This window comes from Manis javanica, chromosome 6 (assembly GCF_040802235.1).
Source record: "Manis javanica isolate MJ-LG chromosome 6, MJ_LKY, whole genome shotgun sequence".
In the NCBI taxonomy this organism is placed as follows: domain Eukaryota; kingdom Metazoa; phylum Chordata; class Mammalia; order Pholidota; family Manidae; genus Manis; species Manis javanica.
In genome coordinates, this window is record NC_133161.1 from 26,758,063 (window position 1) to 27,911,495 (window position 1,153,433).

The following is a 1,153,433-nucleotide window of genomic DNA, read 5'->3' on the forward strand; positions in this document are numbered from 1 at the left end:
CTTGGCATTTTCTAATTATTACATAAAATAACACAAGCAGACATACAGGAGCAGTGTTTCAGCTTCTCTCTTGTTTTGCCAGGAAGCCAAAATGATGATGTTTGCCTTGAGGACTCTCTTTATAATTTTTCCCTAGTTCTCTGTGATAACATAATGTCCTGATTTCAAATGTAAAACAATTACACTATTAAAAAAAATAGAAATCCACAGCAAAAAAGAAAACATAAAAAAATAGGAAATAAGGAAATAAAAATAAAAATAGAAGGAAATAAAAATTAACTATAATATTTAACTCAGAGATAATCATGGTTAACATTTTAGGAGTATATTCTTTTTTTAATAAAATTTGTTTTATAATTTTCTTTTTTCACTTAAGTGCATCTATGAAACATTGTTTCAAGTTCTTAGATATTCCACAAGATTGTCTTCACTATTTTCTTGTGATATTTTGATAGAGCATGATTGATTTTGACAATCTTCTGGTTTTGGATGTAAAAGACTTTTTCTCATTCTCATCCTTATAATTACCAGTATATTACCTTCAACCATACTTTATGATAAATTATTTTTCAATGAGTGGGTAGCTTGAAGTATAGCCGGTATATAGACCACTGTGACATTTAAATTCCTAAAGTTCTATTGCTTGTTTGTTTTTTCACTTCCAGGACCATTCAGTCATTCCCACTAGGGAGCCTACAATCTGATTCAGCAGTTTTTAGGCACTGAAATTATGGTTCTTCTACAGAACACCTGAATTAGAGCCAAGTACAGTTCCGTGCTGAAGCACCACCGTGGCAAAAACAAATCCCCCAATCTATAGTTAACCATGGAGAATGAAATGTATTTGCTCTCACTATTTCTATAGTAGTGATAGTGTAAATGCTGGTACTGAGTTAAAAATTGAGATGTAACTAAGTTATGAAGATGGGGAAAGGACGAATAGGTATTGTGCAAGAATACTGTATCAGTTGGGTCTGTTAGGATAATGTTTGGCTATGTGTAAAAAAACAGACAGGCTTAAATAAACAATAGGCTTACTTCCCCTCAGGTAAATGAATTTGGGAAACAGATTGCCCACATTGATTTGGAATTTCCACTAAGTAGCCGGTGACCCACATACCTTGTAAATCATTGCTTTGCCATGCTAGTGTGTGGCCTTCATCATCAAGGTCCGGAGTGGCTCCTGGAGATGTAGCCATGATACCTGCATTCCAGGAAGCAGGAAAGAGGAAGGAGAGATAAAAACTCTCATACAGAAAAGTATCACATCATTAGTACAGATCAATAAATTATCACAAAGGGAACTATCATAAAGGTAGCCACAGCTCAGGTCAAAGAATAAAACATCACCAGCTTTTTTTTAGCAACTCTTCCTATGCCACCTCCTAGTTCCCAAAGTTTCCTCCTTCTCTCCAAAGATAACCATGATTCCCACCTCTACCCTTATAGATTGGCTTTGCCTAGTTTTGCAATTTTTACAAATGGATACATACAGTATACCTTCTTGTATGTTTGGATTCTTCACGCAATGTTACTTTTTTGTGAACTAATCCGAGTTGTAAATAGCTACACTCCAAGTACTTGGAAAATGTCATTTTATGTTCTTCTAGCATCCGTCGTTCCCTCTAAGGAGTCACCTACAAATGTTGCTGTGGCAGTTTTGAAGGAATCTGTTTTTGGTGTTGAGCAGTTTTTCTGTGATATGCCTAGGTCTGATGTTTGAATTTATCTTGCTTGGGGCTTATTATAGTGATTCTTTAATCTGTTCGCTAATGTCTTTCATCACTTTTGGAAACTATGAGCCATTATCTCTACAAATGCTGCTTTTGCCCCGTTCCTTCTCTTCTTCATCCTCCTCATCCCTTGCCCTTCCCCCACCTCCTCCTCTCTCCTTACTTCTTCTTCATGCCAATTATACATAAATTAGTGTCTATGCCCTGAGTTTTTTTAACACTTTTTCTGTTTCCATCATTTTTCCCTATTCTTGATACTGTCTTCTGACCTACCTTCTGCTTCTTCACTCATTTGTTCTAAAGCTTTTTAATCCATCAATTGAGATTTCAGTGTCAGTTTTGTAGCATTAGAATTTTTATTTTGATCTTTTCAATAGTCTTTAGTTCTTGCTGAGATTTTCAATCTTGTCTTTTATTTATTTTAACATATTAGACATAATAAATGTTTCAATAGAATTTGAGTGCTAGGATATTGCTATCTTAAGAGAGGATGTATTTTTGCTTCTGACAAGCAGCTAGGGTCACTAGCAATCCTGGATCATTTTAATCTAATGAAGAATTGGAATGATTTGAAGCTCAGTTTCCTATAATTTTCTGTAAGGGCTGGTCTACTTCTGGTTCATCTCTTTGCCTGAAGTATAGCTCTCCACAGGCCTAATCCAGATTTGCTAGGACCTCCCTCTTTGGATGGCCTTGAACTCCATTATTCCACTAGCCCAATAAGTATGTCAAAAATTTTGCTCAGCTTCTCACCTTTGTGGAACCTGCTGGGTCCTAAACTGTATATCTCATTTATTCTACTAGATTCACTTGTTTCCCATTATTAAATCTTTCTGTAGCTAGAGGTATTTTACCAGGTGCCATTAATTGCTCCCCATCCTGTTCTTTCAGTCCTAGCAGCTTCCTAGTTTTTTCTAACTCTAGGGACCTCATCCTCCATTTCTTATAGTTTTTCCTTAACCATTGCCCCAGTTCTGTAAACAGTCCATCAGGAAGTGCACTCTGATTATGTTTTTGGGTGCGCCATCTGTTCCTTGCCGTACCTGAGGGAAACAGGCTCATGGGGAAAATTAACGTGCTATACTCACTTCTCTGGTTTCTTTCTTCTCCCGAATCTGGGGCCTATATTTTTTCCTGCCTTATTACATTTCTAATACCTCCACTTGCTTTATTCTTAAATCTTTTCTAATTATTTTTAGTGGCTGGTTGTTGTGAATCATCTAGTCCATTATTCCTGAAGGTGGAATTCCCCCATGTCTGCATATTACAGAAAGTATTCAAAAAGCTCACAAAATACTCTAGTTCCTCGTATGATGGGTCACATGACTATCCCTAACTGCAAGAAAGCCTGGGAAATCTCCGACCTGGATGGCAATACACACATGTAAAATGGGAGTTCTGCCACTATGGAAGAAGGTGAGACTGGAAGTTGTGAGGTGACTAGTAGACCATGATGCAGAAACAAATAGATAATGTCAATAATTTGCAAATGTATTATATAAATTAATATATTATTTAGAAATGCATAGAGGAATAGTATAAAAACTGAAAATCCTATAAAAAGGATTTTTTTCTGGCAAGTGGGATGAAGAGGTAGAGAAAAGCTTAGCAAGGAGCTGCCGTTCAATTGTTGTTATAAGCCCTGTAATTCTAATGGGCATATAAGGCCATCTCTGTGTAGCACTCTGATACATATAAAATTAATTTAAAAATAAGGAAAATTCTAGATTCTTTCCTTCATAAATGTATGTGATCTTTGTTCTTATGATTCACTGGGTCTCAGTTTCCTCCTCTAAAAATTCTTTGTTTATATTGTGTTTACCATGAAATGTAATTACACTATGCTTTCCAATGTTCCTTCCATTCTTGATATTTCATGAATCTGACTCAATCTTTGAAAAACATGTGGTTCTGGTTTAAAACATATCTGTTACCATGTTTAGATACAATACACATGTGTTTGTGTCTGCAGTTGTCCCTGTAGTACCAGATGAGGTTCCTATTAGTCAGAGAAAGCAAAAAGTCTCAACATTTAAGTTTACGTACTAATGAAAATATTAAAAGCAGGGATTTCCCCCAAGAGTAAAGATGAAGTTCAGCTTAAAAAATATAAAAATAGCAATTGGGGTGTCTCAAAATATGTACAATGTGCTTATTTGATAGCTTCAGATATTGAGTGATACTAAAATTTGCATGTGTTGGTTTGTGCCATGAGTAGGATTTTTGAGAACCATGTTGAAGGTTACTGAGATAGTATCTATTAAGATGTTTGGCTCCTTTATAGAAAACACTTGTATTACAAGAAACAGAATTACCCGCATAAACTGTTCTTGGTTTTCTTACTGTTTAATGAGATTGAGTGTGTAAATGATTACATTGCTGGGGCTTCTAAAAGTTTCCTTTCCAGTTGCTATTATGTCTGTATGGAAATTGCAATAGAGATGAAGGAAATAGAGAATTGCACCAAAAGTCTGTGGAAGAGAATAGAAGTAAGAGTAAGTGTTATATTAGGATGACATTTACATCTTCCCATGGTTCCAATGCAATAAACTATATCTTCAGGTCCCAAGATCTGAAATAAACTATTAACTAGGCACAAACCAACACATGCAAATTTTAGTATCACTCAGTATCTGAAGCTATCAAATAAGCACATTGTACATATTTTGAGACACCCCAATTGCTATTTTCATATTTTTTAAACTGAACTTCATCTTTACTCTTGGGGGAAATCCCTGATTTTAATATTTTCATTAGTACGTAAACTTAAATGTTGAGAGTTTTTGCTTTCTCTGACTAATAGAGATGTAGTTCTAGAGAGATATAGTATCTAGAGAGATATTTCTCTGACTAATAAACTATTTCACAATAGTCAGTAAATCGTCATCTTCCTTGAAGAGTTATGCTCTATTTGATTGGTTGGTTGGCTGGTTTCTGTTTTGAATTGATGTTATCAGAATTAACTATGCTTTCTCCAGATACATAAAAGCTTTCAGCAATTTAATGTAAAGGCTTCTGGGTGTCTCTAGTTTTAAATGCAATTTTACATTTTGCAAAAAGGACTGTAGAAAAATTCTAGGTGTCAACAAAATGTACTAAACATCATCTACAATATTTATATGACTTGTATCGCTAGGTATGTTTACTAAGCTTTTGCTTCCCTTTCTTTTTTCCTAGTAGTAGATATGGATTTGCGCATACTTGACCAGTCCTACAAACTCTTTTTCAGCCTCTGCCTTATGTCCAACAGAATGTCATAAATAGCTGAAAATGTTCAGTAGCTGAGAAACTAGGAAAAAGAAGACAAGAAAAACAAACAGAAGTTACATTTTAATCTCTTTTAATATTGTTTTCACCAATTCTAACTGTTGGATCTTCATCAGATTTAAAGATAAAATGTGGCAATGTCATTCTCTAGTAATGAGGTCTTTGGTCCCAAGATCTGAAAGAACTAATCCCCCCAAAGATCATGAACAGCTGCTTATGTCTGGGGTCTCTTCCTCCAGAGGTGAGCACCATAAGATAGCAACATAAACCATTTAAGGTCAAATAAAAGTATTTACGTTTTCTTTCTGAGGGACAGAAGAACTCAAGACCCAAGCAGAATCTGTTCAAAGAAACAAAAGATCTTTTTGAACTTGGAACCTGTGTCTCATGGTTTCTTTTATACACTTACCATGAATTTCCCTAGGTAGGTGGCCTTGAGCCTTATAGACAATTTTCCAAGGCCTCTAAAACACAGCTTGGCCCTCTTGCATTTCAGTCTACTTCTGAAACATATACATAACCTCCTTGGTAGGAGCCATATGCTAACACCACTGTATTCCTCTGTATATGAAGTACAATGGTCTGTATGGTTCAAGTTAAATAGAGGTATTTATTGAGTAAATCAAAAATAATTAGCCTAACTTTTTGGCAACACATTAATTCCTTTGTCCTTAGGCCTTATCATAGTCTAAAGAGTCTGCTAATTTTCTAAGCCTTTACTCGCATCTTGTTCTTAACAGCTCTGGCTACTGCTTTGCTCATCTCCATTTCCCCAGGAGAATGTAAGAAATGATGCTTTATTTTTACCTGACTCTGGTACTTAATAGCAGTTTTGAGCCATTATGTCACCTTTGAGGTCCTCAGTTTATTCATCTGTTAAAGGAAGATACAGTTCCTGCTGTATTGGCCTCACAGATTTTCAGAATAATCTAATAAGAACTGATTATGAAAAGCATAAAATCTGAAAGCCAGTGTACAGAATGAATGTGGTAATGTTAACTAAGCATTAGTCATGTGCCTGTAAGCTCCGCAAGCCTTTTAAGAGAGGGTGCTCAGGAGAGGGTCCCGTGTCAGCTCCGCTCCTAAGCTGCTCCTTCTCTCTGAAACTAACTGACGGTCATCCTGGAAGAGCTGACCAACACACATCTCCCTGATTAGACGGAAACATATGGAGCACATGGGCAAAAATAAGGGAAAAGAAAAAGTCAAATACTGAATTTGATAACAAATTGATTTTAGTTTGGACTTTCAAAGATACATGCTGTCAACATTCAGCAGAGCCATTCAAAATATGTAGCACAAGTTATCTACTAGCTTTGCCTAAATGTAAAAACTATATTCTCTCCCCTTGATCTCTCACATTTTATCTTAAATGTTCCTTCTCTGACATTTTTTGTTGTAGGCTTGAATCTCTGCCCACCTCTCTGATCCCCTAAATGGGTCCAGGACAACTTTGATGTCTTTTAGATTTCCTCCTTAGAACTAAGTTAATATCTGATCTCGTTTTTTACTCTGCTATAAGCAGTTTTTTCAGGAAGCTTTTCAACATACTAAAGGTTTATGAAGGAGAAATTACTGGAGCAGAGATGAGAAGTACAGAAAGGAAGGAGGAGGCACAAAAGGAGAAGTGAAAGTGTGCAACAACCAAATATTCCCCTCCTCAAAAGTCTCTCAAGAAGTATTGTTTTCTACCGAATTTCCAAACAAGCAGGCTAGCTAAAACCTGCCAAAGAGGCCACCTCAGACACCAACATTGCTTAGAATGTCACTTCCAAACATGTAAAACCATTTCTTTCTTTAGGGTCTAGAGCCGTAGAAATGCACATATAACACAGAGTGGGAAAACTGTATAAATACGTTTTTGGTGTGTGTCAGTAGCATTTATTAACTGCGACAAAACTAGTGCTCACCAATATTTATTCGGTGTTTTTTTCAAGCCCAGCACTATGGAGGTAAAGCAATGAATAAGATAAATGTAGGTGAGAGTATAGTAATTGTTATATTTTTATTACATATCTTCTTCATTTTTTAACTAAGCTTTTCTGGTTTCCTTAAAGTACTCAGTGGGAACAGATAATGAAACTATACTGCAGGTACATTTGAATTAAATGCATTGCCTTCCACAGCCGTTATTATTTCCTCATTTACATCCACGTGATGTGATCATTATGATACCTAAGCAGCTCTTGAAACACTGCACATGTGATCATCAACCAAAGTTAGTTATGGGAGGGAAGGAAGAAGATGGTGGAGTCAGAAAACTGTAATTAATTACTAGATATGAAAAAAAACCCACCCTGTACCCTGAGGTATGGAGAGGGCAATAAGTTGAAGAGAGGAACTATCAAGAGGACCTGGTGCAAGTTCCAATATTTGCCATTTTCCCTCGGCAAATTAGTTTCTTTGGCCCTTCATGTGCTCATTTATAAGATGGGAAAATAAGACTGCATCTTCCTATGTCACTGGAGACTGTGTGGATCAAAAAATACAGCATATAGGATAATTTTGTGAGTTGTAAAAATAATATTAAATATAGTGGTAAGATTTGTACTGAATATAAATCAAAGTACTTATCAATAAATCCAGCTTCTCCAAATATAACTAATATTTTATTAAGAAATTCACCACACTGAATGGGCCACCTTTGTTATTAAATGGAAAATGTGAGATCTAGTTTTATTTCTCAGAATGCAAACTCAAGGATGTCTGAATCAGGCATGTATTTCTTTTATGGGAGGAAAATATGCTTAGTTGCTTGGAAAATAGTCCATGCTGGTGAATCTGTGCCACCTCTGTTATCTCCATAGCAACAAGTTCTGATGTAACAAGCAGTACCTTGATGGAAAAATAGAAAATAGCAGAGATATGGTATGGTAGTGGGAATTCATAAAGTTACTAGTAAAGTAAGAAAATTATTTCCATATAAATATTCTCTTTTCCATCTCTTCTTAAAGTAAAATTCCTCTTTGAAAGTTATTTGTTACCATGGCTCTTAAATTTTAAATGTCATCTATCCTTTGCTTTCTCTATATTAAAAAGTTGGTTGGTGCAGAGTGAAGCATTTTTAAGAAAACAAAATACATCAGGCTTAAAATTCCTGACTCATTTAAGGAGACATGCACTGTCTCATGCAAGACAACATCCCTAGGGCCCAGCTATGGTCCTAAGGGCACAGTAGTCAGGAGCGGCTCTCTCTGCCCTTGACTCTCTGGCTCCCGAGGTTAGAGTTTGGAGGAATAAATCAACTGCAAATCAGACTGTGCTGAGTGTCTTGTCTTTAGTGTTTTCAGTATTTATTGTTTAAATTGAGAAATAATAATGAACATTTGTGTAGAGCTCACAACATGCAGGCAGTATTCTAGGAGATGTGTGTGTTTTCATTCATTTTATCATAGCAACACTTTATGAAATAGGTGCTATTATTCTCTCCAATTTTAAGTGACAGAAAGGTTAAGTACCTTGCCTCAAATCATGCAGCTGGTAATATAAGCTGTGCTGTCTTCTCCAGCCAATGGTGATTGATTTGGTTTGGTATCTAGAGGATCACTGCCTACAAATTCTGATAGCCACACTGTAGTACTATGATATCCCATTTCTACCAGGCATGATGAAACCTTTAATACTTAAATAGCTACAGAGAAAGGGGAATAAGAAATGTTTTCCCTGAAAGGCACAAGGAGCAACAGAGATGCGGTAGCCTTTGGTTCAGGACAAATCCCTCTACTACACTTTGCAGTAGTGCTAAGAGCTACCATTAATAAAGCATCTTCTATGTGCAAGGCAATATAATACACATTTTATACATATTTCTCTCTTATTTCTCATAATAGCCTGTTCTGTAGGTGTTATTTTTCATTTTACAGGTGAGGAAATGGAGACAAAACAATTTGAGTGATTAATGTGATGGGACTGTCCAGTGATTTTTTATTCTTTCATTTGGGGCTCGGAAATTTTAAGTAAGTTTATAATGGTGGGTGGTCCAGGGTTTAAGTCACAGATTATTTGGTCAAAGCCTATAAAGTGATCAAAAGGAATTGATGATATTTAGTCACACAAATGCATGGGTGCTTCTGCAAAAATATATTTTATCAAAGTAAATTGGGTGGGCAGGTGTAGTTGAAAATTTATCATGTATGATGTTTATATTGCCTCTCACAGATGCCCTGAAATGGTAACTTATTTTGTTCCTTGTGTATTTTTCCGTATCAGAGTCACAGAATTCACCAAGAAAAGATGCAAATATGCTCATGCTTTATTTTACTTTTTTTGGTTCATTCAAAAAACCTTTGTTTAGCGCCAACTGTGACCACAAGCCAACCCAAATGATGGAGATTCAGAGTTGAGTGAACATCTTCCTTGGCCTCAAGCTGCTCATAGTTGAGTGGGTGAGATGATAAACAAATAATGACAAGGGAACGTATAGGATAAAACTCAGTTGCGGGCTTTGGGAATGGTCAGGGAAGAAATGTTTTACCAGAAATGTTATCTTTCATCTCCCAATCAGTGAAAGTATGTGAAAGACAGTTGTTTCTTTCAGATTAAAGAACATCATCTTCTAAGTGAGGAACGTAACAAACGCAACTCTTTTTGTGTTTTCTTGACTCTTCAAACAGCTGTGTGCAATTCCGATTTGCCTCATTTCCTGCCTATCCAATCTCTCCCTTGTCCCCAAACTCTTCCACTTGTCCCTTCTTTCTTATTATCTAGGTTTCACTTTAAATCACCTGTTTCACTGTCAATCCTTTGTGTATTCATAAATATGGAGATTGTTTTTTCTCTTTTACCTAGTGCTTATGAATAGTGGGTTTATGGGTGCATTCTTCTCTTTTCGGGGAGCTTTCTCAAATTGTTCTTTTTACTGCGGGTACATTTCCTAATCCAATCACCTCATGCCATCCAGTGGTCCTGGAGGTGTGTATTTGTTTGGAATCACAGACAACTGCAATCAATGACACCATATCAAAGTGAGACTCCTCATGTGCATGTGCACTTACGTGTGTGCGTGAGTGGGCTGGAAGCAAATAAGTCTTAAGCATCATAAAATCTTCAAAATTTTGAACCAAATAAAGAATTTAAAGATCATTTAGTTGAGTCCCTTCATTCTACTAAGGAGCAAAGTGAAGCCCCGAATCCTACAGCAAATAAGGGAGACCAGATACGAAGGTGGGACCCCAGACTCCCAGCTGCACCACCATGCCCAGGGCCCCAGAGCAAAGATGTTGAAGTCAAGTAGGCTTGGCCTTTTGTAAAATGTAAGTTTTTTGAGTGTTTTATAGAATGGGCCTGGAAAACACTGTCCACTCTGGTGTGTGACAGCATCTCTCAGTGATTCTTTTCACTGGAGTGTAAGGAAGTAGCAGGAGATTACATTTCAAATTCTTTACTGTCTTAGCTCTGAAGCACTTGGCAGGTCAGAAAAAGAGACATACATAGAAAGTAGATTCTTAAAAGTGACTTTTGAGCTATTTAAATTGCATGATTGGATGCTCTGTAGGGAAAGGGTGGGAGGTCTCAGGAGGGACTGACCTCTGCCCCTTTCCAAGAACCCTTATTGGCTTCTTAGTCTCACAGCTGGTATCAGGGCTTAGAGAATGAAATTCTGTGCCATAGAATTTACCTAGCCATGTCTCCCTGCCAGTGGCTTGAATCTTTATTTCTTTTTCCCTCTCAAGTCCTATCATTCGTACCAGAGAAGTGGTGCTGTTTACATTTTGTTCTTTCTATATTAATTGAAGGTGTTTTCTTTTTTTTTTCTTTTTTCCTATCCTAGCAAGAGCAAATTAACCACTCTGAATGGTAATGAGAATATGAACTAGGATTCGCTCATATTCTGTCTTTGGGACTCAGTGAAATGATGACCTCGTAGTGGGCCGCTTTGGCTCTCCATTCATGTCCAGAGCTCTTGCCTTCCCCATGCTGCTTCTGAGATGTGAAAGTTACATTTTTTCCATCCTCTTTCCCCTCTCTTGAAACTTCATGCCTCCTGAGTGGCCATAGAACATGGAAATAACACTCGCTCTCCCTTAGGTACAGAATTTCATTCCTGGCATGTGAGCAGCGCCGAGAGATTTGGGTCACTCCTGAAGAATCCACAGCACAGTAGTTCACAGGAGGATGCAGAAGAAAAATGAGTCTCATGCCTAATTCTACATGAACAGTTGCAGTGGGGACAGGAATGCAGAAGTTGGAGTCTAGGGGAGAAACTCAATTTTAAGTTTGCTAGGTTGCCTGCTGCTAGGGTAAACAGGGCATGAGTCAGAATGTAAGCTTACCTTTTTGGATGTGCCCTAGAAATGTGTCTGAGGATATTAGCACACACCTGGAACTCATGAACTAAGCTGCAATGCATTCATTTGGCCTCCTCAGAGAAGGTGGGGTTAAGGAAGTCGTGTCTGTTAAATGTGTTTTCTTATTTTTCCAGTGTTCAGTAAGGTGTATAATACATATGTATGAACGTAAATGCACACATACATCTGCCCTCAAGTCATCATTATGGGGTTTGTAATTTGCTGCCTTTATGCAGAGAAAAGCTTTTAGAGTGGAAGTGTTAGCTGCTTTACATTTTAAGACAATTCACTAGATGAGGGCTGATCCTGCATTCCTTAATAGCAAACTACTCAGCAGGAGTGTGGAGGCAGAAACACATATAGAAATTATATATCCTCAATACACACTTGATCTCATTTGACAACGATTATGGGACCTGGAACTTAAAGGCAAGATTTTCAAAATAACACAGCCTTAAAATTAATAATAAAAACTGGCCTCAGTGACTGTTGGACAAGTAATTTGTCAGTTGTATTCTTTATGTTCTGTTCTTTATGTCTGTAAAAAAGTATAAAACTGTGGATAAAAATGGGCCTGAAGTGTAGTGCAGACTTGGGTGCACAAGAAGACTGTCCCGGATGTGACCAGCCTTCTTCAATGAGTCATCTCTGGTTTGCTCTGTGGCCGACAGGCCAGCATCCCTGACTGCTCCATGGGTGGCACAGCAGTTGCCAGGCTCCTATAGGGGGTGATAAAAATCCACTGATGTGAAAGTGAGTGCCGTGATATGAGATATCTTCTTTGTTTCCTAGCAGAGCATCTGACATAAAAGAATTCCATACATAAGACAGAATTGAAAAGAAGAGAGGAGGAACAGGGTAGGAGCAAAGTTTCCATCAGAAACTCCTGGAGGGCTGCAGAGGGCCCGAGACAGGCGGGCTGCTGAGATGGTGGTGAGGGAGGGCACCACCATGACTTACCGTAACTTGCAATATTTTCCAGCATTTTTGTCCTCTTCGCCACAGCCCACATAGAATCATACATGGAGATCCGATATGGGGAGTGCATTGGGGTTAAAGAGAGAAGTACTGTGGCACCTTCATAGCACATGTCTACCACTGTGGAGTGGGGCCCTGACTTTCAGCACAAACTACTAGCAGTCTCACTCTGGAAGCTGAGGTGTGGCCTTTGTATGTTATGCTGGGCGGGCAGGCCTCTGGGAATGCACTGGGTGTGGACCCATCAATCGGGAGACCTTCATTCAGCAGAATCTCTCTGGGGGTCCACCCTGCCCCCAGCATTTGTTTCCTCCTCCCAATGGAGGGGTAGTAGCAGGGGCACTGTCTGAACAGGCACTAGACACAATAGTTACATAGCTGTAAACCTCTCATCGTAACCCTACCACAAGAGCAGAGAAGGCATTTTGACAAGTCTAAAATGCTGGCCAGTGTGGACTCCAGAGCTTGCTTCACATCTGTGTAGACTCATTACATGTACTTAACTGTAAGGGGAATTTAGAGTTTCCAAAAAGTTTTTCACTCATGTTTCCTCATATAATTTTTATAATAACCCTGTGAGGTGGATATTATTTTTCTCTCTTTTTATTTTGCTGATCATGTCTCAAATAATTTTTTTTCTTATGGATTGTTTTAACATCCAAACATTACTTAACACCTATGTCTGCAGGACAATATCCTACCTCCCTGCCCCAAAGACACCACCATCCTACCCCCTGCGGGTTGTGAATTTGTTAAAGATACATGGCAAAAGCGAATTAAGACTGCAGATGGAATTAAGGTTGCTAAATTTGCTGCTAGTCCCTTAAAATAGGGAGTTTATCCTGAATTATCCAGGGGGGCCACTGTAAACACAAGGGGACTTAAAAGTGAAAGAGCAGGCAGAAAAGATCAGAGTAGTGCTAATGAAGAGGACTACCCGGCTATTGCTGTCTTTAAAGTTGAAGAAATGGGAACAATAACCTAAGAATGCAGGTGGCCTCTAGAAGCTGGAAAAGGCTGGGAAATGGATTCTCTTCTAGAACTTTCTATTGCCACCTTGATTTTAGCTCAGTTGAACACATGTCAGACTGCTAACCTACAAAATTTTAAGACAATAATTTTGCACGACTAAATTTGAGGCAATTTGTTACAGCAGCTGTAAAAAGAACTATTAGATGTTGCATACAAGTGAATGGTCTAGGTAATTAAAGTGTAATAATTTGATTGACAGTTTTAAGTCTTTAGGTGGAGAGATATTTTGCATTTCTCTACTCCATTGAGTAGAATACACTGATCACAATTTAATTTTCTTAATAATTGTGGAACATAGGAACACAAAGGTTTGGGGCTGCAATAATACAGATGAGCTCTTGGGGCCATTAATGTAGGAAGGGCTGTTGGCCACTGTTCTAGATGAGCCTGGCCCATGTTTATTTGTTTGTTTGTTTTAAGTTCTTGGGTCTCTTTTCTCCTTATCATGTCTTCCTGCTAGTTGTTTATAAGTTTCTACCAGCCACCCCCAATGGTGCTTATAATCTGTTTAAAACTAAACTTGTTAAAATGTAGACTTAAAATTATATTTAATTGAATTCAGAAAATATATTCTGAGTGTTTTCTCTCTCTCTTTCTCTCTCTCTCTCTCTCTATATATATATATATTTAAATGTGCTTGGTTTTTCAGAGGATCCAACATGTTATGAATACAACATCTGTCAGTATTGCAGTATATATTTAATATTCACTAGGATCCTGTGAGATAAGTGGGAGACTAATAAATAATGATTTCTGTGGGTTTATTTCTGCATCTGACTTACAGGGAGAGCACTGTATTGTATTTTTAAATCAGTAGGCTTGAAGTGAGGTCTGGAGGGTCTGAGACACTGAAAAGCCTGCATGGTCTAGAGGTGAAAGGGGAGAGTAAAGGTCAAGCTGGAGAGGTAGGCAGGTCTGCAATAAAGAGGTTGGGTTTTACTCTAAGAGGAGAATTAAGGGGGGAAATGTGATTAGAGCAAAGATCACCTGACTAGTATGTGAAAAATAATTTGGGTGGGGTTGGAGGGCAGCAGGAGTGGGTGAGAGACCATTAAGGAGGAAGGAAACAGTCCAGGCAGGAGTAGTGGCTTCAACTATGCTGGTAGCTCTGGAACTGGAGAGAAGGACGTGGAGTCAGGATATACTTTGGAGGCATGTTCGAACATTTTATTCAGATCTTAGAGGAAAGGGTTATGATATTATGTTGGGCAAATATTCAAGTTATTCAGTGTAATAGGAGTGCTCTAACTTGACATAAATCACATTAATAAAAGGAAAAGGCCCTAAATGTCATAGAGAGTTTATATAAAGTGTGGAGAATCTTGGCAACATTTAAATGAAGACTGATTGCCTTACCCAGGGTCAGAAGCTTAAAACTGAGTCTCCCAACAAAGCTGGGGAAGGCCATCCCCTTGTTCACCTCTACTGGAGCTCTGACTCGAGTGGCTACTCAGACAATTCCTACCTGCCCTACACCCCTCTGTGTACACCTATGACCCATGGGCCTTTCTAGAAAAACCTGGAAGCCTGGCAGGTATGTTTACATATGAATCTTGACTTGTAGACTATCCAGTTTTTGATTGAACTTATCTTGGGCTCAGAGACTTAAATGATGCCATCTCAAATCTAACAAAATCTGGAAAACAAATATATCATTTGGTTAAGCAAAATATACTACAATGTTGATTGTCAGTCTCTGAAAGTTTCTAATTACACGAATCAGGAAAGGATCCAGATACTGAGATCATGATACAAGATTCTTTGACCTGATCATGTGGGCAAGCCAGATGCTAAGGTTTCCAAATAAAAGTAACATTTTCTAGCAAATACTAACATTTACCATTCAAATATATTTTTCTTTTTTTTATAGGACTACCTCAGAGCAAGCCTGGTTTTTTAAATAGCCATAAAGTCTTTATTTTTTATGATGAAATTTGTTGAATTCTATCTGATGTCTAATTCTCTGTTTAATCTTTACACTTCGTTCCCCATCAGGGCTTAAGGCCCAGCCTCCAGAAGGGTTTAAGGCCCAGCCTCCAGAAGGATCAGGAGGCCAGTAACTCACTCCTTGCTCATATCAGTAATAAGAAGAAAGCTAACTAAACCAAATAGTAGATTTCTCATTTTTCCACATTAAAAATATTGTATGCATTAGTCAGAAAGTAAAGAATTGCTGATTTTTTTAAACCTCTATCTAGATGATAGTAATAGAGAGTAGTCACAAGAAAGACAACTTGAATGTTTTTTTCTAAATCTTTTTCAAATAAGCTCAGATTGATTTTTTAACGTGAACAAAAGTCAAATCTTTCCCCCTACACTAGTACTCTTCAACAAATTGACATTCACAGAGTGCTCCGCTATTCAGAGAATTTTAAAGAAGAAATTAAGTCAGTGAAGTAAGCCTGTATACATGTGGAAAAATAACAACCAATGGCTGGAAGGTGATTCAGACAAAAGCCTGTTGACTGAGTGGCCTCTAAGCCTCTTGACTGGAAGAGCTTAAACGTGGCTACACAGTAGAATCACAAGGGCCACTCTGAAAACTGTTGGGTCTTGGGCTATACCCCAGACCAATTAAGCAGAAGAACCTCTGGAGAAGGGACCAGGGTATGATTGTTTCTGAAGTTCCCCATGTGATCCTGAAATGCAGCCAGGATGGAAACACTGCTGCATGACCAGTGATATTTCATCTGCCATGCAGCAAGGTTACTTCAGCACTTTTCTCCAAACTCACATGAATCTTAAAGAACTGGAATTTAAAACTCTCAGGATGAGGAGTTCATTCTGTAAAGGGCACAAGGAACTTGCCACTAAATGAGGCTTACTGTTATAAGTAGGTGTGCAACCATGTCATTGCTTTGAGGAACTGGATAAAAATAATTCACCATCAGCTGAACAAAGCTCTTTTCTCAATAGGTCAAGCCTGCCAGGTCATTCACTGTGTTTCTTAACTAAAAAGAAGGCAATACCTTAGAAGGACAATGAAAGAGGAAGCTTAGTAATTGCTTACCTGTTCTACCAGGTGCTGAAACACCTATTAATCAAGTAAGTGAGTGAACAAACACTGGCCACCCAGGAACTTGGCTTCCATACAATAACCAGGGCTTCTGTAAACCAGTAATCATGGGACAATAGGAGGAAGCTAGGACTGTTTCTAACTGGTGAGAAAAATCCACTCCCACTCCCAACAGAAAGACATGCCCAGCCAACATACACCCGTGCACTCGCACACCACCAAGACTGTTTACATCAAAAGAAACTGATATTCACAGGAGATGAAAGTATCCTTCATAAGAAATAGTTTTAAACTATTTGGAAATGTAGATCACAACTGAATTCCATTTTCTCAGTCTTTCTGAAGTATGTAACCTAAATTATCATATGCTTATTAGGTAAATACAGATTGATTTTAACATCTGGACAAAAGACTTACTTCCACCACCACCAGCAATTATGCTGTGTTTTGGTCTCTGATCTATAACTACCCAACCCCTTTCAAAGTTATTTTTAGAGAGCACAGGTTAGCAGAGGGTTTTGTGTGGCTGAAATTGGTAAACATCTGGAAATCCAGGTGCTCGACATTTAAATTCTCTGTGGCAGAAGTGTTCCTTCATCATATCAAACTGTCACATTATTATTTTGCCTAATGATACCACCATTATCATATTCACTTGAGAAACAAAATGCCAGATTCAGGCTCATCAATTTTCTGCTGTGTCTTTCCAAATCAAAGAGCTTTTTCTTTTTAAATAAATTGAATTAGTATGGTGGACTCAGGCAATAGAGAGTAGAGTTTCAGTAGTGATATTCAAGAATGATATGCCATCTTCGTCCGTCACTGTAATTCATGCATTAAATTTAGTGCTGCCAAGATTTAGCCATTTAAATTTGAATTGTTCTGAATTTAATTATGTGTATCAAGATAAATATTTAAGTGTGAAAATTTCAATCACAAGAAATAAGAAAAAAGTAAACATAATTATAAAGGAGTGGTTAAAAAAAATATTCTTATTATGCCAATCTGCTAACCTATATAATTCTAATTCCTTTGACTGAATTAAAGGAATAAATTTGCTTTTCATGTATTTAAAAATGATGTTTTGTCTACACACATAATAAAGCAAGTATAGTTAGTAGAAATTACATGCAAAATCGTTATGTGTCAAAAAGTCTCTAATAATTTAACAAATGATGTTCTGAGTAAAAAATAGTAAAGAAAGCAAAAAGAAAAACAAGATAACTTATTGTTAGGGACTTGGGCTCTGGAATCAAATAACATAAGTTTAATCTTAGCTCAGCCACTTACATGTGAACTGGCCAAGGTATTTAACAATTTAAAGCCTTATTTCAGTGTTACCCAGCTCATATGTTTGTTATAAGGCAGAAGTTATACAACATGTCTGGCACATAGTAGGTGTTCATAGTGGCTAATTAGGCTACTGATTATCAACAACAGCAAGGATTATTTTATATTGTATATATTACATCACACTACATTATATTTAATGACATTATATTATATTTTTCTAAAGTAACTTTATCTTCAATTATAGATGATACATACCTAAGAGGGATGAGTAGGCAAAGGGTATCTAGACTGCAGCTAACATTTGAAAGATACTTTAATAATATTCATGTGAGTAAAACCAAAACTTGTAGGATAGTAGTTGAGCATGATGCACTTACAACCAGATGATTAATCTTTAGGTAACTGGTTGGCATCAATAAACTTGGACTCACTAAACAGGATCTGCTTCAGTTCAACTAATGGCATCATCCAAACACCCATGGGACCATGTAAGTAGGAACTTCCTGGGCCTCTGAGCTGCTTGGTGATCCTTCACTGCTCCTCATCCCCTGCCGTTAACACAGATTTCCTCCATTACCCGAGAGCCTTCAAACTCCCTCCCCATCCTTCCCTCCTGCCAGAGTGCCACATCTGCTTCTCCTGCCTTGGGCCTCTGCCCTTCTCATTCTCCTCAAATTTCTGGTTTAAGAGCTTTCTTTCTTTCCTAACAGAGTTGCTTCTCTGTCTTCTCTTCAGTTCATGGAAAGCCCGTATCTTTCCTCCCATTACAGGATGGCTGACAAACAAAATTCTTGTATGAGAATTTATTAGTTAAAACCGTATTTTGGGTACAGTTTTACTGCATCCTCAAATTATTAATTTTCTGTCTCCTGGCTAAATGTAGTGTGCACAGTTAAACCTTCCAGCTTCACTCAAATCTAGATAAGCCACATACCTGCAGAGGCAGGCCCTGGTTGCTATTGAGTCTTTACATAAGTAACAGGATGACATCTATTATACCAGCATAAAAATAAATGTGTCCAAGAAGAGATCTCAAGCATGAGGGAGACTAAGGTAGGTGGTATCCCAGTTAAAAGCAGATGTGGGGTCAGACTGATCCTCTGTGGAGCCATGGGGAAGTTACGTACTCTTTTTACTGGAGATGCTGTGAGAGCTTCCATATAAAATGCTTACCACAGTTTCTGTGGTACTTCCAGCGACCTGTGACAGGAAGGTCAAAGTGATAATCATGTTCTGTGTCTGTGATTTTGGCATGTGTGAAGCTGTGTGTGTGTCTGCTTTAATTATCCTTTGAAGGTTAATCTTCAGCACAACTCCAAAGAGAGGATGAAACAGAAGAGGGGACAGGTACTTTTAAAGGGGTAGGGATATATACATACACAGATTTGAAAATCCACTTGGTGTTGTGTTGGCTTCCCAAGATTTTCCATTCATAAATAATATTTGTTAAAAATATTTTAAGAAATGTTTATTAGGTGTCTACTATGTGTACTGTTCCAGGCACTTGGGTTTATAGCAATGAACAAAACATGAAGTTCCTTTCCTGGATTACAATCTGAGCGGAGGAAGATGAGCAGTTAAACCAGTAAATATATATCAGGTGGTGATAAGTGTAAAAGAGCATGAGGTGTGTGGGCTGTATTATTATTGCTATTACTATTATTATTATGTGAAGAGTGCTTCTCTCCTGCCTGATTGACCTTCATTAGCTCCATAAGAAGAGCAGAGTAGCGTACAGATAACTGGACATCTCAATACATTTATCTGGGATGAGTCGAGGATAGGCTGGGGCTGCCAGGTGAGGCACGCAGCAGAAACAACAGTCCTTTGCATGAGGAAATTCTGAGAATATAGCATTGCACTATGTATGGAAGATACGCTAAAGGTAGTATCAAAAGAATAGAGCTAGAAAGGAACTTAGAGATGTAAGTTGGTGCACATGAGCACTTCCTAACAGCCACTTTTCCAGATATGAGATCTGAAAGTTTGGGATGAAAGACAACTTTAAGCTAGCATTATAATGGACACTTAAGAATTAATTGCACTGCTTAATTGTGTAAAAGAAGTCCTGGACTTCATATAAAGTGACCTGATGAAGCCTCACTATTATGGTGTCTGGTGAGGAGGGAGAGAGGGAAAGAGTAAAGAAAGCATCTGTGGAAAGAGAATTTCAGGCAGAGGGAAGAGCAAGCACACGGTCCCAGAGGCAGGCATATACTCAGACTGTTTATGAACAACAAGAAGACCCATGAAGGGATGAGGCTAGCAAAGTAGGGAGTGAGAGGTGGGCAGAACACAGAGTATTTAAACCAATTTAAAGACTTTGGTTTTGATTCTGAGTGAAAATGGGAAGCCATTGGCGAGGTTCCAGTGGAGGAGTGACAAGATCTGACTGCTGCACAGCAAGGGCCTCTCCAGCCACTCTCCAGAGATCAGACTAAAGGGGGCTGTCAGTGGGCATGAGGAGGAAAGAAGGGAGCCCTAGTAGGAAGGCACTGCAGTAACCCAGTCGGAAGTGAAGGTGGCCAGATCAGCATGAGGGCTGTGGGAGCGGTGAAAAGGGTCAGACTCTAAAAATAGTTTAAAAGTAGAGCCGATAGATTTTATTGCTGGAGCAGCTTGTCACTGACCTAGCTGATCAGTGACAAAACGTTGTTCTGTACACCCGTCCATTGTCTCATTTAACATTCCCAACAAGGGTGAAAAGTGGTCATTGCACGTATTTCCTAAGTGGGAGAACAGATGATCTGAGGCATTAACATTAGTGTGAGGTCTTGCAGCCTCAGCCCTGCAGGGATGTGGTCCTGAACTTGAGAGTGATTGTCCCCAGCTGCCTCCTTCTGTCTAGGAGCCTCTCTCCCCAAGAGTTCCTTTAAGGCCCTTCTATCCCATGAACCATCTGTTTAAGGTCAGAACAAACATCTGAGTTAAATTCATAGTGCCTTCCTATGATGTGAATATTCAGTTATGTCATGGAATTTCCCAGATTCCTTACACAATGGCTTCACGGCGTCCTCAGGAGAAAATTCCAACTCCTTGGGATGGCTTGTCAGCTGCTTCATTTGGTGATGGGTGATTTCTGCAGCTTCATGCCTTCACTTTCGGCTGGACTGCCTGCCTCCCCCTCCCTCATTGCCCCTCCCCTCCCCCCACCACATACCTGTACTAAACACACACACACACACACACACACACACACGCACACACATACATCCATTAATTTATTATACTCATAAAATTACCTTGGCCTTATTATATGTAGTTTCCAGGTTAACATAACAACTCAAGTGTATATTTTCTGATCTGGAAGTATTAAGAGAGCAAAATATGGCAATGGACCAAAACAGGAAGTATCAATTAGTTTTCTTGGAAAATAGTTACTAAACGTCGGATTTCACAAAGATGACCTTTTTGGTTTGTTTTTGTCTTCTGAGCATAAAAGAAGTTTTGTTTTGTATTTTAAAAACATTTCTGGAATAGAGCTTGTAGAGGAAGAGGGTGTGAGGAGGAGATGGAGTCAGGAAGATTTTTAAGTAGGCAGGTTCTTTCCTTGAATATAATTAGAAATTAAACAGCATGTGCTGATTTTTCTCCTCACTCTCATGGTTGAAGAATAAGTGAAAATTAATAGCATCTTTACTGAGATCAAACATAAAGTGATTCCAGCTTAGTACCTTATAAAAATTAAGCTAATTTCCATCCCTGGGACAAACAGTTCCTCAAACGCCTGTGAATGAAAACTCAGAGATGATCTTTGGCAACTTTGTTCACTTTAGGTACTATTTGTTTTGTTTTTATAAAAGTAAGCACAGTGTGGGCAGGGTAATTGGTCTCCAGACACCCTTTCAGCTCTGATTCTGAGGCTCTGGCCGTCTATGCAGAGAGCCACGGAAAGTGCGCTCATACTGGATTTTTAGCATGCAGGATGCTTCTCCCTGAGCCATCGTGGCACCAATATAAGGCAGCAGTTTGGCTGGATTTGACTTCATCAGGAATTGAGCTACAATGTATTTTAGTACCTCACCCCCCATGGAGAGTGGGAGAGTGTTCCAGCTCCAAAGCATTATTACTTATGTGTACAGTTCTCCGTTCTTTCATTTCCTCTTCTGTAAAATGAGTTGGAGTGGTTGGCTTGACGTTACAGAGAGAAAAGATTGTGCACAGGCTTCTTGACCATTTCAGCTCTCTACTTGGTTCCTAAAGACAATTAAACTGATGCTGCTACTTCAGTACTTTGTTTCCGTTGGCCTATGAACAATAAATCACCTCTGAAAAATGGTGAGTTAGGATCGATCATTAGGATCAATCAGTAACATGATTTTCAACCTCAGTGGTTCTATAATAATGATTTTAAGAGGAAAATATAAGAGTGAATTTCTGGCACAATTGCAATAAAGTACTAATTTCCAAATGTATAAAACAAATAGATTGGGGGTGTGGTCAGTTATTGAATAAGAAACCATTCCTTACTCAGTAACAATTATTTGCTTTACATTCCATTCATTTGTTTCTGTGTTAATAATGCTCTCATGAGAATGTAAGCATTCCTGAGTAAGGTAACATGTTAGGTTATTATTGGCCACAGTAATTGTGGTAGATTAAACTATTCAAATATTTATATGCAGGACTCAGCATGTGACTTGCTTGGGGCTCAGGGTGAGTAGATTACTTATGTGTAACCTGGCCTTTGACTTTGGGCTCATTGTGTACCTTGCTTTGGCCAGAGGGATATTAGCAGATTTGAGATGTGATTGCATTATTGGCTTTGATCTCTTACCTTTCTGCAATTACCATACCATACTTCCTCCAGAAAACTGCTGTCCCTTCAGCCAGAGCCCCAAAATGACATATAGAGAAGCTCAGCAAGCAATGAAGTCTAGTCTAGGCCAGCCAACCTTCAGCTGACCTGTATATATGTGTCCTTTGTATTAAATTAATATGTTTCTGGGTGGTTATGCAACAATAGTTAACTAATACAATAATAACAACCATTCATTGGACACTTACTGGTAAAAGGTGCTAAACATACATTATCTCATTTAATTCTTACTTCAAGCCACTGGGCTAGATATTATTATCCAAATTTTGAAAGAAGATATCAGAGTTAGTATCAGAGCCAGTATTTGAACCCAGCCTTTTTGACTCCAAATTCAAAGCTCTTAAATCCTTGTAGAATGAGATTACTCATTAAAATTAATAGATAGTTCAGAATGGGATCCTAAATCTGAATTTACGAAGACGTATAGGTCACGCACAATCTGCCCTCCTCCCTTATCTCATTCCCTTTTCACAGTGTGGCTCTGCCCCTTCGGACTTTCAGCTCTCCAGCCCCTAACTTTGCTAAGCTTTTACTTGTATGAAACTTTTGTGTGTGTTTTTATATCCAGGGGACATATTTTCTCTGTTCTTTCATGGCTTTTTCCCCACCATCTGGATTTTGGAAAGGTGTACTCTCCACCATCCTGTAGCCTTCTCCTCATTATTTTTTCCTCTCATCACCCTGTTTGTTTCCTTCATAGCATCACCACAGTTTGTATTTTATCCTCTTGCCTTCTGTATGTCTCCCTTACCAAATGCAGTTCCATTAGGAAGGGAGTGTTTGTCTTCCCTACTGTTGTATTCAGAGCATCTAAGGCAGTGTCCTGCACTTTCTAGGTGCCCAGTAAATATTTAAGAATAAATGAATGAATAGATGAGTAATAGCATAAGGATGTAAAGAGCAGGCTGGGGAGTGGGGAACTGCAAACCTATGCTGGACATTATGGAAAGGAACCCCGAGTACCTAGAGTTAGGGCTTGTGAGGCCTCAGGACATGAGGGAGAGCTGTAGAATTAAGTGAGGGAGTGTCAGAAGCAAACTTTGCCCATTGGGCAACTCTACCTAGAGCATGTACTGGGTACTCAAGGGTCTTTTCCTTGAGATACTGCAAACCATGGTATGTATATGATGGAAAGCACATATAGGCAGGAGTATAATGCCTTTTTTAGTTAAACTGTTTCTTTTATTTTCTGAGGGTTAGAAAAAGAGGTTAGCATAAAGAACAAAAAGGAAAAATCTCACAGTAACCAATGCCAGGGGAGTCAGGGTGCTACACCTTGCAGGACCTGTGGGGAGTGGTCTCTTCTCACAGCCGTACTCACACAGGATCCTGAGGGGACTCAAGAGGGGAGTTGAGACTGAAGGCTGGAACATTGCTAAGTCTCACTGGTGATTTTCCATGGGGTGGAAATGATAAACACATCACACGGGCAAGAAATCCGAGCAAGGTCTTGACAAGACGAAGTGTGACTAGGTTCTGAAAGGGTTGGCTTCAAGCTGGAGTAGTACTATAGGCTCAAGGAAGATTTTTAAATCTGTGCAGTGATGAAGAAATGGATACTCATGTATTATGTTTTAAAGAAAACCTTGTTTTGATTACCTAGCCATACAAGTAATGAATTGTTTATTCCAGTAAATTGCAGGTATGATTTGTAAGGGTGCTAGCTAAGAGCAATAGTTTGTTACTGTTGTTCTCCTCAGAATACAAGTTGGTATTTATTGAACCTGTTTGCTTGTTCATTCATCCAACAAGTATTATTGAGCTCCAATTGTCATAGACATTAAAATCTATTATAGTGATCAAGGAGTAAAGAAGACTCCCGAACTTAAGAAGAAGCATTCCAGTATTCATGGGGAAGCATCTCCCTCTTGCCTTCCTAAAAAAAAGGGGAAATGTGGGCTATTCCACTTCCTCTTGCCTTGAGAGTGACTTAACAACTGTGGTAATACAGCGCAGAATAATAATGGAGTATGACAGTTTAAACAGAAATAAAACTGAAAAAATGTTTTGGGATCTGCTGGTGACTTTTTAAGCATGGGAAATGCAAGTCAATATGATATATTTGTGTGCCAGTTCTTTACTCTGATTTACTCATTTCATCCTCATAGCAATTAACTTAGGAGACACTATTATTATTCCCATTTTACAGTTGAAGAAACTGAGACAGAGGAGTTTACATGTCTTTACGACCCAACCAAGAAATGAAAGCACCAGGACTCCAACCATGGCAGACTGGCTGGGAGGCCGTGCTGTACCAGGCGATGAGCCATGCCCTAAGGGGCGGTACTATTGATTCTTGTGAGAAACTTGAGCATTCTCTAAGTGGACAAGGAGCTCTCATCCCTGATTCCCTCTACATGTGAATCCTACTGAATGTGAAGCCTTGGCCTCTTTGCCTGGCACCCTCCTTACAATTCCACCCAGATGCGTCACCTCCAGAAAGCCTCCATGATCTCCCCCACAGTCTGGACTAAGTGTCTTTTTTCTATGTTCTAGTCACTCCTTGTGCTTATGTCATTCATCTTCAACACAACGTTGTTACCGTTTATTTGCTTATGCCTCTTCTTTAGAATATCAACATCTTGAGGGCAGGAGTTATGTGTTTCTGCCAGTTACATACAGGGTTCTTAATCGAAGCTGATTGTGAGGGTTATATGAGGTAGTACCCGTGAGGATACAAGGGGTGATTGGCATGTGGAAAGATTCCCTATTATTATCTCTCCAACTTGATTTTATAACTCTCTTCATCAACTAATAAGCTTCTTTCAACTAAAGCTGGTCCTTCAGTCCAGAAGCCTCAGAGATCCGGTTCACCTCCAGGCTGTTCACACGGGACCCTCCCTGCCAGGAGCGCTTCTCAGCCCTGCTCCTGCTGTGGCTAGCTTCTTCACCTCCCGCTTAGCCTCCAGGTAGGCCCTGTCTGACTTTTTATATCAGAGGCTCCACCTTGTTACCATCTTTCTGTGCAGCCCTGTTTGTTTTTGTGTATCAGGAGGAGCTATCAAGTTATTTATTCCCATTTTACAGTTCAAGAAACTGTGACGCAGGAGTTCCAGGAAAGGGTCACCATCACCCAACTAAGAAATGGAAGCGCCAAGTTTCTTTTTGCTGGTATAGAGGAATCAAAATAGTGAGAGCTATTGTGTTTTGTTGCCTTTATTTTTCTCTGTGAGGTTTTTGGAAAGCTCAGTTTTAAAGAGGAAAATTGTACTGGGTATTCCAGAGGGGACAGAAGAAAGGCTCATGACTGAGAGGCTGGGGGTTAGATGGTAGAAAAACATTCCCAAACCCTGGGAAAGGGGCAGAGGAATGTGAATCTACAGGTAGTGGTCCTGTTCCAGTTTCCTGGCAGTATTTCAGGGAAGGTTCAGAGTTCCAATGAGCAGGGCTCAGTATTGTGTCTCTAGAAATGTGGGTCCCTTGGAACTAGGCTCATTGCCTCAGCTGAGAGTTCTGAGGTTCAAGTGAAGCCTGGGGCCTCAGGCTGCCTTCCCACCCAGGATCCTGTGGGCTCAATGACCTCAGCAATCCAGTCCCAGCCAGGCCGGCCTGAAGACTACAGGTTCCTCCCCAAATTCCAGGCACTTAAATGTTTCCTTGGGAATTTAGTTGCAACCTTAGGAAGGAGGAGGTATCTCCTAAAGTAACTGAGATTGAATTTCTTGCCAGCCTGATAGATTGGGGATTCAGGGGTAGGTTTATTTTGTTTGAAGAAAACAAATTAATATGACATTTCAGACTCATTTGACCCAATTGATACCTGCTATAATAGTACCATGATTTACAAATATATAGTAAGTGTTTTTTTCACTTGTTTCTCATCTTGGTCTACAGACTTGTAAGTTCTATGAGAGCAAGAAGGTGCTCAAGTGATTTAATCAAATATTGAGTTAATGAATGTTGCACATAATGTGGTAAAGACTAAATTGTTCAGTTAACTCATCTTTGAAGTGTACTTACCAGAGTGCAAAGAGGAAAGGGGTATCAGGAAAAAAATAGTCAAAAAAAGGTCAATAACCTTTCTCCACTTTTTATTCTGGTTTATTAACAGCAGAAATTTAACTGAAAAAGTGCCACCAAATAACCTCTTCCAAAATATTCCTTAATTATGTAACAGTCATTGTGCTGCCTCATCTTTTGTAAATGAATGAAAGAGTGGGGGAGGGTTTGGAAGGATAAAGAGGACAAGACCATGGGACAAGAATAAAAGAGTAAAGGGGAAAAGGGTGAAAGGGCAAACTGAGGGGAGGATACTCAATAAAGGCCTAGGATGATTCCTGAGAAGTTATCTGAGAACATTCTAGAATTGAGTGAGTGGACTTAGGGAAAAAAACCACCATGGGAAGCATACTCAAGAGTTCAGAGCCTTTTGTGTGTGTGTGTTCAGGGGGATGGGGCGGGAAGGGGGTGGGGGTGCTGGTGCTCAGTCCCTGTTTGCTTTACTCAGGAGAAAATGGCCCACCATATACAACCAGACCTGTGCCAGTAGGTTACCCTCCTGATGCTATTGCACCAGCGCCTCACCAGGGCCTGGCCAGTGGGAGCCGTGCCCACCCTTGCCGGAGACTCGGCTGGCTGGGCCTCCGTCCAACTCTCCCGTGTGCACACCCACCTGAAGGCCAGACTGAGATCTTGAAAGACCCCAAACAATTACAAGATTTTGATGCATCTCTTTCATATAATTCTAATCAAAGTATTTTTTCACGATTCAAACTTATATATATGCTGGTATGAAAATATCATATGTTTTGATCACAAAGTTCTAGATCATTGAATTGAAGCTGAACTCCTCTCTCTTCTGCCTGTTCCATGTGACCTTCCTTTGTTTGTGCCTTTAGTATATGCTTAGTCTTCTTATTAGATAACCTGATCCCCCTAACACTCCTTATATGCCAGGATATCTGTAAATCCAAAGGAGAGAACAAGAAAACCAAGTGGGCACTGAGAGGAAAGAGAGCCACACCTGTACTTTGGGGTGCCTGACCCGAGCACATCTGAGATGCCTGAGCTGTAAGAGCCCTGCTTTTACAAGTACAAGCAAGGGAAGGAGGCAGTTTTTGAAGCAACTAAGAGTCCTTTATCTTTTTTGAAGTGTTAGGGAAGGCTTTCTAGAGGAGACAAAATTTTAGCATAAACCAGCAATACGAACTGGAAGTGATAAGGCTAGGATGGGCACATGCATGGAGTTCTGCTTACGGGCTGTCTTGGGGGTGTGAGGAATCATCCCATGTGGCTGTGCACTTACCTAAACCTTACTGTCTGTCGTATCTATGTGAAGAGTTAGTTGAAGCAAGGTAAAGAGGAGGGGTTCCACTCTCCTCAAGAAATCACATGTAAGAGAGAGAATTTATAAAGCTCAAACAGAAAGAAATGTGGCTGACTGTCCGGTTCATTTATTTGTGTTTACTTCTCCTGGATTTGTTGTTTGGTCTCAGTACACCTTGCCTGGATATTTTATTCTTTATAAATCATTACAGCATTGAGGCATTCAAGTTCGGAGTTCTACCATGAATACAATGAGTTATGAACTTCATCTCCAAGAGTGAAGATGGCTTTGTTTAGAGTGGCCTGAACCCCAGCCGTAATCCTCGGAGGCTCTGCACTTGGCTGTAGTGGAACGCTGAAGAGAGGTTGTTGATGGGACCGTAATTTCAACTCTTCTATAAGCGAAAACAACGCTAGGAATAGGGCTTTTCATCAGTTGGATAAGTAGTTTTATCTACACAGGGAAACAAAATTTTGTATTAATCTAAAAATTTTGAAAACCTGCATTTTGTTTTTGATGGCAATACTATATACTGGAGCAGAAGTTGGATCTATTTTTGCAAGAAGGTAATAAGAAAGCACAAGTCATCCATCTCTAATTTCTCTCTCTTGCCCCAAAGAAGCTTTAACTAGTCCCAAGAGCAACACTAGTTATGGGGAGGAAAATGACCCACTTCCCCCTACTTTAGCAGTAAAAGTAAGGATAAGAATCAGGGGTTGAAACAAAGGCTGCTACTCACTGACTCTCTTTTTGTGTTTTGATGGCAGTGAGGTGGAGTTAGGACAGGATGAAGATGTGGGGAGAGGAAGGGCATTTTTCAAAATTGACTAGTTAAAACAAAATGGCCTTTGGCACTTTCTGAAGTGCCCCATTGTAAGAGAAAAAAATCATTTGTTTTCCTTTCACTTTTGGCATTGTAAATGAATAACCCTTTAGGAAAATTGTATATGGAGACTCACAGAATTCATTGCTCTATTCATTTGATGTGACAGGAATGCAAATGATTCTGTAGAAAACAGGGCAGTATGATTTAGATTATATTTTTTATTGCTCATAACCTAAATTTTTTTCAATGCCAACATAGTGGTGTCTGTTAACAAACGTCTATGAAGCCCCCCTCCATGATTTGTACTTAAAGTAATTAGACAGGAATGAGAGGGAAGGAGGTCAGAATAAAGACATAGAATGGTAAGACTCTATTTGGTGTCAACCCATCTCATGTTTTTACTCTAACTGGAGAGCGCATGTCAATCCCTTTGTTCAGGATCTGCCCTCTACCATAAAGAGAACACTTAATCTAAAAAGAAAGGCCAGAAAGACCAAAAACAAACAACAACAACAAAAAAGGAGAAATACAAAGATAACATATAGATACAGATAAGTATATATATATATAGTTTCCAGACAAGACATAGATACCAGCACTGTGTATGAATAATGACGGAAGTCTGGGCCTTCCTGATACTAGTTAGGGAATTCACCTTTTGATTTTCTAGAGACGTTAGGCAAGGTTTTCACTTATAAACAAACATGCATGAAGTGCCCATGACATGAACACCAATGAATAAATGACAGTAATAGTACTGATTTTAGACTTAATAATTTGACATTGTAATTTATATTGGGTAATATAGGCAATGTTAAGGTCTAACCAACTGGTAAGTGCTTATGTCTTTAAAACTAATTGGAAAAGGAACACACAGGGCCAAAAGTAGAGCTATAGTAAACCGTTCCCTGAGGATATTATTTCCCATGACCATACATTCTGGTTTCAGAGAACACATTCAGTTTATGGTTGCTATCCCAGCATTCATATTCATGAATCCTCTTTAAATCTCAAAAGTGTACCAATTTGGTTAAAAAAATTCTATCTACTCATGGAGTGCCTCAATCTGAGAAAGATGAATCATTTACATTCGAAGTTGAGTTGTATTTGTTAGGCAAACATTACAGACGTGGCAATGATAATGATAACAGCAGCAATTTTAGTAGGAGTATTTATTTTGTGATTACTATATTCTTTAAATAATACACCAAGCACTTTACGTGCATTAGGTCATTTAATTTTTATAATAACCTTACAGGGTAAATATTCTTATCACATTAGATAGATTTTTTTAGTAAGAAGTGGAAGCACAGTGTAGTAAGTGGTTTGTCCAAGGCCATTACAGATAGTTGTGTGGAATTTAGTGTTCAACAGAATCATTTTGAGTCCAAGGCCATTTTCTTTTTTTTTTTTTTTTTGAGAGGGCATCTCTCATATTTATTGATCAAATGGTTGTTAACAGTTAACAACAATAAAATTCTGTACAGGGGACTCAATGCACAATCATTAATCTACCCCAAGTCTAATTCTCATCAGTCTCGGATCTTCTGAAGCACAACGAACAAGTTCTTACATGGTGTACAAATTCTTACATAGTGAATAAGTTCTTACATGGTGAACAGTACAAGGGCAGTCGTCACAGAAACTTTCGGTTTTGATCACGCATTATGAACTATAAACAATCAGGTCAAATATGAATATTCGTTTGATTTTTATACTTGATTTATATGTGAATCCCACATTTCTCCATTATTATTATTATTATTATTATTATTATTATTATTTTTAATAAAATGCTGAAGTGGTAGGTAGATGCAAGATAAAGGTAGAAAACATAGTTTAGTGCTGTAAGAAAGCAAATGTAGATGATCAGGTCTGTGCCTATAAGCTAAGTATTAATCCAAGCTAGACAAGGGCAACAAAACATCCATGGATGCAGAAGATTTCTCTCAAAACAGGGGGGGTGAGGTTCTAAGCCTCACTTCTGTTGATCCCCAATTTCTCACCTGATGGCCCCCCTGCAAATGTGCCTGTCTTAGGTTGTTCCTCCCTTGAGGAATCTTACCCGTCTCTGGCTAACCAGTCATCTTCCGGGGCCAGACAGGGAAATGTAAAGTTGGTAAGTGAGAGAGAAGCAATATTGTTTGAAGAGGGCCATTTTCTTAACTACTTTTGTTATCAAGAAGTTATACTAATATAAAAATTGGGTTACTAAGCTTGGCATAAGCACATGAAATAGGTAGCATGTGCTAATTAATGAGACAAAATAATTGAATTGCTTATTTTCCAGTGTTTTTTCCATCTGTGGAACCAGAGTTATTGCTAGTTAAGGAAAGTTATATAAAATATAAAACATTGTCTATAAACAGAGGAGATGATATGCTTCCTATCTCTGCAATGAAGCTATGCTATTCACTTTTGTGATTAATAAATTATACCTTAAATTAGAGGTAGTACTAAATTCAAGTAGTTTCTTTTATCAGTCCAAACATATTTTTCTTAAAACCTCACTACTTGCAAGTTTGTGTGTAGCCAGGGGCAAGGAGGGTACCAACAAATTAATAAAAGCTGGATAAATGAATTGCAAACAGCAGCGAGTGCCCAGCTGAGGTTGATGAGAGCTGAGCAAATATATATTATTCTGTATTGGGGTCTAGGCTTGTCCAGCTGACACATGATTTTACAATAGCTCCAGGCTTGGAATGTGGGAGCAGGCAAGGCTAGGGATGTACTATTAGGGATTTGAATGCCAGCATATCCAGAGTAGTGTGAACAGTGGTGAGCACAGCATCGAAGGAGACAGTCATGGAGTCATGCATCATCCAAACTGAGCTGGTGGAATCAGCAAAGAGGACAAGATCGAAGGATAAGAGGGATGAAAAGCATACTCACTGAATACCAATAGATGTTCAGATATTAAAAAACTAGGTTAAGGAGTTCAGATATTAAGAAAAAGTAGGCAGCCCAAATTGAGGAAGCATCAAATTGAGTATGCTGGGTGCATGCACTGAATGTTCATGGTCCCCCCAAGTTCATATGTTGAAGCCCTGAACCATAATGTGGTTGTATTTGGAGATGGGCCACTTGGGAGGTAATTAGGTCATGAGGGTGGACCTTCATGAATGGAATTAGTGTCCTCATAATAATAGACAAAAATGATCCTTTTCTCCACCATGTGAGGACACAGCAAGAAGGTGGCCATCTGTCAGCTAAAAAGAGCACTCCCACCAGGACCCCAACATGCTGGCACACTGATCTTGAACTTCCCAGCCTCCAGAACTGTGAGAAATAAGTGATTGTTGCTTAACTCACACGTTTATGGTATTATGTTATCACAGCCCAAGCTGACATAAGACACTTGGGGATCAAATAGAGCCTACCGTGTTAGGATTCAATGTTTATTTATCTAGGCTGGCAAATGGCTGATGTGGCTTGATGATGAACAAATTCATTCTGTATAAGAAAGCAAAACAATTACTTCATAGATGTATTGGAGGATTAGATGAGGTGATGTATGTAAGTATTTAGAACAGTATCAGGAACATAGTAAATGCTTATTAAATGTTCAACAAATGCTACTGAGGGACATAATACATGTTGAAATTTAGGGTGTGAGATTAGCATGCAATTCAGAGATGCCAAGGTAAGTTTGGAAAGATACAGTGGAAAACTCTGAATGGGTTGTTGAAGACATCTGGAAGACAAACATGGGTCTAGCAGGACAGGGCAGCAGGACAAGCAGGAGACAGTAGATGCTGGTGGGTGTAGTAGTGATTGGAAAAGGAGAATTTAAATAAGTGGTTGTTTGGAAAGGAGAGTAAAACTCTCCAGAGCAGTCACAAAATCCTTTGGGAAATGTGCTTCCTTCGTTTCTGCTGTTGCCATAATTCACTTTCCCAGAACTTTTTTGGATGACCCATTCATCCCTTTAATGCCAAATTCTATGTGTTCAATTGTATGTACTAAAAGGTACACAGTGGGAGCATTTATAAAATAAGGTCAAAGAACAAATGTATGAAGCGATTTTTGTATATTTATACTCCTCGATATTTTCTGGGTCCTTTATGATCCTCTGCTTGGTGTGGGATGCGGTGAATGTTCTTAATTATCATCCTCAGAATGATGAAGGAGTTTCATCACAGGTGTTGACAGCCAACAAATCTGTGCTTTCAGAAAAGGAAGTTCCAGTTTGAAGACAAATGAATGTCTGCAAAAGCAGAATAGATATTGCAAGATTACTACTCTCAAATTTATAGGGAGAACATCACATGCCATGCTCTGCAACCCAGTTTAGGACATTTGCTATAAGAAATGGCTTCCATTGTGATTCCAACAAGAACATTCATTGTTCTCCTCTTGCATTGTGTCTAGAGCTACAGCACAGACCATTTTCCATTAATTAGATTTCAGAGATTTCAAAAAAGCCCACTCCTAATCTGAATTGTTTCCCTGGGTGACATTATTAGGTTTTATTTCAGCAGCCTGAAGGCGAAACCGTCAACCAATCAGCAAGTTTATACAGCATCCCTACTATGAGGTTGGCTTTGTGTTAGGTGCCTTTTAGGAGCCTACAATTGAATTGAGGAGGCAAAACCTACACGTATGACATAATAAGGGAACAGTGAAGGCCTAGCTGGGTGGAGCTGTCTTTCAGTGCAATAGAAAGTCAGAGAAAGGAGAGATCAGTGTGGGCTAAATAGCCAAAGGTTTTTTTAATTATTGTTATCAATTACTACCATTATAACAACAATGGCTAGCATTTACTGAACATTAAGTGCTCACCATATGCAAAGCACTTTATGTGCTTTCTCTGATTTAATCCTCACAACAATCCTTTTTATATTCCTACTTACCAAGGGAAAACAATATACTCTTTTTATTCCCATTTTATAAATGAGGATAGCGTGTCTTAAACCTGTATTTCAATCATAGTCCCAGAGTCAGTAATGCCAGAATCCATACTTAATGCAAGTTTGCCTGGCCCAGACCAGAACACACATTGCCGCAGTATACTACCACAGCAGGATGAAGTACTTAGTCTCTAAAACTATATGTAGATTCTAAATGGTAGGAGAGAAGAGGGAGGGCATTCCAACAGTGGTATAGCATATACCCACACCGTGAGACAGGAAGGGGCATGGCACCTGCGAGGAGGAATGGGGAGGAGCATGTCCAGAGCAGAAAATCAGCGCAGTGGAGGACTGTAAGGACTAGGGGATCTGTTTTGCATAGCATTGTGCTGGGAATTTGCACAAACTAAGGTGTGGAGCTTGAAGCTGAGTCAAATAGACTACTGATGGTACTATTCAAGAACTTAAAATAATATTAGATAGCAAAAGCTTTACATCAATTAGATGGCCAAGAAATTCAGGAACTCAAGAGTCAGAGTAACAGAAAATGACAAGACAAGGAAGGTCATGCATTCATTTACACCCTCCCTCCATTCATTCAAAGTATCCTACATAAACATTGTAGAAATTAAAAAGATGAAAAAGGCAGGATTCTTTTCAAGGGGTTTGCAGTCTAGACCGGGGTGACTTGACTTGAGCTGCGGTTGTTACAGTGTATAAGAATCGGGAGTAAGTAGAGCAGAGAAGCTCTCTGAAGGAAGACTTGCACATTCTAAGTGGACTGACGGCTCGGTGAGAGGAAAACTTACTCATTTGTTGATTTAACACCTATTTATTGAGCACATACTTTATGCTAGGTATTGGGAGAAAAGAGAAGGTCCTTATAAAACTTAAATGTGAGTACATGATAGACACTAATAGGATGAACTCACAGACATACGTGAATTGCAAGGTCAGGGAAGGCTTTCCCGAGGAAATGAATTGAGATTGAGGGATAAATAGGAAATAACCTGACACAGAAGAGAAGGAACATCATTCCAAGCAAAAGAACGAGTGTATGTGGATGCTGGGTTTAGGGTGGACTTCTGCTGACTGTAAAGAACTAAAGGCCAGAGCTACTGATGCACAGTGAGTGGTGGGTCCACAGTGTGTGAGGGAGCTGGGGGGAAGAGAGAACAAAGATCTGCAGGCTGTTAGGCAGCTGTGTCTTTAAGAGCAATTCAAAGCCAATGAAGAGGGAGAGAGGGCAGTGATGCATCAGATTTTCAACGACATGGGAGAAAGGATTGGAAGGCAGTAAGACTGAATTAGGAGGCAAAAGGTGATGGTAGCTTAAACTTGGGTGGTATTGATAAGGTGGAGAGGAAAAGGAAAAACAAAACAAGACAAAAGATGTTTAGGAGCTAGAACCAGAAAGACCTCATAGTGGGTTGGATGTAGGGTGAAGAAGAGGAAGATGCCAAGGAAAACTAGATTTTGCCTGTACAAGTGGGTGAAGGATGGTGTGTAGAAAAATTATGAGTTTGGATGAGGGAAAGCTAAGAAAAATCTCAAGCAGGTGGCTGTATGTATGTGTCAGGAGAGTTCTGAGCTTGTTGCATCAGATCCACGGAATGGTGGCTGAATTCCACAAGGAGAAATTTAAGTTATTTTTGTGAAAGCCCTTGCTTCAGTGGCCTAGGCACAATCTGTCTGAATCTGAGGTTCTGCTAGTTTGCCAGTAGACATCCTCAGAGAGCAAGAACTATCCATGCTCATAGTATTTAGGGGCAATACATAGCAAAGGCATATTGGAAGGATTCCTACCAAAATTTGATTCAGTGAAACCCTTACTTTGATTTAATGAATACCTGTTACGGATGAAGTCTTTTACTAGACAATCCAGGAGCTGAAATTTGAGTGATAGGTGATCGTTGGTGATGTTCAGAATCTCCTATTACTAAATCATGTCAAAACAACTTAGTTGGCTCTCAATAAGTAATAAACTATAATAACAGTATGTGGGTATGTTTATTATGTTCTTTATAATCCATCTCCTTCCTAAGTGGAGTAGAGGTATATTACAGCAATGAAAACTCAGGTTGAAAGAATGACCAATATGCCAAGACTCTCGACAGAAAATCACTCTAAGAAAAGGCAAGAGCCAGTGTAAGAAAAGAGATGGATGCTTTTACAGGCTCTGTCCAGCCACTAGGTAAAAGATTCTAGAAATTCAGGTTTACATGTACAGCGATTAGATGACCTCTCTGCCTTGTTTACTTAAATTTTTCATCAGAGCATCATTGATTTTAATTGGAGAGACTCCACCCATGTCTCTCCTTACTTTTCCATGTAAGGCAGAATTCCCATAAGGAATTTGAAATAACAGAAATTGTAACCTTAATATAAGTAAGACCAGCATATGCAGTGTGATTTGAAAGACAACACATATCCAATAAAACACTTGTATTGAGAATATACAAAGAACACTTACAACACAGTAATAATAATAATAGGAATAGTAGGAGGACCAAACATCCTGAATTTTTAAAAATAGTCCAAAGACTTAAACTCAAACTTTTCCAAGGAATATATATTTGAATAGCTAATAAGCACATGAAAAAATATCAACATCATTATGCAATAAAGAAATGCAAATTTAAGCCATATTGAGATACCATCAGATACTAACTAGAGTGATTAAATTTTAAAACCTGATAATACCAAGTGTTGACAAGGATGTGGAAAAAGTAGAATTTACACTGTGCTGATAGGCATGCAAGATGATTGAGCTACATTGGAAAACAGGCTGGCAGTTTTTTTATCATATGCTTTACAAATGACTCAGCAATCCCACGCCTAAGAATTTACTCAAAAGAAATGAAAACATATATCCACAAAAGGCATGTATGCAAGTGTTCATAACTTTTATCTAGAATAGCCAAAGACTGGCAACAATCAAAATGTCTATCAACTGATGGCTGGATTAAAAAACTGGGGCATATCCATAAATTGAATACTACTCAGAGGTTGAAAAAGAAAAGAACTACCAATAAATGCAAAATTATGGATGAAGCCTCTACTGATTAAATCAGTATGTTCTTGGCAATCAAATTTTAGAAAAACATAACTTTATTCATTTTCTTTCTCCAAATATTATCCTGTTTAGCTGTTCTATATTTAGGGCTAAAAAGAAAATGCAATGATTATTCTACTGGCCTTTGTGTGTGAAACTTGTACATGTGTTGGTTTCAATTCACAATAGTTCTCAATCCAGCTTCTCTCTCTTAGCCAACCAAATGCTTTTAAAAAGCTCTCTGTGATATGACTGAAATATTGTATTATCCACAAGGGTAATCAAGAAAAGCATCTTGAATTTTGTCAAATATCATATATTATAGATTTTTCTCTTTCATTAGAGAATGCCTTGGTGTGATACTTAGAAGTCATTGTCTTTATTAAAGCATTCCCTTACCACCCTATCTGATATAAAAGTGGTCTGGTGTTGACATGTACTAACTTCTATTCCTATGATATACATTCATCTAACCATTCGTTCAAAGCATTTTTTAGATACTCACTGAAATACTTGGTTCTCTGCTACATCCAGAGAATAGAACAATGAATAAGAAGACAAAGTCTTATATCAAAAGGCCTCAGCCTCCTGGCAGAGGTAGGCATATCAACAGATAATAAGAATATAGTATAATAATCGGTGGTTGTCAACTCTGGCTTCGTAATGATGCCAGGGAGATCTTCCCAGAAATGATGATGCTGGCCTCTGAGAGAGAGATACTGGTTTAGTCTGTCTGAGGTAATGTCTGGACATCGGTATTATTTTTTTAACAACACACAGGTAAATCTAGTAGCATCTGTAATGGAGGTAAATACAAGGTACTAAGGGAGCATTTAGGAGTTACTTAGGCCTTAAAATGAATGTCTAATGGTGGGGAGCCCTGAACTGATTCACTCAGTGAAGAAGGAAATCTGCTTGAAGAGGAGAGAAAGTTCTCCCAACCAGATGCATCAGTATATGCAAAAGCATGAAAGTGTGAAAACCCATGGTGGGTTTAGTCATTCCTTCATGCAATACTTATTGAGTCCTATCTATATCTTAGGCACTGTCCCAAACCCTAAGAGCTAGGTCCCCATAATGAGATAGAAATCCCTCTTGCTCTTATAGAAATTTTACTGGCATTATACCATTAACTGTAGAAATTATTGTTAAATTACAGTTATGAGAGATGATAAAAAGCAGAAGCACAGTCCCTATGAGGGTCTAGTTGGGATAAACCTAGCTAATTCTGGAGCCCCGGAAGGTTTATCTGAAGAACTGATATTCAGGTTGAAACTTAAAGAATCAGCCTGTGGTGGTCAGGAGAAATGGAAATAGAATACAGAGAGAATACCTGTGAAAAGCCCCATGTGGAATGCATGGCCAGGAGGTGCCAAAGCACAGTGAGTTAGGGGCTGGTGATGGAGGGTGAGGGAGGAGTCTCATCACTATGTCCAGATTACTCAGGCCCTGTAGGCCATGCTGGGTCCTGAGTGCACTACATCCTTTCTGTTCCTTTGCTACATCAGTGAGACATCGTTGGTACAGCTCTTAGCAGTTAACAAAATATTTCTACAAATATCTCATGGCCTCAAGACAATCCTGTCACTTAGATAATGTTTAAAGACGCTAACTGACTTGCCCAAGTTCACATAGCTTAAAGTCAATCTGCAGAACTGAGATCACAACCCAAGACTGCTGACTCCAAACCTGAGCCTCATTCTATCACACCACTGCTAATATTTTATGTATTATATTGTATATATCATATGCAGCTAAGTAAAGATTATTCTGATAAATCTAGAATCACTTGTCTAGGTTTTATGAAGGTACAAATATGTCAGGAGCACTTTGTGGTTTGTTATTTGTTTTTATAAGTACAATGGAATCAAAAGAGGGTGGGAAGTTTTTTCAGGCCATGTAACAGTAGCTGGGCAGAACTGCGTAGATGAAAGGAGTCTATGAAGACAGATCTTTGTTCAGAGCTGGAGAGACCTAATTTACTCAGTAACTGCTTCCAAGAGGAAATGAGTGCCTACATTACCTAGGAATAAATAAAGGTAAAGAAAAGAGGCTTCTCGCTGCCCAAATTCCACTGGTGAAAAGGAAAGAATTTTGGCTTGTTCAACAAAAGTTCCAAGGGACCTGCGGGAGCTCTGAAGAAGCAGCCAAGGTACAGGAAGGTCTTTTCACAGCTCTAGGGCCTCACTCTCCCTACGTATCTCACCAGGAGGGAAGCTGTGCCTGCCAGAGTTGCCTCCACAAGGAGCCAAGAGCATGTTCACTGGTTGCCATTTTGCTGGCAGGGTCAGATCAGAGCCACACATCCCACAGTGACACCCCCAAGGAATTTCCATACTGCCTGCCTGAGAGGAAAAGAATCATGGTAGATGTGGGACAAAGCAATTCGTCCTTCCTATCCTCTTCCTTGTAGTCCAGACTGGTTATTTCAATAAGTAAACCACTAATTAGACAAAACTAAATACCAGGAAAAGAACATCTGATGACTTGCTGAAAATGTCAACCCTTTAATATTTCTTTCTATCTGTATCCTAAATTTGAAAAACTCTAATACATATTTATCTCAGAGAATAGAAGTCAAGTAGTTTTGAGTTTCAGTGAGCATCTCAATTCCTTGAACACAACCAAGGGTTTTATAAATACATGATTATCTTATTAGGTCAATATTATTAGAAAATGAAATATGTGAATTTCTAGAGCACTCAAAGTAAACATATACATATTGAAATATATAATAATCTCTTTTCACTTTACACCCTTTGTTATAGTTGCCCTTCTATTTTCCCAGTGCTAGTTAAGATTAGCATTCTCCCTGTCCCTTCAAGCAGGCTACCAATGACCCTTTATTTCTCAGACCCTTTATCCAATTTGTCTTCTAGTCTAATGGATTCACCTCCTAAAAGTTCACATGTTTAATTTTGATTCCTCTTTTCCATTCCCACTGTTGTCATATTGAATCAGTTGCCAACATTTAAGTATCAGGCCATTTCACATAAAAGATATGTTTCTGAGTTTTTTTGAAAAAACAGAACTATAACCTGGGACTTGTAGTGTCTCATGCCTACGAGCTGGTCCTAAGCATGGTTGCCTCCTGGAGTGACCCACTGTCATGAGAATTTCCCAGGGAGATGTAAATGAAACTCCTTCTAGCAAATTGTGAGGGAACCGACAGGCCAAAGGAATGAGTTGACCAGGTCCAACTCGTTGAGTAAATGAGTCTTATTAAGGGGCTACATACAGGGCGGAGGGGGCCATTGAGGCAGCTGCTCTACCAAAGCTTTCACTCTGCCCATTAGGCTGGTTTTCATCAGGGATCAGGAAAGGGGGCTGTATGTGGGGGAGCAGGTAAATCCACAGCTGCTGCTGCTTCTGCTGAGTCTCCGTGGGCCCAGGGAGCCTCCTTGGAGGTCCTTGTGTCCGCAGCCAGCCAGCTGAGGCAGGGGGAGTAGCCCCTCCTCCCCTTCCCTTGGAAGGCAGCCCAGCAGTTTTCTTTTAAAATGGTTACTCTCATCAGATTGGCTCTACCTTTGTCAGGTTTCGGAGGATCATCTCTACAACACCAACTATTGGCTCTTTTGCTAAGTCCTCAGCTTGCTCTCCTCTTCCATTTCTGACAGTCTTATATCTGAAGGCATTTGGGTTTGCAGTCCCCACTTGAGGGCTGTTTTATTTGTTAACCAGGGAAGGACAATCTTCTTAATTAAAGTGCTTTCATCCAGTGGTCCTCTTAAGTGAAGGAGGTATGAATTTCCCAGTTACTTTTACCACAAATGCATTCTGTTCTCTTTACAGGATTAAGCTCTTGTAACCTGTGAACTGGCAAATCTACCGAGATGATATAGATAAGATCCTTCTCTAATAGAGATAATTTTGTCACTTATATTAATTTTTGACACTCAAAAGATGGATTACCTCAAATGTCTAAAATTCTTAGCAAAAGTCCTAGTTAATCTGAAGATTCTGTGGGCTCTCAGGATTTCTAAAAGCTCTCTATACTATGAAATGATCTACTCAGGGCCACTTTCATTCCTGTCACCATGTCATTCCCTCCAACCAGAACACTGTTCCTAGACCTCCCAGGTGTCCCAAATTTTTATTTTTAGACTCAGTTTAACTCTCAGTTTCTGCCCTGGCTAAGGGAACCACATGATGCAGTTTGCCTGGGATCCCAGAGTAATTCTTCACAGTATCTCTTTTATTCTCAAAAGTATCCAGGTTTGGACAATAAAATATGCATTTACCCTATTCTTGGCTACCTCAGTCCGTATTGATATTTGTGTTTGTGATCATCACAACACAGAACAGTCCATGTGCAAGAATTTAACAACTACACTTTTCTTACAGTATGAAGATTTCTTTTCATCAACACCAGGTTTAATAGATACCTCTAACTACCTATTATCCTTAGGAGATAAACTACTTTCTATTAACAGTAGTTCATCTCATATTTGTTTAGTTCAGTGCTTCTCAAAATGTGGTTCGGGGACCCCTGTAGGTTCCCTAATACCCTTTCAGAGGGTCTGCAAGGTCAAAACTACTTGTATAATGAAACAAAGAGATTATTTGCTTTTTCCTCTCTCATTATCTCACAAGTATGCAGTGGGGTTTTCCAGAGGCAGCATGACAGGTGATACAACAGATGGAATGTAGAATCCAATATAGTCTCTAAAGAAATTTTCAAAAAATACAAAACCATATACTATTAGTCTCATAATTTTTTGAAAGTAAATTTATGTTCCTTAAGATATTTATGTTAGCATATAATAGGGTCATTCATTTTAGTTTAAAGCAAATTGCTAAAATTTAAATTTTTCCTACTTTATTTTCTAATAGGGTATGAGAAAACAATTTTTAGGTAAGAGTATAGAGTTCTGAGACTAAATTGAGAACTGCTGATAAAGTGCTTTGTACTTTTCAAATAATTCCATATTTTTTATGTAATTTTGAGTAGTATTACCTTTTGTTAAATTGAGATATGCTTCACATACTATAATGTTCACTCTTGAAGTACACAATTCAGCGGTTTTCAGTATAGTCACAATGTTGTGTAACTGTCACCACTAATTCCAGAATATTTTCATAATCAAAAAGGAAAGTCCATCTCTATTAGCAGTTACTACCCTTTCTCCATTTTTCCCAACCCCTGACAATCTACTTTCTGTTGCTATGGATTTGTCTGTCCTGGGTACTTCATTATGTTACCATGAAATATGAGGCCTTTTGCATCTGGCTTCTTTTGCTTAACATAAGATTTTCAAAGTTTATCTATGTTGTAGCATGTATCAGAATTTCATTCCTTTTTATGCTATAATAATAATATCCCATTATGTGGATATACCACCTTTTATTTACCCACTTATCATTTAATGTACCTGTGGGCTGTTTCCACTTTCCAAAGATCTTAAGAAAAATGCTGTTGTGAAAATTCATGTACAAGTTTTTATGTATAGACAGGTGTTTTCATTTCTCTTAGATATATACCTAAATGTGGAATTGCTAGGTCATATGGTAACTCTGTGTTTAACTTTTTGAGGAACTTCCAAACTGTTTTTCAAAGCAGCTGTACAATTTTGTATTCCCACCATCCATGTATAGGGTTCAATTTCTCTATATCTTTGCCAACATTTGTTATTGTCTGTCCTGTTTTTATTATAGCCACACAAGTGGGTATACATTAATATTCTATTATGGTTTTGATTTGCATTTCTTTGGTGGCCAATGATTTTGAGCATCTTCTCATGTGTATATTGACCATTTATATATCTTCTTTACATAAAGCTCTATTTAAATCCCTTGCTCATTTTCTAAAAATTTGGGATCTTTTTTATTGTTGAGTTGTAATACTTTTTAAAAATACATATTCTAGATACTAGACCCTTGTTAGATATATGATTTGCAAATATTTTCTCCCATTCTGTGGGTTATCTCTTCACTTCACTCAAATAAACTTTTCATTTGTTTTTTTTATTCCCTATGCTGTGCTTTTCATCTTCATGAATTATTTATTTTCTAACTGTAAGTTTATACTTCTTTGTCTTTTCACTTTTCACTTTCTTGATGGTGTCTTTGAAAACAAAAGTTTTTAATTCTGATAAAGCCCACTTTGTCTAGCTTTTCTTTAGTTACCGGTGTTTTTGGTATCCTATCTAAAAAAAACCCAATGCCAAGGGGGTGAGCAGGGTGGGCAAAATAGGTGAAGGCGATCAAAACGTACAAACTTTCAGTTATAAAATAAATAGGTCATGGTGATGTAATGTACACTATGGTGGCTATAGTTAATAATATTGTATGGTACACTTGAAAGTTGCTAAGAGAGTAGATCTTAAAAGTTTTTATCACAAGAAAAAATAATTTGTAACTACGTATGGTGATGGATGTTAACTAAAATTACTGTGGTGATCATTTCTCAATATATACAAATTTTAAGTGTTGTACACCAAGACTAATATAATAAGTCCATGATATCTCAATAAAAAATCAACTAGATTAAAGCCAATAAAAACAAACAAATAAATAATCCAAGGTCACAAAGATTTAAACCTATGTGTCTTCTAAGAGTTTTATAGTTTCAGCCCTTATATTTAGTTATTTGACTCATTTTGAGTTAATTTTTATATATAGTGTGAGGCAGGGATACAACTTCATTTTTTCATATAAGGATATCCAGTTGTCCTGACACTATTTATTGACAAGATTCTTCTTTTCCCATTGAGTTGTCTTGGCACCTTCATGACAGTAGTTTTTCTTTTGCCCCAATTTTCCTTGATTCCAAGTTAGTCTCTGCTAATTGTGCCTTTCACCCAATTTCAAATTGCACATTCCCAGGCCAAGCACTGGCTGGCAGATAATTAGTGAAAACGTGTCAGTGAAGTCAATCCAAAGAAACAGTTTAATGTCTACAGAACGTCTTCCAGGATGAGTGGTGACAGAGAGCTTCTGAATCTATGAGAAGATCAATGATTCTGTGTAAAATCATCTTAAAGTTTGCCTTACACTATGTAAACTGGATTTCTTGAGGTTCGCTATGGCAGTACGTTTTGTTAAAAAACTGTTTTAGGTAGCAAACCTCTTGACTGCTTGTTTGGATTGATTTTAGATGGCTTCTCTTATGTTTTTTAGAATTTTTTCATTTTTAGGGTAAGCATAGCCTCACTGGTTAGAAATATCTAGATTTTTCTAGAAATTTTCAAAAGTCTACATTTTTTAAAGGAAAATTTTAATATATGTACTGAAAAGAAATTATTTGATTATATGTCAGTCCTAGAAATATAGAATGTAAGAACTAGAAAAGATGTGAGAATCATGTAATATAAATCCTTGATTTTTAAACAGACAATAGTAAAGCCTATAAAGGTAAATGTATTTACCTGGGGGATGCTCACAGCGAAGTAAAGGTGGTAGGAGGCTATAGCCAAGGTCTTGAGAAAGTTTAAAAATAGAAGGAACTTTCAAACTTGTGGTAACTATGCAAGTGCAATAAATATTTAGAGAAACTATCTACTGAATGAACTGGAGTGCCTCTCCCAATGTGAAAGAGTCGATCTATCAGTTATCATATAATACATTAGCTAAGCCAACTGCGCCTGGGCATAGTGTTAAGATGAAAAGAGTTACCATGAGGCTGTCAGACCATGAGGGTGCCACAGTCACAGGTGAAAATCAAGCAATACTCTTTTTTATGAAATCATGGGATAGGGGAATAGCAGACCACTGCCTTGAATGTTTTAGATATGGAGGGAATCCTGAAGTTGAGAGAGATTAAATTGGCCATTGAAAGACAAATTATGTACCTTCCTAAAGCTCAAAATAATGCTCCAAAGAGAATGAAAATCCAATGCGGAGACTTGGAGATGTAAGAGAATATGAGAATTTTGCATTCTCATTGGGAGAAGATTGCAGATAATTTGCTGGAGAACTTTGCTTTATAGAAAAGTATCAGATGTGAAGCAGGCAGTGAAGAAAGATGAAGCTGAGAACATGAACTTGCATTTATAATATAGCCTGTAGGGTTTTTATAATTGCGTATGGATATTAAACTTTTTTTTTTCCCAGAGTGGAGAGCCATTGAAATGTCTGAACAGGACAACAATGTGGTCAGATTAATTTGGGAAGGTCTTTTTGGTAGCATAGTGGAGGATGCATCTTTGTGGAAGATGTCAGGAACAGAGACAGGGGCCAGTTAGGAGGCCAGTAATAGTCAGAGATGGTAAGAGCTGAGCAAACAGTGGTCATGGAGATGGGAGAGGTGAGAGATTTGAAAGCATTGCAAAAGGCTTCACCGATAAATGGAATGAGGCGAGGGGATGAAAGGACAGAGTTAATAAAATGATCACATCTCTGGTTGATGGAGCTTTCTTGATGCTGCATGTCATCAAGTCCCATGTCCCAGGAAACTCTCAGTCCTGGGAAAATTGGTCCAATTTGTCAACTTAGCAATGCACCTGATATGCTGGCTCTTCAAGTCACCACCAACAGGCAACTTATGGCCACCCAGCTACCACCCCACCGATCTCTGCCAATTTTCCTAAATTAATGCATCTCTACCTCACTCTCAGCTCTTAATCCAACAACAAATTACTTACTTGGGAAAGATTGCTATTTTACCTGAATGCAATTGGCCAGGATGCAACGCAGACACCTCCTCCCAGTGGCTGCACCCTGTTTCCCACAATCTGTCCAGAAACAGCAAGCTTGGAAGTGACCGAGGCCCTCTGTCTTTAGACATTCTGACCTTGTACGCCTTGTGGTCTGTGCCTTCTTCACTGATTGGCATCCAGTTATGGTCTCCACATAAAGCCAGAACCGATAGTGAGCTGGGAAGAAAGAGCACCGACTTGAGAATCACAGATCTGGGTCTCGACTTCATTAGAGGGACCTCAAGCAAGCTACTCTAACCTCTCAGAGCCTCACTGATAAAAATTAGATTGTTGTTGGAAATCAGTGATATGACAAATACAAAATACTAGCCATCAGGAATATGATTTCTCCTTTCCTGGGCCTTTGTAATTTCAGGTGATGCCTCCCTCCCTGAAGGGGGAGTCTGGAGTCCATCCGCTCAGCTTTGGTCCTTCCTGGTCCAGGCGTTCTCTTTCCTCAGCAGCTGAGGTCTCTGAGTGGCTGATCCTGAGTCTGCCCAGGAGATAATATCCTTATAAGAGAAAAGAGGGAAGAGTGGCCAGGAGAAAATATGCTCATGGTTTCCAGTACTATTAGGTTCACACCAACTCCACATGTGACTTTCTGGTTGTCTGTTTATGAGTCACAAATGTGCATTTGCATATATTTAATACTGATAACATTCCTTTCTAAATAGAAAATATGAAAATTTCTAACTTTTGAGTAATTATTAGTGGATGATCTCTCTCTGGGGAAATCAATGCTACAATAAGTATAATTACTAACACTTCTTATCCAGACAAATGTATATTTCAAAGTATAGAGGAAGAATTGGTTAGTGAAGTTGAAAGTAACTTAACCCTAGAAAATACTATTTATGTCCTTTTAGGTATTTATGCTAGCCAAGGAATGGAAGGATAGACAATCAGATGTGTAATCCAACTTTCTAGGAAGGTAGATACAAAATTTTTATAGGAAATGTGGATTTGGGTGCAAACGCAGACACAGAAACATGCCCTCTTGATTGTCAACAAGGCAAAAAGCATTGCTGTTAATTGCACGTCAGTGAGTGAGATGTCAATCTTGGGCCAGACTCTAGAATGAACTATTAAAAAAAGAGATAGTTCACTAGACCTGAATTAATGATAATATCTAAAAGCTGCTTTCTTATGCAAAAGTGTCAACTTGAAGGAAGGTATTTGGACAAGGAAACCTGTTGAATATATTATCAGTGATTTTAGATAAAAATATGGAAGGCATGATTGTTAAATATGTGTATAACATGGATATAATGAATGACAGAAATCATCGCAGTTTAAATGTAAAAATCTAACAAGATGGAAATTAAAAAGGAAATTTTTCCATATTTATTAGGATGACAGGATAGATATTTCTTAGCTATAGCACATAGAATATAGTTTAAATGTTTATTGGGTAGTATGCTCAAAACGCTTCAGCAATGTAGTAGGGCAATGCAAAAAAGCTTCAGTGCAGCCTGTATTACTCTACAATCTACATTCAGAAGCAGGCAGACGATAGTCCAGTCCTGCTGCTCTCTGCCAAACAGTGTCTACAATAGCACATTAATCAGGTATCAGGCCAATGACACAGAAAAAAAGCTAGCTGATGTTCTTAATCTAATATGAGTGCCCAGGATAATGAAGAGACTTAAAATTTGAGATGTGAGGAACAGTTGAAGCAAATGGGTAAGGGAAGACTTCATATATATAAAAGTTGCCATGTGGAAGAACAGCTTGACATTCCCCCACCCTTTAATCTCAAAAAAACCAGAATTAAAACAGTAGATGGAAACTATAAGAAGACAAATTTTGGCTCTGTGTCAGGGGACAAAAATCCATCAGAGAGGTGAGGGCATATTTAAATATGGAATGATGGATGTATTCAAAAATGGCTGAGAAAGAGTGGGCTTTTTGGCGCCAATATTTCATTGGTGTCTAGAACAATTTTCCGAACCAGATATACTGTGATTCTCCAAAGGTAGAGAAAGCCACATTAGGTGGGGTCACTTGCCATGAGAATTTATAATTAGTTATTTTAGGGACTATGAAAATAGAAATTGTTATGAAAAATAACAGAGGATCAGAATTAATTGCCTTCCCATAGCATTTGTCTTGGGCTCTACTAAGTCACTGGGAGTTCTTTGGTATGTGCCCTTGACAGCAAGCTCACTTGTGATGGCACAGTATCTAATTCACATTAATTCATTCACTAGAAGAGTCCATTTTATTAGCCTCATTTCTTTTAAAACATCTCAGTGTTCAAACTACTCCTTATCACCATCATTTTATATCATGTTAATCTGGGCTAAAAATAGAAATTAAGCTGTGTCCTCACCATTTATCAATTGATGTGGTTTAACTGTACAATCATATAAATTGAAAAAAGTGCTATTCTGAAAATGTACCTCTTTGAATCTACAGTAAAGAAAATGGACAAAAATGTAAGCATAATAACTGATGAGAATAAATGTTAGTATGTTTCTTTAAAAGGTCATAAATAGTCACAAAGCTCACATTTCCTTCTCCTAAACAATGAATTTCCTCTGTAAGCAACCATTTTGGACTGAGAGCCACCAAACCCAAATAATAAAAGAAAATAATTAGTGAAGAGCAGTGGATGCTGTAGGATAATTACTGCAAGAGGGCAGGCAGCCTGGCTAACTTCCGTATTCATGTTAATGGTATATTGTGAAATATTCTACACTTAGGTAAAAAATAACTTCTGAGAAAGATGGGTCAGCTTAACAGTAATCTGGAGTGTGTCAATGCCACTTACTACACTTAAAATGAAGTTACCACTAGAAACTATGTTAATACTTCAGCTTTTCATTGTCATCAGGGTCAGGAGATGTTCCACACTCAAATGGACAATATTTTTGGTGGTAAAGATGATGAGAGAAGTGCCTTTTTTTTTTCTGAGAGAGAAAAATGAACACATTTGGCTTTAAGCAGCCAATTCATAGCAATGAATTCATAGCAAAACTGAGATCACCAGGGGAAATTTTTACCGCACTAGTTTCTTTAAAGTCATCTCTTTAGCTCTACCCAAAGTCAGTTTCTTGCTGCCTAATTTGAGCTGTATAAAATCTTCCTGACTTTACAAGAAAGTGAACACTTGGGGCCCCTGGGATCGATATGTAGTTCTGTTTGATCCACTTCTGCTCCTCAGCGTCCATTTCTAGGAGCCCTAGAATCACAGCAATCTTCTCAAGGCACCTTACACTCTGGTGTGCCCTCCCATCCAGGTGCAAACAATAAATGCTACATCCAGGAGTCCTGGGTTTATGTCTGAATACCCTAAAAGTTCTCACAAGGATAACAACACCACTGAAATATAACTAATAGACAAGGTGGCTGGGCAGGGGACAGGCAGGAAGCAGGAATAAATAGAGTTCAAGACATTTGGGGTAGCTTTAACCCACTTCCTATGCTGTGCTGAGTCTTCCAGAATGTCTGATCTCCTCTTCCCTCTTTCTCAACATCGCCCTCATCCTCTCTCCACCCCTGACACTCTCTGCCTTTCATCGCCCAAAGGGCCCAAGATAAAGGCACGGTCAGGCTTGATCAAGAGAACACATTCCTCCCCGCCTGGTCCAGGGTGTGACCAGTCATGTCTGGGCGGGAGTGCTAAGGTATTCTGGAAGCTGCTGTTTTTGCTAGAAGTAGATTCTTCACTTTTGGAATTTGCTTCGCTTCTCAGTTCACGGGAGGTCAGGTCCTCACCTCACAGGACACAGTTCAAGCTTCATCTGTTCAATCAGTCATGTACTTTATGGTATTGGAGGAATGATTATTGAAGTCATGGTTAATAATAAATGGTACCAATTTACATATTTAGGACTTGTGCATGAATCTGGAATCTCTAAAGTAGCTTATCCTTCCCTAGATAATGACTTTTTTATTTTAGGAAATGAAAAGAAAAACTGATACTGTTAATTGATGTGGGCCTGAAAATTCTACTCAATACATTATCTATACATTTTGCTTTCATCAAGTGAATTCATATTCTTAAGAAATAGAAATGTGAGCATAATGTAATTGAAAATATTAAAAAGTGCCAATATATTGGGGACACAGCTCAGAGATCCTTCACAATGCAGTGAGGCTGTAGAATTTATGAAGGTAACCAGAATTTATAAAAGGGGATGCACCATAAGTGAGTTTCATAATGAAATTAGTCAAGGCTTAGAAACAATGACTTTGAGGAGAAAACCTGACTTACATTCCTTATCCCCATAGTCTCAACAATAACAATTTACTAAAACTGGTGTGCACATTGAACTCTAAAAATTCTAAGATTGAAAATAATAACCCATATTTGAAGCAAACACAGTATTTTATATACAAATGCACCTGGCTTCTTGCACCAACAATAAAAGCATTCTGACTTATTTTTGCTAGTCAAAATGTATACCAAATATGTACACTTTCTGTAAGTATTTATGGGCACATTTGCAATGGAGGAAATATTCCTGCACTGGACACATTGGACAAGCCATATCTCTTTGCAAACCTAAACACTCTACTGAAGACCTGCTCTTATAAACCACCCTATGTAAGCACTAAGTTCCCATTTATCTCTATTTATAGGTAAGTTTAGAGGACAAGTTTCACTTGTCCTTGGCACTTTGCTAGGGACATAAGGGAAGTAAATGGATATGCTCAAAGTTAGTAATCTTATTGAATATTTAAGATTTACATGCACTATTAAAATAGTAATTAATGTAAGTCTGCTCACAGCCAAAATGCATCTTGCAGATACTAAGTTGATGATTCTCAAATTTCAGTGTGCATGAAAACTATGCAGGGAGCCAACTGAACATGATGCTCCGTTTCAGCTTGAGGGCAGGGAATGTGCATCAGGGGAAACACTCCAGACCCTCTGGAGGCAGGAGGCCCGGGGAGCCTCTGTGGCGGGCACAGGGAAACTCAGGAATTAGAAGGACAGATTTTTAGAAAACAGCAAATCTGAGATAAATTTACAAGGTCAGACTTCAAGGATGGCTGGGATTTAAAGAAAGAAAAGGCAAACACATTCTTGGAAGAGGGAGAGGCCTGAAGTAAAACATAAATTTGGGAGTAAATGTGGCATGATAAAGAGACACCCGGAAGAGAAGCCTGCGGAGGCATGTGGGATGGCCACATAAAGCTGGTTTCCTTCTCCCCTCACAGTGACTGTCTACCCTTAAGCATCCCAAACAATCCAACTTCTTCATGGAGGTAATCAGAATGTATAAAGAAGGAATCTTTCTCTTTATATCTGACCCCGAGTTTCACATAAATTATGTCCATTCATAAGGCTCATTAAAAAAAGCAAGCGGTAGAGCTACAGTCCCTAAACCAACCAAATGATGTTCCTATAAACAAATTGTAAATTGTATGGTTTTGTGCCAAGTCATTATGGTGACATAATGTCACATGACTAGTACAAAAAACAAAAAAAAAATTGCCTTAGGAGCCAGAATGAACTGGATTTAAATATTCTTATACCAGTTAGTAGCTGGGACATTTTACTTGGCCTTGTTGAATTTTAGTTGCAAAATCTGTAAAAGAGAAATAATTAAAACAACATGTTCAATACCTCGTATTGTGTTTTGAAGATTAAATGAGGCAGTGAATGTAAACTCCCTGGCACATAGTAGACAACTGTGAATGAATGAACAGTATTTGTAATGTTTTTATATTTGTAAAGAACATATTTTAAGTGGACTAATCCATGATTACCCAATGGTGTGATTCATTTTAGGTTGGGTAGATTAAACACAGCGCAGTTACTACTTTAGAAGACAGATTTTTGTTTTTCTGTACAAAGAAGTGCTGAAATTTGATGACTGTGGAACTGAGTTACAATGTCATGTGATTTGAAGGACACCCTAAGATATGTTTCCAAAGGGCTCAAAGTCTCCCATTAGGGCCTCATTCCCTGGTCACTCTTGCAGAGGTATGCAGCCTCTATCAGTCATCCACATTTAGTGTAAATTACTTTGTCAGACCTTTACTATGATTGTGAAGAGAAAACCACCAAAGAACAGAAGATTGGCTGGATGTAAAGAAAAGGAGGAAACATTGTTTAATAAGGGGTACCCACAGAAGGTCGAGTTAAGTAGAGCCATAGGCCACAGTAGCAGGGTCCTGCAAGCCTTCATCTGTGAGAAATCAGCACCAGAATATAAAAAATAGAGCACAGAAAGAAGGAATTGACAACCGTCCTGTTTTTTCTCCAGCCTCTGTCTGGTTTGAGTGCCACTGTTACCAGCGAATATAGTCCCTCATTTCTGTTAAATATCACACACATATCTTTTCATTTTTGGTGTCATCTCCCAAAGTAAAATCCTCAAAGATGAGAAGTGAGGCTCAAATGGTCTCACCAGGTGGCCTAAGAAAATCTGAGAACAGAAATGGTTTCTTCAAAAAATAGCAAAAAAAAAGAAAAGAAAGTATGCAATGAACTTTACAGGATGTTACATTGGAAAAAACTAAGTATTGAAACTGCTTTGAGTAACTCTGTTTTTAATGTTATTTATTATTTTTGTGTTTTTTATTACTGCTCACTACCAATTACAGCTATTTAGAATTACCCTCTTTCTTTTACCTAGAGATTCAAGATGTAATATGCCTTCCTGGTTTGGAGACTTTTCGTTTCTGTTTACTATGTTCGTTTTCCTGACTCACATCTGTGATATATCCTTAGAAATGTAGACTTTTATAAAGGAAAAAAGTAATGCTCCTCATCTCCATTAACAATACAGGGAGTGTTGATGAAAGAATTATCTTCCTCAACAGGAAAAGAAAGCAGAGTTCCATTAGCGTGGAATTAGAAATAAGGTATAAACACTACCCATAGTTTACATAAAACTGAAGTTATTTGGGCTGGGAGAAATTGATTATAAATTATAGAAAGGAATGTTTTGTTTATATCTAGGCGTGGGTGCATAACGGTTGTTTATTTGAGGTTTTGGATGATTAATTTACAACATAATGAGAAACAAACCAGAGTCCCTAGCCCTGAGGAGTTCCAAATCCACCCTCCGTGTCACTATGGAACAGTCTCCATCTTCACAGGTACATGTACACACACACACACACACACAAACACACACACTCTCTCTCTCTCTCTCTCTCTCTCTCTCTCCCTAATGACTCATCTCTGTGCAGATTCCCTGATAATTATCAAGTCAGAATTGCACAGTAGTATAAACTCAGTCCTGAAAAAGTCATAGAGTGGAGGGTTATATAGACTTTATGGTAACTTTTCATTTCCTATCACAAAAGAGGCAATAATAGAGTCTAAGAAATACACAGAGCTTGGCTTTCAAACAGGGAAGGAATCATTGTGCTACTAAATGTGGTAGTGGGGAGAAAAATGCTACCAAATATTGGAAGCAGTGATATCTTTTGAATGAGTGCAGCGAATGAGTGAGAAAGGTCAGGAGCTCTTCTCTGAACCAGACTTCACGTAGTCAGTGTAGAAGACTGCCTCAATATATTATCTGAGAAGTCCCAGAAAAATCCACCTGTACCCAGAACTTTCCCCTTCACAGTGCCATCCACTGAAATTCCTACTTACTGGAGTTGCTATTTTAATTCGCACACTGAAAATGTGCTTCCTTAGAAAGGGCCCTGGAGGCATCCAGTAGAAACCTGTTCAAGATACTGCCGAAATGTGAAGCCAGGAGGTCAGGGAACATCGAAAGGACAGAGGGGCCTCATTGTGGGAAAACTCAACCAGCCTCATGATTTGCTTCTCCTAGACTTGGTCAGTCCATATTCCAATCAATATGCACAAAGAATATAGGGAAAGAACAGTTTTACCTTTCAAAAGCCATGCCAGCAAATGGTCTGATTTCTCACACACACAAAAAAAAACCTCTTGAGCTTATCTCTCCATGTTAATTGTGACAGTAAAACAATAAAAACAAGATTTAATTTTAACTCAGGTTGGTCAGTCTGGGGCAGTAAATGAAGATGATGGGCTAGAGAAATATTAATCCAGGTTGGTTATTTAACATCTGCCTATTTTGAGAACACTATTGAAGGCACCTATTCAGGACAATGAAACTTTTCAGTTATATTTTAGTTTATCGTCGGTTTCTCCTTGTAGTTTTCACTTTTTTAATTTTACTGCCATTGCCAATCATCCTCCGCACCAAGGTAAGCGAAGCTGCAAAATAGGCTGGTGGATTTCTGACTTATTAAATTACCCTTTATTGTTGCTGTGTAATTGCCTGGCTCAGAGCTGAATAGGTGGTGACACTTTGGGTTTGAAGTCAGGATAGTCACACATTGTGTTTTTCTGTCCAGTTTTCTCCTTTGTAATGGTTAATGTTGGTTGACTTTCAGTATGATTAATTAGGATAATTAAGTGGTATATTCAGTCAGAATTATTCTCTGCTGGCAACTAGATGAGAAGAAGAACAAAAGAAACACAGCACCTGAGATCTTGTTGTTCTAGTTATTAATCTCCGGGGAGCATCTTGGATTAGCACAATCCCATCCCCTGAGATCAGGCAGCAATGTAATACTGGGGGAAAGAGCTAGAAAACCAATCAGGAGCCCCAGGGTCTAGCACAGATAATTTACTTGTCAGCTCTGTGGTTTGGTGTGGGCCATGGAACCTCCTGGAAATTTAGTTTTCCCATGGGGTAAGAAGACACTGAAAGCCTGCAGTAATTTTCCTTGGTTAATCAGAAAATCAAATGAATTATAGTACTATGTTCTGATCATTTGAGATTTTATTTCATTTTGGTATACTTGTGAGCATTTTTCTGTTTGCTTTTAAGTGTGGTTAGTCCACTAAATCCAGAATAATAAATCCAGTGCATTTTCAATCATCTGCTAAAATCAACAAACATTTAGTAAACACCTTTTTCTATGCCAGGCATAATGAGTGTCACTTGGTGGTAAGAGGACAGTCCCTAGAGCCAGTACCTCTGCTTTAGGTCCCAGGGTTGGCACATAATGAGCTCTGTGGCCTGGGCAAATTCCTTAACCTCTCTGTGATGCTATTTTCTCGTATGTAAGATTGGGGTCATGACAGGGTTGCAGGGATTAAGTGAATGAACACTCACTAAGCGCTTCCTTGGAGCGATGTCTGGCGTACACCGTAAACGGGGTGGTGAGAGGCTCTCCACATGCGTTGCCCCACAACTGATGCGGTTCTCACCACCGCGTGCTGCCTTTCCTCTGAGGAGAAGAGAACCTTTCTGAGGTTTTTCTCTGACAAGTATTAATAAAGGTTATACCAGTCTGCATTAAAATGGAATCATAGTCATTGTAATATAGTGGGTTCCCCACTGTCACTCAGAAGTCTGCCTCTGGTCTGGGAATCTCTGAAGGAAATACATGTAAGCTAAGATGAAAAGGCCTTGTGGACTCTCCCAAGGCCTTCTGTACCTGCAAAGCTGGCAAAGGGACTGACCTCTGCCACCTGTAGCCGCACAGCACCTCCCACCGGGGGCAGCCACCCGGCTGTAGCCACCCAGGCTGGGCCTCCCCTTCTGCTGAGATCTCACAGTGCCCTGTGGAGGCAGCGAAGAGGTTCCCCACCCCTTTTGCTCAAACATTGTTCTCAACCGCCAAAGATTAACAGAATTTCTTGAAAAACAGAAGGCACGGATCATTTTTTACTTCACTGTTTCTTCTTTTTTTCCAAATTCTGTGACTCTCCACTCTTCTCCCTGCCCCTCCTCTCCAGGCACTTGTGCGGACCCCTATATGAGTCCCTGACAACAACTAGAGGACAAATTTGAGCCATAGACACAGGACTCTAATCTGAATGCACCCCCTGCTTGAAAAAAATGTTACTCTACCTAGATGGCCTTCTCTTTACAAGTCCCCCAGAGCTGGCTGTGACATACCTGAACCCCTGTTATATTTCCATATTTCTAGGTTATATAGTCTCAGTGTAAGTCCTTATTATAGCAGAAAAAATAAGAAATTAAACTGGTTAAGACAAACTTAGGCCATGACTGCATATCATCTGTCCTTCTTCAATATATACACACATAACACTTTATCTTTCATAATTTTCACAGAAAGTGAATATAAACTCTTTGAAAGTGAAAACAAGTAAATAAAAAAAAACAATGGTTTCAGTGCATGATTCATTTATTGGAAAGTAAGAAATGCAGTATTTCTTTCTTTCCAAGGTGCTATGAAAAGAGTACATTACATCTGTGGGAAACCAGAGGCCTTGCATCAAGTTATGTTTGATAAACTGTGTTCCTTTTTCCTTTCTCTATAACTATCTCATTTGTTAAAACTCAATCAGTGTTAACAGGAGAATTTTTTTTCCTAGTACAATAACATGATTTCATTTTGGGCTTTTAAATGCACATTTAACTATTCAATCAACTGCTAATTAAACTCAAAGAATGTTATTTTCACTGTTGCTTACAATGAATGTAGAACTTTTTTTACTTCAGAGAATATGAACCCTTGGAAGTTATAAAATTTAAGTAGAGGCTTACTCTAATATGGATGCAAATCAATTTATTGTAACTTTCAGGTTACCAAACTGGAGAACCCTATGCTTCTAAACACATGGTAATAGAATAATTAAAGAATTCAAGCAAAACAAAAAGGTCTAGTTTACTTTATAAAAGCACAATGAATCTACATGATATGGAACCAACAAAGAGTGAATATCTGACTGAATTTTTTTCATTTTCCTACTGGTTATTGAGTTGTTTCTATAGACTGGCCTTACCCTGACCTGAATTCCATCTCAATTCAAAAAATGTGGCATGAATGAGAGACCTTCAGTGGTTTTGCAATGTAATATTCAAAGGCAAGGAGAGGGGATTCACTTTGCAAAGCAGGCTTCTGTCCCAGGCATTCTGCTAACTGCTTTATCCAAATTATCTTACTTAGCCTTCATTACAAACCAATAGGATAATCACATATGTTTTATCATTCTCATATTACTTTGAGGAAATTGATGCTCAAAGATATGGGACCCAACAAAGGCTGTGTAGACGTGTATAAATTGTATTTGAACTTGGGTTCTGTCAGAACTCAGAATTCACACTTTAATGGTGGCTTTTAGACTTTCCTATATCTTGTACTTTTGAAGATTTACCATCTATTTTGAAGGGTGACATTAAGAGTGACTTGGTAATCATTTGTCAAAAATACAGTCATTTGTGATATTACTTTAGACAGATCAAACCACAGAAGGAAATTGTGTCCTAGCAATGTCCTCAGTTGGCCTCATGCTACTCAGTGTCTTTAATGTAGAAAATCGCAGTGGCTGTAACCGGGAACAGATCTATGAGAACTGAAGCAGCCGTCATCTTAGGTGTGGGCCCCTTCGGTTCATACCTGTGCCCAAACATTCACCAGGAGGCATGGCATTAGGTTGGCATTTGAGTATCTGTCAGTTGGAAGACATTACGACTGTGTTTCTCAGTGTTCTCATGGAAATATTTTATAGCAAAGGAGAATATGTCTCACTCCAGAACCCATGGGCATAAGTCAAACAGAAACTCAAATTTAATCTTTATGAGTAGGTATTATGATTAGTCCAGTTTTGCAGATTAGAAACACAGACAGAAACACATGCAGTGAAGGTTTACCAAAATGTGGCCAGTTTGTGATTACATGTTTCCTATCAACATCTGTCTGACTCTAGAGTGAGTGAGTGATCTCAACTACAACTGAGTATCTGTGTCTTTATAGTTTCTACATTGGTAGTAAGTGTACTCCTAGCACATTGGTGTGTCACTTTACTAAAGAAATCCTATTTTCTTACTGTTTTACACTAAGGCATCAGACATGCTGTCTTTTAATTGTCTCATGAACACAAAGGTCGTCTTAGTCTTTCTCCAGTTAGTAGTGAGTGATCAATAAAACAAACCTGAAATATAATTGTTATTTATGTAAGTATATGAATGAAATTAATAATTACACTGAGGTTTTCTCATTTTGGAGGAAATTTCTTAAATGTCCCCAGGTAAAAATTTTTTGAAAGTGGCTTAAGCTACATGCCATAGTTCTGGTGGTATTCTCTGTGCAACTTTGTTCTTTTATGACTGTTTCTAGCATCTTGCTAATTTTTACACTTCTTGGTATTCTGTACTATTTCCTTACTTTTTTTTTCCAGTTCTTGGACTTTTCTTTGTACTTTTATTAATAAAACAAAAAGATAAAAAGAAGGCCAGGTTTGTCTGAAGAGTAGTAAGTGGAGAAAATCGAACAATAATACTGTCAGCATATAGAGCGCATTTCCTCCAGGTATATCCCACTCCGTGTAGGTTGACGCTAGGTCATCCCTAACTAGGACTCCTTTTGGAGGTAAGGAGACAAGGAGACAGCACATGGATACTGAGCAGAATTTCTTACTTAGACTGGTTGTAAAACCAAGACCAGACTTCAGTTTTCTCTCAGATATACGAGTATTTCTCTAGAAAAAATTTTACACCAAGAGAGACTTGAAGAGAGAAGAGAAGGGGAGAGTCACCCGTACAGGGCATTAGTGAGCTGGAAGGGCACCAGTTAGGGAGGGAGAAAACACAGCACCGAGGGCCGGCTCTATCTCGGCAGCTGTCACGTGCTGCTCTGTTTCCTTCACAATATATACATGTGATGCATCATGATTTTGAAGTTATGATAGAAATCATAATAAATAAGTGTTACATGAGAGACTCACGATGTTAAATCTAAAAAAGAAATAAACCAATGGAAGATATATAGTGCTTGTGAAGACATATACACTTTTAAGGGCTAAAGGAGGGAAGTCGGACAAAGAAAATGAAAATGAGTGGAAAAAAATGTAAGACTCCATGTCACAGAAAAGAAAGGGTAGGAATTCCAAGAAAACTTAAAGAACTGTTAAATGGCCAAGTCAAACAATCAAATATATTAATAGTAACAATTGATACTGTTTTAAATATTGGTTTAAAATCTCTAAGGATTTAAGAGAACGGGGAAATGCTATACAGTCTGGGAAAGTGAATGTTCTAGACACAGAAGAGGATCAAAATGATGGAAATCAAAAAAAAGAATAGAAATCATGCTAAGAGTAATGTGGCAGATAAACAAAACCAGAAATCCATATTTGATATATTTTTACCATAGGAATATCCTATGAGAACTTGCTAAGCTCAAAGTATGCTGAGTAAACTGTGGAATATGGGCGGAAGTTGAAAGAAATGTTTCTGCTTTCAAGTAGCTTGCACAATTCCTGGAAAGCCAATATATACTATGGCAAACATTAATCGCAAAATAAGGTTGTGTATAAATATGGGCCAAAGTATTTTAAAAAATCATTTGTGTTATAGATGTATAATTAAAAGGTGAATAAACCTCTAGGAATTCATCATCCTCAAGCCCCTTCAGCCCGAAACCATATACAGTTCCACTGGCCCACAACCTGCTGCTGCTTCTCTTTTCTTTATCTCAAAGAATCTGTTACCCTTCACTCCATTTCCAGGCCTGAAACCTGTGTGTCATCTCAGATGCTTCAGATACTCCTAAGCCCCCATTACGTACCCCATGTTGCTTTACCCCCATCCCACCTGTTTCTCCATCTCCATTCCTGCTGATGCTGCTTTCCTTGAGGCTGTCATCATCTCTCTTTTTCATAGGCCATTTTCACACTCTTTCCCCCAGTTTCCTGCCAGAGTACTGTTTTGTAAATGACAACCGGGTCCTATTGAACCCCTGGTCAACTTCTTCAAGGATTTCCCTTCACTTACAGAGGCAAACTATCTAAACGAAACGTGTATACACTGATGGATCTTTAAGATTTTTGCCATTTATTTATCCTAACAACCCTCCCCAAAGTCCCCAATATCTATTGCCCACATTCCCATTTTCCACATTAGCAATATTTCACTGTTTGCACTCCCTGGAACACTATGACTATTCTTTTTCTTTTATTTTTTATTTTTGAGAGGGCATCTCTCATATTTTTTGATCAAATGGTTGTTAACAACAATAAAATTCTGTATAGGGGACTCAATGCACAATCATTAATCCACCCCAAGCCTAATTCTCATCAGTCTCCAATCTTCTGAAGCATAATGAACAAGTTCTTACATGGTGAACAAGTTCTTACATAGTGAATAAGTTCTTACATGGTGAACAGTGCAAGGGCAGTCATCACAGAAACTTTTGCTTTTGATCACACATTATGAACTATAAACAATCAGGTCAAATATGAATATTCGTTTGATTTTTATACTTGATTTATATGTGGATCCCACATTTCTCCCTTATTATTATTATTTTAAATAAAATGCTGAAGTGGTAGGTAGATGCAAGATAAAGGTAGAAAACATAATTTAGTGCTGTAAGAGGGCAAATGTAGATGATCAGATGATCACGTGTGTGCCTATAGACTAAGTATTAATCCAAGCTAGACAAGGGCAACAAAACATCCACGTATGCAGAAGATTTCTCTCAAAACAGGGGGGGTGAGCTTCTAAGCCTCACCTCTGTTGATCCCCAATTTCTCACCTGATGGCCCCCCTGCGACTGTGCCTGTCTTAGGTTGTTCCTCCCTTGAGGAATCTTACCCGCACTATGACTGTTCTTGTCTCTCTTACTTGTGCCTGTTGTCCTCTCCCTGGGATACCCTCTTCTCCTGCCTTGTTCTTGGGAAAGGCAGCTCAAGCTGTGACGATCTGAGAACCACCCTTGAGGCTCTCATTGCTTCATGGACTCGTCGACCTCTGTTATACTGTGTATTCCATTGTACTTTGATCTTTGCCTCCCCCTGTAGACTATAAATACCTCAGGCACATGGAACATTTTATTTAATTTCTCTCCTCCATACCAAATAGAGCACCTGTCACATAGTAGATCATTGCTAACTCTGCTGAATGTATAAATCGATAATCCCTCATGGCAGAAGGATGTGGAGACTTAATCTGGGCCTTATAGGAAGGATGGGATGGGATGCAGGACAGAGAAGATGATGAGAGGAAGGGACTTCAAAGAGAGTAAAAAGAATGACAAAAAGACAGAAAAGAATACGGGTATAACAGGAGGGTGTCTCTTCCACCAAGTTCTTCTTTTGCAAGCTCTTCTTTTCTTATCATCATCCATGATACATTTTTATACCTAATAACATATGTGAATGTCCATTGTAAGCCTCATAACAACCATTAGAAAAGTCAGTATTATCCCTATTTTACAGATGAGCAAACTCAAAGAGGTTAAGCAATTTTCCCAAAGTCACATAGTCTATAAAGGAAGTGGGAGGATTTCAACACAAGCCTGTCTGATTCCCAAGCCCACTAATGATATTGCTTCTTTAATGGTATTTATATCAGATCTTTCAAAGCTAGTGTATGGTTTGCCTTACTCCATTTTTTCTGGGTTTGTGATTACAAGAGCATGTGTTGAGATGAGGCCTCCCTCTGCCTGGATTGCAGAGTAACCATGACCCGTGATGGACAAATAATGTGAACAAGAAATAAACTTTGGTTGTTTTTAGCTGCTGAGGTTTAGGGAGTTTTGCTGCAGCATAGTTTAGGCTGCCCTGCCTTATCCAGCATATTCTGAAAAACTCCCTAAGGGATTCCATAAAGCTACCCCTGGCCCACTTCCTCATCTGTAAAATGAACAAGACTTAAACAAGAGTTTTAAATGCTCTCTGTGGATTAACTGCCCCAGATCCACCTGAGGTACTTGTTAAAACTACAACCTCTGAATGTGACGTCCAGGAAGCTGTACACTCACCAAACTCCTCCTGATTCCATAGCAATTAATCCACAGACTACATTTTGATCACACTGTGATGCATAGTCAGGTTGGAGAAGTACATGAACTCTGGCTATTTCCAGTTGCACTGTGTGCAAGGGGTGTGAAGATAGTACATCTCCATTGCTAATTAGCTGCAGAGGTTAAATGAAAAGGAGTTAAAAATCCCCCATTAATTGGCATAGTGGAGCCACCAATTGCCTTTCCCTGCTATACATTTGGGCTAAAAACTAACAAGAAATGCTAGTTTTTTCCTTTATTTCATAGTTCAGCTCCCTCTTATTCTCCATCTTCCAAGATGAGAATTTTTCAAATCATTTAAGCTTTGTAAATAATGTGGATTGAATTTTGAAAAATCTCTGCACCAGTTGAGGTAGGTGTATCCCAAACCATGTAAAGCCTTTTACAGGCCCTGTCAAATAATAATAATGTTTTTCTTTTAGCACACGGATTTAAAATGCATGATTTTTCTCCTTTCTTAATTGCTTTGCATTCCTTTAGAAAATCAATTGCAGTGAGTGAGGCCTGTGATTGGTCCAATTTTTTTCAAGCTGTGCTGAGAGGAGATCATACCCACATTTATACTAATTCATCAGCCAAATTACTCCTTAATATCAGTCAGTGTCATTAAAAAGAGGATGAAAGAATATAGTTAAAGCCTAGTTTATATTTCAATTCCATCTGGAGCTATAATTTAAAAGGGAACCAAGGTGATTTTTAAATATAATCAGCCACACTTCCCAGGACAACTTGACAATCAGGACTTTGGGGGCAGCCATCATCCAAATGCCTAGTCACAGCTTCATTTGCCCTTTCTGCCTCTGCAGCAAGGGCTCGGGCTGCCTTTAGCTGAGGTGGTTAAAACAAGACATGACTCTGATATTGTTAAATAGGTTCCAGGGAAGTTGGAACGTGTCAGCTATGAGGAAGCAGCCTATGCAGTTCAAAGTTTTAATTCCAATTCTAGTCTATTGGCAAGAGAGATGATGCCTCTGGGATAAATCTAATGACGGTCATCCACTGGGGTGAGGCTTAGGATCATTCAGTGCCAGGCAGGTAGGAACAAAACAGAAAAGAGAACAAGTCAAAGAAAAAGGGTTTCTGTACTAAAGAATTTTATGCCTAGGATAGTTACTGAGTATTTTATAGAGACAACTGTAGAAAGAACACAGAGAATAAAATCTTCATTCACTCAACAAATATTAATGAGTGCTTACATCATGCCAGGTAGTGTTTTAGATGCTGGGAATAGGGTAGTAAATGAAAAATATTTTCTGCCATGGAGTTTTTACTTGGATTGAATCCCAACTCTACTACATACTAGCAATATGACCATTGGTACTCAGTTGAACATGGAATTACAATACCTTCCTTATGGAATTTTGGTGGTAACTAAATAAAATGAGTCATGTGGAGCACCAAGTATTACATCTGGCACATAGTAAGCATTCATAATGTTATTTTCCTATCCTAATCCTTATTCATAAGTCAGGAAAATAGATCTGTTTATTTGGCAGATGTCTTCACTATTAAATACATTTATATGTATATAGGTCCTATTATTAGTTGATGGAGTTTATACAGTTAAGAACCCCCTATTCCAACGCCTTTACCCATTCTAAACACAAAACAAATAGATATTTCTGTAGATAAGAATGGGTCAGAAAAGAAAATAAGGGGAGTGAACCTGTGGTCACTTCTGAACCTGCGGTCAAAAGTATTCCCATATCATCCTGGAGTCAATGACACAAAATCAGGGCAGAGAGTAGTTTTCTTGCAGCTATGAAAGAAACAGAAAAAATCTAGGCCGACCACGGTCTGTGGCAGTATTCATAAGAAGCAGACCCTGCCCAGCTGCCCAGCCAAGACCTGATACAAGCTACCAGATGAAGCTAGATGACTGGACTTGCCTTGTCCTGGCAGGACAGGACCCCAGAGTGCCAAGTTAAGCACATTCTGGACTGGGAGCTAGGGACTGGCTAGAGGGAACCGTAAAGCTTCTAGATAAGGAATAATGAGTACAGAAGAAAAAAACACAAAAATTAATCAACTACCACTCAGGATAAATCTGAAAATAAAATTTCAGCATGCAATTAAGAATGACTAACAATGAGATTGGTGCAAAGATGAAAGCACTCCAAATAAAATAAAAATAAGGGAAATCAGCAGGTGAGGAAAGGGAAACAATCCACAAAATGAAAAATAAATTATTTTTAAAATAAAATCATATACCATATTCAACAATAAATTTGTATGACCTAGAAGTGGATATATTCATAGAAACATACAACTTATCAAAACTGAATCATAAAGTAGAAAACCTAAAGAGACTAATAATGAGCAACGAGCTTGATCAATCAGAAATCTCCCAACAAAAAATCCTAGGGTCAGATGTCCTCACTGGTGAATTCTACAACATATTTAAAGAAGAATTAATGCCATTCCTTTTCAAACTCTTCCAAAAATTGAAGAGAAATAAATATTTCCAAACTGATTTTATAAGGTCATTGTTATCCTGATACCAAAGCCAGACAAAGATACTACAATCACAGAAAATTACATGTCTACATCCCTAATGAACATAAATGTAAAAACCTCAATAAAATATTAGCAAACAAAATTCGTTAGCACACTAAAAGGATTATATAACATGACCAAGTGGGATTTATCTGTGGGAGGCAAAGATGATTCAAAATACATGAACCAATTAATTTAATACATCACATTAACAAAATGAAAGATAGAAAAAATCACATAATCACCTCAATAGATGCAGATACACAATTTGACAAAACTTGATATCCTTTATGATAACAACTTTCAACAAATTTGGTAAAAAAGTAACATACCTCAATATAATAAAGGATGTTTATGATGAGCCCACAGATAACATCATATTCAATGATGAAAAACTGAAAGCTTTTCTTCTGACATCAGGAAGACAGTGATGCCCCCTCTCTTCACTTCTATTCAACACAGTATTGAACATCCTATCCAAAGCAATTAGGCAAGAAAAAGAAATAAAAGTCATCTGAATTAGAAAGGAAGCAAAATTATCCCTGTCTGCTGATAACATGATCGTATATGTAGAAAACACTAAAGGTTCCCCAAAAACCTGTTTGCACTATAAATTCAGTACAGTAGCAGGATACAAAATCAACATAAAAAAATTAGATGTGTTTCTATACGCTAACAACAAACTACCAGACAAGAAAATTAAGAAAACAACCCCATTTACAGTAGCATCAAAAAGAATAAAATACTTAGGAATAAACTTAACCAAAGAGTTTTGCCATCTACACTGAAAACTATAACTGTAAAATGCTGGTAAAAGGAAATCTAAAGGAGAAAAAATAAGAGGGAAGACATCCCATGTCTATGGATTGGAAGACTTAATATTATTAAAATGTACACCCTACCCAAAGTGATCTATAGGTTCAATGCTATCTCCATCACAATGCCAATGGTAATTTTCACAGAAATAGGTAAAACAATATGAAAATTCATATGGAACCACAAAATCTTGAGTAACCAAAGCACTTTGAGTAAAAAGATCAAATTTGAGGCATCATACTTACTGATTTCAAAATATTTTACAAATCTCCAACAATTAAAACAGTGTCATACTGGTATAAAGACAGACATACAGACCTACGGAACAGAATAGAGAGCCTGGAAATAAATACCATACAAATACAGTCAACTGATTTGTGAAATGTCAAGAATTATACAATAGACAAATGACTTGAATGGACATTTCTCCAAAGAAGACATATAAATAGTCAAGAGGTATAGAAAAAGGTGCTCGACGTCCCTAGTCATCAGGGAAATGCAAATCCCTGATGAAAGAAAAAAATAGATAAGTGCTGGAGAAGACAGAGAAATTGGACCCTTTGATACTTTGGTGGGAATGTAAAATAGTGCAGTCACTATGGAAAATGGTATGGGGGGGCTCCCTCAAGAAATTAAAAATAGGACTATCAGATGATCCAACTATCCCACTTTGGGGTATATATGCAAAAAATTGAAACCGAAATCTCAAAGAAATTGAAGCTTTATTCATAACAACCAAGATATGGAAACAACCTAAATGTCCATTGTTGAATGAATGGATAAAAAACATGTGATATATACATACTATGAAATATTCAGCCTTAAAAAAAGAAAGAAATCCTGCCATATGTGATAACATGGATGAAGATAGGAGACATTATGCTAAGAGAAATAAGCCAGTCTTAAAAGGTAAAATTCTGCCTGATTCTATTTTAATGAGTTATCTAAAGTAGTCAAACTCATAGAAGTGAACAGAATGGTGGTTGCCAGGGGTTGGGTGGAAGGGCAAATGGAGGCTTGTTCGGTTGGAATGAAGTTACAATTATACAAAATGAGTAAGTTCCAGAAAACTGCTGTACAACATAGTGCCTGTATTTAACAATACCGTATTGTACACTGAAAATTTGTGAAGAAGGTAGATGTCATGTTAAGTGTACTTACCACACACAAATAAAAAATAAAAATCAACAAGAGGGTACTAGAAAACTTTTGGATGTGATGTATATGTTTATTACCTTAATTGTTGTGAGTTTCACTGTGTAGGAAAAATATGTCTGAAACTGCAAACTGTATACATTAAATATACATGGGTTTTTGTGTATCAATTATATTGACGTACAAAAAAAGCTATTAAAAAATAAATAGGGACAAAAACAGGTGAATATAAAAAATAACTAGTTAGAAATCCTGGAAATGGAAAACATGGTTTCTGAAATTTAAAAAAAAACTCAACAGATGAAATAAACTTTACTGAGTATACTGGAAGACATAATCAGTCAACTGAGAAAGAATACTGGGAATTCATCTAAAATATCAGGCAGAATGATAAAGAAGTATGTTTTAAGTGAAGGAATAATTTGAAGGATGAATTTAGAATTCCCCACACAGACATAAAAGGCATTCTTTTTTTTCAAGATATTCTTGAAAAAGAGAGAATAGAGGAGAGATTATATTCAAAGTAATAAAGGTTGAATTCTCCAGAATTAAAAAATGAGATGAGTCGTCAGAGACTGAATATGCATTTCTACGTATGAAACAATTTAATTAAAAACTAATCCATATTTAGAAACATCATGAATTAAGCTTTAGATCATCAAAGATGAAAATAATTTTTTAAAACTACCAAACAGAAATGAAAAAATCCTCTACAATGAGATTAATTCCTCGTTCTCAACAATAACTAAGATATCCAACAAAGATATATAATACCCTGTGGAGAAAACAACAAAAAATTATAGAAGGAATTTAAGCACACCTAAATGAATGGAAACGTTCATAGACTGACATATTTTAAAGCCATTTCTTACACTATAAATTCTGTGTTTGAATTAAATATAAAATTCAAAAAGAAGAGTAAAAGCCTAAAATATTAAGTTAGAGAAAAATGTTAGGGGAGGGACTTGAGATACAGATTGTAAAACTTATTGAAAAGCAATGATAATTTTAAAAGCTTAATTTTGCAGGAACTGAGTTTTAAAAAGTGGTAGTTGGAGGAGGAGATTGAAGGACAAAAATTAAGAGCCCAGAAATACCTGTGTCTTCATTTGTAGAAATTTGGCACAGGAAATATATAGAACAAATTAGTGGAATGAAGATGGACTATCCAATAGAAAAGGCCAGGGCATTTTGGCTGTTCATTTAGGAAAAATAAGGTATCAATTTCCTACACAAATAAACTGGCCTTTCACTTAAAAAGAAATATTTTAACCTTTAGAAAAAAATATGGGAATATGTAATACAGGAAAAATTTATCAAACAAGGTAGTAAAAACACACAACATAAAAAAAAGATTTTAAAATAACTGCATTAAAATTAAAATCTTGTCAACCAAAAAATGACAAAGCGAATTTCACAGATGAGCCAGAGACTAAGAAACAGATTTGCAAACACATAACTTATAAAGAAATTATAGGAATCTAAAAGTAACTCCACAAATTCATGACGAAAAAATCCAAACAACACAAGAAAAAAATAGAAAGAGATTATAAATAAGGTAATTTGCAGGAGACAAACAATTATGTTCACTAACCATGAAAAATTACTTCAGTGGTATTCAAGCAAATGCAAATTAAATTAAGAAGAACTTTTCATACCATCAGTAGTCAAATAAATATATTAGTCCAATATACCAATGGTTGGTGAATGGAAACTTCCCCCACATTATTGCTACTAATATAAACAGGTAACAACCATCTTGTATAGCAATTGGGCAATACCCAGTAAAGTTCAAAAGTACCCCTTCTGCCCTAAAATTTCCTTACTACTTTTATGCGTTAGCTTGTAAATCTTTCCTATGTCCACATGGAGCTAGGTATAAAGATGTTCATAGCTTTATATTAATGAAAACTTTGGGGAAGGAACCCCAAATAGCCATCAGTAGAAAAACAAGCAAATGAATAGTAACAATTCATAAAAAGAAATGCTATATCCATTTTAAATGAATTAACAGTAGGTTTACATGTATAAACATGAATGCATTTGAAACCCACGAGTAAAATGATAGAGTAAAAAGGCATTCTTCACGAGTGAAAAAGCAGGCTGAAAAGTGATATGTAGCAAACATTTAACTTCACATTGTTTATTCGTGTATAAGGTCTACACATAGTAAAATCATGAAAACATGGATAGGAAATATACAAACTACATTCTAGACAGTGGTTGACTTTGGAGATTGACAAAGAAATGGAAGAGTGGTACATATAAGTCTTGAACTGCATGTGGAATGTTACTATTTATTTTAAAACTTCAAGTAAATGCAGCAAAATGTCAACATTTTAAAAATATGATGAAGTGTGCAAGTGTGCTTATTATATTATTTTTCTTTATGTTCTTATACAGTGCTAAGAAGGCTTCTAATACTTCAATTTTTTTAAATGTCCAAGAACAGAAATTTCCTCTCCATACTGGTAATCAGTCCACATGCAAAAACTTCACGTCTCTGGGAGTACGGTAGAAGCTACGTACAACAGAAACAGTGGAGACAGCCCTAAATGAGCCAGGCGTCTCAGGGTACACACACGCAGCAGGAACTCATGGATAAGTGATATCACACTTCATACTATCGAATGGGATTCACATCTGTACTCTGCACAGCTGCCTCTCTGGTTGGATATGTTCTGTTGGCTGAACTCATGTAACTTTTAGAAATGGTAGGGAGTATATAGATTTTTGAACAAGAAATCTTTTATCTTTTGAAGTTTTGAAGTTCTTTTTATTTGGTATTTCACGTGGTATTTTGAGAAAGAATCATGATTTTAAAAACTTTTTGTAAGATTAGTCTTCATTATAATTTTGAGTCTTTTTTCTTTCTCTATTTTTCCCTCGCAATAAAAGTAGACATTATTTGTGTGGCTCTCATTCAATTCAAGAATTTGTAATACTAAAATGCCTTGCTATCTCTAGAACAGAATTGATTCAAATGTTCACTTGTTATGGCTGCAGAGCCAATCTTAATAAAGATATCAGATGTACTCACACCTTTCGCCAGGCCTAAGAGGGATTGAAAGAGGGGAAAACCATTCACCCACAACCGAATGAACTTGATGGTGGGCCTTTTATTGTTGTTTTATCATTGTTTGCTTGTGGTAATAGTAGTGGTGATTACGGTGTATGGTGGGATGGATATGTTTCAGGGTTTGCTAAGAAGATGCAGAAAGAGAGAAAAGAGAAAAAAATCAGAGAGATCAGCAGGAGACAGAGATGGTATAGCTAGAGCTAATGGATCATTCTAAGAATTTTCAGGAACAAAATGAAGCAATTTTTTTCCTCTGTCTCAGAGGTGGTTCTATAAATTAAATACCCAGAGTGCCTTTTGAGCTGCAGCACAATTAGACAACTTTTGAGTTTTCTTCATCAGAAGAAACTGCACCAAAATTAATCACCCTAGTTTTTTTGAATATATATAAATAACAGAAACAATGAAATGTTTTCTTTCATTTTTGTTCCTTTCTCCTTAACAAGAATATGCACAGATCTTTGATTAAAAAAACAGCCTACATATTAATAGAAATTCTTAAAATAAAATACTTGATATCATATCTGGATCAACCTTCTGTTGTTGACTATCTAAGGATTGTGATGGGAAAGAACATTTTCCTGCCCATGACTCTAAGCCTAATCAAGAAAGATCATCTAATAGCAAAGAGGAATTGGAAGAGGGAGGTATTCCTTAAATGGACCCGTCAATAGGATGACTGTATAATTAACAGCCTAATAGAGACATTTTTGAGCATGAAAACGGTTGCTGATGAGAAGGGACACCTGTATACAGGTGTAAACCAGCACTACTTAGAGAAAACTGGAACAGATGGCTATCCTACCTACTCAGAGGGAGATCATTCTGTTTTCCTCCATTCCTAGATTTTGAACTTTAAAATATGGAATAATGGGTCATTTCCCACAAATTCTGGGGAGGCAGTTATTAAGGACAATGCATATATGGTTTCTTAGTCAGCTGCAATTATAATCTTCTGAGACTCATGCAAAAATATGAACTGTATGTAAGTGTTTGGGGGAAGTGCCACAGACAAGACATAAATTTGAACCTCACAATGAAGGAGGACAACTTCTGAGAATAGGTATTGAGTCTAGGGTATAAACTTGGGCAGGATACTGCCTGGAAGCATTTCTGCTTTCCAAGTCAGACCCAGAGTTACAGATAAAAGGGAAGGTCTGGAAAAGGGAGTGACCCAGTGCTTCTCAAACTTTAATCTATGTAAGAATCACCTGGAGACTTAAAAATGATCCTGATTCATTATGTCTGGAGGAGGTTTCGAGCGTCTCCCTTTCTCACAAGCTCCTAGATCACACAGATGCTGCTGGTCCATGGACCCCACAGGGTAGATAGAGAAATTCAAATGAGCAACTCCAAATGTTGCTTCCGGAATGGTGCAGCAAGATGTGCAAGGCAGGGCAGGTAGGTATCATTCTTATTACCTACAGATTTTACTCAAATGCTGACCACAGCCAAGCATGAGTGTGAGTCATGTGGTGAGGCAGTCTGTGTGGGGTTGAAAAGCGCTGGTTAGTCACTAAGGAGCACACTCTCCTCGAGTCTGGAGAACTACTGATATGGAAGAATATGACCTAAATCTTACCACATTCCTGAGTTTTCAAGAGAAGCCACAAATTCAGGTTTTATTTTTAATATAGAATCTGCTGCTTTGTAAACCATGACGTGGATACCATTGTCTGTCAAATAATTGTATTTTCTTGATAGACTTGGCCATCAGCTTGCAGCTGCTCCCCCTAGTCAAACTAGGGCAAAGGATGCAGGAGTCCGGAATATGGTCACAGTCAGGTAGATGCTGTCACTTAGAGGATCTGGGGGCTTATTGGTTTGACTCCCTGGCTGAACGTGTGGATTAGAGCTCAGAAAGAGGGTGCATGATGAAGAGAAGGATCAGAACCCGAATATCAAGAAGGTATGCAGATAAACTCCTTAGAAGTAGAGAGTTGATGTCGGGAAGTACTGGAGTAAGTCTTATTTAGAGTGAAGGTGGCCTTGAGTGGAAAAATGAGGATTTGGGATTATTTTCAACAAGCAACTAAAAAATCACTGACTCGGTAAATATTTTAAGTCAGGGCTAAGCCAGTTAAAAATGTGAAAGTTGTCCAGGCAAGCTAAAAATTTAATACTTGAAATTTTGCTTTTTATCCTGTGTTGAAAGTTACCCCATCTGAGCAGACTATGACTTCCTAGCTGTAGTAGATTCATGTTGAAATGATGGCAGAGGTTATGTATGGTGGACAGAATTAGCACCATATTTCTATTTATTTTTTTGATTTTTTGGCAATTCCTTATAGATTGGTGTTCCAGATAATTGTCAGGGTGGCTAGTCTCTTAATTTGGCTTTTATACAAGTGTATTTTGTATTTTCATACAAAATCAAAGTGGATTCTTGGAAGATGAGCTGGTTTGGAAGTAGCCTTGCCTGTAGTGAAGAAACTGGGGTGTAGGCTGAGGGATAGAGTTGAGAGGTAAAATGACAGGGGACAGATAGGATCAAGAGACTGGTTGGTCGTGGTTAGAGAGCAAAATAGTAAGAGGATCCATTTCATTTTTGAAATCTAGATTCTTCCAAATGTGATAGAAAAAAAGCATGAGGAGTTTTGGGTTATCCATGTGTTCTCACTATGAGAAAATGCAGACCTAGTCTTTCTCCTGCACTGGCATTTTCAATTAAGGTAATATTCAAAAATTCTCTCTGTAGCAAATTAGGGAAATTCAGTCAAGGCTGAACTTTGTTTCATCATATTATTGTTTGTCTAGATGATAGAATCAGAGTTTGTGAAAAACTGTCAACATCAAAACACCTTTATTCTTTCTCCTTTAAAAAGATAATGCAATGAAGATATGACATAATTCTGGCTTATTAAGATTTCTTACAAACCCACTGAAAGTACAAGAATGCTGAATGAGTAAATAAATACTAAGCCCAGAGAGCTCACCCTGCAGTAGGTGAATCACAGGGCAGCAGAGCTAGAGATTTTTTGCTCAGCAAAACCTTAAATAAAAGACCTTATTGGACCTAGACAGCAGTTTTTGTGAATTTTTCAACTGCAACTAAGTATTTGCAGAGATTAAGCAATGTGAGAGCAAAACAAAGTTATACAATAGATGTTAGCGTTTATCGATCATTTAATACATTCCAGGTGATTTCATTTCAAAATTATGTCATATATAATTATAAATTTCTACCTTTTTTAATTGAAATATAATTAATATACAAATTATATTAGTTTCAGATATACAACATAACGATTTGAAATTGTCTACATAGTTGAATGATCAATCATACAAAGTTACAATTTTTTTCAGGTGACCTTTGAAATTTGCAATACAATATTATTGACTATAGTCACCATTCTGTACATTACATCATGATGACTTATTTTATAACTGGAAGTTTGTGTCTCTTGATCCCTTTCACCCATTTTGCCCATCTTTCAACCTTCCTCCCCGCTGGCAACCAGCAATCTGCTTTCTGTATCTATGAGTTTTGTTTTGTTTGTTCATTTGTTTTTTGGATTCCACATGTTAGTGAAATCATGCAGTATTTATCTTTCTCTGTCTGACGTATTTCCCTCAGCATAATACCCTCAAGTTACTTCCATGTTATTGCAAATGGCAAGGTTTCATTTTATTTTTTTTAATGGGTGACTAGTATTGCATTGAATATGTATACCACATCTTTATCCATTCATCTATTGATGGGCACTTAGGTTCCTTCCATATTTTGGCTATTGTAAATAATGCTGCAGTGAACATAGGGGTGCATATATCTTTTCAATTAGTTTTTGTTTTCTTCAGATAAATATCCAAAAGTAGAATTGCTGAATCATACGGTAGTTCTATTTTTAACTTTTTGAGGAACCATCATACTATTTTCCATAGTGGGTACACCAGTTTATATTCCCATCAACAGAGCAAGAGGGTTCTCTTTTCTCCAGAACTTCACCAACGCTTTTTATTTCTTTTCCTTTTGATAAAAGCCATTATGACAGGTGTAAGGTCAAATCTCATCACAGAGCTGACTTGCATTTCTCTGATGATTAGTGATGTTGAAAGATGCTCAATCCATGTGTTTGTTAGACATCTGTATGTCTCCTTGGAAAATTGTTTATTCAGATCCTCTGCCCATTTTTAATTGGATTGATTGTTTTTATGTTATTGAGTTGTATGTATGAGTTCTTTATATATTTTGGATAGTGATCCTTTATTGGATGAATGATTTGCAAATATCTTCTTCCATTCAGCAGGTTGCCTTTTTATCTTGTGGATGGTTTCCTTCACTGGGCAGAAGCTTTTTAGTTTGATGTGGTTCCATTTCTTTATGTTTGCTTTTGTTACCATTGACTCTGGAGTTAGATCCCAAAACAAACCAAATCACCAAGACCCATGTCAAGTAGCTTACTGCCCATGTGTTCTTCTGTGATATTTTGATTTCTGGTCTTACATTCAAGTTTTTAACCCATTTGACTTAATTTGTGTGTATGGTATAAGATAGTGGCCCAGTTTTACTCTTTTGTATGCTGGCTATTGAGGATACTGTCCTTTCCTCATATGTGGGTTTATATCTGGGCTCTCTATTCTGTTATATTGATCTATGTGCCTGTGTTATGCATATACCATACTCTTAATTACCATGGGTTTGTAATAAGTTTGAAATCAGGGACTTGATGTCTCCACCTTTGTTCTTCTCTTTCAAGATTGCTTTGACTATTTGTGATCTTTTGTGCCAAGGCCTGTCTCTCTATTTTTTTCAGACATATGGGACCCAGAAACAATCCTTCCTGACCACCAGAGCCAAGCATGCAAGGGGCAGCCCCTATGGGCTGTACACATTCCTAGCTCTGGCAGGGCTGTGGGGGTGGAGTGGGCATGGGGCAAATCCACTGCTAGCAAGTTAGAGTGAAAGTATAAAAATGGCATCTGCCAGCTACAGCACTACCAAGGTAGAGGGAGAATGCAAAAATAGTGCTTGCCAGTACCTCTGTCCCTGGAGAGAGTCCTAACAGGTTCCTGCCCCTCTGGAAGATGCTTTAAGATTAGCAAATGAATCTCCTTCATGTTGGTGTAGGAAGTTTTCAAACTGCTGCTTTTACTTTGGGTCCCAGGGTAAATGAGTCTAAATGCAATTCCTTTAAGAGCAGAATCTCCACTCCTTACAGCCCTCTGGTTCTTCTTGACACAAGCCCCATTGGTTTCTCAGAGCCAGACATTTGCAGGGCTCTCTCTGGTATAGGTTCCAAGGGTATTTATGTGGGGCACAAACCCCTCAGTCCTCAGGAGAAGCTCTCTATTTGTGTGATCCTTCCCAACTGTGTGTCACCATGCCAGGGGTGGAGTTTATGGCAAGATCACATCTCTGCCTTTCCTACCCATCTCAGTATGGCCCTTTGATCCTTTGTTATGGCAGAACTGTTCAGCAAATTTTCAGGTTTTTTACAGAGAGAATTATTTCATATGTAGTGATAGATTTATTGTGTCTGTGGGAGGAGGTGAGTTAAAGATGTTCCTATGCCACCATCTTGAACCTGGAATCTTAACCATTTCTTGACAGTGCTCTAAAACAGAAACCAACCCTTTTATACCTAGCAAAGCAACGGATTCTACTAAGAGTCTCACTCCTATTGAGCCTCCTTGTGTCTCCCCAGGAGCTGACCTGTCTTTCTTAAAAAGCAAGGCAGAATACTCTTCACCTCCAGGTCCATGTTACTTAGGAGTTGATTTAGTCTCATCCATGCAGCAAGACATTTCTTTGAGGTTGATTTCTCCCTTTTATTAGAAGGAAAGGAAGGTCAGCGTGCATGGGTCCTACCCACCCAGGCACCAAGGAATGCAATTAAAAGGCAGGTATGTCTTGCCCCAGGGAGAAGGCAATGACTTGGATCTTTCTGTACTCCAGCAGAGCTGGAAGTTCATCTTACAGGCCAAATAAAGGTGAACACAAACATCCATATGCCTGATATGAGCACAGAAAATTGACTATGTGCTGTTATTAGTTTTGAAGGAAAGTTGAAGGAAACTTGATGATGAGGATGTTTTTGTCTTTGGTTTTCATGTGTATTCGGTTTTGGCTCTTGGAATCCCTAAGAAATTACTGTTTACTGCCCAACTCCAAAGTGCAGAGGGCTTCAGAGTTTCTTCTTCCTTTCTCTGTGACGCAGCACCATTAGCAAATCTCATTGTGTGAACAACAAATTCCCAGCCTCGTCATTTAATCTTGCATTTTTCCTTTGTTCTTTCCAGGAAGCAGAATGTGCCTACACACTCTTTGTCGTGGCCACATTTTGGCTTACAGAAGCTTTACCTCTGTCAGTAACAGCTTTGCTACCTGGCTTAATGTTCCCATTGCTTGGGATCATGCCTTCTAAGGAGGTAAGTCCTCTTATAAATGTTTGTCAAAATTAGGTTCCTTATTTTACACTGGTATTTCCATTGAGAAAAGTTGTATTTAAAGGGAGCAATAATCCTGTTGTTATGGCTTCCACATAAGTCCTCCAAACTTCTAATTGTTTCTCTCCTTTAGAATCCTACGTGTGTGTCCATCGTCAGGTGGATAAAAAAAAAAAACAACAGGCTGCTGCTTCTTGAGTCATGCATGTCAATGGGAGAAATGTGTGTCTATCTTCCCAGGCTGACTTCTATGCCTGGTGCCTCCCTCCCAGCAAAAGGGCCAACTATTTCACATCCTGCATAAGCTTTTTCTATTCAGCAGAATTCAGTCTCACACAATGTTGGAAAAGCAATTTTTTGTTTGTAATGAAGAAAACCTTCCCTATTTTCTTTTCCAGAAACTTGACATTTCAAAAGATAAAGCCAAATTAACTTTCATGTGTATTTCTGTTTTGTTCTTGCTGAGAGGAGTTTATTCATGCTGAGATGTGTTTCTTACCTTTATACAATCTAAGGGTAACCGTCTGTAGAAAATGGATTCAGTTTCCCATTAAAAGCATGAAATGCATTGAAACCAGAATATCTATTTCCATTCAGTCTTTAGCCACTCAGCATACAGCTGCCTAAACCGTAGCTGAAACATTCTCTCTCAGGTAAGATGTCAAAGTCAAGATGCTAGTCCATGTAATTTATCACCTTTGGACATCTCTTTTCTGCCTGCGGCCAATATTGCTATCTTGAGTTTCAGCTGTACTATAATGTGGGTGGAGATTTTTCGTTTTAGCTAACTGGTGACATAGCTCTTTTTTGTGGGAGAAGCTGTTCCCTTCCTTATTTTCATGTTGTTCTTCCCCATTTTGAAGTCCAAGTCCATCATTTTCCTGGTCAGATCCTTTCTGTTGCTTTTCTTTCTGTATTTCCCCCTCCCTGATTATCTTGACTCTTTTCTTTATCAGCACTATTGATTAGGAAGGGCATATAGCCAGGGCTGTACTTTAACTCCTCTCACCCCCAGGCTGAAGCTCTGCCACCCCACAGAATCTGGGATCTATAATTTAAAAAGTTTCTCAAATGCCCCAACATACTGTTTGGCCCTCAATAAAAGAAATATTAAAAGAAGGGGTTGGCAAAAAAATAGTGTCGAATTATTAATCCCTGTCCTGCTGGCTTGGGTGGTCCTCCCTCCAGAGATAATTAACAGTCACATATTTGTCTCTTATGATTTAATAACAATAAAATTGACTAAATTGCCTTTTTGAAAGAGGCTGAGATACAAACAGGATTAATTGGAGTAGGGGCATCTCGATAGCAAGCAGGCTAGAGGGAGATAGGAGGAAAAGGGTGCCTAGGAAGGCATGACTTTGTGGAAGCTGCCAAAGAAATATCTCTTCCTCTTTTGAGGATGTGGAAGCCTGACTAGAAGCAGCAAAATTCCAGGTGCCAACAGCCATTGCATTACTCAGGCTACTGGTACCTGTACAGGAGTTATTTATCCCCAGAAGTGTCAGCCTGAGACTAAATTTAACAGCCAAAGCATCTTAGGCTTGGAAGGGAGTTCTGGGTCATCCCATTCCAGGCAAGGATTCCCCGCCACAATATCTCTTAAAGCTGAGATCACTCAGGGAGTGCAGAAAGGCTTCCTGTGTGTGGTTCTAGAATAGCCCACAAGGAAATCCAACCATTTTTGAGTAATTTGAACACTTCAGCAACTCAGATTTATTGAGCTCCAGTGTGAAACTCACTTTGTCTCTTTAAACTTTCTTCTAAACAGCTAAGATTCTACAAATAAACCTCATGATAGTACTCCTTGGATTTGAAAATAAATATCATTTCCTCCTTAAGTTTTAGTCCTTAAGTCTTCTCACTTCAGTGTTTAATGATTCCAGTTCAACTCTCTTCAACCTCAGCACCCCTACCTCCATCATCACCACCATCTTCCCTTCTCTTCCTGTAACTCCCTCTAGTTTGTCAGTGTGACATAAAGGATTAAACAGCAAATAAAATGTTAATAAATGTAATGTCTGTCACATAGTAAGCACACAATATATGTTAGTTAATATTATTATTATTTGCACACTGACAAAAGTGAATAGATCCCTATAGAAACAATGTGACTGTTGTAAAGCTAAGTGAGTCTATCATCCCATCTCTGGTATTTCAGACTAAATGTGTTTTAAATTTTGTGACTCTCTTCATCTGTTAAGCTTAATGGGGACTTGCAATTAATCAAAGTCCTTAGGACTTTTAGTGGAGAAAATTGTTCTTTAGTCTTGTGGTCCTCTTTCCAGAAATGGCAGCTGAAGTTTTACTTGGAAACGTCCCAAAGGGATAGGGAAAGGGCTAGAGATTTACTCAGAATACCTAAGCTTAATATCTGACATTCACCACTAATTACTTGTAAGATCCTGATCATGTCCCTTAGTAACATTTCCCCTCATCTAAATAGGGAATGATAATGCCGTACAATCCAAGGGTTGTTGTAATGATCAAATCAAATAATATATGTGAAACAGTGATACTTAATAGGTATCAAGTATTCTTACAAGTTTTAATATTCACAGTTAAATGTGTTAAACTATCATTCCAACCTACAATAGCATTTTGGAATCTTAACTTTGTCATTGAGAATAATGTGTTTTAATATCCTATCTAGGTTCAGAGCCCTAAACAGCTCTCTCTTTTGTCACTATAGTTTTAACCTTACTTTACCTATTTCTTAAGCCAATGCTAAATATCTATACCTTACTAAGCATATTGTTGTATTGAAAAATATCAATAATATTGAATTTATCTCATATCTATTGGATAAAAATCTGAAATGCTGAATATTTAGAGTGCCCAATTAGAAATTCCAAAATAGGTAGTATTAATATCATTATTATTATCATTGAAAATATTACTTATAATAGCTAAGATATGGAAGCAACCAAAATGTCCATCAATTGATGAATGGATAAAGAAGATGTGGTATATATATAATATATATACACATACATGCAATGGAATATTAGCCATAAAAAGAAAAAAAGAAAGAAATCTTGCCATTTGCAACAACAACATAAGCTGCTGGGCAGGGAAAAACAAATACCATATGATGTCACTTATTTGTAGAATCTAAAAACAAAATAAAACAAAATGAACAAAATAGCAGTAGACTCACAGACACTGAGAAGTGGCTGGTGATTACCATGGGGGAGGGGTTAGGGTGGATGAGAGGGCACAAAAATTCTCAATCATAATATAAGTTGGTCAAGGGGATGATAGTATAGCATGGAGAATATAGGCAATGATTTTATAACATCTTCCTATGTTGACAGAAAGTAACTACACTAATTGGGGTAAAGATTTAATAATTTGAGTAACCAGAAAACTATCAGGTTGTATACTTGAAACTAATAAAAGATTGTATATCAACTGTATTTCAATAAAGAAATAATTAGAAGTTAAAAAAGAAAACATGCTTATATATACCTTTTACATATATAAATGTGAAGACATATACATGTATATATAGATGTTATATTACATATTCACTCAGTCATTCAATAAACATTTATGTGCTAGCAGTCTGCCAAGCACTTGGGAATATATCAGTGAATAAACACAAGCAAAAAGTCTGTGTCCTCCTAGGAGAAAAGAGGCAATAAACAATACATGTTTAAATACAGATAGATAAGGTACATAGTGAATTAGAGGGTAATTGGTTCTATAAAAAAAGATGCAACAGGATAATGAAGATTGGGAGAGGCTTGAAGTTTTAAATAGGATCATCAGAGTACATTTCAATAAAATGTCAATAGCCGAACAAAGATTTGCAGGAGATGAGGGAGTTAGCCGTTCAGATATCAGGAACAACCATTGCTAAAGGGAAAAAGCAAAGACCTTAAGGCAGATATATGTCTGAGAGTGAAAGGGAGAGCGAGAGAAGATGGTATCAGGGAGATAATGTATGGAGGGACCAGACTATCAGGGACAGTGTAGGCCACTCTAAGTTTAAGTCTCAGTGAAGCAAGACTCTAGAGAGTTTTGAGTAAAGTGTGACATGATCAATTTGATTTTTATTTTAAAAGGATAATTTGGTACAAAAAAAAATCCATGAAACTACAAGCTGATTCTTTGAAAACATATAGCTGAAAAACCGCTAGCTAGACTCATCAAGAAAAAAAGAGGACTCAAATAAAATGAGAAATGAAAGAGGAGAAGTTACAAACAACATCACGGAAATACAGACAATTATAAGAGAGTATTAAAAAATTGTATACCAACAAACTGGACAACTTAGAAAAAAATGGATAAATTCGTAGACATAATCTTTCAAGACTGAATCAGAAAGTAATAGAAAATTTGAACAGACCAATTACTAGTAATGAAATCAAATCAGTAATAAAAATCTCCAAACAAGCAAAATTCATAGATAGTTTCACATGTGTATTCCACTAAACATTTGAAGAAGAATTAACACCTCCTCTATTCAAAATCTTCCAAAAAAACTGAAAAGGTGAGAAAGCCTCCAAATTCATTCTATGAGGCTAGTATTGCTCTGCTACCAACATCAGACAAGGACACTACAAAGAAAAATTTATAGCTCAATATATCTAATGAACGTATATACAAAAATCCTCAACAAAACATTAGCAAACCAAATTCAAAAATACATTAAAAAGATTATTTACCACAGTCAAGTAGGATTTATCCCAGGGATGCAAGGATGGTTCATTATCCATAAATCAATCAATGTGATCACCACATTAACAAAAGGAAGGATAAAAACCATATGATCATCTCAAAAGATGCTGTAAAAACATTTGACAAAGTTCAGCATACATTCATGATAAAAACTCTCAATGAAGTGGGTATAAAGGGCACATATCTCAATACAATAAAGGCAGTACATAATAAATCCACAGCTAGCATCATAATGGTAAAAAGCTGAAAAATTTTTCTGTAATATCAGGAATACAACAAGGATGCATACTTTACCACTTTTATCCAACATAGTCCTAGAAGTCCTAACCAGAGCAATCAGACAAGAAAAAGAAATAAAAGGCATCCAAACTGGTAAGGAAGAAGTAAAACTGTCACTATTTGCAATGACATGATACTATATATAGAAAATCCTAAAGACTTCATCAAAACATGACTAGAATTAATAAATCAATTCAGTGAAGTCACAGGATACAAAACTATTGTATATAAATATTTTATTTATATATATAAACAATGAACTAACATAAAGAGAAATTAAGAAATCAATCCCATTTATAATTGTATCAAAAAGAATAAAATACCCAGTAATAAATCTAACCAAGTAGGTGAAAGAACTGTACTCTGAAGACTCTAAAACATAGATGAAAGAAACTGAAGAAGACACAAATAAATGGGAAGATATTCCATGCTCATGGATAAGAAGAATTAATGTTGTTAAAATGGCCATCCTTCCTAAAGCAATATACAAATTCAGTGTGATCTCTATCAAGATACCAATGGCATTTTTCACTGAGCTAGAGAAAAGAACCCCAAAATTTGTAAGGAACCACGAAAGACCCCAAATAGTCAAAGCAATTTTAAGAAAGAAGAATAAAGCTGGAGGTATCTTGCTACCTGATTTCAAACTATATTACAAAGCTACAGTAGTCAAAACAGTATGGTAATGGCACAAGAACAGATATATGAACCAGTGGAACAGCATAGGGAGCACACAGTAAACCTACACTTATATGGTCAATTAATATATGACAAAGTAGGCAAGAATAGAATGAAGAAAAGACAGTCTCTTCAGAAAATGGTGTGTGGAAAACTGGACAGCTACAGGTAAAAGAAAGTTGGATAACTGCCTTACATCATACACAAAAATAATCTAAAAATGAATTAAAGTCCTAAATGTAAGACCTAAAGCCATAAAACTCCTAGAAGAACATAGGCAGCAAACTCTTAGATATCAGTATTAGTAAGTTTTTTCTAAATATGTCTCTCCAGGCAAGGGAAACAAAAACAGAAATAAACAAATGGGACTACATCAAACTAAAAAGCTTCTGCACAGCAAAGGAAACCATCAGCAAAATAAAAGGGCAACCTACTTACTGTATGGAAGAATATATTTGCAAATGATTTATCTTATAAGGGGCTAATATCCAAAATATATAAAGAACTCATATAACTCAACACCAAACAAACAAATAATCCATTTAAAAAATGGACAGAGAAGCTACTAAACAGAATTTTTTCCAGAGAAGACATGCAGTTGGCCAACAGGCACATGAAAAGATGCTCAACATCAGTTATCATCAGGGAAATGCAAATCAAAATCATGATGATATATCACATCACACCAGTCAGAATGGCTAATATCAACAAGATAAGAAATAACGAGTGTTGGCAAGGATATGGAGAAAAGGGAGCCCTTTAACACTGCTGGTGAGATTGCGAATTGGTGCAGCCATTAAAGACAGCATTATGGAGGTTTCTCAAAAAAACTAAAACTAAACATTACATACAACTCAGCAGTTCCTCTTCTGGGAATCTACCTGATGAAAATGAAATCATTAATTTGAGAAGACGTATGTACCCCTGGTTACTGCAGCATTATTTACAATAGCCAAGATATGGAAGCAACTGGAGATTCTATCAATAGATGAATAGATAAAGAAGATGTGGTATTCTTCAGCCAGAGAAAAGAATGAAATCTTGCCATTTGTGACAACATGGATGGACCTAGAGGGAATTATGCTAAGTGAAATAAGCCAGAGAAAAATGAATACCATATGATTTCACTTGTATGGGCAATCAGAAAAACAAAACAAATGAACAAAGAAATATAACCCAAATAGTTTTATTAGCAAAGAGAATGTATAGTCATTTACCATGGTGTGGAGGCACAAGTGAAATAGGTGAAGAGGATAAAGAAGAAGAAGCTTCCAATTGCAAAATAATTTGGTCACAGCAATGGCAGTATAGCATTGGGAATATAGTTCATAATATTGTAATATCTTTGGTGACAGATGATAATTACACATCATGGTGAGCATTTAATAATATATATAATGAATCACTAAGTTGTGCATCTGAAACAATACTGTTTCAATACATTGAAACAATATTGTATATAAACTATTTCAATATATTGAAGTAATATTGTATGTAAATTATATTTCAATGAAAATAAAAAGATAATTTGGGCTGCTGGGTTGAGAAACAAGGTAGAAAAAAGGAGACAGATAGTAGGTCATTGCAGTAATCCAATGAGAAGCCAAGGTAATTCAGATCAGGGATAGTAATATAGATATGAAATATATTATTGATATATTTTTAAGATAAACCAACAAAATTTCCTTAATGATTTCATATGGCATATGATGAAAGAAAGGAGTCAAGGATGCCTCACAGTTTTTTGACCTGGCAGCTGGACCAGTAGAGTTACCCTCAATTGAAATGGGGAAAACTATAGGCACAGTAGGTTTGTTGCAGGAGAAAGGCTAACACCTGGAGCTCAGTGTTAGACATCAAGTTTGGAATAATTATTTGAAATCTAAATGAAGATGTTGAGTAGGATATTAGATATGAATTAATCCAGAGTTCATAAACAGAGCTGAGCTGAAAAAACAGATTTGAGACTACAACATTAAGAGATTGGTACAAAGAGAAAGTACTAGTAAATAACAATGAGAAGAATAGACTAATGAGGTAGGAGGGAGGCCAGCAGGATAGGGGATCCTGGAATACAGGTGAAGAAAGTGTTTTATGCATGAGGCGATGATCAAATGTATCAAGTCTCCTAACAGGTCAATTAATGTGACAACTGGAAATTAACCATTGGATTGAGCAACATGATGTAAATAAATATTTTTTAAAAAACAGCAACAAAATATAGGCTCTATAGTTAAACACATAATGGGTAAAATACTTAAAAAATCTCATTTAATTTACAACTTGATGTGAAATATTATTTAACTTATGTAAGAAAGTATATTGACTTATAGAAGGGTTGCTAAACTGGTAAATTACATTGCTAAGAGAGAACCCAGGTTCTCTGATTGCAAAAGACCATGTTTTTTTATGAAATCCAATTTTGAGACAGAAATATAACTACCTGAATCTTGCAAATAGATTTCAAATTTCATTAGGAATTTTATTTGACAGACCAATTTTACCTTGAAAATATTTATATCAATGTCATTTACAAACTAGTAGCATCTTCTTTTATTACTGCATATACAAGTAGGCAATAAACAAACACATCTGCTTGTGCCTAATATTCTACAAACTTTGATGGAAATCAAAGAATAGGTTATACAGTGGAAAACAAAGAATGTGAAAATTTCTCCTTAGGTTTCACAACTAATTTATTTAGACAATTGGGCTACAGGCTGTTTACATAGCCTATTAAGGGATCAGCAAACTATGAGTCTAAGTGCCAAATTCAGCCTGATAACCAGTTTTTAAATAGTTTTATTGGAAACACACACAGCCATACTTCATTAATTTGCATATTGTTCTACATAGACAAGTTGAGTAGTTGCAATAGGGAACAAAGGTCACAGAGTCTAAAGTATTTACTACCTGACCCTTTGAAGACAGTCTGCCAACTGCTGATATAATCTAAAGAGATTAGAATAAGAATATTTCACAGTTCTGGACTTCATGCTGTGTTTAATCACTTACTAATAGTGTCTTACTTCTATGTGTTCCTTTGTATTTTTTTAGTAATTCTGCATTTATTCTTCCATTGAATTCTAGAGTGTCAGGAAACAGTCAGTGGGGCCTATTTCCATGAACAAAATTTTGAAAGAGATAAGGGCAGAGGAAACTCAAATGTCTATTCATTTTTCAATAATCAACTCAAGTACCAGGTCCCATATGAAGACTTTTTCAATTTCCCTAGGAAAATGTAGTCACTTACTTATTTTGTATCAACTATACCTTAAAGAGAGAGCTCTCGTGCACCAATGCTAACTTATTGCAGTCTTGGCTAACGTGGTTTTCCTCATCTAATAACCCATAAGTTCCTTTCAGGCTAGGGATTTACTACTTCAATATTTTCTAAGTGCCAATAATGCCAGACATGTGTTAAGTCCATAAATATGATGATTAGTAAGACACATCTCTTCCTTGAAAATACACCTAGTCTAATGAAGGGGGTAATTAAGTAAACAAATGGTCACCATATAGATTAAGATTTCCTATATGGAGGTATGGCCCAACCAAGTTCAGGGTAGTCATGAAAGGCATCTTGGAAGAGTTAACATCTGAGTTAGTCTATGAAGGAAGATGAGGGCAATAGGGTGAGAGAAGATGGTCACTGCAAGTTAAATAACAAACAGATGTTAAAGCATTTCTTTTTCAGGGAATTGCACACATACAGAAAAGTTGATGCAGCACTGGAAGACTAGCTAGAGAGGGGAGATGGGACCATATGATGGTCTAGATGAAATCTAAATGAAGACATCAAATCCTAACTCCAACCCCAACCCTAACCACTAACTCTTAACCCTAACCCATAACACCTAATGCCAAACCCTAACCCTAGCCCTACCCCTACCCCACCCCCAAACCTAACCCAACTCCTAACCACAACCCTAACCATAACCCCTAATCCCAACCCCAACCCTAACCCTGTCCGTAAGTCTAGTCTCTTTACTCGCACCCTCACCTTCACTCACACTGAGCTGTAACCATTAACTTAACTATCATGCTAACCCCCAGCCTAAACCCACACTCTAACTCTAAGGCACACCACCACTTCATCCTAAACATAATCCTACACCTAATCCTAACCCTGCCCGAACCCTTCCCAATTCACCCTCACCCTCATCGTCACCCACACATAACCCTAAACCTCGATATAGCAGTTATCCTAACATTAAACCTGGATCCTAACTCTAATCATAACCCTGTCTTCCCATACATCTCACCCGAGACCTAACCCTAACCCTAACTGTGGCCCCTCACCCTAAACCCTCAACCTCATACTCACATTCACCCACACCTAATTATAACCCAAATCCTAAACATAATGCAAAAACTCACACTGAAAACAAACCCTAAATCTAACATTAATCGTATCCTCACCCTACCTTGAACCCTACACCTAACCCTAACCCTGACCCTTTGAACCCCTCACCATCATCGTCACCTTCACCCACACCTAACCATAACCCAAAACCTAACATGGAACTCTAAACTTAACTCTCGCCATGATCACATCCTCCTCCTATCCCTAATGATAACCCTAACACTAATCATAATCATAAGTCTAGCCCCTAACCCTCACCTTCACTCACACGGAACCAAAACTGTTAACTATCACGCTAACCCTCAGCCTAAACCTATATCCTAACTCAAAACCCACACCATCACTTCATCCTAAACCTAACTCTAACCCTAACCCTACCTGTACCCCCAACAACCCCCTCTCATTGTCATCCACAGCACACCATAACCCTAAACCACAATCTCGCACTTACTCCAAGATTAAATCTGGACTGTAACTTGAACTGTAACCCTATCCTCCCCACATGCCTCATCCAAGACCTAACCCTGGCCCCTCACCCTAACCACTCACCATTATGCTGCCCTTTACCCACACCTAACTGTGACCCAATCCCTAAACGTAACCCATATGTAACCAGTATGTCTTATGAGGCCTATTGAGAAGATGGATTTGGTCTGAAAAGACATGGGGTCTCTTAAAGGATTATAGGAAGGGCGATGTGATCAGATTTACACTTTAGAAAAGTGACTGACAATAATAAGGGTGGATTAGAAAAAATTATACAGCAACCATGTGAGAAATTCTGCGGTACTTAATTAAGGTGATAATGTTCAAAAAGAGAAAAGTGGACAATTTAAAAGATATGAAAAAACTAGAAATAATAGAACTTCATGATAAATACACACATATTGAAAGTGAAAAAGGAATCATAGCTGACCCTCAGGTTTCTGGCTTGGTGCCTAAGTATATGAAAGGTTCATTCACCACAAAAGAGGATATGTTGAGTTTTTAGATGTTTGTGAGAAATTCAAATTCCAAATGGAAATGTCCAATTGGACATACCAGTCTGGCACTCAGGATACTTACCTGTCTGGATATAAAGATTTTGGTGTCTTCAACATTCATTCAAAAACTATATATTAAATGCCAATTTTGTGCAAGATGTTATTTTAGTCTCATAGAGTTAGAAATTGAATCCATAGATTCAACCACTGGGTGTATAAAATAAGAAGACTGAAAGCAGAACCCTGTAGAATACCAGCACTTGAGAAAAGGGCAGGGGAAAAGAGAATTTTGAAGTAGGCCATAAAGAAAAATTCAGAAAGGCTGGGATAGAACAAGAAAGAAAAAAAAATGTTTCACATATCTGAAAGTACTAGTAAATTAATAAATTGAAAGAATACTTATAATGAGAGCATGGTTGAGAGACTTAGGAGGACAGGAGTTTCAGAGTATAGACACTTGGGATTTAGGAGCTCAAGGAGAAGAACTTATTCATCGGCTGCTGTCCTCCTTCCCTCACTCATCCAGTACTATTCACTGAGCTCCGACTCTGTACCAGCCCTGTGCTGAGTGCCAAATATGTAACCGCCAGCAAAGCAGATACTGGTTATCACCGAATGTATATTATAATAGAGAAGACATGCAACAAGCAAGTAAACAAACAGTATTTACACAATGTGATGCACTACGAAGAAAAAAAAACAGGGTTCTGTGATACAGAAAAATAGTAGGATATATTTAAAAACTTGATATTTGAGAATTAAAGAAGTATGAAGAGAGAAAAACATGTCAGACATTTACACATGCATCGCTTGGTGCATGGTAGGTATCCAGTGTTAGAGTAATTAATCAATGAAATAATAAGGAAATTGAAATAATTATTATCTATTATAGAATTGCTACAAAATGTAGAAGGTAAAAACTTCTAAAAACAGAAGTTAACTTTTCATAAGGCAAAAAGTAGATGTTCACTTGTCCACTTTTAATTTCGAGGGTAATTTTCAGTTTTTCTACTTTTTTTTTTTGAAACAAGCCAAGCTTAGTTAGCAATTTTTTAAATGCAGATACAATTTTTTTTTTGAGAGGGCATCTCTCATATTTATTGATCAAATGGTTGTTAACAACAATAAAATTCTGTATAGGGGAGTCAATGCTCAATGCACAATCATTAATCCATCTCAAGCCTAATTCTCGTCAGTCTCCAATCTTCTGAAGCATAACGAACAGATTCTTACATGGTGAACAAATTCTTACATAGTGAATAAGTTCTTACATGGTGAACAGTACAAGGGCAGTCATCACAGAAACTTTTGGTTTTGATCACGCATTATGAACTATAAGCAATCAGGTCAAATATGAATATTTGTTTGATTTTTATACTTGATTTATATGTGGATCCCACATTTCTCCCTTTATTATTATTATTTTTATTTTTAATAAAATGCTGAAGTGGTAGATAGATGCAAGATAAAGGTAGAAAACATAGTTTAGTGTTGTAAGAGAGCAATTGTAGATGATCAGGTGTGTGCCTGTAGACTATGTGTTAATCCAAGCTAGACAAGGGCATTAAAACATCCACAGATGCAGAAGATTTCTCTCAAAACAGGGGGGGGTGAGGTTCTAAGCCTCACCACTGTTGATCCCCAATTTCTCACCTGATGGCCCCCCTGCAACTGTGCCTGTCTTAGGTTGTTCCTCCCTTGAGGAATCTTACCCATCTCTGGCTAACCAGTCATCTTCTGGGGCCATACAGGGAGATACAGAGTTGTTAAGTGAGAGAGAAGCGATATTGTCTGAAAAGGTTAGCTTTTTACTTCTTTGCAGATTTATGCCCTGTGGCTTCTATGCCCAGCATTTGTCTTGAGGTATCTTTACCACTTGGAGGAATTATGATACTCGGTAAATTCGATATGAGGCACGAATTCTATTTAAGGGTTGTAATTAGGAAGGAAGAAGAAAAGCTATACGAGTAGCAGATGGAAGAAAACATGGGAGGATTGATTATTTCTTTGACATATCTTCTTGTAGAGTAACTTAAGCATGTATAGGTTTTAACTACGAATTAAATTGCGCACACACATTAACATAATAGGAATACAGTTACATAACCAAATCAGATCTATAATTACCAGCCATCTCCAGTGAAGCCAAGAAAACCATTTAGGCACCCTAGGCATTTGTGAAAATTTGTCTATGATATGATGGATATTGTCCAACTTTACTTGAACAGTTTGAGAGAAATCAGGCAAACTAAAACGACAACAGTAGATAGTCTGTAGTCGTAAGATTTTGGAGCACAACAACTTGCACTTCTCCTAATTCTTGGTTGAGTTCCAACAGTATAGATCCAGTCAAATTTGTTGCTTTAATGAAAGCACAGGCCATCTTACATATCTCCTTCTTCATTTCAATGGCAAGTCCAGGAACCGGTGGGATGGATGCAGCTACAGCTGCAGCATCACCTGGATCTTTGTTGAGGCTTTTTGATGATCATCTTCTGGTATGACTCTTCCAGAGTGTGCTGGTGTTGGAAGTTCTTCTTCATATTGTATCTTAGTTCATTTTCTGGGTAGCCAAATTAGGCTTTGATCCTCTGTATAAACACAAACAGACCCTTTGCCCTCACTTTGATATTCCCTTTATACCATTGTGTAGAACTCATTGGAGGTTACCACACAGGAACTGCTTTTTTATTTTTTAAGAGAAAGGAATATTTTCACAAAAGTGTACCTCCAAAGCCGATCATCTGACACCCTTTAAGTGATCAAAATTAAGGATATTTAAAGCATGCATTAATTGTTGATTTACAGTTAGTTTTATCCTATCAAGGAGTAATCCCCCTTTTCTTTCGTTCTTTTTTTTTATCTTTAATCTACACTTACATGCAGAATATTATGTTTACTAGGCTCTCCCCTATACGAGGTCCCCCCTATAAACCACTTTACGGTCACTGTCCATCAGCATAGCAAAATGTTGTAGAATCACTACTTGTCTTCTCTGTCTTGTACAGCCCTCCCCTTTCTCCCAGCCCCCCATGCATGCTAATCTTAATACCCCTCTTCTTCTCCCCTCCCTTATCCTTCCCTACCCACCCATCCTCCCCAGTCCCTTTCCCTTTGGTACCTGTTAGTCCACTCTTGGGTTCTGTGCTTCTGCTGCTGTTTTGTTCCTTCAGTTTTTCCTTTGTTCTTATACTCCACAGAAGAGTGAAATCATTTGGTATTTCTCTTTCTCCGCTTGGCTTATTTCACTGAGCATAATACCCTCCAGGTCCATCCATGTTGCTGCAAATGGTAGGATTTGCCCTCTTCTTATGGCCGAGTAGTATTCCATTGTGTATATGTACGACATCTTCTTTATCCATCTACCGATGGACATTTAGGTTGCTTCCAATTCTTGGCTATTGTAAATAGTACTGAGATAAACATAGGGGTGCATCTGTCTTTCTCAAACTTGATTGCTGTGTTCTTAGGGTAAATTCCTAGGAGTGGAATTTCTGGGTGAAATGGTAGGTCTGTTTTGAGCATTTTGATGAACCTACATACTGCTTTCCACAATGGTTGAACTAATTTACATTCCCACTAGCAGTATAGGAGGGTTCCCCTTTCTCCACAGCCTCACCAACATTTCTCATTGTTTGTCTTTTGGATGGCAGCCATCCTTACTGGTGTGAGGTGATATCTTGTTGTAGTTTTAATTTGCATTTCTCTGATAATTAGCGATGTGGAGCATCTTTTCATGTGTCGGCCGTCTGTATTTCTTTTTTGGAGAACTGCCTGTTCAGTTCCTCTGCCCATTTTTTAATTAGATTATTTGTTTTTTGTTTGTTGAGGCGTGTGAGCTCTTTATATATTTTGGACGTCAAGCCCTTATCGGATCTGTCATTTACAAATATATTCTCGCATGCTGTAGGGTTCCTTTTTGTTCTATTGATGGTGTCTTTTTTTTGTACAGAAGCTTTTCACCTTAATATAGTCCCACTTGTTCATTTTTGCTGTTGTTTTCCTTGCCCGTGGAGATATGCTCAAGAAGAGGTCACTCATGTTTATGTCTAAAAGGTTTTTGCCTATGTTTTTTTCTAAGACTTTTATGGTTTCATGACTTACATTCAGTTCTTTGATCCATTTTGAATTTACTTTTGTGTATGGGGTTAGACAATGGTCCAGTTTCATTCTCCTACATGTAGCTGTCCAGTTTTGCCAGCACCATCTGTTGAAGAGACTGTCATTTCATCATTGTATGTCCATGGCTCCTTTATCAAATATTAATTGACCATATATGTTTGGGTTCATGTCTGGAGTCTCTAATCTGTTCCATTGGTCTGTGGCTCTGTTTTTATGCCAGTACCAAATTGTCTTGATTACTATGGCTTTGTAGTAGACCTTGAAGTTGGGGAGTGAGATCCCCCATACTTTATTCTTCTTTCTCAGGATTGCTTTGGCTATTCTGGGTCTTTGTTGTTTCCATATGAAGTTTTGAATTATTTGTTCCAGTTCATTGAAGAATGTTGCTGGTAATTTGATAGGGATTGCATAAAATCTGTATATTGCTTTGGGCAGGAGGGACATTTTGATGATATTAATTCTTCCTATCCATGAGCATGGGATGAGTTTCCATTTGTTAGGGTCCCCTTCAATTTCTCTTAAGAGTGACTTGTAGTTTTCAGGGTATAGGTCTTTCACTTCTTTGGTTAGGTTTATTCCAAGGTATTTTATTCTTTTTGATGCAATTGTGAATGGAATTGTTTTCCTGATTTCTCTTTCTATTGGATCATTGTTAGTGTATAGGAAAGGTACAGAATTCTCTGTGTTAATTTTGTATCCTGCAACTTTGCTGTATTCCGATATCAGTTCTAGTAGTTTTGGAGTGGAGTCTTTAGGGTTTTTTATGTACAATATCATATCATCTGCAAATAGTGACAGTTTAACTTCTTCTTTACCAATCTGGATTCCTTGTATTTCTTTGTTTTGTCTGATTGCCGTGGCTAGGACCTCTAGTTCTATGTTAAATAACAGTGGGGAGAGTGGACATCCCTGTCTAGTTCCCAATCTCAGAGGAAATGCTTTCAGCTTCTCGCTGTTCAGTAAAATGTGGGCTGTGGGTTTATGATATATGGCCTTTATTATGTTGAGGTACTTGCCCTCTATTCCCATTTTGCTGAGAGTTTTTATCATGAATGGATGTTGAATTTTGTCGAATGCTCTTTCAGCATCTATGGAGATGATCATGTGGTTTTTGTCTTTCCTTTTGTTGATGTGGTGGAAGATGTTGGTGGATTTTCGAATGTTCTACCATCCTTGCATCCCTGGGATGAATCCCACTTGGTCATGGTGTATGATCCTTTTGATATGCTGTTGAATTCTGTTTGCTAATATTTTATTGAATATTTTTGCATCTACATTCATCAGGGATATTGGTCTGTAATTTTCTTTTTTGGTGGGGTCTTTGCCTGGTTTTGGTATTAGGGTGATGTTGTCTTCATAGAATGAGTTTGGGAGTATTCCCTCCTCTTCTTTTTTTTGGAAAACTTTAAGTAAGGAGAATGAGTATTATGTCTTCTCTGTGCGTCTGATAAAATTCCGAGGTAAATCTGTCCGGCCCTGGGGTTTTGTTCTTGTGTAGTTTTTTGATCACCGTTTCAATTTCTTTGCTTGTAATTGGTTTGTTTAACTTTTGTGTTACTTCCTTGGTCAGTCTTGGGAGGTTGTATTTTTCTAGGAAGTTGTCCATTTCTTCTAGGTTTTCCAGCTTGATGGCATATAAGTTTTCATAGTAGTTTTTAATAATTCTTTGTATTTCTGTGGAGTCTGTTGTGATTTTTCCATTCTCATTTCTGATTCTGTTGATTTGTGTTGGTTCTATTTTTCTCTTAATAAGTTTGGATAGAGGCTTATCTATTTTGTTTATTTTCTCAAAGAACCAGCTCTTGGTGTCATTCATTTTTGCTATTGTTTTATTCTTCTCAATTTTGTTTATTTCTTCTCTGATCTTTATTATGTCCCTCCTTCTGCTGACTTTAGGCCTCATTTGTTCTTCTTTTTCCAGTTTCGATAATTGTGATGTTAGACTATTCATTTGGGATTGTTCTTCCTTCTTCAAGTGTACCTGGATTGCTATATACTTTCCTCTTAAGACTGCTTTCGCTGTGTCCCCCAGAAGTTGGGGCTTTGTGTTGTTGTTGTCATTTGTTTCTATATATTCCTTGATCTCTATTTTGATTTTTTCATTGATCCATTGATTATTTAGAAGCATGTTGTTAAGACTCTATGTGTTTGTGAGCTTTTTTTTTTCTTTGTAGAATTTATTTCTAGTTTTATACCTTTGTGGTATGCAAAGTTGGTTGGTAGAATTTCAATATTTTGGAATTTACTGAGGCTCTTTTTGTGAGCTAGTATGTGGTCTATTCTGGAGAATGTTCCATGTGCACTTGAGAAGAATGTATATCCTGTTGCTTTTGGATGTAGAGTTCTATAGATGTCTATTAGGTCCATCTGTTGTAGTGTGTTGTTCAGTGCCTCTGTGTCCTTACTTATTTTCTGCCAGTGGATCTATCCTTTGGGGTGAGTGGTGTGTTGAAGTCTCCTAAAATGAATGCATTGCAGTCTATTTCCCTCTTTAGTTCTGTTAGTATTTGTTTCACATATGCTGGTGCTCCTGTGTTGGGTGCATATATATTTAGAATGGTGATATCCTCTTGTTGGACTGAGCCCTTTATCATTATGTAGTGTCCTTCTTTATCTCTTGTTACTTTCTTTGTTTTGAAGTCTATTTTGTATGATATTAGTACTGCAATTCCTGCTTTCTTCTCACTGTTGTTTGCCTAAACTATGTTTTTCCATCCCTTGACTTTTAGTCTGTGCATGTCTTTGGGTTTGAGGTGAGTTTCTTGTAAGGAGGATATAGGTGGATGTTGTTTTTTTATCCATTCTATTAGTCTGTGTCTTTTGATTGGTGCATTCAGTCCATTTACATTTAGGATGACTATTGAAAGATATGTACTTATTGCCATTGCAGGCTTTAAATTCGTGGTTACCAAAGGTTCAGGGTTAGCCTCTTTAGTATCTTACTGCCTAACTTAGCTCACTTATTGAGCTGTTATATACACTGTCTGGAGATTCTTTTCTTCCCTCCCTTCTTATTCCTCCTCCTCCATTCTTCATATGTTGTGTGTTTTGTTCTGTGCTCTTTTTAGGAGTGCTCCCATCTAGAGCAGTCCCTGTAAGATGCCCTGTAGAGGTGGTTTGTGGGAAGCAAATTCCCTCAGCTTTTGCTTGTCTGGGAATTGTTTAATCCTGCCATCATATTTAAATGATAGTTGTGCTGGATACAGTATCCTTGGTTCAAGGCCCTTCTGTTTCATTGCATTAAATATATCATGCCATTGTCTTCTGGCCTGTAGGGTTTCTGTTGAGAAGTCTCATGTTAGCCTGATGGGTTTTCCTTTATAGGTGACCTTTTTCTCTCTAGCTGCCTTTAAAACTCTTTCCTTGTCCTTAATCCTTGCCATTTTAATTATTATGTGTCTTGGTGTTGTCCTCCTTGGTTCCTTTCTGTTGGGGGTTCTGGTATTTCCGTGGTCTGTTTGATTATTTCCTCCCCCAGTTTGGGGAAGTTTTCAGCAATTATTTCTTCAAAGATACTTTCTATCCCTTTTCCTCTCTCTTCTTCTTCTGGTACCCCTATAATACGGATATTGTTCCTTTTGGATTGGTCACATAGTTCTCTTAGTATTGTTTCATTCCTGGAGATCCTTTTATCTCTCTCTATGTCAGCCTCTATACGTTCCTGTTCTCTGGTTTCTATTCCTTCAATGGCCTCCTGCATCTTATCCTTTCTGCTTATAAATCCTTCCAGGGTTTGTTTCCCTTCTGTCATCTCCTTCCTGGCATCTGTGATCTCCCTCCAGACTTCATCCCTTAGTGCTTGCATATTTCTCTGCATCTCTGTCAGCATGTTTATGATTTTTATTTTTAATTCTTTTTCAGGAAGACTGGTTAGGTCTCTCTCCTTCTCAGGTGTTGTCTCTGTGATCTTTGTCTGCCTGTAGTTTTGCCTTTTCATGGTGATAGAGATAGTTTGTAGAGCTGGTACGAGTGACAGCTGGAAGAGCTTTCCTTCTTGTTGGTTTGTGGCCTTCCTCTCCTGGGAGAAGAGCGACCTCTAGTGGTTTATGCTGGGCAGCTGTGCGCAGACATGGCTTCTCTTTCCTGCCCGGGTGCTACGTAGTTTATCTCCTCTTTTGCTGTGGACGTGCCCTGGCTCGGGCTGCTCCTCCAAAATGGTGGAGCCCCATTGGAGTGGGAGCGGCCAGGAGGCTAGTTATCTCTGTAAGGGGCCTCTGTGCTCCCTACTGCACAGGGACTTACAGTGCCCAGAGAACCCCAGACTCCCTGCCTCTGGACCAAGTGTCCTGCCCTGCCCCTTTAAGACTTAGAAAAAGCACTCTCCAAACCAAAACAACAGCAACAAATAAATAAATAAATAAATAATTTAAGAAAAAAAGCACGATTTTCTTTGTCCTCAGGTGCTAGTCTCAGGTATCCACTCACCTGTCTTGCTTCCCTGTTTCCCAAGTATTGGGGTCCCTGTCCCTTTAAGACTTTCAAAAAGCACTCGCCAAAAAAAAAAAAAAAAAATGGCCACTCCCATTTCTTTGTTCTCCGGCGTCGGCCTCAGGCACCCGCTCCCCGGTCCTGCTGCCCTGTTTCCCTAGTATCCAGGACCCCACGCATGCACTGTGTCTACGCTCTGGTCTGCAATCCTAGGGCTGGGTGTTCAGCAGTTCTGGGCTCCTTCTCCCTCCCTGCTGACTCCTCTCCTCCCGCTGGGAGCTAGGGGGAGGGGTGCTTGGATCCCACTGGGCCGGGGCTTGTATCTTACCCCCTTCGTGAGGCGCTGGGTTCTCGCAGGTGTGGATGTGGTCTGGATGTTGTCCTCTCTCCTCTGGTCTCTATTTTAGGAAGAGTTGTCTTTGTTATATTTTCATAGATATATGTGGTTTTGGGAGGAGATTTCTGCTGCTCTACTCACGCTGCCATCTTGGCTCCACCCCCAGATACAATTTAAAATAGCAAAATCATCAGAAAAATTTCTTATTCCTTGGTGATTTCATAATATTAGAACAGCTTTCTTCCAACTCTTGCATTTCTCCTACTAGACCTTATTTAAATTTTTAAAAGGGATATTTTCTCTTATAATTCTCTTTTCAGCACAGGCTTGTGATTAAGTTAGCTAAGCATTTCCTAAAGTCAGATTTCTTGACTAGCAGTCTCATGAGGTACTCCACCTAAAAATTGAAAAAGAAGGATTCTATGATTAAATGTTTGAAAAAATATGTAGTATACAGAATCACACTCTGAAACTGACAATATAAGTTAGTTTTCAAAGGTTTTGAGGAGGCCAGTAGAAAATGCTACCATTTCAAAACTCTGTTTTCTGAACTAATTTGACCACAATTTCTTTTTTTAGTAGAGGATTATTTACCTAACATACTTCAGAGCATTCTTTGGTAAATACTGCTGCCCAAATTTTCTGTACTCTCTACTAATCTCTGAGTGGTGTTAGCCAAAAGTGACTTAAAATATTGCCCTATTCAAGGATATTTATTTTACAAGGAACTATTTTGAAGGTAAAACCATTCAAACCATGATGCCATGGCATAGTGGTTATGGCATAATGGGTCATAACGAAGATATTGGCAAGTTGGAGACTCAACTTAAGACTTTCCCAAACCACAGTCAGTGCCATTCTAGGATAGGAGCATAAACAAATTAACCCCGGTTTATAGACAGAGAAATCAAGGCATAGAAGGTGCTTGGTGTTACTCAGCTGTTTAAAAACCTGGCGCCCTAGGTACTCTTTTCTTCTATATATTTTCCCTTAGCACTACTATTTCTGGGTAACAATATAAAATATATTTAAATTTGTATTCAGACACATCAAAAGTTCTCTCAAGAAAACAGAAAAATAATGTAGTTGAAGTCAAAGTTAAGAGCAGAGAAATAATGCCTTGTGAAATATTATTTTCCCCCCACCAATGTAAATGGTCATGGGTTTAATTGTAATTTTAGGTGGCATCTGTTTATTTCAAAGATTTTCACCTACTGCTAATTGGAGTCATCTGTTTAGCAACATCAATAGAAAAATGGAATTTGCACAAAAGGATTGCTCTGAGAATGGTGATGATGGTGGGGGTGAACCCAGCATGGTAGGTACCACTTTACTGTTCCGAGTTTACAATCTGAATAGATCATTTGTGTGCAGAGCAAACAACCAAATAACTAATGCATATCCAGGCAGTCATTCGTATCACAGGATAATTCATGACTTTTTTTTTTTTATAAATACAAAGGTAATATAAACTGTAGTTGAGTTGGAGGAGGGGAAAAAACCTTTCCTTTCACTGCAGGTCTAATTACAGGGAGATGGGGATAAGTGCACACAACTCTATCACCTTTTATGCATCCGAGGAGTCAAAGCTGAGAAGCCTTGAAGCTCCGTAGCCAAGATTGATAGACTTCAAGGTAGATTTCAGTCCCGTCCTGTTTATTTGGCTGATTACACATTCAAGACCTGCTCAAGAGCATCCTTGATCATGAGGGAGGACATTAAGAACTAATGACAAAGACATTACTGACAAAATACAAATCTGTACAGAAAAATTCCAAGGTGAGCGTTTTTTATTTTTAAATGAACTGCGAAGTGGAAGAATTAGTTAAGAAGTTTCTTCTATAGAATGCGAAATTACTCATTTGACTGATTTTTTCCCTCTGAAATGAGTGCTTTCTTCCATTAGACTAATTGATGATTTTATTTTAATTCCAGCTCTTGTTCAGAACATAAATGTACGCTAAAAAAAATATTTTCAGTGTCATAATGATTCACATAATGGCATTATGCTTTAAAGCCTTAGGTTGTTTTTCCTTCTTATCTACTTTGAAAATAAAACAGTTGTATTGAATAGTGTTGTACAATTCATTCTAGGGTATAACCACATCTGTGTTTATCATTTATGTAGCAAATTGTTTTGTTAAATATAAAAAAAAACTAAACTCAGATGAGACAAATTTTTAAAATATAATTCTTAAAATTTTTATATGTATGTATGAAAAGCATTTTACTCTTAAAATGAAATGGGGCTGCGTGCCTCTTGGGTGCTATCAAAAAGTATCTCTCTTCCTTGACCATCTTCTCACTGACCCCAGTGGATGGGATAGTATGCTGCCCGTGGAGCAAGAGTCCTGTCCAGCCTTTTATAATTTCATGATTTCATTTCTTGCCAATGCCTTAAAATGATTTCTATTTTTTTTATTAAGAATCATTGCTTAAATGTACTTCTAAAAAGTCTTATTTTGTTTTGCACATGGAAAATATTCGCCTTATCTGAAGTTGCAACTTATAATGTGGAATATTTCTTGTACATCTGTCATTAAAGGGCATCAGAATTTCATGAATAGCTCTATATGGCAAGTTGTATTTCTGACTGATTTTCTGGGACCTTCTACTCAAAAGAGATCATATTTTTTCCCAAGTGTGACTTTGAAAGCATATATACATAATTTAAAACCCTATAGTCTCAGGTATGTTATTTTTAAGGGAAAACTACTCTATGTATAAAGAAAACAATGCAATATATTCAGTTCTTGACCACAGATGGGAATATCATAAAGAATAGAAGCTACAGAAATTCTGAAACCTCACTTTAGCTAGTGGTTTTAACCATATATGTTCAATCAGAGTATCAAAGAAGTAAAAACCAGATTTATAAATATTAGTTTCTTTCCTTATCCTTGTACCTCCTTGGCACACATACTAATAAACAGAGATATGAGCAAAAGATCAATAATAGGGCTTCCTTAAATTCAAAGGTTGATTTCACATCATCTTACTAGTATTTGAAGGTGGTATCATCTGTAAAGGACATTCAAATACTGACACAATATTATAAGCAGTTATACCATCTACCTACTTGTAGTTTGGTTATATGTTTAATCATTTTTCTGTTTTGGGAGAAAAGATTCTTACAGGTTACAGGGAAATAAATCTCCTAAGAACTCTGTTCTTCATGTGTGACCCTTTGCTTTCTACCAGGCTATGACCCAGGCAGGTTATAGCCAGGCGACTTAACCTTGTATATTTTGAAAAACTGAATTCTCAATTCACAAACAGCATCCTTTACAGTTAAATAATATGGAGCTGGTTAAGCTGGTGACCAAAGCTCATACTAAAGGCCCTCTCATTTCAGGCTGACACTGGGTTTCATGATCAGTACCGCCTTCTTATCTATGTGGCTTAGCAACACCTCAACTGCTGCCATGGTGATGCCCATCGCGGAGGCTGTGGCACAGCAGATCATCAGTGCGGAAACAGAGGTCGAGGCCACTCAGATGACTTATTTCAGAGGATCAACCAACCATGGACTGGAAATTGATGGCATCACAGGTTGATATGGCAGCAGTGGGGTCAAGTTATTTGGGCAAAAGGCACTCACTCAAGAATTCTCCCTTATGTTTTGAATTAACTATCCGCACATATATCATGTGACTTTAACCTTCCTTCTATATTTTCCAATATTCACACAAGGGATTAGCAAAACCCAAATATTTACCTTAAATTAATGGTTGAATTTAAATTCTCTGGCAAAAGAGGAAGAATGCCCTTTCTCTCCTCCAGCCAGTTTGATGGAACTTACCCTCTCCTCTCCTCTCCTCTCCTGTTCTCTCTCTCTCTCTCTCATGTCTTTATCAGTAGACTCCCAGGTTACCTTTTCATATTGAAATGACTTTCCTGCTTAACATTGGGAATCCCTAATTCTTACATTCTCTTAGGAAACAGTATTACATTTTACTGTGGTTATTTCTGGCTCTGATAAACTGCTCTGACACAGTGAAAAAAAAATGTTGGGAGGATATTTGTGTTTACAAAATACTTTATCAAGGTGAATATTTTGTCAGTATATGTGAATTTATTTTCAGTTTCTAGTCATGCTTCCATCTTCACATACATACACACCATATTACACATAAATACACTAGTAACCCTTTATTTAAATTATCTTTCTCTTATTTACTGTTTTGCAGAAAGTGTTAATGGACAGGAAACAAATGAGAGGAAAGAGAAACCAGTTCCGGGGTAAAGCATATTGACATTTTGATTCAGATTTTCCAAGTTACATTTTAATAAAATTATAACCTGGGCTACTTTATTTTTCAGATACAGTAATGGTGCAGGGAAAATTTCAAGCAAGATGGAGCTGGAAAAGGTATATTAAATTTGATTCTTTCTAAATAATTATACTTGAAATTATATTAGATCTGTAGTTAGATATGTATGTATTTTAAAATCTGTTACTTGCATCCTTGTCTATAAATTGCTTTGCTTGCCTGAGTCAAAGCACAATAAATGGTTTAATAAGCCTTCATGAATAGACTAAAATCAACATCCTGATAGGAAACATTATAGGCTCTGAAAATTGGCATCATTATTTTCTCCTTTTACTAGGTTTATGGTGATGGCACTTAGCATATGTAGTTTAAATAAATATAATTCCAGTCTCAGAATATTGTTTCATTTTCTTATTAAAATCTTGTTAGCCTGATAGCCTGATTTTAGTTAGGAGCATCTTTACTTCTTTCAGGTTATGAACTTAGGGCAGCACCTATTCATGTAATTGCAATCTAGTTATCTTCAGTATCTCCACTGCCACTAAAAATTCAATGCAGAATTCCTAAGTTGCTACTGTCACATACAGACGGAGGAGTTGTTATAGCCATTCTAGCAATTAAAAGAAGGAAAGAGACTTTGTAAACTATCCCATAGAATTCATTTCCCCAGAATAAATCAATATAAAAATAGCATACTAGGTTGTATTGGGAGCAACATATCTCAAGACCACTGAAAAACAATCCTGCCTAGAAATAATCTTACAGTAACCATGGCATTAGGAATGGGAGAGTGGGACATATGTTCCTTCCTCAGACTATAATGCATTAGCATGCAATTCAACAGGAAAAAGAAAAACCTCTTGTTATTTACAGAAATCCTCAAGGAAAAAGCAATTTCTATGTAAAGAGAAAATGAATAGCAAGATAAGTTTAAAGCCATTAGGTACAGTATACATTTAAGGTTTTAAAAATGAGAGTTGAATGTATATTTATGAAAACATTGTCATCTTTAGGAATAGAAGTAATTTTTTTTAAACATAGAAAATCAGTGCCAGGTATATTATAGAAGACTACATTAGAAATGGGCTTTAAAAACTGTCAAGAAAATTGGTAAGCCTAAACAGCAAGAATATACTTGCATTCAGTACATTTCTTGTGCTCATCTTTGAAAATCCAGTGTTCTGGCATGATGCCTAAATTTGGGGTCAAGCCCTTCAAATTAATTTGACATCCAACACTGTCGTAGGCATTATAGAAAGGACTATTGATGAAAAGACCTGCTCTTGACAGAGTCTAGTGGGGAAGATGGACTTAAACAAGTGGGACATAAATACCACAGCAAAGGCAACAGAGGCCTGGTCTTCCAGAAGCAAAGCAACTAACTCAATCAGCAAGTTGCAGGGAGGGAGTATGAGGTGAAGAGATTTATGAGTCTGGAAGGAAGGCAGCTTGTGCAATCAGAAGAGTACACACTCCATGCACGCAGGCAGTATGTCTACTTTGTTCACCATTTAATCCCCCAGCACATTACATTGCCAGGCACAGGGTAGGCATTCCACAGGTATTTATCTTAATTAATTGAATAAAAAAGGAAGAGGCATTCTAATAAGAGAGTGTAATGATTTCCAAGACCCCAATAGGTAAAAAGCAGGGCTTTTTCAGGTAACTTCTCCAGTGTAGGTGCTAAGGATGAGTTGTGGTAAGTTAAAATCTCTGGTTAGGTTGGGCCAGGTTAAAAATAGCTGTTTTTGCCAGGCAAAGAAATTTAGAGTTTCTTTTAGGGGAAATAGAAAGCTTGGAAGCTGGGGGCAGGCAGTATGGTTAAGTTCTGGCATTAAGAACCTCGTTGTATCAACAGTGTGAAACGCAGAGGGCATAGTCCTAACTGGACTTTCTGGTTAATAAGAATATGGGGATGAGAGAAACCAAAATGTAGAAGATGCCTTATTATAGGAAACTAGGTAAAGGTAGATGTGACACCACTACTTGAGACTGGGAACACAGAGGGAGGAAAAAGTTTTTAGTGGGGAAGGTAAGATAATTTGAGTACGTTTTCAGCAATAAAGATTAAGATCTGAGTTTGGGAGAGGCGAACAAGGCCTTTTTATGTTCCACATCTACTTAATTTAGATATAAAATGGAAGGAATATTTATATTCATAATGTTTTGGTCTTCTATTTTATTTTTAGAGCCAGTGGGGAATTCTGTTGAATTAAAACAAATCCTGTGTGTTTGGCTTTGTATTTGAACTACAAGTCAAAAAATATTCAAATATTACTCCCTTTGAGGGGGAATGTTTAAAATAAATTTCAAAAAACAGAAAAAAAATGGTAATTTGTACCATTCTGCTATGTTCCTACTAAAAATAATTAAAATAAATATAACTTTAATTTTATATTCCAACTTTATACATTTGAATCATCATTTAGTAAAAAATTAAGGATTTTTCTAAATTTAATTAAAATCTCTGTGGTTTTAGAATCCTAGATCAACGAATAACATATTACTTTGATTATAGTTTTGTATTATAGTTTGAAATCAGAAGTTATGATACTGCCGGATTTGTTCTTCTTTCTCAGGATTGCTCTGGCTTATCAGGGGGATTAATTACCCTTTTAGTGAAAAGAAAATCAGGGTTTGGAACTAAAAATTTAGCAACCCCAAAATTCTCATTAATAAAACTGTAATGTTCTGATATATATGTTAATGATGATCACTTTGCCATTATTTCTGCTGCTGCTGCTAGTGATGATTATATGTTGGTTGTGAAGTTGATGGACATCCAGTGGTCCCTCATATTCCATGAACTGATAAAGAAGTAGACATTCCTAAGCGTCATGATCCTATACTTCATACCTAAAAAGCAGAGGTCTTCCTAGTTCACCAAGTTCTCCTCCCACTGTGGGCGATGGCCCAAACCTTAGCAGATACAAAGTCCAAGGTCAGGAAATCAGCAGGGTTAGTTTCTAGTGAGGCCCTTCTTCTTGGCTTGTGGATGGCTTGACTTCTCATTGTGTCTTCACTTGGCTTTTCTTCTGTGTACAAGCAGAAAAAAAAGACCACTCTTCCTCTTTTTCGGAGGACACCAGTCCTATCAGATGAAGGCCTAACCTTTGTGACCTCATTTAACCCTACTTCCTTAAAATCCCTATCTCCAGATATACTCAATTGCATGTAAGGATTTCAACATATGACTTTGGGGGGAATTAATTCAGACCACACACCATTTATGCTTGATTTATAAAAATCTAAATATAATCAATTTATTTCCTTCCTCCTGAACAAGTTAAAGACCTTAGGACGTTTCAGCTAGACGATCCCTTCATGTTTACATGCTACTATTTTCCAGTTTTTTAGTTCTAGCCTATTATTCTCCTATAAATTATATAATATTATTTTTAAATCAATATTTTGCAGGATTATGTACATATTTATTTATGTCTTCACTTAATATTATTTATTCTCAAAACTTGCATCTGGGATCATGCTCCTTCTGCTGAATATATCTTTTGAATGTACTTCAGAGGGTGTTTTTGGAGGCAGATTCTCACTTGTGTTTGATATAAAAGTCTTTCTAATTCCTGAAATATATTTTTGTGGTTGTAGAACTCTAGGTTGACCATTATTTTTTCTTTGCACATTGAGATGTACTTCTACTGCCTTTGACTTCTTTACTGTTGAGAATTAGATAGCTGCCACTCAAATTACCATTCCTATTGGCAGTCTTTTCCCTTTGGTTACTTTAAAGATGCATGCATGTGCGTATGTGTATGTGTGTGTGTGTGTGTGTGTGTGTGTGTGTGTGTGTGTGTGTGTGTGTGTGTGTGTGTGTGTGTGTATTTTGAATCTGTATATTGGCCTTTTCCAACAATTGTGAGAATTCTCAGCTGTTATTTTCTCTTGGTCTCCAGTAAAACATATGTTAAACTTTCTCAGTCTGTCCCACACTTCTAAACATCTCTTTTTATTTTCCATGTCTGTATCTTGCTGGACTACAATTCAAATAACTTCAGATCTATCTTCCAGTTCATTAATTCTCCCTTCAGCTGTGTCTGTTTTGTTGTTCAACTCATCCACTGAGTTTTTTAATTCAGTTATTTTAATTTTAATAGCTATAAATTCCATTTGCCTCTCTTTAAGATTTACTTGGTAAGTTTTATCCTCTCTCCTTACTCATATTTTCCAACCCTTCTCTAGTTCTGTTAATTTCATTAAATAAACTTACTTATATTCTGTGTCTGATAACTCTAGTGTCTAAAGTCCTATGGATCTCTCTCTTTGGCCTCTTTTTGTTTTCTGCTGGTTCTCATTTTTGTTGCTTTATTTTCTTATATGCTTTGTGATTTTAAATATTGAAATGCTAATTTTCCTTGAAATTATCTGAGAATTCCGTAAGTTCTGGGTTGCAGCTCCATGGAAGAGTTTTGAATTATATTACTATTTTTCTTTTTACATAAGTAACACCAATGTAGGCTTAAAAAATGCTTATGGCTGGGAGTTTTCAGTGTACGTTATGATTTCCCTTAATTCAGCATGAGATTTCTTTGCTGCTTCTGCAAAGGTTACCAGCTTTGTGAGCATTTTCCTATGCAATTCCTCACACAGAGTGAGCCTTAGGCATTATCTGCCATCCCAGCAATCCCTGCAGAAGAATAAACTGCAGTCCTCAGGTCAAAAAGCTGCCTAGTCACTCAAGATTCCAACTTCTACTTTCTTTGACATCTAGGCAGATTTTCTACTTTTGTATCAGTTTAGTGACACATTTTTAAAGGTGCTTTAAAATGTTGTGAATAGCATTATATTTAATAGGTAATCAGATTTGTCATGCAGCTAGATAGAAAAATCTGCTATACTCTTTGTATTTCAGTCATTTTTATACTATAAAAGTATAAGATTTTTCCCAATAGCATATATACTCTTATTTTATGCTCTTCATGAAGAAATTACAAAGGAAGTTTCTAAATACTTACCATTTAGGATAGTAGCATTTTGTAAGATATATCCTGGATTTAATTATGACATTCAGCATTCCTGAAAAAACAGAATTTTTATGAAGAGTCTTCATGTCTGGAGTGCTAAATTTCAAATTTTTTTCTATTCATCATACTATGATTATATAAACTAATATCCCAATTTGCAACAATGTAATTCCTTATTGACTACAGTGCATACAACTATTTCAAGGAGTCTTACTGATAACTTTGATTTTGTTGCCAACTTCTCTGAGTTGCTCAGGTTGTTACTGATTAGACTTTTACCAGTTCCTCATGAAGAGTTTGTTCCTGTAGCAGAAGAACCTCCTCTTCCATTTTCTTGCTGTTCACTTAGGTATTATCCTTTCTGAGGTTTCTTTACAGAAACCATTTCCAAAAATCATTTAAAGCCATATGCACATTATGGGAGGGCTGATTTAATTAAAACTAGAAAGGATAATCTGTTAACCACTTAACCAAGCACATGTAAACCGAATATGCTGAGAGCAAACAATGGAGACCAGCCCCTCTGTCAATCCTGCACACTTTGGAATTTTTACTCTACCCTCACATTTTACCTACGTCATCCACCAATGCATGGGCCATGCAGGCACCAACGCCAATGTGTACAATGATTATTAGGGAAGATACATTTATTTATTTTTTTAGGGTAAAAATATTGTATCTTTAATAAGATGGCAGATTGAGTGGGCCCATTTACCTTCACTCTGACCTGAATCTCCATGAAAACAAGAACAGACCTTTAAAGTCATAAGACAATTACATAAATGTCAAGAGAGGAGATGACAACAAAAAATCTTGGAAGCGAGAAAGTAAAAGGACAGGTGGGAAATGACTTTGTTGTCCCACAAAAGTGGAACCCTTATCAGTGGGTTAGGAAGGGCAACAAACAATTCAATTTACATGGCAACAGCTCAAAAAATTTTAAATGTTCAAAGTGGAAGTAAATTAAAAAGTTGCTCATAATACTGGTAAATCCTCAGATTTCTTCCCCAACTCCACATGGATGCAGCTGCTTCTCCTTCAATAAACAAGTGTAATCTTTAGACATTCTATAGCAGAGGATAAGGAGAACCAGACATTGTTCAGGGTCAGAGGAGGGTTTTACAATGAAAATAGGGGCACTGAATGCCAATTTATTTGCTGAATGGTGAAAACTGCCTTCTATCCCACTGTTCTCAGTAGCCAAGCTTATGCTCTCCTGGTGTCAGCAGGCAGGAGACAAGGAAGTTCTTCCTTTAGGAATGCAATCAGCATCAGAGAAAAGATGAAAACACATAGCCTAGGGTTTCTCCAGCACAAGTCCCAGTCAGATGACACTATCATGAGGCCCACAGTCAACAACAAATCCCAAAGTACATGTATAGAGCTGCCAACCAGGTTTTTATTTTCTTAAATATAAGAAAACAACAAAAAATTCCAGGATATCTTTAAAAAGCCTCAGCCATGAAAGAGAGAGTCCCAAACAAACAGTAAAGAAAACAAAGTTGCAGGACACAGTAACCGTACAAGTTCAGATTACCTCTATTCAGAGAGAGAAACAAACTGCATTCATGAAATACTAATGGCATTGTCTTTTTTTCACAATGTTTATGTTTCTTGTTTTATCTTTGCCCCTTTCTTACACAAATATAGCATACAATATATGCTCTTTCATACCTTTCTTTTTTTTAATTTTAATTTTTTAACAAATCTATACTCCCTTCACCCATTACTCCTATCCTCCAACCCTGCCTATGATAACCACTCATCTGTTGTCTGTATATATGACTTTGGTTTTTGTCTCCTTTTTTTTTAGATTCCATATGTAAGAAAGGTCATATAATATCTTTCTTTGACTTATTTCACTTACCATAATTCCCTTGAGATCCATTCATGTTGTCACAGATGGCAATATTTCACTCTTTTGTATGGCTGAGTAATATTCCATTAGAAATACATATATGTGTATATAGAATGGAAAACATACATTCTTTTCATCCACTGATGGATACTTAGGTTGTTACAATATCCTGGCTATGGTAGATAATGCTGTGATGAACATGGGAATGCGTATATCTTTACAAGTTAGTGTCTTCATTTTCTTCAGATAAATACCCAAAAGTAGAGTTGCTGGGTGACATGGTAGTTCTATTTTTTGTTTTTGGAGGAAACTCCATATTGTTTTTTACAGCAGCAGCAGCAGTTTACATTCCCACCAACAGTTCACAAAGATTCCCTTTTCTCCACACCCTCACCAACACTTGTTATTTCTTGTCTTTTTGATAATAGCCATTCTAATAGGTGTGAGGTAATATCTCACGTAGTTTTGATTTACATTTCCCTGATAATCAGTGATGTTGAGCATCTTTTCATGTGCCACTTGTATGTCCCTTTTGGAAAAGTGTCTAGTCAGATCTTCTGCCCATTTGTAAATTTTTGTTTATGTTATTGAGTTGCATGAGTTATTTATATACTTGGGGTATTAATTCCTGTCAGATATATGATTTAAAGATATTTTCCACCATTTAATAGTTGCCTTTTCATTTTGTTGATGCTTTCCTGTGCTGTGCAGAAACTTTTTAATATGATGTAGTCTCATTTATTTTTGCTGTCAGATTTAAAAAATCATCACCCAGTCCTATGTGAAGAAACTTGCACCTATGTTTTCTTCTAGAAACTTTATGGTTTCACTTAAATATTCAAGGCTTCAATCTATTTTTAGTTAATTTGTATGCATGGCATAAGGTAGTAGTCTAGTTTTATTCTTTTGCATGTGGTTCTCTGGTTTTTCTAGCACCATTTATTGAAGATACTGCCCTTTCCCCATTGTTTGTCCTTGGATCCTTTGTCATAAATTATTTGACCATATATGCATGGATTGATTTTGGGGTTTTCTATTCTGTTGTGTTGATCTATGTATCTGTTTCTATGCCAATGTCATACTGTTTAATTACTATAGATTTGTAATACTGTTTGAAATCAGGGAACATGATTCTTCTAGGCTTGTTTTTCTTTCTTAAAATTGCTTTGGCTATTGTGTGTGTGTGTGTGTGTGTGTGTGTGTGTGTGTGTGTGTGGTTTCATACAATTGTTAGATTGTTGGTCTTCTTCTGTGAAAAATGCCACTAAACTTTTGATAGGGATTACATTGAATCTATAGGATGCTTTGGGAAATAGGGACATTTTAACCTGGGTTCTTCCAATCCATGAACATGGAGTATCTTTCCATTTATTTGTGTCTTCTTTAATTTTGTTCATTAATGTCTTATGGTTTTCAATATACAGGTCTTTCACATCCTTGGCTCAGTTTTTTCCTAGGTATTTTATTCTTTTTGATGCAATTGTAAATGGGGTTGTTTTCTTCATTTCTCTTTCTGATAGTTGGTTATTAGTGTGTAGAAACACATGGTTTTTGCATATTGATTTTTGTAACCTGTAACTTTATTGAATTTATTTATTAGTCTAACATTTTGAGGGAGTTTTTAGGTTTTTTCATTTGTAACATGTCATCTATAAATAGTGACAGTTTTACTTTTTCCATTCCAATTTGGGTGCCTTTCATTTCTTTTTCTTGCTTTATTTCTGTGGCTGGGATTTCCTATACTCTGTTGAGTAGAAGTGGTGAAAGTGGGCATCCTTATCTTGACCTTCATCTTAGAAAAAGATCTTTCAGCTTTTTGCCATTGAGTATGATGTTAGTTGGGACTTGTCATATATGGATTATATTATGTTGAGGTATGTTTCCTCTATGCCCACTTTATTGAGTTTTTATCATAAACGATGTTGAATTTTGTCAAATGCTTTTTCTTCATCTAATGGGAGAATCACATCATTTTTATCATTTTGTTAATATGTTATTTCACATTGATTGTTTTGCAGATATTGAACCATGCTTACATCCCTGGAATAAATCCTACTTGATCATGGTGTGTGATCCTTTTAATGTATTATTGAATTCAGTTTGCTAATATTTATTGAGTTTTACATCTATGTTCATTAGGGATATTGGCTTGTAATCTTTTTCTTGTAACATCCTTGTCTGGTTTTGCTATCAGGGTAATGCTGGCCTCATAAAATGAGTCTGATAGAGTTCCCTCTTCTTCAACTTTTTGGAAGAGTTTGAGAATGATTGACATTAATTCTTCTTTGAATGTTTGGTAAAATTTACCAGTGAAGCTGTCTGGTTCTGGACTTTCATTTTTTGGGAGGTTGTTGATTATTGATTAAATCCCCTTAGTAGTAATTGCTCTGCTCAGATTTTCTATTTCATCATGATTCAGTCTTGGTAGGTTGTATTTAGGAATTTATCCATGAATGGCATTTTTAAAAGAGGAAAAAAAAGGAAAATAATAAAATAGAAAATAAGTATGTAAGATAGATATATAATATAAAGATAGAATATATAGATCTACTATAAAGATAGAAAGATATAAAATATAAATGGAAAATTTAGTAGAAAAAAATAGAAACAAGATAAAATAATAGGAGTTTAATAGAAAGAATATAGAAAATAGACAGAATAGAGTTTAATAGGAAGAATAGAAAACTACATAAAAAATTCAAGAAAATTTCCATATTGGAAGAATATAACTTTTATGACTGAAAGTCCCACTGATGCTAGACCAAGAAATGAAACAGGCCCATGCAGGGAAGGCATTGAAATTTTAGAATACTGTGGATAAAGAAAAGACCCTAAAAGTTTTCAGAAAAGGGGAAAAAAATGAATGGGTGAGGACTTCTCTACAGCAACACTGGAAACTCAGAGACAATAGGAAAAAATGCCTTCAAAATTTGGGGTAACATCTATTTTCAATCTATGCATAGATGTCTACTCAAACTATCAATAAATGAGAGGGTACACTAAAGTCTACATAGCTTTTTGCAGATCTAGAGAAAAAAGAACTACTATATTTAAAACACATAGGAAGGCCCTGGATAAGACCTCTTTAAAACATGAAATTGGTAGAATATTTGACATAGATTAAGTATTGTTTGATTGTTCCGAGGGAAGATTTAAACATGGAATTTTTGGGGATGCTTATTCGTAAGTATTTAGAAACCTAAGCAAGTAAGAACGGCTAAGGAAGAAGACAAAACAGGAAAAGTAACATATATCATATCACTCAGCTGGTTAATAGCTCTCTAGACAACATTCTGAACAATGAACTGTACTCTAAGCAAAATTATGATATAGCCATAATGGGAGGATGATGGAGAAAAGTGTGAGTGTGTTCAGTTGAAGAGGTTGTGAAAGAAAGATAACTTCTCATCATCCAACATAGTGGAAGTTTAATTGTAATACCTACAACTGAGAAATCAATAGATAGTATCATGTGAATATTATTGAGGTAAATTCAAATAAATACCTGAGAAGAGCTAGTTTTTAAAGTGGCTGTCTTTGGCAAGCAGAAAATAGCTAGCAGGAACTAATATTTTATGCAATTATACTTGCATAATTTTTTTAAATATAAAAAGAAACATTAATGTTTCCATACCACACTCACCCCAGTGAATTATTTTGTACAGCCCCTTAGAGAAAACTAGTTTAGCCTGTGCTGATTCATGTACGTACTTTCAGTACGCAAGGTTAGAATTGAGAATTTGCAATCAGTACCACCGGGTGGCAATACTGAGTTATATCTGGACCTGTAAGATTTCTGTTTTAAAATGTCCCTTGAGCAACTCCAGTGTGATGTCATACCTTCTGCATTTTGTCATGTACTAGACAAAATTTTTCAGCCACTTTTTTTAATGTCCCTTGAGCAACTCCAGTGTGATGTCATACCATTCTGCATTTTGTCATGTCCTAGACAAAATTTTTCAGCCACTTAGAGGAATTTGTGGAAGGCATACTCACAAGGTCTTAGATTTCATATGTTTTTGTGAAATATTGTGGACAAAACTGGAATTGAATAAAAACAATGGGCTATAATTTGCTGTGGTAAAAGCAATATGGAATATAATTAAATGTAAAGTGTTAGGTGTAGGTTTAAAAACCCACATAAGCCAAAAGTGTTCTGGAAAGTAGGATGGTACAAGGAAATCATTGAGAGGAAACTCAGATACATGGATTCAAATTTGAAATCTTCAGTGACCAGCTATGTCACTTTTGAGACTCATGTGGCTCTTCTGAAAAATGAGGTCTTTATACTAGATAATATCTAAATACTTGCCTGTTCTAAATGGTCTATTATTCTTTTATTTATTGTATATGGTAAAAAACCTTTTTTTGTGATCTTGGAAGATACAAAAAGAACCAAGAAGATCACAGATATCCCCCAATCCCATTGTTAATGTTTTGACATACTTCATTTCCATCTATTTCTAAACCCATACAAATGTGGATACATTTTTTACTTTTAAAGACTACGTTTTTCTGTATATTTAACTTTACATAGGTCTTCTGTCATGAAATATTATAAAACATGCACTTTCCCATTCACAGTGTACCCATGACAATGTCCTCAGTCCCCTCGGCACAGGAGGTTTTCTCTGACCACTTCATCCCCGACTGTCCCCAGCCTCACCCCCTGGAAGCTTTGCCTCTCCTCCCTTCTTTGCTTCGGAATTCCTGTGTTCTCTTCCAGACTCTAAGGAAAAAGTACACCACACCACCACCACCAATGCTTCCCACCACACACAAATTTCTCATCCACTTATGAAGAAATGTGCTTCTTTTGTTGTCCTGACATCTGCAAACATGTGGTCTCAGATTGTGTCTTACTTTCTACCACAAGCAGTTTATTCCACGTCCCACCTGGACTAGGGTCAAACTCTTGGTTGTCTTGGGCAGAAGGCTAATCTGCAGAGGACCGCCCTTCCCTTGTTCTTGTAGTTCTGTGCCAGTAGTTGGCTCAGTTAATGGTTCATGTCAGGCTTTCTTAAAAGCTCTATTCTGCCCATTGCATTTGAAAACTGTCTCTCTGGTCCTTAATCTTTACCCCTTACTACAGTCTCTCCTCTTTGACTAGTTCAGCCCAGCAATCATGTGCCTTGAGCAAAATTAAAAAGCAAGCTGACTGCATGGGGCTCCTGTTTACTGGCTAGATAGCACAGGTAGGATTTCCCATCCCACCTCTCAGTACCTCCATTTAACTCCTAACATGTATAATGATGTATTAATGTTACAGTTTACTACAGAATACTGATTTACCTTGAATTTTTAATTTGCTTCTAAATTGACAGTGGTATTTGCATAACACCAGCTAAGTGCAGTAGCATTAATGTTTGTTTCAAGGGTCTTTACTTAAGAAAAAAGTGAGGGAAATCTATAAGGGAAAAAGCATGGCAAATATATTACTATTTTCCTATTTTGATTTTTAAATTTTATATCTGCCAATGCATTTTAGCCATTGTGTTATATGTATGTACATATATATGTATGCATATGTATATATGTACATATATATGCAGATATTTGAAGTTAAGCTTTTATATGAAAACAAATTTTTTCTTGGTAGTTTTGAAATATTAATGTGGCAATGAAATTATATACACATTACATCTTTAAGTTTCCATTCTTATTATCATTTTAGTAATAGCCAAATGATGTATCACTTTCTGGTTTGCATTTGAAGTCTTGCCTACAGTAAAATGGTTAATATGTAAGCCCTAAATTACAGCTGTCATTTTGTATTAGTATGAGAATATTTAAACTTATTTTGCTATTTTATTTTTGCATACCACTTGTTTTTCAAGTTTTATGGAAACATTGTCATATGGAAAATACCAGTAATTTCCATGTAGGAAATAAATTTGTAAATTAATTTATTTTGGGTTAAGAGTAGGTGACCCTGGGGTCTTACCTTTAAGTCTATTTGAAAGTAAAAGCAAATTACAATCCAGTGCACCAGGCCCTGCCGTGTCACATGCCATTCCCACATCCATGATGGCTTTTCATGAGTAGAAATGTTTTCCATTTCATGATTTCTCTAAAAGGTCTTTTGGTGCTTGTGTCACAGACAGCATGCTTATCTCTATGGAATAGGGCAGTTCTTCTGTTTGTATATTTCTTAAACACATCTAATTTTTTTTAAGTCTGCAGTGTAGGCCAGGTCTGAAACAGACAAGACTTGGTGCACAGAGACCCATAGGAGGTTCTTACAGTAACCTAAATCAGAGATAATGTTGCTTATATCAAGGTAATAACAGTGGAGATGGGGAAAGCCTAACGGAATTCAGATGTGTTCAAGTAAATAACACTGACAAGATTTGGTGGGTTGAGGAAGAGTTTTCAAGGCAGTCAAGCAATAGAGTAGGGTGTCTGAGGGTATGAACTCTAAAGCAAGCCTACATGGCTTCAAAATCCAAGTCTGCCATTTCCCAGTTCTGTGACGCTGGGCAAGTCACGTAGCTTCTCTCTGTCTCATGTGTCCATGTGTAAAGTGGAATAATAACAGTACTAACCTCATTGTGTTGTTGGAATAACATGCATTAAAGCATTTATTTGATTTTAATTTATAACAGTCCTTATTACATACAAAGCATGCTACAAATATTTGTGATGGCAATGCTATTATCTTATATAGGTGATCCTGAAGAAGCACTAGGTTTCGGGAAGGAAATAATGAATTTGGTTTTGAAGATTTGGTGATCAAAGGTTTATTTAAGACATTAAAATTTTGTTGAACAGGCAATTGGATATATAGGTCTAAAAGAAGTCTGTGCTAAAGACAGCAGTTTGTAGTAGTCTGGTGTATCTATGTTCATCAAATAGATGAAAATACATGAGATTTCCTAAGGAGAACTAGTACACTGAGAAGACATAAGTACCCATGGCAGAGTTTCAAGAAATTCCAGTATTAAGGAAGAATAAGGGAAAATGACCTGGCAGGGGAGACAGAGGAACAGGCAGAGATATAGAAGAAGAACCCAAACGGTGAGATATCACAGAAACTCAAAGAAGAGTTTTCCAAGAGGAAAAAGTGATGAATTCTTTTAGGTGCTGCTGAGAGGTCTACAAAACTGAGACTGAAAAGTATCCACTGGGTTTATTAATATAGAGATTACTGATAACTAGAGCAAGTACATTTGTGAGAGCTAAGGAGATGAAATAAGATTGGGGTGGTTAAAGAAATGGAGTCAATAGACTACTTTTGAGTAGTTTGGCTGTGAAAATGGAGATTCGGTAGGGCAGTAGTTTAACTGAGAGCAATGTTAAAGCCTTTTTTTTCTGTAAAGGTGACTTGAAAATGATTATATGTTGGTAGGAAAATTTCATTAAAGCCTATTGTTTAGGATTTCTAAGAATGCCTGAGGGATTGTGGTCTAGAAACAAGAAGTTGGAACAAAGACCTTTACTCAATTGTGTACTATGTCAAGAATGAGGAGAAGGTGGGGCAGACGCAAGTAGGTTTCTACATTTGATAGTATGACTTCTGTCTGCTAGCTTCCAGCTTCCCTGTGGAAGAGAAGCTGAAGCTACTGATGAAGAGTGAAGGGAGCATTGAAAGGGAGGTGTAAAAAGAGTGCGGTAGGGTTTAATTTTCTTGTGAATACAGGTTGAGTAGTTTAGTTAGAGAAATAGAGTAGGGTAGAGGGGTGGCAAGGATGCAGGAGTTGAAAGGTGTGATCATGAATGTGGGGAACCCAATCACCTCTGCTGTGGGTAATTTTTACCAACAATACTTGGCTGTTCAGGGGCAGACATGACACAGAGAGCGAATGACTGGGCTCTTCCAACATTGAACTTTTGCTAAATAAGCACCATTCAAAGAGACCAGAAGGAGAATTTAGGGTTTGTTATATAAAGGTAGAGAGAGTCTACCTTGGGCAGTTCAACTTTGGAGAAAGTTGAAATATTTTCCCAAACTCTCTAACCTGTACCATCAAGGGGGACAGAAGGAAGGAGCCTCCTGTTGACCTCAAAATGATGAAATAGATACTGAGAAACCACCACTTGGAGAACTTGGGAATCTGTGACCAAGACTTAAGAGATCAGTGGACTAGTGTGTGACACACTTGTGAAGAACTTGAAAAGCTACAGCTGAACCTCCTTACCTAGTGGAGTTTCACCTGTACTTCCACTGTCAACTGGCAGAGGCGTGGCAAACAGGTGGAACAAGTGGTATCTGTTTCATTTGGAAACCAGCTTTCCCCAAGAAGGCTGCTTGACAGGGCAAGTTGATGTCAGCAAAGAAACTGGACGGACCACCACATGTAGCAACCGCAAGTCTGTCATAAACAACCAAGAAGAGATGCATTACCTGTACAGAAGGAATAGCCATCTGATGTTCTTATTTGGGTGATAGGAGTCTTTTAAGAATCCATAAATTGCCCACTAGATGGAGTCATTTTGAACACCCATCCAGCCTAGAATACTAATGTCCTATCTTAATTATACCAGTCAATAAGACCTCTCCTAACTCACCACCCCTCTCCTGATCCTGACCATCCATCCCCTTCTACTCCAAATATGGAGGGTTTAGGAACTGAGACTAGCAAGCGGTGGGAAGAATTGGAGCAAGAAGCAAGAGAAAAACCAAACCCACAAACTTCCTTCCAACCAAGGGCTTTTAAGCGGGCCTGACCTAGGGAAGAAGAGGTGTGACTTTCAATAACGCTGGTTGTTATTAAATGGAGGGCTCTCGTTTAAACTACTGAAATGAGGTCTTTTTTTTAACTAAACATGATCAAAAGATTCTTAAATGAAGTGACCAGAAAAGTTATAGATTCTGCCCCCGATTTCAGTCCAGGGACACCACAAATCAGACCAACAGTGTGTTTATACGGGCCATGGGTGAGAGAAGGAATGAAGTTATCGTTGTCTTGTACCCTAGAAAGCCCTTTTGTTAAATAAAACACATATGAAATGATGATTTTTCAGATGGTGTCAGTCCAGAATGTGCTGCTGCCAGGGTGGGACTGTAGGAGAGGATGACTAAGGTAGAGCAGAGTTGAAATTCTCTATATGAGGTAAAAAAAATCTGTTAGGCAAGGATATTTGAAGGATTATTAATGAAGATGTTATAGTTATCCAGATGTCCAGATGCTGACGGGACTGGAGGATAGGAACGCTGTGTGCCAGATGCAAATGTTATCCTAAATGATAGCCGTGGGTGACCAGGAGATCAGAATATCATATTCAAAAGAATGGGAAGAAAAAGAGATACCCAACTTACATGAGTCTTAAAGAAAAACTGGATTTACTTGCATGGGGATAGAGGCTTAATATTTTGGGAGACTTAGTGGGAAGCAAGGAGAAACTCTAACTCCATCTCTTAATGCTGAAGTATATAGGGTTGAAAACATTCAATATCTAAAGAAATCAGTTAAAGCACCAGTGCAGGGAAACACCCACAAAAAGTTTGCAGGACTCCGGGACTATGCACCACCAGTTCAGTAGAAAAACAGTGGAAAGATTTGGAGGAATGGTAAGGAGGAGAGAAAAGAGGAAAGAGGTAGTCCAGGAGTAAGAAAGAAGGATGAGCAAGTGAGCAAAATTATATTTGTAAAATAATACAGTGGTTTCAGATTCAATATTTTTATTGTAACAATTCTGCTGATGGCAAGACCTCCTTGGCTTGCAGATGGCTGCCTTATCGCTCTGTTCTCACTGGTGGAAACCAAAATCTGTGGTCAACTCCTTTAAGATCACTAAATCATGATCATGATCTCATCTAACCTCATGATCATGGTCTCACCTAGCCCTAAATGCCTTCTAAAGGCCCCCCATCACACTAGTGGTTAGGACTTCATCATGTGAATTTAGTGGTAGGAGCAATACATTCAGTCCATAAAAAATGCTACTACTGCCTCTTAGGAACTCAAATAAAGCTGTTCTCATAGCATATTTTCTTGTTGAACAGAACTCAGGCACAGGAGCCAAGTATCGAACAAAGAAGGATCACATGATGTGTAAACTTGTGTGCTTGAGCGTTGCTTACTCTTCTACCATTGGTGGACTGACAACGATCACTGGGACTTCCACCAATCTTATCTTTGCTGAGCATTTCAATATGTAAGTAAAATTATTGGAGTGGTGATTTAATAATTTTAAACACAAACATATGAGAATTATTCTTACCTGATTCAGGGAATCTGAGGACAGAGATGCTACAATGCATTAATCCCCATCATGATCTCTAGGTCTAGAGACCTTCCCTTCTAAGAGTTAAAAGACATACTGAATTAACAGGTGCTTACAGAGTCCCCAGGTCAGCTCAGAAGAGACAACTCCTAGCTGACCACTCTGATCAAACAGAGAAGACATTTTTAGTTACCAATATTACTGCAAATGATGGTTAACTAACATGGAAAGGGATTACAGTATTTGCATAGGACAATTTATGTAGGGTTTGGGGACTGGCATTTGAACTTAAATGATGAGTAGTGAAAAATGTGCTAATTACAGATGGCTTGGCTTTGGAATTCAAAAAGATTTGAAGGACTGGGCAATTAAAAGAAATAGCAGTAATGAAGTAGCAGATATATGACTTTAAGTATAAGTTTGGAATTATAATGTCTATCCATTGCAGAAAATGGGAACTTTTGGGTACAGTCAGATCACTTGGGTTAAAATTACACAATTTCCAGAATTCAAAATTTCACAACTTACTTTGTGAAATTGAATAATAAAAAGTACATTACTCTCCCAAGACTTAATTTTTTCATATCTAAAATAGTCACAGTTTATATGATTATTGTGAGAATTAAATGAGGTAAATTGTGTAAAAATAATTGCTACTATCTAAGAACTATTGAAACAGCAGTTTGAAAGTCCATGCTTTTTTGTGAGAACTCAAATCAATAATATACCCGAAGTATTTTTTAGTACTAATTAGACAGATAATTGTCAGAATTCTGGGAAGGTGGGCAGCACTGTGAATACCTGGAATAGGATTTAGGTCCTTTTCACTGGAAAATTAGGGTTCAAATTCAGGAAAGCTATACTCTAAAAACCAGACTTAGAGACTCTACAAACTTTTGGAAATTACTTGCAAAAGTTGTGCATGCAGAACTTTTCCAAGAAATCCAACACTCAAAAACTGTCACTCTCCAATTCCAGAAAGAACTACTTTTGTACAAAGTTAAATACTCTTATAGCAGTTTAAGGAGAATATAATACAGACATCCATGCATATTTATTGTTTCTATGATTACATATCCATCATGTATACTCTAACACCTGATTTAGAAAGGAATCTTGGGAAGAGATGTGGCTTATAAGTGGGAGACTTTTGAAATTCACAGTGTCAGAGAGGATGTATCCAATATATCCCCTAATTCAAGACAGGAAATGGTACTTGATCCCTTTCTAAAAACTACACTAAGATCCTTTCTCATAAATTCCCCAAGGAAAGAGATTCCACATTCCAGTCCTCTTAGTAAATTTTTGTTTCTAAAATTTAGACCATTTTTTAATTGTTTTATCCTTATTGGTATTAGAGAATGGCTGGTTTCCACTATTCCCACAAAGTTGGATATAACTGAATGTTGAAGTAGTCCATACTGAGTTTGCCCTGGGTTTGTGAGTTCTTGCATAATGTATAAACCAAATTTTCTTTCTTCTATTCAACTATTCCTTTGACTCTTTGAATGCATTAATCAATTTGCAATGACACATTGAGAGCATTGTAGCACTTTGAGCAAAATGTTCCAATAACTATTTTTCCTAAGTGTCTCTAATTCTATTCATGGGAATTTGGCCAAAATAGTTTTTAAATTTAGAAAATGCTTAAAATGTACTTTGAAATTTGGTGGGATTTTTTTATCCAAAAGGTTGTTTTAACACTAGGAATTACATACAAACTGGAAAGAAAACCTCAAAGTATTCCTTCTTGATGGAAAATACTGGAATAGAAGGGGTAAAACAACCTTCCATGAACAAATATAATGGATAGTGTTAAACACACTAGATATTTAATAATTTTTTCTTAAATATAATTCCTGAATAATATAACAGTATCCTAAAGCAGCAATGGAACAAAATGCATTCAATTTCATCAGAACAATTCCAGAAACTTGAAACTACAGAAGAAAAGATTTATATATTGTTTGTCCAGATGGAGCTGGAGAGAAGTTGACCTTTATTTCCAAGTCTACTACAATAATAATACCATTTTGTCCTCTTGACAGTGCTTACCAGCTTTTTGAGCAATACCAATGATCATTTTGTACAATTGCATTTGGGGTCTTGCCCAGCACCAAAGAATGCATGAAACCTGAGAGTCAATGATTTCCTACCATTGACATTTAGAGAAAGGTTCCATCTTACAAATAAACAATGGGAAGTAGAGTTGGGTAACAATTTCAAAGCCTTTATCTATTTATCTATAACCTATATATGCAAAATATATTTATGTATGTTAATATATATATAAAATGTCTCTTGTTCTCTTTTTATACAAACAAAATAACAATGAATTCTGAGAAAGCTAAATTTCCTTCAGTGTAAATAAAAACAGACCTTCATTCAGTCAATCTACAAATATTTATTGAGGATTGATGATGTGCAAAACACCGTTTGTAATTATTTTTTCTTTTTAATAGAAGTATATTTGATACATAATCTTATATTGGTTTCAGGTATACAACACAGTGGTTCAGCTGTTGCCCATATTATTAAATCCTCACTCCAACTAGTGCAGCACCTGTCAACATAGGAAGATACTACAGAATCATTGGCTATATTCTCCATGTTGTGCTACCATCCCCATGACCAACTTATATTATGATTGATATTTTTTGTGCCCCTTTATCCCCTTCCTTCTTCCCAACCACCCACTCCAACCTTTCCCCATGGTAATCACCAGCCATTTCTCAGTGTCTGTGAGTCTAGTGCTATTTTATTCACTTTGCTTTGTTTTGTTTTCAGATTCCACAAATAAGTGAAATCATATAGTTGTCTTTCTCTGCCTGGCTTATTTCACTTAGTATACCCTCTAGGTCCATCCATGTTGTCACAAATGGCAGGATTTCTTTATTTTTATGGTTGAATAATATTCCATTGTGTATATATACCACATCTTCTTTATCCATTCATGTACTGATGGACACTTATGTTGCTTCCATATTTTGGCTATCATAGATAATGCAGTGATAAACATAGGAGTGCATATATCTTTTGAATCAGGGATCTTGTTTTCTTTGGGTAAATTTCTAGGAGTGCAATTACTGGGTCATATGGTATTTCTATTTTTAGCTTTTTGAGGAACCTCCATACTGCTTTCCACAGTGGCTGCACCAGTTTACGTTCCCACCAACAGTGTACACATCTTCACCCTTTCTCCACATCTTTACCAACACTTGTTATTTCTTATCTTTTGAATAGTGGCCATTCTAAATGGTGTGAGGTTATATCTTATTGTGGTTTTGATATACATTTCCCTGATGATAAGTGATGTGGAGCATCTTTACATGAAGCACTGTTTTGAGTTCTTTTGGAGAATGCAAAAATAAAATCTGCCAGGAAGATTATTCCATCTGGTTGTCTAGACAAAATGTACATATATGAAAACCATTAAAAATTTTAAAACATAGTAACGTTTGTTTTTTTTGGCAGATAGGGAGAAAATAAAATGACATGTATTAAGTCCTTTCTAGATAATTTGCATGCATTATAGTGCACACTTACCCTGTATGTTCTTGCTGTGGAGGTGTTATATAATGGGGTGTAAAAGCATAGGCTCTGGGGTTAAAATGTCTGTGCTCAAATCTTAGCTCTTCCGTTTACAAACTAGGTGACCCTTGGACTTACTACTTAATCTCTTTAGTTTTCTACCTTGTCAGAAAAATTAGGATAATAATAAGATCTCTTTCTTAGAGAGTTGTTTAGAATTTTACTTATAATAAATGGCACTGTAAAAAATGCCTAGCACAGAGCTTAAGCTCAATAAATGTTGGTTCTTCTTATTTTTTTTTATTATTAGAGTTGGTTATTATTACTATCATTAGAGTTGATAAAGTTGAGGTTCAGCTTAGTAGATTGAAAACCAAGCCAAGTTCAGTCACATCCCAAAGGCTGTTTCCCTAAAAAATTACCTCCCTAGAAACAAAAAAGAGGGCTGTAGCTACGTGCAGCACCCCTCGGTCATTAGAGACAGTGCGGCCCTACAACATGGCCTGATCTTAAAAGAGCTAAACCCCATGAGAATGGAGAAAATAAACGTAAATAATTCACAAAACCAAAGTACAAAAAGCCAGTAATGGGTTATTCAGGGAAGCAGTGGAATAGTCTGTGCATGTTTTTGCTCAGTTTAAAATAACTGCACAGATCAGTATTCTAAGCGTCTGAGGACAGGAGACCAAGTGGGAGTATATTACAAATAATGAAAGGCAGAGCCAGGCTACTTGTGAAGTGATAGGAGGACTGAGACTCAGGACACTGTAGAGTCAGAAGGTGGTGGGTAAGTGTGAGGATTTAAGGGTAAGAAAAGGTAGGGCGAATGTGGGATTTTTTGCCTATATAGCTATATAGGTAGTACATAAACTTCTAGAAAAAAAAATGGCAGTTTCATTGGAGAAGTTAATAAATTTGATTTTGGATATATTGAAATGGCCTGCTAAGTGCCTATCCACAAAGACTCTCAGCAGGTATTTACGAAGTGGTTCAAGTTGGTTATACACTTGGAGGCCATATAAACATAGAAATTAAAATCTTGAGTTTGGAAATGGTCACATAGGAAGAAAAAAGTTAAAAATATCAAGACACAAAGAGACTCTTAGAAAATATTGACAAGAAAAATAAGAAAAGTCAATCAAGGTAGGTAAAGAACCTGGAGCATGTGGTTTTTTGAAAGGCAAAGGAGACCATTTTCAAAACGGAGACTGAGTCGGGAGCACGCAGTGTGGCAGGAGGGTCAGGTAGGATAACGGTTGAGAACAGGTTTTTTGTTCTTATCAGTGTCCTCTAAGAGGTCAGATTCATCAGAAGAGAAGGGGGTGAGGCAGAATTCAGACTGAAGACAGTTAAGACATGAGTGCATAGAAGGGAGAGGAAGAGAGCTAGTTTAAATGATTCTTTCAAGTTTGACAAAGAGGAGAACTAGAATGTCATGGCCAGAGGCCGGCGTTCCCCTAGGAGAAGAGCCATGTCAGTTTTGTTTTACACTCAGGAAAAGGACACTGTAAAAGAGGCATGTGAAGTCTGGGCACAAAAAGAGACAGAGAATATTGATTGGCCGAGAGTTGGATAGAAGCAGAATGGAATTAGAAAAAGGAGTAGAAATGCTAGTCTTGAAAAGAATGCTGTCTCCTCCTGAATGACAATGAGAGGAATGAAGTAAACAAATGGAGACGAACTAGGACCATGTGCGCAGCCATGTTTCCTTTCACTGATGAGGAACCCGAGGCTCTGAGTTGAAGTGACACGAGCACTAGGCAGTGGAGGCACTGCAGCGAGGTGGAGGCAGATGGCCCGAGTCCCAGGGCCCTTTCTGCTCTGCAGCCTCACTGCTTCACGGACCACATGTGATGGTGACAAGTGGACAAAATTCTGAAAAAGCAAATTTTCTGCCAGTAACAAGTCATGACTGCATAAGTATTCACATTCATGTGTTGCATTTTCTTTTTATAAAATGTAAACATGCATACATACTAAATATTACTTGAAATAATTGCAAAGCTAACTGTGTGGCTAGTTAGACTAAACCATTCCTTTGTTGTCATGAGCTGATATATAGCTTGGAAGGTGATTTTCAGAATAACACTAACAAGACTGAGCTAGTTGTCAAACTCAACTATCAAGTATGACATTTCTTGCATTCTTAGTCTTTGAATCTAGAACATGTGGTATCTAAATTCTAACTCCCCTGTGATTAATTCACCCTTAGTGTGGACTGATCCTTGGAATAGGGCATTTTGGAAATATTCTTTGTTCCACCTCGCTCCAATTAACAATCTTACAGATTCACTATTTTCTTATTGGCTTCTCTGTTAAGTAAATCCTGCTTGATCAATGCTCTCTACCTAACTCTTATTCCATTCTGCTCCACTGAAATACTCTTCTAGTCATCACCCAATCTCTTCCTCTCCTAACACTATTGTTAATAAATACCACCCTTTAATTAATCCATTTCTTCCTACTCTGATTCCTAAAAGACTCTCCAACTCTATCAATTTATTTTTCTACTTGTGAGGACATATCATGTGAAACTATTCAGTTACTCCTAAACTGCCATCTCCCTCTTTTATCATAAACTATATTCGCATTTCTATAAACTTGTCTTACCCACACACATGTACAACCACACTCCCTGATGATTGCAAGCTTGTAAAGGCTGAATGAATCATTGACTTATTCTTCTTTTAGCTCACAAGAAGCACAGATAAGTGACCAATAAACATTGGTTAGAACTGTTCCAAGACATAAATGAAATGCTTATTGTTCTTGGGAATCACATAAATAAATAATCTTAAAATAAAGTATAAGGGGAAATATTAGGGACAATTACTATATTCATAACACAGTAGTTTTTATAGATCCAGATCATTTAACAATTGCAACAGCTATTAGTTAATACAAAAAACAATCTACCAAATTAGGAATGGAAGATTATCACAAGTAATTTCATAGCTGCTGGTTATCAAAGTATATAACTTCCACTTGTGGCTGTCTGCTGTGAAATATGTGGGCAGATGTAAAAAGAGCTTGGAAGGAAGTTGTATTGTCAATGATTAGCATAGTCACTGTTACTAATTATGTGTTAAATATAACTACTGTAAGTTCACAAACCAAGAAATGGTAAAAGAATGACTGGCTTAAATTCAAAGCTCACCTCTCTAACCTCTCTTCTTGGCTAATTTCAGGGGGAGAAGGTAAACTAGTTACTTGGCAATAGCTACCTTCAAAAGTTACCATGATTTTCCCCTGGAGACACGAATAATTATATTTCCTGAAAATAATTTCTCTGGCAGATAGCAAGGATTTGGATATTACAGAGTTTGGCCTCAGACCTTGGTACAAATTCTAATCTTGCCGTTTATTAGCTTAAACTCTATGAATATCAGTTTCTTCCTGTTAAATGGGGGCAATAGTAGAATTATAACATTACTATGAGGATTAAGTGGCCTAATGTGTATGTCACTTTTAACAGAGGTCCTGGCACATAGGAGATTCTTAGCAATGCTGGCCATTATTACTGCCACTTCTACTTTTGTTAGAAACCTGAGCTTCGCTCAGAATAACAAGTAGTTAATATTTGAAAAAGAAACCTTTGGAAGTACATAAATACAAAACTGAAAAGTGGCTTTGATTCAGAAATAAAGCAATCATTAATCAAAAGGACTATAATGAGTGTGAACACCAGCCTATAGTGCTCTTAATGGCCAAAATCTGTTTCAAGGCTGTACATTTCCACAACTACATCCATTCTTTTAATACAGTTTCTATGTATTTCATTAGTATTAAAGTTATTCATCATTTTGTAGTTGAGCAGAAGAACAACATTATCTTTCTAAGTTTCAACATCAGCACACATACATGTTTTAGGGTAAAGCATGTCTCTGTTATGGGGCAATCATTTCTATAATGTGCCAAGATGTTCTTATAGCATCAAGTTTGTACTTGTTCTTATGGATATTTTGCAATGTATGTGGAATTTTCCATTTTTGCTTGGGAGCTGGAGTTGAGGACACTATGCACTAATGAAAAGAAGTTGCATTTTAAATACTCCTCCTGGGTTAAAGGTCCAGTTTGACTGCACAGTGGGACCTTGAGAAGTCTGCTACCTGTCTGAGATTCAGTGTCTTCATGTGTAGAATGGAAATGTAATGCTTTTCTTACAGGATTTTTGTTAGAATTTAATGTCCTTAGCTCATCTGCTCATTTCTAAACCTCTGCCTGACCTCTAAAACTTAGAATGCTCCACGGTGATTCTCTGTTCCTCTTATCTCCACTTACCTCCAAAATTATCACACCCACATCCATGGTTTATAATATCGCCTATGTTGTTGGTACCTACCAATTTATATCTCTAACCCATCCTGTCCTTTCAATCCCATACACAATTATTTAACTGCCTATCAACACAACTACTTGGAAAGCTAAGGGACATCTCAAATTAACATGCCCACAGCAGCTTTCTTGATCTAACAATCCCTTTCCTTTCTGCCAAACCTGTTCTTCCCTCAAACTTCATTTCAGTAAGTGGCCCCTTTTCCCTATTTCCCGCATTTTGTCCCAAATATATTTAAAACATTCATCTTCACTGATATCAATCTAAATTAAGCTAAAATGTGTCCTATACTCCCTATGCTACTCTACCTTACCCCTCTGAAAATCTTCCTTTTCTTCTAACAGATTTCCCTATGTACTTGTCTTCTATTGCTGTGTCAAAAATCACCATCAATTTAGTGGCTTAACACAGCATGAATTTATAATCTCATAATTTCTGTGGGTCAGAAGTCTAGGCACAGGTTAGCTGAGTACCTTGCTCATTTTCTTACCAAGCTGAAATCAAGGTGTAAATTGGGGCTATAATCTCTACAGAAGTTGAGGGTCCTGTTCCAAGCTCACTTGGGTGGTTGACAGAATTCAGCTGCCTGAGGTTCAATCACTGAGGTGCCCATCTCATTGCTGACTGTTGGCATAGGGTCACTCTCAATGTTGAGAGGTAACTAATGCTGGATCCTTGCTGCATGGCCCTTTCCCTTGGCAAGATGGAACCTTCCTTCTTTAGGCCAGCAACAAAGTCTTTTTGTTATGGGCCCACCTGACTTAGTTAATCCCATTCAAGAGACTCTCCCTTTTGATTGAATCAAAGTCAATTGATGGGGACCCTGATTACCTCTGCAAACACCTTTTACTTTTGCCAGAAAAGAACTTAATCACAGGAATGAAATCTCATCATGTTCACAAGTATAATCCACAGAAGGGGAGGGGATTATGCAAGGCACAATCCTTGTAGAACACAAGCAGGAATCCTGGGGCATCATCTTCGAACTTTACCTACCACAACCTGGCTTCCACTCTTGCTGCCTTCAGTCTTGAGAATCCACCCAGCCAACACATTTTATGTAAATCACAAATTTACTTGGACTTTAAATTAGATCATGCCACTTAGTATGTTGCAATGACTCCTAATTGCATTTGTATTAAAATCCAAATTTCTCCTGATGGCCTACAGGGTTATATGTGATCTGACCCCTATTGACTATTTCTTGGACTTAATATCATCCTAAATTTAGCTCACTGCCCTCAGCCACACTGGCCTTCATCTGATCCTCAAACACTCCAAATGCATTCCTACCTCAGGGCCTTTGTACTTGCTCTTTCCTCTGTCTGGAATGCTCTTTCCCAGTTGTTTGTTTACATGAATGGTTCCTTCTTGCCATTTAGGTCTCACTTTCAAATATCTTTCTTGACCATACTATGTAAAATTTCTCCTTCCTCCTAATTACTTTTTATTATATTATTCTGTTTTATTTTCTGGTTCATTATATGCTTACTTGTTTATTGCTTGTGTTCCTCATTTAAATGTAAAATTTATGAAAGCTTGGAATTCACCACTTAATTCAACACTGTATGTCCAATAGCTAGAAGAATACCTGGTATAAGTAGATACCCAGAAACATAGTGTTGATTCAAAGAAAAGGGCTCTATCAGAATTAAACATACTTAGCATAGTTCATACGGAAAAAATCTATGTTTGTTTTAGGCAGATATTTGCAGTCACTTCACTATAGGGTATGAGGAAATTTGGAGAAAAACACCACAGTGAATCTAATCCCTTAGAGTAGGCCATTCACTCTATTATTCCAAATGTTCGCAATAGGTACAAATATAAGGTTATAATCAGGGAGGTCACATTCCTGTAGTGTTTACTTCCTTACTACGGAAGAAACAAAGAAAAACACAGAGTTTAGCTTCTTCAGGCTTCATTTTTCTAAATGAACTAATCCTCCAAGCAAAAATTCTGAAAAACTCCCCTTCAATCAAACAAATCTTACAGGATTCTCTGCAGTGGGGAGAACAAAGTAGCCTGATTTCAAGGTATGAGACACAGATAGTGAAAAATGAACTTGGGTTTGGGTCACTATTTTGAACCTAATCCAAGTTGTTTTTCTAAATATCAGTAGGCTGAACAGAATAGCATAGATCATTAACCTGTAATCCAAGTCTAATACATTCATGGGTATAAGTGTAAGCCTTTTCTGCCATAATTTATTTTCCACCTGAGGACAACATTATTTTTAAGTAAGCAGTCCTCAATGGAACCTTATGGACATGATAAGGCATTTTTCATTAATCAGTTCTATGTATTGTCTAGCATTTCTTATTTATCAGTGGTCACTTTCTAATTACATAAATATGTAAGCTAAGCCTTGGATCTCTTCAAGGTAGGTAAAAATCATTCCAAGTTGCTAATGATGACTGTAGGCAGACAGATCAGCAACTTTTTATAAGCTCAAAGAAATCATAAGGAACATTAGAAGTCTAGAGTTTTGAAAACTGATTATTTTTTTAAAGTCTTTGCATTACTTAGGAACCATCCAAAAATAGAATAAGGAACACTATGAAATAAAATTAAAAGTCAGCTTACGTTGATGCACATAGCATGAAATACTTCATTTATTTACATGTTTTTTTTAAATGTCAAACTACAAGATATGATCTAAACAGAACAAGAACTAAACGTCTATTATTTATGTAAAGTCCTCTATATTTTGTGATTTCAAAAATAGTACAAATATGTTAATGGTGTTTTTATTGCTTCTTTATATTTTCTGTACTTTCCAGATTACCAACTCTGCGTTACTACATCAAGGAAAAATTAACAACTCTTTCTCAAATTTCCTGGGTCTTTTTTTCCCCACAGTTATAAAATAGATAACTCTATGGGAGGCTATGTGGAATTTCAACTACTTTTCGAAACAATGATTGTGAGGTTACTAGAGGAACTGTGCTTGTATCTGACTTACTTTTGTTGCTATTGTTTTGTGATTAGGTGAGCTAAAAAGCCAAAAATAACTAGGAGAAATGAAAGTTACTGTTTTCCAAAGAACTTTGACTTCTTTTTATCTAGTCCATTCTATATGTATTCCATTTGACTGAGCCACACAGTACTGTGGAGTCCTAGGAAGAAAGGGCCAGCATATGCTTGCTAAGATGGTTGCAGTTGGTGGGGGGTGGGGGGGGGCAGGAGAAACAGCGGGAAAAAGAGCTTGGAGAGACGATATGGACTGGCCTAGAGTCCCTTAATAGGTGCCTGGGATGCCACCTGCCAATGTGAAATGGTAATATTTAGTTTCATTTAGTCTGTTCCCAAGTCTGCTTGTCTTTCCTTATTCATACACTAGTGATTTGAGTACTAACATCAAAGCATGCACACCCATGCACACCCGTTTCTTGTGCATCTCATGAGCATCAGGTACTGTATTAGGCTCTTCATGAGGACTTCCTTACAAATTGGATAAAGGGAACAAAAACCGTAACATACCCACCTTGGCTTTTGCAGGAAGCAACAGTACTTGTGCAGTTACAGAATCAAGTCAGGAGATACGGAGTGAAACCAACCCAAAGTTGCTGCTTTGTCTGTCTAGAGTTATCATTAGCAAATGCATTAACTTTTTTCTTGATGCAGTAACATCACTTGAAGATGACTTTTATCGACCTTGAGGAGATCCAAGGCTTAGCTTGCATATTTATGCAATTGTGTGAATATGTCCCACATCTGCCTTCTGGGCTGGGAGTTGCAAAGGAAAGACGTGAACTGCTGCTTTCTGATGACCGTCAGGAAAGATTCCAGTTGTTCCCCTTCCCTGAACGCTTTTCCTTATCTCTGCACAGACGCTACCCTAATTGCCATTGTATCAACTTTGGATCATGGTTTTTGATGTCCTTCCCGGCCGCTGTCATTATCCTACTCTTGTCCTGGATCTGGTTGCAGTGGCTTTTCCTCGGATTCAAGTAAGTCATCCTCCAGGTTCATCAGATAAAAAAAGGTGTCTAGGTTCTGAGTTCTCAGCTTCTCACCCTGTGCTCTTGCATGTAGTTCATGCACGTTGTCTTCCTCACAAAACCGACACAAATGAACACATACGGATAAACTAGAACATGATCTAAACAATGTTGGCTGTGGAAGAGATTTTGTAGAAAGAAAATCTACCTTAGCTGCATTTGAATACTAAGTCAGTAAGGTATTCACAGGCCAGAAGAGCACAGGAGCTCACTGTAGAGAGAGCCCAGCCAGATTTGTTACAGTAGAAATTTAAGATGATTTGCCTCTCCTCTTGGTTTAATGTGGGGATGTCCTCAGGTCATCATGTTACTTTAAACTGTAACATGCAAGGCTTCTTGCTTCATTCTAGCACCAAAATTGGTACTTCCTTGGAAAAATAAAATAAATATCTGAGAGTGTGCTCTGTGGAAAAAAATATTGGATTAGCAATCAGGAGACCAGGGACAAAGCTGTGGCTTTGCACAAGCCAGATGAGTCATCTTTACAAGTCCTGATCCATTCTCAGTCTCAGTGTCTTCAACTGTAAAGCACTAGAGTTTAAATGGAAGATTGGGAAGATCACTTCCAAAGCTGAAATTCTAATGCATATGGGCCCAAGTTGAACACACAGAAGGCAAGGTAAGAAATACTTATCAATAAAGAGCTGCTAAAATTTCAAATACAAGCTGACAATTACCTTGGCTGGGGCTGAAGTTGGTTCATAAGTACCAAAGAGTTACATGACTTAAATAACAGCCAGCATATAAAATGATGGAGGGCTCCACAGCAAAATCTAAAACACAGTATTAAATATTCAACACTGATAAGTATACTCCAAAAGGAAAGAGCAGAAAGTTGAAAATCAAACCTTGAGGATTTATCCCCGAAAAACAAAACAATTCAAAATTCATTGTTACAGGGTTTTATTTAAATAACTTCAAAGACCCATGAATAAAATAGCATGTTATCCACCAAGCAGGTGAGACCAAAACCAGCTATTTGTACTTCCTTGGAAAAGCAAAGCCCTGTGCCCAGGTGTTTTTCCATGCCCGTGCCCAAATTTTCCAAGTCTTGAAATATAAAGACTGATACTCTGCCATTTCCATTCCTCTTCCTGTTTTTTTTTTTTTTGGCAGAACTGCCACATTTTGTTAGTAGTGGGGAGATGGTACTGATAATTTTTTTAAAATCTATTTGTCCAGATTGTGAGAGCAGCGTGTGGCAGTCGTCCTGCTGAAGCAAATGTGTGGGATGTCAGTGCCTCCGGCAGGTGGGCCTCAGTGGGGAGAGGCCGGCTGCATACTAAATGCCCCTTCCTGGAGCCCCAAGCCTCTGGGGGTCTGCTCAGTTGTACAGGTAGCAATGCAGGATGCAGGGGCAGGAACCCCAGCCAACGGAGAAAGCATCCCATCACAGAAACCCACGGCTGTTTCATTCTTTGTTGCTACATATAATGACCTTATAAAATATGTACATGACCATTGTCATTATTTTGAAATGCCCACCACGTAAAAAGGAGAACTTAGGAAGATAAAGGGCAGATGTATTGAAATGAGTTCTCTATAAGGACAAAAATCCTGTGAAGTGCATACAGTAGGCAAAGTTCATAAATCATGATCAGCGGCATTTTTAAACAGTCACTTTGCTGTCCGCTGGTGGTTAGACACCACGCAGCTTCATGATCCAGCTGATCTGTCAGTGTCCCTTTCAGACTGCCTGTTCAGTCTGGGGGGCCTTCACCTCTGGAGGTTTTTAGAATGACAAACAGAAATTATCAGCCATTCCCCTGGCAGGCCACCATCCATTCTGATTAGTGTGTTGGCTGTTAACACAGTTAACTCACCCATTATAAATGACCCCAACTTACTTGGGAAGAGAAGGTCCTCTATCTGCACCAGCGAACCTATTAAATGGGGAGATTGGTGTGCTGTCATATGCTCCAGCAGTTCCTGTGTGGCGGCATTAACCTCCATTTGTAGCAAAGCCAATTTGTCTTTTGACTTGACTATTTATTTTCCCAAACCAAAGTGTCAAAATACACATGCAGTCTACTCGGTGAAAAGCAGTTTCTAAGGAGACTCATCTCTTTCACTCTACTTTTCTATTCTACAGATGATTCCCAAAGTCGTCCATGGGTTAGTTTCTTATAATAGTTGTATTTATACTGTGACAAGGGGTAAGATTTTGAGACTGGGACTACTCAGTAATTAAGTGAAATTATAAAAAAATATTCCCTCACTGTTGTTAAACACAATAACATCCATCTCATTTTGTTCATGGGTCAGGAGTATACGGAGAAGAGTCATTCTGAGTGTGTAGAATGGATGACCTAAGGAACTCCGCTCCTTCAAAGGGACTAGGAGCCCAAACAAGTTTGAACAGCACAGTTACAGAAAAAATAAATGTATAAAATGTGTCCACCTTCACACCACCTCAGTCTTCCTATTGAGAAAAAAAATGCCTCTGCTTTCTTTCATTTTCTTTTTAAGCTGCTTTATTTATAGGTATGATTGCGATACAAACAGCTGTAGATACAGTTTCTGTGACTTGGCTACTGTGAATAATGCTGCAATAAACATGTGAAGGCAGGTATCTCTTCAAGATCAAGATTCCAGTTTCTTTGGACATAAAATTAGAAGTGCTTTTATACCTACATATAATGTAATCTGACTGAGCTACTCATAGACATTTCAAGAGAGAATCCATGAAAATCTAGCCATTTTCCCACTGTTTATTCCTCTGGAGCATTTTTTTATTTTTAAATCTAGGTCTAGAGCAGTGACTTCACAAAAAACTCTTCAAAGTTTTGAAGACCCTGGACTTCAGATCAGAAATATTAGTCACAGGGAAAAGGCTTCACTAAAATCAGCAGCTAAAAGAAATAGAGACTGGTAGTTACTATTGGAAATAAGTGGGGTAAATTACCTCTAGTGGATGTATCAGGACATAAAGGGTGAAGGAACTTAAAGAAAAAAAGAAGACATAATAGAGCTGGCAGTTGTGAGAATAGACCTAGTTTGGACTCTGTTCATGTCCATGTCCATGTCCATGTGACTTCTTTGACCTAGTGTGTGACTCAAGTTCAATTTATTTTGTGAAAACTGATGGATCTGACAACCAACTGTCTCATAAATTTGACAAAAGTCCCATTGAGTTGATGAGTCAATTTTTATATGTATGCCAGTGTTTAGAGATGCTGGGCCAAGGCAGACAATTTGACACTGCCTCTGCCCTCAAATAACTCATTTTCTAAGTAATTAGATGAAACTTACACGTGTGCAACAGTTAACAAGATATACAATAAATATGCTAAAATATGTAACAATCACATATATAATAAAGTGTTAAATTAGAGATGAGTGACATATGGTAAAATTCCAATGATGCAAGAGGACTTGGAAAAGAAAGATATCAGTGGACGATGCTGTGGAAAATAAGGAATGAAAATTAATCATTGGAAATTGAGCAAACCAGGCAAAAACAGAGGAGAGGGGAGAGGACATCCAAAACAGGAGATAGAGGTGTGAACGAAAAGCAGGGATTTCTGTTACTAGGAGGGAGATTCGTATTTTATAAAACTTTCACACAAATATCTTCTACAAAGGGAGAATCCTTTGCTTAACAGGCTTAATTATTCTTTTCAGTTTTAAGGAAATGTTCAAATGTGGCAAGACCAAAACAGTCAAACAGAGAGTGTGTGCTGAGGTGATTAAACAAGAATACCAAAAACTTGGGCCAATAAGGTAAGGTACACACACACATGTGCACACAAGCACACATGGGAACATACACATGCAAACAGATATCTGCTGCTTATGCTCAAATATTTGTTTAAAGGCAAATGTGCACATAATTGTCTGTTACATACTCATAATGCTTAATAAGGCCCCTGAGTATTCTAACCTTTTTGAATATAACTCAATGTGACAAAATCCATACTTTGTCAAACTAAAATTTACCAGGTAGTGTGACAAGAAACTAAAAGATTCCAAGAGGAACAGAGCCCTTTTCTAACTGAGTGGATTCTCTCAAATTATTGACACATCTGGTTTTTACAATGTTAAGTGTTCTGCTAAGATTACTTCTGACAGTAGCTCAGGGAGGTTCTACAAATGTCCGGACTGAGAAAATCAATGGAAGGCTTGGAATTTTCACACAGGTACCAGGAAGTTGTGACCCTGGTCCTCTTCATCGTAATGGCCCTGCTGTGGTTCAGCCGAGATCCTGGGTTTGTTTCTGGTTGGTCTGTGCTTTTCTCAGAGTAAGTGTTGCATGTTATGTTTGTCAACCCCTCTTGTTTTAAACCTTGCTTTTCTCTTAAGTGGTTTCTATAGCTCTGAAAGATTGTATCAGGTTTTTTTTTCTTCCATTCCATAACAAATCAAATTTTTATTTCTAATTTTTTTAGAAAAAAACAGTAGGGCATAAAGTCCAGGAAGGCCACGGGCAACATAACGATACCTCCTGCAATTGAACATGAGGCTCCTTCAGACAAGGCCATCCTTACAAAATTAGAAATCCAGTGTGCAGGAAAGCCATGTTCCGTGGTGGGCAGGAGTACAGATTTTGAAGCCAGTACTGCCTGGGTTCCATCCCCGGCTCTTCCCCTTACTTTGGGCAAGACACTTCTCTCAGCTTCTTCATCTGTAAAATGGGGCTAGTAACAGCCCTTAGAGTAGTACTACCCTTCTCCCTATAGGAAGTGTAATATAAACGTTTATTATGTGAAATAAATGTCACTCAGTGCTTCTTAATAACCTGGTATGAATTTATATTTGGTGATTTTTTTTGTCTATTTTTTTAAATTCTGTGAAGGTTTATTTATTTGGTTCAATATCTTGTCTTTTCCTCTAAGTCCCTTTCTGCAATAGCTCACTAGGAATCCATTCCTACCCCCACTTTTTAGATTAAGAATTCCTGAATGAGTAATAAGACTGATTTTACAAACTATTGTTAGAATCTGGGTCAGTGTTCGCTTCATCTCACAGCGTCTAATATACCATCTGTCATTGCTGAGTCATGTGAAGCAAGGGGAAAGATTATGGCATAATTTTCTAAATTAAGGACCGTCCTACATGTCAGTATAAATACTTTGCTTTTGAGATTTGTGTTCCCAGTTTATCTTTCTCTGAAGTACTCTCGTTCCTAAATTAAGCAGATCTCTGATTTAGATTTCCTGTATCACATACCCCAGCAAGAATCCACATCTTTGGGGGACAGGAACCAGAATTGTTTGGGTCAAATGTTTTCTGCCCTGATGGAATAAAGAAGTTCCTCTCTTCTTGGATCAGAACTTTCTGGTTATATTTCTGGGTGTCACTATCGTTTTTTAAAGGTGTAGAGTGTGTGTGCACAGTCCTAGTGAGTACACAAGAAGAGCAATGCAATATGGTAGCATGTTTCAAAGATCAGCTTCAGCTCTGTGAATGTTTTGTTTCCTTTAGGACTAAAATTTTACATGTTGAGAAGTCTAAACAAAAGGCAGCATCCACTTATTCAAAGCAAACTATTGTTTAATAGTTTGATTAGAACTTTGTAGTTTTGTAATAGGACCTAGATCAACATAAAAAATAATTCTTCCTCCTTTTTGAACTCCCAGCCCTATTATCCTAAATAGGGAGTCTTCTTTAAATACCACTGTGTAAAACCAAATGAAATCAGACAATAGCTAATAGAAACCAGGTGGAAATCCCAATAGGAAATCCAATATAATCAGTTTCTAATTTCTATTCCTTAACAGGAGGAAAATGTAATTGAAGAGATGTTTTGTTTGTAGCAGGAAAACAGAGTTTATTTACTATGGGCAAGGGCTTATGTTACCTAAATTCTGAGAGAAAACAGTGGAAAAGAGCAAAGTTTTGAGAGAGGAAGGGATTTGAAGATATAAATCTAATTAGAAATTTGATTTATAAATTGCCAAGGCAAGTAACATTTGTATAAGCTTAATATTTTGCAATACTGATCAACTTAGTTCAAAATAAACTAATAACAGTTGTTAAAGTCCTCTGAAATTATTTTGGTATTTATGGCTTTATTTTATTTAACATACATTCTGTAGAATGTATTTGTAATGTAGAGGTTTCAGTCATTTAGAATTTCCAAATCTAGAATGACATATAAAGATTTATAGCTACCACCTAATGTTTTCATTCCATCTGTTTGAACCTGGACTGAATTCAGTGTGTCTTCTCTTACAAAACAAAATCAGAATACATGATGCCTGACCTAACTCGGCAAAAATCCAACCAAAAATGATAACTGAAATGAGAGAAATAAAAAAATAAATTTTGGATCAGTTTGTTGAATAAATTACACCAAGGTAACATTTTACTCAACAATGAAATAAAGAAACTCTATATTTAGGGAAAACAGATTGCTTTATAGAGTCATCAGATTGAATAAAATAACGCATTTCCTTGATGATTAGATTTGTTCAAGTAAATCATAGGAGTGGAGAGGTTCTATAATATGTGCACATTGCTGAGTTACAAGGGGACAAAACAATGTCTAGGGTGTACGATTGCTCCTCAGATTACAAAAATCCACTAGTTAATATTGCTGACTCTTAAAGCTGAATTCTAATTATCTGTGCCTGTTTCATCATGGTTTCCAGGTGCTTTTTAATTCTTGAGGCTTCCAGGAAGCTGTCTTACTTGCTGGAATGGCCTGGTGATTCTAAGACCCTGTCTGTTCCTGAATCACTCTTAATTTGTGCAGTGATCATTTATGAGCATCTCATAAACCATTCTAATAATTAATATTCTTGATTGAGTTTCAAAGGGTACAAAGCATTAAATGGGTTGATTTCATTTGTATGGCATAGCTTGGGCCTATAATCACAGTAGCAGATGTTAAATATTAGAAAAACAAATCCATTCCTTTTCACAATTTGTAAAGGAGTTTTGAGGACTCTAGAAACACCCATGCCTTGCCACAGCTTAACGGTAGAATGTTATAAATAAATCATACAGGGCTTCACCTGGTCTGACAATTGTTTCAACTTCAGTTCTCTGCCACTATAGCTAAAAGAAATAATTCAAAGAAAAAAATCATTATGTAGATCTGTAAGCTTTACATAAAAGGGAATTTGCTGCATTGACTTACTATGTCAGCATCTATATTCAGTTTTGAAAATAAGGAGACATATATGGAAGCAATGGAATGTGGTCTGAGATTTTCAACTCCATTAAATTATATAATTTCATTGGAAATTCATGGATTTTAAAGCAGATTATCCAGAATAAATAATCTATACCACCACTACCACTTGTATGCTGTTAGCATACCGAGTTGTTTATTTAGTTCAAGCAAATTCTTGATGCCATCTTCAAATGTACACATTTGTCTTTTTTCAGGTATCCTGGTTTTGCTACAGATTCAACGGTTGCCTTACTTATAGGACTCCTATTCTTTCTTATCCCAGCTAAGAGATTGACTAAAACAACACCTACAGGAGAAATTGGTTGAGTATTATTTATAATTCTAAGTGAATTTGATGGAAGACCAAAAAATAGAAAGTTCCACTGGTTTCAGTTAGCACTTAGAGCAGAAGGACTAGTCATGCTGACACAACTTCTGGCTTAGCATGTCCTGTTTGTACCCTGCAACCCTATCCAGCCAGCACACATCCTCTCCCTACAAGAAAGATCATCTTTACAGAGGTGAGAAGTAGATTTCCTTATGTGCTGTAGTCAGTATTCTGCTATGAGTGGTACTCCTTGGTCTAAAATAATCCCACTTCCCTTGTCATAATCAGAATTAATCTTACTACTGGCAAACATAGGAACAAGAACTTGGAAGTCATACTTCATGAGCCCTTGGTAATAAATGCTGAGAATCTACAAAAGTGACGAGTTTCAAGGGTAACAGCATTTACAGCTGCATAGTGGTCCTGGAGAAAATGCAAATCAACCCCACGCGTAACTATAACCTAATGTCAGAATTGAAAGAAAAGGTATTCAGGGGTAATATTTCCACGTCTTTATAACACATGGACAGAGAAGCACCCATGTTTATGTAGGCACACTCCTCCTCCTCCTGACATCCACATGCTTCTTAAACATAGGATACATAGGATGTATCCGTGTCTATGCTTTATACTAACACAGCATGTTTGGGTAGTTGTCAAAATACCTGTGTTGTCAATGACAAATGGTTTAAAATTTTGGAAACAGCCTAATAGAGTTGTGGGTTTTTGTTGATGGTTTTTTTCTTTCCTTTCCTTTCCTTTTCTTCATCCCTCCCTCCTTCCCTTCCTACCTTCTACTTGCTTTTCTTCTTCTATTCTGGGATGGAGCTGGGATTCATACAGTTGGGTTGACCTACCTGACACTAAGTCAGAAATGGATAAATATGACTAATAGTCAGATTTCTAGGACATGATATTGCAACCAGCATAGCATAAAAATATATGCCTTTCATTCCTCACTTGAGACTAGAACATCTCCAAGTGAGTTACCAGGAAAGGTTGTATAACAGAGCAGTGAAACCTGAGACTCTGAGGACTCTGACCATTGTAATCAAAACCCTAAGGCTTGGCAGTGACAAATGTTGAAGAAGCAATGCTGGGCTGAACTTCCCTGGCTCCAAACCTGAATCCCCCTCTCAGACAGAGCCTCCCCTGTCCACCATTCTCTCTCTTCTCACTTTTCAACTCCCAATTCTCCCTGATAAACTCATTTACATTAGGTTTTAAAATGGCATAAGTTAAAAAGTAATGTGTTAAATTTTACATGATGGTTGTATTTTAACAGGATACATGTTACTCCATTCCAGTAAGAAATAGCAAAATTTCTATCAACAGTGAGGGTAGATTTGGTTTAGATTTAGGAGAAGAAGATAGGAAGGATGCTGATTAATAGCTTTGCAACTTCACCATGTAGAATGCTGCCTGTTACACACAACTGTTAAGTAGAGATAATGTGTTCATGAATGACCTTATGTTTCAATGAGTCAATGGAGTCATCAGGACCCAAATATCAAGAGAAATCTTTATGATAATGCTTTATGAGCATTTTAAGGGTCTCATGAATGATAATTAATTTAATCTGAACTTTGAATTATTTTAAACTGAAATCCTAATAGGTGTATCATGACCCTCCATATGATTTGAAAAAATTAAAGACTCAAATAAATATCAGCAAATAATAATTATAATGCTATGCTAATGCTATTAGAACCAAAGCATATTACATATATTTCTCATAGCAAAGAATAGTATAGCTCAAAGCTCTGTGTTCCTTAAAGTAGGCAAAGATGTGAGTGAGATGAATGAATGAATAGCATTATAAATGACAATGTTATTCTTTACCTAAATTGATTCTATAAGGAAAGTTCCACCTAAGCTAGGTAGAAATTACGCAAGGTCCAGATCAAGTTCCTTATGCAAAAATAATATAAGGGTATTAAAAACGTCTTGTGAGATGGCTATTTAAGATAGTGAAAGAAAACCTACTATACTGTCCTATTTCCAGCAGTGTGTAACTGTAGGACTTTTGTTTTGCAGTTGCCTTTGATTACTCTCCACTGATCACTTGGAAAGAGTTCCAGTCATTCATGCCCTGGGATATAGCCATTCTTGTCGGTGGAGGGTTTGCCCTGGCAGATGGCTGTGAGGTAACGCTCTGGGTCTAAGATAGTTAGCAATTAGGTGAACTGCTTGGGAGAACACAGAGACATTCAAGCTTTTGGCATATTCAATTTCATCCTACCATTTTAATGGTGGAGATTTCAGTAAGAATGCCACACAGATGAGGTGTATTCAGGGTTCAAGAATGTGTGTAGGCTGCAAGCATAAAGCTTCATTTTATATGATGTCCCAGCATGTCAAAATAAACAAAGCAAAAAAGATTAGAATTCTTATTCCATGAAATAGTACTAGAAGACTAGCTTAGTAAGAAAACACTTACATAAAAATCAGATGTACAGTGACTCCTAGTAAAACATTTGTCTTCCCTATACCTTTACTTTATTTCATGATGAATTTGAGTAGCTTTCATACTTCTCTTCAATATATCATGGTCCTAATGTTGCTAAAGAAGGAGAATGAAAAACAATAGTACTTTACAACATTATTTATTACATATCAAGTACAATAAAGATACTAAATACATGTCTACTGAGTTAAATTCAGAGAGAATTTCATATAACCATGAGTAATACTCTATTATACCTAATTTTAGGGAGAAATAAAACTACCATGAGGAATAAAGTTGGCACTTTTCATGGCCTATCATCTATCCAGTTGATATAATGGAGAAGTCTGAGGAAATCTTTGTCCCTTGAAATTGCCCTGGTCACCGTAGGGTTGCTGGAGGAAAAGCAGCTTCTCCAAAAAGCTCATGAAATCCATTAACCTGACTGATTAAAAACTTCTAGTTTGAGGGCTTCATAGCCTTCTGTGAAACACTCAAAGATCATGGCTGTTCCACTTACCAGTCACCAAAGTCAAAAGGATGGTCAGAGAAGGTTGTGTCCAGCCTTTCAGTTCCTGAGAATTTGAATTTTTATACTCTTCAAGACAAGTAATTATCAGTTTTATTCTCTCCTTGATAAACTACAAGAGACTGTTCTTTGCTTCTCACTTTACTGTCAGTTTTTCTGTATAGTATTTGGATACTGAGTTTTCAAAATAGGATTTAATAATAGATGAAAGTCATAGAAATCGTCTCAGTTCTGAGTGCCACTCATAACATCACTTTAGGTCTAGATTTGGCTCACCTCATCAACTGCTCAAATTTAAACTGAAGAAATATAAAACAAATATAGTTTTCTACTATTTCAGCAGTAATGAGAGCTGGTTTCTCAGAATAAATAACTTCCATTCCTATATCTACTAATTTGAATTGTAAGGAAATCAGAATGAGCAACTCTGACATTGATATGGAATTTGTTCATCTCTCTGCCCCAGAATATCTATCTGGATTGGACCCTAGATTATCAAAGTGATTTGAAAAGCACTGGCCAGACCCTAGAAGTGAAAACTCCAGGGAAATGAAAGGTGTGGACTTTGTCTGATGCGGTAGGCTCTCTCACTGGAAGATTTAGGGAAACCAAGGAGGGAGGTCTAGTTTGCTATGGAAATCCTAGTACATAGAATCAGATTTCTATGGGATACCCGGAGTAACCCTACCCCTGAATAGTCAGATTGAAGCCATGAGCTTCAAAGATCTGGCTGTGGACAACTATGCCCCTAGAAACTGATTTTACTAAGATTTAGAGATAGTTAGTTTTTTAGAAAGTTTGTTCAAAGTTGTGCCTAGTTTGACAGATGTCCAGGACTAGATAACCCTTCTATCTGGGAGCTACGAGAGCGCAGCAACTAAAGCATTCACCTCCTTGCAGTTCCCTTAAAGGCCCCTTGATTTGTTTGAACATGATTGAACTCCCATGAGCTAGCAGTCACTTTCAAATTATCATCAGTGAATAACTCTTCCTTTACATTTTTTATACATTCCTCAAATTTGTTCTCCTATGTTAAACATGGAGGATGTAACACTTCTTTCCCCAGATCATCACTAAAATGATAATAGCAGAACAAAAAAAGTGTGAATCTATAAACATAAAGAATTTCCAGCAGGAACAACAACATGAAAGAACTATTGATAAAGTTTAGAAGGTAGAGGCTATTTGAGAGGTAACTGACTTTGTACAGTAGAAAAAATGAAATCTATGGACCTACCAAAGGAAGAGCCAGCAAGAAACTGATTCATCTGTAGGATCCTGGAAGAGTTTAGAAATTGGAAGCAGCAGATTAACTGAAAGCTGGGGGGAAAATGATGGCTGAAACTGGAAGATGTTTTAAAAAGTATATAAGGAGCAGTGCACCTCTCACCTATTCTCTCCAGTTCTGAATAAATAGGCAACTTCTCTCTTTCATCACTGGTAAATTTTGATTTACTTTGTAACAAAATTGAATCAATGAAACACTGACTCATAGCTCCATCACCTACAGTGGAGTCCTCTTTCAGTGACCCTTGTCCAGGCACAAAGAGTTTCTAATCATCATTTTATTGCCTCCCTTTCAAACATGCATAGGATTCCAGGGTCACCAAACAGTTGGGAAAGTCTCTGATACAATAAGCAGTAACAAAAAGTAAAAAACAAACAGGGAAAAGGAACACAGAAAAAGCAAGGGAAATGCATGAAGCAAAGGTTAAAAAACTTGTCATTAATGTCTCAAAGAGATGTTAGAACATTAAAGACATGAAATAAAACTTATTTTTTTTAAAGCAATAGAAATAAGAAAGAACCACTAAAGATAAGAAATACTATAACAAAAATTTTTAATGCAGTAGCAGGGTTAGAAGCTGAAGTTTGAACATATCCCAGGAAATAGAACAAAAAGATGAGAAGATCAATATAAAAAAAAGATAAGAAAATTCAAGGATCAATCCGAAATGTTCAACAGCCAAATAATGGGAGCTTCAGAAAGAGAAAAAGAAGAAAAGAAATAGAAATAGAAGAATATATCTAAAAAAACAAAAACAAAAACAACAAAAAGAAACACCCAAATTTCCCAGAACTTTTGAGATTCTGGACACAGAGAGCTACTGAGTACCCAATACCAAAGCACTTCAGTGTCAAAGTTTGGAGCCCTGGGTGTGATGATAAAATCCCAGTGGCTTCCAGAGACAGGGCACAATGTGTGGTATAATCTTTTTCAGCTGCATCTAACCAAACACAGATAAAATCCATTTGTAAAATATACATAGTTTTATTTTAGGATGAATTTGTGCCAGTGTGGTTTAAAAAATAGTCTTTTCCCATCTAAAAGTCAAATACAAAAAATAAACAAAAATATAAGTCAAAACATCAACCAACATATAGACCATCTGGGCTATCAGGTATCCACACGTGGGGATGTTTTTGCCAACTTTTGATGTGAGAGTGCACTGCTGGTAATTAGAGCTTTTCTGATGCCAATCTTAGTTTGTTACTGGGCATAAAGATTCACACATGCAATAATAGCTCATTGAAATCTTCTCACAAATGAAGGAACTTTTCTTCCACTTGGGGGAGAAAAATAGAATGGCATACCTACTTATCTGAGTGCAGTCAGTGTTTCAGTACTATAAATGAGGAATCCAAGATCGGAATGTCAACTGCCTTCTAACGAATCTAGAAGCATAGGAAATGGAGAAATGGCTTAAAACTGCTGAACGCTAATTATTTCAAGTCTAGAATTTTACAAAGCTAAGCTATCAAAACAGTGTTAGAAAATAAACAGATTTTCAGGCATGCAAAGACTAAAAGAAATTACTTTGTATCCACCTATTCTCAGGAAGCTATACAGAACGTGCTCTACCAACACAAACGAGCAAACAAGAAAGGGTTCCCACACACAAGGGAGTCAACGGGAAATCACAGTAAGCTAGCAAAGGCAGGACCCAGCAGCAGCAGAGCAGATCTGAAGATCAGCTAGTCCGGATAGAGCAGAAGGAGGGAACACGCCAGGAGGGAAAATGAACAAGAACAACTCCCTCATATGTTTGTCTACTTACTCAAGGGGAGTTTTCCAATTTTACTGGAGAGTGTGCTGAAGACAGGTACTTGAAAACCAAGCAAAACAAAAGAATGAGGCGCTTATTTCCTGGAAAAACACACAAACAAAAGAACAGTAAGACAAAAAAATAAATATAATCAGTACATTAAGTGGCTCAAGTTCGAACAATAGGCATATAATCATAGTGGCAAACCTGAAATATCGCTTTAACCAAAAATGTTGACCTGTGAGCGTAAGGAAATGCAGGGATGGGAAAGATATGCACAGCAGCAAAAGAAAGCTGAAACCTCATGTAGCGTATTAGAAAATTAGTCAATAATGTCTACATTTGAAAATTAGGTAACAGTAAAACTTTGAAAATAGCTGTTAAGTACCTAAACATAGCTATAAATAACTAACATGGTTGAAGGCTGTTGCCTCTGGGGAACACAATTTAGCAGTGGAAAGAGGTGGATCAGAAAGGCTGCTCTTTTCTTAAAGCCCTATATTTCTAAGTAACTTATTTAAAAAGCCACATATATTAATTAGATAAAATTAAAATTTAATTGGAAAACTATGAAAAGATGATTCAAACTTCCTAAAGCCGGCTTGTAGTTAAAAACAAGAATAATTGAGAGCTTTTCCACTTCGAAGCCACCTAGATCCACCAAACCACAGAAAAATATAACAGATAAAAATTATATTTTTGAAACTGAGTTCTTAGAGCAAATAATGCTCTTTATACATTCAAATTGTGTCTGATCAAAGTGAATTGTTGATGAATAACAAATATTGCAAATTTTTTTTTTTTAGGAGTCAGGACTATCTAAGTGGATAGCAAATAAATTATCTCCTCTAGGTTCATTACCAGTATGGGTAATAATTTTGATATCTTCTCTGCTCGTTACTTCTTTAACAGAGGTAGCCAGCAATCCTGCTACCATTACTCTTCTTCTCCCAATATTAGCTCCATTGGTGAGTATCTTATTTATCCCATTTACACTCTTCATCAAAAGCATAATGTTCTACTTTGCATATAGTGTTCAATTTTGTGGAGTCATTTTTGGCCTGAATGGTGCTCCTGAAAGTAACTTACAGGGTGGTCTTATTTGCATTCAACCTTTTTTAGGAGACCTCATCTCAGAGGAACTCCTCAAACTGTTCAAGCAGTATTGTCTTAAGTGAACCACTTACCTTGTCTCTGCCCAGATTTTTCATTTGCACATGACTGGGAGGGTCCGCTTAGATACTTTCCGGCTGTAAGACTTTGGGATTCAGTGCTTTCTATCAACTTTCGTATTTAGACCTCTAGCACTGACACTTCCTCCAGATGATTATTCCTGAATTTCTGAGAAGTGCTTCATATAAACTTTGCAAGTGAATGAAAAGCCAGGCTTACACTTCAGGCTTTAAGCTTAAGTATCTGAGACACAAATTGGAAGAATTTTAAAAGATAAATAAGAAGATAATTTGCAAGGTGAGAAAGGGAAAGATGTCTTCCCTTCTTTTCCCCACCTAGCTAGCAAGTCTAAGAAATAGCTTTGAGTAAACTGTTTTTCTTATTGGGACAGATGAGTTTGGTAAAAGGAAAGCACTTTAAATTAAGAAGGATTGTTCTTCTGGAATTGTTCTGCTACCAGCTCAAATGACATCCGTTGGCATTCTTGAGCTGCTGCTTCAAATAAGAAAAGAAATATAGACAGTTTGTATTGGTAAAATATCATCTTGGTTCTTTCTGCTTTTTATTTCTTAACATGGAGCAGTTAGAAAATTATGTGATGAATTAGGAATAGCAGTAGCTCTTCTTCTGTGATGATTCTTAAGCAAATCTTAAATTATAGATGTCATGAAGGCAGTAAAGTGAATGGAATGATGAGAGGCTTTGGAGCCAGAGGGGCCTATGACCCTCCGTAAGCTTTCAGACAAGTTACTTTAGCCTTTCTCGATCTGTTTCTTCATCTCTTATTTGGGTCTGTAGCAGTCATCTCATAAGGTCATTGTGAAAGTTAGGTTTTATGTACATATATATATATATATATATATATGAAATTTATTTATTTTTTATATAGTGTATTTTTATATATAGTATATATGAACACATATTAACATAGACATAAAACGCTTAGCACAGCACTTAGCACAAAATAAATAATAAATGGAAGTTGTTTTTATTTAGTTTCTAGACTAAATTATACTTTATTTTCTAAATGAATTGAGCTAAAATGCTTAAATGGGCACCAATAACCATATAAACAGCAAGAGGGACATTTTCTGAAAAATATTATTCAAATTTTAATTGCATTGGTATGTATAATTTTATGTCTTTAGGTTTCAACCTGCTTCTGGAAAGTTTATTGTAATAATTTTGCTCATTCTGATGCTTGGTACCTCCCTAAAATTTTTACTTAGACTCCTTTTTATCTTTTCCAACAGGCTGAAGCCATTCATGTGAACCCTCTTTATATTTTGATACCTTCTACATTGTGTACTTCATTTGCATTCCTCCTACCAGTAGCAAATCCACCCAATGCTATTGTTTTTTCATATGGCCATCTAAAAGTTTTTGACATGGTAAGTGAGCTAAAAGAATATTATGAGGCCCAACAGACATTTTTTTGTGATGTCTTGGGTTATCTCTTCTTTTACACACTAATCAACTGCCAGAAAAAACATGTGCTTCTGAAGGTGAGTACATGACTGGTCATAGAGTTGTTTTTAAAAGTGATAACCAGAAGCAGGCATGCCATTAGAATTTATAGTGAGAAAATACAGAGATAGTGAATGTGTTATCAATGTCCTGGAAGAAAGAAAAGGGCTTAGAATGTGCTCAACACAATGCCTTAAACTTGTATGTCAAGATCAGGATCTACCTTGGCCTAGGAAAAAGGAAGAAATAAGCTTAATGAAATTCATGAATCAGGCACTGTTGTTTGCTGTCCCGAATATTTACGTAACTGACATTTGCTCTGAATAAGACATCAGGCTCAGTGCCTGATTGAAGAAAAATCATCTTTCTTGTTTTGATTCTAATAGTGGCACCTCATATGAAAGCACAGCAAGTAATAATGAAACATTTAAATAACAACATGTGCACATTTTTGTCAAAATCAGAAGTAGTGTTAGTCGGAAACTAGCTTAGAATATTCCAGTCTTCCTCTGATTTTGATTGCCAACTTCTAAACCAAACCAAACAAGAATATAACCAAAGTAAATTCAGTGAGCTTGCTAGGCAGATGCAGTTCCAGGGTAAGTCTTAGCTCCCTTCCTTCCACTCAGACTGCTGTCCCCAAGCCCCTGCTACACAAAAATTCCAGAAATGCTTCTATGCAGAAGCGATATAATATCCTTTTGTTAAAGAGTAAGTGCATAATATAACATAACTAATGTCCTATGTGTGTAAACTTAAAAAATAAAAACAGGATTCTGAAATAAATAGGTGGCTTGCATGGACAGAAAGGGGGCGTCTATAATATTTATTGGTAGGTCTCCCCCTTTTGCTTTGAGGCTCCATGTTTTAGTACTTGGGGAATGCAGAGATAAGCAACCTTTTTTGTAAAGAGCTGGATAGTAAATATTTGAGGTTCTGTGGGGTGTATGCTCTCTGGTCCCATAAAACATTACCTATGAAAACAGGTCATGGGCAGAAGTTTGCTGTCCTCTTTTAACGGATAGAAAGCAGCTCTGGGATTTTTAATGGATGCCAGAATGACGATGTAAGAGCCAGAAAAATGGAAACTCTAAGAAAGATGAATAGAAGTGGCATTATTAAAACTCAATAAGAGAATAATGAAGGGTAAACTAATAATCATATTAAGTGACTGTGGTGAATCTGTTACCATATAATGACCTGAACCTTATCAACTGAAACATAAAACCACAAAACACAAATTCTGATTTAACATGAAATAACATGTTTTTCAGATGAATTTTTCTCAAATCAGAATGATTTCCATATATTCCTAAGGGGAACTTCTCAGACAATGTCCAACTAAATGGCATTTAGCTGGGGACAGAGTCTTTTTTGACATGGATGAAAGAACTCGTTTTATGAAATACCATTTTATACTAATCATTTATGATGCATATAAATCTGACATACGCCTGTGGCAACAGTATTCCAATTCTCCTATAGCTTCTTTCTTTGAGAGACTGACATTTATGCTCTTTCCTGTCCAAGGTTAAAGCTGGACTTGGCGTTAATATTGTGGGTGTTGCCGTGGTGATGCTTGGCATGTCCACCTGGATTGTGACCATGTTTGACCTCCATACTTACCCTTCATGGGCTCCTCCGATTAGTAATGAGACCATGCCATCACAAGCACCAATGTTCTGACTACTCTCTGGTAAGCTTTGAGAACCATTAAGAATTCAGTTTAAAATGTGGCTCTGAAAAGCTGTCAGTCCTAGTGTAGCCACTGTAGTTCCAGCTGTCATTACTGTGAATCCACATGTCCTCTGAGATGCAACCAATGAGTGTCTGTGTGCCTTCCTCGAGAAGCCCATGGTTGAGATTTTGATCATTGTCCATATGCATCCTGCTTCATCATACGAGTCATTTATAATATGACCTTCAAAGAGATTAGGTGGTTTGCTCAATTTTACAGTTTGGGTTCAGTGTAACATTTCAAGCATCAATTTATTATTTCAGAAACTTCCCATCAAGCTAGAAATAGAAAATAAAATATACCAGTTAATTACATGTGTGGATAAATCATTTCTTGAGTGTTGTTCAAGGGAATTTGGTGAAAAATCAAGCTGTGGTCATCTGGTGGTGCAGAAGAAAGTTTAAATGAAATGTACATTCCCCTCATTTAAAAAAATTCGCACTCATGTTATTGTTGACATATACATATAAGTACAAAAATTTAAAGTGAATTAGTAGTTACAAAATTATAGCTGAATATACTAAGAAAACTCATAGATAAGGATTGATTTCTACTTGACCCTATGGTTAGATTAATGTAATTCACACCTTTCTGATCCAGTGCACTGAGAAATGTGTTTGGTAGAGCTGTGGGTGTAACACTTGCTATGATTTGTACTATTAGCACAGTACAGTTATAAAAGAAAGCTAATCACTATAAACTGTGTATGTGTATACTTAAATATTTATCTTATTTCAGAGATACATAATGTCACATGTAAAAAAAGGAGATGCAGAAATTTAAATGAGTTATCACTGGATATAGAGACACAGAAAGAAGTCACGTAACTCCATTAAATCAATACTGAAATGAAGTATCAGGAGGAAAATAAAAATTATATCTGCTGACTGATTTATAAAAGAGAGAAATAAATTATCTATTGATAAATTAAAAAAGAAAGAAGAAAAAAGATCTGAACCTTCAAACAAAAATCCGAAGAGAATAGTCTCCTAGCACTCAGGATATGAAAAAGAATAAGGTATTAGCATTCCAAAATTAGGCTAAAGGAGAAAAAAGATAAAATAAAAAAGTAGTGTACACAGTTAGGAAAAGATGGGGAAATTAAAACACAGCAATTCCTTGGCTAAAAATAAAATGGAAGACAAGATTAAGGAAACACCTTTGTTAATCTTCATAGAAGGTAGTAGAAGTCATCAGACCTGGTTTGGTTTATTTGCAAGTGACATTATTTATAAAGTCATTCTTGAAAAGCAAATATAGTAAGAAAGATTTTTAAGAAGGAAAACATTTTTCTAAAAAGTTATGTATGATAGATTGTCCCTGTTCATTACCTGTCTGTTTATTAGTCAATGCAAAATTTATCATTTTTTTTTAAATCTACTCATTTAATCTTAGAATATAACATTGCTGCTTGGTATATATCTTCTTTATTCCCTCTCTTCAGTTGTTTCTTTCCCTATCGTATGTTACACATTTATTTATGATCCATAGTACATATTACATTTCTGCTTTTTTCTCGTCTTTGAATTTATAAGTATAAAAATTGAAAGTAAATTAGTAGTTACAAAATTATAGCTGAATATTCTAAGAAAACTCATAGATAAGGATTGATTTCTACTTGACCTGGATTGTATTTAGTTGGGGACAGAGTCTTTTTTGACATGGATGGAAGAACTCATTGTTTTATGAAATGCCATTTTATACTTATCATTTATGATGCATGTAAATCTGACATACACCAGTGGCAAACAACAGTATTCCAATTCTCCTATAGCTTCTTTCTTTGAGAGAAATTATATGATGACTACATTTTCATTATAAAAAAATGAAATAACTTTTCAAGTTATAATGAATAATTTTTCTCTCAAGAGAGTAATATAAGCATTTCAGCTTGAGTCATTTTAATGAATTACTTCCAACAGCTACCAGCTGAGTACAGGAAAAATAATATTTAGTCAAAATTCGTTTTAGTGAACCATATAGTTCTCTTTCTACATTTTTATGTTTAGTTGACATATCAAAAATGATTTAACTCATCCATTTCACATGTCTCACTTATGTCAAAGTTTTCAAGATCTTTCAGTTTGAGGGTTGCATACTGTCTTTGAAAGTTTCCAAAAGGCAGCCTAAATAGATGATCAAACAATTTGTCCTCCCACACTATGGTAGATAGTGTTTTTGTTATTATCTTGATCCTTACTTCAAGGTTAACTAGAAATCTTTGTCACTTTAAATCCAAGTATCTTACTTAGAACTGGATCTTGTCTAGATAATAGTAGCAATTTCACTAAGTGCCTATTTACTGTCTGTTCAGGAAAGTGCTTGGAAGGTTCCCCTGACGGGTGTGTGTCCTTCACCCACACTGCTGCCGCTGGACATGTCAGCATCTCTAGCATTCAGACTTCCTTCCTTAAGCGTATGCTCTGTTTTCACCTTACTTGGTATCCAAGGCTTTGTTTTCCTTTTCAGCCTGGGTGGTAGGGAAGTATGCTTCAACCAGTGTTACTAGTTAACCTCGTTAGCAAAAAAAATTGATAACACAAGATCATGGCACATTGTGAATTAACATGTGTACTACATATTATTACATGCAAAAGATTATTATTACATTATTGTTATATCTCTGCCATGGTTAAATATTTGATAAGGATCTTTGTGGTGACATTTGTGTTCCACCGTTTTATTGTTTTAGTTAATGAATAACTATTAACTTTGCTTGACTATGTGGGCTTTACCAAATTAAATATTTTTATTTTTAGGAGGGGGAGGGTTGCACTAAGAATGAAAGAATAAACCCAAACAAATTGGGTCAGTTTATTATTCTAATATAATCTAAAAAGGAAGATAGTTAAAATTGTTACTCCGGGACAGCATCAGCCACATTATTCCACAATGATGCACTTTAGTCAAAGTAAAAATTTACTAGGTAAGTTTTTGGAATGCTAATAATATCAAAAACACAGGTCCTCACTGTAGAGATGAGACTAGGCCAGTCCAGGAGTAAACAGTAAAAATAGCATATAACTAAAACAGAAATTAAAATGTTTTTCCAAATATGGGGATCTTCATTTGTCTAGGAAGAAAAAGACACAGGGTTTAAAAATAAGTAAAAGGGCTTTTCTTCCTTATGGTATAGTGGTATAGATACTGAAAAATGGGTAAGAGGAAGATCTTGGGGTCAAATAATAAAAAATATTGTATAACATACATTACTGGGTCAGCAAGAAAATAATGGAAGTCATCCAAAGTGAACGATGATGAGGCACTAGCAAAATCCAGAGACTTAACAAGAACTGAGACTGGCAGCTGCTAATCCCTAGAGATCTTGCTGTTTTCTTTTAATAGATACACCCGGAACAGGGGATGGGAGACAAAGCTAAAACCCAAGCAAGTTAGGGGTTGAATGGAAAACTACACAGTTAGTATCTCAAAGGATTAGATTCTTAGTGAGAATGTAAACCAGCAAAAAACCCATTCTATAGAGGGACCCATCAGGGGAATATTCATATTTCAAATTTTGAAACCATGTAGGTTAGGGGCCTGAAGTCTCAATATCAGTGTGTGAGCAGAATAGCTTAATCTGAAACTTTACTTTAAAACAATCCTGGGGTGGTAGTATTCTCAAGTATCTGGCAAAAGAAGGAATACCTTCTTCCAACAGGGCTCAGAATTTAACCTTAGAATTCCTAAGGTTAAAGCTCCATGTGAGATTATAATCAAAACTTGCACATTCTCTCGAGATGCAAAGCATGTTGTGCAAGAGCCAGCATAAACAAAAGAGACAGAATCCAAAGGAGAAAAACAACAGATTCTAATTATCAAATACAGAATATAATGAGGAAGAATATTGTTTGAAATATAAAAGAGGGTATTGGAAATACAGTAAATGTGATAGGCAGAGTTATAAAAATGTACTCCTAAGATTTCTGTCTCCTAGTTATTCAAGAAAACCCTGATGCATATACTGCTGTGAAGGTTTTTTGCAGATGTAATTAAGGTTATGAGCTAGCTGACCCTAAATTAGGGAGATTCTCCTGGATTATCCAGGTATCTAATGTGATCATAGGAGCCCTTAAAAGCAAAAGAGAACGGGGAAGAGTCAGGTAGGCAAGGAAAGACAGAACGGGAAGTCAGAGAGATTTGAAGCATGAAAAGGACTGGGTCACTGTTATCGGCTTTGAAGATGAAAGGGATCGCAGGTCAGGAAATGCAGGCAGCCTCGCAGAGCTGTGAATGACCCCTGGCTGAAAACAAGGAAACAGAGGACTCAGACCTACAGGCATGTGGAACTGACTTCTGCCAACAACATGATAAGCCTAAAAGTAGACTCTCATTAAGAGCCGCCAATAAGGAATGCTGTCCTGCAGATGCCTTGATTGTCGTCCTGTGAGATGGTTTTGGACAAGTCTGTTCATCTATAGAACTTTAATATAATAATGAGTATTGTTTTAAGCCATTAAATTGGAACCACTAATATGGTAGCTTGGTATGGCAACAATGGAAGTCAAATATAACAAGGAATGAAGAACTGTAAAAAGTGAACAGATAGATCTGAAAAAGTATCAAAAAGACATTTTAGATGTGAAGAATATGATTTAAATTAAAAGCTTAATGAATAGGCTAAAGAGCACACTATACAAATCAGAAAATGAAGTATGAAGCTTGAAGGCACATGCCAAAAAAATGAATCAGAGATAGACAAAGAAATGGAATTCTGAAGGGGAAGTTCAGAAATACACAACCTAGAATGATAAATGTAAGCATGTGTTTAGTCAGAATCTTATAATGAGCCACCAGTGGCAGAAGAATATTGTCATAGAGTTATGAGGATTAAATGAATTAATACACTTAAAACACTTAGAACAGTGACTGGTCATAATAAAACTAAATATTATATAGGCTTCTTATTACTGTTATATTAGTTTTATTTCTTAGCACATCATACAGAAGTCATTGCCCACACACAATTACTAGTCAAATCCTTCATAAGTCTCTTAGCCATATTCTTACTGAAATCTGATTTTAAGTTAGAAAGGTTACTCTTGGTTCATAATACCTAAGCAGAGATTTCCAGAGAATCATTTAGCTTTTTCTCAATTATTCCTTGGTTAAGATAGAACACTGAAAGTAAAACAATAAACAAAGTGTATGTGTGTAAAAATGGATCTCCATTTACAGAATTTAGTACACAAAGAAAATAGAGGAAAATTTAGATATGGTTTACAATACTAAAAAGCAGTTCAATAACTTATTGGAATAATGTGGCATGTTGGTATCGAATGAGCCTCTCACTCTGGTAAGTCATTCTCATTATTCGTTTTCACTTCAGGGATTTTTAGATAGTTCAGAACCCCCCATGTTGTCAACAGTCCCTGGGGCATTGTCTGCGGGATTGTTGATGAATCCAGACAGCTGTAGTTCCATACATCCGCTGAGCTGAGGCTACCCTCTGACCTCCCCGCAGCAGCAAGTCTACAGCTGGGCCACTGAGTCAGACACTATGCCTTTGTGGTTATTGTTCTGTAAAAAGTATGTACTGAAGATTACCAAAATATCAGAAATGTCACGTAGCCTCTCCTTCATTCAAAGAAAATTGATGTGCTCTTGTGTCCATGTGTAACAGGCAGCATTTCCATTATTCTTTTTCCTTATTTATTCTAAGTGCTTCATTTTGTCCTTTTTGATTTAATGCACCTTTCTTTCTTGACACATTGTCTTTTTTAAGAGCTGTAAATATGCTTGGACTCCTTAGAAGAGTCAGATACTGCGTTTTTTTAGAGTCTTTAAGAATAGTGGCCTCTTACAGTGCAACCACATAAAGAAATTACAAATACTTTCTACATCTATTCCATATTCTGTGGCCTCGGAATACGTTTTTCAAGTAAAGCTTGAAGATGACATACCAACTGCAAGTCATCCTGAAAGATAGTAGGGGAAAATTTTGGTGGCAAAGTTAGGACAGAAGAGAAGAGATGTTCTGGAGATAGGACATTTGGTTCATCCTAACATGACTGCCGTGACATCTGCTTCTAGTTTGAAGAAATACTCCACTTCCTCAAACAATTTTCTTTGTTAGATGTTGTGTTTCCAGGCTAGCTTCCAGACTCCTTCCTTCCCTCATACTTCCAGACATAGTTTTTTTGAGACAAGAACAGGAACCCAATGAACTCTACCCATAATGGATAAATTAAGTTGGGAAGAATTTACATCTTAAAATTTTTTGGTCTCCTGACCCAGGAATATACTGTATCTCTCTATTTATTTAGGCAGTCTTCAATTTGTCTGAGCAAAGTTATATAATTTCCAGTGCTCAGTCTTTCTCATCTTTAAACCTATTTATTCCTAAATATTTCATATTTTTGATGCTACTGCATTATATTTTTTGATGCTATTGTAAGTGTTCTTGTTTTTTAGTTTCAATTTCTGATCGCTAGTTGCTAGGATTTGGAAATACATTTTTATGAATTCATTTTGTATCCTATACCCTTGCTAAGCTTACTTATTAATTTTAGTTGCTTTTTTGAAAATGTCATAGGATTATCTACATAATAATATCTTCTGTGAATAAGTCAGTAATATAGCTTCCTTTCCAACCTGGATACATTTATTTGTTATTCTGTCTTAAGATGTCCTTGTTTTTTTCTTCTCTTAGTGGCAAATAATTTTTTTTACTATTAACTATGAATATTAGCTGTAAAATTTTCAGAGCCTCTTTATCAGATCATAGAAATTCTTCTATTGCTAGTTTGTTGAGAATTTATATCAGTAATGGATGTTTAAGTTTATCAAATGCCTTTGCTGTATCTTTTGAGATGATCTTATTTGTTTTTTTAGTCTTTTTTACTAGGCTAACTTACATTGAATTAAACTAACTTTGAGCATGATATGCTATATTTATATATATATATATTATTAGGTGTTATTTACTAAAATTTTATGAATAATTTTTGCCTCATTTTAAGAAGGGAAATTTGTCTGTAGCTTCTCTTCTTTTCTTTGTCAGGTTTTACTATCAGGATAATACGAACCTCAGAGAATGAGTTAGGCATTCTCTTCTCTTCAGTTGTCTTGAATATTCTGTAGAACTTGAATCCTTTTAAATTTATTGAGATTTGTTTATGAAAGAATATGGTTTATCTTGATAAATATTCCATGTGCCCTTGAAAAGAAGATTTATCCCACTGTCATTGAGGGGAGTGCTCTAAAGTATCAAATGGGTCAAGTTGATTAATACCTTTTCAATTATTCTATATCCTTACTGATTTTCTTTCTACTTTTGCTATCATTTACTAAGAGAGGAATTTTTAAATCTTTTCCTGTAATTGGGGATTTGTCAGTTTTCCTTGCATTTTTATCAGGTGTTGCTCTATGTTTTTCAAAGCTCTGTTATTTGGTTGGTGTTTAAACATTTAGGGTTGCTGCATACTCTTTATACCTTTATCACCATATAGGTCTCTTTTTATCATTGTTGATATTCTTCACTCTGAAGTATATTGATATTAATGTAAGTAGTACAACTTTTACAAAATGAGTTACATATGAGATGTCTTTTCCCATCCTTTTACTTTCAACCTACATATGTCTTTATATTTAAAGTAGGTTTCCAATAGGCAAAATATATTTGGATTTTTCTTATATTTTAGTCAATTATGACAGATTATGACTTTTAATTTAGGTGTTTAGACCATTTATACTTAATGTGATTATTGGTGTTAGTGCATTTAAACCTACCATCTTGCTATTTGTTTTCTATTTGTCTTGTTCTATGTTCTGTTTTCCTTTTGTACTGCCTTCTTTTGGATTGACTATTTTGTGTTTTCATGTTACTTTCATGTTTGGCCTTTGGATTTGTTGACTTATTTAGTATAGTTTTTGTGGTTGCTTGAGGGTTTATAATATACATGTTAAATTATCAAGTTTAAATAATATATCACTTCATACATATTATAAGATTTACAAGAACTCATATATGTAAACTGCCTTACACCCTTGTGTTATTGCCATCATATTTTATTTCTACATATATCATAAATTCCCAAATGCCTTGCTACTATTTTTATTTAAGTAGTAATCTTTTTAAGGATGAAATGACAAAACATCTACAAATATTTCATATTTCCCACATTCTTCATTACTTTTGCATAGGCTTGTTACTTTGATTCCTACCTGGTATAATTTTCATTATTTCAACTTTTGTAAGTCTGAAAAAAAATCTCTGTTTGCCTTCATTTTGACAGATATTTTCACTGGGAATAGAATTCTGGATTGACAGTGTTTTTCTCTAGAAATTCAAAGATGTTCTATATTCTTCTAGTTTCCATTCTTTTTGATAAGATGTACTTTCATTCCTAACTTTCTTCTTCTGTTTGTAATGTGTATTTTTTTCTTCTGGCTGCTTCTAAGATTTTCTTCTATTACTGATTTTATGCAGTTTAATTATAAGGTACCTTGATGCAGTTTTATATTCCTATGTGGTTGGGGTTCATTAAGTTTCAGTGTATTTATGGGAATTTTTGAAAATGAAATTTAGAAACCCTCTATCCATTATCCCTTAAAATATTCTCTCTCTACCTCCTTTTTCTTCAAAGACTAAAATTATACACATCTTTTGTCACTTGAAATTGTTCCTAAGTAGAAGGAATTTCTGGGGAAGGTAGAGCATGGGGTTTCTCTCCATATTTCATCCTGTACAGTTTCTATTGCTACATTCTTTGGTTCACTAATTCTTCTGTAGTGTCTAAATCATCTGTTAATTTCATTAAGCAGGATTTTTCATCTCACTTGATTTTCAACCTAGAAATTTGTTTTGAGTCTTTTATATTTTTCCTGTTGCTACTTAACATACTTATTTTTTCTCTACATTCTTGAACATATGTAATATATAGTTTTAACAATTTTTATGTTCTTATCTACAAATTCCATTATCTATGCCATTTCTGCCTCTGAATAGAGGCATACAGCTTGATTTTCCTCTTTTAAGAATTATATTTTCCTGTTCCTTTCCTGCCTCATAATGTTTTTCAATGGCCAAACATTAATGATTTTACTTTGTTTGCTAAATATAATTTTATTCGTATAAATATTCTTGAGTGTCATACTGTGGTACAGTTAAGTTATTTGGAAATAGCTTGATCATTTTGATGCTTATTCTTAAATCTGTTGGATGAGATCAAAACAACCTTTAGTCTAGGGATACTTTTGCCCCACTAGTGAGGTAATACCCTTCTGTATTTGATGCTCCATCAATTTTGAGTTTTTCCATTCAGGCTGTTGGGTTGAATTATTCCCAGCCCTGTGAGAGCTCTTGAAATTGTCCCATCTAATAATTTTGAGTGGATTTTTCTCTACCCTCAGCTACTTTCCTGACAAACTCGTGTTGATCAGCGCTCAGTAGACTAGTGGACAGGATTTCTGGAGATCTCTCTGTGCATGTTTTTCTTTTATGGTGCTCTGCCCTACAAGCTACAGCCATCTCTCCTCCTCAGACTCCCAGCTCTGTCTCTTCAACTCAGCTGATCACCAAGATCAGCCTAGATTCCCCTTTTTGAGCTACTACCTGGAATCTTTCCCCACATTGTAAGTTGGAGCAATTTTAGGATTCAGCTATTTCCTCTTTTTCAGTGATCTCTGTCCTGTGTTGCCTGCAGCCCAATGACTGAAAAGTGTTATTTCATGTAATTTTTCCTGTTTTAGGTGTTTCAGGCAGAAGTATAAATCCCATTCTAATGCTCCATCTTGTTACAAAAAAAAAAGCCAGAAGTCTCTAGAAGAGTCTAATTTAATTATAATCCTTTATTTTCTCTCCCAGTAAGTTTGGAATCAGTACAACTTGAGTTATTAACCCAAGAAGGTTCTGCAGTCTCCAATATTAATCATGGTATATAATACAGCTCTTAAACAAGACAGTAGATACTTGTTGAAGAGGGTTTACGGTGGCATGGGGAACTAGAGAGGGTTACTTCATGAACAGAATTTTGAATTTTTTGAACTTGAGATTTATTCTGCATTTTTCAGAGAATCAAGAAGAAATAAATAGCTAATGGACACTTGAAAAATCCAAATGTGAAGCTGAGGAGAATTTCTGACATGCATTTCTAGTTTAAAGTTTAATGCTTCTAGGAGATGAAGTGAGTCCAAAACATACAAAATATGTGTAAGAACATCCTTTCTATTTTTTCTCCAACTTCAATACTATGATGGCTGCCTAATACACATGTCCAAAATTGTTTGATATATTTTTTAAATTGTTAATTCAAAATTCAAAGTTTTATGGCTATATTTGAAAGTATATTGGGACAAATGTGACTCATACTTTTTTGTTTATATGTAAAAATAATTACAAAATTTGGAGGTTTAATATCTTAGAAAAATTGTTTAGAGAACAATTCAACCCAAAAGGAAGTTCAACCTGAGGAGGCAGGTTTCTGATGGAAGCTGTGGTCTGACAGGAATATTTTATCTTCACAGACATAGGGCTTTTTGGGTGATTTATCTAACAAATATTAAATGAGTAATAACAATGACAGACTATTCCTCATGGTTTGGGAAATCATATTTGACTACAGTCTGTAACATTCCTCTCCATAAACTTTTTATTTCCATCTCAGCTGGGAAAGTAATTGTTTCTGGACAGAATTGGGGGTCCAGTGGGAGTGAGCAGTCCTGTCCTCAGGGAATTCAATGGGTTGCTGGGGTACCCTTATCCTCCTCCATACAGAACCTACCCATGGGTCCTCCTTTGAATTTAAACATGGACAAAATCCTTCATCAAAACTGGAATTTGACATTATCTTATTATTGTCTGTAGTCAGGAGTATATGTGAGTTTTAATGTGCTAGCTAATTTATACTTGGATTAAAGCCAGCTTTCTCATTAAGATATTTCTGAAGGCTAGTTTTACTTGTATTTACTTCCTCATTTTTCTTAAAGGCAGAGGTATAAAGGTGTTAAAGAACTTCAATATTCCCATGGAGACCAAAGTCTCATTGGCCTCTATTTACATTCCATCTTCTAATCTATTTTATCTTCATATAGTCACCTGAGTAAAGAATATAAAAAAAGAAGCAAAACTATACACAATTACCTAAAGTACATTTTAGCATTTCTAGTAGCTCACCTTTTAAAATCTGATGACAGCCAAGTACTTTCAAAATATAAAGCAAATTTGCATGAGAGAGGATTTTTAACTAATAGTCCTTGGTGTGTCTCCTGGAAGAACTTATATGGAAAGCATAGATAATAAGTAACCACTCAAGTACTATTTGCCACAATATGCTATTGCATGTTACACAGACTCCTATGACTCTGTTCTCCAAATGTTGTGGATATTGAATCAATACTTAGGTGGTTCTATATATCTATTAAGCATTCAAGGGAGTTTAAAATGGACGTTAAATTTAGATTTTTGGTGTGTCCAGACAAAGCTAGCCTAATTTACCCAGTGTCAAGACTTATTATGTACAGTAATCAAGATGGTGTAGTGTTGGTGAGGGCATAGACATATATAGTTGACACAGAATAGGGAATCCAGAAATAGTCCCACATTAATATGCTAACTGATTTTTGACAAAGGTACTAAAGCAACTCAATGGAGGAAAAACAGCCTTTTAAACAAATAGGGCTGGAGAGGCAGACATCCACAGATGTTTTTTAAAAAGGCCTACGTTTCATACCTTATACAAAAATTAACTTAAAATGGATCATGTACTTAAATGCTTAAATGTAAGACATAAAATTATAAAATTTTTAGACAAAAATAAAGAAGAAAATCTTCAGAAACTAGGATTTAGCAAACAGTTCTTATATTTGACACCAAAAGTATAGTCCATAAAAAATTAATAAATTAGACTTCAAAACTTTAAACTCTGCTCAGCAAATGACCTCTTTAAGAGGATAGAAAAAAGACTACAGAATGAGAGGAAATATTTGTAAACCACAGACACTTATATTGATAATACACAAAGAACTTTTTAAGTTCAGTAAGCAAACAATCCAATTAGAAAATGGGTAGCAGATATGAAGATACATTTCACAGAGGAGAATATACAAATGTTAAATAAACACTTTGATGTTCAACATAATTATTCATTAAGTAAATACAAATTAAACTCTCAATTCTATACACATGCCAGAATGGCTAAAATGAAGAATAATGACAATACCAAATGCTGGTGAGGATGTGGAGAAACTCAGTCACTCCAGCAGTGCTGTTGGAAATGTAAGTTGTACAGGCAGTCTGGAAAATAGTTTGGCAGTCTGGCAAAAACTGAACATGTAACTACCATATGACACAGCAATTATAATCCTGGGCATTTATCACAGAGAAATGAAAATGTATGCTCATGGTTTATAGCAGCTTATTAGCAAATGTTAAAAATTGGGAAAAAACTGAGATGTCCTTCAGAGTATGAATGGTTAAGCAAATTGTAATACACTCATAGCATTAAATATTGCTCAGCATTAAAAAATAACAAACTTTCCTTTACACTGAGTTGGGTCCTTAATTTTAAGTTTTTGGGTCCAATGGAATTCTAAAGGTGTCTAGCCACGCAAGTGCTTTGAGCACCTCTTCAGTGTCAAGGATGTTTTGCATTCCTGAGGTGGTAAGAGTTTTATAGGAGTAATTTATTTCTTACATCATCCTAGGCCTTCCACAACAAACAGTAAATTATGGTAAAAAAGGTAGTGTGGGGAGGTTGGGATGGAAGATACTGTTGACAGATCGGCTCCTAGAGGTACGGATACCACTTTCCAGATACATCTGAACTTTGGTGAACCTAAGAGATGGATACAATACTTTGTACATGCAGGAACAATACTGAGCCTCATTTTTCTCTTCCTATTTTTATTCTTCACAATCTACCTTTTTCATTCTTACTTTCTGAGTGGCTGATGGAGTACCTTTCAAAGCACTCAGAATGTCTGTGTGAACTGAAAGATGCATCACACCATGATTGCATGTTATCAAGGAATTTTCACATTGCTCATTTTTATTAGTCTGATTAAGTGCCTCCAAAGAGGCAAAGCAATAATATCTGAACTATCAAAGCAATCATCGCCTGCATATCTTCTAACTCTTCTCCATGAAGAAATGTCAGCTTGAGAATTAGGAGATTCTTCAAAAATTTCTTGGTGACATTTTCTAATCCCTTTTTTTATTCCCTTTGAAAAATATATAACAAATGACGATTTAACAGTGCCCTCTCTCTCTCTCTCAAGTATTGTTCTGAATTCCTGTAAGAGTATGCACAAGAATTTTTGGAAGAGTTGGAAAATCAGCTGTTTCCCCCCCTTTGAGAGGTTAGAATTAGTTGTAGGCTGATTGAGCCCACTATACAAGGCATTATTTTAAGCCTTGTAATGAGTTCACAAAAATGTATCATTGTAAATTGTGTAAATATTCCTGTCACTTCTTAAGGAAAAACGTCAAAGTGAACAATGGTCTTCTGGAAAAGACCACTTTGTCCACATTTTCACTTTTTGTATAAATATAAGTGAATAAATTTCTTCGGTTTGAAAAGCTCATTGGTCAATTGATTTGAAAGAAGGTATGACCAAGTTGTTTTGAATGTTTGTGTCAAGTTGTGAAAGCGGAAGCCTGGGGAATGGAAAATAAGGGGAAGAGAGAGTTATTAAGAGTACAGCAGGAAGATGTTTGTACAAAGTTATCTAAATGTTATAAAGATGCCTTTGCATTTAGGTTATTTGTCAGAGTACTGCTGTCTAACTTAAGATCAGGAAAGTAAAAAATAAGAGTTAAGAGCCTGATTTTGGGGTGAGAAATACCCAATCTTGAATATTGTCATTTTTTAGATGCATTATGTTGTCCCGGTATTAACTCTCTAATGCCCAGTTCCCCTCTCTAAAACGCCGTAATAGTAGTACTTAGCTATTAGGATTACAAGATACAATAAATGTATTTAGTTTTTAGGAAACATTTTAAAATAGCCCTTACTATTTTATTATTGTTTATAACATATATTTTTGTCTATATGGATCACTGCTTTTATGGAAGAGGATTAGGGATTCAGCTTCTTCTTTGTATCCTCTTGATAATTTCTCTTAATATGTTTATTTTTAAACTTTTACCCTATACTTCCTTCCAAGAAGGATTTCAGTTGAAATATAGATATTACAATCAAAGAGATTTAAAAAAAATAGATGAAGAAAGAGTGTAGGGAAAGTAAATGTGGGGAAATCAGTTGAAGTTAAAAGTATTATAGTACCTTTAAGATACTTTCCACATATTCATATGCCTTTTTACTTTGGTAATATAGGAGATCCCATCCTTAATGACGTTGGTGTAATAGCTAAGCTCCTGAGCTGTTTCTTAGAACACTAATAAAAGCCCTTCGAACAATGTGACAAAACATCATTCAGGGAGTCTTGTATGACTCGGGATAGAGGCGAGGGCCAGGGAGGCAAGTTGGAGTGGGGTGAGGGCAGAGAGGAGGGTACATGCCCAGCTGCAGTTCGGGTTTCTGGTATCTGCCTGGCGAGACTTAGTTATCTAAAGCATGGACATCATAGTTTTGGAATATATTCCATGTTTATCAATTCTTTTTATCTATTTTAATTTTTAATTGTGAAATAATTCAAACATATAGCAAAGTATGGAAAATAGTAACAACACCAATGTCTCCACTATCCCATGGATCCACCATACAAATTTAAAAAATTAAAAACAAATTTGTAAAATTTCTCAGAAGAAACTGTACCAGATAACCCCTGAAGCCCCCTAACTCATTGCTGCCACCAAAGTTAATCACTAGCCTCAGTTAAGTGTGTATCATTCTCATATGTCTGATTTCATACTTTTTCTACATTTCTATGTATGTATAAGCGATTTACAGTTTTTTAAAGATCTTATGTAACTCATTATTCTGTGGTTCTGGACACTATTTGTTTTCTAGTAAACTCCTTGTACATGGCTCATTGCACCCATGAGTTTCCCTAGAGGGGCTAATGTAATTGAAATTGCTCAGTTCTGAATTACGGACACCCCCAGTTTTCCTGTGTGTCACCCAGTTGCTTCCAGTGGTGTTTGCATTCATTTATATTCCCAACAGCAAAGTTTAAATTTCCCATTGGTCCACATATAAATATATTTTCCCTAAATTTCTACTGTTTCTTTCGATTGACTTATAGTAATTCTTTACTTTAGATAATAATCCTACTGGTTGACAGGTTTTTTTTTATGGTGGATTATCTTTGAACCAAATTGCTAATTTTAATATAGTAAAATATATGCATTTTCCCCTTAGCATTTGTATTTTTTGTTTTGCCCTTTATGGATATATGCTATGCAACTTATTTAAGAAACACATCCCTGCCCCCACTGTCATAAAACTAGTCTCTTATGTTTTGCAGCAATGTTCATGTATAAAATTTAGTATATAATTTTTCTTTCTTTTTTGTCTTTGTCCAAGTTTATTATCAAGGTTATACTATTATTATATGAGTTGAATATCTTTCCCACCTTTTCTATTCTCTGGAATCATTTATATTAGATATGGATTGTCTTTCTTCCAAGGCTTGAGAGAAATTGACTAGATAAATATCTAGAATTTTCCCCCCAGCATTTCATTATGAAAATTTTCAAATAAACAGCAAAGTTGGAAGAATTTTAGTAATTACTTAATTACCCCTCTCCTGCCACCTACATTATACCACTAACACTTATTCTACTTGCTTTATAACATATCTGTCCTTCTGTCCATCTTGCTATGCAACTCAATTTTTGGTTAGCAAATAGATTTTAAATATTGATACTGCTTTGATGTTATAAATCAACTCAATTTTTAAAAATTTTGTTACGAGTGACTTTCACCTTAGTCTTCAGAATCACTGGCATAAAGTTTTCAACATGATCCTTTTGGGTATATTATGTTGTATATGTTACATATGTTCTCTGTATTGCTTGCCAGTAACATCTTTATGCTCTCAAAATTTAATGCTATCAAATGATTTGGTTCTATTCATTATGCATTTTCTTCTGTACTATATTTATTCAGATCTCATTTTATCTGCTTTAATAAAATTCTGCAGTTTTATTCTTATAGGTCCCATGTTGGTTTTATGTTATTGATATTTTCATCAGCAAAACAAATGCTTTTCAACTGAGCTACTTCCTTCTGTGGAATCCATACAGTGTGCAACTGATCCCCTAAAAACAGTACATGCCTCTTTTCACTTCTTTCAGCATGACTAAAAACTGTCATCCCTTCTGTTCTTACTGGAAAATGTCACTGATTTTTCTTACTCACATCTCTGTTTCTATTAAGATTGCTTGTCATTTTTCTGACTCTGAAAAGAGGTTGCTTGAAGAACATTTACTGGGTGCATAGACGGACAATTGCTGTTATCAGTGTCTCAGAAGAATATATTCTTCTTTTAAGTAGAGGGATTTTCCCCCTGATATTTTGTCCTAATATTCAGAATCAGCAACATGAGGACTTCTGGACTAAGATCAGGGCACTTATGCTTCCTTCATTTGGTTAATCACAAAATACTTATTAGATTCAAAGCTGTATTGGGACCTAGCATTAATAAATAATAGCTCATGCTTATTGAGTGTTTATTAAGCAGGAGACATGTTCTAGGGAATATATATTTTCTTACATATTTTGGATGTGTATATTCTATTTCACAGGAGTCATAACAATATTTTTAGCTTTCTTACTATGGTGAGATATATTTTATGCTTGTCTCACAATTTCTTAAAGGTAGAAAAATTTAGTTTGGATTCAGTGTCAGCAGGGTTAGTGATAAACTCTTCAGCATTGTCCTCTAGCCCTTATGGGTAAGATTAAGTTAACCATGCCATATTAGATTAGCATAATTTCAGTTATTATTTGCATAGGCTGTGGAAAAACATGCAGTCAGCCAAACATAATTTATAATTTGGTTTTTAATGCACTTAAAGTCTTACCATAGACTGTAGATTATAAATGATCCTCACAGATTTTTAAAAAAAATTTTTCCTCCTCCATTCATTTGGTGTTCTATTCACTGAAGTTATACTCACTGCCTTTGCATGCTTATTTAATAATTTTTGTTTATGTTCAAATAGATGAGAGCAAGGTATACATACAATCCTCAGACAGCCTATGGAGGCAGACTTTTTGTTTTCCCACAAACTGAGATCTCCAATAGAGGATTATTTCTTAATGTTGCTATGTACTTGTACTTACTTTAAAAAATTTTTTAATTGACATGCATATAATGAAATGCACAAATCTTAGTATACTGCTTGATAAATTCTGATCTGTATATACACTCTGTACTTTCTTTTTTAACTGCATGATGTCTCTGTAGGTTGCAGGGCCAAGGGTTGCAAGGTTTTAACTCTGTTAAATTCTTAAGGTTTGCTCAAAAAAACTTTGAGCAAAAAACTCCTTTCTAATCACTACAGAGTTATATGTTTGCCCAGTTCCAGTCCTTTACAACTTAGTGAAGAGGACAGGGGTCATTCCACCAATTGTTACTAAGGGAAAAAGTAAAACAAGTAAACAAGTGTGCAGACCTTTAGCATGCACTGGAATCTCTTATTCTAGAAGATTCAGGTTTCTGGTACATGTTTGCTCACTTTGAAGAATTAGCTTGCTCGTTCATCTTTGAATGTCTTTCCTTCTCCCTTCCATCAGGGTTCCCCAGCAACAGCACTATTGACATTTTAATCTGGATAACTTTTCTTTGTGTGGTGCTAACCTGCATTGTTGTTTAGCAGCATCCCTGGCCTCTACCCTCTACATGCCAGTCCTCTGTGACAACCAAAGATATCCCTGAACTTTGTCAAATGTCCACCGGGGGGAAAAGTTACCCCACTTGAGAACCACTCATATATATTATCTGTAATTATAATTATAGATAATATTAATCTGATTTATAGAAGATAAATAATTACAGAAAAGAATGGCTATTATAACAAAATATGTTTTGAAATTTTATATTTCAAAGCAAGTAGAATATTTTTTTAATTAAGCAGATTGACAAACATATCAAAGAGTTCAGTACATGGATCTAATACTGTTGCTCTGCCCAAGAACATTGTGTACTAGCCACCGGGAGTGACAGTGAGCTAGCTGGCAGGCGTCTGTCCTGTGGTAACCGAGGTGTCCTGCTCGTTCTTCCCTTGAGCGATGGTGGAATGATTCCTCTGCTCTAGGAACTATGCGGAGGACAGAGATGACAAAAATGAAAATGAAACAAAACTTTCCTTGTCTTCAAGTCAATGTTGTTTGACAAATACAGTTTTTCTGATAATACGATCTTTATAAACGTAAGGAATATTCCTATCAAGTAGACTTTGAATAAAAGTTGAATTCTAAATTTTGTCATTTTCTCAATTTTACCAAACTGGTATGAATTTTTGCCAAGGTCAGTAAAAGTAAAATTTTACTAATTTTAGCCACTGGGACAAAAGTTGTTGTAAATTATCAATAATTACTTAATAAACCTTTTTGCCTTTTCTGTTCCTTAAGTCAAATTAACAAAAGCTTTGACAACTTAAAAATGTTAGGGATCTGTCATCACAACTAGATAACATGATTCAAAATTGGCTTGTCATTTGTTCATGTTTTTTTTCAATTTATATATTTCTTTTAACAGTACACATTCAAAATATAATGTAATAATACATATGTAATTCATTTATAATGAATTTAGAAATTTCTTTGTAAGAATATGCCATAAAGTATTTGCATTTCCTCCACTGATATACATTGAGATCATTTGTAATGATACTGTAATAAAAAGCCACATTCATCACTCCTTGTGAGAATTTTTGTGCAGTTGATAACTAGTGCTATGTCCACATCTTCATCTTCAGTACGTATTGCCAAGTGATCTTCAAAAGTGGCTGCACCGATTTCCACTTCTACCAAAATTATTGATAATTTCCTTTTACCCTGTTCTTTGCAACAGTTTGATATTTGTAATTTTCTTATGATCTTAGCCAATCTGACAGATGGATAATTAGTATTTGATCATTTAAGTTGGCATTCCTATGATTAATAATGAGAATAGATATTTTAAATCTCTTCTTCCATGAATTGTCTATTCATATCTTTTCCCCATTTGTTTTTCTATTGAGATTTTTGGCTCCTATTTATTAATCTGTAGAATTTTTTTTGTCCTTGCTTGTAATCCTTTGACATGTGTTTAAGTTCATATGTGCTCTTTTCCCTTTGTTTATTTTGGGTTTTTATCACACTGAAATTTTTAGATTTAAACCCTCATTAAATTATCTTTAAGTCCTCATTAATTTTCATCAAATTAATCTGTTTCCTTTATGTGTTATTCTATACATACCTTATTTAAGAAAAACCTTCCCTATTCCATTATTATAAAGTTATTCCCTGTAATTTCTTTTAAAATATGTGTTTTGTTTTTCGTGTTTGTTTTTCATCTATTAGAAATGTATTTTTACAAATACTGAGAGTAGAAATCTATTTATAATTTTTAATTGTGAATAAATCTATTGCCCCAATAATATAACTTGAGATGTCTAACATTTCCACATTGATTTGTAAAGCCACCTTTTCTACATGCCAAATTCCCTTATAAGAATAATCCCTGTGTGGGTACCATATTCTCTTTCATAAACCATTGGTCCCGGTTTTTAAAAATAAAGGTTTACTTAGGTTTTTAAGTAAACATTATTTTTGGAATAAGTTCAGATTTACAGAAAATTGCAAATATAATAAAAAATTTAGAATTCCCATGTGTTGTACCCAATTTCCCCCTTAATTAGTATGGTATATTTGTTAGAATTAATGAACCAGTTCTGGTACATTATTATCAACTAAAGTACACTTTCCTTAGTCTTTACCAAATGTCCTTTCCTGTTCCAGGATAAGACCACGTTATATTAAGTGGTTGTTATCTCTTGCGGCTCCTCTATGCTGACAGTTTGTCAGGGCCTGTTTTGATGATCCTGACAGTTTTGAGGAGTACTGGTCAGGTATTTTGTAAAAATGTCACTCTGTTGGGATTTGTATGATGTTTTGCTCATGATTAGACTGCATCTCTAGTTTTTTTTTTATCTGCCTGGGTACCTGCCTTGCACTCCCCAGAAATCTTCATTATGCAGGTAATACAACTTGCCATACACTCCTGGTGCTGCGTGACTTAACAGTCTGACATTTGAACTAATTTGGAAGGGAGGGAGACAGTCAATCCTGCCTCAGTAGGGTGGCAAAAACAATTACATTTTTCATTAAAACAAATTAAGACTTCTTTGAATTGAGACTCTAAACAGTATTCTAGGGAATGTTTAGAGAGTAACTAAATATTCTTTTAAATTTCTCACCAGGGTATCAATTCTGAACCTGTGGTGATAATTTTGTGTTGTATCTGTCTGACTTTCCCCTGTGACCTAACATGATACTCTCCCTGAGATCCTAGTTATTCTCATATATATATATATTAAAAAACACTTTAAAGGCTTGCTTTTTATATTTTTGTATTCAATACATAGCTTGAATTTATTTTGTGCTTGTAAAAAAAAGATACAATTTTATTTTTTCTGCATGAATAAGTAATTATCCCAGGACCATTTGTTGAATGCTCCTGTTCCCCCACTAGTTTGAAAGACTCCATCATATATGAATACTTCCATACATGTTTGTGCAATGGTACCCATAGACTCCAAGAAGGGATCCTCTAACTTAGGATCCATGCTTCAAAGGGTCTGCTTGGGTTCCCCCTCCAGCCATATCCCTTCCTATGGTGAGAGGAGGCGGCAAGGCAAAGGATATATGCACCCAGCCCACAAGTCCCAGTTTTAAACCAAGATTCTCATCTGGTGATAAATACGCTGGATCCCAGGATCTTCTGCCCAAACAACTCTGAGCCTGTTTTTAGGGTCTGCACATTATACTTCCCCAAGAGCAGATCATACCACCAATAAGCATGAGGGCTGGCTGAGTGTCTTGGGACATTTGTGGAAAGAGCTTGGCTACACGACCAGGATTCTGGTGTCCACACGTATGTGTGCATGAGACCTTTGGGAATGGGAAGAGAACAAGCTGGGCTAAGTAAGGCTCAAGAGCTGCAGTCAGAGGCCTGCTTTTCCTGAGCCACCATATTCTGGCATAGAATTCCAGGAATCTGAGAATTATACATTCAACCCTTGCCTTCTAGATCATTATAAATGTGTATATGTCAAGGTACAAAGGTAAAAACTTTCATTTAGTTGTTTGCTTGCTTGATTAAATATGTAAACATATGGATTATGGGTTTCCATTTGTACCCTTGCCCCAAATCCCATAAATATTAGGATGTCTTGTGTTTGTGTATGTTTCTAGGTAGTTTATTCCTGTTCTGGTAGAACCCTGCCTTAACTAATATAATAACAAATCACAAGGGCAATTTCCCTACCAATTTTGTTTGTCCTCATTTTCCTCCGGTGTAAATATTTTTGGGTCAGGTTATCAAGTTTCCAATTTTAAAAAAGTGTCTTTGTGAACTATCCCTTAAAAAAACTTTCATTCTCTTTTTAATTTGAAAGCTCCCTTTTAGCCTAATTTGTAAATTTTCTTATAGTCTAACTAGCTCACATTGTTCTGTCTTAGCTGTTAAATCAGTGGTTCTAGACCAGAGTTGGTTTTGCCCTCCAGAGGACATTTGGCAATGTCTGGCGACAATTTTTGGTCGTTACAACTGAAGTGAGAAGTGCCACTGGCATTTAGTAGGTAGAGAACAGGGATGCTGCTAAACATCCTAGAATTCACAGGACAGCCCTACAACATGTTTTCTGACCCAAAATGTCAATAGTGCCAAGATTTAGAAACCCTGCTCCAGAAAACACAGGAACATGTTAAAGTGACCATGGCACATAAATACACGTATGTGTGTATGTTTGCACATTGTGGGCACATTGTAATCAGTACTTAGCTAACTATTTGCTTATTCAGTGCCCTTCATCTGAGATTCTCAAAGCAATCTGCCAACATTATCGTGTTAATTCTGATCCACTGCTCTACAAATAGGTGACAATATGATTACGCTAGTTTGATTAATTCACAGATACAGATTAAGTGCTTCCCCAGTATTTTTACAAAAGGGAAACTATTGAAAAACCTATTTTATAAAGTCCTCTATTTCAACTGTTATGTGATAATTGATAGTTTCTTCCTTTCTTCTGCTTATAAAACCTGGATGACTTCTTTTTTTTTCAGGCAACAATGCACTTCCAGCTTTTCAACATGCTATTAAATATTAAGTACCTACTTCTTAGCATATAAATGAATCTAATTTTAATACACATTTTAAGATTTTGTTTAGGTAGATAGAAATATTTCATAGTTGAAGGAACATCTAAGGAAAACTTTTTATAAAAGATTGCAATGGTTTAGGGATTAAAATGCCTCCAAAAACTAATATTGTAAAGGAATTTACTGTACTAATCAGGGTAAGAAATGCCATTAGGTTTTAGACTTCATTCATAAGTTTAATATTTGAAAGCAAACTATTTGTCATAATTCCAAAGGGATTATTACTAACTACATTGAATCATTTTTGGCTTTTAATTTTTTTAATTACCTTTTTATTGAAAAATTGTGGACATACACTATTATATTTGTTTCAGATGTACAACAGAGTGATTTGACAATTGTACACATCATAAAATTCTCACCACAATAAATGCAGTTACCATCTGTCACTATACAAATTTATTGCAATATTGTTGACTGTATATATTCACTATGCTATACTTTTCATCCCAGTGAATGATTTATGTTATAATAGGAATTTTGTACCTTTTTACCCCTTAACCTATTTCTCCCATCTCCCCCACTCCTCTGCCCTAAGGCAACCACCAGTTTATATTCTGTATTTATGTATCTGTTTTACTAATTTTTTGTTTGTTTATTCATATCCTGTTTTTATAGATTCCACATATAAGTAAAATCACACAATATTTGTCTCTCTTTGCCTGGCTCATTTCACTTAGCTTAATGCCCTCTAGGTCCATCCATGTTGTTGCCAATGGCAAGATCTCATTCTTTTTTGTGGCTGAGTAATATTCCTGTGTGTGTGTGTGTATGTATTTTTTATCCATTCATCTATTGATGGACACAAGTTGATTTCACATCTTGGATATTGTAAATAATGCTGCAGTAAACATAGGGGTGCATCTATCTTTTCAAATTAGTGTTTTTGTTTTCTTCAGGTAAATACACAGAAGTGGAGTTACTGGGTTGAATGGTATTTCTATTTTTAATATTTTGAAGAACATTCATACTGTTTCACAGCAGTTGCACTAATTTACATTCCCCCCAACAGTGTAGAGTGTTCCAAATTCTCCATGTCCTCACCAACATATTATTTCTTGTCTTTTAGACAGTGGCCATTCTGACTGGTGGAAGATAATATCTTACTGTGGTTTTGATTTACATTTCCCTGATGATTAGTGATATTGAGCACCTTTCCATGTGTCTGTTGGCCATCTGTATATCTTTGGAAAAATGTCTATTCAGGTCCTCTGCCTGTTTTTTGATTGGATTGTGTTTTTGGTGTTAAGTTGTATGAGTTCTTTATATATTCTGGATATTAGCCCCTTGTTGGACCTCTCCTTTGCAAATCTGTCTCCAACGTAATACGTTGCCTTTTTGTTTTGTTGATGGTTTCTTTTGCTGTGCAGAAGCTTTTAGTGTCATGTAGCCTCACCTGTTTATTTTTACTTTGTTCCCTTGCTTGGAGAGACATATCTAGAAAAAATTTGCTAAGGCTGCTATCTAATAGTTTATGGCCTATGTTTTCCTTTAGGAGTTTTACAGTTTCAAATCTTAATTTTGGTCTTTAATCCATTTAGAATTTATTTTTGTAAACACATTGATTCTTAAAGAATTCATAAATCTGTATGTGGCTATAAAAGAATAATTCATGCTTAGGGCACAGGTCATAAGGGCAAGTCCATGTTCCTTGCTCTCATAACTGATGAGATTATACTGGAGTGAGTATGTATAATGGTTAATTTTATGCATCAGCCTGGGCTATGATATCCAGATATGTGGCCAAACATTACTCTGAATAATTCTGTGATAATCATTGTTATGGGGTGAGATTAACATTTAAATCAGTAACTTTTAAATCAGTATTTAAGTGAATAAAGCAGATTACCATCCATAATGTGGATGGGCCTCATGCAATCAGGTGAAGTCCTTAATAGTAAGAGGGAATTCTGCAGCAGATGGCCTGTGTAGCAATGGCTCTTTGTGGATCTTCAGCTTGTCCATCCACATGCAGATTTTGATTTGCTAGTGTCAATGATCACATAAGCCAATTCCCTAAAATAAATATCTATCTATCTATCTATCTATCTATCTATCTATCTATCTATAAAATATATATCTATATCTATGTATATAATGTATCTATCTATAAAATATCTGTCTATATATTTACATATATCCATATATAAAATATAATATAAGATATAGATACACACACATCCTATTGTTTCTGTTTCTTTGGAGAAATGTCATGTAAAGAAATTGTATATGTATCAACAATATGTAGAAAGATGGACCAATAAACAACATACTTTGAACTAAGCAGAATTATACACAGTGTTGAGTCGCTGATTTTGTTTTCTTTTATTCAGAGTATTGGTTTACACACCTTTTTAATCTTCTCTTCTGTCATGTCCTATCTATGTGCTCTAAGTATTACAAACATACTGAGACAAATACTATATATCTAATTCTCCTTTCCTTCTTTGGGCGTATGAGAAACTAAACTTCCTGGGACTTCTTGCAGTTAAGCAGGCCAATGTGACTAGTCTTGACCAGAGACACATGAATGGAAATGACCTTTGTCACTTTTAGGTAGAGGCAGTAGAAACAACCCTGTGCAGTTCTCCAGTGTCTCCTTCCTCCTACTGCAGCAAACCCTGAACCTTATGTTGCAAAGACAATGCCTCTCTTAACCAGAACCCTCCAGGGACTCTGTGGAGGACAGCCTGCCTCTGCCTGGCTTTCAACATGTAACATAATAGAGAAATAAACCTTTATTGTATTAAGGTTTATTAATACATGGTCATGGACTGGCATCCATGACTAATGCTTTAACATAGCGTAACCTAGTTTATCCTCACTAATATATGTGACAGTACTTCCTTGCTGCCATTACATAAATACTGGAAGAAAAGTTGATAGCAACTATAGCCTAATGGAACATGGCTGTATTCTCTAAAAGAATAATAAATTTAATCAAAATTAATATAACATAATAAAGAATTAATATAATAAAGTTGTAGCAACACTACCACTGCTACCAATACTTTGAATTCAAATGTTTTTAAATCAGTTTATGTATATAGACACAACTCTTCTGTGTCATATCCGTCTGATATTGCCTAAATCATTTAAATTCCGTATGTCATTTACTTATAAAATTAGGCTAATGACTAGGTTTTGAGCACTATGAGTCTCTCAGGGGAATGCCCTTAACAAATAACAAGTTTTATTTGAAGCTAATATTCCAGAGCACATACAAATCAAGGAAGGGTGGCTATACAATTTTAGATCCATAAATGTACCATAAGGTGATACAATTGACACTATGTACCTTAGTTCTTTTTTCTACTTTCTGTCCTTCTGGAAATGATGAAACAGATATTACCACATTTCCCTGAATCTGGAGCTAATCTTTCCACCTACATGGAAGGATGAGTTACTTCTCAAGGCAAAAAAAAAAAAAAAAACACTTTAAAGCTCAAACTTAGTAGCAATAGGCACTGGGTTTTAGGCATTTGCACTGCCAGAGTAAACCCTCTTTCCAAATCTAAAAGTGATGAGAAGGGTACCAGATTTGTCTTACTTTCTGAATGCATGCCCTGGATCTAAAAATTCTTCTCTGTGTGATGCTAACCTAGTCATTTAATCTTCCTTACCCTCAATTTCCTCAGTCCAAGAATGAATTTATAAATATGTAACTCAAGTGGTTATACTTGACATGTAATAATTACCAAAAATTATTTGTTAATTGAATAAAGATAAATGGATGGGTGCGTGATAGCTATGAAATCAGATCAAAATAATGTTTGCGAAAGTATTTTCTAAATGATTAAGGGCTGTAGAGATATAAGGTACTATCCTATCCATAAATAAAATGTTTTAAAAACAATATTTTTAATGTTTGTTAGATATGAATGTAAACATTGATGGGTTAACAACATAGAAGAATTCTATGACTCCGATAAGCCCTTACTGAATTCCTCAGAAGCTGGAGAATTCCCTTTGCAGCAATCTGAGCCCAGGGGCTCCCATGTGCTCCTGGACATGCACGTTCATGACATGCTTGGACTTCACAATGGAATTGGAGATTCTGCATTAGGAAGAAAAAGGTCAGCCTATTTTAAAAGAATGAAGCAGAAGTAGCTTGAGAAGGACCAGAGGAAGGATGCCTCTACACCTCAACCTTCCATATTCACCTGCTGGCAAAGATAAGCTGCAGGGGAAATACTCATTCCTCATTCCAGTGGGACTCCAAAGCATGGATATATGTGAAAGACTTTGGGCATTGATGTGGTGCAAGGGATCAGGTTTAATCTACCAAGTAGTGTAGGGTCTTGGAACCATAGGAACATCCAAAAGGTGAAGCAAATGCTTCAAACCAGATCAACAAAGAAAGCTTCTTATTGAACTTAAGCTGAAGTACTTCAAAATGGTTGTAGACTTTGACATCTACGAGTTCTTCACAAGATCAACGTGTGTCTGGTTCTGCTTTGTTATTGATTTAGAGAAAACTTTATTTTTCTCTGGGCATCAAAGTTTGTTTTTGTCATGCACAAAAGTCTCTCTTATCTCATTCCCTCCAGACACACCTCCTAGCCTTTCTCTATCCTTCCGAGATGCTCAAAGTATTTCATCACCAAGAAAGACTCACTTTAACAGACTTTAACTCAAGAACTTAACTTAGAGCTTTAGAAATATTAGGCAATTTAGTAGTTATCTCTGAAATTAATCTCCAACATTCAAATAAAGCTATTAAATTGTGTCTTCATTCCTTAGAGTGTAGGACAGCTCAATTAGGTCATGTTTGGTGATTACAGTTGTACCACCTTTATTTTTCTTTGTGTTATTCTGATCTCTACTTCTCTACCCACACCACTGCCACTATCACCACCACAATCAAACTCCTTTTTCTTTAGTTTAATCATGTTAAATTGACTTATAAGACAAACAATACCAAAAAATCTCAAGGAAAAAAAGTGTAACTAAGGATATATTTAACACTTCCACAAATCTTTAATATAGTTTTCAAAATCTTTCAAGGAGCTCAGCTCATGATAGACAGCCACTGGATACCTACAAATAGGAACAAAGATTTCTCTATGTCCAAAGATGTTTTCAAAAATAACACTCCTTAGGCTCACTGCCTTAAGTCAGAAGCAATTAACATCAGGGCAGGGGGCTCCCCCTGGTTTGTGGCTGTCTTAGCTGTGGTCCCTGATTTTTGCTTTCAGAAATCCCAATGGGTCTGGACTGAATTCTTCGAAGTATGCAAGAATGAGGGTGTCACAAATTAGCTTTCTCTCTCTTTTGCCTTCTCTCCAGCAATCAGTAGGGTATGTGGGATATAAATACTCTTCCCTACTCCAGCCAGCAGTTTCTGAAAGAAAACAACAAAACAAAACTGAACAAATTATCAACACCATTGAGTTATACCTGAGTTTGCAAATGTTTTTCTCTGAAATCCTGCCATCTGTGTTTTCTAAAAGGTGCCCAGAGAACTTAGAACAGGGGGAGAGAGTCCTTATCTCAATGATAATTATGTTTCAAAGGGATAACTCCCAAGTCCTGGAGAAAGACTTCCCTGGGTTGTAAACTGATAGGAGGGTTCTAAAATTTTTATATCTCAAAGGGGCAGAGAAAGCATTTACATGTTTTTTAAAGCAAGTGCTCTGAGGAAAGGGGAGTCAGGAGGAAGCCTTTCTGAGGTCAGAAAGCCTGAGGGAAATGTTAAAGTCGTCTTGGGCATGGATTCATTTGTTCTACAAAACAAAATCGGATTGAAAATGGACCTATTTTAACACCATCCAATGTTAGCCATAGAATGACCTCCCTGGGAGAAGTTTCTCCTCTAAGTAACATCTCCACCCAAGAATGTGTTGAAAACTCCATGATATCAGTATGGTTTTCCACAGTCTGATTATTGTGATTAAAGTACAAAATTCATCTTGAAATGGAATCAAGTCACCATGTGGTTCAAATGACCCGAGAAAAGCATAGTTAGTTTCTGGCCACTTGCCTTATGCCCATAGAAGAGAACTTCTTAGAGATTTTTATTCTTTTTAATGGTATGCAGTGATGGAGTTGTTACTTTGCTCACCCTTGCAATGCATCACAGAATGGATTTATTATGAAAACTCAAGACCTTCGTTTTTTATTTCCAACTCACACTCACCACCACCAGTACACACCTGGCACATCTTCTTTTTTGAAAGTTAAGAAGCTTCTTTAATATCTGGTTCTTAAAACATGAGTTTGAGTTGTGTTTTTTTAGTCAACCAGAAGCCAGAAGGCATCACATAAATAAAATTAACTGCATTATAAACCAGGCTCTAAGCTAGTTAATGGAAACTGAGGTGAATTGCTTCTGAATGGAAATCAACTCTCATCCCTACAATTGAAACACCTGTCCCAACTAATAAAAGAAATTGCTACTTAAAGAACAATTTTATATGCATAAATCTGTGTATTTATTTTTTCTTCTTTTCTAGTTCCTTTTTTGTCTGTTTTCAAATTTTTTATAGAGATACATGCAATAAAATCTTAATGTACAGCTTGATGAATTTTGACATGTGTATCAAAATACCAAACATTCTCACAATATTTCCCCCTTCACCTATTTCAACCATCCTCCCAGTCCCTCCTCTATGGCAACCACCAGTCTGTTCTTTATGTTTCTGAGTTTATTTCAGGGTTGTTTTTTTTGATTTTTTAGATTCTACATATATGTGAAATCATACAGTATTTTTTCTCTGTCTGACTTATTTCAGGTAGCATAATACCCTCCATCCATGTTGTTGCAAATAGCAAGATTTCATCCTTTTTCCTGACTGAGTAATATTCCATTGTATACATGTACCACTTCTGTTTTTATCTATTCAGTTATTGATGGGCATATAGGTCATTTACATATATTTTGACTATTGTAAATAATTCTGTGATAAACAGGAGCACATGTATCTTTTCAGATTAGTGGTTTTTTTTTTTTCAGGTAGATTGTCAGAAGTGTGGAATTGCTAGATCATATGATATTTCTATGTTTAGTTCTCTGAGAAACCTCCATACTGCTTTCTGTAGGCTACACCAATTTTCAATCACACCAACAGCGTACAAAATTCCCTTTACTCCATGTCCTTATCAACAATTGTTATTTCTTATTTTATTGATATTAGCCATTCTGACTGGTGTGAGATGATGTATCACTGTGGTTTTACTTTGCATTTTTCTGATATTTAATGATATTGAGCATCTTTCCATGTGTGTCTGTTGGCCATCTGTATGTCTTCTTTGGAAAAATATCTTTTCAGGTCCTTTTCCCATTTTTTAATCAGATTATTATTATTACTATTTCAGTGTTAAGTTGTATGAGTTCTTATATATTTTGGATATTAGCTCCTGAGATATATCATTTGCAAGTATATTCTCCCATTTAGTAGGTTACCTTCTCATTTTTTTGATGGTTTCCTTTGCTCTGAGAAGCTTTTCAGTTTGATATAGTCCCACTGTTTATTTTTACTTTTGTTCCTTTGCCTGGGGAGACATACCCAGAAAAAAATTACTATGCTAATGATAAGAGTATATTTCCTATGTTTTCTTTTAGAAGTTTTATGGTTTCAGGTCTTATATTTAGGTCTTTAATCCATTGTTAATTTATTTTTGTGTATGGCATAAGACAGGGATTCAGTTTCATTCCTTCCAATGTAGCTGTCCAGTTTTCCCAGCACCACATATTGAAGAGTCTGTCTTTTCCTCATTGCATATTCTTGCCTCCTTTGTCATGTATTAATTGGCCATATAGGTGTGGGCTTATTTCTGGGTTCTCTGTCCTTTCTATTGGTCTGTGTATCTGTTCTTATGCCAGTACCATACTGTTTTGATTTCTGTAGCTTTGTTGTATAGTTTGAAATCAGGGAGCTTGATACCCCCAGATTTGTTCTTCCTTCTCAAGATTGCTTGGATTAGTCAGGTATATGTGGTTCCATACAAATTTTAGGATTATTTACTGTAGTAGTGAAAAATGCCTTTGGTATTTTGATAGGGACTACATTGAATCTGTAGATTGCTTTGAGCAGGATGACCATTTTAACAATATTAATTCTTCTTATCCATGAACATAGAATAACTTTCCATTTATTTGTGTCTTCAATTTTCTTCATCAATATCTATAGTTTCAGAGTACAGGTCTTTTACTTCCTTGGTGAAGTTTATTTCTAGGTCTTTTATTCTTTTTGATAAAATTATAAATGGGAAGGATTTATTAATTTCTCTTTCAGTTAGTTTATTGTTTGTATATAGAAACTCAACAGATTTCTGTATATTTTTGTATCCTGTGACTCTACTGAATTTTTTAATTCTAGTAGTTATTTGATGGAGTCTTTTAAGATTTTATATATGTAGTATTATATTCTCTTTAAATAGCAACAGTTTTACTTCTAACTTATCAATTTGGATGCTTTTTATTTATTTTTCTTGTCTTATTGCTATAGCTAGGAGTTCTAGTACTACTTTGAATAAAATGGTGAGAGTGAGCCTTTTTGTCTTGTTCCTTATCTTAGAGGGAAAGCTTTCAGCTTTTCACCATTGAGTGTATTAGCTGTGGGTTTGTCATAATGGCCTTTCTTATGTTAAGGCGTGTTCCTTCTGTACCCATTTTGTTTAGACTTTTTATCATGAATGGATGCTGAATTTTATCAAAGGTCTTTTCAGCATCCATTGAAATGACCATATGGTTTTATCCTTTTGTGTGTGTGTCTGAATGTGATGCATCACACTAATTGACTTATGGATACTGAGCCATCCTTGCATCCCTGAAATAAATCCCACTTGGTCATGATGATTCTTTAAGTGTATTTTTTATTTAGGTTAGCTAATATTTTGTTGAGGATTTTTGCATCTATATTCATCAGAGATATTGGTCTGTAAAATTATTTTCTTGTAGTGTCATTGGTTTTGGTATCAACATGATGCTGGCTTTTTAGAATGAATTTGGTAACTTACTTCCTCTTTATTTGTTTGGAATAGTTTGAGAAGCATAGGTGTTAACTCTTTAAATGTTTGGTAGAATTCTCCTGTGAAGCCAATCTGCTCCTGGAAATTTGTTTGTAGGGAGTTTATAAATTACCACTTTAATTTTGTTTCTAGTAATTAAGTCTATTAATATCTTATATTTCTTTCTGGTTCAATGTTGGAAAAGTATATGCTTCTAGGAATTTGTCCATTTCTTGTAGGTTGTCCAATTTGTTGGCATATAATTTTTTGTAGTAATCTCATATAATTGTGTATTTCTGTGATATCAGTTGTAACTTCTCCTCTTTCATTTCTGACTCTATTTATTTGAGTCCTTGCTCTTTTTTCCTTAATGAGTCTAGCTAAAGGTTTATCAATTTTGTTTACCTTTCAAAAACACAGCTCTTAGTTTTATTGATCATTTGTAGTGTTTTTTTAAATCTCTCACTTCATTTATTTCTGGTGTAATATCTATTATTTCCTTCCTTCTACTGACTTTGGGCTTTATTCTACATTTTCTAGCTCCTTTAAGTGCAGGGTTATATTGCTTTTTTGAGATTTTTCTTATTTCTTGATATAGGACTTCAATGCTATAAACTTCTCTATTGGAACTTCTTTTGCTGCATCCCAAAGCTTTCATATTGTTGTGTTTCTATTTTTTGTCATTCTAAAAGTCTTTTCTTTTTTGTTTTTTGTTTTTTGGCTTACTCTTTAATTTCTTTCTTGACCTATTGGTTGTTTCATAGCATGTTGTTTAGCCTCCACATGTTTGTGTTTTGTCCAGTTTTCTTCCCCATAACTGATTTCCATTTTCATACTTCTTTGTTTGGAAAAAAGGCTCAGTATGATCAGTCTTCCTAAATTTATTGACTTGTTTTGTATCCTAACGTGATCTATCCTGAGAATGTTATGTGTGCACTTGGAAAGACTAAGCATTCTGGTGTTTTGGATGTAATATTCTGCATTTATCTATTAGGTCCATTTGGTCCAACATGGCATTCAAAGCCACTGTTTCCTTATTGATTTTAGGTCTGTATGATCTATCCACTGAAATTAATGTGTTTAAAGTTCCCTACTATTATTAGATTACTGTCCATTTCTCCCTTCATGTCTTCTAATATTTGCTCTATGTATTTAGGTGCTCCTCTGTTGGGTGTGTAGATATCTGCAATTCTAAAATCTTCTTGTTGGATTAAGGTCTTAATCATTACATAATGTCCTTCTTTGTTTCTTGTTGCAATCTTTGATTTAAAGTCTATTTATCTGATAAAAGTACTGCTACTCCAGCTTTTTTTTTCAAATCCATTTGTATGGATATCTTTTTCCATCCATTCTGTTTCAATCTGTGTATGTCTTTAGGTCTGAAGTAAGTCTTTTGTTGGCAGCATATAGATGGGTCTTGTTTTATTATCCATTTGTCACCCTATGTCTTTTGATTGGAGCATTTAGTCCATTTACATTTAAAGTAATTATTGATAGGTATGTATTTATTGCTACTTTGTTAAACATTTTCTAGTTTTCTTAGTTCTCTGATTCTTCTTATCTTGCTCTATTCCTTTGTGTATAATGACTTTCTTTAGTGTATAGTTGGATTCCTTTTTCTTTATTTTTTATCTATTATAGGTTTTTGGTGTGTGGTTACCATGTTTATATATGATGTCTTACACACATAGCCATCTTTATTAAGTTGTCAGTTGCTTTTTTTTAATGCACTCTAACAGCACTATATTTTTAACTCCCCTTCCTCCATGTTTTGTATATATAATGTCTTCTTTAACACTTTTATTTAATGTTTCCCTTAACCAATTGTTGGAAGTAGTTGATTTTGCCACTTTTGTCTTTTAACTCTCATCATAGCTTTTAAGTTATTAGTCTATTGTTTTTGCTATCTGTTTGCTTTTACCAGTGAAACTTTTTATTGCTTCTAGTTACAGCCTTTTCTTTTCCTCTTAAAGCAGTCTCTTAAATATTTCTTGTAAGGAGGGTTTAATAGTGGTAAATTCCTTTAACTTGTGTTTGTCTGAGAATCTCTATCACTCCTTCAATTCTGAATGATAATCTTGCTAGATATTAGCTGTAGGTCTTTCTCATTTCACACTTTGAATATATAATGCCATTCCCTTCTGACCTGTAGAGTTTCTGCTAAAAAATCAGCTAATAACCTAATGAGGTTTCCCTTATAGGTAGCTCATTGTTTTTCTCTTGCTGCTTTTAAGTTTCTTTGTTTTTCTTTGATCTTTTGACATTTTATTATTATGTGTTTTAGTATGGACCTCCTTGGGTTCATCCTGATTGTATCTCTCTGTGCTTCCTGGACCTTCTTGTCTCTTTCCTGCCCTAGGTTAGGGAAGTTTTCAGCTATTACTTTTTCGAAGAAGTTTCCACCCCTTTCTCTCTGCTCACTTTGGGACTCCTATAATGTGATATTAGGACATTTGATGTTGTCCTAAAACTCTCTTAATCTATCCTCATTTATTTTCATTCTTTTTCTTTCTGCTCTTCATCTTGAGTACTTTCCATTATTTTGTCTCCCAAATTGCTGATTCATTTTTCTGCATCCTCTAATCTGCTATTGATTTCCTTTAGTGTATTTTTCATTTATTTATTATATTATTCATCTCTGTTTGGTTCTTTTTTATATTTTCTCTTTTTTGAGGTTCTCACTGAGTTCATCCACTCTTCTCTCAACTTTTGTAACATTCTTTATAACCATTACTTTAAACTCTTCATCAGGTAGATTGCTTAACTCTTTCATTTAGTTCTTTTTCTGAAGTTTTTTATGTTCTTTTTAGCTCTGCCTTCTTATTTTGTTTGACTTTCTGTGGTTGTTTCTGCAGGTTAGGTGAAAAGGCTGCCTCCCCCAGTTTTGAAGGTGTGGCCTCTTAAGGAAAATCCCCTTGGTAGACTGCTGTCTGCTGGTCTTGGTTGGCTAGCTGGAGGCTGGGCGGACATGAGCTGGGGTATTCTGGTGCAGGGCATGGGCTGGGGGGTCTCCTTTGTGGTTGCCAATCAGGACCACACTGGCAGGACAGTCAGTGCCAAAGGGGTGCAGTCCACAGAGATCCCCAGTAGGCAACAAGCCAGGGCCTTGCTGTCTAGGTGACTGGGGGTGGAGGGGCATGGTCCAAGGGTCTTCCAGGTGGGTGTCAGCCAAGGCCAGGCTAATGGGGTATCTAGAAGTGAGTAGGTGCAGTCCAGAGTTCTCCTCGGTTGGCACTGGGCCAGGGTCTTACAAATGGGGCAGGTGACAGAGGGGGAGCAGGCAGAGTGTATCCATGTGAGCATTGCACTAGTGCCGTCTTGGTGGGACTGCTGGACCTATGACTGGTAAGTTTGGATGTGTGTAGGGACTGGGAAGCAACCTCTGTTACATCTGGAATTGGAGTATTCACCCTGATCTTGCTCCTATCTCTGCTAGCAATATACAGGGGTAAAGTAAACAATGTAACTTATACTATTCCCATCCACACTAACAATATGTGGAGGAAACTTAAAACAATGGCATTCATCCTGCACCCATCTGTGCTATCAGTGTATATGGGGAATGAAAAAATGGAGCTCACCAGCAGCTCTGGTTCTGAAGAGAGTTCCAGTAGGTAGCTCCTGCTTTTTGGTTGGTGCTTGAGTTCTGAAAATCAGCATCCTTCTATTATAGCTGTGGTATAAGTTTTAAACCCTCTACCTCCTAACTTTTTTTCTGGCACCAAGGCTGGGCTGCCCTGAGAGTGGGGCTCTCTCTGTTATGTCTCCATCTCTCCTGCTGTCTTTCATGTGGTCTTGTTATCCCTTATGCAGAAGATATCTACTCAGATCTCAGGTTTTCTTCAGGATGAATTGCTCTTTGTGTAGATGTAGATACAGTCTGTATTGGAGAGGAGGTGGATACTTAATTATCTTATTGTGAGCAAGTATAAGTTAGAAAGAATCTCACTTCCCAAAAATTGGATCTACATTTCCTAACACTCACCCACAAGGCCTCTGCTAGGGTTCATCACTTAAATTGGCACAAATTATTCCCAATAGCATTTTTGCCTCTACCAGCAGCCATCAAAAATTGCCCGACTTCTGGACTAGAATATTGCCCTAATTGCTACTTTTCTATGAGTTGCTGAGAGCCAACCACTCATAGAACTGCTATTGTTTAAAAGGAATGTGGTTTCTTAGCATTCCTGTTTGTTTTCTTTTTTCTTTTTCCACTTATACTTTAAACTATACAATGTGATGATTTGATGTATGCATATATTGTGAAATGATTACTGCAATAATATTAATAATACTTCCATCACCTTTCATAGCTACCTTATTTGTGTATGAACATTTATGATCTCTCTTAGCAACTCTTGAATATACGAAACGGTATTGCTAACCATAGTAATCATGTTGCACCTTCGATAACCAGAACTTATTTATCACATAACTGAAAGTTTGTACCCTTTGACTGATATCTTCCCATTTCTCCCACACTCCATGTATTTTCTTGAAAGAAATTCTCTTCCTCTAATGCATGTTTGGCTACTCAATTGAATTAGACAGACACAGACTGCCCTATTTTAAAAACTGATTGTCCTCATATATACTTAATTCAAATCTTAATATTGCCATAATAATTAAGATAATGGCCATCTTAAATGGTCTTCAACTTCACCTCTGCAGGGCATGCATTTGGGGATCTTTTGGTTAGCATTTAATCATTTGCAGTCTTATTCAGTCTGTGTGACCAAAATCTTAAATGGGAGAAACCACTGAAAATTTTAGATACCAGATAAAATCGTGAAATAGAGATGAGATATTGTTATCAGTTCTTTGAAGTAACATAACCCCTACTTCATGGGAAAAAAATGACTTATTAACAACAAAATTAGGCAGAAGGAAGGAAGGAATGAAGGGAGGGAGGGAGGGAGAAAGCGAGGATTTGTCAAAAGGGATATGGGTTATAGAATTAGTAAAATACAGCTTTTCCCCAAGACCATGGTTCTTAATTATTTTGTCGTATTTTATCTTACGTAACTCATTTAATATTTAATTGTTGGACAATAATTTTTCATTATTATAAAGCCTTCTACAAAAAGATTGATAAATATATCTTAATATGCATCTAAATAGCAAAGGAGTACTATGAACCTGCAGTTCGTACAAGACCCAGCATAGCATTTATTGGAGGAAACTAGCCAAGACGGGTAATCAGTGGTAGGTGCACAGTTCCCTGTTGCCCATCATACCTAGTGCTCAAGGGTAAAGCAGGTCCAGACAGAAGTCCTGTGAAGTTTAACTGACCATAACTGGGAAGCCCTCATCCACACCCTTCCCTTAAGCCCAAGCAGTGTGGTCCCAGCAGTATGACATGGCAAAACTCTGGCTTCCTGCCCTAGTCTACCCTCTCGGCATTCATGGTTGATGGAAGATGAAGGGGAAAACCCAAATAAAAGAAAGAATTTGGGAAAAATGATGGATGGTGGAAATTTTTAAGTCTTTGGACTAGAAGAATGTTTGGGGTGACTTTGTGCTTTTAAGAAATACTTATTTTCCTTATTTTATAAATCCGTGCACAGACTTGATAAAAAAGGAAGGCTTCTAAACTCATTTAATGAATCACACATTATCTTGATATACAAATTTTATAACAAAATAACCAGACCGATCATATATTATATGGCTAGATATGTAAATGTACAGAAAAAAAGACTTAGAAAGATATACACCAAAGTGGGGAATAGCAAAGGTGACTGGAATTGGGGCAGTGGGTACAGCCTCATGTGTAAGGTATATTAAATTAGATACACAAACAGACTGTCAAACATTACTTATATACTTAAAACACTGCTTAAATGTTAACAGCTGTTACCTATTTTTTTAAAGCTAATCATAAGAACAGAACTTAGCTCTATCCTTCAGTATAAAATATGTATGTTTGCTAGCATCTCTTATCCTGTTATCCATGAACTCTGTTAATTTAGACCCAATTGATATTTATTTGAATTTTAAAACTATGCTTATTAGGAATTGTTTTTGATATTAGCATTCTGATTCAGTTAACAACTTTATCGAGCTATATAGACCATAAACTTCACCTGTTTTAACTGTGAAATTAAATGAGTTTGGGTTCATTTATAGAATTATCCAGTTTTAAAGTATTTCTACCACCCCAGAAAGATCACTTTGACAAGTCTGTCAATCTTCATTTCAAATGCCATTCCCCAGCAACCCTAATTTGCGTTTTTTCTCTCTGAATTTGCCTTTTCTAATATTTCATATAAATGGAATCATGCAATATGTAGTCATTTGCATCTGGCTTCTTTTACTTCACATAATGTTTTTGCTTTTTCATCCATGTAGCAGCATGCATCAATAGTATATCCCTTTTTATTGTTGAATAATATTCCATTGTGCAGCTATACAACAGGATTTTTCTTCATTTATAGATCTATTCCTGAGACAATGTTAACTTTCTGTTTGATATTACCAATATTCAAGCTTCTTGCTTGGTGTAATTAAACTTTGGCCATTGATACTTTTGTTTTCAAATATTATTGTTGAATACTTGCTGATTAGAGTCCAAATAGGATTTATTCCTCAGTAAGTGTGGGTAGATTTTTACAAAGTCTCCTTTATTTTCTTTCCATTGATGCCGCTATTTCTCAGACTAACCAAAAAATTTAGTATTTATAAACAGACTTTCTTTGGTGTTTCTTCCATATTGTGACACCTTATCCTAGTTTCTAACATCTAGTAGTAGGTTTTAACACTATTTTATATTCCCTTGGTCATTTTGGTGGAAATATAGGAACATAAGAGAAAGATGCCTTTGCTCACTTCTCCCCACAACTTTACATATAAGTCTTGTATATAACACTTTGATTCCTAGAGCAACTCAGATTGTAATCATATTTAGGCACTTTCATGATAGACTTTTCCCACCTTTGTGTACCTGCTAGGATACCCTTTATAGTTCTAGGTATTACAGCACAGATTTACAATGTCCTTTATAAATATGTATATTGCAGAAATAGACAGTGTTCGGGCCAAGGCATGCTGTGCAAATAGAAGCAGAAAATCTGTTTGAACAAAATATTCCCAGCAAAATTATTCATATCAAGTTTGTCAGTGAAAGTATGACCTTGTTGATCTTGCTGGGGAAGGCAAGACCTGCACTGGTGATTTCCTGGGTTTCTTACAGTTTGGCAAACTACTAGCTCCAGGAAATCTTAGTCATTATGCAAATGGTCAGCATGAAACTTGTAGCCCCCATCATTTCTAATAGATTTTAGGAACCCTATTCCAGTGCATGATCTCACCACCTGCTAGCTTCGGGCCTTCTGACTTGCAAACCCACAGCTGCATCTGAGGAAGGAGAGTTATAGTGACTAAACAGGAAGTTCCTGAAAAAAGAACTTAATGCTATTCACTTTTTAAAATGGAAAGCTATAAAATCAAAGACCAAATTTTAGAAGCAGCAGAGCATTTGGAGGGAAAAACCCAACTCAAAGAAAATAACCATGCACAAGACAATTAATTCCTTGAGGGCAAGAATCACACAGATTGTGTAATCTGTTGTGCTCCAGTGTCTAATGTGCTGTTTGGCATATAACATATGCTCAAATGAATGAACAAATCACTTCTGTATTTTCTCTTTAATAGTTTCTCTTTCATTTAATAGTTTAATAAGTAATACCTATGAGCCCTAATTCCATTTTAAAAGTGTCTTATTGGACAGAGTTTTTAATGATTACAGGTAAAAATGTTTTCCTTTAATGTCTATCAAATAAAAATTTCAAAAGGTGTTCAAAGAGTAAAGCACAAAAATTTTTAAAGTCTACTCTATTTCAAATGGTATGTTAAGTAGGTTCCATTGTACATAACACTTAAGTTTTCAAAGCATTTTTAATGTTCCTCATTATATATTCAAAAGAACCATATGAAATAAGCAGACCAAGTCATACCTCCTTTCACGTTGTGGATCATGAGATCAGAGCATCAAAGTAGTCCAAATGGATCATTTTAAAATCCCTCATGTCTTATGCTGAGTTCAGAATTATCTGTTGTTAAATATTAATGACAGATATTTTCTGATATCCAGTATGTTTCTGGTTCCTCTCTGGAAACACAAATTAAAACAAGTTCAAAAGAACCAAGCAAAACTATACCAAGTGAAGGTGATACTAATAAAAAGTGTCTAGTCCCAGCGTATCTGATCTGAGACCTAGCTCCTTCATTACTCCTATCACGGGCCCTATTTTGCCAACTAGACTGTGCTCTGTATCAGGGTTGTCTAATACAAATACAGGACGAGCTACATGTATAATTTTTAATTTTCTATTAACACTTTAAAGAAAAAGACACAGGTGAAGTTCATTTCAAACATGTATTTTTATTTCATCCAAAATATCATCATTTCATCACATTATACTATCCATAGTCCAACTGTCAGTAGCACGTGGCTAGTGGTTAACATAGTGGATTGTTAAATATGGCGGAGACTGTGCCATATTCAGATGTATACTCCCTGCTGCCCAACACAGCAAGTATTCAATAAATATTGAATGAATAAGCACTCAGAATATTAACTCCTGAATCAGTAGCCAGACTAATATCCTACTTGAGGTCACTGGGTTTCTTGGAACTTTAGGTTTTCATCAAGTTTGAAGACTTTCAGTCATTGTCTTCACATAATTTCATCTACCCATTCTCATTATTTTCCTATCCTGGGATTTCAGTAACATGTATGATTGACTCTTTGATATTGTCCCACATGTTTCTGCAAGTTCATTCTTCTCTACTCTTTTTCTCATATTCCCCTCACTGGAAAATATCTGCTGATATATCTAAGATCAACAGCTCATTCTTCCACTCTCAGATATCTGTTAAGTCCTCAGTAGATTTTTCATTTCAATGGCTGTACTTATCAGTTCTAGAATTTGCTAAGTTTCTTAAGATTCCATTTTCCCATTGAGATTTCTTATTCCCTTATGAAGAAAATATTTTTATTTAGTTATTTGAACATGTTTTCCATAAGTCTTTTGTAATCTTACTTTAAAATCTCTCTGTTAAATCCAGCATACGGGCTGTCTTGGAGTGGGCTGGTTGTGTCGAACTTTTTTTTCTCGAATATGAGTCATGTTTTCCTGTTTGTTTATGCATTCCTAATAATTTTTTATTGTATACTGGGCTTCAGAGATGTTACATTGTGGATTCTGTTATCTTCTTGTGAATCGACAGTCGGTTATAGGCTGATCACCTTGAATTGGAATAGACTTGCTCCACCTTTTGTTTGGCATGTGTGTAGAATACCCCAAGTGTTTCCCAAGACCCTCTGATCTGGTGGGTCTGAGACTTCAAAGGCTGTCAGCCTAATTCCACTGCTTCTACCCTGAGGAACATTTCTGTGCAACAACTAGAAGAACTTACTTGTTAAAACATAAATGAGATCCCTCTCCTGCTTAAAACTCTCCAGTAGTTCTAATGGTTGTGAGAATAGAATCCTTCCTCCTTATAATGGTTTACAAAATTTGAGTGGTTTGACTTTTCAGCTACTCAATTTTCTCATTCATTTCCTTCTCTGCAGGGCCTTCCCTCAGTTCACTAAATGGGCCAAGTTCATTGCTGCCTCAGACATTTTGTGCATCTGTCTTCTCCAGAGAGTTGTATGGTTGGACACTTCATAGATTTCAACTAAAATTGTGCTAACCTTCCAGCTTACTTTTCATTATATTGCAATACTCACATGTATATACACATTCAAATACAGACTGTATATACATATATTCACACTTACGTGTGTTGTAAATCTACACTGTAATAAATGTTTATATACTTTGTTATATATATTGGGTTGCATAATATATATCTAAATATTTCCAGCTCACAATTCATAATATTGCAATATTTTAATTTTGTCATAGCAGTTATTACCTGGAATTATTTGCTTTATTATTTCTTTGCTTATTTTGTGTCTCCCCAAACTTGAATATCGAGTCCATGCAGGAAGAACTTTGTCTGACTTATATTCCTGGCACCCAGAACCATATCTGAATCACTATAAGTGCTCAGTGGATATTTATTGAAAAAAATAAATAAGTAAATTATCTTCTTTTACCTTGAGAACTACCTGTTCTTTAGATATACAGTTTATTACAGTGCAGATTTACAACACACAATGGTGTGAATATATGTATATTTAGTCTATATTTGAATGTATATATACATGTAAGTATTTAGAACTGGCATGAAAATGAGCAAACATTGAAACTAGAAAACGGGTAACTATCCAAAAGCCCAACACAACACCATCAGAATTGAATTCTCTTTTTCCACTGCTCCATAAGTCTTACTTCCTTCCAAGAGTGATTTATAGCATATTTACCTTTTTAACCTCATGACTGCATGCTACTATCATTTGGGTGCATGGTATGACTCAGATGCCTGGATAGTTAGGGGTTGCTGACTCAGAATAAGGATCTACCTCTCTGCTCACCCAGAACTTGCTGACTGAGGTCTGGCTTCGGCAGCCTGGCTCAAGCCTACTTCACTTCTGGGCCCCCAAGTTTACGCTGAAGCTCTGGTCATAATGTCTGTTTTGTCTGAGGCATCACTGTTTCATTTTTATACTTCATTAATAGCTTCACTAGTAGCAAGAATTTAGGGTTCTGAGGAATACTTAAGTTTAATAAGAGGGTTCTGAGGAATACCTAAGTTTGGTAAGAACTCCTGGTTGTCTTTTAGATCTTGCAATACTCACATGCATACACATTCAAATACAGACTGTATATACTTGGCTTAACGCAGATGTTTCAGTTTCACTAAACTGCCCTTCACAACACCTGGCTGATTGGACACCTGTCAATTTCTCCTAAGCCTAAACACAGAGGTAGGGCATATTCAGGCCTTTCTATCCACATGCAGGTATGATTTCAACATGCAAACCTGGTAAATATACTCATTGCTCTATCCTCTATGACTGATGAACATTCTCCCAAAAATTGAAGTGGACATAAAGTTTCCTGTTGCTGGATACTGCTGATTATCCCATTAACCTAAGCCTCTTCTTAGTTCCCAGGTCTGCAAGCCTTGTTAGAATTCAATGCATTTTCTAACTATGAAACAATGTCCTCCTGCCTATTACCCAACACAGTGATACCTGTGACATTCGGGTGACTAACAGTTTATAGCAGTGTTGTCCAAATCTCCTTGATCTTGGCAGCTGTGGAACCTGTTCTCAGCTACTATGAGGTTCCAGTCTGATTATGAGTGTCAGAGACCTCTGCTCCCTTTTCAGGATGCGGTTTCAGGTAGGCAAGCCAAGTGATAGATCTTAAATCTTAATATGGTCATAATACAACTGGGTCAGTTGGGGACTCAACAATGTGATACATGAGAAAACCACACATACACAGCCATGTCTCTTTCTCTTTAAATTTCTGCTCTTGGACACAGCTGGTCAAAAATGGATCCTTTTCCCTCCATCCACAGAACCCCATGTAAGGCCTGATCCGCCTCTCCCATTTACTTACTTCCTTTGCTGGAGGGCTCTTCAGACAAATCTGTAAGTTATCCTTTTGCAACAAGTTCTTGCACTGGGAGGAGAAACAACCTCCTACTTGGACTGGTTTTCTTTAAAAAAAGATGAAAAAGAAAAAGGCAGCATGCTTAGAATTCCTCAACTTGAAAGTGTGAAGCAAAGTTTAAATTCTGGCCATCTTGAGTCAAGTTAAAAGCTCTTCAGACTTAGCTTTGGGGCAAAATGGAAAAGCCAATTGCTCCTTCTTCCTCAAGACCACCCCAGATGGGCCTAATTTGGAATATTTCTCCTCATTCAACTGTGTGTTGTAACAGCATGTTTACAAAGTAACTGTTTTCTCTTCTTTTTTAATTTTTGCAGTTAATAATTTCAGGAAATTGAATACAGCAAATAAAAAAGTTAAGTCCAAAGATACAAAATTAAATTCCAAAGTTTTGTAGTTGTCCCCAGCTCCTAAATAGATTGCAAAATTCAAATCTTGACTTGGGCTTTCCAGGCTTCCTGTAGGCCCTGGTATTGCCTTATTCTGGTCCTCTGAGTCTTGCAAACAGGCAGTGTAGTGCAGTGGCTGTGAGGGCAGGCTCTGAGACTCCCAGCTCCACGCCCACAGGCAAGTGAAGGGCTTCACTGTGCCCCATTTCTGTCTGACAGATGATGATCCGTTGAAGCACTGGAATCCGGGGAGCCACTCAGCTGGCTGTGATGGTATCCTGAGATCCTAGTCCTCCCCATGTGTCTGTAGATAAGGCCTCCTTGCTGAGCTAACCTGGCACATCTCTTCCTTGAAATCTGAGCGATTCTAAGACATTCACATGAAAAATCTGGGATGAGCTCAGTAGTTTGTTGCCATTGTTAATGTATGAAGCTACTTTAATTTTATCCAGAACAGTTTCAAAAGCTTGATTAGAAAGTAAATGAATTACCCTGAGAATAATTCTGACGCTTCATACATGATTTTGCTTTTAATTTAAAGATCCACTATAGATTTCTCTAAAGCAGCTAGAAAGTGATGTTTTTTCTCTCAGTTCCAATAGTATTGAAATTTTATTTTTTAAGGGGCTCCAGGCATCCTGGAGGTGAAAGTTCTCACACTTCACTTGAAGTTTTCATGTTAGTCAAAATAAACTAATGTAACTTTCTTATTTCCTGAGTTTTTTTTTTTTTACAAATTACCCTTTTTATTACATGAAGACTTTGTAAAGAAAAATCAAAAAAGGTGGAAACTAGCTCACCTACTTTTCTTTCCAGAGCACACATCTTGTACAGTATCTTTTCTGTTTCAAATTATTTTTAGCAAAAGCTTTTTCAGTTTGATGTATAACTCGTTAGATTATGAACTATTTCTACTCTTAGATTAGATGTGGATGGACTTCCAAAATATTATCATTAACAAATGGCATTTAAGTGGTAATATTTCAATAGTAAAATATAAGGCTGTGATTGATAGCCATTATTGAAATGTCAAAACATGACACATTTTATATCTTATAGTCTGTGATTAGCCAACTTGGAGGAAAGCATATTGCCCTTGATTTACAAATTTTCCAAAGGTTGTTTTAATCATATTTGTCCCAACTTTCTGTGTAAGCGAAATTGTCTCAGAAATGAGATTTAGCTGTAATATCAGATGCCTGTTTGGAATGGGACTTTGTAAAAGCAGTGTCTACTCACTGTCTTTCAAATCAACCAAAACATGTGCCACACATTAGAGTCATTTGGGAAGGTTTAATTATTTTTTTAAATTAATAGTCGAGGAGGCTAGAGATTTGAATTTAATTAGACTAGAGTGGGACTTCTAAAAATAGCCAAGATTTGAACCACTGATTTTCTCTAAAAGGGAAAATTTAAGCATCAAGGAAACTATAGGACCAGAAGTCTGTTTGCACCTTAGTTTATATCTTTTTATTCCATGCAGGATTTAAGGTTAGCCAGTGGTGAAAGGCTCCCTTATCTCCTTTCATATGTTCACTATTCCTATGTACTTTCTTAAATTTGGTTTACCTAAATTCATGTGGGCCTTTACTTTTGAGCAAACATACGGGGGAAACAAATTTAACAGAAAAACCAAGAATGAGCTGTCTCACTTTGGATGTGACACCCAGGTAAACTTCCTTCTGTGGAGATCTGGACCAGAGCTCTGTGTATTGTCGACGCAGGACTTTACCCAGGAGAGTCTGAGGGCTCTAAAGGGTGACATGCCACAGAGCTGTGCTTCTGATTACACAGTCAAAAGTCTGGAGAGGTTATGTCTGATCCTCTACATGCAGAAGATAGAATATCTTAAAAAGCAGGAGTTACTAACTGCTTGGAGATGCAAAAAGGCCAGGGCAGAAATACTGAAACCCCTCCCTGTTTCCCAAAGAAACTGAGTTCAGTAGCATTTTGCTCATCCAAAGGACACACTTCTGGCACCCTTGCCCATGCCTGGCACAATAATAGATACTTTGTAAATATGTTGGGAGTTGATTAGAAAAATGGCAATAATAAAATGCTTGAGTCTACAGGAAAAGAAGTCTTCTTCTGAGCCCCAGATAAAAGCCCACTTATTTACAATGATGGGGAATTATTTTAATTTAATAAACTTGTTCATCTTTGTCCCTAGATTACAGAAAACAACTTTTAGAAAGATCAACCGAACTGTTGTGCTAGAAGCTAATGCTGAGAAAGAACAGCTGATAAAAGACCCAGAGCTAGAAAAATAGGATCTCACTGTGTTCACAGTAAAACTGAAACAATTGAAATTTATCACTTAGTTACATAAGAAGTGTATATTTTGTTCAGAAAACTGTACTTAATAGGACAGGAAAATAATATACATTAAAAGATGTGGCTTAAATATAGCAGTGAATAAATCCTAAGCCTTGATCATCATAAAATTTTATTTATGGGAAAAATTGATTTTCTGATAAAGCTACATAGATGAAACAGTAGTCTTTTTTTTTTCTATATGAAATCAAGACTTCTGGTTTTAGAGCAGACATATACTCTCCATGCTCCCTTGGAAACCCAGTAATAGCCATACTTCTTCCCGTTATCTATCTAGCAATGGATTGCACGCCAGTCAATGTTAGCTACTGACTCCTGGGGGCTGCTGAAGCTTGCATGCTGATTCTGTAATTAAAAGCCTGAGCGAGGAAGAAACTGTCAGCTCAAGCCTTTCCCCATACTGTTGGATGTCTGTCAACTCAAAGATTTATTTTTTTAATATCAGAAAATGTCAGTTACCATCTGAAATAAATTTTTTGATGATTCAAGCAAACATTGAATGCCTGATCCTTAAGTAAGAAAAATATAAAAAATACAGCATCCCTTTGAAAGCAACTTCTTTCACATTGTGAAAAGGATTTTACTTAACTCAGCATAGATCAGAAATGTTACCTGTTTCCATTTTGTAAGTGAAGGAATACACACACATATATGCATATGTGTGCGTGTGTGTGTGTGTGTGTTCTAGGGTTAGCATTTTTTAATAGAGGAGTTCAGAAAAACTGAGGATCTCATCCTATATCTGTTCCTGTGGACACAAAAACACTCTAAACAGGAAAACACCATGAAGTTTAGTTACAAAGATGATATTTATTCATCATGAGCTACAACACTTGTTTGAACAACAGTATGCCTATCCAATTTCATGCCAAAATAACAGTCTCATATATTTTAATTCAGGAAAGTTAATTGGCATGATATGAATATATGCCCATAGTGGTGTTTCTTTTCCAAATTCATGCATATGTTTGCATATGCCTTGTCTATATTTATGTATAAATGCCCAGCCTATTATTGATAGAGTAATGATAATAGCTCATTTCAGTTTTGTCCTCCCATCAACTAAAACTCCCCATGGATCACATATGTTCTCAAACAATTCTAAGTCTGTACGTCGCTGCTGCCCCAGCACATTTCTTCCCCTTGAAGTCTTCCCAGCAGTACCACCGGATGACAACATGCCCGCAGTGCTGTGATCGGCTCTTCCGTTCTTTTGCAGGCATCCTTTCTGCCAGAGGCCTTTTGGCTGGAGACTCACTGCCCACTGTCCCCTCCACTTCCTCCTCTTCTTTTCCTTCCTACCAGAGCCCATGTGGCCCTGGAGCCTTCTCCTTCTATTGTCATAAACAAAAGGTCTCATGCAAAACAACTCATGCAGTTCAGTCCTTTTAGGGTCCGCCCCAAAGGGCTTGTTTGAACTTGAAGTCACAAAGAAGGGTAGCCCCTACACTTTCATTCCTTCAGAAAGCATTTTATTGAGACCTTTCAAAATTTCCAGTGAATCATGAAAAAAAAGCTATTCAGGATGAAGAGCAATGACAGGATGTTAGGAAAGATAACCACACTGACGTAAGAGGACCATTAAGCCCATTCCTCTTCCTAAACTAGATGAGCAGCAGTAGGGTTGTGATGATATCTGCCCCCTGCTTTTATGAATTACCTCTAGATGATTTTCATTATAAACGTTAACAGCCACAATTTCATCTTTATTTCATAGTTTAATGAATATATCTAGAGGCCTGTTTGAGGAGTACACTCAATAAATCCAGTTAATAGCTAATAACTCTCTAAGATCACTCGATGGCTGAAGAAGGTGGCACATGCTATATTTTACTTGCAGGCACTTCAATAAATTGCTACATTTTGATCCCCCACAGCTAGAGGAAGAGATTATAAAGATGCTAAGCCCCATTACTAATCTCTTTCTTGCACAATCAATAAATACATTTTTGACCTCTTACCATACATTAAGGAACCATGTTTTGATGTATTAAAAAAATAAAAATAAACTCACTGATCTGAAGATACTTACCATCTAGTGTAGGCCTATATATACATACAAATAAATATGTAAGGCCATATACTATATTCCAAGTTTATAGAATTAATAAAACTATACAAATTTTGGGTTTTTAAAAAATATGTATATCCTGCTTATACAAGAGCACAGACCCCTGATTACTATTCAAAGTAAATTTTGTGGTCTTAACCTTTTACCATAAAATCTCTATATAGTTTAGCAGAACTAACTAGTTGATACCTTATCATTGAAAAATGAATTTCATTCTTTTTGAAATAAGAATATGGTTTTTTTGAAATACATTCCTGTTTGTTTGCTTGTTTGTTTGATACATAATGAATGCACTCAGTATGATATTCAAATGGTAAAATATATAACCAGTGAAAGGTAAATCTCTATCTCTTTTGTCTTCCCTAGTTACTAGGCTAATTACTTTTAGCCATTTCTTGTATATCTTTCTAGAGAAATATTACACAAACTGTACATACATATCCTGCTTTTTATATAAATGGCAGCATACTATGCAAATTCTTTTGTACCTGTCTTATTTTTTATATTTCCACATCAGTCCATGTAAAAATGGATATGCCATAATGAATTTAATCAGTTCTCTACTGAAGGACATGTAGTTATTTTCTGACTCTTGCTTGTACAAGCCATGCTTTAGTACTATCCTTGTTCATACAGTATTTCACACACCAAGTGGAAAAGCAGGATTAAAGAAGGTGCACCTTAGATTTTTATGGTTACAGTCAATTTTCCTTCAGCAATAAATTGCATTAGTGGCAAGTTAGTTATAAGAATAGCAAATCCATCGAAGATATTTGTACCTTGATATGGTGACCCTGCATGTCCTTTAGGGAGGTAAACATCCTTGTGTTAATGTGAAGTAGCGCTTAGAATATAGGAAGTTCATTGGAAATTTTTTTAAAATATGGAAGTAGGGAGTGGGAAAAGAAAGTTACTTACTCCCACCTAGTCTATGAGAATTAATTAACTTGTGCAGGTGTTTCTGTGGCTTAAGAAATTTTTCTTGCTTTTACACTTATTTCAGAGTTGTTGGTCTTGGGATGGGCTAAACACTTTAAAGCATTGATAAATTACTTTTATAAAGTTTCAATAGTAAAGTTCATGATGTTCAACAAGTAGCAAATACCAGGGACATATATATCTTCAAGTAAGCTGAACATCTGTTTTCTTATGCAAGAGCCAAGTGGTTTAAATCCTTATATTTTAAGGCTATATCTATAACCAGAGTGGTAAAACCAAAATTATTCAAAAACTATTTCAAATGTAGCATTTGCTTTAAAATTAGCCACAGTCCATAGAGTACAATTGTCAGAGGAAGAATTTGGGGAACAAGTTTTTGGGCTTGTATCACTAACTAGCACTAAGTTCTTTAGCAGGATAAATTTGGAAATTTTCTGTCAGAATATCTATAAATATGGTCTAATAATTTTTCTGCAGAGTTCTCCGAAGTATTTTATTTTTTAAGTCAACAAACAACAAATATGACAAACACTTATTGGGTACCTATCATGAGTCAGGCACTGTTACAAATAGATACTGGGCACAACAATGAATATTACATGACCATGATTTCCATTTACTCTATAGCCTCATTCAAGGAGAACAATATGTTAATAAAAAAGGCAGTGAAGTGTTACAGAAATATTAAAAGAACCAATGGATATACAAAGGAGAAGATCAATTATATCTGAGGGAGAAAGAAAGACATCATAAGGTAGACAACACTTACATTGAGTTTGAAAAGAGGAGTTGATATCCAACATGTATTGGAGGTGGGGTGGATAAGAGGAAGCAGAGGCCAGAAGGACAAAATGTATGACACATTACATGAAAAAAATTCAGAATAGGCAGAGAGATAGAGATAAACATACACATAGACATAAATATGGATACACATATACATATGGATGTATGTATATATAGACATATACATAATACATCACGTATACATGATATACATCAAACATCATAGATATTTATATATACAAAACCATGGATTGGGGAGGGTAGGTAAAGGCACAGAAAAGGAATGCAGTTTGAGGTCAGGTTGGAATGGAAGGCAAAGACTATCCTAGGAGAGCTTTGTATGACATGTGAAGGTATTTTGACTTTGTATCTTCTAAGCCAAAGTTTCCCAAACAGTGCAACATGTCCAACTGATAGGTTAAATCTGTTCCAGGTACATATTCTATGAACAGTTTAGCTCTGGGGTGTCTGAGAGCATAATAAAAGCTCCCAGATGGATCCATCTGGACAAGGAATCTTATCCATTTACCCCAAGATATATATCATTTTCTATGTGTACCTTGATAAGGCAAGACGTAGAGACACACTCCAGTAGGTAGTAAAGAGCTATTTAAGACTTTTAAGCTAGTGAATTATATGCAGTTTAGAAGGATCACTAGGAACTTTATAAAAGATGAAGAAAATTTAAAGGCTAAGAGAATTGATAAAAAGAAAGGACAATTAATATCTCCAAGGGGGTAAAAGGATGGTACCTACATTGGGCTTCATTGACTAAGAGAATAATGATGCCTTTCACTGAGTTTAAGAATAAATGATAAAGAACTTTCATGAGAAGGATGAGTTAAACATTAGAGTCCTTGCATGTCAAATGCCAGCAGGACATAAAAGATACACATGAGATGCCAGTAGGAATATCAAATATTAATGTTGGAGATATGTGTACTTGAAATTAAGTTGTAGAAACTGTAGATAGAAACTATCCTGTTCCCATTAGGAACTTCCCTGATTGGGAATCACAAATATGTGAAAAAGTTGACTAAACAAGATAGAGGTTTTTCACCATGTGGCATAACCAGTCTGGAGTTGGATAGTCCAGGAGTTGATGTGTCAGTTACAGAATATGACCAATGACCCAGGTACCTTAGGCTTTTCGACTGTACTATGCTTTCTGGTGTTCTCCAGCCTTAAAGTCGTCACAAGGTCATAGAATGGCTGCTGTAGTTCTTGCCAAAACAGCCACACTCCATGAAGGAAGAAGGAGCGAGAGAAGACAAAGCACACATGCCAGTTGAGTTTAGTTGTTCTGTTGAATTTCTCAGAGATCCTATCCAAAAATTTCTATCTATATCTGAGTGATCAAAACTGACACGTGGCTGCCTTAATCTGCAAAGGAGCCTGGAATGGGATTTTTCAGCTGGGCACGTGACTGTGACACCAGGGTTCTTGTTCATAGAGTGAACTTCACCAACGCTCACCGTAGGCCAGCAAGAAAAAAGGCTTTTTATTTAGAGAAAGCGATAGTACAGAACTCCCAGCACATGCTTGGAGGGGGCAGGAGTGCCTGTGTCTGGGCTGTTTTTCAGGTATGTATCTCAGACTTAACTGAGTTGTCTAATTTCTATTGTTACCCGCTGGAATGCTGTTTCTTGTTTTGACCAATCTTATTGAAATTGTCTGTATTTCCAAATTTGGCATGCTCGTGCGACCCTTACTGCTAGCAAAAAAAAAAACAAAACAAAAAAAAAACAAAGGCACCCCCCTGTAGGCATCCTGTTCCTGTATATTCCTGAGGCCCTCAGTGAGCTTCCTGCTTTTGCTCTTTCCGGAGGCCCCTTATCCTGTTCTGACTAGACAGGGGCTGCCTCTGTCTTTTCCCAGTCTCAACTATTTCAACAAAATCAAAGTTCTGATAGAATGGAAAAAGGGGAGATTAAATATTGGCTTCATTACTAATCATTCCTGGCATTCAAACTGCATAGATTAAAAAGGGGGTTAATCACTTGAACATTTATTTTGTGAACATGCTGCTCCAAAATTATACAATTTTTTTGCGCTTTTCGAGGACTTTCACATACATTATCTCATTTGCTCCTCAGAACAACCCAATGAAATAGTAGGGAAGTAATGCTTTCTCAGTCACTTTTAAAAAGCAGCAGAAAAACAGAAAGCAGGGAAAATAAAACTAGAAGCCAACTTTCATAAGATTAGAGGTTTTGCCATGGTAATAAAGAACAAGACTGTCTGGTTTTTAACTGAATTGACAGGATGTTCTTTATATTATGTAGGCCCAGTTTTCTTCATCCTTTAGAAGGTACAGGAAATTACAGCAGTTTATTTCCAAGTTGATATCAACTTGAAAAAAAATCTACAATTTGCCTCAACAATTCAAGACGCAATATTAGGGTGCATCACAGAGGTACTTCAAACAGATGCTAATCAAATATGCTTTGGGGCAAGGGGTGTCAGGGGGTGGGTCCTCGGTCTGCTGCTTCTAACCCCTTTATTCCCATAAGCCACTTACTGTGATGAGAGGGACTTTTGGTAAAGTAGAGACTTTGTTTAATAACATGTTACCAGGAGACACAATTGAATGTGTATATTATGGATGAGCCATTCTGAAAGGACTGGGAGAAAGAAACCTCTTGCTTTGAGGGATAGTTGAGAACCTCTCACTATCTGGCCACAAGGACTGTCAGCCAGAGACATCTTCAGAGATATTGAAACTTGCCTCCAGAGTGAATCTGGACCCCATAGGGGTGACAGAAGTCTTGGAGGAGAGCCTGGAGGAAGAGGGAGCAGGGCACTAGAGAAAGGGACCCACAGAGGAGCTATGCTTTGTGTGTGCAGGAAGGCACCTTGATGTAAAAAGTGGGCCTTCGTTTACATCTGAATCAGCTAGTCATGCATTTGTTCTTTTCCTGGACTGTACCCAAATTCATTTCTAGATTTTGTGAGCATGAATACGTCCATTGATCAAAATAATAAGCCATTGAAAATAGTTTCCAAATATTATTTGAATCACAAAACTTGCACTAGTTGTGGTCTCCTTATTATATAGCTCAGCATGACAAAAGAAAGTAGAATCATTGATTAAGCAATGTATATACATATATCGAGTTTTTACAAGTACAAATTTCAGTTGAAGGAGGGAAAAGGAAAGAGAGTTGGAATGTGTTACCGTCCTCACAGCCCGGGAGTGGGTTCTTTTCAGTTTGTCACGTCAGCCGTGTTAACCTCCATGTCCATGGTTACAGCCAAATTGCTGTGCTACCCCAAAATTAGAATGCCTTTCCAGCTGATAATTTACTTAAACATCTTGGTATACTGGGTGAGATCTTTGAACAATCCAGACTTGAACACATGACCACATAAGGAGTGTCACAGGATGAGAAACAAAACTAGAACATTCTCTACTGCATTGGTCAGTAATCTTTGTAATTTTTCAGTTTGCTAGCATCAGTGCAAGAAGGCCAGACAAAGTTAAAAGATCTAGAATAAAGAAGTGTTGCTCAAGAAGTGCCTTTTAATTCTAGGGGGGGTAAGATGACTTCATACAGACACAGTCTTTTTCCCAGTGATCCATTCTTTCCTTTTGTCTGCTGGTGGTGTTTGATTGCTGGTAAACATGCCTTGTAAGTTAGTTTTCTTGGTTTTTACCCTGGCATACTACTGCCAAGTGTTTGTACCATGACTAAATTTGCTGAATAATGCATTTCTTCCCCAAAAGCCAATTGATATTCCTTTTGTCTAAGCAACTGCCCATTAAATATTAAATCATTTACGATTGTGATTATTACATATATAGCTTAACTTTTGACATCCCTTTTTTAAAAACATACACACCAATCATCCTACTTCTTCCAACATTCCTCCTTTCATGATTCATGCATTTCCTTTTCAAATACTATCCCATTTGCCTTTTAAATTAATGCTTAGTGAAAAATGTGCTATGACAATGTTATGAAAATAATCCTTTAAGAATTTTATTTTCATTAGCTTCCATTGTGAGAGTTGTTCTCATTTCTTGTGTTGTTCTCATTACTTACAAAGGCAAATTCATGAGCCAAGAGTCACAATTGTTTAGGAAATGGAGCCTTTCCCTGTATTTGTGCTTTTTCTGCCCGCTTAGAGCGAACACACCACAGACTTCTCTGAGCTGACCACATCTCAGGGGTCAGCTGGGTGCTTCACACCCTATGGCTTTCTTGCATTTTCCAAGTGGTAAATACTCTAGGCAGCTCAGGTAACTTTACAGATTGTTTTTTCTGCTTCTGGCAGGGCTTGTATCATCTTTTCTGGTTTATCTGTTCCTCCTGCCTTCTATTTTCTGCTACTTCCAACAGCCTAGAAATGCAGGATGTATCTTTTACTTTGATTCTTGAACTTCAAGTCCTTCACAAAAAGAGAAAAATGTCTGAAGTTAATGAAAGGCAATTTTTCCTTCGCCCACTGAGGAAATTGAAAATATGACCTTTCCAAGAGATGTATAGAAAGACAGCTGAAAGTCTGATAAAATCTGTCAAATTAAATGATCTCCAATCCCATAATTGCTCATCAAGTGGTTGAACTCATGAGGATTACTCAGGAGCCAGCCTATCTTGTGCAATTTGCAAACACTCTCTCCCTTTTTCCCTGTGAATTACCCCTTAGTTTCAGCCCCATTACTTCTCTCTGTTATCCTTCGACTTCACCCATTTGCTGATCAAATTACACATCAGTCACCAGGAACCTTGAACACCAATTTCAAGCACGGTGAGTTGCAATGCAGAAGCTTAGAGCGATGTCTCCTTTACCTGAAAAGAGCATCTTAATTTCTATGCTGAGAAGAAAATTTGTGTCCTATTCTAGGTTTAGCAATGACTAATAATTTAATGTGCAGTTAGCCTCATGTTTAAACTGTAAAATAGGAATGAATAATCCTTTTGTTGTGATGATGACAATGGAGAAAAGTCTTCTTATATGATCAGTAGAATAAGTTATAATAAGAAGGATAATAACATGAAGCAAAAGATTATCTAGCACTTTCAGCAATGCAAAGGGGTTTCACATGTAGGTTTCTTATTGTATATTTTCTTTTTTGTTGTTGTTATAAATTTTACTGATATGATATGTAACACACAATTTACAAATAATAATGCAATATATAATACTCTTTATTGGAAATTCCATATAGCCAATTGATTCTCATAGAATGCTTTCACTGATTTTTGCTGAACTTTTGTGTCTATTGCCAACCTGTGGGTACATTTCAACCATGATTTGACAAAATCAGACAAGGAATAAATGCTTGATTGCTATCTGGTTCAGAAAATAAGTTCCTCACTTTGCTGACAAATGAGTGCAGTTCTGAAATGAATATTCGTTGAATATTTTCATTTATACTAATAAAACAAAACAACAAAGACATTTATCAGAATTTAATCCTTTGCCAATGATGTGAGAGACTTCTTTGCTGAACCAGATGATATGTTTTAAATACTGGGGGAATATTTTCTCAAAAATTTTTAATCTTTTCTTATTTTGGTATCATTAATATACAATTACATGAGCAACATTGTGATTACTAGATTCCCCCCATTATCAAGTCCCCACCACATACCCCATTACAGTCACTGACCATCAGCGTAGTAAGATGCTATAGAGTCATTACTTGTTTTCTCTGTGCTATACTGCCTTCCCCGTGCCCCCCGTATTGCATATTTTCTAATTTGACTTCACAACAAACTTAAGAATTACATAGTTTGTAGATATTACAGAGGAGGAAATTTAGAGACTTCAGGTGACTTGATCAAAGTCACACATTTAGGAAGATTTGAAACTAGCTAAAACAAGGTCATCTGATTCTACTCCCCAAATTGTCTTTCTATGCACTCAAGATAAAAATAAAACAAAATAAATTTTAACTAAGTCTGTTTATCTTCATTCATAAAATTATGTTGTTCTGATCATTGAAAAATAGGCTCTAAGATTAGAAGAGTATTATAGCCCAGTCTGTCACTCCATCCATAAATCTTTCTACAACATATCAGATCATGTGGGTTCCTCTTAAATACCAGTGCCAGGGGCCTTCTACCTTGTACAGGGCAGCCCATTCCACTGTTAGTTTGGGTTGTCCCATCCTCTGTGGAGCCAATACTTTCTTCCCTTTCAGCATCAGAGCACCTATACTGTTTGCCCTGTCTGTGTAGGGAACTCTATCTGGCATTTAGTTATGTTCTCCAGATCCTTTTACCCTAGCTGACTGGGTAATAGCTCCATGATGGCTCTGTCTATATTTTAAAATAGGTTGCTTACCTTTCATTCTTCTCTCAAATAAATTTCCCCAAGTTCCCATGTGAGAGATTTACCTCCTTCCTCTCTAATCTTGGCATCTATTTTTTGGAAATTTCCTATATCAAAAAATAGCTGGTTGAAATCCCAGCTGTCTTCTCTCTGAGACATTGGAGGAGTCACTTAGACATTTGAAGCCTACCAACCGCCCTCTCCTGCCCTCCATCAGGGGCTGAGAAAACTGAAGCCCAGAGGTCTAAATGACTTATGTAAGGACACAAAAGTCATGGCACAGGACTTTGGGATGACCCCCAGTAAATATTATTCTATTATATCGTGATACTAGTGATTCTCCTTTCTTAGACCTGCAAATATGAAAATATGAAATGCTAAAAAGTGACTAGAGTGTTAAAACAATCAATGAAAGAGTGTTCTCAGTTGATTCAGCTTTAAAGTAGTCTTTAATGTACTATTTCTTGGGGTTGAACCCTGAAAAGTGTGAGGGTTACCACAGAAGCAATCCTTTCACTCCATGGCAAATGACTTCCAAGATCGTTACAGCTGTAACACCTGTGGGTCTAGATTATAGGTCAAATGATATCATGCATTCGACTTCCAGGAAAATAAACTTGCAAATTTATTGCTGAATCTCTGGTGCTGACCTATTAAATGACTTAAGGAAATATCTTGAATGTCTCCCACTTAACTAAAATCAGGTTCTCTGAGGTACTGTAAAAAAGAGTATTGTATGTTTACAGTATATTTCTAAGATCTTGGTACAAAGGAGGATTAAATACACAAATATTTATTAACAGGTATAATTGAGGAATAGGTTGTTTTGATTACTTCTCAAGCTTTCTGGCTAATTGAGCACTCATCTCCTTATGTAATCAAATTGCTGGGGTATTGCAAAGATATGCCACAGAATTCTTTTATGTGTGTGTAAATTGTATGGCTTTATTTTTAAACAATGTGCTTTTAGAAATACAGCGGTTCTACAAACTGAGATTTGGCAGCAAGATAACCAATAACAATATTAATATATTTTAAAAGTTTAATAAAGTAGGCACCCAGGAAAAATAGATCATCTAAATTTTACATAAGTAGAAATCTTAAGGAATTAATAATAAAAATATCAAAATAAGGCAATCAGAAAAATAAGAAGCCTGAGGTGTTTCGGAGAAATAACAGAAGCTTGAAAAGTATTTGTTAAGGTCACACCAAATACCTGAGTGGGGAAACACCAACCAGTACTTCCCAGGCTCTCCCCAGGAAACAGAAGGACGTGGGGACTGTACCTGCTTCCGTGTCCAGCCTCCATTTCACAGGCAATGAGTGTATCACCCAGGCACCTGCACCAACCTCTCTGCAGAGCAGATTCTGTTTTGGAAGAAGTCGGTACCCTGCAGTGCCCCACACCAACTTCTTTTAGGACCTTATCAAAAAGAGAAGTGACACTCTATTCTGAATAGGTTCAATTTAATTGATTTTTAAAATAAACAATGAGATGGAAGCTTCTGGAGTTCTATTAAAGGGCTTGTCTATTATGCCTTTCAATACCTACTCAGGCCATTCCAAATGACATTCCACCCATTACCAGTGAGTTATCCTTTCTCAAATTTTTGAGCAGATAGCAGATCAATATGTTAGTCCAGGTTTTCTGAAAAGCAGACTTCAAGATGGAATTAAATGCGCAAGGCTTACATGAAATGTCTGAGAAAGTATTAAGAGGGAACTAGAGAAGTCTGGGAGAGACCAAGATGACTGTCTGATGACAGGAAGCAGAGCGCCCAACTTTCTCCAGCCAGCCAGAGACACCATGCTCTGGAAATCAGGATACCTGGTTCTGAATCCCAATTCTACTCTGCTATTTAAAAGTTGAGTGACTGTGGACAAAGGAAACTTAACTGAAACTTCGTTTCTTTGGTAGTTGAATGGGAATTCTAATAGTGTTCCCTACTCTAGCTGAGCTAGTAAATGAAATAATGCATATAATTCCAGTTCAGTTCTTGCTAAACTTTCAATAAATCTAGCTATTGCAAATATAACTTGATTAGCTCATTTCCCTTCTAGATAAAAAGAAATGTAGTTTAAAATGTTATTTCTCTTTTCAGATGCAGCATGGAAGACTGAAATGATTAAATATCTTTATAACAATATTTAAAAGTCTTGGGCTCTGCAGTCCCAGAGGCCAGAGTTTGAATCACAATTCAGTCCCCCAAAGCCTGCTGATAAATTGAAAATTAAGAAAAATACTGAGACTTTCCTCATCTATAAAATACAGGCAATAATAATATTTATAGCACATGGTTGTTTCAAAGATTAAATGAGATAATAGATGTATTCAAAATGCCTACCCAGTAACTAGCACATAGTAAAAATTCAATAAATGGTATTTCTGTTCAATTATAGTTCACTCCTATATAGTATGAAACTTTCATGGTTGATGAGTTGAACAGGGCAATTTCTAAAGCTAGTAACTACAAATTCTTATTTTCATCATCCTTCTTAAAAATGGTTTTAAATTTCTTTTCTTGTTGCTATTCATCATTCATGTACTCAGTAGTACACGATTATTGAGAACATCTTCTTGCCAGAGTCAAAAGTGTCCATTGTAGTGACTTTGTGCCTTTCTTAGATTTTGCTTTAATATACTTAGGTGCTTGGTAGCCAGAGATTCAAATGTAACTGTGGTGTGTAAAATAAAAATAAATATATTGTGAATGAGGATCTGAGAGATTTTCCTCATGCAGAGTGTTAAGTTTGGGAACCAAGACTTCTATGAGATGCGTTTTACTCTCCAAAAGCTATCTTCATGTGCTACCTCACTCTGCAAAATATTTCCCATCAGAACCGAGTCCCAGGCAAGTTGCAATTGCTACCTGCAGTCCTGTGCACATAAAAGACACCAGTAAATGGTTGTTGACAGAATGAAATGGAAAGAAGTTGAAATTTAGTAACATGAAGACCCTTCTCTTTGTAGTGGAATAGTGTTAGAGACTAAATGGTCTATAAATGTCCACATTATTTTATTTCTATCAATTACTTCACATACCTGATCATGTGTCTTTAGAAATTTTGATTTTCTTTCTTTCATCCCAACAGAAGAAAGAAAACTTTGCTAATCCTGTGACTTCCTCTGTAAGGACACATTCCTGGGTCTGATGAGACAAGTATTGGCATATGAGCCTACTTTTTAGTCATGCAAGCATCAATATCTCTCTACTTATTTGGCTTTAAAAAGGTTTGTGAAGTGTACATCTGGGTATTCTCAGCACTTCATTTTCCTTCTCTTCCAAGTGGCATTTAATACTAAAAAAAAAAAAAAAAACTGATCGGAGGTTTAGAATTATTCTTGGCCCATTGTGTTTCCATGGTTACAGGTCTGTGTTGTTCGTCTTCTGAATTCAGCCTCAATGACATGCGTTGCCTTTGTGACCCATAGTTATTAAATCTTGATTACTATGTTCCATCTGTCTTGGCCTCTTACTTACACACTACAATTGCTGCTAACCGAGGCAGACTTCCTACATGGTGATTGAAGCATCTGAACACAAACACTACTTTTTCAATATTTCTCACCTCTCATGACAAAGTCCACGCCAAAATAACTGGCACTTTTCAAGTTACTGTTGGAGGAAAGCAACATTTCTTAACGTCTTTTGATGGCATTATTCCTTCATAGTTCTCTTCAATCTATGATTAATTATCCTGGACTATTATTTGTTGGCTTATTTGCCTGATTGTTTGTTTTATTACCTGTGTAATGAACAGATTAATGTAAAAATAGAAAACAATGATGCCATGCCACCAAATTAATAGAATATTACAACACAAAGAGAACATATTTTAAAAATAAAAGTATATTTCAAAATAGACTACTAGTGGCTACCAAACTAGTGTTTGAAGGGGGTTTGGGGTGAGTGGAATGGGTAAAGGGGGTCAAATATATGGTGATGAAGGTGAACTAGATTAGGGCTAGTGATCACTTTGTACTATAGACAGATGTTGAATTATATGTACATGTGTCCATCTGAAACTTTAAAAGAAGCATAATTAAAGTAATTTGGAGCGCCTGCTGCTCTTTGTGAGTAAATTTTGGAAAAATTTAAATAAAAGAAGTAAAGTAGAGAAAAATGAAGCAAATTATCAAAAGAAGGTAATTAATTGAAAAGCAGTCTGTCGGGATTCTGCACAGCTGCATGTAACAGTAGCAAGAAAAATAACAATGTTTTAAATAAAATAGAAGTTTATTTCTCTCATAAAAGGACTCTAAGAACAGGCAGTTCCTGGAGGGATGGCAGCACCATGATCATTAGGGACCCAGGCTTCTTATTTCTTGCTGCCTCAGAATCTTTAGCAGGTTGATTTATGATGGTTGCTAGAGTTCCAGCTCCCGTATCCACATTCTAGGCAACAGAATAGAGAAAGGGGAGACTCCTTGAAACTACACTCATCATATGCACTGCACTTACATCCCTTTGGTCAAATTTAGTTATACGGTCACCTGTAATCGCAAAGGAGTCTGGGAAAGTAGTCTCTTAAATGGCTGCAAGGTGACCAGCTAAAAATCAAGATTCTGTTACTACAGAAGAAGAGGGGAATGGATATTAAGAGCAACTAGCAGTCTCTATCAAACTTGTAAAAAATTATAGCACAAGGAATATAAGGAATGCAGTGAACAATGGATACTACAGACTAAATCATATTAAAATAAGTGCTGCAGCACCAAAAAAAAACCTATTTCAAATATTCCTTCATCTTTAAGGAATGTTTGCCAAATTAAATTTAATCTCTTCCCCTTCTCATCTCTCATAACATCATCTGTATTGTCAGTAGCTAATTTGATAAGATAATTGACATTATTGAACATACTAAGTGCTAGACAATGAGCTAAAGTCTTTAATGGATTTTTTTACACCCTCCAGCCAACCTTTTCAGGTGGTTATAATTCTATTCCCATTTTCTAGAAAAAAAAATTTAAGGACATAAGTAATTTGACCAAGGGCACAGAAATATTAAGTGATGAAGCCAAGACAAACGTAGTCGATCTGACCAGGGAATTCTGTCCTCACTGAGCTCCAGCACTCTTCACTTACTGTAATTAGCACTTGTCTCTTGTGCTACTTTAATATACAATTCTTGTTTCCTTCACCCTCTGCTTCTTACACCCAGTCACCCTTGTCTACTCATTTTCTAGACAGCATTCAGTAAATAACCTGACCTTTCTACTTCGAAACAACCTTGGGTGAGTGTGATCACCGTCTTACCCTCCCTCTCCAGTAACTAATATAGCCCCTCACATGAAGTAGTTGCTTGCTCAATAATTAGGAGCAGAATAAAAAAAGGCTAGAAGAAAGTCACGGGTGATATACTGGAGATTGGTTTCAGGCAAATGATGGAGGAAGAAATAAAGTGTGAGCAGAAATTTAAAAAAGAAATGTTGGGTCACTCAAACACCCTTGAGTTTTACATTAAAAGACCGGAGGTCGAATAAAGGATTAGCAGGATTTTAGTGCAATTTTGGTTTTGATTGTTTAGTTTTTGTTTGCTTTGACTTTATCACCTGAGAATATTGAGAGTGTTTGAGGGTATAAAAAAACCTGCAGTGATGGGAAAAAGATAACATTTGTAAGAGAGAGGACAAAATGTGAAAGTCACCCCAAGGGAAGGGGGTCAAGGTCAGATGAGGAGACAGATGAAGAGCAGAACCTTAGCTAAGAGAGAAAAATCCATTTTCCTGAGCTACATGGAAAGATAGAGGAACAATAACTGATCTCTGCAAAGACCTGGTTAGGCACCATTGTTATTTGAGGAATTGAGGAGTGAAGTTATATAAATGAAAAGGAAGGACAGGAAAAATGCTGGAGGCCAGCCAAGAAGTGGCTCAGGAACTAGACATTAGTCTAGTTAGGTTAGGAGGTTAGGCACAGAGAAGTCATCAAAGAACATCGCTACAGAAGGGCAAGTGAGGGTGGCAGCAAGAGTCTTAGAAAAGAGCTACTGATGAAGTCACAAGGGGAGGGGAAGCAGCTAACATAAAAGGAACAAGACAGGTGAAGACACAGGGTCCTGGAAACAGGGTCAGGGTGTGTGGGGGAGAAGACCAGGTGTATGTGGGAGACGAGAGGTGAGGAGCCCTTTCCTCCAATTAACGTTCTGTAGTCAGGTCATTGCATGAGAAGGTCATTTGAAAACATGTGCTATTTTAGCATCTGAAGAGGAAAAGGAGGACATCCTGTACAAATAAGTCTTTGAGAATATTCAAAGCAGCAGCATATTGTTTATTATCATATTTCATAATCACAGAGTCATTATACCCAACTGACATTTTTATCAAGTACTCCTTTTATTTTTCTCACCACAGCTATATTTTACTTCCATGATACTGTTTATAAATGCATCCCTTTGGTTAAATGGAATCTTGAACTATTGCTCCATGAAATCATGAATGAATCAGCATCAACCGCAGACACAAGGCCAAAGTGCCACAAATGGTGACTTTTCGCTGTGGTAATGCAGACGCTGGATTTCTCCATCGAGAGAGCCCAGTGGTTTCAGTACCATTATAGCACTCATGTTGAATTATTTGCCCAACATGGAATGGATTTCCAATCATTTAACAGTGGCCATTCATCTGGTCTCCTTTGTGGTAATGAGCAAATATTTTCAAGAAGTTGGGAATAGCTTTAGAAGACCTTAAAGTAGCATCAACAAAATTCAATACATCATTCAAGAAAATATTTACTGAGATCTTATTATGATCCTGACAGTGTTGTGGGTGCTGGGAATATAGTGGTGCACAAAACAAAGTTTCTGCCATCATGATGCTTATATGCCAGTACAGAGAGCAGGCACCAAATAAATAACTCAGTATGATGTAATATATGGTATATTAGTTGAGAGTAAGTGCCGTAAGAAAATGGAAGGAGGAAAGAATAGGACAGGTGAGGTAGGAGTACTGAGGGAGAACATTTATTCTTAAAGAAGGGACAATAGAAGGCTTCCTTGTGAAGGTGACAGTTGAGCAAAGATCAAGAGTTGAGACAATAAACTAAGTTATCTGTGAGATGCAGTTAAGTGGGACCGGAAATAACAAAAGATCCTAAGAGATCTTGAAGTCGGAGCCTGTGTGGTCCGAGAAATCATGGGGTTGGAGGAGGAAGCTCTTGTAGGGCCCTGTACACCATTAGAATAGGGAAGGCCCCTGGAAGGTTCTGTGCAGAGGAATGGCATGATTGGGCTCCCATTTTAAAAGAATCACTCTGGACACTGTGTTGAGAACAGTGAATGGCAACAGTGAAGTCAGTTGGATGGTGGAAGGGCTGTGTGCAGTGTTCTTGAGTTAGAGACTGTGGAAGCTTTCTCCAGAACAGCAACAGCAGAAGAGACAGATTTCTGGGTCAATTTTGGATATCCTTATTTGTTAGTGGATGGGATGTGGGATATGAAAGAAAGAAGTCAGCAGTGACTTATTATTGTCCTCATGAGCTACTGCAAAGTCAGAGCTGCTGTTTGGTGCAATCGAGATGACTGCAGGAAGAGCAGGTTTGTTGTGTTGTTGATGTAGAAGGTTCAAAGATAATAAATTGGAATGTAACGTACACCATAAAGTTCTTCCAGGAGGCTCAAATTAGCTAAAGGAATAGGGCATTGAGGCATTTATCCCAGTCCAGTTAAACTGAATGCTCATCACACCCAGACTCCTGCAACCAAGGCCAATTCCTTTTGCTAAAAACAACATAGGAGGGACAGGCCCTAGGCCCCATATCCTCTTATCTGTCACTTGTGGTCTTATAGGAGATTCCTTTCTCAGCCAGGGGTTCTTCCTGCAGGCTTGGGGACAGGAGGACATAAGTCTAATTGCTCCTCTTGCAGTGGGGTTTCATTAATGGTGAGAGCCAGTAACATTTTCATAGCAACAAAGGGTGGGTAGTGATAACCAAAAATTGGAGTTGCTCTCAGATTTTTGTTGAAACAGGGATAATATACAGGTCTTTGAGTAAAACTCAAGGTTTTTATAATCTTGTTCTTTCTCCTGCTTCAGCATCAGAGTAAGGACCTGTACCCTGTTGGTCCCACCCACCATCATCCCCCATCCAACGTTGTTCCATCAGTAACAGGGGCTCACTTCTAATTTTCTAATTTGCTTATTTGTTCCCGAGAAAAATATAAAAATATAATGCAATAATGGATAACTTCCTATTGGATTAACTGAATAACTTAATGAAGCAAAGTTAAGTGATTCTAGAATAAAGTATTTGCTGCTGTGTAAAAGGTATATCTACTTTTCTTTATTCCATATACTGTCTGACTAACCAAAATATCGTTAACTTCTCCTATTTCCTATTCCCCCTTTCCAAAGGAAACAACCTATATTCTATTTTTTTTAAAAATCTCCCAAGCTGGAAATGTTCCCAAAACGGGGTACATACTAACACTTACGGGGAATGGCAGGATACCTCTGAAAGGTCTGAGTGTTCCGTAGTGTCCATACAGCCAAAGTCCCCAGGAGCCTTCAGGTATCCTCACCTCACATTTAAGTAGCTCGTTTTCCCAACTAGTAGATCTGCCTTGGCTGAACATTTAAATGGCTAAGGGTCTCTGCAACATTATCAAATCTTCAATTTACTGCTCTGTTATCTACTCTTTGCTCATCCACTGTAAGAGATAAAGGCCTCATGCTAATCTACCAAAGATGCCTCTGGCTTTCATGCTTAGCCTGTAACTGCTTGTCAGTGAACGTAGGATTCTTCTTATCCCTACGCAGGGTGTCAGGGCAGCTTAGTCATAGCCAGCAATAACCAGCCAACTCCACTGTCTTTGAGGTATTGTTCCCTTCCTATATTTCAAATAACTAAATCATCACAACAGCAAGGGTAGTTCACTCCACTGAGATGTTGTCCCAAGTCACCACTGGTGAAATCTTTAGAAACTGGGTACCATATTGTACAAGGGACATTTGTGTCCCCCAAGTAACACTCATCTAGTCCTTTTTGCCTGCTAGGTTAAGAATGAGCTGGTCCCCAAACCGACCTATATCACCTGTTCCTCAGACTACTCCTGGCACCACCTATGTTAGTTCAGACTTCCAAGAAGCAGACACCAAAATAGCAGTCGCTGTGCCAGAGATTTATTGCAGAAATGCCTGTGAAGCAGCCAGAGGGTGAAGCTGGAGAAGACAGAGATAGAATTCAGATGAGTTAAGACTAGACCACTAGAAAGAGGATGAGGTAGGAAGATTCTTAGACTGCAGTGCAGTTTTAAGAAGGTTCTGGCCAGGATGAAGAGTGTCCTCGAGCCAGTCATACAGCTGAGGAGTCCGGCAGGCTCCCAGGAATGGGTCTGCCTTCCTCCTCCTCCTAACCCCGCCGTTCGCAGTCACTAAGTGAGAGCAGCCCATGGGAAACATGGCTGTTAATGCAAATGAGGTGGTGGATCTAGAAGGCTAGATGCTGGGGCCGTCAATCAATTCTGCTCCCAGCCGCCGGGGCGGGAAGCTGTGCTGCGAGAGCAACCTGCTGACTAATCTATGTACATGCTGCCCTCTAGAGTTCTGCGAGGCACAACCCCTAGGTGTCTCTGACTCATAAATACCCAGGGCACAAACTCACCTGTCTTCAAAAGTAAACAACTCCATCCCTTCCTCATTCTCACTCATGAGACCTTGCTTCCTATTTCACTGAAAAAAAAAATAGGCACAATACAAAGGAACTTACACATTTTGTCACAATGCATGCGCTTCTTCCCTCCTGCCACTGTGGAGAAAACATCCCGTGTCCAGCAAAGGCCCCCTCCTGCACCTGACTAAGGTGCCACCACCTCTTACCTCCCAAAGATGAAGCTCCTGCACATCTTATTCTCTCTCACTTTCTGCATCATTGATTTCCCCTCCTTTGCCAGGTCATTCCCATATATATAAACATGCTCTTATTTATCTGTAAAGATACTGTGACCCTCATCCCCTTCTAGGTACTAGTCAATGTATCTGTTTCCCTGTGCATTAATACTTGTTTCTAGATCCTCTCCTTACATTCTCTCTAGCACCAATCAGACTATTTTTCCCCACAATTCTATCAAAACAGCCCCTAACCTGGTGTGTTAGTCTGGTAGAGCTGCCATATTAGAGCACTACAGACGAGGTGACCTAAACAACAGGAATTTATTTTCTCACGGTTCTAGAGGCTACAGGTTTGAGATCAAGGTGTGTGCACGGATGGATTCTTCTAGGGCCTCTCTCTCGGGCTTGCAGACGGCCATCCTCTGGTGAGTTCCCTCTGTGCATGACACATCTGTATCACAAATTCCTCTGCTTATAAAAACACCAGTCATGTGGGATTAGGACCCACTACAATGGCCTCATTTTTATCTCATTATCTCTTTAAAGACTTTATCTCCAAATACAGTTACATTCTGAGGTGCTGGGCTTCGAACTTCATGAATTTTAGGAAGCCACAGTTTAGCCTATAACACATGGTTACCAACAACTTTCATGTTGCTAAAATCCAATGGTCAATTGTCAGTGGTCACCTTACTTCAGCAGTGCACTAGATTTCACACAATTTGTAACAACCCTCTCTGAAACACTCTCATCTCCTACCTCACTGATTCTGCCTTCTTGTTCTTCTTGGGCAATTCCTCATCAGCATGATCCTTAAAGACCAGAATGCTCCAGAGCCCAGTCCTTGGAGCTCTTCCTTACCTACACTTATTCACCAGGTGGTATCATGTGGTCCTATTTTTTTATATTTAGGTACATACCGTAAAATGCACAAATCTGAGTGCACAGCCTGATGGCTTTTGGCATGTGCGGGCACTCATGTAACCATCATCCAAATCAAGATGTCAACATTCTCACTAATTTATTCCCTTCACCTATTTCACCATCCCTTTCTCGCTTCCCCTGTGGCAACCACCAGTCTCTTCTCTGTCTTTGTGAGCATATTTCAGTTTCGTTTTGTTTTTTAGATTTCACATATAGTGAAATCATATGGCAATAGTGTTTCTCTGTTTGACTTGTTCACTTAGCAGAGTACCTTCTAGGTCCATCCATTTTGGCTCAAATGGAAAGATTTCCTTTTTTTTTCTGGCTGAAAATATTAATATTCCATTGTATATATGTACCACATCTTTTTTATCTGTTTATCAGTGGACATTTATGTTGTTTCCATATTTTGGCTATTGTAAATAATGCTACAATAAACATAGGAATACATATGTCTTTTCAGATTAGTGATTTTGTTTTCTTCAGATAAATTCCCAGAAGTGGGATTGCTGGGTTGTATGGTATCTTTATTTTTAGTTTTCTGAGAAACCTCCATACTGCTTTGTATAATGGCTGCACCAATTTACCATCCCACCAGCAGTGTATGAGGGCTCCCTTTTCCTTATGTCCTTACCAACAATTGTTATTTCTTGTCTTGTTGATATTAGCCATTCTGACCAGCATGAGGAGATATTGTGGCTTTGATTTGCATTTCCCTGATGAGTAATGATGCTGAGCATCTTTTCAACTGTCTGTTTGGCCATCTGTATGTCCTCTTCGGAAAGATGGCTATCCAAGTCCTGTGCTCATTTTTAAATAAGATTATTTGGGATTTTTTAGTGTTGAGTTGTATGAGTTCTTACATATTTTACATATTGGGCCCTCATCAGATATATCATTTGCAAGTATATTCTCCCACTCAATAGGTTGCCTTTCATTTTGCTGATGGTTTCCTTTGCTGTGCAGAAGCTTTTTAGTTTAATGTATCCCACATTTATTTTTGCTTTTGTTTCTCTTGCCTACAGAGACATATCTAGAAAAAAGTTACTAATGCTAATCTTCAAGAGTTTACTGCCTATGTCTTCTTCTAGGAGTTTTACGTTTTCAGGTATTATATTTAGGTTATTTAATCCATTTTTGGTTTACTTTTATGTATGGCACCAGACAGCAATCCAGTTTCATTCTTTTACATGTAGCTGTCCAGTTTTCCCAACATCATCTATTGAAGAGACTTTTTCTCATTGTATATTCTTGCCTCCTTTGTCATATATTAACTGACCATATAGGTGTGGGGTTATTTCTGGGCTCTCTGTTCTGTTCCATTGATCTATGTGTCTATTCTTGTGTCAGGTACCATGCTTTTTTGATTACTTTAGTTTTGTAGTATACTTAAATCAGGAATTGTGATCTCCTGATTTGTTTTCTCTCAAGATTTCTTGGGCCATTTGTTTTTGTGTATGTGTATGGTTCCATACAAATTTTAGGATTATTTACTTTAGTTCATTGAAAAATGCCATTGGTATTTTAATAGGAATTGCATTGAACCTGTAATTGCTTTGGGCATGATGGTCATTTTAACATGATTAATTCTTCCTATCCACAAACATGGAAAAGTTTTCCATTTATTTGTGTCCTCTTCAATTCCTTTTTTTATAAGTGAATTCTTCATGTTTAATTTTTATATCAGCAACATTTTCAGCTCCAAGTAATAGAACAGGCGATTTGAGTAAACAGGATTTTTTTTTTGCAGGACATTATGTTTACTAGGCTCCCCCCTTCACCGAGTCCCCCCCATATACCCGCTCACAGTCACTGTCCATCAACATAGTAAGATGTTGTAAAATCACTACTTGTCTTCTCTGTGTTGCACAGACCTCCCCGTGCCCCCAACTCACTATACATGTTAATCATAATGCCCCCTTTCTTTTTTCCCATCCTTATCTCTCCCTTCCCACCCATCCTCCCCAGTCCCTGTCCCTTTGGTAACTGTTAGTCCTTTCTTGAGTCTGTGATTCTGTGCTGTTTTGTTCCTTCAGTTTTCTTTTGTTCTTATACTCCACATATGAGTGAAATCATTTGGTATTTGTCTTTCTCCGCTTGGCTTATTTCACTGAGCATAATACCCTCTAGCTCCATCCACGCTGTTGCAAATGGTAGGATTTGTTTTCTTCTTATGGCTGAGTAATATTCCATTGTGTATATGTACAACATCTTCTTTATCCATTCATCTACTGATGGACACTTAGGTTGCTTCCATTTCTTGGCTATTGTAAATAGTGCAGTGATAAACATAGGGGTGCATCTGTCTTTTTCAAACTGGAGTGCTGCATTCTTGGGGTAAATTCCTAGAAGTGGAATTCCTGGGTCAAATGGTAAGTCTATTTTGAGCATTTTGAGGAACCTCCATATTGCTTTCCACAATGGTTGAACTAATTTACATTCCCACCAGCAGTGTAGGAGGGTTCCCCTTTCTCCGCAACCTCGCCAACATTTGTTGTTGTTTGTCTTTTGGATGGTGGCCATCCTTACTGGTGTGAGGTGATATCTCATTGTGGTTTTAATTTGCATTTCTCTGATGACAAGCGATGTGGAACATCTATTCATGTGTCGGCCATCTGAATTTCTTCTTTAGAGAACTGTCTTTTCAGCTCCTCTGCCCATTTTTTTATTGTATTATTTGCTTTTTGGTTGTTGAGGTGCGTGAGCTCTTTATATATTTTGGATGTCAAGCCTATATCGGATCTGTCATTTATGAATATATTCTCCCATACTGTAGGGTATCTTTTTGTTCGATTGATGGTGTCCTTTGCTGTACAGAAGCTTTTCAGCTTGCTATAGTCCCACTTGTTCATTTTTGCTTTTGTTTCCCTTACCTGGGAAGATAAGTTCAAGAAGAGGTCACTCATGTTTATGTCTAAGAGATTTTTGCCTATGTTTTTTTTTTTTTTTTTCCCAGCCCCGGCTCTATGTTTTTTTCTAAGAGTTTTATGGTTTCATGACTTATATTCAAGTCTTTGACCCATTTCGAATTTACTTTTGTGTATGGGGTTAGACAGTGATCCAGTTTCATTCTCTTACATGTAGCTGTACAGTTTTGCCAGCACCATCTGTTGATGAGACTGTCATTTCCCCATTGTATGTCCATGGCCCCTTTATCGAATATTAGTTGACCATATATGTTTGGGTTAATGTTTGGATTCACTATTCTATTCCATTGGTCTGTGGCTCTGTTCTTGTGCCAGGACTAAATTGTCTTGATTACTGTGGCTTTGTAGTAGAGCTTTAAATTGGGGAGTGAGATCCCCCCCACTTTATTCTTCCTTCTCAGGATTGCTTTAGCTATTTGGGGTCTTTGGTGTTTCCATATGAATTTTTGAACTATTTGTTCCAGTTCATTGAAGAATACTGTTGGTAATTTGATAGGGATTGCATCAAATCTGTATATTGCTTTGGGCAGGATGGCCATTTTGACGATATTAATTCTTCCTAGACAGGAGCATGGGATGAGTTTCCATTTGTTAGTGACCTCTTTAACTTCTCTTAAGAGTGTCTTACAGTTTTCAGGCTATAGGTCTTTTACTTTCTTGGTTAGGTTTATTCCTAGGTACTTTATTCTTTTTGATGCTATTGTGAATGGAATTGTCTTCCTGATTTCTCTTTCTATTAGTTTATTGTTAGTGTATAGGAAAGCCACAGATTTCTGTGTGTTAATTTTGTATCCTGCAGCTTTGCTGAATTCAGATATAAGCTCTAGTAATTTGAGAGTGGAGTCTTTAGGGTTTTTTATGTACAATATCATGTCATCTGCAAATAGTGACAGTTTAAATTCTTGTTTACCAATCTGGATTCCTTATATTTCTTAGTTTTGTCTAATTGCCATGGCTAGGACCTCCAGTACTATGTTAAATAACAGTGGGGAGAGTGGGCATCCCTGTCTTGTTTCTGATCGCAGAGGAAAAGCTTTCAGCTTCTCACTGTTCAGTATGATGTTGGCTGTTGGTTTATCATATATGTCCTTTATTATATTGAGGTACTTGCCCTCTATACCCATTTTCTTGAGAGTTTTTATCATGAATGGATGTTGAATTTTGTCGAATGCTTTTTCAGCATCTATGGAGATGATCATGTGGTTTTTGTCCATCTTTTTGTTGATGTGGTGGATGATGTTGATGGATTTTTGAATGTTGTACCATCCTTGCATCCCTGGGATGAATCCCACTTGGTCATGGTGTATGATCCTTTTAATGTATTTTTTAATTCAGTTTGCCAATATTTTGTTGAGTATTTTTGCCTCTACGTTCATCAGGGATATTGGTCTGTAGTTTTCTTTTTTGGTGGCGTCTATGCCTGGTTTGGGTATTAGGGTGATGTTGGCTTCATAGAATGAGTTTGGGAGTATTCCCTCCTCTTCTATTTTTTGGAAAACTTTAAGGAGAATGGGTGTTATGTCTTCTCTGTATGTCTGATAAAATTCCGAGGTAAATCCATCTGGCCCAGGGGTTTTGTTCTTTGGTAGTTTTTTGATTACCGCTTCAATTTCGTTGCTAGTAATTGGTCTATTTAGATTTTCTGTTTCTTTCCGGGTCAGTCTTGGAAGGTTGTATTTTTCTAGGAAGTTGTCCATTTCTCCTAGGTTTCCCAGCTTGTTAGCATATAGGTTTTCATAGTACTGTCTAATAATTATTTGTATTTCTGTGGGGTCCGTCATGATTTTTCCTTTCTCGTTTCTGATTCTGTTGATGTATGTTGACTCTCTTTTCCTCTTAATAAGACTGGCTAGAGGCTTATCTATTTTGTTTATTTTCTCAAAGAACCAGCTCTTGGTTTCATTGATTTTTGCTATTGTTTATTCTTCTCAATTTTATTTATTTCTTCTCTGATCTTTATTATGTCCCTCCTTCTGCTGCCCTTAGGCCTCATTTGTTCTTCTTTTTCCAATTTTGATAATTGTGACATTAGACCATTCATTTGGGATTGTTCTTTCTTCTTTAAATATGCCTGGATTGCTATATATTTTTCCTCTTAAGACTGCTTTTGCTGTATCCCACAGTAGTTGGGGCTTTGTGTTGTTGTTGTCATTTGTTTCCATATATTGCTGGATCTCCATTTTGATTTGGTCATAGAACCAGTGATTATTTAGGAGCATGTTGTTAAGCATGCATGTGTTTGTGAGCCTTTTTGCTTTCTTTGTACAATTTATTTCTAGTTTTATGCCTTTGTGGTCTGAAAATTTGGTTGGTAGGATTTCAATCTTTTCAAATTTACTGAGGCTCTTTTTGTGGCCTAGTATGTGGTCTCTTCTGGAGAATGTTCCATGTGCACTTGAGAAGAATGTGTATCCTGTTGCTTTTGGATGTAGAGTTTTGTAGATGTCTATTAGGTCCATCTGTTATAGTGTGTTGTTCAGTGCCTCTGTGTCCTTACTTATTTTCTGTCTGGTGGATCTGTCCTTTGGAGTGAGTGGTGTGTTTTAGTCTCCCAAAATGAATGCATTGCATTCCATTTCCTCCTTTAATTCTGTTAGTATTTGTTTCACATATTTTGGTGCTCCTGTATTGCGTGCATATATATTTATAATGGTTATATCCTCTTGTTGGACTGAGCCCTTTATCATTATGTAATGTCCTTCTTTCTTTTGTTACTTTCTTTATTTTGAAGTCTATTTTGTCTCATACTAGTACTGCAACACCTGCTTTTTTCCCCTATTGTTTGCATGAAATATCTTTTTCCATCCCTTGACTTTAAGTCTGTGCATGTCTTTGGATTTGAGGTGAGTCTCTTGTAAGCAGCATATGGATGGGTCTTGCTTTTTTATCCATTCTATTACTCTGTGTCTTTTGATTGGTGCACTCAGTCCATTTACATTTAGGATGATTATCGAAAGATATGTACTTATTGCCATTGCAGGCTTTAAGTTTGTGGTTACCAAAGATTCAGGGTTAACTTCTTTACTATCTTTCTGTCTAACTTAACTTGCTTATTGAGCTATTATAAACATGGTCTGATGATCCTTTATTTCTCTCCCTTTGTATTCCTCCTTCTCCATTCTTCATATGTTGGGTGTTTTGTTCTGTGCTCTTTTTAGGAGTGCTCCCATCTAGAGCAGTCCCTGTAGGAAGCCCTTTGAGGTGGTTTCTGGGAGGCAAATTCCCTTAACTTTTGCTTGTCTGGAAATTGATTAATCCCTCCTTCATATTTAAATGATAATCGTGCTGAATACAGGATTCTTGGTTTGAGGCCCTTTTGTTTCATTGCATTAAGTATATCATGCTATTCTCTTTTGGCCTGTAGGGTTTCTGTTGAGAAGTCTCATGATAGCCTGATGGGTTTTCCTTTGTAGGTGACCTTTTTTTCTCTCTGGGTGCCTTTAATACTTTTTCCTTGTCTTTGATCTTTGCCATTTTAATTATTATGTGTCTTGGTGTTGCCCTCCTTGGATCCCTTGTCATGGGAGTTCTGTGTACCTCTGTGGTCTGAGAGGACATTTCCTCCTCTAGTTTGGGGAAGTTTTCAGCAATTATTTCTCCAAAGACACTTTCTATCCCTTTTTCTCTCTCTTCTTCTTCTGGTACCCCTATAATGAAGATATTGTTCCATTTTGATTGGTCACACAGTTCTCTTAAAATTCTTTCATTCCTGGAGATCCTTTTATCTCTCTCTGCATCAGCTTCTCTGCATTCCTGTTCTCTGTTTTCTAGTCCATTAATGGTCTCTTGCATCTCATCCATTCTGCTCTGAAGTCCTTCCAGAGCTTGTTTTATTTCTGTATTCTCCCTCCTTAATTCTTGCATATTTCTCTGCAAGTCCATCAGCATGGTTATGACTTTTGTTTTGAAGTCTTTTTCAGGAAGACTGGTTAAATCTATCTCCCCAGGTTCCTTCTCAGGGCAAGATGTAGAAGATGTTGAAGCTGTCTGGGTTAGTCTTGTCTGGATCAAATTTTTTTGCCTTTTCATGTTGTTAGTAGCAGTGGAGTGCTATTGACTTGTCTGTCAGCTGAGAGAGTCAAGACTCTTTCCACTTGGCTCCTGGCCTTCCTTTACTGGGACAACTGTGTCCCCTAGTGGCTTGTGTTGGGCAATTGCGTGTAGATTGGGTCTCTGTATCTTGCCCAGCCAGTATGGAGGAAGCTCCCTTGCTGTCGGCGTGGCCAGCCTCAGGCTGCTGCTCTGCTATGGTGGGGCCCCGGAGGGGTAATGGATCGGGGGCTGTTTGGGTGTTTACCTCTGTGATGGGTCTCAGAGCTGTTGCCTGGGGGGTTAGTGTGCCCAGAGTTCCTTGGAATTTCCAGGTGCTGGACTGTGACCCGGGATGCTTCTGTCCAGCCGTGGTGTCCCTGTCCCTTTAAGACTTTCAAAAAGCACTCGCTTTTCTTTGTCACAGGGGTGCCGGCTTTGGGACCCGCTCACAGGTCTTACTGTCCTGCTTCCCTAGTTTCCAGCCCTCCACGCATGCACTGTGTCTGCGCTCTGGTGTGGATGGGTAGGGCTGGGTGTTCAGCAGTCCTGGGTTCCCTCTCCCTCCCTGCTCCGATTCCTCTCCTCCTGCCGGGAGCTGGGGTGAGGGGCCTCGGGTCTGCCGGGCTGAGGCTGGTATCTTACCCCTTTCACCAGGTGCTGGGTTCTCGCAGGTGTGGATGTGGTCTGGCTGTTGTCCTGTGTCTTCTGGTCTCTCTTTTAGGGATAGTTGTATTTGTTGTATTTTCAAAAATATATATGTTTTTGGGAGGAGATTCCCACTGTCCTACTCATGCTGCCATCTTGGCTCCACCCTCCTCTTCAATTTCTTTAATCAATGTTTTATAGCTTTCAGAGTACAGGTCTTTTACCTCCTTGGTTAAATTTATTCCTAGGCATTTTATTCTTTTTGATGTAATTGTAAATGGGATTGAGTTTTTAATTTCTCTATCAGTTCATTGATTTTACATAGAAATGGAAAGGATTTCTGTATATTATTTTGTATCCTGTGACTTTACTGAATTCATTTATTAATTCTAGTAATTTTTCTGTAGAGTCTTTAGGGTTTTCTATATATACTATTATGTCATTTGCAAATAGTGATGCAGCCCCATATTTTTAAATAACATCTTTATTTGCCAAGCACTCCCACATTTATATTTTTAGCCCAAACTTTTTCTTTGAACTATAGATTTTTATACTCAACTGTCCACTCATTATCTTAAAACAGTATCTAAAATTAGCATTTCAAACTTCATATATCCAAACTCCTTCTCTTTCCCCTCCCTAGAGTCCAGAAGAGAGCTTGGCTTATAATAGATGCTTAACAAATATTTGCTGAATGAATGAACACAGTTATTTTTTGGACGAAAGTTTTATCTTTCTATAGGAAATTTTCTCACTTATGAATTAGGCTACAACCTGCTAAATTGTGTTTGTTTCCTTTGCTAGTTTATGAAATTTAATTAATAAGAACAGGATCCTCTTTGCTTCTAACAACATTGCTTTATATGGAACCTATGGTTAATTTTAGAATTTAAACCTTATAGAAAAATAATTTTTTTTGAAAATTGTGTCTCCTGTATTTGTGTTTTATAGTTTTCTCTTTATTGTTTGCCTGGATATGTTCACATAGGGAGTTCTAAACCTATCAATAAACTTCTGCTTCATGTACATTTCCCTGTCAAATTGTTGGAGTAAAGCTTTTTATTGACTTTAAGTCCTGTAATGGATGGAGCAACTTGATTTAAAGACACTGGGTCAAATTGGACATTCACCTATATTTCCAGCATTAGAAATTTTGGGAAAATATGTGACAAACATTATCAGATATGACTTGATTAAAAGCAGTTTACACTGTCAATGCCCTTTTTGTCTTTGAACCTAGGGAATTCAATAGCTTTTAGCCTTCTGTACTTTGTGTGTTTGGGTATGAAGTTTTGGCGGGTGGGAGGTAGTTCTAGCAGGATAATGGCATGTGTTTTACATCTTTACCCTTGAGAAATGATTGCTTCTAAAGTCCAGGGACATAGTCCTGGCAGACACTTCTTTACAGAGGCAAAGAAGTTTCAGGCAGCCTCTGAAAAACTCTGAATTCAGAAATGGGAAAAAGACCAGGAGGTGTGAAAGATTCAGAAGGAAACCAAGTGAAACTTTCTCCAGATCTTCAGTAGCCCATCTGTCTCTCATTCTCCTCTACCATGTATCATTAAGTAAATGGTTATTCCAAAACCTCTCTCTAAGGTACTGGACTTCTGAGAAATATTATAGTGCCCCAAAATTAGAATAAGGAAAATTTCACAGTGGAACATCATAGAACACAAAAACAAAAACCTCACGTCTTCTATATATATTGACAGAGTCTCAGATTGGGCCAAAGTTGTGTCTTCCATTGGAATCAGACAAATTATTTATAACAGGAGCATCCTGAGGAGTGGCCCCCAGGTAGTCTGTGTGTCCAAGGACCTGAGTCATAGCAGGTCTAGAAGGAGCAACATGTAATGTGTTTAAACCAATGACCTCAAACTTCATCAAACACCACGATCACCTAGAAGGCTTGTTAAAATTGAGATTGTCAGGTCCCACTCCCAGAATTTCTGATTCAATAGGTCTCATTCAGTAGGTCTGGATTCCAATAATTTGTATATTTAACTATTTTCCAGGCAATAATGATGCCATTAATCCAAAGGAACTATGGCTTTATGCACTGCAAGAGAGGAGTGTCTGAAGGTGGTGTTTATCATCCTGCCCTCAGCCCTGCCGGCCTCATGGACTTCCACGTGGCCCAGGGAGAGACTCAAAGTGAATGAGGCATCTCTGAGGCTCTGGAGCATGCGTTTGGCTTTGGAACCCCTCTAATTGAATGTAACAGGAGGAGGGGGAAGTTACTGTCCTCCACATTACCACTGACAATCAGAAGCTCTGCACCTTGAGTGTTCAAAGCTCTACAGCACTAGGGAGAGCACCTGGTGAAAATGATGAAACAGGCAGTGCCTAGTGGAGATACATACGTCACCTGAATCACAGTGATTTTGTTGATGATGGTGTGGTGGTGTTTAACTCCTTTTGATCAGAATTTTACCTGAGGCTTTCTGCTGGTGGCATTTTAGTATTAAATTATAATTTAACTACAATACACAAAATTAGTGCTATGATTTTTATTTAAAGAATGAGATAGGGTGGCGGAGCCAAGATGGCGGCGTAAATAGGACAGTGGGAATCTCCTCCCAAAAACAAAATAGATAAGCCTCTAGCCAGACTTATTAAGAGAAAAAGAGAATCAACACACATCAAAAGAATCAGAAATGAGAAAGGAAACATCATGACGGACCCAACAGAAATACAAAGAATTATTAGACTACTATGAAAACCTATATGCTAAGAAGCTGGGAAACCTAGAAGAAATGGACCACTTCCTAGAAAAATACAACCTTCCAAGACTCAGCAAAAAAGAAACACAAAATCTAAACAAATTGCCAGCAATGAAATTGAAGTGGTAATAAAAAAACTACCCAAGAAGAAAACCCCTGGGCCAGATGGATTTACCTCAGAATTTTATCAGACATACAAAGATGTAATAGCCATTCTCCTTAAAGTTTTTCAAAAAATAGAAGAGGAAGGAATACTCCCAAACTCATTCTATGAAGCCAACTTCACCCTAATACCAAAACCAGGCAAAGACCCCACCAATAAAGAAAACTACAGACCAATATCCCTAATGAACGTACATGCAAAAATACTCAATAAAATATTAGCAAACCGAATTCAAAAATATACCAAAAGGATCATACAACACGACCAAGTGGAATTCATCCCAGGGATGCAAGGATGGTACAACATTCGAAAATCCATCAACATCATCCACCACATCAACAAAAAGAAAGACAAAAACCACATGGTCATCTCCATAGATGCTGAAAAAGCATTTGACAAAATTCAACATCCATTCATGATAAAAACTCTCAGCAAAATGGGTATAGAAAGCAAGTTCCTCAACATAATAAAGGCCATAAATGATAAACCCACAGTCAACATCATACTGAACAGTGAGAAGCTGAAAGCTTTTACTCTGAGATTGGGAACAAGACAGGGATGCCCACTCTCCCCACTGTTATTTAACATAGTACTGGAGGTCCTAGCCACGGTAATCAGACAAAACAAAAAAATACAAGGAATCCAGATTGGTAAACAAGAAGTTAAACTGTCACTATTTGCTGATGACATGATATTGTACATAAAAAACCCTAAAGACTCCACTCCAAAACTACTAGAACTGATATCAGAATACAGCAAAGTTGTAGGATACAAAATTAACACACAGAAATCTGTGGCTTTCCTATACACTAACAATAAACTAATAGAAAGAGAAATCAGGAAGACAATTCCATTCACAATAGCATCAAAAAGAATAAAATACCTAGGAATAAACCTAACCAAAGAAGTGAAAAACCTATACCCTGAAAACTAAGACACTCTTAGGAAAATTTAAAGAGGACACTAACAAATGGAAACTCATCCCATGCTCTTGGCTAGGAAGAATTAATATCATCAAAATGGCCATCTTGCCCAAAGCAATATACGGATTTGATGCAATCCCTATCAAATTACCAACAACATTCTTCAATGAACTGGAACAAATAGTTCAAAAATTCATATGGAAACACCAAAGACCCTGAATAGCCAAAGCAGTCCTGAGGAAGAAGAATAAAGTGGCAGGGATCTCACTCCCCAACTTCAAGCTCTATTACAAAGCCATAGTAATCAAGACAATTTGGTACTGGCACAAGAACAGAGCCACAGACCAGTGGAACAGATTAGAGATGCCAGACATTAACCCAAACATATATGGTCAATTAATATTCGATAAAGAAGCCATAACCATACAATGGGGAAATGACAATCTCTTTAACAGATGGTGCTGGCAGAACTGGACAGCTACATGTAAGAAAATGCAACTGGATCACTGTCTAAACCCATACACAAAAGTAAATTCAAAATGGAACAAAGACCTGAATTTAAGTCATGAAACCATAAAACTCTTAGAAAAAAACATAGGCAAAAATCTCTTGGATGTGAACATTAGTGAATTCTTCATGAACATATCTCCCTGGACAAGGAAAACAAAAGCAAAAATGAACAAGTGGGACTATATCAAGCTGAAAAGCTTCTGTACAGCAAAGGGCACCATCAACAGAACAAAAAGGTACCCTACAGTATGGGAGAATATATTCATAAATGACAGATCCGATATAGGCTTGACATCCAAAATATATAAAGAGCTCACGCACCTCAACAACCAAAAAGCAAATAATACAATTAAAAAAATGGGCAGAGGAGCTGAACAGATGGTTCTCCAAAGAAGAAATTCAGATGGCCAACAGACACATGTAAAGATGCTCCACATTGCTTGTCATCAGAGAAATGCACATTAAAACCACAATGAGATATCACCTCATACCAGTAAGGATGGCCACCATCCAAAAGACAAACAACAACAAATGTTGGCGAGGTTGCAGAGAAAGGGGAACCCTCCTACACTGCTGGTGGGAATGTAAATTAGTTCAACCATTGTGGAAAGCAATATGGAGGTTCCTCAAAATGCTCAAAATAGACTTACCATTTGACCCAGGAATTCCACTTCTAGGAATTTACCCCAAGAATGCAGCACTGCAGTTTGAAAAAGACAGATGCACCCCTATGTTTATCACTGCACTATTTACAATAGCCAAGAAATGGAAGCAACCTAAGTGTCCATCAGTAGATGAATGGATAAAGAAGATGTTGTACATATACACAATGGAATATTACTCAGCCATAAGAAAAAAACAGATCCTACCATTTGCAACAGCGTGGATGGAGCTAGAGGGTATTATGCTCAGTGAAATAAGCCAGGCAGAGTAAGACAAGTACCAAATGATTTCATTCATATGTGGAGTATAAGAACAAAAGAAAACTGAAGGAACAAAACAGCAGCAGAAGCACAGAACCCAAGAATGGACTAATAGTTACCAAAGGGAAAGGGACTGGGGAGGACGGGTGGGAAGGGAGGGACAAGGGCAGGAAGAAAGAAAGGGGGCATTACGATTAGCATGTATAGTGTGGGGGGGGTGCCACGGGGAGGGCTGTGCAACAGAGAGAAGACAAGTAGTGATTTGACAGCATCTTACTATGTTGATGGACAGTGAGTGTGAACGGGTATGTGGGGGTAGACTGGGTGAAGGGGGGAGCCTAGTAAACATAATGTCCTTCATGTAATTGTAGATTAATGATACCAAAATAAAACTAATATAAAAAAAGAAGAATGAGATAGACAGCAAACAAAAAGAAATAATTTGCTTCAAACCACACAGGTTGGTGGGAGGATTAAGAATAAGAGAGAGAATGCTCCCTAACCCTTTGCGTGGACCACATTAGTTACTATTAGACAGTCTTTTTAAATGCTGTCCATTTGGAAGTTGTTCCACATGAAGATCAATTCTGATTGTTACTGAATTCTAGTAACACAGGAATACAATGTGTTTGGCTAATTGTGAAACATCTTAATCCACTGTGTTTTGACAAACCTGGAGTTACTTTAAAAGCAGTTAAAGGCACAAAACTCCACAACAAGCCTGTGGGGGAAGGAATTCCATTTTTTAGGTAAGGGAGTTATGAAGGAGAAGCAGATAAACAAAAGCTGCTCTAAATTTTGCAATGAGGATGAAATCATTTTTCCCACTGTCTTTAAAGATGGATACAGTTTTCCTCCACAGCACAGATACATACCCGGAAAAGTGAGACTGAGTCACAGGCTGAAAACAAGTTTCCCCTACTAAGTGCAGGAGCAAGAGGTTTAAGGTCCCTCCAAAGCTGAATTATCTCTGGATTTATATGGCACAAAGCAGCTAAAAGAGGTATATAGGATATGAATCTTCATAGGATCTTCAGAAAGTGCTTTGTTTAGAAGCCATAGTCCTACATTTTTTATAATGTATAGGCTCTAATGCTATTAGATTACAAAAATACTAAAATTGGTGAATGCTTTGAAAATATTGATGTATGTAGCATTAAACATTTCATTTATAGTCACAGAGAAGCTGTGGCTTTTCTGACATAACCAATACAACAGAATTTTGGGTGATAGAAGAACTTTATGCATATTTACAAATTTGGAAACTAAGAAAGCTCCAGCAAAACTCATATTGTGTGAATGCACTGAGGGAAAAATATATTTAAAGAGGGCTCAGTTCATAGGATGAACTGACAAGAAATATTTCCTGGAGAATGGGACACTTCTGTCATTTTTTCAACTCCTAAAGTCTTGTGCAATTAACAGTTCACCTTGCCCTACAGATGGTTTTCAAAGTAAAAATCCATATGGCATTTTTGTTATTCTTACCACACATGCACGTATCTCCTCCACAGAGGTTGCTCTGAAGCGACGGGTCTAAAATTGAGTTGTCCTTTAGAAATAGGTGGGGTGATTTTTTAAAAATCCTGATACCCAGGCTACATCCCAGACAATTCAGAGTATTAAGGATGAAACTTTGGGCTCAGTTACTGATTTTATTTTTATCTTTAAAATGTTTACAGCTTTATCGAGGTATAATTGATATACAAAGAACTATACATATTTCATATGTACAATTTGATGACTTTAGACACATGCAAATTCTGGAATACCATCACCACAATCAAAGTAATAACCATATGCACCACCTTCCGGAATTTCCTTGTGTCCCTTTGGTTGTTTGTTTTGTTTTGTTTTTGTGATAAGAACACTTAACATGGGATGTGTCCTCTTACCAAATTTTGAATGAACAATATCATAAGAACTTACTCTTCCAGCATAACTGAAACTTTATGCCCATAGAATAACATCACCCTATTTCCCCCACTATCCAGCCTCTGCAACCACTGTTATAGTCTTTGCTTCAGTGAGTTTGACTGTTTTGAATATCTCTTAATTGGAATCAGGCAGTATTCATCCTACTGTGACTAAATAGTAAAATAAACTTAGGATAAAGTGCTTCAGGTTAATTCAGGTTGTCACAAGTAACAGGATTTACTTCTTTTTTAAGGCTGAATAATTATATGTATATAATATACCATATTTTCTTTAGCCATTCATCTGATGGACATTTGGGTTGTTTTCAGTTCTTGGCAATGAACATGAGAGTCCAGATTTCTCTTTGAGATCCTGATTTCAATTTTGGGGGGAATATACCCAAAAGTATATATTGCGATTGCTGGATCATATAGCAGTTCTATTTTTATTCTTTGGAGGAATCTTCATTCTATTTTTAATAGTTGCTATGTCATTTTACATTCCCACCAACAGTATTCTAATTTCTCTACAGCCTTTCCAAAACTTATCTTTAGTTTTTTTTTAATAGTCATCCTACCATCTAAAAGGAAATTAAGAAAACAGTTCCATTTGCAGTAGCATCAAGGATAAAATACTTAGAAATAATTTTTTTTATAAAAATAGAAAAACAATCCTAAAATTCATTTGGAACCATGAAATAACCAGAAGAGCTAAAACAATCTTGAGAAAAAAGTAAAAGTGGAAGGAATCACATACTCTGGTTCCAAAATATATTATAAATCTGCAGTAATTAAAATGGTATGGTATTGACATAAAGATAAACACAGGCCAGTAGAACAGAATAGAGAGCCAGGGAATAAACCCAAGTATGCACAGTTAGCTGATTTTTGACAAAGAAGAGAGAGACATAGTCTCTTCAACAAATGGTATTAGGAAAACTGTATATACACATGCAAAAGAATGAATAAATTCTTATGTCTGGATACATCTCAACTAATTCACCTTTTAATTGCAAGCTACTGTTTTATTGTATCACTTTTTAATTTCTTGGGTTTTACATTTCACTGAGAAGGCAAAGAAGATGTATTCTAATATTGTTTCATAGTATAATATTTTAAAACTATGGTTTACATTTGCATCCTGAATTCAGTGGTTTCCTGCTTACAGAATTCTAACCTTCATGTCTGATTACTTCTGTTTTCTCTTCCTTGAATGATTAAAGTCCATACAGATTTGGCGCTTATCACAGATAGCTTCAATAACTTTCACTTTGTCTCTTTCATCAATTAGTAATTGTTAGAACTCTCCTCTCATTTTTTAAGCCATTAATTAAATATTCGGTGTCTATCTGATAATTGTTTTCCTGAACCCATTTACTGAATTCATTCTCTAGTCTGCCTATATAGCTATGAATTAATTCCTACATACTTAGAAGTAATGTGTAGTTTGTCCCGTGTCCAAAACAGTGCCCACCATCTACAGATTTACAAGTTTCATGCATACAGTGGTCTTTTTGCTCTGAGCCTTTCAATTACCATCCTTATGTTCCAAGGTACCACACACCACCACGTTCACTGCCATGCCAGCGACATTAGATATGCAGAATTGTTGTCCCAGAATTGAGACAGAAAAAGACTCTGCTTCATAAGGGTACTATTGTAGTTGTTTGGGCAACAGCAAATCAAATATGCCTGTGGTGAAATTACAAAGGATAGAAGAGCAAGGAGTCAATGTTCCATTCCCCTTGAACAGCTCAGTATGAACACAGCTCTGCTTCACCACAGACTGCTGGCTGCTCAGCTCAAGCTCACAACATGCAGGGATGGGGCTTAGAGCAGCAGGCACGTAGCATGGGGAATGGTGTGGCAGAGGCCACGGTGTGCTGCTGGAAAGGGAAGCAGCTAGAAAGTGCAGGATCCTCAGCAGGTGCCTGACAGGTCAGACCATCCAGCATCCACTAGGATCAGACTTGCTTATGAACTCACAGGAGATACTTCCAGAAATAACTAATGGGTTGTAATTTTACAAAACCAGATTACATCAGGGTTGGAGGCATTTAAAGTTACCACCATCAGTGACTCCATTGGTCTCCACCGGCTGGTCAAAGAAGGTGAAGCTCAATGACAGTAAATAAATAAATGAAGAGAACAAGCTTCTAGGTGTCCCTATTTGGTAGGCCTAATTTTTTAAAATTGTTTTAAGAGGGCCCTCTTCTAATTCATCTTGAGTAATATGAGCAGTGACCAAAAAAAATGTCTAGTCATGTAAGGAGACTAAAAAACAACACTGATGTTAGTGAAAGGTGAACCATTTCCAAGGATACATAAAGCCTATGCTCAAGGCATTGGAACTGGTATAACAGCAGCTAAAAATGCCACACCTTGGTTGTGGGGCACAATGGAGAGCGTGCAGTGATTTCCCTGAGTCCAGGAATTCAACGGGCAGTTATGAAAGTGGCCTGCATTGGATGAGGATAGTTGAAGGTCTAGAGTTTCAGCAATTTTGTAGGTGGTATCTCAGAGTAAAGACTTTTCTGTATTATTTTAAGTAATTGTACCCACACTTCGGTTGTAGCATCTTCCCCCCCAGCTACTATGAAAGGTGAGGAAACAGGATTTCTGATGTTCACATTGTTACGGCATTTAATTAGCGATATAGAAATATTACCCTAGACATGAATGGACAGGAAAGAATTAATCCTTCCTGCAGTTCAGATGTTTGGTTAAAAGAGTGAATGTATCATTTAAAATAGATGGAGAAATAAACTAGATACCTAGGTCAGATAAAGAGGAAATAAATATGGTTATGAAATAGGTATGCGTTTTATGGAAATAATCAAATCATCTCAGGAGCAGGAAGTCACATTCAAACATCTCCCTGCATCCAGGCCTGATAACAAACCAGCAAGCAAAGGATAAAGAAATCCTGCAGATAGGAAAACGGCAGTCAACAATGAACCAGGGGAAACGTGCCTCCAGGGTATTTTCTTGTGTGAGACAGTGGTAGGACCTGCAGACTGTTCCCTGCCTGGGAATTGTTGCAGAGATGCTGAGCCCAAGATACTTTGGAGAAGAAGGGTGATGCCTATCCAGCTCACGTGGCCTCTTCATAATCACCCATGAGCTCGAGTCCTTGGGAACAATTGTGCAGAACAGGTTAATTGCCACAGTGCTGGGCGGAGAGTGGGTGTAGGTCAAATGGCTGTCAGCTGTGGGTGTGATTCTCACCAGCCTGGACTTCTGCCATTGATGCTGTACAATTTTTGCTCCTGTTTCAACCCTATGTATTTGGTGCTTATCAATGATGTGGGAACTTACTAAAACTCTTACTTGATGGTTAACCAGTTAGTTTACTGCCTCTTACTGTGTCAGTCTCTTCTTTCACCCATCTTCTCTTTTCTGGCTCAGGTAAAGAATTTTGAGGTTGATTCCCTGGCCATTGCTGGCTTTTCTGTTGATTTCTTGTGTGTGAATCATCCCTTTAGCTATTAGGAATCACATCGTAGTTCAGTTCATCATTACAGGGTATTTCTCTACGAACAGGACTGTGATTGAACGACTGAAGATATTCCAGCCGGTTTTGCTATGTATCAACAAATGACTGCAATGGCCACTCTTTCCTTCCATTCCTGGCCTTCACTGTCTCGCACTTGGCCTCACTCTCCCAATGCTTGTAGTAAATGCCACCCCACAATGCTGGCCACTGCACCTCCGGCATGAGAGCTCAGTCCCCTGCCCTGATGTCTCACACCATCTTCCTCAGCTTCTTCCCCTCTTGCTTCCTGACCCTCCTCATCTCTGTTATAAGCATCCCATTTGATGAGAAGTCCTGGTTCTGTGCCTGGGAAGCTGTCATCTGTGCTAGAGTCTATATTGTTCCACTTCACTAATGTTGAGTGGCCCTACATTGATTAGGGCTTTAAAGGTAAGGTGCTGGGCCTAGAGGCTGACTGAGCACAGGGGCACGACCCCTGGGCACGTGGGACTTTGCAGTGACACAACTAATACCAGTAAGCAGCAGTACTCTGCACAGTACCCTGTGTGATAGTTCATCAAGTTTATCTTTCCAAAAAGACATTGATTTCAAATATCAAATCAAAAAATATTAATTTCACCTATCTTTTCTATTGTTTTTCTGGTCTCTGTTTCATTTCTTTCCACTCTGACCTTCCTTATTTCCTTTCTTCTGCTTCCTTTGGGCTTAGCATATTCTTCTTTTCCTAGTTCCTTGAGATATAAAATTAGGCTGTTTTTTTGAGATCTTTCGTATGTCTTAACATATTAATGTATTACTACAAACTTTCCTCTGTGGACTGTTATTACAGTGTCCCATAGGTTTTGGTATATTTTCCATTTTCATTTGTTTTGAGATTTTTAAATATCTCTTTTGATTTTTTCTTTGACCCATTGGTTGGTCAGGCTTGTGCTGTTTAGTGTTCACAAGCTTGTAAATTTTCCAAGTGTCCTCTTGTAGCAGGTTTCTAATTTCATACCATTGTGATAAGAAAAGATACCTGGTATGATTTCAACCTTATTCAATTTGCTAACACTTGGTTTGTGGTATATCATATGATCTATCCTGGAGGATGTTCGCTGTGCACTTGAGAAGACTGTATATTCTGCTGCTATTGAATGGAATGTTCTACATGTTAGGTTCATTGGATCAAAATTATCGTTCAAGTCCAACATTTCCTTATAAATTTTCTCTCTGAAAATTTTCTGTCCATTGTTAAAAGTAAAGTGTTGAAGCACCTTTTATTATTGTTTTGTGTATTTCTCCCTTCAGATCTACTGTATTTGCTTACTATATTTAAGGGCTCCAAAGTTGGGTATGCATATGTTATATCTTCTTGTTGAGTCAATGCCTTTATCATCATATAATAAACTTTATTGTCTTTTCTTACTATTTGTCTCTTATTACTCTACTTCCCTTTTATGTTTTTAATATCATAATTTGCCCCTTTTTATATAGTGTATTCATTAACAAATGATAGGAGCTATCATTGTTTTTAATACTCTTGTCTTTTAACCTTTTATGTGGTTAACACACCATCAATTACAGAATTAGACTTTTCTGCAACTGACTATATATTTACCTTTACCAGTGTGTTACATGTTTTCATATGTTTTCATGGTGCTAATTAACATCCTTTCTTTTTTTGCTTAAAGAACTCCTTTTATCATTTCCCGTAAGGCAGGTCTAGTGGCAATGAACTCAGCTTTTGTTTGGGGAAGTCTTTATGACCTTCATTTCTGAAGAATAACTTTCTGGATAGAGTATACTTGGCTAGCAACCTTTTCTTTTCCAGCACTTGAATGTATCTTCTCACTCTCTTGAGGCCTGCAACGTCACTGCTGAGATATCTGCTGATAGCCTGGTGGGGGATCCTTTGCAGGTTACAATCGTTACTCTATTTCTGCTTTCAAGATTTGCTCATTAATTTTTGAGAGTTTCATTGTAATGTATATGGAAAAGATAATTTTGAATTGAAATAATGGAGTGACCCATGAGTTTTAGGAACTGAATATCAAAATCTCTCTCCAGATTTGGGAAGTTCTTGGCCATTATTTCTTTAAATAAGTTCTCTGCCCAATTCTCCCTTTTTTCTCCTTCAGTTCAAATGATATTTGTTCTTTTGATGATGTCTCAAACATCACTTGGAATTTCTTCACTCTTTCATTTTTTTTTCCTTTTATCCCCCTCCGCAACCACTTCCTGGGTTACTTCAATGTTCCTGTCCTCAAACTCACGAGTTCTGTCTTCTAATCTTTTGTTGATGCTCTCTATTGCACTTTCTCATTTCATTCATTGAATTCTTTAGCCCCAGAATTTCTGTTTGGTTCTCTATCTCTTTGTTAATTTTCTCATCTTGTTTTGTATCAGTTCCTGATTTCACTGATTTATCTTTTGTGGGTTATTTATATCTCACTAAGTTTCCTCAAAATAGCTATTTTGAATTCCTTATTGGATGAATCACAATCTTGTAACTGGATTTTGTTATTGGAGGATTATTGTCATCTTTTGGTGATGTTATGTTTCCCTGACTTTTCATGTTCTTTGGAAGTTTGCATTGCTGTTTTCACATTTGAAGCAGCTGTCACCTCCTTCAGTCTTTACTAGTTGCCTATAAGTAATTGATACTTTCCTTAGTCCTGATGTATATTCTGATGCTTTCTCAGGCTTTATAAGGATAAGGCTTTATGCTTTTTGCTCTTTCTCATGGCAGAATTCTGAAGCTTGTGTGTCTTCTCTTGCTTTAATAATGCATCAGGCCAGCTGCTGGAAACTTCCGTTTTGTTTTCTAGAAGGCAGTGCTACAGCTCAGGAGTGTGGTATCTCCCTGCGTGTGCTCCCTGTTACGTGCACCAACACTCTTGGAACCAAGCACAAAGAGCCAGCCATGGAGTTAAGGGTTGTGTGGGTTTAGAACACAGGGTATCGGGTGTACCTGTGGGCCAGTTGTGGGGATCATCAGGTGAAGTTTTCCCAGCAGGCTTCCTGAGAGTAACCACATCCTGATACTGTCCTTTTGTTTTCTTTGTAGAACATTATGTTTACTAGGCTCCCCACTTCACCAAGTCCCCCCCACATACCCCTTCACAGTCACTGTTCATCAGTGTAGTAAGATGCTGAAACATCACTACTTGTCTTCTCTGTGTTGTACAGCCCTCCCCGTGCCCCACACAAACTATACATGCTAATCGTAATGCCCACTTTCTTTTTCCCCGCTCTTGTCCCTCCCTTCCCACCCATCCTCCCCAGTCCCTTTCCCTTTGGTAACTGTTAGTCCATTCTTGGGTTCTGTGATTCTGCTGCTGTTTTGTTCCTTCAGTTTTCCTTTGTTCTTATACTCCACATATGAGTGAAATCATTTGGTACTTGTCTTTCTCTGCCTGGCTTATTTCACTGAGAATAATACCCTCTAGCTCCACCCATGTTGTTGCAAATGGTAGGATCTGTTTTCTTCTTATGGCTGAGTAATATTCCATTGTGTATATGTACCACATCTTCTTTATCCATTCATCTACTGATGGACACTTAGGTTGCTTCCAATTCTTGGCTATTGTAAATAGTGCTGCGATAAACATAGGGGTGCATCTGTCTTTTTCAAACTGGAGTGCTGCATTCTTAGGGTAAATTCCTAGAAGTGGAATTCCTGGTCAAATGGTATTTCTATTTTGAGCATTTTGAGGAACCTCCATACTGCTTTCCACAATGGTTGAACTAATTTACATTCCCACCAGCAGTGTAGGAGGGTTCCCCTTTCTTCACAACCTTGCCAACATTTATTGTTGATTGTCTTTTCAATGATGGCGATCCTTACTGGTGTGAGGTGTTATCTCATTGTGGTTTTAATTTGCATTTCTCTGATGACAAGCGATGTGGAGCATCCTTTCATGCATCTGTTAGCCATCTGAATTTCTTCTTCAGAGAACTGTCTTTTCAGCTCCTCTGCTCATTTTTTAATTGGACTATTTGCTTTTTGTTTGTTGAGGTATGTGAGCTCTTTATATATTTTGGATGTCAACCCTTTATTGGATCTGCCATTTATGAATATATTCTCCCATACTGTAGGATACCTTTTTGTTCTATTGATGGTGTCCTTTGCTGTACAGAAGGTTTTTAGCTTGATATAGTCCCACTTGTTCATTTTTGCTTTTGTTTCCCTTGCCCAGGGAGATGTGTTCATGAAAAGTCACTCATGTTTATGTCCATGAGATTTTTGCCTATGTTTTTTTCTAAGAGTTTTATGGTTTCATGACTTACATTCAAGTCTTTGACCCATTTCGAATTTACTTTTGTGTATGGGGTTAGACAGTGATCCAGTTTCATTCTCTTACATGTAGCTGTCCAGTTTTGCCAGCACCATCTGTTGAAGAGACTGTCATTTCCCCACTGTATGTCCGTGGCTCCTTTATCAAATATTAACTGGCCATATATGTTTGGGTTAATGTCTGGAGTCTCTATTCTGTTCCACTGGTCTGTGGCTCTGTTCTTGTGCCAGTACCAAATTGTCTTGATTACTGTGGCTTTGTAGTAGAGCTTGAAGTTGGGGAGTGAGACGCCCCCCCCACTTTATTCTTCCTTCTCAGGATTGCATTGGCTATTCAGGGTCTACACCCAAGAAATACAGTTACTGTTAAGTGGTGATGATGACTGTGGGATAGATGATAAGTAACAACACTGAATTCTGGAATTTGGAATTGCCACAGAATCTCATTTACTCCATAACTATTTACTGTTAACCTACTATACACTATTTGAAATAACATAGATGGAATGGCAGCCTTAGCCACCTGTGTTCCTCCTGGGAATGAAGGCTCTTCTCCAAGAGATTTTTGCATATGAGTCCTGTTACCCATGGTGAGACTTCTAACATCAGCCTTGACCATTTCCTGTTTTAAGAGAACTAGGCAGAGACAGGCTAGGCATGTTCCTCAATGAGGCAAGGCCTGAGAGGAGTTGAGCAGTTAAGTGTCTCTCCCTTTCCAAGGAGTGATGAAGTACAGGAATCCTCTCAGGGTCTTGAAGAACAGGAAGCAGCCTGCATTTGGTCTCCTTCCCCAGTGGAGGCCAGATCACCATAGTGCCAGGCAAGTAGACTTTAATTTATTTCTCCCAGGCCCACAACTCCATGGTCTTATAAGAGCAAGAGGAAGGGAAAGGAGGTAGTAGAGGGAGCAAATCACTGAATCCCCACTTTCTTCCCTGCTGGCCTCCAACCTCTACATCAGCCCTGAGATGGGGAGGAGATGAAGATTATAATTAGATGTGAGACTGGTGTTTTCATTTACATTTCTCAAAACCTGAAAATTAGATGAGCCTTAGAAGCCTGTAGGCTGTCTAATGCCACCAAGAGGTGAGAAAGGATGATTTCTGAAATATGTCTGAAGGCAGAGGTTGGAGAAAAACTTGTTTCTTCTGAGCTTGGCCTATTCAAATAAATTTGTTACATGGGACATACAAGTCAGTAAGCTGGGGAAACTCTCTACATTTTCTCTGAGGTTGCTTGTCAGGTATGATGTATTACATTCCCCTTATTAAAAAAACAAAAACAAAACAAAACAAAACAAAAAACCCTAAGATAAATTCCTTTCTCAGAAGGAGCTAAAGCAAAGGTCAGGCTCTGCTCTACCACTGATGATCCTTGGTTTTCTTGTCACCACAATCGTCACAAGTCCTTCTACCCAAATCCAGATAGAGTAGCCTTAGATTTGTGGCTTAGTCACAGTAACTTTCTATACCTAGGAACTCATGACAATGAGTTCTGCTTTCGTTCCCATTCTGGTATTGTGTTTATATTTTGTTAATGGTGTTATTATTCTTGTATTAATGGTCCTTATTGTTCTTATATTTCTGTTGTAAATTATGGCAAGTTCTTTCCAAAATTGGTATTGCTAAAGATAAAGAGCAAGAACATATAAAGAAGGATTCCAAGGATAATGGCATGGGTAGTGTAGCAATAAAGCAATCATGATATAACTGCAATTACAAACCAATTTTTTAAAATTATCCAGATTTACTTTTATTCCAGAAACACATATTAAAGAAAAAAGTTTCAGAAACTATTTTGTATAAAGCCTACAGGAATATGTACTTATAACCAGTACAAAATAACTTATTCCCATAACTACTTATAATTTCAAAATGCTTCCTAATAGGAAGAGGAAAAAATGCATCTTCTTTGGACTGTCTAAAAGAGCTTTAAACAGAATCCTTGAGACTCATTCACTACCTATTAGCCATGTCCCAAAACAACATTTCTTTAGTATTATTTGTTCTATTTTTAGCAAAACTTACAAAATTGATCTTAGGTGTCAACAGATTTTTTTGCCAGTTTAGTGGCAAGGATATAGTTATGTAACCTATAAAGCAGCACCAAGTTTCTTCAACTATATATATATATAACTAATATACAACTAATATGTAATTATATAACTAAATTTTTTAGATAAGATATATGAAACATGGCACGTTACATTGGTTCAATAAGAGATCAATTCCTTACCGTAATTTTTTTCTCTAAATTTGAACCTAAATGATATATTTTAAAGATATTTTTCTTAAAATATTTCCTAAGTAAGTAAATGAAATACAGCCAAGATACAGTGAAAATAACTAAAAATAATCACTTGTGTTTGCAGAGGGAAAGAGATCTCAAAATTTAAGTTTTAAATTAGAAGAAAGGTAAGTTTCACAAGTCTTCATTCTTAAAGTCTAAAGATAGAGTGTGTAGGTAGATATTTCTAGAGAATATTGACAGATTAGTGTTGTCAGTGCCTGATGGTTTGAATGGGGCCCACTTCAAGAACTTATAAGATTGTCTTCTGAAGGGTAATACAAGAAATCAACTCTCCTCCTTACTTCTGCTCGAAATGTAATAACCTAAGAATTAACTACAAAATGGTTGGGTAAAACATCCTCTAACGGAACCTCAGGATTTAGGTCTAGACAGAATCCAGATTGTAACATATTACTTGGGAAGAGAAGTAAAACAGGTCTCAAAATAAATGTCTACAAATTTGAACTTCATTATGTTCATCCAGGTCTGCCCCTGGTAGGGTTGTATCTGGTCAGTCAATCCTGTTGAAAAGTCCTTCAGGCTGAGATTTGTCTCAGGGTCTTAGAAATGCCTCCAGTTTTTGCTCTGCTTTGCTCTGCTTTGCTCACTCACTCATCATTAGGATTTGGCATTACGTGTCCCCGTTGCCACCATCCTCAGAGCATCCCCTGGGAAGCAGATGGGAGACTTCAAAGACCTGTTCACTTGGAGACTCTGATGTTATTGCCATGTTTTTGTCACTTGGTATATATTGGTGTCTGCAGGGTTCATTTCTGTCATATTCATACTCAGTCCCAGTTTTTTTCACCCAGGCTTAAGATCGATCAGACAGCTTGTATATAGGAAGAAATTAAATGACATCTTGATCAATTAATTAGCATTTATACCCAGCTCAATCCCGCTTGTCTCTGTCCGTCTCAGCAGCGTGAGTCAGTTTCTCAACCTGACCACCCCAGACAACTGACAGGAATGGGTCTCTGGGTGCACAAAGCTAAGGAACAGAACCAGAACCTATGATGTGGAAACCTCATGGAGATGTTATATGAGAATAATCTTGCCAGTAGTTAGGATTATTACTCTCATTGTCTATGTCACTGTTCTTAGCTGCAGACAATGAAAATAATTCTAGATGCTTTGAGGACAGAGACTTACTATGAGTTTTTGGGCAGCATACAGTTTTGGGGAGGGCTAGGAAACTCTGTAAATTGGAGTTTAATACTAGCTCCAATATTAATGGAAAATGGAAATAATACTAACAGTGCTATTTGAGATAATGCAATAAACCTAGACATTAATAATAAAAAATGTTTAAAAGAGCCCTTTCACATAAAAATTTAAAAAAGCATGTTAATAAAATAATTCTTGGATCTAGAAAAAACACAAGTCAAGATTTCAAATTTTATTGACAATAGCAAGTATGAAAATATGACATACAACATCTGTAAAATATAACTAAACATCTGTAAAATATAACTAAAGGTCCAGCGCTGCTCCCTCCCGCTCCCCAGCATGGGCTTAATCATCTCCAGTTTCAGTGTTAAACACCTGCAGAAATACAAATACAAAATTAAAATTAACTAATTAAGCAACCTATTCAAAAAGCTATACAAAGAAGAAAAGAGGGAATTACTAAAGATAAAGGCAAAGATTAATCGATTTGAAAACAGAAAGAGTTAAACTAATAAAATCCAAAAGTGATAGTGAAAATTTAACACAATAGGCAAGTCACTAGCTAATTAATCCAGAAGCAGGGGAAAAGCAAAGTTATGCAAAATTCTAAATGACAAAAGAGATATAACAATTAAAACAAAACTTTTTTAAAAAAATTATGAGACTACTTTACAAAACCCTAAGCAAATCAATTTTAAATAGAGAGGAAATCAATTTTTTTTTAGAATAACACAAGAGGGGCTTCCAGTTTTCTGTTCTATATTTAAGGAGCATGAAAGTCACCACTGCATCCTAACAACAAGTGAAAAGCTGAACAGATTGAACCCTAGCAAATATTCCCTAAGCCAGATGATAGAGGTTAACCTCATCAGTGTTATATCATGTTAATAACATGCGCCCTTGGTATGATGTAATGAGAATGACACTGTGCCTCAGTGGTCTTCTTCCTAAAAACCAGTCTAACCAGAAGAAAAACACCAGGTAAACCTAAATTGGGGAACATTCAACAATATATCTGGCCAATACTCCTCAAAAGTGTCCAGTTTATCAAACCACTGGAGGCTAAAACAGCATGGTAACTAAATGCAGTGTGATATCTTTGGTAAGATCCTGGAACAGAAAAGGGACCAAAGGGAAAACTAATAAGATCTGAATAAACATCAGAGGTTAGTTATTAGCAATGTATTGTTAGATCCTTAGTTGTGACCAATGTACTATATATACAAATCCTATGGATCCTAATTAACAAACAAGAAAAATGGGTATTAGCTCCCCTCATTCTATCTTTGTAACTCTTGTGTAAATCTAAAACTATTTTAAAATCAGTTTATTTTTAAAGAACAATTACCTTCCCTGTCTAATACTTCCCACATTTGGGTCATTTGTCTCTTGAGAGTGATTTTATTTTTCTTATTTGTTTCATAATTTTTGTTTGAATGACAGATATCTCATGTAGAATAGTAAAGGTTGAGGTAAATGACATTTGTATCTAGAATCAGGATGCCATCCTCTGTCAGGCTGTAGGTGTGGGGGCTGACATCTGTTCCTACCTTGTTCTACCTTAGGTGATTCATTCCACACACCCCTTCTCTCCTTGGAGGAGGTTGTCCCTCCGTGAGTGTCAGATTGTTCAGTTGTCTTGTGTCCTGAGGTCTCTAATGGGCTCAAGAAAAGTCATGATTTGTCATTTATCCAGCTCTTATTAATAGAAGGAAGCTTGTTCTTTCCAACTTCCTACATCCTAGGAGTGAGCATAACTCCAGGGGGTTTTTTCTCCTTAACTCTGTATATACTATATATAATCAGACATGTATGTGGGAGGAATGAAATGGAGAAAAGTGATTAGAATAATAATATTTCAAAACAAGACATTCTGAATGTTTGAAAAATCGCAGAATCTGAACATTGGAGGGAGTATATTAGAAGCCATATATCGTAGATAAAATCTTTACCCCATGTCCTGTGTTGTTAAAATTAAAATTTCACTCTTTATATTCCTTCCAGAGGAGACTGTCTAGTTAAAAACTGTTATGTCTTCTGCATATCCCCACCAATGAAAAAATAACAATTGCACTTTTATTTCAGCTGAAATGAAAAGCATAGAAATAATTGTTTTTCTTTCATTATTGTTGCTCCAGGAGAAGGGGGCTCCGCACTCCAGGCAACTTCTCTATGAATTTGATGAAACAAAATAAAGACAAGGACAAGTTGGGGGCTTAAAAGGACTTCGTAACACATTTATTCTCACTGCAATACCCAGCCGTGTACAAGCAGCTGGGTCCAGCGCTGCTCCATTCCATTCCCCATGGGCTTAATCGTCTCCTAGCACCAGGGCTCCAGAGCTTTCCTCTGCTAGCCACCGTTATCTCCTAGTTCTCCCTCCAGGCTTCCCTGTCCACTCTCCAAGCTGTCTGCACCCATGCTTTCACTGCTCTCTGCCTGCTCTCCCAGCTCTCTACTTCCCACCCCTAGCATTGAGAAGAATTCCGTGGGCAGGCCTCTGTGGTAACTGAGGGATACCCCAACCAATTATGTCCCAGGCACTGAGGAGAGGACAGACGGTGTTTCCTCTCCACCCCTCCCCTAGGCCGGTGCCCCCATGACTGACCAGCCACTCTGTCCCCAGTAAACATCCCATATATGTGCCAACAGGCTCTTATATATATACAATGGGAGATACTGAGACCAGGCAGAAATCCTGGTCAGAAATTTCCATTTTCTCCACAAGTATACAAATAAAAAATTATAATATTAAGAATGTTTTCAAACTGTATACCCCATTCCTGATTCTCATTAAAAACACCATAGGTAGTCTTCCCTGTCCTCAGTTAGAAAATCATTCACTGTTCCAACCAACCACCAAACAAGTAATTTGTTCTTTATATGTGCCTATAGAGAGAAGTATATTATACAAGAGATTCTTTACTCCAACACTACACAAATTTAGTAGTCACAGGATGAGGATATATAAAATGGGCATAGTAGGGGAGGCCGGGCCTATCCTTTTTTTTGCAAGGAGGTTAAAAGATGGATAGTTATAAAACAGAAATGCCCCACCTAACAACTCAATACATCTAAGCCAAAGGTGATAAGCACCAAAGAGCTAAAGAGCTAAAGTGATGTGACAGATTCTGATCAGGCATCTCTAGTTTCTTACCAGAAACAGACATCCATGTGAAGAAGAAATCGGGAGCATCTAAGTGTGATGCCTGAAGAACACAGCCTATCTTCTTTTTCTGTAATTCTTAAGTGCTGAAGCCTATAATAATTACCACTGGCTAGTAATTTGTAACCTTGTAACAGTGTTCGGTAAACTTTTCTTATCGTAAGAATCATCTGTCTTCTTATTAAAAATACACTTTCCTGGGAACCATTTCAGATTAACAAATCTCCAGGAGAGTGTCTTCAGAACGTTCACTTTTATATCAAGCCTATGGGATGCGTTAGATCAGAATTATTGGGGAAACACAGCCTTAGAACATTGTTCGTTTCACAATTTCTTGCCCTGAAGAGCATTTCTGTATTCCTAGCTAATCATTTCTGAAGATCAAGGTCTGATAAGCCTGATCCTTAACAATAAAGTATTAAATACAAGGAGCTGCTGTGTGCTTGTTAAACTATAATTTCCTTTCTGAAGGTATAAATGGAAGAAACTCAATATTGAATTCACTTTATATTAAATTTTAGAAGCTGGTAGCAAACTAAGCAAAATATTTTACTTATTTTTACATGAATAATTTCCTTTAGAAATATTCAAGGACAAGAGGTAACCTTTTTAAATGAATTATTCTAATGCATATAAAATTATATGAGCAGGAACAAATAAAAATTTTTTCATGAACACATGACCAACATAAACTAAAATCATTACTTCAAACTTCTTAAGAATATATCTCAAACTGAACCTATTTGAGGGAGCCTCTTTGTGAACTGTCCAGGGTGCTATACTTTGACTCAAATGTATTACATTTACAGAAAAGGGAGAGTTCCTAATGAGGAGAACTTTGTGTTTTGTAGGAAATACAAAAGGCATTGAGTTGGTTTTAATTTGGGGGGAAAGGGACATAATACTGCAGAGAGATCTTTGAATCTGCCTACAAACTACCTCTTGAGATTTTATTGTTGACCCTTACGCAGTATTTCTTAATGTCTGGCTCAAGGTTATCTGAGTCAGAATTATTTGAACTAAAAGTTTAAAATGATCATTCGTAGGCCTCCACGGACTTACTGAATTCATGTTTCAAGGGGTGGAACCCAGGAAGCTACATTTTTAGAGTATTCCAAATCATTTAGACGAACACTGAAGTTGAAAAGTGAATGCCCTAAAGCAGGTGTCAGCAAATCTTTTCTGGAAAAAGCCAAATACTAAATATTTTATTTTATTTTTAAGCCACTTTTTTGAGGTATGATTGGCAAGTAAAAACCTATACATATTTAATGTATACAATAGGATGAGTTTTAAGGTAAGTATACACCCATGAAACCACCATCAGCAAGGCCATAAGCCTGTCTATGACCTGTCAAAGTTTCCTCCAACTGCCTTTGTCATTACAGTCATTGTTTCTGTGTGATAAGGACACATAAGATCTATCCTCTGAGCAAATTTTAAGTATACAGTACATTATTTATAGCTTTAGGTACTGCTGTGTAGTAGATTACCAGAAATTCTTTATCTTGCATAACTGAAACTTTGTACCCTTTGACCATCACCTTCTCCATGTCCCTCTCCCCCTGAGTCCTGGCAAACATTTTTATGGTCTCTGCTTCTGTGAATTTAGTTATTTTATGTTCCAAATATGAATAAGATCATATGATATTTGTCTCTCTGTGTCTGGCTTATTTCACTTAGCATAATGCCCTCCAGGTCCATCTGTGTTGTCACAAATGGCAGAATTCCTTCCTTTTTAAGGCTGAGTAATATTCCATTGTATGTATATGCCACATTTTCCTTATCCATTCATCTGTTGATGAGCACTTAGGTTGTTTCTATATCTTGGCTATTTTGAATAATGCTATAATGAACAGAGGAGTGTGGATATTTCTTTGAGATTCTGTGTTCATTTCCTTTGGTTATATACCCAGAAATGGAATTGCTGGATCATATGGTAGTTCTATTTTTTAATTGTTTTTTGAGGAGATAATGTAGTTTTAAAATGCATGTAGCTAGAGGGATAAACAAAACTCTGCTTTTATTCAGAATGTTTTGTGTTATTATCTTTAAAAAACTTAATAACTCTAATTGCATTTTTCAGAAACTCTACTCATAATTAAGTGTTTCTTTTACTTTTAGCTTATTTAGAGAGTGACTATGACTTTTGAAGTTCTGGGAACAAATTAAAATATTCCTCATTGAAATCTCTACCAGTAGCCTTTTGGCTTAATGTCTTTTGACCTTATTCTTTCAACATTATTAAGTAAGAGACAGATAAATGTACTTTTATGTTTATAAAATTTACTTTATACCAAATTTCTATAACTTTCTAGACCCAAATATCAGAACCTTAGCATCAGCTTCATTTTTATTTCATACCGAAGAATTACTGAATCCCAGAGGAATAAAGTTCTTTTTGAAGGTAAACGCCAAAGACATTCCTAAATACCACCCGAACATCATACCTTCACTTCCTGTCTTCACTATTCCTATCCCCTAATCTCTGTATCCAACATATGTGCACCCACACACCCCACGCATTCACACTGACACATGCTACACCTCACACTACACATCCTCTCTTTTTCCACAGACACAGTGTTGCCTGGACTTTGCCTACTCACTATTCAAATGTTTGCGCAGGAAGAAGTGTGAATGATGGTAACAGAGAAATAGGGAAAATATTTAAAGGAATGGAGAAAGTGTGGTTTTGGGGGTAGCAATGGAATGAAGTAATTGCAAGAGAAAGGAAGCTGTATATAAGTCTCTGCCGTCATGATCTTGAAAGAATCTGGTGACATGGGTGTGTTGATACAGAATTTGAGAGCCAGGAGAGATCTTTGAGTTCTTTGGTACGAATTCCTTAATTAGCAGATAAAGAAAAAAAATAGGAATAGAAAGTAGGTGACTTGTTTCAGGAATTTAAGTCATTGGTGAGGAAACTAGAATTAGAAACAATATCTTCCAGTTTTCAATCAAGATGCTATTTTTTCTATTTTATATCCTTAACAGGGGGCCCTCATCCTAACCCATGTAGGACAAGACTGATCTTTCCAGACCCTCTTCCAGGATCATTATCATTATCATCGCACTGATCATGGCAGTGTCTTTGACATTGCCAGGGTTATAGGGACCCAGCTCTATTCACATTGTACAAGGGAAAGAACTATGATCAGCTTATGCTAATCAACCTGGATTTATTGGATGAATGTATAAGGAAGTAAATTAAATAGTAAGCAGCATTAACTATCCCATAACCAGGCCTCACAGAGCACTGGGATGTTAGCACAAGGCAATTCTAGTGACCCAATTTTTTTTTCTACTCAGCAGCAGACATTTCTGTTCCCTGCTCCAGTGTTCTGATGTGATCTTTATTCAGCTAATCTCTAAATTTAATGCTCTTGTTTTTACTAATAGGTTTCTTTCCCTTTCTGTGTATGTAACTAATGCCAACTCTCTTAGAAAAATGGCAGTCACCCTTTGAGTCACATGCTTACCCCCACTTCAAACAGGCATGGCCAGGGTGGTGGCACAAATGTGGTATCAGATTACCTAACACTTCCTCAGTGGAAGTCACAGGCATAGCAGCACTACAGTTTCTAACATGGTCCTTATAACGGCCAGCACTTCATGTGGCCTGGTCCGTGAAGGAACACATTGAAAAAAGTCAACATACATAATGAATGAATATATAATATATGTGAATGGTATGCATGAGGCAGAGAGATTTCTGGCTGCAATTGAATGGACACAGAGTCACTAAATGATGACAAAGGAGGTGTGAAGGTGTGGGGTATCATCTTGTGCAGACGAAGAGGAAGGGAGAGGAAACAGCAAAAACAAGATTTTCTAAGCTGGAAAGCAGATGTTTGGTAACAGGTTCAGTGTCACTGGGAAAGTGAGCTCCCAAACTAGGATGCCAAGAGGCAAACCCATGTACACCATGCAACCCATAAAAGAAACAAAGGCACCAGGCACCTCCAGAACTTGGGGTGGAAGTAAAGTAAGAACAAGAGATTTTGCTGAAGTTTGCTGAAAAGAGCAAAGGAATCCACAGTTCTTCTGTCTGCCCTGACAAAACTGGATGATTAATTCTCTAGAGAGGGCTGAACGGACAGTACCTGGACCCAGGGCCCCTGCCCACTGGGAAGGGGCACCACACTGAAAAGAGCCTTCTGTCAGGACCCGGGAGGCAGAACCCCAGCAGCCAGGTTCATGCCTTCCAGGCAGGAGATTAGGAATGCTTCCCTGGGGAATCTGACTATTAGGGTTCCCCAGTCAAACATCAACCCAGATCCCCCAACAGTGAGCCCCACATTCCACACACACACCCCACCCTGTCCTCAGAGCCTCCCATGAGCCTTTTAGTAACATATCCAGATATTTGAAGAATCTTCAGATATTTGAGGAAAGTTTTAATAGGAAAGACAGAGAAACAAGAACACAGGAAATATAACTTGGTGGGAACAAAATTAAATAGGGCCTTGTGGTGAAAACTCCCCCAGTCATGATATTACTATACTTTTGCAATAGCCAGGTCTTCATCTCTTTCAAGTCAAGAAGTAATGCCAAAAACTGGAAGAAAAGCAGAAGGCAAAATAAGCATGTTACTCAGAGTAATGGGAGTAATATGAAAAGAATCCATTAAAATGTGAAAGTGTCATTTTTCCTAACACTAAAGAACTCTTGTTCCTTAAAGCTTTATCCATGTATAACTGAGAGAAAAACTAAAATTTCCTCTCAAAATATACAAGCCAAAGAAAAAAGAGTAATAAGAAAATGCACCAATATGGTCACGTTATTGGATATCTGAATGGTAATTGCAGGTGATTTTTATTTTTCTTACTCTACATATCTCCATTTCCCAAATTTTCAACAATGAGTATATATTGCTTACATAGCCAGAAAGGAAAAAAAGAGAACTTGGAGAGATAGAGAAAAAACAATCTGAGCATGGTGAATCCCCAGCCTCTCCCAGGCCCCTCGCTCTTTCTCATTCTCTTTCAGTTCTGTGAATATTTTCATCTCTTTCCTGCTTCCACACATAATGTGAAAACACAGTTTCTCTACAATTGTCAATTCACTTTAGGTTCTTGGTTCTTCCTGAACACAAAGTTTCTCTGAAATATAAACTGACCTGTACGTTTCAGTTTTCTTTGATTGCTAAAAAGTCTGTGTGTTTCTCCCTAACTTTTTGTTCCTGTCTTATGCTCACACCAAGGCTACTGGTTCTGCCTACTAATCTGTCTTCTGCCTTTCCCATCAGGAGATACAAACTCAGATCTCCAATGTTCATGACTTGATTAGCAGGTTAAATAGTCATTCACATATTTGCGTTGACTCACAATCTACTTTTCCAGGCTATTGTCCTCACAGTCTGGGCTGATGTTGGTCACAGAAATGTTGATTGGTCTCTGGTCCCATTCCCTGTAAGCTCTTTTTATGGGAAGCTGTGACACTGAATAGTGCCTTTCACAGTATAATAGCACACACAGCCAGGGCTGTCTACACCGTTGCCCAGGTTACACGTCAATTTGCGTGAAACACATAAAAGCTCCAGGAAACTAAGGGTCCTACAGAACTGATCATTTAAGGAGACAAACCATATGAGAAAGATTTTGTCGAGTGTTAGCTCTTTTGAAGGAAGGCTAATTTACAAATGAAACATTGTAGAGACAGGGAAGGAAGGGAGGGAAGGGCAGATAAGATTTGCGTTTCATTAAAACAAATATTTTATTTTCAAAAACTGGGCTTAGCTTCTGCTCTGAAATTATTCCAGCTAGAATTTGCTTTTTTTTCAAATTGTAGCAGTAATATTATAACACAGTAGCATTTCCTAACATTGCCAGTGTGCCACACTCCACTGTTGGGGTTCATCCCCCCAAAATTTTGCCTCAGACTTACACATGTAAGTAATTATTAATATGTCACATATACGCTTTATTCATTATTTCCAATATTTGCATTCTTAGTGGAAAAGAGTCTCCCTAGTCCTCTTTTCCCAAATACAAGGGGGGAGCGGTGGGAGTAGAAGGGGAAAATGGTTATTAGCTAAGGGCAGGCCATGAATCCAGTACTCACTCCCATCTGAAAATCTATTTCAGTCAATTGTTTGAATAAGCAACACAAGAGCCTAGAAAGGTCCTTGTATTTGCATGGAGCACAGCTTGTATTATACAGTGTAAGGTGTTGTACAAACACGAGAAGTTGCTGCAGCCTCTCCCTCAGGAAATAAAAGCTACTTCCTTTGTGCTAAGGGACTAGGAAGCTCTCTACTGTGCCAGGGAAAAATGGTCCAAGGGAAAAAAGGAAGAAAGGAAAGGAAAGATTTAAACTGGATTAACCAACTCTGATCCACAAAGAAATTTTGAGAAATACTGACATATTAAGAAAAACATGTTTAATTTACTATTAAGAGGGAGGAAAATAGATGTCTGCTTACATCAAAGAGAGAACATTAAATTCCGTTTTATAAAGCTGTGAGCAATAATTATCTGTAGTTGAGTCTTTGAAGGTAGCAAAGAAAATAAAAAGACTGAAAAGAAAATCAAGTTTATATTCTATCTCCCTGAGTCTGTGGACACAGTGCATGTGCATGGTGTAGTATATGGTGTGGGCACAGGGCCCGCAAGGGAGACTTGGGACACGTTCTTGCATTTAGAGAACTTTTGGAGGATGACAATCTGGGTTGTTTTTCTTTTGCTTTTTTGTTTGTCAAAAGGTATTAAAATGTTTCAGTTTTATAAAATAAATTAAAGGAAGTCAGAGAAATGGAAAACTAAATGTGATAGAGATTAAGATACTAAAAGAAAATCTGCAGAGAATGGGGATGGGATGGGGAAGTTCATTACCAGCTGCCATTCTGATTCTCCCACCTGATCCCATCCAAGAGCTCTTGGATCTCGCTTTAAACACAACTTTTGTCTTTTCCTTATAACCCCATTCCAAATCTTCCTTCTCTTCCCTCCAAATGTCCATTCTGATTCCTCCACTCTTCTTAATTCCGTCTGCTTCTTTTCTTTTCTTCCTTGTCTTCCCTCCTCTATTCCCTATTTTTCTTTACCTAATAGCAAGAGATCTGCAAGTCAAGAACAAGATGGAATATTGTTTTTAAATAAGATGAAAGAGATTTCACAGAAACATAGCAGAACATTCGGGGATCACTTCGATTCTGTGTCTCTTTTCTGCAAAAGCAGATGAAAAAGAAAGAAGAGGTGGAAGGGATTTCCACAAATAATATCCAGTTATCTTAGGGAGCAGTTGGGCCCAAGCTTTAGCACTAAAGGGTGACCAAGCCCAAACACCGGGGATCAACAGAGAAGAATAAGAGAGGTGCTGATGAGGAGGGCAGGGAATAGGATTAGTGACGAATATAAAACAAAACAGGAAAATGTATGTTGGATTGTTAAAATACATATTCCCTGCTTTCAGTGGTTAAAGCAAAAGTACAACAATCCATTATAAAGACTTTTGGTCTAATAGTATCGAATGGCATACCTAAATTAGAATCATGGCTAAGTACATTGTTTAAACAAATATATTAGTAACACTTGTATTGAATATATAAATTCTTAAGTACTGCCTGCTCAAAACTATTAATAATTTAATTTAATATGTAGCTGCTAGTTCAGACCAATGGTTTCAGCACATTTATATAAATAATAAAAGACTTCATTAATTATGAAGGTTGGTAGTGGGACAGAAAACCGTTTAAATTGCTTTCATTCTATGATATTCTCTTACAGCAAATGTTCAAATCCTCTAAGTTTAAGGAAAGATTGTATTTGCAATCTATTGGAAGACCAAAAACGAAGGGCTACTATACTGCCAAACAGTTATTTGCACTCAGTGTTATACAAGCTGTAAGGCTTTACGATTTTTTTAATTTGATGATCATATCCTACAGAATGCATGATTTTTGTGTGTCCAATTATCTTGTGAAATTTCTAAAGAATAAATTTTTAATAAGTGGGAATAAAATCGTGTAAAAATACATAAAATAAAATATACCAGGATACAAAGAAAAGCTTATCAGTAAATTTAATTTCTATTAGTAGGACCACTGTATTAGAGCAACTCATTCAGTGATTCATAGAGAGTACATTTATTTCAAAAATATAGTCACTAATTCAGTCAAACTTGCTGATAATCTACTCTGTTCAAAACCCTAAATTAAGCACTGAAGTGTATCTAATATTTTAAGTGAGAAACAAAAACAAATAATCACAAACTCACAGTAGAGTAGGAAAACAGATGTGGGAAAGATGAAAATAGTAATAGGAAGATCTGGGAAATCCCCATGGATGGGTAAGAATAATGCAGTGCCTTCCAAAGACATCACAGGGAAAAGAAGTTTGAAGAAGGTGAAAAATAAGAGCTAAGACCCAGAGGTAGGCATGCTTTTATCTCTGAAGTTTCTTTTCTGTTATCAAACTGAAATCAGTTCCTCTGTGATTCCAGCCCACTGATATTTCTCCTGTCTCTGAGATCACACACACTAAAACCATTCATTCCTTTACAAGAAGGCTTTTAATAATTGCTGATTGTGTCTGAGCCTTCTGTAAGTAAATATCTTCTCTTCCTTTTTAAATGACAGTTTCTAAGTGTTTCTTAACTGCCAAAGTTTCAAATTACTTTATTATCTCCATTGTTTCCTTCTAAATCAGTTCCAGATTGATCATACTATTTCAAATGTGTTGTCGAGTCTTTTTAATAGTGCAAAGCAAAACTGGATTGCAAAATCTCCTATCCTCAAATGCAAATTACGTAAACAATCAAAAATGACAAATCTATTGCAATCAAAGAGAGAAAGAAAATTCTGGGGCTTTTGTCTATGGCTCCTAACTCCCAAGAACTATTTATTACTCAGAGAAAAAGTAAATCAAAATCCTAAAATTTCTCACTAATACTGTCAGTGTGGAGAGAAAGGCTGCAGGAGAAAAGCCTTGAGAGTAGAAACCAGTATGATTTACCTCGGGTTCTTAGAAGCTCAGTAGAGGCAGAAGATGTTAAGGATTGCCATTGTGCAGGGGTTAATTCCAGAAGGGAATAATGCAGAGTCTGACATCATTGTCTCTTAAAAAGACAACATGCCTTGGACTCAATAACGTAGACCCTAGGAAGATTGGAGTGGGCCATTAACAAAGTATTAAACAACATCTCAGCATACAAGTCGTATGAAGAGGGCTGCCCAAGTTCCTGTTCTTATACATACGTTGCATTTCAGAAAGGTGGATAAAATGTGGTCCCCAGTCTTCTCACAGAAGGTAAACCAGCCGTAAAGTGTTAGGGCTGCCAGAAAGAATCCGGTCGCTTTGCATCAAAACAGTGAGAATGTCTCGATAAAACTGCCACACTAAACATGAATAAGCTGAGGAAAAAAGGCAAAAAACAACAACAACAAAGAAAAAACAAGCAGACATATTAGAGAAGAAGAGGAGGTGAGGGATGAAAACACAGTATGCAAAGACAGATAAAGAACGCTAGAGAGAATAAAACATTATTCAACATACAGAAAATCCCCCAAAAGTGCTTTGAGCCATAGAAAAATAAAATATGAATAGCAACTTAATAAAACATAAATTTAAGGAGAACATGATAAAGCAACTATACAAATGGCTAAAGTAGTAAACTGAGAAAAAACACATCATTTTAGAACTAATCAAAACTTAGAATCAACAAGGAGCAGAACTCACATGGCTGAAAATCTATTAATTACAGAGAAGAAAGATTGAATTACGGTGAGAGAGTATAGTAAACTGAATAATGACCATCCAAGCATATTGGGGCTTAATCCCTGGAACCTGCAAATATTATCTGATAAGGAAACAGGGTCTTTTCAGATGTGATCACACTAAGGATCTGACATGGGGAGATCATCTTGAATAATCCACATGGGCTCTAAATCTAGTCACAAATGTCGGTATCAGAGAGAGGCTAAGGGAGATCTGACACACAGAGATGAGACAATGTAACCACGTGGGCAGAGGCTGGAGTGACAGTGCCACAGGTGAATGAATGCCAGCAGCCAGCCACCAGGAGCTGGGAGAAGCAAGGAACAGCTTTTCCCTAGAGCCTCCAGAGATGAGTACAGCCCTGCTGACACCTTGATTTCATTTCCATAAAACTGATTTCAGACTTCTGGCCTCTAGAACTGTGCAAGAATAAATTCCTGCTGTTTTAAGCCACTAAATTTGGTTATTTGTTAGAGCAGCCTCAGGACACTAATACAGAAAGAAATGACTACTGCTTCATTTTTGCCTTGCAAACCCGACAAAAGTTCCCTTTTTATCCAACTCTAACCTAAAACCTTAAAGGAGAGGAAATTCTGAGAAATGTAATTCCCACATAACCCAGTTAATAGGGATGGTAAACCAACATATTAGCAGCCTGAGGTTTGGAAAGAACTTCAAAGGTTTGGAATAATTGTTCTGTAATCAAAAACCATTCAGATTAAACAAATCTTTATTTGCTTATAGAATGACTCACTCTCTTTTCATCTTGTTCTTGAATGATGCTTATTATCATCATGTCCGAGGTTAAATGTACATTCAAGCTTAAGCAGTTTCCTCCTGGTGTTCATTCAGGCTTATACCACAACAAAATCATGATTTCACTTTTGGGATCACATATTGGTAAAATGAAGTTATTTCTTAAAAAAGAAATTTAATTAATGTCTATTTGAAAAGCAAAATCGTAAGAAGCTGTAACAAGTAGGCAGGGCTGCTAGTGTTTAGGTAGTTAGTTGACTTTCTTCCCATCCATTTTCAGACTATGGAATTATATAGGGACAGAGTGAAACTATACCATGTATTGAGATACACATGACACTCCAACACCCAGCATTTTTTCTGATCATTACTGTTGTTGCCAGGCAGCTGTGTCTGGGGAGGTTTCTCCCTGTGCACTAGGTGAAACCTTAACCTGGATGGAGGAGGGTTCTTGATGCTGAAAGAGAAAGAATTCCTGAGCAGGTCCTACGAATGTGGGTAAGGAAGGAGTTCATTAAAGCGAGAGCAGCAGGGAATCGCAGCTGCTGTGCAGGCAGCAGAGAGCAATAAAGGACAGCGGGAGGAAAGGGAGGCTCAGTGGACTCCTGCTTGGCATAGGGCAGATCCCTTGCCAACTCCTGAAGACTGAGTCACCTGACATCCAGTGTCTGTTTGTATCTGCATAGTGTGGGGATGAAGCACCTACCACCTCAGGATCTGGGGGAGCTGCAGAGCGCTGGATGGAAGGAGATTATGTTCTGAGAGCTTCCTAAAGGCAAAGAAAGGAGATTTTCAGGCAGGCTACTAAAGAGCATGACCATAAGTTGCAGTTCTGTCCAGGTCACCCACGTGACAGGAACTTGCAAGCCCAAATCAGAGATCACAGCAGCCCCTCCCTAATTGTCTGAAGTAGGACAGAGAGAGGGGGGAAGACTTGAGCTTTAGTCTAGAAAACAGAATGAAGTTGGAAAGTAACAAACACGCTCACCACTGGAAGAAAGCAGAGACAAAATGCAATAATTTTAGCAGAGAGAAGTCTTTATTTAAGACAAAAAGTATGCACTCAAATAAAGGGGAGTGTGGGCAGCCTCAGAGAGGAGACCCACTCAAGAGCTTAGGATTCTGTCTTTTAAGGCTTTCAAGAATGGGCGAGGGGGGGTGGGGGGCAGTGCATAGGCTGGACCTGGGGTCTCATGCTGTCTCTCTCCAATGAGAAACCTTATGTCACCATCCACAGTCAGTCCTCTAGATATTCTGTAAGACAAACTTAACAGAAGGAATTTATTGATCCTGTTCTTCTCCAACACAGTGGTTACTCTCAAACACTGGGAATATATCAGTTAGGACTCCTTGCCCTGCCTTACAATAGGTTGTTGTCTGATTACCAAAGAATATGTTAGGAATATTATCTCCTAAATCCCTGCTTTTTAAAAAGGAATCTTAACCTTAAAATGGAATCTCTCCTGTTCTGATGATACTGTTCTGATGATCTTGGCATTTTTTAAATCATAGTCAGAAAAAGTTAATTATGATGCTTGTCCCATGGCCCTGCCCTATCTCACTATCTCTTATTTATTTATTTATGAAAAACAGAATCAAAAAGCAGGATTTTCTGAAGTGCAAGATGGGTGCTCCTGAATGATTTTAAGTTTCATGTAAGATTATATAAAATTGAATCACACAGGGATAAAGATTTTCTTTTTCCAATTATCTTTCATTAATTACACCAAAGAAAAGTCTCAATGACTGGCTAGTGTGTCTTAAACATACCTCTAAATCTAACTGATCTCTTTAAATCAATAGAGATCAGGTCTCAGACCCAGCACTTTTGGCAGGCAATAGTATTTTTGCTATACTTTAATTTTTTAGTGTTTTCAGTGTATTTACTTTTTTTTTAAGGTATCATTCACAGACACTCTCATGAAGGTTTCACAAGGAAAACAATGTGGTTATTACATTCACCCTTATTATCGAGTCCCCCCCATACCCCAGTGCAGTCACTGACCATCAGTGTAGTAAGATGCCACAGAGTCCGTATTTGTCTTCTCTGAGCTACACTGTCTTCCCCATGACCCCACAGATACCATGTGCATTAATCATGATACCCCTCAATCCCCATCTCCCTCCCTCCCCACCCACCCTTCCTCACCCCTCCCCTTGGATAACCACTAGTCCCTTCTTGGAGTCTGTGAGTCTGCTGCTATTTTGTTCCTTTCAATGTGTTTACTTTCATAAATGCTTTCTGTTTACTCTAAATCATGTTAGTTTCTATTAACATTAGTTATAGAAAGTCAACTTAAAGAAAATGTTAAACAATATTAAAAGTGGACATGGATATAGCAAATATTATGAAGGAAGTACAAAAATGAATGAATTTTGAGAAACAGCATATGGGGAAATTATCCAACATAAATTCAGCATTACTGTGGTTATCACTGCCACAAATAACATGCAGAAAGAGGCGATATCATCAGAGGTTATCTTCTTTATACTAAAGGTATTGTATTCTACTTTATATTGTTCTTCACAGGGGACATTCTATGTTAAAGAATAGTTATTTACACATGTAAAACAATACTGAATTAGTCACGATATAGATTCAGCTGCTATTGCTAGTAATCAAATTAAAAATAGCTCAGAAGTTTCTTTCTTTCTCCTGTAATCGTTATATTGCTAGCAGCCCAGGAAATAAATATTTTTCTTGTTGCTCTTTTTTGCATCGCTGGAGCAGCTACAAGTTCAAAGACACCTCACCACCCTGTCTACATCTGTGTAGCAGAACAAAGCAAGAGGCTGAAAGGAAAGCTCCTTGCCTTGACATGCTGCATCTTGGTAAAGATTAATTCATATGGCTGCATTTAAATATAAAGGAGGCTGGCTGGTGGATCATATGATCCACTGAAAATTCCATTACTACATAAGAAGAAGATGCTTACTAATGGACACATAGCAGTCTACTTAAAGACCCAAGGGGTTTCTCAATACAGAAAAGATGAAATGACATAAAGTGTTGTTTTATCATTACAGCATTTTATTGTATCTTACTGTTCCATTCCATACTAAATTAAATACGAACCCTTTGACCTAGAGTTCAAGTACCTTCAAAGTTGTCTGCAATATAAAAATACAGCATCAAACTGCAAAGGCAGTTTGAAATGGCAATATATTAGAACTGCTGTTTTTCAAAACTGTACAATGTAACTGACTTTTTCTGGGTGAATCAGGATGGGATTTTACGCATTTAAGAGCATATGTATAGGGTTTATTTCTTGAAGATATCAATTGACACCAAAGCCTAGGAGATATTTTTATATTTTTAGCTCTGCTAAACAACCAGCAGGTCACAGAAGGTAAACTTAAAGACTCCCACAGAAGAGGCTGACACTGACAAATGAAAATGAGGTTAAATAGAATCATTATAAAAATCTCTCTGGTAAAACTTCAGAAAAACAGAAGTTAAAGCCAGATGCTTCAGCTACCCAGCGCATCCAATTTAAGTCTATACAAGAATCAAGAAAAAACTCTATTCTAAGACTTCATAGCAAATGCTCAAGGTTTGGGGAGTGGTAGGAAGCTTGCTTAGGACATTTTGTATAAGGCCCCCCAAATCATTTAAGCTGACTTATGGGAAATCCATGAAATCTGCCCTAGATATAAGGATCTTAAATCATATCATCATGATACCACCATTGGGAAAATATATTTTAAACTTCCAAAATCTTGAAAATAATTATGATGTGTGATAAGCAGAAAGTCGAGTGAGATTCTCTTCCCCAAGAAAGTAACACAAATGCCATTCCAATATGACAATGAAAATAGGTTTAATGGTTAATATAACAGAGTAATGTTATTACTTATTACTCAAATGGTATCTGAACATAGACATTCACTTATACATCAGGACAGAACATGTTCTCGTTCAAACATCTGTGACTTAACACCACGTTTCTTTCAAATCTTAGAATATTTTTAAAATGTAAAGAACTGTATCTATCCATACTTAAAAATGAGTGCTACCCTGGACATGAGGAAATTAGCTTACCTGTTATTAGGTGTAGCTCTACACAAAACTGCAGAGCAGGCTGAGCTCTGTCTTCATTGGCAGCCTAGTTCTGCTGCAGTTTCCTCTCCTTGGTAGTCTCTTCCATGTTTCATGCACATGTTCTCCTAATATTCTCTTCTACTCTTTCTCGGGTCCTAGCCTCTGACCTGCTGCATTCTACTCTTGATCTCAGAGAAGGATCTCATAAGTAATGGCAATATTACATTACATTTTATATTCAACTTTAAAGAGACACGATCAACTATTCTCTTCAACAGTGGCTGGAGATCATGTTCTCATTCCTACCCTCTCCTACCAACAGCGTCCTGGTTGCCATGAGAAAATTCATTCCCCACTCATTCTTGGCCATGTAGTTTGTGCTGGATTCCCAACTGTGTGGGTGAGCCATCAAATCACCTTTTGTTATCTGGAGTCAAGCGCCTATAGAAAACCAGGTTTTTAGTGAAAATAAAAAGTATAAGGACTGTGGGGTTCATTGGTTACTTCTAAAAAAAATTGGGGAAAGAAATTGATGAGTTTAGAGCTTTAAATTCACAGCTCAAGGTCTAGGGAATGAACCAGAAAGCTTTCTTAGGTCTTATAGCTAAACGGTTGAGATTTGTAAAAACAAACTCCAAGTCCCTTCCTGCAGGTGGCTAACCTACAGGGTACATGGAATTCACAGCCACAGATTGTCTTATGTTAAGGTTATAGCATTGAGTAGAAAAGAGTGAAAACCATGAAAAATTTAATGAGAGCATCTGGGTAAGTTCCAGAGAAACTGAGGCCCTTGCCCCTCCAAATTCTGCTGTGCCTCCTTTGTCAGTAAAAGCAGCTTATTCTTGCCGTCTAAGGAAGTTAGATTCCTCTTGCCTAAAGAACCTGAAATGACCTTTCCAAGAGAACTGTCTTACAGGAAATCTTAATCTTCCCTTTTCTCATTATTCCTGACCTATAATTACATTAAAACCCAAGGTGCTGAGCACAAAATATGACCTGGAAGGAAGTAGCATGTCCAATATTGCCAGATTCAGCCAATATACATTAACTAAAACCTGAGGGATATTTATCATAATGGATTCTAAGTTTTTGGAATCAGGTAGAAGGAACGCAATATTGGCTAAGGCCAATTTATTGACTGATCCAAATGTTACGGATTCATGAGAAATTTTGAATTTACTTGTTAACTGAAGTGGCTTGGATTGGCTCTATGGGTTTGACTGCTTAACTGAAATATGGAATCAAGTCATTTATGCTGACTGGTGTTGAAAAGCCAGAATTACCCTGGTATTTTATAGAGAAATGTATCAAATATTGAAGGATATTGAAATGCTGCTGTGTCTTTATAATGTGCAACCTTTCTGCCATCTTCTAATTGTGTCCCTAAGGAAGGCCAGAAGGACACAACCTTCAGAAAGGCTTTGAGAAGTAGGGAGAGGAGCGCCAGCATCCTTGAAGGCCTCTGTCATAGTTGTTCTCTAAAGGCCGAGAGTAACAGGGGAGCTGCTGCTATCAAAACAGATTCTCTGAATTCAATGTGGATGACGCAATCCCAGTGTACTAAGAGCCAAGTTCCATGTCTTAACTGTCCGAGTTAGAAAAGGTATAGTCACAGTGATTGGAAATAGACTGATTTGACCAGCAGTGATCTTTGGCGCTAGCTAATTGATTACGGTGACCTAGGTCTGAAGTATTAGGGCAGCCTACAAAAGTACTATATTTGAATAATTGGAAGCGCTCTGAAAATGGAATAATGGTGAATGAAATCTAACTCAGATCACCTCAGCAGAGAGTCTTGGTCCCTCAGTCAATTCCTAGACTTGAGCCATTTTTCAGATACACAGCATTTTAATGAAGATAGGCTGGATTTCCTTGAGGAGAGACTCTCCTATGTTGCCAAAAATTTACCTTGTAAAACATCTTCCTAGCCTTTGCCAAAGGGGCTGTGGACATTTACCAAAGTTACTGTGCATTGCAGAAAGAGAAATAGCCAGATTGGAGAGAATCTTGGACCCTGGCTCTAAAGTAAAACTAATTTTGGAGACAAACCCCACCTCTTGTCTGCCAGCCAGGGTAGACACTTATAGAAGTCAGGTGATTAATGAAGTTTTGGCACATATCTGTTTCAAAGTGACTCCTGTAAGTCTCCTATCCACGCTAGTAATTTTTCTAATCCTACAAAGCAGAGTTAGAATAGACATAGTTAACATTTGCCAGAAAGTAGTTCTCTAACCCATGGAATGAGGCAGGGAGTATAGCTAGGGAGCACGAAGTGGAAGCTTCTGGAACTGCACTGAATTATCATAAAATTAATCAGATGGTAACTCTGGTTGCAGTGGCTTTTCTAAAAATGGTTTCTTGACTAGAATAAATCAACATAGTCTCTGGTACCCACTGTGCAGCTATTGAACTGCTGAATATCTCTTTCTCTATACTTGCTAGAAACCACCAAGAGTAGTTTGCTTTCAACTCTCCATTCTTCTGTCATAGTTAGTTTTTCCTCATACTGGACTAATACAGTAGTTATCACAGTGCATGGACCTTCCTGGTAAACAGGAAGTAGAAACCTCGGTATCCACTCATGGGTCAGAGGGTAGAAATAAACCCCATGAAAGTTCGGGGATCTGACCCCTCAGTGAAATTTCTAGGAGTCCCATGGGTCTGGAGCATGTTGAAATAGACCTTCCATGATTAAAGGCCTCTCCAGCTACTAAGAAAGAAGCTTAGTGGCCTCTTTGCATTTAGAGACATCACATACTCTATTTGAGTGTACTGCCCCAAACTACTTACTGAAAAACCTAACAGGCTGCTAGTTTTGAGTGGGCCTGGCGTGGAAGAGCTCTGCAGTGGTTCCAGGCTGCTGTGCACTTTGGTCTGCACTGAAGTCACTTGACCGATTCAGCAATGTTCGAAATGCCTGGGTGGACAGGGATGCTGTATGGAGTCTCTGGCTAGACTCTATAGGGAAAATACATTCAGATTTTAGGGCAAAGCTGTGCTGCCATCTGCAGATAACTATTTCCGTTTTGAAAAAGAGCTTGTGCCTTTCCAGTGAGGGTAAATAGAGACAGAGCTCGAACTCTGGCCCTCAAGTGCTGTATTTTCTGAGCTGGGAGTTGTCTGACCCCCAAGCCATAGAGTTGAATGGTTACAGCAATTTTCCCTCATCAGGAAAAGGAAGCATTAATGAGCTCAGGAAGGGGCAGGTTCAAGGCACAAATAACAGCCTAAGGGCTTCGATTCCCTTTGCTCCCACTAGAGCTACATCTTCTCCTTTCTCTCAGCCCACACCATTTATTTCATGGGAAACTTGGGATGACCAGTTAAATGATGAAGAAAATATTCAGATGATTTTGTACAATATTCTGGCACCACCCAAAAGTGAAGAGTTGCAACACTACAGCTCCACTTCATGGGTAACTCTGAAGGACAAGGGCGAAAGGAATTTCTCTCAGTTGGCAGAATCTAAGACAGCGCTCCTAATTTTTCATTTTGCCTGGAAAGAGAGATGTCCCAAAGTGTGGATCTGCATTGTTTTATGGGCAATGAAAATGGTCAGCTGGATGTCACAATTTTGGAAGGAACATTTAGAAAATTGAAAACAATCAACTCATCTTGCATGGTTTACACATCCTGGCCCACCAGTGTGGTGAAGCATATGCGTCCAACACCCAGAGTAGTGTTATTATTATTCTGCAGGGAGGCTTGGGCTCCCAAACTACAACTAAAGACTGCGCTTACTGACTCAATCATTGTTTTCAAAGTATACCACTGCACCGAGGTAACTTGGTCCAGGAGTACTTCTGGCTTCAGCCACTGCTGGGCTAGAATCAGCCTTCCTCAGTAGCAGTTTAGGCCAGTAGTAAGAAACTGTTGGTCACACCAGATGCAGAATGGTTTTGATTTGCCATCACTCTTTAATATTATTTCCCCTCCTCCCCCACCAATTCATATGGTGAAATCTTTACTCCCCATACCTCCGAATGTGATCTTACTTGGAGATAGTGTATTTATAGAAGCAACCAAGTTAAGTCAAGGTCAATAGGTTGGGCCCCCATGCAATATGAGTGGCGTTCTCGTAAGAGGGGAAATTTGGACACAGAGTTATGCATACAAGGAAGACAACGTGAAGAAGCATAGGGAGAAGGTAGCCATCTGCCAACAAGGGAGACAGGTTTGGAACAGGTCATTCCTTCAGCCCGCAGAAGCGGCCAGCACTGCTGACACCTTGATTTTGGACTTCTAGCTTCCAAAACTGTGATACAATAAATGGATGCTGTGTAAGCCACCCAGCCTGTGGTACTTTGTTGAGGCAGCCCTAAGAAACTAACACAGCAAATATGTACTCTCTACAGATCACACAATTTCCTTGCATCTCATAACCAGCAGCTGTACATATTTGTGTTATCTGCCTCGGACCCCTGAAAAGAGTTGAGTCTGTAGGTTCTCAGCAAGAACTTGAATCTGTAGTCCAGGACTTGCCCTTCCCTCAGGTGAGCACCCTGTGAGAGAGGCACCAGGTCATTCCAGTTTGCCCTAGACTTTTTCAGTTTTAGCACTGAACATGCTGCATCCTGAGAAACTATTCAGTCCCAGGCAAACCAAGATGGCAGGGCTCTCTATGACCTTTCTTGCCAGAAAACCTCAATTAGAATCATATAATCAATCAGAGAAGTTCTAATAATGTTGAACAGCCAAAATACAGGATTGGTATCTTGATATTCTTATTCCCAGAGGACGTATTGGTTCCTAATCACATTTTCCTGCCTCCTCTCTAATGGCCTATTCTCTGAAATCAGGAGAGTAGGAAGGGTAACTTCTTTAAACTGCCATTGTCACTTATCCCTGGAGCAAAGAGCGACGACTTTTATCAGTACAGTCAAGACAGACTCCTGGAATTATTCTTTCCAGAAAAAGTAAAAGCTGCCCCAAGTAGACTTACAATCTCCACCTAGAGATGTTGCTGACTATTAGAATGGTTCTCACAAAAAAAAGTTTAAAATTCTACTATCTTTCCCCACTATGTTGACAACTCCTTGATAGTAGAGACTACAGCATGTTCATCTCTTTATTTTTAATGCTCAGAACAGTTCCTAACAAATATCCATAGGTTTTTCTGAATGAATCCAAGCAATAAATAACTAGGGCCTAGGCAAGGAATGTGGGAATCGAGCACAAAGGAATTGATGGATAAGTTAAATTAGCAGAAAAGAGTTGTGAAGAAGGCAAAGGACTGAATAAAATCCAGGAGCTTTACAATCGGAGAACAAGCAGGCAGCATGGGAAGCATAGACAATGAGAGTGAGAAAATGGCTTTTCCAACCTAATTTTACTGGAGGGTATAAATGGCAATTTCAGAAATGAATAGAGATAGCAGATATGTAATGAGGTTTGGTGTCTGTAAATATAAGATGTAAGGAGCTCTTATAGGCAATTAGTATCCCAAAGAAATTGTAGGTTCTCCAGAGAGTGTCATAATCAAACTAAAGGGGGTCATGGAAAAGTAGCCATCAAAGAAGAAGCCTTAGGAACAAATAAATAGAGAAATGGAGAAGCAAGAATAATGTGTCACAGTGGGCAGGTCTATAGTACTGTCAAATATGGAGAAATGAGGGGTGACAACAGGCTCTTTGATTTGGATATCTCTGGTTGATTTTTAATTTGAACTAATTCAGTAAAATGGAGATAATGGAAGCCACAATAGAGAACCACAAAATTTGGAAACAGCAGAGAAAGGCTGCAGGGATATTCTAGTTCATCTAGAGGAAACAAACAGAAAATGAAAGCATTCAGAGTGGGTACGCACTGAGCACAGGACATACCTCCATACGTCTGAATATAATGGGACTGGAGGTAATGGGAAAGGTGGCACAATGAGAGGGAAAGAGAAACATGGGCGTGGGGCCAGGGCATGGGCATGGGGGAAGCATGGTATGCCCTTGGAGAACAACAGCTGGTTTAGGATTATAATATTGGGAGATGGGCAAGTGAAAAAGATCAGGTTCCACAATCAGTGACATTTCCCCACAAGACCACCTCACAGGGCCTGGGAAGAAATGATCGATGGGGGAATAATAGTTTCAAAACCACAAGTGCTCATTAGTGATAAAGAAAGAAGGAATAGAAAGAGAACTGAAGACTGAGAAAAACAGTGCGTTGCTTTACTGTGATTTGCATTGTCAGTCTCACAAGCTTTCATTCTAACTGTATTCCAAGTGTGCAGTACTGCACTTGATCATGTATTTTGGATTAGTGATTATTTAACAATAAATTTTATCATGGCTTTGGTGCTAAATTATGCTATGTACTCAGTAACCTCAATTATGAAACATAATTTTCCAGATTCTAATTCAATAGCAAGGTGCATTCACATTAACAGAGTCTTAAAAAGTCTATACATATAAATCCCCAAATTGAATGTGAAAATCACATATACCATGCAATCTTAGCTTTGGGAGAGAGAAAGATTGAAGAAGTGTTTTGTCTCTTGCCCTTTGAGGACTGTGTGATTAAACAAAGTCTTAGAGACTTCTAATTGAAGTGAAGCTTGTATTTATTGGACTTTTTCCTTCCACGTTGTTATTCCTATTTTCAATCTGAAAACATAGTTTGAGTTTATTTGTTTAGTCATTTCACTTACTTCCCTCATCCCTTCAAACTTATGCTTTCACTGAATCACAATCAATTAATTGGCACCTAAGCCCCAGACCTATGTGCAGCCTCCAGGAAAAAAAAATTAAAATTTTAAAGAAATGTTCAGTAAGCATGTTCAGTGAAAGATGTCCAAGTGTTGATTTTCAAGACTATTTCTTCATACAAATCAGGCTACCAGTTTTTCAGTTTTCCTCTTTTACTATAAGGAAAATGAAGCCATAAACACAACTAGTCATTAGAAGTTTGGGTGTTTTCAATAAAATGAAAATTGCTTTGTTTCTATTACTGATAATCTCTCTCCTTTTACTGGTACTGAATAGCAATTTTAAAATGTTTTTTGTACTAATTCTTTGCTAAGCTTTCTGAGGTTGCAAGGAAAAGACAAGCCAAATTAGATGATACTGGGTTAGGGTAAGGATGCCCTAGAAAGTAAAGAACTATGGAGACCCATCTTAGCAGCTTTACTCCTGCTCTGTTCAGAGGTGCATCACCTCCAGGGCTGGGTTGCATCAAGCTACATGAAGATCCAGAACAAGGACCCATCTTCACCCAAGATTTTTTAGACTAAGGCCTAGGACCCCACTTCCTACTGGGGTAGCTCACACTAATGAGACCAACCAATATGGAACATCCCAATTTGGCTGAATTTTGCACCAAGCCATCTCAGTAGCAGATGGCATACCTTACATTGATACCACATAAGCTTACTTTATGCAGGGAGCTGATCTGTGACTGCATCCCTGGAGCTGTATCTATTTCATTTTCTGTGCCTGGCATAAACCACAGTAACTTAAGACAGAAGCTCATTTACTTAGAAAGGGTCTGAAGATTATCCTTGCCCACAATTCCCCTCTGGTATCATTGCTTCTGTAGGTAGCTACTGTCCAAATAATAAACATTGGTTCTCAAACACAAGTATATAACATTAACCTGTAATGCTTATTTAAAATGTAGGTTTCTGTCCATAGTGCCTAGGATTACTTTGATTAAATAGATCTAGAAGGGGACCAATACCTCCATTTTTTTGAAGCACTTTTAGTGTTTCTCATGAAGGTGGTGGATGATCACATTGTAACAAATATATAAAATGTATAGAGAACACCTGGGAATTGATGTTTTTCTCAGCATGCTGTGCTTTGTCCAGAGTCACTTGAAGCTATTCAGAGTTTTACCTGGCCACATAATCTTGCACGAAGTTTCTTTAGAGCCTAAATGTTTCAGAATCAGACCAAGATACCCATAGAATAAGAAGAGAACTCATTAGACAGAAAAGCAGTTTTAGATGTTACCTATCATATCAAGATAACAAAAAATGCCTTAGCAAAAATGATTCTGTGCAAAGTAGCTATAATGCACCACCATCATCACTTCTGCACTGTTAGATGCTGTTAGGATGGAGGCCATTAGATGACTCCACCCAGCTGAGTTTGGATACTTGATGAGATCATAGCCCGATGGCAGATGGTAGTTAGCAGGGAAAATAAGGCAGAGCACAACTAAATGATAGCAGAAATGAGGGTGCATATTGGGAGAAAGCACACCACGGTCTTTTCCTAATGAGAAATTAAGTTCAGCTAACTAAGTTCATCTAAGCCTTAGTTTTATGTGGTGTGAGAGTTTTAAAAAAATTTTTGCAAAATGAGAATGGACCATTTCTTTTACAGAGAATTTAAACATGATCATTTATCTTGTACTAACAGATGATTTTATTACCAAGATTTCTTTGAAACACTTTGTAATTGATTACTTATGTTTAACAGGTACATAAATGTTCATGAGTAAGCTTAGAAAGTAATGGAAAACATCACGAGGAAAGTTTGCTGCTGGGTAGCAATGTAAAAGTTTTCTACTTTGTTAGGAAACAGTACAGACAAACACTTGGTACATGTATCTCTCCTGAAAAGATGAAATGGGTAATACTTCTAAAATATGATGAGAGATATAATTAAAGCTATATGATTCAGTATATAGGATTTGGAGAGGTAGTGTCAATCAGCAAGAATGGGAAGATGGGCTCTAGAGGAAAGACCAGAACATGACAGAAAAAGGGGTAGGTTAACAGCATAAGGGGCAACTAAGGGAGTGGTTGAGAGCACGGACTTTTCTCTCTCTCTCTCTCAATCTCAATTTTTTTTTTTTTTTGCCAGAGTTTGTATCCTAACTTTTTCCTATCTGTAAAGCAGGAATAATAGCAATTCGGTTTCGCAAGACTGGTGCAAAGAGCCGATGAGATGACATAGGACAACTGAAGGCCTTCGAACACTGCCCTGGCTCATCTTGACTCGAGGGAGCCCGTCCTGCTCTGAGGCAGAAAGGTTTAAATGATGACACCTTCCCCATAGGCACACCGAATTCCTTCTTCTCTTTCAATTTAAGCTCATGTTCTCTCATTCTGCTATTCATGGCGATAGGGAATAGTCAGACACTCTTCTCCACACGATGGCCCTTCAGACACTGAATGATTTCATGGAATCGGAAACATTTGTGAATGTAGAGCCCTTCAGGGAAAAACGTGTCCCAATCTAATTTCTCAACATAATGTCAGGAAGGAAACAATCAATGAGTTACTCCAAATCAAAGCACTTTAGAGGAAATCTTTTAATCCATCTTTAGGCCAGTAAAGCATGGAGAGAGTATCTCTGATGTCCAAAAAGTATAAGAAAGGAGTTCCTTGCATGTGTACTTCTTAGTATATTTTGAGGCTAAAATGAAAGGTTAAAGAAAGGTCTAATCTGTTAAATAAGAATAATTGAGGGTGTGTTTCCACATAGGCTATCAGAGGATTTATTTTGAACCTTGGGTTTAATAACAGATGGCTTTGGTTTATCTTCAACTTAGTTTTAGTTTCCTAATTTAAGTAACAATTTCAAAGCAGAGGACTTAGATTCCCATAAAACCTGGCAAATGGTTTACCTATTACAAGTGTTCATTAAGCATTAGTGCTCAATGAGTCCATAGTGGTCAAATTAGAAATTTAGGAACTAACTTAGTTTCTGAGCTCTGTTTACTGAGAATAACGGCAACCAGCAAATATCACAGTGATATGTGTCCTATAAATATGTTTCTACAAACAGTGCAGACAAATAGTAAATTTCTTTAATGAGCACCGAGGGTGCTTATGGGCCAGTTGGGGGATCCATGGGTGAGGTGCCTTCTCTGTCATCTGTGTGGGGTTCTTGATGGAGCCTGTGATGCAGTTAGTAGGATTTGCATCCCTTTAATGAGCTCAGAGAGTCACGTCTGTCCTTTCAACCTCTTTTCTCTAGTCATAGAGCTCGCAACTCAGTACTCTGTACAGGGGGAGAGAGAAATGGGCTTCCTTGGCAACTTCCTGTACAGTGGGGAGCTTGGTCCTCACTCACGTGCTCACTTCCCACGTGGGGTAAATCACAAGCCAATAGGTTTTCACTTGACACTGAGCTGTGCTACTTTTGAGGAACAGGTGACACAGGTAAAGTCCAACTGTTCGTTTACTATCTCTATTGCATCCAAACTCATATTTTTTTTTCTTTTTTCTTCTCTTGCTGCAGTGCTGTGCTGGAACTTCTTCACTGGAAACCTGGACTTCCACAAAGGCTCTCCTATCCCTGGATGATTGTCTAAGACCGTGTTCTCTAGAGGTTCCCAGAGTACAGGCAAGACGGGCTGGAGCTGGGTACTTTGCATGCCCAGATAGGACCGAGGTCAGCATGCCTATTGCCCAACACGCAGTGGGCGAGTCTCGTCGCATGTTCTTTGGCATATTGAGCTGGATCCTGTAGCTTCCACAAAGGTACTTTGTCTGTAGATTGATGCCAAATTGCTGTTGTTGAGGGGGATATATGATGAAGGACCTATTCAGGTAAGCTGCTGACTTCCCTCTTGAACATGTATTTAGCTCCTACAGATTCTTCTCTAATTGAGAAATGGATTTCATTCCCTGTGTTGCATGGACACCTTTTTCCAGTGAACCCATGTCACTCTCAGACCATCCCCGGCTTCCTGCCACTTTCATTAAGTTCTAAGGTTGCTTCATTAGACAACTCTAATCCCTCTAAGAAATAAATCAGAGCTCTTGACACTACAGAATTCTCTCTTTCAACTTGTATCAGGATATGTGTTACATATTAAACATTAGTATGTGTAATTCTTCTCCTGTCTCCAACAAGAAAAAACTGAAAGATAAATAGCAAAAGAAAATCAGAATGTTTCAGGGTGATTTTTGTCTTAAGAAGTCTAGAATATTTTCCAATGTTGTTTATTGCTTGTATCATCTCTCCTATATGTACTTGGCAAATGGGCAAAGAGCTTTAAATTACTCAAGATCATGTATTGTGAAGCTAAATCTTATAATCCAATTCCTACGAACTATTTGAATCATAGCTTTGCAGTAAGTTTTCAGGAATTGCAAGAGCTAAAGGTGACTCCCTTGCATTTTGAATTCTTTGAAATATCAGCTTATTTTTATATTTCATGATCTATAGGACTTTACATCGCTTTCACTCATGTTTGTTTTCATCCTCTCTATTTGAAGGGCAGGCAATTCCTTACTGAATTGTCATCTCCAGGTAAGCTCGGTGAATGACTACTGATGACATTGGACCTGTGGAGAACATACAGGTTCTCAAAATGTTCTTTATTTGCATGACCTTTCCACTCTTTTAAAATATTTAGACTCCATAAATCTCCTATTAGAATTCAAATGCGATGCTTGGATTAAATATTATTTTAAGTCATTATCGCTAACTAACATGTCTTGTAATCAAATTAGTTAATATACATGGTTCATTAAGTCTTAAGTAGATAAGCTTTATAACTAATTCAATTCCTCTGTTCATGGATTTATTATTTTTTGAGTGCCATTTATTAAGAGAACTATCTTTTAGCTTTTGACCAAGTCAAAACAGGTTAATACACAATTCCTCATAAGTTAATGAACACTTACTTCAGTTATACAAAGGTTTTAAAAATAGGATATTGAGATTTGGGAGCAGAGAAATTGGCTTAAACCTCAGTGATACTTACAAAGTAAGTGTAATATGACCTAAAAAGTTGATGGGTTCAAGGATTAAACATTAAAACCTAAGGTGAAAATTTAATAAACTTTTCAACTGTTATAAATTACTCAGGTAAAGAAAAACTCCACAGAAAGGAAACAATTCAAGGGGTTTTTAACTTTCCAAATTGTCATATTTTAAACATGGATAACAACAATTGCGCTGAGAGTACAAAAAGAAAAACACAGGTGATCCTTTCTAGTTATATCCTTCCTGGTAATTAGACAACTTGTACACAAACTTTCTGGTAATTGAAAAATATACACCAAGTATCTTTAAAGATATGTTTATGAACTTAGAAATACCTCTTTTAAAGTGTTGCTCTGAGGAAATAATTAATGGTATCTTCCAAAATCATTAAAGGCCAGAAATGTCCAGTAATTTGGGTAGAGTTAGTAACTATGTTTCATTTTTTGGATATTCTTTAAAAACAATGTTCTTAAAACATATTTGTTGATCTGTAAAGTTATTCAAAATTATTAGTAATGAGGAAACCCATTTTTGTAAAGAATAAAAAATATGCGTATATAAATATAAACAGATATGATTTTTGGTTATATATACCAGTGTGGTAGGAATTCGTGTAATAACCATTTCCTTCTTTTTTTTTACTTTGGCTCACCTATATTTATAATGTTTGTGTAGTGATCATGTACTTAACAAAGTTTTCTGAAGTTACTTAATGATTATCTTACACAAATGGCATATGCCTCAAAATAAAGAAGCTCCATAAGCTGTAATTAGAAAATATATTAGAAACTTGTTGAGCCATGTGCTCAGCACAAAGTCCCCACATCTCTGACAAGTGTCCTTCTTCACCCCAGTGGTAGAGTCCCACAGCTCTATCTGTAATGGTGAACACTGGTGGGACCAGATGCAGACCTTTGTGCAAACAGGGCCACTCAAGAGCTCTCTCCCTTCATCTGGAACTGCAATTCACATTGACTAGTGAGCACTACTTGATAAACCCAGAGTTTTGGGGTGTTATAATAGAGAGACAATTCATCTACTGAGAGAGACAGAAAGAAATTGAGGAAAGAATAAAGATGGGAGACTGTGGAAACCTGGAAGACAAAAAGGAAGCAATCATTCTAGGCTCTTTTCCACAGCTTACCAGACCTGATGTACCTTCTGTTCCAGGATCCCGGGAGAAACCTACATCCTATGATAAAGTCTGTTTTCTTCTTAACCTAGAATAAGTAAGTTTCTGTTATTTGCAAAGAAAATGGTTAGATCGAGAAATGATCAAGTAGGAAAGCAGAAACCACACCAACTATTACAAGCAAACTTACAGAAGAATTGATTTAACAGTTACTGGAGGATCTAAAAAAGGGAAAAAGAACACTGACATGTCATAGGGGTAGAAACTGTGAGTGGAAGCTACCACCCTAGGACTGGGATGATAAAGAGCAGAAGATGGAAATACTATAAAAGTTATCAGCTTGAGGATGGACTGCCTGGATAGTGCTTGTAACTCACAGTTTTAGAGAAGAGGCCCCAGGGAGCTGGGACTCAGGTATGCAAACAGGATGGCAGCCAACTGGTGCTGGTCTCTCTGAAAAGGCCTGATGAGATGGTTGTAGAATTTGGAGCAAAAGCAGTAGAAATGAGAACCAACTGCTTCTATTACTAATCCCACGTCTAGGATGAAAACCCATTCCTCAGGTAATGTTGAACAGTCACAGGAAGCAAAGCAGGGAAGAATAAGGAAATTTTCCTGTAGAATTCTTCAGTGTTGAAAACTAACAGGCAGGCAACTTCAAAACAGAAATGTGGTTTGCAGAATCCCAGCCCTGGTAAGACAAACTGGAATGCAAAAAAGTAAGTTTGAAACAGAAAGGAAATGGCTTAATAATAAGCAAGTACGGTAAAGCAAATTTTTTTATTAAGGTATCATCGATATACACTCTTACAAAGCTTTCACAAGGAAAACTGTGGTTTTTACATTCACCCTTATTATAGAGTACCCCCCAATACCCCATTGCAGACACTGTCCATCAGTGTAGTAAGATGCCACAGAGTCCCTATTTGTCTTCCCCGTGAGCTACACTGTCTTCCCTGTGACCCCACACACACCATGTGCAGCAATCATGATACCCCACAATCCCCTTCTCCCTCCCTCCCCAACCACCCTCCATCACCACTCCCCTTTGGTAACCACTAGTCCCTTCTTGGAATCTGTGAGTCTGCTGCTATTTGTTCCTTCAGTTTTGCTTCATTGTTACATTCCACAAATGAGGGAAATCATTTGGTATTTGTCTTTTTCTTCCTGACTTACTTCACTGAGTATAATACCCTCTAAGTCCTAGGATTTGTTTCTTTCTTATGGCTGAATAGTATTCCATTGTGAATATGTACCACCTCTTCTTTATCCATTCATCTAATGATGGACACTTAGGTTGCTTCCATATCTTGGCTATTGTAAAAAAAGTGCTGCAATAAACATAGGGGTGCATATGTCTTTTTGAATATGAGAAGTTGTTTTCTTTGGATAAATTCCTAGGAGTGGAGTTCCCAGGTCAAATGGTGTTTCTATTTTTAGTTTTTTGAGGAACCTCCATATTGTTTTCCACAATGGTTGAACTAGTTTACATTCCACCAGCAGTGTAGGATTCCCTTTTCTCCACATCCTCGCAAGCATTTGTTCCTATTCTTTTCTAGGTTAGCCATCCTAACTGGTGTGAGGTAGATCTCATTGTGGTTTTAATTTGCATTTCCCTGATAACCAGCGATGTAGAGCATCTTTTCATGTGCCTGAATTTCTTCTTTGGAGAAGTGTCTCTTCATATCCTCTGCCCATTTTTTAATAGGTTTATTTACTTTTTGGGTGTTGAGGCATGTGAGTTCTTTATATATTTTGGATGTTAACCCCTTGTCAGATATGTCATTTACAAATATATTCTCCCACACTGTAGGATACCTTTTTGTTCTGCTGATGGTGTCATTTGCCGTACGGAAGCTTTTTAGCATGATGTAGTCCCATTTGTTCATTTTTGCTTTTGTTTCCCTTGCCTAAGGAGATGTGTTCAGGAAAAAGTTGCTTATGTTTATATTCAAGAGGTTTTTTCCTCTAAGAGTTTTATGGTTTCATGACTTACATTCAGGTCTTTGATCCATTTCGAGTTTACTTTTGTGTATGGGGTTGGAAAATAATCTGGTTTCATTCCCTTGCATGTAGCTGTAGTTTCGCCAATACCAGTTGTTGAAGAGGCTGTCATTTCCCCATTGTATATCCATGGCTCCTTTATCATATATTGATTATATATGCTTGGGTTTTTATCTATACTCTCTAGTCTGTTCCACTGGTCTATGGGTCTGTTCTTGTGCCAGTACCAAATTGTCTTGATTACTGTGGCTTTGTAGTAGAGCTTGAAGTCAGGGAGCATAATCTGCCCAGCTTTACTCTTCCTTCTCAGGATTGCTTTGGCTATTCCGGGTCTTTTGTGGTTCCATGTGAATTTTAGAACTATTTGCTCTACTTCGTTGAAGAATGCTGTTGGTATTTTGAAAGGGATTGCATTGAATCTATAGATTGCTTTAGGCAGGATAGCCATTTTGACAATATTAATTCTTCTTATCCATGAGCATGGGATGTGTTTCCATTTATTGGTGTCCTCTTTAATTTCTCTCATGAGTGTCTTGTAGTTCTCAGAGTAAAGCTCTTTCACTTCCTTGGTTAGGTTTACTCCTAGGTATTTTATTCTTTTTGATGCAATTGTGAATGGAATTGTTTTCCTAATTTCTCTTTCTGCTAGTTCATCATTAGTGTATAGGAATGCAACAGATTTCTGTGTATTAATTTTGTATCCTACAACTTTGCTGAATTCAGATATTAGATCTAGTAGTTCTGGAGTGGATTTTTAGGGTTTTTATGTACAATATCATGTCATCTGCAAACAGGGACAGTTTAACTTCTTCCTTGTCAATCTGGATGGCTTTTATTTCTTTGTGTTGTCTGATTGCCATGGCTAGGACCTCCAGTACTATGTTGAATAACAGCAGGGAGAGTGGGCATCCTTGTCTTGTTCCCGATCTTAAAGGAAAAGCTTTCAGCTTCTTGCTGTTGAGTATAATGTTGGCTGTGGGTTTGTCATATATGGCCTTTATTGTGTTGAGGTACTTGCCCTCTATGCCCATTTTGTTGAGAGTTTTTATCATGAATGGATGTTGAATTTTGTTGAATGCTTTTTCAGCATCTATGGAGATGATCATGTGGTTTTTGTCCTTTTTGTTGATGTGGCGGATGATGTTGATGGGTTTTCGAATGTTGTGCCATCCTTGCATCCCTGGAATAAATCTTACTTGATCATGATGGATGATCTTTTTATATATTTTTGAATTCTGTTTGTTAATATTTTGTTGAGTATTTTTGCATCTATATTGGTAAAAGCAAATTTTACATTACTTCTTAATTCTATGTTTTATGCCAAAGTCTTAAAATACTTTCAAAATGAGTGAATAACACTGTAGAGAAACCATAGGAACCACACCATAGATTAATTAACAAATGCAGGGAAAATTCGCTATTTTGGCAGCCCGTGTCCTCCCAAAACTCTTTTAATTTGTTTTGTTTAGTCCTATGTATTAAGTTTGTGATTATAGAAGCAATTTTCTTTCAGTTGAACAAAAGTGAAACATTGTTAGTACCTCTATTGTTCAAACATACTGAATTTTCACAGCATCAAAACTCATATAAGAAAGAACAAAAAAACGAAAATATAAATGGTAAGTATGTAAGGTGATGGATATGTTACTTTGTTTTTGATAATCACAAGATACCACATTCTCCACCTTAAATATATAGTTATTTGTCAAAAAAACAATAGAAAAAATGCCTTCTGTTAGTTCTTGTTATGTTGAGAATAACTACGATTTGTATGGCACTAGATCTGAGAATCTTTGGGAAACTTGAAGCCAAAAATACATATATACACCCCTAATAGTATTTTTAATGTATCGTGCTTCATGGCTACTACTTTGATATATGCCATGGGAATAATCTTATTGTCTGGTATAGGGTTTTGAGTAAAAACAAAGCTGTACTATCTGATAACAAATGCATAAGGAATATTTTTTATGGAGGAATGGATACATATTTTAATGGGATCGTTTTTCTCATCTGACTAACACATGATTTGGATGCTTTTGCCAGAAAAAGATAATGTGTCAGGAATAGATTAGAGCTCATTATGAAAATATGTTGCACTATTATCAGGCACAGAAATTATGCATTAGAGTCCAGGAGAATAGTGTCAAGCAAATTATAAATGCCATTTTTCAGTGATCTCTAACCAGGGTGCTATAGAACCTTGGGCAGGAAAATAATAATAGCTATCCTTTACTGAACATCTGCTATGTTAGCTGTTTTGTGTGTTCTCTATAACACTCTATTATAAAGCTATAAAGCATATTACAGTGTTATATATAGTGACCATGAGATAAAATATATGTATGAGTAATTGATGAGGGGATTAGGGCTCTAGGAGATGACTAACTTGCCTAACCTCACAGATCTGGTGATTGGCAGGGATGGATCCATTCTCCAATCTTTGGGGTCTTCTGAGACTATTGTCTTTCCACATGGAGCCCATGACTTTTTGTAATTTCCAAAAAAGGAGTGCCTTCATATTAGAAGCATTGTTCCCTATGAAACATCTCTGCCACATTTGAATCTCAGGCAAATATATACAAATGAGGGAAAGTCTGTGAAAATGCAGAAGCACTATTGAGGAATTGTGGCTTTTTATATATTGTTATTTATTATCTGGTGGCCAATAAAAATTTTGACATAAAAAAGAGCAAATTAGCTCTTATTTCTGAGTCCATAAATGCAGTTGGTAGTGGTCTTGTAAAAACTGTCTTATTAGAATGTTTTACCGAAGCATGACATTAGGTTATGAATTTAGGATCTGTTTAAAGATAGCAGCATTAATTTCTCTTTGTTTTCCATGTTATCCGAAATAAGATCTCTTATTTGGAGTAAGATGCTTTAGAAGCAAGAAGCACAACTAACTTAGCAACTGAAAGTTTCTCAGTCTTAAGAATTGTGATTGTTCATTATTAAATCAGTGGGCATAGATCAGCAAAGCTGCTTCCAAAGGTAATTTCAGATGAATCAAGCCCTAAGGGAATCCAGGCAAAGGTTTCTGATGCACATGTTAATCGGAGTCTGTCTCACTGCCAGAGGCAGTAACAGAATCCACAGCAATGAGCATGCTAATAGAATAACTGAACGCACGCACGTATGGGGAAAGTGAAGCCAAATAGGTCACTAGTCTTTGTTCAGCAGCAAGATTTCTTTCTATTCTAAATTTTCACAACAAAGTAGTTACACAAGCTCAGGTAAATCTCAAGATGTTGAATAACAATTCACAAGGCAATTAGAATATTTCCATTTGAGATGTAGTCATTGTTTTGGTATGTCATTGATTGTTCAGTTCTGCTGGTTTCTTCAATAGTAAGGGATCAAAATGTGCCACCCCAAAATGTGCTATTTGGGCATATTATTTTGAACTAAAGTTACTTAAACAGTCAGTGCAAGAAAGACACTCTGACCCTCCTTGGTCCCACTGAATGCAGGAAATAAATCTCCAGTGTGAAAGGTACCCTACCTGTACCTTATCACCAGAGAAGGAATTCAGGGCTGAGAATGCTGTATAAACAAAATTTGTTATTTCTTCACTAATTTACTACCACAAGCCCAAACTTCTTTGACTTGTTGATTCTACACAGATTTATTATTTCTTTGTCTAAAAGGTATAAAAGCTGCCTGCTTTGGTCACTTCTTTGAATCCTGTATTTCTAGGAGTTTCCATATGTAGGAAATTAAATTTATTTTTCTTTTGTAATCTGTTTTATGTCAGTTTATTAGTCCAGCTGATGAACCTAGAAGGAAAGAAAAGAAAAGTTTTCCTCTCCGACAACAGCAAAAGGAAATGGAAACCATTTCTGTAATTGCCAATGTGCAGCTTTACGCAGAAACCAGTTGGACTAGAATGAAAGCAATGCCAGCCTTTCAGTTAATGCGATTTCTCAATCAATCACCAATAATGGCTAAGTGCCTGCTTTAGGGGTGTGCTATTCTAGGTAAACTGTGCTGTTAGATATTCTGTGTAGAGCTACAAGTGCCTCTCCAGAACCTGGAAGAAGGGGAAATTAGTTTGCTTTAAGAGACAAACATTGAAATCAACATATAAAACACCAATAAGCAAATTCACCTCAAAGAGATTGAATGGCTCCCCTTGGCTACTTGTAACCTGATTGAATGAAATTCAACATATTTAAAGGAAGAATGTGTTCATGAATGAAGAAATAAGTCTGAGAGAGACAGAAGCAAAGGTAGAAAGTAAAAATCCAAGCACCTAGAGAAGAAGGAGTCTGGCCAGTGCAAGTCTGATGCAAATTAAATATTGAAATATTTTATCTCTATGAACAAATACAAATTAAAAATAAGAGGCTAAGTTCTCTCTGTTGAAGGGAGGATTTCTCTCCCCTTTCCTTTTTTAGTGTATTTACTTTGGAAAGCTTATAAATTATTTTTCTCCTCTTTGAAATGTCTTTTTACTTTTATTTAGATATAATTGAGATACAACATTTCATTAGTTTCAGGTATACAACATAACGATTTTCGTGTAATTGTGAAATGATCATCACCCTAAGTCTAGTTATCATCCATCACCATATCTAGTTACTATTTTTTTTTCTGGCAATGAAAACTTTTAAAATCTACTCCTTCAGCAACTTTCAAATATACAATACAGTATTAACTGCTGCATATTACATCCCCATTATTTATTTTATATCTGGAAACTTGTACTTTTTAACCCATTTCTCCTTCCTCTGACTGCCTCTCTCTGACAACCACCATCGTGTTCTCTGTATTCATAAACTTTTTGTTTGTTTGGTTGGTTTTGTTGTTTTAGATTCCACATGTAAGTGAAATCGTATGGTATGCAAGACTTCTTAAAACTTGAGCCTCTTGCCAGCTTACAGATCCAGGAATATCTTTCTCCAGGACCGAGGAATGGTGTCTGAAACGTACTAGTCAAGGAAGAGCACCCTTACCACTCCTGTTCTCCCAGTTTCTGTGGTAGGACAGTGACCTAACTTCGGTGGCAGCCTCAATCCAAGTCGCCAAATTACCTCCTTCATAAAGATACAAGTTTATTTTTCTTCTGGGTAAAAGCCAGTGAGCCTATACAGATGGTCACTTCAATTATCAAGTGATTTGAGCATGAACTATGTGTGACAAATGGTGCTGTTAAGTTCTCTTCCTTAAGACACACACACACACACACACACACACACACACACACACACACACGATTTCTCCTTTTTTTCTGAATTCCCCTTAATATTTTGTACCACTCTTATGATTGGGATCCATGTCCTGAAGTTTTCTTCCTATGGTTTTTTCCTAAACTCTTGCAAGCATTGTTTTTCACTTGTTAAGTAATGTCCTATGTCATCATGTATTACGCATGGTTACTAAGATAGCTTTTTACTTCACCACAGAAGTTCATGAATCTCATTTAAAATAGAGCACTTGTATATCATCATTGCTATTTCCAAACAAACCCAACCGATTTTAACTCTTCAAGTATAAGAACTTTTCATAATTACCTTAATCACCTATTTTGTCCTACCCTTTTCAGTGCTCATCAAGCAAATTATACATGGAGAACATCACTCTTCTAATTAAAATATGACATTTACATGATTACATTTTAAGAAAGGTGACTTTTCAAAAAAAGGATAATAAAATCTTATGATTTAATTTGTATTTAGCAGTTAAAACGTCTTTTCATTTCATATTGTTCTGGAGAGTGTTGAAATGCTGCCTTCAAACACCAAGACAGGAGGAGGAATTCGGGCTTAAATTGATAAATGGCAAGATTCTGGTAAGTAGCCAGATTCACTGGCACTCAGTAGAAAGTGAGGTCCCATGAAAACTATAAGATCAAGTTATTTTCTTATTCTTAGTGTGTCTGGTTATCAGTTGCCAAGAATTCTATAATCATATCTGATTGCTTCAGTTCTTTTCTGTGCTGGCTAAGTAATGCCAGAAAAAGTTGAAATAAACAGGAGCATTGATGCAGTCTTTTTCAGGGCCAGGGTATATGTTTGTTTGGTCAAACACAGCTCTAGGATGTACCATGCACATTCAGTGGCCCTTACCTTGTGTGTTCACTGCTGTGGCTGTCTGTCCGATGGCTGTACACGTCTTGAGGAGGAGAAGATTTTCTCCTAATATGAACAAAAGCACCATTCAGGCTGCAGCCAGGCAACACTCTGACTCCAGATACACGCTGAAGAGTGGTAACAAAATAAGCCAAAATCTCTATCTGATTAGATTACAGCTTCAGCTAGACCTGTGTATCCTTTGTGAAGATATGTGGAAATTCAAATGTAATATTTCCTAAAGGGAGCTAGTGATTTTAATGAGGATAGCATATTCTAAATCAAATAGTAAAAAGAATTAGATTTTGCAGTGTAAATATAAATGGAAATCTAATTAATTTATTATTGGTTCTTTGTTGTAGTCAATAACTCTAGTTTATTTTGGTCAAAAAGTGGCTCAGAACTTTGAACATCATGATATGAAATGGAATGCTTTTAGACAAAATACTGGACAACTTTTCAATGAACGATATATTGCAAAAGGAATATAAAGATAAAATGAATATAAAAGTTCAACCAGAAAAATAATTGCACATTAAAATATTTAAGAATATTACAAAGAAAGAAGTAGCTGCCTACTCAATGTTATTAAGAAGAATTATATAACATAGCATGAACTTGGAAATATGCTGATGTAAAGCTAAGAGGGAACATAAGTCCATGCATTAACACTTATGCTTTGATTTAGAGGATACAGGGAAAGAACACTTGTAATAAACTCCCCAAAATAGAAGAGCAAAAAGAATAGCATGGAAGAACAGTTAGAGGTGCTTGTAATAGGCAGCGTCTGTCTTCTGAGTCAGGGCTTTGCATCTTCACTCTGCTATTCAACCGGCTGTGTGACCTTGGGGAGTAGCACCTAACCTCGAAAGGATGAACACGTATGTGTATGTGTAACATGTTTTCACTGCAATGATACATAATATGTCCATTCATCTAATCATAAATATGTATATTATCTTTTACAGATAATATATTATTATGGCAAAAAAATGGGCAGAGAACATAAGTGTGACAACAGTAACAGTGTCCAAAAGAGTTTTATTTTAAGCCTACAGGTTTTGAATTTCAGAGGAAATAGAAAAGATCCTTCCTACCATACCGTAATTAAGAAAGTTGTTAATTATGATTCCTTTTCATTCCTATACAGTTTAGAGGGGGAGACATTCAGAGTTTTTATTGACTATATCTACATCTGCCTTCTTGGCAGTCAGTTTTTCCACTAATTTCCTCAAAATACTGCCAAGTATTTAGTTCATTATCCTGACAGTGTTGTGGTTGATGATGTTCGTGCCTACTATGTGGCCCCATTCTCCCTTCGTAATGGAACCCCACGTGCGATCATATGGCTACCCCTTCTTCTCTCAGCTCCTGTACTGCAGGAGAGGCTGATTTCTCCCCCAGCTCCAGGGCTTGGCCTGATTGGTCTAAGAAAAGAGGTGAATTCCAGTGATTATTTGCCAAGAGAAGGATTCACTGCTGAGAGCTGAGTTCAGATGTTACCTCCTCTGAGAAGGCTGTATAGATTCTCCTGAAGCCATTCAGTCCCGCTAATGCCCTCATCCTACAGCTGCAGCATAGCATTAACCTCACTTTATTCTGTTTGACCTTTTAGGTAACTATCTCCTCACTAGCCTATATCCTCAAGAGTAGACCCCCAGTTTTACAAAATTTTGGACCTCAGTTCCTAGCACAAGATCTAACATAGGGACAATCAGTAAAAATTTCTTGCACCCTAAGTTAAATTAAGGTCTTCTAGGGAATGTGCCTAGTTTCTGCCATTTACCTAAAAGTCTGGAGACAGTTACCTTTCACCTCCTCTATGTAATGCAAATGTTTGCAGTTCACAGTGGTTAATAAATTGCATTTTGAAGTTTGACCATCTGCATTCAAATTCCAGCTCCACTGCCAAGCAACCTTGACGAAATTACTTAATATCTCCAAGTTTCAATTTCTTCAGCTATAAAGTTGGTGCAATAATAGAACCTACTTCATGGGGGCTTGATGAGGATCCAGTAAAAAAGTGAAAAAATTTTATAAAACTCTTAGTAAAATGTCTGGTTTGTAACACACATTTCCATCTTTATATACATGGTTTTAACATTAGCTGTTATTATTACTGTTGTATTATTAGCTACTTAAATATTTTACCTTCATTGTGATTAGATTTACATTTCAAGTAATAATGAGTTTGCTATACAAATGAAAGATATTGATTTACAGTAGCTTTGGAAAAATTCCAGGTAGAATATTCCAGGTAAACAAGAAGCATTCATGCCAGGATTGTACTTTTACTGTTCATATGCCATCTTTTTTGCAGGAAAGTAAGGTTAAATCTCTAGCAGTCTTCGACCCATCATTTGAATTCATTGGTGGCTTATCTTCAGGATAGCAGCATGTGAATGTCTTACTACATAAACTCTAGAATTCAAATAAACAGTTGATTGTGATGGAGAAAAAATGTGAATAGTATTTTACTGTGTATTCAAAATGCTGCAAACATCCCCATATTTCCATGCATAATGTATTATTGTAGATAAGTTTGGATTATGAAAGATTTAGAAAATGGACCATTCACTAAAAATGCTGATTACTTTGTATTGTTCAGCTAACTCCTTATTTTTTCTTCCCAATTCCACCTAAAAAATTTTAAGTATGGTGGGAATATGTGTAGGTATGTGATTACCAGAGGAAAATTTATTTATATGTTTAACAATGCTTCTAGGGGAAAAAGTCCCCAAATATGCCAAGTTTATTAGAATTCCAAAGAATCTCATGTGACTATGTTTATGGTGGTTCTTTAATATTAGTTCTTTGAAATAATCAGGTTGAAAATATTTTGTTGGAACTAATAGAGACTGTTAAAAACTAAACTGTTATTTTTGGTTGGACTACAGAAAAATTGAACTTATTTTGGAAATGGACCATTAAACTCTATTCTTTGTAAACTTCATGTGTAGGAAAGAAAAAACAAATATAAGATAAACTTGCAGATTCAAGCATGCCATTTGCAAGAGAGAAAGCAACTAGAAGCCAGCAACAGTCTCCTCAGAGATGCTCTAAATTTGGTCTGAATTTCATGAGCTTTTGTATGCACTTACATATTGCCATGAACTTGGGAGTCTTTCTCTGAATGCTGGAGACTGTGTGTGAAATGTTTAATTCATTTTTAATCAGTACTCCCACCTGCCTTAATGGGGTTGCGTGTACTATCTCTACTATTTTAATTTTACACCTTAAAATTCTTTCCCAAATTAAAAAAAGAAAAAAAATCAAGCCTTTTGTGTGTCAGCAGTACCTAAAATAATTGGTCTTTTTTCAACATGTTAAGGAAAGGAGGATAAGGAGAGAAAGAAGGGAAAGCAGTGCATTTGTTCACATAAGGAAGTGAGGCAGGAGTAGCAATTCATAGACTCAGTAAAGATAAAAATCTTTTTAATATTTAATTACGTTACCCTCCACCCACTCTACATGTTGATTTTTGAAGCACAAAATGAAGTCTATTATACTAGTCCCCCTTTGTGTACGGGGGATGTGTTCCAAGACCCCCTAGGAATGCCTGAAACCACAGGTAGTACTGAACCCTATATATACTATATTTTCCTACAAGTGCCTACCTATGGTAAAGTTTAACTGTAAATTAGACACAATAAGAGATTAACAACAATAACTGATAATAAAATAGAACAATTATAACAACATCCTGTAAGAAAAAATTATTTGAATGTGGTCTCTCTCAAAATATTGTATTATACTGTACTCACCTTCCTTCCTGTGATAATGCTAGGTGATAGAATGCCTACGTTGAAGAGAGGAAGTAAGGTGAATGACTTGGGCTGCTGTTGACCTTCTGGCAGTATGTCAGAAGGAGGATTATCTGCTTCCCAGCTGCAGCTGACCACAGGTAACTGAAACCATGGGACAGGAAACCACAGAAAAGGAGGGGCTACTGTATGTACATGAGTTTAGTAGTAGTACTTTTTTTTTTCTAGTTTGCAATGAATATCATCTGCCACTAAAATGTTCATTCTCTATAGGTCATTTCATCCCATCCTTTTCAGAAACCTTTTTATTTTTTATATCAACTTTATTAAGATACACATTTACAAATAATGAACTGCGTCCATATAAACTAGACAATTTTTTCAGCTTTGGCAGAGGCATGAATCTATGAAACTACTGCTACGAATCAAGACATAGACAATTTTATAACCCCCCAAATATTCCCATGATTCCTTGCAATCCATCTCTCCCTCTGCTCCTGGCCCCAGACAACCACTGATCAGCCTTATACGACGATAGGTGTACTTTCCTGTCCCTTTACTTAGAAAGACATTGGGCATGGCCATGTGATTTGCTTTGGCCAATGGGATGCTAACAGACACACAAGCAGAGGCTAGAAATAGTGCCTACAGGGATGGCTTCTCCTCTTATGTCTCTGCCATCAGTATGAGTTGACCATGCGCTCAGTAGCAGACTGGCCCAAAGAGGATGAAAGACAGGTGGAGCAGACCTGAAACTGACCTATAATTTGGAGCACAGCACAGCCTGGATCAAGTAACCCACAGATAAATGAGAGAGAATAGTTGATTGTTGTTTATGCCACCGAGTTTTTGGGTAGGTTGTTACTCAGCCACCTACCTAAAGAGGCAGAAAGAATTTGAACCCCAACAATGTAGGTAGAGTCTGTACCACACCATACTGGTAAAGGAAATAAAAAATTTATTTTCAGACCTTCAAGTAAAGATAATCAGTTGAAGGATAAAAGATAATTAGGAGAAATTTATGGGTCAGGAATGAAGAGAATCTCTTATTAATTACAGAACCAAAGCTTGGCACGTCATTTAATTTCTCTGTGCTTTCCTTGTAAGACCATTGTGAAAAATAGAATAAAGTAATAGCTATTAATCCTCTTTGAAAATGTATGGAAATGCTAGGGTTTCTTTTAAGTTTTTTGTATCTTAGTGTCTACAACAGAACCTGGTGTGTAATCCATACTCAGTAAATATTTGTTAAAATGGAAGTAAGTAATTTTTAAATAGTATCCAAAGTTCATAAATAACAAAAACACAAAAGTTTATTTATCATAGGGAAGTGCTCTCTATTCTTGACAGGAGTGGGGAAAAAAGTCAAGGAAATCACTTCTCACAGCAGTAGACTTGTAGAAATATTTGGGCGGTGTTCATTTCCTACCTCTACCACCCAAATAATGTTCTGTAAATCCTAACATTGAGTGAGAATATTGTTACAGTCTCTTATATTAGGATGCTTTCTTCCCCAAAGAGTTTTATTAATGGAAAATATTTTATTTTAGTATTTGTTCTGCAGTTTTAAAAATTGAGCTTTATTTATAAAATACAGGTAATTCAGAAAACAGCCAAATGAGCATCAGGATGTTAAAGTTAGGTCACTGTGATAGGAAGAAAATGTCTGTTTACCCTTCTTTTTCCTTCTCTATTTGCCCTAAAGCAGGATCTAGCCAAATGACATTTGCATCTGTCCACTTAGGCCTAAGGTCCAGGCTATGGCCCATCTGGTGAGGTGGGCAGGTTGTTTCCCATATCAAATCACAGAGAAATTCAAGGACTAGCGATGTTATTTAACTTGTTCTACTTTCTGTTATAATTCAGGCTGCCTTTTTATCGCAAAGTTTCTCCAATGATTTCCTGAGAACATTTTCATGGTGTGGGTAAAGGGTTATATCAGCTCCCCACTTTACTGTTAAAATATTAAATGGGAACCTTTGAACAGCACTGTATCACTGACGTGAAACTGACTAACAGTCTGGAAGCAATAAATTTTCTTTAAGTATTCATCATTGTAGTGAGTGCTTCATCCTGTGACAGACATTCTCTAGTGAGGGTTTCAGGTGGAGCTCCTTCTGTCTCAGCTAAAATCTTTTAATAGTTATTCCTAATCCTAAACCCCTTCTGGCCTCCAGAGAGTATGTGTTAGGAATGTGATTAAGCCTGTCCATGTTATTAATATATTAAGAGTTATACACTAACTCTAGTATTGAAAGAAAGGAAAAGATCAATCTTCTCATTATTATTAACATCTTCCTCTCATTTTTGTTTAATATCCATTTCTTCATCAAGTGATTTCAGTTGTACCTCCCATATTTCTTTCCAATCACTTCCTTTCTTCCATTTCCATTGCCTTCACCCATTTTTGCCCCTTTTCTAATATCTAAGTACAACCTGAGAGACTTTTTATTATAGAAAATAAAACATATGACTATAATACTGATGCCTAACACTCCTCACTGCTCCTAGGATAAAGGCCCAAACTTCAGTAGGGTCTGTAGGGCCTTACACTGTACGTCTGGCTTCAGTTCTCTGCATTCTAGCCATGGTGGCATTTTTTCCAGGAACTTAGAACAAACCAAATGCCTTCTTGCCTTATGGTGTTCAGCTCTATCACACCACCTGCCTGAAATACCATATACGTCATGTACATGTACTTGTTTTACATACATATGTATTATTGAAATTATCAAGCATATTCATATTAGCAATACATGTCTAATCTTATTTCATCTAAGGCACCACCCACCACCTCCACCCCAGATAATTTTGAAGCAAATTGCAAGCAATATGAAAGACTCTTTGTAACCCGTTCTTATCCTTCAGATCTCTGCCCGAGCACCACTAGCTTCCCTCACCCCTCTGCCAGACTGGGTCTTACCTCTCTGTCACATGCTTTCACTGTAGCCTGTGCTTCTACTTTAAAAGTTATTTCAGCATGTAATTATACATTTATGTGTAGGGTCTTTTTAAAATTAATGTCTATCTTCATCCTACATTTTATATTCCAAGAGGGAGAAGTTGTGGGGTTTTTGCTCATCATTCTGTTCTCTCCACTTATCCCAGTGCCTGGCTCAGAGTGAAATCTTAATAAATATCCATCGAATTAATTAAACCGTGGGGATATCTGTAATAGAATCCTGTCTGTTGCTTCTTTCTCAGCATTCTTCATGGTTTTTCGACTGATACCTAAACACTTCCTGCACAGCCCCTGCTCTGTGGTACCTTAAGTCTCTCCAAATAGAGATGTCTACTTTCTGTTTGATTTCTTCCAAAGCACCTGATAAGGTATTATTTTCCAACACACGCAGTCGGTCCTAGTTTCAAAATTAATGTACAGACAAAAGTTAAAAATAGTATTTATCTTCATGATCTTTTTAATGCTCATTAGCTGTTTCTTATACATGCAAATACTATTTTCCCCATTGACTACAGAATAACACTGTCATTGAAAGCAGGGAAGGTGCCATTGACATAAATGTTTATTATGTATCATTGTACAGCACTATGAGCAAATGAATAGGAAAATAATCTGTTGAAAGGTTGATGGATTATATTAATGAAAATGGTTGTCAATCATTACTTGATTTTAGTTTCTTAGTTTTAACTTTTTATTCAAAAATCACACAAATGTAAGTCTTGCTGTATTGTTTTATTTACATAAACCTATTACTTAGACTTTGTATCTCAGTATGAGAAGGAAAATGTGTATTAATTAAGAAAGGTAAATTCTAGGAAATTTTTGAGAAGGTAAAAATGCCTTCACAAATCTGGTATCACAAGTTCTTAGAATTACTTTATAACTTTTTAAGATACCAGTATATATTGATATTTTGCCAACAGAAAATGTAACCTAAGTGTTTAAGTTCTTAATAATAGCTGTTCACTGTGTTTTGCTGTTTTGTAATGTAATGTTGTATAAGATTCTCTGTTCAGTACTAGTACTTCTTAATGATCTACACAGTTTTCTGCAAAATTATAGCATCATATTGGATAAGAAGTGTAATGATGGTGTCCTTCAGAAGATGGCACTGTTCAAAGGGAGAAAAATTCTAAGCAATTGATGGAAAAGCAAACCTGTAAAATTAAATATGCCTCTAAATCATAGCAGTATTTTGAGACTTTCATATGGTTATGTGATGGGAATTTGGTTCCTGCCTTGGACACACCCAAATAGATATTATTGCCCTTCATGACTCCAAATAGTTGCTGTCGTGAAAACAGTTTTCCCTTGTCACCTCCACTACCGTAGTTTCTATTTCTTTGGCATGAGATTTTTTCTCTTAGAAATTAAGGCTCCTATAACCAATTTTTAATTGCTCTGTTTATTGAATCTGTTTCTGAGTGATACTTAAATGGACTAGGAAATATTACTTCTCCTGACTGCACCACCCTAAATGAGAAATACATTATACAAGTAGCATATCTTAAATTACTTTTCCCTCACTAGTTAAATAATCTTACTAGGTAGAGATAATTATGGAGTTAATTCCTCTACAGTTCTTCAACGTCTAAAAGGAAGTGCTTGCAATGTCATTTTTAATTTCCATCGAAATGGAGGTTTCAAAGGACTTTTAAGGACTATTATTGAACTTTGTAAAAATTTATACTGTATATAATTCAACTGCTTCATTTATCGAATGTGGTATGTGCAAACTGAAAACATCAATTGAAATGAGAACTGCAATTATTTTTTTCACCTATAATTGACTAAGTTTGGGAGAAAGACAGCAATTGTGTGATAAAAGAAAAATATGTAAAGATTCTGATTCCACTTATACTGACATCTCTACAGCTAAAGACTTACTATAGATTAAACTCTAACCTGGTCTCTTAACCACGTTTGTAATAGATATATTTTAGCATTCAAGTATCTGACCAAATTAAAGATAGAGCACCATCTTATGGATATTCCTATATTTGTAAAATTTGGAAATAAAAAAATCTTTTTGGCTTGGGAATGGAAAAGTTTTACCAGTTAAAAAAATTGTAGGAAGATAATATTTTAATGTAATAAGGAAAAATAATGCATTATTGAATAATTGAGTGTCTATATGCATGTATGAATGTGTATCTTTATGATGGTATGGTAAATAAAGGCACAAAGAGATTTGTAATTCTTTTCCCTTTCAAAAGTAAGAATTTTAATGTGGAGAAAAATAACTGTTATTACAGTACAGACTTATAACTTTGTTGAACAAAACATGTATTCCAGAATACTGTCAGTCTCTAAATGACACTGGAACATCACTGATTATCACCCTTTAAAGATGCCTTAAAACTACAGAACTACTGAGAGGTAAAAGTGTTCTTACTAGCCATGAGCCACACTTTCTACAGAGTCTGAGAAATTGAGGTATGATTAAACCTATTCAACTTCGGATACCATGTAACTGGTATAAAAGTCTCTTCATATTTATCTAGCATTTAGGTGTTTTCATATTTATGCCCATTTTGTTCAGATTTTGGTACAGATATTTTTAAATAAACACTTCCCAATTCCTAATAGTCTCATTATTTTAATGTAGAACATACAGCCAGTTTAAGGAGTTTATAGAAAAATTGATAAACAAAACTCCCCAATTAATCATTAAGGTCTGTTTATGTTTATATATGTATGGTTTATATTGCTTAATCTTTAGTTTACCTTAGTTATCATATATGGACCTGTGGCATAACATGATTTATCCAGCTCATATAGCATAGAATTTTTCCACTCTAGTCAAAACACAGATTCAGTAGTTCTCATTTTTTTGTGTCTTGAACTCCATGATAAAAGGTTTGGAAAACTCCCTGGGAAAAAATCCAGGGATACAATACATTTGCATATAATTTTAGGGATTTTTGGACTCCCTGGAACTCATCCACACTCTATGATTCTACATAGTAGTCTCCTTATTTTAACACTTATTTCTTTGGGCCCTGATTTGAAAGCCAGGACCTAAATTACAAAAATAAGTTTTCTTGAGCTACAGAAGATCTGTAATTTTTCATGCACACATTCCTACTTTTTTAAACTCATTCCCCTCCTACAACTAAACTAAATAGAAAGATCAGTGCAAATAAAGGGGTTCTTATTTTCATATAGACTTATTTTTTATATAGACTTTATTTTCATGTTATTTACTTAGAGTTAGATTTAAAAATATGTTGAGTACAAACAACATAGAATTTTGGCTTTATCTTCATAGACTACTACAGTTTCTAATAATGTCCTATTAAGAGTCATCTCCCAGATAATGCAGATTCCGACTTTAAATTTCTAAATTTTGTTTCAAGTGTTTGTTACTCCTACAAATCCACATTAATAAAAAAGAGTAAGATTGAAAAATTCTAACTATGCCATATACATACTTTTCTATTCACTTCTTTGATGTGGATAGGTATTTTATGGCTTAATAAGAAATTCAGGGAAATTTAATAGATTTATAATAATAGCATGATGTTTAAGTTCAGATCCAGGACACTGTGTTAGATGTTAAATTAAAATCTTCATATTATCAAATGCAGAATTATCTTTATATGAAAATTATTTTGTTTGTTAATACAACACTGGTTTTAAGGACAGATTGCTTAAAAATTCATGAAAATTTAGATACCTAATAATTTTAAAAAATTTTTAATTTAGATACCTAAAATAATTTAAAATAGAAAACATTTTCACAATCTACACCTTTAACTGTAATAATAACCACAGGATATATCTGTTCAACATAATGTAATATATACTTTATCCTTAAATCAAACAGAGAGAAGAATATTTGCAAAGAACAACAGTGCAATGGGAAAATTAGAGGCTTACCCATGAAGACTAAGGATTCTCAAAATAGGCTCCTCAAAACTGTGGGGAACCCCGAGGCCCTGTCAGAGAGATATGCAAGGTCAAAAATATTTTCACATGAACACTACATTGTTATTTGTTTCTTTTCATTGTGTTGACATTGCATACGTGGTGCAGAAGCAACAGCTGATTCATGCTGGAGCTTTAGAATGAATCAAGGCAGTAACACAAAATACACTAGCAGCCACTGTGTTCTTCAACAGCATACACTCATAGAAAAAAAAAAGGCAGTTTCACTTAAGAATACTCTTGATTAAGCAGTAAAAAGTATTGATTTTGTTAAATCTCACCCCCTGGGTACACATTTAGAATAATACTCTGTGAGGTGAAATGGGAAATACACACCCAACACTTCTGCTGCATAATGAAGTATGACAGTTGTCTGGAGGAAAATCTACTGTTTTGCGTTGCAAGCTGAGCTGGCTGCTTTTTCATTAAACACCCTTTATACTTGAGAGAAAAACTTGACAAACTATAATTATCCATACTTAGATATTTGTCAGGCATTTTCTCAAAAGTGAGTGAAGTGAGCTTGTTACTTTCAGGATACAACTGACAGTATTGTTGCCAGCGATAAAAATCAAGCTTTTGAGTAAAAATTAGAATGTTGTAAACCTTTTATTTGCCACTATGAGCTTGAGAGCTCTCCAGTATTTAACTAATTTTTTGATGAGTCTGGTGGTTATTGACAAATGTAATTTTTAAATACTATGTAATAAAATAAAATGTGTCAACTTTCAGACAATCTACATTACCCAGTGAACCATTGTTTTCCAAATGCCCAATGATGTCACAAAATCATGCATCAGTAAAATGTCCATTCAAAGTGCAAGCTAGACTTCTTTAATATCACAGGGTAAGAAAAGTTTATTGATGTGGTTTTAGATCCACACTGCAAAAATTCTTAAAGAAACTACCGCTTGTTGAGTTTTGGTATAATACCAAAGAAGAATATTCACAAGCTATTAAAATACTCCTTCCTTTTTCAACGATGTAACTATGTGAGATTAGATTTTCCTCATCTGTTTCAAACAAAATGATTTATGGCAACAGATTGAATGGGGAAGCAGATAAGAGAATCCATATGAATTCTCTTAAACCAGATGTTAAAGAGATTAGTATGGTATAAAATAATGCCACTCTTCCCACTCAACTTATTATTTTGTAAATATAGTGGTTTTTTTCATAAAAATATGTAATTATGTTATATAATAGGTTTATTATTTTTAAATGAATAGCTATTTCTAAGTTTTCTTAGTTTTATTTTTCTAATTATTAGATATACTAATAAACATAACCCACATAACTGAAAGATCTTTGGGGTCCTTAATAACTTTTAAGAGTGTGAATGGGTTGAGAACAAGTTTGCTATTCATTGCTACAAACCAGAGTAATAGTACTTAATACTCTGACATTTCTTTTTTTTCCTACTTGATGTCATTTGACTATCCCTTATCATTTTCTCCAATGAAAACTGTAGTTTGATTATCTTAATTATCTTGTTAAAATGGTATAAGTTTTTTCACAGCAGTAGAATTCTTATCTTTTAAGTGAGACATTGGTTGAATTTCTAATCAGTCAATGGCCATGTTCTCTTTACAGTGTTCTAGTGTAGTGCTTAATATATATAGTACAGAAACTCAATACCTGTTATTGACTGGCACATAACGTGGTTAACAACGAAGTCAATATAAGTGCCAAAAACATACGAAAGCTAGAGGGGGATAAAAAGCTCTGTTTATTGCTTTATCCATTTGTAAGCATAATTTCTGGATTTAATCCATTCCCACAGAAAGCTCACATAGTTTTTGTCTCTATTAACATTTAAACACAAACATCCTCTTCTAGCTAAAGATCTGTTTCTCTGGGAGACCATAATAATCATCACATACATTATATATCTTGAATTAATGCAAGGCTTTTCTCATGACATTTGGGCACATAGATCACAATAAGCTTCTACCTTTCTTTCTTCCCAATACCTCACAACCAACTCATTTCCATTACATCCTCTAAATTTCTCACAAAATGGAAAGTTAAAAAACAGAACTGCAACCAGTCATTAATGGCTCACAGACTGAATAGGTACAGAAGGAAAGTAGTTTCTTATTGTGGGGTCAAACCTTCTTTTAAAAGTTATGAAATCCTTGAGATCTTAATAAAATACCTTACCACATATCTGAGAGTATTTTTAGTCTCAATGTTTCAAGGCAAATAACTTAAAAATGCAAATTCTAAGCAATGTAAAATGCAGTAAATAAATGCACAGAACCATTTTTATTTATAATTTGTTTCTATAGTTCTATGGTTAAAATTGAGCTAAATAATAAAGCAATTATAATAATATTAAAATACTTGGTATTTACTGAAATTTACTTTATACTAGACAGTCTTAGTACTTTACACGCATTATCTTAATCAGTCTTCACAACAGTCCTTTGACTGTACCCTATGTGCAAATATGTGTCTGTGTACCAGTGCAGACTACTCGTTAACTTTTCAATTTGTGCTGATTAGCAACATATATTTTCCCCCAATATCTGTGAAAAATGGGTTCCCAGAACAGTTCTCTACTAGGTCACAAATTCTAAGTAGAAAGGAGAAAAAGAAAAAGCTGAGTAAAGAGAGGAAAGGGATTAAATGAGATTGCCAAGAATCTTATTGCCTCATAAAAGTCATCTTAAAGTTTCAAAAAATGTTTTTTGTTTTTATCTTTTGTAATTGCATTCTCCTTTTATTAGCTGGGTTTGTGAGTTGACAGTTTTCACATGCATATTTGCAAAACTGGTCCTTCCATTTGACCTGAAAAAGATTCCTCTCTCTGTTAGCTATAACTAGGCTACAAAAGATAATAGACTTCCCACTTCCAAAACACTTAATGGATATTTGTGAATTTTTTTCTCTATTACTACAAAAGCATATATTACCATAATTTCTTATTTTCTCATGTCTGTTTAACATACATACCTTCTAGGACAAAATTTTACTGCTTTTATCAACTCAAATAATGCAAAGCCTAGAGTGGGTACCCCGAAAGTGTCTGTTCAGTGAAAGAATGATTTCATCTGTGACTTAAAGAGTTAATACCTTCCTTTCAGGTCAAATGCACAAATCAATTCTCAACTAGAAAACAGACCACCTACAGCTATTCAGGTCACACACCTGTTTCCCTAAATATCATTGCCCAAACACATTTGATATTCTATTTTGTTACTGTGTATCCATCTTTCCTTAGCATTAGAGGTGTTTCATTAAAAACCAGTATAACTTCAATTTTATGTTCACCTTGACAAAAGTAAAAATGAATCATTGAATAAATTCGAGTGTATTTTGTGTACTTATGAAATGGTACAAACTAATTTCCCAGAGCATTACCCAATGTTATAATTACACGAGATGGTAATATTTAAGGTAGAAATTTGGAAAGAGTATTAGTTTAGGCACAAAATTGAAAATGCTAATTAAAAATCATTAGAGCACAATTGATGTTTAATGAACAGGTCTTCTTTTCAGGTTTCTTTTCTTCCACCCATCCCTTAATTGGAGGACAGGCAGGGAGGGTTCCCCAGAGACCCATGGTTGCCCCTCTTCTCACTCTAATCACATGATTTTTGGACCTTATCATCTGTATCTGTGACCAGCTAGCACCAATATGCTGTTGAGCCATCCAGATTTGCATTTGAGACTGCGTCTAGGATCTCTCTGATAAACTCCTCCAAACCTGGTATTTCTCCAAACCTATGTGTCTTTTAGAAGTCTACATTTCATCTAATTATCGGTCAAGTTACCCTAGCCAGGGAATCATATTCTATTCTTGTTCCTCTTCCTCAACTCCTCATACATATTCTATTGCTTACTTTGTCCATTTCTTAAGCTTTTGTCCTCTTATCCTCTGTCTTAAATTCAAGCCCTCATTTCTTTTCTAGATTTCCTTAGTGATCTCATGGGCATCTTGATTCTGGTTTCACTGCCCTTTACATTACTCCAGATTGACTCTTAAAGAGTTACAGACTGCCTTATGTCATACCTTACTTAAACCTTTATGGATACCCCTATTTCCTTGAAGATGTGGTTAAAATTCCAAAGCACACCTTAAAAGGAAGGCCATGGGTGCCTGCCCACTGTCCCGCTCAATGCTTGCCACTGCCTGATCTCTAGTCTCATCTCCCCATCTCCAAATGCATCCTTCACTTCAGGCATGCCTGTTGATTAGCAGTTCTCCAAATGTGAAACATGTTCATACCTTTGCAAGTGTGGTTCCTCCAATCACAGTGCCCTCATCCCAACAGCTCTGAATCATTGATCAAGAAATATGCCAAGTGTTATGGAAGCCTTCTCTTACTCTATCCTGAATGACTTCTTTCTTTTCTGTATTACCATTATCTCCTGGGTTATTAGAACAATCATCAGACTATAATACCAATATGTATTTTGTTTTTTTAAATTTTTTGAAGAGTTTTCTTCTTTGTCGTTCTTTAATCTGAAAGGTCAGAGACTGTATCTTCTTGTAAATATATGCAACATAGTTTTAACATATGCTAGTTTCTTAACCAATGTATGTTTAATGAAATCCTTAAAAATTCTCTTTCTTGTCTTTTGGATATTTCTTTAATTTATGCCCCTTAAATCATTTTCATCTTCATAGAGAAAACATGGTATATATTATTCTAAAATTACTAGATATTTTCCAGTGGGACCCTCAAACTTGGAGACTCTTTAATTTGATATTTTTTTATTGGGAAGAATAATAAGCTATCATATCAAGTAGTATTAACTAATTAATAAAGCAAACTGAAAAATATACCTTTCCTTGACAAAAACAGGAAAGCTGCCAAATTTAAATTGTACTTTTATGTCCCTAGGGATCAATTTTATTTCTTAGTTGCCAATTTAACAAACATTGTATCTTTAATATACAGGTTTATAATCAAACAAATGGCAATAGAAAAAGTCACTGGAACTACAAACGACTCACTATGTTGAACCCTCATTCTGTTAGTTCTGTAGGAAAGAGGATTCTCTCAAGTCTCAGGTTCCTTATCTCTTCAATGGAATCAAAAATAAATAATGTATGTAAAGGGCTTAGTGCAATAGGTGGCAGAAAGCATGAAAGGCTAATCATCATCATCACCTATCTCAAAAGATAGCTCTGATGTTTTTTTTTAGATAAGCACACTAACTTTGCAAACTGTAAGGTGCTTCTATACAAGCATTAGGTACTATGAGTTAAATGAATAAGCTGGTCATTTATTGTTTACTTTGCTAAATATGAAGGTCTTTAATTTAAATACATCAGTTTTTCAGATTTCTTATTCCTTGGCAGTTGGAGATCTGCCAGCAGTTATGCCCTCAATGAACACCTTTTATCACTGTGGGTATCCATTAAGGATTGATAAACAGACAAGGCTTTCCAGGAGTAAATGCCTCCTTGTCTTTTTACCCTATCTAGGGAGAACTTCAGTAAACGCAGAAGGAAAGCCTCTCTCTTGTGTTCCTATCTGTGAAAGTGGTTTCAAAAAGCTAAAATTTGCTATTTGGCCACAAGGTAGATCAGCTCACAGCCGATAGTTTTATGTGCCCGATGATACTTCCCTCAGCTTCATTACCTCCCTGCCAGTTTGGCCACTGCACACTGCACCTTGGGTTGAATGCAGTTTTCCCTCGTTCCCCCTCCGCCCGGATTAAGAACACCAGAAAGACAATCACAAAAGAAACTCCTAGGTGGTTTCGACATTACCTTGGGACTGAGAAATGTGCGCCGATAAGACAGGCTTTGGGTGCAGCTACGAGACACCCACTTGAGGCCAGAATCAACAGTGACCAAGTGCTGTGTGCCCCAGAGCGCCGCCGACTCGGTCAAAAGCTAAACTGCTTAACACTGGGCGTGCGCTCAAATATTTGCTGAATATATGTCTACAACCTGTCTTGAGTAAACCGCATCCTAACTCAGAAAATAATCGAGCTCTGTGTGAGCTAAATCAGAATGCTATTTGGCAAATACAAAATCTATCTTGCTTGTGCGTCTATGGGAATAAAAACAGTTTAAAAAGAAAGCCTCGTGGTTTTTTTCCCTTCTTCTCAACAACGTTCCTCAGACTTGTAATTTGGATTCAAGCATGGGTGTTAAGCAGCAGCAGAACAGAATGAAAGACTTTTCAGTTTTTCCAACGTTATTTGGAGGTGAATAGGCTCCGGCCCTACTTTTTCGCCTACGGGTTCAAACGTGGGGACTAGTCTGGCTGCTCCCCTCAACTGTGCGGAGGGCAGGCGAATAGCTCTCCCACCTCCTTTTTGCCCACCCCTCAATCTTGAGGAGAAAAGAGGGTGGGTGGTGGGTCACAGCATTTCATGAAACCCTGGGTTGCGCGCACACAGAGCCATTATTCTCAGCTGCTCCCTACGTTTGCAAACCGAGCACCGCGGCACCCGGGCACCCAGGCCCGGCAGAGGCGGCGCCGCGCGCACGCGCACACCGCAGCCCCGCGCCCGCTCAACATTCCATTCCACGTGTTGCTTGTTGTAGGCGCCACAGGTTCCCCACCTGCGCCCAAGCGGCTGGGCCTCCGCCGGCCGGCGTGGGAGGACCGCGGGGTTGGCGGTCCCAGGACCCGCCGAGCTGTTCACGAGGCGTTTACGTTCACCCCCAACGCTAACTCCGCCTATTTAATCCCGGCGGCTCTCCCTCGCCCAGTCCTCCTCCCGGCTCCCGCCCGCCCCTTTCACCCTGGTGGTAGGAAACACTCCGGAATCTAACTCGACGTGTCCGGAAAGCTCTGGCCAGTTTCCCTTTCGTTCTGCGGCCGCTGCCGCCAGCCGCGCGGCTCCCTTCTACCCACGGGCGCAGTCGCCGGGGGGTGAGGCGCCCGGAGGCTGCGGGCTGAGCGGAGGGGCGCCCCGGGCACCATGCTGGACCCGTCTTCCAGCGAGGAGGAGTCGGACGAGGGACTGGAAGAGGAGAGCCGCGATGTGCTGGTGGCGGCCGGCGGCTCGCAGCGGGCACCCCTGGCCCCAGCTCGGGAAGGGCGGCGGGACGCCCCGGGGCGCGCGGGAGGCGGCGGCGCGGTCAGACCTGTGAGCCCGAGTCCCTCCGTGCTCAGCGAGGGGCGAGACGAGCCCGAACGCCAGCTGGACGAGGAGCAGGAGCGGAGGATCCGCCTGCAGCTCTATGTCTTCGTGGTGAGGTGTATCGCGTACCCCTTCAACGCCAAGCAGCCCACCGACATGGCCCGGAGGCAGCAGAAGGTGAGTTGCGTGCAGGACGGGGCGCCTGCTACCTCCACTTCTTCCTCCCCGGGTTTTCTCAGGGATTGCTCTGGGACGCCTGCCTGCTGTCCTTCTCAAAGCAGGCCACTATTTTTGTTAGTCTTTTAGGTAAAGGGAATCTTTGGGGTGAAGTGGGTGCTTTACCCCTTGGGTATCAGGTTGCAGCGGACGCGTCTCTCCAACGCAGGCTGAAGCTGTCAGCTTGGCGTCCGGGAGACAGAGACCCGCCGACTGCACCGGCCGTACGGTGGTAGCGCCCAGCGGGGTTAGTTTCTGGCCAGGTTAGACTATGGCTTTTATCAACTTTAATGTCTAACAGCGGTTGTGCGTTGCTGTCCACCTAGCCCCGTTCGACCAGGGCTTTGTCGTGAACCTGAATGTGTGGCTGGGTGAAACGGGGGGAATCTGAATACATTGTTAGCCGGAGAGAAATCTTTGCCACGATGAAGGGGTAGAAATAATTCCGTGATGCCCAAAAGTTCAACAAGTTCCCTGTACTGCTGTATAATTAAGGCATCAAATCCAAACGCTAGAGAAGGGATGCAGCTCTGCAGGGTGGCTGTGGGTTACTAGAAAGACCTAATGCACTACTGATGAAAAATGACTTGTGCACAACCACTTCATAACGAATGCTTTTTTTTTTCTCTCACCAAAGAGGTAAGGAGTTGATTTCAGGTGAGATGTCTTCTAACTTTAGTTTTAAACCAAGAGTCCCAGGGAACTCACATTCTGTAGCAGGCAAAAGTAATTAAATTGCCCACTTGGGTAAATGTTTTCTATGGAAACTCTAAGAACTCCTTAATAGAATGCTGAACCTAGAAGGTTCAGTAGAAATCTCACAGCTCCCTTAGTTTGGGACATGATCTAGAAACTCTGAGAGGTTGTAATTTGCTGAGGGTATACCTGCATGCACAGATGCTTACTGGTTTTCTGAAGTAGTAATTTCAACACATGATGCATTCTGTAGAAATTGGGAGATATTTTGAATTGGCTTTTGAAAAAAACAATATACCACAGAGTAAATGTGGTCTTCCAACTCTCATTTACCCAGCCTCTTAAAACAGGCCCAAATTAAGCAACTGTTTTGAATAATTCTCTGGGAGTGCTTATAGGATGATTTTCTATATAGCTGGTGGGTAATTGCACAGATTCTTCAAGTTACCTAATCCTCTAGGGAACTGAGTCAGAAACTGCCAGAGCTGGGAAGGACCTTGGGACCCTCTAGGCAGACCCCTCATTTTGAAGAGAGATGTCAGAGTAGCATTTCCTAATCCCAGACCAGTTGGCCCAATTGAAGCCACCATTCCCCAGGTCAGTTTTGAGAGCTTTCTGTACCACACCTAGGTGAGTACCATGCCCAATAGATACATTGAACTGTGTGTACGCACCTGTGACCTTCTTACTCTATAGGTTGAACAACTTTCAACTTTCATAGTCATTCTTAAGTCATGTGTAAGTAAAAACATGTTTTGTGACTTATAAAGCTGTGAATATCATCCAGTCTCCAGTTTGAGCGTTCCCATTGCACTTAAGCTTATTTTTAGTGTATTAAAGCATAAAAATGAGGGAAAAATTAAGGCTATTCCTGTCTGGATTATCCTTGAAGGAGCTTTTGCAAAAAGTCTCTGGTAGCTAACTTCAACTGTATGTGCATGTTGTATTTTGATAATGAAACAAACTTCCTTGATTGTTCAAGTAGTGCAGATTTCCTGGGATCCTCCTGCTTAAATAGAATGTTTGTTTCTCTAGAAATTATTTGAATTGGCAAACAGGTGCATCCACAATACTATTGAAACCATTGTTATCTTATCTGGGCGTTACCGAAAATAAATCCAAACGACAATAAAAGCAAAACACTGCATATGTTCTGGGAAAAAATATTTGAATGCTTGGAAATTTCAATTTTCTTAGTGTTGAGAGCATTGAGTTGTCAGATTAACTTTGTTGAATTAAGTTATGGGACTCCCCTCCCTTTAATAAAATTATGTCCCTTATTCAAACTTCTCCAAATGCCCCCCACTTTTGAAAAATATGCAGCTTGCTAAAGGGAGCTGGAGCAATGCTTGGCAGTCAGGTTTCCTTGGACAAAACAAAGTGGGAATTTAACTATATTCTTGTGAATTTGCATAAGCTAATACTCCAAAAACTTGAAGTCTTGAATTTTACAGTTGGGTAATATAAGAGAAGTAACAGGATAATTGCATATCCCTAATCTGTTGTATGTTTTTATCCTGTATCTTCCAGTAGTCTGACATCTAGTAAAAGGACTAAATAGCTTAAATTGTAATGTATATCACTGATTACTCACTTCTCCCAACTTTGAATTTTGAAACAGACTGAGATCTGAAAGGGTTTTCATTTTATAAGTAAAACAGACTGAAGCTCTCCATTTATAACTATTTCAGGTGAGCACGACTTAAAATGTTAATAATAATAGTTTTGGTCAGCCGGAACTCTATAATATGTTTACAGTCAGTGGTTACTTAATTTTTTAATTAAATTTAGTCAGATGAAGGAGCCAGCTATTTTTTAAAACTAGAGATAATGGAATTAAAGATTAAAGTGGTACCTAATAACTTTCCATATGACTCATATACCCATGTTCTTTGCATTTCTGTGTGCCTTGACACGGTAATCACACTAACCTGTGCCTTATTAAATCTTATAATCACTCCTGCAACTTTGCATAATTTTCCTTACTAATTCTAAGTGTGAGAAATGTACACAAATACTGTGAAATGATAGGTGGTGAGGAAGTAAGCTCCTTAAGTAACACTGATCAGGAAGAGAGCCTTGTGGGCAAATAGCATAGGGTGAAATAATGTACAGTGGGCTCTCGCCTACAGCTCACACCTGACTGTTATACTGCAATGAAATGGTCACTTTTTCTCTTTGGATGTGGTAGTTAATTTTTTTTCCTTCCCCGTGACTGCTTAGGTGATCACCAGCTCAGAGAAAGAGCCAATCTTTTAAAACCACGTACTTGTAAAGGCTGAGCATCACTTACCTTTGGCAAGGAGTCGCCGTGCCTTAGTGCTATGTTGCCGCATCCTGGGGCCTCAGGTACAACCGTGCCCTGCTGTATTCTCAGCACATTACTGTGTAAGAACTTGTCTCTCGGATGCAGGGAATGTCAGGTTTAGTCTGTGCTTCAAAGAATCAATGAGATACAGGATGGAGGAAAGGTAACATAAAGGCAAAGTAAGTCTTCTCTGAAAACTGTTCCTTAGTGTGTTGAGACCTCCAGGACTTAACCTACCCTTCTAAAAGTAAAAAAACAAAAACATGGTAATATCTGTTGGTGTAGAGCTAGTAACTTCAAAGTGACACTTGCCCCGGGCCCTTACCAAACCCGACAGGCAAGCAGAATAGAAACCCGTAGTGTGCCTTATGTTCTTGCTAGCAGGTTTCCAGCAGGTCTGGTGGTAACTGAAAAAAAGCACCCTCTTCGGGAGCGAGGATAATTGATCCTCTGTGCAGGTCAGGCTTTGGTACATTATGGTGCAAATACAGAAGGAATGGGTTATATCCTCTGCTGCTTTTAATAATAGGGAATACATTGCCCTGTAGGGAATGAGTTGGAAACCACATATTAAAGTAAAGCCTCAGACTGGACTTAAACATTATCTCCGGAAAATGCTTGTTGCTTGGATTCATCTAGCCCTCTACGGGGCATCTAGAGAGCACAGCACTTAATCTGGAATGTATTGTGCTAATGAGAACTCAAACTGATTAAGTGACATTGGCATTTGCTTTCTCTCAAAAATCAGCTGTAATTTTGATACGCGACTGCTTGTAAAGTGAAAACACTGTATTTGTTTCGCTATTCAGTGTTTTTAATGGAAACAGTTCTCATTTGTATACTCAGAAGATATTTAGCACAGTTTGTAAAGCCATTAAAGACCTTCAAAACCTAAGAAGGCCAATTGCCAGGTTATGAAGTAGGGATCTGAATGGAAAAGCCAACTGATGAGGCAGGCCTCTCGAATTACTGTGCCACTATGCATTTCAAATCAGACCCTCCTTTGGGAAGAAGAGGTGATTTGCAGCCATGCGTTATTGCTGTTCCAGTTTTCAGGCTAGAAAATAACTAATAGGGGCCATGTCATTGGAACACATGACACCTTCCCAAAGTTTTAAGAATATAATCAAGAAACCAAATTATGGAATTACCCCAAATCTATAACATTTCATTTTCTGACCACTGTGTTACCTACAGATTTAGATAGGATTGGCTTTAGAAGACCTGTGATTCTTAGCCTTAGCTGCACATTAGAATCACCCCGTGAGCTTTTAAAAATCCCAGTATCTGTGTTGTACCTAATTACCAATCTCTGGGTTGTCTTAAAACTTCTAGGTGATTCCAGTCCCAGTATCTGTGTTGTACCTAATTACCAATCTCTGGGTTGTCTTAAAACTTCTAGGTGATTCCAGTGTACAACCAAGGTTGAGATCTACTGTTTTAAAGGGAAGCTACAGAGCACTTACTGTCATATGGGCCAGGCGAAGGTATTTGCAGTAATGAGATTACTGAATGAACTGGTATTCCATAGTAAGGAAAAGGGAATAGGAATGCTTTAAGCAAAGAACAAAAAACACATCTATATAATATTCTAGACTTCGTTAATTCAATATAGTGGGAGGCTAGTGCATATTTAAAAGATATTTAGGTGGTATGCAGGAGGCGATTAAATTACATTAACAATTGTGTAATTTGTAAAACCACAGATCAGAACATGAGCAACAGAAAATATAGGATGCTGAGGGTAAGTCTGTGTGATGCTTTCCATTCCAAAATGAACTGGGAAGAAAGTAGTGAAATGTCAGAGATGGAGTTGACATGGAATAATGCCTAACTGAAAAATTGCATGAAGGTTGTTAGTACAAGGAATGTTTCTTCAGTATGTCCAGCAGTAATGCATACGGATCTTTCACAGAGTGAACTTTAGAAAGCATTTTAAGTGAAGTTGTTCAAATAATCTTATCTATATGTGTTTTGGTGTTTTTCTGTTTCCAAAATTCAAACAATAGGTGGGCAGTCAGCAAAGGCTCTCTTTCTCAAATTGGGAACATAGGTTAAATCGTTGGTTTGCATTTGGCAGCCTTTTAATAGAGCATTATTGCTAATCAGATTCTTGCATCTTTATCACACATAATCACTTTGCAAACTTCGAATGTTTTCATTTTATAATTTTCAAGGTAGTGATGAAGTTTTACAATAAAAATGTTATAGTTGGAAGAAAGGGTATGAACAATTTAAAAGCTATCTCTTTGCCACTCTGAGAGCTGAGATGTTTTAATTTGATCCTTTCTGATGATAAATGTGTGTGTATGGTCTAATATCCTCTTACCATTTTTCTGTTGAGAGTTTGGGTTTAGTTGCTGTGAATCTTTTACCAGTATGTTGAGGGTAGCCTTCTTTTGTGGGGGGTGTTTGTATTATTTGCCTTTCATTGATATTTTTTAGATATACTCATGATCTCTTAAGAACTTAATTTATGCTCTTGAACAACCGATTTTCCAGCTGGAATTAAAGTTCAAAGTAAGAAGTTGAACTTACTTATCCTCCCCCCACGCCCACCCCCCCTGCTGAATAGCAGTTTTTGCAACCTAAGTTTTGATCAAGGTCTACTTCTGTTAATAGGTTGTAAGGCCAAATTGCTCATATTCTTCCCTTCGTAAATTGTATCACTATTACGAGTTTAGCTGATGTTCGGAGAATGGGGTAGAGAATGAGACACGCAGAAATCCTCTTATTCATAAGCTGTTAAATAATTCATACACAGATTGTGTATGTTTCTAGGTTACTTATCTAATGAACGAATTCAGGGTTTTTCCTATTGCTAGTACCTCTAATTGTATGGTAAGCCTGTCATATATTTTAATATTTGATGGGTTAGTCCCATTTCTGTGTCAAAATTCCTTTCATCATTCTTTGCTCTCCCTTCCTTCACCCCCACCCCCACCTTTAAAAATATTGAACCAGGACAGCGTATTGGCTAGGAGGTCCCTCTGAGCTCCAGAGGGCCTGGGCTATTCATCGAATGAGCAAAAGGCATTTCATCTGTAACTCCATCTGGGTCCTGGCTTTTTCATTTGTAATTAGCCTTGTGGGGAAACAGTATTTTTTTACTATTCAGTCTCCTTCATAGTGTATTTTTTTCCATTAGTCAAGTCTTAAGTGTTTGTGATGTTTTGTAGTTTTCTTCATATAGACCCCTCGCATTTATAATCATGGTTGTTTTTAAATGTCTTATTTTTCTTGTGACTTTTCCTATGATCTTATGGGTAACTGCAAAACTCGTTATAGCAGGTCAAATACTGCATACTAATTAGCAATTACTGCCAGATCTTTCCAGATTTTTCTAGGTAAGCAGTTGAATCATTTGTTCATAGTGATAACTTGTCTTTGCCCATTCAGTAGCTCTGTCGCTTCTGCTATACACATCACTGTACTGGTAAGAATGTCCAAAAGTGTCTGTTGCCAGTATCTTGTCCCAGGCTGTGCTGAGGGTTTTTGTATGCCACAATTCTGCAACAGTGTAGTGTCAGTATTTTAGGATATGTATTCTCTTCATTAGGATACAAAATTATCAGGAATGGCCTCAACTGTTAACAAATTATGTTCATGTCACTTGAGATAATTGCCTGGTGTTGTATTGATGTGACAGATTACTGGGCTTCCTATTAACCTATATTTGCATTTCTAGGGTAATTTATCCTACATGATAGTGGCGGTTTTGGGTACACTTGATTTTGAGTTCCCTACACTTTGATTTTTATTCTTCTATTCATGATAGATCTATCTATTTGGGCTTAGTTTTCACAGGTTTGGTTTTAAAGAACAGTAGTGTTATGTGAGAAACATTTTAACTTTTTGCTCTAGAATATTTTTTTGCTATGTAAATATTTAATACTTGGTTTAACTTATGAAAGGATTTAACTTATGAAATTAATTACATCCAGAACCTATTTATTTTTTCCGTTTAGCCTATTAGATTTTCTTATTCCAGATTCAGATGTGATAATTGCATGATTTCAGGCAACTGACCATTTCTACATTTTTAGTTATATTAACATGGAGTTGGACATATTGTGCACTTGTTCTCTCAATCTTTTATGTTCATTTTAAGTTTTTCAGATTTTATTTTCCCTTTTAAAAAAATCCATCAAATATCCCAGATATCCTGGTTTTTATAAATGCACATGTTAACTTTATAAATTCTATTTATAAATCAATAGTCTGTTTTTCCTTAGGTTTTTTTTTTTTATTTTAAGAGGTTAGGGAAGCAGTTCCCTCATCTGTCTTATTAGGATGATTATTTTATAATAAAAAGATATAAAGCTATGAGTTTACCTCTAGATACAGTTTGATATCAGTCTGTTACATTATGAAACATTATTTTTTGCTAAATCTGTTCAGATTTTATTTTTCCCTCGAATCAATTATTTACATAGTTATTCAAAGGAGTTTTCAGAATTTTCAAGTGAAGTGTTTTCAGTAATTTTATCATGTTGTGACAGTGGTTCACAAAACTTCTTTCATTGTGTAGTTAGTATTAAGTTTTACATCACAAATTATTCTGACTTCAGGATTAAAAGGTATCTAATTACCATTATAATATCTTATTTTTGTCCTCTTAATGACTAAATTATCTGACTATAGTTATATGTACTTAATTTTGCATTTCTAAAAGTATTCATAAGTATTGATGCCAGGTTCATAATATTCTGGAGATTCATCAGTACATATTTAAAATCAGTGAAAAGTAACTCCCTTTGATTCTGTGTGTTTGTGTGTGTGGGCACATGGTGCATAAGTTTTCTACTTTATCCAATTTTAACGTTGAAACTACTAGGGAAGTTTATCAGATAGGTCCATAACATACCCATATATTCACTTATACGTACCAGCATATGTACACATTTGCACATGTATATGTGTGTATACACATATTTGGGGCTTATTCTATGTTGAGGAAAGTCATCTAATTTTTACCTAGTCTTTGCTTTTACAAGAGTGGGAAACTTTATTAGTCATTGCCAACATGTTTGATCTTATTTTCCATTTTGTTTAGTGTCTTCTGCTTTGTTTGCTTTTTGTTTATCTTCTCTGTATGGCATTTCAGCTCTCCCATCACGGAGCCAGGGCCAAGCAGAGTGACATGATGTAAATCTTCCTTTACCTTCCTCATGGTTCTGATGACCGTATTGATTTAGTGGGTGAGCCAATGTGATTTAAGAAGCTGTGTCTCTAGTTTTCTTCAAGAATTAGGAAGTTAGCAGACATGCCTCTGGAAGGGGGTTTAGTTTTCTTTTAGTCTGCAATATTACCTTTTAAAATATTCTTAGGAATCTGCAGGAAAATTGTGCCATGAAACCTGTATTCTTACTACTTTAGCAAATTTAGGGAAATACATTCCAAATTTTAAAAAGATGAGACTCTTATTTTAATTTGGTTCTTTAGAAAAATATGTGAAACTCAAAATGCTGCTTTAGTCAAAAACACTTATAAAGCGGTATCATCAGGAACAATCCTGAAATACAAAATGAACATTGCCTACATTTATGTACCTTTGGTTTTCTTAACCAGCAAGATCGAATATATCCTTGAATATTGGTAAGTAGGGAGATGGAGATAAAGCATTTCTTGTTCTCCCCCCCCACCACCCAGCTTCAACTAAGGCCACTCTTATTTTACATGTTGAAAGGACACACCTAAAATGACAGGGAGGCCACAATGTCCAAGCAATTGTGAAAAATTAAAGGGTGATGCATTGTTCAATTTCATAAGAATTTCCATAGAGTTTGAGCACTACATCCTGGACTCCTAGGCTTTGGACGTTATTTTTCCCTTTATATTCCTTAATATTTCAGAAGTGATGAAGTGTGTGTGTGCACATGCATATGCCTGGGCACAGGAAGGGGGAAATGTACAATTTAATCCAGCATAGGTCTTGCCAGAAGCTGGAATCTAATAGGTGAGATGTAAAAGTTGTGGTTCTTCAAAGAAGTGGAGAGCAAAAGGACAAATTTTTGGTAGTTGGGAGAAATTTGGGTATAAGAGGTAAACTTGAGAATTGTGATGTGGACTACAACTGGGGCAGTAGCTGAGCATGATGTGGTGGAAGGAAAGGATCCAACAAGGAGAAGGTCTTAACTGCTTACAAGTTTGAAAATGTCATCAGTAACAGTGATGTTTGTGATATTTGTGTTACCAGTGCAGGATGTTTATCAGCCATGTCCTATTCTGTCATATTCTGATTTTTATGGATATATACAAAAACTATTTAGCTTTATTTTAAAATAAAAAAGTATTGACACCAATCAGTTAAACATTGCCTAACTTAAACTCAGGCCTCTGCATTTTATAAAAGTCGGTATAGTTTATTCTTCTAGACCAGCTATGCTAAAGCACTTCCATACTGAGTTACTTTTTTGTTTAACTTTCTCAATTACTATATTCCAGGTAGGATATAAATATTTCTGACAATATCTGGGCAGACAGCATAACCTAGCAGTAAATTTCATTTGTGCATAGCAAAATGGTTGTTTTCATTTAAAATTAAAGGGGTGGGGGCTTATGAGTGCAGCACATGGGATGTTGTGTCTGATTAGGTTGGAGAATCACTGTACCAAAGGATTAGGCTTTCTTAATTTCATCAACTTTGAATGGAGAGAGACTGGGTGGTAAAAGTGTTGTTGCTTTTCTTTATGGTGAAATAGCTCCTTGCAGTCATCTTGTCTTTATTAGCATACTTACAAATCTTAGAATGTTCTATTTGGATGAATTTTCTAATCATACTCTTCAGATTGTTAAGAAAGTGTTTTCTCCTGCATTGGCTTTACTTTAGGTACACAGACTTACAAGAATCAAAATGCACTGTAATGGTATATTTATGTGTACAATTAAAATAGTCCCTATTTTATGTTTTAATTTCCTATATGCCTTAGTAGTTCTGTCTTTCACTCCTGTATATTCATGGAGCTATTACCTGGAATGAGGTCCATAGACTCTAAAATGATCTTGATATGAAATTTAAACATCCAAAGAGAAGAATTTCAGGAGACTTGTTCAGTCAGCATTGTTTTTGCCTACAGGCATTAACCAGTTACTGTAAACATTAATTAAGGTGAAAAATTAAAAGGTTCTTATCCAATTACGCAACTCTTCACCATCTGTATATGACTCCCTTGTTCAGTCGATCATTTATAAACTTGAGTCCTTAGGCATATTTTTCTTTAGTGTAAAATAATACAAACTTTCAATTAACCCAAACCCAGTTAAATTGAATATTTTAAGCAGTTCTTTTGAGCAAACCAAAGGGAGGGAGTAGTGAGGAGAATCAGGAGTATATTCTGAAAAACAACTTGTGAAGTATGTGCTAAAGTCAGGGAGAGACCTCAGCTCCATTAGTGACTTTGGCAGGAGTCACTCTATTCCTTTCATAGCACATGGCCCTCAGGTCCTGCTCCCTCACCGCATCAACAGGTAATGCTTCAGTTGGTGGTCCCACAGTGTGTGGTTTTCCCCAAGAGCCAAGTGCGTGGCGATGAGAACATTTTTTATGAAGCAACTTTTTATTCTCATTAAAGACTGTTCTCTTGAGCATATTTGCTTAACTGCTGTGATTTTTACTTGGGCTTTGTCTCACCAGGGACATCACTAGGCTCCCAATGTTTTCATTCATTTCAGAATTATATATTGCTGCTCAGAAGCATCACATCAGAATAGTCTCAATATCTTTACAAAAATATATATAGCTCAAAATGTCAACTATACATAATCCTGAAATATTAATGTTTACTAGGTCCTGGGATGTCCTTCAGAGCATAAAGGTTGAAAAGGAATGAAACACATAAAGTCTTTTTAAAAGAAATGAGTAGGAATTAAGTGACATTAAGTCCTAGAAGTTTCTATTTCTGTATTTGCTCAGAGTGTAAGCAATCTGTCTAAGGTCATTCAATTTGTAAATGGTGAGTTAGAATTCAAACTCCCTTCTCTTCCAAACCCTTGGCATCTTTACTTCAGGTGTTTCCCAAGGTTGTCTCTGTCTTTCAAAATAGAACTACTTTGTTTCTGGTATAAGAGCTCTTATTTAACATGGTTAGATGCACAAGTCAGAAGTACATGGTATAGAAACATGTGCCATGAAAGCATTACTACGTACGGTTAACTCCTGACATTAGGTGACTCGAGTATTTTTGTGGTCTTACAACAGCTTTATCAAGGGAGTTAGTTAGGGATAGTATGGGTAACTGAATAGGAATCTTAAAATGTCAGGACCTCATAATTGGAATTCTGAATCCTCATAAACTGTAAGTCTGTTAAGGTTCTTGATTTCAAGTGCCTGCCCCTGGGGCCCCTGTCCTCAAGTGCTTCCTTTGCCCTTCCCCAAAGCAACAGTGAATCTGGTTAGGAGATGTGGCATCATATAATAAACGGGTCAACTGTAGTTTCTCTTTTACTTCAGTTTTTAACTGTTTGGTTTTTTATAAATCTCCATATGTTTTTCTAAGTATAGAAGTATTGTGTATAGTAAAGTCCAGAAACATCCAGAAAAATCAAGGGGAAAATACTTAGAACCTGACCAGAGGTAATGGCAGTGAGTGCTGAGCAATTTATCTTTATTGTTTCCACGCCTATTTTCCTGTTGATCCTGCAACAAACAATTTTCTAGACTTCTTTTCCAGGTAGCATTATACCCTGAGTATTTTTCTATTCAAAAAAGCTCTTCCTAATACTTTAATGGCTGTGTACTCTTTCCTCATATATACCCTAATTAACCTTTAAGCCATGAAGACCATCTGAGTGTATCTTATTAGGGGTGAGGGATGGATTTCACAGTATTTCTAGACTGGGAGTAAGTTAAAGAATATGCATGTTTAGACTTGTAATAGATATTGAACAATTCTTTAATGATATATACACATACTGAGGTAGGAAGCCCAGAAAAAGGACGAAGTTTTTTTTTTAACCCAGAAAGGGAGGGGGGCTTTCCAGCGTTGTGGCATTGTTAGGGTATGGTACAGAAGCGCCTGCCATATCTCATCCTCCCTCTAAACAATTAACCACCAGATAAGGAAAAGCTGTTTTCCTTTAACCTCATAGTAAAGGTATAAAAGACATGACCCCTCTGTGTTCAGGGCTCAGCCTTTGGTTTGTGAATCTGCTGAGCCAGTGCCGGCACTAATAAACTCTGCCTCTCGCCAAACGTCTTGGTGTCCCAACTCCTTGTTTGTAATTCCCTTGGTTCCTGCAACAGTACTGTGGTATATGCACAAATGATATATTCATGAACTATGAGTAGTTTGTAAGAATCTGCCCTTACTGCATCCTTGTGAACTTTGACTGTTAGATGTCTTTGTAAGATTGGTTTATTTTAACAGACACATATTTCTTACTATGATCCATGAAGAGTTTTAGAGACCTTTGTATAGTTGATTAGCACAAATGGTATCTTATTTTACTACTTAAAAAATGTTAGTTAAAATGCTCACTTCGCACATTTTTTTTCCCCACCCTTGTGAAGGCGCTTGTGAGGTAAGCTGGTAGCTAAGAATTCATGTCGGTGTGTCTGGAAAGCCTAAGGAGAGGTTTGTGCCTGGAAGACTGGTGCAGGAATTTGATGTCATTGCAGTAGTTCAGGAAAGAGCATAAGTGAAGGTGGTAAAGCCGGATCAGGTGGAGAATCAAGAGAAGGACTGTAAGATGTTTAAGAAACAGAAGGAGAAGCAAATGGGCCGATAGGAATGAGGAGGACTTGAAGGTTATTCTTGGGCCCTTGCTGGGGCAGCTTGTGGAATGAGGAGCCACCACCCAGGCGGGCAGCGCAAGGGGAAATGAACAGTGTTGGCTCTGGTGGAAAGCCTGTCCGGCTGCTGAGCCTCAGTTACCTCCCTTTACAAGAGCACCGCGGTGGGAGCGGAGGCTCAGCGATGCCCTCACAAGGCTGCCTGACACCCCGCTCTTGCTCCTTACGCCTGAGGGTGAGGCTCCAGCCTCTGTGGGTGCCACTCCCTGTGGGTGAGCTGTTCTGGGCAGAAGCAAAGGAGGAGCCACGGGCTCTGCCGTGGAGAGAATTCTGGAGAGTGGGTTTCCTCCACACCTGGACTTCTCTCTGTGCCTTACTTACTGGTAAACCGTGGCTTTAAGGAAGGCTGAGAAATTAGTTTTTTCTTACCAGCCTATGTACGAGAAGAAAGCAGAGGAGCTGGAATTTAGACTGGGAGTTAAGTCAGAGAGGGCAGAAGACAAACTAAATTTTGGCCTTGTTTGTGGAGACTCTGTGCAGTGGAGAATAGTTCATAGATCTCTGAAGATGGCATGTTTTGAACGATGTAGAGGCAAGTCTGCGTTTGCTTCACCTTAAGTCTTATTAAAGGTAATGGACTTCACTTTTTTTTTTTTTTTTTTTTTTTAGGTTTTCCCGTTTTCGTGGTTGGTTTCCTAAATTCCATTTTTTAGGATTCATGTCTGTTGGTTGTATCAGGACCACATTGTATACCTTCCAGCCCCAAGGCCAGTCCTCTGTGACACTGCATCATTTTGGTCTAGTTTGCTGTTAATTACCCTCAGTTCGTGTGGTTATGCTTATAATGTCAATGGGAGGGTCCTTCATCCATGTTTGGAATTTGAATTCCACTCTGCGGTTTCAGAGATGACAGTACGTCATTTTTCAACCCTTCTGTTTACCTTCCGGCATCTCAGGGGATTGGATTGCTGTTAGGACTGAATAAACCAATGACTCCCAGTGACTGATCCCTTCCTGTCTCTCTCACAGACTTTAATGGAGGACCTAGCTTCCAGGCAGAGTAGTGCTAAGGAAGTGATCCCTTCAGGAAATTGGCAGCCCCTTTCTCTAGGGTAGCGCCTGTTTTCTCATTACTGTTCCTTTTCTGTCCTGACGACAGCAGATGGGAACCAAAGTCCCACTTTAAAAGCTTTCAGACTCCTCTGAAAACTACTTCCTCTCCAGGAAGAAAGGCTTTTAAGTAATTCAAGGCTCTTTGTAAGTTATATTTGTGTGAGTTATATTTTCATATCTAACAAGTCAGTAAACATCTCATTTTTTTTTTTAGGTCTTACGCAGATATAGTGAAGCCTCTTTCTACTGTGCTCTTCAAGGACATCATCCTTTCTGAAGTAAACTTAGGGGTGACTAACAGTTGTAGTTCTGAAGTGGTATTTTCTCACCAGTGAAGGTCCTGTCTTCCCTGGCTTTCTCTTTATACCACTTATACAACACAATATAACCTTGTGTTTTTCTACAGAGCCTGTTGCTCTCAGTACATACTTGAAGCTAAATTTTAATAATTTTGATGCATACTATGTATCTGCAGTAAGCGTTAGTGTCGAGGTTGCCCAGGGAAGGCTCACAGTTGTGCATGTCCTTGTTCCAGCACAGCTGAGCGGCGTGATGTGGGGTGATGTTTGGTGATGTGTTCTTTTGGTGATCTGTAGCAAATGTGGGTGGCATCTTTGTCTTGATACCTTTAATGGCTCTAGTGTTCTCTTCATTGACATCTCCAAGCATGTACTTCCTCCTCTCTTTTAAGCTACATACTGTGCGTACAGGGCAGGTAACAGCAAGACCCTCCTCTCTGGCAGCTCTTAGGACGCTGCCGCAGGAATGCCTGGAGCCTTATCGTGTAGACTGATAATGGCAGGCTGCCCGGAAGGACTGGGATGGGGTTCTCTACTCTAGTCATATGTTGTCAGGAGCCTCTGGCTTTCTGCCTTGGGCTCCAGAGAGTGTTTGGGAAGCACCGTAGTGCCCCTCCACCTCTTCCCTTTCTCTTCTCCCATCTCCTGTACAACCCCTCCAGCCTGATATCTCTGGGAAGGACTTGATAAGCCTAGTGTGGATCATATAAAATGATATATGCATACCTTACAGATTTTAATTGAACACAACATATAAAGTATGCTTATTTGTATCTTTTGATGTAGGAGCGTATTGCTCAGGATCTAGTCAGAAAATTATGAAGTGGCTTAATGGAATTTAATATAGGGAGATAATTTCAAAGTTATTAGAAAAGCTAAAAGAGCAAATATGAGCCTGTAATGCAAGGCAGAGGTTACCAACTGCAGGAAACTGCTGCCATCCTTTTGGGCTTGAAGGAGAAAGGGAGGAGCTGTTACCAGAGCCAGGGCTTGATGCTGCCTGGTGGTAGCCGAAATGGAGCCGAGGAACCCCCTGCTGAGAGCAGGACTCAGGATCCAGGCCGCCCAGTGGTTACCGGAACAGCGGAGGGGGGTGCCCACGGGGAGCTGGAGCAGTGGGGGTGAGGGTGCCCCTGGGGAGCCGGAACGGTGGAGATGTGCATCTCCTGCTGCTCCCGCCTTGCTTTTTATGCTTCAGCTAAATGTACCATCTTGCCGTTTGTGGAACATGCTGGTATATTTTTACTTCTGTTCCCTGTACCTGATGCCATTTCCTTCAGGTTTTCCTCCCTTTCTCTTTGATCTTTGTTCAACTCAGGGAAGCTTTTCCTGACTTCCCTTTTGAAAACACAAATTCAACTGAGAAAACTTAAAGATCTAATTGGCCTTATTAAAAGGATTTATGAATTGCGTAGTCCATCTAGCAAAATAGCAAGGAGCTCTGTTGAGCTGCAGAAATGGAAAGGTTTTTAAAGATGGAAAAGAAATCATTAGCAAACAAAGTGTTTTATGAAAGAATCCCATACTAAGAGGAAATGGAAGGGATCCTGTAGTAAATTTCTCAGTGCTAAGCAGGAAATTTCAGGCTAACTTGCTAAAGGTTACATTCCTTTAACAGGGGTGGGACTGCAGTTTAGACATTAAATTTTGTTTTGCTGATTTGGGGCCCTTAACATAAGTGACTCCATTTTAGGCCTGTGGCTTTCCTGTTAACACTGTTTAAAATGCCCCTTCCTTTTACTCATTCACAAACTTCATACTTTCCCTTCCTGTCATAATTTTTCCTGTTGCAGTGATCACCTCCTAATATACTATGTAACATCTTCATTATCCATTCTACCTTTTCTCTTTCGGTAAATAAGTTCCCTGAGGGCAGGGAATCTTTTGTCAGTTTATAGAATATTTGGCACATGCTCTTGTTGAATGAATGGCTGGAGACTCTTCTAGATATTCAAGATTTTTCTCCTTATCTTTCCAGTTATATTTACCAACCTTAAATGTGTCTTTCCAAAGTGTTTAACCTAGTTTTTCATTGGAAAAAACTGCTTTTTCCCTCAGATTTAAGTAGTAAGGACTTACGGATTTGAACTACAGTTCTGACATTTGTTTGATAGCAGACAACTACTTGTGTTTCAGCTTCCTTGTCTGAAACATGGAGGTGGTACTAGTCCCTTGTTACATTTCAGTCTATACAGTGAGGGCTTCCTACATGCTGAGGTTTACCTGCACCCCCCAGGTCTCTGCTGTGGAGCATAACTGATAGCCCAGCTGCTGCTCCTTTGCTTCCATCTGCACTAGGAGGTTGGTTTGTACAGGCTTTTTCTAGCCAGTGATTGGGCACAGAAGGGATAGTTAAGCAGGCCCATTCCTCTGAGTTATGGGACTGCACTAGCAGGTGACTTTAGCCCCTGGACTCCCCACCAGCCTAGTTGAATTTTTCTTAGACCTTTGCTGTAAGTGCAACCCTCCTTCCCTCTTTCCTTGCATGAGGATGTTCTCTGTCTTCTCCTGCTTTCTACTTATGGACTGAATGTCTGAATGTGTCTCCCCCCAACACCCCAATCCTTATGTTGGAATCAAAGCCCCAGGGTAATAATGATAAGGCCTTTGAGAGGTAATTAGGTCATGAGGGTGGCACCCTCATGAATGGGATTAGTGCCCTTATAAAAAGGACCCCAGAGAGCTCTTACCTCTCTCTCTGCTATGTGACAGAATAGCAAGACACTGACATGGGCTCTCACCAGACACCGAATGTGCACCTTGATCTTGGACCTCTCAGCTTCCAGGACCATCAGAAATGTTTGTCATCCAGTCTATGGTACATTTTTTTATAGCAGCCTGAATGGTCTTAGATACTGCCTCAGTATGTCCTTTGCATGTCTAAGCTTATTTTAGTGTCTTTCTTGGTGGACCCAAACTAAGGTGCATGATACTTAAACAGTTACTCATGTCAGTTTGCTTGTGTGTTACAAGTTGAGATATACAGCTGTCTCATTGTAGACATACCACTTGTCCTAGTGAGAGCAGAAGTGCCTGGTGGCCAGTGAGAAGTCACTAGCTACAATATGCCCTTAAAGTAAGAATGTTGCCAGGGTGAAAGAGCATCTGATAAACCTGAACATCTTAACTGGCTATTGTTTGAGCTTCTGATATTAATAGCTTTTTGAATTGAAAGGTCCTTAATGAAAGAATCACATGCTGCTTTTACATCTGCCATAGCAGCTACCTACATTAGTAAACCTATAAATGCTTAATAAAAATTTGTTAAATGAGGTAGACATTCCATAATTGGTAGCCAATTTGGGAAGTGTGAGTAGGTGCTAATGATGAGGCTGGTGGCTGGGGAGGGTGGAGATTGAGGATCTCTATAGAGTTCATGAATCTGAGATTTTACCAAGGACTTCACTGGAAATCTATAGCAATGGCATTTCCAATGTCCTGAATATAAATAGTCAAGCTGTCAATTCATCTGTGTTGTTAAATACATTTTAAAAGTGCAAATTAAACTTGTTTTAGATGACGTCCATTGAAGTATAATAGACATACTCCTGTTTCAGGGAACATCCATAATCATTTGACATTTTTATATGTTAAAGATGATCCCCCTAAGTCTAGTTACCATCTGTCATTGTACAAAGTTATTACAGTATTGACTGTATTTCCTGTGCTGTAATTACATTCCCATGATTTATTTCATAATTGAATGTTTGTTCTTCTTAATCCCCTTGATCTATTTCACACTCTCACCCCTAGTCTGGTAACCAACAGTTTGTTTCCAAGTCTGTTTTGTTTGATCATTTGTTTTTAGATTACACATGTAAGTGAAAACATATGGTATTTGTCTTTAACATTTTTTACTTAGCATAATATTCTTTAGGTCCATCTGTGTTGCAAATAGATTTCCTTTATGTAACAGTCCATTTTATACATACATCCCGCCATTTTCATCTATTGATGGACACTTAGGTCGCTTCCATATCTTGGTTATTGTAAATAATTTTGCAGTGAACATAGGGGTGTATGTATCTCTTCAAATTGGTGTTTTCATTTTCATGGGATAAATAGCCAGAAGTGGAATTGGACCATATGGTAGTTCTATATTTAGTTGAGAAACCCCCATACGGTTTTCCATAGTGGCTGCACCAATTAGATTCCTGACAACAGTGTACGAGGGTTCCCCTTTCCTCCACATCATTGCCAACAAGTTATCTTTTGTCTTTTTGGTAGTCAATCTGAAAAGTGTGAAGTGATATTTCATTTGGTTTTGATTTGCGTTTCCCTGATGATTAGAGATGTTCAGCATCTTTTTGTGTGCCTGTTGGCCATCTGTATGTTTTCTTTGGAAAAATGTCTGTTCAGGTCCTCTACCCAGCTTTAATTGGGTTTTGTTTTTTTCATATTAAGTTGTGGAAGTTCTTTATATATCTTTTCCCATTCAGTAGGTTGCCTCTAGTTGTTGTCAGTTTCCTTCTCTGTGTAATAGCCTTTTAGTATGATTTATTCCGATTTGCTTTTAGCTTTTGTTGCCCTGAGTAAGGAGATAGGTCCCCAGAAAACTATTACTAAGACTGATGTTGAATTTTAGGAGTTTTATATGGTTTCTTTTAGGAGTTTTATATGGTTTTTGTTATAGATGATTTTGACTAGGCAGATTGAATGTAGTGAATAAATAAGTTTTCCCCAGATACTTGACAGATTGAGGAGAACTTCAGAATGCACTAACATTCCTTGTAAATACAGCTTTCAACATCTTGGTAAACACGAATAGTGTTTATGAAAGATAATGGTCAACTAACATGCTCACTAATGACTGACAGAAATGTGAATTTGAGTTGTCTCTAGATAGCTCAGACTAAGTTTAGACTGAATTTATGTCTTAGCTTTCAAATAAAAACTGTTAGATGCAGAAAGCTGAAAGATTTTGTAATTACTTGCTAACCTGCTTGGGACTTAGGAAAGCAGGTTCTATGCTCTTGCATTGAAACTCTTAATAGAACATGAAAAGCTGTTCCAAGATGCTTTAGAAGCTTTTTTTTTTCCCCCTTGTGAAGCCTTCAGAAAAATAATTTTGCCCTTTTAGGTTTTTGGCTGAGCCAAGATTAACAGGAGAAAAACAGGTTTAATGCCTCCTGTATACTTGGGAGATAATCTAGGTATGGCCCAAGCCATCACCTTAAATACCACCTCCAACTAATGACAAAAGACCTTGCAGGGGAGGGAAGCCAGTTCCGGGAAATTACTGGGTAAAGCGCATTAAACTTGGATATGGTTGTTCTGCAGAATTGGGTCAGTTGCCTTCTCTATTGATGAGTTTCTAGAGATTGAGGCATCCTTCTCTTCCTGGTATAGAAATGGAGACATGCAAATGAATATCCCTTACAAATGTAAATGTATCTCTCCAGAATGGTAACTTCCATTTTTTTAGAGATTCTGTCTGTTTCTTAAGAATAATCAGCTCAAGATAATTGGCATGCCATATTTTGGGGTGACAAATTCTCCTTCAGTAGCTATTGTGTGTAAATCTCCAGTTTCCTAGATGTAGTTTCTCTCGCCTTCCCACTATGACTGCTCCTGTTCATCTAGTTTGAGTTGCTTGAAACTGCTGGTTGCCTCAGCATCTGAAACACTTGAGAAGTGCATTTTACACACAGATGCGAAGTATCAGCAGAGTCCACTAACTTGGAAATACTGATTTTTAACTTGTAGGGAACTCCAAAGAGAGAAACAAAATGCAGTTGCAGGAAGAAGGGCGTTAGAGGCAGTGGAGCTGTTGGAATTGCGTTTGCCGCCCTGTGGCGTGTGATCGTGCAGAGGTTAGAGCCTCTGAGGTACATCGGAGGCAGGCACACCTCAGAGGCCTGGCCCCCAGCAGCCCCCAGGTAAATGGTGTCCTCTCTGAGGTTGCACAGGTGTTTGCCAGTTTGAGGGGAGACTTGTTCTCGTTTTGACTCTTCCTGTGTAAACTGAGGAGAGGTTCGCCCGTGTTGTCGTTGCAGCAGTGGCTGGGCATCGGGGGCTCTGCCTTGGAGCACTGCATCAGGGGGGATTTCTCTTGGCCATGCTGGGCAGTGGGCTTGAGAGGAAAGGCATTGCTTTTATCAGGGATACTTATTAAATTGCAAGAGCTTAACTGTAGGCAAATACTGAGTATTCTAATGAGATCATTTCACTAGGTAGAAGGTTCAAACTATCCTGGCAAATTTCCTTGTAGTTGCTCTATGGCAAATTATCTTCTGGTCCCAGCTAATCTGTCATCTAGGCATAATGTTGTCTCTACTGGTTTTGCTAGATTGCTTTTGATCAGGGCATTTAGACAGGACTTAGTTCCTTTCACACTCACCACTACTCGTATTCTATGCCAGGAATACTTTCTCTTTCTTTCTGTATCATGAAACAAAAATTTGCTTCAAAGAGATTAAATTTAGGCACAATAACTGATAAGGCTGTCTGGGTTTGAATACTAGCTTTACTAATTTCTAGCATATGAGCTGAAGCAAAATTACCCTTGAAGATCTAAGTTTTCCTATGTATTAAATGGGTATAATAATATCTTTCCTATAGGACTGTTAATAAATGAAAAACGGTGTGTAGTTGGCTGTTTGTATTCAGTAAATGTGGAATGATAGAAGAATGATGGATACTGTAAAATGTGACCTGCACACAGTTATTGAAGAAAAGACCCATCAGAGTTGAAAGGAGCTTATCTCAGACTTCTGGTCAGAGAGGCGTTTTGAACTAGATTAGAAGAGATGAATATGATAAATAATGGACAAGATTGACTTAAACAGGTTTTTAAAGCAGTGGTTCTCAAATGTAGCATTAAAATCACCTGAGGAGTCCTTCAAAATGCACATTCCGGGGCCTCCTGTTCAATATTCTGGGTCAGAAGTTAGGGATTGGACATGGGAATTTACATTTTAATAAGCACCCTATGTAGGGGTACTGGCTACACTAAACTTCAGGTAGAAGGTAGCTGCAAGGTCATGTATAGCATAGTATACTACCAGGATGGGGTGTCCACCTGGGGGCTGTTTTCAGTGAGAGTGCTTACTTAGTTGACCATTACGTATTTCTCTGGAGACTCCTAAGATAGCTGATGGTGTGTGTGTGTTTAGAGAATGACATGAAGAGATTTATTGCAGGAATTGGCTCACATAACTATGGGGTAGGAAGTCCCCCGGTCTGCCATCTGCAACCTGGGGAACCAGGAAAGGAAGTGGTAGAATTCTTAGTCCAAAGGCCTGAGAGTTGAGGGGCCAGTGGTTTAAGTCAGAGTTTGAAAGTTCAAGAACCAAGAGCACTGTTGTCCAAAGACGGGCCAAAATGCAGAAAAAGCAAGTTTTCCCTTCCACCTTTTTTGTTCTGTTTGGATTATCTGTGGATCAGGTGATGCCCACCAGCATTCATGAGGAACATCTGTACTCAGCCATCTGTTTGGGCACAGACACATCCACAAGTGTTCTGTCAGCTCTCTGGGCATCTCTTAGCACAGTCAAATTGACTCATAAAGTCAAACAGCACATCATCAGCTTTAGTATTTTTTATGTGTTTCCTGGATCCTCATTTTTGTCAAATAGGTTCAACCTATTCACTCTTGTTCCTTACCAAGGTGTAAAATAACTGGTCTGCCTCTTTGTTCAACTTTTGACTATGTATTTGTAGGGTTACTGACAGTCTCGTATTTCATAATTTATATCTGAATTCATTTATTTCTATAATCTCATGCTGAATTACTGATTATATGTAGTTCATTTAAAAATTGAGGTGGCATTTGAAACATCTCATCCTTAGCTTTAGATTTTCTGTGTTACGCTACTTTTATATCTAACCAAACTCAACCTAGAGTTGCAGGAAGCCTACTCATCAAGATTCTCAATGTGTTTTTTTTAAAATAATGATAAGTAATGAGAGGTTTATACCTTTTGCTTTAGGCTACAATTTAGTATACAGTCTTTCTAGCATATGAAGCATTTTTCTTGCACAGGGTTGTTAAATCAGTTTTATCTTTTTATTCCTTAGAGATGAATATACTCTGCCTACTAGGTTTTATTGTACCTTTAACCCCTTAATATTTGAACATCCTCAGCACTTTAATTTTAATACGACTAAGTGGAATATGTAAGACCCAGTGCTTGCCATTTAGTACCTGGAATTACAGTCAAGGTCTCAGACTTAGTCACGAAATCCCTGCAGATAAACAGAACTCTCCATATTTTCTTATGCCTGAATTTAGGGTAAGTATATGCTCCAGTTTTCTTTGATATTTTAACAGGTGTGTTGATAGGCAATCATCGCAACTTTGTTTTCTGTCCTTCACTTTATTTTTTCCAAATTTCTCCTTGGATGGAATCTCAGGTATCATAACTTTTCCTGGGTAATAACTTGGATGATATATCAAATTCCGTTGTTCCTAGTTATAGAAAATATCATTTCAGTAATGTTTAGTCCTATGTCATAGTTGGAATCCCAAGTTTCACTTAAGGTGGCAGTTTCATCCATCTGGAGACTATAGTGGGCTTTTTCTCTTCCCAGCTTGCACTCTGGTGTCTAACTCCTAAAGGGGAGACAAACTTGTAAGTAAATGAGAACTTTTATGTATAAACTGAAGCATAAGAAGGCATAGGACACTTATGCAAGAGGGTTAATCTTAACTGGAGTGATTAGAAAAGGCATGAAAGAGAAGGTGGCATTTGAACAAGGTCTTGAATAAGATTTTAACAAAGATAGGCTCAAAGGAGTTAGGAGATTAGCAGGTCTGTTGGGAGGACTTCGTGTAAGCTAAGATTTGCTTAGGTATATGGGCACTGTGAGGGCATAAAATTGGGGATACCTCCCAGTGTCACGCAAAGAAATAGGGACTTTATGAAGGTAATGCTGCTTGTAATAGACTATGTATCAAACCTGTCCAGAGGTGAAGTGTAACATGGTGATCTTTGATGTATGTGTGATATGGGATCCACAGTGATGTCATGCAGCTGCTAGTCCATGGATTTGTAGCTGTTACCCTGCTTCTGACTGGTGGTAACTCCTCTCCCTCATTCCTGGGATTTGTGGTATAGAATTGAGGGTATTTGTTTAACTTTGATCATATCAGTGGGGAAGAAATGACTGAAAAGCCTTATTTGAAGTTTTAAATCTCTCAAGCACCTTGATGTAGGAAAAACATCTACATGTAATACATAACATACACACACACACACACACACACACACACACACACGAACTTAATACAGTCTCTTGAAACTGCCTTACGTGAATCTTATCCCTTTGTCTCTCAAACTTGAAGAGCTGACCTAACACATCAGACTTCCCAGATTTTCAGTCCTTTATATAATGTGACTTTGGGTAAACCTTTGATTATGTATGTTGTACCTGAGTCCCTGGGATACATAACTATAGATGTTTACAAAGAGGTATTTCCTACTTAATTATTACTTGTTTGCCATCTTAATATTTGAGTGCCAGTCTTCCAAAATGTTTCCTGTGCATTAATATGATATAGGATATCTGATGATATTTCTAAATTCCTCTTATAGTATTGAACTATAGCTTTTATTAAAGCTGCACTATTATGGAACTTCTTTGACACACGAACTCTTCTCTTAAATAATGACTGCGGATATATGTCCTTTCCGTGACTAATCCTTCAGAAACCCTGGATTTGTGAGATTGAGTCAGGATTCTTCATTAACTTATCACTGAGTATCCCTTTTAGGGTAAAGAGCAAGCATGGTATTTATTTTAGTTTTGTAACTGAAGTTTTATCACTAAGGAGGTGAATTTTAATATGTGAAATTCAACTTATATCTGGATTGTTTCTGCTCATCTAGTTCTCTTGCATTTGTGACATTTAACCCCAATTTTTAGGGTCAGCCTCATCTGTAGGCAGGGCGAGTTCTGTCCCTAGTGTACAAGAAGCGGGAAGCAGAAGGCCGTGAACTCAGCTTTGGGTGGGGCTTGTGTTCAGACCTGTTCTCATCTTTGTGCTCCAGTTGCCTGGAAACTGGATTTCTGCTACTCGTCGATAAGCCCTTCTCTGCTGGGTATCCCAGTTTCCTTTCAGATACAATATACTCATTCTGAATTCCTTGTTCACCTCTTTTTGTCAGCCTGCTCTGCTCATAATGCCTTCCAGCTTGCCCTTCACCTGGGTCCTGCCTCCACTGTTCCACTTTTGGCTTCCAATGACCTTTGATCTGGTAGATGCATCTTCCTACTTCACATCTGCCATTAGACCCAGGACCCCTCTACCATCACTTTGTTAACTGACTTTTTTCTTGTTCTTGTATTCCAATCAATGTGAAATTTCAAGTCAAGCCTTGTCTTGTCAGGCTGCTTAATATGATGGTGAAATTATCTTTGTCAGATGTGATCTGACATGATCGCATAATTCCCCAGGGAACTGGACTCTGTTAGAGGTATCACATATATGTTGTTACCGTGCATTTTCAAAAATGTCCTTTGAATCAGAGCAGCAATTTTGTCTTCTTCAGTCTATTTCCCTCTCCAAAGGTATCATAAATCAATGATACTCAATTGTTTAATTCCATCAGGGCCAGTGCTTCTTTTTTTTTTATTAAGGTGTCATTGATGTACAATCTTATGCTCAGGTTTCACATTAGCAACATTGTGATTACTACATTCCCCTCTATTATCAAGTCCCCACCACTTACCCCACCACTTACCCCACCACAATCACTGTCCATCAGCATCGTAAGATACTATCGAGTCACTACTTGTCTTCTCTGTGCTATTCTGCCTTCCCTGTGCACCCCCCCTACATTATGTGTGCTAATCGTAATGCCCCTTAATCCCCTTATCCCTCCCTTCCCACCCGTCCTCCCCAGTCCCTTTCCCTTTGGTAACTGTTAGACCATTATTGGGTTCTGTGTGCCTGCTGCTGTTTTGTTCCTTCAGTTTTTGCTTTGTCATACTTCACAGATGAGTGAAGTCATTTGGTACTTGTCTCCTTCTCTGCCTGGCTTATTTCTGAGTGTAATACCCTGTAGCTCCATCCATGTTGTTGCAAATGATAGGATTTATTTTCTTCTTATGGCTGAATAATATTCTATTGTGTATATGTACCACATCTTCTTTCTCCATTCATCTACTGATGGACACTTAGGTTGACTCCATATCTTTGCTATGGTAAATAGTGCTGCGATAAATATAGGGGTTACATATGTCTTTTTGAATCTGGAGCTTTTGTGATCCTGTTTATTTAGGGTAAATTCCTAGGAGTGGAATTCCTGGGTCAAATGGTATTTGTATTTTTAGTTTTTTGAGAAACCTCCATACTGCTTTCCAGCCATTTCCACAATGGTTGAACCAATTTACATTCCCACCAGCAGTGTAGGAGGGTTCCCCTTTCTTCACATCCTTGCCAACATTTGTTGTTGTCTTTTGGATGTTGGCCATCCTAACTGGTGTGGGGTGATATCTCACTGTGGTTTTAATTTGCATTTCCCTGATAATTAGCAATGTGGAGCATCTTTTCATGTGCCTGTTGGCCATCTGAATTTCTTCTTTGGGCAAGTGTCTGTTCAGATCCTCTGCACATATTTTAATTGAGTTACTTGCTTTTTGGTTATTGAGGTGCGTGAGTTCTTTATGTATTTTGGATGTCAAGCTGTTTGTTATTGGGTATGTCATGTATGAACATATTCTCCCATAGTGTAGGATGCCTTTTTGTTCTATTGATGGTGTCCTTTGCTGTACAGAAGCTTTTTAGTTTGATATAGTCCCACCTGTTCATTTGTACTTTTGTTTCTCTTGCCTGAGGAGATATGCTCATGAAAAAGTTGCTCATGTTTACATTCAAGAGATATTTGCCTATGTTTTCTTCTAAGAGTTTTATCATGACTTACATTCAGGTCTTTGATCCATTTTGAGTTTACTTTTGTGTATGGAGTTAGGCAGTAATCCTTTTTCATTCTCTTATATGTAACTGTCCAGTTTTGCCAACACCAGCTGTTGAAGAGGCTGTTATTTCCGCATTGTATGTCCATGGCTCCTTTATCTTTTATTAATTGACCATATATGCTTGGGTTTATATCTGGGCTCTCTATTGTGTTCCACTGGTCTGTGGCTCTCTTCTTGTGCCAGCACCAAATTGTTTTGATTACTGTGTCTTTGTAGTAGAGCTTGAAGTTGGGGAAGCTTGAAGTTGGGGAGAGCTGCTTTATTTTTCTTTTTCAGGATTGTGTTGGCTATTGGGGGTCTTTCATATGAATTTGAGAGCTAGTCTAGTTCATTGAAGAATGCTTATATCACCTTTTTGATTCTGCAGTAGAATTCATAAATGTACACTCTACAATATTTACTTAAATATAATTTTTTTCATAACTTAGGGCGTGATACCTATAACATAAAGAAGTAAACATAACTTTAGTAACCTGTAAACCAGTGTGTAAACTCCTGGACCCAACTACCCTAGAAGATATAATTTAAGATCCATGCCCCATATTTACATAAAACTATGGAGTGTGCCAGTCACCAGGGCAGACTCATAAGTATATTCTGTATTGACTCAAATACCATGGCCAGCAACATGATTTTCCAAACTAGCAAATGACCTTTGGCAAGTCTTCTGATAAAATACTCTCACTTGGATTTGCATAGTAGTTTTATTTTTGAAATTATATATTAAAACCATGTAAAATAACTCGTTAGTTTAATGAGACTTTGAGTTCAGCTCAGATAAGTGGGCTTTTGGTTTACATGGATGTCCTGGAGGATATTTAAAGCCCTGAGACTTTTATCTAGAAGATCATCTAGTGTAGACTTTTATCTAGAAGATCATCTAGTGTCACCAGCATCTGCTCATCCAATGCCAACTGTGCCTTCCAGTCACTGGGACAACCACAGAAAAAAAACCTAGATTTCAAAATGTCCCTCAGTAAGGGTAGGATATGGCCTTCTTGGAGACCCTCTGTTCCAGCCATTTGGGGATGCTCATCTGTAGATAAGCCACCCTGGGGAAAAAAGTGGGTGAGAATGACCCTCCTGTCCCCACTTTGAGATCTCCCCTGAAACTGGGTGACTACAAGAGTTCCTAACATCCCTGCTTCCCTAAGCACTGTGTGCTTTGAAATGGCACAAACCCCTTTTTCTCTCAAGTAGAGTTCTTTTGTAGAAATTTAATTTGGCCTTCTGTTTTTGACATTTGGGCTAAAATCTAGATAAACTAGTTTGTTAGAAGTGTTCATTTCTAGGTCTAAAGTTTTGTGTGGTGAGGCAGTGACTTCTAGAAAGGAGGAAGAGTTAGTGTTTCTGGGACAAGTTTTACGTGTGTGTCTCTTTTAGTTCTTCTACAGGGATTGACTGATTTAAGTGTCCACCAAAGATTGTTGTTTTTTATTAAAAAGCCTCAATCAGCTTCCTGTGCACAGGGACTTGGGAAGTTCCTTCCCCAACTTATGTTGGGCTTGGACACCTGGCGGACTTCAGCCAGTGGGATGTTACAAACAATCCCATCACAGCTGAGTTGCTCTTAATCAGGAAAACTGCACTGTTGACCCCCATAGGATTATGAAAAATAGTATTTCTTCTTTGAGGTGATAACACAATGAGAGCTAGTTAATGCATCAATCAGTCAGGGCAAGACCACTTCTGAAGAACACCCCCAGCTGCCCAAATTCAGTCCACAGAATTGCGAGCAAATTGTTAGCTACCGTTGAGGTGATTTGTACAGTAAAAGCTAATGCATACAATAGATTGTATTGTTGCCTTTACATACCGACTCTCCTAGGTTGCCAGAAATACAGCCATCTCTCTAATCTGTCCACTGAGGTACAAAATCCATAGATGATTCTTTTCCTTTTTTCCTCTTTTTCCATGTAATACTTTTAGTAATATATTTATAGTCTGTTACTGCTTTCAGTTCCCATAAATAAAAGGACCTTGTTAGAACTGTCTGGCCAAGCACGACAATGGCACTATACAGTCTATCCCCTCAATGACCTCTGTAACCACACATGTAACTTCCTGGTGGGTTTGCCGTGAGATGAATGTTGTGTAGTAGAGTGCCTGTTAACCTTGAAGTCAGAATACTAGAGTGTAGCTCTGTTGGCTTTGTGACCTTGGTAAGTTTTTAACCTATTTAAAATCTGTTTGTTCCAGTTTGTTATTTTTGCATTGAACTCATTTTGTATTTCCACCTCTGGCTTTGAACAACCTAGGTCATTTTAGCTTCTGTCATATTCAACTTGACAGCCTTCCAGCCTGAGTCAGGTACAACTTGTAATTTTGCATTCTAGCCCTCCCTGGTTGGTGCTAGGCTTTTGGCCATTCGTAACTCCTCTCTCCTTGATTCTGCACAATATTGCACTCAGTATATAAAGTCACACTGAACATGTCAAGATTCTTTCATCTGAAGAAACCTACCTGAGCTAAGGAACAAATTGGAGAAGGGAGGTGGCATTATAAGGCAAGGGCCTCCAGGTACTGAAGAGCAGGGCAATCAGCCAGGCCTCCCAAAAGCCTTGACTTGGGAACTGGAAAATCTTAGGAACAAACACAAGCAGACTTTATTTTTCTGTCTGGGGTGCATGGCCTCTCCACTCTGTTTCTCTCTAGTTGTCTCATCCCCAGCACTGCCACCTGGTATACTCATTTTCTTCATGAATATGACTATTGAACAGCCTTGACATGTTATTAGCTACCAACAGACTGCCTAGAATGAGCTGTTCCAGATTCCTTAGGAAAGACGGAAGGTCCGGTGGGCTGAGAAGTGGCAGTAGGGTCACGTGCCCAAATGGGGCTGCCTCTGGTTGGCACAAAGAGTTCTCACAAGGACCTGTTGTGAATTGGGGAGACAGTTCATGTGCATAGTTATTGTTTTCTGAATAGGGCAGGAGAGGCATGAATTTATGTCTGTTAATTTAAGAATTATGTCTGTAGGGTTTCTGGGTGAAGAGAGTGTTTTCAGTGTATCTTCTGTCAACCTTTGTTTGTAGCTGATGGTAAACAGTGGAATCCTGGCTGGTTGTCTGCACTATTTCTACCTGTCTTCCTGTTCCTGGAGCGTACCTATGACTGAGGGTGGCTGGAAGATGTCCATTCTGGTAGATGAACTAGGAAGAATGGTATCTGAAATATTTCTGGTAGGAAGGGGTATGGAATACCCTTTTTAATTTATCTGAACCCGTGTGGTTCCAATGCTTGGATGCAGTCAGTATGAGAAATGGGTGGGGGCTTCCTGTCACCCGTCAAGGGCAGGACTGGAGAAGAAGGCAGTTTTTTCTCTATCCTCATGGGTCACAGCAATGGCTGCACATTAGAATCACTTGGCCTTTAAGCCAGGCCCCACCCAGACCAAGTGCATCAGAACTCTGGGGCTTCACCTCATAATGTCAGTCATGTTTAGGGATGACTTGTCTGTCCTTTCTTGTTCCAGTTACTCATTAGCCCTTTGTACAGTCTAGGACTTTTATGTTCTGATAAGATTTTAGGGTAATCTCTGTATCTAAAATGTGCTGGTTATTGATCAAAAAGGTTTTATTCTTTTTTGAAAGCAAGTGCTTTATATCTCAGACCTGAGGATTCAAACTGCTTGAAATAGTGACCTGTGTTGAAGGTGCTAATGTGCTACAGCTGGCACATAAACATGTGAAGATGAGAGGTGGATGGTCTAATGTAGAATCACAAGGCACAAAGGAACCATCAGCTCTAAGGGATGGTGTCATCAGGGTAGACTTGATGGAGGAGTAGCTCCATATGTGGATAATTGGGGTGGGGTGGGGGGTGGGGAGGTGATGCATAAGAGGTGAGGTGAATTCAAAGCAGATTTGTGTAAAGGCACCAGGGCATGAACTGGCAGGTTTGGGGGCAGGCTCTGGGGAGGGGTACACACAGTATTAGACGAAACTCGGCAAATAGGTTAGAACTAGATGTGCAGAGCCTTTTGCAAAACTTTGGACTTGATTCTGTATTCCATAAAGAACAACTTAGTGGACAGTTTTATGGGAAGAAGTAACAAGAGGGCTTTTTAGTCTGTTCTGGTAAATCTAAGGAGGATAGACTAAGAGGAAGGCAGGGTGAGGCTGGGAATAGCCTGGCAAAAAACATGAAAACCTGAGCCTAAGGGTCATAGCTGAGTAGGTAGCTAGAGATACTGTGGAGGACCAATGGCATGCGAGCATGACACGAGCATCGTGCTGACTGCCTCTGTAAACATACCCCACCCTAAAAAGCGTGCTGGTGAATCCAGAAACAGACAACTCCATATGTGCTTAGACATACTCTACCTCGAAGGGTGTGCTAGTGGATGCCCAAACCAGATGTGTACTGTCCCCTTACTCTGACCCCCAATGGATGGACCAGACTATATAAGGGGCTGGACACAGAGTCTCAATGGCAAGCTCACCCCAGAGGTCCCTGACACCGGACAATTGACGTGTGCTCTGAGGCTTGCTCCTGCTCATCTGCTGGCGCTCCTGCCCCGTCATGGATGCGTCCCTCCTCTGGAACTGTCCCTGCTACATCGCCTTCCCCTTGGGACAGACGAGAGGCTAATTGGAACAACCCGACCAAACCATCCGTCATCACCAGTATGAGATGTATTGATCCGAGATATGTATGATCCCCCTTCGAGTGCTGTGGGGAAGGAAAGTGCAAAATAAAACCATGTGATTCAGGCAGTGTTAAGGGTGTTAGGTTCATTATTTCATCACCCTGCAGATCCATACGTCCTGGCCTGCTCACATCAGAGCATGAGGAAAAGGGAATGATCTGCAGTGACCCCCAACTTTTGGATCTGAGTGACTAGGTAGGTGGTGGTGGATTTCCTCGAGATTGAAAATGTGGGAGCAGCAGCCTTGAATTGGAGGTGACTGTACTCCAGGCACTTTGATGGGACTTGCTGGCTCTTGAGTTCTGGGCTGGTTCAGACTGAGCCCTCAGGGAGGGTCAGAGGCAAATAGTGTTGCAAGCACAGGGTTTGGTAAAGATCCCAAAGTGGGTTGATAGGACCTTCTTTTAAAAGAAATAGTTCATGCGGGTAGAGGAGGCAATTCTCTAGCACTGAGTCCACTTGCCTGGCAGCCAAGTGTCTGGAGGCCTTCCTCTGGGGCTGAGGCACTCGCCAACTGCTAATACATCTCAAATATGTTCTTTTTCTGCCATCAAACATCCCTTCATTCAAAGTCTGTCAATTTTTAGTGATACCTCATAGCTCAAGGCAGTGGTACAGACTAGTTCTTCCTTCTAAACATGCCATGGTGCTATTTTGATGACATTTTCCATTATGGCAGATACATGTATAATTAAGCTCTGTGGCTTCATCTTTACACATCGCTGGGGGAAATTTCTGTGTGCTTCTGTTAAGAAAGAAATATTCTACTTAGTAAATGGATCCAGGCTTTTGCCAAGCATTCAGAAATGAGAGTTATCCACTATTCACAGAAAACATTGTTCCTTTAATGAAGCCTTTTGTTTTTTGAACTCAGGTATGCTTTGCTAATTCTGAAAATCAACATAATCACTTAAATACCTTAATCATAGGAGATTAAAGAGTTGTTGTCCTTTGCTGTTTCTTCCACATTCAAATGTGATAGTTGTGTTTTTGATTTCTGCCCCTGATTACAGTTCCATTTTTAAAAATACTTCCCTGATTTTGTGGTTACAGAAAGGCTTAGCAGGCTCTTCAGTTCGTTTTGCTCTAAAGACAATTAAAGGAAATAATGATTGTTTTTGAACTCAGCACTGCCCAGGCCCTTATTGGATAATAGAGAAATTCCTTTTCCCTTGTTCTCTTCCCCTTCACACCTCTATCTGTATTTTGTAATAGAATAGTCTTTGAATTTCTAGAATATATTAACACATATCATTTTTAACATTAACTTTCTCATTTAAAAATTTTTATACATATATTCACATGCTGATAACTTTAACATATAAAAGATGTATACTTTCTCATATACCCCATTGTAAGCACTTTTCACATTCAGAATGAGCTTAATCTTCCCTGTATTGTCACAGCTCTTAGTCATTTTTATTATTTTGAATATTAATATGAAGCGTCAGAGACTGAGGTGGTTAAAGAACAGGGGAAGGCTTCAGACTGTCAGAGGCCTTTTTCCGGGTTCCAGGACAGGGCGGGAATTTAAAGCAGAAGTGAGGTGGTGTGAGGATAGCTGAGCCTGTTGTACCAGATTTCTTTCTTCCCCCACTAGACCCACCTTCCACCCTCCTCCACCCGGCTTTCGGCTCCAGAGGCTGACCTGTGTGGACTCTTGCCCTCTGGGTTTTGAATGGGTTCGGTGCATGGAAACCAGCGCAAGCTGAAGAGAAAGAGAAATCCAAGTATTCACATCCCGCCCCCCTCCCCCCATTACAAGGTCAACCAGAGTGGAGCAGTGCCCTGTAGCCAAAGCACACTACTGCCCCACAAAGTAACCATCGGTCTATTTGAGGAACTGCTCCCTCACCTCTTCCTTTCCAGCCAGGAGGAGGGGTAACAGCTAAGCTGCTGCTGGGTCAGGCCAGGGCCCCCTTTCCTGTGGTTCCCTTACACCCATACCTTGTAAAGCACCTTTTGTAAATCACCCTTCATTATACCATTCTGCACGTTCTGTCTCTTTCCTGGTGGAACCTAGACTGATACACTGGTTGGAGAGTGGAAAATTCTCAATACTACATTTAGTAGGATTTAGACTTTTGAAATAAGGGGTTTAGTTGACTGAGGCTGGAGGTCTTCAGGTTCTTAGAATAGTTTCAGAAGGAATAGTTGAGAATTCAAATAGGCTTTTCTTTTTCTTTGGCTATTTTTTTTTTTGAGAGGGCATCTCTCATATTTATTGATCAAATGGTTAACAACAATAAAATTCTGTATAGGGGAGTCAATGCTCAATGCACAATCATTAATCCACCCCCCGCCTAATTCTTGTCAGTCTCCAATCTTCTGAAGCATAATGAACAAGTTCTTACATGGTGAACAGTACAAGGGCAGTCATCACAGAAACTTTCGGTTTTGATCACTCATTATGACCTATAAACAATCAGGTCAAATATGAATAGTCATTTGATTTTTATGCTTGATTTATATGTGAATTCCACATTTCTCCCTTTATTATTATTATTATTTTTTTTAAATAAAATGCTGAAGTAGTAGGTAGATGCAAGATAAAGGTAGAAAACATAGTTTAGTGTTGTAAGAGAGCAAATGCAGATGATCAGGTGTGTGCCTGTAGACTATGTGTTAATCCAAGCTAGACAAGGGCAGTAATACAACCACGGATGCAGAAGATTCCTCTCAAAACAGGGGGTGTGAGGTTCTAAGCCTCACCTCTGTTGATCCCCAATTTCTCACCTGATGGCCCCCCTGCGACTGTGCCTGTCTTAGGTTATTCTTCCCTTGAGGAATCTTACCCGTCTCTGGCTAACCAGTCATCTTCCCGGGCCATACAGGGAAATGTAAAGTTGGTAAGTAAGAGAGAAGCCATATTGGTTGAAAAGGTTAGCTTTTTACTTCTTTGCAGATTTATGCCCTGTGGCTTCTATGCCCAGCATTTGTCTTGAGGTATCTTTACCACTTGGAGGAGTTATGATACTCGGTGAATTCGATATGAGGCACGAATTCTATTTAAGGGTTGTAATTAGGAAGGAAGAAGAAAAGCTATAGAGGTAGCAGATGGAAGAAAACGGGAAGATTATTTCTTTGACATCTTCTTGTAGAGTACCTTAGGCATGTATAGGTTTTAAACTACTAATTAAATTGCGCACACACATTAACATAATAGGGATACAGTTACATAACCAAATCAGATCTATAATTACCAAGAAAACCAGTTAGGCACCCTAGGCATTTGTGAAAATTTGTCTATGATATGATGGATATTGTCCAACTGTACTTGAAGAGTCTGAGAGAAATCAGACAAATTAAAACAACCCATTCCTGGGAACTGTTCACATCCCATATGTTCTTTTAACAGTAAGATTTTGGAGTGCTACAACTTGCACTTCTCCTAATTCTTGGTTGAGTTCCAACAGTATAGAACCAGTCAAATTTGTTGTTTTACTGTATGCACAGCCCAGCTTAGATATCTCCTTCTTCATTCCCATGGCAAGTCCAGGAACCGGTGGGATGAAAGCAGCTACAACTGCAGCATCGCCTGGATCTTTGTTGAGGTTTTTTGATGATCATCTTCTGGTATGTCTCTTCCAGAGAGTGCTGATGTTGGAAATTCTTCTTCATATCGTATCTTAGTTCATTTTCTGGGTAGCCAAATTAGGCTTTGATCCTCTGTATAAACACAAACAGACCCTTTGCCCACACTTTGATATGCCCTTTATACCATTGTGTAGAACTCATTGGAGGTCACCACACAGGAACTGCTTTTATATTTTTTTTAAGAGAAAGGAATATTATCAGAAAAGTGTACATCTATAGCCAATCATCTGACACCCTTTAAGTGATCAAAATTAAGGATATTTAAAGCATGCATTAATCGTTGATTTACAGTTTTATCCTATCAGGGAGTAATCCCCCTTCTCTTTTTTTTTTTTTGTTATATTTAATCTACACTTACATGAAGAATATTATGTTTACTAGGCTCTCCCCTATACCAGGTCCCCCCTATAAACCCCTTTCAGTCACTGTCCATCAGCATAGCAAAATGTTGTAGAATCACTACTTGTCTTCTCTGTCTTGTACAGCCCTCTCCTTTCTCCCACCGCCCCCCATGCATGCTAATCTTAATACCCCTCTCTTCTCCCCCCCTTATCCCTTCCTACCCACCCATCCTCCCCAGTCCCTTTCTCTTTGGTACCTGTTAGTCCATTCTTGGGTTCTGTGATTCCCCTGCTGTTTTGTTCCTTCAGTTTTTCCTTTGTTCTTATACTCCACAGATGAGTGAAATCATTTGGTATTTCTCTTTCTCCACATGGCTTATTTCACTGAGCATAATACCCTCCAGCTCCATCCATGTTGCTGCAAATGGTAGGATTTGCCCTCTTCTTATGGCTAAGTAGTATTCCATTGTGTATATGTACCACATCTTCTTTATCCATTCATCTAACAATGGACATTTAGGTTGCTTCCAATTCTTGGCTATTGTAAATAGTGCTGCGATAAACATAGGGGTGCATCTGTCTTTCTCAGACTTGATTGCTGCATTCTTAGGGTAAATTCCTAGGAGTGGAATTCCTGGGTCAAATGGTAAGTCTGTTTTGAGCATTTTGAGGAACCTCCATACTGTTTTCCACAATGGGTGAACTAATTTACATTCCCACCAGCAGTGTAGGAGGGTTCCCTGTTCTCCACAGCCTCGCCAACATTTGTTGTTGTTTGTCTTTTGGATGGCAGCCATCCTTACTGGTGTGAGGTGATACCTCATTGTAGTTCTACTTTGCATTTCTCTGATAATTAGCGATGTGGAGCATCTTTTCATGTGTCTGTTGGCGATCTGTTTTTCTTTTTTGGAGAACTGTCTGTTCAGTTCCTCTGCCCATTTTTTAATTGGATTATTTGATTTTTGTTTGTTGAGGCGTGAGAGCTCTTTATATATTTTGCATGTCAAGCCTGTGTCGGATCTGTCATTTTCAAATATATTCTCCCATACTGTAGGGTTCCTTTTTGTTCGATTGATGGTGTCTTGCTGTACAGAAGCTTTTCAGCTTAATATAGTCCCACTTGTTCATTTTTGCTGTTGTTTTCCTTGCCCGGGGAGATATGTTCAAGAAGAGGTCACTCATGTTTATGTCTAAGAGGTTTTTGCCTATGTTTTTTTCCACGAGTTTAATGGTTTCATGACTTACATTCAGGTCTTTGATCCATTTTGAATTTACTTTTGTATATGGGGTTAGACAATGGTCCAGTTTCATTCTCCTACATGTAGCTGTCTAGTTTTGCCAGCACCATCTGTTGAAGAGACTGTCATTTCGCCATTGAATGTCCATGGCTCCTTTATCAAACATCATTTGACCATATATATTTGGGTTAATGTCTGGAGTCTCTAGTCTGTTCCACTGGTCTGTGGCTCTGTTCTTGTGCCAATACCAAATTGTCTTGATTACTATGGCTTTATAGTAGAGCTTGAAGTTGGGGAGTAAGATCCCCCCTACTTTATTCTTCTTTCTCAGGATTGCTTTGGCTATTCGGGGTCTTTGGTGTTTCCATATGAATTTTTGAATTATTTGTTCCAGTTCATTGAAGAATGTTGCTGGTAGTTTCACAGGGATTGCATCAAATCTGTATATTGCTTTGGGCAGGATGGCCATTTTGATGATACTAATTCTTCCTAGCCACAAGCATGGGATGCGTTTCCATCTGTTAGTGTCCCCTTTAATTTCTCTTAAGAGTGACTTGTAGTTTTCAGAGTATAAGTCTTTCACTTCTTTGGTTAGATTTATTCCTAGGTATTTTATTCTTTTTGATGCTATTGTGAATGGAATTGTTTTCCTGATTTCTCTTTCTGTTGGTTCATTGTTATTGTATAGGAAAGCTACAGATTTCTGTGTGTGAATTTTGTATCCTGTAACTTTGCTGTATTCTGATATCAGTTCTAGTAGATTTGGGGTGGAGTCTTTAGGGTTTTTTATGTACAGTATCATGTCATCTGCAAATAGTGACAGTTTAACTTCTTCTTTACCAATCTGGATTCCTTGTGTTTCTTTGTTTTGTCTGATTGCCATGGCTAGGACCTCCAGTACTATGTTAAATAGCAGTGGGGAGAGTGGGCACCCCTGTCTAGTTCCCGATCTCAGAGGAAAAGCTTTCAGCTTCTCGCTGTTCAGTGTAATGTTGGCTGTGGGTTTATGATATATGGCCTTTATTATGTTGAGGTACTTGCCCTCTATTCCCATTTTGCTGAGAGTTTTTATCATGAATGGATGTTGAATTTTGTCAAATGCTTTTTCAGCATCTATGGAGATGATCATATGGTTTTTGTCTTTCTTTTTGTTGATGTGGTGGATGATGTTGACGGATTTTTGAATGTTGTACCATCCTTGCATCCCTGGGATGAATCCCACTTGGTCATGGTGTATGAACCTTTTGATATGCTTTTGAATTCAGTTTGCTAATATTTTCTTAAGTATTTTTGCATCTACATTCATCAGGGATATTGGTCTGTAATTTTCTTTTTTGGTGGGGTCTTTGCCTGGTTTTGGTATTAGGGTGAAGTTGGCTTCATAGAATGAGTTTGGGAGTATTCCTACCTCTTCTATTTTTTGGAAAATTTTAAGGAGAATGGGTATTATGTCTTCTCTGTGTGTCTGATATAATTCCGAGGTAAATCCCTCCAGCCCAGGTTGCTTTGTTCTTGGGTAGTTTTTTGGTTACCGTTTCAATTTCTTTGCTCGTAATTGGTTTAACTTTTGTGTTTCTTCCTTGGTCAGTCTTGGGAGGCTGTATTTTTCTAGGAAGTTGTCCATTTCTTCTAGGTTTTCCAACTTGTTGGCATATAGGTTTTCATAGTAGTCTTTAATAATTCTTTGTATTTCTGTGGAGTCTGTCTTGATTTTTCCATTCTTATTTCTGATTCTGTTGTTTTGTGTTGATGCTATTTTTCTCTTAATAAGTTTGGCTAGAGGCTTCTCTATTTTGTTTATTTTCTCAAAGAACCAGCTCTTGGTTTCATTGATTTTTGCTATTGTTTTATTCTTCTCAATTTTGTTTATTTCTTCTCTGATCTTTATTATGTCCCTCCTTCTGCTGACTTTAGGCCTCATTTGTTCTTCTTTTTCCAGTTTAGATAATTGTGATGTTAGACTATTCATTTGGGATTATTCTTCCTTCTTCAAGTTTGCCTGGATCGCTATATACTTTCCTCTTAGGACTGCTTTCGCTGCGTGCCACAGAAGTTGGGGCTTTGTCTTGTTGTTGTCATTTGTTTCTATATATTCCTTGATCTCTATATTAATTTGTTCATTGATCCATTGATTATTTAGGAGCATGTTGTTAAGCCTCCATGTGTTTGTGAGCCTTTTTGTTTTCTTTGTAGAATTTATTTCTACTTTTATACCTTTGTGGTCTGAAAAATTGGTTGGTAGAATTTCAATATTTTGGATTTTGCTGAGGCTCTTTTTGTGGCCTAGTATGTGGTCTATTCTGGAGAATGTTCCATTTGCACTTGAGAAGAATGTATATCCTGTTGCTTTTGGATGTAGAGTTCTATAGATGTCTATTAGGCCCATCTGCTTTACTGTGTTGTTCAGTGCTTCCGTGTCCTTACTTATTTTCTGCCCGGTGGATCTATCCTTTGCGGTGAGTGCTGTGTTGAAGTCTCCTAAAATGAATGCATTGCAGTCTATTTCCCCCTTTAGTTCTGTTAGTATTTGTTTCACATATGCTGGTGCTCCTGTGTTGGGTGCATATATATTTAGAATGGTTATGTCCTCGTTAGACTGAGCCCTTTATCATTATGTAGTGTCCTTTTTTATCTCTTGTTACTTTCTTTGTTTTGAAGTCTATTTTGTCTGATATTAGTACTGCAACCCCTGCTTTCTTCTCGCTGTTGTTTGCCTGAAATATGTTTTTCCATCCTTTGACTTTTAGTCTGTATATGTCTTTGGGTTTGAGGGTAGTTTCTTGTAATTAGCATATAGATGGGTCTTGCTTTTTTATCCATTCCATTACTCTGTGTCTTTTGATTGGTACATTCAGTCCATTTACATTTAGGGTGACTATTGAAAGATATGTACTTATTGCCATTGCAGGGTTTAAATTCATGGTTACCAAAGGTTCAAGGTTAGCCTCTTTAGTATCTTACTGCCTAACTTAGCTTGCTTATTGAGCTGTTATATACACTGTCTGGAGATTCTTTTCTTCTCTCCCTTCTTATTCCTCCTCCTCCATTCTTCATATGTTGGTTGTTTTGTTCTGTGCTCTTTCTAGGAGTGCTCCCATCTAGAGCAGTCCCTGTAAGATGCCCTTTAGAGGTGGTTTGTGGGAAGCAAATTCCCTCAGCTTTTGCTTGCCTGGGAATTGTTTAATCCCACCATCATATTTAAATGATAGTCATGCTGGATACAGTATCCTTGGTTCAAGGCCCGTCTGTTTCATTGCATTAAATATATCATGCCATTCTCTTCTGGCATGTAGGGTTTCTGTCGAGAAGTCTGATGTTAGCCTGATGGGTTTTCCTTTATAGGTGACCTTTTTCTCTCTAGCTGCCTTTAAAACTCTTTTCTTGTCCTTGATCTTTGCCATTTTAATTATTATGTGTCTTGTTGTTGTCCTCCTTGGATCCTTTCTGTTGGTGGTTCTGTGTATTTCCATGGTCTGTTCGATTATTTCCTCCCCCAGTTTGGGGAAGTTTTCAGCAATTATTTCTTCCAAGATACTTTCCGTCCCTTTTCCTCTCTCTTCTTCTGGTACCCCTATAATACGGATATTGTTCCTTTTGGATTCGTCACACAGTTCTCTTAATATTGTTTCATTCCTGGAGATCCTTTTATCTCTCTCTATGTCAGCTTCTATGCGTTCCTGTTCTCTGGTTTCAATTCCGTCAATGGCCTCTTGCATCTTATCCATTCTGGTTACAAATCCTTCCAGAGTTTGTTTCATTTCTGTGATCTCCTTTCTGGCATCTGTGATCTCTCTCCGAACTTCATCCCATTTCTCTTGCATATTTCTCTGCATCTCTGTCAGCATGTTTATGATTTTTATTTTGAATTCTTTGTCAGAAAGACTGGTTAGGTCTCTCTCCTTCTGTGGTGTGTCCGTGATCTTGGTTTGCCTGTAATTTTGTCTTTTCATGGTGATAGGAATAGTTTGCAGAACTGGGACTCGGGACGGCTCAAGAACTTCCCTTCTTGTTGGTTTGTGGCCTTCCTCTCCTGGGAGAATAGCGACCTCTAGTGGCTTGTGCTGGGTAGCTGCGCACAGACAGGGCTTCTGCTTCCTGCCCGGCTGCTATAAAGTTTATCTCCGCTGTTGCAGTGGGCGTGGCCTGTCTCAGGCTGCTGCTCCAAATTGGTGGAATTGCGTTGGAGGGGAAGGGGGGGGGGCTATTTATCTCTCTGTAAGGGGCCTCCGTGCTCCCTGCAGCCCAGGGGATTAGAGTGCCCAGAGATCTCCGGATTCCTTTCCTCTGGACTCAGTGTCCCGCCCTGCCCCTTTAAAACTTCCAAAAAGCACGTGCCAAAACAAAACAACAACCACAAAAAAAAAAAAAAAAAAAAAAATTGGCCGCTCGTTTTTCTTTATTCTCCGGCACCAGCCTCAGGCACCTGCTCACCAGACTTGCTGCCCTGTTTCCGTAGTATTGGGGTCCCTATTCCTTTAAGACTTCCAAAAAGTGCTCACCAAAACAAAACCCCCCCCAAAAAAAAAAAAGTAAAAAAGGTGGCTGCTTGCATTTCTCTTGTCCTCTGACGCCAGTTTCTGGTACCCGCCCACCAGACTTGCTGCCCTGTTTCCCTCGTATTTGGGTTGCTGTCCCTTTAAGACTTCCAGAAAGCACTCACCACAACAAAACAACAACAACAAAAAAAGAAGATGGCCTCTTGCTTTTCTCTTGTCCTCCGGCGCTGGCCTCCCGTACCTGCTCACTGTTCTTGCTGCCCTGTTTCCCTAGTATCCAGGACCCCGCGCATGCTCTGTGTCTGCGCTCTGGTCCGGATGGCTGGGGCTGGGTGTTCAGCAGTCCTGGGCTCCCTCCCCCTCCTGCTCTGACTCCTCTCCGCCCACCAGGAGCTGGGGGGAGGGGTGCTCGGGACCCGCCCGGCCAGGGTTTGTATCTTATCCCCTTTGGGAGGCCCTTGGTTCTCGCGGGTGTTGATGTTGTCTGGATGTTGTCCTGTGTCCTCTGGTCGTTATTCTAGGAAGAGTTGTCTTTGTTATATTTTCATAGATATATGTGGTTTTGGGAGAAGTTTTCCACTGCTCTACTCATGCCGCCATCCTGGCTCCGCCCCTACACTCTTCTTTGGCTATTTTTATGGTGTACAAAGAAGTTCTAATTTTTGTTTTGTATAATCAAATCTTTGGAGCTTCTCTTTGACTTTTTTTTTGTAGCAAAGCTTGAGGGAAATTAACATCTCTATGGAAACCTAATACTCAATTTTGATTTCTACCTCTATTTTGATAAATTGGTTTAAAATTTATTGTTGCTTTAGAATGTTTAGTGCTATAAGGTATAAGATTTAAATGGAAAGTTTTCTGTGCTGAAAGGTTATCCGGTTTTTCTTTCCAATCCTTCAGTTTGATACCTAATTTATCATATTAAATCCCATGTAATTAGATCTTTTCTTGGATTTCTAATTTTTTACATCAATCTGCTTTTTTAATTTTACAGCAGTAGGGTAGGGTTTTAATATTTGTTCTAAATGTATAAGTAGGGCTAAACTTTCCCTTCTGTTTCTTTTAGAGTATTTGACAATTTTCTTTCAAATTGAGTTTTATCAGTTTCATTTGATAGTTCCAGTATTTTCTGAAATATCAAACTAAAAGTGACATTTTACAATAGTTTGCTTTTTCTTACAGTGATGTTCATTATTTGAGTTGTTACTTATATTGAATTACATTTTAGTAATGTTACATAACTATTTGCATAAACTCTTTCTCAGTTTTAGTATTGTAACTTTTTTGGCCTTATGGGCTCCTTGTGTGAATTTTTATCTAGTTGCTGGTATGTGAGAATACAATTTTTGTTACATAAATGGCTTCTTTACTAAACATTGTTAATAGACTTGACCATTTTCTTTTCTGTACATATTATGTCTGCAAATAATAGTCATTTACACTATCTATTTCTGTGATGTTTCATAGCATTAAGTATTTCCATGGATTATTAATAATGATGGTGGGTAGGCTTCTTTTTAGTGTTGATATATTTGAAGATAAATTCTCCAGTTTTCCTCGAAGCATCTTTCCATTCTTTGTTAGTGTAATTCACTTTATCATGTTTATCAACTTATTTTTAAGATGTTTTACTTACGAAAAATAATGGAAAAATTGTTTACTGTATCAACTATCTGAAAATCATTAACAAAAAAAAACCCTTTTAAGTTGGAGGTTGCAACTTCTGGCTTTCATTATTTGTGGTATGTGGCTACTTTTGGGTAACTCAGTTTTAGCTACCCTGATACTGTCCTCTCAGATGGACTATGTTAGCACATCTGCTTGTTGACCAGTATTCCTTGTGAGGTTTGACATGACTTTGGCATCCATGGCCACACTCTCTGCCTTGGTCGACAGTTCTGCAGAAGACGTGGAGCAAGAAAACCCAAGGAATCGGCAGCTGGTGATGGATTTATTTTCTTTCCAGTGCTATTTTGTTGAATGCCATGCTAGATGTTATATGCAATGATATAAAATCATTTAGCAGTTTTTCAAGGATAAAATTAATTCCTCTTAATGCTTGAACTGGTGTTACTTTAAACTGTTTAGTGATGTGTGGGGGTTGTGTGGGTGGTGGTGTGGTGGTGGGTATTACAATTGGAAAGTGGATCTAGTTATTATAAAGTAAAAAATCACACAATTAAACTTGCATGATACACATGTGATATACTCTGCCAAGAAATTAAGTATAATTATAGTAATCAAACTGAATGTTAATTAAAAATTTTGATATTTTCATGAACTCTTAGAAGCTTTTAATCTTTACCTATAACCAAATTATTTCAATAAACTTATAAAATAGCACCTGTAGTCCATATATAAAGTAAATTCTAGGTCATTTTCTATAGTATCTTGTATCTAATATTACATGTATAAATTTGGTTTTACATGTAATGCTTGCTACTAAAATACAGTTTATACTGGACGCTATAGCTGAACAGGAAAGGAACTGAAAGGACCAAGAAATTCTCACTAATCCACAAATAGATCTGAGTAAGGGGCTAAGTCTTCAACTGCTTTTCATCTTTATTTCCTATTTTGCCTAAATGTAAAACCAAAGGTAGTTTGCACTATTATAGGGGATTGTTTTCCTACAAACAATTGGAGATTTATAAAAATAGATTAACAACAAAAAGGGCAAAAACCACATGATCAACTCAACAGATGCTGAAAAGGCATTTGACAAAATTCAACATCTATTCATAAAACTCAACAAATGGGTATAGAGGGCAAGTACCTCATCATAATGAAGGCCATGTATGACAAACCCTCAGCTAACAACATATACTTAATGGTGAAAAGCCGAAAGCTTTTCCTCTAAGATCAGAAGCAAGACAGGGGTCCTCTCCCACCACTTTTATTCAACATAGTACTGGAGGTCTTACCCATGGCAATTAGACAAGATAGAGATAAAAGGCATTCAAACTGGTAAGGAAATAAACTGACTATTTGCAGATGACATACTCTATATAGAAAAACCCTAAAGATGCCACCAAAACCTACCAGAACTGAGTGGATTCAGAAAAGTTGCAGAATACAAAACACACAGAAATCTATTGCATTCTTACATACTAACAATGAACTGGCAGAGAAATCAGGAAAACAATTCCATTTACAATTGTATCAAAAAGAACATAATACCTAGGATTAAACCTAATAAAGTTGGTGAAAGAGCTATACTTTGAAAACTGTTAAGACACTGAGAAAGAAGACACCAATAAATGGAAATCCATTCTGTGCTCATGATTAGGAAGAATTAATACTGTCAAAATGGCATCCTGCCCAAAGTAATTTACAGATTTAATGCAATCCCTATCCAAATACCAACAGCATTTTTCAATGAACTAGAGCGAATAATCCTAAAATTCATATGGAACCACAAAAGGCCCCAAATAGCCAAAGCAATCCTGAGAAAGAAGAACAAAGCTGGGGGTATTATGCTTTCTGATTTCAGGCTCTACTACAAAGCTACAGTAATCAAAACAGTATGTAGAGGCACAACAACAGACCCATAGATCAATGGAACAGAATAGAGAGTCCAGATATAAACCCATGCATATATGGCCAATTAATATACAATAAAGGAGCCATGAATATACAATGGTGGAGAAGACAGTCTCTTCAATAACTGGTGATAGGAAAACTGGACAGTTACATACAAGAGAATGAAACTGGATTACTGTCTAACTTCATATGTTTAGGTCTTTAATCCATAAGACATGGAACTGTAAAACTTTTAGAAAACATAGGCAAAAGTCCCTTGAGCATAAGCACGAACAATTTTTTTTTACTGGACTTGTCTTCCTGGGCAAGGGATGCAAAAAACCTGTAGGACTACATCAAACTAAAAAGCTTTTGTACAGCACAGACCACCATCAGAACAAAAAGGCACCCTACAGTATGGGAGACTATATTCATAAATGATGTATTTAATAAGGGGTTAACATCCAAAATACATACACAAAAAAACCTCATATTTTTCAACAAAAAAACCCAACCTAATTAAAAAATGGGCAGAGGACCTGAACATTTTTCCACAGAAATACAGATGGCCAACAGACACACGAAAAGATACTCCACATCAGTAATCATCCAGGAAATGTAAATCAAAACCACAATGAGATATCACCTCACACCAGTTAGGATGGCCAACATCCAAAAGACAAAAAATAAGTGTTGGTGAAGATGTGGAGAAAAGGGAGCTGTCCTGCACTGTTGATGTGACTGTAAATTGGTGCAGCCACTGTGGAAAGCAGCTGGAGGTCTGTCAAGAAACTAGAAATACCACATGACCCAGTAATTCTACTTCTAGGAATTTACTTGAAGAAAACAACATCCCTGATTCAGAAAGATATATGCACCCCTATGTTAATTGCTGCATTATTTACAATCGCCAAAGATGTGGAAGCAACCTAAGTGTCCATCAATACGTGACTGGATAAAGAAGATGTGTTACATATACACACAATGGAATATTCAGGTGTAAAAAATCCTGCCATTTGTAACAACCTGGATGGGCCTAGAGGGTATTATGCTAAGTGAAAAGGCCAGGCAGAGAAAGATAAATACCATATGATTTCATTTATTTGTGGACTCTAAAAACAAAATGAACAAAATAGCAGTAGACTCATAGACACTGAGAAGTGACTGGTGGTTACCATGGGGGAGGTGTGGAGAGGAGAGTAAAGGGGCACAAAAATTCTCTCTCTATCTTAAGTTGGTCATGGGGATGGTAGCACAGCACGAGAATATGGCCAATGATTCTGTAACATCTTTCTGTGTTGACAGATACTGTACTAGTTGGGGTGAGGATTTAATACTGTAGGTAATTGTTGACCCACTGTGTTGTATACTTGAAAATAATATAAAATTCTGTATCAACTATACTTCAATAGAAAAAAAATACAAAAACTATTTCTTCCCATAAAATTGCAATGTATGTAACTTTTACCTAGTTATAGAAAAGTTGTTTCTGATCATTTTTATGGTATGGTGACTTAGAGAAATAAGTGATATTTGTGCAGTACCTCCAGGCAACTGGAAAGGCTACTCTGATTTGGAGTTGATAGTGTCAGGTGATTCCTGCTGCCTCAGACTCGTCTGTGTTCTGGCTCATGGCACATGTGCCATGGAGGTTCAGTGTAGAGCTCACCACCAATGTAGGCAGCACAGTGAATGTAAGTTCTTCAGTACTGTTGCTAAACACAGAAAGCACTGTAGGACAGCTCCAGTTACTGAATTGTGGTGTTCTTCCATGGCTAATGAGTCTGACTCAGGTAGTTTTTACTCTTCTGCTCAAAACTTCAGTGGCTCCCTAATTCAGAGAAGCCTAAGTCCTTACAAACCTGTGAGATATGCGCTGTCAGCTCTTCATCCTCATGAGCTACCTGTCCCTGCCTCCATGTTCTTCCCAGTCACCACGAGCCCCTGCACTGCTGTACACAAGCTCATGTTCCTCTCAGTGCTCTGGATGTTCCCTCGGCCTGAAATGCTCTTCCCCAGATGTACACGTGGCTCACTCCTTTATCCCCTTCAAGGCTGGCTTACGGGTGGCCTTTTCTAACACCAACCTGACCACTCTTGGAAAACTGATTTTGATGATTCTCCGTTTCCCTATACATGATCAAGTTAGCTAATAGGAGAACTTGGATTTGTGATGGTCTTTTTGGAAAAGGTAAACTGCCAAATCTGCAACGTAGCTCAGCTTGTCCTTCCTGTTGAAACTGAATTTCTTGAGTGTCTTTACCACTAAACCATTGGCATCTTCTCAGTAGTTTTCCTGTGCCCTCTGTAGCATGGAATATGCCCCTGCTCCTTAAAACTGTCCCTCACTACTTCTACCCTACCCTAAGTTCTTAATGCTGTGATGGCTCTTCTGTTTCGTTAGCACCTTGGATTCCTCAGGTTTTTAGGATGATTTCCCAAGGATTAGATCTTGATTTTTAGTTTCCTATTTAGTCTTTCTCATCTATTCCCATCATGTTACTGGTCATTTCTGCTATTCCAGGCCTATCGTGTTCCTTATCTTCAAGGGCACACCTTCTGAAACAGTTTTTTAAGTTTATTTTAGCCAACCTACGTAAGTTATTCACTGGTTCCCCCATGTCTTTTTATCCACAGCAGTTCAAACCTTACTTGTTCTTCAAGAACCAGCTCAAATCTCTTTCCCACTTAAAACCTTCCCAGAGCACTCCAGTCTGCTGCTACTTGAACTCCATAAATTAATCAAGGACTTATTCACTTGAACTATTCTTTTAAAAACCCTTATTGCCATTGAAATAAAATTAAGGTGAATGTCTTTGTGCACAAGTTAAACATTGCGAAGTAGGAATACACTTTTAAGAATATTTTGTTACTCAAAACATTTTTTTTCCAACTTCGAGCATAAAGCATGACCTGCCCAATTCTTATTTCTTGAATTGATGCTCAATAGAATTTTAATTTTAGTATGGTGGGAAGATGGCCAATTTCAGCCAGAATTTAAATATGTAAACCAATAGATACCATTTTCATCTATTAGCAAAGATTTTGAACCTATCATGTTGTAATGACCTTATGTTGCTATTAAAATAGTGTATCTTATCACTATTAGGTAAAATGAAATAAAAATGTTACAGACTGGAAAGAAATAGGAATATGTGGTTAGTAAATGTGCATGAATCCTGAGGCCATCTTTTTCTCTTCCTAGATGGTTTCCCAAATTTTTCAATAGGAAATAGATACTTTCTTAGGAGGAATGTGTTCACATAAGCTGAGAAGGGAAACAAAAGTGCAGTGAAATGCTATATTTCATTTTCATTAAACTGTATTTTTTAAGATTTTTCTTTTTCAGAGCTGTTAAGTTCACAACAAAAGTGAAGATAGACATTTCCCATATACCCTCTGCCCATACACCTGCAGAGCCGCCCTATTATCCCCCACCAGGGAGTACATTTGTTAACAATTGATTAACCTACATTGATAAATCATAGCCACCCAAAGTCCATAGTTACCTTAGGGTTCACTCTTGGTGGTGTGCATTCTTTGGGTTTGGACAAAAGTATAATGACATGTATCTGTCATTATGGTATCATAGTGAGTATTTTCACTTGTCTAAATTGTGTTTTTAAAATCCAGGAGTGTCTCTCAGTATCAGAATTGCTTAGTTTCATGACAGAAGGGAGTTTGGGTGGTGGTGTTGGATTTCACCTAATATGTTCTAGTGGTTTTCACATTGTACTGTTCCTTGGCTTCTACAGTTTAGCTGACTGTGGATTTGAATTACTGTGTATGTATGGCAGCATGTTGACATTATCTGTGTGATGTTTCAGTTGCTTTTTAAATGGTAGGTAGAACCGGACAGTACTGCCACCCCCTCCTGTGGATTTGCTGGTGGGTTTCTGTTAACAGAAAGAGGAGGATGGATTTATGTTCCATCTCCTCTTAATGCAGATTGAAGACCAGACCCAGGCAAATAAGATGCCATATCTCCAAATGACTTCTGGACAGGTGTGGTAGGACAAGATTAACTTAGGCTTTGGCAGTCTGTATGTCATTACATTTTTCTTGACCAAGTGATGCAAGCAGTGAGTCACCTGCAAGATCAGATTTCTATCTGCTGATGACTGAGGATTCTTCTGTAATTTTCCATTCTTGTTTAGTATTGCATGTATGTACATATATAATTTTTTAACACACAATTTATATTTGTCTATCTTTGTTCTTAAGACCATTGTCTTGCAAGCCGTCTTTGCCAATCAAGGTACTTCCAAGAAAGTAACCTGATGTTTTTGAGGGAATAATTATATTGTTTACATGTTCTTCTCCATTACACTAGACTAGAATCCCATTGAGGACAGAACTGATACTTTGTGTATATATCTTAACAATGCTTGGCACTTAATACTCCTTAGGTATTTTTGAGTGATTTTAGAGTGAATGAAATACACATGTATATAAACATACCTTTACTTTCCCATTTGGGCATATAACTCCCAGATCTCAAGCCCTTTGTATATTAAAAATGAGTTTTATCTACATATGTGCCCTTGAAATACAAGTGTGATTGTAAGTTCTGGTAAAAATCCGTAACTGAAGATTGTTTCTGAAGAAGAAAATACTTCTTTTTTGTGTATGAATGATAAATGGTTGTTATTTGTTTTATTTGGGGAGCGGAACCCAAATAACCCAAAAGGCACAGTCATTTTGTTTGTGCTGGTGCTGTAATACAGATGTGAGTTATTAACTTTTATTTGATGGTGCGATGTTGGACTTGGTTACCTTTTGCAATAAGAGGAGCTGAGTAATAGCCTTGACCGAAAGGTCTATTTAAGGGAAAGAAGGGGAGGAGTACTTTGTAGTAGGTCATTGAGTTTTGCCTGCAAGTACTTCCTGCAGCCCAGCTTCTAAAGTTTTCTGGTAATAGACAAATAATGGGGCCCTCAAGTGTTAATTTCTCTATTTTAAAAAGAAAAAAGCTGTGCTCTTGAGTTTTTATTCCTACTTCCACTTAAATCCTCTTGTTCTCTGTTGTTATTATAAGTTCTCAGTGAAAGTCCTGATTACTTTCTTTTAAGGATGACATTTTATAAGTGCCTTCTTGTGAGTTTCATGATTTTATAGCCAGAATTTGTAAATGGAAAACATCAAATGGTTTTTTAAAATTAAATAGAAGTTATTTTATAGTTGACGGGGATATTTAGTTATTGGACTGGACTGGCAGCTATCTTTAACCTTTTACTTTTGCAGCCTGCAAATTGTTTGCTTTATGATCTTTTCTGCCTTTTGCTTTTTCTGAATAAACTGCTAGATAAAAATGTTTTCATTATTACAAATTAAAAAATACAGGTTATTGAAAATACATCTGTTGATATTCTTTTCTGTTTCCATATGCAGTTCATTAGCAAAGGATAAGTTTCTTTCTAGTTTATTTTGGTATTTATTTTTAAGTTGTTGCATATTCAGGTTGTCATCTTTGCAGACCTTTGGAAGTCAGTGGTATTTGCATCCTTTGATTTTAGCCAGCATCAGAATAAGGTTTGATTTCATGCTATTTCTATAGCAGGGTCCCTGAATGGAATGCCATTTATTTGTACTTATTTCACTTAAAATAGAATCCTTATCTAAGCCTCACCTCTGTTGATCCCCAATTTCTCACCTGATGGCCCCTCTGTGACTGTGCCTGTCTTAGGTTGTTCCTTCCTTGAGGAATGTTACCCGTCTCTGGCTAACCAGTCATCTTCCGGGGCCATACAGGGAAATGTGAAGTTGGTAAGTGAGAGAGAAGCCATATTGTTTGAAAAGGTTAGCTTTTTACTTCTTTGCAGATTTATGCCCTGTGGCTTCTATGCCCAGCACTTGTCTTGAGGTATCTTTACCACCTGGAGGAATCATGATGCTCGGTAAATTCGATATGAGGCACAAATTCTATTTAAGGGTTGTAATTAGGAAGGAAGAAGAAAAGCTATAGAGGGAGCAGACGGAAGAAAACATGGGAGGATTGATTATTTCTTTGACGTATCTTCTTGTAGAGTACCTTAAGCATGATAGGTTTTAAACTACTAACTTGCGTCTCATTCTACAAATTTAAAAGCCGTTTTTTCTTTATTTCACAGTGTTTGAAAAGGTAGCTGCTCTTATGTTATTTTGAATGAGGTTGGCTTAAATGAACTGTAATTGGCTTTTGAGATATAAAGCAATCTTTGAGGTCCAAAGATTTTTAAAAGCAAATTAAAAAATAAATTTCATCTGTTCTTCTAGGCCTATTGTTTTCTTAAGACTTCTTTCAAGTTACATTTTTAAATGGTTCTAAAATACATTTACTACATGATCTAATAGATGGTGGTGAGTTAAGGTTAAAGTTCATTGAGAGTGAAGTAGATTATACGTGACGGTTGAACTATATGACAAGCTTTTCCTACAAAACTTATATAATGTCTTCCCATGATATGATGTAAAAGATAGCTGAATCTACCTTTTTAACTTTGATCTTCATACCACAGAATAATTAAAAAATTGAGTGTGGTGTTTGCATGCAAGGGTAGGCATATGGAAGGTTGATGTTGTAATGTTATTCACAACACATTTCTTTCTCCTTGCAAAACATGTTTAAGGAAATTGATATAGTATCTCTTCAAAGTGTGAAGGGAAGGACATTTCTAAGGTTTGTTTTTGGATTCTCTGCTTCATCCTTGCATTGAAGGAAAATAGAGCATGTTGTTGACTACTGCAAGTCATAAATTTTATACATCACCTTAAACTATGATAGGTAGACTTGATCAGGTGGGGTAGAGTGGAGGGCAGTGCTCTTCGACGGAAATACCTAGATGTTATTAAAACTGACTTCAGGCTGCATGTTCCAGGTCATAGTGGACCTGCTCCTTCCTGAGGAAGGACACAATAGCACCATCATACTTGTGCTCCTTGACTTTACTTTTTAAAATGGTGATTTGGAGATGAAGAGAGTTCTTAAAAAACTCAACTATTTACACCCTTTAGCTCTGGAAGAGATAGCATGGGAGACAATCAAGGAACATGTAATAAAAAGGTGAGCTAGGTCAGAAACAACACAGTGGCAGGTATCTTGCATCCCCCCATCCAACAGAAGACCACCCATATGATTATTGCTTGACTTGAAGCCTGGAATGTTAAGTGCTAAAAGAACAACTCTCAACTGCAAGTTTTATATCCAGTGAAACTATCCTTCAGCAGAAAGGAGGGAATAAAATACATTCTCAGCTGAAGGAAAACAAAGACCTTGTTGCTAAAAGATTGACTAAAGTCCTTCAAATATAAAGGAAACAAACAAACAAAAATCTTGGTGCATCAGGAAGAAGGAATAGCATGAACATGAATGAGTACATGCAAGAGACTGAACTTCCCATGACTTTCATAAATCATACTTTATTGAAACAAATTATAACACCATGTAATACCCAAAATTATATTTAAAGTGGGGAAGGCAAAAGGACCTAAGTGAAAGTGAGATTTCCACACTTCACTTGAGATGATAACATTTTTCATTAAACTATTATAATTAATACATATATATTATCCAGAGCAACCATTAAAAAACTATAGAGATGCATTCAAATATTAAAGAAATCAAGTTGGAGTTCTAAAATACGTTTAACCTGAAGGAAGGCAAAAAAAAAGGTGGGGGGAGATGAGAGCGAGAGGAAACAAATAGACAACATGACAGACTTAAGCACTAACATATTAATAATTACCTTAAATTACCTTAAAAGTTCTAAATGCACCAATTAATGGACAGATTGGTATAGTGAATGAAAAAAAAAATTCTACCTTCAATAAGAAACTTGTTTTAAATTCAATGCCATGGGTAAGTTGAAAGTAAAAGGACAAAACTAGCAAGTTAAATTTTAGCAAGTAAGAATCAAATACTGGGAATGCAACTGTATCAACATCTGGTAAGTTAGATTTCAGAGCAAAGAAAACTAGAGACAAAGAGGGACATTACCTAATGATAAAAGGTTGAATGTACTATAAAGGCATAATGACCCTATGTGTGACCCACCAAACAATGATGCCTTGAAATACAGCAGAAATTTGTAGAACTGAAAGAAGAAACATGTTCACAGTTCTAGGGGGGGCACATAAATACTCTCAATTAAACTACTGGAAGGAGCTCAGTTATAGAAGAGCTGTGCAGTACAAGCCACAATTGAATATTGATTGACCTGCCTTGTGTCTTTAAAAACAACAACAATTAATTATAGCATATAATTCTTTTTCTATCTTCCTGAAGTCTGATAGGTTAAGGATTTTTACATCTATAGTAATTTTTTTTTCTGTACACAGATTCTGTATTTTAATTATAAAACAAATTATCACATCAATTTAATCATCATTAAGTAACTTAAATACAATAACGTATGATGATGACTTTGAACATTATAACTCAAAATAATAGAAAACAAAATTAACTAAATGAAGTTTCCAATGAATTCCAGGCATTTCTGTGACAGGACAAAAATTTTAATTTAATAAAATACTACATTTTCTTAGCAAAGTGTTTCTTAAATCAGATTTTCCTTTCAAATTGTTCTTCATCTTTTAATTGGAGTTCCTTCTAAAGAATCGTTTTATTTACATTTATTTAGTCACAAATTTATTTTCAACACATACAATGTGCACTATATGTTGGAACCAAATACCTGAAGGAGTTGGAATTTTATGAATACAACCAGGACAACAGTGGAGAGTGTCATGAACAAAAACATCACAATCCGCACAGGAAACACACACAGCACAAACATAGCCATGTTGGTCTTTCAACTCCCCCTGACATCCACAACAAAATCTTTCTCCATTATGTTCTTCTAGGAGAATTTCTTGAAAAGCATCCAATGGAAATAAATGATGGTAAGACCTTGCCAAATGGGGAGCAGACACCAAAGTCAGACGCCATGCTGACAGAGGGTTTTGCATCTTGATCAGACAGAGATGCTATGGTGTGCTGAGGAAACCCCATACGAATAAGTGAGCGTTCAGAACTCGAGCTAGCGGGAGGAGGACTAACATGATGTGTCAGCAATTCTTTGTAATGGCTTTCATCTAAAATAACATGGTACATGCCACCAGTTTCACGAGCGAGTACAGTGCAAACACGAACCTCTGCAGACAGTCCAACAACAGACACTCTAACTTTAGCTGCCTTTAGGGTCTTGATTAGATCATAGATATTAGATGGATCACAGGTCGTGAGGCTGCTAAAGATGATTAGGACTTCCCTGCTTGTATGTCCCGGCATGTGTTTTAGAGTTTGCATAGCCATGCTTAAGGAGTTATAAAGAGATGGTTCTCCATGGCAGGTCATATCTACTGCTTTCTTCAAAGACATTATGTGTTTCCTTGGGTTTCCTGATAGTTCAGTCAGTTTTTCTGCTCTTTTACTCTTTGTTACAATTATTCCAATCTGACTCATAGGATTTTGATCAAAATATTCCTCTACGAAGTATTCCAACAACTTTAAAGTACATGTCAGTCTATTTGGCTTTAAATATTGGTCTTCCATTGTTCTTGATCCATCTACTACCACATAAAGATGACGCATCATTCCAAGTCAAACTTGTCCATGGTGCTCAAATACTCTTTTTCTCTTTGCTTTGAAGAGAATGTCTTCTATTGTAGCTTTAAGTGATCCTGATTCATCTTCTTTAAGAATCTCCCATGTTCCTCCATAGCCTCCTTCCCATTGCTTAGTTCTTTCTGGATCTTCATCCATTTTTTTCTTTAATGTCTTATATTATTCAATAACCTGTAAGTGGACTTCCAGAATTAAAATCTGTTGACCAGTTGGAGACTGCTTTTACATCACTGCTTTCTGTGGCACCTGCGGGCCGGCCTGACACTGTTCTTCATCTATAGTAATTTTTTTATAGTGCCTTTGATACTGGTAATAGGATAATGCCAGGTTTACAAAGTGGGAAATTTTCCTCTCCTGTTTTCTGGGAAAATTAGTATATAGAATTGTGGTTTCTCTTCTTTACTCATTTTCTAGAATTCTCCAGTGAAAACACTGAGGCCTGGAGATTTCTTTTTTAGGTGTTTTTAAATGACGAATTCAGTTTCCTTAATAGTTGAAGGGTTGAGATTATCTGTTTCACATGAGGTGACTTGTGGTAGTTGTATTTTTTGAGGAATTGGCACATTTTTTTGTATGCTGTCAAACTAAATGAATGTAAAGTTGATAATAGTTCCTCATTTCTTATGGCTATACAATCTAGTGATATCTTCTATTTCACTCTTCATATTGATGGTTTGTATCTTTTATTTTTGTTGCTAGAAGTTTATCAGTTTTATTATCCCCCCACCCACATTCCTCAGAACCAGAGTTTTGTTTCTTTGATTTTTTCCCCCTATTTATTTCACTTTCATTGGTTTGTCTTTTTTGTTGTTTTTGCAAGTTCCTTTTTTCTGTTTACACTGGGTTTGATTTTGTTTTTTTAGGTTCTTGAGGTGAGAACTTAGATTACTGCTTACTTTTCAGACATTTGGAGAATTTCCTCCTACTATCTTTTGGTTACTGATATGTAGTGTGAGTCCATTGTCAGAGAGTATCTGCTGTCTGGTACTGACTCTTTCAAACTTTTTGAAGTTTGTTTTGTGGCCCAGGATATAATCTATCCTGATGTGTGTGTGCTCTGACCCTTGGGATGATTGTGTATTCTGGTGTTGGATGAGTGTTCACATTAAGTCTTATTAGCTGATGGTGGTGTTGATTCTTTCATAACTTTGCTGATTTTTCTTTTTGTTACAGTAATTGTTGAGAAAGGAGTGTTGAAGTTTCCAACTATAATTGTAGATTTGTATATTTTCAGGTTTGAGTTTTGCTTTACATATTTGCAGTCTTTTTTTTTGGTGCATACATTTAGGGTGTCTCCTCATGGATTGGCTTTTTTAATCATTATATAATGCTCCTCTCTCTTAATTTTTTTTTGGCTTGAAGTCTACTTTATCAAATATTCATATAGTCAATCCTGCTTTTTCTTTGATTGATGTTTGCATGATATCTTCTTCTTACATCTACTTTTAATTGCCTATATCATATTTGAAGTTAGTTTATTATAGCCAGTTAGGTCTGCCAGTGTCTTTAATTGGTGTTTAGACCATTTACATTTAATACAACTATTTATATATTCAGGTTAAGTCTGCTGTTTCATTTTTTGTTTCCTCATTTTCATTTGTCTTTATCCTGCTATCCTGTGGGTTACTTTAATACATTAAAGAGCTTAGATTTGCCTTATATACATATAAGGCAAATATATATATATATATGAGGTTGCTCTAGGTAATATCTAAATACACATAAATTATCAAAGTCTGCTATCATTTTACAAAAGTACAGAAACCTTATCTCCCTTTAGATCCTCTACCTGTCCCCTTTTTGTAATGTTTTAAATATTTCTCTTGTATGCATTTCGAACCACATGAGACAGTATTCTAATTTTTGCTTCAACCATCACACATAATTTAGAAAACTCAAGGAATGCTTACTGTATTGTACCAAAATGCACATTTTGTTTTATTCAATTCTTCCAGATATTCTGTGATTCTTTTTTCCCCCACTTTTTTGTTTAGAAAACACTTCAACTGTTCTTGTAAGGTAGGTTACTTATGAAAAAAAAATTGTTTTTTAAAACTGTGTTCGTTTTCCCTTTATTTCCTGAGGATGTTTTGCTGGATATTGGACTATAGGTTGACATTTTCTTTGATTCAGCATTTAATTAACATTGTGCAACTTCTGGCTTCCATGGTTTCTAATGAGATAATCCATTCTTGTTTTTTTTTTTTCTTCTTCCCTAGAAAAGGTTGTTTCTCAGTTGCTTTAAAGATAATTTTCTTAAATTTCAAAAGTTTAATTATGTGTCTTTGGTTATTCTGTTTGGGATTTCTCAGCTTCTTGAATCTATAGGTTTATATCTTATGGAAAATTTGAAGTTTTCGGCTATTACATCTCTTAGAACTTTCTTCCACTTAGTGTTGTTTCTCTTCTGTGACTGATGGCACAAAAGTTAGATTGTTATAGTCGGTCCCACAGGTTACTGAGACTGTGTTATTTTCTTTTCAGTCTGTTTTGTCTTTGTTCAGATTGATTATTTTCTGTTGTTTTCTAGTTCATATTCTTTTCTCTATCCCCTCCATTCTGCTATTGAGCACATCCATTTAAGTTTTACATTTTGGTTATTATGTATTTCAATTCCTAAAATTTCATTCCAGCCATCTATTTCCTTGCTGTCATTTCCCATTCCTTTTAGGCTTCAGATTTTTCCATGGGTTTTAAATGTATTCACAATTGTTCTTGAAATATTTTGATGTGATGGTTGCTTTGTCACATAAATCTAACATCTGTCATATTTCAGTGTTGGCATCTACTGACTCTGTTCATTCAGTTTGAGATCTTCCTGGTTCTTGGCTATGATTGATGTTTCTATTGAAACTTGGATATTGTCATATTATGAACTCTGGGTGTTATTTAAACTGTATTTTTAACTGGCTATTTTTGATACTCTTCCAGCAGGAGAAAGTGGCATTGCCTCATTACTAGCAGGTGAAGGTAGAAGTCCAGGTTCCTCACTTAGCCTCAGTTACCATGGGGATGGGAGCTCTTACTGCTGAGTGGGATTTCTGCCTCTCCTTCTCCCTTTCTGTGGATGCCATAATGTTTCCACTGGATGATAGTGAAAGTCCTAAGTCTTCTCTAGGCCTCCTCTGCCCCATCTCAATGGAAGGGATGCCCCCTTCCTGTATGTGGGCTGAATGAAGGTTTGGCCCCCCATATTGTCTCCATTGACACAGAAGGAGGGGGTGTTTTCATTACTACTCAGTGGGAATACCAGCTTCTTACCTGTTCTACTCTGGTACCACTCAGGCTAGGAGTGTTGGGGAACCTTATTAAAGTTAGAGGGTAGAATTCTAGGCTTCACTTGATTTCTGCCAGCATAAGGTGGGGAATAGAGCATAGTTTTTTCTGTGGTGTTTGGACTAGAGAGGTATTGCCTAAATGTTTTATGTGCTGTTGGGTTGCCTTTGGCTAGCTAGAGAAGCTTTCTACTGGGGCTTTTATTTTTTTTTTTTTTTGATTTGGGCCCCTTTAGAATTTCTAGGTTTCCTACATCTTCAACTTCAACTCTGGAATACATGAATTAAAATTACCAATGGTTACCACTGTTTTTAACCTATCTGCCTTTTTTTCTTTACCATTTTTATGCGTAATAAATGATGTCCAGGGTTTTTAGTTGTACCTAATGGGAGGAATAGGGAAAAGTAAGTCTACTCAATCTTCCCAGAAGAAAAAGTTCTATGTACCATTTCTGAAATGATAAAATTTTAGAAATCATGGACAGATTGTTTGCCAGGGTTTAGGAACCAGGTGGAAGGTGCCAATAAGGCTATGGGTGATGTTATAAAAGGGCAACATGAAGAATCCTTGTGGTGTGGTTATCTGAGGTACTGGATATAGGAGCCTTTACGGGTGGTGCATTTCCCTTAGTTTTATTTGTATTCCTGTGTCTGTGCATGTTGAATACAATTTTTAGATAGATGGGTTGTATGAGTGTCAGTATACCAGTTGTGGTATTATACTATTTTGTAAAATGTTAACATTGGAGCACCTGGCAAAGTGGACATTAGAGCTCTGTATTATCTCTCACAACTGCAGGTGATTCTGAAATCATCTCAGTAAAGAGTTTAAATAAAAGTAAGTTTAAAAATTCAAAAATTGTTTTCAAAACAAACTGTATAGTAAGGTACATTCACAAATCTTGTTTTCCAACCCTGTCTCTTTCCCCTTTCTGTACAGCCATGTTAATAATTGTTTTATCCTGTTTCTTTTGGAAATATGTTTTCTGTCATTTAAATCTCCCCTTCATGCCCACCCATGAAGAAAGAGTTACCTTGGGACAATTACAGTTTTCCTAGAGATCATGCTACAAAGACTGGTCTTTGTAGAGGTCTTAGAGATCTTAATCATTACACTGAATGGATGAGCCAGTTTTTTTTGCTCTTAGAAATAATGACACAATTTTCTTGTGCTTTGGCTTATTATGACTTCTTGCCAGTATGTTTTGGAACATACTAGAGATACGGTTTCTGGATCAAATGTAAACATATTTGTAATACTGTCAGAATTTTTAATCCTAAAGACTTCATAATTAATGTGTTACAGCTGCACAAGCCTCCCCTTCACCCAATTACTGTGTTTTCTCTAGCTATTCTTGCTGTTTTTCTACCTTGAGCTTTTAATTCAGCTGTTGAAGGGCATCTGGATTATTTAGATTTTTGATATTGGATTATGTCTGTATTTTTCATTGGTCAAAAATGTATATGAAAAAGGTGACACGTCAAATCAGTAAGGAAAAAATGGACTTTTTAAGGAATAGCATTGCAACAACTGGATAGCCATATAGAAAAAGATAAAATTAAATTTGTTTCTGAACATAATACACAAGAATACAAAATTCAGAATAAAATCTAAATACAGAAAATGAAATAATACAAGCATTTAGTAGAGAAAGCGTTCCTTTATAAGATTCAAAACCCAGAAGCAGTTAAAAGAAGACATTAATATATTTGCATGGCCAAAGACATAATCAAAATAAAAATATTCAAACTGGGAATTTTTGCCACATGTCACAGACACAGAATAAGGACTAATCTTGATTTGTAAAGAGATCCTAAAAACAAGGAATAGTAACCCAATAGAAAAAAGTTCAGAAGATAGAGAAAGTAAGTGCAAATAGTCCTTAAACATGAAAGTATATGTAATTCTTAATTGAAATGAGGTCTATCACAGTGGAAAAATTCAGTGTCATTGTTTTATTTTGTTTTGCTGTCAAAGGTTTGAGGACAACTGTGATATTGCCTGTGAGTTCAGATTCACTAGTGCCCATGCAAGAGATGTTTCAGGGTGTATTTGTTAAGAGCATGGACTTTATAACTTAATGGACCTTACTTAATTCCTATTAGCTATGTGGCCTTGCACAAATTTCTTACTCTCCCTAAATTTTGGTCATTTTGCCAATGAAATAGGAACGGTAAAAATACTTGGGTGATTCCTGTAGGAAGTGAATGATAAATGGAACCACTCAGTTTTTTTCATTATCACCTTTATTATCACTGTTTCCTAACTTTTATGTTCAATGATGGATGTTAAAGAGACCAGGAAAGTTGATAATTCCTTTAACTCAAGATCAAGGGGCAAGAGGATACATTGAGGCTGAGACTGGGTAATTACAAGCTTGTGCCTTTTGCCTATGCAAGCTACAGGCTAAGGGAGAAACTGGAGCTCCCCACTGAGGGAGGTACAGCAAAACTGCCAGCCCCCACTCCCCTTAGTCTGAGGTTTACCTACTGCAGTAGATGGCGAGAGACCTGGGTAGAGGAGAAAGAGGAGGACAGACTGCACCAAGTGGGAAAAAGAGGCTTTCTCAAACCCCGCTGCTGAGTTAGGTCTGTTTCAGGTTATATTTTGTTAAATTTCTGGAGTGAACTCTCAGTGGAGTTTCCGTTCTTGGCAACCAAATAGCCCTTCTGATTTGGGGCTGATCTCCACCCATAGGGTCTTGCTACTCAGACTGGATAGGCAGGACCAACCTCCTCAGTGCTTGTTAGAAATTCAGACATCCTGGATCCTACTCCAAGCCTACTGAATTTGAATCTGTATTTTTGCCAAGATCTCCAGGGAATTTGTATGCATCTCAAAGTCAGAACACTGCCTAGTGAGTGCTCTTAAAATCTAAGAAAGAAAGATACTATTTACGTAACTTAAAATATTACCTCTTTTGGCTACCTTTTCATTCTCTGTATTGAGACTTTATGGCTGTATCAAAAATGATCTATTATTTAGGTGCTAAGATTGTGTTAACATTGTCATTTAATACCGCAGACTTAGAGGAGTCAGGTTCTAGATTATGCATTTTACAGAACGGAGAAACTGAGGGCAAAGGAAGTTTTGTTTTTCTCTCCTAAAATGGCATTGTGCAATTAAACATCTCATCTCACAGCAATTTCTTCTCTACTTGATTGGGATTGAGTTTTTTGAAGCACGAACTGTGATATGAAGTGATTTCTGTAAAGTTTTAATAAAATGTAACCTTTGAGAAAGTTGAATCTCATTACCTTTTCTTTCTGGAAACAATAACTCAGTTGGTTAATTCCTAAGCAGAATGATTTCAATTGGAGCTGAGAGTTAAGAGGAAAATTATTTTTCTATCAAAGACTGTTAGTTTAGAGATAGTAATTGATGTTTTACAATCATGTGGAAACTCAGATGGGTTTATTTTGTATTAGCCTTTTCAAAATCTAATGATTCTCTAGAATATACTATGAATTTGGGGGTATTTTTCACTAGCCTGGCTATTTTTGTTCAGGTATATTTCTGATATTTTTCCATGTTTATATGCTCCTAGAGTACTTCTTCCTTCTGCCCAAGACCAGGAATAATTACCTATTTTCATTGACTTCAAAATGAGGGTTAATGTTTTGATTTTCTGTTACAAATTGTGCATGAACTTTTCTGCGGGTACAGTTTTGAAATTAGCTCTTAGCAATCTCTCCAGATGTGAGGTCAAAGCATAATCATTTGAACAACTTTATTCTTGAGCATACTTGCTAGAAACAAATTAGCACTTGAGGTTAGTTTAGGAAGTACATCTCTGGTATGTGAGCTTTGTAGTTTGACTCTATTAACAATTTTGATTAGGGAAAGCAAACCCATGCATTTTGTGTAGAATGATAATGAGTTGCAGGAGTAATGTATTTAAACCACTTTATTGTAGATATGCTGCAAAGTCTATACAAAACGGTCTTTTTTTTAGCCTCCTTTCCATTTTAACTGTATCTTGGATTTTTGCCTACTTTAGTCCCCCCTCTCCCTTCATGTTGCTAATTTGTGTTTTAAGCTTTGTGTAAAAACTGTGGAACTGACCCAGACTATTAAAAACCAAATCGTGAATCAAAAGTGTCTAAAGGAAGTTTCTATTTAACCAAAAAAACAAATTTAATGAACTCCTGTTTGATGGTTGACTTCATAGTTTCTTGATTCACAGCAATTTCTTTTATAATAAAAACAATAGTGCAATGGTTGCTGTTTTTAAAACCATATAATCATAAGAGCCAATTGGTTATATGTATGAGCATGCATACATACATCATAAGTGTTTTAGGCTTTGTAGGCCAGAGTCTCATTATTGACTTTCTTTTTTGTGGTGCAAAAGCAGTCATAGTATGCAAATGAATGGTGTGACTATGTTCTGAGAAAACTTTATGGACACTAAAATTTTAACTTCATGTAATCTTGATGTGTCATAATACTTAATTTTTTAAAACTATTTAAACACGAAAATACCATTCCTAACTTATAGGACACACTACAACAGTTTGACCTGCCCATTATAGATTTTATAGAGTATTTCGTTTGATATTTCACAAGTATACATTTGTTTGGGTCTTTATTAAGTTGAGAAGATTTCATGTCATTTGCTCATGTGGTTAAGTCTCCTTATTTCTCTTTAGGATTTTGCTAATCATGTTATTACCACCCAAAATAGTCCCTGCTTTTTTTTTCTTTCAAAATACTTAGCAAGATATTGGGAAGCAGAATAGCTTGGTACTGTTAGACTTGGTCAGCTTCCACATCTAGCTATATGATTTGTTATTTGCTTTTCAGAATTGTGATTTGCAGTTTGCTTTTCTTCAGTCTCATTTTTCCTCAGCTTTAGAATGGGAATAACATGATTTATTTGCCTCCACATCCCTATACATTCATTAGCGAAGTAATTTTAAAAACAAAAATGTTGGGGAAAATGCATATTAAAACAGCAACAAGATCCTATTGCATACCCATTAGAATGGCTAAAACTTGGAACACTGGTAACACCAAATGTTGGTGAGGATGTGGAACAGTAGAAGCTCTCATTCATTGCTGATGGGAACACAAAATGGTACAGCTACGTTGGAAGACCATTTGGAGGTTTCTTCTGAAACTGAATGTACTCTTACAGTCCAGCAGTTGTTCTCCTTCATATTTACCTAAAGTATTTGGTAGAACATGTCACATAGAAACCTGCACGTGGATTTTTATGGCAAGTTTACTCATACTTTTCCAAACTTAGAAGCAACCAAAGTGTCCTGGAGTGGGTGAATAGATAAACAAACCATGGCACATCCAGGCAGTGATATATTATTCAACATTAAAAAGAAATGAATGATCAAGCCATAAAAACATGGAGGAATCTTAAATGCATATTAAGTAAAAGAAGCCGATTTGAAAAGACTTCTGTATGATTCCAACTCTGACATTCTGTGAAAGGCAAAACTAGAGATTGTTAAATCAGTGGTTGATGGAGGGGTGGGGTGAGGAATGAATGGGCAAAGCAGAGGACTGTTAGAGCAGTGAAAATACTCTGATGCCGTAATGATGGGGTGTGTATCATTACACATTAGTCCAAATGCACAGAACGAGCAATACTGAAAGAGAGCCGTAAGGTAAGCTGGCCTTTGGTTGATTATGATGTCAGTGTAGATTGATCAGTTGTAACCACTCTTGGTTTAGGATGTTCACGATAAGGACAGCTGTGCATTTGGGGGAAAGGGGATATAAGGGAAGCCTCCATATTCTCCCCTCAAATTTATGTACCTAAAACTCTTAAAAAACATAACAATGAAAACAAGCATGGATCATAAATGTTTACAAAGTCCTCTCATTTCTAACTGGCTAACATTTTTATGGATGCATTAATTTTCAGCATTATGGGAAGGTATTTGCAAAAATGGGAATCTAGTGCATCTGTAACTTAAAAAGAAGCACCACCTATTCCTTAAGTATTTCCCAATACCAACTGTCTTTTTTGTGTGTGTGTGGCTATACTATAAATGGTGTTACCAGATGAAGCCCTAAAAAGTAACTGAGACAAGGCTGTTCTGCAGAATTCTGCAGTTTTATACATTCTGCAAAGACAGTGTCAGATGCCCATTTGTAGCTTCCAAGCATTTATTTACTCAAGTCCAACTTTTTTATCAAGTTCAGTTTTCAAGACAACTTCTGAACCTGAAAGTCTCTTAGGTAATTTACCGGTGATAGTAGTTTTTGAGTATTTTTTTATTAGAACTATACACAGTCCATTTATAGGTAATAAACAGTTTGAAATGAGTTTATATAACTTTGTAGTAGCTTAGCAAAAAGACTGAAAGGTAATGATTACTAATAAAATGGATAGAGTATAGGCTGTTCATATAATTCCAGAAATTGGGCTTGTAAGGGTTCTTCTTGATTTTGCTTTGTGTTAACTGGGATTGGGTAGAGAACAAAAGTACACAAATGTGGGTATTGGCTACGTCTTGCAGGGTGGGTCAGAAGGGACTTGATGTGTTGATAGTGACATAATTAGCTTTTGCTTTTCTCTAAGATAATGTTGACATTTAAACTTTTGCACCCTGCCTATGCTGCTTTAAAATGTCCGTGGAGGAGGAAGAATGGAAAGAGGGAGGTCCTTGGTCCTCTCATAACTTTTCCTGTTGCATTCCCTATGGGATGTAACACTAGGAGAACTTGACTCCCAGCTGTAGGAGGCCCAAGGAACGGTGGACAAACAGTACATTGAGAGCCAACTGAACATGTCCAGTAGGTTTTTGGCTGCATAACAAACATTTAATGTTCCCTGGAGAGTAAGTTTATAGGATACTATATTTTAAAAATGACAGTTTTACTAGCAATAGAACTATTCTTTATTTTTAGTGTCTAATCTGTAATACCTGGAAAACAGTAAGCACTGGAATATTGAATGAATGAATTACTGTGTGCTGGGTTCTGTGGAAAGATTCTGAGGATAAATTGGCCATGTCAAGGGTACAACTCCCACACCACCCCACCTCGATAAAAGTGTTTTTTAATACTTGTAATTCCCTTGTTAGAAAGTTCTTACACTCATTTTCTTTTGCTTTCTACATTTATTATCTAACAGACTTTTTAGCTTTTAGCATTTATTCAAAGTATTACATTGATAGCTAACTAGAAGTAATTGCTACTTCTGGGTTTTTTTTGAAGTTTTTATCAATGTCATATTAACATCCTTTAAAACAATTCTTTATCAGCATATATACAACCTTCATGGATATATCGCTTCTATCTTGTAGATGGAGAATTGATTTGATTCAGAAATCACTGAGCAAATTATTGATACAGATATTGAGTCCTTTGGGACTTAAGTCTACTAAATTTCATGAAAGGAAATATACAAGAGGGAAAGGAAATAAGTGAAATCCCCAATTAACTGAGGACCAAGAATATGGAAATCTTGAGAGGAAAAAGGAACAGTAAATCATCTAAATGATTGAGTAGGTTATACAATAAAAGATGAGTGTCTTTGGTTTAACAATCCCCCTAATCAGTAGTCCTACTTAGGACAATGTAATGTAATAAAATGTCCTTAAGCTTCTTTATTTCTATATATAAAAAGCCACTTAGTCATACAGACTTAAGTTTCTTCCATGTCTTTTCATGACTTGATAGTTCATATTTGTAGGTATTTTTAAAATATCACATTACAAAGCTGCTTCATACTAGGCTATAAGGCATATTTTTTTCAGAGACTTGTGCCATCTTTTAATCTTGCAATTTTAGTTATTTAAACTTTTTTGTGATACAAAACAATATGCAGTACATACACAGAAAACCACCTGAAACAAATATAGAACTTAGTGAGTTATTAACGGCAAACACCTTTGTTTGGGTGACAAGATGACAGAGCCTTGCCGAGCGCTCAGGAGCCCCTGGTGTCCTCTCCCACTGCGATGAGCAGCCTGCAGTCCTAAACATTACAGGAATTATCAGAACTTCCCTCTACACATGCACGTATCTGCATATCATAACTGCATATGTAAAATTAAGGGTAAAGAAGCCTGTATCTCCTAGCTCTCCCCTCTTCCTCCTGGAAATACATTAACAGCAACCAGTCTGGTAATACTGAGCACGACTAGTGCTGAGACTGAGATCTTAAAATCATCCTTTCCATCAAAGTACTCAGTATCTTAGTTTTATTGAAATGGGGCTCCAGAAAGTGTCAGGTAGATAGTGTGCCTTTCTTCAGAGTTGCCTGAATTCTGTTCGCTTTACATTTATGATAACTTCAGTTTGTATCTAAGGAGGAGATAGTTGGACATCTTACTCTTCCTACGTGAAAGCAACACCTTCCAGTATCTGCCTGGGTCTTCCCTGGTATCATGGAAATGGATCTGTATGTCTTGTCGGTTTAGCAGTATGTAAAGCTGCTGTTACGGTTTCTTAATGTTATTCCACAGGGTCTCATGGTCCTTATTGATAAAGTTGTGGTGGTGAAGATGAACAAGAGGCAGAGAATTCAACGGAACTAAACTATAATTCTGCAAAACTACATTTTATTTCTAAATCAGAAAGATACAAAACTACAGGAATGCTGAAATTATAAAAATATGAACAAAGAATGTGGGGGTCCCCAGTTCAAACATGACTGTACCATCAATGTATATCAGAAAGGGTTCAGTCAGGAAGCAGAAATCACAAAGTAACTTGAAGAAAAATATCAGGATTAATCACAAAAGAGTAGACCTTCAGTGTCTTAATGGGATGAGCGAGTACCCAAGTGGTACAGGTAAAAAAAAAAAAATTCACATATTGAAATCCTAAACCTCCATACCTCAGAATGGGACTGTATTTGGAGATAAGGTCTCTACAGGTGATAAAATTAAAATGAGGCTGCTAGGATGGGCCCTAATCCAGTCTGATGGGTGTCCTTACAAGAAGAGGAGATAAGAACATTCTCAATGACAGATCAGGATGTGTGCACGTGGAGGAAAGACCATGTGAGGACATAGAAAAAGGCCATCTGTAGGCAAGGAGAGAGGCCTCGAAAGAAACTAAACTCGCTTACACCTTGACCTTGGGCTTCTGGCCTCTAGATATATGAGAAAATGAATTTCTGTTGTTTAAGCCACCTAGTATATGGCATTATAGCACCCTAATGAACCATGAAAAGAATAAACTTGGAAAGCAGGCCCCCTCACAAAGGCTGGGACTCAGGCCGCAGTGTAGAAAGTATGGTTGCGCCTCACTGGATGTCAGTTTACCGAGTAGTCCAGCCCAGGGCTGGTCCTCAGTTGTCCGGCAAGCAGAACCCCCAACCTCAGATCATGGGTGGCAGAATCTGGCAGGCAGGGAACCCCACTCAGGAATTCAGGCAGGCCGAGACTGGTGGGTGGGTACACACAGGAATTTGGGTAATGGGAACATGCTCAGCGGAGTGGGGAACATGGAGTGGATGCAAGGCCTGGGGTGCCCACATCAGGAGGCCATGTATTTACTGTGCTGAGGTGGGTCTGTGAGTTCATTGTGTGTCTGGCTTGGGACATGTGGCTGGAGTGGAGTATTGTATGTCCCTTGTTTGTGCTGCATGTAGCTGGGTGATAGGAACAAGAAGAAACAAATGCAGGCACATTAGAACCAGGAAAGACAGCCCCTTCCTCTTGCAGTGTTCCCTCCAGTATCCTCTACTGACAAAGCTTAACATGTTTCCTGCAAAAGAGCAATACTTCCCAGTGTTCAGCTCTCCTCTTCAAAAGCAGGCAAAGAAGGGTGGATTTGTCACCAAGAGGCAATAGACTGAGGGCTGTCACATCATAACATATTCTCCTTTCCTTAAGCTAACACGGTCTTTGAAATTCTTTGGGAGTTATTTTTTAAAAACTTGCAATTGACCTATTTTCATTTTAATATTATGCATCTTTAGATAATAGGATAAACTAACAGATTTTTAGGCCTTATTGTGGTTAGATAATCTTTTCATCTATGGTTATTGTAAGTGATAGTTCTGGCAAAAATTCATAGTGCTAACCTAAGTAACTCAAGGTTTAATTGGTATTGATTGCTGAAATGTTATAATATTTCAGGCTACTTAATAGTAGGTAAACCTCCAGTGAAAGATAAGATGATTAGGGCTGCTGTTAACAGATGGCAAGACTCTGAATAACCAATTTGTTTATCTGGACACATTAAGTTACTTAAGTCAGTGTTAAAGCAGCATTTATGTTATAAATCCATTAACTGTCCCTGCCAGTATAGTGAAGTTACTAGAGAGGGAATTAATTGGACAGCAAATTCTAGATTCTGGCCATTATTTCCCAATCAGACCATTTTGTTAGGTGTTTTCTTTTAGTTTGGTGGGTGCAGTAGCAGGGGGAAAAAAAAATGACAAGTCAAATTAATTTTTATTGCCAGTCTTCAGCAATTTTATTTTGGTGAGTGCTGAGATCATCACAGAACTGATTTATTTTGTCAGAAGTGAATACTAATTTCCTCCATCCTCAGAAATAAGAAAACATTTTTTGTAGCTTTAATTTATAGTTTTGTAAATTACCTATGTAATTGCTTCTGACAAAAGTCTCATATCAGGGGGACTCCGCCACCAAAGAATATCCAAGCTCCTGAGGTAACCAGGGTTGGTGACTCTTATTTCTATTTTCAGAAATGATCGTACAACAAAATTTGCATATCCAGTGCTTTAATATGAATATTAATACAGATAAACATGATTCCTCCTCAAATGAGACAGTACTACTTGTTGGAGAGTCCACTTAAGCAAGAAAAACATGTAAAATACCCATGTTAAGGTCTGTGTGCCTTCTGTCACCCTATTCAAGTTTAATAGTTGATAATACTTAATACTACATACTCTAGTTATACCAAAATTCTTGGAATTTCCTTAAAATGCCATTGAAGAAATATCCTATGCAAATGGTAAATTATATGATGTCTTACTTTTAAACGATACTAACAGTGATTCTGAAATTGTCGGCCATTTACTTGCAAAGGACTTCAAAGACATGTATTTTATTATAGTAAGGATATTTTCCTGAAAGAAAAAAGATGACTAACAATTTATATCTGTGGTTGGAAAAATGCAACATGGTAGTCTTCCAGGGTTGGAACTATTAATATTCCAAATCACGATTTATAGGTATGCCTTGTTTGGGCTTATTAGAAGTCATTTTAAAGGAAGTTCACCAGTTTTCTTTTGTAGTGAAATAGTGTTTATGCCAATGCACTGGCTCTGATGTGGGAAAGGAAACTGTAGGGGTCAGGATAAAGCTTCACCCTAGATTGTTCCAAATCAGAGTTCAGGCCCTAGTCCATCCTCAACCAGGGACCACAGAGGCAGGCGTGTGGTGGCTGAGAACGAGGGACCAGTGTATTGCCCTTCCTCAGCCTTTGGCTGAAGGGTAGTGGTCAGTTACCTGAACCAAAAGCCTCAGGGCAATTCCTGGTAGTGATTCTTTCCATTCTGGACTGGTTAAAAAGACCATACAGAAGGGAGTTCAAAATTAGCATTAGTGCTGGAATTCTCATTGTATTAATCCATCCCTCACCTCAGTTAAATTTGAGTATACAGGTATAATACAAAACCCAGAATTTACTTTGTTTTGGCCTTTAAAAAAAAAAAGTTTAATAGCTCTGTGTTTGAACTGCATGATGCTCAGTTGTAAAGTACTTGTTTTATTAATTAAATCATTAAGATGAATTGAGCATCATATTAAACTTTATGGTTGAAGGAGACCAGTGATAGAGGGCTGAGCTGCCAGGCCACAAGATCACCGTCTAGTGGTTACAGGTTAATGCTGTTTAGGGTTTACATTTGCATACATGAATGATAGAAAAAACCATGGAAACTGATGAGCTCTATCCCTTGTAGAAATCTAACATTCTTAGAGATCCTGAAATGAGATAACAATAAAACATTTTCTTCCCCGCTCTTCCTCTGTTACCAGAACAAAAGTTTAGGGAGGTTTTATTGTTGTTTCTAACTTGAAAGGGAAGAAGTTAGTCTTCCTGAATTGTGCTTGATTTTTACAGGACAAATACTGACACTGAATAGTTCATTTCACTTCACATTTGCATTTTCTTAAAGAGCAGTCATGTAAGGGATTAAGTGGATTTCTGCAGACAGCACTGAGCTGCAGGACTTGTTGGTTCACTGGTATAATTCTTAGTTATTTTCTGAGTTTATATACACTGGGACAACATAATAACAAAGCTGGGAAGTGAAGAGGCCTGTATCCTTAAAATGTACACACATGCAATAACACACCCCTTTTGGGTTTTCCTTATTAAAAATAATTCATGATTTTAGAAAATGTAAAAACAAAAACATTAAAATCACTTAACATGTTATGAGAGGTAATCATTCTAAGAAGTGTGTGTATCCCTATGTCTTTTGTATATATAAATTTGATTACAAATGGGATTGAGCTCTACATTTTAACATATTTTAACAGCTGTCCCTAATTTTTCAGCAGTACCATTTTAATGGTTGCATACTGCATTGTGTGTGTGTGTAACTAACCAACTACTTAGACTTTTAGATGATAGATAATAGTGAAATTAGACACTGTGTCTTCAGGAACATGCTCAAAAATCTCAACAACAAGCCTGCGTGCCAAGCCGTATGCCAGACCCTGGCAATGACAGGAGAGACACGATTCCTGCAGTGATGGTGCTTATGTTCGGATGGGCATGCCAAACAGCAGGTAGCAGAGATGGAAGGCTTGAGGTGTATGATGGGATAGTCCGGTGCATGGGGTATGCATGTGTGTGTGTGTGCATATGTATGTTGAATAAAAAAGGGAAGGGATTTTTTTTTTTTTTTTTTTTTAACTGACATCCAAGGAGTGAGACTAGGCCAGCAGTCACAGAAACTGATGCGTGGAGCATTTGAGATAGAATAGAAGTAATGGAAAGTGGAAAGGCCCTGAGGCAGGAATGGGCTCAGCTCTTTCTAGGAAGGGAAAGATCTTTGAGATGTTTGTTTTTCTCTCTGAAAATGAATGACTCAGTATCAGTTCTAAATAATTGGATTTTTTTCATTTACAGAATAATTTGGGGAATATTTGACATTCAATTTAGATATATCCATAATAGAAACATGAAACTCACTCCATTTATTACAGTTATTCTTATGTCCTTCAATAATTTTTTTTAAGATTTCTTAGACATTTTAAGGTTTTTTCTATTAGAGATTTTAAACATATTTTGTTTTTTGTTGCTTTTATACTTGAAATCTTGCCAAAGTCTTATTAATTCTAATAGTTAAAAAAAAATTGGCTCTCTTGGCTTTTCCATGTAGAGTTATATAATCTCCAGTAAAAACCATTAATTTTCTTTTCCTTTCCTGTGTATATTCTTGATTAGCATTTTTTTCTTCTCATTGCATTGACTAAAAACTCCAGTACGTAAATAGTAGCAGTATAATAGGTATCCTGTGCTTTCCTAATTTAGATGGGAGCATCTCTCATATTTTACTTTCTTGTGCGGACATTTGTGTTGGGTATACTTTGATCCTCTTCACTAAATGTAGAATTTTGGATACTGTTCCTCACTTACTAATACATTTTGCTAACAGGGTGGCAAATTACCTAGATCAAATCCTTTCCAACATTGATTAAAATCCTACGACTCTTGTCCTTTATTCTGTTAGTGTAACAGACTTCATTAGTACATCTTTTCCATGTTGGACCACCTATGCATGCCGGGCATAAAACCTTAATGGGTTTAGGCAGCACTGTTACCACCTAGGAGCTTATTAGAAATGCAGACACTGAAGCCCAATCCTATATCTACTGAAATAAAATCTGAATTTTAAAGACTCCCAGGTGACTCTTGAATGTTAATATTTAAGAATCACTGCTTCGGAACTGGATCAGTTTGTGTAAAGGTTACATGGGTATTTTTTTAAAAATTATCTGTAAGGTAAAAATTTACAATTTATTTTGACAAGTTTTGTTGAACACTAGTCACTTGGAGAATTTCTGAGATGTGCTCAAATGAGAATTTCCAAATAAATGACTTTATCAAAACCAGTTCTCAAATGTTCATATTGTGAAATAGAATATTCAAGAGGAGCAAAACTAGTGTAATTGCTTTGGTTGTGTCTGTTCATCTATTGAATGCATAGTGTATTCCAGGTACTCAACTAGACAGCGAAATAATCTCTTACGTGTAAATGCCATTTATGGAGCACTGTTTGCATACGACACTGCTTACTTCCCAGGACAACTGTTTGGGGTTACATATTTTCTGATGAGAAGCCAGAGGCAGCCTTTCCAAAATCTATTAGCTTGTGTCAAAGCCAGGAGATGTAAATTCATATCCCCTGATTTGAGGTTGAGTGAATTTTTCTCTATACCAATAAATGCATTAACTGAAAACAGTCAGAATAAGAGACATTGAGCCAAACCCTCTATAAGAGAATATGAAAATTGAGTATGTTTTTTAAAAGTTTTGTTAGGTATATGTTGATAAATTTGAGTGCCAGCATTGGCCCGTTAATGTCGTGTTCAGATTCTTTTTGACACTTATGTAGATTGTATTCTTGTATTTGGTTCCATTGTTACAATTGAGAATAATTATGTATTATATATTCAATGAGCTATATTCATAAAAAATATTATCTTGCCTCTTAATCTAAGAAGAAGATGCTATGTTTTGTGTTCTGTCTTGCATTATTTGGTCACCTTATTCTACAGATAGTCTTTTCAAGTAAACTGGCAATATTTCAGAGCTGGTATTTAATGGAAAGTGCCATATTCTGGGATGGTAGGAAGGTTACCTGACTGTAAGGTTTTGTTTATAAAACCATTAGATTTATCCTATGACTCTGAAAGTACAACTCACATTTTCTCAATGGAAAGCCATTTTCCAAACGTGAATTACACCTCAAGAGATGATTGCACTAGTCCCCCTTACCATTGGGTAGAAAGCTGGCTTTTCACTGGGTCACCACCTAGCTTCCAAAGCAACTGTGCTGACAAATGCTTTCTGCAAAGGGAAGTTTTCGCCCTCCCTCATCCTTGTCTTGGAAAATTAAAGCGCAGGATCAGGTAAGTTCGCATAAATATCTTTCATGAGTTCAGGAAACATCAGACAAATATTCCTTCCACAGTGTAACTCCTCTGTTTTCCTCCTGGAACAAGTATTTCATGAAGTTGAGTTTATAGTAAAACAGAAGTCTCTAGAGTTTCAATACAAGTCTACAAAACTTGTGATGTAAGCAAAGGTTGAATTTCCTGTAGTGATTTTAATAGGAGATTTTCATGAAATCTTTGTCAAAAAGAATCTTCCTTAATATGCACATGTGAAATTAGGCATTAAGACTAAAATTAAGTTTTGTGAAGACTAAACTTTGGCTTTGCAGTATTTGGGATAATTGAACCTGTATATAGGTTGATGTACACACAGAGGCTATAAACATATATTCTCTAGGTAGCTGTAGTCCCAGTTTAAATAAAGAGTTGATTGTTTCCGCTAGTACTTCACACTATAGATGACCTAACCTAGTTGCTGTATGAGGAAGTTTATATGCTAGCGTTAGTTCTTCATGGTGGAAGCATTTTCTTCAAGGTAAAAGCATTTTACCTTGAGCCTGAGGCTGAACTGCATCCTTGGGCAAGGAACGATGGTTGGATAGAGGAGGATGGTATGTTGAGAAAGATTCATAGGTACCCTTTTCTCTCCCATTTTTTACTCTTGATAGTTACAATAAGGAGTTAAGGAAAGAGCAAACTTGCTAAGTTAGAGCTTTATCCTGGTGTTAGAGTGCTTTTATACCCATTCTTGAAGGAATTGTTTAGATGAGAATTCTGTGTCTGAACTTCAAGTCAAGAATAATGTTCAAAGGCCAAGGGTTAGAGGGATGGATCAAAGAATTTTAAACAATGGAAGGAGAAAGAAAAAGGCGGACTTGTGAAATCATAAAGACAGGCTTGAGTGGGGTTATCTTACATGCTTGACACTGTAATTCAGTGTTGTTCTTTTAGGGAAGCTTACAGTGCATGCATGCAATTGGATATAGCTGAAAGAGAAGCTTTTATATTTCTTCATTTGCCCTCAGTCCTCTTTGAACAACAATCCAATATGAATACTTTAGTTCATACAGACATGCAGTTTGTCATGAATCATACTAGAATTGTATACATCCTATCCATGGTATATTGAACTTGAACTTGGCATAGCATGGTGCTGTTAGGCGAGCGGTTGATCTTGAGAGACCAGATGCTTGGCTGTTTGTTTCTTGGCTTGGGGTGAGTGATATGCCTTTATTTGTTCACTCTCTTACTGTTTAAAATGGAACATCTTGTAATTGGTTCAATTTCTTCATTTTGCTTTTTAGAGAAAACAGGTTGTTTGAAAGAAGGCAAATCTAATTTACCTGAAATCTGTAATTCCATGCTACTTAATATCATTCAGAAGTTTATGGATGCTTCTTTAAAGATAATTGCATTTTTAATAGTTAACCGTGGGTTAAAATGATATGCTTTCTGGACTAATTTTTTCAAGCAGTTTACCAAAGTCATGATCATATCTGTTCCCCAAAGGATGTGCTTAGAGACACATTTCACTTGGTACAAGATTGTGGTTAGATTGGCAGACAGACACTGAGTCTGCCTTTTTTTTTTTCTGGTTCATTTATTTTCAGTATTCAACACAAGAAAGCAAATGTGATATGTGGGAATTGGTCTGTTGTTTACAGACTGACAGCCATTTGATTTAGTAATATAAGATGTATTTTCTTTACAGTGATGATTTTGAGAAATGATTGGATGCATATAAATCAATGTAATGACAACATTGAGATAAAGATGCATTTATTTGTGATTTAATCAACCCATTTTGTAATTTCTAATACTTTAAACACCTTCAATTCTGAATATTTTAGGTTGTGGTTTATAATTAGATTGAGTTATTTTGATTGTTTTAAAATTTACCCTGAATTTGAGAAACTTCCAAGATGGGCTGTTTTTATTAAAATTCTTTCATCCTGCCTTGCTATGCTTAGAATAATTAAATAGCAATGAAGTATGTTGGTAAAGCTGGTAAATCACAATGTACTGGTTAAGGAATCCTGTGTAGTTTTTCTCCAGATTGTGCTTGAAAAACTGTTGTTAACCTAGCAGCTACTACTAATTGCTGTGCTGGTACATCCCACTATGTGCTGGACTCTTATACTTTGCCCAGTTCAGGACAAAGTCCAGATTTAGTTAATATTGAGTGTCAAAACAAAAACATCTACCAAAAATTCAGGGAAGAAGTCTGAAAGAATAATTAGGAGTACCAGGTTTAAGAATTTTGTGTGCCTCTCTGAAAAGAACCCCATCTCTTCCCATTTCTGGTCTCCCCAGTGTTTGTTTCTATAATATAAAACCTACCAGACTACTTTACACCAATTAGGATGGTCAACATCGAAAAGACAAACAATAAAAAATGCTGGAAAGGATGTAGAGAAACGGGAACCCTCCTACACTGCTGGTGGGAATGTAAACTAGTTTAACCTTTGTGGAAAGCAGTATGGAGGTTCCTCATAAAACTAGAAATAGAAATACCATTTGACCCAGGAATTCCACTCCTAGGAATTTACCCTAAGAATGCAGGATCCCAGTTTCAAAAAGACATATGCACCCCTATGTTTATTGCAGCACTTTTTACAATAGCCAAGATATGGAAGCAACCTAAGCATCCATGAGTAGATGAATGGATAAATAAGATGTGGTACATATACACAATGGAATGTTATTCAGCCATAAGAAGAAAACAAATCCTACCATTTGCAACAACATGGATGGTGCTAGACGGTATTATGCTCAGTGAAATAAGCCAGGTGGAGAAAGACAAGTACCAAATGATTTCACTCATATGTGGAGTATAAGAACAAAGCAAAAACTGAAGGAACAAAACAGCAGCAGAATCACAGAACCCAGGAATGGACTAACAGTTACCAAATGGAAAGGAAATGGGGAGGATGGGTGGGAAGGGAGGGAGAAGGGGAATAAGAGGGCATTACAATTAACACACATAATATAGGAGGACAGGGCATGGGGAAGGCAGTATAGCACAGAGAAGACAAGTAGTGATTCTATAGCATCTTACTATGCTGATGGACAGTGACTCTAATGGGTCATGTGGTGGGGACTTGATAAGGGGCTGACTCTAGTAACCACAGTGTTGCTCATGTGATTGTATATTAATGATACCAAAATAAAAAACAACCTACCATACTCAAATTATTTCATAACTGAGAAGGAGAAATAATTTCATACACTATAAACTGTGGTAAACTGCAACTTTCAGCATCTGCACCTGATACATTACAAACTGGTCACTTGTACTTTCTAACCAGCACAGTCTCAGCGTACTTGACTTTGCTTTGATTGACATGGTCTGCACAGTGTTTCTGAAAAGTATTCCCAACAACTGGGAGAACTGATGCACCTACATGTCCACTGTGGGCACACTGTTATTTAATTCAGAATTAAAAGTGTTGATGGCCAAGAAAACTTACAAAGATGCGCTCTTAAGAGAGCTTGGTTCTACAGAAGGCTTGTATTTTTGCCTATGTATTTTCAGGTAGTGGATCAATTAGGCAGAACTTGTCATCTGTAAGCTGTTTGGAAGCATTTCAGGACATGGGTGGTGGTCATGAGCTATAATTTGAAGAATGGGGAGTATGAGTACTAGACCTAGATATTTTTAAAAAATTTCATATGGATTAAATTAGATGTTTTATTCGTAAGATTTTTTTTGCCTTGATATTTTAAAGTCCTGTAGTTCCTGTGTTTTGAATTCATTTTTACACAGTATTTTCAAAAATCAAATCGGAGAGGGAGAGAGAAGAGTATTTTCCTGGATTATAAGAACTTTAATAAAATTCCATTAGAGGAGAAACTCACTCATTCTGACCCTTCCTCCCCCCAACTCCCATTTCTCAACCATATCATTGTAAACTTTGATACAGGGACATGTGTTTCTCTCCTCAAAAAAAAAAAAGGAAGAAATCTGCTTGATGTGATGCCTTATTCTTATTATTACCATAGAAAACTTGTTTCTTTTAGCACTCCACCTTTAACTATAGTTTATTTTTCTAAGGAAATGGTCAAGTGCATTTTTATTTCCTGTTCTATTGTATTGTTTACTCAAGTCTATGCTCTATGTTAAGGAAACTAGCTCTTTTTCTCTCAGAATTTCAGATATTTCCCAATATAAATTTTTGCCTTTCTTAATGGTGTTTTTGTGTTTCCCTATATAAGTTTTAAAGTTTTATGTAGTTTTCCTTTTAGCCTGTTTTTTATCAGCAAATAATGGAAAGCATTTGTTGAATGTACACATATCTATGGACATTTTTAGCTGAGTTGATTTTTTTGTAAGTTTTCTTGGCCATCAACACTTTTAATTCTGAATTAAATATGCAGTGTGCCCACAGTGGACATGTAGGTGCATCAGTTCTCCCAGTTGTCGGAAATACTTTTCAGAAACACTGTGCAGACCATGTCGATCAAAGCAAAGTCAAGTACGCCGAGACTGTGCCGGTTAGAAAGTACAAATGACCGGTTTGTAATTTATCAGTTGCTGGGATTACTTTTTGCTAGGTTGGATGGGAGAACATGTATTGATGTCTTCTGGGTTTGGGGACTAAAAATGTTTGGGGTTAAGACATAATGCTTCTAGTTAATGGCTGAGCTTTTTGTATTCCTTAGCAGACATCTCCTGCAAGACCTTTTTCCTTCTGAGTGCTTTCCAAAGGAAGATAAAGTGGTTGAGGCAATTAAATAGGAACTCTCACTGCTAATTACTGGGCTTTTGGAGTAAATGAACCAATTAGAGGCTAACCCTTCCTTGAAATGTATGAACCTTGGGGAAGACAGGCCAGTAAAGCAGTAAGCCTATCTTTCTGACATAAGAAAGGGGTTAATAAAAACAGTAAGGCCTAAATATACTCTGAATGCTGTAGCTATCATTTTGCATCTTTCCAGTCTGAATGATGCCCTAAAACTGAAATTACCCCTCTGAGAACATTCCTTTCACTCACATCATCTTTCTACATCATATGCATGTCCAGTGCAGCCAAGCCAAGGACCAAGAAAAGCCATTACCATGGCCTCTGCCATCTGACACTTTGCATCTCCGAGGATATACGGAATTGTTCATATCTTAAACTCTGGGACCGAGGGTTAAAGGTGGCAAGTACTGCTTCCTCCTTTGTGGTCAACAGCTAACAAGAGCCAGGGTGTTTGAGTATTGAAAGTCAAGGCTAATGAAAAGGAAATAATGGACTGTTTGTACTGCTGAATCAGGTGTTTCCTTCAATCCTAGTGACTGATTGAGGACTTATATCCTGGGGAAGATAAATCCACTTAAGCCTGACTTGAACACAAGTGACAAAGTGAAGCCTTGTTACCTTGGGGAGAACAGACTAACTGCATAAGGCTTTGCTTGGATCTAAACTCCGTCTGGGAGAGGGTGGTTACCAAAAGACTTCTCAAGGGGCTTGCTGTAACCAAATCAGCCTCATGTCACCAGGGACAAAGCTGTGGTCTAACAGTCACCTTTATTGATGCTTTGCAATGAGGGAGACCACACACCAGAGAATCCGCTCATGGGACTACTCATCAATAAAATGTAAATACAGAGTTGTTATAGGATTTTAGAGAAGGGTAGAGTTTAGGTGAAATTTAAGTAAGCTTTTTGATAGTTTCATAGCAAAATGGTGTGTATGGGTCAACATCACTGCCAAGTAGACCATTGTCCTGTTTCTTGAGAACCGCAAAATTAAGAGTGATGTGGAATGTTTTGTCCAGAAACCTCTTTCTGAAGCTCGGCACTTGGGTTGTAAGTCAAGGTTACTTTCCTTTGCCAAAATGATTCAAATCCTCCTGATAAGAGTGAAATGCCTCATTCTGATTATTATAATTTCAAACAGCAGTTTGTGATAGTGATTTAGAGAACTAAATTTCTCTAGACAGCACTCAAAGGATAGGGTTACTGCACTTTTTACAGCAGTATGTCCTTGACAAAGATATTATTCCTATGAACTTTGAAACCAGCTCTATCCACATCTGTATTCCAACCTGATGAATAAATAGGCAGATCTTTACTTTGAGTTAATTTTTGCTTTCAGTAGCATGCTCTGTCTCACAGAAGGACATCTATGTCCTCTAGTCTTTGAGTGCTGTTTGTCAGGCACTCTTCTCTGGGTGAACTGTGTATTATACAAGTACCTTTTCAATTTATTATGGTGGTTGGACCTTAGGACATGTCTAGTGAGGGTGAAGCATCACATTTTGGTACTGCTTTGCATCATTCACTGACTATTGAATTTTTGTGAGTGATTAAAGATATTCCTGAAGGTTGCCCTACCTGCCAATGCCAAATTTCCTAGAATGCAGTTGCTTTGTTAGGTGTGAATTCACTGTCTTTTTCCTGCCCCGGACACATACTTGGGAGCCTACTGTGTGCCACATAATGTACTAGGCACTTAGATTCATTACTAATATGAATAAAGCATGGATTTCATCTTTGAGCTGCTTTTGGATATGTAAGCAAATTGATGCAATGTACTGTAGTAACTGTTAAAGGTAAGCTGTGTTGGGGACACAATGCTGAATGACAAATAAATAGTCTAAAATAGCAAAGAAACTTGAAAAAGAACAAATGAAACCCACAGCCAGTAGAAGGAGGGACCTAATAAAGATCAGAGCAGAAAAAAATGAAACAGAAGAATGAAACAATAGAAAAAAATCAATGAAACCAGGAGTGTGTTCTTCAAGAAAAGAAAATAGATAAACCCCTAGCCAGACTTATCAAGAAAAAGACTCTACACACATAAGCAGAATCATAAATGAAGAAATAATCACAATGGATACCACAGAAAAACAAAGAATTATTAGAGAACATGAAAAATTATATGCCAATAAACTGGAAAACTTAGAAGAAATGGAAAACTTCCTAGAAAAACACAACCTGCTAAGACTGACCCAGGAAGAAACAGAAAATCTGAATAGACCAATTACCAGCAGTGAAATCAAATTGGTAATTTAAAAAAACTCCCCAAAACAAAACTCCAGTTCAAGATGGCTTCACAGCCAAATTCTACCAAACATTTAAAGAAGACTTAATACCCATCCTCCTAAAAGTTTTCCAAAAAGTAGAGGAGGAATACTTCCAAAGTCATTCTATGAGGCCAGCATCACTCTAATGCCAAAACCAAAGACACTACAAAAAAAAGAAAATTACAAACCAATATCCCTGATGAACATATATGCAAAAATCCTCAACAAACTATTCACAAACCAAATCATCAAAAAAGATCATCATGAGCAAGTGGGATTTATTCCCAGGATGCAAGGATGGTATAATATTAAAAGATCAAGATCAATATCACACAGCACATTAACAAAAAGGATAAACCCACATGATCATCTCAATAGATGCTGAAGAAGCATTTGTCAAAATCCAAAATCCATTCATGAAGAAAATTCAACAAAGTCGGAATAGAAAGTACATAACTCAACATAATAAAGGCCATATGTGACAAACCCACAGTCAATATCATACTTAATAGCGAAAAGCTGAAAGCTTTTCCTCTAAGATTGGTAACAAGATGAGGATGCCCCTCTCCCCACTTTTATTCAACATAGTACTGGAGGTCCTAGCCATGGCAATCAGACAACACAAAGAAATGAAAGGCATCCAGACAGGTAAGGAAGAAGCTAAACTGCCAATGTTTGCAGATGACATGATATTGTACGTAAAAAACCCTAAAGAATCCACCCCCAAAACTACTAGAACTAATAACTGAATTCAGCAAAGTTGCAGGATACAAACTTAATACACAGAAATCTGTTGCATTCCTATACACTAATGATGAACCAGCAGAAAGAGAAATCAGGAAAATCATTCCATTTACAATTGTATCAAAAAGAATAAACTACCTAGGAATAAACCTAACCAAGGAAGTGAAAGACCTATACTCTGAAAACTACAAGACACTCATGAGAGAAATTAAAGAAGATACCAATAAATGGAAACACATCCCATGCTCATAGATAGGAAGAATTAATATTGTCAAAGTGGCCATCTTGCCTAAAGCAATCTACAGATTCAGTGCAATCCCTATCAAAATACCTACAGTATTCTTCAATGAACTAGAGCAAATAGTTCTAAAATTCATATGGAGCCACAAAAGACCCCGAATAGCCAAAGCAATCCTGAGGAGAATAAAGCTGGGGGGATTACACTTCCCGATTTCAAGCTCTACTACAAAGCCACAGTAATCAAGACAATTTGGTACTGGCACAAGAACATACCCATAGATCAATGGAATAGAATAGAGGGCCCAGATATAAACCCAAGCATATATGGTCAATATATGATAAAGGAGCCATGGATATACAATAGGGAAACAACAGCCTCTTCAGCAACTGGTGTTGGCAAAACTGAACAGCTACATGTAAAAGAATGACACTGGGTTATTGTCTTAACTCCATGCAAAAAAGTAAACTTGACATGGATCAAGACCTGAATGTAAGTCATGAAGCCTTAAACTCATAGAAGAAACCATAGGCAAAAATCTCTTGAATATAAACACAAGCAACTTTTTCCTGAACACATCTCCTTGGGCCAGGGAAACAAAATAAAAATGAACAAGTAGGACTACATCAAACTAAAAAACTTCTGTGCAGTAAAGGACAACATCAGCAGACCTTAAAGGCATCCAGTAGTCTGGGCAATATTTAAAGAATTCATATACCTCAACTACTCCCCAGAAATAAATAACCTGATCAAAATATGGGTGGAGGACCTGAACAGACACTTCTTCAAAAAGAAATACAAATGGCCAGCAGGCACATGAAGATGCTCCACATCACCAATCATCAAGGAAATGCAAATTAAAACCACAATGAAATATCACCTCATACCAGTTAGGATGGCTGCTATCCAAAAGACAAAAAACAACAAATGCTGGCAAGAATGCAGAGAAATGGGAACCCTCCTACGCTGTTGGTGGTTCTGCAGATTGGTGTAACTGCTGTGGAAAGAAGTATGGAGGTTCCTCGAAAAACTAAAAATAGAAATATTTTTTGACCCAGTAATCCCAGTCCTAGGAATTTACTTGAAGAAAACAAAATTCATGCATCAAAAAGATATATGCACCCCTATGTTTATTGCCACCTGTTTGGAATAGCCAAGATTTTTAAGCAACCTAAGTGTCCATCAGTATATGACTGGATAAAGAAGATGTGCTACATATTCACAATGGAATATTATTCAGCCATAAAAAAAAGAAATTCTGCTATCTGCAACAACATGGGTGGATTTAGAGGGATTCATACTCAGTGAAATAAGACAGATGGAGAAAGACAGCTATTATATGATTTCACTTATTTGTAGAATATAAAAACAAAGCAAAACGGAAGGAACAAAACAGTGTTAGACTCCTAGACACTGAGAAATGACTAGTGGTTACCAAGGTGTAGGGGACTGGGCTTGGGTGGGAGCAGAGGGAGGAGGACTGCCAAACCATTGTGATGTACATTTGATAATTGAAAAAAAAATTAAGATTGTTAAAAAGAAAATCTTCCAGGAGGCAGATCCTGGAAAAAAGCCTGGTCTTCAAAGATCTCAAGATTCCTGGGCATAAGAATCTGAAAGTGCTGGATGTCTCTGATGCTGTAAAATTCCAAGAGGTTGCTGATCGGGAAGGCTAGGTCATCCATGTTCCAGAGCCTGAGAGGACAGGTAGCCTGAGAGCGAAGAGGCTTCTCTGTGCAAGGGACTGACAACCTCCTTTCTTTAGAGCTCACGTGGATGCAATTCAGAGCTGTTAGGTTCTGGTTCTCAAGCTTGATTTACCTGAGGAATTGCAGAAGAACTCATGCTTGAATACCAACCCCGGGGATTTTCACTAATAGGCGCTAGGCGTTAGGGATTTTAACTACCCCCACCGTCCAGGTGAATCTAATGTGCAACCAGATTAGAAAACCAGCATCAGACTCGAGCCAGCAGAGAGCAATCTACACTAGATCTGCAGCCCGAGAAGAAAATGAGAACAAATGTGAAATAGGGTGTTGGAGGAGACGTATGAACACTCAAGGAAAAACTCCTTGAGCAATTCAATTGCTGCACCCCAAAACCTTAAGTATGATTCCAATTAACTTATTTCATCAATAAAGGGGAAGGAAATTGGTTAATTCTGAGAACTGATTTAATACTCTAAATAAAGTATAAAAACGTCAAATTATAGAACAAACAATGTGAGAAGATAATAATTAGGGGAAAATGAGTTGGAGAATAGATTCTAGAGACGTGAAGTGAAGTGAGTTGAAAAAAGGAACAAATCAGAAAAGATAATAATTAAATAAGCAAGCTTTTAAAATAATTTAAAAGAATTAAATAATTAAATGTCTACTATATATATGGTAGGAAAGATAATACGTAAATTTTTACAAAGTGATATGTCAAAATCTTAAAATTAAGTACATCTACTCTTTAATTTAGTACTGCCGCATATGGGACTACTCCATACAATAAAAGCCCCTCTTAAGTAAGGATATATTATTTTTGATATATATTTTTGGTGCATTAGTTGTGGAGGGTATGTGTCGGAAGGGGAATGGCTATATGAATTTCAGTGTAGCCATGTATCATGTGCTATTAAGCAGTTCCTAAAGGAAAGGTTCAGAGCTAAACCAGATTACCTGGAGGAGGAGAGGTTTCCTCGGAGGTACAGTTTAGTGTGAAAAGCAGGCTGCCAAAAACTGTAATTTCCCATTTTTGTAAAACAAAAACATTAACTATGATTTAAAATACCTCTGCATGGTTTAACATAGCTGGGTGTATATTTGTATTTGTAGAATTTTGAGTATGAAGAAAATAGTCGAAGTTGTATTTTCAATTGTTAGCACTCGTGGTTGGGTGGAGGTGTTACTCTGTGGTTAAAGAGAAGGCTGGTGAAGAGTACTGTGGAATCAGCAAGAAAAGAAAAATTACTTTAAAAAACAATCATGACCGATACTCGCATCTTTATGTAGACCTATGTATATGTATAGAGAAATATATCTTTGAAATTATTATCGTCTGTCTTTTGGACCTCTGATTTCAAGATAAGGTGAACCTTACAAAACTGTTTTATCCCCGAAATATTGAAAGGACCGACAAATGCATACAAATTAGACAGTTTGGCAATAGTGCTAGAAAACGTGGAAGGATGCCACTGAGTAACCTAAGGCTTTAATGAATTTTTAGCAGTTCTTCAGCAGACAGGATCAGATGGAGAAAAGTCCATTAACGCTGATCGTCCCTGGATTCAACACAGGCAGTGATGGGCCTGCTTAGGAAATAGAACCAGTCCGTGGATGGGCCTCACCCAAGATGCTTCAGGAAGTCCATAGCTTCAGAGAAGCAGGGTATTAAAGCATGATGGGTAGATGATGGGGTGGTACGGTGACAAAATGAAGGCCACCAAATGTGCAGCAGTGAATTCTGTGACTCCTGTCTTTCTCACTGAAGACTGTTCATGAAACAGAGGGTCATTAGCTGTTGAGGGCTTTGCTTGCTTTTGATATTCAAGTCTTGTAGGACCTAGAAGGAATATTTAATTGGGGGAGGGGGCAGGGAGGACTGTGTACTAAGAAGTCTACACTTGTCATGTATTGTGGATGAGTGTCATAGCTGAGACTGTTGTGCAGCAAATGCTCACTCTGGCCGGAGTGAGCCCCTCACTTTGAGCTTGGGCCTTTGGACTTGCTGGAGCCAATGGAATGTTAGTGGATGATATGTGGGCAGAATCTTAAAACATGCTACCTGGTTGGGGTTGGCCCCCTGAGAACCACTGACTGCCTTGAGAAGAATGTGTCTTGGTAGCTTCTGTTCCTTGAGTCTAGCCCAGAATTAGGAGACCAGGGGAACAGCCACCCTCATTCAGTCATAGCCTGAAATGGAGCCGTCCCCCTGAAGACCGGTGGGTGTGAGAAAAAAATGCTTATTGTTTCATTCACTGAAATACTCTGGTTGGTGTTACGTAGGGATAGTTGAATGAGACAGGTCATATAGAAAAAAAATGAAAATACTCTTTTACAGGTCGAAGAACTATATGCTTATCTAGTTTCATCAGACAAATTTGTTTGAACTTGTAAAAGTACCCAAATGAACAATCATAAGGAAAATAGAAGTAGAATGGAAGAGTCTGTTTCAGTGAACACAGAAACTAGCGAAACTCATGAGTGAATTTAACTGTTCATAGAAGGTTGTGAATCTTAATGAAGTTAGGAAAGGATTTTTCAAAATTCAGGAGCTGTACTATTAAAAATATACATTTGGGAATCTAACCTCAGTAAAATTCAGGAGGTTGGCAGGAAAGGGAAATTTAAACCTTGTTTACGTTCATCTTATTAGGGGGAAAGAATGTATATAGTGCACATTCCTGGTAGTGATAAGCAAATTAGGTGCATATATGCTAAATTCAAGGTAACCACCAATAAGAAATAAATGCAGAATAAAAAATGACTCTGTCTGTGCCAGAGGAGGATGCTTTACTTCCTAACCAGAGTAATAAATATATTGCCTCCCTCTGGGACAAAGTTTGGGGTAGATGTGCTGGTAGCCCCCAAACTCCAGGATTCATTAGCTGTGACAGACCCACTGAGTGTACAGCATCTCTTTAAGCCACCTTGCATTACTCCAGTGGAACTTGGCATTAGCTGCCTTCTGTGTTATGAACATCCTTTGACCAGCAGTCTTTTTGACCCAGAAGTCTCATGTCTTGTGCCAAGATCTATTAAACAATGACAGGCTAATTTGTTACCTTGCAAGCTGAGTAAAATCTCAGACTTTTCCTAGATATTTTTCTGTACTGTTTGTTAAATACTTTTCATTTCACTCCTGAGTGAAAAGTTCAGCATACTGGAAACAAAATTGTCATCAAACTTTGATGATGCAAAACAACATAGCAACCAAATCTGTAAAACTAAAGCTGCTGTAAGTAGGTTATTTTGTATTTTAAAAGTGAGACTTTAAAGTAGTTCCTTCAAAATTTAATAGATCAAATAGACAATTGCAAATAATTTAGGAGATTTAACTATTACCCTCAAAATGCTTGAGTATATATAGAATGTTTATAGATACACATACACCCCATTAAAAATAATATAAGTTCCCATGAAACAGTTAAAAATACAGTAGCCTTCAAATGAGAGTTCAAAAATATTAAAGAATAAAAATTCAGCCTTCATTTGCCTGAATCCATTTAAACTAGCAATATGGACCAACTAAAGTTTTAACTCAACATTCTTCTAAATTATTTTGGGATCTAAAAAGACATCAAATGTGAAATTACACTGCAGATTTGATGAGAGACATGCTCTATAGCAAAGATTATGTAGACAAACCATCGTTGGTTGAAAATTCATAACCTTATGCTTTTATTAAACCAAATGATCTGAAAATGAAGAATTCAGGCCTAAAAACCAGGGAGTCTTAACTAACTTTTCCTTGGAAATGGCTCTGGTTCTTATTACTAAATATAAGCCTGTGCTAACACATTGTTCCATTTTTAGAAAAGAAAAATAGAGCTCTTTAACTCTGAAGGAAATAAATTGGCTTGAGATGGCTTTTTTGTCAGTTAGTATGTTTCCAGAGTATGTGTTTTTCTTATTTTTATAAAAAGACTTGAATAAATTTTAGCAAATTTTATCTTCAACTTTCAATAACTTAGCCCTACTTTTAGAGGTTAATACTTATGACAATATGCAGTGCTTGAAATTTAAAATGAAATTATTTTTTTCTTTTTTCTTTTAAAATCTAAAATGCCTACAGAACTACACTGATTTTTATGACTATTTGATTTTTATAGACTCTTGTTAAAAAACATGACCTGTAATATACAACGTCTGCTCAAGACAGAGCTAAGCGAATATAAGTGTGTAATCTGTACAGCATGCAGAACAAACAAGGTGAAGGAAAATGTGAATGCCAAACATCAGAAGGCAAAACTGGTGAGACATAGCTGTCCTCATTCCTTTAATATGTACAAGGTGATTTAAGGGAAGCATCACAAGAAAAGTGGGCTGAGAATTTGAAGGGCAGTCATGGGAAAGTAGTTTGCTACAAGTAGAAAAGGTTAAAAATATACTTTGTATGCCAACCTTTTCCTGATATTAAAGCATTGCCAGTAAAAGCCTTGTTCATTGGGTACCATTTAAGATGTGCGTAAACATAAACATAGTCCGTATGAATCCTACATTTCTTTTAGGAAGTTTTGTCTGAATCTCTGGCCTGGATTTTATTTCTTCCCCTTTGTCCAAGGTACTCTTCATTCTTCTTTCTAATTGGTGACAAATGCACAGTAGTGAAATTATCTGTTTATCTTAGTGTAGATAGCATTAAAGTTTAAACAATGTCTTCATTTTTATATTAGTAATTTAGTGCTGATAATTTAGGTTGACACTAATAACACTTAGTAAATGACCATTTATTTTTTAAAAATCATTTATCCTATGATTGATTTTTTTATAGAGGAAAAATTGTTTGTTTATGCAGAAATAATCTTTAGGTCTTAGGCCAGTAGCATTCCAAAATGCTCTACCAATTTTGGTGCACACCAATAATGTTGTGAAGTATCCGTATCACCTTGTCTTTTGCACCACTGAGCACTACATGTTTAAAAATTTTGTTAATAAATATCTTTAGTGCACTTTCTTTTCATTACTAGAGCAATTGTATATTTAAATGTACTTAACACATTTGAATTGTTCATGTTTTTTCTCTTTTGGAGTCCTTAACAAAATTAACTTCTCACTCATGTTCTTTGGTGCAATTTTCTTCCAGTTCGTTTGCTTTTTAATTTCCCTTGAGGTCTGTTTCGACATAGCAAAGTTTTGTGTATTTAATATCGTTGATTCTTTGTCATCTCCATTGCCTGGAAAATCCTTCCCTATCAAGAGCCTAGATTTTTACCTGTTTTCTCTTGTAGCTTTATATAGCTTAAGTGTCTTGTTTATATAGTGGTAATATCTAAAAGGAAAGTGACTTTCTTGTTTTGTTCTGGTTTTTAAAGGGATTGTCATCAAATTTTCACCCTTAAGAATGTTGTTTGTTGTTTTCAGATATAGATTGCAATACATTCCTGAGATTTAATTTTTAAAACCAGGGATTGCATATTATATTTGGCAAATAAACTTTTTATCATATTAAGATCATTATACGATATCTCAAAGGTTGACCTATTGAAGTAACACACTACATTTGTACCTTAAACCATTCCTGAAGAAATATGAGCTAATCTTGATGAATAATCATTTTAACATACTATTGAAATTCATTTTTATTTTCCCAAATATTTAATCACATTTTTAAGGAGTTTTAGTGGGCTACTCACACTCTGTATCTGCCTGAGTTCTGTTCTCATCGTTCCTAGTAGCTTTACATTATCATCCAAACTTAATTCTAAACTGTTTTCTTTTACTCCTCCATACTGAATATTGTCAGTTCAGTACCAGTTCTACCCCTAAGTTAGTGAAATCTTCACCTGCCCCATTGCCCTGCTTGTCCTTATTATTCCACAGAATAATGGAATATTCCACCCCCCTCCCAAATTTGATCATACCCGTTCAGTTTTCAAAGACAATCAGCAGTGTTCCATTGCCTTCACTGTGACACTGAAATTCTTTATCTGAGTCATTTTTAGCTTTGACTACCTTCAGGTCCCCACATTTGCCGTTGTTTCAGCCTTACTTTGTCACTTTTCCAGAAGCATGGTAGCAGGTTCTTGCAGCCTAGAATGACCCACTGCCTTGTTCACCTGGTGACTCCTGCATCTCCCCTCTTAGGCTCAGAATCAGCTTCGTCTTGGCAATGTTTTATGATATCTTGGCAGTGCACACTGAATTTACGTGTCTTTCTTCCCATTATAGCCTTTGTGTTTATATTCTACTTATTAATTCTTTTGCCTCTTTCTCCACTGGGAATTTGAGAGCAAGAACAGTACACTTTGTTCACTTTATTCACTGTGCCTCCTAAATAATAGAGGCTCTGTGAATATTGGGTGAGTGGATCACAGGATGAACAGAGTACCTATAGCCTGTGTTATAGTAGACCCCGGTTTTCATCTTCCTCACTGCTGCCAGAGTGTTCATTCTAAATGGTAAGGCTGATCTTTTTATAATAGCCTTGTAAATCCTTGAAGACTCAACACCCATGTGATGCAGTTTTTGGGGCAGTGCTTCTCCATACTGGGGTTCTCTACTACTGCAACTGAGGCTCTCCTGGGGAGCTTTGAAAAATCAATGTGGATGTCCAGACCTGCCCTGGATCAACTACATTAATCCCTGGAGTTGGGCCTCAGCATGCGTATTTTCCAAAACTCCCTGAATTCTGATGTGCAGCAAGATGAAATTTGCCCTGTCCATAATTTTGCAGTTTCCAACAGTCTCCACCCAGTCAGGCCCCTCAGTTTATCTGAAAGTGCTTGTGAAAGGCTGATGGAGGCGCTGAGAATTCTTCTGGCTCCACTTGCCTTGTGCTGAGACCTTCATGGCTCTGGCACTGGCTCCTTGAGGCCCCAGTGCCCTGGTGATCTGTGAACCTGCGTGGGTGCCTGCCCCACAGCAGTGCGGGCTGCCTCCTCTCACAGGGTGACATGGGGGCTGTGTGGGAGTGCCCGTGGGTGCCACCATGCATGCTGCAGGCAACTGCACATCTCAGCATGCAGGAGCTGGCCCATGCTCTCTGCTGCTCATTAGATTTTTCATTTCTGCATTTGCTGTGCCCAAGCTATCCTGGGTTCTGGGTTTGAAGAAAGAAAAGTGCCTTTCTTTATGTGTTATCCTGTTCAATGGGCACCAAATGAAACAAAGCCACCTTATGCCCAGTATGGACTGCGTTTGGGGAAGTTGATGTTTTAGCTCAAGCTACTGTAACAAAATACCATGTAGTGAAACAACAAATATATTCTCATAGTTCTATGAAGGCCTGGAAAGTCTGAGATCAAAGGGTAGGCAGTTTCAGTGTCTTGAGTCATTTCTAGATGACTGTGTTCTCATAGATAGCTGTGTTCTCAGTGTTTTCAAGTGGCGAATCTCTTTATCTCTTTTTATAAGGACACTAATCCCATTACAAGGAACCTGCCCCCCTCATCACGCAGCTAACTCTAATTACCTCTCCAAAGGGTCCACCTCCAAATACCCATGACACTGGGGATCAGGGCTTCAACATGTGAATATTTTTTAGGAGGGTATTCCTGAGGGGGTGGGTGGTTCCCAAATATTCGGTCCATAGCAGGGAAGTTACAGATTCAGGAGGTTATTTGAGGAGGTTATTTCCCAAAATGTTGTGCCAGACTCAAAGTGGTGTGTTTAGAAACATTTTTCTATAACTGTATTTTCCTTTCCCACTTAAGTTACTAAGTCTGCATTGCGTGTCTTAGGGTCGGATGGACATATGGGGTTAGGGAAAAGAATGTTTGTGGACACTGTAGCAGAATGGTTACACGCAACACCCATTCAGTGAGTCGCCGTGTCCTGAGGTTGGGAGCTCTGCAGACACACCTGGGTTCCAGTTCTTGTCCCATCAGTTATAATTGGCGTCCTTGGGCAGTTGCTGAATATATGTATGCCTCATTTTCCATATTTATAAAACAGATACTATTACTTCCTATCTCTGGGGTGGTTGTCTGGATTAAGTGAGTTAATTCCGTTAAGCACTTAGAATAGTACCTGACACACAGAAGTGTTCAATATTAGCCATCATTGTAATCATGAAAATTAAAATTTAACCCTCAGAGCAGCCGCTGAGAGTTGTTTCTATTCCCATATTAGAAGGGATAAAAACAGCCTCACAGGTGTTGAATCACCTGTCCCAGGTTGCCCTGTTAAGTGGTAGATTCAGAATCACATCTGTCCCACATTGAAGCCCACACCCTTTTATACTGCCCCCCAGAAGAGATAAAGGTATTTAAGCCATTAATAAACATTTCAAAGTCTACAATTAGGATGTTTTTAGTGCTGCTTTGATCTGAGAACCACTGAGAAAAGATTGACTTTTGGTAAGTTTGTTTCCAGAAAATCACAGTTCATGTGTAAAATGATTCATAAGAGGGGAGGGGCTGTTGCATGGTAAGGAATTGGCCATGCGAGATGATGGTTTTTAATGAACAGATGGAGGTGGAGTCAAGGAATAGTACGGATACTGTGGCCAGGGGGGTCTCGAGAAGTCTGCAGAATTATGCCACTGCAAGCTGTGGCCCCAAGCACTGCTTTCTCAGGGTATAAACAGCTCTGCCATGTAATGAATTTGGAGTGAACAGAAATGCTGCGAAAGCCCCATCCAAAGGGAGAGAATGAGATTTGGACTCTAATTTTTAGCTATGAATTTTAAAACCATGTTTTGGCAGAAGAGTAAGAGCTAAGTGTCTTACCCAGTAATCATAAAGCTAAGCTGACTTGTCTTGAGGGCAGTGCTAATAAAACAGCCGAAAGTTACATTAGCTATGGTTGTCTCACTTGGTTACTTGATTCTCAAAACCTCTTGTGGTGTGTGTTGCACATTAAATGTAGACCCAATGTGACAGTGCAATTTGAATGGCAGTGTTGCTGTGATCTAGAAATACTTACGGCAGCTGTGACATTTTTTTGAGCATGGCACATAGCAGCATATGCTGGGTTTCAGGTTATCTGCATTTTCTGTCATAAGCTCTGTGCTTCGCAACTTGGTTATCAGTCCTCATTTGGGTTTTCTTTTCAGAAACAATGTATCTTCTGTGCCCCCTTGTGACTATATGCATGGGGTCTGTGGCCTTCTCAGTGCTTAAATACAAAACATAAAAGAAAAAATACTTATAAGCCTAAACATATGGCTTCCAAAGGAGCTGTTATTACTTATATAATCACCCACGATATGATTTTCTTCACATCTAAGCAGAAACTTTAAAAATAGCATACATTTTATTTCCCTCTGCAAAATTGAAAACATTTGTGTCTTTAGGCATTGCCCCCACCCCCGTCTTCAGAAACAAATCACAGTCTTCTATGACTGGTACTGTTTTAAAGATCAGTATTGAATGACCAGTGGGTAAGGTAAAGTGACATTTCTAAAACCTTTCAGGTTCCTCTTCTATGTGATCCCAAGATTACAGAGTCATCTTCTTGTCTCCTATACTTGGTTTAAAAAATATCTTACTATTTTGGAAATAAGTAGGGCAATTTAAAAACTTCCTGTTTTCTTAACAGGGTGGTGTGAGGTTTATATCACTTTGTTGTACATTTCTGATACGGGTAGCTAAATCCTCGTGTTACCTTCACCCCTGCTACTCAAGCATTCTAAATCAGTAACCAGGGAACTTAGGTCATAGCCCTGGGTTCAGGCTTGCCGTGGTTTTCCTGTGGCTAACAGATCAGGTGCTTGTCTCGCATGGCCAAGTCATGATTAGATGCCTGAAGGTGCCTGCTGGAAGCCCTCCTTTATTAAGAGACAAGTTGGGCTTCAACTACCACATTTCCCTTTGTTAATTTGTGGTTTATAACTAACTAGAGACTATAATAAAGGCTCCATATAAGACCAGAAACACATTTTAGCCATCCCTGTCACCTGATCTTTACTTATTTTTCTAGAATTGTGAACAGAGGAATGCTTATTGTCTCCGCAGTGAAATAAGAAGACACACATCACAGTTAGGATGCCAGACTTCTAGAAGCTTAATTTTTCAGTATCGATCATCTAAATTCTATTAAGTCCATTAATCACCCTTTTTAACTACACATTTCCATCATCAGATTGAAAATCTAGGAGTTCTTCTAATCAGTGACAGTCCCTTTATTTCATTTTATGGAAGGTACTAGGAATTAGATTATTTGGAACATCAGTGACTCATACACAGAGACTAAAATTAATAAGAAAAAGGCACCACGGGGGTGCCAACCATGGCGATTTGAAGTCTTTGTTGGTGTAACTGCATGCTCTTTGAATGTCTCTCAAATATTGACTTTTCTTTTTAGAACAAGTCATACAGTAATTCCTCTCCACTGAGAAGCTTAACTCTACTGAAAAGCACTGCGGTTGGGACAACTATGGTCTCTGAGGAAATAAGGGGTTTAGGTAGCATAATGTGCCAAATCCTGGGCTTTGGAATCAACAGAGCTGGGTCCGGCAGTTTCCTTAACTTCTGAGTCCATATTTTCCCACCTGTAAATGGAGGTGTAGTAACTATTTCTTCACCAAGTTGTGAGAATTAAATAAGAAAATGTCCTTTAGCTTAGTGTCTAAAACCTAGGAAGCAGTCAATAAGTGGAGATCTCTTAAATATCTAGGGAGAAAATTACAGACATGAAATACATACTAATAACTCATTAAAGAAAATTTCTAAAAGTATCCACTTGAGAACAGTCTGATAGTATTGAAGACGTTCTTGTGCAGGCAGCTTTCTCCTGAATCTTTTCTTATGCTGGCTAGGGAGTAATGACTTTTTATTAAGTAGTTAATAAGTGCTAGACATTTGTCTTTTATATTTGGCTTTTGTGTTTTATATGTATTAGTACCTTTCACTTTTATGTCAGTCTTGTGAAGTAGGTACTATTACTATCTCAGCTTTATAAATAAGAAAAACAGCTGTAGAAAGTAAGAGGAGTTATTTTCCCAGTAACTAACCAATGGTAGGGCTGACATTTAACTTCAGTTCCATTAATAGGGCCTGAGTTGTTACCTCTTGCTCCTTGTTCAGTGAGCTAGGATGTCATCTGCTGAAGCATGTTCTCCCACATTGCTATATATTTTGCAAAGTCTTTTTATTTATTTATTTATTTCGTCTTTTTTTCATTAATATACACTTACATGAACAATATTGTGGTTACTAGACTTCCCTATTATCAAGTCCCTACCACATACCCCATTACAGTCACTGTCCGTTAGCGTAGTAAGATACTATAGAATCACTACTTGTCTTCTCTGTGCTATACTGCCTTCCCCATGCCACCCCTGCCCCACATTGTGTGTGCTAATTATAATTGCAAAGTCTTTTTTAAATTTATTTTAATATCATTAATGTACAATTACTTGAACATTATGGTTACTTGACTCCCCCTATTACCAAGTCTCCCACACACACACCCCATTGCAGTCACTGTCCATCAGCATAGTAAGATGCTATAGAATCATTACTTGTCTTCTCTGTATATACTGCCTTTCCCGTGTCCCTGCAGCTACATTATGTGTGCTAATCATAATGCCCCGTTTATCCCCTTATCCCTCCCTCCCACCCATCCTCCCCAGTCCCTTTCCCTTTCGTAACTGTTAGTCCATTCTTGGGTTCTGTGAGTCTGCTGCTGTTTTGTTCCTTCAGTTTTTGCTTTGTTCTTATACTCCACAGATGAGGGAAATCATTTGATACTTGTCTTTCTCTGCCTGGCTTATTTCACTGAGCAGACCTAGAGGTAGCTCTATCCATGATTACCCTCTAGCTCCATCCATGTTGTTGCAAATGGTAGGATTTGTTTTCTTCTTATGGCTGAATAATATTCCATTGTGTGTATATGTACCACATCTTTATCCATTCATCTACTGATGGAGGCTTAGGCTGTTTCCACTTCTTGGCTATTGTAAATAGTACTGCGATAAACATAGGAGTGCATATGTCTTTTTCAAACTGGGCTACTGCATTCTTAGGGTAAATTCCTAGGAGAGGAATTCCTGGGTCAAATGGTATTTCTATTTTGAGTTTTTTGAGGAACCTCCATATTGCTTTCCACAATGGTTGAACTAGTTTATATTCCCACCAGTAGTGTAGGAGGGTTCCCCTATCTCCAAATCCTTACTAACATTTGTTGTTGTTTGTCTTTTGGATGTTGGCCATTCTAACTGGTATGAGGTGATATCTCATTGTGGTTTTAATTTGCATTTCTCTGATGATTAGCAATGTGGAGCATCTTTTCATGTGCCTGTTGGCCATCTGAATTTCTTCTTTGGAGAAGTGTCTGTTCAGATCCTCTGCCCATTTTTTAATTGGCTTATTTGCTTTTTGTTTGTTGAGGTGTGAGAGCTCTTTATATAATTTGGATGTCAACCCCTTATCAAATATGTCATTTATGAATATATTCTCCCATACTGTAGGATGCCTTTTTGTTCTGCTGATGGTATCCTTTGCTGTACAGAAGCTTTTTAGTTTGATATAGTCCCACTTGTTCATTTTTGCTTTTGTTTCCCTTGCCCAGGGAGATACGTTCATGAAGAAGTTGCTAATATTTATGTCCAAGAGATTTTTGCCTGTGTTTTTTTCTAAGAGTTTTATGGTTTCATGACTTACATTCAGGTCTTTGATCCATTTCGAGTTTACTTTTGTGTATGGGGTTACACAATAATCCAGTTTCATTCTCTTGCATGTAGATGTCCAGTTTTGCCAACACCAGCTGTTGAAGAGGCTGTCATTTCCCCATTGTATATCCATGGCTCCTTTATCATATATTAATTGACCATATGTGTTTGGGTTTATATCTGGGCTCTAAATTCAGTTCCACTGGTCTGTGGGTCTGTCCTTGTGTCAGTAACAAATTGTCTTGATTACTGTGGCTTTGCAGTAGAGCTTGAAATTGGAGAGTGTAATTCCCCCTGCTTTATTCTTCCTTCTCAGGATGGTTTGGCTATTTGGGATCTTTTGTCATTCCACATGAATTTTAGAACTCTAGTTCATTGAAGATCTACTCTAGTTCATTGAAGAATGCTGTAGGTATTTTGATAGGGATTGCATTGAATCTGTAGATTGCTTTAGGTAGGATGGCCATTTTGACAATATTCTTTCTAGCCAAGAGCATGGGATGAATTTCCATTTATTAGTGTCCTCTTTAATTTCTCTTAAGAGTGTCCCACAGTTTTCAGGGTATAGGTCTTTCACTTCCTTGGTTAGGTTTATTCCTAGGTATTTTATTCTTTTTGATGCAATTGTGAATGGAATTGTTTTCCTGATTTCTCTTTCTGCTAGTTCATCATTAGCATATAGGAATGCAACAGATTTCTGTGTATTAATTTTGTATACCACAACTTTGCTGAATTCAAATATTAGATCTAGTAGTTTTGGAGTGGATTCTTTAGGGTTTTTTATGTACAATATCATGTCATGTGCAAACAGGGACAGTTTGATTTCTTCCTTGCCAATCTGGATGCCTTTTATTTCTTTGTGCTGTCTGATTGCCATGGTTCGGACCTCCAGAACTATGTTGATTAAAAGTGGGGAGACCTGCCATCCTTGTTGTGTTCCCAGTCTTAAAGGAAAAGCTTTCAGCTTCTTGCTGTTAAATATAATCTGGGCTGAGGGTTTGTCATATATGGCCTTTATTATGTTAAAGTTCTTGCCCTCTATACCCATTTTGTTGAGAGTTTTTATCATGAATGGATGTTGAATTTTGTTGAATGCTTTTTCACCATCTATGGAGATGATGATGTAGTTTTTGTCCTTCTCTTTGTTGATGTAGTGCATGATCTTGATGGATTTTCGAATGTTGTACCATCCTTTCATCCCTGAGATGAATCCCACTTGATCGTGATGGATGAATTTTTGATGCAGTTTTGAATTCAGTTTGCTAATATTTTGTTGAGTATTTTTGCATCTATGTTCATCAGGGATATTGGTCTGTAATTTTCTTTTCTTGTGGTGTCTTTGCCTGATTTTGGTATTAGAGTGATGTTGGCCTCATAGAATGAGTTTGGGAATATTCCCTCCTCTTCTACTTTTTGGAAAACATTAAGGAGAATGGGTATTAGGTCTTCACTAAATGTTTGATAAAATTCTGAGGTAAATCCATCTGGCCCGGGGGGTTTTTTCTTGGGTAGTTTTTTGATTACCAGTTCAATTTCTTTGCTGATAATTGGTGTGTTCAGATTTTCTGTTTGTTCCTGGGTCATCCTTGGAAGGTTGTATTTTTCTAGAAAGTTGTCCATTTCTTCTAGGTTATTCAGTTTGTTAGTATACAATTTTTCATAGTATTCTCTCATAATTCATTTTATTTCTGTGGCTCCTGTTGTGATATTTCCTCTCTCATTTCTGATTCTGTTTATGTGTATAGACTCTCTTTTTTTCTTGATAAGTCTGGCTAGGGGTTTATCTATTTTGTTTATTTTCTTGAAGAACCAGCTCCTGCTTTCATTGATTTTTCTATTGTTTTATTCTTCTCAATTTTACTTCTTTCTGCTTTAATCTTTATTATGACCTTCCTTCTATGACTTTGGGCCTCATTTATTCTTCCTTTTCTAGTTTCATTAATTGTGAGTTTAGACTCTTCATTTGGGATTGTTCTTTCCTGAGGTAGGCCTGTATTGCAATGTATTTCCCTCTTAGCATGGCATTCGCTGCATCCCACAGATTCTATGTTGAATTATTGTTGTCATTTGTCTCTATATATTGCTTGATCTCTGTTTTTATTTGGGTATTGATCCATTGATTATTTAGGAGCATGTTATTAAGCCTCCATGTTTTGTGGGCTTTTTCATTTTCTTTGTGTAATTTATTTCTTGTTTCATACCTTTGTGATCTGAGAAGCTAGTTGGTACAATTTCAATCTTCTAGAATTTACTGAGGTTCTTTTTGTGGCCTAGTATATGATCTATTTTTGAAAATGTTCCATGTGCACTTGAGAAGAATGTGTATCCTGTTGCTTTCAGATGCAGTGTTCTGTAGATGTCCGTTAGGTCCATCTATTCTAATATATTGTTCAGTGCCTCTGTCTCTACTTATTTTCTGTATTGTTGATCTGTCCTTTGGAGTGAGTGGTATGTTGAAGTCTCCTAAAATGAATGCATTGCATTCTATTTCCCCCTTTAATTCTGTTAGTATTTGTTTCACATATATAGGTGATCCTGTGTTGGGTGCACAGATATTTATAATAGTTGTATCCTCTTGTTGGACTGACCCCTTTATCATTATGTAATGTCCCTCTTTGTCTCTTGTTACTTTCTTTATTTTGAAGTCTATTTTGTCTGATACATGTACTGCAACTCCTGATTTTTTCTCCCTGTTAGTTGCATGAAATATCTTTTCCCATCCCTTTAATTTCAGTCTGTGTGTATCTTTGGTTTTCAAGTGAGTTTCTTGTAGGCAGTGTATAGACAGTTCTCGTTTTATAATGCATTCAGTGACTGTGTTTTTTTATTGGTGCATTCAGTCCATTTACATTTACGGTGATTATTGATAAGTATATACTTATTGCCATTGCCGGCTTTAGATTCGTGGTTACCAAAGGTTCAAGGGTAATTCCCTTACTATCTAACAGTCTAATTTAACTTACTTCATGTGCTATTACAAACACAATGTAGAGGTTCTTTTTTTCCTCCTTATTCTTCCTCCTCCATTCTTTGTATGTTATGAATCATATTCTGTACTCTTTGTCTATCCCTTGGGTGACATTTATTTAGCCTTAGCAATACTTCCATCTATAGGAGTCCCTCCAGAATGCACTGTAGAGGTGGTTTGTGGGAGGTAAATTACCTCAACTTTTCTTATCTGAAAATTGTTTAATAGCTCCTTCAAATTTAAATGATAACCCTGCCAGGTATAGTATTCTTGGTTCAAGGCCATTCTGCTTCATTGCAATAAATGTATCATTCCACTCTTCTGGCCTGTAAGGTTTCTGTTGAGAAGTCCGATGATAACCTGATGGGTTTTCCTTTGTATGTGATCATTTTTTCCCTCTCTAGCTGCTTTTAAAAGTCTGTCTTTATCCTTGATCTTTGCCATTTTAATTATTATATGTCTTGATGTTATTTTCCTTGGATCACTTGTGTTGGGAGATCTGTGCACCTCCATGGCTTGAGAGACTATCTCCTTCCCCAGATTGAGGAAGTTTTCAGCACTTACCTCCTCAATGACACTTTCTATCCCTTTTTCTCTCTCTTCTTCTTCTGGTACCACTATAATATGAATATTGTTCCATTTGGATTGGTCTCACAGTTCTCTCAATATTCTTTCATTCTTAGAGATTCTTTTTTCTCTTTGTGCCTCAGCTTCTTTGTATTCCTCTTCTCTAATTTCTATTCCATTTACTGTCTCTTCTACTACATCTAATCTGCTTTTAAATCCCTCCATTGTATGTTTCATTTCAGATATGGAATTTCTTAATGATTGACTCTCTGACTTAAATTTATTCCTGAGTTCTTGCGTATTTTTCTGTACCTCCATAAGCATGTTTATGATTTGTATTTTGAACTCTCTTTCAGGCAGATTGGTGAGTTCAGTTTCATTTGACCCTTTTTCTGGGTTTCTGAGATTTTGGTCTGAACCATGTTCTTTTGATGTTTCATATTTCTATGTATGCCCACTAGTGCCCAGAGACTCCAGTCTCTGGAGCTGCTCAGCCCCTAGAGTGAGGCTGGGGGTCATAGGAGAGTGGAGCTGGTGCCTGGGAGGAGGAAAGATCTGTTTCCTGATTGCCATCTGTGGTGCCTGTCTCTGGTGTCAGAGCCAGTGGGCCAAGCACAGTGACTGCAGGTTTGGGAACCGGTGCTGGCAGGTAGGAGGGAGGCACAGCAGGCTGCATGTCACAGTGGGTGGCCTCGGAGTGATTAGGCAGCCAGGGGAAGGAGTGTCTGGAGCTCCTCAGAGTTCCCAACCAGCTGGGCAGAGTGCACCCAGACAGCCTTGTCTAGCTGTCCCCTCCCCCGTGCAGCAAGCTCCATGCTAACCCCGCCCCTTCAGCAGCCCTCTTGCTGCTAGGAAGCCTCTCAGACCACCTGCCTTTCCCTTGTCCCAGAGCGGCCAGGTGTGGATCCCCTCCTCCACAAACGGCCGGAATCTCAGTCTCTCAAGCACTCGGCCTATCTGAGCTCCCCAACATCCAGAGCACCACACAGTGTGGGTGTGTGCTCCCAAAGCCAGACCTCCAGGGCTGGGTGTTCAGCAGTTCTAGTCTTCCACCCCCTGCCCCGCTCCATTTCTCTTCCTCCCTCCGGTGAGCTGGGGTGGGGGAAGGGCTTGGGTCCTGCTGGATTAAGGCTTCCGTATGTTACCCTGTTTCGTGAGGTCACTCTGTTTGTGAGGTCTGTATGCCGTCTGGTTCAGCCTTCATTCTTGTTCTTTTATGGTTACTTGTATCAATTATCTACATTTTCATACTATTTGTGGTTTTGGGAGGAATTCTGCATGTCACCTCTCATGCTGCCATCTTGAATCTCCCAATTGCAAAGTCTTTTTAAAAGCTTTTGAAATCACCCTGGATTGGGGTTGATTGTCTCTTGCCCTGGCACACCCCATGGCTAGCACCTTGTCTCAAGTATTAACAAGATGGCTTTTCAAAGTTATGTTGGTATTAAAGGGCGTGTTTTTCTGAGCCAGATCTGTATATTGAAAGGAAAAGGAATGAACAGATTCCTACTCCTTGTCCAGTGAACATGGTCTGTAGGACTTTAGGACATGTAATGGTAATGGTTTGTTGATGGAGAGGGAACTGAGTAGCATACTGGTAAGATGACCCCAGATGTAAAATATTCTTAAATCAGTATAAAATACATGTTACAGTGAGCTAACACTCTCTGTATATGCACATATATGATGGTTCAAATAATTGAAAAACTTGGTAAAATGACCACAGATGTAAACATATTAAATCAGTATAAAATATGTAAGTTACAGGGGGCTAACATTCCCTGTATATTACACATACATGATGGTTCAAATAATTGAAAAACTTCATTTACCTTCACAAGAGAGAAACTGAGCCCAGAAATCAAACACACCTGTGATCTGCTTACTAGCTCCACAACCAGCTGATGTGTGACCTTGGAAATATCACCTAATGGGAGCATGTCTTCTCAGCTGTAAAGTAGAGATGATAAAAACTACCGAACTTTTAGGTTTGTATTGAAGATTAATGGACTTACATTTGAGCTAGCATAGTACGTGTTAGGCTCTCAATTATTGATGGTTGCTACTTCAACTATGGTAATTTTTTTGTAACTCAGTACTATTGTCTACATATTATGTCCCTAGCAAAGAATACACTTTAGTTTTAGAAATATTATAGACAGCTTTATTTTGAATAGATATTATTAACATTCTTAGTGCAGTGGTTCCTATAAGAAGTTCTGGAGCTGAGGAAAAGTTGAGAGGATGGTCCTCCAGGTGTAGAGTCTGGGGACTAGTGATTCTTGAGTCCCTAACTGCTGCTGTCTCCAAGGGACTGGTCTGTCATTCATCTGTGCCCTTACCAAATGTTAGATTCTGAGCACTGCTCTGGGTTCAGGTTATACACTGTTAGCTCCCAGGGTTTGTTTCTTTTTAACACAGGGCCACAGTGAGCAGTCTAAAGTGACCAAAATCCTAATGGCCATTTTAACCAGTTGTCTTCAACAAGGAGGAAGAATTATAAATATCTTAGACTTGTGATATAATGAGTCACAAGAAATGCATATTTGATCATTCATGACCACATATATATTTCCCAGGTATGTTTGGTCTTCATCCACAGTTCCTGAAAATACTGCTGAGTCTCAAAGGTGAAATGGCTGTTTTGTCATGTTAATGAGAGACTTTTGGACCCCCAGCCAATGGCTAATAATTTAGTCAATCATGACTATGCAGTGAAGCCCTCACAAAAACCCCAGAGAGCTTATCACTCTGTGCTCTCTTGGGTCCTGTTTCTCTATCAGAGAGAGTGTCTAATCTTGGGGAACCAGACCGCCTCCACGTGCCACCAAGCCAGGTCCCCAGCTCCATGAGGACAGAAGCTCCTTTATTTGGGACCTTACCCTATGTCTCTCTTCATCTGGCTGTTAAGTTATATCCTTTACTGAACTGGTAAACATAAGTGTTTTCCTGAGTTCTCTGAGCCACTCTAGCAAATGAATCAAACCTAAAGGGGAGGTTGTGGGCACCGCCAATCTACAGCCTACTATAGGTCAAGAGCACAGGTAACTAACTGCCTGGAGCCCGTGGCCATCATCTGGAGTGGAGGTGGAGGTGGAGGCAGTCTTGTAGGATGGGGCCTTGAACCTGGGGAATCTGGTGCTGTCTCCGGGAAGATAGCCTCAGAATTGAGTTCTCCAATGGCTTGCTGGTGTTTGACAATTACTTGGTGTTATATGTGGGAAGACCCCACTCCCACATACTTACACACATTGGAATCGGGTCTATGAGTCCAAATGGAGTTATATACTATTATTACTGCTGTTTATAATATTATATTATATATATGTAGGGAAAAAACACAATGCAGATTTGAATTTAAAAATTCTTGACTTTGAGATCTTGAGGCCCTCTTTGATGTAATTGTTACTTGATCTCTGACTGTTTTTGGAGGAAAATCTATGAGCCTCCTAGGTCCTGATCTGGCCAGCCCATTACCTGGAGTGCCTGAACTCTGTGATGTGCCAGAACAGGTACAGTTCAATTGGTGTACTCCACTGTAGGGGCAGATGAGCCCCTCCGTTTGGGAGAACGAATCAGGGAGTGACTTGTGTGTGTCCCAGAGCCAGCGTACTTGGCCAGCCCTCTACTCTGAGCTGAGCTGCAGTAGGAGGTGCAGAAGCAGTGAAGCCGGGTCACAGGATGCCTGAGCTGCAGTGTTGCTTTTAGTTTAATAGACTTCAGATTTCATAAATGGGGGAATATAAGTCTTAGATCTAAGTTGAATGACTTCATGCCAACTATGCATGATCTGCATGCATCCAGTGTATTCCCTTCTCTAGGCCTTGGTGTTTGGCTGCTTGACCTGTGAGAGTCTCCCCATTGATATCTGCATGACTTACTCTCTTAGGTCTCCAGTCTTACATCCTTATGGCTTCCCTCCCTCTTTCCAAATTAGTGCTCTTTCCCATCCTTCTCAATAGCTTTACTCTTATAACACACACAGCATCATTTTACATTGTGTTATATGCATTTGTGTCTTTATGGACCTTACATTCTAGATGGAAAGACAAAGGCAGACTGTATTTACTATATAATTTTATTATCAATGCCTAGAAAATGCCTGGTGCATAGTAGGTACTCAATAAATGTTATTTAAATTAATGAAAACTTGTTAATTAGTATTTATGTCTACCATTTTCAGGTATTATGCTGGTTGCTGAGGATGTAATTATAGATAGGATGTGGTCACTCTAATCACTGTCTTTCTAGTGGGAGAAAAGACAAAACAGGAAATTTGTGTGATACTCTGTGATAGGGATATTAACAGGGTGGTATGAAAACACAAGGATCAGAGGACTTCCAGCCTTAGGGATCAGAGAAGGTATCCTGGAGAATGTGATAATCTAAGTTTGGGAGGGCCAGCTAGGGGAGGCATACCAGGCAGAGGGAACTTTTAATGGAAATGCTTAGAGGAGCAGGAGAGCTCAGCATTTTAAGATTTATGTGCCTGAATGAGAAGATCTTAGATTTTTTTAAATTGAATATATACTTTTAGTTATACTGATGGAATAATCAAATATGTAGTCATGATGTTTATTTGGGTTCACTAAATCCCATATCATATAAAGTAATAAATGGAAAATACTGTTCTTTCTGCTTTAATAATTTTGAAACATCTTTAAAGTTTCATGTGTATCTTCCATGTTAGTATTGTCATAAATAGGACCTCTTTGGGATTATCTAACAAAGTTCTCCAGAGCTTATCATATATACTTTGCTAAGGTCATTCATTCATTCATTCAGCAGTTAAGTGTTAAGAGAGCAACTCCTTTATGCCAGGCACAGTCAATAAAAATGGGTATAATCCCTTACTCTCAGGGATGGAGTTTGCATTTTGAAAGTTAGTCGTAGAGTTGTTTTAAAGGAAATCACTTTTGCTCTTTTGTTTCTTAGTTAAACAAGCCCGTATTTCTAAATAATGTTCACATACTAATGTAATTGGCTTGATCCATTTTAGCCACTATCTGCTGATTTCCTTTTATTGTGGTTTAGGGTTTGGCACTGTTATCTACTGTCCCCTTTGCTTCCTTCCCTCCCCTTGTTATTCCCATACAGTTGTATTAAATTTTTTTGTTAGATTACTATTCATTATTTATATTATGCATATGCAGGTATTATTCACAACTGGGAATTGTTGTACAGTATGATTATATTTCCTTTTTGTTTTTCCTGAAGGTAATGATTTTGTTGACTTAGTTATAAAAGTTCCAATTGCATAATTTCCCACACTATCCAAAAGCCACTCAACACAGCCCTCTACAAGGTTGGTGGTGTTTAGGAACACATTTTTTTGGTGTTTTTCTTCCCCCCTGCCCCCCAGGACCTCCATTTCATTTAGTGTATGGCTTGGTTGCTCTGTAGGCTGTCTTCTAGGTCTTCCTGGCCCTTTGCCATTATCTTGGTATTCCCTTTGCCCTTTGAATATTTTTTCCTGTTACCTCGATCTTTCTCTTTCCCTGTCTTTCCCTTGAATGGACAGAACACATGATTTAATAGCTCCATCAGGTTAAAAGGAGGGTATACCAGCAAGTACACTGAGGACAGCCCTTACCAAATCTGCCTTTTGAGTCACAGTGCTCACTGCAGTCTGGAGCAGGCTGCTCTGGTCTTAGGAGTTCCCTTCCCCTCCTCCTCAGTTGAAGCATCTGTTTGCTATATGGCCTTGCCCTTCTTTCTTGGGAGAGTACCTCATTCTGATGAAGCGCACCTTCAATAACTTGAGAGATGGTGATGCAGGAGAGGAATACTCTTTAAATTCTTGAATTTTGAAAAATGTCTTTTTACTCGCCCACTCAATTGATAATTTGGGTAAAGAGAGTTTTAAATCGAAATGAGTCTCCCTTAAATTTTTAAAGCCTTTGCTCCATTCCTATTGATTCCAGTGAAGAGATTGGAACCATTCTAATTTCTCATTTTTTTAGTATAATGATCTGCTTTGATTCATGTCAATTTTACCCTTTGTGGTGGAAACAGCCTTTTGTGGGGGATTTTCTTGAATTAATGATTTGCTTTTTAGTTTGCTCTCTTTCTGGAATTCCAATTAGCCTGTTATTGGACTGCCTAAGTGGTTCTCTTGGTTTATCTTTTTTATTTTCCAGGTCTGTCTGTCTGTTTTTCTCCTTTCTGGGGGATTTCTTGAATTTTATCTTCTTACCCCTCTCTGGAGTACTTATATCTGCTATTGCTTTTTAAGAGTATTTGTGTTCTCTGTTTGTGATAGCTACTTTTTGTTTCACATTGGAGCTTTTATTTTTCAGAGAGTATTGAGGATAGGTTTGCTGTCTTCCCATATAGTCTGTTTCTTCCAGGTTGCCTTTTTCAATTCTTTTTTTTTAATATTAGAGGCTTTCTCACCTTTCTGACAGTCCTTGGTTGAATATATCTGTATATAATTAAAATTGTCTAGATATATGCATATAGAAATATTCATGACTGAGGATGGTTGTGCAATGTATTTCCTTCCTTTGTTTTTCCTGAAGCTAATGACTTATTTGCTTAACTCTATAGTGCTTAATACATTTTACATAGTTGCTTATAGTTAATTATACAATTTGGTTAGTAATTACACAGTGTATGTATATATATATACCTATGTTTGTCTACATATACAATGTACATTTAATTGTATTATAGTCTATAAAATTATTCATTGTGCATATGGACCTATATATTATATATGCACACAAACTTGTAATTGAACTTCTGAATTAGTTTAATAATGATAGCTCATATGAGTCTTTCTTGTTTTATATGCTTGTTTAATGAGTTAATCTTATTTAGATTTTGGTTCTTCCTTTTCTAGCTAGCTTTAAACATTTGCCTTTATAATATGAGTAGACTTAGACTAATATTAAAATCAAATTACAAAGATGAGTAACTTTCTTCAGAAATGGTGACAATTGGATTAGTAGCAAAGGCCTAGGCAAGAAGAAATCCTGCATTCCTACAATTTCATTTCTGAGTCATACTCAGTAAACCCATTAAAGGCAGTAAGGTCCTCTCAAAATCAGCTTGATGACTGTGTAGCTTAATGAAATTAAGCTCTTCTACACAATTTTCAGAAGTTTTAAAAGCTTTTTTCAATGAAAACCCAAATTTCTGAGAATTTAGAAACACTACCCTTACCCATATTTTATTTACAAGGTGAGTTGCATAATGAAACGTACCAAGGTGGTAATTTTTTCTTTGTAATTTTAAAAAATCAGAAATGTAACTTCATTAAAATGGCACTCAATTTCTTCTCTAACCTTGCATTTCAATCCACCCTTTGTCTTACGTTTTCACTTCTGCTTTTTGTTGACTCTCTCATTACTCTTAAGAGTATATACCTTTTCAATTAAATAACTTAGAGCCATAATAATTTTACTGTTCAATGCCTCCTAAGGTAGTAAGACTGTGATAATCTATTTAGTAGGAATATAGTGAATTTTTTGTTGTAGTCAACTTCGTAGAAATGTGGTTCCCTCCTCTGAAACTACCTGGATTCCTTAGCCTCTTATTTTTCCTTTAAAGACTTCTGGGTTTTTTTTTTTTTACACTCCATTCTCTCCCCCTCCCCCCACCATGAGACTGTCCTTGCACACTGTTTTTAGTTTATGCTAAGTAAAACTTTCCTTCTAAACAAATGCACTCTTTAAATGTGTTAAACTTTATGCTTTGCTTTTTTTATTTCTGCTGATTTTCCTCCAGAACTTTGTTGATAAACACTGGTTTAAGAAACACCAGTGGTATGCAGCTTTTACTTTGTTTTTTAATCCCAAAAGCTTTTGTGGTAGGAAAAGAATAATACGTGAAGTAAATTCTTTCTAATTCTGAAAGGTGGCTTAGCATCCGCTTTGAGGACTGCTTGGGGAAAGGTCAGTAAACACATGCAAATCCCATTTTTTTTGGATTTAAGTAGCTTTTGCCTCATATCCCCGAGTCTAATTTCATTTGCTATTTAAAGACCGAGAGAGATGATTAGGTATGTGCGTGTTTATGAAACTTACCGTCTTTTGAGTAGGAAATCCTCTTAAGACTCATAGGTACTTGTCTCCTCTGAGGGTTTCAGCCCTGGGCAAGTTCACTCTGGATTCTATGAGACCAAATAACAATGGAACATTTATTAGGGTAAAAGGTCGCACATCAAGCTTTATTCTGTTAATGGCAGGTCAAGCGCTAGAATCACATCTGCCTCAGGGCAGGTCTGCATGCACAAGTTCGTCGCTGGCTCGGAACCCCAGAGCACTGGATGAAACTTTTTATGTAGAGTCAGTAATAATAGCTTACTGCCAACACATGAGCAAGCATGTGCCTGCCAACATTGCATGTGGGCAGTGAGCAAGCAGACCAGGGTCAGGTGAGGATCCTGGCTATGGAACTTCCATTTTCCCTACAGTACTAAAATTCATATTGTTTATTCCTACACCAGCTCTTCATTTCAGCATTTGGAATACATCTTAAATACAGCTATTTTACACAATCATCCATTAGAAGGCTTTCACAATAAGATGTGAGATTGCTTTTGCTTTGCTCTAAATTTAACTCTGTGGTCATTAGAATACATATGAAAGTGTTTGAGAGCCTTAATGTGAATGGGCGAAGATTTTATTGTATTTCAACCTCTAAAAAGTTTGCTTTATGCAGCCTGACCCTTTTCTTTTTCTGCTAAGGTTGGACACATAACACCAAAAGGAGTGAGAAAATAGAGATCATACAGGGAATATAAAAATGAATAAAGCCAGGAAATTTTTTTATTGAATTATAATTGACAGACAATAATATATTATTTTCAAGGTGGTGATTTTTAAAAAATGTAGTGAAATGATTACCACAACAGGTTACCATCTGTTACTGTACAAAGTTATTGAAGGGCCCCCACCAGTAAGATGGCAAACTTCCGGCTTCTTTTCGGGGTCCTCGGTTCCCACCGGCGCCACCTGAAGCCCAATCACCTCTCGCTCCCCTCCCAATCCCAGCACCTAGCAAACAGCCACCAGCCCCGTAGAAGTGACACCTCAATCAATTCATGCCCCTTCCTATATAACCCAGCACCTTTCTCTAATAAAGCGGAACTCTCTGGTGAATTGCTGCTGTGTGTCGCTCCTTTCCTTTCATTGGTGCCGAAACCCGGGAGACGGGACACCCCAACTGGGCCCCGTCTTCCCCCCGACACCAGCAGCAGCTTGCCCTCGTCCTCTTTTTCCGGCGCTGGCTCATCACACTCACCACTCCTCTCTGGCCTTTTGGTAAGTTTTCCCCCCGGACTGGGCCACTCTTCCCGAGCTATCGCAGTGCCATTGACCGTGATCGTCCGGCAAGGCCCTGACGCTCGGGGATGAGGAGGGAACTCTCCCTGCCTCAGGCCTTCACGGCTGCGGCGGACCCTCAGGCCCCTCCCCAAACAGCCATAAATCCCCGCCTCAAGCCTTTACGGCTGTGGTGGACCCTCAGGCCCCTCCTCTGACAGCCATAAATCCCCACCTCAGACCTTCACGGCTGCAGCGGACCCTCAGGCCCCCCCCTCCAACAGCCATAAACCAGGTGACTCCTTTGCGGATGAGAACGCTCCCTTTCCCCGCCCCCTCCTCCTTCTGTTCTGTCCGCCAAAATCTGTTCTGTCTGCCAAAAACGCCTAGCGCTAGGTACCTCGTGACTCCGGCACTCTGCCTTCTTAGGGAAGTCTAGGTGACGACCCACACTTCCTAAGAAATTCCGACTTGTATACGAGTTTCCACAGACCACCAAGGATCATCGGGGACGCCCTTTGTCTCCTTGCGGTCTGCTTCCAGTCCGAGGATCTCCGTTCGTCTTCCCCTGTTTGTCTCCTTCTCTGTCCTTTAGCCATGGGAGCTTCCTCATCCCTCCCTGAAAGTTCACCTCTTGAATGCCTGCTTAAGCATCTGGCTACCCTCTCCCTGACGCCTGATATAAAACCAAAACTTCTCCGTAAGTATTGCTCCCAAGATTGGCCGACATACCCCCTAGACAATAACAACCAATGCCCGCAGGGGGAACTCTTGATCCTAACATCACTCGCAATCTCTAACTACTGCCAGCGCCTGAAAAAATGGCAGGAGATTCCCTATATGGAAGCTTTCCTCCTCCTCCTCCCCCCACCCCCTCCCTAGTTCTCCTAGCCTGCAAGCCGCCGCCCCCGCAGAAGCCTCCCGTTCACTCCCTTCCCCTTCTTCTCCTACAACAGCCCTTCTCCCTTCCTCCCCCACCATCTCCTCCCCCATCTCACCTCCTCCACCTTCATCCCCTGCAGATTAAGCCTGAGCCTTTCAGCCTCCCCTTTAACTAGGTCCCGGGGGCCTCCTCCGTCTTTGCCCTCATCACCTGTTTCTCCCCTGCTAGGGACCGCCTTTGTCTTCTCACATGTTTGTAGGGAGAATGAGAAAGCACCTTCCCCCATGTCTGAACGCAGCATGGGAAAGCACAAGCTAGAGAACAACTGGTGCAGTCCTTAGAAGTTATCTGTCCACAAAAATATATCTTGTCCTCGAAGACGAGCCAAGACTCCTCACTCTGTAAACAGGGAGACCTTGAAGATGTGTAGAAACACCCCCCCTGCTTCTAGCTATGCCCTTCCCCCACTTGCCAATGTGGCAGGAATGGAGAACAAAGAACATTCTGTTTACGCATTCCATAAGCAATTAACTGGAGCTCTGCTGTAGCTCAGTAGAGCATGGGACTCTTAACCTCAGAGTCATGAGTTCAAGCCCAACTAAAGCGACAGAGGCAAGCAGCTGGGCTGCTAGCTGGCAACATGTGGGTCCGATTCTATCTTTCTTTATTTTCTTTGCCCCCCTTCCGCACTTCAGGACCTGCTTGAATAGGCGCAGCTAGACCACGTCACTCCCCCACAGACTGAGCCAGAACCCTTCAGTCCCCCTCAGACTTGGTCCCGAGAGCCTCCCAAAATTATTGCCCCCCTCCTGGAGGTAGCAGAATCCAAAGGCATTTAGGAGATTTAGCCCAACTAGAGAAACGCCTAGGTTCCTTTTCCACTGATCCCACGACATACATCAGGGAGTTTCAATGGACCCTCCAGTCTTACAGCCTCACGCATCATGACATTTTCATGCTCCTGGCCAATACTCTCCTCCCTGAAGAGCGTAGACGAGTTTGGGACTTCGCCCAAACGCACGCTACCGAAACCCACAGGACTGACCCCACCTATCCCCCTGGCCCCACTGCTGTCCCCGAACAAGACCCACACTGGGATTATAACACCGCCGTACGTCTCCGCTCTCGAGATATTTTTGCCTCCTGCTTAATAGCAGGTCTGAAAAAGGCAGCTCGTAAAGTAGTCAATTTTCAAAAGCTCCAAGACATAATTCAAAAGAGAGATGAAACGCCCTCCGAGGTCTTAGACAGACTCACTCAAGCCCTATTACAGTATACCAGCCTGGACCCAGAAACACCTGAAGGAAAACATGTCCTTATGACATACTTCCTAGTTCAAAGCTACCCCGACATTAAAGCTAAACTCAAAAAGTTAGAACAGAGCCCCGCTACCCCACAGACTGAGATCCTAACAGTGGCCTTTAAAGTCTTCCATAAGCGGGAGGAGAAGAAAGAACGCCATAAACAAAAGGCTGATCAGGCCAATTTCCAAATGATAGCTCAGCTGATAAAACCACAACCTGGGCGCCCCTCTACAAACAAGCCCCCTCCCCAGGAGCTTGTTTCAAGTGTGGAAAAGAGGGACATTGGTCAAGGGCATGCCCCTCCCCCAGATCTACCACCCCATGCCCCAGATGCCACAAAAAGGGCCACTGGGGGTCTGATTGCCCAACCACCCGAAGGGCAGGCTGGACGAACAACCCCCATCCTAAGCCCACCGTAGTGGGGCTGGCAGAAGAAGATTGACGGGGCCCGGGGGCTTCTCACCCGACCATTTCCATCACCAAACAGGAGCCCAGGGTTACTTTAACAGTAGACAGTCGCCCCATCTCCTTCCTCCTAGATACAGGAGCCACCTTCTCAGTCTTGCGAGAATACCAGGGCCCTACCACGCCAGCCATTACTCCTATAGTTGGGGTAGGAGGTAAACAGATTTTCCCATTAAACGCCCCCCCCCCCTTTATGCACAATACAAGACAATCCCATACCTTTCTCCCACTCCTTCCTGGTTATGCCCCAGTGTCCCATCCCTTTACTAGGACGGGACATCCTTTCTCTCCTCCACGTTTCCATAACTATATCCACTCCCACAGCCCCCAGTACTCCCTTTCTGATGGCCCTCATAGCCGACAAACCCCTTCTACCCAATGAAAGCTCCGGTTCTGCCCTCATACACCCTGTAAATCCCAAAGTTTGGGACATTACAAGTCCCTCCGTGGCCTATGTCCCCCTGCCTCTATCAAATTACATGACCCCTCTCAGTATATCTGTCAGGCCCAATACCCCCTAACCACTTCAGCCCTCACAGGCTTCCAACCCATCATTCAAGATCTCTTAAACAAAAATTACCTCAGACCCACTCACTCCCCATTTAATACCCCCATATTAGCTGTTAAAAAAACCAACGGATCTTTCCGCCTTGTTCAAGACCTTCGCCTCATCAACATAGCCATTGTCCCTATCCATCCCTTAGTTCCAAATCCATACAGCCTTTTATCGCAGATCCCTGCCTCAGCATCCCACTTCTCAGTCCTAGATCTCAAGGACCCATTTTTCTATCCTTCTAGACCCCTGCACCTGGACGGACCCATACACAAGACATTCTGAACAACTCACTTGGACAGTTTTGCCACAAAGCTTCTGAGATAGTCCCCATATTTTTAGACAGGTCCTAGCTCAGGACCTCAAACAGTTTCATCATGATCACTCCAAGTCCACCTTATTACAATACATGGACAATCTTCTACTCTGCAGTCCCTCGTGGGAACAGTCTCAACTTGACACTGCCTCCCTTCTTAACCTTCTAGCTTCCAGAAGTTACCGAGTATCCCCCGTCAAAGCTCAAATCTCTTCCCCTCCTGTCACTTACCTCAGATTCCTTCTATCTCAACAAAGAAAGTTCATTACCTTAGACAGAAAATGGCTCCTCTCTGACCTGCCCGTTCCCAAAACCAAGACAGAAATCCTTTCCTTTCTAGGCCTGGCTAGATATTTTAGAGCGTAGATCCCTAACTTCTCCCCGTTGGCAAGACCCCTATATGACCTCAGCATATAAGAGCCCCCCCCTAAAAAACCATTATCCTCCTCACCCCGACACTCCTTCATTAAGCTCCGTCAAGCCCTTGTAGAAGCCCAGCTCTCCATCTTCCTGATTTGTCGAAGCCCTTCTCATTATACATTCATGAGAGGTCCAGTCAAGTTCTAGGAGTCCTAGGCCAATATTATGGCCCATCCTTTGCCCCAGTAGCTTATCTCTCCAAGCAATTAGACCCCACAGTTCGGAGATGGGCCCCCTGCCTATGAGCATTAGCTGCTAGACAGCTCTTGCAGAAGGCAGCTCATAAACTGACATTCAGGGCGCCCCTTACCATTCTGTCCCCACATCACCTAAAAGATCTCTTAACCTACAAAAGTTTATAGACTCTCCCTCCCTCCAGACTCCTGACCTTACTGTCCTCTTTCTTCCAAAATCCCGTTCACCCCCTTTGCCATCCATACCCAAATCATGACTTTTTCCTCCTTTACTGCTCTTGCTTTTTTCCTCATTCTTATTGTCTTCCCCGCCACCCCAGCCTCCTTTGTATGGCGATTCAAAGTCAGACAGACTTACACACAGCATCAAACAAAAGTTACTGCCCTCATTGCCACACCAGACTGCCCTCTGAAAGGCTGCTCTGAGCCTTTACACCTCCACTTTCCTCCCTCCACTGAAGTGTTCACTAGCAGCTACCCTTATTCTCCCTACCTCTGCTTCCTCTATGACCAAAAACAAGCCTATTGCAGGTGATAGCCAGACACCTACAGGAGATGTCCCTACTGGTCTTGCGCCATTCACTACATGAGTAACTTCCAGTACCCACAGTATTACTCCTCCAACCGTTTCATGAAATATCCCAACGGCTCATTCTCCTTATCAATCCCAGATCCCTGGGACTCTTGATGGGCCGCCGGAGTCACAGCCTCAGTTTACTATGGGGGGGGTCCTCGACCCCCCACGGTACCCTTCATATCTCTCAAAAGTATGTTCCCTCTCATTCCCAGATCTCTCAAGTTGCATCAGATAGCAGACATTCCGAAGAAGTCATTATCCAAACTCTTGACGGTGCCTCTTCATCTTCTTATTCCCGCCCCTCTTCCCATTTCTCCTACACTTCGTTACAGCTCATTCAGGACACCACCATCTTTCTCAACCACCCCCTTAACACAGCCAATTGTTTCTTGTGTGCATCACTACAGCGCCCACTGCTGGCTGCCTTGCCCCCTAATATTTCCAACTACTCCTTCCATGCAGAAAGACAACCCCTCTGCCCCCTGGCAGACATACCCCTATGAGAACCAGAATACGCAGATAATCTCACCATCCACCACTGTGTAGGCCCAACTCCACCCCCCTCTAGTGCACTTCACTGCCTCTCTATCTACACCCCTACCTCCGGCTCTAAGACTTTTATGCAACTGGGACACTTCTTTTGGTGTAATGGCAGTCTTTTCAACTCACTGCCTCTCAACTCCGATACACCCTGCATTCTCGTCACCCTAATCCCACAGTTAACACTTTACAGCATGGCAGAATTTCTTGAGCTCCAACCTCCCTTGCCCTCGCGCACAAAAAGAGCTGCTTTCCTTCCCATCATGGTCAGTAGCTCTTTGATCACCTCAGCCATTGGGGCAGGGTTTTTGGGAGAAGCCTTGGGTCACTCTCTATGGGCAGTTAGAGATCTCAACGCCAAACTTGAGGGAGCCCTGACACCCACTGCCGATTCCCTAGCCTCTCTCCGAAGACAGGTCACTTTGCTAGCTAAAGTCACCCTTCAAAAACGGCGGGCCCTAGATCTGCTTACAGCCGAGAAGGGCGGCACCTGTGTCTTCCTCTGGGAAGAGTGCTGCTATTCCGGCATTGTAGAAACTGACATTACCAAACTCACCGACCTTGCCTCCAGCCTCCACTCTGCTTCCAATTCCAACCCATTCTCTTCAATACTAACAAACCCCCTCCTCACCTAGCTCTGGCCCATTGCAGGCCCCATAATAATCATTCTTCTCACCTGTCTCTTCTTACCCTGTATAATAAAGTTCATCAAATCCCAAGTCAGAAAAATCTCTAATCAAGCTTTCAACCAGCTTTTACCCAGGAACTACCAGCTTCTTGCCACAGAAGATCCCTCACCCTCACGTGACCTCCTCACCACACGCTGAGATAGACCCCTCTCTCCACTGGAAACTGTTCCTGGAAACAATGGCCACAGACGCCTGGCTCCTGACACCCATATCCTCTTGGCACCATTGGAATCAACAGGTCCTCAACCTATGGTTACAGGGAACCTTCATTGATTTCCAAACCTGAAGAAGTCCACATCTACTCATCCTTACTGTGGGGAGTCCTATCAGCCCTTTCCTCCCAATCCTCAAGCCCTCACTCCCTTCTCTGCCCCTGTTCAGCAGGAAGCAGCCAGAGAGAAAGCAACGTCCACAACCCCATAGAGGAGAAAGGGGGGAATGAAGGGCCCCCACCAGTAAGATGGCAAACTTCCGACTTCTCTTTGGGGTCCTCGGTTCCCGCCGGCGCCACCTGAAGCCCAATCACCTCTCGCTCCCCTCCCAATCCCAGCACCTAGCCAACAGCCACCAGCCCCGTAGAAGTGACACCTCAATCAATTCATGCCCCTTCCTATATAACCCAGCACCTTTCCCTAATAAAGCGGAACTCTCCGGTGAATTGCTGCTGTGTGTCGCTCCTTTCCTTTCAGTTATTACATTATTATTGACTATTTCCTATATTGTACTTTTTATTCATGTGACTTATAACTGGATTCTGGTGCCACTTCATCTCCTTTACCTATAACCCCACCCTTTGGCAATCATCAGTTTGTTCTCTGTACTTATGAGTCTGTTTGTTTTGTTTTTTTTATTTCACATAAGTGTAATCATATGGTATTTGTCTTTCTCTGACTTATTTTACCTATTTTACTTAACATAATACCCTCTAAATCCATCTATGTTGTTGCAAATGGCAAGATTTCATTCTTTTTTTTTATGTCTGAGGTATCTATTGTCTATATATAACATGCCTTTTTATTCACCTATTGACGGACACTTAGGTTGCTTCCATATCTTGGTCATTATACATAAAGCTGTATTGAACATAGGAGTGCTTGTATCTCTTTGAATTGATATTTTTGTTTTCTTAGGATAAATACTTATAAGTGGAATTAATTGCTGGATTGTAGGTTGTTCTGTTTGTAATTTTCAGGTAATCTCTATACTGTTTTTCACACTGATTACCCGATTTGCATTTCCATCGACAGCCTATGAGGCTTCTTTCTCCACATCCTCACCTATACTTACTAGTATTTTTTATTACAGTCAGTCAGGTGTGAGGTGATATCCTATTGTGGTTTTGATTTTCATTTCCCTCATTGTCAGTCACATTGAGCATCTCATGTGCCTGTTGGCTTTCTGTATGTTGTCTCTGAAAAATGTTTATTCAGGTTCTCTGCCCATTTTTTAACTGGATGTTTTTTGTTATTGAATTATGTGGGTTCTTTCTATGTTCTGGATATCATACACTTTGTGGAGAGTTTTTATAAAAATAGATGGTGAATTTTGTGAAATGCTTTTTCTGTATTGAAAGGACCATGCATTTATCCTTTGTTGATATGGTATGTTGATTGATTTGTAAATAAACCATCCTTGCATCCTTGGAATGAATTATACTTGATTATGGTGTATAACCCTTTTAATGAATTTTTGAATTTGGTTTGCTAATATTTTGTTGAGGATTTTGGATCTATGTTCATCAGGGATATTAGATTGGAATTTTTTTTTTAGTGTCTTTGTCTAGTTTTAATATCAAGGTAATGCCAGCCTCATAAAATGAGTTCAGAAGTGTTTCTTTTCAATTTTTGGAATAATTTGAGGAGGCTAGACGTTAACTCTTCTTCTCTAAATGTTTGATATAATTTACCTGTGAAGCCATCTGGTACTGAACTTTTGTTTGTTGGCGATTTTTGATTACTGATTCGATTTCATTACTGGCAATTGGTCTATTCAGATTTTATTTTTTCATGATTCAGTCTTGGAAGATTGTACGTTTCTGGGAACATACGAATTTCTTCTAGGTTGTCTAATTTGTTGTTGGCAATTTTCAGCCAAAAGGAACTTAGAGCTTCATAGACATGTATGGTAATACATCTATATATATAACTAAAATTCTAATCCAAGATCTAAAAACTACTGTGCAGTTTTTAACAAAGTATAAAGTGGAAGCAAGCTTAACTGTTTTGGGTCCCATTTACTTCTAATAGATTTGATGCCTGTTAAGAAAATACTAGGTTTTGTCATTTTGTCAAATGATATCATTTTGTGAATGTCATTTTGTCAAATGATGTTTTTTTAAACTTCAGCATTGGAGGTAGGACAAATAGAATTATTTTGAGTCATCATAGCCTTACTTGTATGGTTTCTTATGCTTCTGCTGATCTTAACTTTTTCTCTTTGAGCTCTGAGGGACAGCGAGGGGTTTGGCTTAGATAAGTCTTTTATGATTTTCTCTTTACTTTAAAATCGATTCTGTTCTGTGTAAGCACTGTGATGTGGCCAGGAACCTGCTTTTTTTGGTTTCCAATAAATAAAATGATTTTTCCTTCCTAATATGCAATATGTGGTAGTTGTTCTAAAAAATCAACTTGAGATCAGATGTCCAAGCAAGAGGTTATATAAGAGGATCGTTCACTAGTTTTTCATATTTTGGCCAATTTTTAAGGACATGTAAGTCAGGAATGCCTAGAATTGTACCATAAATTCCCATGAAGCATCTAGACCAGTTCTTGGGTCTATTCTGAGTTTGGCCAAGTGAGCATCAACCAGGGGCATTACCGTCCTCCATTGCCACAGAAGTCAGGGTTGCCAAACTGATTGTAGTACAGAGAATGTTGAAAAATATGCCCAACTTATTTAATATGAGCTAATCAATGGTGTTTCACAACATTGCCTTTGGGCTGTGTTTCAGAGCTTTCCTGCCTATGTGCTAGAAGACCCTAAAAATAGTCATGTACTTAGAGGGCTGCCTTGTTAACACAATTCTAGGAAGTACTGTTCATGCTTACTCAATATAAAAGATGCGTCTTGGAGTTGTGCAGTATGTCACTACTGTCTATATTGCCCTGTGGGGTGCAAGCTAGAGGGGATTGGGACATCTGCATGGAGTTTGAGGAGAGACTTCATGACATTTTCTTTATATTATTGTGACATGGAAAAACATCAAAGAATTTGGAAATGCAAATATATATTAAGGGTATAAACATTCTTTAAATGGAACCTCCCTTTTATTAACAAATGTGCTACATGCATTTCCTTTGTAATGTAAGTGAATTTCAAATTAAATGCAACTTTCTCATATTAAGAATTTCAAAATACTGAAACGAAGCATACTTGGACATTGTTCTGTAACATGAGGATGCAAGTAACGCCAGCTTAACAGTGTTAGTGGCTTGTTTAACCTCACTTTTCTGAAGTAGAATTTTTGTTTTGAATCCATTAGTCTTGTCAGTGCATGTTAACATATTCATGCAGTCGTTGCACTTTTCAGTTCATTCCGGTGCTCCAGTGTCAATTAAGTTAGCAACTCTTTGAAGCCAGTAACTATCCAGTAAATCTGCAAGATGAGCATGAAGTATTGACAATTTGTTTTAAAAAATAAAAATCACCTTTTAGCCAAACTCTTGAGTAAACAGACTTTTCTGTATCACCAATATGCTGTGGTAGAAACTATAACAAATGATGCTCTGATTGCATTTCTTCACATAAAAGCTGAAAACAGATGGGACAGTAGGAGCTTGGATTATATTATATTCACAATTTTGTTAATGTAATTTAATGTGGAATCCAGGCAAACTTCTATAGGAAGGCTTCTTTGGAAGCAAGTGATGTGTTAATTGCAGTGTTTTCAGAATAAACTCTTGATGTTGAAGCCTTTACGTATTCCTGTCAGTGCAGAACATAAACATAGGCCCTGTTTGTACAATGTCTTATTAAATGGTTTTCTTGTACAACACAGAATATTTCTTCCCCAGTGGTTTGGATATTTCTCTATGAAACAAATTCCGTTCTTCAAATCATTATTTTTCTAGAATTCTAGTTAAAACAAAAAACCTCAAAACTTTTTAACAGTTAAGATACATTACTATGTAATAATAATTTTGAATTAGTTTGTTTCTGCCTTCTGACATCTTTATCTCCAAAGAATTTTAATGACTGACACATTTTCTGTATCCTTTGATTCACTGGACCCATAGGCCGTCTAATACTAATATGTAACTGGTAAGTAAATGATTTTGCAGTGAATGTCAGGTATTTTGGGCTTCAGCTCTTAGTTTTCATGATCTTGAGTTCTTCAGTTCAGTAGGATACTCTTTTAAAAACTAGCTCATAAAAAAATTTTGAAGATCCTAATTCATATTTTTTATCTTTAAGATGAATGTATTGTGGGAATGTATCAGCATATTTGTTTATTACCTTTGCTTAACTTGATATTTATAATGAAATAAAGCAGACTGCAGAAAAGAAGAATTGTTTGATTTCACAAATCCAGATTTGGTGCAATCATCAAACCATTTAATTTTTGACTATTTTTGGAAGGCATTCTAGATTAAAAATAAAAATGTGGCATTTTAGTGGAACGAGATCTGTAAAAATTCAATGTGTTTAGATATAAAGTTCTAAATTCTAAAGGAGACATGAATTTGGAGTGTTGATCTAGAAAAATTAACATTGTTTTCTTTAAAATGTTGGAACAGACTTAAATTTAAAAGCATTAGGAGATACTAGCATTTGAGTTTCATCAAATTCAGCTATTAAAATGCGGGAATTTACGTAATATAGATGTTGTATACATAAGAAAATAGAAAAAATATGTGTTTCAAAGCTCTACAGGCCCTTTGCTTAATCTTTTCATTGAATTGCATTATTTCAGAAGGAAACATTTTTTTTCCCACACATCAGATTCTTTCAGGAGTTAGACTTTGGTTAACTGATAAAAACAAAAGCAATAAAAGGTAAATTCATAAACAGTTGATAAAATTAACATTGATTCAATTTAGAAATATCAATATAGGAAGGTATAGAGGTAACAAAGGACATAATAATAGTGGTAGTAGTAGTGATGAACAGTCCACTTTTTGTTAGTAGGAAAACCTGTGAAAAGCAAAGGCACATTAAAGTGAAAACTATAATTTACATGCATATGTTAAAACTTTTTGATTATAAACAAATTATGACTAAACCAATCCTAGTGACTGATTTATCTGGAGATGAGGTGGAGATGGAATTTGTTTGGATTGCACAGTCCCTTCTTTGTGGGGAGTATTTGGTGTCTTGTTTGTCAAAATGACAATTACCTAATTAAGAGTTTATGGAGGGAGCTGTTTAAATAATGTTCAAATATAACCTAACTGTTTCACATTTTTGAGTAGTAGAAAGTGTCTTTTTGCTAAACTGTAGCACATGAGTTGGGAGGCTCTGCTCTGAGTATGTGTATATGTTCCACAAGTGTGTGCAGGCATTTGTGTGTTGGTATTTGTACAAAACTGATTGTGCTTTAAATTAGCCATATGTAACTCCAGAGGGGAAATATGTTCCTAGCCTGGTGCAAATTACCTTTGAAGTCAAAATCAGTTAAAGAGAGAAATGAAATGGGAAAAACCCATTTATTGCTTACAAGCAGTCATTTACTTTTGCTCGCCCATGTCTGTGGTGACCTGGCTGCCAAGGGACCCCATCAAACCTCTACAGTCCAAATATGCCCTTGAACCCCCACCTCTTGTAATCACCTCTTGATATGGAGATGTACTACTTCTCTCCACCCCTTGGAAACACCTATTGAGATGGAGATGCATTAAGGCCAGGGAGAAGATTCTGGAAATACTGCAATTTTACCCACAAGCCACCGCTCCAGAAATCTCACCTCACAATGTACTCTCTCCCCATCTTCCATAATGGCCCCTGTGTGAGAGAACTGGAGCACTGTAACTAGACTAATAGCATACAATAACAACAGCAATAGAATCATGATAATTCTCGAGCTGGAAGATTCAGCTAGATTCAAAGTCCTATGCAGATTAAGTCCATACCTCACCCACCCTACAGGTAGCCAGTAGGTGAACAGGTAGGGAGTTCAGAGCAATCATCAGTGGCAACTGCAGCCAGGGGGCAGGTCCAGGCCTCAGGGACTATAGAAGAATATAACCTTAGGTGATAAGATACATGTTTTAATGACACCAGCATAGGCAAATCTTGTCCATCAGGTAGGATGCATGCAAGAGAGTGGTCCTGTGATAGGAATGGTATCTTGTCCTGGGGAGTTACAGATGGGTCAATATATAGGGCTATGGGAGGTACATGCACTGGCCATAAAGATAAAACACTGTAAGATGCTCTTACCTCCCAGATGTTTTGCATACACTACCATGATCTTTGGGGGCCACTCTGCTGTTACTCCAGGAACACACAGGAGACCAGCTTCCAGGCCTTTTCCCCAAGGTGCCAGAAGGGCCAACCATCACTAGTCCATGTGTTGAAATGTCCAGAGCCATGTCCACTCAGAGCCTCCAGGGTTTAATGAAGTTGGGGCTGGCAGCAGGATGTTCTGCTGGCCATATCCTGGCTTCAATAACTTCTCTTTGGTTTGCACATACAGTTGTATAGGAGAGGCAGCAATGTGTGTTAGCATGTCCCCAGGGCTCAAGGCTTCTTTTTGGGGCTTCTCATTCAAACACCATAGCACTGTCCATAAGCAAACTGACCAGCCCTGTAGTATTGGCAGGATTTCAACAAACCATTGTACCTCTCTATCATGTCTGCCCTGCTAGGGTTATATGGAACATTAAACTTCCACTTTACCCCTAATTGCTGTACACATTCTTGTTATGCATGTCCAGTAAAGTGGGTGTCTTGATCACTCTCAATCACCTGCAGCTGGCCGTAGGCTGCAAAGGGGCTCTAGGCCCCTTTTGGTCATTTGCTGATCTGCACAACATGCAGGAAAAGCAACCAACAGTACAGTAGTTGTGTCCACACAAGTTGTGGCATACCGATATCCTTCTGATACATGCAGCGGCCCAATGTATTCTGCCACCTGACAATTTACTGTTGTCCCATGTTGCTGTAGGATGTGGCATAAGTCCCTCTTAGAGCACACAAGGCACTCCTTTGGGGCTCTGCTGACTTCTTCAAAGGTCAACAGCAAGCCCCACCGATGGGCTACAGCCCACATAGTTCTTTGCCCTGTGTGCAACAAATGCTGATGTAACCATTGCGCTGCATTACAGGCAGGCTTTCCTTTTAGCCAATGCACCTGGGCCAGTGTGTCTGCTTCATCATTTCCTGGGGATGCCAAAGGTGAATAGCCAGTCACATGATATACAGTAACTGTCTTAATCTGATCAGAGGCCCATAGGTCTTGCAACAACTCTTACCCCCAAAGGGGCTGATGACCAGCCATCTAGTTGGCATGGTACCATGTTGGTAGCCACAGGGTCAAGCCCCTATAGACCGCCCAGCCTCAGTACAGACAACTATAGGAAAAGGCTCCTGGGTGATCACAAGCCATACTGCCTGCATCTCAGCCAATTGGCTGCTCCTCCCCTCTACATCTTCCATCCATATTGTCTCAGTCTTGGGATGGAAAGCCCCAGCCCTCCACTTCAGGGGCTTTCCAAGACTGAAACCATCTGTATACCAAGGATGTTCAGCTATAGTGGCTTTTCCTTCCTGATATGGACTCTTGGCTACCAATGCTCAAAAACAAGTTCTTCCTGCTTTCCACTGGTATATGTCACTAGCCCTAATAAGCATTGGAGTTCTCCACTTAAGGGGCTAGTAGAGAGGGTGCTATACTGCTGTAAATAGTGCCCCATTTGGCCAGTGTGGGTGTCTGTGCCATGTCACTCCATGGCCTTTGGATCCAGTTTCACACCTACCCCCGCAATGGGCTAGGTAGTTATTACCTTGTTTAGAGCTCTTCTGGTGATGGGCTCCGTGGTATACAGCAGCCTGTTGCTTCTGTCAAGGTGTACTAGACCTCTATTCCTTTCCATAGTTGTGACCAGAATTCAATAGGTTGGCACATCCATTTAAGCCACTGCCAAAGACCCCACCCATAAGCAACATTGATTACATAAGACATCTAGCTCACAGAGCCTTAATGAGTCCATTACACTCAAGGCCTGTATGGCCTTGACTGCTTACTTAGCAGCAGTAAAAGCAGTTGCACTTGTTTCATCCAAGTTCCACCTGATGCCCTTTTGTACCAACCAGTATAAGGGCTTCAGAATTTGTGCCAACTGTGGGATAAACGCTCTCCAGTAGCCCAAAAGACCCCAAACTCTTGTAATATTACCACACTGGTAGTGGTAGGGAAGGTCTGGACCTTGACTATGACTGCTTCTGGAATACCTTTAGTTTTATCTTACCAGACAACCCGTGGGAACTTTACTGACAAACTAGGTCCCTGAACCTTGGTGCTGTACACAGCCCATCCTTTCTCCTGTAGATATTGCAACAATCTAGGAGCTGACCCTCCTAAATCTTCAAAAAAACCAGATGTGAGTATAATATCATCAGTGCCGTACTGTTTGTGGTTTCTTCCATGTGGCCAAGTCCTGGGCTACAATTTCATGACAAATGGTGGGTCTGTGGAGGTATCAGTGAATATCCACTTCTGACCTTCCATATGAAGGCAAACTGTTTTTTGACTTTCCTGTGCTATGTCAATAGAGAAGAAAGCATTAGTAAGGTTCACAGCATGATGATATGTCTCTAGTTCATGACTGAGGGTGTCTGCAAGGGCTGCTGTAGAAGGGACAGCAGCATGAAAGGGGGTGTGACTTTCTTCAGTTCCCTATAGGTCCACGGTCATATGCCAGGAGCCAACTGGCTTTTTCACTGGCCACACCAGGGAATTAAAAGGACTATGAGTAGGTTTTATGATGCCAACCTTCTCCAACTCCTGTAGAGTTTCTCCAATTTCCTTGTGCTTCCCCTACCCACCAGCAATTTATACTGCTTAGTATTTGTTACCTGCTGAGGTACAGGAAGAGCTACAGGCGGGTGCTTAGCATGTCCCCTCAGAACTGCTTTTACCACACATACCCTCAATCTGAACTCACCTGCAGTGGTCTGTGACCACAGGCCCTGCAAGATATCTACCCCCAAAATATATTCCAGGATGGGACAAATGTACACAGTATATGGGGGTAAATCCTCTGTCCCCAATGTGATTTGGGCTTTCTTCACTCTAGTTGCCTTACCCCCATAACCATCTATCACAGCAGGGATTCCAGGAAAATGCCCAGGGTTGCCATAAATCAGAACATTTAGCTCCTGTGTCCACCAGTGCCAGGGAATATTTTGTACATTCATGGGGGACCAATGAATTGCTAATTCTAGATGTGACCTCTGGTCCCCACCACATCCCCAAAGGTGGGGGCCTTGACCCCATCCCCCCCAAACTGTGACACCCAGTTGTAATCTGCTGGGGATAAGATTCCAGGCCATCCTGAGTACTGTCCCCCAGGAAGTCTTGCCAGGGACACAGGCCAGACATGCAGTTTTGCCTGTGGCTTCCATTCCTGGACCTCAGCAACTGGAACTGCTGCTCTGGCTTTAATTGGTGCCGCAGTTTTAACAAGATCCTATTGGGCTGCCCATCAAGTACCCTGGCCTTTATCAAATCAACCCACATGTGGGTCCTAAAGACCTTTATGGGGCCCTTTTCATCTCTTCTTTAAGTTGTAGACTGTACTTCCTTCTGTGCTCTTACTGTTTGAACCTCTTCCAGATCTGCTGAAGTACAAATAGCCTTACTTATGGGTTTCCCTATGTCGGGGGCAAGAATAGTCACTGGGGACCCAGAGAATGATGAGGAAGTTGTATGGAGCATCAGATTTCTCTTTCCTTCAGTGACCAACTCCTCACTGGGGCCCTGGGCTTCCATATTATAGATGATATTTTTCATGCTCAGCTCCCATAATACCTGCTGGAGCTCTGCATACATTTTCCAGATAGTGGGTAAGTATGATAAATCACCCTGATTAGGCCAAACTGCCCTTATGACTGCTGTCAGCCAATCCAGAAGTACCTGAGTCCCTGAGGTGTGACAAGCACTTTGCAACCACTACTGGAGGGAAGGGTGAGTCATCAGTGAAGCCAGTCTACCCATTTCAGAACCCGACATAATAATGTTTTCCACCTGCATATCCCAAAGATGCCAAATCCATGTAGGCAGAGGTTCCAATGGCTTCTTCCAAAACTGGATGCTCATATTCACCAGCTCATCCTGGGTGTAGCGACAGAGCACAAAGTGCTCCACAACCTTGGGAGGTGGTGTCTTCTCCCCCTGAGGAGTGAACGGTTGTTGCATTTTTATTTTCTTTATTACAAACAGGCAGCCTTTAATAGAGGAGGGGCTGGTGCCTCGGGCAGTGACCTCGGCAACAGTTCGGTCCTTGGCCCCACCCCCTGTCATCCCCCAAAATCTTCAGTACCATCTCTGGAGCTGAAGGCACTGCTCCTTCCTCCCCCTCCCCTGTGGCTTCCTGCAACGCATTCTCCTGCTGCCTCCTCCCTTGCTCCTGACACATCTTTCAGGGGCGTGACCTCTCCTCAATAACTGTCTCTCTTTCTTAAGGGCATCCCATAGGTTGTCATCCAGCTCCTCCAAACGATGTTGAAGTATGTCTCTGTCCTCAGTAACTCTTTCCACTATCTCAAGAAACAAACATCCCACAATCCTGGCTGCTGCACAGCCACTCAGGGCCTCTACGCAGTCTTCTATCTCATGGAGGGCTAATTCCATAGCTTCTGGTATCTCCATTCTTCCCCAGTCCTGGAGCAGGGAACACCCATCTAGGAGGTGCTTTACTCTGGTTCATTTCCTCAGTAGGGGCTCCCCAAATGGAAGTCCCATGAATGGGGGGTTATCAGGTGAAGCCACATCCTCCACCACTGCCAGAGGGCAGGGTGAGTCATCATTCCCCACCACAGCAGTCACCTGGGCCTCCCCACCATCCACAGGGTGGTTTACAGGTATCTCCCGACCATTTCTAGTGACAGCCTGCCCAGCCTTGCACTCATAGCAACAGATTTTGTGTTCAGATGTCCTGTCTATTATGCTAGGTGTCACTCTGGGGGTAGGGGAGGCGGGGAATATGTTCCTGGTCTAGTGCAAATAACCTTTGAAGCCAAAATCAGTCAAAGAGAGAAATAAAATGAAAAAAAAAAAACAACAAACATTTATTTCTTACAAGTAGTCATCTAGTTCTGCTTGCCTGTGTCTCTCTTGACCTGGCTGCAAAAGGGGCCCAAAAATACCTCTCCAGTCCAGGTGCCCGCTCGCTTTCCACCCACTTTGTAGCACCTACTGAAATGAGGATGAGCTACTGTCTTCCACCCCTTAGAAACACCTGTTGATATGGAGATGCACGAAGGCTAGGTGAGAAATTCCGGAAATACTGCAATTTTATCCACAAACTGTATTTCAACCTTCTTTTCCAAGTATCATAGTTTGCAAAGTTTTAGAAAAGAAGGATATTTTTTCCCCCAAACTATCACTACATTTTTTTTTGAGGATAGGTTTATTTCTTATTTGTGTTCCCCATCCCTATCACAATACTTCCTGTGTAACAGGTTCTCAATAAATACTTGATAATAAATTGAGCTACTGGGTATTTAAGGAACCATTACACAGTAACATAGCCTTTCTAAATAGAAGTTGAGGCAGATACTGCTTTAAAGTTTCCAATTCATGTGCACATAGAAAACTGTAGGGCATTGTAGTAATAGAGAAGTGATGCATGTGTTAGGCTTCAGGCTTAAACAACGGGTATGTAAGCATGAATTTCTGTGCTTCACACATATGTACGTAGCATAAAGTGAATCTCTTTTTCCTAGAAAAGTTTTCTATTACTTAAGTATACCCTATCAGATTTCATTTCAAAAACATGCTAATAAAATGTGTTATTAAGAATCTCATTTCTAGGTACCTATTGATTTTCAGTGACAAGTAGTCTCTTACCTGAGGACTGTTGAAAAACTTGACAAGCTGCCAGAGCATCTGCTAGCCACTTTCTCGGAATGCCTCCCTTTGGGAAGCAGAAGTTCCAATCTTATACACACTCCTATTTGTCTCCCTCCTCCTCCTAACTGCTTCTGCTTGATCTCTCTCCCTTCTTTTCCTCTTCCTCTGCCGGCCTCAATTCCTAATCAGTATGCACAATTATAACTTGTGCCCTATCCTTTTGGGAGCATGCTATCAGCTTAGTGAACTGAAGTGAAGCTGCTATGCATTTTAAAGGACTGGTGGGTTTACATACTAACCTATTGCAATCCTGGAACCGGTGCTATAACCCAAATAATTTGTCATTGTAGAACGCAGACATTTTGCTAGGCAAAGGTAGGGCATGTGACTAATGTTTAGGAAGATGTGACAAATGGCAAAAGAAAACCTTTGAATTGTATAAAATTTGCCCAATATTTTTTTCACTTTAGCTACTTGATGTAATTTCTTGCAATATACTAGTGAGTTTGGTGCTAAATTATATTTGTGACTATTAATGTCTTAATCTCTACTTGACGCTATAATTATTTCTTCGCCTTATATTGCAGCTAGATTTCACTGTGATACCCCGTAACACTTGAGGAATTTATAATTCAGGATATTTTATAGGATAAGTATGTTTTGTAATAGAATTTTTGAGGGACATTAAACAGAAACTTTACAGTAGAATAATGTCTTCCAGTGTGAAACAATTTCAGATCTGCTTTAGCACAAAATACTTGTTTTCTATTCTGTATATTCACATCCTAGATTATCTTTGTTTTTAGCTTTTTAATCCTTTTGAATTTTTTTTGATGTGTTTTATGAATTTGTTTTCTCTTATGAAATGGAGCTGATAATATTTGTAAATATTAATGAAGAGTAAATTAGGACTCTCCAGGCTAGCTTGGTTCCAGGTCTCCTGTTAGGTGGACAGCAAATGGAGTTGAGCCAAAGGCACCTATTTTACCAATAGATAGGGTTTTAGGACCAAAACATGTGTTCCATGGCCTGAATTCTATGAAATTTCAGTATTTAGCAGCCTTTATTTATACATATTTAATATAGTATAGGTTTTCTCTTTGGACCAGTGTATTGTGTGGTTATATATATGACACCTGGTCACCAATGAGTGGCAGAATTCAGTGACTCTTCTCCATCCTGTGGTTTTTCCTGTATTTAGAGGTTGGTTGTCTCTGTGTGGCACAAGCCTTTCCATGCTTATTTGAATTGCTTTTAATTTCTTATGATATGGCCAGTATTGTGTGTGGGCTTTCTTTTTTTTTTTTTTAAGTTTTTCTTGCAGGTTTGGTGTTAAAGTCACCACCTTCTGTAAGATTGAGGCAGGTTTAGGTGAGGTTGTGAGGGCTAATTCTCCTGGACATGGGGTTGAAGAACAATGCTTTTAACTTCTACCATGTCTATGCTTAGCCTTCCCTTGGTGAAATAGAAGGATAAGCCTCAGGGGTTCCTTATTTTAATTCTCCATGCTCTGAAAATGAAGTCCTTTGTAATTCTAATGAGAAATCTGTTTTATAAGCGTTTTCATGTTTTGTGTTTTTTAAGCAGAGAAAACGTAAGACTTAAGTACCCATATCTTAAAATGATTCATAATTATATTAACCAGACTAAATATGAGAGAAATCTTCTTTTTCTTTGTCATGAATAAAAGCCTTATTTGGAAAATGGGTTTTAGCCCTGTCCTGCATATCATGCATGTCTGTTTTTCCATTTCAGATTAATCAAAAATACAAGTTCTGGAGTTACAGCTAATTATGCTGTTTAAATACATCTAAATCAAGTCACTAATGCCTCTCTACCTTCCATGTAGTTGAGTAGATTTTGTAACTCATGAATACAAGGTCTAGCAAATTCCTAACCTAGCTGAACATTAAACCCTCAGGAATTTTTAAAGTGAATAGCTTTCCAGATAACTCTATTCATTATTCTGAAATAATAGGTGGAGAATAGGTTTTCAGTATTTGCATTTTTAAAACTTTCAAAGACTGTTATTAGCCAGGTTTGGGAGACTCAGTGTTTTTTCATCCTTTAAAAAGGATCACACTTGCCTCTTAGTGTATCTCACCCATTCATTTGGTTTTAGTTTTGCACAGGGTTAGTCAGATTGTGGAAATTTCCTTTGAGCTGCTTTGCAGACTGAAAAGATAAAGGAGTTGAAGTTGACTAGAGCCATGACACATCACCCAGTCCTAAGAGGCAAAGATAACTAGGCAGAGAGACACAAGACAATCACAGAACAAAAGGAAGATGTTATCAAAGACTTAGAATGAACCAGAAGGTCTAATACAAACACAGGGCGCCTAGTTACATTTCAGTTTTAGGTAAACAAGGAAAACTTATAGTATAACTATGTCCTACATATTTCATGGAACATACTTACACTAAAGATTTGAGGTAGTTTTTAGTAAAACTATTTGATCATTTTCTGTTATTTATCTGAAATTCAAATGTAATAAGACATCATATATTTAATTTGGTAGGCCTAGCTGGAAACCCACTGGAAGCCCACTGGCTTGGAAGGGGAGGACATGGCATATTGCTTAGACTCAGCATTGGACCATAAAGTAGCCATTCAACTAAACTAGCTCTAAAAATGGGCTTTATTTTAAAATATCTCTTTTTGTTATGGTTTTCTTGTTAATTACTTAAAAGCTAGCTTCGGCACTGTTAGGCTCTTCCTTTTCGCTCTTAGTGGGAAAATCATTATATATTCTTTTTTGACTTCACTTGGTGAACAAATGTGCTAAACATTTGCCTTTACTTATCAGCAGTATTCTGTACATGAATTTAGAGTTGCTTTTAGAATCCAAAAACCTAAAGCAAATATTTGTCATCCGAGTCTGTTTTGTCCTTAAATTTAAAGTTAATCTTGAAGAGGGTTTTTATCTGTTTACTCTTCACAAATCCTTGGGTTTGCTAATATAAATGTTTGCCATGATGTTTGGGAGGCAGCATAGCATTTTTGCTGGCCAAACTTTTGTGAAGTTGAAGAATGAAATAAATATGAAATAACTTTTATTGTTAAAGGAGTCAAGTGATCCTTTCATCTTGTCCCTAAGTATACAGACATAAGTGCAATAATCAATTATTTAATTCATTCGAAATAAATTATTTTTAAAGTTGCAACCAAGTTTTCTGTTTTAGGTCCAGGCTAGAGTTTTATTATTTGTTAGGGAAATAGTGTTAGGACGACATTAAGTCTCGATCTTTTCTGTGCAGTTTCCAGTTCAGGCTGCCTCACTGGAGAGGTCAGGACAGAACAGCAGCTCTAGTCGTCTACACAGTAGCCATCCTCGAGTTACTCCTCTTCCTTAACACACACTTGGTTTTATTTAGATTTCAGGCCTCTTTCATTATGCAGGAGCAGCCAGATTCCCTGAGTCCGCTGGGTGACTCTTGACTGGTCAGTCATGATGGTCCATTTTCCTTACTTCAGCGACTGCTTGAGGAATGGATGCAAGAATCCTTTCTGGCCAGTACCAAGTGGGGTGAAATTGGAGGGTGTGCTGACCCTGGGAGTGTTTTCTCCTCACCTTAACCCTGTTTCAGAGAGGAAAATCTTCTTCAGTCTTTCACTGTTGTTGCACGAGGATGCTTTGCCTAAAGTTGATATGGATTTCTCTGGAGTCACTAAACCTGAGGACAAACCACGTGGTGGATATAGACAAATGGAAAAGGCCTGGGTTCTTGACGACTTCATTAAGCAACTGAACTAAGTGACTGGAACCCTCTTACCTTTGGACTTCTTTGGTATGTGTGATAATAAACCCCTTTATTGTTTAACAGTCTGTTTTGAGTTAAAGCTTCTGTAACTTTATCAAATGCACCCTAGCTAAATTACAGTGGTAAAATAGACTTTAATGCTTATCTTATTAGATTCTTCCACTGTGTGTAGGAGGGTCAATAAAGATGGTGAGCTGAAATTCCCTACCTTCCTCTTCTCTTCCTTACAGATAGCCATTTCTCATTCATGTCATTATCTACTTTAGAGAGAAAGCAAAAACTTAAGTCATTTCTGGGCAAAGCGAATTTATATCATTTTCTTCTTTCAAAAGCAACTATCCCAAACCACTTGTTATCTACTATAAAAGGCTATTGTGTGGCTTGGAGCTGGTCAGCATGTTTAAGCTTTTAGACCAGCATGCAGTTTGCTGCTGAGTCTGTCCAGATTCTTTGTGATGAACATAAAGTCACTTTCTTGCAAATGTGGCTTCAGCATACGGAACTTTGTCATGAAATACCAGATGGTACCGAGGCACAAAGTTCTTTCTGCCTGAGAACAATATCATCTGCAAACAGAACTACTCATACAGCAGCTCAGCTAAGAAACCCTTCACAGTTTCTTCAGGCCTCGCGGAGTCTGGCCATGAACTTATTATTTGGACAGTGCACAAGCTGTCTTGGAACTCTTATCTAAGACTGAGTCTGCTCCCGGCTCCGCAGTTATATCGCTGCTAGCATCTTTCTTCAATGGTAATGACAGGATACATGACCAGAAAAGCAATAGTGGGTAATGATGTGCTCTTTCATTCTGGATTTTCTTCCATTGTTGATGAATTCAAACCTGCAGACATTGTACTTTGTGGGAAAGGAGGATATACGGATGACTGGTATCCCTATTTAAGGAATCTGTACCCCAGGAGGGAGAAAGCTACATAAAGCAAATGATGGGTGTATGTGTGAGGTACAGACATGGAACAGAGAGGATGGGGTGACCTCACTTGAGGGGGTTATTGGAAGTTCCACCTGAGTTATGTTCTAAAGGATGAAAGGATGTTCCAGACGGAGGGAACTAACCATGTGTGAAAAGGCTCAGTGACATAAACAAGCTTGGTGGGAGAAGGGAAAGAGGGGAGTTTCACTTTGATCAGCCTAAAGAGGCTGATTGAATCATGTGATTGGCTTTGCTCTGGTGGTCCTGTGTCTTGACCTGGGTATGGAGAATGTGGTTTGAAGAGTTGTAGAAGAAACCGCCAGTGTAGCCGGTGGCTGAGAGCATTCTAGTCAGATGTTCCTGGCTCTGGCCTCAAACTGTGTGAACGGGACCACTTTCTTAACTTCACTGTATCTTAGCTTCCTTATATTTGAAACAAGGACCCCCACCTCATAAGGGAGCTTAAAGTCATCTTTGTAAAGAGGTTAGAAATATGCTTACTATGCAGTAAGTTGTCCATTAGTATTAGCTATTTTTACTAGGTATTATACATTTTATTAAGGCTGGTCAAGAGGAAATCACATTTTTTCAAAAGGGCCAGCCCCTCATGGTCTACTTTGATGATTTAGTCCACTAGAATTATTTGTAGGAAAGCATTGCCTGGAAGCTTTGGCTCATGACAAACTGTGCCTCTGACTTAGCATGTTATGAGGCGGCAGAGCATGTGCTGGCCTCCTTCCTGTTTCCTGCCTTGTTTTCATAGTTAAACCTCCAAGACTACTTGTTTGAGAAGTTGTGCTGATTTTGTCAGACCTTACTGGGGGAGGGAATAACTTGATGGCAGTGAAAACTTCTCAGAATGACTCCTTTTTCTGTTTCCCGTTGAACCCTGTAACCCCATAGTCATTTCTGACTGACTTGATTACAACAGATATTGCTAAGGCTGTTATTTTTGGTAATTGGTGTACTAGGTAAGGTTTATAGAGAAAGAACCAATAGAAGTGTGTGTATATATATGAGATGATTTATTATAGAAATTGGCTCACACAGTATTGGAGGCTAAAAAGCCCTGCCATCTGCCCTCTGCAAGCTAAGAACCAGGAAAGCTGTTGATATAATTCCATCTGAGTCCTGAGGTCTGAAAGCAGAAAAAGATGGATGTCATGGCTCACGAGGAGATAATTCACTCTTCTTTAGCCTCCTTTTGTTCTCTTCCAGCCTTCAATGAATTAGATGATGCCCGCCCACATTGGTGAGGGAGAATCTTCTTAGTCTGCTGAATGAACTGCTAATCTTTTCCGGAAGTGCCTTCACAGACACACTCAGAAATAATATTTTGCCAGCTATCTGGATTCCCTTTGTCCAGTCAAGTTGACCATCGCAGTTATTTGGCATTTGTTCTTGATGAGTCTATGTTATTAGTGGGGCCCAGTAAATGTTATCTTAGGTTTGTCCCAGTTGGTATGGCGGGTCTGGTGCCTCCCCCACTGTCTGTTTCCTCATCTATAACATGGGATTAATAACACCTACTTTCTGATAATGAAGAATACTAGGCAAGTACTTAGGTACTGTATTAGGGTCTTGTTCAGTTTCTCTTCTGTCACACCAGAGACTTTGCCCCATCTCTATATAGTGGGGCCTGCTGCTATGAGTGAGGTGACACTTGTTTTTCAGGGTGGAGGATGTTGTCACCTACATCTCTAAGGAACACTTAACCCTCACACACATGCTCTATACCAGTGCTGTCCAGCTGAAATATGTGAGCCATATGCATACATTAAAATAATAACTAGCAGTTATAAAGCATTTAATATGTGGTAAGCACTTTTTCCCTATTATTTATTATAGCCCTAATAAATGTATGTTATTACTGTCCTCATTGTTTTTTATTAACTTATGTTTTAAACAAGTTTATTATCTTATAGCTTTGGAGTCCAAGTCCCAGATCAAAGTTGGGCAGGGTCTGTTCTTAGTGAGGCCCGTTTCTATCTTGGAGACAGCCATCTTTACTCTGTTCCCACATGGTGGGGAGAGAATGAGCAAGCTCTCTGTCTCTTCTCCTAAGGGCAGGGGTCCTACCCTCGTGACCTTCCAAAGGTCCCATCTCCAGATACCATCTCTTTGGGAGTTAGGGAGTCAACATGTGAACTTGGAAGTCATGAAAACATTGAGTTGGTAACAATTTCTTAAGCAGTAAAGTACTCCAAACTAGTGAGTAAAAGTGGGAGTGTTTCTGTCTCTTGAGGGGACATGTGATTAGGTTGATGCACATGAATATCTGGGAGCCAGCAGGACAGTGGCTTATCTCATTATTATATTTATTACTGAACATACTGGAGCTAAACTGAAGTCTGGTAACTGGAGAAAATTTTAATTTCTGTAACATTTCTACTGGTGATACATCTATTGGTATAAAACTCCTGCCAGAATTTTCATTCTCTAAAATCCTGAGAATAGTGGTTTGCATTTTTGTAGTGTTTTATGGTTTATAGACCTACATACATCATTCACAGTAAGCCATTAGGTTGGTAATACCTGCTTTCTATCTCCCAAAAATGCTCATTTAATATAATACCCTCATTTGCTGAAGAGCTTGAAGTCAAAAAAGCTGAGCTACTTGTCCAAAGTCACACAGTGACTAGAAAGTTTTCAGATTTCCCTACATAGTGTCCTGTCACCACACCTAGTGCCTCCTGAAAGGAATATTTCCAGTAACCCTGATTTTACTTCTCATGTATTTGGTCAGAGGTCTGTGGTTCAGAGTGGATGAGATCGGTTTCAGTGGAGCTCTTTCATCCAAGGAAGGTGAGAAGGATCTGCTGAGCTGAGGTTCACCAAAACCAAAGCAGCTACAGTAAGGGGAGCGGAGCTTAGTCATTGGATTCTGACATCAGAAGTTCACTTTCTAGCTGTGTTGCACTCTCAGCCTGTTTCTGAATCATCAGTGAAAATGAGGGTATTAACCTAATGTCACCCCCACAGTTATTAAAAAGACTAATATACCGGAGAATGTGAAGAACCCATGGTAGAGGCTCAGTAAATGTCAATTTCAATTCCCTTCCTCTTGATCTCTGGACAGTAGTTATTCTGGCAGGAGGAATTAGTTGTACCAAAACTATATCCTCTAGGGAAAATTTCAAATTCATGTTTGGATTTCTTAAAAATATTTAAGATCTGCCAGAACATCGTAGGTAGAACACACTCTCCAGAGGACGGTGGAAGCCTCTTCCCTGAACAGTGAAACCGTGGGACATCTGAAGATGCTGATGTCAAGGGCTCCCAGCAGACAGCCCACGTAGACCACCTGACACTGGGGCTCAGAATTACAATCCCTTCAGAATTCCTTGACAGCTTTAAGTAGCTTTATTGAGACGATTAACAAAGCATTCAATTTACTCATTCAAAGCCCACAATATAATAGCCTTTAGTATATTCAGATTTCTTACCATCACTATCACAGAAGTTTTTATAAATTTCTATCACCCAGAAAGAAACTCTACACTCATCAGCAGTCACTCCCCAGTCTCTGCTATCTTCCCTCCAAACCCCACCTCTAGGGAATTACTGGGTTATCTGGCAATGCTATTTAATATTCTGAGGAGCTTGAAAACTGCTTTCCAAAACAACTGTATCATTTTACATTCCCACCGACCATGTATGAGGGTTCTAGTCTCTCCATATCCTTGCCAATACTTGTTACTATTTGTCTCATTTGATTATAGCTATTATTGTGTGAAGTGGTATCTCTTTGTAGCTTTTAAAAAAATTTAATTGGAGTTTGGTTGACATATATTAGTCTCAGGTGTACAATAGTGATTGGACATTTATCCATTAAATGCTCACCATGATAACTATAGTTACCATCTTTCACCATACAAATTATTACATTATTGACTATATTCCTTATTCTGTACTTTATGTCTATATGACTTATTTATAACTGAAAGTTCGTACCTCCTAATCGCCTTCACTTACTTTGCCCACCCCCAAGCTCTCTCCTCTTGGAATCCCGAGTTCTCTGTATTTGGGTCTGTTTTGTACTGTTCATTTGTTTTGTAGATTCCACATGAGTGAAATCATATAGTATTTATCTTGTATTTCATTTAGCTTAATACCCTCCAGGTCCTTCAATGTTATGAATAATGAGATTTTCTTCTTTTTTTTGGTTGGTCATTTTCTGTTAAGTATTTATGCCACATATTCTTTATCCATTCATCTATTAATGAACCTTAGGTTGCTTCCATATCTTGGCTAATGTAAATAATGCTTCAGTGAACATAGGGGTGTGCATATTTTTTCAAATTCATGTCTTTGGGTAAATACCCAAAAGTGGAATTGCTATAGTTTTTTAAGGAAGTTCTATTCCTTTTTTCATAGTGGCTGCACCAGTTTACATTCCCTTCAGCAGTGCCCAACTGTACTTTTCTCCACATCCTCACCAATACTTGTTATTTCTTGTCTTTTTAATACTAACCATTCTGACTGGTGTGAGGTGATATCTCATTGTGGTTTTGATTTGTATGTCACTGATTAGTTGAGCATCTTTTCATGTTCCTGTTAGCCATCTGTATGTTGTCTTTGGAAAAATATTGATGTCCTCTGCCCATTTTTTAATTGGATTTTTTTTTTTTGGCATTGAGTTGTATTTTACAAACTTTAGATATTAACCCTTTATTGACTATCCTCACTGTTTGAATGAAGAACTTGGGGCACTTGAGGTTAAGTGACCTTCTGAAGACCCTACAAATTTTGGGGGGGTGTCTAGGATATAAACAAAAGAAATCTGATACCAGAGCCTGTGCCCTACTTACATTACTGCCCCATTAGTCATTTAGCCTTACTAATTAATAAAATAGGTGAAGATATCCATGATGGGCTGTTTTCTCAAACATTTTGGTAGTTTGTGGTTATCTTGAATATTTATAATTTCATAATAAACCAACTTTTTTGTGGAGGAAGATGAGCATAAGAGTAGATGTGGCCTTCCTAGTAATGAATAGTTTCAAAGCAACCACTGACATTTGTTTATTCTTTTTGTTCACTCATTCATTCTTTAAAAAAAATTGAGCTGATTCTGTGAGGTGAAATGAAGTATTCTAGATTTTATTCTAGTGGGGAGACTTAAATAATCAAAAACATACAGGATACCTATGACACATCAAACAGGATGAAGCACCTCTTATTGGAAAAGAAGTGTGGTTGAGAGGGTAACAGAATAATATGATGATTGGGAAGAGTATATGCTTTTAAATCAGGATACTGGTTCCGATTCTGCCTCCGCCTCTTACTAGATGTGAAGTTAGGCAGTATGCTTAATTTCTTCATTTGTAAAATGAGGAAAAACACTTTATAGGAGATTTAAGAAGACTTAATGAGACATTTTTGGAATATGCACAGTACAGTGCAACAAGGAAATTACTGAAATTCATGGATTTAACATTTCTAGTTTCAATATTCAGCACCCTCCACCATCCCATAATGGCATGTAATTTTGCGGAGGCTTTAATTCAACTAAGAGGTCAGATTGTGGATAGAAGTAATTCACTTAGTGGTTGAATAAACCTAGCCTGAGGCCCATTTGTCCACAGTGCAATGGGATTTTCCTGTTGTGCACTTACCACTTAATCATCTATGATAAAATATGTTAAAGCAGTGTTAGCAAATTGGGGGCTTTTCATCCCCCTTTCAATCGTGTGAGACAGTGGATTTCATTCTGTCAAAAGTTAGTTTTAGTCAATTTGGGTCTGGTGCTCGTAGTTTACTGGGGCAAATTCACTGAGGAATTTTCTGTATAACATGGAAAGTACATTTTATTTTAGAATAAATTAAACCTTAACAGCAAGGGATGATAGGACTGTAGCATTTTCTGTCTGGTTGGTATCTTGTTGGGATTTATCAGTGAGGATTTGATTTGGTTATTTATTACTAATAAACCCCAAAGAAGAGTGATGTGTACATACAGAGGTTTGTCTCCTACCTTGGGAGGTAGGCAGCCCAGGTTTGTGATGTCTGCTCCACACTGAAAGGGTCAGCGTCTGCATGAGACAAGCTGACAGGTCCAGTTAGCACAAGTTCCAGCCAGTATGAAAAGAGGGAGGAGAGAAAGCGGAGGGAAGGGCTTGCTTCAGCTACCTCTTACTGTTTTCTGGAAGTCACACACACTTTTGCCTCTATCGCATTGGCCTTCAGTCATTGACTGTGGCTGGTTTTGTATCCTTAGATGGGCATATTCACTGTCTCAGATACCTGTGCTTGTTATAGAAGAGTGAAAACTCCATAGGATTTTTAATGTATAAGAAGTGCCCAGAGGCCCTTTGTTAGTCTATTCTGATGTTCAGTTTGGAGAGGTTGGCTGTTTTGGAAACATGGAAGTCCTTGGTTATTTTACCCTAGTGGTTTTGATGTAGCTCTTTTTGACAGTGTTGATAGGCAGGAATAAAAAGACCACCTATTCTTCAGTCTTTTCCTGTTTAATATTTTTTACTATTTCTCATTGACAGGCATTAAAGCCATGCGTTGTCCATTTCAGAGACCATCTATGCCTGGAGTTATGTCCTTTTACCTCCTTGAAAAATGTTTTTCATTTTACCACTCTTTGAGGTATATGCATATACCACACCCTTGAATCCTGGGGGTACAGTACCTGCTAGTCACCTGACACGTTGCCGTGGAGCCTGTGATCACTTTTACTCACCAGGATGTCACACAGCCACCACCATGAGTGTCTAGGCTAACCGATGGGGACCACAGGGCAGGGCAGACTTGGGGACGATAGGTCAGGGCAGGCTTTTCACACCAGTAGTCACTGAGTTTCTGAGAAGCATAAATGGTTGGTCTCCAGTTGTGGTCAAGATGCTAGCATAAGTCTTCATTCATTTGATCATGACTTAGAAAAGGCTTGAATCTAATTTGAACATGGGAAAAACGAACACTGAAGAGCTATAAACCAATTCTGAACTCTGAAAATTAAGTGTTTTTCCTATGGTAATTATTATAGATAAATTATGACTGCCAGCCAGGATTTATGAAACTTAGCTTTTACTGTCAGTATATGAAATGTTGTGTTTATAGGGCTAATCTCTTTGTTTATTTAGATATTTGCAAGGATATTTGTGTTCTAGTTAAATTTCTGCAATTTAGTTTCATATAAAGAGCTTTAAAAATTCCTATTAGATAATTTCTACTGGTTAAATTTCTCTTTACATTTGAAAAATATTTTATTCATTCATTGGTAAATACACTAATGTGAAGACAGTGTGTGGGCAAAACTAAAATACAGGATGAATAATAATAAAAATCAGCTGTCACAAACAAACGATGTTAATTGTGTCAAACTGGATGAATACATTTAATGACAGGTTTCCTAACTCCGTAATCCTGAACCAAAGGTTTGTGTTTTTTTTTGTAATGACCTGGATAAAGACTATAGCTATCACCTTATTATGTTAATAAATATAGAGCTGGAAGAGTTCTGTGGTCACTGGATAAATTAGAGGTCCAACAAAATCTTAATCAACTGGGACAATGGACCAAATAAATTTAGCAAGATAAACATGGCTTAATGAAGCAAATGTAAGAAGGTTTTAGAAAAGTTTTGTTGATAATCATGTGAGTCAGTTGATATGACTGCCAAGAAGAGTTAATTTGTTTTTAGTTTGATTTAATAGACAGAGTGCTTAGAATGTGGGAGGTGGTGCTCCCACTTGTCTCTGTGTTGGCCACATTTTCCTAGAATCATGATCAGTCTTTCCTGTACATCTTAGGAGGGTCATTGCTATTGTAATGAGTTTCGCTTGCATAACATTATAGCTTTCTAAGTGCTTTTTTATACTTAGTTTTACAGAATTGAGTTTTATTTAACTATTAATGCTTAATTTATGGACAAACTGGACTGTACTTTTAGGAATTTGGGGGAACTGGCAAAGTTACCCTAGAAGTGAGAAGATGCTTAAATAATCCAGTACTTGTCTTCAAGCTGTTGAACTGCTATACTGAAGAAGGAAAATAACATTTAGTCCATTTTGTCTTAGAAGCTGTAGAACTAGGATTGTGTGGATGTCATATAGGGAAGCAGGTTTTAGTTCTTCATAGGTGTCCAAAATGAGAATAAGCTTCATTGTGAGGTAATAAAAGTAGGGGTGAAGGTGTGTTTTAATTTTAGTAGGCTCAAATGGAGGCAGAGAGATGACTTGGTGTGGATATTGTAAAGATAAAATCGATTAGAATGTTGCAGATATTTTCATCAGATAACTTCTTTTTTATAGAACTTACTAGTTTTACTGCTCTGTGGATGTAGCATTATTAGCCTTCTGTTTACGAAAATTTAGGTGGTTGCTATTTTTTTGTCTGCCATAAGTCTTGGGGGTGGGAGGTGAGTAACTGCCCTTGTGCTAAGAGCTGAAATTGACCAAAAAGTAACTGCAATTTACATTCAAACCTTCCCCTGTAAGTTTCAAGCCTTTAGTAGACTGCGGAGTTCCAAACATTTACATCAAACATATCCTGCCAGTGCACTTGCTGTCTAGGTGGGAGACAGATTTCTGGTGCTTCCTACTCCATCTGCCTAGAATCCTTGCTCTATCTTGTAGATTTAATTTTCATTTGCCTTACAGGTGAAGTTATGCATGCTTTAAGAGCTTAAGAGTCTTTTCTCTGAATATGTCCATTTTGTTCATTTTTCTGTTGGCTTATTGGTCACATTCTTATGGATTTTTAGAATCTGTGTTTGGAAATCAGCTCTTTAGGGTATGAGATGCAAGGTTTTTTTGTTAGTCTTTTTCTCGTGATTTTGCTTATGGTACTTGTCATGCAAAATTTATTTTTTTATGTTTATGCAATTTATGACTTGTGGATTTTGATTTACCGTTAGAAAGGTCTTTCTCATACCTTGTTTAAAGGAATTTTCCCTTTTTTCTTCTAGTACCTTTCTGGTTTCATCTTTTTACATTAAAAGTTGTAATGTATTTGGACTGTAACAATGTGCATTATGGTCCAATTTAACTTTTCTGCAGGGCTCCCCAGTTATTCTGACACCATTAATTGAATAGACCATTTCTTATGACTGATTTGCTATAAAGGCATTTCAAAGTGCTTTTCTGATTGTATTTGAATCTACTTCTTGGGTCTGTTCCATTGGTCTTTCTGTTGATACATGATATAATTTATTTTGATAATGCAAATAGATTTTAGGAAACTGTTCTTTCTAAACAGCTATCCTGAATGCTAGATTTTAAATTTGATTTCCTTTTTTTTCCCCCTTTACCTGGAAACGTAGACCTCTTTACTAATAAAGTATCCATCTTTTAACTTTTTGTATACACAAAATCACTATAATCCTGGCTATATCATTTTATGTGTTAAATGTAACTGCAGTGATTTTTATTCATAAAAAAAAGTTGAAGCATAATATTTAGCCAGGTGCCTCTGGCATCTTTGGTGAACTATACCAACATTGTTGTAGTTTTCAAGGAGAGGGTGTGCTCAAATCTCCTTTCTTTGATTCATACTCATGCATTTTCTGTGCCATAATCATCAAACAGTAACTCACTGATACGATGGCCAAACCATAACTAGAAATTGGGAGAATTTAGAGGAAAATTTTGAAAGAACAAAATGCATCTGATAAAAGAAAATTGGAGAAAATCATAGGTTCTGTTTTTCGAATAATACTCAATTCTTTTAATCAAGTGAAGGAGACAGGACAAAGGCTCATTAAGGTCTCCTCCACTTCACTGTCATTCCCACACACAGTTCCATTATTTTACCTGGACACCTGGTTTGTGAGTTGAAGGCCTTCTTGGCACTTCCCGGGCCTTGGCAACTGAAGTGCTCTCAGCTCTCTCACTCTCAGCAGTTGCTATCCTGTTTCCATCTGGTCCCTTTTGTGAACAGTGCTTAGAGAGCTAAAGTCATGGACTCCATTCGTTTGGCTAGGACAGGGTCCCTGCTTCCACAGTCCTTATATTTTAGCAACAGAGACTGTAATGTAATGGTTGTTTTCTGCCTTTGAGTTTGGTTTATTTTTCTCTGAAATGAAGATGACCTTAGTAGAGAAATGAAATGGCCTTCCCTCTTCACTGCTCAGGGCAGGAGGTTTTTTACACTGGAGTACAGTAAGGCACCGCATCAGCCGGTTACTCCCAGCAACAGTTTCTTTATGAACTCTCTTGTGAGATTCCTAAATAAAATCCATTTTTTGAAAGAGTTTGTCTCTCGTATTTGAATGGCATTTTAATAAGCCGTTTGAACAGATTTAAACTCATTTCATTCTTCTTTCCAATTCCAAGTCATACCAGTTTGTTTAGTCTTTCTAATCCTTTAATCATTTTATCCTCAGCCTCTTTCCAAATGCTTCACTTCTCTCTGTAGAGTCCAGAACCGGATGGAGTTCTTTAATAGTCTGACGAGGATTCCTGTTCCTTATGTATTTTGGGATTTGTTGTTTCATTTGCAAAACTATGTTGTTCTCTCTCTCTAAACACTAACTAGAAAAGGCTGCTGCGCGGCCTTCTAGGCGCTCCATCTGGGGAAGTTGATGCCCCTGCAGTCAGGGCTGGCTGATTCATGCAGCTGCACAGGGCTCCGTGCTAGGAAGGACCCGTGCTCTGCTCTCTCAAAATTCTTAATTTAACAAGTGCCTTCTCATTGTCATTTTGCACTGAGCCCTACAAATTGGGTCGCTGCCTCTGTCTGCAGTGGATGACTAGAGGGCATGGTTGATTCCTCTTCATTCACATCCAGCTCATCCCCAGTGATTATGGCAGCAGGGCCCAGGGTGAGGAAATCTGGGTGTAAACATGTGCTCCTCTTCCTGGCTCACTGTTCTTGCCCCAACATGCTGTTCCCCTGTTGCCTCTTTTCTCTTTAGGATTTGTCTCCTTCTCCTTTTTCCTTTGTTTATCTCAACTCAGGCATTGTGGTATATTTGTTCATGGAATCCAAACTTTGGGCGTCTCCGAAATGTCCATTCCAGAGGATTCTTACTCAGGGCCACGCTGTCCTTTGGAGGCTTCCTTCCTGTTGCCTTTCTCTAAAGCTGTTGCTTACTCATCTCCAGGAGTGCTTGTCCTCTCGGCAGTTTTGCACAACATTTAATTTTTCATCAGTTCTAGATTTTTCCTATCTGTGCACACAGAGACTGAGTCCCTGAATGCAGGAATTCCATCTGGGACAGAAGTTTGTATGCCATCGCAGTATTAGGATTTTAGAGAATGTGGGGAAGTGACTTGGAAACATTTTAAAATTGAGCCATAGTATAAGTAGTAGGATGTTTTAGCAGCTTTTATTTTTCTTTACAATGAAGTTAATTCTAAGTGTCACATCTAGCAACAGCTTATAGCAGATAGATACACATCTAGCAAATATAACTTTTCAGAATCATTACATTTCATGGATTGGTTAATTTCTCAACTAACTCCCCCTTTTTTCTTACAGCTTAACAAGCAACAGTTGCAGCTACTGAAAGAACGGTTCCTGGCCTTCCTCAATGGAGAAACCCAAATCGTGGCTGATGAGGCGTTTTGCAATGCAGTTAGGAGTTACTATGAGGTAAGTGAAAAGAGCTTTGTTTTTGTCACTTTGATCCTTTTCTTAAAGTTTTCTTTTAATGGCTTTTCCATTTTAAGAAACTCAGTGGTATGCTAGGAAGGCTGTGAGTTTGCAACTTTCCAGAAAGCATTGTCAATTTTACTTTGCAATTTAACAGTTCTAATTCCACAGCCTGCTTTTGAGAGATAAACAGAATTGGAAATTATTCACATCTTTTGAGGAGAAGTAAACTGTTTAGAAAAATCTCCTGGCAGTGATTGATATGCCTGAGTATAGCTATCTTTGGGTCCACATGTCTAAATTAACCTTTTTAATCGGTATTTCTAGTAGGAAATTGCTATCCTGTGCCATTTTCTGTTCCCTGAGCTTTATAATAATTAAGGCCTGCAACTAATTTCAAGAGGATAAATTGAATTCTTTTCTTCCTCAAGGAATAATACCACCAATACCACCTGGCTGTTTGTTCTGATTTTCGTTTGTGACTCATCAGGAATTCTCTATGGATTTCCTATGAACACCACTTTCACACACAGTCATTAACTGCTTCAGTGAGTTGTCAGTGGATATTAAGCTTAAAGAATTCCCTTTTTTCCTAAGCATTTCAGAGTCATTTGACAAATGGATTCCTTTTATTGTGCAGATACTCTAAGCCTTTCAGTTGAAAAAGCAGAACATGTAAACATATAATTAGACTAATAAAAAAGAAAAATGTGGAAACGTATCTGAAGCAGGAAGTATCTTTGCATGAAAAATATCACTGATGTACAGATAATTGTTTGGATGTGTAATTCATTGACAGTATGCATCAGTGGTTACTTAATGCAGCCCAAGAGACGTTTACATAACCCCAAGCCTAGGCCTCTTGAATTGGATACAAGGCTTACCAAATGTGTGTTGGCATAAATTTTGTGGCAATAGTGGAGGTGTCTAAGTGGACCTTGACACATAGTATAAGACCTGAAAAATCTGAACAAGGATAGACTAGAGCATTACATTTCATTCTGCAAGAACTCAAAGCCTGAGTCTTTTAGTCAGAATCTTACAAGATGAGATCTTGCCCTGAATCTTAAAAGATGAAATGTAAGGGCCTATACTTGTGTCACGTCATAAAACAAAAGGAAAGCCAAAAATCTGTTCATAAAGAAAGCAGTGTGGCTCAGGAAAGTAAGTTGTATGAAAACATATAATTTTAAAAATCAAGCAGTAAGCTGATTTGGGGTTTGAGTAAATTGACTATGGCACTGTCCATGTTAACATCGGGAAAATAAACTCTGTGAGGGGGATGTGGGGACTCTCCATACTGTATTTGCAACTTCTGTGTGAATTAAATTATTTCAAAGTAAGTGTAGTCCAGAGTAATTATTCCAAATAAGTTATTTTAATAAGTTTTAAAAAGTAAGCATAACGTGATGCGGGCACATTTTAGTAAAAGGCACACTTAAGCTGTGTTGATGAACAGAATGTAATGTAATGAAGGAATATCCCCATTGTATTATAAGTGAGGATTGTGTTCTTTTCTGGACATGATATGTAAATCAAAAGATGTGGACACATTTAGGATAAATCAGGCTTGAAACATGTCATATGTAGGTTACTTGAAAGAATTGAGGTGTTGAGCCTGGAGACAGATTAGGCTCTGTTGGTGGTGGTCCCAAGAATAAAACCAGGGCTGATAAACTACCAGGGGAAGATTTCAGCCTAATGTCATTGGAGTTCGTTGCTCTGCCCAAGTACAGAATAGGCTGGTGAGTACAGTATCACTGGAGGCCACATTCTGGCTGCGCTTCACAGTCACTAAGAAGGCGTACTGTGCAAACAGGTCGTGGGGCTCTGAGCCCTTTATTTCCCGGTTCTCATTGTATCCCCAGGGTGTAGCCCCAAATGCATTCAACAAATCCTTGCTGACTAAGGGACTGAGTACTGCAGTGCTTAATGCTCTATGTAGGAATAATATATTCTGTTCTTTATTCTTATGTTCCCCATAATTCTATTTTTCTAAAAGTATCATTTCAATATTGCCATGAAATTTCTTCACATTGTGACTGTTCTCAGTTCCATGGTTTGTTTCCTCAAAGATGCCAGATACCTAAGAAGCATGGTTGGACTTTCAAGTTCTTTCTAACCTACTATTCTGTGATTCTATAATCTTTTTTGGCCTCTTCTGTCTTTTGAAGTCTGTTTTTCAGGGATCTTTTTGTTTGCTTACATACAATTGCTTTCAACTATTAATATCTATCAGTAATCATTTTCTCATTTATTAGATTTCATGGCCATTTCTACCCATGGAGATATATGTGAAGAATCCCCATATTAATATTATCAATTAAATTGAAAATATGTTTTCATACTCTGGGGACACAAATTCTCCCAAAGTCTGTTGGCTGTTAATTTTTTTAGCTTCATAAATTATATTTATTTTATAATTTTATGAATAGCCTTTTCCATCTTGGTTGTATATCTCTGTTTTCAATAGAAAATTAAAAATTATCTGTCTGCTTGTATACTGGTTGCACTTTCAGATATTTTGCCTACTTTAATTTCTGCTATCTTAATATGCAACTAAAAATTCATTTATTTTTTTCCACATTATTTGAGCTAAAATATTTCTACAAGGTGTATTCATTATTTTAAAGGATAAATAATTCCTTTCAACTAGATCATAGCAGGATTGGATCTTTCTGGCTGTTTATACATGGTACCTTCTTGGGTGTGTCTATGTGTGTCTTTGGCTGTTTAATAAGTATTCACTGCAATCAAACATTTAGTGAAGACAACACTCATACCCCTTAAAGTTTTCTTAAAAGTGGAAGAGGAGGAAATACTCCCAAACTCATTCTATGAAGCCAGCATCACTCTAATACCAAAACCAGGCAAAGGCACCAGAAAAAAAGATAATTACAGACCAATATCCCTGATGAACATAGATGCAAAAATACTCAACAAAAAAATATTAGCAAACCGAATTCAAAAAATAGATTGAAAAGAACATCCACCATGATCAAGTAGGATTTATTCTAGGGATGCAAGGATGGTACAACATACAAAAATCCATCAACATTATCCGCCACATCAACAAAAAGAAAGACAAAACCACATGATCATCTCCATAGATGCTGAAAAAGCATTCAACAAAATTCAACATCCATTCATGATAAAAACTCTCAACAAAATGGGTATAGAGGGCAAGTACTTCAACATAATAAAGGTCATATATGACAGACCCAAAGCCAACATTATACTTAACAGCGAGAAGCTGAAAGCTTTTACTTTAAGATTGGGAACAAGACAAAGATGCCTGCTCTCCCCACTTCTATTCAACATAGTACTGGAGGTCCGAACCATGGCAATCAGAAAGCACAAAGAAATAAAAGGCATCCAGATTGGCAAGGAAGAAGTGAAACTGTCCCTGTTTGCACATGACATGATATTGTACATAAAAAACCCTAAAGAATCCACTCCAAAACTACTAGATCTAATATTTGAATTCAGCAAAGTTGTGGTATACAAAATTAATACACAGAAATATGTTGCATTCCTATATGCTAATGATGAACTAGCAGAAAGAGAAATCAGGAAAACAATTCCATTCACAATTGCATCAAAAAGAATAAAATACCTAGGAATAAACCTAACCAAGGAAGTGAAAGACCTATACCCTGAAAACTGCGGGACACTCTTAAGAGAAATTAAAGAGGACACTAATAAATGGAAATTCATCCCATGCTTTTGGCTAGAAAGAATTAATATTGTCAAAATGGCCATCCTACCTAAAGCAATCCACAGATTCAATGCAATTCCTATCAAAATACCAATAGCATTCTTCAATGAACTAGAGCAAATAGTTCAAAAATTCATATGGAACAACAAAAGACCCCAAATAGCCAAAGCAATCCTGAGAAGGAAGAATAAAGCAGGGGGAACTACACTCCCTGACTTCAAGCTCTACCACAAAGCCACAGTAATCAAGACAATTTAGTACTTGCACAAGAACAGATCCATAGACCGGTGGAACAGAATAGAGAGACCAGACATAAACCCAAGCATATATGTTCAATTAATATATGATAAAGGAGCCATGGATATACAATGGGGAAATGACAGCCTCTTCAACAGCTGGTGTTGGCAAAACTGGACAGCTACATGCAAGAGAATGAAACTGGATTATTGTCTAACCCCATACATAAAAGTAAACTCAAAATGGATCAAAGACCTGAATGTAAGTCATGAAACCATGAAACTCTTAGAAGAAAACATAGGCAAATATCTCTTGAATATAAACATGAGCAACTTTTTCCTGAACACATCTCTTCGGGCAAGGAAAAAAAATAAAAAATGAACAAATGGGACTACATCATGCTAAAAAGCTTCTGTACAGTGAAGGACACCATCAGCAGAACAAAAAGGCATCCTACAGTATGGGAGAATATATTTGTAAATGACATATCCGACAAGGGGTTAACATAAAAAATATATAAAGAATTCACACACTTCAACACCCAAAAAGCAAATAATCCAATTAAAAAATGGGCGAAGGATATGAAGAGACAATTCTCCAAAGAAGAAATTCAAATGGCCAACAGCACATGAAAAGATGCTCCACATCACTAATTATCAGGGAAATGCAAATTAAAACCACAGTGAGATATCACCTTCCACCATTTAGGATGGCCAACATAGAAAAGAATAGGAACAACAAATGCTGGCAAGAAAGTGGAAAAAGGGGAACCCTCCTACACTGCTGGTGGGAATGTAAACTAGTTCGACCATTGTGGAAAGCAGTGTGGAGGTTCCTCACAAAACTGAAAATAGAAATTCCACTTCTAGTTACTCACAAAACTAAAAATAGAAATTCCACTCCTAGGAATTTACCCTAAGAATACAGGATCACAGTTTCGAAAAGACATACACATCCCTATGTTTATCACAGCACTGTTTACAATAGCCAAGAAATGGAAGCAACCTAAGTGTCCATCAGTAGATGAATGGATAAAGAAGATGTGGTACATATACACAATGGAACATTATTGAGCCATAAGAAGAAAACAAATCCTGTTTGCAACAATGTGGATGGAGCTAGAGGGTATTATGCTCGGTGAAATAAGCGAAGTGGAGAAAGACAAGTACCAAATGACTTCACTCATCTGTGGATCATAAGAACAAAGCAAAAACTGAAGGAACAAAACAACAACAGACTCACAGAACCCAAGAATAGACTAACAAGTTACAAAAGGGAAAGGGACTGCAGGTGGCAGTGGGTGGGTGGTAAGGGAGGGATAAGGGGAATAAGGGGCATTACGATAACCACACATAATGCAGGGGGTGGGTGCATGGGGAAGGCAGTACAGCACAGAGAAGACAAGTAGTGATTCTGTAGCATCTTACTATGCTGATAGACAGTGACTGTAATAGAGTATGTGGTGGGGACTTGATAATGGGGCAAATCTAGTAACCACAATGTTCCTCATGTAATTGTGTATTAATGATAACCAAAAGAAAAAAGAAAACAAAAAAAAATAAGTATTCAGTGCATACGTTGCTCCTCAAAACTTTATATAGAACATATTCTGTAAAGATAATGATGATTTCTATATGACAACATAATTTCTGTTGTGTCGTTCCTAGTAAGATGTCTTTGGCTTAAGTTCTGGCCTATAAAGTAATAATAAGGAAGAAATCTACTTTTGAAATGTCATTAGTCTTTTACCTCCGAGTTAGCATAACTAGAAAAATAAGTAAGTGGACCCAAGCACCTAACCCATGTAACTTAGCACAGATAATGACAGAGAGGGGAACAGGAATAAATGAAATGCCAGATAGTATACACAGCTACTTAATAAAAGCCAGCAAGTCTAATCTTGATAATTTCATGATTGCTAATTGTTAGATAGAGCTGTATTTTCATATGTATTTTAGATTTTTTCCCCTTTAAGTCCCCCACTCCTACACCTCCTTTCCCCCTAGCTGGTAATTTACTGTCTGGAGAAAGACATAAAATGGACATTAATTCTATAATTTTTTCTTTTTGGCCATATGTCTTTTGGCTGCTTTTTGTTTTCAGTTTAGGACACTTCAGCTGATTCTAGGGATGGACACACATAGGTTTATTGTAACTGATTTTCCAAGTTGTTCTTCGCCTCAGATATCTGCCTCTGTTTTACAAACTTCAAGTGGATCTCATCCAATTGTAACCATTAACAGTGTGATTGATAACAGATGTGTGGAAAAGTAAATGGCCTTTCTTTTGGAAACCAAAAGACAGTAAATAATTGCTTACTAGCTGCTTTCAGCATAATAGCAGTTTTCAAGTTCTGTTATTGTGCAAAAAATGGATGTTTAAGCTTTTGTTTCTCTTTTTTGTGTGTGAGCTTTGTTCACAACTTTTCAGAAAAGATGTGTTTTCTTATTATTTCTATTTATTTATGTTCTCTTCTGGCTCCAAAGTATGTGTAAGTTTGCAGAAGTATTTAATCTTTAGAAAATCACCAAAGGAGTGTTAGGTCTTGCGTCTACCATCTCCATTGCTACCATTTGCTTTTCAGATTTTTTCCTATTAGACAAATGAGAATACCTTCACTAAATTAAAAACAAGTTGTTTTCAGTGTCTATATTCAATTTCCATATACAATGAAACATTACTCATTTTCACCTCAAGATACTTAGTTCTAGTTTTGCCCCTTTTATTTAAGTTCTGGGAGCCAGAAGTTTTCTACTTTATTACTTTGAGAACACTTTAATAGAATATATGTATATGTCAGAGAATTTTAAAAACACTAAAAGAGGAAAAGGTTATTGTTCTAAAACTGTTCTAAAAAATAAAGTTAATTAAGAGGAAAAGAAAACATTACCCGATACCTATAAATGACTCCTTTAACAATTTGATGTTTCTCTTTTGTACAGGTGAAATTGGAATCAGGTAAAAAAAAAATTTTTTTTATCTAATACCATATTATGACATTTTTTTTATTTTCATTTTTTTACTTTCTTTATTGAAGTATGGTTGATAACAATCTTATGCTGGTCTCAAGTACACAACACAGTGGTTCAACAATTACCCATATTATTAAATCCTCACCCCACCCCCCACTAATACAGTTACTATCTGTATCATTAGCGTTCTTTAATAGCAAATATTTTCTGTAAACATGGTTTTAGGTAGCTGCAGATTAGAACATTGTGTGACTGTATCTAAATTTTAATTTCCTTCTTTATTGTTATGTACTTAAACTTAAGGAAAGCTTTTCATTTTTAACTATTAAAATGTTGAAGTGATCATTCATATTCTTAAATTGATTCATCTTTGGTAAATTTCTCCGAGTGTATTACTGGGTGGTAGGGGATAAGCATTGATTAAACTCTCTGTACAGGTTACCAAATTTCTGTCAAGAAAAGTAGTAGCAATTTATACTGCTAAAACAATACGTGAGAGTGCCATGGTTTTTTTTTTCTTCACATTTGGTGTTAAGATAAAATAAATGGCAACCATTAGGTTCACTTGTCTCTACTTTATTGGTGGAGTTTAACAGTACATATTGGTCATTCATATTTCTATGTGAATTACCCATTCATATCCTTTCCATTTTCTTATTTGGATGTTCATTTTTTAACTGCTAATTTATTAGTACTCTTTATAAACTAGGAAGATTATTAAGCCTTTGTTAGACCACAATTATTTTCAAAAAATTTTTTTTGCCTTTTGCATTTCTCTAACTTTCTTTACCTCCAATACTCATTTTCTGTTCTGATGGGATGAAAGATGTGGTATTTCAAGTACAGACTGTACCCCCATTCTATTTCTTGTGCATTTTATTAAGTCATTTGTGACAGTGGTTTGAATCATGCTTCTCCTACCCCATTCCAGCTACCCAACTTCTTAGATTAGTAGCTCTATGAGTAACTCTATGAGAACATGTTGGCATAACTCATGGCGTTGCTGTGGACTTATTTCCCCGTCCATTGACGGGAAGATGATCCCTGAAGGCCCCTCCAATTGCACTGATATCTGAGAGTTTGTTTCTTTAAAAAATTTTTAATTAGATTGTAGTTGACATAATATTAGAATAGTTTCAGGTATACAGCATAGTGATTTCAACCTTTAAGTACATGAGAAAATGCTCACCAAGGTAAGTGTAGTTAACATGTGCTTCTTTATACTTCTCCTTTTCCTTGACCTGCATGTTTGCACATCTTCAAAATATAAAGAACAACATAAAAGGAGCATGGCTGGACACTATGGGCCCAGGGCAAATCTCCAGGCCATGTTTTTGAATTTCTATACATATTCATCTTTGAAAAAAAAATCTATCTTATTCCTAGCCCAAAATGCAAAGGAACTTGACTTTAGGAGTCAGCTTCTTTCCAAGGTAATTGGGAATACCTGCTTCACCTTCCCACCACCAGCAGTCAGTATGGCATCATCCTTTTTCTTTTATCTACCTTCTTTCCTGACATTTTACCCTGACTCTTAAGACTTACTTAAATATTAAGTATAGCTGCATAATACCTTTTAAGACTTTTTGTATTTTTGTAAGGATTTTGCTTTTTTAGAATTAACATACACAACCTGAGTGTTACTTAGTCTTGCGTGTGTGCAAGCTAGAGGAAAGGGCTGGCCAGATATGCATGCAAATATTTTGATAAAAATTTCCTTATCATTTTACTTTGAGATAGATTTACTTTTCATATTCCAAGGGATGTTTGACCTGTCAGAAATCTCTTTTAAACTTTGAATAATGCCATGGAAAAGGCATATATTTTCAGAGTGAATTGATGATTGCTATGTAAACCAAGATTGGCAGCCTGTGGCAGGAGGGTGTAAAAAAAGGTCAGCACATGCATAGATCAAATCCAGTACCCAGTAATGAGAAATGAGGTTTTAAATTTGCATTGAGCTCCGCAGATCACATTGTATTTGTTACTTTTGAGATTAGCTTTTTTTATTTCACATCACATTTTCCTAAATTCTAAGGATGGCATTTTAAATTAAGCATCCTGCAAGAATCTGTAAATATGTTTTCTGAGATTCATTTCTATTTAGGGTAGCATGGTTTGTGCTGCCTGTCAGGGTGTTTTGTAGACTTGCCTGCATTCTTGATGGTATTCATTTTGTGATGAACACTGGATAATCCATCTAAGAAATCATCTTCTTTGAGCATTTTCCTCCTCTTTCTTCACATATTCTAAGAAGAAACTGAGATTGTGAATTTTTCAAACCCACAGCAAATTTGTGCCAGAGTTTATGGTTAGATCTTTACCTGTTCAATCTTTTCTTCTGCATCCACTTTCTCCTAAAAGGATATTGTATCTTTAAAGTGGGCTGGAGGTGAGAAGACCTAAGCAAATTTCCAGTTTAGCCAGTGATCTAGACATTAAGCCCAAGCCAGGTAGGAACGAAGAGCAGAAGCAGGCGTGACCTAACCATGTGTAGCATTCTCTAATCTCCAAACCCAGCTGGAATGTCCAATTTAGGCTTACCACTTTGCCAAAAGAGGCTTTGCCATTTCTGGGGTGCTCATCTTTGTGCTATGCCACAGCCTTTCTATACTTCTCCCTGGCACCACAATTCAGAAAGAATTTAGACATCTCTGGGAGTATGTATAACTCTCAGGGTCTTTATCGGACACTCTTGGTTCTGCAAATCAACAAAGCCATATCCTCCTCCAGGGAAATGCCGGGTCAGTTTTTGGAAGATCTCTGAGCAGTACACAGCTGCAGCTTTCTGCTGACTCAGCCCGTTTGGTCTCACATAGCATTTCACAAGATTACTTCATTAAAAATGGAAATCCTCTTTAACTTTAAATGTCTTCCTTTAGGAAGTTGCTTAGTTCCATTGGCTTTAAATTACCTTGTCGCTGAACATTAAGCAACATTCTTTGAAAAACTCTAGGTAGTTATTTACCTCATTAGGCAAGTGATATTTTAGGTGGATTGATTTTCTTTGTTTTTTGGTTTTATTTTTGTATCAGAGTTCTACCTAATTTTAGAGTTTGAAGTTGCCTTTATTACCTGGAGTACTGTTCATTTTCTAAAAGTTTTTAGGGATAAATAATCCCACTTGCCTGACTCTGTGACCATGAAAGTCATGAAGTCAAATGCATTTCTTCTTCTATCAGATTTACTCAATAGATCTTTTAAAAAAAAAAATCATTGAATTTCTATTTTTAAAGCTTTTTATCTTTTGGTGTCAGGGGTGAGATCTTGTGATGAGTCACATGTATCCTGTTAGCATAATCCCATTGGGTGCTGGTCTCACCTTGGTATACTTAAAGCTTTTCTCTTGTATAGTCATAAAAAATGGATAGGATAAGCTCTTGAAAGTATAAAGCATTAAACAGGCAAAATATGCAAGACTATGACTAGCTAAGATGGTCATGGGTCATCTGTGTCTTTACATTTTTGGTTGAACTTACATCATTTAATTACCTTATAGTAGTAATTGTTTTCAAAAGACTTATTGAAAGGCCTGTTTTCATTTGGTAGCCTTATAAAAGACATGAAACACATAGTCCCTATTATGTAACACTTCACAGTTTTAAAAAAAGTTATTTTTAAATGTCACTGAAGATACCACTAGGATGAGAGTGTTGTTTTCATAAGGTCATTGGGAGGAGCATTCTTTGCATACAAATCCAAGGTTATGATGTGAGTTTTATTTAAAAGTGGTTGAGGTGATGAGGTAAGATTTGGTTTCTTGAAGAAGGACAGCTATTTGAAAAATAATTTTCAAGCTGTTTAGGAGTTACTTCCTATTTTTAGCCAAGAGGAGAGGATATCAGCTATGTGTGCATTCAACCATCCACTGTGTGTGAGGTGCTATGCAGGTACAGGGGTCGCCTTGCTCTAAGCACTCAGCATTCCATTACCGTTCAGACACTTTCCCAGTGTTGCTAGCTATAATGTTAGGGCAGAACATAATGAGTGATCAGAAAGAAAAAGGTGGTTTCAGAGAGAGACTGATAGATTGCAATTTACAGCTGAGATTCTTAACCTGATAGAATTCAGGGAATCTGACTTAGATGGGAAAACATTACACCTTTATATTTACTAATCTCTAACCAAAATCCAGCATTTACTTACATGGTGAATGTAGCTAATAAACCACAGTGATGCTAGCAGCTTCTGTGGCTCTACCACCAATTGAATTCATGTATTCTTGTCGTAAGTATATCACCTGTTTTATTGCAGCTATCTTGAAATATAGTTTATATTAATGAACTACACTGAAACTATAGTACTTTCAAATTGCTCATTACATCTTGGTAATGAGTTATTAAAGATGCACATGAAGTGCTGTTGCACAAACTTGTTTTTAAAATAGTTTTATAAACTGTATTTCAGTAAAACTGCTTTCCTTTGTAATCCTATGGATTTTACTTCATGCATTTAAAAGCATTATTCTGAGAAGGGATTCATAGACTTTACCAGACTGCCAAAAGGCTTATGCTACAAAAATGGTTAGAAATCTCTACTAGGATTTGTGAAGACTTTACCACAGAGGAAGTAGAGTTTAAACAAGGGGGGCTCAGGGAGGGAGTTAAAACAGCAGAAATAACCTGTTTTGTTTCTATGTGGGTTGGAATTCCAGATCTAATAGCTTTTGTCTATGTGACTCCTGGAAATTAACCTTTCTGGGCTTCATTTTCTTTAACTGTAAAACAGAGAAAATAATATACCTACCTCCCAGGATTGTTGATGAAACCAATTAATGAATTTAAATTGCTAAGCACAGTGCTAATGTGGGCTATTATTATTATTACCTGGAGTATTGCTTTCCCAAAAGTATCTGCCTTTTTTTTTTTTTTGCACAACTCAATTCATGTCACCGTGTGTATAGTTTAGAGTTAAGAACAGGAAACCATGGTTTATACAGTTCTAAACATATAGACACTAAAAAAATCATTTTATTTTTGTGTTAAACTCTTCAGCTCATTAAATAAACATGTAATTTCTCATTAGGTACTGCCTCATGCCCTAGAAATATAAAGATGAATGTGCCTGTCCTCCAGGTCCGTAGTCTACTGGGAGAGACAGATATATAAGCAGTTGATTATTAAAATTGCCTTGGCCCACTGCACAAGCTTGGAGTAGGGGATGACTGAGACTATATCATTCTTCTAAAGTTTGCCCTTTTTTTGTGAGCAAACCTAGAAGACTTGAATGTGTTGGCACCTACCTAGAAATGGAAATACTATGTACATAGAAATTTGTATGTGGATTCTTTATAAAGCTGTGAAAATTAAATAAGATTATGCATATTAATCATATGTGGTTAATTTACCACAATGACTGGCACATATTATGTTTCAAATGATAACTTTTCAGTTGAACTATATGAAACTGTCAATATCATCTTGATGTATTAAAGGTAGCTTCCTGTGGATAAACCTAACAGTATTCAAAGCAGACATAATTAACTCTATTTTCCATCTCCCATGGGTGGCGGTGTATGATAGGAGTCTTTTGAATATCTAGCCATCAGTTGGAATCTGGGTGATTTACTTTTAGGAACGTGACAAGAGGTACATCCTTTTTAGGGATATGCTAGAAGATCCCAAAGTTTCCCTGTGTATATCCCACAAATATATACAGTTTTATCAGACCTTAAACTTACTGTCAAGATGTATTTAGAATCTACAATTTTAACAGCCTTTAATAGTGTTTCTTTGTGTTTTTAATTTTGTTTTCAAATGTGTCATGTCCTCCCAAATCAAAACTAATAGTGTTATTTAATTTAATGAGACTATTATGTTTTCACTATGGCATATATTTATTATCTCTAAAAGTTGTCTGTAGACCAATTCATCAGGTCTGACTGATACCTTCAGTGTGGCACTCATATCTGTTTCATTTTTACTCAGCCTCTGTTTTAGTGTCCACTAATTATGTGGATTTGGAGTAGTCCAGAGCACCAAAAACTAGGGGGAAATTGTGAAGTGTGTAATTCAAGCATAATGTGTAGGGAACATTATTTTAGTAATTGTAGTTTTCTATGGCAAGAACTTTCCCTTATGAGCGAGTTCTTTCTGTTCTGAGATGGTTTGTATATGCTTTTTAAAAAAAAATTACAACAAATAGTTGCAGAGAGGAAATTTTTCTTTCCCCAGTGGTTTTTAATCTCTACATGATTTTGATGAGACAGTAAGTGATGATTTTCTACATTTGGTTTTCTTTTTTTTCCAGTCACCTTGGAATATATTTAATCCTTTATATACTGCTGAGATTTTAACTTGACTACTGAGTTCTCTGTTCTAGAAATTTCTATGTCTCATAAAGGAATTTAATTCTCATAATCCCTATGTCACACTAGCTTGTCTCTTGCTTTTCTTATAAAATTATATGCACATTTGGTGTAGTGTGGACAGAAGGTGTTAAACCGGTGATTACAGATGGATATGAAGGGTCCTTCAAGAGGTAGATATTAAATATGTTTAACCTCTGTTCCATGCATGTTGTAAAGGAAAATGGAGACCAGCCTTCCTGCCCTCTGCCTGTAGCCTTAGTTTTTGTAATTGACTTCACTGCATGCTCTAGCGCACGCACAGATGATAGGCGTGGTGTGAATCTCTTCCCCCTTCTTTGCTTAGGAGAGTCAGAAAGAAGACAATTTGAGCAAGCGAGGGAGCAGAGAGGAGGGGCTGTGTTTGGAGACTTGACGCTGGTTCATCTTGTGCAGAGCTCAGTGCATCAGTCAGTCTGGCCCCTTTCCCTCACAGTTCCTGCTCCTGCTCCTTCCTTCTTCCCTTCCATTTTTCCTTTCCTCCTCCTCCTTCCCTCTCTTTTCCCTCCCCCTTGGCAGAGCTCTCCACCTAGTTGGGCTGCACCCCCCCATCCTCCACCTAGGGCAGTCTGAACTGCCAGCGGCTGAGGTTACCACCTCCCACTCTTGAAGAGCCCTGGCCTGCCCACCCACATCTCAAGCGTACAAAGAGGGCTGAGTCCATATGGCACTGGAGGGATTCACAGCCTGGCTTTTCCTTTACTTAGCTCTTCAAAACTGTGTACACTTATAAGGACATGAGGTAGCAGTCCCTGAAAGTCTTATTACTGACACAAGTGGCAGTTGATTATCATAAATGCTGCAGGGTTGGAGGAGAAAGCAGGATGGAATTCACCATGACCTTGGACTGCTGGCCACATTCTCTGAGAAAGAGGTTCACTTCTGTGTTTCTAGTCACTGTTACCCCAAACCAGCTGATGGGTTCTTGGCTCCCCGCTTCCTCTCTGAGGGTAGTTGGTGCTTCTCTGCTCCACGGTGTTTTCTGTGTTTGTGGTGTGTAGTAGTGGTGCATTGGAAATGGACTTGTTTGGGCAGTTCCTTGCCAGCTCTGGTTAGTCCATTCAGACTGGTAACAACGCGCCAGAGACTGGATGACTTATAAGTGACAGATGTTTATTTCTTGCCGTCCTGGAGGCTGGGAAGCCCTACATCGTGGTCCTGGCTGGTGTCTAGTGGCTGGCAGGGACCTGCTTCCGGGCTCACAGATGGTGCCTTTTCAGTGTCCTTACATGGTGGAAGGAGCTGGGGATCTCTGGGGGGCCTCTTTTATAAGAGCACTAATCCCATTCATGAGGGCTCTACCCTCATGACTTAAGTATTCTTCAAAGGCCCTGCTTTCTCTTGTCACATAGGGGGTTACGATTTCAACATTTTAATTTTGTGGGGACACAAACATTCAAATCCTAGCACCTTATTTCACTAAGCTTCCTCATACATGCTCGACTATTAGCTATGGCGAGTAAACTGTGGTTACCTGAATGTAATAGACGTATCTTACTCTTCATTATCCTGCCCTTATCTATCCATAGAACCCTGTGTCCCCTGAGACCCAGCTCACCGGCCACCTCCTCCAGGCAGTCTTCCCCAGCCCCCTCCCTCCTTCCCGGTCTCTTCCCTCCTGGGTCTTGCTCCCTCCCTTCCCCTCCTCTCTCCTCTGTCCCTCCTTTTTTCCCTTACCCTTTCCCATGATTTTCATTTCAAAAAATTTCTGATATATAAGAAATAATGGAGAATGTTGATGGGAAGTTCTTTGAGTAAGCAGGTTAAGATGCATTGGTCGAATTGCCTAGTAACAATTACATACACTGCACATACAAAGTTTCTACATTAGTAAACCCTAAATATATTTTTTAAGTAAAGAATGTAGGCTGTTGTGCTGAGATAATTAAATAGTATTTCAGTATTACTGCCCAGTAACTTTACTATGTGGGGAAAATGATTATGTTCTCTCTCTAGGGAAGATTCTTAAATTTAAAAACCATTAGCTAAAAGATGGAGGGTTGGAAAAATTACAGTTGCTAATTATTATATAAGATTTTCTACAATAGAGTACTGTTTACTCTTCCCAGGCTTGAAACTGCTTTGTTATTTATATTAAATTGTGGGCATAAAAGTTATTCATTTCCAAGATAACTTCAAGGTAGAAAATCTAAGCTATATTATCAATAAGGCACTTGTAGTCAATATTCATTGGGTGGGAGAAATAAGTTCTGCCACATGTTTATTGTCAATATGCTTTATTTTTGTAAAAATTTTTACATGGTCTGAACTATTTAATATTTCTGTTTACTCAAAGTTAAAAAAAAAACTTCCCTGTAAGGACTATTTATGGTGTTTTTAATGTCTTCGTATCTTCAATTTACACATTTTTTGGAGGTGCCAGACTATTCAGGCGTTGCTACTAAATATCTGTCATCTTTGTTTATTTGGTGGGACCAAACTGAGGAGAAAACTTCTTAATTGGGTTCTGACAAGCCTATTTGGGAAATTAACACAAAATGGTAAAAAGTGATAGATAATGCCAAATATGAAAATAAGCTGGGATTAGTCATATCCTGAATTCAGAAAGTATGATTGTGCGGTTTACATAAGGAAACGTCATCTGCACTACAAAGAGCCTTTGATTGGCCGCTTAGTTCATTATAAAGTTCCCTTGAGTGGCAAGTTCCATGGGTATGTTGAAAATCAGATATGATATACATGTGTTACAGAGATTGTCAACATCTGAAATTTTATTTTCTGTTCTGCTAGAATGAAAGGCGTGTTCACAGAGTTTTATTTCTTTGGACACAGTGACTATTAACAGACTTAAACTACTTTAGATCAGTTTCTGGCCCCAAATGAGTTTGCTGCAAACTTATGAAACAATTCTTGGTTTTTCACACCAAACTGTGTATAAACGATTGTAGCCCTTAGTAAAATCTGGGGGAACACAGTCATATGTTGTCAGTGTGTGTTAGGGATAGGGGAGGCTGCTTGAAGCTCCGATGGTACTTACAAAGAGCAACCCACATGGGATTTTTTTTCACTTTGGAAAATGGATTTTATAGTTGCGTAACTTCTTTATTTCTGTCAAAGATAGGGAGTTTCTAAGCATCATACTATGGAGGATGTTGATCATGACAGGTGAGTATAGCTGGCTTTGTCCATGGGAAGGCAGCTCACTCATTAGAGGCAGGACTGTGTATTCCAAACCTTTCCTAGAGGAGCAGGAACTCAGTTTGAACTTCAAGAGGGCCATGCAGAATCCTTGGTACATGGGCCTGGAATGACAGTGCTATTTTCCTAGATATAGGTGTGTGGAAGAGAATCTTTTCATGTCTTTTAACTATAGGTAGAACATTATCTTCTGCTTTTAAATGGCAAAGTACCGAAGTCCTGTGTGGCTTATAGAGGAGCCATACTTGGATTCATGTCATTTGTCTATAGGCTCAAGTTACCCCCACCCATGCTCCCCAGTTTGATGCTGGAGGGAGAAACCTTCCCCAGGAAGCAGAATTTTGAGGCCTAAGCAATCCTAACTAGAGATAGTGGATAGTCTAATAATATCCAGGCACTGAAGAGTTATGTCACTGGAGAGGACTCCCATGTCATTCAGTCCTGGGAGATGAAAAGGGATATAGAAGCTAAAGGTTTTATATATGATGGAAGAGATCGAGGACCTCAAATAAAACATGATAACACAGGTAGTCATCCTTGCAAAGAAAGAAGTACTGTCGCAAATGCCATTCAAAATAAGGAGACTGTGCACAGAGATGGCTTCCTCTACCACCCAGGCTTGGGAGATTCGCAGCGCCAAAATGAGCCTCTTGATGGGAATGGTAGAGTCATAGGTCATAGATTTGGAACAACGGTTACAGATCGACTGAGTAGCATCCTGGCAAAGCTAAAATCAAGGCTTTTTTAACTTACACTTCTCAGTCTTTGCTATAGTGTTTGCTGAATATACTTTTTTTTTGGTATCATTAATCTACAATTACATGAAGAACATTATGTTTACTAGGCTCCCCCCTTCACCAAGTCCCCCCCACATACCCCTTCACAGTCACTGTCCATCAGCGTAGTAAGATGCTGTAAAATCACTACTTGTCTTCTCTGTGTTGCACAGCCCTCCCATGCCCCCCCCCCTGACACTATACATGCTAATCGTAATGCCCCCTTTCTTTTTCCCCGCCCTTATCCCTCCCTTCCCACAATCCTCCCCAGTCCCTTTCCCTTTGGTAACTGTTAGTCCATTCTTGGGTTCTGTGATTCTGCTGCTGTTTTGTTCCTTCAGTTTTTCTTTGCTCTTATACTCCACATATGAGTGAAATCATTTGGTACTTGTCTTTCTCCTCCTGGCTTATTTCACTGAGCGTAATACCCTCTAGCTCCATCCATGTTGTTGCAAATGGTAGGATTTGTTTTCTTCTTATGGCTGAATAATATTCCATTGTGTATATGTGCCACATCTTCTTTATCCATTCATCTACTGATGGACTTTTAGGTTGCTTCCATTTCTTGGCTATTGTAAATAGTGCTGCGATAAACATAGGGGTACATCTTTTTTCAAACTGGGCTGCTGTGCTGAATATACTTTTGCCTGAGATAACTGATCTATTGCTGTCTGAGTCTGGGTATTTCTGTAGATACTAGAGGCACAGAATAAACTTGAGAAGTAGAAAGAAGTAAATACAAAAACAAAAATAAAAACTTAAAATAATAAATGAAAGTATAATCCTATTACAAGAACCCCTATATGAGACTAATGTTACCAAAAAGAATGCATAGATAAACACAATTAGAAATATAAAATGAGCTTTAACTATAGTTAGAATAATTTTTTTAAATATCATAAAATTACTTTCAACAGTGTTATGTCAATAAATTTGAAACCTTAAATGACATGATACTTCTGTTGGAAAACAAAATTGACCCAAGAAGAAATAAAAAAACCTGAATGAATTCTTGTCCATTAAGTTAGTGAAGTAATAATCAAGTCTCATTATCACATCAAAAGAGACTGGGCTGGGCTTAAATAGTTTTACCAGACCTTCAAAAAAAGATGACTTCTACTTAAGAAATACTTTATAAATTAGAAAAAGAAGGTAAGGGTATTTGATGAGGTAGTAGATCTTTGCACAAATCAAATTTGGAAAACAAGACTAGAAAACTAAAGTTCAGTTTCATCTTTTATGGATGCAAAAATCCTTAATAAAATATTAGTAAATAAATTTCAGTGATATACATCATGATGAGGTATGTTTTATCCCAAAGGTGTGCCAGTGTTCCAGTATTAGAAAAACTAATATGTATCACATTATGAGACAAGATAAATATCATGATTATATTACTATAACAGAAATGCCAGTTAATAAAATTCAGCATCTGTTCAGGATCACAATCTCTAAGATGCAAATGAGCACTAGCAAGAAACTTGTTGAATGTCAGAAATTTAAGAAAATATAGTTAATGGTGCTTTCAGAGTTTTTTGAATGAAAATCAGGAAAAAGACAACACTATCATCATTTGCTAATTAATATTATAATGGTAGTCCTAGGCAATGCAGTAAGAAAAATGAGTCATTAAATTTGTAAAGATAAGCTCTCTGTATTTGCAGGTGGTATATTTTCTACCTAGACAATTTCAAGAGGACATGTGGAGAAATTAGTAAAACAAATATGACTTCAAGATAACTGGTTAAAAGCTACACAGACATACAGAAACCTATAGCACTTTTTATTAAGTAACAATAACTTATTAGATAATGGCAGAAAGAAAAAATTCCTTCTCCAAAGAATGAACTCCTGTGATACCTTTTAGATCCAAATCCAACCAAATACTGCAAGGCCCCAGGGGAGAAATATTATAAAACATCACTGAAGGAACATAGGAAAGAGAGAGACCATTTTTCTGAACAGGAAGAACTCAATGCCATTTTTATCCTCAAGTTAGTCAGCAAGTCATTGCAATTACTATGCCCTAACAGGGTTCTGCTTTTTTTTTTTTTTTTTGGTTTGTTACTTTGTAAGCTGGTACTGAAATTTATATGGAAAAGTAAAGGGTCAAGAATAGCAAAAACTATAAAAGAGGAGAAATGACAGGGAGAGATTTGCCCTCCCAGAGATCAAAGTTACTGTAATTGACATAGATTAGTATTAATAAGCTAATAGGTCAGAAACTCATGCATAGATGTAAATATGTTTCACTAGTGGCATTATAAACTTATAAGGAGAAGGTGAAGTCATGAATAAACATTGCTAAGATAATTGGCTACCCATATGGAGTTGAAGATAATACTGGATTCTGTCCTCACACTTGCACAAATACATTCTAAATATATTAAGTAGGGAAATGTGAAAAGTGAAAACTTAGAGGAAAACTTAAGAGAAAATACAAAGGATAAGACAGGATGTTTTTTAAGCCAGAGAAAGCACAAACCATAAACAAATGATTGAAAAATTCTGTATAAAAGCTGAAATATTTCTTATGATGAGCAAAATAAGCACAGGGGAAAATAAGACTGAGATGATGCTGCAGTGCCTATAATCAACTTGGGTTTAATATCTAAAATATATACAGAACTCATACATCTGCATGAAAAGATAATTCCTGAACATAATGAGTAAAAAAATATATAACATTTCAGAGAATAGGAAATCTATGTGGCCAATAAAGTATTAGTGTAATGTAGCTGCTGTAACAAATTGTTACAAACTGGGTGGCTTACCACAACACAAATTTGTTCTCTGAGGTTGAGAGGTTAGACATCCAAGGTCAAGGTGTAAGCAGGACTGCACTCCCTGTGAAAGCTCTAGAACAAGAATCCTTGTAAGCCTCTTCCAGCTTCTGGTGGCTGTTGGCCTTCTTTGACTTCCTTGGCTCATGACCACATCACTCCAGTGTCTGCTTGCATCTTTATAACACCTCCTCTCTAACGGCCAAATCTTCCCTGTGTATCTCTTACAAGGACAGTTGTCACATGTAAGGATGATCTTTTCACATGCTTAATTTAATCTGCAAAAACTTTTTCCAAATAAGGTAATGTTCACTGGCTTTAGAGATTTGACATGGACACATATTTAGGGGCATCATTCAACTCAATACAGTTATCAAGAGATGATTAATAGTAATCAAGGACATTCAGTTAAAATCATGTGATACCATTTGTTATCTTTCAGTTTGACATTTTGGAGACATGAAATTTTAGTAAAGATATAGAGGAATAAGTATATGCTTCTGCCTGAATTTTAAATCTTTGCAAACATTTTGGAGAACAATTTGGTGATATCTACTCAACGTGAAGATGCTTAGGGCCTGTACTTTGTCACCTGGAAATTGAACTTCCAAGAGTATACTCTAGAGAAATGTTAGCACAAGGAAATACCAAAAAACTAAGAACAGTCCAAATGCCCATCAATAGATGAATGAACAAAGTGTGATATTTATGCAATAGACAAATAAACTGCTATGAAGTTACATAGGGGTGAATCTCAAAAACAATGATTAGCAGAAGAACCTTGCAGAAGGATTTGCATCGTATAGTTCTATTTAAAGTTACAAAACATGATGCAGTGTAATTTTCTGTATTTCTAAATACACATAAACCTTAATGGGATTCATACCACATTCAGGAATGTGTTTATCTCTGGGGACTCTGGAAAGATGATTGGTTTGGGGGATTGGTAAATAAGGGGTTTCAAGTGTATCTATAACTTATTTTCCTTATATAAAAGTAACAAGCAAGGATTGGATAGTGTTCCCCTCAAATTCAAATCCTTCCCAGAACCTCAGAATGTGATTTCGTTTGAAAATAGGATTGTTGCTGATGCAATTGAAGTAAGGTGAGGGCGTACTGGAGTAGAGAGGGTCCTCAGGCTGACTAGTGTCATTTGGAGGAGAGACACAGAGATGAGACAAAGGAAATACTCTGTCCAGAAGAAGGTAGAAGCTGTCATTGGAGTCCTGAGCCTGCGAGCCGTGGGGGAACACCTGGGGTGGCTGGGAACCTCCTCACTGTAGCAGGGAAGCATGGAACATGTTCTGCCTCAGAGCCTGCTGAAGGAACCAACCCCACCAACACTATTTCTAGCCTCCAGAACTGTGAGAAGAAATTCCTGTTTCAAGTCATTCAGTTTGTAGTACTTTGTCACAACAGCCCTTGGATCTGAGTACATGTGTATAATGTCAAGATCTATTAAAGCTAGGTGATGAGTACGTGAGTGTTGTTATACTCCATGTTTTTCTTTTTTTAAGAAACAACTCCCATAATTTGATTGAATTTTCTATAATTAACCTTTTAGGTGGAGTTAAAGAATAGATATGTGCATAATTGGCAAACTGAGCAATGCACCAAGTAATACAAATGGGATCGTGTCTGGTACTTGTTGGAAAACCCAAACAAGTGCATTTCCTGTGGTCAGTAAAGGGTTTTAAATATAAATTTTTTTAATGTTGAAGACTGACTCAGCATGGAAAAAGTTGCTTTTGGCCAGTATGTAATATGGGAAAGAATTAGGCATCTGGACCTTTTCATAAAAAATAAGAGGTAGTTGGGCTATAGAACATTCAGGTAGACAAGTCAAATCCTGGTTTATCTACCTAACTCTCTGTACAGTGTTTAACAGGTTCCTTGTTTGGCTCCAGTTTTTCATTTATTAAAATGGAGGTTCCAATAGTATCTACTTTATTGCATTATAGTAAATATTAAATGAGATAATAAAGTGCTGTAAACACTGAGCTTTCAAAGACTTGAAGCTTGCATTGTTAATAGCAATTATATATACAGTTAACAAATTACTGTAATTCATCAAATTACAAAGGCACTATACTTGAAATATCAACTAGGACAGTTTGTAAGAGTGGTGCACTGACCCCCTTGAGAGTAGTTATATTCTTGTGTACGGCAGTGGATTTTGGTCTAGTTTGCTCACAGTCCATGCCCCAAACCTAGAAGCCCATTTTGCATAAATGTGTTTTTGTTTAGATATAGATTTTTTTTGTGTGTGTAGCTCTATCTCTCCTATTTACATGTATTCTTTCTGTAATTGTTTCACCTGTGACCCTGTTAGCTTGATTTTACATGACTGGGGAAAGAAAAGTATTAAAAAGAATTCAAAGAATTTAAAATAAAAAGTAAAGGGAGATACAGAACATCAAACTAAAAATGTAAAACAACTAGAAACAATTCAAAAGTTGTAGAGAAGATAGAAACTGAATAAATTCCGTGTCTATATACTTGTAGATAAGGAGGCTGTCATGTTGTATTTTCAGATTAATTGTATCACTTTCCCTTTTGATTTACATGGAATGCCAGTCATTTCTAAACATTTGGTACTGTATTATGCCTATTTTACAGGTAAGAAGCGGGCATATCAGTTTAAGTAACCTGTTCACTGTTGTGGAGTTAGTGTATATACCCAGTATTCTGTGCTTCAGAATTAATTAAACCTGTAAAATTTAACAGGTTCTATTCCTGGGAAAACTAAGGAGACCAATGATGAAAAATTCTATGAAACAAAGGCTTGTTTTCACATATAAAAATTTAACAGTTCCATGAACTTCATAAACGAATCAAGGAAGCTTTGTGAACAAATGTGCTCTGTAGCAGGAAATTACAGTAATTATACTAGGGTAAGTGGTACCTTATATCAGAACTTTGTGTGAATCAACTGCTCCATCTTGGGGCAGGATTTATCCTTTTGGACCTCTCTGCCACTTCATGCATTGCTTAGGGTATTTATCCCATCAGATTGTAAGCTGCTTGAGTGTAAGATAAAACCTCATCTTTGAATTCCTGGTTACACAGGATGAAAGATAAATGAGGATAGGAAATTTTTTGATCAGTGTTGTAGCCTGAGCACCTAAAACTGTGTACAGATTAGATTCTTGATAATACTTATCAAAAGAAAGGACTAAAAGAATCAGTGTTACTGTTGCATAGGTGGTTCTTGGATTGTGGCCCCTGGAGAGGATACGAAGTCAGTAGGAATTTGTCAGGTTCTTTGTTATGTCATAGAACCACCTTTATTATGTAAAATCAAGTGACTTTTCACAAATCAGTAAGACAAAGGAATATAACAAAGTCCTACCCTCAAAGAGCTTATAATTGAGAAACAACCTTTATAGGAGGGAAAAAGTAAATTGTTTTCAACATGTGCAGAAAAATACCACCAGGCAGTGTATAATTTCTTAAAGCATGTGGGAAAATGAAGAAAACTGCTTATTTCTTAATGTCCATAATACTTGATTTATTTTTATTTTAAAATACCTATGTAGTATATATTTTTACTGTAAAATATCAGAACAAAGTTTTTTAATGTTGTGATAGTTCATAGTAGGAAGAACATAGTTTGAATGGGATTAATCAAGATTTCTGGGAATTGCAGGATTTGACTGCATTTTTGGGCTGGCAGTAGAAAGGTTTAGAAATGGTTGCCTTTAGTACTTTCTGCTTTCAGAATTACTGTTGGTATGATCTTAGGGTTTTCATTGAGGTACTGAAAGGTACAAAATCAATCCAATACAGTTTTTTTCTGACAATATTCCACTTGATATATATATATATAACTAATATATATATACACACACACACACATAGAAACATTTATATATATATATACACAGATAGCTTGATATATAAAAGATAAAGGGTGTTTTTTAATCCATTGGAGTCTACTTGTGTATTAGATATAGTTGTTACTTTATGGCTGTATATTATTCCATTTTCCACTTTTCATTTACAGAGATGTAAATGGAATTTATTGTCTTCTGGGGAGAAAATCTCAGACAGATGGCCTCTGATCCTGTGATATTAAATAAGCCTTTTTTCTGGACAACTGTTGTCAAAGTAATTCTTAACTGTCATACCATTGCCCATTCTGTTTTTTTTCTTTTAATGGGTAGCTGTATAAAGCAGAGGTTGCCAAAGCTACTGCTCTGTCTTAATATTTTGAAGAATAAGTGCTTGAAAAGTCACACATTCATCAGAGACCTGAGCACTAGCCCCAGGGTCGGTACAGAGCAAGGGCAGGGAGGAAACGGGATTTGCAAAAAGAAGTAAGGTGGGGCACTCAGCCTTCACAAGGCACTCTCAATCAGGGGAAAGTGACAGACATCCAAGCATCTAACTCCATGTAAAAACTAGCAAAATTAAAGGTCAAAAAGGTGCAAAAAGAATGTGTCACGGGAGTGGGCTGTTTTGGCTGGGGATTGGCATCAGCCTTGAAGGACAATGAACAATTTTATTAGAAGAAAAATGGAGGACAGGGAAGAAAGGCCAGTTTACTGAGGCCCTGCCATGCTGGCAAGTGTGTTTGGTGACTTATGGAGAGATATGCAATAGATCATCTGATGTGATGGCCCCTAGGGGTGGCCATTACTTCCCCACGGTACAAGTGAGGAAATTGAGGCTCAGTGTGGCTCACCTCCTCCAGCCTGTGGCAGAGATCGGGCTTCACGGCAGGTCTGCCACAGAGCTTATGTCTTCAGTGTAGTTTCTGCTAGTGTGATGACTCTGTGTCTGTGTTTTTCTTCTCTGCCACCTCCCAGGAGGGATTAAATTGCCTAATAAATGAGGAAGGGCTTTGTGATGTGTGAATTAGAAAAATGTAAGGCATCTAAGTGGGAAAATCTTCCCAATTGCCTGTGTCCTGTTATTTCTGACCTGAGAGCTGCCTCGGGGTTAACCATGCTCAGTGGGACTGGTCTTAGGAAGGCAAAGCTTATACAAATCTTCAGTGACTGAGTGTAGCTTAGGAAGGTCTGGAATCGACTTTAGGGTTTTAAGACAACCTTGAAATGGTAAAGTCTCCCAGGCAGCCTCTTCAACCATTCGGCCCTTTTCCTCTGCATTTAATAACTACAGGAGCAGAACAGTCTTAAGAGAACAGGACAAGTTCTGATGGTTATTCAAAAGATTCTGCTTGGGTATATTTCCCTTTTCTGAGTATATTACCCATTCTCCACCCATTCAAACAAAAATCCAGTCTAAATGGTTAAGTTAATAGTAAGATGTATTTTGTCATAGGTTCAAAGAAAGATAGTATCACCAAATGCTGTCTTTAATCTTGTATTTACTTGTGGAGATTCAGCACCTGTCATTATGCCTCTTAATGCAAGGGCTATGGTGAGAGGTTTCTTCCCCCATTACTTCCCAGACTAGTGGTAATGTGTTTCTACTCTACTGATTACCATTCTGTCTTCTAACTTGGTAGATTGAGAAGAAAAAGTGTTCAGTTTAGTGTTAAAGTTATGTAGACCTTGACTTAAAATTAGGATACAGAAGAGAGTGTAATTTATTTAGTTGATACATACCCATTAAAATTTAAAGGGATTTGGTCATATTCCAAATGCTCATATCTCTTTGCATTCAGGTATGGCTATAGGAAATCCAGTTTTATGATTATTAAATCTACAGAAGAATTAAAGGTTGAACTCATTATATAGTCTAACTATTCTATACTCTAACTGAAATGATCACTTTCATCAAGATAAAACTAAATAGACCATTAATGCATGGAGAAGAGTACAGGTCAGAATACAGAGGATAACACTACCTATGTAATTCAGCCTTCATTGAGAACCTATGATGTGCTAGATACTGAGCTAGAAGTTGAGTATTGAAATCATGAGAATAAGATTTAACCCAAGCCCTCAAGGAGATTAACAGAGTAGATAATTATGTAGAGGGAACTGTCTCAGCTGCTGCACAATAAACCACCCCAAAGCTCAGTATATATCAGCACAGCATTTTTTATGAACAATAAAAACCCAGCATCTTTTATTACTCAGGAGTCTGTGGATTGCTAGGTGACAGGTCGTGGCTAGAATCAGTCCTGTGTCTGGTCACCTCAGGATGACATGGGCATCTCTGCCCTTGGGCTCTTGCATATGTTTGCGCATCTCTAGGTTCTAGGGTGGCCACAGGGCACCTGGGACCCCTCCATATAGTTTCCCCTCCTCTGTCAGGCCAGCTAACTTTACCTAGGGGTGTCAGGGCCCCAAGAAAGTGAGGGAAGTGTGCAAGAACTCCTGATGCTTAGCTTTGAAGTGTCACATTACTTCTGCTTCAGTCTGTTCTCTAGCTTAAGTCACCAGGCCATCCAGATGTGAAGTGGACAGAAATAAATTCTGTCTCCTGATGGAAGGACTTGGTAGGTCTCATTTCAAGGGGCTTTCGTGTACGTAGGGGAGTAAATAAAACTATTTTGCAATCACTGTACCTACCATAGGGACAGACCATTTTATAGAAGGGACAAAGCGGGTACAAGGTCTTACATAGTGACTGCTGCAATAGGAGCACAGGAACTGTAAGCCTTTTCAATCGAGGAAGCGTTAAGTTTCAGGACTGATAATAGAGAATGAGGCAGCATTAAAGGAAAGAGGACCAGGCTAGGGAGGCTTATGTTCCATTCCTGGAAGCTTGGTTGTTATCCTTTGGATAGAGGGAGCTGTCTGAGGTTTTAAGGAAGCAGAAATGCCAGTCTACACTTCCTTACTTTTTTTCTATAGGTTGCTCTGGCAACAGAATGAATTCAAAGTGAACCAAACAGTGATGGGAGATAAGATGCTATTGTAAAATTCTAGACTGTGGGGATGCTTACGGAGGCCAAACTAAAGCAGTGGGAAAGTATTCATTCAAGTGTGGTGAACCTGACTGTGGTAATCATTCATTCCAACAAACTCATTTGAGCCAGGCCTACTGTGTTTGGTGTTTGAGGAACATCAGTGACTATTCCTCCTTAATTAAAGTCCACAAGGGCTTCTTGGAGCTTTGGAGCTCTAATACAGTTAAACTGGCTTACATAGATATTGAAGAAATCGTGTGTAGTGATAATGGTGATTTAAAATGTCTTTTTTGCTGTTTTCTTTAATATACTTAATTATCAGAGCTTTTAATGCTATTGAAAATTATTAACACAGAGAATCATGAATGAAGAGTCCAAATAAATTTTGTGATTTTCATGCTGTGTGCCTGCCCTAGTATATAATATGTGACTGTCAAGGTAATTCAGAAGCTTAAATATTATTTTTTAAATTTGCTGTATTTCATTTTAGCATATTCAGAACTCTTCCCTAGATTCAGAAATATTAAGAGGAAAGAGCATTTGTATGTAAAATTTGTTTATTATATAAGAATTTGTGGGAGTAGTGATTAATTTATGGTAGAAATTTAGAAAATAATGGTGTGAGGACTTAGCAGCTTACAATCAAATATACTAGAATGTTTAGCTAAGATATAGTTTTATCTTTTAAAAGTCTTTAAAAATATACTGCCCTCAGAACACCATTAGCATTATTTACCTTTTTGTTCTCAGTTAAACTTGAGCATAGAGTCAGTATTCTATTCCTGACACATCCCGTTATGATGTATATAATTAGTTGTAAAAACTTAGGCATTTGTTATCTTCAAGTTTAAATGCAAATCCAGTGTGTTGTGTGAATTCCTAGAGATCTCGTAAGAATATCAGAGGCCTGAATACTGTTAACTTATAGTAACTACTAGGGTAACTTACTGAACCTACTATGATAGTCCCTGAATCTTAGAGATATTATATGGGCAATACTTTGTGAATGTATTTGGCTCTTCTTTTTTTAAATCAGAGTAGAGATTTCTGGAAGTCTGAGCCCTTTTAGCAGATTGATGAATTTCAGAAGGATAGAGATCAACTGATTTCTCCCCCCAACTTATTAGAAGTTATCACTTTGAAATTTTAAGTGGAACCTAAAAGTTAGGATGTATACATACACACACCTAATCTGCGTATGACCTCTCTCCTACCTAGATGATTACCTCCTTAACACAGTCACGATGTGTCCCTTGTAATATAGGCTCTAGCTTGTATCAGTATTTTTGTGTATAGTGAGTATTACATTTTATGACTAATCATTGTTTAAGTGTCGTTCCTTTGGGTAAACCTCTGGAATTCAGAACCTGTCACTGCCATTTTGTTCATCTGCTCACCTTCCAGTTCATACCTTTTACCCTTGATAGGAGACCACTGATTGTCTTCACACTCCCTCTTGCCACATGCTCAGCAAGGGAAAGGGCCCTCCACAACAGGATACATATTCAGGATTAACCAGCGCTAAAAATGATGATTCTACTCTCATTTCCAGGGGTTCTGTTAGGAATGGATTTGTGAAGCACTGCTAGCTAGGGATAGATTTAAGGAAGTCTAGTAGGTTTCTGGAAGAAGAAGAAAATTTTCCTCTCTCTTATATAGACATGTGGGAGAAAGAAAGTTTCTGTGCTTCTGAGTGTGGCCTGCTATTCTGTCCATTGATGCCTGGAACAACAGTAGCCTCCTTGAGGATCATAAAGGGAGCCTACGCAAGAGGGAAACCAACATACTTGATGAGTCAGAATGACAAGATGAAGAAGCAGGGAGTATTTTTTTTTATTTTGTTATCATTAATCTACAATTACATGAAGAACATTATGTTTACTAGGCTCTCCACGACCCCAAGTCCACCCCCCAAAAACCTCATTACAGTCACTGTCCATCAGCATAGTAAGATGTTGTAGAATCACTACTTGTCTCCTCTATGTTGCACAGCCCTCCCCTTTCCCCCACCCCAACATTATACAGGCTAATAATAATACCCCTTTTCTTCTTCCCCACCCTTATCCCTCCCTACCCTCCCATTCTCCCCAGTCTCTTTCCCTTTGGTAACTGTTAGTCCATTCTTGGGTTCTGTGATTCTGCTGCTGTTTTGTTCCTTCAGTTTTTCCTTTGTTCTTATACTCCACAGATGAGTAAAATCATTTGGTATTTGTCTTTCTCCGCTTGGCTTATTTCACTGAGCATAATACCCTCTAGCGCCATCCATGTTGTTGCAAATGGTAGGCTTTGTTTTCTTCTTATGGCTGAATAATATTCCATTGTGTATATGTACCACATCTTCTTTATCCATTCATCTACTGATGGACATTTAGGTTGCTTCCATTTCTTGACTATTGTAAATAGTGCTGCGATAAACATAGGGGTGCATCTGTCTTTTTCAAACTGGAGTGCTGCATCCTTAGGGTAAATTCCTAGAAGTGGAATTCCTGGGTCAAATGGTAAGTCTATTTTGAGTATTTTGAGGAACCTCCATACTGCTTTCCACAATGGGTGAACTAATTCACATTCCCACCAGCAGTGTAGGAGGGTTCCCCTTTCTCCACAACCTCGCCAACATTTGTTGTTGTTTGTCTTTTGGATGGTAGCCATCCTTACTGGTGTGTGGTGATATCTCATTCTGGTTTTAATTTGCATTTCTCTGATGACAGGTGATGTGGAGCATCTTTTCATCTGTCTGTTGGCCATCTGAATTTCTTCTTTGGAGAACTGTCTGTTCAGCTCCTCTGCCCATTTTTTAATTGGATTATTTGTTTTTTGTTGAGGCGTGTGAGCTCTTTATTTATTTTGGATGTTAAGCCTTTATCGGATCTGTCATTTATGAATTTATTCTCCCATACTGTAGAGTACCTTTTTGTTCTATTGATGGTGTCCTTTGCTGTACAGAAGCTTTTCAGCTTGATATAGTCCCACTTGTTCATTTTTGCTTTTGTTTTCCTTGCCTGGGGAGATTATGTTCATGAAGAAGTCGCTAATGTTTATGTCCAAGAGATTTTTGCCTATGTTTTTGTCTAAGAGTTTTATGGTTTCATGACTTACATTCAAGTCTTTGATCCATTTCGAATTTACTTTTGTGTATGGGTTTAGACAGTGATCCAGTTTCATTCTCTTACATGTAGCTGTCCAGTTTTGCTAGCACCATCTGTTGAATAGACTGTCATTTCCCCATTGTATGTCCATGGCTCCTTTATCTAATATTAATTGACCATATATGTTTGGTTTAATGTCTGGAGTCTCTATTCTGTTTCACTGGTCTGTGGCTCTGTTCTTGTGCCAGTACCAAATTGTCTTGATTACTATGGCTTTGTAGTAGAGCTTGAAGTTGGGAAGTGAGATCCCCCCGACTTTATTCTTCTTTCTCAGGATTGCTTTGGCTATTCGGGGTCTTTGCTGTTTCCATATGAATTTTTGAACTGTTTGTTCCAGTCCATGGAAGAATGTTGTTGGTAATTTGATAGGGATTGCATCAAATCTGTATATTGCTTTGGGCAGGATGGCTATTTTGACTATATTAATTCTTCCTAGCCAAGAGCATGAGATGAGTTTCCATTTGTTAGTGTCCTCTTTAATTTCTCTTAAGAGTGTCTTGTAGTTTTCAGGGTATAGGTCTTTCACTTCTTTGGTTAGGTTTATTCCTAGGTACTTTATTCTTTTTGATGCAATTGTGAATGGAATTGTTTTCCTTATTTCTCTTTCTATTAGTTCCTTGTTAGTGTATAGGAAAGCCACAGATTTCTGTGTGTTAATTTTGTATCCTGCAACTTTGCTGTATTCCGATATCAGTTCTAGTCGTTTTGAAGTGGAGTCTTTAGAGTTTTTTATGTACAGTATCATATCATCTGCAAATAGTGACAATTTAACTTCTTCTTTACCAATCTGGATTCCTTGTATTTCTTTGTTTTGTCTAATTGCCATGGCTAGGACCTCCAGTACTATGTTGAATAACAGTGGGGAGAGTGGGCATCCCTGTCTTGTTCCTGATCTCAGAGGAAAAGCTTTCAGCTTCTCGCTGTTCAGTATGATGTTGGCTGTGGGTTTATCATATATGGCCTTTATTAAGTTGAGGTACTTGCCTCTATTCCCATTTTGCTGAGAGGTTTTATCATGAATTGATGTTGAATTTTGTCAAATGCTTTTTTAGCATCTTTGGAGATGATCATGTGGTTTTTGTCCTTCTTTTTGTTTATGTGGCGGATGATGCTGATGGATTTTCGAATGTTGTACCATCCTTGCATCCCTGGAATGAATCCCACTTGGTCATGGTGTATGATCCTTTTGTTATATTTTTGAAGTTGGTTTGCTAATATTTTATTGAGTATTTTTGCATCTACGTTCGTCAGCGATATTGGTCTGTAATTTTCTTTTTTTGTGGGTTCTTTGCCTGGTTTTGGTATTAGGGTGATATTGGCTTCATAGAATGAGTTTGGGAGTATTCCCTCCTCTTCTCTTTTTGGAAAACTTTAAGGAGAATGGGTATTATATCTTCTCTGTATGTCTGTTAAAATTCTGAGTTAAATCCATCTGGCCCAGGGTTTTTTTTCTCAGGTAGTTTTTTGATTACTGCTTCAATTTCTTTACTGGTAATTGGTTTGTTTAGATTTTATGTTTCTTCCTTGGTCAGTCTTGGAAGGTTGTATTTTTCTAGGAAGTTGTCCATTTCTTCTAGGTTTTCCAGCTTCTTAGCATATAGGTTTTCATAGTAGTCTCTAATCATTCTTTGTATTTCTATTGGGTCCATCATGATGTTTCCTTTCTCGTTTCTGATTCTGTTGATGTGTGTTGATTCTCTTTTTCTCTTAATAAGTCTGGCTAGAGGCTTATCTATTTTGTTTATTTTCTCAGAGAACCAGCTCTTGATTTCATTGATTTTTTCTATTGTTTTATTCTTCTCAATTTTGTTTATTTCTTCTCTCATCTTTATTATGTCCCTCCTTCTGCTGACTTTAGGCCTCATTTGTTCTTCTTTTTCCAACTTTGATAATTGTGATGTTAGACTATTCATTTGGGTTTGTTCTTCCTTCTTTAAATATGCCTGGATTGCTATATACTTTCTTCTTAAGATTGCTTTCGCTGTGTCCCACAGAAGTTGGGGCTTTGTGTTGTTGTTGTCATTTATTTCCATATATTGCTGGATCTCCATTTTAATTTGGTCGTTGATCCATTGACTATTTAGAAGCATGTTGTTAAGCCTCCATGTATTTGTAAGCCTTTTTGCTTTCTTTGCACAATTTATTTCTAGTTTTATACCTTTGTGGCCTAAAAAGTTGGTTGGTAGAATTTCAATCTTTTTGAATTTACTGAGGCTCTTTTTGTGGCCTAGTATGTGGTCTGTTCTGGAGAATATTCCATGTGCACTTGAGAAGAATGTGTATCCTGTTGCTTTTGGGTGTAGAGTTCTATAGATGTATATTATGTCCATCTGTTCTAGTGTGTTGTTCAGTGCCTCTGTGTCCTTACTTATTTTCTGCATGGTGGATCTGTCCTTTGGAGAGAATGGTGTGTGGAAGTCTCCTAAAATGAGTGCATTGCATTCTATTTCCTCCTTTAGTTCTGTTAGTATTTGTTTTACATATGCTGGTGCTTCTGTGTTGGGTGCATTTATATCCTCTTGTTGGACTGAGCCCTTTATCATTATGTAATGCCCTTCTTTATCTCCTGTTACTTTCTTTGTTTTGAAGTCTGTTTTGTCTGATACTAGTACTGCAACACCTGCTTTTTTCTGCCTATTGTTTGCATGAAATATCTTTTTCCATCCTTTGACTTTTAGTCTGTGCATGTGTTTGGGTTTGAGGTGAGTCTCTTGTATGCAGCATATAGATAGGTCTTGTTTTTTTATCCATTCAGTGACTCTATGTCTTTTGATTGGTGCATTCAGTCCATTTACATTTTAGGGTGATTATCAATAGGTATGTACTTATTGCCATTTCAGGCTTTAGACTCGTGATTACCAATGGATCCAGGTTACTTTCGTTACTATCTAAGAGTCTAAGAATCTAACTTAACTCACTTAGTATGCTGTTACAAACACAATCTAAAGGTTCTTTTCTATTTCTCCTCCTTTTTCTTTGTCCTTCATTCTTTATATATTAGGTATCAAGTTCTATACTTTTTGTCTATCCCTTGATTGACTTTGGGGATAGTCAATTTAATTTTGCATTTGCCTCACAATCAGCTGCTCCACCCTCCCTTCTGTGGTTTTACTACCTCTGGTGACAGCTATCCAACCTGGAACACTTCCATCTATAGCAGTCCCTCCAAAATAGACTGCAGAGATGGTTTGTGGGAGGTAAACTCTCTCAGCTTTTGCTTATCTGGAAATTGTTTAATCCCTCTTTCAAATCTAAATGATAATCTTGGCGGATAAAGTAATCTTGGTTCCAGGCCCTTCTGCTTCATGGCATTAAATACATCATGCCATTCCCTTCTGGCCTGTAAGGTTTCTGCTGAGAAATCTGATGTTAGCCTGATGGGCTTTCCTTTGTATGTGATCTTATTTCTGCCTCTGGCTGCTTTTAATAGTTTGTCCTTATCCTTGATCTTTCCCATTTTAATTACTATGTGTCTTGGTATTGTCTTCCTTGGGTCTCTTGTGTTGGGAGATCTCTGGATCTCCATGGCCTGAGAGACTAGCTCCTTCCCCAGATTGGGGAAGTTTTCAGCAACTACCTCCTCAAAGACACTTTCTATCCCTTTCTCTCTTCTTCTTCTGGTATCCCTATGATGTGAATATTGTTCCGCTTGGATTGGTCACACAGTTCTCTCAATATTCTTTCATTTTTAGAGATCCTTTTTTCTCTCTGTGCCTCAGCTTCTTTGTATTCCACTTCTCTAGTTTCTATTTCATTTATTATCTCCTCCACCATATCCAACCTGCTTTTAATACCCTCCATCATGTTCTTTAACAATTGGATCTCTGACCTGAATTCATTCCTGAGTTCTTGGATGTCTTTCCATACCTCCATTAGAATGTTGATGATTTTTATTTTGAACCCCCTTTCAGGAAGAGTCACTAGGTCCATATCATTTAAATCTTTCTCCGGAGTTGTATTAACAATTTTACTCTGGACAAGGTTCCTTTGGTGTTTCATGTTTGTATATGGCGCCTTCTAGTGTCCAGAAGCTCTATTCTGGAGCTGCTCAGCCCCTGAAGCAATGTCGGGGGTCGCAGGGGAGCGGTACTGGTGCCTGGGGGGAGGAAAGAGCTGTTCCCCACCCCCGGCTGCTGTGCCTGTCTCCACTGCCTGAGCCGGTGGGCCAGTCACACAGGTATGTTTTTGTCCCAGAGCAGCTGGATATGGATCCCTGCTTTCCACAAGCAGCCGGAATCCCAGTCTCCCCAGGAACTCTGCCTGTATTAACTTTCCAACCGGGTAGTCATGCGAGTCTCATGAAAGCAGATCTCCAGAGCTAGGTATTCAGCAGTCCCAAGCCTTCCACTCCTTCCCTGCTCCGATTCTCTTCCTCCCGCCAGTGAGCTGGGGTGGGGGAGGGGCTCGGGTGCCGCAGAGCCACAGCTCTGGTACATTACTCTGTTTGGTGAGGTCTGTCTGCTCTTTTCTCCAGGTGTGTGCAGTCTGACTCCATCCTCTTTCCTGTTGCTCTCTCAGGATTAGTTGCACCAATTAAATTTTCTAATTGTGTCCAGTTTTAGGAGGAAGCCTCTGTCTCTCCTCTCAGGCCACCATGTTTAATCCCCTGTGTCAAGAGCTGGGAGTTTTGAACCACCCGCTCAACCAGCCCTAGTAGTGTATTTCAGTTTTGTTTAGCCTGCAAATTTCAGTTTGGAAACCTCTTTAATACTTAGCTGTTAAAAAGAAAGGAAGTCTATGTATTGAATAAATTGTCTAAAAAAGAACAGTTGTCACCCAGCACCCCTCCTTTTTTCCCAGTTAATCATGTTGACCCCAGGATAGAAGACTCTTGGATTTGGTCCCGATAAAATGGATGCAATTTGTAATTCATCTTCTAGGACTGATTGGTCACTTGTACAGGTCTCCACTGTTCCTATTCTAAGCAAATCAGAAAATAGAGATGCATTGAGGCTTTATGCTTGACAGATATATTAGTAATTATAAAAGGTTACTCTGTGAAGAGCTCAGACCTAAAGTGTCTGTCTGGGACAAGTGAGTTCTGGGGTGCTTCCTCCTGAAGCTGTTCAGTTTGAGTCTGGTTTCTTAACCTTACTATTGACATTTTGAGCCAGATAATTATTTATTGCACAGGGCTGTCATGTGCATTTGGGGATATTTAGCAGCATCTCTAGTTTCTACCCACCAGAAGCCAATCATATTCCTCCAGTGTGACAATCAAAAAATGTCTCCAGAAATAGCCAATTATACTTGGAGAGACAAAATTGTTCCCCACCTGAGAACCACAGCTAGAGATCAAAGATTGTTTCTGTAGGTGTATTTGTCCTAAGACTTGGGCTAAAGAGAGGGGATGTTCTACCCTACCATTGCCTTACCTACTTCATCTTACAGTGAGAAAAATATGATGAAGGAGAGTAGTGAACTCTTCGGATTGGTCTCTCTGACCACATAGAGAACCTTTAGATTTGAAATATTTTGTGAGCCAAAATATGTTTAGTGTTTAAACTCTTTGCCATGAAAAATGAAACTAAAAAACCCAAGTTAGAATTACATTATTTTTTAAATTCCATCCCCACATGTTAATCACAGATTTAACAACAGCCTTTAATATGATGATGATACAAACTGTCTTTTTAGTAAGGCTTTATTTGTCAATGTTAATAGGATATGCCAGGAATTCACATGCCATTTGAATCTAGGAAAAGTCAGCTTTTTTGTAAAGACAGTTCAGATGTGAACTGAATGATGCCTAAATAGTATCAATGGAGCAAGTTGATTGGTTCCAGTTCTGTTTTTTAAAGCAAATATTCACTGAGATATCCCAGGGACCACAACAAATGCTTTTGTCAAAGTGGCAAAATGCTCTAACATACCTGTGATTGAAATGACATTTTGCAAGCTTGGCAACAGAGCTCTCTTTTCTTTTTGTATCCCCAGGGCTTTATAGCATGTCAGGTGTATAGGATATGCCCTATGCTTAGTAAATAATCCATGTTTGTTGCCAATTTACTGACTCCTTGAAACAGACTCCAGGTGAAGATTTAAAATAAAAACCAATCCTTAGGGCATCTGTGAGTGATACAGGTGCTACAGTTCGCAGCAATAAAGTTCTGCAGGGATTGTGGTCCTTGCAGTCATCCTTTTCCCTGCCCACTACCACCCTTCCTGTTACTGTGTCTGTTAATTCAGCATTCAAAGTAACTCTCAGACTTGTCTACATCTCTACATCGTTACTGCTATTTCATGAGTCCAAGCCACTGTTGGTTTTTGCCCAAGTCTCACCACTTTATTCTTCTCCTCCTATCCATTTTCCAACAAGGTAACCAAAATACTTCCTAAAAAGTGAACATTTTGAAACACTCATACATCACCTCCCCAGCTTGGGAACCCTTTGGTGTGTTTCTCTTGTCCTTGGAGCATAACCCCACATCCCTGGTCCAGCCTTATGCCCTGAGCAGTCTGACTGCTCTTTGCTTTTTCTCTTTCATCACCCCTGGCTCTTTCCTCTCTCACTTTGACAAATTCATGAGCCTTCAGATCCTTTAATTTGCCAATTTCTTTTTTAGCTTAGGGTCTTGAAACTGCCATTTGCTCTGCCTGAAATTTTACTGCATTCTTTGCTTGAGTAATTCTGACTTATCTTTCAAATCTCAGACTAAGTATCACTTTCTTAGCATTGCCCTGGGCCTCTAAGCAAAGTTTGGCTCCCTTTTATGTTTGTTTCTTTTGTTACTGTGTTTTCCTCTGAGCCCCTAACTTGCAGTTGCACATTTGTGTGTATAAAATGCACCCTCACCAGATAACAAGCTCCCCAAGTAGGCATGTCTGTTGTCTTCTCCAGTATATGACCCACATTTAGTGTTTGTCTAGCATGCAGTAGGTTCTCAGTAGCTGTTTTAGTGAATAAAGTTGAATTCACCTTGCCTAATGGCACTGTATCAGGCTGACAATACAAGTTTGTATATTGTCCTAATGTTGAATCCTTAGACCTGGGATAAATGTGTAACAGTGAAAGGAAATGGAATGATTTGTTCCTGCTTCTTATAGAATGGCATATCGACTAGTATTGGGAGCCATACATGAGAATTACAACTGGCCAGGTCCATGCACTGATATGTGGGTAATTTCTACTTTGCCTTACAAGATAGAAAAACAATGAATATAGTTAGGCAGCTTTTCAATCTGTTTAGAACTAGGAAAAAAAGTTCAAGTCCTTAAAAGAGTTCTTATCTATTTATATATTGCTTTTGAGTCTGTTCAAATTGTTATATACCATGAGTCATTGCTTAGTAGCTTTTTGGCCAATAGGATTTCAGTATGCAGTCCACTAATATAAACCCTTGGATTGGCTTAACTACCTCTGATGTCATAATTTCCCCATTAGGATGTCATAATTTTCTTGAAGTCACATTCTACTAATAACAACTCTTGTTATTCTGTTTCTTTATAAGAAAGATGATCTACCAAACATAAAAATGCTTGAAGGAGCAAGGTATCTTTGATCCATGTAGACCTTTTCCATTTATGTTCTTTAATTACCTTCTGCCAGCAACTGAGCTAGTTTGTTTTGTTTTACAGTTGATGTCTTGTTTTTCATGTTTGTCAGTTAATAGGCAAACAGAGGAATGAGCCTACTTAGAATTACTCCTTCAGCTCACAGTTCTGTTTCATCTCGACTATTGAGGCTTAGCATCTTTCTACTGCTTAGCCTTCCCAACTCAAAAGGAAAAGCCATTTGGACAGCCTACCTGAATATAACATTTCAGGTGGGAAATCGGATCATATCAGAATTAGGAGAGAGTGGAGTATTCGGGAATCATTCTCCTCTGAAAAGGGTGTCTGGTGTGGTGGTACTTCCAGAAGGATGGAATCAGAACGCTTGTAATCCTATGACCAATTTCAGCAAGCCTGAACAGACAGATTCTTGGTTGGCCCTCATTGAACGGGGAGGTTGTACTTTTACACACAAAATCAATGTGGCAGCAGAGAAGGGAGCAGATGGGGTGATCATCTATAACTATCCAGGTATGGGCAACAGAGCGTTCCCCATGTCTCACCAGGGAACGAAAAATGTAGTTGCAGTAATGATAGGCAACCTGAAAGGCATTGAACTTTTGTACTTGATTCAGAAAGGAGTCTATGTGACGATCATTATTGAAGTGGGAAGAATCCATGCGCCATGTCTGAACCATTATGTCACATCTCTGTTTACCTTCCTGACTGCCACAGTCACTTCCCTTCTCTTGTGCTGTGCCTGCAGACCTAGAGCACACAATTCTTCCACCAGAAGGCAAAGACAGATAAAAGCAGAGGTGAAGAAAGCTATTGGTGAGCTTCAACTGCAAGTGCTCAAAGAAGGGGACAAGGAGCTAGATCCAAATGAAGACAGTTGTGTTGTTTGCTTTGACATATACAAACCCCAAGATGTGATACGTATTTTAACTTGCAAACATTTTTTCCATAAGGCATGCATTGACCCCTGGCTTTTAGCCCATAGTACATGCCCCATGTGCAAGTGTGACATTCTGAAAACTTAAACTCAGAGACTCTTCTGAAGCTGTAACTGGGTCTTTTCAAAGACTAAAATGAGATGAATTCTCCTGTAGCACTTTATGTTGAGAAAATTCAACTTCAGCTTCTCTACCCAAGTCTAAAAGAGGGTGAAATTTGTGTGTTCAAAATAAAACTCGATATCATGCCCAGCTATTTGAATTTGTTTTTTCTAAGAAGTTTTGTTGTCTAATTTTGCCCTTATCCAAAGAATGATATTAGTATATGTTAAGAGCAAATTAGTCTTTATCAAATTACAATGATTGTGATGTGGATGCCACAGAGAATGTAATAATGTTTTAAAGTGCGGTTTTATATTTTTATACTTTTTTCCCCCATATTTTTGTTAACTAATAATATCTCTGCTCAGTCAGCTTCATTATAGGATTAGATCTTGATTTAATTCTCCATGGTTAATTAGTTTTATCAATATCTAGGAAATCTGGTTTTCAAAGCTGCTGATGGGTAGGTAATGTGTTCTAAATATTTATTTTAGATGATGGCACTTTTAGTTATGTAACTAAAAGTATTTTATTATAGGCCTCATTTAGGGGCAGCATTGCAAAAAATAAACTTTGCCAGAGCCCTTTCAATCCTAGCATAGTGAATTAGCTATGGTAACAGATTCCCATTCTAGCAGTGATCCCAGGAATAATTGCTTTGCTTTTCTTAAAATGATAGTATCTATTTGAGGTATTTTGATAACATAGACCTAAATCGGAGCTGAAATTTTGTTCAGTTGCCTTTCCAAATTGTATATTTTACCTTACTTTACCTCTTTTCTTTTTCATCTGTTTATCTAAATGCCTGTGTAACAATGAGAGGCTGAAAGATGTGGGTCTGTTTTGATGAAAGTCTTTCCTTATGGGTGATATGCTAAACCATTAGATAGATGTCCAACTCAGATGGCATGTTTTAAGTCTATATACCCTATGTACTACACTGTCTTTTTAAAGAGTACTTTGTGTGGAAATAAAATCAGATTAATAGCTTTTGGGAAAGAAAAGTGGTCATTGTGACCTTACGGTTTCTCATCAATATTTTCTTTTTATGCCACTTTTGTTAGGCCCATTGGGCCCTTTATCTCTTCCTTTTTCATGCCTAAGTTACATTGTTTCACATTTCATGAGAAGTACTAGACCCCTTGACCCCAGAGAGACATAACCAAAAGTGTCTTAGCATCCTATACCTAGAGGACTGTCATTTCTGTCGAAGATCAAAATCCATGACTGGTTTCCTAGGTGGTGGATAAGAACCAAAGACATAACCCGCAAAAAGTAAATGGCAGCACCAGTGGCTGCCTGTTTGTTCATTCACAAGTGGTTCTTTGGCTTTGAAGTCGTGAGCCTTTGCCGTAAACTGTCGGTGGTGGGGGGTTCTCCCAGAGATATTTGCTGATTCTGACCATCATTTTTTTTTCAATGCATCTATGACCTAAACAGTACTTTTGTCATTGGTTAACTTTAAAAGTGGTGGCCTTGAAGTTTTTTCTTTTAAAAATTAGTAGCTGCATGTTTGTTTAGAATGAATCGTGCTATATGAACACTGCTCCATTTATTCTTTCCCTCTATTCCCTTCCTCCTCTTCCCTCAGAATTTTGTTACATGAGTAACAATGCCACAGTCTGCAGAGAATCGAGATGAGTCTTTTCTGTCTTCACAGCTGTCATCCCTGTGTATAGTCAATGTTAGAGTGAGAAGGTGAGACTGGAGTCATTTAATAGGATACCCTACTTTTGAAAATCAAATTAAAACCAAACTGAACTAACAACTTTAGAGCAAGTTTTAATAAGCTTAGTACCATGGTTTACATGATTAAAAAAAAAAGTTCCCCCTCTAACAAAATATGAATTAAAAGTGTTAGAGGGTTCATCACTTTTGCCACATACTTGATCATAGTGCTGATTTTTAATTCTCATTTTTAAGGCTTGCTGTTTTGATGAAAATATTTCCTTTACTTAATGTGAAGAAAACTAGTCATACGGCTTTCTTGCATATGCTTTCAGGTTTGAAAGGCAGGCATACATTGTATGAATGTTATATTTAATTTTTGGTTTCATGTGATACCTGCTAAGATTACATATAGCTCAGGGATTGAACCTGTTTTATAACAGAAGTTACCCATAACATTTGAAACATTTGAGCCAATACATTTACAGCATGGTTCAAGTATCCAATTGGATGTGTCCTCTTTTATGTCGCAATCACATTACCCAACAGTAAGCAATATCCAGAGTTACAGTAGTGAGACTGGGGTTTTTTTTGTTTCAGTCTAGTTTCCCAATTTCTTAACAAAAACATGCTGGGAGATAGTGGAACTCGTTTTCCCCCAGAAGACTTTTTTCGTTTTACTCCTTTAATGTGATCGTCAACAGATGTGGCAGCCTCATCTCTTTGTCGGGTCAGCCCTGCAGTCACTAGACAGAGAGATGAATCTACTCAAGATTGGCACTCAGCAAAACAACACTGCCTCTTCCTGGCTCATGAAATTCAGTTTTCTTTGGCTGTTGGGTCAGAGCTGTTTCACAGCCAGCGCTTCTTGGACGGCTTACATGAACTTATCATTTCATGTCGGGAATCACATGCTGTCAGAATTGGGGGAGACTGGAGTATTTGGAAGAAGCTCCGCTTTGAAGAGTGTGGCAGGAGTCAGCCTGCCTCCAGAGGTAAAAACTCAAAATGCATGTAGTTCCAATACCAGCTTCATCAGATCAAAGAACGCAGAGACATGGCTCGCGCTTATTGAGTGTGGGGGTTGTACCTTCACGCAAAAAATTGAGGTGGCTGTTGAGAAGGGGGCCAGTGGTGTAATCATCTATAACTTTCGAGGAACTGGCAATCAGGTGTTCTCCATGTCTCATCAGGCCTTTGATGACATTGTGATGGTGATGATTGGTAACGTAAAAGGCATGGAGATTTTGCATGTAATTCAAAAGGAAGTTCATGATACAGTCATGATAGAAGTAGGGAGAAAACACATCATCTGGATGAATCACTATTTTGTCACTTTTGTGATTGTCACAACTGCTACTTTAGCGTACTTCATCTTTTATCATATTCAAAGACTTTGGGTAGCAAGGATTCAGAACAGCAGATGGCAGCAATTAACAACGGATCTCAGGAAAGCATTTGGCCAGCTCCTACTTCGGGTACTAAAAGAAGGGGATGAGGAAATAGGTCCAAACGGAGAGAGCTGTGTAGTTTGCTTTGAACTGTATAAGTCTAATGATATGGTTTTTATTCTGACTTGTAAACATTTTTTCCACAAGAATTGCATTGACCCCTGGATTCTAGCCCATGGGACATGCCCCATTTGCAAATGTGACATCCTGAAAGCTTTGGAGATTCATGTAGGTGTTGAAGATGGAACAGAATCTCTGCAGTTTCTAATGTCGAGTGAATTGCTGGTTTCCTGCCACCTAGTGAAGAGGGGACAAATAATGAACTTCCTCCCGCAAGAGGATCAGATAAAGTGGCCCACGTGGAGGAGGAGGAATGCCCTACCTCTCAGAATGACAGTCAGCCTAACTCAGTAGCAGGTGTTCATCCTTCACCTTGACAGCATGACCTTTGAGGAAGCACATTAAACCTGTTTGTCAAATCAGATCCTAATACTGAAGTTAGTCTGTTTGAAGTGTGGTTTTTGTGTCCTTTTTCGTTACTTTGGTAATTACTACATTCTCTATCAAGCTGCAAAGAGAAAAAGGGCTAGCAGGATATTTTGTTTTCTTTTTTTGCCTTGTTAGATGTAGCTTTTTGCTGATGCCTGTCACTGCTGTGAGTATATGTTCATTTCTATGTACATATGCATGTTAAAGATAAGGACAAACTTTTTTCCCTCGATTTTTTTGTACATGTATTGGGCTTTAGTTTGGTCAGAAAATTGTTAATATATTTTCATGTTCCTGGCAATACAGAAACTGTCAATTCAGCTTGAGAAACATAAATCATCTTTTATGTTCTAGGAAGAATAAAGTATATGTTTTGATATTTATAGTACAGTATACTAATTTTGAAGTCATTGTGCTGTGTTTCATCATTCTTGGTATGAAATTTTGCTGTACAAAATTTTATTACCTTTTTTTAAGAATTTTATTAGTTTTGACAAGACAGGTCTGTTCAAGGTGTTACTACGTTTTATGTGATCTGCATGTGCATGGTGATAGCAATTTTAAAAGTAAAACACAAATACTCTTTTAAGTGAATAGCCAATATTTCAGTCCTCAGTATTACTTGTTATAATTGTTGTGCATTCATAATCTATAGGAAGATTTAAATGATACAGAATTCCTATGACTAAGTCATGGATTATTTCCTTACCGTGTGTGCCACCATCCTATCCAGTTTCTTTTTTGCCATTAGATAAAATATTTAAAATATGCCAGATTATTTTGGAAATGAGTATCAACAGTGTAGAAGTTATTATGACATCCTGGTGTTGTGTTTGCTTTTTCACTGTATTCCCAGGATTTAGCACAGTGCTAGGCACTCAGATATTTTTGACCGAATGAATAATAATAAATCTTTGTCATAATGTAGCTTATGTGTTCATATGAAAAACCGGTGGTTTATCCCCATTATACAAAATGAGAACCTAATCCTGAAATCATACAAAATAACGGGAACTTAATCCTAAAAATTTTCTTCCTAAATCACTTTGACAAGATAGAAAATTAAGAATTTTAGCCCAGAATTCACTATTACAGTTTAACTCACATAATTTTAATGAGGGGCTTTGCCCTCTTAAGGGCTGACAGTGGGTTTTGAATTCCTGTGCACCCCTGGAGAGAGATCTGTTAAGAAGATTTGTGAATTGCTCAGAGCTGACAGTCCTGGAATTCAGAGACAAGCAGAAGGGCAGTGTTTTGTTTTGGTTCAGTGACACCAAAAGGAAGACTACTCAAAAAGGGGAGGGACATTCATCTAAGGCCAGGGAGAATCAGGACAAGGCAGAAACTAGGCAGATGATCAGGTCTTGGTGACACCTTGCTTGGGGCACAAAAGCTTTCTTACGCATCCCTGAAGAGGTTTTGATTAACTTAATCACAAGCGCTGCTTTTGGTTAAGAACTGTGTAGCCCCAGTACTAGAGGATTTTGCATGAATGCTGTTTTGAGTCTCCTTTGAATTTGCCCTGAGAGAGTAAAGTCATTTCCTAAGGGACCAAGGATGACATTGAAGAGACAGGGCATTGATGGGACCCAGTGAGGGCCATTCTGGTAGAATAAGCTCTTAAGCCAGGGAAAACTGCTGTTCTTAGACCAGCCACTGTTGGAGGCACTGCTTACTCAGGGCTCGCAGCTCATGGGATGGCTCAAGTGACTTTCACAGGTTGCCCAAGGGAATCACCGGAGCTCTGAAATGAATGCATCTGGTAACACTGGCAGTCCCCAGACCCAGGGTCATGGGATCAGGACAGCTCTATGTACTCCTAGCAAATTCATGTGGGATACATGTTCCATGATAGAGACCTCAGATTTGAAGAATTTTTCTGTTCGCACCTAACACCGCCATTGTGTTCTTTCCATCCTTTCTCTGCACCTTTTTGGTTTCTTCTTTCCTTTCTTGGTTCAGTATTGCCAACCATAAACATGCCTTACCCTCCTGTTTAAGAAATCAGCTTGTATACACTTTACAATTAGGTGTCTTGCAAATATGGACATTTAACACAGTATGCTCTGTTGTCTCAGTGTGAGGATTTTTCATGGATATTCTCTAAAGGGTGGTTAGAGTCTGTCGAGGTGGGGAAGGAAAGGTCTGGCCAGTGAACTGCGAATTGTCATTGCTGAGTGGCTGCCATGTAGCAGGCAGTGAACTCAGTGCTTTCCATACTGTTTCTTATGTCAGAACAAAATAGCAGTTTTAATTCTTGTCTTTAGAATGTTGTAAACAGATCAATAAACCACTTTACCCTGAATTTAATAACTAAGATCTGCAAATAACACTGCTATGTCAAATGTTTGGTGTTATTCATTGTAGTAGATTTTTACTATATCTGTGGGCCACACCATTTTCTCTTGTACCTAGTGATGCAAATGCATTTTGCCATAATGACATGGGACTCTAATGTGAATTGTTTTGTTCCTGAGACCAGTGTCGTAATGGATTTCCCTTGCATTTCTCCTTTATGTATATTTTCACATTCTCTGGTGATAAAATTGATTCTCCATGCCCACCTCCGCTAGGTGGGGCATTGATGTTCCTTATAAAGACTAAACTTTCTTTTTATTGCTGGGCTAAATTAGGATTAATATTTACCAATGTGAAAGTGATTCTAAAGCTCTTTACCATTGACTGTGTGGTGCTATAGGTGAATTTGTGTAGTTCCCGGATTACAAGGCAGGACACTAATGGCATTCCTGTCGTTGCCGTGGGGTTACTATAGGGAGATGCTCATCAGCCATAACATTTACAATAATGTATTTCAAGGGATTTACTGATCAGGGACCTGGTGTTTCTGGTATTGAAGCTTAGCCTACAGGTAAAGTACTTTCTACTTCTACAAACTCACTTGTTTTTTGAAGCAGCTTGTGGGAATCAAGTGGGGAAAAGAACCAGTTTGAAGAAGCATTGAAGTAATAAAAGGAAGAAGAATCCACATGTTGATACTGTGAAGGAGTCATGCAAATTAAATGGCGATTCCATGTTCCCACTCCATTGTTTACTATGAGCAGTGGTTTTTGTATATTAGAGTTTACTTGGTTTCATAGGTATTCCATTTTTTTAATGTTATGTGCTCACTGATGAAAAATAAGGACTATAGGCTATTACACTTACCAGCAGAGAAGTATCTTAAAATGTGTACCTGGTTTTCTAAGCTATAAGAACTCTTTTGGGAGACAAGAGGGAAACTTCCATGAGCTTGTCCCCGTGCCAGGGCATCTGTGCTTTTCTACCACAGTCCACCAAAGCCCCTTTACAGTTACGCTGCCGTCTGTGTCAGACCCCCAGGATACTGAGTTCCTGGGGGATTTCAGCAGCTGACTTGAGTTTCCCTCCTTGCTGATGACCGGGGTAACCCTGACATCAGTACTCCTTGACGCCGGTCACATTCATCTTCCAGTTCAGCAACACACCATCATTATTGCCACACATTAGGTTTTGCCACTTCTGAAAACTTCCCAACTTACCGAGTTTTCTGAAGTCATTTGGCCTCTCATTTCCACCTCTTGCTCTTTGTCTCATCCCAAGCAGTTTCCACTAACATTCTTTCTCAGCCCATTTCTTTTCCAGCTTCAGCGTAGGACCAGTTGTAAGTCATCTTAGTTTTATTCTACCAGGGGCCCCTGCATTCCTTTCCTCCGAGACATTTTCTATACAGTACCATTTGCCTACCCTGCATCATCTCTGCTGACTTACACCAGATCTTTACTTCTTTTTAAAAATCCTTCATTAACCTCAACTCCTCTTTTAAAAATTCCCCAGAGAACAGTACTTCCCAGCCTTGGCTGCACATCAGAACCACCTGGAGAGTTTTTAAACTGCTCAGTGCCCAGGCGGCACCCAAGCCCTCTGAGCTGGGATCCAGGATCGGTATTTTTAGTTACCTAGATGATTCCAGTACGGGGGCAAGACTGAGGACCACTGTCTCAGGGCTGTCCCAAAGGGTCTTTATATTAATCACATTCCTGACTTCACTGTGCTACGCTCAGATGGACAAGCTTTCACTTGACTGAAAACAATTTAGGTGGAAATCTAAATATCAAGTTGTATTAGGGGAACATTTCATGGAGAGGAATTGGTAAAGGTTCTGGGAGTATGAAGGAATGAACCCTTAAGTAAATAACATGTGGGGTGGGAGGAAGGGCATTTAACAGAGGGATTGGTGTGAACAGTGGTGTTTCATAAGGTAGTTTGAGTGTCATATTGGAATTTTGATAAAGGAACTTGAAGATGGGGAAACTCCAGAAGCTCATGATAATCCAGGAGTGATAAGGTGAAAATATGAAAGCAATAGCAGGTAAACTGGGTAAGGTGAATATAAGGCAGGTCACCTCCAAGATAATGTTGCCTGATGACTTCATTTGCCAATGGGAATATTCTACGTCATTTTTAATGACCAGGTTAACACTGATTTCAAAACTTGCTCACCTTCACCTTCAGCTCATCTCCCTTTTAGCATACACGGTGAATATTGAAGAGAAGAGCGTGGGTCAGGAGGAGTTAAAAAAAGGGATGCATCAGGGATGTTCTTTAATTTCTAGGCAAACGTGATGCTATTTAGTGAGGTAGGAAATACAGTTAGGTAAAGCAAGTTTCAGGTAGAAAAGCATTTCAGATTTTGTGTGTGCTCAGTTTGAGAAACTCGGAGAACTTACAGGTGATATTTACTACACAGCTGAATATATAGGTCTATACTAATTCAATGAGATCAACATAACAGTATAGCAAAAGGCATGAAAATATGGTAAGTACTCAATTGTGGTGGTTTACTAACAACACAACCCACCGTTTACTTTTACTTTCAGTAGTGCTTTTCTACTACATAAAACTTACCATTTCCAATTCACAACTTCACAATTGCCAAAACCAACTTCACAAATACTGGAGGGAGATTCAGTTTAGCATCTATAAAAATGTAGCTGAGAACAGGCACAGGATGAGCCATTGGGCATCTAAGCCATCCATCTACCTGAGGGTTTGTGGCATTTTCTATGTTAATAGTATCCTTGCTTCTGTAACTAGAATTAATCACTGTTCTTTCCTTCATGTTGATGGTGAGATCTTATCCATATGGGAGATTCACTGATTAATAATTTCACTCATTCAGCAAATGTGGATTGCCTGGAAATACAGCCATGAACCATACAAAACTCATTGTCTCATTGAGCTTACTTTTTAGTAGGGAGAAATTAAAATATATAATATACCAAATAGTTATAAGTGCTGTGAAGAACAATAAAGCAGGATGGGATGTGTCAGATGCAGAGTTGCAGTGTTAAAAAAAGTAGGCTTCACCAAGAAGATAAATTGAACAAAGATAAATATTTACCAAAAAAGTGGAGTATGTGCCCAGGAGAGTCACCACCTTAGAAAAGGGTCTTGTCATCTGAGGAATGTTTAACCTGGAAGATTGAAGGCAGTGTTGGCTGCCACTAATCACTTGAAGATGGTCTTGGGAAGAATTTAGATATTCTTTGTTATAACAAGGGTTAAAAGTGTGAGAATGATAGCTATAGAGAGTGTTACCTGGAAACAAAGAATTTTCTAGTAGTTGGTCTGTCCATAGACAGGTTCCTGCCTCAGCAGAGTGTTGCTCATCCCTAAAGGAATTTGATGTTGTCTGGATGTCGCTTTAATCGTGGAGGTGAGGGAATTCAAACTCTGGAAAGGTGAGTGGATTTATAAATCAGAGTCTGTCACAATCCTGAAAATCAGATTCTTGGATTAAAGATACATTATTGTTCTGCACGTAGTTGCCATCTGGTGGAGAAACAAATAACTACAAGGTATAAACTATAAAATTAATTGAACGAATATTTATTGAGAGCCATTATATATATATGCCAGGGAAATGTAGTTCAATAAGTTTTGGGTTCATTTTTATTTGACTTAAGGGAATGTTTGCTTTCGAGATTGATTTACTCTCCAGAAATGGTCTTTCCTCATTTTCGTTTTCAAATTACTTTTCTCTGCTGTACACTCTTTTTTTTTTTTTTTTTTAAGAGTAATTAACTTGCTGCCCTCAAGATTCATGTTTTATGAACCTAGAATCTGAAAGGGCAGTAGTTCATTCTCTGGTGTCCTATTGTATTGTGAAAAATGAAATGATTTAGTTTTTAGAAATATATTTTCTCCCAATATCTGTGTCGACATTAATTCATAATCCACCTTCTCAGAGACAAGTTCCTTGAGATACTGTGTCTTTAACAAAGGTTCCAGTATTTGTTTTCCAGTCCATTGTGGATTATTTTTTAAATACAAAATCATGTGTTTGACTTACTGTGAAATGCACAACCAAAGTGATTTAGATTGATGAGAGGATGTATAAATAGTGTGAAAGAAAAACTAGAGTAAAGTGCTATGTTAGAATCTTGGTAGGTATATGTCAGACAAGAGAGACTGCTTGCTGTCAGCTTTAACTTAGGATTTCTTCACATTTGATACAGGAAAGGCATTGGTTAAATCGATTACCAAACCACTGCAGACTTCTTTCAGTTCTTCTGTATGTTTGGACATTTTCAGAAAAAAAAAAATGTTAGTGTAAAATCATGATTTCAGATGTCACAGCAATGTCATATCACTTGTACTTGTTGAGGGACAGGTACCAATTTGGGTACTGGCATTGCTTCACAGATCACACTCCATATAACACTGATTAAAAACTGTATTTCACTCTGTTATCTCATGTAATACTGAAAAACTGTTGCAAAAGTTGATGTTATCCCTATTCCACTAGTGAGGAAAATGAGCCAGGATGGTTCAGGATCTCTCAGCTTATGCCACACCTTAAACATTTGGGTATGATTCCCCTCTGATTTTTGTTCCATTACTTCCCAGCTGATGAGAGGAGACTGGCGCGGAGGACATCAGAGTGTAAGATAAAGAGAATCACACAATGGCAGCCGTAATACTGCAAAGCTGCAACACAGAGCACATTTTCTTCCACGTAATAAAGACAAGTCATACTAAGGATTTATTGAACATTAGATATTATGAGACTCCAAAATTAATACACGAACTTAAAAAATTTTTCTATATCATTAATGATGAGTGGGGTGGGCACTCTTCAAAGACTAGGCAGAGTAAGGCAGCCCCACCCAGGAAATGTCAGAGGTTTATATCCTACCGTCAAACATCGGAGGAAATAGGGGAAGGTGAAGGTAAGAGAGGGTGGTTATTTTTCACACTATATATATATAGAAATGTACTTTAGAAATTCACATTTACCATCCTGTGGGCCCATTTTTCCACTGTGAACATGATCTTTCTTTCCCCAAAGAGTCTCAGCATTAGATACATTGGAAACCCATCTAGTGCCCAGAGATCTTTTCCATTTGTTTGTGCTCACAGTGAGTGACTTACAATAAATTCTTCAGTTTCAGGCTGTATGGTTACAGTGGTAAGGAGAATTTGCCACTAGCTGAGGGAGATTCCAACTAATCATGGAGTTGGAAAATACCTATGAAAGAAGACTAAAGGATCTGCTGTTAGCTGACGAAAGAAGAAAAAATGCTTTGTAAAACTTTATAATATTGGAAAGGTGATAGGAATAGCATGCATGTGGTTTTTTTAAATAGTTTTGTACTTTTCAAGTCACATTTGTGTTCATTTGTATATGAACCCATCTCAATCCCTACCACAGACTGAAGACCTTAGCAGTGTAGGGGGCTTAGATTTGATACAAGGGCTTTAGGTCTGATACAAAGGGATTTGGGTTAGTTACAAGGAAGAGTCTTTTGAGAGCACCTGCTTCCTAGTTTACAGATAAAGTCTAGAAAGATCCTGTACCTAAATTTTTTATATAAAAGAGATTAGTTGCTATCAGTGTTCAATTATGACTTTTTTCATATTTGATCAAATCATTGGGCTCCAGAACTTTGGGAATTCATGGATCAGTGAATATCAAGGTCAGGAAAGATGATTAACCACTCAAACAAAACTCAGTAACAATATTGTGTAAGAAGTGACTTGTACCTACAATTTCCATTAAAGTATTGAATAAATATACCTTTATTAATTACTTTGTAATATCATGGTAATTTGTACTCATTTTATTACAAGTGAAAATTTCATCCCACACTGGCCAAAACACCACCCTTTGGGTTTAATAACTTCCCGAAGTCCATTAGTACTACAAGGACCTCTCCTCATACCACTGAATCTTCATCCCTTTGCTGAAGCCTAAGAGCCTTTACAAGCTCACTTAAACCAATTGTATTCCCCCACCCACTGTCCCTTGGTGTCCCCTCCTTTCTGAACTAATTCCTCTTGATCTCCGTATCTCCACTCACCTCCTCAGGGAAACCTCTGTGACTTCCTCTAATAGGTTCAAAAGCTCATTGCAAATGCTGATGGCTCCAGAAATTCTCAGCAGTAGTTATCAAGCCAGTGTCATTTTAGTTTGTATAATTGTTCCCTCTACTGTAAGTCCTGTGAGGACAGTAGACCTGTGTCATCTTGCCCACCAGTAAATTCCCAGCCCCAAGCACACTACCCAGCACACAGTATGTTTTGATAAATATTTATGAGGCAAAAAGAAAAGAGATTGGGGAGGAACCTTGCAGAGGGTGTTGGGGGCCAAGCATCTCCCTTTATTGGAACCAAGAATGTTCCTAGGAGTAGTGGGAGAGAAGGCTGTAAAGGTAGGTTGTGGGAGGCTTGGATGAAGAGACAGGCCCAGCACCATGTCAATAAGGAAGCCTCTGGGCATGTGCTGTGACCTGATGAGAAATACTATTGTTTATACTGGAAAACTAGAAACTGTATGATATCTAGTGAGACTAAACTCACCACTGTTACAATGCTTCATGAATTGATAATACCTGGAAATTAATTTTAAAAAACTCATTTCTCCGTGGACAGCATAGATTATGGAAATTATTAGACAATATTTTACTTGGCATTAAGGAGAAAAAGGCATCTCTTATAAGTGGGACTCTTGTACTTTCTCAGTGTTTTCCTGGCTGAACACATGCTGGCAGCCTTCCCAGGAGCCATCACATAGATAGCCACAATGATTTGGCAAGCAAATATTTTTCTCATCATTATACAATCCTTTTGAATTAAAGAGGCAGTGCCTGGTTCAGATCAAAAGCAATGTGTGAACAATAAGTGCTTCTGTAGAGAAGTGTATTTGAAGTTTTATTTGGACAGCTGAGCAGACTTACCCTTGGCAGATGCAGTTTCTTGTTGTAATCATCACATTTCCGTTTGCACAGTTCACCATGATGTTAAGATACACAGTGACTTCTTTGGTGTATAAGCTGAGCAGGTAAATGGAAAGGTTGGCAGTTGGTGCTCAGATGTAAGGCCCAAGTGCTAGGTAAAACTCACTAAAATGTGAAGAAATATAACATACACAGTATGAACCTCACCTTACCCTGAATCGGTTATGTGTTCAGTGGCACTTTTATGGGGAGGTCACTGATGGGTCATTTCAAAGGTGTTGGCCAGCACCCTGCAGACTATATGGTGGCCAGAGGTGGGCCTATGGTAGCAGTGGAGTAGGGTGGGGTGGGAGAGAAGAATAAGTAAAGGAGCATGGCTTCTGGATTCCAAAGGCCAGGATACAGTCTCTGTTCTCTCAATAACTTTGTGACTTTGGCTGCCATTTAATTTATGTGGTTTAAATTCTTCATCTGGAAAAGGGAATGATGAGAAGGCCTAGAGTGATTGTAGGGACAAAAGGATATAATGTGAAGAGCTCTAGGGAGACAGAATGCCTGCTTATCAGTGGATTTGCTGATGCCCTGAGATCCCATGACTGCTTCTGCACCAGCATGGTGCCCCGTATAGGTACTCATGCAGCATTGCCTTGAGGATCCAGAGAGCTGGTGTGTGTGCACCTGAGACCTGGACAACAGCTTCCAGGACTAGCCTTTTGCAAGTGGCCACATTTTACCTGCCTTTAAACTTGATAGCAGTTACTGTGAAAGGCAGGATTAAGATAATTGATATCCAGTGAAATTAAATTCATCATTATTACAGTTTCATAACTGATAGCTGGAAATTTTTTAAAACTGATTTCTGCAAGAACATAGATTAAAAATTGGACAGCGTCTGTTCTCTTCACAAAACTAGTTTCGCTTTTCTTACTCTCTGCATCACTCATTGTGCTTCCTTCCGAGACGTCTTTCTCCCTCCCATTCATAGGGACGAGGTCCATGTCTCTGTTTATTTGTTTGTAAGCATATAGTTTAAAGCAGTCAGCCTGACTGGCTATTTGTTTAAATTATGCAAATACACAGCTGGGGAAATTAATTAACTTAACTCTCCAAACCATTCATTCACATTCACTCATTCAACGGGTATTTTCTAAGTGCTTGCTACCTGCTCAGCTTCATGCTGGGGACTACCTACATGTGAATAAAGCAGTCTTGGGCTCCATGCAACTCATCGTCCAGTAAGTAAAAAAAAGATAGAATAGATTTTCATTTATGTACTGTAGTTATAAGTTGCTTAGTACTTGCAAAAGGGTGCTTAGTTGACAGACAACATAGGATCTGGCTGATTCAAGGTGATGGGGGAAGGGAACCCTGAGGAAAGCTCGAGTGAGTGGGGATCTGGAAGTTACTAGGAGGGAAATTAGATGGACAGTGTGAAGGTTTTAAAGGAGGCCAGTGCAGACTGAGCTGCAGAGAATGCCTTGGAATGAAGCCACAGGGGTAGTTTGGGGTCAGGTGAAGTCAGTCCTCAGGCCTTGGTGCCTTTTTGGTGGAAAGTCAGTGAATAATTTGTAAGCTGGAGAAGGATTAAAATGAGCATTTTTTAAAAATGAAATACTGGTTTGAACCAGTGAAGAGAATAGGCTGGGAAAGATGACAGAGTAGGGTGACTGGCAGGAAGTCTTCTGAGGCGGGAAGGCCGCTTAGAGAGGCTGCTGCTCTTGGCTGGAGTTGACTCACAGAGAGGGGCATGAGGTACTCATGGGGTGGTGGGGGCATGAGGAGGTGAAGAAGGATTTGAGAGGAATTTAGGGGGTGAGATCAACAGTGTTTAGTAACAAATTATATGCTGGGACATAAACCTGGCAGAGATAGAGTGGAGAATGGTTTCCAGGTCTCCCGAGGAAGGAAAAAGGCATCTGACATTCCTTGAAGCCAACAGGCAGAGGCAGGGCAAATTATGGGAAAAGGCTTGAATTCCATTTGAGACTCAATTTAGGGAGTCGGGGGATGGTGAGGAGGGCTGTCATGTGGTGTCAGGGATCGAAGCCTGAAGCCCAAGTGCGATTAGGAGGAGATGGGTGGGTTGACGGGCTGCACTTGGTCTTAGTCTCGGGATTTGCGGGCATGTGCAAATGGGGTGCCCAGACCTAACCGATGGTAGATGGTATGGAATCCCAAAGAGGACCTGGACAGGAAAAGCTGCCTTCCTAAGGATGGTAGGCCCTCCTTTCCCCACACCAAGGGCCCAGAGCAACTGCTCTTCAGTCCTGCTTTTATATCATTGCTCTTTTTCTTGTGCAAAATCTCTTTTGTCCTCCGGAGCATATTCCTTTCAACTCTACCACTTCTTAACACTTTCTGTTTTCGGTGTTCATCCATCTCCTGGTTCCTCTCCAACAGACATCCATGTCTTAGGAAACCTGTGAGCTGGATGCCAGTCGAATCCTCCTCTGTAGCCATGAGAGATTTCAATGTCTAAAGATAGTCATTACTCTGTTCACCAAACCTTTCTTCAGTTCTTAGAGGTCAGGCTCTGTATTAGGCAGTGGATTCACTAGCAAGCAAAACAGTCTCTGCTCTAATGCTGTTTTCTGTTTCAGAGAGACAGGCCATAAATACCTATCTGGTGGTGCAAGAGCTAAACAACACCACAACAAAGGGTAAAAATAAAATGAATGGGGGGAAGGGAGAGGCAGGGCTTCCTTTCAGGAAATGATGGTACTGAGACCCAAATGAAGAAAGAGACTAAACCTTGTAGATATGTAAATGTATTAACTATTGCTGGGTAACAAATTATCCCCTAATTTAGCACCTTAAAACAATTTATGTTATCTCATAGTTTCTCAGGATTAAGGATGCAGGAGTACTTTAACTGGATGTTTCTGCTTAGGATCATTCATGAAGGTGCCATCAAGTCCGCTGAGACTGCAGTTTTCTCGTGGCTCAGCTGGGGCTGAAGAACTTACATTCCAGCCTAGTCACCTGGTTCTTAGCAAACCTGTTCACTGCAGCCTGTTACACTGAGGCCCTCTGTTCCGTGTCTCTTAGCAGCTTGCTTTCCCTTGGGCAGATGATGGGAGGAAGGGAGAGAACACCACAGTGTTATATGAACTAATCTCAGAAGTGACATGCCGTCATTATTCTCTGTTACCAACACCTTAAACTGCCTCTCTTTACTGACTTGTCTCCCTCATTGCTTGAATGTAATTTCCCAGTCCAGCTTTTTGCCTTCCTCATTTCCTTTTTCATTCAAGCTTTATGTTTGCTGTCTTCAGTGTACGCAGCCTGCCCTCTCCTCCCTCCTGTAAATCGGCTCCCACTACTCCACCCCACTAACTCTCCCCTGCCAGAGGCAACCTAGGGGTGGTAAAGACCAATTCACTTATTTTAGCAGATTGGTCCCATAGCACTTGATTCTCTCTGTTAAGACTATCTCTCCTCTTGTGTGGTGATATGTCATATTATTCCTTCCACTTCTCTGACACTACCAGCCTCCCCTGGACCCAGTTTTTGCGCCAACCATTGAAATGTAGGTATATTCAGAGTTTTGTCCTTGACTCTTTTTGTTTTTACTATCCATTGTCTTCAATGCTGACCTTTACCAAAACTGAACTAGTCATCCGTAACCCACTTCCCGAACACCCACCATCGTACACAAACACTAAACACACAAATGTGTCCCAACCTGTATTCTTTAAGTCTTTATTTTTGATTAATGAAATCCAGGTATCCTGTAAAAAAAACAAAACAAAACTGAATCATCGTATTTTTTTTCTGCTTTTCCACATTCTGTAAATCAACAAGATAGGTTAATTCTATTTCCCAACTCTCTCTTGCTTCTACCTCTCTCGGTAGCCCACGAGCTTTGCCCTGCCCATGTCAAGCCCTTATTACTGTTTTCCACCCAGTTTACTGCACTTGCCTGATAACTGAAAGTAGTCAGTCTCTGTTCAGGTTGACCGTCATCTACTCTTGATGCTGCCACTAGTTGTTTGTTGACCTCATGCTTCTCAACAGCCCAGTTTCTAGGTAGCCCAGCCGTCCTTGACTCGCAGCCACGAGAGAGCACCGAGACCTTGCTTGGCACACGGTGCACTTTGCCATCACATCCCTGGTGCTCAGCATGCCATGACTTTTGCCCCTCACCCTTATATTGAATGCTCCTGCATTATGAAAATTCTTACATTGCACCCCAAAGGCCATGCTGTTTTATGCTATGCCTTTTACCTCTGTTTAATTTCCTGAAATGTGTTTTTTGTCCCTTTCCCCTCCCACTCAATCCACTGTTTGTTTAAATCACAGGTCCCTTGTCTCTATCCTGTGCCGCACTCTTTCCCAACTTTGCTCCCCCACCCCCAGACAACAGTTAATAACTTCCTTTCCTCTTCTTTCCCTCCCCTTGCATAGGTTTCTGTCATTGCTTAGACACTGTGCTGTTTATCCTGTCTCAGGTAGTGTGAGCTGTTTGAGGGCAGGGGCTTTGGCTCATTAATGTTTGTGTCCCCAACACTTAGCAAACTACCTCACATAGTGTTACCACTTAATAAATGTCAATGAAATAACATGTACTTGGACTGAGTTTCATTTTAGGTGTGCTTTTGTAGGGGAAAAATTAAGACTCCAAAAACAAGTTCATTACTGCCTTTGCTTTAAAGATGTCATTTGGTTACTTGGTAGAATCTAGTGCTATTAGGCAGATGAAGTTGAAAAAAAAGATCAAATACCTTCCAACTTAGAGTATGAGATATCAAGTAATTTAAAGTTTTTCTGAAACCAGGCTTAAGGTATTTATATTGCTCCTTTAAAAATATCTTGCCATTCCAGCTTTACACTCCATTACCACATTTTAAAAGCTTGTCAACTTCAGATATTTTCCCTTAGAAATAATGTTGCATTAAGCATTTTGGTATTTATGTATCTGGGTGCGATCTGTAGACAGAACCACACAATAATTGAACAGGGAAAATTAATAAAAACAATGAGGGATCAGCAACTACAGGTAATGAAAACTGAAGAGTATTGTAGTAGCACAACACCCAAGCAAAGAGCTAATCTGGAAGAGGGTCCCACTCCCTCCGTCCCAAAGGCTGGGTTCCAGCCCTCACTGGAGAAGATGTGGTGGGTCCTATTGGATGGCAGGGAAATTCACTGAAGTGCCACCCTAATGGGACTCCAGGGAACTTCCTTTTGAGGTGCTGGAGAGAAGTTGTCCATAGGGAGGTGCTACCCTGCAGAACTCACCGGGAATCTGCCTGGGAGGGGTGGTGGCGGTGCCCTGGGAAGCCACCCTCCAGGGTCTGGAGAGAAGTGGTCCATGGGTTTGTGCCCTATTCCTCCTGGTCTAAGAAGAGAACCTCTCCCCTTCCCCCCCAAGAAAAGCACTTATTCTTACCAAGTCCTTCCAACACCCTCTAAAATTGTGCTAGTTGGCACCGGTGAGGTAATGGGAAGGTAACACTGAAAAGCAATAGACCGACAGCTGGCACAATCTACCCACTCTGACTGCTAAGCTTCCATATATCCCCATTTAATAAGATACAGCTATCACAGAAATTAGGGGGGGAAAGTATGTATAACTTAATTATCTTGAATTCTAGTACCCAATAGACTAGTGCAATTAGATAAGGATGAGAAAGGAGGTGGAGGCTCCCCTTGGTGCTCTGAAGTAGCTGATGGCAATATGAGACAACATACATTGTTAAGTAGTAATTTCATTTTCCTTGATCTAGATAAATTAAAGGTACTATTCTTATACTTGTCACTTAAGAATTAATTAGTTTTGACTTAGAAACAGAGAAAATAAGACGGTCTTTCTTATAGTCAATAACTGAGCCACAACTGTTAAATAGGGAGGGAGTATTGTATGTATGTGTCATCCACGTTTGCATGATGTAGAATTTACAATCCCTGGTTTAGTATACTAGGAAACTGAAACATTTGAGAGTTAGGAATTATCTGCCCACTGAGCAGAGATAGGAAACAATATTTTGCATGAATGGCCCTAAAAAAGGGAGAAAGAAAGTGATAAAATGTTTTGAGTCAAGTGCTAATCAGTGGGGCAAGTGAGGCCATTTTATGTGGAACACCCGTGCAACTTGCTCACTTGCACACAGATATGGTGGTAGCATGGTCCAAGTAGTGGGTTTGTAACTTGGGAGTACCTCATTATTATGAATCAGTTCTTAGGGTAAAAGTTGACATGGATTTTTTGTTTCATAATCTTAATAACAGATAAAACTTATGGAACCTGCAGTAAATAGCCCTACATGTTCTTCTGGGAGAATATTTTTTCATTACAGGATGAAAAAGCAGGAAATAAGAGCATTGTCATATGACCCTTAGAGATTCTTAGGAATATTGATGATGGAATAGATGTTTAATGAATATTGACTGATATTTGTTATTACCTGGTTTGTAACTTTGAAGAAAGGGGAGGTTTAAAGCCAAGTATGATGTCTTTTGCACAATATGGCTTTATTATTACTCACCTCTTCCTACCCATTTCATGAGCATCTCTCTCCTTCGTTGTGATTGTTCATATTTTATTTCTTACTGATATTAGTGAGCAGCTAGAAGTTTCTTCGAGATTTTACTTTTATGGAATCCTGTCTTCCCAGCTATAAAAAGTGTGTGAGAAGATGAGGGACATAGTTGTATTCCATCCCCCAAAATGTGGAGCAGTTTTAATTAACAGTTTTACCTGATGGGTATTGACTTGGATACTAGACTAACCACACTATTGGCCTTCAGACACTTCCTGAACAATCTGAGACCTTCTCCCTGCTGAGACACTAGCTAGAACTCTCAAGTACAGATAGAGAATTTGAGCTCATATCTCCAGCTACCTCCTTAAATAACTGTTACAGGATTCAGGTGTAGATACGCCCATGACTTCAGGTGGGGGGAACGTGTAGCTCAAGGTTGGATGATCTTACAGGTTCCCCAGCCCTCATTACTGTCTCTTATAAACATCTCAACATTTTAGAGAAGATTCGGGGCCTCCATGATGTCATTAGTTACCATGTATTATAAAATTTTGAATCATTGTAGACTATTTGGTGTCATAATTTGAGCTGGATTGGTATAAGCGATTGATGTTAGTGTCCCTACCTAATTGTAAATGGGTGTTTTTGTCTTTTTGTGTGTGTGTGTCTTTCAGGTTTTTCTGAAGAGTGACAGAGTGGCCAGGATGGTTCAGAGTGGAGGATGTTCCGCTAATGACTTCAGAGAGGTGTTTAAGAAAAACATAGAAAAACGGGTGCGGAGTTTGCCAGAAATTGATGGCTTGAGCAAAGAGACAGTGCTGAGTTCATGGATAGCCAAATATGATGCTATTTACAGAGGCGAAGAGGATTTGTGCAAACAGCCAAGTAGAATGGCCCTAAGCACTGTGTCTGAACTTATTCTGAGCAAGGAACAACTTTATGAAATGTTTCAGCAGATTCTGGGTATTAAAAAACTAGAACACCAACTCCTTTATAATGCATGTCAGGTAAGTGGTCCATGATAGTTCCCAAGCCCTGACCTGACTCAGAATAAACATCAAGTGTTTATAAGCCTGTGAAGGTGTACTTTACTTTATATAAGCACTTTGAAAAGTTGAGTGACAATGAATTTTAATAAATAGTGATATTTGAAAGAAGCTATAGGAGAATTATTTGATTGAGGGAGAATAATATCAGCACATCTTATCCAGTAAGTAGTTATTCTAATTTGCCCTATTTTAGGACATCAGATTTGTGCCTATTGGATGTATATGGGGGCATGCCCCAAATAGTAACATGAAAATCATCTGTAAGGTGGGCAATTTATAACAAATAGGTTATTCTTCAGTGCAAGATAGTTTTCCATGAAAGTATTCTGGTCTTCTGAGTTTTATAGAAATAACTGAAATTTCTAACCTTTTTTTAAATCCAACCCAATACAAATGAATTGAAGATGACTGCTAAACTATGCAATTTAGAGAGATAACAAAGTAAATAGCACTTTCTCTTGAGAGTTTTATTCTAATCAAACACATATGAAACATTGATAAAATAGCATGTTTCATGTCTTTCTTCCTTAGACCCTGATTTGCCCAGTAATGCATTCCTTCAATGTTTGCATTTGTTTGCTTGTTTTAGAGGTATAAATTATTTAACTATACCCCAATGTACAATTTAAATTAGCAAAATTCTGGAATTTTAAAATTCATGTGTTCGCCAAAAGTTACACTTCTATAATGTACACACATTAATGTTTATTTTTAATCTTTTCTCAAATTTATTTCTCAAATTCTGTATTCCATCTGAATCATTTACTTTGCATCACTAATTTTTGGATCATTTCAAATGAATAAATCAACAAAGTAAGTTAATAATAAAGCAGTGTAGCACCTTCACCCTGTGAACAATTCATGTATTCACCAACCACGTGGTGGCTTGATGACAGTAAATTGGGTATTTATTCAAGCCAAAAGCCTTTCCAGGTATTGGGGAAACCAGGCTGAGCAAAATATTCTCCATATCTCCATATGCCAAAGTCTTAATAGAGCAGATAGACATCTAAAATGAGTTATTATAAATGAGTTATAATTTATATTGGATATTACAGGGTCTTAAATTGAATTCCTGTGGACCTATCAATTTATATGGAGACTTATTTTGTCATAATAACAATATCAACTATTAATACTACCATTACTATTTTTTAAATTTATTTTTGCTTTTTACCTTTTGACTCCCTTCACCCATTTCTCCCACAGTCCATGAACTCAGAATATTTTAAAACTAATCATTTGCTTATCTTTTAAGATCACTTCTACAGCAGTGGTGTGGACCTCTTGATTTCCATCCTCTCTAACATGGAACATACTTCTAATTCAAATCTCCAACTGTAATGATGGATTTGTTTATTTTTCCCTTCAGTTCTATTAGTGTTTGCCTCATGTATTTTGATGTTTTGTTAGGTTCGTACACATTTAGGATTATTATGTCTTGGTGGAATTAACTACTTTATCACTATATAAAATCTGTCTTTATCCCTGAAGATTTTCTTTTTTCTGAAGTCTACTTTGTCTTAAATAAATTGATATAGTGACTCCAGGTTTCTTTTGATTAGGGTTAGAATGATGTCTTTTCTCCGTTTACTTTTAACCTATCTGATCTTTGTTTAAAGTGGGTTTCTTATAGACAGCATAAAATTGTCTCCTGTTTTATTTTAATCAAATCTGACAATCTTTGTCTTTTAATACATGTGTTTAGACTATTCATATTTAAAGTGACATAGTTGGATGAAATTCCAGTCTTAAATGTTGTCACTTCCTTGCATTTGTTCTGTGCCTTCTACTTTTAATTTAATTGAAACTTTATATCCTCTTTTGTTATACTACTTGTTTTTTATAAAACTTCTTTAGTGCTTGTAAACTTGTTCAGGGTTTACAATAGACATTTAAAAATAATCTTAAATCCACCTTCACATAACATTATAAGGCTTCAAGTGTAGCACAGCTATCCCATAATAGAGAATTCCCAATTCTTCCTATATCCCTTGAGACATTTCTGTCATTCATTTAACTTGATTATATGCTATGAACACCCAATACATTGTTACTATTACTACTTTAACTTTTAGATCAATTAAGAGGAAAATAAAACTTAGATTACTGTGTGTTTATTTTACCTTCATTTATTCCTTCTCTGACACTCTTTTCTTTCTTTATGCAAACCCAAATTTCTAACCTATATCATTTTCCTTATGTCTGAAAAGCGTTTTAACATTTTTTGCAAGGCAGAATTACTGGCAGAGTTCCCTCAGTTTTGTTTGTCTGAGAAGGTCTCTATTTTTCTGTCATGTTTAAAGGATAACTTCATTGGGTATAGAATTATCAGTTTGCTTTTTTTTCTCCCTTTCAACACCAAAGACTCCACTTTCTTATACTTGCATGGTTTCTGATGATATGTCTTGATAAAGTTCTTATTTATTACTCTATTTAGGTTAGGTGTTTTTTTGTCCTATGGATCCCTTCAATATTTTCTCAGTTTTCTGCAGTGTGAACATGATATGCCTAGTTATAGGTTTTTTGATATTTATCTTACATAGTGTTTTCTCATCTTCCTGAATTTATGTGTTGGTGTCTGTTACTAAGTTTGGAAAATTCTCAGCCATTATTACTTAGGATATTCCTTTTGTCCCATTCTCACTTTCTCCTTCAGTTTCCCAGTTATATTACTCTTTTTGATATTGACTCACAGTTCTGGGATGTTCTGGTTTTGTTTTGTTTTGTTGTTTTGTTTTTTAGTTCTTTTTCTCTTTACATTTCAGATCAGAAAATTTCTGTTGGCCTTTTTTCAAGTTCACTGATTATTTTTTCAGAATTAGGTCTACTGATGACCTGCCCTTCAAAGGCTCTATTCATTTCTGTGATAGTATTTTTTATTTCTAGCACTTCCTTATGAATTGTCCTTAGAGTTTTCACCTCCCAACTTACATTTCTGAACTGTTCTTGCATGTTTTAGAGCCCTTAACATATTAATTAGTAAGTTATTGAAATTACTTGTTTGATAGCTACAAGATCTGGGTCACACCTAAATCTGTTTTGGATACTTGCTTTGTCACTGCAGACTATGTTTCCTTATTGTCATTTGGAATGGTTTGTCATTTCTTGTTTAAAGTCAGGCATGTTGTATCACTTAAGAACTGAGGTATATTTGCCTTTAGTGTGAGAGTTTATGTTAATTTGGGAGTTGGGGCTTTTTGTTATAGCCACAGGTACAAGAAACATCAAATTCTCCTAGTATCCTTGTCTTCTCTCTTAACTTCAGGCTTCCCTAAGCATTCTTCCTGAGAGAACACCTCTCTTGCAGGTCTTTTAGCTATGATCCACTGCCAGTATACTAGAGCTGTGTTAGTGTTGAGAAGTGGGGAGCATTCTGTAATCTTTTTGAGTCTCATCTTTTAGTGGGCCTATGTCTCAGTAATCTCACAAATGTTTCTCTCCCTTGTCTAGATATCGCTTCCCTCCGCACTCATGTTCTTTGTTCTCTTCTTTGGCTAAAGCATCCCCAGTTTGTTCCCTTGAAGTCTTGCACCCTGTTCACTTTTTTTTTTGCAATAGAAGAGAGGAAGGCTTCAAAGGACTTCTCTTTCTCCCGCTGAGATAAGTTTTTTTAGCCTTTCCTTGTTTGGCAGTCTGTTCCTTTTGTTTGGGGGAAAAATCTGGAAAGTTTAACAGTGCATTTTCTTCTCTTTCTGCCAGGTCCACATGGGGATCTTTTTGGGTCCTTACCATGAGAACCTGGTGGAGTAAGTGTAAGGAAAGCCTAGTAAAGTGTGGTAACCTCTTAGAATTGTAGTCCCAGGAGCTTCTCACTCTCTGCATCCAGCTTCTAGTAATTTACCCAAATTACTAGTCAGGTAGGCAGTCCTCCTTGTTATGGCTGCTAGTGACTTCTGTTCCAAGTGCCGTCCCTCTCTGGTTTTGCACCCTTGTTTCCAAATTCTGGGTTAGTGGCTTGCCCCGCAACCTCAGTTCTTTACTAAGTCCAAGGAGAGTCATTGAGTTTTTCAATTTGTCCAGCTTTTTATTTCAAGGATGGAGTGATGACTTCCAAACTCTTCATATATCTGAGCCCAAACTGTAATTCTTTTATTTGGTTCTGAAACTTGAAACAAAAGCTTTAAGAGTGGTTTTTTGATTGACTTGAAAGCAAAAATAAATTACAAACAGTACTCCTATAAATAAAGAAAAATTATTCCTTTGGAATAACAATCATTTTATGAAAAGAATGAAATTAAGAAAATGAATCGTTAAGAAAACAGCTGAGTTTTTTCCCTCAAGGGCTTAAATGCATCTTATTTGTTCTTTTGCTGCCTTTCAACAGAGGTTTAAAAAGAAAAAGTGATAGAAAATAGCCTGCCCCTTATTGAAAAGAAATAGTCTTTTTCTATTTTTCTAGTAAAGAAAGAGAGGAATAGCAGGGCAGGGTGAGAAGCTCAGGAAAGATTGCTGTTGTGCTAAGATGTACAGGATGGGGAGGGCCAGACAATCCCTGGGGGCTTGGGAAGGAAAGGACATGAATGGGAATGGAGCAAAGTCAGGGCTGCTGCCTGATGCCGACTGGAGATCCATGTGGTGGTAACTCATGTCCACAGCTCTACGGTTAGCACCTGGCATGGGGAACCCAGAAGCTGTCTTCTGAAGAAGTGCAGGTACCAGTATTACTTCTGGTCAGAGCCAACAACTTTTAATTATCAAAATTAAGGCATAAAGGATAAACACCTAAAACACTAATTTAAAAGATACCACAATTGTGAAATCAGGGATAATAGAAAGCAAAATTATTATTCACTTGTCACCATAAAAGCATAAAAAAAGAATAAGAACCACCCCAGTATGTCATGGGCTGTTGTGCTGTTTAAACTACCTGATATACTTAGGAATCCCTGGCTTGAGAATAATGTGTCTGCACTGGTGCACAGAGCAAAATGTTAGGTAAAAAAGGTAGAGAGGAACTCAAAGTGTACATTCTAAAATGAGCAACATAATGCAAAAATCTGAAATTGTTAGCCATAATTTACTTGACTCAGAATATTAGGTGCAATAAAATAGCAGGAGTGAGAGAAGACTAATCTGTCTGTGAAAGTTTAATTTCAGAATAACTTTAAGGAAATGCAGCTAATTTCAAGTAAATATAGTTAATGCCTTTAGAGAAACAAAGTTAATATTAAAGCAGTATATTTTATAGTCTTAATTAGAATAATTTTCATTTCACCTATTTTTTAATGAAAATGCTGTTGTTTAAGTGGTATTAGTGATGAATCAGCTGCTTTACCTTAATAAACAGAAATTAAGTGTTTGTTAAAAGAATATTTTAAAATATGACAAAGGATAATACAGTATGTTCAATTCAATTAGTTAACCCACTCTCTCTCATCGGGTAGGAAATATAGATAATTAAAAGTATGTGCCAAGCACTTTAGGAAACGAGAGGCAAGATCTAGATATTAGCTAGGTTTGTTTAAAAATAAAAGAGCAACAAAAACCCCTCTGATGTAAATACCTCAGTGGTGTGCTATGTTCCTGGCTCTGCCTTCTTGAGATTTTGAACACAGTGTTGGGGAAAACTGTATATAATCTTCAGGTGTGTCATGACATTCACCAGGATGAGAAGATGCTAAAGTGGAGGGACAGCTTGTGCAGAGCTTGGGGAGTGACACAGCATGACATTTAGTGAACTGCAAGTTCTTGTTACTGCCGGAATAGAAGGGAGAGATGGGCTGTGGTTTGAAATGACATATGCAGATGCGCATAAGGGCTCTGCAGACTAGAGAGATATGCAATTTCAAGTGACCAGAGTCAGAATGCTGGAGCATGTAGTACCATATCAACTGTAATTCTCTTCCTTTTACATCTGCATTTGTATTTTAAGAGGATTTTGTAACAATTTTACAGCGAATCTAAATCCCGATCTCTTCTGCCGAAAGTGACCATCATTAATCTTTCAAAATCGCAATCCCTTAACTGAAGAAAGTAACTTATCCATATTTACCCAACGTCAAAGCAAAGGTAGCTGCAATCTTCTTCTCTAAATATCTGCCCCCCTATTCCAAGTTCCCTAATGTTCTGAAAACTGTAAGCACCGTTAAGTAATATTACAGAACTGTTAGTGTTCATCTTATGATTCCCTTCCCCTAGAAATTATGGCTTTGGAGAGTAAGGATTTGGGTTCAGGGGTTTTAAAGAAAAACAATAAATACAGACAGTTGCTGTATTTCTTGCCCCTCTCATTGTGAGCGTCTTCCTCTGGAAGTCCAGGAACCATGAGGCATTCCGTTTTGAAAACCCTCCCCCACCATTCAAGGTGTGTAAGAGGCAAACAGGGAGAGAAATGCAAATACTCAGGAAATTGGTATCTGCCTTTCACCACTGTCATCTTTGTTTCTCAAATAGAAGCATGTGATTGGTTACGCATTTCTTTTAACATAATTTGTCTACTTTGGTAAAAATAAAAGCACATACTACAGATGATTACATATGCTAAAAACCACTTTTAAAATAGGAAAATAAAGCTTGGAAATGATTAGCAAGGTATATTTTTCATGTGTGTGAGCAGTTTTAAATCTCAAAATGCTTGAGGAAAACCTTCAAGTAAATGTCATTAAATGGCAGTTTTTTATGTTTTAGGAGACAATAAGGAGACACTGAAGAATAATCAGATTTTCTAATATCTGATTTTTGAAATCCTGAAATTATGGCCATATTTATATATGTTAACTTCTTTTTAAAATAAATGTATCATGTCATAAATGAGATGAATCTGACTTCATTTAAATGATTTTGAATACCTGATTAGTAATATTGAATCAGTTGCCTCTCTCAAAATTAACATTTAAAATTGTGATACAATTTTAATATACTCTTAAATCAAATGATAGACTTTACCAATGTTGCTTCATTTGACTATGCATTCTTTTGCTCTTTTACCTGAGGTCTGCATGTAAAGGACCTACAGAAGGATATTCCTAAATATATTTTTCCTAAAATATTTATGTACTTTTTTCTCCCAAATCTCACCAGATCACAAATATAGGCTACCTTGCATTTACTTTTAGATTTTTCTTCTTTACCCAGATCTAGCCTACAGAAATTAGAATGTTATCCCAACTTGTCCATTTGTTAAGAACATAAATTTATGGAGATCAGGCACCTTCATGGTAATAATAATAATAATATGAGGAAAGCATTTTTGCTAATGTGCTTCATGACCTCTTCTTAACTAATAATGAATAAGAAGGGTGATATGGATATACTAGTTCAAGTATAGTAAGCAATTATATCTTTCCCATGATTAATGAAACTATCGTTAAAATAAGATACAGTATATATATATATATATATATATACTTCTTTCATTCATTCAAAAATGCTTATTGAGTATCTTCTAAAAATGACAGTTACTGGGCTAAGCAGTGAAAGTACAAAAATGACAAGATTTGTTTCTTTCCCTGAAGGTATTTGCATGTGGTCAAGAGACAAATATAGAAACAAAATGTAGTGGCTTAAATCAGTCTGTAAGTGGGGGCATGTGTAGGGGTACAATGTGAGTATGTGGTTGGCAGTATTTTCATCTGATATAGGATAGCTTCCATAGACCTTTTTTTTTTTTTTTTTTAAGTGGTCTACCCTGGCTGCACATTAGAATGACCTAAGGAGTTTTTAAACATCTCTGGATGCCTGGACCCCACCTCCCTAAGCGAAGCAGGCCCTGGAAGGAGGGGGCCCAGTGTCTGTTTATCAAAAGCTTTATCATTATGCTGATACAGATACACAGTTTTGTGGAGCCCCTGGCCTGAGTCTATTAGAGGACCTCCTGCCACGATCACAGCTAGCTGCAAGGGAGGCTGAGGAACATTCTAGCTGCATGCCCAGGAAGGAGAAGTGATTTGGGAGTGTAGAGAACCCAATTCTCTGTTGGAGCTTTAATAAAAGTTTAATGAAGATTCTAAGAAGGCAGACATTCCTGAATTTTGAAAGATGGATAGAAATTTAACAGGAAGAAAATAACATTTACAAAGGCACAAGGAGAGTGAAAATCCTTGGAATGTGTGTAGGAGTGTGGTGTGTGTGGCTGGAGTAGCAGATGAGGCTCAAGAGTTAGGAAAGGGCTTGAATATTAAGGGCCTTAGATGCCAGCTGAGGGAACTTGGAATTTATCATGTGATAGGTAACACAGTTGGGATATAAGCAAAGAAATTCCAGAAACGAATTGGGGGTTTGAAAAAATCCTTTTCTGTGGTCTGGAGAATAGATTGTATATGGGTCTTACCCTGTTTCACCCTACCTGTAGGTGTGGCTCTTAAAACAAAAGTGGAACAGGATTATATGTTAATCCTTCAGATAATCTCTAGGCTCTGTTCCCTGACCTGCTGTGATCCTGTTTCTCTGTTGCCTGTGAAGTTCCTAGACTACTCAATTTCACCTAGGAGTCTATTTTTACATCCTCTTGGCCATGCCCTATATTGTGCTTGAGAATTCCACTCTGCTCCCACACTTGGCAATTTTGGCTTGACTCAGAGCATTGGACCACCTGATTGCCTGCAAAGGGTCAGATGGAAGTCCAGGGATTGGACCAGAAACTGGGAATCATCTTGGGTCTGGAGTTTAAGACACACTAACTGAATGACACCCACCTACTCTTCTCCTTCTTGTTTTATAGAAAAGATAGTATGTTTGGTGGCTCTTCCCATTTCAATTGTGAATGTTTACCTGATGCAATATTTTTATTAACCATGGTCTGACAGGGCATTTCTGTCAGGGTGTTCTTTCAACAGAATACCTACTCTGGTCAGACACTATTTTAGGCTCAGTATACAATGTTCCCTCTTCTCATGCAGCAACATTTTGAGGGGGTGGGGGTGGGACAGCGGGGGAGAAATTAAGATTTCTGTTGTGTATATGCTGAAAATGAGGTATCAGCTGTCCATGTGGAAATGGATTTATAAGTCTGAGATTCCAATGAAAAGTCAGGGTTAGAGAAACTTGGGTATCATTTATATAAACTTAGTATTTCAAGCCATGGGATATCATGAGATCATTTCAGAATAGTCTGGAGCTCAGGAAGAAAAGGGGCTCAGGATGGAATCCTGTGGATACCAGGATTTAGAGACTGAGCAAAGGAGAAAGAGCCAGTGAGGCAGAGGCAGAAACCCAGGAGTGTGATGTCAGGGAAGCCAAGAGAAGACGTTTCAGGAGTGTTTATCTGCTACATGCTTCTCAGAGATCGGGCAAGATGATAACTAAGTGACCCTTGAACTTGTCAAGGTGAAAGACATTGTTGACTCAGATGAGGGAGGACTCCAAGGAGTGTTGGGAGCAAACCTGATCAGACTGAGCAGAGAGAAGAATCAACAAGTTAGGAAAACAACATGAAAAGCTTCAGGGAATCAGCCAGTAACTGAAGAACATTATGTATTCAAGAAATTCCTTCTGTACAGTACATTGAATGATTTTATTAAAAAATGTTATTGGGCACTTACTATATGCCAGGCTGACGGCATCAGACTTTGTTCTTAATTTATTGTTTCTGAACGTTTAGAAATGTATGGCCAACCAAACCCGATGCCTATTTCTCCTGGTAGGTGGTTAGAACAGCTTCTCTGTCTTTACAAAGCATTTTTTAAAGCAGTTTGAAGAGGCTGAGGAAGAAGGATTGATATGTATTCACAAAGAGTGATATTAAATCTCAGAGGTGATATTTAATGTTCTTAGCTGATTATCAAATCATAATATCCTCATCCTCTTTGCTTTAGACGGGGAAAAAATTAAACACTTCTGTTTGCCCCCAATCATTTTAGATAGAGCAGGGCCAGCTGACCATGATCTTAGTGAGATTTTACGTGCATAATGATGGATATGGTTGATTTTAAGTATTAAAACTAGAAGAAAAGCCTTGACTGTTGTTAAACAATGTTTAAAATGATGTCGTGTGTACTGTTTGTTTTCATGATTCGGATATGAGGATCTCCACGTGAACAAGGCTTATGTCTTGGTCTATGAATCATCGTCAGAAGTTATTGAACCTGGTCCCAAGAGCATTGGTGTTTGGAAAATATAGGTTCACTACTGTGTTTTTTTGAGAATTTAGAGCTATTGGGATTGTCACACTGAGTTCGATCCACTACAAAATACTGCAGTGATTCAGCAAACAAATTCACTATGGTTTTAACCCTTTTACCCTTCTCACATAGGTCAGCTTCATTTTTCACACTCTATCACCACAGCCCGTGACAAACCGATGAATCTGAAACTCCTCAGTAGGTTCCAAATGCCATTTTTTCCTCATCCCAAACCTGGTTCTCCTGTTTGTGTACGTTCAGCCCCCCGACTCATCACCTTAAGTCTTTCCTCTTCCAGTGCCTTCCCAGGCGGTAAACACAACTACCTGGTGCCGCTCTTTTCTCCTAACACTGCGGCATCTGCTGGCTCATTTCCATGGACACCGCGTAGCTCACGACCTCAGTACCTCCCAGACGGAGCACGGCAGTGACCACTTCCCTGCTTCCCCCATACAATCCTGCGTATCTTTGTTGCCAGATTCGTATCGTTGGAGCACATCCTGTTCTCATCGTGACCCAGCTCTGTATTGGGGGGTGGGGGAAGGCTCCTCTTTGTCAACAGAAAGAAGTTTGACTAAATTTTGAACAACTATGGTGTTCAGTCTGGGCCCATCTGCCTTTCCTGTGTAGCAATTCTTTACACCTCCGTGTTCCAGGTAAACCGAACCCCTCCCTGTTTCCTCATCCACACCCTCTATTTTCTTTAATTTTGATTTTGTCTCACATTCTCTTCACTCAGAATTCCCTTCTCCTTTCTTCAGGTCTCAGGAGAAACCACACCTCCAGGTCTTCCCTGCTTCTTTCCCCAGTCATTTTTCTTAAATTTTGAGGGAGGAAAAAGAATAGGAAGAACTTAGAATTCCCTATCATTATCCAGAAGCCTGTTACACTCTCCTTTGTATTACAGATACTTATATATGCTTCTCTTACTTCATTTTAACAACATGAGCATAGGATATTGAATCACTGTACCATTGTATAGTAATATTTAATGTGTTTCTTATAGATATTCATCTATGATGAATGAATGAAGTGGATGGAAGTTGAGTGTGAGGCAGTGAAGCAATATGAGGTGGTTAAGTTAGACCCTGGGTCAAACTACAGGATTCAAATGCTGACTCTGCCACTTACTGTGTGCCCCTAACCCTGGAAAATTGCTTAAACCAATCTGTGCTTCAGATTTTTCATCACTTAAGTGGGATAATGATAGAACTTCTCCCATAGGATTGATCTGAGGCTGAAATGTGGTCATGTTTATCAAAACCTAGAACAGTTCCTGTCATTTAATAAGTGCTGTATAAATTTACCTCTTATTAGTCCTGATAAGGGTAGAGTTCTAGCCTGCTCTCACAGATTTCTCAAGTATCACTAATGGTGTTTGTGTTACTTTATTTAATGATAAGCTTTCTCAGTTTCAGCATGATTTCCTTATTAATGTGGATGTATATACAAATATTTTATTGAGGTGCATATAGTTAGTAATTGCTTGAAAGTTTTAGCTCATTACTTTATCCAGAAGATAAAATGTTAATACCAAGTGAAATACTGAAGAAAATTTCATAGTGTTTAAAAACTTGCCAAGTTGTATCTCCCATTTTAGAGAATATGCATGGTCTCCAGGCTATTGATGTCCCATGGTTTTTATGTTTGAGATTAAATTTCTTATGTTCTTGCTTTTGAACGTTTTGATCCATTATTTAATATAGTTTCGTTCAGTTCACATAGGGTAGTTTTAGGTCTAATTATCTCATACATCTTTTCCCTACTTTTAAATATTCAAAGGAAAGTGTGGTTTGGGAAATGCATTACCCCCCCCAATTTTATTGAGAAAATAATTGACATACATTCCTTATAAGTTTAAGGCCCACATCATGATGGCTTAATGTACACATATCATGGAATGATTACAAGAGGTCCAGCTAACATCCATCTTCTCATAAAGATAAAATAAAAAGAAAAGTAAAAGAAAAAAAGGAAGATATTTTTTTCTTTTTGATGATAACTCTTAGTATTTACTCTTAACTGTATTTCAGACAGAAGTGTTGTCTATCATATATATTATATATCAAATGCTTATTTATCCTATAACTAGAAGTTTGTACTTCTTGACTACCTTCCTCCAATTCCCCCCCTTTCCAGACTCTGCCTCTGGTAACTCCCAAGTCTGATGTCTTTTTATATAAATTTGTTTTTTTTAATTAAAAAAAAATTTTTTTGGATTCTACTTGAGGTGAGGTCATAAAGTATTTGTCTTTCTCTGCTGGACTTACTCACTTAGCATAATGCCTTCAAGGTCCCTCCATGTTGTCACAGATGGTAGGGTTTCCTTGGGTTTTTTTTTTAAATTGATAAATAATATTGCATTCTGTGTGTGTTCTTTATCCATTATTCCATCCATGGACATTCGGGTTGTTTCCATATCTTGGTTATTGTAAATAATGCTGCTGTGAACGTGGGGATGCAGGTATCTTTTCAAGTTAGTGTTTTCATTTCCTTTGGATGTGTTCCCAGAAGTGGAATAGCTGGATCATATGGTAGTTTTATTTTTAATTTTTTAAAGATCCTCTGTACTCTTTTCCATAGTGGCTGAAGCCATTCACAATCCCAGCAGTGCACACAAGTTCCCTTTTCTCCACATCTATGACAGCATTTGTTATCTTTTGTCTTTGTGATGATGGTCATTCTAACAGGTGTGCAGTGATATCTTATGTGGTTTTCATTTACATTTTCCTGATGATTAGTGATGATGAGCATCTTTTCATGTTAGCATTTCATATATCTCTCTTCAGAAATGTCGGTCAGGTCCTTTAATCATTTTCTTTTCTTTGTATAGTTGACCTACAATATTATATTGATTTCAGGTGCACAACATAGTTATTTGGTATTTAAATACATTACAAAATGGACACCATGATAAGCATAGTTACCATCTGGTACCATACAAAGTCACTGCAATATTTTTGACTATCTTCCCTCTGTAGTATTTTTCATCCCCGTGGCTTATTTATTTTACAACTGGAAGCTTGTACCTCAATCCCCTTCACCTTTTTCACCCATCCCCTACCCTCTCCTCTCTGGCAGCCACTACTTCTCTGCATTTATGAGTCTGTTTCTCATTCTATTTGTTCATTCACTTGCTTTGCATATACTTTTATATCTTTAGAGAAATGTCTATTCAGGTCCTTTGCTCATTTTTCAAAATTTTTTTCCCATTGTGTGAGTTCTTTTTATATATTGGATGTTAACCCCTTTTCAGATAATATAGTTAGCAAATATTTTTTCCTATTCGATAGTTTTTACTTTGCTGATAGCTTCTTTTGCTGAGCAGGAACTTTTCAGTTTGTACTTCCACTTTTTTTGTTTTTAATTTTGGGGGGAGACACGGGAAAGGCAGTATATACAGAGAAGACAAGTAGTGATTCTATAGCATCTTACGCTGATGGACAGTGACTGTAATGGGGTATGTCGGGGGGACTTGATAATGGGGGGAATCTAGTAACCATAATGTTCAAGTAATTGTACATTAACAATACCAAAATAAAAAAATTGCCATTGGAATTATGCCATAAAAAAATGCAATAGGGATTATATTGAATCTATTGATAGTTTTTGGTAGTATTGACATTTTAACAGTATTAATTCTTCCAATCTATGAACAAGGGATACCTTTCCATTTATATTTGTCTTTGATTTCTTTTATCAATGTCTTGTAGTTTTTGGAGTAGAGATCTTTTACTTCCTTAAATTCATTCCTAAGTATTTTATTGTTTTCGGTGAATTGTAAATGGGACTAATTTCTTTATCAGAAAATTTGTTCTTAGTGTATAGAAAAGTGACTAATTTTGACATGTTACTTTTATATCCTATAATTTCATTGAATTTATTGACTAGATACAGCAGTTTTTTGGTTGAGTCTTTAGGATTTTCTATATATAAATTTCTGTCATCTGCAAATAGAGGCAATTTTACTTCTTCCTTTCCAATTCTGATAGCTCTTATTTCTTCGTCTTGCCTGATTGCTCTAGTCAGGACTTTAGTACGCTGTTGAGTAGATGTAGCAACAGTGGGCACCCTGTCTTGTCCCTGATCTTAGAGAAGCTTTCAAGCTTTCATCACTGAGTCTGATGAGAGCTGTGGCTTGTCACATATGGCCTTTATTATGTTGTGATATGTTCTTTCTGGGAAGTGCATTCTTAAGACTCTTAGAACTATTCTACAAACATCCATGGCAGAACTGCTATTTCTGAGTCAGGTTTTTATGTATAATCTAGAAGGCAGATATACTAGCAGACAGAATACTATCTGATTCATACATAACACCACATACAATGTGTTGCTTTTGAGAGTATGGGAAAAACTCCATTTTCTTATGTTCTTTTTATTGTAAGAAATTACAGGAAGAGTTTTAATTACCTTGTAGTTGTTTCCTTATTCTCAGTGACCAAGGGAAAGGGAGGAAAGAGCTTTGGTCTGGAGGAGGATTGCCTCTGGGAAGATTGCTCAGCACGGAGGGATGGAGGAAGTGTTAGCGTCCAAGGACCTTTCAAATACAGGTGGATTATTCTTTGTATTTGCATTGAAACTGAGACTAGTTACTTGAATTCTGCCATTGAGATGGATGTGTTTTACCCCTCTTCTCAGGGTCAGGTGAACCAGAAAGGTGCATGCATTGCCATTTGAGTAGAGTTCATAAATACGTTCAACAGAAATAGGAACTCTGAAAGATACATCATCACACAGCACCTGGTTCATTTTATTTTTTTATACCTGGTTCATTATTAAATGGTTATGTAATCTCAGATTTGGAGATTTATCTGATAGTGAAGGTAGGTAAGAAGAGCATCCCAGGCAGAAGAAACACAAAATATGATTGGGAAAATATACCGTGTCTGATAAACAATGAACAAACAAATTGGTATAGATAGTGTAATTATCCAAGGGGTTAGAAAAGCAGGTTGGTTCAACACATGGGAAGACCTGACTGCTAGGCTGAGGGGTTCGGGTGGCATTCCTGCTCATTGGTGTCCTTCTGTTCTCAGTCATTTGCTCCCTCCCCTCCTTTCCCTTACCTCCCTCCTGCCTCTTTCCCTCCTTTCTCTGAGATTTTAGCCCAAAGTTAATGAGCATCCTATGTAGAAATAGGAGAGCTGTACTGAAGAGTGGATGGTAAAGAAAATCAGTTTAGTTTCAGCTCAAGGTCGGAAGGAAGGGTGTCGCCTCCATTTGGAGACGGAGAGCTGATGCTCCGGAGAGAGGCCAGGGCTCTGTGCTGTGCTATGACATTATGTTGAGAAGTGACTGCAGATGCTCAGATGTTTAAAATAGCAAAGGAACCAGCGTGTGTGTTTGTAGGCTGAGAGGGTGAGGAGAGCAGCACAGAACACAGAGCAGGAGCCGTCACGAGGGTACAGTGAGGCTGTGTTTTTGTGGTAGACTCTATCTTTGTGACTCAAGTGGTGGTGGAGAATGAAAAAATGTATTGATGCAGCAAATTAATTTGCTAATATTTAGTAAAGTTTTTGATCTGTGTTTTTAGGTCAATATGTATCCAATTGCAAAATCCATCCATATTTGGCATTCTTAAATCAGTCATTGGGTTACTAGAAAATTATATGATGAACAGTGACGTGTTGGATCGAGTGTTCTTTTGGAACCAGTGTTAGGTTTTATGCCAGTTACCTCTCATGATGTATTTTCTGTAAATCACCAGATTTATAGATGATGTAAATACAGTGGAATAGTATATGAACTAATCTCAAGGAAAACACCAGATTTATATAATAGTGAAAATCCTAGTTTACTTGTATTTTCATACTAAAGGATAAAGATGAATATGGCAAGAAAATAGGATATCATTTGATTGTAAAGAGTTATACCATAATTGGAGTGGGGACTCAGAGAAAAAATTAATTGAGTGTTTTCAGTGGAAGAAAAAAGGGTACAATTGACTGGGGTTAGCACATAGAGATATCATTATGTAAAAACAGCTATTAATCCTTTTTAGTGATTGACAATGTTAACACAGTTATCCTAGTGCTAGAAACTAGATTAATCAGAGAAGGCAATGATGCTAAACAGTACTGTGGAAAGTGCTTTCTATAAAAGATCTTTTCTTCTTTGATGTATGATTAGATTTAATGGACTCAAGCATTTGATGTTTGTAGTTTTAAAAGTATTAGAAGAATGACATCCCAAGTTATGAAATGGAGCTGTCGGTGAAACTTAATAAAGTTGTTTTTGTGCTGTGTTTAAAATTTTTTTAACCGTAAGGTAGTTAGCCACCAGCATAGGCTCTGGGTCCTCCTGAAGCCTCAGGGTCTGCCGAGTGGAGTTTACTGATCTCTGAGATTTTCTCAGAGCTGTTTTCTGGAACAAGACAGGAATGGGACAAGGAGAGCCTAGGGTTTGAGATTTGCAAGTCAAGACTAATAGATTCCCGCATCAGGTCAGCAGTTTCTTTACTCCTCAAATTCCATTTTTTAATATTTCCATCTCCTCAAATCCATCCTGATATTGTTAATTCAGAGAAACATCTCTCCCATCATTGAATTCTCACAATACTTGATCAGTAGCTTTCTTGTGACAATTATATTCTGTTTTACATTTTGTTTTTACTATTTTCTATATAAAGTGAACTCCTGGGAGGCCACTACTTTGGAAGCAACTAAAGAGCCTTTGCTAGTGCTTGCTGTACAGTAGGTGTAGAAAACAAGTAAATAAAGTTAGCAAAGTAATTGTGCACCATTCAGTTAACATTGTTCAGAGCTTATGTCTTGGAGGCCCTTTGCAAGAACATAACAAATCACTGTATGGTAAGGTTGATAAGGTGTAGGCCTGAGATGGCCATTTTGCATGGCTTATATTTGACAAGTCATACAGCTTCTTCTAGAATAAATGAATGCAGGCTTCTGTAAAGATCCTCCTAGAGCCATGTTGTATTTTATTTATTTATTCATTCATTCATTCATTCATTCATTCATTCACTTTTACCTCTTTTGAGTTGCCCCTTTGGGTAAGCTGTGAAGCTCAAACAGTTCTTTCTCTAAGGAAAAAATGCATATCTCCACACAATTTTGCTCACAACTTGAATGGTTCAGACTCTGTAAGGTCCAGATTAAGAACTCCCTACCCTAGAGAATTCTAAATGTGAAAACAGTAGTCCCTGTGTAGTGAACAGGGGGACAATAAAAGTACATTTTCTGCACTATTTGTCAAGCCAGTGAAATGTTTCTATAATTGAAGTGGCAATTGATTTTGATGTGGTAATTAAAGTTGATCATTTTCATTTAATAATTGAAAATGTTCTGTATAATAGATACTAGAGTCATTGCAGAGAATAAGATATATTTGGACATCTGTTATGGTCAGGGCTGAATGACCCTCTTTAAAAGTCCTGGAAAATATTCTTTGCCAGAGAAGTGTCTTTATGTGGGAACAGTAGTCCCTGTGAAATGAACAGGAGAAAAACAAAAGTACATTTTCTGCACTATGTATTTATCAAGCCAGTGAAATATTCTGATAATTAAAGTGGTAATTGATTTTGAAATGGTAATTAAAATTGATCATTTTTCAATTGGTAATTGAAAATGCTCAGTGTAATAGATACTAGAGGCATTGCAGAGAATAAGGATGCATTTGGGCATCTGTTATGGTCAGGGCTGAATGACTCTCTTTAAAAGACCTGGTAGTAATATTCTGTGCCAAGAAAGGACATCTGTGAGGTAAGTAATTTATTGTCACCCAAAGTGTTGAAATCAGGAATTCAAAGTAAAAGAAAACGAAGTTGAAAGATGAAGTTGTCCTCTTGGAGTGAGGACTTGCCTCTGGTCCCTACCACAAATTCGAGTCCACATATCCCCAGTTTCTTTATCTCATACCCTAAATCAGGTATTAGAGACAGGTGCATCACCCAACATTTTAAAGTCTGATGGCCCCCGTTTATATACCATCCATTCAGGCTTTTTTTTTCTTTTGGTTGGCATGGAGAGGGAGAGGTGGTATGCAACACCAAGTTTCTGTGGAGGGTTGAGAAAATAAAAAAATTATTTTCACCCTAACAGTATGTACAAGTGTACTAGCAAAATGAGATGTACTCTAAGTGTCTTGGGAAACTCCACCCCACACACAAAAGGTGGAATCCTCGTCAAGATATCAGAGTACCTCCATGTTGGTCTGCCCCAACTATGTGATTCCAGGTTTCACTTTTCCTGAGAATCCTCGTCAAGATATCAGAGTACCTCCATGTTGGTCTGCCCCAACTATGTGATTCCAGGTTTCACTTTTCCTGACTCTGGATTGGATTGGTTGTAGGCTGTGAGGGAAGGAGAGAGGTCAAAGATGATACCTAGGTTTTGGACTTGAGCAACTGGGTAAATGGTGTGCCATTTCTTTGACATGGCATTATGCACAGAAGGAACGATTGGGATGGAGAGCTGGAAAGACGATTCCATTTTGAGCTTGTTAAGTCCATTTGGACACTGCATGTACCTTTTCTTCATGCAAGTTGGAATGGTGAATATTGGGAAATTCCAGTAGTGTGCATTCCAGTGCCAGAAATGTTAGTCTGGAATTCTGCTGAGAGGTTAGAGCTATAGATAAACACTTGGGAGTTATCAATGAGTGGATGCTGTGTATGGCCATGGGCCCAGAGAAGCACTCCAACAGTGAATGTGTAGGGTAAGAGGTCTGTGGCCTCAGTTCAATGTTTACAAGAAATTATAAGAAAATCCCTTTGCCTTATTTACATTTATTTTTAAACATTGTGAAAATGAGGTACATCATTAATAAAACTAACCAACTGGGGATTGGCTGGAAGGAGGTGGATGTGGCTGTAAAAGGGCAACATACGGTGTTAAAACTGTTCTGTGTCTTGACTGTAGTAGTGAATATCTGAACTTAGATAATAAATCCTATAGAAATTAATACATACAAATGAGCATGTGTAAAACTGAGGAAATCTGAGTAAGATGGATGATGGTATCAAAGTCAGTATCCTGGTTGTGATATGGTAGTATTTATTGTTTTGTGAGCTATTGCCATTGGGGGAAACTGGGTTTCAGAAAATGTTCAAAAAAATTATATAAACTTCTAATTAAATTATGTTAAAAACAAAGGTAATAGGCACTCAAAAGAAAATCCAGAACCTATGGGACATTAAAATTCTTGAATGTTAAATAAAAATAAAAAATTGACTAACCTCCTTCAATTCTGTCTAGCATTACATAAAACAGTAAAAATTCTGTACATTGTCTTTATTATATTAGCTTTACCCCTTTTTTTAAAAATATGTTTGAAAGTATGCTCTTCTAATTTCACAATGTGACACAAGTAGTTACCAAATTTAGCAACCTTTCAATCTCTAATAAAACCTTTCAATTTAGTTTTATTAAGAGAAGGGTATTAAAAGTTACATATAGCAATTTGCTGCTACTTTTTGCCTGCATTTTTTTCAGAAAAATGCAGTTAAGGTACTAATATTTTTAAAAAGTAGTAGAAAACTGTCTCTTACAAAGAAAACACTTATAAAACACAGAATTGACTCAAATGATTCCACTTAAAATTAAGCACTGTTAATATGATGATTTAAAGATGCTAGTGTTTTGTGGTGAAGTTTGAAGGAAAATTATGGCCTTTTGTTTTGAGATGTTAAATGCTATTTCTTGGTGGAACTCTACTCTGTATATGCAAATAACCTTTTCATTTTTATTTTTTCTGCAAAAAATTTATCAGCATTTAGGCAAAAATCAAAGATAGTCCACATTTCACTTAGTGTATTTGAGACACTGTAGTTACAGTGTTCTTACACATAATTTTTGCTTTTAGGTCTTTGATTTCAGTTATCTGAAATAGACCCCACATATTCTTAGTAATTGTTTTTAATGTAGATCCTTTTGGCTTTAGGCACAGTGAAATTTGTTTCTGTTTGATTTTGAGTTATATTATCAACTACAAAGTGTATTCGCTTTTGATATAACAAACTCCTTTACAGGATTTCATAAAATCTTGCCTATTTTTAAACTTATTTTCAAATGAAGGTGATTTTTTTTAAACCAACCGGGAAACATATTTTTAAAAGGTAACCTTACATCTGTCTTTCAAATAAGCGATCTTTCCTTTCCAAAGTTCTGCTTAGAACCACTAAATTCCCAGTACTGTAGGAACCAATTGCACAGTCCCAGTGAAAAATTCATGGCAAAGAGTAGCTGTGACTTAGCCCCACCCCTCTCTCTGGCCCTGTCTCCATTCCTAGAACCACTGTGTCCAGTCTCACCTTCAGACTTTTGATGCTCTCTTATTGGAACATCTTCCCTTTTCTTGACTTTTCATGTACACTCCAGCACCACTATCCAGTTGACCAGCTTTGCCCCTTACTCATCTTGCTCAGGCATTTTCTTTTAAAGGTTGTTTTTAAAAAATGTCCATTTGTAGTTCTTCACCAAAATTCATCTGAATTCTCTTGGATGTTTAGTGTTGTACTCAATATTAACCCAGTCTTTAGATTGACCTTTGCTGATGTGTGGTTGTATTGTGTGGTCCACGGTTCCTAATGATGGAAGTGGGAGGGGAAAGGGATTAATAGTCAAGAGAAACATCTGTAGTTCACATCTGTAGCCCACCCAGTGCATCCCTCACTGTGCATGGCTCAAAGGGTGGCCTCAGTCTGACGGTTTTTATAATGAACTAAATCATGAAGAAAAGTGAAAGGAGGTCATAGAAAAAGTTAAGGATTATTTCAGTGAAGAAGTGAAAGTAATTTTCCATGTACACCACTTTAAACCATCTTTAAAAATGATGGTAGCATGCTTTGCTTGCTTTCAATCAAATTTAGAACAGAGAATGGAATTCTTATGTGGTGCCAGTCTGCAAAAGAGTGGAAGGATTTCTTGGCAGCATGAGTCTGCTGATACCAGAATGAGTAGTATATGAAGATTTAAATGGTAGGTTATGTCAATCAATCAAATAGTATTTTTATAGTTTAAGACTAATGGGAACTTATAAAAATGAAGGAAATATTTTTTAAAAGAACAAAGAAGTAAAACATTACTCAGTATCTCACCATCCAGAAATGCATTCTGCAAATTCAAAAGCACAAAACAAGAGATTTATCTATCTGGGACTTTTCAGGACTGACCTTTCTGAACACAGCATGGACTGAATAAACTTAATGACAATTTTATGTAACCTTAAAGAAATAAAGATTTCTTGGTTTGGAGTTGTGGACAGGTTATGGACAAGGCAGAAAATTATTATAGATTTTTTTTTTGTAAACTGAGCATTAACTTTAGAGATTTACTAACTTTTTGTGAACAAAACTACAATGAAAAGTGCCCAAGAAATTTAATTGCACTGCCAGCCTAATTAAACAATGTTCTATGTTCTCAATAGGTAGCTGAGAGAATTTATTTAAAAAAAAAAAACCCTACTTTTGAGTTTAGTCTTTGATTTAATCTGTAGATCACTGCCATTCAGTAATCAGAGATGTACACATTTGTTTTATTTTTAAGCTGGATAATGCAGATGAACAGGCAGCCCAAATCAGAAGGGAGCTGGATGGTCGCTTACAACTGGCAGAGAAAATGGCAAAGGTAAATTAACTGCGACATACTGTTCCACATTTCTTTCTTTTCTTAGATTTCTGGGAGTGGAAAGAATTTTGCACAAATAAAAGCTAGCATAATTGTATCATTTCCTTCTCTACATGCATACCTCTTAAACTCAAATACCTGAATGCATATTATCTAAATGGAGTATAGTATCTATTTTACATATCTATCCTTATAAATATGAAATGTTTGAAGTCAATGATAACTCTTATAGATTATTCTTAAAGTAGTGTCTGAATTTCTCAAACTGCCATATTCAGAAGAATTGTAATATTGCACTAAGCATAATCAGGAAGAAAAATATCCTCCTGCAAAATCATATATTCTGAAGTATCCAGCACAGTGCTTGGCATATAGTGGTTTCAGCTAATATTTGGGTGTAATAATGGATGATAAATATGATGTGAAGTTTCTAGTACAGTGTGTCAGAGTGTGTTCAATATAGTATTTTACTTTTATTTGTGCAACCACTGTTTCTATGGAAAGTAGATTTCAAACAAAAGCTCTGAGTTTCATTTTAATATGTAAGACGTTTTAGAGATAATGGAACTTAATTGTCTAAATCCTTTTTAGTAAATCGATGTATTCATTTACTTTAGTGGTTAAAAAAAATTTTTTTTTGGTCCTTCCAAATAAACTTGGTTATAATTCTCTTGATCTGAGACTAAGATTTTTTTTTCCCTTTTCCATTCTGCTAAGCAAACACTGAATCCACAATCAATAGGCTCTCCTCGTCTGCCTTCCATCCATGCATGTCTCTGTCTATCTGAAGGGTCTTCCCTATTTAGGAATTTTTCTTCATTTTTTAAAATTTCGGTATAATATGTGTACAATAAAGTGCACAGATCTTTAGTTTACAGTTTGATAACTGTATGGATATACACCCCATGTGACGATCTCCCAAATCAAGATAGTGAACTTTTCCAGCACTTGAGAAGATACATACCATACCTACTTTAACAATTGAAGTATTTGTTTTTGCAAAGAAAACTGCATTTATAAATAAATAACTTTTAAGAACGTAAATACTATGTTCAAATGTCTATAGAGAAAAATAGAGAAACAGTTGGGGAATCATAGAAAAATAGAGAAAACTGAAGGAACTTTGCATAACAGAGATGACAATAGCAGAGACATGAGGAAGAACCTGCAAGGAGTGAAGATATCAGATGATATGGGGTTGGAACTAGAGAGTCACATTCACACAAAGGGCAGTGGTTAAAGGACAGCATGCCATGTACTACCCCCTGGATATCTAGAGAGGTATGACATCATTCTGTAGATTCAGATGTGGAATTCATAGCATGGGAATGAAGTAGCTTTTAAGACTGTTGTGAAGCTTTAGAAACAAATGCTTTCCCCAAAACCTTAACCTGAATTGGAAACTGGCTAGAAGGGCATTTGCTTTTCTGAAAGACCTCCGGGAATCCAGGGAGATGCGCCAGACACTTCGGGGCAGGATTCTGGACCTACGATCAGCATTTAAGTTGCCTACTTGCATATAGATTGTACCTGAGAATATGCACATTGTCGTAAATCGGACTTGGTTCTCCAAGGGCCTGGCTGAATATGTGATGCTTAGAATAAAGTTTAGATGAATTTCTCGAGGACTAAGCAGCAGGAGGGAGAGTCTTGGAGCAAGAGTCTTAGGTGGGTTCTCGAGTTCAGATCCGTGGAGGTGAATGTGTGTTTATAACCTTTGGCCTGAGTCAGAGAAGGGTACGGGTGCCTAGAGGGAGACTTCTCTTTGAGGAGACCCTGATGATTTCTTCAGCAATGTTGTTGAAGGAGGAAAAGTGTGGAGAAAGTGAAGCCAATGGAATTGGAAGGAAAAAAAATTTTTTTATATGTTACCAAAAATAAGATGCCATTTAGTGAATATATTGACATAGCAGGTAGAGCATGTTTCATTGCTTTCTACAATTTCACCAAATTTAAGCCATCTTCATAAAATATTTATAAGCTTATTACAATTTACTGACCTTGTTACTTTATATCTCTACAATAATCTACAAGCCTAGGGTGGATGGTACAGTGAATATATTTTATAGACAAGGAGTTTGAGGTTGAGGGAAGATCATCAACTTCCCTGAGATTAGTAGCAGAGGCAGTCCTCAAGCCCTGTCTTTTGACTCAGGAGCCTGGGTCACTCTCTCTGGGCCTGCTCCTCTTCGTATAATAAATCCAATGTAATAAATCAATCAAAAAATGGTTTATTACTAGTTAATAGTTGCAATCAGATACATCTTCCTACCTCATTTCACAACACCATCTAATAGCAATAAACCACAGGGCAGAAATATCTGTTTCAACAGACAGAAACATTGACTTTACTATTATAGCCAAGGCATAATTAAGAAGTAATAGCAAAAATGTGGACTGGACCGGAAAGAGACCTGTGGGTAAATCCATGATTGCTATCTCCTAGCTATATGACACTAGGCAAGTTACTCAACTTTTTGGTTCCTGAATTTTTCTACCCATAAATTCAGTGAATAATGAGCACCTACTAAAATAGCCAGTCATTGATTTAGGCACTTGGGATATATCCAGACAAATGTAGTTGTGTCAGGATAAAATCGGACACAGGTGTTCCTGCCACGTCCTGGTGGAGCTCATGTTTTATTTGGAAGAGCCCCACAATAGGTAATAAACATGGCATAATAACTCAATTATGGAAGGTGGTCATTTACTGTTTAGAATACAAAGATGAGGAAATGGAATCAAGAGTACAGGGCGGAAGAAGGTGTTTGTAACTTCCCGTCAAGGGGCAAAGGTGTGCCACTTCTTGGCTGTACTATCTTTCCAGTTACTCAGGCCAAAACTTGGAATTATCTTTGACTCCTTCTTTTTCTTATACTTCATACCCAGTTCATCAGGAGATCCATTTGCATCCATCTTCAGACTATTTCCAGAATCTGATGGTTGTCACCATCTCCCAACTGCCACTCTAGTCCACGCTTTGTCTAGTGGAAGGGGAAGAGCATGTAAGAAAAAGAAATGACTAAATTTGAATGATAGGAATTTATTTTTGGAACAAACATTGTTTTCACATATATTATGGGTTATTGTTGCTAATGAGCTGCTCTGTAACTTGACTAAAGTAGAACATTTCAACGATGGCTTATAGGAGCAACTCACAGTTAAACTAGAGAATAACCCTATTTCTGATTTTGTTCTAATTTAAAAGGTTAAATTTAATATATACATATATACTTGTCTGAGGTTCAAGTGATTTTGTTTCCAAGAAAGAGGCAACATGAGCAGGCTAAACAAAGTTGATAGAATACCATCAATGAACCTCAAAATGTTGAAAGAGTCTTCTTTTTAAAGGAGAAAAAAATATTCTAGTATAGTCTAGTTTTTAAAAAAGTGGAAAATGCTGATAAAAGTCAATTTTGGTGGTTCTTGCCAGTCTCCTCCTTGAAAAATAATAGTTAATAAAGTGCTTTCAACTAAACCTAAATTTTCTTTTCATGTGCTATTGTTAACTTTCCCATAATATAACACCTTGAAAACTTGAAAAACAACTGGTGCACCCAAACTTTCAAATATGTGATATATTGGCCTTTTGTTTTGCTAAAATAAAAATTTTGTAAAGATAAAATTATGACTATCATGCAAATATAAAATGAGCACACAATAGAATTTTCATTCAGTGTTTATAGTTAATGAGCAAACTAGTCAGATGTTAAAACTGGCCCAAAGTGCATTTGAAAACTAGGTGTTTTTAAGGCAAAGTGAAAATAAGACTCATGGATTAGATATAAAAATGGTTAATTTCCAATAGGGATTTAACTGTAACCATTGAATTATCTTATTCACCAGAAACACATAATTTGCATCTCTTCCTGACAAAATTCTATATGGTAAGATGTAACTTCACTGTCTGAGACCTTTAAGCAAAGGTCTAAGAAGGAAGTAAGTTGAGCTAAATATATTTCTGCAGAAGATCCTTGGATGGCTTTTTCCCCATATGGCATTGAAAGGACCTGTCCCCTTATCTTGAGTTGTGGATACTTTTCATGACAGCTTTTGAAGTTAGTGCACAAAGGTAAAAAAAATCTGGTTTATTTTATGGCTTATTTTGTTTTTTTTTCCTTCTGCATGTATTGAAGAAAACATTCCAAAACACTGTTTTTTCCCAAAGGAAACCAAGTGTGAGGAAACTACTATACTAAGTAGTTACGTGTTTTTCCTGCTCTGTGGTAATAAGTCTGCAATTTTAATATTGATTATATGGAAATTATTTTTAAAGAAATATGTGAAGGTCATATTGTGGGAAAAGAAAAACAGGTGGCTTGAGACTCTGAGACTGGCTCGCGAAGTGCGGCCAGATGTTGCTTTGCAGCCCGTGAACGAACCGGGGCGAGTGAGCCAGTGATCAGATGCAGGTCGACATGAGCCCCTCTGGATGTGTTCCAGCCATCCCAGAGTTGTGGATTTCTAGGGTATGTTTTGGATGCTGCCAAAGGAAATCCTAGTGAAGGTGCTGATTTCCTTCATTTGAAAGGTGGCTGCCGGGGGCTTTCTCCCTGCCGGTGTGGTGCAGTGCTCGTCACGTTCTGCCATACCTCAGTTGTAAAGCTGCATGACTTCTAAGTTTAAGAGAAAAGAGCTAAGTGCCAGGTTGTCAAAGATGAAAGAACCAAGAATGTAAGGAAACCTCATTTTTCTCTCTGTGGAAAAATAAACGGGCACAGTCTTCTCCAAGGGCAGTTTGGCAGTGTCTGTCAATATCAAATATCAGTGTTTCCAATGTTCTGTTCATTGAGTGAAAGAAATCCAAGTCTGATTGCACAGTTAAAGGAGTGAATGACATGGCTATGTAATTTAAAAAGAAAATGATTCTTCTAATATTGTTTTCCATATAGAGCATTTATCATAAATTGGCCTTTTATTTTAAACTAAAGTTTTCCTAAACCCTTACTGAAACATGGATTTATGACCAAAAAGGGATCTTGGCCACTTATGGGATGTGAAAATTAACTAATTCAAAAACTATGACCATATTGCTATTTAGTATCATGGGTTTTTAATTTAAATGTTTATTTATAAAAAGCCTGCCCTACCAATAATGCTTATCTGTGGTTAAGAAAGAGAAATATTATTAACTGTTTCTTTCCTAAAAGGCGGAGCAGTGCATACTGAACATTTTTCTTACAGACCAGTTACCCCAAGCATTTTAAAGTTAACAGTGGCTAAATAAGATTCACCTATACACTAACATGTCTTCCATATGTGTTTTCAGTTTGTTATTCCCATAAGCATATACCTAATCAAAAATAAAGTGAGCGTGAACATGTATATGTTCTTCATTTTGTACCATAATGATCCTTGGTAAGGTATATAAGGTACCTTTCAATATAATCAGAATTGTCAAAGTCTGCGATTTTTAAAGCCTAGAGACTAAAGTAACAGGCAGATGTATTATATTGAGAGTCACAATTTCTGAGACAGTCAAGTGTATACATCATATAATCTTTCATGATAAAATTGAAATATGGCCTGTATAACAATGTTATTTTTTAAATTATTTTTAAGGAAAGAAACTTCCCCAAATTTATAGCAAAAGAAATGGAGGCAATGTGTATAGAAGAGCTGCGGTCTTCAGTGAATTTGCTAATGGCCAATTTGGAAAGTCTTCCAGTTTCGAAAGGTGGTCCAGAATTTAAATTACAAAAATTAAAACGTTCACAGAATTCTGCATTTTTGGACATTGGAGATGAAAATGAGATTCAGCTGTCAAAGTCCGACATTGTGCTGTCATTCACCTTAGAGGTAAGTGGCTTTATCCCTTGCGCGCCTCTGGCAGCGTAAATGGGCTGCAGAATAATTGCTGCTGACCTTCATGGTAACTTTTCGATGTTAAAGCAGTGTAATATGTTTTGAAGAAGTGAAATTACTCTTCCTTTGCTAGACAAGTTGTGAATGCAAATTAATGCAAATTGTCCTTAAACAGCAGTATTAGGATTAAAAAATCAAAGTTTTGAGGCAGGTGTTCTGTGTGCCAGCCAGAGGAGTGTAAGATTATTGGTAAAGTAAGCTCCAGAACACACTTGGATGGAAATAGGATTTAAACACAGAACTGACTTCTTTGTCCTTTGGGAACACCTTTCAGGTTTTGCTCAGCCTTGTTTTTTATCTACCTCAACTACTAAATCTTTCAAGAATCGTATCACGTCAGCCAGCTGTAGAGCACCCATTAGGTGCATATAGATAATGAGAAGAAGATAATTCTTCCTTTCCAGGACTTGCAGTTTCATTACCAGGACAGTAAATATTATAAAGAACAAGAACAAATGTCATGCATTTAAAATGATGTTCCCGAAGACTTCAGAGTGTGATCCCTTTTATGCAGTTCAGTGGAGCCCAGCTATGGATAGTGACTCTTTGTACAGCCGCTCTTGGTGTTCTGCCTAATGACATCGCCTCATTGCTCATCTGCGTATATGGGCTAGTCCACGTACATAGTTGTGGGTTTATACGCAACACATACACATACGTACACTCACAATTCAAGCTTAAATTTGTAGTGCTTTCAGAAATGAAGGTTTAGAGCTCCTTCCTTACATTGCTATATTCTCCCTCTCTGCCAGTTTCCAGCCCTGCTGTTGGAGTTTGCTGATTGACAAATAAGAGTATGTGCAGGTTTAGGAGGTACAGTTTTAAATTTCTTGGTTGATAGTTCTTACCGTTGGCTTGATTAGTTTCTGGCAGAGAACACAAATGTCTGCTTTTGTTGTTTCCTCCACTTACTCAACTTTAAGATAATTCAAGCTTCAGGATAAGACAATGGCCTCCCTCTCTAACTTCCAGGCTAATGTTTTCTTTACAGATTAATAGACTAAATTTTGTGTCAGAACAGAAATACAAGGTTTTCTTCTCTCAGGACTCAGTCCTGGGATTATCTAATGACTTTGCCTCGTGGCGTTGCTACTGGTTTTTTTCTCAATCGCTTTAACCTAATAAACTAAGGATGTTTAATTTGAAACCACTTCGTATCTTTCATATCCAATTTCCTTATCATTCCTGTCTCAGGTTTCCTGTTGACTGAAATGTAAAGTGCCCTCTCTTTTTTCTTAGGTTTCTGCACAAAATAAAATCAATTATTTAATTACAGTACAACTTTTTCTAACAGGAGTTTTGCATTGAAATTCATTAACAATAAAGAAATCTATCTCTATAAACAATGCAAAACTGAAAACAGCTTAAGACACTTTCTCTTTTCTCTATAGTTTGAATATCCTAAGCAATTGTAAGTAATTAGCTTTCATGAATTTTCTTTCTTCTTTTGAGAACAAAATTAGGCTCATAAGTTAGTGTTTCTGTGAAACTTTGAGTTGTTACTCTGTATTTTATTGCCAGTTTATGAAACAGGGCTGTTCAATTAATAAAATGGTATAAGGAGAATATGAGTAAAAATGTCATTTTGCCTGATCTGAGGGGCTTGCATATTTACCAAATTATTTGATGTCTTCTTTTGCTATAGCTATATAAAGCAGATATTTTCCTATCATGGCATAATATGGATTATTCCATGGTGCCTACAGTATTGTAAGAGGAGTTATGTATCCAAAAGCAAAATGAAATCACATATAGAGTACAGACTGCACAGTGCTTGTCTGTAGGACACTGGAAAATAGATTGGGTACCCTTCTGGCCCTAGGGCCTCTGGGCCTTAGCCTCGCTAAGCCGCATAATTATCCCCGGCCCATCATCCAAGCTTTGCTCCTCAGATCCCAGATTTCAGCCTCAGAAAACTGAAAGGCAAGCAGCTAATCCAATTTAAGAGTCTCACAGTTCATCAGCTTAGAGTTGATCCAGTTGAGGAGCCTTTTCTAAGAACTGAAGTCTAAGGGAGTGAGTGAGGGCTTGAAAAACTCACATTTTATCATCTCTTTTAAAATTGCTACCCTCTCCCTTCTCTCACCACATCCTGCTCCCTTGCCACCCTGAATTTTCGCCAGAGTGCTTGTCATCTAACATAGTTCAGTTATTTATTATGTTTATTATTGATCATCTGACTTTCTCTACCGGACTATAAGCTGCAGGAAGTTAATGTCTCTTTTTCTTTTCTGAGTTATCACAAGAGCCTAACCTGTGCCTGGTACACAGTTGACTCAGTAAATACTGAATGAGGCACCTTTTGTGGATATCAAAAGGCAGCAATTAGACACACAAGATCACTTTTAGGTCTCTCCATTCATGAAGCCTTCAGGGAGAATAATAAAGCAAGAGACAAGCAAACTCACAAAACACTAAGCCATACAACGAATGGTACGCTGAAATTCAATATTCAAGTAGAGTAGGTCAACAAATATTCATCTGAAATTGTACGTCTGTATAAGGGGAATAGTGTCAGTGGCATGAGTATAGCTGATTTTCACACAGTTCTCATTGGTACTAGGCTGGGAGACCCTAGTATTTGGTGATGTATCTGTACCCTGACTTCCTCTGTATCTGGTGGCATATGATCCCCATGTTCACCCTACTATTCAGCTTTGTTTCCTCACAGACCTGCACGCACCTTAGTGCCACATAACTGTGGGCGATGCACTATTCAGAAGCATGTTGCCTAGTTTCATATTTTGAACATGTTTCCTTTATGCTTCTAGGATAACTGTGTCTATTTTTTTGTTATATATGCTTTATTATTTTTTTATTACAACTTTTTTTATTAAGGTATTATTATTATTATTATTATTATTATTATTATTGAAAGCCAAAATGTTTAATGTGATGTCTAAAGGACCAAGATCAGTTACAGGAAAATAGTCATTAATGAAAGCATTACATTTTTTTTTGGTATCCTTAATGTACAATTACTTGAACAACATTATGGTTATTAGACTCCCCCTGTTATCAAGTCCCCCCCACATACCCCACTACAGTCACTGTCCATCAACATAGTAAGATGCTGTAGAATCATTACTTGTCTTCTCTCTATATACTGCCTTCCCCATGTCCCCACCCCCTACATTACATGTGCTAATCATAATGGCCCATTTTCCCCCTTATTCCTCCCTTCCCACTCATCCTCCCCAGTTCCTTTCCCTTTGGTAACTGTTAGTTCATTCTTGGACTCTGTGAGTCTACAGCTGTTTTGTTCCTTCAGTTTTTTCTTTGTTGTTATACTCCACAGGTGAATGAAATCATTTGATACTTGTCTTTCTCCACCTGGCTTATTTCACTGAGCATAATACCCTCTAGCTCCATTCATGTTGTTGCAAATGGTAGGATTTGTTTTCTTCTTATGGCTGAATAATATTCCATTGTATATATGTACCGCATCTTGTTTATCCATTCATCTACTGATGGGCACTTAGGTTGCTTCCATTTCTTGGCTATTGTAAATAGTGCTGCGATAAACATAGGAGTGCATTTGTCTTTTTCAAACTGGACTACTGCATGCTTAGGATAAATTTCTGAGAGTGGAATTCCTGGGTCAAGTGGTATTTCTATTTTTAGTTTTTTGAAGAACCTCCATACTGCTTTCCATAATGTTTGAACTAGTTTACATTCCCACCAGCAGTGTAGGAGGGCTCCCCTTTCTCCACACCTTGCCAACATTTGTTGTTGTTTGTTTTTTGAGTGTTGGCCATCTAACTGGTGTAGGTGATATCTCATTGTGGTTTTAATTTGCATTTCCCTGATGATTAGAACTGTGTCTATTTTATCCTTATTACATCAGTCACAAAGAAATTGGGGAAGAGAAGACAACCCTGTTTAGATTCATTTCCTATAGTTCCCTGGAAGTTCTGTGGTTCCTGAAATTTGGAATTGGTTTAAACAAGGACTTAAATTAGGTTAGTTCACTTAAATTAGTGAACTCTTGGCTGTCTTTATCATTAGTGATTGAGGCTAGCTTATTTTTTTAAATCAGATCTGTAAAATTATGTTATTTTATTTATATGTATTAATTCATAACAGAAGTTACCTTTTTTTGTAAGTGTCAATTCTGCAAGAAACATTCCCTGCACAGATGGGAGTATTGTTTTAAGCAACAGAAAGTCATTTCACAAGTTGCATGTTATAGGAGGTCCTGTTTTCAGTAGCTTGTAACTGAGGTGACAGGAATAGTGTTAAGCAGATGCTTCCTTTCTTCTTTCTTGCACTTTGGCTGTTAAACATACCACAGAAAGAGATGCAGTGCAAACATTTGTATTCCCAAATATGAACCAGAGCCTGTCAATATTTCTGGATTTATCTTGTGTACACAATTCTGTTGTTTCATACATTTTAAGTGACCTTCAAAAACTGTTATCATTGAATTAAGCCATGAGAGTTACAATGGTAAGTCCATATGGTGTTGGCTTTTATTCTATATGATTATTTCATTTGTTTCAGCTTCTGGTTAGGTAAGTGTAAGAATCTAGTGATTTTCAATATTACTAATCACAAATTTGATTTATTAAAGATGTATAACTTTTATTGCTTCTTTTCTTAAGCAAGATTTATTACTTCACCCCAGCTTCCTTTAGTATTAGAGTAGCTGTGAAAGATGCTACTATTACCAACTCTTACCCATTCTCTAGTCTCCTAGTCTATTTCCAGTTAAGTCCTGATTTTTATTTGTATGTTGGTATACATTTTAATATAGCAAAGTAAGAAAAGCCTTGGTCAGGGAAGGAAAGTAGTTTTGAGACTGATATTAATTTTTGGGGGATTGGTTTCCCATATATGTTTTTATGAAAAAACAACAAAAATAATAGGCATTTGTATTCACAAACAGAACCCCTTCTCTTGTGCTAAAACTGAAAGAAATAATGGTTCTTTATCTAAGATGGTTTGTTTCTTTGAGACCTTTTGTAAGGTCTCACTCAACTCTATGAGAATACAGTAAACTTTAATAATGCATGAAATGATCAATAAATGATATAGATGGTGTTTTCAGGGAATATTTTGTAGCTACATGGCATGAATGCTGTTAATCTTATTTGTTACAAATACAAGATGAGATCAATAAGGAAATGAACGTACATATATAAAAATGTAATTGAATATAATTTACTAATTTTGAGAATTTGCATCAACTTCATGATGCAGGTTTTTATTTAAAAATCTTGGCAAAAATCTTGGCAAATATTCAGTAATATTTTATGTGTATATCTAGTGAGAATGACAGGTTACCATATTTTAAGATTGGTAACATTTTACATAAATATAAAATGCACAGTTGTAAAATATTTGTTTCCCTTTCCCCTAAGAGTTATAGATCAATAGGAAAACAACATTCTTTCTACCCTTTTCTATGTAGTGCATTAAATTAGTATATGCCTTTAACAGATAGAAAAATTACTTTTTCCTTGTAAGTTAGTAGTAAGATATTCATTGACAAGTTATATTTTACATATAATTTTCATAAAATGGTATACTTTGGCCAAAAAGAAAAATTATCTTATAAATACTTAGTAGTCACCTAAAATTGGTGAATATAGAAAATTTCTGATGATGTCATATAATGATATCAATGAATTGGTGTAATGGTAACAGTGTCTACATTAAATAAATATATCACTTTATAAACTCAACCTTTACTCCTTTAATCACATTCATTGAATTTTCATTTCTAATTCTGTTTTCTTCATGCATACTTTCCATAAGTTTTTAAGGATCTTAAGTGAGTTTATATCTCACTTCAGTCACTGGGCTTGTATTTAGAGACTTTAATCTTATTTTAATGGCTGGCAAGAAATAATTCAGATACCAGACTTACTCAAAATGTTATTTATCATACCATCTGTGAAGAGAAGTGGATTATAAAGAACTTTTATAATTTTCATTTTTTAAGATTTTTATAATTTTAAAATTAAAAATTTTAAATTACCATTGATACGATGGATACTTTTATCAATTTGTCCTTCTAATTGTAGTTCATGCTGCTCTCTCTATGTATGGCTAAGTGCTGTCAGCTTAACATCATTCACAATGTCTTCTTATCTTTAGATTGTCATAATGGAAGTACAGGGTTTGAAGTCAGTTGCTCCCAATCGAATTGTTTACTGTACAATGGAAGTGGAAGGAGGAGAGAAACTGCAGACAGACCAGGCTGAAGCCTCAAGACCACAGTAAGCCAGTTGAAAAGAATGTGTTTTTTCCCCCATCCAAAGAAACGTGCTTTATTTATTTGCAAAATTGTATGACTTTACACTCTGAAAGTGTTATTTGGCAAGCTCTGTCTCCACTGTGTTAGAATCGGTGTGTGTGTTTCTGGATAATGATGCCATAAGCATAACTGTAGCGGAATCCCTGTGTAGTACACAGTTGAACATGCAGATGTGAAGCTATTAGGCAATTAAATGTTTGTAAGTCACCTCCAAGGAGAGCCTATGTTGTTATCGTGGGTTATTTAAAAGGTAGTGCGTGATCCTATTTCCGTTACTACAACTGTAACCTAACAGCTTTTCCACATCTGTTATAGCTTTGTGGTGATGTCACGATAGATACCACATTTCTGCACAATGACTTGGCAACTTAGGGAATATGCTTGAATTAGAGAACCAGCTAATGACTACTGCACAGTCACCAGAGATGCTAAAGCTGTTCTTTGCTGACAGTTTTATGTTTCGAAATCTGGGAATGAGTTTAAGTTTAGAAGATGTCCTTTTTAACTGATGCAAACTGGGGACACATCAGACTCTGGTAGAAATAACCAGACAGGCCTCAGGAATTCAAATGAAAATTGCCTGCCTCCCATTTGTACACTGCCTTTGGAAAACATTTTTTTCCTTTCACTTAACCTTTATTCAAAATTTATTACAGCACTTAGGATTTTTGCCTTATCACGGTGTCAGTGTATAGCCTGTTGATTCAGAAAACCACTGTGGCGGTCCTGGCTAGCACTGGTCAGACACTGGCTAGGCCTGTAAGATGATTGGGAACTTTCATTTTCTTCAGAGCAGACAGTCTAAGCGTTGGAGAGTGGGTTCAGAGGACGAAGGGTGATGCGACAGATGTGCACAGAGTATTAGGAGATTGAAAAGAAGCCAGTTGAAACTTCTCACTCTGCCTTACAGCATCCTGCAGGTCTGCCCCTGACCAAGCTCTCATTACCTTTGAGACCTCACCTGGCCTGTCTCGTCCTCTGCAGTTCCTGTTCAGCTACCCTGGGCTTCATGCAGCTCCTCAAACATACCTGCCTGTTGTCAGTGCACTCACTTTTCTCTCTGCCTGCAGTCAGCTTCCCTCTTCTCTTTGTACAGCTGAATCCTTGGTATCAAGAATCTGAACTTAACCACCATTTGCTGAGAACAAATGGTTCTTTACATAACCTTTAGGTAATCCAGTGAGAAGCAGATATTTTCTGGCTCATCTTTTTTTTAATTTTCAAACTAATGTATTTCTCATCTGTTTAGTTTGATTGTGTTTTCCCTTTGTGGAAAGAGCAGATATCTTGTCCTGTTTGATCTTATGACCTAGTACCAGGTAGATGCTCAGTCAGAACTTAGTAATTCAGTTCCTTGCGTGCACTTTTCTGGTGTAGTCACAGTAAATATCTAAGGTGTGGTATTTAGTCCTGCAGGCAAGCAGAGCGGAGGTGCAGTGTGACAGTGAAGTGAAGGTGAGGATAAACAGGTTTTCAGGAGGCTCTTCAAGCCTAAGAGGAGGCTGTGAGAGAGGACACTGGGGACATTCACGGCAGGGCATGTGGAGTCAAGGGAGAGATTTATTTTAAAGATGGGCTATATTCATGTATGTTCATATATTAAGAGTTGTGCAGCCATCAGAAGTTTTAGAAGATATTCATCACCCCAAAAAGAAACTTTGTACCCTTCACCTGTCCACCTCAAACCACCCCAGCTCTAAGCAACCGCTAATTGACTCTGTCAGTATGGGTCTGCCTGTTCTGGAGAATCATGTAATATGTGCTCTTTGGTGATTGGTGACTTTTCACTCAGCATGTTTTTCATCTGTCTTGTAGCATGTGTCAGGACCTCACTCCTTTTAATGGCCAAATAAGATTCTGTTGTATGTATGTACTACATTTTGTGGTATATGGTAGACTGGGAGGCTTACACAACATTTATTTCTCACAGCTCTGGAGCCTAAAAGTCTGGGATCAGGGAGCCAGTACGGTCAGGTTCTTAGTGAGGAGCCTCTTCTGAGCAACAGAAGGCCCGCTTCCTGCTGTGTCTTCACTTGGTGGAGAGTGAGTTGGTGGGAGTAGGGGGTTGGCAAAAACACTACCCCCCCGTGTAGTGCATGAGTTCTTCGGGAGTGCAAATTCCCTAAGAATCTCAATGCCATGTTATTTTCTACAGAATCTTCCAAAATTATATTAAGGTATAATTTATTATAGCATAAAATTATTCCATTGCAATTTAGATGACTTTTAGTAAATTTATGCACTTATACTACTATCATCACAATTCAGTTTTAAAACACATCACTTCAAGAAGTTCCCTCAGGCTCATCTATATCTCTGTGACTCCCAGTTCCAGGAAACCTCTCATCTGCTTTCTACCTCTATATTTTTTTTCTGGGCATTTCATATAAATGATATCATACAATATGTAGTCTTTTGTATCATGCTTTTCTTAAAGCATCATTTCTACAAAATCTTTAATTGATATTTAAATATTTTGGGCAATCAAATGAATTAACATTTATATAAATAGTTCCATTATTCTAACACTAACTTTTTTCACAAATAGTAAGTTTTCATAGGATGTTTCTCATTTAATTTTTAATATATTCATAATGTACCTGATAAAGAGATTCTAACAGAAGGGAACATATAAATTGACAATTTACATGAATTAAAATATTGGGACGTCAGGAAATAATACAATCAAGCTCCAGTATGTACATACTCCAATATATCCTTTTATCACAAGGAAATTTGGCTAAGATAGCTTCTCTGTTTCTTCACAAACATTGAGTCAACTTTTGAAATGATTAGAAGATTTATATTTATCATTGCATCCCAACAGCAGACTACCTTAAAAAATGTGTCTCCTGAATGTTGACCTACTGCAGCTTTCCAGCAAGGTGGTTCCTTTTATCTTGAACTCATCTTGTATAACAGGAAAGAGATTCGTCTCCTCCATCATCAGAGTGAATTATGCCTCAGACACGTTTTCTAAATTTTATCGCTTCAACAGTTTGTGCTTTATTGGAGATCGATTCATCCTTCTGTCTGATACTAATTAAAGTGCCATATTTAGTCCATATTTCCAATAAACTTAATCAAGATTTCTAGCCGTTGCCTAGTCCATTCCTGTAGTTCCTATTTCCTGCCAGCAATTAGGTGGAAACAGCATGTGAGGTTGGTACATAACTTAGAATGTAGAACCTGAGGTCTAATAAAAGTGCATTTATGGACAAGTCTGATTTATAAAGAGTGCTAGTGAGGGGATCTATTAAAGTTTTGTTTTTAATGTTTTATTTTTAATGGGAGGGAGTGTATATAAACTGTATTTTCTGTTATGGAGAAATATTCATGAACTTTTTAAGTCCTTGTTTCATAGCCTTGGTGAACCAGAGAAAGTTTTGTTCTCTAGAAATGAGGTACAGACGTGCTGTTCTTGCTTTTATAGCTCATTTTACCATTTCCAGACATTTTGTTATGCGAGTTTTAGCTCATACTATTAGGGATAGCACCCAGAGGGAATGGAGGGCTAGTAAGAATGACACACTGAGGGGGAAGGGTCACAGGTTTCCCAATACGTAGTGATATTTTTTTTTAATTATTCTTTTCTTTGTTTTTTTTAAATTAATTTATTTTGTTGTCATTAATCTACAATTACATGAAGAATATTATGTTTACTAGGGTCCCCCCTTCACCAAATCTCCCCCACAAACCCCATTACAGTACTGTCCATCAGCGTAGTAAGATGCTGTAGCATCACTACTTGTCTTCTCTGTGTTGCACAGCCCTCCCCATGACCCCCCCCCCACATTATACATGCCAATTGTAATGCTCCCCTTTCTTTTTCCCCACCCTTATCCCTCCCTTCCCTCCCTTTCTCCCCAGTCCCTTTCCCTTTGGTAACTGTTAGTCCATTCTTAGGTTCTCTGATTCTGCTGCTGTTTTGTTCCTTCAGTCTATCTTTGTTCCTATAGTCTTTGGGTTTGAGGTGAGTCTCTTGTAAGCAGCATAGAGATGGGTCTTGCTTTTTTATCCATTCTATTACTCTGTGTCTTTTGATTGGTGCATTCAGTCCATTTACATTTAGGGAGATTATTGAAAGATATGTACTTATTGCCATTGCAGGCTTTAGATTCGTGGTTGCCAAAGGTTCAAGGTTAGCTTCTTTAGTATCTTACTGTCTAACATAACTCATTTATTGAGCTATTTTAAACACTGTCTGGTCATTCTTTATTTTTCTCCCTTCTTGTTCCTCCTCCTCCATTCTTTGTATGTTGGTTGTTTAATTCTGTGCTCTTTTGTGCTTCCTTTAACTGCTTTTGTGGGTAGTTGATTTTATTTTTTGCCTTTAGTTAGTATTTGGTTGGTCTGCTTTCTTTGCTATGATTTTATTTTCTCTGGTGACATCTATTTAGTCTTAGGAGTGTTCCCATCTAGAGCAGTCCCTCTAAAATACCCTGTAGAGGTGGTTTGTGGGAGGTAAATTCCCTCAACTTTTGCTTGTCTGGCAGTTGTTTAATCTCTCCTTCATATTTAAATGATAATCGTGTTGGATACAGTATTCTTGGTTCAAGGCCCTTCTCTTTCATTGCATTAAATATATCATGCCATTCTCTTCTGGCCTGTATTGTTTCTGTTGAGAAGTCTGATGATAGCCTGATTGGTTTTCCTTTGTAGGTGACCTTTTTCCTCTCTCTAGCTGCCTTTAAAACTCTGTCCTTGTCCTTCATCTTTGCCATTTTGATTATTATGTGTCTTGGTGTTGTCCTCCTTGGGTCCTTTCTGTTGGGAGTTCTGTACACTTCCATGGTCTGATTGATTATTTCCTCCCCCAGTTTGGGGAAGTTTTCAGCAATTATTTCTTCAAATACACTTTCTGTCCCTTTTACTCTCTCTTCTTCTTCTGGTACCCCTATAATGAGGATATTGTTCCTTTTGGATTGGTCACACAGTTCTCTTAATATTGTTTCATTCCTGGACATCCTTTTATCTCTCTTTGTGTCAGCTTCTATGCATTCCTGTTCTCTGGTTTCTGTTCCATCAATGGCCTCTTGCATCTTATCCATTCTGTTTATAAATCCTTCCAGAGATTGTTTCATTTCTGTAATCTTCTGGACATCATCCCTTAGCTCTTGCATATTTCTCTGCAGCTCCATCATCATGATTATGAGCTTTATTTTTAATTCTTTTTCAGGAAGACTGGTTAGGTCTTTCTCCTTCTTGGGGTTTGCCTCTGTGATCTTGGTCTGTATCAATTTCTTCTGCCTTTTCATGGCGATAGATATATTTGTGGGGAGCTGGTGTGTGTGTTGGGTAAGAGAAAGTCCCTTCTTGCCAGTTTGTGGCCTTCCTCTCCTGGGAGAACAGCGGCCTCTAGCAGCTTGTTCTGGGCAGCTGCATGCAGACAGGACTTCTGATCTTGCCTGGCTGCTATGGAGTTTATTTAGCTCTGCAGTTGCTGTGGGTGTGGCCTGCCTCAGGCCGCTGCTCCAATATGGCGGAGCCGCATTGGAGGGGGAACAGGCGGTAGGCTGTTTATCGTGGTGAGGGGCCTCCAAGCTGCACTGCAGGGTTCGGGTGCCTAGACTTCCCCGTGGTTCCCAGCTGCTGGGCTGTGTGCTCTGGGGCACTTCCATCCAGCTGTGGGGTCCCTGTCCCTTTAAGACTTTCAAAAAGCACTCGCTTTTCTTTGTCCCCGGGCGCCAGCCTCAGGGACCTGCTCACTGGTCTTGCTGCCCTGTTTCCCTAGTATCCAGGACCCCACACATGCAGTGTGTCTGCGCTCTGGTCCAGATGGCTGGGGCTGGGTGTTCAGCAATCCTGGGCTCCCTCTCCCTTCCTGCTCTGACTCCTATCCTCCTGCCAGGAGCTGGGGTGAGGGGTGCTCGGGTCCCACTGGACCACGGCTTGTATCTTACCCCCTTCATGAGGCGCTGGGTTCTCACAGGTGTGGATGTGGTCTGGCTGTTAGCCTGTGTCTTCTGGTCTCTCTTTTAGGATTAGTTGTATTTGTTGTATTTTCAAAAATATATATGGTTTTGGGAGGAGATTTCCGCTGCTCTACTCACGCCACCATCTTGGTTCTCTCCCAATATGTAGTGATATTTAAGACACATTCTCTAAAAATGGTGAACATCTCGAGTGCCTAAAAACACAAGACCTAATAATGCCCCATGGAGGGCCAAGAGAGATCAAGGTGCTAGGAAAAATAAAAGCAAGAAAATAGGTTGTTAGGAACAGACCAGGGACTGGGAGGAAGGGGGCTTGGAAGGTTGCTATTTAATGAGTGTAAAGTCAATTATGCAAGATGAGTAAGTACTAAAGACCTGCTGTGCAATATTGTGCCTGCAGTTAATACTGTATTATACACTGAAAAATTTAAGTGGGTAGATCTTATGTTAAATATTCTTACCACAATAAAAAATACATGTACTGGGAAACAACAGTGTTTCTTCATGCCGTATCCTCTCTCTTTCATCCCATAGTACTGTTTTATTAAACATTTGAAGGTCCCTCATCTCCGCTTCCGCACCCCCTTAGTCACATAGAAAGGCAAGTGGCAATAGAAACTAATGAGTTGCATCATAACGGAAACATATTTACAGATATGATGGCAGAACATTCTTTTACATCATTAACATGATGGGAAATACAGGCATTAGCACTCTTTTCTGGAAACTTTAAATTCTGAACTAGAATTGTAATAATCTGCCCAACTATAGAAAGAATAGTGCAGCTACAAATGGAAAGCTAATCAGAATGACAGGGTTCTGGAACAGTGTTTGAGAGAGACTAAATACAGACTACATATAAAGCAAGAGAGGCTAACCAGGCTTTTTAAAACCATATTAGTTTTTATTTTCAATTAAAATTAGTTTTGAAGTATAATTCATTAGCCAGCTACTCTTGCAGACCAGACATGGATCATTTTTAAATGCAGTATATTCTATCCAAAAGTGTGCCTGCTTCTAATGAAACAAAGGGAAAACACTCAAACCGCAGAAAAGTTTCTCCTTTTCTCATTTCCATCTTTAATAACAGGAGATTGCTTTGTCTTAAATAAATAAATTCACTAGAAGTACATTTCCCTAAGACTGATACTACTGGTGCAGAACAAAATGAAGCTTTAAGAGACAAACGTTGGCCAAATATGGAAATTACATTCATTGAGAATCTATTTGCAAGTAAAGTAGTCTAATCTGGATATTCTTGTAATTAGTGACATCTGAATTAAAGGGCAATATGATGGATTAAGATTTCAGATGCTGATTGAAGAGCACTAATGAGCTTAAATGCAGAACAGTGAGAGCTTTGGAGAAAGTTTATGTAATTATGATTATCAGCATTTTTCTGATGGATTTACAGCTTGTAAATCACTGTCTATTATAATCTGTGAGTTTTTTACAGAGCAGCCTTTTGCCATTGTCATTTTTCCTTTTGGTTTATGTAACCAATCTATTGAATGGGCTAAATTAGGCAGAGTGTAAGTAGCACACAACTTAACTTTTATCCCAGGACTGCTCTGAGACGTGCTGCATTATCTCATCCATATCCTTTGAATACATCTTGGCAGACACAGCTCTTCTAGCTATTTTCATGTATTAAGTAACATTGAGGTATTAAAATTTTCAGACCAGTTTAAATCAACACTTACTCATTTCAAAACTTTTTCCTTTCCTTCCAGCTCATCCAGAAAACCTGTAGTAGGGAAAAGAGTTCTTGTTAGTTACCCTTCCTGTTTTCCTTGCTCAGAGACTTTCTACTAGTTTTGGGTAGGATTGAGGTCAGGAGGAGAGGAAAGGTGAATGGGCAAAATGTCTCTGTGAATAGGTGCTCTTCGTAGTCCTCTCTTGGTTAGCACATACCTCCTGGCCCGGCACAGGCCCACATCTGTAACCTCTCCAGGGCAGCTCCTTGCAGATACCTCATGCTGCCAGGAACTTCTGGCATCACACTTTTCTGTTGCTGAATGATGTATCCTGTAGCTTCTCTCTTTCCTCTTCCTCTGAGCTGCTGTGTCATAGTATCTCTGTATCTTCTTCCTGCTTGAGTTTCATTTCCTAGGCAGATGGCTCAAATAAGGAGGAAGTTCCTTGAAGGCCAGGGCTGTTTGGTATACCATGTTCTGCTTTTACCTCTCCCTATATTTTCAACTATTTTTTGCTTTTAGACTTTACTCTGTGTGCTTGTTACTTAAATTTCTTACTCATGTTTTCATGTTTCTACTTTCTTTAAACTTTTTCTCTTAGCATCCTGTTTTAAAGTCCAGAGAAATTTCAAGGAGGGTGGGTCTCACACTTTATGAAGAATTGAGTACTCTTGACAACATGAAAGAACATGATTTTATGAAGTGCAATGTGCTTTTTTGTCTCCTGAGTCCTGCCTGAGATTTTCAGTTTGGGTATTTTTATTGTCATGTAATATTTACTTGGTGAAAGCCCCATAATGATTTTTCCAAGATTTGAGAATTTCAACAAAATGGAGATAGTTTTAAACATGAATAATCCCCCAGTGTCAGTTATTAAGGGTCTTTGGTTGTCGTGTTTATTCTCAACATTGATTTTGTTTCTCAGTTGATGTCATGAAAATTTATGTCTGCTCTGGTAAAATGCAGCTGTCAGAGGATCACTAGCGCTGTGCACAGTTGCTGCATTCTGCAATTGCTGACAGTAACTTTGCAACCATGTCTTCCATGTTGGCACTGTGTTAATACATTACGTGCAGGCACTCAACTGGGACCTGAACTGGAGCTGTGGAATTGAATGCAGCTGGGAACTTCTGCAATTGACATGTCGATCAGCAAAAAAAAAGGATAATCCTAAATTCAATGCAACCTTATATTCCTGGGGTTGTTCAGACATGAGCAATATTAAACAGTCTTTAAAACTAGTTTAGAACACTTCACAGGGCCTTAGTGGTGAGAAGAGAATACAGAAGGACATTTTCATAAATTAATGTATTCAAATGGCCTTGGTGACATGGAAATGCAAGTGCAGTAGAAATCAGAAATGCCAAACTCTGTCATACCTCTATGCATGAGAGCAGGGTGCTCCCTCTGGCTTTTTCCTGCCCAAGAACCCTGAATACTGTTACAAGCCAGTTCAACTTGATGAAGGTTTAGTGTTCTCATACAAAATATAATCTTATCTGCAAACAGAGATACTTTTATTTCTTGCTTCCCAATTTGTATGCTTTTTCTTGCCTAATTGCTTTGGCTAGGACTTGCAGTACTATATTGACTAAAAATTGTAGACCGGGCACCCTTGCCTTGTTCCTGATCTTAGAAGAAAATTTTTGTTTTCACAGTTGAGTTTGATGTTTGCTGTGGGCCTGTCATTTATGGCCTATATTGGTATTATTGATCTACACTCTTACGAAGGTTTCACATGAAAAAAACGATGTGGTTACTACATTCATCCATATAACCTAGTCTCCTCAGTACTCCATTGCAGTCACTGTCCATCAGTGCAGCAAGATGCCACAGATTCACTATTTTGCCTTCTCTGTGCTACACTGTCTTCCCTGTGACCCCCCACACCATGTGTACTAAACATAATACCCCTCAATCCCCTTCTCCCTCCCTCCCCACCCACTCTCACACATCCATCCCCGTTGGTCACCACTAGTCCCTTCTGGAGTCTGTGATTCTGCTGCTGTTTTGTTCCTTCAATTTGACTTCATTGTTATATTCCCTAAGTGAGATAAATCATTTGGCACTTGTCTTTCTCTGCCTGCTTATTTCACTGAACATAATATCCTCCAACTCCATCCATGTTGCTGCAAATGGTAGGATTTGTTTCTTTCTTATGGCTGAATAGTATTCCATTGTGTATACGTACCACATCTTCTTTATCCATTCATCTACTGATGGACACTTAGGTTGTTTCCATATCTTGACTATTGTAAGTACTGCTGTGATAAACATAGGGGTACATATGTCTTTTTAAATCTGAGAACTTGTATTCTTTGGGTAAATTCCTAGGAGTGGAATTCCCAGGTCAAATGGTATTTCTATTTTTAGTTTTTTGAGGAAACTCCATACTGCTTGCCATAATGGTTGAACTAGCTTATATACCCACCAGCAGTGTAGGAGGGTTCCCCTTTCTCTGCATCCTTGCCAGCATTTGTTGTCCTTAGTCTTTTGGATGCTGGCCATCCTAACTGGTGTGAGGTGATACCTCATTGTGGTTTTAATTTGCATTTCCCTGATGATTAGTGATGTGGAGCATCTTTTCGTGTGTCTGTTGACCATCTGAATTTCTTCTTTAGAGAATTGTCTCTTCATATCCTCCATCCATTTTTTTGATCAGGTTATTTGCTTTTTGGGTGTTGAGGCATGTGAGTTCTTTATATATTTTGGATGTTAACCCCTTGTTGGGTATGTCATTTACAAATATATTCTCCCATACTGTAGGATGCCTTTTTGTTCAGTTGATAGTGTCCTTTGCAGTACAGAAGCTTTTCAGTTTGATGTAGTCCCATGTTTTCATTTTTGCTTTTGTTTCCCTTGCTTGAGGAGATGCATTCAGAAAGAAGTTGCTCATGTTTATACTCAAGAGATTTTTGCCTATGTTGTCTTCTAAAAGTTTTATGGTTTTGTGACTTACATTCAGGTCTTTGATCCATTTTGAGTTTATTTTTGTGTATGGGGTTAAAAATAATCCAGTTTCATTCTCTTGCATGTAGCTGTACAATTTTGCCAACTCCAGTTGTTGAAAAGACTGTCACTTCCCATTGTATGTCCATACCTCCTTTATTGTATATAAATTGACCATATATGGTAGGGTTTATATCAGGGCTCTCTAGTCTGTTCCATTGATCTATGGGTCTGTTCTTGTGCCAGTACCAAATTGTCTTGATTACTGTGGCTTTGTAGCAGAGCTTGAAGTTGGGAAGCATAATCCTCCCAGCTTTATTCTTCCTTCTCAGGATTGATTTGGCTATTTGAGGTCTTTTGTGGTTCCATATGAATTTTAGAACTGCTTGCTCTAGTTCATTGAAGAATGCTGTAGGTATTTTGATAGGGATTGCATTGAATCTATAGATTGATTTAGGCAGGATGGCCATTTTGACAATATTAATTCTTCCTATCCATGAGCATGGGATGTGTATTGGTATCTTCTTTAATTTCTCTCATGAGTGTCTTGTAGTTTTCAGAGCATAGATCTTTCACTTCCTTGGTTAGGTTTATTCCTAGGTATTTTATTCTTTTTGATGCAATTGTGAATGTAATTATTTTCCTGATTTCTCTTTCTGCTACTTCATTGTTAGTGTATATGAATGTCACAGATTTCTGTGTATTAATTTTGTATCCTGCAACTTTGCTGAATTCAGATATTAGATCTAGTAGTTTTGGAGTGGATTCTTTAGGGTTTTTTTATGTACAATATCATGTCCTCTGCAAACAGTGACAGTTCAACTTCTTCTTTACCAATCTGGATGCCTTTTATTTCTTTGTGTTGTCTGAATTTGTGGCGAGTACCTCCAGAACTATATTGAATTAAAATGGAGAAAGAGAGTGGGCATCCTTGTCTTGTTCCCATTCTTAAAGGAAAGGCTTTCAGCTTCTCGCTGTTAAGTATGATGTTGGTTGTGGGTTAGTCATATATGGCCTTTATTATGTTGAGGTACTTGCTCTCTATACCCATTTTGTTGAGAGTTTTTATTATGAATGGATGTTGAATTTTGTCGAATATTTTTTTTACATCTATGGAGATGATTGTGTGCTTTTTGTCCTTTTTGTTGATGTGGTGGATGATGTTGATGGATTTTCTAATATTGTACCATCCTTGCATCTCTGGAATAAATCCTACTTGATCATGATGGATGATCTTTTTTAATGTATTTTTGAATTCAGCTTGCTAATATTTTGTTGAGTATTTTTGCATCTGTGTTCATCAGGAATATTGGTCTGTAATTTTCCTTTTTTTGTGGTGTCTTTGCCTGGTGTTGGTATTAGAGTGATGCTGGCCTCATAGAATGAGTTTGGAAGTATTCCCTCTTCTTCTACTTTTTGGAAAACTTTAAGGAGGATGGCTATTAGGTCTTCACTAAATGTTTGATAAAATTCGGAGGTGAAGCCATCTGGCTCAGGGGTTTTGTTCTTAGGTAGTTATTTGATTACCAATTCAATTTCATTGCTGGTAATCAGTCTGTTCCAATTTTCTGTTTTTTTTCTGGGTCAGCCTTGGAAGGTTGTATTTTTGTAGAAAGTTGTCAATTTCTTCCAAGTAAGCCAGTTTGTTAGCATATAATTTTTCATAGTATTCTCTAATAATTCTTTGTATTTCTGTGGTGTCCGTGATGATTTTTCCTTTCTCATTTCTGATTCTGTTTATGTGTGTAGACTCTCTTATTTCTTGATAAGTCTGGCTAGGAATTTATCTATTTTGTTTATTTTCTCAAAGAATCACCTCCTGCTTTCATTGATTCTGTTGTTTTATTCTACTCAATTTTATTTGTTTCTGGTCTAATCTTTATTATGTCCCTCCTTCTACTGACTTTGGGCCTCATTTGTTGTTCTTTTTCTAGTTTCATTAATTGTGAGTTTAGACTGCTTATATGGGATTGTTCTTCTTTCTTGAGGTAGACCTGTATTGCAAATATACTTCCCTCTTAGCATGGCCTTCGCTGCATCCCACAGATTTTGCGGTGTTGAATTATTGTTGTCATTTGTCCCCATATATTGCTTGATCTCTGTTTTTATTTGGTCATTGATTCTTTGGTTATTTAGGACCATGTTGTGAAGCTTCCATGTGTTCATTTTCTTTAGCATTTTCATTTTCTTTGCATAATTTATTTCTAGTTTCATACCTTTGTGGTCTGAGAACCTAGTTGGTACAATTTCAGTCTTTTTTAATTTACTGAGCCTCTCTTTGTGGCCTCATATATGATCTATTCGTGAAAATGTTCCATGTGCACTTGAGAAGAATGTGTATTCTGCTGCTTTTAGGTGTAGAGTTCTATAGATGTCTGTTAGATCCATCTGTTCTAATGTGTTGTTCAGTGCCTCTGTCTCCTTACTTATTTTCTGTCTGGTTGATCTGTTCTTTGGAGTGAGTGGTATGTTGAAGTCTAGAATGAATGCATTGCATTCTATTTCCCCTTTTAATTCTGTTAGTATTTGTTTCACATATGTTGGTGCTCCTGTGTTGGGAGCATAGATATTTGTAGAGATTTTATCTTCTTGTTGGATTGACCCCTTTATCATTATGTAATGTCCTTTGTTTCTTGTGACTTTCTTTGTTTTGAAGTCTATTTTGTCTGATACAAGTAGTGCAATTCTGCTTTTTTTCTCCCTATAAGTTGCATGAAATCCTTCAGTTTCCTCTTAAGGAAAGAAGTCATCTTATGTAAACATCAGCGTTTTTTTCTCTTCCACATCTTTCAAATTAAAACTTAAGAGACTTAGAAATTATTGCTGCACAGATATTGACATAACATAATTTAAAGAGTTTTGAAAGATGGGGCGACAGCCTATTTTTAAAAGACTTCTTGGACTCTAAGACCACCAAAGAAACCACTATGATGGTAAATTTGGCAAGAGAAATAAAAGGGAAGAATTCAATTTTTAGACAAGTAACACTTTTGTTATCCTGGCTGAGATTCCTCATTACATAAAATTCAAGATGAGTTTGGTTGGCAAAGATTCAATATCTTTTGGCTTATAAAATAGCAAAATTTTACCTGGAGCAAGTTTGTGAAATGTTCACTATGTTCTAATGTTTAATTTTCCACTTCCTGTTATAATATAGCTTTGCTGGCAGATGGCAACATTTGGATCATATTGAATTTGGCAAATTATCATAAGAATCTTCAAATTTTTTAATGTTTTCATGTGGAAAAAAATCACAAATTTTATATAGCTCTGCCAGAGTGGTAGAGACAAAGACCTTCTACATTTCTTATTTTCATACCCTGTATTCCTTCACAATACATTAGCGTAGGTATCTAGGAAAAAAGTGAAACTATTTGTTTACTACAAATATCATTTTAGAGATGTGAAAACCTGTCATCTTCCGCATTTAAAAGCTGTGCTCCTACTACAGCATCTTGCATTCTTGTTAAAATAAAATGAGTAGCTGAAGGTCAACATTCACAACATTAAACAACTTTTCCTGTAGGTTCCCTCTGAAAATTCTAAATGTTTACATTCAGTCTTACATAGAGGCTAGTGTTTCAGATTGCCTCACTGTCATGTTCTGTGTGCAAATACTGGATGCTATCTGATGGCCACAGAATGAACTCCTAGAGAACATATTTGTTAGTTCTTTAATAAATAACTTGGTATGTAGGACCAAAACAGACATGTTTTTCTGAGTTCAGTTCCAAACAAATTCATGTCATGGTAAGATTTTGGTGGGCTTCAGTATTTATTTGAGCTCTTTGTTCAAGCATACATTCTCCTTAGAGTGGAACTAGAATTATAAATGGCTGAAAGTAAGGGTTGTGGTTTCTGTTGCAAGCTCATTAAAATTGCAAAAGTAACTATTTCTGGAAGGCTCATAGCAGGTTTGTGGACTTAATGTGATTAGTCACTTTTGTGATGAGACTTACTGACAGATGGACTTGTTTCCCCCATAATCAGACAGATTGGTGATTACATTAAAATGTCATCATTTAATATTTTCTTCGGCATATCTGAGAATGTTTCATGGCTTAGTTTTTCAGAATAGGTCCCCAACCTAGCCAGTGACCTTTTCTGTTTTCCCTCAGTTGGTGGGATCTTTAAAAAGAGAAAAAGCTTATTTACACCAAGCTGAGTTTCGCTTTGTTGTTTTGACTCCATGGGGCTGCTCTTTCTGTTCACAAAGAGGCTAATTCCGTTACTTAAACTGCTGTGTTGTCTCATTTTTTCTTTCCATCATGTAGCTTGTAGTGGCCTGGAAAAAAAGGGTACATCCATTTTATAGTCATCCTTTTCTTAAAAACCAGTGCAAAAATGGTAACACTCAAACAGCACATTCTTATAAATTGATCAAAATTGTTCACAGTTTTATAGCACCACTTACATAAATTAAGATATATTACAAGAAGGATAATTAATCTGATCCAAGAATATTTATCCATATGGTATGGATGAGCAAGAATTTCACAGAATTTATTCAGTCTTATTAGACAGGAGACATACAATTTTTTCTATTACTTTAAAATGTAAATAATTTATATTGTGTGTATGTAGTATCGTTCATTCTGAAAGAAACTTTTACAATAGGCCAGCTCTTGTGATAGAACACAAAGAAGTAGCTTTCACATTCCAGGCTGTACTAACAGTAATTATACAATTGGTAGAGTCCACTTTTTCATTATCCAGATCAATACTGGACAACATATCTTCTTTCTGTCTAGATATCTTCATTTGGGTATTTTGCAAACTCTTTGAAATTCAACACTTTCAAGATGGAAATACTTCTCAACTTTCACATACTCCTCTCTGTTTACCATCTCAGTATGTGGTACTTCTGTCTACAGAGGTGCCCAGACCAGAATCTTGGTCATTTACATTTCTTCTTCTTTCTGATCCCCACATTTAAGTCCTATTGATTCTGCCTCCATGATACCCAACAAGTCTGTCTATCTTCCCACACCTTCCTTGCCAGCACTTTGGTTTGGCATTTGCTAACTTTATTTGAGGGGCTTCTGTTTGTTCTCTGCTTCCATTCTTGCCTCCACTTCAGTCTAATTTCTAAACCACAAATCCAATGATATCATTCCCCTCCTTAACAATTTTTAGTGACTTCCCTTTGCCTTCAAGATGTAGTCTGGCATGAAAGACTGTGCATTTACCTGACTCCCACTTACCTCTCTACCCTACTCCCTGCCAGGCCCAGGGCTTCCACACAAGAGTGCTGTTACATTTTTATGGGAGTTTTCATCCCTGGAACTGCCGCCTGTGTCACGGGTCATTTAGCTTCCATTGCTTCCACCCATGCACATTTGCAATACCCCCGGTGGTAAGGGGTGCTCTCCCTGGGGAAAACCACGGTCTGTCCTTGCATGTGACCACCCTCCTTTCATTTGCATGCAGCTGCCCACCTTTGATTTTTCCTTGGAGGCTCAGTTTAGGGTGCTCTTGAGCCTTCTTGAGCCCTTGCCCCTTCTTCCTCAGAGGGCTTTCTTAACATTTTGTATATACTCTGTCCTCCAAACTTTGTATGTTATAGTAGCTCTCTGCTACTCCCCAAAACTGTGATCCCCCTGAAGGTGGAGACTATGTCTTGTTCTGCATTTTTTCCCCAGTATCTGCCTCAGTGGCTGACCTCTGTTTGATGAAACATTTGATCCATCCTTAATAAGTGACAGCAATTTCTCTTGAATGTGTTCATTAAGCATCAGTGAGTGTAATTCATCTGTAGGGAGGATACTGATTAACAAAAATTAGGTATGCAAATAAAACTGTAGACGCCCACCAACCAGTCTTCTACTATTGATGCATGAGAAAGTTAAATGTGAGTCTGAATAGACTTAATAGCTGGGAGCCAGTTGTCAGCCTGATTTCCACTCACTGTGCTGTTGAACAGTCAGCTAAGTGACATTGTATGGAGTGGCTCACATCTACCTAAACAAATTACAGTATGACATGGACCTATCTTATACATCCAGAACATTTGTGCAGTGACAAAAATGTTATATATTATTAAAATCTGCCTTATGAATCACATTGAGTTTCTTGGAGAAAATACCCCTTAAAGGTAAGCTGGAACTTTAACATTCCTTAAAACTATTATAAAAAGGATGAGGTTATTTTTTCAAAAAGACATGCTTTAGTAGCAAAGGTAGAATATTTTATTTAACCAGACACACAACGTGCTTGTTTGCATTTAGAAATTTTCCAACCACGTTGTCTGCTTCTAACTTTTGGATATGTAAGTAAGGATTAACAAGCGACAGCTTGAAATATATCCATGTATTAAGAATCCAGACTTAAAAAAGAAGTTGTACTTCCAAAATGATTAAATATTTAACCAGGCAATCAAATTCCATCTGTTTTGTAAACACATATGATTTCAATGGTCAAAGGACCCAGTTAATAATTTTTCTTCTAGAAACATATTATTCCCTTTTTTAAAGAAAAAGGTAAGATGATGCTAAGTCTCCCTTGAGATGAGTTCCATATGTGTCATGGAAAAACATGACAAATGTATTTTGCCTGATTACAGCGGAACAAAGTTACAGTTTAGTGTTAAGATTCTTCTGAAGCTATAAATAAACAGACATGTGATTTTGTTAACATTTGTGAAACATTAAAAGGGAAATTGGAGGTAAACTGTTTTCTAATCTTACATTACTGTTTGGTTTACTACATGTACAGATTGTCTTTGCCTCAGTATTTCATATTTCTTTTCTGGGAAGACTTTTCAGTGAGTAAAAGATCAGAGATTTACCTCACAGAGAAAATGGTTACTCCTTAAGCAGACATGGAACTCATAATCCTTCTGAAGTCATTGATAACAATTCTTCTCTTCAGCAGGGCACAGGTGAAGATAGGATAGGAAAGGTGTACCCAAAAGAAGAAGTGGAAAAATTCAATAGAATAATTTTGTTCAAGCAAAAACTTAAAAAAATTAATTTCAGCTCTCAAAAAATAAAATGTCTGGCCTCAAAGAACATTAGCTTCTCCTTGAAGTTCTATCAAGTTAGAGATTAATTGTTGTAAGATATCTGGTAAAACAAGTACTAGTAATGGATGGACACTCCAACTTACTAGTAACTCTATGCAGTAGACTAGTGATAATAATAACCTAACAGTTTAAAACCCTATGTTTAAACTTTCTGTCATACTTATCTTTAAAGGATAGTGAATTCATTTTTACATTTAAAAGGAGGTTTTTTTTTCCAGTTCATACAACACATCCACCTTTTACTCTAGCTTCAAAAAACAAAAGCAAACCAGATTGATGTTTTCACATCAGCTTCAAAGTTGAAGGTATGAGAGCAGTATGAACTATATTGATACATTTCTATAGGTTATTCATTATTGCTTTATGAAGCATAGTTGTGCTCATTTCTACACCACTGCATTTATTATCTAATCCTCTACGGATCTGTGTGTATAACAAACATTATGCTTTAAAGTTAAATTAACATATTTACATAAGTTATTTAGCTTGTCTTCCAACACTTAAGTTCTTAAAAATCTTGGTTTTCATTTTATACATTTTTTGTACTGTCTTGATCAAGTAAAATTGTAATGCAAGATGTGACAAATAGTTTTCTTTAAAGTCAGATGCTTCAGACTAATGTTTTTGTCCTACTAGGAAGGAGAGAAAGATAAAATGGGGGAGATTATATCTTCTATCTTCTCTGAAACCTGATTTTGTGCTGACGTGCTTGCTAGACTTTCCCAGAAGAAAATAGTATATGATTTCTCTACACTGGATATGGAGGTTTAATGGCATGAACACTTTGTACATGAAATATAGACATTAGAGCATAATTTTACCAGTTATTCTTGAGCCTGTCACAATCTTTAGAGCAGCAAAATGGGAGCTGTCTCTTCGAAGGGAAAGGGAAACATCTAAGAGACAGAGGAAATGAAGGTGAAGTGAAGCTCGTAGGATTTTTCTCTTATTCTGAAAGTGATCATTACCCACTCCAAGCCATCCCCAAGTATTTTTCTGTCTTAAAGTGCAAGATATCATCCCAGGATTTCTGTAAGAAACATCAGTATTGTCTTTCCATCCTAATAAGTTTTAATGTGGTGGTTTTGTATCATCCTCCCAAAAGCTTAGACTGATAAAACTTACTTTAACGGGGACTTTTCTAGTTCTTTTTTAAAATTTGCATCATGTCAGAATTTTAGACTGTAAATTATTTTTAAAAGGAACATTAAAGATAATGTGCAAAAATACAGTAAAATTCAGAGTAACTCTCAGTTTGTAACTCCTTTTATCTGTTCCAGGTTGACCTTTTTTAATCCTCCCTCCTCCCTCTACTTTCTCCCCTCTTTCTCTCCTTTTTCCTCTCCTTTGTCACGTTTTGCTGTTAGTTGAGGTCTGTCTCTCTCTAGTTTTCACAGTGTCTTGATTTTAGTGTTGCCATTTTATGAAATTGATTAAAACTTTAATGTTTAAAACAGTTTTTTTAATGTAGGTATCATCTTTTGCCTGCACAGTAAAGCTAAAGCAATACTATTATGGATACTAATAGGCATAGTTAGCATTCTGTGTGCACCTTTCTGTATGACAGGTGCTGTACTATTATGGATCTCGACATGAATTGTCTTCATTTATGCCTCAACAGTTTTATGAAGGAACTATTTTTAAGTTATGGCAAAGGTGCTGGCCCTTTGCATATTGGAATGGGTGTTTGAGCCCAGACACTCTGTCTGGGGTCGGGAGTCCTCAGCCCTGACTCCCACCACTGTCCTGTCCTGTAGGCAAGGGCCAGATATTGATTCTCATTTTTTATTTCACTCCCTTTTATTAATCAACTTGACTTTTTTCCCTCACACATTTTTATACGAAACTGTTCAGAGCAATGTTGTAATGTTTGTGTCATTGATTTCAGTAAGGTCTTTATCTTTGATGTATAGCTGTGCAGAATAATTCCTTTGGTTTTGTTGAAACAATAGAGTAGGATACTTTGATATCTTTAATTATAATGTAATTTGTCAGATAAATCTTACACCCTCATGGCCTAGAAAATCATGCCATAATTTCATTCACTGCCAAAGCTGTGTTGCCTTGAGTATATTATTAACCTCTGTGTGGTTCAAATTCTGTATCTCAAATTGAAATTTTAAGTACTTTTAAAGTATTTCAACAACAGTGAGTAAAGCAATCTTTGTAAGCACTATCACCCAATTTAAACTAATTAAATATATAAAATTTTTATTTAATAATATGCTCAGTATATTTTTAAAAAAAGAAACTTAAATCAGTCCTACATATTAACTCTTAAAATTGAAGGGAAGGATGTTTGCAATAAAAATTTGGAATTCTAACACATAATCTTGGATTTTTATCTTATAATGAATTATTTTAAAATTTGGTCTTTTGCTTGTAACAGATTTGTGGTAAATTTTAGTTACATCGGTAACTGTCTTATGACTCAACCTTTTAAAATACTTAGAATAACTTTTTATGTGTAAGTACAGATTAGAATCTTGGGCTAAGAATATTTTCTGGTCTTTGTGCTTTCCAGTATTTATATAAAAACAACTGAATACATACAAGGATGTCTTTTGGGGCAATTTTGAAATAGTTAAAATTGGAAACAACCTTAAGGTCATCAACAGAAAAGTGGTTGGATAAATTATGGCACAGCCATACAAAGGGAATGCTTAACTGTCTTAAAAATTCTAGTTTTATGCAATACTGATGGATGTAAGCCAAAGATTACACTTGGGCTTAGAAATGCTGAACTTTTTAAATATCAAAAGTTGCTCTTCCAAAATTGTCTTCTGCTTAGAGCTTTCCACAAATATGTCTTAATTGTTCATTTTAATAAAAAATGCTATATTTAATAGCATTTGTGCAGTGGTTTTATTGTTTTAAAACTTTCAGTGTTTTTTTTCCTACTTGTGTAATAATCAGGGTCTTAGTTAACTCATTTTAAATTTAATTCCCAATTTGAAATTATTCAGTTAAAAAGAGATAGTTTTGTAGATTCCTAATAGTGGCTTCTTGTATTTACTTGGAATATTTTACAAATTCTATTAATAAACGCACCTACTTCAGGATTATTTTCAAGTATTCATGGCCATAATGAGCAGGGATGGTAAGTGACAAAGATACAAGAGGTGCAGACAACGGAGGTAACTTTCTGTATGTAAGTAAAGAACACTTAATCCTTCCTGCATAAACATAGCTGCACAAGCAGGGACACAGCTGTGTGGCTTCAGTCAGCCAACAAATACTCCTGGCGTCCAGGTCTCACCAAGGCACAAAGCTGCCGATGATACTGTTCAATACTCTCGAAGATACATACCATCAGGCCTTCCTCATCACCCCACTGCATCCCATTCTCATGCATCTTTACTACCTCTTTGTCCCTTGTAAAGAGCTTGTGAAGAGTGCCCATCTACCTTGTCACTAAATATGAGTGATGGAAAATAACTCAAGACAATCCTGTTTATCATGAATTGGAGGAATCCAAATCAATTTCTTGGGCTTGTACCCCACAAGACATTACAAAGGGGCTTCAGATCTTTTACTGGGAACTTAGAAAGATTTTTGACTTCTCAGGAAAATAAGTCAGTGCTACCAAATACCTGGTGTTAAGAGGCCATGGAGATATTCAGGTGTTAAGAATGTAGGGCAGAGGTGGGGAAGATTATATACTACAGTATATAATAATAAAACTATTTGTCCATAATCTCTATTAGAATATAAGTTTCAAGAAGATAGAGACTTTCCTTGGTTCTTGACACTAGAAAATTGTCTGGCACATACAAGGTACTCAGTTTTTTTTTTTTAATGAATCAAAGGCCCACATTCAATTTTATATCCTCTCCTTTAATTTTTTCCCCACTTTACATCACAATGGTTTTACATTGCCTTCAAAACCATCATTATAAGCAGCAGCAAAATAGTCCATTGTATGCCACATAATTTGCATAATTATTGCCCTAATATTAGACATTTAAATTGCTTGTTTTTGCAGTTGTGCATAATATTATAGTGAATATGGCCCTGCTTATACTCTCTTCAATACTCACGATTATTTTGTTGGGTAAATTCCTAGAAATAGCCTTGCTGGATAAATAGTCATGAACATATATTTTGGCACCTTAAATGAATTTCCAGTATCCTTTATTTAATAGCAAATACATAATTAATGTCAGTTATTTCATTAGGAATATGAAGTACCCTGTGTTTTCATAGCCAGGAATTCCTGCTGTCCTCATAAAGGTGCAGTGTAGGTATTTTTTTCATTTGAAGATTTACATTGGGAGTCTGAATCCTCATAAATAATGCATTCATAATACTAGAAAAAGGCAGTGTATTGTGAGCCAAAGCAAATTGACGGTAAGGGTAATGCATTCTTTTATCACAAATTACAGAGAAAATAGTAGGAAGATAATAACTGGTTTTAATTCCTGAAAGTATTTAAACATGCCAATTAAGTAAAAAACAAGGAAATATCTTGATGAATACTAAAGATAGGCCTGTTATCTTCTTTCCATGCCTCTTTTTTTTTTTTCAAGTAGACGGGGAGACTAATTTTTTATTCATTATAGAATTTATATGCATTTTCTAACTGTATATATTATTCTAAACTTTTCTTTTTCACATGAGAAATAAATGATCAAGGTGGTACCAGTTTTTATCCTGAAATATTGAAATTTATAAGACTATTAAATGCCACCATATTTATATTTTTGCATCCCCTTTAAAACTGCTCATTTTTGTCAAATGTCAGTAAAAGTTAGTCCTCTGACTATTAGGATCTACTATTATCTTTGTGCCTTAGCTTCTTCCCTGCCTGAAAATATATTATCTAAGACTTCCTCATTTCACAAGAGCTAGCTATTAGCATCCCCTCCTCTTCACTCAGAGGTCCCAGACCTTGTAGGTAAATACATTCTTATGGATTGCCTATCAGGACCTGTGATGTTCACCTGTTTTCTTCCTTCATTGGTATATTGGTTTTGGGAATGGATATACTAGATTTCCTTCCAAGTTCTAAATTACTAAAGACCTCCTGTAAATTTTAGCTAACTCTTGTTTTCTAATAAGTTGCTGGCTATACTCTCCATATGTTGATTAGGTTCTTTGTGTAACTTATCTAAGCTTAGGTGTACTTTATCATCATTACTAGCATAGTGTTAGTTCTTTAGTTTTACACAAGTGTAATCATGATGTTTGGATTCTAAAAAATAAACAGGTATATTCAGAGAGCCTGGTTACTATTGAACATATTTACTTCAAAATAGGATACCAACGTCACCCAAAAAACATCCTGATCAAAAAATGGGCAGAGGACCTAGCATAATGATGACACTCAGAGGTAAAATGCTAAACATACTCCCTTTAAGAAGAACTTCAAGGAAATTTCTACAATAAGGCCTGCCCAGAATCCTCGCTACTTCAGTGCTAGTGTGGGTGGAGATGAGAGGAGGCTGCGACTAGTGCAGTGCACCAAGAAGGCTCTTGATGTACTGGTACAATCTCCATCTTAACCTGAGTGGCAGAAATAATGATGTTATTCTTTAAACTACATCGCATTTTTAGACACTTTGTATAGGATATGCCCAATAAAATGTTTCTAATGAGTCAATGAAAGATGTGCTGCAGTAAATTGTTGGTATACATACAATGAGATTGAAGATGGAGGGATGGTAAAGTATTCCTTTGCTTCTAGGGTCTTTGTCCAGTCTAATTAAATTGACCTAAGACAGATTAATGGGACAAAAACCAGCTTGTACATACAGAAGCTCATAGAAAATGAGGCTCAAAGAACTGAGTGAAGCAAGCAGCTCTTATACATTTTAAACAATAAATTTGTGAAGACCTGATGAGACAAATTTGGGCTGTGGTTGTCAATCAGTAAAGAAGTAACAAGGTTTGTTTCACCCCTTCTCACCCCTGAATTCCCTCCCTGGTGACTAGGATATCTCTCTACCTCCTGGTACAGGGAGGGTACCTTTCACATGGGAGATTTATTTCTGCTTTCAGGGGGGACAAGGGAGGGCAAGAGTGTCCTTTTTGCACCTGCTGTGTAAGTAACTTTAAGTCAAAATAATCAGTGTACCAAAATGGAATATTTTGGGGTGGCCTGCCCTGAACCCCATCAAAGAATAGTTGTTGAAGGTGCTTGTTTGTGAAAGATCTGAGGTAGAAGGCAGTTTTTTCTGGAAGTTCATAGAGTCCTGAGTGAGCACAGTTCTTTACGTTTGCACTGCCATTTGTCTCATTCTAACAAGGGAATCAGTGACACTTCCCTTCATGTAAGATGGTAGGAGGGTGAAGGTAAAAGATGAAATTCACCAAGTCCCTCAGTGATGGTCATTGGGGTCAATCAGTGTTTTCCTCTCTGGTGAATTACATATTGGAATAGATTGGGAATTATGAGCGATCATAGAAAACGTACTTTCAAAGGATTTTAACAGGAGAAAAGTATTATTTAATACATGAAAGTATTTGTGTGGAGAAAATTAGTTTAAAAGATTGGAAAATTCTAGAGAAAACAAACTGTTTCTACATGACTACTACAAATATTTTATTACAGTTATAAGAAAATAACTCCATGAGTTAGTTTTCCTTATTTAACCACACGATACCAAATGAAGAACGTATCATGGGCATTTCCTCGAGAGTTGTCATCCAGATTGCTTGACTGTATTCAACGCTTAAGATCCCACACACAGAATTGAAAATTTTTCTTCCCTATATTGGTTCTGAATCTATTTTAACTTTTATTCCTGTTTTAGACCTACTTTATCTCAGACCATTGTACTTTGATGAAATGACAAAAATATTCTTTGCTGACCTCTTTCTAGAATAGAAATTGAGCAGATTTTCCATCCTCTCTCTCTTTTCCCTTTGGGACATGACTTTAATTTGAAAAGAACAAACTGCATGTGGGTGCTAGTTTCTTCTGTCATTGCAGTGGCCTCTGCTTTACACATATTACGATGTTGTAACTGCTCTGATGGGAAAGGAAGACGATCACAATAATTTAATTTTTATTATACTTGTTTTCCTTGATTGTACTTCCCAAGCTTTTTGAAAAAGTTTTATAAAATAAAATTTAGTGCCTTGAAAATGGCAAGTTGTATTTTAAACAATATAAGAAAATTGCTATTTTTATTTGGTTACCTACAGCAGCTTGCCTTTGTTTTGTTAAATCTCACCTTTCCTCGGTATATTTTTTTCAATGGCATTTATTCCATGCCATGCTGAATCTCATGCCTGTGATCTCTCAGAGTCATAAGGAATATTGATATGCTTTTTTAATATCAGATGTGTGCCAGTTAAGTTTAATATACTAGGATGAACTGGTGTGTGGGAAAGATGAGATACTATTAATTAAAAGATAAGCCAAGAAAGCATGTTATGATGATTTGAAAAGCCAGATGTCGACAGACTTATTCCATTCCTAGGAGAGTGTATTGGGAAATTAACTGTAAAACACTCATATTTTTATGATGCTTCTCTTTTTCCTTTTGACAGGTGCTTTAAAAAAATCATATAAAGTAATAGACTTGAGATAATTACCTCTATTTTTTTTAAATATAAATAAAATATCTAGTAAAGCCTTCCCAAGAAGAGATGGGGTAAAGTCTTCAGCATGCAAAGAGGGTTTTCCAAGAAATTCTCTTACATAAACAACCCATTAGCAATTTTCTTTAGCCATCTATAAAAATGGTCTTGTAATTTGTATTAGAATTAATGAAAAAGTGGATTTAAAATGCTGCATCTGTAATGCTTTACCTTAACTTAAATTCTAATTGCACACTATGTTTTGTACTCTGTTGTGCTAATTTTTGGAACAGCTGAATAATTATCACAAGCTGTAAAACTTACTGTTATTTTCCTTCTTGGCCGTGCCATCTGTCAGAAACAAAAGCAAAGATAAAAATCTCCCTGAACCACAAAAGATTCTATATTGCTTAAAGCGCCTTTTTAGGAGACACATCTGTCTGGAAAAAAATTAATGCTGCATTTTAAAGAAAATCTTTGTTATTCATTGCAGATGGGGAACTCAAGGAGATTTCACCACTACCCACCCTCGACCTGTAGTCAAAGTAAAACTCTTCACCGAAAGCACTGGGGTCCTGGCCCTTGAGGATAAAGAACTGGGAAGGGTGAGTTACGTTCGGCACTGTGTGTCTGAAGTCAGACAATTTTAACTACTTTTGATTCAGAGTTAAGGTGGACCAATATGCACTGCATGAAGTTTCTATTCATAAATTACCTAAAATGATTTATTTGAAATTTCCTGTGAGCCCAGCTTACAGCCATAATTTATTAAACATAATTGTCAATAATGTAGAAAGTATTGTGTGACTTTCTGTATAAAGTTCTTGGGAAATACAGAAACTCACTCCAGAAATTGTGAGTCTGCACTCACATTCCAGATTTCCTTGTTATGTGTATTTGTTAATACCTAAGCCATAATTTATTAAACATAATTGTCAATAATGTCGAAAGTATTGTGTGAGGTTTTGGGTGTGAAGAGGCCTACGTAAGATCACAGTCACTGATTTATTCTCTAACATGTAGTCCTGTGGCCAGTGAGTGTGATGGTAAGGCTAACTCTGCCTTCTCGGTGAAAGGTAATTCTCACTGGAATATTTCTGCCCATGGGTGAAAAGCAGCATCTTTATATTTGAAGTCACGTATTCTTTGTGTTCATTATGGGCCAACTCATTACAGAATCTCTCTTCAACGTGTTTCTCTCTCTTACCTCTCCCATTTTCCCTGTGAAAAGGCCTTCCTCACGTACCATTTAACACTGAGTTATTTTTTTCCCTATGCTCACCTCCTCATACCTAGAATATATTTATCCTCTAATTCCAGAATCTCTCCACTATACTTAGCTTTTTCTGGCAGTAAAAGCATTAACTTTAGGGTAGATTTGTGATATAAAGATCTCTCTGCAGGAAAGATTATCTGCTGTCTTCTTTATGAAGTAAATGTGTTCTAATGGCTAGGCTATAACATTGTCTTGTACAACGTGGGTCTACCTTACCCAGACCTGAACGCTGCATTCACAGATATTTTCCAGAGAATAAAGCCTTCAAAAGTCTTACTTGAAAATTTCTGGTGGTGATAGACAGCTCGTGTCATCCTAGATCATGAAAGATAGTAGGATTATTGTGTGTATTAAAATTATTTTCCCCAACATTGGGATCACTGTTCATTTCAAATCGTCTTCCTTGTCTATCTCTTTTACACTGTTGAATTTTTTCCATTTCTAAGATTTTGTGATGCTATACCCACACTCCAGAAATTGAGTCTGCACTCACATTCCAGATTTCCTTGTTATGTGTATTTGTTAATACCTAAGAGAGCTAAGCCATACCATTCATTCATTTGCTTTTATATTTGTTCATTTATTCATTCAACAAAGATGTACAGGTTACATGAACAGAAGAGCCCTGGAGATTACATATATTCTGATGAATTTATAAATCAGGGTTTCTTATTTAAACTATTATTAATTTTACCTTATTTCCTTGTAGTAACTATTTTCCTATAGCCATTTTATATCTAATGCTGTAATGTAATTCTTGAGATATTTTAAATTCATTTCTCAGCTAGCCAATGTATATTTAAACAATTCTTAAGTTGGGTACATAAGTGGGATATTTTCCAGTCAGTTGCATATCTGAGAAATGCCTTTGCTCCCTTGATTGTTTATATAAGATAATTTTTCTGTCTGTACAAGAGTTTCTTAACCTCAGAACTATTGGTATTTTGAGCAGCATAGTTCTTTGTTGATAGGCACTCTCTTGTGCATCATATGATATTTAACTGCATCCTTGGCCTCCAGTAAATAGATGCCAGTAGTTCACCCCACCCTGAAGTCAAGATGATCAAAACTTATCTCCTGACATTGCCGATGTCCCCAGGGAGGGGTGCAAGATCACCTCTGCTTGAGAGTCATTGATCTGTACTAATGACCTCAATATGTTCCACGATTCAAAATATAACTTATGTGATAATGACTTCCAGATTTTTTTTTTTTACTATTTTTTTTGCCAGATTTGTATATCCAACCTGCATACTTGGTATTTCTCATTGTATATTAACAGGTATCTCAAACTAAGTATTTGTGAAATATAACTTCTGATTAGCGGCCCAAGAAAGTCTCCTAAAGAGGCAGTTTTCAAACTGGTGACCTTAACATTCTCTTTGTTTCTCCTTCCTCCAGCCTAACACCCAATCTACTTACAATTTCTGTTAGCTTTTCTATAAATTCATCCTGAATACATCCACATCTCAACATCTCCCCTCCTTAATTCAGGACACCGCCCTTCCTCATGAGTAATAGTCTGCTTTCTACTTTCCCATTTACCATCCCGTCTCCTCTGATCCAGCTTTCACGTTGCAGCCACCATAATTTATGTAAAATTAAAAACAGGTCACATCATTCAGTCATTAAAGTCTTCCATGTCTTCTCATCAACTTGTGATAGAGATCAAACCTGTCCTCATATGACAGCTTCCCTGAGAGGAGTTCTCCAGACGCGACACTGGGCAGGCAGCATAAGCAGCTGGAAAATCGTTAGAAATGGAAACATCTGCAGGCTGCCCTGCAGATTTGCAGGGTCAGAAGCTTGGAGCACTGTGCTGCAGTCTTTTATAATAGGGCGGTCTGGTAATTTGGACACACACCAACCTTGAGGAACCCTGCTCTACATGAACTGACCAACCCCTCTCCAAATTCATCTGTTATAGGCACCTTGCCTGCCATTACGTTTCCTTCACACTTGGCTTCTTTCTATTCCTCAGACATACCAGCCTTATTCCTGCCTTAAGCTTTGGGTCTTCAGGAATGTTACAGTCAGAGCACATGTGTGCATGGTCACAGTTAGACATTGGTGATAGTCTCAGGGTTGTAGAGCTCTCAGAAATGTTACCTATAAAAGGATTCTACTTTTATACTTAAAAGCAGCAATGACTTTTTTTTTTTTAATTTGAAGGAAAAGGGCTACATGATCTGAAATTTGCAGTCTACAATGTTATGATTATATATCAGGGGATCTTATTTTTAAAGTGAAGGTTTTAAATTAAAATTTTGTGTGGTGTTTGAATTTAAAGACAAGCAACACAGCCCTTAAAATACTTCTATACCGTGAGAAAATACCACTTCTGCTAAAATGGCTAAAATACAAGAAGCTTACTATAACAAGTGCTGAAAATTATGCAAAACGACAGAAACGTAATCCTTGCTGGTGGGAATGTAAAATGGTGCAACCACTTTGGAATACAATTGCCAGTTTTTTATAAAGTTAAACATAGACTTATGTGACCCAGTAGTTGTGCTCCTAGGTATTCGCCCAAGGGTTTAAAAGGCTTATGACTACACAGAAACCTGTTTGTGAATGTTTCTAACAGCTTTTTTCCTAATCACTAAAAACTGGAAGCAGTCAGGTTTCCTTCAGCAGAGGAATGGATGAACAAACTGTAGTGCATCCATGCAATGGGATACTATTCGGTGGTAAAAAGAAACTATTAATTCATGCAACAATGTAGATGAAACTTAAATGCAAGTGGAAGACGTCAGACCCATAATCCCATTTAATCCTATGTGAGGGTGAGAGTAACATTCTGTATTTAGATAGAGAATCAGGTAAAATCACTCAATTAGCAAATGCAAGAGTCAGGATTGGGTTTTCTGACCTCAAGGCATATGCCCTAAAATTATATTTAAATACTACACCCCTTAAGATAGGGTAATTTCACAGTATTTTACAAATCATCTTATGAATGTGTGCCAATTTAATTTCATGACTTAAAGCAGGAACCAAATGTTATTTAATATAAAATCATTTTATGCACAGTCATTTAATACATTTTATATTATTTTATGCAGTGATATGAATTTTACGAGGATACTCTGACTGCCAGTCTTACTTTTATTTGTGTCAGTGCCTCTCAAAATCATGTGTGCATAAGAAACGCCTAGGGGAGTGTTTGAAAAGACTCAAGTTCTGGGCCCACACTTTTCTTTTAGGCAGGTTGGGTGAGCCCAGGAAGGAATATTTCAAGCCCTTCTCAGGAGATTCTGACATGCATATAGAGCTGAGAAACACTTGTACAAATAGAATCATTGATATGTATTCATCAGTTGATTAACATTTGGGTCATTTCCACCTTTTGTATATTATGAATAATGCTACCATAAACATTCAGGTAGTACTGTTGCGTAACCATGGTTGAGAACTAGTAACTCATAAGGATAAAAAAAAATCTATTATGGCATATCATTTTGTGACATGATAGTTCAAATTTAAATATGCACTGGACAGTTGAAGGTTATGTTGTTTGGCAAGTGCTTGGCATGCAGATTTTGTTTGTGGATGGCAGATGCAAATACCTATTTTTGAAAATAGAGGTGGCATATGGAGATTTTTCATCTGAATTGGTGGCCAGCTCTCCACCAGGTGCTAAAGGAATACCTGGAGACAGAATGGACTTTTTCATACTCTGAGTATGTGAGCGGGTAAGTAGGTGAGCGATCAAGCGCCCAAGTATACAGTTCATCATAATCAAGATGATTTTGTTCTGAAAAGTTTAAAAGCAAGGTTTACCTAACACAACCATATAAAAATGGATTTCTGAAGTTTCTTTTTTTTTTTTCTCCGCTGGCTTCTCTCTCCGCTGGCTTCAGGATTTCTGAAGTTTCTACCCAAATAAACTTTTTAGTTTTATATGTGTTGCTATTAATACCTTTTTTTTTTTTTTTGACAGTTACTTAGAAAAAGAAGCTATTGTCTGGATATACACTCTTGGTTCATGGCCTTGTTACTTCATCATCGGCATCATCAGGAAGATGCCAGTTCTGCCTCCCTGCTGAGGGAGAACCTTGCAAATCAGAGAATTTGGTTTCCTTTACAATGCAGTAGAGTCAGAACATCTTCTTTTTCTAATTTGATTATATAATATCTCAAGATTTCAAAACAGCAAATAGCTAAAGTTTGCTCACCTCTTAAATAGACATTTTAAGAGTAGTAATATTCTTGAAATTAAGGTTTTCATTTTATGTATTTGTCTTTTCTCTTTGTTTGAATATCAGTACTTCTACTCAACATTTCTTAACATGGAGATGTTCATAACTAGCAATTCAGAGCAGCAGTCATTACGGTTGTTTTGCAAATGTAAATATTAAATGGAAACAGCAGGTAGTTGTCAACTTCAGGCACTCTTTAAATATTAAAATGAATCAGTCTTGCTGAATTGATTATTCTATTAAAATAAACTATTATCTTTCAAGCAGCATGTTATATCTTAGTGGAGCAAGTAAAAATTAACAACGTATTTCCCTTTTTCATCATGTTTCTTCTGTTTGCTTTATCAAGCATCAAAGGAGATCCATCTGAGGACTTATCATAATATGCATGATTTTTCTTTGTTTCTGAAACTTGGCATAGTTTCAGAGAAACAATGTAGTGATATGTTCAAACATGTGTCTGGGATAGAAATACTAAGAGATAAATAATTCCCTGGTCAGCCAAATTTTCTCTTTCTGGACCCTCTTGTTTTTCTAGAGTTTATCCTTTTTAGATTTTCTTATTTATACAGTTCCTGTTAAAGTTGAGTTTCCTGTAAGTTCCTCATTTATGTTAAAATGTTTAGGAGCTACATTAATTATTTTAACCAAAATCAGCCTATTAACCTGATGTCCCATATCCCATACATATAACTGGATTATGACCCACAGAGTTCACAACATGTCTCTAATGGTCCGGATTGTAGGCAGTCATCATATGACTTCTGACTTCAACATACAACTAATAGATCAGGAATAGACTACAGATGTTTTATTGAATAATTAGCCATGCTAGTTTTTCACAAATAATCATGCAGTTAAATTCATAAAAACCACTTTAAGTCTTTTCTCCAGACAAAATTTATATTTAAGGATTAAGAAATAGTTTCCAGCATTATATGAATTTGATTCATCTACATATGAATCAGAAAAGCATTAGAGAAGCTGCTAATGAAATTACAATCATAGTTAATTTTTCTTCAGTTTGAAAGCAAAACTTAATATCCAATTTTTTGAAATGGCAGGAGATGACTGTTGCTTTAGCCAGCAAATTAGTATCATTTGCACACAATGGAATGGAAATTCTCTTGCATTTCATATAGGTTTAATTCAATGAATCAACTCACCATACATAGTACACTTATATTTTTGTAGTTCTAAGAAGTAATATAGCTTTCCTGAAACTAAATATCTCCTTCCTCTTTAATCCTCTCATGTAGCCATTCGTCACAAGACTAATCTCAGAAGCCATTCCAGTGACGAGAAACAGGAACACAGACAGGGGAAGGGCCAGAGATAATTCATGTATGATGTGAATTCTTCCTAAACATTTTTTTTCTAGCACCAGTTATGTCTAGCTTATTAATCACATGCTGAAGTATTAGAGGAGATGACTTATTCTGAGATGATGATAACATGCATCAGTTATTCCTTGGTGAGTCTGCCTCAGACCTTCTCTGTGTAGTTGGCTGGCATCCTTGCTGTAGAGATGTAGAGGAAAGCATCCCCTCTTCACTTTCTCACCCCTGAAAGAGACTACATTTTATAAATAGTCATCCTCTGGGGTTAGTATAGTCACCCACCTCATGTGACTATAATAGCTGAAGTTGACATTTCAGTTTCCTCAGGATAATATCCCAGATTCTGTTCTATTCCAGACAACACATATTAGACAATAACACTGTACCCTTGTTTCTAATAGGCATGTAGTGTTATTTTATTATGGTCTTAAATTGCACTTCTAACAACTAATCCTGATCCTGTTGAACAACTTTTGCATGCTTACTTGTCATCTGTACATCCTCTTTGAAGAATCTATTCAAGTATTTCCTGCAATTTTTAATTGGGTAGCTTATTTTCGTCTTAATTTTAGAAAGACCTTTGTTTATACATTCTTTATCAGATATATGATTTGTTAACATTTTCTCCCATTCTTCAGTTTGTCTTTTCATTCTATTGACTGTGTTGAAAAGACCAGTCTTCCAATTTTGATAAAGTCCAATTTATGAATTTTTTTCCTTTTATGGCTCATGCTTTTGGTGCCATATCTAAGATATCATTGCATAATCCAAGGTTAGAATTCTCCTATTTTCTTCTGGAACTTTTATAGTTTTAGATTTTTACATTTAGGTATTTGTCCCAGTTTCAGTTAACTTTTGTATTGAGAGCTACCTGCAGATCAAAGTTCACTTTTTTGTATATGAATATCCATCCAGTCATTCTAGTACCAATTTTTGGAAAGAATTTGTTCACTGAATTTCCTTTAGCACTGTTATTGAAAATAAGTGTCTATATATTTTGGGGTCTATTTCTGTACTCTTACTCTGTTTATCTATTTTCCTGCCTTAATGCCAACAGCACACTGTCATGATTCCTTCAGCTGTATCGTGAGTCTGTCATATCAAATAGTTACAATTTTACAACTTTGTTCTGCCCTCCCGTTGTTTTAGCTATTCCAGGTCCTTTGCTTTGCTGTATGAATTTAAAAATCAGTTTGTGAATTTCTACAAAAAATACCCAAAGTGATTTTGATTGTTATTGTATTGAATCCATAGATCAGTTTGGGAACTGATCAACAATTTTGAGTCTTCTGACCCATGCACACAGTGTATCCCTCCATTTATTTAGGTCTTATTTCATTTCTTGCAGAAATGTATTACAGTTTTCAGTATATATGTCTTGCACTTCTTTTGTCAGATCTGTCACTAAGTATTTCATCATGTTAATGCATCATTCCAAATAGCATGAATTTAGATATTGCCAGTACTTTGAAATACAATTGACTTCTCTGTATTGATCTTATATCCTGCACCCTTGTTAAACTTACTAGTTCTAGTAGCATTTTTATAGATTGCTTTGTCACAAAACAGACAATATTGTTGTCTACAAATAAAGACTATTTTTCTTTTCCAATATAGCTGCTTTTGTTTCTTTTTGTTACCTTTTTGCACTTACTAGAACCTCAATACAGGGTTGAATATTAAGTGGTGAAAGTAGATATCCTTGTCTTGTGCTTGATCTTATGGGGAAAGCATCTAGTCTTTCAATATTAAATATGTTAGCTGTAGGTTTTTGGTAGATTCCCCTTCATCTGGTTAATAAAGTTCCTTCTGATTTTTAGTTAATTAATTTTGGCTCTGATCTTTATTTCCTTCATTTACTTTGGCTTTAGTTCATGATACTTTCTCTATGTCTTAAAAGCTGAAGTTACTGATTTGAGAAAAATCTTTTTTTTGTAATTTAGATATTTAGTGCTGTAAATGCCCACATCCTAAATATTGCTTCAGTGACAATCCCTCAAATGTTTATCTGCTTGTTTTCTTTCTGTTCAAACTACATCTAGACTTTTATTTTGATTTCTTCTTAGACCTATATGCTATTAAAAATGTGTGTAGTTTCCACGTATTTTTAGAGTTTTTCAAAGTTATTTCTGTTACTGATTTCTAATCAGTCTATTTTGATAAAAAAAATATACTTTATATGACTTTGATCCTTTCAGAATTCCTGATGCTCAGTTTATAGCCCACAAAATTCATCTTGTGTATGTTCCATGTGCATTTGGGTAACTGTGTTTTCCTCCATTTAGTACAATGTATTACAAATGTCAAATAGTTTAAATTATTCTTCATATCTTCCATATCCTTATTGATTTTTTATCTTTTTTTCTATTATTGAGAGATTGGTATTAATCTCTAAATGTAATTTTAAATAAAGAAATAAAAATGTTCTATCATATTTTGCCACTTGTATTTTGAAGATCTGTTATTAGATGCATAAATATTCAGGATCAGTACTTCTTTATTAATTGATTGCTTTGTCATTATGAAATGGCCTTCTTATCTCTGGTAATATACTTTGCTTTAACATCTATTTTAGCCATGCCAGCTTTTTTAAAAAAATAACATCAGTGTATTATATCTTTCCGCCCTCTATCTATTTATTACTGCACATTTAAAATTTTTATTGAAGCAGCATATACTTGGATCTTTTTTTATTCAGTCCAACAATTTCTGCATTCTAATCAGAATATTTAAACTATATTTTATTACAGTTGCTGAAATGGTTGTTTAAATCTGTCAGTTAGTTTTTTTTCTTTGTCTTATATGTTCTTTATTCCCTTCTCTCTCCTTTTTCATCTTCTTTTAGACTAATTGAATATTTTTTATGGTTCCATGTTTTCCTTCTCTGGTGGCTTATTAATAACTATTGTTTTAAATATTGCTTTAACTCATCACAATCTAACTTCAGGTGATATTATAGCTTAATGTATAGTGTAAGGACTTCACAATATTGTATCTCCATTTCCTATTGAAGATAAGGCTTAAAGACATAAAGACATATTTTCTTTTTAGGAATAGCATCTAACAGTTTCTGACCCACAATACACATGTCCAGTTAATGTTATGGGGATGAATGAACAAATGAATAAATCTCATAAAGTATGCCTAATTCACTTTCATTTCTCCTATGCAAAGTTACAGTAGACAGTAGAATGAGTTGTTTTTGTTTGAAAGCCTGAGTTCTCTAAGTAATAAATTGAAACAATTACAGAATACATGGTTTGGATCCTACAGCAGGAATGAGGTTCTGATCTGTTCAACCTGTCTCTTAGTAATAATACACAGAAGCAGCAGGTGGGAACAGCCATACTCCATTACTAACCTGTTGTTTTCATTGCATTAAGAAGTCCCTGTGCATCTGGGAGCTTTCCAAACCACTAAACAATATCCACTGCTTTGTCTTTAGCAGTCATAACTAAAAGCTAAGTACTTTTATTCCCTGCCAGGTTTTATTGTATGTATTGTATGAGTCAAAAATAAAGTCTTTAGGTCAAAGGTGCAAGATCCAAAGTGGTTGGATATTGAGTATCATAAACTGTAAAGTTTAGAACCTGCTTCCAGAATACACTGATTCTGGCATTGGCTCTACCATAATAGCCGCAAAGGCATAATCAAGCCACTTAACCTCTCTCCCTCTGCCCTGACCTTTACTCCACCGCCCTTCCACCTTATCACATATTTTTGTGAATTCATTAAGTTCTTTGGAGTATGTGAAAATCTGTCACCAAGATTTCTCAATCTCATACTTTCCTGTCTTCCTTTTCCATTATTTGCATGACTTGTGACTAGTTTGCATACATAAAGAATGACAAATTGGGAAGGTTTTCACAAGTCTTAACATTCTGGCAAATTGTTAGGTTGTAATTATTAGACCTTACGTAGGTTTCTTATTCAATGAAGAATAATAGTTCACCTCCACTCTTCAGTGTAGTAGTTGATTTTTAATATAAATACCAACACTTATCTGTAAATTAGTATATCCCAATACATTTTGCTGTAATTGCATATTCCATGCTCCTCAGTTAAAGGATACAGCTGAAGTTATCCAAGTTTAGACATTACTGCCAACTCCCTACTTTCCACCCTACCCTGATATGCTACAGATTGCCAGAAATAAAATTGACTTGACTCTAAGAATTCTTAAAATAATTAAGAGCCAAAGAGTGAGAAAAAAGCTAAATTAGTTATTGTAATATTTATGAAATAATTAAGGGAGTGATGTGTGGGATTGGGGAGAGGATATAAAATTGAAAGTGCCTTATCTCGAAGTAATTTTCCTTAGGTATTCATTTAACTTCAGTGTCAAGTTATTTACATAACAAGACTAATGCCTGTCTTCAGGGTGGTGGGAGAATTAATTTAAATTTCACGAAGTACTTTAAGACACTTAGTTGAAAGGTTCATCATAAATGCCAGGCTAGTAAAAAGAAACACTATAAAGCTACTCATGCAGTGTCCTCTAATAGAGGCTGTATTGGTAAGGAATTTTAAAGGTTACTGCTATTCATAATTTATGGGTGAAGGGAATAGATCAAGAACAATAATGATGCTTTCCTGTCTAGATATGTCTTAAAAAACACAGATGTAGCTCTGATGGAATATATTGTTCCATCCAAGGAGAAGTATGAAATTGACACTTTACAAGCAGTAAAAATGATATATAAAAATGAACAAGAGTCAGTATCTTTAATTAAGCTATAAAAAATAGAGACAAACCTGACTCTGTCTTCCAAAAACTTTAAGAAAGACTTTGAAATGGAAAAAATAATCCTGGATTATTTGGGCATATGGAATTTGAAATTTGTTAGAAATATATGCATGATGGTCTTCATTTGAGTAACCAAAATAATCAGCCTCATTGTTAATCCTTATTTTTTTTATTTATGATAAGGAAAGTCAAAACTTTAAGTTAATTAGCACAAAGTGAGAAAAATTTTTCAGATGATTTCATACAAGCAGAATGCTCCAAAAATGTGAGAGAAATAATCACAAAAATTCTTGTTAAAGTAATCAGACAAAGCTAATGATGTAAATCTATGGTGTAAAAATGTCTTGGAATCACACATTTAGCAGAAGAAATTTAAAAGGTAAATGTAGTGTTATCAAATCTCAGTGTTTTGTGTCCTTTTATGATCAAATCTCAGCTTTTTATTGTCTATAGGTTAGTTTTCTATTGGAACTTTAACAAATAACCCAAAACTTAATTGCTTAAAACAACACAAATTTATTATTATCTTACAGTTGTGGAGGTCAGAAGTACAAAATGACTCTCAGTAAGCTAAAATCACGGCATTGGCATCCCTTTTGGAGAATCTAAGGAAGAATGCAGTTTTTTACTTTTTCCAGCCTCTAGAGGCTGCCTGTATTCCTTGACTCATGGCCCGCTTCTATTTCCAAAGCCAGCAATGACCACTTAATTGCTTCTCACATCACATCACTCCAGCACTCCCTCTCCTGCCTTCCTCTTCTAAAACTAAGAGTCCTTGTGATTGTACTAGACTCATTTAGATAATCTAGGATAACCTCCCACTCTTCAGGTGAGCTAATTAGGAACCTTGATTCCATCTGCTACCTCAAGTTCCCTTTGCCATCTAAGATAACATATTCACAAAAGCTCTGGGAATTAGGATGTGTGTCTTTGGGAGATGAGGATTCTGCCTTTCACAGTCCAGAAGTGGAAAGATGTGAGTTTCATAAATTTGTGGAGACTACCAAGTCAATGGTTTACAAATTCTGGCATTCACTACTGTCATTTTCTTTTATCAAATTTTGGCAGTACTTTAGTTGGCAAGCCTTTTTCTCTTTTTACCTCAGGTTTCAACTTTTAGGTTTGCATTTTTATTTCTAATTTCTCTAAGAATCATCTTTCCAATCAACCAGCCACCCAATGCATGGTTAATGCTTACAGTAGGGTGTGAAGAGGACGACTAGTAAAGAATGGCTTAAAGATACTGGTTTAAATTACCCTGTGAGCCACCGATGAGTTACTCTGGATCAGCCAATAGCTCCTGCCCTCAAGGAGCTACTCTAAGTGTGTTCCAAGAGCCCCTTCATATGATAGTTAATTAATAAGTAGGGATGTCAGAAAAGGTTTGGGAATGATTTATACCTTGATTTTCCTTTTCCACACCCTCTCTTCTACCTCACTCATGCAAATAACAAAGCTTTTTAATCTCTTTTTTAACAAGCTAATGCCAAGAAAAAATATGTAATTAAGGTAATACTTTGCTTTCTTTTTTCCCCTTCTTTTAGTCATTTACTTCTTTCTTTCTTTCTTTTTTTTTTTTTTTTTTTTTGAGAAAATGCCTTTCTCATTAAAGTGCTATATAGAATGAAGCAAATACGTGGTTCTCTGTCAGGCCAAAGTACACATTTGGTAAAGGGTTGGGAGTTTGATCAATTCTATATTGTAAATTCCAGGATTCTTTCCAGCTTTGAAAATAAAGGAAGCAGATTTAGCCCACAGACAATAAAGTTGACAGAAGACTTAATGCTAATCTTCAGTACACAAAAGAGCATTGTGTGTTAGTGACAGTGAGCAGGTGTTCTTTGTATCAGTGAATAGGACAGGAAGTGGTGATATTAAATCAAAGGAAAAATAATTTAGATGAAGCAATCTCAAGTGTATTAAAGCACTGGAAAAATGTTGCTAAGAAGGGTATAGATTTCTCTCAGAAAAGTCATTTAATTAATTTTCTCCATGCACAGAAAAAACAGGGGCTCTGATATTGGAGAAAATACATGCTAGTTAGTAATATGTACTAAATAAAAATTTACTGAAATAAAGTAAATTCAGTTAGTCCTTTCACAGTACATACTCCCAAGGTTCTGAGCTCTCAAGAAGATACTTGAAGGGTTCATAAGGAATAGTCATTGTGATTCTTTGCTTAAGTATAAAATCTGTGTTAGTTGAATGAGAAAGACAGAAAAATGGCAACTGAACCCAGAGTCAAGGTTTCTCATAAAAAAGTTCTACTTATCTGGAGACATGTTCCCTTGGGTACTCCTTAAAATACCCTCAGGTCTTATGTCTGATGGTCAGAAAGAAGAACTTTTAATCACAAATTGTTGAAGCATGACTCCTGATAAAAGGTTTTCAGTTCCTTCTTACTCTCTTATTAAAGAGTCTTTTAAGGCCATTTCACATCTTAATTGGATGTTCGGACACCTCACCATGCACTGAGTCACATGACTCTTCGCCAGCATGTCTACCGCTGGATAGAAAGGAATTATTCTTTACCCAAGAGTATGGAAACCTTGTGATGTCATTTCTTGCTTAAAAGCGCCATTTGACTTCATGCTGTGGGATACCATTCAAACTCCTTAGGAAAACACCTGTTTTCCGCCAAATCATTGCAGCCTGGCCTCCCCTACACTTCCTCTTGCTGAGATCTTTAGTGACTTCTCTGTTAAACCAGGCCAGAGCCTCTCCATCCTCACTGAGCTCTCCACAGCCATTTGGTGCTGAAGACCACTTCCTCCTCCATGAAACTCTCTCCACCTTGAACGTAGTGAGTGCATCACGCCCTTCTGGTGTTTCTTCTGCCTCCTTGGCCTCTGGTTTCAATTACAGAGTTCTCGTCCTTTTCCTAAGCCTTAAAAGTTAGTGTTCCCCAGGCTTCTCTTTCTCCTGTTGATGAAATAAGGAATTGGCATGGCAGATGTAATGAGCTGTTGCATAGGTTGTGGTCCTTTTGGTGGCAAGTAATGGAGCTTGATTAAGGGCATGACCAGGAAACAAAGAGCTGAACAGTGAAGGTTGCGGGAGGTCTTTAGAACCAGACCTAGTGTGACAACGTCGGCCTCAGGATTGTGCGCTTGTTTCTTAGTAGTTCGGAGGGGTGCCACTCTTCGTAGTTCAGTCCCTTCCCTAGGTCTTGCCCTGTAAACCCTGTAAATCTTAGGTGTTCTTTTAGATTCCAAATGAAACAGTAATTCCTCTGTGTGAAGTGTGTCCTGATTCCTTCAAGAATCGCTAGTTCAGCCATCATTGAGCTAGAATTCTATCAGATATGCATCTCTGTTTCTTCACTGAAAGACTACAGAACAGTTATTCCTGTCATGTGGTCCTTTTTTCTTCTCTAGGCTAAAAGGTATTTGTGGGAAAAGGTAGTGAATTGTTTACCCAGCCCCACAGCCTATCTAGCCCTTTCTCAGGTCTCCTAGATTTTTCTCCATAGGTTTTTTAGTTTTATAGGTCTTTGCTGAAATTTAGAAAATAGAAAATCATAAATTCATAGGTCACAAAGTTCAACTAATGTAATATATACACAAGTGCACATGGCTTGGCTTTAATTGGTTTTGTACTAGTGAAAGCATAGTAGAAAGAAAACAATGTAGACGTGCCAGGTTGAATAAGTACATTTTAAGAGAAAGATCCTTCTGAACCCCATTTTACTCTAAACATTATGTATATATATATATATATATATATTTTTACACTTCATATTTAAGCTTTTTTCTTCCTGTGTTTAAATTTGACAGACTTTTAAACAAAGCCTGAAAAACATTTAGGGCTTTTCATTATACCATAGGAAAGATGGCAAGTAATGTTAACATTTTATTATGAAGAAGATACATTGGCTTCATATTTAAGATAAGAAATTATAAAATGTGTTATGTCATGCTAAGTAACATGACATTAAAAGTGTTGGTGACAAAAATAAACTAGAAGAAGCAGAAATGTGTATAGAAAGGTTAAGAGAAATGAACAGCAAAGAACAAACTACTTTGCCAAATTATATAAAAAGCTAACTCTATTGTACAGACCCATAATTTAGATGTGAACCTAGAATACAGAAGAATTCTTAATAAATTTTGTATCTGTTAACTATTTTAATTATTATGCATTGACATCAGACATACTTCTCTGAACAGGAACTAATTCCTATTTAAGTAGAACTGCTGCTTATTGGGAAATAAAATTCTTGAAGCACTTGTGAAAAACTTACGAAGCAAAACTCTAATTAGGATAAATGCTGTAACAAACAAATGACAACATTTCACAAGTTTAAAACAGTGACATCTATATAACAATCTACCATGGGTGTTCTTGATTGATGGGTAGATTTTCACCATGTGGTGATTCAGGGTTCTAGTTTCTTCCATTTATGGTTCTCTCGTTTCCTAGAGCATTGGAGTTCTCTGCAGTTGTCTAGCAGATGAGCAAAAAGGGATGAAGAAAGCATTCCTGTATCTTAGTTATCTTTCCCTAAAGTGATACTTATCACTACTCTTCATATTCCACTAGCCAGAACGTTCATGTGTCCCTGCTTAGGTGCAAGAGTCGTCGAAAACACAGCCCTTGGCTAACGAGCTGCTTCCTAGCAACAGTTTTTTGCTAGTGAAAGCATGAATCCTGATGGACAGTCAGATGATTTGCCCTAGTTCACCCTGCTGCCAAGGATAACAGCAGCTGTGTTACTCATCCTCCTGCACATAGAGCAAGTTCACTTCAACTCAAGGGAAACAACCCAAAGTCTCAGCCTGCCCTTCCATCTAGTCCAAAGTCCAGCGGCTCCATCAGGTCCAGCTGTGACTCTATGCAGCCTGGTGGCCTATGAACTAAAGTTCATGTTAACTGCCTGCCACTCCACATCCCCTCCCCACCCTACCCTAGCACAAATCCAACATACTGTAGTGAAGCAGGGGCAGGAGAGCTTCCCATCTGACAAAAGATAAGGAAATACACAACAGTGATTGTCCAATGACAGCAATGAAATCCTGATCATGGCGGGCGCTATCAAGACACTCTGTCTTGGCAATGTTCAAGATTGCATGATTAAACCCTTACTATGCATCTGAAAATAACTTCTTTGTCCTTTATTCTAACCTGGTCCTTTGGGCTCTACACACTGGGAACTTCTTCCTTGTCTGTTATCATCCGTGGCTAAATCATATGAAGGAGTATGACTAGTTTCTGCTTGTGCAATAAGGGAATATGGAAACTATTTTACAGGCCATTTTTAAGACTAAGTTCTGGGTTTATTCACCAGTACAGTTCCTTTAGAAACAATAGGTTTCAGATCTTTAGCCTCCATTTGTTACATGTGCCAGTGTTCATTCACATCTTTATCAGTCTGTCCAGAAAAACAGACAATTCCAGGTCTTTCAAATGGAGGAAATTTAACACAGGGAATTAGATACACTTGTGATAGAGCAAAGAAGCCATACAAATGATGTGAATAAACCCAGCAACTAACAAATTCAGAGAACTGCTGCATATCCAAGGGATTAAAGGGCAATCGGAAGAAATGATATTATCAGATATTATACAAGCTCTTATCTCTATAAGAGACTTATGAGCTCCTTGGAGGATTTGAGACCTATATTCTTTCATATATGTCCCTACATAGTGAGCACTTATATGTTTAATTAAACAGAGATAAACAGTAAATCCCTCCACTGACTTCACTTAGAAGTACCTATTAGAAAACTAAAATGTTGAAGATATAATGGTATTCAATACTGGGATGATCCCTAATTTGTGGGTCAGAGGCAAATATTTATTTAATAACCCATCATCAGCATTTAGAGAAGGATAAATTGCCAAAAGTTTCAAGTATTCTCTTTTTGTATAAAATGTTCAGAGTTTGGAACAATACCAATTTTTGTACAAACCTAGAAAGAAGAATTAAAAAGGAATAAAGTTTCTAGGTGGCTCATGCCAGATTTTTAAGTAAAAGGATGTGGTAGGTAGAAAAAGAAAGAAAGGGAAAGTTTTCTAGGTAAATAGTAGCTATAGCTACAGAAGATATGTATCTTAGTCTTTGATTATTTTTCTGGAGTCACCTTCTAGTTGATAATCACATTCCTTTGTCTACTGGTTTGAGCCAAAAAATTATCAACTTATTTTCCTTTACTGTTATTTAAGAATCTGTAAAATACCCCATTGGATATTTTAGCAGTCAAACAGAACTAATTCTAGAATATGATCATAAGTTTTTAAAAAATGCCAAATGCCATTTAATTTGTTCTAGGATGTGCCATTATATGCTTAACTTTACAGATATGCTGGACTCAGCTATGGCTTTTAGGATCTAGTACTTGAGAAGAGTCTCAAAATAGCAGATGGATTTAACAACTTGTAAGTTGGGAATAGTTCAGGAAGACTTTATGACTATGTTGTCTTTTCTAAAGAGAAAAAGCCTGCCGGAAGACTTTTCAGTGAATATTTTCACTTATACATAGAAATGAGGACTTTTTTTTAGCAGAGCATGCCAAAATCAGTTGCCACGTTGTGCTTTAGAAACATTTTAGTATACTAAGCATGTTTATAATGCTTCCATTTACGTAGAAGTTTCAGGTCTATTTTTTACATTGGTTTGAAATTAGAATGGCTTAAAACATGATAATACCCCATTTTAATATATGCATTAAGGCTTGGATATAGACTGTGCCTAAATAATGTCATGACCAACTAAAAAGGGGAAAACACATTCTCTTCTTTACAGGCATACCTTGGAAACACTGCAGGTTTAGTTCCAGACTACCACAATAAAGTGAATAATCGCAATAAAGCAAGTCAAATATATTTTTTGGTTTCCCAGTGCACATAAAAGCCAAGTTTATGCTATGGTCTGTCAAGTGTGCAGTAAGTAGCATTATGTCTAAAAATATGTACATACATCAGTTAAAATTACTTTATTGCTAAAAAATGCTAACCATCATCTGCTTTTTCAGCAAGTCATAATCTTTCTGCTGGTGGAGTTCTTGCCTGGATGTTGATGGCTGCTGACTGATCAGCATGGTGGCTGTTAACAGTTGGGGTGGGTGGCATGGCCATTTCTTAAAGTAAGACAACAGTGAAGTTTTCTGCATTGACTTCCTTTCCTGAACAACTGCTCTGTAGCATGTGATGCTGTTTGATAGCATTTTACCGCCAGCAAAGCTTCTTTCACAATTGGGGTCAATCCTCTAAAACCCTGCCACTACTTTACCAACTAAGTTTATGTCATGTTCTACAGCACTTGCTGTCATTTCAACAATCCTCACAGCATCTTCACCAGGAGTAGACTCCATCTCAAGGAGCCACTTTCTTTGCTCATCCATAAGAAGTAACTCGTCACCCATTCAAGAGATTTGGTGAGATAGCAGCAATACTTCTCATGAGACTGAAATAATTTTTTTCATGGGATTCATCAGATTTTTTTTTTCATGCTATTGTAGCAATTCAGTCACACCTTTGGGCTCCACTTCTAATTCTCTTGGGATTTCCACAACATCTGCAGTTGCTTTTTTCACTGAAGTCTTGAACTCTTCAAAGTCTTCCAAACTCATGTTAATGTTGATATTTTGACCTCTTCCCACAAATCATGAATATTCTTAATGGCAGTTAGAATGGTGAGTCCTTTCCAGAAGGTTTACAGCTTACTTTGCCCAGATCCAGCAGAAGAATCACTACCTGTGGCAGCTATAGCTTTATGAAATGTTATTTTTTGAAAGCCATAATTACTCCTTGATCCATGTCCTGCAGAATGGATGTTGTGTTAGCAGACATAGAAATAACATTAATCTTGAATATCTCTATCCAAGAACTTTGACCAGGTGCATTATCAATGATCATTAGTACATTGGAAGGAATCTTCCAAGCAGTAGGTCTCAACAGAGGGCTTAAAATATTCAGTAAACCATGTTGTAAAGAGATGTGCTGTCACTCGGGCTTTATTGTTCCATTTATAGAGCACAGGCAGAGTAGATTTAGCATAATTCTTAAGGGCCCTAAGACTGGCAGAATGGTAAATAAGCATTGGCTTCAACTTCAAGTCACCTGCTGCATTAGCCCCTAACAAGAGAGTCAGCCTGTCCTTCGAAGCTTGGAAGCCAGGCATTGACTTCTCTCTAGCCATGGAAGGCTTGGATGGCATGTCCTTCCAATAGAAGGCTGTTTGTCTACATTGAAAATCTGTTGTTCAGTGCAGCACCTTCATTAATTATCTTAAGTAGATCTTCTGACTAGCTTGCTGCAGCTTCTACATCAGCACTGGCTGCTTCCCCTGCACTTCTGTGTTAGTGAGATAGTTTCTTATGCCTCAAAACGAATCTCTGCTAGCTTCGGTCTTGTCTTCTGCAGGTTCCCCACCTCCCCAGCTTTCATAGAATTGAAAATTTCTTGCTCTGGACTAAGCTTTGGCTTAAGGGAATGTTGTGGCTGATTTCATTTTCTGTCCAGACCTCTACAACTTTCTCCATATGAGCTATAAGGCTGTTTCACTTTCTTATCTTGTGTGTTCACTGGAGTAGCACTTTTAATTTCCTTCAAGAACTGTGTTCACAACTTGGCTAACTGGAGTAAAAGGCTATTTTTCAGTCTATCTCAGCTTTCCACATGTTCCTCACTAAGCTTAATCACTTCTAGCAGCTGATTTAATGTGAGAAATGTATGACAAGATCTTGTTTTTCACTGGAACACCTAGAGGCCACTATAGGATTATTAATTGGCCTAATATCAATTTTGTTTTGTCTTAGGGAATATGGAGGCCCCAGGATAGAGACAGGGGGACTGGTGGTTGGTGGAACAGTCAGAACATGCACATTTATCAGTGAAGGTCAACGTCTTATTTGGGCACAGTTCATGGTGTCCTAAAATAATTAATAGTAGTAACATCAAAGAGCACAAATCATAGATTGTCATAACATAACATGAAAAGGCTTGAAATATTACAAGAATTACCAAAATACAACAGATATACAGAGTGAGCAAATGTTGTTGGAAAAATGGTGCTGATAGACTTGCTCAACCCAGAATTGCTTCAAACCTTCAACTGGTAAAAAAAAAAAAAAAAAAACCACAGTATCTACAAAGCACAATAAAGAGGAGCACAATGAAATGAGGTTTTCCTGTATATGGCATCTAACACCCAGAGAGCTTTTCTTTCCTATGTTGGCTTTGTGGAGCTACAGTGTTGTGAAATAATCACTTGGTAACTTGGCAGTTTTATTAAAAATAATTACTCTGTTTCAATCATTTATAATATCTTTATAGTTCTGAAAACAATAGGAAACAATTCTTTGGTATTGATCTATAGCAGAAAATGTGCTAGGACCAGTCTTTCCATCTCTAATTGAGTTGATTTCCTTTAATACCATTTGCAATGAAAGTACTAAAACATGAGGTATATTTTTGCTGCTTATAATAATTGGTTTTGCTTTTTAAGCATGCTGTCTAAATTTCAAAGAATATTTCTTTCTGAACTTCTTTGTCCTGAGGAATTTAGAGTATTCTTGAAATTACAGGTGTCTATTAAGTATTTTTCAACTGTCAATTCAACTGTAGCCATTAAGCTATTAATTCATTATAAAGTGACACAGAAAGAAACTCATTATGTGATAATATGAAAACACAAATTTGTTAAAAAAAAATAGCCAAATGAGTCTTATTGGAAACACATCTGTTGTGTGAGTCAAATGGTTTTTCAGACACATTTGGACATGACACCTTCTTTTTAGACAATAAACCGTATAGAAAATATTTCAGCTCCAATCCTTAAATACTCTGTATTCTGCATGTAAATGTTTTCTTTTTTATCCTTTGCAGGTGGTATTATACCCAACATCTAATAGCTCCAAGTCAGCTGAGTTGCACCGAATGATAGTTCCAAAAAATAGCCAGGACTCTGACTTAAAAATCAAATTGGCAGTGCGAATGGATAAACCACCACATATGAAACATAGTGGGTGAGTGTGTACTTGAAGATGTTTTTCTCCTGAATTAATTGGATTCCATATCAATGTATCGTTTTCATCAATGTATTGAAAGCCATTATGTCAGGCTTTTACATGGCGTTCTCCCCAAAGAATGACATACATAAGTTAATTTTTTAAACCTGTGGACATCTTTATAGCTAAATACATGGGTATTAATGTAACTGTTTTACGCTAACATAATAGTGGTAACTGAGTGCATTGGTATTACATCACTTACACTGATAAGGAACAGTGATATATGGCAAGAACATCTAAGAAATACTTTTCAAAATGCAGTAATAATTGACACAAATCTAGCACTAAGTTCCCCAGAAATAGTTAAGCTTACACAGAATATTAAAATAAAAAGTTATTCAGATATAACTTAGGAGGCTGTACACATTTGTACAGGAGGGATGTGAGTGTACATCCAACACATGGGTGAAAAACTAAATCAACAGTAGAAGCAGCCAATGCTGGCGGATAAGCCAGGGACTGTCTCCTGGGAGTGCTGTGGGCCAGCCAGCCTGCATCTCTGCCAAGGTTCTTTTTTCCTGTAGCTGGTGAGGTAGCAAGTCTGAACTCCTGAGTATAACAAAATGAGTTTTTTTTTTTAAACTCTGGTCTTTTTCAGATAACACATTGGGACTCACTACAGCCAAATCCCAGCCATAGGGTTGTTAGCCATTAGAAACAAATGTGGCCATTTACTATGGAGTGAAGCAGTTGCTAAACTGGCTTTTCCTGAGTTTAGCAACAAACATAAGCATTTAAGAGAGTGCATTCCTGTGCAGAGAGGTGTCATCTGCTGGCTTTGGGGCCAGACCGCCAACAGTGTGGCGGAGCTAGTGGATGAGTTGACAGGATGAGGATGCCTTGGATGACCATTAGAGGAAGCAAAGTTAGGCTCTGAGTTGGGGGCAGCCCAGAGGTATATGTGACAGGATGAGAACATATGGCTTCTTTGGTTTGCGTGGGCAGTGTATGTGGTATCAGAACTAGTCTCCTGGGGGCAGAGCACTTCAGAGGGTGGGCTCTTAGAAGGGGAACAGTCATTTTGGAAACACACGTTATGGCATCTTTATGCAGCAGTGCAGTCTGTCACTCAGCTCATAATGCAAGTGGAGTTCCTGGGGTTTGTTATTTAAAGTTTTTTCGTTCATTCATTCATCTACCTGCTTGCCACTGATTGATGCAGCAGATGTGTGTTGAGCATGTACTCTATTCCCACCGGAACAAACCTCAGTGAGATACCATTCCAGGCCTAAAGGAACTGGCTAGTCAGGATTCCGGCTTGTATACAAGTTAATTATTATACTGAGTAATAAGTGCTAGAAGAGAAGACTGGGAACTGATGAAAATACCACCTGATTCTAGACGGAGTTTGTCATAAGTCTCACAAGACACCTGTCTTTCAAGAGGAAATGAAGGATGAATTCAGGTGGGCAGTGGAGAGGAAGGGCATCCAGTCGCATGGCATAGTGGGCACATGGGCGGGAGCTTTGGAAGGGCTGTTAGCCAGTGGCGACAAACTCAGGGAGTAGGCATGGTGCACTGTGAGACTAGAGATAGAGTACTACTGCTCTAAAGTGATGAGGGACTAGTAGAGCCTAGGGTTAGATGTAAAAGAACGTTCCAGGCATTGAGTTATTTTCCTGTTTTTAACTCACTGTCTTTTAATGATAGCACAAGAAATGGGAAGCTGTGTATTATAACACCAGTATAGCCTTCTTGCATGGCACCTTGAGATTGTCCCAAGAACCAAGATTGAACTAGAAGTTGGGCACATGGCAAGTTCTTCAGCCTTTAGCATCTGTGGAAAGGCCTGCCCTAATCCTTGGCAGTTTCCTGCTTTAGAATGCTCCAGGGCAGGTGGGACAATCCAGCCCCCTTCCCAGACTTGTCATTTTGCTTTTGGGTTTTTGGTTGCGTTGCTTTTTTATCACTCCTTTGCAATGACGGAGAAATGGTTTGTGTCACACTTGGAGCCTTTGACTGAATCATAATCCCCAGATTGGCTCTGCAGCTGACTCTTTCGCCCAAGACTGTAGATGGAGGGGATTACTAAAGAGAATATGTCATAGCCTCTCAATCTGTGAAGAACTCACCTTGGGTTCAGATCAGGAATGCTTCAGACCCCAGATATGTCAATCATTATCTATCACTGCTGAAAGGTAATAACAGACTTTTCAGACATGCAGGTATCTCTGCAGTCTATAGTAGGTAAAAGGAGGAATTCTAGAACTGAAAATATCTGTGATGCTGGTCTGCTCGGTTATGTTGTCTGGCATAATTAAGAATATCATACCTCATAATAGTGATTCAATAAAAACTAATTTAATTTAATACTAGTATTAGGCATAATAATGATCAGAATTAAAAGTTTTCAGCATTGCTGTAAAAGCAGTCATGTTTCAGTTTCTTGGTGCCTGGGAGGTTTTTAAATATTCTGAATATCACCCCAGTGTACAGATATATATGGAAGAACATGATTTGACCCACATCTTTTTCTGAGATAGTTCCTAAATGGATTATACCGAACTTAATTACATTTAAGAAGAGAAAGTCAACTAACCTTTTTCTTCCTAGTGCTCTGTCATACACCAAAGCAATAATGTAATAAGAATAAGAGATTAATAGCATTTTCCTTTGGGGCTGGGTTGTGTTTTGTCAATAATTCATCTTATAATAAATAATTAACATGAATAATGAATAATTAACATGAATAATGAATAATTGAAAAAGAGACAAGTCAAGTTAAGAGAAGATTAATTTATGTTTAAAATATGGCAAATTCCTCCTACAGATAGTTGTCAAGTAGATTAAACAGGGTGTTAGAGATTTTTATCTTCAGAGCACTTTTCAGAATAGACTGAAATCCTTTGGAAATGTGGTCATGAAAACCTATTTTGTTTTAATGTGAGTACCAAGTAGATCTCTCCTATGTGAGCTATTTAAACATCTATTTTTTTAATTCATTTGTCATGAATATATGGCACATGTGTCGTCCCTAAATAAGTATTTTATCATTGTTATCTATATTGTGTGTTCCCAACTATGCTGTGAGTTTCTTACACCTGTTTGAATCCCATGCCTCCCACAGTGTGTAATCAAGGATAGATATTGTACAAATAATGATGATGAAAATGACAGTGTGTTCCTTAGAGTTCTAAGGAAAAAAGAAGAATGGCAGTAAGCTGTATCTGTAAGTCAAAACTTAAGGGGTTCTAAACAAAATGTATAAGGGATAGAATATAATTTTAATATGAAAAATACCTACTAAATAAGTGATATTCTGTTCTCAGCTGTTGCATTTTAAATGACCATTTTTGAAGCAGAAAGGAAAATATGTCTGATAGAAAGCTCATGCTTCTAACAAGTAATCAATCTGTGGCTACGTATTATAGGCTTTTAGAATAGGATTGACTACATGCAATTGAAAATAATTTGAATAAAATAAACAAAATGATGATTTCATTCTTTTAAAGCCAAGCTGGACATTACCACATGACATTATGTGGTAAAAAAAAAATGGGGTTCATTTGTTCCTTTGGTATATATCCTATAGACTCACTCATGTAAATCTGTTAAATGAATTACCAACTAGATTTTGGATAGTTAAATAATTCATGTCCAACTTTGGAATTTATTTTCCAGCTTTTTTGGGTAGCTGGAAGACAGCAGTATTCTTGAACAAATGAACTATCCTTTAGCGTAGCCTAGTGGCTAAGTAATAGTATTAACTGAAAGCTCGGAAATACTCTCTCTTTTTATTAAGTTTCATTTTCCTAATTCACATGTCACTTTCTCAACCCAAAGAAAGGCAAAATAAAATGTAATAAAACAAATGATTGTTGTGACAGTTAAATCTACAATTGAAAAGGAGAAAGAAGAAGATTAAATTGGCTGTCACAAATATGCGGAGGCATCATGCCCAGTATTTGTCAGAAGTCTGTGTGCAACTGATCATTTTCTAGTAAAACATGAATGAAAATTATATGAATATATAGCTATAGAAGAGTGTTGTCACGGTTAAGAATTGGTAAGGTAAAATTGTAGCCAAACTGCTGTCATAAAAATCTCATATTTCTCTTTGTGTAGAGTCATATTTGCCTATTTAAACATTTGTTGAATGAATAGATGTATTGAAATATCTCAAAATTATCATATATAAAGCTCTCCATTTAGTTGACATCATGAAGGTAGAAAAGGCACTGGGCCTGTCTTGCTGAAGGAGAGAGACCACAGTTCAAGTGTCATTAGGAAGAACGGTGAGCACCAGGCTGACTTCATTACTGTTTATCACAATAGAGGGAACAAGCTATGCATTCAGGGGCCTATGGAAACTTTGTCATATGCTTGCAATTCAAACATGGTATTTGCTCATAAAGTGAAATGACTACACTCTAATAAAGTTCCATTATTTTTGTTTATGATTAAAGGTTTATAATCTGCAAGTAATTTAGGGGGCAATCTGATTACTAAAGAGGGGAAAATCTTATTTTTGTTAAGGTGGCATACACTTTAAGGAAAGGGCAAGTCTATTTTATCCCAGGAAAAGTAGATTCCTCACTCTAAACAGACATTTTTGAATGACTTTCCTACATGTCCCTGTCTGAAATAACCACACTGTGACATCTGACCTTCATCTGAACCCATATATAAGTCTATTTGCATTCCGAACTTGAATTTACCCCATTTCCGGCTCATCCTGGTTTCATAGAAATCCCACTTCTTACTGCCTTGCCAAAACTTCTGACAGTGTTTGCTAGGTTCTTAATATAGGATAGATTCTTTTTCCAAATACAGCTCTCAGAAAAGAAATCTGTCTGTGGTACTTCATAAACATTGATGTAGTTGTAGTTATTGTACAATGATAAAATATAAATCATAAAGCCAATTTTCTTTTTCCATATGCCTTAATATTCATGTCATGTTCTGTATGCTAATTTAATTAGGCACTGTTTTTCATTTTTATTTACTAGTGATTAATAAATTGTGTAGTCATGATAGAAACACTTTCCAACATAGCTTTAAAGATCATGAAACTAGATGTTTTAACTTATACTCCTCTGTAAAACTTCTGATTTTTTCCATAATAAATTAATTCATCTTTGATCTTAAACGTGGCTTTCTGTTCAATACTCTTTCACTATCAAGATTTTTCTCCAAGAGAGTAACATCTTAATGTACAATATTTTCTTCTTCTTTCATGCATCAAATAACTACTCTCTTTTGCTTTTAGATACCCTTCAGTGTCATAGCTGGGCATCTTAAAGATACTTTGGGTCAAATAATTAAAGGTGGTTTATGGGGTCCTTTTTTCTTTATTTTCTTTCAGATACCACAGACTGTGTTTATAGGCTATCCCAATTAATTTGGGGCACTTTTTTAAACATGGGAACTATTTAGGAATACTCTAAAATTTTAATAGAAAAGGTTCATCTCAATGCCTTACTACAAAATTATGTGCTGACACAGTGCTACTTTTTATTCCTTTGTACACATCTCTAGAAGTTTTTAAGTTATTGACATAGAGTTAGTAAAGCAAAAATCTTGGACTTATGAAACACCTGAGCATTGTGAAAGGTCAATAAAAACTTGGATATTATTCAGAGCTATTTCTTTTTAGGTCATTCCTCTGACACATGTAGCTGATATATGGCTCAGATGGAGGACGGTGCAATAATAGTTGTGTAGAATAAGCACTAATTTAAGAGCCGAGCCACCTGTGTTTGGAGGTTCATTTCGGTCACTAACTTGGGTACATTCCTGCATCCTTCTTGGCATTAGTTTCATCAGTTGCTAAAGGAGACATTGGACTAGAAAATCTGAATGGCTTCTTAGATCCCCGGAAACTTGACTCAGCAAAGTTTCCTCCCTCACCTCTCTGGGGGGAATTTTACTCACTCCATGGTGTGCCACACATACAAAGGATGCACAGAGTTTGGGGAGAATAGAAATGGTAGAAGTGAGGGTGACCTGGAGAAGTGACAGATTTGAGTACTTTCTAGAATCTTCTCAAGACAAGAAAAGAAAATATGAAGACTGAAAACATTAGGCTGCTTCTATACAAGATTTGAAAAGTATACATTATAGAATGTCTGTACTCTGAAAGTATTAAAAACAGGTGCATGTTAAAATTCAGAAAGGAAATACAGTGAATATACTAATCAGAATAATGAAACTTTGGGGAAAATTTTCTCTTTTCCAGAGATGTAGTTGTATTACTTTTATGATAAAATAATGTAGTTTTCAAACCAAAAAAAAAAGCAAGTACATTTTCTTTTAATTAAAAATAATTACATTTGTTTTACTAAATAACTGATTAGCAGGGAAATTCATTTGAGAGGATTCCTTAAGGTGAGCCTTGAAGGATTGCTGTCCATGAGCTGTGGAGTCAGACTGTCTACCCTGAATTCCTAGCTCCATCACTTAGTAACAATGGGATCTTGGGAAAATTATGAAACCTTTCTGTACCTTAGTTTCCTCATCTGCAAAATGAAGATGTTAGTAAAACCTGCTTCATAAAATTGTTCAGAGAAGTAATATTTTAATATGTATAATGTCCTTAACCAGAGTGGCTGGTTTGCCCGCTATTGATCAAACGCTAGAGAAAGTATATCCTTGAGTTGAGATAGTAGCAAAAGATGGATAAATAAACACTAAATATTTAAAATTTGAAACAGAACAAATAGCAATTACAACAAGGCACCAACCATCTCCATCTCATCCCACCACCTCTGATCCTTTTTCCCTCGCTCCTTGTCAAGTACCCGTGGAGGCTGCTGCGGAACAGTAGGGAGATGGACCCCGGACATCCAGGGCTCCAGCCAGCTGGGTGGCTGTCTAGTCCCGTGCCTCCTACGTTTCTCATCCTAAAAGCAACATATGTTGACCACACTAAATGATGTTTAGGTTTCTTCCATCTCTGAAATCTTTTTTTTTTTTTTCTCTTAAACCTGAAATTAGAGTCCCTTAAGGAAAGCAAAATGGAAATGTGCCTATTTCTGGGCAGGTGGAAACAGTTAACTGATTTCTAAGCCACACTGTTCTCCTTAACGACCCTGCCATTAACAGGAAGCAGAGTACAGAGTGGTTAAGAACACAGGCTTTGGAGTTAGACCTGGGTTCAAATTTGAACCCTGTTATTTTTGATGCAAACTTTGTCAATTTACTCCTCTTAGCCCCACTTTTCTCATCGATGAAGTTAGATTGTCCTGAACGTGAAATGAAATGTGCTCACAAAGCATGTAGCACACTGCCTGTTATATATACTAAGTGCTCAATTAACAGTATTTTCATCAACTATAGTAAAGACTTCTGGTTTTAACCACATCATTTGATTTTATTTGGAAGAAAATGCTCATAGATAGATGGGAAAATAGAAATGTACAAATCCTCAGTAATTTCTTGAGAATTATGAAAGTTATGTCCCCAGTTAGGGCCCTCTGTCTAATTGGTCAGCATTAATTGATGTTTTTATTTGACAATATTATGGATGTAGGTGGCAGTGTTGGTAGTGTATGTGTGTATGTGTTTATCTGTGTCTGCTAGCCTTATTTTGTCTACTCTATGTCCAAAGGGAGAAAAATGAAAATATTAAGAGCTCTTAACTGTGCCTAAGCAGCTGACCTAAATGATTTATCTAAGGGATAAGCTCAGTTAAGAAAGAACACCTGGAGATTTTTTCATAGCAACTCAAAAGAATAAGAACTTTCTTTTCCCTTTATGTTAGCCCAGTGCCATCCATCGAAGTTATTTTTACAATGGCAAATGCTTTCAAAGCATGGTATTTTAAATAACTAGTGGCATCTTCTATATGTTCAGTGCAACTGCGAGTTTGAATTTTCTTGTTTAATTTTCTTGTTTAAATCATTAGATAAGTAATCCTTATCTTACATAGCTCTAAACAGTTTTAGGTTTTGCTAGTTGTGTATTAATATTTGCCCACTTTTCACTAAGTTGTTGATCTCAATTTTTGCATACCAAAGCAATTGCTTTTAATTTCATCTTAGGAACTTTTTAGGTGTTTTAAATTACAGTTGTACATGTGCTTCATTCAAGGAGGGATTGATTAAGCTCTATACATAATGACTCAAAGACTTGTGGTTACCATAGCACTATACCATAGCATACCATAGTTACCGTAGCACCCCAGAATTTTCTATATGACATTCATGTAGTTGAAAAATTAGTCCACTTCTGTATGTTACTGGGAGACATGAGTGGGTGTTGAGATCTGTGTTCTGAAGGTGCTGCCTAAACGCTCTCATCCGGTACCGGGCATCTGTACTTGCTGACACTGTTACGGAATGCTCTTACCCCACGGCTACTTCCTTGCTTCTTCCAGGTCTCCCGTCAGACGTCATCTCCCCAAAGATGCCCATTCTTACCACCCCGTATAGAATAGTGCCTTTCTCTCCCCACTGCCAACTTTCTTAACTTGCTTCATTTATATGGTCTTATCATTACCTGGCATTACATTTTTGGCTATTGTTCAGTGACCATCTCACCAACTAATATGTCATCTACCTCTTAGTGATTTTCTCTCCAACCAAATGTAACTTCTGTAGGGTAGGAAACTTTTCTTTACTGCTATTTTTACAATGTTATATTTCAAGTTTTAGAAAATTGCCTGGCACTTAGTAAAAGCCAAATAAATACATGTTGAATGAATGTTTTCTGAAGAAAGAATAGAATGTATAATTTAGGTTCACAGTTCTTTGTATTATTATTATTAAGGTATCATTGATATACAGTCTTATGAAGGTTTCGCATGAGCAACAGTGTGGTTGCTACATTCCCCCATATTATCAAGTCCCCCCCACGCCCCATTGCAGTCCCTGTTGGCATGGAAGACACTGTAGAGTCATTACTTGTCTGTGCTTCCCTGTGACCCCCCTACGTTATATGAGGTTCATAGTTCTTTTATATTCAAAACAAGTGTTAGATTGATATAAATTTTAAATTATAGCATTATCTAATTGGCACCACAATAATTTATTTAGAGCATGCTTCAAGATATTACCCCAGAAGAATTAGTTTCATTTGTCCAAAATTTTCTGTAAGACTAGAAATCTGTAAGACTGTATTATGAAAAAAACGGCCAAAACTTTAAATTCAAAGTCATTATTCTCTATGGTGAGGCTTTTTTTTTTCAATGTTTTTTTTAACTGTGATGGAGAAAGTAAATTTCTAATATTATCTATTATCTGTCAAAGTTTATATTTAAACTGTTCCTGAAAGAGGAAGTTTTAGCAACATTTCCTCTGAGTAGGAGTATATCTCAGGATTCATTTATAAGAATGATGTATTATATAACCTATACTTATTAAAGGCAAAAAAGAAAACTAGATTTGGGTTTTGTTCATATCTTTGTAGAGTCAATAAGTCATTTGTTTTCTTTCTCCTACAATGACTCCTGATTTGAAAGTCGTATTTCAGAATTTATTCTATGAATTCCATTTAGTGAATGCTTTTACTCCATTTAGATAGGCTAAAGACTTCATGAAAATATTTCCCCAACAACTGAAAAAAAAAGAGCAATGAGGAATTAAAAACGAACCAGCACTTTGACCTCAGGCAGGAAGAGTCATGGACCAATACATGAGAGAGGAGGCGCAGGCAAAAGAGTCTTTCATAGTCTGAGGAAAGTATGTCTTCAAATCAGAGGAAAAGCACACCCTATTTCCGTGATTTTTAGAGACCACTGCCTTTATAAAAATCGGAATATATGTTTTAGTGCCTTTGCTGATTTCATGGATCAGTATTTCAGAAAATTTTTAAAAACTGTCAAGATTATAAAAATATAGCAGATCAAAGGTCAGAAAATCTGAGTATCAGCTATTTCCACTTTTAGGAAACTGGCAGCCTTATCCTTTCTGCCAGTTGATCTTTAGGCTTGTCTTTAACCACTTCCCCTTCGTCTACAGTAGTTATTCTCTCTCTCTCTCTCGTTTCCCTCAGATAAGTCCCTTTCTATTCCTTCTGCCAGCCCAAGTTCAATCTGTATAGTCTAACAACAAAAACCTGCTTCAATAACTTTTGCACTGATTTTCATGTTTGCTTGCTTTTCAAACCATTTAGGAATTTAGGAATAGTATTTATATCTACTAAAAAACCCTGGGTGCTTCCCCTTTGCTTATGGGATTAGATACGCATTTTTTAGGCAGACATTCAAATTCTTCAAAACTCTGACCCCATCTAGTCTTTACAACTTTTTGTCTTTCTATACTCAACACAAACTCCCAAATTCAGCCAAATCAATCAATCCATATACTCGGAACATGCTTTTACTAACTCAACTCCATTTCTTCCATTCTTAACCAAACCCTGCCGATCTGGTACTAAGTCACACACATTTTCTCACATTAGTACAGATGTGCCGAGAAAGGTAGTTTATTTTCTGTATGATCTTCCTCATTAGCAGACTCTCAGCTAACTGCCAAGTCACTTCATCCCCACCCCCTGGTTTTGACGGAACTGTGGAATCCTTTTTACACCACAGGAGTTAAAAGAGGCTCCAGCCCTCCCTCTGCCTCATCGGGACACTTTGCTACAGGGCAGCATCCACACAATGTGACGTGGGATGTAGGACAGAAGCCCTTCTATCCTGGCCACCATCCTCAGCTCCAGGGTGTGCCTCTAATGGCCTGCCTTCCCTGTCTCCAACTTTGTTTTCACCATAGTTGACAAGCATCAGAGGGTGGGCTTTCCCTCTTCTCTCTGCCTAGGACCTTCCTTACATAAAAAATTAAGTTGGCGGCCAAACCTGCCCTTAGCTACACTGAGGGAAGAGGTAAGTTAATTAAACAATTGTATATGTGGTAGGTGGATTGTGTAAATGGACCCAGTCAAATGCGCTCCCTAAATCGACATCCTTGCCCAACAGCCATGTTGTCTTCCCCAGCTTTGGACTCATCCATGTGATTTGCTTTGGCCTCTGGGACAGTAGCAGACTTGGCATAAGCAGAGGCTTAAAAAGTCACTCGTGTGGCTTCACTTCCTTTCTTGTTCTCTGCCTTCACCATGAGGATATGGATGGCTAGACGGCCAAGGGAGCAGAACTCAATCAGCCCCATCATCCTGCCACCGTCTCAGACACATAAACAAGCCCAGACAAAATGCACAAGGTCAGCCTGCAGCCGACCACAGATGTATGAATAGGTCGGATGGAGCCCTGATCAGACCAGTAGAACTGCTCAGCCAACATGGGTTCATGAGAAATAAATGATCGTTGTTTTAAGTCACTCAGCTTTAGAGTGGCATGCCACACAGCAAAGGCTAGTTGATACTGTGCACTGTTGTCTTGCTCTAAAATCCTACTGTTTTCTCCTCTTCTGTTACACATCAGATGCTCTAAATTGAATCAGTCATAACCCTTGGCCCATACTGTATGCACAGGGAGCTATACATTTAGTTATATATGTAATCTTTTTTGTATGATATGCCTTCCCATAAATACACTATATCTATTTTATCAAAATGGACATTTGAATGATTTTCAGAGTTTTGCAATTTCAGTGCTGCTATGAACATCTGGTGTATGTCTCCTGGTCCATATATGTAGCTTCTCTTGGATATGTACCTAAGAGTGGAATTGCCGAATTGATGAGAATGTAAATATTATCTTTACAAGACAGCACTAAAAGTTTTTAAAATTTTACCAATAGTTGTACCAACATACATTTCCTCCAGCTATATCCTTTTCTTTTGGGGCCACATACTACCTTCTTTTGATACTTAGATTTTCATATGGTTGCCTTATATCTGTAGCTCTGTTATTGTCTCCTGAAGACAGGGATCCAGACTTTTACTTCATTCCTTTGCCCCTAGGCTTCAGAACATAATGAATATGAATTAAATATTGATTAATAATTGATTTTTATATACTTCCAAATTGAGGCAATATGAAAATTCCTTGCTATTCCTTATCTTTCCACTTCAGGCTGACTCAGGCACCCCAAATCTGTGCTCTAAGATATAATGAACATGCTCTACTGCAGACCCAGAACCATCCACGCTCTTGTCTGTCTCTCTAGTTAGGATTAACTCTTTGTCAACTGGAGTTTATTATTCACCATTGGTTGACCAGACACCGAATCCATGCTTGGTTTCATCAAGTCAGTCATTCAGCACTTATTTATTGATTTCCATGTGCCAGACTCTTTGAATGAGAGAATGACTGGATGTGTGAAATTTGCTGTAAAAATAAGTGATTGTTTAAAAAGGACATCAATATGAGAAATACATTAGAAACAGTAGAGTTAATTACTTCCCCCACTGAATAGAACAGCTGTTAACCTAAAAGCATAGGCTAGGAAATGAAGAGAACTGTAAAATGGAAAAAACTTAGGCTGGCAAAAATAATTAGACTATCAAATGTAATAGACTATCATAACTATTGCTTCCTCCATGACTTTGACATCTTCGTTAAAAAGATATCCTAAATAAGTGGTTCACAGTCTACTTTAATTGATGGTTTGAAACCATTTCCAAAAACCTTTATACCTGAATTCAAAAACTATTATTATTATTTCTTTTTTTTTTAATTTCTAAGTCTTCTTTGAAGGTCTTCATATATACACACACACAAAAGTGCTGCCCAAGTCAGTTGAGTGTAGTTTTCATTGGTCACTCTGGTCAGTTAAAGAAAAAGGATGTAATAATTATATGAAAATATCTATTAACTGAAAAATACTGCCTCTGTAGGTAATGGTTGTGAGAACTATGTGTGTTTGAGTATTTATTAAACTAAACAAATATGGTTCATATTTAAGAAAGATAAAAGGACCCAACTCCTCTTGTAAATGTGAAACACTATAGGAAGAAAGGTAATCAAACCTGAGTGATTAGATAGATTTCTCCACTGATACAGGCTTTGATGACCAAGGCAGAAGAAATCACTGGGGTGAAGGCAGTCAAAATGTAAACAATTCTGGTTAAAAAATAAGTCATAGATGTAATGGTGACTATAGTTAACAATACATATTATTATTATGCATATGTATTGCATATTTGAAAGTTGCTAAGAGAGTAGATCTTAAAAGTTCTCATCATAGGAAAAAAATATGTATGGTGATGGAAGTTAACTAGGCTTATTGTGATGAGCATTTTGCTCTCTGTACAGATACCAACTCATGTTGTAGAACTCAAACTAATAAAATGTATGTCAATTACATCTCAATTTTAAATAACGAATAAGAATTCATTAAGAATGAGTGAGTATAACAGTGTAAAACAAGATTGCTACAATGAAACAGAAAAATGTCACAGTTGCAAATACTTCAGAAAATATGGATATGCTTATCATGCCTGACAATACCTCTTTTTGCTTTGGGTATATACATACCTTTTTTTACCTAAAGGAAAACAAGTTCCTGTATGTTTTAGTCTTTGCCTTGACCTTAAACAAGACACAGTTATGAACATTTGATAGGATCTTTTTATACTTTGCAAAATTTGAACTTACAGACATCTGTACCTTCTTCAAAGGTTTTTAATCATTAAACTTCCTAAGTATATCTGAGAGAATGAAAGTGATAAGTGTATTTATAGAGAAAGCTAGGAATAGCTGACGAAATATTTTAATGTGTAATTAAAACTACTAAAGGTAGTTTTTAATGCACAAATTTAATGCTTAACTATTCAAATTAAAGCTATACAGTAGTTTTGGTAGATTGGCTGGGGTATGTAGCCAGTGTGTCTAATTGTAGTCCTACCTCTGTGTAACTGGGAGAAATTGCTTAACCTCCCTGTGCCTCAGTTCTTCTTCTGGTAAGTGGGATCATGGAACAGTAAAGTAATAAAATAAGTGGGATAAGGGAATAATAAAACCCTTTCCAATAAGGTTGCTATAAGGCTTAAACAAGCTAAAATGCTAAACTGTCCAGAACATAATTAAAATTCAATACATTTTAGCTGTTATTAATAAAAAATAGGTAATTCAAGCTATGAGTTATAAAGAAGTGTTTTAATTTTATGATACAGTAATATCTATATAATCTCATATACCTGCATATAGATATCTAGATATATCTCTCATGTATTCCACGTAACTTTGAGATGCTTTCCTTTTATAATAGTAATACGTCTAGAAAATGGGAGTTTTAAGAGAATCATCAAAAGGAACAGAGAAGTACCTTTTTAAAAAAATGTAGGCATTCAATAAAAATAAAATTGCTTCCCTGCATTCTCTGGTCCCACCAGCAGTATCAACAATTTTGTGCATTTATCTTTGTTATATTAATATATTCAATTTGCAGTGTAAGATGTCTCATATTTCCAGCACTGATATTTTCTGCTAGCATCAACCATTCTATATTTGATATTCTGACCATTAAAGTCTTATGAATAAAAGGGTTAAAAATTATTTCCTAATTAAAATTATCCCTACAGCTTGCATTTCTACAAAATCAATTGGTTGTAATTTATATAAAATGAAAAGTTGAACTTTGTGATACAGAGCACAAATTGCATTAATGATTGATAGGTAGTACGAGTGAAATGGAAAATTGCTAGGCAAGGAGGAGAACGTGTTTATTCTGCTACCAAATTCTCAGTGAATGGATTATAGCTATGATCTTGCCTTTAATGTTTCTCATGGTAATTGTTAGGAAGAGTTATGAAGAATCATGGGACCTTAATAATATGCTTGCCATTTTAATTGCTGAGAAAAGCAAGAGAATCTTAATTGCCAGGAGATGCATTACTAATTAAAGTGTCGTTCTACATTCATTCTGAAATAATTAGTTTGAATATTTGTAAGAGCTGAGATATAAATTTAGTTCCAAATTCAAAAGCATACCTACAACAGACTTTGTTAAAATAATCTGTTGTTAAGAAAGGTTAACAATCATAAAACTTAAGTGTTTCTTTAATTTGGTACAATTTAATTTTTTATTGGATTACTGAACTTGAAAGAATGGAGTCATCATATTTTAAAACTCAGCTTTATTTTTAAATTGCTGGAATACTAAGTTGAATTACTAAATTCCTTTCAGATTTCTGGGATATCAATACTTTATTTTTGCATTTATTACAGGTTGGAAAAATCTACCTCTTTAATAAATAATGGTGTCCACCTATAGTTACACTATGATGTACGAATTACAAGTTCTCTTACTACAAGTCAACTTGTAAATATAGTCATGAGTCAATAGACTTTTAAAACTCTAGATTAAATCTCAAAGATTCCTGTTTAAAGTAAATTAAAAGGACATACACTTGAAAGGAATTTAAACAATTATTTGTTCCTCTAGGATTTAAGGCACAGAAAATTGAATAGTGAATATTATTTAATGGCACACTATTACCAGCCCTCCCTTTGTTTTACATTCTAGCCATTTCTTCTGTGATCCCATCTCTTATTCTGCTTCTGTATGCATAGGTATCCATTCTGTATTGGATAATGTATCCTTAAATGTTGTGTATCCTTATAAAATATGTAGAGTTTTGTATATGTATGTTTTAAGTTTATATATTTTGTGCTAAAGATATTCAAGTTTTTATTTTCACCAAACATTATTTAAGACTATACATTTTTTCAATATTTTTAAATTTACTTTTTATTGAAATATAGTTGATATACAATATTACATTGATTTCATGTATACAACATAGTGATTCAGCATTCATCTACATTATTAATGCTCACCCCAGTAAGTGTAGTTACTATCTGTCAGCATGGAAAGATATTACAGTATTATTGACTATATTCTCTATGCTTTAAGACCTATGTACATTATTATATATTCTTTTAGGTTACTCCTTCTTGACATTACATAAGATTACATAGTAGCTATCACATTTTTACCTATATGGTCCTCTAATGATAAACACTTGAATTGTCTCCAGTCCATCACCATAAACAATGTTCTCTTCATTGTTCTTGTTCATGTCCCCTTGACGTATGTAAAAATTTTTCTACCATCTGTAACTTAGAATCAAATATACACTTACTTAATTTCAATCAGTACTGCAAGATTGCTTTCCAGATTATCGGTTCCTCTTCACAGTGCTACCTCCCTATATGCTTACCCAAAACTAGTGTACCTAACTTTCTAACTTTCCTTTTCTGATGAGTGGGAAACAACTTTTTATTTTGTTGAATAGTTTTGAGTGTCTATTCCTATGAATATTGACAGTTAGGCTGCTGCTTTTGAGATTCATAGATTCCTCTGCCAGTTTTGCTTTTTTGTTTTCAACCTTTTTTCACTGCTTCACAAATGTTTCTTCTCTATATCAACCCTGTCCATAGAACCGCAATGATGGAAATGTGTTTCTGGACAGTACAGTAGGTTAAGCTGCTATGATATTAAGTTGAATTCCTAAATTTCTCTCAGGCTTATGGAGTATTGATATTGTTTCATTATTTTGTTTAAACATTTATCACAGTATGGAGACCACATGTGACTTTTGAACACTTGAAATGTGGTTAGTCCAACTGAGGAGCCAAAATTTGTATTATGCTTAATTTTTATTAGTTAAATTTTAAATGGCCATGTTTGTCTACACTGTTGGACACAAAAGTCCTAGATAATAATCTTTTGTTGGTTTTAGCTATTACAGAGCTTGACCCATTATCAGATAACTTGTTGAACAGAAATGCTTAATGAGTAGTCAAATTTACCCATTTTCTTGTGTGTTTGTGCTTTCAGAGTTGTTATAGAAGTGTCCTCTGTCTCTAAATCACATAAATAATCTTCATTTTCTTTTTCTGGGTTTATAGATTTTTTATTTTTAGATCTTCAACCCATATGGAGCTCCCTTTTTGACCTGGTATAAGGAAGGCCTTCAACTTTGCTTTTTTTTTTTTTTCAACAAGCCAGTTTTCCTATACTATTGTGTGAAAGGTAATCCATTCTTCCACTTTTGCTTTTGTGGTATAGAAGCACAATACTGATCATAGTAAGCTGATTTGATCAGTTCTCTCATTCTAATAGTTTATTTATCTTATACTTTCTCTTTTTCTTGTCTTATACAATGAGCCAGTGCCTCTAGTGCTTTGCTACTTAGAAGTGGCAGCAGGCAAAGTTACCTTTTCCCAGTCTTAGAACTAAGTCTACATTAGAGTTCTCCAAAAAAAACAGAGCCAATAGGATATACACACGTTTGTGTGTGTGTGTGTGTGTGTGTGTGTGTGTGTGTGTGCGCGCGCGTGCACGCGCACATGCTAGAAAGTTTATCATAAAGAATTGGATCATGAGATTATGGAACCTGACAGTTATAATGTCTGCAGAACTAATATTCCAATTTGAGTCTAAAGGCCAAGAGCTACTATAGAACCAGGAAAAGCCAATGTCCTAGTTGAAGGTCATTAGGCAGAAATTATTGATGTTCTAGTCCTAAGGCTGTCAGAATTCTCTCTCACAGGGGGAGGATGAGCTTTGTGTTCTATTCATACCTTCAACTAATTGGATAAAGTTCACCCAGATTAGGTGGGCAATCTACTTTACTCAGTGTAGCAATTTAAATGTTAATTTCATCTAAAAACATTCTCACAGAAACACTCAAAATAATATTTGACCAATTATCTAGTCAGCCAATATGTCCCAGTTGAAAAAGTTAATCATCACAATATCTAGAACTTATTAAGTATATATCTGTTTTATGTTCTTGGTACACAGCTTTACTAAGTTGTTTTTTGAGCCAAATATTTTTGAAATTTATCAAATGCTTCCTCTGTAACTATTAAGGTAGTAATATTATTTTTCCCTGTGAAACCATCAATATACTAATTTACATTGCTGGGTTTTCTGATGCTAAACCATCCTTGCATTCTTGGAACACAATGTTTATTAAAGTCATTTAAAATTTAATATTCTGTTCAGTTTTTCTGACCACTAATGAGTTTGAGTAAATTTTCATTTGTTTTTATCTCGCTGAGCTTTTCTATAATTCATAATGTTCGATCTCCATTGCCAAATTTCTCATTTCTGTTTATAAGTGAAATCGGCTAACACTTTTTTTTTTAAATGTTCTCATCCAGTTTGAAGTTTGAGAATCAAAGTTGTTATTCACACTAAAACCAGTTGGGCCACATTTTTTTCTCAATTCTTTTTCTTTTTCTTTTCCTTCTATTTTTTTTGTTTGTTTGTTTTTGTTGAAGCAACTTTTATAAGAGGGATTTTCTATCACTGTAAGTTTGTTAAAAACTTTTCAGACAACATACTTATTAGAATGACTAAAATCTGGAATACTGACAACACCAAATGCTGGCAAGTATATGGAACAATAGGAGTTCTCCTTCATCACTCTTGGGAATGCAAAATGGTGCAGCTACTTTGGAAGACAGTTTAGCAGTTTCTTACAAAACTTAACATATTCTTTCATGAGATCCAGCAGTTTTGCTCCTTTGTTTTACCTGAAGAAATTGAAAGCTTATGTCCACATAAAGCCTGCATATGGATGTTTATATCAGCTTTATTCATAATTTCCAAAACTTGGAAGCAGTCAAGATGGCCTTTAGTAAATGAATGGATTAACTGTGGTACATCCAGACAATGGACTGTTGTTCAGCCCTAAAAAAAAAAAAAAGAGCTATCAAGCCATGAAAAGACATGAAGGAATCTTAAATACATATTACTATGTGAAGAAAGCCAATCTGAAAAGGCTACATGCTGTATTATTCCAAATATATGACATTCTACATGGAGAGAGGGAAAAGGTCAGTAGTTGTCAGGTATGTAGGGAAGGGATGAAAACAGAGAGCGCACAGGATTTTTAGGGCAGTGAAAAAACTCTGATGCCATAATGATGGGCACATATCATTACACACTTGTCCAAACACATGTGATGCACAGCGTCAGGAGCGCACCATAATCTGACTCTGAACTTCAGGGATGACTATGTGTTGATGTAGATTCACTGGTATTGCAAATGTAGCACTCTGGGGCAGGGTGTTGATATTGAAGAGGGTTGCCTGTATGGGGGTAGGGAGTATAAATGGCATTTCTGTACCTACCTTTTAATTTTGCTGTTTGAAAAACCTTTAAAAATGCACAATTTATCTGTAATATCATCTGGAATGAAAGCTTCAATTGGTGATAAGGAAAGGTCTTTGATGGCCATTTTAACATTTTAGTGATTCTTGGTCTTTTTAAATTTTCTAGTACATCTTGCATTGAATTTTCTTTTATATCTGAGAAGTATCATTTTGCAGATTTTTTAGCTATAGCCATTAAGATTTTAATATTTAAACACCCACTATTGTATTAGAGCTATCCTTTTTCATTTCACTTTTTTCTCATTCCTTACATGTTTGTGTCTTGCTCTGTTTAATTTTCACGATTCCTGAAGAGGTTTGTCTATCTTACTAGTTTTTTCAAAGACCCAACACTTGGTTGTGTTCATTTTCTCTATTTTTATCCCTGTTACATTGATTTCTGCCTAAATCTTTATTATTTCCTTTCTCATTGTTTCTCTAGTTTTGCTGTTCTGTGCCTTTGCTAACTTCTTGAGTTGAAAAAAACCAACAACCCATTTTCTCTATTTCTGACCTGCCAATAACCCTGACTTCTAATGTGTAATTTTTGTTCTGGGTTTTGATTTGGTTTTGCTTTATGCTATTACTCCAATAAAAGGGTTTTTCCCCCATTTCTTTGGGATATTTTTCACGTCAAAAGAGCTTTTATTCCTACTGATATTTTGTTTAAAATTTTTTCATTAAAAAATTTTAATCCTAGTTTTTACCTTTAATTACCTTCTATATTGGTGTAAATATGATTCTTCTTTTTGTAGTACTAAAATTCCAGATTTTTGTCTCAGAATTGCCTCCCTGTTAGGTGGTTCTTCCATACTCTGAGGCATCACATTTCTTTTTCTTTACTTTATCACCATTTTATTACTTGTCTAAACTACCCAGGACAAATAGTTGTATATATGCTTCATGAAAATATTCTTAGGCATTCAGCTTCTCTTAAATGGTCTCATTTATTTCAGCTTTTCATTACTCCCATGGATGAATTCTTTGGTCTGACCAGCGATGACATGTCTGACCAAGTATTAATTTAGGAGGCTTAGGCCCCCTTCTCTTAATCTTTATTAGTGGCCTTCCACATTTTTGGCATAACAATTGAGGTTTTCTGAACCTCAAAGTTCTATGCATGGTAGATGACTAAAAACATCCTCCAGGTCCTCTTCTCTCCTTGCCACCGTGTTCAGACAAAAAGATTGTTTTCCATAAGATCCATATCTGTGTAGAAATTTCTACTACCATTTTCTGACCCTCATCAGTAAATGGTCCCATCTGAGTAAGTGTGCAGTAAGCTTCCAGTTTAAAAATGCAATCGATTGGGTAAATTTCATCTTACTGATTTTCACAGACATGATTTCTCTTTTTTTTTTTACATTTTTTTTTAAATTTTATTTTGGTATCATTAATCTACAATTACACAAAGGACATTATGTTTACTAGGCTCCCCCTTTCACCAAGTCCCGCCCACATCCCCATTCACAGTCACTGTCCATCAACATAGTAAGATGCTGTAAAATCACTACTTGTCTTCTCTGTGTTGCACAGCCCAACCTGTGCCCCACACACACTATACATGCTAATCGTAATGCCCCCTTTTTTTCCCGCCCTTAAACCCTCCATTCCCACCTGTCCTCCCCAGTCCCTTTCCCTTTGGTAACTATTAGTCCATTCTTGGGTTCTGTGCTTCTGCTGCTGTTTTGTTCCTTCAGTTTTCTTTTGTTCTTATACTCCACATAGGAGTGAAATCATTTGGAACTTACCTTCTCCACCTGGCTTATTTCACTGAGCATAATACCCTATAGCTCCATCCATGTTGTTGCGAATGGTAGGATTTGTTTTTTTCTTATGGCTGAGTAATATTCCATTGTGTATATGTACCACATCTTCTTTATCCATTCATCTACTAATGGACATTTAGGTTGCTTCCATATCTTGGCTATTGTAAATAGTGCAGCGATAAACATAGGGGTGCATCTGTCCTTTTCAAACTGGAGTGCTGCATTCTTGGGGTAAATTCCTAGAAGTGGAATTCCTGGGTCAAATGGTATTTCTATTTTGAGCATTTTGATGAACCTCCATACTCCTTTCCACAATGGTTGAACTAATTTACATTCCCACCAGCAGTGTAGGAGGGTTCCCCTTTCTCCACAACCTCACCAACATTTGTTGTTGTTTGTCTTTTGGATGGTGGCCATCCTTAGCGGTGTGAGATGATATCTCATTGTGGTTTTAATTTGCATTTCTCTGATGACAAGCGATGTGGAGCATCTTTTCATGTGTCTGTTGGCCATCTGCATTTCTTCTTTAGAGAACTGTCTATTCAGCTCCTCTACCCATTTTTTAATTGGATTATTTGCTTTTTGTTTGTTGAGGTGTGTGAACTCTTTATATATTTTGGATGTCAACCCTTTATCAGATCTGTCATTTATGAATATATTCTCCCATACTGTAGGATACCTTTTTGTTCTATTGATGGTGTCCTTTGCTGTACAGAAGCTTTTCAGCTTGATATAGTCCCATTTGTTCATTTTTGCATTTGTTTCCCTTGCTGGGGGAGATATGTTCAAGAAGAGGTCACTCATGTTTATGTCTAAGAGAATTTTGCCTATGTTTTTTTCTAAGAGTTTTATGGTTTCATGACTTACATTCAAGTCTTTGATCCATTTCGAATTTACTTTTGTGTATGGGGTTAGACAGTGATCCAGTTTCATTCTCTTACATATAGCTGTCCAGTTTTGCCAGCACCATCTGTTGAAGAGACTGTCATTTTCCCATTGTATGTCCATGGCCCCTTTATCGAATATTAGTTGACCATATATGTTTGGGTTAATGTTTGGAGTCTCTATTCTGTGCCATGGTCTGTGGCTCTGTTCTTGTTCCAGTACCAAATTGTCTTGATTACTGTGGCTTTGTAGTAGAGCTTGAAGTTGGGGAGTGAGATCCCCCCCACTTTATTCTTCTCAGGATTGCTTTAGCTATTTGGGGTCTTTGGTGTTTCCATATGAATTTTTGAACTATTTGTTCCAGTTCATTGAAAAATACTGTGGGTAGTTTGATAGGGATTGCATCGAATCTGTATATTGCTTTGGGCAGAATAACCATTTTGATGATATTAATTCTTCCTAGCCAGGAGCATGGGATGAGTTTCCATTTGTTAGTGACCTCTTTAATTTCTCTTAAGAGTTTCTTGTAGTTTTCAGGGTATAGGTCTTTCACTTCCTTGGTTAGGTTTATTCCTAGGTATTTTATTCTTTTTGATGCTATTGTGAATGGAATTGTCTTCCTGATTTCTCTTTCTATTAGTTTATTGTTAGTGTATAGGAAAGCCACAGATTTCTGTGTGTTAATTTTGTATCCTGCAACTTTGCTGAATTCCGATATTAGCTCTAGTAGTTTTGGAGTGGTGTCCTTAGGGTTTTTTATGTACAATATCATGTCATCTGCAAATAGTGACAGTTTAACTTCTTCTTTACCAATCTGGATTCCTTGAATTTCTTTGTTTTCTCTAATTGCCATGGCTAGGACCTCCAGTACTATGTTGAATAACAGTGGGGATAGTGGGCATCCCTGTCTTGTTCCCGATCTCAGAGGAAAAGCTTTCAGCTTCTTGCTGTTCAGTATGATGTTGGCTGTGGGTTTATCATATATGGCCTTTATTATGTTGAGGTACTTGCCCTCTATACCCATTTTGCTGAGAGTTTTTATCATGAATGGATGTTGAATTTTGTCGAATGCTTTTTCAGCATCTATGGAGATGATCATATGGTTTTTGTCTTTCTTTTTGTTGATGTGGTGGATGATTTTGATGGATTTTCGAAAATTGTACCATCCTTGCATCCCTCGGATGAATCCCACTTGGTCATGGTGTATGATCCTTTTGATGTATTTTTTTATTCGGTTTGCTAATATTTTGTTGAGTATTTTTGCATCTACATTCATCAGGGATATTGGTCTGTAATTTTCTTTTTCGGTGGGGTCTTTGTCTGGTTTTGGTATTAGGGTAATGTTGGCTTCATAGAATGAGTTTGGGAGTATTCCCTCCTCTTCTATTTTTTGGAAAGCTTTAAGGAGAATGGGTATTATATCTTCTCTGTATGTCTGATAAAATTCTGAGGTAAATCCATCTCGCCCGGAAGTTTTGTTCTTTGGTAGTTTTTTGATTACCCCTTCAATTTCGTTGCTGGTAATTGGTCTATTTAGATTTTCTGTTTCTTCCTTGGTCAGTCGTGGAAGGTTGTATTTTTCTAGGAAGTTGTCCATTTCTCCTAGGTTTCCCAGCTTGTTAGTATATAGGTTTTCATAGTACTCTCTAATAATTCTTTGTATTTCTGTGGGGTCCGTTGTGATTTTTCCTTTTTTATTTGTGTTGATTTGTGTTGACTCTTTTTTCCTCTTAATAAGTCTGGCTAGAGGCTTATCTATTTTGTTTATTTTCTTGAAGAACCAGCTCTTGGTTTCATTGATTTTTGCTATTGTTTTATTCTTCTTAATTTTACTTATTTCTTCTCTGATCTTTATTATGTCCCTCCTTCTGCTGACTTTAGGCCTCATTTGTTCTTTTTCCAATTTCAATAATTGTGACATTAGACCATTCATTTGGGATTGTTCTTCCTTCTTTAAATATGCCTGGATTGCTATATACTTTCCTCTTAAGACTGCTTTTGCTGTATCACACAGTAGTTGGGGCTTTGTGTTGTTGTCGTTTGTTTCCATATATTGCTGGATCTCCATTTTGATTTGGTCATTGATCCATTGATGATTTAGGAGCGTGTTGTTAAGCCTCCATGTGTTTGTGAGCCTTTTTGCTTTCTTTATACAATTTATTTCTAGTTTTATGCCTTTGTGGTCTGAAAATTTGGTTGGTAGGATTTCAATCTTTTGGAATTTATTGAGGCTCTTTTTGTGGCCTAGTATGTGGTCTATTCTGGAGAATGTTCCATGTGCACTTGAGAAGAATGAGTGTCCTGTTGCTTTTGGATGTAGAGTTCTGTAGATGTCTATTAGGTCCATCTGTTCTAGTGTGTTGTTCAGTGCCTCTGTGTCCTTACTTATTTTCTGTCTGGTGGATCTGTCCTTTGGAGTGAGTGGTGTGTTGAAGTCTCCTAGAATGAATGCATTGCATTCTATTTCCTCCTATAGTTCTGTTAATATTTGTTTCAGGTATGTTGGTGCTCCTGTATTGGGTGCATATATATTTATAATGGTTATATCCTCTTGTTGGACTGAGCCCTTTATCATTATGTAATGTACTTCTTTGTCTTTTGTTACTTTCTTTATTTTGAAGTCTGTTTTGTCTGATACCAGAATTGCAACACCTGCTTTCTTCTCTTTGTTGTTTGCCTGAAATATCTTTTTCCATCCCTTGACTTTAAGTCTGTGCATATCTTTGGGTTTGAGGTGAGTATGGATGGATCTTGCTTTTTTATCCATTCTATTACTCTGTGTCTTTTGATTGGTGCCTTCAGTCCATTTACATTTAGGGTGATTATTGAAAGGTATGAACTTATTGCCATTGTAGGCTTTAAGTTTGTGGTTACCAAAGGTTCAGGGTTAGCTTCTTTACTATCTTATTGTCTAACTTAACTCTCTTGTTGAGCTATTATAAACGTGGTCTGATGATTCTTTATTTCTCTCCCTTCTTATTCCTCCTCCTCCCTTCTTCATATGTTGGGTGTTTTGTTCTGTGCTCTTTTTAGGAGTGCTCCCATCTAGAGCAGTCCCTGTACGATGCCCCGAAGAGGTGGCTTGTGGGAGGCAAATTCCCTCAACTTTTGCTTCTCTGGGAATTGTTTAATCCCTCCTTCATATTTAAATGATATTCGTGCTGGATACAGTAGTCTTGGTTCGAGGCCCTTCTGTTTCATTGCATTAAGTATATCATGCCATTCTCTTCTGGCCTGTAGGGTTTCTGTTGAAAAGTCTGATTAGCCTGATGGGTTTTCCTTTGTAGGTGACTTTTTTTTCTCTCTGGCTGCCTTTAATACTTTGTCCTTGTCTTTGATCTTTGCCATTTTAATTATTATGTGTCTTGGTGTTGCCCTCCTTGAATCCCTTGTCATGGGAGTTCTATGTACCTCTGTGGTCTGAGAGGCCATTTCCTCCCCTAGTTTGGGGAAGTTTTCAGCAATTATTTCTTCAAAGACACTTTCTATCCCTTTTTTCTCTCTCTTCTTCTTCTGGTACCCCTATAATGCGGATATTGTTCTGTTTCAATTGGTCACACAGTTCTCTTAAAATTCTTTCATTCCTGGAGATCCTTTTATCTCTCTCTGCATCAGTTTCTCTGCGTTCCTGTTCTCTGTTTTCTAGTCCATTAATGGTCTCTTGCATCTCGTCCATTCTGTTTTGAAGTCCTTCCAGAGCTTGTCTTATTTCTGTATTCTCCCTCCTTAGTTCTTGCATATTTCTCTGCAAGTCCATCAGCATGGTTATGACTTTTGTTTTGAATTCTTTTTCAGGAAGACTTGTTAAATCTATCTCCCCAGGTTCCTCCTCAGGGGAAGATGTAGAAGATGTCGAAGCTGTCTGGGTTAGTCTTGTCTGGATCAAATTTTTTTGCCTTTTCATGTTGATAGGTGCAATGGTGAACTATTGACTCATCTGTCAGCTGAGGGAGCCAAGACTTTCCACTTGCTCCTGGCCTTTCTTTACTGGGACAACTGCGACCCCTAGTGGCTTGTGTTGGGCAATTGCGTGTAGACTGGGTCTCTGTATCTTGCCCAGCCAGTATGGAGGAAACTCCCTTGCTGTGCGTGCGGCCAGTCTCAGGCTGCAGCTCTGCTATGGCAGGGCCCCGGAGGGGTAATGGATCAGGGGCTGTTTGGCTGTTTACCTCCACGAGGGGTCTCAGAGCTGTTGCCCAGGGTATTAGTGCGCCCAGAGTTCCCTGGAATTTCCAGCTGCTAGACTGTGACCCAGCATGCTTCTGTCCAGCTGTGGGGTCCGTGTCCCTTTAAGACTTTCAAAAAGCACTCGCTTTTCTTTGTCACAGGGGCGCTGGCTTCGGGACCTGCTCAAAGGTCTTGCTGTCCTGTTTCCCGAATATCCAGCACCCCACGCATGCACTGTGTCTCTGCTCTGGAGTGGATGGCTGGGGCTGGGTGTTCAGCAGTCCTGGGCTCCCTCTCCCTCCCACTCTGACTCCTCTCCTCCCACCGGGAGCTGGGGTGAGGAGCCTTGGGTCCCGCCGGGCCGGGGCTTGTATCTTACCCCTTTCACCAGGCACTGGGTTCTCGCAGGTGTGGATGTAGTCTGGCTGTTGTCCTGTGTCTTCTGGTCTCTCTTTTAGGATTAGTTGTATTTGTTGTATTTTCAAAAATATATATGTTTTTGGGAGGAGATTCCCACTGTCCTACTCATGCCGCCATCTTGGCTCTGACATGGTTTCTCTTTAACGTAGAAAGTAACCTTGATTTTTCAACATGCTCAGTTGATAAAAGACTTCAGATTTTCATCCTTGAATCCTGAAATACTTTCTGTGTGTTTTCATGATGTATGAAAACACCTTAGCTCTCCTACTTGTAAGGGTCCTGTGGCCATAATCTGTATCCATTTCATCTGGTAATTCTTCACTTTAATTCCTAGTACAGTTTTTTACAAAGTATGGGTATCTAATTAACTATGAAAATGAGTAACCATATTTCCATTTGTCAAGTCTGCCTTGTGTACTACTCTGTAACTAATCTATAACTTCCATAATTATAATTCCACAACTACTGATTATTCTTAAATGCAAAAGAATATCATTTGTCTAACCTTGTCTGGTGTCTTCTGCCTTATTGTATGAAGATTTTATCACAAAATTTCATTTTGGAGAAAGCCAATTACAAAGGTACCTTGTATGAGGACCCCTTGTCCTGTTACAGATTTTCTCCCTTTCCCCAGTAGTGAGATTTAGTGTAGGGTTTCTTATAAGGTCTTGTTATCCTCCCCCCTTATCCTCAAGTATGATTGGAAAAGGAATAGTAAGACTGTGGGATTTTTTTTTTTAATTCCATGAGGCCCCAAAAAGCATGTGGAATAATGGGTGGAATAGTCAAGACTATGGGAATCAAGAGAACATGAAAAGAAATTAGAAATATACATGTATTTTTAATGCTGTGCTTCTAAAGTATATCTGCAGGCCAGATTTGACTCATGAGGTCACCATTTTGCATCTCTTGGTTTATAGAAGTTATCCCTCTCTGTTTTCATAAAACTTGTTATGATTTTTGAGGCTTTGCTAATTGGTGCATACTCAGAAATAGCATTTATTTTCTTAATGAGTAAGAGATCTTAGTCACATATTTTGAAATTGATTTCATTGAAATAAGAGAATAAAAGAAATTAAATTTTTTCTTTTTTCTAAACCTTCTTGTGCTCTTTTAAAAGAACGAAGTCCCCATTGTTGTATGCTGTTATTACTCTACCATCTAATGAAACGATCCTTTCTGTTGTCTCCTTTGTAGTTATCTGACACTGAGGTTTTAGAGGCATGTCCTATTGGTTATTAAATAACTAATTTGCAAACTCTAAATATTAGGGTCTTGATTTAGGACATATAATCCATTATCAGTCTGATATTCATCCTCTCAGAGTTCCATCTTTCTATCAGGTTGGGATGGTGAATATGTTAATTCATAAGTATGTTTTAAGCCTGTGTCTTTCTAGTAAATTATATAAAAAGCAAATCTACATAATGCCTTTTAACCAAGTGAGTATATTTAAACCCCTCTGTGTAGTTATTTTGCTAATAACATTTAGATACTGTGTTGGGAGGGCTTTGCTGAAATGGCTTAACGTGTTAACAGTTTAGAATATTCCTAGTTCAATGAATGTACTTTTATACAAAAGCAGATGATTTTGATTAAGTGTAAGATTAAGAAACAAAATTCCTCATGTTAAAGTGCCCTAGAGTTTAGATAAAAAACAAAATCATCCTTTTAAAAGAATTCAGTTACAATAAATGGAATTTAGATCACTAAATATTCAAACTCCTAAATCAGTGGCAAATTAGGTAACACACGAGGCTGGAGATGTGAATATTATATAATGAGGATAATAAAGGAGTTGAATGTGATGTGCCCTGGGTGCATGTTAGTAGCTAATTCCAATGTGAATGCTTTGCAATCATTTGTCGGTTGAGATGCATGTGTTCAGCTAAATGGAAATCTTAGACGTTCTCTCATACACCCCATTATTTGTAATTGAACACCTGATTTCTATCATGCAATAAATTAACATCTGCACTGGATCTGTGTTTTAGGCATATGGATACACTGATTAGAATTTTGCAGATAGGCAGATACTTGAAAACAAAAAGACAACATTGTGAAACATTTCCAGGCATAATTTTTGATTACATATTGAGAATCGTTTAATTATCTTACTCCATTTAATTAGCCCTTCTACTTAGGTCAATTGCTTTTTTTATTAACATAACATGTTAGCAATTTGTTAATTGGCATGAAATAACACACTTCTCTGGGTATTTCATATAAGATACATATTTCATATGTGCTTAAGGAAGCTAAGGAAAATAAAGAGGTAAATGTATTCATTAGCCTCCTTACAGCATTTATACTGAATGAGTTTGTTGATTTAAGTGGTTAAAAAATTTTTAATTGTGACTATTTTAAAGAGTTTTCTGAAATTAACAGAATGATGAAAAGCAGTGAAGAGATGAATATATAGATACAGATATAGATGCTAGCACATAGCAGGGAGACAGGGATACATGTACATACATGTAAGAGAATTATTAAAGAAAAAGATCTATTCAGTATCAAGCCTGTAAGTTCCAAACATAAGTGTTTTATGCTGCAAATAGTTTTTACACATCAACATTATCCCTTTATGATCTCAACTAAGGCCCCTCAATTTATGGATTATATATATACCTATGAAAATAAACATATTCGGCTAGATTTTTTGATGAATCATAGTACCACAAAATATACATAAATTTCTATGGCTTGTACTGTAAACATTGATTATACATAGGAAGAAAAATTTACTTTTCTACAAAGAGTTCCTCTAAGATATGGCACAAATAGACAACACCAGCATTTGCATTGGTAAGTGTTTATTTAGCTAGATAGAGTCTGTTATATTCAATCCTTTAAGTATGAATCATTTTCTTCCTAAACCCTAAGTGAATTATTATTGCAATACCATCAGAACTATGAAGAAATATGTGATGGTAAGAATGGAGAGCATAGAATAATATTGGTTTCCCTGTTGGTTAGTTCTTTAAATTCTACTTTATTCTAAATAGGTTTTGAGGTTACTTCGTGCCAGCATGGAATTTAATAACTAAAAAATTTTGAGATTACTTTGCCCAACATTAGTGTTTTACATATAAAACACAGGACAAGAGTGGCAGGCCTTCCTAAAGTATGTGTGAGCATTTGCTCAATTAACCTCTACTGAGCATATCCTGGGTAAAGCACCAGGTTGGGCATTCTGGCAAATACAAAGATAAATTGGCATAACTCCATCCCAGTGAGAATTGTTCCATTTCCCTTTCCTGTTAGTAATGTTTTCATCCACTTGGGGGCACTATGATCAAATTTAAGAAGAAAAGAGAAAAAATGTTATTTGGTTTATTTCAGTGAGAAAAATTGTAGTGCTTGCGCTAAGGAAATAGTAACTAATTATATTCTTTTAGATAAAATACATTTTTAAATATATAGATATGGTTGAGGTTTTTGTTTAAGTTTCAGAATAGGTTTAGGTTAATTAGCAGTTATGTATGGCCTGTGGAACAGGAACATCTATCTGCCTTACTGGAGAGCTTGTTAGAAATGCAGATTCTCAGGCCTGATCTACTGAACCAGAAACTCAGGGTGTGGGAACCCAACACTCTATAATTTTACATTCTTACTGTGTAAAGTCTCACTGCTTGGTAACATTTGAGAACCGCTGAATTAGAATAAGTGGACTTCGTCATACCTTTAAAATTTCTAACTGTTGAAAAATTATTAAGTAAGAATGAGTGTACTTGAAATGCTATGAAATGTGTTTGTTAGGAAAGCTTCCTAACTGACATTAACAGTAAATAAAAGAGTCTGAAGAATAATACTGTATTTTTGTCCATGATTGTACAGCTGAGTCTATATGAGTTGGAACAGTTAGTCACTCCCATCCCCTCCCAACTACCCAGAAAACAGTTTTAATCCATGAAAATTTAAGACAAGTCATTTGTTTTATGCTATGTAGATAAATCAGGCATTTGATAGAATTTCTCAAATCTAATTCCTTGTGGTATCAAGACATGGCCTAGATTTCAACATAATGCTGTTAACAGTATTTCTTTACATCTTATAGTACATTATTCAAAAAACTGTTGTTATCTGTTGGGTCATTTGATTACCAGGATAATCCTTTGAGGCAATCAAGAAACCAATCATTACTTCTTTTAACAGCAAGGAAACAGTGAGACTCAACTGAAACCAGCTTTAGAATTATCTAGTATAGCACTAGTATAAGGACTATACTAATTCTTAAATAAGTAGTTATTTTTGTTCCTCTGTTTCTGAGAGTTAGTGGAAACTACTGAAAGAGAATTTCACTGCTTTTAAGAGAGGACCTCCAAGCTTCTAACATTTTGGGAAGGAGAATCTTGGAGGCACAGCATGAGGCGGGACTGTGAGTTCTCCCTTCCTGGAGATTCCCTGACCTCCTTCCCTTCCTACAATGGCAGGCTTGGATATGCCCTATCTCACTTCATTTTCCTTCGCTTCCACTATAGACATTCCTTCCTCGTTTCTCTTTGGTCAGTTAAAGTAATGTAGAACTTATGAAAGTCTTTATGCTGCGGGAGAACAAATAGTCACAGGGAGTATAAGAAACTGGTAGTAAAGCTTGCCACCATATTGATGGATTCTGACCCGTTTATCTGCTGACATGTGATACTCTGCGCTCCAGTCCTCATGAGCTCCCCTCCAATTCGGTCTTAGTCTTTTCTCCAAATGAAGACTCCCACCTTGACACCCACCACCAGGAAATGGCCTGCCGTGTAAGTAAACAACTCTCATTCACAGCCAATCCAGCAGCAACTATAGGATGCTGCTCACCCAGTATACAAGGAGTACTCTTCAATGAATCTTGTTATTTGAGATCAAGACCACTTTCTCCATATATAAGGTAAAATCTTACATGTAATTAGTGTTTTTTTATAGAATGGGGCCATTCCTTCACAATTAACTATAATTGTAAAATCAATCTTGTAGGAAAGTCAGAAAGTATAAATATTCAATGAATATTGTTAATTAAATAACTTTAATACTGTTCACTAAAGGTAGTCCTTAGCACAGTTTTTGTAGTATTAAAAGTATCAGGAGTTGAAGTTCACTGTAGTTTGTAGAATAACAATACTTACCTTCTAGCAGTGTTGAATCAATTGAAATAATATATGTAAAGTACAGATTCAGTAGATCTCAAAAAATAAAATGTGAACCCATTACGAGGAAAACAGTGATGATGAAATGCACTGGGAATAGTTATTTGGAAAATTTCATCTACAATATATACTACAATAGGATATATTCTCATGTAATATTGTAGTCTGTCATTGTACTTGCTTTTTTTTTTTTACTTTCAGATTGAACAAGAAGTTAATTTGAAAGTGAAATGTCTCATCAGATACCCTTCATTTCCAACTTTATTGTTGAAAATTCCCTTCATATTTCCTAGACTTCTGCATTGCTTTTAGAGTCCATAAATATAGTTGAATTATGTTTGGTGATTAAGGATCATTTATTTACCTGCGGTCATCTGAGAATTTATGACTGCTGAGAACACTAAGAACTCCGATAGTAGTTTATTTTCACTTTCCATAATATTTTCTACCTTACGTTAATGCTTATGGTGAACATAGCTCTTGTCCTAAACTGTGCAGACCAAATATTAAATATCACTAACGAGTGCTAACTCCATGTCTTACAATCTCTGAGGTCAGTTTGTTTTCTTGTCTATTTTCCTCTAATTATAGAGCAGAAGAAAGGAGGAGAGCCCTCTGATAAACTGAAAATTATTTGGATTCTAGTTAGTTACAACTACAGTATGATTTATGGTAACTTCCTACTAATTCATGCATCCCACTGAAAAGCAGATATACATGTGCCACCAGCTGAATCAAACCTCACACCCAGGGATATAATTATGATACATAACCTTCCAGCAAGATTCCTAGGGAAAAAAGAATAACATGCCTTGTTAACTGAAAATGAACAGATCCCAAATTTCTTTTTGGTACTTCTGCTATTTAGGTGGTCCTCCCATAAAGTGAATAGGAAAAAGGGCAATTTAGAGATCATTGTCTTCTCTATACTGATTTTATTTTGCACTGCACCTTATGGTTGGGATTACGATTACTTATTAAGAAAAAGCCAATGATACCTTCAAAATGGCTTTCATCCCTTCCTCTGATCTTGATATTCTACAAATTGATGTAACAATTCTAATCCTTATGGCTAAATGGGAAAGGGTCTGTGTTTTAAAATTCGGTGCTAGTATGCTCTTTAAACAAATATTAAAATGGTTATTTATCTCCTTTCTTCCATATGTGTTTCTCTCTTTCACATATACCTTTGCCTGTGAATGTGTAATTGTCAGATGATTCCATTAGGAAGGGAATATTGAATTATTTGAACTAATGTATATCTGTGTTGCTTTGGGGTAAAGGTACTGATTTCCTATACTGACACAAGCCTTCAATGCAAAAAAGAAGAGGACCAGAATTTGTTCCAAAGTTGCTTTTACAGGAAAGGGCATCCCAAGCATGTTTGAAGTTTTGACAGTTGTTTAACAGAAGTAGTAATAGATTTCTCCAATAGATGGCGCAAGCATTCCCCGAAAGTAGAAATATTTTTGTCTATTGAATAGAGAACTTCTTAATAAAAATGACAGTATTTAAGCAGTTTTAAGTAATCTTCAAGACATCGTCTTTAAAAAAAACATGTAAGAAGAAAGGTTAATAGTAGGTGAAGTGGAAGTTCATTTTGGACATATCAAACTTGTCAAGACATTTTATCAAATTAGTATAGAGAAATTTTAATGTTTAGTAGTGTATGAATAATGAAAGATATCATTAAGGTCCATTTTAACCAAAAATATCTAAGACTTGAAATTCCGACTATGTTATATGAATGTCAAAGGTTTTTTTTCTATTGATTACCTTGATTTTTTTCTTGGTATCCTGAACTCATAGGCAGAAGATGTATTGTGAATAAAGTTTAAAAGGTAAATAAAAAAAATAAATGGATTTCTTACACTTTAAAGGAGAACGAGGGACATTTTGACAAGCTTAGCCAATGAATCCTAACCTGATTGTATATGGCGCTCATATTACTATTGCCTTTTTTGTTATTCATTCTCTTCCAAATAAATGTGTGTGAGAAGCTGAACATCAAAATATACTTTTCTATAGTATTTTAGGATATTTTAATTGGTCAATAAGTAGTAATTTCTTTAGAATCTAAGGAATTCAGTGACTGGGAACCAATACATACAACTTAATAGAAATACTATTTTTATCTAATGAGTGAGAACTAGTGGTTTTGTTATAACTTGTAATATCATAACTATACCTCTGTTTAAAATGTACTTAAAATTTTGCCCCACTCTTTGAAAAATTTCTTTTTCATTAAATGGACAGAGTTGTAAATTTCATTGTCCCTCCTCCCATGCTTTCTGAAGGGTCCTTCAGAAAAGTTAGATTGAAATTTTTGGTAAGATATACTACTACTACTGTTAACAGTAAGAATGGTGGTGTTGATGCCTTGATTTATATTGTGCTTTAAGGTTTCAGAGGCCCCTTTATATAGATCATTTCACTAGATTTTTCTATTGACACAATCAGGGTAAGTGACGACATTCCTATTTTACAGATGAAAAAAATGAAAGTTGCACTGAGTACAAAACAGGTAGAAGTTAAAGAGTCATAAGAGAATTCTTCATTGTGTTTTTTCTCCTTCTCCCAGATTATTTTCACTTCCCTCTCTATTTTGAAAAAGTGTTTATTTTGTATCCCTAATAATTTGCTTCCAGGTGGAGGAATATTCATAACAGTGATACTCCTGGCTTCTCTCCACCCCTTTTTTTGATTTATCAGATGGGTTAGCTTGAGAGCAGGAACTGGGCATCCTTAGATGGTTTATTTCCCCTCTTGTTTGTGCCCTGAAAGGGAGTCGCCCATAGGGAGCACTGTCCTCTGCTTGTCCCTGCATGAGTCTGTCAGTGGCAGGATCTCCACATGGACAGGCCTGTCCTGTCTCCTGCGGTCCGTGCCCAGAGTGGGGAAAGTGTATCGGATAATAATGCTGAACCTCAGAAGGGAGCCCACTTCTTACAGAAGTAAACCAACCATATTCTTCAGTATTTTCTTTATCAGTAACAAGGTGATGGCTTAGCCTCCTGTTAATTCTTTTTGTCTTAAGCCAGTTTGTTCAGAACTCAGAAAAAGAAGAGATACTAAATTATTAGGCCTCCTCAGAGTCTCCAACAACGTTCATGTATCAGAAAGTTAGAAAAAAGAGTATTAGTGGGAGTTACCCTATATTGAAATCCTTAGACATAGACTATATCCTATTCCACTTTGACTAAAAGGCCCTTGTAATATTGTAATCTTGGGGCCACTTTCACAAGTGGTTCAAACTGCTTCACCTGAAGATGTGGGTGTCCTTAGCTTAGATGATAGGTGGTAGGTGACTGACTCTGAGCTTGTGTCTCTGCTTTCATAGCAGCTGCTCCACGTTTCCCTTATGTTTTAATCTTTTATGCTAAGTTATCAGGATAACATTTTTTTTCTGCTAAAACTATTTGAATACTCTTGACTAAATAAATATAAAATCACCAGTTATGGAAAATCCAAAGTCTCTCCAGTGTTTTTTCTTATATATATATATACATATAATGTAATATATATATTATAAGATTTTTTGCTGGAGATTTACTTCTTTTGTGTTGTTAATAACTGTTCCTATAACAAAACTAGTAACAACCATTTAGTCATTCCAAAAATGTTTATGTAATACCTGCTATGTAAAGGCACAGTGCTGGGGTAGATTGGTGAGCCATAACTAGTGGGGTCCTTGCCCTCACCAAACTTAGTCTTGTGCTGGAAACAGACATCAGTCCAATATGTCATGCCAGAGGCCATGGAAGGGCTATGGGAGAAAGTCCACATTTTGCTTAACATGTGTAATATAGGACTATGACCCTATTAGGGATGTCAGAGGGCTTCTCTGAAAAAGTTGTAGTAGGACTGAGGGATGGGAAGAAATTGGAAATGTGAAACTCAAGAACCGAATCCATTTAAATTGTTAGAAATGGATGGAATTGTAAGATGTGCAGGTCTGATGGGGTAAGGCAAGCAACATGAGAACAAAGGAGCAGCAAGAACTCAGTATTTGTACAAAGGAATGTTTGGTGTCCTGGTTAACTAAGGAAGGCATCAAAAGACTCAGCACAGGCAGTGTTTACAGATGTGAGCAATCAGTAAATTGGTGCATCCACTGTGGAAAGCAGTATGGAAAGCTAGAATTAGAAATTATATGAGCAAGTAATTCCACTTCTAGGAATTTACCAAAAGAAACGAAATCCCTGATTTGAAACAATATATGTACCCTTATGTTTATTGCCACATTATTTACAATGGTCAAGATACGGAAGCAACCAGTGTCCATCAATAGATCAATGGATAGAGAAGAGGTGGTACATATATACAATAGGATATTACTTAGCCATAAAAAAAAAGGCCTGCCATTTGCTACAACATGGATGGACTTAAAGGGTATTTTGCTAAGTGGAATAAGCCAAGAAGAAGAAGATAAATACCGTATGATTTCACTTACTTGTAGAATATAAAAACAAAGCAAAATGAAGAAAATAGCAGTAGACTCAGAAACACTGAGAAGTGACTTGTGGTTCCCATGGCAGGGGGTGGGGTGCAGTGAGTGGGTGGGTAGTGAGGGAGAGATAAATGGGCAAGAAGTTCTCAATCATGAGATAAGCTGGTCACGGGGGCGGTAGTACAGCATGAAGAATATAGTCAATGGTTCTGTAACATCTATATGTTGACAGCAACTGCACTAGTGGGGGTGAGGATTTAATATGGGTAAACTATTGAACCACTGTGTTATATACAATATAAGATTGTATATCAAAAGAAAATTCAAGAGCAGGGTATCAGAGAAGGATTAGTAAGAGCAGGAGCAAAGCTGGGTCCTCAGCCTGGGTTGGGCAATGTATTAAAACAATCACGTAAGTCCCAGAGAGCGGCCATGACTGAGATGAGGCCAAGGTACATGTCAGCTGGGATGCTAGGAAGGGGTCTCTGTTCAGTTTCTCAAGTCTTGAATCAGAACTCCACAATCCTCCTTGACACCCTTAAGTTTGGTCACAAAGTGTAAAATTGGAAGTTCAAATGACACAGTTTAGGTAGAACATGGCTGTTGGGGAAGAGAATCAGTGAAACGTGGGATGTCAGGAAGAATTCAAATGCCTTTGAAAATAACTCACACAAAGGTAAGTTACTTTAAAGATGGACTTAGAGAGTTTTCTACATTTCAGAGCCCTCCAAAGATATCCTCATTTACTAAAACCAGAAGGTAACACTGTCGAACAAGAGACCTTTCAGGAATCAAACACAATCTATGGAGATTATGATCCAAATTTTACAGAAAACTCTTTTTTCAAACATAAGTATTTATCTATTTCTTATAAGATGATGTTAGCCGTGAAGAAGATACTTTAATTATGATTAGGTTATTAGTTAACTCTAAACAGTATTTAAAACTCAGTTACATAATTTTCTTGCTTAAAGACTCATCAGCAGTAATCTAGTCCAGCTAATTTCCCAGAGTGTATGCTGGAGGTCATCACTTCCTCAAAATAGTCTGTGAACAAGATTCTGTCATTTTGGAGACCCTCTGCCACCTTTTCCTGCTCCTCAGGGTCTCACTGTTCAGGCCTCCTGCAGGCTCTCAAGAGTCATCGCAGACAGAACATTTAGCTTCGATTGACTCATGTTCATTTGCCCACCAAACTACTCTTTTTCTGCATAGCACTTCCTTGTATCCAGATGTCAGCAGACACACACAGTGGAAAACACTGAATCCCAAATTAATCCTCCTCATGATTTTCTTTTTAGAGTGTCTACCATTGACAAAATGGGCATTTTATGTATATATTTCACTTGAGTGTATCCTAAATATTAAAAAGGTAGGCCAGATAGCTCCATGTTCAGAAGAGGAAACTGAGACCTAAACTACTGTGTTAACTCAGGATTACTTTTAATATAATATTAAAAGGACTCAATCATTTTGCTTTGCTTCAGGAATATTGTGCCCCCCAAGGGTAGTCCCGGTAGTCAAGATACAGCTTGATACACACAACATAAAAGCCTTTGTTAAAACTTTCGTTTTTTTATTACCAAGCCATTTGCATTTTCAGGGAGAGAAAAACTTAATGAATTATGTCATAAAAATATCTAGGGTTACCTCAGTGAATTATTTCCCTTTGGTCTTTAGATGCCCAAAAGCTTTTTTGACAAGTGGTCTGGAGTGTCCTTCTGTTTGGAATGTGTCATAATGTGACCCCCAGAAATTCAGATCCTCACCCTCTATCCTACCCCTAGGGGCTGAGGCACAGGCTTGACTGTGTATAATGTTCACTGTAGGGGTAGGCCTCACTGGACTCTAGTATGTTCTTTGAACATTTTTCCCTCTTACCCTCTTCTGAGATGTTTCATAATCAACTTGGAAGACTCACTAATTTAACTTTGAACAAAGCAGTGAAACTTCTGCATGTGCCAAAAAGTATTACTCTGTGTTGAAGGCCATTTAAACTGAGGGAAAACATGAAGCCATGCCTACAAAATATACCCTCTGTGGCCAAATATATTAGAACAATACCCTAACATATTTATATAACTTTATAAGTATCAGCTTTGATGACATTATGAAATATTAAAAATATGTATTAAGACTCTGTTCCTGCTAATTAAGATATGAGAACCCTGACCATCAGTTACCCTACGTAATTATTATGGGAAAAACTGCCTTCTTAATAAAAGATTTCACTGTACAATTTGATTAGATTGTCTTGTGTTTAGCTATTAAAACTTCTCATAGAACTATTTACGTAATTTCCCCAGCTCAGTTTTGTTTCTAGGTGACAGGGTATTGCCATTTATTTTAAGGATGGTGACCTGTTGCTCTTGTTATCAGCTTGGCAGTTTGTCTCTCTCCCTCCAGATTCTAGATTGTGCAATGGCAAACTGATTTTTAAAAGATCGTTTTTATACCTTTGACTGTTATATTTAATCTGATAATGCTGATATAAACTGAGATGCAACTCAGATTTTACTGAGATTAAATTAGCAGGAGATGGGACTTCTCAGGAAAAGGAGGAAGGGTGACAGTGTTTAGGTTACTGATTCTCCAAAGTGTGATACAGAAAAGGAGCGGAGAACTCTACATTTCACTCAACTTTGTGTTTGTAAGTCTCTGTTTATAGATAACCCACATCTTCTTACTTGATGTTAAACAGTAGGCGTTTCAGATTTTTCTTCAGTCACAGTTTCCCTCAAAACGTTGCGCAGTTTTGTTTGGTGATCCTTTCCTTGCCTGCCCACCTCTTGTACTCCTGTAAGAATTCTGGAAGTGTAAAAGCCAACTGGAGACTGTTTACTTTCAGGTTTCTTAATGCCCAGTCCACACCGTTGTCTGAGTCAGTTTCTTTTTCTCATCCTCAACAGAAAACAAAATAATAATAATAATAATAATAATAAAAAGCTTAATCTTATGGGGTTAAATAAAAGGGAGAATATAGTGAAAGAAAGATTCCCTTTATGCAGGCAGCAGCAAACATGGGGGCCTGACTGAAAGTGCCTGAGGGCGTTTGGTCCCTATTGGTTTTCACATCAAATGCAATGATGCCCACAGATAGCCGGTATTGTTGTCAGTTAAATGGGATCATGAGTGTCTGAAAGGTGTTTGAGAATGAACCGAAAATCATTTTCACAAGTGGATGATTACTTCTGCCACATGTTAACCGAACTCTATCAGAATGGCCCAGATTTTTGAGCCTGCATTAATTGCTCTTTCAACCTTGACTGAGGTTTCTCTTTAAGAAAGCCCTTTCCAGGACTAAACTACTCTCTATATTGATTTTTTTTCTTTCTGTATTTTTCCTTGAAAAATGAAGCGTTGTAGAAGGGAAGCCATTATCATTCAACATGTAGATTGATTGTTCCATTTCTTTGAATAAAAAGCTAGGCTCTTAGTGATCCGCCAAAAGTAATGAGCCTTTTTTTTTCCAATCCCTGAATAATTCCCCTATTCTGTATACAATTATGTTTTTCAAATATTCATTACTGGTGATTTTTTATCATGAAGTAAAACCATGAACTCCCACAGCATGGACTCCATGCAAATAAACTGTCATATTCTCCTGTTAAGAACTGTATGCTACCACTCTAATTGAAACTTAACTGCAATATTTTGTATTATGTTTGGCGAATTTCTGTGTGGCAAAGTATCCTTTGAACAGTCTTCATGTTAGAAAGATTTTATGAATCTTAAAGTGTTTGGATAAATGAGTTCTTTATTTCATGTTACCATTTTCTATTTCAAATAGGGCATAGTTGGAGAATATTAAGTGTTCCTTTATTACTGTGCTAGAATGTGTTCTAGTTCAGACATACTGTATTATGAAGATCAGTTATATCTCAATTTTTAAAACTAATCAGAAAATGAGTTCTTGAAATTTCATTAACTTTTGTGATTATATATATATTAGCAAAGAATATATAGCGTTTACATAAAAGTGGCTTAATTAGTAAAGCTGATTTGGGGAGGTTTTGTCTTACAGGAAGACAAATCACAGGTTATATTTGAATCTATTTAAAAGAACATATCCATCGGACTGTGTAAAAACAAGCATTTAAAATTATTTTACAAGCATTGCAATCTGAATATGTGAAATATAAATATTTGAAAAGTCAAAAATAAGTATAGTAGTTTTTACAGATTTTGTTTTCTTAAAATTTATTTTTATCAAACTTCATTTTACTCAATCTATTACTGAGGCCATTTTATTGGTAATAGAATATTATATCTTGTTAACAAGCAACATATATCCAAAGAAAAGTTTTTATTCTTTTTGTCACAGAACGTTCTAATGGATTTCATAAAGGCTCTGCTCTTGTCCACAGATGAAAACTTTGAGAAGCAACTATGATATTTGTTCCAGTTGGCAAATAGTGCTCTCCGCTAGAAACAGCCCTAGAAGAGGGATTAATACTTTGAGATTATTGCTGTGTTTATACTGATTTGTAAAATCAAATGCTTCAAGGCTTTACTCTTAGGTGTTAAATCCAAGCTTTGTGTCAGTGCTGCTAATTTCTTTGTTACCTAATCCCATGTAAGAAGAGAAGATTTTAAAGTTAAGCAGGCAATTCTTTGTTCAAAGGGAACAGCTTTCTTAATACCTTACTTAAGTTGGATGTATTGAGGAAAGCAAACACTTTTTAAAAGTATCTGAGCAGTTACTTTTAAGTAACCCAGAATACTCCAGTTACGTGAGTAGTATGGTGGATTGGAAACATCTCAGTGGAAACAGTACTATATTTAGAAAAAACTAGTATTGGAAATACGTGCTTTTGAAATGTGTCATAGTCAATAAAATTTCTTTTGTTCCCTTTCAAATAATGATTCTTAGATCAAATCCAGCTTTGATTAGGATTTTTTTTTTTTTCCCAGAGCAGAGTACTGGGGAATGTGGTGACTGTGAAAACCACTGCTGTATGTTCCTTCATTTTCCATCTATTTCTTAACCGAATCTAGCAAGGATGAGAAAACATATTTTAAAACCAAATTCTATAGGTTAATGAAAATGAGTATCATGTTGAAAGCCTTACCAAATAAAAAAAAAAACTTTAAAGAGATTTCCTCTTTAAAATAAGGTTAAAAATATTTACAGTACCCATTAGGAAATGTCACACTCAGGTTGTGTGATGCATTTTTATTTTATTGGGTAACATTACAAATTGTCACATAAAAGCCAGTTTAATGTGTGTTCCCAAGCTGACTGGTATTTGGCAGGTCTGATTTACATATCCTTATAAAAAAGTTCTTTTTAGTTTGATTTAATCATACATTGGAGAGGAAGCTAGTAATGACTCAGCTGGTCACAAAATGTTCGAGGAAAGTGCATCCGCAGCGCAGACCCACCAGCAGCCCTGTAGCGTGCTCGCCAAGGTGCCCTGTCTCCAGCAGGACAAGTGCACCTCCTGGATGATGTTCCCTATGCCTTCATTGGGTAGAATCGGATTTCCTAAAGCACTAAAAGGATACTTTGTCCAGAATTCCGATTATAAGAAAATACTAACAGATTTTCAGAAATTCTAAGCTATTTTTATGAAACAGGAATAGATGATAATTAAATCGCTTTCAAGGGTGGATTCTATTACCACTGTACATCTAATAGTTGGATTTAGCCCAATCAGCTGTAACTTCTCCTTTCATAGAATTATGCAGTTACAACTGATATTCATAATAATAAGCCAGAGACACTGTAGACTTTTAAATCATTAAAGAAAGGGTTTAAAACATAAATCATCAAATTATGTTGTATGATTATCTGAAGTGATGTCAACCTACTGTAGACAATTTTTTGAAAATTTGTTATATAGTCTGATTCATTTTTCACTAATTAAAGACTATTTGAACATTGTTATATAAGTAATAAACTGAATCTGTTGCTGAGTAAAACATAATATGTTAAACATAATTTTAGTATATTTTTCTAAATGAAAAAACTTACTGGATTTTCTGCATGAGAGAAATCATTTATGATCTGACACTCAACATTAAAACAAACAACAATGAACGACTAGAACTGTGATCAACAGCAATGCTAGGCTGAGTTAGGAAATAATGGGAAATAGATGGGTTTAGGAAAGAGTGAATTTTGATTTTTATAGATGTTTCAAATAAATGGATTATCTGGTTATAACCAAATATTCAAATAATTTTGGCTCCTTTTTCCATACTTTCTTCACACATCAGCCCTGCCAAAGTTGACAAGACTACACACTTACAAGACTTTAGACTGTTTCAAATTCCAGAACTTGAGAATAACCTTGAAAACTGGAAAACCTGTTTAACCGTTAAAGCTTATGGGAGTTCTCCACTGTGCTCAAGATAAAGTGACAAAAATCCTTATCTTTGGCCTATAAGTATTCAACTTAGTCATACCAGAAATACTATTTACGGAGCTATAGTGACCACATCCCCCAAAACCTTAATACTAGTAAATTTTTCTGATTAAAAAGTAAGATGTATTCTCATACATTGCTACTGGTAATGCAAAATTGTACAGCCACTTTGGAAAACACTTGGGCAGTTTCTTCTAAAGTTAAATACGCACTTTGTATGATCAGTAATTCCACTCCCAGACATTTACCTGGGAAAAATGAAAACATCTGCCCACACAAGGATGAGTTCTGGAACAGGTGTCAAGGATCACTATCTAGCTGCCCTTTCACTGGTATAAAGGCAAATTCTTGGCACAGAAGACACATTCATCAATATTGTTTAAAAGCAAAAACTCAAAAACTATCTAAAAATCAAATGGTAAGGAATGATTAGGTTGCCCTTAAAAGCGATGCCAAAAAAGAATGATATGGAAAAATTATTATAAAGTCAAAAAAAAAAAGTAGTGATATGAGCTTATAGTATATGCATGGGAGAAACACCCAGAAAGATGCACGAAAATGTTAAACCGGCAGTTATTATATGGCTGATGAAATTAAAGATGAATTTTATATTCTTCTTTACGTCTTTCTGCCTTTGCACAATTTCTACACTGAGCATGTTTTCCATTTTTGTAAAGTAAGGTTTATAGGTGTAGTTTACATGAAGTAAAATTCACCCATTCTGGGTATTATCATTTGTTGAAGTTTAATGTGCTCTTATTCATTATAGTTACCTTTGCCAGTGTATTACCGATACACCCACAAATGTAGACAAATATCAAGGATATTGCGACATTATTCATGTCCACTTTTTTTACATAAAATTTTTTACCTGACTAATATGGAAACTAAAGGACAGAAACTATTGTATTTTTCCTGTATAGCATTTATAACATTTCCTTTATGCAATTTATCTTTTGGGTATAATTATTTTCTTAGGCAGAGTATAAAGCTCTAGGTATGTTTGATCAGTTGTGAGATCTTCTGTATATGTTCAGTTGAATGCTTTCTTAAAGTGCAGTAGTAGCCCCAAATACCTCAAGGCCCAACATTCAAATGCTTACCTTGGTTCCAGTCTTGAATTGTCTTTGATTCGAGTATCTTACAACATCTTCCAATATACACATGTCTGCATCCACCCACCCCTCTATTTTCTGTGCTGAGAGAATCCATGCATTTTCATTCCGTATTTGTTGCCCATCATTTTGAACGATGAGGCAGCTGACAGTTTACTCCTTTTGCAGGACCTTCACTTTCAGCAAGACTCACGCTTGACTTGCTTGTAGTGGTGATTGTTTGCATATCACTGTTCACTTCCAGTTCCATATGACCCAGTTGCCCGGCAGCATGCTAAGTGAGACACTTTGAGGGGCTGAAAAGCAGGCTGTGGTCACAGGAAAAGGTTATTCCTAATGCCCTCTGTGGCTCCTAGGCAGCTATTTGGCATGCATCTCGGCTAGTGCACTTTTACAGAGGGCATCTGTCATGTCCACAGTGTCTAACTCCTGAGGTTATTGCTGTTAACCCTGTAAGAATGGGGTGTGTGCCTTTCAGGAGAAGGAAATTACGTAGGAAAGACAGAGCAGCTGACCACCTATCACCAGCACCACAGAAGAGAAATTAGAAGTGAGAGCAGAGGTGGGGCAAAGGTTCGAAGGGGAGCTGGGGAGGAGATCATGAATAGGAGAGAACCGTAGCAGTAGGCGTCTGTCTGTCAGTCAGAAATGTTTTGCATTACACCCACAAATGTAGACAACACATTATCAAGGATATTGTGAAAGCCGAACAGAAGTTCACCAAATACCTCAGCTAGGTGAAGTATCTAAAAGTAAACACATAATTGATTTGGGCAGCAAGAATGATGCTTTCCAATGCAAGAGCCTCATTTTTACTTTGACCCGTACTAACCCCACGCTTGTTTGTTTTTATTCTGGAAAATTTCAAATCCAAGAAAGCAGGCTTATAGATCCAGAGAACAGATTGATGGTTCCCAGCGATGGGGTGGGGGGGGAGGGGGGTGGCAGGTGGGACAAATGCATGAGAGGGGTATTAAAAATTTGTTTTAAATACAAATAAAAGGAAATTTAAACACGCATGGAAGATAAATTTGGAGACCCACAAAAAGCACAAGCTAAAGAGTCCACATGATTCTTATCCACTGAATTCTCTGATGTGTTTGTTAAGTTTTAGAAAATTCAATTTTATGAAATAGGTATACTGAGCTAGGAATGGCCTGTACATTTGAACAGCAGCTGAAGTTCAGCCTGCTTTTGTCGTCGTCATTACCATTGTGACTGCACACCTTCCTCCTTCAGTGTTTATGACAGAATAACTTGACGGGAGTGGGAGAATGGGCATTTTGAAAAATTAACTATATTGTCTTTGTTTATCAATGTTATTAGAGATTTAAAATTTTATTGGTATTGATCCACGGTCCAGTAGTTGACTTACGTGTAGTGTCTGTAACCATTAATATTATCTATAAAAGCTTTTACTCACCACAGTGAGTAAACAAGTAAATTTCAATCTTTCATAATCCCACCAAAGAAAGTATCAGTAGTATTTTGGCATATTTATTACACTTTTTTTTACAAATTCCAAATCACAAGTATGTAGTTTTGAGCCTGCTCTTTTCACATAACATTATATAAAGTGATACAATAAGATTTTATAAAAATATCAGTAAAAGCATAGTATTTCTTTCTGTTTACATGACAGCATTTGTCAAACAATTCACCTAGCATTGGACATTTAAGTAGTTACATTTTCAATAATATAAATAACTCTGTTCTGTGTATCCATGTAGCATACATCTCTAGATGCATCTCTAATTATTTCCCTAATTTCAAGATACAAAGGTAGAGCTATTTGCACCTATTTCTGTGTTATCCTACAGGAAGGCAGTCTTACATTACACTGCTAGTAGTGAGTAAGATTGTCCATTTACTGCAACACACCTTAGCTAACATCCCGTCTTACTTAAAAAGGGGCAGAAAGTATATTTGCTTTGCAAAAGAAAATTATTTTAATAAGACAGAAGCTAGAAATTCAATGTAGGAATTTAGTTGCAAAAACTGAGAGAACATCTAGAGACTTTTTTAAGCCCCTCCATAAACTATCATTAGCTAGCTCTAGGGCTTTTTAAATTAGGCCTCTGTTTGTCAAATTTTAAACTTCTAACAATGTTTTCCACTTTTGTAGGAGGTGTGTGTGTGTGTAGTTTTGTGATATAATTTTAAAATCCTCTTCATGACATACTCACACGTGATTAATTTTTAATTTCTTCCTTTTCCTCCTTCCTCCTTAACCTTCCATTTACATATTCAGTAAGAACAAAAGTTCTATTCTCAAATGATTGACTACTTTAATCATTGCAATTCAGGTTACTAATAGTTAAAAATCCTGGTTGAAACTCTGTTAAATTGCACAGTGTCATCTTCATTATTATCTGGGTTTTATAGTTGGAAAGTTTTGCAGCAAAATGCTTCCTGAAGGCAGCTGAATTCATATTCTGGGGCTGGCAGAGATCTTAGAAGTCAGCACATTCAATGCTTTCATTTGATGGTTAAGCAAATGGAGTCAGATCGTGGCAGGTGCGTCTCGGGGTCACCCAGCTGGACAGGGGCCCTTCACCCTGGGAACTTGACTCTACAGCCACCTGCTCCTCAGGCCGCATCCCTCAGCCCTGGTCATCTGAGAGCTGAAGCGGTTAGCACTGCATCCTCAATGTGTAGCTTGGTCTCTCCTAAGAAGTGTGTATACAAATAAAATTCCTACTGGTTCTTTGATTATCCTTTCTGCCTCCAACTTCACTCAATTTGTGGTAAGAACTGACAAATTGATAAGCCACATAAATCAATTCCCTTTCAAGAACCTAGAATAAGCTCAGTCATTTTGTAGCATAGAAGCTGCGTGTCCTCTCTGATTCCAAATACACTAAACTTTGCCTTTAGCGGGCTGGTGGCAAGTATAAATACCTATGGAAGAAATGGAGTTACACAGAGCCACATTATCTACAGAAGTATTTTTTTGCTTGTCTTTCACCAGATACCTGTACGCCCTTGGACAGAAGGTTTGGAAAAGATGGAAGAAACGTTACTTTGTTCTTGTGCAGGTTAGTGAACTTTTTCCTTTTACATAATCACCGTGAGACAGCAGTTCTCAGGTTTTTGTGTATGTGGGTTATATGTTTTAATATTCACCGTTAGAAATTGAAACTGCAAAATTAAGATTCATAAATACAGAGAGGAGGAGGGAGTGAGAGGAAGGAGGAAACAGGTGAAGGGGATCAAGAGGTACAATCTTCCAGGAACCAAATAAGTAAGACCCAAGGATAGAAAGTACAGCGTAGGGAATATAGACAATAATATTGTCACAGCTTTGTGTGGTGACAGATGGTAACTATGCTTATGGTGGTGAGCATTTTATAATGTACATAAGTGTTGTATATAAATAGTGTGTCGTACACCTTATTACAAAATTGACTGTCTTCCCTGCTCTGGACTTTACATTACCTTAACCTACTTATTTTGTAACTAGAAGTTTGTACCCCCTAATCCCCATCACCTATGTCACCCACCTCCCCCATTCCCCTCTGGCAACCATCAGTTCTCTGTATCCATGAGTCTGTTTCTGTTTTGTTTTGTCTGTTCATTTGTTGTTTTTTTTTTTTAGGATCCACATATAAGTGAAGTAATAATGGTATTTGTCTTTCTCTGACTCACTTTGCTTAGCATAATACTCTTTTGGTCCATCCATGTTGTTGTAAATGACAAGATTTCACTCTCTTTTTATGACTCACTAATATTCCATTATATGACACACACACCCCATATATTATCCATTCATCTATTGATGGACACTTTGGTTGCTTCCGTATCTTGGCTATTGTAAATAATGCTGCAATGAACACAAGAGTGCATATGTGTTCTTGAATTCGTTTTTCATGTTGTTGGTTAAATATCCAGATATGGGATTGCTGGGTTGTATGGTATTTCTGTTTTTAATTTTTTTGGCAGACCTCCAACTGCCTTGTATAGTGGCTGCGCCAATTCACATCTGCAACCAACAGGGCATAAAGGTTCCCTTTCTCCACATCCTCACCAATACCTGTTACTTCTTTTTGATACTAGCCATTCTGACAAGAGTGAGATGATATATTCTCTTGTGGTTGTAACTCCAGGGAAGGGAAATCCTAGGGCAAAATGCCTTTGAAACCAAAATCAGTCAAAGGGAGAAATAAAGTTTAAAACCCATTTATTGCTTACAAGCAGTCTTCCTTCAGTTCTCTCTCTCCTACTGTGGCAGAAGCAGCGCATCCTTCCTGCAACCTCTCCAGTCCATATAAGCCCTTGCTCACTCACCCATGTAAATTCCCACTGATATGGAGATAGACTACCTCTCTCCACCCCTGGGAAATACCTGTTGGTATGGAGATGCACTAAATAAAGCAAGGTGAGAGATTCTGGAAATATTGCAGTTTTACCCACAGGCAACCCCTCCAGAAATCTCACCTTACAATCTATTTGTTTCCCATTGTCCACAATGGTCCCTGGGTGAGAAAACTGGAGCATTGAAACTAGAATAATGACATACAATAGCAACAGCAATAAAATCATGATAATCCTCAAGATGGAGGATTCAGCTACGTTCAAAGTCCTATGCAGATTAAGTCCATAGCTCACCCATTCCACAGGCATGCAGTAGCAATCATCACATGGTAGCTGCAGCAAAGGGTGCATCCAGGCCACAGGGACTATAGAAGAAAATAACTTTTAAGGTGATAACATACGTGTTTTAATGACACCAGCATAGGCAGGTCTTGTCCATCAGGTAGGGTATATGCAAGAGAGTGGTCCTGTGATAGATGGGACCTTGTCCTGGTCTAGTATACAAGATTTCACCTGCTTCCTGTGGGAGTTACAGATGGGTCAATATATAGGACTATGGGAGGTATATGCACTGGCCATAAAGATAAAACAAAACTTTCCTATTAGATGCTCTTATCTCCCATTTTGGGTACAGTACCATGATCTTTGGGGGCCGCTCAGCTGTTACTCCAGAAATACACATGAGACCAGCTTCCAGGCCTTTTCCCCAAGGTGCCAGAAGGGCCAGCCATCACTGGTCCATGCGTCGAAATGTCCAGGGCCACGTCCACTCAACTGTGTCTCCAGGGTTTAATGGATTAGGGGTTGGCAGCAGGATGTTGCTCTGCTGGCCATATCCTGGCTTCAGTAACTGCTCTTTGGTTTGCACATACAGTTGTATAGGAGAGGCAGCAATGTGTGTTAGCATGTCCACAGGGATCAAGGGTCCTTTTTGAGGCTTCTCATTCAAACACCATAGCACTGTCCATAAGCAAACTACCCAGCCCTGTAGACTATCGGCTTCCGACTTCAGGCAGGATTTCAACAAACCGTTGTACCTCTCTATCATGCCTGCCCCAGTAGGGTTATACGGTACATGAAACTTCCACTTTATTACTAATTGCTGTACCTGTTCTTCTGACACATGTCCAGTAAAGTGCCTTGATGACTCTTAATCACCTGCATCTGGCCACAGACTGCAAAGAGATGCTCTAGACCCCTCTTGGTGGTTTGCTGATCAGTACCACATGCAGGAAAAGCAACCAACAGTCCAGTAGATGTGTCCACACAAGTCATGGCATACCCATATCCTTCTGATATGGGCAGAGGCCCAATATAGTCTGTCTGCCTCCTGACATGGAGTATTGGCCCCTTTACTATTCTCCCATGTTGCTGCAGGACTCCGTGTCAGTCTGTCTTAGAGCACACAAGGCACTCCTTCTGGGCTCTGCTGACTTGTCCAAAGGTCAACAGCAAGCCTCACTGACAGATTACAGCCCACATTGTCTTATGCCCCACATGCAACAAATGCTGATATAACCATTGGGCTGCATCAGAGGCAGGCTTTCCTTTTAGCCAACACGTGGGCCAGTGTGTCTGCTTCTTCATTCCCTGGGAATACCAAAGGCAAATAGCCAGTCACATGATATATGGTAACAGTCTTAGTCTGACCAGAGGCCCATAGGTCTTGCCACAACTCTTGCCTCCAAAGGGGCCGGTGATCAACCATCCAACTGGCATGATGCCATGTCAGTAGCCACAGGGTCAAGCCCCAATAGATGGCCCAGGTGTCAGTACAGACAGCTATAGAGGAAGACTCCTGAGTGATCACAAGCCGTACTGCCGGCAACTCAGCCCACTGACTGCTCTTTCCCTCTCCATCCTCCATTCATACTGTCTTAGTCTTAGGATGGAAAGCCACAACCCTCCACTTCGGGGGCTGCCCACAACTAGAGCTGTCTGTACACCAAGCATCTTCAGGTATAGAGGCTTTTCACTCCTGATAAGGACTCTCAGCTACCAATGGCTCAAAAGCAAGTTCTTTCTGCTTTCCACTGGTATAGGTCACTGGCCCCAATAAGCATTGGAGTTCTCCACTTAAGGGGCTAGTAGAGAGGGCACTGCACTGCTGTAGATATGTGCCCCCATTTGGCCAGTGTAGGCATCTATGCCACACCACTCTGTGGCCTTTGGGTCTAGTTTCACACCCACCCTGTGATAGGATAGGAGGTTATTACCTTGGTCAGAGCTGCTACAGTGATGGGCTCCATAACCAGCAAAATGTGGTACACAGCAACCAGTTGCTTCTCTATCAAGGTATACCACACTCTGCTCCTTTCCATAGTTGTGACTAGAATCCAGTTGGTTGCCTTGTCCATTCAAGCTGCTACCAAAGACCCCATCCATAACCATCTTCGGTTACATGAACATCTAGCTCACAGGGCCTTGATGAGTCTGTTACACTCAAGGCCTGTACAGCCTTGACTGCTTGCTTAACAGCAGTAAAAGCAGCTACACATGTTTCATCCCAGGCCCACCTGATACCCTTTTGTACCAACCAGTATAAGGGCTTCAGAATTTGTGGTAACTGCAGGATAAACTCTCTCCAGTAGCTCAAAAGACCCAAAAACTCTAGTAATACTGCCACAGTGGTAGGGATAGGGAAAGCCTGGACCTCATCTGACTGCTTCAGGAATAACTTTAGTTTCACCTGACCAGACAACCTCCAAGAAATTTTACAGACAAACCAGGTCCCTGAACCCTGGTGCTGTTTACAGCCCATCCTTTCTCCTGTAGAAGTTGCAACAGTCTAGGAACAGCCCCTTCTAAATCCGAAAGAGAATCAGATGTAAGCATAATATCATCAATGTAGTAAGAAACCCCACTATTTGCGGTTTCTTCCATGTGGCCAAGTCCTGGGCTACAAGTCTGTGACAAATGGTGGGATTGTGGAGGTATCCTTGTGGAAGAACACTGAATCTTCACTACCAGCCTTCCAACATGAAGTCAGACTGTTCCTGACTTTCCTGTGCTATGTCAATAGAGAAGAAAGCTTTAGTGAGGTCCACAACATAATGATACATCCCCAGTTCATGATTGAGTGTGTCCATAATGAATACTATAGAGGGGACAGCAGCATGCAAAGGGGATGTGACTTTATTCAATTACCTGTAGTCCACGTTCATATGCCAGGCGCTGTACGGCTTTTTCACTGGCCACACTGGTGAATTAAAAGGACTATGAGTGGGCTTTATGATGCCCACCTTCTCCAACTCCTGTAGTGTTTCTCCAATTTCCTTGTGTCTCCCAGGCAATTTATACTGCTTCGTATTTGTCACCTGCTGAGGTCAAGGCAGAGCTACAGGTGAGTCCTTAGCATGTTCCCTCAGAACTGCCTTTACCACAGGTACCCTCAGTCTGAACTCACCTGCAGTGGTCTGTAACCACAGGCCCTGCAGGATATCTACCCCCAAAATGTATTCAGGGATGGGATAAATGTACACAGTATACTCCTTTGGGGGTAAACACCCTATTCCCAATGGGATTTGGGCTTTCTTCACTCCAATTGCCTTATCCCATAGCCATCTATCACAGCAGGGGTCCCAGGAAAACACTCAGGATTGCCATAAATCAGAGAACATTCAACTCCTGTGTTCACCAGTGCCAGGACACATTGTACATTCACAGGGGACCAATGAATTGCTAATTCTACATGTGGCATCCGGTCCCCACCATATACCCCAAGGTGGAGACCTTGACCCACACCCTCCCCAGTCAAACCATTATGTCCAGTCATCCTCCTGTGGGGGTGAGGGTCCAGGTGAATCCTGAGTACTGTCCCCCCCGGAAGTTTTACAGGGACACAGTCCAGGCATAAGGCTTTTACTCCAGTTTCCGTGTCTTGGACCTCAGTGGCTGGAACTGCTCTGGCTTTAATTGGTGCCACAGTTCTATCGAGAGTCTATTGGGCTACCCATCAAGTTTTTCTTCACTACCCCAGCCTTTATCAAATCAACCCACATCTGGGTCCTCTAGACCTTCATGGGGCCTTTTGCACCTCTCCTTTCAGTCATGGCCTGTACTTCCCTCCGTGCCCTTATTGTTTCAACCTCCCCCAGATCTGCTAAAGTACGAGTAGCCTCCCTTATGCGTTGCCCTATGTGGGGGGCAAGAGTCAGTCACTAGGGGCCCAAAGAGCCATGTGGGAGCTGTATGCAACACGAGATTTCTCATTCCTATGGTGAACACCTCCTCATCAGGGCCCTGGGGGTCCATATTATAGATGATATTTTTCATGCCCAATTCCTGAAATACCTGTTGGAGCTCTACATACATTTTCCAGCTAGTAGGTAAATCACCCTGATTAGGCCAAACTGCGCTGATGGCAGCTGTCAGTAATCCAGGAGTGTCTGATTCCCTGAGGCATGATGGGCACTTTGCAACCACTGCCAGAGGGAAAGTGAGTCATCAGGGAAGCCAGTCTGTCCATTTCAGAACCTGACGTAACAATGTTTTCCACCCCCATATCCCAGAGATGCAAGAGCCACGTAGGCAGAGATTCTGATGGCTTCTGCCTATACTGGTCGCTCATGTCCACCAGCTCATCCTGGGTAAGGGTGGAGCATAAAGTGCTCCACAAAAGAGGGAGGCAGTGACTCCTCCCCCTGAGGAGCCTGCTGTTGCTTCACTTTTATTAATTATAGCCAGACAGGCCTTTAATACAGGAGAGGCTGGTGCCTCCAGGAGTGGCCTCAGCAGCAGATAGCCCATGACCCCGCCTCCTTATTTCCCCTGCCCTCACCCCTCCACTCCTCCACCATCTCTGGGGCTGAAGGCACCGCTCTTTCCTCCCCCTCCCCCATGGCCTCCTGCAACCCGGCTTCTACTGCCGCCCCCCACCTCGCCACTGCTAAGGAATCTTCCAGGAGTGGGACCCATTTTCTCAATAACTGACTGTCTTCCTTAAGGGCATCCCATAGGTCATCGCCCAGCTCCTCCAAGCAATGCTGAAGTGTCTGTCTCCTGCCGATGGTCCCCTCTCTCCTTGATACCCCTCTCACTAACTCCCTCTTTCTCCGCTATAGACCACTCTTTCTCTCCATTTTCCACTATCTCAAGGAAAAGAGACCCTGTAATGCCAGCTGCTACATAGCCGCTTAGGGCCTCTCAGTAGCCTTCTGTCTCACGGAGGGCTAATTCTGCAGCTTCCGGTGTCTCCACCTTTCCCCAGTTCTGGGGAAGGCCCCACCCCTCTAGGAGGTGGTTTATCCTAGACCAATTCCCCACTAGCGGCTCCCAAATTGGAAGCCCTACAGATATGGGGCTCCTGGGTGAAGCTATACCCTCTGCCACCGCAGCCATTGGGGCCTCCCCACTAACTACACAGGAGGTTCCAGGCATCTCCCCACCATCTCTCTGGGCAACCCGCCCAAGGGTCGCACCCATGTAGGCAGAGTTTGGGTTCAGAGGTCCTGCCAACTACCTCCACATGTAACTCCAGGAAGAGATAATCATGGGGCAAAATAATTTTGAAACTGAAATCAAGTCAAAAGGGAGGAATAAAGTTTAAAACCCATTTATTGATTACAGGCAGTTGTCTCATGTCTCTCCCTCTCTCCTGCTGCGGCAGAAGCAATCAAATCCTCCCCCCAACCTCTCTGGTCCAGATAAGCCCTCACTTGCCCGTGTAATTATCCACTGATATGAAGATGGGCTAATTTTCTCCATTCCTTGGAAACACCTGTTGATATAGAGATGCACTAAAACCAGGCAAGAGATTCTGGAAATACTGCAATTTTATCCACAGTGATTTTGATTTGCATTTCCCTGATGTATTAATGATGTCGAGCATCTTTTCTGTGTCTTTTGGCCATCTGTATGTCTTTGGAAAAATGCCTATTCAGGTCCTGTGCCTATTATAAATTGGATTATTTGTGGGGGTTTTGGTGTTGAGTTGTCTTAAGTTCTTTATGTATTTTAGATGTTAACCCCTTATAGGGTATATTGTTTGCAATCTTCTCCCATCCATACGTTGTCTTTTCATTTTGTTGATGGGGTTCTCTTTGCTGTGCAGAGGTTGTTTAGTTTGATTTAGTCCCATTTATTCATTCTTGCTTTTGTTTTCATTGCCTGAGCAGTATTTACAAAAAATATGGCTAAGACCTGTGTCAGAGCTGACTGCCTATACTTTCTTCTAGGAGTTTTATGGTTCAGGTCTTACATTTAAGTCTTTAGTTCATTTTGAGTTTATTTTTGTATGTGGTGTAAGAAAGCGGCCAAGTTTCATTCTTCTCCATGTATCTGTCCAGTTGCTCAACACCATTTATTGAAGATACTTAGATAAAGCCCAAGTATTAGCTATGAGTAAGGGCTCCATGGAGTTCTGAGGGGTATGTCCTCCAGAAACCACACCTGTAAGGCATAGTCTTTGGTTTCTAGGCATAATTTCTTTACATTGGCACGATAACTTAAATGCATTTACTGAGCTGTGTGGTTTATTCCCCTGCATAGATTTCTTGGTCACATCTAATTTGGCAAATTTATGTTAGTCGCTTGATTTTATCAAATCTCTCTAAAACATTCAACTAATGTTTCATAGAAACAGCAACTTTTTCAGAATCATATTTCCTGCATTTATATAGGATCTTACTTAATTTCGTAATTTTAATAGCTGTTGTTGGCATAAAAAAGCCAGCCAATTCTTAATAAGTGTAAGAGTTTTACATATCTGTCATTATGGTTCTTTTTTCTCTTACTTTTTTAAGGATTTTTTTTAACACAGTTTCAGTTCACAATAAAACTGAGAGAAAGGTACACAGATTTCACATATATGCCCTACTCCCACACATGCATAGCTTCCCCTATTACCAGCTTCCCCTGGTACATACATGCCAACAGTGAACTGACATCGACATGTCATAATCAGCCAATGTCTGTAGGTTACCTTACCATTCATTCTTGGTGTTGTATGTAACATATTTGTACAAATGTATAATGACACACAGCTATCATTGAACTACCATACAGAGCATTTTCACAGCCTTAAAAATCCTGTGAACTCTGCCTGTTCCTTGCTTCCCTGTCCCCTGGCAACCACAGATATTTCTATTGTCTCCATAATTTTGGCTTTTACAAGAAGTTATATAGTTGGAATCATACCGTATGTAGCCTTTTCAGGCTGAGTTCTTTGCATTTAAGGTTCCTCCATGTGTTTTCATGGCTTGGCTTTTCATGGCATTTCTTTCTAGCACTGTATATTATTCTATTGTCTGGAGGAACCACAATTTATTTTTCCATTCACCTACTGAAGGCCATCTTGATTGCATCCAAGTTTTGGCAGTTCTGAATAAAGCAGCTAGAAACATCCCTGTGCAGGCTTTTGTGCGGACATAAGTTTCCACATCCTCTGGGTAAATACCAGGGAGTGCAGCTGCTGCGTCATATTTAATATGTTTTAGAGAATGAGTCGCAGGGTGTTCTTCAGTCTGGAAATCTAGTTAAGTGACAGTTGGCTAAAAGATTTTCTAGTATACTAATTGATCGTATGAAAATTAGGCTTTATTTGGTCAGTTCTGAGAGATGAAATGATCGCTTCATGATTTTTGTCTAGGGGTTTGAGGTACTTCTTTCCTTCTTACCTTATTGTCTAGCATATGATCACAAGAACCAAAAGTTATAGGACAAACACATATACTTTGATCTTCCCGTAAGACAGATTAGAAATGAAAGAAGGAATTTGAATACTTTGACGTCATTGTTTGGTATGCATTTGGAGAACATTAACCATGTCTTTGGGGAGCTAGGATGTTCTCCCAGTAACAAAAATATGTTTAACCTTTTAAAAAGCAAGACCCCATTTAAACCAAATTAGGTAGACCTATATGGTCCATCACTGAAATTTAAAAGAAACACCACCGAACTATAACCAATTTGGATTTATTCTACCTGAGGTACCGTCTGAAAATTTAAAGTCGTATTTAAGCATTATACCTTTACACAAGTGTATGTACACACATGCATTCACATGCAGAATCCCGTGGTCAGACATGACAGCACTCTGGCAAGTTGTTGGCGTTTTAAATACAATCGAATCTTCCTTTTAATTCCAAATGTAATGGGAAGACAAATTGAATGCACACACTTCAAAAATCAAAATGGATATGTATGGAGATTCAACAAGAATGACCCATTGGGAAGAACCAGGCAGTTTTTATTAGTATTTTTGAAGACAGCCCTCCTTCTGTCAGCACGCAGCTGGTCGGTCCATACCTGCAGGCTGCATGATCACTGAAAGGTGAAGGGGGGAGGACAGTACACCCCTGCTGTGACTGCCTCCGCCAGCGGCAGAATGGTGCTCTGCTGATAATGGGAATCTCATCACCACTTGGGAGTGTGTATCATGAGTGATATAGCTGGAGATCTAGCCATCAGTCCAAGAATCTGCACTCATAAAAATTGATTGAGAGTCCAGTTTGGTCAGCTGCAAAGTCATTGTTCAAACTGAACTCTCGAGGAGCTGCTGAGGTGAAGAGACTTTTCAAAGACTCATGTAAACATTTAAATCAGAGTAGAAAATGGGAAAATATTTACTAATGTGCCATGCTTGTTTAGCTCTCAAGTTTTGGTTCCCATTTAGATTCGGAAGCCAGTATAGTTACAGAATTAAATAGACTTTCGTAGTTGGTTTTTTTTTTTTTATTTGAAGAGGTATATTTGAAATAAAGGTAAATTTTGGTAAAAGTCAAATTAAAGAAACTATTTTGAACAATATTTTTAAATCTCATGAAAATTAAACTTGTATGTTTCTTATTTTTCTTGTGTTTATTCAGTGTTTTAATATTAAATTTGAAGGGCATCATTTGTTTAAAGTACTTCTAACACTATATATTCTTCATCAAAATAAAACCTTAAATAGCTTAAATATTCTCTGTTGTATTTATGATTTAACCAAACTAAATTATTTCTTAATACCATATTCTGCTAGCACCTATTCAAATACCTTTATAGCCCCAGGTATTGCATAGTCTGTGGTAAATACAGAAATTCCTGAAGTACTGTATTAATGTAATTATTGCTATATTAGTCTAATATTTATTAAGCAATTGTGGCAGGCATTTATGTAAACTACTTTTAACACCATATTTACCTCTCAGAATAAGGTACGTTTGAGGATAGGTATTATCCCCATTGTACAGGTAAACCTGATGTACAAAGAGTTTATATAATATATCAGATTTATACGTCGTCACCATGTGGCAGAGTCGGGCAATCAAATTTAGTTCCATTAGATCCTAGAGACTAAGCTCTTAACTCCTGCGTCATAATATTATGATTAAATCAATGCACACAACTACAGTTGATCTAATAAAGATAAACAAATATATGAATAATCACTGTGAGTCAAGAATTTCATGAGGTCCAAAACAGTGTTACTACTTTAGAGCGATGACCAGTGAGTGATAGTGTAGAGTCCTGTGCTCATAAAGGCCACTTACTGCATGACATCACTGGAAACTGAAGTAGACATCTATGTTGTTTTGGCCCTGTATCAGAGCGTTCACTGCTTGTTGTCGATGTGTCAGAATCATGACTTGAAGTTGCTGCAAACAACAGCAGGCTATCAAGACATAATGTTAATTACATATCAGCTGACTTGGCAAAGGATGTAAACAGTCAGCCATGCCACTGAGTGATCCATACATGCTGCAAACATACAAAATGCGCTGTTAGTGAGATGCCACTGAAATCTGATTTGAACTTACAGAGATGGCTGCTTCAGCCACTTGGCATGTGAAATATCCAGCGCATATGGAAAGCCACTGCAGCAGGCTGCTGTCACATATTTGAGATGCCACTACTGCCACTAAGTTTATGGTCTAGGTTTAGTCTTAGGACATCACTTGCTTATAATACTGTGAAGTGAACAAGTATACTGCTGTCAGCTTCAAGAAAGGCATGGGACAGTGACTTTCTAGCTTTATGTTTTAAGCTGATTTAAGATTTATGAACCCAGGACATGCTCAGTGTAGGATAAAATCAGCGGGATAATGTAAGATGAATTACAGAACATACTTAGGGCAGAAAATGAAAGGCTCCAGTCAACGTCTCTACTAAGATTGCCCCTTAGTCCATTCTCGTTCCAAAAAAAGGTAGCCAAGTAACCATGGCTAGTAGTTAGGCCTTCTAAACTTTATCAGCATAGGGTGTGTAGGTGTGTGTTTACACACAGACACATCCATATTTAATGAAGTAATTCTATACCGTAAATTGTATTGTTCCCCTTTAGAAATACATGAGACAAGTTGCCATGTTAATATATAAATACCCACTTTATTCTTTTAAATGAATGATTGGATTCCATAATATAGATTAACACAATTTATATAACAATTCCCCTATTTTGGATATTTAAGTGTGCTTTTTAAATCAATAAACAATGCTAGAATGAATATATATACAATTATTATGTCGTTGTTTGTATGTGGAAGTATTTTCTATAGAAATGAAATTGCTGGGGCTCACGGCATGGATACCTATATTATGAAGTAAGATTGTAAAGCTTTAGATGACTCATGAGTACTTGAGTATTCACCAAAACTTTGGCTTTTTTTTCCATCTGAGTCACTTTTAAGTTAAAAATAGTCATTATGTGTCAGGTTACACGTGTTATTTTATCTTTCAAAATGCACATCTCCAATAAAAAAAGAAATTGAAAATTATTTTGGTTGTGGGGCTTATTTAGAACAAAATATCAGAGGAAAATAATTTTCTTCTTAATTTAGGTTTCATTTAAGAAAAATTTTCTATTGAAGTATAGTTGATACACAATCTTATATTGGTTTCAAGTATACCATACAGTGGCTCTGATCAGTTACCATTTTATTAAATCCTCAGCCCAACTAGTGCAGTTACTATCCGTCAATATAGAAAGATGTTGCAGAACCATTAACTAACGTCTCCATGCTGCACTTCCATACCCATGACCAACTTATACTACGTTTGAGATTTTTGTGCCCCTTTATCCCCCTCACTCTCCCCACCCACCTACCCCAGCCCTTCCTCCACGGAGACCACCAGTCACTCCTCAGTGTCTCTGAGTCTACTCAGTGTCTACTGCTATTTGTTCATTTTATTTTGTTTTTAGTTTCCACAAATAAGTGAAATCATAAAGGTTTCATTTTTTAAGATGACTTCTGCTTTGTGATAATTGTTTGCCATAACAACAACAAAAATAATGACTATATTAATTTATATGGTTTATCCTTGGACATTAACAAACAAATGCATTTACTGTTCAAAGTAGTTCTAAAATACATTAAAGTGATTATTTACCTATATATCTCAAGAGCTAAAATCATAAAAGTAAGTGGAGTGAGAATTGGGCTAGATTTGGTAAAAAGAATCCTATGGATCAAGTGATAATCCCAATGCAAAATATATATATATATATTTTTTTAGATACACCCTATGTTCCCTTAAAATTTTTGTTATTCTCACATTTGGAATCCAGGAAAATGACTAATTCCTCTTATTTTATATGAAAAAGCAGAAGACCTATAAATGAGAATTGTACAATATTATGAAGTTTGAATTAAATTTCAGTTTTTCTGAAAATTGTTTTACAAGAGACCATTTAAAAATATGTATACCTTTTATGTGTGTCTATGTATTCATAGGCATATGTGTTTGTACATAGTACACCTGCCACTAGTGAAGGACTTAATAAATATCTGTTAAATTAATACATATCATTTATCCTTCAGTTTGGGTTTGCTCTCAAACCTCTATACAGAACACAAAATTGACTTACATTGAGAATGCTTAAACATGTGGGTGTCATCTCTGATCCCTCTTTTTTCATTACCCGATGTCAATCAGATAATACTCTTTGAACTACAACCAGAACAGTATCCTACAATAATTCTCTCTGATACTGTACTAGTTGAAACAACTATCATCTTCACATTGGCTTCTATGATTACATCCTAGCTGTTCTGTTTCCAATTTCTATCATTCTCCTTACAGCCTATTTTTTGCATTGCCAAAATAATCTATTTGAATCATAACTCAGATTTCTCCAGGTTGCTACTTAAATCCTTCTGTGACTTCCCATTACACTTAGAAAAACCTCTGGCTGTGATCTAGAAAAGGTCTTACATGTTCTGGCCCCTAGCTTCCTCTTTGATGAGTTGTTCCTGTCCCTGCGCAGCACCTTGACTTCAGAGTTCTGCCCCCAGATTAATTGCACTGCCACCTCTGGGAGTATAGTACTTACAAGTCACCAGCCCCCCTCTCCAAACATACCTCAAATAAATATGTGGGCTTATTTTTAAGTGTGATTTCTATGCAAAGATGCCTTCGAATTAAGTCTCCAACTTTCTTCCAGCTCGTTGTTTGGCTACTCCTGAACCCCTCTGTAGAAATTCCCAGCATGCCACTGCCTTCATATCCCTCATAGCTAACTTGTTGTACCCCCTCGCCCCGTTTAGGTGTCAGGTCAAATGTCACCTCAAATGGGCCTTTTCTGCCCACCCAGTCTACAGTACCCCTCAGCTCACTCTCTGTCACATTGCCCTGTTTTATATTTCTCAGAGCATTTATCTCTAATCAAAATGATCTTCTTAATTTATATATTTATTTTTATTACCTCTTTATCCCTTCTGAATGAATGAAAACAATAACAGTCTTTTTTATAATCTACTCAGTAGAAACTAAATATTTGTTAAATAAATGAATATATGTAAATCACTCTGAGCATTGTTTTAAAAGATTGCCTTTCCTCTTTCTAATTTATACAGTGATTGCTAAATCCTCCCTGTGTCGTTTGGTCAATAGAATAAATATATATTCACCTAAAATCCATCAGGATCTTGAATACATATTCATTTTCCTTGATTAAATTAAGCTCTGAGATTTAAAAAAAAATAACTCTAGCAGCATCTTTGGCTTCTGCCAAGAACATTTCCAGCTAAGGATTTTTGAAGCCTTAATCCTCACTGAAATTAGATGGTGGCAGTTGCTAAGCTGCCAGCTGTTAACTTGATCTCTGCAGTAGGAATACAGCATACACACGTGAATGCTGTGGTCTCTAAAACTCATAGTTAGCACTTGCACGTGTGGATTCAAACAGGTGTTGAGCAGGCTGCCAATTGAAAACAAAATGGGAGGTTTCCCAGACCAGATGCAGGTACCTGGTGGGATCTCGGTGACTTCAGATGCCCTGTGCAATGTAGTGATGTCAAAACCTGATTCCGTGCTATCCTCAGACTGAAGTCCGTCTCTATCCCCCAGTTCTCAACAAATCCATGCGTTATGGAGTTAACAGTGGATTGAGTTGAGGATATTGAATGTTTATCATCTTCCATCTTTCCACGGAAAGGATTTTCAATTGCAAGATAGTACATAAGCTTTATTCAGTAACATGCAAGTGAGCTTGTAAGTGAAAACAAGTACTAGATGAGACTAGGTCAGACCACCTGTTCCTCTCTAAATCCCCAGCATGTGGGGATGGGGTGGAGTGGAGGCTGCAGGACTGCCTCCAGATGGAAGCACAGGGAGAGGGTGACTCCCTGGTTCCCATACCTTATCTTTCAGCAGCGTATTTTAACTATTCTTGCCAACTGATATTGACAGTTCTTTTCGGAGTTCAGCTTCTCTAGATTACCCATAATCTGCCTAATAGCTAGCAACCGAGTAGCTACAAGGTGTTCACACTGTTCAGAAGGATTCACTTGAATTTACAGGTCATTGCAAGGTCTGCCTCAGGACTGTGATCTTGCATGGTAAAAGTGAAGCTTTGAAGGTACTAGAGAAATCAGAATAAGCATAAAATGCTACATGACTTCAGGGAAATAGAACCAGGAGTTAGTGATCAAAAGGATGGTAGTCAGAGTTGCTTCTGGAGCCAATATATTGGGAAGGCAAACTGCGCCTCTTTCATGTTGTCCCCTGGGTCAGGTTTCCGACGTGTCAGTGACAGGTTTGTTAGTCGTTGGTATTCTGTTACTCTCCCATCTGTACTCTACATTAAAGCTCTAGGCCCTATTATCTAGAAGAGATCCTGGATCTGTTGGGTAACTTTTCAGAGGTTAAGATAAAATATCAAAAGAACAAAATAAAACAAATATTTATCACTTCATTTAAATCACTGTGGCTTTAGAAAGTGGGCAGTTCCTCTAAAGCTGGAGGGTTTTTTTTTTATTGTTATTACTTTCTCCAAAGATCTAAATTGGTACTTAAAATTTTATATGTCCATCATGCTAAGAAATAACTATTATTTAAAGCTACCTATAAAAACAATACTTAAAAATAAAGCATAAAACAGCAGCTCGATCTGTACTTTAGGTTATATAAAGAAAAAAGCAACATTGATGTAATAAGCATTTTACACTATGGGTAAAAACAAGTAGCCTTTTGACAGGTAATTTTTAATGCTAGATCTTAAATAGCAAGCAAATTTTTACATGGGTTACGCATACAAAAAATCTAAGTCTGGATTCTTTAAGGCATGACAACATGTAATAATTTATGTGAAGTACTTTAGAGAGTAATCATTTTCTATTTTAAAAGAAGAAGAATTTTAAAACACGTACATTGAAATATGTATTCAAGCTAGTGCCCATTAGAAATTGAGAAAGCTACATTTAGAGGTTTGTCCACTTTTTCTTCTCTTCCCCAGTTTCTTGCTCATTTCCATATCCATTGAATTAGTATCTTCAACAACCTACTCACTATGTTCTTTAGGGAAAGAAACAACCTAGGAGAGTGGGAAGAAGGAGGCAGGAAAGAACCAAGTGAGGCTAGGAAACAGAAGGTCTCATGAAAGTCAACAAGCCTCAAGTCATTCACAGCATGGAAGCCTATTGCCCGGAAATCAATTCAATCCCCACATCACTAAGGTGCCTTGCCTTCATTGTGTCACAGCAACAAAATTCATCTAAGGCCAACATGAAATGATGCTGCAAGACAGAAAAGAACAGAGTGAGGGAAGGATGGTAGTTCCCTAACAAGTGGGTTTAAGTCACTAGGAGGCTACTGGGGGGCAGGCAGACATCATGCTGTATGCTCTGTGTCAGTAATCTCTACTTCTCCCAAAACTCTGTAATGTATGTCATTGTTGCTTCTGTTTTACATAAAATTAAACCAGGGAATATCAGAGTTAAAGTGATTTGCCCAAGTCTTGTTGAAGATAAGTTGGAAAGAATAAGGATAAGTAATTGAGAAAGAAATGAAAATGGGACTCACATTTGAAAGGGCAGACTCAGCTGTTAACATCTGGCTCATCCCCTTCACCTCCCATTGATGAGATGCCTTCATGTGATTATCATTAGCCCTTCCTTGGCCACATCATCAGAACTGGAGCCCCTTCAGTGTCATTCTCTTTACTCTGCTTTATTTTTCTTCCAAATAATTCACCAGTAATAATAAAGATTGTTTTAGATATGTATTTGTAATTCCACCTTCTCCATTCTCACTGTGTGAAAATGATTTTATTTTTCCAATTTTTTTTCTGGTGTTGAGGACATTGTATCCTCAAAGCCTAGAAAAAATTAACTGTAGATGCTCAATAAATATTTGTTGAATGAATGAATAAGAGAAGGGAAAAATGAAGGCAGATATAAAATCATAAATGCTCATGAAGCTGAAGTCAGTTATTTATTATGTTGATGACTAAGCAATGGAAGACCAATCTTCAGATCTCTAGATATCAAGAAAGGACCAGATATGTCTTCCTAAACATAAGATTGAAAGGAGCACCCACATCAGCCTTCAAACTATTTTGCTAATATGTCCCTTACAATGATTATGTACGACCATAAATCATTGTAAATTTTTCATCATAAATTTAAATAGTTGTAGTGGATGGCATTTCTGAAATAAAACCATTAAATCAATTGTGAACATGCTCAATAGGATCTAATGTGATCTTATATCTACGTGTAACCATTGCAAATTGTATATCATTAGCTTTTTCTCCTTGAGTTCTTATTTCTGTGGCTCTTCCCCAACAGAACTTTATTTTTAGGAACTATTCATCAACATCTTTTTGATCACCCTTTTATGCTTCTCTGCAATTAAAAAATAAGTCTACGAAATTGGATTTTTTTAAAGAACACCTGTGTTGAAGTCCTAACCATAACCCCCCCCCCCAACTGCCCAGCCCTGTACCTCAGAATATGACCTCATTTGGAAATAGTGTTGTTGTAGGTGTAATGAAGATGAGGTCATACGGAAGAAAGATAGATACCCAATCCAGTATGACAAGTGTCTTAAAAAGAGAGAGTTTGGGAACAGACATGCACACACATGGCGACGGGGGGGGTGTCTCCATATGAAGAGGAAGACAGAGATGAAGATGATGCTTCAACATGCCAAGAATGACAAAATTTGCCAACCAACCACACTAGAAGCAAAGGGAGAGACAAGGAACAGATTCTCCCTCACTGCTCTCAGAAGGAACTGACCCTGCCAACTCCTTGATTTTAAACTAGCCTCCAGAACTGCAAGACAGTGCACTTCTGTTTAAGCCAAATTAGTAAGTAATCTTTAAAAAACAGAGAACAGAAATTTATCAAATGCACACAGAGAATAACAGGAAAGACAGAAAGCCCCTTTGCCTAAAAGAAGTTTTGTCTTAGATCTTTTTCTGCTCAACACCCAAAGTAATTTCCCCTTGTCCCTCTGAGCAGACCAAGTTCATCAAACTACCTCACCTGAAGAAAAAGAACTGGAACCAGAAGGCTTTAACTACTAAAAATGTGTACTTTTGAATATATAACACTCTTCAAGGTATTTATGGGAGACTGCAAGAACTAATGAGGGCCTGTGAAGAGATTCTGTGATACTAAAATCAAGTATGCTGATTTTTTTGTTTTGTTAACATTAATCTACAATTACATGAAGAACATTATATTTACTAGGGTCCCCCCTTCACCAAGTGCCCCCAAAAACCCCATTGCAGTCACTGACTATCAGCGTAGTAAGGTGTTGTAGAATCACTACTTGTCTTCTCTGTGTTGCACAGCCCTCCCCATACCCCCCACATTATACATGCTAATTATATATAGCATGTATATATACATGCTAATTATAATACCCCCTTTCTTTTTCCCCGCCCTTATCCCTCCCTTCCCTCCCATTTTCCCCAGTCCCTGTCCCTTTGGTAACTGTTAGTCCATTCTTCGGTTCTGTGATTCTGCTGCTGTTTTGTTCCTTCAGTTTTTCTTTGTTCTTATACTCCACATATGAGTGAAATCATTTGGTATTTGTCTTTCTCCGCCTGGCTTATTTCACTGAGCATAATACCCTCTAGCTCCATCCATGTTGTTGCAAATGGTAGGATTTGTTTTCTTCTTATGGCTGAATAATATTCCATTGTGTATATGTACCACATCTTCTTTATCCATTCACCTACTGATGGACACTTAGGTTGCTTCCATTTCTTGGCTATTGTAAATAGTGCTGCAATAAATAGGGGTGCATCTGTCCTTTTCAAACTGGGCTGTGGCATTCTTAGGAATTCCTGGGTCAAATGGTATTTCTATTTTGAGCTTTTTGAGGAACCTTCATATTGCTTTCCATAGTGGTTGAACTAATTTACATCCCCACCAGCAGTGTAGGAGGGTTCCCCTTTCTCCACAACCTCACCAACATTTGTTTTTGTCTTTTGGATGGTAGCCATCCTTACTGGTGTGAGGTGATATCTCACTGAGGTTTTAATTTGCATTTCTCTGATAACTAGTGATGTGGAGCATCTTTTCATGTATCTCTTGGCCATCTGAATTTCTTCTTTGGAGAAGTGTCTGTTCAGCTCCTCTGCCCATTTTTTAATTTGATTATTTGCTTTTCATTTATTGTGGTGCATGAGCTCTTAATATATTTTGGATGTCAACCCTTTATCGGATCTGTCATTTATGAATATACTCTTCCATACTGTAGGGTACCTTTTTGTTCTATTGATGGTGTCCTTTGCTGTACAGAAGCTTTTCAGCTTGATGTAGTCCCACTTGTTCATTCTTGCTTTTGTTTCCTTTGCCCGGGGAGATATGTTCATGAAGAAGTCACTCATGTTTATGTCCAAGAGATTTTTGCCTATGTTTTTTTCTAAGAGTCTTCTGGTTTCATGACTTACATTCAGGTCTTTGATCCATTTTGAATTTACTTTTGTGTATGGGGTTAGACAGTGATCCAGTTTCATTCTCTTATATGTAGCTGTCCAGTTTTGCCAGCACCATCTGTTGAAGAGACTGTCATTTCCCCGTTGTATGTCCATGGCTCCTTTATCGTATATTAATTGACCATATATGTTTGGGTTAATGTTTGGAGTCTCTATTCTGTTCCACTGGTCTGTGGCTCCGTTCTTGTGCCAGTAGCAAATTGTCTTGATTACTGTGGCTTTGTAGTAGAGCTTGAAGTTGGGGAGCAAGATCCCCCCCACTTTATTCTTCTCAGGATTGTTTTGGCTATTCGGGGTCTTTGGTGTTTCCATATGAATTTTTTAACTATTTGTTTCAGTTCGTTGAAGGATGCTGCTGGTAATTTGATAGGGATTGCATCAAATCTGTGTATTGCTTTGGGCAGGATGGCCATTTTGATGATATTAATTCTTCCTAGCCAAGAGCATGGGATGAGTTTCCATTTGTTAGTGTCCTCTTTAATTTCTCTTAAGAGTGTTTTATAGTTAAAAGGGTATAGGTCTTTCACTTCCTTGGTTAGGTTTATTAGTAGGTATTTTATTCTTTTTGATGCAATTGTGAATGGAATTGTTTTCCTGATTTCTCTTTCTGTTGGTTCATTGTTAGTGTATAGGAAAGCTACAGATTTCTGTGTGTTAATTTTGTATCCTGCAACTTTGCTGTATCCTAATATCAGTTCTAGTAGTTTTGGAATGGAGTCTTTAGGGTTTTTTATGTACTATATCATGTCATCAGCAAATAGTGACAGTTTAACTTCTTCTTTACCAATCTGGATTCCTTGTATTTCTTTGTTTTGTCTAATTGCCGTGGCTAGGACCTCCAGCACTATGTTAAATAACAGTGAAGAGAGTGGGCATCCCTGTCTTGTTCCCGATCTCAGAGGAAAAGGTTTCAGCTTCTTGCTGTTCAGTATGATGTTAGCTGTGGGTTTATCATATATGGTCTTTATTATGTTGAGGTACTTGCCCTCTATACCCATTTTGTTGAGAGTTTTTATCATGAATGGATGTTGAATTTGTCGAATGCTTTTTCAGCATCTATTGAGATGATCATGTGGTTTTTGTCTTTCTTTTTGTTTATGTGATGGATGATGTTGATGGATTTTCGAATGTTGTACCATCCTTGCATCCCTGGGATGAATCCCACTTGGTCATGGTGTATGATCCTTTTGATGTATTTTTGAATTCGGTTTGCTAATATTTTGTTGAGTATTTTTACATCTACATTCATCAGGGATATTGGTCTGTAATTTTCTTTTTCGGTGGTGTCTTTGTCTGGTTTTGGTATTAGGGTGATGTTGGCTTCATAGAATGAGTTTGGGAGTATTCCCTCCTCTTCTCTTTTTGGAAAACTTTAAGGAGAATGGGTATTATGTCTTCTCTGTATGTCTGATAAAATTCTGAGGTAAATCCATCTGTCCTGGGGGTTTTGTTCTTGGGTAGTTGTTTGAGTACCGCTTCAATTTCTTTACTGGTAATTGGTTTTTTTTAATTTTTGTGTTTCTTCCTTGGTCAGTCTTGGAAGGTTGTATTTTTCTAGGAAGTTGTCCATTTCTTCTAGGTTTTCCAGCTTGTTAGCATATAGGTTTTCATAGTATTCTCTAATAATTCTTTGTATTTCTGTGGAGTCTGTCGTGATTTTTCCTTTCTCATTTCTGATTCTGTTGATGTGTGTTGATTCCCTTGTTCTCTTAATAAGTTTGGCTAGAGGCTTATGTATTTTGTTTATTTTCTCAAAGAACCAGCTCTTTCTTCATTGACTTTCATTGACTTTTTCTATTGTTTTATTCTTCTCAATTTTATTTATTTCTTATCTGATCTTTATTATGTTCCTCCTTCTGCTGACTTTAGGCCTCATTTGTTCCTCTTTTTCTAATTTCGATAATTGTGACATTAGACTATTCATTTGGGATTGTTCTTCCTTCTTTAAGTTTGGCTGGATTGCTATATATTTTCCTCTTAAGACTGCTTTCACTGCATCCCACAGAAGTTGGGGCTTTGTGTTGTTGTTTTAATTTGTTTCCATATATTGCTTGATCTCTATTTTAATTTGGCCATTGATCCATTGATTATTTAGGAGCATGTTGTTAAGCCTCAATGTGTTTGTGAGCCTTTCTGCTTTCTTTGTACAATTTATTTCTAGTTTTATACCTTCGTGGTCTGAAAAGTTGGTTGGTAGGATTTCAATCTTTTTGAATTTACTGAAGCTCTTTTTGTGTCTAGTATATGGTCTATTCTGAGTGTACTTGAGAAGAATGTATATCCTGTTGCTTTTGGATTTGGGTTCTATAGATGTCTATTAGGTCTATCTGTTCTAGTGTGTTGTTCAGTGCTTCTGTGTCCTTACTTGTTTTCCATCCAGTGGATCTATCCTTTGGAATGAGTGGCGTGTTAAAGTCTCCTAAAATGAATGCATTGCATTCTATTTCCTCCTTTAGTTATGTTAGTATTTGTTTCAGATATGTTGGCGCTCCTGTATTGGGTGCATATATATTTATAATGGCTATATCCTTTTGTTGGACTGAGCCCTTTATCATTATGTAATGTCCTTCTTTATCTTTTGTTACTTTCTTTATTTTGAAGTATGTTTTGTCTGATACTAGTACTGCAACACCTGCTTTTTTCTCTCTGTTGTTTGCATGAAATATCTTTTTCCATCCCTTGACTGTAAGTCTGTGCATGTCTTTGGGTTTGAGGTGAGTCTCTTGTAAGCAGCATATGGATGGATCTTGCTTTTTTATCCATTCTATTACTCTGTGTCTTTTGATTGGTGCCTTCAGTCCATTTACATTTAGGGTGATTATTGAAAGGTATGTACTTATTGCTATTGCAGGCTTTAGATTCGTGATTACCAAAGGTTCAAGGTTAGCTTCTTTAGTATCTGTCTAATTTAACTTGCTTATTGAGCTATTATAAACACTGTCTGGTGACTCTTTATTTCTCTCCCTTCTTATTCCTCCTTTTCCATTCTTTATATGTTGGTTGTTTTATTCTGTGCTCTTTTGTGTTTCCTTTAATTACTTTTGTGGGTAGTTGATTTTATTTTTTGCCTTTAGTTAGTATTTGGTTGGTCTGCTTTCTTTGCTGTGTTTTTATTTTCTCTGGTGACATCTATTTAGTCTTAGGAGTGCTCCCATCTAGAGCAGTCCCTGTACGATGCCCCGAAGAGGTGGTTTGTGGGAGGCAAATTCCCTCAACTTTTGCTTGTATGGGAATTGTTTAATCCCTCCTTGATATTTAAATGATATTCATGCTGGATACAGTATTCTTGGTTCAAGGCCCTTCTGTTTCATTGCATTAAATATATCATGCCATTCTCTTCTGGCCTGTAAGGTTTCTGTTGAGGAGTCTGATGATAGCCTGATGGGTTTTCCTTTGTAGGTGACCTTTTTTCTCTCTCTGGCTGCCTTTAAAACTCTTTCCTTGTCCTTGATCTTTGCCATTTTAATTATTATGTGTCTTGATATTGTCCTCCTTGGGTCCCTTCTGTTGGGAGTTCTGTGTACTTCCATGGTCTGAGTGATTATTTCCTCCCCCAGTTTGGGGAAGTTTTCAGCAATTATTTCTTCAAATACACTTTCTATCCCTTTTTCTCTCTCTTCTCCTTCTGGTACCCCTATAATGCGGATATTGTTCCTTTTGGATTGGTCGCACAGTTCTCTTAATAGATCCTTTTATCTCTCTGTGCGTCAGCTTCTGTGCCTTCCTGTTCTCTGATTTCTAGTCCAGTAACGGCCTCTTGCACCTCATCCAGTCTGCTCTTAAGTCCTTCCAGAGATTGTTTCACTTCTGGGATCTCCTTCCGGACTTCTTCCCTTAGCTCTTGCATATTTCTCTGCAAGTCCATCAGTGTGGTTATGACCTTTGTTTTAAATTCTTTTTCAGGAAGATTGGTTACATCTATCTCCCCAGGTTCCTTTTCAGGGGAGTTTTGGGAGGAGATTTCTACTGCTATACTCATGCCGCCATCTTGGCTTCCAAGTATGCTGATTTTATGTTTTAATAACTTATAGGAAACATGTGCTCTGTTGAAAAGTGTGAAATGATATGAGAGTTGGCTGAGATTCATAAGGCAGCAAAGTAAAAACCGCAAATTGATGTCCACATTTTAAGTAATCTTGTACAGAATGGGCATTGTATATGGTGAAGTCCATGATGTGTAAGATGAGAGAAGCTCTAAGTCTGAAATGAAAACTACACAGTCACAAATATTAAGGAAAGAAAGCAGTTACCCAGTATAACAAAAAGCCTGCTTATCTAAGTGGGAAGAGAAGAAAAGGGATAAATAGAGTAGAAGTGGCAATAAAAGTAACAAGTAATCAAAGAAGAACATTTTCTGATATTTAAAAGAAATTCATTTGTAGATAAACAGACATCCCACATGTCAGGGAATTTAGTGAGAACAGGTCTTCATCCGAACATTTCTTCCAGAATATTTTTTCAATTAAAAATAGATGTGTTGCCTGAGACATGGCAATACTCAACTACAAAAGTCAGTGCAGTTATACGTACAGCAAATTGATGGGAAATTGTGTGACTGGAGGATTTAGGAATACCATGTAGAGCGTTAAGATAATACTACCAGAAAGTAAACCTATAATGTTGAGAAATCCAAAACCATTGCATACTGTTGTATAATATGTATCTTACATATGTGTAAATAAGATTTGGAATGAAATTACACATTTTATTATGTTCCATTACAATTCTAACACCACTTACCTTTTTTCTGAACAGTTTTCAATTTGCAATACCTTCCAATACTTTGGCTTTACCTTTTTCCCTAAGTAGAAATATATAAAATAGAGAAAGATCTCAGCACTTACATGAATGAGATGTTTTTGAGAAGCTAAGAATTTCTTTTTAATGTGAATAATCACTCCCTAATCAGTTGTTTCCCAAATTACTTTTTGGCTCATTGTTTCATTTTGTTTTTCCTGAATTTTCTTAGCATTCTGGTGGCTTTTTTATGATTGTGATCACAGCATAGCTATCTGTGTATTCTGGAAGAGTTAAGACCTAGTTCTTCCATGGCTCTTGCAACTGGGCCCATTCCATAGTAGGTGCTCGGGATAGGCAGATGGATTGGAGGAATTAATTTGGCTGTTCCCTGAACTTTTTTCAAGTGGAGTGTTTGACATTTTTAAAAACTCAAATATTACTTGTACAGCAAGTGGAAGAGGACTCATTTAAGAGTACAAGTTGAGTAATTAGGGCTGCTGGACTATTAGTGTCATTTTTTTTTCACAAATGTGTGGAAAAGGTAGTGTTTATCCAATTGCAATAAGTTTAATTTCATGAAGAAAGTAAAAGGCAGGGACTATATGCCAGACAACACACAAGGAAATGCAGATACAGAGTTATAGGGGACAAGTTTGTAAGGGTCTTGGAAGAAGGAGTAGGGTCTTCCTAGATTAAGAAATAGAAATTGGGATTTTAAAAGGGAAGGTGATATTTTCCTGCTTGGTTGTTCAGGTGAAGAAATGAATAAAACTGGGTGAATCCTGTTGGAAAGTCTATCTAGAGCCCCAGATGCAGTGGTATCTATGTATTCCAGCTAGTAATTGCTGGAGATTTTTGCAAGCTGTGGAAGGAAGGTAGACCTTTCTGTGCTTATCATCTCTCTCCCAGCAGATTCCAGAGTGTTCATGTGGAGATGTGTCAGGTAACTTTCTTTTACTGAGATAAAAGGAGCCTTTATTTTTTAGGACTCTTACAAATGAAAGAAGGAAATGAGAAGCTTAACATTCTTTGTTTGAGAACTTTGCTCAACATATTTTCTATTTTGTTAATAATTAATTTAAAAATTATTACTTTGTAATAGTCCCCTGATGTCTAATAATTATATTTTAATTGTAAGACAAATTTGAACACATTTGGTTTTATATACTAACCCCACCATAGACCAATTTTCCCAGAATATAGTGAAAGGGACATATGTAATCTCTCATACATGTAAAAGTTAGACTTATTGTCCATAAAAGAAAATTAGAACTGAAGGATTAGTTAAAGGAATTAACTTAGTGGTCTTGGCTAATACTAAAGGTAATGCTAAGAGCTCTTTTATGGCAGACACCTGGATATGCCTGGATGGAGTATAATGCACATCTTTTAAAATGCATAACTGAATGCAAGAAGAAAGGAAAATCTCAGGGACCAAATAGTGAAGCTTGTGAGTTGACCTTGTGGCTGCTCTGGAGCCAGAGGGTGGGACACGTGGTTGATATGTAGGGGCTCAGGGTTTCATTGTTCACTCAGAGAAAGAAGACAAGCCCTGAGGCATTCTCAGTGGGAATCTAGATCAGAGATGTTCTCATAAAGAACTAAAAAAACTAGATCTCAGTGAAATGATGGACTAGAAGAAAACCTGCCCTCAGACTGGTCAGTTTATGTTTGACCTTGGGCTCTGAATGTAGAGTAAAAACAACCCCTGAGAATTTGTAGCTGTTAGCCTGTACAGAGAATGTTAAAGTTCTAATTTATTTGATCCAAATATAAGGGAAACACGAACTGAAGATTTAACATCAAAAAGTACTTCTGGATGGGTGATATATGGGGCATCTGGCATTTAAAAAATAATTTTTTAGGGAGTTGAGCCTTTAGGCTTTGCAAGATATCCACAGAAAAAAACTGTGCTGAATATAAGCTCACAGTCAAAAATTACCAAACAAAAAAACAATTATTTACACCCCCAAGGATTTCAATAATAGAACTGTCACATAAATAAACTAAAAAATAACTGTATTTAAGGTGATGAAATTTATGAGCAGGTTCATGAAAGTAAGAAAAGTACAAAACAAAAAGAACATGACACTATGAAAGCTGAAGAAGCAGATTTGGGGCTCGACTATATAGAACTACTGAAAATTTAGAGCAGTCATTGAAATTAAAACCTTATTTGACAGGCTGAACAGGTTGGACACATCTGAAGAGAAAATATAGTTAGTGATAGAATATTAGTTCTTAAGAAATTACTCAACATGGAGAAATGAAGAAACATAAAACATGTAAAGAGGTTAAATTACTTGGAGGCAAGAAGCTGAAGTTCCAAGATATTTCTGATAGAATTTGAAGACAAAGTAAAGGAAAAATGAGACAGAGTCAACATTTGAAAAGATAATGGCAAGATTCTAACATTGATTGAAGTCATGAATTATCAGATACAAGAAACGCGACAAATACTAACCAGGAAAAACATACAACTCCTAGAGATTCCACAGTAAAACTGCAGGTTAAGAAAGATAAGAGAACATTTAAGAGAAACCAGAGAGAAAAGGCAGATTAAGAGAACCACAATTTAACAGACTTTCCAACGTGGGTATATAAGCCTTCTGACAATGGACTAATAGCTTCAAAGTCCTGAGGGATCACTAGCCTAAAATTCTATTAAACCAACTAACTTATCATTTATAAGTAAGGGAGCATTAAAGACATATTTTAAATGAAAAAGAAAAACTTACGCAAAAGCTTTTAGTAAAGGAAGAAGAAAATTGAACTTAGAGTGATGAAGTGTGATTCAAAGAACAGTTGTGACCAAAAAAGTAAAGACGAGCAAATATAAATAAATATTGACTGTGTAAGATAACATTCTAATAATGAATATTGCTATTAATGTGAATGGCCTGACTAATACTAAAGTAAGGTAGAACTGACATAATGTGCACTTGTTTATAAGTTGAGAGCTGCTGATGGGAAAAAGGAATACAGGAAAAGTTCCTGTATTTGGGAGATGAGTTAAAAATAGGATTTTAGTGAACACTCACTAAATGAATAAAAACAATGTGTAGTTTCTACACTATCAGAGGAAAGAGGAAATTTTGTTAATATTTAATAGACATGGAATAAGAGAAGAGAAAGGTGGTAAAACAGGGCGAAATAAGGTAATAATAATAAATCCACATAGATCACCAAATATAACAAATAAAATGATCTTACCTATAAAGTAGACTTCTCAGGGCTTTAAAAATCTAATTATGTATTTTTAATAGGAATTTAAAATAAAACAGTAGTTGAGAATAAAGAGATGAAAAAACATTTCCAGGCACAGACTAGCCAGGTTTCATAGCTTTGTGATCCAACCAAATAGACATCAAGGCAAAAACAGGTTTAGGGATTTTTTTTTAAGCCACTACATAAATATAAATGGAACATTTTACTAGTAACATAGAATAGTCCCAGAAAGATAAAGTAATCCTAGGTATGTTAGGAAGGAAGGAACTCGGCTCAGTGACACAGGGAAGACAGATATAGTGAGACGAGAAACCAAAGTCAAGAAAGCAGTCAGTTGAACACACTCTGCAGAGAGTAACAGAGCTGGCCTGACTAAGGTGATACAGGCCCGGCTACTTACTCTGAAGCTTCTTTTATATGGTTTTGGCAGGGCAGAGAAGTCCTTGATTGACAGCTCTTAGCTCTCTAGGCTTGTTCTGATTGGCGAAATAAGGACATGGGCTGTGCCTGTGCTTCTGATATTTCTGATCTGGGGAGACCCTGGACATTTCCGGAGTCACTGTGCAACCCTGTGGCTTCCTCTGATTAACTCTCTGAGCCACTTCTGTCTCTATCTGATCAACTCCCCTAGTCATTTGGTGGGGGGATGCGGGGAGGGGAGGCCTCTCCTTTCATCCTGCTCATTTCTGTCTTTCTGCCTAACAGGTGTATATGGGTAAGGTTATGTATCTTAAAAAAATATAAAGCAGCATTTCAGGGAACTGTATAAAGAATTTGTCAATGGACAACCACAGGAGGAAATTTTAACATACTTCTCGAAAAACTGGATACATCAGAAGAAATATTAGAAAGATGTAAGATACTTGATTATACAACTAGTACATATGTAACTGGCATAAATAATCACTGAACAATAATTACAAAAGATGCATTCTTTTTGCACAAATCAAGAACATTTTTAAAACTGTCATGCACTAGGCAGCAGAGCAGCTCTCAGTACCAAAATCCTGAGTGTTTCTGATCACCATAGAATTAATTTAAAACCCAATGAGAAAAATTATAACCACAAACCCAAATTGAAAAGCACTTTTAGTCTGTGTGTAAAAATGAAATAATGAAAAATATTTAGAACTGAGCTAATGAAAATGCTCTACATAACTTGTGAGAGGAAGCTAATGTGAACCTAGGATAAGTTAAAATGCATATGTTTATGTATATATGTGGCACATCTTCTCTATACATACATACGATGAAATATTAATTGACCATAAAGAATGAAATCTTGCCATTTGTGACAACATGGATGTATATAGAGGATATTATGCTCAGTGAAATAAGTCAAAGAAAGACACATACTGTATGATGTCATTTATATGTGACATCTAATACGCAAAACAAATGAACAAACCAAACAGAAATAGGCTCAGAGAGAACAGATTGGTGGTTGCAATGGGGTGGTGGAGTCAAGGGGTGAAAAAATAAAAATGAAATGTATATGTTAACAATGAATAACACCTGAAAAGGAATACACTAAGTAGACGGATTTAAAAAGTCATAGAAGACTAACTCCCCTGTCTTGCCAATGGGTTTCAGCCCCAGGCAGGTTCACCAAGGAATGACAATGGAGTGTTCTTGGGGTGAAAGGGTTTATACCCAACTTTATTTCCACGGTGGCAGGTCAACCACTAGAATTCCATCCATTCAGAGCGAGTCTGCACACAGCAAGTGGGTCTCTGCCTCTGGGCCTCTCTGCCCCCACAGCCGTCTCAGTCTCTGTCCTCAGCGCTGCCACCACTCCACTCTCATTTCTGCTCTCCTGCAGCTGTGCAGCCATGCCACCATGTCGCTCAGAGCACAGGGCAGGGCTCTTTATATAGAGTCAACAACAATGTACTGCCCACGTGTGTAGTGAGCAAGCCGACCAGGGCCAGGTGAGAATCCTGGCCACAGGAACCTTCACTTAATCCACAGCATGGAAGGTCCCCACACCTTGCCCTGTGCATCTCTCCCATCTGGCTGTTCCTGAGTTACGGCCTTTTATAATAAACAGGTGATCTAGGGAGTAAACTGGTTTCCCATGAGCCACTCTAACAAATTAAATTGAACCTAAGGAGGGGAGGGAGTTATGGGAACCTCTGATCTATAGCCATTCAGACAGAGCTACAAGTAAGAACTTGGACTTGTGCCTGGCCTCTGAAGTACAAGGAGGGGGTCGTGGGAACCTCCAGGCTATAGTGGTTGGTTGAAGCACAGGTAACACCCTGGGCTTATCACTGGCATGGAGGTTGGGGGCAGTCTTGTAGGACTGAACCCCAAACCTGTGGGATCTGAGGTCATCTCTCAGTAGATGGTGTCAGAATTGAGTGAAATTGTAGGACACCCAGCTGGTATCTGGAGCACTGCTTGGTGGTGGTATGGGAAGATAGCCCCACATGGAATTGGGTCCAGGAACCTGAAAGAAATTATATGTAGTAAAAATTTTAAAGCATGCATGGAAATAATAAACACAAAATTTCAGCCTAGTGATGACCTGTGCAGAGAGAAAAAAGGAAATGGATTTGAGTAGGGGTGTGTGTGTGTGTGCTTATGTATATATAATATGTGTATTTTATATATGTATCTATATATGTATACACATTAACTGTATCCAGACAAATCCAAACTTAAAGCATGTATATACAAGAAGTTATGATTCAAAAAAGCTGATTGGTGGGTAGAGACATGTTAGTATATATTATTGTACTTTTGTGTAAGTTTGAATTATTTTACAATACTTTTAGGATAACACTACATTAAATCACTTTATGGAAGGAAAAATACTGGAATTTGGACCAAGGTATTGTCCTTAAGTAAGAGAATGAGCTACCTTTTAGAATAATACAAGTGTAAATGTAATTGTTTACCACTCACCACCCCCAACCCTTCAAAATAAAACTCAATCATCCCTTTGTACACAAGGAAACTGAAGCCTTCTTTAATAACAAATCCCTGTGGGAGCCACTGGGTGTCATCTGTAAACCTTAGGCATAGGCAGGTAAAAAAGTAAATTTAGTGACAGCCTATAAGATGAGAACAGGAAAGGAAAAGCTCAGGATATCAAGAGCCACAGGTATCTCAAGGTACTGGCCTCATGGTTCCCAAACAAGGCTTTTTTCATTCCAAAATGGAAATAGCTGTGCTCTTTTAATCTCATTAAAAAGTAATTCACTTTCTTTGGAAAAAAGCTCACTGAAAAAGTAATTGAAAGTATAACCTGTAATTGTACCAGCCAATAATAGTCACTATAAATATTTTAGTATATATTCTTCTTTTCACTTGTGTAGTGTTCACCCAAAGCAGCGTACTGTATATTTCTGTCTATCACCTGCTCTTTATGTTATAATATGTCTTCAGAATGATTCCTTATCTGGGAAAAATCTGTCACCTGTCTTTGAATGTGTGACCGCATCATTCAATATGGTCATGCCATGATGGTAGTTAGCTAAGCCACTGTGGGCTCTTCTTTAGTCTTTCTTACACACAGTGCTTCAGCAAACTCACTGCAAATGCATCTTTGAATACTTCTCTGTTTCTTTGGGATAAGTTCTTAGGAGATTTGCTGAATCAAAGGGAATATATAATAAATAGTAAGGCTTTTGGTGTCAGTCAGGGTTCTCTCAAGTTGGTGCCATCTTGAAGCAGAATTGCCTCTTCTCCAGGTAACCTCAGTTTTTGCTCTGTCACCCCATATTGGTAGATATGAGTTCTTTGTTAAACATATATTTTGCATACATCTTCTCTTCATCTGTGGCTTTGCCTTTTTACTTCATGGTGTGATTTAATGATAATTTCTTAATTTTAATGTAGTCCATTTAATCATTTTTTCCTTTTGTAAGTAGGTTCTTTTCAAGTCCTCTTTAATCTTTGTCTATTGAAAGGTATTCTTACTTTTTCTTAGTTTCATTTCATGTTCAAACGTGAAAAGAGATGTAATTCATATTTACCAGTTTTCCATGGAATTCTGTTGTAAGATATTTTGCAATTCAGATTACTTATTAACCCATCAAACAGTCTTTTCCCCTGCTGGGAACAGCACCTCCCCCTCTTTATTTTGGGGGAACATCTAAGAACCTGCCTATTTGTAGCATTCAACATTCTTTGCCATGGATGTGACCTGTTGATCCAGACTGGGCTAATAATGGTACTTTCGCCCTTTGGCCATAGTCATTGGTCCAAATATGGCCTTGTGAACCAGGCTGGGACAATCAGGGAGGCAAATACAGAGCTGTTGGCAGCTTTGGCCAATAAGACTTCAGTGAAAGAAAAGCCAGTTCCAAATGAGAAGCAAAATGGAGAGACAGAGAAGATCTTATCAGTGTTAAGTCACTGGCTGCCAAAACTTAACTCCACCCTGGGCCTTCCTGTGGGTTTGGTATGCAGACCAGTAAATTCCTAATTTTTATTGAAATCTTTTTTTTTTTTTTACTTTTGTTAAAAGTCTTGAAATGAGTATGCTTGATAATGTAGTTCCATGATTAGTAAGTTTGAGAATGCTCCTAATATGTCTCACTCTTAGAGATTGACACTGTATTAAAGGGCATTGGAAAGCATGCAGTAAAAGAAGCTTGTTTCTTTTTATTTAACCCAGTGATTTCTAAACTTATGTTTAACATGCAGACTTTTTTTTATAGTGCTATCTATTAGTATCTCAGATGTGTCCAGCAGATTACTGATTTGGGAAATGCTGGTTCATAAGCATGGAGACCTCACTGCAAGCTAACAGAAGGAAAGGTGCTCTAATCTGAGCTGGTTTTTGAAAAATGCTAACACTTAACAATATATCAGCAAATCATACGTTACTCTTTAAATCTGGAAAAAGAGTCTTCTGATGAAGAAAAACCTAAAAGATAAATGTGCTGTAGCCAATCTGCAAACTGTCTCTCATGCAGGTCAGCCAGTACACCTTTGCTATGTGCAGTTACAGAGAAAAGAAATCTGAGCCACAGGAATTTATGCAGCTCGAAGGATACACTGTGGATTATACAGATCCCCACCCAGGTAACTCTAAGTTGAATTACTTTCCCTTACAGTCATGTATTCCGGAAATTCTCATAAATGTCCTGTGTCTGTTCCACATGTCAAAACTCCATTTAGTGAATAGGGTGCATATTTATGTACTTGGGCAAGACTGCATGAGATTCAGACGGTATCTTTTTGAGGGCTACTTAGTTGTAGCCATAACTCATCACTTCTGTTATCTTAGTACAAGGATGAAATATGTGAACGTTATTGTCGCAGAGAAATTATGAGAAATATCAGCAAGACTAACATAAACTTCTTTACTGGAAAGCAAAAAGGTACAGAGACAAATACAACAGAAATGGCACATGAGTTATTATATATTCTACCAGTTTTCTCCCCAACAACACATTCTTGTACTACTCTCCCTCACTGCAAATTAATACTGGATAAAATACCAGCCATTTGGTATTAAAATTGGTGAGGGAGGGAATGAATAAATAAATGAATGAATGACTATATGGAGACTAATGAAATTATTAAGATGATATTAAGAAATACAGACATTAAGGAATTAAGATGTAGGGATTAGAAATAGAAATCTGTGATCATATTCAGTAATTGGTCCCTTAAAAATGCAAAATATCTTTGCTGTGAAAGAATTTGCAAAAGATAAAATACTGTACAATATAGGCATCATTTTTGCCTTATCTGTGTTTTTTTCCTGTTAAATTCTTATATTTCTCCTACATTTACAATGACCAATGTGCCAGCAGATACTCCTTTGTTCTCTGACATGGAGTATCAGACAGGGCTATGCATTTCTGTCGGGGCAGGTTTGTATGTCTTGCAGAATGTTACTGTGTCATCGACTGTTCAGTTCCCTCAGCTATTTTTTAATTTTCAAAGTGATATGGGATTTCAAACCTTTTTTATTGTTTCCCTTCAATTCTGGGATTGTGGATTTGATGCTCAGCTAAAAATCACTTAAAGCATTGAGCTGCTGCTTTCAAATCAATCCTTTTCTGTGAGACCACTTAGTGAGTGAGATTAAAATCTGCCAATCGTACAAGTTTTTAACAATGTCTTTCTTCCTCCACAGGCCTTCAGGGTGGTCACATGTTCTTTAATGCTGTTAAAGAAGGAGACACTGTAATATTTGCCAGTGATGATGAACAGGATAGAATATTATGGGTTCAAGCCATGTATAGGGCCACAGGTCAATCATATAAGCCTATTCCTGCAATTCAAACCCAGAAGCTGAATCCTAAAGGAGGAACTCTACATGCAGATGCTCAGCTTTGTAAGTTTTGTTAAAAAATAATTTGATTATCAATTAATAGCCTTAATAAGATATAAAATGTCTGAGTCAAATTTGTTCAGTATTATAGTTTACATCATTAACGAATTCCTAATTAAATAAAAATAGTTAATATTAGTAGTCATAGAGTCAGTTATCTGATTTTTCACACAAATCTGGGGTAAATGGTGCCTGTGGTTTCCAATCATTAATTTGCCAAGCATCACAGTGTCTCACATATCACTCTCTTGTGTTGGGACACTCAAGAGCATATAAGAAAAGTCTCCAAAACTTCTCAAAAAAAAAAAAAAATTAAGTTTATCTTAATGTAATTTTAAACTTATGTGTCCTATAGAAATGGGAAAAGTATTGCAAATTCAAATTGGCATTGATAGGACTTCAGAATACAAAAAGGATGAACTATCACTTTCTGGAGTTGTTCTTTATAACCCAGAAGAATAATAGGGCTATTTTTCTGTGGTAAATTATTTTTTTTAAAAAGAGTAAGTCATGAAGCCAACTTCCTCTTTCTAAATACCTTAATATTTGCATCACTTTCTGTATGCTACTGTAAATATTGAGAACTATTTTGTATTCCAATTTTCAAATGATTAATAACAAATTATGTATTAATGATAGAAACATTTTCAAACATAGCTTTATAATCGTTAAAACGAATGTTCTAAGTTGTTATTATCCTTTGCAAAACTTCTCTGAGTTATCCTGCAATGCTCAGTTTTTCTAGAGCTTAAAGCTCCAATTGTGACTTTTTAATCAACATCTTTTACTCTTAATATGCTTCTCCATCTTGTAACATCTTAATCATAAATCATTCTCTTCTCCTACTTGTCATGCATCAAATAAATACTCTTTTCTTTTTAGGCACCCATCAGTATCACATCTGGGCATGTCAAACAAAGGCACAAATAATTAAAGATGAAATATGATTACCTTTAGGGTTTAAAGTGTATACATTTACACTTACCACAGTCTGTCTTCATGTGATATTAAATCACGTTATGAGTAGTATGTGAATCTTACAGTAGCATCCTTCTGTTCCTCCCCTCCTGGCATCTGGACTATTCTTGTCGTGTATTTTATTTCTACATCTAAGTCTCACAATGCTTTGCTTAATCAGTCAGTTACCTTTTAAAGACATTCAGATAATATGAGAAAATGTCATATGCTTACCTATGTGATTTCTAGCTCTCTCCATTGTCTTCCAGAGATATTTTACTTCTTGAAGGGCTTCCTTTGACTTTTCTTGTAGGGCAGATCTGATGGCGATAAATTTTCAGCTTTTTTATTATGAAAAAGTCTTAATTTTACCTTTGTTTTGAAAGATAGTTTTTCTTACAGTACTTTAAAGTACTTTAAAGACTTGGTCCACTCTTTTTTTCCTCCTGACAAGAAATGTGCTGTTATTTTGTATATAATGTGCCTTTTTTTCCTCTCACTACTTTAAAAATTTTCTCTTTAATGCTGATTTTGAACAGTTTGATGGTGATGTGCCTAGGTATAGTATTCTTCATGGAAATGTTCTTGAGCTTTATTCTAAGACACAGTTCAGTTACTGGAAAGAGGTCAGTCCTTTCAAGTTTTTAAGTTTTAATCGTTTTAAGATTCGTTAGGTGAGACCAGTGTCTAGTCTAGGATTATTTTCCCACTTTTGGACCAAGATTCTTCTTGAGTACTCAGCTGATGACCCGTGACTCTTGAAGTTTTACATTCTGGCTTTGGGAACATGTTCTGTTTCAGGCTGTGTGAGTTTGGGGCACTGTCCCTCTAATCCTTTAGACTGATTCCATGGCTAACCTCCGGGAGCTGCCCGACACGCATGAGGTGCTCAGTATTCGGCTGAATGCAGAAGAAGGCACAGCCTTCCTGAACAGTCAGGCTGACCACTAGCTCTCCTAGGTTCTTGTTCCCTGGGCAAAGGCTTTGAAAGTTTCTCCTCATATTAGCCTGGGACAGATGTAAGGCTCACCTTGTTTGTTCCCCATCTCTCAGCAATCACTCTCCTGTGTTGCCTCATTTCCAGTGTTTTGAGAACAATTGTTTTATGTATTTTTTCTGAATTTTTGTTTCACATAGGAGGGTAAATCTGTTTGCAATGACATCATCGTGACCAAAAGGAGAATGATTGTTTTTTCTAAGTTAGAGCAAAATTTCTTAGCCTTGCCACTGTTAACATTTTGGGCCAGGTAATTCGTTGTTCCAGGACTGGGGGCAAGGCTATTCAATGAATGATTTAATGTTGAGCATCATCTCTGGCTTCTACCAATTAGATGCCAGTAGCGACCCTGTCCTCCCTCACCCCATATCTGACGACCGAAAAGATCTCCTATGTTACCAAATATCCTGGGGGCAGAGTTAAAGATGGAGAAGAATCACCCCCACTTGAAGTACCATTGGTACTTGAAATGACTCGAAAATTATTTTTGTGAAAATATTTCCCTCATTGACTAGCGTTCCACCATTTTTTCTTAACATCCTAAGTGCAAGGAATACCCAAGGAGTGTGCTGAGTTCATGGATATCATGCAACTTGCAGAAGTGTTCGGGAACCACTGGCCTAGAACATTAAGGCCATTACTACACAATATAGAATTAATGAATAAAAACTAGTAATCAGTTGATTTAGGTAGCCAGGCAATCACTAACAAAACCTTTCTGCTATTAGATATGAATGTATTGTCAAGGCAGCATTGATCAGGTTAAATGGAACCGAATTTTCTAGCCCCTCAATTAACTTGTTGTAAAAAAAGCCACACTTACTCTAAAAAGCCAAGGTGTTTCACATGTGTTAACAACAGCTTTCTTGTATTCTAGGCTTTTAGTAAAGTTTTCTCTCAGAGCAGATCCTACTGTTTTACCTTCCTTTAAAAAAGAAAAAAAAAAGGGAGGGGGAGGGGAGGATGAGGGAATGTGTTTCTACCTCAGAATAAGATTACTGGCCATGACCTGTATCAGAGATGCCCCCGGACTCCTCCAGAAAGTAATTTTGCCCCTAGCATTGTCCTTACTTCCTCGATACCACAGCATTCCTTTCTCTGCTGTCCTGATCATCTCTTAGAAGAACAATTCTGAGTCATTTATAGAAACTAAGAAATTAACATAAAATTAAAATGACTAGTTTACAGAAATAAATATGTTCCTAAGCCACTTAAATATTATTTGTTTTCATTTATTTGCTGACCTATAGCTTGTAAGGGTAAGTATTTTCATGGTTTTTTTTTCACTTCACTGTATTAAAATGTTTATGGTGATAAGATTTTTGAAGGAACATCATGATCTTGTATATAATGTATAATGTCAGTCTCCTACTTTCTAAGGAAACCCAGAAAGTTTGTTACCATTTATGAAACAAAAATGTCTATTTTTGCCAAAACAGAAAAGCAGAAGCAACCCAATATCTTCCATTCATGTAGTCATAAAGGTAATGGCTATAAAGTTATTACAATAGCATAAAAAAATGCTCAAATAGGTTATGTAATACATAATAGTACTAGTTGACTTCCAAGAACAAATTAATATCAAAAATGAACCAGAAAAGTTACCTTCTTTTTGATTTTATACCAAATATTTTTTAAATCCTTAAATTGGAATACAAACTTAATTTTACAAGTTTACTTTCCTGATGGATTTAGTAAGTTAAATTTCACACCTCACAGGTACAGTATGTCTTACTTTACATCAAATATATTATTTCAAATGTTGAGTATTAGTCTACTTTGTGATTCTAGGTCTGGGTCTGTATGTGTCGATTAAAATTGGCACCATGTGAAAATACTACCTCTATGTTATTTGCGGCAGAAAGATGTATAAATCCATACATCTGCTTTTAATCAATTTAACAGAAACAAGCTAAAAAATTGCTTGAGTCAATAATAAAGGTGTGAAAAAACTCCTAATTAATATATCTGTCAACCGTTTCTCTTTGGTCTTCCACATACAACGTGTACATAGAACACGAATGTTATCAACCAGGATAATCTACATAAAACTGTAAAACACCAAATTCCTCTTATTAAAGGCTACATGGGTGCTATAAAAAGAGAAGTGGTGCTTATTCGGCTTCCTGTAAATTTTCAACCTCAGTGAGAGTTTGAGCTAACAGAAAATCACAATCAGGTGCACACGGCAGAAGATGCCACGCAGGCAAACTCCTAAACAGAGGACAATTTTAACCCAGAAATGCTTGTTTACTGCTTCATTCAACTCAGTTTTGCCGAGGCAGAGAGGACTGGGAGTTAGCAACGCCCTCTTCTTAGTCATCTTGGTGCTAGAACCACCTCAGGGCGCTTAGTCATCTCAGGCCTGCACAGCCCGGTGTGCAGAATGCTCAGGACCGGCCTCTGCTCCTTCCCCGGTGTCCCGTTTGCCTCTCCCCCAACTGTCCGTTTCCTCCCCTTTCTCTTTATATCCCTGATCTCTTACAACACCATGAGTGGCAAAATAATGCAACACCCTTAGAATTCGTTGCAAAGGAAAGAGAAGCATTTCATTTCTTTTTTTTTTCCCCGTCACACTCTCAACTCTGACTGAGAGGCCCTTCCTGGGATTTGCATTCTTGAGCACACGGGGGCTGACTGTGGTCAGTGTTCACCAAAGGGCTCCCCCACCACACTGGGACCCGCCAGCTTGCTAATAGTCCTCGCACTGTTCTGTACACTAGCTATTTTCAAGTCAGCGTTAACTCTTTAAACTGATACTGTCAGCCTACTTATTCTTTTCTCCTGGCTGCCAACAGCTACAACCCTAAGGAACATTTAAAATTTTCAGGTTCCATTTGAATAAAACCTCTGTCATTCCTTAAGTCTACAGCAAATAGTAATCTTTTTCAATTTGGGTTTTATTCCATCTACTTTTACCACACCTGGTGACAATACCACCTAAAGACGCTGGAGCATATATCCAACTGTTACCATAGAAACTCTCCACCAGTATCCTCAATTACCATGTCCCACATCTGTAGTTAGTCCACAGGTTAATCATCACAATTTATGACAGTTTTGCAGTACATTGTTTAAGCTCATATCATGTGGGTTTCTTCTGATAATTTTCTTACATCGCTTTGGAAGACAAACTGAACTGAAATTTGTCATTATCAGTGAACACTAGATGAGTGCCATGAATAATTTCCCACTTAAAACTAGTCACTATAATTTTGTATTATAATAAACACTAATTGAGGATGTCAAGTATATTACAGTTGTAAAGAAAGTCTCCAAGCCCTGATTTTGGTTATGTAATTGACTGAAAGCACATTTCCTATTTGATCCAGATGATATCTCTGTTTTTCCTAAAGGTTAGATACAGATATGTTATGCCAAGAGAAAACTATATGAAAATATTCTATAAAAACAAATTAAGTAATATTTTAATGATAGCTGTTTTCCTATTTTCCTTTAGTTAATGGAAGAATTTTAAGTGAAGGATTTCACACAGGGCAAACCGAAGCTGTTGCCTTTTTTATTTATTTTAGTTTCTTCATAAATTCATGGAAATTAATGTGCATGGAAAATAATGATATATTAGTGCGTGGCAAAGCATATTTGCATAAAATAATTTTAAGTGTCCTTGTCAGACAAAAGAATAAGTAGAAATGCTTGATCTTTACAGCCTGTGTTTTGAAGATGGGTTAATCCATAAGAGAACATTTCACTTTCATAGAATTATTCCTGGAGAGGTTTTTTTAATTGTTTTTTTCCATATAAAATTTTTAGTTTGTATGTTTTTTTTCATTGTCAACAGAGTTTATATTTGCGACTAAAATTGCTACTATGAATACAATTTTTATTGCTAATGCTAATTGTTGGAAAAGCAATTTTCCATTCATGTGTGTGATTTGGAAAGTCTGCCACATTAATAAATATATGGTTTAGAGTTATATCTCAGTAGGAAACTGCTTTATAAAGTAAGTTCATTTTTTAAAATATGATTTAGTTGTAGAAATGAACCATGAACTCATTTTACTCCCAGGAACTTGTATATTTTATTTTAAAAACTGTATACCCATTGTTTTAAAATAAAAATTTTGCCTTTATGACCCTTTATAGTAAAAGGAGAATTATGGATTTTTTCGCTGAAATTTATTACATATTCTGCTCTCAACAGATGAGCCATTAATGAGCATTATTTTTAACTTCTTGTTATGACCTTCACTAGTGAAAGAAATAATAAAATTCAGCAGATGTTTTATAAAATTAGTAATTTAATTTCATGAAGATGATCCTAAATGATTCTTTTTCACTTAGATAAATGGAGAAGTGAAGATTGTAAGATAAATTTTTTAAAATACAAAATAATCTTCCAATTTTATATGTGCCTTGCATTTTTCAATATTCTGCCTCTACTCATTTGATATTATTTCACACTATCATATATTTAACTCTATATTAAAAGACTATCAGACATAATCATAAAAATACAAGGGAAGTTGGATTGTCTTGTTTCTCAGTTCAGGAAAAGCAGTTTAATAACATTTAGCATTCATCTGGTTAATACTAATTTATCACATGTAATGTATTTAATCATTCAGATAAGTAATAAGCAAATGTAATGGAATCTATATGCTACCTTTCCCATGGATCATAACCTCATACCTTACATCATCAAAAAATTTGCCATTTGTTACTTACTTACTACATTCACCTTTTGATTATCTGTCATTTATATAAGGCATAGTTTGTGTATCTTTTTTTTAAAATGTGACTCTGAAGACCTTTCATCTTGAATTATATAGTTCTTCCATCCACAGATATGGCTGAAAGTTGAACTTGACATGGATCAATATGATCTGGGCCAAATATCTAAATGTGACTGATTATGTTAGCATCATGTCCACAGATCAATATTGAGTTTTATTATGAGCCTGACTCTATAATTGGGTTTAATCAATAAACTTTTGTCTCCTTTCCTTTGCAATTTTAGGATCGCACCATATATTTTTTAAAAACTACATTTAGCTTACAGTTAAGACTCTGTTTCTTATGATGACTAGAATGAGATCTATCTGTGAATTTTAAGGAACAATGAGGCCTCAGCTCTACCATTGTTAGGAGCATCCATTTATCTTGATAACTGCTTGCCCAGTACATGCTACATTTCTAAAAGAGCTAATGTAGTAACACTCTGGCATCCCTTTTGGGTGGCATGTGGCTTTTTCCTCTCTATACTTAGTAAATAACTCACATCGAAGACTTCGACAAAACATACCATTAATGAAAGCAATCATAAAAGCTTGCCTTTGGATAAACCCGCAGGGTCTACAGGCGTTGAAAGATGCAATCTGTAAAGAACAATAGATTTGGGGCTTTGATTGAAGTGCCATTTGGGACGTTATGCTTTGTCTGCATATTTGCACAAACATGATGCTCCCTTTTTCATGTCTCTTAAACTTGGAGCTTGAGAGCATTCATTGCCATTTTTACATTAAGGTTGGTCCCATTAAAAGCTCCATACAAAAAAAAAAAAAAAACAACAAAACTGGAAGTGATCCAGCTGAAGCCTGTGTGTTCATTTCTGCCCTAGTTTGCCATTTGGAAAGCAGGCTTCTTAGCCATCATTGCTGTTCATTATGAATACACCTGGGTTCTTTTCCAGTCAGTTTCTTCAGTAAATATATACTTAAAACACATCTACTTTTCTTAAAATTAGAAAACAGTTTCTTCAGTAAATATATACTTAAAACACATCTACTTTTCTTAAAATTAGAAAATAAGATTATTTCTGTTATAGATATAGAGGTAGCTTTGAATGAAAATAGAATTTCCTCCTTCCAAAGGATGTGTGGATTTTTCCCTGTCATTTTTGTTAGGCTCCCAGAACCTTGCACCTCATGTTAATATGCTACATTCTTGACATAATATTTTATGTAATAGGAGGTAGTCTTCAGTTATCATGAAGCATGCATCTTGTATTCAGAAACTGCATTTGTCCACTACTAAGCCAGAAAAATAAGTGTGTTCTACATGCTCTTATAAATTTACAGATGCAGACCGTTTTCAGAAACATGGTATGGATGAGTTTATTTCTGCAAATCCTTGCAAGCTTGACCACGCCTTCCTTTTTAGAATACTCCAGAGGCAAACTTTGGATCACAGGCTGAATGATTCCTATTCTTGCTTGGTGAGTACATGTCTATCTACTCCCCTGTAGGACAGAATGAAAGATTTTTAAAAGTGAGAAATACTTGTTATGAAGCAGCATTTTATTCCTGTCCTGTTTAATAACTGTAGTTGGAGTTAGGGATAAAGGATTCCAATCGATTGCTTCTCAATTTGAAAATTATACACTTGAAGACCACCGCTGTGCCACTCAATAAACAGGAGAATAGACTCAAGCAGACACTGAACTGTGGTTTGCCAGTCCCTCTGGAGAAGGCTGAATGAAAATAGAAGGCTTTAATGAAGATATAAAAACCTCTGTGATAGGATTGAGTAACACCTGTACAGACATTTTAAGGTTTAAATTCTCACCAAACATTGATATCTTTCATTTCTCTCTTTTGTTCCTTGAAAGACAACCTAAGTGATGGGGGAAAGAAAAGAAACAAAGGGATGAACAATATGACAAGAGCTCTGTGTAATAGGGGAAACCTTTGGCTTCATCTAACCCTCCAAAGATAATTTAAATTTTTTTTAAAAAAAGCAATTAAATCTGATAGCTAAACTGCTACCTTGTCTGTGTTTGTATGTATTGAAACCAGCCAAAATTTGGGATACAAAGTATGAATTCGATTTAGAAGGAATGCTTAATGCTTGACTCCTCAGAATGTAGGGATTTAACAGTAGCCTATGAACTGTATGTGCCTTTCCCAGGATTTGCACTGTAGTGGCAATTCCTCTGAAATTTTTCCAGCCAGTTTATGCCTTTTTCTATCACCACTTAGTGTCTTGGCCACCGAACATGCTAGCTGCATGCACTCTCCTTAAAATAAGATCAGACAGGATGTGCTCCCAGCTCATCACTTCCCTCTTGAGTTCCACACAGTGGGGTTATTACTGAATTGTCAAAAGTTGTTTTGGATGACCCCACATATCACATGGAATCTGAGGAGAGCACTAGTGTGCCTTCAGCTGTACCCAGAAAGTAGTGAGCATGGTGTGATTAGAAAGCGTGTCTGCCGGCAGGATGACTCTGGGTGTAAATCATGACTCAGCAACTCATTTGTCATATTGTCTTGAGCAATTCACTGAACATCTCTGCACCTCCACTTATAGGTCTAACATGGAGATCTCGGTATAACTACCACGAAGGATGGCTCTGAACATCAAAGATATATATAGAATAAGTTTAGTGTCTATATTATCACCAGAGTAAGAATTTGGGTGTTCTTTCTCCCTTTTTTATTTATTATAGGACCATTTTTCAGCATTTCTCACCATTTCCTTCTCTTGCATGATTACCCCATTCTCTTGTAAAACTCCCCACTCTCCTTTTCTCTCTCTCTTTTTTTGATCTCAAGATAATCTGTATAACCCATGGAACCATTTTATAAACCAACTCCACCTAATTGTGTCCTCCAGTGTTAGCCAACTGCTGTTTCAGTTGGCATACACGCTCCTTCATACCTCATTTCAAGAGAACCCAAAACTAATACTGTGAAATATTAACTCAGTTATATTGGTAATAGAAAGACAAACAGAATAAGAACATGCCAAATATTTTAATACCCAAATAGTATACCTTTATCACTGTTAGACTCATTGAAATTTTCTTAGTTCACATTATAAAATGTTTTTGGTAACTAGGCAATTTCAACTGCAATGTCTTCTTTGCCATTCTCTTTTTTAATTGGTTCATACAGAGATTGATTTATTTAATGTAACTCATTATGAGGGACCCTCTAAATACTGTGCATAAATTTGACTAATTTTGAAAAACAGTGGGAAGGAACAGCTTGCCTATGCTTTTCCATGGCAGTAATCTAGGTGGCCAGTATCCCAAATCTGCTCCAAACTTGATGGTATTAACTTTTCTGGAAATAACATGAAACACACCACTGATTTAAACCATGTCAAAAGACACTTTAATGCGGCTTCTACTTATATCCTAACAGTGCCTTCAGAAAAGGAAATCCTAGGACAAAACGGAAAACAATTTTTTTTTATTTCTCTTTTTCAGGGTTGGTTCAGCCCTGGCCAAGTCTTTGTGTTAGATGAGTACTGTGCCCGTTATGGTGTGAGAGGCTGTCACAGACATCTCTGCTACCTTACAGAACTGATGGAACACTCAGAAAATGGTGCTGTCATTGACCCAACCCTGCTCCATTACAGCTTTGCATTCTGCGCCTCTCATGTGCATGGCAACAGGTATTTTTACTTGCAAACACACAGTGAAATGTGTAGGGTTGACTTGAGAAGAGGGAAAAATGTGCTTCGCCATTATCACCTAGTAACAGATTTTAAATAGCAAACACTTCTTGCAAGAGGAAAAAAAAACCCACAAAAGAAAAATGTACATCAATATGCTGTTGATTTAGGTGGGCTGCACTTTATGTTTCATTTTGCTATTAAAGCCACTTGAAAGAGAGAGAGAAAGAATATCTATGAGATTCAAAGTTGCCTTTCAGTTCTTGTGTACCACCTAGTACTGGGGTCTGCACACCTAAAGTGTCATCTGTATTTCTATTGTAATGTATATGTGTGTCTGGATAGGGTTTGTTGATAGGCCTGTGTATACCTAGTGATGCTGGCTTTCCCTCTGAAATAAGCTGTCATTGATAAAGCAAGATAAATAATTAAGTTGACATAGAGTCTCTGCCTGTCCCTCCCCTAATCTCCTTAATGAACAAGTACCCCATGTAGCCCTCTGACCAGTGACCTCACCTCTTGCTCTACCAAAAGGGCAAAAAAAAAAAAAACCACTTAATGCAGACTGCCACATTTATGTGTCTCTCAGCTAAAAATCTCTCTGTATCAATCTCTCTCTCTTCTCTTAATCCTGTTGCAGGGAACTTTGCCAGGGTTCTCCCCACCAAGGAGGTACCCTCATCCCAGCCCCTTTTTTGCTTCAACCATTATATCATTTCTCTCTCTTGATACTTCCTTTCTTCCTACACACCTAAGCTTCCCCTAGCCACTCAACATAACAGAGTGGTCACGAGATACTGAAGTCAAACCACCTGGACTCAAATTGTACTTAATTATGTGAGGGTAGGGCAATCTAGTTGTGTCTCCCCTTCTCTACCCCATAAATAGTATCTCTCTCAGAAGTCATAAATTGAGGTGGGGATTAAATGCATTAATAAATATCAAGCACTTAGAACAGTGCCTTGCACAGGAGTGGTCAAAAAAGTGTTAACTGATAGCTTGCATGTCTTAAGTATTGTTACCCTGTCAAGCTACCTTTCCATTTGTTTTGTTTATCTTCTCAGCCGAATTTCTCTCTACCTTCCCACTATCTGGCTCCCTGCTCCTCATTTCGCAAAGAGGATTCTTCACCGAAGTTGGCTAATGACCTAATCCAGTAGCTTTTTCTCTGACTTCACCCTTCTTACTCTCATTGAAAAGTTGATCATGTGAATTTCCAATACCCTGTGCTACTGAAAATGCTGCTTAGCCTCCCTGATTAGTACCATCTCAGCTGGCTCTCCTCTTCTTTATGTATTTTTTGATCATCTCTTCATTAATTATTCTGGTTCCTCTGGACTCCAAGTGCAGTGTAGTGTTTTTTTCTCACTTCTGTTCTTGAACTTGCTCTCTTGTCTTTCTGAGAATTTTTCTATTTCATTGAAAAACTCTTAATTCCATAGCTTCAACTATGACCTCTCTTTATATGGATAATTCCAACCCAATTATTCTCCTAACTACAGATCTTTATTGACAATTGGTGGCTTGCGTGTTCTGCTGGCACTTTCAACTCTCTGTGTATAAAATTAAATCCATCATCCCACTAAAACAGTTCCTGTACCTGTTCTAGCTCCTAGCAGAGTGCCTGGCAAAAGTAACACTCTGAGCACAAACCTAAGTGTCAGTAAATATTTGATGACTTCATTAATTGTGTTAATATCACTTAAGTGATGGTCTATTCATATTTTATGCATCTTTTTCTTTTATCTTCTAGACCAATTTGTTGGCAGTGGCAGTGTTCTGCCTTCATAGTACTTCTCAAATTTGTCTCCCTTTTTACTATGTCCATTGTATGTGTCCTAAAGGCCGGCCTTCATTTTTTCTGGTTTATCTTTATTCATCACTCTACTGTGTCTTCTCCCTGTAGTAGTCTAGCAATCACCTTCAAAATTACAAGTTCATTTCTACCATACTGCCTTTCAGGTAACTTAAGGATTCTCATTTCATTATTAAATTAAAAATAACTTCTGAGCTATAATATTAAGGTATAATATTAAGGTATAATATTAAGGTAATATTGGTAAATGATAATTTACCAATTATCATCTCGTCCTATCTACCCAGTCTTATCTCCAAGTATTCTTCTCCACATAATCCTTATACCAGACCACCTGTTTATTCTCCATGCTATGGTTCTCTTTTTCCAAGCTGTGACAGTCAGGTATCACAAAACTCATTCTAAGACTTCTGTTAATTCATCAGATACTAAAAATATTTTATCTGTAGCTTTCTTATGAAACTTTATCATGTATACTTACTTGCTGCACACACACACATGCACACAGGCATGCAAGCCTGTTTCTTTTCTACCCAATTGTATTTTGAAAGCAAAAACTAGTTTTCATTTATCTGTTATCCTCTGTAGACCTTTCCATGGTGCTTTGCATGTAGTGCATACACAATAAATAGTTATTGAATTGAAGTGGTCACTGTTGCCATTTCTCATCCCACAGTAAATAAAACCAATCTTAGAATCTCAGTTTGTTCAGGCTTTTTCCTCATTATGGAGCTCATCCTTACTTGGAAATAAGGGGCATTTTGCAGACTGTAGTCATTTTTCCCATTACCACAAACTAAACCATCTGCATTCAAGAAACTTAGTCAGTGGGGAGGAGGGCTGCGAGAAAGAGGACAGGCAGGATGGCTTATCTTTGATAGCCAGCATGAGGGGCTATTTTAAAATTGTCTATCTTCCGGCTCTGTCTTAATTCCTCCTGACCAATGGGTATTGAAAGATAGGCCTTCCAGTATTAGGCATCCTTCGTAAATACAGGAGAATAAGAAAGTTGTAGTGGAACAGACATACCCAAAGAATTCTGTATAATCAGATTATTTTAATCATTAACCCAGAAAGGTAAAATTAGGTTGAGAACATTAAGGAGGAAATTCAGCTAATGCTCCCCCAAAATATAACTGTTTGAGACAAATTTTGATGGAAAGTTATGGAGGCACCTGGGAACTCCTGCCACTGCCTGGAAGGCAGCTTGACTTGAATCTAGAGGTTGCCACAGTTACTTTTATTCTATAAACTTGTTTTCTTAATAATGGTATGTTGTAAAGTATAATTTAAGGTATGTTTATAAAATGTTCATGTACACATTAAATCTATTTTCTGAGTTAAAATGTGTACACATAGGATCCCTGGGTGATGTTTTAGAAATATGAGTCAGACCCTGATTCAATATTTAGGTCACATGTAGCTTTAAAAAAGGAAGGAAGAAATACAGATTTTAAGAAAATTTGAACTTCAGTTTCAGGTAGAAATTATCCAAGATAGGCTGAAAGGTATGACATTTCCTATAATTTTTTGAAGTCTAACATGTCATTAAAAAATGTCATTCTATCACAATGAGACAATGAAAAGAGGTGAAAGATTTCTACTTGAATCTTGACTCTGAAATTTACAAAGTGACCCATGTTGGGCAAATCACTTAACCTTGCTGAAACTCAGAGTTCTCATATGTAAAAAGGGAAACACTAATGAGAAAGTACTGGATAATTATGAAACACTATATTCAGTATTGATTAGTTATTATTCTAATATGCTTTCCTTTGTCACTCAGCCACAAGGAAATAATTGTGAGAGGGGGAAAAACATGAAAAAGAGGCCGTTAGAGCTGCAGTACTTCATGCTTAGTAGAAATATTTCCGTGTGTGTGTAATTATACTCTTAATTACTTTGCTAACAGAATATTCGGTTCTTAGCAACCTCCCTTTGTGAAAATAAGCTTCTCTTATCCATATCTGCAGCATGTGATACTTATACGGACTTTGATTTAAAATACTGTGACTTTTTTATGGTGTTTGCCATATTCTCTTTTTATGATCATTTTTACATCTGTCAAGACACACTTTCAGAGAGTCCTTTTGCCCATTACCTGAACTACCTCTGTCAGAAATTCAAAAGGGAAAAAGATTGCCTTTTGTTATTGACTGAAGTGAAGGACAGCAGTGCTGTCTGGATCTGAATTTTTTCTGGGAGCACATGGATTACACCGCATTGAGCTCTCTAGGTGTTCTTGCCCACACATCTTCTCTGAATAGCACTCTGAGTGTTTTGAGAATAAAAGAATAGAGTTAAACAGAAGAGGTCTGGCTAGTACTAAGACTGAGGAAGAGAGATAAAAAGAAAGAAAGGTAGAAAAAGTGAGTCAAGGACAGAAGCAGAGACATTCCTGCAGGACGATAGCCACACATGTCCATGAATAACACAGCCACTCACTCAGCAATAGTGCCGCCAAGGACTGATGGGAAGGAGAAAAGAGACTTTCAGAGGCAATGAATTATAGGTCAAAGTTCTAGGTTGATATGTGTGCCTACACATCTTGGTTTTGCTAGGCAGACTGAGGGTGGAGAAACTAAAGCAGCAACACAGAATGGCTGTTATGTCCCAGTTGAATATTAGACACACGGTGCATTCACTGACTCCTTCTGTTCGGAGAGCCATCTCAGAGCTGCTACACGCCTAGCAAAGGCCAGCTCAGAAGCACTGACTTCCAAGCACAGGGCACAGGAATACAACACATGACAGTTTATGTATAAAAGAATCCCTATTTTCTGTGGATTCCAGATCATATCACAGAGTATCAGGCAACCCTCGTGAGCATCAGTCACATCATTGTATCATGATACCACTGGCTTCATGAATGATAGCGTTTCCTCTGACATATCACTTCAGAAATTATGCCTCAACTTCCTACCTTCAATGTTAGAGAAAATGATGTATTTCTGAATAAAACTATAGACAATTGCATCAAATAGGTTCATGAAGAATTTTATTACCAGTTCTTAATTCTAGTCTTTGATGCATGACTTAGAGAAAGTAAGTGTAAATGTCACACCAATTGTGAATCTAGAGACTCCACTCCTGGGACAAATGGGCAACCAGTTCCAGTGTCATAAGCAAGGTTCTCCTTATGTAATGTAGCTGATTGGTCAGAATTCATCCTGCATGCCTCTCGTGCAAAGGTGGAAAGGACAGTTATCATCCATAAACATACAGTGAGGGTCCTTTTTTTATTCTGTCAGAAGCTTTTTTTGATTCTATAAAACAGCCCCAAATCTCCCTCTCAAACTTTCCCAAAAGTATTATTTATCCCCACCCAACCATGAGTTCACTACTAAAGCAGGTGATTATCCCTTTCAAAACAAGACAGACAGAAGCAGAGAAGAGAGAAAGTAAGCCGTAGGAAGAGACCTAGTATGGTGAAAGTAGAGGTGAGCTAAGAATTGGAACATCGGTCTTCCTGTCCCAGCTCTTCCACTTACTCGCTGTTTCATTTTGAGCCGTTGGTCCTGTCTGAGCCTCAGTTTCCCATCTGCTCATTGTGAATATTTGTATCAAGGCGGCCTACCTGCTATTGTTTCTAAACAGGTCAAATAAAATTATGTAAACACTTTGTAAGTGATAAAGTATTGCTTAAATGTCAATTGGTGTTATTTTACATATAGTATAGTAGTTAAATAAGGTTCTTGGAAATTGCTCTGTAAAAGGCTGGCCGTGCAAAGGTGAACTTTGAGAGTGTCGTTGTTGTAGCAGCATCCTCTAGACGAGTCTCAAGCAGGGAGGTAAGCCTGGGAAAGCACTGAGTAGTTGCCTTGCTTCATTTACTATCTGTGATGATTAGAAGCAGACATGAAGTTCTGGGATCTCCTGTCCTCCTGTCCCATCCCAGCCCCTCATGCTGCTGGGAAACATTGTGGGCCTACTGGGGGCAGGGAAAAAGCCGAAGGCAGGACTGTCATCCAAGGTAAGTAAGTCACCAGATTGCAACTAGTGGAGTAGCTATTGAGGTCACCCTAATCAATTTCCTCTATTTCCCTCCACACCATTCATTCACCATAGACTGCACCTAGATTTTTCTGAATGCACAAAGCTGCCCACTGAACATAGATCACTGAAGAAGAGACAAGGCAAAAGGATTGTTTTTCAGACTATTGATCAGGTTAACAATGAAGAGAAACAAGAACTCCACTCCTGTGGCATAGATTTTCTTAAGCTTGGGACCTTAGTGCCTTCTTAGCATGGAGTCAGGTGTGGAAAAACGTTTGGGGTCTTAAGTAGGGTCTCCATGTAGTTTTCTAACAGACAACTGAGGTTTTTTTAAAGAACATCATATGTAATGCTACTAAATAAAAGCAGGCAAACAAAACCAAAAGTTATATATAAGTATCTCTGTACCATTTGTCCTGACTGGGGGATTTTTAGATCTATGTCGATGCATAAGATTTGCCTGTTATTTTCCTTTCACACACTGTTTTTCATCAGGATTTGGTATCCACGTTAGTGTAGCCATGTGAAATGAGTTGGCTTCTCGTGCAACTCATTTCCCACTTGTTGTGTATAAGTTTCAAGTGACCTTTTTTTAAAAAAAAATTTATCAGTAACTCAGCTTTAAAAACATCTGGACTTAGGGACTTGTGGAGAGATTTTTAACTATTGCATCAGTTTATTTTGTAATTGAAAAGCGATTCAGACTTTCCACTTTTTTTCTTGAGTGACATGTCAGGTTATGATTTTCTAGGAAATAGTGTATTTCATCTGTCTTCAAGTGCATTGATACTAAATTGTTCAAATTGTTACCTTTTTACTTTTTGCTCTGTCTGTAGATACCTCTCCGTTCTAGCTCTAATATTATTTTTTACCTTCTCTCTCTCTTTCTCTTCGTCTTACCAGAAGTTGGTAAACTTTATTGGTCTCTTCAAAGAAGCAACTTACGGCTTTGTTGAACTTGGTTCCTCTCCTTCATTTTCCATTTCATTAATTTTTTTCAAAAAAAGTTTCCATTTTAGAATAATTTTAGATTTACAAACAAATTGCCAAGATAGTACAGAGTTTCTGTGTTTTCTTCTTCCAGTATTACTGTCATACATCGCAGTGGTACATTCATCAAAACTGAGACCAACATTGGCACATTTATTAACTAACCATCAGTCCTAACTGAGATTTCACCAGTCCATTTCTTCGGTATCCCTTTTTCTGTTCCAAGACCCAGCTCCAGATACCACATTGCATTTAGTTGTCATGTCTGCTCTAGTTTGGGGCAGTTTCTCAGTATTCCTTTGTCCTCATGACCATGACAGTTTTGAGGAGTACTAGTCAAGTATTTTGTCAGACGTCCCCCCATTTGGGTTTGTCTGACGTTTTCGTGATTAGATTGAGGTTATAGGTTTCTGAAGAGATGAAATCCCTCTCACCTCATCCTGTCAGAAAGGACGTGATAACCACAGGACATCGCTGCTCACGTTAGCTCTCATCACTCGGTTAAGGTAGCGTTTGCCGGGCTTCTCCAATGTAAACATATTGTTTTGCTTTCACTCTCTTCTTTGCAAGCAAACCACTAAGTCCAACTCACACCCAAGGGGAGAGGGAAATTAAAACTCTACATGCTGGAGGGAGGACAGCTACATGTTTTTTTAATCTTCTACAAGAAGAGATTAGTTTCTTTCCCCCTATTTAGGTAGTCAACCATTTATTTATATCAGTATGGATTCATGTATAGTTACTCTATACTTTGGGTTATAATCTACTGCTTTATTTTGTTGCTCTGTGGCTAAACTGAGAGCTTTAGCCATTGAGAGCTCTTTCAGGCTGACTCCCTTTGATGTGCCCTGTCCTTTTGGGGCGTTTTGAGCACTTTCTTACATTCTAGTACTAAAACATGCTCCCAGTTCATCATGTATTTTCCCTCTCTCAGCCCTAGAATCAGCCATTTCTCCAAGGAGCCCTAACTTGTTCAGCTGGGACATCTACTTTTTAACCCACTAACTGAATTGTTAATTTGAAAGTATTAAATTTTTTTAGTTCTGGAAATACTCTGGTTCTTTCTTAAGTCCATTTGCTCATTTCTAAACATCTCTTATTCTTTCCTTGGCCTTTATTCCCTCTTCATTCCCTTTTTATTTCCTTAGCCCTTTTATAATTAGTTATTTTGTGTCATGATCATTGCAGTAACTAAATTTTCTAGGTGTTCATGTCTGTCGTGTCTGACAAGGTCCTGCCGTGGTCATTGTTTTTACAACATTTTGTGTAGTAAGTACATACACTTGAAATTAATCTGTGACAATACTTTCTTCCAAAGAAGATTTGTTCTTGGTTTTATTTGGTGATGACAGTGCTACGGGAGCTACTTAATTTTCTCATCTCAGAGATTCCTTGATTGCATAGGTAGCCAATCTAATGAGGTCTGACATATGGTGTATATTCTCAAGAAACACTCTTTTTCACTCAGTCTGTAGAGGTAGAAACAGTGTTTTTTTTGCCTCCCGTTTGCAGAAGAAACATTGATTCTTTCTAGTCAGTCCTTTTGCTGACAGTAGAGCCCATTCCAGGGTCCCATTCTTTGCAGGCATCTCAGGTTCAGCGGCCCATGCAGACCAGGTCTCCAACCCAAGGGTGTATTCCCTCAAACATAGCTGCAAAGCCCCCTTGGTACCAGATTTCCCCCAAGGCAACCCTGGGGTTCGCCTAGTTTGATTTCAACTCCTAGATCATTTCCATTTTCCTGCCCTTCGGAGAATATTTTTTTACTTTCTTGTAAGTGCAGCACATTTAAAATGTGTATATTATAATTTGTGCAGCGTTTAGGTGTTTTGTAGTGAAGAGGGATTTGGGAATATAGCCAGTCCACTCTACTGAGAGCAGAGGTCAATGACAAAATTTGCATTTTGAAAAAAAAATATTTGGACATCTCTGTGGAGAACCTCCTGGAACCTTCTCCATAACTCCTCTGCTTCAGCATCCACCTGAGTAACTGCTGCCCATCCATCACAGCTCGCCTTAAATAGCATTCCCAAACTGAATACTTCCCTGGAAATCCAAACTACATCAGAGCTTTGTACTTCTGCCCTTCTTAAATGAAACTGTGCACTTACTGTCTGATTTTTCTTTCTTATGTCTCTCCCTATTATAAACTATTAGGCAGGAGTCATTTCTTATGTGCTTATATTGTATCCCTAAGATAGCCCCAAGTACTCAATAGATATTTGTTGAATAAGTAAATGAATGACATTAGACCATCTGTTTACAAATTTTATAGGTGCCATGTTGAGGCACTTCATAGATAGAGTTCACAATTAAATGTTCTTATGAATCAAATATAGTGATCTTTATGACCCATAGAAAGACCTTATGTAAGCAAGATTGTGTCATTTTACTACATAAAGATTAATAGATTAAAACAGCAAAATACCCTTTTGATGTATAAAATTGAAAGTGGTTATGAAAAGTGATAAAGACCATAGTTGAGGTTGCAGGGGAATTAGTAACTGTATGGACCATGATTCAGAGTATAAGTGCTTTCTTAGAAAGCATTTTTACAACACATATCGAATGCCTGAAAACACCATCCCATTTGTATTAGCTGCCATAACAAAATTCCATAGTCTAGGGGGCTGAACCAAAATAAATTTATTTTCTCACACTTCTGGAGACTGAAAGTCTGAAATTAGGCTTCCAGAATGGCCCAGTCCTGGAGAAAACTCACTGCCTGGCTTGCAGACAACTGCCTTCTTTGTGTCCTCACATTAACAGAGGGAGAGAGTTCTCCCTCTTCCTGTATAAGGCCACCAATCCTATCAGATCAGTGTCCCACCCTTACAACCTCATTTAACCTTAATTACCTCCTAAAAGCTCTATTTCCAAAATACAGTCACATTGGGACTTTAATTAGCATATGAATTTTCAGGAAAGACAACTCAGTCTATAGCACTCAGAAAGTATAACAATATACTTTCAGGAATTTATCCCAAGGGAGCAATCAGAGATGGGTTAAAATATATAGTGTAAGGAAAAAAATAGAGCAATAAAGTCTAAATTTCTACTAATGGAGTATTGGATTAATAAATTATAAAGTATCCATATAGTGAAATATGCTTCCATTAAAAAGCATATACTAATCTAGTAACCACAGTGTTGCTCATATGATTGTATATTAATGATACCATAATAAAAAAAATATATTAGAGTAAATAATGTGAGAAAATGTTTATTAAAAGAATCCATTTATAAATCAGAATGTTTAAGAGGCGGAGCCAACATGGCGGCATGAATAGGACAGTGGGAATCTCCTCCCAAAAACATATATATTTTTGAAAATACAACAAATACAACTAATCCTAAAAGAGAGACCAGAAGACACAGGACAACAGCCTGACTACATCGACACGTGTGAGAGCCCAGCGCCTGGTGAAAGGGGTAAGATACAAGCCCCGGCCGGCGGGACCCCAGCACACCTCCCCCCAGCTCCCGGTGGGAGGGAGAGGGAGCACAGGACTGCTAAACACCCAGCCCCAGCCACCCTCACCAGAGCGCAGACACAGTACATGCGTGGAGGGCTGGAAACTAGTGAAACAGGGCAGCAAGACCTCTGAGCGGGTGCCGAAGCTGATGCCCCTGTGACAAAGAAAAGCCAGTGCTCTTTGAAAGTCTTAAAGGGACAGGGATTTAACAGCTAGACGGAAACAACACAGGTCACAGCCCAGTGGCTGGAAATTACAGGGAAAACCGGGTGCACTAACCCCCTGGGCAACAGCTCTGAGACCCCTCACAGAGGTAAACAGCCAAACAGTCCCCCACCCACCGTCCATTACCCCTCCTGGTGCTGCAAAAGCAGAGAAACAGCCTAAGGCAAAACACGCCCACAGAAAGGCAGAAAGGAAAATTCCTACACTTAGGCCGGGCAAGACACAAAGACCCAGCCTACACGCAATTACCCAACACAAGCCACTAGGGGTCGCAGTTGTCCCAGTAAAGAAAGGCCAGTAGCAAGTGAAAAGTTTGACCCTCCCAGCTGACAGTCAATAGCACCTGTCAACATGAAAAGGCAAAAAAATATGATGCAGACAAGACTAACCCAGACAGCTTCGGCATCTGCTACATCTTCCCCTGAGAAGGAACCTGGGGAGATAGACTTAGCCAGTCTTCCTGAAAAAGAGTTCAAAACAAAAGTCATAACCATGCTGATGGACTTGCAGAGAAATATGCAAGAACTAAGGAAGGAGAATACAGAAATAAAACAAGCTCTGGAAGGACTTCAAAACAGAATGGACAAGATGCAAGAGACCATTAATGGTCTAGAAAACAGAGAACAGGAACGCAGAGAAGCTGATGCAGAGAGACATAAAAGGATCTCCAGGAATGAAAGAATTCTAAGAGAGCTGAGTGACCAATCGAAAAGGAACAATATACGCATTATAGGAATACCAGAAGAAGAAGAGAGAGAAAAAAGGATAGAAAATGTCTTTGAAGAAATGATTGCTGAAAACTTCCCCAAACTAGGGGAGGAAATGTCCTCTCAGACCACAGAGGTACACAGAACTCCCATGACAAGGGATCCAAGGAGGGCAACACCAAGACACATAATAATTAAAATGGCAAAGATCAAAGACAAGGACAAAGTATTAAAGGCAGCCAGAGAGAAAAAAAAGGTTACCTACAAGGGAAAACCCATCAGGCTATCATCAGACTTCTCAACAGAAACCCTAGAGGCCAGAAGAGAATGGCATGATATACTTAATGCAATGAAACAGAAGGGCCTCGAACCAAGACTACTGTATCCAGCACGAATATCATTTAAATATGAAGGAGGGATTAAACAATTCCCAGAGAAGCAAAAGTTGAGGGAATTTGCCTCCCACAAGCCACCTCTTTGGGGCATCGTACAGGGACTGCTCTAGATGGGAGCACTCCTAAAAAGAGCACAGAACAAAACACCCAACATATGAAGAAGGGAGGAGGAGGAATAAGAAGGGAGAGAAATAAAGAATCATCAGACCACGTTTATAATAGCTCAACAAGAGAGTTAAGTTAGACAATAAGATAGTAAAGAAGCTAACCCTGAACCTTTGGTAACCACAAACTTAAAGCCTACAATGGCAATAAGTTCATACCTTTCAATAATCACCCTAAATGTAAATGGACTGAAGGCACCAATCAAAAGACACAGAGTAATAGAATGGATAAAAAAGCAAGATCCATCCATATGATGCTTACAAGAGACTCACCTCAAACCCAAAGACATGCACAGACTTAAAGTCAAGGGATGGAAAAAGATATTTCAGGCAAACAACAAAGAGAAGAAAGCAGGTGTTGCAATTCTGGTATCAGACAAAACAGACTTCAAAATAAAGAAAGTAACAAAAGACAAAGAAGTACATTACATAATGATAAAGGGCTCAGTCCAACAAGAGGATATAACCATTATAAATATATATGCACCCAATACAGGAGCACCAACATACCTGAAACAAATATTAACAGAACTATAGGAGGAAATAGAATGCAATGCATTCATTCTAGGAGACTTCAACACACCACTCACTCCAAAGGACAGATCCACCAGACAGAAAATAAGTAAGGACACAGAGGCACTGAACAACACACTAGAACAGATGGACCTAATAGACATCTACAGAACTCTACATCCAAAAGCAGCAGGACACTCATTCTTCTCAAGTGCACATGGAACATTCTCCAGAATAGACCACATACTAGGCCACAAAAAGAACCTCAGTAAATTCCAAAAGATTGAAATCCTACCAACCAAATTTTCAGACCACAAAAGCATAAAACTAGAAATAAATTGTACAAAGAAAGCAAAAAGGCTCACAAACACATGGAGGCTTAACAACATGCTCTTAAATAATCAATGGATCAATGACCAAATCAAAATGGAGATCCAGCAATATATGGAAACAAACGACAACAACAACACTAAGCCCCAACTTCTGTGGGATACAGCAAAAGCAGTCTTAGAGGAAAGTATATAGCAATCCAAGCATATTTAAAAAAGGAAGAACAATCCCAAATGAAAGGTCTAATGTCACAATTATCGAAATTGGAAAAAGAACAAATGAGGCCTAAGGTCAGCAGAAGGAAGGACATAATAAAGATCAGAGAAGAAATAAATAAAATTGAGAAGAATAAAACAATAGCAAAAATCAATAAAACCAAGAGCTGGTTCTTCAAGAAAATAAACAAAATAGATAAGCCTCTAGCCAGACTTATTAAGAGGAAAAGAGAGTCAACACAAATCAACAGTATCAGAAACGAGAAAGGAAAAATCACAACGGACCCCACAGAAATACAAAGAATTATTAGAGAATACTATGAAAACCTATATGCTAACAAGCTGGGAAACCTAGGAGAAATGGACAACTTCCTAGAAAAATACAACCTTCCAAGACTGACCCAGAAAGAAACAGAAAATCTAAACAGACCAATTACCAGCAATGAAATTGAAGCGGTAATCAAAAAACTACCAAAGAACAAAACCCCCAGGACAGATGGATTTACCTCAGAATTTTATCAGACATACAGGGAAGACATAATACCCATTCTCCTTTAAGTTTTCCAAAAAATACAAGAGGAGGGAATACTCCCAAACGCATTCTATGAAGCTAACATCACCCTAATACCAAAACCAGGCAAAGACCCAACCAAAAAAGAAAACTACAGACCAATATCCCTGATGAATGTAGATGCAAAAATACTCAACAAAATATTAGCAAACCGAATTCAAAAATACATCAAAAGGATTGTATACCATGACCAAGTGGGATTCATTCCAGGGATGCAAGGATGTCACAACATTCGAAAGTCCATCAACATCATCCACCACATCAACAAAAAGAAAGACAAAAACCACATGATCATCTCCATAGATGCTGAAAAAGCATTTGACAAAGTTCAACATCCATTCATGATGAAAAGTCTCAGCAAAATGGGAATAGAGGGCAAGTACCTCAACATAATAAAGGCCATCTATGAAAAACCCACAGCCAACATTATATTGAACAGCAAGAAGCTGAAAGCTTTTCCTCTGAGATCAGAAACTAGACAGGGATGCCCACTCTCCCCGCTGTTATTTAACATAGTACTGGAGGTCCTAGCCACGGCAATCAGACAAAACAAAAAAATACAAGAAATCCAGATTGGTAAAGAAGAAGTTAAACTGTCACTATTTGCAGATGACATGATACTGTACATAAAAAACCCTAAAGACTCCACCCCAAAACTACTAGAACTGATATCGGAATACAGCAAAGTTGCAGGATACAAAATCTACACACAGAAATCTGTGGCTTTCCTATACACTAACAATGAACCAACAGAAAGAGAAATCAGGAAAACAACTCCATTCACAATTGCATCAAAAAAAATAAAATACCTAGGAATAAACCTAACCAAAGAAGTGAAAGACTTATACTCTGAAAACTACAAGTCACTCTTAAGAGAAATTAAAGGGGACACTAACAGATGGAACGCATCCCATGCTCATGGCTAGGAAGAATTAACATCATCAAAATGGCCATCCTGCCCAAAGCAATATACAGATTTGATGCAATCCCTGTGAAACTACCAGCAACATTCTTCAGTGAACTGGAACAAATAATTCAAAAATTCATATGGAACCACCAAAGACCCCGAATAGCCAAAGCAATCCTGAGAAAGAAGAATAAAGTAGGGGGGATCTCACTCCCCAACTTCAAGCTCTATTATAAAGCCATAGTAATCAAGACAATTTGGTACTGGCAGAAGAACAGAGCCACAGACCAATGGAACAGACTAGAGAATCCAGACATTAACCCAGACATATATGGTCAATTAATATTTGATAAAGGAGCCATGGACATACAATGGCAAAATGACAGTTTATTCAACAGATGGTGCTGGCAAAACTGGACAGCTACATGTAGGAGAATGAAACTGGACAATTGTCTAACCCCATATACAAAAGTAAACTCAAAATGGATCAAAGACCTGAATGTAAGTCATGAAACCATTAAACTCGTGGAAAAAAACATAGGCAAAAACCTCTTAGACATAAACATGAGTGACCTCTTCCTGAACATATTTCCCCGGGCAAGGAAAACAATAGCAAAAATGAACAAGTGGGACTATATTAAGCTGAAAAGCTTCTGTACAGCAAAAGACACCATCAATCGAACAAAAAGGAACCCTACAGTATGGGAGAATATATTTGAAAATGACACATCCGATAAAGGCTTGACGTCCAGAATATATAAAGAGCTCACATGCCTAAACAAACAAAAAAACAAATAACCCAATTAAAAAATGAGCAGAGGAACTGAACAGACAGTTCTCCAAAAAAGAAATACAGATGGCCAACAGACACATGAAAAGATGCTCCACATCGCTAATTATCAGAGAAATGCAAATTAAAACTACAATGAGGTATCACCTCACACCAGTAAGGATGGCTGCCATCCAAAAGACAAACAACAACAAATGTTGGTGAGGCTGTAGAGAAAGGGAACCCTCCTACACTGCTGGTGGGAATGTAAATTAGTTCAACCATTGTGGAAAGCAGTATGGAGGTACATCAAAATGCTCAAAATAGATTTACCATTTGACCCAGGAATTGCACTCCTAGGAATTTACCCTAAGAATGCAGCAATCAAGTTTGAGAAAGACAGATGCACCCCTATGTTTATTGCAGCACTATTTACAATAGCCAAGAATTGGAAGCAACCTAAATGTCCATTGATAGATGAATGGATAAAGAAGATGTGGTACATATACACAATGGAATACTACTCAGCCATAAGAAAAGGACAAATCCTACCATTTGCAGCAACATGGATGGAGCTGTAGTGTATTATGCTCAGCGAAATAAGCCAAGCAGAGAAAGAGAAATACCAAATGATTTCACTCATCTGTGGAGTATAAGAACAAAGGAAAAACTGAAGGAACAAAATAGCAGCAGAATCACAGAACTCAAGAATGGACTAACAGGTACCAAAGGGAAAGGGACTGGGGAGGATGGGTGGGTAGGGAGGGATAAGGGAGGGAGAGAAAAAGGAGGGTATTAAGATTAGCATGCATGGGGGGGTGGGAGAAAGGGGAGGGCTGTACAACACAGAGAAGACAAGTAGTGACGCTACAACATTTTGCTACGCTGATGGACAGTGACTGTAAAGGGGTATATAGGGGGGACCTGGTATAGGGAGGGCCTAGTAAACAAAATATTCATCATGTAAGTGTAGATTAATGATAAAAAAAAAAAAAGCAGTTCCTGTGTGGTGACCTCCAATGAGTTCTACACAATGATATAAAGGGCATATAAAAGTGTAGGCAAAGGGTCTGTTTGTGTTTATACAGAGGATCAAAGCCTAATTTGGCTACCCCGAAAATGAACTAAGATACGATATGAAAAAGAACTTCCAACATCAGCACTCTTGGGAAGACTCATGCCAGAAGATGAGCATCAAAAAACCCCAACAAAGATCCATGCGCTGCTACAGGTGTAGATGCACTCATCCCACCAGTTCCTGGACTTGCCATGGGAATGAAGAAGGAGATATCTAAGCTGGCCTGTGCATACAGCAAAACAACAAATTTGACTGGATCTAAACTGTTGAAACTCAACCAAGAATTAGGAGAAGTGCAAATTGTAGTGCTCCAAAATCTTAAAACTACAGACTATTTACTGTTAAAAGAACATATGGGATGTGAACAGTCCCCAGGAATGGGTTGTTTTAATTTGTCTGATTTCTCTCAGACTGTTCAAGTTCAGTTGGACAATATCCACCATATTATAGATAAGTTTTCACAAATGCCTAAGGTGCCTAACTGGTTTTCTTGGTTTCACTGGAGATGGCTGGTAATTACAGGTATGCTTTGGTTACGTAACTGCACTCCTATTATGTTAATGTGTGTGTGCAATTTAATTAGTAGTTTAAAACCTATACATACTGAAGTTACTCTACAAGAAGATATGTCAAAGAAATAATCAATCTTCCCAGGTTTTCTTCCACCTGCTACTTCTATAGCTTTTCTTCTTCCTTCCGAATTATAACCCTTAAGTAGAATTCGTGCCTCATATCGAATTCACTGAGTAACATAATTCCTCCAAGTGGTAAAGACACCTCAAGACAAATACTGGACATAGAAACCACAGGGCATAAAATATGCAAAGAAGTAAAAAGCTAACCTTTTCAAACAATAAGGCTTCTCTCTCACTTACCAACTTAACATTTCCCTGTATGGCCCCAGAAGATGACTGGTTAGCCAGAGACGGGTAAGATTCCTCAAGGGAGGAACAACCTAAGACAGGCACAGTCGCAGGGGGGCCATCAGGTCAGAAAATGGGGATCAACAGAGGTGAGGCTTAGAACCTCCCCCCACTATTCTGAGAGAAATCTTCTGCATCCATGGATGTTTTATGGCCCTTGTCTAGCTTGGATTAACACTTAGTCTACAGGCACACACCTGATCATCTACATTTGCTCTCTTACAACACTAAACTGTGTTTTCTACCTTTATCTTGTATCTACCTACCACTTCAGTATTTTATTAAAAATAATAATAATAAAGAGAGAAATGTGGTATCCACATATAAATCAAGTATAAAAATCAAATGAATATTCATATTTGAACTGTTTATAGTTCATAATGCATGATCAAAACCAAAAGCTTCCGTGATGACTGAACTGCCCTTGTAATGTTCACCATGTAACTTATTCACTATGTAAGAATTTGTTCTCCATGTAAGAACTTGTTCGTTATGCTTCAGAAGATTGGAGACTGACGAGAATTAGGCTTGGGGTGGATTAATGATTGTGCATTGAGCATTGACCCCCCTATACAGAATTTTATTGTGGTTAACAACCATTTGATCAATAAATATGAGAGATGCCCTCACAAAAAAAAAAAAAAAGTACACACTTCCAATTGTAAAATAAATAAGTAACCGGGATGTAATGTATAGGATAAGGAATATAGTCAAAATACTGTAACAACTTGGTATGGTTATAGCTGGTACCTAGAATTATCATGTATATAAATGTTGAATCACTGTGTTGTACACCTGAAACTAATGTAATACTGTGTGTCAACTACCCTTCAATAAAAAATACTTATCTAAAAAAAAATAAATAAATCAGAATGTTTAATATATCTGTAGATATATAAAAAGAAGACTGGAATTATATCTACAAATGATACTACCCATGCATTATTTCTGATTGGGACATTTAAGGAAATTTAAATTTTTGTCTGTGTTTTTCTTAATTCCTTCTCCCAAATTATCATGTGTATATAATCTTTTAATTTAAAAAAATAGATTTAAAAAATAATACTAGGTATGGGAAAAGGTGATGATTTTTATCAGAGAACATTACCTACCTTAATTCACTTTGTTTTAAAATCCTCATGATATGTTATTTCTCTTGAATTCTAAGTTGTGTGCAGCACTGATTTTCATTTGGCTCCAGGAGAGGCAAGTTACCAAACATTTTGGTGACTGTCCTTGATCTGTCCGACCATCACTCCCATCAGTAGGCATATCTTCATAGAGCCAGGTTATTGCTTTTTTATAGAAGTGTCTACTCTTTTTAAAAACCTCCATAGAAAATAGACTGTAGTGGGAATTCAAATAAGGAAAAGATCAGGATGGAGAAGTGTTTCAAAAAAGACTATAATTTAAAATTTTCGTTTTCAAAATATTTTCTATTTCTTCTATCTCAACAAGTGCATTGGGGTAGAATTCATTTCTTCTTCTGAAATTTTCAGGGGAAATAAAAGTATACTGGTTGTCTAATATATGGCTATCCAAACGATATATCATTTTGCTTGAAACAATAGGAGGTGTTACTGGTTAGGGAACAAAAATAAGAGATTATTGTTTTCTCCCTTATCTTCTGTCATTTCTTTCTCTCATGTGTGCTGTGTCTTCCCCTCCTTCTCATTCTGTTCACAAATGGATATTGGTGGGAAATACACAAAGTGCAAAGTGACTTTTACCTGCTGTGCCGCAGGCAGAGTTGACAATTCGGAAATACCACCCTCTGGGTGTCCCTCCCCTTCTCACGCTCTCTGGAGGAAACTAAGATGTCAGGCATCGCACGCAGGAGAGGGCAGGTGACAAGAAGCCTATAGGAAACTCAGAAGCACCATAAACTTTGTCCTCTGCCCTCTCAATGCTTGCAAAGTATCTCTTACCCCCAAACCACCAAACTGCCAGGACAAACAAACCCACCTGATGAGTTGATAACGGAGGGGGTTGATGGGGAAGGTGACAGAAATCCAGCTCATCAGTTTACCAGACTTCTGGTGTATGTATTCAACCTCCCTGAGTGCTCTGTTCCACGCGATGTGCAGATTCCCAGAGATTATAAAACCAAGGACCCATTTATCCGTCAAAGTAACTAGAAGCTGCCCAACTGATACAAGTGATTTGGAAAATGACCTTAGAAGATGTTATCTTTTTTATTAAGTAATAGAAAAAATGCTCACCAGCACTAAGTGATGCTTTTTTAGTGGGAATTAAGGGGAGGTCACATGACTACATAATTTGGGGACATGCTGTCCCCCCCCAGATTAATATCTGGCTTCTCAGATTGCTTAATATGTCTTGGTTATACTATGAACTCCCAGCAAGTTCACATAATTTGTATTGCTCATAAACTAGTTGGGCTGTTTAACCCTTTTTGCTGGATTGTGTCACAGGATCATTGTTCCTTAAAAGATGCTGACAGTCAGTAGGGCATCTTCACTCAGATTTACCCAGATGAAATGGATCTTAAACATGCCTGAATTAGTTTTTATTAGTTTTATGGGCCTCTGAAGTGTTGTCATATACTGGAAAAAAGGACTGGAATAAAATGTGTGAATTGTGGACTGCTCAAGGGAAGTAAGCTACCAAGTTCGTCCACATCCAGATATTAAGCAGATTCCCTCTCTAATCCTTGTTCTTCTGTTCAAATGTCTGATTCTGCAACCCTGTTTTATACCCCTTTCCTCTTAGATCTTTCTTGCAATATAGGGTAATTATTCTTTACTTTCATAGAAACTAATTTCTTATCTGAACACCCTAGAAGCCATCAGAGATGATAGAAAATGGATTACAACCCTGTTTATTCCTCTTGTTCCTGAGTTGTTTTTTAAAAGATCTTCCTCAGTTTAGAGTTTACGTTACACTCATTATAGAAGGAATTGGTAATTGTGACAAGATATCCAACATACATAAAGGATTCTGTTTGTTTTAAAATGCCTCATCTGCCAGATTGATTAATAGTGCAAATTATAAAATCCCATTGTTCATGGAAGAATTTAATGAATTTAATTTGTATAGGCCTTAATATGTATAGGAACTATTTTTTGGATGAATCTTCTTTTCAAAAAAGATTGTGTTACGTGTGTGTACGCACGTATGTGATAGTTTCTCTGAGAACAGAATGTGACCATAGGCAGATGTAAGATCAGACTATTAAAGCATCAGTGGCAGAAGGTTCTATTGTACAAATCTGTCTTAAGAATCTTTCAAGTATGATTAACACACATACAACTGCATTTGGTGTTCAATTGCTTATTATGTAATACCAGAAGGATGTTCTATGTCATAACTTGTTTGACTATATCTATAATTAAAGGAAGTACATCTACTATTAAACTGTTTTATAATTTGTTCATATCTTAAACTTCTTTCATAGAACACTCTTTTTTTAATTAAATCATGTAACTTCAATAACTACAAGTCCCAGGACAAAAATGAAAATATTAAATCTTGACACATGAGAATAGCCTTCCTTCTCATTGGAACCACTTTAATATTTAATTATCAGTCATTGAGTTAAGCCCCAATTAGCATTTAAACTAGAAATTGAATTTTCTATAACCACAAGTTTAAATAATCACATTTTAACATTGTCTTTTCATCAATATCAAAAAGGCATTATTTTTTTTATCTCAGGAAGAAAACATTTTACCCTTAAGGTATAAAGTGAATCATTTTACTAATAATTAAAATGGCAGACAAACACTAAAAATTTTCTGCTCTTATAAATATATGCTAGCTTTTGTTGGAGATCTTTTTACCCAGAATACTTAACTATAATTCCCATTTCTGTTTGCTCTTCAAAACAATTCCTTTTTTTACCTACTGTTATATGATTAAAAAATCCAAATAATTTGTTATATTAATACTACAAAGCAATAATTATTTGATATTACTAATTCATAAATTCTTATAATCTGTGTAGCTGATATTTTTATATCCTATAGATCACTTACTCATTTCTTAGAATTTATGTATTGAACATCAACAATATGCCAACTACTGTTCTAGGCACTAGGGGGTACAGCACAAAGGAGGCAAGACAATAAACAAATAGGTGTATCATATGTTGGATGATGGCAGTACATACAGTAATAAAGCAATAACGCATGTTAAGGAAGATGCCTGTGGGGATGGGAGATGGCACCTTTACATCTTCTGGTTAGAGATAAACTCATTAATCCTGAGTCATGCCAGTAGAGATGAAAGTGGGTGAGAAAGCTATATGTGTGAACAGGGGAAGAGCAACTAAGCAATACAGGCAGCACATGCAAAGGCCCAGAGGCAGAGCATGCTTCCCTTGTTTGGGACCAGCGAGGAGGCCAACATGGCTGGAGTGGAGTGACTTGCCATAGGGAGATAGAGGAGATGAGAGTGTGAGCATGGGGAAGAGGATTCATACAAGTCTTTGTAGACCAGAGTCAGGGCTTTGGCCTTTGCATTGAGGGATACGACGCATGCATGAGAAGGGCTCACAGTGGTGTATTGCCAAGACTAGAGGAGAGAAGGGAGTCCAAAGATGCCGCAGCCATAGTCGGGGGAGAGCTGACAATGGTTGGAGCCAAAGCAGCAGCAGCAGACATGGTGAGGGTCAAGTTCTGGGTCTGTTTTGAAGGTATCTGAGCTTTTAAAGATACTGTTTCAAATCTCTATTACCCAGAGTTTACTAGATAGATGTTCATAAAGTATAACTGGTTTGCTTCTTGAAACGCTTCTGCAAGTACATACAAATATTGTAATGTATGAAGGAGCAAATTTTAGGACTTTGTTGTGGTCTTTTTTTAATTGAATCACTGATCCAGTGTAGGCATTTTAAATTCTATTGATACTTAAACCCTCCACCCTGTATAAGTAATACAGAAAATGTCTGAATGAAGTAAGCATATCTAAAATAGTTCCACCATTACTGCTTCTCACATACAGCATGCATTTTTACATAGGGCTTTTTTTAAATGTATTATTTTCTGTGAAAATGTAGGGGAAAGAGAATAAGGCATGGGCACCAAGAACCTTGGCTTTGGAAGGTAAGACACCTAGGTTCAAGTACAGGCTCTGCACTGACCAGTTGTATGACCTTGGGAAAGTCTCCTAACCTCTCTGAGCCCAGAGAAAGGATTGCTCTGAACACGTATGTTGCTATGCATAAAAATAGCACAGTGCAGGCACATGTTTAGAATTTTGCTGTTGATAATTCCTGTGTTTTAATAACGACCGTGACAAGCATGGTCATGGCCCTTGGTGACACAGGAGGTATTTGCCTTCGTTGGGAAGAATTTTCAAAAGGAGCTGTTAACTTTTAGATTTTATTTCAACAAAGTTCCCATTTATTTTCAGTCATTAGATAGGAAAGCCACTTTATAAACCCATATCTAGTACAGTACATATCTAGTACAGTATCTAGAATAAGGGCAAGCCCAAAATATTAACTGTTGTATTTAACCTGTCACATGTGTGCCTAATTAAATAATTAACTCAGTAAAACCATGGCCCTTCTCTGTGTCTGCCTTTATCTGGTGAACTTCCCCTGACTTACCTTTCTCAACTGAACCCCTGGCTCCATCCAGACAGGTAGGCAACGTGCCCCAGGGACATTTAACATGACGAGTTGACAGTCGAAGCAAATGGTAAAATTCATTCAGTTACAACCATGTGGCATCTCTCAAAAAGCAAAGTCCCAAAGGACCATGTCCATCATCAGAACAAAAAAGAGAAGCTCTTTGCTACTTTTCATCAGATTTGCATAGGGGTATTTAATGAAAAAGCCACCGACAACTATTTGGTACTAGTTTTTGTGCTGTCTGTGTTACAATCAGTTACAGTTTTTTCCTGAATGCTCAAATTTGTGATTTATGTAGAACTCTGCAGTTGAACCTTTGTGATTATTGTCAATATTTATTCTTTCTTTGGCTATATCCAGGTTTTGTGACTCTGAAGTGATATGTAAAAAAAATCTATTATCAAATTATTATAAAATATTGGGGTCAGCTTATAGTTCATTGCTTTTTAATTTATAGATCAGACTTTCTTTTACCTTTCCTAAAAATGTTTGAAATACCAGTATTTTGCCATTAGTTTTTCTGCAGTTAACATTTAAAATGCCTTCTGATGGAATAAATGTGATGCCATGTTATTCTGACTAGGAATTAAATAGTCAATGTTTCCCTATTTAGTAATGAAATGTAATTGTAAATAATATTTTCAAAGCATAAATCCAGCAACATGTGAGTTTATGAGATAACAAAGTATTTACTACATATAGGGGAAAAATTCTCAGACTTACTGCTTTGACATAATAAAAGGTCTTTATGTCCGTATGATTCAGGTATAACTTTAAAATTAATTTCTTTTATCCTAACTGACAAGTTTACAAGCATCAAAATATATGTACACATTCATATGCATATGCAGATATGTAAAATCAGTAGGGGCAGCAAACAAAAATCTTGTTGGGAAAGTTATTTTAAACATTCATTTTTCTTTGTTTTTCATAATCCTCATTTCTACCCACTTTATATGTAAACATTAAAAATTAGTTGGAATGATAAATATATGCCTTTGGGAATTAAAATACAATCTTTAGAAAAATAAGCTAATAGGGGAAGCAAATGATTGGTGTTAATTACCAAATATAGAAGATGTTAACATTTTGAAATGAATATGAGATGAATACATCTTTTTCTGTGTTACCAATTAAAATTCCTATATTCAAAATTTAAGTGATTGCTATATAAACAGCTACTTAAATTGATACAGAATAAATTCTAAATCCTTACTCTTTAGACATATTTTCAATAGATGACATATGCAGTCTTCATAGCTACTTTTAAAAATCCTTCGGCAAACATGCCTTGATTCCATAGAGATATTTGGTTGAGCACAGAAATCATGAAACATAGCTAGTCTTCTCTATATGTTTTTATTCAAATAGTTAGTTTGTATATACCATATTTTTTTTAAAAGCAGTAAACCACTATATGTATCCAAAATTCTGTGTTTCTTACAACAATTAAAATTAAATCTCCAACTTCAAATATGACTAATTTTTACTTGGAAGAGAAGCAGTTAAGACATTTTAGCTTGCTCGGTATATTTTTTTATGATATTTCCATTCAGGGGATATTTATTTAATTGGTCAAATGTTTGGTACTACTATAAAACACTTTTCACTGCCATTCTCAAGGACTAGTCATTGTTTTCTGTAGATCTGGAAAATATTTATTGTAATCCTTTACCTTGAAGGCTGTATAAAAGAGAATAGTTCCATTCCATTCATTGTAGGTCAAAAAATAAAGCAAATGGCTACAAATATCTCCCATAAATTTCTACCATAGACAGAAGTAAGATATTTACTTTGGACCAGTATGCATTTTTCTTAATTTATTTGGATGTTTCAGAGAAACACATATATGTATAAGAGAAAGAGAAAGAAAATGTAAAAGTAAACATTCTATCAGTACAGATTACTGATTCTGATTTTTTTTTCCAGGCCTGATGGAATTGGAACTGTTTCAATGGAAGAAAAAGAGAGATTTGAGGAGATAAAAGAAAGACTCTCTTCCCTTTTAGAAAATCAGATAAGCCATTTCAGGTACACATTCATTTTATAATACTGTAATATATATTATTGTGTAATACTACACACACACACACACACACACATTATATATATATACACATATGTATTGCAATACTATAATACAAGTATTTCCTTTCTTGAGTGCTGAACCCTCCAATCCTTACAAATGTTTATTATGTCTTTCTGCTACAACTCAAAAAATATCAGTACCTTCCCCTACATTACCTGCAAGGTATGATCCACATTCCTCAACCTGTGGTCTGCTGCTCCGCCTGCCATCCAACTCCCAGTGCTCATACCTTTCCCCTACACTGTCCCCACCCTGCACCTCTCGCTTGCCTTGTGCCTTTCTCATCTTTGCACAGGCCCTTCACCCCAGCTCTGGTGACTGTTCCCCACCCTCTCTGTACTGCCAGGCAAGGGGACTCTGTAGTCCCACCTTCACAAAAAAGCCTCTCTCAGTTATCCCAGTACAGAGTAGAGGAGATTTATTGTCCATACTCTTACTAGTCACTTAGCACATATTTCTTGAAGTCATTAGCTATCCTTATAGTGTTTACATTCGGTGAGAACAAGGGCCACAGTGCTTGGCACATTCCTTGCTCAAAAAAATTAACCATTGATAATAAGAAACATTTTCAGAGTAAAAGATAAATATCTTGATAATAGTTCTTTTCCCCTAATTATAGTTAGCTTACTGGAACCTAATAGTTAAAAACAGAAATATGCCAATATATTTCCTTTTTCTATCATTCTTATCATTAGATCCTATAAAATGTTGCCATTTCAGTGTTTTGTGTCTTATAGCATGCCTGTCATGTAGGTAGGTGACTTGGAATTATTTCATATGAACTTATTGAAAAAATAAACTCAGATAATAGTCTCATTTAATAGTTTGAAAAACTTTTTTAACCATTTGAATGCTGGGTGGCTATTCTGAGCCTCAGTTTCCTTATCTGTAATATGAAAAGCTTAGACTCTGTGATTGTAAAATGATATTGAAGGAAGAAATTCTCAGAAGACGTACTGTATATCTGTCCCCTACACTAGTGATTTCAACTGAGGCGGGTACCACCACCTTAAGGTAAGTAAGTGAATGAGGGAGAATTTTCCTCTTCACAGTGATCAGGCATGGGGATAGTCATTCAGTGTTGGGTTTAGATACATAGTGCATTGGATAGTCTCACATCGGAGACTTGTTCTGCCCAAAAGGCCAACAGAATAACATTAGGAAACACTTTTCTAGATAGCATAGCAGAATTCAACTTATGGAGTTAAGATGGAATTCTCTGATTTTTTGTTTTTTTAGCCTACAAAATAATGGAGTCATGAAGAAGGCTTTTACATTTGCAAAGAATGTTTCTGCATTTGCTGCTATTATGAGAGTTGTTTCTTAGGTTATATAGAGACCCTTAGATTTATTGTATGTGTCTTTCAGCGAAAATCAATATAATTTCCCCCTTTTTTGATATTATTGAGACTTAGATTATCATTCAATTGAGTATCTATATCTGTAACTACTGTTGACCTTTGAACAATGCAGGAGTTAGGGATGCCAACCCCCCATGCAGTTGAAATATCTGTATATAACTTTTGACTCCCCCCAAATTTAACCGAATGGCCTACTATTGACCAGAAGCCTTACTGATAACAATGAGCAGTTAACATATATTCTGTATATGTTTTACTTGGTATATTCTTCTCACAATAAACTAGAGAAATATTTTCTAAGTTATCATAAATCTTCAAAAATTTTTCCAATATGTTTGTTGAAAACAGTACACGTGTAAGTGGACCCACGCAGTTCAAACCTGTGTTGTCCAAGGGTCAACTGTATAAAGTCTCTGTGGTTATTTGTATCAATGCTTTGAACTACAAGTAAGAAGTCCTACCCAAAAGTGGTTTAACAATCAATAAAGGTATGTACATACTCATTCACCTGCAGGTCTCAGATGGGTTGAACTTCAAGACAGGCTTAATTCAGTAGCAAGAGCTCCATTGCTTTGTGATTTTCACCTGGCTGTCCTTCATGGGATGGCTGTATCCCAAAATGGTAGCAAGACTACAGAATCTTGGCCTCATATCCATACATGCCAATGTTCAAAGGAAGGAATAGAGGCTGACTCTTTCTGTGGTTCTTTCTTAGGATCATGAAAAGTTCCCTTAGAAGATCCTAGTAAACTACCTCTCATATCTCACTAGCTCTAAATAAATCATGGGCCTAGTCCTGAACCAAACACAGTTGCCAGGGAAACCCATGCACTAAATGCCTCAGTCACTGACCAGCAGTGGGATCGCAGTGAGTGAGCCTCATCAGAGCCACACTGCGCCGGGAGTCCAAGCCGCACACAGCCACCCAGCCCCTGCACATCACGTGCGAGGCAGGCACAGCAGCTGTCCACTTCACTTCTCTTAGGAATTTTCTCTCTCCCTGAGTTTTGTTGCTCTGTGTCTCTTAGATGCATATCCTCAAAGCTTCTTTAAAGATGTACTCTACAATCCTTTTTAACTTACGTTTCTTTGATGCACTGAGGCAACTGACATTAATTGGTCTAGATATTTTGGGCTTTTATATTCCCTTTTGATGTTTGTAAAGTTTGTATAAATTTTACCAGTTTTGTTTTTTTCTGGACTGGATAAGAGGAAATTGGATTAAAATAAAAGAGAAGAAATTTCAGGCATTTATTTTAAGTTGTCCATGAGGATTTTCACAGGGATTCTACCAAATTATCTTCCTCAGCCACTAATGTTAAAATTTAGAAAGAATATAAGTTCCTTATGAACTCATGCTAAAGTAACTGTTAATAACTTGTATATAGAGACACAGCTTCTTTGGGCCCACCCGTATTTCAGAAATGGACTTCAAAGGCACAGATAAAATATTAAGGCAAACTAAACAAAATGAGGAACTTCTGGGGCTCAGCTTCCTCACAGAATCTAACTAAAACAACAGGAAACAAATTCACAAGGACAAGAGTAAGAGAGGAAAACATGGATAAATGAATGGTATCTAATTTAGCCAACCAGGAGAACCTGAATCATAAACTGGAAGTGGGGAAAACAGAGAAGCAATCTGATTTATGACTTACGATCACCAAAATGCTTAAAATTGTCAGGATCAAGTCCTCCTGTAAATTAAGAGGAAAAGATGATTTTTGTAAATCTGCTTAAGACACACTTAGATCCCCAGATCTGTTTTCCAACTCAGCTGCCAGGCTGCCGCCCCTCCCCTCTCCTGGCACAGCACTGCAGATTTATTCCCTAGAGAGGGTAAAATTAGAGGGTGCCTGGACCGCAGTGGAGGAGGGAAGTAACATCAGGCACAACTGGAGATAAGGGTGTCGGTGGAAACAGGGAGGGCGTGACATGTAGTCTTAACTCTGCGGATCACAGCCTTCTCCTTCCAGCTCACACAGGTGACCCGTGAAATGCTGGCAGGCAGGCTTCTACCTTGCGGGCATATTATACGTGTCTTGCCTGAGGACTCTGACTAGCCCAGGAGAAAAGACCTCACACTGAGGACTCCAGTGAAACGGCCCTGCCGGATTCCCCTTCGGGAGAGACCCCAGTCTACACTCACCCACCTAGGTGCACACAGCTTCCATTCAGGTTTTTCATACCACATTTTTGAAATGATCAGACAGCCCAGGTCATCAGACATTTGAGGAAGTCGTTCACAATGGAACAGAGAGCCCGAACAGAAGTAAACACAAAAAACAACGTGGAAAAAAAACAAAGATTTCATGGAAAGAAGAAAGTGGGAGGGGGTTTTGGGAATCTATTACTAATATGTTTAGAGAGGCCTGGGAAGACAGAGCATCTATAAAATAAAAACACGACTTTGTAAAAAAAAAAAAGAGGGAAAATAAACCACTTCAAGGAACAAATAAGAGCTCTTTAAAATTGTATGCAAATGGCACATGAATACAAACATGTTATTGAAAGACTGAGTTAGTGAATGACGCCTTTCAGAAAGCAAGAGGTAAAGGGAGGTAAATAGGAGTACAAAAATAAGAAAAATTAAGCGTCTGCTTAGGAGTTTTGTCATCGTAAATAGTAGGAATTCCAGAAATAGTTAAGGCTGAAAGTAGGAAATTATCAATAAAATTATTCAAAAAAATTTCCAGAATTCAGATTGAAAGAGCCCATTGAGTTCCCAGTGCAATTAATTAAAATATACTTTTTAGGATACATTTTCATGAATTTTCAGAATTTGGGGAATAAAAGAGAAAATCCTAAAATAGAAATTATCGAGAATCAGAATGGCTTCTCAACATGGATTTATTCTACAAATATTTATTGAGTATTTACTGTGTATCAGGAAGTGAACAAAATAACAGATTCTTCTGCAGCTTTCCTTTTGATGAGGAAACAGCATGCAGTAACTTCGTGATTTTGAGAAAAGATTATTTCTAGCCTAGAATTCTATACCAGCAAAAATCTGGATTAAGGCTAATGGCAGAATAATATTTTCAGATGTATAGGACCTCAAAAGATGCTTTTCCCATATTCCCTTTCTGAAGAATGCAATTCATTAAAACAAAAGAGAAAACAAAGAAGAAAGAGGGAGAGTTCAGATCCCTGAAATGGGAAATCGACATGGGAGAGAAAGGAATCTTCACAGTGTTAGTTAATAGAGACCCCAAAATGACAACTGAGTTTAGAGAACAACCAGTTCTGGCCGGGGTGGTCAGACAATGCTTCAGGTAGATGAATTGACAAAGCATTGAGGTATTTTAATATGTTGAGAGGAGATTTACCCACCTGTAACAGAGTTTGGAGTTGTATTAGATTGTATTAATTATATTGGAGTTTGGAGGTACATTAGATTAAGTATATAAAAAGAGGAAATTAAAAACAAAGACAAGTATTAGTTATAAACAAAACAGTGGCACATAAAAAGCAATAATAGTAAATATTGTGTCTCGGTTATCTAGGACATTTACATAATTCATATAATAGAGATAATGAATTTAACCCCCTAAAATGATGTGACTATTAGAAGGATGGGTAGGACAGAAATTATGTTTAGGTGAGAGAATGTGGTCTTAAAAATGAAAGCTACTTATGTCTAAGGAGTACTGGGATGATATTTACCCTTCTACCTAAAACTATTTTAAAAAGGGACCAAATACATGGAAAAAATGCTTTTTAAGACATTAAGCATAAGACAATAGCAGTGATTCCTGAGAGATGGAAAAGGAATGAATGAGCCCTTTAACTATCCCTGCTTACTGCTAGGAGAGTGTTCCCAGGCTGTGGCCCATGGAGGAGGAATCTGGGTGCATCCCAATGGATACCTTGGCTTGAGGAGACCGAACTGGGAGTCCAGGGAGGGTAAGGAAGCCGGAGTTCCAAGGGCAAAGTTCTAAAGAAGAGAAGGAGAGAAGAAACCTACTGGTATTTGCCAAGGGTCCCCCTTGAGTCTGCTGCTAAATATTGATCTCTGCCTGTGTGTGAGGAGACTATTCAAATTCAGGCAAAGAACTTTATGAAGGGATTACAAGGGAAAACCCCAGAGCTAACACAGGTCCCACTACCCAGAGTGTAAAGTCATGGGCACTCAGACAGTGGGAAAAATTAGCCCCAGAATAAACACTTTATTTTCCGCAATGGTGGAAAAAATTAATCCCAGAATAAACACTGCCATAGGCCTCCTAATGAAGATGAAAATCAAGATTCAAATGAATACTGTTTTCAAACAATTTAACTGCCTTCCAAAGTATGTTTCAAGAATGGTTAAAGAAATACAAATATATTCAGCTACCAATAAGGTAAAATCAGAGTGTCTAGCATCCAGCCAAAAATTTCTAGGTATATGAAGAACTAGTCAAGTATAACTAATGAGGAGAATAAAACAACAAAAAGTGAGAATTACCCAGAGAATAGAGTTAGAAACAATAGTATTGAAATAATTGTTATTACTGTATGTCATATGTCATATGTTCAACCTGTTAAGGGCACCTATGGAAAACCTGTAACTTACATTGTACTTAATGGCGAGAGACTGAATGTTTTCCACTTAAGATCAAAAACAAGGCAAGGATGTCTGCTCAAAAGTCAATAATTAAGGTTGTATGGTGTGGAGGGTCCAGAAATAGTCACGAACATATGATCAGTTGATTGACAACAAATGTACACAATTTGCAAAGTGTACTTTTTTGACCAATGGTGCTGGAAGTATTAGCCTAGGTCCATAACCTCACACATGATTCAAAAGTTCAAATAGACCTAGAAAACAGAAAATCTGTGGCCTTAAACTAAGCAAAAATTCTTAATAAGTAAAACACCAAAATCATGATTCGTAAATGGAAAAAATACTACCTTGAACTTCATCAGCATTAAGAACTTCTGATCTTACAAAGATATTGTTTAGGCAGTGAAGAGATAAATCTGAAAATTTTTTTAAATTCTGAGAAAATATTTGAATAGTTCACAGCCCACAAAAGACCTCTATCCAGAATATATAAATGACACTTAAAACTTCACCCAATAAAAATTTTTGACAGATATTTCACCAAAGATATATCATGGTGTAAAAGTATATGAAAGGATGCTCAACATCATTACTCTTTAGGGAAATATAAACTAAACAACAATTAGGTAATACTTATAGCTAAAATTTTTTAAAATAAGTACTGAACTAACAAGTGCTGGCATGGATGTGGAACTGGAATTCTGAATACACTGTTGATAGGATTGTAAAGTAGTACAATCCACTTTGTAAAATAGTTTGCAGGTTTTTAAAAAGCTAACCACCTAACACATGACTCAGACATTCTGCCCCTAGGTATTGATTGCCCCAAGAGAAATGAAAGCATATGTCCACAAAAAGACTTTTATGTGAATGTTCTTACCATCATTATTCATAATAGCCATAATATGTAAACATCCAGGGGACCATCAACAAGAAATGGATAAACAATATATCAGAATACTTATGATCAGTAAAAAGGAATGAACTGCTGATATATGCAATAGCATGAATGAATATCAAAATGTGCTGAGAGAAATCAGACCCAAAAAAGTATATATTAAATGATTCCTCTTACATGAAATTACAGGAAATACAAACTAATCCAAATGATAAGTATGTTTGAAACTTACCAAATTGTATACTTTAAATATGTTCAGTTCACTGTATTGTCATTTACACCTTTGAACCTTTTTTTTTTTTTAAGGCTAAGTACTTCTCTTCCATGGTGGGAAGTTAGGATAATATCTAAAACTGAAAAATCAAGAGTTAAAAATATTAGCATTTAAGTTAGAGACATGATGGTTAAATGCCAAAAGCATTAGCTGTAAATTTAAGCATTTTTTTCCTAGAGAAATTATGCAGGGAGTGGAGTGGAACTGATAGAACTTCTGTTCATAAAGAGCCTTTTAGAAGAAGTTTCTTCTTAGATTATTTAACTTATAAAAATAAATACTGTACTTGAAAATGGTAAAGAAAAGCAGCAGCTTTATTATAGGACAGGTCTATGCAGGCTCGTTTATCTGTGGGATCAATTTACTAATGGGGAAACAGGGTGATTTTAGTATATTCAGATTAGGTATTAAACTTGGTTGAATTTTATTTGATAATTGAGTGTTCTCTTCTTTGCTACTACAGAGCTGTCAAAGTGGTAAAGACCCAAAATATTTATTCTGAAAAACAGAACAAAATGATTCCTTTCTTTTAAAACTTGCTTTGTAAAGATTAATTAAGCTTCTGTGTAGTTATTTTCTGTACTTTATTGATTCAGGATTACTTGTACTCTGTAAATGTGTTGAATTATTTACACATCATGGGCAGCTAATGCTAATTCAGAACATACCCAGTGGGACCTCAGAGCCCTGAAATGCTAAATGTAATCTAGGGATCAGTAACATTCCATTCATAAAATGTGTCACCCACAGGTTAATGGAAATAAACAATAGGAAAGACAATGGATGGATTATGCAAATACACTGAAAAGATTTAAGCAGGGGGAGGGGACTGCAAGGACCCAATTTGTGCTTTATTTAAACGTGGATTAACGTTTATGGTATACAAAACGATTAAAGCTACTTTGCTAATTTGCTAATGCTCTAAAAGGCACCACTGCACAGGAAAAACTATCAAAAATAAATTGGTTCTGGCTTTTGTGTGCAGGAGTCCGGGAGAGTAAGATGATGCATAGAGGAAAGAGTAGGTAAAGGAAATTTTTAACAGTCAATGAAATGCTAAACACAGTGTTCTGAAGAGAAATTTGAGTGACTAGATTTATATGACACTTATTTGCATTTATCTGAGACTAATCAAAGTTTCAGAAAACTAAAATCTCATCCTAATGTAAATTCTACAACTGCTTAGTGCGACCTCCATCTTTTTCTTGACAACTTGCTCCTGTAAAACAAATCGAACTTAAAATGTATGTGCTTTTTTAGGGAAATCTGTCCAAATTACAATGTGAAAAAAATGGAATTTCATCATTAACTACATCCTAGAAAATATGTCTGCCAAGTCCCTGAATAGCAGCAGAGGATGTGGAAATAGATAAAACTTCCTTTCAGGTTATTAGTTTGAAGATTTCTAAGTCAGAGCAGTGTGGCAACCTAGAACAGCCCAGCTGCCTACGGCACTCGGTCTCCGGAAGGCGGCGGTGGTCGGGGAGAGGGCGCTTTGCTGAACTTGGTTCAACGAAGCAAGGAACTCCAGTGGGATGAAGTGGCCCTGACATTCTCTACTCTCTAAGTGGAAAGTGACCTGAAGAGGGACCCCACATAAAGAGCAGTAAACGTGTCACCACCATCTGGCAGCTAACTTCTGAGGCGCCCACTCGCTTTCCCAGCCTCTGACCCTGATTCAGGACACGCACATAACCTGCCCTCCAGCTGCTGGGGTATATTAAGAATACATGGGACTAGAAATACTTTTGATAAATGTCTCTGAAGAAATGGGTTACATTTTCTAGAATAGAACATGACAGAAGTTCTTATGAAAATAAGAACCAAAGGAGGCATTAGTATGCTGGCAAAAGAGCTTCAGGAGATTTCTGTGTGTTGTGTGGGGAGATTGGAGACTTAGACCCCAGCAGAGACAGGCAAGTGTCAGGAGAGGGGGAAGCAGGAGCCTTGCTTGTCCTAAAAGTTATGTCTGTGGTGTGTGTTTCCATCCTAAACCGCATGTAACTACAGGAGAAAATGGGGGAAACTGTTTCATCACTGAGTTTGTGTCACAACAAAACTTAACCCAGAAACAATTAGGGAATGAATTTTAATTATCTCTTTACTTACAGAACCCGGGAGGTTCTTGTTACTGTATGTTTTCTGTACATGAATTCTCAAAACATTAGGACCATTTCATCACAGGGTACACCCTTACTGCTTCAACATTGAAAGCATGGCGGTAGGTAAGCGTCAGCAGTCAAAATGTCCCTGGAGAGGTTGATGATGTTTTACACTTTTCACTGTTCTCCGATAATGCCGAGTAATGGAAGAGGGAATTTTTTTTTAAACTTGTCTTGGGTATTAAATGCTTGAGATTTCTGTTCCTTGTTTTGTTTTTAAAGATACTGTTTTCCCTTTGGACGACCTGAAGGTGCTCTGAAAGCTACACTTTCATTACTTGAAAGGGTATGTATGAACCTTACTTTGTACATACTATTTGCCTACGCAATGGCTCTGTTCTACTTACTGAGCTAGGCACATGGACACTCTTACTCCCCACAGTTCAGTGTGTTCTCTACTGAGTCCATCACATTTCATCAGTTTCTCACCTCCCTCCTTCAGACTCTCCTTATATGCACTTCTTTCTCCCCAAAGCCTTCCTGCAGCCTTCCACTGCCATCCCACACTGAGTTTGTGGCATTTTTAGGATAGTGTCTACTTTCTCCACCTCTTTTTAACCCCTCATGAAATTCTTTTTTTTTTCTCCCAGGTATGTGTGATTATTTTTCACCCTCCACAATTGTCCTTTATTATCTGCCCTGACATAATTGTACTTCTGCCTGTCATATTTCTCATACCCACAATAGTTTATCATTTAATATTCATGAACATCTTTCCTTTAATTCTAAATTAATCTTGGAATTTATTGCTTAGTGTTACCTTATATGAATTCCTGAATTACAGAACTTTATTTTTTGAGTGAAAATGAGGTTAAAGTACATTCTCCTATTTTTGTGGCAGACTAGGTTTGAAAGGGAAATATTTCCACCTCTCTATAAAGCTATTCATATGCTAGTTGGAAATAGTTGAGTAATGCGAACAACTATTCTTTATCATATTAAAAAGAATTTTTAGGGATCATCTATAGCTCATGATCTGATTATTCTGATCCTGATTTATTGACTTCAAGGACTTATTCTTGTCCACTGTCTACCAGATGAATTCTAGATATCAAATTGTTTATTAGCACTTCTATTAAAAGCAAACAGAAAAGACATTGTTCAGTGATTTAAGGACCTGGGAGATGAGAGTTAGAACTAATGACTAACATGAGTCTTTGGATTTTAGACTGGTTTTATCTGTATGTCCCTGTCTTATCTTTGATTGTTGTACATTATATGATGGAAATATTATTGTAGTAGTTGTCTGTGTTATTAGAATTTTTATAGTATTAAAGCTGCATCTAACCCAGGCTTTTCAAAGTATCCATTTCATCCTGTTCATTCAGGAACCATGGATAAGATAAAATCCTTTAACAGAACTTTACTTTTAGGAACAGCATCCCATCCTTGTACTTAGTGCATCCTCTCTGTGTGCAGGTTTCCATGGTCGAGCTCCTTCCTCCCAGTGCAGAAAGAGTCAGTAATAGCAGAGGTCCCCTCATGCCTTTCCCTGACAGGTGGCAGGATGAACAGTGTCCCTTTCTCCAGTTACAGTCACTCATCATGTCTCTTGCTGAATTAAGAGAGAGATGGCAAAGGTTAATTCTGCATATGCATGTCTGTACTTCTGAAATCTTAGAAAACTGAAAATATGCATGTGAACGTTTGGTACTTAGGATGCCTTAGAGAACATGAGGACACATGAAACAGGTTGTGCCTCCTTTTGGCCCTTCCAGCATTTTATCTGCACTTTGCCAGGAAAGAGGATTCAGTTCTCCGACTCCAAATTAAATCTCCAGCTCCTAGAGGCAATATGAAATATTGCCTGATTTCAACTCTGGATTCACTTCTGTAACAGACATATGCATTCTAATTTGAATAGCTATTTCTATTATTTTAAAGTTGGTCACTGTGGGAAGGCCTAGTAGTAAAGTTCATGGTTCTGCATATGGAACAAAGTTCATCTTGAATTTAAATTTTAGTAACAATTGTAGTAAAATAATAGTGCATGTTAATGCTTGTGTATTTTTTACCATGAGCAGAAGTTTTCTGCCTATAAATACTCTAATGTGCAGTTGTAATTAAAGTGCTAAATATATGTCAATGTGTTAAAGATTTTTAGTATAAGAATATGAAGGGTAATTTAATTTGATAGAGAGGAAATTTTTAAGTGATAAAGTTTACTGTTTTCAAAAGGAACTTGGCCTAATAACATTAAAATATATTTATCAAGAATCACCAATGCTAAATAATTGAATAACTTTGACATTATAAAATCCTCAGTGCCAAAATTGATTGAAAGAAAATGAAATAGTAAAGCATGGAATGGGTGTTTTCATGTTCTTTCGATACTTCTCTCAAGGTAAAAGATTAATACAATAGTAAGAACACTTACAAAAGAATTGTCTCCTCTATATTAACATTTTACCATGTATTTAATAATTTGTAAGCAAATCAAGAAAAATGCATTAATATGGAAAAATAGAGTGTGACTAGTAGTATAATCAATTTATTGTGAACAGTTTTGTCACTAAGAAAGTTTTAAGGAAAATTTGAGTGACTCATTCTAAAAGTGATTAAATACATTATATTTCGAATTATGGATATGATCATATTTTCCCCTTGCCAATAGTAATACTTCTAAAGGGAAAAATCCAAAACACATTTTAGGAACCCAATAGAAAATGATCAGTTTTTTTTTTAGAAGTTTCTATGTATTTTGATAATTGATAATCCATTCATTTCACTAAAACAAGTTTTCTACTCCCTTCAGCAGATCATGACAATTAAAGCTTAATTATGAGAAATACAGATCTTGATTTTTATAGAACTCAAAAGTAATGCTTATTTTTCATGGCATTTTTGTTACTGTTTCATAATATATGTTGCTCAAAATATTTAAAACTTTTCAATTAAGAATGTGCAAAGCAAACTTTGTTACTTGTCCCAAGGACTGTAATCCTGATCTGAAACAGCTGCTCTAATGGTGCCATGGGTCCCTGGAGGAAAAGTGACAGCCACACTGAATTGTGGCTTGGCCTGTGGGAGGTTTTGATGGGCATAAATGAGTTTTAGACAGGAGGAGCCAAGATTGGAGGATTACTTTCCAGGTAGTGAAGTGCCAACTCATTACTTCCCTCCCAAGTTACCTAGGACCCCTTCCTGGTAATAGTCAGATCAAGGATAATTTGTTTCATTTGTTGTTGTTTTGTATTTACTTTTTGCCATTCTCCTCTCTTTCTTTCTCTCTCTTTCTAGGTTTTGATGAAAGATATTGCCACTCCCATCCCAGCAGAAGAGGTGAAAAAAGTGGTCAGAAAATGTCTGGAGAAAGCTGCCTTGATCAATTACACTAGACTCACAGAATACGCCAAAATAGAAGGTCAGTGCAGTGAGCAATTGCCCAAGTGGCAGTGAGAGCCAACAATGCCTATTAACTGAATTTTCTGCGAGAAGTCCTTTCCTTTCCAGAACAAACCTGCACTGTGGCAAAGGGAAATGTCTCATTAAAATCTCAGCTGGGGAACTGAAGAGCTTTTTCCTATTCATTGCTTTAATATGCCTCCTGGGACTCTGCTTGAATGAAAGACCCAGGATTCGTGCTTAAGTTGTCCTTTGTTCTTATTTTGAGTTTTCAAGAAACCAAAAGGTGTTTTCATGGGTTGTATTTTTTGACGTTATTTTAAGTATGCCTAACATTTAAACGATGGGCAGTGTATTCTTTCCTGATCAGTAACACTGTAGTATTATTACATCATTTTAGTTTCTGTTCTACAGCGTCATTCAGAGAAGGAGGGAACTTGTTGATTATGGCGAGAGCCGAAATAAACTGATAGAATTCCCTGCAACTTTTAATTGCTTGCAGTATATCGATGCATTCAAAAAGATTAGAGAGTGCTGTGCATTTTTTTCTCTTTCTTCAAGTTTTATTCATTAAAGATGCTGAGATTTGAGATGTTTAGAAAGAAGTAGATTGAAATTTGTGGCAAAGGCACAAAATCAGCTTTTATCAGCAATCCTTTGTTGATGTAATTTAAAGTAATAGAAAGGCCTCAAAATGTTTGCTCTACCTTAAAACTGGCTTGTGTCATTATACATGTAGCATTAACTTAGGGAGGAAAAAAGTTTCCAACGTTAAATACTTAATCTAAAATAAAAGTAAATCGCCTATTAAAAAATTTAGTGACTTTTAATATAAAATTGTGCTTAATTGTACATTTACTAAGTATTGATATTAAGATAGTTCCATCAAAATTGGGACAATGGAAAACATGGATTATAATTGGCTGTGTTATATCCTTTCTCCCGAAATCTGAACAAGCTTTCTAACAAGCATGTGATAACCAACCTCCTGAGTGATTAACAAAAAAGCCATCCCATCACTATAGCAACCAATATTATATCACGAGAGTAACAACATGAAACCTCCTTAGTTACCAGTTTGACATCATTAATTATGATATCATGTTGTGTTAAAGCAATGAATATTAGATCATTTGGAGAAAGTGGAAAATAAACAGATTGGTTTTCACATTTTGAATACTCATTCAAACAGTTTTCGTGTTTGGGGAATATTGGGTGTTGTGAACACAGGTTGAAAGAATTGATATAAAAATAGACATATCAAAACCTTTCAAATCTGATCAAGAGAAAAAATATTTGTATACCAATTGCATAAGCACAATACTGTTTTACCCAAAAGTTCAAACCCTATCCAAAAAATTATGGTTATCCTTTTGTTCTTAAATGTCTGTTTTAGTTAATAATCTTGATCATTACCTTGTCTAGGTATACTGAAAAAATGTGCAGTATGTTTCTGTGTATATTTATTTTCTAATCACAGAGTCCATTTTAATCCCGACAAAGAACCTTCTTTTATTTGTCACAGTCATGGACTTCCTTTGTTAATTAGCTAAACAAACATGTTAACACCAGTGATCACAACAGTATAACTATTCCTCTGGATCACACATAAAAACAAGTCAGTGTTAGAGAAAATCCTCTGTGGACTGTGAGCAGGGACCTTTCCCACTTCTTCCCTTTCTAGGGTCACTCCTCTCTTATCTCTAATCTGAGAATATTCTAGAAAATAGATCCTTGAATTTGAGCTAGGTGGGACTACTGAGCAGTCTTCTTTCAAAAAACAAAACGCATGTTTATTAGACGAGAAAAACTTCTTGCTTTTCATTATCTCCCTCCCCCCCAACTTTGGTATATCTTAAAAAAAATACAGTGCTTTGGGTTTTTGCTTAGACCCAGACCGAGAACAAAATCAAATTTAATTTAGAAATAGGAAGCGGGATACTTTTCTTTGCTTGAATGGCCTTCTACAGTATGTGAGCACAACGGACAGAGTTTACTCTTCTCCTAAATTCTCTTTTCTTATGTTCTAGGCCCAGCAGAAAAGGAAGCAGGTAATTAATGTCTGTGCATGCGCGTGCCGTTAGTTCTAATGTGGTGGTGTGATGTTTTGCTATTGATGAATAGCTATCTCCTTCTCAGGGCTCCGATTAGATCACTTTAAGATACGGAACATACTTTGATTTTATCGGAACTATTGTTAATGCATTGTAGGGAAAATACAGTCCATTTATCTCTTTAAAAGTTCAGCAATGTTTTGTATATGAATTCGAAGCAAAAAAAACTTGAGGCCGTATTAATGTTATGCATTAAGTTTTAAGCGCAGACACTAATCTTATTTGGAAGATTTTACCAATATTTAAAGGGCTCTTACAACTAGAAAGGAGGATCATCTTTCCCTTATCACTCCTGAAAAATAGCATGAGCATAAAAAGCATACATGCTATGAAATACAAAGTAAACAGCTCTTAACTTTGAAAGTTGTTAATCATAGAAAAATGAGTGGCGGTTATGAAATCTCACTCAGGAAATTTTGAGGGAAGAGTTCTCTGGGTCTCTGGATTTTTTTAAGGCTTTGTTACCTTTTCCTTACACCCCTTATCCCAGTTGTAATTAATTTAACTACATGTGCCGTTATCTGTGTATTGTCTCTATCTCCTGTTCAGCCCCTTGCAGGCGGGGTCTTACTGAACCTGCTCGCAGTTGTATCCCCAGTACCCAGCCCTGGGCCACTAAAGCAAAGTAGGTGCTCAGCACCTTAGAGAGACACCGAGGCTAGTCAGTTAATCCCATTGGAAACAATGCAGCAAGAAACAAGCGCTGCACCTTTCTTGTCCTAGTTTCTCATCTTGGTCAAATTTTGCATTCAGTATTGTAGACAAGTTTGCTTGGGTTGTTTTTAACTGAGGACATGCACTAAGGGCTCTATTTCTTTTTTTCTTTTTTCTGCCTTTTTCAATTCTTTTCCAGCATTTGACCCCAAAAAGTGTCAGGAACAAAACACTCAGAGCTGAGAAAAGGGGAAAGAACACACCTACAATGATCGCTAAAGTGCACTTTAGAAAAAATGAATTAGAAAAAAGTAGGAGCATACCATCCCCTCTACAACAGCCCACTGTCATAGCAGCAGGCACACGCTCTGTACCAAACTTTTCCTAAGGCTCTTCTGGCATTGTATCCTCCACAGTATTTCTGTGGTAGAAATGGCTGTTATGTAATTTACACACAAGAAGACCACAGTTGTTAGTGACTTTCCACTGCATGGAGTAAATAGGTCCCAGCTGGGACTCAAGTCAGTTGTCCTGATCCCCAGCCCACAAAGACTGCACTCCTACCCCTGTGAAATAAGAAGGGGCACAGTATTCCTTCTTGAAGGATGGAGGGAGGTACCAGGTAGAGTTGCCCTGTTCTCATTAAAGGAGGGAAGAGGGGAGCTGCTTTCCCCACTACCTCAATTCCACCAGACAGAAGCCTTCCTATTGCGCCTATTTAACATCCATATCCCTGCACCACTGTACAGGCCAGTCACTCTAGGAAAAACACTTTTATTAAAATTAAACACGTGTATAGAAAAGAGGGGAGAAAACCAGTGTAGTCACAATAATTTAAGTAGATTGAGGGGAGAGCTAATCTCAGATGAAGACTGTTCCAAGGTAACAGAAGAGAGGTTTTTGAGAAATGTAGTTCTACTTCTTAGTTGCAGTTGGTAGGAAGTTAGCAGGGTTACCTAGCAAATGTCCTTGGAGGTGCTTTTAAAGTGTGTAAAAATGAGACTGTCAGTTGCATGTGTATGGGCTCAAATGCTTGCTAAGCCTTCAAATAGTAATCTCTTGAGCATGTAATCATTTCCTCGGTTTGTGCCATCTCAAGAAGAGTCAGATTCTGCTCAGGATTTGTCTTAACTTTGACCACCTGTCCTCCCAGAGGTTTTTTATTAACCCTGCTTGGTTCTTCCTTAACTGCACAAAGCACATCTTTTACAGAACAGGTAACTGAGACTTGAGAAAAGTGAGTAACCTGCACAGGATTTGCTGTAGTTACTAAAATCCACCAGACCTGAGATCCTCCCCTGTGTCTGTCAGATGCTGCAACCGTCTTCGGGCTCCTTCTACTGGCTGCCCTGCCTCCAAGACCGTCTGATTCACAGTAACGGCTTTTTTGCATGAACACCTCAGGCACATCACAAAAACCAAGGGTTAGGATCCGTAGGGTCACTTTTTCCAAATACATAGGTATTTATTTAATAGGAGCAAATGCTTATGTGCAGGGAACTATTCTAAGCACTTTACACGTATCCATTCATTCATCACAACAATCCTTTACAGTAAGTACTATTGTTACTGTTGTTCCTTTTTGAGGAAACTGAAGCAAAGAGGTTACTAGCCCTGTGACTAGAGACCAGCCAGCAAGTTGGGGGTTAGAACACACTCTCTCTGTATTGAACTATCTACTTATTTTCCTGGGTCGTCTTCCCTCCCTTTTCTTGGCAAGCTTGTAGAGTTAATTTTGCACTCAGTTAAAATGCATGGGCATTTGAAAGTGAGTCTGGAACGGTGCTGAGTATAGAAGTGTGAAAACTGTATACGTACTTAAAATTTTCTAGTAGCCAAAAATTAAAGAGGTAAAAAGAAACAGGTGAAATTAATTTTTACAGTTTATTTAAACCAACATATCCAAAATGCTATCATTTTAAAATGTATTTGATAAAATTATTAATGAGATATCTTACATTATTTTTTTCATGTCATCTTTGCAGTCAACTGTGTATTTTACTCTCATAACACATCTTAGTAAAGAATAGCCTCATTTCAAGTACTCATTTACCACGTGTGGCTAGTAGCTGCTGAATTGAATAGCACAGGTCTCTGTTGTAAGACTGAGCTGGACTCCATCATCTGAGTCTCTTTATTTTCTCCCACCCGTCTTACAGTGTCAGATATTATAAAGGTGATTAAAGTTTGCAACCTCCCTGAACCCAGAGCTCGTCTCCCCCTTTCCTGCTTTATTTTTCTCTGTAGCTCTTATGATCTAACACACAATATAGTTCATTCCTCCTTCTGTTGTCCTAGAATGCTGACCACACAAAGGCAGGGCTTTTGTATTTCAATAACTGCTCTATCTCCAGTGCCGGAAGAAGTACCTGGCATGTATTTGGTACTCGATAAATATTTATTGACTAAACGAAGGAGCTTATGGCACAGAGACTAATCCGGCTATATGTAGCAGAAGGAACATCTGTAGACTCGCAAGCTGGCTTGCAAAAGGTCATTCAAATCAATCACTGGATAATTAACAATATAAGAGCATAAACTATAACCACTTAAGAATAACAAGATTGGAAAAATTAAACCAGAAATTCATGCTCTTATCAAGGGAAGGGTAAGGAGGCACTGACTCTGGATCAGAGGTTATAGGGAGCAGTTGCATTAACAATATCTGGTAATCTAACCTGTTTCAGTTGTTTCTAAAATCCAGCATGATGCTCAGTTTGACTCATAGTTTTCTTCCATCCTTGGGAATTCTTCAGATTCTCCATCAGTAGTACAAACTTGCAGAATAAAGGGATTTTGCAACTTTATGATAGGCAAGATAAAGCAAATGACCTCTCACTAAATGCCTTCTTTCCTTCTTGGAAATTATTTGCATGTGTTTCATTAAAACAGTTCATTTTGAGAACTTGAAATTTCTAGAAAGCCACTTTTTTAATAGTAAGAAATGTTTGAGATTTGCACTGCTGCAAAATCAACTAGTTTTTCCCTTTGGTTTAATTTTATCACTAACTGTACTATTTATGTAATAGTAAGATCCTTTTCACAGTACTTATAATCTAGTCTTCAAAAAAGTACTGAAACTTCATTTTCCTCTTTGTGTGTGTGTGTTTTTTTTAATCCCATGCCTTGTTGATGCAAATCAGCTGTTACTTTTAAAGAAGAATCCGGTCATTCTTTAATTCAAGGAATTTCTTACAGGCAAGAATAGCAATAATACGTCTAATAACAGGCTTCACTTTCTCCTGATAACTATGTAACATGCCGTGACCTAGAATAAAAGAGGAGAGCTTGCCTCGACCTGATCTTTTGCAGAGGTTTGGTACCTAGGCTTAGTGTGAATCTCAAGATGTGGAGGTGCCCTAAACAAAAGGTAGCATGGAAAGAACAGGCAGTCTTTGTGCAGCGAGGACCTGTCTGGGCCCTGTGGTTGCCAGGTTCCCAGTCTAACCCCAGTGCACTCATTTTCAAATTCTCAGTTGAACGGGATGGAGATGCCTTCCCAGAGGGCCACGCTGCTTACTCTCCTTGAGAGAAGGTGCGCTGTGCCAGTCCTTACGTCATTAGGATGTGTTTGCCATCTGGGTGGCATTTTAATTTAGCACTCCATTGTTAGAGTGTAGTGATAAATAATAAATAAATAAAATCTGTCCTGCTTAAGGGCGTGTGTGTATAAAAGCGAGTATATAAAAAACTGCACAGTTGATGAGAATAATTTTTTTTGTTTGTGAATAATTTCATACTAATATCTCTAGGATATGGCAACAGTTCCCTCTCATAGCAGTTTTGTGTTCCCTTATAAATTTGATTGTTATATTTTGAGTACTGTGTTACCATGAATTCAGATTACTTATATCTAAATAATAGACCAGACATTTTGCATTTGCATAAGCATTGACAAGACTTTGCAGGAGGTAATTTGTATATTAAAAGAAACAGAATCCTTGCTCTAAAAAGAATAAAACAAAATAAAAGAGTGAAAGAATTTCTGTCCAGCCTTTTTGGACAATGTGGTTTGGGTGCTGGGGACCTTGGCCTGAAAGTAAAAGTCTCTGTAACCATCTCAGCTTCTGAGTCATCTGATGATTTAGGGGCAAATCGATACCATCTCTGGCTCTAAAACAGAAAGTGGCTTATTTCGTCTTCTTTAAAATATTTGAGTAAATCATACAAATCTGTCTATAAGGCATTTTTAGTTTGTAAAGTAATATGTATACTAAAAACTCATTGCTTGAGCAATACTGATTTAGTATCTGTGACCTTTTGGATAGGAATCAAATTAAAATTTATTTTTGCACTATGTATAAGGAAAAGCTGTGTATATTTTTCAGATGGTCAATGAACTATTTAAATTACTTAAGGAGATAAATTTTTTTCTAGGAATAAATTACTTTGGTTCCATCATCTAATATGATTCAACTATAATATTAATTGTAAAATATTTCTAACAGTATGTTCTCATCAATATATTGAATTAGATGTCTTCAACACCACTTCCTTGCCACACCATTCACTTATCCTTTGTAATGTACACACTAGGAAGTAGTAAGACTATATGCTCTTTTAAGTACTATGTAAGGAACATGGATTCAGTTTAGTCACTTTCACATCTGATCTGGAATGAACAAGGATTTCTCGTATGTATTTGCCTCAACTCTTCTCCCACCACCTCACTAGCCACACAAGATGCCAAGCTCACACTGTGTACTTTGTGTTCATACCAATGAGTTGGCTCATGACCATGCTGACAGATTAATTCCTGCATATCCAGATACTTGGGAGGCATAATAAGGAGGCGTTGTAGGGATTACTGACTACAAGAAGCCAAGAACACATCATTTGCTTACGTCTGGCAGGGCTTTAAAGCTGTGTACCTTCAGTTAGCTTAAGACAGACTTAAGATGGAGGAAAAGCGTGTTGTTTGGTTGCTCAGGAGTCCTTGGCATCCTCAGGTCACTAGCCAACTGAATGAAAGGTGAAGTGTGGATGCGAGGAGCCCTCTGTGCACCAGTGGTGACATTTTGGTGATGCTTGCAAGACCCCTAGGGCCTCTGCACCTGCTGTTCACCCACATCTTGAGTAACCAAAAGACGGGGGTTCTGTCAACTCCAGGCAAACCATAGAGACATCTAAGGACATTTAGCACTGTCTCTTCTAAAACTGGTTCTGAGTCTACATTGCATTAATATCCTTTCTGATTTATATGAGTTGAATTATGGGAAAGCATTGGTATGTGTTACTCCACTTAAAACAACTGCCGCCATGCTGACCTCTGGTTCCGGCTTTCCACCCCTTAGCCTGGAATTAGTGTTGCCAAGACTGAATGATTTGTCATGCATCCCCGGAGGTGCTCTGTGACCTAAATGAGTGGCACCTTTGCTTGATTTGCATTTGTCAGTGAGTCATCCATCCTTTCTCTCTTTTTGTATTTTGTTTTATTTTTATAGTGTGGGTTGTAATAGATAAGGGCAGTCTCAGTCAGGGATGGTCATAGCTGATCTCATATATAAAAATGAAAACTTGATTCTATCTTGAACATTCTTTCTCTAAATCATAATGGTCATAGGAACTTGATCTTCAGTTTAAATGACACCTAAGTTTAGGGCATTTGAGGGCAGTCACTTAATTTCAACTATGTGAGCACAGTAAACCTTCGCTCTCTAGCTCTATACCTACAAACTAATGGCATCCACACCTGTCTCTGTCTCCTGTTTCCAGCATCAGGGATGAGGTAGTTTGTCCTTCCGAGCCAACTCATCCATCTGTGATTTTGACCCCAGGTCTGCCTACCTCTTTCTGGATAGATTTTACTCCGTCATGTATCTTGTCTTTCTCCTGTGGCTTGTACCTCTGTTTCTTACTATATATTTCCCTCCATATACCCAGCTTATCCCCCTAGAAAAGCCTTACCTTCAGCTTTGTTCCTCCTTCCAGCTGCCATCCATAGAGCAGTGTGTGCTCTGTCTTTTCAGAGTGCCCCCCATCATTTCTCTGCTCACAGAAATTTGGCTTCCAATCTGTCTTGTGAGGAGTTACACTAGCCTGGAGTGTGGCTGGTTAGAGGGAGAGTGGAAAGGAGGAAAACTTCTAAATTCTGCTCCTGCCTCCCTCTTGCACTGCCTTGAGACAGTCACTTCTTACCTTTCACCGTTGGGATTGGTAGCAGTAGGCCAGGTGGCCAATATCTGTGGCATTATTAAGACAGGGCCCCAGCTGTGCTGAGTGAGATACTGATGAAAACAGGAATGAGCAGAGCTGTCCTCAGGCAGGCACCCCTCCACCCCTCTGCATCCAGACCTCTAATTTAGTGAATCACAACCTAAGGAGGCTTGGCCAAGTGTGGCTGCTTTGCATCTAACAGATTAATGGTGAATCCCTGTCCAGAGGAGTTACCTAATGGATTAGTAGCAAAAGGAGATTATCAGTATTGGTTCTGCATTACCTGGGCCTCTGCTCCAAAGCTTTCACTTCCCTCTCCTCAAAGGTCCTGCGAAGGACACAGGAAAGGGCCTGCTCATCATCTTAACCTTGGTGCCTCCAAGTGGCCATGAGCTCTCAAGCCAAAATAATAGACTCCTGAGGACTACAGCCCCTGTTGAAGACAAGAAACTAAATGCTATGTGCCATCGAGAATTTAGGGAGCAGGAATTTAAGTTGAGCATAATATTCTCAAGGGAATATGGGGAGATGCTAGTAATATGCAGACAAGTCATGAAAAATCAACTGGAGATATTTGGTGTGAAAATAGTAGGATTGTACGTAAGATACGATACAGGATGAATACAAGTGAAGAACTTACTAGTGGCCTGGGAGATCATAATGAGGGCAGCAGGAGAAGGATAGATATAAACAATGTAAAAGGAAACTAAGTTATAGGGGGTATAGCAGTAGAAGTCTAGAGGAAGATAGACTTCCATAAGACTGATTAAGAATAGAAGATGGCGATAATAGTATGAGAGAAAAATAGCTAGAGACACAAGAGACAGAAAATATGGGAGAGTATCATGAACACAAAAATTGCAAATCTAGATGAAATTGATCTATTTCTTGAAAAACTAAATTTTGGTATGATGAGCCCAAGAAACAAAACTCAGCCCAATAAGCTTTAAAAAATTAAAATAGTTGTCAGTGGCTTCCATCCCCAAATCCCTAAGTCTGGTTGGTTTGGGAACTGAGTTCGACCAAACTTCTAAGGAACAAATAATTCCTATCCAAAATAAGTTCAATGAAGTGGGAAAAAAGGCAGAAGCTGCCCACTTCATTTCATGAAGCAAATATAATCTTGATCCCCCAGACCTGATAAAAAGCAATAGAGCAAAAGAATTGTTACAGGCCCATTTCATTGTGAGCACATTACACAAAGTTCCCAAATATAAGCTTGTAAAATCCAACTGTGAATTGGGGAAATAATATAATCATGGGGACTTATCCCAGGAATATAAAAGTGGTTCGACATCAGAAAAAAAACTAAAAACAAAAATCATATGATCTCAATGGATGTGAGAAAAAGTATGTGAAACAGTTCAATACCTACATATGATTAAAAATTATACTGTTACCATCCTAGAAAAACTTAACTTTATAAGACAGAGGAAAAAAACACACTAAATATTTTATGTAATAAAGCTATAGGGGCATTCTCCCTAGGATTTGGGATAAGACTGGTACATATGCTGTCATTGTCACAATACTGCGAGTCTTGGACAACGGAAGAGGAATGGAAAGAAGTGAAAAGAATGGGAAGAGAAGAGATAGAGGCATCACTGCAGATGAAATGATTGTTTCCCTCGAAAATTCAACAGGATCTAATTAGAACCTATTAGACCCAAGAATTCAGCAAGGCTGCCAGATGTAAAGTCAACCTGCTAAAATTAATTCCCTTCTCCAGATTAGTAGTCCTCAAAACTTTGAGTCTCAGAACTCAGGACACTCTTAAAAATCCAGATCCCAAAGCACTATTGATTAGGTGGGTTATATCTACCAATATTTACCATTCTAGAAATAAAGGAAATTTATAAAACATTCATGCTTAAAAAGAACACTAGTAAGTCTATTATCTGTCAACCTAATATAGCATTTATGAAAAAAACTTTGCCCATTTCTCTAACAGCAGCCCTAATAGAAGACAGCTGGATTCTCTCTCATACGCGCTTCCGCACTGAGTCTCTTGGCGGTATGTGACTTTGAATGATGCGTATGAAAAAAATTCTGGCTTCACACTGATATGAGGAATATCTCAACAGTCTTTTCAGGCAGTTGTGGTTTTTCCTCTGTGATATTACACCAAAACTTGACAAGAGAGAGTTTCTTACAGGTTAGTTGCAATGTGGAATCACAAAGCGTATCAATAGGCTTCCATACTATTACATTAAATTGAGTTGGCTTATCAGGCACTTTGAATAGTTTCACCATGCATGATTTTTTAACACCATATACTAATCATTTAGAAACTATTGATCCACTGAGGTATGATTTCCTTAGTGTTAGCAAGTATTATATCAAAAAATCACCCTTGTTAATTTCCCTGTCTCATCAGAAAAATCTTAAAAGTCTTGGGAAGCTGTCAAGCTCACTGACAGAAGTTTTCTAAAATTCCAGTTCTTCTTGAGAGCTCTAATTTCATCATTGGCAGTAAATACTGCCTATTTTTCTTAAAGTGACAGGTTTACTTCATTTTTCAGAAAAAGTCTGCCACATACTAACCCTAAATAACTCTACTTTGCTTGCCAGTAATTTTCAGCTAAAAATGTTTCTCTTTGAAAAGAAGAAGTTCAGTGTCAGACTCACACACTTTTCCTTTAGATAGTCATTGTACTTCAGTATAGAGAAGTGCTTTCTGCAAACTTCTCATTTTGTCAGAGATATTTTTAAAAATATATACTCAAGAGCAGAGATTCAATAAAATTAATTTTTACTGTTTCATCAAGGACATTACATAAAATGGCTTTTTTTTTCCTGTGGATCCATGGTGGTAAAGATAACAATGATGAGCATAATTTAGCAGCACAGCCTTGATTCATGCTGAGGCAACAGCAGTTTTACCCACCATTGCTTTTGTACCATAAATATCAACAGAGTTAAAAAAAAAAAAAAGGGCAGAAACATCTCAGTATTATGAAAATAGTTTTGTTCTTACAGATCTCCAAAAGATCTTGGGTTCCATGGATCACCCTTTGAGAACCACTGCTCCATATCACGAATCAACTAGCTAACCAAAAAAGGTATCTTTCACAGTAACAAACTATATGGTACATGGGAATTAACTTTGCCAAAAGCATGCCAAACTTCCTAGACCTGTAAAGAAAATCTTGAGTCTCAAAGGTCATAGTAATCTAAATATATGTAGGGACGGTCCATGCCCTTAATAGGGATGACTTGATAGTATTACAAACTCTCAACTCTCCCCCAAAAATTAATCTATAAATTCACTGTAGTGCCCCTGAGAATTCCAGGGTTTTTAAAAAGAACTTGACAAATTTACTGTAAAATTTAAATGGAAGAATAAAGAGTACTGAATAAGTTAACTTAAAAAAAAATATGGAGATTTGCCTTGCCAGAGACTAAATTGCAAAACCCCCACCCAGGTCTCTTCCTATGGCTGCAGAGACAGAGTCGTGTACACATGGAGCCTGACGGGCTTCATCCATAACAAAGTGGGACCAAATCAGTGAGGAAAGGCTAAGCTGCTTTGGAGATGAAACAAAGAAGGGCTAACTAAATATTAGGGGAAAACTGAATCCCTCTGATAGAAACACGGTCTCCAGAGGGATTAGAGAACTCAGTGGAATGAAGATGTCTGCCACTGTAGACTTAATACTTCTCTTTATTCTAACTATCCTCAACTAATGTTTTTACTTTTCCTTTCCTCCATTATTCTCCAAGTTTATTTATTTGAGTTGAAACAAAAGTGTTTGCAAAACACGTTGCATTTTAAATACTTCATTTTCTTGAAAAAAAAAGTACTTCACACACTCCGAATTGATGCTATGACAGCTCCATGAATTATAGTCGGTTTCAAAAGAAAGATTCACAAAATAATGAGGTAACTGCATAAGGCAGTACATCAAAAGTACTTAATTGAGTATATCCCAGATTCCCCGGATCTGGAAAATTATCTTACATTCTTCCAAAAGCTGCTCTTCAGTAAATATTTGCCTTCTGTGAAAATTCTTAGCAAGGATATAAGCACCTCCTGAGAAAACAAAACATTTATGTAATGTCTCCTTTGTTGTGCACCTTACTGAGAATTATTACCTTGGCTGTGATCTCTAACACTCTGAACAGCTCTTGCTAGAATCTTACCTCCTCCCTCTGAAGATGCATGGAAATCTCATTACAAGTGTTCGACACCTGTTCCCTAAAAGGTCTCAGAAAGGCTGTCAGTTTACTCAGCTCACTTGACAGTATGTCACATATTTATTGTGTGGTGGATTTTTTTTCTTTTACTTTTACATACAATGTGATTCACAGATAAATGCAGCCTTGCAATCACAGCTGTCTTCCGTTCATGAGCAATTTTGTAGAATTTATTGTTCTCCAAATCCAGGGTTTGAAACCAACCTATTGATGACCCTCTCATTTATTTACTAACATGTGTCAACAGGTAAACCAAGTGATACTTAGCTGTGTGCCTCCTGAAGCACCTTGTTAGTCTGAGTAGTTTCAGTGTATTAAAAAGTCTTTTCCAATTGGACAAAACCAGAGTAACACAAACTGACAGATTTCCCCTCTTTCTCTCTCAACGGAGTTTGTCAGTACTCAAGGCGCAGACAGATTTAAAAAATTACTTGTAGTCCGTAACTTAGTTGCTATATAGCTTCAAGCGCTGTAAAAGGCCTAATTGAAGTGTTTGTAATACCAGATTTTTTTTTATTTCAAAGGGAAACTTACAAAATATCCCTGCAGCACCAGTATGTACACATTCACAGTGGCTGGCAGACCTAGGACATTAAAACCAGAAATATTCAAGATATCACTGAGTCCAGCCTTACTCTCTACACTTGTCCAAGTAGGAGACTTTCTCCAATTCTTGGCATCAAATATGTTATCACTACTAATGTGTGAGTTGGCTGCCCTGACAGATCTTGATCATGTGTCAGAGGAAACAAAGACATACATATAGACACTCAGGTCTTTTGACTAAGGTCTGAGTACCCAAGGTTACAAATCTTTTCAGATTGTCTTTTATAGTGTGGTACTGTGTCCAGGAAACTTCTTTCTTCAGCCACCTCCCAGCTGGAAGCCACCTCCCCTGTGGTCCATTCCTGAACAGACCATCTCCACCCCCACTGCCTCACTGGATCCTGCCCTGCCTCTGACCCCCGTTGGTCACGGGAAGGCTTTCTTCTTACAAATGCACACACACACACACACACACAAAGAAAAAAAACAGTTTAAAAGGCAGGAGGAGGATGTGAGTGTGGAGGCGTGATGGTACTTCTGTTATACGAGAATTTAACAACCATGGATTGGTTGTTTTAATAAATGTAATTAGAAGACAAGAAAGACCAGGAATGAAATTTTAGATGCTATAGACGATTTTATATATATAACATTAAGATGCTTCATTATATGAAAATTCAGTATTGGCTTGGCAGTTGACTAATTGAGATTATTCTGAGACTAACTGAGATTATTCTGATGGTTTTTTATTTCAAATCTGATTTATATTGAGAGGAAATGGATATGATGTACATATAAAGAGCAGTAAAAGCAAGGAGGAAACCATTTATCAGTTTCAGCTGTTGCACGTATACCTGTGTGTGTGAGATTTGTTTATATACTATGACTAAAGACTGGTCTTTAGAAAAACCCCTGTTACGCAATTAGCTGGAAAAATTACCAATGGAATACTTACGTTGTCATTAGGATCCCACAACATAGTTCTAGCCAGAGCAAACTGAATATGATTTATAGAAAACTTTCTTCTCTTTTAAGCCTTTATAATCCTTGCAGCTCGCAACACTCTGAAGATATTTTATTTTTTCCTGTGAAATCTTAAATCTTCCTGCTTTACAAATGAGAGCCAGGATCTCAGTAGTTCAAAGGACTTGAATAAAACTCAAACCAATGTGTGTATGTCTCCCCACGCTTATAAATAACGTAACTATAAAAGCCTGTGACTAATATGAAACCAAAAACTGAATTTGCTGTTTGTGTTTTAGTTTTACAGATTTTTTAGTTTTACAAAATGACAAAATTTAGTTTTACAGAACTTTTAGTTCTATAAAAGTTTTTAGTGTGTGTTTTAGAATTGCAAATCTTTTCTTTGTAATTCATTCACCATCATTCCTTATTTTAAGATCTTAAGACGAGAATGCTTCGATATCCCTCCTGTAGAAGGTCTTCCGAAGCATCACTGACATTTATATCAGATACATATCTGACATTTTTGACCTGTCACTCATGGATCACCACTTCCCGTCAGTTGATGATTTCTCAGTTTGTAATCCAGTCTGGTTGCCACTGGTTTGTACTCCAGTGGCCAATTCTTCTGTGTTCCACAGCTGACCATTTGCTTAAAAACAAATTCATTGATGTGAAAGATAATCCAGATAAAGTAGTTAATGTGACTGTGGCCACAGGACAATTATTCCAAAGTACTGTATCATTAGCATGGTTAATTCCAAGGAGGTATTAACTGGAACTGTTGCTTTAAATGACAGGGTCATTAAACGAGTTAGGCCCAAAGGGAGCTTTGGAATTAGGAGGCCACAAACCTATTGTTTTCAAACATCTGTGGTATTAGTATTCTTACAGATTTTAAACAGCTGTAGGGAAGCCATCACATCCTAGACTATTTTCATTCATACGAGGATCTTCCAAGATGGACACCATCCTATCTGGAATAATATTACAGCTTCTACAGAAAGTCTTCTTTTTTCTAAAAAGGAGTTTATAGAAAGATGCAGCTTGGTTTCAGGTAAAGGAGGAAATAACCTAAAGCTTAAACAGGTCGCCTTTGTTTTTAACTTTGGTTTTCATAAACACTAGTAGTTCTGCAAGTGCATTCCTCAGACCAGAAGCATGAGCATCTCCTGGGAATCTGTTAGAAATGTGAATTCTTGGGCCCCACACAAGATCTACTGAATTTAAAACTTGGGGAGGGAGTGATTGATACCAAGCAATCTGTTTTAACAGCTCTCCAGGTGGTTCTGATGGGTGCTGGAGTTGAGAACCAGAAACCAGAACTGAAGATACTCCATCCATTGATGAAGACAATACATATTCCAGCACTATGATAGCACTTAACTGTAGGCAGACAGACCAGGAGAGAGTCGATGATACATCCTTCTCTGCAGTAGCTGACAGTGCTGCATCTTGGGAAGTCAGATATTGGGAAAGTATAGGTCAGGTTGGCCCTAGAGAGAAGTGGGGTTTAGTTTTAGAAACCATCTCTCTCCTAGATTCTGAGGCAGTCTTCACTTAGCCTGTTATATACTATTCCCCCTAGAGGACTAAGCTGAACGAGTTCCCCCAGAATCATCTAATCACATCACACAGTCTGAGAAGACAGGTTTGTTTAATGGGAAAGAAAGTTGGATCTCCTACCCTCCTTCCCTCTCCAGGTGAGGAGGCCCATGAGTCCTGAGATCTTGCCAGCGGTAGGATCACTGTATCACTTACCAAAGGTTGCTGTGGGTGAGTCCAGAGGATGGGTCCGAAACCTCAGTGAAAGCTTAGATTTTCCAACGAGTCGTCAGTCTAGATCATGCAAAGAGGGAGAGATTGACACCAGACAAAAATTAAGGTTCAAATCAGGACAGGCTAGGGAGCCAGAGGAAATTCCCTGAGCCAGCTAGGCTGGCCTGAGGAGGCACTTATGAGCCGAAGGAGACCCCTAACAGAGGGGCGGGAGCTCTGATGAGACCTTTCCTGATCTACTTGGAGGAAATCGTTTAGGTGCCCACGGCAGTGTGAAGTGTGCATGTGTGATGTGGCGTCGCCCTGTGTTTCTTTGGGGTGAAGAGGATGGAGGGAGCAATCACTGTCTCCTCTGGTGTGGGGAGCAAGGGGCACAAAGAAACAGAGGGATCCATTCCACTGCTTCTCAGCCAGGTCTGAGAGTGGAGCAGTTTTGCAAACAGCAGTCCACAGAGAGGATGCTGACAGTCCTTGCTTCTGGATGAGCTTTGGGGTTCCAGGTAGAAGAAACCGCAAATCGTGCCCTTGGCCCAACTCCCTTGTTCTCATAAGCCCCCATGGCAGAGCCTCCCTGCTCGGGCCTCCACAGCGTCCCAGCTCAGTCCTCCTGTGTTGTCAATCCCCCTCCTCCTCCCTTCTAACTCCTTTCTCTAAACAGTCATTTTCCCATATCCTCTCCTTCTTTCCCCCTTTTCTTTTTCCTTCTTTCTTTTTTCCCAGGACCAGCAGTTACCCATATTGTCCCTTTTCAATTTGACAAGTTTCTCGCCTCATCTCCTGCATATCAGGGCTTTCTCTTCATCCCATTCATTCTCCTTAGAGGAAGGGAGAAGCAACAGAAGAGTGAGTTCTTTTCCTTCAGGAAGGAGGAGGAAAAAGGTGGGCGACTGCAGTGTTAGAGTGCCGCTAGCTTTGGGCTGTTCCAAAGTTTCTGAACCCCAGCACACACCTGCTGAAAGAATGATTTCATCCTGAAGAACTGCATGTGTTACACCTGAGCACTGGAAGCCTTCCTTGACATATGTTCCATCATGTTTCTTGCAAGTCAATAACCCCTGTTCTTACATATTGAGGACATTTAATTCACTCTTTATCAGAGCTTTATTAACAATTTTTCTTATGTTGACCAAAAATAGACGTACGTATCTATCCTCTACCTTATCAACTGATTAGGGAGAGAAATAACATAAATTCTTTGAAGGCAGAAATATTGTTTATCACTGTATCCCCTCAGTTATATATTCTATTATCAAGTTCAGTCAGGGCCACAAAATCTGGGGATGTTGACGAACCAAGCGAGCAATCTTAGCACATATATAGGAACTGTTTTTTTTATGCACTCTAGCTGGTTATCGTGACCTGGAGGCAGGGAGATTAGACAAGGCAGTATTGTGACGGAGTTATTGCCAAAGTCCTTCAGTCTGACACCACCTAGAATACTATTTCTTGTCTAGACACAAGTACAGACACATACGAGTCTGTCCAAAGTTAAGGTCAAATACATTACCAATTTTCCATGGCCTATATGGAGAAAAAGGGACTGAAATGATACCTGTGGTCTTCTCCCCATGTTCCCTTACAACCTTCATTATGCACCTCAATGTGGATCCACCCCTTTGACCGGAAACTTTGACAGGAAATGACAGGAAGGGAGGCAGCCGAGGAGAATGTGCCGGGAGGATGTACCCTTTCTGAGGCCAGGCAGCAGAATCAAAGCCTACCAGAGCAAAACACCACGCCGCTACCTTTTCTCCAGTGAGCTCTCTTCTTAAATGTGCAGAGGTATGATTAAAAGGAATGGCTTTGAAGAGCCAAGGAGGGTTATTGTAGAAAAGTAATATTCTAAAATGAAGGAAGATAATAGCCCAAAGGAATGCATTGAAATTCATCAATTCACCTTGCTACTCTTGGCATATTTGTTTCACATGGTGCTATTGCAAATGTATTACAACCATCAGCAACCTGTTTGAAGCTTGAGGAATATAGAGACATCTGTAATGGTGTAGAAATGTTAAAGCAGAAGTGGACATTTTAAGGAGGAATTCTCAGATATTCAGTGTTCATATTTTTAATGGAACTGTTGATAACCTTGTTATCAATCAATAGGGTGCTGACTATACAATGCATTAAACTTGGCTGTAGTCAAATGAGTGACAGCCAGAGAGGGTGCACACACAGTGTACTTGGTAAAAATGCTATTTATTTAAAGTATTAGAGTGGCCATTATGCTCAAGTACAAAGCTTTGATCCTCTCAGTAAATTTAATCTAGAAAGTATAAAATGCTTTAGACTGTTAAGTTTCAGCAAGACCCAGGGTGCTCTCAGAGTTTTTACCTAAGATAGTGTTAAATGTAAAAGCTAGTTTTGACATATTCACACATAAATAGGAATAAGTTTTTAGGTTGTTTCTTTTCCATTTAGGTGATTCTTTTCCATTACTAGATACTTGTGGCTAAGGATATAGTGAATTTATAAACTCTTCAAACTCCAGCTACTTTGGAAGTTTTCAGTGTATGTGTATGTGTGTGTTATTCCTATTTAGAAAATTAAAACTGAAAAGAATTCAAGTATTGTATTGTTGCTACTTGTATGACTTTAGAGATAAAATTTTAATCCCATCTCTCCTGTATCCTGTATGATCTTAGACATTTCTTTAACTTCTTCAAGACTCTTTTTCCTCATCTGGAAATGGGCGTCATGATTCCCTAACTTGCAGAATGGTAATAAGGATGCAGTAAATAATGCACTGAAGTATGTAGGAAGAGTAAGTGCCTCTTCTGTGATAAAACAAAATTTTGTTGCCTTTCCCTTTCCTTATGAAAAATACATTAAAATAATATCAAATATAGATAAAGTCCAACACTTATAGGAATCCCTTAGCTATAAGGAATCTTAGACATTCTATGGTTTAGTGAATCTTAGAATTTCTTTGATTTATAAACCACTTTGAGAATCTGAAAGCTATGATCCTTCCCTTTCCAAAAATGCATCTATATACAAAAATTAGTACATCCCCTGGAATCTACTCTTAACCCCATCTTTCATCAAAAGGTAGAAAAATTAAGGAATATAAATGATATGCTCATGAGAATTAAAAATCATTTTGAGAAATCTTTTTCAAAAAAGTCTTTCATTAGTAATTTAAGGGTACAGCATTCATTAGTTAGTTGAGCAATGTTCTCTGGATATACCTAATTTCATTGGTGAATTTTGCTGTCTAGTCCTATGTTGGTGTGATAGTGATAGAAGAGTTATTTGCAATCCCACAAAAGTTAAATAAAATGAGATAGGTATTCATTTTATTTTTAATATGTTTTTCCAAAAAGAAATTATACTACTGCCTTATCAATAAATACTGAGTACCTCCCTTGGTCCAAAGCTTATTCAGACTTTTGAGAACATAAGATAAGAAGACCCAGCTTCTGACTTTGATCTGGGCACAGTCTAATAACAGGTTCAAGAGCCTGTAACAGGGGAACTGAGGGAGAAGAGCAACTCATTCAGTTCCAGCACATTGATAAGGTCCAACATGTCAGGCAGCATTCAAGTTTTATCTTGAATAACGAGTAGATTTCCAGGCCTAGGACCCAGGTATCCTAACTCCCAGAGCATGTGGATTTTACATTGCTTAATTATCTTTTTAGCTTAGTAATTAACTTAAACTACATAATGGATGGCTCAGTGAAGGCCCGCCCCTGGTTTCATCAGCCAGGCATGATCATTTTCTGAGCCACACAGTCTCCAAACCTCATGGTCATTCACCTCTCTGTCCTGCAATTTCTGGTCACTCACAAGGACTTGCACAATTGTTTCATCAAAGTGTCCCTGCACACTCCTCCTTTTCTGTGCTCCCACTACCATCTTCCCACCGTTCTCCATATTACTAGGTCTGATTCCCAGGATCCATGTCACCCACCTCACCTGTCCTTCCATGTTCTACACAACCACAAACACATTTTCCTATAATTAATTATTCTGAAGACTGACTAAGAAACATGTGCTCCATGTTACCTGTGGGATATAGTTATCCAGTCTGCATATTATCTTAAGGCCTACCATAAGGTGACACCACAATAAGCTTATCACCCATCAATCCCCAGCGTGTTTCTACTCTAGCCAAGTGAGTACAAGGCCCAGATACTGAGAAGCCACATCAAATTCAGGTCTCACCTTCACCGTTTATTGGCTCTTGCATTTCACCTCTCAAAGCTTGCTTTCTTATCTATGAGTTATCTATGTAAATAACTACACAACCTAAAGAAGTCAGGAAAATCAGTGTGGTGACACATGGGAAGAGCCTGGCACTGTAACAGACACATAATCGACTCTTAATAAATGGCAATATTTGTAAGCATCATTGTCATCACCTTCCTCTGAAACGTACCACATCTAATATACAAGCATTTCTAGAAACCTCTCCTTTTCTGTGTGTGATCACAAGTCTGAGTGAACACCTAAGTGTGTGAGTTGCAATGGGAAAGGGCTTGAGACACAAAAAGGGAAGACCCAGAGACTCCATATGAGACGTCAGGGACTTACACCTAGGTAGGCTAGGAGCCCTGGCTGGACAGGGTTGCTCACTGCAGTCGCGGACAGAGGGGGTATCTGCTTATATAGGGTGAGGGGACAGAGATTACATGTGGGCCAAAGAGGGTACACAATTGATGACTATACTACATGTTATGCTAGAAGGAATCATTCTTGTGCAGCTAGCCAAGGAGTGAAACCTTTGACAGATCTTCATCCAATAAGGCGTGTCCATCAGTAAAGCAGGCCTGGATTTGGCCAGCTCAGGCCATCCAGTACCTAGCATATCACCCAATGGCTATTATGGGACAAAAGGTTGTAAGCAGGCAGTGCATGTCCCCACATCTTCTCACCCAGGTCATTTGTTACCACTTTAGGACATGCTTCAGGTCCTGCTCACCTTCGCACTAATTCCTTCCCCAAAGCTACCTGCTCTCAGCAGCCTCTCACAGCTCCTGCATTACCACTGTTTGTCTTATGTCGTTTCCAGACTCTTCTTAAGGGTCTTATCTTCCTTACCAGGCTGATAGCTGTAGCTGCCCCCACGTGGAGCAGACTTTCATGTGAAGTCATGAGCCTCCTTGACTTCTCCCTTGTTTGAGGATGTTGAAGTGGATGGAAGATTGAGTGGTTGATGTCTGAAGAATCCTTTTGGTAGTTTTTTGGAGTGTGAGTTGTTCGGAGTCTGAGGCTGAGATCAGGGACGTATCTTACACTTTCCACAGCTAAGCACACTGTAGCCACTCAACTGTGTGGTGTTTGGCAGACTGGTTTCCTGAAGAATCATTGTACTCGTTGATCCTGGTCACAGGCAAGCAATGGCTTTGCATCCTGCAGGAGAATCTAGTAGGAGGTGTACCCAGATTGGGGGATGGGAGCCCCTACATGCATCACCCTGTGACCTATATAGTAAGCTTGTAATAAATGTTTAATGAATAGCACCAGCCATAAGCATTGTTTCACTGTATCATTTGTCCCTTTGGAACAAGTTAAGAGCAAACGGGAGAATTTCCTCCAAATTTGAAGGCTGAAGTTTTAGGGAGAATTTGAAGGAAAAGATCTGTTGCAAAAAAAAAAAAAAAAAAAAAGACTCCTTAGGTTCCACAGAAAAAGGTCTTTCTATAAAAATTTTATTTTATTCCCCTTTTTTACAACCTACTTACTGGGGCAAAGTGAGACTCCACGAATATAAGACAATGGTTTATCTTTAGTCTTCTTTTTGGAAACTCTGTTCTTCACATGCAGTTTTGAAACAGTTTCATTACACAGAACCCCTCTAATTTCTGCCAATTTGTCATGGCTCTGAAATCAACTTCTTTGCTTTCTCTGTTGCTGAATTTCAGGGAGCTGCACTTAATCTCATTGTAGCCTGGCCTTTTTATACCAGTTTGCCTAAATGCTGCAAGAACTTTCAGCTGAAAGAATGCCTCCCCACCCCTCACCAGTTGGCAAAGGGATCGTGGTAGGGTGATGGTGGGCAGGGAAGGAAGGGAGGAAGTCAGTTAATTGCAGGCTGTCAAGAGTTGTTTTAGGTGACTTTGTACTTCTTGAATTTAAGATCAACATGAGCTATAGACATTTCAGGCTAGGAATTTAAATAGCAGCAAAAAAAAGCATGGATTTTGCTAATGCCAGGATTAGATAATGGTATTGAATTGATAATACAATACAGAGAGAAGGAAAAGACGGTGGTATCTGCTCTCTTTGTGTTTCTGACCTTGAGGAGAATTATAACTTGTTTGTTGTAGAAGCTGAGCATCTATGTTAGATGGCAAAGCATGTGCAGTTCCTTGTAATTGCTTTGTAGGTGAAATATTTTCTATAGTCTGGTGAACTGGTTTTTGTTTTTTTGTGTGTGTATTTTTTTTTTTTCGAAGAATGTATTCATTTGTTTTTCTTACATCTCTTATTTCTCCAAAATACGCTTTCTCATTCTGCTTCAATATCCTGGTCTCATCGTTGCATCTCAGACTATGTTTTGGTTTTTATTTTCCGGGTAACATTATTATTATTTGTTTTGAATCCAGAGACCATGAACCAGGCAACCCCTGCTAGAAAGCTGGAAGAGGTTCTTCATCTGGCAGAGCTCTGCATAGAAGTCTTACAGCAGAACGAAGAGCATCATGCAGAGGTGATGACTTGTTTTAACTGTCGTACAGACCTGCACAGAATGCTCCGCCATAGTGGGGTCAGCACAGAGTGGCCTGCCCATAGGCTTTAATACCCATCTGGCCATTTACCTGTAGGAAACTAAGAACATATGTACATTTCTTGGAATTATGCTTCCTATGTGTTACAAGAGAATTGTAGATGTGAATAATTTAATATCTATTTTGACAACAGCCATGCTGTTAGGAACTGGGAAGAGCATATAGGATCTGATAAGATGGTCAGGCAGTAAGAAGCAAAGCTGGAACCCCATCTTGGGACACCAGATCATTGCTTTTCCCCCATGTCATGATTAGCTTAGAAGTCTATGTTAATCAAATGTACAGAAGGAAAAATAGTAATAAACTCAGACAAAATCAAAGGCATGCACTACTATATGAGTAATAACTCTAGTCTTTCTTACTATCAAACTTTTCTTCAAATGGTCACTAAAACTGCATTATTTATAGTTTTAAAAAGTTCTGGTTATATATCCTAAGACTTAAATGTGCTACTCTAATAATCACGAGTCTATTTTAAAATACAAAGTACGAATGAGTTTTCTGACTGAATTGGGTGGAGAAATGTGTGAAATTAAATAAATGTAATTTCAGGGCCCTAATAGTGCTTTCAGTCTTGGGGAAGCACATGAGAAGGGCAAGAATAAAAATGACCAGATACATAAAAATTTATAGAATACTTATATTTAATGAAGCCTAGGTCTCAAAAATATAAGAAACTACAGGAACTACATTTTAAGCAAATTCTTGGGAAAGAAAAGTGTTCATGAAACCTTACATAGATAACTAAGTTTTATTGTATCTGGTTATAAATATGATCATTCAAAACATCTGCTTTTAGCTCACACTGTGGAATCTAGTTTTTACCTTGCATCTGTCATGTGTGAACTTGTTATGGATATTTTATTTTAAACTGAAGAAACAGCTGCTTCAATAATTTGAAATGAATTCCCAGGAGGACCTTTTCTAGGCTAGTACTACTGCTGTGTTACAATGAAAATGATTATATGATAAAATATATGTATGTGTTGTCTTTGTCTTTTGTTAAAAGGCATTATCATCAGAGTATTAGACCTTTTTAAATTAAAAAAATGTGTTATTAGATTTTCAGTTGCAGTATATATCATCCAAACAGGAACATCTAATATTCCCATACATTTCACAAAAAATAACATTTAATTTTCCCACACTAATAAGAAAAGTAACTCGCCTGTGTTTTAAATGAAATTAAAATGTGTTATGTATGCCATGTAATCACTAAATGCTTATTTAAGTATAATGTATCCAAACACAGTAAAATGTACATATTATTTGCTGATCCACAAGCATAGTTGTCTTTATTGAACAGATAATCATAACTCATAAATACCACTCTACTATATGTTGAAATATAGAACTATTATAATGACCTGTTTTTAAAATGCTTTGTAACACTATGGCATTTTCCATTCCACAATGCTTCCAAATTCTTGGAATCCCTCAGGGAAGAGAGGTGAGTAAAATTGTTTCCACTAATTTTCTAGCATGGAATAACTCTTCCAGTGCAGATAAATATAGAATCCACTTTGATTATAGTTAATTTTAAAGCAAACTTTGTATCTGTCCTTACAATTAAAGACTCTTTCTTTGAGCTGATCTGTGTTGTAGGGTTTCGGTGAACATGTTTTATGAATAATCATATGCATAATTAGTGCCAGTCATTAAGTTCAGCTGAGAGGATTTTGATATTTTGGTTTGGGTTTTATCTTTTTTTGTTGTTTTTTGCCGCCTTCAATTTTTAACCAGAAGATCCAGCTGTTTCTCTGAACAATATTAGGGAGTGAATTGGTCTGATTCCAAAGTCATTTCCAGAGCGAATGAGTGGACTGCACTCTACACTGATCTTTATTTTGCTGGATGTTCCAGCTAGAGTTTCTTTAGTGCGTGAGAGAGCACCTAGCTCACTCCCTTGGTGGAGGTGAATGTGTCCGCCTCAGAGATTGTCAAGTGGCTCACGTGTCAGCTCCTCTTACTTTCATTCTGCCTCTCTCTGCAGTGGCAGTTTACTTTACAAAGCTGTGGGGTTGTTTCCATCCTTCAGCAGTTTCTCAGTTAAGCAGATGCCGTGTTCTCCAGAGTTTAGACAGTGACTGACTTGGAGAGCAGTCCTCCTTTCTCGGAAGGCCTCTCGACCTCTACTCTCAGGCTTTCCTTCTGAATTTCTGTTTACTCCTTAGAAAGGTAGCTTAAACTCCATTCCAGAAAATCTTTAAGGCTTTCTCCTCATTCCAGTGACTAGACTGTCTGACCAGAAAGTTAGGCAAACTGATCTGGCAGCTGTCCCTCCAGAGGCCCCTCACTTTGACAATAGCGGGAAGTCCCACAACCCCGCTGGAAAGCCTTACGCTCTCACCGGCACACTAGCTCCGCTCACACCATTTTACAGATAAGAAAACAGAGACCCAGAGGGTTGAGGAATTTGCCAGAGGTGCACAGCTAGTCAGTGACCGGATGAAGACACAGGCCACACTGCAGGCCTGGATACGTCTTTGTGAACCACATTGTTATTTCCTGGTTTAAAAAGAGTGGCCTGTGTGGTTGTCCTGCCCTGCTTATGTTGCCAGGTTTGACCCTGGGCACCATAGCAGCCCCCATCCTGGGCCGCTCAGGCAGCAGGACCAGGCAAGAAAAGGAGCCCACTGTGGACACGCCTATTGGTGCAAATGCCTACTTACTGCAACATCAGTGTCTGAACCAGGTTATGCTTCTGGAAGGATTCTTAACATAAAAAAAGGCATGTTTCATTTTTTTTCTCACTTGCTTTTGCTTCTTTGTATCCTTACTCCTCTCCGCGAGCATGCACATCCAAGGAACATCTCAAAGTGTAGTTACTCAAAAAATTGTGGGTAAACAAATCTGTCTACGACCTACCTAACTAAATTATCTCAACAATTGAATTAATCTTAGTTACATATATGTATGTACATATGTGTGTGTATACATATACATATATGTATATATATATATAAATTTATATATATATGTAGACAGCCAGTGAGATAAGCCAACATTTTTTAGGGTGATTTTAGCTTTAGGATTATACTAGCCTCTAGGCCAACAAACATCCCTCATTTTGGGAGAAGATGACCAGCAAGCGCCTTTCAGATGGCTGAAATAGGCAGAATTCCATCTACAGACTCCCAAATAAAATTGCCTGGATGCGAATATCCTACCAAAAATGTATGTTAATCATTTACTAATTTTTAAGCATATAATAATAAGAGTAATATTTATCGTGACATATGTTTTAAGGAATTTCTAGTTTATCATCTTTTGATTATTTAATACTTATGTTCATGTATGAACCTGATTAGAGAGACATTTTGGTGAATCAAAAGACTTATAAAAACCTTATGAGTAGTCTGATAGTAGTTTAAATGTCACCCTCAAGGTTCTAGTCCATTCTCCTGGCCTCCCAAAAGAGCTTAACTCTAGAGTATGGCCCCTCAGCATTGTGTTGCTGTGTACACACTGTGTGGGGGTGCATGTTGACAGTGGGGGTGCACCACACACACTAGACTGTCTCCAGAGTTCTCAGGCGTATCTACAAAATACAGAATGCAATCTGATCTTTTCTTGGGGAAAAAATAAGCACATTATAATAGATTCCAAAATCGTATTCACTGTTTTTGCTCATCAATGCAGCCATCCTCCTTTTTTTAATATAAATTTTAACTATATTTTGATGGTAAAAGTAATGGAAGCCTCAGACCTCAAAGAGTAAAGAAATCAGACCATAATAGATGCTCTGGCAAGCAAAAATCAGAAGATATTAACAGTGTCTGATCTGTAGATAAATAGATAGATAGATAGATAGATAGATAGATAGATAGATAGATAGATAGATAGATAGATAGCTGGACAGGTACTGTGCCATATATAGTTAATTAAGAAAAGGCTAAACATGTAAGAGCTTATTTTATGCACTACAGTGACCTGGATTCAAATCCCTCTGTTACTTACCAACTATATCACTTTGGTTAAGTTATTTAATTTCTCTGAGTTTGCTAACATATAAAATGAGGATAATCATACCATCTAACTGAAAGGGTCATTTGGAGGGTTAAGTATGATAATGTACAAAAGCCTTTAGTATAGGACTTGACTCATAAATTATTCACTTCATGTTGGACATTTTTTACTTTTAAAACATCAAAACTCACATTATACGATCTGTGTGAATTTTAACTCATTTTGTAATTACTGCCAACTATTAGTTTTTTTTACTTGTGTACAACAAAATATTTTCATATTCACTGAAGTTTCATAACAACCCAGGGGATGTTAGGGCAAGTATTGTTACTGCCAATTTGCAAGTGGAGAAATGGAAATCAACCCAAGGAACAGGTTTGCCCATGATCACTCAAATCTTACCACGAAGTTCAAAAACTCAGTACTGGCTTCCAAATTCAGGGTTCATTCTTAGTTGCCACAGTTTGCAACTACATTCAGTAGACAAATATGACTTTCAAAGTTCCATCACCTACCACATGCATTGATGTAAAAATGGTATGGCTAAGGGATTACCATCAAGTTTTGTTTTATATTTCCCTCGTAATCAAATTAAACATTGCCTTCTGCCTCTGCCATCTCATTTACACTAATTAGTGGCTTAATGTTAGAGCCAAGATAACTTTGACCCAGATAATTATGACTTGATTGGCGCCCTACAGATGGATGCATTTCTGAGAGGGGTTTTCTCCTCCCAGTGGAGACCCTGATGCCTGGAGCTTCAGCCATCTCCCATGGAGTCGTACTCTAGGGAGGAAACTACACAGCCTCTCTTCCTATGCAGGGTCGGACAACTGCCACCCAGTGGGATGGCAAAAAAGATGAGAGGACAGGTGTAAAATTGACCCTGTCTTCTCAAGGTGATGATAACCTGTGACCCTTGCTTTTTATTTTCAAAGACAGTCATTGCTTAAAGATTTTTCTGTTCATCATTAGGAGACAAAGTAAGCATTCATCACAGATTGGCTCACAATTATCAGGACTAATGTTATTGGAAATATAATTTGAGACACTTTTGCAAAACATACTGAAAATTTCTGGTTAAGGCAAAATCTTGCCAACCTAAAGCTGTTTGGATTTTGGTTTTTGGTTTTTTTTTTAAGAAAATTATGTTCCATTTTATTTCACTCCCTACCATGGCTCTGGCTTCCAAGTTAACTTTTTTAAAAAAGCTTTAGATATTTTTCTCAGAGTCTTGAGACAATCCTGATCTAACATGACTGTTATTTTCTTAATTTTAACCTTTTGCAAAAGCATTGGTTGTGAACTGGAAGTGAGACTTTGAGAATGTCTCTCTTTGTAGCACTGCATTTTTACCAGAGCTTCTGTCCTCTCTCAGAGTGAGGAATCTCAGATTCTTACGTGCATCACTGCCCCAGCTCTACAAGACAGGAGCAAGATATATGTAATGAAATAGTGTATGCTATTTTAGTTTTTGCCTTTATGGTATTTGCCATAATACCCATTCTAGTAGATATTAAAACAAAAAGTTGTCAGATATTTTCAAAGAGCAATAACTCAGTTTACACAGAACATACCACTTCAGTAATTTTTCATACTTACATATTTGTAACAACAAAGTTGAAATCATAAACCTCAAGCCAGGCACTCAAATGGCCCAAACTCTAACATCTATGGTTTGTACTGTACCACTCTTCCTTTAGTTAGTGTTTTCTTCTATTTACCATCTGTTATTTAGTTATATGGTAATGCTTTTTTATTAATACATTGAACATTATCCTTGTGATTTAAGTTCTTAAGAAAATATTCAAAGGGTCAATATTTTATAATCCACTTTGTGTTGTTTTGTGTTGTGGTTTAACTCTTGGGGTTTGAATCCAATTTAAATTTGAAGAAAATGAAATGTTTTGCAACCACAAATCTCACATATTCTTAGAAAGCTCTTGAAAGTAAATACGGACTTCTCTGGCTATAGTATGATGAATCCTTTTTTAAATGATTAATTTTAATCTGAAGAATAACAAAAATAGTTGTGTCACAAAAGAGTGAAATGTTTTGTAGATACTTGGTTAAGAAGTTGTAACACTACCAGAAGCTAAATTTAAAAAAGGAGAAAAGACCTGAAAAACAGTTCAGAAACAGCACAGCAAGATGCCTTAAACATGTGAAAAGATGTTCAAAGTCATTCATAATTACAGAAATTCAGATTAAAATAATCTGAAATACTGTAGCCAGAAAAGTCCACATTTTTTGTGTGCGAGTGTGATAAAAGCATTTAACACAAGATGTACCCTCAGCAAAATTTTAAGTATACAATACAGGGTGGTTAACTGTAGGCATTACACTGTACAACAGATCTCTAGGAACTTATGCATCATGTATAACCAAAAGTTTGTACCCTTTCACTAATACCTCCCTGTTTCACACTCACCTCAACCATTCTGCTCTCTAAAACCCACCATTGTACTATCTGCTTCTATGAATTTGACTGTCTTAGATTCCTCATATAAGTGAGATCTTGTACTATTTGTCCTCTGTCTGCCTTAATTCACTTAGCATAATATCCTCCACATTTAACTTGTTGTTGCAAATGACATGATTTCCTTCTTTTTTAAGGTTGAAAAATATTCTGTATATAAATACAGTATTTTCTTTATCCATGCACCAACTGATGGACATTTAGGTTGCTTCCATGCCTCAGATATTGTGAACAGTACGACAGTGAACATGACCATGCATATTTTGACCTCAGTCTTTTTAGATACATACCCAGGAATGGTATTGATAGACCACATGGTACTTCTGGTTTTAATATTTTGAGGAACCTCCATACTGTTTTCCATAGTGACTATAGCAGTTTACATTCCTACCAACAGGGTATAAGAGTTCTCTTTTCTCTACAACCTCAACAAAGCTTACCTTCTTTTTTTTTCAAGTAATAGCCATCCTAACAGCTGTGAGGTGGTGACTCACTGTGGTTTTGATTTGCATTTGAAAATCAAATGGTTAGTGACAGTGAGGACCTTTTCCTATAGCTGTTGGCCTTTTGTACGTCTTTGGAGAAACACTTGGATTCTTTGTGCATCTTATAATCACCTAATATTCTTTCTGTCTGTCTGTCTTTTGCTGTTGAATTCTAGGAGTTCCTTATGTATATCAGATATTAACACTTTGCCAGACATATTTTTTGCAAACATTTTCTCCCATTCCATAAGTTGCCTTTTGGCTTTGTTGATAGTTTCTGTTGCAGTGCAGAGTTTTTTTTTAGTTTGATGTCGCCCTGTTTATCTGCTTTTGGCTTTTGTTATGTGTGCTTTTGGTCTTATATCCAAGAAACCATTGCAAAAGCCAGTGTCAAGAAGCTTTTTCCCTATATTTTATTCTAGGAGTTTTGTAGTTTCAGGTTTTGCATTTAAATCTTTAATCCATTTGGAGTTGATGTTTGTGTATAGGATTAGATAAGGGTCCAATTTCATTATTTTGTATACAGATAGGCAGTTTTCCCAGCACCCTTTACTGAAGAAACTATTCTTTCCTCATTGTGTTTTCTTGGCACTCTTGTCCAAGATTTAGTTGCTATATAATCGTGGCTTTTTTTCTGGCCTCTCTGTTCTGTTTCATTGGTCTGTACGTCTGTTTTTATGCCAGTACAACATTGTTTTAATTACCATAGCTTAGGAATATATTTTGAAATCAGAAAGTGTGATGCCTCAACCTTTATTCTTCTTTCTCGAGATTGCTTTGGCTGTCTGGTGCCTTCTGTGATACCCTTTGAATTTTAGGATTGTTTATTCCATTTCTGTGAAAAATGCTAATGGGATTTTGATAGAGATTGCATTGAATCTGTATATCATTTTGGGCTATGGACTTTTTTTTATTAAAGTATCATTGATATACAATCTTATGATGGTTTCACATAAACAACACAGTGGTTTCAACATTCACCCATATCATCAAGTCCTCACCCTCTCTGTTGCGGTCACTTCTGTCAGCGCAGTAAGATGTTATAGAGTCATTAATTTTCTTCTCTGTGCTGTACTGCCTTCTCCATGACCTACCTATATTGTGATTGCAAATTGAAGGGGCAGTATGGACATTTTAACAGTGGATAAATTCCTAGAAATATGCAACCTATCAAAACTGACTCAAGAAGAAACAGAAAACCTGAACAGAACAAAAACAAATAAGGAATTTGAATCAATAATCAATAACCTCCCAATAAGAAAGGCCCAGGAACAATTCTTCAGCTTTTCTGAAAAATAGAAGAGAGAACACTTCCAAACTAATTTTATGAGGATGGCATCACCTTGGCATCAAAGCCAAAGACACTATAAGAAAAGAAAACTATAGGTCAACATCCCTCATGAACATGGCTGCAAAAATGCTCAACAAAATATTAGTACATCAATTTCAACAGCATAGAAAAAGTTTCATAAATCCCTCTGACTGGGATTTCTGCCTAGCATGCAAAAATGGTTCAACATACACAGTCTATCAATATGATACAACACATCAACAGAAAAAAGGGTAAAAATCATGATCATTTCAGTAAATGCAGAAAAAGCATTTAACAAAATTTAGCACTATTTCATGATAAAAATTCTTAGCAAATTAGGTAGAGAAGGTACTTGTGTCAACACAGACCATATATGAAAATTCCAACAGTTAACGTCATACTCAATGGTGTGAAACAGAAACATTTCACTCTAAGATCTAGAATATAGCGGGAATGCCTAGTCTCACTACATTTTTCAACACAAACCCTTGCCAGGGCAATCAAGCAAGAAAAAAAAATAAAAGGTGTTCACATTAGAAATGGAGAAGTAAAATATTCTCAGCAGACGAAATGTTCTTGTATGTAGAAAAATATATCTGTATGTATACAGTCTTTTTTATAAAGACTACAAAAAGCTGTTGGCACTAATGAACAAATTAGCAAAGACACATGATGTGAAATGAATATACAAAAAATCAGTTGCATTTTACACATTAACAATAAACTATCCAAAAAAGAAGAAACACTCTCGTTTACAATAGCATCAAAATGAATAAAATTCTTAGGACTAAACTTAACCAGGGAGGTGAAAGATTTGTACACTGAAAAGTCTAAAACACTGATAAAATAAATTAAAGCAGTCACAAATAAATGGAAAAACATTTGGTGTTAATAGATTGACAGAAATCATATTGCCTGGTCATGGGCTCTTCTTATTGGGAAGTTTTTTATTTCTGAGTCAGATTACTTACTTGTTTTTGATCTGGTCAAGTTTTCTGTTTCTTCTTGATAATAGTTTTGATAGGTTCTACATTTTAAGGAATTATTCCTTTCTTTTAGGTTGTTCAATCTGTTGATGTGTAATTGTGCATAATAGTCTCAGGATTTTTTTTACTCCTCTGGCATCACTAATAGTGTCTTGTCTTTCATTTATAATTTTATTTGAGTGTTCTTTTTTACTTGTTAGTCTAACTAACATTTGTTGTTATTGTTTATCTGCTCAGAATACCAACCATTGTTTCATTGGACTTTTCCATTGTTTTTCTACTCTCTATTTCATTTATCTTCTAATCTTTATTATTTTCTTTCTTTTCCTAACTTCAGACTTAGTTTGTTCTTATTCTCCTAGTTCCTTAAGACATAGCATTAGGTTATTTGAGATCTTTCTTCTTTAATGTATGTGTTTACTGCTGTAAACTTCTTAGTCCTGCTTTAACTGTATCCCATAAGTTTTGCTATGTTGTATTTTCATTTTTGTTTTTCTCAAAGTATTTTCTATTTCCTTTTTGATTTCTTCTTTGCCCCACTGGTTGTTCATGAGTGTCTTGTTTAATTTTTTATATTTTTTAGTTTTTCTTTTTCCTATTGTTATTGATTTCTAATTTCATTCCATTGTTGCTGGAAAAAATGCTTGAGATGATTTCAATCTTCTTAAATTTGTTAAAGACTTATTTTGTGACTTAGCATATGATCTATCCTGAAGAATGTCTGTATGTGCTTGATAAGAATATGTAGTCTGCTACTGTTGGGTGGAATGTTCTGTATATGTCTTTTAAGTTCATTTGGTTCATTGGTGTTGTTCAAATCTGATGTTTCCTTACTAATTTTCTGTCTGGATGATCTGTCCATTATTAAAAGTGTAGTATTGAAGTCTCCTATTGTAATTGCGTTGCTGTTTATTTCTCCCTTCATATCTGTAAATGTTTGCTTTATATATTTAAGTGCTTTAGTGTTGGGTGTGTATGTATTTATAATTGTTCCACAGCTCTGGGGAATGGACCCTTTTTAACATTACATAATGACCTCCTGTTGTCTCTTGTGGCAGTTTTTAACTTAAAGTCTATTTTGTTTGATGCAAGTATAGTAACTCCTACTCTTTTGGTTGCCATTTGCATGTAGTATCTTTTTTTCATCCTTTGCTTTCAGCATATGTATGTCCTTACATCCAAAGTGAGTCCCTTCAAAGCAACATGTGTTGGATCTTGTCTTATGCATTCATTTGGTCTGTCTTTTGATTGGAGAGTTTAATCCATTTATGCTTAAAGTAATTATTGATAGGTAAGGTTTATCTCTCAACCAAATTCGAGAAGTTCAAAAAATATTTTAAACTAATAACAAATTCAATCACTGCAAAAATCCTACACTTACTCCACTCCCCCAAACATGTTATTGATATGAGAATTTACTTCCTCTATATTGTATCCATTGAAAAATGTTTGTGATAATAGTTATTAATAATACCTTTCTCTTTTAGATTTTATACTAATGTTAAAAGTGATTTATGCATTACTATTATAGTATTACACTACTATTTATCTATATATTTATCTTTATCAATGAGACTTACACTTCCATATGCATTTGTATTGCTGCTTAGCATTGTTTTGTTTCAAGTTGAAGAATTCCTTTAGTGCTCTTTGTAAGACAGGCCTAATCACTATCTTTATCAGTTTTTGTTTGTCTAGGACAATCTTTAGATTTAGAGGACAGTTTTGCTGACTATTATATAAATAAGGCTATTCTTGGAGAGTATTTTTTTCTTTAGCATTTTGGGTGTATCTTATCATTCTCTCCAAGCCTCCATGAATTTTGCTGAGAAATCTGCTGATAGCCTTCTGAGGGAGTTCTCTTGTATATGATGAGTCATTTTTCTCTTGCTGTTTTCAAAATTCTCTCTTTGTCTTTGACTTTTGATAATTTAGTTTCAATGTGTCTTGGTGTAGACCTCTTTGGGTCCAGCCATTTTGTATCCCCTGGGCCTCATGAATCTGGATATCCATTTCCCTCTCTAGATTTGGGGATTTTCAGCCACTGTTCCTTTAAATAAGCTTTATACTCCTTTCTCTTTGACTTCTCTTTCTGAGACTCTCATATTACATATTATTGGTTTGCTTGAAGATGTTCAGTAAGTACCATAGGCTTTTTCACCCTTGTTCATTCTTTGTTCTTTTTGTTCCACTGACTGGATAACATCAAATTACTTGTCTTTGAGTTCATTGATTCACTCTTCTGCTGAATCAAATCTGTTGTTGAAGCTCTCTGTTGAATTTTTTTTCCAGAAAATTTACACTTAGAGAAAATTTGCTTGGTTCTTTTATTGGTTTCTTGCCTCTTTCTTGAATTCTCATTTTTTGCATGTATTGTTTTCCTGATTTCATTTAGTTGTCTATCTTATAGCCTACTGAGCTTAAGATGATTTTTTTAACTCCTTCAGGTAGACCATAGATCTCCATTTCATTGGAGTTGGTTGCTGGAGCTTTATTTTGTTCCTTAGGTAGTGTCATGTTTTTCTGATTCTTCATGATCCTTGTAGCCTTGTATTATTGTCTGCACATTTCAAGAAGCAATCACCTCCTCCAGTTTTTACAGACTGGCTTCCACAAGCAAAACCCTTTACCAGTCAGCCCCATCAGAGTTTCTGATTGGGCTGCTTGTTGGGGCCCCTGGGTGGGCTGAGTGGTGGGGTCTACAGGCAGGCTGGCTGGCAGGGACCATGGGCAGGCAACCTTAGTGCCCAGTCTATAGTTAGGCCACAGTATTTTCAAGAATTGTCTAAAAAGTAAGTAATATTTCAACCATCTAAATAACGGAGTTTTTTTAAGTGATTATTGCCATTATCTAAAAGGCATTAGGTAATGCCTAGATTGTATTGTGATAAGCAGAATATAGATATGTCCCTGTAGTATCTACAGTCTAATTTAAGAGGTAGACACTAAAATACTCCCATATGTAGTCATATATATACAATCCTAAGACCTGTGAAATAAAAATACTGAGTATCAGAGAGACCATCTAAGAGTAAATAAGACTGTTGAAGACTATCAGAGAACCTATTTACACTGGAATGTTATGAAATCCATATTTACAGAAGTGTGTTTTAGCTTTAGAGCTTATGTTCATTAAAAAAATGCTAGAAATGAAAAATAAAATTTTTAATGCAAGAAGAAATTTTTTTGGATACACATATTCAAACAATAAGCAAACAGCATTAAATAAACTATGAAGTCTAAAAGAGAATTAAAATATAAAATGGCATTCATTACTTTATTTAAAAATGTATTTAATTTAGAAGATTTGAAAAAATATATAAAACAAAAGAAAGGACAATTCCTTGCCCATACTGACTGTGAATGTTCTAGTGTATTTATTTCCAATACTTCTTTTTTTTCTCTGAATAAAAATATTAAAATTTTTGGTTTCATACTCTAGAGCACTGCACTATGATTTAACAACTAATGACATGTTTTCAAGTGGCATAGTGTTTGTGCTTATTTCTAACAAGTATTCTACTTTTAACATCATTTCTTTATACTTTTACAGGCATTTGCCTGGTGGCCCGATTTATTGGCGGAGCATGCAGAGAAATTTTGGGCATTGTTCACAGTGGATATGGATACTGCACTGGAGGCTCAACCACAAGACTCCTGGGATAGTTTTCCTCTTTTCCAACTGCTTAATAATTTCCTCAGAAATGACAGTGAGCACATGCATTTTCTTTAGTATATGAATGGGGAGGGGTGGGCCAATGCCATGTGTGTGAATGTGTATTCACAGAGCCCTCGTACTTGCTCAGCAAATCAACACAGATAACATTAACGTTTCTTCAGCCTTTGAGTTTATCAGACCAGGGTCAGGGGGAGACCAGCAACACCCCCATACTGCTCCCCTAGCCTTTGAAGTTTCTCTTATTCCTACTTCCTGCTTTCATCGAGGACTAATAACATAAGCACCTTTCTCACTGTACCTTGAAAGTCAGAATATCTTCCAAGGTTAACGTTTCTAAAGCACTTGAGAATACTTCACATCTCTGAAAAACACCTTAGAAATGTATTAGTCTAGAAATCATGTTATGTTGAAGCTTCTGCTACTATGCATTGTGCTAATATTTGCATGAGAGGGATTCAGTTCTACAGATGACAGTGTAATATTGTTATGTGGTATGGCTTGCTCTCTCAGAATTTAGAAATTAGAGAATGTAAACGTTCCCTATTGAGACATTTCTTACCAATGCAATAATAACTTTTACAATTATTATTTGGGTGCACAGTCTTCCAGCAGCCAGTACAAACCTAGTTTTTAATCAGGATTTTATGGAGGCATTTCTTAATGTGCAGATGCTAGACTTTTCCTACGATGGTTCTTCTTAAAGTTTTCCTTAAACCCTGTTGGATTACTACTGAGAGCCTTTGCTTCAACACTTACAGTGATCACAGGGTCACTAATTACCTATGCTATAAAATTCTTTCCCTCAGAGACCAAGTTGAGGGAACTCTGCCTCCTGCTAACCTCTGGTTCTGACTTGTTCTCCATGACCAATGTAACCGCCTTCTACTATCGGTGTATTTTCTTCTTCAAGCCTTTATTCCCAGATCATTCATTTCTTCCACACATGATAGGGTTTTTGTACTCATTATCATTCTTATCACCTTTCTCTGAATAAACCTCACTCCATTTTTCAGTATTTCCCTGGTGGGTGGTGCTGAGAATCCTGTTCACAATGTGGCCTGAGCAGCCCAGACCCCACTGAGAAGGGTCTTCTGCCTGCCCCGTCTTCCAGCGGCCCACAGTTGCGCTACTTCTCTGAGGAACTTAGTCACACTGTGGATGCATTTCAAACTTGCTGTATTTTAAAATTGCAGATGTTTTTGCTGCTCTCTTTCCAGGATACCACTATTATGTACTTCTAGGCTTAAATTTAAATCCATGTTTTCACATTTATCCTTGTTTTTTAAAAAATTGTTGATTTGACTCATCACCCTAGTCCATTGCTTCTTACCTTTGTTTGGTTGTTCATCCCTTTGAGTCTGTGATAAAACTACAACTATTTTACCGGGGGAAAAATCCACATAGATATTAAATTGTGCATATATCAGACTTCCCTTGGTCATCAGATGTAGGACACTGGATTAAAAAACCTCTGTTTTTAGTAATTAATATCATGGGCCAGACAAAAGCACATCTGTCTCAGCCTCTTGTTACTCGACCTTTGACAATCGCTTAACCTCTGTAAACCTTAGGTTCTTCATCTGTAAAAGAAAAAAGTAACAGTACTACAGTGTCATTGGCAGTGAGGATTAAATAAGGTAATAACTCATAAATACAGGAGATGCTAGACAAATATTACAGATTTAGTCTTAAGATTTCAGTCTTGACTCTTTCATCTGTCTTAATTCATTCTCCTATCCAATTTCATTTCCAAAAGTTCCTATTAGAAAGCCAAAGAACTAAGCTGTGATTTCTACTTCAGATACAACCACAATATCTACTCCCAGAATTGCTAAGCCCACATTCAATTATCCATATGTCAATCATTTATTCCACAGTGATTCTCAGCCATTTTTTTAAGTTCCATTTGGCTCCTGCCTGCAGCTAATGACTTTCTCCCTTTCCCCTCTTCCTTGAATGAGTTTATTTAATCCTCACCACCAGCGACACTGCAAGTACTATTATTTTCCTTCTCTTTCCCAGTCTCTTAGCATCATTTCTCTTCCACTGAGAAATTGTAAGTTAGGTTTAGTATTATCTTAAAACACTAAACCTGATGCCAAAAATAAATACATGTTTTATGCATTAAGTCCTCAAACAAGAATAAGTACAGGATTATTTCTAACATTACTTTCTATGTTTGCATAAAAACTCAAGAGTTGGCCATATTAAATTTATTTGGGGGATTATTAAAAATGAAGTATTTATTATAGTTCATATCAAACAGTAAAGATGATGAGTCATTTAACTTATTCAACATATTAGAATTTATAGAGAAAACAAACCATGTTATAGATTTCATAGAAGTTTTCTTGGGGAACCTCTACTGCAACTTTAATAAATTAACATCCTTTAATGTTTAGTTTTAAGAAGAGTTCTTACACTGAGTCTAAATTTATGAGAGTTATATAAAAAATAAATCTAAAATGTTAATCACAGAAATTTAATATCATCCAGGCTTGTAAATATTTAATTCAAAAGGGGTTCACATTCCTCTCCTGTTTTAAACCATTTCTATAACATTGGCTACTATTAAATGCCTGAAGTATGGGTTTATGTTATTTTGAATATTACTCAATCAAAACATGGAAACCTTTGTTTATTACTGATGTCTTTTGAGCACTATCAGTTTTTGAGGGTAAGACTAGATCTTGGCTTTGACTTTTCAGTGATTAATAGACTTTAGAAAACATCAGTTATTTCAGAGAAAAACAGCTCCTCCATGTAGTGACGTAAATGGAAAAGCTCCCCCGTACTGTAATTTCCTTTTTGGTGCTGGGAGTAAACCATAGTCTGGGAATTGAAGTAGAATGCAGTAACTTTGATTCCAAACACACAAATTGATACTATCTAAAGCCAAGACACTGGATAACATCTCAGTAGTGGGTAATACATACATTGTTTGCTATGAACGTCACCCTTGATAATAATGAAGAATGTTATTAATAATTATTTTATTAAAATCCTAAAAGAGTCAAATGGTGACTTAATGACTTCAAATGTTAAATGTCAACCTATATCTGCCCCAAAATTGCCCTTTTGGAAAGCTTATGGAAAGACATAAAGCTTTTATCCTTTTAACCCTTGAAATAAAGGGCCTTACATCACTGCCATGTATGAAAGTTTTTACTGTACTGACCCAATTAGCAGTGTAGTCCAATTATAATTAATTACAAGTTTAGCCATGGGTAATAGGATCAGATTGCTCTGAAATGTCCAATCCTGGAATGGGAGATAATTTGCCAAATAACTGCTTACTGTTACCCCACATGTGGTATACCACTAATTATATATAGACTTGAAATGGTTGTGATTTTGTTACTAATAATTCACATACTTATGTTTGTTTTTCCAAAATAAACATGATAAATACATCTCTAACTGATGGAGATATTCGTTAGAATTTGTATTTTATGTCTTAAAGACTTTATAGCTGAGTCGTTTTTGTTTCTCAGTGAATGATTCAGATGTTCCCACTGGTTTTTACCATCTTTCTTCCATTAAAATGTGTATGCTTTGATGTCTAAAAATAGGTATTTATCTTTTGGAATGTGGGAGGGATTAGGCAAACCTTAATTTCCAGCTGAGGAAACTGAATCCCTAGAGCGGGCTGTGCCTGGGCAGGTGCCGGCTCCCAGGAGTCAGGGACAGAGTTGAACTGGAGGCTGATCGCTTGGTCTCCAGGTGGGTCTCAGCCGGCAGTAACAGAAGCAGATTCTGGGACATTTATCAAATAAGATAACCTTTTAAAGGAAAATAGGAGATTCCTTGAACTTTTACTTTTATCTCATTAAGTTTTATAAGGGCCTTAATTGTGGGCACAGAGGAAGAGAGTTGGTTAACAGGTACAGGAAGGACCAGATAATGGTTGTCTCAGTGTGTATGTTACAAAATGTCCAGGATGAGGAATCCAGGACTGAACTAATTAGTGGGGAAAGGGATTCAAGACAGTAAATTCGGTTCCTAGTCTAAGGAGAGGAAAGGATTTCTGTCTGGGGCTTGTGTCTTTCCTTACTGTTGGGCGTGACTAGGGAAAGTCTTACCTTTAAGAACCCTTGGAGATGAAATGTGGTTTTCCTCCAGGAAAGAGGACCAGCTGCACCACAATTTTAGCAACTGTTCCCAATCTCCCGCCCCTCAAAGACTTGCCCACTGACTCCCAGAACAGGACTGGTGATGAAAACAAGCTCAGGCTCCTCCTATGCAGAAAACACCCTCTCCACCCTGCCTCCATCCAGCCTGCCCCTCTCCCCCCAGCTCAGGAGATAATTAGATGGGTAATCACTTGAAATGGTATCTAAGGAAACAGTTTTGAAAAAGAGATGTATTAAAATCGAGGAAAAATAAATGTTTTCATAATGAAGCAATTGGCACGATAGTTAAATGATATGGAGCGATTGTAAAGCCAGCACAAATAGATTCTACCCTTGCGTGCTATGTTCCACAGTTGTCCTGTCGGTAACAGATACGGCAAGGGACCGCTTCTGACAAATGAAAGCCATCTGCAAATGGCACAATCGTTTCTTTCAGCGCTACTGAAAGACAAACCCTTGGAGCTAGTCACCTTTTAATCTGTGGATATGCTAGCAAGTGGCAAATGACCATTCTGTTGGGAACTAATTCCCAAGTGAAAAATGCCACGGCGCTTCTTCTTTAATTAACAGCCTTTTCACATTGCTAGCACATTAAAGCCATCCCGAAGAACACCCATGCTTACATAATCAATGTCTCAGCATCTCTGCCTACACGAATCAGAAATGTTCGGGCTCTACACTAAGTGAAAACCTACTCGGCACAACTTTCACCTCCACAACGACGGCCTCAGAAAAATCGAAAGAAGAAAAATTGGAATGTGGTCTCATGAGGATAAAAAGGCTAGTGTTAATAATTAACAAGGAGAGTGAAGTGGAGTCAAATTAGCCATAATAGAGCCCAGAGTGACTGGCAAAGTCACCTCTCATTATCAAAAAACTCATTAAGAAATGAAGAAGTGGAAATCCCGCTGGGTTATTCTCACACTTAGGTTGTATCAGAGATTATTTTTCAGATTTCATTTAAAGGAAGAGCTGTTAGGTCACCATATTGTATATTAGGTTAATCTTCAAGCTTTGAAATATGGAGGGCTGACGTTTGCATGTTATCCTACCACAAATGCTAAAATGAGCCATGCATGTGACATTCATGAATTGAAGTGTATAGATCTATATATACACATACTAGAAACAATGCAGAAAAGATGTTAAGTTCTAGACTATAGTGGGCTATGTGCCAGCTCAGATTCATATCTACATACTTTTACAAATGAGGAAATGACCGCTCAAATGTGAAAATGTCTTTACCTCTAGTTCCCAGAGTCAACTGAATTCCAAATGATATGTCTCAATTTGTTTTACCAGCTAGTGTAGTGAAAGAAATACCAAAGCATGGAGTCACCGGCCTTTTTTGTTTTTAATTGAATTCCTCAATGATGCTTTAGTTTCTTTACCACATGCAGAATTTTAAATTCTTAATCTGCTTTTTATATTTTCTTAGAAGTTGGTGTCATAGAGAAAATAACCTGCCCCAAGATGCCTACATGTCTGTTCTTCACAATAGATTTGCAGGAACATATGACATTCCCGGAGGCCTTACACATCAGGAACACCACCCTTGAGGGCTACTGATCGTGTTACCACCATACTCAACTATTTCCATTACCAGGGGTTGGCAAGTATTGTGAGACATAACCCCAGAAAGCAGAAGGTTGTATGTCACTGGAATAAAATTATAGACCTTTCCATTTGGCTTTTATACTAATCTCAGAAAAGCCAGCATGAGAATGGCAGGACCATGAAACCTCTGTTTACCTTTGCCCTAAACCTTGGTAATGTTTATATTTTTCCTGAATTAATTCTGCAAAAAGAGGTTCTGAATGCTTATGACTTACAAATCTCAGTCACCTCGCAGATGCATGGATAAAAACAATTCCTGCCCTTGAAAAGCATATAATCAAGTGGAGCATGTGGAGATATATATATATATAATATATATATATATATATATATACACACACACACTACAAACTATATAATACAATTGACTGTAGAAATATAACCCAGTTATGTGTACTGTATTATTGTTTACTATAGTTTTACTTCCATTTGTTGGGTTTGGATTTGTGGCCCCAACAGTAAGAAATATTATAACACCAGAGGTCTCACTCCTTGTTATAACAGATAGAAGGATAATTTTTAACAAGTGCCACAAGGGGAAATTTGGATGTGTTTTTAGGAGCTTACCATGCTAGGAAAGGCTAAATTATTACTGAACTGTATAAAACTACACATCAAGCTTTTAACTAAAAGAATAAAACCCAATGAGTTTCCTATTCTACTTAAACTTTAATAGGCTGAGTTTCCTTTAGGTGGTGGATTTTTATTGATATGTATTCAATAAACACATATTATTGAGTGCCTATTTAATGTGCCAGAGTCTTGGCTGGGTGCTCCCTAGATCTCAGAGGGGTTTTGGTTGCAGTGTGTGTGTGTGTGTGTGTGTGTGTTTACTTTTACATAATGCTGTTCTAGGCTACAGTCCTCCTGACTCGTCTCCTGACGCCCATATTCATATCCCTATGGTAGGGATCCTCACTATATGCATTTGTCAACATGGAGAGTGACCTCCTAGTTTCTGTCTTAGTCCACTATGCTTTTATCATTAAAGGGTAATATAATTTGTAGTTCCTTGGATAGTTTTGTTCTATGGCAAAGTCTTTTATTTTTATTGTGGCTGGTGTTTGTTTTGCTGGTCCTGAATTCCTAGTTTCCTACTGAAGTGCCTAATTAGATTTTAGTGGGGGGAAATCATTCTTCCTCGTAATCCACTAATGCTGACTAATTGGAAGAGGGCAGCACAAAATAAAATCAGGCTATATGGTCTCAAGAGCATATTTACCCTAAAAATAATACATGAACTCTTTTGTCTGCTTATTCTTCATTTACCCAGATATTATTGTCTGAGTAATTGTTATTAATTGGATCCTAGTTTAAATTCTCTGTTGAAATCTTACTACTAAAAGCCTATGACAAGTACTCCTATAAAGGTAAGACTCTTTTTGGTATGTAAATAGTCAACACTAATGTATTAATTATTGGGATACTCAAAATAATTGGGCACATCTGCATCCCTAGTTTGCCTTCCATTTAAGCCTTTTGCTTTTTTTTTTTTCTTTGTCGCATCTAATTGTAGCATTGGGCTTGATGTCACTGATGCTTCATTATTTTCTGACAACATTATATTTGGAAACATGGATTCTTGGCAGGGAGAAAGGTTATTTTTATCAACAAAGTAGATGCTGGTCCTCCACTTATGTTCTTGAAATCACTACTTGGGACTCCTGAGCAGTCCTTTCTCAGACCTTCCACAACCTCAAATGTAATGTCAGAAGCACTGCATGATGCCACATTGAGAACTTGTCTCCTCCAAGGAGCTGTTGCAATGGGAAGCTTGTAAAGGCTTGATTTGGACAGGTGGCTGCCCCAAATCATAACCTATCCTTATTAAACCATATGGAGAAGATAGAAGCACTCACTCTGATGCCTGGGGCTACATATTAAGAGGGCTTCTGACAGTGTTTGTTAAGAGTGGAATGCAAACTGGCATATGGACAGCTGAGAAAAGGAGCATACATTTGCATACACAGTGTAGCATCGTATGCACTTCTGTAGTCTTTGCCTTTTGAAACTAATTTTTTTTCTTTTCTTCCCCCCTCTGTGCTTTTTCTTCATTTTTTCTTATTTCTCCTTTTCCTCTTTCCTTCTCCCTCTCTCTCTTTCTATGTCTCCTTCCTTCCTTCCTTTTCCTGAATCTAGACCAAAGAAATAATACCACCAGTTGCTAGTTTTCTAAAACTTTGGGATATGGGTTTATAATTCGATTTTTTAAAATAAAAAGAAACATTGTGCCAAAATATGAGCAGACTTTTGGCCAGAATTCAACATGTGTGCCAGGTCTGGAGAGATATAGGGCACCTCCATTTTCTACTAATCCTTTGGAATATAATAGTTTGTGTCAAGATTCATGACTGAACAGAGAACATCCTCCCTTTGCTACATTCATTAAAATAAAGGCATAAAACAGCATTCATATCCAATAGAATGTTTTGCAGTCTTGAACATCTGCATCAAAAAATAGGATTCACGGTATTTTACATAAAATAAGAGATACGCGGGCCTCAGTAGCTTCTTATATGGTCTCTTGAATAATAATGTAGTAATATTATATCAAGTAGCCATTCATTCAACAAACATTTGGACACTTGCTCTGAGCCAGGGAGGGACTTCACTGGAGACTAAGAATACAGACATTGTCCCTACCCGTAAGAGTCCTGTAAGGACCTTGCACCCTGATAGGGAGGAACAGATGTGTTGACAGGTGCAGAAGTATAACATGGCCACAGGAGAAGCCTGTACAGGCAGAGAGTAAACAGGGGAGCCCACCACCTGCGCAAGAGGACAGCAGAGAGACGCACGTTGGGAAAGGTTTGGAGGGATACTTAAAAAAGCACTTTCAGAAAGGTTTGAACTGAACACTGAAAATTATTAAGGCTGGAATCAGGAAATAGGACTGTTCAGGCAACAAAAATGAGCCAGAGAGGTCAGTTTGAGAGCCAAAATAGACCATGGATGGCTTTCATCCATGCTGGCTTTTGGAATTTGTTGTGGTGATCCGTTAAATGAGAATAGTTTTTAGGAAGAATATTACTAGTTTAATGTTTTAGCAAGCCTCTTTGCTGGAGATTTTAAGAAGATGGATTGGCACAGAGAAAACTAGGATCCCAAAAACCAGTGTAGAACTAATTACATTAGTTGAGGCAGGAGATGAGGAGGCTGATGAGGAAGAAAGGAAGGGGACATGTGAGAAAGATATTAAGGATACAAAGTACACAGGTTGTAATTACTGAGTGGATGTAGGAAGTGAAAGAAAGGTCTGTGGTACAACTTCCCAGTTGCTGGTACAGGGCCCAGGTGGACAATGTCTATTTTCACATTCATAGTGAAAATAGAAGAGAAGCAGGTTTACTTAACACCATGAATCCACTGTTTATCACCTCTATCAAAAATGAGAGTTCTTGCTAGAATTACATTTGAGCCAACTGTTGCTTCACCTCTGAATCATTATAACATTTAATAATAAACCTAGAGTGTGGTTCTCCTTATGTACTTTATTTTAACAAACCAAGTATGACTCAATAGCCAGCACACCTAATCTCTAAATGTATGGTAAAGTAGCATTTGCATGATGAGGTTAGCTCCTTTATAGATGTAGCCCTTTGCTACATAAGCAGGTGTTTTGGTCTTAGAATAGTTAAAAGTACTGACAATGCATAACAGCACTTATCAAGACATAGAGCCTATGGTTCTTTATCTTTTTTATTGTAGGCCTTATAAATTAAGGCATAGGCTTATGTAGTCTAGCTCTATAACACCATAAAATTGTGCATCTTTCAATGTGTCTTATAACCATATTGAATATTTTCAGTGTTAATTCATTTTTCAATTCATTGAATATAATAGTTTTGCCCAGCCTCTTGCCTTTTTCATATTGTAACTGAGTTTTACAAAACTAATCCTAAAAACATATAGTTCACCAAAGATATGGTGCAATGTGTTTGTCATTTGCTAGACTTTTTTTTAGCCTAAAGTAATCAAGTACATATCTAGGTCATAAAAGATACTGTTGTTAGATTGGACGGTTGTACGTGTGGATGAATAGATGCATAATGGTTTATGGTCATGTAAACTGAGGATGATGGTCTTATAGTCTATGGAGGTTAAGAGGGAGCTCTGGTATGAAATCCTTGCCTGCTGTCTAATGACTAAATGACTTAGCCAAATGTCTAAATTCTCCTTATGTACTGAGTTTTCCTAATTGATATGATGGAAAAAAATAATAGTGCTTCCCTCATAGAGTTTTGTGATGATTAAATGAGAGAATGCATATAGAAGGTTTAGCACCCGGCTTGACACTCCAGAAATGCTGTCAGAGGAGGAAGAGGGAAGGAGACTTCTTCAGCGGAGATCCAATAAATTCAGATGTGGGGATATTTTTTAATTTGCTTGCCAGAATGATTTAGATGTTCCAAGGGAGAGTATTTCATCCTTAATGTTCAGAAGCCTTATTTAGGTGACATTTGGTAAAAGGAACTGAATTACATGATCTCTAGTACCTTCCAGCTCTGTGATTGAATCTCCACGAATAAATAAAACTCCTTTCAGTGTGCTAATGAAAACATCATTAAGATAACATTAGTCTCCTAAATAAAACATTTATCTTTAAATATGATTATCATTCCCACTTTAATAGGAAATCTTATAGCTTATAGATAAGCCAGAAAAGATTATTTAACCACAAAAAAAATTCTAAACCATATCAACTAAGATAGAAGAAAACCTGTTGTGTTTCCTTCCTTCTGTATTTAGGATTACTTCCTAGTCCAATTCCAGGTCTGTATTTTCCAAACTCTGACAAATTTCAGAATCACTTAATTAAAATAATCAATAGTGGGAATTTTCATACTCATGCCTTCTTGGTAAGTATCCCATGCTTTGCCTAAGTTTCAAAAAATATTATTTTGGGTTTTGGGGTATTTTTTCCCTGAAGAAAATGATGTGGGAAATTGGCGTATTTTGCCAAGCATTTTATTACACAATACTATTAGAATTGTTAGTAATTAGAGTTAATTGCACAGCTATTCAAATCCAGAAAAGTGAGTGGGATTACTGAGAGACTCTTCTCCACCTTCCACCTCTGCCACTCCGAGTACGTGGTCTGTGGTAGGAAAGAAGTGAACGCTAACACCTTGTGTGCTTCTGTCCTTGGGCCACCTACTCCAAGTTCTACACAGCAGCCAGAGATTATATCATTTCACTCCTGTACTTGATCAAAAATGTACAAGAATGCTTCCCATTGAACCCCCATAGAGCTCACACTTCTCACCATGTCCTACCAACTGGACGTCACCTGGAACCAGTCTTGGCCCTCTCTCCCTCCACTCCTGCTGCACTGGCTTCCTCCTGGAAGCCCATAGCTTATTCCTTCCCTAGAACTTCTGTCCTGGCTGTTCCCTCTACCTGGAAATCTTCCTTCCAAATCAGTGGATGCCTCCCTTGTTATTTAGGCTCAGTTAAAATACCATCACTCCTGAAACTTTGTCCACCATGGTGTCTATTTTTAAATTTTTTCACTTTGAGTGTCATCTAAAAAAAAAAAATCACAACCAGGTTTAGACTGTGTTCACTTGAGAAATATGCACCATTCTCCAAAAAGTTACAAATTCTTTATTGACTATTACTTAGTGGTACTTAGTATTTTCCTACAGATCCTTTACTTGTTCATAGTGCAACCTAGGCATGTACTGGTCGTTTTACTGCATCCATGCTGCTGTAACAGGACACCCTAGACTGAGTGACTTATAAACAACAGACATTTATTCCTCATGGTATTGAAGGCTGAGAAGTCCAAGATCAACGTGTCTGGTGAGAGCCTGCTTCATAGACAGCTGTCTTCTCACCATGTCCTCACACAGGGAAAGTGCCAAAGGAGTCTTTCTGGGGTCTCGTAAGAGCACTAATCCCATCCCTGAGGGCTCTGCCCCCATGACCTAGTCACCCCCAAAGGCCCCATATCCTAATTTCATGCCATTGGGAGTTAGGGTTTTAACATAGGAATTTGGTGGGGGAGTCGGAGACACACAAACATTCAGGATACAGCACTGCCTTAAGGTCTAATGAAATTCTGTCCTGTGCATACAGTGGAGGTAAGTGCACCTTCCCCAGTCCTGTCCCAACAGCACAAATCCCAAGACTTCTACAGCTGCTTTAGGTGGGACGTGCCATACTACACCTCGTTAAAGACAAATGGGCAACTGACAGAGGCATGGGATATGCTGGCTGTTTTTAAAGACATGTGGAAAATGGGATGAGGAAAAACAAAATTCACAAAAACTAAAAAGTTCATAAATCAGAACAGGCCACAGTCACCCTGCTGGTGAATTAAACAAGTGTATCTCTGAGAAGTAATCAGGCTTAGCTCTTAGAATTAAATAGGATTAGCTCTTCTGTGACACACAGCGCAACACTGGGACTGTAACTCTGTTTAACTGCTGTATTTATGTGTGTCTGGGGATCCAGCAGCAAGCCTGAATCTCCAGCAACGGATCTAGTGTTATACCTCATGGGTTAAAACTCTTAGGAAGTAAAAACATGCCATCTGCCAGGAACATTTTATAGAGAGAATCTATTTTTGTTTTTGATGGCCATATTTAGAAGATTGATAATCCTTCTTGATCAGTTTTCATTTTATGATACTCAGTATGAGGAGCAAGATCCCTTAGCATCTGTATTTTATCAGCTCTGTGTCTGAGGGCAAGTTTTTCTCGCCCGTATTTTGCAATGCCTCATTGTCCCTCTGACAAACACTGTTTCTGCTTGACTATTTCAGCACTTTTATGTAATGGAAAATTTCACAAACACTTGCAAGAAATCTTTGTACCCTTGGTTGTCCGCTACGTTGATCTCATGGAGTCCTCCATCGCCCAGTCCATTCACAGAGGTTTTGAGCAAGAGACATGGCAGCCGGTCAAGTAGGTATCTTCCTTAGTGCACCGTAGAGCCTCTGCCTCTTCAGTCCTAACCTTACGACTTTACCCGTGGCCATCTGTAGTTGTTGCTTATGGGGGTCCCTTCCCACGTTGTTTGTTTCTTTACAGGAATATCGCCAACAGTCTTCCCAATGTAGCTCTTCCAAAAGTTCCAAGTCTGCCTCTTAATCTTCCACAGATTCCTAGCTTTTCTACTCCTTCGTGGATGGCTTCTTTATATGAGTCCACGTGTGTATTCCTCACTTATTTCCTGGTGGTGTGTTAGCTCGTGCATGGCCTGGGCTGTTCCGTGCAGATGTGTCTAGGTTGCATGGCATTTGTCATCGGTGGGTGAGGAATACTATGGTTTGGTTTCATTTGAGTTCCTAAGCTGTTAAGCTAAGCTTTAGCATATTGATGATAAATGATACCATTTTTTTTAAAAAAATACACTCGCTGGTTTGATGTACTTCATTTGCAATCTGTGGGGCAGGGGTCATTTTGTGACCCAGGTTGTACACAAGCCTAAGTGATAAAACCAGAGCTTTCCATAGTTAGACAATCAGTGTGGCGAACAGTATGTCTAGGATCCTTAGTTGGTTTCAGTTTTGTTACTGCCCACGTGATTTACCTCGTACATGTAGAAAACCATTGTAAGATAATTTCAAGAATATAATCTTTTTCTATTTTTATCTTAGTCTCACCTTTAAAGAAATCATACCGCAGGTTGCAGAGGAGTTATCCTTTATTTACCAGCACCAGCAAGTTATCCTTTGGTCCTTTCATATATCAGTTGATGTGCCTTGTTATTTTTAAATAATCTTTACATCATTAAAAGCCATATTTATTAACTCCACTTTGTGATAAGGCTACTTAATGCAGTTGCAAAACTAAGAGTCATTAAAGTGAAAGAGACACAGACTTTAAAATCAATCAGCCTTGAATTTAGATCCTAGCTTATTAATTGCTGTCTTTCTTAGCTTCAGTTTCCTCAACTCTAAAATGATTATGACACCTAATTCAAAGATATTTTTATAAGGTTTTAAAAAAACAACTGTGAAAAAGTACCTGACACATCCTAGATTTTCCATAAATGATAACTACGCCTACTCTACATTACAGTTACTATCATCAATTTCATCATTATTATTCATAGCTGTATAGTTTTCAAAAGAATGAGCTTCACGACAGCTAAATGAACTCAGTAACAGTCCCTGCTGTGCCCAATCTCATACACAATCAGTTAGAAAAAGTAATCATTAGAAGAAAAATAACTAACATTTATTGAGGATTATGTTCCAGGTACAGTGCCATATTCTTTATCTCATGTAAGCCTTATAACAACCCTGTGTAACAAATGTCATTATCCTCATTTTACAGTTAAGGAAACTAAGTCATAAAGAAGTTAAGAAACAAAATCTGCCTGGGGTCTCACAGTTAAGTAAGTGACAGAGGCAAGATTTGAACCCAGGTTTGCCTGACTCCGAAGCCCTCACTCCCATCATTAGTTTATTCTGCTTGCAGAGAATACACTTGGCGGGAACTTGTCCAGCATCCTTTCTGCCTGTCCTGCCACCAACTTCAAGTCTGCTCCCAGTCAACTATTCATACAATCAAGAAAAGAGAGAAGAAAATACTACGAAAGAGAACAATCACTTGCAAAATAGTTTGGCAGTATTTCTCCAAGTTAGACATCATCACTGTACTCATGATAACTGTTAGAACATTAAGTTACATGTAAATCTTTTGCTTTTAGGCAAATGCTTTGGGCCATGATAGTGTGTGGAGTGTTGTCTGTGTGTGCTCAGAATTACCTAGGAGATGTAATGAACCTTTTTAAGTTTATTATTATTTTGTACTTCTTTATACTGTTTTATAATTTAACTCCTCTTCTTCCTCATCCCTCATCTGTTTAACACCCTTGATTTTAACCAGGAACACTACTGTGGGCATTACTTTGTGAAATTTAGGGGTTTTATTTTTATCACTAGTATTTTATTAGCTTTGAGATATGTGTCAACCCTGAATCTCATTATTGAGAGCCCCTATTTAAAATGACCCATGTCTCATCTCAGGACAGGAATCACGACAAACTGTGGCCTGGTAAATGAAGTGCCATGTACTTTCATCATTCTGGGCAAAATAAAAAATGTTTCACAAGTAGTCACCACTGCCAGGGTTATCAACATTAGGCTCTTTGTCAGGGTGCTCAGAATGACCTACAATGTTCTAATATTGCAGTTAGTTTTTTGAACTTCTGTTATAAATTCAGAAAAAAAATTTTTTAAGCATTTTTAAATTTTGTTGCAAAGCAAAAGAAATTCCATTGCACTTACGTAAGGAATTAAAAATACAACTACAACTACTGATTAAGTAAAGACAAATAATATCACAGCAACCTTGAATTTGAAGATACAGCTCTACCTGTTAATGTATTAATCACTTTAAGAGGTAGGTGCTCCTAAAACAGAAGGAAAAAAAAGCAGCAGTAGACTCATAGACACTGAGAAGTGACTAGTGGTTACCGAGGAGGAAGGGTTGGAGTTGGTGGGTGAGAAAGGTGAGGGAGATAAAGGGGCACAATAATTCACAATCACAATATAAGTCGGCCACGGAGATGGTAGTACATCATAGATACATATATAGTCACTGATTCTGTAACATCTTTCTATGTTGATAGATAGTAACAACACTATGTGAAGGGGTGAGGATTTCATAATAAGGGTAACTGTTGAGCCACTGTGTTGTATATCTGAAACCAAAAGATTATATATCAATGATACTTCAATTTTTTAAAAACAAGTAAAGAGAAGGAGGTATAGGTGCTCCTCCACATCTCTCCCTCTATATAAAATTTTCATTCTGGACTTTTTAAGCTCTAAAAGTAAATGCCAGTAATATAAGTCTCCTGCTGACATTTTTAGGAAATTATCTGAGTCCATTATTCATGTTTGAATTCTTTAATCTGTTAATAATACTTACAAGAATAGGTCACTGATTAGAAATAATTTTAAAATGAAGAAGTTCTGAATAAATTGCAGGTTATATATACCAGCTCAAGAGAAAACCTATTTATATTTTTCATCTATCTATTTAATTATAACAAACACTTGTTATCTTAATTACATTTCCAATTAAATACACTTACTGTTCAAACTCTGAATAATGTCAAGAACAGAAGAAACATATATCCATATTCTCTATAAGAGTTAATTGTCACATATTATTAGAAGTCCATCTTTAATAGAATTCTTACTGTTAGGGATTTTGTTTTGATGATGGCTTTTTATTGTTGTTTTGTTATGCGGTTAAAGAATACATACCATATTTCTCCAAAGTAAAAAATTATAAGAAGTAGATTTGCTCTTTGCCAGTTGTATGCAGTGACTTTTAAAACATAGACCCCCAATCTGCCAAGTTACACACTGTGGATACACAGGAGGTTTTGGCTTGGCCATTTGTTACTTTTATTTTTATTATCTATATGGCAATAAGGAGAGGTAAATAGAGTGTTTTTCATTTTTCACAGCAATGTCACCATGGTGTTTTCTGGTTCTTTTGTTAATGGTACTTTGGAGGCACTGAACACTAAGGTTAGGAGACACTGCGTGAGTGAAGTAATGTGGGTGGCGTTCAGGGCTGTGCTATGATTAGTCCCTCGAGAACTTAAGTCTGAGGACATCTGGACTTGACAGGGAGGAATTACTGGCAGAAGGAGAGGAGGCAAGCCAAGTAGGCTGGTGATAGAACTGAGATGCCCAGCCAGAGGTAGAAGGGCAGAAATAAGCTTTTAACTAGCCAGAACAGGACGTGATTTTTTTAAAGCTACCTAATTAAGATATATTTAGCTTAACACTGTGATCATTTGAAAGACCTTTAAAAGACACTTAAAGTTTTTATAAAAGTTTTCCACCATGCCCTTGTGTTACATTAGCTTATTTTATTTCAGTTTTCTTCGGCACACTAAAAATACAAATTTTAGCTTAGTATCTATTACACAGTTGTTGGAAAGCTGAGAAAAAAATTAATAATACAGCAGCTTTTTTCCCTTTGTTTTATAATTAAGGTTTCAATATGTTTTAATGTAGGACTATTTTACTTCAAAAACCTATGTTTCCCTATCAGGTTATATACTTGCATAATAGAAAGTAATAGTATTATCCTTTGCCCAAATATGATACGTACTTTGATACGAATACCTTCATACCTGGTGTGAACAATTATAGTCCCCAAATTTTGCCATAGTAATGAATGCATAGCTCCATATAGGAAATATAGGCTCCATAGTTCATTAGATGTTAAGACCTGAAATACAGAATTTGAGTTCAATTTCAGAACACCCTGAATGTCATTTCTCTGTTAGACCATACCTCTTACTTTTTCATTATGAGCTAGAAAAGGCACAGAGCATTTCAATATAAATGTAAGATTTGCTTCTCTACTCAGCTCATTTCATTTCCAAAACCTGTTTCACCTTCACCTGTAATTGAGAAATTTAAGGCTCCTGTATGCTAAACACCTGTAGACAGAAGCCGTCATGACAGAGGCACATACGCATAAGAAGAATAAAGCTGTTCCTGCCATGTGGATTTTCTTACATAAAACATACTTTTCTCAATTTCTGCAGGAGATTCTTATGCATTTTGTCTTTAGCCTAGAGATTGATAAAGAATACTTAAAACATTTGTTCTATGTATACAATTTGATTTCTTTTCCTTACTAAAGTATCCTTATACATTCTTACCCTCTTTTTTGAAACCTTACTACTGTAATCATTTCTATTTTGTTCTCCTTGCCTTTAGTAAGAACTGAAAAGGAAGAATTAGGAGGTTTACGAAGAAAATATTGATCATTAGAGACTTTACATGGTATTTTTTCCATGGATGGCAATTGATATAAAAAGTAAAAACCAGTGTAGTGGTGATCCACCGAGCTAACAATGGAAGTCGTGATATTCCTCTTTCTCCTTTTTCTTCTAGCAATGGCTCAGCAACATCAGAAGACCTTTTCTGGAAACTTGATGCCCTGCAAATGTTTGTCTTTGATCTACACTGGCCAGAACAAGAATTTGCCCACCACTTAGAGCAAAGACTTAAACTAATGGCCAGTGATATGATAGAGGCCTGTGTCAAAAGGTAGACATGTATTTTCAAGTTGCTGCTGAATTTGCCAGCACCCAAAATACCACTTTTCACCAAGTACCTGTTAGATAATTGTCACAAGGGAAGTTTCAGTATGTGCTATTCCAAAATGTAATGGACATTGGGCTCCCTGATCTAAATACTGGGGACCCATGTAATTGATCATTTTTTTCAGGTCTTCTAACCATTACCCTCCTCAGTAGTACCATAGCATATTAATCATTTCTGTTGTACTTATTGTTATCTCTCTGGGAATACTGTGCTGTAAATTCCCAAGGCAGTATTTCCTGAGACATATGGAAATGGTCTGCTAAGTACTTTATGCCTTGTGCCCTGTATCCCTGCGCCGTGAAATGGCATAAGCAAACTCAGATTCTGATCAGTTCTGGCAATTCTGTCTTCTTATATTCTCAGTCCACATCAAATGAATTCCATGTATCCATGTACATTCTTCATAATTTAACAAGAAATAGTTATGAGGCTTTGGAGTCTTCCCAATGTGCTTTCATTTTTTAAATAATTCTTACAAAGTCTTAATAAGCTGAGCATTGTTTTTCCCATTGGCCTTGTTCCTGATATACACAAGAACAATGTGGGCAGCATATTGAAGAAACACTGATTGAAGCAACTGAATAATCCTAAATTATTGAAAGCAAGAAAAATCCTGTCTTTAGAATAACATTTAGTGGCCTCCTAGGGCAAGGCCATGAATTAGCTTATTTAATGTTCACAAAAAATCGTGTTCATCATCTGTGATTCAGGTGTCCCAGATTTGTGAATAGTCTTTGGGTACTTTGGCCAAACCAGTTCCAAATTGCCTGTTTTGCAGTTTCTTTCAAAAACCTAATTGCCACTTGGGGTACTTGAAAGAGAATCTAAGTGACGTGACATAAAAGATTTACAGATTCTGTGTTGTACATTAATGATGACATTTTACAGTCTTCCAGACCTGTACTTTTTCCGATTTGGTAAACCCTCACACAGATGGATTGTTCTGCCTTAATGCAATGAAGCAAGTGATTTTTTACATAGATGTTAATTCAGGCAGTTAAGAGAAACCATAAGGTTTTTCCACTAAAGGTGCCTACATGTAACAAAGAGCTTCATTTGAGTAGAGATATTGTCTGTTACTGCAAAAGCTATGTGTAATATAAAATATCCCAGTCTGATCTTTCATTTAAGATACCTCAAGAGCATTCCACCCTTAGCTCCCAAGCAATGCCACATTCCTTATTTGCATGTTTTAAATTAGCCTCTTGTAGTGTTGATTTCACTTATACAAAACAGGTGGGACGTAGGGTATGTCAGAATTTCTTACTCTGAATTCATGTTTTAATGAATAGAACAAGAACTGCATTTGAACTCAAGCTGCAGAAGGCAAGCAAAACGACTGACTTACGCATTCCAGCTTCCATGTGTACAATGTTTAATGTCTTGGTTGATGCCAAAAAGCAAAGCACCAAACTCTGTGCCCTGGATGGAGGACAGGAGGTAAGTGGGTTGAGTGTCACATGTGGACATGCAGCACAGGGTGTCTGACAGAGGAGGGTGCTCTTACCAGAAGTCTCTAATTTGATTAGGTTTTAAAAGCTCAAATTCTCCAACCCCAGTGTTTATAGTCTTCACTGTAATAATGGACTGCCCTTTAACCTCTATTCATAACAGTTTTTTCTTTTTTATATGGAGGACTGCCTAAAATTTTAGAAGTGGCCATTGAATTTCAGATAAACCTTTTAACAACCTAGGTGTTGTGTATTTACATAAACCTTGCTTTTCACAAGCAAATGAGAAAGCTAGAAAGCTACCTGCTTCGTTTATACAAATATAGAGTATTCAGAGTTTGCATCTAAAAATCAAGCCATAGAAATTAGCATATGAAATAATTTATGTATATACAAAGTTTTCCCATTTTTAAAAACCAAGTAGAAGCATACTTAAAAATCAGGCTTCATGTTGTTTTCTATTTTTAATAAATGTCCCATTGTTTCCATTTGATTTGTATTTTGTTTGGTTCTATATTCACAAATGCAGTTTATTTTACCCTACGACTTATTTTTGTTGAGAGCGATGATTGAGTGAACATACATCCATTTTTCTTAGATTACCTGTTTAATTTGACATTTTGTTGCCCTTTTCCCATTGTAATTACTTTTCTTATCATTTCTTTACTCTTCCTTTATGTTCTCCTTCACCGTCTTTTTTTCCCCCATGGCATGATCCAGTTTGGTAGTCAATGGGTAAGTCTCATCTTTTTTTTTTTTTTGTAAAGGCACATTTTCATTTGAATTACTATTTTTATGAATGCATACTTTTGTTTTCATCTTTTCAAAGTAGAATTAAAGGATGAATTCCATTTTCAGGTTTTTGGTTACTATGTACGTATATAATACTAACAGCTTACCATAACATAGCAATACCCAAAGACATATTAAAATACATGTAAATACTTATACCTTAAATAATACCCAGGGGAATGTTTCTTCTGTGTTAGGGTGCAGAACATACGTACAAACTACTCTTAGATTTTTAAAGATAAAATTATTGTAAAACAAATGAATTCACCCTCTCTTGAACTAAATTCTGAAGAAATTCAGAGGCAGAGTGAATATTAACATTTTTCAAGATGCATGTACCTATGCTTTCACTAGTACTAGAGGAATTTAGGGCTTGGGGCTTTAGGTGACACAGAGCATGTGTCAGGGTAACCTGCAGCTGTAAGGAAGGAGAGGCCACTCTCAAGGCCACTTCATGCAGAAGAGCCTGATGGTGGATTTCAGTGAGGCACATGCCCACTAGTGATACGTTCTATCCCCCCCTCTGGCCTTGGGATGTGCACTTCATCAGAGGCAGGGGGGAGGCCGGCCTGTGTCAGCCTTTCCCCTCCCCAGCACTAGGCTGCCTACCCGTTATCAACCCCAGCTTCAGAGGAACATGTTTTGAAAATATTTATGCATACAGGATTCACTAGTTCATATATATATGTATTTCTTGATAAGTCATGGATATGTTAAATCTTACAAGTCTTACAGTTGACACCTGGGAGTCAAACTCAGGGTGACTCTTTACGGGGCTGACATTACTCCTCCAAGCAGAAGGGCTCAGGTACCTGTGAAGGAGGATCAGAAGGCTCACTCTTTGTGAATTTCATTGTTACTTAACCCAGATATAGACATTAGCTGTTTGGCCATAATTTATATGCCTGTACACATATATTTCACTCTTTGAGCAATTCAGGGGGAAAAGATGTATTTCTAATACCATAGCATACAACCTTGCAGTAACTGATACATAAGTGTTATAGAATGTTCAGTAATTATCATTGTCTGATTACTTACAACATGATTTATTATCTCATTATCTGAATGAGGAGGCAGCTGTCTTGGATACCAGGGGCTCATCTCTACCTCCTCCTGTTTTTTCAGTACCCACATGGAAACCTTTTGATTGTCTCATCAGGTTTATGGAATCATTTTACATCTTGCCATTAATACCGGCCTTATCCATTCATTCTTATTTTAACACACACTGCAATATCTGAAGCACAGGAGGCCCTTCATAAATACTTGTTGCATGAACGGACTGATTTGTTGTTACAGCTTTAAAAATCCTCCCCTGTAAGATGCAACCCACTCCAGTCCTTAAAAAGAAAAGCAGGCACACGCGGAGATGACAAAACACTGTTGCATTGTCAAATGATTCTTTACATTAATAGGTAGATGGCTTTGCAGGGTAATCTGCTACTGTTCATTATGTCTGCACCTGTACCTTCTCACCAGAGACAATTAATTCCCCACAACTTTCACACAATTAATATAGTTCAAAATGTGCAGGTGTAAAACCCATTAGCAACCCTGAAAAGTGGTAAACAAGAATTTCAGTGCTCAGGAAGGATTTTATACTTTGCTTTTTATCTTCAGTAAATGTAACCACATAATTGCACAGGCTTTCCCTCTCAGTATGTGCTCAAGCTAAGTTTCGGAATTGTTGCAAATTGGTAAATACATTATATGCATAGGTGAGCCAGTGGGACCCCATTCTGTAGTATGCAACAAATAGAGTTGTTGAAAAAGCTACATTATTACACAATTTGGGACCTTATAAAAATATGTACTACTTAAGTAAACCTGGCAGAGATATCTTTCTAAATCACAAAGGAATTACCTCTCCAAAATCTCCAGTAAAATTGTTATGTTGTCATTGCTGGGACTCTTACCCACGAGGCAGCCCCTTCTGTGCTCCTAAGTTATGATTCTGTTTTCTTATGTAGCACCTGCTGATGCAAACACGCTCGGCAGCCCAGAAGAAGGGTATTTAATGGAGTGATTAGTGAGTGAATGATCTGCTCATGTGACTGCTGTGTGTAATGAGTCAGCAATCTCAGACCAGTCCTGTGGGGACAGATGTTGAGATCACAAAACCACCAGTGTTTAGAAACCCTTGTTACCCATCGCTGCAGAAAAGCAGATGACTGCATGGGTCTTAGGCAATCATCTGCCCTCTGAACCATGGCATCCCATGGCCCATCCACTGAGGAGGGAAGCACAGTATTGGGACATTTGGGGAGGTCCATACCTGTGTGGGATCTGTTCCTAATTACAGAAAAATGTTTCCATCTCCAGAACTAAGAGTACAGTACCTTTAAAATTCATCCCAAGAGAAGGACCAAAATCTTTAAGAAAATACTAGATTGGACCTGCATTTGATTAGTCTTCATTTCTTGCGTGCTTACATAATAACAAGTGAAATGATGATATTTAGCTAAGTGTAAGGAGGCCAGGATTTCAGACCCATGCCTGATCTCACATTCCCTGGGCACCATAAATAGGAATTCCTGAATGGTTTATCTTAATCTAAGTTCAGAGTCATCTGCTGGAGAAGCAAAGCATAAACTGTTTATATGTGAGGGCAGATGTGGGGAGAATTAGTCACAAAAAATGGGCTGTAATCTATCAAAGCCCTAATATGTAGGGTTATTGATCCAACTTGAAATAATCTGATAGGAAGTTAGAGGTTTTTACTTTTGTGGACAAAACCTTTGCAGACATCTGTCAAAAATGTGGTCTGTTAATCTAATTGAAAAATCTGTCAGTTTTCGCTTAGGTAACATAAATGCCTGTGAAGATAAATTCCTTTCTTATCAGTTTGTGATCTCTTTTTGTGTGTTTCTGTTTATCTTTGAAAACTATCTGGACTCCCTGATGAATAACTCTTTTTATCTAATTTCCTATTAGCTATATGTGGCATATATGGGTTATTCTCTTTGCAGAATATATATGTAAAATATGAATTCTGAGGCCACCCGTCCACTCCCACTCACAATGCTCCCAGACCACCTTTACCAATTGTGTAGCTAGAGCAGATTCTGGAAGTTCCCTGCAACTTTACTATCAGTGTAAATCAGCACTAATCAGAGAAGTTTACAATAGCAAACTGTCATTATAAAAACCTAACAGACATACTATTTAGGCTTGCCCCTTGGGTCGTACATTTCAGATGTATACTTCGCTTCCTTCTCCCCCTCCTCCTCTCTTCCTTCCCCTTTCCCTCTTTCCTTCCCTCTCTCACTTCTTTTGGCTAGGTCAAGAAAATAGCAGTCTAAAGGTGTATAATAGAGGAGAATTTGATGGCTCCTAGCGTCCAGGGCTCTCCCTGCCTTTCAATGAAAAGGGTATAAAGGACCTCTAGTGGCTCTTCTCTTGATTTTGAGAATTGCCAAAATCAATCTAACCCAGAAGTTTAACATGTAGAAGCTTTACTGTTTTACATAAACAAACCTTTTGATGACATATGATTACTTGCGAGGTAAAAATGCAATTTATGGCAAACAGATAAACCTTGAGGATAAGGCACGTATTGAAGAATATGGCCCCATTTGGCTGGCTGGATGCCTCAACTCTGGTGTGTTCTGTCGCACTCTCCATGTAAGAGGGAAGGGAGAAGCTCGCAGCCCATCTCCTGTATCCTTTTCTTCTTCCACCCCAAAGAGGAGCCTCAGACTGCACACAGGCCTCCTACTGCACAGACACAAATTTGGAGAGAAGGATATGAAAAGAGAAAGGCAGACAGGGACAGCCAGGGCAGAGCACATCTGCATAAGCTCCTTCCCTGCCAGTCAGCTGTGCAGCATCAGCTGGAGCTGGGGGCCTTTTCTTGAACCTGAGTCTGGGGAAGGGAGGTGGGGCTGCAGCGGGGCGGGGGGGTGGGGGGGGGCGCTCCCAGCCATGTCAACTACCAGCCACTTTTTGTAGGCTCTTTCTCTTCTCCCTTGTTTGTCTTTACTTTCTTCCCGTTTCTTTCTCTTCACACTGTTCTAAAAACAAATATCAGTTCTCCCACAATAGAAACCCACCCTGTGTTTCTGGAAGGCACAAGTTTGGGAATCAGTAGGGCTGTAAATAAGACAGTCACTTAGTATTTCACTTCACTGGGTGAAACACATGCCTAGACAGTTCCATGTTATGTGTGGTTAATTGTAGACCACGTGTCAACACATACACAAACACATGCAGAAGAAAATAATTCACGTGCTCCAAAATTATGCTTCTTTTATTATTTAGGCAGGTAGATGAGCACTTGTAACTGTCAGAGCCTAGGGAGGGGACATCTTCCCTGTGCATTCCAAAGCAGACCTAAGTTGGTGTTTTGTTCTGTGTGGAAACTTTGAGACATGTTTTCAGGAGAAAAAATAGCTTTCAAAAACTTACATCTTAGGAAACCATTCAACCAGCAGCTGTTAAGTTGGTCTAATGTTTATACTGACCTGAGTACTTTTACTCTATGCATTATGTTAGTTGTTCCAAGAAGCCTTGAACCATCAAGATAGGGTTAGTCTTTACAAGTCACATTTTCTGTGAAGTGGCTGTTGGGGACAATCGGCTGTCAGATAAATGCTTCTAAAAGAAGAATTACTGTTTAAATGAATGTGCCTTCATACGCCATAGAAGCCGAAGCTCCTGCTAATTTAAGAATGGAACTCTCTAGTATTCTCTAAAGAAAGCAAAAAAGGAGTCTTTCAGGTTTATTTTAAATACATCTTTTTTGTATTTACTTAAAGGCGTCTTTTTCATGAGGAAGCAGTAATAAAACTATGGGGCGTGAGTGCCGTTTCATTATACCCTTTATGGCCTATTAATTTGTTACCATCTATTCACCTTTGTTGATGAAATTTTAATTTTGCCCTTGCCTGGGCATATTGTAAGAATTGTATAAACTGCTGCTCCCCATGCTGACAAAAACGTCCTTTTAGAGTGAACAATTGGGAGCTCATTTTATTTCTAGAGCACATTTAAAATAACTTATGAATGAGAGTTGTCAGACATGAAATGCTGTATTAATTAAATCTTTTTCTAGTCTTTTTCCTTCTCCAGCTAAACCAACCCTTTAGAAAAATACACGGCCACCTTAATTATAGAGGAGAAGACAAAAAGTATCCTTCACATTCCTCCGCCTGAATAAGAATAAGAACTCAATTCATTTATATAATAACCCCATTAGCTGCTTAACTCAACAGTGCACATGGGAAAATTTTCAAACCTCAGTGTAAGAAGTGTTGATTGGGTGGATCATTTTCAAGGTTTTGCTTTTCTAATGTTCAAAATGACCGTTTTAAGTAAATCTGATATGTCATAACTAGTAGCTTTAAAGCATTTATGATTTAAGATGGGAGTTTTATGTCCACATCACCTAATGCAGCTTTTGTCTTTTACTATCTAGCAACAGTACCATTCAAAAATAGATGATTTGATTGACAACAGTGTAAAAGAAATCATTTCACTGCTAGTTTCAAAGGTAATGTATTATTTATTCACCTTTTAAAATCAAATTAAAAATGATTTTCAACTGAGAGTTTTAGAAATATCTTGTTTCTAAATATCTGAGAAACAGTAGTTTTAAAAATAGTTTCTCAAATTTAAGAAAAGTTATAACCAAAATAGAAATACCTTTTGTCAATAACTTTTGATTTTTGGTTTATAATTAATTTCGGCTTTTCTTGCAATGATTGACCTCTTAAAAATAACTCTTTCAGTCATACCTTATTATTTCACATTGGTGTCCTCCTTACTTTTGTCTTATCTCCAAGGCTGCTTTGAGTAGTCATCAGGTCTTTGAATTTAGCCTATTTGTTGTGGTAACAGCACTGAGTCAGGAGCAGACAGAACTGGGGTCAGGAGCAGACAGAGAAAGCTGGTAGGAGGTGTCTGAGGTTCTCCACACCCAGAAGGCCCCTCTGATTTCCTATTAGACTCTGCAAGTACCTTTGACAAAAGCTATGGCCTGTAATTGTATGAGTAGAGATGAAACATAAATTAGTATTTCATTGAATGATTAGATAGTTTAAAATCCTAGGAAGGTGTGACTGCCACAAGTGACATTTGAGAGCAGAGTCTGTAAGGGAAAGAGACAAGAGAACCAGGAACCTAAGGAGGGTGATGAGACAGGATGGAGGTGCTCCAAGGGGCACTTTCCTATGAGTAGGTATGCCCCTTGCTTTCACGAGGTTCAAAGAACCCCTAGCCAGCCTTCATAAAACAGTTGCAAGAATGTACAAAAAGCCAAGGGAAAACCACCCCCAATTTAACAGACAAAGGACATGTCGTTTAGAAAAGAAAAAACAGAGACACCCAATAAGCACGAAAATGTTGGGCCTTATTAATAATTTAAGGAATGAAAAAGAAACCCTACAGTTCATATACTTTTTTTTCCTAGCAAACTATCATGGATGGATTTAAACTAACACCCAGTTTTTGAAAAAGTGAGGTAGGACACCCATTTCCTTTATATAGGAGTATTAATGACTATGACCTTCCTAGAAGATAGTTTGGAATCTTCCTAGAGTACATCAATCTCTTTATCAAGTACATTAATACCCTTTTACCTAATAATTCTTTTTGCATTTTTTCTTAACCACTCAGAAGAGATGCACAAATATATTTATTTATTTATATACACACACACATGCATGCACACACACTGATATTGTCACATAATCTCTAATGCAAAATTGGGCACAACTTTAATCTCTAACATGAGGGGAATGGTAAAGTATGGGACCTCTGTAAAGCAATCATGCTTTCAAACACTACTGAGGATAAAGGAAGGGTTTCAGAATATAATATTAAATGGAAAAAAAAAAGCTGAATGTTTAGAAATGTAAAGTATGACCAGAATTTGCATCACATAGAGAAAAGGCACCAAAATGTTGACAAAGCTTTCCTCTGGGCGGTGGGTTTAGGGTTGATTTGGGGGTTTTTCTTCAAATTTTTTTGTATTTTTCAAAATCCTCAGGTAGCAGGTCATGAGGTGAAAAATAGCCCCAAAGAAAGATGATTTTATAACAGCACTACCTCACGGGTTTGTTTTTGTTCCCTGGACATCCACCACCCCAGGAGCACCTACACATTCACATACAGCATCAGCGGAGCAGCCGCAGCACTGCGCAGTCAGCCAGCTCCAGCGAAATAAAGCTAATATCGCACCTTCCCTGCCGGGAGCTATCCCGGGAAACTGTACCCAGAGGAGCCTCCCCATCATCACAGCCCTCCTGTGGAAGTTGTCTTTTATGAGAAGGGTGCATAATGGAAGGCATTGACTCGCTCGCTAGCGTGTGTTGAGAAAGTGTTAACTAGACAACAAGGAGAAAAGGCAAACTAGTTTGGAGTTTTTGAAGGGAAGGGAAGGTTGCAGAGGAGGCTGGTATGGCTGCACATCATCTCTTTTCTGGCAAAGTAAGAAACTTAAATTTTTGTATATCAAATGCATCTGGCTAATTCAAAAACATAGCATATTTGAGTCACAAAAAGAAACCATTCTAGAGATCAGTGCTATCCAGTAGAGGCATCTGTGACATAACAATGTTTTTCCAGTACCATCCAATACAGTACCTGCCAGCCATGTATGGCTGTGGAGCACCTGAAATGTAGCTGGTGCAACTGAGGAGCTGGAATTTTAATTTTACTTAATTTGAATTAATTTGAATAGCCTAATGTAACCAAATATTATATTTGGAAATCAGATCTAGATTCCAGTTTTTCTCTATGCATCATTTCTCATGCAGTCAAATAGTACTTATTAACAATCTTTCATTCTTTGGTTGAAAAGTATAAAATAAGTTAATCTGATAGTTGGAGACAACTGTCTTAAGCTCGCATAGGAGATGACAGTGAGTGGCAGTTTTTCTTTCATTAAGCAAAGATGAATGTGATTCTGTAATGCAATTCTTAGATGTTAGTGTGCCAGAAACTTACCTGAGAGCTTGTTAAAATGATCCCCAACAATTCTGAATCAGAAGTTTGGGAAGAAGGGCAGGAATGTGCGTGTTTAACCAGTCCAGTCTCATGCTGATTTTGATGTAGGAGTTCAAGAGCCAGACTTTGAGAAACGCTGCTCTGACGAATCTCTAGCCAGGCTGTCGTGTAGACTCTTTCTAAACTTCGGTATATTAAAAGACAAAACAACCTCTAAGATACTGTGTTCACATTTGTTTCCACCAAAGAAAAAATATTTTAAAACGAGGTGTTCATGAAGAACTACTGTGAAGCATGTTATTTCGCTCAAACGAGGCACCTTTGCAATGGTTAATCTCACTTATTTCACAGATGAAGACATAATCCTCAAAAGAGTTTAGTAAACTGGCCAGAGATACACACCGTTAGTGAGTTAGGATTCAAACTCTAAGCTTCAAATTCCTAATCCAGTGTACTTGCTCATTCCAGACCTGCAGGAAATCAGTAAAAAAAAGAAAAACAAAAATACTGTAAAAATTGAATCTATCTTCTATGTTAACTGCCTTTACTCCATCAAATTCTAAGAGTCATGCCTAGACATTTTATAGTATATTAAGTCAATATGAAGTAGATGGATAGAATGGTGAATTTCTTGTTGTATCCCAAATGTTTCTTCCCATATTTTAATTGTTCTGTGCATATTGATAAATATATTAGCTACATTTGGAGAAATAAGAAGGAACACTTCCTCTTTTTGCCTCCTCTCTTCAATCCCACCTCCATATCCTCTGTGTATCCCACATGTCTCCACAGATAATTTGAGTGAGCCAGGGCTCTTGGTCACGAGTAACACTCACAGTGTGTGTCCCAACTGCGCATGTATTTTACATGCTTAGAAAACATCTGGGCATCCCACCTCTGCATCCTCTCTCCACCTAGAAGCTAAATGCTGGTTTTCCTTGGGTTCCCATCTTGAGTCCTCTTTTGAACTCATTCCACAAATCTCTATGCCTTTCACACTTGTGGCTTTAACTATACACAGATAATTCACAACTCTGTACTGAGAGGCAGTGTGGAATCATGGTTAAAACTTCAGACCTGAGGAGTTTAAAATCTTCACCGTAGGAGCACTGGGAAGTCTCTGAAGGGCTGGGGAGGCAGAAAGCAGGGGAGGAGATTAATCATGCTTGCGTTTTAAGAAGATTCACTGATTACCTGTAGTAGGCAGATTGGAAGGGGGCTAGTGAGGAGACTGTTATGTTGCCTCTGGTAGACTAATCCCAACACATTTTAAATTGTAAGATAGATGGGGTACTGTAGGCTGAATGTGTCCTCCCAAAAGTCTTGTGTTGAAACCTAATAACCCCTAATGTACTGGTGTTAGGAGATAGGAACTTTGGGAGGTGATCTGGAGCTCTCATGAATGGGATTAGTGCCCTTATTTAAAAAAAAAAAAAAAATGCCCACAGAACTCCCTAGCCCCTTCTGCCATTTGAAAATACAGCCAAAAGATGTCATCTTTGAATCAGGAGGTGATTCTCACCAGACAGACACCAAATCTCCTAACATCTTGATTGTGGCCTTTCCAGCCTCCAGAACTGTGAGAAATAAATGTTTATGATTTATAAGCCTCCCAATCTAAAGTATTCTGTGTAACAGGTTATAGCAGCCTGAACAGACTAAGACAAGGGGTTCATAATAGGGAGAGAAAGGAAAATGGTAAGGATTGCTCCTGGGTTTACGACTTGAAGCATGAGATGGATGTTGAAGCCATTCATTGATGTAGGTGTGCCCTGGAAGAGAAACAGATTTAGAGAGAAAGTCAGTATTGGACATGTTGAAATTGAGCTACTCTGAGATACCTGAAGAGGAGACATCAAAGAGCCATTCAGATATTTGGGTCTGGAGTTTGAAAGAGGAATACAGGACCAAAATATCAATGTGATGATAAGATTTCAGCCATTGGAAATGATTCTGTATCAGTGGCTGCTATTCTCAGACAGATGTTCTATAACTGGAACCTCTATGGAAAAATGAAAAGCAACTTTAAAAGGGAAAAAAAAATAAAGGGGCTTAGTTTTTACTGAGAAAAAAAATGATAGCAAGAACATTATTTTCCCACCAAGGAAAGGATACAAATATGTCATTTATTGCCACCTTTTATTAAAATTAATTAAATTGGCCAAAGTGTGGAATAGCCAAAGCTGGACTTTGTTCCTGTTTCTTGATGTTATCAGTTGGGTCTCCTTGGACAACACAGTTTCCTCATCAGAAAGGCAGGAGCATTAGATGAAAAAATATCCACAGCCTTTTCTCATTCAGAAACAGAGATCTTTATATACATTTCTGTATGGAAGCCTCTGCGGACCCACGTCTTCTCCCCAGGCTGTAGGGTCCATAGCACACACCAGGCTAGAGCTGGAACTCTGAGATCGTCTAGCAGGGACTTTTCAGACAATTTTATAATGTTTATAATGTATCTTTATATGCTTTTATAAGATACACTTAATGTCCTCAAATACATCTTGGCACCCTAAAATATGACACTTATCAGAGCAAAGCTGCTCTGATTGAGGAGGGGAAGAGGCCTGGCACCCTACCTGTGTGGCCTCATCTCCCAAGGCACACCTGATCATGAGAGACTAGTCTCCGTGTTCGTGGATGAGGAAACAAAGGCCCAGGGTCATGTGACAGATAGCCACAGAGCCAGGACTTGACTCTTGTGGTCCCTAAGCCTATAATCTTCCCACAGAATCCCAAGGAACCAAGCAAGAGCAGAGAGGAACAGTGGGAGCATCACCTCCCAGTCTCCTGGTGTCCCTTCTACATCTGGGTAGTGCCGATCAGCCTGGGTGTCCCTCCTTTGGCATTTGTTCCATGCAGGCACACACGCTTGGGCAGCTTGGGCAGGCAGTCTGGTGGGACAGCTGTAAGTCAGGTGGATGTGAGTGGAGTTCCTTGAGTGTACCATGAAGATAATGAAGAAAAACTGGGAGAACTGGGAGAAAGAATTGGTCAGGGGAGATGGTCCACGGCAAAGAATAAGAAAATCTACTCTTGTAAGGGACTCTAATTCTGAGTATGAATTTTTTAATTCATAGCAATATACTCAACTTCCTAAATCCTGGACTGATGCAAAAAGGGAATTAAGAAAGTCTATACACTATCACATTAAGTACCTGTAGAGAGATAGATATATAGGTGTAAGTATATATACACATACATATTCTTTCTGATAACCTAGAATATTTTCCCCTGAGTTTTTCTTAAGAATAAGATAGAAGAAATATCCAACCTGACTGCCTAGATGATATAAATAAAATACCTCACCACCTCAGCCTGGTGAGATTGATTAAATTTACTTATTTGGATCAAGGCCATATATTCAGAAAATGTCTGTTCAAATTCCAAGTACGTGCTTAAAAGGAATAACACACTATTAGGAGCCAATGGGAGAGAGGAAATACAGAATGAAGTAGGTCACTCTATTTGTGGAGACAAGGGCAAAAGGGACAATGACGGAAGTGTGGAGAATGCACCAATGTCTGGGTTAAAGGAAGTTGACTTAGATACTTTGGGGAACCATGTATGTTATGAATGAATACATCTGTCAATTACAATCTGTCCTTAATACAGATGTGCATAATGTGGAAAGACCTCCTAGGAGTCATTGGGACAAAGTTCAAAGAAGTAGCTTCACAGTTGGAAAGAAAAGGGAGAGAGAATTGCATTGTATATCCTAACTAGCATTCCAAGGAAACCTGTTTTCTTCCCCTCCATGAACTTCTGGTTCCATGTAGATTTTTAACAGTACTAGCTAGTCTTGATCTTACCAAATAAGTATAAAATATCTGCTAGTAGTCATCTCCAGCCCCACAGGCCTGCCCCCTCAAAAGAACACCTAGTTTTTCAATGACAGTTTTATTTACAGATGACTATCTTTGCTGTGGAAGGGTTTATACCTTGCATTGTAAATAATGCAAACATCCCTTGTTTACTTCATGAACTGTCGCAGCTGAAAAAGCAGAAACTGTGTCTTGAACCTAACAATCTAGCTGAAGTCCTCCCTCCACTTAGAATTTGTATATACATATAGGAAAAGGAGTCTTAGACTCTGTTAAAATTCAACAGGAAATTTAAGCCAACATGCCTTGTGGCACACTTCGTGTTTCATTGTACTAGTCATTCCAAAGTGCTTTTCGTCTTTAATTTCCTGGGAGTACATGAGGCAAAGTTGGTAATTACCCAGACAGACTTTAGGTGTTAAATATTATTCAAACAAACTCAGTAAATGGCATCCACAATAAAGAGCAGGGAAACAAAGAGATTACAGTGTTTCATTCCAACCCCACACCCTCAGGAGAGCACAGAACACACGGCAAACCCATTAGTGTTTATATACTCCCTGAGCTGTACTGAGAAGCTCACAGGAAGCAGTTAAAGGCACAGCAACTAAACCAGCATTGAACTGGATTTCTTTGGAATCTTGCTGTTCCGTGCAATTAAAAGCCAGATGGAAAATATATACAAATAAAATATATCATGATTAGTCAGTCCTGATGTTAATAGAGTTTGGTTTTTAAGGTTGCTCGTCTACTACATGTACCTCCACAAAATCTTATGGATAAAGCCTTCCTGGAGGAACTGTATGGCTCGGCTGGTTGATCCCTGGTGGTGCAGGCACTGCTCACCGCCATGTAAGCACAGAGTCTCTGCTTTGTCGTGCCTCCCCAGGGACCATTTGGGGTAGGAAAAAGCTCAAGGAGAGGCTCTCCACTCTTGTTAAAATGGAGGCAAAGAATGCTGTGACATGGATGCGGGAGACTACAGGTCCACACATAGGACATCCTTGGATGTAACCCAGTGCTGCTTCATACCCTAAAGAGCGGGTGAGCCAGACAGGCTGCCAGCTGCCACAGAAGGGAAACTTCTGCCCTACATTCATCTATCCCTAGGCTTCCCGTTGCTTTCTGTTTGCTGTCTACACTGGCACTTAGCCCTATCTGCCTTGTGTCATGACCAGCTTTTCTCTCTCCCATTAATCTGTATGGTCATGGACGGAAGGATCTAAGACCCATTTGTTTTATATTTCCCATATTAGGTGCTCAATAATAATTAAAACAAAATGACATTTTTTGAGCTCTTATGATACACTGGGCATGTGACCTATATCGTCTCCTTTAATGCTTACAGTTCTGTAGCATGATGATAAAGAACACGGGCTTTGGAGCCAGACCACCTGTTTTCAGTGCCACCTTCCTCTGCTGCCAGCCGGATGACTTTGAAACAAATAGGATTCCACACAGGTTTTCTGATCACAGCTTCAACTCTGTTCTACCTCCATAGATACCATTTAACTGTATGAGACCCATCCACTGATAACCAAACTCCTTATAATAACTGATAACTCCTTGTCACTAAACAGTCCTAAGGCTATGCCTCTTACCTGTGACTTAGCATGGTTAGGTTTTTAGACTTATATAATGGATAGTGGCTTAGCTAATCATATCAATAATCTTAATTCTTTATGTTTCTTTAGTATTTACCATTTTCACAGTCCTTTCACAAAAACCACCTCCAGTGATCTTTACACCGTAATTGTAAGATGGATAGGACAGGTGTCATTCTCGCTGTTTTACTGACGAGTACACTGAAGCCAGAGAAGCTAAATGGTGCCTTAGAGCCAGGTGGTGGCAGGGCTATAACTTGAACTCAGGTCTTCTAGATCCATACACAAGGTCCTTGTCTCCACCTTGCCTGGTCCCTCAGTATCACTCATGTGCTTACATATACTCACTTGAGGGCACCAGGAGCCAGGTGCCGTGCCAGAGACTTCAATGGTCCAGGTTGTCTGGTAACCATAGCAATTGTCATGCTCCTTGCAGCAAATGAGATCACTGAGCACACACTGGCTCTCAAGATTTGAGTTACAAGAGACGAGGCATTTTCCATAGAGGGCCATTAAGTGTGGAATTCCCTTCCCCTGGCCTGACATGGCCCTGGAGTATTGGTCCTCTGAGTCTTTGCAAACCACATCATGTTGAGTTAGCCAGCTGTGATTGGTAAGAAATCCTAATGGGCAGGAAGAAAATGCTAAATTGACTCTTAGTTGTGAGCAATTGGTAATTTTGTGTTTTTTGCTGTTTGTATCCCTTAGGATAACTAGCCAGCCCTATGTAATTTTCATTCTTTAGAAATAAAATTAGTCAGCAGTTTGCATGATTTGGTTTCTGTATTCTTACATCATGTCACAAATGATGTGATGGAGAAACCTATAGGGAAGTTTTTGTTTCTTTTGCATAAACTATTTTGCAGTAATTGACCAGCCATAGAGAAAAGATTATCTCCTGTGCACTCTTAGTGAGTTCTCTGGCCACCAGAGACCAATAAGCTGCGTCCCTAGAACTATTATCCCTTTGTTGAAGAAGCAGCTATGTGAACAAAAACGAGCCTTCGTTAATTTCCCTTTTCGTATTTAAAAAACCTTGTCAGTATTTTCCCTTCGGGAGTGTATAATTTGTCAATAGTGCATATTATTTTAGTTCTAAAGAGGAAAAATACAGGGCAGTAGATGCTTAGTAATATCTCTTACTTGTCTTCATGCCAGATCTTAGTGTTTCCACCCAATGAACTATAACTCTCCACATTTTTTATTATATTCTAGTATATACATCTTAACTTTAATCTCATAGGAAATAAAATTTTAGAAGTGTTAAACACTTTCAAGACAAATTTAATTCCATATTCCCTCCCTCTCCCAGCACACATGGCCCAAACCGATTGGTGCAGTGGTTGGGCCTGAGCATCTGAATCAGGGCTGTCACTGCAATCTAGTTAGTGCTCTTTCCATTGTACCCGGCAGCGTGTTCACCTCTCGTAGCGCTCCAACTACTTCTGAGAGCTGGGAGGACCTTTCTGTGGCCTCCTTAGAACCGCTGGGTAAACGCGGGTTAGAGCACATCCGACTTGATTTCAGTATTGCAGGACCCTCAGGTGTTACACCTCCCTTTCCTTACAGGATTGTTTTATTCAGCCTCTTCTGTAGGTAGAAAAATGTGGGGATCGGTCAAGTGATGTGTGACAGAAAGGAATTTGATTAAACTTGACCGTCATTGCCCCTAAACATCTATATTGAAGTTGGAAAATGTTTTAAGGAATAGTCTCAGGAATTTAAAGTTACTTACTAATGGTTTTAATTATCTCACATGTACAATGACCAGACTCCTGCTGCACATTACTCTTTTATCTTAAAAAAAACAAGTTTTGTGTATTATTTCCAGCAATGGAAAAGGCTCTTAGAGTTCATCTTCAAAATGAAAAAGTAAACTTCGAAAGTCTGCCCCTCAGCTGTCAGTTTATCTGTGGTGGGTTTCTGTGCCCTGGAAGAAGCGGGTCCATGAATTGTTTGCCCTGTTAGCCAATGTTCTAAATACTCATGAGAAACTGCATTACAGTTTGTTTCAGTGTTGGAAGGGGTGTTATCTAAGCTGTCAAGATATGATGAAGGCACTTTCTTTTCATCCATTCTGTCATTCACTGTAAGTATTTGAATTGAGTTCTCTTCCACTGCCATTTGACTGTTGTCATGGTATTTATCGAACAGCTAAAAAAATAATTCTCCTAATTGTCTCTTTTCTACTGAAGGTGAAAGCAGCTGCAAAATATGTTGATGTTCCCGTAAGTATTTTCTTACTTGCTTTTTAAAATTATATGGAATTCATTTTTTGAAGGATCATTATGGCTCACCCTGGGTTTATTTCAAATTTTAAACCCATGTCATTCCCTCAAGGAGCAGTTTATTTTCCTTAAGCAAGTGCTACCCCTCATAACAAGGCTTGGCAAGGTGATTTCAATGTACTTTTTCTGTTGTAACTTGGAAACTATTATGGAGGTCAGTTCATCAGAAGAACATGTCAGCTCAGTTGCAGAGGGTAGTTACAGCACTCTAGGACAGGGTAGAAAATGCCTCATACTATTTATAGAAAAATGTTTCCACTCCCTTCCCTTTCTATCAGAGTTGTAACAGGTTTCTTATAGGAGTTAAAGTAACAATAAAAATGAACCAGTTAACCCATTAAAACAAAAGTTTAATGAGAAAAAAAATGAACCAGTTAAATCAAAGAACTGGTTTTCTAAATACGGAAGTGTTATAAATCAGTATTCACTTATTTTAACATTTGGCTTACCACAGAATTCTTGAGAAATAATCTGTAGCCTGGAAATTTGTTCAAAGATTAAGATACTATGAGAGGAAATTATGAAACTTACTTAGCTACAATGAAAACATTGACATAATAAATATAATCATATCAGTCCAGCATTTTTAAGTTGACAATCCTAACAAATTAGTTTTTAGCTTAAATCCCATTATCACTTACATGACCAAGGCCTAAGATGTTCTGTTTAATCATATCTCTTGGCATACTTATCAATTTTCAAAAATTTGAGCACAATGAAAATAAACTTAAAATTAAAGCTAGACAATATAAGTCATCTCCTCTTTAGCTAAGACTGTGCTTGAGTAGTGTCACATCTTTAGACTGCCATTATTATGAAGGTTAGCAGTTTGAGTACTGGTAAACTTTGCACATCAGTTGTAGATGGCTCTTATTTTTTAAATGTGTAATTGCACTTGACACTATGGACTAAATAGTCCTCTGATTTATTGCTCCTATGGTTATTACAAGTGGACAATTTAAATGAAAAGACCATGGACTTTCCAGTTTTTGCATGGGGTTTCTTTTGAACTGTGCTTTATTTTACAAATGATTCCCAAAAAGTCTTGGCATACTGCTTGTTTTATACCTAGAATCAGAAAATCAGTACTAGATGATAAGCAAAGTAATACGTGTAGGGGCCTGCAAAGCAGCAGCACAGGAGAGAGAAAAGGAAAATTAAGGGGAAGTGTTTATATTTTCTATTTTGAAAAGAAAGACAAATAGTCATAGAAACACGTGAACTTCATTAAAATCCCTAACACATATTTTATAATATAGTTTTTATTTTGAATTACAAATGGAATGGGACACCATAATTATTCCTTTTCTTAGGACTTTTAAAGTTCTTGATTTGACCCAAACTAGATCTGTTAGCCCCATAAAATTTCAGAGTTGAAAGATACAGAAAGTGGCTCATTCACTGCCCTTCTAATGGAGAAAGTCCCTCCCCTGATATCCCTCATATTCATTCAGGTTCTTTTAATGTTTTCAGCAATTGCACACTCACCATAAGGCAGCCTCCTCTTAGTTCAGTAAGTTGAAATTCTGTACCTCTGTGAATTCCACCTTGGTTCTAATCCCTCTTCCCATGATAGCCCTTCAAATATTTGATGATAATTATCATGCCTCTTCCCAAGAGATGTTGGCTATTCAAAGGGATATATTGTCTAAGAAATTCTTATTTTCTATACTTTATTTCTACATCCCCAACTTCTTCACTGAACTCACTAATTAAATATTTATTTAACACATACAAAGTGCTATGCCCTGGGCATAGATGTCGACAATATACAATTCCAGCCCACAGGTTGCTCAATGTCTAGGCATGAAAGAGTGAGGGGAATAGACATATCATGAAAACAGCTATAGCAATTGTACCCAAACTCTTTATCATGCCAATAACTCTCTAGATGAAGTATAGCTTACCAATGTCACTATTAAATCAAATGCCCCCCAGAGCATACAAAACCATAGAAGCAATCTAGCTGTGGCAGATTACTAAGGGAAGGATTTCTTCTTCAGATCTGGACATTACACCTCTATTATTGATATTTATGAATACTATCTTCAAAAGTCATGAGGTGCTTTTGGCTTACTGTTTTTTATGCCGGAACTCCAACAAATATGCCTCTCTGAAGCAGTCTTTTAAGGAAAAGCTTATGAGAAAAAACACTAGCTCAGCTTTCACAGAAATTAACTCAAAACTGATCAAAGATCTACCTGTACAATGAAAACTACAAAACTTTTAGAAGAAAACAGAAGAAGAGATATGTGTGGTATTGAGTCTGGTGATGAATTTTTAGATACACCACCAAAAACATCCATTAAAAACTTTGTAAAGTGGCCTTAGTAATTAGTCAAGAGTAGTGAAGAGAAGCCACAGAAACGTTAGATAAAAGACTTCTGTCTAAAATGTATGAAAAACTCTCAATACTCAACAATAAGAAATCAACCCAATTTAAACACTGGCAAAAGATTAGAATGGACACTGCAGCAGAGACATGTAGGTATCATATAAGCATATGAAAAGGTGCTCAACATCATTTGTTATTAAATGCAAATTAAAATAATAAGGTACCATTACACACCTATTGTTACGTCTAAAATAAAATTGAAAAACTGACAATAGCAAAATGTTGACATGGATACAGAGCAACAGGGATTCTAATTCATTACTCATGGATATGCAGAATGGCTACAGTAACTTAGGACGTCTGGCAGTTTCTTACAAAGCTAAACATAAGTCTTACAAAGCTAAACATGCAAACCCACTGATTCACCCCTAGATATCCAACTGATTTGAAAACATATGTCTATACCAAAACTTGCACATACATGTTCACAGCAACTTTATTCATTATCATGAAAAGCTGTAGCAACCAAATTTTATTTCAATAGGTGAATGAATAAATAAACAGTGGTATAGCCATAAAATTGGAATACTATTCAACAGAAAAAGAAGAAAAAGAAATTAGCAATCAGCACACATGAAGACATGGATGAATCTTAAAAATACATCACTAAGTGAAAGAAACTGGTCTAAAAAGGCTACATATTGTATGATTCCATTTGTATTGCATTCTAGAAAAGGCAGAACTATAAAGATTATAAAAAGATTAGTGGTTGCCATAAATTGAAGATCAGGTCAGGTTGAATAGGTGAAACCCAGGGAAATTTTTGAAGTCAGAAACTGTTCCATGTAATACTGTAATGGTAGATACATGACAATACACATTTGTCAAAATGACTTTACAGGACAAAGATTGAACCTGAATATATGCAAATTAATTAGTTAAGATGTCATGTGATCCCAGGATGGAAAGGAAACTATGATCAAATAATGTAACTCAATACAAATGTACAGAATAACCTCACTGAAAAATATGAAAAAGTACTGATCTCAGTCACTTTGGAAATGTAAATTCTAAAAATAAAGGAAAAGAACAGTATGTAAGTATTGTACTGTAGCTGATAAAGTGTTTCCACACCGGTTAACAATTCAGAAACCATTGAACATGTACCCTAGAATTGAGCAACTAAGTAAAGGGATGGTGGTTGGGGGGTGCCAAGTTTCTCACTTTTGGTCTAAGAGGTTGGAGACAAGCAAGGGGGGGAGGCTGGAATGATCCATGTGGTAATGGTTTAGAGTTGGAGGTATCAGTGTGAACTTGTCTCTGTAGCTTAATATAGATAGAGCTGGTTACATATAGAAATATTTATAGGTAAATAGATATGCATAGGTTAGTATATATACATTTCCTTGTTTGTTAGCTGGAAGAGGCTAGAAGCAATGATATCCCCATAGCAACAAGCACACCTAGTACCCAGATTTTTTTCTCTATTCTCCAGTAAAATGAACCATGACTCCTTGGAGAAATGGTTGATACTAAGACAGGGGTAGGAGATAACCCAGGATGAGCCTGGGGCATCTTACAGAGACAGAAAGTAAGGAAGTGTTTTTGTTTTTTTAAATGCACAATAATAGGGAATAAAGGGCCACAGGAGCCAACTGAGAAGAGCTCCCAGAGGCCTGAGCTAGGGTGATTTGAGCAACCTAATAAATTAGGTAGTATTGGATTATAACCCAAAGTATAAAATAAATATTCATTAATCCATATTCATAAATGTAAACGATTGAATAAATAAATGGGGAGAGAAAGGTAAATCTCCCGTGCAGAAGAATTCCAAATAATTACTGTAGGTACTTTATTCCCAAGGAGGCAGTATAACTCCCATTCTTGAAGGCTATGCATAGTGACTTCCTTCCAATGAGTACAGTATGAAAAGGAGGGTGGGGAGAACAGATGTACTGTGGAGAAGCATGGCAAATACTACTTTAGCCAGTTGATTGAGGTCAACATCAGCAGTGATCAATTATGTTGATAGTACTTACTCTTAAATACTCTGTGATCTTCCTCCAAAAAAACTATAATTCCTATAGTCTAATTGTGAGAAAAAAATTAGATACATCCCAGTCGAGAGACATTCTACAAAATGCCTGACCAGTACTCAAAATTGTAGAGATCATCGAAAAGAAGGAAAAAATCTTAGAAATTAGCATAGCCAAGAAGAAATTAAGGAGACATAACTAAATAAATGTAATGTGGTATTCTGTATGGGCTCACAGAACATAAAAAATACATTAGGCAAAAACTAAGGAAATAAGAATAAGTGTGGACTTTAGTTACCAATAATGTATTGGTATTTCTTCATTCGTGTAAACAAATATACCATACTAATGTTAAGATGTCAGTAAAAGGGGAAACTGGGTGTGGAGTATATGGGAGCTCTGTACTAGCTTCATCATTTTTCTGTAATTCTAAAATTACTCTAAAATAAAAAGACTAAAAAAAGGGTGCTGGACTGGTACTTAATAATACTTGAGTTTTGATTCATTTTATGCTGCTTTATACCCTGGATTAACTGTATGACCTTGAGCATTGCTTCAAGTAGCCTCAGTTCAGTCATATATAAAATGGGTGAATAAGTTATAACAACTGCATAAGTCCTTCTAACTGTGGCATTCTATCATTTTATGATTCTTGATGTCTGTCCTCTTATATCCAAGAGACAACAGAGCCCAAAAAATGTCACCTAGAAGATGATGAGAAGATGAAAGGCTAGAGAAAAAATGTTGTAGAGAAAGGAACAATCCCTTCTGCCAGCACTCTTAATTTTTGTAATTTAAAAAAAAAGCAAAAGGAAAACATAAAAAACTGATTCTGTAAAATGAAGTATTAGAAATATAAAATTATCTATGAAACTAAGTGGCAACCCTAATGTAGAAAAGGTTGAGGACCTCATGTTCCTACCATACACTGATTGTCAGATATTCCTTATCACATAGCTTAAGATGTATGAGTTAATAACAGAAAAGAACTTAAATCAAGCTATTTAAATATAGCATGTTATGAACATAGTTGTATCTTTGTAATATATACTTTTCACAACACTTCTTTATAAAAGAAAAGAATCATAAATAAGAGAAAAACATCAATATATTCCAGAGCAGAAATAAATTCCGGTGTCTCCTGCTTCTTAGCAAAGAAGCTGGTAGGGCCCTCTGATACCTTTCTGATCAAGGTGATAAACTGTGACCCTCAAATGATTTGGTAGATATGTTCTTGGAGAACCCCATCCTAGAGAGGAGTTCCTGGTGAGTTACACAGTTTGTGGCCTCATTGTTCAAGTTGACAAAGACCTTAGACATATAAGAAAAACAGACCTGGAGGGGTGAATCTGCCCTGTTCACTGGGGAACTTAGAAGAAAGGAGCTCTGATCTGAGAGAGAGAACTGGTTAGATCCAGGACCAGCATGAATATGTTCATGTTAGCTTTGCAAGACAGGAATACTAGGCCAAAACCAAACATCCAGTATGGTTGCAGTGTTTTATTAAAACTAGCCACTCTTCCCTCCCCTCCAGGTATTGCCTACTTTTAAGATAGAGTAGCTCTCGCTGCTAGCAATATATGTTATAAAGTTGTGTGAAAAATCATGGGAGACAATAATGTGAGGTAGCTGCTAAAAAATACCCCATAAGGTGTTATGGATCCGCAGAGGCTGCAAAACAGAAACCACAAACCCAAATAAGGAGCCAGACTGCCTGTGTTTGAATCCTTGCTCCATCATTCTGCTTATACCTGTAGGACCTTGGGCACAGTGTGGGGTTTTTTTACAGTTTTATTGAGGTATAATTGATACACAAAAACTGCACATATTTAATGTATGCAAAGTGATGAATTTGGACATTTGCATACACCTGTGTGGAACCAGTTTATCTACAAAGTGGAGATATAATTATGCCTCTTTTAGGTTTGTTGTGAATATGTTATTAAGCACTTTCAGGGTTCCTGGAATGAAATTAGCGCTCAATAAATGTCAGTTATTATCATACATTATTGTCATTGGTTATAATAAAATCTGTGTACAGATTGTAAAAAATAATCATTCCTGACTATATATACTGTAGGGAGCACATCTGCATTATTGTGAGCAAATCCATCTGTAGTCTTTTAAGAATGACATACACTTCTTACTTCCTACTGTAGAGAGAAGCCAGGATAGTTAAAGGGATCTGAAAATAATGACTTATGAAGAAAAAAGGGAAATTGGAATGTTACCCTCAAGGGTGGAAAAGTCTGAGAGACAGTAAAGTCCTGTGTAGTACCTAGAGTTCCCGTTTAGAAGGAGAAGCCACAATCTGTATCAATCAAGAGGACTGAACTAAGAACAGTGACTAAAAACTAATAGGAGGCAGAACTGAAATCAGTGTAAGGAAAAACCTTTTTTTAAAAAAAAGAAAAACCTTTTTTAAAAAATTAAAATTGTTCACAGAGGTAATACAGAACCTACACCACTATTTGCCATATGTTATCCTGAAGACTTCTGCATTATGTAGGAAATCTGACCAGGTGACATTTAAAGTCATTTGCAACTCCAATTCTAGAATTTTGTTCTATAGATCGTATTAGTTATGGATCATTTTGGTATGTGTGTGCGTGTGCAATGCCTATTGAAAATCATCTGGTCAGCACTATCATTACATGTGATCTCTGTGCTAGACAGTGAGGTGCCACTGCTGCAGAGACCAGGGGTATGTGATAAGGGTGACTGTGACCAAGAACATTGAGGAAGCAAAGGAGAGACCCCTCGGTGACTGGCTTCACAGTGCTGGTGCCTGATCCTGGTTATCTGTCCCTAGAAGATGGGGATGGTTTATTTTTCTCTTGTCTTCATTAATAATTCTCTCTAATGTTACCTCTTCTTACACTTGCCAGGGATCTCTGATCTCCCAACTCCCCAAAATATGGCTAGAATTCAACTCTACACAGTACAGACTGGATGTGGAGTCCAGGATCTCAATCCAAGGTCCACCTTTGACCCCCTACTAGCTCTCTGACCCACGGACTTCCATGTTCTCGCCTGCGCAATGAGATTAATGGTATAATCCATTGCTACCTCCCTTGCTAGGTTCTTACAAGGATTCAGTGAGCATATTAAGGTGAAGTGTTTTGTAAATGCAAAGCGCTCTTGCAACAAATGGGATTGTTATTACTTCAACATGGAATGATGCATTCTGCTCCCATGCATGCCTCTGCAGTTTCAGAATGTGACCATTTTCTAAAAGAAAAATGATTTGCCATCCACAGAGTGAGAAACGTTGTTTCTCGTTTATTTTCTTTTTCTTTTAGAGTATTAAGCACCCTGCATATATCAATGTTTACTCTTAGAGGTCACTTCAGTGTCAGTGATGTTTCCTTCCCTCCTTTGCTTCCCATATTGTTTATTACTTAGATGAGGCCACTTGAATACTGAGTGCTTTATGTCAGAATGAGAACCAGGCGGAACATGGGGAATGGAGCCCCTGCCCGCTGGGACACACTCACCTGGAGAGGAAGAGGTGCACACCGGGCTCAGATTAAGAGTCTCACAGTGATAGGAGCAGGGGAGGCTGCGTATAGTGCTTCCTTCAGGAGCATTCTGCTGCTTTCGTCTTTACTCCTTTGTTTTTTTGTCTGGCTCTTCCCATATAAGGTAAATCCATGGACTGCCTCTGGACCCTGACATTCTAGCATCCTCAGGTCTCCTTTAAGGCAAAATTTGAAACTGGGACCCAGTAAATCAATCCCAGTCAATGCAAATTGGGGAGCTAAATGAAATACTATGCACAGCCTTTTAATTCCACTTCTTCAGATCCTCGGTGTCATTTCCATAGTTGACATCATAGCAACTGTAGATTGATGAGGGAAAGGTTAGGGAACACTATTATAAACTGAGAGATTTAATTCCCTCATCATCATTGTAACCATTACTCATGACAATAATAGCGTAAAGCTAGTATGTGATACACATATTAGCATGTTTCCATGTCTGGTACTCATGTATCAGCAGCTATTCTAAATTCTGAGAAGTTAGTGATCCTTACAGATCAGAAATAGCAAGAGAGACACTAGATGCTCTCAAGTGGACAAGACATGGTAAGATTAAAATGACCCCATAAACCTCAGTTGAAAATCAATCTGCCTCTTTTCCTTGACTATTTCAGGCTCACATCTCAAACTAGTATTCAGTATTCCTTTTAATATTTAAAATAACCTCCTCTTTGGAAGGATTTTCCCCAGTGATTGAACAAAAGTGTTCAAATATACTAATGCTTAGATTTATAAATACATAAAATATGTCATTATTTAGAAGATACATTGTGAAGTATTTAGGTGGATTTTAAAAATGAAACAACATGACTACATGAGGTATAGGAGCATTAACTATAGCTGGTTCTGACATAAGATACTCTCATAGCATTACCGTAAGAATCTGCTTTTTACTGACTATACTCACTGGAAACAGGCAGAAGCCCCTCACCCAGAGAAAGAACTCTGGACTAATGGAGCCCTGTCTCTCAGAAATGTGGGGCTGGATGAAATGTGTATACTTAAAACACAAGTTACACACTCCAAATCTAAAAGATGTTTTGAAAATGATGTGGGTGCCATAACTTTAATCCAGAATTTTTTACTTCCCGATTTGGAGTCAAAATGTAGTATAGTGTTAATGGAATTTTGAATACTGCTAAATTTAACAGACAGAAAGGTTACTCTGGCTGCTTCACTATTTGCAATAATAATTTGGAATTTTTCTAAAGAACGATGGGGATTTCTTCATTATTCAAAAAATTAGTGAACTCATTTAAAAATCTTAACATTTTTATATGTGAATTTTCCATTGTTTACATCCCTTGTTTGATGAATCACTCCTTTTCCTGGGCTCATAGAATATTTAAGTTGGGACAAATCTAGTTTGAAATCTTCACTTCTGTTTTTTTGGGTTTTGGTATTTGGAGATTTTTTTGTTTTTGTTTTTGCTTCTTTTTGGTTTTCTATGTGAATACAGTATAATTCTTCTTTGTAGGAAATCTGGTAAAAAACATATTTTCCAGCATAATTATAGTTATCTTCAAATATGCTATACTTTATTCTGCTGCTTTTAAATATGTGAGAACATATAACTTATTTAAACTACTCCAAATGATTTTGAAAAGCTTCACTGGAAGAACACTTTTACTCATATAAAAAATACAGAAAATGCAGCCTAAATGCCAAAATAATAAAGAATATATTAAATAGTGAAAGAAAAAATATATATTGTTATTAACAATACCTGGAACAAGTTATGTGTTTGTAGAATTATGTCCTGTGTCCTTGATGACCAATTATAGACTGTTCCTGAATCCACAGTGTCAGTGATGTTTCCTTCCCTCCTTTGCTTCCCATATTGTTTATTACTTAGATGAGGCCACTTGAATACTGAGTGCTTTATGTCAGAATGAGAACCAGGCGGAACATGGGGAATGGAGCCCCTGCCCGCTGGGACACACTCACCTGGAGAGGAAGAGGTGCACACCGGGCTCAGATTAAGAGTCTCACAGTGATAGGAGCAGGGGAGGCTGCGTATAGTGCTTCCTTCAGGAGCATTCTGCTGCTTTCGTCTTTACTCCTTTGTTTTTTTGTCTGGCTCTTCCCATATAAGGTAAATCCATGGACTGCCTCTGGACCCTGACATTCTAGCATCCTCAGGTCTCCTTTAAGGCAAAATTTGAAACTGGGACCCAGTAAATCAATCCCAGTCAATGCAAATTGGGGAGCTGAGGTGAGATATACATTGTTCCTCTTATGGTTTCAAATTGAGAAGACATGCTACTGTTTTAATTCTTACAAGATCATCTTTTTTTTTTCAAATGGCAATAATGACCAGATTCAGTTATTTCATTTGAGAAGTGTACAGATCATCATAAATCAGGATGTCATAGTTCCACTCTTGATTGTTTCTTCAAGACAAGCTTTTCTAGGCTATGAGAAGCACACTTTCAAATTAGCTCAATTATCCTGTAGCTTCTAGTTAATCTTTGAGACTGAATTAGTATATTTAAAAATTTGTCTCCTTGTTAAACAGACACTATGACAGTGTTTGCATAGTGTCTTGTTAACCTCCAGTGGAAGGTTAAGCGGCTTCTTCTGTATCTAAATCTGTTGCTGTGAGAAGTGACTGCAGCTCTGCACCCACCTACCCATGAATGGAGAAGAGAAGACCTGCATCTGTGGAATTAGGGGCAGCAGCAGGAAATAAGAGAGTTTGCAGCATATAATTAACTTAGGAATTTTTTTCTCTTTTTAAAAACAGCATGTTCATCTCACTAGATTAGTGATTAACTCTTGAGAAAAACTTGCTGGAGTATGCACCCTTACTTAAACTCATTCACTCACTGGTGTATTTTATTACTTATGCAGCCTATGTCAGAGGCACTCACCTTACCATACTTTATTTCCTTCCATAGTTATTGATTTCCTTATGTCCAGAGGGAAGTTTTGAAGATGTTTGTATATGTTCCCTAGAACTTTGTTAGCCAAATTCTGTCCTTTTCTGAATCCAATTACAAGTGATTTGGGAGATTCCTACCCTAATAAGCAAGATGGAGAAGTTAGTATCTAGGAAACTGAGGCAGATGTTTAATAAATAGGAGAATTAAAAAAAAGCATTTACTCTAAGTGGTATTTAATACATGGCGTGCTTGCTATGTGGTTTTTAATTGTTAACTTTTGCCATTCATTAAGAAAACCATAATTCAATTACCAGTGTAGTAAAGATTTCTAAGCATAGCTCTTTAGAACATAGTATTCTTGATGAAAACTCATGCAAATCCGCAGTTGTCAAAATTTAATAGGCTGCCTCTTTGAGAAAGTTGGTGGGCACCCACTTGCACCAGAATGTGTGGCAAAATGCTATCTCTGTGGTGCAGTCATATGCATTCTTTTCATTTACACACTAGAAAGCAAAAACTTAACAGAATGTGTTCAGTTATTTGTTTTCTAGCTAAACTTCATTCCTAATAAGATAACATGTAATCATGGAACTCAATACAATGACTTCCAAACTATGTAAATGTTACTGCCATAAAGCCGACTTTGCATAAAGGAGCGCTGAACCAGTGATAATGCCTTCTATCCAAACACATTTGCACTGTAAGTAGAAACTGTTTAAAAGGAAAATTACATCTTTTTCAGCAATTTATCAGAGATAATTACCCTTCATACACCAAAGGAAGGATGAAGTGTTTTAAGGAACTATAATTCTAATTGGTAAATGTCACCAACTGTTGGTGTAACTCTTACTTGTGTATATTTTTTTAATGATTATAGTCTCATGCCACAAGCTACATGAAAATATATTCACTAGGTGTGAAATTCCCATATGTCATAGTTTCAAGAATAGGTAAACAACTCAAAGATGAAGAAATAATGCTAATGAGGAATGTAAGAAATCTAGGGTTTTTTTCTCTAGGCAAGTGGATCTTAATCTACCAAAAGAGAAAAAAAAATGTAATTTAAAAAAGAGAAAAAGACAGAACACTTAATTTGTTGGAATAAACTTTTAAATGAGCTTAACCTCACCCTCAATCAGAGAGTCTTAGTTCTTTAGAAAGTTGTAGACCTGTCTCCGGGCCTGCCAAAGGAAACAGCATTTAGTTTTCTTTTAGGCTTAAACTGTGAAGTGCTTTGTTAGTTTTAGATAATGGAAGATAAACTTTTCCTGGACAGTGTTTCATGATGTCTAATGTTATCCTGAAAATGATCAAGGAAACAGAAAAAATACCTTATAGTCCCTGGCAAGTCTTTACAGTCACTGTTTTTCAGTCCTCCTGGCCATAACTTAGTTTCCATTGAGTTCTGATGGTTCAAGTGCTTGACTAGATTAAACTTCTCAGCATACTCTTTCAAAAGGTGGAAGTAAAAATGGGGTTAGGGTGGGGAGAAATGATGGAGAAGGCAAGGTTTGTCTGTCCTTCACCTCCCATTTGATCTGGGATGTGCCCAACTGACTTTGGTGTTATGTATATCATAGCATTTTGTTTCTAAGCACTTGACTGGAACTCAGATGTGGGGTTGGCTTGTTAATATAATGTATAGAAAATTGTTTTCATGTCATTTTCATCCTGTGGCAGTATGTTCTCTGAATGTTCTCATTTTCAGTGTTTGATAAAGTTTAAGAGGCACAGGGAGAAACGCTTATCTTAATAGTATTAGTAGTAGTTAGTAATCTTTGTACAAATCACCCTTTCTCTTTACTGGAAAAACCCCTTGTATAGCATTCACCACCACCCCCGTCCCTCACTCACACATGAAGAAACCAACCTAGATTTCTCTTGATTATCCTTGTGGCTTTATTTAAGCTTTAAAGCATTGCTTATGAGAATTATGCAGAAGAATAGTGAAGGAGTGAATTTGGTAAGTTGCATCCATTAGGTTTGGAATGTATTTCCTATGTTGTATATGGATGCTCTTGAAGGAAAGACCAGTGAGGACATTTACATGAATAGTTTCACATTGTCACTGATAACTAATTTTATTATATCAGGGTTATGTTTGATAGGATCTTTGAATTTATATGTGTGTGTGTGTATGTGTGTGTGTGTGTCCCTTGAAGCTAAATATAAGAGCAGTAAGAACCTGCTCTGACTCATTACCCAGAAATAACTTTGATACAAAAAAAATAAAATTTTTAATTAATAAAATATGCTCATTGCCTATACTGTGCACTGGTTAAGAGATGGACAGTTTTATCACCAGATATAACATATACTCCTTGCCCCCCAAAAATGACAAGAGCTTGCTGTCCTTCATTCAAGAAGAAGGTGCTGCCATTGTCCTAGCATTCACTCAAGATGTATCTTGTCTTTCCAGCAGTAGTAATAGTTAAAGGATCCATATCCTCTTTCACCTATTTCCCCTGCAATATTTTAGCAAAATGAGTCTGTTACAAGTGCATGTAATGGCTACGAAGTGATGTAAGACTAACGGACTTATCTGGGCATCAGTTTTACCATTTTGTTACTATTGATGTCACACTCTAATCAAATGAATAACTCATTATAGATTATGAATCAACTCCAGGTGTAAACCATAGAAATAAACTGTTTTTATTAATTAGTCCAGTTATATAAAAGTCAAAAAAGAACTAAAGATAAGTCTAGGAGGAACTCTTTAGGAGCCATTCAGTTTTTTGTCCCTTTCTAGTGCTGATTTTGTAGACTGTTGCAAGGAGAAATTATATTAACTGCCCAACTCCTCTACCACTAGAAGACACCAAATATTGTATAACTTTGGGTAGTTATCCATACCTTTGACTCTTCATAGGAGACTAGTTCATTCATATTCTTACTGCATTTCTAAAATAAAGTAAATCCTTGACATAGTATTGATAAATATGAATGAGTAGAAGCAATAGATAATCCACAAAATTTTGTAATACATTAAATATCTTTTGCCCAATATCTTCCTAATAATGTTTTACTCTGATTAACAAGAAAATTTAGTTGGTATGCCTTGAGCACCCATAGCAGTTAGGAAGGCAACTCAAGGAAAGTTAGCGTTTTTGTCTCTAATATGTATGGAAAAACTAGCCAGAAATAGTGAGAAATGAATTGTATTTGCAATTAGGAAATGATGATTGCATGTGGGGATATTTTTGAAAAATTCATCCATTTATACTGCTTAGCATATTCACCTTTCAAGATAACCATTTAAAAAAAACACGTACTAGTTTATAGCCGTGTATTTCTACTCACTTTAGTAATGATGAATATGACCCCAAGTTATAGACAGCAGTAGTGAACTATTTTTCTTTAACTATGGGGTTTCCTGAAGATACTCGCTGATTTGGTCATGAGCATATTTTACCAGTAGAATTTTAGAAATGATATAGTGAATGATGTTCCAGCGTTGTGATTAAATAATATTTTCACAATCGAGACCTGATGTTTTATTATTCCCACACTATTCTCTCACAACAGAAACCAGGAATGGATCTGGCAGACACCTATATTATGTTTGTTCGGCAAAACCAGGATATTCTTCGAGAAAAGGTCAATGAGGAAATGTATATAGAAAAGTTGTTTGATGTAAGTAACTATCCTTGCAAGGTATGCTGGCGTAATAGGTATAATGTGAAGGGAAATTTTCCCTTTGATGGTCTGTTTGCAAAGCAGACTCTCCTTTTTTGATCTTTATTCTTCTCTGCAGCTAATATAGTTGATAATTTTATTTCTTTGACTGCTGACAGAAGTTTTAATTGGCTTCTTTTTGTGCATTAAAACTGTCCCTGTTAGGATGAGAGTCTCAACAACCTGCTAAGGTTAATTTTAATACGCAAGATGAAAATCAGTTTACCATTGTGTACTGCATCATTTCACTCGCCTTTGCAGTGTGCCATAAACAGAATCATATTGTAATGGATTTGGCCCCTACTATAAAAGTTACTTTAAGTCAATATAATATTCCCAGTGAAGCAAGGATATAAGCTGCAGTGAAGCCAAATAACTGCCACTTTACTGTTACTGAATATTTTTATCTCATTACAGTTCTGAAGTATGCTAAAAGATACAATCCTGCTGTTTTATCAGTACGAGGGTCTTCATTTATGCGTGACCCCTCATAAACATGGGGGTATTGTGGTTTTAGATACCATGATCCCCAAGTTTCATTTATTGAGCATCTGTAAGGGAGCAGTCCATTTCAAAAACAATGTCGTCTTTCATTTGTAATTATTTAACAGTCAGTTCAAAGGAAATGGTACTTTGCTTCTGACACAACTTTGCATAATTTACACAGTGCTAATCCTGAAATGTAGTATTTGCTTTGAACTGTATTTGTGTACTTCTCTGTATTTTAGAAATGCTTTTCTGGCAGTTTCATTTAATTATGCAAGTTACTGCAAATGTTTTCATAACAGCAATTCACGAGCTTCACAGTGACACTTCAGCTGTGGCAGTTACAGAAAGTCCTGCTACGCCATCATCTCCGCCATGGTCTGTCGTGTCACTGTTCACTGTGTGTCAGGTTGGGTGGTCAAAGTGAGTCTTATCGTTCGTATTTTATATTTCTAGCCTCTACCCAGGCTGTTTTACAATAAAAGTATCATCTGTTTTAATAAGCCGAGTGTTAATATGTGCGAAAAGAATGATTTCCTAAAAGCTTTGATGCCCTGCAGGGGTAGAAAAATTATCATCCATCCAGCTGGCTCTTTTACAAAATACAGAAACCATCTTAGCAACTTCTGCTTCCATTTGGTATTGCTCTGAATTGACTAGCATATGTTTCACTTTCAAGTTCTTTTACTTTTTTTGCTTATGTGGTAATTTTCAAGAATGTTGAACAGAAAAGGAAAGTTGAGTTGAAGTGTCCCATTATGTTTCTTCTTACTAGAGCTAAAGCACATATTCTATGGTGAAAAATGGTAGAGACCTTCTGGAAACAGGCCATTGTGGATGAGGGTGTGTGTGTGTTTGTGTGTGTGTGTCTGTGTGTGTGTCTGTGTGTTTCTTTTGTCTTAGTGACCTCTTCACTACAAAGCTTGCCATCAGTTTATAACAAGTGTAATATTTTCTCTGTAAAAATATTCCCACCTCAGTTCCCCTTCTCAGTTCCCCTTCATTCACCAAACTTTGGAAGACTTTTTGTGTAGCAACAATAACAAATAGAGTTAAAGAGTGGACGCAAGGAGGCCAACATTAAAATGTTGTGCTAGCTTAATTGTCCTGGTTATGTGTACTTTTTCTAAAGTACCTCAGCCTCTGACATGGATGTGAGTTTGCTTCTAAAAGGGATCCTGGGCAAGCGCCCATTCTGTTTTGGTCATGAAGGTTTTGTCATTTAGCATCTCTCCAGTAGAACATTGGATTTATTTGTAAAATAGTTTTAATGTCTCTAAACATTCTAGTATTTTTGAGTTGTACATTTTTGTTATTATAATTTAGAATTAAAAGTAGACTATAATTCCATTGATATGTCATCAAGAATAATATGTCTGAGGGGGTACTAAGAGCTCCTAATTAGCCAAGACTAAATTTACCTCAATTACAGTTGGTAAATGGGAGGTTATCAAGCATGTGTTGAAAGGCAAAGTGGAATGTGTATCTTAAGCATCAGATCATTACAGAGAGACATTATATAATTACTGAAAATCCACTTGGCTGGAGCTTAAAATAATATTGTTAGGGGTCAAGAAACAGTTGAAAATAATGACACTATAAATAATGTTAGCAATCTTAGTCTATTACAAAGAAAAGATGGAAGAGAACGGTTTTATTCAGGTGTCATGACAAACTTTTACTATTCCAATTAAAGTACTTCCTGAGTAGATAAGGAGATGGAGCTTCTTAACTTCAGGTGCAGAGGAAAATGGGCATACATGTGCATGTGCATGCACACACACACACACACACACACACACACACACACACACACACTCTAGTGAGTCAGCATTTAGTGGTATTAACCAACTCAGAAGGGTACAGGGGCTATAGTTTCTAGTCATATAATAAGAGCTTAACTCCTTAAGAAGGATAGCTTTTTACCCAGATGAAATTTGCTTAGTCTTGGAAATACCACATATAACAACATTTTTATATAGAACAGTTATTCTGCAAGACAGATATTCATCCTTCCTCCAACACCAATACTTCCATAAAGAACTCATCAGTCTGACTAACCTTTCTCTGCATGATGTCCCACCCACAGAAAAGACTATTGAAAATTCTGTGGAACATTCCCTGAGAGTGGTACCTAATCATTTGTGGTGTCCCTGGCCTCAAAAACTTTTTTGACCAATAAGCATCCTAATTGTTCATGATATTTGTGGTGAAATACCTTAGGATTCTAGTGAAGTATTTGTGCTCATGCTTTGAGATGCAGCTGCAATGGAGAATAGTCCCCTACAGTTGTCCATATGTAACCCCCAGCCATATGCCACGCCCCAGCTTCCTGAGCATCTCGCACGGCTATCATTGTTCCTGCAGGGGAAGTGTTTTTGTTTCTTAACTTCAAAGTCTTAAAGAGGAGCATGATTAAAATCTATATTATCTTGAAGGCCATAAATAGGATAATCTTACACTTTTACATCAAATCTTGAAATAGTAAAACTTAAAGTACCCTTTGAAGTTCAAAAAAAGTTAATATTAGAACAAATACCGAGATACTATACTTCCGTAAGTGGTTAAATTTATATAACACTTTCTGCTTAAAACAGAAATGACTTCAAAAATGTGTAAATAAATGATAGCAAATCCATGCTGTTATTAGAAGGAACCAAATTTAAGGTACATTCCTAACCTTTCCAAGTTATCAAAATAATAATAATAGTCTTAACTGTCACCACTGCCATTCCCAGGGCACCTTCACATATCAGAAATGTGCTGGGTGCTTTATCCATATCATTTCTAACCATCTGTGCTAAGTGTCATCATCTCCATTTTACCCTTCTTTTCAGGTTAAGAATCCTCCCATTCAGAGAAGATAAATTACTTGCTACATATTGAATCTGACTTTGAAATTATGTATCTCTACTTTTCAAAGTCCATGCCATCACTATGATATCTCAGACTTCCAAATTTGAAATGGTGTTGTAGGAAGAGGGCTGAACCAGGAATCTAAAAACTTAAGTTCCAGCCACAGTTCTGCTATTAATTTTATAAGTGAGTTTCAAGAAGTTATGACACCTATTTAAGTCTCAGTATAGTTAAGGAGATATAAACTGAAGAAATTGGTCTGGAACTCCAGATAGTTTCAGAAATCCCTTCCAGATTTTAAACCAACTCAATTAAATTAAATTTTAGCAATGGCAACAAAAATTGCTGGGTTGGTTACATGCTGAATCTTGCACCCCAGAGTAGTAATTCTTAAGTTTTATGCAATAGCCACGTGAAATCCGTTATCTTACACAAGAAGCAAAAGCAAGAATAGTGAATGAGAAAGTAGGAAAGAGATTCTATATACAAGAATAGCTGTGCCATATAACATTCCATCTACCACCATGGTTCTGAATCCCAAAGTTAGAAAAATAGAATTCATATATTGTTTATCTATGCTAACTCTCCTTGAGTGACCAGAATATTTATTATTATTTTTTTATTGAAGTACCATTGATATACAATCTTATTCAATCTTCAAATATACAACATGGTGATTCAATATTACTCTTATTATTAAATCCTCACCCCCCTCTCGTGCAGTTACTCTCTGTCAACATAGGTGTTACATAATCATTGACTATATTATCCATGCTATACTACTATCTCTGTGACCAACTTATATTATGACTGAGAATTTTTGTGTCCTTTTATCCCCCTTGCCCTTCCCCCCACCTCAACCCCTCCCCAATGCTAACCACTAGTCCCTTCTCAGTGTCTATGAATCTACTGCTGTTTTGCTTTGTTTTTATATTCCAGAAATAAGGGAAATCACATGGTGTTTGTCTTTCTCTGCTTAGCTTATTTCACTGAGCATAATACCCTCTGGATCCATCCATGTTTTTGCAAATGGCAGGATTTTTTAATGGTTGAATAATATTCCATTGTGTATATGTACCACATCTTCTTTATCCATTCATATATTGATGGACATGTAGGTTGCTTTCATATCTTGGCTTTGTAAGTAGTGCTGCAGTAAACATAGGGATGCATAGATCTCTTTAAATCAGGGATTTTGTTTTCTTTGGGTAAATTCCTGGAAGTGGAATTACTAGGTCAAATGGTATTTCTACTTTCAGTTTCTTGAGGAACCTCCATACTGCTTTCCATAGCAGTTATACCAATTTGCATTCCAACCAACAGTGTAGGAGGGTTCCCATTTCTCCACATCCTTGCCAACCCTTGTTATTTCTTGTCTTTTGGATAGTGGCCATTCTACCTGGTGTGAGGTGATATCTCATTGTGGCTTTGATTTGCATTTCCCTGATGATGAGCCATGTGGAACATCTTTTCATGTGCCTGTTGGCCATTTGTATTTCTTCTTTGGAGAAATGTCTGTTCAGGAAGTGACCCGAATATTTTAAACAGAGGCTCTCTGTGCCTCTTAAGTGGTCATGGGTACACATGCTAAATTGAAAATCTACGTGTTAAATTTACCTTTTCAATTAAAAAAAAATGTCTTATCTGGGTCAGGGAAATCAAAAGGAAGTTGTCCTGTAGTAGGAGAGATCAAAAAGGGTTTTTCTGCTTTGTAGGCAATCTTACTCCAGTGTCCTTTTTCTTACGTATAAAAAATCATTGTCAACCTTCTAAAAAATATTACCAAGTCAAAGCCATCTATAACTTGTCTAACCCCAATATAAAACCATAACAATGATTTTAGAGTTCTTTAATTCCCTTTTTAATGCCTACTATGCTTCTTCCCACACTCTCAGGTTTGAAGACTCAGTGGGAGCTTTGACTTTCTGGGATGGAAAGTGGTGCTGTTTCAGAAGTCAAAACTGATGTCTCCAGTAATTGCCCAAGGGTACCCTCTGCAGCCAGGTCCTAATGTCCAGGAACATATGTCACCAATATGTAACACCAAGGCCATAGGGCTTGACTGAAGTGCATCCTGTTGTCCAGGACAGACACTAACCCTACCTAACTCTGCTTCTTTGTACATTCATCGGGCATTGCCCATCTTGAGTTCCTTTGAAACAATTTCATTTTAGCTCTCACATTGCTGAAGGCACATCAGGGTGCAGTATTTAATTGGTAAATCATGCAGATTAAACATTCTCTTGTGTTATAAACTGATTAAATATTTAATTGTTGAGGAGTTTCATCTCAATGAATTTTTTTTAATATTGTTGTGATCTCTTGTCAAATTAAAAGCAATTCTTTAAATGGTAGTTAATCAATTATATTCATCCAAAGTGTTTCATAAAGGCTTAATTTCTCAGGACTTTTGTTGAAAAGAATTTTTAGTAAAGAAACTCTGTATTAAACATTTTAAGTAAAATTGACCTAAATTATATGAACGAGTTCAGTAGCCATTTTAAGACAGGATAAGATAGAAAGAAAAAAAAAACTATTGCAATTGAATATGCTTCTCAGGATGAAGTGAATTTTGTACTTCTGTGCTCTTGTCTCTAACTCCCAAGTAAGAACGGAGGGAAGGGCTCAGAATTTTTGAGTTTAGTAGTTTATGCCAATGCCCAGACTTTCTGATGTGAGAGTTTATTCATATTCAGTAAGGTCAACACCACTGTTCTTAACTTATTTAAAGATTCAGTTTACCATGTTGATTTCCCAAGAACAGTTGAAAATCAACAGAACATGGGTAAGAGTGACTGCTAGATAAAGCTTTCCTTCCTGAATACCCTGGGCAGTATGTATTTAGGACTGATCATGTACTTTTTCAATCCTCAGCTTTGGATGGATTTCTTTATGTTATGTTATCACCTTCTTTATTTGGAATGTGGGCTGAAACCCAGTGAGGCTGAAAACTTCTTTGCCTTCTCACATTTCTTATAATTCTACAATATGATTTGGGAATGTCAATTTAAAAATAGCAGTTTTCCTCTTTCCTATGATCTTTCAAATGACTAGAAAATGGTTTTATAAACTATGTAAATTATATAGAGTCTCACTACAATTTCTTTTCAGTTTTGTCTCTGTATGAAAGAATTCAAATATAAAACGTTAACTGTCAGCCCATTATGCCTACCCATGATTTTCCTATCAACACTCAAAATTAAATATTAATATCACTCTCATGTTGTAACCATTGTTTTCCTTTTCCATCAATAGAAAGGGATGGATGATATAAGTTCCTTGATGTATTCTTGGCTATTTGAAATTATTTATTTCTAACCACGGTCATGTTGTGTACCCTGGTGCCTCACTGTGTACTAAAGAAGATAAAAAGTTTGACTCTCTTTCATCTGTTGTTATAGGAGCAGCATCCCATCCATCTCACATCTCATATGTTTTAACACTTTGTCATTTTCCCACTTTGACACATGTTTTCCAAGTCTTCTTTTTTTTTTTAATTACATATCATCCTGAGCTGGTTTCCCTGCAGTATTTGGACTCACACTGAAGTTGTCTAACCTCTTTTAAGACAGTCATAGTCAAACTTGGTCTGTATATTGTCTTGTCTGCCTCGGTAAATGCCATACGGAGCTGGCTACTGAACTATTTTTTTGCCTCAAAGTTTCTCTTTAAAACCTCTACTCTCAGATTACAGCTGTCTGGTTGATTTTTGTTAATAATCCTTATTTTAATGTTAAGTCATTATTCGTAAGTGTAAGACTTTATAAAAGGAGCTACTTTTGATGTATGCTACGTGCCAAAGTAGCTTTGGCAAGTTGAGACGCAGCTCAGAGCAGCCAAAGGCCCTCATTTGAATCTAAGCTGTTGGTGAATTAAAACCTGAGAAACTTGAGATAAGCGTGCCTAATTGCCTAAAAGAAACTCAGCAAGAAAATGTATTGTAGCTTGTTGATCTTATTTCTTTGATAATTCAAACGAATCTTCGAGAAATATGCGGACTTCTTACTTATATTCTTGAAATGTGATCATGAAACCCAATTGTCATTTGGCACATACCCAGAAATACACATCTTTGCATGAGGCACCTGGACATATGTGGCAGGTCTGGTAGAATCAGCTAATTAACAACACAGGCTTAAACAGGCACCTCATCTGGCAGTGCAGTCAGTTGCCTGATGGCGCTCAGCAGGATTGGGTAGTGCTTTTTATTTCTCTATCCTAATGGTCTGCTGCCCACCTAATTTTGCCTTATTGTCAGTCACTACTTACCACAGCTTGGGGCCCTCCCAGGAGGATAAATTATTATCAAAGGATTAGGGAGATGTAGCCTTGCAGCTCTGACATTTCTGATTACTTGTCTATGCCAGAACACTAATTAGCTGTGACTAATTAAGAAAAATGTCCCTGCCATAGAAAACCATTTAAAAGAACTGAGAAGTAGAAAAGCAATTCAAAAGCTGAGCAGTGCTCGGATTTGCTGATGCTCTTTAGATTTCCACCAGAGCCTTAACTCACCTTTAATTGTGCTCAGAATTTTAAAAAAAGAAAAAAAATCTGATGTGAGGTTTTTGCTTGAATAGGAAAAAAAATTTTTTTGGTTACCTAAGCTCTCAGTTAGCAATGATAAATTGTCTTTGATGAATGGAAGATGACAAAACTTTCATTTTCATCAGGAAATTTTTCCAAACAGCAAATGTGTAAATGTGCATTTACATTCATTCACCAAAGCCAATAACCATGACAGTTAAAAGTCACTGAGGAAATCAAAATATTCTCTCTACCGATTTTGTAGAAAATAGCTGAGCATTTCATAACTTATTTAGTGTCAATTTCATGCTGCCTTCACAGTTAGGATGTTCTGGAAATTATGACTTCTCCATGCAGAACTGGTTTTTCCACGGTGACTTTGCTCACACTGCAACCGGCCACTAGTGACTTATTAATGAAAATAGCTGGGCCTCCCCTGAGACAAACATCTCTATCGGTTGACCAGTGTGATATTTTCATAGAACCGACAGCTCCTACTCTCCTCCTCAAACCTAACTTTATAAGCAGATGCCACGTGGTATTAAGGACTTTGTTGTGACCTTTTCTACTGCCACTGGCCCCCTGCCACTTTGCAAGCCTTCTCTACAGCTCCTATCTACATGCATGGTTGGCATCACTCACAAGTGTGCAGAGCAGTGGAAGCCAAACCCCACCTTGTTAATCAATCCAACTAGAAAAACTTTTGCATAAGGGAATGGCTACTGAGGTAAAACCAACATCAGATATGTTTATTGAATGCATTGAAAGGAAACTCTATAAAAGAAAACAATTTCCAAAGGCACTCTAAACACCTAAACTCTAGAAAGCCCCCAGTTTCCTGATCTCAGCCCAGATTTGGGTAAGAGACCATCTAAATGTGGCCATCTTAACATGGGCAAACTATTTTGTTTGAAATAAAACTCTCACCCCTACCTCACCTAAGTTTTTCATGCTGTTTTTTCAAACCCATTTCCCCTTTTCCTCTCAGTGGAGAACAAAAAGCAGGTAGCCAGCATCCTTTAGGGAATAATCCTTCCTAAATATGAAGACTGTTATTAAAGCACCTGTCATACTTGTCTACTCCAGGATAAATAAGCCCTATTTGTTCAACTTCTCTTCATCGGCCCCTTTTCTAGCCCTTTAATCATCTTTGTGGCTGTCCTTTGAAACTTCTCAAAGTATTCTCTGTCACTCTGAGGGTTTAGAGTCAGGAATAAGATGCAGTATTTGAATGTGGCTGAACAAGATTCTTTCAAGCCATATTCCTGTTCATGCATTCACAGACATAATTTTCCCATACTTATTCTCTGCTGATCCTCGTAAGTTTGTTTCCATCTGGGCCCCACATTTCTTTTTATTATCTTTTTCCTAAGTTACTGTCTATTTTATATGCATATAATGTATTTGTTGATGTAGATGTCTGTTCTGTTGGTGTTTTGAGTACATAGGTCTAGAAAACAAACCTAATTCACCAAACAACTATTATATATAAGGAATGGTGGTGGATGTTAGGATGAACAGGGTAAACTTTGGTTTTGTCCCATGTAGTCGGATATCTGTGTCACAGTGACTTGGTAGGAATCTAATTAGAATAGGAAACTGAAACCCCTCTTATTAATCATTTATTCATCCAACCAGTGTTTATTGGACATATTCTAAATGCCTCGGACTGTGCTAGAGGCTGAGAATACAATACTAAACAAGATAGACCAAGTACCTGCCCCCAGGGAGCGTATATTCTTACAACAAAATAGGTCTTCTGAAAAAATTGTCAACGTCCACATAGCAATGTTTTATGTTTTCATCTAGAGGATGAGTGTTAGCTTATTTTCAAATGGATATACTATGGAGAGCTGAAATTCAGGGCCTTTCCAAACAGATCATAGTGATTGCAAAAAATATCTCTCTGCTTCAAGTGGAAGATGGGAAACTTGTTGAAAGGGTCCGTGCAGAGCTTGTACCTACCTCCGGTGTGGGCAATGTCCACTACGAGGGCTGTGAGATAAGGGTGCTCTTCCTCTCTACCCTCCATGGATCCTTCGCTCAAAAGCCAGGCTCATTCTGGCCCCAGGAGAGCTCTTCTGCTCTTTCAGACTAATGTCATCAGTGCCCCAGGAATGACATCTGCCTCTTGAAAAACAGCTCATGCAGCCAACAATTATAGAAGGCACCTAGAACATGTCCCTTAGTGGTGGAAATGCACAGGCGACTCCCAACCATACTCCAGATACTCCTCACAGCCTCAGGTAGCCCCCGGGAATGGGAGCCAGTACCTGAGCCTGTGCTAGGGAGGCTGCTCCCTCCTTGCGTGACTGACTCTCAAGAGCTAAGTACATCAACATCTGAGCACGTAGTGTCATATCCTTGCGGGGATGAGCATATATGTGACCCTTAGGGATGTACATAGACATGGGGCTTCGCTTACAGTACTTTTCCCTTATTTAATTCATCAAGTAAAATGAAATTCATCAAGTAAAGCTGCATTTTAGTCCTGTGTTCAATTCCTTTAGCCAAATGTGATTGTTTACTTTTCAGTGATTTCTATGACTCTAACATCTATTAAATTATTTTTCTATTAATGAAGCATGTCATTTAGCTCAACAATTAATCTGGCTCAGATATTCTTTTATCCTTTTTCTATTGAAAAGCTGCCCTGTCACTATTATATATGTAATGTTTTATATTTCCAAATAGTTAACAGCATTCAGTCCTTCCACAGTTATGCAGTACATGCTCTGTGCCAGACATTCTGCCAAGAGCTGGAGATAGCAATAAAAATAAGATATTCTTGCTGCCTTGTGGATACTCAACAGCCCATTGAGATAGACATACAGCACAATGTGCAATAACTGTATACTTCTAGAAACAATAAAATATGAGAGCCTCTAATTCTACCTAGTAAGAGATAGTATTGGCCTCATAGGAAATGAAGTCATTAAGGCCAGCTTGGATCTGGCCAGGAAAATGTACGTGGGGATAAAAGCCCAGACAGAGGCATTGGCTTGCCCAGAAACCACAGATCTAGAGAAATCCAGCAGAGCAACAGGCCATTCAGATTGCTGAAAATGGGTCCTGCAGGAGGTCACCATGAGGTGGAGACAGAAAGGTAGCACTTTACTCCAGTCCTGACAACACTCTTGAAAAGTAAATTTGGAATGATTGTTCCCCATTTTTTCATAAGGAAACTCAAGTAGAAAGACTTGCTGATAGTTCATTCTCAGGCCTAGGTTCTATCTTAAAACACACTTGGGCCATTCAATAGCTCACCAGTATGTATCCCATCATTTATCGTTAACTAGGAAAGGGGAACAACTGATTATGTGGGATTTTCACTTTACAATCACTAGAGTTTTAGCACCAGGAAAAGAGCCCCAAAATAAATACAGAGATGTCTGTCTGATTGATAATCATGAATAATAGTGAACAGCATTGATTTTCATGCACCTGTGTAGTGCAGAAAAAGACAGGCTAGTTGAACAGTATTACTTTCAGGACATTTTGGAATGAAGGAAATTTTGGATTAATGAAAGAATCATGAGCCAAAATAGCTTACACACCTCCCAATTTATGAAACATGTCCTATCAATGTAACTTGTCCTATTTTGTGACAGAAGAGGATCTAATTCATCAGGAAATATCTTAGCTATTATATTCATTCATTTGTTAAAAGGGAAAGTATGAGGGAAAAATATTGAACTTCAAGAGTAGGGAAGTCTTTCAGCATTCAACAAGCATTTGTTAGGTAACTACTGTATGTCAAACCTCCCATGTTGGCACTCTTGACGTTTTCTTAGAAGACTTCAGAGTGCTCATGAACTCTTTGCAGATTTGCTGGTAGAGTCAAAAAGTGAAAATTACCTTAAATATGAGGCTATACAAGAACATATACACAAGGCTATACAAGAACATATATGAGGCTATATATAAGAACATATAGTTGAACATGGAAGAAAAAAGACGTGAATCAAATGCTTCTTTCTTCTGTTTAAAAAAAAATAGAAAAAGATGAAGAAGGCTATATAGATTGAATCCTCCTTGTGAATGAACCAAGGATCTTTCTTCCACATTGCACTGTTTTTTAAAGTAAAAAAAAAAATCCTTTCCAGTATTCCTAAGTATTAAGGTGTATGGCAGTTTCAGATATCTTAAGAAGGGGACATGTGGGAGATGCACAGCACAAGAGACATTTGGTTAGTTTCCTAACAGGAAGTATGGTTATTCAAAGAATTTATTTAAATGTAATTGCATTAACTTGCAAGAAAATGTGATGACTTCTTTAAATAATGAATAAGCGTCTTCTCTGTCACTTCACAGTCCTACATTATGATGACTATCAGGAACTCCCAGGAAGAGCAAAGGTTGTTTTCTTAGCTGCTAGAAGCATCAAACCACCCTTAAAGAATCAGAGATTTTATGACAGAACTATTTTCTGGAAGGAAATGGAATAATCTAGCAGACATGAGCACAGACTCTGGAACATAGATATATAAATCTTAACCATTTCACTTATACTTGTATAAACTTGAATAAATTGCTTAATCTAAACTCAGTTTTCTACCTGTGTAAGTTCAATTTCTGCGTACCCAAAATGGGAATAATAAAAGCCATCTCATCAAGATTATTGTAGGAATTACAAAATGAAATTTTAACTGATGCACTTGGAATTGCAAATTCAGTTTCAAAAATTAGATACTTTTGTAACCAGAATTCATAAAAGTAATAATAGTAATAAGAATATCTGTGCCTCACAATTTTTATATATCTCATTGATTCCTTATTACATTTATTGTTTCATTTTTATAATGTGTCTGTACTTCATTAAAAGGCCAAAATGAGTAAGCTTTAAAAAAAAAAAAAGGTAATAGAAAATTCTGGAACCCTAGACTTGCAGTTTGGGTAAGAATAAAGCTATATTTAAGCAGCATAAAAAAGAAAAAGTATGACACTGGCTTTTCCCTTCAATCCCTGTTTGCAAGAATCACAAGCTATATTCTAATAATGCCATTTACCCTTAACAGTCATATCTAGTCTCATAGTATTTCTGAAAAGTACCAGAATCTTATTAATTTAAAGGTAGATTCATATAACCTGTGCTTCATATAACAGATGAGAAAACTGAGACAGAAAGCAAATGGCAGGCTCAGTCAAGCAAATAGCATAAAAGGGCTAGCACTTCTCAGCCTCTGAGCTCTATATTGATGTCCTTCTCTGGTGTGTTGACAGCCAGCCCGGCTGCTCCATCCAGATTCAAGTCTCTATCTTCTCTCTCCCACGAATGACTCTGGGTCAAGCTGGGAATGCTGATAGGTATGGCTTAAATTGAACACTTCCTGTATTTTTCATCATAATCAACTGGTTTCAGCTTTCTTTAAGCATAGCCTTTACTCCTATTCCAAACCAACAAGATACTCACACTTAAAGCTTTCAAAATGCTAGTGTTTTACCACAGATGAGCATTTCAGTAGGATGTCTTGAATAGAGGGGAAAATCATTGTATCAAATTCACCATTCACATAAAATTTACATTTTAGTGTTTAGAAATGGAAGTGACCACAAATTTAGTTATATGAAGTAGATGTACTATTGACAAAAGGAACACTCAATGTATAATAAAGCATTTATATTTACTTTTTAATATACTTTAGGGCATTACAGTATATTACAGTGAAACTATAGGGCATTAACATTTCTAAATGTTTTATTGCTCTCCAAAGCTATAAAAGGACCCTAAAAGATGGCTTCTATTTCTCGAACTTATCAAAACCTGCATTTCAAAAAGATTATTTGTTCTCTTATTAACTCAACTTAGCATTTGAAAGATACATATTTCCTAAGGTGAGATTTTTCTAGATATTTCATTCCAACACAGTGACTCAACGCTTGTTAAACAGCTTCCCTTGAAATAAATGAAGCAATGCACACGTACCATAGAAATCTGGCTATTCCTTATCTTAGAAGACTAAAAGGTACTGGTTCTTTTTGTATGTGTTGTTGTTCACCTATTGAGATGAGCATAGCTGGAAAAGAATCAAAATTTATCAACTAGTTGTACCAATTCATAATCAATAAAGAGCTAAACACTTAAGCAGAAAATGTATCAGAGATTTGTTCCCTATCAAACAGCTATTTTTACCATGCCATCATCATCAGAAGCCACATTCTGACAGAAATCATTTGCTTGAGGCAGCCGGTTGTATAAACCCTATGTGGTCTTGTGATTCAGATTTAGGAATATCAGCCACAGAGGGTCTAAAGGCATTGTGCATTAGTATGTATTGAGACCTCATTCCAGGTGGCAAGCAGCTGGACTTTTTAAAAATAAAACTTACAAAACAAATGTAAATGCTTGTTGCCAGACAGTAAGTGTTATATTTAATCGAATCATCCTCAAAATGTTATAAATTAGGCAGAAAAGAGTTGCGCATATTTAATATATTTGTTTTGTATTTCCACTTGTCAACAGAATAATGAAATTCCTTAACTACTTCTCTTTAACTTGCATGAAGAAAGCTCGGTATGTTGCTAAATCTCTTTTCACCGGCACTGCGGAGAAACAACTTTAATCCTTGTTAGAAAATTGCCGAGTCTGGGACTGACAAAGAGCTCATGCTTGTCCCATTGTTAGTGCTCCCCGGCCCCAAGAGCAGAGCCCTTTACAGCTGCGTGGATCCCGCCCGGCTCAGCTGCACTATTTAGGAGAGGAGGTTTGTCAATTTCTATTGACAATGGAGAGAGTTTTTCAGGGCCTGTAGCAGTGCTGACACAGTTGGGGATCAATGCCAGCCATTCAGACTGCACCCTCTTTCATTGCTTTGGTTTGTTAATTCAAGACTAAAGGTCCGCTGAGGGGGTTCAGGGTGTTTAAGAAAGCTGATGAACTGTTTAAGAAAGCTGATGAACTGCAAGCGTTTATAGCCCTGGTGTGGCAATTTCCATAGTCAGTGGCAACTCCTGGCACTGAGGGAGCTGTGTCCTTGTTGACCCTCTTGTTATTAAAAATGCACAAGTGCTGCGCTTCTCAATATTTCAACACTCTTTCATCGTCAATACCACCTTCTGAGCCCTTCAGCTTGTTGCTTGCTCTAAAGATCTTCTTAGATTGGGTTTGAAAACTTCACCTTAAACACTAGATTAGACTGATGTTCTGTTTTCCGTGCTCCTGTTGATTTGTTGAACCTTCCCAGGGCTGGAAAGCAAGTAGCAGCTTGATGGGGAGACGGGCTGCTAATATGATTTACCAGTCTACAGTCATGCACAATAAGTGTGAATAAATACAGGGGTCTCACAGAGTCAACCCTAGCCTTTCCTTTTCTTTTATTTTTGCTTTAAAAGAGATATCTCAAGAAAATGAAGTGAGTAATGCATGCCCTTACAGGAGCTGAATGAACCACAAAAGGAAAAAAAAAAAACCCATATTTGTTGTTAAAGTGGTAGGCTGCTGTCAGGGATTGATGTAGAAAAAAATGTAAAACATACACCTACGGCTTTATTCCAAAGTAGACCAAAGCAAAGAATAAAGCAATAAATAATGCCCTACCCATGACTTGGGTGCCGGCTGCAGCGCCCCTCAGTTGTCCTCCCCTGAAGGGGACGGTGAATAGTCGGCCAAGTTGTTATATGAAATTAACTTTTCCAAAATAAAAGCACATTTTCTAACATTGAGACTTTACTGCACATTGGCCCTTTTGAAATGTTCTTTTCTCCTTTATTTGGGGAGGTTGGTTTGGTCTGAGCCCAGGAGAGAATGAAGCTAACCTGCCTTTGAGTTTTTCCTCAAGATGGAAAAATGGGACTTAGCTACATTCCAGCACCCAAAAGAGGAGCATAATCAGTTCCAGCACCAGAAATAGGAAAGTGCTAGAGATTTCTGTTTGGTGCTTTTCTTTGTTTGCAGGGTGTGTGTGTGTATTTCACTATATACCAGAAAGAAGCAGTCCTAGTGGGGGGTTTTGTTGTTAGACTATTCTTAGTAGCAACGTAAACTCTGAGCTAAGCTACTGCTTTCTCTTAATTATTTGCTTGATTTAGCTGAAATTCTTCAAAGTGCTTTGAGTTGGTAATCAAAAAATATGCATTCTTGTACAACAGAATAATTAATTATGTGCTTGATTTAGCTGAAAATTTCCAAAAGGCTTTGACTTGAGAGCCAAAAAATATGCATTCTTACCTGCTAGAATAATTTTTCTTAGAGAATTTTCTTTATAATTTGTTTGCCTGTAAAATAAGATGATAGAGATGCTGAAACATTTTACTTAACAATAGTTCTCTTTCTTCTCTAGTTTTATAGTTAACTTCAGATCATTTTATTGTCAAATTATTTTTCTCTAAAGTTATCATTTTGCCATTGCGTTAAAGACATTATCATATTAGCAATGAATTCCTGTGTTACATTGGATGTCCTTTCGATTATTACTTATCATAAGTAGTGTTTATATGTAATGGGAAAAAGAAGCTTAATTTTGAATTACATATTTTTAAAAACAAAGATGGAGTAATTCTAAGAAAGTATTTTCATTTCTTTCAAATTTATACAACTTACCATACATAGTGCTTTACAGTCTATCAGATTAACTAGTATGTTATGCTAGTCTTCATATAACATATCATATTTTGCACCCCCCAAAAAAATTATTATATTCGTTGTTGCAGGACTAAAATTTAACAGTCATAACCATTGTAACTACATTTTAGCTCTCAAACTATCTGGAGAGTGGTATCGGGGTGAGGGTCTTAATTCAGTGTAGTCATACTATCACCAATATCTGAGGGGTGTTTACCTGCATTACAGTAGAATTCAAGAAGCTATAAATAATCTGGAATAAGGAAGTATAGAATTTAAATACTATTAGAAGTTAATATGTCAGCTGAAGTACTGAATTCATTAGCAGTTTCTTTTTTAGTAATTTAGGAATCTATCTCATTTTATAAAACTTATTTCTGATACTTTTTCATATCCTGAAAATTCAGAAAGCAATCATTAGAAAAGAGCAAACAGAGCACATGAATAACATTAAAAAAAATCATATCCTCTCTCACATTTTAAAAACTTGAAATGTTCATTCATCAATGTGATATCATAGATAGTATTTGGTAAATCAATTATTCATTTTGATTAGCCTATCTCATTTTAACATCATGTTCAGTATACTAACAAATTAATAGAAATAAGTCTGATGAAATGTGAAACTAATCATATTTAATTTATGCCTAAAATACCATTTCTTATACTAAATTCTATTAGAATAATGTTCATAAGTACAAGTCCAGATGAATTTCAGACTTACTTGTATCACTTGAGATTTCTCTTAGAAATTGAATTTACAGTTTTATTATGGAAGAAAAAGATTTAAGATTTTTTGTTCTGAGTTTGAATACCTAAAAACATATATGCAGACACATATGTGATCTGTAGTGTCACTATATTTCTGTATATGTACAGGCACAAAATCCCTTCTTTTTCAAAAGCACCAATGTCATTTCCTACATGCTGAATGGACTTTGATATTTCTCACGGTTATCTGAACAAGTAGCATTATTATTCTTGCAGCATTAACTACACCTAGCTCTGGCGTATACTTACTGAACCCCTTACAATGTCACCAATAATGACAGATTGCCTTTTTTTTTAACAGGAACAAAATTTCTTCTTTCACTATGCTCCCAGACTTTCTAAAGGAGCAGGAAATTACATTAAAGAAGAATTTCAGTTTTCCCTCAGGAGAATTATAATAAACAGAAGAAAAAACATGAGGCCTCTAAAAACACTTGCAAAATGAAACTGATTTTTTTCTTCTCATAGTTTGGTCAACTGACATCTATTTTATGATTCTTATCAGACACAAGAATTCCATCCTGACAATGTTCCTTCCAAAATCTCAAGTAGATAAAGGTGTGACTGAGGATTACTGGTTAGTAAACTATGGATATATTTTGCCATCATTCCTTCAGTGTTATTCCTAGGTATTGACTACATGCATTGTGGCAGAACACATCTACTCTTTTTTTGTTTTTTAACATAACATGCAGGCCAGTAAGGAACTTTCCTTGAATAATAATTTGCCTGTTTTGTCCTGCTGTTTGGCAGTCCATTCAGTCCCATAACATATATTTAGTACCCATTGTTACCTACAAATTACAAAGCAGGTCGATAGGCTGCAAGCGCAAAAACTGTTTCCCATGAATATGTTAGAGCTGAAAGAGTGTAATGTTAATTCGTGTAAAGAACAGCCTAGGTCAACTTAGCAGATTTCCTAGCAAAACATACAATTCTGTTCACAGGAAATTATAGCATTATTGACTTCAAGTGCTGATCTGTGGTCATTTCAGAGTGTTTCTTTACCCCCTCATTACCGAATCTGCTAAATGAATACTCCAGAGCTGGTTTTCTGTTTTGTTCTCCTCCCCTCTGCCCTCATCCTTCTTTGCAGCAATGGTACAGCAGTTCCATGAAAGTCATTTGTGTGTGGTTGACTGATAGATTAGACCTTCAGCTTCATATCTACCAACTGAAGACTCTCATCAAGATTGTGAAGGTAAACAAAATGTGTTTAGATGTGTGAATCGCCGAATTGCCCACCAAGCTATAAAGAATAATGGCAAGATTGTTGATATACAAGAAAATCGTATTTGATGTAACTGAGTGAATGTAAGTACTTTAAAGACATCACTTTCAGCAAGGATGCGCTGTATGCACTTTTTCAGTTAGAATCCCAAATAAGTACAAATTTATCTTTTTTCACTAATAAATAAAAAAGACTTTGTTTTCAAGTAGTCACATTTTATGATAAAGCCCCTCACACATATACCTGAATGTAGTAGGTACACAATAATTTTGTACTAAGTATATTAAGTATAGAAATGTTTTCTGATAAATTTTCTTCATGTGTATTAGGATATCAGGATATATTATTATGAGGGCTTTTGAATTGCATTTTCCCATAGGATAAGGAGAGTCTGATTTTGTTACATACTGACAGGAAAGTAAAACACTGTCACTGCCTGAATTTCTTTGGAAGCATGCCTCTTCTTATATATAAGTGATGATCAGTTTGAGACCATCCCAAATAACTAACAGATATCCTATCAGTTCAGCAAGGCCCTTTTGACTTTTGCTCTTCAAGAGAAAAGGTCATGACATACATATTATATTTAGTGAGTAGGGCCTTTAAAATAATATATTTATTCAACATGATTTTTCACACTTTGTAAATTCTAGAGGGAGCCCAAAATTTAACCCAAGTATAACTTTTTCTTATAATTGAGACAACTCCTAATTTACGGCTGAAAATACACCTCTAAGCTATTGAGAATCAGCTGCCTGTTCAAACAGATGACCTTTACTTCCATCTTAGTATCATTTACCAAACCATACATATACATGCATATATATATATATATGCATATATATAAATTCATATACATATATGTGCATATGTGTATATTTATGTGTGTTTAAGTGCACATTATACACATAATATGCAAAGGGATTCTCAAAGTGTCATTCCTGGCTAACATTATCAGTATCACATGGGAGCTTGTTGTATAAGGAAACTATCAGGGCCCACCCCAGACCTAATGAATCAGAAACTCAAAGTGGAGCCCAGCATGGTATACATTAGCAAGCCTTCCAGATGATTCTGATAGATGTTAAAAGTTTAAGAGGAATATCTTAAAGGTTCACTAGAGTTATATCCACATTAAAATATTTCCATCATTCTCTTGGCTCCTGCATTCTAACAAAAATACAGATTCTTTTGTACCAAAGACACACAGGTTATCAAAGACCCACAAATAGGAAAGTTCTGTTCTACAGTCAGAAATTGGCAGATCTACTAGAATTTAGAACCAGACCTATCATGCCACAGCAACAGCATCGTAATTAGTCATAAATAACAAGTAAAATTATCTCCACCCACTAATTTTTAATACTATTAAAAATATTAAATTTCAATGGACAAAACACCTTTGATCCAAAACAGTTCTTGCCAAGTGTTACCTATTTTACAAAGAAACAGAAAGCACTCTCTGATACATTCACATTTGCCTTAATTTCTCCATTGTTTCTTCCTTGTTTCTATAAATGTGACTTGGAGAGCTTTCAAATGAAGTTTTTATGAAAGAGAATCAGAATAATCTGTGTTTACCTTCCAAATGTATGTGTATGTTAAGGTTGCAGTCTATACTATAACTAATATTGGGATTAACTGATCACCCTTACAGTCAGCCATATTTTCAAGCTAATGTCTACTGTGTTCAGGATGTCGAATTACATACTCAGCTGATGTTATTCACTAATAATTTGTTCAGCTCTTTGTTTTTAAAATAAAAATTCACTTTTTATTAGCTCATCATTTGTTTCCTTAAAAGTTACTCCTTCTCTCATATTCATACATCATTACAGTTAAAAACCAAGCACCAGTGAATATTTTAGCAGAAAAAAGTGATTAATAATTTCATGAATTATGCAATAATATTTCTATTGTACTCTAAGCCAATGATTTATCTTATTTTAACATATTCTTCTTCTGGCTACCACTAGTTAAGACTGATAAATATGAAATTAAATTCATGAATATGTTTGACTTTCCATGTTTTGCCTTTTACAGGCAAGTCCCCAGACTCAGCCAATGCTTTCTTGGGTTGATATATTTAATCAAGTAATAGGGCTTTATATAATAATTAAAAATAACTATTTTAACAATGAAATTAGGGTGTTAATAATGTAATGTTCTAATTGTTCTTTTCCACTTTGAATATAGAAAGACTTTAACTAGTTTCATACATAATCATTTTTCAGGACCTGTATGGTTTTGTTTATAATGTTAATATTTCCAATGACTTTAAGAAGCTATTAAATAGCACATGTATAGAATTGTGAAGCCCCTGAGTAGGCGGAACTCCATCCTCTGTCACTTAGAGTCACCCTGCATTTTACAGCAGAGTAGTAGTGCGTTCTACCCAAGAGCCAAGCTACTTGACTGGAGTAATCTAGTTCCTTACACAAGCATTGATTGCCATTCTTTTATGCCCACGGAGACCAAGATGCTATCAAGATTTATATGATAGCCAACTTTGCCCCACAAAGATACTTAAACACTAATTGGTTCATTCGTGTTTTTCACTAAGAAAAAAACAAATGAGTAAGATTTTCACAGAAGATTTAGGGCTAAGAAATTATTTGCAAGGTTTTAACATCAGAATGCATTATTTGAGGAGGGGAAAGATAGAATCCCTAAATAATCAAAATGACTGATGGATTTATGTTCTCCCTAGAGGCCATATGACATTTAAACACAGTTAACATAGATCAGCTGCCTCTCTTACTAGGAGAAAGGACAAGTGAGCAACACCCTGTGGCAGGAACTTGTCTTAAGTAAGAGCCAAGCCGACCTTCAGTGGCAGCCACAGAGGATGTCCAAGTGTCAATAACATTTTATGAATTCTGAGAGAGAGTTTGCAAGGATACCTGTGCTGCCGCCTCCCTAACTGCTTATCGCTTGCTAATAAAATAAGGAAGTAAGAGTTTTAATTATATGTAAATTAGAAAGCCTTCGGGACTGCATCCACACTATAAATCTGTACAAGCCAACTCACGGATAATTAAACTAAGTCTAAGGAAAGTCAATTTCAATAGAATAAGAAAGTAGGACTCACAAACTCAGTAATTGTCGGTGCAACAATAATGCTTTCTATCAGATGCATGATCTGCAGAATCTGTAAATGAGTATTTTGTATGCTTGATGTATTTGGAATCTAATTTCTCTAGGCTTGAACACAATTCTCTATGGTAATAATACGATGTATTTTAGTTACTGGATTTTCTGAAAACTTACCTTTCAGAGTTACTCTGTGGATTCTGATGTAAAATATCATGTTTTGGGGTGACAGAATACCCCATGAGTAATAGGTTTACCCACTTAGCAAGAGAACATGGAGATGGTGGATTGTATGTTTTTTAAACTATTGAAATCTAAGCAAGAATAGTTTAGATCATTGAAGAAAAAAAATCACTCTGAATCTAAATTTTGCTGCTGAGATATGACCTCAGACACTGTACAGTGTTCCCTACAGTTCAGTTCATTTTTGGAGAGGAGGGGGACTTTTCACATGTGAATTTTGTATATAACAAACAATTATCCAAGTGAAAAATTATTATTCCTCCTCCATACTTGTTTTTGGCAGATCACTGCTGAGAATGATACCGTGGGACATAAGTCAGATGGAAGAAGACAGGAAAATAAAATCTGAAAATACCAATGGTCCCCCTGCCTTGTAATGGTTCTATTCCTTCCCAGAAGTCTGTTAGGCCAGGTGTATATATCATGAAGGTTAGGATGCCACCCATCAGAACTTCCTACCTTGTGAATAAGTACCTTCAGCCCAGCTCTGTGAATATTAGGGTATTTTCTTCCTACTATGTTGAATGAAATCAGACATCCCTGAATTGTTCATTTCCAGCTGCTGGAGCTGTTAATATTGGGCCAGGAGGAATTTTACATTCCTTCTTTTTACTTGACTATTTTCATCTGTTAAGTGCAAACCAAAAAAAAAAAAAAAAAGAAAAACTAGCCATGATTTAGAAGAGTGCCACATGGATATGTATTGATATTTTTCAGCTAGTCCATGGAAATCTGGCTGCTTAATATCCTAAATTTAACATAGGACAGTAAAAACATCTTAAAAGATTTTTAGTATTAAAAAAATGGCCTTAGAAGTGCCACTACAGAATGGGGTGTCTTCATTTATGCTCTAGTTCCCCACTAAATTTATCATAGACTTTCACTACAACGTTGAAAATCAATAATAAAATACCAGTCTTGTTTAGTTAAGGAAAAATCATTTATGATGAAAAATCACACTAAAGGGGAAAAGTGAAATAAGGGAAGCTTTATAGTTTACATATCTTAAATATCACAGAACCCAGAGTTCTATTGTTGTTTCATTATTTTCAAGAATCACTCTATAAACAATAACATATTTGTCCTATTTTGACATATAATACACCCAATAATAATTTACTGTTTCACAAAAAATGTAAGTACACATTTGATTAGCCCTTCTATAGAAGCTTTATGCCAAATTTGACACTTCATATTCCAAGGGAATTTTGATAGGAGAGGACAAAATTCATACATTTAGGTGTACACAAATTTTTACACAGTGGTACAAATTTTATTCAAAAATCCTGAAAATACAAATTTCTTTTACTGACAACAAGATTAATACTCTCCCTCCATGTACCTCCTCCAAAAAGCTAGTGCTTTTTGTAAAACTTATTTTTCAGTATAAAGGCACCTCAATAAAAAAAATCAGAATTTCTTCAGATTAAAAATGTACATAAGTACATATCATTTCACCTTTGTTACAGGTTATGCAAATAGCAAAGTCTGTGCAATTAGTAATAATTTGGAGAAAAGCTCATTTGTGACTTGACACTCAACATTTTGATCTATTCAAGGTGATTCTAGTTTGAATAGCACTATCCAGAGTCTCTCATTTCATTTTCTCCCCAGAAATATACCAAAAAGATGACTGACATGAGCTGCTAAAATCTGAATCCATTAGTGACTTGTCAAAGATCATTTTTGAAATGCCAACTGAGTATATATAGACATACGTATAGACATACGTACATACAATCCAAAAGGTATCTAAATAAATTTTTTCTTCTTTCTCCAGAAAACCTATAGGGACTTCCGATTGCAGGGTGTGTTGGAAGGCACACTGAACAGTAAGACCTATGATACTCTACACAGACGTTTAACAGTAGAGGAGGCTACAGCCTCTGTTTCAGAAGGAGGCGGACTTCAGGGCATTACGATGAAAGACAGTGATGAAGAAGAAGGCTGAAAACATACTGCTTTGTAGAAGGAAGGGGAGGACCTTGACGTTGTTTATTTTGTACCTTGTCCTTGTAATTACATTGATTGTTTGGACCAAATAAAAATGCTTGTGTTTCACTCCACATTTAAAAAAGTAAACCTGGAAGCAAAGTTAGAGGGGGAAAATGCAAAAGCTCTTTTTTTTTTTTTTTTTTTTTTTGAATATCAGCCTCTTTAGTGTAGCTTGATCCAAAATGAGTTTCGGCTCTGTTTATGATTGGAACATGAACTTTTTTTTTTTTAGAAGATTTAACTTCTTTTTCTGTAGTCATATCAAAGTAGTGTCCTGTGTCTGAAGTGAGATAATGTATTTCTCATAATACAACACTGTGAGAAGAAGCCACTTCTGATCACTGTGCAAGCTCTATCCTACCCTTGTTAAAATGGTGTGCTTGACAGTTTTTCATTTATGTACAAGGTTTCATAGTTAATTTGCCACTGTTGTGATGTGTGTAAAAACTTTAACCTTGGTTCTTAAATACTCTGAATTGGTCTGCGGGTATATTCCTGGGCTTAAAGTATTGCCACAGCCAAATATAGTCTAGATTACCCAGTGGGCTTGTGTTTTGTTCCGTTCTGAACATTTCTTCCTTAAAGTGTAAAAAAAAAATCCTAAAGTGTGGGGTAATAATGTGTGCTGCCATCAAGGTACCATATTCTCCTACTTCTAAGTGTAACAGCTTGCAGGCAATAAAAATCCATTTGGTCATAACCACTTCTGTATGTATTAGACTTGTATAAATTAAATGCAGTAAAAAAATGTTTGCAGTATTACAAACATTCTGAAGATTTGGCTCTGCATTTTTGTTTCTTGCTGCCTTTTGTTTTCTTTACAATCAAATAAGTAGAATATATTAACACTGCTTTGCACCTACTAGGCACGCAAATTTGTTAATGAATTACTGTGACAGCATATCTCCATAGCAAAGGTAATGTTGACTACCTACTCATATATTGTGTATTATTAACACAACAATTAGTGTTAACTAATAATGCTTAGTATTAAGAATGCTAGTAATGCTAACTAGCAGTTGGCATATTAAGTTACATATTCCTCCAATGTACTTTTTTGATACAGTTTTGGAAGATTAATAATAGTATTAAGCTTTGTAATTTATCTATGAAATTTAATTTTTTATTTTGTCCTTAAATATGCTGGCATACCGTGCTATACTAGATTCATTCATAAGTAATTTTTAAATTAAGTAAGTTAAAGCCAAGTAAGTGGAGATATCCCTGACTTTATGTAGACTTAAGTTCTTAAACTCTGGAAGTAAAACAGCTTTTTGGACCTCCAAATTCATCTCCTATGGTATTATGTAAATGGTGCCTTGGTATCCAGACTAGCCCATAAAAATCAATTTAATGTACATTTATTATATAGTATGTAATACTGCTTTGGCTCAATTTCTGGCTCTCAGGTGTAAAAGACCATATCATACAAGATAAACAGGAACGGTTTCTTTCCCTTTCCTGGATTAGACACTAACTCTACCAGCTCTATAATGAAGGCAGTGTGTCTTGAAACGTTCTTTCTCCCTATTCTCCACCCTCATGCCCAATACCGTCCTTTCTCTAAGCCCTCAGGTGTTCAGTCACATTACCTTAAACTCCCCAGTAGTGCTCTCCCCAAGCTCACTGCTACACAACTCAAATGGTTGTGAACTTGGAAATTACCCACCCTTCTTTTCCTATGTCTGTTTCTTTGATACAGAGTAATTGACCCATGTTGTCCTAAAGAATGAGTGATGAATGGCTGGTCACCACCACCACCACCCCAGTCCACTTAGCCATATGTATCTACTCAAAGAAATATCTAGCTGATGCAATTCAGAAATAAAGGGGAAAGCATGTGGTGTAGGGGAAAGTACTTGGGGCTGGGAGGGTCTTGCTGCTGACCTGGCCAACTTAATGTGCCAATTTGGCCCTCTTTACTAGTCAGCCTCTTGTAACTTCTCTCCAGATTTGGGTGTTCTCTGCTCCTTTCCTTCTCTGTGAAGATTTCTAAAAGCTCCATTCCCCCACTCCAACCTCCAGTGTCTTGTACAGGGAGGACAACAGCAGTCAATGGCAGGTAGTGAAGATGCCCCCCAGTTTTATGAGGACAATGTGGACTAACACGAGCCACAGAAAGGTGTATGAAGAGAAATTTATAAAGTAACTGAAAGACAAAAGTTATTTTTGGGTTTTTGCCCAGAAATACTCTTCAATATAACTGTAAATTGCTTGAAATGACTTGATAATTGTTCATTGGTGTGTGTAACTATTAGGGTGAAGGCCCAAGCATCTGTCTATTGAAGGAAGCCAAGTGGTGTTATTCTTTTAAAAAGTATTTTTAAAGGGATTTAATTGAAAACCTTAGGAGTCTTGCAAAATTTCTGTAATGAATATCATTTTCAACCCCCAAAAAAGAGCTTTAACCTCCTAAATGGTTTTCAGAAAAGGAGAAAAACTACATTGTTTGGAGTTTGGTGAATGTTGCAGGAGAAAATAACTAATGTAGTCTAACATCGAAGCCCGAATGGATTTATTAAATAACACGTCTAAAAAGAAAGTTTTCCCAAACACTTGTTGGAGAAAAAGTTATAATACTGCCTTTTCCCGGAAAGGGAAAGAGCTACACAGAGCTTAATGTAAACCTCAGCTCCAGCTGAGGGTCGATCTTGCATTCACGAATTTTTCCACTTGAATTGCCCTTAGATCTTTGCTCATTGTCTTGTCCCTCGCTCTGGAGAAAGGATTTCCTGCTACTTTTGCAATAAACGCCCGTGCAAAGTATCTCGGGGCTCCCACCCCCCCCTCCAGGGTGACCGCCAGGGTTGGCCTGGCGCCGCCCTCCTCCGCCCGCGACCGGCCCCCACCGTGAGAGGGTCCGTGAGCTCCAGGAAGGTGCGCTGGGTGGGAAGGAGGTCGGTCACTGGGCCGTCGCCGTTCACGGAGCCCCGAAAGCGCTCCCCACTGCCGTGGTCGGCCTCCCGCAAGAGGAGCTCCCGAAATCCACGGGGACGCCGGGGAAGTTTGTCAGGCGCAGGGGGCCTCACGTGCTGGGCATTGGTGGGATCGTCGCGATCCGGGGTGCAGAGCCGGCCTTCCGAGCCCGTCCTGCACGCGATGGCCCGCAGGGCCCGAGCGGGGGAGATCAGAGCAACTTAGTCGTTGTCAATTTTAATTTCTTACTCCAAAACAGAAGGTGGAAATTTACCGGTCCGGGTCCCTAAAGAGAGGTGACAGACCGATGTTCCTGAGAGAGGTTCTCGCGCTGCTGTTGGCGTGGCATCCACTGGTGGGAATGGCAACAAGTCGGCCCCGCGCGCGCTGCGCCGCTCCCTTCGCTTTAAGCCCCAGCGCCCACCGACACCCTCCACCCTAGCACCCGCGCTGGCTTCCTGCTAAATTTGGAGGCCTACTTTGTGGGTCGTGAGGACAGTGTTCATCCTGGCTTTGCGTTTGGCCCTCACCCCCCCCCCCCTCCTTGTTACTCTGCGGAGAGACTCGAAGAGCAGGACTCTTTTTGCCTCCTAGTCCTGCACCCTAGACCGGCAGGAACGTTCGCGGAAGGTCTGCAACTCAGTTGGCCCCGGGACTTAGCTTCAGATGGAATTGAGCCCAGGAGTCTGGGCAGCCTGGCAGAGGCAAAAAGGAGCTGGGCCCCCGCAGCAGCGACGTCCCCAGGTGCGTGGCTGGGAGGGTGGCCCTTCCCCGCAGGAGCTCAGGCCGAGGTTTTCCCCAGTGTTGGCTGGACGATGGGGTGCAGAGCTGCCTTAACCTGTTTGCTGTGTGTGACGTAAGATACCTAAAGGAGCAGAGGCCGGGTACAGGGTGTGAGCACATCTGAGCCTGGGTTTCAGGAGTGACTGGTGACGGTCAACTGTGGCCTTTATCCGTGTGATTATTTTCAGAGAGGGGCAGGGAGTGGGCGTGAACGTGTACTACCGAGAGAAGAGGAAGTGAGAGGTATTCGATGTTTCCCCAATGACGATGTCCCGATTTAAACAACTATCTAGAAACGGGTGCCCGTGGCACAGCTGGGAACCTTAAAGAGCAGGGGCGTTGGAGCCAGAAAAGCCTGGGTTCTGTGCATATGAAATTCTGCCCTTGGGCAAGTTACTCTGGGTGCTTAAAAAGTAAGGTGGTTGTAAGAATAAGAAGAATGTAATAAATTGTGGCCATATAAACTATTTCTTAATGTAGGGATGGATTCACAGGAAATCGTGAGAGGCCTGCCTCTTCGGACAGGGACCACCTCTCTCACTGCTCTTGTCTCAGGTTTTGGTACCGGTTTCTTCTAGATCCCGGGAGCCCTTCAGATCTTCAGCCCCGCCCCCGGCGTGTGGGTGGACTGGCTAGTATTGTCCAGTTCCGGGGTTATATATATACCCCGAGCCAAGTGGGAGGAGAAGAGGAGATGGGGAGGAGCAAGCCTAGTCCTGTCTCCAGAAGGGGCCGGCATTGCCGAGAGAAGCCCCTGGAGCTGTGGTTTGGAACAGACGCAGCTGGGGAAGAATTTTTGGGTCCACATGGAGATGGTATTGGTCAGAAGTTCTGAAACCAGACGGGTATGATGCGGGAGGTGCCAGATCACAAGCAAGGAATTCCAGGCCTCAGTCTGTACCCAATAGGTTCAGTCAACAGAATTTCACGGGCAAATTAGTTCTCATTAATGTTTTCCAGAGCTTAAGGAGGCCTAGAATGGCGTCCTGTGTCTCAGACCTGAGATGAGCACACAGTAAGGGCTTGAAAAATGCAAAGCAGAACCGAGAGAGGCAAAGGAGGCTGCAAGCCGCCCCATGATCCCCAAGGTGGCCTCAGCTCGGTAGTCGTCGAGCAAAAAATCTGTAGGCGCTTAGGGCGCAGCCGGCACCGAGTCCTGCCCTGACAGCTGAACTGACCTCCTTTCTAGGCTGCTAGCAAAACACCTGAGGTCACAACCCAGCACATCCTCTGTGCGCGAGCAGGTGGTGCTGAGCCCACCGACGCTGTGGCCTTGGGGAAGCAGAAACTGACAACTCACGTAAGGGGAAGGTACTGCGCCCGGCTTCAGGCTGGGCCTGGAGCTACTCTTTTAAGCCGAGGGAGGTTCCCCACCCGTATCATTCCTTCCCCGTAGCCAGCTGGAAGCATCTGAGTTCCCAAACCCAGGGAACAGTATTTCCTCACCATCCCCTCCGAAATAACACGAAACCTTTAAACCTCCATGTACTTCTCAACTTTACGTTAAGGATGGCTGTGTTTATGCTTTCACTTGAGGGTGATTTTTTTTAATCAGCAAATGAAGACATTCTAAGCTTGTCCCAAATCTCCTTTCATGTTGTCCACCCCCGGGACCAGCGGTTCTCAGGTCAGAGAATGTGAAGAGTTTATTTCCAACTCAAGAACACTCAAGCACAGCAGTTACTCTCTCCTGGGCCCTGCACAGGATTGCTTATGGAGCCCCTACACACAATACATACATTTGCAAAAATTCAAGGTGATGTCTCAAATTAGTTCCTTTTCTGCTTTAAATCAAATCTGGTGTTCCTTTTAATTCTACCTCCCGCCTGACACTCCACAAATAAAGCCTCTCCTGGGTGTGATTGGCAGAAAGATAATTTTAAACGCTGAAGTTTGTTGTTCAGAGCATTTTCTTATAATGCCAAGGAAGCAAAACTAATTGTAACTTTGATAGGGTTGTAAAAAAAAAAAAAAGAAGTTTTATTATAGACGGGTTACACAGAATAGGTCAGAACCCCAAAACGGTATTCCAAAAAGTGGAAAGTGAAACATTGAAAGGCCAGTAGAAGATTATGTATGGCTTTTGTTGGGTCTTCCCCCTCCACCAAAGCCAGTTCATAATTTTTAAAACGCACTTCAAAAGCTGCCGCATTGAAGAAGTTCATTCATTGTCATCCATTCAAACTGCCAGGTTTTTTGTTACATTGTGTGAATTCTAGGTGTGTCATTTCATACAATTAGGATAGTTTATCAGGAAGTTGATTAATTTTAGAAACGCATAACTGCTTCTAAAGAGAAGAAATCTGCTTTAATCAAACTGGGGTTTTTGAAAACCTTTTGTGAAAGGTTAATTTGTGAATCTACAGAAGAAAGTTTCCCCTGGGGAACTCAGGACTGACTGTGGGAGAGCAGGCCCTCAAGGATAAGGAAAGTTCTCAAGGTTGTGAAAAATTATTTAGCAAATGGGATTCTTTATGTGTATTTTAACACATCCATGTGTGTAACCGGAAATCAAATCATTGAGCAGAAAGCTGTATTTTTAAATACAGTTGTTTGGAAAATATTTTGGGAAAGTTTATAGCATCGCTTTTTAACAGAGTGATAATCTCTTTTCAATCTCAAGGCTTCCCAAGAATGAAGTGGGCTTTGATTTAGACCCATTTTTGCAGAAAAGCAATTCAAGGCAAGGGTAACTGCCACCATCCCTTCTGGTTAGCAAGGAGTCTACTAGCTCTGTGGCACACTCCACAAATAAGCAAGGAACACCCAGACTGGCACACCCCGGCTAGGAGGCCACAGCAAAATGGGAAACTGGCATCATTCATTCTAGCCCTCAAAATATCTGGGGCAAATTGGAGATAGGAGTACTTACAAAGAACTTTAGTAGGAGGAAAAATTGTTCTCAATTTCACTGGATAATTGAAGAATCCAACTTTAAAAGGATAATGAGAGTTGGAGAGGAAATGGGGATTGTAATGTACCCTTTAAGGGGCAGCAGTTGGGGGTCAGATGTGGGCAGAATTCACTGCATACTTGGGAAAGTGGATGTTTTCTCCTCTTAATTTCCTGCCTATAGGGTTCAGTTAAAAGCTCTAGAAATTAATTTAAAATAACTGCAAACTACTGATGGATTGAATGGCAAAGAATAAGGCCTACTTTGCATACGGATTTTGCAGGCAAAAGGCAAACAGGAATAACAGTAAGATGCAGAAGGCAAGGGGGGGAAGAGGGAGAAGGCTTTTCCAGTTTCCGATTTCCGGTGACCATCACCCCACCCTGAACCTAAACAACAAGAGGGGGACGACTCTATTGCTCACTCAAGGCTGGACTCAAGACACACTTGGTGCAGGCATAACTCCAAGACCGAAGGACACTGCAGCACTGCGGCCTTCGCGGCCAAAATAAGGGGACGCTGGAATTGCCCAGATCTTGCCGCTGGATTTCCCCTTACCCTGCGTTCCACAGGGAATCGTTAAGAAAATGCAGCAAGTAGGGCTCCAGAATTTGAATTTACTAGTGGTACCAAAATTCAAATTCCGGGCGGGAGCGGGGTGTGTGTGTGATGATTTCAGTAAGCAATGACAGCAATCACGTGTGTTTTGCAGCTGCCACTTTTCACTTTTTCATGTTACCTTTGAGTGGCCAGTTGGAGCCCGGTTGACAGCGGGGTCTCTCCTTGGGTAGTTGTGGCCTTCGCTTATCTAGGGAAATGATAAATTGGAATTTCCTATTAATGTTAAAGGGTAATGATTTTGCTTTTCAAATAAAACGTCTATGTCAGCCAAATAAAAGAGGAAGACATCCTTTGGAATGTGAGGGACCCCAATTATTATCAAGCTAGGCTCCTTTTGAACACAGCACATGCTCTTAATTCCTAAAACTCTTGCCGTTAGTAAGAAATTTATACCAGCGTCATTAAAGTCAGTTTTGCTTTCACTCCCTTTTTTCTCCCTCTGCTTCTCCTTTCAATAGTAGTGTGAAAGTTCAGTCATACTCCGTCAGGAGTAAAAAGCTCTGGAAATCAGCTAATGTGCCAACACCGGGAACATATCCAGGCCCATGGTGCGAAAATGGAATATCTGCTGTTGAATTATTATTTTTGTCCTTTAGGTTTACATCTATGCCCTTGTATTATGTAAATTTCTGAGAAGCTGTGAATCACAGGGTTAGGTAGAGGAGGGTGCCCCGCCCCCTTCCCTCCCATGCAGCGGGAACCGACCCTATTCAGTCTTTGAATGAGTCGCAGCCTTGTTTCTTCTTCCGGCTTTTTACGCAGACTTCCCTTCCCACCCTCGACCCCGTGGGCCAGCACGGTCGCAGGGCCGTCACCAGGGCCCCAGGCGCCGCGGCGGGCCGCGTTCGTGACTTCAGCCGACGGGCCCCTGGAGCACACCGCGGGCGGCAGGATGCTGTTCGCGCGCTGCCGGCGTCAGCACCGATGCAGGGCCCTTAAGGCTTGACGGTGTTTCCACTGTCTTCCTCTGAAACTAATGGGGAACTATGAGGGCAGACAAACTTCCAGTGAAATTCAAATAATTAAATGTAAGAGGAGGCAATGGGAAGAGACTAAGAAAAGTGACTTCCAAATAACCTCAAACTAAAAAGGCAATAATTCAACTTCACATGATAAAGTTTGTAAGATTCCTTAATGACATCATGCCTCTTCTTGGGGTTTTTCTCAGCGCGGATATTACAGCTCAACTCTTGAAACGTACCACGCCTTTAGGATCTGATCTGAGAGAGGCTTCAGCGAGGGAGGCAGGAGTACCGCAGAGAGCGCCCGCCTCACCAAGAAGAGGAGGCCGGTCAGTGGCTGAGCGTTTCCTGCCCTTCAGGGACAGCGAACAACGGCTGCGGGTGGCTTCCGGGGTCTTGTGCTGTGTGCATGGTCACCCCATCTTCTCTTTTAGGAGGGGAGGTCTTGACAGGAGCGTTCAGCAACCCGAATGGAAAGACAAATGGGAAGGTGGGGCCAAGAGAGGAGGGTGGAAGGAAACTTTTAAACTGGAGAATCTAGTTAGAAAATTCTGTCGTTTTCCCGGGGACCGTCAGGAGTCGTCCACCAATCCTTAAACACAGGCCAAATGGCTTCGAAGGGAGGATTACGGAGGTCGGGAGGTGGGAGCTGGTGGGACCCAAAAATACATTACATGACAATGGGCAAGAAAGGATTTTGGAAGAGAACTCAGAGGTGCCCCCTACCCCCGTTTAAAATTGACTTAAGAAAGTGTTTTCCGGGAAACTCAAAATGACAAGCAAAACTAATAAAAGGATGCTCTGGTTTCTCCTCGGGCGTGCCTCTGCTCCATGCCTATTTTGTTTCACCTGACATCTAAATTAAATGACCCTTCAGTTACACCCTGAGTCGTCAAAGGAAGTCTTGTTAGCAAATGTTCTGTTCAAAACTTTTCAAACACGAGATCTCCGCCATCTGTTACTTGGTCTTTAAACCCGATCCGGGACTCCCGCCCAAACTCACGGAAGACTCCTCCGCCCCCTCCCAGCTTGGGGTGGAGGGAGGGATCCGCGGGGATGCGGCGGGGAGAGAGAGGAGCGCCATCGCGTCCCAGAGGGACTGCGGGGCCAGTGGGACGGTGGCGTCCGCGATGCGGGGGGGTCAGAGGACCCGGGCGGCGACCGCGCGGCGCGGGAGGACCCCGCACCCGGGAGGCCTCTCCAGGGCCCGGAACCTGGCCTGCCGCGCACGGCTCGGCGGGCTGGCGGCCGGCCACGGAGGTGCGCCGCAGCTCCCAGCCCCCTCCTAGCGGCTCCGCCCGCCGCGCCCTGTCCCCCCAAGGCAGTCTCACCGAGCCCTGTCGCCCTCAGTCTTGCCACCGTCATTTTAATTGTTTGGGACTCGTGAGCAAGAACCATTAAGTGCAGAGCGCGGCCGGGGAGAGTCTGTCAGCTTCTCTGTTTCCACATCGGGCTTCTATTACCTGGCTCTGCTCCGGCAACCGAATCGTGAGGGAGTCGGGGCGCCTCGGCTCTTCCGCCAGCAGTGCGGCCGCAGTTTCCCTCGGAGGCCCGGGGACACGGGGCCGCCGCGGTGATGGACGCCCAGGCGGCCGAGGGTAGACAGTCCGCGTGGGACGCTCCCGGGCGGTAGCGACCGATGGCCGGGGTCCAGGAGGTAACTGGGTTTACAAACGGCTCTCAGAGATTTCTAGCTCAGGGATTTTCATTTACCTCTATTGCTACTCCATTCCTCTAAGATCCTTCTTTGCTCTGGTTATTCGAATTTCTATTATCAACTTTCATGGGAAAAAAGGATGGTTTGAAAGTAACATCAAAACTGCTCCAAACCTCGCGGGTAGTATCAAGGAAAGAGTCGCTGTGTTGAATATAGTTTTTATTTTGAGCACAAAAATGACTTTTAAAAATTATCCGGGGACTGCTGCAAAACGCTAATCAGTCAATTGCATAACCAGCTATCGGTGTGGGGCAAGAAAGGTTATTTGGGGTATCCTCTTCTAATTGTTCACTTTCCGGGTTTCAATAACACCGTTATAAATTGCAAGGAAAACTGCTGATTTTTGTTGCTTGAATTCTAGGCAGCTCCTCCTATAAGTTGAGAAATTGGTTTGCTTGTTTATAAACTTCTTTTTCCATCAAGTCCAGCCCTGAGTTGGAGCCTGGCAGTCTGGAGGGAGCACACCTCACAGGCCTGTGGGAATGGGTGAGAAAAATCCCAGCATTAGTGGAGGGGCAGAAACAAACCCAGGGCAGGTGATCCGTGTTTGTAATGCCTTGAGCTCATTAACAGCTTTCACCTTTGGGGCTCTTCCTTTACCTGTGCAAACTGATTTAGTACCAAAGTGCTGCTTTTAGAAGAATATTTTCAGTAGGTTTACTAAAATCTTAATATAAAGCAAACAGTAAAAACAAAAATCTAGAGACAACAAACCTTACTCTCTCACCTCCTCTCCCCCAGAAGAAAGGACGGCTATGTTTGTTAACTGACTCTTCCTATACTCCAAGCCTGTGATACTGCCCTTCACATGCTACACAAAAGTAGCAAGAATTCTTTATTTGCTACTAAACTAAAAGCACACTACTAACCTTAAATCTGAACTTGTCACCCATGTGTTTGTCAACAGTGCTACAAAGTTAGTCCCCACTGTGTATTCGTTAACTAATCGAGGGACTCAACAAGGCTCTTTCCCTGAACCTTGCATACCCTTTCTATTTGTGTCCTATTCCATCAGCCTGCCTCCATCACGTAGAAGAAATAACAAAAGACCAGAGATGAGACTGAGCAAAACAGTAGAAGAATTTTGGAATGTTTTCCCTCCTCTAGAAGAAAGATACATTGCCTTTGGTGCTATTTATTAAACAGGAAAAAGTGTTGAGTCTGTATGCCTGGGAAGGGGTGGGGTGGGCTCAGAATACTAATCTTCTTTTCCTTCTTTAGTTGTAGTAGCTAATAAGAAGCAAAGAGAAAGCAGATTTTCTTTTTTAATAAAAGGCAGGGTCATGGGTGTTGGAAAGGCCTGAAATACCCTAAAAATATGACCAGGGATGAACTAATGTAATTGGCAGAAGATCAAGTTATAATGCAAGTTTCCCAATTCATTTTTTACGTTTAAAAAATTCAACAGTATTTTTTGACTTAATAAGGAAAGAAAAGATGAAAGATGTTGAATTATTGGTAATTGATTGCTCTTTCATATTACCTTTTATTGTAGGTTGCAATAATATTGACAGGAAACTACATCTACTTCCAACAGGGGTGTAAATAAAAAGCCTGTGAAAATTATGCAAATTGTTGAGTAATGTAAAGAAAACAGTTTAGGAATCATTGAAATCAAAATTAGATTCCCTAGGAAAAATAGAGCTTTATTTTAAAAGAGTGGAACTTTTTTCTCATTTTATTAGAACATCTTAACTCAGAGTTTATTACTGGTCTGATATCAAGGACTATTCTACTTCCCTCAGAACATCTCAGGCAGAATAAACCCACACACTTAAAATTCACCTTCCACAAGGATTTAAAGTGGGGAGATAGGGCAAATAAATACTCTTTCTGTGGTTGGGAAGGGGAGGGAAACTTAATCATCAGCTCTGAAGAAAAGAAGGTGGGATTATAGGATTCCCCAAGAAAATCTAAAGAGAGTATAATCAAGTTTTTGTTTCACCATTAACAAAACAAACACTATTTCTTTGCATTCCTTTAATAAACACTTTAAATGTCGATTGAACAGTTCCAGAAGCTTCAAAATTTGACAACTATCCTTTGCTTTTATTTGGGGGATATTTTTTGTGTTTTGGTTTGGTGTTCTGTGGGGTTTTTTTGGTATTTTTTTTCAAATATGTTGGGAAAAACAAACCCCCAATATATTGGATAGATTTGACAGTAAGACGTAAACCCTTCTAAATACATTGTGCATTTTATTTAGGACAATCCTTATTTGACAGAGATTTTTTTTTTATTAACACATTTTAGGTTAGGTTTTGACTGGAAAATACTCATTCACAAATACTGGACTGTCAAGCCTTGGATTTATAAAGCACCTCTTCAGTCTTTAGGATTAGGAAGCTCAGGTTTGTATTTTAAAGGAAGAACATAATTGTTGCTTTGCCGTCTTCGTGTTGCTCAAATGACACTATACTTTCAAACACTTGTCAAAAAGGCGAACTCCGAAAAGACTACTGAAAAGCAAACTGTGGAAATATTAACTGTACAAAACACATAGGCCCCTTAGCCAATAATTTCCCTTTTCTTAGTTGAGTGTCCACCGAAGGTGAAATTTACTGATGTCAAATCAAGGCTCTTTTACCGTTAAAAGGAGGAGGAAGAGGGAGAGGAAAAAGAAGAGGGAGGGACACGCGATTAACGTAAAACAAACTGGTGGCATTCAGTCCAGAAGGCAGGTAATGCTCCGGAAGCGGGTGAGTTGTACAAAGTCATTAGAGCGTTCCAAAACTTTCCAGAGCCGGGCGGTTTCGTGCTTCTATGCTTTTTCCTTTAAACCCGACCCTAAATTGGAGGAGTGCAGCAGAAGGGGGATTCTTCGATGTTGGGAAGCGGCAGGTAGGAAAGGAAACTTGATACGCCCCAAAGGCAGCAATTAAAGTCTTAACCAAGGCCCATCTGTCGTGGGACGCCCCCCCTCCCCACCCCCTTCCCCAGGCAAAGCCGTCCAGCGCTCTTTGTCTGAGCAGGGGTGAAGAGGAGACAGATTCTGCGGCCCCAACAGCAAAAGGAAAGAAATTTCCAGCCCGGGCGAACCTTGGGTGACTGCGCCCGGGCCAAAAACTGCACCGAAGTACCGTCGCGGATGTGGCGCCTCTTCCCGGACTCGACCCCTGTGTTCTGCGCTCGCCTATTCCGCATTTCTCTACCTCTGCATCTGTCCTCCCAGCTCGGAGCCACTCAGAGACCTGCAACAAGGCACTTCCAGGCCTACTTGCTAAGACCGGTCGCATCCAGACCGTTCCCTCACCTGGCCCTTGGGCTGCCTTCAACTTCCAATAGGGCTCACGCCTCCTCCCCCATTTCTTTGGCAATTGGGTTTCCCCACTACCCATCCGGCTGCTCTGCTTCGCCCTTGGGCGTCGGGCGCGTTCCCAGCCCGGGTTCCATTCGTTTCCGCCTTCCCGGCTCGCCAGGCGCGGGGGCGGGGCAGACCCTCACGTAAAGCCAGAGTGAGTGACCGCTGGCAGTACTGGGCAATGGGGTGGAAGGACGGAATATTTTGAGGTCAGTTTCCTTCATTGGGGGCCCAAGTTCACATTTTGGGGTAGAACTGGTCAGGGGCTCAACAATTCCAGGGTTTCTAGTCCGCTTGCGTTCAGACTTCCACTGCAGACCCTTTTCAGGGCTCTTGCAGTAAGAGAACGCCCACACCCATTTGACCCGTTTGGCCCGGTATCTGTTACCCTTTCTACATGCACCCGCTTGGATACTCACCAGGTAGATGGCACCTTGGGCTGCAGGCCTCAGGGTGCTGAGCTAGCACCTCAGCAGTCTTCCTCCGCCTCACGCCGTGGGCTCGCAGCCTCCGCGTCCTCCCTGAGCAGCAGTTAGTGCACTCCAGGCCCTGGCACATCTGGCTCCTGGGCTAAGCTCCTCACGATCTCAGGCTTTCAAAGGGGAGCCAAGAAGAAGGTGCGCGTCACTGCTCGGGGCGCGCTCCGGGCCGCGCCCGCCTAGGTGGCGAGAACCCGTGCAGCCTGGGTCGCAGCCACTGGAGTCTTCCCAGAACACTTCTTACTCTCTACCGCTGCTCCCGGGGACTTTTGGTTGAGGCGTCACACCCAGAGGGCGCCTGGATTCGTGAAACATTTCAGGGGCCTGGTCTCCGCTCGCTCTCTGGGAGGCGGAAGCGGGGCTGTGGCCACGACTTGCGCGCGGGCAGGTGGCGGTGCTTGCAGCCCAGCGGTGCATACACACCGGGGCTGTCGCCTGCGCTGCTTTGAAGAGACATGTGGCTACCAGCTGTCGGGGGCATTGCGGGGGAGAATCGATAAGTTGTTTTCCTTCTCCGCTCAACATGCAGAATTCTCAATGCTCGGAGAGAGCTCTAGCTGAGCGCAGGTACTTAAAGAAATACTCTTTTTCCGGGCTCACAATGGAAACACATAAAAGCGCGCGCGCGCGCGTTTGTGTGTATCGGGGATGGGGTCCGGCCCTAGTCGAAGTTCCCTTTGGCGTGACAGGCACTTATTCCTTGCAACTTCTCAACTTTGTGGATTGAGTGCGTCTTTCCCAGGCTTATGTCGCAGCATCGCATTTACCAAACCACAAACACATAACAAGCCTCCCAAGGCCTTTAATTCTCAGGGGTGTTTGGGGAGGCCAGTTACCTGCTGCCGTCTTCCAATGGTCCATACTCGGTCCGGGCCGCGGAGACTCCGGGTTGCCGGGAACACTCGGTCCCGGGCCCTAGAGGAAGGAAAAGGGATGTGGAGGAGGCTCGACTCTGACTCGGGCGCAGCTCCGGCCGCCGAAACTATTGCAGGGAAACCTCGGATTTCGCTGCCGGAGGTTTCTGGCCGCAGCTTTCTGGAGCCGGGCGTTTGATACATATAGCCTGGCGTTTGCCCCTAAATTAGACTCCGTTTCCTTATTTAGCCTTTGCACAATGATTTTAGATGATGTCACTTAGAGCTAAACGAGAAAATTGATCTCAGAATTGCTAGCCCTCCAAAGCCGGTTAAGCAGATTGAGAATTTAAAAGACAGAGGAAAAAGCGAGGGGGTGGGGGTGGGGGCTGCTGTGGAGGGCAGCGAGGTGTGCGCGCGAGAGTGTGAGCAAAGGGGAGGGCGCGCCGCGCCGCGGTGAGCGCCCCCGCCTTTTCTGGGCGGGGGAATTTCACTCACCAATGAAAAGTAGTCACTGACTGCCGAGAAAAAAAAGTTTTCCTGTTGACTGTTGGAAGCGAATTGAGCAATTATCTAGTTTACCTTCTCCTCTTGGAAGTTAACGATTGGCGAGATCTTGGCTGCGTTATTGACACAACACTTTCTATTGATAGAAATAAGTAGTGATTGTCCCCGAGTCATTGGTGCGCCAAGAACTCTGCGATGGGCTGGCAGGAGTCCATTGGGCTGGGCAGACAGGTTCGGCTGGTGATGCTGGGAAGGAGGAGGAGGAGGCTGCTGGTGGTGATGGTGCCCGTCCCCTTCTCCGCAGGTCTGTGACAAGGAGGGAACAAGGCAACGAAGGAGCAGCCCGGCCCCGGCTGACGGACGCTGGCGACTCAGACATGGACAGTAACTGCCATAACTCGACTGCCAAAATGTTAGCGACTGCTCCGGCCCGGGGCAACATGATGAGCACCTCCAAACCCTTGGCTTTCTCCATCGAAAGAATCATGGCGCGCACCCCTGAGCCCAAGACGCTGCCGGTCCCGCACTTTCTGCAGGGAGCCGTGCCCAAAGGAGACCCCAAGCACTCTCTGCATCTCAACTCGTCGATCCCCTGCATGATCCCCTTCGTGCCTGTGGCGTACGACACGAGCTCCAAGGCCGGAGTGACTGGCTCGGAGCCGCGGAAGACAAGTCTGGAGGTCCCGGCTACGCCGACCGCGGCGCCCACCGCTCCCGCGTTCAACTGCAGCGACCTGCTCAACTGCGCGCTGAGTCTCAAGGGCGACCTGGCCCGCGACGCGCTGCCACTGCAGCAATACAAACTGGTAAGGCCGCGTGTGGTCAATCATTCATCCTTCCATGCCATGGGAGCCCTATGCTACCTGAATCGAGGTGATGGCCCGTGCCACCCGGCGGCCGGCGTTAACATCCACCCGGTGGCCTCCTACTTCCTCAGTTCCCCTTTGCACCCGCAGCCAAAAACGTATTTAGCCGAAAGGAATAAACTGGTGGTCCCGGCGATGGAGAAGTACCCCTCGGGAGTAGCTTTCAAAGACTTATCCCAGGCTCAGCTGCAGCATTACATGAAAGAGAGCGCCCAGCTTCTGTCCGAAAAAATCGCTTTTAAAACCTCTGACTTCAGCCGAGGCTCACCTAATACCAAGCCCAAAGTTTTCACTTGCGAAGTGTGTGGAAAGGCAAGTACGATGTATAACGGAGGTTTCCCTCCCGTCCTCTTCTTTCCTTTCTCCCCACCTCCTTTTTAATTTTATTTCGTTATGATTTGTACACACTTATTTTCAGGTTATCTTCTCCCTCCCCACCCTCTTCCCAGTTTGATTTCCATTCCTTGTCAGGCTAACCTCCTCTACATGTGCTTAACTTTAAGGTCTTTAATGCACACTATAACTTAACCCGTCACATGCCGGTGCATACAGGAGCCAGACCGTTCGTTTGCAAAGTGTGTGGAAAGGGCTTCCGGCAAGCTAGCACCCTGTGCAGGCACAAGATCATTCACACCCAGGTGTGTTCGTCTGTCTCAATTTCCCTGGTTTACTTCGGATCGGTTTGTAGAGAAAACGATGATACTCTTTAGCATAAGATTTGTTAAAAATGTGCTAGTTGACTACCTAAAATGTCCTGTATTGTTTGCCTTTGTTTAGCATGAAAGTATGAGACAGCAATACTATGTTTTTGAGTTGGCATCACTCAATCCACCTGATAACAAAATACCTTAACTTCTTTGCTTTTCTTACCTTCCACTTAGGAAAAACCTCACAAATGTACCCAGTGTGGCAAAGCGTTTAATAGAAGTTCCACTTTAAACACCCATACCCGAATACACGCAGGCTACAAACCGTTTGTGTGTGAATTCTGTGGCAAAGGATTTCATCAAAAAGGTATCTCCATAGTCTTCTAGCCTTAATCTTTTCGGGATGTTTTAGAAAACGATTTTCCAAATGAAGCTAGTTACAGGTGCATGTCATTGAGCCTACTACCTGCAGGTCTGATTAGCATTAGAGAAAGGCATGGTTCATACACCTAGGGGCTAGTTCCTCTCAACTGCTTGTTCTCACTTTATAGAATTGGATTGATTGACATGTTTTTAAATGTGGAGGGAACAACCTCATTTTTGTTACAAAAAATGAACGTGGGGAGAGAAGTGCAGTCACAGAGCCCAGCCCTGCCCCTGCTGTCCCAGTTGTGGTAGCTCTTCCTCTTGCCTCGTTGTCCTTCCACCCGTCCACTCCTCCCTTTTTGAGCTCTCTTTTCAGATCCAAGTCCCTGTCATTTGTCTGTTGCAGGAAATTACAAAAACCACAAGTTGACCCACAGCGGGGAGAAACAGTTCAAGTGCAATATCTGCAACAAGGCTTTCCACCAGGTGTACAACCTCACCTTCCACATGCACACCCACAACGACAAGAAGCCCTTCACCTGCCCCACGTGCGGCAAGGGCTTCTGCAGGAACTTTGACCTCAAGAAGCACGTTCGCAAGCTGCACGACAGCAGCCTTGGGCTTACCCGTACGTCTGCTGGGGAGCCGGGTGCCGACCCACCGCCCGCTCTCCAGCAGATGCCGCCTGCGACGCTGCCTCAGCTGCCGCCGCCGCTGCCGCCGCCACTGCCGCCCCCGGGGCCTCTGCAGCCTGGGCTCCACCCGGGCCACCAATGATCAAGGCCAAAGTCCCTTCTCAGCCCCAGCCGGGGTCCCCACTACTGAGGCAGCGGCGGAATACAGCTGGGCCTGCCGATCAGACTCGTCTGCAGAACCCGGAGGGCATGCTGGGCCCCACACGTTAGCGCCGACCAGAAGCCTCGGCATTCCCCGGCCTTTCGCCCCTTGCATGCACCTGCTAAATGGTTTTGTGTATTATATTCTATATAGGCACTAACAATTATGAGAAAATTTTGGGGTTTTGTTTTCTGATTTAAAAAAAAACTTGGACAGAACTTCACATCTCGGGTGGAGAGATGGTGTTTGTTTTGTTTTGTTTTTTAAAACAAATTTCTGCTGTATTTATTGAGATCTGTATTACCCTACCCGAGAATGCTGCACCATTTTAATTTTATTATTGTATATATTTCCATTGTGTTGATTCTTTGGTCTCAAGATGCCTGCCAATTGTTTATTATCATTTCCTTTCCCTGAGGTAACAAAACACTGTGTGTGTATGTTATATATACACACATAGATGTGTGTGCCTGTAAAGGCACATTCCACATTCGTGAGCACACAGGCGCCCATCCACATTAGATAACGGTGGTTCATTATGGATTATTTTAATTTTGGTTTTGATTCTTGCACGTGAAAATCGATTGTTGGAAATAAATACCTGGAACATGCTTATTTAATCAACAAACTTCAGGGCTCCGTTCGTATTATTCAGCCAGCAATCACTGATTCCAGCCCCCTCATCCTTCCTTCTTTTTAAAAAGTTCAACCCTGGATTAATATCACCTAAGGTTTCACCTGAAAAATTCACTAAGAGCAAAATACAGTTCTCTCTAAATAGTTATAACTTTCGTAAAGTAATGACATTTGATGAAAATTCAGAGACAGACAATGTGGACTTTTCTAACAAAAGCATGTCTTTGTCCTGGGCCATCTGATATATTTGTGGTGCTCAGTCAAATGGGAACAACATATGTAGGAAAGGTGTGAAATGTACATCCCTTCCCCTCACATCACACTAATACCATGTACACCTGTATCGTGTGCACACTGAAAGCACATTCCGACTTTTACACAGCTGGCAAGGGGAGCCTCTGTTTTTATGCGTGTATATATGTTTATAGATGAATATACTTCCACTCAAGGAGGAAACATGGATAAAAACCAAAGTGTGGCGGGTGCCAGGTCCTTGAAATGCTTCAAGTGTTAATCAGCAGCTCTGCTGTAAGCTCGGGCTCTGGTGTTTTCTAACTGCAAGTCTCTCCTGTTTTCTTGCCAAAACAGTGAAACAACTGCTAAAGACTTTAATTAAGAGGGGTAATTAGTTCAGATTTATCAAAGCCGGGTTGTTATACTATTAGCTGCTCAGTAGAAGCTGCCAGACAAGCCCAGGGCCCAGCACAGCCATCCTGCTGCAGCGGGGCCATATCAGAGGAGAGAGGCTGGGGACAGTGGGCCACAGGGGTCCCCACCTGGCCACCGCGGGCCCTGCAGCCCCGCCAGTCTCGTGGGTGCGTCCTTGCCCCTCCCTCGGCCTCGCGCTCGCGCCAGGCCCCGCTGCCGCCGGGAATCCACCGCGGATCCACAGGATTTCCTTCCCGCGCTGGGGCAGTGCGGCCTCCCGGCTCCTGGAGCTCCCCGACGGTTGCTAGAGAGGCGCGGGGAACGAGTTTAAATTTGAGGGCCCGCCTCACTTCTGCACGTCTGACGGCGCTCAAGGAAATGCGGCGTCGGGCAGCGACAGGAGGGACAGAGGACGGAGATGGGCAGGGGACACCGCGCGGACCCAGCGGCGATTTCCTTAGCAACCAGAGCCAACCCTTGTTTCAAGGCAAGGAATGACTGTTCCTGGCGCGGCGCCGAGAACCGAGGACCCGAGGGGCTTCCAGGCGGCCCAAGAGGCACAGAGGTGACAGCCCCTGTGGGGTGACCGTGGCGAGTGGGTGGGCGGGCCCTGCGGGACATCCAAGACAAGTCCCACCGGGGCCAGGGACCCATTTGGGGTGGGGGAGCCCGAGACCCCCGCCCTGCGCCACCCCATGTGCCTCCGGCGCTGGGGCTTTTAAGTTCCAGCCCTGCAACTCTTGAATCCCCACGTTCTCTCTTCCTGACCTCCCCATCCTCCGCTCCCCTCCGCCCCCTGCCTCCTCCCCCACTCCCGCACCTTATCCTTTGCTGAGATCAGATCCATGTTAGATTTATCTTCGGAAAGACATGGAGAGTTTAGAGATTCCATACTTGGATGAATTCTGAATCTTCGTGCTGGCAGAAGTGCCATCTCTCCCTGAATATATCGCAGCCACAAGAAAAATCTTGTCCCGCGGCTGCGCACGCCACAGAAAGTCTCGGGAAATGTCTCCTAGTTTAGGGGTAACTACCATTCCAAGGTGGCTTAGTCAGACCTTAAAAGCATTTGTTGTCTGTGAGTGATCAGAATGAGGTCAGGGGTCATTATAAAGGTCAGAAAATGGCCTTTGCTTCTTGAATTTACTCTCAATAAGTATTCAAACTTACTCTCAAAACCCCAGAATGTAATTGTTCCAGATTTCAAAATGACACGATTTTACCGGTAGAAAACAAAATGGACATCATAAGAACAATTACTAAGCCATAAAATACTTCCAGTTAAGAAGTACTCATGTGGTATTCCCACATTCTAATCCATGCCAGCATGATTTATATAGAAAAAAAGGAATCTTCTATGGAAAGAGAGAATTGGTCTGTGGAGAGAGAGTGGGGAGAAGAGGAAGAAGGAAAGGAGGGAAAGGCAAAGAGAGAGAAATAGAGGATTTGTTACTGTAATCCACAATGACTGTGTGTAGTTCTAAATTGCAGTGGTGCAATAGTTCCAGAGAAGGCAGGCAAAAGGAGATGGTGTGTCCGTTTACAGGTTTGAGTAGCCTGAAGTGGTGGTGATCAAGTAGGAGAAGCCAAAAGGAAATTCTCTAAAATAAGAACCAGGAGAACTACTTGTCAGGAGGTGAATATCGATGAACATTGATTTATGACAAAGGCCTTAGTACTTACTAAACATCAAGGAGCTCCTTAAAGACAGTATAAGTTTAGAAATTAAGCTGGGGAGTGGGTAAAAATTGATGAAGAGGGATGCTCAGCTAATAGTGGAAGATATGACAATTCTGCCACCTCCAGCAAATACTTAATGGTGATTTTTTTCCCTTAACTGTCTAACCTGTGTGTGTATATTGAGTGTGCTTACATAATTGTTTGTGTTCATTCATGAACTAGGTACCTTAAAAGTATGAGTAGCAAATTGGCACATCCAAGTCGACCCTTTTTACCAGAAGTTAGCCAGCAAATTCTCTTATGTTTACTAAGGAAGAGTGGCCAGTGTTCAGATTATCTGCAGAGGGAAGTGATTTATCTTCAAGTCTCTCTGTTGGAATTAACTCTGTTGGTTAGAAGAAGGTGGTCCATAGGGCTGCACTGACTAATTTTAGAAAATTACTAACCTGGGGGCCTATGTTTTATTCCATTTTGGAAATCAAACTATAGAGCAGAATCAATAATGTAAATTAATTTACTGATTTTACACAGAACTCAAATCCTGTTTCTGAGAATCTCTTCCCAAAGGCTATACTTTACTCAGATTTTCAAAATTTTAGTTTGAGAACAAGTTATTGTGCAAGATTAGAGCTAAGGTGTCAGTTTTTCAGTAGTAAATGAAAGTATTATTTAGGCACTCTCTAAAGCAGTTGTTAGTGAAGTTTGAACTTCAGTGAATTTCATAAAGAACTTGGCTCCTTTGCACATGTGGAAGAAATGAATCCACAAGGTCAGTGGAGTCATAATTCCCAGGATCTGTGCATCGAGTTTGATAGATGTCCTTTACATTACTGTTAGGAAGCAATGTCAGAAATTATAATTTTGTTACATTTGGTGACAACTCAAAACATTGACTAAATTGTAACATAATGGGTATGTTTTGTCCTTTAAAGTATTCATCCCAAAATATACAATAGAAAATAAAAATTATATCAAATTCAAAATTAGGGAAGAAACATCAATGTCTTCTTTGGCACCTTATTAAACCTTGTAACGGGTAAATCTTTGTTACACATGAGGTTTATGATTTTAAGGAATCATTACTCATTCTGTTACCAAACAGTGAATTTTTAAAAGCATGAAAATTAAAGACAAACCTAAATCTCAATGAGTAAGAATATGAAGTTGCTGACTGGTCCTGAAGAAAATTTGGACCAGCTAAAACATCACCTTTTTGCTATGTTTTTGCCAAAACCACAGATCACTTTCACATGAGAAATCATATATTTCCAGTAGGTTAATTAAAAACCAAAAACTAAACCATATTTATAAATCAAAGATACCTTATTATAAATTTCATTGTTTCTAGATATCAATGCATAATCCATTCCAGATTCTGGGCAGACTAACTAGAAACAAGTAAAGATATGTTAACCAATACACAGGTCATTGGTGTGTTCTTGGTGTTGAAACAATTGCCAGTTCAATCCACCATGGGATATCTCAGTCTAGGCCATAAAGAGGAAACCTGGTGTTTAAATGACTTTAATAGGAAAGTTTATCCCTATTATTATATTTTTCTGCTTGTATTGTGACATGGTGACCATAATGAACTTTGAGGAAAAGTTAAAATCTATCATGCACTTCAATAGGCACAAAGTTATCACAAATAAACTTGCACATTTTCCATTCAAGTTTGAGGTGACATTGGTGTCAAATGACATCATGTTGCTATTGGTCTTACACAGATGAAGTTACTAAATAAAGAAGAAATAAAATTCTGTCAATACAAGTCTCCAGGGCTAATATTTTGCTGTCAAACACACAAATATTGCTCATGGGTACAAAGGTGTGGACGTGCAGAGAGAAAGCATCAGATATCAGTTCCTAGCTGGAGCTAGAAATCTATCATAGAGTGAAAAACAGATTCCTGGTTTGCCTTAACTCTGTTCTTCTTGATAACAGTAATATAGACATTTTGTGTGTGAGAAATCTGAAAGTTCAGAGCAGTGCAGGGCTCTTTAATCATGTGGTGGTATCTTTTGATAACCTACCACAGAAGTGTAATTTGTCACTTAAATGTGAACCAGATCTGGAGTAGGTCAAACATTACACAAACATAGATTGTTCACGCAAATCTCTGAATAGGATTTGCATTTTAAAGACCTTAGCAAAGACCAGAGTTTGAAACAAACCTCTACAGGACAAACAACCCAGTTTCTTCAGTGAATAGTAACTGTAAGAGAGAGAGGAGGAGAGGGAGAGGAAGAGGAGAAAGGGAAACAGGAGGTGAAAGGGAAGGAGGAAAGGAAGAAGGGAACCGGGACAGCGAGAACAAGAAAACCAATCATTTAAAAGAGGTTTTTAAAACAAAGTAACCAATTGCCATGTATGAATCTTATTTCAATTTCTTTTCAATCAAATAAATCATAAAAATAAAAGTCACGATATCTGAGATTACTGGTAATTTGAACACTTGGTGTTTCATGCAATTAAGGAATTATGTTTACTTTTTAAGATATGAAAGAAGCATTGAGGTTTTGTTAAAAAATCAGTGTTTTTAGAATTATGTATTCAACTATTGAAAGTGAAATAAGATGTCTAGGATTTACTTACACTTATATAGGACAAGGGAAGTGGATGTAGGTACAAATCAACAATACTGACCATGAATTAATGATTCCTGAAGCTGGGTGAAGGTGAACGAGATTATATTATACATCCTGAATACTTTGATTAAATTTAAAATTCCACTTACAAAGCTTTAAAAAATCCTTTATACTAAGTTCTTTCATGTCACAAAATATGACAAAACATGTGGTTTCCCCCATGAACACTTACAATCTTATCATCTTCAAGTATTAATTATATTTTTCATTGTTCTTTTAGTCTGATTCCAGGACTAATAAATATCACTACATTAGAGAGCTTTAAACATTTTGTAGAAATGCTTTAAAAAAAAAAGGTAAAATGAGATATGTAGAAGGATTTGAAAAGGGAAGATAGGCTTTTAGGAGACATAAAAAGATACCTTCCAATAATTATCAGTTTATGATGTTAAGAAAGAGAACTAGTGGATCTGTTACTTTCCTGGGAAGCAGAGAAAGTTGAGAGCAAATGAGGACAGAAATTGTATATTGGCTAGGCTACCTATATATATAGGGGTTTACTGATCCAGTGATCTATTTCCCTATTTCCCTTCATTCACTTAGGGTGATAGTTTTCAATGGGGAGGGGGGCAATTTTCCCTCCAGAGGGCATTTGGAAATGTCTGGAAACATTATGGTCATTACAACTGCATCTACTGAGCAGAAGCCAGGGATGCTGCTAAATATGCTCAAGGGCATAGGACAGTCAAAGGATTATCTGGGCCAAGATATAAGTGCCAAGATTGGGCAATTCTGACTTAGAGGTTCCAATTCCTCGGACAGGTTCTGATGGGGTCAGTTGGTCTTTTCATCTGACCCAGTCATTGGGTCCTGATTCACAGTCCACTCAAGTTGTGGCTCAGAATATTGATCTTTTTCCCCCCGCTACAGTGTCCAATATATTAAGCCCATTCAGTGAAAGTTTTATTTCAGATGTTATATTTTTCAGTTCTAGAGTATCTGTTTATTTTCTTTTATAGTATCCTCTTCTTTCCTGCTGAGATTCCTCATCTACTTACTCCTTACATCCACTATTTTCCTTTGAATTATTGTTGACTTTTATAATAATTGTTTTAAAGTCCTTGCCTGTCATTTTAGCATATGTTGCTATTGGTAACTTATTCTCCAGATTATATGTCCCTATTCCTTGCTTCTTTGTATGTAAATTTTTTTATTGTATGCTAGACATATTAGTGCTATATCACTGAGAGTCTAGATTTTTATGTCCTTTAAATAGTGATGAATCTTGTTTAAAACAGTTAATTTGCTGGTGGATCAGCTCGATCTTGTTGGAGCTTTGGTTTAGATTTTGTTAGAGCAGTCTGTGGTAGCCATAGTTAGAGGAAGTTTTGTGGCGGTGGGGGGGGGGGTTTCAACTGAATATTTAGGTACTCAGCAAGAGTATTCTTAGGTATTCTGCACTCTACCTGGTCTCCCAGCATTGGGCAAACTCTAATATCTCTGGTTAGCTAGAGTCCCCTCACAGTTACTCTTTACCAGTTGTGGAATTTCTCTCTATGCATATAGAGCTTAAAATTTGGCCAAAGACTCACAGGGACCCTGTTTGTATTTCTGGAGCTCCCTTCTCTACACAGTTCATTGCTCTCTCATACCCTGTCCTATAGTTTCCAGCCATACTAACAGCCCCACCCTCTGAGATTTGTTTTCTCCATCCAGTGAGAAGGCTGCTCTCTGGGCTCACTTCTCTGGGCCTCGCTTTGTAAAGTACATCTGGCCAGAAGCAGAGTGAAATGTGGAATTTACCTCATCGATTTTCCTCTTCTCAAGGACTACAGTTCTGCACAGTCTGTTGTTCAATGCCTGAAAGAGTTGCTTCATATCTTTTGTCTAGTTTTATAATTCTCTACAGTGAAAGTATATCTCTGATACTGTTTACCCCATCATTGCCAGAACTGAAAGCTTAAAATAAGTTTCTTCCCACACACTTGGTGCAGACCAAAGGGACTGTATGCCGGAGGAGCAGTAGGGGTTGTTTCCCTTAGGGAGGCTCTGAGTCAAGGCAGGCAATGGGATGGGTATGAACTTCTTGTCTGTACCAAAAGTGAACATCTTTTAATCTTAATTTCTGAAGGACATTTAGCTTTCACTGTTCACCTTTCATCTCTGAATTACCACTCAGTGTCTGGAACAGTGTCTGCCACAGTGCAGGAGCTCGGTCACTGTTGAACTTTTGCTGATAATCAGCGTGAATGCAACTGCTAATGGGGGGATGAAGCCAAGTAGATTTGGGAAGGAAATAGCCAAATAACACTTAATGATAATGTAACATTGGTAGATTGTTTTACATTTTTTACAGCTTTTTTGTATATGACCTCATTTGAGTCTACAAAACATTAGAAGTTAGGAAGACCAAGTTTAACCAGTACCATTTAGCTCCAGATGAGGATTTTGAGGACTTCAGAAGTGAAGAGAATTGCTCAAGGTCACCCAGATAGCAAGGGCTGAACCAAAATGGTCTTGTCTTCTGGTTCCAAACCCAGGAATCTTCAACTAGCCTATCTAAGAATAATATTGGAACCAGCAAATTCTGACAATAACTGTTTTGGGACACCAAAGAAAGAGGGCTTATCAAAGCCAGAACCAGAACCAGGAATGGCTCAACCTTGCGAACAACAACTAATCAATGAAAGTAATCAATGACGTTCTTTTTAAAGCATCCTCACAATCAGAGATGGAATTACACTCTTGTAACTAACAATTTAATTACTACCTATAGAATAATCTAGAAAGAATGGAGATAAAGATATTTGGCACTTAACTCATGAAGTTAGAAAAGAGCAAAAAATGTTTGGGAAATAAAAGGAAATAATTTCAGAAATGGTAAAACTGGCCATTAATAAATTAAAAACAAAAAAACAAGAAAGCTAATAAATGAGATCATGCTGTTTCTTTAGAGAAATGATAATTCATAGTATTAAACAGTATTGGGATGACTAGATAGTCATTAAGAAAAACAAATATGGGTCCATACCTTATACCTTAACTAAGGTAAACTACAAAAAGACAAAGATTTAGGTGAAAAATGTGTAACCATAACAGTCGTAGAAAAAATTGTGGGAGGACTTTTTATACTTACATGAGAGTAACAGAAAAGTATGACAACACATCTGTAGGGAAAATGAAAGTTCCTATGGCCAGGATACTCACCTGACCCAAAACTGCTTGATGTAATTGGCCTGCTGCTCCACTACTGCTTCCACACCCATAGGCAATCAACTATTAGTGACTGACACTGTATAAAGAGCTCTGCCCAGTGCTCTGAGCAGAGGCAGAGATGGAGGTGGGTTCTGGACCTGCAGCGTGCTGGATGCAGACGTGATTCTAGTGCTTGACCTGCCACTGGGAGAATGAAGCCAGGTATAAACTCTTTTACCCCAAGAATGTGCCGTTATCATATCTCGGTCTCACTGAATCCATAGTGAACTTGTCTGGGGCTGAAATTCTCAGGCAAGACATCACCTTAAAAAGTTATTGATAAACCAACCTCATAAAAATGAAAAAATTGTGCATATTTTTTTTAAGTAAGGAAAGTAAAAAAAAAATCACAAACTGGGAGCAAGGTTTGCAACTTAAAAACAGATGTAGAACAAGTGTCTTTGACCTATAGAATTCCTTACATGTTTATTATAAAAATGATACACTTTACAAATGTTCACATAAACAGCTCATAACAAAGAAAATATAAATGTTAAACATCAGAAGAGATTCAACTGCAAATTAATAGAATTAAAGATTAAAACGTCACACAATTTTCATCTGTTAGTCAAGATTTAACACATTTTATTGGTGAAGTTTTGTGGAGACAGGCTGGTAACTGAAAGTGGTACCACATTCGTGGAGCACAGTTTGGCAATATCATTCAAATTTTAGGTGCATGTTCCCTTTGACATCACAGTTCTACTGGAAATTTATTTTACATATGGGAAATATTGAATAATTTATTTCAGCATCATTTGTAATAATGAAGTTAGGAAACAACCTATATGTCCATCTCTAGGGTTAAAACTGACTGTATTACATTCATATGACAGAAACCATGCAACCATAAAAAAATGAGAAAGTGCTTTAGGATGTGAGTGGAATTATCTTCAAGAAAGTTCTTACAAAGTTAAGTTTAAACAAAAATGCAAGGTTTGAAAGTAGTAGAGCAGTATGCTGTCATGAGAAAAAAGTCTTCTGCTTATATATGCACGTGATATTCCTGAGAGGACATAAAAGAAACTGATGACTTTGGTTACCATTTCGGAGAACTGGCTGAATGAAAGGGTGAGAAAGTGGGGGGAAGGGAGAGGAGCCATTTTAATATACAGTAGTTCTCCCGTATCTGCGGTTTGTCTTCCTGCCATTTCGGTTACTTGAGGTTAGCTGCTGTCGGGAAGCAGATGATCTTAATGATGAAACTTCAGAAGGTCAATCGCAGCCTACTGTTATATCACAATGCCTATAGGTCATTCACCTCACTTCTTATCACGTAGGCATTTTATCATCTCACATCATTACTTGAAGAAGGGTGAGTACAGCACAGTAAGATATTTTGATATGCACAGAGAGAGAGCATGCATTTGCATAATTTTTATTACAGTATTTAATAATTATATTGTTATAATTGTTCTGTTTTATTATTAGTTATTGTCAATTTCTTAATGTGTTTAATTTAGAAAGTAAATTATCAGTTATGTATGTATAGGAAATAGCAGTATATATAGGCTTTGGGACTCAGTTTCAGGCATCCGCTGGGGTTCTTGGAAAGTATCCCCTGATACAAGAGGGGGCTATCCTACTGTATATCTTCTTGAACCAGAAGGTTACTATATACTCTTTTGAATTGTGAATCAGTGTATGTGTGTGACAGACCCTGTTACCAGCCTACCCAGTAGTCATTTTCTTTTCTTCCATGCTGGAAGAGACCTGATTTGGTTCAGGTGCTAACATTCCGATTTACAACTCAGATATATTTCACCTAACTTTTGCCTATCATTGTATGTTGTTTTCTCTGTGAGAGATTTCTCGTGAGTGGGCAGTGATGTATGGGAAATATTTAACAATGGGCTCTCAAAAAAAAAGGTCCTAGTTTGTAGCACTTGACAATTTCGTGTAAATATCCCCACTGTGGCTGATTCAAACTAACAATGTAATGTCAATCAGCTCCCAAAATTTCTGAAAATTTAACAGATGACTCCTGCAAGTAAATATGAGCCAGCTCCAACACACCACTGAGAATGCCAGCTGTTTCTGCCAATGAGGAATGAGGGAAATTCTTCTGGGAATTATTTGGGGAAAGTTTTCATTAGTTATAACAAGAGATTCAGAAGAATAAAACCTTTTTCTACTGGGTGTTTTACCCAGCTTTTTATTATGAAAAAATATTTAGCAAAGATGAAAAATTTTACAGTAAATTAATATATGCATCACCTAGATTCAACTATTAGTATTTTACTATATTTTGGTTTATCACTTACCCATCCATCTAAAATTCCATCAATCCATTCTACTTCTTAATGCATTTCAAAGTAATTTCCAGATATCATCACCATCCTTAGCTAGAGTTCATTATATATTTACAGTTCTTTTCTTCTGAAGTAAAATTTACAAATAAAATGTAAAAATCTTAGGTGATAAATGCATACACTTGTGTAACTCAGATACCCACCAACATAAATAACATTGTCAACACCTCCAAAAAGTTCCCTCATTTCCCTTCTAAGTCAATTCTCACCTCCTCCCCAAGAGGCAACTATTCTCCTTTTTTTTCTGTCATAGATCAATTTCAGGTATAAGAGAATTTCATGTAAATAGAATCATACAACATGTACTCTTTTTTGTAAGACTTTTTGCATTCAGTATAGGGTTTTTGAGATTCATCCATATTGTTACATGTGTCGATGGTTTCTTCCTTTTTAAATTGCACAGCACTGCTTCATTAAGTGACTATACCAGAATTTATCAGTTTGTTTATGCATTCCTCTATGAATGGACATCTTGAATTTTTCCTGTTTTTTGATTATTTTGTGTAAATCACCTATACACACTTTATACAAGTCTTTTTGTGGAAACATGTTTTTATCTCTCTCAATTAATTACCTAGAAGTAGGATTGTTGGGTCATAGGGAAGTGTATGTTTAATTTTATAAGAAAGTTTTCTAACATGGTTGGAACATTTTACACTCCGCACAAACTATATGCAAGTGGGCATATAGTGGTATCTCATTTTCTTGATCACTAATGATGTGGAGCACTTTTTCATGTGTTTATGAGCTATTCATACATTCTTTTTATGAAGTATTTTAAAAAATATTTTACTGTTTGTTTAATTGGGTTGCTAATCATTATAGGATTAAGTTGTAGGTGTTATTCATATCCTCTAGATAGCAGTCCTTTATCAGAAATATGTTTTGCAAATATTTCCTCCTAGACTGTAGCTTCCATATCCATTTTCTTAATGGTATCTTTTGATAAGCAAATGTTAATTTTGATGAAATTTATATATCTTTTTTTCTTTCATTCATCATCTCTAGGAAACTTGTTCTTACTCCAGTCACTAAGATTTTTCTACTGTTTTCCTTTAAGTGTGTTATGGCTTTAGCTTTTATGTTTAGGTCTATAATCTACCTTGATTTAATTTTGGGTTATGATATGAAGTAGGAATTAAGAATAATTTATTTTCCATGTGCATATTCAGTTTTCCCAGAATTATTTGTCAGTAAAACATCCTTTTTTTCCTTGGAATTATTTGGTGCCTGAGAATACAATAACCATATAATTGAGGGCCTATTTCTGGAGTTGGTATGCTGTTCCATTGATATATAGGTCTATCTTTATTTTAATAGTATACTATCTTGACTCCTATAGCTTTAGAGTAAGTCTTCATTATAAAAAATTTCTTTCAATATTCTAGACAGTTTAGATTTCTATACACATTTGAGAATCAGTTTGTTAATTTCTATACAAAATTCTGCTGGAATTAAGTTTAGAATTGTGCTGAATCTATAAATCAATTTAGTGAGAATTGCAATATTAACAATATTGACTCTTCCAACCCATGAATATGGTTTAGTTCTCCATTTATTTAGGCATTCTTTAATCTTCTGAGAATTTTTAAAAACAGTTTTCAGTGTAAAAGTCTTATACAAAGTTTGTTGAATTTATTCCTAAATGTTTTATTTTCTTGGCCCTGTTGCAGACTGTATTATTTCTAAATTTAATTTTTCTAATTGTTTACTTCTAGTTTTAAAAAACACAGTGGAGTTTTGTACATTCACCTCATATCCTGTGACTTTGCTTAAATTTTTTATTAGCTTGTATAGTTATTTAGTAGATTTCTTAAAGTTTTCTAACTAAATAGTCATGTTATTTGCAAATTAAGATGGTTTTACTTCTTCCTTTCCTATCTTCATCCCTTTTATTTCTTTTTCCTTGATTTCAATGGCCAGAGTCTCCTTTCAGATTTTTAGTGTTTTTATTTGTTGCCTAGAACTTTTGCAGCCACCTGTAGCCATGAGGGGAGACAACTTGAAAAGAACATGCTGAAGATAGCAGAGCATAAATCTGCAATGAACCTACCTCCTATATTTATCAAGCTGCTGAATTAACAACCTATTACAAATATAATTCTAGACTTCTAATGATGGAACATATAAATTACTTTTGGAGGTAAATTTAACATAAAGCTTAAAAATAAGGGTGTTTTTCTTGCATGGGACTTTCTATGACCTGAGAATAGCTAAGTAGTATAAATTTGTAATTTTGCACTGTTTTGCAGAAGAGAGCCTCAAAAATTGTGTAATCCTCAGGTCCCATAATGCCTAAATCTTCCAAGATTTCTAATTGTTTAAGTCATTTTGAGCTGTGATTTATTTGGAGCTAAAAGCATCATAAAAAAAATAAAGAGGAGATGGCATTTGTGTTCTTCAGCATCTTCTGAAAAAAAGGAAAGGCTCTGCCCTTTCTTTGTTTTTCCCTCTTTTGTCAGAGCTTATGTCAAGACTGGGAACACCTGCCGTATATCATCATCACAGTATTTACTTTCTGAATCAGAAAGTGGGGCCTCCCAGAATTCCATAGTGTCAGCCTCTCTCCTCAAGAAAATGAGAGCAGCCCTGTGTACTAGTCAAGATTTCTGAGGACAACCCACAAAACTGAATCTGTATAAAAACTGGAAGAAAAGGAATTTATTGAGTGGAAATTGGCTCACAGACCCAGTTGCCCACAATTTGAATCACAGAGCTTTGAACTGAACTCACACTGAAACAAAGGAGGCAAGGAATAGTCAAGATCTTGCCTAAGATGCTGCCACAGACATCCGTGCAGGATACCTGATTCCATCATAGCCATGGACCCAGTACTAATATCCCAGAACAAAGAATACTGGTCAGAAATATGACATTGGCCTCTGAGAATGGTGTTTGGAGATTTACTCCACTCATCTGCATGAGCTTCCCCAGATTATAGATTCAAGGCTCATTAAAAAGCTTTCAAAATATGAATTACCAAAGAACTTTTCTTTCCTCCTCCATAGCAACATTCCGTACAGGCTGGTAGAGTAGGTTGAACAATGGTATATTTAAAGAAGGGCCTTGTGATAAAACAAATTCATTTTATCTATTTGGCTGTATCTAAAATGCCCTAAAAATTTCATATGACTTAGTAGGAAACACATTCTGAGAAAGGTTTCTTTAAGGGCATTAAAATTATTTTCTGTGTTCCAGGAAGAATTTAAAGTAACTTATTAAAATACATAAATATAATTAGAAAATAAAGTTTAAAGTTAACATGAAAAAATGAAGCCACAATAGATAAAATCAAATCTGGACTGGGTTTAGTACATGAAACTGTCCTGCGAAATCTTGTTGGTTGTTGGTTTACTGGCACTGAGACACAAATTTTGTTTCATGATTTCAAAAAGCAAACATGAAAAAGAAGAAATCATCAGTGGTATGACTGTGTGTACCTATAAGATTTTCTGGGAAGCAATAAAACTACACTAGTCATGAGATACGGTAGCAATTTCCGTGATAGGTCTTCCCAGAGAAGATACTGAGAGGATACAGTGAAGTTCAGCTTCAGAAATGTCCTTATAGTAAACATCCAACTCTTAAAAATCATTTCAAATAGCTTACTCAGCCTAGAATATTGGCAAAATAGAGAAATACAACTTAATAAAACAATCACTGTGGGGCCTTAACAGTCTGATTCAGGAAAGCAATTCTCCGCTTTTTCTAAAAATAGACATTCTATAGATAGACTGTATTTCAGGTACATTTCCCTGAGTACTATGTTTTCTCTAATGGAGATTTAAAGAAAAAAAAATACTTTGGGCATCAGTATATTAAATAACATAACTTGTAATGTATATTGCTAATTAAATCAATGAATAATATTTTTAAAATCGATAGAGATGGAGGAAAGAATGAAAATCTTATTATGTAAACTGAGGAATCAGATTGGGTAATGCGCTGGAATAGATTGCTACAACATAGTGGCATGCAGTAGGTCTGAGGGATAACTTTATACAGGGCCATGATTCCTCTAAGATGTAATTTTAACTTTGTTCTTACAATGTGTCATTAAAATCTAATTTTCTACATTATAGGGGCAGGGCTGCAATGAGTTTAGCCTGGAGAAATTTCAAAGCAGTTGTAATCATATACTTATCTCAACCATAAAAAGAAAAGCTCAGATTATACTGTGTTTATGACACTGAGTGATGTAACTGCTCATTGATGAATTTTCTGAGATAAACTGGTTGAAAAAGGCCAAGTGGGAAAGTTGACTATACTGTTAGTTTTGGGGGTTGTTCATCCTTAAATTATAACAAGTTATTACAGTGTAAGAGAGAACAAATCCTTATTTTGCCCCTCCTCAGAAGTAGCCAGATCGAGTTGGCACCCATTATAACCAAAAGGCTGGAATGTAAGGTTGGAGGCACTGGAGGGAGGGGTGACCACCATGATTACCCAGAAAGACCTGGAAGTTTGGACATGAACTTAATGGTTTTGAGAGTCTACATAATTTGTCTTAAAACAAATTCCTTTAATAAAGAAGAGGTGGTACATATACACAATGGAATACTATTCAGGCATAAAAAGAAAAGAAATCCTCCCATTTGCAACAACATGAATAGATCTAGAGGGTATTATGTTCAGTGAAATAAGCCAGGTGGAGAAAGACAAACACCAAATGATCTCACTCATTTGCGGAGTATAAAAGCAAAGCAAAACAGAAGGAAAAAAAATAGCAGTAGACTCCCAGACCCTGAGAAAGGACTAGTGGTTACCAAGGGGGAGGGTTTGGGTCAATGGGGGATGTAAGATAAATTCTAACCAAAATAAGCAGGCAATGAGAGGCAACAAAGGGCCAGGCAGTTTATTTGAATGCAATCCTGGGTGAGGTTCACCAGTCTGAAACACAGGCTGGAGAAGTTGTGCTCAGCGGGGAAGGCAGCAAGTTTTTAAAGAAGATAGGGGGAGGCAGAGCTTAGATTTACAGTGGCGCGAGGATCGGCTAGCCTAAGGCACATTTTTCAGGTTGGGAGGGGGTAGCAGCCGGGGACTTTGGCACGTCATCAGTGTCCAAAGTGCTCACCCCTCCCTCCAGTGCCTCCAACCTTACATTCCAGCCTTTTGGTTATAATGGGTGCCAACTCGATCTGGCTACTTCTGGCTGAGGAGGGGCAGCGCGGGTAGGGTTGAGGCTGGTGGGAGGCCAGAGTAAGTTTGGAGTGAAAGGGCAAGTACTGATGTACCCACATGGTCTTGTTCACTTCTACTGTCCGACCTCTCTATCAGTGACCAGAGGTTCTAGCAGATATGTTGTCTTCGTCTCTCAGGAAAGATATATCTAGCATGATCACTCAGGCTTTGCCCCATTTAGTACTGTAGTCTGGACGATGAGAGACAGACTGAGGCTTGTTCATAGCAGGCAGCCTGGACAAAATAATGGAAAGATGAGCATTGGGCAGGACAAGGGGATATCTTTCTTAGGAGTGAGAAGTAAGGTAGGTAGGAGAGGTGTTTGGGGGAACTTGAGATAAGAGAGTATAAGGGTTAAGGACGACTGGGTGAAGAGGGACTACAGCTTCATTGATTATCTGCAGGTCTTGAACAAGCTGGTAGGCTCCTAATGGCTTCTTGACTGGAAGGATTGGAGTGTTACAGGGAGAATTAGTTGGTACCAGAAGCCTTTGGGAAAGAAGATGGTTAATGATAGGTAGGATGCCCTTGTGATGGGTTTGGGAAACAGGAAATTGGGATCTAGAAAGAGGAGGATGGGTCTTTGAGGCAAATGAGGACTGGGGCATGATGGCTCAACACTACAGGAGTAGAGGTGTTTCACACTATTAGGTTAATGCTGGTCAATGGTACAGGAGGGTCTGTGGAGGGCTCAGGGCTACAACTTATATTGGCTAAGATGATGAGTGAGCTTGGTTGGGGAGGACTAAGAGGCAGGGAGATAGAGGCACTAAGCTTGGAGAGAAGATCTCTCCCTAACAAAGGGAAGGGACAGGACGGGATGACTAGAAATGAGTGGATAAGAAGATGGCTCTCAAATGTGTAGGCTACTGGACCTGTCTCTAGAGGCTTAGAGAGGGTTCCTGTGACGCCCACGACCGAGACCTGGGAAGGAGGTAAATGCCCGTGAAAGGAAGGTAAAACAGAGTAGGCAGCCTCCATGCCCACCAAAAAGGAGATGGACTTACCCACTACCCGCAGCGTGGCCCTGGGCTCGGCAAGGGTGATAGGGGTGTTCAAGTCTAGCTATCTTCAGTCTTCAGGTAGGCTCAGCAGGTCTGGAGGGGAGTCCCTCAAGGGCGCCTGCCTCCCACGAGACTCTATCACGGGAGGATGACCTTCCCCAACTGGGCACTCTACTTTCCATTGACCTCTCTTACTGCAAACTGGGCAGGGTTTAGTCAGCTTGTTGGTCGGGTTGGGGCATCTCTTTGCCCAGTGGTCTTCTTGGCCACACCGGAAGCAGGGTCCCGGAGGCTCACGAGCTCCAGACTAGTCTTTGGTGTGATGAGACCCCTGTCCTGCTGGCCGCAGGGCCACCGCGAAGGCTCACGTTTGGGACACTGTCCTCCCCTCATGTTCTTCATCACGGGTATTAAAGACTTTAAAGGCCATGGTTACCAGGTCACGGAGTAGAGTTTGGGGACCTCTTCTGCCCTTTTAACTTACTTCTTATATAACTAATACTTGTTCTGGTGAAATCTAGTTCTTTACTAGTTTAGGAGTAAAAAAACAGTGACTATAAATGACAAAAGACTTACAAATGACAATGGTTAAAGATCTGATGAGAGCTTACTGTAAGACAGTCGACATAAGGAAACTCAGATATTTCTCTAACACAAAACATTCAGTAATAAAGTTTAGCATTATTCCCTTTGACAGTGCTTTCTAGGTAATTTAGCAGGTAATTTTATATCAGATAAATAAGCTAAATTGGCTAAATACTTTCTCTAATGAGAAAAAAAGCCAAATTGGCCAAATACTTTCTCTAATGGGAAAAAATTCTTCTGACATGTTCCAGGGGCCCTCTGGAAAATATCAGAGTTAACTAGAGGTAAAAGCACCTTTTTAAATTTGATTTTGGGAAGCTGTTACAGTTTTGTTAAGGCATTTGTCTAAATAGAATCATAAGTTACTATGAAACAATACTTATCTATTTAACTAGAATGACAATAAAATATTTTAAAGGCAAATACAGAAGGTTACACAGTTATTAGCAAAGCTTAGCTTTTAGTTTTTTCATATTAAGATCTTATTATCTTAAATATTCAGACAACTCATTGAGACTTTAAGCATGAGAAACTGTTTTGATAAAATAATTAGAGAACCCTTTGCAATCTTTCAACATTGAGAGCAGACTAACAGTTAAGAAAACTTTGTCTTTTTAACTGAAAACAAAATTTTAATTTTGCAGTGTACTTGATACTGAGAGTCATTTGCTTTAATTTTATGTAGCGTGACCATATTAAATTCTTCCACAAGCTTCCTACAACTTTTCTTTTACATTCAGTGTTCTCTCTCTTTAAATAAATAGGTGTACTTTAGAACAATTACCTTCTTTTACCCTCAACAAAATGAATTTCCATTCTTTATACTTTCTCTTATTAAAACACACATCTTTTTAGCAGGGAGAGATGTTTTCTTCTTTAAATAGCTTTAATTAGACCTCAAAACCATTAGGAACTTTAATTTTCAGTGAACACTGAGAAGTGGGCTATTGTAAACCATTGCACTAGTATTCTTTAGATTAACAAATTCATGAACATACTTTATAATTCCTGACACCATGTGCTTTACAGCATAATCTCTAAGCACAAAATATGTCTACTTAACTTAGCAAAACTTTAAGATTCTAGGTCACCACAAACATTTTCAGGCTGCAGGCAGGCATACACACTGCCAATACACAATCACTAAGATGTTCGCCTGCTACGCCCAGCTCACCCACTCCCAACAACCACGCCAGACCACTTACAAAACGGCAGGTGTGGGGAGGGGTGTAGGGTTGGGAGAGAAAGGAGGCAGCTCTGTGCTGGGAGGAATCTTGTCCGTGGCTTCCGGAACCGGAGGGCGGGAGGAGTGTGTTCCGGTGGGAGAAGAGAGCGGTGGAGGAGGAAGGAGAGGGGGAGGGGGTGGTGCAGCCACCGGAAGAGGAGAGGAGCAGGAAGATGGTATGGTTGAGAATGTAGGACTTTAAGATGGCAGCAACACGGGGGAGGACAAAGAACTTAAAGATGGTGTTGGAAAGGGGTGGGGGTAGTGAGCTGAGAGAGGTGGGAGACCAAGGTCCTCCAGTGGATCTGAAAAGGAAGAAGGACTAGGCAGAGTAAGAGGCTGATAATCCTTAACTGGAGGTCGGGCTAGAAGAACCTGAGTCATTGAACACTTCATGTAAAGGTCTGGGCGGGAGCGCAGTGTCCAAAAAGCCTGCACATATGGGATTTCACCCCACTCTCCACTCCAGTGGCAATAATTAATCAAGTTGGTGAGGAGGCCAAAATCACAAGTTCCCTCAGGGGGCCAGTGAGATTGGTTGTCCAAGGGATACTGAGACCCAGCCTCAGAGCAAAGGAAGACTAGCTTCCATTTGCGAACTTCCCGGGACAAATACAGAGTAGCCAGATTAGAAATGAGACACCGCAGTGGGGTCTGAGCCTCTGCTTTTGGGGGCTGGTTCCCCATGTCTGCGCCACTCCCAAACTAATCCCGCTGAGAGGAGCGCCCAGCGTCCCAAGCACACCAAGTCAGGGGAGACGGCCTGGGAACCTGGGTGAGGGACGTCTCCCACACTGCAGGGCCACGGGTGGGTATCCCGGATGCCCACAGCGTATGGGCCAGATGCCCCAACCTGGATGTAGCTATGATTTTGGATGGACCAGGTGAAATGGAGTTAGGAAGGGAAACAGACCAGGGGAAACTGAGGGACTCACCGGAAAATAATCCACGCAGCAGAGAGCAGGCTGAGGTCCCAGCTCAGGGAAGGAGGGGGCGGGGCTGCTGATGGCCGGTCTGGGCCCCGCGCTCACGCTCCTTTCCGGGTTTTTTAGACACCAAATGTAAGATAAATTCTACCTGAAATAAGCAGGCGACGAGAGGCAAGAAAGGGCCAGACAGTTTATTTGAGCGCAATCCCGGGGGAGGTTCACCAGTCTGAAACACAGGCTGGAGAAGTCCCGCTCAGCAGGGCAAGCAGTAAGTTTTTAAAGAAGGTGGGGGGAGGCAGAGCTTAGATTTACAGCTGCGCGAGGATTGGCTCGCCTAAGGCACATTTTTCAGGTTGGGAGGGGGCAGCAGCTGGGGACTTTGGCACGTGATCCATGCTCACCCCTCCCTCCGGTGACTCCAACCTTACGGGGGAGGGGACGGAAAAGGGGACCAAGGGGCACAATGACAGTAGTACAGCTTGGAGGATACTGTTAATGATTCTGTAACTTCTTACTACACTGATACTAGTGACCACATGAGAAGGAGTGAGGACTTAATAATATAGGCAACTATTGAACCACTGTGTTGTTTAATGGAAACCAACATAAGACTGTATATCAATAATACTTAAAGAAATGCATTAAAAAAACAATTCCTTTACATAAATTTAAAACATGAAGAAAGATCAGTAGAAGCCCCATACCCCCAATTTTTAAATACCTTTATTGAGGTGTGATTTATATATCAGAAAAAACACCCATTTGAAATGTCCAATCTAATTTTTTAAAGTAAATCCACAGGGTTGTGCAATCATTACTAAAATCTAAATTTAGAACATTTCGTCCCCACAAAAAGAAATTCCACACCTACTGGTGGTGACTCCTTTCTCCTCACTCTCCCAAGCCCTAGTATTCTCTGTCTGCCGCAACAGGGGTAGAGCTTCCACCCTGTGAATGGAGGGGGAGGCAGGGGTGGGTACCTTGGGGAAGGTGGGTCCCTTGGAACAGAGTTTCTGCAACATGGGCCTGCAAGAGGGGATGAGAAACACAGATAGCTTGCACCTTTCACTGGGAAACCAGAACCTTATTGGGAGCTGTGGGGTGAGGTAGCGTCTGTCTTCCTGACTGTACCTCCCTCCACTAGAGCGCCCAGAGTCCCACGGGAGAGCTTCTGTACCACGCAGCTGAGGGTTGGGTGATAAGGAAATGAGCCATACTCAAATGCCACAGACTCTCTCTTATTACCAGGACTTAGTTGATTTTCTTGATTTGATTTGTTTCTCCATTTGCTGTATACCTTTAAGAATAATTTTCAGAGACTTTAAATTATATATATAATTAATATATTTATATTTAATATTACATTATAATATAATAAATGTATCCATGTATGTATTTATAAATGTCTCTGTCTATATCCTAGAAGTGTCAGAGCAATTTTTTGTCATTCTTAAGAGATTTCTCCACCAGGGCAAAGGTGGAATAATCATGCTTAAGTCTTCTGACACACCCTTTCTCATTTATTCCACAATCCCTACTCTGGTATTCTTTTAGCTTCTTCAACACGAAGACAAACCCCTTTCCCACCTCCAGGCTTTTGCCTAAATGGTGTTTGTTCTGATTTAACAATTACTCCTCCCTGCAGGGACCCTCCATCCTCACCTCCTTAAATTCAGCTTTTTGAATCTCAGATGAAGTATCAATTCCTTGAGGAATGAAGTTTTTCTTGATTCACTAAGACTACAAGAGCAACTCCTCTATGGTTTCATAGCTTCGTGTAATTTTCCTTCACAGCACTTATCACAGAGTGTAATGATAAATTTCTGTGATTGCTTGATTAGCTTCTACTTCCCCACTACACTGTGAGCTTCTGATGGCAAGGTTAATGGGATAGTGCCTATTTTAGTACCTGTTACAGGGCATATATAGATGATACATAACTCAACTTTTCAGAGATGTTTCCACTCAAACTCTCAACAGCATTACATGTAAATTTCTTTGCACCCTATCCAGCATCATCCTCATAAAGGCTGGGACTAAAATGACAGAATAAAAGGCATTTTAATGTGCTTTTCTTTTTTTTTTTTTGATAATGAACTTGAATAGTTTTCACATATTTTTTGACCACTATATATTCATGTCTTTGGTGCATTGCCTGCTCATCTCCTTTGTCTATTTTTTGAAGTCTCATTTTCAGTAGTCCTAGTTAGCTTTTTACTGCTGTTGTCTACTTGCTGGTCTGAGGACTGTCTCTGCCAGAAGGTGGGGCTCTTGCCTCTGACCTCTCTCTCCGTCCAGCTGTGATCTGTAATCCTTTGCCACAGTCCAGTTAAGCAGCCATATTTAGGACTGATGTTCTCCTGGGTTAATGAGGACCTAGGCAGGGGCAGCATGTTCTTCCCTGGCCACGAGTTTCTGTGCTGCTGCCTCTCTCCACTGCTTGCCTCTGGAAACCTGGTTTCCTGCACATCCCAATTCCTTCTCCTGCTTTCTGCGTATGTGTATGGCTTTGGGGCTTGCTGTTCTCTTGGTTTCTGTTGGAGCCTCTTGCTTCTACCTGTCCTTCACGAAGCTCCAGCCTCTCCTGAGTTCTGCTGTTCTTTCTCCAGGCTTTTTGCCTTCTGTTCCTTCATTTGCCTAATGCAGACCTACGTGGACAATAGCTTTAGGAGGTCACCTGGTGGCATTCAACCTTAGCCAGAGCAGAGGAGGCAGCAATGCATCATCGTGGTGAAGTGGCATGATGAACCAGACAAAAGGCATGCCACTAAGAAAACCTTGAAGAAGTATAGCCAAGGGTAATATTTTGTTTAGCATTAGTCTTGCTCTCCATTTAATGTTAATGGAGTCAATTCAATTGAAATAGTCTAGTACAGGCTAAGGCATAGAAATTGCTGGCATGAACTGGGGAGGAGTTTTTGGATTGTTTCCTGTAGTCAGGCCCTCTTTTATTTATACAATCCTCCATTTATTTTCTCATTATTGGCATTTGGAATTGGTTTTGGTTGAAAAATGATCAGGAACTCCCCTATTGGCATTCTATTTGGTATTGACTTCCCCTGTGGACTGTGCTCCTTAGCTAGTGTTCCTCATGATTAGCGCGTATCTCAAACTCTTTCAATGCATACCCCTCTTACTGATAGACTCTCAGAGCTGCTTAGTTCCCACTTAACAGTGGTCACTTCAGTGGCCTGAATTGCTCAGAAATATTCCTTCCAAATTTATAACTTTGGGGTAGTGTCAAATATAATTCAAGATGCAGCTTGAATTATATTTAGCAGGGCTCTGCTAATTTCTTCTGGGAGTAATGATTTCCCAGCTTGGCTACTTCAGCCATGTCTTTGGGGTATGGATGCACCTCACTCTCAAAAGTGAAAGACTTAGGAAAGATAGCAAATGCTGGGCAAGGACATGGGGAAAAGAAGACTTGTACACTGTTGGTGGAAACGTGAACTGGTACAGCCATTATGGAAAACAGTATGGAGGTTCCCCCCACAAATTGAAAATAGAACCACTATGTGATCCAGCAATCCTACTTCTGGGTATATATCCCAAGGAAATGAAAACACTATCTCAAAGACATATCAGCATATATTCACTGCATTGTTCATAGTAGCTACAAACAACCTGGAAAGAACCTAAATGTCCATCCACAGATTAACAGATTCACAAGATGTGGCACACACACACACACACACACACACACACATGCGCACGCAGGAATATAATTCAGTCCTTAAAAAGAAGGAAGTTCTATCATTTGCAACAACTTGGATAAAACTGGAGGACAATATGCTAAGTGAAATAATCCAGACACAGAAAGACAAGTACTGACTGCATGGTATCACTGATAGGTGGGATCTGAAAAAACAAAGCCCACGTCATAATTGAAGGAGAATGGCAATTACTGGGGGCTGGAGGGTAGGGCAAGGAGGAGATTTTGGTCAAAGGGTACAAACTTTCAGTTATAAGATGAATAGTACAACATGATGATTATAGCTAATAATATATATACTTGAAATTTGCTGAGACAGTGGATCTTAAATGGTCTCAGTGTGTAAGAAAAGGGTAACTATGAAGTGATCGATATCTTAATTAGCTTGATTGTAGTAATAATTTCACAATGTGTATATTCATCAAAACATCACATTGTATGACCTCAATGTGTATCATTTTATTTGTCAGTCATGCCTCAACAATGCTGGAGAAAAAAAGAGCTCAGACTCATAGCCAATGAAGGACATCACCACTGCTTTTGAGAAATAACCAGCTTCTCAGAGATGGATGAAAAATAGGCTGTCTCCAATTTCAGCCTTTCAAAAGCAACCAAGGTGTGTCTCACTATCCTTTCATTTGTGACACTGAACAACAGAGTCAGTCTGTTTGGGGGGAAACTGGGGTAGGGAGAATACGGTGGCTGACACCCTTCAAGGCTTCCAGTGAACATGCTTCAAATCTGAGACTTAAGGTCATTCAATCCTGCTGTCCTCTCACCCTTCAATCCCCTGCCACACTCAGAATGCAAGTCCGCATGGTCAGTTTTGCTCTCACACAAAGTGATCGCTGTCTTCCAAGCTATTCTATCCCTGGCTAGCTCCTCTTCAGTGAATTTATCTGAGACCTCTTCATCCCTTTTCATCAAAGTCACTGCTATCCTCATGGCCTTGCCTCCTTTCTTAGTTAGTCCACACTTCGCAGGGCACAATGTCAGCCACTTGCTTGCTAGCATTTTCAGCATCCTGATCTCCTTCTATTTCTATGGAATCCTTTTCTCAAGCCTCAGTCTTGAATCAGTTCATACACCTGCTTTCTCCTTTCCTACACACAGATTGCTAAAGGGCGGCAGGAGAAAAACCACAAAATGGAGTGTATTTTTATTACTACATACACCTGGTTCCAACCTCAGCTGGGATCCACCTCCCTGAATGTAGAGTAAGTACAGAAATTAATTGGAATTCTTCTGCAGAGAAGTTTGTTTTTTTCTCCATTCACTCATTTATTTAATCATTTATGTATATCAATATGGATTCATGTATGTTTATTTTATACTTTGGTTATAATACAATTGTATTTTATTTTTATGCCCAAATTATTCCTGCTTTGGCCATTGGGAACTCTTTCAGCTGTATGTGTCCCTTGACATAATCCCATCATTGTCTGTGTGTGTGTGTGTGTGTGTGTGTGTCTGTGTGTGTGTCTGTGTGTGTGTGTGTGTGTGTGTCTGTGTGTGTGTGTTACTTTACATGCTGGCGCTACAACATGTTCCAGGCTCTTCTTATACATTTCCTGCCTTAGTCCTAGGATCAACCATTTTTCCAAGGACCCCTGGTTCCTTTTATTGGAGAATGATGATAGAAATCAAGATTTAGGCTCTGGGTATGCTTTTTGCTACTAGGCTGTCATTGCTCCCAGGCCCTCTAAGCTATCAGAGCAAGGATACAGGTGTGTATACCAACTAGTTTTTATACACATGCTTATAAGTATTTCTATACGTATCTCAATTAAGCTAAAATGAGTTTGTACTGATTGCTCAATCTCAAGTCAAGTACCACATGGATCATTCCAGCCCCTCCATTCTTTCTTATCTGTAATCTCTCACTTCAACAGTGAGAAATCTGGTTCCTGCTACCCACTCTCCATTTATTTATTCACGTTTGGTGGTTTCTGGATGGGTAACCTGTGTGCCGTGAGAGACAGCTTCATGGGCCGGAGAGCAGTAGTTGCGGGCAGGGCTGTGTTCCTTCGGCCTTGCAGTGTCCGCTTATTTCCAGTATGACCTTGGCCGGCACCTTTCTCCTCATCCTCGTTGGTCAGGCTGTTTCATGTATTTGTGACAAAGATTGTCATGTCCCAATCTGTCATCCTCCCTGGGATTTCAAGACCTTCTAAGTGATTTTTTAAAACTTTGCCCACATTAAAATTTGTTCCTTGTGCTAAGAAGTTCCACGAGTATCATCTCTCTGCCCTTAGGGCACCATGCAGCATCATGTCATCCCTCCCACGCCCCTGCGCCTCACCTCTTCAAACCCCTTGCCTTGTGAACCCCTAGCAAACACTTCATGGTTTCCAGTCATTGACACAGACTATCTCCCCATTTATTTAGACTTCTTCAATTTTTTTCATCAGTGTTTTATAGTTTTCCACATATAGGTTCTGTACATAGTATGCTAGGTTTATATCAAAGTATACGATTTTTTGTGTTATTGTAAATAGCATTTTAAGAAGAACTTTCATATTACAATTGTTTATTACTTTCATGTAAAAAAACAGTTTTCCTTTCCTTTTGCACATTAACCTTGTAACTGTGAATGTGCTATACTAGCTAATTAGTTCCAGAAGTCCTTTGTAGAATCTTTGGGGATTTCTGTATGAACAGTTATGCCATGTATCACTAAAGATAGCTTTATTTCTTCCTTTCCTATCTGTGTATCTCTCTATTTCTTTTTATATATCTCTTTATATAATGTCTGAGTTGCAATTTTTTATATATAAATTTATATATCTTTTTATATAATGTCTGAGTTGCATTAGCTAGAACTTCTCGTACAATGTTAAATGGGAGTAATAAGAGAGGGTGTACTTGCCTTATTCCTAACCTTAGGGGGAAAGCATCAAGTCTCTCACCTGTAAGTTTGATGTTTGTTGTAGATTTTTATAAATGTTATTTTTCAAGTTGAGGAAGTTCTCCTCTACTCCTAGTTTGCTGAGGGTTTTTATCACTAATGAGTGTTCGATGTGGTCAAATGCTTTTTCTGCACCAACTGACATCATCGTATAATTTCCTTTCTTTAGGCTATTGATATGCTGAATTAAATTAATTGATTTTTGAATGTTGAGCCAGCCCTGGGCACTTGGAATAAATCCCACTTGGCTGTGGCATATAATTCTTTCTGTACATTGTTGGACAATACAAATGTGAATAAAAACCATCTCCTGTCTTAAAGTAACTTATAGTCAATTAGAGGGAAATAGGGAGAGACACACACTTAACTTTATTTAGCCCAAGGTGGAATATAGCAAGTGTTCTAAGAGGAAAAACTCTACAGGTTTTTAATGGAGAAAAGATTATATTTGGTGTGAAGGAGTTGGGAGATACTGCTATGCAAAATGTGGCTAGTGTAGAATCTCAATTTGAGACTTGGAAGAAACCTTTGGATTACCTAAATCACACTCTTCCCTTCTCTTATAAATGAGATAGTACAGTCTACTTCTCTCAAAATAAGGAGCTAGAATCCCATCTCAGTTACCTCTTTCTTATGTCAGTAAGTTTTCCTCTGCCTCACACAGCCATTTACTTAAATAAGTAACATAAATCATGACTTTTAAGTAGCTTATTTAGAAAATGAGCATGGCTGTTCCTTTGAATTTCCTCATTCCTTCAGTAAGAAGAAAACTGGAGGCACTAGGTGGGTATGGAATTGCTCAATTCTGCAATTGAGTAACTCCATCATGCTCTTGAGCCTCAGACCCATAAAGCCAAACAAAGAAAACATAATCCCCACCTGCTACAATCTGGAGCTCAGCTGCGCCTCCCCAAGGGAGGCGATTCCCGGCTGATGCAGCCATTACTGGATGTTCTCTGCACCAACTTGCCTGTAACATGTGAGTTAGGTCTTTCTTCTAGACGTGGGCCAATTTTTTTTTTTCCACACAAACTTTACAGAGAAACTTAAGTTGAAGTTCACCTGTGTTGACTCTTTGTATTTTAAAGAGATGAAATTCACTTTGCCCTAAGGACATATTAAATAAGGAATCTGTAATGGCTTATCCTAAGAAAGGTACAATTTGAAAGGCTGTTAAAATGAAAATGGCATATGTCTTAATTGCTGTACACTGCTGCTGATAACTGAGTTCTTGCTATCATAGCCACGGGCAGTAGGGGATGGATATTTCTACTCATCTCATATAGAGAATTAATTTTCCTGAAATAGTAATTATAATGAAGATGATAACAATGATAGTGTCTAATACTTATAGTTAAATTTACAATGTGTCCAGTACTTTATATAGATGATTTTATTGAATCCTCTAAACCACTCCATGAATGTTTAATATCATCCCTTGAGAGAGGAGGTAATTTTACCTTAGATAAGATAAGTAACTTGCACAAAATGGCAGAACTGGTAAGTATCCAAGCCACTATTTTAGTTGTGGTCAGTCTGACACCAGTCCTTCAGTTTCCATGGTGCTGCTCCAGTGACCAGGCTTTCCCTTGTTAGCCTAAGCCCTTGAACTACACACACACACACACACACACACACACACACACACACACACTCACTCACTCACTCACTCACTCACTCACTCACTCACTCACTCCAGTGGTTTCAGGGGCTTTCAATTATCCTGACATTCAAATCCCTCTACAAACGCCTCCTCCTCTACAACCACTTTCCCACATGAACCTGTCAACCTAGCCAAAGGAATCACTTCCTTTTCCCCCTCCATGGTCTCACCTTTGCTCAAGCAGTTCCCTTCAACTGCGTTGCCCACCCCCACCTCCTCTCTGCCTGTCTACATTCTTGCTGGGTCGGGTCCAAAGAAAAATTTCCAAGGATGGAGAGAAGATAGGCAGTGGGTGGCTGAGCCCCAAGGTGAAATAAAACAATGTTTTCTTTTATTGATTTACCAATGTTTGTCTTTTAATTTCTGGAGAGCCTCAACCGCATGCAAAAATGTTAATAGGAGTTGAAGGTCTTTTATTCATACAGTTCCAATCTATTCTGCAAATAAAAAGCAGTGAAAATGATTCATATGTGAATAGTTCCCCCAAACCTTTGCTTATTGAAATGGATCAGAGATAATTACTAGGTTGGAGAATCTGCATCCACACAATTTTCTAGTCTCACAAACATAATTTCCTTTCGAATGAATAGAAAATATTTGCTCTTTTAAAAGCTGTTGTGAATGGCAGAACTGTGTTCTTTCTGCATCTGCAGAAATGTAGCTGTTACTCCTCAGAGCTGGAGGTTTCTCTCCCCTCCTGGCCTGTCTAGTACTGTGGAACTCAGATCATTTAAACTCCCATCTGTCTTCATCTCACTGTGGAGATCTGTGTGTTTTGGTGGTCATTACAACCACTAAGGAGAAGTCAGTGTAATCTTAGTGGTTGGGGTATTTGTGATTCCTTTCTGCAAGATGACTTCACATTCACATGTTAGTTGGGAGGATAAGGATAACCTGCTACATTTCAGGGCTTCATTCAACCACTTAACTTTTAGTGTTTAGCTGAGGATAGGAGGAAATTTAAATTGGAGTTGCTCTGAAAAGGGGGTGGGGACGAATGCTTTTTGTCTGTGATCCTTCAGAACCATCTGGAATACACATGAGATTCGTTTTCTGCTATTGTCTCTCCAAAGCATCGGGCTGTTGTTCCAGGTGTGTGAAGTGCCTGTATGGCTTAGGTTTAATACTTGATTTTCATTATACCCAACAGCTTGGTCCTTTATTCTCTGAGGGATGTGTTTTCAATGCCACAGGAGATTTCTTTATGCCCAACCAAATGAATCTTTACAAACAGCTCAACTGGTGTAAGGCCTCAGGTGGGTTTAAGGAACCCACAAGAACAAGGCTTATGTGTAGGCATAAGGGGTATTCAAACGTGGCATTATATTAAAGGCATTTTGAATTTCTCTGTTCTGGTTTTCTAGAAAAACAAGTGCCCCTCCTCCTGAGACTAAACAAGAGATTCCAGGGTTCTTTGAAACCGTGTTGGAAAGAAAAAAAAACAAGGCATGCACAAGATACCCAGTAGAGTAAATGAGGATATTGTGTAGAAGAGAGAGAATAAAGAAAAAAAAAGGAAAATCTTTAAATAAAACAGATTTAGAAAGGAAAAGATAATGAAAAAAAAGGTGATGTCTATAAAGAAATTTCCAGAAATGGATAAGATTTTTGCATTGCTTGGATTTAACACATTATCCTTGAAATAGAAAGAAAAGTCAATAAACAAAATGAATGAGTATATGTAACAATATGGCTGAATTTTAGGAATATAATTTTAAATGAAAAGTTCCCAGAGATGACATCCTGTAGGATACCTTCAAGCAATCTTTTTTTTTACAGTGAAATACAGCATACTAAAAGTGCATAGAGATAACCTTTTACAAATTTAAAAATAACCAGAACAAAAAGTATGTCCTATTTATTAATACATGTAATTATATCAAAAGGAAAGCAAGGCAACAATGAACTCTAGTTTCAAGGTGAGAGACGGGGACAGGATAGGCAGGGACCTCATGTGGATGTAAGTTATTGAAATCATTTAAATTTTCTGTTGGGCTGTGATTTCACAACTCTTTACTATATTGTTAAAGTCAACAAACCAACAAATGAACAACACATAAATGAAAGATAGCCTTTTATGTATAAATTATAGAAGCCTGTTATGAATGTAGGATTATGATTAATGCAGTTCTGTGCACCTGAGGTCCATCCAGTATAAAACAATCTGTCAAAAGAAAGGTGGAAAAAAATATTTACCCTTTGAGTAATATGCTTCTGAGCATGGCTTTTCCTAAGTTGTCTATGTCTTCCTGCCCCCCCACCAATATTGGACATTAATTATCCTTCTTGCTTTTAAATGCAGCTATACATATATATAATGAGTGGCTCTCCAGAGAACTCCCAATTCCACAAGCAAGCATTAGCCTTTTGGGAGCTACCCACCCCTTGTGGCAAAAAAATAGTGAGAAAGTAATTTGTTTGTACATGTTCCAGGCAAAAGCGCCCTCTGCTTTCAGCTAGTGGTGTGGCAGCCTTACTTTGAAGGTCACGAAGTCTATACTAAAGCTCCAGGTTTGTGTATCTATTGTCAGAAATGAGAACTAGAAAACCAAGTATCAAAATGGAAAACCTGAATTTCTAAGCAGAAGTAACATTCTTCCCTACCTCCCACAAAATTTGTAGATGTAGAATCACTCCTGACTTATTACACTGATTCTTTTTATTAATTGTTGCAAGTTGGGTTTCCTGTGAAGCCAAATGAACTGGAGATTCTTGAGATGTCCTCTTGGGAATAATGTCTATAAGGATGTGATGGGAGCGGGATGGGGCAGAGGGAGAGGCTGAATTGTGATGCAGTCCTAATAGAGGCCTCATCAGATCCCAAATGTGCTGTGAAGCTGGGGCAGTTCTTCAGAGATGTCCTGAACTGAGGAAAGGGGGTTGAGCCTTGGAACACCCCTTCCCCAGGGGCAGCCCACAGCGAAGGCTGCTATCGAAAAGGATCTTCCTGTCACCTCCCTTTTCTTTCAGACCCTCCCATCCCCCCAAATGAGGATATAGTGCAACGGCTGCCAATTTTTGGTTTGCACGTTCATACTGGGCCAACCTATCCATGAACTCAGCTTGGCCTTTTTGCACTTCCGTCTTCTGGGCCTAAGGCAGCACGCCCTGTAGATGGGAGCTGAGGGGAAGGCTCATTGCCATAAAATGGATGTCGTGGGACTCTGGGTCATCTGCTCGCCCAGCTTGCTCATGGGATCTGGCCTTGCTCATGGCTGAGCTCTGATGTACTACTTCCATCTGACTATGTCTGAGTCTCTGCTGCAGATGCCACAGCTTTACTCCAGAACCCTAGGTGTCTAATATGATTCTCTGACAGGAATGTGCCATAAAATCCACACAGCTTTTCTCATCACAGATTCCTGGATTTTATGGCCCAAGTGGCAGGGCAGCTTGTGCCACAGCCTAAACCTGTCACTGAGTCCTGTATATCTCTGGATCTCATTAAAAACTGTTGACCATCCGTGTCACTCAGTGAATGGGTTGGAGCAGTATTTGCAAGTGTGAAGGTACAGTTTCCAGAGCTTGATGTGTGCTAATCCTGGCATACTTCAGACCACTGCAATCCTAAAAAACTTCACTGATGGGTTTGACTTGAGTCTTCATTAGGTTTGTCTCAAACCCTCTGGAACACAGGTGCTTTACCAAAGCCTCCAGGATATTAGCTACCTTTGCTCATCTGGTCCAGTTATCATGATGTCATTAGTATACTGGGCCAAGGTTATGTCACACTGAATGTCCAGATGGTCTAGGCCTCTTTGGACAAGAATTAACATAGCCTTAGGGAAAGATCTTAAATGTATCCTGTTTTCCATCTCACATGGATGTGAATTGTTTCTGGTCCTCCTTGAAAGGGATGGAAAAGAATGCATTTGCTAGACCAATGCTACATACCATGTATCTGAAATAATGTTAATATGCTCTAGCAAATACTTCATATTTGGTGTTACAACTGCACTTGGGGCAATTGCCGATAGAGGTTGAAGATAACTTGCTGTCCTTTTTCAGGGTCCATCAGTCTTGGAGGGGCTACACAGGTGAATGAATGAAAGAGGAATGTGCTCCAGACTGCTTCCCCTGTAACCTTTAGATTTTTAAAGGTGTTATTAATCTCTGCCATTTCCCTAAGAACAAAACATATTTAATTAACTAGTTGGTTTGGCTCACTGGTTTTCATTGTAGTGTAATTCACATACAATAAAATGCACAGCTCTTAAGTGTATATTAAGTGAATTTTGACAGTTGTATACAACCATGTAAACCTACTACAGTCAAGATGTAGAATATTTCTACACCCAGAAAGTTCCCATGTGTCCTTTTCACTTTAATTTTGACCCCCAACTCTGATCTACTTTCTGCCTATGCATTTGGCTTTTCTAGAGTTTCACATAAATGGAATCATACAGTATGAATTATTTACTGTTGCCTTCTTTCTCTCACCTTAATGTTTTGAAATTCATCCACATTGTTCCTAGTATCTGCTGTTTGTGCCTTTTACTATTGAGTAGTACTCAAACAAATATACCATAATTTGTTTATCCAGTCTCTTATTAAGGGACACTTGAATTATCTCCAAGTTTTAGATATTATGAACAAAATTGCTACTAATATTCATATAGAAGTTTTTTTTTTGTGTGCAGACATATGTTTTCATTTATCCTAGGTAAATTTTTAGGAGTTGATCTTTGGGTCATAGAGTAGATGATTAACTTTTAAAGAAACATTGCAAACAATATTCTGAGGAGGTTATATTAATTTTTCACTTCCACTGGCAATATATGAGAATATCCATTGCTCCATACACCCATCAACATTTAGCAATGGCACACTTTTTGAATTTAGCTGTTCTAAGGGGTGTGAAATGCCACCTCATGTGGCTTTAATCTGAATTTCCCTGATGATTAATGATTTTGAGCACCTAGTCATGTGATAACGGCCATGCCAATATCTTTTCTTATTAACTGTCTGTATGAATCTTTTGTTCACTAAAAAAAACTGGGGTTGTTTTTATTGTAGGTTTATAGTAGTCTTAAAAAATTATACTACAACTGTAAGTTCTTTCTTAGGGATATATTGTGAATATTTTTTCCTGTCTGTGGATTGACTATTCATTTTTTAAGGTGCTTTTGATGAGAAGAAATTTTCTTTCAATAAAATCTAAATTATCATTTTTTTGTCCTATGGTTAATGCTTTTTGTGGTTTAAGAAACATTTACCTATTTCAAAGTCATGAAGATATATACTGATATTTTCTGCTAAAAACTTTATGAGTCTGGCTTTCACATTTAGGTTTGTGATCCACCTCAAATTTATTTTTAGGTATGGTTGCACAGAGGTAGATGTCTATTATTTCCATATGTTTATCCAGTTCATAAGAATTTGTTAAAAAGATGTTTGCTTTTCCCACTGAATTGATATATGTATTGGACTATTTCTGGACTTTCTGTTCCATTCCATTGATCTATTCACCTACGCTAAGGCCAATACGACATTGTTTTAATTATTATACCTGTAAAGTCATTAAATCAGGCAGTTTAAGTCTTTTACTTCATCCTTCTCTTTCAGCACTGCTTTGGATATTCTAGGTCCTTTGCGTTTTCATATAAATTATAGAATCAGCCTGTAAATTACTGTGAAAAGCCTTGCTAGAATTTTGACTGGGATCACATTGCATTTGGAAAGATGGGGACTACTTAAGCTTTTGAGTCTTTCAATAATGAATAGGGTATATTTTTCCATTTGTTTATATCTTCTTTAATACCCCTCAGTTATTCCTTGAAGTTTTAATGTAGCTGTATTACATACTTTTTTTTGGATTTATTCCTAAGTATATGATGTTTTTGATGAAATTATAAATCATATTTTAAAGAATGTAATTTTAAAGTGTTTTGCATTACAATTGACTTTTGCATACTGACCTTGTATTAACCACTTTAATTAATTTATTAGTATTTTTATTAGTAGTAGTATTTTATTAGTATTTTGAAGAATATTCAGTTGGGTCTTCTATGTATATTTGCAGGTTGTTTGAGTATAATAATGATTATACTTGCTCCTTTCTAATATTTATGTCTTTTATTCATTTTTCTTGCTTTCTTACATTGGCTAGGACTTACACTATAATGTTGAATGGAAGGAGTGAGAGCAGACATCCTTGCATTGTTCCCCATATTACTGAAAACAGGTTCAGTGTTTCACCATATGCATAATGTTAGCTATAGTTTTCCACGAATGTCCTTTATCAAAAGTAAGTTTCTTCTCTTGCTAGCTTGCTCAGTTTTTATCATGAATGTATTTTTCCATCTATTAAGATGTCAAATACTTTTTCTCCATCAATTAAAATAATGATATGATTTCCTCCTTTTATGCTGTTCATGAGGTGTATTATATAGATTGATGTAAAAATGGTATGCCAACCTTGAATTTTTGGGTTAAACCCACCTTATCATTTTGTTTTATATTTTATATGTACTGCTGAATTTGATGTGCTAATATTTTGTTAACATTATTTTGTGCCTATATTCTGAAAGGATAAATTTCAATTCCCAAATGTAGCTTTCATTTCTTATGAATATCTTTTCAGGTCTAACCTCTTATATTGTTTTGGGAAGTATTCCCTCCTCTTCTGTTTTCTGAAATAGTTTGTGTGAGATTAGGATTATTTCTTTCTTAAATGTTTAGTAGAATCACTAGTGAAGCTCTCTGGGACTGCAGTTATCTTTGTTACAAGTTTTTGGTTACAAATATACCTTAATAGATAGAAGATTATTTGATTTTCTAGTTTTTCTTCTGTTCTCTTTGGTAAGTTGTATTTTTCAAAGAATTTGTTCATTTCCTTTATATTGTCAAATGTATTGGCATGAAGTTGTTCATAATATCCACTTATCTTAATAGTTGTAGCATCTGTAGTGATATACCCTTCCACCTTAATATCAGTAATTTGTATCTTCTATTGTTTTGATTAGCCTTGCCTAGGGTATTAGAAATTCAACCAGAAATTTCAACTTTTAAAAAATTGTTTGATTTTTCTCTATTATTTATTTGAACAAATTATATTGATTTCCATTATTTTTATTATTTTCTTCCTTCCATTATTTCTTATTTAATTTGCTCTACTGAAAAAAATAACTTATTTAGGAAGATGCTTAGATAACTGATTTTGCACATTTTTGTTCTAACATAGCCATTTAGGCCAATAAATTTTTCTGTATGCACTGCTTTTGCTGTATCACACAGATTTTGATACACTAATGTATTATGACCTTTTCATGATCTTTTAGTACAAGTATTTCCCAACAAACTAAGTTTTTTAATTTGACTCATGGGTTATTTAGAGTGTCTCACTTAATTTTCAGATATTAGGGATTTTCTAGATGTCTTATTTTTATTGATTTCTAATATAAAACCATCATGGTTAGAGAACATACTTTATTTTATATTCATCACTTAATATTATTGACTTAATTTACAGTCCGGTATATGGTTAATCTTGGTAAATGGCCTTTTGTACTTGAAAGGAATGTGTAATAAGAAATACCAATTGTGGTTTTCTCTAGATGTTAATTAGATGAAGTCAGTTAGTCGTGTCATTCAAATATTCTACACCTTTAGTGATTTGGGGGGGGGCTTACTTTTTCTACCAATTACTGAGAAAGACCTGTTAAAATTCCACCTATAATTGTGGATTTGTCTACCTTTTCAACCTTATTTTACCATCTGTATTTTACTCCTCCCCTCCTTGCTGCCTTTTCAATGAAGTGAGTAATATTTTAGTAGTCTATTTTGTCTCAATTCTGTTTAGTTATATCTCTGCATTTCTTTTTAGTATTTGCTCTTATGGTAGATATCTCTCACAATGTACCTTCAAATATTTTATTACCTCATGAAATATGTAATAATCTGAAAACAATACAAGTACTTTTACTCCTTTTTCTGTTTTCTGTTCTCTTATTCTTATATATTTTACTTCTGTGTATACTATAAACTCCACATCACCATTGCTATTGGTTTTGTTTTTCATAATCAATAGTTTTTTTAATACATATATATATAATTACATATTTTAGTGCTTTTTTCCTTTCTTCATATTCAGTCTTCCATTTGATAATATTTTCCTTCAGCCTGAGAAACTTCTTTTAGTGATTTCTGTACAGGACTTGTGGAAATAAAGTCTCTCAGGTTGTGACCAATGAGAATGTCTTTATTTAAACTTCATTTTTGAAGGACAGTTTTGCTGGATATGAGATTCTAGGTTGGCATTTTTTTCTCTTAGAGCACTTTAAAATATTTTTCCATTTTATTTTGGTCTTCTCTACTAGCTCTTTCATTGTTTCTCATGAGAAGTAAGCTTATGTACATAATGTGTTTTTTTCATCTGGGTACTTTTTTAGATCCTCTCTTTACCTTTATTTTTTAGCAATTTGACTATGTTGTGTATAAGTGAATGTGTGCATGTGTGTGTGTGCGTGTGCGCACGCATGTGTTTTGTACTCTACTTGTGGTTCACTGAACCTCTTGGATCCATAAATTGATGCATTTTTAAAAATTGTATTTGGGAAAAAATTTCCACTATGGCTACAAATATTTGTTCTGTTCCATTTTCTTACTCCTTTCCTTCTGTTACTCCACTTATATTTATAGTAAATTAATTGATATTGTTCCAGAAATTTAAGATGTTCTGTTTCATTTTTTACTTTTTCATCTTTGCATCTCATTTTGAATGATTTTTATTGACTTGTCTTCTAGTTTACTTATTTTCCTCTGTAGTATCCAAGTATACTGTTAAGCTTATTGTTTGAGTTCTTGATACCATAATTTTCATTTCTAACAATTTCATTTGACATTTGTTTACAGTTGCCATGTCTCTTCTAAAATTCTCCATTTATTTATACATGCTATCTATCTTTTCTACCATCTCTTTTGAATATTTATCACAATTACTTTAAAATCATTATCTCATAATTATGGGATAGTTTGCAATCCGAGGTATCTCCTAATATGCTTCTCTTGGCCATGGATTCCACTTTCTTGCTTCTTCCTGTGTCTTACATTGTTTGATCGAATGGTCAGACATTATGTGTAAGGGGATAGTAAAGACTGAAGAAAATAATCTGATGGTCTGTCTTCTGGCAGGCCACCAGAATGTAACATTAAAACAGTATAATTTATAATTGATCTAATCAGGACTTTGGTTAAATTCAATTCACTTCAGGTTAAAAAATTTTTTTTGTCAACATGAGAACTTCCCCTTTAGCAATGCTTGCTATCTGAGCTCTGCCCAGATTCAGAGGATCTTTGTGTTCTGTAGCCCAGTTGCTAGCTTTTAGGTTTGCTGAAGAGCACTTCAGAGGATGTCTCCCTTGGCTCTCTGCACTGCCATCAGTCTTTGATATATCTTCCCTATGCACTCAGTGAAAACCTGTGAGAAAATGTTAGATTCAAGCAGGTGTAGAATTAATATTGGCTTGGGCTTCTTGGGATTCCAATCCACATATGCTGCTGCTAGAGGTTTGTTACAGGTTTGGTTGTCAAGGGTGCATTATTTCTCTTTCCACTGCTCCTCCAGGGGTGGAAGCAGTTCATCACTTTCTGTTTTTTAGTTTACTCTGGTTTCTTTGTGTCCTCAGCAACCTGATTGGTTAGATAAAGCCATGATTTCATTTTTTAGCTTGTTGGCAGTTGGGTTGGTGCAATAGTCTGTTACTTTCTATGTCCTAACTGGAACTGGAGGTCTCTTGCTTTATTACTCAGCATCTCTGCTAGAGTAAGGGAAGTTCCAGAAGCTTCCATCTAGCCTTCTTCACTGCAGCTGCTCTTACCCCACATGTAAAGGGATGAATGTGTTCATTCTGCCAAGTGCTGCTTAGCTCTATGTACATTCAGGAGCCAGAGAAATGATCGCTGGGTGAGTCCATCAACCAGGGGGATCCAGGGGACACACCATGAGGCAAATCCAGGCCAGAGCACCATGTATTACTTGGTTCCCAGATGCTGCACTCTAACAATTGGGCTCTAATGGCACTTCAAGGCCTTAGATATCAATTTCAAGTCCGACCATTTGTTCAAGAGTCCTAAAAAAGAGCAAAACATCAACAACAAGAACACATAAAACTGTGCATTCCGTCTCCCTAGTGAACAGTCACCCAAGTAACTGGCCTTAGGACCCTTTGGGGAAGGATTGGAAAAATTATCATGTATAGTTGCCAGAATTTACAAGGCTGTTCTCATGGCACTTTTCTCTCTAAGCTATGTTTTTCTCTAACTCTTTAAAATTACAATAAAATGGAAAATTCCAGGATACCAAGAGACAGAACAGGTAGAGAACTTTTCAATTCATTTCTCCCTGTCAAATAGAATACTAAGCAATCCTGACTGTATCACTGTGCTTCCAGTTCTTTGCCTGAAGGTGGGATTCTTCTATTTTTGAAGGATTCTGGGCCATGAGATGACACTACACTTTTAAGACTGAGGATGGACTGCAGGTAGAGGTTCCTGAACCTTCCATCTGAGTCTCTGCTGTATTGAAGTGCTAGCTCCCAAAGGAGAGATTATGACTCCCTTTTGTTAACTTTCTCTGGGGTGCCAAATTCCAGCAAATGCTTTATGTAACCTGGAATCTAGTCATTTTCTCTTGATCATTTCTATGAAACAGAACAGGAGAGGGATAGTTTCTCCCTATTCTCCAGAAGAAACACAAAGATTAGGCTTGCAAATTTCTAAACAAAGAGAATTGTAATAGGAAATTTGCAAATATATGTCCTCCTTCTTTGTTGCAATATGTAGCCTATCTTTTGGGAAAGGAGCCCACAGATCTTAGAGCAGTGGACTAATCTATTATTATAGAGTCAAATCCCAATCTGTTAATTCCATCTCTTCCTCATGGCTGGAATGGTAGTTATGTATCTCTCATTAACAAATATTCTTTGAGCATTTACAGTCACCCATACATTCTTCAAGTGTTGGAGATAGTTTTGTTAAAAGAGACAAATTCCCTGCTCTTATGGAAATTACATTCTAGGGAGGGAAGGCAGTCAAAAAAGATGGTGTTAGGAGCTACAGAGAAAAATAAAGCAAGGATGGGAAAGAAGTCTTCTGGACTGGAGGTGGTAGTGTTTGTAATTTTAACTAAGACAGGAGAGATCTCAGTAAAATGGTGACATTAAAGATTCTCTGTGAGAGAGTGTCAAGGAGTCTGAAGGCCCAATGAAAGGAATTTTTCTGAGCATCTCTGATGATACCTGTTAGCAGCAAATTGGGACCAAAATCCAGGTATTAGGATACTCTGTCCCTTGCCTTTTCCATTATGTGACACTGCTGTAAGGACTCATAGGGGATTCACTCAAGCACTGTATCAAACAAAGTGGTATAGCTGTGAACTGTTGGCAAACAGGAGTGGCAAACAAATTAGCCTAACACGTCCTTATTGATTACCTACTGTTCAGAGAAGATCACAGGTTCCCTAGGGATCTCAGAGGAATACACACTGGATTTCCTGCCTCCAAGAAGCTGACAACATGGGGTGGGGGTGGAGGCTAAGCACAAACAAATCAAGCAGATGTTGTGAAGATAAAATCTGGGAAGTGTAGACACAGAATACACCCAGGCTTGCTTCTAGGGTGGTGTCTTTTGCCAAAATCCAAATGACGATTTTCATGGGCTTGCTGTGAAGAAATAAAATTCTGCTCACTCACCTTCTTTTCAGCCTTGCTCACACACATGGATTATCATACTGTCAACAACATAATCTAATAAGAAGGATGGTAATATATTGTCTTTGTTAGCTGGCTGAAACCCAAGGACTGTGGTTGTTGAATACAGAAGGGCAGACAGATGGAAGTTTCATGCTGTCCTGTAATTGCAAAGTGGCCTTACCTTTGAGAGTCCTTTACAGAACAGCATCTATCACCTGTGGCTGAGTTGGGGTGGTACATTTTAAAATAACATGAAATAGACCTACTGGTGAAATTTAATTGTGACCAATTAGATCTAGAAGAGGTAGAATTTATATCAGGCATCATGAATTACCTAATTGGACTGCAGAAGTAAAGCTGTCATTATATTCAGCAAAGCGAGTACTTGTTTAAGATGTTAGCTTTAACAGTACATGAAAAATAGTGCCTAGAAACCAGGCATTATTTGCCTCCCTGTGCTGTGTACTATGGTGCTAGAAGTAACAAATAGACAATTCAAAAGGTGTTAGAAAGTACTTTTCAGTAAAAAGCAGAATAATTTAAAAAGTCTAAGATATATCTACTTTGCAGCAAACCAGGCTGTTTATTTGATCAAACAATTCCATTAAGGAAATACTCAGCTAAATCAGATATATATCCTTGTATTGTCATAAAAAATTATAATTAAGATGTTCTGATATTTGTCTGTGATACCTCGGAAAGGTATCAGTTTTTTAACTGAGTCTCAGTTTTTTAAAAAATTGACTTCATTTTTTCTTGTTTAAAAAATACATTTATAGCAGTTCACATTTTATTGCACATTTAAATGTTTCCCCTTTCATTTTGCTTCCTGTTTAATAGGAATTATCAAAAGAAAAAGAGTGGTGGCTGTATTTTAGGTTATAAAGACATTGGCTAGAAGGTGATAAGAACTTCATATTTGGGGTTTTAAGCTTAATTTCATCCCTGATTTTGTGTTTCTTTTTTCAATTGACATAAAATGAACTCCATGGGCCCTACTGCTTAAATATACATATACATATACATATACATATACATATACATATACATATACATATACATATATGTATAATTTTCCCCATATCACACATTTCTTAATTGAGAGACATTTGTGGTCTACTGGATTTTCCTATTATTGAAAAATCATTAAGGGTCCACTTTTTGGAGTTTGAATTAATTACTGCTTAATATTTAAAAGATTTAAATACCTAGAAGTGTCAAAATTAGGGAGAGTATTGTTGGATTTTTATTGGAAATGTCATTTAAGTCGTTTCAAGATAATCTGCAACAAGCAGCAGAAAAAGCAGCTTCTACCTGCATTCAAATCAGAATCCCTTGGGTAAAGGACTTGTCTGTATTTCGAGGAATCAAGAACCATTCAAAGATTTGGTTTATTCTAACTTTCTATAGGCTTAGAATTTGTAAGTGATCAGAAAGATCAGTTCCATCACTCCTAAGGTTGAGTTAATGAACCATGGCAAATTGGAATAAAATATTCTTTTGGTCTCTGCCCTTGAATCAGTCTTTCTACTTAGGGAACAGATGGAACCTCACCAAGCCAGGGACCAGTAGAAGTAGACTTAGGATGTGTTGTAATTAACAAGTTCCACAGTGGCAAGTCTTCAGTAGACAATGCCATATGCATTGTGAAAAACTGTTGAGTATGGTGGTGGTGTGGGATCTGGGAATTGATTGGGAGAAGACATTAAAATTATTGTCATGTAAAGCATTAACTAAGTTGGTAGCCTAATGATTCCTCTCTGCCCCCCTTCCCCCTCCCCACCCAAGTATCCAAAATAGGAAAGTATGGTAGGCAAAAGACAGGGCCTATGACATTACAGCAAAGAAAGAATTTATTAAGAATAAGTGTAGGTTTCAATAACCTAGGACATGAGCACCCCACTGAGGGCTTGAAAGAAATGGCACTCTAGTTGCTTGGAGAGAATCAAGGTGGGTCCAGAGAAGGCCTGCAGAGGCTGAGCCATTGCCACTAAACAAGCAGGGGAGGGAGATAGTGACAACATGAGGGGTTTAGTTAATCAAGGCAATAACTTAGTGCTTTATTTGTATTTTCTCCTAAACAAACCTCTCTTGGTTCCTAATGAACCTGTGATCATAATTACAAAAGGAAAATAGGGTAAGTTCTTCCTAGCCCATGGTTTAGATCTTTCTGGGATGGAAGGATAAAGGTAGAATAGAGGAGGATTTGTAAAGGCTAGCGAAGTAGTTCTTTCACAAAGCTAATTAAACTGGGGGCTTATGGTTACTAGTACACTGAGCTGCTGGAGAAGTGTGATTATCAGTAGCATGAGTGAAAAGGTGACACTGGCAGAGAGAGAGGCACATGTGTGTTATCATAAATTCTCTTATGTAAGTTATTTCAACAGCATCACAGCTTGGTGTAATTCAAGAGATGGGCTCTTGGAAACTGTCTTTACTTTTATTACTTGTAAGATGTAACTGGGGACTAAAAGTGAAGGGATGGAAAAAGATATTTCATGCAAATAATAGGGGAAAAAAGCAGGAGTTGCAGTACTTGTATCAGACAAAATAGATTTCAAAACAAAAGAAAGGAATAAGAGACAAAAAAGGACATTACATAATGACAAAGGGGTCAGTCAAACAAGAGGATATAACCATTGTAAATATCTATGTACCCAATATAGAAGCACCAAAATATGTGAAACAAATACTAACAGAATTAAAGGGGGAAATAGAATGCAATACATTCATTTTAGGAGACTTCAACACACCAGTCACCCCAAAGGAGAGATCAACCAGACAAAAAATAAATAAGGAGACAGAGGCACTGAACAACACATAGAACAGATGGACCTAACAGACATCTACAGAACACTCCACCCAAAAGCAGCAGGATACACATTCTTCTAAAGTGCACATGGAACATTTTCCAGCATTGGTCACATACTAGGTCACAAAAACTTCCTCACTAAATTCAGAAGGATTGAAATTGTACCAACCAGCTTATCAGACCACAAAGCTTTGAAACTAGAAATAAATTATGCAAATAAAGCAAAAAAGCCCACAAACACATGGAGGCTTAACAACATGTTCCTAAATAAGCAATGGATCAGTGACCAAAAAAAAAAAAAAACAGAGATCAAGCAATATATGGAGCCAATGAAAAAATCAACACCTAAAAATCTGTGGGATGCAGGGAAGGCCATGTTATGAGGAAAGTATATTGTAATACAGGCTTACCTCAAGAAAGAAGAACAATCCCAAATGAAAAGTCTGAATTCCCAATTAATGAAACTAGAAAAAGAAGAACAAATGTGGCCCAAAGTCAGTAGAGTAAGGACATAAATATTAGAGCAGAAATAAATAAAATTGAGAAGAATAAAACAATAAAATGTATCAATGAAAGCAGGAGCTGAATCTTTGAGAAAATAAACAAAATAGATAACCCCCTAGCCAGACTTATCAAGAAAAAAAGAGAGTCTACACACATAAACAGAATCAGAAATGAGAAAGGAAAAATCACTATAGACATCACAGAAATACAAAGAATTATTAGAGAGTACTGTGAAAAATTATACTAACAAACTGGATAACCTAGAAGAAATGGACAACTTTCTAGAAAAATAAAACTTTCTAAGACTGACCCAGGAAAAAACAGAAAATCTGAGCAGACCAATTGCCAGCAATGAAATTAAACTGGTAATGAAAAAACTACCTAAGAACAGAAACCAGATGGTTTCACTGCTGAATTTTATCAAACATTTAGTGAAGACCTAATACCCATCCTCCTCAAAATTTTCCAAGAAGTAGAAGAGGGAATACTCCCAAACTTATTCTACGAGGCCAGCATCACTCTAATACCAAAACCAGGCAAAGACACCACAAAAAAGAAAATTACAGACCAATATACCTGATGAATATAGATGCAAAAACACTCAACAAAATATTAGCAAACCAAATTCAAAAATACATCAAAAAATCATCCATCATGATCAAGTGAGATTTATTCCAGGGATCCAAGGATTGTACAATATTCAAAAATCCATCAACATCATCCACCACATCAACAAAAAGCAGGAAAAAAATCACATGATCATCTCATTAGATGCTGCAAAAGCATTCAACAAAATTCAACATCCATTCATGATAAAAACTCTCAACAAAATGGGTATAGAGGGCAAGTACCTCAACATGATAAAGGCCATATATGAGAACCCACAGCCAACATCATGCCTAACAGCAAAGAGCTGAAAACTTTTCCTCTGAGATTGGGAATAAGACAGGGATGCTTACTCTCCCCACTTTTATTCAAACAGTACTGGAGGTCCTAGCCACAACAATCAGACAACCCAAAGAAATAAAAGGAATCCAGATTGGTAAGGAAGAAGTCAAACTGCCACTGTTTGTAGATGACATGATATTGTACATAACAAATCCTAAAGAATCCACCCCAAAACTACTAGAACTAACAGCTGAATACAGCAAAGTTGCAGGATACAAAATTAATACACAGAAATCTGTTGCATTCCTATATAGCAATGATGAACTATCAGAAAGAGAAATCAGGAAAACAATTCCATTCACAACTGCATAAAAAGAATAAAATGCGTAGGAATAAACATAACCAAGGCGGTGAAAGATCTATACCCTGAAAACTACAAGACACTCATGAGACAAATTAAAGAAGACACGAATAAATGGAAACATATCCTGTGCTCATGGATAGGAAGAATTAATATTGTCAAAATGGCCTTCCTGCCTAAAGCAATCTTCAGATTCAATGCAATCCCTATCAAAATACCAACAGCATTCTTCAATGAACTAGAACAAATAGTTCTAAAATTCATAGGGAACCAAAAAAGACTCCAAATAGCCAAAGCAAGCCTGAAAAGGAAGAATAAAACTGGGGGGATTATGCTCCCAACTTCAAGCTCTACTACAAAGCCACAGTAATCAGAAAAATTTGGTACTGGCACAAGAACAGACCCATATATCAACAGAACAGAATAGAGAGCCCAGATGTAAACCCACACATATACAGCCAATATGATAAAGGAGCCATGGATATACAATGGGGAAATGACAGCCTCTTCAACAACTGGTGTTGGCAAAACTGGACAGCTACATGTAATAGAATGAAACTGGATTATTGTCTAACTCCATATAGAAAAGTAAAGTCGAAATGGATCAAAGACCTGAATGTAAGTCATGAAACTGTAAAAGTCTTAGAAAAAAACATAGGCAGAAATCTCTTGAATATAAACCCAAGCAACTTTTTCCTGAATGTATCTCTTCAAGCAAGGGAAACAAAAGCAAAAATGAACAAATGGGACTACATCAAACTAAAAACTTCTGTACAGCAAACTATACCATCAGTAGAACAAAAAGGGATCCTACATTATGGGAGAATATATTCATAAATGATACATCTAATAAGGGGTTAACATTCCAAAATATATAAAGAACTCACACACCTCAACACCCAAAAAGCAAATAACCATATTAAAAAATGGGCAGAGAATCTGAACATTTCTCCAAAGAAGAAATTCAGATGGCTAACAGGACATGAAAAAATGCTCCACATCAGTAATCATCAGAGAAATGCAAATTAAAACTGCAATGAGATACTACCTCACACAAATCAGGATGGCCACCATCCAAAAGACAAGGAACAAGAAATGCTGGCAAGGATGTGGAGAGAGGGAAACCCTCCTACACTGTTGGTTGGTATGTAAATGAGTCCAACAATCATGGAAAGCAATAGGGAGGTTCTTCAAAAACAAAAAATACAAATACTATTTGACCCAGGAATTCCTAGAAGTTTACCCAAAGAAAACGAGATCCCAGATTCAAAAGACATATGCACCCCTATGTTTATTGCAGCACTATTTACAATAGCCAAGATATGGAAGCAACCTAAGTGTCCATCAGTAGATGAATGGATAAAGAAGATGTGGTACATATATTCAATGGAATATTATTCAGCCATAAGAAGAAAACACATTCTACAATTTGCAACAACATGGATGGAGCTAGAAGATATTATGCTCAGTGAAATAAGCCAGGCAGAGAAAGTACCAAATGATTTCATTCATTTGTGGAATATAACAACAGAGCAAAACTGAAGGGACAAATAGCAGCAGATTCACAGACTCCAAAAAGGGACTAGTGGTCACCAAAGGGAAGGGGGTTGGGAGGGAAGGAGAAGGGGTTGAAGGGGCATTATAATTAGCACACATAATGTAGGGGGGTCATGGGGAAGGCAGTATAGCACAGAGAAGACAAGCAGGGACTCTATAGTACTACTTGTCTTCTCTGTGCTATACTGTGGACAGTGACTGCAATGGGGTGTGGGGGGGGTGGGGGGACTTGATAATATGGGTGAATGTAGTAAACACAATATTGCTCATGCAAAACCTTCATAATAATGTACATCAATAATACCTTAATGAAAAAACTAGAAAAAATAGATGCAACTGGGGAAATTGTCCATAGGGAAGATTAACAGGGAACAGTTTTAATCACATTGTGCACCTCCTTGCCATACTGACATCCACTTGCAACAGCACCTGGGTTAAGGTTATGTGTGTGTGTATTCCTGGGGGAAAAGAGAGGAGCAAAAAAGCACCCAGGAGTTATGGAAAAGACTAGAGACTTAGGATAAAGAAGAAAGAGTGCAAATAAGGTAATCATTGCTAACATTTACTAAACACTTACCTGGCAGGCACTATTCTCAGTGTTTCATACTCATAAACACATTTAATCCTTATTATAGCCCTATAACATAGAATCTCTGTTTTCCATATGACAAAGCAGACAGAGAGAGGTTATACAATTTGCCCATAGACACACAGCTGGTAAGGGGAAGAGTCAGGATTAGATATCAGAAACTCTGGTTCCAAAGTCCAGGCTTTTAGCCACTAAACTACACTGATACAAAGCAGCAGAGTACAGATATTGGGAAGAGGGCTAAGGCAGTGGATATGCCCCAGGAGGCAGCAACAGAGATGCGTCAGATGGGAGCCCAGCCAGGGTGTGGTGTATGCCTGCATCTCAGAGGTGTCAAAGGCATGGTTTCTGCCAGGCCAAAAGTTGCATCAGAGGACCTCCCAGGTCCCTTTTAAATGTTACGTTTCTATTTCTTCTGGTGAATTCTCCCCAGTTTCTTCAGTTTTCCTCTCCATGTGAAATGACATAAAGCCATTCATCATCCTGGTGATTTCTTTCAAGGAGCCTCTAGTTTGGCAAGAGTTCTGGGGAATGGTGATGCCTGCATTAAATGGAACATTTCGGTGTGGTTTGACCCCCCTGCTCTCCTTTTAACCTCATTCCTGAAGCCTGCTATCTCTCGAGCTTCTGGGCAGTCTCTTTGACTCCAGTGAGTTAATGATCAATGAAAACCCATCAGTCATTTTTAATCCTGTATTTCTCATCCTAGGTTTAAACTTATTTTTAACTAAAGACATTATATTTCTGTGTGATACAGGTCATCACATAGGCTTATCCCATTGTTCAGCCTTTTTGATACTGGTTCTGTCCCACACACATAGACATCTCTCCCACGTCTCCTTTTCTTGAGGTTTGGTTAACATGGCATCCGTACTGTCAGTTGAAATACTAAAACAAATGGTGAAAGGCAGGTCAGAGCCAGTGGCATGGCCCTTGGAGAATGTCATCAAAGACAGCTGTCCTCTTTTGTGGAAGATAAAGCACTCTACAAGTCAGGACAAGCCACTGTCCTGAATATTAGCTAAGAAGAACCCTGAAGGTGTCTGAAAAGTCCCCTTTTGACTTCTACATCTTACGTCTGCACCTATGTATGGGTCTGACTCTTGGGGAGTCACAGAGAGCTGTGTGTGGGTTTGCAGGCCTTGGGTGAGAGCTAGTTCTCCCGGTGCACATCTGTCTCCAAATCCCCCCTTTGTATAAGCACTCCAGTCTTGTTGGATTAAGGACCCACTCTTCTCCAGTAGGACCTCAGCTTAACTGATTACTTCTGGGGGACACAGTTCAACCCATAACATATATGGATAAAATGAGAGTTCCTGTGGCCAGGATTCTCACCTGGCCCTGGCTGACTAGCTCACGGCACACCTGTGGGCACTACATGGCTGTTGACTCTATAGAAAGAGCTCTGCCCAGTGCTCTGCACGCAACACGGTGGCAGAGCTGCAAGGCTGCAGGAGAGCAGCACAGAGGCTGGAGTGGCGGCAGTGTCTGAGGACAGAGGCCCAGAGGACGGCTGTGCAGGACAACTGTGCAGAGAGGCCCAAAGGATGGCTTTGTGAGATGGCTGTGCAGTGAGGCCCAGAGGTCAGCTGTGTGGACAGAGGGGCCGAGAAGCAGAGACTGGCTTGCTGCATAGAGACTCGCTCTGAGTGAAGAGGATTCTAGTGACTGACCTGCCACCTGGAAATAAAGTTGGGTATAACCCTTTCACCCCAAAGAACGTTTTGCTGTCAATTTCTTTGGTCGCACTGAATCCATAGCGAACTTGCCCAGGGCTGAAACCCATTGGCAAGACAACATGTCATAAACATGGGATGTGTTGCCATGACCCCCTTCAACTGCTGGGAAAACTGCTAGAAGAGGGCCTACGTCTTTCATACCTCTTTGGGATTGCCTTCAGCTGCAGAAAACTGCCTCTCCCAAGATCTGGCCTCCTTCCAAGGTACCTGCCTCAAATGCCTGAGTAACCAGGAGGTAAAGTTTCCTGGCTCCTTTTGTCCCAACCTGGATCTCTGTGAAGGACCATCCCAGCTTCCAAGCTCCCTGGGGGTTAGGTGAGGGCTCTATCAAGACTGCCTCTCAGCCCAACTTTTTCCTTTGCATAATCTTGCTTCTGAACCTTCCCTTTCACAGGTCGTGATCCTAAGAGCACGTCCTAGTGAACTACCCGCAGGCTAATCACTGTCCCAGAGTCGGCTTCCAATCTGTGACACAAGGTAGCATTTATCACAACTCCTAACATTTCAAGGTATCATGCTCATGAGCCAGCACCTGAGTGGAGGTACAAAGCTGACCCAGGCCACAGATCATTTTTTCTATCGCCTTTCAAATTGCTGAGCGTGTCCGTCTGCATCTTGCTTTCTGGATCATCCCTAATGCACCTCATAGTATTTGGTTTTATCATGAAGATGTGTGGACAGTGGATTTAGAATATGTATGAAGAGAGGGAAGGCAGACTGCTGGAGAACATGGTCATGGGAATAAAACTGCCAGTTTGTTACAAATTGAGAAGCTGCCCTGATTTTTTTAAATGGCAACTGGCCATATGAAGCCATCATTTTCCCAGTAAATTTTAGGAAAATTAGGTTAGGCTGACTTCAGATCCATATTAAATACTAAGGTTTATATATCAGAAGTCTGGGAGGATTCATAGGTGATTAAAGAGGGATCTTGTGGTGGTCAGGCTCTGGTTTTCCAGCAGTGGGATCTTGGGCAGGTTACTTAAAATATCTCACCTTTCATTTTGTCATCAGAGAATTCCAGGATGACTGTGCAGATGAAAGAAAATGTATGTAAGGCACCTCGCAGATTCTTGGCTCACATTAGATCATCAATAAATTGTATTCAACTAATAATAATAATGCTAATCATAATGTAAACAACACCAATAGCTATTTCATTTCGAAGTGGAATGATAAATTATTTCAAATGGCCCTATATATATTCAAATATATTGTGAAATATGAATGTAGCAATGTACAGATTATTCTACAAACATGGTATCTGTTGGCTCATATTTTTACAATCCTGCTTGAATCATACATGTGCCAGCAATGCCAAGATGAATGCTGAAGGACAGAAGGTTTTTGTGTGTATAGTGTTTCAAATAGCATCTTCACATCCAATTTCCTGAACTGTCATTTCAACACTTTGGAGTGAAAGGAGTAAACTCTCACTTGAAAAGGATATATTAGACATAAAATGTATTTCTAAGAAACTTGAATTTACTTAAAAAACTTTGTTGGTGCTCAGTTTGCTAATGAAACACATTATCTCATGTAAATAGCTTTCTCGAGAATTGAAACTTCTCCATTAAGTGCGAAAGATTTTATATGGTACCGGGTTTTTAAAGGCTTTTTAAAAGAACGCCCAGAAGCACCAATGACACAGCTTATTCTGCCTGTGTGTTTCCAATTAGAATAAACCTTTTGACAATGTCATCAATGCACTGACATTATTATTAAAGGTCCTTAACCTTTTTATGGAACAGTCGAACAATGCTTGTTTGTTCGTCCCACAATCTTGCAGGGAAGATTGTTGGGATTCAAGGTTTTCAGGTGCTTTCTTTTCGTTCTTTAAAGCAAAACAAAAAGTGATGTTGGAAAAGAAAAACAATAGAGTGACAAAAGCTGATGGTGCCTGCATTGATAAGTTCTCACGGTATCGTTAATAGTGATAAGAGTCTTGAGCCATAGGTGGTTTTTTCATACACTTACTTTTAAGCAAAGTACTTGAATAAAGTTGCTTTTTTCTGCTTGGAATTCACTTACCCTTGGAGAGGTTGTAAAATACATGTTACATAAACTTACAATGGATATTTCAATAGTGTGTCATGTTGCCTCAAGTGAGGTACATGTGGGTCTAATTGAGGGCATTGCAGGACTTAATCAGTGGCCACATTCTTGCATGTGACTGGAATTCAACTGTTATGTTTTCGAGACTGTAACGTTCCAATCCACCTCCCCACTTTATATATATATATATTTGTTTTATTAAGGTATGATTGATATACACTCTTAAGAAGGTTTCATATGAAAAAACAATGGGTACAACATTTACCCATATTATCAAGTCCCCACCCATACCCCAATGCAGTCATTGTCCATCAGTGTAGTAAGATGCCACAGATCCAGGTTTTTAAAGGCTTTTTAAAAGAACTATGTGAAAAACATCCACTATGTACTTTCTCTGTGCTACAGTGTTCTCCCCATGATCCCCCACACCATGTGTACTAAACATAATACCCCTCAATCCCCCTCTCCCTCCCTTCCCACCCGTCCTCCCACACCCCTCCCCTTTGGTAACCACTAGTTCCTTCTTGGAGTCTCTGAGTCTGCTGCTATTTTGTTCCTTCAGTTTTGCTTCATTGTTATACTCCACAAATGAGTGAAATCATTTGGCATTTATCTTTCTCTGCCTGGCTTATTTCACTGAGCATAATGTCCTCCAGCTCCATCCATGTTGTTGCAAATGGTAGGATTTGTTTCTTTCTTATGGCCGAATAGTATTCCATTGTGTATATGTACCACATCTTCTTTATCCATTCATCTACGATGGACACTTAGGTTGCTTCCAGATCTTGGCTATTGTAAAAAGTGCTGCAATAAACATAGGGGTGCATATGTCTTTTTGAATCTGAGAAGTTCTATTCTTTGGGTATGTTCCAAGGATTGGGATTCCGGGGTCAAATGGTATTTCTATTTTTAGTTTTTTGAGGAACCTGAATATTGCTTTCCACAATGGTTGAACTAGCTTACATTCCCACCAGCAGTGTAGGAGGGTTCCCCTCTCTCCGCATCCTCTCCAGCATTTGTTGTTCTTAGTCTTTTCAATGCTGGCCATCCTTACTTGTGTGAGGTGATATCTCATTGTGGTTTTAATTTGCATTTCCTTGATGATTAGTGATGTGGAGCATCTTTTCATGTGTCTGTTGACCATCTAAATTATTTCTTTGGAGAACTGTCTCTTCATATCCTCTGCCCATTTGTTAATTGGGTTATTTGCTTTTTGGGTGTTGAGGTGTGTGAGTTCTTTATATATTTTGGATATTAACCCCTTCTCGGATAAGTCATTTAAAAATATATTCTCCCACACTGTAGGATGCCTTTTTCTTCTGTTGATGGTGTCCTTGCTGTACAGAAACTTTTTAGTTTGATGTAGTCCCATGAGTTCATTTTTGCTTTTGTTTCCCTTGCTCGAAGAGATGCATTCAGAAAGAAGTTGCTCATGCTTATATTCAGGAGATGTTTACCTATGTTGTTTTCTAAGAGTTTTATGGTTTCATGACTTACATTTAAGTCTTTAATCCATTTCTAGTTTACTTTTGTGTATGGAGTAAAACAATAATTCAGTTTTTTTCTCTTGCATGTAGCTGTCCAGTTTTACCAACACCAGGTGTTGAAGAAGCTGTCATTTCCCCACTGTATATCTGTGGCTTCTTTATTGTATATTAATTGACCATATATGGTTGGGTTTATATCAGGGCTCTCTAGTCTGTTCCATTGATCTATGGGTCTGTTCTTGTGCCAGTACCAAATTGCCTTGATTACTGTGGCTTTGTAGTAGAGTTTGAAGTTGGGGAGCATAATGCCTCCAGCTTTATTCTTCCTTCTCAGAATTGCTTTGGCTATTCAAGGTCTTTTGTGGTTCCATATGAATTTTAGAACAATTTGCTCTACTTTACTGAAGGATGCTGTTGGTATTTTGATAGGAATTGCATTGAATCTATAGATTGCTTTAAGCAGGATGGCCATTTTGACAATATTAATTCTTCCTATCCATGAGCATGGGATGAGTTTCCATTTATTGGTATCTTCTTTAATTTCTCTTAAGAGTGTCTTGTAGTTTTCAGGGTATAGGTCTTTCACTTCCTTGGTTAGGTTTATTCCTAGGTATTTTATTCATTTTGATGCAACTATGAATGGAAGTGTTTTCATGATTTCTCTTTCTGCTAGTTCATTGTTAGTGTATAGGAATGTGACAGATTTCTGTGTATTAATTTTGTATCCTGCAACTTTGCTGAATTCAGACATTAGATCTAGTAGTTTTGGAGTGGAGTCTTTAGGGTTTTTTATTTACAATATCATGTCATCTGAAAACAGGGACAGTTTAACTTCTTCCTTGCCAATCTGGATGCCTTTTATTTCTTTGTGTTGTCTGATTGCCATGGCTAGGACCTCCAGTACTATGTTGAATAAAAGTGGGGAAAGTGGTCATCCTTGTCTTGTTCCCAATCGTAAAGGAAAAGCTTTCAGCTTCTTGCTGTGAAGTATGATGTTGGCTGTGGGTATGATATATATGGCCTTTATCATGTTGAGATACTTGCCCTCTATACCCATTTTGTTGAGAGTTTTTATCATGAATGGATGTTGAATTTTGTCAAATGTTTTTTCAGCATCTATGGAAATGATCATGTAGTTTTTTTCCTTATTTTTATTGATGTGGTGAATGATGTTGATAGATTTTCGAATGTTGTACCATCCTTGAATCCCTGGAATAAATCCTACTTGATCATGATGCATGATCTTTTTGGTGTATTTTTTGAATTTCGTTTGCTAATGTTTTGTTGAGTTTTTTTGCATCTATGTTCATCGGGGATATTGGTCTGTAGTTTTCTTTTTGTGGGGTCTTTGCCTGGTTTTGGTATTAGAGTGATGCTGGCCTCATAGAATGAGTTTGGAAGTATTTCATCTTCTTCTACTCTTTGGAAAATTTTGAGGAGGATGGGTATTAGGTCTTCACTAAATGTTTGATAAAATTCAGCAGTGAAGCCATCTTGTACAGGGATTTTGCTTTTATGTAGTTTTTGGATTACCTGTTCAATTTTGTTGCTGGTAATTGGTGTGTTCAGATTTTCTGTTTCTTCCTTGGTCAGCCTTGGAAGGTTGTATTTTTCTAGAAAGTTGTCCATTTCTTCTAGATTATCCATTTTGTTAGCATATAACTTTTCATAGTATTCTCTAATAATTCTTTGTATTTCTGTGGTGCCTGTAGTGATTTTTCCTTTCTCATTTATGATTTTGTTTATGTGTATAAACTCTCTTTTTTTCTTGATAAGTCTGGTTAGGGGTTTACTTATTTTGTTTTTTTACTTGAAGAACCAGCTCTTGCTTTCATTGATTCTTTGTATTGTTTTATTCTTCTCGATTTTATTTATTTCTGCTCTGATCTTTATTATGTCCCTCCTTCTACTGACTTTTGGCCTCATTTGTTCTTCTTTTTCTAGTTTCATTAATTGTGAGTTGAGACTGCTCATATGGGATTGTTCTTCTTTTCTGAGGTAGGCCTGTATTGCAATATACTTTCCTCTGAGCACGGCCTTGGCTGCATCCCACAGATTTTTGTGGGGTTGAATTATTGTTGTCATTTGTCTCCATTTATTGCTTGATCTCTGTTTTATTTGGTCATTGATCCATTGGTTATTTAGGTGCATGTTGTGAAGCCTCCATGTGTTTGTGGGATTTTTCTTTTCTTTGCATAATTTATTTCTAGTTTCATACTTTTGTGGTCTGAGAAACTGGTTGGTATAATTTCAATCTTTTTGAATTTTCTGAGGCTCTTTTTGTGGCCTAGTATATGATCTATTCTTGAAAATGTTCCATGTGCATTTAAGAAGAATGTGTATTCTTTTGCTATGGGGTGGGTAGAGTTCTAAAGATGTCTGTTAGGTCCATCTGTTCTAATGTGTTGTTCAGTGCCTCTGTCTCCTTACTTATTTTCTGTCTGGTTGATCTGTCCTTCGAAATGAGTGGAGTTCTGAAGTTTCCTAAAATGAATGCATTGCATTGTATTTCCCCTTTTAATTCAGATAGTATTTGTTTCATATTTGTAGGTGCTCCTGTGTTGGGAGCATAAGTATTTATGATGGTTATATCTTCTTGTTAGATTGACCCCTTTATCATTATGTAATGTCTTTCTTTGTCTTTTGTGAGTTTCTTTGTTTTGAAGTCTATTTTGTCTGATACTGTAACTCCTGCTTTTTCCTCTCTGTTATTTGCATGTAATATATTTTTCCATCCCTTCACTTTTAGTCTGTGTATGTCTTTGGGTTTAAAGTGAGTCTCTTGTAGGCAGCATATCGATGGGTCTTGTTTCTTTATTCATTCAGTGACTCTATGTCTTTTGATTGGTGCATTCAGTCCATTTACATTTAAGGCAATTATCGATAGGTATGTACTTATTGCCATTGCAGACTTTAGATTCATGGTTACCAAAGGTTCAATGTTAACTTCCTTACTATCTAAGAGTCTAACTTAACTTACTTAATATACTATTAGAAACACAATCTAAGGGTTTCTTTTTCTCCTCCTTTTTCTTTCTCCTCCATTTTTTATATATTAGGTATCATATTCTGTACTCTTTGTCTATCCCTTGATTGACTTTGGGGATAGTTAATTTAATTTTGTATTTGCTTAGTAATTAGCTGTTCTACTTTCTTTACTGTGGTTTTATTGCCTCTGGTGACAGGTATTAAACCTTAGGAACACATCCATCTATAGCAGTCCCTCCAAAATAGGCTGTAGAGATAGTTTGTGGTGGGTAAATTCTCTCAGCTTTTGCTTATCTGGAAATTGTTTAATCCCTACTTCAAATTTAAATGATAATCTTGCCAGATATAGTAATCTTGGTTCGAGGCCCTTCTGCTTCATTGCATTAAATACATCATGCCACTCCCTCCTGGTCTGTAAGGTTTCTGCTGAGAAGTCTGATGTTAGCCTGATGGGCTTTTGTTTGTATGTGATCTTATTTTTCTCTCTGGCTGCTTTTACCAGTTCATCCTTATCTTTGATCTTTGCCATTTTAATCACTATATGTCTTGGTGTTGTCTTCCTTGGGTCCCTTGTGTTGGGAGATCTGTGGATCTCCATGGCCTGAGAGACTATCTCCTTCCCCAGATTGGGAAAGTTTTCAGCAACTACCTCCTCAAAGACACTTTCTATCCCTTTCTCTCTCTCTTCTTCTTCTGGTATCCCTATAATGCAAATATTGTTCCATTTGGATTGGTCACACAGTTCTCTCAATATTCTTTCATTCTTAGAGATCCTTTTTTCTCTCTGTGCCTCAGCTTCTTTGTATTCCTCTTCTCTAGTTTCTATTTCATTTATCATCTCCTCCACCATATCCAATCTGCTTTTAATACCCTCCATTGTACTCTTCAACGATTGGATCTCCAACCAGAATTCATTCCTGAGTTCTTGAATATCTTTCCATACCTCCATTAGCATGTTAATGATTTTTATTTTGAAATCCCTCTCAGGAAGAGTCATGAGGTCCATGTCATCTTTCTCAGGGGTCATATTAATTTTACTCTGTACCAGGTTCCTTTGGCATTTCATATTTGTGTATGGCGCCCTCTAGTGTCCAGAAGCTCTACTCCGGAACTGCTCAGCCCCTGAAGCAATGTCGGCGCCCACAGTGGAGTGGGATTGGTGCCTGTGGGGAGGAAAGAGCTGTTTCCTGCTTCCCAGCTGCTGTGCCTGCCTCCACTGTCTGAACAAGTGGGCTGAGAACACAGGTATAATTTTTTTCCCAGAGCAGCCAGATATGGATCCCTGCTTTCCACAAGCACCTGGAATCTCAGTCTCTCCAGGAATTCTGCCTGTCTTAGCTTTCCAACCCCATAATCATGAGAGTATCATGAAAGCACCATGAAATGTAGGTTTGAGTTCCCGGAGCAGATCTCCGGAGCTAGGTATTCTGCATTCCTAGGCCTCCACTCCCTCCCTGCTCAGTTTCTCTTCCTCCCACCAGTGAGCTGGGGTGGGGGAAGGGCTCGGGTCCCACAGAGCCACAGCTCTGGTACGTTACCCTGTTCCCTGAGGTCTGCTCTTTTCTCCAGGTGTATGTGGTCTGGTGCAGTCTCTTTCCTGTTGCTCTCTCAGGATTAGTTGTATTAATTATATTTTCATATTATATGCAGTTTTTGGAGGAAGCCTCTGTCCCAACTCTCACGCTGCCATCTTTAATCCCTTTGTGCATGCTTTTCTTTTTATAATTTTGTCAGTTTTTTTCTCTACTTTTTTTATAATTCCATATTTTATACTTAATCTTCTAGTTTTAAATTTAGAAACTTTAGACAATAAAGGTAGGAAATAAGAAAAGCAGTAATTTACACTTTCTCTTAGCTCTTTCCCTATCTCCCATCTTGCAAATGTTATTAGTCATATACTTATTTTGTCATTTTTGGAAACGCTTTTTATATTTTTATATAGTTAAATCTTGATTTATCAAAATAGGTATATTTTTTACTCACCAAGAGAGATGCTAAAACTATAGAATTTATATTCCCATTTCCCTTTCAAAGTTTTGCTTGTTATATTATTATACAGTGTTTGTTATATTATTATAATTATATTATTTATTAAAAAGCCTTCATTTTCTGCAATTATATTTCAGAAATCATGATTTCTGAAATCGTTTTTCATAATTATTTATCTTAGTTATATATTGGAGTAGATTTAGTCTCCAGACAAAATATTTGATTCCACAACTTATTTAGGATTATGTTTTTAAATTTGCTTTGTGGTTGTAAAAGTTTTCTTTTTGTCATTAATTTCTAATGTATTTGCTTTGTGGCCAGAAAATGTGATCTGAACAATGCCAATTTATAAAGTTTCTTGAGCCTTGTGAGAGCTTGTGGTCAATGTTTTGATTCCTGTGGGCTTGACAAGAATATGTATTCTCCATTTTTTTTAGCTGGAGAATCTATATACATCTAGCCTATTCCATTGTTCAAATTTTTTCTGACTGCTGGCCTTCCAATAACAGAGAGTGCTACGTTGCTATCTCCCCCTCTAAAGGCAATTTGTTCATTTCTCACTGTGCTTTAAATTACTTTTATCTTGTTTATTTTGAAGATATTTTACTAGGTGTATACAAAGTGAAAAATTTTAAACCATTTGACTAATTGAACTTTTTATCTTTATGTAGTAATCTTAAAAAAACACACAAATGATTTTGTCTTAATGTCTCTTTTGTTTCATATTAAAATTCCTATTCTAGCTTTCTTTTGCTTATTTTTTTTCCCGCTAGGATAATACTGAAATCTTTTACTAGTTTCTACCATTTAACTTTGTGCTTTATATTTATCTCTTTTACTTTTGTTTTTTCCTTCCTTTATTGTTTATTTTGTTTTTGTGTTTGATTTTTTTTATTGTGTATTTTTTCTCTACTGGAAGTTATACTGTTTCTATTTTATTGGTCACTGTCCTTGAAAATTTACCACTTATATTTAAAAAATATAATAAATTAATTCCTAACCCCTCTCCCAGATAAAGACCTTAGCATATTCTAATTCAAGTTAATGTCTCTCTCATTAGCTCTGTCTACAATTACATTTTTTTTAAAAACCTTCATTGTTTTTTGCATCCCAACCTTTTTCTGGACTCATCTTGCTTCTTCCTGAAGCACATCTTTACAGAGCTCTCTCACTGCGTGCTCAGTTTTTCTTTTTCTTCCCACAGTGATGACTCCATGCACAGACATATTTTTAAGAGCATTTTTGTTCCTAGAAGATGGTTTTGATGGCTCTATAATTGTAGGTTGTTATTCTTTTCCAGTGAGCTCTGAATATATTATTTCACTGTTGTCTACTGTGGATGTTGAGCATAGTTGCTACTGGTTTATCTAAAGTCCTTTCTCTCTAGCTGTTTTACAAATGTCAAATTTCAAATTAAAAAATGGTTGCTTTAATCTTGTTTTCCAGTTTCATTACAATATTTTTAGGTATGAATTTTTGCACATTCTGCCTTGGTTTTACAGTTTTTTAATGCGAGACTTGGTATCTTTTATTAGCTCTGGCAAGTTGTTAGTCATTAACTCTTCATATTTTGCCTTTTCTCCGTTTTCCCTATTATCTTTCTTAGACTCCAATCAAAATCTTATTTGAACTTTCCTATCTGTTAAATTTCCTGTCAGATTTCTCTCCTGTCTCTTTACATTGCATTATAGTAATTTTTAAGTTCTGTCTTTTAGTTCTGCTGTTTGCTTTCAATTGTGTTTTATGTGTCCTTAACCTATCCACTGACATGGTATTATTTTCACTATTATGGTTATTATTAGTAGTAATAGTAGTAAATATAAGTTAATATTTTAGTTCTGAGGTAAGGTGGTGAATTTCCAAGTGTTTGTTGTATTTTTAAGATTGAATAAAATAAAAAAGGCCAGTCTTCCTCAAGTGATTCCACTGTGATTAAACTAATTCTGTGCCTCTAATTTCTGATAAATACAATAGTTTTCAAATCATCTCAGATGTTTTAAAAAGTTGTCTTTCTCATTCAAAAGACCTTCTTTTTGCATTTTTAAGTATTTCCCACCTAGCAATTTTATATTATATATCTTATTTCAATATCTCCAGCCCTTGGTTTTCTGAATCTTGTTTTGTTTTTAATGCCATTTGTTACTTACGTGGCTTGTAATGAAAAAGGAAAGAGATGAATAATTTGGACCACATTAAAAATCAAGAAACTTTATTTATCAAAAAAGTCATTAAGTAAAAGTATATTTAGAAGGAAAGAAGAGGTTTGCACCCATATCTTTTTTTGATGAAAACATACCCAGAGTAAAAACAAAAACAAAAACAAAACCCACCTACAAAACAGTAAGAAAATGACAGCTCATTAGATAATTGGGCAAAAAACTTGAACAGATACTTCACAAAAGAGGGTTTCCAAATGGTCAATAAGCCTATAGTAAGGTGCTAACATCATTACAATTTAGGGAAATTAAAAATATAATCAAATAATTAGATATCATTACATACCCAACACAATGGTTAAATAAAAAAGATTGGTGATTCCAAGCATTCATAAGCATGTGGAATTCCCATACATCTCTGCTGAGAGTGTAAATTGATGTAATCTGCTTGTAAAACAGTTTGACAATATATCCTGAAAATAAACACATGCATACACTATCACCCAACAATTCCACTCCCAACAGAAATGCATACATATATATACTACCAAAGCATGTGCAAAGAGTCTTCATAGTAGCATTATTCAGTAATAACTCCAAAAATCCATCAACATTAGAGTGGAAAAACAAATTGTCAAATATTCATATAAGGGAGCAAGGAAAGTGAGGTACTGTGACACACACAGTATAGATTAATCTCAGAATATAATATTTATGGGCAAGAAGCCAGACACAAGAAAATATACCATAAATTCCATTTATAGAAAGTTAAAGAATGGGCAAAACTCATCTGTGGTGTTAGGAATGGGCTTTTGAAATACTGGTAGTCTTCTATTTCTCTATTTGGTTACTTGGGATTGTTTATATTTTAAATTTTTATCAAGCAATGTACTTATTGTATTCTTTACTGTATGTATTTACACTTCAGTGAGAAGCCGACTTGAAAAACAGCCTGTATATTTTTTATTCCAGAGTTTGATATTAACATACTTAAAATGTTTTCAATTTTTTAAATGGCTCAAGTTGGCCTTTGTCGCCTGTGTTTTATACATAATATCTACTGTTTACTAGAAAGTATACTAAATATTTTGCATTCACTCTTTTATTAAATTGTCACAATAATCCTGTAAGTTACAGATTAGGTCTATTTGGTATATGAAGCATTAAACTCCAAGAAACTAGGTTTTTTGCCAAGATTACACAACTAGTAGTACAGCTATGCTCTCCTACCCTGACAATTTTTAAAGTCACCAGTTAATTTTTAGAACAGAAGCCGTTTTTAAATTTTAGTCGTAGACCTGGAGATACAGATAGTCATTTAACCTGGGTGTCTTTACTTACTAGCTATAATATAAATTACTTTTGACAAGTAGAGCATTACTACTATTTTTTTCCCCTGAGGTTTTGAGCTCCTGTGAGTAGAGAGAAAACTCATAAACAACCATGGCTAATACCAAATATTTTACTGTTAAATGTTCACCTGAGTTGCTTTCTAAATAAAATGCTTGAAAATTTATTATTAATCTCTCTGTATCAGTTGTTGACCAAAGAATTCCATCCAATCACTGAGCTTCTGAGACTTGTGATAAATACACTTGCTACTGTTTGTCTTTTGATGCCTCAGCACAGGGAGGCAAACAGTGAAACACTCCAAAGGGACTACTATGAAACATATTGTCTGACATTACATTAAATAGCTTGAAAATACTGTAACCATTGCTGCATGGTTGTTGTTAAAGGATCTTAGAATCAATGAAAGAAATTAATAAATAGAAAACGCTGTCTAAAGAGAGATCTTCTCCTGGTTTTCTAGTTAAGAAAAAATAAATTAGCACTCCCAGCAGGGGGAAAGCAGTAGATTGTATGGGGTTCTTTTGAAAAAGAAGAACTTCACTCCCAACGTTAATTTAATTTGCATGCACTTCTGGGGAAGTCATTTATCACCATACCGCACATATAGCTAGGATAATATTTATACTTCTATATAAGCTTTTAATAAAATATACTACTATCTCTGGAATACCAATTCAAATCAGTTAATAAAGAAAACAATGGAAGGAAAATTTCGATAAGAATTTGGCATAATCCCTTCACGTATCATCTCACTATTGCATCAGTGTTAGGATTCAAAGACGGAGAACAAGGAGCGTCTGGTTGTTTATCCTCTCCTTGTGCTGTTTATGCTGCCCTGAGCTTCTCTTCTTTGATTCACAAAATGCAAGCTGTTATCCATATGCCAATTCCATTTGCAGTAATCATGAATTTGGGGAGTTCAGGTAACTTAAAAAGTAGACAGAAGATGATTTGCCTGAAGAATCTGAGCAAATCACTGATGCCAGTGTGAACTTGGGTATTAAGTATTCTTAGCTTAGTTCCAGAATGGATGTGCTGGGGCGAGTAATTGTATCAGAAAGTGAAAACCTGTGCTGCCACCCTACCATTGACTTGCTCACCCCTAACTGGGTTCACACTTTCCTCCTTTGCCCTTTCACAGCACAGTGAGCTCTCAGTTACACGCTGCTGTTGGCTTAAAAGACAGAAGAGTCCAATCTTTTCTAGACATACTAGTATTTTGGTTTCTTCACTTGCGTAAAGCAAGCTCCCCTCTCCTCACCATGATATCCTCAACACTGTATCAGACTGTCCAGATTATGCAGGTATTTCATAGGAAAAAGGTGAAGGCCACCAAATGGACAACTGGTGTTTGCTAGATAAGGAAACACCAGAAAATAAAGAGATCTGGGACTCTGTACTCACAGTGACACAGTCAAGAGGTTCTCAGACAGCCTGGGTTCAAGTCCACATCCCTCCATGCACTAGCAGTGAAACTTTGGGGAATTCATTGCACCACTTGTATCCTCAGTGTTATTGTCTATAAAGTAAGAATAACACCTAATTCTTGGGGGTAATGTAAGGATGAGAAGCAATCCTTTAGGTACAATGCTTACTAATCATTTTAGTTATAATTATAGTATTTTTATAAAAATACATAAGTAGAAGCTTTTTTTACATTTAGATTTTCGACTTTGTGTTGCTATTAACATAAATAGCAAAAAATGTGCTTATACCTGTATCTTTGGACAATTTATTTCCTTAGATATCTAGTAATAGAATTGCTACATTAAGGTGCACACTCCTTTTAAATCTCCAAATGCTTTTATAAATTATATTCCAAATTGTTTTATAAACTACATTGTAAGTAGAAATTTATGACAATAAACATTTCCCCAAACTTAAAAAAAAAATACATAAGCATAATTAAATATATATTATATCTATATTATTTTAGTACATGTAATTATGGAATTATACACTTATATATTTATAAATAGTATATTTAATAATTGATGTATAAATATATTATTTTTATTATACTACATTATATATTATATATTATATTTATGTAAGTATCTCTGTCTATATAATTATAGTAATCATATTCATTATAATTATAGTCCTTGATACATTTAAAATACCCAATAAATATTAAGGATTTTAAAAATAGAGACACTTTTAGGTCTGTTTAGCACCCATTTCCTCCTTATTTGCAAGAGTACAAGAGTTGGGTTCAGCCTATAAGAATGTCCCAAAGTCCATAATTAAATATGGGCAAGTGACTGAGCAGGGTCAATTATTCTAGATCTATTTTTATCTCTTTAACTGACAGAGTTGCTTAATACAGCTGTTATCATTACCAAGTAATTAGTCCATATGTTTGCAGGAAATTCTGGTAAAGAATAATGAAGTGATAGTCATATTTTATAGGTTAAAGGGGGAAAGAATGGGAAAGTGGGTTGAGGAGTAAGTGAACATCAGTTGCCAATGGAACTTACAGTTACATGAGCCGTATGTTTCTGAAGCTGGTTTAAGAGTCCTGTCACATCACAGGGGCCCTGACCAGTAGTAGGAAACTCGAGGAGCAGTGTCCCTGGCCAGACATTGCTCAGCGGGCTTTGGGAGGGGAGCAGTCTCCAGGGCAGCTTGACCACAAGAGCCGTGTGAAATCAAACTGAGGCCAGATGTGGATCCTTAACAAAACTGTAACATGCTGCTCGCTTGGGGCAAACTAGATTATCTTTGGGGTTTTAACAACTTGCACAAATCAGATTCAGCAAATTTCAAAGTCCCAGATGCTGGGATAGTCATAGTAGATGTGAGAGGCTGCAATTCTTCCTTCGTTGGAAGAGAGGGCCCCCTGAACACTTGCCTGGGGCCTCAGTGTCCTTGGCGACGTTACGGAGCTCGTCACGTGAGAGTGCCCTGGCCGTCCGACAGAGGCTTTCAAGATTGTCTGACAATGAGCTGGGATGTATTGTTTGACAGCGGTTTAAATTTGCCCTGTTAATTGTTTTACGTGTCCCATCTGAGGTAAATGAAAATGTGAATTCTAAATTTTTAAAATTTAGTAGTAAAATAGTTCGGACTGATAAACTGATGGGCTTAGGTGAAGAATGTTAGACCTCCTGAATTTTCCTCATGTCCACTTTCACTCAAAGGTGACCATCTTCACCCAAACAGCTTTCCGTACTTGGTTATGAAAACAATACCTCCAGAAAATCCGACGTCCTGATGGTAATGAGGCTGGTCGGAGACTCCTAATTGTGCCTCTTTCCTTTCTATGTAGTTTTTTGTTTGTCACCCCTGTTTCATTACTCATTTCAATATCTGGTTCCATTCATGTTTTGTCTCTGGGACAGAAAATTGCCTGTATTAGAAAATACTATCAGTAGCTATGGGCTCTGGACTCCCAGCTGCCATTTGAGTAAATCATGCTTTTTTATTAAAAGGATTGTACAATTTAAAGGTCACATTAGAACGACTCACTTTAGTCTTTAATGTGACCAGCCATCTGAGATGGAGTTAGCTGTGAGATTTGAATCAGAAATGTTCACATTTCTGATTTTCATCAGAATTGCTCCTTGGCAACACTTCCTGAGAACAGTGTGAACGAAATTCCAAGACTAACTAGCCAATAGCATAATGCACTTCCCAGCATGCTGAGAAATAGAGAGCGAAGAAAATTAAAGCTCCAATGGTTTCCTACGAAAGATTTCATGAATTATTTCCTCGTACAAAAATGAGGTTGCAAATAGCTTTCATAACATTTTTTATACTTGCATAGCTTTAGGATCATGACGAAAATCCAAAATTCTAAAGGTACTGACACACCATATACTTAAATATGAATGCAGGTAATTTTAATTATAACTGCTATGTATTGAATATGAACTATTTGCCAGGCACTGAGCTTAGTGGTTTACAGGAGCTGGCTGTTCTCATTCTCATAATAGCCCTAGTGTGGTAGCTATTATGAGGTCCATTTTACAGATGAGAAACTGAGGCTTATGGAGGTTAAGGAACTTACCTGGATCTGCCGAGTGGAGGGACCAGGACTCCACCACAGTTTTTTTGGCTTCAGAGCCTGGGCTGGGCTTCCTGACGATGCTGTTCAGTGGAGATGTTAAGTGTGTTGATTTGCTTTTTTTCACAGATACTCATGTGTTTATCACTTCCAAAAACTAAACTCAAGTTTAAAAAACCTGTTCAGTATACATGCATGCATATGTACACACATAATTTTTTAATTTTTTAACTTTGTATTTTAAAATTAGTATAGACTATTAGGGCTCTTCAGAGAAACAAAACCAATAGGAGAATATCAATATATATAATTACAGAGGCTTTTTTTGTCCTTATGGAATTAACATTTTCTTTTTTGGGGAGTTTTTTAAAAATTGAAATGCAGTTGATTTACAATACTACATTGATTTCAGATGTGCAATATAGTGATTCAACAGTTACATAATTGCTAAATGCTCACTAGGATAAGCATAGTTATCATCTCTCAACATACAAAGAAATTGCATTATATTCCGTATACTGCACTTCTATCCCCATGACTAATTTATTTCACAGCTGGAAGTTTGTGCCTCTATCCCCCTCACCTGTTTCACCCATCTCCCACACCCACCCCCTACAGCAACCACCAGTCTGTTCTCTGCGCCTGAGTCTATTTCTGTTTGTTTGCTTGCTTGTTTGTTTTACTTTTTAGATTCCACATATAAGTGAAATCATATGGTATTTGTCTTTCTAGGTCTGACTTATGTCACATGGCATAATACCTCTAGGTCTAGATTTCATTCCTTTTTACCTGTTTTTCTTCTTTATCTGTTCATCTACTGATGGACATTTAGGTAGTTTCCACATTGTAGCTATTGTAAATAATGCTGTGATAAACACTGGTATGCATATATCTTTTCAAATTAGTAATTTTGTTTTCTTTGGGTAAATTCCCAGATGTGGAATCACTGGGTCATATGATATTTCTCTTTCTAGTTTTTTGAAGAACTTGCATACTTCTTTCCACAGTGGCTACACAACTTCCCATTCCCACCAGTAGTGTTCTACCTAATGGAGGTTAAGCAGGTACGTCACATGCCTGGCTTTTTGGAGATGTCCTCTTTCCAACTACCGTGATTGCTTCAAATCTGGGGTTGGACCTAAGTCAGCTAAATGAATTCTGAGATGTTTGCTAGAGTTATTGGAAAAACAAATCTATCTTTGAATTATTAAATTTAAGCTTGATGCTGCCCATGGGTCTTCCTCAAAAATAAATAAATAAACAACTCATCAAAAATCTCAAAAGAACAACAACAAAACATGCCTGAAAAGGAAGCCTGCATAGCAACTAGCAGAGCTGAGAGAAAATGTAGGGTGAGGCCAAGGCTGAGGTCAGCAGTGGAGCCCTGAATTCAGGTGTGTCTATGTTCATTCCTTGAACTTTCTAGTTACTTTGTTGGCTTAAACTAGTTTGAACTGTGTTTCTGTTATTTTCCACTAAGAGTTTAACTGATCTGGAAATATAACACAGATATGAAAGACATGCAAGGGAGCTTACAAAACAATGTATACAATCAACCCTTAAGAAATCTGAGAGTCCATTTCTCTTTCTGGGCATTACTTTTCCAAGTCCGATTCACACAAACTGGGAAGGAGACTTGGGAGATGATAGACATTGGTACAATTTTAAAAAGTATCCTTAGAGATTGAGGTTTCATTAATCCTCAAAGATAATGGAACCTAAGGTTTAATATAGGGGGACTTTCTTATAGCTTTCCTGTATTATGTGTCCTACAGTGTCAGCACATTTCCTGAGTATTGCCAGCACATTTTCCCAGGGAGAAGTGCTGAAATGGAATTAACAAAAATACAAAGAGAATTTGTTTTGGTGGAAGGGTTAGGAAATAGTGGGGAAATGTTAAGGCATGGCAAGAAATAACTTGTGGTGAGAATGGACTGTAGAGGGGGCTTTATTCTGCTGCCGCTGTGCTACATCCCACCTTTCCCTGGGAATATCTTTTGGATGCTGGGAATGTCCACCTGCCCCATGTGTCTCCCTGCCACAAGCTCAGGATCGAGGCCACTGGTTTGCTTCAAGATGTTACATCTTTACATCAAGACAATTACATCAAACATATTTAATTGTGTTTAAAATGGACATCAGAATCTATAAATGAATTATGTTTTTGTCTTTGAGGTCAGTTAATAAAATTTCCCAGCCCAGAGCTAAGGCACAGAACTGGTAAGTTCTTAACCTGAGTAAAGTGGGAGGGGCAATGGAGCCCGAAACACAGAGTAGACCCAGTCACTGATGCCTGTGGCCTCCGAGGGGCCACAAGAGGGCGCTGTGACAAGAGCATCACGAGCTGGGCGGTCCTAGGTTGGGTCATGACCCTGCTGCTTACCTTGACAGTTACTAGGATCTCAGTATCCTCTTCAGTAAAAGGGAATAATAATAACGCTTACTTCACCTGATGTTGAGAACAGTTGATAAGGTTGTATGGGCAGATGTATAGGTGGCCAAAATGTGTAAGCAGTTATCATTCTCGTCATGATTACTGCTGGTGTTGGTTTTATTGCACTAGACGAGATGGGCTTTAAGGACGGGGCTGTGCTGAAGGCAGCCTGACTCCCTACAGGTCTGCTGCCCACCTGAAAACCGGATGGGAGCTGAGTGAGGAACAGGAAAGATATGAATGCTCTGGACCTCAGGCATTTTCGAGAAGAGTAAGAAGAGAGGCTCCTACCCCAAGGAAACAAACATCTACTGAAGCAGGTGCCACATAGTGCAAGGAAACGAGCAGCTTAGTCGTGTTTCCTTGTTATTACAGGCGCACAGTAGACTTTAAATATCAACAGTACCAGAGTACTTTATCTGGTCCAAAATGCGTATGTTTCTTTTTCTAGCAGTTTTCCTCTTTCTTTGAATTACAAGTGCTTCAATTAACAGAGCCCCTCACTGTGAGCCCTGTACGTGCATAACCTCATTGTGTTGGTCACCATAGTCCCCAAACATCCAGATGCCGTGTAAAATATTCAGCCCATGGTTCATTGCCAAAATCCAACTGTTCAGGGATTTGGAAACACTGACTTATGGTAGTGTGAAGTCAGAATATTTAGATGCCAGGGTGGGGATCTCCCCCTTTGTTCTTGCTCAGAAAACAGCACAAATCCAGGCCAGAGTCCAGATTCTGAGTTCAGAGAACCCAAGTAGTTTCATATACAGATGGTCTCCAACAGAATTAGGTGCAGCATGGGAGAATGAACACAGGTTTTGGAGTCAAGGAGACTTAGGTTTGACTTTTATTTTATATACTTATTCAACATCTGTCAAGTTATCATAACCCTGTGGGACTCACCTGTCTGTCTCCTCTGTGAGATGAAAATAATAATCTGTGCTGGGCCAGGGGAGGTGAGGGGAATATTCAAAGCACATGTGGACCTGGAAGAGAACTGTGGGGAGGGGGAGCTTTCCTCACTAGAAAGGGCAGACAGGGCAATTAGGAGAATTAGCTAATGTCCTAAATGTCCTATGGCCCCTAAAGACACACACTCATATGCAAAATGCCATGATCATCATTTAATTATTGGTAAAAAACAATTCAGAAACCACCCAATGTCTTTATATTAGCCATTGGTTAAACAGAGTGTGGCCTAGTCATTCAATATACAGTTGAGCTGTGATGTAGCTATTAAAAGGAGGGCGGTAGGTCTATACATAGTGACATGGGAAAACATCCAAAGATATGAGGTTAAGCAAATAAAAGAAATTGCAAAAAAAATAATATTTTAGGATCCCATTTGTGTAAAAATTACATCCACATGCAACTCCAAATCAAGCAGTAGTTTTCCTAGAAAGGTGGTTACTTGGGAATTTCATTGTCCATAGTACTCATTTTAGAAATGATGGAATTAATTACCATGAGCATGTGTAATTTTTGCTATTAGGAATCATAAAGATTCACTTTAAAAGTCACAACCTTTCCAATTAGTAAGAAGAAAAAGCCATTGGAGGAGTTCGAGTAGCAGAGTGTGATTTCACATTTAACAGGATCATGTGCAGCTGTGTTGACATTAGACTGTAGGGAGGGAAGGTGGTACCAGAGGGACCAGTTATGAGGCTATTGAAAAATTGAGGCAAGAAATGATAGTGGCTTAGATCAGGGTTATTGGATAAGTAATAGAGTGAAATGACTGGGTCCTTGTCTTGGTCTGTTCACACTGCTCTAACAAAATACCACAGCTGAAATTCAGTGCTCACAGTCTTGGAGGCTGGGAGTCAAGGTCATAGTGCCAGCCTGGTAGGGTTCTGGGGAAGGCCCCCTTCAGACCTGCAGACTTCTTGTATCCTCACAGGGCAGGAAGGGCTAGATACTCTGAGAGGTCTTTTTCATAAAAGCACTACTCCTATCCATGAGGGCTCTCCCCTCGCCACCTAAGTACCTCCCAAAGGCCCCACCTCCTAATACCACCAGAGTGGGCATTAGGAATTCAACTTATGCATTTGGGGGGGCAGAAACATTCAGTCCATAGGATTCCTCTATATTTTGAAGGTAAAGAAAATAGAGCTAATAGGTTGGATCTGCAGTATAAGAAAAAGAGAAGATTCAAGTATAATTCCAAGTATTTCTGGCCTGAGCACCTGGAAGGAATCATTCCACAAGGCTTTCCTTTTTCTTCCATGCTCTAGCCTCTTCTGGTTTTCCTGCTCTTCCTGTGCACACTTTTTCTTGGTGACATGTGAGTGCTTGTTACAATGCCCATCCAGCCATGTAGAAAGTATGACTTTTTCCCTGGGCTTTAATGAGATATAATTGATATAAATGATGGAAGTTTAAGGTGTACAATGTGATGATTTGATACATGTGTATATTGTGAAATGACCAAAGAACAATTTTGGATGGAATGTGTAAATTACCATGAGAGGGAAGAGGAAAAAGGAAGGTTGAACCAAGATCATCTTGAAAGTTTATTCCCTTTAAGAGAAAGCCGCTGTGATAGGGAAATCAAAAGATGACCTCACAGACCACAGCAAGACTGAGAAAACCAACAAGGGCCTGAAACATTGGAATGCACTCTTAAAGCAGATTGTTCAAGAAAATAGGAGGTTGTCGTAAGCTTTAGGTATTTTCCAATCCGAATTCATAAAGCTGGTGCATGTTTGTTTTACTGTGTGTCTTTGTACTGTGAGGTTCTTAGAGTTTATAGTGATTATGTGTTTGAAAATTTTCCTTTGGATTAATCTAATTTCAAGGTTAGGATTCACTGGTTTTGTTACAGAGTTTACTTTGAGTCAGCACTTTCGAACTGAAATGTGCATTTATACACATACTTTGTTTCTTCAGTTACAGACATTTGGTGCAAGAATGTTGTTTTTAGCATTGACTTTGGGGATTAGGGTGTGATTTTACCTGATTGAAGTGTTTAGTTCTAGATTAGCCCCTGTAATTTAAGTATTTACTGCTGTACACCAGTATCAAGTTCAATTAACAATAGACTTTAAAAGGTAAAATTTGGTGCCATCTAGTGGCAAAATTGTGAATTGCAGCATGAACACTGAAGAATTTCACATTGAAACTGTAATTGGTTCTTATCATACCCTGCAATTCACAGATACTAATAAATATAAGAGAAAATAGTGTAAGTTTGGAATTATATTAACTGAAACATGAGATAATATAATATAGAAAATAAAACATGGAATTGAGAGAGAGTGATGTTCTGCAGTTGCTTCATTTATAGAAGGGGAATAAGTTACATACATGACAGCCAAGTGCTGGAAAACTGACATTTTCCAAGATCTAAATTCCAAAAACATACCATTCTTTGGCATTGATTACCTTAGATTATATGGAAAAAGATTCTTATATTTACACTATGTAGAATAACACCTTTACATTTTTTGTATTTGAAAAGAATTCAATTTTTTTGGTTCAACGTACATGAACCTTGTAGAAGTCTGAACTTTTGAAAGTCATTCCCAGGCAAATATGAGGCATGTCTCCCTCCATGCCACAATTAACAAGTTTAAATCTCCACTGTGTAGGAGATTCTCTGTTTGCACACTGATCCATTTTGTGCAAGTCCTGGGAAGTTTGGGTCATCCAGGCTGAGTAACAACTGTAAGTACAAAAAAAACACTTTTTTGAATAAGAGATATTCCTTTATAACAAGAATACCTGATCAGGACCTGTATTAGGATATGGGTTTGGCTGTTGAAAAACCCCCAGCAGTAACAGTGGTTTAAACAAGACAGAGATATAATTCTCTCTTATGTTAAAGTGTGAGTCAGCAGTTAGGACTGTGGAGCTGTAGTTCTGCAATCATCCAGGACCCGGGCTCGTTTTATCTGTGGCCTTGAACGTGCAGCTTCCATCTAATGGTCCATGATGGCTGCCCTGTTTCTCTCCTCATCACAGCTTTCTCGACACTTCTCCATCTCTAAAGCCATAGGAGACATACAGGCAGAACAATTGTCAGGGCTGGTTGTATGGTTCAATTCTTACTCTGCTCCAGAAATTCCTGTCTAATTTTTTTATGAAAAATTATGCTCCCAGTAGAATATCTGGTACAAAAACAATATCGATATGCTTTTCTATCAATACAATATACATATATACATGCACACATTTAGACCAAAATCAAGAAGGAAAGTAAGCAATGCAATTGGTCCCATTGGACCAGATTCTCAACATTGTCCCTACTTGTAATCACTTGGGAAGCTTTAAAAATACTGATGCCTGGATCCAGCAACCCAAGATTCTAATTTAATTGGCTGAAGGTATAGTTTGGCCATCAGCAAATTTCGAGACCTTCCCTGGTGGTTCCAACGGCAGCAGGGCTGAGAACTAGTCCCAGCCCTTGGTGCCACCAGGATCAACCGAGGGACCTCACCCGAGGGCACGTCTGTGCCCTCCCCCTCCCACTTCTCATTCCATCATGCTGCAATTTCATCTGGAGTGGGTCTCAAGCATCTGTATTTTTCCAAAGTTCCTCAATGATTCTAATTGTAGTTAGGGCTGAGAACCTCTGCTATAGATGAGAGAGTTTCTTCCATGATGTGTGTGTGTGTGTGTATGTATGTGTGTGCCACTCTATGTTTACTCTAACACTTGAATTTATAGAGTTTTTCTGTTAAATTAAAGGAGCGGTTTCTGGGACAGGAAACTTACAACTGTATTGTAGATTTAACTCTTCTCATATAAGCAACTCATTAAAATGTCAAATTTCTCCCGAGTTCCACCCGAATGCTCATGTAGTGTCAGCAATTAAATTAACTGCCATTTCACACCCCTGCGCTTGCTTGCTTTCAATTTCCTAACATTTTTAATTGTTAGGTATCTTTAAATACCTTGATTACATCTAAATGGCTGAAACTTTGTGATTGTCATAATTTTAGAGACAGTTTTACTGATGAATAAACTCTTCAGAAACCATAACCTTCTCTACTGTTGCCAACACCTAGGATATTCTGGGTCTGCCTAGAAGTTCTAATACCCAAAGGAATTCTTTTTATCACTCACATTTCCTCTTTACACATTCTTATATACCAGATAGCCTGGACTGTTGCAAAACCAGTTCTCCCCAGAACCTCAGAATCCTGATGTAATTCACAGTTTGGCCATGAAGTTGTTGGCCAAGGGCATGTTTGTACTCCATGTAGAATAATTCACTTACAGGGTTGTGCCTCCCACTCTTAACAAGTAAGTGGGCTCAGAGATGAGAGTGTTACCAGCCTGTGGCCCAGTTCTGAAACCAAATTATGAGCTCATGCACAAAATGCCAAAACTCAAGAGACAAGTGTTGGTGGAAAAGAAAGGCTGCTTGACTCAGGAAGTCGGCGTCCCAGGAAAGCAGCGGATGAGCCCCCAAGATCATCTCCAAGGTGCTGTCTGGAGGGAAAGCCTTTTAAAGGGGAACGTCATGGGATCCGTGGTTCGAGGACAGACCTGCTGGTACCGAGAAGGCTGTGTGCTTGGACACTGCCTTGGGAATGGAATGTCCTTATCAGGAGTTTCGGGGAGGCTCCCGGCAAAATTCCTGAAACTCGGAAAGATCTTGTTAGAGGGCGACTTGGAGGGAGAGAGTTGAATTCTTAGCTTGTTTCAAAATGGAGTGAGTTAGGGTTTGTTAGGACCTCTAACAAAGCTTTTTCAGTCTGGGGGCTCCCAGTCATCGGGCTGCCCACGTGCCCTGGACCTGCATCCTTTGATCCGTGTGACAACCGTACGCGGGGAAGGGGAAGGGACACGTGGGCCAGGGAGCGTCTCCGCTAACTGAAAGGGTGCTAGTGAGCAGCAGATGGCTTGGGCAACTCCAAGCGAGCCCCAAACCAGGAATTCAGAAATATTCAGAAGACATCTACTAGGGCCTGTAATTTCTTTGTGCCTCAGATTTCCACTTTTGGGGCCAAAGCTTTTTGTTGTTGCTATTGTTACAGTGATTAACATGAATCCCAACAAGGAAATCTATTGACTATGTGCATAACATTGGCCAGATTCTTTAAGAAGTGTCTCAGAGAAATCCCTTCATACAGTGTGCGGCATGTGTATCCCTCTGGGGTTTTACTACCTGATGCCAAAGGCCAGGGGAACCTCTACGCCCCACTCCTGCTGCTTCCTTAGAAGGAAGGGCATTTCCTTCCACGCCCAAGGAGAGAAAGGCCACAGGGAGACTGCTGCCTTCTCCCTGCCCCTGTGCTTTCTTCTCTCTGTGAGAATAGGATTGATTTATCCAACCTGTGAGCTTTGGCAAAGAAATTCAGCATGTTTGGCTCTGTCTCTTCACTTTCTCTCCTTTTCAGAGTTGCCTGTGTGAAGAGGTGCCGCGTCGTGGCCCCTCCGCACCGCGCAGCACCCTGAACCAGACTCGGTCCTTGCGTTCGTGCTGCCGAGGCTCAGGTACTTCCCAGTGGGTTCACCACCCTGATCTAGACCTGTCACCCTCCTCCCCTCCTAGCTGCCTACTGCCTTCTCTTCTTTTCTCATCGCATTTCCGACTCTTCCCTCCCGAAACCTCCCTAACAGCTGATCCCCCTGCTTCCTTCTTTGCTGAGAAAACAGAAGTAATCAGCAGAGAGCTTCCGTAGGCTTCCACGGCCTGATGGATTAAAGCATCCATAAAGATGGATTGTGTCTAAGCCCACGTAACTGTCTTTCCTACACTGAACGCAGGTGAGCAGCCGATGTTCCCATCCAACGCCAGTCTCTCCACTGGTGCCCTGGACCCCATCCCTTCTCACCTTCCCAAGGACAATGCTCTGGCAGTTCTCCCCCTTTGGTCAATCATTCATTTGTATTGATCTGCTTGATCATTCACATTAGCACACACACAAAAAATGTGCATAGTATTTCTCATCTGAAAAAAAGGTTCCTTGATCTCCTGTCTTCCACCAGCTTCCACCATTTCCCTGCTCCCTACGCCCCTTGACAGCAAACTTTCTTGGAAACGTAGGCTGCCTTTGCAGTCTCCACGCCCTGTCCTCTCCCAGGACTCTGCTCTAGTTAGGCTTTCTTTCCCCATCACTCTACTGAAAGCTGTTCCAATCGGAGTCAGAAATGACTTCTCCATTGCTAAATCCGCTGGGATATTTAAGTTCTCATCTATCTCAATGTAGCAGAAGCATTTGACACAGTTACTTTTTTTCTTAGACTCTTTTGGTGGATCCTCTTTGTTTTTCCCAGTTGATTGTTCCAGTCTCAGATCACTTTTCCTTCTACATTCACTCCCTTGGTGACTTCATCTGTTTATGTGGCTTAAGTACTATGGTACTTAAAATACTTAACTACCATAAAAAGTATTTAAATTTTAGGTGCTTAAAGTTGGGGTGACTCCCAGATTTTTATCTGCAGTCAAGCTCTCTCACTTGGACTTCAGTCTTGTAAATCTGGGTCCTCCCTGATACCTCCACCTAGATGTCTAGTGGGCAGTTGAAATATGACATTATTATCCACACATTCTTGACTTTCTCCTTTAGATCTGTTCAGTCTCAGCCTTCTTCATAGTAAACAAAAGCTCTACTTGTTTCTCAAGCCAAAAACCTGGGGATCATTCTTGATCCCTCCCTCTTCTTTCTCCTAGACTCTAAAGTCTGTCTGTTTAGCAAATTCTGTTGGGTCCACCTTTGATCAGGAATCAATTAGAGAAGCAGAACCATGACAAGGTCTGTATCTACGTCTAGAAGGATTTGTTGCAGGGTTTTGGCCTTACAGAACAACTGTGGGAGCTCGCTAAGCAGTCTCTGTAAAACCGTTGTCATTGCATCTGAAACTGGATCTTGAAATCCCCAGGTAGTTAAAGTGAGCAGATTGATGTCTACATGTAGATACATTTATAAATATATGTATAAATATTGCAGTATATAATATAAATACTTACAGGTATCTATATCTACATACAGATGGATATATACACTTACTGTTCTGCTCCTGCATCTTCCACAAGGCCAAGAAACTTACATGAAAGGGAATTCTGAAAAATGTATTTCAACATAGGCAAATTGGCAAGCCACCACAGTTCAGTCCTTGTTAAGTTAGCATCTGTACACATCTGCTTAAACCATACTTAATCTCAAATTATGACAATAAGAGAGTCATACTTAATCCTCCCTCACTATACCTGTATCACATACAACTGGAAAACGTGCTAACGTTTCTCTAGGAGAGGTTACAAGTCTCTTTTTTATCTTTGGATGTTCATTCTCCTGGCTGTTTCACACTCCCCCTCTGATATCCTGTTACCTTAAATGCTTAGGTAACTACTTACTAACACATCTATGTTAGATAATAAGGGCTGAAAGAGGTAAGAAAAAAGTTCATATAAAAATAAAGTAATAACACCCATAACTATTACAGTCCTTATTTCTGCAACAAACCATCTGGTTGTAGCCAATATTCACAGTTACTTCTTCCACTACGCCTTCTGTGTTTCCTTTGCCCTGAGCACTTACTTCCTCTGCTCGTGAGGCTGTGCCTGGTGAGGTGACTCTAACTTTCATTCCAGAGGGGCCTGAACTGTAGCAGTTCTGCTTTAGTTGATTGTTGTAGTTTTCCATGGACTTTGCTCGCAGGACATGATTGTCCTAAAAGGTGTCCTAAAAAGTATATCCTTATTTCTCTAATTATGTACTAGCAATCTCAGTTTCCCCTTTTCCACTCAAAATCAGTCAAACCCTAGCAGAACAGCCATCTCCTCTTTTACTTCTTGATTCCGTGTCATGAGGATCTCAGATTATCCAGGTGCTGGTCTCAACCCCGAGGACAATGGATTCAATGTTGTGTTCCTTAAGGGTAAGTAATTCGGTGGCAAATTGTTAAGAAATCCTTTGAGGCTGACTATTTAAGCCACATCCTCCTTCTAGCTTTAATCAATATTAAAGTTCACGCTTTACTCCCCATCAGATCCCTCCATCTATTTGGGGAGGGAGGAGAGGAAATCTATTTATTGGCCCTCTGAAACCACAATCACAAGGTCCAGAAAAATGAAATAAATATAATGTCATTTTTTAAGTTATACCCAGTCAAACCAGCATAGACACATTAGAGTATTCGTTTAGGGAACTGTCCTTTCAGGACTTATGCTGAGCTTACTGAAGTTTTGAATATTCAGAGATTCCCCCTTGTACATGCCTGTGTTCTGCATGAGTCCATGCAAACCCTTAAACAGGCATAGCTGCTGAACACTGGGGTCTTAAAACCTCAAAATTGCCAGAACTTAAGTTACAGCTGCCAGAACTGAATTTTTTTGTGGGTGATAAGTATAGTCTTTCCTTCATTTTAATTCATTAGAAAGTGTTTTTTTGGTTTCTCACAATGTAAGGGAGATTGTCCATAAAGTATGTTGTGCAAGGAAGAAAGGTAATTGATAAAAAAATTTTTTTTAAAAGTGCAGCAATAACAGTCCTTTCAATTCAGCCTGTAAAGCATTTACTATATCTAAAATATTTTGTACTTTTCTTTAGTTATGCACATACTTTCCACTTTCAGCCTTCTTTGACAATTGTAACCAGAGAGACAAAGAGGAGGAATGTTTTCAAATAAAATTGCATTTATAAATTATTTGTATCAGGATGGACTAAATCTCCCCAGATGTCACTTATTACCAGTGTTGTTCAAAAGCAAATGAATATTTTAAATTCTAAGAACAAACTATACAACTGAAGAAAAAACAAGATGATCTAGTCCAATCTAACTTCCTTTCCAAGAGAATTAATCAATGATTGTTAAGAAAATGGAATAGAAAAAGCTGTTCACCTTGTAGCCATTATTGCATATTCATTGTTGAGACTTCTGGTTTGGTTGCCATTGAGGGATTTCTCTTTGAAAATGTGAAAATCAAGGTAACAGTTTATTGTCAGACTTTTGTTGCTATGGAAGTATTCATTATCTTGGAACATCTAATGCAAAGGAAACAAATAGAATTATTGGAGGCATAGTTGCAGTATGAACTCGTGACCCCCTACACTGCAGCTAGAGCAAGTCTCTTTCCTTATTTTTCTCAATAGATTTTCTGAAACTGAGCTGTGAGAACATGGAATGGTAGTTGGCAAGAGTCCATTAAGCAGAGTCTGGGGGAGGTAAACGAGGATTTCAGTCCTGGGAGTGGGGAGGCAAAGGAAACAGAAAGTGAAAATTTTGGGTGTTTGGTTTGGCCATGTTATTATGAACAGATGTTGGCCATTGTGACTTTAGGAACTTCAAGTGAATGGCCCAAGCCCCAGGTTTGGTCATTTTCTAGGTCCTTTAAACAGAACAATGTAACAGATGAGACATGTCGAAAAGATCACTTGATAACCTAGTTGCTCTCATTAGTGACTATCTCCAAAATAATTCAGAGGTCCATTCATTCCTAGCTAATCATGCCTTTGTTATCACGTCCTCGACTCCTGATCCTTAGCTCTCAATACCAATGCCACTACAGATCTTAGGTTTTACCTCCAGATTCTGAAAAGCCATATTGTTCCTGCTTTGGTTCTCTCTATTGAGCAGAATTTGGAACTCCATTTTTAGCTGGTGTTGCTCCATAATTTCCACAAGGGTAAAGCATAGTGGTGTGAAGAAGGTAGGAAAGCTGGGACTAGGAAGCTGTAGAGAAGTTGCATGTGTGTGGCCAACACATTGTTTTGATTCAACTTATTCGTTATAGAGCAATTAAAATGCAAAGTTTAAAAGATACTTTAATTTAGAAAACACCCTTACCAAGGAATTTTGGTATTTCTTAATATTTGTGATGGCTTAGAGACAGACAATTAATGGAGATTTTATGAGAGAGAGGAATAAAGTCCTGATATAGTCCTAGACCTTCATTTTTAAGCACCACAGTTTCCAGTACCTTGTTCTCCAGCCTTATGTCCTTAACTTCCCATCAGAATGATCTGATACAACTACTAGCTGCACCCAGAAGTGATATATCACCTATACTACAAAACCTTCTATATCAGCCAGAGCATTTATAATCATGGTAACAAAAAATCCAATCCAAGCTGGTTTAAGTGAAAAGGAATTTGTCTGCTGTAAGAGAAATATGTGTGGTAGAGCTGGCTTCAGATCCACTTGGCTTCAGAGGTGAACACAATCTTTTCATGTGTTCCATCTTGGCATTGCTGTAGTCCACAGATTTGTCCTGTTTGGATGGCTGTCATCTTGTTGAGTTGAGCTGGCTACAGAAGTTCCAGCTTCACATTCTTTCCTTGTAGAGGCCAGGGACATCTCTCCCTGGCAATGCCTGTGTAATTCCATGAATTCATGATGAATGTGCAAACTCATGTCACACCCCTATCATTGAACCAGTTTTCATAGTTACCAAAATGAAACTGGGGATTGAGTTCATCCCTGAACAATCACTGTGACAAAGGGAACTTAGCATTTTGAAAGGTTTGCTATGAGTCACAGTGAAATCACTGGAGCTTGACACGGAGCCCCATCTTAAGCTCCTGGACTGCAGATAGGAAAAGCTGGGCTTGCCAAATGTTACTTGACGTGATAGTCCTAGAATAAGGGGAATGGGTGTTAGATGGCAATGTGACCACTGTCCACCTCACATGACTAACTGAAACTCAGGCATTGAATCTTTTCCTAAAATTTCCACCATAGGCTTAATTTACAAGTCACCCATTCCATCATACATCTCCCTCCCTTTAAATAACTACAATGAAAGAAATAGGATACGTGTGGCATTCTGTGAAGCTCAAACCATTTTATAGTCTCCAGTAGAGAAGAGAACCCTAAGAGAATGCACATTAGAATAAAGAACATATTCTGGTAATTGTAGAAACCTTAAGGTTGGAAAATCCTTGTCCAATGCATGACCACCTGATTGTGTGGCTTTCCTTTATAACCATCTTTTCTGCAATTCCAATCCTATAGCTTTCTTTGCCAAGAGATTGTTGAAAGTAGCATAAATACTGACAGCACCTTTCTATTTGAGGAAGGAAAGGGGAAATGGGAAGTAAGGAGGTGAAGGCTTGTTCTTACTGGGAAGCTCTGAGTAGTGTGGTGAAGTGGGGAAAATATTGGGGGACATACAAACAAACAAACAAACATGGAGGCAGATTGGGCAGATACTGATTTTGTGATGACTGAAGCTTATGCCATTTGGGTGGTCCTCTTTAAGAAAAAGAATATAAAATTATAAATGTACAATTAGGTACAAAAGTGAATATTTATTTAGAATGAGAAAAGAAATCACAAGTTACCCATTTCAAAAGAGGTGGTAAATAGCACAAATATTACAAAATCAATTATTTATTTTACAAATACATTGAAATTTTGTTACAAATTAAATTGTAAAAATTATTTGCATATTTTCAATATGCAAAAACATTTATTTTTGTGATTAACAACTGACACACTTCACTTACACTTATCGTCTGTATTTTTGACTCTGATCATTTCTTCATATAAAATGACATTTGGTATAAAGAGAATGAAAGATAATTTGGTATTTTGTCTAATATTAATTGAAATGTATTTTTTATTATTGACACTTGAGAGGCATAAAATGTAACACAGTGCTACTCTAAGTTTATATTTTGCAATAGGGATCATGATAAATTCTATTTCAGGTAATTTTCATCCAAAAAATAAAAATTGTACAGTGCATTTATAATTGTACATAAATGTATTATTGAATATGTTCTTCATGGAAGAGAGCTTCCATTTCCATAAGTGGTCAGTGAGAATCATTAATTTTCCTTAAATTTTACGTGTCTGACAATTAGAAGGACTTTCTACTGACTAGTTTCTGACTCCACTCATTTCAACCTTTCTAAATCATTGTTACCCACATATATCTGTCCAGATGCTGTGGGACATGTTCATGTCTCAACAGGACCTCTGGCCTTGTGCTTTGGTGTCAGACTCAAGATGTGTTGGCACAGTGGTATTTTTTAGGAATATCTTTAGGAAAGTGTTCCTATGCTTCAGTAGATAGAAATAACTATTTATAAAAGTGACTGTGCTCAATAAATATATTTACTGAACTCAAACTAAATGTATCTTCAGCTCTACTTCCTCTTAGCAAGATTGCCCAAGTGCCTGTGGCTACTGCAACTCGAGTGGGGCAAGGGGCAAGTCAGAGTGGGAAGAGATAGTTGTCTCAACTTATTGCAATTAAAATATCTTCAGTGAATTAAAAAAAAATATATATATATATATATATGCTCGTAAATGCATTGTTAGGGCCTGTATCAGTCAGGGTTCAGCCATAGAAACAGAACCTGTAGAGGGTACGTAGGAAGAGGTTCATTACAGAGAACTGTTTTACATGATTGTGGCAAGTCTGAAATTTTTAGGGCAAACTAGAACTTTCGGGAAAGGCAGAAACTGTTGCCCACAGGGGGAATTTCTTCGTTATAGGTGAAGCCTCAGCTCTGTTCTTAAGGCCTTCCAACTGATTAAAATCAGTCTTACCCAGATTATCCAGGATAATTTCTTACTAAGTAACTGATTATAGACTTTAATCACATCTATAAAATATCTTCACAGCAACACCTAAGATTAGCATATGATCGAATTACTGGGGAATATAGCCTAGTCAAGTTGTCAAATATAACCACCACAGGGATGTTCCCAGGCTTTGAAGTATTCCAGGTAATTAAGGTACCCTGAAGTTTAAGCTTCAATCACTTTAGGTATGTCTGTGCCTGGAGAGGACGTAGAGGGGGAGAAGGAAGGAATAAAGATTATGCAGAAGAGCTTCACAATTTTGGATCAGATATGTCTTATAACCCAATTTATTTATCTTGGTATACTTATTTCAAAATTTCTAATAGTCTTCAGGGATTTCTCTAGGTTGATGTATTGAAGACCTTAGGGCAATTCAGTGTTTGACCCCTGAGGAATGGGAAATTCATGGTTGTATTAACCAGCACACCACACAATAGGAGTGTGAATAGAATTATTTCTCTTACTGTATATCTAAGAATAATAAAGATAAATACTTATGAGCAACCAACTTAGACAGATTTTGTTAGTTCCAAATGTTCAACAAATTATCTACCTAGTTCTCTTTTTTTGGAATAATAAAGACTTCTAATATGGAAAAGGCAATAAAATCACCAGGTTTTTGAAACTACTGCTCTCTCAAAATCAGTCTATTTTGACTGCATTTTCTCATTGAATTGAAGAAAAAAGAAATTCTTTTAAACTAAATACCGGAGGCATGAATAATACTTTTGAAACACTGTGCATTGGGATGAGGCACTTAATATTTTTCATATATATATATATTTTTGTAGGTAGAGTCTAGTTATATTTTGTAAGAGCCATGGGAGTGCTTATAAGTGGCAGTGTTCAATATATTTGGATTTTGGCTTTGAAATGTTACTGAAAGTGTTTGAAGGATTAATTTTTGTGCCTTTTGTTCAAGGCATGAAACAGGCTCTGAGGCTGCTACTGCATGGATGACCTAGCTTCACTGTTTCCTACAGCATGTCAGTGAATATATGCATTTGTTAATATCATCAATTCTTTTAGTTTGCCAGAGTTTGTTTAGCCTTTGCCTTGGGCTCTCCTGACTAATGTTAACTTTAAAATATTAGAGTTTTCCTAAGTCTACATGAGCATGTACTTAAAACTCAGGCTAAAAAAAAAGATTCACACATACATCTCTTAATCCTGCTTAAGATCTCTTAATATACCCAGATTTCAATTCTTTCTTATGTTGTGACCAACCAAAATATCCCAGATTCTGCAAGATGGACAGAGAAGGCATTATTTGGCTCTACTGCTGTCTCTCAGAAGTCATGGAACCTCTGTTTAAAATCTTTATACCTGGGGTGAAATAAAGAGTTTCTGACCTCTTTTTAAAATCTTTATACCTGGGGTGAAATAAAGAGTTCTTGGTCAAAGCATTAAAAGCACAGCCCATAATAGAAAAATATTAACAAATTAGACTTCATTAAAATTAAAAACTCTTTTTGTGTGTGTGGGAGACACTGTTCATGGAATTAAAAAAAGAAATTGCAGAAAATCTTTGCAATACAGATATTCTACAAGGGTCTTCTGTCCAGAATATGCAAACTCAACAGAAAGAAAATGAACATTCAGTTAAAAATGTGCAAATCACCTGAAAAGACATATCACCAAAGAGGTTATATGGAAAGCAAGTGAGCAAATAAGCGCATGAAAAGATATTCAGCATCATTACCATTAGAAAAACACAAATTAAAGCCTCTAGGTCCAGTTATTGTTGGACTCCTGGTGGTGGTAAAACATGGTCACTGTGGACATTTGATCTGCAAATATTTTCTCCTTTCTCCAAGTCTATGTGACTTGCGTTTTCATTTTCTTAAAAGTCTTTCAAAGAGAAGAAGTTTGTTATCTTGATGATATCAGTTATCCAATTTATCAATTTTTCTTTTATGATTAGTTCTTTTTATACCTTATCTAAGAAATCTTTGCCTAACCCAATGTCACAAAATTTTCTCTTGTGTTTCCTTCTAGTTTTATAGTTTTAGCTCTTATATTTAGGTATTTTATATATAACTTCCTGATATTAAGAAATGCCCCATTTTATGCCTGGTAATGGCAATATTCCTTGCTCTGAAATCTACTTTATCTGATTTTAATAATTCTATTCCAGATTTCTGTTGAGTAGTATTAGCCTAGTATACCTTTTCCCACCCATTATTTTTAAATCTGTGTTTTTATGTTTCCTTTTAGGCAGCATATAGTTTTTGTCTTTTTTACCCAATGTGACAATCTCTCCTTTTTCATTGGAATGCTTCAACCATTAACATTTAGTATAATTATCAATATGTTTGGATTAAAATTTATCACTTACTCTGTTTTCTGTTTATTTCATCTGATCTTTGTTCCATTTTTTCTCTTTTTTTCTACTTTTGAATAGATTATTTTTTTTGCAATTCATTTTGTCCTCCCCTTTTGTCTTACTAACTGTATTTCTTTATTAATTATTATATTATTTTAGTGGTTGCTCTATAGTTTGTCATAGCACCTTCAGTTTATCACAGTCTTCCTTCATGATATACTAGTTCATGTATAATATAATAAATGTAAGAAACTTATAATACTGTACTTCCATTCCCCCTATCTTTTGCACTATTATTGTCATACATATTTTTTTTTGAGAGGGCATCTCTCATATTTATTGATCAAATGGTTGTTAACAACAATTAAATTCTGTATAGGGGACTCAATGCACAATCATTAATCAACCCCAAGCCTAATTCTCAACACTCTCCAATCTTCTGAAGCATAACGAACAAGTTCTTACATGGTGAACAAGTTCTTACTAGTGAATAAGTTCTTATATGGTGAACAGTGCAAGGGCAGTCATCACAGAAACTTTCGGTTTTGATCACACATCATGAACTACAAACAATCAAGTCAGATATGATTATTCGTTTGATTTTTATATTTGATTTATATGTGAATCCCACATTTCTCCCTTATTATTATTATTATTATTATTATTATTATTATTATTATTTTAAATAAAATGCTCAAGTGGTAGGTAGATGCAAGATAAAGGTAGAAAACATAATTTAGTGCTGTAAGAGGGCAAATGTAGATGATCAGGTCTGTGCCTATAGACTAAGTATTAATCCAAGCTAGAGAAGGGCAACAAAACATCCACGGATGCAGAAGATTTCTCTCAAAACAGAGGGCATGAGGTTCTAAGCCTCACCTCTGTTGATCCCCAATTTCTCACCTGATGGCCTCCCTGCGACTGTGCCTGTCTTAGGTTGTTCCTCCCTTAAGGAATCTTACCCGTCTCTGGCTAACCAGTCATCATCCGGGGCCATACAGGGAAATGTAAAGTTGGTAAGTGAGAGAGAAGCCATATTGTTTGAAAAGGTTAGCTTTTTACTTCTTTGAAGATTTATGCCCTGTGGCTTCTATGCCCAGTATTTGTCTTGAGTTATCTTTACCACTTGGAAGAATTATGATACTCGGTAATCTTCAATATGAGGCACGAATTCTACTAAAGAGTTGTAATTAGGAAGGAAGAAGAAAAGCTATAGAAGTAGCAGGTGGAAGAAAACATGGGAAGATTGATTATTTCTTTGATGTATCTTCTTGTAGAGTAACATAAGCATGTATAAGTCTTAACAAACTAGTAATTAAATTGCGTACACACATTAACAGAATAGGAATACAGCTGCATAACAAAAGCAGTATTATCATACATTTTAAGTCCACATTTCTATAATACATTGCTATTATGATTGCTTTTACCAATCGATTATCATTTAAGGAAAGTTAAAAATCACAGAAATGTCTTATATTTTTCCTCACACTTATTGTTTTGGATTATCTATATTCTCTTATTTAGGGCTTCTTTCGATATTTCTCATAGTATAGGGCTGCTGGTAACAAATTCTTTTCATTTTTATTTGCCTGAAAATGTTTCTATTTCACCTGTTTTTGAATGTGTATATACTTCTATTCTGGTGGGCATTTTTTTCTTTCAGTACTTTAATGGTATTCCTTGTAACATTTCATTACCACTCTATTCAACTGTCCAAGAGGTATTCTCTTCACTACCCCTTCCCCCATGACAATCCATGCAAGAAGAGAAGATCCATATTAAGCCAGTGTGGGAACAGTCATGACTTAAAAACCCCATGTCCTACATGAGCCATTATCTCTTCTAATAACTCTTCTAATGTCTTCTAGGGTCCTTGCAAGTTAGTATACTCAGTAAAGACCAAAATTACGAGCCCTCACCAGGTGTATATAGTCAGCCTAGACCTCTCAGTCCAGCTGCAATCTTTCAGTCAGGGTTTGTTGCATTGCTTAGTATCAACATGACATTCCACTTTTTTTACATTTTCAGGTGAATAGGGTTAGAAAGGGTTACAACTATTACATTTTCGTGCAAAATAAAAAAGGTTTTTAAACCATTTACCCACACCCACCTTCTGCTTGAAGCATCTTTTCTCTGGAAATCCATCGTGTCGCACTCTTGTGGTGCACTTTCTTCTCACTCCTCAGTCTCATCTTCCCCTTCCAAAAAGGCTTTCACAGGGTTGTGTCCCCAGCTCTCTTCTTTGTCTTTGCTCTCTCTGTATCCTTACCAACTCTTGGCTTGTGTTGTCTATGCATACAAATGCCACATCTGTATCTACAGCCTTAACTTTTCTACCAACGCTACTCTTGAGTTTCCAACTTCTTACTACATATTGCCAGTTAGCTCTCTTGTTGGAACATTGCCTTCAATTTATCTAATATAGCTCTTCAATTCTGCCTACTGTATTAGTCACTATCCTCCACTCAATCATTTTCAGTTTTGCCACTTCTCTTCCCTGTTTTCCAAGTATCTTAAAGTTCTATGAATTCTATCTCTGTGCTGTTTTTCTCATAAGTATGACTTTTCATGTCATGCATTCTTCTTCGGCCTCTAAGGTGCTCCAGACACACTCAGGCTGGTGGTCATGACTGAAAAAAAGTCTCTTCAATTGTCTGTGCTTTGATTTGGAAACTTCTTTAGGCCCTCTTCTTATGTCTCACTTCAAACTTCACCTTTATTTGCTCGTTTTGGTTTCAGATCATATTCTCTACCTTTTTTTCTTCTCCACTACTCTACATGTGCTCTGTAGGACCCTCTACCATCACAGTCAGACTCTACCTCCATGCCAATATTTTTACAATGAGTTGATTCCTGATAAGTATCAATATGCCCTGAAAGTTCTGGACAATGATTTATTGTCACTGGGCTATTTCATCACATGCTTCACCGTAAGAACTGTATGTTAGTCCACTGAATATGTACCAAGGAGGGAAATAAAAGAGGATAAAAACTAGCCTTACATTATCAAGAAATCAAGAATATGGCTTGTACACAGTGCAAGACTAATGTTGCAATGTAAGCATACCATCTGGTACAGATTGATTTATGTCTCCTTCAAAATTCTTATGTTGAAGCCCTCACCCCCAATCTCAGATGAGACTGTTTTTGAAGATAAGGCCTTTAAAGAGGTGGTTGACTTAAAATGAGGCCATTAGGTGGGCCCTAAGCCAGTTTGACTGCTATCCTTATAAAAAGGGGAGGTTAGGGCAAATAGAGAGACACCAGGGATATGCATCCACAGAAGAAAGGCTATGTGAGGACACAGTGAGAAGCTGGCCATCTCCATGTCAAGGAGAGAGGCCTCAGAAGAAACCAAATATGCTGATATTTGATCTTTGACTTGTAGCCTCTAGCACTAGAGAAAATAAATTTCTGTTTATATCACCCAGTCTGGGCTATTTTGCTATGGAAACCCTAGCAAATTAATCCACCATTCATAAAACCAGTAAAATGCATTCCTGGTGCAAGCTATGAACAGCTATGAACTGGTGTAAATGCTAATGAGAAGGCTTCAGTGAAACAGTAGACCCTGGACAAGTTTGGGAATCATAATAAAGTACAGAAAAAGGGAAATTCTGTTTCTCCAGTTTGATCTCTTTCTTGTTTCTTGAGCTAAAAATACACATAATAGTTAGGCCATGCTAAGGTATTTTTAAATATATCTATTTATCTTTGCAAAAGCAGCAGCACCCTAAACACAAGCCACCTCTTTCTGGCTTCCTCTCTTTCACTGAAAAGAGGCAGTTATGGGGGGAACAATATGTTGCTGGGGAGAGGCTGAGAGCAAGACATGCCGGAGATGAAGTGTTTTCCCCACTCTTCCTCACACTTACTTACCCTTCGCTCTGTGAAGTGGATAAGAAAGGGTGGGAGTAAAGCCATCCTGTCTGGATGATGGGAATCCTCTGCCATGCCTCAACATGGTTATCAAAGCTTTAAAGCTTTTTTGCCTAACGTTCTAAGACTTTAATTTTACTTTCACCTCTGCTCTTTCCTCATGTCTCTGCAAAGGTCCTTGTTGCCCAGTTGGAATCTCTCGACCTGTTTGTCTCCTTATAAATGATTCCTTCAGGAGGTTTCAGATGCCTCTTCTCCGTGCCTGACCCTGGATCTACCCATTTCTTCCAGTTCAGAGAGTATTATGTCTACATCCAAGCCTTGGAAATGAACAGATCATCTTGTACAAATGGACTGCATTTTCTATTCATTCTGAAAGTGAGAAATACAAGGACCCAGAATCAGAGATGCTACTGCCAGCAGAAGAGAAAAGCTTTTAAGATTCAGGACCATTTGTAGCAGGCTAGTACCGGGAGAAGAAACTATAGAAAAGCAGTCATCTTACTAAAAAAACAAAAACGGTATTAACCTAGGCTCAATTTCACACATTATTTTTTCCCAGAAGAATCACAGCATAGTGGTTAAGAGCATGAGCTTTGGAGGCCACCAGGGAATTGATCTGAGCTTAACTCCTCAGCAGGGATCTGAGTGTCTTCCCTTACTTCTTCTAAGCCTCAGTTTCCTCAAGCTTTTAGAAGCTATTATTATCTGGCTGTTAGTTTCTACCTCATGGGATGTTATATGAACTGCATAAAATGTTACGGGTTTAACACTTTTCTCAATATGTGGCATATAGGGGTTTAAATATGGTAACATTGTTTTTATTTCTATGTTCATGTTTTTATTACCTTATGTTCATGTTCTTGCCATTTTATCACTGTAAACAGTTAAACTTTAAAATTTCTTCATTTGGACTTTCTGAAATATATATTATTTTCTTAGATTCTGACCTATGCTTCCACTCCTTTTATTTTACTACTCTCTATTGTACATGTTTCTTTTTTTTCATAGAAACTGTTAGGGATATGGTTTTAATGTATTGTATGATCGTTTGCAGCATTTTTTTTTTACTGATAGTTTATAGAAAATGTTCAGGAACTCATCAATTTCTTATATATGTCAATTTTTGTGTTTGTATAGTTTTTCTGCATTCTTGCTTTAAAAACTTCAGCACACGAATCAGTCTTCTCCATGGAATTAAAGTAACATAAGCCCATCATCAAAATATTGTTAGGAATACTATGCTAAGAATTAAAATAACTCAAATCCCTAGGAGTTTATATTGGAGTTTTCCTATAAGTGTCTATGTTGTCCATCATGTCTGTGTCTGGAGAAGCTGAACTTGAGGTTAACAAGGTCTGGTTGTGATTACCCAGATAAAACATTTTAAATGGAAACAGTGGCTTTTCAGCCAGGAAGCTGAGCCTCCTATTTGGTGACCTCATAGTTCCTCCAGTCACAGTATCCTTCTCCTTTCCCAGCATTCCCCTTCCCAACCTCTCCACCTCCCACTTCCTCCACTCCATTTTAAGCTGGTATAATCAGCGCTTAAAATTAATTTCCATGCATGTGTAGCAGAGCTCTGTTAAGTTCTCCAATTGAAACACATCAGCATCTATGAATATTCCTCATTCTTTACATTATACTGCATTTCAATATTATTTACATGAATAAAGCACACCTGTGGTTCCCAGTTTTGCATTCCATCAGGGTAGGTCACAAAAATTTGGCATAGGGAAGAATATCAATGCCAAAGACTACTACTATTATAAGGATAAGACTTGAGTATTCATTAGTGCCAGGAAATTTTTTAAAAAGTCCACCTATGCTCAGTAATTTTGTTTGCTCCAAATGACATTAGCAAACATGATGAGTATTATTGAAGGTTATTTTTAGCTATAATTACATCAAATAATTTATAATAAATCATATTCTAAAGCTGATAAATTCCATTTTAACAAAATTGCATCAGCAAATTATTCAAACTCATTAAACCTCAAAAGGAAAATATAATCAACATAAAATAATTATAAGGCATGTTGGCATTTGCCGAATAATCTTTCCATTTATAAGGGGTTTTAAATAGTGGGGTCCCAGGCCTGTAGAACAGAGTCTTACATACACATGTTCCAATAGTCTTTAATGTTTACTGATTTAGAAGGACAGATATTTTTACTCTACAAAAAAGATTAAAAAGTCTTTTAAATCTTAAAATTTATAATTCAGGAGTTATAATTTAAAAATGAGTTAAGTTTTTTTTAATGTCAGTGTGACCATGTATGCTGATTAATAATCTGAGTGCTCCCTCATGACCATTCTCCAGGACTTGTACTGTGCCCCGGGAGGCTGACCTGTATTGGTTGCATCCCTACAGTTTGTCCTGAGATTTCTGGTGGAGTTGGGTTGATGAGATACTCTGACCAAAGTCTGAAGAATGAGAAGAAAAAGATGCCAAGGGACTCTTTGGGTGAGTTATCATTTTCCTGTTGAGATCTGACTGAATTCATCTGAGAAATGACCCCAGGAGGCAAATCCTCAAAATGGGATTCTAGCTTTGCAATGCTCGCATATTTGAGTGTATGGAAAACCTCCCTGTTGGAAGGAAATGGCACACGACGTATCATGCAATAACATCACATAACTCAAATTATCATAAAATGTGGCATGCGTAGGAAGGACAGAGAGGAAGGCTAAGTAGTGAGAGATCAAATAATTGTGGCACTTAGTTGCTATGGCAACCATAACGTGGATTGCACAACATACCAGACACTACTGGCTGCTCTGGAGCGTGTACATAAGGGCTAAACATTACAATTTAGATTCTAGTACAAAGTATGACAAAACTGACATCATTCAACAATGCTACTGTGGCTGATAAGGCTCCCTGTTTCTCTGTGTTGGGGTTACAAATTCTTCATCCAGTTAAAGGTCAAGAGCAGAAGCTGAATAGCAAAAGGAAGGGACTATAATGGTTATTCTCTGTTTGCTCCCCTACCATCCAGACCTCGATCCATACCATGCCCTTTATTCTACATGCCCCAAGACACTGACCTTATGGATTCCATTATCAGGGTTCCTTTGCCTTATGGCTTTGAGTTGGGTTTGGCTAAAGGGAGACAGCAGCAGAGTATTGGAAGGTGGGAAGAGAAAGAGGTTGGAGTATTCATTCTCCTTCTCCCACCTTTGGTTGGCCACAGTTTTTGGCTGTATTCTATGGTTACAGTTTCTGTCCACAGTTCCTTTTCTCTGACTCCAAACTTTTTCCAGGCCCCAGACACACTTTTCTCCAATCTTGCCCCTTAGGGTCTAGGGTGACCATGATTTCCCACTATTGCTAATCCCTGGATATTCCAAGAGTTTTGGTTCTCTTAGCCTTGACCATACCTCTTTAGATAATACTTGCATTAAACTCTCTCAGTTGCGGCCCCTGTGTTTGCCATTTCTTTCTGCTAATGCAGTGGCTGATATACTACAGAAGGAAGGACTTGGAGGGACCGGGTGAGTACAGCCATTTGCATTGGCACACAGCTACAGGTGGTGGAGAAAATGCGTCTAGGAAGGCAGAATACAGAGAATATGGGCACAGACAGCAGCTGGTATTTTAGATGAGCAATCAGCATTACAAAGTAGTAGCAAAGAGAAGAGGTGTGAGTTGACAGACATGTGGAGTAAGGGTCAAGAATCCAGGAGAACGTAGTCTTTGGGAAAATCTGGTAGCCAAGCAGACAGAATGAAAGAATTGTAGTTCTAGATATCAGTGCTTCAGGCACCAGAATTCTTGTCTGTTTGGGATTTGGCAAGTGAACAGACAACTTCAGTCTAGAAGATTCAGTTCCCAACAGATTACAACTGGTTCATGTACTCCATGTTGGTTGTTTGTTTATCTGTGTATCAGATATTTATTGAGCCTCTTCTGTAGTACTTGTCTCCATCTCAATTGTACTTATAGATACTCCAGAAAAATTACTCTTGTGCTTTATTTTTGCCTGAAACTTCCTGCCTCCTTTCTCCAACCTTTTCTCAGTCCTTCAAGACATCTTGTCTTTTGAGACTGCCATTCAAACAAGGTGGAGAGAAGAAACACCAGATTTTTTTTTCCTTGAATATATTAGATCCATTATTTGTCAGGGAGATATATTCTAAAATTTGCATTCCCCAAATTTTCTTTTATTATTATTACTGAATACCATTCTTACCCAATTCATAAAATACAGTGATGTGTAATTGAAAATTTAGAAGTCCTGGTAGACTTATAAAAACAGTTACTGAGCAGGCAGTGATGGGCAGCCAACATGCCCAGTAAGAGGTATGCTTACACACATAATTCTCAGGGGATGCCAGTGACTGTTGCAGACTTTGTGAAACATTAGAAACCAACAAAGTTTCACCCTGGAAATGCCAAGGCGCTTGGAATTTTCTTAATTTTGTTTTTCTGGAATGCTCCCTAATGACTGCTAATAGTAGAGGAGATGAACTAGAAATTAGTTTTTGATGCTTCTCTCATATAAGGATGGGGAAAAAATAATCTCCCAGGACATCATTATCTCCATGCAGAAACTTTTGCAGGAATTGTGCTTTATCTGTAATGATTCTTGCTCTTGCCTTATCTGATGAGACTTTTAAATTCCTGATTAGATAAAGGAGGTATGTTTCATTCCCAAGATAGTTTGGGGGTTGGACAACAACAATAATTGTAATTTAGAAACTTTTCATTTGTAAACTATTATTTTGTCCACTTGACTTTGTACTTTCTGTCTGTAAAAAACTTCTATTTTTAATAAATAGAATAATTTATGAGGGTGAGCAGATTATAGGTGATACTGCATAAGTTGCCATTCATGGAAGAAATATAATCGAAGTAAAAAATATAAACTTGGGAGCATACCGATTCCTTCCACCTGCTTCCTCCCAATGTCCACCTCTTTTTTCTTTATGGCAAAGTTCACTTATCACTGAGAGGGATTTTCTGCATACAAAAAAAAAGGGAAGGGGAGAGGAGAGGATGAAACAGAATAAAATAGTAAGCCCCCCAGATAGCTCACATATATTAAGAACATGTGTCACTTATCTACTTGAGAATCCTATACTGTATCTCACTGTGCTGATGGGGAAAAAGAGACTTAAAGAGATAAGAGAGACTTGCTGCTGAACGGAAAAGGAGGGGTAAAGTCTAGGTCTGACCCATTCTAATGCTCAAATACCTAATCACTAACTCTAAGAAGAACAAAACCAAAGTATGAAACAACTAGGAAAGAGAGAAAGCCGAAGAAGGTAGGAGAGAGCGACAGCATGAGTGGCCTAGAATCAGCTGTCCAACTACTGGAGTGGCAACCTAGCTCTCCATATGGCCAGAAGGGGTCTCCCATATTGAATGAGTCTGAGGGGTTCACTGTGAGAGCTGCCTTGTGTATCCAAGCCTTGTTTTCTTTCTCATCCATTTTCCCCTTTCACTGTGAAGAAATACTGAGACCTGTCAGTTACTACAGTAACTATCACTATGATGAAAAATCTTTGAGTCTCCCATTTTAAGGAACAATGTTTCTCAGGTGCATATTTTGCAAAATTCTTGAACCCTGTAAGCATTTGTACAGTAGTTAGGAATTCATAGAGGAAGGGTTTCTGGCCAGATCAATGTTTCACTGGGGTGACAGCAGGTCAGAAGTGCATGGGATTTCGAAGTAAAGCAAGAGGGAAGCCGACTGAGGCTTCCTGGCCCTTGGTAGAGTCACCACAGTCCAGGGCTTCACTAGCTTTCCCCAGTCAGGAATGCAATTTTTATATGAGAGTCCAACCGTGCTCAGAGTAATTCACAGTGACCAATCATATGATTCACTAATTCCAATATTCATTTGCTGAGCACGTTTTATGCTGGATAGGGGTGCTCCTTTGAACCCTCTGAACTTCTGCTCCCTTTTCGATCTGCTCCGTCCTGAGGGCTGATCTTTAGGGACTGCACCAAACCTCTGGCTTCCCCAGTGTTCAATTTTAGAAGGTGCCAGCAGGAAATGAGAGGACAGAAGAGTGAAGTAGGTTATTCATTCCCTAGGCCAGGGGTCTGTAAACTATGACCTTCACTCCATACCTGACATGCAGTTTGTTTTTATAAATAAAGTTTCATTGCTGTAGAGCCATACACAGCCAAATATTATCTGTGGTTGCTTTTATGCTCCAAATGGCAGAGTTGGGTAATTGTGACAGAGACCTTATGGTCCATAAAGCCTAAAATGTTTATTTTCTGGCTCTTTACAGAAAAAAAGTTTATTTACCACTGCATTAGGTCAGCCCCTCTCTGGGCGGGATTACTGACTTTTTAGGCAGCTCCATCCCTGCCAAAAGCCACCACGGTCAGGTGGCTTTCCCAAGAGCTCCAGGGACAGCCCAGGTAGAACCCTCTCTGAGTTCTGGTAAGCATCTCTTCCCTGCCCCAGTAAGGCCTACAGGGAGTGCTCACTGTTGCTGGGTTCAGGGAGAATCACTATATTTTGTTGCTTTCCTTTACTGCTGCACACACTCCCTCCCTTCATGTCTCCTCATCTACCCAGTTGGATTGTGCTAGTACCTCCTTCTGAGACCTTGACTGACCTGTCACATGCATAGCACTGTGCTAGAAGTGAAGGGAAAAAAATGAGTAAGTTCAAGTATATATACTTGCTTTTACTTATGATCTGATGGTGCTGACAGGTGAGGGATGGAGATAAGATAAATACAAATGACTATTATGTAAAGAAGACTGTGGTAAGTACAAGAGAGGCAGATACACAGAGAGAAGGGGGAGACCGTATCTAGCTGAACTATTCAGGGAATTCTTCAGTGATGAAGTGGCATTTGAGCTGAACCCTAGGGAATGGGTTAGTTTTAGAGAGGTGGCCATCTTTTTTTTTTTTTAATGAGAATTACAGATAAGCAGACAACATGAGATATTTGGGGAAAAAGAAATAATGATTGCCAGTTTCTTTAGCTAGTTTAGATTTGGACATCATCTCGTTTTAACCTCATAATGACCCATGAAGTAGCTCCAGTTATTATCCTATTACTAGATAAGAGGACAGAGGCTTTTTTACAAAACTAAGTAACTTTCCCATCATTGATAGCTTGAGGGGGAAAAGTAAGGACTCAGATCCAGGCTCTTTATTCTCAAGGAGATAGAGAAGCACGCATTGTGTTTCAGTGTTGGCTTCAGGCTGGTCCTGCTGCAGAAATACAGCTGAGATGGCTGATTTTGTCCATATATGGAAGTAACTCACACATTGTGTAAAGGACTTCTGGCAATGTTCTGGGGATACTATGTAGCCCCAGAGGCTTTTTGCTCAGGCTAATGAAATGATCAAAGTTGTGTGCTTAGGGGAATGTGATCCAGGTCATGTATAAAAAGGGTTTGAATGAGGTAATAGAGGGATTTTAAGGGACAGAGTCGATACAGTGGGTAAGATTGACAGGTTGGAGGAAGAACTGGAGCAAATCTGGTGTTTGAGGCCTAAGTGAAGGTTAGAAAGTTGGTGATATCAAGAACAGAGCTGGAAAGCAAAGCCAGAGGGGAGGGCTTTAGAGAAATGATTAAGAATATGGTTTTGGATATGTGAAGCTAAATACACAGAGGAAAATCCCAACCTATAGAGATTATTTTCTGTAATTGGGGTTGTGAGCAGAGTTTATAAGAATGTTAGAGGTTCTAGATTGTTGACTTGAGAGTTTGATAGCTACATACATCTCTGTGCAAGTACGAGAAAAACGTACGTGTTGGTGACAGTTACGAAACCAAGAGCGACGATTCCCATTGCCTCCTTGGGTGGACCACAGGTGGGATTCCGGTGGTTCCTCCAGTCTCTAACGCTTAGGCTAGTCTTTATGAAATGCATTTCCTCTGCCCCTCTGGGGGCCATTGAGGACTTTTAAAGAACAGCTTTGTTCTTAATATTCATTGGATGTGGATACCCTGCACTTAACTTCTCAACGTCAGTTTGCTGGACTCTGAAACTGCTCTAAGAACTGCCATCCGGTTCCATAGTCTTGTTACGAAACTGTGGAAGTGCCTTGAAAACTGCATTTCGCTAAACAAACGTGATTTACATGAAGTCTCAACTTTTTCCCCAGGAGATACACACATCTGTTTAGCTTATAATGCCCGTCTATTTTCATCCCTCTCCGTCTCCACCGGCCCTCTGCGATGGACAGTTACAAAGCCGGTCAGTGACGGTCCTGGGAGGCGGCAGGCCACACCTCTACGAGGCAGAGAATTTTCGGGGAGGAGCGGGGGCAGGGCCTGACCGCGCACCTGGCAGCGCCGCTGATTGGCGGAGGGGAAGGGTGTTCCCTCAGGGCGGCCGCTGATTGGTTTCGAGACGAGGCGGCAAGACGTCCTCAGAAGCAAAGCCCTCCTCCTTCGGGCCCCCCATCCCAATTTCTGCTGGGAGCTCTGCCGGGAATTCAGAGCCTACCCGGCGCGGACCCGGAAGCTGGGAGGCGGCGGTGCCGGTGGGTGCCGCAGAGGACGAGGTGAGCAGGGGCGCCCCGAGGCGGCCGGCTCGGCTCGCGCGATGCGCTTGGGGGTCGCCGCGGGGCTGCGGCTGTGCGCCCCGAGGGGCGGGCGAGCCCTCCATCCCCCCGCCCGACTCCGCCGACCCCTGCGCTGGCCCAGCCCAGCGAGGGAAAGAGGTGGCGAGCGCGGGGCCTCTCCTGCAGGCCTCCCTCCCGGGCTTTCCCTGCGAGCGGGGGAGGCAGTCGGCGCAGCTCCGGAATTTCTGAATAGGAAGGGGAAGGCATGGCATTTCGGATTTCTTTTCTTTTCTGTTCTGGCGGCGGAGGTTGGGTGCGGTTGCTGGGGAGTAAAGGGTTGGTGCTGAAACTGCAGAACGAATACCTGTTAATTTTTGAACCGTAGGTTTCTTTAGGTTGTCTGAAATGGGGAGGGGTCGCTGGACGGTGTGGGGGGCAATCACCTTCCCGCCTACCCCCGCCAACTTTCTGTCATTGTGGTTACCGGTTGACCTTTCCAGCTCTGGCCTGCTTAGCCAAACTCTGATCAGAAACTTTTCAGCCTGTCCATGTGGGGCTGGCCATTGTGAGATGGAGACACCCCCGCCCCCCCCCCCCCCCCCACTCCTGCCCCTGCACTAGCTACTGCTCCTTGCCGGCACGAATGGAGGTTGAAGGTGTGAGAAAGCTGGGCGCCTTGGATGTCAGTGTCTCCTGAACTCCGGAGACCCTGCAGGGCCCCAACCGGACTGTGTGCGCGCGTGCGCAGGGAGGAGACGTGGTTAAGCAGTTTGCTGCCTGCTCTTCGTGAGTCTGGGTAAATCAATGTCGCAGCAACTTCCAAAAGAAGAGAGATGCTTTCCAGATACGGACTTTAGGGGCCTTAGAGTGGGACGCAGGGGGAGCGAGAGAGGGAATGTTCAGTCACCTGAACAAAAGTAAACATTTTTTGATACTGTGGATCATCAGTAGTTATTAGATGTAGCTATACACAGGACTGAACGATCATTAACGCACGCGGTGACTTTTGCATACTTTACAATAAAAAAAAAATCACTCCTAGCACTTTGTGAGGGTGCTTGTATATCTGTGTGTGTGTATGTGTATTTTGTCACTTGCACTCCTCTCCCCTTTTCCTATAAAGATGATGAATCTAGGGCTACATGACCTTCCGGCAATGTAAACTGGTAGCTGTTCTGTGAAGTGAGTTAGGACAAAGGTGTAAGTCATCTTTTCCTATTGACTTTCCCTCTCCCCAGAAAAATCGTATTTGTTACTAATCTCACTTTTTATTGGTGACAGTGTGATCAGAACTTTAATTTGATTCATTCGCAATTGAAAAATTTCCCCCTAACTAATCCTTTATTTAAATCTTAACAGACCTTGGCTTAGCATTTTGGAAGTGATCTTTGGTGTGTAGGCAGTGCTCATTTAATATAAAAGTTGTCATTTTCCCAAATATCCTCTTATTAATGGATAATGCCATTACAAACAGTGGCAGGTTTCCTTGGTGAGGCTGTGAAAATTCATGGAATCACAGAAATACTGTACATTTGGGATGGAAACTAACCAACCACATTATTACCATATTCATTGTATCTAAGATGCCTTCAGTTGTAAAGTGGATCCTGATTTAAGGGATGCTAAAATGTGGGGAAAAATTATGTTTTAAATTTAATAAAATACAGTATTAAAATGGTAAGTTATTTAACTTGAGCACTCATGCCGAAAGGATGAAATTGAAGAAAGGGCTTACTGGGCCCCCCTGACTTTTTTTCCCCAAAAACTATGAAGAGAGTTGGTGGGGGGGAGGAGGGGGTGGCATGGGATTAATATGGAGCCATCAGGAAGGCCTTACCCACAGTGTGACAAAGAGGAAGGGAAAGTAGTGTTTTCTGTTAGTATGGTTGTCCTCGCCTTTGAGGAGTGGACTGGCTTGAAGCCTTTTTCCTTTAACATTGAGTGTTTGTGGCATGCAAGATGGAACTCAGCACTTTATGTGTATTACTCAGACTTCACAGTAGTCCTGAGAGGTAGGTATTAAGGTGATTCCATTTTGCCAATGAGGCACAGATAGGTTAAGTTACACACCGAGGTCACAGAGTAAGCATTTACAGTCTAGCAAAGAAACAAATAAGTGGTTAAGCATTTTGGATTGATGTCCAATTCGAAACAAGCTTTGCATTCCATTGCAATGAAACTGAAATTTGTGGGCTAGAGTCCAGAGGAGTCCTGGGTCTTAGATATTTTGGATAACTTTGAGTAGCTGATGGGCTTGAGAACATACGAATATTCTTAGAGCCGATTAATTAAAACTAATAGACTCCCCTGCCCCACGTGTACTTGTTTTGTTTCACTTCTGGCTCTTTTATAAGGGGTTTAATGTGGATGCATTTCCGCATTACATGTGTGTACCTATGCAGAAAGTGAAAGTGGGCAGGGTGTCGCTGCTTGCCCAAGCCTAGTTCCAGCAAGCCTTGGGGTTGGGAGGCGTTTGGATTTGTTCTCAGCCATCCCAGTTGTCCTCTTTTGAGCTTCTTCAGGATCATGATCTGGATACCGAGTATGTAGTGTGGGCCAAGGCTCAGGCCAAAGAACTGAGGTCCTCCGTCCTTGTAGGTGGCTTTTCCTCAGATACAGCTGTTTATGAATACCTCCAAATCTCTTTTGGTTCATGGTCACTGAAAGAAAATGGTGGGATATATGGAGAGCCAAGCCCTATCTATCTATCTATCTATCTATCTATCTATCTATCTATCTATCTATCTATCTATCTATCTATCTATCTTTCTATCTATCTATCTTTCTATCTATCTATCTATCTATCTATCTATCTATCTATCTATCTATCTATCTATCTATCTATCTATCTATCTGATCTCTAATGACCATTTTCCTTTTCATTTCTCTTGAATTGGATAGAAAATACCAAAAACATTTAAGCATGTCCTCTACCCTGATTGTCATGTGTATATTGCAAAGATAGATCATTTGTAAAATAAAAGAAATTTTTAAGTCTTCCCCCCACTGAGAGATGGAAGGAGAGGTGAGGTGGCATCATGTAATATGTTCTGTTGCTTAAGTCCCTCTACTGGCGGTCTTCCTGTGGTAGTGCACATCTGGGCAATTCACTGTCATATTCCTGTAATTTATAGTCATTTCAAATTCCTGATCAATCTCAGGGGAGTTAAGATGTATTCCTGACTGCTGCTCTTGTTTTATAAAAACAGAGAAGACTCTTATAAGTTTCATTTTTATGCTATTTCAAATGTTGGCTGTCCATGTATTAAAGGCAAGACTGTTTAGAAATTGTCAGGGGAAGGATTTTATTCACCTCCCCAGACTATGTGACACTTGCCTTTCTCCCCCTGTTCCTTTTCTCCTCTTCCTCTTCATTCTCCCTGGCTCTTTCTTTTTATTTTCTCCCCTTGCTTTTCCACATTCTTCTTGCTAATGCTACAGTTGTTATTAGCACCCAGCACTGTTAAGTAACCTCACGGGGGTGGCTGGATAAGCCAGGGTCTTCCTGCTTTGTTTCACTGAAGGCACTGCCGGAAATATACACCACACTTACTTTCTGATATTCTTGGAAAAGCCCACAAAATCCAGGACAGGGAAATCCAAAACAGCTCACCTGGGCATTTCCATGAAATACCAGACATTTGCAGTGCCCTACAAAAGGGCAATTAAATCCTCAGTTATACTTCTTGATGACCTTAGAATGAAATGAATGATGGGTCTGGAAAGTTCTATGCTGAGACCAGTTTCAAGGTTCAAGAGATTACTAACACAGTAATACCTGCTATAATGAAATCTTCTTTTCTAAGCACCAAGAAACCTGGAATCTACCTTGGCAGGGAGTCAGAAAGGATTTTTGGTGGCACATGGGAAATGGGTGGATAACCCTATGGCATGGGCAAAACTGATCATTTACTATAACAACTTTAAGTCGACAATGCCATATGGATCCAATTTATTTCAGAAACAACTAGGTACCAGTAACAACGGACTCAGTTCTACATGATGTGCATCTGCAGGCTTTGGCAAAGAAGAGAAAATCCCGAGTGTTAAATATTTACCTAGGAATCCTGCTTCTGCTTAAAAGCAACAGCTCTAGTCAGACTCCAGTTCAGTTTCTTCATCTGTAAAATGGGGATAGTAATAGTACCCACTTAATAAGATTTTTCCAGGGAGGAAATGAAATAATAACTGTGAAGTGGTCATTATAGTGCTTAGCATGTTATGTTAAATCAGCTGGTAGCTGTTGTTAAGTTTATTTAAAAACAAAGTTGCAGGGATTATGATTTGGGAAATTCGTCCAAAAAGTGAAAGTGAAAGCAGCTTCCTACACGAACTCCAGAGGGTCACTCCCTGCTCCTGGCCTGCCCTTTGGAGATCACAGGCAGTACAGGCGCGCCTGTGTCTGCGTCTCCTCACCCACACTGCACCCCCTGCCCTGGACAAGGGAGGTGGAGGGAGGAGGAGGGATGGCCACTGAGTGAGGCTGGGCTCTGTTTATAAATCAAGTCCGGGTGGAGGGGAGAAACTAAATTAGCTGATTGTGTTTCCTCCTGTGGGAGCCAAAAACTGCTCCTAAGAATAGTGAAGGTAGGTCACTTGTTCACCCATGGTATGTGAAATACGGCCTCACTGGGAAGCTGGGATCTTTCTAGGCTTATCCGTATGTCTGGAAGAATCACTTGACTTTGAAATTGGTTTTATTTAATTAAGATCACAGGGATTTAACTTCTATGGAACATTGCAATTTTCCCCTTGGTTTGGGGGAGAATAAATGTATGGGCTTGTGCTTTAGCTTAAGGTAATCTCTTTTAAAGACAACTATGAAAATAAACAAGAAATTAGGTGGAGTACACAGCAGTCTTGTACTAAAATGTTCTTCATTGATATTTTGGCCTGAGTAAAAGTTAGCCTGAAGTCCTCATCATCAGAATGTTCACTTGCTGTGTGCAGCATTTTCTCTTCCTGCTCCTCTTCTCCCTAAAGCCTTTTTAGCTGGACTCCTTGCTGTTTGCTTTGTTCTTTTAGTCTGTTGTTTTGTGAATTGACCAATACATTTCCAGTCTTGGGTGACAAGTACTTGTTTGACCCCAGGATATGGACAAAGCTTCTCCATCGATAAGGTCTGATTTACAGATGGCAGTCTGATGTTACAAAAATGTGTTCCATAAGAATTCTGCTATATGCTAGCAGTAATTAGTAGGAAATTTCTATAAGATGTGAAATAATTTCATCCCTATCTTCTGACACCAGCCTTAAACATAGAAAACTAAGGTTTAGCATCCAAATGATCCAGCAAATTATCATCCAGAATTACATTTGACTGACAAATGAAGGCAACCCCTTGCAGAAGGATAGAATACTCTTTGATATTTATGCTTTAAGAATTTATTTAAAATTTACTCTGGGCTGATACATACCAAGCTTCTTATAAACACTTGTTAACTGATAAATAAGTGGAATTATTCAATCTGGACTAGCAGTTAGAAAACTTGTTGAGACGGGTCTGGATTTACACTAATAGCAGGAAGATGTGGTACTGAGAGTAAACACTGCAAAGAGGACCAGCATGTTTCGAGCAACAGAAGGGTCAGTGAAGGTGACACTAGGGAGGTCTGGAGTTGGGGTGGGGTGGGTGGAGTCTAAGGCTGTGCTTCTTAAATTTCTAACACCCAGGGTAAAGAGACAGGTTTGTTTCTTTCGCTAAATTTCCAATCGGCCAGGACCAATATTTGTATAACATTAAATAGCAAAGAATTACTAGAACAATGATCACATGATATAAAGGTTTGTAAGTGTTTGCTTTCTATTTTTGTACATATCCCATCTTGTACATATCCCAGTAAAAAGCAGGTCACTGACTGCCGACAGGCTTCAGAACATGCTTTGAGAAGCGTCAGTTTGAGGAGCAGTCAGAGGTTACAGCTAGATTGTCAAGAATCTTGTACATAATTGAAGGATTCCAAACTTTATGCCATCAAAATTGGCATAAATTATCCTCCTGCATTTGCACTTTAGATTAACTTGCTTAAAACTAAATAAGATGTGCTGAATAGTTGTTTCATTAAACATGTATTTAAAAAATTATTTCGGCTTAGCAGATACTGGTTACTGTCCTATAAGTTGCTCAGCATTTTTATTTTAGAATGGAAATAAATGACCTCATTGGTGGAAATTTGGGTTTGTAGGGTAAAGGAACACTTTGTATCACCCAGATTGTCCCTCCCCTTTTCTCTTTCTTGTATCTGTTGAATGGAGTTAGTTGGATTTTACAGCAGATTTCTCAGGAGACCAGATCTGATCTGTGAGCCTCCTGTCTTTTGTTTTGCTCTCTTGAAATGTCTTTACCACCAGGTTTCAAGATGCTGCGAGGACATAGGACCAAAGTGGGCAGGCTGGGGCTCAGCCTCTCCAAAGGGGTTCACCACCGAGCTGTGATGGCCCTGAGGAGGGAGGATGTGAACGCCTGGGAGAGGAGGGCCCCACTGGCTCCCCGGCACATCAAAGGGATCACCAACCTGGGATACAAGGTCTTAATACAGCCTTCCAATCGGCGGGCCATTCATGATAAGGTAAATGTTTACAATTTTTTAAATATGTGGGAATAAAATGACCCTGTACTGAAAACTAAGGAGCATCTGAGTGAAAGTAAAATGTTTGCTAGGGTCACTTATATAGCACGTGGCAATATTCCTTGCCTTTAATTATAATGGGATTTCTAACTAGAATCCTTACCTGAGTTCAGAATTCAGCCAGTAAGCATTATTTTCACCCATTCCATGGTTTCTCCACTCTTCAGTCATTCTCTCCATGTGCAACCCTGGTTCTGGGACAAAGGCCAGTCTGACGCTCCTGTGTCACTCAGAAGGCTTGCCTCCAAGAAATGCTTCACTGAGGGGAGTTTATTCATGAGAGTTTCCCCTGCCGGCCACTGCATAAAGCCTTTTGCTTTGATTGTTACGTTTATTCTTCTCAGTCATTTTACGATGTCGGTTTGCCTCTTATTTTCACTTTAGATATGCATGTATTTTTTCTGCCCTGAACCATTTGAAAATATGTGCAGATATCATGATACTTTACTACTGAATGCTTCAGTGTGTATTTCCTGGGAATAAATTATTTTCTATGTAATCCTCTTATCATTTTCACACCTAAGAAATTGGTAATTCCATAATATCATTTCACATAGTCCAGTTCAAATTCCCCATTGTCACAAATGTCTTTTTTGTTTTTTTTATTTTAATTAAGGGTTAATTAAGCTTCACTGCATTTACTCCTATATCTCTTTAGTTCTTTTAATCTAGAAAAGCACCCCATTTTAATTTTTGTTTGTTTCAATGACACTGACTCTCTTAGAAGAGTCCAGGACAGTTGACTTCCAAAATCTTCCACTTCTAGGTGTAACTAGTCTAGTTTCTTCCTTGTGATTAGATTCAGGTTAAACAATTTTGACATAAATATTACATAAGTGTTATATGTTCTTCCCATTAGATCCTATCAAAGACACAAAATACTAGGTTGTTCTATGGTTAGGAAAGCGTGACCATGTGGCTGAGGTGGTTTACCACCAGATCTCTCCATTGTGAAAGTTTCTCCTTTTGTAACTACTGACTCATCTGTGAGGTGATATTTTCAGACCAATGAGTCTCCTGTTTCTCAACAACCTTTCAACTAATAATGTCAACATAATTAGTATCATTATTTCCAATTAAAATTTGATACTGAGTTTTTCTTACCTTTAAAATTTTATATTTGCATTTCTTTTCTGCAGCAGTAAAAAATTTAATTCCTTGTAAGACTAGTGCACTTTTTTTTTGCCTTATTCCATAATATACGTAACATAGATTTGGAATCATAATACTACTATTATAACTAACAATAAACCTATTAATGCTAAGAGAGTAAATCTTAAAAGTTCTCCTCACAAGAAAAAAAAATCTGTAATTATGTATGGTGATGGATATTCACTAGACTTACTGTGGTGAGCACTTCACAAATAGCGAATCACTATGTTGTACATCTGAAACTAGTATGGTATTGCATGTCAATTATACCTTAATAAAAACCCTATTAAATGAAGTTTAATGTTTCTGTGAAGTTTTTCTTTGCCTTTAGAATACATCTCACAAGAATATTCAGAATGCTATGTTCAAAACTTACCTGAATTGTTTTCTCTGTGTGATTACATTGTCAATGTGTGATATCCATTTGGAGCATTTATTTTTGTTTCCATTACATTTTAATGTTTGGTTTTAGATCCCTTTTGATTTAATTAATTTCTCAAACAGGTGAAACATTTACAAGTTTCAAAGATTAAGACTTTGTGCAAAGATGTAATGCAAAGAAGTTTGGCTCTCATGTTAATCCCCTACATCCCTTTCCCACCCACCCCAGAGGTTACTGTTTTCATTAGTTTCTGACCTATCATTCCTATGTCAAATTTTTCAAGAACAAGTGTGTGCGTGTGTGCGTGCACATGTGCATGCGTGTGTGTGTGTGTGTGTTCTTATTTCTTCTTTAGTCTTATACATAAGGTTGTAGAGTCTCCTCTATACTTTATTGCACTCTGCTTTGTTTAGTCAACAGCATATCCTGGAAATCACTTCAGGTCAGTTCAGAGAGATCTGCTTCATTCTATTTAATGGCTGTGTAGTAATTACTCCATGATTGATTATATATGTATCTATTATAAATGGGCAAAAGGACTGTTTTCAACTCTCTAGCACAGTCCACTGTGCAGAGTAGGGCAGTAATAAATACTAAATGAACGAAAAAAAAAAGAAAAGTAAAGAGAAATATTGTAGATGCATATCTTTCTTTTAAACATATACCTGCATAATAAATCGCTATTTAGTTTTAAAGTTTCAGTGCCTTGTTGGTACAAAATATACATTTCACAAGCATATTAAATCACAGGTGCTAGTGGTTATGATCAAACTGTTTTACATAGGACTATGTGCTGAATTTTCTGATGTATTTTTTGCTATAAAATAAATCAAACACATTGGATTGGTCTTTGGTCAGCAAATGAAATTATTAGAAGTAGTTGTTCTATTATTTGTTCTACTCCATACAGATTTTATTCCTTCAGAAGGTTGTGCCTATAATTGCTACATTCATTTATTAAAGAAAATATGAGTCAACAACTCCAGATCAGGGAAATAACTTTTAACCAAAATTACATTTCCAGGAATATGTCAAAGCTGGTGGCATTCTTCAAGAGGATATTTCTGAAGCTTGTCTAATTTTGGGAGTTAAAAGACCCCCGGAGGAAAAGTTAATGTCCAAGAAGACTTATGCATTTTTCTCACACACAATAAAGGCTCAGGCGGCCAATATGGGCTTGTTGGATGAGATTCTAAAACAGGTAATTAGTGACCAGTATTCATAAATGTTAACATAGAAACATGATTTTTAAAAATTTTACTTTAAACTGTCAAGCGGTGTTTTAGTTTTCTTTCAGCATCTAGGGAATATATCTTGTTATTCACCTCAGTAGGAAAAGTGATATGCTAGTTAGTGCTTGGATAGTTCCTCTGCTCTTAGGGCTCTGTTGCTGTGTGACTTTGGAGTTTGTAGTATGAGTAACCAAACATATTTCAGTCTTTTTGTATTCTGAAATGGAAAGAATGATAGAAGCGTTCCTCTGAAACAACTACCAGTTTTTAAGGCCAGCTGGTCAGATATAACCAAGTGGAATTTTAGAGCAGAAAAGAACCTCAGGGATCATATCTCCCCACCTTAATTTTTCAGATGGAGCTCAGAGAGGTGAGATGACTTGACTGAGGTTGCACAGCTCTTTAGTGCCAGAACCGCAGTGTGCACTCTTTATATTTATTCACATTCATAAGGGGAAAAAAATCATTTTTTAAGATACAAATACTATGAAAAAACTATCAACTGTTTAAAATACAAAGTAGTCATTTAATAAATATTTACTGAGCACCTACTGTGTGATATTGTTCACTGCAATGACAATAAAATACCCCTGTTTTCACAGAGCTTACATTCTAGTGGGAGGAGACAGATGAAAAATAAATAAGACATCTGTTACTTGGCAACAAGATGGAGATACGTATGATATAGAAGAAAAAAGGAGACCTGGGGCTAGTGACAATGTAGTTGAAACAGGATGATCTGGGACAGCTTTATTGGGAAGATGGCATTGAGCAAAATTGGAAGGAGGTGAAGGTCAAGCCATATCCATCTGGAAAGAGTCTTCCAAGCAGAAAAAATAGTAGTTTCTGAAGGACTTTTTGAGTGAAGGGTTTGAATAAATTATATTCTTAATGCTTATTTTGCCAGCTGGGTGCATGATAATTGGAGGTGGGAATTGGGAAACAAAATTGCTAAGAAGATTGTTAGCCTAAATTAGTCTAGATGCTAGGCTACAAGGGATGGTGGTTTGCATGAGGATGATGGTAGTGGAGATTGTGATACATGGACAAATCTTTGATGCATTTTAGAGATTTGATCTTGCAGGATTTACTGATGCAATGAATATGGAGTATGAGAGAGAGGAGTCAGAGATGACTTCTAGATTTTGACCTGAGCAGCTTACAAGAGTTGCCATAGATTGAGATGATGCTATTCTAAGAGGAGCAGGCTTGGATGGGAGGATCCAGAGTTGTTTAATTGTCCATTAGACATTCAAGGGGAGATGATTTGTGGGCCATTGGGTATGAGTTTGTGGCTCAAGTGGGCAACTCCTTCTGACACACATTTTGTAGCTGTCAGTGACTGAATGGCATCTAAAGCCAGGAGACAGGATGAGGGCAGGGAGAGAATGGATAGAGAAGTCCAAGGTCCAAGTACTGGGGTAAGGATGTTAGAGCATTAGAAACTAGACTAGAATCTGAGAATAGGCAGAGGACAGGAGAGTTCACAAACAGGAAAAGCAGTGGAAGAAAATGTATTTTATATAAGCATAGAGAATACATCCTTACTAATTTCAAATATGCTAGACCTGGGCTATAGTTAATATGCAGTATTTCTGAAGAACAAATGCAAGAAATAACTAATGGAAATAACAATATAAGAGGGACGTTTACCTTTAATAGAAAAACTCCTTTAAAAGTACTTTGGAAACATGTTTTTGTTATATGAACTTTTATTCATCACAAGAAAATTACTAAAAACAGACCCAGCAGGGCTGCTTTTTGGAAACATTTTGTAACCAATTACTTGGAGTTGGATGAATATTAAACATTCTTAAATTCATGCATAGTAAAAATAATATGATCTTTGAGGGAATAAAATGACTGTTTAAAACATTCTATAATGACAATACATCAATAGCTTTTAGGCATGAATTAGTAAGATTTTCGAGAGAGGGAAGATTCCCAAGGAAAGAGGAAAAATGTGGCTTTAGTGAAGGAGAAGAAGTGAAAAGCAGTCTGCATATGCTACTTTTAAAATATCAGGGTATTTGTGAAAGGATGGAGAGAGAAAGAGAGAGAAAGGAAGGGAGGAGGAAAGGAAGCAGGGAGATTAAATGGGACAGAGAGAGAATGGTATTTGTGGTATGGACTTGAGAGGGATGTTGCTATTATTTCTAAGGTAGAAGAGATCTGGATTATTTAGAACGGCTGAGGGGAAGGAGCAGTGTAAAGAGGCATAATACAGGGAAGAGAAAGTTCCACAAGAGTAGTCTTGAAGGACATGGAAAAAATCCTGGATTCAATTCAAGGATTAGTTTCAGGAGGGATTTGTTTTCTTTGAACTAGAAGGAAGAATTGAGGTTGAGTGGGGCTGTAGATATATTTATAGATGGTGCTGGGCTAAAAGTAAGGAATAATGTTTTTATTATTTAATTGGCTACCATCAAGGGGCATTTAACCTCCTGCCAGGACTGTTCTTTCATCTCTGATCACAAACCTATCATTAGGTACTGACTTGGCATTTTCTAAGTATTTCATGGGGGGTAACTTATGTTAGCAAGTCAGATATATTTTATAAGAGGAAAAAATGTGAAATACTTAATAATTTATGTGCTTTACTCATGGAAAGTAAGCTTGATGGCTCTGATTGAAAAATTTTTTGGTCTTTCTTCAGGAAATCCGACTTATTGATTATGAGAAAATGGTGGATCATAGAGGAGTACGGGTAGTGGCATTTGGACAGTGGGCAGGTGTGGCAGGTGGGTAAGCCAGGGCTTTTATATCACCCATTTTCTGCATTTGCCTGGGGAGTGACTGTATGATTTCTTTTTTCTGTGGCAAGGGGATAGGACTGTTCATTTCCACCAAGAAAAATAAACATGGTGGTGTATCTAATGGTGATGAATATCAGGGAATACAATAAGAAGATTAAGTCATTATAATACACATATTTAAAAAATTAAAAGGAAAAAGAGAGCAGGGAGAAGGATAACAACCAATGATAGGCTATGACTTTTTAGGTAGTTCTCTTTGGAAGACATGAAGGAGAGGTCAGGTTGGTGATGAGAAATCAGGGAGTAGAGAGAACAGGAAAGGAGGAAAAAGGTACAGGGGCAGGAACCAACAGTGGAACAATCTAGAAAGAATAAGAGCTGGAGTTTGGAGGAAAACTCTACTTGTTTTTGTCCCAGTTAGTACTTTGGACCTTCTTTAGTTGAGAAACACCACTGTATGATTCAACTCTGTATCAGATTAGATTACTTGAAGATCTGTAATTAGAACAAGTAGACATAACCTTTTGTAGGGATAGAGGCCACTAAAACACTGTCAGCCACCCAGACATAACTAACAGTTATTGAACACTCCATCCAACACTGCAGACTATGTATTCCATTTGTTTCAAACCACATGGAAAATTGACCCAGATGGTCCATATGCTCGTCACAAAGCAATTCTTAAAGTAATTCTTAAACAGTTTGTAAGGGGGTATTGTGAATAGGCCAATGACTTAGACAATGCTGATACAATAGACAAATCCTTGAAAGGCACAAATTACCAAAAACAACTCACGAATAAATAAATATCTTGAATATCAATGTACAAAATAAGTTCCTCTCATAGGGATTTATCCAGAGAAATAAACTATTTTTTGTAAAACTTGTTTATGGTAGCGTCATTCATAATGGCCTAAAAACAGTCCAGATGTCCATCCATGGAGGAATGGGTACATAAATTGTGTTATATCTATAAAATGGAAAACTTCAGCAATAAAGAACAAACTCATATACACAAAGTATGTATGAATCTCAAAAACATCATCTGAGTGAAAGCAGACACACAAAAAAGAATGTACTTATAATTTCATTTATATGAAACTGTAGAAAAAACTATACAGACAGAAGTAAGATCAATAGTTGTCTGGGGCCAAGGGTTGGGAAGGATTGACTGGGATGATGGAAATATTCTTTATCTTGATTATGTCAGTGGTAATGTGGTGATATAGGTGAGTACATTTGTTAACAGTTGTCAAAGTATATACTATAAATTGGTGCATTTTATTGTATATAAATTATTCATTTAAAAGTTGACTTTAGAAAAAAGGTCAAAGAAGTTTTGGTAGGCTTGTGGAGAGGGAAAGTTCTATTCCTAAAAAACAGAAGGGGAAAATGGATACTGTGGTCTTTACCACGGGCATGCTGAGTTTTCAACATTTGAGGACGTCCAAATTGAGAAATATGGGGTCATCAGCATATAAAAAACACTTGAAATTTAAGACTAGATGAGACTAGCTAAGGAAAAGAATATAGAGTTAAAAGAGAGTAGGGCCTGGGACAGAATCCTGAGGCTCATTACTGCATAAGGAAAGGGCAGAAGACACAAATATAAAAGATGGGCATGGGAAGAGGTGCCTACAGAAATGCAGAGTAAAAATTTTCAAGTCAGGAATGCTGAGGGAAGAGTGCTACCGCCAAGAGGGGCACTAAATTGCCAAATACCCCTGACAAATAAGTCGAGATCTTAAAAGTGCCCACAGAGTCAGACTATTTAAGCCACTAGAATGGTTGATGGGTTCTATGGTCCGTGGTGACTTTTTTTTGTTTGTTCATTTTTGGTACAGTAGGAATAGAAACATGCTTTAATGCTGATAAGAACGAATCAGTAGAGAGGGCCAGTGAAAGGAATAACTCAGGAGTGAATTCCTTAGAGAGGCAGGAAGGGATGGGATCTGGAGCAAAGGTGGAGAGATTAACTTTATAGAAGAAAAGAGCCATTCTTTCCATTTTAGCAGGGTTCAAAGTGGAAGAGGTAGGTGAGACTGCAGCTGGGTAAGTGCTTTTGATGGCAGAAAGTTGACAGGATGTGTATCGGAGGACCACTGGGGCCCCTTCCAAATTGGAGATGAGTGGTCTGCACTTCCTCAGAGCACTGAGCAGGGTGGAGGATGGGTACAGCAAACAGTTTTAACACTTCCCAACTAATGGTCTCTGTTGGTCTGATTCTGCAATAGGAATGATCAACATTTTACATGGAATGGGTTTAAGGCTCCTTGCTTTGGGACATCACACACCTTTTATGGTGAGATGTTTATTTTGTTTATGTTTTTGAGAATACATATTACACTTCAAGAACAGGAAAATGCCTCAGGTTGTAGACTAACTTGAATCACATGTGTTTGCTTCCAGCACATTGGCATGGCTCACAACTATAGGAACAGCAGTCAGGCTGTTCAAGCTGTCCGTGACGCTGGTTATGAAGTATCTCTGGGTTTGATGCCAAAGTCAATAGGGCCCTTAACGTTTGTGTTTACAGGGACTGGTAATGTATCTAAGGTAAATTCCACTTGTCTTCTTTCTGTAAAGCACTCTGAAATTCAAATTAACCCAAAGGATGTGGGCTTTTTGTGGGCATTTAGGAGCCCTGCTTTTCCATGAATGGCCATTCTATTTTTGGTATTTCTTATCTATGTACTTTTTCCCATAGTAAAGAGCTGTAATGGTCCAAACTTATCTTCTTTGCTTTTAGTTGATTCCAAGTTTTCAGAGGCTTTGAATAGTTTTTCTTTTTAGAGAGGTAACTCATTGTTAATGGTGTAAAGGTCTGTTCTTAGGGTGGAGATGCCCACACATTTGGAAGTGATCCCAGAATGTACCATTTCCAAGCTGACTTGTAGTTTTGCCAATACCGTGTTAGCAAGCTTAATTCAGCACTGGACTTTCTTCCTTCTGGGGTAGTTTTAAGAATGCATGTGTGATCCTCAGAGAAACTTGTAATTGTAAAGTAGAACTTTCTTCAATGAAAATACTTTACCAATGGCACAATTACTATTTTTACTATACTATGAGATAGGTATTTTTTTTTTGGTAGAAAATATAGTTTCTGCCCTTGAAATAATTTCTAAAATGGAGCAAAAAATAAATAGAAATATTTTACTGTACTTAGTTTCCTAAATACTCTTGTTTCTACTCTGAGTAATGTAGATAAAAAAAATTAAAGCCCCTTTCATGAGTGTTATTCCAAGTGGAATAAAAGCTGGTTTGTAGGCTGTGTGCAAGAAGCTCCTCTGTGCTTCCGTGTTGCAGGCCTGGTTTTGGGACAGGAGAAGTGGAGCTGTATAATTGTAGGGAAATGAATTGGGATCTTTGCAGGAAACCAAGTTGGCTCTTTTCCTATTGATTTTCCAGTTTTTACTCATGTGTTCTTCACAGGGAGCCCAGGAAATCTTCAATGAATTACCTTGTGAATATGTGGAGCCACATGAATTAAAAGAAGTTTCCCAAGCTGGAGGTGAGGAGAGAGGAGGGTATTGTATTTTTCACTGTTTTTTTAACAGTTTCTGTGTTATATTTTATCATTGTAAATCTATATCATTTGTCACCTACTTTACTAATTTCTTTCTCCTCTGCAAGACTTGAGAAAAGTGTATGGGACGGTGTTAAGTCGCCATCATCATCTTGTCAGGAAAGCAGATGGTGTATATGATCCTGTAGAGTATGACAAATATCCTGAGCGCTACATAAGTCGTTTTAATACTGATGTGAGTATCATGCTGAGCTTCTGAGTTAGTTGCTCATGATGTATGCTATAGTTAGGTCGTTTTCACTGAGGGAAATGATGAATGTATACATCGGTTTTCAGTTCCCCATATTGAATTGTTGTCCTTTGGAGCATCATGAGTTGGCCTTAGGATCTGATGGCTTTTACTGATGTTTGGTATGGCTTTTGCCTAGTGGTCTTAGTGCTTTCTATGGATATACCCTCTGCTCCACTGTCTCTGTTTCTATTGTAGATCTACGTGTGCCCAATGGCTCTAAACCATTTCCTTTGGATTGCTGTTCTCCCTATTTACTCTGGACTAGTTGGTTCTTTTGGCAAAACACAGTATCTTTGAGGTCTGATCTCAACATAGGTTTATCCCTCCTATGGCCACATATAGTAACCATCACCTCAGCTAGCCATCCTGAAGTGCATGCCGTTGATTACAGGAGCTAGGGTAAAGTAGGATGGCCACACAAGCACAGACAGTGTCATCCCCACTCTACAGAAACATTACAATTCAAATTCTTCTGATCGGGACACACTGGCCTCATCTTGTAAGAAGAACAAGATATTTGTGTGTTCTTGGTCTTACAATAGTCTTACTCAAAAAAAACCAGCAAATCACAGCATAAGACAAAAATGGCATGCATGTATTGTGAAGAGAAATGCTTTAAATAATTTTAAATATATTTGAACAACACAGCATATTTAGATTCCAGTATGAATTTTAGCTGTTGTAGCTTGTAGAGCATGTTATAGAGAAGGACTCTTACCTGCAGCTTGAGATACTTGAGAAACAAAATTTTGAAACTAGTTTCAAACTGAAAAAATTTAAATCTAGTCAGTTTCTATCCCTTCATTTTTCTCCAATCCCAGATTGGAACCTAAAATTTATAGTAACCTAATTGCCATGTATGCATGTATGTAGTACATGCATACGGAGTGTAGAGATGTTATCTGAATTTAATCTTCAGTGTATTCCTTTGAGGAATGGGGTACATGTTATCCCCATCTTGTGGGTAAGGGAAACAGAGCCCAGAGAAGTTGAGGTAGCATGATTTGGATCACACTCTACTGGTGGCTGACCTTGAATAGGGAGCTAGGTTACTTCAGTCTGTCTTTTCCTTTTTCTTGGCTATGCAAGACACTATAGAACAAAAATATTAAAATATTAATGTTCACATATTTCTCTTTCATGGGATAATTCTTCACTGAAATCTGAGTGGGTATTTATTGTCTTTGCCTCACAAAGTGTCCAGTGACCTGGAAAATAACAGTCAGTTAGAAGTAACATAAATTATTCCTCATGAACTTTCCCAAGAGCTCTCTTTCAGGGCATTGCATTGAAGAACACTATTTCCTATCTCGCTGAACTTGGAGCTTGCTTTACAGATTGCACCCTATACAACTTGTTTAATTAATGGAATCTACTGGGAACAAAACACCCCCCGTCTACTAACTCGCCAAGATGCTCAGAGTCTCCTGGCTCCAGGCAAGTCCTCGGTTGCTGGTGTTGAAGGCTGCCCTGCGTTGCCACACAAGTAAGGACTTCATCAGAGATGGCAATTTTCAGCCCGTTATTAGGGTTTCATATGTAGGGGATTCACATATCATAGTACTGACCCTCAGTGGTGAGTTGTCTGCTTTATCTTACTTGACCTTTTGGTGGATTTTGACAGTCAACCTTCCTTCCTTCTTAAAACTTTCCTAACTTCTGCGAATCCATATGTACTCCAGAAGTACCCTCCTCAGAGAAGTCTTCTCCTGTCTGCCCCTTCCCATCTCTCTCTAGTCTGTTACTTTTTTTCTGAAATTCATGATTGTTTGTTTTCCCTTATTTATGATTTTTCTCCCTCCTAATAAAACTTCATCTCCTGGTGGATAGGGGCCCTGTTTATTTTGGCCACAAGTACATTGCCTGATACATAATATGCATGGAAATAGTTATTAAAAGTTGAATTCCTTAACTGATCAATAAATATTCGTGGAATCGTCTGCCTGGCACTCTGCTAAGGAGAAGGACAGAGAAAAGACATGGTTACTTTCCTCAAGCATGTAGCTGGCGTCAACTAAGTTCTCAGCAGATGCCAGGAGCAATCAGTACCACAAGGGTTTAGGAGAGAGTAAGAGCATGGGGCTCAGCAAAGCCCTGTAAGCAAGGAGTGAGGAGAATGAGAATTTCAAGTGATAGGATTGGTGCTTGATACGTGTGGAAATACCAAAGCTTAAGATGTAGTGAGGGAGAGAGCCTAGCTCCAGTTAGGCTGTATATAGACAAGTGATAATTGGAGGTTGGGCAGGACAATTTCAGTCAACCTCTAAGGGATTTTGAATGTGGGGCTGAGATGTTTGTTCCTAATTCTGGAGATTTCCATGTTTTAACATATGAAATTCTGTAGTACTAAGCAGGGCAGAGGTAGTTTAATCGAAGCTTCTTTAAGATATTCAGAGTTGGCTACATGGGTTAACTTTAGGCTATTGTCAATGATTTCTATAGGGAAAGGGTTTTCCACCTTTATTTCTTTCCCTTTTTCTTCCTTCTCCTCTTCCACTCCATCTTCTTCTTTCTTTGCGGAGACTGAAATGCTTGCTGAGAAGATTCTCTGTATCTCAGAAGAACAGTGTTCTGAACTGTGAGCAGTAGGAATAAAAGCACAAGAGCCTAGGAGATACTTGGCATCACATTGAGAGCTGTTTCAAGCACCTTTCATTTTTATTCATTTTCTGTCATCTTGGGGACCTCAGAGTTCCATGCTCTGATCTGAATATTGATGTAAATTGCAGGCTTGTGGCAATATGTGACATCTCAGCCGACACAGGAGGATCCATAGAGTTTATGACTGAGTGTACAACAATAGAGCGTCCCTTTTGCATGTATGATGCAGACCAACATATTATTCATGACAGGTGAGTTTGCTCAAGTTAGATGGTGAGAGATGGATAATAATACATCATTTACCCACCTTGATATATTAGTCTAAAATACTTAGTATTTTACATCATTATGAAGGCTTTGCAAATATCCAGAGATATGCTCAAACATATTTAAAAACTTGGTAGAAACACTACATGCAAATTTGAGCACTTAAATACATACCTCTTGTATTTAAATGGGAGATGGGTTGCTGAAGAAGGGAAAAGTTTTGTTTGAGAAGTCTTGTTTATTTTCTTATATACTTTGGTACAAATTATAAGTGATCATGAAGCAAATGTAATGCAGTAGACATCTAGAAAAGTTAGAGTTTTCAAATAGCATTTTGTACATCTGATAAAGCGTACTGCTTCTCCTAGTGTTGAAGGGTCTGGGATTCTGATGTGTTCCATTGACAATCTGCCGGCACAGCTCCCAATTGAAGCTACAGAATACTTTGGAGACATGCTTTTCCCTTACGTGGAAGAAATGGTAAGCCAACTGGTAGCATCTGCAACAACTCTGTGGCTTTAAATAGTACTCATATGAATGTTCTGGTCTTCTGCATCTGAGAAATCTGTTGTAAAGTACTTTAAGTAGTGATCATATGAATGTTCTGGTCTTCTGTATCTGAGAAATCTGTTGTAAAATAAAACGACAGCTCTCCCCCAAAGTATTTACTGACACTTTTAAAATTTTATATATTATTTACTTGTCTCATGGGTAATATAATTCTATAACTTCCTTTATGATTAATTACAATTGTGTTTGTCTCTTATTAAGAGCTTTCTTGAGATGCGAATAAGATTCGCTCTATTAGTAATTCTTCCTGGTGTCTAGGTCAATTCCTATTAGGCCATTCTTATTATTCAGATCTGAAAAATCAGAAATATAGAAAATTTTAGTGGATTTCATCACTAAATTAAATGACAGCTTTTGTTGAGGTCATGTATTTTTCACGGGGATCGGTGATTGACTACTGAAATACTATGTTATCTAAGTTCCATTTTCTTTGCCAAAGATAAGCTTTCTTATTCCAGTTTTTATCCTAAGCATGTACGCACCCTGTGTTATTTCTGTTGCTAATGGAGTCTGCCCCTGGCAGTGATTTCAGAGGTATGAGTTGTGGCTATGGCCCTTTTCATCTGGAGTTTTACTCAAGAGCTTGCACACTAAAATAGGGCAGTAGTTAGTGGGGACATGAATATGTGAAACTTCGAGTCCGCCATCTTCTTTTCTTTCACACACTATTCCATTTTAACCTTTTATTTTTCCTCCTGGTATATGTCAGCAGGGAGATGTAACAGGCTTCCTAGATGTTTACCATTTTTGATGATCTTCACTCATTTCAGCCTGGCATCATTTCCCTGTAGACTTAATGGCTTCATTTAGTCCTTTTAGTGACTTTTGAATTTCAGATGCTCTCTTTTCAGTTCTAAAATTTCCAGTTAGATTTTTTTCCCTCTTTCTCTGTTGAGAATTTCTGTCTTTTCATTTATTATGAATGTTCTTTCCTTTATCACATGGAGCATAGTTATCGAAGCTGCTTTATAGTCTTTGCCTCATATTTCCAAAATTCTGAATCACCTTGGGGTTGAACGTGGTTGTCTTTTGCCTTGAGAATGGGTCAGGTCATAGTTGTCTGGTTTTCTTAAGTTGAGTAATTTTGAACTGTGCCCTGGATGATGTGACAAGTTATGCTGTGGAGATTCTGGGTTGTTGCATTTCTCTGAAAAAGCCTGACTTGCCTGTTTTAGCAGGCAGTTAATTTGCGCCTGTGGTGGGGGCCGCTTTCGCCTTTGCCTGGGCTGCTTGTAGCCTGACCCTTGTGTGCTCAGTCTGTGTATCATCCAAGGACTTGGAACAGAGTTTTACATGGAAGTTGGTTTTCACTTTTCTGAATCTGCCCTTTTTAGCATTTATCAATTGTCCTTAATCAAAATTGCCATTCGTTCAGTACAGTGGATCTCATATAGATATTAGGAGAAAAGCAGCCCAATTCAGTGAATTCTCAGTAAGGTGTGATTGATGGTTAGCACATGTAGCTCAAGAGAGGTAAGTATGTTTCTTAAAAAAAAATCTTCTTTTATTAAATAACAAAATATGATTTTTATTTTATATAATAGTATAAAATGTTGAAATATCCTAGGTGAGTGCTCTATGAGTATACAGCATGATAAATTTTCAAAAAGATACCCATGTGAACACTGTGTAGGTAAAAAATAAAACAATGCTGGCATCCCAGAAACCCCCTTGTGGCTCTCCCTGCACTATCCCATCTCCTTCCTAAAGGTATGTACTATGTTGACTTCTAACTATGGATTTGTTTTGACTTTTTTGGGAAAATTCTTTTTTTGGACATATTAATCAGAGTTTAAACTCACTTCTGATAAATAATTCCAGTAAACTTCTTGAGTCTGTTCCTTGTTTTACTTTTGTCTTGTTTTTTAGTCAATTCTTATCACTTCATATGCCTGCTTATTTTTGACTGAATGCTGGATAGTGTGTGTTCAAATTTTAGAGAAGATTTGAAGCTCTGAATGTTATGTAATTTTCTCCAGAGAAGATTTCCTTTGATTCTGGCAAGGCTAGAAGAAAATGACCTCAATTCAGTTGGGGATGCAGGTGATTCAAAGCTGGGCTCTAGTCCTTTGGAGAACTGATGTTTTTCAATTTACCATTTATCTTAGAATATGTCTTTCAGGATCCCAAATGAAAACCTGGCATTTATTAAGGGCCCCTTCATTAGATATTAAACTCTTATTTTTGTTACCCTATTGTTTAAAGTCAGCCAAAGCTCAGTTTCTCAGTCTCTCTTCTGCTTTCCCTTCAATCTCTCAACATCCCAGCAACTGTGCCCACATTGGCAACTACACCTAAGGAAAGTGGTGCCAAATATTGAACTCATTCCTTCTCCAGAATTACAGTGCAGCAAATTGTTGCTACTTTTTTTTGGTATCATTAATCTACAATTACATGAAGAACATTATGTTTACTAGGCACCCCCTCTTCACCAAGTCCCCCCCCACATACCCCTTCACAGTCACTGTCCATCAGCATAGTAAGATGCTGTAAAATCACTACTTGTCTTCTCTGTGTTGTAGAGCCCACCCCATACCCCCTCACACACATTATACATGCTAATTGTAATGCCCCCTTTCTTTTTCCCACCCATCCTCCCCAGTCCCTTTTCCTTTGGTAACTGTTAGTACATTCATGGCTTTTGTGATTCTGCTGCTGTTTTGTTCCTTCAGTTTTTCTTTGTTCTTATACTCCACATATGAGTGAAATCATTTGGTACTTGTCTTTCTCTGCCTGGCTAATTTCACTGAGCATAATACCCTTTAGCTCCATCCATGTTGTTGCAAGTGGTAGGGTTTGTTTTCTTCTTATGGCTGAATAATACTCCATTGTGTATATGTACCACATCTTCTTTATCCATTCATCTACTCATGGACATTAGGTTGCTTCCGTTTCTTGGCTATTGTAAATAGTGCTGGGATAAACATGGGGGTGTATCTGTCTTTTTCAAACTGGGCTGCTGCATCCTTAGGGTAAATTCCTAGAAGTGGAATTCCTGGGTCAAATGGTATTTCTATTTTAAGCATTTTGAGGAACCTCCATACTGTTTTCCACAATGGTTGAACTAATTTACATTCCACCAACAGTGTAGGAGGGTTCCCCTTTCTCTACAACCTTGCCAACATTTGTTGTTGTTTATCTTTTGGATGGTAGCGATCCTTACTGGTGTGAGGTGATATCTCATTGTGGTTTTAATTTGCATTTCTCTAATGACAAGCAATGTGGAGCATCTTTCATGTGTCTGTTGGCCTTCTGAATTTCTTCTTTAGAGAACTGTCTGTTCAGCTCCTCTGCCCATTTTTTAATTGGATTATTTGCTTTTTGTTTGTTGAGGTGCATGAGCTCTTTATATATATTAGATGTCAACCCTTTATCAGATCTGTCATTTATGACTATATTCTCCCATACTGTAGGATACCTTTTTGTTCTATTGATGGTGTCCTTTGCTGTACAGAAGCTTTTCAGCTTGATATAGTCCCACCTGTTCATTTTTGCTTTTGTTTCCCTTGCCTGGGGAGATATGTTCATGAAGAAGTCACTCATGTTTATGTCTAAGAGATTTTTGCTTGTTTTTTTCTAAGAGTTTTATGGTTTCATGACTTACATTCAGGTCTTTGATCCATTTCGAATTTACTTTTGTGTATGGGGTTAGACAGTGATTCAGTTTCATTCTCTTACATGTAGCTGTCCAGTTTTGCCAGCATCATCTGTTGAAGAGACTGTCATTTCCCCATTGTATGTCCATGGCTCCTTTATTGTATATTAATTGACCATATATGTTTGGGTTAATGTCTGGAGTCTCTATTCTGTTCCACTTTGTAGTAGAGCTTGAAGTTGGGGAGCAAGATCCCCCTCCACTTTACTTTTCCTTCTCAAGATTGCGTTGGCTATTTGGGGTCTTTGGTGGTTCCATATGAATTTTTGAACTATTTGTTCCAGTTTGTTGAAGAATGCTGTTGATAATTTTATAGGGATTGCATCAAATCTGTATATTGCTTTGGGCAGGATGGCGATTTTGACTATATTAATTCTTCCTAGCCAGAAGCATGGGTTTGCTACTTTTTGAACTTAAAAACTGAGGCTTTTCATGTTTTACATGGTTTCATTCAATGGGAGGATTGGTTGGAAAATAGTTAATTCACCTTGCTGGGTAGAAAAGGTACATTAAAAAAGGTACTGTGTTTATATCTATATAAATCAGTAATTGATATATTTAAAGGCAGTGTAACAAAGTTAAGAATATCAGACAGTGAAGTTTGAGAGATTTTTGTTCAGGTGGCATTGCTTAGATGTCTGATGACCAAGCCAACTTCTCAAAGCCGTCACACTGTCTTCCTTTTGTACATCACTGTAGTCCTGTAGACAGTGTGGTAGGATTGCCATGTGGGTATCTATCTCAGCACTGTCTTTAAGCACTAGGCATTTATGGAAATTGGTGACTGTCTCTATTCTGTAGTCTTGGTATATGTGTATCTGCCTACCACAAAAAAATTAAGAATATTGCCTATGTTCTTTTCTGATAACCATATGGGAACTGTATGTAAAACATATACAATGTCCCTTTGTCCCTAAATTTCCCTTTTTGATTTAAGATTCATATAGACCCTATAGCACTGCAGGGCACAGGCTATAAAAACACAGCTTCTGAACTATAGAGGCATGAGGTCCTGGAAGGGGATGAGACAAGTGTGCAACACTGCCACAAGGTGAAATGTGACAGCCATAAGAAAGATGATAATGAAGTTGTAGAAGAAGAGACTCTGTCCTGTTGGATAAAGTCAGGAGAGATTTTGTGAAAGAGGTGACATTTGAGTTGGCTCTTAATAGATGTATGGGGCCTGTTCATTTGCGTGGAAGTGAGAGGCACCCTATGTGATGGAGTGAGGAGAGCAAAGGTTAAATTTCACATAGGGATTTTGTGAGTTGTCAAGTCTGTTGGCGTAATGGAGAGTCTATTGGTTCCATGTTGGAAAGGGTCTTAATGCCAGGATAAACAGCTTGAAATTAATTTAGGAAAGAGTAAGGGGCTCTCAAAGGTGTTACGTGTGGAAGTGACAAGACGTACCATCTGCTTCAGGACTCTTGTGCTGGTGGTTTTGTAATGATTGGAGTCCAGCAAGAGAGACAGCTGAATGCAGTCCGCAAGGCTTTTGTTGTCTCCTATGTTTGTCTTTCTTTGAATAGATCCATGACAGTTATTTAGTTTCTTGGGAAAGACTTTATTATATTTTAAATAGTTATTGCTTGTATCCATTCATCTATTTATTGAATATTTACCATCTTATAATGTAGCAGGTATATGGCAAGATGACAAGTGCAGTTCCTACCTTTAAGGAATGTTTGGGGGGCAGGTATTGGTAAGGGCTTCACAGAGAAGCAATCCTTCAGCTGTATCTTAGAGGGCAAAGAAGGGGAGGTCCAAACAGAGGAACAGCATGCAGAGCATCTACGTGGTGGAGCACAGAGGCATGAGAAAGTGTGGTGCAGATAAGCAGCTCCACACACACTAGGCCTGAAACACTGGGTGTGAGGCAAAAGAGTTAAGGTGGGAGAGGCAGAGCCAGGCTGTACTGTCTGGTGGGCCACAGAGGGAGCTGGGGGCTTCATCTGGAAGGCAGCAGAAAGCTACTGCATCATTTTAAACAGGCACAGGGGAAATCATCAGGTTTGTGTTTTAAATTGGCAATAAATGAGAGAAAGGGAGGTGGAAGTAGTTCCCATGGCCCAGGAAGGCTAATATAGGCTGTAGAATGAGAGGTAAAGAGCAGAGAGAGTGAAAAGATACCCAAGAGTTCAGAGGTTTAACCATATATCCAGTGATATTTGCACTCGTTCTATTATCTACTAAGGGCTCCTGGCCTGTGGAGGGGCTGGCAGGTGGAGGAGTCAGCTTGAGAAGGGAGTGCTCCATTGGTGCCTGGGAGAAAGGAGTGGTGGGAGGCCCCTGGGGGTGTCAACTCCATGAACTTCCCAAAAAACGTCCTGCCTGACAGATACACTTACCTTTCCTTGGTGCCCATGTCCCAGGAATAGATAGCCTCGGTACCTTGTGTTTTAGATACATGAAAGTAGCTTTATATTTATTTTAATACAGTAAGTAGGTCACTCCTACCAGCGTCTTGTAGGTACATTTTGCTCTTTCTTAGTTGGGTGGGTGCTCTAGACCCTAACCCATGGACGGGGGTGATGATTGTCTCATTAGCACTAAGGCCATGATATAGAAGTTATAATACTGACTCATGTGCGTAGTCTGTTTAGGAGTTGGAGACCTTGGGAGAAAAGAGGAGGATAGAGGATGCTGGGATGTTAGTATGTGAGATGTGGTTTTTTGTTGCTGGGCATCTGACTTACTTTAGTGAGATAATGGGAGAAGTGTGATGGCTTTCTGAGGTCTCCTTGGTCAAGTCATTTTCTGGCACTTTGCCTATATTTAGAATGCTGACATGCCTATATGTAGAATATTGACCTGAGGGAGACTCCCTACTGTAGGGTTGGTGGCTTGCTGTCTGGAAGATCCATTCCACTTCTAATAGAACAACCTGAACCTTTGGGAGGCAATAGAGGCCCTCAGAGCGAGGACCATGGTTATAAAGTTTGTGGTGACATTTGCCAGCGTGCTCAATACATCTAACTGGTGAGGAATGGCATGCTTTTTTGTGTTGCCAGCAAGCAAAGATGATTATAATCAAATTTTAGTTTTGAAAGTGGAACTTGTGCTGAAATGGTGTGTTCTTGGAGGGTGGAATCCACTGCTTGTAGAAGGCTTCTATTTCCATTTATTTATAGTTAAGGGATCTTCAGGAAACTTTCCTCAATTCTTTTTTTTTCTGAACTAATATTTTAATATGGATACAAACATCAATAAGCCTTCTTTACAATGTCATTTATCTCTTATCAATCTATTTGCCTTTCAGATATTGTCAGATGCAACTCAGCCTCTTGAAAGTCAGAATTTTTCTCCTGTGGTGCGAGATGTAAGTTGTGAAAATAATTTTTTTTCCCATGAATGTATTTTCCCACTACCATCCCCTTTCTCTTTCCCTTTTCCTCTCCTTATCTTTCTTTCTCTGTTTTTGTTACTCTGTCTGTTTCTGTCAATCATGAACCAATATTTCTGGGACTAAAACATGGATACTAAAGAAATGTTTGTCATATACATTTAGGCAGTGATTACATCCAATGGTATGTTGCCTGATAAGTATAAATATATCCAGAAACTCCGAGAGAGCAGGTAAGTACTATTCTTATTTTGGTTCTCTTGAGTATCTTCTAGTACTTCAATGTGAGTTCATGATACTAGGTTTATACAATAGGTAAAATTTGAAAATGTCTGTAAATATAGGAAATCTAAACTAAGTGACTGGCTGAAACCAATGTGAATTATTTTCCCTCTAACAGCATTGTAGCATCACTTTGACTTACTGATGCCCTAGGTAGACTTGTGTGTAAGCAAGCAAAAGTCCAAAAGGTTGTCTGGGTAGCATCTTGTTCTTTCTGTAGGATGTTGTAGGTTTTCTTTCCTCAGTTATTTTCTCAAAGGAAAATGAGCACACTAATCCTTTCTGTGGTGCTTTCAGTCTTTTTTTGGTTGAGGGCTTGGACTCTCTTTTGTTTAGTGTAATGTTTAGGCAAGTGGGCTCTTGGTGAGAAATTAAGACAAGTAGTGAAGAAAGAAAATGGTGAGAAGTCAGGTTTCCCTGGGGATTCATATTAGGAGGAAGGTGCGAGAAAATAATGTGGCAATTCTACCCAAGAGAGTAGTTCTCTTAGAAAGATTCTTAGCTAGGGCTCCTGTTTCCTTAATTGATTTTTCTTGCTCAGAGTTTGAAGACACTCACATTTCTTTGGAATGTTCTGGCGTTCTTCAGCTGATGGTACTTGATTTGTGTTTATATCTGCTCCACCAGTCTATTCATAACAAACAAACAAACAAAACCCCATGCATTGAATTCTTAGGATAAATCAGAGTGGGAAAATTAAAAACAAAGAAATGTCTTATCTTAATATTCAGTTATTCCATCTATAAAAGGTCAACAAAAAGATCTGTCCAGATGAACTACATTGATCTTATGCTTTTTTGCTTATAGTTGCTTTTTATGTGTCAATGAAATAGTCTGGCAAACCATACCAAGAGTGTATCAATTTTTTCTTTTTTTAAAGCAGCTAGCTCTATAACCCTGTAGGAAACTTTTTATTGGGGAAACTTCACGTGTTTGTTTTTCATAGCTCTCTGTTATCTTTTGATTCTCACTGCCTGATGGTCTCTTATATTACTATCCCTCGTGATGTGTCAAACAGGACCAGTCACAATAACAGTCTCACTCTTTTGCATCATACTGCATGTAGCACTATGTCTACTTGGCTGCAACTGCTAGAATTTCCTGCCCTCTGTCCTGGTGAAATCTTATGCTAAGAAACTGATACTGAACATTGCATTTTGAAAGGAAATTTAAATTATCTCACATCCAGCCTTATTCTTACATTCTGTTCATCACTTAGCCTGGAAGGTTTATGTTTGCTGATGGGGTGGACAGTATTGAAATTTGGGAGTGAGTTTTAAAAAACTTATTTGAAACATTTTATTTTGGACATTAAAATACTAAGCTTTAGTCACACAAACTATAAAAAGTGGTATTAGAAAGGATATACATTAACCAAATAATAGTGGTTCTTTCTGGGAGGTGAAGTGGGATGGGGATCAATGTTAAAGGACAACTCACCTCATCAGCAATATGAGTGTTGGAGGTAAAAAGGGGCAGGAACAGTTTGTATTTAGGTTTATTTTTATTCACTCATAATCAATGATAAAGTTAAAATTTGAGAGACATCCTGGCCTGAAAGATTTCAACAACAGAGCTTTCTGCTTAAGTCCCTGCACCCAGCCATTTCCATGGTTTTACATCAATAATCTGGGAATTCGATTCAAAAGACTTTTCATGAGCATCTTCCATATTTAAGACAAAATCTGCTGAGCATTAATGGGTTTCTAAGGATGGATAAGACTTAGTCACTGTCTTGGAGTTCATAGTTTGTAGGAAAAAGGGATTTATCTGCCAGGAAGGTACAATTTCCAACAGAATAAACAGTTCAAGAATCAAAATCCAGTCTAGTAATTCATGTTAGGTTTCTACATTTAACTCATGGCATTTGTGATTTCAAAGTTAGGGTTTTAACTGTTTTCAAATGACCCCAAATATAAATGACAAAATAATGTCTAATATGGATAATAATCTCCTCCTCAGATCGTTGTCTCCTCGGATTGTTGTGAGGAGTAAATAAGGTTTCCGATGTAAAGCCCCTAGCGTGATTTTGAATCATGTCCCTGGAAGGACAAAGTGTGAGACCAAGTTACTTAATCGTGAGTAAGCCAGGCAGTGGTCCAACATCTGTACCTCACTAGTGGTATTGGGAATCGTGAAAGTCTAGGGACATATAACCTCAGAGATGTCAGGGTCTACTGTTCATTGTACAAAACCTACAATAATTAAGAAATGTTGTTACAGGGAACTCCTGTTGAGGTTATTATAAGGAACGTGGGAAAAAGTTAACACTTCATAGTCTAAGTTTTAGTTTGGCTTGAGGACAGCAAGATTTTGTTACTAAATTTTTTTCTTTGTTAAATCCCGCACCCCCCTCCTCTTTTATTTATAGGGAACATGCTCAGTCACTTTCAATGGGCACCAAGAAAAAGGTCTTGGTTCTTGGAACTGGTTATGTATCTGAGCCTGTATTGGAATACCTGTCAAGAGATGACAATATAGAAATAACAGTAGGTAAATAAGCCCTAATTTATAAGGAAGAAGAAGAAAAACTGATTTCAGAGCATGTTTACACTGTGATCTTTAGATGATTATCTTGTTTATAAACTTTGAGAAATCATTTTTAGAGATATTAAAATGAGGTTTACTCTCTGTCAAGTGGAAGGAAATCTAAAAATTGTACTTTTTAATTCTTGAAATAGGCTCTGACCTGAAGAATCAAATTGAGCAGTTAGGCAAGAAATATAAAATTAATTCTGTCATCATGGACATTGGTAAACAAGAGAAGGAGTTGGGCTCCTTGGTGGCAATGCAGGATCTCGTCATTAGGTAAGTATCTAGCAAGAAATGATTGCCATATGTTTTGCTGTTGTCATTATTATTCTCTCCTTGTTTTGTCTTTCTCCTTGCCTCCCTTCTCCTCTAAGTGCTTTTAAATTGAAGTGTGCATCCAGAAAAGTGCACACATCGTAAGTGTATAATTCAGTGAATTTTCACCAAGTGAACCATTATCCAGCACACAGTAGCACCCAGAAGCCCTCCTTGTGCCCCTTTCCATTATTACCCCATCCACAAACGGGAATCCTGGCTTCTAGGGATTAGTTTTTGATCATTTTCAACTTCGTACAGTTGGAGTCACTCAGTATGTCCTCACTCGTGGCTGTCTTCTTTCATTCAACATTGTGGCTGTGAGAGTTGCTTGTGTGGTTGGCTGTGATTGTCGATTACTCATCCCCACCGCTGGGTACTATTCCAGTGTATGAATGTACCACTATCATCCACTTGACTGTTGATGGATGTTTAGGTTGTTTCTGAATTTGGCTATTATGATTCTGCTGCTATAAACATTTCAGTATTTGTCTTTTGGTTACCACATGCTCACATTTCTGTTGGGTATCTACCTAGAGGTGGAATTGTTGGGTCATGAGATATTCATGTTTCATATATTTTGGTAGCTCTTTTATCCTTTGGACTTATAAAGCTTAAATGAAAATAAATAGCTTCTCTAGACTCATGACCATTTTAGTCTTATCATAGGAATGGATCTTGAAATATAGTGTTTATTACTATAGTAAAAATGCAGATCTAACTTGTAGGTACAGAGCTACATGAGGATTAGTCTATAATTAAGTTTGGTTTTCAAATACCAAAATGATGAGAGTAGTATTTATTCTTAGAATATAATTTTTCCAAGATGTGAGAAAGAAAGTTACTTTTCTTTCATAATTAGATCACTTTACTACTTAGATCAGATTCAAATGCTATTTTTGGAGGAAGTTCTGTGATATCCCACTGGGAAAAAAAAAAGGATGTGGAATATAGACATAATGAATGGTAATTCCAAGTGGGAACTTCTGTATTTTCTGTTGATATATTTAAATTATAGGCTTATTTTGGGCACCTAAAATATTATTCAACTTATATAAAATGTGCATTAAATTTTATTCAGCAAAGATTTATCAATGACCAGTAGATCCAGTCTGTCAGTGATACTATGAATATAGGTTCTGATTCAAAATCTAATGTTCTAGCCTACTGAATAAAACAAAGAGTTCTGTTTTTGTCACACATTGGTACTTAAGTAGAATATTGTTTTTTTGTTAAAAAATATGAAAATAGCACCATAGAACATATTTGGAACTAAATCTGAAGCAAGATATGACAAGATAATGGACAAAGACAATAATTTAATATGCACAAATTTTAAAATTTAGCAAACTGGTGGCCTTGAATAAGATTTAGCATTAGCTAAATCTGTTTCATAATTTTTCACATTTCGTTTTCTATGTTGAATAGTGGTAAATGCCGTTAAACATTAAATAATTAGTGTTATTTAATTAATAACTCCTTAGAGTTCCATAAATAATTTTTTTGTTTTTTAAGCCTGAGAAAGAATGTTTTGACAGAAATTTATTTTAAATGTTTTGATAGGGACTAACAAAGTAAAACAAGTAAAGAATATGTTTCACAACAAATTTTATATAAATATGCTAGATTCTTATGGTTTTAATTTGCAAGTTTAGATTTTAATGATTTAATGCAAAGTAGTAGTTGAGTTTCTAAGTTACTTTGAAAATCCTATTTGTATTTTGTGTATGTTTTTGTGGGTGGCATTTCTGAATTATTTGCATTCTAAATTATCTGAGTTGGATTGAAGTCAACTCACATAATTCAAGGGTTATGTCCCCTTGAGTAGTTACTATATTACATATACAGTGAATTGTGAACTCTAATCCCTTTGTTCAAAGTAGGCACCATCAATCAAAGTTCTATCATTCTAGTTCCTATCATATTATTAGGTTAGTGCAGATAAGGCCAATGTTTAAAAATATTATATCTTGATACAACTTTTATCAGTCAAGTTTGCAATGTGGGGAATGTGACACTTAAATTCCCACTTAACCTTCAAGATAGCATCATTGTACATTTTCTATTAATACTTTTCCTACAGAGTTTTACAGTATTTTGTTCATTAGTGTTTAAAGGGCTACCAAATTTAGTAACAATTTCTTTTTGTTAAAAAAGCTAAAAAACTGATCAACAGCCTTTATATTGGTACTAGCAAATATGTACACAATTTTATTCTATATGATAATAAATCTAATGGCAATACTCTATGCTATTAACCTAAGGAGGAATAAGTGCCTAAGAGATGGGTGGTTTTATGGTTTTGTTTTATGTAAAATAGAGAAAATCTGAAATACTGAATTTGGCAAGTACAGTGATATATTGTGGTAATGCTTCTAAATTTATATTTATAGTTTGTATTTACATAGGTTGCTTTACCAAATAAGCAATAAGCCAGTAGAACTTAAGTATTGTTATGCAATTGATAGGATGTTTTATCATTCCTTAGAATATGAATATACTCATTATGTCGCCATTTATGGAAATTGATTTTTTTTGTGATTGTGTAGTCCTGGCACCAAATTAAAACATAGTCAGGTTTTTAGGAAACCCAATCAAAGTTGAGTTTTGAGTACAGTCATAATTTGCTCACCATCTAGACTTTTAGCCATTTCAATAGCCTTTACATCAATCAATACCATTAAAGTCTGTTTCTTCCCCCTGGCTCTTCCTAGACTCTACTCTTTAATGTAACATATGAGTTACCTTGACTTAGTTTAACTGCCTCCTGTTTGGGAGATATGAGGGTTAAAAGAATAGCAACCTTACGTTTTCGGGACCCAAGACAGAAAATTGTGGAAACATAAAGTTGAGTGGAATCAATTCTATTTAATGTTATAAAGAAATAACTGAATACATGCAGAGAAAGGAGATACGGCTTTAGGGGAATCTGAGAAAGCTTCCTGGAGGAGATATGTTCTCAGACATTTCTTTAAGGATGGTATGACCTGGATGGAAATTGGTGAGTGGAGGGAGTATTCCAAGTGGAAGTCACAGTATGGGTAAAGTTTCAGAGCTGGGAAAGTAAAGGCTGTGAGTGGAGAATTACAATAGCTTCTGTGGTTCTCATATATGGTTTATGAAGGAGATCAAGGGAGAAAAATGGAAACGATTCATGAAGGTCATATTGTAGAGTTTTAAATGTGGTAACAGGATGGATTGATTCTATAGTCCTCAAGGCCTCATTAGTCATCTCTGAGAAAATAATCGGAGGGTGTCCGAGCTTTTAGTACAGTTCAAGGTACGTTGGAAGGTAAGGTTTTATGTACAAGACGGTTTCTGATTGGTTTTTCCATTTTGAAGCTTGCTGCCGTATGTATTGCACCCTCTTGTGGCCAAGGCCTGCATCACAAGCAAAGTTAACATGATCACTGCAAGTTACATCACTCCAGCATTAAAAGAATTGCAAAAGAGGTAAGTTTCAGTCATTTCCAACAAAGTAGCTCCATGGCATTATTTTCATTTTATATCCAACCTTTCCTTCCTCCTCTTTCCATCTGTTCTAGTGTGGAAGATGCTGGCATCACAGTCATTGGTGAATTGGGGTTGGACCCTGGTCTCGATCATATGTTGGCAAAGGAAACAATAGATAAGGCCAGAGAAGTGGGAGCCACGGTGAGCCAGATTTACACCTAAAGGTCCACTTAGGGAAATGTGAAAAGGTCCGGATTTTTGTGTACAGATATAACCTTTCTGTAATTTTGATTGAAGAGGCTGCTATATTCTAACTTATACTTTGATGAGACATTTCAAATAAAATTCTGTAACTGCAGAAATAGCTGCTTGGTAAAATAATGCCCAAGTCTCCGTAATCGATTTGTAGAGAAATAGATGCTAGACAATGTTAACTTCATGAAAGATTTTAGACTGCCTTGGAGAGTCTACAATAAGCGTTGACTTTTAAAAGTCAGAAAAATTATTCGGAATATCATCATTCTGTTGGTATATGAAGTATCTTTTACATGTGAGAAGGAACTATTGGGTATGAAAATGTGTTGAATTAGACAAGATGTTTTTGGTTATATATGTAACATAAATGAATTCTAAATCTATATTCAATTCTATTTTATATTAATATTAAGTCATTATAATTATATGCTATAGTATACACAATCAAATAGGTAATTTGGATACAAAAGTCAGGAGGAATTAACCAAGCAGAATTGAAATAATAGCTAGATTTTTTTTTTTTTGAGAGGGCATCTCTCATATTTATTGATCAAATGGTTGTTAACAACAATAAAATTCTGTATAGGAGGGTCAATGCTCAATGCATAATCATTAATCCATCTCAAGCCTAGTTCTCATCAGTCTCCAATCTTCTGAAGCATAACGAACAAGTTCTTACATAGTGAATAAGTTCTTACATGGTGAACAGTACAAGGGCATTCATCACAGAGACTTTCGGTTCTGATCAAGCATTATGAACTATGAACAATCAGGTCAAATATGAATATTCGTTTGATTTTTATACTTGATTTATATGTGGATCCCACATTTCTCCCTTTATTATTATTATTATTATTTTTATTTTTAATAAACTGCTGAAGTGGTAGGTAGATGCAAGATAAAGGTAGAAAACATAGTTTAGTGTTGTAAGAGAGCAATTGTAGATGATCAGGTGTGTGCCTGTAGACTATGTGCTAATCCGAGCTAGACAAGGGCAATAAAACATCCATGGATGCAGAAGCTTTCTCTCAACACAGGGCAGGGGTGAGGTTCTAAGCTTCACCACTGTTGTTCCCCAATTTCTCACCTGATGGCCCCCCTGCAACTGTGCCTGTCTTAGGTTGTTCCTCCCTTGAGGAATCTTACCTGTCTCTGGCTAACCAGTCATCTTCCGGGGCCATACAGGGAAATGTAAAGTTGGTAAGTGAGAGAGAAGCCATTTTGTTTGAAAAGGTTAATATAGCTACATTTTTAACTGAGGAAAATGTTTGTCAGAATCTACAGAGGATTAAAAAAATAAATCTATAAAATATGGCTGACTTAATCAAATGGTGTTTGGTTTTAAGAATGTGTTTTTGAAAGCGTTTGCAACTTTAAGAAAGGAAAACCTGTTGCCAGCTTACCTCATTTGTGTCACTATATTCAGTTCATTATTTGGAAACATTGTCTTCCCTAATTTATTGCTAATTCTCTCTAATCTATTGATTCTTTATTTTACAGATTGAATCTTATATTTCCTACTGTGGTGGTCTTCCAGCCCCTGAATATTCAGACAATCCTTTGAGATACAAATTTAGCTGGAGTCCAGTGGGCGTCCTGATGAACGTAATGCAGCCTGCCACCTATCTGCTCAATGGAAAGGTGAAGGGTCATCATCAGAGCTTTGGAGAGGCAAACCTGCAGTTACTGACTGAGGAAGTCCAGACTCTGTCCCCCCTGATAACTAGGCCCCTTTGTAGTGGCTGGGCCACATATGTTCCACTCCGTCCTCCTTTGGTGTTTCCTAGTATATAGTTTCTGTTCTACTTGGTGTGCATGGTCTCCTCCCCATTCACAGCAAAGTTCATACTCATTCTTTCCTCTTTAACTTCTTGCAAGTTGTTGCTACAACTTGCAAACTCACTTCTCAGCTTTTCTGCATGTGTAAATACTGGTCACCTGGTGATTTGTTTTGGCTTCACAGACATTTAGTGAATCCCTCCTATGTGCTGGACTTGGGGCCAGACACTAAGGGTTGTCCCTCTGAAGGAAGGACCTCAGGGAACCTTTAAAAAGCTCCCCCAGTGATTCTAATGTGTAGTTGAATTTGAGAAGAACTGATTTAGTGACCAGAGGACCAGAGCTGTACTTAAAACACTGTCAGAAAGGCAGGGCACTTAAATGTGATACTGGAAAGATACATTCACATGTTTCAGGATATGAAACAGGACCCCTGAGCTCTGGTCCAACTGCTGGCATCCCTCTCAGTGTCATCGAAGGCCAGGCAATTATAAAGGTCCACTGGGCATCAGGCTCCTGATGTGTAATGTAGGCGCTAATGGTCCAACCAGTTCTCCAACGCCAAGAAGCATGAGGTTTGTGCCAGAACTCAGTCTAATGTTCTACCAAGCATACATCTTTTTATATGTCGCAGCCTGTCACCCATGGCATTTCAACAGCTCCTCCACTTTCTGCAATCGTGGAAAAGGGACTGGCCCATGTTTGGTATAAACTAACGTGGGAATGTAGACAAAATTCTTGCTTCAGTTGGGCAAAATGCTTATTTTCAGGAGGCCATATACATAATACAGATGATAACAATGAAAGAGTCAGCAGAATGCAAGCTGTGGAGCAGAGAGAGCAAGGGGTTTGAAGGCAGTGGCCCGGCCCTGGGCTCTAGCTCTGCCATGACTGACTGGGTGGCCCTGGAACCATCACTTTATCTCTCTGAGTTTTGGGCTCCTTGTCTAAAGAGAAGCATAATAATACCGGCCTTGTGGGGTTCTTGCAGTGGGGCTCAGAGAGGTCATAGTGTCAGGTATGCCCTGGTGCCTAGCAGATGTCAGCCACATAAAGGAATTGATAGCAGTGAGATTCCATCAAGAGCAATGGAAATTGTATTTGTTGAGCTTGATGCTTTTTCCCTTTCGTCCTGAGCTCCTTTTGTGAAACAGGAGTGCTGTTTTGCATCTCCCTGACACTTTGGAGGACACCAAGAGAGAACATGAAGCTTTTCTTTTCTTTGCTAACATGATACTTTTTTCAAGGCCCCCACTCAAGATTCCTCTCATGGATACGGCTTTGCCTGACGACTCCAGCCCCCATTCACTGTTCTTTGGTCCAAACTCCCACACTTTGCTTGTCTCTTTCCAAAATTTTTCAGATGCTGTATTATTCATTCAGTAATTCAAGTGTATCCGTCTGTCTCCCAGCCCAGACTGTTAACTTTTTAAAACCTCTCTTGTCCTCTTGTCCCTCATTCACCTGTGCCACCATCATACTGCATGGTGGAGCAGGCCTTCTTTCATTCACAGGATCATGGGGGGGTGGGCAGTGACCTCTCTGACTTCTGCTTAAAGTTAAAGCTTAAGCTTTTCCAGCAACTTAGGCAGTGGCCCTGAATTAGGACATATCTCATTGTCCTACATCCTGGTAGTAATTTCTAGCCACTGGTACTATTTTTTACTTCTAATCCTATTTCCAACAAATCTGATTTCCTTCCACATATAGGAGACAATGATTGTGTCTCAGTTTTGTTCCCTCCAATAGATGGTGGGACATTGGTGGCACCCGGCAGTGACATGGCAGAGAATCGCCCTCATCTCCTTCAGTCTACTCTCCCAAACTTCTCCCAGCTAAACAAAAACTCTTAAGTAAGGATGATGCTTGCCCTGCACACCCAGCCTTGAGATCGGCTTCCTAGCTCTCTTCCATTGCTTGTTCCTCTCTTGCCTGTAGCACCCAGCCTGTCCTTTGTAGGAAATCATGAGCCACCTCTGCTCTCCATTGCCTGCAGCCATCCTTAAGGCGCTTCCCAGGCGCACCCCCCATGGTATCATCTGGAGTGCTGTGCCTTGTCACCCAGTGTCCTCAAAAGGCTGATCTGCCAATAAGCCCCGTTAAGGGGACAGACAGTACAGTGTAGTACAGAAAACATGGGCATGGTGTCAGATAGACCTGGGTTCCCATCTGCCTCTGGGGGACTCTCAGCCTCAGTTTTCAGTTCTGAAAAATGGGTTATTGGACAGATTAAAGGTAATGTATATGAGGTACCCAACCTTGTTTTCAGTGGGCCCTGAATAGATGATTGTCTGTATATTTCCTGGTTCAGTGTCTCTGGAGTTTAGCTTTGAGCTTGTTGTTGGTGAGTCTCAGTGGGTGTGGGTGTGGGTGTGGGGACAGAGCTGGAGTTAGAGCAGCCTGTAGCAGCAGTGAGTAGAGGACCGCTGTTTCTGCTGGGACTGGGTCTTGGATGTGAGCATTGTCCTGTCAGAAAAGAAATGCATGTTCTCTGTCAAATTGATAGATATGCCTTTCTGTCTTCATCCAAGTCACTAATAAAATATTAAACAGGACAGGGCTTATTAATGAGCTCCATGATATTGTCCTAGAAACACAACTCTGCATTGATAGTAAATGAGAATGATTACCCAGTAATTTTGGGGTCAAGTTGCTGTAGCAGCTGTCAGTCTCTCTAAATGAATTATTACCATTCAGCTTACATTTCCCTATTTTCTTCACAAGGATCTCATGCTAAACTTATGAACCAGCTGATTTATTTCTGATGAGTAAAATCCTGAAATGTACTAGTCTTCGTTGAATTTTTCTTAAGAAAATTTTCTTCACCTTCAACCAAGTAATCAAAACTTTAGAATTGCCACAGGTTATAGAAGTGAGATAGGTATGGAGACCCCAAAGGTTCACATTTTTCTTCTTAGTAGATTATTTCTCTTTACATTTAGAGCTCTGACAGAAGAATTTTGTTTTAAAGAAATAGTGCAGAAAGGGTTCCTCGTGTAATGTTTACTATGCAGTCCAGAAGAGTTTCATAAGGAAATTAAGTAGAAAGCGTTCCTCACTTCCTTCAGAGTCTCACTCTTGGAGTTTTAGACAGTGCTTGGGGCTCCGCAAGGCGAGCCTTTTATCAGGAAGGCCGCCACCGGGCTTGACTCGCAGTGAGCACAGCAGTTGCCTTCTGGGGCTTCAGCTCCCTGTGCGTTTGTGCTTTCTCTCTCATACCAAGGCACACGCAGAACCTAGCTCAGAAAGCTCTGCGAATCGTAGGGTCAGCTGGAGACTGTCGGGCGATGTACACAGAATCCATCGCAGGGCACGCCGGCTGCTCCCTTGGGCAGAATTGCTTTGTGCAGCAGGAGACACGTGGTCAGAAACCATTTCTAGCGGCACAAGCTGGGCGGAATCCAGTTCCACCAGCAGCCGCACCAGGATTCTCGCCCTGATTTTATCGCTGCAGGATGCTTTTCATTATCTCAGAGATATTCATAAACCTCAAACTGAAAGAAAATTGAGCCCTTCAGCCAAAATTAAACGGAAAAGAAAGCTTCACTGCGTTTTGAGCGGATGTGGTGGGGGAGGGTGTGATAAGAGGATTACTGAGAATTCAGAAGAGCTTGGGGATCAGCCATCTGACTGCTCACCAGCAGTCGGATCAGGGGTAGCACTTGTCTGAGTTTGAGGGTAGTTTCACTGCGTTGTCTTTCTCTAGAGGGGACCTGTCCCCAGTTCCCCTTCCCCAGCGTATGCCAGCGGGTCGATTAGTCTAGGCTGTGACTTGCAGGTGCTCTGCCACAGGCCCTCGGCACTTGGTAGATGGACAGTGAGTAAAGGAAGTGAGTGGAGAGAGGACTTGTATCTAATTTCTTGCTCTCCTGATTGCCTCCAACGAGTGTGGTCCCGGCACTCTCATAGTAGGTCCTCAGTAAATGCCAGGGTGAATGAAATGTACAAGACTGCTGCCTGGTGGGTCTTCAGAAGGGGGATGGGAGTAAAGAAACAGAGCAGAGGGAGAATATTGCCACTGCTGCTTGAGCATAGAAGCCATTTAAAGAAGTATCTCGCTTTTAACAAGCTTATTGTTTATGTAAAAGCAAAACAAAAATCTGATGGGACATAATTCAGTGCCATCTTATCCAGGAACAAAATAGAAAACAAGACCTTAGTTGAAGTTAAATGCTTTAAGTGAGATTTTAAAGCTTGGGAGATAATAATGACCTTGTGACTTATGATATTAGTGGAGCAGCTTGAATATATGGATGTTGATCATGATAGTTTCCTTAAATTTTCCTTCAAATCCTCTGTTCCTTCTTTTAAAACTTGCATTTCTTATGTGATCAGTGCAGATAAATCCAAAGGGGGCCACATCGTCATAACCCAGCTTGTGCCTTTGCCTTGTTCCTCAGGTCGTGAATGCTGCCGGTGGGGTCTCCTTTCTTGATGCTGTTACTCCCATGGATTACTTCCCGGGACTGAATTTGGAGGGCTATCCTAACAGAGACAGTACAAGATATGCTGAGATTTATGGCATTCCGTCTGCTCACACTTTGTTGCGGGGGACACTGAGATACAAGGTAAGCCACTGTAGTTCTGATAAAACATGTCGCCTGCTTTGGACACTTGATTTTTCTTAGTAATCAAGGTAACTGAGATAAACCAATTGGAATCTGTTTTCTCACGATATTCTTCTGATTGAATGTCTTAGGGGAGCTCAAAATGGCTTGAGTAAAAAGCGAATTTTTGACTCACGAGGAGTGGAGCCCAGTGAAAGGTCAGCCTCCAGTGTAGTGAGATTTGGGGGCCAAAGTGACAACACTGGGACTTGGTCTCTTGCCACTTCTCAGCTCTCCAAGGTTTGGCTACCGTCCCAGGCGCAACACGGTGGCAGGATGCGGCAGCATCTCCAGCCTCTTCGGTTCAGATCCAAAGAGAATGAAAAAGTGCATGTTCTTCATAGCTTAAAATGCAATTTATGTCTCATTAGCCCCCATGATCAGTGGGATGAAATGTGCCAAACAGCTTTGGCCTCTGTTTGTCCCTGAAGCTGGAGATGTCATCCGTGTCACCATCCCCAAAGCAAATCTGAAATGTTTTTACAACAAAATGTGTAGATTCTACAAGCATAAACACAAATTTATTTATTTCTGGAAGCTACACGGTTATGAATCACAGAAGACTAGTTCCATGTATGACCAGCTTGAAAAGTGCAGTCTCCTAGGGCTTTTAAAACAAATCGTTGCAAACTGGGTAGCTTAAAACAATAGAAACTTATTCCCTCACCAGTTGTGAGGTCAGAGGTTTGAAATCAAAGTGTGGGCAGGGCTGCTGCCTTCTGGAGGCTTGGAGGGAAAACTGTCCACCTCTCTCCTTACTGTGGCTGGCCGCCCCCAGTTCTTGGTGTTTTCTAATTCATAGGCACTTTGGTCCAACCTATGCCTCTACCTCTCTGTCACCTTCTGTTTGTGTCACAGTGTCCGACACTAGTCATCGGATTTAGGGCCCACCCTAAGTATAAGTTGATTTCAGATAGAGATCCTTGACTAATCATATCTGCCAAGATCCAGATAAGCTCATATTTTGATGTTCTACATGGATCTGAATTATGAGGGGGGCACCGTTCCACCCCCAGCAATGAGTGTGCCTATTTCACTACATCTCTAAACACCAGAGGTCAGATTTACATAAAAATCTAACTAAAATCTAACTAAAGTTAGATCTCCTGACCTGGGCCAGAAGGGGATTGTCTTGTGTGTGTCACCCAGTCCTCACTAGGGATCCTTTTCCTGGGAGCAGAGATGCACGGGCCTGTCGGTGGTGACCCCTGCTCTCGTGCCTGCTCTCCCCGTGCTCCCAGCACGCCACTGCGGTCCCCTTTGCCTGGAAAGTGCCCCCCAGGTATCGCACCACTCTCCTTCGGCTCCTTCAGGACTTTGTTCTCAGTGAGGCTTTCCATGCCTTGGTATTTAAAATCACTTCCTTTCCCCTTCCGTGTATGAGGTGGGCATCAGGAATCAGTGAGCACTGCTGGTATTATTTGTGTGTGAAAGGGAACTGAAACATTATGCAAGAGCAGAGTGCTGGCATGTGAAGACTGGCTTCTGGGTTGCCTTATTTCTCCATGTCTAACTATTTATTCTTAGAGAGAGACAACTACTGCATTTACTACTCTTTAGAGCTTCTATTGCATTTATTGGCACTTAGCATTTATGTCCCAGCATTTTTAGTTAGATTTTTATGTAAATTTTTCTTGTCCCCTGAAATAAATTGTAAGCTAAGCAGAGGGCAGGTACCTGTACCCTCATGACTATGATGTCCACACCATCCAGGAATCAAACGAGATGTCAGTGATCACATCTAAGGAAATCTCAGAACCACAGATGTTCCACAGGCCTTTAGGCACAGTGTAAATTCTGATCTGAATTGCAGCCATACCATCCCCAGCTCTGGCGGATCTCTTGACCCTATTTTCTTCAACTTCTCTGAAGGACATTAGTGACTTTTTTTGGTGGGGGCAGGGGTTGCCCAGGAATCAGGATTTTCTGGTAGCTTTAGGGATCAACTCTTGCCACATGTGTAGATGCAAGAATTTAAAAGATTTAAGAACTGAAAAAAGCTCTCAAGAATGTGTGTGGGTTGAGAGGCATCCCCCCACGGAAGTCCTGGGGATGGAAGACGTCAGCGTTCATATCCACGAGGGCCATCATCCTAGGCAGTGCCAGTAGCCCCTCCGTAACTTGAATCTTCTTTCCAGCATTAGAGATGAGATACTATCGCCCAAGTGTGCAGGAGGCTGTGGTGTGCCTGCCTGTGCCTGCCTGTCCCCTGGCTGGCCTTCCAGGCCCAGCTCGATGTCCCCTTCCCATGGGATCCTGCCTAACTCCTTCTCCCTGGCTCCCCTCCTCCCACATCTCTGTGTGTTTCCTTTCCTGTGCTCCCATAGCTCTATTCACCTCTGTTGCCACATCTAGAACGTTCTCCTGTAGTGACCACAGAATTTGCTCACTATATGCCAGGCCTTATTTGTGGCTTTGTCTCATCCTTCTACTCTCTTCATGGATGGTGACCGCATTTTTCATGCCTGTGGCCTCAGCCTCTAGCACGAGTCTGACACCGGGAAGCAGTTTGCTAAATGCATCTTGGTGAATGAATACATATGATAAATTCCTTTGTAGAGGTCCTCATAAAAATGTATTTCTGAGATTAAGAAATAGGTCAGAAATGTCTCAGTAGTTTATAAATGTTGGATGCCAGAATCTCTGGCACGCCTCAGGTATCTAGAAGCAAGCTGATGTGGGTATTACTTTCTGTTTCTCTTCTTTGAAGTAAATTCATGTTGGGTTACAGCAAATAAATGTGAATTCTTTCATTAGTAAACTTTGAACAATCTGAAAAATACAACCTTTCAGAAATGTGAAAATTATTAGTTGACCACAATTCAATGTATAATTACTAGTTGATAATATACATTCAATATTGAAATATCCAATGGTTATGGGAAGTGTTTTGTATTTTAATAACTTTAATGTTTCCTAAAATCAGGAATCCTTTCCCAGCCTTTCTTCTTCTTTCCTTTCACTCCTCCCCATCCCCCAGGATGCAGTGACTACAAAGCCCCTTATTTTGGTCTTCACTTCATCCCGTCCATTGTTCCCTTTCAGCATGCTGAAGTGCTGGATAATGGGGCCAGGGCATGGGGGTAGAGAATGCGCGCGCGCACGCGCGCACACACACACACACACACACACACACACACACACACACTCTCTCTCTCTCTCTCTCTCTCTCTCTCTCTCTCTCTCTCTCTCTCTCTCTCTCCCCTGCTTTCTTTGCCTACAGTCTAGCAGTTGAATTGACAGTTAATTGCAATTTGTGTTAAGTGCTCTCATTGAGGTAGGTATGCCCCGGGAATACAGAGAAGAAAGGAGTGCCCACTCAGTACATATGCTGAGCTGGGTCTTAAAGGAGGAGTACATGCTGGAGAGGTGAGGAAGGGTGGCCATCCCTTCCCAGGCACAGGAGTGGTGTGCACAGAGTCTGAGGCCTCACAGCATGTTTGGGGAATGGTGAGTGGCGCACGTGATGATTCAGGAGTCAGGCTGGAGGGGCATGGATTTTATATAATATGCCAAGGACTTCATATCTGTTCTGTAGACAAAGAACAAAAAGGAATTTTTATCAAAGTGAAGACATTTCAGAAAACCTCCCTGATTCCTACCTCTTTCCCTTCTCCCTGCATGCATCAGGACAGTGGATTATGCATTATCATTAGAATGGGTTATCTGCTCTGAGGAATATTCTTCCAAGCTCCTTCCATTATAAGAGAGAGAACTGTTCTATGAAGTATTATTCTGCTAAACTGAAAGCACATACCACATGAGGAATTTTCCCTTCTGCTGCCAGAAAATGCCACTCAGATGTTACCCAGAAACAGAAGTAAAGACCCAAGTTTTGCAAGGTCTCATGAAAACCAATGAAATTGTGACAGTATTGATTCTGGTTTGAACCTGAAGGTGGTTGCATCGATGTGAGCAACACAAATGGCTATTTCAGCCTGGTTTCTAAATGAATTACAAAGACAGATTCCTCTTTTTCAGAAAGCTTTTTTGAAAAGAAAATTTTCATATACTGCTTAATAATTCTTGTTACAGGGATATGCAAAAGCCTTGAATGGATTTGTAAAATTGGGTCTTATTAACAGAGATGCATTTCCTGCCCTTCAACCTGAGGCCAGCTCTCTCACCTGGGTGAGTGACTCCAGAATTATATGTTGTGTGGTGCTCTTCAGAAATGCTTCTGAAGTGGTAAGCTTTGAACTTTGGTTTGGACCAGCAGAAGAACCCATTCCATGGCTTATGTGCAGGAAGATTAACCCAACCCCTAAGCCCCCTTTCCTTCCACTGTTAAGGGAAAATGGAGAGATCATGGGGCTGACTCACCATGCCCATTTCCTGCAGCAACTTCTGCTACTTGATTGCTTCCTCAGTCCTGGGAAGAGGACTTGCCCTGCTACTGGGTTCTGGGCTCTGCCATTTGTCTAAGTGGGGACTGAGGGACAAGATTTCAACTTGGGCCTCCTGCAGCTGATAAACCAGGAAAGCTGTTGGTGGTATCACAGAACTGGACTTCCAACCCCCAAATCCCATCAGCTCTTTGATTTGGTCATTTGTAGCTATGAGTAATTTGAGTTTTCATTTATGAGTTTATACCCATTATGTGTATTGTATTTAAATCTTAGAATCTCAAGTTTGGAAGGGACTTTGAACTTGGGACTGAATGTAAAGTAGAGGTGCTGCTAACTGCCAGGAATTAACCTGTTTACTAGCTGGTCATCCAACTTAAACTGACTTAAACTATGTGCCCATATTCTAGCAGAAATGCCAGGAATTTATCACAAGGGGAAAAAGATTAGTATTGCAACTTTGGTATTCTTGCTAGCTAGTTTCTTCTAAATTCAGTTTTTTTGTGTATCTGAGAGACTTCCCAATACAAAGTTTACCTTTAATAAGTGTACTGGTTGGACAGAAGTGAATAAATATCTGTAGAGAGAATCTTGGGTTGAGGCAGCTGGATTGGATCAGTCGGTGCAGACATTCTTAGTGATGGCCCCAGGCTAGCAAAGGGGCTGGCAAACTTTTTTTCTGGTGAAGCATCATATTTTTTTGTTGTTGTTAAAAGACCAGTAGGCTTTTTAGACCATATAGTCTCTTGTCAGCTACTCAATTCTGCCAGAGACAATACCTAAACAAATGAGCATGGCTATGTTCCAAAAAAATTTTTTATTTACAAAACCAGGTGGTGAGGTGAATTTGGCCTGTGAACCAGTTTGTTGATCTTTAATCCAGAGCATAACTTTTCACTGGAAGGAGTTTTGTTTAGGAAGTAGATAAAGCTGTGATCACTGTTTAAGTGTCCGTCTGTTGAGTTTTTATGATCTGCAAGGTTTTTCTCATCTCTTGAACTTACAAAAGAACTGTGGTTGCTACTAGCAACCACAGCAATGGTCTATCCTGGCCAGAGCAGGCTGCTGGAGGGTGAGGGCGAATGGGTGGCATTGTGACGGAGAGAATATGAAAGGTAGGAGATGTGGTAAATATCGGCCCATCCGTTTAGTATTGATTTGATGTTATGACCCATTTTTATTGCTGGAATACCATTTTGGGATACCATGCACTTGTTGATATGTGGGGTGTACAGGCATGTGTGTATGTATGTGTGTGTGTTACTATTTACTATTTCTAATTTAAAATTTGAGGCGCATTTGAGGTCAAATGTCTTAGGATAATTTCTCGACTTATTTTGTATTTTATTAGAACTTTGAATTTTTATCTTTACTTTTCTAACCAGAAAGAACTCCTCTGTGGTCTAGTTGGCATTTCACCCTCCTCCAAGCACGATGTGCTTAAGGAAGCTGTCCTTAAGAAACTAGGAGGTGACAATACCCAGCTGGAGGCTGCTGAATGGTAGGAATCTACCGATCAACCTAGAGCAAAATACTAGATCAATGATTACTTAGTCCTTTCTAGTGAAAAAAAGATCAAGATAGAACCAAACATTTTACATGGTCTTTGATTAATTTGCTGCTCCATTGTTAGCTTGCTGTAGAGAGATTCCTGTATACCATGTATGTGTGGGAGATAAAAAGTAAATACAGAGAGAACTCAATAGCAGTTAGACTGGGGAAATACTTATTTTGTGACACTTCTACACAGTTCCAGAGAAAGTTGGAATTTTTTCCCTCCTACAGGAGATCTTGCAGTCTCCCTGCAACTACTTTAAAGCATTCATTCACAGGACCATGGCACATTATTCTGGTGTCCTTAATGTGGGAGAACTAACCTGTAAATCAATCTCATAAAAGTCTTTGCAACAGTGGAGACTTACAGTGTGTAAGTTCTGCTCCAAGGAGCACTGCTTCACCCAAGTGTGGGGATGATTCTAAAGGTGAAACATAACTACCATTATTGTTATTTTACAATTTAGGAGAGTCCTATAACTTGGACTGTTACCTTGCGATTTTTCCTTTTCAAGATAAAATCCAGGGAGCTCCCTTCTGCTTCCCAAGTGAGAATATGTATAGGACTTGAACTAATGCAACCATCTCTTGTGTTTCCCAGGTTGGGCTTGCTTGGTGATGAACAAGTCCCTCGGGCAGAGTCTATAGTGGATGCACTCTCCAAGCATTTGTCCATGAAACTCTCCTATGGTAGGCCTAAGTATTAGCTAAGCATTCCAGAAGAATTGTAAGAAGCGGTCAGTACAACCAGCAAACTTGATTGGAGGGCTGGAGCCAAGCAGTAGGCACGGGGAAGGAGGGAAGGAACACTTGGCTATTTTTCCAGAAGGAAGAATAAGAGAACTACTAAGTAAGAATGAATTTGGGTAATATGGGAAAGGAAAAAATTATTAGTTTTACTTTTAAGTTTTCATGAATTTTGGAAATACTGCAGGAACAACTTTGGGAGAAAAGTGGGTGGTCTTTGTAGCAATGCCCTCATACCTGTGACTAGGCTGTAAGGGTACCAACCTGGAGAGGAATGCAGTCAAGGGCATCATTTCCTTGAGGTTTTCACTTGGTCTTTGGGCTAAAAAGCAGAAGAGATGGTCGCCTAAGGGCCATCTACAGCGGGAGGGGAAAGTTGCAGGAGCAAAAGGGGAGGAGGCGGAGATGAAATACCATATTGGAGTTGTGATGACGGTGGCATTTACAAATATCTGTTGCTTTATTTTGAGGCCCTGGAGAGAAAGATATGATTGTGATGAGAGACAGCTTTGGAATCAGGCATCCTTCTGGACATTTAGAAAATAAAACGATTGATCTTGTGGTTTATGGGGATGTCAATGGCTTTTCAGCTATGGCTAAAACCGTGGGGTTACCCACCGCTATGGCAGCCAGGATGTTGCTCGATGGTAAGTTCCTTCGAAAACTGAGTCTGTCTCCATATCATTTCCAAGTTATTCAGTGCCTGGTCATCAAGTAATTACTCTTGGGTATTACTATAGTATTTATAAAAATGAGCCATTTCAGAAGATCCAAGTGCTGGCTGACAGGACGTCACCTTATAGTGAGTAAAAACCTGGGCTTTGGGATTGGACTTTCTCTGTCTGAATTCAGTCATGAGACAGCTCAGAATGTCTGAGCCAGACCTCCTTCATCTTTAAAGTGGGGCTGTTCATTCCAAATTTATAGGGTTACTGTGATTCTGAAGTGAAATAATACATAAAGCTCCTACCACAGAGAGGGGCCCCCAAGGAATGTTAACTTTTTCTTTTCTTGGTTTTTCATATTTGGGGTGGTAATACTGAAATAGCAGAGGTATTCACCTCAGGACTTCAAAAAAAGAGACCGTGTTTTATTACTTTTGACATCTCATTATATTATTAATACTAGATAAATATTTTGGACTAAATGAATTCAAATTTCAACTCTCCACTCTCCCCTGAAGATCATACATGTGTTCAGTAAGCCCTGTGTCTGAATATCCTACCTGATTGGGTCCTTATGAAAATGTGAGGGGAAGAAAAACATACACATGTGAAAGAGAGAGAGAAAACACATCCACAACAGCATATCAGTTAGCATCAAATTAGACTACCTACTTAGTTATAGTCACACTACCTACTTAGTTATAGTCAGACTACCTGCTTAGTTATAGTTAGACTACCTGCTTAGTTATTGTCAGACTACCTGCTTAGTTATTGTTCGACTACCTGCTTAGTTATAGTCAGACTACCTACTTAGTTATAGTTAGACTACCTGCTTAGTTATTGTCAGACTACCTGCTTAGTTATTGTCCGACTACCTGCTTAGTTATTGTCAGACTGCCTGCTTAGCTACTGAGGAGCCGGAGGGAAGAAGGGATGAGAGGTGAGGCCATCATGGCCTTGAGAGGAAGGGCCCAGACTTCCTCACAGAGGCCTGTGCCCAGATTACCAGATTGGTTTTAATTTATTCTGTTGGTGGTGTATTTTATTTTATTTTTTAATGACATTAGCACATAAAGCAGACCAGGTAGGTTACTTTACTTTCTTACTATACTTTATTCTCTGTCTGTCTTGACAGTAGTTAATGCAGCTCAGTATATAAAATCTGACACTGGCCTTAAATCCAGCTCTGCTTTCAATCTAAAATTAACCCTTTTCCTTACAGAGTGTCAATTAAGTAATAACTTAGTAGAGGACATTTAAGCAGCTGTTTTTAAAATGTCTGGGCTTCTAGCAGTTCACTGACTCTGAGCTTATTGCTATATAGACTCCTACTGTGGAGATTCCCCTTTAATACCACCTTTAAAATGGTAACTACAAATTAATTTTCTTCCAGGTGAAATTCAAGCTAAAGGCCTGATGGGGCCCTTTTCAAAAGAGATCTATGGCCCAATATTGGAACGAATTAAAGTGGAAGGCATTACATACACTACGAGGAGCACTGTCACGTCATAATTGAGGATTGTATTTTGTTCTTATCTTCCTGGGCAATGCAGCTCTGGACATTTGTGCAACAAACACGCTTGCTAATGTGCTGTTTTAAATTATAAAGCGTGACATGTTTTTATTCAGTCAATATAATGTTGTTTTTGAAATATAAACCTCTATTTTAATATGAAAACATTTGGAACAGGAGATGCCAATGATTATCAGAGAACTTTAATAATTCTACATATATTTTTTTCATGTGTATGTAAAGAGTGATAATGATTGTGCTATTTGTTAATTTATTGTATAACCTTTTTCTTACAAAAATATATTTTCCTATGATCAGGAGATCGTTTGATCTAAATTTTTACTACGAAGAAATTTTCTCATGTGGCTATATTTTGTACTTCTCAAATTGATTCATTTAGGTACTTTTAGATCACCTATCTATAAACCTTTGTAGTAATGCCATTTTTATGCCTTTTTTGTAAAATTATGACTTATTTAGTAAATGACATTTCTTATAGTTTTCTCTTGAGTGTTTGCAAAAAGGAATAGGTAAAATTAAATAAAAACCCATATGATTATCTCAACAGGCACAGAAAAAGCATTTAACAAATTTCAAAATCTTTCATGAAAAAAACTCAATAAACTAGGAATAAAATAGAACTTCTTCAACCCAATATAGAGCATCTCTGAAAAACCTATAACTAGCCTCATACTTAATGATGAAAGACAGAAAGGTTTTACCTCTAAAATCTACACAAGACAAGGATGTCTGCTTTTGCTACTTCAGCTTGTACTGGAAAGTCTAGCCTGAGTGATTAGGATATAAAATGAAATAAAAGACACTCAGATTGGAAAGGAGGAAGTAAAGCTCTCTCTCTTCATAGATGATATGATTTCACATATCAAAAATACAAAATTGCTCTAAGAAAACATTAGAAATAACACATATTAAAATAGAGATTTATATTTCAAATCAAAATCAATTTTGCTATCTTAATCTAAGAGAACAAATTTGCAATAATGTGAAAAAGAATAAAATAGGAATAGGCTGAAAACACAGAAATAATCCTCACATTTATGGTTAACTGAATGTTGAACAGGGCGTTAAAACAATTCAGTGGAAGAAAATGATCTTCGTGATGGTACTGGAACAACAGGATATCTACATGTAAAAGAATTAAGTTGGATCCCAACTTCACGGCACATATAAAAATTAAATCAAAATGGACCAAAGACCTAAATTTAAGAGCAAACCTGATAAAGCTTTTAGAAGAAATCATAAGCATACATTTTCACAATCTTGGATAAGGCAATGATTTAAAATGAAACCAAAAGTTACTAAGCAACAAAAAGAAAAAAAAAACCCTTCATAATTAAAAACTTCTGTTTTGTTCCAAGGATCAAGAAAGCAAAAGACAACATACAGAGTGAGAAATTTTTTTTGCAAATCATATTATCAGGTAAAGGAGGAACTTGTATTTAGAATATATAAATAACTACTGTTAATATAAGGACAAAAAGTCCAATTCAAAAAAATGGACAAAGGATCTGAATTGACAGCTCTCCAAAGAAGATACACAAAAGGCCAATTAGCACATGAAAAGATGCTCAAACATCATAAGTTGTTGGGGAAATGCAAATCAAACCTACAATGGAGTACCACTTCATACTCGGCAGGATACTTCTAAATAATGAAAAAGATGATCTGTGTTGGTGAAGATGTGGAGAAATTGGAGCCTTCATAAACTGTTGTGGAAATGTAAAATGGTACAGCTGCTTGGGAAAATAGCAATTCTTCAAACGGTTAAACATAGAGTTATCATATGACCCAGCAATGTCACTCTTAGCAATAGACCCTAGAGAAATGAAAACATGTGCACACACAAAAACTAGTAAACAAATGTTCATAACAGCATAATTCATAATAGCCAAAAATCATAACAAGTCAAATATCTATCAAGTAATAAATGAAAAACAAAACGTGGCATATTCTAAAATAGAGTATTATTTGGAGGTCAAAATGGAATAAAGTACAGATACATGCACAACATGGATGAATCTTGAAAACATTATGCTAAGTGAAAGAAGCCAGACTGAAAAGGCCACATATTGTATGATTTCATTTATGTGAAATTGTCTGGAATAGTCAAATCTATGTATACAAAGTAGATTAGTGGTTGCCTAGGCCTGGGGAGCTTGGGGGAAATGGGAGTGACTGCTAATGAGTTTGGGGTTTCTTTTTGGGGTGAAGAGAATGTTGTAGAGTTGTTTGTGGCAATGGTGTCATAACTCTGTGAATATCGTAGAATAATCACTGAACTGTATACTTGGAATGTGAATTGTATGGGATTGAATTATATTTCAAGTTGTTACATAAAAAGTTTACATTATAAATAAAACTTCTTTTAATCCTAGGGATAAAGCATTTCCCTTTAGAGATACAAACTAAATACCTGTTGAACTTTCTCAGACTGAGTGCCTATACTGGAATAGGAAACTAATTCTGCCCTTGAAATAAGCAGGTATTATATGTGGGGTATATGACAGTTGAGAAAATATCTATGTTATTTGAAAAGGATCAGTTGATTAAGGCCTAGTCCCACTTGTCACAAATAATAGATGGAGATCAATAATCCATTAACATGTAAAGATATTTCTGTTATGGCAGTTTTTTCTTTTTCTTTTTTTCCAAAACATTGAATTCAACACAATAAATACAACAGTGTTACTGAGACCGGGAGGGACCTTGGGTTTAGGCAGAGTAGGGTGAGCACCTCTGGAAAAAAAAGCAAGGCAAGATAATTACAGTCAAAACAATGTAACAATGTGCAAAGAAGTCCCTGTGGAAACTCTGTGTTAAGCATTATGCAAAATCAGAGTCACACTAATTCTCTAGGATAAACCAGACTAGAATACAGACATTCTCAGTGAGTCAAAAGGCCAGGAGTAACTTGGCCTAGAATGTTTGAGTGTTTCACAAATAAAGAAGAGTATCTCAGCATAACCTGTGACTTCACAGTATCAGATCATGATGCTGTAAAATTTGCCTTAGCCTGCTAAAAGGCCCAGCTTATTTTTAACTACCTATGTGCTGTTTTTTCATTCTGTAATCCTAATCAATCTGCAACCTAGGCAAAAGAGTAATTTGGCAAGCAGTCTCAACTATAAACATCCCAAGCAAGCAGACAGCAACCCAGCCCACTTTGGGGGTGGGGCAGGCAGTCTTACAAGTCTGCACCCCTAGCCCTGCCCTTTACCCCCACTCCTGAAAATCCTCAACTGCGCATAAAACCCCTAGACAATGACACAACCATAGACTCTTGTCTATGAGCCAGGAGCTCTGTCCTCTCACTTTATCTCTAAATAAAAGTCTCTGCTTTACTCTCCTACCTTGAGTGTTTGCGAAGTTCATTCTTCGGATCTGTGAACAAGACCCCTGGCATCATCACCATGATTCTTTCTGTAATCTAGAAGAGTGCTGGATGGAAAGGGGACTAGGGTGGCACTTAAGGTAGGAGGGGATTATTGTTAAACTCTCAATAGAATGGACTAGTTTTGGCTTTATGATAATGAGCAATAAAGGGGATGTGACTGAAGAGCTGTCTAATATCAGTACTAGTGGTAGGTAGTGTTGGGAAAGGATATGTCAGTATGCTCGAATTAAAATGGATGTAATCAAACATCGGATTGGCTCTCAACCAGTTTTCCAGCAGAAATTTAATAAAGGCGGTAGTGTGAGGATCTGGGCATCAATGAGTAGGTTATACTCATGAGCATATGGCTGTTATCAGGGGCCAGCAAACTTTTACTTTAAAGGGCTAATTAATAAATATTTTGGGTTCTTCAGGCCCAGAGAGTCACAACTGCTCATTTTTGTCTTGTAGTTTGAAAGCAGCCACAGATAGTACATAAGAGTGGACATGACTGTGTGCCAATACAACTTTATTTACAAAACGTGGCATAGTTTGTAAACTTGAGCCATAGTTCCTTGAGCCATAGTTTGTGAACTCCTGGTCTAACTATTTTGGTAGATTTAATGCTTGTATCTTCCAGGTCTTTCTATCTCATTTGGTTTCTTCCAGATAATATGCATATTTACATTGTCCACTTTTCCTTGTCCTAGACTCATGAAACACTAGAAGAGGCTGAGACACTGAGAAGCAGTGTGATTGGTTTTGCAACATGCTAGCTGTTTGCTTCTCCATAAAATGATAGCAGTCGATCACAGGATGGTTATGTATGGAGGTTAATGAGATAATATAAGAGAAGTTGTTGTAGGGTGGAAAGGACCTGAATAGTCATTTGGTCAGTTTGCTAATTTCACAGAAGAGAAAATGTGTCTCACAAAATTAAATGACTTGCCTAAGGTGACAAGACAACAGTGAAATTTGATCATCATTTAAAGTCACCTAAAATACTTGATAAAAATTTGGGAAGCATTCTGATTTATAAAACCTCTCTTCCTGTTGGTTATTAGGGCCACTGGTATAACCCATATGGTGCCTTTTTGAAAAGAAAGCACTGCCTCTTCAAGAAATTTCTATCTGTCAAAAAATGTCATCAAGTATGTATTTACTAGAACAAAACACTTTACTACTATCTGATGGAACATTGTTATAATAAATATCACATTAAATAAATTCCCCAAATTATTTAAGATAATATTTAAGTTCTACGATTAGCTCCCCTTTAGATGTGCATAATTTGCAGTCACACAGAGTAGCTAATCTTATCCTTATATGCTGTAGAGATTAGCTTTCTTTACAGTGGTTTACATTTGTTGATTATTTGCAGTGGAACCACATTTACTGGACCTGAATTTACTGAATTCACAAGAAAAGCCTGTTCTAGAGCAATACTTCTTAGTTACTGACGCCTAGTCTAGAAACAACTTCTTTCTCCAATTTGGTGTTAATCCTAACACTCATTCTTAAATTTCTGTTAATTAGCAAGAATCAAAACACAGTATTAAGAGTCCTAAGCTTCAAGGTTAGCAGGTTTGTCTCTCTCCTTTCAGTTGGTGTAGTCAATGAGGCTTCTAGGGTTGGCCAGGGTTGTGTTGACTCACCATGTGAACAGCATGCCTGGGTAACACGTTCATAAACACTGGGAATCCCACTCCCAGCCTGAAGCCTGAAGAGACCGCATTGGCACTGCTCTCGCCTTTGACTGGAGATGACTGGGCTGCTGTCAGGGACAATGAAGGCAGCAAAATGCCAGGCCCTTGGCTTCAACACTGAGTTCATTTCTTCTGAACCAGGGTCTTGGTGAATCTGGCACAGGGTGAATGAGCCCCCATACTTGATCAGAAACCTGGCAACTCCAATTGAGAAAAGCTATGTTTGCCTTTATTAGCAAACTATTGATAAAAGATTATTTTTTCACAAGTTGAGAGAGATACTTGAATGGAGTAGAAATCAAATGGGAGTTGGGAGAGGAAAGAAACTGGAAGAGGCTATAAAACGTGGAGAAGGCCAAGAGAAAACATGAAAAGATGAATGATGATTACTTTAATAATGTTAAAAAAAAGCTTGAATATTTTGGCTGGTAAAAGTGGTTCTATTTAATTTCTGGTCTATGAAATGTGAGATTTAACATTAGCTGAAACTGTGCAGATGGTGGTCTTTCTCAGCCTCTTGCTCATCTGCCCATATGCTCTGTGATGACATTCTTCAGGCCTCTGTCCTAACCTCTACACATATTTCCTCAGGGTGCACACAGCCCACCCTGTGGCGTGGAATATCATCTCTCTCAGATGAATCCCAGACTTTGTCACCTGAGCTTCAGAGTATATATGCAGCTACCCACTGGACATCTCTGGGTATCTCCCAGACTTCTTAAATGCAATGTAGAGTTAAGAGTTTATAGTATAGACCAGTGTTTCTCAGTGGGGCCACCTCCCTTCCCCCAGCCATTTCTTCTGCCAGATCACCTGTCTCAGGAGATGGCAACCGATACCTTCCTTGCTGCTCTGGCTGACGTACTTGATGGTTCCTTCCTCTCACTCCCACTCAGCAAGTCGAGGCTTCTTCCTTTCCCCACTGAGTCCCCTGACTCATCCGCTCTACCCACAGACAAGGCCGTTACCGTCTTTTACTTGGATCATTGCAAAGCCTTTTATGTGGCCTCCCTGTATCCAGAATTAAGCTCCTGTTATCCATTCTCCTCATAGCAGATAAATTAATCTCTCAAAACTATAAATATGACTGTTCTGATTCATTTCACTACCTACAGGTATTTTCTGGGATCATCTACCAAATAAACCATTTACACTTAAATCACCGTCTCAGGTTCTGCTTTTATGGGAACTCAAACTAAGATTCCAATGTATTTTAACACCTTTCATGAGGTCTAGTATATATATAACAGTATATATAAAATCCTATGTGTATATAGTATTGACCCATTTAAAAGCCTGGTGCCAAGGTGTGGTAAAGGTGGAAGTGGAGATAAGGGAAGGTTGTTAAAGGCTCTGCTTATGTGTAAAGCAGTTCTAGGTTAAAATTTAGGAGTTGGCTGGTAATGCTGAAGAGGCATATTTTTCTTTTCCATTTGTTGCCTCTTAGGACACTTGTTGAAATTTCCCCAGAGCATAAGGGTAGGTAAAGAGTGTCATTTTGTGATGTTTGAATCAGCCCTTACTATCAAAATCATTGCGCCACCATAGATTGAAATTATGACATGATCACCATTACGGGGTTCTGGTAAGGTCAGCTTTGTGCTTCTAAAAGATTGCTTTGGCCACAGCACTGAGACTGAATCAGGAAAGGGCAGGAGGGTGAGACAGTCAGAGGCCACTATGGTAGCTGGAGACAGATAGTTCAAAGAATGAGAGCATCATTTAGGTGCTTCTCCAGGCTGCTGAATCGGTGTTAGGAGCAGGAAACAGAAACCACCCCAGGTGTTTTAAAGAGAATGGCAGACAAGGAAGTAGGGGCAAGAACTGACAGCCATGGCTGGGGCTGCATACTAGGAAACTGCTATCAGAAGTACCTGCTCTTACTGCTGTGGCTGCGACTTACTGGTTCTCAACTCAGGTCCCCAGAATTCTGCTGCAGAAACCCACATTTCTACAGCCTTGCTCACCAGCAGAGGCAAAGAGGGCAGGAAGATGGCCTCTGTCTTTTTTCTATCTTCTAAGTCTTGTGTGAGAGCATCTTTAGGGTGGCCTGCAAGTCAAGAAGCACAAGCAAATATAATAAATGGTTTAATGTTATGTTACAGTGCATGGCAAAATATCATCATCCATAGATCCGGACTTTATGGCTCCACATATTTGGTGGAACATAATTCATATCCAGAACTCTCCCTGAAAAGGAGGCTAGGAAATATAGTTTATAGCTTTTTAGGCTTTGGCATATAAGAAATGTTCTAGTTTCTATCACTGTGTAACAAAGTACCCCAAAATGTAGTGACTATAACAACAGCCATTCATTTTGTTCATCCACCTGCAATTTGGGCCTGCTTGGTGGGAACAGCTTGCCTCTCCTCCACCCATTCTCACTTGAGATGTGCTGCTGGGAGCTGGGGGGATCCCTTTTGAGACAGCTTGCACCCAGAGCTGGCAAGGTGGTTCTGCTGTAGCTGGAAACAGCTGGGGCAGAAAGCCAGGACCATGGTTTCTTTCCATGTGTGGGTTTTGTCGCAGCGTGGTGGCTCTGTTCTCCAGGCGGACCTCCCAAGGGAAGCAGGCAGAAGCTGGGTCGAGCCTCAGAAGTCACATAGCTTCATTTTTACTGTAGTCACAAGTCCACCCAGATTGAAGCAGAGGGACCACACACCCCACTTCTCAATGGGTGAGTTTCAAACAGTCACATGTTGGGTGGAAGATATTGTTGGACTATTTTTGGAAAATATAATCTGCCCCAGGAAGGTCCCCTGGAAGGCAAGTGACATATAGAGGGATTCTGTGACTCCTCAGTCATGGCCCAGTTACCAGTCTTTCCTCATTGGCGTTAATTATTTTCTAACCATTTCATTTTTTTTCTCTACGTGGTTCTCTGAGCCCTTTCACGTACCCCCAGGAGCTCAGAGCTGGACATGCTGTACAGACAAAAGGTAGAATATTTTCATTTACTTTCTAAAAAAGCCCAAGAAATGCAGTTTTAATTTCCTGCACCCCTTTAAACACTTGCAGTAAAGGTGCTGTAAGAGAGTTTTCTAATTTAATATTTTCATTAGGACAATTAATGCTGTAGTTTTCAATACACAGCTTCATTAAACAAGTTAGCAACAAGGAAAAAAATTATGTGCATCAGTTTATTTCTCTGTGTGGATAATTCCAAACTGAGGCAACTCCCCTAGCATTAAAGCAAGATGATAGGAGTCTGGGCCATGTCGTGAATGGCACATCCAAAGTTGCAGAGGAGAGTATTATGAATGAGCATATTTGGGAAGTTTTTCGGGGGTCAATTTTTGTCTCTCGTGGCCTGGTGGAAGGAGTCACCCTGATGGACTGCTTAGAAGTCTTGTGAATGTAACCAGAAGTTTCACTCTTAATACCCATGGTCTTTCTTACACTGACTTCCAAATCATGTTTTTCTTTTTAAAAATGATTACCTCAAACAAACTTGTTAACTCTAATTTAATACCAAGGATGTCTAGGTTCTGAAAACTGGTGTGATGTGTTTTATTTATATGCTGTAACATTTGATACAACTACTCTAAAGTACCAATATTATACTAATGAGGAAACTTCTAATACACCAGGATATTTTGCAATTAGCAAGATGATATTCAATAATGGTTTATAATGAGTATGTTTTATTTATTTTGACAAATGTGTAGCTTTTTCCACTTTCCCTAAAATACTAATTTTAATTTTAAAAATGCTTAGTATTTCTGATTTTATGTACTATTTGTACATGAAATTCAATTTTAATAAAACATCTTAAAGTCTACTTCTTATAAAGAGATCTTATTGTCTAAATTTTGTACACTGGAGAAATGGTCTAAGTGATTTTACATGCTAACAAATTAGGGGGTTTCAGATCAGAAAAATGACAACTAAGATTCCAGTCGTATAATACTGAGTAGAACATATAAACATTAAATGTTTGTACTAATTATATATGAAGCAGCTGCCATAAATTCTCAAGGAGTAGTATATGGGAACTATGATGGACTTCATAGTTTTGGTACATTTATTACAATTTGTCTATAAAATGCTTACTTGTCATACATGTTATTGCATAATTACTTTCTCTAGGAACAGATTCTGCAAGGTACCTCACTAATAAATAACCATGAAAGAAAAAAAAATTCTGTATCCCTTCAAAGGCTGTTAGTTCCTGGGACAAAAGCTAAGGAAAAAACAGACAAAATTATTAAGGTGGCATGTAACTCTTGGTTCAGATTAGTTTATGATTAGACACGGTGGGTTATACGGGAACAAAGCTGTAAAACAACAGGAGATAAGGTTAGAAAAACAACCAAGGAATCAATTTTAACCTTGTGGCCTTCCTCCCAGGGATTGTGAGAAAGCAGCACATTATTATTATTTTTTGTACCCTATAAAAAAGCAGTTCTTACTAGCATTTTGTGATTTGTAACACTCTAATTTGTTGAACTTTTTCCTGTTTCATATCTCTTCATAACTACTGCTCTAAAAGAAAAAAGAAAAAGGAAAGATTTGGTGAAAATTTCTTAATATTGCTTGAAGAAACTGGAGGCTCTCATCATTGTTGCTGAAGAGCAGTGGTTCTCAAACCTTAGGATGCGTTGGACTTCTGGGCCTCAGCCTCAGAGCTTCTGGTATAGACCTGAGGTGGGAATCTAGGATTTCCATTTCTAACAAGTTCCCAGGTTTTGCTGAGGCTGCTGGCCTGGGAATCACACTTTAAGAGCAACTGGTTTCTGTGAAACTTGTCCTGGCCTCCTGCTCTGGGGTGCTGAGCTGGGCCTCCTAGGAAAGTCAGCTCCATTAGCGAAGTCAGGTCGTCACCCCTGACCCCTTGTTTTCCTGCGCGGCGGCCCCACAGAGCTCGTGGATCCTGACAGTTTGCCGGTTTGCCTTGACAGAGGGTGACTTTCCTTTCCCCACTCTGGGCTTTATGACCTCCTGGTCCTGTTTGTTGATCCCCTTGGCTTCCAAACCAGCTTAGCTGGCTCCTGACTGGCAAGTTTGGCTGCTTCTCTCTTCTAGCTTAGTTCCCGACATTTCTTGGTCCATGCTGTTTTCGTTTCTCAGTAATATCTTAATAGCTTCCCTAAGCCAAAAGAAACATACAGTGAGTGGTTCAGTTTATTAAGTAGTGAGGGCCAAATATGTTAACAGCAGTAGTTGTGCAGGGTCAGTAAGCATTGCTGTGTTGTACTCAAAAATGGAAAATTCTGTGAATTCCCCATGTGCTTCAATGCACAGTCTGGGAATCACAGCTCTGTGCACTGTCCCATCTGATCAGCCTTTTTTCACTTCCTTTTTCCAATGTGGGACCCACGGCCACAGTTTTCTGCTACACATGTCCCAGCTCACCACACAACAACACACATAAATCAATGGCCATATTTATTTTTATTTTTGCAATGCCTTGGATAAAAACCATTTAAACAACGTTGGTACAGAGTTATTCTCATACAAACGTCTTTCAGAACAAATGTCTATTTTCCATAAAAGTTACAGTTACATGCTAAAACAGAGTTAATCACTGAGATAACACAAAACAATACCAGAAGACTTGAAGAGTAAGACCAGAAAATGAACTACAGCATTAAACTAAACAATTACACAGAACTAGAAAACTGACTCAGTAGTAAAATATAAAAATCTACAATTATAAATATAAATTTGGTCCATGGAGACACTACAGCAGTATTTACAGTTAAGTACCAGATTATTCCTACTTTAGGTGAATACTGCAGTTGTAAATGTTGAACATCATAGGGCACAGAGTGTTTTATTTACAGTATCCTATATTAAAAGTTATATTTCTAGCAAACCTGATGATTGCTACAAATACAGCTAAAAATTTGACACTAAAAACAAACATGTTTTCTGTAGTTGGGAATTCCTAGTATCTACGAATTGAAAATTTCTGTTAAAATCAATATGAGAAAAAAATGCCACAATTCCATTCTTACAAATACTGTAAAATTCAATCATTTTAGTTGAAACATAGTAAGTTCTGCAGAAAGGCACACATTGTTAATTTTGTAAATTTGGCAGCAGAATCCTATGTCATGAAAGTTACTGTCAGGTGATGGGAAACAAACAGGAACTGAACTGATTTTCCTGTCTGACTTTAGCAAGGGGAAAACAATGGTCAGATACGGACTTCCTCCTCCCCTTTCTGTGCTAAACTAAAGACTCTAAGCTCTCGGCTATATTTCCATCAGGAAAGGCCACACCGTTACTGTCCAGAGAGGTGGATGGATTCTCTTCCTGTCTCGTACTCACAAGACTGAGGACGGCTTTGTAGAGAAACTGATACTGTTCCTAGAGAAAGAGAACGGGAGGTTATAAACCCGGAGCTCAGTGAAGACATATGTTGGTAAAAAGAAGGATTCCTTTGGCAGTGTTCATGGAAGGCCATGTGTTAAGGGTTCTGTTATTCTCTGCAGAGATACACTATCTATATTAATGTCTCTTTCAGATTAAATTCAAAGTGGCTTTTCAACTGACCAAAATTCAATGACCTAGAAAATCAGCCCATGTACATTTGCCAACAGTAAGCACTCCGTTCTGATTTTTTTACTTCCTGGAATCAGGAACTGTTGCTGATTTAACTTGTGTGTGAATGCTTGGGCACCAGGCACCTGTAACCCACTTGGGATAAGTTACTCATTCTCCTTTCGGCTGTTATTATGAGACCCGTTGGGTTTGTCCATTTATGGAGAGTCTCAGGAAGGACTGCGCTGCCAGTGAGGGACTTGTCAGAACACAGGTCTTTGCCCAAGTACTCCTCACACTTTGCCAGCCTGACTGTCCTGCGTCCTGCTCTGAGCAAAGGTGAGCATGTGCTCTGTCCTGGTCTCGCAGTACAGACATGGAAGAATAGAGAGTTTTCTCTTAACGGATGCCAACTTGGGTGGTGAGGTGGGGGCAGAGAACATGAGCAGGTGACTAGCACCATAGTGGATAATCATCAGGACCACATGTGAACTGGTGCACCATTAAAGGCATTCATGAACCAGCTGTAAATTCAATCTCCAGAAAGCATTTTCATACAGAACAAGCCTGATACAAGTCAACAGGCCTGAATGACTCTTTTAACAGGGGTTCCTTCTCTGAAGTGCACGTATGCAAGGTGACCTTGCCCTCTGGCCTCTGGGCTGGAGGTTTGTGAATGGATCCTCTATAAAGACCTCATACAGACTAGGCATCTGGAGGGGAGTCTATGGGCTCTACACCCCCCGAGGCTGCTCTCACTGGGGCATTTGCACTAAGTTCTCTATTTGCAGCCTTTATTCCTATAGTAATAAAAACTTCCAAATTATTTTCAGAGTTGAGACTTTTGTACTGTGTCTTTCTCTGTTGTACAAGTCTCTCTCTTTTTAAAAAGTATCCAAGAATTAGCCATTTGTTAAATTCAGAAATGGAATTTGGCTTGAAAAAAAGTGAACAGTTCCAATGTTTAAGTCTTTGAGGTCTGTCTTCTGACTGTTCTGTACGAATAGGAAGAACTTGAAATCCAGGAAAATAACTTATAATTTGTTGGGTAAGTCATGCAGTTGGTGCTTCTGCTGAGGATATTTTTCAGGATTATAATGGGTCTCGCAAAATGGCACATAAGAGATTAAAAGTTTTTTACCCCTCAGTTTTCTGGAAGATAAATTTTAAATGTTTATTGTCTACTGTTTCAGTTCTATGGGTCAAATAACTTGTAATTCAGTTTGAAAATTATGAGTTAATTTTATCAGCCGATGTGATCTTTTCCGATAGATGATAAACAATTGGGGCAGCCTCCAGGAAGTTAGGACTCTAGCAGTGCAAAGTTTGGTTCATTGCTCTATTACTCACAATGTCAGCAAAGACTCCTGGCCTCATCAGATTGATCATCTTGGCTACCTGGTAAACATCCATGGAATTTTCTTTTTCCAGTTGGTACATAAGGGTTGTCAGAGCACAGAAAGTTCCTGCTGTCACTCCTCCATGCCTTGAAGAAAAAAGAAGGGATAGAAACTCCATTCAGAAGCAACAAACATACACATTTGGAACTCACAGAGCATGTAGCCTTAACATATCTAGCAGGAACACTGGACTTTTTAATGAACTATCTCTCTTTATCATGCATAGAAGTATGGTTTAATCTGAAACACTGGCAAGTGTTCATGATATTAGTAATGGGATGCTTTATAGAAATTTAATATTTGCTTATGCATTTGTTATTTTCATACTATACAAGGGCCTGGCAATACATCAAAATGATCTCAATGAGGTTATAATAGATATTATATAATATGTATAACATAATTTCAGCATGTGCATTTTGTTCACAAAACCTGGAAAGATCTACTGGATAAAGATTCCTATTTCTGGTAAATAAAATACATATCAATTTTGCTCCTATCCACTGAAGTCAATGGCTCTCTGGTTAGCACCAATAAAAATTCAAGTGCTAAAACACTGACTCATCACCCGAAAGTTCTCAACATACAGTGCAAGAGCAAATTCTTGTGATCACGTACCACCTTCTGCCTTCAACAGGAGCGCCAAGGGAAGTGAAAAAAACAAACTATTCTGTGTTAACTTTGTTCCTAAGAAGCAGATAATCCACCTCAGCTAAGTCACTACGATAGGCCCAAAGCATTAGATTAGTACAGACTATAGAAATATGTGTACACCCAGAAAGTGCTCAGGCATGAAACACCTAAAGTGTGGAACTCACTCATCATGAATGATCATGGGCCCATCCCTGCTGGCAGCTTCTTCTTTGATGATACTTATAAGTTCAAAAGTTTTGCTAATGGGGCTATCTGGATTTGGCCATTTGGGACACTGAAAATGCCTCACTTCAAGTACATAATCATCCTGTAAGAAGAAAGAAAAAATTAGTGTTTTTAAAGAGTCATATTGGTTAGTGAGTTTGTCATGGGTGGAATAATTGGGGAAAATCAGGAATCACGGGAAGGTAACAAAACCTGATCGCATGTGCATGAGAGCGGCAGTACCTGCAGCGGGGCCTCCATCACGGAAGGAAGAATTGTAGGTGCCACGTTTGCCATGTCTAGATATAACCTCTTTTTATTTTAAAAAGAAATCTTATTTGTGGGTTGGTTATGCCAATTAAACCTTGAAAGTATGTGTCAAATATATGTTTGTGCTGCTAAAGTTAACCTTACAAAAAGAAATCTTCAGTGTTAAAATTTGTTTTAAAAATAGCAGAGACTTTTTCAAACACCAGCATTACTCAGGATTAATTAAGGGAAGAATGACATTCATGACACAGTGGGGAAACTGTGGGCGGGGAGGATGAAGACGAAGGTCTAAGTTCCCCTTCAGTCCCAGTTCTGATTCTTGCTTAAGTGACCAACCAGACTATGCGACTCTAAATCCCTTCGACCTCTGGCCCCCAGTTTCCTAAAGTGTACTCAATAAAATGCTGCATTGAAAAAAAAAGGCAGCAAAGCCTAAATTTTACATGGAGGTGCATGGAAGTGCAAAAGTCCAAAATAGCCGAGATACTCCTGAACAAGAAAAACAACATAGGGGATTATCTCATTAGAGGTCAAGAAGTTATAAACTAGAAGAACTGAGACCTATAATTTTGGCAGGTAGATGGACAAAGAGACCAAAGGAATAAGACAGAGATTCCAGAAACAGCAGATTGGCAGAACCACTTTGGAAAATAGTTGGCACTACTTAATAAAGTTGAAGGAAGATGAAGATGCTCATACACGATGGCCCAGCAGGAGAATTCCCAGGTATACCGTGAGAAAATTGTGCAAGTGTCTAAAAAAAATATTCATAGCAGCACTGTTTGTAACAGAGAAACAACAAAACAAAGCACAACACAAAACAAACAAAAACAAGTACTCCCACAAATGTAGAATGGAAAAAGTATATTTACAAACTGGAATGCTAAACAGTGGAAGTAAATGAATTAGGACTATGCTCAATGACATAGATAAATCTCAGTGACATAATGATGCAGAAAACAGAAAAATCTCTGAAAAAGACACATAATATAATTTATATGTAGTTAAAAAATCATCAAAAGTTTACAACGTGGTGTTAAGGAATGCAATGACAAAAGATGAATTGTAATGTAAATCAAGAGAGCGAGAGGGGTAAGCATGGATTCAGGAAGGGGCTACATCTGCTGGGAGGAAAGGATGGAATGGGCTTGGGGGGGCATGTGAATGACTCCTAAGGTAAAGGCTGTGTTCCTTTACTTGAACTCATTGTATTATTTTCATATCTTGTACATATTTTATGACTATTATCTTTAATCTATTCAATCTTTAATAAAGTTTAAAAATAGGTCCTATTATAAATAAATAAAAGCCCCCAGCTGGTGATTTCAGTAGTTTACTCCAAACCTCCAGGACACTGAAATGAATCCTGGTCTATAGAGCATAATAAGCCTTCACCTCTCTACCAACCTCAAATGTTATGGGTTTTTTGTGGGAAATTGCCTAGACATGTCTGAAGTTATGGAACTTCCCACTTCAGTCTCTCCTTCCTGCTTGACTCTTGTTTTAGAAACACCACCCATCCCTCTGTTGGACTCCTGAGTGATCAAGGTATCCATTATGGCTGATTTGCCTAGAAGACACATGCTGAATTGAATTGGAATCAATCATGAATGCTTATTCTGTAGTTTATTTTCTACATAATACCAGAAGAAAAATTGTGCCGGTTATACAAGCCTAAGGTAGGTATTAGACATGATCAGAATCGGGATAATGAGTAAGACAAAATCATGGGTATCTAGTGAATACTGCTTTCACAATAAACTTTTTACAGAAAGTGATGGGAGGAGAGCACGAGACCGACAGATCTGAATGGCTGCTTCTGGAGCGTTTAGGGAGCACTTGCAGGTGGAAATTAGCACGGAGTGTTAAGTCTTCTCAGGGACCACAGTATTCTTCTGGTTTCTACCTTTCATTTTATAAATAAGGAATAGTCACTCTCCTAAGGCCATCAGTGGGACTGGAATCAATGTTCTTTTTTTTTTTTTTTAATCAAGTTGGATACTATTCCATTGCTATATACTGCTTACACTATTATTCTATTTGCATTATCAAACGTGTATGTTTTCATCATTCAAATATTCTGGGGAATAGTGAATCTTCTTATATACCCTATATGGCTTACCAGCATCAGAATTACACTAAAGTGAAACACTTACACCACCTAAAGCAGGATTTAATCTTTTTCTGATTGAGAAGGTACTCTGAATATCACATGACTTATTCATCATTACTAGTATCTTTAGTATTTTACTGTAGCTGTACAATAAATTATGGACTGTACTGTAATTATATAAGTAATTCTTGACAAAGAATTCAGATGGATGCCTTGTAGATAAACAAGAGTATAGTAAAATTAGTTCATTGTATTGCATGTTTTAAAAGCATTTCTTCATTTATCGTTGGTAGAAAGCAGTAAGTGTATATTAGTAGGTAATATTTTTTCCATTTCACTTAGGAGAATACAAGTAAGGACTTGCCTTAAAACAGGATAATTAAGGTCAATGAAATTATGATTTTTTTAGTGTGTTTATTTGCAACTTAAGTTCTATCTGCAACAGCTTTGGAATAAAAGAGAAATCTTTGATTTCCTGTATGGGTAGTAACCAGAAACAGTGTAGTTTAGTGATGATTAACTGTTTAATGATTATATAAGATTTTGAAAATGAAAGTGAGAAGTATGGTAAGTTGGGTAATTTGTATTTATAAGAAATCAGATTTTTTTCTTTTTATTTCTAGCAAAGATCCTTAAATCAGCATACATTTAACACGTACTTAAGATGAAAAGTTTGTCACTTAGATTGTATCCATACCTGTGTAGCTTCTAAGATAAAATCTTGAATTACAAGTTTTTCTTCATTAGACAGACTTTTGTGCTCTTCAGCCATAAGAGTGACCTTAAAAGTCTCACAATTTATAGGCTCATCTTTATTTGGCCAGTAAACAAATTCATCTTCTGCCTGGAGGATTAAATATCAAAGAAAATTCTAGATTTTAATAAAATATCTAATAAGTCAGAGTGTGAAATGAAGTTAGCTGGTTGCCATAGAAAACTCAACTCAAATTTTTCTCTGAATCTCAAAATTTGCTCTTAAAAACTCGAGTCTTAAACCAGATTGTATAAAATACTCAATGAAGGATAAAATATTACACTTAAGAAACCAGACTATTGTTTTGTTATTTTGCTTTCTTAGTTTATTAATAAAAATGGGAAGTTGTAGCTTCTACAGTTGATAACTGTGTGGAGAAGAGTCAAGTGATTTTAAAAGCTCGACTATTTCCAGGGTCATTTAGAATGGTCATTCTAGCATTACAGACAAGACATTAGCCTTAAAGTCAAGAATATGCAAAGCCTTAATGAAATTGGTCTTTTTTCTTTTTTCCTAAGGATCCCCATAAACTGAGGGAATCTCCAGATATCCTAAAAAGTTTTATTTTTAAAAAAAGTAAACAGCAGATGGACTGACTTCATTCCTCATTATAATACTAATTTTTCTTAACTGGTGTTGCAAAATGCTTGAAGTTAAGTTAATTTTAACCTGTTTTTATTTAAAACTATAGTTTTAGCAATTTCACACCTGGGAGATTGCCTAACCAAACCAGGTTCCTAGAGTAGATGTGGTGCAACTCAGGTAATGTCAGTTCATAGTTGGTAAAAAAAAGCACTTTGTGTGCTAGACTTCTGCCTGTTGTGATATCTCCTTTAAGGAAAGTACTAAAAGTGACCTGAGGGACTTACCATGTTCTGCCCATCAGGAAGCATAACTACCAACTGGGCATTATGGTCCCATATCATCCTCCAGAAATCCTTGATGGTGTGGAGAAGGGGATGCTGGGTGATGATGAATTCATTGCTCTGATGATAACCCTACAAAACCAAAGAGAAGGTAGAGAGAGGCCTGGCATATGACTTCAAACATTCAAAACACATTTATAAGCAAACAGATCTTAGGTCAAGGCAGTCTTTCTATTTCAGGTTGTATCTATAAATAACATGGCTGTTATAGCCTATGTTTATGGGGCATTTTCTATATACCTGTGTACAAAACTAAGCATTTTCTTCCTCCTAAGTCACTTCTTCCAAACAGCAGTACTATGAGATAGTACTGTAAGCCCCACTTTATGGATTAAATTGAGGCTTAAGCAGTTAAGCATTGTGCCCAATACATGGCTATCAGCTCTAAAAGCTGATTTATCAAAATGCTCTGTGGACCATGTCTCCTACAGTAGCAGAGTAGAAATCTAGAGGAGAGTTTTTATTTCTCACTTTCCACATGTTCCAGTGGCAAAGTACCAGATTTCCTACTATTGGTAACAGAACACTGTTAGTGTCCAGACACCCGGCTGCCCCTCCAGGAAGGAATCAGGGAAGCACCTTGCGGACTTCGCTGCAGAAACCTGACAGCTCCTGCCATTGCATTAATATGGTCCCCCTGTTGTCGCTTACTGAAATCATGGCTCAGGTAGTTCTGCTCTGGGGCCTCTCAGCTCCTATTCCTATCCCCATGGGCTCATTTGAAGAATGGCATGTATTTAGATGGATATGGATATTCCTAAATATGCTCTTTGCTGGATAAATGGAACCGTGGTTTTGGCATGAATTTTAGGGCCCTTTCATCTGCAGCCAAGCTGTGACTGCTGACCTGCATTGGAAATGAAGGTGAAGCTACTAAAGCCTTCACCCCTCTAAAGAAGATCCAAACACAGAAGGAAAGTATTGTATCCTTAGATATTCAGGTCCCCAAAGGAGCCCAGGTTCCAGGGTAAGAGCCATGTTGCAAACCCGGAGTGGGGATGCCCATGAGACTGGGCTTTGCTGAGGCTGCTGGGCCTGCATCTGCTCGGCACTCTGCCTTTGGTGAAGTGAAGCGCCTTATATGGGTGAGCGTATGTTCTGTACCTACTCATCAGTCCTGAATGGTGAGTTTGGGTCCTGCATTTACTCATCTGTCTTGCTTTAGGTTCTCCAATCCCAGCCCATATCATGGAATGCTGGTTCTCTGTTTGCTGCTGTGGGTCCACAGTCACCAGATCTGACTTACATCTGCCGGTGGTGCTGCCTACGTCTGCAACCACTGCTCCAGGCAGCCCATGCTGGTTTTGGTGCCTACAGGCCGGTAGGCAACCAACCCAGTGAGTCCTCTGACTTACCATGATATAGGAGGCATTGATGTAGTCTGTGCCTTCCCCACTCAGGGATGAAATGCCAACCCTTGATCTTTCCACTGGAACACAGAATATTCACTGTAAACCATCATGCACACAGCACTCTACCCCATCCCTCCATTACTGGTTGAAAAACACAGCTGCATGTTTCAAATTGAGTTTGCTTGACCTTTAAGCATTTTTTTTTTCATGTAGCTTGTACTTTTAGATGAGACTTCACGGTTTAACAGTTCTTTTTAACAGCTATGTTATCAGGCATATTTAGACAAATATGAGTGTATTGCTTTTGTCCCAAGATGTACAAATATTGTCAACTAGCCTCCAAATCATTTTTTTTTTCAAGATTCAGCCTAACCTACCAGGGATGATGGAAGAGGTTCTGTTCTTTTCTCTGTTGCATTGCTTTAGGGCTGTAGAATAGTCACTCTGCTGTATATTTGATTGACTCAGCAGCTGAAAAAGGGAGTCAGAACACAGATAATTTCATTTAAGTTGTTCAAACACATGCATGCACAGATACACAGACACTCAACCCAACCAAGAGAAGATACTAAATATAAATATATCTGACTTATTTTCCAAGAAAATAACTCCCTAGCATATCTATGTTCTTCACCAGAATAGCCAGAAGAAGTAGAGAACATGCTGTAGTCTGATTTTCAGCATTGGAAGGATCCTCCTCCTGGCTTCTTGTGTGGTGTGCACTCTCTTAAGTCCTCCACATAAATCCCATGCTGCAATTGGGAATAAACTGCATGATGTGTGTGTGTGTGTGTGTGTGTACATATATACGTATATGGTTGGATTTTATTCAGTCTTTCTGTACTCCATTACATGAATAATCTATTTGCTATTTATCTCTTCCCAGTTAGTGAATGTTGAGGGTTATTTCTAAGGTTGCCTTTCTAAACTTTGTAGCAACGAATAGCCTTTGTAATTTCTTAATATGCAGGCATGTGAGGGTTTCTAAAGAAAATCAGGAGTCATCAGTGTTTAATCTTTGACAGTCTGATAGATGAAAAAGTGGTAGACCATGGTTTTGATTTGCATTTCCTTAATTACTGTGAGCTTGTGAATTTCAGTGTTCATTAACCATTTAGATTTCTTCTTTGATGACTGTCTTTTCATATTTCTACTTCATTGTCATTTATTAATTTGTAGGGAGTTTGATGTCTTGAATGTAAATCTATTCTGTTAAAAAAGTTGATATTATCTTTGTTCTCTTTAATCACGCATTTACAGCCAATTAATTTTTTCCTTAAGATTTCTGAAATTATGTTATTTAAGAAGTCATTTTCTACCCTGATGTTTTCAAAATATATTTGCTAATATTTTCTTATAATGTTTATAAAACTTTGCTTTCACCTTTAGGTACTTTATCCACCTTAAATAATTTTAGTGTTAGAGATGTGTAGGGATCTAATTTTACTTGTTACTTCACGGAAAATGTCTGTGTCATTTATTGATGAGTCCCCTTTTCTCACTGATTTGTAGTGTTATATCTATCACATAACAATTTCCACATATGCATGCTTTTGCTTTGGCTGATTTTTCTGTTTTTTAATACTAGTTATTAAACCTTCATAATAAGTCTTCCATATGTAGTACAACAATTTCTGGTCTTTATTCTTTTAGTATTGCTTTGGATATTTTGGCTCTTCATTTTTCTAAATGTTAATTTTTAAATCAGTTCTTAATTTCCCATGAAAAATTCTGCTAGGATTTTGATTGGTTCTGTACTGACTTTCATGCTTAATTTAAGGAGAATCAACATCTTCACAATATTTCCATCCATCATTGTATTTCTCCTTAAGTCTAATTCTATGCTCTTCAATTCAGTTTCATGATTTTTCTCTATAGATTTATTGTACTTTTGTTATGTTTGCTTTTGAGACTTTACGGTTTTTCATAATTTTAACTAATGAAATACAATGTTATTGATTTATATATATGCTTGTTGAACTGTAATAAGAGTTGAGTTCTAATAAGTGATATCTTCACTTTTGTTTCTCTTGCTGTTCTACATAGACAGGTGTACCACCTGCAAATCCTTTTCTACCTTTGTACATTTTGTTTTATTTTTGTCTTATTTAACCTGACTTCCAGTACAATGTTGATTAACAGTGTCAATAATGGCATTTCTTGCCTTTTATTAAATCTACTAAGAAAATTTCTAAGTTTAAATTTTCTTTATGATTTTTATTGTAGTTTCATGGTAGACAGCCTCTATAAGGCAAAAAACTTCCTTCTATTTCTCTTTTCTAAGAATTTTTGTTGCAACAATACTGGACTTTATTGACTATAGTTTTTACATCTTTTAAGAGGGCCATACAATTCTCATAACTAAGTATGTTCACATTTTCTAATGTTAAATTATGGTTGCATTTTTGAAATGAGCTTTGAAGTATAATTGTTCATGATATTTAAAAAAATACACTGCTGAATTTGAGTTGCTGATATTTTAAATAGGATTTTAGCATTTAAGTTCATAAATGAGATTTGCCTATACATTTATTTGTACTATACTTGCACAGTTTTGGTATCAAACTTATACTTGCCCAGTAAAATAGTTTGCTTTCTATCTGGATATTTCACGCTGAAATTTAGAATTTTCGTTTCCTTAAAAGTTTGAGAAAACTGACAATTCTTTTAAGCTCGATTGTATTTTTGAAGTGAGATTTTTGGCAACTGATAACAATTCTTTTAATAGTGATTGATCTAGTTGGATATTCCAGTTCTTTATGAGTATATTATGCTTATATTTTTCTTGAAAATTATTCATGTTTGTTTTCAAATTTATTTTCACAAATATGTTGACAGTATGTTTTTATGTTTAGAAAAATATTTCTAAACTTTCTACGTATTTCCAAAGTATTTATAATTATGTCCCTGCTTTTTATCTTAATATTTGTGCATGCATACTTTCTCCTTCCTTTTCTTTCACCAGTGTGTCTGTTTTATCAGTCTTTAACAATACCTGCATTTGTTTGCAACTCATTTAATTCACTTTCTATTTAACTTGGAAAGTTATTAAATTTCTTACAACTCTTCTGTCTCCTTTGGGTGTACTGTTTTTCTTCTAACTTTTATATGATATGCTTATTTCACTTGTTTTTATTTTTTTTCTCAAATGCATATGTTTATGGTTATAATCTTCCTTCCAGGTACAACTTCAGCTGTATCCTACAAGTTGTGCTTAGTGGTGCTTCTATTGACCTTTAATTCGAAAGATTTTATTATTTCCTTTTTGATGTAGAAATTACTTAAGAGCATTTTTATTGTCCAAATATCGGATTCTATTAGGGCAAGTTTTCATGGTCAATTTCTAATTTTATTGTACTAGGTTCTGAGAATATGGCTAGTATGATATAGATTCCCTGAGATTAACTCCTTTTCTTCTCAGCAGCTATTGAACACTTTTATTTAACAATGTATGTACAAACACACACACTACGCTCACACACACACACAGGCACTCACACACTCACACACACCACCCTCGCCTCCTGTTTCACAGAGGGGGTAGAAGCCCCAGAGACCTCCCTCGGCCTCCAGCCTTGGAGCCCGCCCATGCACTTCCTGATGTCACAGCTACTTAGGGATTCCTGCATCTGATTTCTCTACCTGTGTCCTGAATCCTGGCCCTGCACTTTTCAGGGCCTCTGCTCCTTACAGTGATCTGTCCTCCCCTTCCCCAGCACTCCCATTCATGAATCTCTTCCCAGAGGTTTTTAAACTAACTCAGATGTCTCTCAGTAAAACATAAACAAGAAAACCCCAAATAAACAAACCAAACAATTCTCTTACCTTCCAGCTTCAGTTTCCTAGCAGCTATCTATATCATCCTTTTCCAAGTCAAACATTTTTAAGGAGTTGTCTAATTGTGGTCTTTAATCCCTCAAATCCATTTTCTCCTTAACTTCCTATAATATGGCCTCAGTAACCCTGAAATCACTTCTCTGGTAAATCCAATGTCCTTCCTTGTCCTTTTCACATTTGATGTCATTAGCATATTCCACCTTTGTGCATTTGCTCTTTCTTGGAACACTATTTTCGTCTGGATTCTTTCATATCTCATTGTCCCAAATTTTCTCCTATACTCTGATGCCCTCTTCTTTTTCTTTGGTGGGCTGGTCATTTATTGCTTAATTATTATTTTTCTTAAAAGTTCCTTTCCAAGCCTTCTTAATTTAAACCCCTCACTTTGACTACCTTATCCAATTCCAGGGCTTCCAGTAACTGTCTCTAAGCTGATCACCCCCAACTTCATTTCTCCAAGCCAGGCCTCTCTTTCATACTTCTGACTGAGTCTTTAATTGCTGACAACACATGTTTAGGAACACTTTGTAAGTACCTAAGATGAGGTGGGTTCAGAACAAATCTCACCATCCCCTCCCTCACCACTCCCAGCAAGCATGTACCTTCTCTTGCTGAGTCTTCAATCTCAGCGAATGATACAACATCCTCCCAGTTGCCCAAGTTAGGATCTGGTTACTAAGGATTGTCTCTATTCTCTCCTCAGAGCAAGTCAAATAAGTCACCAAGCCCTGTGCTCAACTTTTAAATATACCCCATGCAGTTCTTTCCTGATGAGTTGCACCCTTATCTCACTCCCACATCAGCCTGTTTTACCTCTATAATAGCACTTACCCACTGTTTAGTATCTGTTTCCTTATCTGTATGTCTCACTACTTTTAAGTGCCTTAAGAGTAGGGGCTGAGTGTGCTTTTTTTTTTTTAAATTCATGTTTGTATCCTAGTATCTAACACAAAAGCTTGGCATGTGGTAGGTGTCTGATAAATACATGTTTTCTTTGGTTGAGGTATAGTTGACATATAATAACATCATATTAGTTTCAGACGTATAACATAATGATTCCATATTTGTATATACCGCAAAATGATCACCACAATAAGTCCAGTTAGGATCATCATCATACAGTTACAGAAATCTTTTTCTTGTGATGAGAACTTTAAGAGGTACTCTCACAAACTTTCAAATATGCAATACAGCATTATTAACTATAGCCACCATGCTGGACAGTACATCCCCATGATTTATCTGATAGCTGGCAGTTTGTGCCTTTCGGCCCCTTTCATTCATTTTGCCCACCCTGCTGCCTCTGGAAACCACCAGTCTGTTCTCTGCATCTGTGAGCTTGTTTCTTTAATCTTTAAGATTCCACACGTAAGAGAGATCATACGGTATTTGTCTTTCTTTGTCTCACTTATTTCACTTAGCAAAATGCCCTCAAGCTTCATCCATGTTGTTGCAAATGACAAAGGTTCATTCTCTTTTATGGATGAATAATATTCTGTTGTATGTAGACCACACTTTCTTTATCTCTTCATCTAAAGATGGACACTTTTAGTTAGTGTTTTCATTTTTTTGGATAACTACCCAGAAATAGTTGATGAATAAATAATTTATTTCAAAGGAATTTTTCTATAAACTTGAATGACTTAAGTCTTATAGGACAGTATACCTCTATATACACATACCTCTATATTTCCCTAGATAATATGTTAACAGGAAACATAGTCAAATATCTTTCTTTTTAATTAAATTTTGAGCTTATAATTGCTATTTCCATTTTGATCCAGTTACTAGTATAAGCCACGTAAATTCTTTTATGCAGTTGTGCATGAGGCAAATCATCCTTAAAGGAGAATTCTGTTTAAAATGGTAATGCTTATATATATTTTTTAATTTAGGGAAAAGGTATCCTAACAATCTATTGTTAATATTTTATACTTCTTTGGTCTGTTTCTAGAAGCTGAACTGCATACTTTTTCTTTCCTTAAAGTCTTTCTTTATGCCTCAGATAAGCTAGACTGAATAAAACATTTGTGTCCTCCTGAGAGCAGGTTCTAAGTTCAGCATTCACCCCTGATCTTTCTTTTACTTCTCCAAAAGCACAAAAGGTGCTGACTGAGAAGGCAAAAACCAGGGAATTCACTGTTACTAGGATCTTCTTTGTTGTAGGCTGGGTGAGAAGGGAGAAAAAACCCACAACATTAACTCTCCTGGGTTTTGCCAGGATCTTTCCCATTTTTCCTAGATATTCCTTTTTCAGAAATTGGCTCAGTTTTGTCTAAGAATCCTGGGAAGTAAGAGGTTAGGATGGAAATGAGGTGAAACAAGATAACAGCCTCCATTCCTCTGGAAAGCCAGGACTCTGCAGATCCCCCAGCCCAACTGGAGGGCCCAGTAACATCTACTTTCTGAATTCTTCACTTACTGATTTCTGCAAACCAGAGAGCTAGGACTGCAGAAGGTACAATATCGAACAAAACCTGCTTTCCTCCCTGGTTCACTGCCTCGTGACAGGGTGAGCGGGAGAAAATGGGGTTGAAGAAGCTTTATTCTGGTGTGGCCTATTCTTGTCCAGGGACTTCAAGTTGAGACAGACTTTTCCAAAGAGCAGCACGAATAAATAGCCTGCACCACGGCACTCATGGTCGAGTGGTCTAGTTTTTTTCAAAGTAAAAAGAGCACTTAAAGCATCTGTATTGTAAATTCTGTCTGCTCCTTCTGTTATGCTCTGTGGCCTCCTTTCTTGGACCAAGTCTGCATTTGTAAAAGTTAGTCTAGGGCTTCTGAGAACTTTTCCTCTTGCTGTTCCAAATGAAGGTTCTCCTTGAAATTCACCGCACGGCTTTGTTGCCTACTTAAAGAACAATACAAAGCCACTGCTTCAACGCCACGGCCTTGTTGACTCAAAGGAGAAGATGCAGAAACATTCAATTCTGTGGAGACACCTAAGAGGCTTCCAAGAGAGCTCACCTTGAATTGTTTCTCTAGCTTTGTTTTGCCTGTTGGCCCAGGAATGAGGAGCGTGTTGACATAGGCGTGAATGTGACTGTCGGGCACCTCAGTCTCTTTGCTGAGGATGGCCTCCACCAGTGCGTCGTGAATGAAGACATACTGTTCCTGGCGAGACAAGGACAAGAACATTACCTGCAGGTTTTCCTTGTATGGGATCCATATAGAGAGCCTCCTCTCGAGGTTTCAGAGGGAGCAAGGCCCTGCCAACAACTTGACTTGGCCTCCTAGCCTCCAGAGCTATAAGACAATCCATTTCTCTCATTTTAAGCCACCCAGTTGGTAGCACTTTATCACAACAGCCCTATGAGACTAATAAACCTGGTAATAGAAACCCTGGTCTAACCAGCTTTAGCGTTTTAGGGACATTTCCAACCTTTAGATAAACAAACTCTCCTTTTTATCATACCTCAGTTTGCACCAAATAATTTCTTTGTGAACGAATGTGTTTTAAGAAGCCAAATACGTTGACAGTTCCTTCGTGTTGAATTTGCTGCAGCATACTATCTAACACAATATAGGTGCCTGTTCTCCCGACCCCAGCGCTGAAGAGAACAAAAAGAGATAGCTGTTGTGATGTCAAGCGCAAAATCAGTTTGAAGACAGGTCACTACTGATCGTCTCAAAAATTAAACTAGTCTTCTTGCCCAAGCAAATGAGCCACATAGGAAATAATTTAGCAATCCCAAACTGTCAACAGTTCCACAATAAAGCATATGCCTCCAATAACAGTAAGAAGTTCCCTTGAAAAAATTTTTGCTACAGGTCAAACTGCAAAGCAACCTATTTCTTTTGGAGATTTTTTCTTTTCAGTGATTACAGTTACTACTCATATATTATACAATGAAAATATATATCAGAGCATAGCATGTAGACATTTAATCTGAGGAAAATGAAGGCATCAGCTTCACCCTACACTGGAAAAAATAGGTCCCTGGGTCTGTATTGCCAAGTAAACATGTGTATAAAGGTTTCCGTGTTAATGGGAAAAAGATTTTGGTAAGGCTTTCAGCTGAAAACATCATTCCAGTGAGATCATGAGGAATAAAGCATAACTTCTGTCATTTCTAAAGGGCCATTATCTTCTGACTTCTTCAAAGCCTCTATAGAGGCACAGAATTCATAGGCAGGGACTCTTTTCAGATGCTCCCGCAAGTACCAAGTGCTACAGTGGAAAATGAGCACCTGCTCTGCACAATACCAGGCCCTTCTCCAATTGCTAAGAAATAATCCCTGACCTTCAGAGCTATTTTTCTTGCATCTTCCTGTTTCCCTCAGCTTATCATCAAGCAAACAGATGAAAAAACTCTAGAAAGGTCTCCGTAACTTTGTCTAAAGACAACTCCTAAGATAGGTAATTAGAACGTGTCCGTTAAGCTGTATATCAAAGGAAAACACTTGCTTCTGTAAAAGCACAGACCCTGCTTGACAAAATACTGTACACAGAAATCAATTGATTTTTGTAATCGTAGAGTATGACACAGACTCAGTGCTCAGTAAATGTTAACTGCTGTTTTTATTTTAACAGAAAAATACTACAACTTCGAAAGTATTTTTTTTTCTTTCTTTGAAATGTCGTTACTTATATTCATCAACCCAGTCTTGGTAATTAAAGTACTTGGGTAATGATGCCTGATCACACATTTGAATGTGTTGTCTTGGATGTGTTACATTGGAAAGAACTCAGGAAAATGAAAAAGGGACTTTGATCCCAAGTGGTTTAAAAACAACTTCAAAGCATTTTACCAAATTCCGCACACCTGTGTGCTTTAGTTTCTCCAAGGTGAACCTGGTGTAGTAACTCTACAACAGACAGCTAACTCCTAGGAAGAGATGACGTATCTCAAGCATTTTTACCCAACGACATTATGTTGTAACAGATGTTTAATGACAAAACATTGTTCCTCCTGCCTCACACAATTTTAGGTTAAATTCAATTCAGCAAAGAGAACAATAAGCATCATAAAAATACCTAGTGCTTTGAGTTATTTAGCCATCAAATTCTGCATCAGGCATACTCATCTCCTAGGGATCAATGAAAATGCACATGTAGTTTCATTCCCCTCACTTCACGAAATCATTCCCATTTTGGCAAAACTTTTGTTCTGCTGATTCCCTTTTTTGTTAGCAGAGGCAATTCCGTGGGGTTAGAAACCTTTCTCGGAGACTCACCTGCAGTGGACGACCACAGGCCCCACCGCGTGGCGCTTGGCATGGGATGCCTTTCTCACAAAGGTCAGCACAGGTAGTGAGAACTCCGGCACCCCCATATCAGGCCACTGAGTGTAGTGGTACTGGGTAACCACGCGCCCACTGGATCTTCCTTTCTGGGAGCCCTGCAAGAGTCCAGACAGCTAATAACAGGCACACACACACATGCATGTGCGCGCGCACACACACACACACACACACACACACACACACACACACACACACACACAAGGTCCTGGAAGATCAACATGGGACTTGTAGCTTGATGCTGGTGGTCCATAATGAAGAAAAAAAGTATACTGTTATTTGTAATGGTTCCTTTATGTGTCAACTTGGCTAGGCTGTGGTGGCAGTCAGTAGTTTGATCGAACACCCGTCACACCAGATGTTACTGCTAAGGTATTTTTTAGATGTGAGTGATAATGTAAATCAATAGACTTCAAGTAAAGCAGATCACCCTTCAGAACATGAATGTGCCTCATCCAATTAGTGGAAGGCCTAAGAGCAGGACTGAGGTTTCCTAAAGAAGGAGGTATTCTTCTCAAGACTTCAACATAAAAACTGCTTGAATTCCCAGCCTGGAGTCAATTCCTTACAGAAATCAATCTCTCTCTCTCTCTCTCTCTCTCTCTCTCTCTCTCTCTCTCTCTCTCTCAGTCTCCCTCTCTTTAGTTATTTATATACATCTGGAAAACCCAGATATCTAAGTCATTGTCCTTTTGCCTCTTCCCTTATGTCAATCTCCACCATTTTAGTCTGATGTGCAGTGAATCACATGGGGCAGGGACTCTGCCACCACAGGCACGTGACCAGTCGGGCTGTCAAACTATGGCTGGCATTTAGAGATTTGGGAAAAACCTTTGGGATTGATAGAAGAACTGGGGCTGTGATAAGAACTCTTAATGTCTTTATCTTGTCTTGGTTGTACTGTTCAGTTACCTCAAAAAGACTGGATGTATTACTCTATTGATGACGTCCATAACTTGTGGACTCACCTTTTTTATCTTTGTGTTTCTTAGAGTAAAATTCCTCACGGTATAATAGGCAAGCATTTGAACACTCTTCTGAGTGACCAAAAAGTTCCCATATTCTTCGCTACCATCAGCAGGCCAGTACTGGTCACATTTTCTCTGCGAAAGAGAAGGTAAGAATGCTATTTCCATATATACACAGGCTCAAGGTAAGAGTCATCCCTGAAATCTGTAAAGGTCTGAGACAGTGATGGGAGTGGACTCTCTCACTCTTATAAACTCTTTCCTTTCAAGGTGACTGTAGATTAGTCGTAGAGGAGACCAGAAATAGAATCACAGAGCTGAAGGAAACTGGAGATGATTTGGTCTAAACTACCCTTTTCAGATGAGGAAACTGAGGCCAGATGTACTGAGACACTGTAAAGTCAGGGCTAGAATCCAGCTCCCATGAATTCAAGTCTATTTTGCTCTGCATCACTTTTCAATGAGCCCCCACATACTTACTTTTTCTCACAGTACATAGAATGCATTCAGATATGAGACAGCTTGACTTATAGTGAGACTTTTTGACCTGTAATGTGGACATACTTGGTAGCTGTCATACTTAGGAGAAAGGAATTCTGATGAGCTTTTGTAACTTTTGCTGCCTCCTATGGCTAATTAAAAGCAACTTCCTAATTAAAATCAATGTAAAGCCCTTCTGATCACTATTTTGGGGATGCCGTAACAGGTCACCTACATACCCTTCCTTTCTCCACGAGGTTTGTTATCATGACAATAACCTCCACGTTATGTTCCCATATCATTCTCCAGAAGTCTTCGGCTGTGGATTTCAGTGGGCCTTGGGCAGCAATGTAAGCTTTTGGTCTGTTGTAGCCCTGAAGAAACATAACAAATGTTTCTTGCTAACTGACATGTATGCCATTTTATACTGTGATACCTAAGTTTTTAAGGTCAGCACATTTCTTTCCTTGCAAAAGGAAACATGCAAAGCTGAAGAAACTTGGCAGTATTACTGAAGATAGCGACTCCTCTTTATGATTTTTTTAAAACAGAAGAAAGAGAAAAAGAGCTGTTTGTGCTTTGACACAGCCACTATTCTCTGTACCTTTAGTCCGTGTGCATTTAATCCAAGTCTATTTACTATGCTGATCCTTAACTGTGCTGCTTTGAAATGTATTTGAGACACTGGGTCTCAGCTGTCTACAAAAATTAGGAAACCTCTGGTGTTTTCTCCTTATCTGCTTTTTTGTGGTAATGCTAAACTGTTCCTTCACTGAACACACACTATTGTCTCAGATGCTTCATAAACATTAGCCGTAATCTGTAATTTATATAGAAAATGGAAGCATCATCCCTGATTTGGGGAAGAGGAAAGGAAACTGAAACTCGGAGGAGTTAAGTGGCTTTTCAAGTTTTCAAAAGCTGGAGTTGAATCCCAAGCTGAGATTCAAAACCAGTTCAAACTTCAAAACCCGGGTTTGGTCTGACAGACCCATTGCCTCGTCTGGAAGCAGGAAGTGGTTGCCGGTAACAAAGCCACTGTATACTTGCATCTGGTACCCACTTCTCTGAATTAACTGTTTCACACAGAATAAGCCTGAAGGCAGCTACACTGTCGGGTCAGTGTCAGGAAAATAACCAGCCACAGTGGAAAGCTCTTAAGGTACTCATTGCTCTCTAGTCCCTGGAGATCTCCACTAAGTTCTGCAAAGCTGGGTCCCCTGAGGATTGCCCGAGACAATAAAGGCTGACACCTGGTTTAGAAATCATGTGCTTGTCTTTCAGAGTTGGGAATTTTTCAGTCAATATTTACTGATCATCTGCTACCTACACAGAATTTTGCTAAGACCTATGGGCCATTCAAAAGAAGCACTTGTCTGGCCCCTCACATTTAAGGAGTTATAAACCTACCTGAATATACATACATACATACATACATACATAAGTATATATATTCTACATTGAACATACATGATTAAACTGAATTCCCTCTCTCATCCAAGAGGTGAACCAAGTACAACAGCTTCAGTGTTATTCAATCTGAAATCCTTGAGTCATGTGATATCTTCCTGCTGATCTGTATTTTTTTTATTATCTATAACATGTATCAAGCACTAGTATATGTATAACACAATGCTGTAATAAATTCATAATCTAATATGATTTCCACAAACATTTCAATTGAGACATGCTTACGTCAACATAATTGGCATTGATGTAATCAGTCAGTTTGCCATCTTTCTCGGCAAGTTGTGCAAGCTTAACCCTACTATGATCATCTGTAATAAAAAAAGAAAAGAAAATATTTCTCTCTAGCATGGGCTGCTTTTCAGCATAAAGGTCACTTATATTACATAATGATTTATCAAATACAATTTAAATCAGTGCAAATATAATTTACTTTAGTTGGCTTTTGGGGGATACAGAGATAACAAAGATAGAGGTAAAAATAAAAAGAGCTTCTGCCTTCAAGAAGCTTTCTAATGTAGAAGGTGAGAATAGACAGATACACAGAAAGAGAAGTTCAGGAGTCAAGAGAGGTGAGATGAAGGCAGGAAGTGTGCTGGTTTGGGATGATAATAAGCATTTCATAGAGGTTGGAACCCAACGTTGGCATCCTAGGTGGATTTCTAAAGGAAGGCACTTGGGCTGTGAACAGCGCAGCCTCGCTGAAGAGGAGAGAAGGGAGATCGGGGGTGCAGAAAGCTAAGGAAGGATGTTAACATAGATGCTCTGAACGGGAGGCTGATGGAGGAAGAGGAAGTAGACCAGGCAGCAGGAGGGACCCGGAAGTTTCTGTGAATGGTTATAGCAAACAACCCTTCCAAGGAAGAACCTAGAGGTTGCCGCTAGAAAGGAAGGTGGGAGAATGGTGTCCAAGAACACAGGGTGCAGGTCCTGCACCGTCAACTGAACGGGGCTGAAAACTACGGTAACTCAGACACAGTGTACTGGGGTAATGCAAGTATACTGAAATGGGGAGTCTGGCATGAACTTCAGGTCTACAGGGAAACAGTACTTATTTGGAGGGACTACACAATAAGAAAGGGAAGTGTTCGTAGAAGGAAACTTGGCAGTTTCACAGGGCAGACTGCTTATTCTTTTCAGAAGAAGTGAATACAGACCAAACTATGAGCAAGAAGGTGGAACAAAGATGGTAATTTCATAGGAAAAAAATATGTCAACTTGCATTAAAGAGTCAGATAGATGCTCATTGAATAGAAAAAGAGAACAGCTAAGAGGAAATAAAAGTAAAGAAGGAATCCATCTAACCCTTTTTAAGACCCCAGGAAGAATGGCAAGACAGAGAGGAAAAGAGCAGAAGGTGAAAATAAAGTCTGAAGAAAATCTCACTTGGTTAGTAAATTCACCTAAAAGTAGGTCGATCTCAAATGGAAATAGGGCTGTGGAATATAAATAGTCACACAAACCTTTAGAACAGACTGCAGTCCAGCGGACCTGAAGAAAGGACTGGATTTAAAATATGAGTTCCTTTTGTTTAAAGGAAACAGATACCAATAGTTGCAGAATGTATTTAAGCTGGAGTGATATAATGCGATATATTATCTAACCCAAGTCTCATTCCCTGATACAAAGATCCTGGAACAGCTGCACTGAGGCTGCTGTCAGAGGACTTCAGGACATCAGTTAAAAGCTCAGCAATGACAGGGTAACAAAGTCAGAACTAAGGATATACTCACAGGCAACAATATTTATGTATCGGTTCTTGTGCTTATTGTCTGGGTGGTTGGAGCTGTCTGCTGTGATACCTAGATCAACAGTACAGCTCTGCACTTCCTGTAAAGAAATTGTATGCGCCACATTTTAACACTCATCCTTTCAAACAAAGTGCCTTAAAATGTAATGAAGAAGATGAAACAAACAAAATAGTCTATCCAAAGAATTTTTTTTTTTTTACATGTTACAACTATTTCTTGGCTAAAAGAAAATGCAGTGAAATAATGCCTTACCTGGTAAAACTCTTTCAGTGTCTAATGAGGAAATGAATGCCAAAAAAGTAAAGAAATCAAATTCCACAGCACACGACAAATGAGAAAAAAAAGTGTTCATATTAGGTTTACAATGGAAAACTATGATCATGCAATAAACACATTTGTCACAAAATCGAATGTTTCAAACAGTTACATGCAAATCAAAACTTTAACAATTTGGAGACTTAACCTTATGTAAAAGGAAAAAACACTTTTAAAAGGGCACAGTGGTACAATACCATGATGAATTTTAAAAATTTAGATGAGAAAAACATATATTCAATGACACATTTTGTCATATTAATCAGATTTGCTGATATCCAAATGTAATTTTATTTGACCACTATAGTGCAATTTGAAACTCTGAATTAGTGACACATCCTTATAGTGTAATTTTAAAGAGCAAACAGTTTCCTATTAGGTGGCCTGTAACAGATTTAGGGCTGTCAAAACATTAAAAAATCTCCTAAAATTTTTAATCATCTACACTATGTCATGTTGAAACAAAATTTAGATAGTGTGATTTTTTCCATATTTAATTAGATACCTCTAATTAGTAGAACTGTTTTTAATTTAAACTTCAATGGGTACAGATAAATTATTTCTGCCAATTATCTTCTAAAATGAATTAAAATCCTTTCCAGAGATTTTTTTAATCTAAATATATTAGATTGGAATTTATAATTATTTAGTATTAAGGTAGTATAACAGAAAAGCCTTATAATTTTTCAGAAAGTATATAAACCAAATATGAATATGATTCATCAGCAAGCAGCCCAGCTTCTCTCCAAGTAAGGCCTCGTTTGCAGAAAGTAATTCTGACCCTAAATTTTAAAAACAATTTAATATATGAGCCACTGAAAAGGTGTAGCATTATTATTAAGCTAGTTATTATATTAATGAAAAGTTTCCTCAAATCAGACTGTAAATTAAAGGCATGGAAATAAGAATACACTTTTTGAGTAAAAATGTGAAGTCATTTTATTAACTTAAGTGTTATAAACTGCTTAATAATATTCAAAATGGCTTTATAGCTGTGAAAACTATGAATCTGCATTTGTGCACATGCTATCTGCAACTTTTATTATAAATTGTTTGTTTTTACTTATAATTTTTAACTTTTGGAAGATCAGACCTATCCTTGACAGATTCTCCCACTTTCAATTGCGATTTTGTTTGATGTGAGCCTGACAGTTGTCATGAGTTATGTTGTACCACCCAGTAACTGCTATGACGGTAAGAAAAAGTGACGTAATACATATATAATTCTTTATACCATACCACTTTATTTAGTCATTACCTCACTCAGCTCTCTTATTCGATGTAACTATGACTTCAATTTCTTTTAGGATTAAATGAATTGGCTTCTATTACTTTTAATTTAGTGAAAATATATCACTTTTCATTTCTACTTCTTTTGATTGCTTAAAGCTTTCCAATCTATGACATTTTCCTTCCTTAAATATGTCCTGGTCAAAGTGACTCCTGAGAAGCAGTTGCTGGGTGCAATGGAGACAGTGGAACACGCTCTGGTCAGGATCAGAACTCAAAGTGCTTTGGAGGGAGGGCCACCCAGAGCACCTGGGGGTTGAGGGAGAGACAGACAAGCCATGGACTGCTTCCCAAAGGGGAGGAGCCACAGGGAGGCTAAGATCCCTTGCTTGCTGGAAAGGAAGGCCGTGAATCTTAACATCGCAGACCTAGGTTTGAATCCCAGCCCTGCTATTACTTGTGAATTAACTTCTGTGGAAGTTGATTTTGTCAGTAACATGAAAAGAAATAAAAACAAGTAACTTCCAAAGTTGGGTGAAGGTTGAATGAAAGCACCTAGTTCTGTAACAGGCGTATTAAAGAGCGCTTAATCATGGTAACTTTTATTTTTTTGTAGTCGTTACTGTTGACTTTGGCATTATGACACTCTATTTTGAAAAATCTGTTTGACTGATAGTTTCATGAGTCATAATGAATTTGTACTACATTTCTCTGTCCCTCTACATAGAGTATTTTATGGAATGTTACTAGAAAAACTGGTGAAGTTCAAGTTTTTTAGAAATGCATATTTCTTGAGAGGAAGATGGGATTTTACCTTGTATAATATTTATTATACTTTGTAAAGTAATTGCTTGTGCATTTACACTGGTATAATACTTAAAATTAGGAGTTTGTATGTACTTTGGTGAAAATCATGAAATTTACTAGTTTGATTTATATAATTTAGAAAATTAAAAGGAATCAGTGTTATTAATTCATATTTTTAAAAAGAATATTGGAGTTCTGCATTTCATGGGAGGGAATTAACAATGTTTTTATTTTTCCACTAGTAGTACTTGGCTTTTAAAATGAAAAACCAATTTTCTAAATGATATGATAACCATAACACCTCTTCTAAACACAAAAGTGATTATGGAACTAATATTCTTGCTGGGAATGAAAATAGTTTCAATGTCTTTAGGTCAAGAAATAGCCTACTACCGAATCTTTTAAATTTACTATTTCCATATTATTTAACACAGATATATTAAAATCATACCTCAAATTCTTCAGTAAACCCATTACTTGCATGTAAGTCTGCAACATGCTTCGGAAAGTGCTTTATTGGAATTGCTCCAACATCATCTAAGTAAATTTTAAAAAATTAGTTCAGAAAGGATAATTTAACAGAACTGAACAAGACTCTCATCTATGCAGATTTATAAAATATCTTCTAAAACAACTTCAAAGTACCACTATTTCTATAATCTGAATTTCCCCATTTAATGGAACAGCAGCAATTACCAATTTTCTCTGTATTTACTATCATAACCTGCATTTTATGATACTAATTTGATCAGGAATCTCTTTTCCTTTCCTACTTTAACGAGAAAAGAATTAATTTTCGCTGTTAAATTATAAGTACCACCAAAGCTTCACTTATCAATGGACTTATCAGTCTCTTTATGGATACCTTTCTTTTACATGAGTGGGAGTTGCATGTACATTGTGGAGAAAAATGCAGAAATAATTTCTTTTCAATTTTACCATGGATGAAACAACATAGAGAACAATTTCAGTTTTATAAAATTGTACAGTTTGTCTTACAGTTAATAGTCACAAGTTTACATTTGAAAACATTTCTCCCTATAAATAATAGAAAACATTTATATGCAGACTATTCATTAAGGATAATGTCAAAAACCTTTGGGACTTTTAACTGTAAAATTTCAAGAATTCTGACTTGAAAATATGCTATGTAAACAAAGTCATTGGATCTGTTAATTAATTATGAAGGGGCCAAATTATTTTAACTGGTTCTGTTGTTTTTTTCCTCAAAATACTTTTTTTTTCCTGGAAAGATTAAGCATATTACTGGTTCACATATGCAATTTCACAAGTAATTTCTCTGACAAGGAAACATCAAACACATTTCACCAGAAACAGTTATTTACATCAACAGATGTTCAGCATCTAGACCATTTAATATTTTAAAGCTTCAGTTACCAAGAATTTGTTGATTTCAAAAGAAAAAAGAATCCATCTGTTCTTTCTCTCAGATGAGTGTACCTGAATATTAAAATTAAATTAGCCAGTTAAGCCTAAGAAACACTAGACAAAGGTGCAATTCCAACTTCACACCTACAGAAGGATTTTGCCTGGAAGTAGCTTTTATAATTAGACAAGAAAACAGAAATCATTTGTTACATCTAAATCTTTAGTTCTTCTAGTAAAGTTCCTTCCAACCCATTGATATTATCTGGCACCACTAATCTCTTTTCACAAGCAAACTGAGTACATTTGATTTGCAGTTAAGTGTTTTGGTAATTTCTTCGATGACTGGTGTGTAAATTAGTGGGACTAACATATCTTTTTATTTTCTCATTTTACACGAAAATATGCATATTGAGGAGTCAAGGGTGCATCTTTTGAAAGCTGAGCAGAGCTGCCCTTAATCACTTGAGAGGTAGAACATGGAGTTTTGGATTTCCTGGACTAGGTTCTGATTTTAGATAATTTTATTTCCTGTTAATAGCAAACCATGTTGGTGTTTGGATCATATGGTAAATTTGAATGCCCATGCACATGGGGAATGTAAACGAGGTGTGTTGAAAAGTGAAGGAAATTAAATGGAAGAGATAACTGAGAGCTGTCAATCTAGAAATTCTAAATGGGGGGGTCAGTGAGAAATTGCGTTGTACTGTAATAAATGTACAGAATTTTAATATAAACTAGGAAGAGAGAACAGAGTGGTGGTTAAAGACATACAGTTGATAAAAGATGAGAAAAGAATGAAACACTTCTAATCCCTGTGGCTGCTGAGGATTACCCAGGAAATGCTTCTGGGTTAGTTTGTTTCTTCCGGTTTCTTAAACCATGTGACTTCAGAAGATTACATCATGCAGAATTTAGGCCTCTAGCAGTGACATGTGGAGGAGTATCAGACAATTTAAAAGGAGGCTTCAATAAAATGACTGTGTAAATGAATTTCCCCATTTGTGTTCCGGGTCTGTGGCTCTGTGTCATGTCTAACCCTCTCTTCTCCAGCACTTCTTTCAGAGTTCACAAATTTCTAGGTAAAACCTTTTTTTTATTTCCACTTTTCATTCTGAAATGTCACAGAATGTTAAAAGTAAGTGTCTGTGATCTTAATTATGGTCTGACTTCAGGGTCAGTGGGTGTCTTAACCAAAAGGACCCTCGCTGATTCTTGTACATTGTTAACCAGGTATGTTCTGATAAACCTAGTCAGTGTTTTCCCAGGTATTCAACTGCTTGGCATGTTGACTGTAAGCATTTCAGGCAATCATACATTCTTTGTGTTCATGTTTTCCTTCTGTCCCCACCATTCCGTGGGTTTTTTTCTAACATAGTTAAGGGAAACCTTTTCTCACTTAAACTCAGATGATCATGGAAGAACTAAACTTTACCCTTATTTTCATTATTTTGTCCTCCCCCACTCTTACTGCATTGATTTAGTGTGACTTTTGCTGTTTAGGTTTCCATGAAAATAATGGGAATGACTGGAAGTCAGCATTATTCTTATCTAGTATTTTATTGCTATAAGGTTTATATTCTTTAACATATTCTATCTGAACAATTATAAATTATTTTGCCATATCATCTGTATAGTTAAGAATGTTCATCATTAAAGAGAACAAGGTATAAACCTGGGTGCCTGATAGATGATGTAATCAATATTTTGAGCAACACAAATATTTGCTAACCCACGTTATAGCAATCAAATTACCGCACTAAGGACAAACCTTCCAACACTATGCTTTTCATTCACTATCTACCAGCTACTCGTGGTCACACTTCAAGCTATTACCTGAAATCGGAAAGATAGGTGTTGGAGGTGTGGATATTACTCGGGGAGATGTACTGTCCTCTAAATAAAAGTGTGCCGTCTGGAAGCATTTCCTGGAAAGGAAAGAAAGCAATTTATATGACTAGCTGCCATGGGTAAAAATACAACTTTTGAGCTGCTGTACAATTATGACAGAAATCTCCAGAATTAAAAAATAAATGGTAATCTCCATCGATTTTACAAAACACAAGATATTAAAGAATTTTATGGCCTCCAAGTTTATCTCAGTTTTACTCTTACCAGATGCAGACAAGCGATAGCTATTAGACATGCTGACAGCAGAGGTGGCATCTGAAGCCGTAGCGGGTACCAAGTGGTACTGAGCTGAGCTGGGCCCCTCAGTGCTCTAGCTACTCTTCCCCTGTTGCTTTACGCCAGTGCATCCTGCCACCTTGGACAGGGCCACAGTGGAAAAGAAAGCCCATCCAAAGCTATTTGCACTCAATATTTACGTGACCATGCTCTTCTGAGCATATTTAGCTGCTAGCAAAAGACAGCGAGCTATGGCTATGTAGAAACAAAATTCCACAGTGGTAATGATTTGATGGAATAGAAGGAGCTTTAGGCTGTAAGTGTGTTACCGCAGTTATGACAGAACAAAGTGAGGAAATAATGAGCCTATAATAAAAAACAAGGGGGATTTTCTTTCCAACAGATGCTAGCCCTGTTGATGAGGGTTTTGAGGATGAATATATTTGGAATTAGTGACAACTATGACCTACTGTGTCACCTGAATCTATTTTCATTCAGATAACAAGAGTAACATCTGGTGAGAGCACACTACCATCTATCGAGAAGAGCAGAGAACTGACTGCTGCCACACACTCATGCAAACCATCCTTACTTTTAAAAAATTAGATAATTAAAACTGCTAATGACACTCTTTGATGTGGCTCATTTAATTTGAACTATTACTCATGAGAGGTTCCATTTAAATAGAAATATCTGCTTGAGTGGGACTGCCAATCTCTTTTTCCATTTAAAGATTCAAACTGCGAGGTAGGTATCCTAATGAGCTCTAATGTAACAGTGACTCTTTTCCATGACACACCTTGACGGCTATTTTGTCAGTAATCAGTTCCCTGCACATAATTCTTCAGAGGTGTCCCACCAGAATTAGAATGATAATTAGTTGTTTCAGCAAGGGCTATAAGCCCCTCTGTGGCCTGGTCCCCACCTTTACAACTCATTCCCTCAGCCACTAGGCTCCAGGCCACACTGTCCTCTCTTTCTCCCTGGAAAAGGCTCCGTCAGTACCATCTCGAGGCCTCGGCTCTAGACATTGTACTGACCACCTGCCTCCTTCCCATCATTTTTGTCCTTCTTGAATGCCACTCCCCGGAGCATACTCCCTGACCACTATTCTTCGCCCTTTTGTGTGCTTTGTGGCGCTTATAGCTGTCTGAAATGTCTTATTTATGTATTTGCTAATTTATCTTACATGTTTTCAGTTGGTCCTGTCACCAGAACGTAAGCCCCACAAAAGGCAGAATGTTTTGTCAATCAATGCAGTGCTGGTCCTCAGTGCTAAGAACAGTATCTAACATGTTGTGTGCCCCAAATGTTTGTTCAATGAATTCATGGCTGTTAGTATAGGTTGTTTACAAATTTTATGCTACAAGCAAAAGAAAGAATCCAAAAGCAATATGTGCATAGGAAAAACTAGCCCTCTGCTGTAATGGCAACAAGCATTTGGTAAACAAACCTATGGGAACATAGCTAATCAAGAGAACACAAGAATATCTTCAAGAGAGAACAGGGTGTAGGAGGGAGACTAGTGGGTGCAGAATCAAGTGTCAAAGGGACCCGGAGCTATGTTCATATCCTAAAAAGTGGAAAGAGTATGGCAGACTAAAGAGGAATGGAAGGGATGAGGGCCCCAGGTCTCATGATAAAGAAACTATTTAACTGAAGGTCCACATTTGAGCAGTACTGAATCACGCTAGAGCAGAAACTACACGGAAAGTTCAGCTTCTCTGTGTACAGGGAGATGTAGCATATTCTGACACATTGATATGGAAACACTGGATATTGCTTTGAAGATCACAGAATTAAAATCTTTGATCCCTCTAAAATATGGTTACACAAGCCAGTGGATGGATTTGTTTATGTTTTGATGAATCCTAAAGTTGTAAAACGCCACAAGGGACCAACTGCAATATCGTAGTTGACAGATTTTTAGATTATGGTGCCCAAGATCAACCTTTCAATACTTAAACCCTATCTATCTGTGGCCTTCACCCTTTTTGACTTTCTGCTTGAAGTTTACACTCTGATAACACAAACACGTGGTAGATCACTGAACATACCTTGTCCTGTCCTAACACAGTATTTCTCCTCCCTGAGGAGGTTAACCTGACCAAAATGCCTCGCTAATATGTCAGGCAAACACTATTCTCCTTAAAAACAGCTCAGTGGTATCTTCTCTGTGCAACAGTCTCTTATTTCCTAGGCAGACTGCAGCACTCCAGTTTCTCGTTTTCACTGCACCCACCATAAACTTGCATTCATACTCACTGTTATATTGTTTTAAAAAATATGTTTAAGTAATCCAAGGATGCCCTTCACTTCCTAGACACTATTCTACATTATTTTATTTCAAACACTTTTATTACTTGGTGGTTAGGGTAATTATTTTACAATCTATGTGTTTTATGCCTGTACCTTCATTACATTTTTAAAAGATGGGGCCATGTCTTTTGATTTATGTACACCCAACTCTTAATACAAGCCAGGACTATACTAGGTGTTAAATGTTGAATAATTAGATGGACTTCCAGTAGCAAATGAATCCTACCAACCATGTTATTCAGCTGTATCTTAGGTTCACTTGCCTACTTGAACCTCAAATGGGATAACTTGGCATCTCACACCATTTATGAGGAAATCTAATATATGGTTAGAGAAAGGTGGGTGGATGGATGGATAGATAGAGGGTGTGTCTGAGAGAACAGGAAGAAGGCAGCACCTCAGAATAGAAACAGGTAAATTAAACACATTGGTATTGAGGTTTAACAAGTTTAACATTCAGTAGAGTAGCTGCATAAATACCAACTCAAGTCTTTTTAGCTATGTAATCAAATATTTGTTGGTTTTAGATAATAAGTGGTCCAATTATGCTACTTGCATTAGCAAGTAACAAAAGAAACTTAACATCATACCAAACAGTTTGTAAGTGCAAAAAATTTAAATTAAAATAGCATAGGATACATTCTAGATGATGGTCATGTGTATATTGTTCCAGTATATTTTATACTGCAGTCCTACTTAGGTGATGCCATTCTAGTTAAAAGGGGCATGGTACCAGGAGGCCTTCGTTCCAGGTTCGTAGCTACCTTAAGTGACCCACAAATTTTAATTTAAAATGAAGCAAGGCCTCAGATTGCTTTTTTTCCCTCCAGACAAAACAGCTGTGTCTATAGAGAGTTCTTTGCTATGCTGCTTTTGATACATGTTGTTTTGTTGAATACACCTTTGATATTTTTTAGGTCTTAACTCTTACATAAACTCTAAAAAATTTGCCCCTTGTCTTCTTTAAAAAGAACTTTTAAAAATCTTCCTTATTGAAGTCATTTTGTATCTTGGAAACTTACTATTTGGCTCTTGTAAATGACACCTTAAAACATCTGGAAAATAATTTCAAGGTATATTATCTAATGTTTGACAAGATTAAATATCTATAGTCCATCTGTTCTGTATAAGCAGTGAGTTTTTTCACGTCTATGCGCTAAGTGTTGATAACTATGTATCCTGCTAATTATCACTCAGCCATCATGAAAAAAGTGATGACTGTTTTCAACTTGTAGACACAGGTCCTATCAATCAATGTTAATCTGATTATTTGATTTACACCTTTTCATCACAGAAGGTATTTAGGATTGAAAGCTAGAAATGTGTAATTATTATTCTATTTTTTAGGTTCTTATACAGATAGGAAACAATATTCATTATGCTGCCTTATATCACAGAAGTCTTAAAGAAGGTCTGACTCAATTTAAAGATGATCGAGTGAACCTTTCCCCAAATGGTAAGAAGAGGAAAACGAATTTCTAGTTGGGTGAGTGACATGGTCAAGACAATGTGGCAAATGTAAGCCAGAACTAGGAAACGGTACCAGCATTTATCACTTTTAACTAGTTCTGTCTTCCTGCTACACCATGTTCTCTCTCAATGTTTGGGAGACCTCTTTGAGTCAGTAAATTAGACAAAAGGGAGGATTAATTATACCTCTTCAAGATTATTTTTTCTCCTAAAAAATTAGGAAAAATGTCTAAAGATATGAACTTGGAAAACCTCATAAGGACATTTTACTATTACGACCCTCCTTTGTATGCTATTTTTTGTTAAAACCTTTTCAAAGGCTACAGCTTCCATAAAGGTCTAATGCCATATTGGCTAGTGAAATCATGTTGTTTACAAATGCATCTACACTGGAATTTGAATATTTCACAAAAGTCTTGAAGAATATGCCAACATTGTCATCTTGTGATTTAGCAAAAAACCCCTAGTGTATTATGATCTAAAAAAGTTGCATTTTGAAGGGAATTAACTTCAAATGGGTGTGAGTAGGAGAGATATGTTACATTTTAAAATGGATAAATAAGAAAGTGAAGATTTTATTAGAACATTTGATAGATAAAAAATATATACATAAAGCCATCAGAGTTCATATTTTAAACGAAAGCACATTGCATTCAAGGTACTTAAGTATTATTTGTTAGGAAAAGAGAAATATCTTATTGGTGAAGGTCAAATTAATATTTTCAACTGGTAATTTTAATTTTTTTCCCACATAATACAGATGGGATGACCCATTATGTACAGAAGATAAAAAATACTCCAGATTTTAATTTTCCATGAAATATCAAGTCATATTATAGAAGACACTGATTTTCAACTTTGCAAAAAACAAACCTGAAATATTAAATAACAGATTAAAGGACTCACTCTAATTATTTCAATCTTATAACTATAAACCATCTGAAATTTTTATTGGAACTTTATTCTAACAGTGTTTACTGTGAAATAGAATTTGGTCTTATTTTCCATCTTATTAAAAAATTTTTTTAACCCAAATTCCCATTAACTTTAAAAACTGGTTTGGCAGGAAAATCAGATTATGTATAAACCAGTAATCTGAACAAACATGATATCAATGTTGATAAGAAGTTTGGCCAAGAAGCCCAGTGGGGAATAGAGATAAAAGCAATATGAATTCTTGTTGAACAAACATTTATGGGTTATGTCCTGTGTTCATGGTGCCTGGCTGGGCATGGAAATCTTCTGTAAAATGAATCATTGGCAATTATAGGAATCAATGAAGAAAGCAGCCTGGTTTGCATCATGTTATAGACAAAATAGACGCCTAACTCACGTGGGACAGAAAAAGCATGATCTGTTCTCTATACTCTGTAGTTTGTTCTGTAAGAAAGCCAGATATGAAATGTAGCTGGTCATGAAAACATTCTACCTTAACCAGCTAATGTCCAACTACATGTAACTACATGCTCCCGGCCCCACTGTCTCAGGTAGACCCAGCTTATTCCTGCTTCCTGGTAAACCCTCCGTGTTCCTGCCTGAAACGCCCTTCTCCTTTTTATCTGCTTTTGTGTCCTATCTAGCTCAAACCTTACATTGCATATTTACCTTGTCCATTCTGGCATATCAAGATCCCTGTTGTTTGAGCACCCTGAGCATTAAAGATTTCAGCTGCCATGTATACACTTTTGTGCAATATCTTACAAAATTTTCATGGGGAACTCTCAATAAGCATAAATTTCTTGACTGCAATAACTCCTATTCATTTATTTGTCTGTACATTCATTAGTTCATTCATTTTCAATATTTTCCCATAGTAGTTAACATAGTAGTAGGCAAATGAGAAACAGTTAATAAACACAGTAAATATTTTTGAATAAACTGAGAGAATATATTTTGGGATAACACATAAAGATTAGTGATATGAAATTATAAAGATGTTAAACAAAAAGGAATTACAGACCTTCTGAACGAATTTCTCCTTTAAAATAAATGCTTAGGTACTAAACTATGATCCCTGGTATCATCATAAAGTCCTTGTTTCCCAACAGACATGGTTATGACAGTTCTATTAGTTTGCATTATGTTCCTAGTAAACTTACAGTATGTTCTGCTTGGCATAGGATGGGTAGCTTATGTTGGGTGCAATTTTCCTTGTCCTTTAAAAGTTTTAATAGTTTATTGATGAGAGTAAAACTGTATTTCATCCTCAAGGCAAATTACAATGAATTTTAAAACCCCATGCACCTTAATGTAGTCATTACCTTTATTTTCTAATTAGGAGATATTTTAATTGCTTGACTTTGTGTTGGGATCATTTTTGTTATTAGAATGCAGTAGATAGGCATCTTGTACAAAACCTATTGTTATAAAAAAACTCTTTTACTACATCAAAAATCATCTCCCTAAATGATAACTTTTGAAATTATAAGAGCAAGAGCATTTAAGCTGAGAAACTTAGATGTATGTTAAATGTTTAGGTAGTGTTTGAACATTATTTAGATTAACATGAGAACTACAACTGTCAAAATATTGTATCAAGTACCAACTGAACCCAAAGCTTCTCCATTTCACCTTTAGTTGTTTGACTGAAGTATGAGGAACAATCAAGTGTTTTATTATTAAGTCTTTGGATTCACAAATTCACCTTATTCATAGTTACTGGATAAATTAATGGCAGTTCTCAAGTAAAAGGAATTTTGAATATGCTTGGAAGAACTTTCAGGTAAAAGACAAGCAAAATGTGAGCTTTATGAAATCTATGTCCAAACACACACTCAACTTACCTCCAGTAGATGAGAATACCCACAAGAACCACTAGACAGATAAAAGTCAGGGCGGACACGATCACAAGGGGTATAACTGCCTTCTTCTCGGATTCCAACCCCTCAGCTAGACCAATACGAGACTCATGGCTACTATTACTGGCCTCTGTAGTCGGAGAAAATTGAGAGAGTTGATATTTAAGCCTAAGGAAAAGCCACAACATTATTCAATCGAATAATTGCAACCTTCATCACTGTTGCTTACCTTTAAAAGTTCGACTCTGGGATGCAAAGAATGTCTATGGTCATAAGCCAATATAAGTAAAGTGAAGTTTAAAAAGTAAGGCATGCTATCAGAGCTGAAGAACTATAGTAATATCCCAACAGAAACGGGTACCCAGATAGGGGTGCTGTGGCAAGAAGTGAGCATAACACTGCCTTGAAAAGCTTGTTAAAAGGGAAATGAAGTATTAATGTAAGAAAATGATCCAGTTTTTATAATAAAATCATCAGGAAAAACAATGCCACTTACTGAATTACCATATATAATCTTGATATTCCAAATTAATTTTAACAGAATTATTTTTAATCCTGCAGTTACATAAATAATTGGGAGCAATTAATAATTTCATGAAGAGAGAATCTTAGGGTAACCCTTCTTATATTAGGATTAACCTTCAATCCAGAAAACTGTTTAAAGTTAAAAAGCAGGGTTGCTTTTAAAATGTTATTTGAATGCCCTTCTTATTGACAGTTTTTATTTATCAAGAATAAAAATATTGCACATGAACTGAAGGAATATATAGATCTAAGAAATTCTTTTCAAATATGGATGTCACAAAAAAAGTCTAAATTCTCTCCTTGGGTTAATTTTAAAGATGGAAAATGATTTTTTTTTTTTGGTCAATGATCAGGTGCCCTATTGTTCTATCACTTCCAAAATTACAGCCACTTGAACTATCCTTCTAAGTTGTAAAAAGAGTTTTAGAACTGCAGGGTATCACTGATGGGTCACAACCCTTTCTTCTACTCTGAGGTATGTGTAGTGGGAAACCAGGATGACTGAACACTGGACCTGCTCTACCGTGATGATATTCTGACACTGCTACAAGGGAAGAACCCTTACCTTCTACCTGTTGAAGTTCTGGAAGAACTGAATTTAAGTTTCCCCAAAGTCTCTACGGCTCCCTACACACTTGGCACATTTGCTGTTTATACCAAGTATCTTACTATCAATGATATGAGACTAAGGGAGTCAATTTAGTTCAAAAATAAATTTGAATTTGAATAAATTCATAAATACAGCATTTTAATATATATTTTAAATGTATCTAACCATAGCAAACTTAAGAATTGAAATGACAGCTTCCTTCTGTAAGGAGAGATGATGTAGAAAGGGTCAAGAATTTCATCGACTCATACAGGAAATGTATCAGTGGAGTATAAATGACATTCAAATTTCCCAAGGGGTGTTTGTTTTTATAATTACAGATACTTTTGGTAGAAAAAGGTGAAATTCAAAGGCATGGCTAAAAATTATAAGACTAAAAATCACAAAATCATATAAATGGAAATACTGTAAATCAATTCATCCCTGAAGTGTAGTTAATAGTTAATGTTCTTGTGGGAGACGCTCAAGTCATTACATATTGTGTGATGCTCATCTGGAAGTCTAAATAATCTCTGATGGTGACTGCACTGAGAATTTCTTTATGAAATTTAGGAAAGCATGTTATTTTATACATAATAGGCTTTACATTTTTTTCTATTGTAACTATGGTTACCTAAATGGAAATTTTGTAATAAATGAAATAACCTGCCTAGCAAAGTCCCTAGTACCTAGAAATTACAAATGGTGGTTAATATTATATCTATTATTATCTGTATCAGTAATTCTTGCAGGGTGGTCCCCAGTAACGCATCAGCTTCACTTACATCCTGTGAAAAATGAAAAGTTTGGTCCCCACCCCAACCAGTCCAAATCTATTGAATCAGAAACCACAGGTAAGGCCCAACAATCCATGTTTTAACAAGTCTTCTGGATAACTTGGATCCACATTAAAGTTTGAGATCCAAGGATGTACATTGATTTATATACAAAATGAGCTTATATAATTATAGTCAAAGGTCTTCAATGACCACAAATACTCATAACAATATGTGTATAGGTATATGTAGCTACATATAGATGTATGTATCTCATTTATATAGATGTATGTGCACATATATGTGTGATATATATATAACAAAATACAAACAAACTATCATACATATCACATACACTATAGACATGCACTATATGTTGACATATAGTTTTGTGCGTAGACTTCTCTCATTTAAGTTCTCTGGGAGGTCTGAGTTTAAAATAAACTTTTTAATTAGGGAATTAGAGTGATAATTCATGGTAACTACATATTATGAAACCTAGGTATTTTATACAAGATGAGATATGCCATGAAAGTACAATCAACTGGTTGCTTTGTACACTGTGAGGAAGAGCTAGTTGTACTGACTTTTATACTCATTAGTCGAGACACGAATACCTATTTTGATGTGCCTCAGTAGTGTAGGTGAGTTACCTAAATGATAGCACAAGAATCTACTAATAGATGATTAGATAATAAAGCACTAAGATTAATTTTTTACAGTATGTTCTGAGAATAAAACGGTATAATTTTGGAATTAGAAATTAAGCATTATATGTATCTTATTGTCCTCAATCATAAAAGTTAGACAGACACCAATAACACATATTTCCAGTCTCAGTTTTGTATTAATGCCCCGTGTGATCAAGTAATCTCATACCTCTGGGACTCAGTTAATGCATTCAAAAGCTGCAGATACTAATGTTTTTCTTATCTCTTTTATTTTGAGAGACATGTAAATCATTCTACATTCTAGAGTATATAATAAAATTATAATTTTCAGAATTCATCTGAAAAGATTGATATAGAGGCATATTCAATTATTGGATAAAATACTACATGTTTTTTTAGATACAGTTTTAAAAACAGGCAAGAATTTGTCCCTAATCTTGTTTGATCTTATTTATTTCATTAATTATGTTACTTGATGATTTGGATGTTATATTCATATTTTTTTTGCCTCATCAGTGAGAGAACATACTCTTAATAATTAAATAAATCTAGTAAGTGCATTGAAGACAAACTGCTAAGTTTCAGTGAATAAATCTAGGTTTGGCATTTTGCAATATATACATTCTTTCCATAACAGCATAACACAGCAAGAATGCCTCATGATGTCACTCCCTTGTAAGAAGATAGATGGATCCTTGATGTTTTCCTTTAAAATGAATCTAATAAATATTTTTTAAAAGTGCCATGGTTGAAGCCAGTAACAATTCATATACATGACAACACTAATGAATACAGTGACCCATGGATTACTTATTCCTTCTCACATATCAGAGTGTTAGTGTGTAAACTGGAATGCAGTGTTAAGTAGGTATCAAGTCAGAAGGCTGAAAAACTTTTCTATAAAAATGTACAAACTTTTAATTGCTGCTGCACTGAAAGGAAACAGGTAACTCAAGGGGTGAAAATAACAAAAAGGAAAAATATCATGTGATTGGTGTCTATGTTCTGGATTATACATATCCACTTTTATGCAGTAAGAGTGCAAGATACTACTTTAGCCTATCTTTTGACTTACTGTAAAGACTGAAATATTTTCATTGTTAATTTATAAATGCCTTAAAATTTAATAGATTATAAAATTCTGATCAATTCAACAAAATTATCTACTATTTCATATGCTTAGTGTTATTTAATTTCCCCTTTTTTCCCTACTGACACATAAAGCAAACATCTGTATGATATATGCTGCAAGTGATCTGCTTTAAGAAACATCTGGCCAATAAACTAATTTGCATAAGATACATTAACAAATGAAATGCACTTCTACAGAAAATGTTCTACTGTTTTACATCGTGTCATACAATACCTATACATACTGTGCATATTAATGCCCATTATTTAACTTCTTAAAAAGGTGTAAAACCCCAAGTACAAAGTAGAATGTGTTTTGTTAGTTCACACTGCCCTCTTTAGGAAACAAGGTAATCAAAGAAAGACAATTTTAAAAAAAATCATACCACTAACTTCCAAATTCAGCAACAGAACTTTTTAAAAAAGCTCTCCAAGCTGACGTGGACATGCAGTTATCTAACCCCTTCCATGGGGTGGGTCAGATGGAGGTGCATATATCATATTTCTGTTAGATTTAGAATTCATTTTATAATTCAACAGAATTAGATCACAACATTTTTTAGAACATAAGTAAACAGGAAAATTAAGATAATCTATTAGCCACACTCCAATCTATCATTTAAAAAGCAGTATACTAAAAATGTATCATGCACATATAATTGTTCCCACATATAATAGGCATCTTGTAGAACATGAAAAATTGGTGGTAAACAGAAGTTGTTTCATCTATTTTGAAGAAAATTAAATAAAAGACCAAAACATGTCAGATATCCATTTGAAGTAATGAATAAAATCATTCTTTAAAAACTAATCAATTCAGTTGAATATCTTGAATTAAAAAAATGATGTGCCATTTTACCGAATTTCACTTCCCATGATTTTTGTCATTTTTGAGGAAGAAAACCACCACAATCTATCACACCTCAGTCTACCCCTTGGATCCATAACTAACCTGCCTCTGCAATGTTGACTACTTCTGAGTGCCTGCTAGTAACAGTCGGTGTTGAGGACTGTGGGGATCCAGGAGTTATTTCTGAGTCACCTGCTTCTGGGACCTCATCAACATCTCTTTCATTAACATCTGGAAAACTGGAATCTGTGGAAGTCTCGTTATCATTAAGGCTATCTGAGGTTCCTTGCCCTGATCCACTCTCTTCATCACTTGTAAGAACTGCCCATGCTTTAGATGCTGGGGTGAAAGGAAGCAGGACTTCACCAGTCTGCGTGTCATCTTCCCATTTGCCATCCCTGGGCTGTTGGGGGCTTGCATTTCTTGGTGGTGATTTATCAGGGCTTCTCTCCAGATTGGTCTGACTGTCTGATACTACACGGGTGACTTTCTTTTCTTCTCCAGAATTCTCAGATAGTGAAAATGAGACTGGATTATTTGGATCCACAAGACTGCTGTCTTTGGCATCTGAATCATTCATTACCATTTCCTGTGATTCACTATAGGAGGAGCATGCCATACACTTATTTATGGATAAGCCGTCTCTATCTCTGTCATCATCACCACCACCACCTTCACCATCGTCACTACCACCCACTAAATCACCATCAGATAGGGCACTTTGAACCTGCTCAGAAGTCGTTTCAGAAGGAAACAGAAACTTAGTTGTGGCTACAGAACCATCTTTGCTGGGAGAAATAGCTGTAAAGGAAGCATACACATTTCCTAAAGGAACAGAATGATCGGCAGTTACAAGTGTTTCAGGAAAATCAGCAAATACCTCATCGGTAATAGAACCCTTGCTGGTGGTGGAAACTTTGTTGGAATATGTAAGCTTATTTATAAGTGTATTTGGTGGCATATCAACAGATAAAACAGGAGTAGCAAATGCATGCCTTCCTTTTGGGGGAAAGGCATGGTTAGTCTCCAAACTAGCAGTTTGGAACATCTCATCGTTACTGTACAATGAAGGTACCAGTTGCTGGGAACTTTCGCTTTTAAAACCTGGTTCAAAATATTTATCACTTGCATAAGAAATGGTTAAACTGTGAAGTGAAGTAGCATGTATATTAGAGGCAGGCGCAAAACCTGGTACAGATGTAGAGTGCAGCGTATTTTCACTTGAAGCAGAATTTGATGCCGTGGGGCACAATACCGTAGAACTAATTTGATCAACCTTGGGGGTGTCAGCCAATACTGGATCAGTAGGCACAGCTGGAAGAGCAGTTTTAAGCAATGTGTCAACATCAGAAGCCTGAAAGGAAGGTGGCAGCAATACTTCAGTATTAGAAGAAGCTGAGGCCTCATGAAATAAGAGCTGAGTTGAAGAAGATAACGTTTCACTAGAAGCAGGGTCAGAGGTCGCTGGCTCTGAGTTTGCACTAAGCACAAGTTTAAGCAAAGTGTCACCAAATGCTTGAGATACAACATGTGTAGGTTGAACTGACAAGTTATTTTCTGGAACTTGACTAATCTCATGATCAAAAACCTTAGTGGCAGTGTAAGCAAGAGACCCTGGAAATATGCCTTTTGTGCTAGAAATGGAAACAGAAGATTCTTGTAAAGATGCATTCAACTTATTTACATTATCATACAGGTCGGGCATGACTGTGCCTTCAGAATGGTAAACCGTCTTACTGAAAGAAGAAATGCTCAGTTCAGTCTCATTTCCATATATTATGTCACTTTTAGAAAGTGGCTTATTATCGTCACCAAACACAGGTGTTGTGTATGTCAATTCAGCTACAGAAACAGGTGAAGAGATGTTAAGGGCTGTCGGACCATCTGTGTCCGGTAAAAGAAATTCACTACCAGAAGAGGCTCCAGACCACTCCCCGTCACCAGAGAGGCCACGAGTGAGCAGCGGCAGCGGTGCAGCCGGGGTTCCTAATGAAGACTTAGGCATCCGTGTGTGGCTAGCTCTGCTAAGCAAGGAAGCCTGATGAGATACATCAACAGAACCATGCACAAGTATTGCAGAACTGTAAGGAACAGTGAAGAAGTGTTGGGAGCCCTCATTATTAGATAAGGCATACGAGGTTTCAGGCCCTGAATAGTGTGCATGCATCAGGACATCACTGCTGGACGGTTCAACTTGAGAGAACATAAGCGTTTTATAAGGGGCACCAGATTCACTACCACCACATTCCAGTGTCTCTGGAGCAGCACGAGCAGTGGTCTGATGTGACACCACATCAGAATATTGAGCAAGGCTGGGCTCTACTAGCAAATCACCCCCAGCCACTGGCAGAGAAGCATGCAGGGGCACCTTATCGCTCTCAATAGCTGCAGTAGCTTGTGGAAGGATTTGAGAAACTGTATACAGATGGTGGAACAATTCACTACTGAAGGAAGCAGAGGAAAATGGAAGCAAAGGTGCACCATCATAGGAAGACAGGATGGATTCAACTGACACATCGACACTGGGAAATACAGGTGTAGCATGCAAGGCCGAATCACTACTTGAAGCAGCAGGGAGAGTGTTGAGGAGCTGTTTGTCAAGCAACAAAGGGGTGACTAGAGGAAAGACTTCACTACTGTAGGAAGGTTGGAGAGGTGTCTCACCATTGTATACTGGCTGAGTTGTCTGCGAGTGTACCATGCTGACCGTGGGGACCGAATCCTGTCGTCTGGAAGATGGAGTGAAAGCATGAGGTGTTACCTCAGTCGGGAAGTAGGTGAAGGTAGAATAATGGGGCATTTCCATGTCTGTGACTGAGGGACCCTGAGACACCAGTGGGCCTGGAGAAGGGGCATCAGTTGTCTTCTCAGATTCATCAATATGTATCTCAGTGTGATTAGCCTGGGGAAAGCTCTCTCTGCCTGATCCAACATCGGGCTGTGGCGTCCCATCTGTAGTGCTAGGAAACCACACGTTCCTGTCAATGGAAGGATCCTTCAGAGAGTCTTCTGAACCTGATGAGGCTGAATCTTCTGAAGTGTTTCTTGTAGATTCAGGTAGAAGGACATCATGTGTGACTGCCTCTGGGTTTTCTGAAGGAAACATATACCCATGGGATATGCTCTCAGAGATGAATGGCGTTGCAGAAGCTGCCGGACTGGAGCCTGAAGAATCATCACCTCCTGGGTCAAGCTTGAAGTCGGTCAGTAGATTTTCATCCTCGCCAATATCAGTAGATACCTCTTCAGATTCCATCACAGAAACGGTGTTCAAAGATTCTACAGTCCCAGATACATTCATGTGCGGAAACCTGAGAACAGTTTTAGAGCCCTCACTGGAAGAGGCGGGAGAGCCTCCCAGAGTGTGAGGCGTCCGCTGGGACACAGTCTGTGAAATCAAAGCAACGTCTTTTCCTGGGGCTAATTCAGTGACCGGATGGGACGTGGAATCCAGAGATGTACTGGGAATATCACCCTTTCCAGAAAATTCACTTCCTCCTGTTGGGGATCGGTTAGTCTTGGCTTCATTGTACTTGGTCCCTACACTTGTTGTGGTGGGAACCTGGAGTTCCTTTCTCCTTATTTGGTTTGTAGTGCTGTCTCTACCAGGATTCACAGCAATGTCTTCTTCTATGGCTTTTCCCTCTTCTTCCTCCTTTGAAAAGTAAACAAGATTTAATAGAACATAAGGAAGTAAGAGAAAAATGAAATGTTATTCATTTACTAATGTGACACTGCATTCTACTGTTGGTCTTCACTTGTGGGATTTTGGAAACTTCTCGTAAAGCACATCCCACAGAAGCCATGCCTCTATCCTGTTACCTTTATCATCCACCCTTTATGGACAGTAATTAAGCTTAATGACAACCCCCTACTTATGGCTACCCTTATTTTAAGGCTATGGAAGGAAGGAATTAAGTTAACAGACACCATAGCTTTGAAAGGAAAACACATTGTAGATGTTTACTTATTGAGTGTTATTTAACACAGCATTTGTTTTCCTGTTTTTCTGTTTCTCTGTTTAGTTCATCTGCCAACAAGCTAAAGAGCAATTAGCTTCTTGTGGTATGAAATGGCGATGAAACGATTTATTTCAAAGACGAAAGTAGTTGCACATTCAGAATATTTCATTGTATATATTCAGAATAAATCACAATTTTTAAGCTAGCATAAGAGGAAGATTTAGAACTGGAAGAGGTTTTCATTTTATATTTTGTTTTAAATACTTTCCACTTAAGACTCAGGCAAACATTTTAAAGACAACTGGTCAAAATATGCATCTAGTTCTAGTTACTTAACTTTGTGTCTTCCTTAGCAAAAGCACTCAGACAATCCAGTCTTTCATAAATGCTTAGTGGGGACCGAATCCTGTCGTCTGGAAGATGGAGTGAAAGCATGAGGTGTTACCTCAGTCGGGAAGTAGGTGAAGGTAGAATAATGGGGCATTTCCATGTCTGTGACTGAGGGACCCTGAGACACCAGTGGGCCTGGAGAAGGGGCATCAGTTGTCTTCTCAGATTCATCAATATGTATCTCAGTGTGATTAGCCTGGGGAAAGCTCTCTCTGCCTGATCCAACATCGGGCTGTGGCGTGATGGGCCAGGAGCAATCTGGCTAGAGGTCAACTAAGATTGTTTTCTTTTTTTTTTCCAAACTGTGCATTTTTTAAATATGTCTAATCATGTTTAGAAAACTGAATTGCTAAAAATATCAAAATATGGTATTTTTAGTCCAAATGGGACATGGTTTTTATCAGTTTATTAGCATTGTCATCTATTAGCTCTTCTAATGCTATGTTCCTTAAAAAGAAAAAAAGTGACTGAGTACAATTTAGTCAGTGAGAACTTGACCAGTATCAGTAGAAAGAATCTGACTTTTAAACCATGAGCGCTCATCAGTATGTCTCACACACAGGCAAAGCTGCATGGCACGAAACATGAGCTTTCAAGCTTCATGGCTGCCTCGCTACCCAGAGCTTAAGTGTTTTGTTGGATTTAAGTATTTTCTAAAATATTTTATTTTCATATGTGAAGACTCTGGGAAGTGAGTCCATTTTAATGATCTGGATTTTATTGATGCTAAAAGTAGGTATTCTCTTAGATTCTTGAGACAATGTTCTCACAAGTGTTACTTCTTCATGAAATTTGCATTCTGTTTGATACCTTGCTCACAAGGACAATCGAAGAGATTTCACCAAATAATTTTATGAATGAAATATGTTCTAATCTACAAGCCCAAAAACTTTATGCAAAAAAGAATGGTTTCCCTTGATTTCCTCTTGGTGAAAATTTGTTCGTGCCAGATATCTCTTCTTTCCCCAGAAGTTCTCACAAACATTCGTTTTATAATCTGTACCAGAGTTTTGCTGAGGACCAATGTTAAGCTTAGCTATGTGGCCTTTCTCAGCTCTTCCTCATTTTTGCACGTCTGGATATCTGGCTAGATTTCCATCATCACTCCACACTCTAGCCCTCTATCCTCTTTCAAGGATTTTTTTCTGCTCTAGTCAAACCTCCATTTTCCTATCTTCTCCCCTCATTCTCAGTGGATGGTTCCTGTTTACAGAGAAAACTGAGGTCACTAGACAAAAATACACTCTTCTTCACATTGAAACATCAAACCCAGGGACCCATTAAAACATCAAACCCCTGGCCTCACATCCTGTTACAGTTGAGGAGTTGTTGGTCCCCTTCCTTTCTGATTCCGACTGCATCTGTGTTTTAAATCCATTCTTTATCACCCTCTTGGGAACTGAATGCAACTGAGTACCTCCCTCTGTTTCTTCGTTGTCAGTTTTGTTTTCTCAAATGGATTATTCTTACCAGCTTAAATCAACTCAGATCTCTCCTATTCAAAAGGATCATAAAGGAAAATCTTGAATTCAGCTTCTAGTCATCATTCCACTTCGCTCCTGCCTTTTGCAGTTAAAGTTCCCAGAAGACATGTCATCTATATTCTCTATATGATCTAACAATTTCTATAAAATCCCATAATAACATTGCTTCTCTTCCTCTTTGCTTTTATTTCCAAACACACTGAATCATTCTCCTACCACAAACAATATAGATGCCTATAACATTTTTCATAAAGCATAATGTTACTCACCTATTCTTCTGTTAGATTTCCCCATTTTCCCTGACCTTTTGATCTTTTGAGGAAAACACCATACACATATGAACACACATATCCCCTTTCTTTCTTTCTTTTCTAGTAGACTTTAAACTTTATGAGGGTCAGATACTTCTCAGAATGTGATAAAGGTGATGGACCATCCATTAATCCTACCCAAACAAATTCTGTAGATCTCTATGAAGTCATCTTGCCTCATTGCCAACATTTCAAGAAGAATATATCATCCATGCTCTATGATTATTTTAAAAATTATCTGAAACCACAAATATATTAATGGATTCTTCTTCCTATAATTTCTCATGGAGTTATTGTGAATCCCTTTTCCACTGTGGTTAGGATCTGTGTTTTATCTGTTATCCTTCACAACTTCAATTTAAAAATATTTTTTGTTAAGCCTTGATCATGCTGGAGACACTTTGCCTTTCAAAATAATGCATTTTTGCTTGAAAATGATCTGAGAAACATTCTCCAAACTAGTCACTTACATATGGAGGCCTAAAAACTTTTATAGATACATTCCAGGTATTTGCCAACAACTCTCATTCTTTCCTGCATGAGTCAGTGGACATGTATAGTGAGTGGTATGGAATGAGTGCTTGTGTCCCCTGCTCCCCAGATTCCTATGCTGAAATCCTACACCACAGTGTGATAGTATTAGAAGGTGGAGCTTTGGGGAGATAATTAGGATTAGATGAGGCCATGAGGGTGAAGCCCTGATGAATGGAATTAGTGCCCTTATAATAAGAGTCATGAGAGAGGGTTTGTCTCTTCTGCTCTTCTCTTCTCCACATTAAGATACAATTAGTTGGCCATCTGCGATCCAGAAGGCCCTCACCAGAACCCAACCCTGCTGGCACCCTGATCTGAGACTGCCAGCCTCCAGAACTGTGAGAAATACATTTCTGTTGTTTATAAGTCACCTAGTTTATGTTATTTTGTAATGGCAGCCCAGAAGCTAAGACATAAACCAATAATTTGAATTTACAGTATAAAAATAGTTTATTCTTGCCTTTGACTTTATTCTGGTGATCATTTCTAAGTCCACATATAACCATGTGCATGTGCACATCTGTACATGTGCACACACACACACAAACACAAATATCCTTAGATGAATTCTCTGAACTCTTGTTAAAAGGCAGACTGGTCATTTTGGTAAAACAACACATTGTAAGAAGTAATTGCCATTAAGATATATACATTGCTGAAGTAACTGCACATGTGAAGATACAACCTAATTGCTATTTATTGCTAGATCATAGCATTAGTTATTACACTTTGTGAGCTCATACACACACAGTACTGATGCACACATTTGAACTACATTAGCAATAGCACCTGGATTTAACATATTATCTCAGTTAAACTGAATACTACATTTGGGCTTAGGATGAAATAAATATAAGATATATCAGTCATTATCTATTTTTAAAATTAAGACAATGTTAAAATTTATAAATACTCTTAAATATTTGTTTACTTGAAGGATATTATACTAGCAACACACACTTAAAATATGCATAGTCCAAATACAAATATTCAAATTAAATGGGCAAAATAATATGTACGAGTTATATATTTTGGCTTATATTTATTATCAATCTACCAATCATTGGTTAAGTTAGTTATAAATAAACTGTAGCAATATTAAGGCTTAAATAAATATTTAGTTGTCTAGAAAAGTTTGAACACTAGAAAGATTCCAATTTATAACTATAGCCCATAACTATAATTATTTTTAAAGTTCATTTTTTTAATTATCACCAACCTTTTCTATCTCTGCTATTTTTATTATACTAATCAAAGTGTCTTCCAGCTTCTTCATAAAAGAATCATATGAATCACTTACATGATTATATGCTCATCCACTAACCCTACAATGAATAATCCAACATGACATTTTATTAGTGTAACATCTGAAACTTAACTAATCATTCAAAATAGACTTTTTAATTCTAAAACATTTGAATATAGAAAAGAACTATGATACCTTAATTATTTCTTCAGTTGCAATTAGATCAGGGAAGAGGTCAAGTTCTACAAAATTAAAAACAAAATTATTAAAAATTTATTCAACTATTTCAGCTTTGTGAGTTTACCTTTGGATGGAAAGGGAGAAAAGAAAAATAAGACTGTTAGCTCTGAAAATATAAAATCTTTCAATACAAAAATTTCAAATTACAGTTTTCAACACTATTGAACACTACATAAAACAACACTCCATAAACCTATGTGAAACTGTAGTCAAGCCTTCTATCTTAATCCTGCACTCCAACTCCCTGCCTCATTCTTACCTTAACTGGTGATTGAATTGGTGACTGAAATGAAAAAGGGAGAGGGGGACAGAGAGGCTGATATTACTGAGTGTGAAGAAACCCAAATAATTTTCACTGGTACAGACTCTCTGCCCTCCTTAGCAAGGCTGACAAAAGCGTAGATGGGGAAATGCCAGGGACTGTGGGAACTGACAGCATTTATTTTCTTATTCAACTACTTATTCCTTCTTCTTATCCACCTATTTACTCTTCTGAGTGTCAAATGCTTCTTTACGTTTTTCAGATTTGTCATCATACCTATTTGTACAGGGGGTGCTGTCCCGGTAAAATGGAGAGTGTTTTCCAGCAGGTTCAGCCTGGGTTGGCAGCAGGAGGGACTGACGGGAGTGATTCCCCTGCTTTCTCCCAGGGAAACTCGCTAATGCTGTCCATGCAAAGAATGTAATCACCAAGAAGGCAAAGAAAATAATGCAAAAAAAAAAAAAAAAGCAACGACCAGCATAATTCATTTCTGCTGTTCCTAAGTGACCAGAATCGGTATGTTTTTAGTACACAGATATTGCAATCCTAAAACATGAGCCATCAGTAAGTGTTAGGAAAGAGTAGGAGCTGATTCTCTCTCCAACAAGGAATCTAGCCCCACTGCTAAATCACTGAGGGGCCAGAGGAACATTTTTCCTCACTCATCTGGGCTGCCTAGGTCATCAGGAAGGTGGAAACTGGGATCTGTGCAGGCTTGAGCATTATTATTCTGATGCTCCTCCTATTCTTATTTTATAGAATCTCACTCATATCTCCAAGGTTTATGTTCTTCCTTATCCCAATGCTGCTTACTTCCTACCTATTACGATTTTATAGATCCTTGAAGGAAATGCACATCCTATAGAATTTTCAAAAGCATAACTGAATATTATTTATCAAACCCAGTCCTGTTTTATAATAGACTTTCTTGAGTTTATTTTTATCAGAAAATTTCTAGGTATTAAGAAATGTAGTACCATAAAATAGACTCACGTGCACAAATTCTATTTAGAAGAGTATTCAAGTAAAATTTAGAAGTAAACCCAGTTCCCAAGAGGATTTAGATAAAAATTAATATTCTTGACTATTTAGCTATTTCAAAATTACTCACCCTGAACAATTTTGTGTGCTACAAAACCTGTAAATATTCACTGGAAATAACCACAATCACAATCACAAATTTTAACTCTCAATTATTTAGTTTTTCTTGTTAAAACTGACCATGAAGGAGTTTGGAAACTTTTATTCAGATCATTAGTCTTCTCCTTTTTCTATTGTCTTTATGAAACCTTTTCCCACCTTGTTTCTCATGCTGTTTGTTCTTCATTTCCAAATTAAAGTGATTTCAATAGTCTGAAATAATTGTTTGTCTATAACCTCCAAGGAAACCAGTACATGTGAATTTAAAAATGAGACACAAGTAAACCATGAAACACAAATAAGAACCTTCAATATGATTTTCTAAAAACTACAATTAGAAGAGCCCAGGCATGTAAACATCTTCAAATTTAGCAGGTGATACAAGACACAATTTTACTGAAAATGTTTTTAAATGGAGTCACTCCTTTTCACGTACTTTTAAAATACTTTAATGTTAGCAAGGTCAAGTCATAATCAAATACTTGTTATACACATACTATACTGCAGATTTTCTGTTAAGAGGTTGTGGGAAAAAATCTGGATACTTCATTCTCTCCAATCTTTAAGGGAGCATTTTAAAATTAAAAAAGAAAGGTATAGTATCACCTAACTTCTTAGTTTTAAAGGGCAGAGGTAATTTTCTTATTAATTATCAGGGTTAGAGTGGGGTGTACATAATCACATGGAGGACTGATTTCCTTTTCTTGCAATATTCTCTGAGTGTATGCATTTGATTTATTCTTATCCTTTTACCAGAGTATTAATTATTGATTGTGGTTCCTAATAAGCTAACATACATAATTTTACCCAATCACATCCCCTAAAGAGTACCATTGAATTGTATGATAACCAGCTTTGATGTTTACTGCATTAAGAAGAGGTGGTCCTTTTAGGCCATTGGGGCAGAGTGTATGGGCCCAATCAGCCCTTTGACCTCTTTGTTTCACGGCACTCTCATGGGTGATTATCTCAGGGTGGTAAGTATAAACCCAGTTTAAGGATCTTCATTCTGGTTCCTTATTAGACTCAAATCATTTGAATTGACAAAACGTCTGGGGTTGCCCAAGGAAGCGTCGATACCCTCCCCCCAAATAATCCAGAAGTCTTCTGCTGAGCTTCTTCAGAAAGATTCTGAAATAAAATACTTTTGGAAGATTGTTTCTATCGTCCTGGAGATCCTGAAGACATACTTCTGGGTCTGCAAGTTCACAGCAGCAAAGGTGTAGCCCTGGTGATTGACACAGAGTCTCATATTGGGGACCCTATAGCCTGCTATTTCCTCACAAATAGTAACTGATGCTGTAGGAGCCACTGGTCTGATACAGGTATTAGTGATACACAAAATCATTCAAAAGTTAGGCTGGTCTTCAGAATCTTCTCACCTTATCAGAACAGACTGTAAGGATACAAGATGTCTTACAGTAAAGACTGTCAATATTTATCATTTTAAGAGAACCCTTAAAATTTGCGTTCATGTGATAACTGAACAAAAGCTATTGGTTCATTCTGGTTTTGTTTCTGGGGACATGTAGTGTTAGATTTTCTAAAAAAGCATATTTAATATTCCATAACACAAAAAAGCAACACTGATATAGGTTGGCAGGCAAGGCTTATTTAATTGTTTGAAGGTAAGCTAAGTTTCACAGGGCAAAAGGTAAAAGCAATGTGGGCTGCAATCTCTTCAAACTGAGATTTTTAAATGTCATTTTATAATAACACTCATAGCATAGGATGGTACAGGCAGGGCAGGACAGATGTACAGAGATTTAATGACGACGATTGTTATACAACTGAAAAGCACACAGTAACAGGCAAATGTGTTGATCTAATCCACCATGCATTTAAATCTAACACATAATTATCAAGGCCCTAAAAATATATACTTAATGTCCTCTATAAATGTATCATAATTAGCCCCTCATTATAGAAGATAAATACACAGTATATATTCATAAAAGTCTACAAAGTATTTGAAAGGAATATACATTTCTGTTTAACCTGAAAAAGGTTTCCTTGACAGATTTAAATAATTTCTGGATATGAGTTTATGCATTTATCTTAAAATAGCAATTCATAATAATATTTAATGGACACTACAGTGATAATGCTGTAGAAAACAATGTAATCAATATGCATAAGCAATAAATTAATCATATTAGCCAAAGTTAAATGCACAATTTGGAAGACTGACTTTTCCTTTACAGATATTGATTAGAATATTTGAAATCCATGACTGAAAGAATGAAGGCAATTATAAATGACCTCCTTCATTTCTTTTCAACAAAAGCAATATTTAGAAAACACCTTATCTAAAACACTAATAGAATATTCAGTAGGGTATTTTACAATGTTACTAAGGTAATGAAACAATATGATTAACAGGATAAAGGCGTGCTAATAAAACCATAAAGCAAGTAACAAACGCAAAAACCGCTCACACCTCTATTAGCTACTGAAGTCACAAAATGCACACAGCTTGTAGGTAAACCTCAAGGAGGTATTGCTGTCAAGACTTCCACTGTGACATAGTTACCATAGAAACAATATTTAAGAGAATGTAATTTCAATAATGAACAGAAAATATATGGATTGAGTTGCCATTGCAGCCTTTTAAGATCAGAAAGAATGAGTTTTAAGAGAACTAATATCTTCTCTATATTATATATACCCCATAAATAGACCCTTATATATATTTGTATTATATATATTATACAGGCTCCTATATACAGACCTTAAACTTTGGGTAAATTGGTTTTCGATGAAGGACTTTTTGATAAGAATACTTGAGAGATAATCTATATTAAGTTTTTAACCGTTGGCTTTTAAGAGGAATATCATAGTGAAACATCAAATACCATCTTTTATTAAAACTTTATTACTATATAAAATGCTTTAAGGGACTGAGACATCCAGGAGATTAAAAGGTGTGTCCAAACAAGCATTTCATTCGTTCAACAGTGTCCCAATCCTTTGAATAAATAAAGTTATAATATGAAAGTGCTACAAATGATACAAGAATGTTATACTTCTGCCAACATAGACTCAGTCTGAAAGGATCACTCTGAAATCACTTCTGTAGAGAATAGATATTTGATCTGTTTTTCCATATTCAATAAGCTTCTCAAAAAAAAAAGAAAAAACTTCAGAAAGTTAAAAATTTTTGGCATAGTGGATAAAGTAAGAAAAAGCATAACATAAATAGCTTAAAGTAATAATTTTTTGTAAACCCCTGGTGAATTATTTTATGTACAGAAATTAGAGTGGTATAATTAAACTGACATAATAAAATTCAATGAATGTATTCAATATAATTCATATCCTAACATACACAATAGGATTAGAGGAGATTTTTATATGTCATATTTCATCAATTCACATATGATATTGGCCAACATGGTCAATGCTGCACTGCTAAAGATGTCATTTTCTTGGTGGATCAATATGAGGCACTTTGCTGAGGGATGACGTTCAATGGAGGAGCATAACATGATATAGTTGAAATCGTCAGTTAAATTGATACTTTTCAGTAAGACTTAACAGTTCACATTCCATTTAAAAATAACCTGATTTTGAAAAACAATGCTAAATAAAAGCAATAGGAAAGACAATTATACCCAGGCCATGAGGCAGATCATAAGAAATATTATTAAGTAATGATGCTGCCATCATGATAGTAGTACTATCCAGTAGCCATCAGTGCCTTAACTTCAGAAATATCTTGCTAAGTTTTGTAGCCTGCGGTTTGGAAGGATACAATCTACATCTAATGCTGATATATATTCTTCAACTTAAAAATTCAACCAGTGAGAACAACTATGGTGAGGTAATCAGTGAACGAGCTCATATGGATTAAAGTCTCTGCTATACCATGGAGACCACAAAGGCAAATCAATACACAGCAATTTCCTTCCAGATGCAAAGCTGGAATATGCTATAATTGATATAATGTGTAACCATTCATTTCCATTGCACATTTGTAAAAATATCAGTGGGTAGCCTCATGATTGGGAAGACCAAAGAACATTTACATTTATGTATGCATGCATGCTTGTATATATTTATGAATATGCATATGTATGATATGTTGTGTAATATACACATATACATACATGTACATATGTAGGTATACAATTCCATTCTATTACTTTAAAACTGCTTATACTAACAAAAGACTTTAGTTATGTAATTTGTAAATTGTCAAATTATGATGGTTAGCACATCATTTAATTATTGCATAAGCTTTAAGATCAAAATATTTTCCCATAAGAGTTAGAGAAAATGGCATGCAAATAAAACACAATTAGGCAAACTTTTTTGTTTTGATTTTATGAAGAAGTCCTGGAAAATCAGCCTAGAGAAAAGCACTCTCCCTCCCCTCCAAATGGTAAAAAGTGAATAAAAAATAAACCGTTGAGATGCTTTGTATAGATATTTCAAAGTACCTCACATGGTCCTAGGGTCACGAATGTACTTACTACAAAATGCTTTGGGGGCTGAAAAAGGAAATAAACACAAATGAAACCAACTCTTGATTATCCAAAGTAAAAGTCTTAATATTTACATAGCTATTTTCATTTGGTAACCATTACAGACATTAAAACAGTTTTGCTCTTCTCATTTTACAAATAGAAATAGTGTAAGTGTACTTATTGTCCTGCCCCAAACCTGCTGAAGGAAAAATGGGCTCCATGCTTCTCAAAATTACCTGATGATCCAGACTAAAAAGAAAATCATTTTTTGCCTTTTGGTCAGAAGAATATAAAGTCAGAGAGAAAGTACAAGGCATCCAGGAATACTCGCCTCATTTATTTACAATATAAAGGCTTATCAGGGGAGCACTTACCAGGGTCATCGGAAGGCATGTCAACAACCAGCTGGTCACTGTATTTTCCATACAAGCCATTGGTGCATATGGCTACTATTTGGAGGACATAACTCATATTGGGTAGTAAATTATTGAGAATAGCACCCTAAAGGAAAGATGTCAGTAATTATACAAATGTTTTATGCTCATAGGAGTACTTACATACTAGACATCTGTCCTTAGAAAACCTTTTTCTCATTTGTTAATGGAAAATATGTATATTTCTCTAACCTAAGAAAAAGCTACGTGATGTTAAGGAACTTGTGGTATTTGTGAATTAGGAAGATACTGGAAAATAGGCATTTTTTTGGCTTTTTCCATTTTTAATTAGAACTCATCAAATTAACAAATGAGTACCCCAAACTGCAAATTAATATTTTAGGCATATAAATATTTAGCATTTGCAGAGAGCAAAATGTGAAAATGAAGAACCAATTTATCCCTTTATCTTAATATGTAAGCCAGAAAACAGAATTATTACCTTCTTCACATCATAATGAAATGGAAAATAGTATATTCCCATAAGTTCTACCACTTACCCAGTTCATAGTGTCTCTGTTCTAGACAACTGAGTTAACAAGTCATTACCAATATGATCTATTTAGTCTATATGGTATTCAAAACCATGATAACAAGGACAGTTTTTGTTTAAATGCAGGTTTCTAGGATTTGTGGGACTCTAGATGTTTGAATGCAGAGTTCAGTGACTTGGACCTGCAGTGGGGCCTTTCCAGAGCCACACCCAGATGTGGTTTTGTCAACTACACCCCAATGGCCAGCACTTCCCTGCCAAGACAATGTTTCACGTTTACGTGCTCAGGTCATAGAAGGCATCTGTACCATATTTTCCTTAACTCATGTGCATGGGTGGGGAGAAAAAGGGGTGGATCTTTTCTTAAGGATTACCTGACTTGTATCCCAGAAGTTCTGACTCAGACGACTTCACATCTGTTATTTGGAAATTTGATGTAGAGTCCTCTAGTCTGTCTATCTTAGGCTGGTACAGTAGGATGGGGGGAACAATTTTCAAGGTATCAGAGCACTGGGATTCCTGGCCCAATTCTTTCCACAACCGTGATGTAACAGTCAAGATATTTAACTGATTTTTGAGTCCCTTTATAAAGAGAGGCTACACTAGATGATCTACAATTCCTGTGTCTTCTATAAGTGTCTACTCTATCATGTGGTTGGCAAAGTTGTGATCTCCCTGTAATTCGAAACATAAATAAGAACCTAAAGGAATTCACTGAAAGTTTTGACATAACAGCTTCTGCTTCCCTTTCTCTCCACTGGAAAGCTTCATACAAGTCTAAAGTAACCAAGAGTAACAATTGACCCTTGAACAACATGGGTTTGAATTGTGTGGGTCCACACATGCTTGGGATGTTTTTCAATAACTGTATTGAAAAATTTTTTGGAGACTTGCAACACTTCGAAAAGATAGTTTCCTTTTTCTAGATTACTTTAGTGTAAGAACACAGTATACAATACATATAACGTACAACACCATATATAATGCATATAACAGTTAATAGGTATTAACTGTTTATGTTATTGGTAAGGCTTCTGGTCAAAAAGAGGCTATTAGTAGTTTTGGGGAGCGAAAAGTTGTACATACATTTTCAACATCACAAGGCATTGGGGCACCTAACCGCCACGTTGTTCAAGGGTTAACAGTACAATCCTTTGTAAGTCTTTCCTTAAAAAAATTAAACTATAATGTTATCAGTACACAAAAGAATTGATGTTATAGTTACCAAGTCTTGGTAGCCATCTGTCAAAAATTCATGCTTTGTTTGGTCTTCTCCCTCTAACTGCTGGTACAGAACTGCAAACTTCTCAATCATGGTATCATAAACAACGCGAGGCCTCTCCCAGGTAACAAGAAGGCTGGTATAGTTCTCTGGGTCAGCTTGAACATTTTCTGGTTCTGAACTACAAACTTCAGAGAAGGAAAACAAGTACAGCTGATACAACTGTCAGCCTCTACCTCTAGGATTTTATCAAGTAATACACTCTATTAACATTTTTGCTGTATTTTATTTCAATAGAAAGTGAGAAGTTATAATTTTCCCACTGTGGAACTTTTGTTTATGCCATTTCTTGTATATGAAATACTTCTTCCTTCCCTCCTGTCTCTATCTGTTCAAATCCTACTTCCCCATTCAGGAAAGGTCTTGCTCAAATGCTGCCTCCTCTGTTAATGCACACTCTGATCTCTGATGAAGTGATATGTCTTTTTTTAATTGTCTGTTTTGTTTTACCACTATCATTGCATTAATTGCATGTGCTTTTATATTGTTTTTTCTTTTTTCCTGAATGGATATTAACTCTTCTCATAGATTATAAATTTAAGAACTGTAGCTTTTTTATTTCTCTTTTTGGGGTGAACTTCTTTATGCCCTTCACCTATTTCATCTACCCCTGACTCCCTCTCCTACAGCAACAACCAGTCTGTTCTCCATGTTTATGAGTCTCTTTCTGTTTTTTGTATGTGAAATCATATATATTTTTTGTCTTTCTCTGCTTGACTTTGCTTAGTATAATGCCCTCTAGGTCCAACCAGGTTGCACAAATGGCAAGCTTTCATTTTTATGGCTGAGTAATATTCCATTGTGTATATGTACCATCTCTTTTTTATCTGCTCATCCACTGATGGACTTCTTTATCCCCTTCCACATCTTGGCTATTGTAAATAATGCTGAGATAAACAAAGGAGTACATACGTCCTTTTGAATTAGTGATTTTGTTTTCTCTGGGTAAATTCCCAGAAGTGGAATTAGTGGGTTGTATAGTACTTCTATTTTTAGTTTTTCGAGAATACTCTACACTGCATTCTACAATGGCTGCACCAATTACATTCTCCCCAACCATGTATGAAGGTTCCCTTTTCTCCAAATTCTTATCAACACTTGTTATGTCTTTCCTTTTTTTGATATTAGCCATTCTCACTGGTGCGAGGTGGTAGATTATTTCTGTATTGCCTAGAACAGTGTCTTGAATGTATTTAGCATACAAATTCATTTTTAGAAATAAATAAAGGATATCATCAAGTTTGTGGTATCTTTATTTCTCCTGTTTAGTACCTGACAAATATGTTTAGGTTGGGACAAGAATTTCAATTATAAAAGACATTATTATTGGACATTTGTTGTTTAAAAAGTCCTTGAAATAATTAAAAATTCCCTATCAGAGAAAACCATAGGAAAACAACTAAAACTATCCTTTTAGTATTTTTCAGAACTGCTAACAAAAATCCCACATTGTCATCATAGATTAAGCAATTAATTTTAGGGAATTAGAAGATTTATTTGTCTCATCTGAAAACACATTGTGTAAATTGCTCAGGGACTTCTTAAAATGAATTCAAGCCCATGCTGGGAATTATGCCAAAAATTTAGCTCTACTAGAAAGAATAGTCTGATACTTTCTGACATACATTCATAATGTGATAGTTTGGACTAATTGTGAGGGTAAAAATCATAAAAAATTATAAAACTTTCTGATATTGTGCTAATGAAGCAAAGTAATAAATACAATCTCTTATAGGCCTGGTAGTTATAACAGAGAGGGAGAGGAAGGTCTCTAAAGTTAAAGATGAATTAGTATGCCCACAGAATCCAAGCTTTGTTTTCAGAAGATACGAAAGTTACAAGGCCACTAAATGAGACCATGTAGTTGACTTCAGTCAACCAAATTGTCACTGCTACAAAAGGACTCTGAAAATACCTAGCTAGCATCAGGATGTGACCAAATAACCTGAGCCTGTAGTTCTTCTCTTGAACACAGGAGGGCACCCAAAACTAACAATTGACCTTAAAAATTGAAAAATTTTATATACAATACTTAATAATAGGAATTTTAGCATATTAAGCTATGCTTCCAATGGCATATGATTCAGTAAACTATGAATATATACGCTTTAAATAAATGCATGCATAACTTTATATGAATTAGAGACAGGACTTTTCACTGTAAAAACTATGACGTTATTTTTGGTTTACCAAAGATTTGAGGTGGGGTGTTCCTTTAGGACCAATAGGACAATTACTCCATTATCAAAACGCATGAATTCAGAATAAGAATATGTACTTTCATTTAGCTGTGGACTTATTCTACTGAGTGACACTTCTATTAGTGTCCACCAGGTGGCAAAAGACTGTCAGATTATCTCAAAAGTGAACTACTCTTTCCTGTAATGTATCATTGGAGGAACAGGATTGCCTCAGTGTTGCTTCTAATGAATCCAAGTTCATTTTTAGGAGGTTAAAAGTGCTTCTGGACAACAATATTTGTGGATATTGTCCTACAAAAATCAATCCCATTTTTTAGAGAGTGAGAATAATTTAGAGTGAACTATTTTCTTGCCCCAAAATGAAACTTTCTTAAAATGCATTAGTTCTATGCATGCAAAACTAAACATAAAAATCTCTTGAGAAAAATATAAAATTATTAACAGCAAAATACCCAAAGGACTATTGCCTAAATAGCACGAACTACTGTGGTCAGGTATTTATGTTAATAGTAGAAATTAACAGGTGCTTCCAAAAATTTTAAGAAATCAGAATTAATATAAAATAGGAATCTCAAATAAATTTATATTCCCTTGCCATTAGGTTTTCATTCTTTTACTTTCTTCTTTAATAATCTGTAAGAGCTTACTGATAACTTGTTTAATACTTTTATTTTAATTGCAAATTTATTTTAAAACACTCCTTTTATTTATCAGTCATTAATAGCTTAGTAGTAATTTATAAAGCTGAAGCTAAATCTTACCTTTTAGATGCTGAAATATAGGATTTTATTGAAAAATGATACATACTTTAGATGTATTCAAGAGAAAAACTTGTGCTTTTACATAGTCTATGATCTTGCGAAGAGCTGCCATTCTATAAGGTAGGACCAGATCTTTTAAATAACAATCTAGTTAATTCCATATGCACTACTTTGTTTTGAAACATAAAGCTGAGTAAAGGCCATGGAATGTTATTAATTTGCACTAAATTTTCTAGGTTTTCCTTTTATTTCTTATTGAAATCGGTTTAATTATCTTACTAGAAGGATATATACTCTATAAAGCTTATTACCTGGATTAAAAATCAAGAAGGGTTTTTCCAGATTAACATATACTCAGACATCAAATGCAAGCTACTAACTGATATAATAAAATTGTATCAAAAATACAATTTCCTTATATAATGGGGAAGTCAGAACTATGTTGAGGTCCTATTTCCTTCTCCAGGACTGAATCGAATGCCCTGATTCTTTTCCACAAGCTACATGTGATCTGGGCCATAGTTACTGATTCTTTAAGGAAAGCTGGCCAAGTAGAATCCGGTTCTTGCAAGCCCATGGCTCTAAACCAGGCTCTGACAAATCTGGGTCGATGTCAAGTCACACAGAATAGAAGTCAGTGCTTCAGTGCAAATGCAATGGCCCCTCACATATAAAGAATGAGGATGCCGTCTCCTGTTTAAGGGATCAATGAGAGTTCTTATTTTTTTTTTTTTAACATTCAATTCTCATGGGTTTAGTTCCAGGCACTCTGGACATACAAATAAAGATGGAGCTGTCCCTGCCATTAGGAAGCTCGTTCTATGATAGCTTCTAGCTCTTAAATTTAGTAAGCTATTAAATGTAATGGGTGCTTTGAATTTCTAAGTCCTAGACTACATTTACAGAGGAATGCAAAATGAACTTGTAAAATAAAAATCTGCCATTTAGACCAAATTAGTTTGTGCTTTCCAAAATTGCATGTTTTTTTTCCCCACTAGAAGTTGTAAAAGCTTCACAAACTTTTAGCTGACACAAAGTCATTTATCTTCTCATCACTCACACGAACTGACATGAAGAGCAAAAACTTCATACATTGAAATGTGCAGAACTTGCAGAGCAAGTACCAAAAGATGAATAAGCAAAGCATTGGGTGTCACCAGGAGAAAAAGAAAAACAGTGGAAAAAGAAAGGGAAAATAAACGGAGTATGAACAAGAAGAACAAGACAACCCTTTGGCTGTGACAGTCTCTCAGCTAATCATTTAAGTTGATGCAAATGGCCCAGGGGAGGTACGAGCTTCTTCCGCCTTTGCTGTTCTAAGTGCTCACCTTGGAGGAAGGGTGATATGCCCTGAGGGGAGAAGGTCCAGTCTTAGCTTCATGGAACTGAGTAAAAAGGTGGATGGAGGTGAAAGACAGAGTGGTGTTTCTTGGGGCATGGCAGACAAAGCGTCACAATGACCTAAGATGTCACTAAGTTTTATCCAGGTATTTACCACTGACTTGAAGTTTAAGACAGTTTAACACAGTCCAGGACAAGAGTACTTCATGAATACACACTGATAAATCCATCACATCCTTGTTTGAGGTTTATGAACCTCATTAAAATATATTCAGACAGATACTTTCACAACTACCATGAGAAGCTTGAATATTTAAAGACTCAGAAGATAACCAATATTAAGATTGGGATTTCCCCTTAGGAAGTAGTAGATCTTCATGAAGCTAATATGAACATTGCCACAAGTGTTAAAAATGATGACTAGGAATGATCGGTCACTGATTTGTACTTCTAAATGATTACAACATTCACCTCAGATAAATAGCCAAAAGAAATATTTCAAATTCTACTTAATTCGGTTTTCTCTAGGAACACACAGTGACTTTGTCAAGAGTTCAATTTGCAATATATAATCTTCTAAGAAGTCAATAATCTTCATGTCATTTCTCTGCATATAGTGAAAGCATAGTGTCCATGTACATGTGACCTTAATGAATGCTATTTACAACTACTGACCTTCAGGTGAGTCTACTGATGTATAATTCATCATGACATTTCTCATAGCTCAAGTACATTAGACTACAAAGCCACTCCTTTCATGTTACCCTGCCTTGAAAGGCATTTTATATTTTATTGTTATTTTGTAAAAGATTGCATTACATATATTACAAGGCTAGCAAATGAGATCAGAGGTGCATTAATCATTATATTCAGTTAAAAAAAGCCTTAAACATCGAAAACTTATATAGCACTTCATACTAGCTTGCCCTCCATATAGCAATGCATACACATACACACAAACATACACATATTATAATAATAGTAGCTATGAATCTCGGCACATTATGTTCAAGGGACTGTACTGATTTGCAAATGTTAGCTCATTTAAACCTCAACAATCCTAGAAGGTAGCCACTTTTAAGTCTCATTCTATAGGTGAAGGAACTGAGGCTTAGAGAAACTAAGTAACTTGATAATTTCTATAAAACTAATATAAAATCTAACCAAAAGTCTAATGGACTTAAAGCCCAAACTTTTTCCCACTGTCCTTTAGGAGGCCCCTACTTCTTAGTAACAGTCTTGCTTGTGGAATACGAGGGCAGCAGGAAAGACTGGTGCTTGGAAGGGATGGGACAAAGTTGAATTTCATCTATTTTACACTTATGCTGTGCTTATATAGTTAACACATATTTCTCATCTATAAGACATCTTTAACTCCTTCAAGATCAGATGGTTCTATTAAATTCTATAAGAGCCAGTGTTCGTTCATTCCATGATTCAAAAAAGAAATGCCTTTCTAATAAATGGCAGTTATACATAAAAATGCAAAAACAGATGATTGAAGTTATGGTAAAGTATGTATCCATTCACAAACATGTATTGAGTTCCTGCTATGGATACAAAAATGAATAAGGTTTGTTCTTTACCCTCAAGGACTTTACGGAGATATACGACCTCACATGGTTTTCTAATTATTTGCACTGCATTTTGCAAAATAAATTTTTCTATAATGCATTTACTGAGAGAAGAATAATTCTGATAATACATAATAATAATTCTGATAATTTTCATACCACCTCTTACTTTCTTCTTGGTCAAAATGAGGATGTTAAATATTTATAATAGCATAATATATACATACAACCTAAATGTCCAAAACTGAGGAACCTTTAATAAGGTGTTATGACTATACAACAGAAAACTACATAAAATTAAGGATGTTATAGTAAGGATGTATTTATATAATTGAGTAAAACAAAATTAATAAACAGATATATATATATATATAGTGCACTCCAATTTTTGTGGGATATAATAACATATTTTTGATTTAAAAGAAAGGTTTGGAGGGATATTCACCAAAATCTCCATAATGGTTTTCTCTGGATGGTGACATTATAGGGGAATCTTATTTTCATCTGTGTCATTATCTATATTTTTTACTTTTTAAATAATCTTAGTATAGTAAAAACTTAATTTTAGATTAAATTTAATAAGGATTAAATCCCGAACATAAATGCAATCTTCAATTTTTATTCTCAAATTCAGTCCCAGAAGTAGAAGGGACAGTGTGTATGCATTAAGAAAAAACTCATCACAGGAAGATGCACATGGCAAGTGATAATAAGCATTTGTTGGATGCAAATACTCATGGTGGAAGAACTAAGAATTCAATTATTCCAGTTTGTGAAGAAAGCCAATACTGTTTCTGAAAAAAATTTTCATGTTGCTAAGGGCATCTATTTTCATTATAAAATTATGTAAGCAGAAAGTATGTTTCTTTATAGACATAAAACTTCATGGAGTGAACTGTGGAAGGCTTTAGAATCAGGAAGACCTAGGTTGAAATATTGACTCCAGCCCTTCCTAGTTCTGTGAACTTGGGCAAGCCACTGAATATAAGCCACTTAATACCAGCTTCCCAAAGTGCAAAACGAGGAACATAAGGCTAGCTTCCTAAGGGTGACAGGAAGTTTAGATCAGATAATGTATGGTTCAACGCCTGGCTGAACACACTGGTTCACCCAATGCACGATAGCTGTTAAGGTTTTTGCTGTTACTACATTTAGCCTTCATCACTTAACTGTGAATGCTATATGTAATGCCTGACATTAATCAGAACTACATATAGTTTATACAGGAAGTGGTACGAGAGGCACCCATCAAGCATAACTTGCCACGTTTTTATTATATGGAAATGAATTATTCTGGTCATTCAGTGCTTATGAGGTGAATGAGAGCTTAATTTTAGATCAGCAATAGAGGTAGAGAGATGAAAGACTTGGTTAATTCCTTCACGGGGTTTGGAGTCCAGTGGGAGGGACATGTAAGCAGACAATTATACTCTGACAACTGTTATGAAGTTTGGATGCACAGAATATAGAAGCAGCTGGGCACTTGGCACAACTCCAGATGAGCACCATTTATCTGGTACTCTGTGGGTGTGTGCCTTCACGAGTGCACGATCCTGTGCCTGGGCTGGAGCCAGACTTGACGGGGATGGGGGGAGAGTCAGAGATGGCCCCCAAGGGGGTGGAGGGGTCTACCTGAGTCTGGAAGAATGAGGAGGAGACAAGCACAGGAAGCCGGGAGGGCGGAACATGCCGTGCCAGGCAACAGCGTTTATGAATGCAGCGAGGGAGAATGTGGCCTTCCGCCTCAGGGAACCTCAGAGAGGCCGGTATGAGAGAAGGAAGCCAGGTAGGAGGAGTAAGCACTGAGACTATAAGTAAGTACCCCACAGGGCCCATCATGTGATGACGAATGATTTGGAATTTATCCTAAAAGCAATGGGGAGCCACTGAAGGGTTTTAATAAAATATAACTGATAAAAGTACATGACAAAAAAGAATCGTATTTATTTAATTCATGATGTGATCTATTGTGTTTTTAAAAAGGAGATAGGGTAAATCTAGTTTATTTTTTCTGATCAGCTATGTATTTACTTACCAGATAGGACGTTACTTATTCATTGGAAATGGTAAAAATATAATTAAATTTAATTACTTTGGGGCAATTTAATTAGACATTTAATGTCACATTAAATGCAGCTATTTATCACTGTTGTCTTGTGCTCTCTTTTTTTATTGTTGTTAAAGGATAAATAATTCTCACAGATATTATAGTAAACATGCTGTTTTAATGTCTAATCTTCAAAAGCAGATGATTATTAGATCAATATAAGAAATGGCCAAAAACTCATCACAAGGCTGAGATCAAAGATGACCATGTACTTGGAAAGGTTTTGAGCCTCCAAAGCAAAGGCCACTTCAACTATCTCTTTCATCAACCAGTACACCCTCAGTGTAAACCGAAAAGGGTACGTCAGTGGGGGCATCTGGTTGCATCTTCTGGAAATTTGCAAATGCTTCTGACTGCTATGTCAGCTTCAAAAGACACAGAGAGCTCCAAAAACTTTTCCCTAGTGCCTGCTCCATGGCTTGAGCCTGGCAAGGACACATTCCTTTTCCCCTGGGTGAAGGACTAACTTTCTATTCATTAAAAGTTCAGTGCATTTGTTTTCACTCCCCACTAGGTGCTATGTTTCTCCTTGGGATGTGCCAACACAGAGATGAACACTTTAAAACCCAAATCACCTGTCGAGACTCAGCTCAAACATCATTGTCCCATAGAGGTTCCTAACCACCCCAAGCAGAAGTGATCTCTTGAAACTCTGAACACTTTGGCCCCTTATTCATTTCTCTCTCACATCTCTTAGCACAGGCAAACACCATAAAGTGAATTTGGAAGTCTGTATGTGGTTTTGCTCTCTATTAATGTGCATTTTAGAAAAATCACTCTCCTTATTAAATCTCAGTTTTTCTCATCTGCATAATGAGCTTAGTCATCTGGGGAAGAACAGATACTTTTAATTGCTATTTTGTAAGTGTGTTAACTGAAGTCAAATAAGTTACACAGCTTACCTAAAGCTACAAAGCCAATCATCAAAACATTTCGGAAAATCTAAGTTTTACCACAATTATTTCCTACAACACCGAATCTGTAAGAGTTGTAGAAAAATCATATTTCAGTACATACCTGCTTCATGAATCTCTTCCTTTCCAGTATATGAGGAAAACACCTGCCTAGAGAACTTGTACTGTTGTTCTCGAAAATTATTTTGTAAGTAGTCCATCAGCATGACATAACCAGACTGTTGCATTGTAAGAACTTCACAAAAAACAGCCAGCTGGAAACAAGATAATTTAACATATAATTTAACATATCAGCTTCAAAGGTATCAGTAAAAGCTTTAAAACAGCTATTCAGTAGAAAAGCTTAGAACATAAATCTTTTTTAAATTGCTTTAAATTACTTCACTTCATATGTTTGAATTTCCAAGATTACCTGGCTTTCAGAGATGCTAACTGTATCTTTAAAAATAATCCAGTCAACAGTGTCCATGCAGGGGGGAGAGGTCAACGAGCCGTTGTAAGTATAATACTTGTCGGTTGAGTTTGGTAGAAGGTTCAGCAATATAAATGGATCTAACACAGCCTGCTTCCCTACAAAGTAATAACATACATCTCAGCTGGAATCCCAATCCTGGAACTTAGCTGTTGAAAGCTTCTATGAAACAGAGACATATGCTTTGTTATGTATTTAACTGAAGTGGAATTTTAAGAACATTTTAGATATATTTAAAAAATGGTGATAAAGCTGGCATACTCAAAATTTTCTTATATATAGCACTACATAGCATTAGATGCTTCATCTTTATACCAGCAAGATGCTGGAGAGATTATTTTACATACAGAATATACTCAGAAATCATATAACCATACCAATAGATAGAATAAAATAATTTGATAAGATTCAATACCATTTCATGGAAAACAAAAACAAAACCTTATTCTGATAAAGATTATCTTCAAAAGCCTATAGCCTATAATAAACATCATACTGAAGGATAACTTATTGGAAGTTTTTCTCCTAGAGATAAAGAATGAGAGAGGGACATCCTGCTATCAGCATTTCTTTCTAACATTGAACTGGAGGACTGGGCCTGTGCAATAACATAAGAAAAAGAAAAAAAGTCATAAAGATTGGAGTAGGTAGAAATGATAACATCATAATTTGCAAATTACCCAACTGTCTATGTAAAATATTGAAAAGAATTACAAATGTTAGAATTAATAAGTGTACTTAGTAGAGTCATTGCACATAAGACCAATATGTAAAAATTAATATTTCTATGTATCAGTATCAAACAATATACAATGAAAATTAAAAAAATACAACTTACAATAACAACAAAATATCTAATACTTACAAATAAGTATAACAAATGACATGTTAAACATCTTTTTGGAAAAATTACAAAACTTTCTAGTGAGAGTAGATAAAACCTTAAAATGATGGGTAATACCATGTTCATGGGTTGAAAGATTTAGTATTGTGAAGGTGTTATTTTCTCCAGGTTAATTTATGGAGCCAATGAAATCGTAATCAAAATTCCAGAAGGCTTGTGCATGTGTGTGTTAGTGTTTACTGATACTACGACTTTAAAACTTAAATGGAAATACAAAGAAAAGTTAATACAATCTTGAACAATAACAAAGTTATTGGAGAACTTTCACTATCAGATAGGAAGACCTATTATGTAAAGCTATAGAAATCGTGATAATGAGATATTTAGGCAAAGGTAGACAAGAACAATAGAAGACAATAGAAAGCCCAGATCCACACATATATGGTCACTTAATTTTGGACAGGAAAAATTACTATGTAGTTGGAATGGACAGTCTTTTCAGTGAACAATGCTGTATCAACTGGACATCCTTAAAGAAAGTGAATCTTGATTTCCTAATTTCACACCATAAGGACAAACCAATTCTAAATAAACTGTAGATCTAAATGTGAACACAGTAATAAAGCTTTTTGAAGAAAACCTAGTTTCTTCATAACCTCAAGGTAGGTTGAGATTTTTGACATAGCACACAAAAAGTGTTATTCATAAAAGGAAAAATGATCAATTTTAGCACATGATAATCAAGATCTATTTATCAATAGTCACTATTAAGTGACTAAAAAGGCAAGATAGCTATTCTGTAGAAGAGGAGTGCAAAATATATTCTGGATATGATATATACAATAATAAATATTGATTTATTCTTGCTACACATAAGAGTATACATAGCTTCTATCCAGAATAGAGAGTTCCTATAAAAAAAACTGGTAGAACTTTCCTAAGTGGTCCATCTGGCCTTATGGTTTTGAAATAATCCAATTGTATCTACATCCTTGAATAGTCCTATTTTTGCTTTTTCCTTTGCATCTCTCCAACAGGACCTAACAATAGCACTGCCGTAGCTATTTAGCTTTTTATGTACCAGTCCTCACTTACAGAGGCAGTAATCTGATTACCAGTGAGATCTGTGTCTAACTCACTTTCCCATCCTAACTACCTAGCCTGATTCATGTCCTCTGCTCCATCTAGTAGATTTAGGTCATTAGAAAATAGTCTCAGAAGCCAAGTTAATCCACTCTAAGTGAGGTGGCACAGTACCAAGCAGTAGTTCCACCCTTTAGGTGAATCATCTGGGAATCTTTAAAAAAATACCAACATCCCAGACCTTAGACCATTTTAATTTAAATCTCTAGCAGTGGGGCCTGAGCATCTACATTTAAAAAAGCATCCACAGGTGACTCAAACATGAAGCCAGGGTTGAAAACCCAAAGGAGAGTGAAGCTTTTATAAGATTTTAGTCTTTTTGAACCCCACTTTCCTCATATAAAATAAAATGGTCTAGATAATCCTAACAGTCTATTCCAGTTTTAAACTTGGTGGAAATTGGACATATCAAGAAAGCCTTAAGGAAAAAAATCATTTCCATTTAAAAGTTAAATTATTGAATATTAATTTTTCTGCAATACAGAAACTTTTGAAGGAGAGACACTACTAGTAATTCAAGTTATAGATAACTGCTTCTAGCCTGAAGTTAAGACCGAATGTTAAAAATAAAATCCTGCTTGAATGAATTGGCAGTGTTTTTATATACACCCTAATTCTAGTTTTAATCCATTAGAAAATTCAAGTTGTTTGGCTTAGTGAATTAATTAGTAACCTCTAAAACTATTTATTTCTGTTTTCCAGTATCATGATGAGATTATCAGGTTCAAGTTCTCTAAAACTAAGGAAAATATTTTTCATATGTCAATATTGTGCATTTTCAGATTTACATTTTTAATATCCAAAACATTTTTTGATTAAGTAACCTCCTTCTTAATCATAATTAGACTACAATGGGTCCTTTTTCTGCTGAAGACAGAATTTATCTTACAGATGTTCTATGGAAATGTGGAGGTAGAGAATGCTAATTTAGGAAGACACCAGAACTGACTCACTTCTAAATTAGATGGGAAATGAAATGACAACAGGAAAACTAGAGGACAGAAAAGGAAAACAGAGGTGAGCTGTGAATAGGGACGGTGAGAGAGAATTGTCTGGAATTTGGAAAAGGGGAAAAAAGTTAAGAAGGAAAAGAATCAGAAGAATTCCTCCCTCATCTCATAAGGAATCCATCTTCCTGCCTCTGAACCCAAAAGGCACTCATCTAGTCTATCTTATGGGCATGTGAACAATTGCCGATCTTATTTTTTTCATGTTTTTTACACACATGTCCTAAGTTTCTGTCTTGGATATCACAAGACTTCAATTATAGTAGTGCTTGTCAGTTACACCATCATCTGTAAATTCTGCTTCCAAATTAAGAACCAGGATATAGGAATTATGCTGGTAGGGAATTGGATTCTCAGGAAGGTCATTATGTGGCAGTGGCTCTGATGAAGGGCCTCCCTCAATGGCTTCCAGACAACAATATTTAAAAAAGTAAACTTTAGCCAAAGGACATGAGCAAATGGGTTCTTTAGCTCATATGAGCACCTCCTAGAGATCCCCAGAAATAACTGAGAGGTCTCAAAGAGAAAGTGGCCAAAGCACCTCGGCTACAGAAGTCAGCTGTGTGTTGACATCACTCTTACTGTCTCCAAAGGCTGATGTGAGGCCTGGGAACATTCAGAATTCGTATTTCATTCAAGTTTAAGTGCAGGAGTTCAAACTAGCTGCCTTCTTGCAGACTAGGTAGATTCCACTTTCTGACTAAATGAGGGAAAAACTAAGAGTGACTTATGGGATTCAGTGTTGACGTCTGCAATCAGGTGAGTGGAAGGAGTGAAGAGCTTCATTGTGTGCTTGATTTCACCTTTAAAAAAAATGAAAGCTGCACGGCTGGAGTTCACATATTCCTGACTTCTGAAAAATTCAGTCAATTCACATTCTCACATGGAATTGACAACGATGAATCAATAATAGGCCAGGCTTCTGCTTTCAGAAAAAGGATCTATATGAATTTTATTTCTTATTTCAAATGTTGCACCTTCCCAGAGAGGAATAATCCTCATTTTATTGATAATTTTAGTACCGTGTGTGGGAGTGCTTAATAAAACTAAAATAACAATAATAATAGGTTTGTTGTTTCTTCCCATTGTTGCCAAAGTATCTGCTGTGACAAATTATAAGATCTGTGAGATATCAGACAGAAAAACAGCAAAGCATATTCCATTGTGTTCCATGTAAGCATTCACTTCTTCCAAAAATCTTATCTAGTCACACTGGTAAAGTAAAAGACTTATCAAGGAAACCACAAGGGAATACATTTTAACTTGAGTAACAACTCCCTTTTCACTTTAAGATGTGATTTTTATAAAATTAACTGGTTCAAATTATAAATTAGAGTCCTTAATGGATGTACACTGCAGAGACATAATAGATAAATACATTTTAAATGCATGATGTAGTTAGATCTTTTGAAGAATAAAATCAGAAAACTTCAACTTCCTACTGACACTCTCATTTTGTGACTTTTGTGGCAAATATTTCTGATAAATTGTTCTTCACTGAGAAACATAAAAACAGCCAAGTGTGAGAATTGAGAGACTGCTCCTTTTTAAAAGATGTCTTCCCTTCTTCCTTTTAGAACAACTGATTTTTGTAATACTGTAAAAATTCATATGCATCCAAACTAGAATTTAGAAGAAAGAGATTTCTCCAAATAGCTTACCAAAACGGCTAACGCTCTCGATTCCATCAATAATTGTTTTGTAATCCAAATTTTCTTCTATTCCAACCTGTTCAAGAAGAATGGCATTTTAAAAATGGGATAAAATATTTGATTAACTGTTCAATAAAATGTAAAGATTTATGAATCTCATTTTAAGTATTCAAAAGTAATATCTTCCAAATACATGTTGTTGTTTTTTCACAGCTAGGTAAAAATAAAACAAACAAGGACCAGATACCTTTTAAATTTTCCACTCAGAAAAGCACCCTTTAAAGTGTATGATTCACAGTCACTGCTACATCATCATAATGCTTTACATGCACAAATAAGCAAATCTGTGCACTCAGAGGACAGTCTGCCCCAGCTGGAAGCAATGAACTCAGTTAACAAATAACATAGTCCCCTTTTAAACATACAGCCAAGGGGTTGTTCTTTTTGAAAATGACCATTGGTTATCATCCCATATGTGAGCTCTTTTATTTGTTAAGTATGTGATTAAAAAAGGAATTAAGTTAGTGCTAAATCTGTGCATAACGATTACCTCAAATAAAATGGATAAAGCTCTTAACTTTCCTTTGCCTTTAACTGCTTCCTCAAAACTTGAAAATCGGTCCGCATCAAAGCAGTAGATTTGCATCTATAAATGTAACGATAGTTTTATTACATACAAAAACTCCACAAAAGCAGACTTAAAGTATTTCAATAATTCAATAAATTCCATTCAAAAATTCTACAAACTGTATAATTCTATGCTCTGTATATTTTCAAAATATTTTATCAATTACATGTATGTACACCTGCATTTATTACCAATTTTCATCCTTCCATGAGGAAGGAAATAAAAAGTTAGACACATCTAGCACTGAAATGATCATTTTGAGATTACCAACAGATATGGAAGTAATAATTTACAAGATCAATTATCAAATGTAATAAGTTACCAAGTGTTATTTCAACTATGCTGTTGGAATTTTTTCAAATATGGTTTCATTCTTTCTTGATTGGACATGCCTTTCTTGATGGGTCTGAGTTATCATTTTTGGACATTATTGTTCTGTGTTCTATTAATAGTGAAACACAAGGATTTTCTCCTTCTACCTAAAAAACACCAATACAGCTTCAAGTTCCTTATTTTAAATCTCCTCTCTAGCTGCAAGACTATTCCCTATTAATTTTTACTTCAGTCCAGGTATCTATAACGGCCTCTAGTCTTATAATTTAGTGCACGTCATCTCGTGGACTTGGAAGTCAGGTAACTCAGCTAGTTTAAGAGTATAATTAAGGAAAGAGTGGAAAGCCTCTCAGAAGATAAGTGCGCTATTAGCGCTGTGACTAGAGAAATGGCAGGTGGGAAGCAGATGATGGTTGTGGCCCCTGCCTTGGGTGATCACCAAAGCCTTTTCAGAGAGAGAATTTCTTAGCTGTACCCTGAAGGATGAGACCTTAAAACTGACAGATAAAAAGGCAGAAGAGATTAATCTGTGTTCAAGTCAGAGGGACAGGCTTGGAAAGGCCATTAGGCAAGAAACATATAAGAGTGACAAATGGGAAGTAGTTCGCTGTGATTTCAGCTGAGCATAGGTGAGAAAAGAGGAGAGAAATGAAGCTGGAGGGGTCACCCAGGAAGGGCTGTGAGGCGGCCCCACAGTTTGGTTCCCTGAAAACAAGTGGAAGCCCCGGATGTATTTCAGCTAAGAGGAGCGAGGAGTGAGGAGTGGGAAGGCCTGGGGGAAAGCGGGGGACAGGGAGGAGAGTAAGACTAGAGAGGGAGACCAGTTCAAGGACATTTAATGATCCAAGTAAGAGTCAAAGGTAGTTTGAAGTTTTTTCTGACCCCCCCCCCCCCACCCCCCCACCCCCAGAACCGAGAAGACTTGACTGTAGGATGTGGGAAATCAGAAAATAAAGAGCAAGTCCGGGATGACCCTGACTCTCCTAATTACATGGGGAAAATTTAAAACAAACAACTAACCCCTTTGAGAGATGACTTGAGGGGCTTTTTAAATAAGAAAAATACACAAGCTTTAATGCCCAGATTCTGTACCATTTATTTTGCTGGTTCAGGGCTTTTGTTGGCATTAGGGTTTTTCCCGCTTTTTATTTTTGTTCTAAATGAGTATGTGAGAGAGCTAAATTCTCAAATTTGAGAATTTTATGTGTTTAATGAATTGACTTTTATTTCTTTGACTAACTGAATTTGATAAACATGCTTTTCCTTAAGGATATTTAATACATTAAGAAATTATAAGCTATCAGTTTGAATGTGCATATCAATCCACATTAAAAAAATAATTTTTTTAGTCCTTTAGGAGATAATTCAGTCTAGTCTTATTTTTGTTATCAATAACTATTTTGGATTATAAAAGTAATATAGTAATATAGTATCATAAAGACAATTCAGAAAACAAAATTCTAAAGGAGAAAAAGAAAGGTACCTATAATGCCATCATCCAGAGAAAACCATTGTTAATGTTTTTTTGGTTTCCCTCAACTTTTTTTACAATGGTAATAATTTAATCTCTCATTTAATCCTCATAATAACTTCATAAGGCATGTCTACTACTATTATGTCAATTTCACAGAAAAGAAATGGAAACATAAATTAAACCATTTATACAATGTCATGTCAATAACTAAAAACTAATAACTAAAAGGTGAAGTCAGTATTCAATGCTAGTCCATTTAAATCAGAGTCTGTACTCTGTCACCATTTAATTAGTTTCATGTCTTACAAAATTGGGATAATAATACTGTGCACAATATTTTATATTATTCTTTTTTAAAGCACTAATATTACCTTAAAAAATTAACATCTTATGAGACACCTTTTTTATGTTAATAAATCTTTCAAAAACATGATTTTTAGAAAGCCTATAATAGTCCATCATAATGTACTTAATCATTTCCTTTTGTTTCAACTTTTCATTATGGTAAATCTTTGCACATACATTTTTATTTTATTTTGGTATCATTAATATACAATTACATGAGCAACATTGTTTACTAGATTCCCCCCATTATCAAGTCCCCATCACATACCCTATTACAGTCCCTGTCCATCAGCATAGTAAGATGCTATAGAGTCACTACTTGTCTTCTCTGTGTTGTACTGCCTTCCCCATGCCCCCCACCTACATTATGTGTGCAAATTGTAATGTCCCCTTTTCCCCCTTATCCCTCTCTTCCCACCCATTCTCCCCAGTCCCTTTCCCTTTGGTAAATTTTAGTCCATTCTTGGGTTCTGTGAATCTGCAGCTGTTTAGTTCCTTCAGTTTTTTTCTTTGTTCTTATACTCCACAGATGAGTGAACTCATGTGATACTTGTCTTTCTCTGCCTGGCTTATTTCACTGAGCATAATACCCTCTAGCTCCATCCATGCACATACATTTTTAAACAAATATTTAATTATTGTTTTAGACTAAATTGCTACAAACTGAAATAGTGGGCATTGAGAATGAAACATTTAAGTTCTTGATAAAATCAAGAAAACTGCTTCCCAGAAAGTCTATCAATTTAAATTTTCCCCAGGCATCTTTGAAACTGTTTATTTCACTTTAAGCTCATTATTTATTATAATTATATTTATTTTGCCAATTTTAAAGCTGAAAAATTTTCTAATTTTTTTTTTGCATTTTCTTCGATTTCTCAGTATGTTGATGAAATTTCTCTTTTTTATTCCTTGCTGGGCTATGGAAAGAATTTCACTTATTCATTTACTTATCAGCATTTATTAACTCTCTGTAATGTGGCACTCTGGGTTACCAGGAAGTGGAAAAGCAAATATGGGTGTTATTGAGTTTACTCTAGTGAGGAAAGCAGAAGTTAACCAATTAAACAAAACTATAAAATAAATATGATTAGACTAATCAAATTACATGCTAAATAAAATCTCAATGACTTAGAAAATGAAATAGTAACCTGAGCACATAGTGACCTACCTCAAGTGGAAATTTTTGTCCTTCTAAACTGTGCTCGGATCCATCAGATGACATATTGCATTTTCCCCAGTGGAAAGTGATCTTGCTTGCTTTGAACACCATTTCTGAAACTCCTCCACTGAGATGGTAGTCATTAGTGAGATTAATTTCCACTAAAAACACACATACACACAATAAAATTTCATCTAAGTTTCTGAAAATCAAAATTACAAATTCAACTAATATTTCTTTTATTATTTAAATGTACATTAAAAATCATTTATTGTGATAAGTTAAAAAATATTAAGTTGCCATTTTGGGAGCTGAACTTGTAACTCTGCACAATATATTTAATGTATTTTATTGCCTCAAATGTAAAGTAAACTGAATAACTGCTGTACTATTCTAATAGCAGAAGGCAGCCAGTCCAGCTGCCCATTTTTTTGGTGTCCTGAGACTGTTGTTCCCCAAAGCTGTGCTTCCCTAAGTTATTTGACGGTACTGAGGGGACAGAGTAAGGGGCGAAGGAAGAGAGGAGAGAAGTCTTCCCTTGGGAGTGCCCTCTGCCTTCTCACCTTCGGCCTGTTTCTACTCTCTATCAGGCTGCTGTTTTTATCCCATGTCCTTCTCCCTCTAAGCATCACCTCAGGGTTCATCAAGTTCCAGAACTTCTGTGCTAGGCTGTGGCAGGGAAGGTGGGAAACCCATTCCTATTGAAACATGAGTTTGAAGTCCAAGTGGCAACTCACAGCATCTTAAACTCTCCTACCTGAGTTTCACTGCAGATTATTATCTGTCTGTATTTCATGAGTTTTATTAGTTGTCTGGAGAGTAATGATTCTCTTGAGAGCCTAATGCAAAATTTTAATGTCTTTCAATTAGATTTAAACAGTCTTTGTTCCACTAGGCAGAAACCACTGTTGGCATTAGGGACTGAATCCTACATATTGGCCACTCAGCTAGAGATATAAATGTCCATTAATAATAATAATAAAATAATAACAATGACAGGTCCAAGAACAATAATGGTTAACATTTATTTATCACTCACTATGTGACATGCATTACACTAAGTACTTTCCATGTATTAAATATTTGACCCTTACACAAAGCTTATAAAGGGATACCATTATAACCCCTATTTTACATGTCTGGAAATTGAGTCACAGAGAGGTTAAGTAACTTGATCAAGGTTCCACATTGTACTTTAAAGAGCCAGTAGTGAACTTAAAAAAGCATGACTCTAAAGGTTAACGGCTTGATCACTTGAAATATAAAGCAGAGATTACATGCTTTACTGCTTAGTACCACCCTTCAAAACTGGTAATGAAACTGTCAGGATTTGGGACAATATCCTTTCATATATTAATTAATACTATATTATAACATATAATGATTTTATTAATTATTCATTAAAGAAATATTTATTGAGTGCTTATTAGGTATCACACACTGATATAAATTCTTACACACATGGAATCTAAAGTTAAACTACTACATTCAAATAATTATATTACCAAGATATGCAAAATAGAGAAAAAAATTCACTAATGATAAAACCATCCCAACAGAGCAACTGTTATGATGAGAATATTTTTTCTAATCTTTGTTTTTACATAACTTCCAGATATAGACACAATTTCATTTAAAATATAATATCAGAAAAGGACAGCTATTCACTTTTGAAACAATTTGTCCATATATTGTTTACTGGAATTTTTTATGGTATTGTATTTTGCATGTTCAAAAAATTCTCAAAAAGTTACTCAGAGAGTGTTTCTTAAGGATGATAATTTTACACTTTCTGTCTAAAAGAGCTAGTAATTTCTTTTCTTAAAATTAAATTATAATCGATTGCTCTTTTGTAACTAAATATTGAATATAACACGAGGCTGAGCAGACAAGATCAAGCAGAATGCCCAAGAAAAGGAAATCCTGATTGATTGATTCACCAGTGACAGTTATTCAATTGTATTAACTAAATATTACATTATCTTTACCACATCTTCTAACATTATTGTTATATTATGGGAGAATATGATGTGATGACTTTCATCATGTTTAAAAGGTTGTTTAAATTTCTAGTTTTCTGTGACTTTGTTTCTTCTACCTATAGTTTCTATCCAGTTCATAATACATTATTCAGAGGAAAATGAAATGAAACTAACTTAAACATACTCTAGGTTAAAAAAACATCTTAAAGTCACAAACAAAATGCAAACATTTTACCTGTTTTCCCAGTGTTATGAATGAACGTTTTTTCCACAGACGGTTTATCCCAACCCTGAAATTTAAGTTTCTTAAGATTCACATTGACTTGTGTAAGATCTTCATCAATATTGATGGGAGATTGTTTGGGGCTATTACATGTTGGGTATTTCTTTCCCCAATTTTTCTGATTCAGTGCCCCTAGGAAAGGAAAGAGTAAGAAATCAGTTTCTTAAACTACCATGCAGAAGTTAATTTTTATGTGATGAAGTAGCTAATACATTACATAAAAATAGGTACAATAGTAGGAAAAAATGGTACCTTTTTGAACTGATTCATAAAACAATCATGCCTAGATTAAGATTCTGGGTTTCAATATGATATACTATTAAAAGAGGCCTATAGATCAACCACGTCAAGTACAGGGTTCAGCAGCAGCTTTGTCTAGCCATCACATTTTCCAAATCAACAGGAAGCCTAATTGTCACAGCAGATAGTCAGTCCCAGCCCGGGTTCCAGATTGAAAGGCGACCAGATGATGGGTGGTGAGTTCTGACTTCCTCAGCACTCTCGAGGGGGGCAGTCCCCTTCAGATCTTCTGTCACCCCTGCCATTGAGTGATTTGGTTTATTTTTCATCTGCTCATGGTTCTCTTTATAAAAACATTATCACCAGGCTATCCTTGAAACATCACCTCCCTTCCCCCACTTTTATTGCTGGTCATAAAACTTACCAGGTTTTATTGTATAACAGTAACAAAATAAAACAGGGCTCTCTATAAAGGTTTCTGCTTACAGTCAAGTAAATTTCCACCTGAGTTACAGAAATGAACAGCCCTCTAAACCAAAACTGCCCCATGAAGCCTTTATGAAACTGTGGTCCATCTCTCACGCTTTCTTCCACAGGATGCTAACCTGGCTGTGCCCAAGCAGTGCGAAGAACAGGTATGTTTTATTTAAAGGTTTATTAAAATGTATGAAATGTTCCAAGTCCAAGTCTTAACCTTTTCTCTGGCTAAACTCTAGCATCTCTCCAAACCACCTCATGAGAGAGCAGGGTGGCAATGAACTTCTTAGCTTATGTCTTTTCAAATGCTTTGACTTCAGGAAATGAGTATGGGTAAGGCCAAGATTGTACATGGCTGATGTTTAGGGAAATTACACATAAACACACCTTCTATACAAGCCTAGTCTATGCCATCTTCTTTATGTGAAAAAAAAATAAGTGAGGATTTTCACTTCCATGCAAGCTCTCATAATGTGACAAACCTAATTGCATAATTTAGCCCAGGAAAGAAAGAATAGTCATACCTCAAAATGGCCTATAGAGCCAAAGAAAATTAGGTAATTCATCTCCTAATGAGGCATCTACCAAAATCAGTAGGGGCTGAAAATTTATTCTGTTTTAAAATCTAGCACTATTCCTAGAGAGTGCTTGAGTGCAATAGGCTTTAAATATGCAGTGAGGCACATTTTGGATTCTAGGAATAGCTTTAATGATTTGAGTAAGAATATGTTAATTTCACTGTAAAGAACCTAGGCATGGGGAAAAGGAAACACTGCTTGTTTTATTAATGTCAATGCAAGAAAAGCAGAGAGAAATGCAGCATGAATCAATAAGACCCTTCGTATTGTTTAAAAATTTTAATACAGTGCAGTAAATTCCAAGCACACTTAGGAAGAGTCTCATAGTTGTGGTGCATAGAAACTTACAATTTTAAGTCTCTAGTAACACTGCATGATTTATAAACCTGCTATTTCCATAGTGATCATCTCTATTTGGATTCCATTTGGCATATCCACAACTGAATACTCAATTTCTGCCATGAAAAAACTCCTTCTATAGCCTTTGTTATCTTCTGAACCTAGAAATCATCCTGATGCTTCTGTTTCCTTCTCAGCAAGGAGGCCTCTGTCATTCAAATTATATCCCTAACCAGGCCATTTCTCATCTCGACTTACCGTGCTCACCCAAGCCACTGTCACAGTTAGCTTATATGTTGCTATTCTTGCTGAGGAGGAAAATGCTGCCAACACCTGGGAGATCATTAGGAGAGTCGGGCCCACTGCTGCCTTCCTAAGTCAGAATCTAAATCAACCACAATCCACAGGAGATTCATATACATAGTACATTTTGAGAAGCAATAGCTTAGAGAGCGCCAGTGCCTTCTAACTGGTCACCACCTTCTTCTCTTGCCCCTTCCACAATTCTTCTCCCCTTCAGGGGAGGCAGGATACTGAGAGGGCCTCCCAAATTCCCATACCCTATTGCACATGCCCTGTATAATCCCCCCCACTTGAGAGTGGGCAGGACCTGCAATGGGATGGGACAGTGTAGGGAAAACGAAGTTCCCATGGCCTGGATGCTCACCTGACCCTCATCTGCTTGCCCACTGTGCACGTGCCATGATGTAATACTTGGCCCACTGTGCAGGCACATGCTTACAATGTGTTAGCAACAAGCCATTGTTGTCTGTGTTGCTACATAGAGACCTCCTCCCAGGACTCTGCATGGAGGCAGATTAAAGATCGCAGACTTTTCAGATGCGGAGGTGATTCCAGCGCTCAACCTACCATCTGAGACTTTTTCCCCCTCAATGTTCTTTTGTTGTTATTCGGTCTCACCGAACCTGAAGTGAATTGCCCAGAACTGAAACGCTCTGGCACTACAGATGGTCATTTCATTGATTAGGTTACATTATATATAATGACAGATGTGATGGGGGAGTCCGTGCTGTGACTATGTTCTGTTATAGAAGGCTCTGTCATAGCAAACTGGGGTGAGAAGAAAAAACTGAAATGTGAGATAAGAGACTGTCCTGCTGGCTTTGAAGAATTAGGGTACCAGACTGTGACAGGGGTATGTAGCTAGGAATTGAAAGTGGCCCCTAGGATCCAACAGTGCCCCTAGGCTGATAGCCAGAAAACACAAACAAGTAATATGTCACAAAAAGACACATACTGTATGGTTTCAACTATATGAGGTAGCTGAAGCAGTCAAATTCATAGAAAGAGAAAATAGAACGGTGGGGAGGGGAAAAGGAAGTTGTTTAATGGGTAGAGTTTCAGATTTGCAAGATGAACAATTTACAGAGATCTGTTTCACAGCAATGTGAGTATATATAACACTACTGCACTACACACTTAAAAATGGTTACAATGGTAAATATTATCAATTTTTTTTGCCACAACAGACAAAATGGTTAAGATGGCAAAAACAAACAAACATTGGGGACCTGAACCACAACCGTGCAACCACAAGGAAGTGGATTCTACCAACAACCTGCATAAGCTTTGAACAGGACCTTAGGCTTCAAATGAGGACACAGGCCAGTTGGCAGCTTAATTTTAAACTTCTGAGACTCTGAGTAGAGAACTCAATTAAGTAATCCCTTCTCTCTGACTCTTGACCCATGGAAACTGTGAGATAAATAGGTGTATTTTAAGCTACTATATTTGTAGCAATTTTTTATGCAACACAAGAAAACACAATCAGTAGCTACCGTAATTGTTTAGAATATATATCAGATTATTATCAGGTCATCTGTCACTCAGAATTTTAAAAAGTGTGTATCACCACTCCCATCCTCTCTGATCTCCTACCACTTCCTAACACTCTGCACTGACCACTCTACTCTAGCCACACTGGCTTCTTTTCTGTTCCTTGAGCATGGGAGCCTTAGGGTTAGAACTTGCTGCACCTCTTCCTGGAATGCTTCCTGAATGCTCTGTCCCAGATTCTGCAAGCCTCACTCACTCTCTGGCTTCAAACAGGTCTCTGCTCAAGTGCATCTCATTGGAGAAGCTTTACTCTGAACATGCTGTATTAAATACACTTCTCTCCCTTGGTCTTTCTCAATTCCCTCTCATTTTTGTTTTTGTTCTCCTGAGCTATTCACCATGTTTGTTATTTGTTCCCATGCCGAAGAACCTAGAAAAAAAATGCCAGGTACATAGTAGTTGTTCAATAAACATTTGTTGAATGACTATGTGGCTAAAGGGAAGGTTCCTATGGCCAGGATCCTCACTTGAACCTAAACTACTTGATGATGTAACCAGCCTGCTGCTAGGCTACTGCTTCCACACCCACAGGCAATAGCTATTATCAACTGAGTCACTATATAAAGAGCTCTGCCCAGTGTTCTGGGTGGAAGCAGAGACAAGGAGGATTACAGACCTGCAGACTGCTGGATGCAGATGTAATACTAGTGCTTGACCTGTTGCTGGGAGAACAAGCGGGGTAATAAACCCTTTCACCCCAAGAATGTTCCATTGTCATTCCTCAGTCTCACTGAATCCATAGTGAACTTGCCCGGGGCTGAAACCCATTGGCAAGACAGACTGAATCAGACAAATAAAAAATGATGATATCTTCTGTTTAATGAATTTGTGCTCACAGGGATCTAACATGAAATGGCACAGGAAAAAATAAACAATTAAAGAAGCACTTCTAAACTCAACTGCAGGTCATATTTGAGTGTTTGTTTTATGACAATTTTGTTGAGCAATCCCTGCTAAACTTCTCCGGAGGGGTATTGAGAAAGATATACAGAAAACTCTGTGTTTGGACATTTTATAGCACAGTGATCCTGAGTAACTGGATTATGTTTGAAACACATTATGTGTGTATACTGAGTGTGGACCCAGTTTAAAACACCTACTAGATCATAGTGCCAACTACAGGTTCAAAAAGTCCCCTTAATTTTTGTGGCTGAACACAAAATGAAAAAGCCAGGATAGGTAAAAGGAAGTTTTTAGTGGAAAGGCTATATAAAACAGAAAAAGTCCATAAAAATAAGAACTTGAGGTTCTTTTTAAAGGACTGCAGAAGCAAGGCTGTTTCAAACCATCCTAAGCAGAAAAATGAGGAAAGTAAACTCATAAAGTGTAAACATTGTCTGTGAGGATGAAACACAGATCAAAGAAGCATAAATATATTTTACTTGTCTGTAATAATGAAATAATTAGATTATCTTATACTTAAACATTATTTCTTTAATTCCCAAATAAATACTTTTAATGTTGCAATTGAAGACCTCAATCCATGTGTGGTTAAAGCCAGGCTGATGTACCTGAGAAAACAGGTGTACAGAGTTCATTAGAACTATATTGTATCCACTTGAGTATTATTAGTGACTGATGTGAAGGAAGAAATTAGAACTCTTTCTGTAATTGCAACAGAAGATGATTAAGTTGATTTACTCATAAGGAGGACTACAGAGTACTAAATGTCAGCTTTAGAAAATGAAAATATTCATTCACATATTCATCCATTTATTGACACACCTGAATTAATACCACTCCTATAAATTTCAGGTGTTTACCTCTATTGGAGCACTTAAGAGACTGTATTTTTCTTTTGTTAACTTATCTATTTCATCTACCTCTTATTACCCAACTCCAAGTCTGGCACATGATAGAAACAAATTAAATGCTTGTGAAATAGTCTTTGTGCACCAAATGAATGTATTCAGTGTTTACATGCTGTGCACTGCCTATTCCGTGCAGAATGGAAGGCAATTCTAGGCTCTGTAGGAGATATGCCTGAGTTGAAGTTTGTTTGCTTGCTTGTTTGTTCATGCATTCCAGAAGGCTGGGAGCATGTTAAATAAAAAGTAGACAAATGCCTAAAGGAAGAGATGGGAAGAGGGAAAATAAACGTGGATATCAAAGGCACAAAATGCAGGTTTTCAGCAATGGGTAGAATCTTGACAGGGATGGAACCAAGAGCATGTCTGGTTGAGTGATAAGCCTGAGCAAACCACAACAGCAGAAAAGTGCAGACAATGCTCAGAGAGAAGTGGGCAGCCCAGCTTGAGCCAATGAGCAGAGAGTCTATGCCAAGGAATTCTAAAAAGGGAGATGGAAAGGCAGATTGTGATCCAATGTACCTGGGTAGGCCAGTGGGACACACAGTCTTGCAAGTGTAAGGAGCTCATAGCTGTCTTATCAGAGATTAAGCTTTCAGGAATGCAGGACAGACAGAAATGGAGAGGCTGCATAATTAGTGGACAGTTCCATAGGCATATTCTATTTGTCTTCATTTGATTTTTACAGAATCCCTATGCAATGGACTGAATGTTTATGCCCCTCTAGAATTCATATGTTAATCCTCAGTCATATATTATAGAGGTGGGGCCTTTAGGAGGTAACCAGGTGATGAGGATGGAACCCTCATGAATGGGGTTAATGTCTTTATGAAAGAGGCCCAGAGAGATCCCTCACCCCTTCCGTCATGTGAGGTCTCAAAAGCAGTCCTCACCAGACATGGACTCTGCTGGCACCGTGATCTTGGACTTCCAGCCTCCAGAACTGTGAGAGAAATTTCTATTCTTTATAAGTCACCCCATCTGTGGTATTTTGTTATACCGGCCCAAACAAGGTACTTGGTACTTATTTGAAGACAATATGCCTATTATTTATATTGTAATTTCAGCACCTTTCTTAGGACCTGGCAATTAAGGATTAAGTAAAATGTTTCCTGAATGAATAAGTACCTCAGTAAGATACCTACAGTTTGTCTACCCTTTAATGTCCTTGTGTTCTACATCTTCACCAATTTGTGTTCTAAATAGGAACACATTTAAAAAAACAAAAACATTCTGTGTAGGGAAATATTACTCCACTAGTCTCTAACAGCAAAATGTCAAGTAAGGAAACCTAAGTTTAAAATAAAGAGGGCATGAGTTAAAGAAAAAAACAAACAATGCAGGTTTTTAATATTTGGAGAAAAAATAAGAAAATGAAAATGAAAAGAAAGTCAAAGACAAAAATTATTCTTTCTTTCTCTTTTTTTGCATTATTCCTATTGAGTCTTATCTGCTAATATGAGAAAAATGGATAAAATAATTATAACATTGTAGAAGGTATCCAGGAGAGATCCAATGAAAATTCATAGAAATATGATCAAATCCCAATATTTACTTCTTTTCAAGGTTAGCATATATTGCTGATATTTACCAAGATTTGAATAACAGTAGACTTAGAACTCATTCTTTAAAGACTAAGATATTGTTAAGAAAAATGGATGCTACTTTTAACCGTAATGACTTTGATGTAAGTCAAGACCGTAATGGTTTGATGTAAGAAAATGTCTGCATGTCTACGTATGTTTTATATATACTAATAAATATACCAAGAGCTAAAACTTAAAAGTCACTGAAACAGTATAAAGTTATTAGCACTGGGTGACTTGATTCAAATTTCAGTTTGTTCAAACATAAAAAAAATAAATCAAGTGTTATTTTCAATGAAAATGTAGCTCAGAATTTAAAATTCCAGTAAAATGGAAAGATAATATATGTAGGTAGATCCTTTTCAGGTGCAGCAGTCAGCTGCTTGAGAAAGAGAGCTTCCTTGAAGATGAGAAATTAACCGAAAAACTACTGAATAACAATCACTGATTTCATGTCACATCAGGAACTGCCATCACATAAACTGAAAGTAAAGAAGAGGAATGTCTGAATAACTTCCCAGGTCAAAAATAGGAATGAGGATATATTAACATGCACACATCAGTAAGCCTGTGTGTGTTTTTGGATAAACAGAGGTTTTTGGAGCTAGAAAGAGCAAAGCAGTTGGCAAATGCAGATAATGGTTGCTATTACAACTGCACTGAAAGCAGATAAAATGCGAACAATCTCAGAATGAGAAACTATTCAGTCAAGACTGCATTTTCCTTTATTATCTGTCCTAATGGGACACTCACATCAAGACAGAAGAGATTTTTTGCAAGCCTGGGTGATTTATCCAACTGACAGGAGGCTGCACATGTCAGGGAAGGTTATTATCACTTTATTTAGTAAAATACTAGAGTAATGGTTCCTTAAGCATTGTGATACTTGAGAACATCTATTAAGTTCATATAAATGGGGAGAGAGAGGGATCAGAAAATTACTTCAAAGTTCTTGTTTAGAATTTTAGGACTCTTCCAAATTGGAAAAATCCAAAATAAACAAAAAAACTCTAAAAAATGATAGCAATAAAAACTATCGCTCTGAAATTCAATAAACAACTTAAGTTTTTGCACACCACAGGAAAAAGATAAAAACACAAGATGAAAAGGATCTAAGGACACTGAAATATTATTCTGAAGGTAAGTCATAAAAAGGTGATCATCTGGGGTGGGTGTAAATGGAATCAACAGGGAGAACGAGTAGGGTGAAATTCATAATTAACTAATGCTTTAATCAGAAAATGAAATGAATCCTACAGAGACGTTAAAGAATTTACTTAAGGCAAGAAATCATGGGGGTACAAAGTAACGCAATATAATTGAGAACTGAAAGTCAGATGTCGTTTTGAAGGATTTAAGAATGTTTTGAAGGATTCTTATCTAGAAGTGAGTAAGGGAGAAGGCCAAAGGATGACTCCCAAGATCCTGGCTGGAGCAGAGCTGTGTGCCTCACAGTACCAGTCATGTTGGTAAGGAGAATGGATCAAAAGAAAGACTTTGCATCTGGCTGTGGGCATACAGACTTGGAGATTCCCATGGAAGTTCATTAAGTAATAAAAAATATGGGTCTGGGAGCCATGAAGAGGTCTGGACTAGAGATAGAGATTGGGTAACATCAGCACAGCGGTGGTGATTTAAAACCATGGGTGTGAATGAAACATTTCAATTCAAGTCAGTAAGCAAGAACAGGGTCAATGATAAGACACTGGAAAGCACTAATATTTAGGGAGCATAAGGTGAGGAGAAAGCACCAAAAGAAATTGAATATGAGAGGCCTTAAAGAGAATTGCAAATTCAGGAGAAAATGGCATCATGAAAGTCATAGAAGGATGGGACAATGAAATTATCCCAAAGTGGGTGTCATACACAGCAGAGAGCCCATGGGGTCGTGAATGAAGACTATTGGATTTGGTTTATTAACTCCAAATCCCTTATTCCTAGAATAAATCAATTTCAGTGAAATAATGGCCTGGAATAATTCAGACTACAATAGGCAGAAGAGTGAATTGGAGGTGACAAAATAGAGTTATACAAGTGTTTTTTAAGTGAAGGAAAGATGATAGGCCAGCATCCAGAGACAGATGCAAGGATGAGGGATGGATTATTTTTTTAAATACAATGATTTAAGCATGTACATATCTTGAGGGGAAAGAGTTATCACAAGAAGTAGTGTGAAGTTATGGAAAGTCCATGATCAAGGTGCCCCACAGGGGAGAAGATACAGACCACAGATGCAGGATTATTAGTTTATGAGAAGAAAAGAAACATAGAAAATAATCAAGGAAATATGGGTTTGCATCTAACCATTTCGAGATGGGGTAGTGAAAAATCTGATGGCTCTTCTCACAGAGCTTCAGCTGTAGAGCAGGATCCTTTCACATGGAAGGAAAGGAGCTTTGGAAGTTGAGCCAAATTCAGCTTAATCCCAGCACCATCTCTTACAGGCACCACTCACCCAAGTGCCTCACTTGTAATAGGAATACTAACCTCTCCACCTCTCAGACTGTGCAAATTAAATGAGATAATACATGTAAATGGGCTGGCAGATAGTGTGAATCTTTTTAACTTCTTGCCCTATTTTCTCAGGAAAACTGGAAGCAGGATCATTAGCTGTGGGAGAGAGGCAGGTAAGAGAGTGGCTAGAGGAAAATAATGAAGGAAAGGGTGGACATTTAAGACCAATGGAAAGCACTGAGGGCATCCGGTCAGCTTGTAGAGAGACCATGAACTTGTAGAGGTGCCACTCAAAAGTGTGTCTGTATGTTTTTTTCTTTTAGCAAGTTCAGTACTCCTGAGGCACAAGCAGAGAGGTAGAGAGCTGCCATCCTACAGTGGAGATCAATGCACAGTGTGATGGAATTATAAAAGGTCAGGTAACTGGAGATTCTGGCAAAAGGGTGCTGAAGCCTCCGCTGTACCCCATCTCAAGTCTGGTATGGGGAAAGAGAGGAAATTGTTTTAAAAAGCTATTAAACAGTCCTTTCACAGTGTCTTTTGCCATCTTTCATTGTAAGTTCTGAAATGGTAAGTTGGTCGTGAGGAAACCCAGTACTGCAGCATTCCTACTGCCATAGCCTGGTATATATTTAACTAATCAAAACTGGAAAAATCACAGCTGAAATTTAACAACCCCCAGAAGCCACAGAGAGTTTTTGTGGCATATCACCCCCTGACTGGCCACCATTTCTAAAAGGAAGAAAAGGCTCAGGATTTAAGTAACTAAATCAGACTTTAGGTGATTAATATTCTGACCTTTATGTTTGCCGAATCTCTCCAAATGAGTCTGCTGTTTTTAATATTCAGGATTGAGACTGAAGACAATGCAGGCTGATTCACTGCAGGACTTGCCTGTAGCGTTTGCTGTTAACTGACTTCAAGGAAAGGCAGGCAAACTATCTGGAGGGATAACAGGGATATAGAGCAAGATTTCTTTTCTTTGTTGCTGTAGTCTGGCTATTGTTGATGAGACAGCAAATATAGAACCAAAAACAGCTCTGGAAATTACTCCTTGACCTGAGGAATAAAATACTATTCTCACAGAACTGCTCTGAAAGTTGCCTTAGAATCACTGTAAACTCCCCTGTGGTCATCAGCTTTTCCTTTTCTTCACTAACTGTTGAGCCAAGCTCTTACAGCCAGGATATAGTGGCACAGTAGGTACCAGTGACGGTGGTGACAGACACCATGATCACGTCTGTACTCAATGCTTCTGTCCACATATTTACAATCTTTATGGGGCATGACTGTGGCTCTGTTTCCCTATCTTTGGGAAGAGAACCAGGGATTCAGAGTTGAAATGTGAGACACAGATACAACCTGATACCTTTACATTTGTGACAGGATTTCTGGTAAGTTTTCCTGTGCTGTTTTATCATTTTGGTTAAAAGACCACACTGCCTATAAGATCATAGATTCTGGCTTAATTACTATATAGAATGATCAGTTCCTCCTTTCTGTATAGAGTTATCACAAATTACTCCCTTAAATTAGGTCTCCTACAGGGGTCACATGCAAGGACTAAGAAGGAAGGTGTGTGTAAAACCACAGAATCGATTGCTTTAGCTAGATGTTCTACAGTTTGCATTATCTCTAGATCCCATCAAAACTTTATTTCATTAAACACAGCTTGTTATTTATTCATTTATTCACCCAGTCATCAAACATTTATGGATGCCTAGTGTGAGACAGAATATAAGTCTGGTACAAAAGATGCAAAGATGAATAAAACAGAGCCCATCATCAAAGAGCTCATGTCCTAGTGAGGACCCAAGACACATCAGCTGTTAATTATAATGCAGTTTAATAAGTATAACAGAGATAAGCATGGAATATTCCAGGCACACAAAAGAGCTGCATCTAATCCAGATGGGACAAGAGACCAAGTCTGCATAATGACAAGATGCCTGAGATAAGTCTTGAATGATGGGCAAGTATTATCAAATTACAGGTGGGAAAGGAAGTCAGGGCTGAAGGTAACCAGGAGGAGAGCACAGCATGAGCACAGGAAAAAGAAAGAATGGTTATCTGGGAAGAACAGCAGGAAGTCTCTGAGCTGACACACAAAGTGCAGGACAAAGAAGGGACAGGAAATGAGTAGAGGTGAGCAGAGGCTGAGGCTCTGAATGCCAGGACAAGGGGGTTGAGATTCTTCTGGTAGGCTACTGAAGAGACTGAAGCTGCCGGGGGCATGGTCACATTAAGTTTTATGGAGGTCTCTATGGTTACGGAGTTGAGGAGGACAAACCTGAAGGCAGGTCGATCAGTTAGGAGTTTCGACAACAGTTTAGGTAAAGAAATAGTAAGAATCTAAAGTAAGGGAGAGAGAAATGGGGAGAGAGGAAGAGATTCACTTGAGAAAGAGGGAAGAATTCAGGACCAGGGAGCTGATTAGTGGTCGGGGTCATGAGGGAGGAGCAGTGATTGACTCTGGCTTGGAGCATTGGTTGCCACCAGTTAGAAGGCAACAGTTCTATTCCTGGTTCTCCATGCACCACTGGTTGCCAAGACCACCCTTGATGGTCACTTCAACCATGCATTTGCTTTCTATGCATAGGTTTCTGTGCTAAGCTCTCCTCACAGAACCCGGATAACCAAGTGGAGTAGCATAAAAGTGGCTTAACTGAACTCTTCTTCAGGTCAGTTCTCTGCCGCGGGTGCAGCTGGAGTGGTAGCACTGCTCCCAGACCCTCTCAGAGCATGTTGGCTGATTTCAGGGGACTAAAATGATATAAAAATCTTAGCCTGATGATTCTGTACATGAAAAAATTCTCTCTCACCTTACTCTCTTTGTTTGCAAAATGGCAATAAAATACTGCTGTCAACAGCAGCAACCTAAAGGAGAATTTAGTGGCAGCAAATTCCTTAAATATGTATACTGTTGATAAACAATAATCATACTGATTGCTTTTTATAATAGAATAAAACCAGAAATGTTCCTTAAAATAATAATAGAAAGCTAGAACTGAAAATATCCTCCAAAACCCTGAAGGCTTGTCTTCCTTTTGCATACATCCACCTTTTCTCAGTCTTGCTGCTTTATAATGATCCTTCCAAATGAAGTGAAAGTTCTATAGACAGATACTCATATAGATATTATTTGAAGAAAATAGTGACAACTAAAATATATTTTTTCAGGAACAATTTTAATAAACAGTCCAATGAGAGCTAACAGAATCTGTAAAATATAAAAATAGATGAAGAAAAATTATTATCCAAGTTAAAAGCCAGAAATGAGAAAACATGAAGTATTTAAGTGATAATTAAACCAAACTCTTATTTAAAAATAGCAAACTTATACTTGGTTTTTAAGATCCTAAAGTTGAATCACGAGCTGTAATTTTTTTAAAAATGTGGCACTTAACAGCTTATGAGAACCATATACTCTATTTTCTGTCTGTAGCCTTTCTGTTTTCTGAATCTCCATTTATTTCTTAATTAGTCTCAGTCAGGAAACTCTGTAACAGAGCAGCAGTCTGAACACTGGCTCTTCCATTTTTTTCAAAATTTATTTCTTAGTGATGATGTTAAAATATAAGCATTTTTGATCATAAGTAGTTCTAGTACATGATAATTTATAAATCAGAAGAAAACATGCTGGTAATCAATTTACATTGCAAACAGATTTATTGTAAAACTCCATTAAACCAGCAGGTGCCCCTACTCTTTCAGTATATACATAAAAAGGCTAAAGGAGAGGGATGCTTTAAACTAAAATGCTATGAGTCACTGCCAAGGGACTATCCATTCCAAATAAAGATAAAATATTCAAAATGTCACGAAAGTCAACTGTCTTTGATTTTTAATAAATTGATCCATCAAGGCTTTATCTATTAAGCAAAATAAAGATACATTTTCATGAATTTACATATATCTTACATGTGTCTACCTTGTGTCCAGCCCAGTGGAAGATTCCATAAGACTTTTCAGTAACAATAGACTTAAGCAGAATCTCTTTCTGGATAAGCAAGTTCCCTGCATGGAGATGTGGCAAAGGCAGCAGGGCAGACACAGAGAAGTGAAGCCCTTTGAGAAGCTTCAGAATCCTAAGAAGGACTCAGAATTTCCATGGGCAGCAGAACTTGAGGGGATTAGAGGCAGGCTGGCTTTTGAGCCAATATAGCTTAGATCTCTGAAAGGTTGGGAGGCCCAACAGACATCTGCCTTAGACGTCTTTACCTAATTGATACTGAGAAATGGCCAAGGTTAAGAACAAGATAAAAGTCAACAATGAAGAAGAGCTTTTTTCTGTTGTTGCTGTGATTTAGTTAATGCAATGCCCATTTCTTCACATATGCTACTACCAAATAATAAATACCACATTTCTAAAAGGTGATGTTCAAGACAGTCACATCAGGAAAATTCTTCAAACAAGTACTTCTTTTTCATTGCTCAAAAAACACTTTTAAAAGTTACGATAGTAATACCAAAAAATATTGCAAACAAAGTATTTTTTCTTCAGTGGTAAGTAGCAAAGATCTCAACTCCAAGAAGCCACTGGAGTTTAAGAAATCTTAAATGTTGGAAGTTTCAAAGAAGTCAACCCTACACCTTATCGCTGCAAAATTTGACAGACTGGCTTAGCATAAAATAATTATTTTCAACTAATTCACTGTGATTTCATTTGGTAGAACTCCAGAACACCAAATGGACAAAATCTTTCACATCTAAGATCTAGTTCCATTGTAATCCATCATGCCTTTTACTAAATTGCTTGGATTTTATAATCTTCTAAATCGATAACGTATTTTGTGAATTAGTGTTCTGGTACCATGTTCAAAGAGCACATATCTAGGACCTTGATAGATAGTTGGAAAGTAACTGCTGACCACAAATATGTTTCTAAATCTAAGTCTGTCTTTCTGATCCTATTCTCTCCACCTATGGGGGTCTGATACTTATTGCCTTAGGCATTTGTTTTATTTTTGAATGACACTCTTGATCTGAAAACACAAATAAAAATTTTCCTTCGGTGAATCTAGCATCCAGATGACATGCAGAAAAACAAATCAATTCGATGATCATCACAGGTAATTTAGCAAAGCCGCAAAATATGGTCAATTCCTTGGGGTATCAGGATTGGTTTTTAAACAGAGATGATGTTGAGTAAAGAAAAGTTGAGTACCTGTGCACCAAGACAGGATTACTCCTGCTTTCTAGCCTGAACCAGACCACCAGTCACCTTGATTGCTGGAGAAGACAATGAGATTTTGATATTTAATTGCAGCCCTCCTGTCTGGGATCTTACTTTGCTTCCTCACCTACATCTTGCATCAGAGTTCTATGCCATGCTTGCCAAGTCTGACTCTCCTGGCTTCTGAGCATAGCTTGTCCATCATAGAATTCCAGGATTTGGAAAAACCCCTCTCGTTCAATAACCAATCATTGATACAATAGTCTATGCACACTCTTCACAGGTTTTTCTGCCTCAGCTTAAATACCTCTGAGGTTGGAGTCTTTTTATCTCCCCCAGCAGAGCTTATTCGAATTTTAGATTTTTCAATGTCAGAAAGTCACTTCCTTTAGCAAAGTAAGTTTCTGTCCAAAGTAGTTTCTCTCCAAATTTTATCTACTTGGGGCGGGGGGACGCCATGCAAAATCTTCATTTGTTTTCCACATGGTGGCCCTATAGATACATGTATGCACAGGGACACTGTAGTCTCCTGAACCTTAGCTTTCTCATGATAGAATCGTACCTGCTTCACACCTGTGAAGACTCTACAAACCAGGAGGCTTTCTTTCAAATACTCTCCAATTTGCCTATATTTTTTGTAAATCTTGGCATCTACAGCAAGGCATGACACTCTTTAAAGAATGAAATATGGAAACAGAGATGAGTTTCCTAAGCTATAAAAGATAACTGCAATTTCATCATACAAATAACAATAGTAATTTGCATTTGTATGGTGCTTTCTTTGGGAAACAGCACAGGATAATGGTGAAAGTACAGGTTCTAAAGTCACACTTCCTGACTGAAAGAAAATTCTGTCCCTGCCATTTACCAGCTGAGTAATCATATGTAGGTGTCTTTGCTTCTCTGCTCTTCAGTATTACAAGTTAAAAATATGGATCATATTAGAATGGGCCTCATGGGATTAGTATTAGGAGTAAAAGGGAAAACCATAAGCACAGTACCTGGCACAAAATAGAGGGAAATGTATCTCTCCATGTGACCACACTCCACTCTTCCTCTTTCTCAATCACATCACTCTTTTTCTGCCTTGGTGCCTTTGCACACACTGCCTGTTCCTGAAACATTCACCCAGCTCCTCTTCACTGATTGGATCCTTCTCTTCCTTCATATGTCAGCTGAAATGTCCCTCTTTTGGAAGGGCTCCCCTCTTCTGCTAAGCTAGCACTCTGTCACATCCCTGTGTCTATTCTTTCCACAAAACTTCTCGCACTTTGCAAATATATCTTGTTAACTTGTTTTTCTTTTCTAATAGAATGTAAGCCTCGTTGGAGCCAGTGCCTTATCTCTTCTACCAACTGTTCTGTCTACAGAGGCTAATACTGGATGAAAAAATCACTGAGTGCTACCTACAGCTGTTGTATTTATTGGCATTTATCATTACCTCTTAGTTCTCATGAATACTCACTGAAGCCTGCAGATGAATGAATTCACATTTCTAGAATAACTAAAATGTACAGCAAAATGCGTTTCAGAAATGTAAGAGGAAACGTGATCCCTAAAATGAATAAATCCACTACAACTCTCCAAACATTTCTAAGCAGCTACAGAGAATTCAGTTTAATGGAGCATGAACCTTCATTTCATGTGCCTCAGACTGTCATATTAGGAAGTTCAGCATGCTTATTAAAAGGAAACACTTATTTAGAACCCCGAATGATACTGTTACCATGGCAGATCTATTTCATTTCCTCTGGGTTTGGCCTCACAAACAAAATTCTTCTAACAGAGGCTAAGTAAACAGAATTCTAAAGAGTTACAAAACAAATTCTCACTGAAACATTCTGTTTTCATTTATTTTAGTTAGAATCCCTGATTGAATTAAGGGAAGCTCACATTAAATGACATATTTCTGAGGCCCCTGCATTATTTTCTAAGCCGAATTATTTCTATAGAAAAACCATTAAGCTCAAGTTTTAACTTTCCTCATCTTCTACTCCTCTTTTGAAAGGTAAGTCCTATGAACTGGTTGTTGCATAACTTTTTCTTTGAAAATATTTTGAACTTACAGAAAAGTTCAAGTTCAGAATAAAGACTTTTTCCCCCATGCCCCTTGTGAGCGGGTGGTGCCTCTGTGTGGCGATGCCCCATGGAGGGCACCCCTCCAACCTCATACCTTCTCACTGTGCCCTTGTTGCGCCATTCCCCCCAGGCCACTCTCAGTGTGGACATCCTCACTTCACGTGGACAGATGCCCAATGCTCCATAGCCAGTGCCCCAGATGCCACCCTCCTCATCCCAGCTGGGGTCCAGCACCCCACAGGCAGCCCTCCTCCATGAAGGTTCTCCTCCTCTCACTAGGGCTCTGAGGCCCTGCACCAGGCCATCACCCTGAGGAGATGCTCTCCTCATCTCACTTAACATCTGACACACTGCCCTGCTCACCCCTCCTTTGTGGGTACCCTCTTATCATCCTTGCACTCTGGCACCTGGCTCTGGGCCGCTGCCCCATTCCACTGGCACAATGTTTATTTTGCTTGGCCTCTCCTAATGGCTTTAAGGAGGAAATATGGAAGAAGAAATGAAATGGAAGGGAAATGAAAGGAAGAAAAGAAGAGCTCCATCCAGTTGTCTATGTAATTAAATATGTATATATGTGCAGATACCCATCATCTTTTTTCTTATTTTTTTACATAAATGGGATCATGTCACATATGTCAATGTGACATACTTTTTGTTTCTTAACAATAATGTCTCTAAGATCAGCCCATATCAATGCATGTAATTCTGCCATAGTTTTTAAAAATGACTGCATGTATTCCACAGTATGGACATACTATAACTTATTTTACACACACACACAGGATAGTTATCCACTCCTCCATTCTTGGACATTAAGGTTGATTCCAATTCTTATTACAACCCAAGCTCCAGGTAATATCTTTGAATGCCTATTTTTAAATCTTACCATAGAAATCTCATCACATTAAAATAGAGGGACACATTTTATAGAAACTATAATGTAATCATAACTTCTTTTATTTATGGCTCCTAAAAAGCTACTAAAGCATGAAATAGCAGGCAAGATGTCCAGTCTTTTTTGACAAAAAGGAAACCATTCTTTTATCTGGTATAATTTGAAGGGTACTAAAAGTGTTGCTGACCAAAATTACCACCCTCACAAGCAGACATGGTGCCTGAAATTCTCATGAAATGTTTTGAAGGAGCCTATCTAAAAAGGTAGTCTGACAGGGAAACATCTTCCTTGAGAGGGTTTTGTGTGCCTGGTACTGCATCGGAGTGGAGCTCCTGACATCAGTAAAACAGCATTTGAGAACAAGTACTGGGGCATGAAGTTGTCAGGGACAGAGTTAGCTACACATTAGACTTCAGAAAAAGTTTGAGAAATCAAAGAGCAGACCTCTGGCAAATTCCTGAGAAGAAGGGGGCGCTGGCTGAAGGGCAGTCCTGTGGGGACAAGAAGACAGTACTCAGGGGGGGATGGTGGGTGGGTGCGGGACGGCCTGGGACCGGGGGAGGTCGGAGGGAAGAATGGTGCTCAGAGGGCAGTTTCAGGGGCTCGCTTTAAGTCAGAGTGCCCCTACCTCCTGTTTTGTCTCAGGGATGGAAGAAGATGACAAGTTTGAAATCTGAGGTGGCACCAAAGTTGCCCTTTGCGTTCACTAGTCAACTGTAGGTGGTCGATTTTAAAAACAATATTTCTTCTCTTTTAATGACTTGTTATATACAAATACAAAACTATGAAATCAAAGAACACAAATATCATTGATCAATCATGGATAAAATATAATAATCCCATATTATGAATGTTACTTAATGAAAACCTGGCATAGGTTCTATTAGCACAGTCATAGTGTTTTTGAGAAATTCTAGGGCTGCACCAACATATATATAATAACATATATACATACATTATATAGACACACACAATATATATAATAAATTGTATGAAGTCATATTTAACAAGTGCTGTGATATAATTCTGTTGAGGGTAATACAGGCTTTTTAATTAAATGAAATTATGCCCTGGGCAAGGCAATTTTGTTAAATAACTAAGTATATCTAAAACCATGCTTAACTATGTTTAAAAATAAAATCTCCCTCTTTTAAAAACAACTGTACTTAAATTTGATCTCTTCTTTTTAGAAGAAAAATTGTATAGAAAATTATCATTCACCAATTATGTTATCTTGTAAAATCCAATACTCTTTAAGAATAAATTAACCTAGGCTATCAGACTATCACATTTGTAGGGAAAAAATAAAAGGCTTGCCTTTCTTGAGTTTCATTAGCTGATAAAAAGAGAGAATGAGAATCAGTAAGTAAGTTACCAAGACACAGGCAGGTGAGAAACTAGGAAGAAGCTGATCTGTGTGTCAGATTATAGGGATTGAGGCAGACATACAGAGAGACTGGGGTTAGCACTGACGGGCCTCTGAATAACTGCGTATGAAGTCCAAGCAGGTTAGATGGGTTCTTCCCAATCAAAGTGAGGGAACCATGGGTTCTTGGTGGGCTGGTAACAAGAGTCTTTAGGGAGCAGAACCATACCACCCCATTTTAGTAATCCCCACCCCCCCGCCTCTGGTGTCCCAAGGAACAAAGCCAGGATATATCCAGAGAGTTGGTAAGTGGTACGTGAGGGCAGGCGCAATGCTGATGCTGGGGCATGAGATGCAGGCTGGAGGCATCTTCAATGATAACACCATCTACCCCACTTGGCCCCCCTAGCCTTTCAGTGGCCCCATACCTCCTGAAGTTGATTTGAGATGTAAAGACAGACCTGGTTCTTCCACTCCTCAGAGGCCCTGGAGTTCTTTATGAGAAATGCTGAGTTATCTATCAGAATTTGGGGACTCTTATCTTAAGGGGTCTGAGTCCTGCAGCCCACCACTCCAGAGAGTCTCCATTTCATTCTGCTGGGTTGAGACCTAGCAAATCCAGGTGGTCCTTCAGACTGTAACCATCTTAAGAATACCCCTACTCTACCAACAGAACACCCTTAAATCTTGGAGATGGCACCATTTCTAAAGGAGGCTTTATGGAACCTTTTCTCTACCCTGGAACATGCAGTTTCTTATCCAGAAATGGATGAAGAGCCATGGCCACTGATTTTAGGACTAGTGTAAGAGACAGACAGCTCCTACTGTCTACAGGCTCTCATGAGGGAGGTTTTGAATTCCCTCTCAGACTTATATTCTCCTTCAGCATGTCCTTTGGTGTACAGGCCACAGAGTCCAGAAGAGGCTCCCGTTAGAAGCACTATGCCTGGAGCCATCACTACAGATAGGACTATGGGGTGGGGGAACGTGAAGGTCCTCCATGTTGCCGAACAGTGGCTCTTCATAACTGACCAGTCCCTTAGGCATTTGTAGGCAATCGTTAGGTCATTCTCCCATTTCTTTAGTTAAAAAGAGAGTTCTTTTTTCAAATTCAGGACCCTCAGCATTTCCCAATCATAATCATATCAGAGTACAAGTGTCCTCAGGCTTCTCTGTCACTGACAGCCTAGGGTCACCACACAAGGTGGGTGAGGTCCAGGGTTTTTAATGCATGAAGCAGGTGTCACAATCAGGGCATGCTGCCTAATAAATTCTACTCTGATGTTACTTGAGTATGCTTGATGATAAGAATTTGACCGAAATGACAAGCTGCTTCTTACAAACTTTTGAGGAAATGATCCTCTCACTAAATGTACCATTCCTCCCAGAGTTCTGGAGAAGAGGCTGCCTTTAATCTACAAAGGCTATCTCATGGCTAACAAGGAGCTCCCTACACTGACCAAGTTGTTACCAGGCATGGCTTACTTGGTACTTGTCATATAGCCTAGAGGCATATTGTAAATGTCTTTCCTTCCAAAGCTAGGGGCTGGAAGTTGAATCGAAAGAAAGGTAAAAAATAAAGAATTTGTGAAACTTCCAACTTTGAAAATTTATCAAAAAATAGTATTTACTTAAATTAAGAAAATGGCTTGGCCTTAGAAATTTTATAGTTCTTTTTTTTTGTTGTCATAATGGCTTAATTCCAATTTTAAAATATCTCTGGAGGATAATAGACTAAAATGACTGTACTCAACACAGATGAATGGGGTGGCATCCTTATGCAGTTTAGTTTAACAAGTCACCATGAGTCATTTCCTTTACCTGTAGATGCATGCACTTAGTCTTTCTTGTTTTCTGCTGCCAGATAGAAAGTGCTCAATTAAAAGGTATTGAATGAATGAATAAATGAATGAAGTTATTATCCACCAACTCAGGCTCTGTTGTTCAGCAGATTTTTCAAATATGTTTTCTGCTAGAATAATGAGATCTGACAGATTTTTTTCCCTCAATTTCCATGGGCACCTATTAAAATTTAAATGCAGACCAATGATAGAAAATGTAATCTGTATGTGTAGCCAGAAAATAATTTAGCCCATGGAAATGACATTAGTGACTTAAAAAGTGACAATTAGATGAGTTACTTCACTCCAAAACAGCTTCTGAAAAGGGGAATAAATAACAATGTCTACTGAAAGAAATTCAGGACCCTATTTTAAAAGTTTTGAAGGTAGTGCTAAATTATATTACCAACAGCCAAAAAATCAGGAGGATGCAACACAGTTTAGGAGGGCTAGAAGACTAGAATTTGGAAACTGAAAAAATGAAAACAGAAAAAAGAATGCAGAAATTGATAATACAAGCTTGATATCATCAAGATTCAGGCTCTTGGAGACAAGTCAATGAAAAATGACTTTTAAAGGGTTATGAAAAAGAACTTGCCTGGGAAATTGCTACAGATAAATATGTCCAGAGTAACCCAAGGTAAAGGTAGCTTGCAGTCAGACTCACTATTGAGGGATTTCCACTGGACCCACACAGGCCAGGAACTTCCCTGTATAGGTAAAGAGGCGCCTGTCTAGGTAAGCAAATTAGTGGAACTTAATTTGAACAGTATTAACAACTGTTCAGTTTCCTCATCTCTTTGCTAATGCACATAGCAGGTTTTGAAAATACCATTTAAAATGTTATTATATATTAAGTTCAAGCAATAATAGTATTATTTCACATCAATATACCATAGCTAGAGAGCTAAATAATCCCCTTCACATGTACAGATGCTTCACGCATATGCTTTCTTTACTCAGTGCTACTATTCATTCATTCATTCATTCCACAAATTAAGGCAGTAGAAGCAGAGACTGATCTAGATTCTGGATACCATAATATGAGGTTCCCCAGACCAGCAGCAGCAGAGCAGGATCACCTGAGAACTGGGTAGATGTTGAATTTGCAGCCCCACCTCAGATTTATTGAATCGGAAATTCTGGAAATCAGGCACAGCAATCTTATTTTAGTAAGCTCTTCAGGTCATAAAGTTTAGGAACCACTGGTTGAGATTGCAAACTATATTTAATGTTATCTTTGCTCTTTACCACTACAATTGTTCCTTTGGCAATTTCACCTTCAAAAAAGGAGGAAAATGTAAAAGTTTAGGAACATTCCAATTAAGAAAACAAAATCCCTTACTAATCCAGTATTTTATTATTTTTATTGTTATTTAAATATGGAGCACTTTCACATAGACTGTCCCAAAACGTTATTTTTAGTTGATGTATGTTCATGTACTGTAAGCAAACATACACTAAACAACTGTGACAACTTAACATGAAATTTAAGACTATTAAACAAATAATAAATACTTTTTCAGCAACAATCTATAACCTACAATCTTTTTAAGGTATATGTCTATGAATTTCAACATGTCTTGTAATTTATTCTAATATAGTGAAAAACTTGCATATATATACTTTGCAAAGTTTAACATTTATCTGGCCAACAGCTGGTTGCTGTTTAATTGCTTAACATTAAGAAATTGGAAAATGGTGTGATTATCTACTTAAGGTCAAATATTAATTAGGATCAAATAAATATAGATCCTTAGATCTCTGTAGTATCCAGCCTATATAAACATATTGCAGTGACAACTCATAAATGATAAAACAAAGACCAGATATATTAGAGGAATTTGCATCATATGCCAGAACTTAATTTTCTACTCACTTTACTTTTTAAAATGTTGATGGCATAAAAACTCATCAATAGGACCTGGGTTTTAAATCAAACCTTCTTTCTCTGCTTTAAGCATAAATAAGCAAATGCCATAAGTGAAAAGAATAGAGGAGTTACTATAGTTTACTGAAACATGTACATTTTGGAAGTAAAGGATCATAATTAAAAGTCATAGAACCTTCTCTTCAACTCTGCTCTGCAGCCACATACACCTATCGAGAACTGGAATATGTTTTTTCTTCATTATCACCAAAAAAATTAGAGGTGCAATTATTCTGCTAACAGGAAACAATACAGGCTGCTCTCTTAAGATGAACTGTTCTCCTTTCAAAAGAGAATGAACTCTTTCATGTCAATAGAGACTCACTTAGAAAATGGTGAACTGAACTGGGAAATCCTTTGATCTACAGGCCAGCAACACTGGATCACTTTGCAGAAGAATTTGAGCTCCAGCGGTGGGTGACTGCTCAGAAGCACATGGTGAGGGCATACTAAGGATCTAAGTTACCTGCATAATTGTTCTGACTTTTTAAAAAACTATACTTTCTGGTAAATGATGTAGAAAATGTGACTGAGCTGGCAGCGATTCAGACAATCAACTATGAGAAATTGATTCTCACTGAGCTGGGATAATGATCCCAGATTGTGAAATGAATGCAAAGTGAGCATACTGCATCATAGCAGAGAAGAAAATCAAGTTGTGTGATATTTAAGTGCCCTCAATGGGATCCTGGCTAGTCCGACTCCAGGTGAAATGCAAATGTATAATAATATAACCATTTTTCTAAGAGAATCTTATCTATTGCCACACTAATTACAATTTATTACCTATTCTTTAAGGATATAGGTGATTAATAATTTATTTCTGATTTATTTGATCAGCAAAGGAGTTCACCTGCTACAGTCAGGTAGCAATAGGTTCAGATTCAAGTGCCTCGGATGCATAAACCATTTAGATCATTACAGAATGAGGAGATAGAAAGGCACAGAAGACTCTCTGTGATGGAAACCAATGTGTTAATTGCTGGTAGAATAAAAACTAATTCAAATAAATTTGTCCTATATGAAATAGACATTTAAGCTCCCTCTTCCTCACTTGATGATAAAACAAATGCATGTTTAATGGAGATGAACTGGACTATATGAACAAGCAAAAATATGAAAGTAAAAGGCACCCACAATTCCACTTTTCAGATGTGACTGCTTTTCACATGTTCCTTGAAATGGACACATGCATAAAGCCACAAGGAGACCATGTCAAACACAGTGGCTTTGGATTCAGCATTTCTCGTATCTACACAAAAATGCAAAAAATCCAACAACTTTATGCCTTATGTTATCAGTCACATTATGGAAACAAAAGAATCCTATGTGGCCATGAGGATATTCAGGAATGAGTTCTGAGAGTCAAGACCCAGGTTCAAGTTCCCGGTCTCCTGCGTACTTGGTGATGCTGGCAAGTGACTTCATCGTATTCTCCATTTGTAAAAGGAAAGCACTGTTTTCTTAAGCTTTGCTCATTCACGCATGAACACTAGCTGAGCACATACCACGCACCGCACTCTGACAGAGGAAAGATGAATAGAACATGGGACATGCCATGTCCCTGCGTTACAGGCAGGGACAGTACAGGAAAGTGAGGGGCCTGCACTGGCCTGGGGGCAGGAAGAATTTGGAAGGCTTCATTTCTTCTAGGAAGTACAGACATTAAGTGTTCAGGCAAAACAGTGGAGAACAATTAGAATCAGAGATCTGCTTTTGAGAAGGCTGGCATACCTCCAGGAAGCAGAGGGGAGGAACATCATGGCAGATGGATGGGCTGGCTTCAACTACGTCACCAAAGTCACTATATGCCACTAAAGAGTCTGTTTTTCCTTCAGTAGGTGATGGGGAGCAGCTGAAGGCATTTAAACAGGAGACTAGAGATGACCCTTGAACAACTCAGGAGGCAGAGGCACTGACCCCGAAGCAGTTAAAAATCCACGTAAAACTTCTGGCTCTCCTAAACTTAACTACTAATAGTCTGTTGTTGACCAGAAGCCTTACCAGTAATGTAAGTGGCTGATTAACACATATTTTGTATGTTATATGTATTATATACTGTGGTATTACAATAAATAAGCTAGAGAAAAGAAAATGTTTTCAAATTGTTACAAATCTCTAAAAATGTTCCCAATATATTTATTGAAAAAAATCTCTGTATAAGTGGACCAGTGAAGTTTAAATCCATGTTGGTCAATGGGCAACTATATATATAATCACATCTGTACTTTAGAAAGGTAACACTGGGATGGATATAAACCTTATTAAACAAGTTCTGAATATATTACAGACTTCTCTCACTTTAATAGCTTTATGAGCACTTCATATGTACCAGGCAATATTTGCAGTGGTTTGTATATAGCCACTCCTTAATCATTGCCAAATTTTCTGAGGTAGGGACTATTACTACTTTTTTTTTTTGCTTTACAAATGACAAAAGTGAAAGAGGGGGTACCTATGGAGTCCAGATTTGAAGCCAAGCATTTAGCTAGTCTGACCCCAGAGTCTGTCCCTCATCAGACACATGAGCAAAAATACCCCCACTAAAACCTGCATCCTTAGAATACACCAGTTCCATAATCTGTCTCACCGGGAACAATCTGTGAAGTCATGTGACAATGTTGACTATTTCTGTCTCCTTGAAACCCTCTCCCACTTGGATTCTGTAAAGTCTCCCCTTCTTCACACCTCTCTTTTGGTCTCCTCTACTAGAAGCTAGTAAAACTCCTTTTAGTTTGCTAGCTGACTGAAATGTTAATGTAAAATCATGCCTAATACCCTTTAATATCAATAAGTCAGTAACTAAAAACAAGCTGTAGTCAGTCAAAATATGGTATACATTTAATTTTGTATAGGACAGTATTTTGGATAGGACAGGGATAACAGTTAAACCAGGATGAATATGGGGCTTTAAGAATTTTGTCTCATTGTATTTCTAGTTTTCTAACCAAAGGCAGGAAGAATATTAAGAGGCTGGAACATAGCAATTTCTCTGCCCTGCACATTAGCACAGCTGCTCCTTTGCCCGGCACAAACTTTCGCCCATGCTGGCTTAGTTAGCTCCACTTGTGCTGATCTCAATTTAAAGTCCCTTTCTCTGGGAAGCTGAACCTAAGCCCTTTAAGCTATACAGGAGCCCCTGGACCTTGTGTCACACAGTCTAGCAGTGGGGCATTTATTGCACTTTATAATCGCTATTGCTGGCATGCTTATAATTCTTCACCATGTTCCCAGAACCTACACAGTGTCTGGTTCATGTTATGTACACAGTAAGAATTAGTTAATTAAACTAATGATCTCAAAACTTAAAATTTTCCTTTGTTGAGGATTATAATAACATTCAGGGAGGAGGCAAGCCAAGAAAGTGATAAGAAGTCGACTCCACAGTCCAACACAGATTAATTGAACCTGAAAATCTCATGGATATATGAAGGCACTATATACATAAATGCAGCTTCAACTTCACAAATGATCTTCAGGGACAAAGTTTTGGGGTTTTGGAAAAGAAAAACCAAATGTCATCTATGAAGAAAGTGCTGCAAGCAGTTCTTACTTCCTAGAAATGCTCATGAAAGATGATAGGGTAGCTGGGAACCACACATACAAAAAAGTGATTAGCCACTCCCAGTTTAGAGATAATCTAGTTTGGCATAAGCCAAATTTTGGATTTGTTTTGACACTGATTTTGCACAGCTCTGCTGTTGTTTCAACTTCCAGGTGGCAAAGGGATACAGTATACAATCTTTCCTGTTTTCCAGTTCATTAAGATTTATAGCTACTTCTTGTATACTAAAATTTGCTCTGAACTCACTCCACAGTATTTTTTGTAAATCCCTATTTGTTGCAAGAAGGATTTGGGTTGGTTCCCTAAAATTATGTTATTACTAGTTATTATTACAATTCTTTCCAGGTGAAATTAATTCTGTGTCCAATGAAACTGAAGGAACTAGTATAATAACTACTAAGTACTTATTGTGCCCCTACTCTGTGTGCGGCTCTGCTTTAGCACGGAGATACAGGGAGAAGGAAAGCTTTGCTCTAGTACAAGCTGAGTTCTGTTTCTCCCCTTACTGCAATACTAGGAAGACTCTACAAGTTGTTACTGATATAAAGGCAGATTATAGAGCAGTACATATGGTAAGAGGCCCTAAAATGCCAGAAAGGAATAGTTAGGAAATATAAGGGCACATTAAAAAGAAGAGACAATTCTTCTTGTTGACTATAGGGGAGAGGCTTCATCGTTTCCTTTTCTCAGAGCATTTACTTTAAAAAACTACCATTATAAGCAATTTTTCCTCTGTGAAATACATAGAGCTCCTTTTGAAAACTCAGTAGGCCTTCCAACAGCTTTATGATCCAGGAATGTCTTTTGAAAAGACCTGGGAGCCATCGTTTATGAAGTGTATGTATCAAAGAGGATAATGCCCTGTCTCTCAGTTTCTTTGGGAAGGTAGGAGCCTAACTGTGCTGGGTACCTGGCTCCAACTTGCAGAGATACCTCCTGTACTTTCATAAAGATATGAAGTTTGTTTTTCCTCTGGATAAAGCCAATAAGCGAACATACATAGACTCCAATTACCAGGTAAACTTAGGATGAACCATGTGTGACCAAGATAATCACTGTTTATCTTGAAAACATGTATGTAATAAGCTCTATCTGCTTGGGTGCGTAAGAGGGTGAGAATCCTTTTAGTCTTTGCACTCTCTTCGTGGACTGCCTTGATGTGCTTCACTCTGGTTCAATGCTGATTCAGCAATGAAACTGATTCTTTGTCTATTTTTATAAGGAGGGTTCTGGGATGGGAGATTTGTTTCTAATTACATTTCGCTAACAGAAGGTAATAATAGCAGTTATTTCTGAAGGGTGAAATTCCAGCTATTTTATACGTATCTGTATATTTAAATATTTAATATATTTATATAAATTATTTAATATAATGTATTTATACAAATATATTAAGTATATATGATGTATATATGTATAAATGTGTATATATAAATATAAAATATAAATGTATTTATATAAATATATTAAATATACAGAAATATACATACATCTGTGTGATGTTCGGGCTATTTTGTCTGGGCCCCTCACTCTCTATTGCCTCTCCTGAGGTTTTAGCTTCGCTTCCAACACACCCAAACATACGTAGGCATGTATATGCATATTTAATATAGTTATATAAATACATTTATATTTTTATGAATAATTATTATAATTCTACATCTATTATTATATTTTAAATACATATATATATATGATTTTTCTTTAGTAGACATGTATTATTTTTATACTGAGAAATAAGTGCAGTGATTCTCATTTTGGGGAAAAACATGCCAGATCGGCACTTACGATACTCATTGGTTGATGGCTTGGACCTCTACACTTCCCAGACTCATCACAAGGGCACCCTAATCAGAAGGCCATCTACAGTCTTATCCCATCAGACTCCTCATCCGGAGGTCTTGTTCTCCATTGTCATCAAATGTCATTCTGTTAAAACAGAAAGCTGAATAGCATCTCCTAAGGGAATAAAGTTTAGCCAATGTGGAAAAGAATCTGACCTTGAGTCCAATGCTGCTGCTTCTTCCTCCAGACCATTTGTCACCACTGTGGCCACGGCGGCCGCTTGGCTGGACCATCATGCCTGCACCGTGGCTCGCCTGCCCTGTGTGTCTGCCTGGGACCCCCCAGGGTCCTCCTCTTTCATTTCTGATTCTTGGAGAAGGAGCCTCACAGGGGAGTTGCTCGGGCTATTCATTTCCAGCACAGTGGGTGTGCACTTGTAAAAGCAAGGCAGGCTCTGGGTGGGGAGTGGCCAGACAGAGCAGCCCGGAACATCACACGGAGACAGGAACCTTCTTCCCCTGAGGCTGGGCTCTGCTCTGCACTCAGCTTCTGCTGCCAGGTTTCCCCCTCACTCACAGTAACTGTCTCTCAGGGACTCTCTGTTGCCTCTCCTGAGGTTTTAGCTTCGCTTCCAACACACCCACCCTCCCTAGGCTATCAGATACTGCTCTGAACCCTACTTCTAAATTGGGTTCAAGTTCTCTTCCCTCCCCATGGAATCGTAGACTCATACATTTGAAGGGGTGAATATGGACAGCTATTAAGTGTCCCAGAATATTCCATAATAGTTAAGAAGCTCCCTGCACAGTCTGTAACAGTTTGGAAGCTGATGTGCCAGAGGCCATAAAAGACCTTTAAGATTCTCTGCATTCCAGCCAGCAAAAGCCCTAGCTCTGGCCTAGTCAAGCGTCTCTTACCTGAACAAACCATACTACATGGTTGAAACAGAAGCTTGGTATTAGTAAAATAGCAGGGATAGAGAGATAGCTATATAGACACATACACACATTCAGTGGATAAAGGAAATAATATCAATCAGTCCTAAACATCTCTGAATATATTTCAAAATCATTTTTGTAATTCTGTGCTTCAGTCATGAAAATACAGTTCACTTAATAAAAAATCTGAATGTAAGATCTGAGTCAGTTACATAATCTTTCACCTTTCTGTTCTTTGAAAATCCCTGGTTTAAAAACAGACAGAATTACCATACAGAAAACATAAGAAACTAACTAAATAAATTTTGCACTTAACCTTTATTGATTCATTTACTGAGGATGGCATAGGTCAATTTAAAATAACTGCAATGGACTGTAATGGGCCATGTGGTGGGGACTTGATGATGGGGGGAGTCTACTAACCATAATGTCACTCATGTAATTGTAGATTAATGATAGCAAATAAATAAATAAATAACTGTAATGATATTTTGCCTAAAAGTGGAAAACGTTTACATAAATCTTGTGTGACAACATGAACTGGGGCCTAATCTTAGGTTTTTTGTTTTTTTTTATTATTAACCATGTAATACCCTCTTTTTATTTCCTTTTGCTGAAAGGTCTATTTTATGAACTAGAGCACTCCAGAATAAAGAACAAGGGAGTGAGACAGAGGAAACCCAGAAAAGGAGAACAATAAACTCAGACACAAAGCCCAGGAGTCTGAGGGTAGACAGAAGGAGAAACAGCCAGATTGTCTCATCTTGAACTGCCGAAGAACTTGTCCACTCCATTCAAGACTCTATTAGATGCAGGGGCAGTTAAGAGGCTATGCTAGAGAATTTATGCAATATTATCTTTACTTTCTGGAGAATATTCATTAGTGACTCATTAGCAGTGATTATTTAATTGTATTGCTATTCTGCAGCCATATCTTTATTTTTTTTCCAATTCTATACTAAGTGATAGCTGCAAACAAATAAATTCTGAGTTTTAGATCATTTAATTGAACTCTACTCAGCCTCTACAATGAGGCATACTCTACTTATCATATTGAGCACAGGGTAAGTTTTCCCAGAATATAAATCTTAGCTAAACTTTAAAAAATAGACAGGTTATAGGAAATACCTGTCTATAATATGCATTCAAGTGAATCAACTCCTTCTAAATCCTCTTGTGAGATTATCAGATACGCCCAGACTTGTTCAAGCTGTTTGGGCTCAAGTTAAGATATTGCCAAATAATAATCGCTTAGATTTGTAGTGTACTTGCTCAAAAAGATTTCCCACGACAATGTGCAACATTTGTTTGACCCATGCACAATTAAGCAGGGCATCATTAGAAACCTTTTACTGATAAGCAAACTGACATACAGAGCAGTGAAGCAGCCTGATCAATCTGCATGTTAGCCATGTCCAGAAAGCCTGACATTAAGTGCTCTCCGTGCTCTGATTACATGTCTGTGACATCCTTTCACTGCAACTCAGCCAAGCAGAGATCCTACATTCTGACCGGTGAAAACATAAAGCTGTCATTCTTATCCAGCTACCTTGCCCTTCTTAGCTAAAACTAATCTAAGTTGGAAGCTGAAAACATTCTATTTCAACAGACTTGTTAAGAAAATTAGTACAATATAAACACTATACAATAAAGGGTGGAAGTCCCTGCCTCTAGGCTTTCCATACTCCCGTTCCTTGGGGTAACCATTGCCAACAAGTTGGTGTGTTGGCAGGCCTCTCTTCTAAGCACATATAATTACATGCTTTTTCACCGAAATGACATCATTCTATATAAAGAGTTCTGGAACTTGCCTTTTCACTCCTAAGAGAAATGAGAAATAAACAGTCCATTTAATATAAGGAGTGATGTGACTCAAAGAAGAAAATACGTTAAAACAATATTTCAGATTCTAGAAGTAAAGAGGAGCCTGGACAAGCTGGAAATCAGCTATTATTCTACATGGATTCAAATTTGCTTTCTGAGTTACACTTGGCCTACTTTCTCCTAGGTTAGGAGAAGTAAAACATCAAACCTAACTATATCCAAAAATAAATGCCAAGTACTAACCACACTATACACCACTTTCTATTATGGTTCTTTTTTTCCATAAGTAGTACCTTCCAGTCTATATATTTATTGGAGTGGAAATACTATTTAGACAGGTTGTTCTATTTAAGGAAATAGGATCTACTCAGTATTTAAAGTTTCCCTTGTTCTGGAGTATCTAGCAAACTGTCTGACATGACTCTTAAGTGGCCTTTTTCTTTCTTATGTCCTATGTAACCCTTTAATGCTTTAAAGGTGTCTAGCTTTAAGCACACTTCAGAATACTCAATAAAATTAAAAATTTCAGGTATCTTTAAAATATGGTAAAAAAGACACAACAGAATACTTTTTAAAGGTCCAGGAAATTAAGACTAATTTTCAATAGTGACTAATTCTAGGAAGGGAGCATGGAAGGTTTATCCATTTTTGATCTCGCATTCCGTCAAGTTGCAAAGGTCTAACAATTCAGACAGAAGGAAGATTTTAATGCCTCGGATGATAATCCTGAGCTATGTGTTTGTGATATCAAAAAAAGAAAGCTTACATGGAAGCACTTTTTTCCCACTGAATTGTCTTTGTTTAGACATTGTCATAGAAAATTTAAGGTTAATAGGAAGAAGAAATCCATCTTCTGAAGCCCTTATATGAAACGCAGTTACCATGGAAGGCACTGGATTTCAGTGCTGACATTTCCAGATTTACAAGTCATTCTTTTGTCACAGAGTGACAAGCAAGCCTTGCTGACCTTCCTATAATAACTTTAAAAATGGGACAGTTGACAGTATTTACCAACCCTGTCATTTCTCAGCAAAATTATAGCACATATCCTGAATAGAAAAGTTGTTTTTAACCTCTGTAAAAATACACAATTGAAAGAGTAATACCTTCTCCTCTCCTCCCACCCACTGTTTGTCCATCCATCTGGTAGCCAGAAGGGATTTGTATTGCTTCTGTACATATCACAATTGTGTACTTTCAGAAACAACCTTAGCTTAAGTGATGCCATTTAAATAATGTTTGACATGCATATGCTATTTAAAAAATGGCTTAGGGTAAAGTTCTGAGCTCTCTTACAGACAGATGCTATAGTATTCTTAGTAATTTTTAGTAATGGATTCTATATATACAAACATTCAAAGATAAGTCCCTCCTTCTGAGACTGCAGCTAATCTGACCAATTTAAATGATAACACAAGAGGAATAGAAATATACAGCTCAATGAGATAAGCTATTAGGAATGAAACTAGGACTAAGTGTGGTCAAAACTAATTTACTTGGAACATTCATGAAATCAGTTAAATTTAAGAATCTTAAAACTAGCTGATCCTGAAATTGTATGCAATTAGTGTAGTATTTCATTTTCTAGGTAGAATAACAAGCACAGAAATGGAAAATACTACCAACCTTTAACTACTTGTATTGAAAATAAAAAGAGATAATAAACTTCATAGTGAATAATCTATACTTTAAATACTTGGCTTTAGTGTGATTTGCTTAGAAGAGATATGTTAATTTGGATAAAGGCTTTTGCTTATTTTTTTGGTACTCTAGGAATTCAGACAAAATCAATCCATACTCAATTTGAGCTAAGCAGTTACAAAATTTCCTCATCTGAAACTCTTTCTAGTTTCTCCCTAGGGTCCCAAACATTCTAGGAAAAGGCAATTTCCCAAATCAATGAGAAAGCACCAATATAAGTAGAATAATCCATTCTTTAAAATTTTGGTAAGCTCTTACCCCACCCCAACTCTGAACATCCCCTTTTGAGAACTACTGCCCCTCTCTGCACAGCAAATGACACTTTTGTTAAAAAGTGTCTATTTCTTTGATCACTAGACTGTCTCCTAGAGGAGCTAAAACCAATAGACCTCAAGTTCTGAGAAGAATTATGCAACTTGATCATAAAGCAAAGAACTGTGCAGTGCTTATGCATAGACCCATCCACAAAAAGCCCAGCCTCTGTATAGGAACCATGTCTATATGCAGTTAGCCCATAAAAGGAAGAGCTCTGTGGCTTCCTGCCAATTAATAGGATATGTCCAGTGACATCTGCCTACATTGGCAAAACTGCTGTCTTCTCTTGGCTTGATGAAGCACATCCAGCTGTGCAGGGACCACGGCTGCTGGAAAATATGCACCACTACGACTTCATACACCCTGTTTGAGCGGTGCGAATTGACATCTTCTTTCTCTCTAGGCTCTAGGTTATCCATTTTCTGATTCTAGGTTTGGGGAGAATGGAAAATGCATCATAGCTTGTTTTTCATCTTAATCAGACTTGGTAAATATCTGAGGTCTCTGTTGAAAGGTTCATTGATTAGAGAAAATAACCTGCTTATCATTCTACCTCTGAAAATAGGAAGTTGGTTGTTAACAAAACTAAACCAGGCTGATTTTTATTCTATGAACATTCTAGGTACATACTAAGTTTTCTAGGACAGCTATATATTACTTTTTTATTCAGAACAAAACTATCTAATAATAACACAGTGGTGAATTGTTAAAAGATAGCTTGTGATCCTCTTATTAATTAAAAATAAAACTATAAATGTAACAAAACAAAACACGTAAAACTTTAATCCTCAAGAAAATCTCCTTGGAGAAAAGTTTATCCTAGAAACAGCATTCCCAAACCATTGTGAGTGACATCTACATAAATCTTTTAAAAAGATAACCTGTGTTAAATAATGCCCAGGTGGTGACACTAGCAGACTTTTCCCAGAAGAGCTAGGGGGCTGCCCATTGTGTTATTTTCCATGGTTAGGGATGCACTGCAAGCACTCATAGTCTTTTCTAATATGCTTCTCAGAATTACTGGGGAGGAGGAGGGCGGGAGCAAAAATTAGCTGTAACTTTTATGAAACACTAGGATTTCTATTTTGGAAGAAAAGAAAGACACAATGGGTTATAGCTATGAGACATACATCTATAAAGTATACAGAATCTTTATAGAAATGTATACAATTTATACATACATAATTTTATAACTATGTATGCGTACAAATATACATAAAAGTACATAAAATTTACCACTTTAGTGGTAATCAAATAGAACAAATTACAACAAAATGGCAATTTTTAACCTATCAAATCAGTGAAGATTTTTGAAATGACCATTAAGTACTGGCTAGTATTCAGTGATATAGTCACGTACTTATACTATATATAGTGTAATCTCTCTGGAAAGCAATTAGGTTATTTTAAAATTCAATTTCTTTGATTCTATTCAGTAATTGCATTTTTAGGATTCTCTAATAAAGAAATGATAAAAATAGAAATAAAAACTTACATCTATCTGTTCATATGTCATTCTTTATAGTAGCTTAAGTATCCAAAAATAATGGATGGTTAAAAATAAAACATTTGTTCAATGGAATACTGGCAAACATTAAATACTATGATCAATAGGAATCAACACTGACAGTGAGGATGTGCTCAAAATTAATTTCCAAAGTAAACTGGGTGCATAATTCTGCATATAAAATGTACAAACTTAATATAATAGAATTAGCCTGAAAGGAATAGACCTTCGTTTAAGTAGATATCCCTGCAGTGAGTAAAGAGTGATTTTGATATGCTTTTTTGTGCTTGAATATATTTTCTAAATGTACTCACAATTAATATTTACTACTTTTAAAGTAAGAATAAAAAAAAGGAAAATGTGTATCTATTTACAAAATCCATTGTGCAGCTGCCCTTTGTCCATAATGTCTAAACCGGCCAGGCTCAACTTAAAGCCCGTGTGATCTGATCACATCTTACCAGCCTAACCTTATTTCTAATCACACCCAACTCCAGCCTCAGTTCGGATGGTCCCAGCACGTCATGCTCCGTCCAGATTCTACCCATGCTTTTCTGATCAGGTCTAAAGCTTCTCCTCTTCCCTAGGGTTTCTGATCATGATCTCTGGTTGTAATCATTTTAGGTCAACTTCAGGTATTCACGATACTCTAAATAAAGTCTGGCAATCCTACAAAATCATTGTAGACCCCGATTCCAATTAATTCAGCACAATGATTCACAAAGAAGCCCCTTCTGAGAGCAAGTATCCTATCAATATCTGTTAAATGAATCAAAACAACCAAGCAAGAATGCCATGAATACTTGTTATGTGAATAAAAACAATCATTATTGTGATCATAACAGTAGCAACTAACATTTATTGGGAACTTTCTATTTATAAGGAAGTACTATGTCAACTTCATTTATCTCATTTAATGCCTAATACAACCCTCCATTTCGCAGATGAAAAAACTGAACCTCAGGTTGATTATGCATATTTCCCAAGGAGATATAGCCAGTGTGGACACAGCCTTCAAATTCAACTACATCTTACATCAATATGTTCTATACTACCAAATTTGCTAATGAAAAGTCCACTAGAAATCATTTTTCAGGTGATATATTCAATCTACCATAGATATGGATATCTAACTGAATACCCATGTAGCTAAGTTAAAATGATTTGTTATAAAGTTTTCTTTTACATATAAAAATAGATACATAAACAATACAATTTTCTGTTGAATCTCATTACATAATAAAATGTTTACCTGTATAGGACCAGCCAATCTCTTCAACAAGTTTTCTTTGTTGTCTGTAGTATCCATAAGCCCAATCTACAACCAAGAAAAATCAATTGATTAATGTTAGAAAAATATGTGTCCAAATGAAAAATAAATAAGATACCCAGATCATTCATGCCATAAATGGTTCTCAATCACTCCTTTCCATGTTTGTCACCTTTCTAATGTCTCCTCTCAACTCCAGTCACTATCATTATAGTCTCCATTGTCCCCATTCTGGCAGTTAGTGTAAGTTTATGAGGCACATTTAAAGATAGACAGAAAGCAAATATTCAGAGGAAAGCAGGAGCATCCTAGAGGGGTTCATCCCAAAGAGAGACAGGTCAGAAACTACAATTTGTCATATCTCCAAATTTTTCTTATCATTCCCTAAGTGTGGTACCTGAGATCTTATTGATTTGAGATACTCTGGGTTTAGAGATCAATTTTGATCTGTCAATGCTTCCAAAAGACTCAGAGGTTATCATGTTTTCAAAATTTGTTTCCCTTCTAATGCAAAATGAAATTACCTCCCTTGGGGAAATGAGAATTTAAATGTTTGTATGTTGCTGGGAGAATGGTTATTCTAGACAACATGGTGAACTTGTTTCTTGGAGGAACACAGATGCCTGACAGGGTAATACAATGGGAAGCTTGGGCATCATAAAAAGAGTGACCTTTTGGGTCATCCTCATGACCCAGAAGGACTGGCTCTAAATCTACAACATGGAGCAAGGGGTATAAGAAAGGAAAATGGGTGAAAGCCAAAGTCTCACTCGGCACACTTTAAAATTTTACCTGCAGCCATGCCTTTACTCAAGAAATGGGGATTTTTATAACTCATCTACCTCCTTTCTGTGTCATTGTCTCTTAATCCCAGACTTTACTAACATGAGCATTCCATTTCTGACACACTGTAGTTAAAATAAATCTTGTGAGCTAGGTTTAGAACCTGATCAGTGTTAATAAACTATTTCTGCAGAAAAGCCTACAAATAGCTAGTTTACAAATGAACTTATGGACAAATTGGCATTTTGTCAATATAGCTTTCATCTGAATGCAAGGACTTATTTAAACTAAAGCACAGCATATATATATATGTGTGTGTGTGTAAATATATGTAACATTTATGTGTTTGTGTGTGTATATACATCTGCATGTGTATACATATATCTTTCTCATCAGTTGGGAAAATGAACTCTTTCTTCTTATTGTTGCTACAGTTTCTCCTTACGGACAATTCCCAATTTCAGGGATATAAATATCTAAGGATACTGCAGAAATTATTATCCTTTCTTCCATGTTACATAATCTATGATTTGTACAATGGGGCAATAAATAACTGCTAAACTATTTTATAAAGACTAAAAAACAGCTACCAGAAATATGTATTCAGAACCCATAGATTATTCAAAACTAAAGTCTACCTTGGAGAAATAGAGTTTGGTTTTGTTTTAAAAGTCTTATTCCTCATGAATATAGGTAAATATTCCATTGACCATATGTACATTTCAACACATACTTGTTCTTATAACAGCTCTACTGAAACATAATGTACACATCATAAAATTCACCCATTACAGTGTTCAATCTAATGGTTTTTAATATATTCACAGAGTTGTACAATCATCACTACAATTTTAGAACATCTTTATCACCTCCAAAAGAAACCCAAATCTCACCCCCACATCCCAAAGTCCTAGGCAACCACTAATCCACATTGTCTCTATAGATTTGGATATTTGGTATTTCATATAAACAGAATCACACAATATATGGCCTTGTGTGATTGGCTACTTTAACTCAGCATTTAAATATTTTCAAGGTTCACCCATGTTGTAGCATATATCAGTACTTCATTCCATTTTATTGCCTAATAACACTCCATTATATGGTGACCAAGATGGCCTTAAAGTTCCCCTGAGCTTGACTAAACTGTGGAATTCCTCTGGACTCCAGACCCTGAACCCTTTTTCTTAGAGCATTTAGTTTACAAAGCTTATAATTGTAAATTATTTCTCTGCCCCCTTTGAGATGTAAATCTTTTTTTAATAGCCATGAGCCAGTTTTACAAACAGGAATGTACTTCTCAAGGACATGGGAACCATCTCTGAAAGGTAAAGGAAATGTATATCCTTGTCAAAGGAAATAGCACCCTCATCTCCAAGTCTCTGTGGGATAGTAGGAACCTAACTTCAGGGGGTACATTACTCCAAGTTGCAAAAACTGCCTCCTTCATAAAGATATGAGTTTATATTTCCTTTGGATAAAGTCAATTAACAAACACAGATGGCCTATCACCTCCCCTTAATGTCCAGCAGCACTCTTCGACTGGGGCTCACCGTAGCCCTTGATCCCCTCTGCTTCACTGAAGTTGAGTGCAGACTTGATTCTGGCTTCTCTCCCCATTGCAATAGCCTTGAATAAAGTCTTCCTTGCTCATTTAACTTTGTCCTGTACAGTTTTTATTTTGACAATGGATATATCCCATTTCATTATCCATTCACCAACTGATGTATACTTGGATTGTTTCCTCTTTTGGGCTACTATGAACAAACTGCTATTAATATTCATGCATATATTTGTTTTTCTATTTAAAAATTAAATATTAGGTTCATAATTTATTTTTCCAATACAGTTGTCCCATAAAATGTAGTCACTGAAAGGACAAGTGTTACTTCATGATCAAGAAGTATCTACATCTGGATCTTAGAAAGGGTCTCAATAGTCATGTGACTCAGATTTTAACAATCTAGAAAATAGTTCCTACTTTAGAGATAAAGTAATTTATGCCAAAGAAATGTTAAGTGGTTGGTACACATAGTAGCAAAAATGTAAACATTAATTCATGACTCCTGCCTCTTGCTCTACTGAGCCTTTCCCAACTGCAAGGATTCCTAACTATCCTGAGCTATTGGTTACTCTCTTAAAATGCTTTGCTGGGGTGAGAATTTAATAATATGGTTAACTGTTGAACCACTGTGTTGTATATTCAATACCAACATAAGACTGTGTATCAATGATACTTTAATAAAAAAGAAAAAATATGTTTTGCTGATCAGGAGCCCTTATAGCACATATGCTGTCAAGAGAAACAAAACAAAACAATATAATGGGCTAGAACTTCACCAGCAGGATTTATGTGGACAAATAAGTGATAGAAAATTGACCATACCTGATTTGATCTGTCCATCAGTTGGCAGTGTCCTCTGAAACTGCACTGACCATGGGAAAAGATTTATCATCATCTATTATATGTTTTAAACATAAATATTTTGTAAAAGTAAGATATTTTGCCATATAAATGTATTTTGACGGTTTCAGAAGATCCATTACCATACCAAACCTACATTTAACATATTCCATTGAAATAAATAAAACAGTAAGCTTTTGTTTTAATGATTCAGTCTAAAAGAAGAGAGCAAAATATCAGCAGATTTTAGCTTTCCTTGTAGGGCTTTACCACTACAGAGTAAGCATTTGTCCTCCTTGGTTTTAATTACTTACATTAAGAAAGCTTTTTTCAATACAAGATTCCCAGGTGTTTGTAGCCCTCTTCTGTTCTTTTATGTATTGTTTCCATAATTGTTGTTTCAAACAATCTGTTACACATTCATATGCTAATTACATAGGCCTTGGGCGTGAGAGTATCCCACTTTTAAAATTCTGCTTAGAGGTCTGATAGATGAGATGTGATAGCTCCAATGAACAAGGAAAAAGAAGCCAGGTTCACACTTTTTGGCTGTATTATATACTTTGAAAACCAGCAAATTCCATATAAAATAGAATCTATCCAAGTGCTTACACATTCTAAATAAATTAAAATAATGACATATAGAATGTCTTCTGTTTCTGTGGATTTGTTTCTTTAATTTTCATATTTCATTTATTTATATTTCAAAGTATTTGCCAGTTTATTTGATGTGTTTTGTACTGATAAGACTAAGAAATAATTTGAGGAATGTATTGCACATACGATACACAAGAAAATATATATAGTAAATATTTTTTAAGTCTACTCTGAAATTTGTCCTTGTGGAAAAAAAAATTTCTTGTAAAGTAGTTTTTGACCTGCTACCAAAATTGAAGGAAATTTGTTTTATATTATTTCAGGCAACATTATGTGCTTCTGTTTCAACATACCCCATCTTGTACTTAACTTGAGCACCTACATACACACAAATATCTATCTGTGTCTATATGTATATATATTCCTTTATTTTTCTTTGCACTGAGATAATGGAAATCAAACTTTTGATAACTATGATATAGGAGATAAAAATAAACAGCATTTTTTTGCTCAAGTTTTTTAAACCAAAAAAAAAAAAAATGAGGGTGTTCACTGCCTACTAAAAATGTCATCATAAATATTTCTAACTATAAAAATGCCTCCTTTTGCTCTTACTCTACAGTCTCTGCTTCAGGTTGGCCAACTCTTTATCACCTACATCCTAAATCTAGCAGCAGTTCTCTGATAAAACACAGGCATGAACACGTGCACACATACACACACACACATGCACACTTTAATGCTACAAAGTAGCCGAACATATGACAGGAAGAAGAAACAGAGTGGTCTTCAGGAAAAGAAACATCAGTGAGAAAGTAAGCACAGATCTAAGTTGGAAGGCGAGGATTCGAAAACTGGATTTATCAAAGTGGACTTTTCCAAGGTAAATAGTACTTGCAGAATTCACTAAGGAAAAAAGAAGAAGGGAAAGGAAGTCAGTCAATGACAGATATCTGGAAAGGCAGAGAAAAAGAAATAGAATTAGCGATGAATCTTAAAATCCTGGGGTGTAGCTCCAGGGGGAAGAACACCAAGAAGTTATCATACAGCCTGTCTTTACCTATTGCAATAGAAACTTTTATCTGGTATATATGCAAAGACATTTGTGAAACATAAATTTAGCTAATTATGGAGGTTCAGATAATAGGCTTATTTAAGATACAGTTGCAGTTCAAAATTATACTCACTGTTAATCACTTCAGATATAACCAAACTCTCTGAAAACATACTGCTTTTAAAAATGTATGCTATTATTCCCCTGTGGGGTAAATGAAAGTTTTCAACCAGAATTTCCTGCCTGGTGTGAGTCCATTTACATACCAATGAATGTTTACCACAGCAGAGCCTCCAGTGGATCTGGGGCAAGGGGTGGAGAAAAAAATGGTCATTCTCCCCCCTCCTTCATTCCTAGTATCTAATTGGTCTGGTGTTTGCCAGTCACCAGGGACCTGCCAATGGAGTTCCTGCTGGAAGGGGCGGGTGGGGGGAAAGATAGCAAGTGACGTGGATGGAAGGGACAGATGGTGTAGGGCCCGACTAGTGAACCCAAGCAAGCTGTAAGGAATAAAAGCCTTTCTCCCAACTTGCCCTTTCCCTTGACTTATTTTGGTTTCACCAGATTCACAGGGAACTTGTCCCAGGAGGGGAACTCCTCTTCCCCCTGGAGCTACACCCCCTATACTGTTTTCCAATTTCAACTACTTTCCAGTGTTAAAAAGAAGAGTTCCACTGGTAACCTCCCCTTTACAAAAGTCTAAAAATAAAAGTACTTTTTAATGTCTCAAAACTTAAATTGCACCTTATTTCCAAAGAGGAGGAAACATGAATTCATATCATTAAAGATAGGGAGTTCTGTAAAGAGATGAGTTATTAGAGTCCAGGTGATCTCATTATTTAAGTGTAAGGTTAAAGAAATGAAGAGGTAAATCCCTGAGACATTATAGTAAAAAAAAAATCAAATGATGAAATTATCAAAGGAGATAGAAGGATCGAACATAATGAATAATGTAAACAAATATAGCTATTTCTTCCATATGTTTGGTTTGGTAATCAAACATCCAATTAAATACAAATTTCTCATAGGACTAAGGAGGAGTTTGGACGTAAGCAACTAAATTTTATTGTTCGTTAACACTGAGGACTGTGTATGTTTTCACAGAGAGGAATGGTTTGTTGGCAATATGTCTACCAAACCTACTCAAAACTTTTCAATGAAAGTTCAAAAAACATTCACAGGCTTATCTTGGAAAAGTAGTCAGTATATTTTCCTATACTTACATATATGTGTTAATGTGATTTACTTACATTCTTAAAGTCAAGGTATTTTCTGTTAAAAACATGCTAATGATTTCTATCTTTATTACATGAGCAATAATACATGCATGTTTCAGATAAATTAGAAAAGATAAGCACAAATAACTTTAAAAATAACCTATAATCCCATGTCTTAAAGATAACCATTTTTTATAATTCTTGCATTTTCTAGATGTTATTTTATGCATATATAATAAACTTATACTTTACATAAATTGAATTATAATATTTCATTATGTGGTGACCCACTTTTTCTACATAATAACAAATCACTGATGTCTTCTCAAGTTAATAAATATGGTTTTACATTATCATAATAGTTCACTTGAAGGATTCCCTATGTTTTGGTCATTAAAATAAAAAATTGACTTAACTTGGAAAAACTTATCCCTTAGATTTAAATGGTATGAGCAATGAAAGTGTCCATTAAGCTAATTTGAGGTTTATGCACAAAATAAAGTCTGTAGGAGATTAACTTCTACTTTTTCCCATCAACCTTCTTCTACTACATCAACAAAACATTAAAATGGCACCAACTCATTGCTATAACATAACAGTGAACTTATTCTACCAGAAGAGAAAAGTCCAACTGTTGATGAAATAGTGATAATGGGAGCAAAAAGAGAAATGACATATATAAAAGAGCTAAAAATAATATTTAGAGTAGATAGAGAACCAAATCTGTACAAGAAAAGTACATGAAAGTAGGTAGAAAGCATGGAATTCATCAAATTAAAAAATTTTGGGCTATTATTTGTGTATTATTATGTTATTACACTATTAAATACTATTGATCTGCACAGAGTGTTTTATTATTTAGCAATCTCAATAATGTTTCTGTTACGAAGTCTATGCCTGTGTGCTCTCACTGACATCAGGAGTTGAGAGAGGATGTCTGCCATGTAGCTCTAGGATTAGGGTCACTTGGACAACAGGCACACTGAAATCACTGATTAAGGGACACAACAAGATTCCATTCACATTTACCAGGAAAAGCATAAAACAAGAAGGTGCATAAAGAAAGATATGAATTATTATTAATAATAGAAGAAAATGTGAATAAATAAAGACCTATCATATCCTTAAATGAGAACACTGAATCTGGGGAAGATATAAGTTCTTTCCATATTAATTGAATAGGTCAGATCTCAATAGGATGTCTTTAACTGGCAAAATTATTCTAAAGTTCACATAGAAATATAAATGGAAAACAATAGTTGATAAGAAAGTTTAGAAAAAGAGTGAAATAATGGGGGCTTGGTTAACTAGTTACTAGAAGATAAATTGACAGGCAAATCAATAGAACAAAGTATACAGCGCTAAATCAGACCTAGTGGAGATACCATGCTGAGGGAAAATCAGTCAGAGAAGGAAAGTCTGAAAGTTCAACCAATATTGAGAACACTGACTATCTGAAAACTAAAAAAGATAAATCACATTTCACGCACACATCAAAATAAAGTCCAAATAGATTAAAGACTGATTAAAAAATGATTCACAAAAACTATAAGGAAAAAATGTAAGTGAATATTTAATTTATTTTAAGAATGGGGAAGGCCTTTCTACACATGAAGAAAAGATATCACAAAGGAACTTCGATTCATAGTTTTCAAAATTTGTATATAAAAATGTTTAGTGATACAGAAATTATAAATGTTAAACTATTGCTCTCATGGCCAGAGCTCCAGCCATTCTGAATGTCTTATAATTCCTCAAACATTAAAGATCATTTTTCCTTGTGTTTTTGGTAATTGCTTGGCAGATAACTGGTACCTAATAAGCCCTCTTAAGAGAGAGCAAAAAGGGGGAAGATGGGAAGGAACCAAAGGAGAGAAGAAAATGAGATTCCCCAGGTCCTGGCTTTTCCTCCAAGATATAAATAAATTAAACAAATAAAGTACATTAAACAAATATAACAATATCTTCCAAATATGGAATTGTTACAAATGAAGAAAGGCAAATATATGAGCAGACACATTTTAAAATGCAAATATAATTAATAGAACAGTTAAACTTTAGTATCAAAGAAAAAAATTAAAATAACACGGACATAGCATTTTCCATCTATCAAATTGTCAACGGTTTATTATTGCTGTTCTTTTAATATTCATTGATGTCCAAAATATCTTTAGTTGTTCCTTTCCTACAGGTGTAAGTATGAACTAGTACGAACTTTCTAGAAAGTAAGCTGGCAATAGTTATCAAGTTTCTTAAAGTGCTACCTGTACTTTGTGAACAATTTTTAAATTAGATTTTTTTACTTTCACATCCTTTGAGACACTAATTCCACTCCAAGGAATATATTTTAAAATATTAACAGAGTTGAGAACAGCATCATATACCAGGGTGTTTACAGCATTGAAAGTAACAATAAACAATTGGAAAATGTGTTAATGTACAGAAAGTGGGGGAAGTTTAAAAACTATGTAATGTTCATAATATGAAATAATATGAATGCATTAAAATTATGTTTCAAAAATACAGATGTGGAGGAAAGCATGTGATTTAAAACATTAAGTTAAGTTATGATACAATTTTAAACATTACATATATTCAGAATTGTAAATTTCTCTGTGTGGTGCCATTGGAGGTGATTTTTACTTTTTTATATGTTCTTATGCTTTCTGTGTATTTAATGAGTTTGTATTAGTTAAATATATTAAAAATTTTAAGTGTATATGCATTTCTGAAAGAATATGTCTAGTTCTACAGCCAAACAGGTTAGAGACAAATATACAGACACATTTTGAAGACTGGGTAAAGAAAAACCCATTTTTCAATTCTCATTTGAATTTTACAATAAAACCTCCGTATTCACAGGAGACTGATGCAGTAACTAGCTTCAACAGCATTTTTAAGTGAAGTTTAGGAAATCATAGCCAAGCCTACATATGGTAGGCAACCTGAGCATTTCAGCTCCCAAGAAAATTAAAAACAAGAACCATAGCAAATAGGACAATGTAGCAAACTCACAGACCAGCTTACTGTTCATGAGGATCATCTATTTTCAGGTAAACCTTGAAACAGCATTTTAAAATTTTTGCCTTATTTCTGAAACAATACTTTTTTGCCTAGATAAAATTTATCTATCCATTAAGTAGAAAACATAAGTTAAGTAGGAAACATCCATTAAGTAGGAAAATCTGGCAACTTTATGAATTGGCAACCTACTCTGAAATAGGTGTGGACCATATGTTAACTCTGCTGCCAATGTGTTGACTGATTCATTATGTAGTTATGTTTGCACAAGACACAAAGGTTTTCTTGACTTCTTTCCATAGAATTGACTGAAAATTAATTTTGGTCACATGCTTCATTTAGATGTTTTTTAACTGGCCTAAAAAAAGGAACTTTTAGTCATAGGAAGTATATTCTTTATAATAAACAGGTGGATAATTTTTCAATGATTTTAATGAACTGAAATATTTTTGACTGTCAATATATTTTTATAAGCTTAATAATTAAAGCCACATGCTATTGCTTATTAAACCTACTTCGGCCTGGGAAACATTTCACAAAGAAATGGGTGAGAATGGTAGACCCACTAAATTTAAACCATTGACACATATCAATATTTTGTGTCTCTTTTCACTAATTCTTAGGGTCAGAAATCTAGACTCTCCTTTAGAGTCATGATTTTGGACAAGTCAATGTTTTTGCTTTTATTTCTACAATTGTAAAACGGGGCTAAGTATCCCCTATTTATTAACAAGATTCTGTTACAGATAGGGCATATGCTAAACCATTCTGAGCTCTGCAAGAACTGTGCTTACATTAACTCATACCATTTCCTGAATTTATTTTCAACTATTTAGTTTTTTCTTTCATTAGTGAAGCAAAATCCAAAAAATGTGACAATTATATCATGTGCACAGCATGTGCTTGTTCAGTCAAAATGATTCATCTGTCTACTGCCATCTGATTTTTAGCCTAATATATTCTTCAGTCTTAAATGTAAGTATGGACACTCAATGCAGATGGAAAATGCAAATCCCTATATTCAAATGTTGAACTGAGTTTCATAAGAACAATGTAAAGACTGAAAAACAAAATACTTATGTTTTTAATTAAACTTACAGAGATATCCTTACCTAACTTCCTAGCTATATTCCAAAATGGATACATTTTAAAAAGTACGATTTTTAAAACATTTTTTCTTTCACCTTGAGAAGACTTAAGGCAGTTTGAAATCATTGCTTATTTAAAAGTTCGTATTGTTTACACTTTAAAGAGGTTCTTTATTTTAGAACCACTTTCTCCATTAGCATTTTGAAGGAATTAAACGCTTTGATGACATCCTTAATGAGTTGATTTTCAAGCACTTGCCTATATTAGTCACTGATTTTGTTTGTAACTGTATAACAATGGTTATGTCTATTGCTTTATCAGTATAGATGTTTCATTGCCACTAGGCTATCAAGCAATAATTATTACTCATCATCTTATTTTGCCCTGTTTTAAATTTATTTGAAGTGAGTGGATAGTGCTCAAATCCTATTGGCTCAATTGATTGGCACGGTGCAGGAATGTTCTATCTGGCTCACAGAATCATGTTATTTGCTTCACTTTCTTTTGCCTGATACTTTTACATCCTGTCCACCTGCTCCCCCAGTGATGCCTCTACTCTTTTCAAAAGATCTCACTTGTACTTTCGTATCTCTCTCATGTAGCTATGTGCATTTGCCATGGAACTTGGTATCTCCATGATGCTCATTCTGTGAACCACCTAAAATTACTTTAAAAAAAGAAGAACCAAGCACAAACACACTTACCTTCAAGTCTTGCACTGGGGACCCAGCCTGACCAATGACAGCGCTGGGTCTACTGGGCCACTGTTGTTAATAGCGTTTCCCAACATTTGCTTGAAACTTGAGAGCTCTCTGCAGTGGCAGATGCTCAAAGATGCTCATTAGGTTGCCTAGATAACCCAGGTTTACTGCACTCAGAGGAACAATATTTAAAAAGCATTCCTGTTAGTACATAATTAATAGCCTTGGAGAATACAGCTCATGAGTTTCTTTTTACACACAATATAAATGGTTGTCCAGGGGTTGGATATTATTTATTTTAGAATAGTTAACTCAGCTGGAACAAATACGTTTGCTCTCCAGGTTTGCTGTTCCATTTGTGAAGATGTCAAGAGACTGAACAAGTTAATACAGTGTTTTAGACCTGGACGGAAACCAGGCCTCTGCTGGCATTTTGCCCTTCAGTTACTGGGCCACTGGGACACCTCAAGATAATTAGCATAATATGCAGTGTCTAATGTGATAATAGTGCTGAAATGAAAAAGAGCATCTTACAACAGACTAAGGGTAGCATCTTTGCACCTCAAGGGAACACAAAGGTGTTTTTTATGAGGGGATTTAGGTCTTGAAATTTACATATATTATGAAGACTTAAGATGTTGAAATAGGACGTCTGTTTTCTTTTGTTTTCTTTTGTTTTTTAAACATCTAAGTGGATTCACACCTTTGTGAAGGTTATACTTTTGCCATTAATTTCACTAACGCCAAATGTTTTTTGTTGGAAATGTTTAATTAATCATCTATCAAATGTCTAGCCAAAGACACACTGATTAAATCTTAGAAATAAATCTTATAATATCCATTTTGTGTTCAGGAAAAGGATTTTTAATTGATGTCTTGAGTTGTACAATAAAAAACAATTGAGTGAGAAATCTAAGATTATAAAGAAATGCTATAAAAGACACTTCAAGTTTACTCTTAAATATAAAAATAGTAAACATTTGATTAAAATAATACTTCCTCCCATATTTATTCTTCAAAAGGTCATATTGCCTGAATATAGATTACAGGAAGAAAAGATAAGATCTGAATGTTTAATGACCTTGTGTCCTTACATTTAGCACTAACCTCTCATTAAAGATTTTATAATCATGTTATCTGGTTTACAGCTACTTGCCTCCTATGGTGCCTCAACGTTTCCAACCAAGGGTGCCTCTCACAAAAATAAAAAGCTATTTTTCATTTGCGATACTCAGAAAAGCTGTGTGTCATAATGGAAAGAGACCAGAACTAGACGGGCCAGAACTAGGAATGTACATCCTGGCTTTTAAACTTCCCGGCTGTGTGCCTTTCGAAGAGTCATTTTCCCCATCAGTTCCTCTATCTGAAAAATAAGGTGTTCTTATACTAGTGAGGTGGTTTGGAATCAAATCACTTAATTTATTTTAATGTGTTTATAAAGGTAAGATTAATGTACTCAAAGATGCTTTCATATGAGAAGTAAACTGAATCCACTTACAAATTATTTTCTACAGTGAACAAATGTTATTTAATGTATGGCTAAGGCAAGAGTTTTCTCTATCCTTCCTTTTAAGTTCCATGTGAGATATTACCCAATTATATTGTTTAAAATAATTACCTCTATCTATTATCTCTATGTCCAATTCAATGTTTCTGCATAAGTCTTATTTCCCCTATCTATAGAATGGACATAATAATTATATCAACATATGCTTGAGACAAAGCACATGTAGCTATTAGACCAGATGTACATGTGTTTTATGTTTAGAGTTCACCCCGCTGTTGTTTTTTTTCTCAACTTCAGCAATTTCACTGACTCATTATTTTCTCTGCAAAATGACAAACTTAATTTGCCAACAAATGGCAAGTCATTTTACATGAAGATACACTATGCTCACTGAATTTCAACACAAGAAGTACACATTTTTCTGTTTATATAGCCAATTTTACTCAGTAACATACTTAATTGAAAAGATTTGAAGAAGTCAGCAATCAATAATATATACATTTTAATTTAATTACACTGAAATCAGTTAATTTTTAAAGGTGAATAGTTACAAAAGTAGCTTCAGAATGAATGGGCACAAATAATTCTCTACAACATATTAGCAACACCCAGAGTTTAGATTTTGACATCCTCAACATACCTACACCTGACATGAATCCAGAACAAAGTAAGAGCCACAAAGACTATCCCACAGTAATGCACCAAATACAGGCAAGAGTGTTTAATGTAAAGGAGAAAATCTGAGGCAAGAAATTCAAATAGTATTTAAAAAATTAAGTGACAGCAGGTAGATGAGTAAGTAAACCAAACAATGATTACAAATCAGAAAGATAATCTCAAAAATAGTAATGGACTATTTAGTGATAGCCTTCATTCCTCAGCAGCATCTTAAGGAATTATTATTGAGGAGAATATTGATATGAGATGTCGTGTGAAAAGTTAAATTATACTACAGATATTTCTAACAAAGTGGAAAAACCTATTTATATTTTAGAATGATTTTTATAAATTGATGAGATTTTAAAATATTTTGTGCTTTAAAAGATGTATTTCAGTCACTTAAAAATTCAATTCTGTGGAATGCCCTGTTCCATCAGAATGATGCCAAATGAAATGTTCATGGATAGTTACTTTAACATAAAGTGGCTTTATATTAAATTCCATGCATAGTGACACTTAGCTTTAATAAAACAGGGCATTTTCAAGAATATCACAAACTAGCAGCATAATGGCTAAAGTTCTTTAACCTTTCAATCAAGTTGTAAGAAAACAGTAGCTATGGAAATACAACTTATTGTAAACTACCTTTTTTTAACTTCAGAAAAAATAGCTTACAAAAAATATCAACCCCTTCAGTTTTGAATGCTATGTATGCACTCCGACTAACAAAAATGTTTCACTTCACGTAATTTTTAAATGAAAAGAATATTCTGTGAGGATGGTATTCCCAGCAGCCTCTATGATATCAGAACAAGGAGAATTATTTGGGCCAAAAAGTCTGGGATTTCCTAAAGAGATCCCAGCCAGACCCCTTGAATCTTTGCATTTGCTTTTTATCTGAACACCCCTAGTTACCACAGAGGCCAGAGAATGCACTGCTCCTGAGCAGGGAGTGTCTGGTGATTTGGGGTGGTGGTCTACACCAGGGGAACTGATGGTAATACAACACCCTGCCAGTCAGCAGGAGTGTATATGCTGTGTATTGTGATGCCCCAGTGAACCTTTCTTACCACATCTCATAGACCACCTCTGTCTCCTCTCGCTAGCACATCCAACAGGAACTAACGTTATTTTATCAGCCTCTAGTACAATGTTTCCCTTAATGCCCAGTCCACCAAATCACTTAAGGGAAACCCAGCAGTGCTGTAGGCTATAACAAGAAACCCCTGGGATGTTTTTGTCTGTAAAACCAGAATGGTGCCTGGCATACAAGTGAAAAAATGAATGAAAGTTATAAAGCTCACACAGTGTTCAGTTCTACAGTCAGGAGACGTATAGCAAGTACCCAGTAAAGTACCCAGCAAAAACTCTTCAAGAAGGAAAGGCACTGAAGATTTTATTTCATGCTCATCTATGTAATCTCTTTATATTTTGCTTTTAATCATATTTTTCATTTTCGTTTTTAAAATAGCACTGACCAACCAACAAAGATTTTTCAGCAAAAAGAAAAAAAGATTAATAGATGATTTACGATTTTAATGAACTCTATTCTTTGAATTCAAGGCATGTCTTGAGGATTTTTCACAAAAACAATTAATCCTTTTCATGGCTTAATGCTGCTGTAACTTCCTACACGCAGCTAGCAGATTGCCATGGACACCCAGTCCAGTGCTTTCTCACTTTCAAGGTCTTCAGAAGTTTACATTTGGGTAAAAGAAGAAAGAGCAGTAGAATCTTTTCTATTCATAAAGCTTACATAAACAACAGGCACCTTTCTAAGTGATAATACGAATCAGTACCAGAAATTTGTAATACGCTAAATTTTCTTTTCTACACAAATAACAAAAGTAATGCTTTAAAAATGTAGATACTACCAAGCAACAAAAACCAATGATTTAAGACAGTGGGAAACATATGACTTCACAGAAGTGGAACAACCCAGAGCTCAGAAAAGCAATGCTTAAATGGGACCATATATACAGGTAAAAGTATGCGATTTAAAAACTAAGTATCATCCACATAGTTGGATAATCCTAGGCAACAGTTTCAGGTTTTCCCAGCAATAAAGTTGGATTATTTTTGCCTGAACTTTATGAATGATTTCCTGAATTTACTCAATCTATGTAAATATGTTCAGAACTCTTTTGGTTAAATATTAAATAATTAGAAATCCCACTCAATCTTATTCTACTGTACTGACAGCATTCAATTAAAAAAAAAAGTGAGAGAGAGATTTCCCCAGTATCTGCTGTCTAAGGTAAGAGAACAGTCTCATTCTCTATGTAAGCAATTCCAAGATAAGCTTTCATTTTACATACCCTCTATGTGTAGACTTAGCATATTTATAAAATTAGCACAGGTTAAATGTAGCTTCATTTGCTCAAATACATATTTGCTAAGTAAATGAATTAATTCAATGATTGTGAACACGAGATGTATCAAATTAAGCTAAACATTCAGATACCGCTTCTACTCCAAGCAGGTTGCTGGTGCTACAGATGAAGTCTGTCCAGGGTCAGTTCCCTTAATGCAGGGCTTCTCCAACCTTTTCATATCATGACTCACTCAGATAGAAAATGATAATTTTTGCAGAGTGCTGAGGCAGCACATAGACCCTAAGAGATGACTAACAGGCACACCTGTCAGTCACTAGAGGCACCATGGCTCAATGAGAAGGGAGTGCTAATACCTTCCAACTTCTTACCCCAGGGCCTTTGCTCAGCCATTTCTTTGCCTGGGCATCTCTGCTCTCCCTTCTGTGTCCTTACCCATACCCAGTTCTTTTCATTCTTTGTGCGGTATCTTAATATCCCTTATTCAAAAAAGTTTTTCCTATTATGACTCTTACGCAGTTTTTCTCAGAATTATAACTGAATACTAATTTGTGTAAAAAAAGTTTGTTTTCTAAGCAAACTTTATAAATGCTTATAGATAACAATTTGCTCCCCTAAATTGCTATCCAGAAATGAATCTAATATTTTTAATAGAAAAAAATGTTATTAATAAGTGTAATACTGAAACTTTCATTAATTTTAGATATGAGTTTTATATCCTAAAGCACAAAAATCTTCATCTTTAGAACCTAAACCCAAGCTAAAGAGATTATAAAACTTGTTGGAAAAGTTTCTACAAAAGCTTTTTGTTGTTGTTAGCTATGTTATTGTACCATTCTACACTAATGTGCTGAAATGTTGCTTTTAGAAATAATCATATTTTCTACCATTTTATTAATGTTATGTACCATTTTATCAACCTACCTCATATCACTTCTCTTCACCTACTTTGCCTCCACCCACACTCAAACCATGGCCATCTTGTCTATGAAATAATTCAACTGCCTCCCAACTGGTGTCTCGTTTTGCGCATCTCTCCATTCTTTCTGCCCTTCCTACCTATAATCCCTTCAATATCAAGCTAATTGATATTCAGCCAATATATACGGATTGCCCGTTGCATGCCAAGCACCACACAGGCACACGGGATGTAATGATGAAAAACCAACCCGACAACCAACCAGTACCTTGTCCTTGCAGAGCTCTCATTTTATTAACAGGAGACAGAAAGGAAACGAGGAAGACAGTAAATAAGTCAATCATACGGTAGGTGAGGAGGCGATAAATACTATGCAGAAAACCTTTGGGGCAGAATAAGGCAGATGAAAGAGCTGGTGTGGTCAAGGGTGTTCTGGGTGGGAAGGTGCCATTCAAGCAAAGACTTGAAGGAGATGAGTGAGCAACCCCACAGGTACCCGAGGGGAGCGCAGTCCCGGCACTGGCACAAAGTTCCTGAGACAGGATGACACCCTGGGTACCTGAGGAACAGTAAGGAAGCCAGCGTGGCTGAAGCAGAGAGAGAGGGCAGGAAAGAACAGCCCAAAACGAGGGTGGAAAGACAAAAATGGTCCCTTCTTGTCTGCTCTGCAAACTTCCAACATCCACCAGACTAATTATTTTCCTTTTAAAAAATATTTATTTTTATCAAATGATGCCTAGATGTAGTTTAAAGCTTCAAGTGCTACTGCAAGAACAAGAATGGGGAATAGCTGCGCCAGCTTCATCTCGCTCCACCTTGCTCATCTGGTTTCCTAAAGGCACAATTTTCAACTCTTTTAGCTGTCTCCTCTGCAACTGAACTCACAATTTTTGAAGACATAGTTTTACTGGGATTTCTTGACTTACAAATTTTAGATACTATATATTTTATTTTGATGGCTGTGTTTATCCTCCAACTTAGCCCCATTCTCCCCCAACTTCCAATATGGAGATCATATTTGAGAAATATTCAACATTATAATTATGGAATGTTGGTGACTACAAAGCAAAGTAGTATAGTGTGATTACACTTCCTTCCTAATCAGTTTTCCCTTTTTCTTGCAGTTAATTAATGCCTTTTAAAATTTTGATTAGTTACCTCAGTACCAATTGTTAATTTTCTCCAAATCCGTAAAACCTTTCTAGATCCCTAAAGCACCCATAAGTTTCAAAATTGTCTGATGTGGTCAGTGGAACTAGGTCATATAGCATTTCTATTTTCTCCTGAAATCATTCTGTTCCATTTGGTGGCACCACAGCCTGCTGACCAGCTGGTTTTCCTTGTTCTGATGGCTTATAATCATTCTGATTCCCTCGGGTTTTCCTCCATTCCGATTGCTGTTCCACTGATGCAACCTTGGTTTCCTGAATTCCATGAATTCTTCCTTCTGTTTAGTGGAATACTGAAGCACACACTTCAAAAGCTTCTGAGAAAAAGTAAGAGAAGTTTTGAGATTGTCTATGTCTGAGATTGTCAGTTTCCCAAAGAATCCCAGATCTTTCTGATTGATCTAATCCCATGTTTACATGGCTTTATTAGAGGCTACAGTTGGGAAGTGGGGGAAGGCACCCTTCACCATATGCAATGTGTAAGGCAGCTATCCTTGATTAATCAGCTTATGACTCCCTTGTCCAGGACTCTCTTCACAAAAGCTAAGAAGTAGTGCAAGAAATACCAGGGTGACAGCTGACTGCAATAGGGTCCGTTCTCTTTGCAAATAAATCCCCCAGAAGGTGCTGCCTCCAATTGCTGATGGTTTTTTTTGGACTTGGAACTCTTAGGCATTTGTTTTTACCCAAGGACAAACAACAGCAATTCCAAGGCAAGAGGAAATGCCCAGCATCCTGCTGCAGAATTAAATTATCTATAGTTTCTTTGGTTAAATAAACATGAACAGCAGCACATCCTTAGGCTCAAATCAGTCAAAGAGCATTAAGTGCTTTAAAGGTAGACATAGGTCTACATATAGTTCAGTTCAAAAATCTTGAGTGAAATATACTGAACAACTCTTAACAAGCAGCAAAAATGAAATTATTTTAAATCTATCAATCAAGCCAAGGACCCACCTATAATTCTTAGGTCCATGTGAAAACTGAAATAGTATAGAATACTTAATGTATTATTTTTCTAGGTAGGTGAACAAAATTATGTGTGTGTTTATTAAAGTAGCACTGACAAGAAAGTTATGCTTTCTATTGGAATTAAGTTTTCATTATTTTTAGACATCAAACTATACATTCTAGAAATTACAGAATTTATTCCTTTGAATTCTAAAACTTTAGAAGCTACCCTTTCAAACTTGCTGAACACGAAAATTACATGAGTCAATTATAAGGCCTGATTATAAAGCCCACTAAAATTTTGTTAACAAAGAATTAAAATTTATTTCCTGCCTCATGGGAATGGTGACAGAAACAAATTTATTTATTTACTGTGTTAAAATGGAATAATCAAAATGTTAAAGCTCAGTGATTACAGTCATCTAAGAACATGCTAAGAGTTTGAAACCTGCACAAAAAGATATGATCCATAGTAGATACACTGTAAACATCAGTTGAAAAAAGTGAATGAATAAATGAAATAAGCAGAAGAAATTACATTCAAGGACTTGCTAAAAGTTAATCTGAATATATATTAAATGTGTTCCAGTCTTTAGATCACCAAAAAATAGTAGGTACCTGGACCTTAAGAGTGTGAAGAAAAAAGAAAATATGGAAATTCAAGTGAGAGACCTCCTTTGAATCTAAATTACTCTTTATTATTCGGCAAAATGAGTATGCCTTGAAGCAACCACCGATAGATCCCCAATAATTTCCCGTTCTGGCTGGTCATGTGTTTGGCAAGAAGATATGCTGCTCTTTCACTTCCTCCCTGAGCAGGGGGAAAAGGAACCGAAGGATAAGGGAACATGAGCCATTTTTCAGGTTTCCCACTCAGGAGACTGGCTGCCAGTTGGAGGCACCACAGAAGGAAGAGAATGGGAAGGAGGGGTGAAGACTGAGCTGGGAGGCAGAGGACAGTCTGGCACCAGGTCTCCCACATCAGGGATCCATGCAGGCTCTGTCTCAGCCTCCTTCAAAAAAAAACAAACACATGACCCAAGAGACATTCAGCTTTTGGACCCCACCCATGGAGGACGTTAGCCAGAGAATGAGCATCTACCAAGGAGGAGGGGATTACTAGAATAATCCTTTCCTTTTCTTCTTGCTGACTCTTAAATTAGAGGAGTATTTAAGAGGGAGGAGGGGTAAAGAGCCAAAGGGCAGATTAAGTCTCTCTATACTTCAAATTCCTCAGGCTTGCACTATGGAATTTGAGTAAAAGAGACTCCAATGGTCCCCTTTGAAATGGTAAAAGATGGGCAAAAGATGGGTAAAAGATGAGGTTTGAACTGAGTTTGAGTTTGAGTTTGAGTTTTTTAAGCAGAACTGGGCTTGTAAAAACCGAAAGTGACCAGCTAGTAGTGGAACAGGACCAGGAAAACACCATTACATGAAAGGAAAGTAGAATTCAACAGACAATGAGTGAACTCAATGACTGGGTCAAAAAGAAAAGAGCTTATATTTATATTCCACTGGGATGATGCTCCTTAATAGCTGTAATTTCACTCAAAAATGAACAACAAAACCCTTGTTTTCTTTCAACTTGACTTAAAGTCTAGTAATTCAAAGCCGAGAAATCAAGTGCTTTAACAACAAGCGAATTATATCATAAAATTTATCTCTACCATGTTTCTCACTGTCAAAAAATGAACATGACAACAGCTTTTTAACTAAATAAGTGGTGTTTCAATTGATAAATGGTAACTAGAGAATTCCTAGCAGATTCATGCCTTACCCACAAAGAATAGTTGCCCAACCTTAATTAAGTGATGCTATCCTAATTGTACTGGGTTGGTATCAAGTATGCACAACAACAGTATTACACTGTATAATATACAACAGGGGCCAGAGACTGGATAGTCTGGTTCTCCTCTGTCTTCCCAGCACTCAGCCCAGTGCCTGACTCCTAAAAAGTTCTTCAAGGTAAATGAATGCAGAGATCATTCCATCAAAATAGGGAATTTGTGACAAGCAGCTGTCACCTCTTGTTTTTTCTTTCTCCTACATTAATGAGTAAATCTGCTGATTTTTCTACAAGGGTAGAAAAGAAATACAGAAAGCAATATTTGAAGGTTTTTGCTGCACTGTGGACATGCAAGGACATTACAAATAAACCATTATAAATGAACTAAATAAAGAAATTAATAACCTTTCTCACGACATTAGATTATAAAAGGTGAAGGAAAATTTGGGATAACAAATTACTGGAAGAAACAAATCTTTCTTGCTCTGCTATGCACTTATGGAATAACTTCTAAAACCATTTTAGTAAACAGAATCAAAGGCCAAGCAATTGGTATTTTCTATAGATACTCTCCTTTAATAAAATATCCAAAGACTAATTATAAACAAAGTCCAGTTTGACTTATGAAATATTTCCTCCATCAAATTTAGAATATACCAACCAATGAAAACTTTTTTGGTAACCAAATAATACTGTAATATTCACTGAATCATTTGTTTGTGATACATATTTTCTATTATATCCCAGAATGAACATCGAGATTTTAAGGTCTTGTTTCCCCAGCTGCTAAACATTTTAACAAAATAAATAACATCTTTTTACAATAATATTTACCTAATTTAGCTTTTATTACATTGTTTAGGAATTTTGTTTGCATCATCCCTATGTTTAGTTTTGTTTTCTCACTTTGAGCAGATTGTAAATATGAAAATGAGATGACAGTTACCCACCCTTTCCTAACCTCAGTTCTAACTACCAGGAGTTCCAGGACCCAAGCTTTCAAAAAAGGTAGAGACAAAGGTCTTAAATGATCATTCTGTTCAAATGAAATCTGAGCTTTCAGTAGCTTTAAAGATAAAACAACTTCCGATAACATGAGAAACAAATTTGAACTTGTATAGATAGTTGAATTTACCTGAACCTGAACAGTTGAATTTACTGTTCAGGGTGGTACACATAAAATATTAAGAATATAGGGGAAGAGAACCAAGATGGCAGTGTGAGTAGAGCAGCGGAAATCTCTTCCCAAAACCACATATATTTTTGAAAATACAACAAATACAACTAATCCTAAAAGAGAGACCAGAAGACACAGGACAACAGCCTGACTACATCCACACCCACAAGAACCCAGCGCCTCGCGAAGGGGGTAAGATACAAGCCGTGACCCGGTGGGACCCGAGCACCCCCTCACCCCAGCTCCTGGCGGGAGGAGAGTGGTCGGAGCAGGGAGGGAGAGGGAGCCCAGGACTGCTGAACACCCAGCCCCAGCCATCCGCACTGGAGCACAGACACAGTGTGTGCGTGGGGTGCTGGAAACTAGGGAAACAGGACAGTAAGACCTGTGAGCGGGTCCCTGCAGCCGGCACACATGGGACAAAGAAAAGCGAGTGCTTTTTGAAAGTCCTAAAGGGACAGGGACCCCACAGCTGGGTGGAAGCACCCTGGGATACTTAGCTCAGCAGCTGCGAATCCCGGGGAACTCTGGGCGCCTGAACCCCTGCAGCGCAGCTCGGAGGCCCCTCACTGCGATAAACAGCCTACAGTCTGTTCCCCCTCTGACACGGCTCCGCCACATTGGAACAGCAGCCTGAGGCAGGCCATGCCCACAGCAACTGCAGAGCTAAATAAACTCCATAGCAGCCGGGCAAGATCAGAAGCCCCATTTGCATGCAGCTGCCCAGCACAATCTGCTAGAGGCCACTGTTCTCCCAGAAGAGGAAGGCCATAAACTGGCAAGAAGGGACTTTCTCTTACCCAACACACGTGACAGCTCCCCACAAATATATCTATCACCATGAAAAGGCAGAAGAAATTGATACAGACCAAGATCACAGAGGCAAACCCTGAGAAGGAGATAGACCTAACCAGCCTTCCTGAAAAAGAATTAAAAATAAAGCTCATAACCATGCTGATGGAGCTGCAGAGAAATATGCAAGAGCTAAGGGATGAAGTCCAGAGGGAGATTACAGAAACGAAACAATCTCTGGAAGGATTTATAAAAAGAATGGATAAGATGCAAGAAGCCATTGATGGAACAGAAACCAGAGAACAGGAATGCATAGAAGCTGATGCAGAGAGAGATAAAAGGATCTCCAGGAATGAAAAATATTGAGAACTGTGTGACCAATCCAAAAGGAACAATATCCACATTATAGGGGTACCAGGAGAAGAGAGAGAGAAAAAGGGATAGAAAGAGTATTTGAAGAAATAATTGCTGAAAACTTCCCCAAACTGGGGGAGGAAATAATCGATCAGACCATGGAAGCACACAGAACTCCCAACAGAAGGGACCCAAGGAGGACAAAACCAAGACACATAATAATTAAAATGGCAAAGATCAAGGACAAGGACAGAGTTTTACAGGCAGCTAGAGAGAAAAAGGTCACCTACAAAGGAAAACCCATCAGGCCATCAGGCTATCATCAGACTTATCAACAGAAACCTTACAGGCCAGAAGAGAATGGCATGATATATTTAATGCAATGAAACAGAAGGCCTTGAACCAAGAATACTGTATCCAGCATGACTATCATTTAAATATGAAGGAGGGATTAAACAATTCCCAGACAAGCAAAAGTTGAGGGAATTTGCCTCCCACAAACCACCTCTACAGGGTATTTTAGAGAGACTGCTCTAGATGGGAGCACTTCTAAGACTAAATAGATGTCACCAGAGAAAATAAAATCACAGCAAAGAAAGTAGACCAACCAAATACTAACTAAAGGCAAAAAATAAAATCAACTACCCACAAAAGCAGTTAAAGGAAGCACAAAAGAGCACAGAATAAAACAACCAACATATAAAGAATGGACAAGGAGGAATAAGAAGGGAGAAAAATAAAGAATGACCAGACAGTGTTTAAAATAGCTCAATAAGTGAGTTAAGTTAGACAGTAATATACTAAAGAAGCTAACTTTGAACCTTTGGCAACCACGACTCTAAAGCCTGCAATGGCAATAAGTACATATCTTTCAATAATCACCCTAAATGTAAATGGACTGAATGCACCAATCAAAAGGCAGAGAATAATAGAATGGATAAAAAAGCAAGACCAACCTCTATGCTGCTTACAGGAGACTCACCTCAAACCCAAAGACTATAGGAACAAAGAAAGACTGAAGGAACAAAACAGCAGCAGAATCATAGAACCTAAGAATGGACTAACAGTTATCAAAGGGAAAGGGACTGGGGAGAAAAGGAGGGAAGGGAGGGATAAGAGTGGAGAAAAAGAAAGGGGGCATTACGATTAGCATGTATAATGTTGGGGGGGCATGGGGAGGGCTGTGCAACACAGAGAAGACAAGTAGTGATTCTACAGCATCTTACTACGCTGATGGACAGTACTGTAACGGGGTTTGTGGGGGGGATTTGGTGAAGGGGGGACCCTAGTAAACATAATACTCTTCATGTAATTGTAGATTAATGACAACAAAATAAATAAATAAATAAATAAATAAATAACTGCCTGGCACTCAGGGCATGCTGTATGAATGGTCATGACTGGAACCTGCTCCTGGAAATTCAAATGTCCAAAATCAGTCACCATCTTTTAATATGATATTTAAGATCCAGAGTACCAGGACAAGAGTAGACATGCAGTAATTTTATTCAAAAGTGTTAATTAATTTATTGTAATAGAAACTGTATGCAATGGTAAAAGGGTAGTGGTACCTAAATAGGTAGGACACTAAATATGAAATGAGAGACAAGTAAAGCTTAACATGAATGTATACAATTCATGTTAAAAAAAAGTCATGCCAGTGGTCCAAAACCTTGACTTCATAGTGGGAATATTAGTTCTCTAGCAAAGTATCTAAGTAATTTTAATTTGCTAAAAAAAAAACACACAAAAAAAACCCTTCCAGCAAGTAGGTCTTATTTTAAATTATCCAAACACTTGTTTTTATTTGACAGTTTCCACATCATATTTCAAACAAGAATTTATTGATGTATGACCGACATACAAAAAGCTATAGATTTTTTTTGTTTAAAAATGGTTTTTCAGCTTTACTGAGGTATAATTGGGAAATAAAATTTTCAGATATTTACAAAAAAAATATTAAGAATATAATGAAACAAGAAAAATGCAGAAAATATATTTGAGAGATCTGGAAATCATTTATGAATGTGTCTCCAAGTATTAGAAGTTAGGGACATCATGACTGATAGTAAATGTATTCGATCTGAATTGGGATGCGAACTGTAATGCCTCACAGGATTTGCAAAGAAGAGGAAGATCACAGAGATATGTTCTTATCATTATTGTTTCAGCCCAATGGAAGCCAATAGCACTGAAAGGCTTTTGAAGCTAAGAACTGTTTAATATCCTGGGACTTGAATATTAAGACAATCTGAGAGAGAGGGAAAAAAAAGTAAGACAGTTTCCTGGTCTTACCCAGGAAAATTTAAAATACAGCACTAATCTGATAATGAATGAACAGAAGCATTAGCTGGATGCGCTGAGTTCTTTCTGTACTGTCACTTACCAATTCCCCATGCACTCCCATCACCAACCATTCTGTTCCAAGCCACCTTCTACTTCTATTATTTTTCTTCTCCTTCTCTGTCTTCCTTCTTCCTTCTTCTTCCTCTTCTTTTTCTTTTCTTTTTTTACTTAAACTAGGTCAACCAGTGGATCCACTATATCACAAGGTTTTAGAGAAAACATGAGTGTTTAAAAACACCAGTTAAATCACCGACTGAGTAATGGATGCCTAAAATGGATAACTTCGCCTTACATACCATCATGCTACTTCTATTTCTGACACCACAGTCATATATGTTTCTTGATCACTTGATCTTTTTGCCCAGTGAGCAGTGAATGTATTCACTGCATGTTGCTTGGAAAGCTGATGTGCACATGTCCAAGTGGAAAAATGCTGTGAGACAGGCAGGAAGACAGTGGTTCAAGTTTCCCTCTTAGCAGGGAAAGTGATGAGGACCTTTCAGCTTTCTAAAAGGAGGGATCTTGGTGAAATATGGGCATTAAGATAGGCAATTATACAGAACCTATGTGACACAGAGTGACAGATCTACCAGACAACACTGTGCCCCTGGCTGTGGGGACAGACAATGCATAAAAGGAGTTTAAGAGCAACAATGACAAATGTCCATACTTTTGAAAGCACCAGGGCAGCAGTAAGTCAGAAACTGAAAGTATCACTGCAAAAAACTTCGAGATTCTGGTTTTTTAAAATAATCTTTTTGCCTTTTTTCCTCCCAAAGAGATTAGTGCTTTGAAACATGTATGCTAAGATACGTCAACCCTTAACTCTTACCACTGTTATGAGTAAAGCCATTTTCACTTAATGGGGAGGAAAACAAAAGCTTTGGAGTCAGCAGATCTGGGTTCAAATCTTAGTGCTGCTACCTTCCAGTTGTGAATTTAAGGAAACTAAAAGATGAATGAGCACAAGAGCACTGTTCATCATAGCATTATAAAGATTATATGAGAACACAAATAGGAAGTATTTGGTACCTGAACATCTCAACAAATAGTTATCATTAATAATGAAAATATCAATTAAGCTAGTGTCTCTCTTCACACTGACAATGTTGACTATTAAATAAACCCATTGTCAACCTAAAATTAAGGCAAGTTGCCAATGGAAGGAAAAACAGACTGGAGTCATAGATACGGAACAGTGAAAAACATCCCATTCCAAAGAGCCTGTTGCCTCGATCCTTCAAAATATCTACCTATACTTACACCAGTTACAGAATCATTGGACATAAATGTACTTCTCTTTTAAAATATACTTATGTCCTTATTAATTTTGGTCATTTATAGCCCAGCATGAATCACATTGATCAGATAATCAGTGAAGAAATATGTAACTGGGTAGTCAAGATAAAGACATAGAGATTTAGTTAGGGAAACAGGAAAAGCAGCTGACCAATGAGGGAGCCCAGAAACTTGGCAAGAAGAACCCCGAGAAGGTGCAGACAGAGCAGATGCTGGCTTTCCAAGTACAACCTTTATGTATCTGGGGAGGGAAGGAGAAGCATACATCCAGGAGGGGGAAAGTTCAACTTGCTAAGTTAAACTTCCTTTCCTTTACGATTTGTCTGGGTTTCTGTAAGACCTGTCTTCTGCATTTCACTGAAAATGACTTTCTTAAACTTTTTGGTATATAGACTAGGTTGCCAATTCTTTTTATATCTTTTCCTCATTAGGCCAATTTAAGGCATCATGAAGACTCTCAAGTGGTACTTTAAGACAGATCCTTGTATCTGAGATCAGTAGGGTTTAACAGTAGAAGATCGATGAAAGTGTGGCAATGATTATAATGAAACACCTTTATAGACTAAGCCTCCACAACAACATGGAATACATAAAAATTTCTACTCTCTTCTCTAGTCCACATTTCCTTAAAATACTATTGTTTCATGCCTCTGTCAATAAATATTTTTTTTTAAAAGGAACATTGCTATTATTAGTGCAAGTGGTCTGTAAGAATTCTTATCAGCTTATGGAATCAATCCCACCCAACCCTGTCAATCTCCTGAGTGTCCCCATTTTCTTAACCTAGAATTCATCCCCCCAAAATAGGAAGCTGTGATTATCCCATACCCACGGAACCTGATGGGGAGCAAAAGCAAGACGAGAAGAGAACAGAAAGGAGACACAGGTCTTATTTATTTTTCTCACTAGGGTCACAGCCAGACTTGTTTTAGCCAATGCCTATTTTTACAAGGGCCTTAAAACCAAGGGGGCATCCTCTGTTTTAGAAGAGAAACAATATATCTTTTCTAAGCATTTGGATCTCAAAATAGCTGAAGACTTTAAATAAAAGAGATAATCAATTTAAGCAAATAAAACCTCCAGAAAACATCCTTCACTTCTGTTCTCCATACTCTAGGAGAGGGATTATTATTTTTTGAATTAGGGTGATACTTTCATGAAAGAGTTAACTATCATGACATTTAGACTATCTTTCACCTGTAAGTCTATTCTCTTTCAGTGACAAATCTCAAAATTACTCTAAAAGCTATATATGACAAAAACAGTGAACATAAATAACACATACTCCTCAATTCCAATGAAGTATATCAAAATCTAAGGAGATAGGGGGAAATCTGAAATTATAGTGAGTATATATATATATATGTATATATATATGTAAAAGAACAATATCTCAATGGGATAAAAAGCAAAAGATTTGTACGAAAGGCAATTCATAACAAAAGAAATATAATTAATAATAAATACAAACTTAAGAGTTTAACATTATTACTCCTCAATAAATGTAAACTAACTATTAATTAAAACAAGGGTGGATTTTCTTTTTCCTTCCTCCTCCTCTTTACTTGCTTCTTAAATACCTAATGGCAAAGGAACCCTGCCATACACTGTTGACAGGTGCATCAACAGATACCTGCTTTCCAGATGGTAGTTTGAAAATCTGAATCAACAGCCTTAGACATAAGATGTAATACCTTTGTGGCAATAATTCACCCTAACATAATAATTAGACAGTAGGGCTTAGCACTGGAAGTCAGTCTGAATCTAAATCTCATGTCAACCAACCTCTCACCAGATGAATGTAAGCTAAGGTTAAATAAGCTAAGTTATTTAATCCCTTCTCACTTACCCTTTTGTGCCTTCTGAAGACTTAACTCTTCTAAGTCCCAACTTCCTCAGTCTTATCCCTGAATGAGGGAAAAGAAGAATAGCTACCCAGTGATTATTATATGCAGCTGAGAAAATATGTAAAATACTAGCATACTAACTGGCACCTGATAAATATTCAGAAAATTTTACCTATCATTAAGACATAAACATTACAAGGGAACAGATATGGAAGTATGAAGATGTTCATTAATACATTGTGAGTAATGGCATTAAACAAGTCAGTACACAGTTTAATGGAGTACTATTTTGACACTGATTGTTAATTGTTCCCCAATAACCATTCTTTTCTTCTTCAGTAAAAACTGTTTGGCTGGGTACCTGGCCATCCCGAATAAACTCTGAATCTTCCAGTCTTCCTTGTGGACACAGGGATTAAATCCAGCAAAGTGAAAATTCAACTTCTGAACTTCACCTTTAAAGTGAAAATGTAGTCCCTGCCATCCCCCTATTTCCCCTTCCCACTGGTTGCAGTACTGACATGGCTGAGAACCATGAGGGACCTGAGAAAGAGGACAGCACCCCAAAGAGGAAGCAGCACTTAGACAAAAGGACTTCAGGTTCTGACACTGTGGACCACAAACCATCTCCACTGACTTTATAGGTGAGAACTCCACCCATCTAGACTGAAGAGAAAAAGAGAAGTGATTCTTCTTTGGGCTGCATAGTCATTTGGGGTTTCTTCCACATGCCATCAAACTACATTCTAGCTAATTCAGCAGTTTAAAATCATGCTGTTTAATTATAGGGCAAATTACTCACCATATTTTAAATTCAAATTGCACATCACCAAACCATTTGTATAGGGCAAACTCTGTTCACAGCGTATGCTTCTCTCACTCTGTCTACATCTATAGCTCTCTCTTCCTCCCCATCCCCTCCTTTGTGTGTGTGGTGTGGGTGTGTGTATATACTTACAAAAAAGAGGTGAACTAAAGTGTTAAAAATGTCAATACCTCTGATAGAATTACTATGTACTTTCTGAATGTCTGCAATGATATCTTATAATCATGAAAAGATTTTCCCAAAGAAGAAGAAAATTCACTGTCATGTAGAAAATATTATATATGGTTGAAAAGTTAGCACATTTTTAAAGGTCTTTACTATTATTGTCTTTATTTGGGAGCAAACACCAACTGCCTTATCAGAAAGATTAGATTGTTTTCTTAAGAGTCACTGCATGAAATTTATTTACATATATTTGTGTATATATATATATATATATGTTCATATACACACATATGTGTACATAAATAAATGAGAAATGCCTGCAGACTTCTAAGATGTATCAGACAGAATGACTTTTGTTCTTAAATGGTGAAACAGAAATGCCAAACTTAAATCTTGTGAAATAATCATGACAAATATTACAGCTGCAAAGACATAATTTTAATGTATTTCATTATTTTCACTATGGGGAGAAAATTGATACATTCTATAGGTCTAATGTCTCCACCAATCAGAAGTCTTTGTCCCTTTTACCAGGCAGGCACTGTGTTTTGAAGAAAGTAGGACACTGCTCCACTTTCGCTCCCTCTGTCTTTTTGCAGCCTTTAAACATGCCCGTTCTGGTAGGAACTAAGTGCCATCATATAGAAAAGTAGAGCCCATATACTTTGTCACAAAAAAAGACTGTGATCAAATATTTTATGTCTTTTCAGGTTGTCTTTCATATGTGAAGAAGAAAAAGACTTTAATATATTTCTCTTCATACAGAAAACAGGTTACCTAAGTTTTCATTAAACAATTACTTCTAGGAGTAACCCACTAAGAATGATAAAATTACGATTTAAAACAAAAACTGTAAATCTAAGGCATAAAAATAATCCAGAGATAGCTTAGACAGCTGGTTGGTGAACTAATTATGAGTGTCCAAAAAAATGTAAAAAATAATGACTTAAGGACTATATTTTGTATATACAGTAACAGAACTGTATTTACAATATCAAGTAAGGGTACCAGAGAAATTGGAGGAAGCTGGTGCGGAGTGGGAAGATGGCTGGCAGTGGTGGATAATGCATTTCATGTCTGCTGTAGTGAAGGACTCATAGGAACAGTTTCTTTCTTAACAGTTAGAAAAAAGTTTTAAAGTATTCTCCTAGTTAAAATTAAAGAGGAATTAAAAATATGACCCAAAGAAGATAAATGCAAAGTCTAAACCATGCATAAAGCAAAGCCAGAGAGTATCTCAGTTAGGAGGCATAAATTCGAAATAATAACACAAGATGAAGGAAAAATGTTAAAAAAAATTAAACTTTCAGATGAAGCCCAAAATTGATGATATAATGTTTTCAAGGGCCATTTAATGAAAAGTCATGTGAGATGTCAAAAATAAGATAGCTGAAGATATATATGGCAATGCAAACTAAAGAAAGACATGGTAATATCGGCCAAAATAGAATTAAAGGAAAAGCAAAGAAAAAAAGGGGGGGGATTGTGTTATTTATTCATTCACTCAACAAATATTTATTGAGCACCTATTATGTACCGGGAACTCTGCTGATGGCTGAGGCTAGAGACTGAACAAATATATAAACCTTCATGGGGCTTACATTCCAGTAGGGAGAGAGAGAAATCACGTAAGTTGGAAACAATTTATAAATGATAAAGTATAAGGACTAAAATAAAGAGAGGGAGGTAGAGCGCATTTGAGGGAAGAAGGTAGTTACAATTTTACAACAGGTGTCCAGGGAAGTCCTCAATGAATAGTACCACTGATCAAAAATCAAAGGGAGAGGAGGTGGGTCATGAAGAGTTATAGAAGATCAGCATTTCAAGCAGAGGGACCAGGCAAAGCACAGCCTGGAGGAAAATATGGCTGGGTGATTCCGGAGCAGCAAGGAGGCCAGCAAGTCTGACACAGAAGTGAGGAGGAGGGGAGGGAGTTAGAGAAATAATAGGAGGCCAGATCATTCAGGGCTCCACGAAAACTGCAGAGATTTTGGCTTTTATTCTGAGTGAAAAGGAAATCAGGTTGAACAAAACCACCCCAGCTGATTTGTGAAGTGAAGCAGGGAGACCATTTGGGGAGCTAATGTCATAGTTCAAGCAAGAGATGATAGCCTGGACAGAGGATAGCAGTGGTTGGAGATCCTGAGAAAGGATAATCCAGGAGATACACTGAAATGTGCTGATAGATGGCATGTGACTTGTGTGAGAGAAGGAACAATCAAAGATGCCTTCAATATTTTTGGCCTGAGCAACTGAAAGAGCGAACTGCCATTTACTGAGATAAAGAAGACAGTAGAAATTTGGGACTGGGGTGGGAGGAAGGCAGATCAATTCTGGACTTGTCAAGTTTGAGAAGTGTATAAAATATCTAAGTGGGTACCCAGATATATAACTCTATAGAGTTCAGGCAAGAGTTCTGATGTAGAGATATATATTTGGGAGTCACCCATGTAGAGATTATAGGGAAGAGATAACTGAGCAAACAGTGTGGACAGGAAAGAGAAGCATCCCAAGGAGTGCATCTTGGGAATTCCAATGTGTAGAAGTTGGGAGGTGAGAAAGAGCCAGCAAAAGTGACTGGGGTGGCCAGTGAAGTAGGTGGTCAGTAAGATAACCGGGAAAACCAGGCAGAGGTGGAAATCTGAGACTCAAATGAACAATGTGTCACCGGAAAGACAAAGCTGTTAACTCTCAAAAGCTGCTTGTAGGTCAGTAAAATGAGGACCAGGAACACTGACTATTGGATGCAGTATTGGGGTACTGGTGAGACTGATGAGCTCAGCTTTTTGGAGCAGGAGAAACAGAATCCTATTTCAAGTGGGGTTCAGGACAAGTGGGAGGTGAGCAAATAGAGCTAGTGAGTAGAAGAAACATTTTCCAAAAGTTTAGCTGTAAATGGAAGTAGAGAAATGGTGCAGGAGTCAAGAGGATTTTTTTTTATTAATGGAAGAACTAATAGCATATTAAGAAACAGCCCTTACTTTAACCACATTCACTGATAAATTTGTATTATCATATGTTAAGCTAGTAATTTGAAAGATGACACCAAGCTGTAATTGTGAATGGATATAATTCGCAAATAATTCAAAAAGAAGAAGAGGAGGAAGAGGAAGTAGAGGAAGGATGAGGAGGGAGAATTCTGTTGACAAAAATGTGATCTTGGGCTGCGAGCATTCACACAGAGCCTTGCTTCAGATGGGAGGTAGTCCTTCCCGTCACTCACAGACCTCAGAGTTACATTGCCTGATACTATATTGTTCCTTCAACTTTTGCACAGAAGATAACTTCTCACAAAACCTTCTGAAATCATAGTAAGCTGTTGCAAAAACATAGACTACACATAATTTTATGGCTGATAATGCCTCCAAAGAACCCTAACCATAATGGCTGAATTTGGTGCAAAACTTCTGCTGAGTGCCTAACTTAGGTCTCATTTTAAATAACTAAAATAATGACAGCCCCTTTAAACAGGAGGATGAAAATATCACATCCCTTAAAAATTAATGTGAAGTCCACTCAATTATTCTCCATGTTCATAATTTTAAAACTTCAGTAATTTAGTTCATTTCCTTTGTAGTTGTGTTTGAGTCTGATTTTCCCAAAGAAGTCCCAAAGGAATTTAAATCATTGTTTACACCTATTTGCTAAATCTTCACCAGATCAAATACTGCTACCTCCAGCTATTATACAATAACCATACTGCTAACTTTCAATAACCTAGTTAATATTCTATCAAGCATCACTATTGATTTCCACAAGCACTTACTTTACCCATGTCTTTTAATTAAACATCTGAATATTGTAAGTATTTTGCTCAAATGTGTTGTTTTCTTCTAATTCTGCATTTCTTAAATTATAATGATTACATTTCATCCTGAATATATTAAAACAAACATTTCAAAATTATTTCTTACATCATCTATTATATTATTCAGTATTAGTATAATTCAAACTAAATTAAAAATAACGTCTCAATGTAAGTGATTATTTCAGTGGATCTTTTGTGTTATTCTAACCATGATAAGTTGTCCTGAATTGGATTTTCTTATCACTGTTGTTCACAGAATTGGGAAGTTACAGAAGTCTGTGCAAATAATTTTTATTTGCCTATTAGTCTCATAAATATTTAAACTTTTTATTGAACAAAAGATAACTTCTATAGCATTTCACTAAACGTTTGCCCCATCTTGATAAACTTTTGTTTTGAACAATCTGTTTTTTCATAATCTCTTCATGTTTTACATGACTTATTGAGGACTCTCCAGCTATAGTGTAAACAAAGTCAACAGCCCAATGAGAAGAAACTGATCCTTGTCACAAAATGTAGTTATAGAATGTCCCTCATAGATCCCCAAGCAGGGTAACACATAACTCTGCTATTCTCAACATTTCTTAAGACTTTAGGATATTAAGAATACTGGCTCTCTTTTCCAAGGAAAATTAGTGTTGATTCTGCAAATCTAAAACTTTTGCTCCTCAAAAATTTTAAGCATAAGATCCATGATAAAATGCTGACAATATAGCTATTGACAGCAGCAGGTAACCCATGGCTATAAAACCTGGGTTCTTTCTCCATGCTTGAATCAAACAGGATGTCACATATCTCAGATCTTGTACTTGGTAAAAAAAAAAAAAAAAGATAAAAGAAACTGAGAAAATGCTCTTGGCTGGCACTGGCTGGGGTGTTGGAGGGATGAAGAGGTGTTAGAGAGAGGGATCCGGTATCTTTTTGTTTCACTAAAACCCTGGCTTGACAGGAAACATAGGGAAAACTTAGCCATAGAAATGGTGCATCCGCTCGCTCTCCAGGCCAACAAGTAGATTCTCCCAGTGCTACTTAGAATAAAGAAACTTATAGTTCTCTTTCTCTCATGTTCTGGCCACAGTCTTCTTTCCCCCTTATTCTGCATTCACTATTGTACTTTATCCCAATCACTTGATTTTCTTTCTTCAAAGTGAATGCCAAGAGTGCAAGCCCTTAGGAAGTTGTCCATGACTGTGTGCCAATTCAGCTCAAAATCTATATAGACTCTTGGACTTGTTAAAATGAGAAAGTGATTGGATTGACCTACTTTTCTAAAATAAGAGGGGCTGAGTGAATTTGATGGTAAATTGAGTTCTAATTTTGAATGCTGGAAATGTGACCCCAAGTTTCTTACTGCATTTAAGACTGTGCTGATGAGTTGAGGTGGTAGCAACATTGAACTTTTGACAAGATAGGTCCTATTGTATTATCTGTTTTTAAAGTGCCTGCTTTGCAAGGAATTTCATTCACTGATTTATGCCCCAAGTATTTACTGAGCACCTCCTATATGGGCTAGGGGTCTTTAAAGCCCAGTGCCTGTAGCTCTGAGAAGAGACTCCTTCAAGGGAGAGATTTATGGGAATAACTGAAATGCAAAGTGGGAGATATTCCCCCCTTTCTGGCAGGAAATGGTGATGAGTTTCAGAAGGTTTCACAGCAGAGGTAAAAGAAACCTGGGGAAGTACAAGGACACAAACCACCAAAGAAAAAGAAAAAGCTTGAGCCCAAACAGAAAAGCACAGGTGTGCAGGTTCAGGTCATGCTGGACAGGTAGCCCGAGCATAGGTTTGGAAGCACCTTGCACGCCCTGGTAAGGGCATCATATGACATCAAGGGTTACATGAACTTACGGGTCCTTCCCAGTGATGAGTAGGAACAACCCAAATTCCATCTGTTATCTTTTCAATGGTCTCCATGGATGGAGACTCTTATTTCTCTATTTGTGTTTCATTACTGAAGTCAGTTGCAAAAGAATTTCTTTCTGAAAATTATAGAAACACTGTAAAAGGAAAGTTCTTCTAAGATGCAAGTTCCTAAAAACATAATTCCAATATCCATTGCTACAAAGTTGCATGAGGGCTTTTTAACACTGGCCTTGACAAGCAATAATTTATGTCAAGTAAGTAATGTCTTTAGTGTGTTTACTGAACTGCATATACTTTGGTAAGAGAACAGTCTGATGAGGATTTCCTAGGTTTACAGAGGATGTGTTTGTTGCTATTTTCCTGGCTCTGTATGTGTGTGATGTTTAATATAGTAGAACCTTCCAGCTATATTTTGGTCAACTATTATGTATGTTTGGGATTTATAGGTGACATAACAAGAACATATCCAATATGCAAAAACCTTTTCATTCTATATTATTGAATACCATATAAGGATCTTCAGAGGTTAATCAGTGGGAACTTAAACTCCAGTCTACAAATCCTAAGTGGGGTTATATATGAACATATTTTCTCACTGAAACTGCATCATCTGGCATATTGGGTTGTAGCAGAATGCAATGAACAAGCATAATTACTTCCACACAAAAAAGTCTGTATCAATCTTTTCTTGATGACCTATTTTCAGAGAGATTTCTCCAGTAAGGCAATCACCCAAACAAATCTCCAGCAGACTGTGTACTACAGTCTCAAAGCCTCACATTTAAAAAGCCAGCACTCCCCATGTATTTAGAAGGGAAAACACACTGCACGGAGGTACACTTTCTCTGTCAGTATTCAGGGAAGACCTGACCTGCCTCATGGTAAAAAGGTTTATATGCTGTGATCATTAGTAGAGAGATTATTTGGCTAAATATTTTCTTATCTTCATTTGCCTAAAATGACATTGAACACAATATAACTTAATCTCTCATCAGGTTTGTAAAAACTAAGTTCTTTAATTTTTTTCAAATAGACAGATGCGATAGGATTCTAAATTAGCAATGTGAAATAGGATGAGGAGCCTTGAAAAAAACCCCTACTGAAAAGGAAAGGGAATACTTTCTTAGGGTGTTTTATCATTTTTGGGAGGTGGAGGGGTTGGCATACAATTTTGATTAAATTATTTAGGAACAAATAAACATCTTGTATTTTCTTGGTTTCTTCTGCCAATAATAATGATAGATAAAATGTACTGAAAGGTTACGAAAAGATAAATTGGAATAAGAGGCAAGAGTGAGCATTATGGAATCCTCTCCTGTGGGATAGAAGGTACCCAGAATGTGTTGTATCTTAAAGGATTTAAGAGCCACATGTACTAGACATTCTTGGCTAATTAAAAGTGCTTCTTTCCAGGGATCCATTCTGCAGACGGCATTGACATCTATTATTATTAGTGTTGTAGAGTAGAATACTGAAGAGAACTAAATGCATTGCAGACTAGAGATGCAAAACCCAACCAACTGCTGATTCAAGCGTCTCTTTGAGTGAATAATCTGAGATGAGTAATACAGGCTCATCGTTTTGTTTTTGTATATAGCAAAGAAAAAGAAAGGAGGGGACACAAAAGAGGCTTAAAGTACAGAATGAAACAGTAAGTGTTCCATGTTCGAAAAGAGGAATTGCTGCTCATATGCTCACAGACGCATTTTTTAATGAATTCACACCTTTATTTTGTTTTTCCTTTTTGTTCTTTTCACAGACTTAAAATCTGATTCACACGATCTAACATTTATTTCATTTTTCTCTATTCTGGTATGTTTCCAACAGGGTTCATTTTATATCTGTAGCCAGATTAACTCCTCAAAGAGAAAAACTAATTAAGTCCAAGCACAGTGCTAAGCATACAGTAGCTGTTCAATGAAGAGCTGGTGAAATGAGTTCCATTGATCTCAACTAGACTCGTCCTATTTGGAGAGAGACAACACTGTGTTCAGGTCACAGGGAGAAGGAGAATTTCTTTCTCTCCTTTCCTGATGTTGGAGACAAGAAAAAGTCAGGCACAAAATATCCAGGGTAATTCCTACCATTAAACTGAATCATTTTCTCAACGGATATAATCTTTTAATGCTCAAAATATTGCAAAATTATTTTTGAGAAGCAGAAAAGCATACATATATCTCCTTATTTATTTGTTGTGTGTATATATTTGCACATACATACAATATATAATATATGCACATAAATATATTTATATGTAAAATACTTATATAAATATACATATTATATGCATATATATATAACATAATATATATGCATATATTACACGTCATTTCCCCACTCTGAAGGCCATCAAAAGATTATCATACCAAACATTACTCATGAAGAATCCATTTAGCCATACTTCTGAAATATAAAGTTTTCCATCCAACTGTTACATAGCACAATATAGCCATATTTCTTCATTTCTTCCTGTGACTCTTAGGAAAAATATGCTTACATTTCTATCCTTGACAGCTGCCACCTTATCCCTTTCCTAAACTTAATGATTCATTAATTTAACACTTCCTGTATCCTTAATGTAACCTCTGAGACTTACAGTAGATAACAAAATCATATCATATGTTTCATATACTAAGAGAAAAAAATTGTTAAAAACAAGTTAAAAAATTCTGGGAAGTCTAATCTATGGATCATTTTCTATTGCACTATTTTTATGTAAGACACAAGTTGCAAGCAATTTACAAAGACTAGTTTATGCGATATGAATATATATGAATATGACAGCCTTCAAGCAATCTGAAATCCTGGATATTAAGAAAGCCTAATTACTGGCAAACAGCTGACTGAAATGTCATTTAGTACCTGTGCTCATTTTAAAAAGGTCAAATATATGAATTCTTAAGGTAAATGAAGTAAATAGTTTGATTAGGAAGACTTGATGAAATTAGCCCAACATTACCAATATACTCAAATCCTCATTATTGTTGCTATTAATTGTAACTACGATAACCTCTTAAAATAGCTAAAAATAGATCATTTCAGGCAGCAACATTTCTTCTTATTACTTCTCAAGGCCCAGAGTTCATTCATCCAGAGAAAGTATTTAGCTTCAATTCCTGTCTTGTGGTAACAAATTTGGAGTTCTACCATTCAGTAAATGAATAGTCTTTTGGCTCTTACCCTCTACTCCTTCTCTTTTCTTCCCTTTCAATTATCAACTTCTGTAGAATTGTATGTATTTGCTGCATCCACTCTTCCTTCCTGGACATTTCTCTGATTCTATATGATCCTTGCTACATCTTCCCCTTTCCCAGGAGGATACTCCCTTGAGGACCACAAATGACTCACTCTCCAAAGAATGGCATCAAGTCCTAGCAATAATACTAATTAGACTTACACTAAATGAGGTAATATATTTGAAAGTACTTATGAAACATTAAAGCGTTATATAAAGAAGATGGTATTAGACCTGCAAATGATCTATCAAATTCCACCCGGACTGCCACAGTATAGTAGCCTTTTTTTTTGGTATCATTAATATACAATTACTTGAGCAACATTATGGTTACTAGACTTCCCCAATATTAAGTCCCCACCACATACCCCATTACAGTCACTGTCCATCAGTGTAGTAAGATGCTATAGAGTCACTACTTGTCTTCTCTGTTAGTACAGAAGCCTTTAAACTGTACTTTCTGACTCCCAGTCTCTCTCTGCTCTCATCCACCCTATATATTCTGATACTTGAGTTATCTTTCTAAAATAGTCATTCTACTGCTCAAAATGCCTCAGCAGTTCCCCCTCATACATTAGATAAACTTCAAACTCCAAACCCTTCCATTAGCTTTCAAAATCCTACTTTTTGATACTTTTCCACTAATACACATCTCTCCCACCCCTCCAAATACTGAATTCTCATTCCCATTTCATGTTTCTGTATATTTCATCCTTTTTTGCCACTAATGTCCTTTGCCCCCACAGTGTCCCCTGAATACCAATCCCTCCTGCAGGGTCTGCATCCAACCCCATTTCTTCCCACAAACCTTCCCAGAGGTGAAAATAGCCTCCACTCCCACACAACCCACACGTTCATATTCTGCCACGTCCGCCATGAATGGGAGCTACTCATGTATGGATCCCTCCCTTTTGCAGAGGCTGAGCAGACTATTAGAGCAATAGTCTCTCTAGGGGAATACTTATCACAAGGAAGATGTTCACCAAAGATTCAGTGAATTGATTTGTGCTGTGTCCTCAACATTAATCATGAAGAATATTAAAATAATTGTATGGACCACCTACAAAAGTCCTTTGCTGACTTTTACATGGAGCTATTAGTGCTCTTCAAATATAGTAAAAACAAAGAGCCTAGACCAGACAAATGCAATTTTAAAATTACATTTTTAAAAACACATACATAAAGATGAAAAAAATACAGCTAATTGTTATGTCTATTACATAACAGAAAATAATAACCCTGATTCTGACAACCTGCACATGTATAAAGAAGATACAACAAGATATGGGAACAGCAAGAATATGTATCATTGACAAAAATGAAAGCTACATGTCCATGTTCTGATAAATGCACTTGGGTCTCCCATCTCAGAGGCCGTTTGGTTTTCCTTCCACCTGCGGATAGACTTGAAGCTTTGGGTCAACTCCAAGACTGTCTGGCCTCCTAAAGTTCCTCTGGCTTGCAAAGACTATGAGGTCAACCATTATAGTCCATACTCTCCTCCTTCTAGGGTTACTCTGAAACTGACACTGCCTTAAGGAGAGGAGAGAGGGATGGGAAGTGTGCCAGGGCCTTTGTCTCGTGGTACTAGCTGTTTTGGGATACCATGAAACTTGCCAATATCTCTCCCTTGAAAAAATGAACTGAGATTAGTAGTATCATGAGGTTGACCTAGATCTGTGGTTTCGAATCCTGGCTCTACTCTGTAACCATCTGGGGAGTTCTAAGAAATTATTTATGTCTGGAGCCTGCACATACACATGCACCTGATCTAGGGTGGGGCCCAGACATCAGTATGTTTTAGTAGTTTCCCAGATGTATAGTGAGCTTGGGCTGCTATAAGAAAATACAGTACACTGGGGGTCTTAAACAACATTTATTTCTCACAGTTCTGGAGGCTGAGAAGTCTGAGTTCTAGGGGCTAGCTGATTTGGCTCCTGGAGAGAGCTTTCTCCCTGGCTTACGCTTGGCTGCCTTCCTTCTATGTCCTCACATACTGAGAGAAAGAGAGCTCCGGTCTCTCTTACTCTTCTTATAAGGATATTAATCTCATAATGGGGGCTGCATTTTCATGAACTTGTCTAAACCTAATTACTTCCAAAAGGTGCCACCTCCAAGTGCCACTACATTGCAGGTTAGGACTTCAACACAGGAATGCTGGGGGCACACTAACATTCAGTCCACAGCGCCAAGATAGAGAACTATCGACCTAGATCAATGGTCACCAACCATTTGTTGTACTGAAATAAACAATAATATTGTATATGCGATATGCTTGTACAGGCAGACTAAGCTTCTGCACAATTCTGTGTGCCAGGTGAGATGCCATGCTGATGTATGCCATTCAAGAATGCAAGAGGGTGAAAATGTCATCATGAAATAATTTTTAATTTGATGACAGGGTAATTGAAAACTGTGAGAAAACCTAGAAAGTTCCTTGTATCTAGCTAGCATTTTGTTACTCTAAGCTCAAAATCAGGCCTCTGGTGGTGGCTATGATCTCTGCTAACAGAGATCATTTTAAATAGCAACATTTTCTTTTATTCTTATTCAAGGTACTGAGTTAATCAGTTCAGAGAAAAAGTCGGTATCAAGCCCTATCTTTAGGTACATATGTTAGAGATTTAGGACTCAAGAAATAAGCAGTCCGGCCAGTGATAGTGAAAGAACAGAAAAATTATGGCGTAAATGCTAACAGAGAAGACAAAGAAAGAGAAACATAGCATGATTCTCCAAGAGTGGAAAGGTACCTGTAGTTATGAATATTTTAAAAGAAAATCCTTCTTTTCTACTAATTAATAATTTATTATTTCTAAATATATAAAGACTATATTTCCAAGGACACTTGTAAAAAATTCATCCCTTATCAATGTGTACATAAATTGATGCATGCTCATTGAATGAGACCAGAAAGTTCACATTAACTGGGTCCCTGAATAACTGAATTTAATATCTTTGTGCAAATTTCAGAAGCAAAAACAAAAAACACCACTTGCCTGTTTTTAAGCAGACAGATATGTTAACCCATAGTTTTAAAATTGTGTAAAGTACAAAGCTCCCCAAATTACATTAACACAGTAAAAATAGTCTTAAATAATGGTGTTAAATAGCATCAATCTCCTTCCTCCCTATCAAACTCCTCACGATGCTGGGCAATGTTGAGTTTTTTTTAATCCTAAATTCATGCTCAAAGGAAGTGAAGGCGAAGAACAGCCATGAAAAAAAGAAGAGACAAGAAAGGAAATAAAGAAGGTGAGCACAAAGAAAAAAAAAAGCAAAGATGTTAATAGAAGAGGAAGTCTTTTTTCTTTTTAACTCCTGAGAGGATTTCTAACTTATCCCGTTACCTGTTCCATTTGAATTCAACTCAATTCAAATATTTGCTGAACATCTGCTATGCCCAGGGCTAAGCTAGGCTCAGTACAACATCTCTGTGATTAATGATAGAACTAGAGACAAATTCCAGAAGCACACATACCCAATGAAGTAACCACACTTCCTGTCATTTGTCAGGTTCTGAGCTGCCTTGGGACACTACATTTTACTGCCAGCTTGACTAGAGAGGACTTAATCCAATATGTTGGCTTTGGACTGACTGAGAATACAATCCTCATGGGTTCAAGATACTTCATTTCTTATTACTGACTACCCCTTCCCCCCAACCCTCCGCCTGCCCTCTTCCCTAACAGGTGAACATGTGGGCTAGTGCATACACATGCACATACACACACACACACACATGGGCACATTCAATGACTAGATGCCTTTCTCCCTGGGATATATCCAAGCTTCAGTGGTACGAACTCATCTGAAATTAAATAGTCATTCAAAATTGCCCCTGCTACTGCACATGTGGCATTGACCACAAGGGCCCTATTTTCATGCACAGACAGTATCTGGACCTAGGTGATGCTTCTGTGCATTTCTAGAAGAATCAAAGAAAGTGACATTCTGATCCAGAAGTTACATTAAAGATGGATGTGGTCAAGGTGAATGTTGACTTAACTCTTGGGTTGGGATGAGAATCAAAAGAAGGAAAGGTGAGGAGAAACTGGTTGATCTCAACGGCAAAAAGCTAAGCTAAGAAGCTTTACAGTATTATCTCTATGACCTTATGCATTAAATATTTATTAAGAGCCTACTACAGGTGCTAAGTCCAAGAATGCTAAATCCAAGGACGAATGAAATACAGTCTTTGCCCTGAAAGAGGTAGTCTATTGGGGAGACAGACAGATACAGTGCAAAAAACAATATAGTGAATGCTAGAACAGATTATGGGAAATGAGCTATGGATACTGGGCACACTCACTCCTGAACTAGCAGCTAATCTCTCTCATACAATCACAGTATATAAAGACCACATAGTGCCCATTAAAACTTTCTTCATCTATTGTTACTCTACCTAAGGTCACCAGCATGTTCCTGTGATTTTTGTATGGATGACACAACACAGGCCATAGTACCCTACATTCATGAACAATAATCTTACTGACTTCAGACATTTTTTTAGTGGAGTTGATAACTTCTCTTTAGTACTATCAGTCAATATTTTATCAGCTGTTTTTGATACTAAACACTATTTTCAATAGACTTTCTGCAGTGATAGAAATATTCTATATCTGCACTGCCCCATGCAGTAGCCACTAGCCATATGTAGTACTAAGCAATTGAAATGTGGCTAATATGATTAAGGAACTGCATTAAGTATTTCAATAAACTTAAAATTAAATTAGGAAACACAGTTCTAAAATATGTATTTTAGGAGTATGTAATATGGTCAAATAATTTTTCCCTTAGTGTCTATACAGTATGTTACACATGTCTCTCAAGAATTACAAACACAGATAAAAACTGACTTCTTTTCATAACCTTAAATTATGGCTAGGGATTACTCCCAATAAGACATTAAAAGTTAAAGCACAATCTAAATATACATATGTCTTTTCAAATGGCTCTAACTATTACCACTGGCCTTCTTGATGAAGTAGGAAACATTCTAATATATTTGATAGTTGAGATATTTAACACATTAAGAGACATTTGGAAAAGACTAATTCTCAACTAGTTCTAAATGAAAAAAGTATCTTAAAAGCGAGATTAATAGGTTTTCATTGTAGGGACTGAATCAGTGGGATTGTAGGCATCATGAGTATTAGAAGCCTGGATGTTCACGCACTGCTTAATTAATAGTGCCCAGTAGATTTTGGACACTTAGTAAACATTTAAGGAAAGAGTATTTAAAATAGTATGAATGAGAGTGGCTTACCACAGTGGTTGTTACATGACCATATGCATTTAACAAAACTTTCAAGATAGTTCACTAGAAAAAAGTAAATTATGTCCTTATTTTTTAAAAAGAATAAAACTACGGGAGCACATGGAAAAAAGCACGAATGGAGATCTGCAAGAAAGCAAATGAGAATGTGAAATGTAGCATCACATTGCATATGAAGTGAGCTAGCAAATTCCAAACAGTAAACTGATCTCCAAGGAGTGACAGGAGAAAAAGGCTCAGGCTTGGGAGTCAGAAGGAACATACAGGCTGAGACAGGCTGTGTGGCAAGTCATTTGACTTCTTTGTGTCTGTTTCCCAGGTGTAAAATGAAAACACCTATGAATGAAATGTGAAAATGTGCTTAAAATTTCAGCACTGGGTCTGTACCCAGCAAACACTAAGTAGATAGATAGAAGTAAAATAAAAGCTTCTCTTCTCAATCAAGCTCTTCCCTTGAGGTCCCCTGGTCCTGAATGAGGAGACTCTACTTCCATACTAGAGTCTGAATAGTTGGCCAATGAATGGTCAAGCAAAGTTACCAGGTTAGGGAATAACTCAAATCTCTTTGGAATAAGAGGATTGGGAACTCCAGTTCATGTCTCCAGAAAAACCTGAATTTTTGCCAGAAGCAAAATTCCCACAGCATAAAATTTTAAGTAAGTTCCCAAATATCTAGTGCAGACATGAGAACATAAATGAATTCATCAATGAAATGACTTATCCTGGCAAAACTTCCCTGAGTGGAAGCAACTATATCTTACATAAAAAGGGGAGAGAGGTGAAATAAAGAAAACTGCTACTCTGCAAACCAGAAGTAATTAATCTTCTGAATGGAGACTAGTTATTACTTGGGGGCGGGGCATGAATATTTTCTGTTCCTTGTTACAATTTGTTTTCAGTGGATTAATAGACCAGGCTGAGAGTCACAACACACTGGATTCCACCAATTCTCAGTATAAATTAAATAATTAATTCCTGCAGAGGTTGGGTATTATTTGTAGCTAATGTGTCTCTTAAAGCAGTAAGACATGACTTAAAAATTCATAAGCTGATTCATTACATATTTAGTAATATTCAAACATTTGAATTTAGTGTCCTTGCAGGCTATGGCTCACTTTATTCAAAGATCCTGAATTCTCATTAGTTTGAAAGAAACTCTTCCTTAAAAGCTCTTAAAACACCTCCATCTCCTCTATGACTCACAGTTAAGCTTCCTTACAGGAAAGCCACTGCAAGTTTTTCCCATTACCTTTTCAGTGGGTCACTCTTAAATAATACCAGAGTTGGCCAGTCATTACATCAGTTCTGCACCTAGTAGAAAACCTCTCAGTTATTTTAGAGATGGTCCAAATTCACATAGGGAATTATCTTGAAATCATCTTTAATTTTTGCTTCTCTGATTACGAAGCTCATTCAGCTGAATAGTATTAAATGTTGTGTTACTTGTGTGATTTTAAAAAGTAGCATCAAGTCAGTTATCAGAAATCAAGTCCATAGTAAAAATTTGTTAACAATCTAGAAACCTTGCTAACATTTAAATATCACATTAGTTCTGTAGTTGTGTGTATCTGCATCAACAGCATAAGTGTGTCCTGGAAATTTGTCAGACCTAGAGATTCCAGGCTCCACCCAGACATACTGAAACAGAAACTCTTGGGGTGGGGGGAGGCTGCAATCTGCATTTTAACAAGTGCTGGTGAGTTTTATGTACACTAAAGTTTGAAAACTGTGATGTAGCTAGTTCTGGCAAAATCAGTTGAGGCCACAGGCCAACCTTGATAGATTATCCAAACAGATGAACTCATAGGTATATTTAATAACCCCCAGCCCTTGCCCAAAAAAACACTTATTGTTCCTCTTTAGTCCCTGGTGATTCCTAGATGTGGAAGAAAGGATTTGTTCCCATCCAAATAATCTAATGAGAATTCTTCTATATAGAGAATGATTTGAAAGAAGCAATTGCTCTATATGTTCAGTCACATCAGGACATTTGAGACACAGAAAGTGATAAGGCCATTAAGACATTCTAACTGCTAACAATGCACAGCTCAGTGAATGCTGCAACTTGCTCCTGGACAATGGTAAGAAATGGCAGCCTAACATTCGAATTACAGAGGAGCCGTCATCCTACATAGCAAGTCTCAGGTGACAGACCTTTCCTGAGCATATATTACATGTGCTGGACACCTCATAGCTCCAAGGACACTGAAAATAAGTAATAAACACATCCACGAATACTACAGTAGATGTTGATGGAAAAGTAATTGAAGTGGAGGCTGAAATTTTCATTTGTCTATAATATGCCTCAGTTTTTCAAAATGTGCTACCTTGAGATCAAGATAGTCATCCCACTTGAGGTTGCTAAACCCCGTAAGTCTGCCTGTAGGCAACAATGTAAAAGACCAACTTTGTTAAAATGGATAGGGATACAAAAGTATCACCTGCCAGTCTCAACACACACGCACATACACTCACACACGAGAAACACATTTTGATTTCGAATACAGACCTACAATCAGTATAATCACATAAACTTGTGATATTCAATTTAATTCTTCAGTTATATTTTACATCATCAAAGCATTAAAGAAAATGTCCAATAAACTGAAATCTATATAACCAAGAACAGGCTACAAATAATGGTTTATTGAGAAAAAACCTTTGCAAAATGTGGTATATGAGAATGAAATATCATTTAGCCACAAAAAGGAATGAAGTAGCAATACAGGCTACAACATGGATAAAATACTGAAAACACTATGCTAAGTGACTGAAGCCAGTCACCATAGGCCACATATTGTATGATACAATTTAAATGAAATGCTCAGTTTAGAAAAATCTATAGAAAAAGAAGGTTGATTAGTGGTTGCCAGGGCTGGGATTGCAGAGAATGAGGAATGACTGTTAATGGAATTTCTTTTTGGGGTTATTGAAATGTTCTGTAATTAAATGGTGGATATGATGTGGATTATGAATGTACTAAAAGCCACTGAATTGTACATTTAAAAAAATGAATTGTATCACCTATGTATATATCAATTTTAAAAATTCACAATATATTCAGGGCATGTGGTTTACATAACATACAAAGCAATACTCTCTGGTTTATTCCCATACTCCAATGAGATTTATGTAAATAATTTCTAAGTACCCAGAGAATCTAGCTTGGTTGTTAAAATAGATCTATTATAGAAATGGAAATTCAACAGGTGTGTATTTGATGACCACAGCCCTTTCAAAAAACGTCTTCTCTCCAAACTCAACTGTATGGTTTTAGAGAAAACAGGACCCCTCTAAGACTTAAATGTCCACCACCTACATCACATCCCCGCTGTGTACTTTCAGAAAGCTTTGGGTATTTAAATTATGTTCACGTATCTGGGGGGCTACTGGCAATTACCACCTATTTGCAATGTCATTCTCATTAGTTAGAACATGAAAACGATTTCTCTTTGAAAAGGTTACCATACCAAAAGCAGCACCATATATTGGATAAAAATGTAGGTTAATATCTACTTCATTATAACCTAAAATAAAGAAATATTGAGATCCTCTAACTGGGAAGGGGGTGATATGTGTACTCACAAACTGAAGCATGTTTCTAACTTTCAGGTTAATGCCTCCAAACCTATTATATTCCATTGTAATAGAAAATCTTCCTGAGGAAATAAAGAGATACTTCTTTAATAAAATGCAAAACGTCCAGTCTTACAGGTCTTTTGGAAAATGACGGGAACACTTAAGTCTACATTCCAGGTACATATTCTATTTCAGAATGCAATTTCAGTATTAAATGTATAACCTGGAAGGTGGTGGAGGAAAAAGGAATCCGTGAATAAATATACCAACTTGCAACTCTTCTCTGACTTTGGCAGCTGCGGTGGAAGGCTGATAGGAATTTTGATTGAAACTTTTTTTTTTTAAGTAATTGCCCAGACTTGAATGTCACTAAAAGGTACTGAAAATGACTGAAAAGTCAGGTTGGTGCTTGTTCCTGTTACTCCCTTTCAGGTCAGGCGTGTGTGTGTGTGTGTGTGTGTGTGTGTGTGTGTGTGTGTGTGTGTGTGCGTGTGTGTGTGTGTGCACGCGCGCTCATTATTTGCATCAGACACGTGTATTTTTCATTAAAGTGCATAATATCCTTTGCATGAAATCAACAGCAAAAACGCAATATAATACATAGCCCCGCCCGCGGGTGCATTTATCTTCTTGTGTCTCTCTAAAGGGCCCTTTCCACACTTTGCAAACGAGGAGGCAGAGCCGTGCGGACCCGGCCGTGGCAGGCAGACCTCTCTCCCGGCCCGAGCACGCATCCCCGGCGGCAGCGGGACGGCGGCAGAGGTGCGAGGCGGGGCGCGTCTCCTCCGCCGCTGACCCCCGCCGTGCCTCCGCCGACCGTGGCAACCCCAGGCCACCGTCCCCCTTTCCTCCTTGTTAGATGGCGGCGGCGGCAGCAAGTACCTAAAGCTCTGAAATCCCCCCCACCCTTGTCCCAAACGATTCCGGAGAAGAAACCCCACCGAGGTCTTCTCACTCACCCAGGCGGCAAACACACAGGAGCTGAATACAGGCGAGGAAGCGCTTTAGGATCAGCATTTCCAGGCGGCCCGGGGGTCCCCCCCACGCGGCTCCTCAGCTTCTCGGGGTGGAGAGGGAGGGGGCGCGAAGGAAATGTTTCCTCCTCCAGTGTATAGATTGGTGTGAGATTGTGTGTGCGCGCGTGTGTGCGTGTGTGTGTGTGTGTGTGTGTGTGTGAGAGAGAGAGAGAGACAGACAGACAGACAGACAGACAGGAGCGCCCGAGAGAAGGACGCGTGGTGGTCGCGGGCCCCGGGAGCCGCGGGCCGAGGCGCCTGTCGCGCGGCGTGCGGAGTTCGTGTCCTCCGCCGGCGGCTGCCGCGGTCTGAGCGCTCTCCGCGCAGCGGCGCCGGGTGCCGGGTGCGCGCTCCGGCCGGGCGGTGCGCGCGGCGGGGCGGGGGCGGGGGCGGCGCGGAGGAGCGAGCTGCCCGCTCGGGGTCGCGCGCGGGGGGCGGAGGGGAGTCGCGTCGCTCCGGGTCCCGGTCCTGGTGCCGCGATTCAGAGAGCTACGCCCCTCCCCCCGGCTCTTGCGGGGGGCTGCGCTGTCCGGGAGTTCGAGCAGCCTGCTGGGGTTTAGAATCTTCGCGGAGAAAACGTCTCTTCGTTAAGACTCCATCCTTTTTTGGAAGAGAGGAGGCCAGACCCCCATTGTCCTGCACAGCCAGAGTTTGACCTCTGGGGTTCACCCCTGGAAATGTTTTTCATTTTATTGTCCTCCCTTCAGATGCTAAGTGGGTTCGATCAGAAAGTGGTGGAGGCGCCTAGGTAAGCCGGGGTTCCTCTCTCCATTTCCTGTCCCTTCTCCAAATCGCAAAGTACTTCCAGACCCCATTACCTCCAGGGCAATAGACTGCAAACAGTCTGCCGCCCTGACTGTGACAGGTCGGGCCCTGCCCCTTCCCCAGACTCCAAACAGTCCTGCTGTGCACAGCTGCGTGGAGGAACTTTCAGCGCTGCAATGGTCCTTCGCGACAGAACTACCCAAGTGCCTCCCCGGGCACAGCGCCGCATGGGAAGACTTTTTAATTGCTTGACTGAAGGATGTACGAAAGAAATATAAGACATGCTTTCCGCCTTAGAAACGTGCTACGTGCTTGTTTGTATGATGGTCACTCTAGCCTGTGAGCACCTTGATAGCAGGGGGTTTGCCTTATTTATTATCAGAATCCAGCTCCTAGCACAGAGGCAGGAATAGTCTACTGAAGTTCCCTAAATATTTGTTGAGTTCATTTGAAGCCTAAATGAAAAGATAGGGCAACTGGTGGTATCCTCCATGAGCCTCACTGCACCAAGCCCTGCAAATTCGTGTACTTTTCAGAGATTTCATTTATATATTCTTTAGAGATAAGTACATTTTTTTCTACTTACGTGAGCCCCAGTTTGGAGCCTTTTAGGAATCCACTTTAGGGCACAGAAAGTCAAATTCTGGAATTATCCCTTACATTCTTAGCAATCATTTGATGCAGGCTATCTGTACAATGCATATTCCTGTGTCCTGTCTTGTCTCTAAAATAGCATTTTAGTTTTACATTTTTAAGAGCTTATCACATACAAAATTGGGTTCTGAAAGTATTTCGAGTGTTACTACCAGTTCTAATATACACAGCCTCTGAACACTAAGTTAAATGTATAGTTAATGGTGCAATTTGCTATTACTTCAGGATTGATTATAGTCATGTAATAACACATTTCAAATCTATTTAGAATGTTTATTCAGGAATTATAAATATTAAGAAATTGACCCTTGATCTTATTCTTCCCATGTATAAACATAGAAATGGGGGAACTTTTACAAGAATTATAATGCAGATTGATGATTGCTCATGTGTCTACTTCGGAAGAAAATTTTGCTAGCATAGCAAGAAGTATGTATACAAACTAGAAATGTACTGAGAGGTCAGAGGAAGTGTTTAGTATGGACTGGAGTGGACAGAAAAGGTTTCCTAGAGATGTGTAGGACTAGCCAGAAAAAAAAACTGACGTCAAAGGGGCTGGAGACAAGTGTAAAAGAAGCAGATGTTTTGTGCTGTAAAAACAGTATGAATTAAATTTGAGCAGATGGAGTGGGGTCAGGCTATGGAAACACTGATTTCCTAGCAAAGCTGCTTATACCTGAAATATATTTTGAGGGAACCACAAAAGAAACTTCCAAGAACTTCAACTATTTAGAAGCCAGTTTTTTCTCAGGGGCATGTATGGTGCTCTCGGAGGTCTCAGTGATTAAGTCCACCTTACTAACCTACCAGAATAACCTAACGACAACAAAAATCACCCTCAACTCACCTCTTTCTTGACCAAAAAGTTCCATCACTAGTCATTCTTGTGAATTAGATCACAAAACAACAGCACCGTTGAAGTCAGTTACCTTGGTAATAAGGGCAGGCAGATTCCACGGTCTCTGCAAATTCTGTTCTCACAATAAAAATTACTGTCATTCACCTGGGAAGGCACAAAGAGCCACACTGAGGACAACTGTCAAGTTGCTCTTGAAGGGTGTACTTGGAGCAGGACAGCAACCAATTCTATGTGACTGAGTGGCAGCAATGGAAAACTGCTTTGGAGGGCCAGCCAATGTGGGTCTAATAGTCCTGCGGAGGGTGGTGGGGCAGAAGGCTTGGGGGCTCGGGTCCTTGGAAGTTAGGTCATCCCAACAGCCCAGGAGTGGGAGAATATAAGTCATCAGCAGGGCAGGAACATCAATCTGTATCTCTCACTTCACAGTTTTATGAGGTCATTTCTAAGATGTGTTACCTGATCAATATACATTAGCCATTGTGGGTTAAGGTTATAAACCTGTAAAACCACGTGCTTTCATTCAGAGTCCCAATCTAGCTAACTAGCTACCCATCTATTTACTCATAAATAGATAGAGTAGATATATATTCCCTCTACATATTCATATATTCTATGTATATCCTGCCTATATTCTACATATATATTGGTGTGTATATGTGTGTGTGCTGGTAAAGTTTATTTATATTATGTTCTATCATGTAAATCACAGTTAAGTTCTCTCAGTTTGTATTTACAGAGTTCAGTACATGCCTGGGAGAATACCTTTTTTTCAAAACCATTAACAAAACAGGGTGCATATAATGATAGTTGGGGAGCTTAATGAATATCTTGCTTTTGGGGGGTTTCCTCTGGGATTTCAGACTGAACTGTATCCAGAGGCTGCCAGTGGCAACTCATAGGAGTTCTTCACCTGTCCCCATAAACTCTTTGTGTAATTCCTCTACATTCTAATGAAATTTGTATCTTCTACTGGGTCTTCCTCTTGGTTTTCAGGCAGAGCCGTGCTTTCTTCAGGTGTAACCAAAGTTTCAGCTGGGTGTCCAGAAGGCTCACATGCAGAAAGGAGGTTGTGCCCATTGCCATCCACCACCAGGAGGAGGAGAGCTGTAGCTGGGCTGTTGCTCAGATCAGTTGCCAAAAGGGGAAACCCTGATGGGGTTGGAACTCTGACTTCACTCTTTGCCAGTGCCAGTAATAATTATTTTGTTGAATTATGCATACAAAATAAGTTACAGAATAAATCTATCTATCTATCTATCTATCTATCTATCTATCTATCTATCTATCTATCTATCATCTATCTACCCATCCATCCAGCGATACTCATTCTTTAAAATTCATCATTTACATACATTCATTCACTCGACCCATTTTTACCGTGTATCCAGTAGGTATCATGCATTGCTTCGGGGGCTGACCAACCATGAATTAGCCTGTCCCCATCATCAAAGAACTCTCTGCCTGATAGGAGAGAGACATAGATGTTGCTCCTACAAAATGTCTTTGTGGAGGATTGCCAAATAAAATACAGATGCCCAGTTAAATTTGAATTTCAATAAATGATGAATGATTTTTTAGTATAATTTTAGTGCACTGATACACTAAATTTAATAAGTTTTTTAACTAGTGAATAACTTTTTTAATACAAAGTAATATTTTAGTGCACCCTCATGCAATATGGGAGACACACTGATACTTTAAAAAAGTCATTGCTTATCTGAAATTCAAATTTAACTGGATGTCCTGTATTTTTATTTGCTAAATCAAACCATCTCACTTTGGTATGTCTGGGAATTGTCTGATGTCAGAACTAGTCATTTGTGGTTCTGAAATGTCCGTGGTTTCCCATAAGTTTACTTCCTCTGCAAATTATTTCCAGTGTGTTCCTAACGTAACTAAAGATAGAGGCAGAAGGGGAAAGGAGGGTGTCTTCTCTGCAGAATCTGCTTGGCTCGTAAATTCAATGGAAGTGTTAAGAGACTGAAGAATATTGTATAGTCACTGAATAAAACATTAAGGGGGAAGTAAAATATCTGTACTTCTTAAACTATGACAGTAATAAGTTGTTCCTGTTTGACTCATATACACTATTGCTCATTTTTACCCATCATCATTGAGAAATATATTTGAGTAGAAGTCATTAGGTTGGATCACTTAAACATTTACAGTCTGAGAAAGAAGTAAAATATGGTTTTTGTAACTATAAGCTGTTTATCGGAAGCAGATTTCCTTTTACTTGAAACCATGTATTTTTGATTGTGAGGACAGATTTATCTTGTGCTTTGCCCCTTACAAGTTTTGTTCACATCTGATTGACACAATGGCATCTACTTGGTTTTCTTGCAGTGAGGTTTCTGAGAAGACTGAAGAGTAATTTTACTTTTTATAACACAGCCAAACCTTTTATTTGTCTTTGTCCTGCTAGCGACTTTCTACCTAAAAAGCAATTATTTCCTACCTTCCTGAGCTTTGCATCTTTGATCCTAATGGTCCTTAGGAGTTTAGCTAGCTGCCCTATTACTGCCTTTTTCCCTTATCAGGTGGGAGGATCCTCACCAATAAGTCCAGAGCTGAGTGTAATATGGTACTCTGAATCCATCTGAAGAAAGCATAATTATATTTAAGAGAAAACTGCAGCACATTACATACTTAGTCTTTTAGTGTCTTATCATGATTGACTATAAAATGATTTAAACTTATTATATGTATAGTTTATAATTCAGTGATTAAAATTATATTAAACAGCAAGTAGGAATCATTTTTTCATATAGTATAGTATGAGATTCAGGATAATTCTTCTTTTATGTATTAGTTCAATAATATTCTTTCGCATTTTATATATCTTTAACTTAAGATAGTAGTTAGGAAAAATGCCATGAACTTTGAAAAAATTATTTGTGGAAGAATATTGCTTAAATTGATTTTTCTCTCTTAGAAAGAAAACATGTCATTATAGCAAAGATCTTAGGTATCTTCTTAAATATTTGATTTGTTATAATTTTTGTTTAGGCATTTTCATTTGGTTTGTAGATAAGGCCCCTTTTGTCTATGTTTAAAATTAACCGGATTAAAAATCTCATTGAGCCTCTCTTTATCCTGAATGAAACTTTTTTAAACATTTTTTTAAATTAAAGTATCATTGATACACAGTCTTGTGCAGGTTTCTCATGAACAACATTGTGGTTTCAACATTCACCCATATTATCAAGTCCTTACCTCCCCATTGCAGTCACTGTCTATCAGCATAGTAAGATGCTATAGAGTTATTACTTGTCTTCTCTGTGCTGTACTCCTTCCCGGTGACCTACCTATATTGTGATTGCTAATTATAGTGCCCCTTAAACCCCTTCGCCCTCCCCTCCCATCCTCCCCAATGTCTCCCCTTTGGTAACCACTAGTCCCTTCTTGCAGTCTGTAAGTCTGCTATTTTCTGAACCAAACGTTTTATTTAATTGATTAACCCATTTAAAATTGATTCTTTGAAATACACTTTATTTTTTTAGAGCAGTTTTAGACTCAGAGCAAAATTGAGCAACAAGTAAAGGGAGTTTCCTTGTACTCCCTGTCCCCACACACAGGCACAGCCTTCCCCGCCATCAGCATCGCACACCAGTGTGATACACTTGTCACAATCCACAAACCTCATTGAACTACAATGAACTACAATGCTCCAGTTATTAACATTTAACCCTTATCATCCTCTTTTCTCCCTGTTTCTATATCTGTACCTACACCTACAAGCTGAAAAGACCTTCCTGGCAAAGTTGTTGGAGTGACATGAACTGCTTCAACAACCACCATTCAGGCCGTTGTCCTTTGGTGGCTTCTTGAATTTATTAAAGAAGCTTTTGTTGATTCTAGAATATTTTATAAACAACATGATTTTATATTACTTAGAAAAGGCATTAGTGATCATTAGAAACCATCTCATTTTATTTAAAAATAATCCATGCTAGCTCTATATTGTTTCCTTGAAAAAGTTGCTTTTGATTTTGAAAATCATCACTCTCAAATACAACTCCCTTCCCTCCATTCCCCCATTTATCTGGTTTCTGGCTTTCTCTTGGATAAAATATTGCACCTGCCTTCTTACAGGGTATCCTGTCATTAGTCTTTCTACTCTTTAGTTCACACTCAATACCAGAGTAATCTTTCTAAACCGAATGTCTATATAGATTACACACCAGGAAATAGGAACCAGCATTAGTGATTGCTCCTGAACATTCAAAAGTATTACCCCAAAAGAATTAATCAGTTTCTATAGTGGAAGCTTTCAATTGAAGAGCTCATGTAAGTCAGAAGTGTTGGTTGTATTAAGACAATTGGCAGTTGTACTAAGAGAACTGTATTCTGTAGAACGAGAGAGGTGACTTCCTTCTACACTGACCTCCTGTGCTTCCTTCTGTGCTGACCTTCCTTCTATGACCTTGCTGCGCTGGTCATAAGCTAATGCCTGCTATTTCAACGTTCACACATCCTGCTCCTTTCTACCCATTCCACCACCATCTCTTTTATCAAACATAATAGTGATATATTTCTTTTCTCCCAACAGCCATGATCTGGATGTCATTACTCAAATAAGTTCCAAGGGAATGTGTCCTCAAATTAGTATTGCATGGCAAAGAGCCACATAGCCACATTTAGGTTTATTGCTCTTTTTATTTCCTTGCCATTTAAAGGTGAAAACACACTTCTCTCTTTTCAATCAGAGACAAGCATGGGATTTAAAATCTTCATACACACTTAATTTAAAATCAATATTTTCCCGATCTCTATGCCTTTGAAAAATGTCCAGGACAGTGTTAGAATAGAAAGCAAATGTGTTAAACAAGTTGTGAAAATCAGAGAATCAGCATTGGACTGAGTCATTGGAGCTGCTGTATTGCAATTGCATAAACATTTCTGATAAATGGTCATTTAGCTGTTTCTTGTCTATTGTCAGTCAAAAATAACATACAATCACTCTACAGGATCCCTTATACTTTTGACATTAAAACTATCATGTTCACCTTTATTTTTAGCCAAAATATTCTCTCTCTATAATTGCCATCCACTTGATTTTAGGGACCTAGAACAAACCTTTTCCATTTACATATAGAGAGGATTTCTGCTTTCCTCAAACCCCAGATAATGAGATTTTCCTTTTCATGCTAGCTGCTCATTCATCCAAGCTTGATCTGAACCCCTTGACTCTTTGAAGCTGATAGTATATCTTTGGATATCATTGAATATCTTTGAATCTGTCCTTCTCTATTCTTCTCACCAAGAGTTAAAATATTTCTTCTCACCAAACTATTAAATAGCTTCTCTATTAAAAAATTCCTCTTTTGACCATATGTCTCATTATAGTACTGGGTGTGATTTCCTTCATACTTTTGTTGTAAGAATAAACTGTAATCATTCTCTACTTTCTCATTTCCCAATTACTCTCAAACCACTAACATTAGGTTTCTGTCTTCCTTATTCCATTTATAGTGGTCTTTAAAATATAATATAAAAAGTCTTACATGAATGGTCTCACAAGTACAGTGCTCACCAAACTAAAAAACTCGTCATTCCTCCCAAACTGGTGCTTTCTGTAGGCCACAAAACCTGAGCAGTCTCCACAGCTCCTTCTACCTCGCCACTCCCATCTAATTGGTTACATGTTTTACATCTTGCTCTTAAACTCAAGTTTGTTTCTATTATTTCTTTACATAGTCAATGAGATTGATATATATTCAGTGCTTAATAAAAGTTTAAATATATGAACTAATTTATTACAGAAGGGCAGCTGCCAGGCCAGTACCACCAGCTACTTGCCTACTTGCCTGCTTTTACCAAGTGTGGGGAAGTTGGGGTTCCTATGGCCAGGATCCTCACCGAACTTAAACCACCTGATGATGTAACTGGCCTGTTGCTGGGCTGCCGCTTCCACACCTGTAGGCAATAAGCTATTATTGCGATACAGAGAGAGCTGGGCCCAGAGCTCTGGGCAGAGGCAGAGATGCTAGTGCTCAACCTATTGCCTGGAGAACAAGCCAGGTAATAAACCCTTTCACCCCAAAGAACGTTTTGCTGTCAATTTCTTTGGTCACATTGAATCCATAGCGAACTTGCCCGGGGCTGAAACCCATCGGTTTCAGAGAGCTTCTTGGTGCTCCCTGTCAGTTTCTGGACACTAACTTAGACCCTCAAACTAAGGAGGCATCCTCTCTCCCTCGACCTACTGGCTGGTTTGATAACAGACTTAGTCTGCACATAACACGTCTGCCTTGACTTAGAACATAGTGGTTTTGTTCTTCAACTGACAGTGTGGCCGACAAGCCTGCAACAGCTCCAGCGCATTCCCAGACCTTTATAAACTTATTTTCTCTTCTTTCACTATTAATTCCTCTGCTTATTCCATTCAAGGAATAAGAATCTCAAACTTCTCCTGATGTTTCCAGTAGCAATAGTGACCTTTAGTTCTTTAAATTTTGAGAGTTAGGAAACATTTATATCTCTGGTATGTTGCAAAACCCTGACATTGTTCATTGCTATTCTCCCTATGCATCCACTTTTACTTACATTATTTCTAGGCAGTTTTCCTGTTTATTCAAAATCAGAATAAAAGCTGAGGAGGCCCATGGCCCTGAAGAACTCTCTCATCACTCTCATAAGAATGAAACTCGAACCAAGACGGCAGTGTGAGTAGAGCAGTGGAAATCTCCTCTCAAAACCATATATATTTTTGAAAATTCAACAAATACAACTATCCCTAAAAGAGAAACCAGAAGATACAGGACAATAGCCAGACTACATCTACACCTGCGAGAACCCAGCGCCTTGCAAAGGGGATAAGATACAAGTTGTGGCCCAGCAGGACCTGAGTGCCCCTCACCCCAGCTCCCAGCGGGAGGAGAGGAGTCGGAGCGGGGAGGGAGAGGGAGCCCAGGACTGCTAAACACCCAGCCCCAGCCATCCGCACCGGAGCGCAGACACACAGTGCATGGAGTGCTGGGTACTAGGGAAATGGGACAGTAAAACCTGCGAGTGGGTCCCTGCAGTTGGCACCCCTGCAACAAAGAAAAGTGGGTGCTTTCTGAAAGACTTGAAGGGAAAGGGACCCCACAGCTGGATGGAAACATCCCAGGACACTTAGCCCAGGAGCTTGGAATCCTGGGGAACTCTGGGCGCTCTAACCCCCTGGGCGGCAGCACCACTTGGAGGCCCCTCATGGAGATAAACAGCCTCCCGCATGTTCACCCTCCGATGCTGCTCCGCCAGAGTGGAGCAGCAGCCTGAGGCAGCAGGGCAGAGCTTTTTTCACAGTGGCTGGGCAAGAATTAGAAATTCCAATGGCGTGCAGCTGCCCAGAACAAGCCACTAGGGATCACTGTTCTCCCAGGAGAGGAAGGTCACAAACCAGCAAGAAGGGACATTTTCCCAGCCGACACGTGCCACCTTCCAGCAACTACCTCTATCGCCATGAAAAGGCAGAAAAAT

At 37.7% G+C, this 1,153,433-nt stretch overlaps 8 protein-coding genes, 4 long non-coding RNA genes and 1 pseudogene across 42 annotated transcripts; 8 read left to right on the forward strand and 5 right to left on the reverse strand.

Annotated features, from left to right (window-relative positions):
- Positions 1-29,688: 29,688 nt before the first annotated feature.
- LOC140849864 (uncharacterized) lies at positions 29,689-59,714 on the reverse strand. The gene is made up of 3 exons (XR_012132154.1): positions 59,578-59,714; positions 45,027-45,235; positions 29,689-32,724 (listed from the first exon to the last, which is right to left on the reverse strand). It is a non-coding gene; the product is annotated as an uncharacterized lncRNA (long non-coding RNA).
- Positions 53,094-267,900, forward strand: SLC13A1 (solute carrier family 13 member 1). 10 transcript variants are annotated; one of them, XM_037023451.2, is made up of 16 exons: positions 53,094-53,209; positions 74,574-74,702; positions 95,781-95,917; positions 97,955-98,151; positions 98,790-98,841; positions 98,923-98,971; positions 115,657-115,808; positions 127,578-127,697; positions 131,373-131,471; positions 131,888-131,989; positions 135,084-135,190; positions 137,234-137,343; positions 142,025-142,186; positions 143,645-143,782; positions 145,389-145,554; positions 265,816-267,900. In XM_037023451.2, exons 1-15 carry the CDS (start codon positions 53,111-53,113, stop codon positions 145,542-145,544), a joined length of 1,809 nt encoding a protein of 602 aa, XP_036879346.2. In that variant the 5' UTR covers positions 53,094-53,110; the 3' UTR covers positions 145,545-145,554; positions 265,816-267,900. The 10 variants fall into 10 exon arrangements, with proteins under 10 accessions (XP_036879346.2, XP_036879348.2, XP_073094605.1 ...); XM_037023453.2 differs by lacking the exon at positions 265,816-267,900 and adding an exon at positions 240,087-241,559; XM_073238504.1 differs by lacking the exon at positions 265,816-267,900 and adding an exon at positions 221,572-224,925.
- On the forward strand, positions 229,655-230,892 carry TAS2R16 (taste 2 receptor member 16). Its single transcript, XM_073239992.1, is given in 5 exon segments — positions 229,655-229,813; positions 229,815-229,907; positions 230,064-230,312; positions 230,404-230,587; positions 230,590-230,892. Coding segments are annotated over 5 exon segments (612 nt in total). The 5' UTR covers positions 229,655-229,795; the 3' UTR covers positions 230,658-230,892.
- Positions 267,901-293,693: 25,793 nt separating the features above from the next.
- CADPS2 (calcium dependent secretion activator 2) lies at positions 293,694-813,355 on the forward strand. Of its 14 annotated transcripts, XM_073238510.1 has the most exons (30): positions 293,699-294,390; positions 435,394-435,507; positions 494,011-494,343; positions 515,951-516,031; positions 521,594-521,830; positions 527,999-528,120; positions 553,785-553,896; positions 574,685-574,824; positions 621,102-621,168; positions 653,495-653,603; positions 654,667-654,867; positions 662,860-662,996; positions 664,995-665,182; positions 689,786-689,887; positions 699,409-699,472; positions 702,427-702,550; positions 704,562-704,582; positions 725,495-725,598; positions 738,462-738,618; positions 751,107-751,248; positions 751,375-751,494; positions 756,225-756,380; positions 757,730-757,877; positions 758,609-758,623; positions 764,100-764,174; positions 774,064-774,147; positions 774,254-774,286; positions 788,673-788,780; positions 807,119-807,223; positions 812,370-813,355. In XM_073238510.1, exons 1-30 carry the CDS (start codon positions 294,052-294,054, stop codon positions 812,538-812,540), a joined length of 3,909 nt encoding a protein of 1,302 aa, XP_073094611.1. In that variant the 5' UTR covers positions 293,699-294,051; the 3' UTR covers positions 812,541-813,355. The 14 variants fall into 14 exon arrangements, with proteins under 14 accessions (XP_073094624.1, XP_073094622.1, XP_073094614.1 ...); XM_073238521.1 differs by lacking the exons at positions 807,119-807,223; positions 812,370-813,355 and adding an exon at positions 794,060-794,440 and having other exon boundaries at positions 293,696-294,390; XM_073238513.1 differs by lacking the exon at positions 788,673-788,780 and having other exon boundaries at positions 293,697-294,390.
- On the reverse strand, positions 346,937-348,229 carry LOC140849865 (general transcription factor IIH subunit 2-like; annotated as a pseudogene).
- Positions 472,856-475,720, forward strand: RNF148 (ring finger protein 148). Its single transcript, XM_073238509.1, has 2 exons — positions 472,856-472,965; positions 473,080-475,720. Exon 2 carries the CDS (start codon positions 473,099-473,101, stop codon positions 474,008-474,010), a length of 912 nt encoding a protein of 303 aa, XP_073094610.1. The 5' UTR covers positions 472,856-472,965; positions 473,080-473,098; the 3' UTR covers positions 474,011-475,720.
- Positions 472,938-478,018, forward strand: RNF133 (ring finger protein 133). Its single transcript, XM_073238508.1, is given in 4 exon segments — positions 472,938-472,965; positions 475,617-475,723; positions 476,398-477,424; positions 477,427-478,018. Coding segments are annotated over 2 exon segments (1,182 nt in total). The 5' UTR covers positions 472,938-472,965; positions 475,617-475,723; the 3' UTR covers positions 477,582-478,018.
- An 8,514-nt stretch (positions 813,356-821,869) lies between the features above and the next one.
- Positions 821,870-830,949, forward strand: FEZF1 (FEZ family zinc finger 1). Of its 2 annotated transcripts, none has more exons than XM_017671688.3 (5): positions 821,870-822,416; positions 827,922-828,795; positions 828,987-829,121; positions 829,365-829,497; positions 829,903-830,949. In XM_017671688.3, the coding sequence occupies exons 2-5, from the start codon at positions 827,995-827,997 to the stop codon at positions 830,271-830,273; spliced, it is 1,440 nt and encodes a 479-aa protein (XP_017527177.3). In that variant the 5' UTR covers positions 821,870-822,416; positions 827,922-827,994; the 3' UTR covers positions 830,274-830,949. The 2 variants fall into 2 exon arrangements, with proteins under 2 accessions (XP_017527177.3, XP_073094627.1); XM_073238526.1 differs by lacking the exon at positions 821,870-822,416 and adding an exon at positions 826,367-826,823.
- LOC140849866 (uncharacterized) lies at positions 822,628-827,485 on the reverse strand. Its single transcript, XR_012132155.1, has 3 exons — positions 827,093-827,485; positions 826,197-826,369; positions 822,628-822,950 (listed from the first exon to the last, which is right to left on the reverse strand). It is a non-coding gene; the product is annotated as an uncharacterized lncRNA (long non-coding RNA).
- Positions 830,950-900,588: 69,639 nt separating the features above from the next.
- Positions 900,589-921,938, reverse strand: LOC140850069 (uncharacterized). Its single transcript, XR_012132810.1, has 3 exons — positions 921,855-921,938; positions 907,069-907,211; positions 900,589-901,258 (listed from the first exon to the last, which is right to left on the reverse strand). It is a non-coding gene; the product is annotated as an uncharacterized lncRNA (long non-coding RNA).
- Positions 921,939-925,304: 3,366 nt separating this feature from the next.
- On the forward strand, positions 925,305-977,285 carry AASS (aminoadipate-semialdehyde synthase). The gene is made up of 24 exons (XM_037023431.2): positions 925,305-925,462; positions 931,814-932,031; positions 934,650-934,826; positions 937,514-937,598; positions 939,848-939,915; positions 940,023-940,169; positions 941,046-941,124; positions 941,247-941,374; positions 942,769-942,917; positions 944,161-944,283; positions 944,668-944,779; positions 951,784-951,843; positions 952,033-952,100; positions 954,521-954,642; positions 954,831-954,957; positions 958,339-958,449; positions 958,542-958,650; positions 960,205-960,345; positions 964,884-965,051; positions 969,126-969,221; positions 970,822-970,937; positions 971,592-971,680; positions 972,208-972,384; positions 973,796-977,285. The coding sequence occupies exons 2-24, from the start codon at positions 931,822-931,824 to the stop codon at positions 973,912-973,914; spliced, it is 2,781 nt and encodes a 926-aa protein (XP_036879326.2). The 5' UTR covers positions 925,305-925,462; positions 931,814-931,821; the 3' UTR covers positions 973,915-977,285.
- Positions 977,286-984,390: 7,105 nt separating this feature from the next.
- Positions 984,391-1,144,043, reverse strand: PTPRZ1 (protein tyrosine phosphatase receptor type Z1). Of its 6 annotated transcripts, XM_073238527.1 has the most exons (31): positions 1,143,632-1,144,042; positions 1,095,899-1,095,964; positions 1,093,403-1,093,567; positions 1,060,338-1,060,517; positions 1,058,130-1,058,281; positions 1,054,732-1,054,827; positions 1,054,191-1,054,257; positions 1,049,476-1,049,633; positions 1,049,167-1,049,317; positions 1,040,109-1,040,293; positions 1,038,331-1,038,457; positions 1,032,041-1,032,087; positions 1,024,021-1,027,573; positions 1,019,362-1,019,506; positions 1,012,499-1,012,590; positions 1,009,728-1,009,813; positions 1,007,177-1,007,197; positions 1,006,907-1,007,003; positions 1,005,402-1,005,484; positions 1,003,946-1,004,080; positions 1,003,227-1,003,361; positions 1,002,193-1,002,356; positions 1,000,430-1,000,565; positions 999,982-1,000,128; positions 993,555-993,648; positions 993,181-993,254; positions 991,769-991,897; positions 990,843-990,989; positions 987,723-987,865; positions 986,855-986,990; positions 984,391-985,330 (listed from the first exon to the last, which is right to left on the reverse strand). In XM_073238527.1, exons 5-31 carry the CDS (start codon positions 1,058,229-1,058,231, stop codon positions 985,190-985,192), a joined length of 6,591 nt encoding a protein of 2,196 aa, XP_073094628.1. In that variant the 5' UTR covers positions 1,058,232-1,058,281; positions 1,060,338-1,060,517; positions 1,093,403-1,093,567; positions 1,095,899-1,095,964; positions 1,143,632-1,144,042; the 3' UTR covers positions 984,391-985,189. The 6 variants fall into 6 exon arrangements, with proteins under 6 accessions (XP_073094628.1, XP_017521681.3, XP_017521683.3 ...); XM_017666192.3 differs by lacking the exon at positions 1,093,403-1,093,567; XM_017666194.3 differs by lacking the exon at positions 1,093,403-1,093,567 and having other exon boundaries at positions 1,026,583-1,027,573; positions 1,143,632-1,144,032.
- Positions 1,143,175-1,144,746, forward strand: LOC140849867 (uncharacterized). 3 transcript variants are annotated; one of them, XR_012132158.1, is made up of 4 exons: positions 1,143,175-1,143,434; positions 1,143,532-1,143,663; positions 1,144,396-1,144,436; positions 1,144,554-1,144,746. It is a non-coding gene; the product is annotated as an uncharacterized lncRNA (long non-coding RNA). The 3 variants fall into 3 exon arrangements; XR_012132157.1 differs by having other exon boundaries at positions 1,144,577-1,144,746; XR_012132156.1 differs by having other exon boundaries at positions 1,144,396-1,144,746.
- The last annotated feature ends 8,687 nt before the right edge of the window (positions 1,144,747-1,153,433 follow it).

Coding starts and splice junctions, on each gene's coding strand:
- SLC13A1 (XM_037023451.2), top strand. CDS start 53,111: ATGAAACTTTTCAGTTATATTTTAGTTTATCGTCGGTTTCTCCTTGTA. Junction 95,918..97,954: donor GTGGGGGTGAACCCAGCATG/GTAGGTACCACT, acceptor CTCTCATTTCAG/GCTGACACTGGGTTTCATGA. Junction 98,842..98,922: donor AAAGAGAAACCAGTTCCGGG/GTAAAGCATATT, acceptor TTTATTTTTCAG/ATACAGTAATGGTGCAGGGA.
- AASS (XM_037023431.2), top strand. CDS start 931,822: ATGCTGCGAGGACATAGGACCAAAGTGGGCAGGCTGGGGCTCAGCCTC. Junction 932,032..934,649: donor GGCGGGCCATTCATGATAAG/GTAAATGTTTAC, acceptor TTACATTTCCAG/GAATATGTCAAAGCTGGTGG. Junction 954,643..954,830: donor CAATATAGAAATAACAGTAG/GTAAATAAGCCC, acceptor TTCTTGAAATAG/GCTCTGACCTGAAGAATCAA.
- PTPRZ1 (XM_017666192.3), bottom strand. CDS start 1,143,689: ATGCTGATCCTAAAGCGCTTCCTCGCCTGTATTCAGCTCCTGTGTGTT. Junction 1,054,828..1,058,129: donor GACAAAAATTTCCACTTGAG/GTAGGTCACTAT, acceptor TTACATTTATAG/ATGCAAATCTACTGCTTTGA. Junction 986,991..987,722: donor CCCATGATCATTCATGATGA/GTGAGTTCCACA, acceptor TTTTTCTTCAAG/GCATGGAGGAGTGACAGCAG.
- FEZF1 (XM_073238526.1), top strand. CDS start 826,780: ATGCAGAATTCTCAATGCTCGGAGAGAGCTCTAGCTGAGCGCAG. Junction 828,796..828,986: donor CTTGCGAAGTGTGTGGAAAG/GCAAGTACGATG, acceptor CTTAACTTTAAG/GTCTTTAATGCACACTATAA. Junction 829,122..829,364: donor ACAAGATCATTCACACCCAG/GTGTGTTCGTCT, acceptor CCTTCCACTTAG/GAAAAACCTCACAAATGTAC.
- RNF148 (XM_073238509.1), top strand. CDS start 473,099: ATGAGCCTACTTAGAATTACTCCTTCAGCTCACAGTTCTGTTTCATCT.
- CADPS2 (XM_073238510.1), top strand. CDS start 294,052: ATGCTGGACCCGTCTTCCAGCGAGGAGGAGTCGGACGAGGGACTGGAA. Junction 553,897..574,684: donor AGGATAAAGAACTGGGAAGG/GTGAGTTACGTT, acceptor TATCCTTTGCAG/GTGGTATTATACCCAACATC. Junction 699,473..702,426: donor CACTTTCATTACTTGAAAGG/GTATGTATGAAC, acceptor CTCTCTTTCTAG/GTTTTGATGAAAGATATTGC.